General features: G+C 40.7%; 10 protein-coding genes and 2 non-coding genes across 20 annotated transcripts; 3 read left to right on the forward strand and 9 right to left on the reverse strand.

The window, feature by feature from the left end:
- Positions 1–659: 659 nt before the first annotated feature.
- On the reverse strand, positions 660–11652 carry LOC134528550 (RWD domain-containing protein 1). Its single transcript, XM_063362275.1, has 5 exons — positions 11504–11652; positions 7806–8011; positions 6738–6881; positions 2546–2732; positions 660–863 (listed from the first exon to the last, which is right to left on the reverse strand). The coding sequence occupies exons 1-5, from the start codon at positions 11571–11573 to the stop codon at positions 769–771; spliced, it is 702 nt and encodes a 233-aa protein (XP_063218345.1). The 5' UTR covers positions 11574–11652; the 3' UTR covers positions 660–768.
- A 19825-nt stretch (positions 11653–31477) lies between these two features.
- On the reverse strand, positions 31478–51644 carry LOC134528551 (small ribosomal subunit protein eS7). Of its 3 annotated transcripts, none has more exons than XM_063362278.1 (5): positions 51384–51644; positions 50837–51007; positions 41743–41924; positions 33715–33865; positions 31478–31617 (listed from the first exon to the last, which is right to left on the reverse strand). In XM_063362278.1, the coding sequence occupies exons 2-5, from the start codon at positions 51005–51007 to the stop codon at positions 31540–31542; spliced, it is 582 nt and encodes a 193-aa protein (XP_063218348.1). In that variant the 5' UTR covers positions 51384–51644; the 3' UTR covers positions 31478–31539. The 3 variants fall into 3 exon arrangements, with proteins under 3 accessions (XP_063218348.1, XP_063218346.1, XP_063218347.1); XM_063362276.1 differs by lacking the exon at positions 51384–51644 and adding an exon at positions 51093–51367; XM_063362277.1 differs by lacking the exon at positions 51384–51644 and adding an exon at positions 51129–51324.
- Positions 51645–59703: 8059 nt separating this feature from the next.
- LOC134528552 (cytochrome c oxidase subunit 5B, mitochondrial-like) lies at positions 59704–62462 on the forward strand. The gene is made up of 3 exons (XM_063362279.1): positions 59704–59858; positions 60002–60075; positions 62150–62462. Exons 1-3 carry the CDS (start codon positions 59780–59782, stop codon positions 62354–62356), a joined length of 360 nt encoding a protein of 119 aa, XP_063218349.1. The 5' UTR covers positions 59704–59779; the 3' UTR covers positions 62357–62462.
- A 20700-nt stretch (positions 62463–83162) lies between these two features.
- On the reverse strand, positions 83163–87721 carry LOC134528553 (uncharacterized). Of its 3 annotated transcripts, none has more exons than XM_063362280.1 (3): positions 87239–87721; positions 84999–85352; positions 83163–84353 (listed from the first exon to the last, which is right to left on the reverse strand). In XM_063362280.1, the coding sequence occupies exons 2-3, from the start codon at positions 85319–85321 to the stop codon at positions 83879–83881; spliced, it is 798 nt and encodes a 265-aa protein (XP_063218350.1). In that variant the 5' UTR covers positions 85322–85352; positions 87239–87721; the 3' UTR covers positions 83163–83878. The 3 variants fall into 3 exon arrangements, with proteins under 3 accessions (XP_063218350.1, XP_063218352.1, XP_063218351.1); XM_063362282.1 differs by having other exon boundaries at positions 83204–84353; positions 84999–85336; XM_063362281.1 differs by having other exon boundaries at positions 83204–84353; positions 84999–85865.
- A 1919-nt stretch (positions 87722–89640) lies between these two features.
- Positions 89641–111599, reverse strand: LOC134528555 (acyloxyacyl hydrolase-like). The gene is made up of 11 exons (XM_063362283.1): positions 111328–111599; positions 109694–109850; positions 109244–109382; positions 108130–108318; positions 106159–106422; positions 103496–103606; positions 102398–102591; positions 102119–102291; positions 99438–99556; positions 93350–93520; positions 89641–91386 (listed from the first exon to the last, which is right to left on the reverse strand). The coding sequence occupies exons 1-11, from the start codon at positions 111407–111409 to the stop codon at positions 91258–91260; spliced, it is 1728 nt and encodes a 575-aa protein (XP_063218353.1). The 5' UTR covers positions 111410–111599; the 3' UTR covers positions 89641–91257.
- A 15182-nt stretch (positions 111600–126781) lies between these two features.
- Positions 126782–133968, reverse strand: LOC134528893 (circumsporozoite protein-like). Its single transcript, XM_063362563.1, has 5 exons — positions 133763–133968; positions 132132–132217; positions 129129–129391; positions 128472–128619; positions 126782–126900 (listed from the first exon to the last, which is right to left on the reverse strand). Exons 1-5 carry the CDS (start codon positions 133966–133968, stop codon positions 126782–126784), a joined length of 822 nt encoding a protein of 273 aa, XP_063218633.1.
- Positions 133969–139492: 5524 nt separating this feature from the next.
- LOC134528556 (NADH dehydrogenase [ubiquinone] 1 beta subcomplex subunit 3) lies at positions 139493–149086 on the reverse strand. 3 transcript variants are annotated; one of them, XM_063362286.1, is made up of 3 exons: positions 148843–149086; positions 142557–142704; positions 139493–139748 (listed from the first exon to the last, which is right to left on the reverse strand). In XM_063362286.1, the coding sequence occupies exons 2-3, from the start codon at positions 142697–142699 to the stop codon at positions 139577–139579; spliced, it is 315 nt and encodes a 104-aa protein (XP_063218356.1). In that variant the 5' UTR covers positions 142700–142704; positions 148843–149086; the 3' UTR covers positions 139493–139576. The 3 variants fall into 3 exon arrangements, with proteins under 3 accessions (XP_063218356.1, XP_063218354.1, XP_063218355.1); XM_063362284.1 differs by having other exon boundaries at positions 142557–142721; positions 148843–148985; XM_063362285.1 differs by having other exon boundaries at positions 148351–148862.
- Positions 149087–149343: 257 nt separating this feature from the next.
- On the forward strand, positions 149344–497891 carry LOC134528557 (prolow-density lipoprotein receptor-related protein 1). The gene is made up of 75 exons (XM_063362288.1): positions 149344–149602; positions 335885–335995; positions 341661–341804; positions 343631–343759; positions 344337–344450; positions 345237–345359; positions 348663–348917; positions 351093–351255; positions 352459–352684; positions 354528–354699; positions 356347–356478; positions 360233–360413; positions 362060–362293; positions 363386–363599; positions 364157–364346; positions 365517–365792; positions 366194–366442; positions 367464–367606; positions 368936–369182; positions 370433–370594; positions 371622–371867; positions 373169–373369; positions 375543–375747; positions 376949–377119; positions 377332–377576; positions 379508–379636; positions 383093–383320; positions 384805–385107; positions 387442–387678; positions 388024–388212; positions 390356–390487; positions 394079–394210; positions 396821–397101; positions 397793–397941; positions 400072–400316; positions 401562–401795; positions 402444–402624; positions 403698–403902; positions 405438–405627; positions 411005–411259; positions 414569–414796; positions 421249–421392; positions 422104–422247; positions 422346–422462; positions 423622–423815; positions 425584–425764; positions 427844–427975; positions 428771–429019; positions 434331–434539; positions 437340–437527; positions 439564–439781; positions 440385–440579; positions 441810–442009; positions 445419–445580; positions 446929–447081; positions 452081–452205; positions 454499–454642; positions 458400–458648; positions 460273–460482; positions 463201–463289; positions 464781–465038; positions 467285–467559; positions 468478–468656; positions 469126–469349; positions 471036–471227; positions 472900–473042; positions 474471–474695; positions 475996–476134; positions 479675–479820; positions 480951–481056; positions 483442–483658; positions 487737–487973; positions 490138–490305; positions 492033–492162; positions 492778–497891. Exons 1-75 carry the CDS (start codon positions 149509–149511, stop codon positions 492928–492930), a joined length of 14040 nt encoding a protein of 4679 aa, XP_063218358.1. The 5' UTR covers positions 149344–149508; the 3' UTR covers positions 492931–497891.
- A 6234-nt stretch (positions 497892–504125) lies between these two features.
- On the reverse strand, positions 504126–891320 carry LOC134528558 (transcription factor AP-2-epsilon). 3 transcript variants are annotated; one of them, XM_063362291.1, is made up of 10 exons: positions 891295–891320; positions 683480–683734; positions 668230–668409; positions 638455–638613; positions 606711–606765; positions 564761–564965; positions 538698–538816; positions 515665–515806; positions 511684–511855; positions 504126–506587 (listed from the first exon to the last, which is right to left on the reverse strand). In XM_063362291.1, exons 1-10 carry the CDS (start codon positions 891298–891300, stop codon positions 506444–506446), a joined length of 1437 nt encoding a protein of 478 aa, XP_063218361.1. In that variant the 5' UTR covers positions 891301–891320; the 3' UTR covers positions 504126–506443. The 3 variants fall into 3 exon arrangements, with proteins under 3 accessions (XP_063218361.1, XP_063218359.1, XP_063218360.1); XM_063362289.1 differs by lacking the exon at positions 891295–891320 and adding an exon at positions 805047–805974; XM_063362290.1 differs by lacking the exon at positions 891295–891320 and adding an exon at positions 805047–805973 and having other exon boundaries at positions 564761–564917.
- Positions 844319–844408, forward strand: Trnay-gua (transfer RNA tyrosine (anticodon GUA)). The gene is given in 2 exon segments: positions 844319–844355; positions 844373–844408. It is a non-coding gene; the product is annotated as a tRNA-Tyr (tRNA).
- On the reverse strand, positions 890679–890750 carry Trnag-ucc (transfer RNA glycine (anticodon UCC)). Its single transcript has one exon. It is a non-coding gene; the product is annotated as a tRNA-Gly (tRNA).
- A 169913-nt stretch (positions 891321–1061233) lies between the features above and the next one.
- LOC134530703 (IQ and AAA domain-containing protein 1-like) lies at positions 1061234–1090693 on the reverse strand. Its single transcript, XM_063365795.1, has 8 exons — positions 1090649–1090693; positions 1090493–1090543; positions 1070898–1071184; positions 1069163–1069351; positions 1067992–1068719; positions 1066544–1066693; positions 1064230–1065664; positions 1061234–1061579 (listed from the first exon to the last, which is right to left on the reverse strand). Exons 3-8 carry the CDS (start codon positions 1071151–1071153, stop codon positions 1061284–1061286), a joined length of 3054 nt encoding a protein of 1017 aa, XP_063221865.1. The 5' UTR covers positions 1071154–1071184; positions 1090493–1090543; positions 1090649–1090693; the 3' UTR covers positions 1061234–1061283.
- Between the last annotated feature and the right edge of the window lie 62740 nt (positions 1090694–1153433).

A 1153433-nucleotide genomic window follows, 5' to 3' on the forward strand; every position in this document is an offset into this window, starting at 1 on the left:
AAAGAAAGTCATTCGATTTTCATGAGAGGAAAGGGGAGCTTTATTCAACTTTTCGCCATTTGACAAACTTAATGCTATAAGCAACTCAAAAATATAAACAATCGCCCAGAAAGCTTTTGTTAAGGCTGAGGAATATCACTAATGATGCCTAAAGAAACGTATATATCAATGCAGAGGGGAAAAAAATCGAAGAAAAATATAATCACAAATTTCCGTTTTTTCCCTGTCCCAGTTGAACATATCCATTTCCCTGAGTTTTCCAGGTTTTCCCTGTCTGCGGGAACCCTGAAATATTGCACAATCAACATTCTGTGTGCTCAAGATGTGTCGCAGCATTACTACATGATTTAGAGATTTACTTTAGAGATGCATACTCTAAACGAAGCTATAGTTTTCAAGTTGAAGTGTAAGCACTACTGAAGATTCTCACCCAATGACAGTAGTTTGATCAGGGTGGATTTCTTTTCTTGTGGCAGTTGTTTTTTGTGTATTGTGTGTTGGAACCCTCTGTATGCTAGCTAGTGATCTGAACTAGAATACATACCATTCTTGGCTGGTGTGATAATATGCAGTACAAATTGATTCTCTTTGTGTGCAGTTATGATAAAAAAAAACATATTGTTTGACACAATTGTGTTAAAACTGAAATGATAAACATATTTTAATAAAACAAACATAGTCTATTCTTTTATTAAATTATATATGTACACAATTGTCTTCCCCATTCATTCAGGTGTATGTTGTAAATACGGTTGATAAAAACAAACTTCAAGAGTCATCTTCATCGTCCAAATCATTTATTTCGGCAAGATCCAATTCTTCCAGGTCTTGAAATAATGATTCATCAACCTTTATAGAATCTCCTGTAAAAAAAAATTACAATTTGTTACTGATGACTAGTTGTTAATACAGTAAAGTCCTACTAATCGGAACTAATTGGGGTTGAGACCCGTTTTCAGATTACATTTTTGGATTAGCCAAATAATTGCCATAGTACAAGAGCATTAAATTATCACTAACCCAGCCTGTAACACTTTTATAAGCACAAAATTATTAAACATGTTGATGATTGGGAGAAGACATAAAAATAATTTTCAAAATACAAAACAATTCAAGTAATTTTGTTTATTTTACCCCAAAATCATTTTGATTAGCAGGACTCTACTTGTAGTTTGATTATAATCTGTATGTACATCATGATCATGAAAGGATATATTTGAGTTTTGAATGCAGCTGTCAACGAACACTTAAAGAACTGTGCTTAATTGACCTGTAGAATATATATTTATATTTTTTTTTTACAAAATAAAACCTTGTGGGAAAGAGTAAATTGATTGGGATGCACTATAAAGAGCCCGGTATGGCTCAAATTGAAATGCAAGCCCAAGTTTGTAACTTCATATGTAGTTCAGAGCCCTTTCCTGCCCAGTGTAATACTACGGTATTATCAGACTAACTGAAACTGTTTGTTATTGTTTTACGTTCGAGGTTAATTCCGCTTCCCGGACTTTCGGCAGTGTTTTGTTTTGTTTCTCGCATGGCGGCGCGCGCAGCTCGTGCTGCGTCGTCATGACAACTGCTGATGTAAATATATCGCGCGGCTTTGGAACAGCTTCAACGAGCCTATGCTTGTGTCAAAGTGACGTTCAATTGGCCTAGGTAAAAAGGACGCGTACGTGTCGCGGCCGTGATTGGCCTATTTCAAGTAACAATACATATAATCAAGAGAGAAGAAAAAAGGGTGGAAAATGACGCCATTTAGTGCGTGGTGAAGTTAATTCCCTCGGGGAATTTTTATACGTGGCGAGGTTATTTTCGGCGTTAGCACTGTGAAAATTACGTTTACATCCAGGGCAATCGTCAGAGACGCCCTGATATTGAATGCAGATGTCAGGCATTCAATTTCCTTGAGTTGCGACGGATTTTCTGGACGATCATAATCGTCCAGATATAAGTTATGTTCGGCATCGTCCTTTTGTAGGGACGCTAACATAATTTTACCGTTAACTTCAATAAACAAAATTAGGACAAACTTTAATCTATTATTAAATTACGTGAACATTGACTTTTCGGCAAAGATCGGTAATTTAATTACGAACTGCAAATTATTCACACACAGGACCAGAGGTCCTGCAGCTAGGAACCTCATGCTCGAGCAAACCGGCGCAAACCCCAAAACTTTTACGTTGTGAACACTTTTACGTTGTGAACACTTCAAGGAACTTAATACATTTATTTATTTTTGTTTAAGAGTCAGATTGTCTACGAGAAACCCATTGACGGGACTAATTTAGCTATTTAATATTTGTTTTTTGTGATACCATGACTTGAGGTTTTTCATGCTGATAGGTTTAATTTAATAAAAATAATTATTAAGAATATTATTTTTACTGTCACATGTTGTATACCTCTGGCGCCCTAAAATTAATTCCTGTATTAGAGTTCAAACGTAATTTTAAAAGAAAATATTAATTTATTCAAGTACACGTTTGTGTACACCAGTCTCTTTTTCATAAACTGCTGCCTACGAGAGAAATGAACTTACCATTTTCCAGGAACTTGAGATCGGATTCGATGAGCGTCTTGTCGGCGTAAAACAGTTCTTTCCCGGTCAGCTTCCTGCCCTCCTTGTCTTCTTTCTCCTGGTTCCTGTGGGCGTTGAACTGCGCGTCGAACTGCTCCTTCCACTGCATGAAGGACTCCACCGTCACTCGCGTGCCTTCGAACCGCTTCTGCGGACACACAAGAACAAGCAGTACGTTCAGGGGGAATAAATGACATCTTTTCTTAACTTTTAGATTGATGTTTTTCAAACCTAAGAAATGTATCCTGGATAAAAATGTAGGCTGAGAGGAATGAGATATAATTGGTAAAATGTTAAAATATATATATTTTTTTAACTGTTTGTAGTTAGAGAATTTTCTGTCTGGAAGATGAAGTGTGTTGCTTCTCTTCACCCTCCGTGTCATCAGATACGGTACACAACCTCACTAAGTTCCACAAACGTCTTCCATCGGCTGTTGTAGTCGCAATCCATTATTCTAGTCTCTGCAGGGCACGTCCTTACAATCATGTCAAATTTAATTTTTAAAAAAAATTTGTTCACTTTATGGAAACGACATAGTCTGAAGCCCAGATGCTTTTCTTTACAGTAATACAAACAATCTGCAGTTTGCCATCGTCTCTTGCTGCTCTTACCGGCACAGTTGTGGGCTCCTGGGGAAATAGACTGCGTGGAAGTTATAATGTTGCTCACTGTCACTTTTTCACTGAGAAAGCATAACTTAATGCCTGGTCGACACCAAGGTCATTTGGGACGAGGGATGATGGTGAGACTTGAACAAAACCAACAGGCCCACCGCGCAAACCGGAGACTGGCCCTGCCGGGAGTCGATCCCCGGGCAGCCGTGGTCGAAGGTAAGTGGGCCATTCGAGCAGGGAGAACTACACTTGCACCACACACACTGACTATAGCACTATAGCGCATCTCATCCTTAGCTTAACTCTCTCTCCCCAACACACGATATCTGCCAGTAATGCCTTCCTCGTTTCGTTGTGCACTGTTGTCAGATATATACCATAGAGCACAGACGCTTCAGACACAACTTTATGATTCTCCAGAAAGAAAAATACCTTTCCAACAATAAACATTTTTGAAAAAGAAAAAAAAAATTCTGAAATATTGTATACTGTAAAGGAAAATTTTAAATCAGAATTTGGGAAAATATACTTCTGGCATATTGTAATAAGCATAATATAATTGTTACTATTAAGGTGACAAATGAATTTGCCGTCCTAGTTTTGAATGCCTTTGTGAACAACTTTTTTTTTAGTGTAAATAAGCCCTATGATAGCTTAGTGAAACACTTGCCAAGTAGTATCACTCTGACAAAACCATTCACTCTGTACTGAACTACGAGCGAGATGCTCAATAGAACAGGACTGCCACAACGTAAAACATCCCTGTGTTTTCTATCAACTACATTGGTGGACATTTAAGAAGAATAAAAAGCAACACAAATATTACATTTCAGGTACCACGCTGGTCACCCGACTGCAAATTCCCGGAATTCTTGAAAAGCAGTGAATTTCTATGCTCCCAGGCTTCCCACCAGAAACCAGCGAAATTTTTTAAGCCATCTGAAATAATGTGTCTATCAAGTTGGAAACAATACAGTAGAAATACTACATGCAGTGCCTCCAAACTGCATCACTTACTTATACCAAGAGACAAGATGTTATGGATTTATTTTCAACTCATTTTACTTTTAAAACAGGATTTCTGTGTTGTTTTATATTCATAAGCTTTTTATATTCTTGAAGATGGTATATTATTCAACAAATGTGACACTAAAATACAGTCTTCTTAAAACTTCTTTCATTGAAATAATGACATTTTGATTGATGCATAATGAAATTTATAATAAATAATTTGTAATTGTGACTAAGCCGAAACTATTTTGAATAAAATAAATCACTAAGTGTTTGTGTGGCAGAAAAATGCACAAACATCAGGAATGTAAACTGTAGTTAATGATGTGAAATAGTAAACAGTAAAAAAATTTTCCATCCATTTAGATCATACATTTTGGTTTAAACTTCATGCTGAATAAATAATGTTTGTTTAATTTAATATATTAGGAGAATACAATTTTTTTTTATTTGAGTTTAGTTATAATTCTGATCAATTTCAAGATTTTAGTTTCATTTCGGTGATTCATGGTGTGTTAACTTGCATTTCAGTGTTACATGGTGTGTTGTGCTATTTCAGTTTTCTCACAATTCACCATATATAATTGTCTATGCTTAAATCACTTTAACTGATAATGTTTACTACCTCATAACATGCACCATACGTGACAGACAGCTTGTAACAATCCTTCCTCCAGTGTTCATGTGCGGTAACGTCTGCAGACGTGACACAGTTGTAAAATTACAGATATACTGTGATATGTGATTCGACACCTAAAAACCTGGATGAATTAATTGATGAAAAGTGCTGAAATAGCTGTACACGTTGACGTGAACCAGAGAATGGCAAGTGCCATGCAGCACGTGACTCGCTGATGTGTCTCGGAGAGAGATTGTGCTCCACTTCCCTCGTCCCGGTACCCACGTCTCCGCACACACACGTGCGCACGAGAGGCCGTCCCGGGCTGCTGCCGACTGTCTTTATGTCCATGTGAGGCACTACACTTGATGACTGATGCTAGATTATTGAAGTGAAAACTTCCTTAGCCGCGTTGAGCAATTTTTGGTAGGGGCAAAACTTATGGGTTCGCGTCACCGACATGCTAGTGACGTGTTGCGTTAGACTGGCGACATACACGTATATGCATGCATATATACACTAATACTTTGCATATACTCGACTGTATCATGTGCGTGTTGGACTCTTTTTTGGATGGGTAAAATCTTGTGACATGCTGTAGTAACAGTAAGTGAAGTTAAATTGACCGCGTTGAGCGATTTTCTTTTGTGTATTTTTTTACATGGTGAATGTTTATTATTAGTGGATTGAGTTCACAGTTTATTTGATTTTTCAAGGATAAAACTTCATTTCTTCTAATTTTGAAGTTATTATTGGTAGGGGGCAAAACTTGTGGGTTCGCGTCACCGACATGCTAGTGATATAATACCGAAATCATTTTCTTACATACATTTGACGTAGAATTGATGTCATATTAAACATTTTAAATTTAGCTTTAAGTTTTCACTTCTGTCGACAGTCCCATGACTGCCTTTTTGTTTGTTTTTTTATCCTCATACCTTTTAGTGCGACTAAAACAGCAACACAGTTGTCGAGTCTACACATCAGCTCCAGTTGTGCGGTCCAGAACCAAGAACTTTTCTTTTGAATGATGCCTACAAAAAATTGTTGACCAAAGCTGAAGCAATATTTCTCATTATAACTTTAATATCGGAGAATGTTCGTCGGAGGCTTCTACAGGTCGCTGCGACGCCTAGCTTACTTTTGCAGGCGACTGACTTCTGCTGAGACACCAAGATGCGACTACAGTGGTTTCGAATACATCAGCCAATCCTGTTGTTACATTCCCTTGTCGTGCAATAATGACTGGGTCCGAGAAGCAGGTATGGTTTTAGATTGCATTATCTAATTACTAATATTCTACCAAGTTGCCATATAGGTACTGTATACCACTTAAATGTTTAAATTTTAAACATTAAGTATAACTCCTTGCAAAAATTTTTTTTTAACTGACTCCTGTATTTTGTGCTTGGCTCCTAAGATTTCTGATATTTTTTTAGAGGCCAGGCTTGGGGGAGGGGGGGGGGGGGACATACATACAAACTAATTTTTTTTTAAAAAATTGTTAACGATGGTATTTGAACCAGGGACATGGCTAGAAGTCGGGCACACTGACCGTCACACCACCGATACTGGCTTTAGTGAGCAAGAATAACACCAGCATGAACTTACTTCAGTGAAAAGTTTAAATGAAGTGCTTTGCTATAATCCTCCCGCTATACTTGAGATTTTTTTTATTTTACTTTATTTGTCAATATAATTTGATTATTAAATAGGTATATAACATCATAATTTCTTTCAATGTAAAATTTAATGCACAATATTTAATTAGGTCTGAGCAGTCAATGAGTAGACTTTGAAAAAAAAAAAACTGGAATTTGATATTGCCAAAACCGTAGCCACCCTTGCATATGCCTCAGGATTATTACGCACCTACCGAACATTTCCAAGATTCAGTTTCACTTACTCTTTCAGCTTCCTCCACTTCTTTGGCTTTTTTCGTGGCTGCTTCTTCTTTCTGTTTCTTGATTTCATCCCACTTGGTGTTCAGCCACTCTTGCGCTGACGACACTAGTGTGAAGATCATGACGGTGCCCAGATTTTCATCTGCCTGGAAACAATCACACTGGACTTGATACACTACTGGGAGGTACTATGTAATAACTACAAACAGTAACTGAGAATTTCACTCATATTTAAAGTGCAAGTGACTGTGAAGGTAGCGTCAGCATTGGCCGATTAAAAAGCAGTGGTTTTAATAAAAAATCAATTCTTTTTAATAATAAATGTATATTTAAATAGATATTCCTTAGTTTATTAACGAAAGATCTAATAACTCTCTACTAACAATTAAAGTTTTGTCATTAATGTTTCTGGAGATTTACAGGAACAAGAAATTATATACTAATCAAGATATTACTACCTTTTACATTACTTAATTAAGTTGTATATCATACCCAGCTAAAAACTCCTCTAAAATTAAAAATATATATATTTAATTTCTATTCTGTGGGCAATCCGACTGTACTGAAAATCCCTTTTCTGTGGTTAAGTCCCAGTCAGATGTGCAGATTTGCTGCACTTTCAGTTCTTTGATGTTTATAACTTTTCTGGTTCAACATGAGCAGTGGCATAGATAGGATTTGTGTATGGGGGGTGTTAAGAACCATTGACCCCCCCCCCCCCCCCCCCCGTATTATAACGGGGGGTCAGGGGTCCTCCCCCGGGAAAATTTTGATTTTAAGGTGTAAAATAGTGCTATTTTAGCAGGTTTCGGTGCTTAGATCTAAATATTGTAATGGTAAAATTTTTATTAATTTTAATATGAAATTTGTTTGAGTGATGAATACGAAATTAATTAAAGATTTGATGCTAGGGGGGAGGGGGGGGGGTTGAACCCCCGGCTAAGCCCCTGAACATGAGTGGCAGAAATAGCTAAAAAAAAAAGGGGGAATAAAAGCCTTGTTTGAACAAATTGAAACCAGGTCAGTTTGGTTGTGGTGTTAGTCCGAGACCCCGGGCGTGCGACGGTCACCTCTCTCAGGATGTGTTCCCTCAGCAGCCGCTCGTCGTCCTCCCGGAGGTTCTCCCCGTCCAGCACGTCCACTCCCGGGGGCTCCTCCGGGTACCGGGGCGTGTACTCGAACCTCAGGCTGCACGACAGGCCGTCCGCGCCGTCCGGCTCGTACTCTTCCGACTTTATCGGGATCACGAACTTGTGGAGCGGCCTGGTGGAGATTACTGCAGCCAGGATACGTTCACCAGCATCACAACTCACACCGCGTGAGGAAAGAAAGCACACAACAATTTGCATTTGTGACAGAAACAGAACAATTGTGTATACAATGTGTACATTACGTTTGAGTTAATAAAAATTTCACACTTCACTATTGTAAAAGAAAAACACGACGCTATTGCAAACAATGCTTCAAACCAAAAGTTAAAAAATATATATATAAATTAAATAGTCTTACGGTACCTACCATAATCAAAGGTTCAATAATTACATAAATAAAAAATAAATTAAAAAATCCTTGAATAGTGAAGAGTCTCTTCATAGTTACCAGTGGTAGGTACACCACACATAAGCTAATCTCACATACGGTTCCACATTTACCACAAAAGCATTTCTTAGGAACACTTGATTTGCTCATTGATTCTACATAAACGGTTAGGCCCCTCTGATACAGCCAGGGTTGTTAACTTCTCGATTAATGCAGAACACCATAGCATGGCATATAAGCATTTTAGTTTCTTATCTGTTCAAGGAAAAAAATTGTTATTTTTTTTAATATGTGCTTCAGCAAACATCCAGTCTTTGACAGCTGAAAATTGTTAAGAAACAAACCAAACATACACAGATACATGTAGCACTAGACTAGCCGATCATTTATTAATAATTGTTTTGTTTCTATAATAAGACTATTCTACAGGAGTTTCATATCACATAACCATGTTAATCCCTTGATCCTGATGGCATGAACCAGAATATTATGATTCTGTGGTGTTTTATGCTTACTGTTTTAATTCAGTACATTGAAAGATCCTTGACGCAACAATAACTTGTGATTTGACAGTGAATTATGATTGTGAGTTAAATACAAATGAAAAAAATTTCCACAATACTTGACATTATTTGTTCGTATTGTGATATGCGAGTTTATATCATGTCCAGGACCTATCATCATAATAAATTAAAACAACAAGCATCATGTACCACAGAAGCAATGTACACACCATGCCATCAGGATCAAGAGATGAACTTGGGTACGTGATACAGAGCAAATACTGAATATACAGTGTCCAAGTTTAAATATTTAATAAAGCACATGTAAAAAAAAATATTCACCCTCTCTTCAATACAGTACTTAATTTACAGTCCTATTGACTCAACATTTTTCTCAATATCTGAAATACTTAACGAACAACTACTACAATTGTGTAAGCTACCTCCTTCCATTAAAAAATATTTTTCTGGAGAAGAATAACGTTCTCTATCTAAATAACTTTTTGTACATGCATTTAATTACTTGACATATTTTAAAATCATTGTGATACATACATAAGTTTAACATTGTTAACATTGTTGTTAGGTTAGATTCATTACATCCTACTAATAGTATAAATGGGAAAGTTTGCATGTTTGGAAGTTTGTTACTTAATTACGCAAAAACGACTGAACGGATCTGAATGAAATTTGCCTCACAGATAGTTTATGACATGGATTAACACATAGGCCAAATATTAATATGAAATTCCATATCTAATTGAGTAAAGAATTGATAATTCATTTTATAACAGAAATAATCATAGGTTTTAGACACACAAATAGTGAGTGTCAATTCTCTAGATCTGTCATACGATTATATAGTAAAGTCTGACAACTTCAAATTCTTCTCCTTGGTACGAAACCGTCCACTTAATGAAGTTTGCGACGTCTAGCAAAATAAAGGTGCTAATAACAGTTTAGTTCTTAACTTCAATAGATAGTGTTGCCGTGAATTTAAAACAGGCAATCGTTTGATGCGTATGTCACGTCTTGTGTATGTTTGTTACTTCTTCATGCAGTACTAACACATAGGCTACTTACTTACTATACTTATACTATACTAGAAACAGAAATATATGGTAAAATTGAATGTACCAATGATTTTTTACATCCAATAACAATTCAAATTAACGGTATTTTTTTAATAGGCAACCTAATCAAACCTAACCACTCTAAAATGTAAACTACATTGAGTATAACTCGCCCCTTAAAGAAAGTGACGCCGACCGCCAATGCTCCTCTGTCGCATAGACCGCTATGCCTCATCAACGTCTCGCAACAGCGTGTGCACCGAACGCGCCCGTGCGCGCAGCAAAGTGCAGTTCGTGCGACGAGGCGAACGCCATACAACGAGTGCTACACCGGCGCAAGGATCCGGCCGGGTGTGGCATATCCTTCCGCCGCACTACAACAAATTGTTATAATTATGTTTTTCCACAGGATTTTATTAAACATTATTTTTTATTAATTAATAATTAAGTCTTTGCAAAATCATGTTTCACGGTGCGATTTGTCCCGAACCTGGCCGGTTCAGTTTCCCGCGAAATTCACACGTTTCCGCGGGAGGGCTGGCGGGGGAGGGGGGTCGTGCGCGGCGACACCGCTAGTGTCCTTCGAGAGCTCAACCAGGCCGGCAGCCTGCGCGCAACGCGGAACCTTCAAACTTTGCATTCACCGACATGTAGTTTTCCATAGTGTAATTTCTTTTCAACCTTTTGTACAGTTCCGCGGTCGGCCTAAATTTACCATGAGGTACTTAACTTAATTCAATCAGTGCTCAAGATGAGTGTTCCACGTCATACGTAAGTACTGTGGGGAGATTATGTGGTTTCACGTCGGCGCTTCACGCCCAACCTAGCCTACCAGCTATTTAGTTTTGGCCCGCACGGGGCAGCCAGCAGGCGACCCGTGCTATCAGACTTAATAACGATTCAGTCCCTGGGACACACCTAGACACCACGTAGAGTCGCCGGAGACACGGGCCTACGTGCTGCTAGCCCAGTTTATCAAGTGTAATGTATTAGTGGAATAGTTGTTCGCCTAAGTGTAATTCGTCATGTCAGGGCTTATGTATCACCGTCGTACGGCAGTGCGCCACCAAACTTAATCCAGAGCTAGGTATTAGTGTAGTGTATTGTGCTTCAAAATATTGTGTGCCATGTCAGTGTCTTTTGTAACTTTCGCGTCACGTATACGAGTCTGCCCCTCACGCGCATAAGAATCGTGAGCCGCCACTGAGGAAGTGAGCTGCGCGTGTGACTAGTCGCGTCGGGCAAACCGTTACGGCCAGAACGGGCAGCACCATGTATTGGGCTGTGCTGTATTAAATTCACCAACTATCTGAAGAGGTTTTGTGTTATTATTCAGGCGTCCCGAGTGGCCTCAACAGCTCGGGGGGCCCTACTGCGTTGACCCCTACCTCTAGCCACAAGGCCGAACCTTCCCTGAGAACACGAACCTAACAAAATCGCGTCTAAATAATCAGAGGTAGCGGGGACGGCGTCAAAAGAATAGATAAATGTCAGAAAGTAACAAAATACATGTTTTATTATGTCTTACGGACATTTACGTAAATACGTAAATTACGTAAAAAATGTTACAATTAGGTTAATAAAAAAAATACTTACTAAAACATGACTACAGTGAATTAAAAGACTCTTTAAAATAAATAAAGAAAAGCTTACTTTCCATGTCTCCACAGTATATGGAATCAAGGGCCTCTATTTCGTTTGTTTGTTCTTCTTTATAATCCATCTTTTAAAGGTTCAAAACGCGTTTACATATGACATTCAACAACAACATCTACATGCGGCAGACATAACCAAAGATATAGATATGAGTAAGTAAACTTCATAAACAAATTAAATAAGATTTTTTTTTATACATTTTTAAAATTTCAATGAATTTTGTGTAAAATTAATTATTAAAAGAAAATTATACTTAAATAAAGTATAAAAATGATCTTAACATTTAATTACATTAAAATATTTTAGAAACATAATGATTATCATAGTTTTATTAGGAGCTACTTGTTTAAAATGTAACTTACTGAAAAAAGGGGAGGGGGATAGGGTCAGCATATCTGTGTCTGTTTTAACGATTTTGGAAAAAAAAATCGACACATTACAATATAAGAATTTGATGAGTGACACAAAGGGGTCATATGGGATAAGTGAGCGGTAGAGTGGATTAGCAACTTCCTTAAAAATAGAACACAGTGGGAGATGAGTTGTCTGGCGACTGTGTCACTTCAGGGATGCCCTGGACAGTGTTCTTGGCTTACTGCTCTTCACTCTCATAATGAATTGTATAGTGGAGGGCATTAAAAGCTTCCATAAGACTCTGTGCGAATTGATGTCGTATCTCCTGTACTAATAAAGCCCGGTCCCCAACCAGCCAACATCAATTCCCGATGGCAGAATTCACCTCTAGTAAATCTACATGAGTCAAGAGAGTGACTCAGTGAGTGGACCCATCAACTGTAAAAGATAACAGAGCACTTAACTTATTGAAAACAACGACCAAACATTGCTTGGTCTAATAAAGTTAAGTCGTGTCTAATATGACGTTGTACCGACAATAGCCTCTAAGCCCGTGCTCCGCACCGTTAGTACCCGTTCCCATTTTCGGAGCGCACCCTCAGGCCAGCAGGAATGAGTCAGGCGAGCGCCTCGGGCGTGACCCAATAGACATAATGAAAGTTAAGGGCACGGAACCCCGGGGGCTCAAACCGATAATTCAATTAAGGGAAAATCCATTAGTAAGAAATTAATAATTACCAGACATGTAACAAGTGCGTCGTAGCCATTCCAGGCGAGTACCGCATGCATGGAGCAGACAACAAACCTTATTAACATTCACCGCGGCCACTGGCCTTGCCGTCGTCCGGGGTCTCGGGCTCGAGTCCCGGTGTGGCTCCTAGTGGGAAAAGGCGGTTCTTGCTATGTATTGTCCGGGTGGGCGCCAGACTAGCTCGGTTCTAGTCGTGAGTTTGGGGGTCGTGGATGTATGTGCCCCTGCGTGGCCCACTAGGGCCGGCGGCGGTGTTGCGTGAGATGATTTTAAATAAGAGGCGTGGAGTTAAGGTGGTGGTGTCGTACCTTTTATTCATAGGAACGAGTCGTACACAATACAACACTCTACAGAGGTCCCCGGGGGGGGTTTACTCGTTATTCCGTGGCGCCGTATGGTTTGTGTTCCGCGTTACGTGGCCTCGGACGCTGCTACGTCTCATACGTCTCACTGGTTACACGGGTAACGTAATTTCGTAACACAAAGGCGGGACACAAAATACACTGAATTAAGGGGGTGCGCACAAGTTACGTGGCACTCGTTACTCGGGTAACGTAAGTTAGCAATACAAAGTACGGGACACAAAAATACACTGAATTAAGGGGGCGCGCACAAATTACGTGGCACTCGTTACTCGGGTAACGTAAGTTAGCAATACAAAGTACGAGACACAAAAATACACTGAATTAAGGGGGCGCGCACAAGTTACGTGGCACTCGTTACTCGGGTAACGTAAGTTAGCAATACAAAATACGGGATACAAAAATACACTGAATTAAGGGGGTGGACGATTGGAGACGGCCAATCCCGTATGCAAATGTCTCGGCGCGGGTGTTGTGCCCACTGTGGTGAAACACGCACCGCAATTAAGTTTGTCCAAGTTCCCTTGCGGGTTTGTGGTCAGCGCCGTGCGCATGACCTTAAATAAAGTTCTGTAAGTTGCGGGAGGCGGCCCGTGCCGTATACTGAAGAGCAGCCCCGCTGACCAAGTGTGGTGCGGGGTGTCTTTAAATTGATGCGGCCGGATTAGGTCCTGGACCGAAAAAAGGGACCGGGTACTCACGGAGAGGTTAAGTAATAAAAGGGGTTCTGTTAATTAGTGACTATATTTACCGGACGTTACTTTCGATGTAGACAAAGGATGTTGCCTCTCCGTGGGATGTAGGTCCGCCCCGGTCCGTGAGCTGCGCTGAACTGCCGAACTGGCATGGCGTCCGAGGGAGGCTCGGCCTCTCTCGCGCCAGGCGTGACCTCATTACGCTAGACTCCAAACGGGTGTGTCTGGAAGAGATTTTATTGTCGCTAAAATCCTAATTTAATGTTTTAGGAGGAATGGGTACGGTTCTTCTCTTGTCTACTCAGGTTTCCGCGGCTTTGTCTTTGATTGCTGTTCGGGTCGCCTGACTCGGGTGGGCCATGGCCAGGGGTGTGTTCCGTTAGCGGGAGCGTATACTGGCGGGTGCAGGTCGGGCTCTGGGGTGGTCGTCGGCCAGACGACGTCAAACGCCCCCCCCCCTGTGAAGCCCGACCTTGCGCCGCTTATGGTCCCGCTAACATGGGGCCACCCCTAGCTCCGGCCACTCCATCCCGGCGTGGTTCGCGGCTCAGCAGCTGGTTGGCTTCGCGTACTGGACCTGGTGATCAAGGCCGACTGGGCCAGCGTGCGCGCCGCCCCGGTTGCCGTCGTGGCAGGCGTGCCGGGGGCGGCGTCGTGGCGCCTGGGCGGGGTCAGCGGCTGATAGGGTCAGCGCACTGGACCTGGTGAACGTGGCCGACTGGGCCAGCGTGCGCGCCGCCCCGGTTGCCGTCGTGGCAGGCGTGCCGGGGGCGGCGTCGTGGCGCCTCCTAGCTCCGGCAACAGCTCCACCCGGGTGGCGCTCTCGGTGGCCGCAGTTGGTAGGGCCCGAGCACCTGTCCCGGGTCGTCCCACGCCGAACATCCGGGTGCTGGCCTGTTGACGTTGGCCCTCAGCGTCTGGTACGGCGTGGATGGGTACAGCCTCCTCTCCCGTTCCGGTGTACCGGGCGGGTTTGGAGTAGAGGCCTCCTCGTCCCCGTCGTCCAGTTCCATCATCATGAGGGTGGTGTCGGCGTGGTCGTTGTGCGGTTGTGCCCTAAGCACCTCCCCGGACTCGTTCTCGGGGGGTGACAGTGGTTCCGAGTGTGGCTGCGGTGTCTCGCAGCGTGCAGCGGTGCGGTGGTGGCCAGGGTGCCGGCCGGCAGGGGCGGCGGCGACCAAGGTCAGTCGGCTCTCGGTAGGCGGGCTGCAAGCGCGGGCGGCGCTCGGCACGGCCCGGCTCAGCCTTGCCGACATGCGGGCGTTTCGCGGCCCGTCGTGCCAGACGGATGACAGGTGTCATCGGCCGAGTGGCGGTCACGTGCGGTGGGGGGGCGGTCGGGCGTCCAGGTGCCGTGGCGTCGACCTGCATTGCGTCAGGCAGATGCAGGGAGCTCAGGCGACCCGGTAGCCGCGGTGACGTCACGGTGTGGCGTCGTGGCGCCTCTTGAGGGCGGAGCGCGCGTCGCCTCGGCAGCTGCTGTGGCAGGCCGGCCGAGGGGCGGCGTCGTGGCGCCTCTTGAGGGCAGAGTGCGCGTCGCCTCGGTGGCTGCTGTGGCAGACTGTCCGAGGGGCGGTGTCCTGGCGCCTCTTGAGGGCAGAGTGCGCGTCGCCTCGGTGGCTGCTGTGGCAGGCTGTCCGAGGGGCGGCGTCGTGGCGCCTCTTGAGGGCAGAGTGCGCGTCGCCTCGGTGGCTGCTGTGGCAGGCTGTCCGAGGGGCGGCGTCGTGGCGCCTCTTGAGGGCAGAGTGCGCGTCGCCTCGGTGGCTGCTGTGGCAGACTGTCCGAGGGGCGGTGTCCTGGCGCCTCTTGAGGGCAGAGTGCGCGTCGCCTCGGTGGCTGCTGTGGCAGGCTGTCCGAGTAGCGGCGTCGTGGCGCCTCTTGAGGGCAGAGTGCGCGTCGCCTCGGTGGCTGCTGTGGCAGGCTGTCCGAGGGGCGGCGTCGTGGCGCCTCTTGAGGGCAGAGTGCGCGTCGCCTCGGTGGCTGCTGTGGCAGGCTGTCCGAGGGGCGGCGTCGTGGCGCCTCTTGAGGGCAGAGTGCGCGTCGCCTCGGTGGCTGCTGTGGCAGGCTGTCCGAGGGGCGGCGTCGTGGCGCCTCTTGAGGGCAGTGTGCGCGTCGCCTCGGCAGCTGCTGTGGCAGGCGGTCCGAGGGGCGGCGTCGTGGCGCCTCCTGAGGGCAGAGTGCGCGTCGCCTCGGCAGCTGCTGTGGCAGGCCGGCCGAGGGGCGGCGTAGTGGCGCCTCTAGCGTTTTTGATGTTTCAGGCGGTGCCGAAGACGGCGTCGACGTCGATGTCGTGCGCGTCTGTCTCGTTTTGGTGGGCTCCATCCCCTGTGCCTCGAAGCCAGGCGGGCACCGCGGGGCGAGTCCCGGTGGCGGGGCCTCGCACAGGCGTCTCGGCGTCGTGGCCCTGGGCATTCCGTTTTCCAGCGTCCCTTTTGAGACCGCGCGCTCATGTGGCAGTGACGACGGCTGCATGTAATTGAAGCTAGGCGGTGGCGACGGTGTGGCGCGACGTGTCGGTGCCGAGTCTGGTGGCGTCCCGGATGAGGCGTGTGTCGTAGACGACGCGGGTTGCGTCGGAACGGTCCTTCGCGGCACTGTGACAGTGGTCAGGTGCGGTGGCGAGGCCATCCCGGCGTCGTGAGGTGTCTCCGACACGCTGCGGATTCGGGTCGTCGTGGCAGACTGCGGTGGGACGGTCGGCGTCGTGCGTCGTTCGGTCGGCTTTGGCGGGTCAAGCGTCGTCGCAGTCATGTTGAGTGGCGTCAGGTCTGCGTGGGGTGTTGAGGCTGGTGGCGTTGGGCCCGGAGGCGGAGGGAGCAGGATTGGCGGCGAGAGGGTGACGAGCGTCGGCGTCGGGACGGAAGGCGTCCTTGGTGAGGCGTAGTGCGTCGGCGTGAGTGGCGTCAGGTTGATGTAGCGTGGTCTCGCTGGTGACGGTGTTTCCGGACTTGGGTCGGGAGGCGTCAGGTCTACGAGGGATGCCGAGGTTGGTGGCTCCGGGACAGGAGGCGACGGGAGCGGGATTGTTGGCGGCATGATGAAGGTCGTCGGCGTCGGGACGGTTGTACGTGACGGTGCGGATGTCGTCGGGGCATGAGTTCGTGATACGTCTTGCGTCTGCGTGAGTGTCGGTGTCGGGACGGTTGTACGTGACGGTGCGGATGTCGTCGGGGCGTGAGTTCGTGATACGTCTTGCGTCTGCGTGAGTGGCGTCTCGATGTCGTGAATTGTCGCGGCGTATCGTAGGGGAGGAATTAGTAGCGCTGCTCCCGAATACTGCACTTGGGTGGCTCGTCCTGCGGTACATCGCGCGCACGTGAACGTGAAGGACTCGCGCCTCAAAGTACCTTCACGCTCGTTGGTGCAGTCACGATGCCATAGGTCGGTACACTCGTCGCAGTGGTAGCCCATGCTACTTCCTCCAGGACACGACCGGCTTCCACACATCGTCATCCCGTATGTGCGATACTCTTGACAATAGCCACACTCGTACCCCGCGGCGATCCTGCCGTTTAAGTACCATCTCGGGTAGAGGTGGTAACACCCACTGCATTCGTCTGCATCCATCTCTTGTTATCGTGCGTGTTCAGCTGTGTCGAGTCGTGTTTTTCACTCGTGGCTCTGTGCGCGCTGTGCAGGTCTGCGCGCGGGGTCGCGCTCGCCGGCTAGGCAGGTGCCCGGACAGCCGCACAAAACAGAGGCCGAGAATGGCCGCGGCATGGGCGGGGGTGCGGATGGGCGTGTGAGGCGATGGCCGAGAGCGCCCGGACAGCCGCACAAAGAGGAGGCGAAAACGGTCCGCGCGGGGTGGGGGTGGTGACGTCGCTCCGTTGCTCGCCTCGCCGTGATGACGTGTGGAGGTGGGGGTGGTTGGAGTGTCCTTTGTCCGCTCGCCTCGTCGCGCCGGTCTGTCTGGCCTTCGACCCTTCCTGTGTCCAAAATGGCCGTTTCGTGTCTCCGCTGTCGCCTGTTGGTGAATTTATCTCGAAAATGTCCAGGAGGTGGAGAAAAAAAAATTTTCACGTTATTTTCTGCCCCACGCAGCGGGCGCCAAATGCCGTCGTCCGGGGTCTCGGGCTCGAGTCCCGGTGTGGCTCCTAGTGGGAAAAGGCGGTTCTTGCTACGTATTGTCCGGGTGGGCGCCAGACTAGCTCGGTTCTAGTCGTGAGTTTGGGGGTCGTGGATGTATGTGCCCCTGCGTGGCCCACTAGGGCCGGCGGCGGTGTTGCGTGAGATGATTTTAAATAAGAGGCGTGGAGTTAAGGTGGTGGTGTCGTACCTTTTATTCATAGGAACGAGTCGTACACAATACAACACTCTACAGAGGTCCCCGGGGGGGGGGGGGGGGGGTTTACTCGTTATTCCGTGGCGCCGTATGGTTTGTGTTCCGCGTTACGTGGCCTCGGACGCTGCTACGTCTCATACGTCTCACTGGTTACACGGGTAACGTAATTTCGTAACACAAAGGCGGGACACAAAATACACTGAATTAAGGGGGTGCGCACAAGTTACGTGGCACTCGTTACTCGGGTAACGTAAGTTAGCAATACAAAGTACGGGACACAAAAATACACTGAATTAAGGGGGCGCGCACAAATTACGTGGCACTCGTTACTCGGGTAACGTAAGTTAGCAATACAAAGTACGAGACACAAAAATACACTGAATTAAGGGGGCGCGCACAAGTTACGTGGCACTCGTTACTCGGGTAACGTAAGTTAGCAATACAAAATACGGGATACAAAAATACACTGAATTAAGGGGGTGGACGATTGGAGACGGCCAATCCCGTATGCAAATGTCTCGGCGCGGGTGTTGTGCCCACTGTGGTGAAACACGCACCGCAATTAAGTTTGTCCAAGTTCCCTTGCGGGTTTGTGGTCAGCGCCGTGCGCGTGACCTTAAATAAAGTTCTGTAAGTTGCGGGAGGCGGCCCGTGCCGTATACTGAAGAGCAGCCCCGCTGACCAAGTGTGGTGCGGGGTGTCTTTAAATTGATGCGGCCGGATTAGGTCCTGGACCGAAAAAAGGGACCGGGTACTCACGGAGAGGTTAAGTAATAAAAGGGGTTCTGTTAATTAGTGACTATATTTACCGGACGTTACTTTCGATGTAGACAAAGGATGTTGCCTCTCCGTGGGACGTAGGTCCGCCCCGGTCCGTGAGCTGCGCTGAACTGCCGAACTGGCATGGCGTCCGAGGGAGGCTCGGCCTCTCTCGCGCCAGGCGTGACCTCATTACGCTAGACTCCAAACGGGTGTGTCTGGAAGAGATTTTATTGTCGCTAAAATCCTAATTTAATGTTTTAGGAGGAATGGGTACGGTTCTTCTCTTGTCTACTCAGGTTTCCGCGGCTTTGTCTTTGATTGCTGTTCGGGTCGCCTGACTCGGGTGGGCCATGGCCAGGGGTGTGTTCCGTTAGCGGGAGCGTATACTGGCGGGTGCAGGTCGGGCTCTGGGGTGGTCGTCGGCCAGACGACGTCAGCCTTAATTAAAATGCCCGTGACTATGATCAAGTCAGAATAGGAGAAATCCCTCTAAAACAATACGCAGTGGGACAATATGTTAGTAATTTACAGTCGCCAACTTGATGTCACAATTTGAATAGTTAAATACATTAAAACCATTGTTAAGCCTTAAAGCACACAATTACCAGGTGCTAAATTTTAATTGGGCACCTGGAACCCATTTTAACTGATAATGGAGTAAATTAAATTAATATAAGTTGACGTCGTACCGACCATGGCCTTTAAGCCCGTGCTCCGCACCGCCAGTACCGTATCCCGTTTTCGGAGCGCGCCCCTTGCCCAGCCGGATTGAGTCAGGCGAGCGCCTCGGGCGTGACCCCAATAGACATCAAACCAAATTAACAGTCACCGCGGCCACTGGCCTTAATTAAAATGCCCGTGAATGTCGGAATAGGAGAAGTCCCTCTAAAACAATTCACAGTGGGACAACATGGTAGTAAATTTACAGTCGCCAACTTGATGTCACATTTTAAATAATTAAATACATTAAAACTATTGTTAAGCCTTAAGCACCCAATTACCAGGTGCTACATTTTAATTGGGCACCTGGAACATGTTTTAACTGGTAATATAGTAAATTAAATTAATATAAGTTTTTGACGCCGACTCACAAAGAAGAGAAAGTTTCTCTTCCTTGCGAGGCGGCCATGTCCGGCAGTCTCCAACCACTCCGCGCCGGGAACAGACGTGTGTCCGTGGGCAGCATCCAAGTTTTCTTTCATTGATTATTTTTACTATTGACGTCGTCCGTCCGAAGGCCATAAAGCCCGGCCTCCACCCGCCAGTATTAAACCCCGCTAATGGAACGCAATCCTAGTCCAGGTCACGTGAGTCAAGCGAGCCGACGACGTCGGTGAGTGTTTAAATAGATTACGCCCGTATGCCAACTCCACCAAACAACTCTTATGCTTCATTAATAACGGGGAGTGATTAAGTGATTTTTAATTATCAAAACAACCCTTAAGAGTGAAAGTGCGTCGTAGGGGTGCAGCGGTTTTCCCCGTGGGAAACCACAATTAATAAACGTTCGGAACATCCCTTGCGGCCTTCCGCCAATAATTAACAACAGCATAAATCAACCTAATTAACCTCCCCGTTTTCACCTGCAAATAGCCACTGGAGTAGTCAACAAGTGACAGACAGTCTCCAGCTTGACTTTCTATTTTCAAATATTATTAATCTCAATTTTATTATGTATTATTATTATAGGCCTTCCGCCAATTAATTCAGACAGATGTCATTAAATTACGAGGGTTCTAGAAATAATAATGTCTAATTATAATTATAAATTTGGAATAACGGCACATTAGAAAGTTCGGCGCGTCATGACGCTTCCTCCCCCCCCAAGCCGGCGCAAAGCGGCAGTAGAGTTTTACTCACGGGCCGGGGCGGACACGTGATCCCGCGGGGAGACTTCAACTTTTGTGCTACTGATCTCTTCATGCTGGTAAATATTATAATTCATTAAAACCTCTTTTTTCCTCTCCCCGCGTGCCCCCGTGCCCTTTTCCGGTGCAGGGCTTAACCCGGCCGCGTTAATTTTTGCTCGTCGCGCAACAACGGTTCGCGACGCAGTCACCTTACGGTCCGGGCCGACTCCCGCGAACAGAACTTAATCTAATTCGTCGAGCAGACGCCTGCCGGCTACAAACGTAAAGACTTTTCTTTTAATATTACTTTCGTGGGCCCGCGACTCACACAGGTGAGCCCGGGCACGAAGCTAATTCCAGTTTATCACGGGAGTGGCCGTTAACCCACTCAAACTCTGCGACGACCCCCAAGCCCATGTAGGAATCTTATTTGCAAGTGCCGCAACGTAACACGTATTTAATTATTCAGTGCGAGTGTGTGTAGTGTCAGCGTATTTGTCCAGTGTAATTGTATAACTTGTGCCCATCCACACTTTGTGAGATGCGGGATTAAAAACTAGCACCTAATTAACGTGTTCTTTATTTCGTAGACGTCCCCTGAACAGTTAGGAAACAGTCCTCTACACTGTTTAGGGCCAGTGCGTATTAAAAGCAGGGACTCCCTCCCACCATCAACAGCCGCCGATCCTAGTGGAACACGCAGGGGCAAAAACCCACGACCACCTCGGTTAATACTCAAATTAACCTGGCGCCCACCGGAGATTTCATTAAGAGCCACTAAAACCACTAGGACCGCCCCGAGTCTCGATCACGAGACCGCGGGTGACGGCACTATGTACTAAATCTTTAAATTTAAAACCTCTAATTAATTCATCGCTGCCCACGTCGACTCGGCGCGTATTTTACGGAACCGGGCCTATCCCGACCGTCTTCATCGTGATACCGCGCTGCGGATCGTATTAATCATGTAAGTGTTTCGCCGAACTCAGGAGCCCGCTCATCGACCCCCCCCCCCCCCCCCCCAGCACCCGTTAACTTTCGGCGCTGTTAGTGTTGGTGAGAATTTTTGTAGCGGGAATGAACCGCGGAGCGGACTTGTAGAGTGTACCGTGTACCCACATGGACCCCCGGTGAAACTCACAAATTAAATGTATTCTCGCCAACTCGTGTACACTAATTTTCCGTAATTCCCCGTCCTCCACACGGCCGAGCGGCCTTCACAGTCAAGCGTAGAACCATTCAGGTTACATTCAAGCCGTGTACCTGGCGGAGCGGGCGGGGGCAGAGTACCCACGACCCAACACCAACGGCCTAGCAGCCCGCTAGCCTGGCGCCCCTCCGGACAACCAGAGCATCGCGACGCCCGTAGCGCCCGTCAGGTACCCCCCGGACCTTTCACAGAGGTCGGGTGACGGCAAAGTTTTTTAGCGCCGACTCACAAAGAAAAGAAAGTTTCTCTTCCTTGCGAGGCGGCCATGATCGGACGTCTCTAACCACTCAGCACCGGGTCAAGACGTTTGTCCGTGAGCAGCCCTTCACTTTGTTTCACCGACCGGTCATTCTTCAGTAATTTTTAAAACCTAAACCTTTTCTTTTATTTCATCGCTGCTCACGTCGACTCGGCGTGTATTTTGTGGGCCCGGGCTTATCCCGACCGCCTTCGTTAGTGGTTCCGCACCACGTCACGGACCACGCTACGTACAGCACTGACCGACTCCAGCCAAAACGTTTTTCATAATCAGCCGTGCATACGCCTGCCGGCTGCAACTTGACATTGACCCAGGTGTCGACCCAGCTCTCAAAGCCAATTATGCCGCGCCAACGCCTTCTCCTGCCCTGTGTTGCGTGTGCGACGACAGTGTTGTGCGGCTATGGCAGCGGGAGGGGGGGGGGAAGAGAGGTTCACGCGCCAGTGAAAATTAATGTAAATACTTAATAACCGGACGGGACGAATTGTTGTATATATTTTTTAACATTACTTATTGTAACTTAGGTATTTTATTATTTGATGGGTCGTGTTTTCTTCATTGTAAATAGTTTATTATATTGTATGAAATGTTATGTAGAATAAGTTCTCACGTGTTCACCGGGCGCCAAAGCCGTGGCTTCCGCCTGTGACCAATCAGCGTTACCGCGGGCTCGCGAGGAGGGGTGAGACGCGGGCGCTGGGTCGCGCGAGGCGGGGAGGGAGTCAGTCGGCAGCTGGGCGCTGGAGACAGCGGACGTGTCTGCGGCATCGCTCCAATATGGTGAGAACGGGCGCGGTTTCTCGCTGGAGTTCAGGCCTTGCCAGGAAGTAATTCCTACCTTTCAGTCGTGTTGTCATTTAAGCGAGTGTGTCACCGAGTCATTTAGTCGCGGCGTGCAGTCAGTCACTTCTCTCGCGTGCGTGTTTTCTCTGGTGGTTTACGAGTCGCGGAATTCTGTTTGCGGACTGGATTTTCGCCATCGTTTGCACGGTAATTTACGAGCCCTCTCGGGCACCGTGTTGTCTGGTCAGTCGTTCAGCTTAGGGGGCGAGTCATATAGAGTTCAAGTCTTAGCAACGCGGGTATTGCACGTCACGAATGGGACATCACGTATTTTTCCCATACAGTAACAGTGCGCGGAACCGGGCTTCGCCCTACAGAATCAGTCACAGGCGGGAACGCGGCAGCCCCTTGTAAAGGGTTTGATTTACCGTATATACAGAACCTGGAAACTGTCTTTGAGTGTGTCAATTGCTATCCTGGTGACTAAGTCCCTTGGCCACGCGGCCCGAACCCCTCTCTACCGAACACTGAGGAGCCGGCAAAATACTATCATTCAGGGGCTAGTCGGCTAGGCGACGACAAACTACAATTAAGTGCAATTTAAGGGCACGCTCACTGAGCCACCCTAAGACTTTCGGTACTGGCCGTCTCCAGAACACTCCTAACCGCGTCCCGCGAGAATACCGTGGCGAGTTCATTGTGTGAGATTAGTGTCATATGTTTTGTGTAAGTAATGTATGTTCATGTACTGTACAACAGCTCAGATGCCGCATAGCTTATTAGCATAACGTAAATCAACGTAACCGGTGTTGCATACAATTATTTCGTGCCACCCCGTCCTCCACACGGCCGAGCGGCCTCAGGGGATTTCAGGGGGTAGACTTCTAGCCGCGTACCTGGCAGGGCACACGGGGGCAGAGTACCCACGACCCACCATCAACGGCCTAGTGTCTCACTAGCCTGGCGAACCCCCCCCCCTTCCCGCCCCCCGCAATTGCAGCACCACGACGCCCGTAGCGCCCGTCAGGTACTTCCCGGGCCTTCCACAGAGGCCGGGTGACTGCAAATGTAGTTAGGCTTAACAAGGAAGTGTGTCATTGGATGCTGGCATAAGCCTCTTTAGGGCGCAAAGTTTAAGAAACGCCCTTCAAAGCTATCACGGCCACGGGCCATACTTGCAGCTGAGCAGGTTATGAAATTTACAACAGACAAATAAGTACAGTTCGAGTAGTTAGAGAATATTACAGACATTCTCCAACTTGGACTATGTTTTCAAACTATTATTTTACTGAAAACAACATTTACATTGACGTCCCTCGGCCTATGGTCCCTAATTTCCTGTCTGCGAAAATGTCCTGTTTTGCCCATGTAGCTCTCGTCGGTGAGGAAGTGAGTTCAGGCCAACATGGCCGGGACTGGAAAGTAAGTGACGGGCAGTAGTGGCACGCCCTCGTTGACGTGCGTGACAGGCGGTAGTGGCACGCCCTCGCTGACGTGCGTGAAAGGCTGTAGTGGCACGCCCTCGCTGACGTGCGTGACAGGCGGTTGTGGCACACCTTCGTCGACGTGCGTAACAGGCAATAGTGGCACGCCCTCGTTGACGTGCGTGACGAGCAGTTGTGGCAGTACAGCCGGTTCGCACCGCGTAGGCCCCTCGTGAGCCCTTACGGCAGTTAAAGGCGGCGTGTCTGAGTCGGCCTGCCGTATCCACCCGGACGCCGCGTGCCAGTCGTACCACAGGGGCTGGACGAGTGCTGCTTCCTCCGTCTGCAGCGATGTCCTTCCGCTCGGCGTTTCCACCCCATATGGCGGGGCGGTGTTGGAGGCGGTGTCGGTTGCAGTGACATCGGGAGTATCGCTGACTCACGCAGCGTGTCGGCGTCCGCCCAGTGTGACCACTCGATCCTCGTGGTCGAGACACTTGCGGCAACACCCACACACAGCTTCGCTCGGCACTGGTCACACGTAAAGCCGGACATCCATTCCTCTTCTCGCGCGACCAGTTGTGAACACTCCCTGTGCCATAGATTCCCGCACGTCTCGCAAATCCGCCCATCCAATGTCCCGCCGGGGCATGAATCCGCACCGCACATATTCCTACCATACGCCCGGTATTCAAAGCAAAATCCGCACTCATAATTTGCGAAGTGCTCGCAGCTCTCGCCAGGCTCTGGAAAGTCCGCTTCCGCCCAGGTCTCGTACGCTTCCTGGAAATCGTCCATGATTATCGGGAGTGTCTGGCTGATCGGTAATACAGTCTGCGTCTTCCCGCGGCGTTAACTTGCACCGAAGATCCTTGCTGCGTCGCGGTCTCCGGTTCACACCGCTCCCACGTCGCGTTATCTAGCGCCGAACGTCTCCAGTACGCGACGTTCCCGCGCCGTGATATCTCTCGCCGACGTCTTGGGTTCCCGTCGCTCCCACGTCGCGTTATCTGACGCTGGCGTCTTGGGTTCGCTCTGTTCCCGCGCCGCGATTATCTCTCGCCGACGTCTCGGGTTTGCGCCTTCCCGCGCCGACGTCTCGAGTTCGCGTCGCTCTCACACCGCGCTGTCACACCTGCTTCCGTCCTGTCTGCGTGCGCTTACGTGTGCTTCCGTGCGTTCGTGTGTGTTTACGGCCACACTAGTTGGGCGCCATATGATGTCCCTCGGCCTATAGTCCCTAATTTCCTGTTCTGCCCATGTAGCTCTCGTCGGTGAGGAAGTGAGTTCAGGCCAACGTGGCCGGGACCGGAAAGTAAGAGACTAGGAGGGAACTTGCGTATGTGGAAGGAATGGTAGATATTAGCAAGGATAATGCGATGATGTCCGTTTTCACAAGCTCCTTTTATTTCCGTACAGAAATCCTGTAGCAACCTGGCCGGCACGTCGCGAAACGAGCGTCCTCCTCTGCCGCGACCCGGACTCCCGGAAACAAACACTTGGAGACAAAATGACAACCAGCGTAACAGCAAATGCGGTCCTGTAGCGAATCGTACTGGTTACGAAAAGTTCACTGGTTCTTCGTAGCACGTACACGACTCGTGACGTATGCGTAGACGACTCTATTTCGATATATACAGGTTAAGAAAGTAGGAAGGTCCAGACGCGCGCTGCGTGCGTCTCGAGCGGAATGAGTTGCGGAGTTTCGAAGACGCGTTCTTGTTAACGAGGCTTATCGCGAGAAATCCTGTCACAGCCTGGACGACCACGTCGGAAGACGAACGTTTCATCCACGCTGCGACCCGGACCCCGTGCTACTTCTCGCGGAGCGGAGAGAAGTAGGTCCGCCCCGTGCGACTCCCAGTAGGCAACTGACTGACGCTCCGCCGCCCGCGCGGGCTGCGGAGGGGAGGAATGGGAAATGGGCCGGCAGGGAAGACGCGACTCGCGCGGCGGGCCAGGCTTGCCGATCTACATGATATGACACAGCACTTGGATGAGTTAAAGTGAAGCATATGCTTCTTGCGTCGCCGTACAGCTGAGCGATTCCTTCCCCTCCCTTCCTCGTTTCCCCCTCCCCGGTACCTCTCTCGATGGTTTGATTTCCCCTCCGCCTTCCCACTCATTCCCCAGTAGTGTATTATTCCGCCGCAGCTCCAGCGCCCTCTACCCTTGTGCTTATAAGGGCCTGCGAGCTCTCGTCTCGGGTCGTTCGGTTGCGGTCAGGGGAGCAGTTCGCACTGGTTAGTATCAGCGATGACAGTAACTTGTATTCGGTAACGTCTTTCTTCCTGCACGATGTGGCCGTGCCCCTTTTTTTTTGTCTCACCCGTGTAAAGTAACTTTATCCAGCCACGTTGTTTGTTGAGCCTTTTGGGCTATCATGGGCCTTTCCCTTTGTGTCTCGCTGTTCTGCCAGTCATGGTATGTGGTTTGCATTGCCATTGGTAAACGTAATGTCGATTTATTGTATTGATAATTTTGCTGTACTTTGTGTCCGCCGCCCTGATATTGGCCGCTTTATTTTGTTGCGCAGCTTTTATCAGTTCATTAATTTACTGCTGCTTAACGTCTTTCGCTTTATTTGTTGCACGAGCCAATATCGCTCCCGGGGTAGTGTAACCTCTCCCCTGGCCGCACCGAATCTCCGCATAAGGGCATACCAGTTTGACTTCGCCTAAATTGTATCACATTTTTGCATTCAGTTTTTATGGCCTGCGCAGCCCATGTGTTTGATAGTATTGTATTTTTTAATAGTTTTGTGTTTTTACTGCAACATTTGTTTACATTATTTGATATTTATAAATTTAATAATAAATTTAAAGACAATGTTGCGAAAGTGGTTAATCCTGTTTTAAAAGAACATACCTACCTCTCTGAATAATTTTTTTTCACCTTAATAGCTTGCAGTCTGGTCGAACCCGTGTGTCCACCGGGCTGCAAAAGAATTAATACAAAAGAAGTATTTACACAACATTTACACACTTGTGGAGGCTCGTGGTCACTTAAAGAAAAGGCATAAAACATAACTATTTATACACTGTGACGTCTGCTGACGTACCAGGGCGCACGCGGGTGCTCCCCTGCTCGTAGCACTGCACTTAGGTTGCACTGGTATTGCAAGAGAGGACGTTGACGAGGCATAACGGCCTGAAGGAGCCGAGGCGACACTTGGGTCGACGTCAACATGTTTCAAGCCATCAGCATGATGTGCAATGCCATTGCCCTCCTGACATTTGAGACCTCCGTGGAACTCGCCACTCAATTTATGAGTATGTAATAGGACAAGGGGACACAGTTTATAGTATTTAAGAGTGTAACTATATAATTGAAAAATGATAAAGGTATTCGTAGGGTTATAAATGTATTTGAATTGTGAATCACAGTGGTATTTTATGGAGAAAGTGTGCTGTCCGAGAAAGACTTCGGGAAAATTCGCACCCCATCGGCAGCAGCGGAATGGTAAGGAGCAGACCGCGAGTCAGTCGACAGCTGACCTTGGTGCCATGTGAATGGAGCTCGGCACTGAAGTGAAGAGACTGCGAGATTGAGCTGGCCATCAGCTTTACCATATAACAAACCTGTAGTCAGTTGCGGACATTTGAACAGAGGAAGTTGACGTCGTACCGACCATGGCCGTTAAGCTCGTGCTCCGCACCGCCAGTACCGTATCCCGTTTTCGGATCGCACCCCTAGCCCAGCCGGAATGAGTCAAGCGAGCGCCCCGGGCGTGACCTCAATTAACTGAATTAAACATCAGGACACGAAACCCCGGGGGCTCGACTACGGAAAACAATTCCCAAAAGAGGCATTAAGACAAAGTTAATTAATCACAAGCAGTGAGCAAGTGCGTCGTAGAGGCTCCGTGCGTGCGTGTCACAATTTAAAATGTCAAAAAGGACTGAGACGAAGTTACAACGCTAACTTTAAGATTATAGTGGGAAATCATGCAATTAATACAAACAACTGTCAAGCTGCTCTTGCAAATATGACATTACTGAAAGCAACATGTGTAATTGGTGGGCGGATTTGCTCCATCTCGAGAATGCAAATGGTTCGAGGAAAGCATTCAGAGGACCTAAAAAGGGACGGTTCTCCAATATTGAAACCCGTGTGGTAAATGTTATCGAAGAGAAGAGATAGAATTCCAATTTCATTAGACATAATAAAATTAAAAGCCCAAGATACTGCTTGTGAATTGAAGATTCAGCACACTAGCTTCAAGGCAAGTACTGGTTAGTGTGTAAGATGAGCTGTTTTGGTTTTTGTTTGCAGCGCAGAACACAACAGCACAAAAACTGCCAAAAGATTTCCAAGAGAAATTTATTAAATTTCAGTGTTACGTGATTGGTTTGCGTTAACAAAACAATTATTTGTACAGCCAAATTACAAACGCTGATGAAACAGCAGTGTATTTCGACATGCCCAGCAACGGTACAGTTGAAACAAAAGGCGTTACGACTGTCACCGTGAGCACGACTGGAAACGAGTAGCTGCGAGTCACGGTGATGTTATCTGTTTTGGCAGACGGCAGGAAACTGCTACCATTCATAATCTTAAAAAGGAAAACGCTTCCTCAAGAAGCGTTTCCACCGGATGAGTGATTTAATGTAAGAATGGTTACGACTGGTGTTGAATCGGCACACGGGTGCACTTCTGAAGAAAAGGGGCTGGTCCAAGTTGCATTTCGGGGTTATCCGACACCTGAGATTAAAACTACAATAAATAATTTTAACACAGACTTGGTTGTCATACCAGCTACAAGTTCTCAATGGTGTCGTAAACAGGCCATTTAAGGACCACCTTCGGCTACAGTATAGTACAATAAGTATTAATTTAATTACTATTGTTTAGTGTTGTGACAAACTCAAATTTATATTGGCCTACACAAACTTACCTATTTAAATTTTATTACATATTTAATTTTAAAAAAACAAACTAAGTGCTTTGTCTTTAAACTGTGATTTCCTAACCATAATTTTTCCTTTTTAACTGTGATCTCCCAAAACATTATTTTTTATAGACTCTCAGTCAAAAAGTTTGGGGGCGCCTTATATTCAGAGTCGCAGTATTCTTTGGTAAATACTAAGCCTGTGCGAATATCAGTTTTTTTAGTTCGAATCGAATTCAAATACGAATACCAAATTATTCTCGAATACGAATATTGAGTTCGAATAATTGGAATGAGAATTGAAATCCCATAAAACATGTTATATCACATTTCATTAAAATATGATTACAGGTACATATTTAATGATACAATGTATGTAGAATCAAAAAACTGACAGTACTTAAAATTTTAAGGTTCTCCAATTTTATAATTAGTTCGTATTAAAAAGAGTCTTGTCACATCACTACATATTAGCTAATTTAAATTTTTGTGGAGAAACACAAGCTGCTCTACATTTTCGGGGAGTAGACTCTCTCTTCTACACGTCACAATGTTGCCAGCTGTTGAGAAAAGTCTCTCACTGCACACTTGTGTGGCAGGTATAGGCAAGTACTTTCTTGCTACCACAGCTATGTTTCGGAAACAAGTGCGCCCCTTCTCTGACCAGAAACTGAAAGGATTTTCATTCTTTGGGAATAAAGGGTGCTGCCAGATATTCGTTTATTTCTCCTTGGATAGTTTCTTCGTAGCTTGCAAGAGTAGATTGAGCTGCTGTTGAAGGTTTCACGTAGGCCCACAGAGATGACTTCTTAATAGGCATTTCACTTGTAGCCTCACTTGTCTCAGTTATAGTTTCAGCTACCGTGTTCAGCTTACATATCTTCCTGCACAAATTTTCAACCCATATTTTTTTTTAATTTTCATCCTCAATTAGTGAATCTTTGAACCGTGGATCTACCATCATAGAAAACACATTCACTTCACAATCTTGGTACACCATGTAACGTGATCGCAAGCTTTTAAGTAAGTTCTTGGCAAGTTTTTTTTTTTGACACGCAGGACAGGATAATTGCCTGAGCTGTCACTACGCGAGGAATTTGGGAAGGGTATGAATGGGGTGGGGGGGGGGGGGGGGGGTTTGCCGCATGCATCCGGTCGTTTACTGAGTATTATCCTATTGAAAAACATTGAAGTAGCATGTTAGGCTTTTGGAGTCTTTCCTGTGAGTATGCGGCCAGATGTTTTCCACATGGTCTGTACAATTTTCTTTCTCTTCGCCGTCACGTTCGGAACGAAATTACAGTGCCGACAAACCATGTTTCACCCTCTAATCTGAAAACTGTCACCTATAACGTCCCGGTTGTATGGATTTTACAGACACGTATTTATCTTTATCAGTATGCTGACAGTTCAAATCTATTTTAAACGACCTGACAACATTCTTATACATAAAATACGTTAGTTATCGCTCCAAATTACTGTGTTCAAACGGGCTTTATGTGGCCAGATGTAGTGATCCCGCTCAGCCTTTTTCGTAAATGACTGAATATTCGGTTTTTCGAAGTGTTAGTATTCAAAATCGAATCGAATACGAATAATAAACTATTCGTTTTGATATTCGAAAATTTGAATATTCGCACAGGCCTAGTAAATACACTATCATCAAGACTCAAAAAACTCACCAAGTGAAACAAGTGTGTGGATTCTATTGCTTTTATTGCCTTACAAAGTGATTTGTGAAAGAAGTTCAGTAGCTTTGTTTTTGAAACATTTTATGTTAGTTCAATTAAGTTTTAAAACAATAAAAAATTATTTCATAAATGCTTATCCTAAAAGAAAAAATAATGAATAGACTGACTTGATGTAAGTTTTTGGACATACGCCATTGCTAAGAACTTTTTCTGTTGAAGAAAAACTAAAAAATAAAAATACTCAAAAAAAGATACAAAAAAAACACAAAATTAAGCAAACAATTGCTGTTGTCAACAATGAATAGACTGGTAAGTAAAAAATAATTCTTGAATATTTAAGGCACAGATCATACATAAAACAAGCAGCCAAGTTGGAAACAAGTTGAACCATTGCAATCTCTATTTTCACGGAGACGCAAAAAGTTACTTTAAGGGGAAAAAAAAACACTCCACCCTTTTTTTTTGAAAAGCTGTATCAGTGCGTTGGTTTTAACATTAAATATCACCAGTGCTTTAAACTATTTCCTTCATGGTTTTTTGTTTTGTGACATTTTTGAGCCATATTCACTTATAAAACTACAAATGGAAAAGTAAGAAATTAACACATTTCACACAAAGAAAAAATAAAAAAATTGTTCAAAAAACCCAAAGGCGTATATTTTTATTTAATTTATTATTTTTTATGTAACTTCTTACAAAGTCAGGCAGTATCAACTTTACAAATATGGTTCTGGAAACTCGAATGTAACATCTCGACCCGTCAGCTTCTTGTAAACAGACGCAAACGTTTCAACCTGAAATGAGAAGCAGTTTCACTGAGTCCACATTTGGTAATTTCACACAGTTTAGCATTGTATTTCCATTAGTTATGGGGTAACATCATCAATATTAAAGTTATCATGACTGATGAGGGAAGAAACTCTGACGGAGAAGCGACAGAATGCTTTTGGCATGGTGCATAAGAAATAGCATCCTGAGGAAGCCCTCCAGCTCATTTCCTTATTTCAAAATGTTTATCAGACTTTATGGCCCATCAAAAGTCAAGGAATGGAATAGCACAGCCATCTGTGGTAGATGGCACGAACCAAAGTTCAATAAGACAAAGGGAAACTTTATATTATTAACTGTTTATCGAATTTTACCAAGACTGGCAGTATTTTTAATAAAACTCCTTGTCAAAAATCAGGTTCGAAGCATGTTTTTGGTATTCTTCCAAGTCTTTTTATATTGGAGCAGTTTCATTATATAGTTTAACCTTTCGTTCTGCAAATCGAAAGATTCATTAGTCGACGCAGAGGCGGGTGAGGAACTATGTGTGATTCGCACCAAGATATGTAGTTGATAACATCGCACAAATAAATTGGGTTGAAAACACAAATTTGAGTATATTTATCACACACATTATTATAAAGAATTCTATGTAAAATTGTGTGTTCAAGTTTCATATTAAACGTACATTTGCAACATGAAAACACACAAATTTGCTCGTTACTAATTTAATATGTTGCACATCACTAGCTATGTAGTATTGAAATGTTAGCTCAATTTTTTTTTTTACCAAAGGCGGCAAGCTAATCTTCATTGTCACTTGCTTCTATTACATTAGCAAGCACGTTACTAAACTTGTACAGGGAGAGGTATAGAAGGAGACAGACAGGGAGAGAGTGAGAGGTGATTATTTACAGTTTTATCATGGAATGTTACAGTTGAATGAGTAAGAATTCTCACAAAAAAAAAATATTTGGGCAATGTTGTTTCATAAAAACCTGAGATAGACACGTGGAGACTGGTTAAGGTGCCAGTCAACGGACATTACAGTAATCAAGAGTGTGGGAGGGCAACATGGCCACACACAATCACGGATAATTACTCTCTCACAGAATGGACACTTGCCGGCGGCAGACGTACCATAACGGAACAGTTAGTGTACTTCTCAATGCTGAGATATTTTAACTTAACAATTTACAATTACTGGTGACATTACATTTCTTAAAAACCAACACAAGCTAGTTAGTTAGTTATTTATTTATGAGCACATATTCAACCACATACAGTAGAATCTCGTTATAGCGAGAACATGGCTATAACGAGGTATTTTTTAGGAATTTACGGCGTGATCGCTTGAAGCGCGCTTTTGTTATTTGTCTGCTTTATCTCCACCCCTCTCGCTCGCCACTAGACATCTTGCCGTTGACACCTGTCACATTCTTCAGCCTTGCAGTCGCCACCTAAGTGCGTGGGTTTAAAAATAGAATCCCGTCCTTTCTTTCTTTTATCAAACTTCCATTAGTTATCTGTGCCTGTGACTTCACAGTCACAGCATCACTGGCTGGCTTCAAGGCCAAGGTATGCTCGAGTCGAATAAACCATGCCATTGAATATAGGTACATATACTTGTACGCATTTCTTGTTATTTAGAAAATAGACAAAATCTATTTTTTCCCGCCATTAAACATAACAACGTGCACTTTTGTTAATATAAATGCTCTTAATTAATTTGTTGCAACATTATCATTAACGAATAATAACATTGTTATAACTATTTAGGCCAAAAAAGTCAGAGCCGGCTTTATACTTGTCGCTATTCAAAAATTCAAAAAGTTCATGGACCGCATTGTTTATATAATAGGGTTAGGGTGTAACTTTCCTTACAGACTAACATCATTTTGACTTACAAAATAATATTATTAATATATATACACACACACAGTAGAACCTTGACAAACCGGGGTAACGAACATACGGGATGGCGTAATATGAACGTTAGCAGAACACTCGAACCATCGTCAGAGATAAATACGCAATGAAGTAGGCACAGTCATAGAGTAAGTAAATATCCAAGCCGTGAAACTTGGTCCACAATAACTGTTTCGCCCACACAGCAGCCATACCTTGTGCTCAATGTTTGTTTGCTGGTTCTTGTCCAGGTGAACCTTGATGAGCTGCGAGCCGTCAAGTTTCACTCGGATCCTCTTGCCAACGATCTCGGCAGGGAAAACAAGGTCTTCGAGGATTGCATCGTACACTGCGGTGAGCGTGCGGCTGCAACAACCAAACTTATCGACTCACTCAATTTTTTAACACATATCAACTCTTTCATATGCTATGAAAATATATATAAAATTTTTTTTATCAAAAACTTATGTGTACCCACTGTACAGTCACAGCACACAGAATGTCCTGAGCAGTGTATCTTTAAATGGTAGAACTTGTATTGTACTACAGATACGTATTTTGTGAGAATAATATTATATCAAGTTCAGATGTTATACATCCCTAAGTTTTCTACAACATAAAGTTCAACTGTTGAACTGATAAAAATAAATTAATTAATAAATGGAAATGGATTGAGGCTTGTCTCATCAAAGTAGAGGTCATTACAGACGATAACACGTGATCTAGTGAGATGTCAGTGGAGCGTTATAAGAACGAATGGGAGATGATTACTGAAGAATTAAGCAGACTGAAAGAAACATATTCACAGCTCAGTGTATATGCATGCAGGATTACACAATGCACCATAACTCAACATCAAGGAGAGAAAGGTTCATACGTACATTAATCACGGTTCTGAGTTGAAAAACCAAAATTCAAAAAGTGACTTAGTAGTTTTTTCACCATACACATTTTTTTCAAAAGTTTTTATCTCCACTGTGCACCAAATTGTTATATACTGTGATTAAAAACTCTTTCTACGCAATTACAAATAAAACTACCATTGATAATCATTCAAAATAAAATCAAACATGCAAAATTTTTTGGGGGAAAAAATTCTTTGCAAGATTTTTGCAGCAACATGCAAAGTACTTTTTTTAAAGTACAGCAAGTCCTCGGTTTACGTCGGGGTTACGTTCCTGAAAACCGTGACGTAAATAGAAACGACGCAAAATGAGCCATGTTTCATGCCACCGGCCGGCCGGAAGCGCTGGCATACAGACGTGACAACGGGCAATTTTATCAGCAAATGACAACCGACAGCATTGGAAACAAGTCCAACTAGTACTTCTCAGCTTTATAGAATGGTTATTTAACCAGCTGCTTTATTACCTTTATTGATTGAAATATAAAAACATATATATAGTCATTTGGAAGACATCTTATGAAGAAAAAATCATAAATTGCAGTGAGCTGATACTGTAGGCATACTACAAACGGCACGTTTAAAACTCCGGCCAACTCAATGATATCATAGCGACTGAAGTGTAGAGCTGTAGCAAACCGTATGTATTCGTTACTGAGTAACGGGTGCGGCATCTAGTAACGAGTAATAAAACGTTACACACGAATGCAATTCGTTACTCGCATTTTTCGTATGTTTTACACATGCGCGCACTTATTCGTTACAAAGAACAATGTTTGTTTATTAAGAAAAGTATAATTTGGAAATTCGTCGTCCAAGTTTTTTACTGTTTATTAAAGGTATTGTGTGTGTAGACAAAGTTTGAGATTGGAACAGAAACAACGTAAGAAAGTATTTTTTACAAATTATAAATATGTATGTTTTTGTTTTTTGTTATCGCGTATTTTCACGTTTTTTGTTCTTTCTTAAAAGAGATATTATAATAAAGCTGCTCTAATGAGATTTTATTGTTTCTTGGTTAACAAAAGCTGTTAATTATCAAATACTTTTAATTGTTTATATTCGATTTATTATTATTTACGCGACGTCATACTGTACGCGTACGAAATACGACTCGATTCGTTGCTGTTACATAACATAGCATGTTATGCGGTATCAGAAGTAACGCGTAACGATACGAAAGTAACGAGTACTAATTGTTATAGTAACGAATACATACGGGTACACTTTTTTTAGTTACTTTTACACCTCTACTGAAGTGCCAAGGAGTTGGCCGAAAAGGGGTAGGAGAAAATGCTGTGTCGTTGCGGGAAGTAGATAACACTTCTACGTGCGAGATACGTGGGTGGCCGAGCGGGCGGGCTGGTAGTATTGCATCACCGCGCGGAGAGCAGCGGAGAGCAGGAAGCGTCCCTCATGATGTATGATAAGATAAGGCGGTGAACGTGTAGCTTACGCTACATAGCATAAATCAGGCCTGCCGTTTTTACGGATTTTATCCGTTTTCACGGATATTTGAAGCTTAAAACGGACTAACGGATAAACGGCGACATTCACGGATATTTACGACGCTTCGCCGATATTTTCATATTTGAATTTCGTTCGTGTAAATATTTACATTCAACTACCAATTTGAAGTTGTCAAACCATACATACAAGCATTCAACAGTAAAGCAAACACACACATTATGTGTAGCGCCATGGAACTTCCAATCGTTTAACCACAAACCAAAAACATTTACTCCCAAATAGCATTTCATGAAGTACAATATCTATGGTTTCGGGGGAAATGTTTTTTGTTTGTTGAGTTAAACGCTAAGAAGTTTCATGGCGTCAGTAAACATTGGTCTTTTTTGCCATTATATTGTTTTAGGTGCAGCATTTGTTTACAAACTTCTTACGTGATTTAAGTAGTAGTTTTGGTCTTAGCTGATTGTGATGGAGAAAAAACGAAAGGCTTCGCCGGACAGGTCACTTTATAAACAGCGTTATCGTAAAGAATGGGAGCAAGAATTGAAATGGTTGAGGCGTGGCAAAACGGAATTTTCCGCCGTTTGTTCGACTTGCAACTCAGAACTGAACGTGACAAAGGGCGGCTTGAAGACGCAAGTTCATGCGAAAAACCAACGAGCTGCTGATCAGAGTTGTTCTTTGACGAGTTTTGTAACCAAACCAAACAAAATAATTGATGCGGAACTGTTATGGGCGAACTTCGTTTGTGAAAACAATTTATCTGTGAAACTCAGTGATAATTTCATGAAACTTGTCCCGTAAATTTTTCCAGATAGTGAAATCGCAAGAAACTTTCCTTGTTGTCGCACTAAAACTAGCCAGATAATTATTCAATCTTTGGGTACATCAGCTGCAGATTATGTTATCTATGCAATGAAAACACAATTTTTCACACTGATGATCGATGAATCAACTGATGTTACAGTCACTAGGCAGGTTGTAGTGTTAGCAAGGTTCTTTCCTTCTGAGATTGTTGAAACTCATTTGTACAAAGTAATGGCTTTGAGTGGTGCTGCAACTGGAGAAAATCTGCTGTGGAAAGGATTTTTGCAGCAATCTCAAGATGGTTAAAACTGTTCACAGATCGTCAATGGAATCACCAATATTAAATGCGCTGTTGCATTGCAGAATGAGAACATCTGCAGGCCTGGGTTTCAAGCCCACTGACGAGAAGCGGAAAATAGCACAGAACATGAAAAAGTAGCTAGTTAATGATGTGAAATACATTTGTTTTTTTTTTAAACTTGTAAATAACTTCAGTTGTATGGATGTATTTATAGTTTGTAAATAAGAAAAGCACCAAAGCCTATACTGAAGAGAAATTTTTAAATTACTTTTAATTTATTGTGATACCAACTATTAGTTTTGTAATGTAAGTGGCAAATCTTAAATTTTTTTTACATTCATTTGATTTTTTTAAAATTATGTTTTGGAATGCAATGTATATTAAAAATTACCACAAAAAATAAATTGTATCAATTACGGCTATAAATTTTACAGGATTTTTAAATGCTGTAAAGAGGATTTAGGAACCTAATTTGGTGACAGGCCTGGCATAAAATGTCACAGTATGAAATTAATGGGAAAACATGTTTTCCACTGCTTTGTAAACTTGCAAAGGCAATGCTTATTCTTCCACACAGCAATGCAGGGGTGGAAAGGATATTTAGTAAGCTCAACCTTATCAAGTCAGCGCACGGGTCATGTCTTGAATCGCCAATGCTAAATGCTTTGTTGCATATCTCTTCTAGGAAGAATATGGCAGAATTCCAGCCAACAGAAGAAATGAGGAATAGGGCAAAACATCTGAAATGTGATATTTAAATACTGCCAGTGGTGAAGTGTAGGCTACGTGTGTGTAAATACTTGTATAAAGTGTTAAAAATTTAATTGTTTTGATTGAAGTATAGTTACGTACATTATTATCAAGTAATTTTCATAAAAATTGCATATTTTTTTGTATTTTTTAATGTACAGGATTTTTCAGGATATTTTATATTCAAAACAAGGATATTACAGGATATTTCACATTTCAATCAAGGATATTGTTTTCAAAGTGGTGGCAGCCCTGGCATAAATTAACTACCGAAGGAAACAAAGAATTATAAACAAATTATATACGGTTTTTTGGTTAAAATAAAGATTTACGGTCATTGTAAACGACGTTATTGTGAATCGGCGACAACTTAAATTGAAACATGAGTACTCAAACATTAGCGACGTTAATCCGAAACGACGTAAATCGGTACGACGTAAATAGAGGACTTACTGTATGAGTAGAGACAGGTGTTTTCTGTGAAAAAATTTGCACAATTTCGTTACTTTTTACGAAATGATTTCGGTATATTTTTCGTTATTTTATCAGTAGTTTCGTCAAAAATGTCGTTGATTTTAAAACCGCAATATGAGGTTTATAAATATAAGTTCTACATGAATGTGTTTAATATGTCATTTAAGAGTAGAACTACACAGTTTCATACATAACTTTACCAAATATTTGCACAGAACAAGCAACAATTCAACAACTATGCAGAGCATTTCCGTATTCTACTGGCAGACGGCAAGTTCCCAGCGCCTTAAAAATAAAAAATAAAAAATAATAGTGGTGGATAATTAAAATGTGTTGTAAAATTTTTACTGTAACATAATTAAATTTAACTCTCTCTTATACAAACCACAAAAATAAATACTTTTCTAGACCTTTGATTGCCTTTTAAACTCTGTAACCTGCAAGGCCTACCACAATTCCGAGTAGGATAATTCAAATGATATTATTGCACAATTTATTCAAACTTTTTTTGTCTGCATTGTTCAGGTTATACAAAATGCATATATTTACTAGGCCTAAACATGTTACAAAGCACAGAACTGGAAACTGTTTTAAAAAATTTTATGTGTTTCAAGCACGTGTCTTTACGTTGCCACTCTATTGTAACGTTGCAGTACATGCACATGAGAATTTTTTGCACTTTGTCAAAGACATAGAATCCTTCGCTCGCAAACTCCGCCACCCTGTCAAATACTGTCACAACCTTATAAAATCAAAGTTTTACAAAAAGCAAAAACGTTTGATTACATCCACGCCATTTTAACAAACTGTGGCGAGTGGCGACTCTGGCGAGGCGATAGCGCGACACGAATACGACTTCCTAGACTATCGAAAGTCGTTAACAATAGATTATAATCGACTACTGTTACAGAGTCATCAAAATACGGACATTTAGCTATTTTCAGTGTGTTTTTTCTTAATTTTTTTTTCGTGATTTCTCTAAGTAATTGATAATTTCGCATTTTTAAGTTTGTGTATATTAATTTCGCTAATATTTCGCGATTTCGCACATCGTGAAAAATACCTGTTTTTAAGTATGAGTAGTCCAATTAATCCAATTTACCCAATTAAAATTTTTTGCAGCATCTTCCAAATAATCTCTCTATCCCCCCCCCCCCCCCCCTAAAGAATAGCATGTTTGGTTTAATTTTGAACTGTTATCAATAGTAGATTGTGTAGCAAAAAATTTTAGTCACAATGTCTAATAATTTGAAAATTTGATACAGGTTGGGGATTTAAAAACACTTGAAAACAAAAAAACTTCCTATGCTCGAGTCTTAAAACACTTTTTTGAATTTTAGTTTTTGATTCAGAACCATAATTTGCTGACCTATCAAATATTCTCGGCTTGAAGTTAGATATGGAACATCATGTATGTGCATGAATGAATGCATGCAAATACATGAATGAATGAATTTAAGCTTGAAGTCTCATAACATATACATCATAGACTAAGGATGATGTGATGGAGTGTATTTGGTGAGCGTAAAGGGAGTTCCCCAGGAAAACCAACTGATTCACTGCAACGTCCCCACCTGTGAAAAATAAGGGTTTAACTCTTCCGAGAATCCAACCCGGATCAAATTCGTGTATCATCAAACAGCAGTTTGCTACTGTTACATTGCAGCCTTAGGGCCAAAAAGAGTGGAGACAAAGCAACTACAAATTTATCATGGCATTCATCAAGTAATGGTTCTATCTCACTTCAGAATCACCTAATTGGCTATTCCTAAATCATCACCTAACACTCCAGCATACAATTCTTTTGCAAATTTTAACGTACACTAATACTTTTAATAATGTCTGTAAATAATTTTTTTTTGCTTTTTTTTAATGCTATGTCTACTTGGATTTTTTAAGGTGTGCGATCCCAGGCCGACAATGATTTTGTGAACAGTTTCTGAGAGTTCGCACAGACACAGAATCAACTGTGTGCAAATTGTGTGATCCACTACTTTAGTTATATTTCATTGTCATTTTAATGAGAAAACCAGAATGCAAAAACTTTCTTTTAAAAATTCTGTGGCATACTAATCAGCTAATATTATATTTTAACTACTGTAAATTCTTAACAAAATGCTTTGAAATCCAATATAAAGATACATAAGTATAGTTATTGCGATTGTGCATAGTATAGCACAGCACTGCTCGTAAGCATGAACAGATTTTAAACTGAATACAGTAAAACCTCAGTATAAAAAACTTGAAGGGACTGATTTAGGGTGTGTTTGTTATAATGAGGTTTCTTTATAACGAAGTGAATTCAAAACTACAAGTGATATGTATACAACAAAAAAGAAATTAAAAAGAATTGAATGCATGACACTAAGGGCCGCTTGCAGAGTAAGGTAAGTAAATCCAAGCAAAAACTTTGACCATTAAATGAAATGGAGAAATACTTTATTTTGCATCAAAGTGACAACTATGCAAGCCTGTATAATTTTTTTTTACTAAGACAAACTTTTTTGCCTACCTAACCTACACCATAGGCTACAGAATTTTTAATTTTGTGGTAAAATATATTGCATTCTTTTTTTTAATCCATTATTGTAAACAAAAAATAATTATAGCACCGAAAGAAGATACAATTCGTCGTAATCATCACATATGGTTTAATTCGTATGTAAACAAAAGTAATTCATCAAAGCTAACCTCCAAACAATAAAATACTCTAAGTAGAATTTATTTTACCACAATTAGAAAACAACTCTTAGACTCCTGCGAATTTTAGATAAGTAAAACTTCCACAGAATCTAAAATAAATATCGGCATTCTTGACAACAAACGAACAAACGAATGAATGCGTATTTCCACAGAACCAGATGTAACTTTTGTAGGTGGGATTTGTGACAAATTTTCTTGGCGAAGTTCGGAACATCGATTAATCGAAGTGAATTTTATTTCCCGCTAGTGGTGGTGCAATGTGTTAGCTTCAAAGTGCATTTCAGTACGTCAATAGTTCTATGGTCAAAGTCAGCCAATATTATAAGATGCGGTAATATTTGTGTTTGTTTACTGAAACGTAATATAAACGAAGCAAATTGTATAAATATGAAAATTCTAAGGAAATTTTTTTGAAAATTTTCAATTGTGCTTTCGCTGTAGTGGAGGTTTTTGGTGGAAATATGAAAAAATTCTTCGTTATTTTGAGGTACAAATACATAGGGTTATATGGCGTTTTAGTGGGACCAAACAACTGATTCGTTATAATGAGGATTTCGTTATAAAGGAGTTCGTTGTAAGAGGTTTTACTGTACATACAAGCATCTCTGTATCAGGGGAAAAAAAAAACTTTTTAATTCTAACAAAAAAAAAAAAAAAAACAATTCAAATTTGAATATGACAAAATACACACATTTTTTTTGGGTTATCTACAAGTTACAAAAGTTTCAGTTACACGACACCAACAGAAAAGCATTCTTATAAGTTAAAACTAAAGTTTTTTTTTCTTAATTTTGTACAACTAATATAACCAGTGAGACTCAGATCGGACGTTACCTCCTGGGGCGTTTCTGCTTGTTCTTGGTCCTGGTCTTGCGCGTGGGCTTGGGCAGGATCTTGCGCTCGCCCACGAACACAACGTGCTTGCCGCTGAACTTCTTCTCCAGCTCCCGCACCAGCCGCGTCTGGATCTTCTGGAACTCCTTCAGCTTCGGCATGGGCACGTAGATGATGATGGACTGCAGGCAAACACCACAGCACACTCCCCATCAGCGAGTTCACCGACCTCTCTTTCAAACCCCTGGTGTCGTGCTGGTTTCAAAATTTATTTATTTTGTTTATATACATTAGTAATATTAGCACTTGTTTGTTCGTATTTTTTTGGTCGCAATTTTTTTATTTTTAGTACATAAATTTTTTTTGTAATTGGCGAACTCTTTGGAAACATGCCTAAAGGAAATGACCTAAAATGGTATAATCCATGAAAGTCCATTTAACAGGGTTTTATCATAATGCACGAGTCAGCAGTCATTTTTTTTTCAATCACTATCTCAGATACATATTATAGTCACAGGTAAATATATTGTAATCTCACATTGGCACCAGATAGTTTTTAAGCATAGGGATTTTTTTAAACATCTATGTGAGTTGATTAGTTTATAAGAGTAACCCTTTTTTTCCTTAGAACCCAAATAACTAGAGTAAAAAAAAACTGTTTAAAACTAAAAAACCAGGTTGTTTTGTTAAAAAAAATTTGGTTGTCTCTAAAGTCGGTTTACGGACGATAGTTTAACGTGACAACGTCATAACAAAACATTGATGAAATGATTGCATACTTTTATAAATAAAATTTACATAATTTTTATTGAACTATCACTATTTTGTATGGATACAAAGGAGGAGTGAAATGAAATGTACAATTTAATTAATAAATTTACTTTTATTTGCATTCATTAATTCAAATATATTTATTACTATTGAAATGTTGCGTGTGCCCTATTTATTTTTACAATTACAAAAAAATTTTTTGCACCTGCCAGGATTCGAACCGATATCCTTTGGATTGGAAGTTAGCGACGCTGACCGCGCGGCCACGAGGCCATACAATTAAAGTAACAGTTTCAAATGGTATATATATTTATAAACTTTTTTTCAGGGTAGGGGAATAATATTATTTTGTTTTTATAACACGATTTGATAACAAATACGCATCTCAAATAGACCAAACTTATTTATAATGTTTAATAGTTTTTAAAACATTGTGCAAAAGATCCCGGGTGTAATTTGAATTATTGTGTAACTGTAAAACACCATTGTTGGTTAAAAACGTATTTGAATATTCAACATTACTTTTAAATAACCGTACCGATTGTGCTGAAAATCGGTGGACAATCGTTAAATTACATAATATTACCTAATAATTCAAACGACGAAAACATGATTGAAAAGTCAAATCGATGGTTGTTCCAATCGAGTGGAAGAGAGATGCTACGCATGCGTACAATGAGCACGAAGAGAGATGCCACGCATGCGTACAATGAGCATGAAGAGAGATGCCACGCATGCGTACAATAAGCAAAAAGGACACATCCGTAGTGGGACACTTTTTCGTGTGTGCAGCCGGCGTTCATCGATTTATTAGACGTCACGTCAAAAAACTTGTTTTCTTCCAACGCTGATTATAGCACATCTGATGTAAGAAACCCTCTACGAGCTATGGACTTGCAGATAAGCGTACGCCCCTAGGAAAACAGCACCATTATCATGGACAGAATATTACCAACAAGACAGTGCCGAGACACTTGGTGTGTTCAAGCATGCAAATATTGGTCTTGGATTCCCGACACTGTTAATAGTAAAGTAAATGAATTTGTGGTTTAAAATCTTGTATCTTTTTTGTTAAGCTTATGTTACTTTGAAGTGTATATTTGGTTGAAGTAAGTGCAAATTTTGACCGTGGAAGGATATGGAACTTTGTCTTTGAAGGGAGAGAGAGGCATGTAACGGTGTTTTGAAAGGAACTGTGAAAAGGTGGTGAAAATAAATAAAGCTTTTCTTTTGTAGTTGGGTGATATTAAATTTATTACTGGAGAGTTACCCACTACAATAGGAATGTTTAAAATCCCCTGGAACTAACATTTCCATCGTTGATAACCTGATTTTTTAATATTTTTTTGGTTGGTATAAAAAACTTTACGCACACGCAAAGAGTTGTAGCCTACTGACTTTGATGAGACAACTAATAAACTAAACCCGGGCTTTTAATATTTAAATAGTTGTAAAAGGTAGTCGTAATTTTTATGAGGTCTATACACTTATTTCTTTTTTTATTTACGTTATTGTGTGCTAAGTTATTTATAAATGTTTAACAGGTTAAGCTCTGTTATAGTGTGTCTTTTGCAAAACAACTCAAGGCCATGCATACTTTGCCCTGTAAGAGATGTAATTTAGAGTCTTCGTGATTTTCATAGTAAATTGTAAAAAAAATTTTTTTCCCATGCTATTACCTATTCACACATCTCTATTTAGCTGCTTAAATTTTTTCAAATTTCATTACTGTTTGGTTAAAAATTTTACTGGCACCCTTTTCAATACGGGAGCTAGTTCTTAAATTACTGAGGCACTTAAATTCTTTTGTTTGTGTGTGTGCTGCTTTTGTTTAACGTAGCTCTCACGCGGGGTGCTGATCCACAGCAAGGGTAGTGGTAACATATTTAATACACTTCAAGGAGAAAAATAGATATTTTACGTATTTATGTTTTGAACAAGTTGGTAGTACCGCACAAACAAAATTGAACTATATACTGTATAACACTGCTACATCTTAATGGTACACTTACTACTTTTTATCGTTCACTTGATACGCAGAAAACTTCAATTCTGTAATAATTTACTATTGTTTTGTTTCTATTGCGTACAAAAATATTACTGTCAACCGCACAGCCGTCGTCACATGTCGCACTGCCATGTTATCGCCACAACGCTTCACTACCCATCATGCCACATGCCACGCATAACATGACACTTGCATGACGAAACGTATTTGATATTTACATTCTTTGATTACGGTATTTGTTTACATTCAAGTAGGTTAGTTTTCACCGAGAAGTTGAATAAAAAGAATGAAAATTTTAGTATAAAATGAAGCTGTAACATATGATAAAAAAATACCTATGTGTTGCTGACGAGCACCCACAGTTGTAGATTGAAAATTATTTCTCACACTGTACTGAAAATAAAGAAAGCGACCAATATGGGCACTTCCGTGACATCAGTGATCAAAAGTTCAACATCGTGACTTTTTCGTGACTGGTAGACACCCTGAGACTTTCAACAGCTCTAGCCTTCATAGTTGAACATATAACAATGGTGCAGAACAGCGTGATCAGACTTTTTCCAAACATTATTCTGCACTTATAGTTTAATCAGCATTTTGGTAAAACTTTGCTATTATTAACTTATTATTGTAGTTCAATGATCCAGCTTCACACAAATAAAGAAATTAAACACATCAGGCAACATCGAAGACCATCCTTTACGAGAAACTGCCGTCCAATCAAAATTATCTTTGAAAAAAAAAAAAAAATATATTGCACTGGCTAATCAAAGCAAAAACAAAAAGAACCGAGTGAAAAATAAAGTCTTGTCTGACCTCGTTTCTTTAGTTTCTTTGGAGACCCCAGAAATATCTGTTAGCACAAAACTTTAGATGACAATGGCTTATAGAAAGGTCTGTAAATTCCAACATATGCGGAGCCACAAACAAAATGCACGATGAAAGCACAAAGTATATCAGACCCTGAAAATTGTGCATTTGGTATTTCATCTTTTTATGCCTGGATTTGTTTTTCTGAATGCCTGGTGCATGTCTTATATGCTAACATTAAAAAAAAAAAGTGGCAGATCAGTGAACCAGAATATAGTTAAAATAACAGGATAGTAAAAAAAACCAAATAAACCAAAAAATATTGAACTAAAATGGTTGATTTTGAATAATATATATGGATATGACAAACATGTAGCCTTACAAAAAAAAATTACCAGAAAATATGAAAGCAGTTTTCCAAGTGAAATCCATACCTAATACATTATGCCTATGATGTTACATAAACAGGGTGTCTACCAGATCTAGTAAACGAAATTCCCTGATTTTTCCAGGTTTTCCAGGTCTAAAACTGAATTTTTCCAGGTTTTCTTTAACACAATTACGACATTCCACGAGACTGAAAAAACTGCATAACAATACATTTATGGGTTTCAAAGTATTTCAACTTACTTAAATTAGTAAAAATATTACCTTCTTCTAGACGTGGCAAAAGTGACTCAATTGATGGCAAATAAAACATGCTGCTACAAATATTTCACACACTTACTTTTGCAAAAAACATTAGTAAAAGGAAGCTCCCGTCAATTTCGCAGTGACTCAACTTTGCATCTATAGCAAGTGCTTCAGAACGAGCCAAATCCAACACTCGAGCATTTTTAAACTGCAATGCCTTGATCTCCTCTTCAACTCTTCTTTTTTCTGCCTTCTTGTCTGTAGCTTCCTTTTCTTTTTGTTTTGTTTGCAGGGCTTCCTTACGCCTACAACTAGCATTTCTTACATACTGTAACATGGACTTGGTGATATCAACATGCTCTACACCTCCAGAACGTTGAACAAAGTCATACACTTGTCTTTGTGCAATCAGTGTTTCTTCCTGCAAGTTTTCAGTCAGCAGATTAGAATTCACTGAAAATCCTCTTTCCAATGATGCATTTCCATCACCATCCTCACAAACTTTAGAAGGCCTGTTTTGGCAGCTACTGCATGTGCCTTAAGAATGAGCATCCACAAGTGATCAAGGCGCCAGTCTTCTTGAGAAAAAGACGAGAACAGTGCTTCAGAATCTTGCGAGGAACATACCAACTGATATGATCACTCAATGTTATCAGCTTCTTGTCCTGATAGCCACCTGTTTCGAAGACAACATTCTAAACTGTACTTCACACACTGTTTCCTCACACCCGAATTTAAAGCCATAGACGGACATAAGCAGGAAATTCCCTTGGTATGTTTGTACTTCAGGGGAATTTTGTCTTGAAGTTTTTTTTACCATAACCTTTGGACAAATCCTAACATCATTTTTCAGTAACAGGACAGACTTTTCTGGTAGTTTCCCTTTCTTGATGTCATGGCGTACTGCATAACTCAACTTGATATTGTTAGCAGTCAATAGATTTTCCTGGTTATCTACATCCAATCGAGATACATTGCGTTTTTCCCTAAAGCTCTTCAGTACCTCTGGTTTCACAAACTTTCCTGCCAAAGTTAATAAAATGTCTACCAGTGAATCATACAGAAAAGGTGCCATGGGTGCTTCACTTTGGAACATTGTAAGAAACAATTCCCGCTCTGATGCCAAAGAGTGGAAGAATGTAAATTTTACTTCTAGAAGATTATCTTCAAGAGCATTTTTAACTACATTGAAAGACAGATGAAATAGAAACTTTACTAACAAATTTCTTTGGAACATTGTAAGAAACAATTCCAGCTCTGATGCCAAAGAGTGGAAGAATGTAAATTTTACTTCTAGAAGATTATCTTCAAGAGCACTACATTGAAAGACAGATGAAATAGAAACTTCACTAACAAATTTCTTTAGGTGGGGTAACGTTTTCATGGCACGCTCAGCAACTGCAGTATTTTCTAACCATCTGATTGCACAAAATTTCTTGGGAAAAAGCTCTGATCTAGTTATTCTAATGTAATCTGCCCTGCTTGCAGGTACATGCTTAAACAAAAAGTAACTGTGCCTCAAAAAACCAACAACATCTCAATATGTAGCAGAAATTCCAGTTTTGAAAGCACCATGGACCATATGAAGCCCACAGCTACCAATTTCTAGCAACGATGGCGAATCTTCACCAAAAGTGTCTGTGATATGTATTTTCAAAGCTAACAAAAATGCCCAGTTTATGTTGGGGACATCCATAATTACTTAAAATGAAATGCACCTGTCGGTATAATCTAAACGTGGGAAGCACATGCCGTAGCACGTCACGTCAGCAGGATAACAGACCAGCTTGAACCAGTTTGTATCACGTGATATAACGCCACTTCCGAATCAGATGGTAAATAAAAGAAAATAGACGTGGGAACTGTTCGTTATTTGCCATTCAAAAATAAAAATGGGAGGGGATACACTTGATGCTACGTCAATGCAAGCTGATCAATAAACAAAAAAGTATTGCCAACTACAACCTACCAAACAAAAATTCCCTGATTTTTCCAGGTTTTCCAGGGTCAGTAGACACCCTGCATAAAGTTAAATGTACGCCCAAAAATAATCTAGTCAGGGTATTCAGGCATGTAAAAAATGAGTGATTTCTTTTAGAACTTAAAAAGTAAAATTCATAAGACAGCTACAAATATTATTTTTCATCCATTACTTATTTTATCAGTAAGGTTGATAAAAGCAAGCCATCACATTTTTCACCTGAAGAATTTTCTACATAAACAGATACTAATGCTTACAGTAGTTTTGAAAACGTAACCGCAATTCTGATAGAGAAAATTATCCAATGAATAATATTTAACGTATAATAAGTAAAAAAAAAATTGTGGTTGTTTATACTCTTAACAAACAATCAATACACCACCGACTGTAATCAAGTATAATGTCTATGTGCACTAAATGTCACACAAAATGTTATGCTTAAAAACCACATGAGAATAAGAATGTATGTACACTTTCATTGTTAAATACCAACCTCACATGATGTAGTTATTTCAATAAATGACATGCATGAAAATATTAAGTCTCATTAATATTGTGTATAAATTAAAGCCCAATTAATTTACAATAATGTTTGTAAGAATTTAATTTTTTCTAAGAACTAAGACTTTGAAAAAAAGTTCAAAAGGAGAATAATTTGTGCTTGCAAACAACCAACCATTAAAAGTTAATTAGTTCTAGACTTGCGCATAATAGTTCGCGACCGGGAGCGCTCCTTTTAGTTCGCAGCTCCTTGGCGAACTAGGTCGCTCTTTTAGTTCGTCCGCTCCCATCTCGAATTCAAAGAAGACAGGTCACAGACAGTTTGTTCGCTTTGCTACCGCTACTGCAGGCGATCTTCTTTGGATGTTATAATAATTATTTTTTATAATGATCAGTGTTGTTAACGCCTAGATTATTATCCTTTTTTGGGTTATTATACATCAAATGAGTAAATAAAACAATAATTTACATAATTGGGTAAAATGGCGTATATAACAGTTCTGTTTTTATTCTTTTTTATACTTAACATACACTATAATCGAAACATTTTAATTTATAAAAGGATTTATTTTAAAGCTAGTTTAAGAAATATTATTCATGAAATGTGTTTATTTTAGTGAATAAAATACTGTTTTATAAATATACAAATTATATTTTGTTTAAAGAATCAACAAAAAATGTGTTATTATGTACAGGCTACAAAATTACGTAAATTATTAAGAATAAAGACCCATTACTCTTCTAATTTGTTACCTTACAATTAGACATAGAAAAACTAATAAAAACTCTTAAGAAAGATTGTATGCTAATATTGCTTAAGAATGTGTATGTTCATTAGGACCTATATATAATTCACTAAATTTAGCAAGTTCAACAACACTTAGCATACACTATAAACAAAAACTTTTAATTTCTAAAAGAATTTATTTATTAGCTAGTTTAAGAAATATTATTTATGAAACGTGTTTATTTTAGTGAATAAAGTACCGTTTTATGCCTATAAAAATACAAATTTTAATTTTTTTTAAGTTTTAGAAATGATCAACAAAAAATTGTTTGTCTGTAAAGTCGGTTTACGGACGAAAGTTTAACGTGACGTCATAACAAAACATTGATGAAATGATAGCATACTTTTATGAATAAAATTTAATCATTGTTATTGAATTATCACTATTTTGTATTTATACAAGGAGTGAAATGAAATCTACAATTTAATTGATAAATTTACTTTTATTTGCACTCATTAATTCAAATATGTTTATTACTTTAACGAAGATATTATTTTAACTATAACTTTTATACATGTTTGCTATTTAACTTCTTCCAATCTGTGTTATTCTGTTAAGGATAGGACGATGATAGGAAAAGTATGAAACGAATGGGAGTGTTTCAAGTTTAATGTTCCTCGAAAAAGTCAAATTGATGGTTGTTCCAATCGAGTGGAAGAGAGATAGATGCGGCGCAAGCGTACAATGAGCGTAACAGGACGCAGCGTAACGTGACAATTTGCGTAACAGGACACTTTTTCGTGCGTGCAGCCGGCGTTCATCGATTTATTAGACGTCACGTAAAAAGTAAGTTTATTTAACAATGGTTTTATATAAGTCAAAATTTTAATATTAAAGTTGTCATCAGCTGTCAAAATTATTTTATGAATATTGAAATCATTTTTTAAACACTGATATAACTACCTAATGTAATTATGTCTGACTTGTTCTCAGTATACACCACGGTTTCCCCACTGCGAAGTTACCGTGCTCGGTCACGAGTATAAAGCTATCATCTGAAAATGTTTCATTGCAGTAAACATTTGCAGCGATCAAGAGTCAACATTTTTGTAAAGTCAGTATCCATTAGACGTCTGAAATTTCAGCTATCTGACCCGAGCAGATAACGATGGCCAGCCAAAAAGACCAGCGACAAAGCCGTAATTAATACCCGAAAGGAAGAACGAGTGACAACTTTTGATAAGAGGCAGATCATGTGCACAGAACTAAAAGGAGATCGGAAAAAGAACGAACTAATGAACTGAGGAGCGAGGGATCTGGGAACTAGTTCGCGTAGTTCGTCTGTGGGAGCGCTCTTCCAAACTAGTTCGTTCGCGAACTACACAAGTCTAATTAGTTCAAATGATGGGATTCCCTTGAATAAAATAAATCACTAAAAGGAGAGAAAAAAATGGATCCCTTTGTTGATTGTTACACATCTTTTGCCTATTTCCTAGGAGCCTCTGCCTTCAATATATATTATAATTAGACTATTATCATGCTTGTTTTCACTACCCAGAAAAGGTAAAATGAATTGAACAATTTAACAGTGGTGGTGGTAGAACTCTGTTAGCAACGACTATAATAAACCTAATTAACATTAATATTTAAGGCTGAAGGTACCTTTTTCCCGTTTAATTCTATTTCTTTTGCTTTCGTGATGTACAACTCCCTCAGTTGAGCTTTGAGGTCACTGTTCATTTCCAATTCCAGCAAAGCTTGAGAGATAGAGCTCTCAAACTGGTCGGGCTCCGCGCCCCCGCCTTTTATTATCTTCGCACTCGAAGTAAACATCTGAAAACAAAGTTACATAAGAAAACCTGCAATAAGTAATGGAAAACATAACCTCAAATTAGTTTAAGAAACTAAAACGTCGCACCTAACAAAATTAGGCGACACGATTGAACACTCTTACCGCTGTTAAGTTTAAACAAAACAGCAAGAAATAACAATTTGAGCACGCAGAAACCACTTGAATAGCTAATCATCAGGCGGCATCATCCTCACACATCCAATATTATCCAAACCATCCCAAACATAAATTAATCAGAATGATGGCCCACAAAGACCTATAGTATTGAAAAGCAAAACTGAATACATATAAACCCCTAGAAAACATTTGATTATTAGATATTACATGCAATAAAAACTTAAAACACGAGTACCTTACCTTGTTTAGGTGTCAACGTGAAAAGAACAGCTGCTAAACGTAATGCCGCGGATGCGTGGAAAAAATTTGAACTAAATACCAATAAACATAATATAACTCTGAAATTTAATGTACGCTATGAAAATATTAGAATTAAAACAAAGAATATATATAAAAGAAAAAGAATTTAAATTATTACAATACTTTATAATTCAACATATAAGTATTTTCGAATAGACCCTTAAATGAATGACATCACGAAAGAAAGCCAAATATTCCGATAGAGGATTGTTTTCCCGGCGATACCGATTGGTTGTGGGCGAAAGAGACGCCAATTAATTTTTAATAGTAATGACAGTTGCACTTTTAGGCCGCTCTTTCAAGACACAAAAATAAGGATTTAGATGATGAAAATTCTACATCTGTACCCTAGCAGTATTCATTGTGGACAATAGTACATGGGCAGTTCTCGCGAATTATAAGGTTCAATTCACATTAGTTGACGCCGTCCCCACTACCTCTATTGAATTTTACGTGATGTTAGTATGGTTCTGGATCTCAGGGTAGGTTCGGCCTTGTGGCTAGAGGTAGCGGTTCAACGCAGTAGGGCCCCCCGAGCTGTTATGGCCACTCGGGACGCCTGAAAGAGAACACGAAATTTCTGATTGATGTCTGCTGAATTTATTACGGTACAGCCCTATACATATGACATCGTACGGCCGAAGGCCACCCCAAAGCCCGACCTGCACCCGCCAGTACTCGGCTCCGCTAACGGAAAGCGCCCCTAGTCATGGCCCACCCGAGTCAAGTGAGCGGACCGCAGCCCCAAGGTAGAGAATAGCGAACCATTTCTAATTACGCATGCAATGCACTCACCGTGCCTACAAAATTCCCCACGCAATAATAACGTAATCAAAAACAAACAAAAGCCCCTAATTTGACGTCGTCCGACCGAAGGCCACCCTAAAGCCCGACCTGCAACCGCCAGTAGCAACCCCGCTAACGGAACGCGCCCCTAGCCATGGCCCACCCGAGTCAGGCGAGCCACCAACAACTAAGGTAGAACCCGGCCTCCCCCAAATAAACAGACCGTCACTTCAATCAACCACGTATAAAAACAAACACTAATTATTAAACTATATTACGTAGTAATTTAAAGTCGATTGACAGAAGTGCGACGTAGGAGTGCCCGGGCACTCACGTGTGCAACTACATAAATACGCGTGTGAGTGTTCCCCTGGCAGCCTTCTGCCTGAATAAATCAATCAGACCTTATGACATAATCATTCAAACCTTGTGTTGCGTCATTAACGACACCAGAACAATCTGACAAGAAACGAACAGTCGCTGGTGTGACGTAAAAAATTCAAACACAATAATTCTTAAATATAATAACTTTCAATTCATAGAAGAGACAAATGACCTTAATTCAGCTTTTATAATTTATATAAGAATTTAACATCATTAAATTCTCTTATTAACTTATCAGATCAGAAATTAACGTAATGAGGTCAACCCTGGCGCGAGGGCCACCGAGCCTCGGCCGGACGCCATGACATGACACCAGTACATCGCGACTCGTGGACCGGGGCGGACGCACGTCCCACGGAGAGACATCATCCTTTGTCCACACCGAGTTCACTTCTGGTAACTATAGTCATTCTTCAAAACCTTTTTAATAATCTCTTCGTGTGTACCCGGTCCAGCTTTTTCGGTCCAGGACCTAATCCGGCCGCATAAATATCACACCCCCCCCCCTGCACCACACTTGGTCCGCGGGGTAGGTGCACTATCCGGTACGGGCCGACCCCCGAGGACAGAACTTTTGTTAATCTCAGTCGCTCCGGCGCTGACACTCCCCGTAAGGGAACTCTTGAGCGAATTTAGCTGCGGTCCGCGCTCCACTGCCGTGGACGCGAGCACCGCCTCAGTACGCAGATTTACGGGACTGGCCGCCTCCAATCACCCTCACCCCTCGTTGAGCAGTCAGGCTCAGAAACGCCTAGGGACACGATAATACGGAACAACTACTGACGTTGTAACATTCTTTTATAAACTTGTGCAACGCAACCTCGTGTAACATTTCTTTTGTAAACTTGTGCAACGCACCCTCGTGTAACATTCTTTTGTAAACTTGTGCAACGCACCCTTGTGTAACATTTCTTTTGTAAACTGGTGCGACGCACCTCTCCACGTAACATTCGTGAACTTATATAACGCAACCTCGTGTAACATTCCTTTTGTAAACTTGTGCTACGGTAATTCAGTAACTCTCAGACTCAGTTGAGTGTAATTGTGTAATTTGTATCTTGTAACGTCACCTATTGTGCGACGTGGTGTGTAACCGACAACGTTACACCAGAGCCACTGTCGACTGAATAAATGACACACGTCATTTATTAACTCACTCCAGCGTACGCTTCTTTAAACCTGCTATCCCCAACCACCGCCGAGTAGGGAATCTCTCAGACCCACGTAACACCGCCGACGGTCCTAGTGGGCCACGCAGGGCAATCGACCCCACGACCCAACTACCGACTAGCACCAGAACTAGTCTGGCGCCCACCCGGACTCATTACATTTGCAACAGCCACTCCCGCTAGGAACCGCACCGGGACTCGAGCCCGAGACCCCGGACGACGGCAAATTAATAAAGTGCGACGTAGGAGTGCCCGGCTCATTCACGTGTGGTTTTCCGCTAAAACAGCTGTGAGTGTAACCCTTGCGGCCTTCAGCCTAATTTCAGTAGGGAAACGTGTGACGTAATTCAAACCACCCCAAATTAGCATTATCATTCGCCACTGGAGTAGTTTTCAAGAAACAGACAGTCTCCAGCTTGACTCTAATTTTCAAACTTATTTTAGACAAACTTATTAAATGTCATTTCTATAACATATATAGATATTAGATTAATCATTATGTTTTATTATGTGAATTTAGAGCCACTTAAAATAAGTTAACTATATAGATTTTTACGAATAACGGAACTTTAGAAACTCTGGCGCGACAAGGAGCTTACCCCTCCCCTCGCGCCAGGGCTGCACGTCAGTACAGCGCGACTCGCGGACCGGGACGGACGCACGTCCCACGGGGAGCCAGCATCTCTTTGTTTCACCGAACGTCCATCTGGTAATTATAGTCACAACCAAAACCTTTTTTTAATACTCCCCGTGTGCGCCCGGTCCTTTTTCCAGTGTAGGGCCTAACCCAGCCGCATCAATTTAACACGCCCCACACAAAGCATTACGTGGGGCCGTGCAGTATTCGGTACGGGCCATCTCCCGACACCCCAGAACTTTATTTAATCGCCTAGTGCACAGGCACAGGCTAACTTCAAGATTAAACGTGTTTAAATTTAGTTTCGAGCCGCGGTCCACACAGGTGGGCCCGCGCGTCGCCAATTACAGATTACGAAATTAGCCGATGCTAATTGAACGCTCTCCCTCGACTGCAACTGGCGTGAGGACTTAAGTAAACGCACGTAGAGGCACGCAGGTGCCCCTCTCAAATAACCTGTGCCGTGTAATCGTGTACTTAAAAGCACCACAGAGTGCCAGTTTATCAAGTGTAATTTTAATCATAGTGTAATCAAAACTTCTACGTGTTCCGACGCCCCATTGGCAGTCATGTACCACCGAGTAAACCTCGCGCCCAATGTAATGAACCAGTGTCAATCGTGAACAATAAAAAGTCCACCCCGCACCCCCCGTGCGCGACGTGCGACCCGTAGAAAAACCAAACAGTGTATGTCAATTAACTTAAACAACCCAATCACGAAACTAAATTCACCACCGCCGACGGTTCTAGCGGACCACGCTGGGGCAACGAACACACGACCATCACACGGTTAGACACCGAGCTAGCCTGGCGCCTTCCCGGAGCAGAAAACGCTAAAAAAGCCAGCCACCCCGCTAGGACCTGCGCCCGATCTCGAACACGAGACCGCGGCTGACGGCACATAGTGCTGCCCAACCTGGCCGTAACGGTTGTCCCGAATTGAATCGTCACACGCGCGGCCACTTTCACAGTGGCGGCTCACGATTTTATTACGCGTGAAGATCATACACTTTCATACGATGCTGCGGTTACAGAATAAACCCTTACATGACATACTATACCCTGACTAATAAAACACTTCACCATTACACATTACGTTGCCGTCGTCCCAGTAACTGAGGCTGCGTTAGCGGGTGAGCCTAGTAGGGAAGTCGGCTGGTGTACTGTTCGGTCCGGATGGGCGCCAGGCTAGCTTGCAGCTAGGCCACGGTGGGTGTGGGTCGTCAGCGGTGCGGAGTTCGCGTTCGTAAAACACTCACATGTATCACTACTCACGTCTCACGTCTCGCGGTCTCACGTCTCCCAGGGTCTAACAGGGTCACACACGTCCGTCCTGGGTCGCGCGCGGAGGAAGACTGACTAGCGATGGTGACTGCACAGAGGAGGGGTGTGAGTGTGCGTTCTGCCAGCGGGGGCTGGTGCTGGCGGGGTGGGGACCGGGCTTCACTGCCCACGGAGGTACAATATCAACGTATTACACTGGGCTTATGACACATAGGCCCGTAACTCTGGCGACTCTACCTGACTCTTAGACTTGTCCCAGATATTGACTCGTTAGTAAGTTTGGTTGCACGATACGGTGCGGCGGTTACAGAATAAACCCTAACATGACAGACTATACCCTGACTAATAAAACACTTCACAAATATATATTACGTATTACACAGGGCTAATAACACGTAGGCCCGTAACTCCGGCCACTCTACCTGACTCTTAGACTTGTCCCAGATATTGACTCATTAGTAAGTTTGGTTGCACGTGTCACCTACTGGCTGCCCTGTGCGGGCTGAAACTAGTTAGCCGGTTGGCTAGGTTATTGAGTGAAGCGCCGACGTAACTTCTCGTAGATCACCCACAGTACTAACGTATTACGATGAACACTCGTCTTGGAGCACTGAATTATTTAAGTGAAATACCACATGGGAAGTCGAGACCGACACAGGAACTATACGAAAATGATTGCGAAGATTATAACTATTAAAACTACATATCGGTGAAAAAACAAATTGCTGGTCCCATGTTGCGCGGAGGCTGCCGGCTTCTCTGAGCTCCGGAAGGATATTGCCGCTCTTACCGCGTGCGAACCCCCTCCCCCGCCATCCCTCCCGCGGAAACGTGTGATTTTCGCGGGAAACTGAACCAGCCACGTTCGGGACAAGGCACACAGTGAAACATAATTTTGAAAGAAATGAAATATTAAATGATGACAATAATGTCTAATAAAAACCTGTGGAAAAATACATACATTACATTTGTTGTAGTTCGGCAGAGGGATATGCCACACCCGACCGGATCCTTCCGCCGATGTAGCACTTGTTGCCTGGCGTTCTCCTCGTTGCACTCTCTACACTTTGGAGCGCGTTCGGTGCACACGCCTTTGTGAGACGTTGATGAGGCATAGCGGATAAAGCGACATAGAGGAGCATTAGCGGTCGGCGTCAATGTTACTTATCGTCACGAGGGCAGTGGCTTAGCCAGGGGGGGGGGGTAGGTGTTCTACCCCCCCCCCCTTAGCACTAATTATTTTTCTTATCTGAAAGCAGGTTAGCTAAAAGCCTGCGTGTCTTACTGTTATCACCGGCCACTTCACTGGAGGGGAAGAGTAAGCGAGCGCTACCGATTCTCCTGCCCTTCCCCAACCCCTGTCACAAGCAGAAGCTATAAGGTTGTGATGCCGTGATGGGTCCCAAGCTTTCAAATATCTTACACCTATTGTATTTAACCAGCACGGTAATTATAAGCAGGTGTTGACTGGGCTTCCGAAAGTGTAATGATAGCTGTGTGTGTATAGAATTGAGACGACATGGTGTCATGTAACGCTTCAAGCTAAAGCTAAAGCTAATTGTTTCCAGGAATAGATCAGTTCTGCCGAAACCCAATCCTTTTTATTCTTTTTTTTTATTTGTACTGTCGAGCTTTGAGCATGATTTATGATTTTGAGTGGACGTGGACAAGGCACTTAGATTGATTAAAATATCTTAGACAAAAGCAGGTGGGTGGGTTTTTACATTAAATCACAACGATAGTGGGAAGCTGGTGCAAAGAAAAATATCAAGCTTAGAAAAAATACAATTTTATTCATAATAAAATGCCTCTAGAGCGAAAATGGAACATGACATAAATAAATAAAATTTATAAAACAGTTTATAATTATCATTGGGGCAAATACTAATGCGCTCCCGTGGGACGCGAAATACATACAATTATTCACACAAATAAAACAAAGTAAGCAAGAGTAAAGCAGACATGGTGGCGAAACGCTGTAAAGTAGCAGATCAAGTAATATGGGCCGCTAGGCGAAAAAACTGAAGGCAGAATCAAAAGAGAACTTATAATGCGGCTTGACAAGAAGTGTCCAATGCCATCGTGGTATGCCCATATACAGCCGCTGAAATGTTACAACATGCTACGGGCAGTACTTGGCGTGAGAAAAAGAAACCCAAATCAAATGACCTGAAGGGTCCAAACATTGGTGGCAATTACATTACTTTACATTACATCATATGGCAGCAATAAAAAAATGTAGGCGCTGCCATAATGTGCAAGCAAGAACAATACTTAAATACAGACGTTAAGTTTCACAGCCCAGTACATACCGGAACGCATGCCACCGCCGCAGTGACAGCCTTCGTGTCCAGAGACCGAAAGACTGCAAGGAATACGCTAGGGGCCGGAGTATATATAGGCCGGAAATACACTCGACAAAGGATCGCTGGGAGGCGTGGGTGAAGACCGATATTTTTTGCCGGGGGGGGGGGGGGAGGGGAGGATGGTCTATTTGACGATGGTGGAGAAAGGCTGTCGGCCGGGTTAAGGGGGAGGGGAAGGAGGGGAAGGAATGCTGTACAGTACCGAAAAACGGAGCAACTGCTTCAGCATGATGGTTTATTTTATCATGTGTATTTGTCAAATGTCTGTGTTCATTTTCATTTACAGAATAACTCAACATTATGTTTTGACGTCGACCCAAGTGTCTCCTCGGCTCCTTCAGGCCGTTATGCCTCGTCAACGTCCTCTCTTGCAATACTAGTGCACCGACTGTGAAGTGCGACGGTCAGGGACGCACCCGCGTGCGCCCTAGTATGCCAGTGGGCTTATTTTTGTGTAAATAATTATGCTTTTTATGTAGTTTTAAATGGTAACGAGCCTCAACAATTGTGTATATTCTGTAATCGCTACTAATTAATTCATGTGTAAATTTGCTTTTTAATTAATTACTCGACAAAGTTGTGTTAATATTTCTGTGATTTTTCTCAAGTGCTTATGCCTTGCTAGTAATGTAATCGCAACCTGGCTCGTCGCGGGGCGGGCCTCTCCCACGACGGCCGATTTCCCCTTCCCACCCCTCCTTCGCGGCCCGCGGGCCTCGGTCCGCTGGCGGGCGGGGGAGTGCAGTGGTGTTCTGGGCGCGATCGAGAGCAGATGTACACACCGCTCAATGCTGCTCGTGAGGCGCATCTTCTCAGCTCGCAGTCCGACGACAGTGAAATGTCACAGGTTGCCTCTGCAGCTGAGCTGCTTTAGTTGTATCGCGCGCCGTATTGAGTTTTACGAGTTTTCCGGGACATCACCAGACGAACGTCATAGGCCGTGTACGCGCAGTTAGGGACCGCCGAACCTCTCAGTCAGTACGAGACTCCTACGTGACGGACCGCGCACGTGCTGCGCATCATTACGGAGCAATCTTAGCCGGAACCATTGTTACGGGATTAATTTCCCTGTTCGTGTTGGGACGTTCTCTAAAGACGAGATTTATTTCCGGAAATCCGGGTCGCGGCGGGGAGGGGGCTCTTTCCGTGACGTACCCGCCAGGCTGCGGCAGGTTCTCTGTGCGAAAATAAAAGGGGCTCGTGGAAACGAACATCATCGAGTTATCCTTGGAGCAGCCTATCGTTCTTCCTTTCCTCCTAAATTCCCTCCAGGTCCCGTATTTTCCTGTCCCGGCCACGTTGGCCTGAACTCATTCCTCACCGACGAGAGCTACAAGGGCAAAACAGGACAATTACACTAACAGGAGATCAGGGACCTAAAGCCGAGGGACATCAGTTTATAACCAATTTTTAAAAAATCATTATTTTCTATTGTAACATTTTACTTTATGAAATTATGCAATTTATTCATTCGTAACACGAATGTCAAACATGCTTTACTTTTCACTATAATTGATAACTCGATACGTTCACTTCAATTGCACTTCGGGATTGTGGCGTTTTATTTTGTTTAAGTTGTAATCAGGTGTTCTTAATGTGCACATATAGTCTTAGATGTATGATGTGCTACTTTTAGTTGGCTTCAGATGTTTGTAGAGGAAATTTCGTTCTCCTAACCATATTTTTTTCTACTCTTCTTTATCTTCAAAAATGGCGTTCCTATGCAGACGAGTTGTTCAGCTTTCTTGCAGAAATTTTTCTATTTCCTCAGTACAATGCGCCAAGAAACGTGAGTACAGAATTGTTTTAACTAAATATATTATACGCTTGATTGAAATTGTTAAACTTGATTTAGAATGTTCATAAATTCTTATTATATGTTAATATGAGTTGCCGTTATGGTGTATGGATTGGTTTTTTCCTTGGTTGCAGTAATGGGAGATCCAATGGAATTGGCCACGGGATTAGAGAAGCGTGAACTCTTAGCAGAACTCGCTGGAAATGATGTACGTGTTTTTAAACACTTGTTTCCTGGATGTATGATGTGATAGAAATTGGAAGGGGCGAGGGTTATATCCCATCCCTTTTTTTCCGGTAATCGGTAATATTTGACGCCGTGGCTTTTTAGACCGGATAGAAAAAATCGGAAAACATGGTCTTGACTCAGTACACTCACCCTAAATGTCCTGGGAAGGGATGCTTTTGTAATTCCTACTAGTTAGTGAAAAAAATTAAATTTTATAACTTACATTACAATACCTCTGCCTTTATGCTGCCGCGTATATTCATTGCTTACCCGTGATAAATAGTAATATACTAGAGATATTCCTTCAGGATATAGTGATACACTTTTGTACATGAACCAGAAGAATTAGCATATTTTTAATTCTCCATAGTTGGCTACAATTGTGCTAAACAGACACACATGATCATGCATAAACAATGACTGGCAGCGTCAGTGTGTAAACACAGTTATTGAAATAAAAGCTTTAAACTGTTATTTTTCATGAACCGGTAGAAATTAAAGAAACCATGTTTTCAGGGTAAATTTAGGAACGTCTCTAGTACGGTAAATATGTAGTTGGGCGGTATTTGCGAAAAAAAATGTTAAAAATCCGAAAATACCTTTATTATATGCTCTTCAACTTCATCTTTTCATTAAAAGTGGCGGAGGTAAGAAATTCCAAATACTTTAGGAGATATAGAATTTTTTAATTTTGCAATACAAGACCTGTGGAACCATTCGAGCGCCGCCATTTTTGTTATTTTACCGTGTGTTCGTGAATACGTGAATCGTGAATGCGTAATTAATCAAATGGTTGTATGGTCAGGTCAGTTACATTGTTAATACTTTCTAACTAAGCCGACATTAAAAATTATTTTGTGAATTAATTTTAATGGCTGTTTAGTTTTAAAATATTTATAATGTAACTGGCCTGACCAAACAAACCCGGACAGAGGGTGAACAGTAAACTAAAATGGTCAATTAGGTCAGGTCAGTTACATTATAAATACTTTCAAACTAAGATGGTATTAAAGATAATGTGAATTGATTTTAATTATTCTTTAGTTTTAAATTATTTATAATGTAACTGACCTTACCTAACAAACCCATAACAAAGGATGCACAGTAACAACTCACGTAATTTTTTTTGTTACTTATTACTTGCGCAACAATATCAAAATAACAAATAAGACTTTAAAATTAGAAACGTATAAAATTCACCTAAGTTGGAGGCAGTAATTAAACACAGTTTTAAACAATAATTGAACTAAATAATCACGTATTAGTTCATTTGAATTCTGGCCTATCACAAACAATCACGTGACATCATTATCCAATAAAAAAATATATACTTGTACGTAAACAAGAAACAATGGTGCACGCACGCCACAGGAATGCGCTGGTATTGTGCTGAAATTTAAAAATTCGAAATCTCCTAAAGTATTTGGAATTTCAAATCTCCGCCGCTTTTAATGAAAAGAGGAAGTTGAAGAGCATATAATAAAGGTATTTTCGGATTTTTAACATTTTTTTTCGCAAATACCGCTCAACTACATATGAAGAAATTTAAAAATTCGATATCTCCTAAAGTATTTGCAATTTCTTACCTCCGCCACTTTTAATGAAAAGAGGAAGTTGAAGAGCATATAATAAAGGTATTTTCGGATTTTTTACATTTTTTTTTCGCAAATACCGCCCAACTACATATTTACCTCTAGTACTTTTAAAACATATTTTCCTTCTTTTTTTTCTGTCAAAGTTGTGACATCCGATGATAGTATAGTAATGTAAGCTATAAACTGTTATTATTAAAAAAAAAAAATAGTAGGAATTAAAAACAATCCCTACAGGGACATGTGTAGTGTGTGAAAACCATGTTATCCAATTTTTTTCTCTATTCTAAAAAGTTGCGACTACCGATAATTACTGAAATTCTGAGCTGATGGGTGATCTGTGAATTTTATGTGCAGGCAGATGATGAGGTAGCAACGTCCGTGTCATAAGTTTTCTTACATATTTAAATATTAACTTAATCTAAATGGTTATTGAAATTGTGGTTTGTTTGTTTATTCCAGGATCCCTTTAACATGAAGCTAATGAAGCGCGGCCCCGGCACGAAGGAGAACCCCAACCTGATTCCCTCGGCATTCGATGCGCGCATCATCGGCTGCATCTGCGAGCCGGAGGCGCAGCACATCAAGTGGATGTGGCTGCACAAGGGCGAGCCGAAGCGCTGCTCCTGCGGCAGCTGGTACAAGCTGCAGGAGACCACGCCCATCTAACCACCCCGTCGCTTGCAACCACGTGTAGTACGCTTGTACCTAGTGCATTGGCCGTCTTTAAGAGGTTCCATTGTGTTGTTTAATTGTAAATAAAACTTATAAACTATTTTGATTTTTTTTTTTCGACCCCTCTGTTACTTTGCTTGTTGATTTTAGCTTCAAATGATTTATTCTAATTAGAATTGAGCTTGGATCTGTCACTAAAATCTTGCATAGTACTGCTAGTCGCTTAGAGCGAGTTGGCTCAAAGACAAAATTTTAGATCAATAATTCTACAAATTTGGTTTCAAGGTTTTTGAAAGTCACTACGGATGAAATGCCGGGATGGTTCCTTCTCCCAATTTATCCTATTTGTATTGATTAACACTGTCTCTAGTTAGCGAGTCTTAAAAAAATCTAGATGTTTTCCTAATGGTTGGCCATAGTCAGTAGTATCATTGTTGAATTACAATGCACCATCCAGTCCGGAACAATGGGAAATTAGTATTTACAGTTTAAACTCTATATAATGACACTTAACGGACTGAGCATTTTTCGGCATTATAGAGAGTGGTCGTTAAATGGAGAGAAATAAAAGATATAATTTTACTATGCTATATTAATAAGTATTTACTAATATAGTACATATTTTACTCACGAACATTAATTTTCATACAAATAACACTCATTGCATATAGTCTTATCTTCGTCTGATGGTTTTTGCTGCTACAGTATTTTAATTGTATTTTCTTATGTATTTTACTGATATCTTGAGATACTGCCAGATCACCTTGATTATATAAAAAGTATTTTTCTAATAGTTTCGCTGCAAGTGCTTAATAAAACTTTTTCGTCAATACATGGAAGATTTTCGTTACTCGTCATGTGTACAGTTCGAAAGTCTGTAAGCAACTGCGAAAATGATAACGTGTAATAACTTGACAAAAGTCTACTGACCGAGGTAAACATGTGCAAGTTCATCATACAAAAAAAAAGAAAATGTTTTAGAATCTCCGGTACGTCAGTCGAAGTAAACACATGCTAGATAATACAACAAAACAACAAACGGAAGAACATACACAGCTGCAGTTCTTATAAACTTAAGCAATTTAGAAAAGTACTGCTTAATCTATACTAATATTATAAAGCTGAAGAGTTTGTTTGTTTAAACGCGCTAATCTCAGGAACCACTGGTTCGATTTGAAAAATTTTTTCAGTGTTGGATAGTACATTTATCGAGGAAGGCTATAGGCTATATTATATTATCAATAACATTAGGGATCCTTACTAAAAGTCCAATTTAGAATCAAATGCAGTACACGTACAAAGTGTGTGTTGACAATGCCGCAGGCGCTAGAAGTTTATTTCCTATTGCCTATTAACATTGTTGCCACGCACTAGATGCCTTATCATTCTTAATTTTCCCATACAAGTAAAAAACACCCGTGTGATATTAACAACGAAGCAATCAGTACCCTCATAAGAGTTCAATTAGTATTTAAATACTTTTTATCACTTTAAATTGCAAACCTAAACTATTGTTTTGTTTTCTTTCACTAGAATTATTTTTAATTAATTTTCATTTTTCGGACCATCAATAATTTTCCTCTCCCGTTACAATTCTGACAAGGACTTGTGTGTATGTATGTGTATATATATATACATATATATACACACACATACGTGTGTATATATATACACGTATGTGTGTGTGTGTGTGTATGTATATATATATATATATATATATATATATATCTAATATATAAAATTCTCTTGTCACAGTTTTCGTTGCCATACTCCTCCGAAACGGCTTGACCGATTTTGATGAAATTTTTTGTGCTTATCCGGTATCTATGAGAATCGGCTAACATCTATTTTTCATCCCCCTAAATGTTAGGGGTAGTCCACCCCTAAATTTTTTTTTTTATTTCCAGTTTTTGGTAGGAAATCACCATGGCAACGGCTGTTGCTTTGTTGATGCTTCATTCATCTCTATGGCAACGGCTATTTCATTGTTAGTGCAGTCCTCATCACCGTTGAAATTTTGCAAGTACTTTAAATATCAAAAATTGCCCTTATTTTCAAGTATATATATTTTACAGACTTGAAACTTCACTGTAATGTTCCTTATGATACGCAGGATGACATTTTCCGAAAATTAGATCCCATGGGTTGTTAAAACCAGGCAACAGTGGGTACTTTGTCTGCATGAGAACAGGTTTTTGCATTGTTCATGCCTTCTGTGTCTCCATGGCAACGGGCATCGCGCGGCAGTGGCGTACCCACAAGGAGGGGCATGTATAATGAGCGGCGCAAGAGTGATCTGCCTGTAGACTGCCGTAGCGAAGTACGGGTACATCAGTTGTACGTTGCGTGCACGAGTCGGGAAAACATCGGTGCTATTCATTTTCTCTCCGGTACATTATACATCATTGTAATAAATTTTCACTTAATTTTTTTTTATTTACCATTACTGTAAATGGGAGATGTGGCTTAATTTTTTTCCATTAGTATAGCCGTGCGAAGCTAGGTCGGGCAGCTAGTGATTTATGATTCCGTATTGTTGTTAAATAGAGTGAGTGTGATGCTATATAGAGTGTATTATTGTATAGAAAACAAAGTAAACCAACCAAAGTCAAGCAATTTCGACGTTTTAAGGAGTTTGTCGTTAAATTGAGTGACGTTATAAAGAGTTTACACTGTAATTAAAATTCATGACAGCCTGGAATAGAGAAATTTAGAACATTTTCTGGAAAAATAAAACCATATACGTAGTTTCTTTTTTCAATTGCTAGTATATTTTGACATTTTTTAAAGACAGTTTGATATATGTTATTAAAATAATTCATTTTCTGCAGATATAAATATACTGTTTATACATTTGTTTCCATCAGTTGTTAAAGACTGTGTAGGTCCTATACAAATCTCAGATGTTAAGTGAGCCATTCAGTTGTAAATACCAAATGTATGGTTTACATATTCTGTTCTCTTTGTGTAGAAAACTTGATAGAACTTAGTTATTTGTTTCTGTGAGAGATAGCTCGGGAAAATTTTTTCAAAAATACTTGTGTGGAAATCTAACATCTCTACCCAAGAAACAAAACTTGTAGAATGTTGCCAGTGATGCAGCTTTAGGAATGGTATAAACAATTTGAACTGCCGGTCTTGCATGGTGGAAGAAGTTAAAAAAAAGTTTGGTATGGTTCTTCGTTTTGTGAGCATTTAGGAAGAACAAGCTGTGTGTTTCTTTGTGTTATTTTATAAAATGTGAAACATACCATTGAGCTGTGTGGCCTCTTAGTAGTTATAAAATTCACTATTTAACCGCTGCAGCTGAGGTATCAGGGGCTGCTTCCTGGTCCTACCTACTGACCATGTACTGAACCCCACACAATCCCTCCCCGCGTTCTTTTATGCCATTTGCAAATTTTAATGAAACTATATTTTGAAACTAAAAATATTGAAGCCAGTTTTGTGTGTTACTTAGTTGTGGAAAAATTAATGTAAGTTGGTTCAAGAGGCAATTAGGCAAAATCTGTAACTATGGAGAATATTTGCCTGGTTTTTTTGACGTGATAATGTCTGATAAATTGATGAATGCCAGCTGCAGGCATGAAAAATTATGTTCCGCCTGAGCAGAGCGTGCAAGTACCGGCCAACCACCGTGCGAGAAAATCTCCTGTAATATCAAGCAGGTTAAGGCGGGCTTTTTTAACTAATTGTTCGCGATTATATTCAAACAAATTAATTTAAATTAAAATTGCAAAAACTGTAATAAATAATATTTGAAAATAAAAAAGTATGCAATTTTTCATCAACGTTTTCTTATGACATCAGGTAAAATTATCGTTCGTAAACCGACTTTACAGACACCCCCCCCCCCCCCCCCCTTTTTTTTATATAAGGAACTTATATCTGGCATGTGACTCGGAGTGACACGACCGGCTGCAGATTGCAAGTGCGAGGTAGTGCACCGCCAGGTGTGGCGACAGTCTGCCGGAGCAGTGTTGGGCGCACCGCACACCACCAGCCCAGGAGATGTAGGTCGATAGCAGATTCATTATCCCCGTCATACCAACCAGACGTCCAACGGCCTTATGACGCCTTAACATTATGACATTCCATCATAACCAAAGGTGACCAAATTCGGCCGTAATAAGTTAACATGTTGTGTCGTAAGAAACAATTTGTTTTATGTTAGAGTTTTTACTTGTATTTGATCTTATTTCCTGCAAAAAATTTTAATAAATACATTTATAAGGCTTGTCACACAACAATTTGGAGAATTTTGTACTCAAGAATGAATGTTTCTTTACATGTTATTGAACCAATATTTAAATCTGGTGAATTAAAATATTAAAACTAGAAGCTTATCACAAAGTATTTAACAGGAATAAATAATACGTGTTTATCAATGAAGTATACATTGACAGTGTATAATTGGTCATTGATTTGTTTAATTGTGCATCGAATCCTTGTAATTTTGTCAATGGAATATCCACAATGTGGACTAGTACATCATACAAGAGTGAGTGAACTATTAAAAACTGCACGTATGTTTATTATCCTTGGCTTTTCCATTTCATATATCCAATTATGACTTTATATGGAGTCAAAATCATCCTTACAATAAATGGTGTGAAAACTAGGTTACATATAAATCCATCTTTAGAACTTTTTTTTCTATAATAAAACAGCAAGGCTGCTATTAGAACAGTTATTCACGGTGCTAGAATTAACAGTTAAAACTTACCCTACTTCTAAGACCTAATTTACTATTCATAACATATCTCAAGGAACTAATATAAATCTAGTCATACTGAGTAACCAAGTATTCTTAGGTGAACTTATAAGGACTAAGCATTTAATTAGGATTTGTATATGGTTCATAAACAGTATAAAGCTAAATTGGACTACATTATTGGGATATGTTCACAATATGGTAATTTTGTAAAGAAGTTAATTCTGGAAAATAAGGCCAATACTATAACAACTTAAGTAAAGGGTTTGTTGGGTAAAGTCAGATACATTAATAACACATAAGTAATACATAATATATAGCTGACCTAACCAACCTTTACTTTAGTGCTTATTTGCCTTACTTGCCAGAAGTTGCTTCTCTGTAAATGTACCCTAAAACATTGTAATGTGGCATACAAAATATTTGGAAAAAAATTTAATTTTAAATGTGTGCTGATGTGAACTAATTATTCATTATAGATGTTGACGTCGTCCAGGGCTGCGCCCACCTGAGCCCGATGTGCCACCACCTCCCTCCCCTCCTGTTAATCCTCCCGGCTGACGTGTTTTTAAATAGTGCGCCGACGCAAGAGGGCGCTGAAGAATCAGTGCTTCGCTCCCCAAGAAATAATAATACGTACTGTGCAAATCTTTTGTATCGTTCCCCAAGTGCCATGTGTTTTTATATCCAAATTGATTGTAATTTTTATGTATTTCGTTTACTAACCACGTCCGCGGCACAACGGGAAACAGGGTAACTGTTCAGGGCGCTTGGCGCCAAACACACACCCCCCTCCACCCGCTACCTCTGCGGCCATTGCTCGCGCAGTCGCTTCCCGTCGCCAGCTGAAGAAAGACGCTCCATTCCGGCTCTCCGAGGACTGCGCCTTTGTGCGCCTATCGAGGTGGTTTGACCACAGCTGTGCCTGTCGTGCCGCGAGGCGTTTTCATAGAGCGATTGTGTTTGCGTGCTTCGAGTGTTGTTTGTCGGCGTGTGGGGCGCCCTGAGATCCCACTGCGTGGTTTTTATAAACAGCGTGCTCGACGCTGAGAGCGGGCCAGGTCAGTGGTTAGGGTAATTGCTGAAGGGGGAAAGGAGTCACGCCGCCACACGGGCTACGTCACGCCTGAAACAGAGTCTTCTCGCCGGGTCCGTGCCCCCTAGACACGGTGGCGCCCACTAAACGTACAATTTAATTGCTACCAAATGCCCCGACCATGTCAATATGTACATATGAGAATTCACACATCCTGTACTTCAGTTCAAGAAATCAGTTTATATGGAGAGGCAATTATATGTATTTTGTTGACAATTTCATTGAAAACTGTTTTATTAAAATGAATTTTGTCTTTTTCAAGGGACAGAAATCTAATATTTATTATTTTCAGCTGCTAATAAAACTTCCACATTTAAAAATAAGATAAAATAATATTTGCAAATATGTTCAGATTACTAGTAAGTAGTAAGTGATTGGTGTTAGATTATTGCCATAATATGCAGGAATGAGAAAATATTGTATCAGTCCACATACTTCAGTCCTTTATTAAAACACATTTCACATAAAGCTTCCCACATACATTTATTTAGAAGAAACACTCACGATCTAAGTACCAACAGTACAACCCAAAATCATTGTTCCCAACACCTGTTTAAGAAACTTCTTACAAAATAAAATCAACATGGCAACACATTCCAACACTTCCCCTTGTTGCCCGTTTGTTTTATTTATTATGAACACCCAGCAAATTTGAAAATGTGCTGGTCTTTGGACCTGCTAAACCTTTGGTTAATAGGTCTGATATATTTTCACCAGATGGAACATACTTAAGAATAACAGTATCATCATTTATGTATTCTCTTATTTTGTGATACATTACTTTAAAGTGCTTTGTTCTTTCTGCTACCCTTTTAGTTTCAGCTATTTGTTTAGCAGACTGATTGTCCACATACAAAACATATGACCCATCAGTATACAGTCCCATGCCTAATTCAGACAGAAATTCTTTCATCCACACCAACTCTTTTGATGCCTCGAACATGGATATATACTCAGCATGTGTGGTGGAAGTTGCTATTTCCCCTTGTTTCTTACTTTTCCATGCAACAAGACATTTCCCTATAAATATAACATATCCACTTACAGACTTTGCATCACTGTCATTTGCCCAATCTGCATCACAATAGCTACTTACAAAACCCTTGTCACGTCTATACACTAATTTATAATCTTGGGTTGAAACAAGGTATCTCATAACATGTTTAACACCCCGCCAATCTGTAACACTTGGGTTGTGGCACTTTCTGCTCAATTTTCCTACACTAAAGGCAATATCCGGTCTAGTGCATGTAGCTAAGTACAACAAGCAGCCTATAGCTTCCCTATAAATAGATTGATCAAAAGGTTCATTGTCAGAGTTGGCTGACAAGCTTTCCAAGTATGGCGAAGAACATCCTTTTGCTTGACTCATGGAAAATTTTTCTAATACACTGGCTATGTAGTTTGACTGACTCACAGTTAGGCAATCCTTTCCATCTCTACAAATTTCCCATCCAAATAAGGTTGACATACTTCCAAAATCTTTTATTTCAACCAGATTACCAAATTTGATCTTAAACTCATTAATTGCATCCATTTCACCCAACAATATCAGATCATCTACATACACACCAACAATAAGATTTTTTGAAGAGAGAGAAAAAACACATGGATCTGAAACACACTGTTTCATCCCTAGACTGAGCATTATAGTAGAGACATGATCATTCCAATCTTTGCCAGCCTGATGTAACCCATATATACTCCTTTTTAATTCACAGACATATTCACCATCTGAGACATCATCTTTACACATTTCAGGCAATTTCATGAACACAGGAACTCTCAAAACACTATTTAGAAATGCTGCATTGACATCAACATGTTGCAGATCCCAGCCCATCTGTACACTCAGTGCAAACATTATTCTGATACTGTTTCTTCTAATAACAGGACTATATGTTTCCCAGTAATCTATACCAAACTTTTGAGTATGTCCTTGAGCCACAAGTCTAGCTTTGTATTTTTGTACCTTACCCTCCTTGTTAAATTTCCTTTTGAACACCCATCGACACCCAATCACATTTACTCCTACAGGTTTCTTTACAACTATCCAAGTTTGATTACGTTGTAAATTATCTATTTCCTCTAACATGGCACTTCTCCAAAAGTCTTTCTCCTTACAATTAAGAGCTTCGCTTACGGTTTGAGGTTCTTTGTTATTGCTGTACTCTGACAAATTACAACAACCCACACAGTTGGAAGACTGTCTTGGTACTTTAATTCTCTCTGACTTCCTGACTTCAACTCTTGGGTCAACATTGAGTTTCTCCATTTCAGTGGGATTTGTATCATTGTCGTGAACATCTACACTTTCAGCAGCTACACTAGTCTCAGTCTCAATGTTTTCAATGCCAGCATAATGTTCATCATTTGTGTTTACAACAGGGCAGGTATCTAAATTTTCTACAATGCTATCATGAAAATTTCCTTTATCACCTTCGACTTCACTTGAACCTACATCATCCAAATTTACAATGTCATCCTCAACCTCTAGAGTTTTACACAGCTGGATGGGTGTATTTGGTTCTTCACTGTGAAATTTGAAAGGAAACACATTTTCATTGAACACAACATCCCTAGACAAAATAACTTTGTTTCTCCTCAAACTCCACAGCCTGTAACCCTTCACACCATGTTCAAAACCTAAAAACACACACCTTTCCGCCCTCTTTTCCAGCTTCCCATGATGTATGGTTGCTGCCCACGCTTCACAACCAAAAATTTTTATGTCATCAACATCTTCCTTACTAAGTGCTTTACCATTCCATACTTCATATGGAGTTTTGAGGTTAAGTGGCTTTGACGGACATCTATTCCTGATAAAAGAGGCCATTACAACGGCTTCTCCCCAAAAAGCAGCAGGTAGACCTGATTCAAACAACAAACATCTAGATATAGATAAAAGTGTCTGATTTAACCTTTCTGCCCGTCCATTTTGCTGTGGACTATATCCTACTGTTTTTCTATGTACTATACCCTTTTCATTACAAAACTTCTCAACTTCCTTATTTAAGTATTCACCCCCCCTGTCTGATTGTAGACACTTAACTTTCTTGCTGAACTGATTCTCTACACTGTTCACATAGCATACTAATGCACCTTTAACCTCACTTTTGTTTTCCAATGTGGTAACCTGTGAAAACCTGGATTTGTCATCTAGAAAGGTCACAAAGTAATTTGAACCTCCATTCGTTTTTGGTTGTAGTTTACCCACTACATCTGTATGTATTAAGTCCAGAATCTCCTTAGATTCGCTGTCACTATTTTTAAATGATTTTCGTTTCATTTTTGCTTCTACGCATGTATCACAAAAATCTACATGATCCTCAACCTCCACGTCACAAACCTTTGGCAACATGCTCATGTGACCCATTCTTTTGTGCCACAATACAGCTTTGTGAGCTTTCATTACACATCCCCCTACACTATTTGCAATCTGTGCAGCACACCCTACAATATTTTCACTAACATTGTAACTTTCACACTCTACTACATACAGCTCATTTCCAACATTATGACCAGTAAACAAACAGTCATTTTTATCATAAACTTTCACACATCTATTTTTAACAATGACTTCAAGACCTTTCAGATCAAGTTGATTCACAGACAATAAATTTCCACTTAATTCAGGTACATAAATAACATTGCTCAGACTAATTGTCCAGCCACCACTTTTGTCTGACATTTTCATTATCACTGTACCCTTACCAGCTACTGCAATAAATTCTCCATCTGCTATTTCAACTTGTCCTTCTGCTGGAACAAACTCACTATAGACTGATCTGTTTGATGTCATATGATGAGATGCACCGCTATCAATCAGCCACATACCACTTCCTTGGCCATTTGCTTTCCCCCCTTTAACACTCAATGCTTTATACTTCACCACGGAATGATGACCTTCAACCTGCTTACTGTCATCGTTCCTCCTCCTGCAGTTATCTTGATCTTGCATCTCAGCCGTACGAGCTTTAGCCTTCAAGCTCTCTGGGTAATATGTAGTATGTCGCTGTTGATCCCTGGGTGTCATGCCAAGTTGATATTGCTGTCGACCTTGGTCACCATAGAGTTCTCTCTTCATATTTGGACAGTACCTGGCAATGTGGTTTGGTTCACTACAGGCAAAACACAGCATAGGCCCACTATTTTCTTGATAATTTCTTTTTGCCAATCTGTCACCGTCTCTTCTGGCTTCAAATGTCTTCCTTTCATCTGACCTTCTGTCATCATCCCTGCTACCATGCCAATTTTTCTTGCTGTCTTGTCTGTAATAACTTCTCTCTGCCCTCGCGGTGAACGCTTTGGCTTCATCTTCATCACGCTCCAGCCTCTCCTGTCGTTCTTCTAACAACAATTTATTTTTCACGTTTTGTAGGTTAAGACCATCTGCCAAATGAATGCTTCTTATTAGTGACCCATATTTGGATCTAGGTAACCCCAAAAGTAAGAATGCAGCTCGCGCAGCATCGGTAAACACTAGTTCATTCTCTTCCAACCTTCTGCAGTACACCAACACTTTATTTACATACTCTCTCATGGACATGTCACTAGTTTTTTTGAACGTTACCATCTCTTCTAGTGTTGTTACAACATGTAGAGGATCCAAATCAATACATACCGTTCGCAGAGTAAGCCATGCGTCTCTGGCTCGTTCGCATGTTTCCACATCAATTAATAGTGAGTCACTAATTCTTTGAATAATGTAGTTGAGTGCATCTTTATCTTTCGCCACTTGCTTAGGTGTTAAAATTTCATCATTATTGTGAGGATATCCCGGTTCAATAGCATCCCACCATCGTTTTTGCTCTAGTGCCGCTTGCATTCGTCGCGACCATGCAAACCAATTGTCTTCTCTCAACTTTTCAATATCTTCCATTTTCTTTGCCATCTTGATACCACAGCAATAATTACATTCACGCTGAACCACCTATTATTTCTTCACTCAAATTATTAGAGCACTGCCTGGGCCCATAACCTGTTAGATTATTGCCATAATATGCAGGAATGAGAAAATATTGTATCAGTCCACATACTTCAGTCCTTTATTAAAACACATTTCACATAAAGCTTCCCACATACATTTATTTAGAAGAAACACTCACGATCTAAGTACCAACAGTACAACCCAAAATCATTGTTCCCAACACCTGTTTAAGAAACTTCTTACAAAATAAAATCAACATGGCAACACATTCCAACAATTGGAGCATAATGCTATTAGACAGGAAAGAAAAAACAGACAATAAATCTTGCGTGGTCCTACACTTAACATATGTACAAAGTACTGACGCCGACCGCCAATGCTCCTCTGTCGCATAGACCGCTATGCCTCATCAACGTCTCGCAAAAGCGTGTGCACCGAACGCGCCCGTGCGCGCAGCAAAGTGCAGTTCGTGCGACGAGGCGAACGCCATACAACGAGTGCTACACCGGCGCAAGGATCCGGCCGGGTGTGGCATATCCTTCCGCCGCACTACAACAAATTGTTATAATTATGTTTTTCCACAGGATTTTATTAAACATTATTTTTTATTAATTAATAATTAAGTCTTTGCAAAATCATGTTTCAATGTGCGATTTGTCCCGAACCTGGCCGGTTCAGTTTCCCGCGAAATTCACACGTTTCCGCGGGAGGGCTGGCGGGGGAGGGGGGTCGCGCGCGGCGACACCGCTAGTGTCCTTCGAGAGCTCAACCAGGCCGGCAGCCTGCGCGCAACGCGGAACCTTCAAACTTTGCATTCACCGACATGTAGTTTTCCATAGTGTAATTTCTTTTCAACCTTTTTGTACAGTTCCGCGGTCGGCCTAAATTTACCATGAGGTACTTAACTTAATTCAATCAGTGCTCAAGATGAGTGTTCCACGTCATACGTAAGTACTGTGGGGAGATTATGTGGTTTCACGTCGGCGCTTCACGCCCAACCTAGCCTACAGGCTATTTAGTTTTGGCCCGCACGGGGCAGCCAGCAGGCGACACGTGCTATCAGACTTAATAACGATTCAGTCCTTGGGTCACACCTAGACACCACGTAGAGTCGCCGGAAACACGGGCCTACGTGCTGCTAGCCCAGTTTATCAAGTGTAATGTATTAGTGGAATAGTTGTTCGCCTAAGTGTAATTCGTCATGTCAGGGCTTATGTATCACCGTCGTACGGCAGTGCGCCACCAAACTTAATCCAGAGCTAGGTATTAGTGTAGTGTATTGTGCTTCAAAATATCGTGTGCCATGTCAGAGTGTCTTTTGTAACTTTCGCATCACGTAAACGAGTCTGCCCCTCACGCGCATAAGAATCGTGAGCCGCCACTGAGGAAGTGAGCTGCGCGTGTGACTAGTCGCGTCGGGCAAACCGTTACGGCCAGAACGGGCAGCACCATGTATTGGGCTGTGCTGTATTAAATTCACGAACTATCTGAAGAAGTTTTGTGTTATTATTCAGGCGTCCCGAGTGGCCTCAACAGCTCGGGGGGCCCTACTGCGTTGACCCCTACCTCTAGCCACAAGGCCGAACCTTCCCTGAGATCACGAACTGAACAAAATCACGTCTAAATACTCAGAGGTAGCGGGGACGGCGTCAAATTGGCGCCCGACTAGTGTGGCTTTAATTTTCTTAAAATTAATTTCCAAATTTTGTTTCAAATTTTTCAAATTTTTTCTCAAATTTTTCAAATTTTATACTTCAAATTAGTGTACCAGTAAGGGCTCGCGTAGGAAGTCGGGAATCGCGCGAAAACAGACGCGACGCGCAGACAGCCAAAGGAGCGGGCACCTGGCGATAGGCGCGCGTCAAGTTACACGCCAGACGCGCATCAAGTTACGCGTCAGGCGAGATAACGGCTGTGGGAGCGGAAGTCAGCGTGCCTCGCACACGGATCAGGTGGCGCAGCTGCGCAGCTGCTACGCGCCGAACAGGAGCACGAACATGAGCCGTGACGGAGCGGTAAAGATAGACATGGAAGGGGTATGCCACGCATGCCTTCTGCCAGGGTTGCCAATAAATCATGCCGCGGCAGGGGTTTTCGCCACCTGTACCTGCGACACAGATAGGAAGCACAAAACAGACTTTGACGACAGAAAATCAGGGCCGACGTCTACAATTCAGTGCGGCGCGAGGGGATGTCATCGGCGGCCCGATGAGGTGGCGTTCTGCCACCAGTGCGGCACCGTTCGTGCACCGAGGCCCGGGAGTTCCTTAACTTCCGGAATGGGCTATTCATGTGCCGCGCGTGCGAGCTCGCGCTGGACAGACCGTCAGCGACGCCGGCGGCCCCTGTCGCACCGCGCCCCGGCGGCACCCTCAAGCTGCCGGAGTTCGGAGGGCAGGAGCACGAGGACCCCGCAAAGTTCCTGCGGACATGCCGAGACAGGCTGGCACGATACGCGGTGCCTACAGATGAGTGGACGGAGAAGGCGTGCGATCAGCTGAGGGGGTGTGCCCTTGACTGGTGGACCACAGCCGGAGAATACGGCATGGAGTGGGGTGACTTCGCCAACGGACTGGAGGAGCGTTTCAACGACGCCCGTGCCCGGGCCCGGTGTCAACAGTCACTGTTCTGCCGGCCTCAGGAGGCGGGGGAGAGCGCGGAGGCCTTCATCAGGTCTAAGGCGCGGCTCCACCGACGGCTGGCGGAAGGGGAGGACGACAGCAGCATGCTAGGGGTAGTCGTCCAGCTGATGCTGCCCGAACTGCGGCCATTCCTTAGGGCCGCCACCGACAAGGGACTGGAGACGTTCGTGCGGTTGGCGAACGAGGTGGAGCGCGACGTGCAAGCTGTCCGTCGCAGCCGCGAGCCGCCCACCCGACGGCCAGGTGCGTCGCCACCGATGTTGGCGGCCCCCGAGGTCTCCAGGGCTCTGGTACAGTACGTGGAGCCAGTGCCGAGGCAACAGGGGGAGCAGCCGTCCCGACGTACCGCACCCAGGGAGAACACCGGGGCACCAAACCAGGGGGCTCCGCGCTGCAAGTACTGCCGTGAGGAGCGGTACCACTGGCACGACGTCTGTCCCACGCGGGCAGCTGTCTGGCAAGCCCGTGGGGCGGGCGGCCTTACGTCGGGAAACGCCCGCTAGGGGGTAGTGCCATGGCTGGCCACTGTCCCTGGAACCCTAGCCCGGCCTCCACTGTCACCCCGGCGCGCCCCGTCAGGACGGACGGGCGCGGCGCACTCGACTCGTCAGCGGCCTGCACCGGGTCGTCGGCGAGCCGCACCGGACACCAGGTGGCCCCGGCGACACCGGCAGCACCTGCGGTGTCCGCGGACACACCGGCACGCCCCGTCAGGACGGACGGGCGCGGCGCACCCGACTCGTCAGCGGCCTGCACCGGGTCGTCGGCGAGCCGCACCGGACACCAGGTGGCCCCGGCGACACCGGCAGCACCTGCGGTGTCCGCTGACACACCGGCACGCCCCGTCAGGACGGATGGGCGCGGCGCACCCGACTCGTCAGCGGCCTGCACCAGGTCGTCGGCGAGCCGCACCGGACACCAGGTGGCCCCGGCGACACCGGCAGCACCTGCGGTGTCCGCTGACACACCGGCACGCCCCGTCAGGACGGACGGGCGCGGCGCACCCGACTCGTCAGCGGCCTGCACCGGGTCGTCGGCGAGCCGCACCGGACACCAGGTGGCCCCGGCGACACCGGCAGCACCTGCGGTGTCCGCTGACACACCGGCACGCCCCGTCAGGACGGACGGGCGCGGCGCACCCGACTCGTCAGCGGCCTGCACCGGGTCGTCGGCGAGCCGCACCGGACACCAGGTGGCCCCGGCGACACCGGCAGCACCTGCGGTGTCCGCTGACACACCGGCACGCCCCGTCAGGACGGACGGGCGCGGCGCACCCGACTCGTCAGCGGCCTGCACCGGGTCGTCGGCGAGCCGCACCGGACACCAGGTGGCCCCGGCGACACCGGCAGCACCTGCGGTGTCCGCTGACACACCGGCACGCCCCGTCAGGACGGACGGGCGCGGCGCACCCGACTCGTCAGCGGCCTGCACCGGGTCGTCGGCGAGCCGCACCGGACACCAGGTGGCCCCGGCGACACCGGCAGCACCTGCGGTGTCCGCTGACACACCGGCACGCCCCGTCAGGACGGACGGGCGCGGCGCACCCGACTCGTCAGCGGCCTGCACCGGGTCGTCGGCGAGCCGCACCGGACACCAGGTGGCCCCGGCGACACCGGCAGCACCTGCGGTGTCCGCTGACACACCGGCACGCCCCGTCAGGACGGACGGGCGCGGCGCACCCGACTCGTCAGCGGCCTGCACCGGGTCGTCGGCGAGCCGCACCGGACACCAGGTGACCCCGGCGACACCGGCAGCACCTGCGGACCGCCTGACGGCAGCGGCAGCGCCCCGGGAGCAGTGTGGTGAGTCGTTCCAATTAGGGCAGTTGGGACCTGGGGCGGGGCATTTACTCCGGATTCCCGTCAGGATGGATGGACAGCCGGTGCATGCTCTTGTCGACACGGCCGCCAGCCACACGTATGTGTCGGCTCAATGCTCGAGCGTACGGGACATTGTCTCAGATGTGGGGGAGGTACAGTTAGCGACGCAGGGGGCGACAGCGCGTATTGTTGGCCGCTCGAACATCACCCTCTCCATCAGGGACCATGTTAGTCACACAACAGCACTAGTAGTAGAGGGACTACGGGAGATGCTGATCCTAGGTCTGCCTTGGCTGGCGCAGGAGGACGCCACTGTGGAAGTCAGGGAGGGGAGGTTGCACGTTGGCCACCACGAGCGGCGCACAGTTTACAGCCTGGGCTATCGGCCACCCGCCGAGCAGGGGACACCCATCACGCTCGCGGACTTGAGGAACGGTGTGCCCGCTGCCCATGTAGAGCTCATAAACAATGTCTTGTCTCAACAGCCACAGGTGTTTGCGGCCACAGATATGCTCCGCCGTACCACAACCACGGAACACACCATCCCCACCCGACCTCACCAACCCCAGTTCGTAAAACCATACGGGTTCGGACCCACTGAAAGGCACGTCATCCAGACCCAGATCACGGAAATGTTACGCGATGGAGTCATCGAACCCAGTGAGTCGCCATACAACTGCCAGATTGTCATGGCGAACAAGAAAGATGGCTCCATGCGTTTTTGTGTGAATTTCAAACCAGTCAATTCAGTAACCATACCCGCCCCACCACCGCTCATCAACATAACAGACGCTTTGGCGGGGCTGGGCGACGCCCGCATCTTCACGTCCCTGGACCTCAAGTCCGGGTACTGGCAGGTGCCGGTACGTCCAGAGGACCGCCCGAAGACCGCGTTCACTGCCCCTGACGGCCGGCGTTTCCAGTTCTGTGCCATGCCGTTCGGGCTGATGGACGCCCCCGCGACCTTCCAGGCCATGATGGTGCGTGTGTTAGACGGGTACGCGGGCGAGTTCGCCGCCGCGTACCTGGATGACGTCATCATCTGGTCACGGTCGTGGGAGGACCACGCCCGGCACCTCGGCCTGGTCCTTGAGCGGCTGGCCAGACACGGCCTCACGTGTGCCCCCCAGAAATGCCACGTGGGCGCGGCTGAACTGGAGTACCTAGGGCACATGGTGGACGCGGAGGGTTGCCGCCCTCTGCCAAAGCACCTGAACCTTATTGAGTCCAAACCCGCCCCTCGAACCCGCAAGCAGCTGCAGAAGTTGATGGGCCTTCTCAACTGGCTGCGCTCGTTCATTCCGCATTTTGCCAGCGTCACCGCCCCGATGACGGACTTGCTGTCACCCAAGCTCCGGTTTCAGTGGACCAGCGAAGCGGACGCCGCCCTGGATGCGGTGAAACGGCAGTTCCGCGAGTGCCACCAGCTCGCCCGTCTGCAGCCTGACCTTCCCCTGTTCCTTCAGACAGACGCCAGTCAGGAGGGGATGGGGGCCGTCCTATACCAGGTGGGGGACAAAGGCGTGCGCCGGGTGGTGGAGTACGCCAGCGCCAAGTTCGGCCAGCCCGAACGGCGGTACCATGTGAACGAGCAGGAGTGCATGGCCGTCGTTTGGGCTATGCGCCGCTACCCGCCACCACCTGGAGGGCCGCCGGTTCACGCTGCGGACGGACAGCCAGTGTCTCCGCTGGCTGGACTCCGCCCAGGGCCGCAAGTCGAAGTTCACGAGGTGGGCGTTGATGCTCCAGAACTTCGACTTCGCGGTCGAGCACGTCCCTGGACGGGACAACCAGTTCGCCGACGAGTTGTCGCGCCATCCCGACCCACACAACACGTTTCAGGATGACCAGGACTGGGAGGGGCTGTTGCCGCCAGGGGGAGTCGCGCCGCCGGTCACTCCAGGGGAGGCGCCCGCAACTTTATTCCACATCCCAAGGGCCCCCGATTATCCCGCCGTCTTGCCTGTGGAGACCCTGAGCGGATTAGTGGAATTAGTGAAACAGGCCCAGCGGACAGACGACCCCACACAGGCCGAGGTGCGGTCATGTGGGGAGCAGGTTCACCCCTACCACAGGTGCGTGGACGGGGTGTTGGAGACCCGGGTACCAGGGGACATGGACGCCTGGCGCCTTCATGTGCCGCTCGGTGCCCGCGAGCAGGTCATGGGCTTCCACCACACGCACGAGCTGGCGGGACACCCAGGTGCGCACCAAACCCAGTTAGACATCCGTAAGACCTTCCATTGGCCGGGGGTGACGCGGGACGTACGGGACCTGGTGCGGCGCTGCCAGCAGTGCCAGCAGAGGAAGACGAGGCGGTCTGACGGGGTGGAGCAGCAGCGTCCCCGACGGCCCCGCGACCCGTTTCACACCCTGGCCCTGGACATAATGGGGCCCTACCCGCGGACCACCCGGGGAAGGAGGTTCTTGGTCGTCATCACAGACATTTTCACCCGGTGGGTCGAGGCCTTCCCGGTGTCCAACGTGCGCGCCGGAACCATAGCCGCCCTGCTGGACCACGAGATATTCCCGCGGTATGGTTTCGCGCGCGTGCTGTTGACGGACAACGGCTGTCAGTTCAGCGGGAGGCGCTGGAGAGCTGACTGTCGCCGTTGGGGTCTCGACCACCACACCACCCCCATTTACCATCCCCAGGCCAACCCCACTGAGAGGCGGAACCAGGAGGTCAAGGCGCAGCTGCGGCTGAGGTTGGGGGACGACCACTCCAAATGGGACGTCCACCTGCCGAAGCTGTTGTATTGCCTCCGGCGCCGCACCAACGCTGTCACCGGTCATTCCCCTGCCGAGCTTCTGTACGGGAAGAACTTGGCTTTGCCCGGGGAAAGCAGGGTGGCCGATGTTGCCATGGGCACGGTGGCGCGCCCCAATCATGAGGAGGGGAGGGAGCACGCCAGACAACGGCAGGCCCAATTCCTGGCGGCCCACACGCCCATGACTAGTCACCCCCCACCCCCCATCCAGCCAGGTCAGCTGGTATATGTCAGGCAGCACCACTTGTCGTCCGGGGCGCGTAACTTTTGTGCGGGGTTGGCGCCTCGATGGTCGGAGCCGCGGGAGGTCCTGTGGAGGACGGGCCCCTCATCCTATGCGGTCCGGACGCCAAGGGGACGGCCCGCTAAAGTGCACCGGGACGACCTGCGCGTAGTCGCGCACGGGGTCAGAGTTGGCCCAACGACCCCCTCTTCACCATCCCCCACACTCCAGGAAGCCACAGATACGCCGCGGGAAGGAGCAGCACCTGAACCCACCACCCGGGGGGACATGCACACGGGCGACACAGACGTGGGTAGCCCTGATCAGGCACATGAGTGCAACCAACCCGACCTCCGGGACACCCCGAGCAGGTCCCCGGTGCCGCTGGCCACAGTTCCGCACGTCCCCAAGGAGGTGGGGAATCCGTTGGTCTGGTTTCCTGACGAGGAGGGGGAGGAGGTCTGTGAGGAGGAGGACGTCGAGCCACTGTGGCCGCTGGACCTCAGCCTGGCGGACGCCACGTTCCGGGTATCCGTGGACGAGCCCGAGGAGGGGGAGGAGGAGCCGGACAGTAGGGATAGGCGCCCCACCCGCAGACGTCGGGCCCCGGTCAGGACGTACTGCGCGGACGACAGCGAGCCGGTAGAGTTCGCTCCTGTCCCCGGCGTGGAGGCGAGCTGCCCGACCACCCAACCGGACACGAGGGGACCTACCACACTCTGCACAGTGGAGACCCCTACCAGCACAGTCCCCACCACACGACCACAGAGGGCCCGCCGACCCCCGGCCTACCTGGCGGATTACGAGTGGTCCAGGTCCCCGTCGAGCTACTCCACCCGGGCGCGGCCCGTAAGGGGCGATCCAGGTGTGCCAACACTCGTGGCCGGACCCCTATCATTCCCCCCGCCCACGTCATCCATTCCACCACCCTGCCACACCCCGACCACACTGACCCCCCCACCCACTTGTCACCATATTGAGCTAGAAGAGGCGCACGTCGCTGCCCAGTCCCAGGGGGGGAAAGGACACGGGTCAGAGCGTAACCCCTTATCATTCATTGAGTGGGAGAGGTATTCAGGGCAGAATGTTTACATCACAACACACCACCACTCCGCCGCGTAGTGTAGGGCTCGCAGTGCGGCGAACGTCAGTGAAGTGCTCAGCGTGTGAAGCGAGGCGTTGATGCACATAGCGGTCTCAGAGAAGGGGGGGCATTTGACGCCGACCGCCAATGCTCCTCTGTCGCATAGACCGCTATGCCTCATCAACGTCTCGCAAAAGCGTGTGCACCGAACGCGCCCGTGCGCGCAGCAAAGTGCAGTTCGTGCGACGAGGCGAACGCCATACAACGAGTGCTACACCGGCGCAAGGATCCGGCCGGGTGTGGCATATCCTTCCGCCGCACTACAACAAATTGTTATAATTATGTTTTTCCACAGGATTTTATTAAACATTATTTTTTATTAATTAATAATTAAGTCTTTGCAAAATCATGTTTCAATGTGCGATTTGTCCCGAACCTGGCCGGTTCAGTTTCCCGCGAAATTCACACGTTTCCGCGGGAGGGCTGGCGGGGGAGGGGGGTCGCGCGCGGCGACACCGCTAGTGTCCTTCGAGAGCTCAACCAGGCCGGCAGCCTGCGCGCAACGCGGAACCTTCAAACTTTGCATTCACCGACATGTAGTTTTCCATAGTGTAATTTCTTTTCAACCTTTTTGTACAGTTCCGCGGTCGGCCTAAATTTACCATGAGGTACTTAACTTAATTCAATCAGTGCTCAAGATGAGTGTTCCACGTCATACGTAAGTACTGTGGGGAGATTATGTGGTTTCACGTCGGCGCTTCACGCCCAACCTAGCCTACAGGCTATTTAGTTTTGGCCCGCACGGGGCAGCCAGCAGGCGACACGTGCTATCAGACTTAATAACGATTCAGTCCTTGGGTCACACCTAGACACCACGTAGAGTCGCCGGAAACACGGGCCTACGTGCTGCTAGCCCAGTTTATCAAGTGTAATGTATTAGTGGAATAGTTGTTCGCCTAAGTGTAATTCGTCATGTCAGGGCTTATGTATCACCGTCGTACGGCAGTGTGCCACCAAACTTAATCCAGAGCTAGGTATTAGTGTAGTGTATTGTGCTTCAAAATATCGTGTGCCATGTCAGAGTGTCTTTTGTAACTTTCGCATCACGTAAACGAGTCTGCCCCTCACGCGCATAAGAATCGTGAGCCGCCACTGAGGAAGTGAGCTGCGCGTGTGACTAGTCGCGTCGGGCAAACCGTTACGGCCAGAACGGGCAGCACCATGTATTGGGCTGTGCTGTATTAAATTCACGAACTATCTGAAGAAGTTTTGTGTTATTATTCAGGCGTCCCGAGTGGCCTCAACAGCTCGGGGGGCCCTACTGCGTTGACCCCTACCTCTAGCCACAAGGCCGAACCTTCCCTGAGATCACGAACTGAACAAAATCACGTCTAAATACTCAGAGGTAGCGGGGACGGCGTCAGTACTTTGAAATTATTATAATCGAAAATCCATCAATGTCAAAATTATGTAGATAAATTAAATAGGACAATCACAGGCAGTAAATGCAGAAACATAACTTTGAATATTTTAAGAGTAATGTATAAGCAGTGTTTGCATTTTACACATTTGCACTTTTTTAAAACTGGTAATGCTGATATTGTTTTACAAATCATTAAAGAGTCTTTTGTGGATGTTGATCAGCCGATTGGTGTGTTGCCATGGAAACTAGACCACAAGGCTTCCAAGAGTTAACAAAATCAGAGCATCAGTAATACCAACTGCTGCAAATTATACAAGGTTGTAGCATCATAGTTAAGAGACCCTAATGAAAGCACAACACTCGTGATGAAGAGAAACGTAATTGCTTTTTCCACTCCTAGTCATAGCACCAGCATGTTGACTGAGTGCGTCTGGGCACCAGCATGTTGACTGGCTGAGTGCATCTGGGCACCGGCTGAGTGCGACTGGGCACCAGCATGTTGACTGAGTGCGTCTGGGCACCAGCATGTTGGCTGAGTGCGTCTGGGCACCAGCATGTTGACTGAGTGCGTCTGGGCACCAGCATGTTGACTGGCTGAGTGCGTCTGGGCACCGGCTGAGTGCGACTGGGCACCAGCATGTTGACTGAGTGCGTCTGGGCACCAGCATGTTGACTGAGTGCATCTCAGCACCAGCATGTTGACTGAGTGCGTCTGGGCACCAGCATGTTGACTGAGTGCATCTCAGCACCAGCATGTTGACTGAGTGCGTCTGGGCACCAGCATGTTGACTGGCCGAGTGGGCTAGCAGGTGGTCAGTTGGTCCTGGCGAGCCGCTCCAGCGCGACGTTGAGCGCGGTGACCAGCGCCCACACGGCGGTGTTGGCCCAGGCACTGCAGGCGGCCAGCAGCAGGGCGGTGGCGGTGTGGATGAAGCCGCCGCGAGAGGGGCCCACCTCCTCGTGCGGACGAGAGTAGTCCACGTCGTGGCGCCGCCGGAAGGGCCGCGTCGTGGGCTCCAGGAAGTCCATGAAGTCGAGCACGGCGGAGCACGGCAGGCGCTCGTGCACGGCCCGTGCCGACAGCCCCACGGCAGGCAGCGTCCTGGCTAGCTGGTGGCGGTACTGGCTGCACGTGGTGTGGTAGCCGTGGCTGAGCGTCACCGCCACCGCGAACAGCAGCAGAGTGTTCAGGGCTGCCAACACGGCCAGCAGGACCCAGCAGCGGCAGGCAGGGGGCTTCACCTTCGGCTCTCTGCTGGCGGGCTGGGCCGTCGCCGGGCGTCCGTTCCTTGAGCAACATGTCCGTCCACAGGACATTCGTGATTAAAGATAAGCCGTGGTGTGTGTGCAATCCTTAATTGTTAGAAATTGTATTTCTTACAAAGGATTTAAATCAATCCATATATATATATATATATATATATATATATATATATATATATATTTAATGTATAAACAACTAGTTAAAATTCATATTGGATAACTAACCAAACAGATTTTATTTGTTTGCAAAGTTTTTAATGATGTATAACTTTCATTCTAGTAGGAGATCTGCAATAAATAATATGTTTTATGTACTAGGTAACCATTTTTGGTTGCTGTATAAAAATGTCTCTTATAGAAGCTTTCTTCTGCCCTCATTAAATTTTTAGCTTTTTGTTTGTTCTACCTAACTACAGAATTAATGTATTGGGATTTATTTAGAAAGCTTCGATTTTTTTCTCAAACATTCAAACATGTCAATACACAGTTAACAAAAAAATGAATATTTAATTCTTGAATAATTTGTGGCTTAACATAGCATTGATATTAGGGTAATTAGACATGGGAAGTGATACAGTCCAAACCTCGTGTTGAACGTAACTTTTTTTTAATGCACAAGTTGTTATTTAATTGTTTTGAACTCCCACCACTGCCGCTGAGCTCGGCCCACCTGTAGCCCGCGCTCCGGCCGCTGGTCTTGTGGGCCGAGATGCAGACCCTGTAGCCGTGGTACCCGGACATGACGAGCCCGACCACGGCCGCCGGCAGGGACGCCAACACCGCGAAGTGGCAGATGGCGTTCCGGCCGCCGTTGAAGTAGACGACCGTGTAGGCGCCGTGCAGCACACAGCCGCACCGCGCGTCGACGCAGTTGTCGAGGATCTCGCGCCAGTGCAGGGAGGGCACGGCGGCGCTCACGGTCGCCACCACGGCAAGCAGGGCCCCCGCGAGGTACAGCACTGCCAGCCGCAGCTCGCTGGCGTACTCGCTCATGGCCGGAGCTGTACCCTGGTGCCAGACCAGCCTGTAGGGTCGAGTCGGGGCGAATGTGCAATCAGAGCGTAACGAAGAAGAGTGGTGTAACAGAATTGCCCTTCTATGTCGTCACTGAGCAATTGGGCGTGGTGATGTGTCGTGGATGCGGATACGTCAATTGCACATTGCACACATTAACGCTCTTAACACTACAAGAAACTGTATTTCCAGGTTTATATAAGTTTTAAAGAAACTAATCTGTAATTGTACTGTACTAGCATTAACACTAAATTAGTGTATCACATATTAGTTATCGAGTTACTTGCCTTTGAACACACATGGCAACGGCAGTGCTTGTAGTGTGGTGACGTAGAACTACAACTAGTTGTGGTGACCATGCACCTAGAATATTTTCTTCCAAACATTTGAACATCACCACCTTACATTGGGCGGCTTGGAGGGTGATTGCTTGCAGACTAGTTCTAGAGACACCAATGTCTGAAGAGGCACTCGAACCCACGACCCCAGGGTTTGAAGTCAGAAATGCTGACCCGTACAGAATCTAGGTCAGCGTCAAAGAATGTTTGTACACTTAAATAACTCACCTAGTGCACACCAAGCATAGTGCTTTATTTACTGTATGTGATGTTTGAAGATTATAGCAGGCAGTGTTTGTTAACGTGCCACTATGTTGATAGTTGTTTCATTACTTTACTTTTCACTTACCTACCATCACAGTTAAATGGTACCATAATGTTTTTATATATTATTTTTTAATTTATTAGCTATTAAATGCTGACTAACAGCTACTTACAAAATAGTGGCAAAAAAAAATGCTCAAAGTTTAAAATGCAATACAATTTTATTTTAATCATGTTAATTTTATTGTAATGATTAACAGACTTTACAGAACTTCCTGTAACCATTAAAAATTACAAAAATATGTGTTCCCAATTGTTTGATTGCACTTGTTACAAACTTTGTATATCATGTTTTGGTTACATTTCTCTTCTTGTCTTCAGAAGTCAAGCTGTGTCCCAAGAAACAAAACAGTGAACAACAACAAAAACAATCAACGTGAGTATTCAACGTCTTGAGCCATTTACATATTGTCTGTGTGGTGATAGCCACCCAGTTATTGATTACTTCACACACACACCCGTAGCAACTGTTGTCTTGGCTACAGGGAGAATTTAAAAATCTTGTTTAATAGTGCACAAAATACTCAGTATGATCAGAAAATGTTTTTACAGTTTTGTAAATGTTGCTTGGTGTAAAATATATAATGAAATTTGTTAATAACTACTAATTGCACCATATGTTTATGCAATCTACATTTTTTTTTTTAAGTTGTATGCTAGTTTTACTGATTAAATATGATTGTGTATAGTTATAAATAAGTTTTAAAAAAATTTTAATTTTAGGGTACCGTTGGTAATTTTTTTTCCATGCAAAATCTTTACTCAGTTAAACAGATAGTTACTCTTGTGCTGAACATTTTTTTAAAAAGATATTTAAAAAAAATATAGATTCAAATATGTGTGAAACCTGACTTCACAAACAGAATACTTAACAGAAAAGTAATCACTAAAAACTTGGTTCATTATACGTTACTAAAATTAATGTACCACTGAATGTCTGAATGAAACTCATTGAATAATCTAATAGCCCACGTTGATGTGTGCTAATGGGTATCCCTACAAATTAACACGGGGTAAATTGTAATGTTTGCAGCTTTTCTGTATAAAAATTAATAGAATTCCAAATCTGTTTTCAGAACCTAACAGAATATATGTAAGTTTTATTTTAATTACATTATTACAATATCACTTTGCGAACAAGTGGCAAATGTGAAAAGACAAAACAGTACTGACGGGTTGTTTAAACTGAATTATGAAACATTTTTATGATAAAGAAAGACGACGTAAAGCTTACCTTCAACTAAAAACTCAAAACTGAGTTTGACCACTTTGCATGTCCTCGGATGAGCACTACTTTGAGTACGTTCTCTTTCGTGTTACTTTGTTTTGAAGGCTTCCTGATAATGCTAGCTGGAATTTCTGCATAAACAGTGCACATATTTTGTTTACAGTCAATACATTTCTTCATTCATTAAGACCAAACATTCAGCTGAAAACATTTGATCGGAGCACTCAAAAAATTACAAGAAGAGAAGTGAGTACATTACGAATGTTGTCAGACTTCTTTCCACGTTGAGTCACCTTACCAGCTAAACTTCAGTCACTTTTGTTCTCGGAACACCCTCCCCATCTTATCTCTTAAAACTACACGAGAGAGATTAGATAGCAGGAAGCCAGCAAACACAGTATATCAGTAATACGTAAAGTACACAACATATGGTGTACATGTTAAAATTGGATACCTGTTGTTTGTTTTATTCAGATGATGAAGAGATGCATAAAACTTAAAAACTGCATATTTTGCTGATGTACAACTTTGCCAATATATAAATTAACTGCAATTTTTAAAAAAATTAACTAAAAAAAAGATATCTCACAAATTATGTCAATACACACATATTTTGTAAATACATGTTACAAGTATGTAGTTTTTCAAGAGGATCTTCATTAAAAACCATTTTTTGTCAAATCATTTTTTGTCATATATATCAGAAATAATTTTCATTTGCACAATTTTAAAATAAATTGAAATTTTAATAAATATTTTGTGTATATTAAAAAACTGTATGTTGGATTCATAATTTTCTAATGGGCGCCTTACAAGTAACTAGTATATAAATATTTGGGACTAGTTTTCACAATTGTGTCACTTGATGGTTTTAACACACAGTTTCTCGACAAGAATGCTAAACTGCCAGCATTGGGCATGAAACCTCCAAACCAGTGCACAGAGCCTTCGCCTCGCACTCGGTGAGCTTCCACTGTGCCTAGGGCATAATACTGTCAGTCGGACACATGACGGGTCTTTCATCCGGCACTTTCAGGACCACTGCCACGTCGAGGGACCGATTTTGCTGTGTTATCGAACCTCAACATAGTTTTAATGGGTACACCAAATATGAAAATGTGAAATGTTGAACGTAAAGCTGGAGTCACGATGCTGCGACGAACACGACACGCTCTGCAGCCAATTAAAGACAAGGTCGCAGTGACGTCAACATGACAAAATACGCGTCCCGACGGCCCGCTAGAAATAGATTCTATTAGTAATTGTGTCATGTCGTGCCGCATGACGGATTGCAAAACGGACACCTCACAAAACTAAACTTCAAAAATTATTACTGGAAAATGAAATTTCATTTTACGTTTGGGTACACTTTCACAATTGCAGTGTGCCTTCAACTCTTTATTACGTTTATTTTTTGTTTTTAGCAGAGCTAACACTGGAATTATTTTCTGCGCCTTATCGAAATGGCCATAGTTTGCTTCGTTGTATCTTAAATAAACTTAACCTCACTTTGTGCTCGAGACGACTTAATGTTATATTGTCCTGCACTTGGCTATTAACAGGAAATAAAAGATTCACTTTTTTTTAAAAAAAAAAAGCACATTCTATACTGCATTTTATGAAGGCATTTGGTAGAGGAAAATTTGCCAAAAGCCAGTTTAGAGTTTGTCGTTTTATGTTGTCCAGGCATTGTGATTCTAAGCTATCAACTCTGTCGTGCTGGAACGATGAACGATTTGTCGAATTTGTCTTGTTGGGTCCGTTGTGGCCTTGTGACGCCTGCTCAACCCGCTAGAAAACAGGAAACACTGCACTGAAATGAAAATTGATTGTAACAATAACCTCTAAGCGAACTAAAATACAAATGCAACCAGTTGACCAAATTCAGCAGCCGGACTCCACTGTAAGGATGTACAACTGTGTGTATCACGAGTGTTTAAGCAAAACAGTTTCAAAAGTTGAGCAAACCAGCCATCTTGATTCACCGCTCAATAATTCATTGTTTTACTTCAAATAAAACCACAATAAAAGTTTTTTCTGCAACTTTTAATTTGAGTAAATTTATATTAAAAGTTTACATGTCCAAAACTGACAAGCATAATCGTAAAAAAAAAAGAAAAACTAAAAAACGAAGGTAGCTATAAAGTAAATTACAGAGGTTTTTATGTTTATATAAACATTGTTACAGATGAGGCGGTCATTTTACAGGTACATGGGAAGGTGGTTAATACTGAAAGCAACTTCTCTAACTAGCAGTTTGTTATTTTAATACAGTGGCAATCATTTGGCCACTCTAAATCAACTAATTTATAACACTTCTACAGAGCAGTTCACCATTACATTCACTCTTCAAGCACAAATCAGATGCACACAGATTTTGTGCTAGTTTTGAAGTAAGAATTCTGAAATTATTTATTTTGGACAAAGAGCCAAGTGGCACTTGGAGAAAGACTTTATTAAACAACAAATGTTGAAACACACGCGTCCTATGTTGGACTTAACTCATGTCTTACACTCAGCAATGTTCCTTCACCTTATATATCTGAATCTGTGGGTAAATATGATAAGAGGCCTACAGCATAGTATTTTTTTAAAACTTGAAATTATGGTTTTCAGCCCAAGAATCAAGATAAAGTATTCCATGCTGCAGCAAATACGAAAACTTCCCTAGAGTGTGTCTACACACAGAAAAACCTAATTATGGGAAATTTTAAAAATCTGGAAAATAATATTTAACACTGCATCATTGTTTCACTAAATACATTTCACTTTTTTAAGAATAAGTATTTGAGTTTTACCTATTTAATGTGACTAACATATTTTGCTAAAGGTATAACGCTATTATTTTTAAATGATTGATACACATTTTCTCTATTTCACTCACACTGGACAGATACCATTTCATATTTGTAACTTATCACAGAAATATTGAATGAAACCTATAAATTCTTTATATCTTAAAATAATTATTTCCAAATATGAGGTACCTACTTAAACAAGCTAACAATATATTTGATTTCAATATCTGCATTTGATAACAGCAGTGATCTTGCTAAATTGAAAATACAATTATGTACTCAGATTCATTTAATAATTATATTATTTTAAGGTTAAAAAAAATTTTGTCACAAAGAATATCTAATGAACCAATTTCAGAACGTTTCCAAAACCTTTTAATATGCCTGTGTAAACACTAGTTATTAGACGTGAAGCAAATATAAAGAATGTTCAAAAATTTGCAGTCTAATTGAATTGTGAACATTGTTGAAGCTGTATTACACTTATTTATAAAATAGAGGATTGAAGTAAAAAAAATAATCATTAAACATTTGTAATATTTGAACTAAATATGTGATTAAACAATTACACCTTCCCCCCCCCCCTCCATAATTTCTCTCTCTCTCTCCATATATATATAAAAATAAATCATTCACTAAAATTATAAATTAACCATGCATAATATTAATATTGAGCATTCATAAAAGTAATTGGAGCATCTGCTTTTGATTTTTTACGTAACCAACATTATTCATGCAAAACATATACAACACAAAAAAAAAAAACTAAATATTTTCATGGGCAATTCTTAAGCTTCCAATGTTTTACAGCTTTGCATAAATGCAAAGCTTCAAATAAAAAGAACAGCAAATTTCCTGTCAAATTCGAATAGAATAAAAATTAGCTTCAATTGATTCACCTACCTTATAACAAAGATTTTTTTACATGTTTTCTTAACAAAGGTTGACTTTTAAATCTTTATACATAATACAAATTTATCGTGAGCACACGCAATAAGAAATTTTCAACAGTTTTAGAGATCATTTTCACATGTGACTATAAACTGAGTTAAGGCGTCAGAACACAAAATGTAAGTAGCAAAATGGAAATATCACCACTTCTGCTAAGGAACTTTTTCCTGGACAGTAGACATCATGTGTGATTCTAGTTCTGTGGCAGCTAAACATGTAAAAATTAACAACAAATAACATTGAAATCTTTTAGTAACAGCAATCGTAGCATGATCATTAGTGTCCACCTTGATCCTTGAACAGTTGCTCAATCTTGTCGTTGTTCGGATTAACTTCGCCCAGAACATGTGGGAAGTACTGGAGCATTTTCTTCCACAAGATGTCTGTGATGATTGGCTGGGCAAGCTGTTAAACAAAACCAAGCAATCAAAAATTACTCACACACACACACACACGCGTCATCACGTACTTACAGTATTATTCACAAACTATCTGATACAAGATTACAAGGCGAAAAATTATTTTAGAGGATTCAAAGTCCCTTATCCTATTTTATGTACGTACTTGCTCTTAGCTATTAACCCTCTGACTGGGTATCCCGCGTTTTTCGCGTGCAGCAATTACTGGTATAATTTACGCATCCCGCGATTTCCGCAGGCACGAACATTTATGTGCTGTATTACATTGCTATCCCGCGATTTTCCCATCCATGCAATCTGTGCTGCTTCCGTGACTTAGTTGAATATTTTCCCACTAGATGTCACACAGATCTTCGCCTATAGTTGTTCATTTCCTCGCTAGATGGGATTTTGAAAAAAAAAAGTATATATATATTACGTGGTCAGAGGGTTAAATAATAGTATGTCGGATTGCAAGCCCTACTATTTCAACATATAAAACATTGGCATAAATAATTTTATTATGTTTTTTGATCATTTCCAGTAATTGGTTAGGTTTTCTGTTTCATTGTAAATCATGGCTGGTCAAATGTTTCAGAGGTAGTTTTATGTTAGCACTTCTTATTTCTCATTAGTTCAGGTTTTTTTAAGTATGTCTGTTAATTTACTTATTTTAAACTTTTAAAGGTGCTTAAAGTTATTATCACCCATTTGGCTGGTTGGTTAAGTTTTCAGGTGTAGTAATATATTTTTCTTTACTTGGTCTGCTATTAGATTTGTCTGAAAGCATGAAGAGCCAATGTGATGGTAAATCACATCAGTGCTAGAGTGAGAAAGAGAGGCAGATGCTGCCTTGAAGGGCAAGAAAGAGACAGCAACGGTAATTCCCCGCAGAGCGTGGGAAAGGACAAACGTATCAGCAAACTGGCAAGAGACGGAGAAGGGAAAGCCCCTAGTTATATGTATGCAGAGTATATTTTTCATTTCTTGTAACTTGTGCTTTGATTGGCTGATTTTTGAAAGTGTGTCTGAAGCTTGTATGTGATTGGTTGTGTGGGTCACGTGACCACTTCCCTCTATCGTGGATGGAGGTAGTCAGGTCGGCCGTTAGTCGTGATGTGGTCGTGGTATCGGAAGGACGCGGTCGGGCGATGGCTCCAAAAATATTGCTGTGCTACAAATTATCTAAATAAACTGGAACACAGCTGTTGAATTCATCTCTCACTCACGTAACTGTCAGAACCTACGATATACGTTGATTCATTATTTTTACAAATGTTTTACGTTTTTACAATTCAGACCATATCTAGCAGGAAGGTCTGCAATGCAAGGCTATTTAACTGTAAGGGTCTGTGTTGAATTCTTAGGCTTGGTTCAATCTTTATTTTCTCGCTGTGGGTGTTTTATTAGTGTGTGTTGTCCTGTATTTGTTAACTCATGTTCTGTAGGTAATTTTAAACGTCTGTTTAAATTGTGCAGCATCTAAACTGGACAGTGGCGGATTTACAAATTTTCAAGGTATCGGCTGTAAAGTTTTTGCCGCCCTTGCCTCTACAATTTTCATGTCCTACATTATTTTTACAATCCAACAATTTAGTTGAAATTGCACGTAAAATAATTATTGGGTATATTTTTGAGTTAATCAAAGCTCAATAATGTGGGCAGAGGGTGCAGAGGCCGATTACTGTTTTTTTTGGAGGGTAGGGGGGCGACTAGCTGTTTTACTCCAGAATATGGAAGTTTGCTACACGGATTCACGGGACGTACAGTGACAAGGGAGAGGGGAAAGTCACCGGCAAATTTTGTTGCGGACGTCTTATCTGCAAAACACCAGAAAACAGAAAACCGTCATGCAGAAATCTTTTTTAATTTCTACGAGGTAGCAAAAAAAAAAAAAAATTCTGTCCCCGAATCTGCCGCCTCAGCCACTGAAACTGGAACTACGGCGCCGGCAGTTGAGACGGGCGTACCTGGGTGGGGTGCAGACTGTCCACCGGCTCAACGAGCATCCACGCCGAGTGGTTCTTCTGCCACTCGTGAAACATCTCGTGGATCGGGTTGTCCAAGTAGTGCACGTCGAACGACCGGAACTTCTCGGTCGTGGCGACGTCCTTCAGCCTGGCGTTCAGCTGCAGCGCGACCTGCCGCGGCCAATCACACCGCACCGTCATCGAGCACCCACCAACACCACGGCATTGAAAATAATTGTGCGTGCACTTTTAATGCCAATGCTGGTTGGAAAACTTGCATCGGTGCTGGCTGTGAAATACAAGTCTGAAGGCAGCCTTTGAAAGCAGCTTTTACGTAATAATGACTGTAAGGCAATTCCAAAATATTTCCCCACATGTTTTCCTATCATTCTCCAAGAGGACAGTGTTTTACTTCAAGTAGTTTACTGTTTCAATGTACATTAAAAATTGTGTAAAAATGAGAACTATGGTTAGGTGGAGTTAGCTACATATTTAAAATTTGGTAATTACTAACCAACTCTTAAAACGATTTTTACAGTATCTGAAATGTAGTTTAACCTAATCTAACCAACCAACCATTCCCATGATATGACAGGTTAAGATGGTAAATCACTGGTAAACTACTTAAAGTTTTGCAACCTCTTAGAAAAATATTGAAAAACATGTCAGGGAGTAAAAAAAAAAAAAGCAAATAGAATGTTACTTTTAGAAAAGAAGAACCGATTAGAATAAAAAAAAAATTATGTGAAATTTGCGAGAACACTATATTCTAAACCAATTCTCGATATATAACATATTTCTGTTTCACATTTGTGTTGTTAAATATTAAAAATAATTATTTTCTGTACTGAATGTTAATAATATTGTAATTTATTTATTAAAAATATCTTTGTCAAAATTTATTTTATTTTGGTCGTGACTTAAGCTGCTAATCACTGGGTGCACGATCATATGATGAATAGCGATAAAACCTAAATGGGAGCCAATACACCACATAACACCGAAATCCAGGACAAAGCATGAAATGCAACAAAATTCACATTAATTAAACTAAAAAGTAGAATCCAATGATTCATAAATCATTAGTTGAGGCATATGTTTAGGTAATTAAATAATTTTGTACTATGTAAAAAATTTAAATTAGTTTTTAGCATATCATTTTACCAAATATCCTAAAAATAGAGAGAGTAAAATAATGTAAAAATTAAATGTAATTGTTGTATATAGTATGGATGAGGATATTTGGTGACTCAGGTTGGCAACATAGACCGATGAGTCAGTCGAGCATCAGCCGCCGCCATGTCCGCGTGGTCTATACATAACAGTTGGCGACGAGGTTAAAACGGATAACAATTTCGTGTACAATATGGCCTTAATCGGAGCCATCGGAGAGTTCGCGCCCGAGAAAGAATCGTGGAATTCTTATCGCGAACGGTTACAGTTTTATTTTATCGCGAACACTATCACGGAGGATGAGGCCAAGCGGGCAGTGTTTTATACCGTGTGCGGCGCCGATTTGTACGGGCTGGTGACGTCGCTAGTATCACCAAAGTCGACCGCGTCGGTTTCCTTGATGGACGTCTTCACCATATTAAATAATCACTTTCACCCGAAGCCTAGTGAAATTGTGGAAACTTTTAAGTTTTTGAAGCGCGATCAGAAAGATGGGGAGACGATCGCCGTGTACATAGCAGAGCTTCGAAGGCTGAGTACACACTGCAATTTCTCGGACCTCGACCGAATGCTTCGCGACCGGCTCGTTTGCGGCGTAAGGGATAAATCAGTGCAACAGGCTCTCCTCGTTAAAGAGAAACTAACCTTGAAAGAAGCAGTGGATATTGCGATGGCAACAGAGGCGACTGGACAGAACATGGCGGACTTGAGAGACAGTACAATAGTGGAAGAGAGTGTACACAAAGTGAACAATGGCGTGTCAAGATATTCAAAACCGGCGGGTTCGGTTAAGTCGAACACTATATCACTGGGAAGACAAAGGGAAGCGATAAGGAAGGGAAGAGACAACGAGAACCAGCTATGTTGGCGCTGTAATGGGCAGCACGCAGCAGACACGTGCCGACATTGGAACACTGTATGCCGGTTCTGTAAAAAGAGGGGACACATTGAGCGGGCTTGTATCACAAAAAAAAAGCATGAGGGAGTTTCGAAAACAAACGACCTAGCGCAACGAGAAGTGGCACAGGAAGTACAGCATTTTGAAGAGGATTGTTCGGAAGGTGCTGCCACGCAATATACGCTGTACAATATGCGGGAACAACAGCCCAGGAAACCGTGGTGTGTGGAAGTGTTGCTGGATGGGAAATCAGCGATGATGGAAGTTGACACGGGGGCAGGTCGATCGATTATCAGCGGGAGAACTTACAAGGCCCTGTGGCCTCAGGAACCTCCACTGACAAGGAAGGACATGTTATTACGCACCTGGTCCAGCGAATATCTACAGGTGATGGGGGTTATGGAAGTTGCTGTACAACTGAAGGGGCGTGAGTCAGCGGTACTCCTAGAGTTGGTAGTGGTGGAAGGACAAGGGCCGAATTTGCTGGGACGAGATTGGTTTGCACCTCTGGGAATTAAGTTAGTGGGGGTGAACAAGGTTAGGGAAGACTTGGCAGCAGGGATTGTTAGGGAGTTTCCGGATGTGTTTAAGGCAGATAAGCTGGGAAAATATGTAGGACCACAAGTGACAATAACAGTTCCACCAGAATGTGACCCTGTGTTTAAAAAGAGCCGGCCAATACCATTTGCTTTGAGAGACAAGGTGAGCCAGGAAATAGATAGGTTAGTGCAGCGTGGAGTGTATGAACCAGTGGACTTTTCGGGTTGGGCGACTCCAGTCATACCCATTTTGAAGAAAGACGGGTCCATTCGGCTTTGCGGGAACTATAAGGGCACTGTAAACAGCGTGTGTGACACTAGTGTGTACCCATTGCCCACTGTCAGTGAAGCACTAGCAGTACTAGAGGGAGGACAGCTGTTCTCAAAACTGGATCTGGAGGAAGCATATTTGCAGGTAACTGTAGATGAGGGCACAGCAAAATTGCTTACGGTAAATACCATGAAGGGGTTGTTCAAGGTTAAGAGATTACCATTTGGCATAAGTAGTGGTCCAGCGATATTCCAGCGGTTGATGGACACCTTGCTTGCTGGCATACCTGGTACAGTAGTATTACTTGATGATATATTAATATCCGGAGGAGGTGACAATGAGCATTGGAGTCGTGTCCGTGAAGTCCTGGGACGGTTGCAAAGTGCAGGGCTTAGGTTAAAGAGTGAAAAATGTGTTTGGGGGGTGGATTCAGTTGTTTTCCTGGGACACAGAATTGACAAGATGGGTATCCATCCACTTTCAAGTAAGGTTGAAGCAGTTCACGATGCGCCAGAACCTAGTAACAAAAAAGAGCTCCAGGCATTTTTGGGTCTCTTGAATTTTTATGAGAGATTTCTTTGTCACAAAGCAGATGTATTAGAGCCTCTTCACAGACTGCTGGATGCCAACACTCCATGGTGCTGGACAGATGCACACGCAAGGGCGTTTGAAGAGGCCAAGCAGCTTTTACGATCGGAGCAAGTCTTGATACACTATGACCTAAACAAACCCTTAGTTTTAACATGTGATGCATCTGAGTATGGGGTAGGGGCGGTGCTGGCCCATGATCTGGGTAATGGGACGGAAGCTCCAATCGCATTTGGGTCTAGGACACTACAAAAGAGCGAACGAAACTACGCGCAGGTGGACAAAGAGGCCTTGGCTGTCATTTTTGGGGTGTCCAAATTTAAACAATATTTGATCGGAAGACAGTTCAAGATTGTGACTGACCATAAGCCACTCTTGCGCCTTCTCCATCCCAAGCAGCCCGTTCCAGATACCATTTCACCACGATTGTTGAGATGGAGTTTGATGTTAGGAATGTATGATTTTGAACTAGAATTCAGACCAGGGACCCAAATACAGCATGCTGATGCCCTTAGCAGATTGCCTCTGCAGTCACCTGCATTCCCAGTTCCAGGTCCCAGTGAAATTCTCATGCTGGAAGAAGCGGGGGAAGTGTTTGTCGATCCACAGACAATAGCAAGAGAGACTGGGAAGGATCATTTACTGTGCAAGGTGTTGACATATACACAAAATGGATGGCCAGATCAAGTGACAGAGGAGATGCAGCCCTATGTTCGACGGAAGCTGGAACTGTCTGTTCACAAGGAGTGTTTGTTGTGGGGATCCAGGGTAGTAATCCCACCACAGTTACGGACAGAGGTGATGAGCATGCTTCATGCAAACCATGATGGGGTGGTGCATATGAAAGCGTTGGCAAGGAGTTACTTTTGGTGGCCAAAACTAGATGCTGCAATTGAACAGGTTGTGAAGGAATGCAAAAGTTGTCAGCAGTGTCAAAATAATCCACCTAAGGTTAAAGCAGTAGCCTGGCCCACAGCTGACAAACCATGGTCTCGATTGCACATAGATTTTGCGGGACCATTTCAAGGAGCTAATTTTCTCATTGTAGTCGATGCGTATTCCAAGTGGCCAGAGGTCAGGCAAGTGGGAAGTATGACTGCAACAGCCGTAATTCAAGAATTACGAGACATATTCAGTTATCATGGACTGCCAGACACTGTGGTGGCAGATAATGGGACAGCCTTCCGATCCCAAGAGATGGCACAGTTTTTAAAAAATAATGGCATTGACATGGTTTTCGCACCACCCTATCATCCTTCGAGTAATGGGTTGGCGGAGAGGACGGTGCAAACTTTCAAGGTGAAACTCCGTAAACTGGTATTGGGTGACTGGCGAACTCGAATAGCACGGACGCTGTTGGCATGGCGCACTACGCCAAGACAAGGGGAAAATAACACTTGGAAAACTCCCGCGGAGTTGTTGATGGGGCGATCATTACAGACAGCTTTGACAAAACTCCATCCAGCAACAGGTACAGTTCAGAGAAGTCAGGCGGACAATACGGTAGCGACGCGGGTTCGACACTTCAGAGAAGGTGAGGCAGTGTGGCTGCGGAATTATAGAAGAGTCCCAAAGTGGATACCAGGCTGGATCTCTGGGGTAGAAGGGTTGCTGATATATGGGGTCAAAGATGAGCAAGGAGGCTTACACAGGAGGCACGTCGATCAGTTACGTCGAAGAAGTAGCCAGCCAGACAGGGGACAGTGTCCTGGGGAGGCAGTGTCCTGTAGGGAGCAGACGTTTTTGCAGCGGACACACCAGTTTGCATCCGGAGTTCGCCCCAGCAGTGAAGGTACGCAGCAGCCAGCAGCGGCGGCCATAACAGCAGCAGAACCAACTGGCAAACGGGGTCGGACGACTGCAGATGAGTCCACAGCGGCAGCAGGGACACCCGTAAAATCAGCTTCCGAGATGCCTGGATATGGAAACAGCCCGGGGATCTCCCAAGGATCTCCTCCATTCAGGGGTTTTCCTTCCAGTTCTGTACTAGGCCGTACTCAGGACAGGTCCTCGAGGAGACATCGAGTGCCACCAAGAAAGTTAGATGATTACGTGACAAATTAAATGGGGGGAAGTGTTGTATATAGTATGGATGAGGATATTTGGTGACTCAGGTTGGCAACATAGACCGATGCGTCACTCAGTCAGTCGAGCATCAGCCGCCGCCATGTCCGCGTGGTCTATACATAACAGTAATACATGCCACAATTTGATCAATTTTATACATTTATGGAAGATACTGATGACATATGAACAACATTCCAAAAAAATACAAACAATACGAGCAAATCTTATTTTACAGTGAAATTGCTCAAAATATAAAATCATAACTTCTTGACACTACTAACATCTCCATAGAAATTTTGATGCAGTATTTGCTCAATGTTAATTTGGCACTAAAAAATCAAATGATTAGGAGATATTTTTAAGTTGTGTGTACACCAATGTGAGTTAAATTTATTTTATAAAATGATCAGAAAATTGAAGTAATTTCAAAAAAAAATTCTTACAATTTCATACATAAAACTTAAGACCTTTAAAAAATTATATTTATAAATATTTATAAACGCATCAGTAGAAGAAGTTTGTAAGAAAATAAGATTAAAAAACCAAATTCACCTTAGTTGTTAATTTTCTGAGGGTGGCATTTTCATTCAGCCAGCCGTAACACGGACCAATCTCCATGCAGTTGAACCATCTGTACAACTCTCGGTAGTGAACATCACCATTCAGTTGACCTTCAACAACGAAAACTAGAATCACGTTTCACAAAAAAAAACTCATATTTCAAATAAACATTTTCCTGAATAAAGACAACCCGTGTGATTCTAGTTTGTCACACAGCAAAATTTTAATTCCTCGTGAGACACCAAAACCAAGGTTTCTGCTGAACTTTGAACCAAAATAGAAATATTATTTTATGCAATTAAGGTTGCACTTCAACATTATAAGTGATTTATTTATTACATTTGTGACATGCACACCAACCCCCTGTAAAGAGGTTGCAAGGGTGTGCACAAGAATACAAAGACAAAAACAACACAGAAAAAATAATCACACACTGAAAAACAACCAAACAAGACAAAATTATACAATATGAGATTTATATATATATATATATATATATATATATATATATATATATATATATATATATATAGACACACACATATAGAGAGAGAGAGAGATAGAGAGAAAATAGGGTGATAATGTACCGCTGTGAGGGACACCAGAATTAGCTCCAAAGTTTGTAGAATTACAGTTGTTAATAGAGACATAAAAACTTCTATTATCACAGATACTAGAAAACCAATCAACAAATTTATCAGAAAAACGAAAATTGGAAAGTTGCTCTGGCTGGATAAAAGTGACAGGCAACCTGCCCCTGTTCGTGACTTCATTAGAGAGGGGATTAAAAAAGTAATTAAGTTGGCAGTTGTGGACATTCAAATCTGAATCCATTTGAACCTTTTAGATAATCTAATTTTTATTGGAGCATTAATTTTAAATATTTTTTTCAAAAATTTTTGAAAGACTATTTTGAATATATACCTATTGGTTGATACATACTTTTAATTTGGAACTACTGTTATGCGTGGGAATGACCTTGGCAATTTTCATTTTAGAGGAAAAGCTTGTGTTTTTAGACTAACACTAAATAAGTGTGCTAAAAGAGGTACTAGTAAGTGAGAACAACCTTTTAATATAAAATTGGGAATCCCATCAGGATGAGGGCGTTACGGTGTTAAGGTCCGAATTACTGGTGGAAATAGTGGGCGCCACCACGTGAGTGGGCACGTGGACCCGACTTGAAACTCTAACTCAGGGCGTGATGTGGCCCGTGTGCGGTGAGATATTAGCCCTCCTGACTTTAAAACCAACACCTGTTCCTAACCAAACCCGCTCTCAGCGTCGGGCACGCTTCTAATTAACCGCAGTGGGCTCTTAGGGCGTCCCACACGCCGCTGACTGGTTAAGGACCCACGTGGCCCCCCCCCCCCCCCCGAACCCAAATACACGTGACTCAAATAAGTTGGTTTTTATTTTACTCACGTTACACGCCCTTACACATTCCTTCCTTGATACAGTTATAAAACGCCCGAGGCACGAATCGAATTAGGTGAGGAGGCGAACCACGCACGTGGTCGCCTCAAGTCGTTACTTCTTACACGGATGACCATAAACTCCGGAGAGTAAAGAATTATTAATTAAACAGTCTCTCCGACCGAGAGAGGCCCCGAGGATAGAATGAAAACGATTTGAATAAATTAACTGAGCAGAACTACTTATCGGTGGAACAACGGTGATGTCCTCGGGGTGTTTGCAAAGACGTCCGCTCTCGGCCGGCTGAAGAAGGAGACTGGGCTGAGAAAAGGGCTTGCGGCAGGCAACATGGCGCCCTTCGCGCCGAACACAATTACCGTTAGCATCTTAGCTATTGCGTGCCCCGGGTTATTATTAAAAATAACATGAACTCTTTATAAAAATTAGCACATCATACACATGACATTTGATAGAAAATAGTTTAAATCAAGTTACACGCTAGTTCCTCCGTCACCCGCTAGGGAGCGTCCTTGTCTGTGCTTGCACGTATTTTATTACAAAAACATTATCAATTAATTAAATAAAAGACACTCATACATAATTGGCATGACACTATTTTGGGGGGAAAAGAAAAGGACTACAATAATTATTAATGCATATAGGGGTGCGGTGCACTGCAGCTAAGCGCCCTCTTGCTGTAGTTCGTGGCGCGCAGTTTGAATCTCACACGGCTACGTAAGTCACGATACAAATGCCGGGTAGGAAAGGTGGTGGGAAAGGGAACGGAGGATGATCAGGCTCGTGGGGCGAAGCCCCGGCTGACGTCAAGGACCTGCAGACTTGGAAGGTTTTAACGCCTTGATGCCCCAGTTTAGAATAGATATTTTTTCCTTGTTTTCAGAATGTGTATAGCTGTAAAAAAAATAGGGACTGTTTTATGGTCTTTGAAAAATTCGACAAATAGTAAAATTAAAAAAAAGTACATATTTATTAAAACATATAACAATGTTAAGAAGCCTGGCAACAGTGGATGCCATTTACTCTGAACTGCCAACTAGGCGTGAGACAGACCGAGTATTCCGACAAGTCTCACAGCAACAATCCTACCGGGTCCAGTACACACACCCTGGGCGAGGGAAGTAGATACGCCTCTTCAGCGCGGTCCGGAGATGTTAGCTGAGGGAACCCATCCCAGCTTCATCACTGCTACCAACAGAGCCTCACTGGCCCAGCCCTCTCGGCAGACTCTGGGTTACCTATGGGGTGCAGGCGGTCTGCCATGATGTCGTAGATCATGCCACCGTCGACCAGGCCTATGAGCACCACGTGGCTGTCCTCCGGAACCGTGCCGTCCAGCAGCCTCAGCGCGTTGACCACGTTCCTCCTGAACACGCTGGGCTTCGTCATGCGGCGCAGCGTGTCGGATAACCTGCGGAACCAGACGGTGACCGCATGTCACCTGCTTCCGTTCCGAACGTGCACGCAGGCACGGCTACATCCGGCCACCGACGACCACTCTGCGTCCAAACACGTACTCGTTGCACACGTCGATTCCCACGACGGCGTAGAAAATAAGCAGGGGCTTGTCGACCGTCTTGTTGCGAGCCAGCGAGAAGACGTGCCGCGGGATGTCGAAGCTGGAGTCCGCGTTCTGGGCCAGATTCTGGTAGTCCCTGTGGTTGCAGCGGTTCCGGGCTCGCAGCCGCAGGTATATCGAGTCCGTGATGCCCTGCAAGTGACACGAGCGAGCAAGTTTGGCCATTTCTACCGGCAAGTAACGTGAAGATACAAGCTGCTGCTGCAACACAAGAAACAATAGAGCTGCTGCTGGACCAGTAACAATAGCATTCATATGGATTCCCCAATTGCACTTCAGCTTGACTACACTGACTTTAAAGTTTTAAAAGAAACACTGATCTTACTAAACAGGCCCAACAAGGTATAGCCACAGCACATCCACTCACCAACAATGCTGCAAACACAAGAACTACAAAATCTTGCCCCGAATGGAGACTTTTTTGGCAAGATTCACCTCCTTTTTTCTTTACTCGAACTTCATGGGAAATTCTATACTCCTGCCGTACTTCCGTAGCATATTTGGTTATTGTTTTCATAGTTATTTTCAAATATGCCATGTCTAATAAAACGTAAGTTAATTTTGAATAAAAATAAACATAAGTTGAAATTGCAAGCAGTATCTGACAGAGACACACAAGTCCAAGCATCTGAACAGCTAATAATGTTTACACTACTCTTTCTGCTCTAATGAATAACAATCATTACATCTATATTACATATGTAGCATTATATATATGTATGTGGGTGTGTGTGTGTCTGTATATAATGATATTATTTGATCCCTCAGCAAACTTAAATCATTTAATGACTGAAAATGTTGTACTTCCTATAATTTACCAAATGCCTTACCACCAGACACGGCACACCTTTAATCAGTTATCTGCCCTTCTTTTATACTGTGATTCGAAACTAATTCACCTTTACTCTTTATCAAATGTTGAATGGTCAAATCAATAAATAAATAAATGACAAAGCAAGAAAAATCATCAACTGATCTATAAATAACGAAGATGTTAACAAACACAACTACAATAAAATCGAGGAGAACAGTTTACCTGAACAAGTGCCGGTTCAGTGGAGTTCATGAAGCCTGTAGCGTAGCCCAGCTGAGGCCAATTGAGTTCATCCATCACACCGTGCTTCAACAGCGCACGGATGTGCACGTCCTGCAAGGGAACCAATCAGGACCAAGCAAACTGCAAATGCTGTTCATTGAGGTCAGCCGGGGCTTCGCGTCGTAAGCCTGGTCCGACTCCACAGCCCAGCTGCCCTCCTTCCCGACGTACGTAGACGTGCGTGTGTTCAAACTACACGCCACGGACTACCGCAAGAGGGCACTTAGCGGCAGTGCGATGTCACCCAGAAACCAATAACAACAATTATTATTTAAGCATTAATTTATAAAGTAGCGGGTGTTTCATATTCTGAGTGTGTATAAATTATAAGTGTTTTGTCTCTTCTTTAAAACTAACCCTTGGCGCAGGGTCACAGAGGAGAATAACGGTTTTTGCTCCGGCGGGAAGCTGCCTGCTGCCCGCGCGCAGAGCGCTGGTCGACCCAGTTCTTCTTCATCATCGGCCGAGACCAGATGTGTGCGGAGTCACCAGAGACGTGTGGCTGCATGTCACCCACCCCGTGGTATCCGTGTGTCAAGTGGTGTGGCGTGCCCGACGCCTAGAGCGGGCCAGAGCTTAATAAACTAGCGCGATTAATTAGGGGACCAGTATCTCGTCTCACACTGGCCACGTAACGCCCTGACCGGGGGTCTCAGCCGGGTCCACGTGCCCACTCACGTGGTGGCGCCCACTAAAGACTGACTCAGGTAAGCAGCTAGGTCCTCAGTATATAAATAAGAACAAACGTACTACAAACAGCTTACATCTCAGTCACAAAAAATATCTTTACTACTTACAGATCACATACAGTATGCTACCTAAGTTCTGAATAATTTTTTGAGTGAATATGCATTAAAATGATAGTAGGTTGAAACAATATTCATACCAAAAATATGATTTACTAAACTTTTTTGATTGGTCAAACATACCTATATACATATAGATACTTAAATTGTGAAACAATTGAATGCACTGAATGAACATTCTGTATTTTCTAATCATCAATAGATTACCTTTCTCTCTAAAGGAGGTTAGTAGATATATTAAATTAAAACCATGATTATTATTATTATTTTTTAAATTTAAAAAAACATAAAAGAATCTGAAGAAAATCTAAAAAAAAATATAAGTCCTTACTCAAATACAGTTAAAATTTGTTTATCCGGACAATCCAGGTAATGCGGGTAATAAAGACAAAATTTATGATATTATTTTTTGGGCCTATTTTTGTTTAAAACATTAGATCTAAAGTTAATGTTTTTATTTTTATGAATTCTGATCATCCATAAAGATAGCATATTATTGAACACACATGAAACACAAATGTTTTACGATACTTATATCACCAAAACAGTGTCATTTTGACTGATAGATGATGCACTTAGAACAATAAAAATAAATCTGAAATTACGAGTTTGAAAAATGTACCAACGTAATGTAAAAATGAGTTACTAATAACATTATTGTAAGATCAAAAAAAAAGTAAAACACATTTTTCCAATCTACTTAGAACATTAATTATTCTAAAAACTTTATTCTAGATGCAATATACTCATTGAATTTAATACATTACATATTAGTTTTTTTGTGATTTTATTTAAGTTTTAATTAAAAATGTTGATAAATTTCATGATAGCAGTTGTATTTTGGTGCTTTATGGTGTATTATATTGTCATGGACCGGGGCTACGCCCTCCCTAAGCCCGATGTGCCTCATGCCGTCGCCACCCCTCACCTCCCGCCCCGTGTGCAGGTGTGTGTGCGCGTGAGCCGTGGCCCTGCAAGAGGCAGTAGCATCAGTGCCACGTTCCCGTAAAAAACTTAATTAAAATAATAAGTAATCGTAGTGTAAACCTTTTATTTTCCTAAGTGTTTTTGTTTTAAGGGAACCGGGCCTAGCCTTACACGGGTCACGTCACGCCCTGAAGGGAGTCTCCGCCGGGTCCACGTGCCCACATCACGTGGTGGCGCCCACTCCGACACTTCATTTGTTCCTTCCCTTAAATCCCTAGTACGTCAATATGGTGTGTTTACATGTTTTTTTGGAGTTATTTTTGTTTTATCGTAACTCACCATATAAAGTTCCCAGTAATAAGCAAATTAAAATTTTTATTTTAAATAAGCAGAAATACAGTTTACTACAATAAAAAACTGTGATTTTTAACAAAATTACATAGTATACAGTATCTATATTGTTCACAAGTCATTAAAAAATATAAATATAACTTATTACATCATTTCATAACGAAGAATTCGTCAACTTTCTTCCGTTACAGACATGTATGGTGTTTTAACGAAGCATGATCTGGTACATTATATTGTGTTGATTGTTTTTGTTTACACAGATGTATTAATATGTAATAAGTACATATACATTACAGACATCTGGAAAACTTTTATGGTTTTATCTAGGCACAAAACAAATTAATTAATAAAAAACTCTGAAGGTACAGGATAATTAAGACTACTTACGTTAGAATGCTGCAGCATTGTTAACAAATCCTAAATTAATGATGGACTGGTTCATACCAACTTATTACTAAGTAATAATTTTTCCCCCAGTAAACACTAGCCCCTAGAAGAAAAGAAATGTGAGCAACTCACCAGCGAAACCTTGAAGGGGTCCAGCCACGCGTCCGGGAAGTGGAAGTGGCCGCCGACGGAGTCTCCGAAGTAGGCTATGCCGCGGGCCCCCGAGTCCCCGCACAGCTCCGTCTCGTAGGGCCGCCCCGTGGCCTGGTTCGTGCCGAATATGCCGTTGCAGTTGTGGTCGAAGCTCTCGTCGCCGTCCAAGGGCCTCCGGCCGGGGTACGCGGTGCTCTCCCAGTCCGCGCAGTCCCGGCCCCTCCAGAAGGTACCTCGCAGATCCTGCGAGCGTTCACCCGTGCAAAGTGCACGTGCTTTCACATGGTTGCCACCCAGCACTAGTCTAGCAAGATTTAACATATGTAGGTGCTGAACTATGTGACTGCCATTTCACTACACGTCATGTACAAGAAAGATTAATACAGAAATATACAGAGAAAAGCAAACTAAAATCATCAGATCTCAAACATTAAATGAACAGACAACACCGAAAATTCCGTGGAAGAAAATTAGTTGAAAAAAATATCACGGCACAGATGAACACAGAGGGCTAACATTCACGAGATTTTTTCTGATGGGAAACTGTAAATACCAGACAAAAAATGTTGTGTCAGCGTTTGTTACATCTGTTTGTTTCTGTGGAGTTGGTCTGCTTTTCCTGTTCTTGTTAAACTGGCTCGTGGTTGAGAGCCCACTTTGTTCATCTCCGCCGTGATCTTTTTTTTCTTACTTATTACCTCCATGGATTCATCTGTCCTGTCTTTTTATTCATTTAATATTTGACATTGGTTGATATTGGCTTGTTTTCCTGTGTGTTTCTGCATTCGTCTTTCTTGTCTTTTTTGGCACAGTTCATAATAAATAAAACTGGCCAAGTGCAAGTTGAACTAGCTCCCGAGGATTCCACACCATCAGTGGCGAACCCATAAACTGTGCAGAAGGGAGCTTTCAGTCAGAAAACAACGTTTGCTCCCATACACATTATTCTGTTCAGTGTAAGTTGCGATCATAAAGGAGGGTCTGCCACATACCATATACTTTTTCACGTAACTGACAAATTATGTTAGATAAAAGGAATTACCTATATATTTTTTAAATATAATGTATGTCCTACATGTCGAAAATTTTGTGTTCCTAGCTAACGCCAGTTAGAGCAACAACAAAAAATGGTCCAAATTTGTAACTTGGCTGAAGTCTTGATTATTTTTTACTGAGCTTTACGTGTCCTGAACAAGGTCATTCAAGATTAGAGACGGTGACACATGACAACACAATTCAGGATCTTTGGGAAAGTATCGACCATAGCCTATGGTAAAGAACTAACCCAGAGTATTTTATGGTTTCACATGGAAACCATAAACCTAAATCCACGTCACAACATCGCAACTAGAGCCCAGGTCCCTGGAATGCAGTCTTACAACTGCGCCAATCGCACCCAGTGTAACGTCTCAAGTCTCCCAGGGCCGTCGAGAGAAACCTAGGGCCCGGGGGCAAAAATATTTTTCAGGCTCCCTCCCTATTATTTAAGGTTTAATTTCTCAGACCCCACAATTGAAAAAGAGCTCTGAAGACTATAAACGTCACAATGGTCATAACTGTAAACATGACCAGCACATATTACATAACTTGTAAGATTTAAAATGAATTCTGTTAGCAATATACTTGTAATTTCTTCCTACTACTTTCTAGTTACTGATGTATTTAAAGAAATATCTCAAAACTCAGTGGGGTTCCTCTGGTGCGTGGGCTGCTTCTTGACCACCCTGTATTCACCTAGAGAGAGAACTATCTTTCCACTTGGAAGACATCCTTTATACTTGTACAGTTATACCCACAAAAAATTACACATTCAATAATTATGTTTTTAGATTTCAGTCAAAGCAATGCTTAACTTTCAACATTAACAATCCATTTTTGCCTGTTTTACGAGCTAGAGGCCTGACAGAGTTGTGACAAGAAGATAGGTATTAAAACTTAACAGAATGTTACCTCAAACATGCTAAATCCATCGCCATCTGCATCAAACAATGGCTCCAATGATCTGTATGTCTCATTGACAGCTTTACAGATAGCAGAGAGGACTGGAAACTTGCAGACGTCCCTGGTGAGAGCTCTGACTTCGCTGATGCTCCGCACCGCAGATCTGTTCCTGGCCTTGTAGGCGTTGCTGGCAAACTCCTGTCGGTAACAACGAACACAGCTGAGCATCTCCTGTCGACTCTGGTCTGTCTGCAGTAACAGACTTATAAGAAGTCAACTAAAGATTCAGCTTTATCGGTATTTTCGGAAAGGTCAGCACTGATTTTCGTTCATAAGTGGTTATACAAAACAAAAACCACAGGACTGAGAACTTAGTTTCTCTGATTTAGGTTTGTCATTTATTCAAATCACATCAGAAAAATAAACATAATGAGTCTGAATTCGACCTGCAAACTTCAGCAGCAGGCCTATCATGTAAAAATGAGCTGAAAATGTGTAATGACGTATGGACTACTAAAGTGCTTCGTAAGATTGGTATACGCCTCAGTAGTTGCAGCTGAACAAGAAATTTTTTTTTAAATAAAAATAATTAAGAAATTATTTATGATGAAACGCCAAGTATTTGGATAATGTCTAATTGAAGAGAGTTAGACAAACACAAAAAATCTTGCCGTGAAGTAAATTTTTTTCATTTAAATTATTAAGTGTAACACCCTTATAATACATAAATTTGGAATAATGTGGTTTTTAAAGGCTGATTATTTATCTACATGTCAAAACTAACAAAACAGGTTGCCTTGTTGAACTACCTAAGCCCCACCATTTATACAAAAAACTAGTATAAAATTTAGAATGAAATACTATGATTCCTATTTGAATACTAGGTACTTTAAAGAATAATGACAAATACTTCAACTTTCCTAATTGTACTTTTATAACCTGATGGAAGCAACAGCTGTACAGGCTAGATTTAGAATGAAACATTGCAGGTGGTGACGTGAGGTAATGTCAGTGCTGTCTTTCCTCTGCAAATTTGGCACACCCGCGTGTAAACATTTTAGACAAACACTTCCAGCAAGTTACACTGTACAGTAACAGCAATGTTGATGAAAAATAACATTACCTCAAATTTCTTAACTGCCGAACGAAAACTGCTGGTAGGTTTCGGAAATAAGTGGCAATATCTATGAGTTTCTTCTTCCAAATAGCATAACCTTATGCCATAACAAAACACATCCGGTGTGAACTCCTTCAAGGTACTTCTGGAAAAGAAAAAAAAAATCTTGCATTCAATAAATACCACCAAGAGCGTAATCAGAATTTCATTTCAGAGAGATGGGAAGGGGGAGAAATTTTGCCCGCTGTTGCTTTCAAATTATATTCTTTTGTTGGTGTGAAATATACATTTAATTTTAATAGGCTTCTGGGCAGGGAGGAAGACACATCACCCCCTGCGTAAACCCCTGAAGACTCGACATAGTAACGCATGCAACCAAGTAACCCACAGGCCATTTGCAGGCCTGTATTTACTGAGAACAAAATCTTTATACAAGATTAAAGACGAAACACTTACCTGCTGACGATCAGCGGCTCCAGAAGGTGAACGAATGTGTCGCAGTAAGACCTGGCAGAGCCCGGTAGCTTGCTGCAAAGCTCCAAACCCTCGCCGTAAATAGTTTCATTGTGGATGACGGCCAACTGGCCTAAAATGCCGGACATCACTGTGCATGCTGGGAAAAAAATGAGCAACATTAACTGTGTTAACAGCTCACTTGCTTGTTTGTTGTGAAAATTGGAATTTATTGAAGGTCGGATACAATACAGATGTCTGGGGGGGAAGGGGGAGGCACCAAGTGTTTGAAATACCTCACCCTTCCCAATAAACCCGGGGTAACGGGACTTCATATCTAGATACCAATAACTGTGTAGATAAAAAGATCCAGACAAAGTTATTAATAGCCACCTATACACCTGTCTTTGATAAGTATTTAAAATAAAACCTTCTGGGGGAGGGGTGGTTACCCCTGAGCCCCCCTTCTGGATCTGCCTTCATTTGTCACTGCATTATAATTTAAAAAATAATACTTTATGTATTTTTTTGTTTATCTACTCTACTTACTCCATGACTATATATGATTTGCACATATATACCATAGGTACTTTATCACATAATTGTAACATTTCTGCTGACATTTTATTGAATAAATACAGTTTCAGCCCTGCTTTTATATTTTGTCTTTTTACTGTTTCTTTATTGTACTTTAAACACACACAAAAAAAAGATATAATGGACATAATTAACTAAACTCATTGCTTTTCTCCTGTCAATTCACATACATGGAATAACAGTAATGAATTTTATTATTAGTATTATTTTAACTTTTTTTTAGATTCAATTATTAAAATACACACCTGCAATCAAGCTTTCGTCTGATTGCAAAGCATCCTCACTACTACATTCGTTACTACACGTGCCCTCTCGTGATCAGGAGCCTAGGGCCTACACTGAATTTAATTTTTTGGGGAAAACGAGAGGAGGGATAGAACTACTTTTTCCAATGTTACCTTACCTTTTCTAGGTGAGAATGATAAATTTTAAAAAATGTTTTGTGATCTCGATGGGGGGGGGGGGGGGGGGTGATATTCCCTCACATGTGCAATACCAAAAAACAAGAAATTAATTTTTAAATGCCAGGCAAGTACTAACTAACAATTTATAGCATAATTCCTAGGGAAATTACCTATGAATATTATATGCTAGCAACAGCAAAGAGAAATAACTTTAGCAAAAATGCTCAACAAGATTCTAAGTTAGCATAAATTCCAAACTTGTAAACAGTCTTAGGTTTAGAGTACAGATTTGATAAAGATGTAAGTTTTATTAAATTTACAAAACTTATTTTTTTTTTAATTCTTAATGTTTCAATTATTATTATGCAACATGCTTAGATGTCTTAAAATAAGGTTTGGACTCAAACACCTTTCAAGGGAATTTAGCCCTGTACATTGCTTACATAACGACTTTAAACCCGCAATTTCTCAAATTTACACACATGGCCCAGAAATAGGTAGAAAAATAGTCACATATCAATTTTGAAAATTAAGATAATTAATATCAATCAATTACATATAAAAGAATACTGTACATAATGTATGCTGAAACATTTATGAATTACAATCATATTAATCGAGTGCTGATTTGTTTACCTGCGCATTCTATTCCTCCATTTATTCCTCTGCAATCAACATTTCCCAACGTCAAAACACTTATGATAACTAGTAGTTTCATTATTGTAATTGATAACGCTTTTGTTTACTGGATGCCAGCTCGATAATAATTACCGAACATGACTAGGCAGGTACATGAATTTCATTCATGCAGGTCACGTGTCCGGGATAATTATATAAGAAAAAAGAAAGCCACAGGCAATCGTTAACCTTCGACTACCTGTCAGCGCTGCAACAACAATGTTACGCAACAAAGCTACACGCGTGCGAGATGCAGGAATTGTTGAAGCGCGCCCATAGAGTAAGTACTAAGGACGTATCATAGAGTAAATATTACATACTACAAAAAAGCCCATAACAGTTAAAATAAAAACTTTCAAAGCAGTCATGAGGACTGCCGACAGAAGTGAAAACTTAAAAAATATAAACAAACAGTTGTTATCTTTGGATATCCTAATTAATTATCACACAAAAAATTTGTTTTATCACGTTAGTAAAATAACTCCTACATTACTATAAAATATGCATTGCATAGTATTAGTAGGTATTAAAAATATAAGTAAAAATAATGACTTTCTTAATTTTTAGGTTATATTACTACAAAGACTCTGTTTACTTCGTTCTTTAAACTATATATCTATATGAGAATATTAATATATTTTATAGTCATTTTTTATTGCACAGTAATCTTATACTTAATAAAATAAAACACAATAATAACACAATTTGAACACTGTATACATACATTTGATTCACAAATGCACAGCACTGATGTACAGACACGACCATATGTGAAAAATAACGTCGTACCGACCATGGCCTTTAAGCCCGTGCTCCGCACCGCCAGTACCGTATCCCGTTTTCGGAGCGCGCCCCTTGCCCAGCCGGATTGAGTCAGGCGAGCGCCTCGGGCGTGACCCCAATAGACAGCAAACCAAATTAACAGTCACCGCGGCCACTGGCCTTAATTAAAATGCCCGTGAATGTCGGAATAGGAGAAGTCCCTCTAAAACAAATCACAGTGGGACAACATGGTAGTAAATTTACAGTCGCCAACTTGATGTCACATTTTAAATAATTAAATACATTAAAACTATTGTTAAGCCTTAAGCACCCAATTACCAGGTGCTACATTTTAATTGGGCACCTGGAACATGTTTTAACTGGTAATATAGTAAATTAAATTAATATAAGTTTTTTGATGACGACTCACAAAGAAGAGAAAGTTTCTCTTCCTTGCGAGGCGGCCATGTCCGGCAGTCTCGAACCACTCCGCGCCGGGAACAGACGTGTGTCCGTGGGCAGCATCCAAGTTTCTTTCATTTTATTACTTTTTATTCTGTACTAAATCTTTAAATTTAAAACCATTTGTTAATTCACCGCTGCCCACGTCGACTCGGCGCGTATTTTGCAGAGCCGGGCCTACCCCGACCGTCTTCAGTGTGATACCGCGATACGTATCGTAGCACAAAACGTACGGTACTGGCCGACTCCAGCGAAAGTGTTTTTACTTAAGGACGCTGTGCATATGCCTGCCGGCTGCACACACGTAAGTGTTTCGCCGAATTTAGGAGCCCGCTCATAGAGCACCCCCTGCACCCGTTAATGTTCGGCGCTGGCCGTCTCCAGCGAGCATCGACCCGCGTCCCGCGAGACTGCCGCGGTAACCATTAATGTCGCGTAGCGTTATGTTTTTTCTGTGTTAATCATGTAACGGCTAGACGTCGCCAAGTGTTGGTGAGAGTGTTTTGTAGCGGGACTAGATTAAAGGTAATTCTCACCAACTCGTGTATACTAATTTTCCGGAGTCTCCCGTCCTCCACACGGCCGAGCGGCCTTCACAGTCAAGAGAGAACCATTCAGGGTAGATTCAAGCCGTGTACCTGGCGGGGCACGCGGGGGCAGAGTACCCACGACCCAACATCAAAGGCCTAGCAGTCCGCTAGCCTGGCGCCCCTCCGGACAACAAGAGCACCGCGACGCCCGTAGCGCCCGTCAGGTACCTCCCGGGCCTTTCACATAGGTCGGGTGACGGCAACAGGGACTGAAGACGCGTACCGGCTGCGCGCGCACCACTGAGTGTGTGTATGTGTTATATATATATACATACACACACACAACTGCTGTTCGGTGGCACCGAAGTTAGGATGGGTCTGCTCGACCTCTCAACGTAACCGTTTTGCTGTTAGAATCCCTGTCGCGATTGGAAATGGCGTATCTATTTCACAGTTATCGGAACCTGTGCCCAATATTTGTTTTCCAAATTTAGACATGTAAAAGATTGCCATCACCCGACCTCTGTGAAAGGCCCGGGGGGTACCTGCCGGGCGCTACGGGCGTCGCGATGCTCTTCTTGTCCGGAGGGGCGCAAGGTTAGCGGGTTGCTAGGCCGTTGGTGTTGGGTCGTGGGTACTCTGCCCCCGCGTGCCCCGCCAGGTACACAGCTTGAATGTAACCTGAATCGTTCTCCCTTGGTTGTGAAGGCCGCTCGGCCGTGTGGAGGACGGGAGATTACGGAAAATGATATACGAGTTGGCGAGAATACATTTAATTTGGGAGTTTCACCGGGGGTCCATGTGGGTACACGGTACACTCTACAAGTCCGCTCCGCGGTTCAGTACCGCTACAAAAATTCTCACCAACTCTAAACACAACACTACGTGACAATGGTTACCGCGGCAGTCTCACGGGACGTGGGTCGATGCTCGCTGGAGACGGCCAGCGCCGAAAGTTAACGGTTGCAGGGGGGGGGGGTTCGATGAGCGGGCTCCTGAGTTCGGCGAAACACTTAAGTGATTGATACGATCCGCAGCGCGGTATCACGATGAAGACGGTCGGGATAGGCCCGGTTCCGTAAAATACGCGCCGAGTCGACGTGGGCAGCGATGAATTAATAAGAGGTTTTAAATTTAAAGATTTAGTATAGAATTAAATAATCAAAGAAAGAAAACTTGGATGCTGCCATGGACACACGTCTGTTCCCGGCGCGGAGTGGTTGGAGACTGCCGAACATGGCCGCCTCGCAAGGAAGAGAAACTTTCTCTTCTTTGTGAGTCGGCGTCAAACAACTTATATTAATTTAATTTACTCTATTACCAGTTAAAACATGTTCCAGGTGCCCAATTAAAATGTAGCACCTGGTAATTGGGTGCTTAAGGCTTAACAATGGTTTTAATGTATTTAATTATTTAAATTGTGACATCAAGTTGGCGACTGTAAATTTACTAACATATTGTCCCACTGTGAATTGTTTTAGAGGGATTTCTCCTATTCTGACTTGATCATAGTCACGGCCATTTTAATTAAGTCCAGTGGCCACGGTGACTGTTAATGAGGTTTGTTGTCTGCTCCGTGCGTGGTGTACTCGCCCCGAGTGGCTACGACGCACTTATTACATGTCGGGTAATTAGTAATTTCGTACTAATGGCTTTTCCCTTAATTGAATTATGGGTTCGAGCCTCCGGGGTTCCGTACCTTTAAATATCATTATGTCTATTGGGGTCACGCCCGAGGCGCTCGCCTGACTCAATCCGCCTGGGCAAGGGGCGCGCTCCGAAAACGGGATACGGTACTGGCGGTGCAGAGCACGGGCTTAAAGGCCATGGTCGGTACGACGTCAAGATATAATTATTCTCAATTTCAGATAATGCCCTAACGGGATCAGGTGCCGAGGGAGTATATGTGTAGGCAAGGCCGTAGTCCTTTGTTGAGTTTCAAAGTTCTTGGGTGTCTTCCCGGACTCGACCCTCACGTGGCACCACCATGTAAATGATATGTCTGCCGATGCGTGTAAAGAATTGCGTGCCATCCGACCAGTGTTGCTTCCTTCGTGCCCGCAGCTGACAGAGGTTTGCACTAAGTTATGGCACTAATTAGTCTTGCTGTATGGTGCCGCCCTCTGAGCTGATTCTCCGGACTTCTGCTGCCATCCCATTCGCTCAGCGCACCACTGTAGCCTCAACACCATGCTGCGACTGCCACTCACCACGCCAGTGCATCTCCTGTACGACATGGCCAGTGTTTATACTAGACGCAACATAACTCCGAGCCTGGGTGACGGTTAGAAAATCGTTGTGTGTATGTGAGTCCCGACACTGGAGAAGGCAGACGTGGCGCGGCAGTGAGAGATAATGCGTAACTTGATAACAGGGGCTACACGCTACTGCACAGAGTGAAAACTTAGTCCTTCGGTGAAATCCGGCGAATACGTTGGTACTTACTAAACGTTTTCGTTTACAGTTTCGATCTGAGGTTTGTATGCATGTAGTGTAACACTTTGGTTCAGAGCCAGTGTTACATATGTAGTGCAGTACTTCAGTAAAGTACAACTTTATACATAAAATGCCTCCAGTGTTGTCAAAAGTTAAGAGTAAAAAACTGCACTCGCAGGCGCGGGAAATCGTCTGTATCAATCTGCAGTTTATGGAAAATGAAGCGCGATTGCAGGAACCCTCCATTCCACTAGAGAAAGCACAGCTGAGAACAGCAAATGCGATGGGTGTGTCTCGCACGACTGTACAAACAATATGAAAAATGGCTCACCGAACAATTAATACAAAATCTTTCACCAAACATTGTTGTTGTGATAGATAATGCTCCCTATCACAATGTAAAAATAAATAAAACACCCACCTCCAGCTCGACAAAATTGGAAATGCAGCAGTGTTTAAGTAAGGAGAATATTTCCTTTACTAGCGACATTTTCAAACCAAACTTGTATAACCTCATAAAGAAGCACAAACCTTCGCAAGTGCAGTACTCGGCAGACAGACTATTGGTAAATAGTGGCCACACATTACTTCGTCTTCCCCCTTATCATCCGGATTTGAATCCGATAGAAAGCATATGGGCTAAAGTTAAAGGAGAAGTCGCTTCAAGAAATGTTACTTGCAATTTGGCAAATGTAAAAAAAAAAAAAAACTTTGCGAGGAAATATTTAACCGAATGGGTCCAGAAGATTGGATACCCATTTGCAATCACGCCAAGACACTCGAGAACGAATACTGGGATAAGGATGTGCGTTTTGACATTGAAATTGATAAAGCGATTGTTCAGTTAGGCGATGCAAACAGTGAAAGCAGTGACGTTTACACATCAGACTCTTCGGATGGAACAGTCAGTGGCGTTGAAGAACTGAGGTAGTGCTTGGAACGTCAGTGGTAAGTGGTCAATGTTTTCTGCTTTTCTCTACCTGCTGTGCAAGGTCGCCGTATCTGCTTATACCCCCTCCTCATCCACCCGACCCCCCACACGTGTTGCAGTCAACACTCCTCATGTGTGACGTAGCTCAAGCTCGGAGTTATATTGCGCCTAGTGTAGAGCCCAGATAATCTCATACTACGCCTTGCTAAACATTTTACACCAGGTCCTGCCAACACCGTAATGCTGTCATTTCCAGTATTGGCGGCTATGGTGATTCGGATCCCCATGTTCACCACAGAGTGAAAGACTTCGCACTCCACCAGCCTCCCTGAAGATATGTGTGACATTCTAGTGACCCACCACCCCATCAACGTCTGGTCTGCCACCATGCGCCGGTATAGCTCCTGAACTGTATGCACCTTAATTTTTCGCTTGTTCTGTGAATTGTTTGTTAGTCACCCTGTATGAGCTACTCCCTGTCCTCACTTGCCTATGTATCTACTGCCACATCCCCCCCCCCCTTTCTTCCACATGCTTGTTTTTTTAACTTGTATATAATGTTCATTTTTGTACTGACGTCGTCTGGCCGACGACCACCCCAGAGCCCGACCTGCACCCGCCAGTATACGCTCCCGCTAACGGAACACACCCCTGGCCATGGCCCACCCGAGTCAGGCGAGCCGAACAGCAATTAAAGGCCAAGCCACGGAAACCTGAGTAGACAAGAGAAGAACCGTACCCATTCCTCCTGAAACATTAAATTAGGATTTTAGCGACAATAAATTCTCTTCCAGACACACCCGTTTGGAGTCTAGCGTAATGAGGTCACGCCTGGCGCGAGAGAGGCCGAGCCTCCCTCGGACGCCATGCCAGTTCGGCAGTTCAGCGCAGCTCACGGACCGGGGCGGACCTACGTCCCACGGAGAGGCAACATCCTTTGTCTACATCGAAAGTAACGTCCGGTAAATATAGTCACTAATTAACAGAACCCCTTTTATTACTTAACCTCTCCGTGAGTACCCGGTCCCCTTTTTTCGGTCCAGGACCTAATCCGGCCGCATCAATTAAAAGACACCCCGCACCACACTTGGTCAGCGGGGCTGCTCTTCAGTATACGGCACGGGCCGCCTCCCGCAACTTACAGAACTTTATTTAAGGTCACGTGCACGGCGCTGACCACAAACCCGCAAGGGAACTTGGACAAACTTAATTGCGGTGCGTGTTTCACCACAGTGGGCACAACACCCGCGCCGAGACATTTGCATACGTGATTGGCCGTCTCCAATCGTCCACCCCCTTAATTCAGTGTATTTTTGTATCCCGTACTTTGTATTGCTAACTTACGTTACCCGAGTAACGAGTGCCACGTAACTTGTGCGCGCCCCCTTAATTCAGTGTATTTTGTGTCCCGTACTTTGTATTGCTAACTTACGTTACCCGAGTAACGAGTGCCACGTAATTTGTGCGCGCCCCCTTAATTCAGTGTATTTTTGTGTCCCGTACTTTGTATTGCTAACTTACGTTTCCCGAGTAACGAGTGCCATGTAACTTGTGCGCACCCCCTTAATTCAGTGTATTTTGTGTCCCGCCTTTGTGTTACGAAATTACGTTACCCGTGTAACCAGTGAGACGTATGAGACGTAACAGCGTCCGAGGCCACGTAACGCGGAACACAAACCATACGGCGCCACGGAATAACGAGTAAACCCCCCCCCCCCCCGGGGACCTCTGTAGAGTGTTGTATTGTGTACGACTCGTTCCTATGAATAAAAGGTACGACACCACCACCTCAACTCCACGCCTCTTATTTAAAATCATCTCACGCAACACCGCCGCCGGCCCTAGTGGGCCACGCAGAGGCACATACATCCACGACCCCAAACTCACGACTAGAACCGAGCTAGTCTGGCGCCCACCCGGACAATACGTAGCAAGAACCGCCTTTTCCCACTAGGAGCCACACAGGGACTCGAACCCGAGACCCCGGACGACCGCAGTACTATATAGTTTTGATGTGATATTTGGTTATGATGTAAGCATTTATGTGCCTTTATGTTAACTAAATTCTGTATAAATTTTATTGCTGAGGACTGGGTTTTTTCCCCCCAAGAATTTCCTAGTGTACTATGTATTTACTGTTAACATATAAATTAAGTTTGCAGTCACCCTGACTCTGTGGAAGGACTGGGAAGTACCTGATGGGCTCTACGGCATCGCAGTGCTGCTGTTATCTAGGAGGGGGGGGGGGGCTGGCAGGCTAGTAAGACACTAGGCCGTTGATGGTGGGTCGTTGGTACTCTGCTCCCGCATGCCCCGCCAGGTATGCGGCTTTAAGTATACCCTGAAATCCCTTGAGGCCGCTCGGCCATGTGGAGGACGGGGTGATACAAAATAATTGTACGCAACACCGATTACGTTGATTTACGTTGACATTGTACGGCCGAAGGCCACCCCAAAACCCGACCTGCACCCGCCAGTACTCGGCTCCGCTAACAGAAAGCACCCCTTGCCATGGCCCACCTGAGTCAAGCGAGCGGACCACAGCCCAAGGTTGAGAATAGCGAACCATTTTAATTACGCATGCAACACACTCCCCGTGCCTACAAAATTCCCCACACAATAATAAAGTAATCAGAAACAAACAAAAGCCCCTAATTAATAGAGTGCGACGTAGGAGTGCCCGGGTCACTCACGTGTAGCATTCTACTAAAACAGCTGTGAGTGATACCTTGCGGCCTACAGCCTAAATTCAGTAGTGAAACGTATGACGAAACACAAACCGCCCCAAATTAGCATTATCATTCGCCACTGGAGTAGTTATTTAGAAACAGACAGTCTCCAGCTTGACTCTAATATTCAAACTTATTTTAGACAAACTTATTAAATGTCAATTCTAAAACATATATAGATATTAAGTTAATCAATAAGTTTTATTGTATTAATTTAGAGCCACTTGCTTTTTATTATTAATGTAATTTTTTATGAATAACGGAACTTTAGAAACTCTGGCGCGACAGGGAGCTCACCCCTCCCCACGCGCCTGGGCCGGACGCCAGTACAGCGCGACTCGCGGACCGGGACAGACGTACGTCCCACGGGGAGCCAGCATCTCTTTGTTTCACCGAACGTCCATCTGGTATAGTCACAACCAAAACCTTTTTTTATACTCCCCGTGTGCGCCCAGTCCTTTTCCGGTGTAGGGCCTAACCCAGCCGCGTCAATTTAACACGCCCCACACAAAGCATTAAGTGGGGCTGTGCAGTATATGGTACGGGCCGTCTCCCGCCACCTCAGAACTTTAGTTAATCGCCCAGTGCACAGGCACAGGCTACATCCAAGCGTAAACGTGTTTTTAATTTAGTAGCGAGTCGCGGTCCACACAGGTGGGCCCGCGCGTCGCAAGTTACCGATTACGAGATTAGCCAATGCTAATCGAACGCTCTCCCTCAACTGCGACTGGCGTGAGGACTTAATAAGTAAACACACGTAGAGGCACGCAGGTGTCCCTCTCAGATAACATGTGCAGTGTAATCGTGAACGTAAAAGCACCACAGAGTGCCGTTTTGTCAAGTGTAATTGTAATAATAGTGTAATCAAAACTTCTACGTGTTCCGACGCCTCATTGGCAGTCATGAACCGCCGAGTAGACCTCGCGCCCAATGTAATGAACCAGTGTAAATCGTGAATAATAAAACGTCCACCCCGCACCTCCCGTGCGCGACGTGCGACCTGTAGAACAACCAGAACAGTGTATGTAAATTAACCTAAACAACCCAACCTAATCAGGAAACAAATTCCATCACCGCCGACGGTTCTAGCGGACCACGCTGGGGAAACGAACCCACGACCATCACACGGTTAGACACCGAGCTAGCCTGGCGCCCTCCCAGAACAGAAATCTCTAAGAAAGCCAGTACCTGCGCCTAACCTCGAACACGAGACCGCAGCGGACGACAAATGGCGCCCTCTGCGTGTGGCTAAATTTTGAACAAAATACGTGAAAACCGAACAAACTGCAAGAAAATGGCCATTTTGGATGCGCGAGGGTTAGACAAAGGATCTCTCTCAACCCTCCCCCAGCGCACGACATTCCAGCAGAACGAGCGACGCAGGCGAGCGACGTCACAGCCCAGCGGCCACCCCCAACCCCTCTTCACTTACGTACCATCCCGCTTTCTCTTTCGCGTGACGGGCCGAACACCCTTCCCCCCATCTCCCCACCTCTCCTACCCTAGCAACTCTCCGTTTCGCGCGGCCATCCGAACAGCTTACCCCTCCTTCAATCCTCCACCCGTCCGCTTTGTGCGGCTGTCCAGGCGCTCTCGGCCATCGCCTCACACGCCCATCCGCACCCCCTCCTCCACCGCGGACAGTTTCGACCTCCGCTTTGTGCGGTTGTCCGGGCGCTCACGGCCATCGCCTCGCACGCCCAGCGACACCCCCACCCGCGCCACGGCCATTCTCTGCCTCCATTTTGTGCGGTGGTCCGGGCATTTAACCCTTCCCTCCCCCCTCACCAATTCACAACTACACCCTCGTGGCGCGCGCGCGACTACATGCGCCCGCCCCGTAAACAGAGCTCAGCTGTCAACAACACCGTGCCTAACTACGTGCTATGCTGCCATACGTAGCTCACGCGACATGTACACAATGCCAACGGCTTAGAGCAATGGATTTACTGACAGGCCCATTACCTTGGCGGAGCACCTGCCAATGCCCACCACTGGACAAAACACCACCGGGGAACGACATGAAACACGAACCATGGGAAGTAAATTGGGATCAGATATGGAAAGGAAAAATAGAGACGGGATTAGTCATGCCACTGCAAACTATGCCAACAACCACGGCAACCGATACGAAACCGCAAACGTGCCAGGAGTGTGGACACGCAATCCGCACCACCACCCGGCCGAGGGCGGGATAATCACCCGACCCGACACCACACGTGCATGCACAGCGCGGACAGCGAACTACATGTCAAAATTACCGGAGTTTAGCGGAGCACCACACAAAGACCCCCTAGCATACACACATCAATGCGAAGTGCGCCTGGCGCGCAGCGGGATAACCATCGACGAGTGACCTTAGAGGACCAGCGAACGGTTGCGGGGACCCGCCCACGAATGGTGGCAACGATGGGGATGGGCCGACATGGAATGGTCAGAGTTCACCGAGGCCCTCAACCACCGTTTCAACGCCAGGTATACACTGGTACAATGCACCTCACAATTTTACAGTAGCACGCAGCGAGAAGGGGAACCTGTTGAAGAATTCATAGCCCACAAGATACAGCTATTCCACCGGATATCGCCACTCATAGAACCGATCAGAGCATTACCCACGATCACACTACTACTCAGAGACGAACTCCAGCCTTTCCTACGCATAAGCCGCGCCACCTCTGTCGAAGACTACGTCCAGCTGGCAGTGGCCACAAAACAAAACTTCCAGAGGGCCTGGTGGAGGAACCCTCGCAGGGCAAACCGGGAGGACCACCCCCCGCCGAATGACAGGCGCCTACTAGCCATCCAAGGGGCACCACCGCCCCAACAACGCAGGGCCCCACCCCTCGATGGCCGACACCCTCCCTATGCTCCGGAGTCACCTCAAGCGGACGCTAACGCTGCCCCCCAACCACCACACTGCCAACTGGGATGCCCAAGGGGCACCTTCCACTGGCACAATGAGTGCCCACAGAGGGGGAACGCGCAGAGGAACACACGTCAACAACCGCCGCGTGAGACACAACCAGCGGGAAACGGACCAAGGGGGAACTGAAACAGAGTCCCCCAACCCATCAAATGACCACCGACCACCCCCCAACGACAACAACAGTCGAGGGGACCACCGCCCATGCGAACGCAATGTCAACAAACCAAAACAACGACCAACCAAACACGACGACCAACACGGCCCCCAGGGGGCACCCCCCCCACCCAGACTATGACTACTGACCCAACCACCGGACAACCTGCTTCGCATACCAGTGGAAATTAACAACCAGCCAGCCATTGCACTCGTGGACAAGGGAGCGAGCCATGTGTTCATCCACCCCTCACTGGTACCCCCCGGTGCCCTTCGCCCACACCGGGGCGAGCTGCGCCTGGACACCACCATGCACGCTGGCCAGATGGTGGGGTACACAGACGTCCAGATAAGCCTAAGGGAGCTGATTACTAACGCGACTGCCATCATTGTGAGCGACTTAAGTGAGGAGCTCGTGCTAGGGCAACCTTGGTTGACCGAGCACTACGCTGTACTGGAACTAGGCCCCGCCAAAGTAAACGTCGGACGGTCCGAAAGGTTCGTAGTCTACGCCATAGGGCGGGCCCCTACACCGGAAGACGGAGGCATTACCCTCACTGACTTACATCATAATGTCCCATCTGAGTTCGAAGACGCGGTGAACAAAATCTTGTGTGAACAACGGGACGTGTTCACAACCACTGAGCCCCTACGGCGCACAACAGAAGCCGAACATTCCATCCCCACCACCACCGTCCAACCCATCTACGAGTCACCCCGCAGATACGGGTTTCGCGAACAGCGAATAATACGCGAACAGGTGATGGAAATGCTGCACAGCGGGGTAATAGAGCCCTCCAACAGCCCATATAACGCATGCATAGTACTGGCAGCCAAGAAGGACGGCACCTTACGTTTTTGCGCAGACTTCCGCGCACCTAATGCTGTGACAGTCAGTTCGCCACCCCCACAGATCAGCGTCGAGACCGCCGTCGTCGGTCTCGGTAGGGCCCGGGTATTCAGCACACTAGACCTTAAATCGGGCTATTGGCAAGTGCCCATACGGCAGCAGGACCGAGAGAAAACGGCATTCACGATCCCCGACGGCCGACGTTTCCAATTCCGGGCCATGCCCTTTGGTCTAAAGTGCGTGCCGGCTACCTTCCAAGCCATGATGTCCCGTGTGCTGGAGGGGTACCTCGGCCAATTTGCTCTCGCGTACTTAACTGACATCATCGTCTTCTCGGAGACGTGGGAGGACCACTGTCGCCACCTTGCCCTAGTCCTCGAACGGCTCGCCACCCACCACCTAACGGCCAACCCGACGAAATGTCATTTGGGCACGCTAGAAGTAGAATTCCTGGGACAACTTGTCAATGCGGAAGGGAGCCACCCGCAACCATCCCACCTGCAAAAAATGGCAGTGGCAGAGGCTCCGCGTACGCGGAAACATCTGCAACGATTTATAGGCCTGGTCAACTGGTTAATAAACTACATACCAAATTTTTCTCACATAATCTCACCCCTCACGAATCTGCTGTCCCCCCAGACACGTTACCACTGGAACACCTGGGTCGAACAGGCGTTTGAACAGGTAAAGGTTCACCAGGTGTCATACGCTAGCACGCATTGACCCCGAACGCCCCTTAATACTCCAGACCGACACCAGCGCACTAGGGGTAGGGGCGGTACTTTTTCAGGAGGATGACCAGGGAAACAAACAGGTCATTGCGTACGCCAGTGCGAAATTTGGGTCTGCCGAGCGAAAATATCATAGCAACGAGCAGGAATGCCTAGCCGTGATATGGGCCGTCAAAAGGTACCGTCCCCACCTCGAAGGGCGGACATTCACCCTCCGCACGGACAATCGCTGCCTCACCTGGCTCCAGACCATGCAAGGGCGTAAGGGGAAACTGATACGTTGGGTTCTCCTACTCCAGTCGTTCGATTTCGTGGTCGAACACGTACCAGGAGAGGAAAACCAACTGCCAGACATGCTATCCAGGCACCCGAGCGACCAGCACGAAGTGACAGATGCCAAGAGGTGGTTGGAGATGCTACCTCCCTCCCCGAGGGACGGCTGGCACCACCTACCTGCCGCGTGCACACTCATAATCACTTATGAGGAAGGGGCCGACACACCACCTAACACCGCCGCTGACCTGGACCGCAGGGTACAGGCAGCCCAACAACAGTCTCCCGAGGCCAACCGACGTCGGTGTTGTTTAGGAGAGGAACCCCACGCCAATTGGAAAGTCGAAGCGAACCGAATCCTAAATCGCGGCCCTGGGTGGAAGACGTACGTGCCACCCGAAGCGCGCGAGGCGGTACTCCGCTTTTTTCACGACCATGACCTTGCAGGCCACCCAGGAACAGACCAAACACAGAGAGCGGCCTGACAGCACCATCACTGGCCCGGGATGGCAAGGGACGTCAGGGAATACGTTCGGGAATGCGAGGTGTGTCAAGTACGTAAAGCACGCCGGCGGGATGGCGAGCAACAACAACAACCCCGCCAACCGACACAAGCATTCCAGACCATCGCACTGGACCTTTTTGTGCCCTACCCCCGGTCACCCAGGGCCAAACGATTTTTGCTCTTGGTAACTGACATGTTTACGCGATGGACAGAAGCGTACACTTGTAGCAACGCGAGGGCCACCACCATCATCTACATCATGGCTCGCGAGTTCCTGCCTCGGTGGGGCTACCCGCAATCAGCGCTGACAGATAACGGCAGCCAATTTCTGGGCAAGCAGTGGCAAGATTGGTGCAACCGGATGAGCATCCAGCACCACACCACCCCAGCCTACCACCCCAGGGCCAACCCCACTGAGCGCAGGAACCAGGACTTGAAGGTACAACTCCACCTCAGGCTGGGCAACAACCACACCCAGTGGGACCAGCATGTTGCCGACGCATTGTTTTGCACCCGCTGCCGCGTTAACGCCGCGACCGGTCGAACTCCGGCGGAGATGGTGCAGGGCAACAACCTGCCACTTCCAGGCGAGTGGGCTACCAACGGCATCCCACACGCGGGAGAAGGAGAGAGGGAGCGTGCACGGCGCCTGACCGCAATGCACGAGACCGCCAGGCAGCGCCAGGTGAATTATACGCAACAAATCACCCCCAAGACCGCGCGGGAGCCCCCCTTGGTATGAGCAGGTGATCACGTATACGCCCGCGTCCACCCACTGTCCGCAACACCGCGCAATTACTGCGCTGGGATAGCACCCCGCTGGGGGAGGCCCTACACCGTGCAGAGGCCTCTAGGGAGGACGTCGTACCTGGTTCGACTCGGAGGCAGACGAGTGCGAAAAATCCACCGCGACGACTTACGCCTCGCCTCCAACCCGGGGGAACCTTCACCAGAAGACCAAGACCATGACGAAACCCAGAACCCGACAATTGCCCAATTAAAATGTAGCACCTGGTAATTGGGTGCTTAAGGCTTAACATTGGTTTTAATGTATTGATTCAAATTGTGACATCAGGTTGGCGACTGTAAATTTACTAATATGTGAATGTTAATAAGGTTTGTTGTCTGCTCTGTGCGTACAGTTCTCGCCCGGAATGGCTACGGCGCACTTATTACATGTAGGGTAATTAGTTATTTCGAACTAATGGCTTTTCCCTTAATTGAATTATGGATTTGAGCCCCTGGGGTTCCGAAGTTTCATTACGTCTATTGGGGTCACGCCCGAGGCGCTCACCTGACTCATTTCCGCTGGCCTGGGGGTACGCTCCGAAAATGGGATCGGGTACTAACGGTACGGAGCACGGGCTTAGAGGCCATGGTCAGTGCGATGTCAAGGTTGTCTGTTTATATATCAGTGATGAATTCACGAAGAGCCCGAGGGCTGAAGCATGTGATTGTACTGTTTTAACAAATGTACTGATATTATAATAATGAACTTAAAAAAAAACTTCCTGCGGGCTGTTGGTCGGAATGTGCTGACGTCTCTCGGCTATAGGTCCCTGATTCCCCGTTTGTGTAATTGTCCTATTTTGCCCGTGCTGCTCTCGTCGGTGAGGTGTGGGTCCAGGCCAACATGGCCGGGACCGGGAAATACGGGACCTGGAGGGAGTGTTAGGTGAGGAGTAAGAATGGTAGGCAGTTACAAGGATAACTCGGTGCTGACTGTTCCACGAGCCCATTTTATTGTCGCTTAGAAAGCCTGCCACAGCCAGGCGGATCCTTCGCGGAATAGCGCCCTCCCCGCTACGACCCGGACTCCCGGAAGAAAGTCTCGTCCGTTAACACGTTCCGACACAAACTGGGAAGTTGTTCCCGCAACAATGGCTACGATTAAGTAACAATGCGTAAGTAACAATGCGTAGCGCGTACACTATCTGTCACGTAAGAGTCTCGTACTGACAGCGAGGTTCGGTGGTCCGTAAATGTGCGTATACGGCCTATGACGTTCGTATGGTGACGTCCCGGAAAACTGGTAAAACTTAATACGGTGAGCGATACTACGGATGCAGCTCGGCTGCAGTGACAACCCGTGATGTTACACTGTCGTCGCGGGTGGGGCCTCTCCTACGCCGGCCGATTTCTCCTCCCCTTCTCCGCGGCCCTCGGGCCTCGTCCGCTGGCGGGCGGGGAAAGGCAGTAGTGTTCAGGGTGCGACAGCAGACAGACGTGCACGCCGCTCCGCGCTGCTCGCGAGGCGCGTCTCCTGAGCTCGTGGTCCAACGACAGTGTAACATCATGGATTGTCGCGGCAGCTCAGCTGCATCCGTTGAATTGCTCACCCTGTTGAGTTTTACGAGTCTTACGAGTTACATCACCAGTCAAACGTTCCATAACGCGTACGCGCAGTTACGAACCGCCGAACCTTCGACGTCAGTATGGGACTTTTACGTAACGGACCGTGCACGTGTTGCGCATCTTTGCGGAGCAACCTTAATCGGGGCCATTGTTATGTGGGAAGATTCTCAGTTTGTGTCGGGACGTGTTAACGGACGGGATGGTCTTCCGGGAGTCCGGGTCGTCGTGGGAAGGGCGCTCGTTCCGCGACGGACCCGCCAGGCTGCGGCAGGCTCGCAAAACGACAATAAAAGGGGCTCGTGGGACTGTCAACACCGAGTTATCCTTGGAACTGCCTACCATTCTTACTCCTCACCTAACTCTCCCTCCAGGTCCCATATTTCCCGGTCCCGGCCACGATGTCCTGGACCCACACCTCACCGACGAGAGCAGTACGGGCACAACAGGGCAATTATGTAAACGGGGAATCAGGGTCCTAAAGCCGAGGGACGTCATTTGGCGCCCAACTAGTGTGGCAGTAAACACACACGAACGCACGTAAGCGCACACGGATGCACGTAAGCGTACACAGACTGGACGGAGGCAGGTGCGGCCACGCAGCGTGAGAGCGACACGAACCTGAGATGTCGCGCCGGCGCACTGGCGAGAGATAACGCGGCGTGAGAGCGACACGAAATCGAGACGTCGGCGCGAGATTACACGACGTGGGAGCGACAGGAACCCAAGACGTCGGTGAGAGTTATCAAGGCGCGGGAACGTCGCGAACCAGAGACGTTCGGCGCAAGATAACGTGACGTGGGACCGGTGTGAACCGGAGACGGCGGGCGACACGACAAGGATCGTTGGCGCGACAGATAACGCGATGTGGGAGCGCCACGAACCTGAGACCGCGACGCAGCAAGGATCTTCGGTGCAAGATAACGCCGTGAGAAGACACAGACTGTATTACTGATCAGCGAGACACTCCCAATAAGCATGGACGAATTCCAGGAAGCGTACGAGACATGGGCGTAAGCGGACTTTCCAGAGCCCGGAGAGAGCTGCGAGCACCTCGCAGATTATGAGTGCGGATTTTGCTTTGAATACCGGGCGTATGGTAGGAATATGTGCGGTGCGGATTCATGCCCCGGCGGGACATCTGATGGGCGGATCTGCGAGACGTGCGGGAATCTATGGCACCGGGAGTGTTCACAAATGGTCGTGCGAGAAGAGGATTGGATGTCCGGCTTTACGTGTGACCAGTGCCGGGCGAAACTGTGTGTGGGTGTTGCCGCAAGTGTCTCGACCACGAGGATCGAGTGGTCACACTGGGCGGAAGCCGACATGCTGCAGGAGTCGGCGATACTCCCGAAGCCACTGCAACCGACGCCGCCTCCGACGCCGCCTCCAACACAGCCCCCACCCTATGGGGTGGAAACGCCGAGCAGAAGGACATCGCTACAGACGGAGGAAGCCGCACCCGTCCAGCCCCTGTGGTACGACTGGCACGCGACATCCAGGTGGATACGGCAGGCCGACTCAGACACGCCGTCCATGATACCGCCGCCCCCAACTGCGTAGGGGCTCACGAGGGGCCTACGCAGTGCGAACTGGCCGTGCTGCCACAACTGCTCGCCATGCACGTCAAGAGCGTGCAACAACTGCACGATACCAAGGGCGTGCCAATACCGCCGCCACGCGTGCCACCTGGAAGCGACGCCGGTTGCTGCCGCGCTCGCCGCTGAAGGTGCCACGCCACTTCCGTCTGTCACATGGGCCACCTTGGAAGCGACGCCGCCGCCTGCTGCCGCGCTAGCCGCTGAAGTTGCCACGCTCCTTCCGCCTGTCACGCGGGCCACCTTGGAAGCGATGCCGGTTGCTGCCGCGCTCGTCGCTGAAGATGCCACGCCCCTTCCATCTGTCACATGGGCCACCTTGGAAGCGATGCCACCGCCTGCTGCCGCGCACGCCGCTGAAGGTGCCACGCCCCTTCCGCCTGTCACGCAGACCACCTTGGAAGCGACGCCGCCCCTGCTGCCGCGCGCGCCGCTGAAGGTGCCACGCGGGCCACCTTGGACGCGTCGCCGCCGCCTGCTGCCGCGCGCGCCGCTGAAGGTGCCGCGCCCCTTCTGCCTACCACGCAGGCAACCTTGGACGCGACGCCGCCGCCTGCTGCCGCGCTCGTCGCTGAAGGGGCCACGCCCATTCCGTCTGTCACGCGGGCAACCTTGGACGCGCCGCCGCCGCCTGCTGCCGCGCGCGCCGCTGAAGGTGCCACACCCCCTCCGTCTGTCACGCGGGCCACCGTGGGAGCAGCACCGCCGCCTGACGCTGAAGCTGCCGCGACGCTGCCGCCGCCGCCCACCTCGACCGGCCCCATGGCGACAGGTACTATCCGCACTGACACCACGAGGGCGCCGGACTCAGCAGGTCACTGCTCCAGTGCAATGGCCCAGTGTATCATGTCCATACAAGTAAACGAGAGGCGTTGACAGACATAACGGCCTTGTAGGAGGGGGGGACATTTGACGTCGACCCAAGTGTCTCCTCGGCTCCTTCATGCCGTTATGCCTCGTCAACGTCCTCCCTTGCGATACGAGTGCACCATCGGTGAAGTGCAACGGCCAGGGATGCACCCGCGTGCGCCCTAGCATGCCAGTGAGCTTATTTTGTGTAATAAATAATTCTGTGTTTTATATATTTTTTTCCAAATGGTCACGAGCCTCGATAACTGTGGATATTTTGTAATCTTAACTAATTAACTGATGTGTAAATTCGCTGTTTGATTAATGTCTCGCTAAGTTGTGTAAATAATTTTGTAACCTTTCTCAAATGTTTCGCTGTGCTAGTAATGTAATCGCAGCCTGGCGCGTCGCGGGTGGGGCCTCTCCCACGCCGGCCGATTTCTCCTCCCCTTCTCCGCGGCCCTCGGGCCTCGTCCGCTGGCGGGCGGGGAAAGGCAGTAGTGTTCAGGGCGCGACAGCAGACAGACGTGCACGCCGCTCCGCGCTGCTCGCGAGGCGCGTCTCCTGAGCTCGTGGTCCAACGACAGTGTAACATCATGGATTGTCGCGGCAGCTCAGCTGCATCCGTTGAATTGCTCACCCTGTTGAGTTTTACGAGTCTTACGAGTTACATCACCAGTCAAACGTTCCATAACGCGTACGCGCAGTTACGAACCGCCGAACCTTCGACGTCAGTATGACGCCGACCGCCAATGCTCCTCTATGTCGCATAGACCGCTATGCCTCATCAACGTCTCCTAGAAGCGTGTGCACCGAACGCGCCCGTGCGCGCAGCTAAGTGTAGTGCGTGCGTCGAGGCGATCGCCGTGCAACGAGTGCTGCGCCGGCGGAAGGATCCGGCCGGGTGTGGCATATTCTTCCGCCGCACTACAACAAATTGTTATAATTATGTTTTTCCACAGGATTTTATTAAACATTATTTTTCATTAATTAATAATTCAGTCTTTGCAAAACCATGTTTCACCGTGCGATTTGTCCCGAACCTGGCCGGTTCAGTTTCCCGCGAAATTCACATGTTTCCGCGGGAGGGCTGGCGGGGGAGGGGGGTCGCGCGCGGCGACACAGGCAGTGTCCTTCGAGAGCTCAACCAGGCCGGCAGCCTGCGCGCAACGCGGAACCTTCAACCTTTGCATTCACCGACATGTAGTTTTCCATAGTGTAATTTCTTTTCAACCTTTTGTACAGTTCCGCGGTCGGCCTAAATTTACCATGAGGTACTTAACTTAATTCAATCAGTGCTCCGAGATGAGTGTTTACGTCATACGTAAGTACTGTGGGGAGAGTATGTGTTTTTACGTCGGCGCTTCACGCCCAACCTAGCCTACAGGCTACTTAGTTTTGGCCCGCACGGGGCAGCCAGCAGGCGACACGTGCCATCCAACTTAATAACGATTCAGTCCCTGGGACACACCTAGACACCACGTAGAGTCGCCGAAGACACGGGCCTACGTGTTGCTAGCCCAGTTTATCAAGTGTAATGTGTTAGCGGAATAGTTGTTCGCCTAAGTGTAATTCGTCATGTCAGGGCTTATGTATCACCGTCGTACTGCAGTGCGCCACCAAACTTAATAACGATTCAGTCCCTGGGACACACCTAGTCACCACGTAGAGTCGCCGGAGACACGGGCCTACGTGTTGCTAGCCCAGTTTATCCAGAGCAAGGTATTAGTGTAGTGTATTGTGCTTCAAAATATCGTGTGCCATGTCAGAGTGTCTTTTGTAACTTTCGCGTCACGTATACGAGTCTGCCCCTCACGCGCATAAGAATCGTGAGCCGCCACTGAGGAAGTGAGCTGCGCGTGTGACTAGTCGCGTCGGGCAAACCGTTACGGCCAGAACGGGCAGCACCATGTATTGGGCTGTGCTGTATTAAATTCACCAACTATCTGAAGAGGTTTTGTGTTATTATTCAGGCGTCCCGAGTGGCCTCAACAGCTCGGGGGGCCCTACTGCGTTGACCCCTACCTCTAGCCACAAGGCCGAACCTTCCCTGAGATCACGAACTGAACAAAATCACGTCTAAATACTCAGAGGTAGCGGGGACGGCGTCAAATTGGCGCCCGACTAGTGTGGCTTTCATTTTCTAAAAATTAATTTCCAAATTTTGTTTCAAATTTTTCAAATTTTTTCTCAAATTTTTCAAATTTTGTGCTTCAAATTAGTGTACCAGTAAGGGCTCGCGTAGGAATTTAGGCATCGCGCGGAAACGGACGCGACGCGCAGACAGCGAAAGGAGCGGGCACCTGGCGATAGGCGCGCGTCGAGTTACACGCCAGACGCGCATCAAGTTACGCGCCAGGCGCGATAACGGCTGTGGGAGCGGAAGAATGCGCGCCTCACACAGGGATCGGGTGGTGCAGCTGCGCAGCTGCTACGCGCCGAACATGAGCACGAACATGAGTCGTGACGAAGCGGCGAGCATGCATAGTGGAGCAACGTCATAAGTCACCACGAGTCACTAGAAATGAACGACTTCCAGGAGGCCTACGAGGCATGGGCAAGCGAGGGCTACCCATGCCCAGGGGACAACTGGGAGTACGAAGAACAGGACGAATGGAAGGAGGACGACACCGCAGCGGACACCGAGGGGCCGGACGTAATCCGGACACCGCTACGACAGCACATAACGCAGCCCGCATCGCCGCTGCCACACGCGGCCAACCACCACGCCGCGGTAACAGCCATGATGCCGCCCGCGTCACTGACAACCCAGACGTCCGTCCTCAACAGGACGCCGCCTCCGACGCCGCCCCCGCCATATGGGGTGGTGACGACCTCACCGCAGATGGAAGACGTCACACCCGTCCAACCACTGTGGTACGATTGGCACGCGGAGACCGGGTGGACACGTCAAGCCGACTCAACCACGCCACCTCCAGCACCTCCGATGCCGCCCCCGCCATATGGGGTGGTGACGACCTCACCGCAGATGGATGACGTCACACCCGTCCAACCACTGTGGTACGATTGGCACGCGGAGACCGGGTGGACACGTCAGGCCGACTCAAACACACCACCTCCAGCACCACCGACGCCGCCCTCAGCCGCTGAGAAAGCGACAGGCGCGGCCGTGCACACAGACACAGCCACAGGGAGATGCAGCCTGGCAGGCAGCCAGGTCGCCGATCACACGCAGCGTCACTGCGGATCCACCACGCCACCTCCAGCACCACCGACGCCGCCGCCTCCAGCCACTGGGAGAGTGACTGGCACGGCCGCACGTCTCAAAGCGGCCACATCGCGACCCAGTCCGGGAGACAACCAGGTTGCCGACGACATACCACAATGCACTGGGGGCATGTCACCTCCGCCCGCCGCGCACGTCAAAGTGGGCGTGTCACCTCCGCCCACCGCGCACGTCAAAGTGGGCGTGTCACCTCCGCCCACCACGCACGTCACAGAGGGCGTGTCACTTCCGCCCGCCGCGCATGTCAAAGTGGGCGTGTCACCTCCGCCCACCACGCACGTCACAGAGGGCGTGTCACTTCCGCCCGCCGCGCACGTCACAGAGGGCGGGTCACTTCCGCCCGCCGCGCACGTCAAGGTGGGCGTGTCACTTCCGCCCGCCGCGCACGTCACAGAGGGCGTGTTACCTCCGCCCACCACGCACGTCAAAGTGGTCGTGTCACCTCCGCCCACCACGCACGTCACAGAGGGCGTGTCACTTCCGCCCGCCGCGCACGTCACAGGGGGCGTGTCACATCCGCCCACCGCGCACGTCACAGGGGGCGTGTCACATCCGCCCGCCGCGCACGTCACAGGGGGCGTGTCACCGCCCGCCGCGCACGTCACAGGGGGCGTGTCACCGCCCGCCGCGCACGTCACAGGGGGCGTGTCACATCCGCCCGCCGCGCACGTCACAGGGGGCGTGTCACCGCCCGCCGCGCACGTCACAGGGGGCGTGTCACATCCGCCCACCACGCACGTCACAGAGGGCGTGTCACCGCCCGCCGCGCACGTCACAGGGGGCGTGTCACCGCCCGCCGCGCATGTCACAGGGGGCGTGTCACATCCGCCCGCCGCGCACATCACAGGGGGCGTGTCACCGCCCGCCGCGCACGTCACAGGGGGCGTGTCACATCCGCCCGCCGCGCACGTCACAGGGGGCGTGTCACCGCCCGCCGCGCACGTCACAGGGGGCGTGTCACATCCGCCCGCCGCGCACGTCACAGGGGGCATGTCACCGCCCGCCGCGCACGTAACAGGGGGCGCGCCACCGCTACGCGCGCCACTGTGGGTGCGTCACCTGCGCATGTCATGCGTGCCGCTGAAGCCAACCGCGCCGCCTCCGCACGTCAAGCGCGAAGCTGAAGGGGCAGCGCCGCCTCCACACGTCATGCGCGCCGCTGAAGGCGCCGCGTCGCCGTCGCCTGCCACGTGCGCCGCCATGGGAGCGCCGCCGCCTGCCGCTGAAGGCGCCGCGTCGCCGTCGCCTGCCACGTGCGCCGCCATGGGACCGCCGCCGCCTGCCGCTGAAGGCGCCGCGCCGCCGCCGCCTGCCACGTGCGCCGCCATGGGAGCGCCGCCGCCTGCCGCTGAAGGCGCTTTACGCCGCCGCCGCCCACCTCGGCCGCCGATGACGCTGACCCACAGGTACCCGACGCCGCCCAATGGACAGCCGCCCCGGGTGTACCAGGTCAGTGTGCCGGCGTATCTTTAAGTGTGTGTGTGTGTGTAGCGAGGCGTTGATGCACATAGCGGTCTCAGAGAAGGGGGGGCATTTGACGCCGACCGCCAATGCTCCTCTATGTCGCATAGACCGCTATGCCTCATCAACGTCTCCTAGAAGCGTGTGCACCGAACGCGCCCGTGCGCGCAGCTAAGTGTAGTGCGTGCGTCGAGGCGATCGCCGTGCAACGAGTGCTGCGCCGGCGGAAGGATCCGGCCGGGTGTGGCATATTCTTCCGCCGCACTACAACAAATTGTTATAATTATGTTTTTCCACAGGATTTTATTAAACATTATTTTTCATTAATTAATAATTCAGTCTTTGCAAAACCATGTTTCACCGTGCGATTTGTCCCGAACCTGGCCGGTTCAGTTTCCCGCGAAATTCACACGTTTCCGCGGGAGGGCTGGCGGGGGAGGGGGGTCGCGCGCGGCGACACAGGCAGTGTCCTTCGAGAGCTCAACCAGGCCGGCAGCCTGCGCGCAACGCGGAACCTTCAACCTTTGCATTCACCGACATGTAGTTTTCCATAGTGTAATTTCTTTTCAACCTTTTGTACAGTTCCGCGGTCGGCCTAAATTTACCATGAGGTACTTAACTTAATTCAATCAGTGCTCCGAGATGAGTGTTTACGTCATACGTAAGTACTGTGGGGAGAGTATGTGTTTTTACGTCGGCGCTTCACGCCCAACCTAGCCTACAGGCTACTTAGTTTTGGCCCGCACGGGGCAGCCAGCAGGCGACACGTGCCATCCAACTTAATAACGATTCAGTCCCTGGGACACACCTAGACACCACGTAGAGTCGCCGGAGACACGGGCCTACGTGTTGCTAGCCCAGTTTATCAAGTGTAATGTGTTAGCGGAATAGTTGTTCGCCTAAGTGTAATTCGTCATGTCAGGGCTTATGTATCACCGTCGTACTGCAGTGCGCCACCAAACTTAATAACGATTCAGTCCCTGGGACACACCTAGTCACCACGTAGAGTCGCCGGAGACACGGGCCTACGTGTTGCTAGCCCAGTTTATCCAGAGCTAGGTATTAGTGTAGTGTATTGTGCTTCAAAATATCGTGTGCCATGTCAGAGTGTCTTTTGTAACTTTCGCGTCACGTATACGAGTCTGCCCCTCACGCGCATAAGAATCGTGAGCCGCCACTGAGGAAGTGAGCTGCGCGTGTGACTAGTCGCGTCGGGCAAACCGTTACGGCCAGAACGGGCAGCACCATGTATTGGGCTGTGCTGTATTAAATTCACCAACTATCTGAAGAGGTTTTGTGTTATTATTCAGGCGTCCCGAGTGGCCTCAACAGCTCGGGGGGCCCTACTGCGTTGACCCCTACCTCTAGCCACAAGGCCGAACCTTCCCTGAGATCACGAACTGAACAAAATCACGTCTAAATACTCAGAGGTAGCGGGGACGGCGTCAAGTATGGGACTTTTACGTAACGGACCGTGCACGTGTTGCGCATCTTTGCGGAGCAACCTTAATCGGGGCCATTGTTATGTGGGAAGATTCTCAGTTTGTGTCGGGACGTGTTAACGGACGGGATGGTCTTCCGGGAGTCCGGGTCGTCGTGGGAAGGGCGCTCGTTCCGCGACGGACCCGCCAGGCTGCGGCAGGCTCGCAAAACGACAATAAAAGGGGCTCGTGGGACTGTCAACACCGAGTTATCCTTGGAACTGCCTACCATTCTTACTCCTCACCTAACTCTCCCTCCAGGTCCCGTATTTCCCGGTCCCGGCCACGTTGGCCTGGACCCACACCTCACCGACGAGAGCAGTACGGCCACAACAGGACAATTACGTAAACGGGGAATCAGGGACCTAAAGCCGAGGGACGTCAACACATTACACTGGAGTCCCTACGGGCTAGTCCCGGGTTCGTGGTGAAGTGCAAGTGTCCCACTCAGGTGGTCACACAAAGGCGGTTAGTCCGCGTGGTGGCGAGGGCCACGTGAAGCAGGGGACGGGCGCGGCGGAATCTGGCGGGATATCGCGTCCGCGACCGTTTCACGTCCCAGGTGGTGAATCGTCCGTAAACTCGGTTTCGCGTTTGGCACAGTGCCGCCCTGCGTGGGCGAAGACCTGTTCCCAAGACGGGTCACCTAAATAATCACAATTACGTAGCACATGAAAGACTCGGTGGCGAGTCACACATTATAACAAAAGACCGCTCGAGATATCATGCTGCCAGTTAGGGCCGACCGGGGAGCTGAATAAAGAGGATTCGAAGATAGTTACCTATTGATGCTAAACGTGGGTATTGTCGCGAAAGTTGGTTGCTCCCCGTGCGCGGGGCTGCCGGCCCTGTTGAGTGCTGGATCGCGACTGAATATTATCCCTGGCAACCGGACCAAGGAGGGGGAAAAATCCGCGGGAAACTGCGGAGCGCGTGATGATGATTCCGGCCAGTTTTGTGAAGGATATTAATTTACAATATGAGGAATTAATTAACAATAATTATCGGATGTTTGAAAAGTTTTAGTTTTTGTTTGTTTTATCGAATGCATGAACACAGATTACCTAGTTGCGCAATGCCACACCCGGCCGGGCGCCTTGCACACGTAGGAGGCCGTGACTGACGTCACACCGTTCAGGGAACTGCACTACGTTGCACGCGCGGGCGTGTTCGTGACACAGCACTGATCAGGTGTTGAGGACACATAATGGCCTGTTCTCTCAGAGGGAGCACCGACGGCGTCGTCAGATATATTTACAGCATCCAATTTCTTGTTTACAAATGGCTGCCTGAGCAGCTGGGCTGGGCTGACAAGTGAAGTCGTCTGCCCCTGGTAAATACAAACAGGTGTGCCCAACAATACTAATGTGGACCCTAAGGACCAAGCGCACAACTCTATGGTTATTTCTGGACCGCCAACTCTTCTTACCTAGACCTTTTTCCCTCTTGTCCAGTAGTTTTCTTGCTTGCATTAATACATGCATCAATTGATCCTCACATGACCCGGCCCAGGGTTTTCCGTGTGTGTATGCAGGTTTTACTTGAGTCACTTTAGTTAGCTTTTAGGCAAAATAATCTAAGGGGTGCCAGCCATGGCACCTATCGCAGCCACGACTGGCCAATAAACCCCAAAAAGCATATGATGCACGCACTCCTTTTCTGCATGGTGAAGACCCCACATGGTAGATTGTATAGGCTTCGACCTGAGACACACTTAGTTCCTCCCCTAACCTGGACCCCTCCCACACAAATTTAGATCAACTTAGGGCAGGAAATAAAATATCTGTTAAACAATATTTTGTGCATTTTACCCAACTGGGAAAACCCACGTTTTGTGAGCAATCAACCAGGCAAAAATTTTAGTAATGTTTGCATCCCCACCTACTTTTCTTACTCCCTCTACGCCCTCCCCAACTCTTTTCTTTGACAAACCCAGTGTGCTTCCGATCAATTCAATCAGGGCAGTGTGTCATGAGTGACGTACATTCATTGGCATGTAAACTAAATAAGTAAACTAATAATTGTAACTGATTTATCTTGATTCCCAAGGGTTTTGTTCTTTCCATTTAAATAAAAAAACTTCACTATTGTCTCCAAGTGGACTTTTATGTATTTAAACACACCCCTGAGCTGCAATGAGTTTTGATAATTTTTATATTCTTAAACGCTAAAAATTGGAAATGGTTTTCGTGATTTGAATATCATGTTTTAGTTATGTGAATCATTTTAAGTTATATGTTTTTTCCCGTTTGCGGCACGAGTAGCATATAACTGAAAAGTAATAAACATGAGTGGGTAGGTTTTCTGATATCCGGTCCATCTTCAGGCACCAACCCTCGAGGGAGACTGCTTCCGCACCCTGAGGATCTCATCGTAGATCACCGACTTTTTCATTCTGTTTATTAGATACGTCTCAAATACTTTCTTAGTATCTCCTTTACCTGTCTCAGGCAACAGACTGTTTTAATGATAGTTTATTTCAACCCTCTCACATATAATGATTTGTTCCATAGGATGTTTTAACAGTTTAACATCAATGCATAACGAGGGTGCGTGAATACGAACATGCAATCGAATGTACTATAAAGTGACTTCAAGTTGGTTACTGACCACATGACTGTGACCAAGTGTGAGGCATGTGGGACGCTTTAAGAGCGCTCAAGGTTACAACACCAGTAAGTGTCCGCAGCGCAGAGCAGGCCAAGGTAACTATTGGACTGGTGTTTCGTCAAGTCTCGTACCCACGTGGGCGAAATCACGACCTTGTAATGAGTGTCTCAGTTATACGGTGGTGCCTATGGTATGTTTCACCTCGTGAGCCTATCACCTACTGAACCTACTGAAAACATTAAACATTTGTCTTACCTACAATATATTTTTGTTTCCCAATAAATCATATTTTGGCAGAAACAATACAAAAATGATGTGACGTGACAGATAAATTAACAAGTAATTATCAAGAAGTGAATTTGTATGACTGTATAAACATGAATATATAATATATACTACTGATCACTAAGCACAAATCATTTCTTTCAACACAGACATACATACTGGCTCCTGGAATGAACTGCTATCACTTGAAAGTAATTTTACAAAATGCTTGTTGTACAGTTACTGTTTACTGAGTTGTTCCCGATTGGAGAAACAAACAACACGAACAGTTAATGTTCTTGGCCTAGTGAATAAGAAAAAAAATTTATTGTCCGTAAAGTCGGTTTAAGGACGACAGTTTAACATGACGACATAACAAAACATTGATGAAATGATTGCATACTTTCGTGAATAAAATTGAATCATTTTTATTGAATTATCACTTTTTTTTATGGATAAAAAGGAGTGAAATGAAATCTACAATTTAATTGATAAATTTACATTTATTTGCACTCATTAATTAAAATATGTTTATTATTTTAATGAACAGATTATTTAAACTATAACTTTTTTAATGAACGTGATTGTTTAATTTGAATGCTGAATTGGCTCCATAAAATAGTATATTCCCTTGCACATCGGTTAGGCGGTTCAACTTTATATTAAAAATTCTAAATATTATTTAAATTCTCTTTTATGTTTGTTTTTGTTTATTGCTCTTTATTTTATAAAATTGAAAAAAAAAAAATTAATTAATTAAAAAATAGTTTAGTTAAAGTACTTAATATAAAAGCCCGCCTTAACCTATTTAATATAATAGTAGATTCATATGCCAATCGAGTGGAAGAGAGATAGATGCGGCACAAGTGTACAATGAGCGTAATGGGACACAGCGTAACGGGACACTTTTATGCATGCAGCCGGCATTCATTGATTTATTAGACGTCACGTCAAAAAAAAAAATGAGGAAAGGTACTGAAATACATGATTTATTTTGAACAGTATGTACAGAGTGGACCGACGCCAACACTCCTGGTCTAGACTAGTCCTAGCGGCGCTAGTGGTGGCCGTGGCCATGCTCGCTGGGGTGGGCCTTCGCCCACAGGCTCTCCAGGGCGATGGTCAGCACGGTGAGCCCGAGTCCCGGCCAGAAGCCCCGCATGAACACTCTCCTCCAGTTCTGGGTCGGGTGGGCGAACTGCGAGCGGTCGTAGCGCCACACCTCGTTCCTGCGTCACCACAGGCACCATGCACGCACTGGTCACGCCAAAGTTACAAACTGTCACCGATATAAATATACAAATGTTGATTGCTCTCATTCTTTAATGAAAACACTTAAATCAGAAGCCATCCTTTTTTTAATGAAGGTAAGTCATCCCTGCAGTTACTAGCAGTGATTTTTATTATATGTTGATTTCAAAACTATTTAGATAAGGTTGAATGCACTGTTCATGTACTTGGAAGTAAAAAAAATAATTTACGTGGCATCACACCTGGACAGTTTTTTTTTGTTACCAGCTAAGCAACATAACGAGGTCTTCAGATTTTGATAGTTTTCAATCACCTTGCATTAAAAAAAAAAGACTAGTTATCAGCATTTCAAGTCGTTCCTAGCCAGTAAGCCCTACAACAGCTATGAAATAGAGTACCTACGCTGTGCCATATTGTTATCCGCAGAGAGAATAAAAAAACTAATTACACCCACCACACACACACAAATAAATGTCTCACATTAATGTAAAAGGAAAATAACTTGAAATTGTTCTTTTATTGAATAGTACTAGCTAATCCAGGCATATGTTGCAATGCCTCATTCAACATTTTTTTTGTAATTTGTTTGAAATAGGTACCTCTATTCTCTTTCAATATCTATCTGCATATATGTCTCTATTTGTATGTCTGTATATATATCTCTATATGTACACATATATCTCTCTATATCTTATTATATTTATCCTCTATGTACATAAATCCATAAATCTATATATCTCATTATCTATCTTGCTATTTTATTCTCTATGCATCTATCTATATTTATCTCTCTATATCTCTTATTATCTTTCTATTTCTCTATCACCCTAGCTCTCTTTTATATTTAATTAAATTCAATTATGTAATACGTGCACACACTCACACCGAAAACACATGATCCACCTGTAAATTATATGAAATGCAATTGTTGAAACAATTCGCGTGCCACCTATTTTAAAATGGATGAATGGTATAAGAACACATATGGAACAAACAAACACTCATTTTTATAGGTATGTATAGATATAAATACAAAAGTTTTAAAAGAGTATAATTTTTTACAATCAAATGGTACCGGATTTTTGAAGATACCTCGTACATGTCTATAATAAAAGAACACACATATATGTATGCATACATTAATACAACATAGAATTATTTACTGCCTACATTAAGGTGGGGTGTCACAAGCCATGTTAATTTATTTATTTTTTCATTTTCTCATAGTTACCAATGGTTAAAGACTATGTATTTTTTAAATTGAACACTAAACCTCTCTTGCATTTGTTGTTCCATCACAAATATTTGCAAAAGATATTTACACCAAGTGTTGTACAATAGTTGTAAAATTTTTCAAAAGTGTTAACAATTACAAAAAAAATGTACGAATTCTAACAGCAATTATATAACACTTAGTAATTATTTCTTGAAAATATTAGTGACAGAACAAAAAATGCAAGAGATTTACAGAAATAGCCTTTAACTAATAATGATAATGACGAGAAAATTAAAAAAAAAAAAATCAACATGGTGTGTGTTGTTACTGACTATGTAAGTACCTGGAAATGTTGTTTTGTTCCATCCTTGTAAAGGTTTATTTAAGTGCTATTCTGGTGTAAAAATGAGACGCAGCTGTTTTTTACTGTTTATTGTAGGTTACATTTTATTTTGTTTGAATTTATTTTCAACAATTTTTTATTTAATAGTTGTTTACAGGATAATAATTCGGGAATAAAAGATATCCTAGCATGAACTAAGAGCATGTAATTGTGTTGTATTCAGTTTTAAATGAATCGTAGCATATAGCCTTTGTATTACTGTTTATAGACCACAGTATTACTTAATATAATGTATATTCATAAATCAATGAAAAATTGGTTGTCTGTAAAGTCGGTTTACGGACGATAGTTTAATGTGACGTCATAACAAAACATTGATGAAATGATAGTTTAGTTAAAGTACTAAATTAAAAAGCTTCTTTTGAAATGCCAGCTTTAACCTATTTAATATAATAGTAGATTCATAGGCCAATCGAGTGGAAGAGAGATAGATGCGGCGCAAGCGTACAATGAGAGTAACGAGACACAGCGTAACTGGACAATGTGCATAACGGGACACTTTTTTGTGCGTGCAGCTGGAATTCATCGATTTATTAGACGTCATGTCAAAAAATTGGTTTTCCCATCAACCTATGAACCTGAGTTTTACAGGGTTTTGGAAAATATAAATTTTTATTGATTTAAGGATGATATACAAAAAAATTAAGCAATAGGTACATGTCAAAGGTTACACACAAACAATTACTTTAAAACTATATACAATATGATTACATGATCAGAGTTCATGTTAAGTTGACATGAAAATTGGCCATTAAGTTTCTAAAAACTATTAAATTTTTATTAAATTTATTTTTAAAAAAATGACAATAGTTACACTATTAATTAATTTACACTAATGAAAAACAACAATAAATTATGAAAGAAAAATTATTTATGATACTACACCCTTAAAAATATTTTTAATTTTCACAAACATGCAAAAGCCCAGAACTCGTTAGTCGGTTACATAGTGTGTTGTGTCTACATCCATTTACATAACCCTCCCCACCATCTAGTATCTTAGAATCCTGATAGTATTGAAACATACCCCTTTGTTGAATAAAACATTAATAGTAATCCAAAATACCAGTTTTGTTATTTTTCCTACAGAAGAGCTAATTAAGTAAAGAATTACAGTAGGTACTCATAACCTATACCTCAAGAGCGTAGCTATAGAGAGCCAAATACCTGAGCCACGGATCCTTTAGGCCCTTCTGCGCCAGAAGTCGTTTCACTTCCATGAGCTCTGGCGAGCTCTCTACCTTATAAATCCTCCAATCAGGGATCTTGCACATGGGGGCATGGTGACCGTGGCCATGATCACCTCCCATTTCGCCTGCAACAATCGGCAGCCTGGATGCGTAAATGCTGCTTGACATATTCCTGACAAACAGAATCTGTGTTAATAAAGGAGTGAGTTTGTCCATAGTTCACGTAGCGCGGAGACACCGAGGCCCAGAGCCATGAAATTAGGCCCGTGTATCCACGAGGAGAAGTGGGTAAAGGGAATAGGGAGATTTTTTTTCTTCAAAATCTGTCCAAGTTATTTTATAATTTAATTTCTTTATTGATTTTGGACTACATGTTCTCCCAATAATCTTTATAGCAAAGGCTGTCGCATTGTTGATGCTTCCTAGTCACCATGGCGACGGTTACTGCATTGTTGGTGCTTTCTGCATCACCATGGCAATGGCTACTGCACTGTCGATGCATCATTCACGTTAGGATCTTAGGCCAGTATTTCTGTAGTTATTATCTTTGCCATCACACAGGCCTACAGTGCATAAAATTTTTTTAATTTTTTTTGTTGAATCTGGTATTTTTAGAGAAGAAAAAAAATATTTAAATTTTTTTTATTAATTTCCTTTATATAAAAAAAAGTTGAAAAACATTAGTGTGACAATCGGCTACATCATGGATATTACAACTACAGGATGTCACTCTCAAAACACTTCCTCGGATAATATTTTCGAACTAATAATAATTCCGTATTTTAAAATGTTGATGAAGCTATATAAAAGTATAAATATATACCTAAAACAATTCCACAGCATAATGAAAAACCATTGGTAGTACATAATAAACAAAAAAATAAATCTATCTTAGTGCACCTACAAAAAAATAAAACGATTACTAGTAAATATTACAAAGAATATTTACAGACACTAGAATTCAGAAGTAATAATTATTACAAAAACTGCAAACATATTTATTTATCTTCACACTATTTACAAACTCTGAATATTCCATATAAAATAAATACAGTTTTGAAATCTGTTCAAATGCAAAAATGCCTGTAGCTCATGAAACAAAAATTAAAACACAATAGAATAAAATAAAATACAAAACCAATGCAGAAAATATTTGCACTATCCCTTGCATACAAAGTTACAACTACTCTGATAAAATTGAAACCCAAATTTAGAGTTAAAACTAGCAGCTGGAATAGCAAACTGTTTACATCACATGGTATGCCCTGAAACAATTATTTTTTTTTTTTGTTTAGGCACAATATCACTTTACATTTTTCGCATTCAATGACTGAAAACCCCTTGCAGTTGGGCATCTTGCATCGTTGCTTGCAGCTCCTTTCAGTGTGTACCTACAGGCCAATGTCCCACCTGGTCTCACATCTTCGGGTGGTACAGGAGCAGCAGCTGATTTCCTCTTTTTCTCTGGGACCCGAGGAGAGGATGAACTCGGCCTTCCACGCTCAGGAGTTGTTGGTGAAGCGCCGATTTTGCATAATGTTTCCCCAAATTCAGCTCTGAATCCAACTAACTTCATAGGGTTTGATTCTGCAGTCTGGTGTCCTTTCTGCTATCCTTGTGCGTCCTGAGAAACAAAATCCATGCGTTGATCACTGCCAAGTCAACCAGGTGGTAAAATAGATGGAAATACCATTTACGACTCCTCATTATAATCTTGCATCTCCCAAGTAGGCTATCGAGAAGGTCCACTCCGCCCATGTGTTTGTTGTATTCCCTGATGACAAAGGGACACTTGACAACTTCGTAAACTTTTTTAGACCTGTTGAATCTCTTGACTTCTGTGGTTGGATTTATTCCAGCATGTGATAACAACATCCTTACGCACTTGTTGTCAACCCACATCACAGAAGATATGTCCTGCCCATCAAGAGATACAACGTACTCAAATGATGAGCCTCGAGGCACTGACTTGATATCTTTTGCTGTTTTCAGCATTGGTAATTTGCAGTTGGGAATTCTGTCTGCACGAACAGTCTCGAAACACAAAATTCCCTGAGACTTCAAATACACTTGGAGACCTATTGAGTTGAAATAATTATCACAATAAATTTTGTGATTTACATGTTTGGGAATCAGCCTTGAAAAGCGCACAACAACGTTGCTGCTTGCACCCAAGTCAGGTTTGTTCAGCTGTCTCAGGTGGTCGACATTTTCCTGCCCAGTATAGATTTCAAAATTATAGGCATATCCATTCATGCCACTCAAAACAAAAAATTTGTAGCCATATCTTATGTTATTTGGCTTGTCTGGCATGTATTGCCGCAGATGATGCTTAGCCTTGGTGGCACACATTTGCTCATCTACAGCCAATCTTTCCTCCAGAGGAACAGAGGAAAACTGTTTCTTCAATGTGTCAAGAACTGGTCTGATCTTGTGTAGCTTGTCATGTCCTTCTTGATTATGAGGCACAATTGTATCATTGTTATTGAAGTGAAGGTATTGTCTTATATTCTCAAATCTGTTGATCGGCATTGTTTCCTGAATAATTGGCAGTCCTAACTTTGGGTTCCAGTAAGTCCTGATATTCTTCGCAGTCATTATGCTGGTCAAAATGCATATTCCAAGATATGCTTGTAAATCTGACTTTGTAAAATTGACTGGCTTGTCAGGGTTTACATGGCAGCTGTACCGTATCGATTCTTTCACAATTTTTTCCTGTAGCTCCTCTGTGAAAAGATATTGGAAATATTGAAATGGTGTGTCCAAATCTAAAATTTCTTGAGGCAGGTCTTCCTTCCCAGTAAACATCATCTGCTCTTCTGACAAGGCCAGTTCTTTTTTCTTCCATGTGATTCCCCTATAAAGTTGTGCCTGAGATACTTTCTTTTGACTTTTGTATTGTCTTGTCATAGTTCTTCTTTCATTTGTTGAAGTAGAGGGTCCTGGAATGTCCTCTACACATGGTTCATCAAAGATAGTTTCCTCTGCTACATCCAACCCGAAGATGTCGTCGTCGAAATGGTGAATAGTTGTATGGTCACTAGTGTTGTCATTGTTGCGATCTTGCTCAGGTTCTTCTGATTCTTCCAAAAGTCTACAGAAAACTGCATCAAAATTGGATCCTGCTGGACGTCCGTCACCATCAGCACCAAATTCGTAATTGTCATATAGAAAATTGTTCTCATCTTCACTAGATCCAGACATGATTCCAGTTTGTTGCCTGGGCTGACTCTGACTACACAAAAAGTAAATTGTTTGTTTCTTTGGCAAACTGTGTGTGATTCAAAATAACTTACATTTATATGAAGTTCAGTATACATTTTTATTACTCGAAAAAAACAGCCGAAAATGACATATCATTCTTGGAGTCTTTCAGTACATGGTGTAGCCGAAAGGGAACACGAATTAAAATACAAATTACATGTATATCCGTTACAGTAATACTTTTATACTATGAAAATAAAAAAATTGAATGTTCAAAAATGGTAATAATATTTTTTTTACCTTGCTAATACCAAAATTACAGACTGCAGAAATAAATTAGTATGCCAGAAATTCGCGCCCACGAGTCACAAAAAATCCAAAGATAAAAATGCACACAAAAAAGGTTTTCATGGTAACCAACTCATGAAAACATTTTTATAGATCTCTACAGATGTCATAGAACATGTATACTGTAGAATACAAGAGAAGATCTATTCTAAAATAATTATAAACTTAAAAATGTGTGTCTGTGACAAATGGCTACACCATGCATTGTAGGGTTAAAAAAAAATATGGTGTTTTAGGTTTATATTTCTTCCCATTCATCTTAGTTCTATTATTAATTTTTTTCCATAAGTTAGTTTTCAAAATTATATTTAGTTTATTTTTATTTTTTTTCATTCAAGGCAATGCAGTGGCGTACCCTCAAGAAGGGGCATGTATTGTGATCAGTGTGAGAGTGTTCTGCCTTTTAACTTCAGAAGTGAACATGAGTACATCAGCTAGTGTTAAATATTATGTAGGTAGATTCTGAAATGTGTTAAAAATTAACTTCCCTGTTTACAAAGGACAGCATCTTGCAAAGTAGATCAAAAGCAACAAGAAAGAAAAACTCAAAAACATTGAAAATAAATATTGTTGTTTTGTTTCAAAATATTTTACAACTGAGCATTTTGAGAAATCAACTTTCAGACAAGCAAAACAACCTGCAGTAATTGTGAAATAGAGCCACTTTTCGGTAAATATGTAGTTGGGCGGTATTTGCGAAAATAAATGTTAAAAATCCGAAAATACTTTTATTCTATGCTCTTTAACTTCCTCTTTACATTAAAAGTGGCGGAGGTAAGAAATTCCAAATACTTTAGGAGATATCGAATTTTTAAATTTCATCATATGTAGTTGAGCGGTACACAGGTCTTGTATGCAAAATAAGAGCGGTGATATCTCCTAAAGTATTTGGAATTTCTTATCTTTGCCGCTTTTAATGAAAAGAGGAAGTTGAAGAGCATCTAATAAAGGTATTTTCGGACTTTTAACTTTTTTTTCGCAAATACCGCTCAACTTCATATGATGAAATTTAAAAATTCGATATCTCCTAAAGTATTTGGAATTTCGGTAAATATGTAGTTGAGCGGTATTTGCGAAAAAAATGTTAAAAATCCGAAAATACCTTAATTAGACGCTCTTCAACTTCCTCTTTTCATTAAAAGCGGCGGAGGTAAGAAATTCCAAATACTTTAGGAGATATTGCCGTTCTTATTTTGTATACAAGACCTGTGTTTATCATTCGACCGCTGCCATTTTTTTTATTTTGCCGTGTGTTTGTGAATGCCTTATTAATGAAAATGGTCGATTAGGTCAGGTCAGTTACATTATAAATACTTTGAAACTAAGCGTACATTAAAAAGTAATATGAAATTATTTCAATGGTTCTTTAGTTTTAAAGTATTTATAATGTAACTGACCTGACCTAACAAACCGGGACAAAGGATGAACAGTAACAACTCACGTAAATTTTTTTTGTTACTTATTACTTGCGCAACAATAAAAAATAAGACTTTAAAATTAGAAACGTTAAAAACTCGCCTAAGTTGGAGGCGGTAATTAAACACCATTTTAAAACAATAAATGAACTAAATAATCACGTATTGGTTCATTTGAATTCTAGCCTATCACGATCAATCACGTGACATCATTATCCAATAAAAAATAGATACTCGTAAACAAGAAACAATGCGGAATGCCACATGAATGCACTGGTATAATTGTGATGAAATTTAAAAATTCGATATATCCTAAAGTATTTGGAATTTCTTATCTCTGCCGCTTTTAATGAAAAGAGGAAGTTGAAGAGCATCTACTAAAGGTATTTTCGGATTTTTAACATTTTTTTTCGCAAATACCGCTCAACTACATATGATGAAATTTAAAAATTCGATGTTTCCTAAAGTATTTGGAATTTCTTACCTCCGCCGCTTTTAATGAAAAGAGGAAGTTAAAGAGCATAGAATAAAAGTATTTTCAGATTTTTAACATTTTTTTCCGCAAATACCGCCCAACTACATATTTACCTACTTTTCCATAAAAATAATAAAAATTCCAAAACACTCTTTTTTACTTCTTGACATGTTTTACAATCATTATCTAAGAGGGTGTTTGGTACTTTAAGTAGTAAACCAGTAACTGATAGTTTTAAAGAGTGGTTATGTTAGATTATGTAAATTGAACTAGTCTGTAAATGTGTGGACAGTTAGTTAGGTTATGTAAGGAATATTTAAATTACGTACTTTAAAATTGTATGAAAAGTTGGTTATCTTCATTATGCATACTTTTAAATTATGTGAATGGTTGGATTTTAGAATTTTGAATTTTTCTTCTTCTTCTTCTTCTTCTTCTTCTTCTTCTTCAGAAAAGTGGTTCTCCTTCAGAATTACTGTTCTTGCAAGTGATTATTAATACTGCTTCCTTGCTACTGACGGGTATTTACGAAAATTGATCTCTCTGTTCGCAACAGAGATAAATGTCAGCAATACAGGCTCTTCATTTAAAAAACACTAAAGCACAAATATGACTGCTAAAACTATATATAACCATTACCATAAGAAATATTCAAAGGAAAAAAAAATCTGGTGCAAATAAACCCTAGGATAGACTCTAAAAAAAAAAAAAGTTAAAATATCCTTATATTAAACCGCAAAAAATTGATCACCAGAACACAAATAAACACCAAAATTTATCGTTTTTTCACACAAATAAGTAAATAATACAATGGAACTTACTTCTTTACAATTAGATAGCAGACAACACCAAACTACACTCAGCTGAGAGAAAAAGTACACGGCTACAGTTAGCCAACATAACGAAATCAGAGAAACTGAATAACGGTGAAGCAAATTACCACTTTATTGAAAAAAAAATAATAACAATAATTTTCCATTGTAACTAATTTGAAATCAAACAATATTTTAAGTATACATTAAAAATAACAATTGCAAACTGTTTACATATCTTTTTTATAGTTTTTGTTTCGGTAGTAGCATTAATGGCACAGCTACTCCACTCGTACATTTAGTTTACAATTAATAATATTAAGGTTATATGTTTCCCTAAAACTCAAAAAGCATATTTATTTGTTTTATCAAATATTATAAAAGTAAAACAGTAATTTTATAATAATTTAAAAACGAAAGTCTAAGGTGAAAATAAAAGAAATGGTACAATGTTGCTATTCTCTTTGCCGTCATGCGCAGAATCGCTTTGTGTGCAGAGAACAATTTTGATCCAGTCAAATTTCAATTGCGGGAGAGTGTTTGTTGATTTCATTGTAGTCGCAGTCTCGTCTGCAAACCACTTGTTCAAACCATACAATGACTTTTCATTTTCGCTAAGACACTTAATTTTGTCAAAAAAAAAATTCCGAGGAACGGAATTTTTGAGTGGTCACAATGCGACCAATTTTAATTTTTTCATGTTCCGTGTCGGCTTTGTGTTTCGCTTTTATATCGGGACAAGAAACTGAAGGTGGTAATTCAAAGCAAGGTGAGTTAAATAATTTTTAATGATAATGTGTTTAAAAAAATATATATTTTATTATCTTACTCATATGAGAGCCATGTGAGTTAGGCCTCACGTGTTTTTGGTTCAACGAACTTATTACTTAAACTTTTTTGAATGACAGGAAAGAGATATTTATTTTAACTAAAGAAAGGAAACAGTATTCGTTGTGATTTTATTTTAGTTAATAAAGTTAATATAACATAATTTATTTGCTGTATTATAACACTTGTTTTTGTGTCATTAAATTGTTTAATAAGAATAGTGGTTGGGATGATTGTAAACGAAGTCGTAAGACACTTTAGCACTTAGTCAAGCTAGAACTAATGAATTGTAAGCCAATAACTTGCAAATATATTGTGTAATACGAAAACATAAACTTAACTTTGTGCAGATAATGCTTTTAGGCGTAAGAGCAATGTAGTATTCGAAGAACATACCAAACTACAACCCCCACCCCAATTTTTTTTTACATCTTGGTACTTTTAGTATACACATTTTACTATGTACTTTATTTACAACTTAAGCAAATAGCAATAGAATTAAACGTTATTAGTACGATATGTTGAATGACTGAATAAAAGCCACAGTCTATGTTATGCGGCACGATCCAGACCAGTATGTAAATAATCGATTATAAAATAAGTTATTATTTTTTAGGAGATAGGTGCAGTTAGTATGTATTTTTGTATTTCTTCTTGAAGTGAAATACTGCCGGGGTTATCGTGGTTTAGTATTTCAGCAATACTTTACCCATAATATTTATTTTGACGTGCGGCGAATGATTCTTTGTCCCCACCAGAAAACGAAATCGAAAGCACAGAGGACTGATGTTAAAGTACTTCGTTTAAATAAACAAATTTATCAAAAGTTATTCTATTATTTGCAAGTATCGTTAGTAAATCATTTGCGGTTTTTTTTGTGTCAGCAGACTTATTTGGGGAACGACATATAAACTCTTTAATTCTAAAAACATCTATGCTATATGGGATTCGAACTAATAACCCCAGGGTTAGAAGTCAGCTATGCTAACTCTTGAGCCACTAGTTGGCTGGTACCGGTGTCTGTTTAGTGTAAAGGAATCATTATCAAAGAATTAAAATTATTTTACAGGAAGTTGTATGTTACACCATTTTTTTTTTTTGTAATGTTACAATGAAATCTATTCAAACTAGTTGTCAAAATATATTAATGTAATTCTACAAATAGAACAACATAAATTGTACGTAAATGCGTGTAGGATACATTTTACTATTTATCTGAAAAGCAAGTATTGTTTTCTCTCAAATTATAATGAACATTGAGTTTTACAGCAAACATCTCGTACGTACTATAGAAAAGTGTTTAAAAAATGTACATTGTTGTACTTGTAGCATTACAATAAAATACTTTGGCAACGTAAGTCTCCGAGGATTTCCTTGTAATACGCAAAAAAAAATACAGTTTGATTAATACAAGGACCAGTCAGCGGCCAATGAATGTTGTCTCCATTTAAGCTTAGGGCTGTGGATTCTATCCTAGAGATGGTGAACCCACGGAATGTTCCAGTCACTGACTGCAAGAGTTGACCACATAATTTTTGATACGTGTTTTTAGGCTTGGTACAGTAAAAATATTTTGTTTGGAATGAATGTTTTTTTTTTTTTTTTTTTTTTTAAGAATCACAAAAGAAGTTTCACAAATGGCCCATGCGGGCTGAGTGTTTGTAGGACAGTCATTCGGGCTGCGGCGTAAATTTTTAGGGACAGGAAAAATTCTGTTTCGATGACCTTCAGGACAGACTACATAGCCCTCTGTATACTCAGGTAAATAACGCCAGCTTATTGGCTGCGTATTTGTGATTTGTCTCAACTGTTTTGCCTGTGATTCGATACTTCTTTGATCGAGGGTTTCTCATGGGCCCAGAGTTCTGCAGATGATCAGTGGGCCAATAGCAAAAAGCATCTTAAGGATGCATGTATTTGGAATTCTAGCACACCACGAGATTAATCCGCGGATATTTCCCGGTCTCTGTAAATAGCGGAGACTTTGTTCTGGAGCGCGTGTGTGTCCGCCGGACGACGCAGTGGGGTGATCTGCGGGACCCGGGGCAGCCTCCAGGGTCCAGCGAAGGCCGCCTGGAAGCTTCGCGCGCCGCCGCGACGCCTGACGAAGCGTCGAGACGACCACGCTACGTCAGCAAAAAAAAAAAAAAAAAAAACGACTCGCGCGCGATGTCAGCGTACTTTTCAGCCTCGCCCTTCCCTAGTTTGCAAGTGGCGCGCTCTGTTGCCAGAGCGACAGATACTCCTCGTAAACATGGACTGGCTGCGTCCCACTAATTAATTACATGGCGTATTTACACTTATATATATATATATATATATATATATATATATATATATATATTTCGTGCCTTAAAATAATCTAAATAAAAATTGAAAATTTTTTTTTTCGTTCTTTGAAGACTGTAATGTATATCGAAAGTACTATTACTAGTTCAGTACTAAACACCGATTATTACACACGAGAAACAGCCAGTCTCCGAATTTCAGGTTTTTCATTAAATCATGTTCTATGCTCGAACAAATCCAAAATGTTAATATTAAATTTAAAAAAAAAAATGGGGGCTGATAAAGGCTTTTGAAACCAAAATGGCAAATTTCATTTGGCTCCATAGAAGGAAATAAATAAATGACAAATACAATTTTATATTTGTGTTTATATATAGATATAGATATTTATTAAAAATAGTTTTGACGAAATACAACATGAAGATGCATTATTTCCGAAATACTTAATTAAAAATTTTCTTTACAGCATACAATTTTTTTTTAGATACGTTGTTGGTCAAAATATTACAAGTTGTATTTAAACTTTTGTGCTCTATGGCATATATATGGCAACAGTGTACACCGAAATAAGGACAGCGCAATTGTCCCCTACACTGCGGGAGGAGTTGCCGGTATAGCGGCTGCAGCTGCTGCAACAGCTTCCACATCTGATCGCCAGGTTGTTGGTTCGAGTCCCGTGGACTGACGATGCCGCTGGAACATGACGGGACAGGCGGCCTGCAGTTGCACTCATTGACAGTTTGGAGCACGCAGCTAGCCCAGGGAGACGTTAAAAATATCCAACCTCGTTCCGACAGACTGCTGTTTGCTTCGCGCTGGGCCAAGCAGGTGGACGCGTTAGTAGAGCCAGAAGTAGGGACCGGAAAATTTCGCGGGTTCAATGACCTCCAGGATGAACTCCATAGTTCTACGTACACTCGGTCAAATGTCACCCACTCATTGGCTGCTGTCTTGTGAGACGTCCCAACGTAGCAGCCTGTGATTCGATAAAGCTTTGGTCGAGCGTTTATCATTGGCTCAGAGTCATCCAGGTGAGTTGTGAGCCAATAGCAGAGGCAGCACTGAGGTATAACTATTTGTATTTTAGCCTATCGCGAAATGAATTCGCGAATTTTTCCGGTCTCTACCAATGAGAAATTCTTATCCAGAGAAGTATAGAATCACAGGCTATCCAATCAGCTCAGAATTATTGCTTAGTGAAGCAACCCCATTCAGCCATGGCGGACCCCAGTGTCGGAAACCACAGCAAGGCATCTGTTAGCCCCGCGACCCGGCCGGTAGCGCCAGGAGCGGAATGCAGCCCGCAGCCTCCAATTACGAATCAAGACGTCTCACAAGTCAGCAGCCAATGAATAGAGACCGGAAAAATTCGCGGATTCATTTCGCGATAGGCTAGGATCAAAACACGCTTACCTTCATGCTGCTTCAGTGATTGGGCTACATATTTATCTGGTAGGACTCTCAGCCAATGAAGAACCCTTAACAAAACAAGTATCAAATCACTAACATTCTTTTTGACAGGTCTCAGGAGTTAGTAGCCAATGAGCAGGTGGTATTTGCCTGAGTGTGTAGGGGAGTCTATCCTAGAAGTCATCGAAATCGGGATTTTTTCCGGTCCCTACTCACAAGTCAACAGCCAATGAACTGTGTTATTTGCCCGACCCGTGTAGGTATACAGAGGAATTGTGCAGTCCATCCTAAAAATTATTTAACTAGTAATAATTTCAGTCCCTTTTCGCTTTATTAGTCGGTAAAAAAAACAGAGTTTAAGAAAGGTTTTGTCGAAGAAACGTCGGTATTGACGGCGTGGAGACGCGGTTCGCTGCTGCACTAGCCTCGTCGGCGGGGATGGTACTGGATCATCCACGCCCACACGCACGGAGCGATGCCTGGGGTGGGACGGGGGAGCGGGGAGACACGACCCTTCAACCCCCGATGTCCCTCTACGAAACTCTTCGCCGCAGCAGTCGCACACAAAGCCCGCGTCGCACCACGTTGGGGGGGGGGGGGAGGGCTTGTAATTTGTTCGGCAAGAAAGCTCGCGGCGAAGAAATTCACGGGATACGATCACAAATATAATTAATTCACGTCGACTAAAGTTTGAAAAGTACCTACGTAGCATCAACCTACTTTGTGACGGTCTGAGTTTGTTTTCTATTTTGTCACAATAAAAGTCGCACACGCGGGCTGACGAACAGACCTTCAGTTGTGGAAACTATACTATCATTAAATTACCATCACCAAAGACCCAAAACATTTTTAACTCTTACACAATTTTAAACAAGCCTTTTGTGCTTAATTAATGTTGACGTTTCAGAGTGATAGTTCAGGTAGGACGAGTGTTCTTAGCAACAATTTATTACATAACTATATTATTCTTAGTAGTACATATGGACACGATGATCTCGAGGCTTTATTTCGGTTACAAAGTAGACTTCAAACTCGCACGCATCAGCTGTACTTTATTGATTGGACCGATATTTCCTTGACGCGACCTAGATGGCTCTGGGCCAATAGCAAACAAGAACAACGGTTGGCCCGGTCATGTGCAACGCAGGCCAGAAGAAAGCCTAGTATTGGCCAATGAGCACGCTGAGTGGGTTTGATTATGAATGAAACAATCGAGGAGCGAAAAAAATTCCGAGCAATATTCGTGATTCTAATAAACAAAATAGCTACATATGAAGAATACTATGAGTAACAAACTACAGTAACTGCTATATTATTGATATCATCGCCAGGTACAAAGCAGAGCGAATCCAATCACGCTTACAATGATGAACCCTCAACCAAAGAAGTATTGAATCACAGTCAAACCAGTTTAAGACGACTCGCAAGTCAGCAGCCAATGAACTGGCGTTATTTGCCCGAGTGTACAGTGTGTAGTCTATCCTGAAGGTCATCGAAACAGCAAATTTGTTAAGTCCCTATACATCATTAACTATCAACTATAACGATAATGAATAGAAAGGTCACTCGCACAGCCATGTTTGGCAGAAATAGTTAAAAGCTCCCGTTGATGTAAACTACATTAGAGACCCGGAAATTTTGCGGATTCATATGGCCTCAGGATAGAGTTCAAAGTCATATATGTGCCCAACCCATGTTTGCTTTGCCATTGCTTGATTTCGTAGAGAGTATATTTTTATCGTTAATTGTTACTACCTGATTCACTCACTTCTCTTCTAGCTGGGCATCGTTGGCTCACCGTCTTAAGAGGGGCGTGTCCAAATAACTGCGGTCCAATCACGAACACAGTGCGAGAGTGTGAATGAAGGTTTGCATTCTAACTTGCGACTAAATGAATGCGCGAAATTTCCATATCTCCAGCAATCATCGACGTGAGGGAGATTGTGTGTGTGCTCCGACTCTACTTTGCTACCCAATGAATTCCGCGAAATAGTTTTGGCTGTAATACTGACAGTGTAATGGACTTGTGAGGGTTATTTGTAGAGACCGGAAAAATTCGTGAATTTATTTCGCGATATGCTAAAATACAAATTGTTATACCTCAGTGCTGCCTCTGCTATTGGCTCATAACTCACCTGGATGACTCTGGGCCAATGAGAAACACCCGACCAAAGCTTTATACGAATCACAGGCCGCTACGTTGGGACGTCTCACAAGACAGCAGCCAATGAGTGGGTGCCATTTGACCGAGTGTACGTAGAACTATGGAGTTCATCCTACAGGTCATTGAACCCGCGAATTTTTTTCGGTCCCTAGTCATTTGGGCCAACAGCGTCGGTGAATGGATCTGGAACGCAGGGCTTGTTGAAGTGTCACTAGCCGAGCGATGCCTGGACCGGGAGAAGGCACCTGGTCGGCTGTGACGGCGCGGCAGTCGCCAGCAGTGATTGTGAAGAGGTCTGGTAGGCCACGAGCACATCCGGGCGTGTAGTAGGATCCCGTGTCGCGCCAGCGGGTAGCCGGGTGTAGGCCTGAACCACCCCCCCCCCTTCCCCCCTCCACACCCCAGCGGCGTCCGTCGTCTCGGAGGACACGTGCAGGCCCAGCTGCGCTCCCATCGCGCAACCCTTCCAGGCTCTGCAAGGGGCCCGCCTCGTCAGGGGCGTGTGTGTGTGTGGGGGGGGGGGGGGGTGTTTAGGAATCTTATGTAGACAGTGACATTCCACTTGTGTTGAAGGTCGAGAGTGCAACATTTTATCAAGCTCGGAATAAAACTTTAAATTTGTTTAAAAAAAATTAAGTTCCTATGATTTATTGCGATGACAATTTAAGTTAAAATGTATTCCAGAATAGTATCACTGTGAAAAAGTTTTATTTGCTACACGGGTACTCACATGCACGTTTATGTACGTCTCCCCAATGTTCACGCATGTCCGCTATCTTGACGACTTCTACTCTAGTGTAAAGAAGAAAAATATAACACGTTCTAGTTCTATTATTTTAGGTAAGACTTAGGGTATGAAAACTGTTGAACCTATGGTAAGGGTGCCTAAGTGTTACCTACATGGTGGCAGGATGCTAGCAGAAAATAGACATTAAAACTACCAAAGAAATGCGCTTCGTGTAGGGCTGGGTTGCAGCAGAGTGCAGACGTATAGTGCTAATTTCAGATTTCATTATTAATTATTTATTCCCCCTCCTCACCACCCAAACTTCGCCTTGGAAACATTGAAACACATTGAAACCCTCTTCTGACGATTGTTTTGAAAAAAAAAAATAGTTTGAGCAATAATTTTAGTGGCATGCTCCTCTTTATCTAAGAGAGCAGGAGCGAGATATTTGAATAAATAAACATTATCTTTTGGGTGCAGCCAATAAATAGAGATTATTTCTTTTTCTCGCCATTTATGTTTCTGTAAATTTATTGCGACAGCAAATGTTTGCCCAGATGTGCCGTAAAAATAGCGGCAAAAAGTGACGCACTTGTCTGTGGATTACCAATCACGTGACATTTGACAGCTCGCTAATAAAGTCCAGTAAATACCTGTTAGTAAAATTTGCGAACGAAAAAAAATGCAAAAGAGTTACATAAACGTTTCTTACGCGTCATATTGATAGTTTACTTTTCATTATTCGAGGGTTTTTTCCCTGCAAAGTTATCACTATGGCGGTCTTGCATATTTTGTTTCGTCTCAGATTTCTTCAAATTATGCATTTAATAAATGTTAACTAAATGTAAAAAGTAGAGACCGGAAAAATTCGCGGATTCATTCGGCGATAGGCTAGAAGTCAAATACATATACATTTTAGATGATTTTGCTATTGGCTTATCATCTGTACGAATCTCAACCAATTATAAACCCTCAACCAAAGAAGGATCGAATCACAGACAAACCAGCTGAGACGACTCACAAGTCAGCAGCCAATGATCTGGCGTTATTTGCCCAAGTGTACAGGGGAATGTGCAGTCTATCCTGAGGCTATTGAAACCGCGAATTTTTCCGGTCCCTAATAAAAAGTCATGGAAGTGCTCTTAATTACTATTTTTTTTGCGTGGCATTTTAGAGCTTTGAAATGCAAAAAAAAAGGGGGGGGAGGGGTTGTCTGTAAAGTCAGTTTACGGACGATAATTTTACGTGATAACGTCATATCAAATTTTTTTAATTGCTGCTTTTAAAAAGCCCGCCTTAATATGTTTGATATTATAGAAGATTTTCTCGCTAGGTGGTTGTCCGGTTCTTGCACGCTTGGGCTCAGGCGGAACGTGACAATGAGTCTTGCTTTTTCGTGCGTGCAGCCGGCGTTCATAAATTTATAAGACGTTATCACGTCAAAAAAAAAGTAAATGTAATCGACAGTACAACCTCATTAGAAGAGACCGGAAAAATTCGCGAATTCATCTCGCGATAGGCTAAAATACAAATAGTTATACCTCAGTGCTGCCTCTGCTATTGGGTCACAACTCTCCTGGATGACTCTGGGACAATGAGAAACACGCAACCACAGCTATATCGAATCACAGGCTGCTACGTTGGGACGTCTCACAAGACAGCAGCCAATGAGTGGGTTGCATTTGACCGAGTGTACGTAGAACTATGGAGTTCATCCTGGAGGTCATTGAACCCGCGAAGTTTTCCTGGCACTACCCATTAGTAGGGGCAGTCACTTGTCGCGAAAAGATCTGGACACTTATTAGACTGCAACAAGGTATAACCGCGCCAACAGTTTCTTCCTTGTGATTGGCGGCCGTCTGCAAGAGAAGTCGATGCCTTATTTTACCGAGCCATTCAGGACGCGTTTACTTCCGCACTGTATTACTTTGATTGGTGCTGTAACAATCGACATGTAACTCATCCAATCACGGTATACGGACAATGCTACAGTGTTTTAACGTTCAGCTAGCCTTGGTTTCTTTTCGCGAAATATGCATGGCCCTACCCATTAGTTAACAGTAATGCCAAGAAAAAGAGATGACAGCGTAGCAGCTGAAGTGAGTATCTGACTCGGAGTCAGACTGGACACGATGTACAGCACAGTGTTGCCGTGAGAGGGCGCGCGGACGGCTCGTGGCCCGGGGAAGGAACCGGAAGTGGAGGTCGCGGGTCAGCGGAACTGCGGAGGAGTACCTGCGCGGAGATGAACAAACTCCTTCAGCCTCCCTCCCGCTCCACCCCCGCTGCCACCGGCTTCCTGCCGGGGTAATCATCATTAGCGCGGGCTGTCGGCCGTCGAGCCGGAGTGGACATGGAGGAGGGGTTGTTTCGTCGACCTCCCCCCTCCAGCGCGCGGCCGACGCCGGTCAAAACTCAAGACCGCGGGAAGCCTTCTTTTCACACACGAGAGAGCCAAACTCCCGATCGTGCATTTCGGTTTTTTTTTTTTTGTTCATTCTAAATAAATATGACGGTGTTGATAAAAGGGTAGACCATAAACAAGGCAACGGTATTTATTTGTACGCCGTCATATTTTTCGTTTGCCGTGTGTCCGTGAATGTTTATTTTGGACAACTCATGATAACTAATGGTCAATTAGGTTAGGTTAGCTACATTATAAATACTTTAAAACATTGTGGACGGTTGATTTGGTTAGGATAGCTACATTAAAGATACTGTGAAATCATGTAAACGGTTTCCTAGCGCTGGATAGCTACATATTAAAAAGTTATTTGCTAAGCAACCATAAAGTGATTTTACAGTATTTTTAACGTAGCTATGCTATACTTACCTAATGTAACTAACCATCCACAATGTTTTAAAGTATTTATAATGTAGCTAATCTATCCTAATCGACAGCAAAATTGAATGCCACACCGGTTTAAACGATGAGATAGAGCATGAACTTCGGGGAACTTCGGGTGTCGCTCTCTCGTCTGTGAAATGAAGGCTTGCCCAAGACCGCGCCCCGGGTCACGTGCGGGCGCACATTCCGCTAGCCATGTCCTACAGCTGTCCAATCAGAGCCATGTTGCGACCACTGCCCACTGCCCACTGGCTACCGGGTCTGGAGGCCAGGAGACGCCGAACCAAACACTTCCGAGTTGCTTACTGCATTTCCATGCCGTTACTATCTTTGTGATTTCTTTCACACCACCAGATAAGCTCCACTCTTCGTATCCTTTATATAAGAAGCCATTACTGGGTTCATGATAAAATTTTTGATAATACCAAAGTCTTGATCTCCAAACCGGATCATTTTTAGTGTTATCAACACTATCGTTCAGGACCTAAAAACAACAGCGTATTCAGGCTTATCAACGTATAAAAATAATCACTACCCGTCACTACGTTAAGTTAAACGCAAAAAAAAAGCAAAGTTTTAAAAAGGTTTGAAGTTGGTAGAAAATAACTTCCGTCCGCCGCGCACACAACACCGTACCAGATGTTCATGTCTCACCGATGCTCGGATCTCCTCGCACGAGGCCCGTCTCTCGTCGCCCACTATCGCCCGCCAAGGAGTCAACTCGCCCTCCTCACTTCACTGCAGCGCGCAGGTCCCGTCCCGCCGGCGGCAAGGTCTCGAAGCTGCGAGAACAACTGTGGGTCCCAGTCACGCCACTTCTTGTGACGGAGCTCTGGGCACCTGCCGAACCCTCGAGAGACACTGAGAAGAGGCAGCGTCAGTACTAGTTGGGAAGGTGCTTAAGGGGCCCACCTCGTCAGGGGTGTATGTGTGTCAGCGAGGCGGAATGATAAGTGCGACGCTCGCTGGTGCTTCTAGCGCGGTGTCTCCTCTGGACTGGCGCGCAGTCTTCTCGTCGTCACAGGATAACTGTGAAGTTTGAGCGGTGACCGCAACATTATATGGCCGATAAATGAAGATAAATGTGTAATGCAAGTCCCTTAAGTGCTTTTAATAATCTGTACCGGTTGTTTTACGCCTAAAAATTACTCCGAAAACATGCGTTTTAGCCATTTTAACTCTTATAGAAATACAGTTTAAAAAAATGATCCAAAATCAAAAGTACTTTTCGGCCCTCAGCGAACTCTTAAATGATTTTCGCAAACATACTCCACTCGGATATCTTGAGTAGTTTTGAAATCGCGTTGTTTTTCCTGAAGCTCTGCGCACCGTCTGTGTGACCAGGTAGGCGGAACCCTAAATGAGTGGAAAAGAGGGAGGGGGCCTGAGGGGGGATAGAACAACTTCCCCCGCTATTTATTTTCTAATTATCTAGATTTATTGTTGGGAATTATATTTGTTTTTGTTTTTTTATTTATTTCAGAGGGTGCGTGTTCGTCCCTGACGATGACTGATGTTTTTTTGGAATAGTTGACGTGTGGCCGGGAGTTGCCGAGTCGCTACTGTTGGGTTCCGCGGGGTTCCGCCTGCTGCTGTTTGCTCTTCGCCGCTGCTCCGCCGAACTGCGCAGCCCCGCTCGCAAGAGTCGCGTGTCCCGCGCCTCGTGAACGGGTTTTTACCACATCGCCGAAATACCACAACGCCGAATACCATAACGCCGAGTGCCAAATTGATAGAGACCGGAAAAATTCGCGGATTCATTCGGCGATAGGCTAGAAGTCAAATACATATATACCTTTTAGATGATTTTGCTATTGGCTTACTGTTCATCTGTACGGATCTCAACCAATTGTAAAACCCTCAACCAAAGAAGGATCGAATCGCAGACTAAACCAGCTGAGACGACTTACAAGTCAGCAGCCAATGAACAGGCGTTATTTGTCCGAGTGTACAGGGGAATGTGCAGTCTGTCCTGAAGGCCATTGCAACCGCGAATTTTTCCGGTCCCTACAAATTGACCGCAACGCCGACAGCTAGAAAACTGCTGTGTACTACAACGCCGAAAAATGTTGCTACGAGATTGGGGGGGGGGGGGTGGTTGAGGGGCACAGGAGCAAAATGAAAAAACAACTGAATGAATTTGTGTGCTAACCTTACCTAACCTAACATTTGTGGCAGTCCTGCAATGACTAGGGACAGGAAAAATTCGCGGGTTCAATGACCTCCAGGATGAACTCCATAGTTCTACGTACACTCGGTCAAATGCCACCCACTCATTGGCTGCTGTCTTGTGAGACGTCCCAACGTAGCAGCCTGTGATTCTTATAAAGCTTTGGTCGGGTGTTTCTCACTGGCCCAGAGTCATCCAGGTGAGTTGTGAGCCAATAGCAGAGGCAGCACTGAGGTGTAACTATTTGTAGCCTGTCGCGAGATGAATTCGCGAATTTTTCCGGTCTCTAACAATGACGTTTTTCGGTGTTACTGTATTTCGGCGTTGTGGTACACAGCAGTTTTTTCTAGCTGTCGGCGTTGTAGTCAATTTGGCATTCGGCGTTGTTGTACGTTCGGCGTTGTGCGTCCCCCTCGTCACCGAGCTTCCTCGACCACTCTCAGAAGTGACACGCGGCTTCCGGTGCCAGCCGCGCCCGCGACCTCCGTGGACAAGGAGGCCGTTCTAGCGCGCCTGCGATAACATTCCAGCTGCCGTCATCCCGCGTTCAACTTTATAGCATCCGAATCAGAAAAAATAAAGTCAATGAAAAATTAAAAAAATAAAAAAAATATTATCTTTGAAAGATTTGTGCAACGGGAGTGCATGTCTTGACGTAAGCTTTTGGACATACGCCATTGCTAAAGCACATGTATGTCTGTAGAAGAAAACTAAAAAAAATACCCAAAAGACAAAAAAACACAAATTAAGCAAAAAAAAATGCGGTTGTCAACAGGATATAAACACCACATAATATTCGATAACATGAATATGGTCAACAAACAAAGAAAAACAAAGAAAAATGGACTAAGAATGGAATATTATGTGGTGTTTATATCCTGTTGACAACAGCAATTTTTTGCTTAATTTGCGTTTTTGTATTTTGGGTATTTTTTAGTTTTCTTCTACAGAAAAAGTGCTTAGCAATGGCGTATGTCCAAAAGCTTACATCAAGTAAAAATTAAATTGTCGAATCGACGTTCCGGTCGACATTGCAGTCGCCATCATCAGGGAGCAGTTATTCGCCAAGGACACGGCTACAACCCAGAAGCCAAGCTACTTCAGACAATGGCCGCGAAAGCCTGCGAACATTATTAAATTGTCAAACTGTCAGTGACATGTCAATAAGTGCCAATCACCGAGACAAGCATTTTATTGATATATATGTGTACATGTATGTATACACGTGTGTATATATATTATGGACATTGCTGTAGCAAAGATTTGCAATTATGTAAACAATTACCAGATAATCACGAACAAAAAATGTTTTTTTTTTTTTTTTCGTAGAAAACTTTCTCGCGCAATGGTTTTCTTAACGGAAAAAAAGTTTTCTTTTTGAGGTGATATTTTATTTAAATGTTTTAATATAAAATTGAAGGTGGGTTGTGGGATTATATTGTCCTCTGGAGTCTCTCCCTTACCCTTCACTGTTGCCACGCCCTGTTCTCGCACACGGCCATACAGACAGGTCCGGCAACCGCCAGTACTTTGCCTCGGCGTGTCTCGCCCGCTCAGTGAAGCTAGCGGCGGCCTAAGAGCTAACGGCGCTAGCAGCAGGTGTCCCCTTCATTAACATCGTGTTAAATGGGTGTTACCTCTCGTGTCTAACGCGAGGGGCACAAGGGGTTAAATGGAAAACAGAGCTGTGCAGTGTGCTAGACATTTATTCATCCAGAAACACATACCTTTAATGACATCAGATTAAATACGGAATATTATAACGAAGTGCATTTGATTTCAGAGCCGTGGCTCCTAACAGAAGTCGAAAGTAACTGCGAACAAAACAAACAAAACAAATGATTAGCAGAGCCCTTATTTGAGTGAGAGCTCCTTAACAAAACACCGGGCTTGCGGCTCGTCAACCATTTTTTACTGCTCCAGCCAGAACATTTACACACACTAATGAAATATTCTACAAGGCAATCTGCTGTTTCTCCATGTAACAAAGAATATTAAACAAGTTTTCTGACATGGAAACTCGATCAAACATGGGAACTTCGTCTAAAATATGATATTAGCCTTAATTCCGTCTCAATTATATTTTTAATTTGTTTGGTAAATGCCTAATCTGTTCCATTGTTTCGACGAATTTGTCAGTTCAGTTGAAATGTTTCAGGAATAATGTCTAAAAAATTTTGACAAGTCAGGGGCGTTGCTCACTGTTCAAACGCATGGGCTGGCAATCTGCCGGCTCTGTTTAGATACCCGCTATTGCTTTTATTATTATTATTATTATTTTATTTTTCACAATATTAAACTATTAATTACAGAAATTAAATATATTTAAACAGTTATGTGTATGTATGTAAAATTAATTTGTTCAATATAGTAAAGTTTACTGTAAATTCATTTAGACAGGAATTGTTTTAAATTATACTGTTTTGAATTGTATTTACCGTAGAGCGTGGTTTGTGATTTTATTCAAAACCTCACATAATTATGTAATGTAACTGTTTAAACATATTTAAATCCTGTGATTAATGGTTCAATATTGTGAAGATAATAAAAAGCTCCCGTATCCAGCTTTCTTCGGCTTTGCGCGTTCTGTCATCCGGCACCAATCGAACCGCTCGCGTTCGGGTATCCTCGGGTGGATTCGGGACGTCCGAATGGAGAACGCAACGTGATTTCGGAAAACTCTCGTGTCTGTTGTTTGTTACTACAGGCCAACTTATTAAGGCCCCATCACAAGGTCAAATTTTCGTTTCCAACACCTTCCAGTATGTTTTGTCATATTTAGTTAGAGGGTTATGACGTCACCGAAAAAGTCACTAGCACAGCTATATTTGTTTGAAAAGTTGGACGAGTTTCCATCAAATATTTTACATATAGTACAGATTCTAAAATATTTTAGATGTGGAATGCGATCAGCCAATCAAAATCGTGTTAGGGAAAACGGAAAAAAAGTCCGTTTCCGTCAGAAAGAATCTTTAAAATGGCGAAGAACTTGTTGGCAATAAAAGAGGTTATAAAAGTGAAATAATTATAAAAGTGAAATCACTAAAATATTATTAATATGAATGTCGTGTGTGAAATATTTTTGTGTGTAAATAGAAAAAAATGTTTCCCTAACTTTAGAAGATTACTGAACATTTATTTTATTATGTAACAAGTATTGTTATGGGTTAAATTTATAGATGTTTTAAAAAATTTAAATAAAAATGCTCAAAAAGAATTACAAGTACAAAAATTCCATCCAGGACTATGATGCATTATTTTACTTCAAAATAAGATTAAAATTGAAATGCTTGAGGTAGCTCAGACCAAAAAAGAAACTTTGATAGTGTGAAATGATTTAAAACGTTTTGAGGTTATATGTAAAAAAAAAAATGTATTTGATAGAGAAAATTTGGAAGCCATTTCCGTGCAGTACGTACCGCCCCTCCAACTCTATTGTAAAATATGGTTGGAGATAAATATTTGACAGGGTGGCAGGGCCTTTACAAATATCTTTGAACTGTGTCGGAGTAGTTGTTATTCTTCGGTGTTGCTGTTCGAGCTGCATTGCCGCTGATGGTCCGGTGACCTCGCTAGCCCGGGATGGTCGTGGCTGAGAGTCCTGAGGCTCAGACTTGTTGCTCGATCAGGCAACACCGCCGCAGGGCTGTAACGCCCCTCGTGCCCAAAAATTATATTATTTTAAATTAATTAAAAACACCTTGGAAACAGCTGGGCAAAATATTAAGAAAATTAAAATTAATTACCAGAGGGGACACGAGGCAATGAACAAGACAAAATTTACACTCCCTGCACACTAGTAACTTGGGAGTTCGTGGATCGTTATGTAGAAGAAGGTATATGATAAATAAATACGCTATATAAATAACTTGGTCTATAGGTTTTCCTGGTTTATTTTTAAGAGGTTCTGTTTTAGCATTATTTCGACATGATAATAAAAATTTTAGTAATTAAAAAAGTTAAGGGGGCGCCCCTACATTATTTAAAACAATACATATTACACCTTAACAAACAAATGATTACATTATCAAAATTTCAAGTATAGCACCAAAATTTGATTCTCCCAACGATTACATATATATGAGTTTCCTTGATTTTACATGCTCTTGAAGATTAAGTTCTTAAAGCACTGCTCGCTGGTATCTTTTTAATGAATTTAGTTCCTTCTATGCAAGTGGAATATATATATATATAGCCCATATCACCCGGGTCTTCCCAGGATGACGTCGGACCGAGAGGAAAACTCTTCTAAAGGGGGAAATCAGCTGCAGGTCCCGAAGATCATGCGGGGAGCAATTTCTCTCCCTGGAAACTTTGACCCTGTCAAACAGGGTGTGGAAACAGGGCCTCCGAGGTGTCTCGTGCCGACATCAGGATGACGCGCACCGAGACAACGCGGATGCGTGTTAGGAAACCAAATTTTAAAGAATTAAAAAAAACATAGAAAAAAAATTTAACTACACACCACTTTTTCTAAAAACTACATCTGCCTGGCTACTGTACAAATGGGATCACATCCCTTAATCAACTGACTACATCTTTTATGCAACCGAAAATCGCCGTTCCCGCGAAAAGCCTCTTAGCGCAGAGGACGCCGAGAAGACGTGGTCAGCAGCCGAGGTCAGAGTACTGAGTGCCTGCTATGGCGGACAAGGCTTCTAATTAAAACGGGCGCTAAAGCCCTAGGGAGGAGGGGGAAGGTTCGGCTCAGGGCCGAAAACATGCGAAGGTGGCCGAGGCGGGCGTGACAACAACACGACCTGCGCGCTCTCCACCGGCGGTAACCGGAAGCTACAAAGAATCGACTTCTACAGGCCGCGAGAAGAAAGCATAGTGCCTTATGGCACAGCGGCGCTGCTCTCTAGCGGCGTAAATGGGAACTAACTGAGGCGGTGACATGACTTGCCACCAGGTGTCACGAGGGTGAGCTCTGCACGCTGGCGACCAGGCCCGCGGTTACTTTTTTTGCTAGATGTCGTGGACGTCTCTGTCGGACCAGGGAGAATGTCCTTGAATTAGGCCATCCTCTTGGCTAAGTTACCGTCAGGTCACTGCTCCTAGCTTGATTTCTTAGAACTAACAGGGAGGGGGGGGGGAGAGGAAGGGGTGTCAGAAAACGCCACTCCGCTGGGAACACAGCTCCACTGGAGCCCCATTCGTGACGAGACTTGCTATTCTCAGCAAGCCTCTCAGAAGTAGCAGCTTGCAGCCCACAAGCTGCTCTATGCAATTTTGGTCATGAAGAGAAATAATATTACAACCTCAGGACGTGACTGCAGGCGAGAGAAAAATCAACCGGGCTGCCCACATCCACATTAGACAGCAAAATATCAGATTGGCCCCCTGAGAAAGGGGCTTCGGTCCACTGGCACAAAGTTTAAACACATGGCGTACACCGGCCTAACAAAAAGTAAATCACCCCCTTAACAACCAGATAAATTAAAAAAATAAGATTTCCAAAAAAAAATTAAAATTATAGAAAAATTAAAATTATAAAAAAATTAAAAAAAGTGACGAAATGCCTAATTTCCGGCACAGGCCGAGCTGCAACTGTACTGTCATCACAGCCGTTGCGGGCCTCGAGGTCCGAGTGCAAGATCCGGGCATCGAACCGCGGGCCCGCGTAGTGTTCCAGGCCGCGGATTGCCGCCCGCTGCCTCTAGTTGTGAAGATAGATATTAGTAGGGACAGGAAAAATTCGCGGGTTCAATGACCTCCAGGATGAACTCCATAGTTGTACGTACGCTCGGTCAAATGCCACCCACTCATTGGCTGCTGTCTTGTGAGACGTCCCAACGTAGCAGCCTGTGATTCGATAAAGCTTTGGTTGTTTGTTTCTCATTGGCCCAGAGTCATCCAGGTGAGTTGTGAGCCAATAGCAGAGGCAGCACTGAGGTGTAACTATTTGTATTTTAGCCCATCGCGAGATGAATTTGCGATTTCTTCCGGCCTCTAAATATTAGGTTTCAATAATGGATGTTTGGTGACCCTGAGGTGTTGTGAGTCGGGCGGTTTGGCGGGGTTGCAGTCAGGACTCGAACCCGTGACTGTGCTGAGGGCGATTTCAGGAGCGCGGCGGGAGTTCTCAGGTGGCGAGGGCCCGGGACCGCGCGGAGTGAACGCGTGTTTTGTTCCCGAGAAGGGCTGATGGCAGGTAACAAGTCCTTCTCCCCCCCCCCCCCTTCTCCCAGTCCGAGACGGCTCGAGCACCCTGAGAGGCCGCCGGAACGCTTTGAAGAGAGGCGATCCCTTCTCTCGAGTGTATTGGTTCAGAGAGGGGCCGGCTGGGGGGATGTTGGGGCTTAGCCCCCGGGGGCCTGGCGACTACCCCCTCCTCTCTCTGGCGGATCGATCCCGGCAGAGCACAAACGTCATGCGAGATCCTGTCGTCAGACGAGGCAGCCGACTGCAGACGGGAAGCCTTCTTTTCACAGACGAGAGAGACAAACTCCCGGTCGTGTATCTTCGGTTTTTTTTTAATGTTCATTGTAACTAATGATAACTAATGGTCAATTATGTTAGGTTAGCTACATTATAAATACTTTGAAACATTGTGGACGGTTGATTTGGTTAGGATAGCTACATTAAAGATACTGTGAAATCATGCAAAAGGTTTCCTAGCGCTGGATAGCTACATATTAAAAAAGTTATTTGCTAAGCAACCATAAAATGATTTTACCGTATATTTAATGTAGCTATACTTACCTAATATAATCAACGTTCCACAATGTTTTAAAATATCTATAATGTAGCTAACCTATCCTAATCGACCGCAAAATTTAATGCCACATCGGTTTATACAATGAGATAGTACGGGAAAAAAAAGCGAGAATGAACTTCGGGGAACTTCGGGTGTGGCTCTCTCGTCTGTGAAATGAAGGCTTCCCAACTGCAGACCGGTCAAACACCTCCCCCCCCCCCCCCTTTTTGCCATCCTTCGGGTTCGATTCTCGGCGGGCTTCATAGTTCGGTTGTTCGTTCCTTCGGCTTTTGGTCGCCAGTGTTTCAGACACACACTGCTGATAAGTCATCACTGAAGATGGTCATTTATTGCCAAAACTATTGTGAGCCTAGGTCCCCGGTAACTTATTTACCCTTAGGTCTATGGTGTTGTGTGTATGTTTGTTTTACGTGGTGTAGTCACATCAGGGAAAAACACGGAATGTTCTGTATTGCAGTGTGTTGTTTCACCATTGGTTGGGAACTAGTCTTTCTTTCTCTCCCCCCCCCTCTTCTTTCTCGGGCCAATCAGAGACAATAAGAAAATAGTTCTTGCAAATATGGGAAACTTGTAACGAAAGCTGTCTTTTTTTTCCTCGTGATAAATCATCATCGCTCGCATTTTGGGTCGTGTGTTAGAAGTAATGGTTACTGTGGGTCATCCTTATTGAGGTTTATTATGACGTTTTGTGTAATCAGCATTGGCGCATGTTCCAAACAACATCTTGAATCAATCTCCCCCAAAGCAAGAACCATTCAAAGAACGAAACAAATTATGTTTGGTTGCAAATTTTGTCGTCAGACATATGCTGCGTATCTGATGTTTGTGAAAGGTCATACGTGTGTTATTAATAGGGACCGGAAGAATTTGCGGTTTCAATAGCCTTCAGGGTAGACTGCAAATTCCCCTGTACACTTGGGAAAATAACGCCAGTTCATTGGCTGCTGACTTGTGAGTCGTCTCAGCTGGTTTGTCTGTGATTCGATCCTTCTTTGGTTGAGGGTTTATAATTGGTTGAGATTCGTCCAGATGAACAGTAAGCCAATAGCAAAATCATCTAAAAGGTATATGTATTTGACTTCTAGCCTATCGCCGAATGAATCCGCGAATTTTTCCGGTCTCTAGTTATTAAGCTAGTTTAAAACTAGCTGATGTACCCTCGCTTCGCCATGGATGGCCACACATGGTTCTCGGCATAGTTTCATGCGACCTGCCTAAACAATTTTTCAACATTGATATAATATTATCAGGTTTGCGATAAAGTGAATTTTTTCCCTTCATATATGTGTATTAAAGTTTCCAGGTGACAGTGTTTATAAGTGACAGTATTCTAACAGATATAGGTACTCCAAAATATTTTTGAAATCCATATATTGATTCTTTTAAAGGTTTTGTAAATAACATCTTTTAAAAATTTACTTTTCGTTTTTTTAATCACTTGCTACATATTTGATTTGTCACTATACAGAGCATATAATACATAAACAAATGTTGAAAAAATTCAATATTTATGTAACTGGCCCTCTGATTAGCGAGTGGTATTGGCAGAGACAGGAAAAATTCGTGGGTTCAATGACCTCTCGGATAGCCTCCATTATCCTCTGCTTTTCTCAAGCAAACTCGCCTGTTCATTGGGTGCTAACTTGTGAGACGTCTCCACTGGGTGGCTTGTGATTCGATTATTCTTTGGTTGATAGTCTCTCATCGGCCCAGAGAACTCCAGTTAAACTGCCTGCTAATAGCAGAATCAGCAGAGTGATACACACATCACGAAATGAATCAGCGAATGTTCTCGGTCTGCAGGTATTGGTAGAGCGATTTTGATGGACTAGAGTGCTCTCGACACGCCCTTTACCTCCCTCAGAAGGGTTAGTAACCCAGTCACATGCAACCCGCTTAAAGGATGTGATCTTTTCAACTGAGAGGTATTCCATATCTAGAGACCGGAAAAATTCGCGAATTCATCTCGCGATGGGCTAAAATAGAAATATTTATACCTCAGTGCTGCCTCTGCTATTGGCTCACAACTCACCTGGATGACTCTGGGCCAATGAGAAACGCCCCACCAAAGCTTTATAACAATTACAGGCTGCTACGTTGGGACGTCTCACAAGACAGCAGCCAATGAGTGGGTGACATTTGACCGATTGTACATAGAACTATGGAGTTCATCCTGGAGGTCATTGAACCCGCGAATCTTTCCGGTCCCTATCCATATCTAGAAAAAGGAAAAATTCGCGTATTCATTTCACGATATGCTAGAATCCAAACAACTGTACCTTTATATTGCTTCTGCGATTGGCTTACAGTTTATCTGAAGGGTTTAGCCAATGGAAAACCTTCAACCAAAAAAGTATCGAATCGCAAGCGTCCCAGTTGACACGTGTCACGAGTCAGTAGCCAATGAGCAGGTGGCATTTGCCTGAGTGTGTTGGAGATTGTGGAGTCTATCCTAGAGGCCATCCAAAGCGCGAATTTTTCCAGTCTCTACCTATCCATATCACGAAAAACAGTTAAGGTCATCCGCCCCTCCCAGTATTGGAGGCCGGGTACGCCACTGTATGGATATTGGCTTATTACACATGCCCTGCGGGAATGTGAGGCAGTAAACAGGCGCTGTGATTGTAATGCTCACACTATCCACCAAACTGCGGTATGCCAGTATGCGGGGTGTACGCCCCGACTGTTTCCCCGTGTGCGAAGAGAAGCCATCGCGCTAATTGGCTCGGCCATTCAGGGCGGGCTCTTTCCCCCGCGCTGAGTGGTCCGTCAGAGGTAATGCCCGTTTCTGAAAGTAACTTAAAACCAGTCACGATAGTGGTTATAGTGGTTTTAACTTAAAGATGGTGGGACAGATCGCATCGGGCACAAATGACGAGAACATAAAAACAATAATAGAAACTGAACTACTTCACAGAATTCGATGGTTTTTTTTTTGTCGGCTAGATATTTTCATTTCTGATACCTGAATGTACGGAAATAGACCGTACAGTGAATATAGATTTTTTTTTTTAAGAATTGTAAACTGTTTTTCATAAAATAAGGGCTAGAAAACAAATTTTAAACATTTTGGCTGTACAATTAATAAAATTTACATAAGATAAACCTCTATACAACCAAATTTAAAAAAAAATATTTCTTTTACAAATACTTAAAATGTTTTAAGTTAAAACTAGCTTAAAATTGTAATTTTTTTTGTTCTAAGATTTGGTTACTATAGATGTTTTACCTATGTGATTTTTAATAATTTTACATACAAAATTTTTCCATATTTGTTTATTTTTTTTAGTTTTTATGTTCTCGTCATTCAGGTGCGACCTTTGCCATCCTCTGAAAGCTAGATGTACTGTCTTCGCGAGAGAGAGAAAAAACCACTGCTCCTATCTATAAAAAAACGCCGGATGAACATCTGACTGAATCGTTTGCGACTCGTGGGAAAGGCAGGGGGGGGGGGGAACGCGGAGAAGCCAGTGTGGGTTCTGGCGGGTTCCCAAACACATGACGCGAATATATTTCAGGCCCCTCATCACACCTCCGGCGCGCGACATCGTTAAGGGGATGAGATAGGAACCGCAATACGCAATATTGGTTTCAACAGATTTTATGCCGTAACAATTTTGTAACGTTTAGTATTAGTGATCGGCCTTCGTTAAGGCGAGATCACACATTAAGAGCTTGTCAAAAACCATAGCGTAGGTGCCTATTGACAATATTACTACAATTTTAGTCATGCCAGAGAATGGATTGAATACTAAACTCCAATGACTTGACAGGGGGTACTATTTGTAGCAGCCAGCCACTATTAACTTCAGGCATTCCAATTATAAACTATGCTTTAACGAAGCCTAATTTTGAAAAAAAAAAATGAAAAAAAAAATCATGGCCTAAAAACTGTAGCAATCACACAAATAAGTCGGGTGTCTTTTGTCCAACGGCTGCTGTCACACCTTACCTTCCAGACGGATGGCACGTGATTGGGTCGTTTGAAAACTGCAATGTCATTTGTAGAGACAGGAAAAATTCGCGGGTTCGATGACCTGTACGGCAGGGTTGGGAAAAAAACAGTTTTTTTTAAAATCAAAAAACAGTTTTTTTTAAATCAAAAAACATGTTTTTTAATGTTTGAAACGTTTTTTTTTGTTTTAAACAGTTTGTCATGTTTTAAAGAGTTTTTTAAGTTTAAACTTTTTTGTTTTTAATATTAATTTTAATCAAAACTACCACAATATGTTTGCACATATGGTTTCAGCAGAAGTCCCATCAGGTGTAAGGTCTACATATATTGCTACACATTTTTGAATATGGAATTCCCTGATATTGCCCGGTTTTCCCTGACTAGCCATTCCGGATATTATTAAGTACAAGGCAAAAAGTTCACCTTTCAAGGAGTACTTATTCATTATTCAGTCCTGTAACACTAAAAGAGATTAAACCTCTAGTATGGTGGATGGCTTTGGAGAAAAGTACTCATCATGCAACTCTGCACCTGGCACATCAGTTACACAGTGCAGTGGCTTCGTCAGCTGGTATTGAACGTCTTTTCTCCACATTCGGGTTTGTGCATAGTACTGTAAGGAACCGGCTAGGAACAGAGAAGGCTGCCAAACTTGTACCTGTTTTCCGTGCACTTAACTAACAAAAACAAATTTTAATTAGGTTAGATGAACTTAGTGGAACTGGCACCCTTAAGGTATGACTGGTTTGATCCCAAGCAGTGCTGGTATTTTATGTTTACGTGAGGAAAGTGTTTCACTTCAAAACTTCTCATCCTAGTCTGGATATTTATCACAATTGGTGACTTACAATGAGACAGTGATGCTTGCGATGAGAATGTCAATATGCAGTTTTCGTTTTCGTAAGAAATAAAACTTTTTTTTAAAAATACATATAAAAAACATGTTTTAAACATTGTGTTTTAAACTTGTTTTATTCAGAGTGTATTGTTTTAAACAATTTTGAACATATTGTTTTAAACATTTTGTTTTAAACGTGCCAACCCTGCTGTAGGGTGAACTCCACAGTTCTACGTACACTCGGTCAAATGTCACCCACTCATTGGCTGCTGTCTTGTGAGACGTCCCAACGTAGCAGCCTGTGATTCGATAAAGCTTTGGTCAAGCGTTTCTCATTGGCTCAGAGTCATCCAGGTGAGTTGTGAGCCAATAGCAGAGAAAGCACTGAGGTATAACTATTTGTATTTTAGCATATCGCGAAATGAATTCGCGAATTTTTCCGGTCGGCACCTATGGTCCAGTGAGAACATAGTTCAAGCATATAATAGTAAGCATTCCAACCTATCTCCAAACAATAAACGATTAGTAGGGATAGGAAAAATTCGCGGGTTCAATGACCTGCAGGATGAACTCCATAGTTCTACGTACACTCGGTCAAATGCCACCCACCCATTGGCTGCCGTCTTGTGAGACGTCCCAACGTAGCAGCCTGTGATTCGATAAAGCTTTGGTCGGGCGTTTCTAATTGGCCCAGAGTCATCCAGGTGAGTTGTGAGCCAATAGCAGAGGCAGCACTGAGGTGTAAATATTTGTATTTTAGCCTGTCGCGAAATGAACCCGCGAATTTTTCCTATCCCTAATCCGATTAGTTGGCATGTCTCTTTAGTAATCATCCTCCCAGTGAAGACTACGGGGGCCCCTGAGTTGTCTCATGTGCAGAGACAGGATATATCAGCTGTCTCATTGACCTCCATGGTGGACTCCACTATCATTTATGCACTCGAGCAATCACATCTGCTCATTGGCCACTGGCTCGTGACACCTGATGACTAGGTACCGGAAAAATTCGCGGGTTCAATGACCACTACGATGAACTTTATAGTTCTACGTACACTCGTTCACCCTTTCATTGGCTGCTGTCTTGTGGAGGTGTCCCAACGTAGCGGCCTGTGATTATATACAGCTTCGGTTGAGTGTTTCTCACTAGCCCAGAGTCATCCAGATGAGTTGTGAGCCAATAGCAGAGGCAGCACTGATAAAACTGTTTGAATTTCAGGCTGTCGTGAAATTAATCCGCGAATTTTTCCTGTCTCTACTGATGACTGGGATGCTTGCGATTCGACAATTCTTTTTGGCGAGGGTTATTAGTTTGTTCAGAGTACTTCAGGTAAACTCTGGTCCGATCACCGAAGCAACTTGGAGAACGAGTTGGAGTCTACCCTATCGCGAATTTTTCCGGTCTCTACCCGTGTGTCGACGTGGAATGATCTCGTGGTTAAAAAACACGACGTTAATTCGCGAAGGGGTGGTAATGTGTCCCCGAAGTCCTCAGTGTCCGGAGCTGAGTACGAATGATCCCGTGAATGCAAGAACGGCATGGCTGCATATGGCGGCAGCAACGCTTAGCCCGTCAAAAAATGGAGAAGGAGATTGGTTAAGAAGCGTACAAAGTTTAGATGCTGGACGTCCACTGCCAGTTTTCTTCCACAGTCACTAGGCGTTCATTGTTCCGCATCATTCTTATGGAACTTGTTTTGATACCTATGCAACGAATTCAGTTCACAGCCAGAAATATTGTTTTGATATCCTGAATCCTGGCATCAGTAAATTAAGGAAGACATTCACGTGTATATGTATGATTTATTGTAAGAAAATGTATTGGTATATATATTTAAATTGTTTGTGTCTTCGTTATTTTTTTTACATAAATGTTTAGGTTATTAAATATCTTTAAATCTTTATAACTTTATCATTAGATAGATAAAAAAATGTCCTTTTTAATAATATTTCTTTAATATATTATACTTTAGGTAGCTCATGTGTATCTTAATGCTAATTTTTTGTTATTTTCATATTAGTACTGATAGGTATGTTGATTATGTTTTTATTTAAATGTATTTGTGACAATTTTTCGTGTGTCTGGGCTATAATATTTATCAGGTTTATTTTGCATGTACCTAGTTAGTAAATATGTATGTGGTTAAGTGTAAGACAAGGCAGGACGGCCACATAAAATAAGGCAATAAGTTAATTAATTAAGAGCCACATTTACTCTTTTAGCCATAATGTTAGATTTACGAAAACGTTGCCCACCCAGTTAAACTCAAGTATGTTGGCAAAATAAATGATGGTATATAGGTATTTGGCTTTGCCTTGCGTTTCAATCTTGTTCAGCGGCCGTACGGCGTCGAAGACTGAGAATCTGACGTGACCTCGGTATTGGTCGGTCTCCGCCTTGAACCGTGTGTCTGGTGTCGTTCAGGTGAACGTCCAGTAAGGACGGGATGTACACTCCGGCTGCAAGTCGTCCTCGACCTAACAGGTTGTCGTGTGTTCCAAGGGAAGGAAGAGCGATGAACAAGTCTCGTGAGAAGGGTTCGCGCGCCTTTGCGCATCTCTGCCGGAGGGCTTTACTGCGCAGGCTTGTAGCTTGGCTTCACGTCGCAGCCCTGCGTGTGGCTCGCCAGTCGGCCTGTTTGGTGGTCCGGGGGTAGTTCCTCCCATCAACCCCCAAGCGGTTTGGACCGGTGTTCCTCCCCCAGACAAGTTTGTTTTCAAAAGATTATGCTTCAATACCCATTTTTGGCTATCTGATGACCTTCAAGTGTTTTTTCTTCAAAATTTGAAAATTTTAAATAAAACGCGCCACTTATGAACGGTCGATCCTTACGCTATGTACTACTGATTATGATTGTGTCCTAATATGTGTTCAAAGAGGTTACTCACTCAATAATTTTTCATGTCCATTGGCCATAAATTGAGCCATATGTTTGTTATTTCAAGCTGGTTAATGAGTTTCTTTAGAAAAAAGGAGGGGGGGGGGTATACAGCCCGTCCCTGCCTCTCCCTGACCTTTGAATATATATTCAAAGCCCTGACTATGCCCTGGGCTTTCAGACTATTCTTCGCCCGTGCGGCTTCTTTGAGCAAGCTCTGCGACTTTCGGCTCGTTATCAAGGGCATGTCCAGGTGGGTTCCTAACAACAACACATTAAAAGGCTGGTATTTTGACACTTTAAAAGAAACTAATTACGAAATAGAGGCACTACATCCTCTGTGACAAGTCATGATCATTGGGGCTTGGTTGCTTCACTGGTATGTCCACGATTTCAGGAGAGATCTTTTTTTAAAAAGTTGTAAGTAAATGTGCCAGTCTTTTGGGTGCACTTGCAGTTTCCCAGCGATGTGTTTCTGCGCGTGCGCTCTGAAAGCAGATCGCAAGGTGTGCCGATGATCGTGAACTCGCAGTCCTGACTGTAGCTGAGCGGGTAGAAGCAAGGACAGGCGTAACTTGTCTCGTGTATCTTAGTTTCCCCGACGTCTCATGGATTTATGCCTGTGTCTGTCGCCGTGAGTCACCGCGACCGACGGTAATGAGCTCGCTGTCGACTGGTCGATAAGCCAGAGTAGTCGATGTGGCGGTGGGTTCTGTCACGACAAGAGAGTGCCGCCCCGCTTTCAAGCAGCGCTTCCCAATTCCCTCCCCCCTCCCTTTACTCACTGCTCCTAGGGGACTAACTTAATAAGCTGGCATTAGCCGCAAGGTCGGATCAATAAAGGAGATTGTGTGACGACGCGTTTTATTACAGCGACGCTTCGCTGAGGGACGGTATCCTCTCTCGTCTGCCCCCGACCCGACATTACCTTGTCGTCGCCGAGCTGTGCTATTGGGGGGGGGGGGGGGTATTCCTATTCCACCTCCCTGGATTGGGCGGGCCAGAGATCTCGCGCCTGGGGTTTCAAACAAATACCAATCTCACCAGGTGGTCCGGTAGCGGTGTGACATTCAAAAAGGTTTTCCTCGAAACGTACTTTTGGCGTTATTGTCGCATTTATCATCCCCGTTACATAGTTACAATTGCCTCGTCAGTCAGAGATTTTTTAATTATACACGGGGAGTGGACCTACCAACCCTTTATGAAATTTACACCCATGTGTGTATATATTTAACTTACATGTCTAAAATATACTTTATATATGTTTCATATGACTGATTTTATGTGTAATATGTTATATAGTGTTTATATTTATGTTTTATTATTTTTAGGGACAAGTACATGCTAATAAGATTACGTAAATCAATGGGAAAATTAATGAAAATGTATTTGCTTTAAATTCTTGTGAATTTATACAAACAAATTGAATACGTTTGTTGCGTTTTGCAGGCAGTTCATTCTATTATTAGAATGCCCTACACAAAATAAAATGCGTTTTTTTCTAAGCCACCACAAAATATATTTTATTAGTTTTTAAACAAAAAAAAATGTTTTGTGACGGTGGCCTTTAACTGTTTATTTGTGATAGAATTTTTTTTTTTTAGTTCACATACATTAGTATTGTTGTTACAGCAAACATTTTTTTTGCAGGGTTAATACTTGAAAGCTGTTATGTATCAGTGCATCTGTCCAAAAGTTTGGAGCTTACTGTGTTCCAAACAGTAATATACGCAACCCTACATTCTGAATACTATTTTTAGTAACGTCCCTAAACATTTGGTGGAAGGTATTACCCTCTGGGTATGGGAAGTTTCCCATGAACACATGATACCTCGCGTAAAACATTTAAGGAAAAGTCATAACTATTTGTATTTTAGCATATCGCGAAATGAATTCGAGAATTTTTCCGGTCTCTATGTATGGTACATTCCCCACATGTTGTATAGTTTAATAATTTCCATTTCATGTTTATCAACACTTCAAGGAAATTTAAACGATCGTTTTGGACACCGCCACAGCTGGTTCCAGGGTTTGGCCAGGTCTGCACGACTGCACAGTAACCGGGTGAATGTTTCCTTTGAAAGCCCATGGACCGCGCCATGTTGGCTAGACGCCCGACACTTTGGCTGAATTGTGTGCATGGCGGAAACAGTTTTAAGCGACTGTATTTTAGGGCAGCGGCCGTGCTCAACGACGGAGATTTTCAATTCATACGTCCGAAGTGACTTCAACTACGTTACAGAATCCGTCTCCTGACAATCCATAACTCCGCGGCTGGTTTACGCCGTATGTCCACGCAGTCAACTAATTAAAGCGGCTGATTTTGGCCTGTCATCTGAATGTTTCTATACACATCTTTTTTGAAGTGAAAACTTCTTTAGGAAGGTTTGGATAGGGAGTAAATTCATGTAAGTCGTCATCGACATGGTCACGTGACGTCAGCTGTGAATATATATATATATATATATATATATATATATATATATATATATATATACTCAGTGGTGCGCGCGCAGCCAGTACACATAACACAGGTCGACAAGTAATGCACACGACATATACCAATACATATCTTATTAATACGCGTCTTCATATCAGTCCCTGTACATCAGTGCTGTGCATATGTGAATCGAATGTGTGTATGCAGTAAACTGTGAGAATAAAATTTATTAATATTCTCATATAGATACCCTATATAGTTTGAATAACGAAGAAAACGGAGTTTTTGTAGCAATATCACCTAAAAATTAAGAACATCATTATTTATTTTTTAATACCTACAATAAATTACTACGCAATGCGTATTTTATATTAATTTAGGAGTTATTTTACTAACGTGATAAAACAACTTTGTTGTGTGATAATAATTTTTTTTTCGTAAAAATTGCGAAAAAGTCTCTGATTTTTATCAAACAATTAATTTGGATATCCAAAAGCAACAACTGTTTGTTTATAGTTTTCAGTTTTCACTTCTGTCGGCAGTCCTCATGACTGCTTTGATTTTTTTTTTTTTTTTTTCGTTCTTCGGGTTTTTTCTCTTATGACATAGGTACATTGCGCGAATCGTTCAAATAACGTCTTCCAGTGTGGAGTCCCTGGGGAGAAGTACCAGAAAGGTATAGGTAAACCTAGCCACGGTAACCCCTCCACAACAACATCTGCCGGGCGCGCGCTTGTGAGTCGGTAACGGAACTCTCTCTGAGCGCGCGTGTGTACGTGCGTGGCGTGCGGGAGTTGTGCCCGGGGTTGTTTGGCGACGCTGCTTCAGTGGCCACTCAGCAGCTGCCTCTGGGGAAGTGCATTCCCCCGCCCCCCCTCCACACCCTCACAACTGGTTCGTTACCACAACGCCGAAATACCACAACGCCGAACGTACAATAACGTCGAATACCATAACGCCGAATGCCAAAATGACCGCAACGCCGACAGCTAGAAAACTGCTGTGTACCACTACGCCGAAATACAATAACGCCGAAAAATGTTGCTGTGGGGAGGGGGGGCCATATGAGCAAAATGAAAAACAACTGAATGAATATGTGTGTTTTTCTTAAATGTATCTTGACGCCGAAATACCACAACCTAACCTAACCTAGGCTAGCCTAACCTAGCCTAACCTAACCTAGCCTAACCTAACCTAGCCTAACCTAACCTAACCTAACCTAACCTAGCCTAAAATAACCTAACCTTACCGAACCTAACCTTTGTGGCAGTCCTGCAATTACATTTTTCGGCGTTAATGTATTTCGGCGTTGTGGTAATTCGACGTTGTGGTACACAGCAGTTTTCTAGCTGTCGGCGTTGTAGTCAATTTGGCATTCGGCGTTATGGTTTTCGGCGTTATTGTACGTTCGGCGTTGTGGTATTTCGGCGTTGTGGTGCGTCCCCCTTCCAACTGAAGCGCTTCACTTGCACGGGAGGTTGGCACGGGAGGATGCACTAAGAGTCGGCGGACCGCGCTTTCGGCGCCAATCCTGGCACCTGTGATCAACATACTTCACGCTCGATCACGGACGATGATGCCATTTCAAAAGTCGCGGGTCTGTTGCGCAGGTTTTCCACGGCCATTGTCCGAAGTAGCTTGGCTTCTGGGTTGTAGCCGCGTCCTTTGGCGAACGATATTCACCGACGTTTCGGTCGACAATGCACTCGCCATCATCGGGGAGCAGTTACCTAGTTAGGTACGTAGTAGGTAACTGCTCCCTGATGATGGCGACTGCAATGTGGACCGAAACGTCGGTGAATTATTCGTCAAGGACGCGGCAACAACCCAGAAGCCAAGCTACTTCACTTTATGCGTTAAGCACTGTGAATTTTTTTTAACCTTCAACGAAGTGCTTTTTGCAACAAAATTTCAAACAGTCGTGTGGACTAATCGTGTTATAAGTAGAGACCGGAAGAATTCGCGCTTTCGATGACCTCTAGGTTATAGGATAGACTCCACAATCTCCAACACACTCAGGCAAATACCACCTGCTCATTGGCTACTGACTCGTGACACGTGTCAACTGGGACGCTTGCGATTCGATACTTTTTTGGTTGAAGGTTTTCCATTGGCTCAAAATCCTTCAGATAAACTGTAAGCCAATCGCAGAAGCAATATAAAGGTACAGTTGTTTGGATTCTAGCATATCGTGAAATGAATACGCGAATTTTTTCCGGTCTCTAGTTATAAGTTGGTACATGAATTGCTTGCCACTGCTTATTGGCAGGGACTTGACTAAATAGCCGTTTAATATGACTTTCTGTGTATATTTGGGCAAATAACGCTAGTTCATTGGTCGTCTCAACTGGTTTGCGTGTGATTCGTTACTTCTTTGGTTGAGAGTTTCTCGTTGGCCCAGAGTCGTCCGGATGAACAGTGAGCCAACAGCTAAAGCAGTTTACACGGTTTACGTATTTGAAGTAATTCAACCCATCGCGAAAAAAAAATATCCGTAAATATTTCCGGTCTCTGCTTATAGGAATTGGAAAAAATTCGCGTGTGCAATTACCTCTAGGATAGAGTCCACAAACACTTGTATAGCTCGGATAAAAGTCACCTGTTCATTGGCTGCTGACTAATAACTGGGCAGCCCCGCTGACTCACAGTGAGCCAATAGCAGAGGCCACACTAATGTAGTACGTATTTGAATTTTAACCTAATCTACACGCATTATTCTGCAAAATGTTCCTATCTGAATGTATTAGAAAATGCTGTCACTATCTCGTGCGTGTGCTACGTGAATCTACAGTTGTAAGTTCCACCAGTCGCCACTGGGTGTTCGTCAAGGTGGTGAAAACTGTGGAGTCTTAACAGAATTACCATACTTCCCCCACCCCCTACAAATATTCTATTGGTCAGTGACCATCCATAAAAACCTGTTTGCTTCCAAAAGTACAACTTAACCTACACGAGAAGTATGTTTCAAGAAACAATAATTAAATTCAAAATACCAATGAAATAAATTAAACATTAGCTGCTAAAATCTACTAATGTAACATTGAATACAATTCCGTTAAACATGAGCTTAAAATTAGTGATAATATACACAAATAATATATAGTTTGAAGTGTAAAACGTCGTTGATCAGGACCTCCGGATAACTGGATCAGATGTATACATCTGGTTTCATTTAGTGTTCGCATTGAATAATGATTTCCAACTACGATAGCAAGAACGTAACAGTAAGTTCGCCAGATGTTCGCTTTTTTAGTTTGATTCGGTGTGCAGTCGCTGCACAGATGACACATTTACGGTTTTCAAATGCGGTTGGTTGAGTTTAAGAAAGCTTGGCCAGAGTGTCACAGGGCTTTGACGTGGACCGCCTCACCGGCTATAAATAGCGCTGGGAGAGAGCGTTGACCTTGATCCCCCCCCCCTTACCGTAGTCAACCAGTTTTCCCACATTTTTCAAGCGGCCTTTTTATTATTTTTCATTTTGTCTGTGTGGTTCATGGATTGTTTATGTTTAACTTTTTTTGCTACGCATATTGTTTTTTTTTTGTTTTTTATTAACTGTTTGGGAATGTAGCATTAAAAAAAAGCGTAATGAAAAGAGGGCATGGAAGCGAAAGGTCATAGTTTCAATAAAAAAAAAAAATTAGACGCTGTTAATTGCTGTTACAACTAGCACATAGCATGCATATAGCATGCTCCGCTATGTACCTACCCCCCTCCTTTTTCTCGTCTTCCCATTCGACCGCTGGAGCATGCGTTGGATTGGCGTCGCCGCTGACGCACTCTCCTCCTCTACCGGTTCCCCCGCCACGCACCTAATCGGAATTTTCGTAACACTCGAAAATTGTCATAGTTTCAATGGATAAAAAGTTAGATGCTGTTAATCGCTTTGATAAAGAAGAAGCATCGAAGAAAAGAGCTACTGAATTGGAGTGTCTGACTGGAAGAAGTAAGAAAAAAGTTGAAGGTTTTTGTTGTAAAATGATATTTAAATACAGTTTGAAAGGCAGAGGAACGGCCAAAAAAAAAAAGAAAGCAAAAATGAAACAGATGACGCACAATTCATGTGGTACAGTGCCATGCGAGAACGTGGTATGTCTATATCTGGAACGATCTTGGTTCAAAATGCTTTGAGCTTAAGGCCCCTGCCTACCCGGGCACACACACGGTGTGCAGAGCTTCAGGAAAAACAACGCGATTTCAAAACTACTCAAGATATCCGAGTGGGGCCTATTTACGAATAGCATTTAAGAGTTCGCTGAGGCCCGAAAAGTACTTTTAATTTCGGATTAAGTTTTTAAACTGTATTTTTAGAAGCGTTAAAATGCCTAAAACGCGTGTTTTCAGAGTAATGTTTAGGCATAAAACAATCAGTACAGATTCTTGAAAGCACTTAAGGGGCTTGCATAACACCTTTATCTTAATTTCTCCGCCATATAATGTTACGGTAACCGCTCAAATTTCACAGTTATCCTGTGACGACGAGACGAATGCGCGCCAGTTCAGAGACTTGCGCTTAGAGGCTATACCGCGCTGGAAGCACCAGCGAGCGTCGCGCTTATCACCCCGCCTCACTAACACACATACACCCCTGACGAGGCGGGCGCGTTCATCGATTTATTAGACGTTGTCACGTCAAAAAGCAATTTTACTGATCGATATCTTCTCTCATCCGGGAAGAACTCGTTAGTGGAGGCATTGAAGTGAAATTTCTTCAACTAAACGTAACTCCACTGCTACAGCCTAAGGGCCAGGGAGTCCTTGAAAACATGAAACGAGTTTACCGAAAAAGAACTGCTTTGTATAATAATCGAGGGGAAGGGGGGAAAAAAAGTGTGATTGATTTGTTGAAATCGATCAGTATGAAAGACGTTGTGTTTGCATGGTTGCTGAAGCTTTGGGAGCTCTTTGGTAAGCGATGCAACGTCAGGAAGATGAAGTGGCCGCTCGGATGTTGAGCGGGAGGCTGACGGTAGTTACGGCACTGTGACGGAAGAAGAACTTGCACAGTAGACAGCGAGGCAGACGTGGCACAGGAGGAAGCGATCACAAGGCAACAGCGGACTGCACGTGTAGACGCCGCGCGCCAGCTGACAAGCATCATGGCTACATCAGGGCGCGCAACTTGACACGCGGAATATGGCCACTAAAAACCTGTGCGGTTGAGAAATGCCAACATCAAAAATTAAGTTTTAAATATAAAGAAACCATAGAAATTTCTTAAACATAGTAACTTAAATAAAAAAAAGTAATTAGTTCAGAATTAATGGAATGCTGTAGAAATGTTGTTTTTTTGACAATGTTGAATTGTCTTGGTGGCAATGAGATAAGCATGGTTGCCACGTGCACATGTGCAGACGTGTGCACGTGTTTTTTTTTTGCAATTGGAACCGAGGTTATGATTTTCAACACGTTGCGACTGTGCAGTTTTTAATTTTTATGAAACAAAAGATAAAGCATTATAACATGGTGTTTTGGTTGTTCCGTATTGCAAAATAGATTATCTTGAACATAACATGGCGAATATTCCCAGCAACGAACGACCACAAAAGAAAATCAAGGTTGCCAACATTTACTTTCGAAAATATAACGACTTTCAGGTTGTTAGGTTGCTTATAAATATCGCACAGTTCGCTTATTTCCAAAGCATTGAGTTGCGACTCATCTTCCTTGCTTGTGACTCCAGCTGAACTGTTGTTGATAAAGCGTTTGCGTGACCGTGCTTCATTCAAACAGCACACGTGTTTGAAACAGAAGAAAGTGGACCAATTCTTTGCTACGAAATGACGTGAAAAGTTATTTTGATGTATATTTTTTAATGCCTTGTAAACGATATACGGTATTTACTAAGTAATTTTGTTTCAAAACATAGTTTTTCTAGCAATAAACAGTAAGGATTTAAGGATTTTGTTTTGCTTATTACCCATTTTATCCAGATTATTAGGATTTTTCAATTGTTTGTATTGCTAACGTCTGGACGAACGAGGTTTGACTGTATCACAGAGAAAAAGGTTTGTTTGAATCAAACAAATATTTGTTTGTATATGGCGAAACAAATATTTACTTGGTGGAACAAAATATTTTGTAAGCTTAACCAAACTCGGTAAGTAAAAAAAAATGATTCGTCACACCTAACCAAATATATATTTGGGTTGACAAAATCATTTTGTTGGGTCAACAGAATCTTTCCTACTACTCAAAAAATTTGTTTGAATTAACAAAATATATTTATTTCGCCATATACAAATAAATATTTTGTCGAGGCAAACAAACCTTTTTCTCAGTGTACTTCTTATTTCGAGAGAATATGGAAAATGTTGGAACGGCTCAGGGGAGTTTGAAATGTTTGGTGTGTGAACTCAGGGAAGTGTTCCGGCAGACGTGCGGACACCCTGGTACGGTCTGGTCGAGACACACCGTGGCTGTGACGACACACTCCGACGCGGCACAGCGCCGGCTGTAGAAGAGCCTACGATGTACATTCTGGATTGCACAGACCCGAACAAGCCCGAATATCTACCTTCGGCCAACTTCGTCAGTTTTTGTGTTTATTACTTTACAAAATTGTGGATGGTTGGTTATGTTAGGTTAGTACGGCTACATTGAAAATACTGTCAAATCATTTTAATGCCGACGTTTGGCCGAAGGTAGATATTCGGGCTTGGTCGGGTCTGTGCAATCCAGAGTGTAGATAAGGAGGCTCCCCCGGGTAGGGTTACCAGACGTCCGGCATGAGGAGGACATGTCCTCCTTTTATGTATTTGTTTGCGTCTGGCGGGATTTTCCTTAATGCTCCAAAATGTCCGGCTTTTTTATAAAGTGAGATAATTCCTGCAGTTATACTCTAAGTAAAGCGCGCGGTGCGCGGTAATGCGCTGTCCGCAGAGTCACCCCACTAGTAAGTAGTTCTATGACAGCTTGACAGGTAGCAGCACATGCAGAAGCACGTGTTTTTAATATGTTGTATATGCGTAGTTTGTTTGATTCTTTATACTGAAACTGTATTAAATGCCAAAACATTGTAAAATATCGTACTCCATTGTAATTAAATCACGGCTTTTTAAAAAAAAAATATATATATATACACATTGTCCTCCTTTTTAGTGAAATGTCCTCCTTTTGCGAGGTGAATGTCCTCCTTTTTTGTTATCAGTGTCTGGTAACCCTACCCCCGGGTGTAAGCGGGACGAACAGACAAGCACCCGACATGCGCAGCCGGGGACGTTCGCCCGGACCAGCGGACCAGGCGGCGGCGGTTACGCAACTTGTTGATGAGCACGGCCGCCATGTTCCTTTCTTTCCCATTTGGTAATCGCCGAGATGAGCTGACGTCATGGGCGCGTGTGTGGCCCCTTCAGCTGGCTCCACAGTCTCCCTGACGGGGTTATTGATGATCATGATGATGGGGTGAAGGTAGCCACCGCACTGGTGTATCGCCCAGCCTGACTTGTAGTTCTTGTTTAGCTCGAGTCTTCCAGCTTTCAACACCGTGGGATGGTTTCCACAATCCTCGACTCTTCTTTCATCAATGGCACGAAATTTAAGGTAATTCTTTTTTTATTGGACGTGATAACGTCTTATAAATCGATGAACACCGGCTGCACGCACGAAAAATTGTCACGTTCCGCCTGAGCCCGAGCGTGCAAGAACCGGCCAACCACCGTGCGAGGAAAATCTTCTATAATATCAAACAGGTTAAGGCGGGCTTTTTTAACTAATTGTTCGTGATTGTATTTAAACAAATTATTTAAAATTAAATTTGCAAAAAACTGTAAATAATATTTGAAAATTAAAAAGTATGCAATTTTTCATCAATGTTTTCTTTATGAAGTTATCACGTAAAATTATCGTCCGTAAACCGACTTTACAGACAACCCCCCCTTTTTTCTTTAACAGTATTCTTCACGACAGTTTTCGTGACAACCGAATATTTTTGTAAGGACTAATTTTTTTTTGTCCTATTTCAGTTGAATGACATGTGCCAATAGCAGATTTTCCAGCGCTTTCGATTACTTTTCTAGCGCCGGATTTTAATCTTACTATTTTTGAGCCGAGCAAACGTCGCAAAAGGTGGTGGAACTGACCGACATATTTCTTGGTATTTTGTGCAAATGATTTCGATAGGTTTTTACAATGTTTTTTGCACACTCAACTTTTATGCCTTCCCTCCCTTTTAAAGAACTCGCTGCTTAGTTCCGAAGAAATGCCTCGGATATCCGACACCAGTGTTAAACTTGTATTTTAACCCGCGCTGCTAAATACTCATGCAGAACCCTTCTACAATTGTAGTTTGTTCCATTCCTGTGCTAGGACCACTGTAGTTTTAAAACAAAGTTGTTACTTCACCTTTTTGCCGTTGCAAATTTGCACGCAGAGCAATACTTCCCTTTCACTCCCAGGTACAAGAGTTAATTTGTTTCGGCTCCGATGATGCAACTATTCAATAAATGATATGAAGCAAGCAAGTAAGTCCGAAATATCAGATTGAATGTAATTCTTGCCGAAGCCACGAAGCTGCTGGTGTGACGCCTGTGGATTGCGCGGAGACCAAACGCCTCGCGCGGTCGTTGCGTGGGCGGCATAACTCGCAGGGGAATGCAGTCGGCCTTCGGGAATGAGGTGTCACACGTGGGTGGAAGACAGGGCTGCCCACTAGTATGACGGGAATTGCGCCATAGAGAAATTTTTTTTTAGTTGGGGGACTTTTAACACTTGGGGGGTGGCAATGAAAAAAAAATTAAAATGGTTTATCACCTAATACATATTTCTCCTAAAGCTAATATTGCGCCTGATATCACCTGACATTAATTTTACCTAAAGTAAATTTGGCCTGATATTTTAATGTCATTTTTACACTAAAACACAATTTTAATAAACGAATTTTGAAAACTTTTTTTCTGGATTATGACCTCCATCCACCTGTTTGAAATATCAAATCCAAAATTCTAGGTAAGTAGGTATTTTTTTTTTTTTGGGGGGGGGGGGGCTATTTTTTTCTAGGGGAGCGGGGGGTGCCCCATCTCAGGGGGGCCACCACTTGTGTGAAAAACATGTTATTACAATTCTGAAGAAGGTTCTTTCTCACGAGCAGTATTTCAAATACGTCAAAGTTCGTCGCGGAACAGATGAAAAGCATGATAATATTTTTTTGTTACGTCTTGGGGTGAGAGTGCTTCACGGATAAATGAAAGCTTTAGAAGGCGGCTCTTGGTTTCTTTTCTCTATTCAGTGGCGAAGTCGGGGTGCTTTGTCCTGGAAGGGTCGGAGGCACATTCAGAGGATCAAAAAGATTAATGGAGAGTTTTAAATCTCGGCCTGCATCAAAGGTGTGAGTTTAACTCAGTGTATGTGCAATGTGTAAAACTGGCACACGGAAGCCCGCCAAATTATATGTAATTTTAACTTTAAATGGCTAAAGATTTAATTTCGCATGGCGAAATTTGAAGTTCATGCTGCAATTAAAATGACGGGTAGTGCATGCATTTTTCAGGTGGTGAATGGATTGTGTGCTACGTAAATATTACGTCAATCATCGTGAAAAATTCATAAAATAATTTTTAAAAAAACTTTCCAGGGGCTACTTGTGCACTGTAATAAATTATTATACTTTTTTTTTTTTCATGTTAAGCCATTTTGTTGTTTACAGGGCATTAGTTTATTGGTCCTGCTTTCTCAAATTCAAAGAAGAATGTCTTAGGCACACGATTGGATTGTTCTTTTTTCCACTAACATACTTGGACAATTTGCGAGCCGTGTTCTACGCATATTTGAGGCCCAGTCTTCATGCCCAATCTTGTGTTCTTGAACTTTTCGTTATTTACAGGTCTTTATGAAGAACTGTTTTGAAGACGGGACTATAGAAGTAAACGGCGTGTGCATTACTTATACGTGGAAACACAGGAAACGAACTTAGAGCGAGTGACAATGACTCATTTTATTGTAAGGCAAAATTTTCAATCACTAGTATTATATGATTGACATTTTTAATAAATAACGGGGAACTAGTGGAATAAATCTGGTGCAAAAAATTCCGAACTAAAAGTAACGTTAAATACCTACTTAATTTAGTGACTTATTTAGTGAATCGCCCGTAAGAATTGCATTTACAAAAAAAAAGTAATCACTTTAATGTTGGTTATACAATACTCTTGTCTGTACTGTTCTGTGAAGGCGTTAGTCATAACATAGCTCTACTGCATTTTCTCAGCACACACTAACAACATAATTACTAGTAGCGGTAGAAAGTCACGCGAGTGTTCATAATTTAGATATCTTGCGTGACCTTTTAAAGTTCAAAAATAATGTTTATTAAGAGAGTGTCTGTTGAGATTGGTTGTGACCTAACAGGGAATTGAGGATTCCCTTGTTAATAGAAATGACACGAAAACAAAATAACAAACGTGGCCTGTGAGATGGAGTCTTGAGGTGGGAGTTATAATCAAGTGTTACAAACATTACACTTAATGTGGGCTCTCACAAGCCATGTATGTTAATTTTATTTTCTCGTCATTTCTAGTTGTTAAGGGTTTTTATGTCAACTTCTCTCGCATTTGTTGTTCTGCCACAAATATTATCAACATATGTCGCTTAGTGTAATAACATGCGTGTAAAAAAAATCACGCAAGTGGTAATAATTATAAACACTTTCGCGACTGTTTACCCCCATTATACAGTGACGAAAATCTGTAGGATTCGTGAAGAATGTCCCGCCGAAATTTCCTGGGGGGGGGGGGGAATTGGTGAGAGTATTTTACGTGGGGTTAACCTACACGCCATCTCTGAATGCGGTGCTTGCATGTTGTATACTGCCCGTATTCTGGCCTGCTTGCATGCAATAAACGGAACAGATAGTTTTCCATAAAACGTAGTTATGACATCAAACCCTTTCACAGTCATGCTTTTGCAGGCGCAAGCGGGCTTCTTCATTCCGGGAGAGGGGGGGGGGGGGCTGTCTGTCCTACCGGATCTGCGCCCATGCCTTATATATAGGGACTGGAAAAATTCGCGGGTTCAATGACCTCCAGGCTAGACTCCACGATCCTGTGCACACTCGGGCAAACGTCGCCTGTTCATTGGTTGCTGACTTGTGAGGCGTCTCAATTGGGAGACTCGTGATTCGATACTGCTTGGACTCAGGGTCTATAGTTGGCCCACAGTCATCACAGGTTAACAGTGAACCAATAGCAGAAGTTGCATAAAGGTACAATTATTTGCAGTTTAGCATATCGCGAAATGAATTCGCGAATTTTCCCGGTCTCTACTTATATAACACTTGGAGGCATGGCCCCCACATTCGAATACGGGCCCTGGACCCAGGATCGAAGACGCCCCCCCCCCCCCTAAAATTTTAGTCACGTGCTACATTATAATTGCATGGTTATTTCTTACCTACACTTTTTTTGTAATGTTATTAAACCTTGTTACTATTTTGTAAGTTCAAACTAAACTTTATTTATAAAATATTCACTATGTTTTTTTCTAGTTTGTAAAAAAATTATGATAGTTAAACATTTAAAAATAAACAGGCCTGGGCCATGACTTAGTAACTGCACGTCAAAAATATCTGTGGAGAATGAATGCAAGAAAGGTATAATGTTACACTCGCAGAAATGAGTAGCGCTGAGAGTAAAACAAACGAAGGTGATTTGAGCGGTTTTTGCGCCGCGGCTCGAAGGACCGCCATCTGCCGGGATGCTCACTCCTCACCCCCCCCCCCCCCCCTTTTTACCGCGTCTCTGTCCCCTCTTCGTGACCCGTCCCCGGCAGTGTTGCCAACTCAACTGCTTCCCTGCTAGCTTCTGCTCTTTCAGTTGGCGGCGGAATGGATTTGGCGGGCGGTGTTAGGAAATTACACTGGCCACGTGTTTTTTTTTTACGTGATAACGTCTTATAAATCGATGAACGCCGGCTGCACGCACGGAAAAAGCATGACTCATTGTCACGTTCCGCCTGAGCCGAGCGTGCAAGAACCGGCCAACCACCGTGCGAGGAAAATATTCTATAATATCAAACATGTTAAAGGTGGGCTTTTTATAAGCAGCAATTTAAAAAAAAATTGATTTATTTGTCCAATTTCGTCATTTCAAATTAACAATTTATTGAAATTGATTTGATTTCACTTTATTTCTATAACTAATTGTTCGTGATTATATTTGAACAAATTTTTAAAATTAAATTTGCAAAACTGTAAATAATATTTGAAAAATAAAAAAGTATGCAACTTTTCATCAATGTTTTCTTAAGACGTTATCACGTAAAATTATCGTCCGTAAACCGACTTTACAGACAAACACCCCTTCCCTCTTTTTTTTTTTTTTAATCAACAGTCCAGCTCTTATTAGAGTCGATAGCTAATTGTTTGGTAGTCTATTCGAAATAACGCTGTCAGTAATTTTCATTTTGCTTTACTGGTATAGGAAATAATGTCGGTCGTTGTAATGCGTCCAAGCGGAATTCCTGCTGTTTCGTGATCTCATGCAGCGGATGTACCAATTCTGGACTCGGCAACGCTGTCCAGACGCTTCACAAAGGACGACCGTTACCACTCCAGTGCTCCCCCTCCCACCCCCCTATACTGTCTAGCGGCAGCTGAAGCGGCGGGCTGAGAGAACGTAAACAGTTTATTTTTCTCGCGCGGAACAGCCTGCGCGGAACTAACAGTCCCGCCATCTTGGATTTTCAAAATATTCTGTAGCTCAGCCTGCGATGCGACTTCTGTATTAGTTTTTTTATATTTTTATTTTACTCGACAGGGAATAGAACAGAGTTTTGGGCACATTTTTTTGAGTTGACGTACTTGGATTTGCGTAATTATTATTAGGGACCGGAAAAATTCGCGGGTTCAATGACCTCCAGGATGAACTCCACAGTTCTACGTACACTCGGTCAAATGTCACCCACTCATTGGCTGATGTCTTGTGAGACGTCCCAACGTAGCAGCCTGTGATTCGATAAAGCTTTGGTTGGGTGTTTCTCACTGGCCCAGAGTCATCCAGGTGAGTTGTGAGCCAATAGCAGAGGCAGCACTGAGGTGTAACTATTTGTATTTTACTCTATCGCGAAATGAATTCGCGAATTTTTCCGGTCTCTAATTATTATGAATTTCGCAATCGTCCGTGTCAAAAAACCAGTTTTCTTCTCCTAAAAACTTAAGTATTTTAATATAAATATCAGATGGTAACAAAGTATTAAAGTTCTAGATTTTATTCAAGCCGCGCCATTTAAAAAAAATGGGTGCGTGTACTTAAGTACGCGCGTGTTTTACATACTTGGCGTGATAAAAAAACTAACTTTAATTGTGCTTGAAAATAATTAATAGAAATAAAATAGTAAAAGGACAGAAGTGTTATGTATACTTTTGGTAAATTATAAATTCAATAAAATTTAAAAAAATAAACACTGAGTATTCAATTAATTATTTAATTTAGTAAAGTAATCTAGATTAATTATACTGCAAATAAATTATACTTACGGGAACTGAACCCCATTTACATAAATACCTTTCAAATTTGTATAAACACATTTTCTATCACTAATATTCATAATAAATGTTTTAATTATATGGAACAGTACTCAATACAGTCACTAAAGTGTATGTTTTAAATGTACATGTGTAATTTTGATGTGTATGTTGCTTTTTTTTTTTTCATAGTGTCAATTTTTGTTGCATACTGAATATTGGTAAAATTTTACATTTACATGAAAGCAACTGCGTCGCTAAAAAAATCGCATTACTGCTAAGTTCGGATTCTTACCCGGGTATTTATGTTTTGTGTTGTCCCAGTTCTTTCATTAAAGTTTTTTTGTCAACTGTTCCCTGAATAGTTTTACAGTACTAACTGCACATATTATAACTATTATATTTTCCGTGGTTTTAAAAAGATCATTCTTGTGTAAAACATGATCAAAATTTAAACTCGAGTGCCAATTATCGTTAACGCAACAAAATAATATTTAATATTGTTTCCAAAAACTTATTTCTTTTATGTAAAAATAACCATAGAAATGTGTTGTAAAAATTTACAGTAGTTATCTTGTAGTGTTACTAATTATTTCTTGGCTACTCGTTTCCAAAGTAATCTTTTGTAAAAGTACAAAAAAGTCTTCTGTTTTTACTGTGTGTAATTTTTTTTAAACTTAGGTAAAGTACTCTCAAATATCAGAATCAAAAATGCCTTAAAATAGCCGTTTGAAGTACTGTTATTATTATTTTAAATGTCGGATTGCCCATTTAAGAGGTCCGCTTCTTCAGGTGTGTGTGTGTCGGCGAGGCGGGATGATAAGCGCGACGCTCGCTGGTGCTTCTAGCGCGGTGTCTCCTCTGGACTGGCGCGCAGTCTTCTCCCAGTGCACATGAGCGGTGACCGTAACATTATATGGCCGAGAAATGAAGATAAAGGTGTAATGCCAGTCCCTTAAGTGCTTTCAAGAATCTGTACTGGTTGTTTCACGCCTAAAGATTACTCTGAAAACGTGCGTTTTAGCCATTTTAACTCATCTAACAATACAGTGTAGTAACTTAATTCGGCCCTCAGCGAACTCTTAAATGCTTTTCGTAAACAGACCCCTCTTGGATATCTCGAGTAGTTTCGAAATCGCGTTGTTTTTCCTGAAGCTCTGCGCACCGCGTGTGTGCCCGGGTAGGCGGCGGGAGGTCTTCCACACTCTTCCATGACAACTTGAAGCTGGGCCCCGCCAATGATTGCACTCGCAGCTCGAATTAAGCCAAGTAAACTGGCTGATGTTTAGCCAATAATTTTGTTAGCTGCAGCGAATCATTTCTATAGAAAAGAAATAGGTGAATGGAAGTTATTCGCCGGCGGGAAAACTAGTCACTAGTTTCGAAGCTTTCGGCGATACGGGAACATGGGGAACTTTGTCGAAGCGTGAGACACTTTACTGCTTTGCTTCCGAGCTGTTTTCCACTCCACGCCGCTAGATGTCACCACTGTTAACTAGTTTCACGCACTTAAAAAAACGTAGGTACACTCCACACCGCTAGGTTCTCTGGCGTCACTTGTCTCGCGTATTTCTTACCAGTTTCCCATACTGTCCGTATTTCAATATTTATTCTACCAGCGAGCGCTGGAGGTAATACGTAGGGGATTGATTGTGCGAAGTCTTGCTGGTAATAATTCTCAAAATGAGGGACCCTCGCCGCCTTTTCCGCCTGGAGAGCAAAATTAATGAGCAAATAAGACGCTAATTATTGCTGATTAGTTATTAACACTTATGTTTTAAAATAATAATCATTTCAAGATGGCATGTTTACGATTATCACTAGCTAGTTTGCTAAAAACAAAACAAAAACTCCTAAAATTAAAGTAGCTTGGCTTCTGGGCTGTAGCCGCGTCCTTGGCGAATAATTCACCGACGTTTCGGTCGACATTACCGTCGCCATCATCAAGCTACTTCAGAAAATGACCGTGAAAGCCTGCGAACATTATTAACTCCTAAAATTAGTTCTGTACAGTTGCGGGTTTGCTTCGATAACCAGTTGGTAAGCGCAGAGTAGGTGCAACTTTAGAACAGACGCGCACTCCATAGACTAATGTGTCCCTTTGTTGCCGAATCAGTTCAGATTTTTTTGCTTTGGTGTTGATAATACAAATAGTTTAGTCGAACACGAACCAACTGTGCGCACCAGTGTGTCCGTGAAGCATGCTGGACTGACGTCATGTAGCGTCACGCATTCCTCCGAGGTCGAAGGCCGATGCTCAACTGTCGACGGAACACGCCGGTTGTGATTATACCTCCAGCTCGCCAGCCGTGCCCGAGCGCAGACACGAACAACATGACAAATACGTCCTCGCAGTAATACATTCCCCCGTCGCGCCTGTTATTCCACTCCCCAATCACAACACATATCCCTCCCCCAACTACCTTCCCGCCCCCCTCCACGGTCACGTGACTGTCCTTTCTGCTGCGGGCGATCGCCCGAAACGCAATTTCGGTTCTCAGCCATTCTCTCCTCCCTCTCTCCCCCCCTACCTACCCTGCTACACCGCCTCCCCTGCACAGCATCCATCGATCTCGCATCCGTACCAAACACTCCCCGCTCCCTAATGTCGCTTCCGCTCTAGTTTGTTTGTCATACTCCCTTCGTTGCGAAGTTGGCAGTCCACCGCGGAGTGGCATAACACTGCGAAATATAAAAATAAAAAAAATAAAAAAATAGCCAGTCATGGGGACTGTCAACAAAAGTGAAAACTTAAAACTTTGTTTTTTTTTTTTTTTTTTTTTTTAAATGTGTAGTATGACATTATTTCTACGTCAAATGTACGTAAGAAAATGATTTTGGTATTATATCAGTACGATGGCAGCATGATATCATTTTATCATTACATCATTTTTTTTAGTCACAACAGATGTCAGTGGTATGTAAAAATTACGTGAAAATTCATTACCTCGCTATGACTTACCAGTGATGTCAGACCTAGGTCATGTATTCACGTAGTCAAATTAACTTCACTTACTGCTACTACAGCATGTCGGTGATGCGAACTCACACGTTTTTACCCATCCAAAAAAAAGTCCAACACGCACATGATACAGTCGAGTATATACAATGTATTAGTGTATATATGCGTATACATATACGTCGCCAGTCTGGCGCAACACGTCACTAGCAGGTCGGTGACGCGAACCCATAAGTTTTGCCCCTACCAAAAATCGCTCAACGCGGCTAAAGTAGTTTTCACTTCAAAAAAAGTGTTTGTGGTTGTTTATGATATTTGTAAGCAGTTCGCCGTACCACCAGATATATAGTATCGGGTACAAAATTATCATCTTGTGACGACGTTACTGTTTTGTTTATACTAGTGGATACAGACCTTGTGCCTTTTTTGTTTATTTTGTAATCACTACTACATAGTTTCATTGTCACTATAAAATAAGTAGCAGTAGGTAACTGCTCCCTGATGATGGCGACTGCAATGTTGACCGAAACGTCGGTGAATTATTCGCCAAGGACACGGCTACAACCCAGAATCCAAGCTACTTCAAACAATGGCCGTGAAAGCCATTATTAATAAGTATTTTAGTTAGAGAAGCGCGGCATACCTATAAGCCTAACATGATATGTGGGCCTATGTGCATTATACTCAGCATGATGCAATGGTAAATGTACCACTTCGCACTTGTTCTTGATGGGATCACGTACTTGTGCTTTTCGGCGCAAAAACCATGTCTCGTGTATTCATTCGCTGTGTGATATGTTACTGCTCATGTTGCTCAGGGCATTCGTCTCAGTTAAAATGACCAGAAAAAAATCCGTGGATTCTATTCACGATCTCAATGATGCAGGGATATTGATTTGTGGTAAATTTATACGTGCACGTATACTAAATGTATATCCCACGGAGTAGCAACACACGACAGCTATGACATATTTTACCAGATCATGGCAGTTATAATTTTACACTTTTGCTAGTATTTATTACTTGAGTACATATGTATAAATATACCAACACGTGTAGGGGTTAAAAATACACGTACATCAGTGGACATAAGCCGACACCTACATCGGTGTAAAATAACACATTTTTTTTTTCAGTGCACGAATCAAACACGTACATTTTTTTGTTGCTTCATCTGTGGGATCGTGGCTTGCTTTGAGGACGGTGAGTTATCCCCCAGTTCCAGGATGATCTCACACACTTATGTCGTTGTGTGTAGTCCAGTCAAATTCCATCTGCCGATCTCACTGTCATCCAGTCTCTTTTATTCATTCAAGTTGTACTTCTTTGGGCGCGTTATTCTACGATGTGCGCATAGCATGCAACGGAAATTGACAAAAAAGAAAAGGCTACATAGAAATAACAAATACTGTATGTGCTTTTAAATCATATACTTTAGTGGTTCATATTGTTTACTGATCCATATAATTAGGAAAACATTCATATATTGTGAATGTTAGTGATATAAATTGTGTTTATAAAGTGTTTTAAAGCGTATTTATATAAGTGAGGTTATGTTCCCGTATTTAAGTATATAACGATGTCAGGTCGCTTGTCTCTGGCAGGGAGTGTCTGTGGAGGTTTAGTAGTCTCCTGGCCTTTTGTGAGGTTATGTTCCCGTGTGTATAAATTATATATTACATTATTTTATATTAAAAAAAATATATCTCGATAATTTTACTAAATTAAATAATTAATTTTATACGCGTGTTTACATTTACATTGAATACTGAATATTTATTTTAATTTCTTAATTTATTTGAATTTATACTTTACCAGCCTTATTTATAAAATCATTATAGTAGTTTTATTACTTTATTTCTGTTAATTATTTGCATGCCAAATTAAAGTTTTTTTTTATCACGCCAAGTAAGTACGTAAGTACACGCACCATTTTTTTTTTTTTAATAATGCAAGTGTTTTGTTATTCTTGGAGGGTGAAGTATGGCCAAGCGGACGAAGTTCCTTTAGTCGTCAAGTACAGGGTGTCTCATCCTTGGTTTGCAGTGTGCATTGTAATGGGCTTTCACGCTCTCTTCCCAGTGCAGGATCTCTGCCGTTAGAGCTGTCCTTGTATGGGTGTGCTCTGTTGCCAGTCACAGGCCATAGAGCACAAATGTTTTATAAGCAGCTTTATAATGTAATGGACATTTTTAAATGATAATTTTGTAACATATTTTCTTCTTGTATTTCAACAAGAGCATCATCTGATAATATTAATTTTTTTACTTCTAAGAAAACCATACTGGAAAATGCATTCTTAGTTTCAACCATTTTTGCCAATTGTATAACTTGATATTTTCAACAACAAAAATTGGCTCTTTTTGAGCATAGCTCCTAATTTAGTTAAATGCATTGTAATTTATTTTGACTGATTGCTACAAATAGATTCTCCCGTAAAATAATTGGCGTTTGGTATTGATTTTCTTTTCGTTTCAGATAGACTTGTCATAATACTGTCAACAGTCGCTTTTTATGGTCTAGGAAAAATCAACAAGAATTAAAACTAAAAAAATTAAAACTGAGTATAATCGGGTGCGTGTACTCATGTAAGCGCGTTAGAAGTCATACTTACGTGACATGATAAAACACTAACTTTAATTTTATATGAAAATAATTAATAGAAATAAAATAATAAAAGGATTGAAGTGATATAAAATAGATTGTTAAAATATAATTTCAACTGAAATAAAAAATAAACAATACTCAGTATTACATATTTATATAAACACACGTATAAAATTATTTAGTAATTTAGTAAAATTATCGAGATAAATATTAATTAATAGGGAACATCAAGAAATATGCTGAATATTTATTCTAATTTAATAATTTCAATTATTTATTTAATAATAATGTTATAATTTATCATTTATAATGCCAATAAATTATACATATGGGAACATAAGCTCACAAAACGTCCAGGAGACTACTAAACCTTCCACAGACACTCCCTGTTAGTGACAATGGAAGCGTATAAGCAACCTGACACCGTTATACATACGGGAACATAACATACACTTAAAAAAATTTATAAACACAATTTTTTATCACAAATATTCACAATAAATAATAATGTTTCAATGATATGGACCAGTATTCAATATCGGTCACTAAAGTATAAGGTTTGAAGCAATTATATAATTTTATTTGCATGTGGTTATTTTTGACGTGATAACGTCTTATGAATCGATGAACGCCGGCTGCACGCTCGAAAAATTGTCACGTTCCGCCAGAGCCGAGCGTGCAAGAACCGGCCAACAACCGTGCGAGAAAATCTTCTATAATATGAAACAGGTTAAGGCGGGCTATTTTAACTAATTGTTCGTGATTATGTTCAAACAAATTATTTAAATTAAATTTGCAAAAATCTGTAAATAATATTTGAAAAATAAAAAGTATGCAAATTTTTATCAATGTTTTCTTATGACGTTGTCACGTAAAATTATTGTCCGTAAACCGACTTTACAGACAAACCCCCCCCCTTTTTTTTTTTAACCTGTGAATATTTCGTTGCGTGGTGCGCGCGCATCGTGAACATTATGACGCGAACGTCCCCACACTTGGTGTGACAATTCTTCTATGACGCGAACGTGTACCTGTCTATGACTATTACAACTGCGTTTGACACAGCTAACACGTCACAGTTACTTATATTTGAGTAATTACAGATGATATTACGGAGTAGTGTATGTTAAGGGTAATATATGTTAACTGGCTGTCAAAGTATGGTGGTTGGCTGCACTCGTGTATGGTTAGTACCAAAACTAACAACATTTAATAATTAAAGCAATCTCAAATTATTAATGTATATTTTTTTGATATTAAAATTTCAATTCATAGATATGTACAACACTTGAACTGAAAACTCATGATCTGAATAAATTTGACTAGAAAGATTAGGTTCAGATTATCCTAACGTTGTGCCAGCTTTTAAATAACCTACCAAATACAGATAGCCAGAAATGAAAGAATTCGGGTCCAGTTTTGATACTACACCGTCATTACTCTATTCTCAAGGTTTGAAACTACCGGTATTAGCTCTAATTGTGGTAGATCATGTTCTTCGGCCTCACAGGACTTCCGGGTAGATCGGTGGTTGGTCGTAGGAACTTGTAGAAAGGGACGCTGCAATAGAGTTCTAATCCACTACGACTGCCGTAGGCTACGACTCATTGACTGGATCGGCGACACCAAAATGGTCCTGAAAAACTTGGTACAAGGAAAGTTCTCACCACGAGATGGCAGGAATCAGATGTAGAAGTCGCGATGCTGGAAGCACTCGCGAAACGCCTCGTATGTCGTGTTAAGGCGTATACCCTGTATTCTGAGGTAGATGATCGCAGAATATCCTATCTGAATACTCTGTTAACACTGTAGTATCTAACTATCGTAGCGGACACGATCTTCTTGTTTCCTTTGCGGGCACCAGGTTTTTGGCGACACATCGCAAGGGAAACGTCTTCTCTCGAACATGGCGTCTTCGAATTCTCTCTATTCCTTCCTTTTCAACCTCAACTTCCCAGGATTGTTGTAGCAACTAGCAGGAAGAAATACTCAGCAGTTGTAGTAAAATCCAATGTACTGTAATTGAACCTGTGTTTAACTCATGTAATCTTGCAGAAAAAGGAATAGGCGTCCAAAGAATAATAAATGAAGACAATAAATTGTTAAACTGCTGCAATTTCCAAAGACTAAACATACTGGCTTGCCTTAGCTATCCCTATTAGTGTGATTGCTGGTACAACTTATAATACAAATGCATATTTAAATATAATAATTAATTTACAATAAGCATGAGATAATGAAATCAACCTGTAAACGGGTGACTGTTTACAACATCCACTCTCTTTTTTTTTTTGACACGACGCGCCCACACGCGTGGTGCGTGTGGTATGAACGTGTCAGCACTGCGAGCCGAGCGCGGGACACGCTATGCGCCGGGAAGCCTTCATTTCACAGACGAGAGAGCCAAAACCCGAAGTTACCCGTAGGTCATGCTTTTTTATTTTCCGTATCTTTAATGTAGCTATCCTAACCAAATCAACCGTCCGCAGTGTTCTAAAGTATTCATAATGTAGCTAACCTAACCTAATTGACCTAAGTATCCTCTTATCAACACCGCCATGTTTATTTACAATGAACAAAAAAGAAAACCCCCGAAGATGCACGATCGGGCGCTTGGCTCTCTGGTCTGTGAAAAGAAGGCTGCCCCTACGCGCCGAGTGCCGGGAGACCACGTGGCCTCGTGTCGCCGCGACGCCGACGCCGCTCGCTGCTGCGTCGAGAGACGCTCGCCGACTCGTCGTGATGCAGGCTATCTTAATGAAGATCAGATTACACCGGCCTCCCGGCGCCGCGCGAATATCCGAGAGGCGGGCTTCTGACGCGACGGGCGCGGGTACGGGAGTAATTAAGGTTTTTTTTTTCGGACGACGTTTTTTCCCGCCACGCCCGGCGGGCCTTGATGAACTACTGCCGGATCCGCTCGCTGATTGGAGCGGCCGGAGACAGCGCGGAGCGTTGGGGACGCACCACAACGCCGACAGATAAACTGCTGTGTACCACAACGCCGAATTACCACAACGCCCAAATACACTAACGACGAAAAATGGCATTGCAGGACTGCCACAAAGGTTAGGTTAGGTTAGGTTAGGTTAGGTTAGACTAGACTAGGTTAGGTCAGACTAGGTTAGGTTAGGTTAGACTAGGTTAGGTTAGGCTAGGCTAGGTTAAGTTAAGTTAGGTTATATTACGCTAGGTTAGGTTTGATTGTGGTATTTCGCCGTTAAGGTACATTTAAGAAACACACACAAATTCATTCAGTTGTTATTTCGGCGTTGTGTTGCACAGCAGTTTTCTAGCTGTCGGCGTTGTGGTCAATTTTGACATTCGGCGTTGTGGTATTTCGGCGTTGTGGTAACGACCCCTTTGAGTTGGCCCGTCGCAGATACGGGATCATCACTTACATAGCATATCACAGTCGCTTCCCGCTGTCTGTCTGTCTGTCTGTCCCTATGTATGCTTTGATCTTTAAAACTACGCAACGGATTTTTATGCGGTTTGTTTTTAATAGATAGAGTGATTCAAGAGGAAGGTTTATATGTAACTTATAATACATGCATAATATAGTAGAGAAACATTAATAATTTTACAGGTTTCTAATGTGATGTAAATAAACCCCTTTTTTTACGCTTACATTTGCAAACGCTGGCTGAACCCTACGAGATAGATCATGTTGTTGATAATTGTTGATTATGTTTTGTTTTTAATCAAACGAATAGTAAGTAAAATATTTTTTATTTAATTATCGAAAATCGTAGTTTAAGGTAAGGTATTTAAGTTCAAAAAAGAAATGATTAGAATGATTTTTGATATTTTTTGATTATCTTTTGTTTTTAGTCTATATTTATATTTATAATTAGTATATTTAGTATCAACATTGCACCCGTGCGAAGCCGGGGCGGGTCGCTAGTACATATGCGTGTGACCACTGTATTACCACCTATGGCTAGAGGCCTGCACAATTCACGTCATCTTCCTGACAACCTGCGCATGGTCAAATCCATTTCACGTGATCATTGGCTGCTACCAACATTTCACTTTAGGTCTTGTTTAGATAAGCCATCTTTTAAAAATCACTTACCAAGTTAGCATAGCATAGGAAGTAGGTACTTTTTTTTTTTTTTACAGTATGAATGGTCGAAGTTACCTGATTAAAAATTTTTGATGGATACATCGTGTGAATAATTCCCTCTCCCCCCTCAAGTGTAGATTGTTTGATTTTAGAGTTATTCAATATTGCGTCAACAAAAATGGCAATACCGAGTATTATAATTAGGAAATTTGGTAATGCATAGCCTGTATAATCTATTAACATTGTGCGCTATGGGGATTCTAAAACTTTTGAATATAAAAGCAACTTTTTTTAAATTTAGAACCGCCAATAATTGGCGTATCAATTGTTCTCAGCTTTGCGAGTCTATGACTCGGCGGTTAATGGCCTTTACGTCAACATGGCGATGAAACACAACGATATAAAATACCGTGTTTCTAATTGATTGTCAGCCCTTACATAGTCAGGTAATAATTTTTTATGAAATTTTTGTTCGAGCTATTTCAGATCATCAAATAAATTATAGTGAATATAGTTAGTATATTAAAGTGTTAAGGTATTTATGTTTGTGAAATGGCTGCAGTGATGTAAATGGTAAATGACTGGCATTTCTTTGTTTCAGGTAAGATCTCACTGGACAGCACTGCCCTGAAGGTACTAGTGCTTATGATTATACACAAAAGTAAATTTTTTGTCTTAGTAACTTAAGTTAAGAAAAAAAATACTCCCCATAGTATTGTGAACTGAAAATTTACGAGTTGACATACATTATAAAGCTTTAATTTATAGATATATTTTTATTTTGCTGTACTGATGTGGCGTGCATAAATCTTGTAACTTGGCACGCGGGGTGTGGCCAAAACAGATTTGTCGGGACGAATTTTCACGAAATAATTTTCGTCAATCACATATGTACTATGTTTTCTTCAGTTATTATAGAATGGCGGAGAAGTCGTAATTATAGAGTGAGAGCATGTAAAAACTGCTGGACTGATAGTTCCAGATTAGCTGAGTTCTTGGTATTTGTGTGCAAGATTTCAATTCCACCCCCCCCCCCCAACTCCCTTCTCCTAAATACACACACACATATATCCAAGAAAAATAAAAACCAATTTTAAAATTTGTCTTTCATCAATTTACCTGAGTGTTGACTCTGCCCGCTTTATCTACAATTACCGGTTTTCCTAGGAAATTATTATCAGCTCCCCTAGTTAGGATTGCGAGAGGTTTAAGGGGGGAGGGTGAGTGTGGAGGACCCTAACTTTATCACCCTTTCCAATTAACCAATCAGATGTAACATTTTCCCTCCACCCCCGCTTGGGGACAGGAAATACGAGATCCAGACCAATTTCAAAGACCAGAAAATAATGATGGGAAAACCTACTGCTATCTAGAAAATGGCTAATGATTTAATAACTTTAAATTTTTACTAACAGATAGCTTTTTACATGCCATCTCGCTCTCTAACGTTGTTTTCTCAAAGTTTATTAAGTTGTTCTTTGCTACCCAAAGCATAAAACTAAGAGAATATTGCGTTTTCTTTTTTTAACTTGACCAAACTGGAATAAACACAGGATTAAGCCTAAGTAATATAACTTGTCTCAAATTCGACAGTTCTAAAAAGTAGTAGTATCAATGGTCTACTTATCCATCTGTCTCCTATTGTTATGTCATCATTGTTGTTTGTAAACAACTTCACGTGGTTCGTAACAATCGCGAAGCGATGCTTCGTGTAAAGGATGGTCGGAGAATGGTTACCATGGATACCTCTGGTACTACTGTTGAGAAGTGCACAGTCTTAGAGACAAGTTACGTGAGTCGGCCATCGCGTGAGCAACTTGCACGGCGTCCGTTCTCCATGACTTGGCGAGTTGGCTCGCACGCGCCATACCTCGGGGGAACAATTGCGACTCGCAGTCACAAGATAACAGGCTGAGTCGGAATTCTGTCGTCGAACTTCGGCGACAGTTCTGTCACGACCAAGTAGGTTGAAAACATATGTACGACTCATGAGCGTAGATCCCTTTTTTCGGGGAGGGGGCAGGGGGCGGCCCCACTGGATTATAGCAGCCCCTCACTGAGGCGGCCCTCTTGCACTTGAAATTTCGTAACCGTCAAACGGGGTTTATAAACGTAAACTTCAAAACTACGTTTAACGGAAAATGTTTTGTATATTTTAAAGTTTTCTGCTATCATATGCATATAGGCCAAAATACAGGCAGTATACATCATACAAGAACCCAGTCTAGAAATGACATGTGTCGGTTAAAACCCTCGCCCAAAACTCTTGGTCTATGCATAATTTCCGTAGCCTCCCCCCCCCCCCCCCACCAATTGCGCAACCTACAGATTTGCGCCCCTGATACGACCTATTATCTTAAGTGCGTCCCGAGGCAGGTATACGTGATTGAAAACTGTGATGAACAACATTTTTATTGTAGATAACAGAGAAAGTATTTAAGTTGGAATACCGAGTGTCTGTACTATGTTTAATTGAATGAAGTTATGTAAACCCCGCGAATTTTTTGGCTGTAGAAACATCGTTTCTTGGAAACAATTGGCGGCATCACCTTTATTTTCCACATTTTTGTAACACGTTCCTTCCCCCAAATACCATCTTTTGGGAAGCACTTCAGATCATAAGTCGTATTTATGTTTTCAACCTACGTGGTCGTGATGGAACTGCAGCCCTGAGTTTGTCGGTGAAATTCAGAATCACCCTGTATGTACACTTGTATTCGCCGAGTAAAAAAAACTGGGCAGATCTCGTCCTTGGAAACAGCGGCAGGTGCGAAGCACTGTTGGGCTGATTGGATAGAACACTTACCTCCCACCAAGGCGATACGGGTTCCATTCCCGGCTGAGTCGAAACAGGATTATTCGCAAGAAGGAAAACGTGGCGGACGTTGTCGTGGCCTGTGGGTTTTTCTCGGGGTGCTGCCGATCTCCCCCCCCCCTCCTTTTTGATTCATTCCGTCGCTGCTCCGCACTCCGTCTCATGTCATCCTCGCGCATTCTTCAGGTTGGTCGGGTCCCTGGGGTAGATCGTCCCGGCCCTATGTGAATGTCAGCCTCGTTCCTCCCGGCAGACACTGCCCCAGGCGGGAAGCTGGATGCAGATTTCCATTTGCTCAGCTGAGTGGCGAGACTGACGCACTGGACCTGTGCCTCCTAGGACTACCGCGAGGACTGACTGCGGAGGAAAACTGACGGGCACTGCTCACAACCACCGGACAGTGACAACCTGTCCCTGTTGCCACGTCGCACGGCATGCCCGCTATCAACAATGTGTAGGGACATGCCAAATTCGCGGTTTCGATGGCCTTCAAGATAGACTTCACATACCCCTGTACACTCGGGCAAATAGCGCAAGTTCATTGGCTGCCGACTTGTGAGTCGTCTCAGCTGGTTTGTCTGTGATTCGAACCTTCTTTGGTTGAGGGTTTATAACTGGTTGAGATTCGTCCAGATTAACAGTAAGCCAATAGCAAAATTATCTAAGAGGTATACGTGTTTGAATTCTAGCCTAGCACCGAATGAATCCGCGAATTTTTCCGGTCTCTAAATGTGTTACTTTTAATACATATGGCACCTACATTATGACAACGAAAATAACTCTTGTTTTCTCAAAGAAAAACAATTTGTGAGGTATATGGGGAAAATTTTACCTTCAAGGCTTCGTATTTATTAAAAATATAATTTATTCATGTTTGACACCAGACAACGCTATACATAATTAAACGATTTATCTATAAAATGTGTTTTACGTCACACCTCATTCCGCTAGGTTATTTTTCGCACTCTCGCCTGTGTTAGTATAGTGCTGTCCGGTATTAGTGTCGCCTGTGTTAGTATAGAGCTGCCCGGTATTAGTATCGCCTGTGTTAGTATAGAGCTGTCGGTATTAGTGTCGCCTGTGTTAGTATAGAGCTGCCCGGTATTAGTATCGCCTGTGTTAGTATAGAGCTGTCGGTATTAGTGTCGCCTGTGTTAGTATAGAGCTGCCCGGTATTAGTATCGCCTATGTTAGTATAGAGCTGTCGGTATTAGTGTCGCCTGTGTTAGTATCGAGCTGCCCGGTATTAGTCTCGCCTGTGTTAGTATAGAGATTCTCGGTATTAGTCTCGCCTGTGTTAGTATCGAGCTGCCCGGTATTAGTATCGCCTGTGTTAGTATAGAGCTGTCGGTATTAGTCTCACCTGTTAGTATAGAGCAGTGGCGTAGCCAGGATTTGTGTATGGGGGATGTTAAAGCATGGCCCCCTGGTATTAAAGCGGGGGGTCCGGGGGTCCTCCCCCGGAAAAATTTGGATTTTAAGGTGTGAAATAGTGCTATTTTAGCAGTTTTCGGTACTTAAATTTAAATATTGTAATGGTAAAATTTTTATTAATTTTAATATGAAATTTGTTTGAGTGATGAATAAGAAATTAATTAAAGATTTGGTGCTAAGGGGGGGGGGGTCTGAACCCCTAAACCCCCCCCCCCCCTGGCTACGCCACTGGTATGCTCTATAATTTCGAGGTAAGAGCTCAAAATTTTTCCACCAAGACCTTGTCAATTTTGATTTTGTATACACTTTAGTTTCTGTACTCATATTTCTTCCAACTGGCTTGAAACGTGAATTGAGGCGGAATTAGCTTTCATTCAATTTGCGCTGTAATAATAATTTCGCCTCATGTTTTTAGCAACGGGAACTCTTTCAAAAAACACAGGGAAAGGCTTCCCGTCTTCTCTTTTTACGCACCGCAGGAGTGTTTATATATATATATATATATATATATATATATATATATATATATATATATATATATATATCGCTGAGGTTAAAATTGTTCACTTCCAGTTCGTTAAGAGTCACGGAAAAAGTTTGTATTCTGAAGAATTGAACAGGAAAAAAAAGCAGGCTAACTTCATTTTCTTCCATCCTCTGGTTCCTGTGTAATTTTCTAACCCAACTCAAAATTGCTGTTGAATTATTCAAGTTTTTTTATACGGCCTCTTGCGTTTTGCAAATAGTATTTACACAAGGAATGGTTAATTAATATTCCTAATGTTACGTTGAATTGAGTACCTATAATATAAATTATTATCAATTTAAAACACTGCAGGATCTTGCAAAGTTTTAAAGCGTGAATTTTACATTTTACTATAGCGTACTCTATTAAAAAATATTCCAATAAAGGCTCGATTTGAATATCTCCACCCTGAGCAACTACCACAATTTTCAAATAATTATATTTTGCTTTATAAAAGACTTCTTGTTAATTACTCGTTCTGTGTGACATAATTGCTCAAACTAGATTTTTTTATTCGAACTGCGTTATTTTACTACAGTGCATCCTGACTTGGTTTTGTAAACGAGATTGTTAAATATAACGACGCGTTCAGCAAAATACCAATAATTGTGCAGCAGTGTGTGAATTTTTATAGCTATCATCTTTCATCTGAGAATCTAAACGTTGAATTTCACTTTTTAATCTTAATGCAACCAACCTACATTTTTTAGAAATGTTCAGTTTTATACTCCGTCAAGCGCAGAAATTATTATTCTATAGAGCATCCCACTCTTAGATTGCAGTGTGGAAGTAAATGGGCGCATTCTCTCTCTCTCTCTAACACACGCCGATTGCCGTTAGCACTGTCCTTGTTTCTTCGTGCGTTGTTGCCAAATATCAAACGAAATTTAAAATTTTAATTTTTGGACCAAGCTTTTTTTCATATTGTATAGAATCAAAATACGCATCAGGCAATGCTTATTTTGAATACTTAACAATATTTTAAGTGTCCGAAAAAATTAAAAAACATAACTTATTCGCTGCGAACTGTTTTGAAGTATTCCGATATGTTTCACATCAAAAAAAGAAAACCTACATGTGTATTTCATTCAGATTTTTTTTATTAGTAAATTAATGCCTTAGGACGCCACCGAACAAATGTTAAGACAAAAACTGTACAGGTTTCACTTAAATAATTTTTTTAATATATTGAAATGCATTTTCTCACAAACTGAAACATCAAAAAGTTGACCCGCGGAAAAAAATTTTTCTATTAAAGATAGATGGGGGACGAAAGCGAGAAAAATGTTCACAATGAATTGAATTAGTTTTTAAAAGCAGCCCCATCTCAATTGCTTCTACAGTTTCCGTGGAAATAGCTGTTAAAGATGTGTCTTATCAGTACAAGAGCGCGCGCTGCCGTCGTAAGAGGAAACAGGGTCGTGTGTTTAGATAAGTGGGGTTCTGTCCTACAAGCAATTTCAAATACATGGCTTCCTTAGTCAGCAAAAAATATTATAATCGATTCTTGAACATAATATGTAAAATGTATGAAATAAATATGAAGGAATTCAATAGCGATCATGGTACAAAATTTTGAATTACTTTTCTATCCTTCTCAACACCAAGCATCTTATCAAACATTGTTTTAGACAAAGTTTTGGAAAATAACTATGATATTATTACAAACAATTTAAACAGATTTGATAAGGTGTCTACTAAGGCAGTTACGTTTTTTTGTCCGGTGAAAATTGTTTTCGAACCCATGCAGTTATGGCTGGTCGTATCAAAAATGTATTTAGAAAACATTTTTCGGCATTAGGTAATCCGAGTTATTATACGTTAAAACGGATTCGATATTATTCATATTATGGGAGTTGTTGCGATTTTCCTGTTTTTAAAAAAATCTTCCCCATTTCGAACCAATTGTTCGGATTTTTCCCATAACTTACTCGACCGAGAATTTCCATTACTGTATTTTATTTATCATTTTGGACATGACTTGTCCAAAAATACGGCATTTATCGGGCCCATGAAAATGTGATATATATATATATATATATATATATATGGGATTTTTATAACAGAAAAGCAAACTATAAGAAATTGTCGTCTACAATAGGTAGTTTTTATTTGAAATTTACATAAAAGTGGTATTATTACAATTTTATATGTGTAATAGTATAAAATATTATAAATTACGATATGATTTCTTAAAATGCTTCTTGTTCGATCCAAATTACAAATACACGCATCTCCTGAAATTCGTAATGTGTTAGAGATTTGGCAACAGCGCGCGCCATAAGCCGTGTACTGCAATCTAAGAGTGGGACGGGCTATAGCAAGAGAATGAAATACAGCTCTTCCTCGATTTGTTAAAACGAACCTTAGTGTAGAAAGAATTAGTGACGTGGGGTACAGCTAAAACTATTTTGTAAGGGTTTAATGACTGGAAATTCGAACTTATATTTCAACCCTAGCTTCAATTAAGGACATGGAATCTTGCGGAATACGATTTTGAATTAACCGTTTGTGTAAAGCATTTATCATAAAACTGTCAAGCTCAGACCTTTCGCTCAAACATGCTAGTAATTCGTGAACTTCATCTGTGACAGTGGAGTTTTTAGCACCCACCATTTTCATTCCTATCTACCAAGCGTTGTTTTGGATCGCGTAACTAGTGGTTTTTTCCCTATTACACCTATTTAAAAAAGTAAAAAAAAAATTGGTATTTATGTTTTAAATATTGATTTATACTATATCTGTACCTTGGAGGCTTAAGACACTATGTCACAAAAAACCCTATATTATATGAGGGCAGTTTAAAATTTTTAAACTTACTCAACAATCTTTTACCCAAATAATGTGAAAGTTTAACTAATATATCATTGTGTTGTATGTCACTAGGAAGAACGTCAAGCGGTGGTCCAGTTTATGGTTAAAAGTGCATTTTGCCCAAAAGTGGACATAGTGTATTATGGCTCCCAGGTGTATGTACATATAAAGCAAACCCATACGACCTTAACCACATCATATCATCATATTGTCTACAGGTGAAAGTCACAAAAAGTTAGGAAACTGAAGAACGGGGCAGTCAAGTCACGTAAAGACCCTAAACAAGCAGCAATAGTGCTGGAGTCATAAAACTTTAATTACGTTTTTAGGTTTTTGACGCCTCGCTTCCGTTTATGGTCGCATGTGGACATTATCTCTGAAAAGGTTTTACCTTAACTTAAATTCGGTAAGTTCCTGCGAATCGTAGAAAAATTCGTGTTACATTTGCTGATTTGGTGATATATTAAGATTCCAAACCCTCTTTAATAAAAAAAAAAACAAAACTGGGAAGATTTATATGTATATTTAAGGTTCTGAAAAAGTTCTGGAATTGGTTCACAAGTTATTTGTAAACCCCCTGCGGTACGCGTTTCGTCTTTTTTTTTTTCTGAACAATTAAATACTGTATTTATCAGTAAATTTTTTGTTTTAGTGTATCATGTCCCGGTCCAGCTATCGTGATTTTAGTTTTCCACGCGATTTCTCTAAATCACTCCAGGCTAGTGCTGCTGTCTCCTCGCTTATAGGCAGAGGCTGATTCCTTCCAGCGAAGACAGCACTTATCCACATAAGCTTACAGAGAGGTTATTTTTTATTTTGGAAGGAGTGTTGTAATTCTCAATGGGCTACAATAACATATTCCCCCCCCCCCCCCCCCCATCACAGCCCGACACGCGTAAAACACAGAAGCCGCAGGAATTGTGTTTCCAAGTAGCCTACATTTAATGCCGTTTTGCACACGCATATTAATTTCTGTAGGTAAGCCTTTACTTTCATACAGACTTGATACCTGTATTTAATTTATTCAAATAGCATTGATACATGTATGTATTTATCACTTGTTTTTAGCGCAATCATCAAACTTTGAAAAGTTGACTTAGGAACAAAGTATTAAAAACAGTTAAATAAAAACCAAAATATAAAAGATGTTCAGTTATATTTTCTAAAGTATACTCATCTAAAGTATACTCATTACTTAAATTTCTATGAGTAAACGTTGAAGTTCTAAAAGTCTGCTGTCCGCTGATATTTCATTGTGGCAGTCAGTTTTCTTAAACTAAGCAATTATAAAGGAAACTCACTCATGGAAAATAATGTGCGAAGTGGCGACTACGGCCCTGTGTCGCTTGTTCCCGCACAGAGAGAAAAGTTTGTTTGAATCAAACAGATATTTGTTTAAATATGGCGAAACAAATATTTACTTGGTGGAACAAAATATTTTGTTAGCTTAACCGAACTCGGTAAATAACAAAAAATATTTGTTACACCTAACCAAATATACAGTTCAGTTGAAAAATCATTTTGTTGGGTAAACAGAATCTTTCCTACTACAAAATATTTGTTTGAATTAAGAAATTATATTTGTTTCGCCATATATAAACAAATATTTTGTTGAGGCAAACATTCCTTTCTCTGTGGCGTCTCTTGCGTTTTGTTGAGGCAAACAATCCTTTCTCTGTGGCGTCTCTTGCGTTTTGTTGAGGCAAACAATCCTTTCTCTGTGGCGTCTCTTGCGTTTTGTTGAGGCAAACAATCCTTGGTAAATATGTATTGTACGGATTAGCGCCAAAAAAAATCGTACAAATATGAAATAACTTTCATTAGATGCTCTTTTACGTTCTCTTTTCAAAACCGCCTGCGGAGATTAAAAATTCCAATTACTTTTGGAGATATCGCCGTTCTTATTTTGCAATACAAGCCCTATGTAATCATTCAACAGATGCCATTTTATATTTTGCCGTGTGTGCGTGAATGCCTAAATAACATAAATTTTCCATTAAGTAAGGTTAGTTACATGATAAATACTTCAAAATAAACGGAAATTAAAAATAATATCAATTAATTTTACTTGTATAGTTTTAAGTATTTATAATGTAACTGACCTGACCTAACAAAACGGGATAAAGGTAGATTAGGTCAGGTCAGCTACAGAATAAATACTTTGAAACTGAACGGACATTAAAAATAATAAAAATTAATTTTAATGGTTGTTTAGTTTTAAAGTATTTATAATGTAGCTGACCTGACCTAACAAACCGGGAAAAAGGATGAACATTAGGAACTCACGTAATTTTCTTTTTACGTGATGTAGTCGTTCAACTATGTCGCGAAAAAAAAAAATCATACTTGTAAACAAGCAACAATGAAAACGCGGGAAGCCTACGATTCACTCATCCTTCTGGACATACCCGAATACTCACGTTGGCAAGCCTTCTTTCAACAGACGAGAGGCAAACGCCCGATCGTGCATCTCCGGTTTTTTTTTTTTGTTTATTGTAAATAAATATGCAACTCTTGAAAACTAATGGTCAATTAGGTTATGTTAGCTACATTATAAATACTTCAAAACATTGTGGATGGTTGATTTGGTTAGGATAGCTACATTAAAAATACTGTGAAATCATGTAAACGGTTTCCTAGCGCTGGATAGCTACATATTAAAAAGTTATTTGCTAAGCAACCATAAAATGATTTTACAGTTTTTTTAATGTAGCTATACTTACCTAATATAACCAACCATCCACAATGTTTTAAAGTATTTTTAAGTACTTCTTGTTAATTTTAGGAAAAGAAGGCTTGCCAACGTGAGTATTCGGGTATGTCCAGAAGGATGTGTGAATCGTAGGCTTCCCGCTTAGGCCGCATCAGTGCACAGCATGAAAATTAAAAAATTCCATATCTCCTAAAGTATTTGGAATTTCTGATCTCCGCCGGGTTTAATGAAAAGAGGAAGTTAAAGAGCACAGAATAAAGGTATTTCCGGATTTTTAAATTTTTTTTTAAAAAAATCGCCAAAAAATGAATATTAAAAAATTCGAAATCTTCAAAAGTAATTGGAATTTTTTATCTCCGCAGGCGGTTCTGAAAAGAGGACGTAAGATAGCATATAATGAAAGTTATTTCATATTTGTATGATTTTTTTTGGCGCTAATCCGTACAATACATATTTACCCAATCCTTTCTCTGTGGCGTCTCTTGCGTTTTGTTGAGGCAAACAATCCTTTCTCTGTGGCGTCTCTTGCGTTTTGTTGAGGCAAACAATCCTTTCTCTGTGGCGTCTCTTGCGTTTTGTTGAGGCAAACAATCCTTTCTGTGTGGCGTCTGTTGCGTTTTGTTGAGGCAAACAATCCTTTCTCTGTGGCGTCTCTTGCGTTTTGTTGAGGCAAACAATCCTTTCTGTGTGGCGTCTGTTGCGTTTTGTTGAGGCAAACAATCCTTTCTCTGTGGCGTCTCTTGCGTTTTGTTGAGGCAAACAATCCTTTCTCTGTGGCGTCTCTTGCGTTTTGTTGAGGCAAACAATCCTTTCTCTGTGGCGTCTCTTGCGTTTTGTCGAGGCAAACAATCCTTTCTCTGTGGCGTCTCTTGCGTTTTGTCGAGGCAAACAATCCTTTCTCTGTGGCGTCTCTTGCGTTTTGTTGAGGCAAACAATCCTTTCTGTGTGGCGTCTGTTGCGTTTTGTTGAGGCAAACAATCCTTTCTCTGTGGCGTCTCTTGCGTTTTGTTGAGGCAAACAATCCTTTCTCTGTGGCGTCTCTTGCGTTTTGTTGAGGCAAACAATCCTTTCTCTGTGGCGTCTCTTGCGTTTTGTCGAGGCAAACAATCCTTTCTCTGTGGCGTCTCTTGCGTTTTGTCGAGGCAAACAATCCTTTCTCTGTGGCGTCTCTTGCGTTTTGTCGAGGCAAACAATCCTTTCTCTGTGGCGTCTCTTGCGTTTTGTCGAGGCAAACAATCCTTTCTCTGTGGCGTCTCTTGCGAAGCGGACGGTGCGTGTGGAAGGCCCCGGGGGCTGGGACTTCCAAGCAGGTTCCGCAGAAGACAAGGAAGAGCGTGTTACACCAGCGCGGTTACTGATCCGTCGCCTCGCAGCCTTGTTAGCCTCGAGGCCTCGGGAACCAGTTCGCAACGAGCTGAGTCACCCGAGTTTCCCCATCTGCCGCACACGTGCGTTGCTTCGTCGGTGAAACAACTGCACTCTTGAATTGTTCCACTTTCAATATACATATATACGAATAACACTGGTTACTGATGTACATGAACTCACTGGAGTCATCTGGAAGTATCGGAACTGTCTGGGGCTTGTGGGATTTAGCGACGTCGAGGGTGGAGGTTTCAATCCACATTCCAGTCGCCATCATCAGGGTAGCATCAGTGAAAATAAAGCAACAAATTTTTCGGAAAATTCCAACACTTTATCAACGATTTTACCCTCAAAAATTGTTTTAGAGGTATTGCCGGCAGTTCTCCACTAAGACGATCTGGTTGCAATTCCCGACTAGATATTAATTGATAAATAAATATAGTTTAAAAAACTAAAGAAACATGCTTTTAAAGATTATCAAACTAAAAAGTTAAAAATAATTTTAAAATTTAATTTATGACAATAGTATATAAGCAATACTAGTATAAATGAGAAAAAAGCTTGAGGCGCTTTGTGCCATATTTTTTGTATATTAAGGGTCCTTTGGATCAAGTCCGCCATCGATTTTTCAGGCCTTCGGGAGAAAACATTTTATGACGAAACCTGAGGTTTGAAAAATATTCTAAAGATATATTTGAAGAACTTATACTATTACCTGTGTTCATTAGAATGTGATTTTGCATTTTAATTTTTTTCAACCGAGTTATTCAGTATTTAATTAAACAAAAAAAAGTTTTTGCTGTGAAATGTTTAGAAGAAATTAATGTCATACAAACATGCGCATTGCGATTACGAACATTTTGATGTATATAAAACTTATAGTCGTCACTGAAACTTTTGAGGAAAAGCGTTTCTTCTATATGAATTGAAGCCCTGGAAAGAGTCGCGCGCGACGGCAAGCCGTGGCAGCGAGAGTTAGCGGGAAGAAGGCATGGCCTTGGGGGCGCGTGGGGGTGAGCTAGCGGTCGAGGGGTGGGGAGCTGGGGCGGTAGGGGAGGCAGCGACCACGCTCAGACCACGGGGTCTAGCTGTCTCCTCGACTGCACAGCCTTCTTCCCGCGCTTCTTTGGATTGCGTTACTATTCAAGAATCTTCGTCAGGAGAATACGCATAACTGAAGAAATTTCGTTATGAATGCAGACTACAGAAAAGGGAATAAGAAAAGACTGCACCTTTTTGCACGTCGCAAGAAAAGGAAAGGAACTCAGTTTTTGGAGTCCCGAGCAAAATAAGTATTTTATATTTGTAATTGGTTAATTCTTATAAATTAGGAAAACTTAGCAATTGAGAATATATAATAATATTATTATTTTTAGATTTCAATGGCTGTCAGTAGTTTTATATTTTACGTAAAGATATTACTTGAATGCTGATTAACAACATGTGAAAACTAGGCTTGAATGATACTGAGCCATTTTTATATAATGTGAAAATTTTAACGTTGCCATTTTTTCACAGAAATATAAAATTACCATAGTTGAAACTGATGATGCCATTTTTTATTTGCTGAATCGCTAGAGAAATGTTTTTTATTGGCATTTAATTTCAATATTTTTATCACAACTTCCTTTATTTTATTCAGCAAACGGCAAAGTTTACTGGAAACAACGGAAAGCAACTTCGAGGTACCTCAAGTTCCTGATACTAGCTGCGAACTGGTTGACAGCGCCGATCCCACCGATCCCAACCATAGTGAACCGTCAGTACTCAAGCAAAAATGCTACTTCATTTCTTTGTAGGCCTACTCAATGACGTGGGAACATCCCTCTCCTGAAAACCGAGTGAGGAAGCGAAATGGTAACATGCTGGACGCGCATTGGGGAGGACACGGGTTCTATTCCCGGTCGAGTGATTACGGCCTCGGGCACGGATCTCCGTGTCATGACACGACCGCTGCCAGATGAATAGGTCAGCGACGACTCCAAAGAGAAATATATATAGAGGTTGGTACTAAATTTACAGGAAAGACGTCTTATTTCTTGAAGTGAAGATATATCTTTACATATCTATATATATAAAATGTGAATTTAATCGGGAAACTACATTGTAGCCAATGGTATTATATTAATCTGGCAATATGTAATTCGTATGTTTCACAGGCGTCAGGATGATATAAAGTTGAAGCATTTCATAAAAATAAAGCCGTATAAATTTCACAAAATTTGGTCTCACAGTAATCTTCATATTTAATGTTTGTAACTTGATGCCTTTCAAAGCTCAACCAAAAAGAAATCATATTTATATATTTTGTTTGAGAAGCTTTACATAGCATCCGCCATTTTTTGGGAACAAATGCGTATCATTTATGTTAGTAATATACTGTAAACATTACCTACCTATGCAATTTTAAGACTATTAATTATTAGACTTTATAAATTTGCGATTAATACTGGTCAGCTATAGTATACATTTATGTGGCAATACTAGTTTTAGGTCGACTGTGACCATATATCTCGTTCACTGAAATGAAGTGTACTACTTGAAATAACTCAGATATAAAGCGTGGCGTTAGTATTTTTCATGAATCTGACGGGGAAAAAAGAAAAAGAAAAGATAAAGAACTCTTTGAAACATTTCTTGAAATACAGATATCTCGAGCTGCATACGTTAACAGGTTTTGGACTTAGGCTGATGACAGAACATTCAAAGTTTGGTATTCACCTTGAAATGTGGATTTTCGCTCAAAATTTGCTTATTTCCTTTTAAATGACCATTGCCATCAAACCTTTTCTAATTTTTCCCCATTTTTCTTATTTTCCTTTAACACCCCTTCCCCCCAAAAATAGCGTTGGGCTTATAGAGGCTGCAGATTAAAATATCACCTTATTTTACTAGCTACTTCCTACTACATAAGTATTTAAAAAATAATTTACTTTTTTTATATTTAGGTCGTCACAGGTCGTAACATACACTGTTCTACAGCCTGTGCCACCACATGAACTACCTATTTTTTCCATTTCTTCTTTTGTGGAAGACGGTGGAAGTTCATCTGTGCTGAAGAAACGATTGTGTTGCCAAACAAAATAGATTTTCATGTGACACTGTTTGCAGAAACCTCAGAAAACACAAGGAAAGAGGTATGTCTAATTAACACTAAATGTACTGATGTTTGGTGTGAACACAATGCATATAACGTAAAAGAATATTAATACGTGGCGTAAATTAATTCTTCAGTTAACTTTTTTTTTGGTTGGCATAACAGCTATGCTATAGGTTAAGCATTATTTGGTTAAACATATTACAGATGTAAAATGCTCTATGCCCTGATGATGCTCTAATATAATAGGCCTACAACAGTTAAAGTGGACATAGCAAATTCTTCAATTAAATGATATTTTCGTTTTGTTGGTATACATATTTTGTTATATCTTGTATTACTTTGTTAAAGAGAATGTCTTTAATGTTCACACTCTTACTATTTTCGGTGGAAATTAAAACATCATTTGTTTTAATCGCCTTAAAATTCAATTACTTTAGCTTTCAATATATTTTTTTTCGGAATCTTACTTTTGTTTACATAAGTTTAATGTAAGTGTTTTTCATTTTTTACTACTATTTAATATTTTTCAAAAGCATACTGTTTTTTTCTTCTGTTTTCTCGAATGTTCCTTTTTGGCACTTAGCCCCTAACTAAAATGTTAAGTTTTCAATTATCTACGAAAATTGACAAATAATTCCTTCAATTGTACGGCCTAGTCATCTTGGAATGACCTACTGGAGAGTTTGAGACTGTTTTATACCATAATGTAATTTTACCTCCATGAACAGTTGAAATGGTTTGTGCAAACGTATGTATGTGCAAAAATGAAAACCTTTTATACCTATCATATTAAAAACCTAGGAATAAGGCCCATTCAGTGTTTGCGCTAATTTATTGTTTGCGTCAAACGTAACATTTAGTAACCTTGGACGTTGTTGTTTGTATTACAAATTGTGTTACCAACATGGTTACAAACTATAATTCAAAATACAACACTCAGCTCTTGTTATTTTCAGAATGGTTACTCGTCTACGGTCAATGAACCCATGATGTCCCATGTCTTTAAAGTTAAATAATTGCTCAAAATAAATTAGATACAAATTAGGCCTACTTGAAATTCAATTTTATAAAACATAAAACATTAAAGATTTATAGTTTCGGCGTTCAGTTCAGTTTTCTAGGTTCAGTGTAAGGCTGAATATGAATAGCAGAAGGTGTTAACCATTGGCTGTAGGGAGTTTCTTTCTAAGTTTTTCATAATGTATATGTTTATAAAGAGAATAATAGCAGATACAGATAATTCCAGCTCCACCTCCTCAAATAAATACAAGGCATCAGCAGGTGAATTTCAAATTTGTTTTGTGAAGTTCTTTGTGAAAATTGAACCACATATCGTGCCGTACAAATTTTTTTTTGAAAACCACCATTCAAAAGGTAAAAGTATCTGGCTCCTAAATTAACGATACATAGGCTATTTGTCCCTAATATTTCTGAAGATGCTAATTTAGGTCTTATCGGCAGTAAGAACACTCAGAATTGTAATATAAGTAAAATTATTCTCTTTCTATTATTTGAGGAAAAAAGAAGTCCCTAAACTAACTTTGGCTATAAACAATGTGGAAAACTGAGGTGCCTCATAATTTTGGGTCGGGTCGGTAATGGACAAGAACTTAACTTCATGCAATATTTTCGTAACAGTATTATTATATGTCATGGTATTTGCTTTCAAAGGTATGGTTAGAATTTTTTTCGCAAAGCGATTATATATCAGAGATAGATATCTGGATATTTTCTGAAGTAATTTTGTGTGAGACGAGACAAACACCTGTTGAGTTCTATATTCAGATCAGATGTATTTTACTGATTGAATTATACGATAATACAATAAAAACTATTTTTGTAGATACTTAAATAAATAGAAGCACAATGTGTCCTTCAAACAGCGAAATATGATGTGTATAATGCGACAACGAATAAAAGAGCGTTCACAGATTTTCCTCTGCGCATCCACAGACTTCCCCTACCACGGTGGGAAAAAAGGGGTGGCAAACCAACCCGTCACGCCTGAGCCCGTCTTACACGAACACCAACGGCGTACTTATGCATTTCATTTCATCATTTGACCACAGTGGCAACTAAATTGCGCCTCACAATTTTTAAATTAGTTTTCCAGATAAAAGTCTATTTCCCTCATGGTATAGCATTATTGTTATTGTTTTTCCCATTTTGATGTTTAATTTCATGATGGTGTTTTGATTGAAGATTCATGTATCGACTCGTCGTTTAAATCACAAACATTTAACACTTTTAATATATATATATATATGTAAAGGCTCATTCAAATGCATGGCTAAAAAAACTTAGATTCACCGAGTCTAATTTATTATGTAGGAAGTTAAAAATTATATTTGCGCAAAGATTATACCGAAGTGGTTTAGAATCCATTTTAAATGTAAGTACTGCTTCAAAACATTGAAACAGGCATAGAAAATAACCACTTCGTAAACAAGGAAAAAAATATAGCCCACAATTAACATACTCACCTTTTCCGAATCACAAAGACTGCTTTCCTCACTGTCTGTTTCGCTTGCAGTGTCCGTGTCTCTTGAACATCCGACATTTATTATTATTTTATCAATTTCAATGTCAATTCTCCTGTCACTGCTAACATAGTCCAATATTTTTCAAATGCTTGCAACACTCTTTCCATTTGTCCACAGAATAGATACTGAACAATTCCTCACACAATTTTCTTTTATCATCTAGCGATGAAGAGATTCCTTCCCGAATTTTGTTTTTGATGTCTGCCCATACCAGATCAGTCGGATTCAAATCAGCATGGTATGGAGGCAGGCGAATGACATCATAGCCACACTCCATGATTAACGCAACTATTTTAAATTGTTTCTTTACTGGCGCACTTTTTACTAAAAGCAGAAGACTCTCTTTGGTCATTGTTAAAGAGAATGGAATATTGTTTTTTGCTAGCCAGTTTTGTATGTCTTGTTTTAAGGATGATGCTGTAGGTTTTTTGTTTAGCTGTGCATTATGATAACTGGCGTTGTCCAGAACTACAACACATTTTTCAGGTAAATTTGGCAGTAATTTAATTTACACCCACATTGAAAAATTTTCAAAATTAATATCATCGTGGTAGTCTCCAGATTTTTGTTTTGACTTAAAAATAAGTAAATCATTCGGAACAAAGCCTTCTCCACCCGCATGAACAATAATTAATCTTGGACCTTTCCCAATGGATTCTGTGACGCCTATTTCCGTATCTGACTGCCAACAAGAACTTACGCTGTGTGTAGCATGAACATAAGTTTCGTCAACATAAACTACGGTTCTGCCAGCCTCACGTAACTCACGCATTTGTTCAAGATAGCGCCCTCTCCAAGCAGCTATTTCTGGCTTTTCAATCAAAATCTTTCTCTTCGATTGACACTTTTCCAGCGAAACACTAACCTATTCAACAACTTTCGCAAGTATTCCCTGCTACAGTTCAAAACATTGTCTTCTTGCAAAGCCTTAGTCAACTTATTTAATGTCCTTACTGTATAAAACTCTTGAATTTTTCTCCGCACGGCACCACATGTAAAATCGTCTACTTCGATTATTTTCCTATGCTCTGTTTTCTTACGCGTTGGTGTCGAAAAAGCTAAACTGGTTTTGCTCGTTAATTTCGCCTTACCTTCTGCTATAATTCGTCTATCTGTTGATACTGAGACACCTGTTGCAGCACTTGTTGTTTCAGAGACATTGAACGTCAATTTATACAACTGTTTTTGTCTACTGAGATGTGTTGCAACATTGTAAACAATCTCACGAGCTTTTCCCCGCACTGGCGTGCTAGATTTAATACGTGATTTAAATCCCGAAGTAGAAGCCATTACGTAGATCGGTTCGTGTAATACGGACTGCGAGACAGCCGAGCGCGAATGTGTTTTCAGCCAGACAGCGGCTCCATTACTAACCCCCTCCACTTCCTGACGCACTCATCATGTGACTGTCTGCTGGCAGTGTGATCTGCGCAGGTTCTTTTCCTTGTTGTCGCACTATAGCTTGCATGGTAAATATTTATTCTTTGTGAAGATCAATCTCCAAGTTTTGTCCTTCGTAATGGTGTACCTAATAAATTTCCTTCCATGCTGATGGTATATTCGGAATTTTGCAGTCTTCACAAATATTAGTATTCATTGATAAAGGTTTCTCCCATTCTTTATGTAATACTAAATGCAGAATAAACATAATGGTAATGATGTTATCTTATTCAGGACTTTATTTTACTTTAAGATGCTATAATCGTATTGCAATCTACAGAACGAGATACCTGAGGTCGAATTTCTCAAAATTAATAATGACTTCGGGAACATAATGAAAAACATATTCTTATTGAGATGCTTGAAATAGACAATGCAAAATACATTTTTTACAAATGTGATGAAGAACCTCTTGTAATAGAAAATGAATGCTCTTTTACATCAGGAACAGATACAGTAACAATTCCTCTTCATGGAGTTAGAATGGTAGAAATAGAAAACTTCCTGAAAAGAATCACTGAAATCTCAAATCACAATCCACACTGTGGATGTTCTTTGCGCAATATGAATGTTTATAAAGAAATCCCCAATGATTAGTCTCCTACTTTTGTAATGTATTGTAATATGTGTAATCAAAAATTCACTTACGTACAGAGGATCCAGTTAAAGACAAGACACATTTAGATGTAAATTCAACAGCCGTTGCTGGGATGATGAGTATAGGCGGAGGTCATTCGCATATCGAAGAGTTTTGCTCATCTATAGGTATTCCTGTCATGTCATCCAAAACTTATACCAAGGTTCACAACAAAATATGTAATGCATGGGAGAAAGCTGCTCTACAAGAAATGGAGAAGGCAATAAGAGAAGAAGCAGCTTTAGCAGTAGAGAGAGATGTGAGTGCAGATGGTACTCCTATTTTAACTGTTGTAGCAAATGGTTGCTGGTCAAAACGTTCATATATATGTCAATACAATGCTCTTTATGGTGTTACAGCAATAGTGGGGTATTCTACAAAAAAAAGTTCTGTTTATGGGAGTTAGAAACAAGTTTTGCTTTGTCTGTAGTCGAAGTCTTGATGGAGAGATTCCTGCCCACACCAGCTACAAAAACTGGACTGGCAGCTCAGCAAGTATGGAAGCAAGTATTATCGTAGAGGGATTTGAGCAAAGTGAAACTGTATATGGTGTTATATTTGGTAAGCTTATAGCCGATGGAGACAGCAGTTGCTACACAAAAATTCTGGAAGCTAGACCCTATGCAAAGATAACAGTAGAAAAAATTGATTGCCGTAATCACCTCCTGAGGAATTACTGCAATAAATTGAAAGTACTGTGCGAGCAGGCAAAAATTGCTAAACCAACACTCAGAAAAAATGTACGAAGTAAGATTTTGAAACTGCGAGGGGCCATCACCGAAGCTATTAAAAATTATGTGTAAGTAATGGGTAAATTTACACTTACTTTGTTGGATGCAATTTAATAACAAAAGAGAGTTCTTTACACATACAAATGTGGATTATAATACACTCGATCACGTGAGGGTAGAAATACGCATACATCGGTGAAGATACAGCTGCCACCTACATTGGTGTAAAATTATATATTTGTTATATTTTGTACAAATGACTGTTGAAAGTACTATTTTTTTTTTGGTAAAAAGGCTTTCTTTAAGCTGAATAGTGTTACGTGAAATCCGCCAAATTTCTATGACCCTATAATCGTTTCATAACGTAAAGGTTTTTAAAAAGCGCATGGGCTTAGCAAAACCAGTACAATTATTACTTAAAATTTTTTTTGTAAGGAATACTTTATAATGACAATTATCTCAGTGTTTATAAATTGACAGTAAAAACCTATGTAAATACAATATTTCATTAAAAAATCCTGTGTTTGTACTCACTCTAGAACTGCTGCTGTTGTAGCTATCAGCACACATTTTTTATAAATGTAACTTAATGGAATTAGTTTATTGGTTTAAAATTTGCCAATTCTAATAGGTCTTTAGAAAAGTAGAATTTTGGTTTGTTGTATCATGTAAAAATATATGTTGTCTGAAATATTAGTGTTGTATTTATTTTTGTTAACTCCTTAATACGAAATTTTAGGAAAAAATTAAAACATGGAAGGTAAAATTAAGGAGAGAAAAAGGGGTGGCATGTGTTTTCAAACAATCTTATATATCCCAATAATCTGGAGACTATCGCTTTTTTTTTGGTTGCATAATATTGCCTAAATAAACGCACGTTCCCTTACCTAACTTTTCGAATTTTCGAAATTTAACAATAATTAGAGATGTGAAAAGAAGAAAAAAATTACAGAACTCCCGAAAGTGAACGTGGTAATGGAGAAACGATTCAAAAGTTGTTAATTTTTTGCTAATCTATCAATAAATATACCTCATTGGGGAGCGTTCAAGTATTACGTAACGAATTTGGGGGGGAGGGGGGGTCTTGTAAAACGTTACGATGCGTTACAGGGGTGGGAAGGGGGGGGGGTTTTGACCTACGCGTTACGTCACATTGTTTTTTTTTTTTTTTTAAACCCTTCAGAACGGTCGCGTAGAGACAGATTCTTTCACGCATTTTTTAAACCTTTTTTTCCCCTCAAAATTTCAAATGGCATGATAACTTAATTTTTTTTACCTTCACAAAATTGCTTCTGCTTGCTTTACAGGATTAGAGAGTGTTTTTTTAACTCCAAACGTAAAGCAAAAATATATATATTTATCAACAGCTGTGATAGTTTTTCTCGTCACTCCAGTAAAGTAGTTAAAACAAAAAATACCGCTATTCGGATGGTTTCGTTATACTTCGGTTGTCAACGTAGACTCCAATCGCCATATTAGAAATTATGTAGGTATTGATATTCACAATACACGGTTTTCTATGTGTGAGATTTTCTCTCATCACAACAGTAATGTTGTGGTACGAAAGACGATTGGTCTGAAGGGTTAATAAAACTACTAGTGAATTAAAATCTCCCAAGTTTGCAACCCTTTTCGTTTATTTTTTACGGGGGATTCCCGATTGAATTGTTCGTATTTTGTTCTCAAAAGATGGCAACCCTTTTCGTTTATGTGCTCCAAGCACTTGGCCGACTGTATGAAAATTGACAACTACTATGTTTCGGCGGAATATAGAAACCCTGAAGATAGCTTGCAGGATCCAGCAGAACCTAATATGGCGTGGTATAGCGCTCACGTCCGTGAATATGAATATTTCTTGCAAGTTATTAAATGCGCGGATGAATCCTGCTGTTCCCGCTTGAGGAGTGCATTAAAATCTGTCTTTCCAGAAACTTTCCTGCCGCCACCCTGCCCATCCTTCAAACCACAAACAAAATCGTGGTACCTAGTCAGATAGACAAAATATCATGCAAGTTTTCGCCACTTCTTGTGAGGTTGTCTGTTGATCTGTCGCCTCCTCTAGAAGGGTTTAGCAGATGCCTTACGATTTATTTTGTCCATTGGTACAATCCGACCTAAAGAACCGAGTATGTTCAACCTGTGGGATTTATTTTATATCCCACAAGAGTGTGCAAATGCACAATCGTTTCATGCATGGCAAGACTGCCCAACACCTTCATGAAAGTCGAGTACGGCCACAGCGACTTGCTGCAAGAAGGGCAAATGAGCTTCTCTGCATTGTGCGTCGCTGTGAAACATCGTCTGAGGATGCCGATTGGCTTGACGAAGACGAAGTTGATGCAAGCGGGTTAACAATTCCGGAACCCTCTTCGTCTGCTCTCTGGATGCCAGTAATGAAAGAATCTGAGTGGCTGGCAAGCCCATGGACAGAGGAGCAGTAAAACTCCAATTGAATTGTTTTTTTTTTTGTTTTTTTACAATCTACTTATTTTAATTATGGCTAATTTTATTTTAAATGTTTTTCGTTTTGGTTCGATCGTATTCTTAAATACGATTATATTTTGACAAATATGTTTTATTTAAGTTAGTTTTATGTTTGTAATTGCATTGCCAAAGGTAAAAATAATTATTATAAATAAAATTTGTTATTTGATTTTAATAGCTTTATTAGTAAAACGCTAAAATAGGAGAATGCGTGAGAAGAAAAATGGTGGATAAAGCAAAAAGTGTGTAAGGACAGGGCTAAGTCAGGAAAACGATGTAATTAAATGTATGATTGCTAAATGTATGATTGAGTAGTAAAAATTTATTAGGACAAAAAAAAACATTAGAAAGCTCTTGCTTTTAAAAACAAGACATTTCAAATGTTAATAAATAACATTAAAGCGATTAAAACAATAACAAAGGTATTTTAGTGACTTATTCCGGTACGTTACGCCACATAATTGTAACTTTAGGTAAAAATGGTCACGTAACTTTTACTAGGGGGGAGGGGGGGGTCAAAAATATCAAAAAATTGCGTTACGAAATACTTGAACGCTCCCTTGGGACTGGACCAGTTTAGAGACAATAAATCTGACAACCACGTTGATCCATTGGTTTCCGCGAGCGTTTAAAAAAAAAAAATTACCATACGGTCGTTACTGGGATAGCGAGCGAGAGGCGCTGTACCTGCCGCCGCGACAGTCCGCCAGCCCCTCGCTCTCGGTGTGCCTAGCGGACAATGACGGAGGGGAAGGGACAAGCCGGGCGGCTCGCACCCCCACCACTGCAACAGTCTTTAGGTGCGTCACTAGGGTAGACCACGCCCCCGACCCTACACCACGCCTCCCGGACTGCTCGAACACGTGGCATGGAGAGCTCTTCTCGCGGAGACCATACGCCCAAAGGACCCTTAAGCGCCCCATGCTTTTTTCTCGTTTATACTAGTATTGCTTATATACTATTGTCATAAATTAAATATTAAAATTATTTTTAACTTTTTAGTTTGATAATCTTTAAAAGCATGTTTCTTTAGTTTTTTAAACTATATTTATTTTTAACTTTTTAGTTTGATATTCTTTAAAAGCATGTTTTTTTAGTTTTTTAAACTATATTTATGTATAATTATCATAGGTAAATGAGTTACCGACACTACCTATTACCATCTGAGATAACTATTTGGAGTTGCAACGTCACAAAGAAATGGTAAAGTCTCTCCGAATCATTTACAGTTAGATGTATGGATATAATCTTAGAATTTACCGGGGGAAAAAAAAAAACATTTCTTTTTTCGGCGTGGCCGGGAGTAGAACCCACGATCGCTGAATCCGAAAGCTGACGTCATAGAAGTCGCGCGCCTTAGACCGCTCGGCTAACGAACGTAATTAAATTGGTGGGACATTTTACACTGATGAGGCACTCACTCTTAGTCGAAAGAGTTACAGACGGACAGACAAACATACAGGTGAAGCTAATATAAAGCATGTAAAAAAGAGAGATCTATTCTGACGTTTCTGAAGGGAAAAAAAAGGAATTAAATATTTTTCTTCGGATTTTAGAGTGTGCATTGTTGACGGCTTATCACAACAAGATTGAGTCAAGCTTGAGTTAAGTTAATATATATATTTTTTTTAATTCAAAAATAGTTTATTGATGCCGTCAAAATTCTTGATTTCTTTTTCTTGGAGAGTAAGTTTTCGCTCATCTAGATATGGACTCAATGTTAATGCTAGCTGTAGGTGGTAGGCCAATCTGAAAGGTGTACTCCCAAAAAATTTTAACTTAGTTGTCTTCGTATTAAAAAAAAATAAAATATTTCGAAATTTCTAACTTATTGATACTACACTGATGATGGAAATTGTAATGGCGTACGAAACGCCGGTGAAACATTCCTCTCGACACGGTCAATCACACAAGCCACACACACTTCAGACAATGGCCACGAAAGTCTGCAGTGTTTAACTAAGATCTTCAAAAACTTGTCAAGCGTCCAGCATAAATAACACTCTCCCTTGTTCCCCGCGAGTATTTGTCATGTTTGCAGACCTGGGCAGTCCGACATTCATAGTGTTTCTACGAAGACACAGTTACCCGGAACTGCAAACACATCCCTTTGTTTGTGTGAGGCGCGTTCTGCGCTGAAAAGTCTGTAAGTGTACGCGGAAAATGTCCTTTTGCACTTTGACGAAAGATTCCTTTGAAAAACACTTGCCAATAAATAGCTTGAAATACTACAAGAAGGACATTGCAACGTTGTACAACACTTGGCTATAGTTATTTTTGCACGTATATGAAATACGTTTTTTCGAGATAAATACTGAGTATTTCTTACGATTTAATTGATGTTTCATTCAAACGTATTTTTATTAAAACCTTGGAAAAACTGGACTTTATTTTGGTTCATTGTGCTTATTAAATGGGCAAAGATAATAATGGGAAGCTATTCAGGGAACGGTTTACATATAACGTGAACTGTTGGAGGTACTGGGACAACAAACACAAAGCATAAATGCCGGGGCGAGGATCCGAACCCAGTATTATTGCGAACACTTATTTTGTAGTGACACAGTATTTTTTCAGTAAATGCACAAATTTACAAATATGTGTAATTTTAACATGAATGTTTCAGTTCGATTCACAAAAGAAAATCAGCGTGCTGTTATTCTTGTAAACAGCGCGAGTGTAGGATGCTGCTGCCCCAAGGAAGATGGCGGTGGCGATGTCTTGCAAGCGCGCATGCGTGGGCTGGGAGACCTCCGTGGACGTGACAGCCTCAGCGTCGCTCTGGAGTCCACACGGCCGCGACACGGGAAGCCTTCTTTTCACAGACGAGAGAGCCAAACGCCCGATCGTGCTTCTTCGGCTTTTTTTTTTGTTCACTGTAAAATGTTAGGTTAGCTACATTATAAATACTTTAAAACATTGTGGGCGGTTGATTTGGTTAGGATGGCTACTGTGAAATCATGTAAACGGTTTCCTAGCGCTGGATAGCTACATATTAAAAAGTTATCTGCTAAGCAACCATAAAATGTTTTTTTACGTTATTTTTAACGTAGCTATACTTACGTAATTTAACCAACCATCCACAATGTTTTAAAGTAGCCTATTTATAATGTAGCTAACCTATCTTAATCGACCGCAAAATTTAATGCCACGCCGGTTTATACAATGAGATAGAATGGTGGGGTGGGGGGGGGAAGCGAGCATGAACTTGGGGGAACTTGGGGTGTGGCTCTCTCGTCTGTGGAATGAAGGCCTCCCGACGGGACAGCGTGGGAGACTCGAGAGAAAGCCACGTCACGGGTCGAGCGGGCAGTCAGCGCCGCGTGCCTGGCGGACGTCTGCACTGTAGGAACGCGCCCTCAGCGGCCAAGCGGCCCCGGTCACGCGAGAGCGGGAGTCCCAGTCCACCGCCCCGGCCGCGCAGACTGTGGAGTAGCTGGTCAGGTCCTGTAGGATAAGCACGGCCCGAGACTTTCCACACGACTCACCTCTCGATGGGGTGCTTCTATGTTGCGTGCAATAAGCAGGAAACTTTAAAAATGCACAGAAAGTTGAAATCGTAAAACATAGGTAGGGACCGGAAAAAATTCGCGGGTTCAATGACCTCCAGGATGAACTCCATAGTTCTACGTACACTCGGTCAAATGTCACCCACTCGTTGGCTGCTGTCTTGTGAGGCGTCCCAACGTAGCAGCCTGTGATTCTTATAAAGCTTTGGTCGGGTGTTTCTCATTGGCCCAGAGTCATCCAGGTGAGTTGTGAGCCAATAGCAGAGGCGGCACTGAGGTATAAGTGTTTGTATTTTAGCCTATCGCGAAATGAATTCGCGAATTTTTCCGGTCTCTAACCATAGGTTTCGGCGTTTTACGTTTCACAGCCACGACCGTGCAAGTGGAGCCTCAAGGCAGGGACGGACGTGTCCTGACCGAAGGGTCGCCTGGTTCTTCGCGTCACTGCTGGAGGGCTGGCCTGGCCTGCCTGGCTGTCCAGCGAAGTACTGCCGCTGGCACTGTGCGTCTCGCGTGGCTCCAGTCTGCCTCCAGGCAGGCTCGCATTCACATTAGTACTTTGTATGCCATCAATATTTACCTACTGCAAATTTTACTATTTGAAGATAGTTTCTAGCCCATAAAATGTCTTTTGACAGTAGTATAATTCTGAAAGTAAAAATATAAATTCTAACCACCCGTTATTGAGTTATTTCGGGGTAGAAATTATTTGTAGCAGTCGGTCGCTATTAATAAAAATGCGTCCCATCGATTATGTGCTGTGGTCAAAGAAGATATATATATATATATCTATCAAGTATTTATATATATATATATATATATATATATATATATATACATATATATACACTTGATGTCAATGGAATTGTTGATACAAAGTTTACTTAGAACTAAGAATTGCATGTTATCATACGATGCTCTTGATGAAATACAACAAAAAAAATTTAGTTCGAGAATTCTCATTACATATTTTAATTTACAAATAATATTTTTTTAAAGTAATTCTTTTAAAAAATGTCACTACATTATACAGTTGGGTTTATAAGTTTGCGCTCTTAGGGTATATCTGGCAACAGAACACACGGCAGCAGGTACAGCGCTAATAGCAGAGAGAATAAATCACCATCAAAATGCACGCTGCCATCTGATGAGACGTGCTATAACGAGGCAGCCCTTCACGTTTTATTTTCCGCCAGACAGGCTTGGGTGCGATAGGGCGCATCCTGTTCAAAACGGAACGGTGGGCACTTTCACGACGGAGGGTCCACACAATAATAATATAAAAAATAACGAAAGGAAGAACATAATTAAATAAGTATTTTTTGACAAAAAAATTTCAAAATACAGCTCCTTGCTCCTACGTGTACAAAGTCACGCAAGACTTGCATTAAGTGAATATTTGTTGAATATACTCGTGGCATAACGAATGCAAAGGAAGGTATTAAGATAAAATAAAGCTAAAAAAAAAAAAAAAAAACCAGTCATGGGGACTGTCGACAGAAGTGAAAACTTAAAACTTTGTTTTTAAATGTGTAATATGACATCATTTCTACGTCAAATTTACTCAAGAAAATGATTTTGGTATTATATCAGTACGATGTCAGCATGATATCATTTATCCTTACATCATGTTTTAGTCACAACAGATGTCAGTGGTAGTATGTAAAAATTACGTAAAAAATTCATTACCTAGCTATGACTTATCAGTGATGTCAGACCTAGATCATGTATTCACGTGGTCAAATTAACTTCACTTACTACTACTACAGCATTTCGGTGACGCGAACTCACAAGATTTTACCCATACAAAAAAAAAAGAGTCCAACACGCACATGATGCAGTCGAGTACATACAATGCATTAGTGTATATATGCGTGTACATGTACGTCGCATGACTGGCGGAACACGTCACTAGCATGTCGGTGATGCGAACCCGTAAGTTTTGCCCCTACCAAAAATCGCTCAACGCGGCTAAATAAGTTTTCACTTTAAAATAGTCGATCGACATGGCATTTGAGACGGAGCGTTATAATACATACTTTAAACATAAGCGTCTGTGTGAGTAGCACTTGTTAACAAACTCAAGCGCCATGTTGACTGCTAGTTAAGGCCCCCGCCCACCCGGGCACACACACGGTGCGCAGAGCTTCAGAAAAAACAACGCGATTTAAAAACTACTCAAGATATCCGAGTGGGCTCTGCTTGCGAAAAGCATTTAAGAGTTCCCCGAGGTCACAAAAGTACTTTTGATCTCGGATTAAGTTTTTAAATTGTAGTTTTGGAAGAGTTAATATGGCTAAAACGCATGTTTTCAGAGTAATTTTTAGGCGTAAAACAACCGGTACAGATTCTTGAAAGCACTTAAGGGACTTGCATTACACGTTTACCTTTATTTCTACGTCATATAGTGTTATGGTACCACTAAAATGTCACAGTTGTCCTGTGCACTGGGAGAAGACTGCGCGCCAGTCCAGAGGAGACACCGCGTTAGAAGCACCAGCGAGCGTCGCGCTTATCATCCCGCATCACCGACACATACACACCCCTGACGAGGCGGACCCCTTAAGCCCACTTGGGACCGATGCGTAGTGGCCGGCCTCTGCCCCCGACCCGGCAAGGCGGCCTCCTTGTTTGCAGAGTCAGCTGGGGGACCGCGCAGATAAGCTATCTCGCGACGCCAGTGTCGGGGTCAGGCTCCTCAGCCTCTGCCCCGCCAGGTCTTCAACTGCCTGGTCCCCGTAGCGGCCAGGGACAACTCGCACGTAGACACCGGAAAAATTCGCGAGTTCATTTCGCGACAGGCTAAAATACAAAGTCTTATACCTCAGTTCTGCCTCTGCTATTGGCTCACAACTCACCTGGATGACTCTGGGCCAGTGAGAAACACCCGACCAAAGCTTTATAAGAATCACAGGCTGCTACGTTGGGACGTCTCCCAAGACGGCAGCCAATGAGTGGATGGCATTTGACCGAGTGTACGTAGAACTATGGAGTTCATCCTGGAGGTCATTGAACCCGCGAATTTTTCCGGTCCCTACTCACACGCAGTGTACTCACAGTAGCGGAGCTCCCTCTAATTTCCACAGGCCAGTAACGGAACCGCTGATTCGTTTGTATCTGTCTGTGGCTCAGAACTTGACCTGAAACTCAAAAAATGATCTTTTTGAATAAAATAAAAGGGGGGTTGTCTGCAAAGTCGGTTTACGGACGATAATTTTACGTGATAACGTCATAAGAAAACTTTGATGAAAAATTGCATACTTTATTTTTCAAATATTATTTACAGTTTTTTCCAAATTTAATTTAGATAATTTGTTTAAATTTAATCACGAACAATTAGTTTAAAAAAAGCCCGCCTTAACCTGTTTGATATTATAGAAGATTTTCTCGCACGGTGGTTGGCCGGTTCTTGCACGCTCGGCTCAGGCGGAACGTGACAATTTTTCGCGGGTGCAGCCGGCGTTCATCAATTTATAAGACGTTATCACGTCAAAATACAATAATTGATGTGTTGTATCTCGGAAAGTATGGGACCTACAGATCTGCGGTTAAGCTAAAATTTTAGTACATTACAATACAATTAAAAAAAAGTGATCTTTTCGCTACCATACGCGCTTTTGAAATTGTAAGCGAAAAACCAAAAAACGTGCGAAAATTACTTAGCTTTTTTTGTTGTTGCAAATATCTCAAAGCGCACCAGGAAATTTGGTTGGATATCTTCAGAAACGGATTCAGCACCTAAAAAAAATCATAGGGTACCTACATTAATAAAACCGACTACGGGATTTTTTTGCAACGTGAAACTACCATTTGCCAGTATTAGGAACGCAGTTAAAGTGTTTGTTATTTTGTGATTAGTTCATTAACACAACTTGACAGTACCATCAAGAGACATCAAGGGGAGGAAAAAATGTTATTTTCGGGGGCCCTCTTTTTTGTTTAATGTACAACCTTTCAAACACCACAATCTAAAAACAAAATCCAAAGATTGTAAACGTTACTGCGGTTGTAACTTCTGTAAACGTGTTCTGTGCATATCGCATTTTTTTTTGTAAGGTTTGCTATGATTTCTATTAGCAACATATTTGTAATTTTTGTCCACAAGTCTGGAAACTCGACCCCCTTTCCCCATTGACACACACACACACACACACTCTCTCTCTCTCACACTCTCACTCTCTCTCTCTCTCTCTCTCTCTCGACGGTCCTGCAACTTGGTAATGTTCACAAAATTTGCCTGTCGGCGTATCATTTGTAATGAAACGCATACGTGGAATTGTTTACATCAATATATTTTGACAATTATATGACAGGTATCTAATGATGCGGAAAAATTGTAGATACATGCGGGTCTAGGTGAGTGAAAACGATCAATATTATCATAGATACGGGGAAGTTTTCTGGAGGGAACTGCTGTGAACTTTTCCTCTCCCCCCCCCCCCCCTCCATTTTTTCTCTCTAAATCTGCCTGTCGCGTTTGTTTGGACGGCTCTCCGAGGTTGTAGCGCAGATAAAGTAAATATTGGTTTTCGAAAGAGTATCGGTTAGGGGGCGGGGGAAATAGTTGAACAAACAGCACCGCGTTAAAATCTTTACCGACGAGGAAAATAAACTCAAAACGCGGGGTGCTTATCTTGGGGGGTTCGCCACCCTTCGCCCTGGAGTCGACTTTGTCCCGACCTGATACCCCCGGTGAGCGGGTTGTTCTGTCCAGGGGTGATGGTGGAATAGAAGGGAAATATCCCCCTCCCCTTCTGGCCTACAGAGACAGTATGTATGCTATTCCGGGCGATGCAAGGTGAGCTGTTACAACACCTGCGATTCCAACCCTGGATGAAGCCACGTCCACTGTAGGCTCATGTGTCAGTGCGTTACTGTCATTAATAATGTAAGTTGTTGTTTTTAATACACGTGTTCAATTTTTTTTTCTTTCTTTCAAAATCCCCTCTGTTCCCCCTCTCTAGGAAACAGTTCCTGCAACGACCGCCTGTGGATGCGAGTGCGCGCAGCGCAGTGACTCGGAACACGAGGGAGGGAGCTTGCATGTGGTCGGCATGTCCGTCCACTCCGCGAGAATCAGGTCGCATTCACTCTGATCATTTCCTTATTTCGCCCCTGCTGGGTTTTTTTTGTTCGCACTTGTGTTTTCGTACCATGTGCGTCTCTGCCTGAGGACGGGAGCAGATAGCAGTTCCCGAAACGTCGCTTGTTTCTGTTTTCGAAAACTATTGTGTTTGTTTCGTCTTTTCGTTTTGTCGTGTTTTTGTCTCGTTTCAACTGTTGTGCTGAATTTTTTTGGGTTCAATATTTTTGTGCTGACATCATTTGTGGGTTTTTTTTTCGTTCTCTTAGTCCATTTTTCTTTGTTTTTCTTTCTTTGTTGACCATATTCCTGTTATGGAATATTATGTGGTGTTTATATCCTGTTGATAACAGCAATTTCTTTTGCTTGGTTTGTGTTTTTTTGTCTTTTGGGTATTTTTTAGTTTTCTTCTACAGAAAAAGTGCTTAGCAATGGCGTATGTCCAAAAGCTTACATCAAGTCCTACCTACGTTGTTGTACGAACTAGCATCAGATTAACTAGATGGAATTACATCAGGTGGGTTGGGGGGGGGGGGGGTCGAGTGGCGAGAACACTACCCTCCCACCGAGGCGAGTTCAGTTAGATTCCCGCGACCTGTGGGTTTTCTCGGGGTGCTCCCATTTCCCCCATCATCTCACCTCGTCTCAGGCACTCTCCAGGCTAGGGCAGCCGGCTCCTGTGTCAGCCCCGTTCCATCCATGCAGACCCTGCGTCGGGATTTTCATTCATTTTTTCAACCACTGAAACTTCAAAAGGTTGATTCGCATTGTGGAACAAAATCGACTAGGATTGCAGACTTTCGCGGCCTCCTCTGATGTATCTTGGCCTGTGAGTGTTTTTTTGTTTAGACATTGCAGTAGCCATCAACAGAGTATCTATCAGTCATTCTGAGGTTCTCGGCAGTCCTCTGATATGCTGCAGCCAATCAGGAAACACCTCTCAGGCGAAGAGGACAGCCGAGACTGAAACACTGGTGAATCATTCAATTTTGACGGGGCTAAAAAACCCACAAGTCGCGATACCCCAATAATAACCCCGTAAAATACAAAAGCAAAAATGATGCTTGGGTGCATACTAACGAGCCACATCACGTGTCGCCATTTTCTTTTTGACTGCCCGCATCCCCCACGAGGGGCCAATCTGTGACAGCGGCGCTTGCTTGTGTCGCCCTTAAGCGCGAGGCTCTGGACTGGCGCGGGAAGCCTTCATTTCACAGACGAGAGAGCCACACCCGAAGTTCATGCTCGCTTTTTTTTCCCGTACGACAACAGGTGTATTTATTTTGGATGTAGCTTACTCATACGTCATACGCCGTTCTATCTCATTGTATAAACCGGTGTGGCATGAAATTTTGCGGTCGATTAGGATAGGTTAGCTACATTATAAATACTTTAAAACATTGTGGATGATTGGTTATATCAGGTAAATATAGCTACATTAAAAATACTGTAAAATCATTTTATCTTTGCTTAGCAAATAACTTTTTAATATGTAGCTATCCAGCGCTAGGAAACCGTTTACATGATTTCACAGTATCTTTAATGTAGCTATCCTAACCAAATCAACCGCCCACAATGTTTTTAAGTATTTATAATGTAGCTAACCTAACCTAATTGACCATTAGTTATCATGATTTTTCCAAAATAAACATTAACGGACACACGGCAAGCGAAAAATATGGCGGCGTACAAATAAATACCGTTGCCTTGTTTATGGTCTTTCCTTTTATCAACACCGCCATATTTATTTACAATGAACAAAAAAAAAACCGAAGATGCACGATCGGGCGTTTGGCTCTCCCGTCTGTGAAAAGAAGGCTTCCCTCTAGGACAACTACGAGGTTTTAGCGGTAAGCATAACATAACATGGTGGAGAAATAATGATAAAGTTGTAATTCAAGTCCCTTTAGTGCTTGCAAGGATCTGTACTTTCATGCCTCAAAATTATTCTGAAAACAAGGAATTTTATCCATTTTCACTCGTCTAAACATAAAGTAAAAAGAAATACGGAAACGGAACCATGCCAATTCAGTGGGCCTTAGCGTATTCTGAAATGTTTGTCGTGAAGAGACACCACTGCGGTGGCGAGGGTGGTTTCTCCTGCAACTCTGCTAGCCCGGGCGGGCGGGGGCTATGTCCCGTTCAGGTCATTATTCTGTATGTACGTTACACGCGGTCAAACTTGTTGACTGTCTGAGTGGCTGAAATTCATTAAAATTAAAATATATATATTTTTTATCGCATACGTTTTGCATAATTAACTGACCAAAGTTGCATTTTTAAAGTTTCTGTGCAAATGATAAGGAGAATGAAATTTAGTAGATATAATACAGGAACGTTTTTGGTTTAAAGTCATTTTTATTGGCTATTATGTGGCATGGTCCAATTTCTTCCAGAAATAAAATTTAATTTTAACATTTTTATGATTTAAAAGGCTAAATAAAGTAAATACATTTATTTTCTGAAGGAATTTTAAACCGTACCACGCAGTAGCTACCAGCATTGCCTTTAGAAACACAAATTATCAGTTATTTATTCCATTTGGGTCTCCTTATCTGTAGTTCACAAAAATGTTAAAAACTTAACTTTGCCAGCTAATATATAAAAAATATGCACTATATATATATATATATATTCATTTTGTTGAAGTTGGGCACTCAAAAAGTCTACAAGTTTAACCGTGTTAAACGTAAAATAAAATAATATCATGGAACAGGACATACATCCTTACTTAAATACTTTGTTTGATTAAATCTGACACACAGAATTTAAGGAGACAGAGGCACCATTCATGTGAATAATTTGCAAAATTAAAAATCCTTGTTTAAAAGACTGTTTTTTTGTGTGTGCTTTTCGCGTATAAATTTCAACAGCATCGCTTGACTGTGGCGGAAGTTTTGCCTTTCTGCTTCGCAGAGTTTTCCTGGAAGACTTTGCGTAGGCCCATGTCTTTGATCTTGACGTGAAGGTGAACCTGTTCTCGCACACGTGACGCCTCGTCGTATTGTTTTTTTTTGTTTGCCACAGAAGTGGAGAATAATATTTAACTACAGAGAAAGGTCTTTAATCCATCTCTTTAAAGTCTACGACAATGCCGGATTAGCTATTTGGCCGGATTTTCAAATGTCAATATAGTTTAAAAGCAGGGACGTCGGAACGTTTTAATGAGTTGGGGGGGGGGGGGGCGAAAAGATGCATCACACTTACCTCAGTCCTAGAGCGGTTGGTCCGGGGCCCTCCCCCGGAAAATTTTGGAATTTCAGATGCAAAATTGTGTTATTTAATGAGTTTCCGAACCAAAATATTAAATATACCATTCCAAGAATTTGATGACGTAGTATGTATTAAATACTACTCTGACAGTAGATGTAGTACAATTTAAATAAAATACCATCTAGGAATTTGCAATCATTTTACAGTATATTGACAATCATAAATTTGATTTTCTAATCAAGTTGATCACCAATGCAACGTTTGTAACTACTGGTTGAGAAAAATACTACTAGGACCAAACATTTATTCTGGGAAAAGGAGGGGAGCGAAATGCTACTCTCGCCCCCCCCCCCCCCCATGCATAACAGCACAGGGGCGACTCGCCCCTGCTGCCCCCCCCCCCCCCTTCCCTGTTCCGATGTCCCTGTTTAAAAGGGAATACCAATTGTGAAAATGTGGAATGCAACCCGCTAGGAAACAGGGAATGACGACCGATAATAGCGATGAACTCTGAGCTACACGCAGGCAACACTGTAATACGGACCTGGAGGCCCAGTGAACAAAAATACAAGTTTTTAACTTACTAGCAGAATTCTACAACGTCGTTAAAATGTGCAGTTATAGGTGTTTCATAAAGCACTCTTGTAAACTTGTAATGACAAGAAATTTTCACATGTTCACGAGTTATTTACTTGTAAGCTACTTAAGAACTCTGGATTATTGACAATATTGTAACTAATGAACTTGTAGCTGACAATCATTGTCAACGGCTAATTTTCTACCTGCCACACATGTAGGTTACTATTATAAGTTTGATAATAATTATACTGGAAAGACGTTTAGTCTATATTTTTCTCCTGCTGTAATTAAAAAATAATAATTATAAACAAATTTTTGGTGCAATTAAAAAACTAATAACTGTTACCAGTACATTAATTAAATGAGGTTATGTTGCCAAATCTTTTTAGTTCAACAACGTTTACTTGTTAGTGACAATTTTTTAGACACACTATGTGAAATGCCTGTTAGTAACAACAACGTTTTTTTTTCTTTTTGCGATTTTTACTCACAAGACTTTCATCTCTGTGAAATTTGACACTGGCGGCCAAGCTCGATCTAAAAAAAAAGGTGCCGGATTACAGAATATACCGAACCATAATTTCATTTGAAAATGGTAGGGTACATATTCGCGGAATTTTTCGGCATTGTTTTACCCTCAGCATTCATCAACTGTCAACGTTGGCGTGGCGTTAATACGTCGTTAGCTGAAGACTTGTTGAGTAGAGATTTCATTGGTCTGAACGTGATCCCCACGTTATAGCGGCGTTTCGTGTGGATCGTCATCGAAATGATAAAATTACCTCATAGTTGTAGCTGACCAAAAACATTTAATATGGTTCGTAATGTTGGGAAGTTGAACTGGGTACAGACATGGCCAAGAAGAATAATAAGGGGAGGAAAATTTACAGTATTTAAGCAACAAATACTAAAAATACCACCCGGTTTATTTACTTTTCTTCAAAACAATGTTTACTATCGTGGACTGCGAACAGCCTGCTGGCAGGCTAGAGTCTCCAACTGCTGTAATCCCACGCGCTCTAGTGGGTTCTGGGCCAATGAGAGCCCAGCAACGAAAGAAAAGACCGAATCACGCGAGACCTCTTCAAGGCTAGGCCTTTACAATTCATTAATTTTTACGTAAGGACACAAAGCTTTAGTGATAAGATACTAAGCGGGTATTTAAAAGTATTAATTTATCCAGTAACAACGTAAGTACACACAAAAATACATACATGAATACTTACATACCTATATTCATACTTACATACAAATATACTAGCATTGATGCTTTGGTTCTGCTGCCTACACCGACAATTTAAATTAATTAATAACTGCCTGTTTTATGTAGATTTCGGGAGAGAAAAAAAAGACTGCATATTGTAGCCGTTACCATGGTGCGATACTGGGAACATTTTTACATAGTTTCACATTTCATAGTCCATAGACTCTGGCTTCAATTTTTTTTTTTTAATCCTTGAAGGAATGGGGCAGGATCCCACGGGGGGACGGGGAGGGGTTTAGCTACGTCACTGATGCTTGTGTTTGCTTCCTTGTATTCAAAGGTCAGTGATGTCCATTGAGGCTCCAGTGGCGGTTGTCTTATCTCCGCGCTTAGGCCAAGGGGATGAGAAGGTGCATGGGGGAAGGAGGAGGGGGGGGGAAGCTAGAGGAACTAGAAGCCTCGCGTCTGGTCCGGTGCCTCGCTCGTGACGTCACCCGCCTGTCCACTGGTCGACCCTGATGTCCGGCTGTGGCCTCAGATAGCCTCTCCCCGCGCGCTCGGGGCGACAAGGGCCCAAGGAACACGGACCGATGTGTCGTCCAGTCGCCCAGTCGGCGCGACTGAAATGTTGCCCCGTGGAAGGGCAGCCCTTCAGGAATTTTTCTGGCAATGGTTTGTTTGTACAGCGACTGGAAGGGCAGCCCATCCAATTTCTGAAAACATGTTTCTTTAAGTGTTTAAATAATCCTGAAACTTGCCCCTTTGGAAGGGCAGCCCATCAGGATTTTTCTGACAGTGGTGTTTTTGTAAGGTTGTCTGAATTGTTTGCCCCTTTGGAAGGGCAGCCCTTCAGGATTTTTCTGACAGTGGTGTTTTTGTAAGGTTGTCTGAATTGTTTGCCCCTTTGGAAGGGCAGCCCTTCAGGATTTTTCTGACAGTGGTGTTTTTGTAAAGTTGTCTGAATTGTTGCCCCTTGGAAGGGCAGCCCTTCAGGATTTTTCTGACAGTGGTGTTTTTGAAAGGTTGTCTGAATTGTTGCCCCTTGGAAGTGCAGCCCTTCAGGATTTTTCTGACAGTGGTGTTTTTGAAAGGTTGTCTGAATTGTTGCCCCTTGGATGGGCAGCCCTTCAGGATTTTTCTGACAGTGGTTAGGTTAGGTTAGGTTAGGTTACTTTACAAACTAACCACTGTCAGAAAAATCCTGAAGGGCTGCCCTTCCAAGAGGCAACAATTCAGACAGCATTACAAAAACACCACTGTCAGAAAAATCCTGAAGGGCTGCCCTTCCAAGTGGCAACAATTCAGCTCCGTCCAGTCGAGGGCGCCGGTCTGTAGTCCGCAGAGTGTGACCCGAGGCAGCCGACACAAGAGCAAGGGCCACAAGATAACTTTTATACGAATGAACTTGAAATGGTAGCTCACCTTATATTTGTTACACGTGGTTGTGAAGAAAAAAAAAGTGGTTTTATTGATATAAAGTGAATTGTTTTTGTATGAGTTGGTAAAAAAAAAAATGCACAGATAATGAATGGTTGCCTGTCAACAGATCTTTGATTGGTTGAAGCGGTTCCTGTAAATAAGGGAGATTACTTTGCCTGCAGCACAACACGTACCATTTGCTTCGTCGCTCCATTTTTGGCACAGCACGTAGGGCACATTATATTCATCTCTAGAATTTTAACAGTACTTGAGCATAATCTATATTTGGATCGTAAATGAAAGCTGATCTATTCCCATTAGCTTCAATTCAATTTCACACTCTAGTTGTAGATATTCGTTGTCTTTCTGCCGCTAGGCGCTGCGAGAGCTCAGCATTAGTCTCTCTAACCTTAAAACATCTTAGTGAGATCATTGATACGTTTCATCAACAGCAAGGGGCTTTTTAATTTTCCTGAAAAAAAGGGGGAGGGGGGGGATCTTCGCCAATGGGTCTAGTCCAGCGGTTCCCAAACGGTGGGTCGCGACCCACTAGTGGGTCTAGGAAGTATTTCAGGTGCGTCGCAACTCGATCCTAAAACTACCAGGAACCATCGAAAAATCCATCAGAAAAGATAAGAAAAATTGAAACAAATCGAATTGTGTGCAAACACATATCTATTGTTAAATAAATAACTGTTTTGCTACAAAGTGCTTGTATTTTGTCAATCATTTTCAAATCCGAACACAAATTGTTTGGTAAATTGTTATGTTTGTTGGCATCTCGGGTACCTGAAAAGCTCTTGCTAAACGGAACTGCTGAAGAAGAACCGTGCGGTGCAGACGGCGAGGAGGGACAGTCGCGCGCCTGGAGACAACACGGCTGCCTCGACAAGAGGACTTCGTTCTTCTGCGCGTCTGCGCTCCCCGAGACGGGAAGCCTTCATCCCACAGACGAGAGAGCCACACCCGAAGTTCCACCAAGTTCATGCTCTCTTCTCCCCCCCCCCCCCCCCGTATCTTTAATGTAATCAGTAGCGGATCCAGAGGGGGGCTTAAGTCCCTTAACCCCCCCTCTGGATCCGCTACTGAATGTAGCTATCCTAACCAAATAAACCGTCCACAATGTTTTAAAGTATTTATAATGTAGCTAACCTATCCTAATTGACCATTAGTATCCGTTTATCAACACCGCCATATTTATTTACAATGAACAAAAAAAAAAAAAACCCGAAGATGCACGATCGGGAGTTTGGCTCTCTCGTCTGTGAAAAGCAGGATTTCCCCCGAGACAGTCCTTCGTTGTCGACAGCGACTGGACAAGAGCTCTGACCGCCCCGGGCTAATTATGAGGACGCGCCCCGCCAGGTGACAAGTCAGTGTTTGTTTTACGCGCGCTTTTTGAAATTTCAAAATATTCAATTGTTAAAAATCAGGGAGTCCCAAGTTTTTTTTCAGTTCACAGCGCATTTAGTTTTAGTGTTTTGTCTCGGTCTGGTTAAATATGTAGGGTAGACACAATGATGCTAGATTAATAGTGCATACGAAGACACGATTTCGGCCCCCCCTCCCTCCCCGGGATGCCCGCGCCCTAGGCTACAGCCTAATTAGTAGGGACCGGAAAAATTCGCGGGTTCAATGACCTCCAGGATGAACTCCATAGTCCTACGTACACTCGGTCAAATGCCACTCACTCATTGGCTGTTGTCTTGTGAGACGCCCCAACGTAGCAGCCTGTGATTCTTATAAAGCTTTGGTCGGGTGTTTCTCATTGGCCCAGAGTCATCCAGGTGAGTTGTGAGCCAATAGCAGAGGCAGCACCGAGGTGTAACTATTTGTATTTTAGCCAATCGCCAAATGAATTGGCGAATTATTCCGGTCTCTACTAATTAGTGTAAGGGTTAATCAGGCCCTGGTTGTCGAGCAAGTAACGTTAAACGAGCTAGGGTCGGAAGCGAGAGGCGGCAACCGTGAAACTTTGAAAGAGTCTTGACATCGCGCCAGCCCCCGATGCCGGGGGAAGTAGTTGGACCATCAGTGTTCGCCCGACCCCGCGGCGCTCCTGGGGTCTGCCTGGCGGGGTCCCCCAACTAGGGCGAGTTCCAGCCCGCGAACAAGACTTCCTGCAGCTCCGCAACATAAAAAAAGTGGGTTGTTGTATGTAAAGTCGGTTTACGAACGATAATTTTACGTGATAAACGTCATAAGAAAACATTGATGAAAAATTTGCATACTTTTTAATTTTCAAATATTATTTACAGTTTTTTTGTCAAATTTAATTTAAATAATTTTGTTTAAAATATAATCACGATCAATTAGTTAAAGAAGCCCGCCTTAAACATGTTTGATATTATAGAAGATTTTCCTCGCACGGTTGTTTGGCTGTTCTTGCACCGCTCGGCTCAGGCGGAACGTGACAATGAGTCATGCTTTTTTCGTGCGTGTTCACGGAAAACCATTAATGAACACGCCTTCAGCGGATGCGTAGTTCTGTTTCCGTATTTCGTTTTTCAATCTGTATTTTTTAAAACAGTGAAAAATGCCTCATATTGCTTTCCCCCCCCCCCCCTCTCCCCCTTCTTTTCAGAATAATATTCAGGCATGAAAAACCTGGTAGAAATTCTTGAACGCACTCAAGGGTCTTGCGTGTCATTTCCCCCGCCATATAATGTTATCATAGTTGCCCCGTACACGACGAGAAGACTGCGCCAGTTCGGAGTCTTGTGCGTAGAGGCGACATCTCGCCAGAAGCAACAGCGAGCGTCACACTTATCTCCCTGCCTCACTAACACAGACACGCCTTTTAATGGGTGGGCGCACATACGGTGTGCAGAGCTTCAGGAAAAACAACGCGATTTCAAAACTACTCGAGATATACGAGTGGGGTCTGCTTACGAAAAGCATTTAAAAGTTCGCTGAGGCCCGAAAAGTACTTTTGATTTTGGCTTAGGTTTTTAAACTATATTTTTAGAAGAGTTAAAATGGCTAAAACGTATGTTTTCAGAGTAATTTTCAGGCGTAAAACAGCCAGTACAGATTCTTGAAAGCACTTAAGGGACTTGCATTACACCTTGTATCTTCATTTCTCGGCCATATAATGTTACGGTCGCCGCTCATTGCACTGGGAGAAGACTGCGCGCCAGTCCAGAGGAGACACCGCGCTATAAGCAGCAGCCAGTCCCGCCTCGCCGACACACGTACACCCCTGACGAGGCGGGGGGCTTAAGGACTCCTTTGGTGGTATATTTACGATATTTTCAACTATAATGACGCGTCTCCGTATTATCCAGGTAACAGGATCGTCGTAAAAATCGCATCGTCTTCCAACTTCCAGTTTCGTGTTCCGTTATAAACTTGCACGTAGTAGGAAGATGAATATTTATTTATTTTTTGCAAAGTACTTAACAAGTTTTTGAAGGATTTGTGATCCTCTAAGACGATTCTTTCGATTTCATGTCCAAAATAAACTCTTTAGTGCCTGTAAACTTAAGTTCTAGTATAATTTGTGTTCAGTAATGCGCCTATATATTTCTTTTAGGTATCTTTCGAAGAAGGCTCCCTATAGTAGTCGTTACCATGGCGCGACTTCTGGAAATATTTTATATAGTTTTTCGTTTAATGGTCCATATACCCTAAAACTATCGTCAACTAAAAAGTTTATAGCTATATGCATAATTTTTATTAACACGATAACTGCCATAATTTTGCACAAATCATTCCCAAACTGATACATAAAATATAGAAATATAAAATCTCGGTCAGTTCCTTTAAAGGGCAAAATCCGACCAAAAGGATAGAAGTGGGGAAGGTTTCTTGAAAAACCTCTATAACTCCCGTAATATGACGAACATCTCTCGTAGGAGTAATACCAACCTTTTTTCTGAATAAATTTTTAATATGGCCAACCATAACTGAAAGGGACGGAAAATACAAGGGTTGGAGGGGAAAAAAATTCATAACTTTCTTAGTAGGCACACCATTGAATCCGTCCAGATTGTTTGCAAATTATATCAATACGAGTATTATCTAAAATTGTGTGCCTGAAACAGTTTTTTGGAAGTTTCCAGAACATTTCCAGAAGAAATAGGTGCTTCGAAATCTCCCTACGTCTTCTGTACATCTGTAGGATCTGCCGAAAGGAATTTTTTTTACTTATGTAAATTAACCTTTTTAAAAAAATTGTATGTCTATTACTGCATTTTATCTTCTCCCTATATTGACCTCCTGGCTGTTTGTGTACCAACAGGTAGCCTACAATGCAAGGAGAATATGAAGAAGTTTTACGTTATACAATAATGCACAGTGCTGTTTTCACTGCACCAACAACTTAGAATGTAGTTTCTAAAAGTGCTTTATTTATGTTTGATTTGTAAACTAGTCAAATACTCCCTTTATTCAAATTATAACTGTAGTACCTTGTTCTTTCCTCGCCGACACTTATGACTATAGAATTGTCCGCCATTCATCATTTATCATGTCACCAGGGGCTAAAAGTTTTTAGCCGGTCGTTAATTTGAAGTCGTAAAACTTCATTCACGCTGTTTAAAGGTTAACTCTTAACCCCAGCTTTAACAAGTGTTAATTAAACCCGTTTCTTTTTTTTTTGTCAAGTTGGAATGCAACGTTTATAAGGCTTTGAGTAGGTTTTTTAAACATGCAATATCAACGTCTACTGTAATTCCTAATTGATATACTTTTTTTTTCTCATTTCGGGGACTAACATTTAGTATTGTATCTTTGGTTTCAAAATTGCTAAAATCCTTCTGATCACAATTCAGACAGGTCAGACTTATTTTAAGGCTTGTCAGATTACTCATCACCCAATGATAACGCGACACAAGTATCTGATGACAGATTTCAACCTGACTCCGAATGATATCTGTCACTGCAGAGCAATTTCATGTTGCAAACACCAAGAATGACTCATAGTGCATTCAGCGTGAGTCAGAACTCGACCGACACAATTCTGTTGCAGGTTCATTACGCGAAAATTTGTTTGAAACATCTACGGCTGTGGTTTCTGGGTGCTCCCCAGGTGGCGGTAAGTCTTGGAAGTTGGGCCTGGACAACCTTTTGATTAAAAATAATGAAGATTTTTAAGGTGGAGCACTAAGAGTAGGATATATCTATTATTTCCATTTTTTTTTTTAACATGTTGCAACCCCGAATTTTTTTCTTCAGAGATATCATTTTACGACGACGTCGTGGTCATAGAGATTTGTTGAGTTAAACATTATGTATCTTTAATATTTTCTCTATTAATTGCAATTAAAAAAAAACATTGATCAGCTTCAACTTAAAAGCCGCCGGAAGGACACTATACCATAAGTCGTAGATATGTTTCCAACTTATTTCTTTCGTAATAAATCTGTTGTCGAAGTATGCAGATCGAATTGGGACTCACTCTGTTTTGTACGAGTCGAAGCCATGACTATCGCGCCTGCGAAATCTCAGAACCGAGTAGAAATTCGCGGACAAACAACTGCTGCCCCTCCAGTTTGCAGGCGTCACCTCCCCCCCCCCCCTGTTACCCCTACAATACTGCATCCCCCCCATCTTAACCCTTCAATACTGCATCCCGTTTAGCTTTGGAGGTGCTTTTCTCATGTTCTGACATCGTGCAAATGAAAACTATCTTTACTTGCTTGTTATAAAAATAATAAAACTTCAAAGTGATGAAAAATAATATGGCTAATATATTTGAAAATAACTTCCATCCGAGATTTTTGTCATTGTTCGACAAATATTTAGTTTATTTTCTCGCATGGATTCGAATAATCTCAAAGCAAGAGCAAGGCCTAGCCTTCTTGTTTTATTAATGTAATTATTGTTTTTTTTTAAAGTAATATTTTGAATTATAGTTGATGAATCGTGATTACATTTACACGCATTTCCCTCGAGCGAAAAAAAATAATAATAAATCCTGCATTGGCACCGAGCCAGGGAGCGGGTGGAAGAACAAAAAAAAAAAAAAAACCCCTCACCAATCGGAAAGAAGCATCGAATGGAAAGCTTTTTGGCAAATCAGCGAGGGTGGGCGGCTGTAACTGCATTCCCCCCTCCCCTACTCATGAAGCACTTGCCAGACAATGTTCTTTTTATTCCCCCCCCCCCCCCCGGCTGGGTGGAGTATGGGTTGGTCTAGGGAGAGGGGGGGGGGGGAGAGATAGCGAGTAGGCGTACCTCCCCCTGTCCAATGCGAACTCTGAAGTGAGACATTCTGTGCGGGGCTAGGGAGTGGGGGATGGATTTGAAAGAGGAATTCGTTGGGAGTTCGATGAACGAGATGCCAAGTAGATTCTCAGTGAGCAGCCCAGGGCTCGTGGCAATTACTTAATGTGCAATTTTTTTTTCAAAACCCCACAATTAAAACAATAAAACACGTGGTTGAGTCTCTTTGTACCCGCCAGAGATGTGTAACATATAACCTCGGTAACGAGCGAATTCACATGTTCTCATGTTGCAAACACTCTTATAATACGAAACTCGGGACACGAAATTTACTGTAAAATTTTTAAAAGTTATTTATAAACGTTCCCTGGATAGCTTTTTCAATATCAACTGCGCACGTAAATCAGCACAATAAAACAAAATAAAGTCCAATCGTTGAATATTCGATTATCTTAAATAATTGGTTTAAATATTTATGTTTGTGTAAAACATTAAATACGCAATTTCTTTTTGTAAGTGCAACCATAAATATCCAGTATTGTTTCCAAAAAAAGATTTTCATACACGTTAAAAATAACCATAGCAATGTGTTGTACATTTTTACAATATTTTTCTTGTAGTGTTACAAATTTGGCAACTGGGTTTCAAAAGGAATCTTTTGTAAAAGTAAACTTTTTTTTTCTGTGTGGCTGATGGATTTTCCGCCTGATAGTCCGCAAGTTGGGCGATTATCCTGGCTCGTCATTAACGGGTGGTTTTAGCTTCAGTGTGGTTCCTTATTGTGCGTCCCGGCCCCTTGTGGCATTGTGTCCACTCGACCTCGCCGGGGGGGGGGGGGGAGGTTGTTCGACCCTCGATCCAAGTGGCACAGGCGGGGCTGAAGTGGCTGAGCCGGAGTGGCTGAGCCGGAGTGGCTGAGCCGGAGTGGCTCAGCCTGAGTGCCCCAGCGGCGAGCGACTGGCTTTCAGCACGCCTTTTATTCATACGTTCGCTCGAACGCCACTCTTGCAATTTTTTTTTGATAACCAGTTGCCAAGAAATTTTTATTTTGTTAAAAAAGTGCAGAGAAAAACCCCGCATTTATATACAGGTGTTTGCAAAGCTCTTCAGGGAATATTTAAAGAAAAAAAAATACAAGTATAAAGTTACACCAGTAATTAAAACCTTACTTAGGTATTGAAAAAAATCCATTCATCAGTTAAATGATACAGCCAAAGATTGATATTTTTTTTATTCTTGTGACGTGAATGGTCTTGAAGACAATTACAAAAATCTAACAACCATATTTCAGAATCTCATGCGACCAGGATAGACGGTGAAATGTGGCATCAGCCAATGAACACCTGAGATTAACTTGATTTTTCCAACGTTTATTAATTCTAACCCGGCACCAGAAAATAACGCGCAGGTATCTACTTATCTTGACATTGTACGTGCAATGTCTTGTAAAGCCGCAATACCCCCTTTTTTTCCCTGGGAGAGATTCTCTTAAGTGGAATGAACTAATTGTCACTATATTGTGTTGGTTTTTTAGTTGAAAATGAACTGGTAAATTTCTTTTTTAAGTTTGAGGAACCTCGTCTAAAAACTGAAATGTGTCTTCAAATTATACACTGGTGACATGACTGATATAACCATCATAGCTTTCATTACATATTTTTTGAATAATATGTGCGACTGTGTGAACTTCATTTCAAAATTTTATGTGTTACGTGAAATTGATATTCGTTAACTCAAGTAGAGCACCAAATTTTGTACCTATGATGTAGTGGTTGATAACATCAGAAAGGATCTTTTGTTGAGTGATGTTTTCATTTAATTTAAAGTGCAATATAATAAATGAGGTTGGTAATTTACTGTTTGGATACAATTTGCATTGAAAGGGAAAATGTTTAAGTTACGTCACAGCAAAGTATTTTAACAGTTAGAAATTTCGGGGAAATGTCAGGGAATGTCAGGGAATATTTTGGCAGAGTATCTGTAACCACCCTGCACTTTGAATTATTCATTTCATTCCCTAGTGTCCAGTTATGAGATCAGTGGAATACTGTGTTTCTAAGTCTGTAGGCCCGTATTTCAGCGTGCTTGCGTTGATAGTAATGTACACGTTTAAAATTCACGTGTACAAATTTTTAGATAAAGTAATTTTTTATGGGCAACATCTTGGCCCTCGGCGTACAGCATTTTGCAAGAGCGATTTCCAGAATGGAACGGAAATATGCGTTCCCGCAGTGCTGCCATCCGTGGCGGATGGCACGAACGCAAGTTCGGAAAGCCGAAAGGGAAACTTCGTGGCATTAACTCGTGGCGGTGTTTGAATGTTGCAAGTTCCGTTTCATTCCGGCCGGACAACTGTTCAACGCCCATCGCAGGTACGTCGTCGTTCGTGCTTGTTACATTTGACGACCTCCACTGTTTCACGGGTTCAAGCGAATTGCGGATGAATGAAGTTTCACTTGCTGGGTTGGTGGCCCCAGCCTCTGGTCGGTGCCGAAGCCCTAACACCCTCCCGATCAAACAACAGGGAGCGATCCCTCACAGTTCTGCATAATAAAAGCTCTGGGTTGTTTAAAAGAGACTCCCACCCTACCCTAAAGGGCGCATATGTGGGAGGGGAACGCGAGTACGCCGGCCGTATAAGGTCGGAATAATCTGTTACTCGCGCGGCGGCAACGCAACCGTGTCCCCCCCCCCCACCCCCTTGATTTCTCTTCATTTTGGAAGAACGTAGCTTTATAACAGCGATATATATATGTGTGTGTGTGTGTGTGTGTGTGTATAAATCGGTGGCGCAGTAGTTAGATTGACAGGGAAATGCTGCCGCACGAGAGACAGTCCCTCGGACGCAGACGAGACGGCATGGAGCCTCGCAGAGAGCTGGCTGGCAGCGCCGAGCACGCAGCGAGCGGCGCGAACAGGAACTAGCGAAGTGCACCGCCCGCCTCCTGCCGGGCATTGCGCTCGGCGGAGCTCCTTGTCCCCTCCCCCTCACCACCCCACCACCTCACCACTCTACACTACTGTGTACATTACCTTCTCAGATTTAAAAAAAAGGGGGGGTTGTCTGTAAAGTCGGTTTACGGACGATCATTTTACGTGATAGTCATAAGAAAACATTCATGAAAAATTGCAAATTTAATTAAAATAATTTGTTTAAATATAATCACGAACAATTAGTTAAAAAAGCCCCCCTTTAACATGTTTGATATTATAGGAGATTTTCTCGCACGGTGGGTTGGCAGGTTCTTGCACACTCGGCTCAGGCGGAACGTGACAATTTTTCGTGCGTGCAGCCGGCGTTCATCGATTTATAAGACGTTATCACTTAAAAAAAAGAGGTAATAATACAATGTACTCCAGGCTGCAGAAGACCTAGGAAGTCAGTTAAATTATAAATTTTTTAGGTACTTTGTGTCAATTTTGGTAAACACTACATCAGAATTAGGTACATGTAAGTGTAACTATGTCTTCCGAATGGAATGGAAAGTAACAGCAAAATTTCTGCGGAGATCTGCTCTAAATAACTGAAAAATTACTTGTTTTGAGAGTTTTTCTTAAGAAATCGCTCTTTTTTTTAACGGTATTATGAACTTTATGAAAAAATCTTTGTTATAGTATACGCTCTTTATCTATAAAAATGATACTGATAGCAATTTGTGGTAACTTATATTGTTATAAGGATGTAAGTTTCTTTGCATGATAGGGTTCTGTGAATCAACTTTGCAGACTGCCTTACCGTTATTATAAAGAAAAAAAAATAACTCACTTTTTCGTAAACATTTTTAATGTTAAATAGTGTATTGTAATGCTAAATGTTGTTACATATGTTTTTACTTGAGCCAACAGTTTCTCACTAGTGTCTTGGGGAGGTGTCAGATCGGAATAAATACTACATTAAGCTTTTATTACAGACTAAAACCACTTATACGTTACTTAACCTCTCATATTTTTTCCTCGTTTAAATTATGTATCTCGTTATACTGAAACTATCGAATCGGTAAATCATTGTTCTTTCAGTTATAACAACTTCCATTCCGGATGCAATATTAAGAACCAAATCCCGCTATTTTTATTTATGAGGACTGATCAGGAAAAGAAAATAGGAGAATTATTATTATTATTATTTTATATTTTAGGTTTGGCATGTATTTTTCGGAAAAGGTTTCGAGATTGAGAGTTAAAACACTGTAGCATCGTCTGTGTTCCGTGATTGATCGAATTTGTTTCAGTTGCATGTCTACTGCCAGCGCACGAATCACAATAATTCAGCGCGGAAGCAAACGCGTCCTGAATTGCCAGATAAGAAATTACACTCATGCAGACGGCAGCCAATCACAAGGAAGGAACCGCTGGCGTGGTCATACCATATTACAGTCTAATGGGTGCACACAATTTTTCGCGAAAAATCTCTGCCCTTAATTATAATGAATGCGCTTTAAGTAGCCTATTGGTGCACGAGGCAGCCTTAACTCACACATTAGAGAGGAGTGTGTAATGTGCTCTGACGTTTTGAATCTCCTGCCACATCCACGTAATTGCGTCTGATAGTGTTGTCCGATAATGCTGTCTGATACTTTTTACTTTAGCATCTTGCCACATTCGCTCTTGCGATGTAGTATCTGGTTCACACGATAATACATAGAGCGCAGCGAGATAGACTGCTATAGATATTTATCTTGAATTTCCTGAGAGCTTGATCAAAATAGAAATTAATGGGAATGTAAATCAGTGGAATTTCGATACAATTTTTTTAAAATATATAACTAAGGGTTAAATATATATTTAGGCCAAAACTGTTTCATGCCTTCACACGTTAATTATTTTATTTACGTTATAAGGTACTTCGTTTTCAGTTTCGAAGCAAACTAAAGAAAAAATTGGTGCTCAATACGAAATGATCAAAACGGGTGTTAGGAAACAGTTATTTTCGCGCGATTCTTCAGTTTGTTGCTTCTCATTGGTGAATGTCGTCGATGACGTGGTAAGCAGATGTCTGGTCTCGGAAGTTCAAGGTCGCCAGCTGAGGTCGGACGGGTCCGCTCCGCACGACTGTGCCATCGGCAGCTGACGCCAGATGTCACGTGAGCCTCTTATGCCCCATGTCGAGAAGCCTAAGATGTCCATCAAGTTCTGTCCCTGCCCGAACACGCCCGAATATTCACCTTCGGCCAACTTCGGGATTTGTTTTATTTTTGCGCAGGAAAAATGAATTCAAATATTAAAAGTGGTCGGTTAGGTTAGCTACATTAAAACACTTTAAAACACTATGGACGGTTAGTTAGGTTAGAATAGCTACATTAAAATAAACTGAGAACTATAAATATATATAAATAAACCCGAGGTTGGCTGAAGGTGAATATTCGGGCGTGTTCGGGCAGGGACAGAACTTGATGTACATCTTTGGCTTCCCCCCCCGCATGTCCCGCCAAGCACGCGGGGTTTCCTCCCATTTCAGGTCAAGATTTTATATTTACAGTAATTACAGATAAACTTGTAGATTTTTTCGATTGTTTAACAAGAAATGGTTTGAATTTCTTTCAGAAAATATTAATTAATTTTACCTGGCATTTCAAAATTCTAAATTTTTTTTTAATGATTTTGACAGCCAAGAAACATGAAATGAGTTTTTGTGATAGAAATGCAAACCATTATCATGAAGTAGCCAGTGGCATTGCACTTAAACCAAACAAGTTTCAATTCTGCAATAAATTAAATTCTCCTTATTTGTACAACCCAAAAACGTTAAAAATGTAACTTTGGCAGCTAATTATGCAAAAAGTATGTGGTGTATATATTTTTAATTTCGTGAAAGTTAAACAATTGAAAAAGTCTAAAAGTTGATCAGTGATTAATCTATAATATAAAAATGAATCGCAAAATGTGTTGGTAAGCGCATAACTCAACAACGCCTGGACCAATTTGGCCAATTTTTTTTTTTAAATGTTCGTTGAAGTTCAAAGATGGTTTTTACGGCGAGAAAAATTCGAATAATTGCCGGAAAAAACCCTAAAACCAGCCCTTTTCTTTTTCCCATACAAGCGTTTTCTAACTAAAACGAGCACTCATTGTTGTTTAAACAATGTAGGTATGTTCCTAACGTCAAAGAGTCAATTTGCACTTTATTACCTCTGTACAAAGTTCTATCATATCTATCAAAACAGTGTGCGTTGGAGCACAGATAAACAAAAAAAAAATTAACCGAAATCGAATAGTTCAATTTGGTCGGCTTCGCGATATTATTTCATTTGTTTTACTTTAAAATGCATCAGTTTTCAAGTCATTACATCAGTCAAACAAAACCAGCGTTAGAACCAAAAGTATTTCATAAGTTTAAGTTTTTATTATTTCATTTCCCTATTTTAAATACGGCTTGAAGGATTTGACTTCAAGTCATATCAAATTTAAAAAAAAGTTGAAACAACAACAAACTGTCAATGTCAGTGTTTTTTTTTTCTTTGATTTTAGGTTACCTACCCTAATGAGTTTGCTTTGTCAACTTATACACGAAACAAATTCTTACTTATATAGTGTTTTGTGCAGTGTTCATTTACCTATGATCGCTAATTATTGCATGTGACAAAATAATCTATAATATAGATATGCTTCCTATTAGACGAATCAATTTAGGTAGAAGAACCCGAAATGCTACAAACCAAGCTAATTACCGATCTAATCATGCACTACAATAAAAATAAAAATTATAATGTTTCACATGATTAACAATAAAGAGATTACTTATTTTTTTATTTATCTTTTTATTTATATGTTTTATTTAATTATATTTCTTATTCACAACACCCTATCACCAGGGTGACGGTTCTGTTCAGGAGAATTTTTTGCCCCGACTATAAAATATGTAGGAACAAAAAAATGTCACATTACAAATCATTTTGACAGGACTTTATTGCAATTTAATTAGGCAGTACGAAGTCTGCCGGGTCAGCTAGTATAAACATAAAATCATGACCTGAAATGGGAGGCACCCCCTTAAAAAGACATGATAGAACTTGTAACGCCAAGCCTGCGTACAAGCTAGAGGACAACGATGGATATACTAGTCTAAAGGAGAGTGATCTGCATTACGTCAATAATTTTGCTTGTCTTGGAAGAGATTATGTCCATGGCTCGTCCGATCTCGACAAAGAACATCAATTAAAGGACGTTGACGATTTATGGAAGAATGAAGTCAACGGAAGAATCCTTAACGTGAAAAGTGAGAATACATTCAAACCTAATTCAAGTAGATCTTTCCTACTTTGTAAAAATGGTGGACTCCTAAAAATGAAGCATGGAGACGATGAAGAAACTTTGACATCATCGATATCGAATTCTTACAGTAATCTGGGTGAAGACGATGTCTTCTACGGTGATGGCGACAGTGACTGACTCTGAGGCTGATAACAAAGGCAAAGACTGTGAAGAAGCACCTAAAGCTGACAAGATCGAAGACTGTGATGGTGTCCTGAGACCGAAACGATGGAAACGTCGTAATAAAAAAAGGGGGTTGTCTGTAAAGTCGGTTTACGGACGATAATTTTACGTGATAACGTCATAAGAAAACATTAATGAAAAATTGCATACTTTTTAATTTTCAAATATTATTTACAGTTTTTTGCAAATTTTATTTAAATAATTTGTTTAATTATAATCACGAACAATTAGTTAAAAAGCCCGCCTTAACCTGTTTGATATTATAGAAGATTTTTCTCGCACGGTGGTTGGCCGGTTCTTGCACGCTCGGCTCAGGCGGAACGTGACAATTTTTCGTGCGTGCAGCCGGCGTTCATCGATTTATAAGACGTTGTCACGTCAAAAAATGATCCTGACCAAGCTAGTGATGAACACTGGAAAGATAAGTGGCATTAAAAGTATTTATGATAAACATTCCAGGAAGATGGTGGCAGAAGAAGTTGATTACACATCATGGCAAGATCCTAGCATATTGGTTTGACCGGCTAGGACTCCGTGCAGGGAAGTATTCGCGCACCCCGAGCACCTTGTAACGCTCCGGCGACCAAAGGGCGTATCGCGGCCCGGGGCTGTCACTGGGTGTCCGGGACTAACAGCCTCGTCGTTACACCTCCCCGCGGCGTCTCGAGGTCACTGAACCTTCTAGAAGTAGGGGGGCGGGGGGAGGTGGCAGCGGACCGTCTCTCCCTCACCACTCATCATCCCAGCGTGACGTACACTCCGCTCGCCCGCCTCCACTACACAACACAAAGTAAAGGTCCGAACTAAACACTGTTTGTTCGGTTCGATTTGTATTGTTTCGATTTACTGCGGGTTCGTAAAGGATAGCCCAATTAAAGATTTTTATCACACACAGTTTTATTTATTACCACTATTTACATTACTAGCAATAATCTTCTAAAATGGCAAATAATCAATTGCACTTAAAAAATGTTGCTTCCCCAGTCACTCGTTTTCACACAATCCACACACCTCGCAGGGCCGCACCTTTGGCGCAACTCTCGCCGCAGCACCCCTCGTGGATCTCCGCCGCCGACGCACTTGCCTTCGCCGAGGACCCACTCGACGCCTCGCTCGGAACTTCGCTCGGGACTCTGCCGCACCCGCGGCACTATCGCCTCGGAAGCTCCGCTGCGGGAAGGCTCCCGCCTGAACTCTCTCCCTGAACTTCTGCTGAGGCATACGTCCTCTTTTTATATATCAGCCGCCATTTCTGGAACTCACTAGCGCGGCTGGGGCCAGTCGCGTCATTCCGAGCCGACACGACGGCAGAAATCTCTCGAAACACGTGTCGGCGGCTCGCGTAACTCCGCAGCTGTCAGGTTTCGGATGTCAAACTAACAGTGCCGCGCGGGGAGCTGAGGGCTGGAGGGAGGGGAAGCGGCGACCCAGGTGCGCACTGCACGTCTCATGTTACGGCGGCATGTGATGCAGCCCAGCTAGCTCTGCACCTGCGCGTGACGTGGCCTTGCTCACGTTCGTAACAGTATGATTCCGGGGAAAAATACACTTCTCTAAGGCCGACACAAAGATATGTTTGTCAATGCACCAAGTACTTGTTTCTATAACATAATAATTTCGTAGTCTTGACAGAACCGTTTAGCAATAAGCCTCTTTTTTGACACTACAATTTATTTTGTTGTTACCACAAAATAAGTATTTTGTTCGGTCTGAAATAAAAAAATTAATAATAATAAAATATTTTTTGGGGTGTATATTGGCAAAATACTTTTTTGTCTGTTACGAAACGATTTCTTCAGTGTAAAAGTAGTCTACAAGTTCTCACCCTAATTATTCCACGTGTGAGTTGCTACTCGAATTCATTGTTCACCGAAGTGTGTGTATAAGCGATCACGCCTGAAATGTTGCTTGTTTCGTTGCAAGTATGAGAGAGATGCAGTCATGTCAGAAGTGCGCGAGCTATCGGCTCGGTGATCAGAGCTCCCGGCTGGCGTGTCAGATGTCGTGGTTCGATTCCCCGGCCCGAACCTCCCCTCCTCCCCCTTGTTTGAACGGTGTCCCGATGAGGTTTCCTACAAGGCCCTGGATTCTTGTTGGGTAGGACTCGTACTTGGTATTGGTGGCTCTTATCGCTTGGAGCAGGCTCCAAGGGTTCCCTAGCCCGATGCGGAGTCGACGTGGTGAGCGACGACACAGCTCCGGTGCTAGCCCGGACAGCTAGGCCTCCACCGGACCACGGGTTCACTGGGTCCCAGCGTGATGTAGGCGCCAGCAGTGCTGAATTACGTCTATAGAGCTCAGGACGCAGCCAACTGGACATAGCCTGATCTCTAACACCTCTCCTGTCTAGCGTATCCACGCCCGCGGGGGCCCCAGGCCGGCAGGGCCTAGCGGCTAAGAGGGCCGGGGTAACAAATAAAAGGGGGAGCAATCCCTTCGACATTCGTGTCCTTGGTGACGGTCGGGGGTGGGGGGCAGCTGTTGCCTGGCCAGCAACACAGCGGAAACGCGCTCTTCCCCTTAATTACCTTGTAATTACCCGTGTCACCCCCTCCCCTCCCCGCTAGGCGGGTGCCTGCATTAATGATCACGCAATGGAGGTCGCCACCCTTTGGAGGGTTTAGTAACAATTACATCAGTGTTCATCTCCCAGATAGCTTTCCGTGCCTGCTCTGACGAGGTTAGTACGGGCTGTAATATTTTTAAAAGCAATTTTTTTTATTTATCTTTAGCCCTGGCATACTTCTCTGTAAAGTCTTCCACTAATTAAGCAGAAAATGCTGTTAATGATAATTAGGTACAGTGTACGCTGTGTACACTCCTGGTTATCGTTGCAACTGTGTCTACGTCTCTGAAAGGATAATCACACGTCTGATAGTTAGTTGGTGTTCTGTGTTATACCTTGTAAGAGCTGGGAAGACCTCAAGGTCGACTCCTCATTTCCAGTGAGCGTGACTTCACCTCTACGGCAGTCGAGCACAGAGCTTTACGCAACAACAGGCCTATTGCCTATTTTGAATTTTTACACGTTTAAAACAACTTTATGGAAATAAAAATCTTTTTTAGCGTATTTGAGTTTTAGAAAAAAACTTTAAACAATAGTTAAAAAATATAACACATACAACATAATTATAATTCTTATAGTTTATTTTTAAGGAACGTGACAGTAATGTACAGATGTGTGAAAATTATTAGATTTAATGATATTTTATAGTTTTCCTTACTCAGCACACACATATTCTAGAATCACTCAGCTATGAGATATATACAAATTAACACATTTTTTAAAGTACTGATGTACTGTTATATCAGTGAAAAGTGTTATTAGACGGTAAAAAGTTTTCGTTTTAAATGACAACTAATCGAGAGTGGTAGTAACTGTGACACCTGTGCAGTGGCCGGGCAGTAATGGTCCGATGCATACTGCTCGACATGCCGAGCATCCTTGGACCCAAATACAAATTAGCCTTGCTAAACAAGTGTTCCGTGATGCTCAGAATGCGTTCGCACGTGTGAATTGTTTAGACTCGGTCCCCGGGAGAAACTCGTGAGGCGGGCAGGTTTTCTCGGGGGTCTCCTGCTCCCGCCGGCAGACTCGTCGCACGAGGCGAGTGCTTGTTGTCTCGGGCAAGGGGAACCACGCATAACTTAGAAACACACAACTTAGAACAGTCATAATCTAGAAACCTCGAAAAAAATCCACGTATCTTAGAACTGTCATAAGTTAGAACGATCATAACTTAGAAACGTCATAACGTAGAAACACACAACTTAGAAACGTCATAACTTAGAAACACACAACTTAGAACAGTCATAACTTAGAAACACACAACTTAGAACAGTCATAACTTAGAAACACACAACTTAGAACAGTCATAACTTAGAAACACACAACTTAGAACAGTCATAACTTAAAAACACACAACTTAGAAACGTCATAACTTAGAAACATCGAAAAAATCCACGTAACTTAGAACTGTCATAAGTTAGAACGATCATAACTTAGAAACGTCATAACGTAGAAACACACAACTTAGAAACGTCATAACGTAGAAAGTAATAACTTAGAACCATCAGAACTTAGAAACACAACTTAGAACCGTCACAGCTTAGAAACACGTAACTTAGAAACACGCAACGCAGAACCACACAACTTAGAAACGTCATAACGTAGAAACACACAACTTAGAAACATACAACTTAGAAACACACAACTTAGAAACACACAACTTAGAACAGTCATAACTTAAAACACACAACTTAGAACAGTCATAACTTAGAAACACACAACTTAAAACAGTCATAACTTAGAAACACACAACTTAGAACAGTCATAACTTAAAAACACACAACTTAGAAACGTCATAACTTAGAAACATCAAAAAAATCCACATAACTTAGAACTGTCATAAGCTAGAACGATCATAACATAGAAACGTCATAACGTAGAAACACACAACTTAATAACGTCATAACGTAGAAAGTAATAACTTAGAACCATCACAACTTAGAAACACAACTTAGAACCGTCACAACTTAGAAACACGTAACTTAGAAACACGCAACGCAGAACCACACAACTTAGAAACGTCATAACGTAGAAACACTTAACTTAGAAACGTCATAACTTAGAAACACACAACGTAGAACAGTCATAACTTAGAAACACACAACTTAGAACAGTCATAACTTAGAAACATCGAAAAAATCCACGTAACTTAGAACTGTCATAAGTTAGAACGATCATAACTTAGAAACGTCATAACGTAGAAACACACAACTTAGAAACGTCATAACGTAGAAAGTAATAACTTAGAACCATCACAACTTAGAAACAAAAGTAGAACCGTCACAACTTAGAAACACGTAACTTAGAAACACGCAACGCAGAACCACACAACTTAGAAACGTCATAACGTAGAAACACACAACTTAGAAACACACAACTTAGAACAGTCATAACTTAAAACACACAACTTAGAACAGTCATAACTTAGAAACACTCAACTTAGAACAGTCATAACTTACAAACCTCGAAAAAATCCACGTAACTTAGAACTGTCATGAGTTAGAACGATCATAAGTTAGAAACGTCATAACTTAGAAACATGTAACTTAGAAACACGCAACGCAGAAACACACAACTTAGAAACGTCATAACTTAGAAACACACAACTTAGAACATGCATGACTTAGAAGATGCTATCTTGTATGTTTCTAAGTTGTGACGGCACCCCTCGGGCAAGGAGTCCCCCTGGAGGAGGCCGGCCCACAGCTCATTAGCACGCTGGCGAACGCAAGTGCGTGAAAGTGGAAGTTGGTATCGCTGGGAGCAGGGGCGCAACAACTAAATTTCCAAAAGGGGGGGGGGGGCAATATATCTTATTATAAAGAATCATCGATCCCCCCCTATTGAAGCGGGGGGTCCGGGGGTCCTCCCCCGGGAAAACAAAGTATTTCAAGGTGGAAAATGGTGCTATTTAAGCAGTTTTATTTTCTGAAAATTGATTACACAGCACTTTCTTTGCCCCCGTTTGCCCCCACTTCAAGATTTCAGAAGGGGGGGGGGGGGCAAAATACCCTTGCCCCACCTCCCCCCCGTTGTTGCGCCCCTGGCTGGGAGCGTCTGTGCCACGGCGAGGCGTCTCCGACCCCAGCGCGGCGCGGCGGTGTTTCCACGCGACAGTGACGGATGTTCGGACACAGCCTCGGTCGTGACCTCTCTCTCCCTCTCTCTCCCTCTCCCTCTCTCTCTCCCTCTCCCTCTCTCAGCCGCGCCGCACATCGCTCTCCTTCATGCCTTCCCCCTCGCCGGACACGAGCCACTCGCTCGCTGCCTTCGCCGCTCCGGAAGTCACGTCTGCCGCTTTGTTTTCGTCAACAGCTATACTGTTCAACAACCACAACAAATGTACTGACTTTTCAACTGTTGCAAACCACAGTATATATGCGCACTTTTCAACTGTTGAAAACAACAGTAAATATACGGACTTTTCAACTGTTGAAAACAACAGTAAATATAAGGACTTTTCAACTGTTGAAAACCACAGTAAATATACGGACTTTTTAACTGTTAAAAACCACAGAAAATATACGAACTTCAACTGTTGAAAACCACAGTAAATATAAGGACTTTTCAACTGTTAAAAACCACAGTAAATATACGGACTTTTCAACTGTTGAAAACCACAGTAAATATACGGACTTTTCAACTGTTGAAAACCACAGTAAATATACGGACTTTTCAACTGTTGAAAACAACAGTAAATATACGGACTTTTCAACTGTTAAAAACAACAGTAAATATACGGAATTTTCAACTGTTAAAAACCACAGAAAATATACGGACTTCAACTGTTAAAAACCACAGTAAATATACGAACTTTTCAACTGTTGCAACGCCTCAAACAATTTTTTTTGCTTGTAATTTGGTTGAAGTAAGCACTTAAACAAAGCATCTCTCTATCTCTCTAATTCTATATCTATATATCTAAATTTTTATCTATCGTTTTACCTGTTGCAGGTGTGACATATGTATATGAAAAAACGTGTGCGTGCACAAATGCAACGTTGTGTCAACATTTTCAAAGCAAGCTGCAAACGCCTTTTGATCGGTCCGACAGGGGAACGCACCACAACGCCGAAATACCACAACGCCGAAATACACTAACGCCGAAAAATGACATTGCAGGACTGCCACAAAGGTTAGGTGAGGTTAGACTAGGGCTGTATCCGAATACATAGGGATGCGTCCTTAGCACACACATCCCTACATCCCTTAGCAAATGCAGCCACAATGTAGAGGACGCATTTCTAATGGATGGATAGTATCCGAATACTTTTACTGCTAGCACCACCTGTTGACTGTCAGTTGTACTAATGTTCACGCAGCCATTTTGTGTAGGGATATCTACGAATATTCAGCAAAACATAAATAATAAATACCTACCAATTAAAAAATAATGTAACGTGTATGTTATACATGTTAGCTATCAAAATAAAATACATTTTATAAATTGTAAACTTTAAAAATACTTATGAGTTTTGAATTATCATTTAAGTTTAAATTCGTATTTTTATTATATTTATTAACGTCTTCATTTGTCTCTGTTTAAGTTATCACTTTCGCCTATAATGTTTTAAACAAATCTTATGCTGAAAATCTGAAGTAATATTATACACAAACAAAATAAAACCAGATTCCGAAGCTAATGGATGTAGGGACGCGTTAGTGGATGCGAGTGTCGCATCCCTAGAAATCTCGAATTAGTGGATGCGTGAAGGGATGCATCGGCATCCCTTGTGAGAATTCGGATTCAACACAAAGATGGCCGCGTCCACTACGATGCACTTTTAGTGGATCCCTTAGCTAAGGGTTCCATTAGGCCAGTATTCGGATACAGCCTAGGTTAGGTTAGACTAGGTTAGGATAGGCTAGGTTAGGTTATATTACGCTAGGTTAGGTTAGGTAAGGTTAGGTTTGATTGTGGTATTTCGGCGTTAAGGTACATTTAAGAAACACACACAAATTCATTCAGTTGTTATTTCGGCGTTGTGGTACACAGCAGTTTTCTAGCTGTCGGCGTTGTGGTCAATTTTGACACTCGGTGTTGTGGTATTTCGGCGTTGTGGTAACGACCCGTCCGACAGGGCGGGCGTCGGGAGAGGCTTGTTCACCCCTGCCTGGGGAGGGGAAAGTCGGTGAATAAACAGGTTCCTTCTGTTTTCTCGTCCTGCCTCCTTCTCCCTGTTATCTGGACGGTTGTTCCGAGGGCAGACGGCGTTGTCAGGAGCGGACACACGCACTGCATCATCCACCTCAGTCTCGCTGGGTCGTGTGTGCGTGCTCATTGTTTATTGTGAAATGACGACAAAAAATAAAAGACATGGAATGAACTCGGACATGAGGCCCTAATGTTCGGGAGGTTGTAGTTTATTATTATTACTGCTGTTTACCGCTTGGAAGGGTCGTCGTGTATCTTCTCTGTTACCTTGACGACCATCCAGCCTGCTGAGCAAGGGAAAACCCTAGCGGCCAATCAGGAGCCCGTGTGCTACGCGCAGACTTACATGTCTCAGTTCGTTCAAGTTCTAACTTCGTTAACTGGGTTCGAATTCCGTGTACATGTAAAATTGTATTGAGTTTAGTTTAAAGACTTAAGGGGGTGCCTCCCATTTCAGGTCATGATTTTATATTTGTATTAATCACTGATCAACTTTTAGACTTTTTCAATTGTTTAACTTTCACGAAATTAAAAATATATACAGCGCATACTTTTTGCATAATTAGCTGCCAAAGCTACATTTTTAACGTTTTTGGGCTGTACAAATAAGGAGAATTTAATTTATTGCAGAACTGAAACTTGTTAGGTTTAACTGCAATGCCACTGACGACTTCATGATATGGTTTGCATTTCTATCACAAAAACTCATTTCATGTTTCTTGGCTGACAAAATCGTAACAAATTTGAGAATTTTGAAATGCCAGGTTAAATGAATTAATATTATCTGAAAGAAATTAAAACCATTTCTTAAAATGGCCAGTGGCATTGCAGTTAAAGCTAAAAAGTTTCAGTTATGCAATAAATCTAATTATCCTTATTTGTACAACCCAAAAACGTTAAAAATGTAATTTTGGCAGCTAATTATGCAAAAAGTATGCCTTGTATATATATTTCACTTCGTGAAAGTTAAACAATGGACAAAGTCTACAAGTTTATCTGTAATTACTGTAAATATAAGATCTTGACCTAAAATGGGAGGCACCGCCTTAAACCACAGCAATAAAGCGGGGGCCGTTAATAATTCCAATACAGTACACATGTGACACGACATCTACATTTTTTTTCTGCGCATCTACTAGAACCGGTGACTGGCTTTACACTGGTACATAAAGATAAGTATATGTAGATATCCATCGTATGGTATTTTTCGTCAGTTATAAAACACGGATTAATTTATTGAGGTTTATAACAGTGAAATAATTTTGGGCAAAGGTCGGATGGTGTTGGAGGGTACTTATTTCAAACAAATGACAGACAAACAAACTGTAACTCTCTTTGTAATATTAGTATTGACAAGGCGTCTCCGGTCTGGGTGGTGCAGAGGTCAGCACGTGACTTAAACCAGGTACTTAGGGCTCATGTTTCACCATGAGCTTTTTTGACGTGACGTCTAATAAATCGATGAACGCCGGCTGCACGCACGAAAAAGGATTACTCATTGTCCCGTTACGCTCATTGTACGCTTGCGCCGAATCTATCTCTCTTCCACTCGATTGGAACAACCATCGATTTGACCTTTTCGAGGCACATTAAACTTGAAACACTCCCATTCGTCTCCTACTTTTCCTATCATCGTCCTATCCTCAACAGAATAACACAGATTGGAAGAAGTTAAATAGCAAACATGTATAAAAAGTTATAGTTAAAATAATCTCTTCGTTAAAGTAATAAACATATTTGAATTAATGAGTTCAAATAAAAGTAAATTTATCAATTAAACTGTAGATTTCATTTCACTCCTTCTTTGTATCCATACAAAATAGTGAAAATTCAATAAAAATGATTCAATTTTATTCATAAAAGTATGCAATCATTTCATCAATGTTTTGTTATGACGTTGTCACGTTAAACTATCGTCCGTAAACTGACTTTACAGACAAACCCCCCCCCCCCTTTTTTTTAGTATTAGTTAATAGTGTAAGCCCCCCCCTCCCCTCCTCACAAAGACTTTCTGATCCAAGGCAGAAAGAAAGTAAATAAACATTTCATAATGGTAATAACTTAAACATGACCACGTGGAAAACAAATTAACATATTGGCATTCGCGGTTATGTTTGAGGGCGTTGAAAAGTATTAAATGTGATTAGAGCTGAACCCGAGAACCATCGAATAAACTGCATGTTTAAAACCTAAAAAGTATGGAATATCATTTGATTTTGTTCGACAGTTTTGATATTTAATGGTTTTCACTTTCGATAGTTTTGAAGACATGGACGGGGGACCTAACTTTTATTGATTTAATTAATTATAAACTAAAAATAAAGAATGTTAAGACGATGATTCATACGAACTGTTCATTCAAAACTGTATTCAAGTATTCTGACATGATTTCATGCCTTCAGTACATACCAGGACTGACATAATATGTATTTAAATTCATAAAAAAATATTAAATAAGGACTTGTCTGTTAGTACTCGTCAAGAGATGTCTTAACATTTAACGGCGGTAATGAGCAAATTCTTGTGTTCTCATGTTGCAAATGCACTTAAAATACGAAACTCGGACATTAAATTTAAACGTAGAATTCTTTGAAATAATGTTGAGAGTTAGGTATAAATATACGGCAATTTTGCTTGAAACTGCATTTCTTAAAAGCGAATCACACGTACATAGTTTCCACGCCCGCCGCTATAGTTGTTTGCCGGAGCAACTACGTCGACTATGGAATCATTCCATTCGCAGACAGAAATTTTAATCTATATAATGAAAAGGCTCCGATAAAAAAATCGGTTGTCTGTAAAGTCGGTTTACGCACGATAGTTTAACGTGACGTCACAACAAAACATTGATGAAATGATTGCATACTTTATGAATAAAATTGAATAATTTTTATTTTAATAATAAAAGAAAAAATACTTGAAATTATACTAATATTCAGATTTTTAAAATGCAAGAATAATTAACCTTTTATTGCCGAAATTGTTGTTGTAATAAGCAATGAAGACCACATTAACTTTTTACTTCACTTTATAAACAGTCGAGTGGAAGAGAGATAGATGCGGCGCAGGCGTACAATGAGCGTAACGGGACAATGTGCGCAACGGGACACTTTTTCGTGCGTGCAGCCGGCGTTCATCGATTTATTAGACGTTGTCACGTCAAAAAGACCAATATACTATACCCTGTATTTGGATTATATTTTCGACAAGAATTTTATTAAAATACTGCCCATCTTGTTAAAATTTCATCAAACCGTTAACCATATAAAGTTTCCCTTTTGGCGCCATCCGCCACACATTTCCGTTCCATACGACCTCGTCGCATTCATAAAATCACTCCGACCGAACTCCGTATACCGAGAGCTAACACGTTACACATCAAGAAGCCGTGTATAAACAATTAATTAATTTATAAGGACCGGAAAAATACACGGGTTCAATGACCTCCAGGATGAACTCCACAGTTCTACGTACACTCGGTCAAATGCCACCCACTCATTGGCTGCCGTCTTGTGAGACGTCCTGGCGTAGCAGTCTGTGATTGTTATAAAGCTTTGGTGGGGTGTTTCTCACTGGCCCAGAGTCATCCAGGTGAGTTGTGAGCCAATAGCAGAGGCAGCACTGAGGTGTAACTATTTGTATTTTAGCCTGTCGCGAAATGAATTCGCGAATTGTTCCGGTGTCTAGTGATTCACAATGGTGTACAGAACACGGCATGTTCGGGCTGCTGACTGCTCGCTGCGGAGGAGGGGGACCGGCGGGCGACTCCCGAGGTCACGTGGCGGGCCTGGCCGTCCTTCAAGGACACGACCCCGCGGCGCGCCGCGCAGACAAAGACCCGCACAGCTGCGCCCGCGGTGCTGGCTGTGCTGGCTGTGTTGCTGTGCTGGTTGTGTTACCACGCTGGCAGTGTTGGCTGTGTTGCTGTGCTGGTTGTGTTGCTGTGCTGGCTGTGCTGGCTGTGTTGCTGTGCTGGTTGTGTTACCACGCTGGCAGTGTTGGCTGTGTTGCTGTGCTGGTTGTGTTGCTGTGCTGGCTGTGCTGGCTGTGTTGCTGTGCTGGTTGTGTTACCACGCTGGCAGTGTTGGCTGTGTTGCTGTGGTCAGGGGCGCAACAACTAAATTTCCAAAGGGGGGGGGGGGCAATATACCTTTTTATAAAGAATCATCGATCCCCCCCTATTGAAGCGGGGGGTCCAGGGGTCCTCCCCCGGGAAAACTAAGTATTTCAAGGTGGAAAATGGTGCTATTCAAGCAGTTTTATTATCTGAAAATTGATTACACAGCATTTTCTTTGCCCCCGTTTGCCCCCACTTCTAGGTTTCAAAAGGTTGGCAAAATACCCTTGCGCCCCCCTTCCCCCTGTTGTTGCGCCCTTGGCTGTGATGGCAGTGTTGACTGTCCTGGCTGTGTTGCTGTGCTGGTTGTGTTGCTGTGTTGGTTGTGTTGCTGTGGTTGCTGTGATGGCTGTGCTGGCTGCAGGATTGCGTCGATCCACGTTCGCGAGAGACTGATATTTTAAGACAGGAGCTTTTACCATAAAAGTAGATAAAAGCTAAAAATCTGAAAAAAAGTAAACTGTTTTTAACAAATCCATCGTTGAACTTGGAAATTTTAGATTTGCTGAGAAAAAGGTTGTTTGAAAGACTTTCCGTGTGAGGGCCTGGCGGATATTCCATTCTCCCCCCCCCCCCGCCCCCCAAACGGTTAGAAACCTTCAAAATATTATGCCCCCCTAAAATTAGATGACCCAGGGCTCTGCAAAGTCTATGACCTCCTCTAAGTGACAAACATTTATACTAGCTAATCCCAGGCATGATTTGCAATTCACCGTTCATTTTTTTTTTTTAAATTGTTTGAAGTAGGTTTACATACACAAAGCATTTGTCTAATTCTCTCTATCTCTCTACTGGATATACCTATATCTATACAGCTCTATAACAATGACAATATTATTCATCATATTTTTTTCCTATCTATATTTTTACCGGTGTGACGCAACTTTGTGTCAAAATTTCAAAGCAATCGATGAAGAAATTTCGGAGATAAAAAATTGAACAAACTAACATTTACATTTTTATTTAAATAGCGTTCTAGTGCGGCAGTGGTAGAAGTGGAGGCCTGTATTTATCACGGAATTAGCGCATAATTTTGTATTTTAATTTATGTTACATTCAAACAAATTTATTTAAACCACTGAAAAAAAAATCAAATATGAAATGATTAAACTTTATATTGTTTTATTTGCGCGGTTAATTCTGGAAAGCTGTTCAGGGAACAGTTTACAAATAACTATTGGAGGTACTGGGACAACACTGAGCATAAATGGACGGGTGAAAATCCGAACCCAGTGTTACTGCGAATATACCTTTTAGTAAGCTACTGGTTTTTTTGTGAATGTAGAGATTTACAAATATCTATAGCAATTTTACACGAATATTATTGTTCCATTTACAAAAAAAAATTCAATGTTGTAATTATCATACACGAAGCACATTTATGGACTGGCCTATGTTAATGAACAGGACAGGAGTGGGGATGGAAAGCACTGCCCAGTGCAGGCTACCGAGCTCGAACACACGACCCTCTTTGACGCGAGAAGATCACGCTACCGCACGACCTATCACGCACTCATAGTGAGCAACATGCACGGGAGATGTTGGCAGAACATTCCCAGTCGCTGCCACCGCGAACACTACCGTGGTTTCAGTAGTTACCTTCATTTAATGGGGAAGGATAGGAATCGAAAGACGCCATCTTGGTTTCAACAGTTTCATTAATTTAAGAGGGAAGAATTGGAATCGAAGGACGCCATCTTGGTTTCAACTGTTGCATTAATTTAAGAGGGAAGAATTGGAATCGAAGGACGCCATCTTGGTTTCAACTGTTGCTTTAATTTAAGAGGGAAGAATTGGAATCGAAGGACGCCATCTTGGTTTCAACTGTTGCATTAATTTAAGAGGGAAGAATTGGAATCGAAGGACGCCATCTTGGTTTCAACTGTTGCATTAATTTAAGAGGGAAGAATTGGAATCGAAGGACGCCATCTTGGTTTCAACTGTTGCTTTAATTTAAGAGGGAAGAATTGGAATCGAAGGACGCCATCTTGGTTTCAACTGTTGCATTAATTTAAGAGGGAAGAATTGGAATCGAAGGACGCCATCTTGGTTTCAACTGTTGCATTAATTTAAGAGGGAAGAATTGGAATCGAAGGACGCCATCTTGGTTTCAACTGTTGCTTTAATTTAAGAGGGAAGAATTGGAATCGAAGGACGCCATCTTGGTTTCAACTGTTGCATTAATTTAAGAGGGAAGAATTGGAATCGAAGGACGCCATCTTGGTTTCAACTGTTGCATTAATTTAAGAGGGAAGAATTGGAATCGAAGGACGCCATCTTGGTTTCAACTGTTGCTTTAATTTAAGAGGGAAGAATTGGAATCGAAGGACGCCATCTTGGTTTCAACTGTTGCATTAATTTAAGAGGGAAGAATTGGAATCGAAGGACGCCATCTTGGTTTCAACTGTTGCATTAATTTAAGAGGGAAGAATTGGAATCGAAGGACGCCATCTTGGTTTCAACTGTTGCATTAATTTAAGAGGGAAGAATTGGAATCGAAGGACGCCATCTTGGTTTCAACTGTTGCATTAATTTAAGAGGGAAGAATTGGAATCGAAGGACGCCATCTTGGTTTCAACTGTTGCATTAATTTAAGAGGGAAGAATTGGAATCGAAGGACGCCATCTTGGTTTCAACTGTTGCATTAATTTAAGAGGGAAGAATTGGAATCGAAGGACGCCATCTTGGTTTCAACTGTTGCATTAATTTAAGAGGGAAGAATTGGAATCGAAGGACGCCATCTTGGTTTCAACTGTTGCATTAATTTAAGAGGGAAGAATTGGAATCGAAGGACGCCATCTTGGTTTCAACTGTTGCTTTAATTTAAGAGGGAAGAATTGGAATCGAAGGACGCCATCTTGGTTTCAACTGTTGCATTAATTTAAGAGGGAAGAATTGGAATCGAAGGACGCCATCTTGGTTTCAACTGTTGCATTAATTTAAGAGGGAAGAATTGGAATCGAAGGACGCCATCTTGGTTTCAACTGTTGCTTTAATTTAAGAGGGAAGAATTGGAATCGAAGGACGCCATCTTGGTTTCAACTTTTGCATTTATTTAAGAGGGAAGGATAGGAATCTAAAGACGCCATCTTGGTTTCAACTGTTTCCTTAATCTAAGAGGGAAGAATTGGAATCGAAAGACGCCATCTTGGTTTCAACAGTTTTTTTAGCCCTAATAATTGTCTGTTCTTCAATTTTTTAAAATTTGATTTCGTTAAGGCATAGTTTATAAATTAATGTAATTACTGAAGTTGATAAATATTGGCTGCTTCAAATTTTTGACGGTGTGAAATTATTGGTGTTTAGAATAAGATTTATTTATGGCAATGACCAAAAATTTAATAAACTGTTGGTTGACACCATGTTTTGGTTTTAGTAAATCGTTAACTGTGTAATGTATGCTTCAACGAAGACAAATTTCCAATATTAATAAATAATAAAAAAAAATTGTATAGAAATTTTGAAACCAACATGGCGTATTTGGTTCGCATCTCTACCCCGTGAAAAGAAGAATTAATAAGAACAAGTCCTGAAACAGGGGGCGGCCACGGGTACTGCGTGAATCCACTTTTAATCCAACTGGTGGTCTGAGCGGTGTTCGCATTGTGGAAACAGTTTTAAGAGACTTTATTTGTCGGGCGTGACTGTATTTAACAATGGTAGTTCTTCACCATACTTAATGCCCATCACCAGCCGTGGCCAAGCACAATTCCTGCAATGTGCAATGTGCAATGTGCAATGTGGAGACGTACAGAGTGACTTCAACCAGTGGCAACCCCAAACAAGCCTGATGTACCCAAGTAGTGTTTAAAATCGACACGATAGATAGCGCTATTGTGTCTAGAGCTGTTTATTTTGTTCATTCATAGAGAGCTGTAATACTTATAATTAAATAATCATTCAAATGTTTATGACGGAAATAAATGTATGAACTAAATAATAAATAGTAGTGAAACATAAATTGTTATTTAATCTTACTGTTTATTAAATTTTTTTTACGGTAATGTGGTAAAGATCTTTAAACGCAAAACCATTTCAGCGTTCTGAAATTGTATCATGCATTCTGGCAATAAACAAGTCTCGAGGCGTTTATGATTATTAATACTCTACCATGCACCGCTGATAGTGATCTAGTCACACTGTCGAAATTTAAAAAAAAACCGTTGATAATCAATTTTTTAATACACGCACTTTCGATCACCTTACTTTATTTTTAGATTCATAGATGGCAGTGTAGTCGGTGATTGTTTGCGGGTACAGAAAAACAACTTGAGTTCTCAGTCTTTCAGATGTATTGTCGTTGACTTCAACCACGTCACAGCAGGGAAGCCTAAGATGTACATCAAGTTCGCCGACCTCCGTAGCGTAGTCGGATGCACACCGGCTTCCGGTGCGAGGGGTCCTGGGTTCGAGTCCCGGGTAATGAATGGGTATTAATTTACATACAGAGAATTGATTGCTGACGATATGATAGAGTTTCGGATAAGGATTAAGGTACCCGCTGGCTGTTGGTGTAATAGTGTAGGCCACCCTAATTCAAATTAAAAAAAAGTACATCAAGTTCTGTCCCTGCCCGAACACGCCCGAATATTCACCTTCGGCCAACCTTGGGATTTGTTTTATTTTTGTGCAGGAAAAATAAATTCAAATATTAAAAGTGGTCGGTTAGGTTAGCTACATTAAAACACTTAAAAACATTATGGACGGTTAGTTAGGTTAGTATAGCTACATTAAAGTAAACAGCTAAATATGAATATATATATATATATATATATATATATATATATATATATATAAACCCGAGGTTGGCCGAAGGTGAATATTCGGGCGTGTTCGGGCAGGGACAGAACTTGATGTACATCTTAGGCTTCCCCGTCACAGCATGCCGTTATTCACAGTTCCTGAATGCAACGGGAGCTTGGAACATCCTGTTACAAGTTTACGACCGAGCCAGTTTTAGCATAAACACGGGGTATTTGGCCAGGAACCGTCGTCAATGTGGTTGGTAGCTTATTTGCGTGACTGAGCTTGGATGTAAAAGCGGTGATTAAATATACGACGTCGTTCTTCCGCCAGCCGTTGTAAATTAGAATGGCGTGATGTCGCCGCGCGGCGAGGCGATTGGTTCAGTTCCAAACCAGTCTTCGCGAAAGTTGAAAAATGCCTGCCTGCGGCGCTGTTACGTTTTTCTCGGGATGACGCCAGTCTGGTCATGCACGTGTTTGTGCCATAGAGTGATGGGGGGATATATACCGTGCGCGTGTTCGTGCCATAGAGTGATGAGGGATATATACCGTGCGCGTGTTTGTGCCATAGAGTGACGAGGGATATAGACCGTTCGTGTGTTCATGCCATAGAGTGATGGGGGATATAGACCGTGAGCGTGTTCGTGCCATTGAGTGATGAGGGATATAGACCGTGTGCGTGTTCGTGCCATAGAGTGATGAGGGATATAGACCGTGTGCGTGTTTGTGCCATAGAGTGATGAGGGATATAGACCGTTTGTGGTTCGCCCCTTACCTGCGCCGGTCCACACACACACAGTCTCGCGCCACTCAGTCACATTCTCACGGTCCTGTCGCTCCGCTTCCGCCCCACTCGTATAAAAAAGGTTTGTGTGTGTGTGTGTGTGTGGTGGGGGGGGGGGATCGCCTTCGTCGCTGAACTCGCACTCCACTTGGCTCAACTCGCACTCTCGGAACTCCCGCAGAGGCCGGCGTCGTCGCTTTTATACCAGTTTGGCCGTATTTCTGGAATGGACTGGTGGTTGTGACGCGTCCAGTCATCCCGGGCCGACCCGACGCCCGAAGCATCCAGAACAGCGGCGCTTGTTCACGCCACTCCACGCGGCGGCATCTGAAAGCACGCACTAAGGGTCAGCAACAATAGACCGAGGAGGTCATTGGACGGCGCGTCACCGCCCGACCTGGCTGATCCGCCCCGAGCACAGCCTCCAGTACGCTCCCAACAATATTATAACACTAAGTGTATGTTTGTTTATTATATCTGTGTTTGCTTAAACGACTGTAATCAGCATGTAAAAACTTCCTACAAACAAAATTGAGCATTATTAAGTTGATTAATTTTTTTATTACATGATAATAAATGTTATTAAAAAAGGTAATTTTTTTTGTTAAACTAAACATACCCTATCATGCACAAAATTTTAAAGTAAAGGAATGACTTTCCCTCTGTTCCTACACGCTTTTAAGTTTGCACGTGCTAATTGCTATTAATTAAGGGATTTTCCCTGTAAATGTATTCCGATATTACTTTTGTATTTTGTAGTTGGGTTACTCAAATATTTACTGAACTTTGTTTTCGAGCTCTGAAAGGTCACGCAAATGACCACAGATATGAACTCTTGATATCCTTTTCACGGCTCTGAGGTGACGTGTAGTAAATATCCGTTGAGAAGACGTTAGACGAAACACAAGATGCCGGAGCGGCTATCTGATCCAATCCACAGGAAAAGCCCTGAGTCTTAGGTCACTCTTGTCTGTTAAACTGTAGCAATTGCCTCCCGAGTTCGCACCTAATAACTGCTCTCCGTGACGGCGTTTAGTTACCGGGGGGGGGGGGGGGGGTTAATGGAAATAAAGGGGGCGTAAAAATGTGTTGCTACGCCGGAAGAGTTGAAAGGAAGGAAGTAAAAATGCAAAACGTTTTTGTCGACCTGCATCGCCAGCCCGCTCACGTAGGCTTCGGCGAGGGACATGTGACCTGGGATCTGGGACCTTGGGCTTGGGACCTGGGACCTGGGACCAAGGATCTTGGACTTGGGACCTGGGATCAAGGATCTGGGACCTGACACCAAGAACCTGAGACCTGGGACATGAAACAATTGGTATTTCTTGTGTCCTATGTGACAAGTTTAACTTCGGTTATCTTAAGTAAGGATGTATGAGGTAAACGTTTCCGTTTTTACATTACCGACAATATATTCACATGGTTTAAGATAGGTTTATATACGTTACAAATATTATAGTTTATTCAAATTGGTAGATACTTTATAACATCAATTTTATGTTGTAATAATTTTAGAGAGTGTAGCATGGATTACCCAACTCTAAAATGCTAAGTGAGCCATTACGTTGTAGGAAAAGACCAAATGTATGTTTCACTTGGTTCTGTATGTATGAGAAGTTGATAAAATGGTTTTTTTTTTTTTTTTTTTTTTTTTTTTTTTTTTTAAAGTATTACTCGTTGGACAATTTTCCAGTTTTGCAGAAAATTGTTCTGTAAATTAACAAAAAGATTTTCCCAAAAATACTTTCCCGGAAAACTAACATCTATAATCTTAAATGTTAAATAATAAATTATTAAAATTTTGTTTTGAGCTATTGTTTTTCTCTTTGTTGCAGGTAAGAAAGATCCGTGGTGTTTCAGCAGTACAGTTAAGTCCAATGAAAGGTATGGTCTACTAACATTAGTATTTCTTTGAGGTTTTAATAATTTGACTTATAACAAGTTATTCTTTACAGCTCTAGTAGCACTATTTTAATGACAATGAAAATTTGCTGTGAATAGGTGAAGCTGCGATTATTTTGTAGATTTATTTAATTTAATGGTGGAATCAAATGCCCTAAATATAATCAAGTCTCTTAAGGATTTCATTGTTTGATAACAAGGTCGCATTCATTGGCGTGTTACGTGATTGTGTGTACACTTCTACTCGTTCATAACTGGCATATGGTAGTCAAGGGCCAATCATCAACGCGAGGAAGATGTATATGTGCTTCGAAATATACCTTGTTATCGAATAAATAGATACCGGAAAAATTCGCGCTTTCGATGACCTCTAGGATAGACTCCACAATCCTCTACACACTCAGGCAAATGCCACCTGCTCATTGGCTACTGACTCGTGACACCTGTCAACTGGGACGCTTGCGATTCGATACTTTTTTGTTTGGAGGTTTTCCATTGGCTCAAAATCCTTCAGATAAACTGTAAGCCAATCGCAGAAGCAATATAAAGTTACAGTTGTTTGGATTCTAGCATATCGTGGAATGAATACGCGAATTTTTCCGGTCTCTACCAATAAATCCACTACTTCATCTGGTTTTATAAATAGTTCAGGTATTGCAAACGAAAAAGTTTTTTTTGCACTCTGTAAATTTTTTTCTCTGTAAATGGAACAGAAATATTCAGTAAAATTAAAGATATTTGAATATTTTTACATTTACATGAAAACAATTGTACCACTACAAAATACAGTTCCTAGTGATTCTGCTTTCGGATTCTTACCCGGGAATTTATGTTTTGCGTTGTCCCAGTACCTCCTATAGTCATTGGCGTAGCTGTGTTCATAAAGTTGGGGGGGGGGGGGGGAGACCAATAATGATTTTGATGTCATGTAAACCCTTTCCCCTCCTAAGACGGGGGGTCCGGGGGTCCTCCACCGGAAAATTTTGATTTTAAAAGTGCAAAATATCGCTTTTTAAGCAGTTTTTGTATCTAACCATTGGATACATGGATGTTAAAATTATTATTGTTTCCTTAAGGTAAAATTTGATGAGTGAAGAATGCACAAATAAAGTTGGGCAGAAGGCAGAGAGGGCACAAGCGCTCTTTTTTTTAATCGAATGGAATTAAATAGTATTATTTTACGATCATAATGATATTTTTATAAATTATTTTCTACAACTAATTCATTTACGATATTTTCAATCTAAATTAAAAAAACCATGGACACTTGGAAACATTAAAAAAAATTGTTTATAATTCATAAACTTTGCCTTCTTGTCCACATAATAGGCTACATCTTATGTCACGACTACTTTGACTGATTAGCCCTACACATTTAAAATCTCCAGCACACGTCACTATTCGATACCTTAAATAACACTGCACATCTTTTGTATTAAAGTCTTTCTGCTGTACTAGTGCTCGACTGCCTGTAGCTCGTTATCGTTTACCAAACACATGTCCCCGTCTCTCATTCTTACTTATAAATTGAGACGCGATGACGTTTAAATCAAGTACGTCCAGCTCATGTTGATGAGCATATAGTACAGCTACATGGTTAAGTCTTGCCTGTGTCATAGTTGATCTGAAAAATTAAATTTAATGGTAATTACTTTCCGACAAATGAAAGTACAAAAACAATATTTATTAAAGCCAAATAATTTTTTTAAGGTTTCACTAAAAATCAAACATACCTACCTGAGATAAGTTTGAAGCCTTCGTAGAGAGCTGAAACTTCTTTCAGCTGAACAAGAAGAGCTGTGTACAACAAGCAGCAATCTCAAAACCACTTCTATATTTGAAAACAGCTGCCTAACTTCTAGCACAGAGTTCAATAGTATTTTTGATCCATCCTTAACAGATTTTGGCTTATGTTTCTTCAAAAATATTTCAACTTCAATCTTCAGTAACTGAGAATTCACTTCTGGATATCTTGCTAGCTCGTCACAAATTTCTCCCTTGAGCAAACAGTCTTCCAGCTTCTACATTTTCTTTATGCCTTCTTGGTTGAATCTGGAATGCAGCCTACTAACAGCAGAATCGACAATTATGAAGAACTCTCTGCAGAAATATTTATCAGCGGTTGTTGCTTCAAAAGCATCTGCTGGCCCAGTGAAATGTTTCAGTGGTTTCCTTTGTCTTGGTTACTGCAACTCTTTCAAGTTGTGCTCTGTAGTAAAACTGTTACCTCAGTAAGTATATTTTGAAATTCCACTTCAGATCTCATTTTGCTGATTGAGTCTTCTATCAGAGTAACTGCTTCAATAATTCCACTAACAGTCTGTTGTGAACCCTGTAATGCTTTGTTGAGTACTTCTAATTTCTCAATTACATGTTTGGCCATTACAAGTCCCAATACAGTTGAGCTTGATTCGAATTGTTCTAACAAACCATAAGCATGACAGTTTTTCTCCGCATCCAATTGCTCTAGTGTTTCTAGAAGCAAACCATGGTTTTGCAAAATTTTGTCGAGCTGACTTCCTCGGTGAACCCACCTCGTTGGACAGAGAAGTTTTATACTTGATATTCGTTACTGGAGAGCTAGATTTCAATTCCATTATTTTGCTAAGCTCGTGTGATTGACTAAAAAGAACACCAAGATCGTGAGCCAATTGCAAAGCATTTCTAATATCAACTGAAGCGTCACAAGCGTCCTGAAGCACAAGATTTACGGAATGTGCCCCACAATGAATAAATGGTACAAGTGGTTGTCGTTCTTTTACTATAGCCTGTACGCCTTTCTTGTGGCCACTCATGTTTGAAGCGCCGTCATATGCTTGCCCTCTCATATGTGATGTAGAAAGCTGTAGCCGTATAATTAAATCAAATATTATATTCGATATCGCCTCTCCAGTTGTGCTATCTGCATCATACAGGCCAACGAAAAGTTCTGTTGAGTTAAGGTTTTCATCCATGTACCTTAAACAGATACTGATTTGCTCCTTACCTGAAATATCACGAGTCCCATCACATTCAACAGAAAACATAACTGGATTTTTGAATGGATGGAAGTGACTAGCTTTTTTACTAGCTCATTTGACAGCATCAACAGTATTTCATTTTGAATATCTGTACTGCACCAATCCTTTTTTCTTTGCAGCCATGCAGGGCCGGTGCAAGGTAAATTGGCGCCCTAGGCGAAAAAATTTAATGCCACCCCCCCCCCCCCCAACCCACCTGTTGGACACCCCAAAAAAAATCTCTTTGCCTCAAAATACATCACGTAAGCCTAAGATTTTGTCAACAATCAAATAAAAGCAGGCTTGTGTTTTTTTTTTTTTTTTTACTTATTACAAATCATAAACAGGTCACCGTGGACTTTAAATAATTACTTATATCAATATAAACATTCCAAAGTGTTACAAAAATCCATTTTCATCTAGTTTCAGTAATCGTTAAATATATTAAATGAGCTGTTATGTGTCGTGCTGCGCCGCCCCCAGCTACTTGGCGCCCTAGGCGGTTGCCTAGTTCGCTTATATGGACGCGCCGGCCCTGCAACCATGTCCTGAGTTCTGGACAATCTTCAGCTCGCAATTCATTCACTGGTTGAAAATTGCCACCATCATGTTGATGTCCTCTAAATGCCAGTCCTTGCCGAGCAAGAAACTTCACAATGCTAAAAATTTAAACTAAACACTTATATGCGCATTCCTGTTCTGTTGCCAAACTTGTTTTCAACTGCGCATTTATAGGTGACAATGTCTCATTTGTCTCAATGTCTCATGGTAGATTGTTACTCACCTCAGTTCCACTTATTACTGGTTCACTTCCGTTCGATGAAGTTTCAGCATGAGCATCTTCACACTGTCTTTTGGCTATTGAAAAATATGCTAAAACAGTTTTTTTTTCTTTTCATTGTCGATAAAATGAAATTCTAATGCACACATAAGTAGTTTGACTCTACATCTACAACTCTCTGGTCTACTGCTCAACACATGTTTCTACACCACTACTCCTAACACCCAACACGACAATCAAATAGCGAAATACTTAAGGTTAAGGAATGTGCAAGTACACTCACAGACGATATGTATAGGTGTATGATACACGAGGAGGGATGGAGCTAAGCTGCCTAATGACAGCAGACATTAGGTCTGGTTGTAAAGTGGAAGTGGCGTAGTCCTGCAGGTATACTCTATTTCAAATAACATCGGTACGTTTTGACTGTTTAAAGTAAAGTCACTTTACTATTTGTTTTTGAATGTTATAATTTCGATGCTGGACATATTTCTTGCACATGAACCTTTGATACATGGTATCCAAATCGCTTAAAATTTCTTAGATTATTGATTGATTCAAATAGCATAACAGTAATGCGGAATAATATTATAAAATAAAAATATCACGGTCTAGAAAGTTGGGGGGGGGGGGGGGGCAGTCCCCTCCACCCAAAAAGTTCAGGGGACACGTCCCCCCTGTCCCCCCCCGGTTCCTACGCCCCTGCCTATAGTGAAAGTTATTAGTAAACCGATCCCTGAATATGTTTCTAGTACATATTAATTGCGCACATTAATAAGCACAATAAAACAATACAAAATCATATTATTGAAATTTCAATTATTTTTTCGATGGGTTATATAAAAAAATGAAACATTAATTAAAATAGAAAATTATGCGTCATAGCCATGTGTTGTACAAAGTTAAAAATATATTTCTTGTAGTATTACAAACTATTTCTTGGAAACTGATTAACCAAAGGAATCTTTTGTAAAAGTACAGAAAATGTTTTTTTTTTTTTTTCTGTGCAGCAACTCAAGCTTTAGATAAAGAAAAATTTTCTTTTGTCGGAAGAAAAAAAATTGTCGTTGCAAAGAAAAGGTTTTCGTGGCGTAGAGATGGAGCCTCGTGGGTGTGTCGCCCATCTGGACAGCTGGGCATCTGGGCAGCTGGGCTTCTGGGCAGCTGGGCTTCTGGGCAGCTGGGCATCTGGACAGCTGGGCTTCTGGACAGCTGGGCTTCTGGGCAGCTGGGCTTCTGGGCAGCTGGGCTTCTGGGCTTCTGGACAGCTGGGCTTCTAGGCAGCTGGGCTTCTAGAAAGCTGCGCATGTGGGCTTCTGGGCAGCTGGGCTTCTGGACAGCTGGGCAGTTGGGCAGCTGGGCTTCTAGAAAGCTGCGCATGTGGGCTTCTGGGCAGCTGGACAGCTGGGCATCTGGGCTTCTGGGTTGAAGCGTGTTTCAGCCGCGCTCTCTCCGGGCTTGGCCGGGCCGCGGCGTGGGTCCCAGGGCTGCGCCCCTCTGCTCCCCCGCACGCCGAGGTGATAAATACTGGTCTCGAGGGCAACTGTTAGACCCCCCGCCCCCGCCCCCGCCCCCGCCCCTAGCCGCACCCACACACTGCCCCCCACTACTTGGTGGTTCCGCTCGAGCTGCTTCCCGCCAGCAAACAGGCGGGTCGTTTGTTCCTGCAGAACCATGTTCCCTTCACTTGTATTGTCGATTGTTGGCTATGGTGTGCAATTGGTCAAAATCAATGCTGTGTTTGGTCAGCTATAGATAGGGACCGGAAAAATTCGCGGGTTCAATGACCTGCAGGATGAACTCCACAGTTCTACGTACACTCGGTCAAATGCCACCCACTGATTGGCTGCTGTCTTGTGAGACGTCCCAACGTAGCAGTCTGTGATTCGTATAAAGTTTTGGTTGGGTGTTTCTCATTGGCCCAGAGTCATCCAGGTGAGTTGTTAGCCAATGGCAGAGGCAGCACTGAGGTATAACTATTTGTATTTTAACCTGTCGCGAAATGAATTCGCAGAACACTCCTTGGTAACAATGTACAGGGCAAAATGCTCTGTAAAATGCCTTGTATTTACACAATTCTGTATTACAATTAGCAAGACTACGAAAGAGGGTTGGGGGTGGGGGAAGTGTGTGCGAGTCTTTCAGTTCTCGCCAGAGATGTGCAACAGTTAATCTCGGTGACGAGATGATTCACGTGATCTCATGGTTGCAAAATACACTTATAATACTTATACACTTAAAAAATGCTGAGCGTGTTAAATATACGCAGATTGTGTTTTCAACTACGTTTCTGGGTGCGGATCACACGTAGTTCCCGCGCCCGCCGCTAGAATTAGCAGCGACGTTGACTCTTGCATCATTTGATTAGCAGACCGATATTTTAAACTATATAAGTAATGAAACGTCTCCGATAAAATCGAAAAAAAAAGGCTTGATGAAATACTAAATTTCGGATTTCATTTTGATTTTTGACAAGGAATTTTAATTAAAATACGGCCTATTTTGTTATAATTAATTAAACATTTAAAACTGTAAAGTTTCCTTTTGGCTTTTGTGCGATCCGCCACAGATGGCAGCACCATTGTTACATGTATCCGTTTCATTGGAAATTCACAAAATTACTCCTACTAAATGCAGTATAGCGAGAGCTAAGATGTTACACCAAATATTAAAGATCTAATTTAAAAGACTCACTATGCTAAGCTTCGAAAAAAAATTTGATTTAATACATAATACCTACATGTATTCAAAATAAATATTTCTTTTGCTGTAAGTTTATGTTGTGGCTTCGAGAAATACTTCATGTCCCAAGAGTAGATAAACTAATTTTCATTAGGTACGTGCCTCGCCTTGTGTTTTCGTGGCAAGTTTTGCTTTAAAGTTGAAGCCTGCAGTCTGAATACATGGAATGCACGTTTCTCTTTTAGATGCGACGTATTTCACGTCGTTTGATTATTTGATTCGGGACATTCATCTGACAATTTACTTCACGTACAGAAAACTCCCGTGTGCCTGTTCGCCACGCGCGCTAGAAGTGAAACTTCACAAGAGACAGTTACAGGTTATGTGTAAGTTACGTGTTTTTAAATTTATATGTAAGTCCCTTTAAAGTTATAGACCGTAAGAAAATTTGATTTTACAATACATATTTGGTTGTAGAGTTGGTCGCAATTGCTTCGTGTCCGCAGTAGATCTTTTAAAATACTACTATTTAAATGGCTTGAGCAAAGTTCATGGAAAGTAAAAAAAAAGCGATATAGTTTGTTTATCTTTACTGTTATTTGTTTGATTCACTTTCTTTACTAATAATGAATGTTAAAACAACCGTATCCTTGTAAGAGGTAAATTTTTACTAGATACTGGTTTACCCAAATTTACTTAAATCCATATTAACTTCATTATTTCGAAAAAGGTGAAATAAAACATTACTTCTACTGTAGTAAAGAATTTGTATAATTCTATGTTTTGTTTGGAAAATACTGAAAAGAGTCATGATTAAGTAGTTATTTTATAAAGTATTATTTGTGAAGTAGCTTGTCTTCTGGGTTGTAGCGGTGTCCTTGGCGATAAATTCACCGACGTTTCGGTCGACATTGCAGTCGCCATCATCAGCGATTGCAATGTCGACCGAAAACGTCTGTGAATTTATCGCCAAGGACGCGGCTACAACCCAGAAGCCAAGCTACTTCAGACAATGGCCGTGAAAGGCTGCGAAAATTATTATTATTATTTGTGAACTTTGAAATGCATTTAAATTAATAAGTAATTTTTACCAGAAGGTATAAACCAAATGTTATCATCTTGAATCTACTGATAGCACATGCCTGGAAATGCAGTGTCCAGTGCGAAGAGGCTCCAGTGCAGTCGACGTGTCCGCAGCAACAACCCCTCGCCGGACCCGCTTGCTCGTGTTGCCATGGAAACGCAAGTGGGACAAACATGGCGCCAAACAGCAGTGATGTTACACTCCATTCTCTTCCTGTCCGCACACGTTTCCCTGTCGATGTCGCTTCTGGCAAATGGCGGGATGGTTTCGGTTCCATCGTACATCGCGACCGGTTTTTAATCGCAGCGCTGACGTCACGATAAATGACCATATGTAAGTAACAATTATTAGCCCAATTCAGATTAATTGAAACGCTTCAACGGTGAAAGTGGGGTGAAATTTCAAGGCATTCTCAAGTAGGGTTACGTGTCTCAATGCGAGAATTCTTCACCGAAGAGTCACGCAACCAACCGATCGAAATATCGAGCTATCGAACGAAGCCACTCCACATTAAGTCCAAGGTAGAGGGCGAATTTTACCTGGAGTTCGTTGCTTTACCCTTGGGCCACTTGAAAAAAAAAAGAAGAAATGTGGTTTTTATGTAACTTTAAATTAAGTATTATAAACAATGACCGTCAACTGTTTCAAACACCTATTGCAATCGTCGTACATATTAACTGTTTAATTTTCACTGTATATTATTTGTTGCTGATGTGTTCATGCAAATCGATGTCGACGCACAACTTCCTGCACATTAGAATTGTGTGTGTTTTAATATCCCGAAGATGTTATTTGCGTTTTTTTCATACTATATCTTAAAAGTTGTATTAGTTGGACAGCGGTCAGCCACCGCGTGGGAGTGAGCTGACATTTGTTATGTAAGCAGAATAAACAATTTCCTCAAACTCGATGTAATTTTTAATTTAAAAAATAATTAAAAGCTGCCATTCTTCATTACGGGTATCATCCTATTACAACGCGAACATTTTTGTTTGGTCGCGTATTAACATAGATAAAAAAAAATATTAAATTTAGCATTGTAACAATACGCAATAACTTAGAAAAAAGTCCAAAAACTTTTATATTAATGTGTCCTTGTTTCATTGATTTAATTTGTTGCATGTTTTGTTTTACTGACTTATTTACTTTTGAATTTTGAATTTTCTTTTCAAAAATTAACTTGCCTTGTTTTTTTTTATACATTTCCTCATTTTATTTGCGAGTCATAGTTTACAAAAACCCTACATACGTCTATGATTGTTGCTAGAAGTAAACATGTGTAAATGTTAAACCGAATCGCAGTAAACACGTAATATATTATCGTGTCAGTGTTCGTTTAATGTGTTTTTTTTATTGAATGTATAAGTAACTGTGATTACTGATCTTTTGTGCCTAAAAGTTGGTAGCGCTGACACTGTTAGAAATTACAGTAAAATGTACGGATTTTTCAACGAATAATGCACCTCGTGTAAACGAAAAGTTAATCGTAGTTTTACATAACTAGATCTTCATAGAATCTACGCCGTATTTCAACTTAACGAATTCTGTTTTTCTGTATACACAGGGTGTGTTTTTTCCCATCAGTCTTAGCAGTTTTTGGATGTTTCACTTGTATACCAAAATTATTCTTGTGGGTTCATTTCCAAATTAAACAAAAATGCACCCGTAAATTTACGAATATTTCCTGGGTAATTTGTAACCAGCATTCTTTGTAAATTTAAGATGAAAATGTTTAACTGCGTACCTTTAGTTGTAAAATATTCATTATCTGTGGTGGTTGACTGTGGCGAAGCAAATGAGGGTATTCGCTGTAAAGCTGAGTCCTGAGTGTTAATGAGCAGGTCGCTTGTACCCACCGAGTGTGCTGCCGGCTTGTACTGCCGAGTGCAGTTCTAGAATACTGCGGGCAGGAAACTAGAGGGCAGTGGAGGCAGTCAGTGCTGTCTGCCCTGTGCGCTTCATGCCAGTCTTGCACGAAGAGCCCATCAGACGTACTTCTCTGTGGACTAGTTGATATGTGAGTAGGGGAGTGATAAGTGTGATGAAACCATAGTGAAACCTGGCATCAGTTAGCTTTGGCAAAGAAACTTTAACACAAAATGGCTGAACTGAAGTAAATTAATTTTAAGCCGCACACATTTCTCTAGATAATCGACTTACAGTTCTTGTAATGTTGAATGAAGTCTTCATATGAAATGATTATCATACTCTGACTGCATATGCTGTTCCTGAAATAATGCCTGCACAACTTATATTTGCAGTAAAACTAAATATATTATTGTGCATATTGACACAAGCCACACAATTCGTTTAAGGAACCATCTTAAAAACTTTTCAATTGTTTTCTATGTGCAAGGCAACATTTATGCATTTACATAGCATAAGCTGCTTTTTCTTAGCAATCACACAATTTATAATTTGTAGTGGCCCAGTAAAGCAATGAAACAAACACAAAAGGAATATTGAACAACGAACACAAAATATTTAATTAGCATTCAATATAAAAAGTTTTCAGTAGTCTATACTGATGCATCAGTAAACTAGCGACAGGGAAAAGCCAAGGTATTCGTAGGTAGTCGGAGAATTTTTTTTAAAATTTCATTTTGAGGTCAATGTAGGAGAGATACATTTTTTCCGACTTATTATTGACGTGACAACGTCTAATAAATCGACGAACGCCGGTTGCACGCACGAAAAAGTGTCCCTTAACGTACATTGTCCTACTACGATGTGTCCCATTACGCTCATTGTACGCTTGCGCCGCATCTCTCTTCCACTCGATTGGAACAACCATCGATTTGACTTTTCAATCATGTTTTCGTCGTTTGAATTATTAATATTATATAATTTAACGATCGTTCACCGATTTTCAGCACAATCGGTACGGTTATTTTAAGGAATGTTGAATTTTCAAGTACGTTTTTGTACGAACAATGGTGTTTTACTGTTACACATAATAATTCAAATTACACCCGGGATATTTTGCACAATGTTTTAAAAAAATATTGTTACAAATTATAAATAAGTTTGGGGTATTTGGGATGCGTATTTGTTATAAAATCGTATTATAAAAACGAAATAATATTATTCCCCTACGGTGCTGCCATCTACGGTGACGGACGCGAATCGAACGAATCGCGCTATCCAGCCACTTCAGCGACAACCAGGCACTCGTTAATACATATTTTCCTTTGTTTATCGCGAGGGGCGTTATTATTAATGAATTATAAATAAAATTTCGTGCCCGGGGCCACAATACCATATTATTTTGAGCACTGGAAGACATAAAAACGTAAAATATTCTCGACGAATTTTAATCTCGGCCCCAGCGCACCACGAGCGTCTGGGTTGGAGATTAAAGCCGAAATTCTTTCTTAAACTTACTAATACTTTTTTATTAACTGCAAGGGCATTTTTATTAAATTCTACGTTTAATTTCACGACGAACAAACTTCGTCGTTAAATGTGTAATTGCGAAAAAGCGCAAAACATTCTCGACGATCTTGAAGTTAAATAACAAACATGTACAAAATTATTAGTTAAAATAATCCCTTCGTTAAAGTAATAACCATCTTTGAATTAATGAGTGCAAATAAAAGTAAATTTATCAATTAAATTGTAGATTTAATTTCACTCCTTCTTTGTATCCATACAAAATAGTGATAATTCAATAAAAATGATTCAATTTTATTCATAAAAGTATGCAATCATCTTTCATCAATGTTTTGTTATGACGTTGTCACGTTAAACTATCGTCCGTAAACCGACTTTACAGACAACCAAAAAAAAAATTGTTTCTATCATAGTTTTCGCTATGCTGTGTACTACGTACGACGGTGAAGGTCATGGACGACCTAAAGTAAAGAAGTTATTTTGTAGGTTATGTTCGTTGTTGGGTTTGGCAGAGAGAGGAACGCGCGCTGTGCTTGTGACGACCACGTGGCTCTCGGCGCGCCATGAATAGGCCCCCGCGCTAGGGTGGAGTGGTGGAGGGGGTAGAGGTCGCGGAACACACGTGTGTCGTGTGGCGAAACCAGTCGCTCAGGAGGATGGTTATTTGCGGAGTGCGGAGGAGCGCGGCGGGGTCGACGACCTCCTGGTCTCGTGCTGACGGCTCCGGCTGTCCGGGGCTGCTGGAGGCTCGTGCAGTGGCACTGCACCTGCTGCCGACCCGCGGGTCGACACTACACAGGCAGGGACCGGACAAATTCGCGCATACATCTCTCGACAGGCTAAAATACAAATAGTTATACCTCAGTGGTGCCTCTGCTATTGGCTCACAACTCACCTGGACGACTCTGGGCCAGTGAGAAACACCCGACCAAAGCTTTATACGAACCACAGGCTGCTACGTTGGGACGTCTCACAAGACAGCAGCCAATGAGTGGGTGGCATTTGACCGAGTGTGCGTAGAACTGTGGAGTTCATCCTACAGGTCATTGAACCCGCGACTTTTTTCCGGTCCCTAGTGATTTGACACTTCTTTGGTGTAACGATTCCTCATTGGCCCAGAGTCGTCCGTATGAACAGAAAGCCAATAGCAGAAGCAGCTTCGGTGTGTATATATTGGAATTTTAGCCTATCACGAAATGAAACCGTGAATATTTCCGGTCCCTACTGATGGGAAATGCACACCAGAGTTGCCAGTGAACAGGTGGTTAAGTGATTGTGCGTTCAAAATACTTCGAAGGCCATCCTAGAGGCAATTTAAACCGCGGATTTAACTCCTCCAATAAAAGGGGGGTTGTCTGTAAAGTCGTTTTACGGACGATAATTTTACGTGATAACGTCATAAGAAAAAATTCATGAATAATTGCTTACTTTTTAATTTTCAAATATTATTTACAATTTTTGCATATTTAATTTAAATAATTTGTTTAAATATAATCACGAACAATTAGTTCAAAAGCCGGCCTTTACCTGTTTGATATTATAGAAGATTTTCCTCGCACGGTGGTTGGCCGGTTCTCGCACGTTCGGCTCAGGCGGAACGTGACAATTTTTCGTGCGTGCAGCCGGCGTTCATCGATTTATAAAACGTTATCACGTCAAAAAAAAACTTTGTATTGTAAATGAGGGTCAGAGCCGCGAGCTTTTACAATAACCTGGTGTTCAGTCACTGTCCACTTCTTCATATCCTCAAATTTTGAAGGACAAAGAAAAATCTTTCAGGATAGCAGCGTAAATTAGTAACCTAATTAATATCAGCGAGTAAGTTCATTTGTTTTCTGTGTTTGCATCATGAGGATTAAATGAATCATGATGATAAGTAACGGTAAAAGCTGGCCTCCGTTCCGAGCACTGCGCCGAAATAGTCACGTGTTTCAGCGAGACGCAGTTCAATTAAAGGATATTCATTGCCGGCAGCAACAACCTTGTTAGCTGCGGTCTGCTGGTGACGTAGCGCGCTATTCTCTTTGCGTCGTGCGATTATTAACAAGCGAGGCAAATACATTTCGTCGCTTCATGTCAAAGCGAGCCGGGGATTTGTTAGACTCTCCCAAAACCCTTCCCTTCCTTTTCCCTCCCCACTGTTTCTTTCTCACTCTACAGTTAGCGCTCTCTCTCTCTCAAAGAGAGAGAGAGTGTGTGTGTGTGAGAGAGAGACTAACAGCACTGTCGATCGATGCTGCACCGCAACTCGGTTATCATTATTACTACGACAATTTTATACCTCCAATAACCAACGTTGTTTTTCTACAAGTGGTGGCTCTTTGTTTATTGCTTGTCTTTTCTTTATGTTTTATTTCGCTCGCTTGTTCCCCGCGGCAGTAGACCTAAGTAGTGACCATGTGTGTGGCGAGGATTTGTGGTAAAGGATTCAAAGAAGGATGGTGTGTAATACCTCCCCCCTGCCCGCCCTAAGGTAAGTGATAAGTCCGGGAATTCCCCTCCCCCCTTCAAGGCAATCTTTTTTTTTATGTGTAGACATCTTAACTCTCGGTGTACGACATTTGGTAGGAGTAATTCCGTTAACGGAACGGAAGTCGAATAAACAGAAATGCGCGCAAGTCTTGGAAATCTTCGAAAAGATGGCGGAGCCGCCGCGTGATTCAATTCGTATTCACATTTGGTTTTCTTTCCCAACTCAAAAGTGCGTGTTTGTTGTTTTCGTGTGTCGCGATTGATTTAGCATTGAATGTTAAAGTGTTTTAAAGCTGGTGTGTTGTCACCAACGATGCTGTTTTGAGTATATTACTAGTATTTACAATGTAACCATTTAAAATTATTTTTTACTTACTTGGCAAATGTTTGCGTGAAAATTTCTGTGCTTTATATTTATTCACTATTTTTAACGGTTTTTTTTCCCCACTGTGGTGGTTTGTTCGAATAGATTGCCGCACGGTATTGAATACTAGAATGAAGCTAATGTTGACTAACTCTTGCTTACACCGTGCGTTGAACTGTATCATAACTTTTCAGTTGTTATCCGTAAACAACGAGGAAGACTAAAAGATACCAAGTGCAAGACAAATTACAATACATTCGGACGTCGAAAATTGGGTAAAGATTGAACGTGGCACATCACTGGCCAGTACTGAAAGACTCGCTCTTATGTATTTTTTTTTTTAAATCATGTCCTAACACGCACTTTTAGGCTATTTGAGGTCACTTTAGAGTTTTTCCTTCAAAATCTGCAATTCTTAGTAAAACATTGTTACTTATGATTAGAGAATGGAAAAATTCGCGATTTCGATGACCTCTAGGATAGACTCCACAACCCCCTACATACTCAGGCAAATGCCACCTGCTCATTGGCTACTGACTCGTGACACCTGTCAACTGGGACGCATGCGATTCGATACTTTTTTGGTTGAAGGTTTTTCATTGGCTCGAAGTCCTTCAGATAAACTGTAAGCCAATCAGAGAAGCAATGTAAAGGTACAGTTGTTTGGATTCTATCATATCGTGAAATGAATCCGCAAATTTTTCCGGTCTCTACTTGTGATGTATGGACTCTACCACTGTTTATGATTATGTCCTAATGCGTTTTTAAAGACAAGGCTTCCCATTAATTTTACATATTCGAAGGCCATAAATTGAGCCATGCTGAAGCCAAACGCAAGGAAGAAACGCGGGCGCAGGTATACAGTTTTGCAGTCTAACGGGCGGTCAGAATTTTTTCTTCGCCGTAATTGCCTGCCCATAGTCATGCTCATGGCCTACTGTGAGGAACCACGGGGTCGGAACTACGGGGAGGGAGGGGTAATTCTTACTGCAGATGTTTACTTGAGTATTGTAGTGTTAGAATACCCAAAAAAAAAAAAAAAATGGAGGGCAGATGAACTGAATCATTGGTATTGAAACATACGTATATGCCAAATATTTAACAAGTGATATTTTTCGCGCACTATCCAACTTGAGATGTATTGAAAATTAAATTACTGCAAATAAATCATATTAGTTACCATCTAAGGTAAAATTTATATATATATATATATATATACATATATATATATATATATATATATATATGGAATAGAGAAATTAATATGTGGTGGTATGAGGTGTTGAAGGGAAAGGTTGTGGTTTTGGTTGGTTTGAAAAAAAAGAAAAGGGGGTGGGGAGACGTGGAAATATGAGCTCTTGCCCCAGGTGGTAACTAGTCTAGTTACGTCCTTGCGCAAACTTCACAGTAAGTAGGCGCGTAGTATCTGAAGCTTGAAACCTTGAAATCATGATCGAACAAGGACAAGAAGACGCCTTTTAATTTACAAATACTTGTTTTCAAAATGCTCCCAGTTTCGTATATTTTATGCAGAAAATACTAACCTATGTTTGGTTCTGGTTTACAAAACTAACAAAATAACATTAGATGCTAAATGTTTTGCGACCAAATTTTGGAGTACAGGTTCATAAACTGTACAAGGCGCAATGACGCAATGCTAGTATTATTTTACTTCAAACTTGCTTGTGTTTTCATCGGCCGTATTCGAAGAGCAGTATTCTGAAAACTATTAAAGATGTAGACGTTAAAGTGTCCCCACGATGTTCTTGTTATTATAAACGTCACGTTTACGCTTGTTAAACTTTCACACAGTGATGTAACACTTTTATTTAAAAAGAAACCTTTTAGAACTGCTTTTGTTTTCATACATAAGAATTATATATAAATAATATATAAATATATATAATATATAAATAAAGTTACCTGCTCCTTGATGATGGCGACTGCAATGTCGACAGAAACGTCGGTGAATTATTCTCCAAAGACACGGCTACAACCCAGAAGCCAAGCTACTTAAGGTGTGTGTGTATATATATATATATATATATAGTATATATATATATATATATATATATATATATATATATATATATATTTACGGTTATACAATTTTCAGTTACAGGGTTGGTTACGTTTCGCGACTCGGCGTGCGTTATGAACGACCGTTGCTTCGTTGTGTTCCTTGCGTAGTTCATGAACCCGGCCCTGGTATGCGCTGCTCCTAGCAGTCAGTTGCGCGCGCGTCATGTAGGCACCACCGCTGTTCGCTCGGCAGGCACGCGGAGGATGATGAAAAGTTTAAGGGAGACGCAGGATCGTCGGGATCATGTTTGTGTTTGGCCGCGCCAGGGGGGTGGGGGGAGGCGAGGTCTCTGACAGCACAGTTCGGCCCCGCAGAGCTGAGGGCGGTATGCGAGCCGGAAGAAGGGCAGCCAAGCCGCCGGAGAGAAACTCGCTTTGTTTCTCCCTCCGGAGCCCCCAGCGCACGCGTCTTTGAGGGAGGGTGTAGACCCGGGGGGGGGGAGGACCCCCCTTCGTCATCTTTTTCCGTAAATTCCCCGCCGGAGGAGTCGGGGGGAGGGGGAGATGAACGCTTATGTACGCGCCTCCAGCGATTCCGTCAGCGTAAAAAAAAAAATCAGAATTCCGCATCGCCGGATGTATGCATAGCTACGAGCTCATGCGTGTGTTTTTTTATTCTTTTCTTCGTTATTTGCTCAGGTTTAACGAGGGCGTATTTTTTTTTTTTTTTTGGTGAGCAAGAGGATGCTTCGTTTGTCTAGAGGACGGCGCTGCAGATACGCCCCATGGCATTGAATTCATTTTTAAGAATTGCTACTACAGCGGTAATATTTTTTTCCCAGTAAGTTTCATTAAAAAAAACTGTTTAACTGTATAAATGTACTGGGGTTTAAAAACTGTTAAATTTGATAATAAGTCTTTCTGTTCCTTCGTGCACCCCCCATTGGAAGCATGTTTGTTTGTAAGCCCACGGAATAACGTCCAAGTGCATGTGTGGGGCAGGCGTGGGCATACCAACCATTCAGTGCGGCATGACGTCACCATAGCTTGCTTTCTGTTACACGCAGCGCCGCCCTTGTTTAGCCTTTAGACTACGTGGTGCGTAATTTTAAATATAGACAGGGGGACTGTTCACAAAATGCGGAGGCAAACTTTAATTTACTTTTTAGTATAATAAAATAATATTTATAACAAATAAACATGTCCCATTAACAATGAAATAATATTGTTTGAATAATCAAACAATTTGATTGATTCCAATAGTTATTGTCTTAATTAATTTAATCTGAAGTGACTGTACTGCTTCGGCGACACACCAGGGGACTGTTTTTTGCTGTCAATAAAATGTTTTTGGTATAAACTTTATTTTGAAGGATATTGTATACTCAGCAGAGCAAAATTAGGTTATTATCTTTTAAAATTATTTACGAAACATTTGTGATTTGAACCTTTTTTATACAATATTGGTCTGAGACAATGAGTTGCCCAGTTTACAGAGAAATGCTCTTTTAATGATATGGACCAGTATTAAATATCAATTATTAAAGTATAAAAAAATAAAATCACATATATAATTATTATTTATGTATAGCTTTTTTTAATGTAAGTTTTTTTTTCATCCTGTCAAAATTTCTGTTCATGATGAGCGCACATCGTAAATATTCACTCTCATCATTTTCCCATAACGCGCCTGAATATAACTTCAAAAACCACGCGAATTGAAAACTGCCCTCGCTACCAGGGTGGCGTCTGTTTAGCAAAACCATTTAAAACCATGACTACATAATTTATTATTTTTATTTAAGAATGCGCTGATGGTAGATGAGTAATTTTGTTTCCGTATTTGCATTTCTAAAAGAGTGACGATGGCTGAAACACGTGTTTCCAGAATCATCTTTAGGCATGAATTCTTGAAAGCGCTCAAGGGACTTGGATTACACCTTTATCCTCGTTCATCCGCCACGTGATATCATGGTTACCGCTCGAATATCATGCCCTGGGAGAAGACTGCGCGCCAGTCCAGAGGAGACACCGCGCTAGAAGCACCAGCTAGTCCCGCCTCTGACTGGGAGGACGCTTCGAGTCATAAATGTAAGAATAAGAACTCTCTTCCCAGCGTGTAGTTATTATTGTCCCATTCATCACGTGACTTGGTGGTAACCACGGACCGGCGTGGGTCCGACCCCTGGGGCGCTAATGTGCCGCTCGGAGAGGGCCAATCAGGTGTCGAGGCGTCGACCGAACAGTGTTCCCCCGTCCGAGGGCGTATCCTCCAGCCCGCAAGTCCCTCCAGTGTTTCCGCAGTGTTTCTCTGCTGGTATATCTCCGTGGCTCAAACTTATCCTGAGATCACGGTTGTTTGAAGATCCTTTTTGAGTTTTTCCCTTCAAAACTTGCAATTCTTAGTAACAAAAAATTGTTACTTGCCGATGTATGGACTCTACCACTGTTTATGATTATGTTCCAATGACAATGTTCCAAAGACAAGGCTTCTCACTCATTCTGCATATTCGAAGGCCATATATTGAGCCATGCTGAAGGGCGCCTGCTTCGTCGGGGACGAATCTGTGTTAGAGAGTAAGGGTGATAAGGGAGATGCTGGTGGTATCGCCTCTAAGCGCAGGCCCGTGGACTGGCGCGCAGTCTTCTCGTCCTGCACAGGACAACTTAACTATGAGATTCTGAGCGATAACCGTAAAATAATATGGCGGAGAATTGACAATAACAGTGTACTTTGAAGAATATCTACCGGATGTTTCATGCCTACAAATCATTCTAAAAACACGCATTTTAGCAGTTTTCGCTCGTCTTAAAATACAGTTTCTAAACTAAATACGGAAACAAAACTTCTCATTCATCATAAATATTGTTAAACGTTTTCAAATCGCGTAGGGTTTTTTTATAGCTCTGCATACTGTATGTGTGCCCAGGTAGGCGGAGCCTAAAAACTCTATCTAGGTTAAAATAATCTTCAGTGCTCTAACAATTTGCCACCGTTAACATTTCAAAAATTTGCTTCGCTAAAGCTTATTTAATTGTGACCGGAAATGACATCTGCAAAAATACTGGCACTGTTCTGTGATCTTTGAAATGATCATAATGTTTGAGTCTGCCTCAAAAAAAGCTTCTTTTTTTTTTTTAAATGTTCATTTTCTTGTTGCTTGTTAAAACCAATATGGCGTCTTCGTGTTAAAATCTCTCCCCTTTAACTTTAAAACAGAAAAATATCCTCGCCCGTAAACTGCTGATAAATGAAGATTTTTTTACAAGCCGGTCAACACGCTGTAGATTGGCAGCATGTTAAAATAATTCCTTCGGCTTCATGTTGAGGTTATTACCTTTTTCATGTAATTAACGTTTTATTTAGGTCAATTTTTACGGATGTTCTACTACACAAGCACTGTATTTTTTAGGATTGCAAATTATTTTCCACAAATTTATGCTACGTGTCGTTTGAAAAAAAAAGTCAGGCACTTATTCGTAGTAACCTTAATCCAGATTAATTCGCGGATTAATTTCACGCTATGTTAAAATTCAAATAAAAATGTCTTTAAGCTGCTTTTTATATTGGCTCACAGTTAATCTGTACGACTCTCAAACAAGGTAGGATCGAATCACAGGCAAACCAGTTGAGACGACTCATATGTAGAGACCGGAAAAATTCGCGGATTCATTTCGCGATAGGCTAGGATCAAAATACGCTTAACTTCATGCTGCTTCAGTGATTGGGCCACATTTTATCTGGATGACCCTGAGCCAGTGAATAACCCTTATCAAAAGATGTATCAAATCACTAACATTCTTTTTGACAGGTCTCAGGAGTTAGTAGCCAATGAGCAGATGGTATTTGTCCAAGTATGTAGATATTTGTAGAGTCTATCCTAGGCGTCATCGAAATCGCGAATTTTTCCGGTCCCTACTCATAAGTCAGCTGCCAATTAACTGGCGTTATTTGCCCGAGTACACAGAGGACTGTGTATGTAGTCTATCCTGAAGTTAATCAAAATTGCGAATTTTTTCAGTTCCTGCTAAAAACATAATTTTTCTTCACTAATTGCGTCGTATTGACGTATTGAGCGCTCAGATTTTTTTTTCGCGAAAAATACATTCCCCTATTGATCGCGCCTTTTTTCGACACTCCCTAAAAAAACCTCAAGTATGTAACTCTTAACATTATGTCTGGTTGCCGCAGCCGACTAACAGTTTACTCCTCAAGCATCAGCAGGACTTTGGAGTCTAGCCTGAAAGAGAAACGTACCACTAAATGATGTGGATAATTTGAGACCGGAAAAATTCGCATTTTCATTGCCCTCCAGGATGGAATCCACAATTCACTGTACACTCGGGCATGTATCACTTTTTCATTGATTGCTGACTTTTGAGACGTCTCAACTGGTTTGCCTGTGATTAATACTACTTCGGTTGAGGGTTTCTCATTGGCCCAGAGTCGTCCAGATGAACAGTGGGCCAATAGCAAAAACAGATTAAATGTACGTGTATTTAAATTTGAGTATTTCGCGAAATGAATCCGCAAATTTTTCCGGCCTCTACTGATAACGACTAAAACAGTTTTTCTTAGCACACTTTATGTGATGTATGTTGGAGGAGTTCTGCCAAATACCAAAGTACACGTGTTTAAAACATCGGATATTTTTATCTTTGGTTTCTTAATTATCATCTATTAATCCGTGAAATTCGCAACATGGACAACATACTTTATCAGTAGGGGCATGCGTTTTTCGCGAAAAGATTCCGAGACTAGCTGAAAGTTAAAACACTGTAGCATGGTCTGTGTTTCGTGATTGGGTGAGTTTCTTTCAGGTACATGACGATTGTTAAAACACCAATCACAGTAATTCATTGCGGAAACAAATGCGTCCTCAGTGGCTCAGCCAAATAAGGCAACTACTTCTCTCGCAGACGACCGCCAATCACAAGGAAGAAACCGCTGGTGCGCGTATACCTTGTTGCATGTTAGTAGGCGTTCAGATTTATTCGCGAAAAATGCCTGCCCCTATTTATCAGAAATGTCAAAACAAAAAATGTTAAAATTTTTGATGTGACAACGTCTAATAAATCGATGAACGCCGGCTGCACGCACGAAAAAGTGTCCCGTTACGCACATTGTTCCGTTACGCTGTGTCCCGTTACACTCATTGTAGGCTTGCGCCGCATCTATCTCTCTTCCACTCGATTGGAACAACCATCGATTTGACTTTTTCGAGGCACATTAAACTTGAAACACTCCCATTCGTTTCCTACTTTTCCTATCATCGTCCTATCCTTAAGAGAATAACACATATTGGAAGAAGTTAAATAGCAAACATGTATAAAAGTTATAGTTAAAATAATCTCTTCGTTAAAGTAATAAACATATTTGAATTAATGAGTGCAGATAAAAGTAAATTTATCAATTAAATTGTAGATTTCATTTCACTCCTTCTTTGTATCCATACAACATAATGATAATTCAATAAAAATGATTCAATTTTATTCATAAAAGTATGGAATCATTTCATCATTGTTTTGTTATGACGTTGTCACGTTAAACTATCGTCCGTAAACCGATTTTACAGACAACCAATTTTTTAAATGCATTCTTCAAAACGTAAAAATCTAGTTAGTTCCGACTGTGTCAGCACTGTCAGTTTCTCGAGAGCGGTTTCAAACTCGATGTGGGTGTCGCTTCGGTTGTAAACGTTTCTTGTTCTCTCTCCGCGCTCGAAGACGAAGAGTGATTCGACCTCGTTTCGTGACTTGACATTTGACCACTGCTCTGATTGATGTTAACAGCTCTGTTTTTCGGATGGCTGGGGATAAGGCACAAAATAATTTAAAGTTTTATAGGACCGTGCAACACTCTTCTACCGCTATTTTTTACCCTATGAAATAAAAAGGGTCACCAATAGAGACCGGTTATATTCTCGGATTCATTTCGCGATAGGATGCCTACAAATACATATGCATTTAAGCTGCTTTTTCTACTGGCTCAGTATTTATCTGGACGATTCCGGGCCAATGAGTAACCTCCAACCAAAGACACATCGAATTAAAGAAAAAACCAGTTAAGACGACTTTTCCCGACAATATAGGACTGGGTTATTGCAACCTGAAGGTCATAGAAACCGCAAATTTTTCCAGTCCCTACTGACAGGGCCACACTTTTCGCAAACAGGTTTATAGACCAGCTGTGTGTTAAAAAAAACCTGTAGAATTGTCTGTGCTCGAAGGTTGGTTGTGCTTGTTTCACGTACATGTCCACTGTCAGCACACCAATCATAAGCAATCCAGTGCGGAAGCAAACGCGTCCGGAATGGCTCTGCCAAATGGGGCAACGGCTTCTCTTGCAGACGACCGCCAATTACAAGAAAGAAACCTTCAGCACATGCATACCTTGTTGCAGTCTAACGTTCGTTCATATTTCATCGCGAATAATGCCTGCCTTCACTAATTAGTACGGGCATGCATATTTCGCGAAAAGATTCCGAGGCTAACAGAAAGTTAAAACACTGTAGCATCGTCTGAGTTTTGTGATTAGGAGAGTTTCTTCCCAGGAACATGTAGAGTGTTACAACACCAATCACAGTAATTCATAGAGACCGGAAAATTTTCGCGAATTCATTTCGCGATATGCTAAAATACAAATAGTTATACCTCAGTGCTGTCTCTGCTATTGGCTCACAAATCATCTGGATGACTCTGTGCCAATGAGAATCACTCGACCAAAGCTTCATCGAATCACAGGCTGCTACGTTGGGATGTCTCACAAGACAGCATCCAATGAGTGGATGGCATTTGACCGAGTGTACGTAGAACTATGGAGTTCATCCTGCAGGTCATTGAACCCGCGAATTTTTCCGATCCCTAGAATTCAACACGGAAGCAAGCTCGTTCTGAGTGGCTCGGTCAAACAAGGCAACTACTGGTCTCGCAGACGGCCGCCAATCACAAGGAAGGAGGAACAGCTGGTGCGGGTATACCTTGTTGCAGTCTAATTGGCCAACCGATTTTTTTTTTTCGAGAAAAAAGGCTGCCTACATTAATTAGTAGAGACCGGAAAAATTCGCGTATGCATTTCTAGGGACTGGAAAAATTCGCTGATTCAATGATTTTCAAGATAGATTCCACGATCCTGTGCATACTCGGGCAAACGTCACCTCTTCATTGGCTACCGACTCGTGAGGCGTCTCAAATGGAAGACTCGTGATTCGACACTGCTTTCACTGAGGGTCTATAGTTGGCCCACAATCCTCCAGGTTAACATTGAGTCAATAGCAGAAGTTGCATAAAGGTACAATTATTTGCATTTTAGCACATCGCGAAATGAATCCGCGAATTTTTTTAGTTCTCTATGCATTTGGCGGTGTACAGTGAGCTGGTTTTTTGTCATTGCCCCAGTGCCAGTGTGGCCGATGGGAAGCCCTCAGCCGAAGAAGTGTCGGACCGCAGGCGAACCGGCCCAGAGGCTGGACCACGGCCGGACGGGCGGGAGGGGAAGTACCCGGGGTCGCTGCGGTGCGGGGCTTCCCCCGCGGGTCGCTCGAGTGTCGGCGGGCGACCTTGGGTCTCCGCCCCCCAGGGAGACCTGGTCCGCGTGGGAGGACCGCCAGCCACCTGCTCAGTTCCATCATTCAAGAATACTCTGGGGGCGGATAAGTGGGGATCGGTAAATATTCGCGGGTTCAATGACCTGCAGGATGAACTCCATAGTTCTACGTACACTCGGTCAAATGCCACCCACTCATTGGCTGCTGTCTTGTGAGACGTCCCAACGTATGCAGCCTGTGATTCGTATAAAGCTTTGGTCGGGCGTTTCTCATTGGCCCAGAGTCATCCAGGTGAGTTGTGAGCCAATAGCAGGGGCAGCACTGTGGTATAACTATTTGTATTTTAGCCTGTCGCGAGATGAATTCGCAAATTTTTCCGGTCTCTATTTATATATGTACGAATTTAATTTCTGTTTTACGAATACATGTTTACTAACCTTGAAGTTCTGGATCGTTCTCCCAACATTTCGTATATTTTTGCTGTTATTTTTTTTCCTGGCATTCTGGAAAATATTGTAATACGAATAATTTTTATTATTCTTGTTTTTTATTCCTTGGCACTACAGAAAAACATAAACGACCTACTTTGCAATCCAATAAAACTCGCAACAAACTAACGAACACAACCACAACCAGACAATTGACAACGTGAAAACGTTGAACGGTAAAAGTAAAAACGGAATTCTCTTGACCAGCAAGTTGTTGTTGGTCGTAGTGCGAAATTCAGCTACGAGCGCCACTTGTGTTACTGTTTTTTTTTTTTTCACTTTGTTTTCAAGATATACACTTTAATTTCACGCCCTCAAAAAAAGTATTAAATAATGTACCCGCTAAAAAAATATTCCCCTAAATAAATGTACCCCCTAAAAAAATCCCATTACATCTTGGTTCCCCATAAATGTGGGGGAAAAAACCCCCAAGTTGGCATCCCTGGGTGCACTGGGAACGCACACTGCAATCTACTGACGGGACGCGCCGTAGGACGGGCGCATGCGCGGTGGTGTTGGGGGGTAGAGGGGGGAGTCGGGGTCACGCCCACGGAAAGGAAGTCCCCCATTGGTCTTCTAGGAGAACGGCAGTCTTGCAGCGCGCTGTTTGCTCGCGGGCGCCTGTAGCGAGCCTCGCTTCTTGGAACTGTACCCGCGTTCGCTCCACTTCCTCAGAAGTGTTTCCAGCTCATGAACACAAGCTTCATCACGTGTATTTAGTCATCGTCATCGTAGTAATAATTAGTAGGGATACAGACTAGAGATTTTATTCGCGATAGTCTAGAATTCAAATGTACATGTAACTTAAAGTTGCTTTCGCCATTGACTCGATGATCATCTGGACAACTCTGGGCCAATGAGATACCTCTCATCCAAGGTAGTATGGAATCAGCGAATCACAGGCAAACCAGGTGAAAAGTATCGCAAGTGCCAATGAACTGGCGTTATTTGCCCGAGTATATACAGAGGACTGTACAGTCTTCGGAGGTCATCGAAACCGCCCATTTTTTCTAGTCCATAATAATTATATAGGTATAACCGACATGTTCTGTGTCGAATTAGTCTGCGATACTCAAAATTTTTATTCTTGTAATTGGAAGAAATATTTTTCACGTGACAGCTATTGTATTGCGAAATACGCCTGATGTGTTGCAGTGTTTCCTCATTGGCTGGTCCAAGCGCGGGGAAATAACTTCTGTCGCTAATCAGAAACGATAAGAAATGACATGTTTGAAATATGGTACAAGTGAGTCCAAGCCTAACAGACTAATCACATCTCTACCAATGATGTAAGTTTCTAATGTACAAAACCCCGATAAAAGGGTTTTATGTGAAATCTTGAGAAATATGTACTTTTTGGCTAAATAATAAATTTCTTTGAAGTTTTAAGCACCATCTGGTCTCTTAGGCTGGCACCTACCTCAGTGACGTCTGCAGAGACGGGATTGCAGTAGCAAGCAGGCAAGCATTATCGCCACGTGCGTGGTATAGCCGTATAAAAATCAAAATACATATCTATGGTATTCGCTGTCTAATTTAATCTACACTAAGGAAAATATTCTTGTAAAATTACGAAGGATGATGGTGGGATGATCGGCCACAGAATGATGACCATGGTGTGACTGAGGCGGACTAAGCGAGATGATTCTGCGAAGGTTCGCCATTGCCTTCCGCTGTATGTGGGTCAAGGAACAACATTAAACCATTGAATATATAGCTATATATATATAGCTATATATATATAGCTATATATATATATAATGATTAAACCCAGTCGAGAATCAGAAAAATAAATTTCATAAAACTGAAAAAAAAAAAAAACCCCTCCAACCCGACCGGGAATCAAACCCGGAACCTTTACTCGCCATCCAGTAGCTCTAGATGTTTACGAAGAGTGCAGACTGGGCTCAAATTGTCGAGAGATCTTAGTAAATTTACAGGAATATTCATACATTTACTTGTACACAGAAAAATAATTCTGTACTTTAACAAAAGATTGCTTTGGAAACCACAGAAGTAGTTTGTAGTACTATAAAAAAAAATATCGCATATATGGAATTCTTTTTTCGAGATGGTACCGAGTAGTATCTCTTACAGAAATTGGCGCATAATTTTGTATTTTAATTGATGTTCCATTCAAGCATTTTTTTTAAATTATGGCAAAGATAATCGAATATTTAATAATTTAACTTTAGTTTGTTTTTTTGTACTATTTAATGTGCGCAGTTGATATTGGAAAGTTATTCAGGGAACGGTTTACAAATCACCATCCATCGGAGGTATTGGGACAACACAAAGGGTAAGAATCCGAACCCAGTGTTACTGCGAACACTATTTTGTAGTGATACAGTTGTTTTCATGTAAATGTACGAATCTGTAATTTTACGTGAATATTTCTGATCCATTTACAAAAAAAAAATAATACAGTCTACTGACTTAATTAATTCGAACATTGAACTCAACAAGAATAATCTCGGTTAGTTGACCAAACTTTCAAATGCTTGTTATGTCCACATCTAACACACTCTTCGTACTCTCTCTGTTCATGTTTACTTTGCTTACAACCTAAAACATTCCGGTGTACTTTCTACATAGATCCAGTTCTTAGTTGAAAAGTCCATAGGTAATGTGTCTGTGATTCATAACCGCGTAGAAATACAACGGTGCGGCCATGATCTCACATTTCACTTCGCTGAGCCAGTTCCGGAACTCCACCATCGCTGAGCCAGTTCCGGAACTCCACCATCTGTTCGCCATGTTCGCCACCTGTTCGAGCAGAAACAGGAAATTGGAAAACTGGTCCAAGCTTAGGCTTTAAGTGGGGAAAGTCTTTGATCTTCTCCCGTATCGTTACGTAACATTTTTACATTTTTTTTAAGCATTTGAAATAGTTAAACAGTCGCGATACGAAATTTATCATATAATTTTTAATGATATTTGTGAGTAAATGTGGACGGTTTTTCAAGTAACTCAATAACATGAGCTTCGACTGTACAAGAAATTCAGCATAGTCGCTCCAGATGGTCTGTTTTTCTATATAAAATGTAATTGGAATACGATCAGAATGCTCGGGTAATGATGCACATCAAGTCTGCAGGCGCAAAAAAAAAAAAATAATTACTTCAACGGTTCAACTCTTTTGCCATTTCTTAAAAAAATTCTTTTGACGTGCAAAACAAATTGACAGCCAGTGGAAGAGGGAAAATGTTTCTTTACAATGTACTTCCATTACGCTTAAAATAATTAATATATTGCAATAAATTACTCTTCGTTACTCATTTAAAAAAAAATTATATTTATATATATATATATATATATATATATATATATATATATATATATATGTGTGTGTGTGTGTGTGTGTGTGTGTGTGTGTGTGTGTGTTCATTATTCTTTTTGAAACGCAGATGGGCTTGGAAATTATATAAAAATTAGAATAATTTCAATGGGTATTACGCTACTACATAATAGCAAAATTTTTGTAGAGGCCGGAAACAATCGCAGTTTAATTTCGCGATAGGCTTAAATTAAAATATTTGTGCCTTTTGGCTGGTTAACAGTTTATCTGGAGGACTGAGCCAATGGGAGACAACCAATCGCAGACGTATCAAATCACATCATACCCAGTCGAGACTTCTCAAATATCAGCAGATCATGTGTAGGTGACATTTATTAGAATATGCACATTTACTGTGGAGTCTATCCTAGATATGAATTAACCCGGGATTTTTTTCCAGACACTTTAAATGTTTCTTTTCCGTGTACCTAACATGTAAATTTAGTATCCCCCCCCCCCGCCTTTGGCATTAAGTTTAGCATGTTTGGTTGAATGTAATTATTAGCAGTTAATTTACGGAGTCCATCCTAGATGTGGATGAACCCGGGAATTTTTTCAGACACTTGAAATGTTTCTTTTCCATGTACCTAACTAAGGGCAGGAAAAATTCGCGGGTTCAATGACCTCTAGGATGAACTCCATAGTTCTACGTACACTCTGTCAAATGTCACCCACTCATTGGCTGCTGTCTTGTGAGACGTCCCAACGTAGCAGCCTGTGATTCGTATAAAGCTTTGGTCGGGTGTTTCTCATTGGCCCAGAGTCATCCAGGTGAGTTGTGAGCCAATACCAGAGGCAGAACTGAGGTATAACCATTTGTATTTTAGCCTTTCGCGAAATGAATTCGCGAATTTTTCCGGTCTCTATACCTAGAGACCTGTAAAATTCGCGGATTCATTTCGCGATAGGATAGAGTCCAAATACTTTTGACATTATTTTGCTTCATCGATTGGGCCACAGTTTATCTGAAGGACTCTGGGCCAATGAAAAATCTTTAACAGAAGAATTAGCGATTCACGGCCATTCCAGTCAACAGGTGTCGGTAACCAATCAGCAGATGTAATTTGCACGAGTGCGTAGAGGATCATGGAGTCTATCCTTTAGGGATTTTAAATCGCGAATTTTACAGGTCTCTAATCATTTGAATCGACGGCGGGGGTGCGGTTGTTGTGGGATAGGTTTGGCACACGGGCCTGTGTGTGCGCTGGTAGGTTGTGTAATGCTAGAAAAGTTACGTGTACCTAATTCGGCGGGGGAGAGAAGCTCCCCACCAGCTAGATCGGCTAACTGGCGTGATGTAGTGTCGTGTTGGTGTGCAATAGAGGCTTGTCGGTGTGATTCAGCGCGTCCTGGGTGGCTCGGTCAAATAAAGACTTCTCTCGCAGACGGCCGCCAATCACGAGGAAGAAACCGCTGGCGCGGGTATACCTTGTTGCGGGGAAAGAAGAAAAAAATAACAGGGAAAATGATAATATCTTAGTTACAAAACGGTAAGAGTTATATTTCTTTCTACGTTGTGTCTTTATGTTTTAAAACTGTTTTGTCTTCTAATTTAAAAAAAATCGGGGTAAATAATTGAAATACGTTATCTGATTTTACTTACAATAATTAAACACTAGGAAATGGAGCTGCTGTGCAATAATTAGAAAGAAAAATCTGATATATATTGATTTTTACTGATCACAATAAATATTGATTGTTTTAAAGTTAACCAACCTTGCGATTTCTTTTTTAAGATTGGCAGATTGATTGAAATCATGATTGCACAAACTTTAAATTGTGTAAGAAAAACATTTTACAGTCAGTTGTGTTTTAGTTAACAATGTGAATTACAATGCAGCTGCCATCTTGCCAGAGGTACCAATGAGACAGAGAAAGTGTCAGGAAAGGCAGGGGAAACCCTCGGGGGAAACGGACTGAAATAAGAGTTGTCGGAACCCTGGACGAGGTCTCAGTGTCCCTCATTTCCTGGCTGTCCGGCCGTCACGTCAGCGAGGTTCACCTCCGTGGCCCCGACGCTCATGTTTATGAGCACCACTTTCTTGTTGGACGCTCCGCACAGGGAAAAAGCTTTGTTTGAATCAAACAAATATTTACTTGGTGGAACAAAATATTTTGTTAGTTTAACCTTTGAATATATATACTGTATAGAAGTCGCCAGCCCAGGTTAAAATTTCTAATACGGTTTTGAGGTAGTTGGTTAATTCACCGCCGCAATCGCCACCATCTCTAGGGCATCGACTTGCGGTGGTCCCTAGCGGACAAGTGTCGAACTCTTCAAACACCCCTTCCCCCTCCTGTTGAACGAACTTGAGCTGCAGTGAATGATAGGTGGGGGGTGCGGGGAATGACAGCGGGCGACAGTGCTGCACTCTAACGTGTAAATAACAACTAAGACGATACAGGGCGTTATGGCAGCGCACTGCAGCGGTGAAGTTCCCAAGCTGCTCATCATACGGTTCTGAAAAACGTAGAGTAAATCCTATCCACTCGCGACTTCTATACAGTATATATATTCAACGATTTAACCAAAGTCGGTTAGTAGAGACCGGAAAAATTAGCGTATTCATTTCACGATATGATAGAATCCAAACAACTGTACCTTTATTTTGCTTCTGCGATTGGCTTACAGTTTATGTGAAGGATTTTGAGTCAATGCAAAAACCTTCACCCAAAAAAAAAAGTATCGAATCGCAAGCGTCCCAGTTGACAGGTGACACGAGTCAGTAGCCAATGAGCAGGTGGCATTTGCTGAGTGTGTTGGAGATTGTGGAGTCTATCCTAGAGGTCATCGAGAGCGCGAATTTTTCCGGTCTCTATCGGTAGGTAACAAAAATAATTTGTCACACCTAACCATATTTACATTTGAGTTGACAAAATCAATTTTGGTTGGGTCAACAGAATCTTCTCCTACTACGAAATATTTGTTTGAATTAAAAATAATATATATTTATTTCGCCATGTACAAACAAAACCTTTCTCTGAGTGCGGTCGGCGGTATACAGCCTGGCCATCCGCCTCATGGCCTGGAGCTGACGGCAGCGTCGAGTGTCGACGAGCGCAGAAGCGGCGCGGACAGCTGGCGCCCTCCCCCTCCTCCTCCACCTCTTCAACCCGTCATCGAGCTCTAAATTAATCCGTATCGCCCTCGACGAGCCGGGCGCCGAGTGCCCTCAATCACTCACCCCTCACCACGAAGGTAAAAAAAAAAACAACAACAGAAATTTTGACGCCGGCCATACGGAACATCAGCGGCAGAACAGGCGCGTTACGTCTAGAGACCGGAAAAATTCGCGAATTCAACTCGCGACAGGCTAAAATAAAAATAGTTATACCTCAGTGCTGCCTCTGCCATTGGCTCACAACTCACCTGGATGACTCTGGGCTAGTGAGAAACGCCCCACCAAAGCTTCATCGAATCACAGGCTGCTACGTTGGGACGTCTCAAAAGACAGCAGCCAATGAGTGGGTGACATTTGACCGAGTGTACGTAGAACTATGGAGTTCATCCTGCAGGTCATTGAACCCGCGAATTTTTCCGGTCCCTAACTGCTGTTGGTGTGAAGAGTCGCAGATGACCCGGGCCAATGGGAACGAAGCTACCGTGGAGCGCGCGGCGCTGCTGTCGCCCGGACTTCGTAACGAGTGTCGGCGACCAGCTAATTGGCCAGCTGTTGCGAGAGTGGCGGGAGGAGGGGGGCATCTGCAGCTGCGATGGGGGGACACACAAGAGATGGAGGGCGGTCGCCCGTGAACAGCCTCCCAAACGAACCGGAAAATTTCTGTTGGCAACAGCGTCCCCACGCGTCGCTTCTTCTCGATCATAGAGCGAAGATAAGGTAGAATGCCTTTTTTTTTCCTCCGTCGTCTGAGCGCGTTCCTTCCGACCCTCACATCTCCCCCCCCCCCCCCCTTCCCTTCTTGGAACTGTTGGAACCACGTGACAAGGTCATCATTAGAGACCGGAAAAATTCACGCTTTCGATGACCTCTAGGATAGACTCCACAATCTCCAACACACTCAGGAAAAACCCACCTGCTCATTGGCTACTGACTCGTGTCACCTGTCAACTGGGACGCTTGCGATTCGATACTTTTTTTGGGTGAAGGTTTTCCATTGGCTCAAAATCCTTCAGATTAACTGTAAGCCAATCGCAGAAGCAATATAAAGGTACAGTTGTTTGGATTCTATCATATCGTGTAATGAATACGCGAATTTTTCCGGTCTCTAGCAATTGTAACTCAGTGTGCTTTAAGATTTTTCCAAAACACGCCTGCGCGCCAGTATACACACGTGACGTCTGTGATCGTAGTTTTCTCTGGTCCGACGGAGCAGCCACAGGCTTCACCTTGGAGAGAATCGTAAAGTGTGTTCCTTTAAGCGTTTATCGACTTATTCTTCAATATAGGCTGCTACAACATCCGCCACCATCCCTCTTCACCCTATTAATGTTACTCTTAACGTTCTGGCAGCTGTCTGGTTATCGGCAGCTTTGACGGATTGCAACCCAGACCCTAAATAAAACCCGTCGTATCGAAAGCTATATTTGCATGAACGTGAGTGTGGTGTGTTATCCCTCGCGGCACAGACGTCTGGAGAAACTACACTGTTGGAAATTCCAGTAAATGTACGTATTTTTCAACGGATAATTAACCTGAAATAAACGAAGCGATCTTCGTGAGCTCAGACAACCGGCTCTTCGTGGAGACTACGCCTGATTCCGACTTCGAGTTGAATGTTTCGTTGTAAACACGGTAAACACAAGCGTGGAAAAAACAAACAGGTTTTTGCTATACTTACATTCAACAAGATTACTAGAGACCTGCAAAATTCGTGGATTCATTCGGTGATAGGCTAGAATTCAAACACATATACCTCTTAGATGATGTTGCTATTGGCTTATTGTTCATCTGGACGAATCTCAACCAGAGAAGGATCGAATCACAGACAAACCAGCTGAGACGACTTACAAGTCGGCAGCCAATGAACTTGCGTTATATGCCCGAGTGTACAGGGGTATGTGCAGTCTATCCTGAAGGCCATCGAAACCGCGAATTTTGCAGGTCTCTAAAGATTACTAATGTTTTGTTAATACAAGAAGATTATTAATGTTGATTAATTTTGCTTATTTTTGAAGATAAACGGTAAATATACAATGATTCCTGTATAATTTGTAACCAGCGTTCTTTGTATATTTAAGGTGAAAAATGTTATCAGTGTAAGGTGTCCCGTGGGCAAATATTTTTTACGTGGCTTCCTGCCTATCACTTTATGTACAATTTTTTAAACTTTATAAATGAAAAAAATAAATCTGAAGACTCTAACGCTAAGTCTAATTTTAATTAAACTTGGACAACCTTTACTAATAAAGATACCTCATCCATCAATAAATGACTTGAGGTAGTAGAAATGATCTAACTGTACTGTTATGCTTACTTTCTCTTCGGTTGCTAATTAAATTTTTCAATCCAGCGAGTGGGACGCATAAAAGTTGAGACGCACTCTTGAGAGAACCTTGGCCTGGGAGAATTGATTGCCGCGGAAATATTTCTAGACTACCTGTGTGTTTTAATAATAAAAAAAATTAGCATTGTTTGTGTTTTGGTGATTGAGTCGAGTCAGGCGTACCAATCACAGCCGTCCAGGGCGGAATCAAGCGCGTCCTGAATGGCCCGGCCATTAGGACAATGGCTTCTCTTGCGTACGGCTGCTAATTACAAGAAAGATAACCGCTTCCGTGGGCGCATATATATAAGTCTAATTAGCGTTCAGATAATTTTGTTTTCGCAAAAAAAAATACATGCCCGAAATGTTATATTTTTCATAAAGTAGGGCCTAGGTACGAAATAAAACACGCCCGCCCTCGCGTCACCACACACACCCACAGGTTTTGATTTAGTTATAAAAAAGATGTTAAGAACTAATTGGATGGTAAAGTTTAATAAAACGCACTAGTAATGACTAGAGACCTGCGAAATTCGCGGTTTCGATGGCCTTCAGGATAGACTGTACATACCCCAGTACACTCGGGCAAATAACGCCAGTTCATTGGCTGCTGACTTGTGAGTCGTCTCAGCTGGTTTGTCTGCGATTCGATCCTTCTTTGGTTGAGGGTTTATAATTGGTTGAGATTCGTCCAGATGAACAGTAAGCCAATAGCAAAATTATCTAAGAGGTATATGTGTTTGAATTCTAGCCTATCACCGAATGAATCCACGAATTTTTCGGGTCTCTAGTAATGACTAATGAATAGGGGCCGGAAAAATTCGCGGGTTCAATGACCTCTAGTATGAACTTTATAGTTCTACGTACACTCGGTCAAATGTCACCCACTCATTGGCTGCCGTCTTGTGAGACGTCCCAACGTAGCAGCCTGTGATTCGATAAAGCTTTGGTCGGGTGTTTCTCATTGGCCCAGAGTCATCCAGGTGAGTTGTGAGTCAATAGCAGAGGCAGCACTGAGGTATAACTATTTGTATTTTAGCCTATCGCGAGATGAATTCGCGAATTTTCCCGGTCTCTAATCATAATGGACAAACGCCGCACAATGAGAGTTGAAAAATACGAGCAACGCACACGGCTGCGTTCGCCATGACATGTTTTTGACTGTTCCATTGTAAATACTTAGAGACCGGAAAAATTCGCGGATTAATTCGGCGATAGGCTAAAATTCAAATACATATACATTTTAGATGATTTGCTATTGGCTTACTGTTCATCTGTACGAATCTCAACCAATTATAAACCCTCAACCAAAGAAGGATCGAATCACAGACAAACCAGCTGAGACGACTCACAAGTCAGCAGCCAGTGTGAACTGGTGTTATTTGCCCAAGTGTACAGTGGAATGTGCAGTCTATCCTGAAGACTATCGAAATCGCGAATTTTTCCGGTCCCTATAAATACGCTTTTCGATCTTGATGTCACAACTTGAACACAGTATTTTCTTAAGATTTGTTTTCCCGCCGACACAGAGAATACGAGAGACGGCGGTCACACAAGTCTGTGATTTGAGCATGTCGTATCGAAAGGTATACCATCCCAGTATCCCCGTGCGGGTTTATGAACGCAGCATTTTCCTTTTGACTTCGAACGCTTTATGACGTTCTGACGTCATGTACCGTAATCTTTGAGTATGAACACGCATTTCGGACGGTATTTATCGCACCGGTGCTACGTTATACACCACGTGTGTATCAGTTGGTGGAGTGAAACGAATAAGTATTAAATAATGTAAAATTTTGGGAAGCCTACTATGTACATTCTGTATTGCACAGACCCGAATACTCACGTTGGCAAGCCTTCTTTCAACAGACGAGACAGCCAAATGACCGATCATGCATCTTCGGTTTTTTTTTTGTTCATTGTAAATGAATAAATATACAATTCATGATAACTAATGGTCAATTAGGTTATGTTAGCTACATTATAAATACTTTAAAACATTGTGGACGGTTGATTTGGTTAGGATAGCTACATTAAAGATACTGTGAAATCATGTAAACGGTTTCCTAGCCCTGGATAGCTACATATTAAAAAGTTATTTGCTAAGCAACCATAAATGTTTTTTTACAGTATTTTTAATGTAGCTATACTTACCTAATATCCTAATATAACCAACCATCCAAAATGTTTTAAAGTAGCCTATTTATAATGTAGCTAACCTATCCTAATCGACCGCAAAATTTAATGCCACACCGTTTTATAGAATGGGATAGAACGAAAAAAAAAGCGAGCATGAACTTCGCATGTGGATCTCTCGTCTGTGAAAAGATGGCTTGCCAACGTGAGTATTCGGGTCTGTGCAATACAGAATGTACATCGTAGGCTTCCATAAAATTTTTGTGGCACGATTTTCTTTTTATCACAGATGGGTAGAGACTGGAAAAATTCGCGATTTCGATGACCCTTAGGATAGACTCCACAACCCCCTACATACTCAGGCAAATGTCACCTGCTCATTGGCTACTGACTCGTGACACCTGTCAACTGGAACGCTTGCGATTCAATACTTTTTTGGTTGAAGGTTTTTCATTGGCTCAAAGTCCTTCAGTTAATCTGTAAGCCAATCAGAGATGCAATATAAAGGTAGGTACAGTTGTTTGGATTCTATAATATCGTGAAATGAATCCGCGAATTTTTCCGGTCTCTATAGATGGGACTGTTAGAGGAGCCAAACCTCTTTACAAGGAAGTTTAACGTAAACAATATTTGAGGTTAGAAAATGTTACGCTAGTATTTTTGTCTGTGGTTTTGTTTGCTAAGGAAATACACGGGCATTGAAACATTGACAACACATATTTGTTTTACTCCATCTTTAAATTAAATAAATTTCAAACAAATCACCGATATTTTAAATTGCCAAAATAAAAATAAAGTATATTTAATTTATCAGTGGAAACAATGTTAATATTTCTCTGACACAATAGATTATTTAACGCTCACGTCAATTGTTCAGTGGTTGCTGACACTTTGACGTGTGTGATTTATACCGTGGCTCACATGTCTTGCGGGTCGTAACTCTTCATGCTATGTATCATCTGATGAGTATGGACATTTTAAAGATGCGCGCGCACCATGCAACGAAATTTTCACAGGTTGAAAAAAAAAAAGATTCATACAAATAATATATATATATATATATATGTGTGTGTGTGTGTGTGTGCTTTTGAACCATAACCTTTAGTAATTGATATTGGATACTGATATATATAATAAAAACTATTTATTGTGAAAATTAGTGATATAAATTTTGTTTAAAAACTTTTTTAAGTGTATTTATTTAAGTGACGTTATGTTTCCTTATGTATCATATATTAGCATTATAAATTATTAATTATTTTTATTAAATAATTTTTTTAATTAAAATAAACATTCAGCTGTACTTGATTTTCATTATTAAAATATATCTCGATTATTTTACTAAATTAAATAATTTACTTTATACACGTGTTTGTATTAATAATTAAAACTGAGAATTTTTTAAACTTTGATTGAATTCATACTTTACTAACTTTGTAACATCACTCCAGTCCTTTTATTATTTAATCGATATTTCTATTAATTATTTGCATGCAAAATTAAAGTTAGTTTTGTTACTACGCCACGTAAGTGTAACTTCTAACGCGCGGACATAAGTGCACGCACTTTTTTTGCTGTGTAGGATCTGAAAGGAAATAGTATCGACGTATCTCGGGGGAGAATATTATTTTTTTCATTCGAACGGGGAATACACATTTCGTTCGCGCGAAAAAAAATAATAATAATCGCGCTGGCCGGGGGGGGGGGGGGGGAATGGAAAAAATTCTCTCTCGTTTAATCATATCCGCAAAGGAAGTGCCGCAAAGGGCTGATCGCGGCGCGGGAAGAGGGGTGGAGGGTGGTGGAGGGGGGTGGAAGGGTTTGGAAGGTGTGGAGGGGGGGTGTTCTCTCGCCACTCACAGGCCGTGCAGAACACGGGCCGTGTTTACGCTGCGGCTAATGGCGCGGAAAAAGCTCGCAAAAAAGGGTTTTCTCGCTCCAGCAACTCTCCGGAGGTAAATGGTTTGCTTGGTTTGGGGGGGGGGGGGGGGCAGTTCGGAACCAATATCGACGCAGCGACGCAAAAATATCGCGGGCTTTAATTGAAATCTGTCCGTGGAAATAAAGGGGGTGGGTCACGTGAATCGGGAAGGTGTGTGGTTTGAAAAGAGGGAAGTTGTAAGCTTCGCCTCCGCACAAACAACAAGCAATTTTTTTATTTTGCGAGTCTAAAAGTGCTAGAATTTTATTTATTTTTTTTTTATCTCGCCGAATCGCGTTAAATTTTTTTAAGCTTATACCTAGGGACTAAATTTTTTTTTGTGGTTTAGTGGCCTTCAGAATATACTACATGGTCCTCTGTATACGCGGGCAAATAATTGCCAGTCCATTGGCTACTGACTTGTGGGTCGTCAACTAGTTTTCCCGTGATTCGATACTTGCCAATAGCTAAAGTGGTTTAAGTATATGTGTTTTAATTTTAGCCTATAGCGAAATGAATCTGTGAATTCTTCCGGTCTACTTACAACTTGAAAATAACAGCAGCCATGGATTAATTTATAATGGCTGGCGACCTTACATTAGAGAACTCGTATATCGATGTAGCCGGGTTCGAGTCTTCGTTGCTGTAAAGAAAAAAAAAAGTTCGTTGGACTAACAACTAGAGACCTTCGTGATTAGCAGAGACTGGACAAATTCACGAATTCATTTCGCGATAGCCTGCAATTCAAACTCGTTTACCTTCATGCTACTTCTGTGCGTGGTTCACAGTTTACCTGAATGACTGAGCCAATGGGAAATCTTCAACAAAGAAGTCCCGTATCACAATCATCCCAGTTAACTGGTGTCACGAGCCAATGTGCAGGTGTTATTTGCCCGTTTACAAACGGTTTCGTGGAGTCTATCCTGTAGGTCATAGTCACCGCGAATTTTTCCAGTCCTTATTGATCAGCATTGTCGGCGATAGCGAGAGGTTAGAATCCATAAACGTGTGCACAGTCAAGTCGATGTTCATTGGCGTAGTCTTCTTCAAGGCGTGTCGTATAACTGGCAACTAGGGGCAGGCCTTTTTTTGTGAAAAAAACCTGAGCGCTTATTAGACTGCAACAAGTTATACCTGTAACAGCGGCTTCTTCCTTATGTCTGGGAAGTCGTCGCCTTGTTTGACCGAGCCACTCAGGACGCGTTTGCTTCCTCGCTGGACGGCTGTGATTGGTGTGCCGACAGTAGGCATGCGCCAGAAGCAAACCCAGCCAACCACGACACACAGACAATGCCACAAAAATGTTAAAATGTTTACCACACAGCTGGTATGGGAATATTTTCGCGAAAAATGCATGGCCCTAATAGTGACCGATGAGAAAACCCTCAACAACGGTATCGTCGAATCACGAGCAAACCAGCTGAGACGACTCGCAGGTCAGCAGCCGATGAACTGGCGTCTCTGCCCGACTGTACAGGGAAGATGTCCGAAGTCCTACTGAATGATGCGTCCCTGCTAAAGCCCCGTGGAAATCTACCACAGTTTTCACCCCACGGCTGAGAATTAGCTTGAACGCACATCTAGCTGCCTATAGTTTCGAAACTGGTATGGAAATTGCTAGTGCGCATAACGTATGGTATAATTGAATAGAGGTGCTAACTGCCGGAGGTGTGTGCCAATTGCTCCCCCAATCAAAGCGAAGACAAGTTGCCGCTCGACGGGGCGTGAATTATCAATGAGCCGATGCCGGCGCCTCCCTGGTGGCTTGTCCGCGCTGGGAGCTGAGGTGATTAGTTCGCGGGCCGGCCGCAGCAGCGCGCTGATGGAGTTAACTCGCGCGGTAATGCAGTTTGCGAGTTCCCCCTCGCGCGCTGCTACACATGGTGGGGTGTGGGTGGGGGAAGGGTTACCGCCCCCAGCATCGCCCAGTGACGTCAGCACGGCGTGGGAACGTCTTCCTGGAGCGCGGGGCGAGATGTGTTTTCAACCCCCGCGCGGAGGGACGAGGAATAAAAGAAGAGCAGATGGTGTTTACTCATCTCCGTAACATCCTTGCGTCGGAACAGAAGATAAATATTGTTACGATCGCGCTTGGCTGCAGTGCTTGGCATCGCCGTGCTCGTTCGGCCTGTCTGCGCCCCCCTTCCACCCGCATCCTCTCACTGGTATCTCGTGTCATACTGTCTCGCAACATCCTGACCGTCGCAGCGCGCACCTGCCTCAGATCGAGTTACTTAAAAGAGGCCGCACTGCGGAATAAAAGGACTTAGACATGTTTATCGGCGCGTTTTGTGGGAACCCGATGCTTGTTGAGTTTATCGGTGTTCTTTGAGCAGCCGCCGCGTCCTTCGAGGACTCACGATGCGTTTCTGGGCATTTCGACGGCGAAGGTCGCGCGATATCTCGGAGACATGCCCGATTGTTCTGGACGGGAACCCAAGGGCTATATAAGGAGGTTGGGCCGACCTTCGGGGAGGAGTTCAGTGGGGAGTTCTCCCGCGGCGGAGTTTCCGGGCGATAGTGCCGCGGGTGCGGCAGAGTGGCGAAGTCCCTGGACGAAGGTTCCAAGGCAGGGAGTGAGGAGTTCAGTGGGGAGTTCTCCCACGGCGGAGTTTCCGGGCGATAGTGCCGCGGGTGCGGCAGAGTGGCGAAGTCCCTGGACGAAGGTTCCAAGGCAGGGAGTAAGGAGTTCAGTGGGGAGTTCTCCCGCGGCGGAGTTTCCGGGCGATAGTGCCGCAGGTGCGGCAGAGTGGCGAAGTCCTTGGACGAAGGTTCCAGGGCAGAGAGTCTGAGTGAGTGATTGGAGTCGGGAGTTTTCCCGCGGTGGAGTTTCCGGGCGATAGAGTCGCGGGCGCGGCGGAGTCCCGTGTGAAGTTGCGAGTGAGGCGTCGTGTGGGATCTCGGCGAAGGGTGTGACGGAGTCCCGCGGTGGAGTGCGGCGACGGAGTCCCGCGGCGGAGACCCACGAGGGGTGCTGCGGTCGGAGTTGCGCCGCAAGTGCGGCCCAGCGAGGTGTGTGAAACGAGTGACTGGGGAATTGACATTTCTTTACGTGTAGTTAATTATTTGCCATCTTAAAAGATTATTTGTAAATGACAAGTAGTGGTAATAAATAAAACTGTGTGTGTGAAATAAAATCTATTAATTGGGCTATCCTTTACGAACCCTGCAGGTAAATCGTAACATTTTGGTGTCAGAAGTGGGATAGCCCTAATTAATAGATTTAGGATTCAGTTACAGTATTAGATTAAAAGTTAAGGATAGAATTTAGTTTACGAGAATATAGTTAGTGGTTAGAACTTTAGTGAATTTGAAATTTTCTAGAGTTAGTTTGAGTATACTGTAGTCAGTGTTAGTTTTGAATGTAAGAGAGATATTTTTAGTTTAATAAGGTTCGGCTAAATCATTTAAAATTAAGAACAGTATTAGAAAAAAATTATTTAGGTTGATTAATTAGTAAACGCTTTAGAAAGAGATGGCTGCTGAAGAGTTAAATGTAGAAGATATCAGGAAGATAAGGGTTATCCTGGAAGAAATGGTGAATGACATGAGGGCATGGATAACCAGTATGAAGAACTCTGCGAAAGAAGTGAAGAGTGAAAATAATGTGGGTAAGGACCATCATGAAGAAACGATGAGCGGGTCAAACAATAGCCTAGAGGAAATGAAGAAGGATCAGAATGAAATGAAGAATGGCCAGGAAGAAATGAAGAATGAAAAGAAGACCGAAATGAAGATAAACCTGGAAGAGAACAGCCAAGAGGAGACCAGCCAAGAGAAGACCAGCCAAGAGAAGACCAGCGAAGAGAAGACCAGCCAAGAGAAGACCAGCGAAGAGGAGACCAGCCAAGAGAAGACCAGCGGAGAGGAGACCAGCCAAGAGGAGACCAGCCAAGAGAAGACCAGCGAAGAGAAGACCAGCGAAGAGAAGACCAGCGAAGAGAAGACCAGCCAAGAGAAGACCAGCCAAGAGAAGACCAGCCAAGAGAAGACCAGCCAAGAGGTGACCAGCCAAGAGAAGACCAGCGAAGAGAAGACCAGCGAAGAGGAGACCAGCCTAGAGGGGAACAGCGAAGAGGAGACCAGCCTAGAGGGGAACAGCGAAGAGGAAATTAGCCAGGACATGAAGATGAAAGAAAAGCTGAAGAAAAGAACAGAAGTAGTGAAGATGAGTTACAAAGTAAGGAACATTGAAAAAGAAGAAATGAAGATAAACGAAAGAGAGAGAGGAAAATGCCAAGAAAAGCTGAAGAAAAGCCGAGAAGAGAGTCAAGAAGAGATAGAGAAGTGCAAAGAAGAAATGAAGAAAGACCAAGAAGAGACTCAGGAAGACCAAGAAGAGGTGAAGAAAGATCAATAACAGGGGAAGAAAGACCGAGAAGAGAAAATGAGAACACAAGGAGTCATGAAGAGGGTACAAGGAGAAACTAAGTGCAGTCCAGTTGAGACACAGAAGAACCAAGAGGGCACGAGTAACCAAGAAGAGACGAAGAAGAGCCGGGAAGAAATGCTGTGCGAACAAGTAGCTGCGAGAGAAGAAATGGAGAGAAAAAGGGAAGAAACATGGAAACTGTTGGAAGGCAATAAGCAATGCACTCAAGAGTATCAGGTCCGTCCAAGGCATCGGTCAGCCCGTCTCGGGCAGCTGGCTGAACGACATGGGGCATCTGCGACACAGAAGTGTCGCCGGGTGACAAGAGAAGCTACATCTAATGAGAGAGAGGGTTATCTGGTGAGACTGTACAGCCCGCGATGGAGGAAAGGCAGGAGGCCTAAACTTCGAGTAGCATGGGGACCTCCAGAAGGAGATGCATTACCTGTTCGGGACGAACAGGTTTAAGGAGGGGGCAATGTTACGATCGCGCTTGGCTGCAGTGCTTGGCATCGCCGTGCTCGTTCGGCCTGTCTGCGCCCCCCTTCCACCCGCATCCTCTCACTGGTATCTCGTGTCATACTGTCTCGCAACATCCTGACCGTCGCAGCGCGCACCTGCCTCAGATCGAGTTACTTAAAAGAGGCCGCACTGCGGAATAAAAGGACTTAGACATGTTTATCGGCGCGTTTTGTGGGAACCCGATGCTTGTTGAGTTTATCGGTGTTCTTTGAGCAGCCGCCGCGTCCTTCGAGGACTCACGATGCGTTTCTGGGCATTTCGACGGCGAAGGTCGCGCGATATCTCGGAGACATGCCCGATTGTTCTGGACGGGAACCCAAGGGCTATATAAGGAGGTTGGGCTGACCTTCGGGGAGGAGTTCAGTGGGGAGTTCTCCCGCGGCGGAGTTTCCGGGCGATAGTGCCGCGGGTGCGGCAGAGTGGCGAAGTCCCTGGACGAAGGTTCCAAGGCAGGGAGTGAGGAGTTCAGTGGGGAGTTCTCCCACGGCGGAGTTTCCGGGCGATAGTGCCGCGGGTGCGGCAGAGTGGCGAAGTCCCTGGACGAAGGTTCCAAGGCAGGGAGTAAGGAGTTCAGTGGGGAGTTCTCCCGCGGCGGAGTTTCCGGGCGATAGTGCCGCAGGTGCGGCAGAGTGGCGAAGTCCTTGGACGAAGGTTCCAGGGCAGAGAGTCTGAGTGAGTGATTGGAGTCGGGAGTTTTCCCGCGGTGGAGTTTCCGGGCGATAGAGTCGCGGGCGCGGCGGAGTCCCGTGTGAAGTTGCGAGTGAGGCGTCGTGTGGGATCTCGGCGAAGGGTGTGACGGAGTCCCGCGGTGGAGTGCGGCGACGGAGTCCCGCGGCGGAGACCCACGAGGGGTGCTGCGGTCGGAGTTGCGCCGGAAGTGCGGCCCAGCGAGGTGTGTGAAACGAGTGACTGGGGAATTGACATTTCTTTACGTGTAGTTAATTATTTGCCATCTTAAAAGATTATTTGTAAATGACAAGTAGTGGTAATAAATAAAACTGTGTGTGTGAAATAAAATCTATTAATTGGGCTATCCTTTACGAACCCTGCAGGTAAATCGTAACAATATTGACCTCCATAGCTTTAAAAAAGTTGAGCTACGTGTGTGCTCGGAGTTGGGGATTTTGTTTATCCGCCTCGCTCGCGCTCCCAAAGTCTTGGCATTGAATGTATGTAATGTATATAATATAATGGTCTTGGCTATGTGCTGATGATGCGATCCCACGGCAGGCTTTTGAAACTGCCGAAGAGGCGAGTCGTTCAGTGGCGTACGCAAGGGGAATATAGGTAGAGACCGGAAAATTCGCGTATTCATTTCACGATATGCTAGAATCCAAACAAGTGTACCTTTATATTGCTTCTGCGATTGGCTTACTGTTTATCTGAAGGATTTTGAGCCAATGGAAAACCTTCAACCTTAAAAGTATCGAATCGCAAGCGTCCCAGTTGACACGTGTCACGAGTCAGTAGCCAATGAGCAGGTGGCATTTGCCTGAGTGTGTTGGAGATTGTGGAGTCTATCCTAGAGGTCATCGAAAGCGCGAATTTTTCCAGTCTCTAAATATAGGTGTGGGGGAAAATATCATTCCCCCTTCCCGATATACTAAAAAAATCTATAATTCCACCAACAAAAGGAGATAATTTGCAAGCATACAACAGGCAAATTGAATTACGAGTACGCTACAGTTACGAACAGTATGATAAAAAAAAATCTCCGAACAGTTATTTTGTTGCGTAATTTTATGACATCCTGATTTTTTTTTTAATACAAGTTTTGTAAAACAGCATCTAAAGGTTATTCGTATGTGGAGACAGGAAAAATACGCGGATTCATTTCGCGACAAGCTAAAATTCAAATACATATAAATTTAGGCTGATTTTGCTATTGGCTCACTGTTGATCTTGACGACTCTAGGCCAATGAGAAAAACCACAACCAAAGAAGTATCTAAATCACAGACAAACCATTTGAAACACGGCTCGCAAGTCTGCAACCAATGAACTGGCGTTATTTACCGATGTGTACATAGGACCGTGTAGTCTGTTAACACAAGGTTATCGAAACCGCGATTGGCTGAAAAAGTGTATGTACCCGTTAAAATTGTAAGAATTGTTTTGTGGGAATTTACCGGTCAGTTTTTAGGAGGGGCGGGGGGTGTTTGTGTGTAACCCCCCCCCCCCCCCCTCATTTTTCATTATCGAACTGTATTTAGTTTCGTTTGGTATTAGCGCGCGCACGCGCGTATAAACACACACTTTCATGTTGGCATTGACTAGCCGAACAACCTAAGTAATAAAAAGTTACAAAACGTGGCATGCTTTGTGCAATTTCTAACTGCGTGACGGTACAGGAAATGTTCATTGAAAAGCTCTTAGTACACAAAAGTCACTTTGTTATGAAAAAAAGTTACTCTCTGCATTATTGTTCAAATGAATAATTTGAATAACTGCTGTTGAAACCTATTATGTAACAACTAGCTGCCCGACCCGGCATCGCACGGCTATACTAATGGAAAAAAAATGAAGCCACATCTCCCATTTACAGCAATGATAAATAAAAAAAAATTCAGTGAAAATTTATTACAATGCTGTATAATGTACCGGAGAGAAAATGAATAGCACCGATGGTTTCCCGACTCGTGCACGCAACGTACAACTGTGTACCCGTACTTCGCTACGGCAGTCTACAGGCAGATCACTCTTGCGCCGCTCATTATACATGCCCCTCCTTGTGGGTACGCCACTGCCGCGCGATGCCCGTTGCCATGGAGACGCAGAAGGCATGAACAATGCAAAATCCTGTTCTCATGCAGACAAAGTACCCACTGTTGCCTGGTTTTTACCACCCATGGGATCTAATTTTCGGAAAATGCCATCCTGCGTAACATAAGGTACATTACTGTACAGTTTCAAGTCTGTAAAATATATATACTTGAAAAAAAGGGCAATTTTTGATATTTAAAGTACCCGCCAAAATTTCAACGGTGATGAGGACTGCACTAACAATGAAATAGTCGTTGTCATAGACGAATGAAGCATCAACAAAGCAACATGGTGATTTCCTACCAAAAACTGGAAATTTTGATATATTACGCCCCCGAAACTCCCCTTGGGATCGGATTTCTGCAGAATCCTTTCTTAGCGGATGCCTACGTCATAACATCTACCTGCATGCCAAATTTCATCCCGATACGTCCAGTGGTTTGGGCTGTGCGTTGATAGATCACTATGTCAGTCAGTCACCTTTGAAGTTATATATATTTAGATATGTTCGGTATTGGTAAGTTAATTCCTAGGGCCATGCAGATTTCGCGAAAAGATTTTGAGACCAGCTGAAAGTTAAAACACTGTAGCATCGTCTGTGTTTCGTGATTGGGTGAGTTTCTTCCAAGTACATGTCGATCAACACCAATCACAGTAATTCATTGCGGCAGCAAATGCGTCCTGAGTGGCTCGGTCAAATAAGACAACTACTTCTCTCGCAGGCGGCCGCCAATCACCAGGAAGAAACCTCTGGTGCGGGTGTACCTTGTTGCAGTCTAATAGGTGTGCAGATCTTTTCGCGAAAAATGCCTGCCCCTAAATTCCTTAATGTTTGACCTTCAGTGGTAAAGAGTAAATGTTTGGTTTGCATTCGGACAGCAGAATGTGTTGAAACGAGCGAAGGGAATAAGCTCTAAAGAACATGAAAGAAAGTTACGGACGCGATAATCAGTTTTATTTACCGCTCAATACATCGAGGAGATTTATGCAAACTCAACTAACTTTAACTATTTAAAGCATTACTGTGTACATATGCCATGGCTGGTTTACTTGACATCATAGAGAAGACATGAAGAATAGACAAAAAAAATGGATGCGTGTACTTATTTACGCGCATCAGAAGATATTCTTCCCTTGATAAAAAAACGGACTAATTTTGCTTGCAAATAATTAATAGAAATTAAATAATAATAAAAGGACAGCATTGATAATATAAAAAACTTTGTTAAAGTATAAATTAAGCCAAATAAAAAAAAATCATGTAAATACTTAGAATTCAATATTAATAAAAACACATGTATAAATTTAGTTTTTTCATTTAGTAAAATAATTGAGATTTATAATTAAAAAATGCATAAAAATTATACATAAGGTAACATAATTCACTTACCTATATAAACACGCTTGAAGAAGTTCATAAACACAATTTCTATTAATATTCACCATGAAGAAATTTTTTTAATGATATGGACAAATATTCAATAACAATAACACAAGTATAATATTTAAAAGCTCACATATAATTTTTATTTGTATGTAGCCTTTTATTCATCATGTGAAAATTTCGTTGCATGGTATGCGCGCATTGTAAAAATTCTCTCTCATAATGTTTCCATAACGCGCATAAAGTATAAATTAAAAATGAATACAGAAACACACAGAAAACAGGCCAAAAAAGACCGATTTCAAATGTTAAATGTAAGAACACCATATGCATAGAGACCGGAAAAATTCGCGAATTCATTTCGCGATATGCTAAAATACAAATAGTTATGCCTCAGTGCTGCCTCTGCTATTGGTTCACAACTCACCTGGATGACTCTGGGCCAATGAGAAACACCCAACCAAAGCTTTATCGAATCACAGGCTGCTATTTTGGGACGTCTCACAAGACAGCAGCCAATGAGTGGATAGCATTTGACCGAGTGTACGTAGAACTATGGAGTTCATCCTGCAGGTCATTGAACCCGCGAATTTTACCGGTCGCTATATATAATTAACTGTTCAGAGTTTATTGGAACAATTAAACGTCACAGACGAACACAGTGTTAATTGCATCAAGAAGAGCGAATTCGAACAAACAACAAGCTTGGACAACACAGCGACAGCGATGAGACTAAACAGATACTGTGGACTACACAACGAGTGACAGAGGCTTCATAACACAGTAGGCTTTATAACACAATAACACAAAACAGTTGCGACGTTTCGAGAACCAAGATCTGTTCCCGTCTTCAGACGCAGACAGACTAAAACTCACCTGAAGTCGGCACAAATGAAAACACGAGGCTAAAGCTGGAGTCACAATGCCACGCCAGGCCGACACGCCCAGTAGCCAATGAAACACCAGGTCGCCGTGACGCACAACACGGCATGCTAGGCCCGACGGCCCGCAGGAAGGAGATAATATTTACAATTTCGTCGTGTCGTGCCGCACGACGGGAAGCAAAACGGAAACCTTACAGAACTAATTTTCAAAAATATTTATCTACTCAGGTAAATCTTTGCGCTGAATAAAGAAATTTCGTTTTACGTTTGATTGCACTATCACTAGGGACACCTGTATTTCGCGAATACATTTCGTGTCTAGGTACATCGCAAAACACCGTAGTTTTTTTCTTGTAGTTATTGGCTGTGGCCGGCGAGAAGTGTTTTCCCGCACTTGACGGGGCCAATGGGAATGTGGATACCGTACTGCTGCACGCACACGATTCGCCATTACTCTAAGAAAAAGCTACAGTGTTTTTTGACATACCTTGACACGAAATGTATTCGCGAAATACAGGTGTCCCTAACTATCACATTTGTAGTGTTTCTTCAACTGTTTATTACGGCGTTTATTTTTATTTTTAGCAACGTTGACAACACAATTATTTCGTGTCCCTAACATATAAGCATATATTAGCGGGTTCAATGCTGTGATTGGTGTTGTAACAGTAGACATGACTCCTGAGAGAGACTCACCCAATCACGAAACACAGACGATGCTACAGTGTTTTAAATTTGAGCTGGCCTCTGTATCTTTTCGCGAAATATGCATGGCCCTACGCATTCTACGCTGCATTCTATGGACCGGAAAAATTAGCGGGTTCAATGACTTCTAGGATGAACTCCATAGTTCCACGTACACTCGGTCAAATGCCACCCACTCATTGGCTGCTGTCTTGTGAGACGTCCCAACGTAGCAGCCTGTGATTCGATAAAGCTTTGGTTGGGTGGTTCTCATTGGCCCAGAGTCATCCAGGTGAGTTGTGAGCCAATAGCAGAGGCAGCACTGAGGTGTAGCTATTTATATTTTAGCCTATCGCGAAATGAATTCGAGAATTTTCCGGTCTCTAGCAATGGCTTCTCTTGCAACGAAACAATCGCTAGCACGGGTATACCTACCTTATTGCAGTATAATGAGCGATCAAATTATTTCGCGAAAAATCCATGCCTCCACTAATCGGGTTAGTCGGGCACACGTCTGCGTGACTGCGTGGTTAGTATTCGAAGCTAACTGTTGCGCCATATTGATTAGACTCCCAAAACAATGGCAGGTTAATACTTTTGTAATGCGGGAACACGTTGTTAGTACCTTGCCGAAAATCAGGTTCAAAGCCGGGGTTGTGGATTTTTTTCCCAAGTTTTTTCCGCTTTTGTCAGAGCCGTTTCTAATAGTTTAAAATTTCCGTCTGTTTCGTGCTGCTATCTGCGGTTGATGGTGGCAAGCCACGTTTACAATTCAGGCAGCGCATTCTAGCGGCGGTCGCAGGAAGCAAGTATGTGATTCGCGTCTCGGAATTTCGGTATGTACTCGAGAAATAATATTTTATTGATCGTTATATCTATCACATTCAGCATTATTTTTTTGAGGATTGTACTTTAAACGTCGTGTGCGAGTTTCCTATTGTAAGTTTGTTTACAACATGAAACCGAGAACACACGAATTTGCTCGTTACTGAGGTGACACCTTCCCATATCACTAGAGACTGGAAAAATTCGCGATTTCGATATCTCTAGGATAGAATCCACAACCCCCTACATACTCAGGCAAATGCCATCTGCTCATTGGCTACTGACTCGTGACACCTGTCAACTGGGACGCATGCGGTTCGATACTTTTTTGGTTGGAGGTTTTCCATTGGCTCAAAGTCCTTCAGATAAACTGTAAGCCAATCAGAGAAGCAATATAAAGGTACAGTTGTTTGGATTATATCATATCGTGAAATGAATCCGCGAATTTTTCCGGTCTCTAGATATCACTGGCGAGTTTTCAAAGACTCCCTCACTTTTTGTATAGCGATTTTGTATACATTGTTTTTACGAAACACGTATCTAAATACTTACAATTAAAAATAGATGATTTAGATAAATTATGTTTATTGTCCCACCACCATGTGGTAAATATAAGCTCAACTCCCGCCAAACTGTCACTCTGTGAGCTGTTGTGGATCAGCGAGCGGGAAACTTGTGCCACGGCCTCGCCTATGCCCGAGGCTGCGAAGTGACATGACAACCCTGACCTCGCCTATCCTTCAGGCATAAGGCCATATTACCTGCCAGCAAGTCTGTTATATGGGCGGCTACAATGTTCTAGGCGCGACTGTACTGTCCGTAATGCCGTCCCTCTTCCCTCCACAATGCCACTCTCACCCATAGAGTAAGTAAAGGGAGAGGCGCCACTCCCATAGTAATGATCGTTTGCTTAAATTTGTAAACAAAACCCTTGCGATCATACCATTTCTTTGCAACTTGACAACGAAAAAATTACAGCCAGATACAACCTGAGAAAGGTTTAGCGTGTGATAGTTGGCACTGTTGGCACCTTTGTAGTCGTCATATTTTATATTTTTTCGATAAAGGCTACTGATATTGTAAAATTGCTTTATGTTAGTCCTTATAATGGGACGTTAAACTATTTCCGCAATAGAAATTTTTTTTTTTTTATTTAAGGTAGTTTCGAACTCTCAATCGTCACTTTCGAGCCATGACGCCTTTACCCGCAAGACCACCAATTTATCTTAAAATTGGTTCACCAAGTGTATGTACTTATATAATATTTTTCTGCACTAGTAAAGTCCAAATTAATTATACAGCCAGATTGAAACTGATGATCGTTTAGTAATGAATTTTATTTCTGTTTAATATATTTATTTTCCATTCCATTTTTAATTTTTTTTTTTTAATTTTCAACTTCAAAAACTACAGTAGCAGCCCTAGCAGGTAATTTGGAGAACGACAGGCCAACGTGCTCTAATGTTTGTTTTCGGCAATATGCCACGCAGCATCTAGTTTTCAATGACATTTAAAAAATATATACTTTTACTTTCAAATCCCATTATTACCACGAGACAATACAAAGATGGCCGTATGTAATTATAATAACTGGATATGTAATAAACTAAAGAGATCAAAACTTGTAATTTTTTTTCCGATGTTGGTGAAACATGGTATGATCTCATTTTTAAGGATTCAGTTTGTCCTATCTACTGACACCCCCCTGCGCACATCCAGGAGGACTACCTGCCAAATTCCCAGGAATTGAGGGCATTCCATAACTTGCTTGACAAGGCCTTAGCCTCGCATTCACGATTCCACTGCAAATTCCAGCTGAATCACAGCACCGCGCAGGCCTGTCACCTTATATGTAGGGACCGGAAAAATTCACGGTTCAATGGCCTTCAGGATAGACTGCACATTCCCCTGTACACTCGGGCAAATAACGCCAGTTCATTGGCTGCCGACTTGTAAGTCGTCTCAGCTGGTTTGTCTGTGATTCGATCCTTCTTTGGTTGAGGGTTTACAATTTGTTGAGATTCGTCCAGATGAACAATAAGCCAATATTAAAATAATCTAAAAGGTATATATGTATTTGACTTCTAGCCTATCACCGAATGAATCCGAGAATTTTTCCGGTCTCTATGTTATATGTCGGCCATCAAATCACTACTGAACGAAATTCAAATGAACAACACTAAAAATACATACATTTTCTAATCCTAAACTATAATTATTTATAAAGGTTAAATAGTACTCCTTCATACCGAAAAGGATCGTGGTCACAAGAAAAAGAGATACAACAAACATATGATACTTTGAGTTCGGCAGTCCCACAAGTAAGTGTAATTTATCACTTTTCACTCACGAACTCGCGGCAAATTTTCACTAAATCTCGTTCAGCATGCAATGATTGAGGATATGCCTAAGCAAAAATAAAAGCAAAGTAAATTAATACCATTCAATTATGTGACCCTTGATAATGTGTTACAGCAAATATGACCACATATAAAGAAATTTATACCTATTAAAAAAAATACTAAGGATGTTAGTGTGCAATCTAAACTGCATTAGATGTGCTACTTTTGAGAATTAAAATATTTATCTGAAAATTTTTGTACTACTTTTTTGGAAAAGCATTAGAAAAAAAACACTTCGTAATAAAAAGCTTGACCGCAAGAAAGAGCGATGAAGAAGAAAGAGATATAATTTTTAATGAAGTCCAAGAATATGTATTTCCGGCGCAAAAAACTGATTAACTGCAACGATGATTTAGACAACAGAATGATAGAGAAACATAAGCTGCTTGTAACAGTGTATATTAACAATTTTATTCAAGAAAATTGCCTCATAGATATATTTATAAAATAAATCATGTTGTCTCCAATATTTTTAAATAGTGTGAAATGTCTTTATATTAATGCAACCCAAAATATACAAAACATTGTTAAATTGCGTCCATATATATATATATATATATATATATATATATGGTACACAGTATAAAATGCATGTTATATATATATATATATATATATATATATATATATATGGTGCACAGTATAAAATACATTTTTCAGTACATGCAAGGATTCTTATGCTCTTGAAATATTTCAGGAGGTGCAAGATTTCAAATTAAGAGAACGCACAAACTCAAAGTAATGTATACAGCTATATACAGTATACTTTTTTTTTGGGAACCGAATGCCAAAAATATTAGTTTGTAGTAGACAAGCATAATTATGTTCATTTTAAACTTATTTATGAGATTTCCATATTTACAGATCGCAACATGAATTTTATATATTCTAACAAAGTATGTTGTATAATATTAAATGTTTAAGGATCTTTAAGAACTAGATATCAAACTATTTTTTTGTAAAAAAAAGTTGCCTGTAATTATTATTATTCTTCTTTGTTAAGTCCTAGGCCTAATATAGCATAAACGTTTTGTAGCAGTGCCTTACACTCACTTATTTACATACAAATTCTTTCTAATGTTATTTTACTTGCAATTCTTTTCTTTTTCTTCTAAAAAATATTTTTGGTCTCTACCTTACTTTTTTAATGCAGCTATATTATTTCAGGCATAACGCATTTTAAGTACAACGTGTCAGCTTTGGTAGCATCATGTTCAGCCAAAACTGTTTATCTTTAAAAATTCTTTCAAAAAAACTTCATTACTGCTGTACGCCAAGAAATCGCAATATTGCTTGTTTGAAATGTTAAGTTGTCCCTAAATTTGGTAATAGAAACTGTGCTGTTTCATACTTCAATGTAAAATAGATTTTAATGTTCATGTCAATAATTACAGTCTTTAATAATAATAATATAAGTATAAAAAATTGTAGTTTGGTAAACACAATATGAACTGACTTAATGTTGTTAAAGGCTGGCGTAGTGTTATTTTTTTAGAACAAAGACTTTAATATGTGTTACTTTTCAGAACATAATTTATTACGTTGTTAAAATGTGTATTGTAGTTTTTTGGAGAAGCGTTAAAAAAAAAGTACTTGGTAATATTTCTTGACCCGAAGAATGTATTCACAGCAGGAACATGATGCTATAGTATTTTTATACTTATAAATACAGTCTCAGTTTTGTAATTAATAATTATATGCATGCTATGATTGAGTGTAAAAATTAATTTAGCATTTACTCATTTATATTTACTGCTTAAAGGCTAGACTATTAATAAAATTACTTATAAATGTTTCTCTGCATCTCTCAGCAAGAAAAAGAATTTCGAGATAATCGGTAGAGACCGGAAAAATTCGCGAATTCATTTCGCGATAGGCTAAAATACAAATAGTTATACCTCAGTGCTGCCGCTGTTATTGGCTCACAACTCACCTGGATGACTCTGGGCCAGTGAGAAACACCCGACCAAAGCTTTATCGAACCACAGGCTGCTACGTTGGGACGTCTCAAAAGACAGCAGCCAATGAGTGGGTGACATTTGACCGAGTGTACGTAGAACCTTTGAATATATATACTGTATAGAAGTCGCCAGCCCAGGTTAAAATTTCTAATACGGTTTTGAGGTAGTTGGTTAATTCACCGCCGCAATCGCCACCATCTCTAGGGCATCGATTTGTGGTGGTCCCTAGCGGACAAGTGTCGAACTCTTCAAACACCCCTTCCCCCTCCCGTTGAACGACCTTGAGCTGCAGTGAATGATAGATGGGGGGTGCGGGGAATGACAGCGGGCGACAGTGCTGCGCTCTAACGCGTAAATAACAACTAAGACGATACAGGGCGTTACGGCAGCGCACTGCAGCGGTGAAGTTCCCAAGCTGCTCATCATACGCTTCTGAAAAACGTAGAGTAATTCCTATCCACTCGCGACTTCTATACAGTATATATATTCAAAGGTAGAACTATGGAGTTCATCCTGGAGTTCATTGAACCCGCGACTTTTTCCTGTCCTTAGCCATAGATAGAGACCGAAAAATTCGCGGTTTAAATGGCCTTCAGGATAGACTGCACATTCCCCTGTACACTCGGGCAAATAACGCCTGTTCATTGGCTGCTGACTTGTGAGTCGTCTCAGCTGGTTTGTCTGTGTTTCGATCCTTCTTTGGTTGAGGGTTTATAATTGGTTGAGATTCGTCTATGTGAACAGTAAGCCAATAGCAAAATCATCTTAAAGGTATATGTATTTGACTTCTACCCTATCGCCGAATGAATCCGATAATTTTTCCTGTCCCTAGCCATAAAGCGTGGTGCTTGTTCTCGTCCAGGCTGAAGGACACGCGATCTGCCCGGTCTGTCTCGCCGGGCGTCGCACGGCGTGTTAATTCCCGACGAGCGCCCAGCGTCGCACCCCGGGCGCCGGGAGGAAGACGCTAACGACCAATGAGGATAATGTCGAGCGTCGGGGTTTTTTTTTTTGTTGCCTCGTCTCTCGGAAGTGTTGCGCGAACGAGTGAAAGAGGCCGGGGAAACTGTCAGGTAATTACCGCGTGTCAGGGACCTTGACGAGCTTCTCAGAACGTGACGAGACGAGAGGAGACGTCACAGCTACGTGGAAGCAGTTAAACAATGGTTAGAGACCTGCAAAATTAGCGGATTTAGATGGCCTTCAGGATAGACTGCACATACACCTGTACACTCGGGAAAATAGCGCAAGTTCATTAGCTGCCAACTTGCGAGTCGTCTGAGCTTGTTTGTCTGTGATTCGATCCTTCTTTGGTTGAGGGTTTATAATTGGGTGAGATTCGTCCAGATGAACAGCAAGCCAATAGCAAAATTATCTAAGAGGTGTATGTGTTTGAATTTTAGCCTATTACCGAATGAATCCGTGAAATTTGCAGGTCTCTACCAATGGGTAGAGACCGGAAAAATTCGCGGATTCATTTCGCGATATGCTGAAATGCAAATAATTGTACCTTTAAGCAACTTCTGCTATTGGTTCAATGTTAACCTGGAGGACTGTGGGCCAATTATAGACCCTCAATCAGAGCAGTATCGAATCACGAATCTCCCAATTGAGACGCCTCACGCGTCAGTAGCCATTGAACACGTGACGTTTGCCCGAGTATGCACAGGATCGTGGAGTCTATCCTGGAGGTCATTGAACGCGCGGATTTTTCAGGTCCCTACCAATAAGTGACGTGACACTGTTCAACATGTTTACCTTACAGCATAATTTTGGTTTTTATTGTTACGTTTATCAGTTGCAATTGCCTACACAATGAGTCCGGGGGAAGATGTTTAGAAGCACCAGAGTGCTATAAGGGAGATTTTGGCACGCGCGCCAAGTGTCCCGTCACCTCTACGCGATGAACTGGCCTGCCGCGTTTACGTTTTCTTCGAACTTCATTGCCACTACGAGACATCACAAAAAAGCAAAAAAGGAGACCTGATTATTTCACAGCACGGCGCGAAAAACGACAAACATTTGTGTGTACTATGCAGGCACATACCTTTAACAAGAATGAAATTTATTTGAAAAAGGAACATTTAGAAACTACACGCTTTAACCATCTTGACGCCCTCGTAAATTCTTTTTAGCGGACAATAAGAGGACGGACCATCGTACAAGTTCGTGTGACGAAGTTAAACCCATTAGTAGGCGCCTTTATTTCGCGGGAAACAAAATGTACAGCTTATTAGAAATAAATATTTTACACAATTTATTTAATTGGTGGCTGGTCAGTGGGATATTCGTTCCTGCCCTTGACTGGTCAGTGACACACTGCAGTCATTGTACCGCTGAACTTCCACGATTCGACATACGATAAAAATAAAGCTACAGTGTTTTGAGAGGTAACTTGACACTGAATGTTTTCGCTACATACGGGTAGGGATTGATAACATTTCTCGATTTCGTTGACCTTCAGGATAAACTACACAGTCCTCTGTTTACTCGGACAAATAATGTAAGTTCATTTTGTGAGTCATGTCAACTGGTATGACTGTAATTCGATGCTTCGAGGGGTTTCTCATTGGCCCAGAGTCGTCCAGGTGAACAGTGAACCAATAGCAAAAGTAGCTAGCTTAAATGTATATGCATTTGAATTTTAGCCTATCGGGAAATGAATCCGCAAATATATATTTTTGTCTCTACATACAGGAAGGTTCACATATTAACAGAACGTATCAGTAGTTTTAAAATAAGCACAGACCTGATTTATTTCGCTAAATGTTATAATTGAAATACATCTACCTTAGTGTTGCTTCTCTGGTTGGTTTATAAAATGTCTCTAGACCAATTTAAGAAGAAAAAAAGGGGGTTGTCTGTAAAGTCGGTTTACGGACGATAATTTTACGTGATAACGCCATAAGAAAACATTGATGAAAAATGGCATACTTTTTAATTTTCAAATATTATGTAGCCGCGAGGCTACTGATTATTCGGGAGGGGCAGGTAGGCCATGCGAGAATAAACGATAGGTCTACTGTTGCACACTATTTATTTGCGCCGTAGAGAGCGCTAGCAAATTTACATCTATGTACAGTGCACAACAGCCTACTCTTGCTAAGAGGCAGACTCGAACTGTCTCTTCGTTCTTCCTCGCTAGCCTGCTAGCCCGCGCGGAGGAGGGGTGATAATCCCCTTGGCATCCGGGCTAACGGGACTCCTGGAGGGTGCGCACTGCCCTCTGGCCCAGGGGTGTACAAACACCGACGGGCAGCCGGTGCTGATAGCCACATGGTTGGCGTAGCGCGGTAGATGTCTTCGCGATGTACCGCCACAGTACCCCCTACCAGTGACTTGCGCACAAGTTACGAGAAACCACCTTGGAGGCGGTTAGGAAAGCGGACTTGGCGGCCGGATCGACGTGTTGCAGTTTGGGGAGGTATGTTGTTGACATCCAGAAGATTCGTTGGAGCGGCCATCCCAGCAGCAGGATGTGGTATGTCGTGGTCCTCTGGAACAATGTCACGGATGGTGTATGCAGGTTTGAGGCGATCGATGGAAACAGTAGCCTGCCTACCATGCATTTGGATAGTCGCAGTTTTTCCTGAGTGACTAACAACAGGGAAAGGCCCCTCATAAGGAGGTTGCAAGCACCCTTTTGGACCATCGTGATGAACAAAGACCTCAGTAGATGTGGCAAGATCCTTGAAAACAAATGTTCTCGGCTTAACGTGTCTTGTGCCACCAACTGGTCGGAGTTCACGAAAGTGCTGCCGAAGCTCTTGGATAAGGCCCGGGGCCTCCAGTTGTCCTGCATCAGGATGGGCGACAAGAAACTCGCAGGGTAGGCGTAGTGGTTGGTCATATACCAAATCTGCTGCAGAAGCACGGAGATCCTCGCGCCATGCTGCTCTGATGCCTAAGAGTATGGTGGGTAAGATGTCCACCCAGTGCTCTGTCATATAGCACCGTATGGCGGCCTTCAGCTGTCTGCATTCACTCCACCATACCATTGGAAGCAGGATGAAATGCAGTGGTCCGAAAGCTAGTCATTCCCGTCAGGTTACTGAGGTCCCTGAAAAGGCAGGACTCGAACTGACGCCCTTGGTCGGTAGTGATTTGTAGGGTAGTTCCAAAGTGTACAACCCAGTTGGCATAAAATGCTCGAGCTATGGTGTTAGCCTCAATGTTCTCCACTGGAACTACCTCTGGCCAGCGGGTGAAGCGGTCTATGATGGTCACACAATAACGGTAGCCTTGTGAAACAGGCAAGGGTCCCACAATGTCGATGTGGACATGGTCAAAGCGGGAGGATGGTGGAACGAAGGAGCCAACAGAGGAAGAAACGTGGCGAGAAATTTTGGAGCGCTGGCAGCGTAGACATTCACGGGCCCATCTTCGACAGTCCGATTTGACAGAGAGCCATACAAATCTTCGGGTGACCAACTGTACAGATGCATTAATGCCTGGGTGAGCCAGCTGGTGTACCAAGTTGAATGCATCCTGGCGAAATGGGGCTGTGACGAAGGGTCGTGGTGTTGGTGTGGAGACATCGCAGTAGATCTCTGTTGGGGAATCTGGCAAGCATATCTTCTGCAGCTGCAGGCCAGAATCTAGTTGTAGAAACCTTTGTAGTTCTTCATCCTCAGCCTGTGAGGCCGCAAGGTCTTGGTAATCGAGGGTTGCAGCGACAGCATCCACTCTAGACAGGACATCGGCAACGATGTTATGGGACCCCGTGATATGCCTAATGTCTGTGGTGAACTGGCTAATAAAATCAAGATGTCAGGATCTCCGAGGTGAACACTTGTCGGGGTTTTGCTGTAAGGCATAAAGGAGAGGCTTGTGGTCGGTAAAAACAGAGAAATGTCTGCCATCGATCATATGGCGAAATTGATGGATCCCTAAATAATGGCTAGTAGCTCCCGATCATAGGCACCATATTTTTGCTGAGCAGGGTTGAATTTCTTGGAGAAGAATGCTAATGGCTGCCAGGATCCTTGCACAAACTGTTGGAGAACTGCTCCCATTGCAAAATCTGAAGCATCTGCCATTATTGCTAAGGGTGCGGACGAACTTGGATGGGCGAGCAGGGTAGCCTCAGCAAGGCTAGTTTTGCACTTCTCAAAGGCACTGTCGCTGTCAGGTGTCCATGTTAACAGGGCTTTGCCTTTCACATTGCCCTTTAGAAGTTCATGGAGGGGAGCCTGCAACTGGGCAGCCTTGGGAATGAAGCGCCGGTAGAAGTTTAGCATTCCTCTAAACTGGCATAGCTGCTTCGCCATAACTGGTTTTTTGTATTGGAGTATAGCATCAACCTTCTCTGGAACGGGTGTGGTCCCGTCTGCTGAGATATTATGTCCTAAGAATGTCACTTGTGGTTTGCCAAATATGCACTTGGATGGGTTAATAAGTAGCCCATAATGAGCAAGGCATCGGAAGAGTTCTTCGAGGTGCTGTCTATGTTCTACCTCATTGATGGAAGCTATCAAGATATCATCAAGTTATGAGACACAAAATTCAAGTCCTCTGAGAACTTCGTCTATGAACCTCTGAAAAGTCTGAGCAGTATTACGAAGGCCGAAATACATGAATGGGAATTCATAAAGTCCAAAGGGAGTTGTATTGGCAGTTTTTGGAGTATCAGCTGGTGCAACTGGGATTTGGCTGTAGGCCCTCACAAGGTCAATAGTTGAGAAGATTGTTTTTCTGCATAGAGTGTGAGAGACGTCTTGTATGTGGGGAATTGGATATCTATCTGGAATTGTGCGTGCATTGAGCAACCGATAGTCCCCACATGGCCTCCATTCCTCCCCTTTTTTGGGTACCATGTGCAGAGGTGAAGACCAGGCGCTGTCAGACGGGCGAGCAGTGCCAAGTTTGAGTATTGATTCAAACTCCCTCTTTGCAATTGTGAGTTTGTCCGGTGCCAAACAACGTGGTTTGCTGAACACAGGCTGCCCAGCTGTAGTGCGGATATGGTGTACTGCAGAATGTTGGACAAGATGTGGTGTACCAGATGGGCACGTAAGACATACATACTTTTGGAGGAGTTCGAGGTAGTGAGATGATTGAGGCAGAGTCCTGACACTACTGATGTCACTTGTAGCCCTGTGGCAGACAGAGGCAAGAGATGTGGTACTGTACTAGGCGCTGATTCCGAATGCCTACCAACAGGCCATAATGGTGGAGGAAATCAGCACTGATGATTGGTTTGGTAACATCGGCCACCACAAAATGCCAAACAAAATCACGCCTGAGTCCTAAGTTTAAAGTTAGGGCGAGGAAGCCATAAGTCGAAATATTTGAGCCATTGGCTGCGAACAAAACATAATTAGACTTGGGCCGCCTTCCAGGCAGTCTAGCGCAAGGAAACACACAAATGTCAGCACCCGTGTCAACCAAAAACTGTACCTTTGTGCCCTTGTCCGAGATGAAGAGGCGGCTGCTTGAAGTCGGGGTTGGATCACTGGCCACCATCAGCGAGTCCCCTTCATGTTTCCCGAGCTGTATTCGCAGGGCTGAACACACTTACGCGCTCCATCGCCAAAGCAACGATGGTACCAGCAGATCCCCTGCAAACTCCTGCTGCGGGAGCGTTGCTGGCGTGATGTAGATGGGGAGCGGTCGCGGCGACTGTCATGCTGGCCAAGACGAGTCTGGGATGCTACAGCTGCGATCTCCTGTCGCAGTGTTGTGGCCATCTCTCCTATTTTGGCAGTCATGAGGATTGACATTTTCTCGAACATGGATTCTAATGAGGCTGCTTCTGCCATCTGTGGTCTCGAATTTGTATCCGCGATGGCGTCTGCAAGCTCGGATAATGAGTCTAATGAAGAATTTGTCTGTGTTGCCAAGATCGCTTGCGTTGGTGGTGGTAACCGACCCAGCCACAATGACTTCAGAAGGTCATCTGGAACGACTGTTCCTGCCAAACTGCGGAGGTGCCGTAGAAACTGCGAAGGCCTTCGGTCACCGACTTCCTCGTGTTCCAGTAGTTGTTTCGTCTTCCGTTCCTGTGAAGCACTTAACCTCTTTATAAGTTCTGATTTGAGTCGGCCATACTTGTCCTCAGTCGGGGGATGGACAAGTATATCGCGCACTTCGATCGCGTATTTACAGTCCAAATGACCTGCAACATAGTTGAACTTGGTTTCGTCGGATTTGACACCTGCTAGGGCAAACTGGTTTTCCACTTGAACGAACCACATTTCCGGGTCTGGAGCCCAGAAGGGTGGAATGCGTACTACAACACGCTCGATGGAGACGGTTGATGATGGAGGTTCAGCCATAACTGCGGAAGTGTTATAGAGTCATAATGAACACTAAAAAAAAACCAAGTGCGATTATGTGCTGGAGCACGATGCAATTGCCTGGACTGTGTCGCCGAACATCAACATGACTCCTACTTGCATGTCACGAGTCTCGGAAGTCCGAAGTATGTGCTGGAAGTGTCACAGAACTCGTTCATTTCCTCTACTTCCGCGGCAGTGCGAATGACGAGCGGCGCGGGTGATGTGCGACGCGGATAACGTGCGGCGCGGGTGATGTGCGACGCGGGTGACGTGCGGCGCGGGTGATATGCGGCGCGGGTGATGTGCGGCGCGGGTGACGTGCGACGCGGACGACTTGCGGGGCGAGTGAAGTACGACGCGGATGACGCGCAACGCGGATGACATGCAACGCGGATGACGTACGGCGCGAGCGATGTGCCTTGTGGGCGACGCGCGACGCGCGAAACGTGCGGTGCGACAGGTTGTTTATTTTACGCAAAACATGAATATCGCGTGACACTTATTTCGGAACGCATGCTAGCCTTGCCCCGATCACGTCGGGGTCACCACTGTAGCCGCGAGGCTACTGATTATTCGGGAGGGGCAGGTAGGCCATGCGAGAATAAACGATAGGTCTACTGTTGCACACTATTTATTTGCGCCGTAGAGAGCGCTAGCAAATTTACATCTATGTACAGTGCACAACAACCTACTCTTGCTAAGAGGCAGACTCGAACTGTCTCTTCGTTCTTCCTCGCTAGCCTGCTAGCCCGCGCGGAGGAGGGGTGATAATCCCCTTGGCATCCGGGCTAACGGGACTCCTGGAGGGTGCGCACTGCCCTCTGGCCCAGGGGTGTACAAACACCGACGGGACAGCCGGTGCTGATAGCCATAGCCACATGGTTGGCGTAGCGCGGTAGATGTCTTCGCGATGTACCGCCACAATTATTTAATTTTTTTTGCAAATTTAATTTAAATAATTTTGTTTAAATATAATCACTAACAATTAGTCAAAAAGCCCGCCTTAACCTGTTTGATATTATAGAACATTTTCTCGCACGGTGATTGGCCGGTTCTTACACGCTCGGCTCAGGCGGAACGTGACATTTTTTTCGTGCGTGCAGCCGGCGTTCATCGATTTATAAGACGTTATCACGTCAAAAAAAAAAAACCTCAGCGAAAGATGTATGCAATATAGAAATCCCGATTAACAAATGTCAGTAGCCATTGGGCAGAGTATGGAGTCTATCCTAGAGGTACCCAACTATGCTGCTAACAGCAGCTAACAACAGACTTATAAAGCTGTTAGGCAGCACCACGGAAAGATTCCTTCCTTGCGCCTGGACACACGTGGAACTTGTGCAACGAGACACGTATCTAGTTGATTGTTGTGTGCGCGGGAGGGGACCTTGTGACCACGTTTACCTTAGACCACCCCTCCCCCTGCCCCCCCTCTCCACCAGGCGGTGCGGCGGTCGAAGCGACGGCGCGCGCCACTGAATTATTCGGTGACTTCCGTGTTCGCCTCCGGGCGAGGGGGGCCCGAGTAGACAGTGACAGTGACAGTGACAGTGACAGATGTAGACCGACTCCGGACCTGCGCCTAGGGGCCGGCTTCAGCTGGCGATCCGACAAACCGGCCAACTTGGTTTCGTAACTGGAACAGAGATACTTGTCTCATTGCAAATAGTGTCCGTAGTAGTGTTCGGATTCCTGCCCGGGCATTCATGCTGTGTCTTGTCCCAGGGCCTGCATTAGTTGAAGTTATTTGTAAACCATTCCCCGATTAGATTTCCAGTATTTACTGCGCACATTATTAATAAGCATGATACAACAAAATAATGTTAAATTGTGAAATTTTCAATTAATTTTCCATGGTTAAAATAAAATATGCTTAAATGAAACCAAATAAAATATAAAATTTTGCGTCAATTTTCGTAAGAGATACACAGTATTATCTCGAAAAACGTTATTTCATATATGCAAAAAAATCATTGCAATGTGATGAACAAAGTTAAAATATCTTTCTCGTAGCATTACAAACTATATTCTTGGCAACAGGTTTCCAAAGGAATCTTAATAGTTTTTCTGTGTGCGTTTCTGTACAATCAGTTCTCCCACAGGGGCTCGTATTTCCCAGACGGTACAAGTCGGGACGATGACTCATTACAGCGTAACGAAATCTGCAACTCTCAGGAGTTGGGAGTTTGGGAGTAACAAAGGTGGTGAGGGGTACGTGGGAGGGGATATATCGAGCGCCCCACTCAGCGCTTTTTTTTGTACCCTACAAATTAATTTTTCCTTTAGCTGCGAGGTTTATCTTATAATACACGTGGCGACCACGCAACCAATTTTTTAAATTATCAAATGTCCAGTTGTCATCTATCACAAGCAGTTGTTAAGCGCTCCTGAGTGGCTTCCAACCACAGAACATTCCGGCCGAGGTGCGGGCAGTGGCTCACCGCACCAATAGCAAGTCACTACTCGACAACCTACTGTTTGGTTCAAGTCAAACATAATAACTACAGACCTGCCGAAAATACCTTGTCATTTTCTGGTGCTAGGTTATAATCCAAATACAATAGCAGGTGATCATTGGCTTTTGCCGCAGCTCACTTCCTCTCCTTGTCGCTCATGATCCGGTTATATATTAGGATGGTTGTCAATGGTTCCCGAATAGTGCCAAATAACCTGCGTGCCAATGAAAAGGGCCCTTCTGTGTCACTGGATAATCACTTACTAACCCTAACAGAGATCAGAGTTATCGTGCAAATTTCATTGAGTAGGTTTTCAGTAGTTTTGTCACAAGTGTCGTGCATGGCCTGTTATTATTGACTATGACCCCAGCCCCTGGCTGCGTGCGGCAGATGGCTGTCGCAGTGTCTCGTGACCCCTGCCGCGGCGGGTGTGGGCAACCTGCCCGACACATGGTGTCAGCTGCGCTGTCCGCCGCCCGGGGCTAGGCCGCTATGGTGTTCAGCACGAGCGTACACTCCCTCCCCCTCCTCCTCCTGTGGAGCGGGGATTGTAGACGTCACAATGATAACATCACGAATTATCAATAATGTTCGCAAGCTTCCACGGCCGCTGTCTGATGTTGCTTGGCTTCTGGGTTGTAGCCGCGTCCTTGGCGGATAATTCACCGGCGTTCATCGATTTATAAGACGTTATCACGTCAAAAATTAAAAATTTCACTAAACTATTGCGACTCAACGATCCTGTGCATACTCGGACAAACTTCGCCTATTCATTGGTAGGGACCGGAAAAATTCGCGAATTCATTTCGCGATAGGCTAAAATATAAATAGTTATACCTCAGTGCTGCCTCTGCTATTGGCTCACAACTCACCTGGATGACTCTGTGCCAATGAGAAACACCCGACCAAAGCTTTATCGAATCACAGGCTGCTACGTTGGGACGTCTCACAAGACAGCAGCCAATGAGTGGGTGGCATTTGACCGAGTGTACGTAGAACTGTGGAGTTCATCCTGGAGGTCATTGAACCCGGGAACTTTACCTGTCTCTCTACCAATCAGTGGCCCAGTCCAACTTCGGGCATCGTCGTGGATTCCAGGCGCATGGCGGTGTGACGTCCTTCTCTGGTTCTATTGCCGTCGGCCCTTTGTGAGGGGGGGGGGATGTATACCCAGCGGTTCGGCTCCAGGACGAACCAGAACGATCGCGCACCGATCAGAAGTATCACTCCACGCCCAGAGCTAGGCGGAGGCATCGCGAACAGTCTTCGCACCGGTAACTTCTTGCTGGTCACGTGACTGGCGCAGGACCTCCTTTCTCTGGTAGTTACGCAACTGGAAATGCTTCGCTGTGTGGCGGGCGGTATGCACTCAGGGGTTAACATGATACAAGGTCGGGAAGGTCATAAAGGGCGTTGCGGGCGCCTAATTTACACCTGCAACATTTGCTTTTAAGGAACATTTTGGAGTATTATAATGACGTTCTCCGCCTACCGCCTATCGCGTGCGTATTGTAGGCCCTAGACCCCTGGTGAAATGACTTGTGTCGGCTACCCTCACAAACCCCGCAGGCCGCTAAAAATAATACAGATTTACGCCATTGCAACACTTTCTCACTTGCAAACGTACTGAATTCGGACAGAAAAAGGAATACAATTTAACCTGTTGATTGTCAAATTTCTAACAACCCGAACTGAAATTATAGTTACAGTACGTCAAAGATGAAAACAAAATATATATATATATATTTTTTAAATATACCTGAGGAATCTAAACTTAGGGGCTTCTGGTAAATCTGATACTACAATGACTTGCTTTATTACTGGCACTGGCTTAAACTGTCAACATTCTTTTTTCTTGTATTCAAATGTTACTTTTAACAAAAGTAAACTGTATAAATATATTTTTTTTTTGGCTGTGTGGTTTATTATCCTTCATTTTAATGGTTTTTTTTATTGTGTTTTTGTATCCCATTTGAGTAAAATATCTGTTTATGATTTTTTTTCATGCCAGTTGCCTGCCTGAGTGATTTCCGCTGCGCGTCGGGCAGCTGCATCCCGCGGCAGTGGAAGTGCGACGGCAACCCCGACTGCGAGGACGGGTCGGACGAGCCGCCGGACTGCGGTCAGTCCAGCCGCGGCCCTGTGCCTTCCTTCATGCATTAGTAGAGACCGGATAAATTCGCGAATTCATCTCGCGACAGGCTAAAATACAAACAGTTATACCTCAGTGCTGCCTCTGCTATTGGCTCGCAACTCACCTGGATGACTCTGGGCCAGTGAGAAACACCCGACCAAAGCTTTATACGAATCACAGGCTGCTACGTTGGGACGTCTCACAAGACAGCAGCCAATGAGTGGGTGACATTTGACCGAGTGTACGTAGAACTGTGGAGTTCATCCTACAGGTCATTGAACCCGCGAATTTTTCCGGTGCCTATACATTTCATCTATCTAGCCTGTTAGCGTCATGAATATTAAACAGAATTTATTGAGTCAAGGGTGTAAAGTCTTCAGGAATATTTTGAAAAAAAAAAAAAAAAAAAAAAAAGCTGCAGGATTGTACCAAATACCAATAAGTAGGGACAGGAAAAAATTCGTGGGTTCAATGACCTCTAGGATGAACTCCACAGTTCTACGTTCACTCGGTCAAATGTCACCCACTCATTGGCTGCTGTCTTGTGAGGCGTCCCAACGTAGCAGCCTGTGATTCGTATAAAGTTTTGGTGGGGCGTTTCTCATTGGCTCAGAGTCATCCAGGTGAGTTGTGAGCCAATAGCAGAGGCAGCACTAAGGTATAACTGTTTGTATTTTAGCCTATCGCGAGATGAATTCGCGAATTTTTCCGGTCTCTACTAATAAGAAAGTGATGTATGTATTTAGTTTGTCCTGGTTTGGCTGCTTTCATATTCATATTTTCAGAAAAATAAAACAATTTTTTTTGTTGCCATTAAAAACATTTTTCTCATTGAAGTCGTAATAACTACATCAGAACTCTGTTTATTAAAAAAATATCGTTATTTTTTTTATTAATGTTGCCTAATATCCAGTGCTCATACTATCTTTGGATTATGATCACTAATTTGGTTTATTGACTTGCTGGGATGGGTTAGAAAATATCATGGGTATGATAAAAATAACTTAATTATTTTAATTAATAATTTTTAAGAATGGTAAATGTATATATAATAACTTGTTAAAAAATGTGAAATGTATAGTAGTACAGTACAACTGACATACTTTTTTTTTTTTTTTTAAGTTTGTGACATTTTTGAAACTTCATGTGAGATAGTCCTTTTAAATAAATATAAATTTTTGCCACATCACATTAATTATATAAACAGTTATTAATATAATAGTAACTTTAAAGTAACTGACAGTACAAGCAAAATTTTTTTGGGCCCTATTGAGTGACACAATTTATGAGATTTGGTAATTTCATGGGGGAAAACCAAACATTTTACAAAACTGGTGTAAATTATCACAACAGTGGTCGGCGACTACATACTGGAACATGTCTATGAATATCAAACTCATTATATCTCAAAATTTATTTTAACAAAAAAAAAGAAAGAAAATAAACTGAGGATGGCAAGGAATATTGTCCCTTGAGGTGTGTGCTATTGTGCCTTTCGAAAGGCTATGCCTTAAGGGGCCTGCCTAGTCGGGGTGTACTTATGTCAGGTGCTGGTGATTCTAGTGCGGTATCGCCTCTAGGTGCACAACTTAGAGATTTGTGCGGTAACCATGCTAATATATGAGTGATGTTAAGAGTATGTAGCAGATGTTTCATGCTTAAAAATCATTCTGAAAACGTGCATTTAGTCATATTCACTCTTTTATAAATACAGTTTGCAAGCAAAATACAGAAACAGAACTACTCGTCTGCCCTCAACATGTTTTTGAATGATTTTTGTAAACAGACCCCACTCGGATGTCGTGAGAGCAGTTTCTAAATTGCTTTTTTGTTAAAAAAAAAAAAAAGCTTTGCACACCGTATGTGTGTCTATTTTAGCATGACCCTTAAGCACAAATGTACATACGTACTAAAGTTGTTTTTGACGTGATAACGTCTTATAAATCGATGAACGCCGGCTGCACGCACGAAAAATTGTCACCTTCTGCCTGAGCCGAGCGTGTAAGAACCGGCCGACCACCGTGCGAGAAAATCTTCTATAATATCAAACAGGTTAAAGCACGAAACACACTGAATCGGATCGGCCCGGCTCGGCGCGGCACGGCGCGGCACCGACCGGAACATTAAAATAAGTATGCATTTGTACGCGAGGTAACCCACAGCATTGTCCCGGCTCGGCTCGACTCGGCTCGGCTCGGCTCGGCTCGGCTCGGTGCGGCACCATCCGGAATCGTCGGCAAAGAATAATTTCCGTTCCGCCGCCCGGCCCGGCCGGCTAGTCTGGTAAAAGTAGTGCTTAGAAATGGTAATGGAAACTAACGAAGAACTATTAATTGAAGCAGTGAGGGAGTACCGTGTGCTATACGATACGTCACATGTGTATTTTCATGATGCGTCTAGGCGATAGAATGCGTGGAAAGAAATAAGCGAGAAATTTGAGAAGTGTACACGTCAGTAGCTACTTCTTTTGGTTCTGTTATTATTATTATTACTATAATCATTAAATGTAGTAGTAGTAATATTATAATTGTTAGAGCATCCAATGTAGCTTAGATTTGTACAATGCCAAGTTAGTTCGTGTTATTGTACCGTGACAATACGTTAAATTATTATTGCAGAAACAAGTTTACTGCATTGATGTACTGAAATATTATGTCTAGGACTGTCGATAGTGCTCGCGAAAGAATTTTTGGTATTTTGTTATTTTTATACAAAGAAAAACAATTTTATCTGTTTTCTCAAAACTATATTGTTGCAGATGCTACACACAACTTAAAAATTGTTTGCCACGTATTTTCCAAAAAATACTTCAGGCTAACATCAGAAAAAAAAGGATTAAAAGTTATTAAACAATGCAATATGTGCGGAAAAGTTTTTAAAATCACACAAGTTTTGTGTATATAAATCTTTACCGGTTCGACTGTGCACTGTCTGTGGGCCTACGCGGCATTTAAAATCGACTCCAGCATATTTCCACACATTACTAAATAGAATATTATCTCCTGTTTGTAAACCGACAATGATATATGAATAACAATTACACAATATTCCAAAGTGCTTGCGATTCATCTTATATAGGCCTACTATGAAATTTATCGCGAAAGTTGCAAGTATGTTTATTTTTCATTAAGGCCTGGCATGCCTGCCACTGTAAACGCGATACATTTGCCACGGTACACTACCATGTTCAGAGACGAAATAGTTTCTGAATGAGTCTCTTATGTTGCTTGCAAGTGCTGCGATATTCCCGCCAACTCTAGGGAACTGTTGGAGAGCACAGATTTCGTTGTTTTCCTGTTCTGCAGGTTCCCATGCACACACACCATTCCGCAACAAATTATGAAGAACTGTTGTAGCTAACACAATTTTCTCATTCGTTGCCATTTTTCTGGAAGTAAACAAATGCATATTAATGTACAAATATGTGTAGTTTGTGAGCTTTTAAAGGATTTCACTATCTACATAACATTACTTTTCATGTACTTACTTTAGTGTCAGTGCCAATCGCTCCTCTGGGCCAACCGATTTACGGAAGTTCAGTTCTTGTTTCCGTAGTGGTAACACTGCAACCAACTCATAAAATTTAGACATGGGCATTCGAAAGTATTCCGTAAACTTCCGCTCGTCGTTTAATAACTGGGGAAATAAATTGTGGTATTAACCTAACGTTTCCCGTTTCAGGAAAATGTTGTGAACCCAAAAACCATGTTTTCGTTGTTCCACCAGCTCATTACAAGCAATTGCCACAACGATGTCTTCTTCTGAAGAGCTGTCCATGGTTACTGACGGTCGGTCCGGTCCGATTGTGTCGCTCCAGTGGGTTTCGAGAAGCTGGGGCCGATCCGAGACCACCCGCGCCGAGCCGTGCCGATCCGATTCAGTGGGTTTCGTGCTTAACCCTGGAGTGGGAGCGTGCTTTTTTGTTACATGTATGGGCGCGTGGTTGACATGTGTCACCCAAATGTTTTTTTTTGTTTTTATGGTGTAATATTTCAATAACTCGGGATGTTTCATGTGTGCCTAGTTTTATAGGTATTCTAAACAACAGTAGTACCAATTTAAGAGGGCGAAGTATATAATAACAGTATATATTGAAACAAATGAAACTGCATCACAAAAAAACCATTATCCAAAAATATTGTATACATTGCTATCACAATATAATATATATCATATATTTGCTGCTTTTAATCATGTATTTATGTATATGCCCTTAAATTAAAATGTTTTCTTGGAGTTTCTGGTTGAAAAATACCTACATATTTGCAAACAATTCAAACATACATTGTGAAGGTGATCACAACACTTCCGTTCATTTTTTGGCACCATCTTGTTTTATGTCACCTATATTTATTTTACTTATGTTTCATGGCGTCATATTAAGTCAGCATGTTTCATAAGTACATTATTTTTATAAGTTTGCTAAATCACAAAATAATACTACTTTCTGGTGAAAGTAAAAAATATAAAGCAATAAAACAATAAACTAACACAACAATAAAACCAAAAGCAGAAAATATGGTACTTATACATTACTGTTGAAACAAAACTACTTATGTGGTCCCTTTGCTGTATATTATCATGCATGTACCCTAAAATAACCATTTATTAGAGTTCCTGGTTAAAATACACTTACTTACAAACAATTGAAACATACATCGTGCAAATGTTCACCACACATCCATTCCTTGCATTTTTGGCACCATCTTCTTGTTGTGCGGTCTTTTTTTCGTCCACATTCACGACATCGTCCTCTGGAACCCTGTTTCGGATTTTCCTAAGGCTTTCTTGTTGAAGTCACACCCAGTCTAACACATGCACGTCGCCTCAATTCAATAGGCACTTGTGGCAATGCTGATCTGTACTGTGTTTGAGGTTTCATCATTTGTCTGCTGATTGCTCCGACTTAGTATCATGTTCACTCTCAGTTACATGGTCTTCTTCATTAGAATCACATTCTTCAAGGTCAACAATGTCTGAAGTATCATCTCCCACATCCTCTTCAAGCCACTTCATCCAAACATTAGGATCAGAAGAGGTTTCTACTCTTCGTTTCTTTGGTGCATCTATCATTTCAAAAAAATAAACAAAGCAAACATTGTGTCAGAAAAAAAAGATAAATAAATGGTTTAATATGGGTACACATTGGTATATTGAAGTTAAACACTACTTCTAAATGAAAAGAAAGAAAAACAATACAATAAAAAAAATTCACTTACCAAAACCACTGTTGCATGCATAGGCGCGTGGGGGACAGGTGTCAATCAGCACACATTCACGTCTTGTCTGCACGTGATTATAGGCCCAACTGCCAAGCAACCGCTAGAATCCACACTTCTAGGAAGGTACTGGGAAGGGGAAGGTCCAGAAAAAAAAAATAACAGGGTTAAGGCGGGCTTTTGAACGAATTGTTCGTGATTATATTTAAACAAATTATTTAAATTAAATTTGCAAAAACTGTGAATAATATTTGCAAATTAAAAAAGTACGCAATTTTTCGTCAATGTTTTATTATGACGTTATCACGTAAAATTATCGTCCGTAAACCGACTTTACAGACAACCCCCTCTTTTTGTTGGTGTTTAAGTGATGGAGAGAAACATGCTAGTAATAATTGTAACTCCAGCAGTTGTGTTGGCTGGTGTGTTGCCAGTGGTGGCACAGTGCAAGCCGGGCCAGTTCCAGTGCGAGCACTCCCGCAAGTGCATCCCGACCGGCTGGCTGTGCGACGGCGAGCCGGACTGCAAGTTCGACTCCAACAACCAGAGCGACACCTCGGACGAGGACCCGCACAGATGTGAGTTGTCCGCTCGCCACTCCCAACTGTACAACCACGTGTCGAGAGTATTTTTGACGTGACAACGTCTAATAAATCGATGAACGCCGGCTGCACCCACGAAAAAAGTGTCCTGTTACGCACATTTCCCCGTTACGCTGTGTCCCGTTACGCTCATTGTACGCTTGCGCCGCATCTATCTCTCTTCCACTCGATTGGAACAACCATCGATTTGACTTTTTCGAGGCACATTAAACTTGAAACACTCCCATTCGTTTCCTACTTTTCATATCATCGTCCTATCCTTAACAGAATAACACAGATTGGAAGAAGTTAAATAGCAAACATTTGCATAAAAGTTATAGTTAAAATAATCTCTTCGTTAAAGTAATAAACATATTTGAATTAATGAGTGCAAATAAAAGTAAATTTATCAATTAAATTTTAGATTTCATTTCACTCCTTTGTATCCATACAAAATAGTGATAATTAAAAAAAAGATTCAATTTTATTAATAAATTTATGCAATAATTTCATCAATGTTTTGTTATGACGTTGTCACGTTAAACTATCGTTCGTAAACCGACTTTACAGACAACCAATTATTTAATAAATTTAGAAATATGTAATACATAGTAATAAAACTTCTACTATGCGATAAAATATGTTCCAGTAGCAAGTCAGAGATAAAATCAATTAATTACAGAACTTTTTGTGATTTGAGATATGTGGTAAATAATATTTCCAGGCAATCAGTTAGGCGTGAGATTCTCAGATTTTGTTTAATATTATATTTAATGTGTGTGTAATAAAGTGGGATGTATTCAATACAGCGTTCTATGATTTTACATGCCTGCAATCCGACACCAGTCAAGACGCTCGCATTCAAAAACTTTTCCGGGTGGATTCTTGCTGCTAGCCTTGGTTCCTGGTCTCACTACTGTGCTGCCATCGTTGTTGGTTTTCATTTTAAGACAGTGATTCCAGTTTTCTAGCGGATACAGTTGCATACTGATTTTTTGAAGAAGCCCCATGCTAATCTAAATTTTTCTTTCTATGGACCAGCTGACTACAAATATTTTAAAATATCATTGTAAGTACTGTATATTAATTTTCTTTTGGCATTACCATTAAAACTACTGATATTTGATGATCCTGCAAATTTGCTTATCCGACATGACCGTGGACCCTTTGACTGTATTTATGATTTTGTAACATTAAAATTATCACAAGAGTTCCACGCCAAGCTGTTTTATCTCTTGAAAATTACAAATACGTATTAATTATTGTATTAAGCTAAGGGCATAAATTGTTTTAAAGGTTTAAACAAACACAGTTTTTGACGTGACAACGTCTGATAAATCGATGAACGCCGGCTGCACGAACGTAAAAGTGTCCCGTTACGCACATTGTTCCGTTACGCTGTGTCCCGTTACGCTCATTGTACGCTTGCGCCGCATCTATCTCTCTTCCACTCGATTGGCCTTTGCGTCCGAGGAGAAGAAAGACAGCGGCAGCACACAACTTTACATCTACACGTGAACTGTTTCGTCGACTGTTTATAAAGTGAAGTGAAAAGTTAATGTGGTTTTAATTGCTTATTACAACAACAATTTCGGCAATAAAGGTTAATTATTCTTGGATTTTAAAAATCTGAATACTAGTATAATTTCAAGTATTTTTTCTTTTATTATTAAAATAAAAATGATTAAATTTTATTCATAAAAGTATGCAATCATTTCATCAATGTTTTGTTATTGTTATGACGTTGTCACGTTAAACTATCGTCCGTAAACCGACTTTACAGACAACCAATTTTTTTATTCCCAATTGTTGTTTGTTTGCAGGCATGAAGAACAATCCGTGTCCGCCAAATTATTTCCGCTGCGAGGATTCAGCGAAGTGCGTGCACATCACCCAGGTGTGCAACACTGAACTGGACTGCCCCGACCACTCAGACGAGGGGGACTTCTGCGGTGAGTTGGAGGACAAACTAAAAAAATTAAATATTGTTCTGGAGCTATAACCTTCTAATGAAATTTGTCAAAACAGTGTTTTGGTAGGTTACCCCCTACCTAACGATTTTGCCCCTAAACGGCAGGACATCTGCGAAACGTTCAAGTCAAGAGGGTTGTATAACACTCAGGGATTGATAACTCCTATAGTTACAAAGTGTATTACACCAAACTGTTTAAGTTTGATCGCTAGTAAACGTAACCCATTGATCCTTTGGCATCTCTTGAAGAGCTACTACAGGAGAGATAAACATTAGGTTAATATTCCATGTACAGTACCAACTGTGCTGTCTCGATCCATACCATAAGAATGCATGTACAGAAAGTGGAAAAAAAAAAGGGGGGGGGGTAAAAGTAGAAGCTTGTAGGTGCCCTTATTTTTTTCTAAGCTCTCTGTTAATTTTTTTTCCTCCAGTGGGATTGCTAAGTTATTTATATACCTGTCCAAAAAAAATTTTTCTAACTTGTGCTACGTCCAAGAGAATTTGTGATGGTTGTTTCTCAGCGTAGGAATGTTGATGATTGCACGGTGTTGCAGCCAACGCGACAATATGCAACAACACGCAGTGCGGCTTCAAGTGCAAGGCGACCAAGTCGGGGCCGCAGTGCTACTGCAAGCCGGGGTGGCAGCCCAGCGGGGCCCAGTGCGTAGGTAAGCCCTTTCGTGCGCGTCCCGGTCTTCAGGTGAGTCGCTGGGACAACATGTTCGCTGAGGTACCACTTGTGGGATAACATGCCCAGAGGAGAACACAGGGATGGGCTGTAGACTTCAAAAAGTGTGAGGTATAAGGTGAACAGAAAAAATAACTTTACAATATTTACTAATATTTTGATTTTACTCATTATCAATGATATGTTTTTCAAAGGATATCTTTATTCTCAGTTTCTAGATTATTAAAAATTTATTTTTTAGTGTAATGTCTTTTTTTATTGAACCTTGAACACTATATTACTTCTATAAAAAAAATATAAAATAAAATGAATGCTTAAACACTTGAAATCTTACATATAGTGCACATGGATGTGGAACAAAATGCCTTTTTTTTTTTACGTTATTGCTGATGGTAGGGAACAGTTTCTGCACCAGGCGAAGGAAAAATTAGGTCTGTCCTTGTAGTGACCATGATCAACACATTTATTTTGATTTTACTTATTATCAATAATATTTTTTCAAAGGATATCCATATTCTCAGTTTCTAGAAGATTAAAACTTTATTTTTTAGTCTAGTGTTATTTTTTTTATTGAACCTTGAACACTATATTAATTCTATAAAAAAAAATTTATAAAATAAAATGTACTCTTAAACACATAAAATCTTACATGTAGTGTACGTGGATGTGGAATAATGCGTTCATTGCTGATGGAGGGGAACAGTTGTAGCGACGGTGACCAGCACACAGTGTCGCGGTGCAAGTCTGTGTCGGCCTGTGTGCGCAGACTCGGACGAGTGCCAGGTGGGCGGGGCCTGCGACCAGCTGTGCTCCAACTCCGTGGGCTCCTACTCCTGCTCCTGCGTGCCCGGCTACACGGCGTCCGGCCACTCCTGCTCCGCCATCAACGGTGAGCGCCTCGGACACAAACACCCGTCAAACTACGTACCTCATTCAGTTTAACTTCCTGCAGTCTTCGCTGACATTTGCCAAATAAATAAATAAAGGGTGAATAATCTATATCTAGGGACCGGAAAAATCGCAAGTTCAATGACCTCCAGGAAGAACTCCATAGTTCTACATACACTCGGTCAAATGCCACCCACTCATTGGCTGCTGTCTTGTGAGACGTCCCAACGTAGCAGCCTGTGATTCGTATAAAGCTTTGGTCGGGCGTTTCTCACTGGCCCAGAGTCATCCAGGTGAGTTGTGAGCCAATAGCAGAGGCAGCACTGAGGTGTAACTATTTGTATTTTAGCCTATCGCGAAATGAATTTGCGAATTTTTCCGGTCTCTATCTATATCTTAACATTTGGAACCTGACAATGTTCGTAGTTGAAGTTGCCAAAATGGAACACTTGGATTGTCCTGTTGCTTGCATCACGCATAGCTGCTCAGCGGACTACAGCACAAGTTCTTTATCAAAATTAAGTAATCAACTAAAAAAATTAACTTAAGTCCTAAATCAAAGTTCTTTAATTACAGAGCATTGCTTCATAATTATTGTGGATTAAGTAATAAAACGAATGAAATTGTTAAAAATTTATATTAATGAACATTAATATATATTTAACTTTCATTTAAGGAAAAGACTTTAATGACAACATATTATGATCAAGGCTTATTTCCCAGAGGGGTTAAATCCAGATTCCTTACGTATGAGGTATGAAACATGGTGGACATTTTGGGTGACTGGTATTTTTTTTTTCCCAGTAATTCCTCCATGTACACTTTCTGTCACAGCTGCGCCCGTACGCCATCTCTGCTGTCCTTTAAGTGATCAGCAGATGCCTACAGAGCTGCTATGTCAGACTGTCATTTCCCACAACATTACTTTCCTTCCACCATCTCCACTCTTACTACCAATACTTCGATTACCACACTATTACTACCATCACCACCACTTTCACCAGCACTCCTTTATATAATAAGAGTTTGCGGGAAGCTTGTCATTGACTTGAGTTGGGGTGCCTCCCATTTCAGGTCATGATTTTATACTTACATTAATCACAGATCAACTTTTAGACTATTTCAATTGTTTACCATCACGAAATGAAAAATATATACACTGCATACGTTTTGCATAATTAGCTGCCAAAGTTACATTTTTAACGTTTTTGAGTTGTACAAATAAGGAGAATTTAATTTATTGCAGAACTGAAACTTTTTAGATTTAACTGAAATGCCACTGGCTACTTCATGATATGGTTTGCACTTCTATCACAAAAACTCATTTCATGTTTTTGGCTGTCAAAATCATAACAAATTTGAGAATTTTGAAATGCCAGATATTATTAATTAATATTTTCTGAAAGATATTTAAACCATTTCTTGAAGTAGCCAGTGGCTTTGCAGTTAAACCTAAAAAGTTTCAGTTCTGCAATCAATTAAATTCTCCTTATTTGTACAACACAAAAACGTTAAAAATGTAACTTTGGCAGCTAATTATGCAAAAAATAAATGTGCTGTATATATTTTTCATTTCGTGAAAGATAAACAATTAAAAAAGTCTACAAGTTTATCTGTAATTACTGTAAATATAAAATCTTGGTCTAAAATGGGAGGCACCCCCTTATACTTGCAGTGTAAGTCTTACACATCAGGCTTGATTCAACTTTATGTTTGACTATCAAGTCATTAAGGCTGAAGCTAGGTTTATGTACAAGCTTGAAAGAGGCTTGATTTAGCTTGCTCTCGGCACCTAGTTTGATGCAAGGCAACATATTTGGCACAACAAGCCATGACAAGCCTGACACAACAAATCAAGCATGTTTTGCTATCTGGGCTACTACCACCTTGAACACCAGTACTATTGCTTCTGCCCATCTTTTACTACTACCACTACTACTTCTCGTACTGCTGCGGTTGTAATTACAATCATATTGGCTAATGATGCGGTGATGACTGCACACTGTCGCAGTGGCGGCCTTAGACTTTGCGGACCTAGAGCCCATTTTCTTTTGAGGGGCTGTAATATTTTGGAGAGGGGTCTTACCGGGTCCCGGGAAGGCAGAAGGAACAGCCCCCCCAAAGAAAAGGACGTTTGGGGGGTCTACCCTGGAAAATTTCAAAATTAAACACTTAGAAACAACATTTTTAAGGCAACCTGGAACTTGAATTTTGATTATGGTTTTGCTAATTTGGCTTAAGAATTTTTAATATTCTTTCCTGATAATTTTTACTCTGGCTAGTTTTTAAAAAAGCTAACATTAAATTCTGTTTTGAAATCACGTCATTATACAAGGCAATAAAACCTTTGAAAAGTTTTTGACGTGATAACGTCTTATAAATCGATGAACGCCGGCTGCACGCACAAAAAATTGTCACGTTCCGCCTGTCCGAGCGTGCAAGAACCAGCCAAACCACCGTGCGAGAAAAATCTTCTATAATATCAAACAGGTTAAGGAGGGCTTTTTAACTAATTGTTAGTGATTAAATTAAAACAAATTCTTTAAATTAAATTTGCCAAACCTGTAAATAATATTTGAAAATTTAAAGGTATGCAATTCTTCATCAATGTTTTCTTATGACGTTATCACGTAAAATTATCGTCCGTAAACCGACTTTACAGACAACCCTCTTTTTTTTTTTTTTTTTTCAAATATAAAATCATGAAGCCCCAATTAAAATTTCAAAGTATAGACCATCACCTAAAATGACATGCTAGTTACAATTCAATTTTTACTTTTCCCTTTGGATTTCATTATTTTTCACAGAAAACTATACAAACCATGATAATGAATGTAAAACTTGTCGTGCGGGGGGTTGCTAGGCGTGGGGGGTTGCTTGGCACGTAGGGTTGCTAGGCGCGGGGGGTTGCTAGGCACGGGGGGTTGTTAGGTGCGGGGGGGTTCTAGGCATGGGGGGTTGCTAGGCGTGGGGGGTTGCTAGGCATTGGGGTTGCTAGGGGTGGGGGGATGCTTGGCATGGGGGTTGCTAGGCACAGGGGGTTGCTAGGCATGGGGAGTTGCTAGGCATGGGGAGTTGCTAGGTGCGGGGGAGTTGCTAGGTGTGGGGGGTTGCTTGGCGTGGGGGGTTGCTAGGTGCGGGGGGTTGCTGGGCGTGGGGGGTTGCTAGGTGCGGGGGGTTGCTAGGCGCGGGGGGTTGCTAGGTGCGGGGGGTTGCTAGGTTTGGGGGGTTGCTTGGTGTGGGGGGTTGCTAGGCACGGGGGGTTGAAGCCGCTCCTGCACGGTGCACGGTGGTGTTTGTGCAGTCCCCGAGCACGAGCCGGCCACGCTGGTATTCAGCAGCACGCTGGACATCCGGCGAGTGTTCCTGAACGGCAGCGACTGCCGCGGCAACAGCTCCGTGAGCCAGCTGCACACGCAGGCGCTCGAGTTCAACCAGCGCAACCGCAGCGTGTGCTACATCCGCAGCAGCGCGGGGCGCGTGCTCATGAGCTGCGTGCACGCAGACAACTTCACCCACTCCTGGGACCTGCCGTCCCCCTCCCTCTTCCACCTCTACTGTGAGTGTGGCCAGGGGCCTTTCTCGGGGTGCTCCCGCCTCCCCGGCCCGCCAACACCCCTCGCCTCTCGCCCCTCACCCCTCAGCTCAGCCCTCAGTCCTCAGCCCCTCACCCCTCACCCCTCACCCCTCACCCCTCACCCCTCACTCTCTCACCCCTCTCACCCTTTTCACCCCCTCAGCCTCTCACCCCCTCACCCTTTTCACCCCCCACCCTCTCACCCCCTCACCCTTTTCACCCCCTCACCCCTCTCACCCCACACCCCTCAACCCTCACCCCTCAACCCTCAACCCTCAGCTCTCACCACTCACCCCTCACCCCTCACCACTCACCCCTCACCACTCACCCCCTCACCCTCTCACCCCCTCACCCTTCTCACCCTCTCACTCCCTCACTACCTCAACCCTCTCACCCCTCACCCCCTCACCCCTCTAACTCCTCTCACCCCTCTCACCCTCTCACCCCTCTCACCCCTCACCCTTCAACTCTTTGCGGCCGTAGCCAGGGTTTTGTGAGAGAGGGGATGTTCTCATAAGTGAGCTTTATCTACAATTCATTTTTAAAAGACAATTGTTTGTTACACTAAAATCTCTGATTGTCTATACAAAGAACTTCAAGTAATAATGTTTGCAGGCTTTCACGGCCATTTTCTGAAGTAGCTGGGCTTCTGGGTTGTAGCTGCGTCCTTGGCGAATAATTCACCGACGTTTCGGTCAACAATGTAGTCGCCATCATCAGGGAGCATTTACCTACTGCTACTTACCTACCTACTGCTTGTAGGTAAATGCTCCCTGATGATGGCGACTGCAATGTCGACCGATACGCCGGTGAATTATTGTTTGCCAAGGACACGGCTACAACCCAGAAGCCAAGCTACTTCAATTCAAGTAATGATTTTGCCTGAGAAAATTGTTTTTAATGTATTATAATATATTAATGTATTATTTTAATATAATGTTATTTAATACATGAGACACACATGTCAGGTCTGTATATGAAAGACATGCTTACATTAACATGTGTCCAAACCAGCATTAAACATAGACTCCTTGGAAACACATTTCCTGCCTTGTCTGTGTATTGTATTGTAGCCCAATAAGGTTTGCAATAATCCTCAAATAATCTTTCTGTAGTCTTGTGTAGTTAAGTTGCTATAATTTCCTTATTGTATCCACTTTTTCTTTTTCTTTTTAAACCTGGAAGGTAGGGTCCGGACCCTATATACCTTCCCCTTTGGTTAGGTCCCTTCACCTCAGTACCCCGCATTGTCTCGAGTTACTACCAGTGTCTACGAGGTAGTAAACTTCCATCTACTGAAATTACTTTATCTTCTATTTCAGTGGACTCATATTTTAAAACAGTTGGCTGTTTGGGATAAGGGAACCGAGCTTGCATATCAAACTTAAAGTAAGCTTAAGCTTATACTAATTTTAAACCTCTTTCCCAGCATTCAAACTTAGAGCCAATAGCACTGAAGTTCAAATGCATCAAGTAGGTAACCCAACATAGTTGCAAAAATTACTTAAAAAAGGTCCTAATGCAGAATATTGATGTGTTTATCATTTACTTCTCTTGATTTAAATTTTATCCTAGCCTTGAGTGCTAGTCTATTTGTCATGCCAGTGGCCAGCACTTTGAGAGGCGAGAACAAGAATGATCATATCAAAAGGATCATTACTTTCGACTAATTTTTGTTTTATTATGCGGACTCTCACAGTGTCTAATTTTAAATGCACAATATTTGGTGTTTGAAAAAATTGAGTTAAAATTTTATGAAAATTTCAATCATTCATAAAATTAAAAAGAAAATAAAGTTGTTGGGATTCTACATGATAATTTTTTTAATATTTCATAATTACAAAAGAACTGTCTAAATTTTTTTGTTATTATTGTTGTTTAATTTTTTGTGGAAATCATTATTACGAAAGCAACAGACTGATTGTTACTGTCATGTTGGTAGCCTTAAATGTGACTTTCCTAGAGGAAATATTTGTTGCTGGGATTCTATCCTTGTGCCAAATAGATTACCTTTTTTAAAGATCTGCACAAATGCTTGTTTTTAATGGTATCGGAAAATAAGAGGGGATCAAAAATCTGCTGAAACATTTAATTTTACTGAATGTATCATTGGAAACAGGACTTACTGTTTTGTTTGTACAATTATTATTATTGCAGCCCTCACACACATAGTCCTGGACTGGGTATCTGGGAACTGGTATTTTCTGGACGACACCCGAGAAATGATTTTCCTGTGCAACTCGACTCTCTCGTCTTGCATCGTGCTGGTGGACGTGAACCTCAGCAAGCCTAGAGGGATCGCACTTGATCCCACGAAAGGGTGAGTACCAGCGTCGTTCTGTTTCCATGTTCAAAAAAAAAATGGGTAATGAACTTACATTTGTAGTACTGGTAACACACACACACACACACACACACACACACACACATATATATATATATATATATATATATATATATAATTTTCATATTTTGTTGTTTAGGCTAGGTAAATATAAGTTGATTGTTGAAAAGATTTTACAGCTTGTACTGTCGGAGCCAAATGTTATGGCATCAAGCTGCCCGAGTGAGTAGTCTGATCATCGGTACTTGTAACGACATAATATACCGCAACTGACGTTACTGACTGCCTGGCTGCTTACTAGTGAAGGGTCAAATCCCAATTTTCTTGAATCTGAGTCTCAAATTCGAACCCCAAAGAGTACCTGGAATATACACTTCGAATCCGATTCTAGGTCTCAAGGGTCAAAAAAAAAATAATGTACAAGAAATGAAAAGTATTAACTGTGGTGCTGAAACATTGAACCCTTCAAATGTTTGTTTCACAAATTAAATTTAAATGTTTGTTCCCAGAATCAATACATATTGTAGTTTTATTTATACAATTAAATGTTAAACGTACACTATCTTGGGAAATGGTAACAGGATAGGTATGAATAAAATAATTTACCTAGTAAACATCAGAGGTTATCAGTGTTGAATTTTTTAGTTTACTGGATTTCCTTTGATATTTTTCTTCAAATCTATTTCCTCGAGTATTGATTCAAATAATAGGGATTTATGGTATTTAAGGATCTGAGGAGCTGATTGGCCATCCCTAGAAGCAGTTTTGAATAGTTACAAAACCTAAGGACTGAACTTTACTTGCATATGCACTGAGGTCCACTAATTTTTTTCCCCTGCAAAACATTTGGGTAAACCTACTTGTATACTTTCAAAGACACTGATATGTTGTTATCATAGGTTCATGTACTTGTCTACTTTCAGAGACACTGATGATATGTTGTTGTAGGTTTATGTACTTGTCTATTGTAAGAGGCACAGATGATGTTTTGTTGTAGGTTCATGTACTTGTCTACTTTCAGAGACACAGATGATGTGTTGTTGTTGCAGGTTCATGTACTTGTAGGAGACATAGATGATGTGTGGTTGTTGCAGGTTCATGTACTTGTAAGAGACTCATGATAGAGTAGTGTTGTAGGTACATGTACTTGTAAGAGACACAGATGATGTGTTGTTGCAGGTTCATGTTCTTCACCAAGTGGGGGGCCTCGATGGCCATGCTGGAGCGCTCGCTCATGGACGGGACCAACAGGACGGTGCTGGTGAACCAGAAGATAGTGTATCCGTACGGCGTGGCGGTGGACTTCCCCGCGCAGCACGTCTACTGGGTGGACACCTACCTGGACTGCATCGAGCGAGTCAACTACGACGGCTCCAACAGACGCACCATCATCAAAGGAAACCCAGTGAGTAATTCAGCATGTCTGAATAATGTTTGTTTCAGCACTTCATAAAAATTTATATATATATATATATATATGTATGTATATGTATGTATATATATATATATATATATATATATATATATTCCACTAAATTTGTGAAGGGGTTGGAAAGAATATGAAATCATCAGTTATAGTAGTTGGGGAAGGATTGTTTTATTTTTCAAAAAATGTTACGTGAGCGAATATACTTATTGTTTCTTACCAAAAATTTTTCTTCAGCAAGAAAGTGAAATTCAAAGATTTTTATTTATGGTGGCTTTGCATGAAGCAAGTAAGGCTCTGCTTCCACGTATGAAAAATAAATAAATTAAAAAAAAGTTTTGTGTTTGCACCACGGAAACACAAGTACGCGCAGCTGTTATAGGGATCTTTGGAGTAGGTTAATTATATGAGTAATGGTTTTAGTCAGTATATCTCTCCAGTGACTTAATTTTAACTTGGGTTCAATATATTTTATTGTCATTTATTGACCCTACTATGTAGTGTGCGCCGCGCATGATACAGGGTAGTCTGTTAGTCTGCTCCCTTGCCCCTCCGCACCTCGACACGAGTGAACGGCGAAGCTTGTGCTAACACAAGTCACTCATCAAGAAGTGTCACGAGGACACACCCTGGTCCTGTCGTAGCGGCTCCTTGACAGACGAACTTAGAAGTACCTTTCTCCAGACCAGTGCCGGGGGGTACTTAGCCCCCCGCTCCCTGTCTACCGGCCAATCATGTCCCCCCAGCTTTCTCTTCCCCCTGGTGACAACAGTGCATTTACATTGCAGAGATCGCTAGTTTCAGTTTATTTAATTTTGTATGTCGCTTAAATTTAACATTAAATCATTCACGTGGTAATTTAGAAATTAAACATTTGATCATTAAAATACAATAGATAATTTTACTTGATGTAAGTTCTTGGACATACGCCATTGCTAAAGCTCATGTATGTCTGTAGAAGAAAACTACAAAAAACACAAATTAAGCAAAAAATTTCTGTTGTCAACAGGATATGAACACCACATAATATTCCATAACAGAAATATGGTCAACAAACACACAAAAAAAATATATATATTTTTTTGTGCTGTCATCATTTGTGGGGGTTTTTTCCGTTCTCTTCTGTTTTCTGGAAAACTATTATGTTTGTTTCGTCTTTTCGTTTTGTTGTGTTTTGTCTCGTTTCAACTGTTGTACTGATTTTTTTTTGGGTTCAATATTTTTGTGCTGTCATCATTTGTGGAGGTTTTTTCATTCTGTTAGTCCATTTTTTTTTTGTTTGTTTGTTGACCATATTCCTGTTATGGAATATTATGTGGTGTTTATATCCGGTTGACAACAGAAATTTTTTGCTTAATTTGTGTTTTTGTCTTTTGTGTTTTTTGTAGTTTTCTTGTACAGACATACATTAGCTTTAGCAATGGCGTATGTCCAAAAACTGACATCAAGTTATGCACACCCATTGCACAAATCTTTCAAAGATAAGATAATATTAAATTATTAAATTTTATGGTGAATAAGTTTTTGGCACCTTACCATCAGGAAAAAAAATACGTAAATATTATTGGTAGAGAGCTGAATCTGTGTTTGACAATAATTATTTAACTATCAGTTCACTCATGTCAGTGCACCATTTATTTATCCATGTGTACCGGGTTGTACTTGAACCACTCATTTCTTCCCCTAAGATATGTCAGAGCACCACTCTGCACTATCAGGTTCTAACTTCCTTTTGGGATTGTGAAATTTTTCCATGTTTGTATTTGTCATAAGTTGGTGGGTGAAGAAAGGAATGTTGTGGATTTACTTTTCGCTTTTTCAGGTGCAAAACCTTTACGACATCACTGTGTTTGAGAATAACCTGTTCGTCACAAGCTGGCGTCATCAGAGCATCATACGTTTGAACAAGTTCGATTCCCAAGACCACGAGATGATCGGTAACTTCAGCCGCCCATTTGCGATCCACGTGTTTCACAGGCAGCGGCAACCAGACGGTGAGGGGAAACTTCAAGTCCGTCTTTTTTGTAGATTTTTTTAGGTGTGGGAGTGAATGCGAGGGCTGGGCGGGCATTGACCACGGAGTAATAGAAATAGTTACTGTATGAAGGAATCCATCGCCCTTCAAAGAGTGACAGGAATGAAGTTCTACGAAGTAGTAGAAATGAAATGTGAAGGCGTGAGAAGTAGAAGAACACAGCTAGCAATTCAGTCACCGCAAATGCTTTCTTATTTCTCATTGCAAGAATCTCAGGACAACGACTTAATTAAAAGGGTTTCACTGGATTTGTGCTATAAAAAATAAGCATTAACATTTTTGATTGTCTAATAACAGAAATATTAGTATCAAATAATACTTCTTGTATTATTTATTATTTGCTGGTTTAGTAAGCAAAAATAATGTGTGTCATTACAGTCCACTAAGATATCCATTTTATAAAACTTAGAGTTATAGAAAGATTGCTATAACCATCTGATTACTAAAATTAAATTATGATAAATTAATCATTGCTTTACCTGTTTTGAAAGAAAAATTGATAACATTCTTGAGAGAACTGTTGAATACAGATTTTTCTGAAATATGAGTGTGTTCCAGTGTGTTTCCAAGTCGTGAAAGCCTCATGAAATTAAGAACAGAGACTGGTCACGAAAGTCACAAAAATGTTCCAAATAATCAGTAATGGTGCTGAAACCACGTAAATTTATTTCCCAGTAACCTTTCGCTAACGTACATTTTTTTCGATGCCTCACTTCAGTTCGTAGTAGCACATTAAATACAGATAGTTGGTGACTGTCCACATAAATCTCTTGGGAATTATCTCTGAAAGGTTTTAATTTCCTAGCATAAGCAAATTAACATATTATTGCAAGTTGTATGGTATATCTATTTAGTATTATGTTTTAAGTTTGTTTATTATACATCATATACGTATTCTTACGCCACCGTCGTTTTGCCAACAGTGTTCGAATAAACGACCATCGTGTTGTTTCTTTGCTACTCATCAAAATTGTCAAAATTTAAGTTATCACATCTGATGTGAAAAAAAAAAAAATTAAATTACCTGGGTCTCCAGTTCTAGTCAAATGAAAAAAAAATGCATGTGAACTACAAGTAGATATTTTAACTAAACACCTGACGAAGAAAATCAATTAAAAATAAATATCAAAAGTTGTTTCATTTCATATTAAAAGTTAAAAAGCAGTTAAACTATTGCAATTAAAAAAATTTTTCCTCCCACATAACCCTCTGTAAGTGGCTAACACAGGTTTTAAATAATGTTACATGAGTGAATATACTTATTGTTTCTTACCAAACATTTTTGCTTCAGCAAGAAAGTAAAATTCAAAGATTTTTATTTATTTATGGTAGCTTTGATCGCTCGTACCGACACAGGAGGTCTGCAAGTACCAGGTCGACCGACTTCAGGACTTCTTGACACCATCATACTGCTTCTTTGATATCGCAACATTCGCAGGTCACATGAGAAATTACAATCGAAAAGTGTCACGAGGACACACCCTTGGATCCGTCGTAGCGGCTCCTTGACTGACGAACTTGGAAGTACCTTTCTCCAGACCAGTGCTCCCTGTCTGCCGGGGACAGTCGTGTCCCGCCGCTAACGTGCTGTGTTCTCCCCGCGCAGTGCCGCACCCGTGCGGCCGCGACAACGGCGGCTGCGAGCACGTCTGCATCCCGGCGTGGAAGAAGGAGACGGCGGTGGTCCAGTGCGTGTGCCAGGCGGGGTTCCGGCTGGCCCGGGGCGGCCAGTGCGTCGGTGAGCCAGGGACTCCCGCTTCCCAGAGGGGTGGCGCATTCTTGTGTGCATGTGGGCTTTCACTCCTTCACTCCTTCCTTCCCAGCACTCGCTCTGTGGTAATCTTGAAGGGCAAAGTATTTAAAATTACTTAACTTAAAATTGCCGGAAAGAGCAAATAAAATTAATAGTCTCCTCTAAAGTATTTCGTTAAAACCAAATCTCATCAGGTAAACAGATATGTTAAATAACAAAAACAAAGGAAGCACTTTTAGTTTGAATAATTAAAACCTTTTTAATAAATAAGACCTTAGTAAAATACAATGCAGTGGCAAATATCACAATTGATCCATAATATGGTGTGTGCCTGCATACTATTAGTTTTACATTATTAAGTTCATCCTCATATAGTTGTAAACTTCAAACACATTTTTTATGAATGCACCTAAAAACATTAATAAATAAATATAATAAAAAACGTACATTACCTAAACAAAATAACAGACCTATCAGTGACTCTAGATACTTATGTTTTCAGCTTAACAGACCTATAACCCATATGAGTCCACTAAAATTCTTTAGTGAAGGTCCAAGCATTTTAATTGTGCGGGGCGACCTTCAAAAACATAACAACATATACACTGTCTCATGAAAGTGGTGGAAATGTGATGACGTAAAATGTTACGTGAAACATAAATCACGCAAGTACACGGTAGCTACCACTGTGATGATGTAATATCTTGCTGTTCAAGTTTAAAGGGTCGTTACTCCTTATTGCGTTGTGTGTATACGGCACACAGACATGTCTGCAAGCTGCAAAAATGTAATAATTTAACTGACTAGTACTCCAAAGTTCTGTTCTGAGCCCCTCCTTACGTATGTGACGTAAATCCTATATTCTGTGGTGCCAACACAAAGTACTGAGTTAATAAGTAGTCGTGGAATGGTGGCAGTAAAATGCTCGAATTAAATCTGCCCAAAAGTCTTAACGAACTTAACAAATCCTTACGTAAATACGTTCCCTCGTTATTCACATATCAAGGCATATAACGAAGGCATCGCTCACTGTGGCCACTGCGGTTAATACGAACATAGTATTTTCCCACAGCAGTTGATTTCACAAACGGAATTCCAAAACTGCTCGCAAATGCGACAACGCCTTCACCGCCGGAAAGCCTGGCGTCAATTTCCGTGGGGACTCGTTACCTTTAAAGGCGTAGCAGAAGTTCACGGTGCCGGCTGGCACCGCCGTGTTGCGCTGTGCGACACGACGCCCGAGCTCATCCGTGTGAGTCCAGTGTGGCCAGCGCCGTGTTCTCGCAGCTCCACCAAGACAGGATTCATCGCCACCACGGGCGCGGATTCGCTCCTTCCTACCTGTCGCACTCTAGCGCTCTGGGCCTCTTGTGATGTCCCCACGAACCACTGTGCGCCCGTCGCTTGCAAAAGTAGTTCATTCAAAGATTATAACTAAAAATACCGAAAACTAAAACACATTAAAGGAATTTAAAATGATTTAACGCACTATTAAAAAAGAATTGCATACAAAAGCACGAACAAGTAATTTAAAATTTTTAACTCAACTCGTAGCCAAAATTAAAGAAAGATACCGTACCAGCTGTAACAAAACAATGTCAAAGTGAAAATCTGGTGACAAACCGAAAGTGGCCTGAAGGGTATGAAGTTCAACTACTAGAGCAACTAATATCTTGGAGTTAAATGTTAGGGAGTTGGTTTTTGCAATGAGAATACCTACCACCCTCCTTTTCCATCCCAATAATAAAACATTTTTTAAATTTACAATGAAGTTTAACATGTATTATTAGCCGTGTGGTTTTCATATTTCTTTAATTATAATCATGTCATGACGGATCTTTTTATGATTCTTCCTTGCAGGCTCCGTTCAAGCTATAAATCTAACTTCTAGCATATGCCTTTATACAACTATGGCTTGTTTTGCATATCAGTTGCCTAGTGCAATGACGTCAATTTTAGACCAGACACTCACTCCGTAGACTTATACCTCCATGACTAATTGTACCTGTAGATTGCATTTTTTCCTTAGAGTTATGTTCCGATATCGTTCGCCCCGGCTGCACCTCTGATCGTAAGTATGATTATTCTTTTATCTCTAGGCTAAACTCAGGCCATTTGTTTGCTTAACTGGCCAGTACCGAAGTCAGATGCTCACATTCGTTTGTTAAGATAACCGTATGATTGAGCCACAATGCTTCTCCATGTTCGGACTGGCTCGGGGTTTGTCAGGGCATATCAAGATAATTTTGTTCTTATCATTAGAGACGAGATTTTATGGTTTTATATTTAGTATGATTTTGTTTCTAAAACAGAAGATTCCAGTGTTGTTATATGTATTTTTATTAATGCTGTTTTGTAATAAATTGGTTTAAAACAAATACATTAAGAACAGTGAAAATACATGGGCAAGCATTTGTGGTTTAAAAGTGATACAATAAGATATGCTTGTTCAAACAAATTTAATCTTTTGTCTGGAAAAACAAAATTCCTTGGATTTCAAACATTAAAAGATTACTTTTTTATGATTTCAATTAAGTATTGGTTGAATTCTCCTTAATTCCCTGATATAACTAGCATTTCGGTGCTATATATGGTGTATAACTTGCATTGTGGTCTTATGCAGTGAATTGACATGATTATCGGTGTTATTTCGGTTTTATCGCAGTTCACCATGTAAGCTTGTCCCTACTTATCACCAAAGTAAAAGAGTTGTACATGTGCTTCAAGTCTACTTTGCTCTCGAATGTATTCATAGAGCCCCTATGCCTCAAGTTGTAATGCCTGGGCTGAAAGTACTTTTCAGGCATGACTTTTACAAATGTTGTGAAGCAAAACTGGTATCGTGGTAAGTCACCGGAATAACTTTCCAGAGGATTCATGTTTGAAACTCTGTCCGGACAGCCTCATTTCAGTGTTCCGTGGTTTCCCAGTAATCACTCCAGGCAAGTGCTGAGCTGTAGGCCTGTGCAAAGCTTCGACTAAGTGAATCGATCAAAGCTGTGTTCGACTTCGCCAAGAAATTCGCTAGTCTTTTTATTTGAAACTTCACTTGTGATGCAAAGCTAAACTTGTGTGAATAAAGTTGGTTACTTAAATATGACCAAAGGGTGGTGCTACGTTTGCTTTTATGAATGCTCAGTATTAATACGTAGGTACTATGCATGGTTATATTATAATTTTTGTTGACTGATATTATACATAAGGCCTAATTGGTTAATCACTTAGGTAATCAGTTCAAACATAACATACGTTAAAAGATTTTTTAACTTAAATCCTGTATTTTATTAAAAAAGTGTATGTATTACAGCTTCACCAAGAACATTTGCAGTTCTATTTGAAGTGAATATTTTTTTAAATTTTGATTTGACTTTGGCTTAAAAAAACCAGGCCCACTGTGACGACTCCTTGCTGTAGGCTACACCGATTCCTTGTCCGCATTTTAAAACTTTAATTAAAATTAGGTCTGTTTTCCTAAGAGTCTTGTTTTTTTTTCTTCTTCCTGCACACAAAATCATACTGGGTCATATAAACATTGATATTGAGTGGACCTTTATCTTTTTTTTACTTTCAATTCAAACAGGTGTGTTATATTTACAGATTGAATAATATAATTACTATTCAGAAAAATATAATTGAATATTTACAGATTGAATAATTACTATTTAGCAATATGTAATTGAATGTGTGGCAGATAAACATGGTAGGTCACCACTATTATTAACGGATTATTTTCTCGCAGCGATGAAGAAGACCCAGTTCCTGCTGTACAGCAAAGGCCGGCCGGCGATGATCAAGGGAGTCCCGCTGACGGGTCGCCAGGCGCACCAGGACGTCATTGTCCCCATAATGGACCTGGGGCGGCCCACCGCCATCGACTACGATGTCCGTGGTCAGTACATCTACTTCTCAGATGTGCAAAGGTGGGGGTCTTAAGTTTAGTTGAGTTTAGTTCCTCTGCGTACATGTGTTGCTCATGTTGTTCCTTAGTGTAGAGGCTGCTCTTATAGCGATGCCTCCCTCGACCAAACAATGCATACATATGATGATAACAATGTAATCAGTTTCTCTTTGGTTTTGGCATTTTCAGTATTATCTGTTCTTAACATACCCATCTTGTAGTCAGGGCATGGCTATGGGGAGGATATCACAATATATTACCTTCTTTTCCCCTCTGAAATTTTGTTAACTTTTTTTTTGCTGTTGAGTCATACTTTGAATGCCTAAGTTTTGTAATTCATGTTAGTTTTCTTACATTATGCTAAAAAAAAAAGTTAGGCTGTTAAATTTAAAACAATAATTAAAAAAAAGAAAACATTAAATAATGTTATAAATATTTGGCTGACAAAGCCAAAATAATATCGTCCTGCGAAATTAAATCCTGGTTACACCCCTTACTTGTAGTCCTATCATTAGCAGGGGCGTCAATCTGCAGGATTCTGAAAGGGGGCCCCGCAGAACTCTCCGGGGGAGGGCGGGGCACACAGCCCTAGAGGTTCACGTTCACAGATGTGCCATCTCTGGATACGGTGCTTGCATGTTACAGACTGCCCGTACTTTGGCCTACATACATACATGCAAAGAGCTGAAAACTAAAATGTACAGAATGTTTTCCATAAGACATAGTTTTGACATCAAACCAGTTTCACAGTCAACGCTTTTGCAAGTGCAGGCAGGCCGCCTCAATTAGGGGCTTCTTAATTCCAGGGACCCCCTCTTGCCCTCCACCCCTGATCTACGCCCATGCCTTTCAGTATCGTGCCTTGTCTCACGATCCATCCAAGTGCTGGTTCGTCTTTATTTGATCCTCTTTTGCTTCAGTTACCTCCACCACATTTTTTCTCGTGTTAATTCTGTTATTGTTTTTCTTGTCCTTAAGCCCTCCACGTGACTCTCTGGCAGACTGCCACCAGAGATCATTTCTGTCTCTTGTATTTATGCCTCTTGTGTATTGTGGATGTCTCTGCACCATACATCTTTGTGCTTTTCATGATACATGCCATTCCATAAAGAAAATAATAGTTATTTAAGATTAACTTCTTTAATGTAGTGTGTGTTGTTTGATAATACATGTAATAAATTTAAACATAGCTCATAAAGTTTGCTTCTTTTGTATGAAAAAATATCTCGTAACTTTTAATTTTTACATTCCATCTTGGGAGACATAAATTCTTTATTTGATGTGAGTTCTTTTTTTTATCCACTCTATGTGTTTTTGGCTTACGGGGGTCCTTATTCTTATAGAATTATTTGTATATCTAGAAGTAATGCCCGGGGCAGTTCTGTCAATAGTTGTTTCTGCTCATTTCAGTCTCGACATGACTGAAACAGTGGAGTTCAATAATTTACTTATGAGATACTATCTATAACCCGAAAAATATTTGTGTTGTGTCTCATACATGCCAGTATTGTAGCTCCACTTTGCGATGTAATTTATGTAGGGACATTAAAGTGTAACAAAAACAAACCTTTAAATTCTAAGTATGACATTAATTTAGGTTTTTATTATAATTTGCAATATTTTAACAGTTGGTATGTGGTGTGAGTCTAACCATGCTGTTCGGTCTAGGTATGTGATCGAGAGGCAGAGACTGAATGAGACTAAAAGAGAGAAGTTTATCGACCATGGTATCAACAACTGCGAAGGTCTGGCAGTTGATTGGATGAGTCGTAACATCTACTGGACCGACGGAGGGCTCAGTGCCATAAACGTAGCCTCACTGGAAGACGTTTCGAAGAGGAAAATGTTCACTTTCGAGAAGATGGTGCATCCTCGGTCCATAGTGCTCGACCCGAAGAAAGGGTGAGTATCCACTGAAAACTGAAACAATATTTCAAAAATTTTACTTTTTTTTTTCTATTGCTGTTGTATTTCACCTTCACTTCACAGTCACACATGTTACTCTACCCCGGTGCGTTGTTCCTGCCGTTCACACATGACTAAGGTTTATTTTTAAAAGTAAATTTTTTTTTTTTAAATTTTTAAACCATTTATAATTTTAAGGTCTATTAAAGTAAGATAAAAATTGTAAGATTTGTCATGAATTAAACTCTGTATTGATATGTTGGGAAAATAATTCCTTACTTTCTATTTTCAAGAATGAATGACTGAACTAAGCTTTAACATCTCCTCGATACGGGGTCATTAGAGATGATGACAGTGTATGTGATGAGAATGGAGTATTGTCGGAAGGCATTTGGAGGAATTGGGGGGGGGGGGGGGGGATATACTCTGAGAAAACTCGCAGATTGACTGGAATGCCAGGTTCACCACTTGTGAAAAAAAATCCTAGTAGGAGTTGAACTCAAGCCATGATTGAATGCAAGGTAGTGACCACTCTACCACTATAATCCCCCCCCCCTTTCCAGACCTCCCTCCTAATTTTCAAGAGACAAGCAAATAAACAGTAAAAAGAAAACAAAGGTTACACAAAATACCTAATGTTATTATTTACAGTATCTTGATTAATCAAGCTTAGATTATCTGAGGTTCCGTATCACCGTATCACCCAAGCTGACCAAAACCGCCATTACCAACAAAGACTGTTGAAACATTTGCTTGATGACGTAGCAAATGATCTAACTGTTGTCAAAAGCCTAAAGAAAATTATCCTCAAAGATTCTATTACTGGTTGGGCACTCGTGGAAGAATATACACTGAAGAAAAACTGGAAAAACATCATCCTGAAAAATGATACCACTGGCCAACTGAAAACCAACAGGATTTTCTTATTATATCTGTTTTATCTGATTTTTCTCATCCAAGGTTCCCACAGTTTTTATTAATTTGATTAATCAAGACTTGACTGTATGTTTCCTATGGTGAGAATGTTAGTGTACTGTGAATATAAGCAAGTAAAATGATGTATGATGGCTGCCTTATTTTCTGTGCAAGGTTGATGTACTGGACTGACTGGGCGAACGTCGGAACGCAGAACGGAAAGATCGAGAGTGCATGGATGGACGGCACGCACAAGAAGATGTTCGTCAAGACAGGCCTGCAGTGGCCCAACGGCCTCAGCATCGACTACGGGGCGAAGAAACTGTACTGGTGCGATGCCTTGTTTGATAAGATAGAGCGTATTTCGCTGGACGGCACCAATCGAGAGGTATGTTCTCATCTTAACCCCCGCCCTTCTGGAACCTTAAGTTTGTTTTGCTATTTTTGTATATTAAATACTCTTATAAATTTCTAGCATGACAAAGCTTAAAGAATATATTTAATATATTATTTATTTTGTTATAGAAGTCGAAAATAATAATAAAATTATGCAACTGTAAAGGCTTAATACAGTAGTGTCCCGCTAACCTCGGCTAGATGGAACCAGATCGTGTCCGGATTACCGAAAGACGAGATTAAACTGATTTTGCCTGAAAACCACATAATAAAAGTTTTAAATGGGTAAAAATATAGTTTTTTTTTGTTCAGTAAATTGAACTCTTTCTATAGCTCAATTTTACTATTCTACACGTAGACCTAAATATTTAACCTACAAACTGATGTAGGAATAACAAAACAAATTTTTGATTGTATTCACTAAACTATGTCCAGACGAGCGGCGTCCAGAGCTGGTGGGTCTCCACTGTAACCTTAAAGTGTATAGATTGGTTGGCCTCGTCTCTGCCGATGACTCGGCACTACAGTGTTTTGCCGCGATGTTGGCAGCTGGTGCTGGAAGGTGAGCATGTCGGCCACCCGTACAGCCTGGCCTTCCACGACGACCACCTGTACTACACGGAGTTCCAGAAAGGCACGATCCAGAAGCTGCACGTGCCCAACAAGACGCTGGAGCTTCTGAGCGAGGAGTTCTCGCCCATGTACGAGATCAAGGTGTTCGACAACTCTTCGCAGACAGGTGCGAGGTTCGAGGATATTCCGTGTGCCGATTTATTCCCTGTGTAGTAGTTGCTCCCGCAGGTTTTTTTTTCAGGCCACGAGAAGCGAAGTGGACGGTGCCGAGACACTGGACTTGCGTGCCAGAGGACTTGGTTTCGAATCCTAGCTTGGCCACGTTAAATTCTGTTTTTCATGATTTTCCAAAATCATACAAAGGAAAATGATGGGATGGTTCCTTACGCACACTTTTTATAATTTACATAACTTATAACCCCTTGCTTGAGGAAATTCCTGCCCCTTCAAACACTATGAATCAGATCAACCCATCTCCCCGTCTTCCACACTTCCCCAAATTCAGAGAATACCAAGTTTCTACAATTAAACCTACTTCTTCGGCACTCCTTTCTCCCTATAACGTAACAATTAGAAGTGGGAGTGGCAATGCTTTGATACCTTGATACTTGTTTGATACAGCATCGTTTCAACAGTATCTCCTAGCCCTGCTGTGCGTGGTCCTGACCTATGCCAGCTAAGGGAGTCTAACTATTGAGACTGCTGTCCAGTTTGGATGGTTTCCCCATGCAGCGGGACTGTTGACAAGGAAAAAGTACAGTTGATTCCAAAAGAGTTTGTTTGACTGTTTCTAAATGTAATTTTTTTTTACCCTTGCGGAACTTCTTTCTCTACCTTATTCTGTATGTTTTATGAAAAATTTTATTTAAATACTTTTTATTGATGTACAAAATGATTATTCACTGATGAATACTTAATGAACAACAATTGAAGTTTTTACCAAAATTATCTACTATTGATGATACATACTAAGCAAAAAAAAAACATCATCACGTATTGATTAAACATAATAGGTAATCATTCGAAAATTGCAATGAACCATTTGCATCTTTGTTAACTTTGCACTATGCTGTATTGCATACACACTGAGTATTACTACAAAAGTCCCGTCTTAATTTCCGCACTCACTCAGTCCGGATCCTGTTGTGCCGTCCATGTTTGCAATGTCCGCCTGCACTGTTGCCGACTGCATGTATTGCATACACACTGGGTATTACTACGCACTCACTCAGTGTGGATCCCGTTGTACCGTCCGTGTGTACACTGGCTGCCTGTGCTGTTGCCCACTGCACGTGTGTGCATGTGTGATGGTGACGCGCGTGTGGTCGGCCCCCAGGCTCGAACGCGTGCTCCAAGAACGGCCGTGGCTGCTCCGACCTGTGCCTGGCCACGCCCGACGACGCGGCCTGCCAGTGCCGAGACGGCTCCGTGCTGAACACGGACGGGCTGACCTGCTCCCAGCAGCCCAACTTCACGCAGCCGTCCCGCTGCGGGCCCAGCTTCTTCCAGTGCAAGAAGAACATGCGCTGCATCGACCGCAAGTACGTGTGCGACGGCGACGACGACTGCGGCGACGGCTCCGACGAGAACATCGGCCCGGGCGAGGCCTGCGGTGAGTCCTGCTGGTTGCGGTGTCGTGAAAAGATGCCTTGGCTAGCTGAGGGTTAAAAAAACACTGTAGCGTCGTCTGTTTTTCATGATCTGGTACAAGTCTACTGTTAGGACATCAGTCCACATTAACTCAGTGCGGAAGAATCCGCGTGCTTAGTGGCTCGGTCGAGTAAGACAATGGTTTCTCTTGTAGACAGCCGCCACTTGCAAGGAAGAAATTGCTGGTTCAGGCATTCCATATTTCAGATTTTTTTTTTTTTTGCAAAAAATTATTGCCCTTAGTTATCCGTAAAGTAGCACTTTTTGAACTACAAATTAAAATTTTGGAAAATGTTGCTACTTCAAATTTCGGGCATGTTTGGGAAAAGAAACATGGGTAGACCACGCAGTGTGTGTCGGCAGAGCACAAGGAGTGCCGGGCCGACATGTTCCGCTGCGACGCGAGCCGCTGCATCACGCGCTATTGGGTGTGCGACGGCGACCGCGACTGCCTGGACGGCAGCGACGAGGACCCCGCGCGCTGCCGCAACTCCACCTGCGGGCCGCAGCAGTTCGCCTGCCGCTCGGGGCGCTGCATCCCGGCGGCCTGGACCTGCGACCTGGACCCCGACTGTGGCGAGGGCGACGACTCCGACGAGCACAGCGGCTGCGGTGCGGCCCCTCGCCCCCTCGCTCCTTCCTTCGCTCGTCTGGATCGTGACCTCGCCTCACCTCTCGTTCACTCGTTGCTCGCTCACTCACTCAACCACTCACTCAACCACTCACCCACCCAACCACTCACTCACCCACTCACTCAACCACTCACTCATCCACTCACTCACTCATCCACTCACTCAACCACTCACTCACTCATCCACTCACTCATCCACTCACTCATCCACTCACTCACTCAACCACTCACTCACTCATCCACGCACTCACTCATCCACTCACTCATCCACTCACTCACTCATCCACTCACTCACTCATCCACTCACTCACTCAACCACTCACTCACTCATCCACTCACTCACTCATCCACTCACTCACTCAACCACTCACTCACTCTCTTCCCTCGTCGCACGCTTATTGCACTCGCTCGTTGAACACGTTGAATGATTTAGTGAATCACAACTGTGGTGCACCCTGGTCTCTTCCTTTCTTCGCTCGCCTGGATTGTGACATCGCCTTACCTCTCGTTCACTCATTGCTCACTCACTCAATCACTCACTCAACCACTCACTCAACCACTCATTGATTCATACTTCAGATATATTTTTGATACAGTGCCCAAATTAAGGGTGTGACTGATACGAAGGGCAACCCTTCCTTGGGTAAATGTGGTATTGGGTAAAAACATTTGATAACACCATAGAATCACTTACATTAACACCATTTGGTTTAAGTGAAAACTGTTCATAAAATATATTGTTCATTAATTTTATGTATTGCCAGAATTTTTTAGAATTTTTTTGATGTTATTTTTGATTGTTTGAGTCCATCAGAGTTTATCATGTTTAATGTAACTACATAATTAATTGGTTTAAATTAATTTTGTGTTGGGTGTTTTTTATTTTTAAAAGAATAATTTTTTTAATTTTAAGTAAAAATTTTTTTTTTAATTTTCTTTGTTGTCAGACTTAATATTTGATTCTTCTTACATGGTGTTAAGTATTCTAATGGTACTGTGCAGAATACCCGGAGTGCCTGCCGACAGAGTTTGCGTGTGACAACAAGCACTGCGTGCCGTTCGACTACTACTGCGACGGCGATGACGACTGTCGTGACGGCAGTGACGAGAAAGGGTGCCAGTCCTTCTGCGATATCAAGACCCAGGTAACCACGGCGGAACTCTCTTCAGCTCTCGTTCCCCATGTTGTTTATTTTAGTTTACGCTAGGTCTGGATCTGCATGAAGAAATATTTTTTAAATAAGACTCTAGAAGTAAATATTTGTGTAGTTGCCAGCAGTGGAAACTCATGGTGAGTTACCCTGATGCTATTGGTCGGAAAAAAAAAATTTTAATTGTGAATATTTGTCTGAATTTTACTAACAGCAGATAATCTGAAAAATATATCTAGTACGGAAATTAAGTACAAAAAGTATTTAGCAATGCTTATATAGTGCAAAATCAGTAAAATTAAAATTTGAAATAAAACAAAAATTGGGTCATCAAAATTAAATACAACATATTTAGGGTTAAATTGAGCCTTAAGACAAGGACTTTACGTTCAATTAATGATTCTCGTAGGTAGTTAGTTAATGACCTGTGGGAATATTCAAATTTTCGAATACAAATAGTCTCAAATTTGTATTCAATCTGACTTTGAATAAAGACACTTAGAAATAACGAATTTTCTTTTATTACCAATATTTTACTTGGAAACCTTTACTGTTTGTCGTATGCCAACATTCACTGTTGAGGTTAAGTCATTTTAGATGTTTTTTTCATGAATGCATAGTAAAAAAAAACATGAACCGTGTGCAAAGTCAAGCTATAAATTATAATGTGTAACCCCAAATTGAAATCATTGCAAAAAAAAAAGGGGGGGGGGGGGGATTGTCTGTAAAGTCGGTTTACGGATGATAATTATACGTGAAAACATTGATGAAAAATTGCATACTTTTTAATTTTCAAATATTATTTTACAGTTTTTGCAAATTTAATTTAAATAATTTGTTTGATAATAATCACGAACAATTAGTTATAGAAATAAACTGAAATCAAATCAATGTCAATAAATTGTTAATTTGAAAAGACGAAATTGGACAAATAATTCAAATATTTTTTAAAATTGCTGCTTTTAAAAAGCCCGCCTTAACCTGTTTGATATTACTATAGAAGATTTCCCCGCAAGGTGGTCGGCCGGTTCTTGGCACGCTCGGGCTCAGGCGGAACGTGACGACGAGTCGTGCTTTTTTCGTGTGTGCAGCCGGCGTTCATCGATTTGTAAGACGTTATCAAGTCAAAAAAATATTTCGTAATCCAAGATGGCATGATGGCCTAACCTCCCTTAAAGTGGAAGATGGTCTTCGCTGGGACAAGTGGCGTGTGTCGTAATAACGGTACCTCACGTATAGCGTACTAGACGGGGTTAAAGGTACCTTATAGTACGTAGCACACCGGACGGAGTTGACGGCGGCTGTCGCCCCGCTGCCCGGCAGATCTACTGCGCGGCCGACTCGACGTGCCTGCCGCTGAGCAAGAAGTGCGACGGCCGCCACGACTGCAGCGACGGCAGCGACGAGGCGGCGGCCAAGTGCCGCAAGGCCGCGCGCAACAACACCGTGCAGGGCTGGGCGTGCGAGCAGCACGAGTTCCAGTGCGGGGACGGCGCCTGCATCCGCGCGGTGTTCACCTGCGACGGGCACAAGGACTGCATCGACGCGTCGGACGAGCTCAACTGCACAGGTGCCCGTCCCGACTCCCTCGCCCTGCGAGTCTGTCCCGTCATGAAGTAGCTTGGCTTCTGGGCGAATCATTCACCGACGTTTCTGTCTACATTGCAGTCGCCATCATACCTACTGAGGTTCTTACCAGTTATCCTGCCTTTACATACTCTCGCCTGAGGGGAAGCTGCTTCCTGAGTGGCTGCAGCCGTGGGCCAATCAAAGCCTTCATTTCTTCTGGTTGGCTGGGGCGATCTGTCTGATGTTGGATGTGGATCTATGTTTTGAGGATTTATTTTTCCTTAATTTGTAGTCATCTTCTCTATTAATGTTTGCTGGGTGTTTTAGTATTTTTACTGATGCTTGAATGTATCTTTTCTTGTATTGTCGGATGTTGGAAATGGCGTGGAATTGGTCGAAATCAATGCTGTGTCTGGTATCCAAGGAGTGTTCTGCTATAGCTGATCGTGGGCTTGCATGTTTGTATTCACTGATGTGTTCTTTTACCCCTTGTGATTATTCGTCAGTCAGTTTGTCCTATATATACCTTGCCACAGGAACATGGAATCTTGTACACACCGGCTAGGTTTTCGGCAGGAGTTTTGTCTTTCACTGATGTCAGAGACCCCTCAATCTTGTTTATGGGTACTTTAAACAAGGGCCGTGAAAACCTGCGAATATTATTTCTTCATGGATGTACCACTCATTTTTGCTAACTAATCATTATTTGTTATTTGAACAATTCTATGGGTTTTGAGCTGTATCAGAAATGATATGTAATAGTTGACTCAATTATTATAACATATTTCTCAGTAATTTGTACATGGTGCACTAACAAAGAGTTTGAGAATCGCTGGGGACGTGACTTCATGGTCTTTGTTACTGGTCGCAAAAATACAATTCATTACTTTTGTATACAACTTTGAAGTTGATTCAAGTTTAATGCAAAAGTTCAAGACAATTGAACTCTGTAAAAAAAAATTGCTACTTTATGAGACATTAAATCAAATGAAATAAGTAACAACCTACTCAGTAGGTAACTGCTCCCTGATGATAGTGACTGCAAATTTCGACCGAAACGTCAGTGAATTATTCGCCAGTGACACGGCTACAACCCAGAAGCCAAGCTCCTTCAGACAATGGCCGTGAAAGCCTGCGAACATTGTCAGATGGAAAATGGTGTTGTGCGGGAGTGTCTTGAACGAGGTTTACTGTAGTATGGTAGGTGGCACCACAGGTGTGAGTGTGTGTGTGTGTGTGTGTCGGCTGCAGGGGTGTCCACCACGCCCGCCGCCACGGAGCTGACCACCCCTCCCCCCAAGTGCGAGGATCCTGCCCGCTGGTGCGACAACCACACCCAGTGCGTGCCGGTGACGGCCCTGTGCGACGGCCGCAAGGACTGCGAGGACGGCTCCGACGAAGGCCTTCGCTGTGGTGAGTCACCGTCCTTCCCTCCGGTGCCACACGTGGCGAAGGGTCTTTAATCTGGCACTCTTGTAGCGAGTTTCCCCGATTATTGTACGTCACGATAGTTGAAATGGGAATACAAAGAGTGATAAAATTTGGACTGAAATGTAACCCAGTAGAAAGCAAGAAACACTGTACTGAAATGAAAATTGACAGAGTAAAAATGCTGACACTGCAGTGTTGCGACCTGTCAGGTAAAGTCAGAGGCCAATTCTTAATCGTGAGCAGCTCGATTGTTGTTCGACCGCAGAATGTGTCAAACCATAGAATTCAGGATTAAAAACCTTCCCCCCGTAGTTCCAGTGCCAGCATGTGTGCTGTGGCAGAGTCGCTGCAGGTTTGGGAGGAAGCCGTGGTGACCGACTGGTCGGAAAACTTGTTGCTTCCCACCAACAACGATCCTAGTTGGATTCCTGGTGGAATTTTTAGCAAGTGGAAAGCTTGGCGGAGGTTGCTTGAGCCTGTGGGTTTTCTTCAGATAATAATGCCGAAACCAGCTGATGCAGTTCCTGCAGTTTGGTTTTCTTCAGGTTTAATTATAATTTTTTAACAGAGAAAATTGTGGTACCACTTTGTTGGTTATCTTTAATGTGACGACCACTGCGCTTTCACTTCCTGTTCATGTTAAGTACCGTTTTTTCTCGCATAATCGTCGCACATAAAGTTTTAAAATGTCTTTAAAAGTCAAAATTTACACATCAGACAACTTCGTATTTCCGTCAATTAAAATAAGTAAGAGGTAATGTGCGAATAAATATTAGATTTCTGTTTTAAAATACTTCGTTCTCTACGGAAAAAAATTGCCACACAAAGCGCTCGGATTCTAATAGCGGGACCAAAATACATCATGCGACGTTTACGCGAGTGGTTTTTTTTATCCAAATATGGGTGCGACGATTATGCGAGTGCGACGAATATGTGATAAAAGAGGGTATATTATTTATTTTTTTTGTCGAGTGAAAGATGCGATGCTTGTTGGTGGACGTGAATGCAGCGGAGCAGATGTGCGCCTACACGACGGAGTGCTCGCACGTGTGCCACGACACGCCCGAGGGCTACGTGTGCGCCTGCCCCTCGGACCTGCTCCTGCAGCCCAACCAGCGCACGTGCCTGGACGCTCACCCCTGCGAGGCCTGGGGCACCTGCTCCCAGCGCTGCGAGCCCGTCAAGGGCCGGTACAAGTGCGGCTGTGCGCCCGGCTTCCGGCTGGCCGCCGACCTCTTCACCTGCAAGAGCACCGGTGAGCGTCCCTTCCCCCGGGCCTGTTCCCGGCCACACATATACATATACGCAGTGCATGAAAACACTTATATTGCAGTAGTGCAATTGCCTAATTTAGGCCAAGTGATTATAACGTTTACTTTTGAATTACCGTAATCACTCACGTAATGTCCGCAGTAATTTGACCACATTTTTGGCCAAAAAAATGGGGTGCTGACATTATGCGAGGTAAAATACAAAAATACAAAATTTTGTGTCTTATTCATGGAACGCGCAATTTCCCGCGCCTTTACTTGAACCATTTCGTACGAAACAGCACAGGCATTACTTCTTAATTCACGTATATAGTTTAAAACTTTAACATCAAGTTCTGGGAACTTTCCAGCCTTGGGTCCGCGAAACGCACGCCATGTTGCATTTGTTGACTGCAACTGTTCTTTTATTTTCCGCCACTGACGAACACTTTTTTCGTGCACTTGAAACTCCCTGTTCCCATGCTCTTCAGCATAACGAACAACTCTTAAATTAAACTGCGCAATGAAGGATTTATATTTATCCATTCTGTACTCTACACTACAAAACTCGATGCGAAACTCATGCCTTGAACTTGCGTGCGTGTTGGTCAGCTGTGTTTACCGTTACCGTGCTTTGTTCAGTTCAACGAATTTCCCCACCCTTTCAGGACAGGAGAGAAAGGACAGCTCAAGGTCACAGCTTTGTTTACAGAGCCGTCAACTTTCCATTCGTACTTCATCCTTTAGGGGTGGCCAAAGTTGTGTTGCGTGCCGTAGACGACTGGTGCGGACATTATGCAAATTTTTAATTTTTTCTTTTAAGGATATATAAATAAAGGGTGCGGACATTATGCCAGGGCGGACATTACACAAGTGAATACGGTATTTTTTTTTATATTTGGTATCTCACCTTTACACAAAAAATGTGTGTTTTGCTGTCTTTGAACTTATCAAGTAAGTATAATTAGTGATCAAATTAAATGTTGGGGCTGCAACAAAAACAACAACAATAATATAATTCTGGACAGTAGGGGCTCATCTGTAAGAATTGATTAACGGAATTATTTTTTGTGAAGTACATAGCAATGTAACATTGTTATTTTCTTGAGGGATTTTCCGATCTTGATAATGGTGAAGGCAGTGAACGAAAGGGGATCCTAAAATACTTCTTAATTTTTTATTACGCAAGAGGGTATAAAACCATGTGCGAGGAAAAATTTTTGTGTAGATTTTTGTGGAACACCCTGTAATAATACTAGTGCTCGCCACCTTCTTCACCTCGGGTTGCATCTCTGTGGACCGGCAGATCCCGAGACGCCGTACGTGATCTTCAGCAACAGGCACGAGCTGCGCGGCGTGGACCTGCACACCTTCAACGTGAAGGCCCTGATCTCCAGCCTGAAGAACACCATCGCCCTGGACTTCTACCACACGCGGGAGACCAACACCATCTTCTGGACCGACGTCATCGACGACAAGATCTACAGGGGCACGCTCATCGCCCAGTGTGAGTGCTGCGTCGAGCGGAGAAGTACAGTGGAACCTCGTTACTACGGGAGCTGACAACGGCGGCAAAAATTCTCGTAACGAGTACTCATAATGACCGAATATAAAAATTTAAAGTCGAGTAGATTCTGGACCGTCCAAACAGTCAAGTAGATTCTGGACCGTCCAAACAGTCTTAATTTCACACCGGAACTTGCAAACGGTGCACTATAGTGAAAATTGTGTCGAATAAAAGTTGTATCAAATCAAATTACAAATAGAAAGTGTATCTATGGAAATTTTTTGTATCTACCACGGTTTTTGATTTAATCGCGAATGAAATGGCCTGATACAAAAGACCGGCGCCATTCATGGTCACACAGGGAAGGTATGTGAGGAAAAGAAAAAAAAGGGGGGGAGGGGAAGCTAAGGAAGAAAGGAAGGATGTTGGCAGAGAGTGCATGTTGTTTGTCACCAGTCCCTCTCCTGACCATTGCATATACCTGCCAAGGACTCAGACAACCATGAAGTTGTCTGTATTTACTGCGTGAACATTATTTTTTCAACTGACAGTGTTTTTTTTTCTTTTTTGAAGATGAAATTCAAATCACTCGTACTCGTAATAACCGGTTCAATTTAGTATGATTTACGTAGTCAAACTAACGGTGCATTGCAAAACTGTCGTAACAACGAAGGTCTCGTAGTATCCCGTACTCGTAATAATGAGGTTCCACTGTACATTTATTTTTAGGTATTTTTCAGACTTCCTTTACACGTTTTAAATTGATTACCGTACAAGCACTTCCAATCATGTTTATATTACAAATTTTGTCATGATATACATAAGTTACCTGCTGTCTGTAAAAAGTTAACTTTTTTTTTTTTCACTAATTAAGTCATTGTTTGCTGCCACTATGAGTTCATTGTCTGTATTTTCACTGCTGGATAATCCACATAATTGAAGACAAAGAGATAAAACCATTTTTAGCCAATAACAATTTTTTTAATAGTGCACATTTGGCTTTGCTAGAGTGTAGTATGTAATTTAATGGACTATTTGAAGTGAATATCTGCTTCAAATATTTTCCTTGGTTAAATCTTTAGCATTTAGTATTTAATTTAATTTTGATAGTGACTGCAACTGAATAATACTGCCAATAGACACCATATTTTAGTCTGAGATAGTTTCTTAATATGTAGTTCTGCCCTTACAAAGAAAAATATTCCATATCAAATTATAAAAAAAAAAATATGCAAATGGCTTAAGAACACAATATGGTGTCTTTCTGTTCCCATCTATTTCCAAAAACTTGTATAGTCCATATTCTGAACGTTTATTAGTAAAGGAAATGTCTAGTTTGCAAAAAAAAAAAAAAAAAAGGATGCAACACCTTGTGGGTAAAGTCGATCGCTATTGCGATAAAAAACCGGAGATTGGAATGATAGGTTCTGCACCATATTTTCCATTTTTTTTTTTAACCTTTGTTTTTTAGAAGAGTGAAAATGGCCAGTATGTACACGTGTGTTCAATATAAACATCCGGTAGGAATTCTTGCAGGCACTCGAGGACTGGCAATACACCTTTATCTTCATTCCTGTGCCATATATGTGGCGGTGTGTCTGTAAAAAACAAGGAAAACAATAAGCTGAAAGCTTCACGAAGTTTAAAAGAAGTTTGTTGGCTTGGTTTAAGGAATTTCGAGCATCGAGTGAACCCATTGGTGGTTTTTAACTTGATTTTTCATGCTTATAACTATTTTTTTTTTGTCATTTTACCTCCTTGTCTCGTTTAAACTGTTGTGCTGAATTTTTTTTGGGTTCAATATTTTTGTGTTGTCATCATTTGTGGTTTTTTTTTTCGTTCTCTTAGTACATTTTTCTTTGTTTTTCTTTGTTTTGTTGACCATATTCCTGTTACAGAATATTTTGTGGTGTTTATATCCTTGTTGACAACAGCAATTTTTTGCTTAATTTTGTGTTTTCTGTCTTTTTGGGGTTTTATTTATTTATTTATTTATTTTTTATTTTTTAGTTTTTCTTCAACAGAAAAAGTTCTTAGCAATGGCGTATGTCCAAAAACTTACATCAAGTCCTTGAAGACAGTTGTAACGGGGTGAGATGACGGGAAGCCTGCCTCGCGCGGGAAGCACCGAGGTGCGCCCCCGAGCGATCACGGCCGCCGCGTGTGCCCGCAGCCCTGAGCAACATTGAGGTGGTGGTGCAGACGGGGCTCGCCACGGCCGAGGGGCTGGCCGTCGACTGGATCGGCGAGAACCTCTACTGGGTCGAGAGCAACCTGGACCAGATCGAGGTGGCGCGGCTCAACGGCAGCTTCCGCAAGACGCTCGTCGCCGGCGACATGGAGTCCCCCAGGGCCATCGCGCTCGACCCCAGATTCGGGTGAGCCCCTGCTCTCTGCGCGTTTCCAATCCCCCCCCACCCCTCCTCGTTCTCTGATGAGAATTAAATGCCGGTGAATACTCATTCCAACGTGCAGAACGATGCAGTAGTGGTAAGATATTGGGTTCCATTCAAAAGAACAAGGGTTGGAATCCCGGTTCAGTCGTTCTACTTTGTTTTTCTCCAAAAGGCGAAGCTTCACATCAGCTTTGCAACACAACTAAAGCTTTGAGTAAAATAAAATAGCATATTTTCCGTTTGAAGTAAAATCAAATTTTAAAAAGAGCTTCGATTGATTCGCAAAGTTGAAGCTTCTGTCAGGCCTAGTAGTTATTTAGTATGTACATAACTGGAATGCCTAAAGTTAAAATGCCTGGTGGCTGCAAAATATTTACCCTATGAATTCATTGGGGTTTCGTATTTGATTTATTATACTAATATAGACACTATGGTTTGAACTTTGTAAAGTCTCAAATGCCATGTTACTCTATACCTCCCTTGGGGTTGTGGTTCTGCTACGAATAGTTTCAACAGATGTTCACTTTGTTTAATATCATGGGTGTAAAAAAGGCACACAATTCTGTAAAAAAGGCACACAATTATTTGTGATTAACATCAATTATCCAACTTTTTACACACATGATATTGCACTAAGTGAATATCTGTTTAAAATATTTGAAGGCAGAAAAACAAATCCAAGGGAGGTATCAAGTTACAATTTTAGAAATAGCTCTTAAAAAAAAGTAAAGATAAAAAAAAAATCAATATTGTGTCCGAAACCAAACCTTAATATGTGATATAGTATGCTTTAACAGAAAAAAATTTAAATATGTATAAAAAATAAAATATAATCTCTATTGCATAAAATCCTGTTGAAACCAATATGGTGTGTTTATGATTGTTCCATGACTATGGAAGTTAAAGAATTCACCCGATAATTGGTGAATTGTAGCAGCGCCCAGCACCAACTTGTGTCTAGGCGGCCATCATAATTTTTACCGTCCTTTGTTGGACACACAAGCAAGGAGAAAGTTTCGTCCGCATCCAACCAACAAACAAAAAGAAAGACACTGAGACATGTCCACGCTCCAAGCACAAACAAATAAGAAATAAATACAATTGGTCCTTTTTAAAAGTCACTGAACAATGATCCTGTCTGTCCCCCTCACCCACAAATAACATGATTTATCGTGTTCCGCAGGCTGCTGTTCTGGACGGACTGGGACGCGAACGCCCCGAGAGTGGAGCGATGCAGCATGAGCGGCTACTTCAGGAAGACGGTCGTGAGGGTGGATCAGATCACGGACGGTGCGTGGCCAAACGGGCTGACTCTGGACTACGATCTCAAGAGGATATACTGGATCGACGCCAGGTATTCCAACATTGTGGAACTCTTTTCCGTCTGTCAGTAACTGGGTTGGCTGAATTTTTGTGACTTTTTGCATTGGACCTTTGCTTCTATTTATGACTATATTTGTATTTTGTTATATGCCTACCAACAGTTTATAACTTTAAGGGTAGGCACAAAATAAAGACGAAAACACCTGCCCAAGTACTCCAAAACTGTCGCTCTCTCCTCGAAAGATCCGACTCCATCCACACGACGGACTACGACGGGCAGGACCACCACGAAGTGATGCGCGGGCACGAGACCTTGTCACACCCGTTCGCCATCGCGCTGTTCGAGAACTACGTGTACTGGACGGACTGGCGCACCAACGCAGTCATCCGGGCCAACAAGTGGAACGGCTCTGACGTCAGCGTCATCCAGCGCACTCTCACGCAGCCGTTCGACATCCAGATCCTCCACCCCAGCCGGCAGCCCCGTGGTGAGGGATTTTTCTTGGTTTAGGTTGAATTACGTGCAGACTAGTGTATCATTTTTAGATTTTTGTATTCTGTACTAACAGTATTTGTTTTTCCTCCAGAGAAGGTTAACCAATACCATTGGTTCATTAATCATTAGTGATTTTCTAAACTTGAGCATGTTTGGTCATCTTGATTTGGTGCTGTAAACAGAATACTTGAACATTAATGAAAATTATTCTGTGCTTACGTGTAGTGTATTACTAGAATATTAATTCATTATACTATTTTTTAGTGGTGCACCGATATGACTTTACTAATTACCGATTCGATTACCGATTATGAGAGCAATAATCGGCAGATACCGATTCAGTGACCGATTATAATGAACAAGTGTTTTTAAGTGTAAGAATGCACACAAAAATTTTTATTCCCATGTGAATTTAATAACAAGATTAGGTAAAATTGAGAATACATTTATAATAACAGTGTAAAAATATATAAAATACACTATTAAGTCATTGCAAAGTGTAAATTAAATAAGGTGTCGTCGGGATGCTGCTTCGCGCCAGGGGAGCTCACGGTTGCGATGGCTCGTGAGTGGCGGGCACTCAAGTCAGCCCGCTCCAGCAGGGCAGCTTGGAGAGGCCGGGCAACCAACGACAGCCTGGATGGAGACTGTGGTGGCCAGGGTACCGGCACGGGGACCCATGTGAACTCCCTCGAGACGGCAGGCAGGATCGTCTCTCTGGCTCCAGGTCACTGGGGGGTCTAACAGGGCCTCGAGGGCTGCGGGGCAGATGTCCTGTCAGCTGCAGCTGCGTGGTCTCCCCAACCAGGCTAGGGGGGCTTACCGCCTCCTTACTGCCCTCCGGTGGTGGTAGGGCACGAGGCCAGGGATGGGGTGACGTTAGAGGGAATTGCAGCTGCCGAGGTCCAGCGGACCAGGCTTGCGGTGCGGGGTGCTGTAGTTTAACGTTCCTTACCGACCACGTTGTCCTCAGGCGTGACTGGTTTCCTGGCAGAGCAATGTCGCTGAGTACTTCTAGTCCTGCCCAAGCGTTCAGTGGTAGTGGATCTGCAGAGGGCTGTTGCTCAAAGCGGACCAATGTCGCTGGATATCCGGCCCGGTTAAGGAGCCACGCCTTCACTGTGGTGCCGAGGTGCGAGGGTAGTTTAACCTGTCCCTTCCCTACCCTTCCCTACCCTTCCCTACAGAACTGAAAGTAATAAATACAGTGGCGGGTGTATATTTCAAATTTCAATACTATATACGTCTTACTCCCTCTGGTTAGCTTTCAAGGTTTGACCTATAGTGCCCTAAACTGGCGCTACTCACGACTGGCGATGTTGACGGGGGCAGAGTCTGGCAGCAGACATCGGTAGGGCGGCGGGCGTGAGTTGGCGCGGGCAGCGAGAGCACAAGTGTGTGCTGCGGGACTCGCTGTCCCGGGAACACTTGGCCTGTACCGCTCGAGCGTGCCGGAGGGGGCCTGCGGGGTGAGCCGTGGCAGGGGAGGGACCTCGCCTCGGGTAGGCTCGGCCCACGGCTCCCGAGGTTCCGGAGGCGCGGAGAGAAGCCAGCCGGGTCCCGTCTGCACGCGGGGCGTAACTGGCGTCGCTGCCCTTTGATAGTGACGGGAGCATGCGGCAGAGTGGTTTAGCTTTCATTTAAAATTGATGTGTGTTTTAATTATTTAATAACATTACTACATTCATGTGTGTATTTATGACTTGCTTTAAAGAAATCAAATACACCATTGACTTAAGAATAGAAGTATTAAAAAATGCAAATAAAAAAAAATTATCATTTTTCTTTTCTCAAGCAGGGGTTCTAAAAGTCAAAAGTTCCCTGGTATCTTAGTATGGCCATCAATTTTCTTTTTAAAAATCAATTATAAAGCATATTGGCCCCCTGCCTTCACGAGAAACCCTGGCCGCGGCCGTGCTCCAGACGTGGTGAACCCGTGCGGGGACAACAACGGCAACTGCTCGCACCTGTGCCTGCTCAGCACCAACGGCACCTTCAAGTGCGACTGCCCGCACGTGATGCGGCTCGACACGGACCAGAGGACGTGCGTTGGTAAGTTGCGGCCTGCCTTCGCTGCCTGGGGAGCTTCTCTAGCTGTGGGACACGAGAGCTGCAAGGGGGCGACGCAACACCTCGCACGGCAGGCGCCGTACGCCTCCGTCGCAGCCGCGCCTCGCTGCACACGGGACAGGTGGTCCCAGCATCACGCCCGAGCAGGGTCCGGCCTCCTTCTCAGCTGGCGATCATGCAGTGGCGTAGCCAGAATTTGTGTATGGGGGGTGTTAAAAAGCATGGCCCCCCTCCCCCGCATATTAAAGCGGGTGGTCCCCGGGAAAATTAGGATTTTAAGGTGTAAAATAGTGCTATTTTAGCAGTTTTCGGTACTTAAATTTAAATATTGTAATGGTAAAAATTTTATTAATTTTAATATCAAATTTGTTTGAGTGATGAATAAGAAATTAATTAAAGATTTGGTGCTAAAGGGGGGTGTTTGAACCCCTAAACTTCCCCCCTGGCTACGCCCCTGTGATCATGTTGCAAAGAGAACACTCCTGTGTGGGAATAAATACAGAAAATTTAATTAAAGTTTGGCGTTTCCAAGTTGCTACAAGCGTTAGAAGATTGAAAAATTGTTTCATTAACACAAACGAGAAACTGATAATTTTCGCAGGACGCGGCTACAACCCAGAAGCCAAGCTACTTCAACGAAAAACTATTTTTTTTTTACCCCTCATATCGCGAAACCATTCGTTTTGCAATGCACAGTGTTGTTTCTTGTTTGAATATGATGATGTGAAAGGAGGCTTAATCTCATCTTAAAGCATTTAATCTGTAAAACCCTATCTCGGTGCATCACTGGGTTTCTAAGATGGAAGAGATTTCAAAGCAGTTACTGGACTAAATTTAGCTCATTATCAAGATTATCATAACCTATTAAGCAAGAAGTCTCCTCAACACGAATATAATATTAAGATATTATGAATTCTTTCACTGAGAAGGATGAGTGTTAGCACACTTTATTGTAGGACCTCAGACTTTAAAAAAAAGTTATAATATTTCACATCACTTTAAATAAACTGTAGTTTTACAATCCCGGAATACTACTTTTTTTTTATCCATTATAAATAAATATACAGTTTTCTTTCAAAGTCAAACTATTGTAGTACATTTGACTCAGTAAGGTAGTTACTGTGCAGGGTACGGTACCTATAAAATGGAAGACAGGTTTTTATGCAGTTTTTTTTATACACCTCTGTACAATAATGACTCATTTGTGATGTTGGTACCACTTCTGTGTGCAGTGTTCAACCGGCTATCTCTCTCTTTCTCTATTGCATACTCTTCAACTGTTTCAGAAAATAATGCTTTTATAAATACCAAAAATGCCACCTCAAGTGGAAATCGGTTAACTGAATGTGTTATGCTTTTATTGGCAATTTTCTGTGCTTTCAAGTTTTTCATTGAGGCATAAGCGCTATTTAAATGGGTTGTGGATTTTGGGTAGCGTGCTTTGCATATATGGTAGTTTGGATGACATTCCAGAAATTGATCGTACTTAGGGCAGAGAAATTCTTCCTCTGTTGATGTTCATGATTGAAGCAGGACTGTTGTGTGTGTGATTTTACAATTTACAAGAGCAACATATTAAAGTAGTCATACCGTATTTACCCGCACATGGGTCCCATATTTTATGCCGACTTTTAGTTTAAAAAAGTGTAGTGCTATATGTCAAAAACATAACTCAGGGTAAAAAAATTTTTTATATTTGCCTTGTGTCTCGCACCAATACTTCACTTGTACTCTACTGTAGTCAGATACGACTAATACTTGAGGGCGAACGTTATGAGGAGAAAGTTGTATTTTTACGACCCAAATTATTGCTGCGACCCATATGACCCATACAGGGACGACTTTTCTGCGGGTAAATGCGGTACATATAGCAACATTTAAACATTGAATATTAGAAGATGTTGATTTAAACCTTGACAAAAAGTTTTTCAGTTTTGAATGTAAAATTTTTAATGTGTATATATTTTTTTCCTGTGCTTTCTGTTTTATTGCATAGGAAATGTGTGTAAATCTGTAGGACAGACTATCGAAAAGTAAAAATTGGGTGGAATTATTGTTCATCATATTTTTTTGTGTTGACTTTGAAGCTTGTTAGTCTAATGCTATGTACTGTGGTAAGTAATGGTCATAGGAGGAAAGAAAGAGGGTTTAAAGTCATTAGAATAATGGAAGTACAATGATGTTGAACCTATTTGTATTTGGTGTGATTAAAATTGTGGCATTAAAAAACTGAAATACAGCCAAATTCATTAATAATATGCTAATTATTATTGGTGTGTAAAAAGAGCATTAAAAATTTTTTTTTTGCATTGTTTCTGAAATTTTGCATTTTGGGGCCTTTTGAATTTCAGACAGCATTTTATTTCAAAATTTAGCCACGTCTTTTCCGGGAGTCTGAATTTATTTACAATCTCCTGAATTATCCTTATTGATTGATAAAAGCCATATTATTCCACTATGAACACTTTAATTAATGTAAAATATATTTAATGTTGTTATTTGTTTGAGTATTTGCTATAATAACTTTTAATTAATATGAAAATAAAACATTTAAATACAAGATAATGTGTGTGGATTTGTGTGGGTGCATGCACGTGTGTGTGCGTGTGGGTGTGAGTGGGTGTTTGCCCATGTGTGGGCATGAGTGCGTGTGTTTCTTTATGTGGGGGGGGGGGGGGACCTAACCTAACCTAACCTAACCTAGGGGCTATGGAATATTTTTCAGTCTAAAAATTGTTTTACCAAATATTGATAAGAATTTCAAGAAAGTATGTTCATGTGGTGGTGTAAACCCTACATCCTGATTTTTGTTGTCTTCCATTATTCTCATGCTAACATAAAAAAAAGAAATGTTGTATAGGCACGCAAGTAGCGTGCAGGTGTTCCGTGGTGTGTAACTGTTTTAGCCTCGCGCAGGGTACTGTTTATTCAAATGGCTGCCGATCTGTTTTCTCACTCACATTGATTTGGACACGTTTTGGAATACGGTCTTCGAGTTAGGTTGCGGTTGTGTCTCAGCAAGGAAGACAGTGATTATTTGCTACCTTACCCGAACGTCTTGGAATATCGCTCTATAAGATTTAAACCCCACACAATTTTCAGAATATTGTGTGTTAACTTTCACAAGAATTCGTTAAAATGTTAGGTTTAATATTTTTGTCTTGTTACTCACAGTATCAAATTGCCTCAGAAGAGTGGTTGTTAAATCAGTTCTGAGACTTTGATGAACAACTGGTTAAGTGCTGGACTATGCTGTGGGTCCTGGTCGAGTTGCCAGGTGGTGGTAGCGTCTCGCTTCAGACATGCACATCAACATGGGGAGCATTTCTCTCGTGGCTCTCTCAGGGACCCCCCATGTGCATCCTGCCCCGGCCGTGGAACTAATCCGAGCGGGATTATGTTTGTGTGTGTGCGCGTCCTTTCTCCTCCATGCTTCAGTGAACGAGCAGGTGTTGCTATTCTCGCGGTCGAGCGAGATCCGCGGCGTGGACCTGAGCCTGCCCTACTACCACACCATCCCCACCATCAGCCTGCCCCAGGCCCTGTCCCCCTCGCAGCTGGACTTCGTGGCGAGCAGCAAGAAGATATACTGGACCGACACGCAGGTCAACGAGGTCAAGCGGACGGGGCTGACCGGCGGGGTGACGGAGAGCATCATCGACACCGGTGAGTCCGCCCCCGAGCCCCGTCGGCGCCGGAGCCCCCTCGTTCCGGCGTCGAGTTGCGCACGTGCTTATCGCGTCAGGATCACCGGTAGGGCAGATGTGGGCTCTGTTGGAAGGCATGGTGTTTCTGATCAGATATACATGTAAATAAATGTATAACTATTTTATAGCACACATCACCTTTAATTACCGGCATTCAATAGCCAAGAAAGCCAACACACAACATGGTTCTGTAAGGATACAACAGACTTCACCTAAAGATAAAGAAACACGTCCTGTACCAACATGACAAATTTTAACACAAACTAATATAAATGTAAGAAACCATATATAATAACAATTATCATGTAAAGTAAGTCATACATAATAAATTGTATTGTTTTCAACAGGCTCTACCCCGGGCGTATTTTCTGTATTTCCAGAAACATTGTTTTTGTTGTCTGGGTACACATGCTTTAAACTACATGAAGAACTTACAGTCAAGAGAAATCCTGAAGAATGAGAGACATGTAACTCGAGATACTTATTGGGTAGCCATTTTGAACACCACTGATGTAGCAAGTTATCGAAAGGTCATGCCTATCCTCTGAAAGGGATATTGGCATATTTTCCACTTAGTTGCATCATTGAATAACAAACAACGAGGTTACTACTTCAGGCTTCATACTTAGTATGGTTGGTAATTAGGGACACCAGGAAACTAAGACGGATTCATCTTGTGACAGGTTTAAAACTCAAATACTTCTACCTGTGTTCTGCAATTTCAATGGGCCCTGCATCTGTGTGGTGACCTGACATCATCTTTGTCAAAAAGAACCTTTGGTAATGAGAGAAAAATACTGAGAAAAAAAAAAACAGAATTAAGTATGTTATTTTAACGTAAATTTTTTTTCTCTACAATTTATATGATAAAATTAACAATGAATGCATTTTATGTGACTATGCAGAAGACACATTCTTGCCGTTATCAAACTGGCTATGATTGTTGAAGTTGTCTAATAATGTTTTTGAATGTCTGGTCTATTTTTGATGTGATAACGTCTCATAAATCGACGAACGCCGGATGAACGCACGAAAAAAGCATGACTCATTGTCACGTTCCGCCCGAGCCGAGCGTGCAAGAACCGGCCAACCACCGTGCGGGAAAAATCTTCTATAATATCCAAACAGGTTAAGGAGGGCTTTTTAAACTAATTGTTTGTGATCATATTCAAACAGATTATTTAAATTAAATTTGCAAAAAAAAACTGTAAATAATATTTGAAAAAATTAAAAAATTATGCAGTTTTTCATTGATGTTTTCTTATGACGTTATCACGTAAAATTATTGTTCGTAAACCGACTTCACAGACAACCCCCCCTTTTTTTTTAAAAATGTTTTTTGGTTTTGGTCGGGAAGGTCAGGAGGGCTGGAAGTGCAGGTGAGGTTGCAGCGTGAGCCGATGCGAGAAAGCGCTGTGGAATGATGCCCGTCACGTGTCCCAGGGATCGAGCACCCGACGGGGTTCGCCATCGACTGGGTGTCGAGCGTCATGTTCGTGAGCTCGTCGGGGGCCGGCCGGAACCGCATCCTGGCCTGCAACCTGGAGGGGGAGTACCTGGCGGCCGTGGTGGAGGGGGAGGACCTGCTGCAGGTGCGCTCGCTCGTGGTGGACCCCCTGAGGGGCAGCCTGCTGTGGAGCCACTCGCGGGACGACCGGCACGCCATCGCGATCAGCACGATGGACGGGGCCGGCCGCAGGGAGCTGGTGTCCCGGGCCCAGGACCACCTGCTCGCGTCCCCGCAGAGTGAGTGGCCCGTTGCCCGCTCGCCGTCACCTTCCAAACCAATCCTCCTCACACAGATAAACATTACACGTCTTGCAACACGTTTCAGTGCGGCATTAGTCTGTAGGGTAACCAATGCATACATCGTATTGCCTGTGGAGAAGAAACAAAAAAAATTACTCTCAGAATCATAGTGTTTTCAAAAAAAAAAACTTTAGATCCAAAAAGACAATATACAGATTGTAAAAATGTAAACTATGTGAGGACATCATGTATTATAGCAGTGTCTTTCACAGCTTGTTCTACATGTATGCAATGAAAGATGGCCAATGTACAACATTTTACCTTACATGGCTTTGTACTGCTCGCTTAAAGAATCTCACATAAAAATATATTTTCACACAGAATGTCATTTATTACCATATTTATAGTTTGCATATGTAGATTAAGTTGTTAGCAGACACTCTTAAGCTATGATATTTTCACAGAATTATTGGAAGATATTTTACATATTTTTTAAAAATATTATGCACCCATCCCTCACTTAGCACGACTAATTCATTCCTAAAAATTCTTGTGTTATTCAAAATCACGAATTCTGAAGCATTAGTTTCCACAATTAGCAAGGCTAATTTATATAATGTGTTCCAAATTTGTGTAGGAAAATATACTTTACGTAATATAAATGCATTGAATAACACTCAACTTTAAATATGTCACACCATTTATCTTTAATTGCCTCCCATCGCACTTTGTATGACAAATACGACACCGCGTAACAGGAGATAAGTGGTTATGTACTTTATCGTTAGTCGACTGGCTGACTTGCCCGCCCGGATGTGACCTTCAACTCACGTCGCGTACCTTTCCAAACCATCCTTTTCTGACACTGAAACCGATATTACTGTCCGGATAATTACATTTTAATTTTTAAAATTAATTAAAGTGCTTATTCGCGTATCACCACCTGGTTCACATCAATCCTGTCAGGCCAATGATTATTATTTTCATTGCAAAATTCATTTAACAACCTTTTCCACGAGAATCATCTGTTCATTTCTGTTCCGGTATCTAATGTCAAATATATTCCCGCTAGTACAACCAACAGCATCAGACTTACATAAATTTTGGTAAGAGTCCTTAGTTCGTACGATTGTGCGCATAGTTGACTTGCTTAAAACTAAAGTGCGACCAACATAAGCATGGCCTTCATGATAATCTGCGCGCCGTAATACTTCTAGTTTTGTCTCAAATACTTGAACACGATGCATTATGATGAGTGATCAAGCACGTACAGTTACCGGCAGCTGAATGGGCAGACGTTGCTTTTGTTTGAGTGAATTCCCTGCCACTGGCTAGACTGAGTTCACGGCCCGGTTTGTAGCCAGCCGACAATGGTACGGTATGGTACGGCACGGCGGCATACGTGCGGACGTAAAAACATCTGGTCCTTTACACTCCATAGCCGCAACTGAATTTGCCATAGCTGATGTTTGTACAACAGCTGATAGCGTAGTCAGACATGCGCGCACATCTCTTACCCCCTTGTTTGGCTAACTGTATCCCACGGCACTTCTGTTTACAGAAGTTGAAACAGACTTCGTAGTGTCGTGCTCAACTTTTTTTTTTTGCCTGCCGAGATTTCGTGGTAACTGAAATTTACAGACGTGCTATTCAAGACTGGGGCAGTAAAATTCACATCGCGCTAAATGAATCTGCACAATCTTAAGACGTGCTAAGTGAGGGATAGGTGTATATTGTTTCATAGTTATTCGTCTTTCTTTTAATTTATTTTCCTTTTTTTATAAATACAGTTTTAAGAGAATTAGTTTTCATTTGTTCTCCACCTGCCACATATTGCACAAATTGGTTACTCAGCAGAATAATACAATATTAAAAAATTGTTGAAATACCTTTAATAATAATTCCTATGTGTCTGGCCCTCAGATTAGTTTAGAAAAGTTATATCTGGCCAATTGGTTAGTTTGTGGAACTGCTATCTTGTGTGATTTAATAACATTCAGTAGTCAAATAATCATTTCCAACTAAGTTAGCCGGTACTACATACCATGTATTCTGATACGTATTTTACCTTGTTGTTTGAAAAAAAAAAAAAAAAAAAAAACGGAACGGTAGCTGCTGCAGTGTTCAGTTATTATTACCAACCAACTGACTTGCCCATTGCTGTTTTAAAACATTGTTTGAAAGTATTTTCATTTAAGGTTTGTAAAACAGAAGTTAGTCTCTATGTCATTATAAGCTTTTGTGGCACGCCTAAAATGGTAGTAGGGTTCATGGAAGTGTTATCCGGGAGCAGAGCGGTGCAAGTGCCGGGTGCGGTGACGCTGCCTCCAGGTCTGTCGATGGACCTGGATTCGTGGCGCCTGTACTGGGTGAACGCGGACAGCAAGACGGTCCAGTACTACGACTTCGCCACGTCCAGCGTGAACACGGTGAGCCTGAGGTCGGGCTACCCCACGGCGGCGGTCGTCTACAACGGCTTCCTGTACTACGCCGACCAGGACGACATGGCGATCCACATGGCGAACAAGACCACCGGGGAGAACGACGTCACGCTGAGGCAGAACACGGGTGAGGCCGGGCTGGCTCGTCACGTGCTTATTGGCGCTTCGTGCGGGGCGATTACACACAACTGTTGTCAATACCACTTAGTGGAGACTGCTGAAGGAAGCACGGCTGTGATTGTTGAAATAAAAATGTTTGAAAAGTTTGTTCAAATATTATGGTAATATTCGTTTGTATCTTTTGTTAATTTTCTACTCTAGTTTTGTTTTCATTAACAAGGAGGATATGAATTTCTAAATTTTTTTGTAATTAGGAAATCCACATAATAAATGTATACTTTAAAATTAAATTTATTTTATAATCTGCATAAAAAATTGCTGAAATGCTAACGAAAGTGTGTGCTGTTTGCAGGCAACGTGCTCTCGCTGAAGATCTACGATCCCCAGATCCAGACGGGGGTGAACCCCTGCTCGCCGCGCTACGCCGGGGAGTCTCTGCCCAAGTGCGCCCACCTGTGCCTGCCCGTGTCCGAGCGGAAGAGGGTGTGCAAGTGTGCCATGGGCTACCACACACACCCGACCGACCCCACCAAGTGCGTCGGTGAGTACTCTCACTCGCTTGGCGCCTCGGGGGGGAAATAGGCATTGTGGCACCAGGGACCTACGGTACATATATTGTATTTCCCATAGCTCTCAGTACATCAGAAAAACCTCCATTTAATTTTGTAATCTTTACACTGTATGTTACAGTGAAATGTCTTTAATCCCACACGTTCGGGACTACAGCTGTGCTGGAATACCGTTTCTGCCGGGTTATCGAATGTCGGTATATTTTAACGGGAATATCAATTGAAAAAAAAAAAATGAAATGTTACACCATAGGAAACAGGAAAACCCAACAGTAGCAACATATTCTGGCCGAACTAAAACTGTGGCAGTGCAGTAACCTGACCTGGTGTCAGGTCAGTAGCCGGAATCCACCCGAACGCGAGCTGATCTATTTGGTGCAAGATAACTGAATGAGTGGAACCTCAGAATGCCAGAATTAAAACCCTTCACTGTACTAACAAATGTGTATATGTCTGTGCTTCATTAAAATTATTGTGTGCAAGAGCGAATCATTTATTTACACTCTGGGCTCATTTTAATATGTTGGTATTTTTTTTTTTTGGCAGCAGTATTCTGCACAAAGGATCTTAGATTTTCATGTAAACAAAGGTGTCATGTTCGAGGTAGGAGGGTATCCAGGGAGGATATCAGTGGAATCACGGGAACCGTCGGTTATCCTACTTTTAGGTGGAATGAAGTGCATATTTATTTAGATCTTAATATATTATTAAAATGTGTTGTTTTAAAACCATTGCAAATTTTCAAACAAACACGCTAAAATCTAGGTACAACATACTTTAATCTATTCTTTAATGCTGCGATCCAATGACTGTTTGTCTTCTTACGCTGAAGCTACGAGATTGGCTATCTTTGCGCTTTCCCCCAAAGCCAGCACGGCCGGGCGGGAGAACAAAACAAGTGCTTTGCTTTCCTTGTGGGGAGAACAAAAGTGTGTTTATTACAAATTAATCTGTTGTTAAATAATGATGTTTTGTTAAAACACAAGTGTCTTTAACAACTAATTTCAGTAAAACGTGTTTTAGATTCTCAATACGTGAAATGAATTGTTGAAGTATAAGCTTACCCTTCAGCAGGTTTATGCTACGAGAATTATACGTAGCAAGGGAACCGAGAGCTCGCTTCGTTTTGTGCAGCCATCTGAGCGAACGAGGGGAAGTAGGGGTGATGATATTAAAGGGGGGGTGGAGGAAAGCTGTGTGTGTGGACAGGAGGGGGTAAGAGACGGACACACTAGACCAGACAGTGTGGCTGTAGAACAACTCCAGACATGTGCCTGTGTTTCCTTACGCATATCGAAAGGTGGGGGATTCCATTAGACAAATAGTACGTTTTTACAACTCTGACAAATGGGTTGTGAATAAAATAAAAATTTATGTTGTTGACCATGTCTAATGTTCACTTAGAGATGGGGACATGGATTAAGTATGGGTTTAGTGTGTTATTACAAGATTTCTGTAAAATTTGAATTTTGGTTCACTCATGTTTTGTTATAATTTGAAAAGATTAAAATGTGAAAATGGTTTAGCAAACATTAAAGTAGTATTTGCTAAATTTAAAAAAAAAAACACTAACCTGTATCTAATTTTCGGGTATTTAAAATGTTGGTTCCCCTGCTCTGGAATCCACTCTTTGCCCCTGTTGTACTGTACCTCTAGTTGCGTGTGTTCACCTGGAGACATAACTTAACTCAAAATTGTGAGCACCAGGGCCTCTACCGATACAAGACTTCCCATCTGTCAGTCTGTGTGTTTACATCCAAGCAACATGAAGTCATGTAACCTTAACTCTAGAGAACTGCTTGCAGAAAGGACTTGTATCTTGTATGTTTGCTAAAAAAATATGCAGTCTTCAGTTGAATAACTTTGCATAAAAAAATAGTGTTATTACTTTTTTATTGGACTGTTGATTAGTTACCTCATAAGAGAGCTCTGATATGTAGGTAATTTGCCTTCTTTCCTTTTTTAAGTATTTCTAAGGTTTTAGGGTTGGGGGAGATATCCCCCTCCCTAGTTGTGTGCACGTACGTCTTAATTTTTAGTGTTATATGTAACACCACATTTAGGTATTGTTTCCACGGCATGTTAATGTTGGCACAATGCTTGTTTGTTTGCTAGGCATCGAAGAATTCCTCCTGTACTCCATCAACTGGGAGATCAAAGGGCTGCCTTTGAAGCAAGATAATGATACGCAGGTTCTAGGCCCGATATCTCGCGTGTCAATGGCCACCAGCATAGACTTCCATGCAGGTATGTTTTATTTCTGTGTGGATTCTATGCAGCCTTATGATTAACACAGGTTCAGTTTTCTCATTCAGTGTTTTTTTGGTTGCTTCTGTTTTGCGAACTCAATGCTTCAGATCAGCAGCAGCCAGTCACATTCATTATATTATGAAGGAAATAAGTCCAATACACGCGTCAGTGTGCTGTGATTGTGAGTCCAAGCTATTGGCATCATGCTGATATAAGCATTTTCTATGGACATACACCTTTGCTGGTTTTCACAAGAATGGACAAGAAAGATGAATAGACAAACATACATAAAAACAGGCCAAAGTCAACCAATGGCAAATGTTACTCGAATAGACAGCAGAGAATTCTGTAGAAGAAATTAGTTAGGAAAAATATCACGGTACATACGAACAAAGTGCGCTGACAATGCTGAAACAGTTGTAACAGGAACAAAAAAAAACAGACACAGAACCTCGGACAAGACAGTGACTAAATGACGAACCCAACGATTAGTATAGAAGCCAGATAATCTGGACAACGTAATGACAACACAGCGATGCATAGGCAAATCTAGCAAAGAAACTAATCAGGTATTCTGGACAACACAATGACAACAGCACAGGTAAAAACAGCAGACTTCCTAAAACACAACAGTTGAAACGTTTTGGGAACTGACATCTGTTCTCGTCATCAGGCACAAACAGACTGATTTTGGCTTTTTTTTTCAGTGTGTTTGTGTATTCATAAAAACAAGTAATGGCATATGCCCATTAAAATGTTTTTAATCAATCTTTCCCAATGTGAGAATCATTCAAAGAAGGTACCATAGATCCTGATTCAGGGTGCGGTGTTGTTTAAGTAGTCGGATCACTTGCCTCTCCCGCCAAAATGTACCCAGATTTGATTTGTCGCAAGTGTCAAGCGTGGCAGACTCTGCAAGGGCTGGCGGAGTTTTCTCAAGGGACTCCCGTTTCCCCCACCCATTCATTCCGTTATTTCTTCATTAGTATCTCATCACTTTTCAACTATTATGATCTCAGTTTTGAGATGTTTCGCTTAATACATCCATTCCAATCCTGATTTGAGATAGAGGTCCATGATGCGGCTTCACTTTCTTTATGTAAAACATAATAATTTAGATATGTAGTTTACATATGGGAATGAATGAATGCATTAAGGAAGTGATAAGTTTCTGCCCTGAACATTAATGGTTTGCCTAAATGTATCTCTCTTCAGGATAAGTCTCATACACTATATTGATTATTAATTTTCTTCTTCATTACTATTCAGAGATATTCCTTTTAATTTATCGTCTCCCTCATGCATTTTATTTTTCGTCATAAATTCTGTCACCCAATGTTTTTTAAGTGTTATCTTCTTAACTGTAAAATTTCTTGCAAGTACATATTTATAATTACGATCACTTGGGTGATATTCCTACTAATATTATAAATGCGAAAGTGTGTTTGTTTGTCCTTCTTTCATGCAGAAATAGAGAAATGGAATGACATGATTTTTTGTATATAGATAGTTTTTGGGCTAGAGAGTGACGTAGACTACATATAATTATGAAATGTTGTCCCTAAGGGAGTTAAAAATGGGTAAATTCAGTTTTATAATAGAAAATCATAGGAGCTAGGTCATAGACACACAAACAGTGAGTTTGTCTCATTTCTCTACTTCCGCAACGCGGTCATGTAGTAAGGTCTAGCAACTTCCTATCCTTCTCCTTGGCGAAACCCATCCTTTTAGTGAAGCTCGCGGCTGCTAGCGAACTAAAGGCACTAATAACAGTTTAGTTTAGAACCTGTCAATAGATGGCATTGCCTTGAATTTGTAACGCGCTATCGTTTGGTACGTCCGTGACATCTTGCCTAGGGGTTACCTGCCTTCCCGCGAAATGAAGATGAAGATTGGCGTCCCAGTTTTGCTGATATGTAGCCTTGATCCACTGAGTTTTTGCAATCAATGGGACTTTAAAATTAAATTTTCCCAACTTGAAACTCGGTAAGTCGGTAGTGATGTTCCTTATATTATGATGTGTTCAGCCCGGGCATCACTGTGTACTTCAGTAGTTTTATATATGATAATGATCACTTATGTGATATTTTTTGCAGCTAGCAAATATTTTTTAGTAAACATCTGGGGACATATATTGCGAATAAAACTCGAATGAAAAAGAGCTGTACTAGTAAGTTACCAAATAAAGGTCTTAGTAAATACTCCCGCAATAAAGTGAACTAACGAACATGGTGAATGGTGCTGAGCCTCCATAAAGCAGTGAGAAAGTGAATGATGGTGAGGGAAAATGGGAGAGCGAGAATGAGAGAGTGAGAATGAGAGAGTGTGCATACTTGCATATTTGTGTATAAGCTACAGAGTGACAGTTCATTAACTGAAACTTCCTTGCTAGGGGGCTACAATTTACGAGCATTACGAAAATTCCGATCACATGAGGGGAACAGTTAGGTACGTGGTGGGGGAACCGGTAGAGGAGAGTGCATCAGCGGCAACGCCACTCCAACGCATGCGCTAGCGGTCAACTGGGAATACTGCAAGGGGGAGGGGGTATGTACGTAGCGGAGCATGCTATATGCTGGTTGTAACAGCCGGAGTGGTTGACGAAGGGAAAGGTAGAAATGACGCAGCAGTGATGCTACGGAATTCTTGTAATGCTGCTTGTTTCTGTCTTCTCCTCAGTTTTTGTAACGGTTAATGATTGAAGCTACCATATTTATTTTATTTAAAGTATGTGCAATTTATTTATTTGTGTGAAGGGAGTTATTTATTTGTAAGATGTATAGACTTAAGAGGTTAACTGTATAAGTGTAATTTATTTTTGATATGTAAGCACTGTGATTTTAAATGTCAAAAGGACATAATATAATTGTGAGATAGACGTTATAAGTGTAATTTATGTTTGACTAGAGTTTTTTTGTTCATTCATATTATTCAGCTGGAGATAGTGATTTAATATCATGCCTAAAAATAATAAAAGAGGCAGAAGCAGATAAGAATTATTATCAAATGCAATGTAGGAATAAACCACCAAAAGAGGTGCCAAAAAGTGTTAGTGAACGGATGCGAGAGTACAGGTATAGCTGGAAAAGGCATTTTACTTACATCCTTGCTATTCGTAATTATTAAATTTTTTTCAATAAAAAAAGGGGGTTGTCTGTAAAGTCGGTTTACGGACAATAATTTTACGTAAAAACGTCATAAGAAAACATTGATGAAAAATTGCATACTCTTTAATTTTCAAAAATTATTTACAGTTTTTGCAAATTTATTTAAATAATTTGTTTTAATATAATCACGAACAATTAGTTAAAAAGCCCGCCTTAACCTGTTTGACATTATAGAAGATTTTCTCGCACCGTGGTTTGCCGTTTCTTGCACGCTCGGCTAAGGCGGAACGTGACAATGAGTCATGCTTTTTCGTGCGTACAGCCGGCGTTCATCGATTTATAAGACGTTATCACATCATAAAATACTACTAATAATTTATCTCTACCTGTACCTGATAAGCAAGAAGTATCCACTTCACGGACTCTTGTGTCGCGTGTAGACTCCACGCCACAGTGCTACTCCCAGTGACTGGTGTTGCAGAGTCTGACTTCCTGTACTGGGCGGACAGCGACCACGGAACGGTGACTCGCATCAGGCGCGACGGCACAGGGCGCAAAGTCGTCGTGGAGCACTTCGAAACCATGGAGAGCATTCCCTCGGACTGGTTGACAGGTATTTTGAAGGAATCTTGTGATGCCCGCAAGGAATCTTGTCACGCCTGCATTTTATTTGTGTTTTTGTTAAATTGGTAAAGTTACTCGTTAAGGGGCCCGCCTCGTCAGGGGTGTATGTGTGTTAGTGAGGCGGGATGATAAGCGCGACGCTCGTTGGTGCTTCTAGCGCTATGTCTCCTCTGGACTGGCGCGCAGTCTTCTCCCAGTGCACATGAGCGGTGACCGTAACATTATGTGGCTGAGAAATGATGATAAAGGGATAACGCAAGTCCCTTAAGTGCTTTCAAGGATCTATACCGGTTGTTTTACGCCTAAAAATTACTCTGAAAACATGTGTTTTAGCCATTTTAACTCTTCTAAAACTACAGTTTAAAAACTTAATCCGAAATCAAAAGTACTTTTCGGCCCTCAGCGAACTCTTAAATGCTTTTCGTAAGCAGACCCCCACTCGGATATGTTGAGTGGTTATCAAATCGCCTAGTTTTTCCTGAAGCTCTGCACGCCATTTGTGTGTGGGTAGGCGGATCCCTTAAAGGCTATGGTCTATTCTATTTGGGATGTACCATTTGATTGCTGATGTAATGTAAGAAAGTGTTATGTTATCTGCCAGTATTTTAAATTGCTTTTAATGATGCAGATCAGGAACTTTTTTATCATGTAAAATACAAATTTTAAAACTGGTAACACAGTAAAAACAGTAATAAAGTAGAAAGACTGTTACTAAAAATAATTTTTATTTTGCGAATCAGAATAAATATGCATTTTTTAACCTCTCAAGAGTAATTATTAATGCAGTGATACTAAATTAAAAAGAAAAAAAATTGTAGCAGAGTAGTTAATAGAACTCGTAGTCAGAAACAGGTGTGGTCACAGCATTGTGTTTTAGACAAAACTACCTGTAAGTTTCGCGCTGAAGATTGCCCTGCTGATATTTGCATGCTTCATGGTGTTTACCATTGCATGGCACAGTTCCTTCATTCGCACGGAAGCAATCTCTTTGAGACTGAAGGACCACGCACTCACTTGCTACGTAGTAAATCATATCCACGGGATGCTCCACCCAGCAGTCAGCTCACCAGCCTCAGGGTCCCACAGCCAGAATTGATTGCACGGCACACCTATCGCCCACAATTTTCTAGCCCTCTCAGATCGTGTTCTGCCCGTGACTAACTCTCATAAAAAAAAAGAATTGACTTATTACAATGACACTCTGTAATGGTATCTTTCAAAAGTCAGTGCCACCAACAACTCAAGAGTTTAATTAGTAAGTGCACACCATTTTTTGGCCTACCGTATTTTCCCCTGTATGGATCGCATATTACATGCAGATTTTTTGTTTAGTAAAATGTACTGCGACCCATAGCGAAAATGCCCATTTTGGGTAAAAAAAAAATAGCATTGCACTGTAGTGCATATGGTTGACCATATGATTAAATAACTACCCTGTGTTGGTTTTTAATAAATATGTCACAAATAAATATAAATTGTTTGATTAAATTATCTCAGCAATAAATATAAAGCATCATGAACTGTGCCATTAAGCTACATCTGCTACCTAGCCGGGTGGTATGTGGCTTGGCTAAATTGCTGGTACAGTAAACTCCCTATTATCCGCGCATGCTACGAAAAAATACAGCACATATGTAAATCTGTATTTTATTACAAATGAGCAAATTTCAACTCTACTGACGAGTGTATTGTGTGCAGTATACAGTAAAACGCCACAGGCCTTCTCGGAACTCACGCAGTGTCTAATGAAGTCTCTGGTTACGTACAGTACTGTATCCTTGTTAGGAAGCAAGTACCAAGCACTTTTATGTTTACATTACTGAAATGTATTGTATGTTAATTATTCAGTAAAACACTAAAATTTTAGCATCATTTAAAATTTTTTACAGTTAATTGTAAGTTTTACTGTACATACATTTTTAGATTTTTAAGTTGAAACTAATGCTTCCTTGTTAGTTTCCCATTTTCGGCTCTTTTGCGGATTATCCGCGATTTTCACTATCCGCGGTGGCCCTGCCACTTATTTTTGCGGATAATCGGGAGTGTACTGTATGTGACGTATAGCCACCGCGGGCGGGCACTCTGTGAGAGGGGGAATCTAAAAATAAACCCACCAGAGAGAGGGGGAGAGAGAGAGAAAGAAGGGAAGAGAGGAAGGGAGTTCGTGCATGTGTGTTGGAGTGCATGTGGCCATGCAGCAGTGTTTACGGGTCTCCCTCCCCCTTTTGTTGTTGTGAACTGGCACCGTACACGACTAACAGAAAACAAAATTATTGTAATAGGATTGAAGTTTTGTCAAATAGCATGATTAGTTTCATGTTTGAAGTTACATTTATATTTCTAAAATGGTGTAATAATTTGCATTTTGGTGTTATATTCTGTATTGACATGCTTTACGGTGTTAATTTTGGTTTTATTGCAATTCACCCCATAAAATCTTGTCTCTATTAATATTACAAAGTTATGCGATTCGTGCGGATAACATTTACAGTTATGGTCACTGTAATTTTTAACAGGTATTTAGATTTTTTTTTAATTCTGAAGTGTAAAAGGTTGTAGTGAGGGGTGGGAAACAACGTCCCTGGTTCGTGTGGTGCAGGTCTGGCGGTGGATTGGGTGGCGGGCAACCTCTACTGGTCGGACCCCAAGTTCAGCGTGATCGAGACGGCGCGCCTGGACGGCTCCCACCGCTACGTGGTGGTGACGGGCGGGCTGGAGCGCCCCACCTCCATCGCCGTGGACCCCGCCAGGGGGCTGCTGTTCTGGGCCGACGCGGGCAAGCAGCCCCGGCTGGAGCGCGCCAGGCTGGACGGCACGGGCCGGGCCGTCGTCGTCAACGAGTCCGTCGTCAGCATCAACGACATCTCGCTCGACTACCAGGTACCCTCCCTACCCTCCCTACCCTCCGTACCTTCCGTCCGAGCGTGCTCAACGTCTTCCTCTGCAAGATAGTTGTATTTATCAATACTATTTATTTGTCTCAGATGTTATTGATACTTTTATTGCTTATTGCTAGAGACCTGCAAAATTTGCGGATTCAATGACCTCCAGGATAGACTACTACACTCTGCACATTCGGGCAAATGCCACCTGTTCATTGGCTGCTGACTTGTGAGTTGTCTCGACCGAGTGTCTGTGATTCGACACTTCTTTGAACGAGGTTCTCTAATTGGCCCTCATTACTCCAGATTAACAGTGAACCAATTAGCAGAAGCAGCGCTAAGGTATAATTATTTGAATTGTAGCATATCACGAATCCGCGAATTTTGCAGGTCTCTACTTATTGCCTTTGCATGAACTAACCACAGCAGCAGTACATGTACTACTTTGTTTTTTAACTTACTAAGACTGCTTTATTATGTTTTTGAAAACATAAATAAAAATGCAAATTATTTTGAAGTATTACATTTGACTGTATGAAATTGTAATAAATAATTCAAGTAAACTGCAAATATACTGAGGATAGTTACCTGAAAACTCATTCAAGTTTTGGAATTCTGTACTGTCTTATGTACTATAGTTCAACTGAATAACCTCCTGTCATTGTTTTCTTCTTTTTTTTTCTTTTCAGAACGGCAAAATTTATTGGTGCGACAGTAGTACCAACATGATAGAGAGAGTGAACTACGATGGTACGGACAGGGAAGTCCTGCTGGAGTACACGTTGGACAATCCCGTCGCCCTGACTGTCTACGAGGACACAGTGTTTTGGATTGACATGTATGTAGAAGAACATACGTAATTATAACAACTAACGAATTATGCAAGCAATGTACGATTCATTTTGTATATTATCGTTAGAGACACTGACAACCCCAAAGAAAAATTTTTATTCTTGCAAAATATATATTTGTTTTTCATGAGTAAATCTTAGCCTTATTGTTTTAATTTTTTTGCCCCTTTTTTCTTAAAATGGAATAGGTAAAATATTATAAAATGTTACATGAGTAAATGTAACATATTTCATTTTAATTTTTGAAAATAGATTGTCAGCTGTATTGTACTTTGAGAAAAAAAAAAGTATTTTAAATTCTATGTTGAATAAATCTTATAGACTGCTTTACATAACATATTCTGAACTAGATTGATTTTCTGGTTGATTTGAATAATGTTATGAGTTTTACTGTTGTCAGAAGCTGTCAGTTTTAATTTGTAGAGTTTTGGATGGCCTCTTTGATAATGGAGCATACAGTCTTATTTTACACCAAATTACATTAGGCTAATATTTTCTTGTTGCCTTAAAAATTTTAAAATGTAGTTTCACAGAATTTTTTGGGTCTTATTATATGCTCATGATAATTGCTGGATTTTTAAAAAATCTGATCCAACATCACTATAGTAAATTACTTTAAATGCTTAAGGCATTAATATAACTTTTGGTTTTTAGATTTTTTTTTTTTTGCTATAAATGTTGGAATGTGTTTTTTACCATGTTTGGCATGACCGGCTGTAGATAATTTCTTGCCAAACTTAGATACCTGTTTACAGTCTGTTATTTAGCAACGGCTACAGTATGCAACCGCAAATAGAGAATAAATTTACCATTTAACACAGGCATAGTAATAGCACTAGTCCATAGGTTGGGTCCCGTGGCTTGTTGAACGGAAGATGTGCTGTAACGTGAGGCTCACAGTTTTTTTTAAATACCAACATAGCATCTGCTAGCTTCGCCTGCGACTTTGTTTGCATGGAGTTGGGGAATTCCTTTGAATAGTTTTAGAGCACTGATTCCAACAAAGATTTGTGTCCTGTGGAAACAATGTATCTCTTCGGGGATGAATAGTGCCCTCAGTGTCCTTGACATATTTCATTGTCATGCTAAATTTCATGTAAATCCATTATATATGTTTTCCCATGATTCTGTTACAAATGAACAGACTTGGCAAGTATAAATTTTACTGCCAAATGCGCCACATTTTGGAAAGTGTAACGACACGACTCCATCGCAGTATTATTATTCACGTAGTAGAGCCCTGCTGATCCAGACCCTGCTTTTCCGCACGTCAGGTTAATCCCAATTAAGATTCAAGGTTTTGATTAAATGTATCTTTATTAATTTTTTTAAATTCTTCAACGATGTTGTAGTGTGGTTTCCATTGTACTGCACAATCAATAAATTTTTAAATTTTAATCAAAAAGAAGTTTTGTTTTGTTAATCCTACATCAGTTAGTAGGTTCAAAACTTTGGTCTACTATACAGTAGTATTAAACCTAGAATTAAGCTAGAAAAAAAAAGTTTTTTTTTAAATTTTTTTTTTTTTAGTTTTACCCATTTATTTTATTTATTTTATTTATTTAATTTATTTATTTATAAATGTAACATGCCAACTATCAGGACAAAGCCTTTAATGGTAGGCACACAATTATACACAAATACACTCACAAAAATAAACATAAATGAAAAACACAAAACAATACTATATAAAAACAAAACATACATAACAAAGACAATAGAACAAAATTCAAATGTTACAATTTAGACAACACAGAACTAAAACACACATGATCATTAAGAACTAAGGAAAAAAAATTAAAGTCTTTATCAAATTTATTAAAGTTGGTTATTAGCCTAAAGATGAGATCATTGTTTCTGTAAACATTTATAAGTTGTGTTACTTGCATTGTAAGGAAACTCCGTTAATTCTGGAGCTCCGGTGATCCGCCAGGGTATATGGCGACTTGCGGTACTTTACTGTGTACCGTGCTAGGAAAAGTTAAAAAAATCAAAACGTTTTTAAAATTATGTTTTTAGTTTTACCCAAGTTGTGTTACCTGCCTTGTAAGGAAAGTGAGTTGATTGTGGAGCTGCTGGTCGGTGACTGGCGGTACGAGCGTGCGACTGTGTCCCAGCTCCCTGGACCGGGGCAGCATCCGCTCAGCGCCGGCGGGCAACCTGTCGGACGACAGCGTGCTGCTGCAGGGCCTGGGGGACTCCCTCAAGGACATCCAGGTGTTCTCCCGGGGCCGGCAGCGGGGCTCCAACCCGTGCGCGCAGGGCAACGGCGGCTGCGCGGAGCTGTGCCTCTTCAACGGCACGCACCCCGTGTGCGCCTGCGCCCACGGCAAGGTGGCCGGCGACGGCAAGTCCTGCGAAGGTGATTACCCCCCCCACCGCGGCATGCCTCGTGTTTCTTGGCTGCCAAAATCATTACAAATATGAGAATTTTGAAATGCCAGGTAAAATTAATTACCGTATATACTCATGTATAGCGCGCCCTTTTTTCCCCTCAAGTAAAGGAAAAAAATAAGGATGCGCGCTATACACGGAAAAAAAAAAGTGTGAGGGTGGGTGGCGGGGAGGAGTGGAAGTCGTTAACTGCCCGGTGACGGGTGACGTTTCTGGCCAGCCCCCACACATCCGCACAAGCAACAAGGCCTCTCTTTCACACACACACTCACAACCTGGTCTCTCGCGCGCGCACGCACACACACACACGCACGTGCGCGCGCAAGCTCGCACATCATGGTCTTTTGTTTATTTTTAGACCTCTCCCTTTTCAGATAGCCAGCTCAGAACCTAGTAAAAAAAGAGAGAGAGAGAATGTTGTCGCCAGTTTCCCCCCCCCCCCCCCCCCCAATCCACTTTCTTCGCTTTCTCCATTCCTCGTCTCAGCAGCGACCGGTGAGTCATCTAGTTCTCTCCGCGCCAGCTTAGCAATGTAGCACGGCACGCCTGCCTCCCTCCCTCCTTCCCTCCCTCCCTCCCTCCCTCCTCCCATGTACCAGTTGTGACGATACAGCACTTCATTATCTTCCGTCTACACAGTAGAGTTTAAGTATTTTCCTGACGCATCACCACACATCAATTAAATAATCAAGTACCACAAAATGTTAGTAAAATTTATTTATGGGAAAAAAAAATTTCAATTTTTTTTCCTTTGGAGTTTGTTGCAAAAATCGTGGTGCGCGCTATACACGAGGGCGCGCTATACACGAGTAAATACGGTAATATTTTCTGAAAGAAAATCAAACCATTTCTTGAAGTAGCCAGCGGCACAGCAGTTAAACCTAAAAAGTTTCAGTTCTGCAATAAATTAATTTCTCCTTATTTATACAACCCAAAAACATTAAAAATGAAACTTTGGCAGCTAATTATGCAAAAATTATGTGCTGTATCTATTTTTCATTCCATGAAAGTTAAACAATTGAATAAGTCTACAAGTTTATCTGTATTTTCTGTAAATATAAAATCTTGACCTGAAATGGGAGGCACCCCGTTAAGATACATGTTTTGAGATTTATGTCTTGAGTTGTTAGCATGAATGGGTAGTGTGTGCTGCTTTGCATGAACTGTAATTTTGTGCTGTTTGCGTGTGCAGTAACGCAGCACTTTGTTTCAGATTACGATAGCTTCCTCTTATACTCCCGTGTGGTTCGCATCGACAGCATTCACATGTTTGACGAGAACAATCTGAATGCTCCGTTCTCCAGCATCCAGTCTAAGGAGTACATGCGCAACGCCATCGGCCTCACTTTCGACTACAGCCGCTCTAAGATATTCTACTCCGACATACAGCGCGGAAGTATCAATCAGGTGTTTTTCAACGGCACGGGACATGGTGTTGTCGTGGAACGTAAGTATGTTTTGGCGTGGATGTTTGTTGTAGAGTTGTAAGGTTAACCAAGTAAAATTCTTAGTTTTCAGGTTGTGTTTTATAGTTGCTAGAGTCTCGTTTAACCAAGCTTGACTAACTGAGGTTCCGTATTATCCAAGTGGATCTAAAAAGCCATTACCGGCAATGACTGTTGAAAAATTTGCTTTAGGACGTAGAAAATATTATAACCGTTATAAAAAGCCTGGTTATGCGAATCTTGGAGTGACATGAAAGTATCTGAACTGGAAAAACATTACTCCGAAAAATGATAACCACTGGAACAACTGAAAACCAAGACGGTTTTCTTATTACATCCGTGTTATCTGAACATTTGCTTATCTGTAGTTGCCGTGGTTTGCATTAACAAGACGAATCGAGACTCTAATGTATTTGCTTGTTTTTAGCAACGTGTGTAATGTAAACTTTTTTAAAATTGAATTTTTATAGTTATATCTTTTGACATCTGCACAATATCCAAATTAAAACGTAGTCTGTCAGCTTACAACATATTAGCATAAGAAGTTATGTATTTCAATACATTCTTGTCTTATAAAAACCAATTAGTAAAAATTTTAAAGTGTTCAGGTTACCCGGGATACATTGTATGTATAACAATTATGGTTCTAGGCCAAGGATCTGTGGAAGGTCTTGCTTACGAATCCATCCAAAATGTTCTCTACTGGACCTGCAACAATGATGCACTTATTAACAGCATCAACCTGACATCCAACGCAAGCGAAGTGAAGACCATCGTGAAACTGGGTGTGAATGACAAGCCAAGGGGGATCGAAGTAGACAGCTGCGATTCGTATGTATTCCATTGTGATTTTTAAATCCCACTCAGGTTTTCGTGATTATATATTCTTTTTGCACCTAGTAAATCAGAATTTTTTTTTTTTGTTAAATATGTTTATACAGTTAATTTTTATTAAATTTATTTTTTGTGTGTCAAAGTTTTTGTTGCTTGAAAAAAACTGAAAAAATATTTACCCTGACGTTGACCGGGGCAATGACTTCCCCAAGCCCGATGTGTCTCGCCCCACTTCAGGCCCCTTCTCCTCCCACCACCACCCTCTAGTCAAACTACCCGCCAACGTGCGTGCGTGTGTGTGTGTGTTTATTCTTCTCCCAAATGGTGTGGGTGGAGCGTGTGCCTCTGCCATTTAAAGACGTAATCACGTAATTATTATTTGTTTCTTTTAGAATTATATTTTTTCTTGTCCTAAGAGTAATTGTTTTCAGTTAACGAGAAGGACGGAGCAAGGCTCATGCAGCCTATCCCGGAACTACCTTAACATAGGCTACTTATATATGAACCTAACTCTTTAAATAAATAAATAAGTAATTACTTGTAACACGTAATATTTACGTATAAATTAATATGTAATGTTTTAAGGTTTATGTTATGTTAACTTGTCCCAGCATGTATTCATGCGTACCAACGGTAAATCAGCCACTTCCTGCTGTCCAATAGCCAGTCTTCCAATCGTCTCCCGGGGTAGGACGCTGACCACGCACCTCATCGACTTTGTCTTTTCCTGAACTAATGTGTTAACATCTGCCGAATATTAAATCAACTTAAATCTGTTTTGTATTTTCTTGAGACCTAACCAGTGCGCCGGACTGCGTAACATAATAATTTAAGCTCTAGCTATAATTGAACCACATGATGAGGATTTGGAACTTTCGAGACCCGGCCACTCGGTGACCTGATCACCTTTAAACTGGATGAGTTACCGTTGGTACATTTAGCTGCTTTCATTGACCACGTTTGTCTTTGCATGTTGGGGTCGTGCCTACCGAAAAAGTCCTCGACAGTTGACGGACACGTTGCAGTTACAAACGTCTAAATAAATGACGACCTGTTTGACTGGTCGGCAGTCGGATATACTGGACCAACTGGAACTCGCACACGCCAGCGATCCAGCGCGCGTTCCTGAACGGCTTCAACAAGGAGTCCATCATCACTACGGACATCCGCATGCCCAACGCCCTGGCGCTGGACCAGAAGGCACAGAAGCTGTACTGGGGCGACGCGCGGCTGGACAAGATCGAGCGAGCCGAGTACGATGGCTCCAACAGGATGGTGAGCGCTTGGACCACTTTGGGACCTCCTTCGGTGCAGTTTCACAACGTTTCACTCACTCTCGTTTGGCATCGAAACTCGGGAAAAGTTTGTACAAGATACAGATTTGCGATTTTTTTATTATAATTTTTCTGTCTTGTAACATTTTAAAATATGTTTTACTTAAAATTGGAATTTTTTTCACTAAAATATTTATTTTTTTCAATGTTTTATTACCAAAAATTATTCTTAATACGCAGATAGCAATTTCATGTGCACTTAGAGAATGACAAATATGTGTGCTTTGTGTTTGTAGTCAAAAAATTTTCTGCATCTTTAGCTATTCGTTAAGTGTCAAACAACTATCTTCTCAGTGCAGTTTTAACCAGGGTAAATTTTTTTTCTTTTTACAATAATTGGCATTTGTGAGCAATAATACCTTTTTATCTCATTTACTGTTTGGTCTTAATTGCAGTCAGTATTTTACACCTATAAGTTATATTACTGACTGTAATTTTTTATTTTGAATTTGTTAGAATCTGTTACATTGAGTATTTTTGGGGGAAAGGGTTTGTGTGTCCCATGTGCTCCTTCCTTCCTTCCCTGAACACCCACTGCAAGCAAACGAACAGAGCTCGCAGAAAGAGAGACTCAACTGCATGTGCCTGGAGTCACGGCTGTCCGTCAGTTAAGTAACGGAACTCTCACTAAAGATAAAACTACAGGGGGGCGTAACGAAGGTGCCACATGCCACTTGGCGTCACCTCTAGGCATTAAGTAGTTACCGTATTTGCTCGCGTAAAGGCCCCGCCCGCGTATTCGCCCCCCCCCCCCCCCCACCGCCTTGTTTTGTAAACATTTTAGAGAAAAAATTTAAAAACGTGTTTTTCTGGGTTTATCTGAGGGCAGCTTGGCATGCATCAAACAGCAAGCCATGTATTGTGAGCGGCAGTGATACAGAGACTGGTATTATAGTTTGTCCGCTCTCAGTAGGACTGTCGTGAGGCGTGGCAGACGTACGCAGTTAGTCGTATCAACACTCCTTTGTCTGGTTGGCTGGCTAGCTGGCAGGAGGGAGGTTAAGCCACGCCTCTGCCTCTCTCCCCTCCTGCCGCGTCGCTGCCTCCCCCACCCTCCCTCATTAGAACAAAGACGCACGACTTGCCAGTCGTTCCGCCAGCTGTTTCATTTAATCAAAATTTAATTGGCGTTTAAATAAGTTCTGGCGGTATTTCATTTTGCTTTTATTAAATGTTAGTTTTTCATACCTGGAAAAACAGAAAAATCCATTTTTTCATCCAAATTCGCTTATAGGCCCCATTCCCTTTTTTGGAGTCGAAAATTTGGAGAAATAAAAGAGGGGGGGGGGGGGCTCTTTACGCGAGTAAATACGGTATGTGTTTTGCAGGTAAGTGAACTATAGGGTGTAATTAAAAGGTAGTTTCTTGATATATGTACGGACTTAGGTATGGTACTCCCTGCAAAGACACCTTCTATCCATGCTGCTTCCTCAAGTGTATTGACCTGAACGGCTGCCGGCTGTGCGCTGTGCCCAGATCCTGGGCAAGGTGACGCCCCAGCACCCCTTCGACCTGGCGGTGTACGGGGACTACATCTTCTGGACGGACTGGGTGCTGCACGCGGTCATCCGCGCCAACAAGTACACGGGCGACGACTTGGTGTGGCTGAGGAAGGAGGTCCCCCGGCCCATGGGCATCGTCGCCGTGGCCAACGACACGGGCAACTGTGAGTGGCGCGCCTCCGCTGCATCAGCGTGTGAACACTGCGCGATGCCTTCTTTTTAAATTTATAATAACTTTTTTTGGCATGTTAACGTCTTACAAATCGAGGAACGCCTGCTGCATGCACTAAAAAGCATGAAATTGTCACGTTCCGCCTGAGCCGAGCGTGCAAGAACCGGCCAACCAACGTCTTCTATAATATCAAACAGGTTAAGGCGGGCTTTTTAACTAATTGTTCGTGATTATATTCAAACAAATTATTTAAATGAAATTTTGCAGAAACTCTAAATAATATTTGAAAAATTAAAAAGTATGCAATTTTTCATCAATGTTTTCTTATGGCGTTATCACGTAAAATAATAGTCCGTAAACCGACTTTACAAGACAACCCCCCCCCCCCCCCTCTTTTTTTTTTTGCAAAATTCAATATATTTAAAAACAAATCCTTTTTGGCACAGTCTACAGGTGCAGATAGATTTTGAAGTACCTATTTATTTTGGAAATGTTCTGGAAACTTATATAAACTTCTGGAACTAATTAAAAACTTAATGTACTTGATGTCCCATATGTTGTCTAATATTCCAAAATGATTGATAAAACATTTTCTCATTTTACACGCAGCCAAAATGTTTTGAATGTTTTTAACTTGATGCATCCAGCATTGAATAGCTTAGAATTAAATACATATTTTGCCTACAAAGTGGTTATGGATTTTTATGACCTTTATATGCTATTTTTTATCCGTTCACTTCTAAGTAGTTGTACATATAAATATATGCTTTGGATCAAGGTTTAAATAATATTAAGATAGTTTAAAATAATTTCAAACGAATTTAATAGTAAGGAAGTATGCATATTTGTACATAATACACCAGATTCCCGTTATAGCGAGGTGTCACGGGTCCGGGTTTGATCCTCGCTATAACCGTGTCCTCGCTATAACCGAATTGGACAAATTTTGGCCCCCAAAAAATAAAAATTAACCGAAAATAGCATAAAAATTGTGTTTAAACCTATATAATTGGAAAATAACAGGTTATATTAACGAAATCTTAATTTCTGTGAGCAGATGTGTGAATTCTCTTTAAAACGATACCCCATAAGTACGGATGCGATCACCGATTGCGTCAAAATAACCAGAATACCCTACCACGCCACGTAAGTATAGCATCTCAGCCCGCGGCCAACGCAGCATTGTCCTGCTATCTATTGCCGACGCGGGCTGTCTGCTGGCGGCCATGTTGGTTTGGGATGTAGTTAACAGGTGGTGCTAGTGTAGCGCGACGATTTAATTCCTTACAAAATAGCAGGAGTGCGGCTGCGGCAACGCACGTACGCCTCAAACGAAATAGTCGCTGGGAAACTATACTTGTAAACTTTTTTAGAAAATAAATTTGGGATTAAACTCAAACCATCACCACCCCTTTCCCGGACAAATACCCCAACAACTGACCGAAACAAAAGTTACAAGAAAACTGTCCTAGCGATTCGGAAATAAATATGGTAGTGCCTACTAGAGGTGTAAAAGTAAAGAAAAAATGCGTACCCGTATGTATTCGTTACTATAACAATTAGTACTCGTTACTATCGTTACGTTACTCGTTACTTCTGATACCGCATAATTTGCTATGTTATGTTGCAGCAACGAATCCAGTCGTATTGCGTACGCGTACAGTATGACGTCGCGTAAATAATAATAAATAGAATATAAACAATTAATAGTTTTTGTTAACGAAGAAACAATTAAATCTCATTAGAGCGGCTTTTTAATATTATCTCTTTTAAGATAACAACAAAAAAAACGTGAAAATATACACGATTATAAAAACAAAAACATACATATTTCTAATTTGTAAAAAATACTTTCTTACGTTGTTTCTGTTCCAATATAAAACTTTGTCTACACACGGCACAGATAACTAACGGAAGTTTGATAAAATAAATAAAGGACGGGATTCTATTTTTAAAGCCACGCACTTAGGTGGCGACTGCACGGCTGAAGAATGTGACAGGCGTCAACGGCAAGATGTCTAGTGGCGAGCGAGAGGGGTGGAGATAAAGCAGACAAATAACAAAAGCGCGCTTCAAGCTCTCACGACGTAAATTCCTCAAAAATACCTCGTTATAGCCATGTTCTCGCTATTACCGTGCTCGCTATAACGAGATTCTACTGTAGTTACAAAAATACAATTAATTGTAATTATTTTCTTCACAATACTGGAATTAGAATACCTACTTTCAATAGTCGTTAGCAATCCTTAATTTGTACGTTAAGTAAAACAAATGATCTATTCAGAATCACTAAAAATTACAATAAATATGCAAGGATCTTTCCTGTAATAGATAGCAAAATAAAATTTAAAAAAATACAACAATTCCTAATTTAGTTTTTTTTTGTGTTATTCTTATTTCCTACATTATAAATTTGTAAAGAAATTATTTACTAATTGTTAAATGTTGCATGTTGTGTGCATTGTTTTTGTTTTGTTGTCTTGTATTTAGTATTGCTTGGTTCTGTCTGCATGTATCTGTGTTGTTTGTATCGTGCCTACCACCCAAGGCCGTAAGCTGTATGTAGGCATGCAATAAAGATTAAATAAATAAATAAATAAATAATTTTTTTTTTATTATTTTTACCCCTGCTGGTTTTTTATTAAGAATTAGTTTCATCAGAAATGGTTTCAGCCAAAAATTTTGGATAATGTTTAGAATTTTACAATAAATTGATAGTTTACCGACTAAACAATTTATGATTTTATTTTTGTTGTTAAACCCTTGATATTTCCACTCCTTTCTATAATTGTTGGTTATGTAAAAATATACTTCAGACAAAAATGTTTTAGACAGTAATTAGAAGGCTTAAAATAAATAAAAACGAATTATATAGTGTACATGGTACGGAATTTTCATTTATTTTCTTATTTGAACCCCTGTTTTATTTTTCAACATCTTATAGTAATGATTTGTCATATCAAAAATTGTGTTATACCAAAGTTTCAGTTAATTATTAGAAGGTTTACAATTAATTATTATATATTTTACCGGATACTTAATAAGGGAGTTAAGTGTGTTTTTGACCTTTAACCCCTGTTATTTCACCCTTAGCTTGTTGTATCAAAAATTGTTTCAGACAAAATTTTAGATAATATTTATAAGGTTTTCAAACATTTTGCACGGATTTGATAGTGAACTTACTAAGGGAGCATTAATATTTTTGTCCTCCAACCCTTGTTTTTTTTTACCCCTTGCAGTTATATTGTCTTACCAAAAATGTTTTTAGACAAAAAAATTATAAATTATAAATTATAAAATATAAACCTAAACAGTAACATTAATCTAAATGTAGATTTACACTCCCTTCTGATTCCTTATTATTAATAAGAGAAATATTTGATGCATTATTTGTACACAATTGTTACAAAAATACAATTAATTGTAATTATTTTCTTCACAATACTGGGATTAGAATACCTACTTTCAATAGTCGTAAGCAATCTTTAATTTGTACGTTAAGTAAAACAAATGATCTATTGTTCAGAATCACTAAAAATTACAATAAATATGCAAGGTTCTTTCCTGTATTAGATAGCAACATAAATTTAAAAAAAAATACTACTGCACCTAACTTAATTTTTTAGTTCCTACATTATAAATTATAAATTTAAAAAGAATTAATTGACTATTTGTTAAATGTTGCATGTTGTGTGTATTGTTTTTGTTTTGTTGTCTTGTATTTAGTATTGTTTGGTTCTGTCTGCATGTATCAGTGTTTTTTGTATCGTGCCTACCACCCAAGGCCATAAGCTGTAGGTAGGCATGCAACAAATATTAAATAAATAAAAATAAATAAAAGTTTTTGATATTACTCCTACGAGTTATAATACGTTTTAGCATATGTGATATTCATCATAGTGATTTTTCTGTTTTTCAAAAAAATTTCACCATTTCTACCCCTTTTTTCGGGTATTGCCCATTAACGAACTTGACCGAGATTTAACATTTTTATATTTTATGTATCAGTTTGGAAGTGACTTGTGGATAATTACGGCAGTTATTGTGTCCACAAAAGTGTGATATATATATGTGTGTGTGTGTGTGTAAACTTTTGTGTTAAAGATGGTTTTAGCATCTATGGGCCATGAAACTAAATAAAAATAATCCGGAAGTTGCAATGGCTACAATAGGTAGTATTTCTTCGAAATCTACCTAATATGGAATTTATTGTACATTTGAATACATGGGACTACAGAAAAGTTGATTTAGACGTAAAGAAAAGTAAATCGATAGGCTAGGTTTAGGTGCTGTTTGCTAAATGTAATGTCCAAAAAAAAATGAAAAGGGTTGATTTAGTGCTCTTAAAAATATCTGAGCCTACAGACAAAAATGTTATTGTCAATTTTTAGAAAAAATTTTTGTTAATGGTTTTTATTAGAGATTGACAGTGACTCGAAACTTGATATGAGTTGCGCAGGTGTTGATGATATCAATGTTTCTGTTTGGCATAAATGTAGCAACAAGAAAAGTGATATTTCTTGTTTATTCGTATCTTTGACTTTTAAGTGAAAATGAAAGATGGTTTTGTTTTTATTTATAAGTAACTTTTTTGTACATTACACCTAGTTTAGCCCCCTTTTTTTTTATACATGTATTGTTTTATGTTTACCAGTGCCATCATTTCTGAAGTAGGGAAAATGGTAGAAGAAAAAATATTACTGTGTTTACTTTTATCTCTGTAGTCGACACTTGTAGTTTTAGCACTTTTATAGTTAATGTGCAATTTCTTACACTTCCATTGAATGACATTAATAAATATTTCAATAGATTATTTAAATAGTAAAAACATTACAATCCTGAAACTACGAGGTCTGTAAACCTAAAATATTTGATAATATAAACCTAAATAATTTTGTATCATGTTTTATACTTAAGGTCTATATTAGTGAATTTCACTGAAGCATATAATACTTATAATTTTATTAGAACTCAAAGATAAATCTTCTACAACTTCTAGCATGCAACTGAAATTTTTTTTTTTTTTTTTAGGATTCTTATGTAAAATAATCCAATTTCGATTCGACCCTGATTCAAATGTATTTAGTATTTTGGCTGAATTTTTCTTTACCAGTCTAGACTTGAAAAATTTGCAGGCTCGTGCGTTTGTAATTTTTTTTAATAGAGATATTGCTATGAGCCTCCCACGATTACACGCAACACTGTGGTCACACCACCTGATGAATTGGGCCTGTGCCAGATACTCACTTGAAACGCACGTCCATGCAGCGACGGGACACCTCTCGGTTCGTGTGTGTGTGTGTGTGTGTGTTGATGTCAGACCCTGGTTTCTCTTTGAGCGCGTGGCAGCGGAGCGGGGTTGTTGGCAGGCTTCGCGAGCGCCTGCCGCGTCCTGAACGGCAGGTGCGAGGACGTGTGCAGCCTGGACACGGCGGGGCGGCCCGTGTGCAGCTGCTTCCCGGGACGCGGGCTGCTGCCGGACGGCCGGCGCTGCGCCAGCCTCTTCACCAACTGCACGGACCACTCCTTCGAGTGCTCCTCCGGGGGCTGCATCCCCTACCAGCTCACCTGCGACGGCTGGCCCCACTGCGCCGACCACTCCGACGAGGACCGCAAGTTCTGCGGTGAGCCCGCTCTCTGAGGGGGCGCCTCGCCTTTCAGGATTACAGATACACTTGTAGACTTTTACAATTGTTTAAACTTTCACGAAATGAAAAATATACACAGCGCGTACTTTCTGCATAATCAGCTGCCAAAGTTACATTTTTTAACGTTTTTGGGTTGCACAAAATAAGGAGAATTTAATTTATTGCAGAACTGAAACTTTTTATAGGTTCAACTGCTGTGCCGCTGGCTACTTTAAGAAATGGTTTGAATTTCATTCGGAAAATATTAATTTTTTTTTTCCACCTGGCATTTCGAAATTCTCAAATTTGTTACGATTTTGACAGCCAAGAAACATGGAATTAGTTTTTTGTGATAGAAATGCAAACCACGTCATGGAGTAGCCGGTGGCATTGCAGTTAAACCTAGAAAGTTTCAGTTCTGCAATAAATTAAATTCTCCTTATTTGTACAACCCAAAAACTTTAAAAATGTAACTTTGGCAGCTAATTATGCAGAAAGTACTCGCTGTATATATTTTTCATTTAGTTAAAGTTAAACAATTAAAAAAGTCTACAAGTTTATCTGTAATTACTGTAAATACAAAATCTTGACCTGAAATGTGAGGCACACCCTTAAAGCTCGGTCCAGCGTGCCGGGTCGGTTATTTCAGTTCATTGTCACTACTATTAACTAAGGATGTTTTTGTAAGTTCATTCCAGTAGTTATCTTGCATTTGTTGATGCTCACTAAAAGTTATTTTTGAGCTGTAAAAGATCATGCAAGTCAGGAGTGTATGCAGAATTTGCTTTTAAGAGGGATTTGGAGAATAGTTGTGAAGGTATAGGGTTAAGGTGATAGTACCACTTGGCCCCCATTTTGCTTTCAATTTTATTCCGTTTGTTGGTCACACTGATGGATTTTTTTAGGATTTCATGGAGTGGAAGGAGGGGGGAGGACATATCCCCTCATCTCCTTACATTATCACCTGATGCAAGTGATCATTACAGTGAATTCTTGTGTGACTTCTTAACAATGTTAGATAATACAGTATTTACCTGAATATAATGCTATTACTTTTACCAAAATAGTGGAAACTAAAAGTGGGGTCGCATTATAATCGTAAAGTTGTGGTAAGGTGCCTTAAAGAGGAATGCCATTATAGAAAGTTTCGTTGAATACTTTCAGTGTCTCTGGATTTAAATGTTTTGTGGAGTTTCTAGTAGCCCACTGACCATTTTAGTTTAGTCATGCTTGATTTTCTGTGGAAGGTTTTTCTACAAGTTGAAAATTTTAGCCAATCAGATGACTTGTTTGTTAGGTAATGTTTCTAGTGATAGTGTTTGGTGCATTATTTAATGTGTAGAAAAAAATTTAGTTTCACTTTTAATGTTTTGTATGGAAATATTTTAAAGTTGACATTCATGTTTTACATAAATAATAGTAGGTACGTGTGTGTGTGTATATATATATATATATATATATATATATATATATATATATAATATTAGGGATGGGACGATTCCAAAATTTTCGATTCCGATACCCGATTATCGATTCCTTAAAAAATCCTTCGATTCTCGATACTCGATACTCACCTAGTTAACTTAATATTAAATAATTCAAATTCTATTTGCAACATTTTTTTTTTTTTTTCAGCTTTCAATACATATATGATGTAGCATACATCATAAATTCATATTTATCAAATTTGAGTACACAACTAAGTTATTAACATTAACTCATATAAATGTTTACATTATTAGAAGTTAATGGCTCATATGTCAAAGGGGTCAAACTAATCTAAAATTTGTTTTGTAATACGTAATAAACTATAAAAAAAAAATTTAAGCTTTCCTTGAGCAGTATAAATTATTTTCGTTCATACAACTTGCCTAACTTAGAGAAGGGTACAAATTAACCAAAAAATTTGTAAAATGAAACAGTAACAAAATTAAGCAACAACTAGAGAACTAGCAAATAAAAGTGTTGTAATTGATAGTGGTATTTCGGCGTTAAGTTACATTTAAGAAACACAAATTCATTCGTTGTTATTTCGGCGTTGTGGTAACGACCCAACCAAATCTATAAAACACTGACCAACTAATCATCATCGTCACACCATTAGAAAATGAATGTTTGTTTACATTTTTCTGCGTTTTGGCGCGATTTAAAATGCTTGTGCTGCCCCATACGGCTGGGTGACGAAGTAGCCTGGTTCGCCCGATAATCGGCTTGATGTTGATACTACGACGCTGTTCCAACTATATGCCAGCGCCCCCGGCTGACGTGATATGGCTACTCACGTAAGGCTGTTCCAAACACCGTTCGCCCAATCATCTGCTTGCTTTTGTATTTATTTGGTGTCGCTGTTCCAAGCTGACGCCAGTGCCCCGAGCGGTGTGCGTGGACTTTAAAACTTCGCCTGTTTGTCTTATCTATCCAAACATTATGCCGGAAAGGAAAATAAACGCCGTAGTTTTGCGTATTTTTACAGTATATTTTTGGGTTTAACATTATAACGTGAGCATGTGTAAGCTTTTGTTTGCTTTAATACATTTATGATTAATGTTCAGTAGCGGCCATGTTGCGGTGTTTGTTTACCAGTGACGAGACAAATCTTTTACCCAGTATTTAAATTTCCCGTAAAAACATTGCGATTTCGCGTTTTAATACTTAATTTCGTGGAGAAACGCTGTGTTGTGGCGATTTCGGGTAAAAACTGTATTTTACGGTGATTTCGCGTTTATCATCCTTTAATCGCGATCGCGAAAATAACAGGCCCCTTCTAATACGCAGTGATAATTTTTTTATAAATAATTTTTGTACTTTGACTTGTGTATAACATCGACCCAAGTTTTAGATATTGTTTATTTGTGGAAATATGACTGTTATATATGCGTTTAGTCAGTCATAACCCCACTCAAAGAGTCGTTAAATAATTGTATCTGACAGATTTGCAATGTTGTGGAATGGTTTTTTTGCTACATGCGGGAATCGACTTTTATCATCGATTATCGATTATTTAAGTAGAATCGGTAGGTATCGATGAAATTGGGAATCGGTTTTCCCATCCCTAATATATATATATATATATATATACACACACACACACACACACACACACACAATGAAATAATATTTGAGGTAGCTGTGAATGACATATTGTATGTTAGGTTTATCCGTAGGAACATCCACAGTTGCTTCAATCCAGGCCAGGGCATCAGTTCCACCGGAAGCTTCTCATCATTCATAAATGCAATATTTATGATATTTGTCTTATGCAATCCTTTATTTTACTTAGCTCTGTGGTTGTTTTTTCTGTTTCAGCTGTGCGACACTGTCCTGCTGATTTCTTCCGCTGCGACAACAGTCACTGCGTCCCCAAGAACCTGAGATGCAACGGTGCCTCCGAGTGCGGCGACATGAGCGACGAGCGCAACTGCACCTGCGACGAGAAGACGGAGTTCCAGTGTGCTTCCGGGCACTGTTTGTCCAACACCTTCCGCTGCGATGGCGATCCGGACTGCGACGACGCCAGCGACGAGATGAACTGCCGTAAGTATTCCCTCACTAGCCACTCTAGCGGTCGACAGAACTTCCACCGTAAGAAGTAACCATGTCGAATCCCGTTTCACTCTTTACCTGATTCTGAAAACCACATTTTAATTTCAAGAGACAGAAATAAAATATTTGAGTGAAAACAGAGACACTTAATTTCAGAGAACATTCACTCCTGTAAATTCTTTCTCCCCCACCCCAAATAAAAAAAAGGGGGTTGTCTGTAAAGTTGGTTTACCGACGATAATTTTACGTGATAACGTCATAAGAAAACATTGATGAAAAAATTGCATACTTTTATGAATTGAATTATTATTACTGAATTATCATTATTTTGTTTAGTACAAAGAAGGAGTTAGTTGAAAATTACAATTTGTTTCATTGAATACTAAATAAAAGCAGTTAACTTTTTATACTATCGTTTATTTGAGATAATAATTTTTTAGTCAAAATTGTAACATAACATATTATTACTGCACTCGCCGACCTATGCTACTTCTTTTTAATAATCAAAGAACAAATATATGAGATTATATCGCTAATCAAATTCTTAAAATGCAAGAATTAATTACCTTTTTGCAGCAATTGTTGTAATAAACAATGGAAACCACATTAACTTTTCACTTCACTTTATAAACAGTTGACAAAACAGAGCTGTCTCTCTTCTACTCAGACGCATCGGCCGACGGAGTGGAAGAGAGATAGATGCGTTGCAAGCCGATCATGCCTCTCTATCTCTTGTTCCGCACCCTCGCTTGCACGCTCGGCTTAAGCAGAATGTGACAATGAGTCATGCTTTTTCGTGCGTGCAGCCAGCATTCATCGATTTATAAGACCTTATCACGTCAAAAACATACATATTTACATTTGTAGGTGCCAATTATTGTTTGCTCCAAATTATCCTGAAATATGGTTAAAATATTCCATGACCACTGTAGCTGTTGGTAAATAAAATAATGTCTTTGACAGTTTCTGCAGACAACAATAATATAGGTCTTGTAAACTAAAGAGTTATTGGTGTTTGAATTTATGGATTTTCCTGAATTATTTTAGTTTAATATTTCTACATGAATTTTATGGTATTTGAGGATTTTATGATTTAACAGGCCATTCCCTAATAAAAATCTGTCTTCATATAATGCAAGTGTGGTTAGCAATGTTTACCTCGCTGATAATTATGGTATAAACTAGACTAGGAGCGAATGGTTTCTTTAGCTCATTCACTGTTATTTATCAGTAATTTTGAATAAATTTCCTTACTAACCATTGCAAATATAATAATGTAAACATTTGTTTGTGGCAGTGAGCAAGATAGGTTGTTCCATGTCATTGGTTGATTTTCTGAGTCATACACATGGGGCTAAGGAAAGTGTTGCTCTATGTTGTTAGTTAGCAAAGTTTTTCTAATATAATTCCAACCTGACTGCAAGCCATGGGCATAAATTTTGGGGGGGGGGGGGTTCCCAATTGCCCTTGTGAAGTTCTAACTGTGGAACGGTAATGATAAACAGTGACGGCTGAGCGTTCATAGCCGACGGACGTGCGCGCGCGCTCCCCGGCTTTAATGTGCTATTATTTCTTCACTATCGTTAAGTTCGACTCATAATTGATTCATCGCTGCTTAATCTTTCCGACTTTCATGGGTTTTCATTACCCGATAATAATGATTCGATCATTGAATTAGTTCCAGACACGGTTACTAAAATGTTCAGATCGCCTACTAAAAAAGTGATTTCTAATTCGCCGGGAATATCTGAAAAAGCAAGTGAAAGTTCATCGAAGCAAAAATCTTCTAGTGAAGCTTGGACGGTAAAACTTCTGGATCCCACCATGGAAGACTTAATCTCGGCCGTGAAATCCCTCAGTATGAAATTTGACGAGTTAAAAAGCGAGAATATGGTGTTAAAAACCCTTCTTATCGACTCTCGTAGTGAAACTGCAGAGATAAAAAATGAACTGCAACAGATTAAACAGATCTTATCTTCTAAGACTGATTCTGTTAATTCATACAGTCAAGTAGTTAAAAAAGTCTCCTCAAACAAGAAACCTGCTTGTGTCGAGTCATCCGGTGTATCTGGCAACAGTGCGCGCACCAGTGACCCACTTACAACTCAGCGTGTCTCCAACGACGTCATCAGGAAAAACGGTAAACAGCTCGTCGACGAAGACGGCTTCACCGTAGTACAACATTCACGCAAGTCCACGAATAATGAAAACTCCGATAGAAAATTATCTAACACGGATCGTAAGAAAAATCCCTTGCAAATTGGCATCAGGAATGTTTCCACATTAAAAACAATTGCTAAACCTATTTACAAAAAAACAAAAGCTCTCTTTGTCACGCGTTTTGAGCCGTCTGTCACGGAACAAGAAGTCGTAGATTATATTTCCAACGAACTAAATCTCAAGCAAGTCAAAGTGGCCAAGCTCCGGACAAAGCATAATTCTTACGCCTCCTTCCATGTATCTGTTCTGGAAGAAGATTTTAGTAGAATTAATAATATTGTTTTTTGGCCCAGTGGCTGTTTAATCAGTCCTTTCTTCGGAAAACTGCATCAAGACCAAATTGTTAGTACTAATTCATCTCCTGAAGCTCTCGGTAATTCTACCCAATTACCTCCAAGTTCCTGCAGTACATCGTCACCTTTTATGCCAGCAACTTCTATGCCAGGGCCTGGAGGAGTGCTTCCTACTCACTTCCCAGTGAATGCCCAATCTTAATGAATGGGAAATTGCATATCAGAATGTTAGAGGACTTAGAACAAAATCAGTTGAATTCTTTGATAATCTTATTAATACTCAGTATGACATAATCTGTCTAACAGAAACTTGGTTCAACGAAAGATGTATCAATGCTCATTATTTCACCGATAATTATTCTATTTTTAGAACTGATAGGGATCCGCTACTCTCATCAATGGAACGTGGTGGCGGAGTGTTGATCGCAGTGAACAAACATAAATTCCCTTCTGTTCAGCTAATTCAATTATATGACTATCGTGGAGTAGAAGCCGTATGGATTAATATTAAAATTGCCTTTAATAAGTACTTAACATTGGGTAATATTTATCTTCCTCCAACTACATCACCTAATCTATTCACATTGTATTTTGAAGCTCTTGAACAAAAACTCATTAATTCTCATGATAATGTGATTATCTTAGGTGACTTCAATGTACCTGGGATAGATTGGAAAGGAAATCACTATTTCAATATTGCCCGTGCACATGTCAGATCCAAGGCTCAGTGCCTGCTTGATTTCATATCTAATTTGGATTTATTTCAGCACAACCTAATACAATCTTCCAATAATCTTCTAGATCTTTGTATTTCTAATCTATCCCATTGTGTGGTTGAAAAAGCTGTTGAATCTCTGGTCAAAGAGGATATCTATCATCCTACCCTACTTATTAAACTACTTATTGAGGCGACCTCACACAATTTTACTCCAGATTCTATTTTCAGAAACTACAAAGCTGGTGATTACTTAAGCCTTTATAACTCTCTAAAAACCCACAATTGGGATGAATATTATAACACCACTGATGTAGATGCTCTTGTAGATCAACTTACATCTTGTATCTGTGATAAAATCAATACTCACATTCCATTATCCACACGTAAGGCCTCTAAACATCCTTATTGGTTCTCTGGTGAATTAATTCATGCCTTAAAATCTAAAAAACACTTTCATAAACTCTATAAAAGAAACAATAATACTCAGTATTACCTTCTTTTCTCTAAATATAGAGCAATAGTTAAAAATCTTATTAAGCGTGATAAAACTAATTGGAATCGTAGTATCAATAATAAGGTTAAGAATAACCCTAAAAAATTCTGGAGATATGTCAATGTTATGAAAAATGGTTATAGTGAATCCCATTCTCTTAATGTCAATGGTGATATCTGTAATGATCCTGGTATTCTTTCTAATGTCTTTGCTAAGTACTTTGCTAGTGTATATGTACCATCCACCAACCACCCTCGTATCATTGATCCCGATATTATTCACGATTCAATTCCTGTATCATTCTTATCAGAAAGCCAGGTCTTATGGGGAATTAAATCATTAAAACCAACTATGTCTACTGGTCATGACGGTATACCAAATTTCATTATTAAAGGCTGCTCTTTTATTCTAATGCCTCTATTGTTGCATCTATTTAATACAAGTCTAAAATCACAAGTATTTCCCACTAAATGGAAAATAGCTAAGGTTATTCCCATACATAAAAAGGGTAGTAAACTCAGTGTATTTAATTATAGGCCTATATCATTATTAAATGGCTTTACTAAAATCTTTGAAAAAATAATATTTAAACATATTAACTTTCCAATAAACAACAGATTAGCTCCTAATCAGCATGGCTTTAGAAATAGTATGACAACTTCTACTAATCTTCTCTCATTTATTAATCCTATATACAATAAAGTTACAACAAGGGGGCAGGTTGATGCATGTTATTTTGATCTGGCTAAAGCCTTTGATACTGTCAATCACTCCATTTTACTAGCTAAACTTTCTAACTTCGGTCTCTGTAATAATTATATAACCTGGTTTACTAGTTACCTTAAAGATAGATGTTTCTTTGTTTCACTTAATAAAAAAACTTCTACTTTATATCATGCTACTTCTGGTGTGCCTCAAGGGGGTACTTTATCTCCCTTATTATTCAATATTTATATCAATGATATTTTTAAAGTTCTTCATCATACTACTGGTTTTCTGTTTGCTGATGATCTTAAAATATCCAGAGAAATTTCCTCCTTAAATGACTGTCTGCTTCTTCAATCTGATATTACTGAAATTGATAATTGGTGCAAAATGAATTTAGTTTCACTTAACAAAGATAAAACAAAAATTATTTCTTTCACAAGGAAAATTCATCCAGTTAAATATGATTATTTTCTTGACAACTCAAAAATTTCCAAATCTCTTAGTATAAAAGATCTTGGTGTTATTCTTGATTCCAAACTATTCTTTCATCAACATGTTAATTCTTTAGTATCCTTTTCCCGTAGAACCTTATATTTAATAAATTATATAACTTACTATGCATCTAATATTGAATCCATTCTTACTCTTTATTTGTCCTTAGTTAGAAGTAAACTCGAATATTGCTCAGTTATCTGGAACAGTATTAACACCACCGACAGTGACAAAATTGAATCCATACAAAATAAATTTTTCAAAATAATTAGTTCTAGACACCATCAATTACCCAAATTAGAATCTCTTTCAAATCGTCGCATCCATCTGGATGCCCTGTTTGTGTTTAAGTGCTATAGTTCAAAAATTAATTGCTTATACTTACTTGATAACTCTGGTATTCGAGTCCCGCAGTTCAAAAGCCGCCTTCGATCCCTATTATGTTCCTTACACAATAATAATGATTTAATTTACAGACTTATCTCAAATTTCAATAAATATGAAAATTTTATTAAAAACTTCAAATTTTAATTTTTATGATTACCCTAATATTCTGAGTAATTTTATAATCCTGTTTATTCTTCCAATTTTAGATCAATTAGTTAAAATTATCTCAGTTGCTGTTTTGTTTTGTTTGTTATTGTGTCGTCCTTTATTTTCCTGTGTAGGTTGTATTTATTCGCTTGTATGTGTCGTCTTTTATTATCCTGTTTATGTTGTATTTATTCGCTTGTATGTGTCGTGTTTGTATTACTTGTTCTGTGCACACCTCTAAAGCTTCGGCTGTTGGTGTGCATGTCACAAATTTTAATAAATAATAAATAAATAATAATAATCATTGCGTGCTTCCCTGGGAATCCTTCATATTTTCACCTCGGTGCAGGCTGTCCTAAATACCTTGTTATGCGTAATACTGTTTTAATTGATAAAGGCATACATTTGTTACATTATTATATTTCATTTTCTCTGTTTCACTTTCTCTGTTCTTGAATAAAAACATTGTTACTCCACTGATTATTTCGACGTGCAGCGGAAAGATGTACAATGAGCTGAAAATAGGTCTTTAGTAGGCCATAAGAAAAATTCTCATTTAAATGTGATTTATCTGTTTTGTTCATTAGGTAGTGAAATCAATGCAATACCTCTGTTTTTTTTATACAATTATTTGTGTACAAATCCGGTAAAAAAAATTTATAAGTTAAAGTTTAAGAAAAATATTTACAGTATTATTATTATGGTATTAATCTTTATGTATGTTATTCCACTGCAATCACAATTTCAGTATATGTATTTAAAAAAAAAATTTGTTCTCGCATGAAAGGTTTTTTAAAGCATAAATAAAATTTTTAATTAGGAAGTTTTTCTTTCAGTGGGAAAAAAAGGGCATAAGTTGCCTGTGACCCCTTACAGACACTTCCATTGAATAGAGGGCAGTCCTTGAAATTAAAATCTTGCCATCTGAAAGGATTCCGAGTCTGTTGCGGGCAGAGCTGCGTCGTGAATGCGACTGTGGTTCCAGCTCGGACCAACTGCACCGCCCTGAAGTCCGGCCTCAGCATGATCAACTGCAACTTCACCACGGCCTGCATCCACCACACGTGGATCTGCGACGGCACGGACGACTGCGGCGACAACAGCGACGAGCAGAACTGCGGCGACCGAAGTGCGTGGTTCACGTGGTCGTAGCACTGCATAGCGCCTTTACCTTTGTCAATAACAAAGCGACGAGCGGCTCTCCTGACCGCCACGTTGTGAGAAACAATATTCTGGCCGTTTTCTCACAACAGCGCTGTTCGTTTTTGGCCTCACTTTCTCTCGCAACCGTTCTGCCTGGTTCTCGAGCCCCCTTCATCGGTCATGTTGGATTTTTTTTTTTTTTGCTGATATTAGCCTGGCAATTTTTTTACAAGTAGCAGATAACTTGTTCAATGTATCTGGTGCAAAAATCAACAACAAAAAAGAATTACTGTGAACCAAAAATTAATGACGTGAAAATGAAGTAACTCACGGCATATGAAGCCGGCCCTTAACTCACTTGAACCTTGTGTGCTCTGTCACGTTTTGAGCACTGCGTTTCCATTATTCTTGTCACCTCGATTATTCATGCCTGATGTTCAAGAGCAATTCGTTCCAAAGTTGTTGCAGATAAACAGGCCAGAACTGTTGTTTGATATACTGATGATGATACGTGAATGGCTCTTTTTATAACGAGGTTAGATGCTTTTTTTGAGCCTTGTTATTCTGCGAAATATTGTGTGAATATCATATCAGGAATGGTGTTTTTTTAAACTTACGCATGGGGGTATTTGGATTATATTTGAAAGTGCTGCATCCAAGAAAAAAATAACCAATCGTGTGCTATGTTTTTTTCCAGTCAAAACGGATGTTTTGCCACACTGCTCTGTGCTCTCGCATCACTGCGACAATGGCCACTGCATCTCGCAGGAGTACCGCTGCGACGGGGAAGACGACTGCCATGATGGGAACGGTGGCACGAGCTCGGACGAGCGAGACTGCGGTTAGTTAAGAAAAACTAGGTATCTGCTATGAGCACAGACAGTTCTCTATGTACTCCGAAATCTGTGTCGTTCATTTAAAAATCTCCGTTTGTTCCAGAAATAAAGTGTGAGCGGAACCAGTTTCAGTGTAATAACTCCGATTGCATCACAATCACATGGCGTTGCGACGGGACAGCGGACTGTGACGATGCCTCGGATGAAAGTGCGGACTGCGGTGAGTTTTGATTTGTTTTCCTGTGCAGTTGCGAAGCTGGGTATTGGTGGTTTTAGGTTCAGATTGCACACTAACAGAAGCAAGTTAACATGGATAATGCAAGTGAAATAAAAATAATACACAGAAATGCAAATAATTTTACCACATCACACAAAAAATATGAAAGTACACGTACATTATTTTTTTTATAAGTTTTAAAAATATTTTCTACTGGAAAGTAAAAAATCTGTTAAAACCATATTTTTACTTTGTTAATTTATTATTTTATTAATATTATTAAGAAGTGAAAAATACATTATATAAGAAACATTTTTACACAGAAGTAAGTAGCAACATCCAGTAGCAGATGATTTTAACTCATTCTATTGAATCTCTCTAAGGAACTTTATACAAACAGTTTGACATCCAATATATTAAATTGATTCTAACACAAGTAAACAAAACTCTGAAAGACACTGTGGTTGAAGATAAAACTCAAACTGTCTCTAAAACTCAGTAGTTACCATAAACATATTCAAAAACCTACACATAATGAAAGGTAATGGATCATGTGTATGTTAACGTAGAAAAAATTAGTTAAAATAATCTGTTTTCTGCTTTTTGTGTAAAATATTTGAGTATGAAACTATTTATTGTTAATAATTTTATATGTGGCTATGTACATATTGTTATGTCCATTATTTAGTTATAATAGCAATAGTTTAATGAAATTTTTAATTTTTGACGTGATAACGTCTTATAAATCGATGAACGCCGGCTGCACGCACGTAAAAGCATGACTCATTGTAACGTTCCGCCTGAGCGTGCAAGAACCGGCCAACCACAGTGCGAGAAAATCTTCTATAATATCAAACAGGTTAAGGCGGGCTTTTCAACTAATTGTTCGTGATTATATTTAAACGAATTATATAAATTAAATTTGCAAAATCTGTAAATAATATTTGAAAATTAAAAAGTATGTAATTTTTTCATCAATGTTTTCTTATGGCGTCACGTAATATTATCGTCCGTAAACCGACTTTACAGACAACCCCCCTTTTATAAGCGCTGTTGACCTGAACGTGTTTTTTTATTTAGTTTTCATTTGGAAGTAAAAATTGTAATCATACCTCCGACATGCCGGTGTTTTTCCCTAGTGACCGGTGGTTTGTTCCCCCAGCCAATCGCACCTGCAGCGAGGTTGAGTTCCTGTGCAACTCGACGGGGCGCTGCATCCCGTGGTCGTGGGTGTGCGACGGGGAGCGCGACTGCAGCGACGGGTCGGACGAGGGCGTCGCCGAGGACTGCGTGAAGGTCTCCAAGTCGTGCCTCTCCCACAGCTTCCTGTGCAGCAACAACCACTGCATTCCGCGGGTCAGTTCGCACTACTGTTCCTTTCAGGAGTCGTGAACAAAACAAACTGCCTTCGAAATTAAACACAAACTTTCTCTGTTGCTTGTAAATGTTTGTGGTGTCATGAATTCAAGGGGCCCTCCTAGTCAGAAGTCTGTTTGTGTCAGGTGCCGGTGACATTGATAGTAATGACCACAAACTCCTTGAAATTTAATAAAATACTGTTATGAACGCAGTCAGAAGTGCGATGGATGCCAGGCACGGAGCTGGCCACTGACGTCACGTGCCGTCCACTGACGTTAAGGCATGCCACGCGTGCCTGGCCAGATTACAAGGGTCCTCGCTACCCCGATCTCGCTCTCCCCTTTCACTCCCCTCTCATCGTCCCGCCTCAGGCCATTGTCAATGACCCTTTTAGTGGAATTCTGCTGGTTTCCCGAGGGCGCCGCGAGGAGTGGTGTGAATAAGCGTCGCTGTTCTGGGTGTTTCGGGGGTCGGGTCGGCCCGGGATGACGCGACACTTCACAGCCGCTCTTGTTGTTCCTTCTAGAAGGACGCCACGGGTATATAAGCGATGACGCTGGCCTCTGCGGGAGCTCCGAGAGTTCGGAGAGTTCTGCGAGTGAAGGGAAGTGCGACAGCGGCGAAGAGGGTGAGAGACCCCCTCGAGAGCGGCATGACAAGGGGTGACGAGACCGTGAGAGTGCGGCTGAGTGGCGCGAGACTGTGTGTGGACAGGCGCGAGGTGGGGGGCGAACCACTGTCGAGCCCAGCTCCAGTGAGGAGTGCGAACTGCGGAACTTGACAGACATTGAGTGACTTGCGAATAAATGTTTTTAAGTGAATGTGATTGGTGATCAGACATTTTTAAGTACAATTAATTATTAGTAATGTAAATATTTGTAATTAATAACACTGTAATAATACTTAATTGGGCTATCTTGTATGAACCCAGTTCCCGCATATTATACTCATAACAGTACTAAGTATTTTTCTTGTAGAAAATTGTGGTGAAATGACCACAAAGTTGCTCTGATTAAACATTCATCAGAAAATGATGGATGCTGGCAAAATTACACTAGTTCACTTCTCTATGTTTTTGTTTACATTTGGATGTGTTGATGTCAAAAAATTATGGTTAGCAAGTTTTCAGATTGTGTTTTGAAGCAGAGGAAGTTACCTATCTATATTTCTTATAGCACAGAACAGTTGTTATCTGTCTGTGATATTTTTTTTTTACAATATGCAGCATGCAATTTTGTTAAAAACTTGAACCAACTGAACCAGTTAAAATAACAATGTGGCTGAAACCCGACTCAAGACAAAACGCATCAACTCATCTCTGACTGCGTTTCATATTATACAACTGCGGGGTGTTTTTTTTTTTTGTAGATCTGTGTACACAAGATGTAATCCAACTTTTTGTTTAGTGTTAACTGTTAAATGTGTATTGTGTTTGGCTTCCAAAAAAGGTGGCGGCAGATGGCGGCTTTGACTAAAGGATGGCTCCATAGAGGCGGGTAGGACGGGTAGTGATAGCTTCTCCTAAGCCCAATTTTACTATAATCTATTTTATTGTTGAGGGTATATGTATGTACATTTACTTAAACACTTATAAATTAATGTTTCAAAAAATTTTTTTTTTCCAATGTTTGAAATCATGAACTCCTGAATGCTCCCGAGGCCAATGTCTTTGCACGTGAGCCCCTGCCGATGTCTAGCCGGGGCCGCCCTGCTGTCCTGAAGGTGCGTTGCGGTCGGTGGTTGGTAACGAGCGCGTGTGTGTCAGGAGTACTACTGCGACGGGGACGACGACTGCGGGGACGGCAGCGACGAGCCCCCCACCTGCCCCAAGACCTGCCGAGCCGACGAGTTCCGCTGCGCCAACGGGAGGTGCGTGCTCTCCGCCTACACCTGCAACGGAGCCAACGACTGCGGCGACTTCTCCGACGAGAAGCTGAACAAGTGCGGTGAGTTCGTGGACTCGATTACAGCACATTCAACAGGACACGCATCAGATCCCCGTTCTTACACCTTTACCCTTCAGGTGTTGCACAATCGCTATAGCTTTATAATGGTCGTCACTTGGGGTCGTTTTAAGTTAATTTAGAAACTGTTGGTTAATATTTTACTCTTAATTACTAATAAATCCCTCTTAAATCATACACTCTCGCCCTTTGAAATAACTAATCCCCTAATTCGTTCCAGGAAAACAGATAGCTATTTAAAACAGTGCTAATCAAATACTTTTTTTTTCATTAGAGTGCGTTTTAATCAAAATAATTTTTTTTTTTCAATCAGGTAAGTGTTCTTGCTGACAATAATTTTAATGAACATACTACTCCCGTTAAAATTAATTTTCAGTACTAATATATGTATTTTGAGATTAAAAAAAAATGTAAAATTATTTTCTAAAAATTCACATAGGGCATGGGAATAACATTCTTAAGAGGTTTTTACAACATTTCTGAGTTACAAAGTAATAATTTCATTAATATAGAAGATATTATATTTCAATTTTAATTATATTTTTAAAAAATCATAATAAAATTTTTATATTATTATAAATATTACTTAACCTGTTAATGTAATTCCCGATTCTGTTGTTTACTAAATGTTGTCCGTCCTGATTTGCCACTAGCGCATCCAAGTAGGCATGAGGTAAACTAGCTCTGAAAGCTTCTGGCTTTTCTCTCCAGAGCTATTACTGGCATTCAGGATGGTGTAATATAAACGTTGGCTGAAGGTTTGGGTTGTCATCGGTGATAAATACGCAGTGATGGAAGCTATTTAGAAATGAGCAAAATATGGTTTGTTTATTTTTCACATTTTAAATTCATTCCATTTTATTTAATGCTACACAAATGCTATTTCCATTGTGCCTGCACGGAAATAAAAATTTGCGTAAAATAAACAGTGCTACTGTGTATCTATGACTTCAATTCATGCTGTAATTTATTGGCATCATTACTACCAAATAGTGCCAATCCAACAGCATTACTTCGAGAAGTTTCAACCCTTTTAAACTATTGTATACTTTAATATACAATTAATAACCGAACATCTGATTTTATGTTTTTCTAGATTTATTTAGAGTTCTAAAATTTTTGGCAGAGATTTTATTTAGTTTAGGTTTTCATTTGACGTAGTCTTAACTATGCAAATTACATATATACATATGTTTTTCCTCATGTGAGGTACAAATTAAAACTAATTAAAAAAATTTAATGAACACAATATTTAACTATTTGAATTTCATTGTAAAAATTTAAAGTGAAATTGCATTTATGTAATGATGAAATTTGTACAAACTATTTTCGTAATGCCGTTGGATCAATGAAGAAATATTTTCCTAATTATCATGTTTTTCCATTTTATTAAATTGTTTGGTTAGTAAAATTTCAATAATATATAGCGAATTTTGTCAAAAAAAATTTGATTATTGAATAATTGCACATAAAGAACTTACTACGTATAGAATTTTCATTGCAACTGAAGGAAATAATTTTATATTTTTTAAAATCTATCATTTGGTCCAGGGGTATACAAGTTCCCCTAGGAATTAAGAAGCCCCTCATTGCAGGGGCCCGCTGTACTTTAGATATCGTGACTGTGAAACGGAGTTGATAAACGTAAATGTCAAAACTATGTTTTATGGAAAACTTTGTTTATATTTTGAAGTTTTATGCTAGTTGCATGCATAAAGGCCAAAATATGGGCTTAAACAACATACAAGCGCTCTGTTCAGAGATGACTTATGTTGGTAAATACCAAATCAACAAATTTCCGTGGACTGCCTTGTGATTCCTACAGATTTGCACCCCTGATTTGGTCCACAACTATGAATATAGAAAATGCTGCAAAAGCATGCCAATTCCTTTTTTTTTTTTACAACAAAAAACGCATCAATGCAAATGTAACAAAATCCGGAAGAGTCCCTGCAGAAAAGTAAGTGTCGCTAGAACCCCCGGGCGGGCATGTAGCACACCACACAACGGCAGTTGGCAGCAGGCAGCGCTGGAGCAGGGGGTGTCTTGCTGATGTTCCAGATGTCATCAACAGAAGCCTGGGGATATGTGCGGAGGGGCAGTTCACGTGCAAGAACCACGTCTGTGTGAACGAGACGCTGCTCTGCGACGAAGAGAACGACTGCGGAGACTTCAGTGACGAGGAGACTTGCAGTGAGTGAGGCTGTTTGTGACTGTATGTGCAGAGTCACAGTACGAGTGTTAGGAAACATAGTTGTGACAATTAGATGTGAGGAGCAGAGATATTATTTTATGGCAATTCATCCACAAACACGTTTGGCACATTGCTCTCAGTAAAAAAAGTAACCTATTTAATAGAACTTTAAGAAGCAAGTTACTTTTCATAATAATGAATTCTTTAAAAGCTATTTAAATTTTTATAAATAGTTTTAATCTAGCAGTACTGAATTCATACAGGAAAAAATAAATCATGATTCCAAAAATAAAAGTTGGCAAGAGGACTGTCTTCAGTACTACAGTGCAAATATTAGTTCTTATACACTAAAAATAAACTATTATTTCTTAGAGTTAAAAAAAAAAAAGTCATTTCAAAAATTTTACAGCTATGGAATCTCATTACAATGTATACCTCTAAAAACCACAGTTTAGTTACTCAATAATGAAAGTACATTATTGTAATGTGTAAACATTATAAACTACTTTGAAAATGAATGATACTTTTTCGGTGTTTTTTTTGGTGGCGCTGGCCATTAAAAGATACCTTCGAGGGGGCGGGGGGTAGGGTTTGGCATTGTGACTAGTCATTTAATTTTTTCTACAAGTTAGTCGCGTGCGGAACACGGCGTGAGGTCTAGACTGCGTTGCGGTGACTTGCACAGGGACAGTCCCGTGAATAGTGGATGCCTGGCCCCCCGCTTGTGCAGGATCGAGGGATCCGTGCCTGCGATGGTGAGCGAGTCCCTCGGGGGTTGTGTCGTGTGTTGGCAGACACCAACGAGTGCGAGCTGGCGAGCCCGTGCGCCCAGCTGTGCGTGGACAGGAAGGTGGGGTACGAGTGCCGGTGCCGCGCCGGCTACAAGGTGAGCCCGGCCGACCCCCGTATGTGCTCGGACGTGGACGAGTGCCGGGACCGGCCCTGCTCCCAGGGGTGCCGCAACACCGCGGGCTCCTACGTCTGCTCCTGCGCCGAGGGCTACGAGCTGCGGCCGGACGGACGCTCCTGCAAGGCCACGTCAGGTGTGCCTTCCGTGCGTTTCGCTCTGAGGCCCAGGATTCTTGTTGGGAAGGACTCGTACTTGGGAGTGGTGCCCCGAGTGCTTTAGGGGCAGGTATCGGGTTCCCTAGCCCATTGATGTGCTGACGTGAGCGACGAGGACAGCTCCGGTTACCAGCCTGGACAGCCGGGTAGGCCTCCACCGGACCGCGGGTTCGCTGGGTGATTGAGGAGTCCCAGTGTGAGGCGGGAGACTGGGGTAGGCGCCAGAAGTGATGACTCCAGAGGGCTTTGGGAGCATCCAACTTGCTGGTGAGCTGAGTGGAGTAGGGGGCCGGAGGTGGTGCATAAGCTGGGATGGGTAGCCTCAGCCTCTGTTTATAGCTAACGGCTCTAACGCCCTCCTGGTTGCGTATGCGGCGTATCCGCATCCGTGCCCGTGGGGGCCCCAGGGCGGAAAGGCCTCACGGCTAAGAGCGCTGGGTTACGAAAGAAAAGGGGGGGAAACACCTAGTGTGACGTCATGTCTTCGGTTCGGACGTGTGGCTCACATTCTCAGGACTGTTCGCGACTGTTAACGGGGCGCCTCCCATATCAGGCCAAGATTTTACATTTGCAGTAACCACAGACAAACTTGTAGAAGTTTTCAGTCGTTTAACTTTTCACGAGATGAAAAATATGTACAGCGCGTACTTTCTGCTTTGATTAGCTGCCAAAGTTAAGTTTTTTTTTAAACATTTTTGGGTTGTACAAATTATGATATTTTAATTTATTGCAGAACTGAAACTTTTTATACGTTTATCTGAAATGTCTCTTGACTACTTCAAGAAATGGTTTGAAATTCATTTCAGAAAATTTTGATCAATTTTACCTGGCATTTCAAAATTTCTCAAATTTTGTTACGATCTTCACAGCCGAGAAACATGAAATTAATTTTTGTGGTAGAAATCCAAACCATTTCATGAAGTAGCCAGTGGCATTTCAGTTAAACCTAAAAAAGTTTCAGTTCTGCAATAAATTAAATTCTCCCTATTTGTACAACCCAAAAACGTTAAAAAGTAACTTTGGCAGCTAATTATGCACAAAGTATGCGCTGTATATATTTTTCATTTCGTGAAAGTTCAAAAATTAAAAAAGTCTAAAAGTTGATCAGTGATTAATGTAAATATAAAATCGTGATCTGAAATTGGAGGCACCCCCTTAAGAAATGAAACTAATACAGTAGAATCTCGTTATAGCGAGCACGGTAATAGCGAGAACACGGCTATAACGAGGTATTTTTGAGGAATTTACGGCGTGATCGCTTGTAGCGCGCTTTTGTTATTTGTCTTCTTTATCTCCACCCCTCTCGCTCGCCACTAGACATCTTGCCGTTGACGCCTGTCACATTCTTCAGCCGTGCAGTCGCCACCTAAGTGCGTGGCTTTAAAAATAGAATCCCGTCCTTTCTTTATTTTATCAAACTTCCGTTAGTTATCGGTGACGTGTGTAGACAAAGTTTGATATTAGAACAGAAACAACGTAAGAAAGTATTTTTTACAAATTAGAAATATGTATGTTTTGGTTTTTATAATCGCGTATATTTTCACGTTTTTTTTTTTTGTTATCTTAAAAGAGATAATATTAAAAAGCCGCTCTAATGAGATTTAATTGTTTATTGGTTAACAAAAACTATTAATTGTTTATATTCCATTTATTATTATTTACGCGACGTCATACTGCACGCGCACGCAATACGACTGGATTCGTTGCTGCAACATAGCAAATTATGCGGTATCAGATGTAACGAGTAATGTAAAGATAGTAACGAGTACTAATTGTTATAGTAACGAATACATACGGGTACGCATTTTTTCGTTACTTTTACACCTCTAGTAGGCACTACCGTATTTATTTCCGAATCGCTAGGACAGTTTTCTTGTAACTTTTGTTTCGTTCAGTTGTTGGGGTATTTGCCCGGGAAAGGGGTTTGAGTTTAATCCCAAATTTATTTTCTAAAAAAGTTGACAGGTTTCTTTAAATGAAAAAAGTATAGTTTTCCAGCGACTATTTCGTTTGAGGCGTACGTGCGTTGCCGCAGCCGCACTCCTGCTATTTTGTAAGGAATTAAATCGTCGCGCTACACTAGCACCACCTGTTTATAACATTCCGAACCAACATGGCCGCCAGCAGACTGCCCGCGTCGACAATAGATAGCAGGACAATGCTGCGTCGGCCGCGGGCTGAGATGCTATACTTACGTGGCGTGGTAGGGTATTCTGGTTATTTTGATGCAATCGGTGATCGCATCCGTACTTACGGGGTATCATTTTAAAGAGAATTCACACATCTGCTCACAGAAATTAAGATTTCGTTAATATAACCTGTTATTTTCCAATTATACAGGTTTAAACTAGGGATGGGTCGATTCGATTCTCCGATTCCTCGATACCACCGATTATTAAAAAATTTGGGTACTCAGTATCGGGTACTAAAAAAGGGCAAGGTAGGTTAGGAATCGGTGAAGTTAAGAAAATACAGTAGTAATATATTTTCGTCTGAACTTTACTTACTTATTTTAATATATCTTACCTGCCGTATGCGCATAAAATTCCTAATAATGCTCATTATTATTAAATATTAATTTTATACGAATAAAAATAAATAAAAACAATGTTACCGGGCATGTTTAACCTTTAATTAAAACTCCACGATCGAAGAACATTATTCCTCACTCATGTATTAGACGTAAATAAATTGTAAAAAGGGTTATTAATTTTATTTGCAGTTAAGAAAAGTCCATTGCTTTTTGTGAAGAAAGTGACGGTTATGAAAAGAGATCACATCACGTGTCGTCACCATTTTAGTTGTGAGCCATTCAAGGATGATGGCCTCCACAAAATCTCTGGTGGCCATAAAATATAAAGTCAAGTTGAAACGTATTGATTCGTTGCGTACGGGACAAATTGTATAATGAAAGCAACAATCGATAATAAAGAATTCTCTGGCCATACCGCCAACAGAGGCTCGTGTTTATTTCTTGCAAAAGAAAACCGTTATAATTACTAGAAAAACACTTGAAATTAGTTTTAGCAAAACAATATTTGTGCCAAATAAATAGCATAAATACGAAACGATTCACAGTAACCTCAATAGCACAACGGTGAATTACGGCGTAATTCACCGTCGTGCTATTGAGGTTACTGTGAATTGTTTCGCATTTATGCTATTTATTTGGCATAAATATTGTTTTGCTAAAACTATTTTCAAGTGTTTTGCTAGTTTGTTAGTAAAAAAATGTTCGCCGACTGTCGTTTCAAATTACAATGCGAATGGTCTGATATTGTATCAACATGTCTAAAGTTTGGGAACATTTTTGCATCAATAGTGAAAATGACAAATATGCAATTTGTAATCATGGTAGTGCGCAAATTTCACGGAGCGGTACTTATAAATCTACAACCAATTTAATGAAGCATTTGAAATCCCGGCACACATTACTACCAGAAAAAATAAGTCTTTGAAGAAAAACAAACTTTTGTTTACAGCACTGTCACCAACTAAGTCAAAAGGTACCACAGAAAAAAATAGTGCTACCTTTGAACCCATTTTGAACAAAGATGTTATGTTATCAGCGTTATCGCCTGTTAAATAACCCTGTCTAAATGTTGAACTTCTTTGTGCACAGCCTAGTACTTACTAACAAACAAACTTTATGTGAAGATGCTTCTTCACTGGTAATTAAAAAAAAAAAAAAAAAACAACCCTCAACATTTCATCCTAAGTTTATAATTATCCTTTATACATGTTATTATCATTATGTAATGCATTCAATTCTTAAGTAGTTTTAATTATGTGACCAGAATTACCAGGAATCGAAAACTGGAATGACTCGGAATCGAGAATCAAAATTTAGGAATCGGTACTGGTATCGGAATCGATAAAAATGTGTACTCAACCCATCCCTAGTTTAAACACAATTTTTATGCTATTTTCGGTTAATTTTTTTTTGGGGGGCCAAAATTTGTCCAATTCGGTTATAGCGAGGACACGGTTATAGCGAGGATCAAACCCGGAACCGTGACACCTCGCTATAACGGGACTCTAGTGTATTTGAAAAGATTTTTTTCATCTTCTGACATGATTCTTTCAAATGTGGGTAGGGTTGAAATTTATGAGATCTAACATGACATCCTTCGAAATAATGAAGCAAACTGGCTTATAACATTCACATGCTTGTAATTTTTTTGCCTGTCGTAGTAACGGATGAGATTCGGTCGGATGGGTATGGAGAAGTGATGGAGTGTGTAAATCGGAAGAGAGCTGGGAGCACCCTGAGAAGGCCACGTGCATCGTGGTCTTCCAAGTCTTTCAATTATTAGAACCTTGGTTGGATCACCATAATAATGATTTGAATCTAAATTTTCTTGCTGAGAGTGAAACATTTCTTGAGTTTAGGTTCTTAAAAATAGTGTCTCTGATTCGAATCTAGAACTAAACTCCGGCAAATCTCCACAGCTGACTGGGACTTAACCACAGAAAGGATTCTCCATAGAACGTGGGGTTTCCCACAGAATGGGGATTTACAGTACAGTCTGGGATTTTTCCACAGAATAGAAATTAACAATTTAATATTTTTTAATTTCAGAGGAGTATTTAGCTGGCTATAATTTACCCACTTATTCTGATAATTTAAATAATATATTGATTAGTATGTATTTTTATGTTCTTGTTAATCACAAGAAACATTAATTTGCAAACTTCTGTTATTAGAGTGGAATTAGACTTTTCTTAAAAAAAAAATTATTTTATTAAAAAAGAAGGTTGTCTGTAAAGTCGGTTTACGGACGATAATTTTACCTGACAACGTCCTTTACAAACAGTTGACAAAAACAGTTCACGTGTAGGTTGTGTGCTGCCGCTGTCTCTCTCTTCCACTCGGCCGACAGAGTGGGAAGAGAGAGAATAGATGCGTCACAAGCCGATCGTGCGCCTCTCTTATCGCTCGTTCCGCGCCTCTCGCTTGCGCGCTCGGGCTCAGGCGGAACACGGCAATGATTCGTGCTTCTTCATGCATGCAGCCGGCGTTCATCGATTTATAAGACGTTAAGTTATTTCAGGAGAGCAGCATAAATTAGTTACCTGATTAATATTATCAAGTAAGTTAATTTGTTTTCTGTGTTTACATCATAAGGATAAAATGAATCACGATGATAAACAACGGTAAAAACAAAAGCTGGCCTCTGTTCCGAGCACTGCGTCGAAATAGTCACTCTACAACCATTTGGTATTTTTTTTTATAAAAACCGCTTGGCTGGAACGTCTGAAGCAAGCCCACGTGCGGGAAATGCGCAGGGGTGGAGCCGAAGCTGATAGTAACCAACCGCTACTACATCCGCGAGCTGAGCCTGAACGGGCACTCCTCCCTGCTGGTGCACAACCTGACCAACGCGGTGGCCCTGGACTACGACTGGCTGCACCGGTGCATCTACTGGACGGACGTCACCACGCTCGGCAGCAGCATCAAGAGGATGTGCATGGGACGAGGGAACATCACTCACGAGGTACGTCCTGCACTCTCAGCTGTTCACCATCTCCGGTAGAAAATAGAGAACGTCAACCTGAATAATGATAGTGGATTATGTAATATTACATATCAAATAATGTTTACAGTTCTTTTGATTGGTCGGACGGCCGATCCCGTTGATAACTGGAAACTGGTCCGTGACGGGGCTCACCCGTGTGTGTACACTCAATTCAGCGGATGTTCTCGTTACGTTGAGGTCGGCAAGTGTCTGCTCGACAGAGCAGCTGGAGTTCTGTAGGCGGGAGTCGGCCCGGTCCGTAAAATGACTAGGCCTTTGACCTGTGTCGCGCGACAATCAAATAAATATAATATAATTATGTATATAATACCTTAAAATAGTTTCAATGTTAACCATGAAGTTTCTAATTTATTTTTATGGTATTCCATCAACTACTAATGGCTAAATAATTTAATTTTTAATATGTTCGTCCTCAAACAATTTTTTTGTACTCTTGAAGCTGTCATAGCTTCAATGTGTGTTTGCTATTATTTATTTAATTTGCAACATTAATTTCTTAATTTTTTCAGATAAATTTAATTCACATTATTTATGTTAGAGATCACAATTCTCTAAAACCTTTTTGGAATCAGTTTTGATCAAGTTAAATGAAATTATGGTACAGGGATCCATTTTCATGTTTATTGTGATTTTTAGGTCAATTCATTTGAACAATTGATGGTATGAGTATGGCATGTTATATATATTTACAAACGGTTTTGCCACATTATTATTGTACAATCTGTTTTTTTTTTTTTGTAAAACATCATGCATACATTAAAAATCAAAACTTAACACAACAAAAAACATAATCTAATTTTGGCCAATTTTTGCTTATACATTATGGTTAGAGGCACTGGAAAATCGTAAAAACGATATAGGCGCTAATAAAAGCGACAAAATGGTTTACCGACGAATAAACGCTACAATCCCGTTTTTAGAAGTAATTATTAAAATTTCTAGTAAATTTTAGGTTTACCTAATATTTTTAAATAAACCATTTCTTATTATTAACGGCCTAACCTCATACAATAAAGAACATTCTTTATTTTATGCATCTTCTTACCGTGTTTGAAGATTACCTAATAAACGGTGACGATGGCGAGCCATGTAAACAATCAACACGATCTATGAATCTTGTAAATAACACGAAACACAATTTAAATACGCATAGGCTCGCGCGGAAACTTGGTTAACGGCAAACGTAACGTACCCAAACAAATGTAAACGATTAAAGAGAGACGTTTATTTACGTGCATGAATATTTTCACGGGAAAGAAAGTGAAAACATTGAAGCGGCCATGTTTGCCAACGTGTGCGTGCGTGTGTGATATTAACACAAGCAATCAAATTATTTACTGTTAAATGACAACTAAAATATAAAAATGCATTAATTTAAGTTTACAACACACGCAGCTTATATTTGGCAACTACAAAAAAAATTACGAAAATATACTTCAGTCAAATTCGTAAGCACTTTAACGGGAAAAAAGATGGCAGCAATGTAGCTCTATGCTTTTGTCGCTCATGTGTTGAACGTACCTAGTGTTTTCCTAATTTACTAACCCCAAAAACAAACCGTAATCTTTGAAACTTAAATATTGCCTTGCTATTCACAATAAAATTAAGGTTATTAAAGTCGGTTTTCTGTATCGCGTTCGCGTGCAATGCTGTTAGAACTATAAAATATATATATATATTTTTACCATTATGGGACGGACAAAATCTGTTACCGTGCATTCACGTGCAGAGCAATACAAGTCGCACCATTTCTATGTTAGTGACACTAACATACTTATGTGCAAAGCTTGCAACATCCGCACAAACTGGGAGAAGAATTAAAATTAAAGCTATATAAATGCTGTATGGCAAAATATAAATGCTACGAACAGCCATTATAAATGCTATTTTCCAGTGCCTCTAATTATGGTATGTGAAGCCAAAACTCAATGTAAAGAGAACACCTATCAAGTGTTCCAAAATACTTGTGTGTCTGGTAAGGTTTTACTGATAAAATTTTCATTGGATGTTACTGATTATTCGTACGGATTAACAAACTGCAAGTAAAATAACGTAAAAACAAAACAAAAGAAATAAAGACATCATGAATTTCAGACTTTAAAAATTGTGTTTTAAGGAAATTTACTTCAGATATCATCCTATTGACTAAAAAAATTTCATAAAATTACGATGATGTATTATTAGTTGTAGTTTGTACAGTTACCGGCAGACTGTATTGTTAACCATTAAGGCCCCCGCCTCGTCAGGGGTGTGTCTGTGTGTCAGCGAGGCGGGATAATAAGCGCGACGCTCGCTGGTGCTTCTAGCGCGGTGTCTCCTCTGGACTGGCGCACAGTCTTCTCGTCGTCACAGGATAACTGTGAAATTTGAGCGGTGACCGAACATCATAAGACTTAGAAATGAAGAAAAAAGTGTAATGAAAGTCCCTAAGAGCTTTCAAGAATCTGCACTGGTTGTTTTACGCCTAAAAATTACTCTGAAAATGTGTGTTTTAGCCGTTTTAACTCTTCTAAAAATACAGTTTAAAAAGATTAATTTGAAATCAAAAGTACTTATCAGCCCTCGCCAAACTCTTAAATGCTTTTCGTAAGCAGACCCAACTCGGATATCTTGTGTAGTTTTGAAATCGCGTTGTTTCTCCTGAAGCTCTGCGCACCGTGTGTGTGCCCGGGTAGGCGGGGGCCTTAAGGCTACACTCTTGTGTTGAGTCAGTCAGGCTTGCCTCTAAGCCCCAGGTGTTGTGTGTGCGTGCCCCCAGGTGCTGCACTCCGCCACGCTGCAGAACCCAGACGGCCTGGCGGTGGACTGGGTGGGGCACAACCTGTACTGGTGCGACAAGGGGCTGGACACCATCGAGGTCTCCAAGCTGGACGGCCGCTTCCGCAAGGTGCTCGTCAGCCGGGGGCTGGAGGAGCCCCGGGGCGTGGTGCTGGACCCCAGGAACGGGTGAGTGCTGCCCCTGCTAGTGTTGGTGCTGGTAGGCTTCTACCAGTACTGGTTACGACATGCATTTCCGACAGTAATAAGAATATCTTTAATCTCTTGCTGTGTGTCACTTCGAGTGAGTATTCAACACTGTTTTAAAAGTCTTAATCTATGAAAGCTACGGAGTTGAAGTAAATATATCTTAGTAGAGTAGACTTTGTACGTGGTCGCTACGTATAACTCACCCGGTTAACATTTGCAGTGATGACGTTAGTGGTAGGCCTGTGCGAATATTCAAATTTTTGGATATGAATGCGATTAAAAACAATTTGTATTCTATTCGACCTCGAATACTAACACTTTGAAATAACTGATATTTGTTTACTTACGAATACTTGGCATATATTCCTCGTGAATTCGTAATATGCCGACATTCACTGGTGATATTGTCATTTGTGCTATATAAATACGCTTTTATGATGATAAATGGAACTTCATAATCAAAAACATGAACAATAAGCATCGTTTTAAAATGCAAGAAGTATTAAATTGCTAAACAGTTACAGTTAAAATCACGTAAACATTTCAAAATATGGCATATTTGTCATTTAAACAGTAGCGGCCGTGTGTCAGTAGCGGTCGTGAGTTCAGCCAAGACGGGCTTGTCTATATATGTTCCATGGTGTGTATGGCCTACTTGATCCGTTATTCAGTGATTCATCATTAATATGTACTTCAATATTAGACCAATTCGACTTCCAGGGGTTTCTATTGCCCTATTTAAATAATTCAATAACTTTAAATCTAGTACTAGAAAATCAGTTGATCATGTTCAAATCACCACCTCAGAAGAAAACCGGATCTAGTTACGTTTGAACTTTGGAAACATCAAATACTGGGGCAAGTAACCTGGATGTCAACACAATTGATAATCTAATAAAAAAGGTCAATTTGTTGTGTACCAAAGTAGATGAGTAAAAAAAGTGAAATTTGATTTTAAAAACTTTACTCGTTAATTTATGTGAAGAAACCGCTGTGATCTAGCAAGAACTCATTCAGTTAAGGGTAAGTTTTTAAAAAAAAAAAAAAAAACGATGGTGAGCAATTATATAGTCAAATTTTGAAGAAATCCACAGGAAAAACAGTATGTATGACCATCTCCAATTCCAGCAAGCATGTTGTGGACACCGACGGCTTTAAAAAAAACTATGGCCCTTTTTGTTACAAGATAACACCCTTCAGTTACATCACAAAATTGTTGATTACATCTCTAATGAACTAAATTTATTGCACGTCAAAGTAGCTAAACTGAAGACAAAGTACAATACTTATGCTTCCTTCCACATTTCTGTTTTAAAGGAAGATTTTGACAGAATGAACAATGATTTATCTTCGTCCCTCCTTAATGTCGTTGATGTTGATACGGCTCTGTCAAGCACCAAACAACAAACATCCAGCGGCCCAGCTTCGATCTTCACTGCTAACTTGCCCCAGGTTTCTGGAGGAGCACTTTGAATAAATTATGTGCATCCAAACAACAAACAGTGTGATATTTTTGTATCACGTGTGCGTTGTCTTAGAACTAATTCAGTTGAATTGTTGATTGTGCTTGCAGGTACACGTACTTGATCGTGCTTGCAGGTACACGTACTTGATCGTGCTTGCAGGTACACGTACTTGATCGTGCTTGCAGGTACACTTACTTGATCGTGCTTGCAGGTACACTTACTTGATCGTGCTTGCAGGTACACGTACTTGATCGTGCTTGCAGGTACACGTACTTGATCGTGCTTGCAGGTACACATACTCGATCGTGCTTGCAGGTACACTTACTTGATCGTGCTTGCAGGTACACGTACTTGATCGTGCTTGCAGGTACACGTACTTGATCGTGCTTGCAGGTACACTTACTTGATCGTGCTTGCAGGTACACGTACTCGATCGTGCTTGCAGGTACACGTACTCGATCGTGCTTGCAGGTACACGTACTTGATCGTGCTTGCAGGTACACGTACTTGATCGTGCTTGCAGGTACACGTACTCGATCGTGCTTGCAGGTACATGTACTGGACAGACTGGGGCGACAAGCCGTACATCGGTAAGGCGGGAATGGATGGCTCCGGTCAGAAGATAATTGTGAACGACTCCCTGGGATGGCCGAACGCTCTCACGATATCGTTCGAGACGGACGAGCTATTTTGGGGCGACGCCCGTGAAGATCACATCACCGTTTCAGACCTGGATGGCGGCCACAGGAAGGTCATTATTAGTAGAGGTGAGGAATGAACACTCATGTCAATAATTACTCATATAGTATTATCACATTGTTTTCCACATAATGATGTGATTGATATGATTGTTTTATTTTCATGTAGTTTCCAGTCCATGCTATAGCTCAATAGTAGGTCTATTTCCCATCTGTTATTGTCTTGATGGCATAGTGATAGGCAAGTGCATAATATTTGTAAGTTAATATTTTTTTATCATAGCTTTCATAGGTGAGCATGTTAGTTGTGGCTTCTTACAATAATTCTGTTTAGATAAATATGAAGGTTTATGAATAGTTTTTTTTGTTAATCTAAGTTAAAATCATTAAATATTCATTTTTTAGAGGTCTAGCTTATGTATTTTGGGTAGAGGGAGAATCAAGATTCATCATGTAGAGATTTTCTTTATAAGGATGCATAGCTGCTTATCGATATTCATAACTGCTTGTGTGTTGACTAATTCAGGTACAGTTTTAAAATCGATTTGTAGTATTGTACTAGTGCAACTTTGCGCTTTGTCATAAATATTTTTGTTAGAAGAATTTTTTTTAGCGATGTCTTTGGATTTTTTTGGCAGATCGTTGAATGATTTTTTTTTGTTTTGTTTGCAGCCAGGGACCCGAATGTGCAGCTGCACCACATCTTCGCGCTGGCCGTGTTCGAGGACTCCGTGTACTGGACCGACTGGGAGAAGAAGTCGGTGGAGAGCTGCCACAAGTACAACGGCACCCACTGCAGAACACTCGCGACCTTCGTGCACAGGCCGATGGATATTCACATCTTCCATCCCTACAGCCAACTGCCTGGTTCGTATTTGCGGAGCGTGGCGGAATGTTGAAACTGATAGTCATGTTATTTAACTAAATTTTAGAATTACACTTAACTTTAGCGAGGGTGGCAAAGACAACTATGTATTTTTAAAATGTTGCTGTATTAGCTTCCTCTCTCGGAGCCCTCCCAACACCGAAAATCCTGCTATTGGCCGGGTATCAAGGGCAAAATTTTTGTTACTGTGTTTCAACCATAGCAATTTCTGCAAAACACATTGAATCCCTGAGTTGCTGTGAAAATAAAAATCTTGTTTACATCAATAACATTAATTCTTATTTTTCTCAAAATTAATGTAAACACCACTTGGATTATATTCCACCAAAAGGCAGCAACACCATCAATTGTTCCACAAACAATATTAGCTTCAATGCCTGTCTTATTTAATGCCAATCTGAGCGCAAAACGAAATACTATCATGATTAAATAACAAAATGTAATACACACTTACATTAATTAACCTTAAATAGGTAATGTAAAAGCCTACATGCCCAAAACACTGATAACACCATAATTACTCTAGGTTTGAAAATAGTAAATGACCTAACCATTTCTTTCGACTCTTTTATATTTTCTAGTTCATTTTATGAAAATATCATACCGACCAAAAAAAGGGATATCACTGTCATTGCTCGTTACTGAGACCTGAAAATGATAGTTTGTATCACCCAGAACAACTTCGGTCGTGTCAATTCATCATTGCAAGCGGCTGCATCAACTAGCATACAACTCCCACGGGATCAGTTGTTACATTTCAGGTTGGTCTGGCAATACAACCCAGAAAAATAACTCAACACATCAATCACTTGAAAAGTTTATGTTTATATATGATGGTTTTGAAGTTTGGTTTTTTAAGTTCGTATTGTTGCCAACATCGAACATAAAGTATTCCCTTAGGTATTATGTAGTTGCATTTAAAAAAAACGAGTGTACAAGGCATCTTTTATTATTATTCCTCAAAAAATAATTAGTAAATAATAACTTACATAACAGTTCCAGACAATTTATCACATATTCAATGTAGTGCTTCTCTTGATTAACAAACAAAATGAAATTCAAGTCCCGTTGTTTTGTGTGTTGTGTGTGTCTGTGTTGTGTGTGTCTGTGTTGTGTGTGTCTGTGTTGTGTGTGTCTGTGTTGTGTGTGTGTTGTGTTGTGTGTGTGGTGCGGCGGGGAGCGTGCTTGCAGCGAGCAGACTGTCGTTGCAGTGGTGCGGAACCAGTGCGAGAGCGCGGGCTGCAGCACGCTGTGCCTGCTGACGCCCGAGGGGGGCCACACCTGCGCCTGCCCCGAGAACTACGTGCTGGGCGAGGACGGCCGCAGCTGCACGGCCAACTGCTCCGCCGTCAACTTCGTGTGCGCCTCCACCTACAAGTGCATCCCCTTCTGGTGGAAGTGCGACACCCAGGTACATCCCGTGTTCCGCTTAGCACTTCTGATCAGATATTCTTGAAGTGAATACTTCTAAGTATAGGAAGGTTTGGATCGGGAGTACATTCGTGTGAGTCGACATCTACGTGGTCACGTGACGTGTTAACGATGACACCATATCTGTTCCTATCAGTATAACTTATTGCGCTTTTAAATCTTAAGTTTACGATTACTGTGCAGTAAAAAGTGAGTATTAAATATATTAATATTCTCATATAGATATATAGTTTGAATAACGAATAAAATAGAAGTCTTTGTAGCAATATATCTTAAAAATTAAGAACTTCATTTTTTTTTAATACCTACAATTACTATGCAATGCGTATTTTATAGTAATTTAGGAGTAATTTTACTAACGTGATAAAACAAATTTGTTGTGTGATAATATTTTTTTCTTAAAAATTGCGGAAACGTTTTCTCTTCTGTCGGCAGTCTTCATAACTGCTTTGAATTTTTTTCATCACTCCATTTGCATTACCAATAGATACAGCAAGTGGATCTCATTCATAAAATTTTTTTTAATAAGTATGATGTTAAGCTTATAATAAGAAATTAGGATTAGTTTTCTGTAACGTTATACGTGAATCCTTTTTATAAAAGTAAGTAATCTGTGGTTACTTAAAACTTATTAAAATAAACTCCAGTTTTATTTTCTATCAGTTGGATCAGCAAAATGATATTCAATACTTAAAATTATATTCGTTAAAGGAAATGCATTGCCAATTTTTATTTTCGTGCATTTTACATCATTACACCTATTATGGTTCCATATATAGGAGTGGAAATGAAAATTACACCGTTTGTTTAAATTCATTTGTAAAATATTAAATATTTATGAATAATTTGAATCTCAATTTTAAAAAAAAGGGAATCCAGAACTCCTAATTCCAGATTTATCTGGGTCAGCATGGGAATCACTGCGCATGGAATTAAGCCTTAAGTAGTGGAGTCTGAGTCACGTCTTCATTAGTGTTTGAATTTCCCATGTTTCACTGTGTGTGGTGCCACTGTGGATGTTCCATTGAGAACATGACGTACGGTAAGTTGGTGCAATGGTGGCTTCCTTGAATTCATTACAAAAATATATCCCACTTTCGGTGCTCCGAACTTAGACAAGTGGTCACCAAACGTTTTCAATCCCGATCGTAAATAAAATATTTCACCCAGCTTGTTGATTTGAGGTGACCCCTACCGATGTTTTGGTTGTCTCCAGTGGTTGTGGTCTTGTCTCGTCGAGACTGGGTTGTGCCGCTCAGGACCGTCCCTGCTACCCTTGTTTGAGAGACTGTTGTGGGTCGTGAACCTCTCCTCTAGGGTCACCGAGGCGACCCTGTGGAGGCTACAAGGGTGGGAGCAGGCCTTTAAGGGCTGGTAGGCCTGTGCGAAGCTTCGGCTATGCGAATCAATCAAAGCTCTTTCCAATATTTGATGTGACTTCGCAAGGAAATTTGTTATTCGTTTTATTCGAAGCTTTGGTTGTGATGCAGATCTTCGCATCTATTGCAAAACTTTAAAACATTGGAAGCCTAACATTCGCTCTTGAAAATATTTATTTATTAATTTGTTTGTGTTATATACATTTTGCTTGAATAAAGTTGTTACTTAAAAATTCAAAAGAAGGCACTCCATTTACTTTTATGAATGCTCAATGTTAATATTATGCACGGTTATTTTATAGTTTTTATTGAATGGTGTTATACGTATAGGGCCCAATTGGTTAATCATGTAATCAGTTTAAACATTACAAAATGTTAAATGATTTTTATTTTACTTCAATCCTGTTTTTTTTTTTTTTTTTTTATATATAAAATAAGTGTAATACATCTTCGCCGTGAACAATATTTGCAATTCTATTTGACTTCGCAAATATTTAAAACATTCAATTTGATATTCGCTTCACATCAAGAAACTAGTGCTCGCACAGGCCTCGTCTGACTGGAGAACTGGGGGAAACTTTAATCCCTGGACACGAGACCTTCCTCCGTCCCCCTGTCCGTAGCTTCTGCATTCGCCCTCGCCGACACGAGCGCCCCTCTGCGGTCCGGAGACAAGAGTCTAGCGGCAGCACCGCTACTTCCTGCAACTGGCTGCAAATGCCGCACCGCTCAGGCTCGTTCCGGGGCCGGCGGCGCGATCCCGCAACGGGAAGCCTTCTTTTCACTGACGAGAGAGCAAAACGTCCGATCGTCATCTTTGTTTTTTTTTGTTCATTGTAAATAAATATGGAGGTTTTGTTAAAAGGAAAGACCATAAACAAGGCAACGGTATTTGTAATTGTTTTTAGGGGAAAATACCTAATTGAAGAAACGTACTTCGTGGATTTGTATATTTTTCATACCGTATAAAATCTAGGAACTCTTTGTCTTCCACAAATATTCTCGGTACGCCTCATATTCCCTTGCAATTTTACGCAACTTGTAATTTTCAGGTAAGGACATGATAACTAATGGTCAATTAGGTTAGGTTAGCTACATTATAAATACTTTAAAACATTGTGGACAGTTGATTTGGTTAGGATATCTACATTAAAGATACTATGAAATCATGTAAACTGTTTCCTGGTGCTGGTTAGCTACATATTAAAAAGTTATTTGCTAAGCAACCATAAAATGATTTTACAGTATTTTTAATGTAGCTATACTTACCTAATATAACCAACCATTCACTAAACAGTCTGTGTGGCTTTTTTATACTGGAGAGAAAAAACGCGCGCGTAAAAATAAAAAACATCCAGGGGGTAGGCGCTCCCGATCGGCCAACTTCGGAAAGGATCTGCATTTGCGGCCAGTTGCAGGAAGTAGCATTGCTGCCGCTAGACTCTTGTGTCCGGAGGGCGCTGACACCGGGAAGTTATTGTGCATCTGAAGCGGCCCGCCGCCTCGTATGTCGCTATTTCACAGCCTTCCCGCCCCTCTCTCCTCTCTCCTCTTTTCCTTGTGAGTTTGTTTCCCCCCTCCTCCTTTTTTCAGCTTCCCCGCCAATGCTTCGACTGCAGCGCGCTCTATGCGAGGCTTTATAAGCAGCCATCGGCTGTGCCTCGGCCTCTTTAGCTTAGCATACTTTGAGCTGTGATAAGCATGTGATCAGTCAGTTTGTTAGGCAGTGACGGCGCCGAGGGAGAGACTGCTGTGGTTTGATTTTGTTTGCTCGCACGAGATGGCCGTGTGGTAAAGTAGCTACATTTTGCTCCGAGGATCCCAGCGTTTAAAGTAAGGTAATTGTTTGCCATCATGCAGGTTTGTCTTTGTATGGCTGCTGGCACCTCGATGATTCGCCTACATTCCAGGTTCTTTTCTCTCTTTCATGCCGCGGTTGTTGTCTTGTAATCTTCTTTGTTCACACCACGTTGCACATCGACTCGACGCCGTCCCCTCTGACGGTTGCAGGACGACTGCGGGGACGGGTCGGACGAACCCAAGGGCTGTCGCAAGTTCAAGTGCACGCCGGGGCAGTTCCAGTGCGACAACAGCCACTGCATCCACCCCTCGCAGATCTGCAACGGACAGTCCGAGTGTGGCGACGGCTCGGACGAGAAGGACTGTGACAAGGTGCTGCGCGTTCCTGGCTGACACTGCCTCGCTGCTAGGGCTGTGCGCTCATTTGAATCGGCCACTGTAGCCAATTAGTTTAATTGATGGTATTTCAAAATATGGACCACCGATAACCTTTCATTTTCATGAGCTAAAATTTATTTTAATCACCTAAATATGTTGCGCTTTCAATTCAGTGCAGGTTTGAAGTACTGAATTAAGGGTAACTCTTTTTATAATTTTGGTAATTTTCAATTCTTGGTGCTTCAGTATTACAAAATAATTTTTCAGGTGCTTCATAATTTTTTTGGACTGTTTGATGATTAAAATTATTATTGACAGTTGCAGTATTGATAAAATGATACAGATTGTAGCTTCATTCAATAATATGTATTCTATTATTTTTTGTACACTACTATTCATTACCATGTATTTAATAGAAATGGGGCGATTAAAGGATCGGTTTTCAGCTCAGTGTGATGAAATTGAATTGTTTAAGTCATCCAAGTTTTTTAGGGTTTTACAGGTGGAGTCAAGCTCCAATATTTCATGCAAATGTTGAATTGACTGATTTTGCAGTGAACCAGTGGGGTTTCTAATGTTATTTATTTTTATCTCCCACCACTGAATTTACTTGCTGCTCCATTTTACAGTCTCACTTGTCACCCATCTTTGCTGACTTCAATGTTGGCAAGATGTTAAAATATAATTCATTTATTTTTTTGTAATTACGGAGGGTATTTGTATGTTTGTTGCTGCGTCTGTGCAGCAGCCAGCACGTGTGATAATTAGAGGTCTGGGAGTGTTCGGAAATAATTCGATATAGGTAATTATTTGATATTCAGTATTCATGGCTAATTTTCTATTCAATGTAACATTACAAATGAAATATCTTTTTTTTTTGTTAAATTATTCATTTCCAATAGACACATTAAGTGGGACTCATTCATGAAAAATTAAATTGTAATTTTAAAAAAATGTTACGTGTATGAAGATAAGATGATTGTTTGAGAAATATTTTTTTCATCTTCTGCAACATTATGAATAATTTATTTTTGCAACAAATAATATGAGATTATTATTTTGAATTTTTATTATTAATATCCTTTTTATGTATTCACCTAATCAGTTGGATCTACAAAAAAATAAATGTTAACCTTAAAATTTTACTGGCTTATGAAAAAGCACTGTCAATTTTTTTTTTTCCCTTCCCAATTTTTTTACACCTCTCTGTTATTGTTTCATATATTTTTTTACTTAATTACATTTGGAATAAAAAAAATTTCCCTGGACTCCTATAAAGTGTAGAAACTTGGTTTAAAAGCAAGAGACAAGGTTCGCACTGATGCCGTGTGTGTGGTCGCAGCACGTGTGCCTCAACACGCAGTTCAAGTGCCAGGGCACGGACAAGGCGCCCGCCCACTGCATCCCGGCCGGCAAGCGCTGCGACGGCTACATGGACTGCCCCAGCGCCGACGACGAGAAGGACTGCCCCCCGAAGACCTGCCCGCCCAACCAGGTCTGCTTCCTCCCCGGCGGGGTTCGCTCGCGACTAGTCTCCTGGCAGCAAGTCGGAAACCTTACATTCCTGCTACACAGTTATTTATTTATTTTTATTTTATTTATTTATTTATTGGGAATTTGTCACATGCCCGCCAACAGTCGTAGACTTTAGTGGTGGGCACTACATGTAATAACAGGAACACAGGAACACAGTTATCACACCAGTGTATGGACTCCCACCTCCGTCGGTACCGTAGGAGGAAAACATCTACAGATGGCCAGCAAACGAGAGCAAGAGTACCACACACTAGCAGTGTATAGCCTGTAATTTTTTTTTAGTATTATAGGGTTTGAAAATTAAATAGGTCTTTCCCCATTATTTAATGGGGAGGGACCCCGACAAAACTATTTGCCCCCAGGCCCCTAGTTTCTCTCGACATCTCCGCCAGTGGAGCAGCACATAAGCCTTATTGGTTGTATCGTGTCACCATACCTTGTCAGATACACCGAAGGGTCTTTATTCAGGCTTGTTATGGTTCGCCATTCTCTCCAACTGAGCCCCAATCGCGCTACTCCATTCGGATATTTTTGGGTGGATTCTGCGCCTGCCAAGTCACATTGCTGCCCTGATGCCGTTTTTAGTTTGCTCGTAGTTTTTTTTTTTTTTTTTTTTTTTTTTTTGCTGTCGAGAATTGTCGCTAACTAAATGCAGTAAATGTGCACTTGCGCAAAAAAATGTTCTCTCCAACTGTTTGTGTGTATGTGTGTCTTCAAGTACCTGTCATGTGAGCAGGACACCCACCCTTCGAAGTAACGCTGCAATTCGTTCCAGGGAAAGCAGAGTGCTAATCAATACAACTTTAACCGAATATTTTTTTTTTTCCACAAAGGTGTACATTAATCAAAATTATTTATTTTACAATGCTGACTACAAATTTAATCAAAAGACTACTCCCGTTAAATTCAATTTTTGATACTAATACCGTGTATTATTGCATAATGGTCGCACGCGCCTAATCGTCGCAACCATAATTATTTTAGGCTGTCAAAATTGGGATAAAAATAAACTTCTCGTGTAAACGTCGCATGATGTTTTTGGTCCCGCTAGTAGATGCCGAGCGCTTTGTGTAGGTGTCTTTTCCGTATAACACGATGTATTATAAAGTAGATATCTAATATTTATTTGCTCATTACCACTTACTTAGTAAATTAACGGAAAAATACGAAGTTGTTTGATGTGTAAATTTTCTTATAAAGACGTTTTTAAACATTATTTCCTTTATCTGATCGTCTGCGTCGCCGCGGTGTAGGTATAATCTAAAATTTAATTTCGGTCATTGCCACTTATTTATTTAATTAACAGAAATACAAAGTTGTCTGACGTGTAAATTTTCTTTTAAAGACGTTTTTAAACGGTATTTCCTTTACCTGATGGTCTGCGTTACCGCGGCGTACCGCTCATAATAATGTAGCCAGCGCATCATTCATGTTTGGTTATGTGGCTTCCCGTATAGAGCGCGCGCACGTAGTCGAATATCAATATCTCGCCGATTGGATGCAACGCGCACTCTCTGTCTGTCAGGTGCCGAGTTAACTACAGTAAAACACCGTTTTAACGAACTTCATTAGAGCGAACAATTCATTACTACGAACTATGCCTTTGGTCCCGTCAGACGTCCATATAACATAACGTAAAAAAATTTCACTAGTACGAATTTTCTCGTTCAATTTTTTTAAATATTCTATAAATATTCATTTGAACGAACACTTTTCTGCCCGGCACGGTAAACGACAAACGGATAAAATCGTCGCCATTCACCCACAAACTGCCATCTTAGGGCGCGGTTACACGGGAGTCTGAACTACTTCAGGTGAACATGTTCAGCTGTTGAGTGCGGTTACACACAGTCTGAACATGTTTCGTTCGAGGCCATTTCCCATTTAACTTAAACAGGTTGGCAAAGTAGTTCAGATCGACATATCTTCTACATTAGCCTCTGATTGGCTGTTTAGAATATAAATAGTCTTTTGCAGAAATTCAAGATGGAAAGTGTTTCTGGCACAAGTTCGAGTAATATTTTACCGAATGCAACAAAAAAAAAATATCAACAGATAATTATATATATATTTTTTAATTGATCCTGACCTTAATTTTCTTAAAACTGAGATAGGTACTCTCGCTCAAAAAATAATAAAAAATAAGTTTAAAAATTTTACTGTGCATGTTGTTTGAATTCCCGATATGTAAAAAAATATTGAGCAATATGTAAACACATTCCATTTCTGCTGATAATGCTGTACAAACAAGTGAGAAAATCCCACGTTTTCTGGATACAATTACAAAATAGAGATCAACAACACAGTCATTCGTTGACAGTAGACAATCGGTTTTAGAGCTAAACACACTTTTCAGCAACTACCGTGTAACCGTACACTTTCGCGTTTGTAAACGTGTTTACTTAAACATGTTCACCTGAAGTAGTTCAGGGTCCCGTGTAACCGCGCCCTTATTTATTTTGATACGCGCCATAGATGACTGCAATGGACTAGTGTTGAAATTAATGCACAAAACTAGTGTAGCGACTAAAGCGCTGCATTGTGGTGTTCGCTGACATTACTCTTTGTTCTATGCTCGCACGTGTTTAACCGATGCGAAGTGCTACATCATAAAGTATTGCTACACACACATCTCTCGTCGTTTTCTTGTTTATTGATTGAGAAACGTGCGGTAGCCCACAACTCACATAGTTTCGGTTCCCTAGCACGTTCGTGCAACTTCGGATTTCTCTCGAAAATTGAAATTATAAAAATCAAGGGTTGTGTTAGGTTAGTCACAACATGCTTGATCTTCTGATTTAGTGGCTGAAGTGGCGTTAATACCAAAACGCAAAACTTCGGAAATCTTCGCAAATTCTTGCAGGGAACCGAAACTACGTGAGTTGTAGGCTTCCCAGAAACGTGGCTATACTACATGTATAACTTATTTTTACATGTGTAGGGTGCATTTGTTTTTATAGTTTAAAAAACCGTACTACTGAACATGTCTTCTAGGAAACGACTTGAAATGTTAAAAGCAGTAGATAAAGAAAATAAAAAGACTGATGTGGCTAAAAAGTTAGGTATCTCCAAATCAACATTATCCACAATTCTCACCCAGCGATCCAGTTTGGAAGACAATAAAATGTAAAAAAAAAATTCCTAACTTTTAAATTTTATATTTTTGATTTATTACAGCATTTTTGCAAACAGCTTGTCTTGATTCCAAAGGTAGGCTTACTGCTTTGGCAAACAACTTACCTACGTATTTCTGTATTGTACATATACATACTAGTATGTATGTATGTATGTATGTAGTATGTATCTTGATCCCAAAGTATAGCTGTTAAAGTAATTGATGCTTGTACCACTCATATTGGTATTAGATTTTCTACTTTGTTTTTTAACAAGATCGAGTTATGTTCAAAACCCCAAAACAGGCAATCATTGTGATTTCGGTATAAAGAACTTCATTATAACAAACTGCCATAATTTTGGTCCCTTCGTGTTCTTTATACTGAAGCTCTACTGTACATTTGATAGCCCGCATTCTTTCGTGGCAAGTGTGTACTACGACACGTTAGTTCACGTCAGATTCAAGTGGCTTGCATTCGCTTTAGAGTTTTGGTTTTTCTATTTAAAGTTGAAGAAAGGTTTTTGTTTAAGGAATTATTAATATAGGTTGTTCGGCGTGCTCTTGCATACTCCACCTTTTTTTTAAATAAACGTACTTTCCATGAACGGATTTTGTTTTTATGAATAACTTTACCTAACAAAATTTTTTTTTTTTTCGCATAATCGTTGCACCCTACTTTTCAAACTAGATTTTAGAATAAAATGTGCGACGATTATTACGAGAAAACACGGTATATGTCTAAAAACATTTGAAAGACATTTTAGGATTAAACAACCTTAAATTAAATTACAGTGTAATAATAATTCACGGACCTCATTGTTTACATAACAGGGCTTGGGCATTCCTAACTAGTATCTGCTAACAAAATTTATGCGTTACAAAATAATAATGTTACTATTATAGGAGATATATTTCAGCTCTAATAAGATTTTTAAAAGCATAAACTTACATTTTCTTTTATTAAAAAGATTTTTTTAACTTGGTAACCTAATTATCGACTTTTGCCCATGATTTTCCATTAGCGCATTATGGTAGGCACAAGGTAAATTAGACCTGAAAGCTTCTGGTTTTTCTCATCAGAGCTGCTGACATGCGAGAAGGCGTTATATAATAATGGGCTGAACACTCTCGGGCTCATAGATATTTCTGCATAATATAAACCTGAACTATATTAAATGGACTAAAGGAAATATTCAGTGAAGAAAGTGAATATGTAGCTATTAAAGAAAGAGCAAAGTATTGTTTTGTTGATTCGACACATTCATAATTCATTGCATTGTAGTTAAAGCTACAGAAGTGCCGTTGCCATTGTGTGCGTGTGTGTGAATGAAAACAAAGTACTACTTTGAATCTTATGTTTGCGCTAATTCCAATCATGCTAATTCCATAATTTTTAGTATCGTTACCTCAAAACCATGAAAATTGAACAGTGTTACTTCGAGGGGCGGGTCTAGATTATTGCCATGCTTGATCTGTGGAAAAAATTTCACATAAAAATAAATAAACATGCAAATGTTTGTCTAGATGTTTCTTAGCCAAACAACTTTAATGAGTTTATGGTTAGACAATCTTTTTAACGCTCGTTTATATTTAAATATTTCTGGTTTTTGTGCTAGGATTATTTGCAAGCCAGGCGAAGTTCATTAACCTCATGGAGCGAGCCTAGGTTTAATCCTAACTCCATGCATTACTTGTCAGTTTATATTAATTTATAAACACTGAGATGTATTTTTTTCCTTGATTAAAACTTTTTTAAAGATCTTATTAATGTAAGTATGTACTGGTTTCTTTTTGCATGTGCACGATTGTGATGTTTGTTTTATTTTGTGGTATCTGATTGTAGTTCTCGTGTTCGAATGGAATGTGCATCCCGAACGTGTGGGTCTGCGACGGCGATGACGACTGCAATGACCAGAGCGACGAGAGTCAAGACTGTCGGAACAGAACCTGCCCGGACGATCATTTCAAGTTAGTATTTCTTAGCTGGTCGTTTCTGTAATTTTTGGGGAAAATGGTTGTGATTATGACTGAGCTCTTATTAAGGTTTTTACTTTGAGGATTTAGTGCATTAAATCTCAAACAATGAATGTATTAAAATTAATGCAATATTTTATATTTACTCCTGCATGCACAGCATTTAGTAAACATATCAGAAAATTAAAGTTATGTGAAGGAAAGTTAGTAGAGTACCTATTTGGTTTCACTCCACATGCATTTGTTAATTTTTTTTAACACATTTGCTTTACATGTATGGAATCCCCTTTTTACCACAATTTTAAGTTTTTGGTGAAAGAAGTACATAATCTCTGAAAATTAAAACTTGTAATCTTATTTAGTTGGTGAGCTAGAAGCATCAGACCGATGAATAGACGGACAGTGTTGGTACAACAGTTGGGTTCTGTACTGCATGTTCACAGAACCATAACAGTTATTATGAAACGTTTTATTTTTGAATGTGCGTTCATTTAAATCTGATTTACAATAGAATCCTTTTTTTTTACACTATTCAAGGGGTTGTCTGAAAAGTTGTAAAATGCAGGAAAGTGTAAAATAAGGGAAATGTATGAAAAACTATTTTTTGCTCGGAGAAGAGTGATATATGTCCTTAACACAGGGCTACCATGCTCTGGTATGCACATAATTGTGTGTCTGAAGCATATCTAAATAGAATAATTAACATTAAATTCCAATATTTACATCATATAGAGTATAGGAAGCATATTACAGTATATGAACATATGTAATTTCATATTTTATTTAGAAATTCTTAGTAACATTAGACATTTACAGGTTAAGAATATTAATAAAAATACAGTACTTTATCACCACACTGGGCTGCATTTCCTTCAATGTTTTCACAATTTTTTACAATTGTGTTCAGAGTTGAAATAGGCACGCCTAACCTCTCAGCGAGCGAAACATGAGTATATTTGTGCTCATCCACAGACTTTAAAATGTTTAGTATTTCATCTTTTAAAAGCTACCATCTCAATAAAATACATACAGACAAAAATTCAGGTAATTACTCACAGTAAAAGACAAACTTTTACGCTTATTGACATTTCATTTTTTCTACGATCACATTTTTAACAAACGTTAACAAAGATGAATACCAAAATATAAACTAGGTAATAATCGTGTGCTAACATTTTCTGAAAGACTGCCATCATTAGAGCAGATTATCATCCTGTAAATACCTTGTTTAGTGGAAGAACACATCGAAAAATTCAGGAGTTACATCGCTAGTGTTCCTAATGTTCCCATCAGCATTTACCATTTGATATTTCACATGAAAACGTTATCTTTATATGCATGATGTACGTGACAAACACGGGAATAACCAATTTATGAGGTATAGTATAAACAAACAGTGAAATTGTGGGAAGCAGATTGTAGGTGCCTTGTAATCAATGGGAATTTATGGCATTGCTTCAAATGAGGTTAAACTGGGGCAAATAACAGGAAAACGCAAAGAGCGTAATGTAAAATCAGGTTTCGCCTGTAGTTCTATTGATTAATATCCAGTATGGGTAAAATGTGTGAGACAGAAAGCGTTACAACTATGTGACCTACAGTTTAAATAATAAATTATCTAGACGTTTGCAACAAAATGAGAAATCAACTACTGTTCCGAGCTTACCACTTGTTGCTAATAATATTGTGAGATTCTTAAAACAAAATTGTTATAACTTAGATTTCTTGGCTTTTTAATGTCACCAAATATTTTATCAGGTACTCCATCATTTTAGTTACTGTCTGATATTTCACATACATAATTGATTGTGATTTTTTTTTCCTAGCCTAAGTTATTCTAAGTGTGTAAGGGGACGGTCCAGGTTAGGGGAGGACCTAAGTGTGTCTCAGGCCTGAAGCCTATACACTCTACCATGCGGTTTTTTTTTAACCATGCAGGACAAGGGCGCGTGCATCGTGTGCTAATTGGGGTTTTACTGGCCAGCCATGGTTGCGATTGGCGCCATGGCTGACGCCCCATTGAACGTCTAGCTTAAAAGCTAGCTAATGTGACCCAGTGTAAAACCTGCACGGACACAGGGAAAACCCTGGGCCGGGTCATGCAGGGATCAGTCTACTTGCATTAAGCGAGCAGATAACTACTGGACAAGAAGGAAGAGGGTCCAGGTAAGAAGAGTTGGGCGGGGTCTGAAACATCAACCGTGCATTGATTGCATCGGAGCGAAGTGTTCCGAGCTGTAGCGTTGTAGGGTGAAGGGCACACGTAAGGCGTGCGTGCGTGTTGCAGGTGCAACTCGGGCCGCTGCATCCCGCGCACGTGGCAGTGCGATGGCGACCAGGACTGCTCCCAGGGCGAGGACGAGCCCTACAGCTGCAACAGTCCCGACTTCCACACCTGCGACCCCACCTACTTCAAGTGCAAGAACAGCAAGCAAGTCCCTCCTTTCTTTCCTCCGCGTACTCGCTCGGTTGTAAGAGTGCTGTAGCAAAGGCAGTTCAAATTGTTGATATCACGTACTTGGCTTTATGCCTAGGGCGCCACCACATATGTTACGGGCATGTGGACCCGGCAACTCTATTCTCAGGGCCGCTACGTCGCCCGTGTGCAGCGAGACCCGTTTCCCCCAGTTACAATAGCAACACGTAATCACGTCCCCTCTCAGCGTCGGTCACGCTATTTGTTAAACACACGATACGGTAGGCTCTCGAAGGCGGCCCACACGCCTCAGGCCTCTCCCCGCGTGGCCATGCGCACAAAACACACTGATACATTAATTAAATAAAACGTAAATAAAACAATCTGCTGCTCGAGGTAAGTCCTGAAATTAAAGAAAAATGATTTATATAAATGAAATAGCCAGATGGACGCGGATCGGTAATAGTCGAGAGTTGCAGACGACGGGCGCATGAGTCTCCATCCTCAGCAGGCAGCAACAGTGAGGCAGGTCCAACACTCACGTCCGGCCAACGGCTGTTAACATGTATTTAAATAAAGCGTGCCACCGGAAAAGAAATGAACGTACCTAAACCCTTAATTATCTTAGTTTACTGGCTGAAAACAATAAAATTACATAATTAATTTAATATTAAATAAAGTCTGCCTCGGGAATGTTCGTCCTCGCTCGCCATCATTCGGGAGCGAAGCACTGACGTCACACCGGTGCGTGCGGGCCAATACACACACACTACGGCAGGTGGTTTGAAACACCGGGGTCATAGAGGGTGGTGGTGGGAGGAGGGGGCCTGCAGCCTGCAAGGGCGAGACGTGAGTCTCATCGGGCTTAGGGAGGGCAAAGCCCCGGTCGACGTCAAAAGTATTGTCGGAAGGTGTGTTACATTTCAGTTCATTTCTTTGAGATATAAAGTTACTAAAACATATACATTGCAACTCCTTTATCGACTAGTTCCGCTGGTGTTAACAAAAGTCTGCACAATGATGACTGAGTGAATGAATTAGAGCTATAAGTCTTGTCAGTATCGAGGTCATTAGAGTGATGAGGGGTGACGGGATGCCAATGGAGAATCGACACATTGAACAGTCGAGGGGATAGGAATACCCCCAGGAAACCATCCTGGCTCATGAGCCATCTGTCATGTTCCCTCACTTATGGGTAGTCTGGGTTTTGACCCTCGTTGGGAATCAAACACAATTGTCTTTGTGCGGAGCGGTTGATCCGACCACTCGTCCACATTATGATGGAGGGGGGGGGGTGGGGTGTCTCTGAAATAACGAGAATGAAAATGAACTATTGGAAGGTAGCATCCCCCATGGCACTTAACCTGTAAACATTTTTTACCTTTCATTTCTAAACACAATCTCTTTTTAGTTTTCATAAAGTGGGTAACTCATGAAATGTATGGCATAGCAATACTCATAAGAAGGTAAGAAAATCAACAACAAAAGAGGAAATCTTAAAAAACAAAAAAAAAAAAATTCTTGTGTCGGCTGCAGCAAAATTTTTAGTTTTTGCCTGCAGAAGTTTTAGCGCGAAGTATGAAATCACCCAGACTGCAAGATGGAGTAATAAATTTGTTGCTGTTGATGCCTTCTGTATTTTTTTCTAAAGTACTTGTCATTTGAATTTGATTCCAAATAATTTTCATTGATATGTAAACGTGTATTATTTTACCTTTTATAAAAATATCTTTGATATAGATCCTCGATAAACGTTTTAACTTAGGTTTACTTTACACGAGCACATGCATGATGTGGTTGTTGTTGGCGTACAACAAAGAAGGAAATCACCCAGACTGCAGGATGGAGTAATGAATTTGTTGCTGTTGATGCCTTTTGTATTTCAAAAATACTTGTCATTTGAATTCGGTTCAAAATAATTTTCCTTGATATGTAAATGTGTATTATTTTACCTTTTTTTAAAAAATATCTTTGATATAGATCCTCGAGAAACATTTTAACTAGTGATGGGCCGAGACTCGAAAATTCGAGTCGAGTCGAGCGAGTAGCATCAGCTCGGCTCGGCTCGGCATTCGAGTTTATTTTACTCGACGGGGCGAAACCCGAAAGGAAATTCGGGTAAAACTCTATGATAAAATAAAATAAAATTGAATTACAATAAATTCTTAATATCTCCTTACGTGACTTCGGCCGACACTAAAAATTACGTACGTAAGACCGAAACACGTACTTACAAACAATGACGACAATCGGCCATATTATTTATATTTTAGTTTTACATATTGCCAACTTAACAGGTGTGACCACATAGCAAAGAAGACGAACACATTTTTAATAAACAAAACACGAATTAAATATTATAATCACAATATCGGCAGAAATATTACTTTTTTTTTTTAGTAAATCCGTACTACAATCGGCGCAACGTTACAATAATAAATTAACGGTAGCGTTATATTTGTGCGCATGTTTGCGACTGATACGCCACCAATCACGAAATGGCATTTAAAAAAAACTTTGCTCCACTAATTTTAGGAAGTATAGGTTGGCGAACATGAATTTTTTTTTCCGTGTTTGTTTACACTATTACGTTCGGCGATATTGCGTTTTGTATAATTGTTTGCTATCCAAGTTAAGTGGCAAGTTAAAATTAATTATGAAGTATAAAGTATTTTATAAAGTGTAACTATTCAATACAAATACAAAAGCATGTATTTTTTGGAAGTGCCAGCTTGCGATTGGCCGGCAACGTAACGGCGTTACTGTTGTAGCAATAATCTTTAAATGTATTATATTTGTTATGGGAACGTTTATTGTAATGTTGCGCCAATTGTAGCACGGCCTTACACTTCCCATAAGTGAAAGTTTTCAAAAATGTTCTAATGATTGTGTGAATCTTACCCTAACCTTCGCGCCAACAAGCCTAAATTATATTCAATGTTTTTTATTGACTCGTGAATGCTACAGGCCGCAGCTAACTCGTTCGGTTCAAAATAAGGTAAATTTGTAGTTGAGCGGTATTTGCGAAACAAAAATGTTAAAAATCTGAAAATACTTTTATTACATGCTCTTTAAATTCCTCTTTTCATTAAAGCCGGCGAATATAAGAAATTTCAAATACTTTAGGAGATATCGAATTTTTTAATTTTCACAGTTGGGCGATATTTGTTAAATAAAATTTAAAAATTTCGAAAATACTTTTATTCTATGCTCTATACCTCAATTATTGAATTGTATTATATCAGTTAAGAATTTAACCTAAATGAATTATTTGTATTAATAAGTACTTGTATTTTAAATATATTTGATTAAGTGGGCCATGATATAACAAGACAACCATCTAAGGACTCTTAGCAATAAAGTGCAAATATTCAAGCTCGACTTAAGTGTCAAAGATTCAAATAAAAATTCAGACTCGAATCAACTCGACTTGAATTTATGATCTACAAACTCGACTCGAATCGACTCGAACTAATTATTGTAAAATTCGACTCGACTCGACTCGACTTAAAAATTTTCAGGTTCGTACATCTCTAATTTTAACATAGGTTTACTTTACACGATTAACGCATGATGTGGTTGTTGTTGGCGTCCGACAAAGAAGGAAATCACCCAGACTGCAGGATGGAGTAATGTATTTGTTGCTGTCGATGCCTTCTGTATTTCAAAAACACCTGTCATTTGGATTTGGTTCGAAATATTTTCCTTGGTAAGTAAACGTGTGTTACCAGGTCCCGGGACCGCCGGGTGCTGAGGTGGTCGTTGTTGGCAGGTGCATCCCCGGGCGCTGGCACTGCGACTCGGAGGACGACTGCGGGGATAACTCGGACGAGGAGGGGGACTGCAGGCCGCGCAACTGCAGCGAGTCGGAGTTCCGCTGCGCCAGCGGCCACTGCGTCCGCGGGCTGCACCGCTGCGACGGCGAGTACAACTGCGACGACCTCAGCGACGAGAAGGACTGCAACACGACGTGCGGCGGCAACGAGTTCCAGTGCGGCAACCCGCAGTTCTGCATCTTCATGTGAGCCGCGTCTTTGTGGTCTCGTAGATACCCGCCTACCGGGGCACACGCAAGATGTGCAGAGCTTCAGGGGAAAAAAAAACACGCTCTTTAGAAACTGCTTGAATATCAGAGAGGTGTCTGTTTGCGAAAAGCATCCAAACCCACACTGAAAGTGGGTGAGTGGTTCTGATTCCGTATTTCATTTTTGAACCATTTATTTGTAAAAGTGAAATTGCGAAACATTTGATTTCAGAATAATTTTTAGGCATGAAACATCTGACGCTGTTTCTTGAAAGCACTCAAGGGATTTGCATTCACCTCTATCTTTATGTCTCCGCTCAGATCTCATAGTTGCCTTATGCACGACGAGAAGACTGCGCCAGTGACACCACACTTGAAGCAATGGTGAGCGCTGCCCTTATCATCTTGCCTCGCTAGTACAAATGTACCCGTGACTAGGCAGGTCCTAAACATCTAGCCTGCCTGGGTTGATAAGATGTTTATGTAGTGACAGGTCAGATTTATCATTTCACTGGTTCCTATACCAATTTTTTTCTAAATAAGAATTCAATTATTTATTAAATTTACGTGTTAAGTACACCCAGTTCTTTATAGGCATTTGATTACTGAGTATAGTTTTTTTTTTCCAGTAGAGCATTGGTATTTGCACATTTAGGTATTTACTTTCCCACCCGTAGTTGTAAAGTTTTTGTACTCGTATTTTGACAAAGTAATGCCCCTGCATTATGCCAGAAGTCTTGATTAAGGAAGAGTATTGCATTTCACACGTATCTAAACTTGTGGTGGCACTCACACCCACAACCCCAACTTTTAAAATTGGTGTACTGGCCACTTCTTCGCCAAGAAGAATTACAGAATGAGGTACAGTAAGGCAGAAGTTTGTAATCTGTGTTTGCTGCCATAGACTTGATGCAGTGAATGGCTTATTAACTAACCAATCTGTGTACACCACGTGGTGAGGCGGAGACAGATGCACAATGAGGTTACAGAATACCATTGCTCTTTGTGTGGCCAAGGTTCGTTGCAGGGAGCATTAAAGGTTTAAGTATGTTCTGCCTAAAATAAGTACTTTACGTTTTATATTTTTTGACAAAATTGTGACTTGCAGAATACCATTTGTAAACAGTTTTTCATGGCCTTGTTTACATTATCTGAATTTAACATTTATGTTGGAAAATAATAAGCCAAAGTCAGCCTCACGGGTAGAAGACAATAATAGGTCTATATTTATCATTAGTCCTTTTTGACGTGATAACGTCTTATAAATAGATTAACGCCGGCTGCACGCAAAAAAAATTATCACGTTCCGCCCGAGCCGAGCATGCAACAACAAGCCAACCACCGTGCGAGGAAATCTTCTATAATATCAAACAGGTTATGGCTGGCTTTTAAACTAATTGTTGGTGATTATATTTAAACATTTTATTTAAGTTAAATTTGCAAAAACTGTAAATAATATTTTAAAATTAAAAAGTATGAAATTTTTTCATCAATGTTTTTTTATGACGTTATCATGTGAAATTATCGTTCGTAAACCGACTTCACAGACAACCCCCTTTTCATCATTGTCTGTGATCCACGTCAGTCGTCTGTGATCTCCACCACCGGTACTGGGTTGCAGCGAGTGGAAGTGCGACGGCGACGTGGACTGCAGCGACGGCTCGGACGAGGCCAACTGCAACGCCTCGTGCCCGGACGACCAGTTCACGTGCAGCAACAAGCAGTGCGTGAGCGCGGCGTGGCGCTGCGACAACGAGGACGACTGCGGCGACGGCTCAGACGAGGCCAAGTCCCTGTGCGCCTCCCTGCCCTGCCCGCCCGACAAGCAGAGGCGAGTTGCTCCGTCCCCCTCCTGCTTCAGGTCTGCTTCACGAGGCCAAGTCCCTGTGCGCCTCCCTGCCCTGCCCGCTCGACAAGCAGAGGCGAGTTGCTCCGTCCCCCTCCTGCTTCAGGTCTGCTTCACGAGGCTAAGTCCCTGTGCGCCTCCCTGCCCTGCCCGCTCGACAAGCAGAGGCGAGTTGCTCCGTCCCCCTCCTGCTTCAGGTCTGCTTCACGAGGCCAAGTCCCTGTGCGCCTCCCTGCCCTGCCCGCCCGACAAGCAGAGGCGAGTTGCTCCGTCCCCCTCCTGCTTCAGGTCTGCTTCACGAGGCCAAGTCCCTGTGCGCCTCCCTGCCCTGCCCGCCCGACAAGCAGAGGCGAGTTGCTCCGTCCCCCTCCTGCTTCAGGTCTGCTTCACGAGGCCAAGTCCCTGTGCGCCTCCCTGCCCTGCCCGCTCGACAAGCAGAGGCGAGTTGCTCCGTCCCCTCCTGCTTCACGACTCCTTTCAGGCTCATTATCAGGTGTCTTTGCGACACAGGCTGTCCAACTCTTGATCATTAAGGGCTTAACATTAGGGCCATTCAATTTGATGTGTTGTGATGATATGATAATGTAGCTGTCACAGAATGAATCGGGAGAAACGAGAGTTCCCTGAGAAAACCCAACAACTCGATTGCTTTTGTTGGTTAACGAGTGCTCTGACCTCTCATTCGCCTTGACCCTTTTACAGGGGCGTAGGAACCGGGGGGGACAGGGGGGACGTGTCCCCTGAACTTTTTGGGTGGAGGGGACTGTCCCCCCCAACTTTGTAGACGGTAATATTTTTATTTTATAATATTATTCTGCCCAACTTTATTTAATTTCTTCACTCATCAAATTTTATCTTAAGGAAACAATAATAATTTTAACATCGATGTATCCAATGGTTAGATACAAAAACTGCTTAAAAAGCGCTATTTTGTACTTTTAAAATCAAAATTTTCTGGTTGAGGACCCCCGGACCCCCCCCCCCCCCCCCCCCCCCCCGCCTTAGTATTATTTGTCCCCCCCCCAACTTTATGAACACAGCTACGGCAATGTCCTTTTACTCTTTGTAAGGAAATTAAAGGCCTTCAAATAAAACAAAATCTTTTACAAATTTTTTTATGAAACTAACCATTATGGTTACAATTTTACCCCCCCTTTTTTAACCTACAATTAAGGATAACTAAAAGGATTACATTAATTACAGAGCTTAAACTTTTCATGTATACATTCATAGAAATAAATTTTACTATTCTTTAGCATTAAATGTTATCAAACATAAATTATTGGCCTTTGGCATTTAATAATGCAAAAAAAAAAGTTACACGATGGAAGTTAAATAACTTGTAAAGTTGTAGTTGTATTTATTGTAATATTTTAATGAGAAATGATGTGAGGTTAGGTTACCTGTTATGATTTAAATAACAGCTGTTTATTTTTTTGAGAGGGATTTGTACTTTTGCAATATTTTTTTATGAACATGGTTTATGTTTATTTAATGTTCTTTAATATTTCTGATGGTTTGCTTACTTTATTGTGAAAAAGTAATTTAAAGTTGCTTTTAACTATTTTTTACTGGTTGTTAAAGTTTTGTGTGTTTAAACTTTGTGTGTGAGAAAGTAGATCACATGATGTGAAATGTGGGCGAAGTTGTGAAGAATCGTGGTCCTTTTTCACAGCCGAACAAAACGTTTTGTAATTTGTCGTAGTCCTAAGCTGCTCTGTGATTGATTGTTGATGGCATCACGAGTGCAGTTTTTTCCCATTGGGCAAGAAGTTGGATTTGTTAGTCTTGACTTCAGCATCTGCGAGAGTAATTGTGTTGAGTGGTGGCATACTAATTTAATATATTAATGTAGCCGAGATAATAATTTCACGTCTGTGGTCCATGCCGCGCTGCTTTCAAACTTATTTCGGAATGTCAACTAGAATTTTACAACCACAGGCGGCAGTGTAAGCCTGGAATGGAGCCTTTTTAGTAAATGGTCTCTCTGCCATTGGTACCGTGCGTCATTAGCAACCACCGGATATAATCAACGAGCTGTTTTTAATATCATGCCTAAGTAATGAACCAAGTTGTTATTTTTCTGCGAGTTTGTTTTTTCATGTACCTGTACTCGTTTTTGTGTTTGAAAGATGGTTTTTTGTGAAGAATAATAAACCACCGTATAAATCAGTATCGGTTGTTCAAGGGACTTTATTTAAGATCTCATACGTAGACCGTAAAATTTTCCTAAGATTTATATAATATTTCATCATTAAAACAAAATTTCTTCAAGTATTTATATGTTAGCTATCTGGACCAATTTTGAGCTAGCCGGAGATCTGGGTAGTCACATTCTACCACTTTATTATTACTTACATAAATATTTAATCAAGAGCTATAAATAAGCTATACATGCACGTAATTCAGAATCCTACAACAAGATATGATATAAATTTCTGCAATAACTCAAGTCTCAATAATATAAAGTCTGTACCAGTAAATCTCTTTTAATTATTTTTCCTGTCCGTGGGATTTCTGGCTTAAAAGGTTTAATACTTTTTTTTGACGTATTTTAAGATCAGTAGAAGAAGTTTTACTTAATAATACTTCGAGTATATAAAGTGCATTTAGGAACTTTTTCACAGCATTTCATTTTAGTTCTTAAATGTTTAAAGTAAAAACTGTGCCTAGTTGAGAGTTCACGATGTTTGTGGGTTTCAGGTGCCGTAACCACAAGTGTATTTCCCATCAGTTTGTGTGTGATGGTTTCGACCACTGCGGAGACAACTCAGACGAGGACCCGCTGGCCTGTGAGTCACGTATTTGCCTTGGCTGTCACTTAAACAACTACTCATGAATATATGTTTGCAAAATACCAGCATTTTTTGGTGTGAGCACTTTTTTCACATGTTAATTTTGACAGCTGTATTTTAATATTCTGATGGCTGGAGATGAGATTTTAGCATCTTATCTTTTCTTTCTTTTTTAAAAATTAAATTGCAGTTAAGTACTAAAGAGAGTATGTTATATTAAGTATTTGAAAGTAAAGTATTCTATAGTAGTACTTGTTTGGCCCACAAAATGTGTTACCTATTTTAAGTAATATAGTGTTTAATATTTTTTTTAAAAATTGACACGTGTCATGTATGCAACTACTGAAAGACATTAATTCCCTCGATCCCTCCTCTCTAATGCTTCACGAATGCGGTGCTGGTCACCCATCTCTGTTAGCCTTGGATGACGGCAGCTGCTCTGTCACCCAATACACACCCAGCTCAATTCTGCTCCCTGACCTTGAACCACCGAGACTCGCCTGGGACTTACCCCTCCCTTCCCCGCCCAATCAACATGCGCCGCTGGTCAGCACTGCTCTCGCTTCCCATTGGTTACCCTCCTCCCGGCCAGATATGCAGGGAAAGAGGGCGCGGAAGCTGTGACTACTAGTCACCGGCTAACCACTGACTCTTCTCATCGCCTCAGTACTTGACGCCTCGACTCGTTTATCCTCTACCCATCGGAACTGCCTGCACTTCAAGACCTGCGACCTTCAGCTGTCTATCAATGTTGACCAAGCAGAATTTAGAACCCCATTAGCAGACCATCCCTGCTCTTGACAATGACTGTGACTTTAGATGCCACAACATTGAAAATCATTACAGAACGGGTTTCGATTGAGATACTGAATGTGTTTTTCTAATTTAATTTGTGTAACGAAAATTATTTTTACTGGGATTCCATTTTTAGTTTATTTTAGAAGCTTCAAACCTTTCTATTATACCTGGATCATTTTTTAGTGTGTTTTAAATAAATTTTTTTTAACACATTTTGTTTTTAATTTTGGGATGGCCACAAATTTACAGAATAGATGTTTTATTTAATTTTATGCCTCAGCAAATCACACATTGTAGGTTTGAACCTTTTCGGCAAGTCAATATTCATGGCCATTACGTCAAATTCAGCTGCTTTGGCGATTTTCCTCTTGGCGAATTAATGCCGGAGCCTGTTCATCAACACAGGATAATAAAGCATGAGGAAGCTTAGAAAGTTATTATTTACGGCTTGTGCCAATAATCTCAATAGATATTCAAAAGTAGGATAAAATATAAAATAATAGTCCAGTGTGGCGGGGGTAGGTTTCCGGTTAAGATATACAACCAGGTTTAAAATTTAAAAATTGAAATACTTGAAATATTTTTTTTTTTTTTACTGGCATAAATGTGGGCGACTATTGTATTCGCGTTAGATTAGCAACGGAAGCTGCAGTTGCCGCAACGCAACAAGCTTCCTCCCGTTGTCGCCAGGCCAGCAGATGAACCACTGCATCAACGGGGAGTACCGCTGCGGGAACGGCTACTGCATCAACTCGACCCTGCGCTGCGACACGTTCAACGACTGCGGGGACAACACGGACGAGGAAGGGTGCGTGCCGCCGCCGTGCCTGTTCGGCGACTGCTCGCAGCTCTGCGTCCGGAAGAAGGCACACAACTTCACGTGCCACTGCGCCGCCGGCTACACCATGCTGGGCACTCGGGCCAAGACCAAGACCTGCATCGCGCTAGGTTCGTGGCGCGCGCTCCGTTGCACTCGACTCCTCTTCTCGTCCACAAGTTCTCTTCCTCAATCATCTTGAATACCATTCAAGAAGATGTCGTTACTGAATAATATTTTTTTTAAATATGTTGTATCTCTTTATTTCACACTACTGTTACAAAACACATGTACATCCCACGCTTACAGTATCCATTGTTCCACTGTTCCACACGATCTGCGTTGGTCCAATCCGTTCCTTCGTTACCACACTACACTAGTTAGTTCACCCGTTACTACAAAATATAAGTATTTTTGTGTATACCATAAGAAGTTCATATCGTTGGAAAAATTCGCTGTCCATTACTACACGTGCATGAGTTTATTAATTGTGTGTTCTATGCCAGTTAAATTTCTTGTTAAGTATAAAATAATAGTTATGCCCCTTGTTACCTTCTTGTAAGAAGGATAGAATTAAAATATATTTGACTTACAAAACTGGTTTTTATTCCCTTCTTTTTTTATATTTATGACTAGCTTTGACGTAATAGAATATACATTTTTGTTTCAGACAAGTTGCTTCTCTTGTTAATTTTATTATGTGTGTCTGGTGAATACACTGATACAGTAAAACCTTGTTTTTACATATTTCAAGGGACTAGGACAAAAATATGTAAAAAGAACAATTGTTTAGGAATAGTTGCAATGTTTGGAAATACAATGCTGCCAACTTTGTTTCAAAAATGTTTCTAATGTGGTAAAACAAGCATCACGAAACACGCACGACGATGCTTTTACAAGATATGGATATGTGGGTTTAAAACTTATTTTAATATGGGCCCAGTAATCTACTGTTTATTTATGTAAAAACCACATTAACAACTTATATCATCCATAATTCATTAAATTTTAAAGGGAGAGATATAAAATTGAACTTAAATTTTCACTTTCACATCACGAAAGTTCTGATTCATAGCCATATTGTGTATAGTGGCATGTGGCACAAAAAAATGTAGCTTGTTTACAACGGCAAACGAATCTGCAGTGCCGGTATGCAGTAACATGAAATAAATAAAGCTAACTCTATTCACTTTTAACTGGTATTGTTCCATCTAAATTTTTCTAGTGGTTTGCTATTAAATCTAGTGCTGTTGCAACGTAAATTGCGAGAAATGCTTTTGCATAAAGTGGGAAAGTAATTGCATTAATACTGTAAGGAAAAGGACGGTGCAATAAAAAAAAATACGTTAATCAAGAGAATTCGTCTACCCCAAGCATGCAAAAAAGAGTTTCTACTGTAGTTAGAAGGGATCTTGTGTAATTTCTAATTTTGTATCCTAGACTAGTGATACGGTACGGACAGATTCCTTGTATTATGCGCACAAGGCCATCCATCATTTCATTAGCTTTTGATTTACAATCGAAATTAGATGTATGTATGTAAAAATCGGCATGTGCGTTTGTTTACAAATGAACCTTAAACATTTGAGCTGAATATTATCGAATGTAAAAGTAGTGATATGACACAGAACATGTCAGAGATGCACTTGTGTATGAAACATGAAACTATAACTGCATTGAATCTCGGACAGACAATGTACGGACAGACAATGTGATATGAAATTCAGTAACCTCAACATCATTCCTGTCCTTGGTTCGATCCCTGGCCTATACAAAACAACTTTAATTTAAAAAATACCACAAAAGTGACAGGTTTGAGAAAATAAAAAACACCGCAAGTACTTTTAAAAATTTTTATTACATAAATTCTAACCTATGACAAGTACAAAAAAAAACACAAAGTACTAAAGGCTTGTGGATTTCTCGAATCAATCAGTCTTCTTATTGTATGGACTAAGCCCTTTACATGACTTTAAATGTCTATTCAGTCTATCAGGTCGACATATTGGTACACCACAATTTTCACACAAAGCAGAATTATCGACTTCATTAAAAGGACAGTGAAATATTTCATGCTGTTTTGCACTTTGAATAGTTGCTAATGTTTTGTTACAAAATATACAGCTGGATTCTGATGAATGTACAGCCAGTCTATCACAATTCCTGAGGTGACGTTTTAATCTTCCATAGTGTTTAAACTTGCTTAAACACCTGTTGCACTGATATTTAATGCGTTCAGAGTTATTACTACAATTGTGTATTACATAATCACGTAATTTCAAGTTTTTGATCTTCTCACAGTACGTACAGTTGGTAGGTTTTGACAGTGATATTGACGAACGAGTGCTTCAGTGTTGGTTGCTGGCGCCCCCCGCAGGCAGCCCCGCGCACCTCATGGTGGCCGGGGACACGGAGCTGCGAGTGCTCAACCCGTACGTGGCGGGCGACAACTCGCCCAACCAGCTGCTGGACAAGCAGCCCGCCGCCCCCGGCTACAAGGTCGAGTCCATCGACGTGCTGTGGGACCCCGTGGACCCCGTCGTGTTCTGGTCCGACCACCAGAACAAGCGCATCCTCCGGTCCGGCCTGTCCGACTTCGACGCCCCGTCGTCGCGGAGGAGGGTCCGCAGGGACAGCAGCTTGAGGATCCTGGTGAGCTCCCGTCGCAGACGTCACGGGCACACGTTTGTCGTGTCGCAATGTTTAGTTTATTTTCCTTTTTTTTTTTTTGAAGTGAAAACTTCTCTAGCCGCGTCGAGCGATTTTTTTGGTAGGGGCGAAACTCATTGGTTCGCGTCACCGACATGCTAGTGACGTGTTGCGCCGGACTGGCGACGTAGGTGTACACTCATATATTACACTGATACTTTGTGTATACTCGACTGTATCATGTGCGTGTTGGACTGTTTTTTTTTTGGATGGGTGAAATCTCGCGAGTTCGCGCCACCGACATGGCTGTAGCAGCAGTGAGTGAAGTTTAATTTGACCACGTGAATACATGAACTAGGTCTGACATTACTGTTAAGTCATAAATAGGTAATGAATTTTTACGTAATTTTTACATAACACTTACATCTGTTGTGATTAAAAAAATGATGTAAGGATAAATTATATCATGCTGACATAGTACTGTTATAATACCAAAATCATTTTCTTGCGTACATTTGACGTAGAAATGATGTCATATTACACATTTGAAAACAAAGTTTTAAGTTTTTACTTCTGTTGACAGTCCCCATGACTGGCTATTTTTTTTTTTACTTTATATGCACTATTTACAAATAATAGGTTTTATTTATATTATTTTTCCATAAATCTTATCAAGTATGTGTGAATTTTTAAATATATACTTTATTTCTAGGCATATAGGGGGTGAAATTTTAGTATGCAATGAAATGTGAGTGAAACATGAAGCAGAAATATTAAAGGGTAAAGTACGATATGGTGGGAGCAAATCTGTAGATTTGTAAAACAAAAAATAAATTCACAGACGCTTTTTTTTTAAAGATGTATAGATTCAGGATTCAGCTGGTACGACATGTTTCCTTCACGGCGACGTGTGTTCAACAGGCAACGAAGCTGGTGGATCCGCGGGGCATCGCGGTGGACTGGGTGGCCAAGCGGGTGTACTGGGTCGACGCAGGGGCGGACAAGGTGATGGCGTCGGCCATCGACGGGCGCAAGAAGTACACCTTGGTCGTGACGGAACTCGATCAGCCTCACGACATTGTGGTCGATCCGCAGTCAGGGTAGGCTAACTCCGACAACTTTTGGTTTTTATTATCCTGTTTTTTAGTTTGGCTCGTTTTGAACAAACCCGTAGACTGTTTTGCGAGTGTCGGTTTTGCTGAAATGCCAGCCGTATTTGTGTAAGTTCGGTATTTGTTTTGGTAATTCAGATCTGCAGTCTTTTACGGTTTTACGGAAGGCGCACACTGTTTTTCGTTCATTTATTCCATCAAAGTTTTTCCTTGCTAAGTCATGCTTTGTTCATATGATCCGTGCTATATTTTAGAGATTTGCGAAAGTCTACAACTCAGTATGAAATATAACAATAGATTTCTAATTTTTATTGATATTAGTAATAAATGCTCTTTTATACTGAAATGTTATTATGTATTGTATAATTCTTTCAGGGTTTTGAAAAGCATATTTGAAGTGGTACGATATAAAATGTTCTGCAGTGCAGTGGTTGATAGCTTGTGAACGTGGTGGCAGGCTGATGTTCTGGTCTGACTGGGGGCGGAACGCACGCATCGAAGTGGCCTTCATGGACGGCACGGGCCGGCGAGCGCTCGTCGACACCCTGGTGCAGTGGCCGATGGGCCTGGCCATCGACTACCCCGCGAGGCGACTCTACTGGACGGACCCCAAAGGCCATGCCATCGAGAGCATACACGTCACGGGCAGGGACCGCCACATCGTCAAGCGGTTCGTCGATGGTGTGTGCCCTCTCTGCCTGTTTCTTTTGTGAGCTTGTTTGTCGTTATTTTGTCATCACTGGGAAATTGTGCATCACTCAAGGTTTCAACTTTCTATATTAAAATTTGTGGGGGAATCATATAACATAAAATATTTTTCATTTGCGCCGTTGCACGCTTATTCAAACATCAATTCTTTAAATTTTATTCTACTTCTTTTCTTTTCCAGTTGTTAAGTTTTCTACTCATGATACATAATTAGAAACAAGATTATATGGTGAATTGTGATAAAACAGAACTCACACCGAAATGCCAGTTAATACACCATACAGCACAGAAATACAAGTTATATCATGGAATTAAGTAGCATTTAAACAAAAATTAATTGAAATCATAAAAAAAATGAATCTTTTAATGTTTGAAATCCAAGGAATGTCGTTTATTTCGAAACAAAAAAAAGTATCAAAGTGCATGGATTGGAAAAATTAATTTTAATTTTTTTTTTATTGTGAATCTCTTAATGAGTCAATTTTAAACCAATTTTTTTATTGTTCTGAATGTATCTGTTTTAGACCAATTTATATGCTGTATTTTTACCATAAAAATACAGCATATAAATTTTACCCCTATTTTGGTGAAGTAAGTATTACAAAAACACTTAAGTGAAAAAAAAACAATAACACCAAAATCCTCTGTTTTAAAAACAAAATTAGACTAAAAATAAAACCATAAAATCTAGTCTCAACCCATAAAGCCATGAACTCGCAATCCGCCACTGTCCATTCTTTGTTTTGTGAGAAAACTGGTCGAAGCAGCAAAATGTCGCAACCACATAGACGAGTAAAAGTTATTCTCCCCCTCTGTGTGCCTTTCTGAAGTACCAACCTGTGAGTACGTGTACAGTAGACTCCCGATCATCAAGGTTATTACTGCCAGGGGGTCCACAAACAACCGGAAAACACGGAGATAGCAATTTAAAAAAAAAATATCAGTTTGGTTAAAAAAAAAATTATTTGACTATCTAGACAAACACTGTATAAGGTTGTACGTAATAGGTAGAGCCAAGATTTTACTGCTTTATTTTTTGGGAGATTTCATCCTAAAGATTATGAGATTTATCATCATAAAAATTCAGATTTTTTCGGTATCACCTTTATTATTTATTTAGGACATTTAAGATCGATAATAGTAAATGTAATTGTAACCCCTTTTATTAATATTTACAATTTTTGCTCAAAGTAAATAAATATTAACGGCGTAGATTGTGTATAAGAGGAAAGTATAAAAACATTATGAACATAACTTAGGACCTCATAGTTTTGGCATTATTCTTCCCATATTTGGTGAAGGTGCATTTATATACAGGTGCCAGTATTTTATTTAGGTGAACATTATTCATGATTCATGAGAAAGCAACCATAGTTAGAAGTTCAGCATTCTCAGGCAAAAGAGATCTTCTCCGGTCACTGACAATGAGCAATGACAGAATACTTTGAAAATGACCTTTCAGTGTCAACATTTGACATTTTTCCTCGATTCTCGATTCTCGATTAATTTCACAGAATCAATTAGTATCGGGGTATCAAAGAATCGATTTTCCCATCCCTACTACAAACAAAACTGATCCAAACTTAAACCTTGACATTTTCGAAATGCAGCCACGATGCGGCCAGTGTTGCGAATGCCTCGGTGGTCTTGTGCTTCCAGGCGAGTCGTCGCTCAACGAGAAGCCGTTCAAGCTGGACGTGTTTGAGGACAACCTGTACGTGAGCACGTACCAAGTGAACAACGTCCTGAAGATCAACAAGTTTGGCCGTGGCAACTTCACGTACCTGGTGCAGAGCCTCAACAGGGCCTCGGACATCCTCATAGTGCAGGAGAACAAGCAGACTAAGAACTGTAAGAACCTCACAGACTATTTACCTTCTGTTACTCTCGGCAAAGTGACCAAAATATTTTGAACACGGAGAAATGTGTTAGAACAATAGAAGTTAAAAGGGGAGGGGGGGGGGGGGTTGTCTGTATGTAAAGTTGGTTTACGGATGATAATTTTACGTGATAACGTGAGTGGAAGAGAGATAGATGCGTCACAAGCCGAACGCTTAGGCCAATCGTGCGCCTCTCTTATTGCTTGTTCCGCGCTCTCGCTTGCACGCTCGGCTCAGGGGGAACGTGACAATGAGTCATGCTGCTTTTTCGTGCGTGCAGCCGGCGTTCATCGATTTATAAGACGTTATGACGTCAAAAGCACTTTATAATTTTACCGTGAAGGGTTGCACTGGTTGCAATGAGCATTCATTTGAACTGGTTGAAGTAACTGCGATATAGACGCTAACTGGTATTCTTACGACTATGTGTACTATTGTTGTTATTAAATCATTCAGATATTAAGGATAAAATATAAAGCCAAAAACACTGTTTTGAGCTTTCATTCAATACTATACTAATATTAAGAAATGAAATTCTCAAGTTAGAACTAAACTTTTCCCAAATTAATTTTTTTTTATTACATGACTTTGGGGCTTTAGTTTTGCAGAACATATTTATATGCTCCGTCATTTTACACTCTGTTTGATAATCTTTATGAATAAAAATTGCAGCTGATAAAACTAGACATTTCATAGCTACGTTCAGTAATATTTATTTTCATATTGGTACACCTTTAAAACTTACACTTCCTCATCGCCACCATCCTCACCTCTATACTCCTTACGACCATTCTTACAAACATCACCATCACCAACCTATTCACCAACCTCCTCATCACCATTTTCATCTTTCTTTGCACTCATTACCATGTTAATTTTTTTATCACTACCCTTATCACTAGGGACATTTATTTCTCGGAAAAAGATTTTGAGACTTTCTAAGTGTTGAAAACACTGTACCATCATCTGTGTTTCGTGATAGGTTGAGTTTTTTTTAGGTGCATGTCTACTGTTGGTGCATGCATCACAGCAGCCATTCTCCGTGGAAGCAATCATGTCCTGAATGGCTCGGTCAAATAAGACAATGTCTTCTTTTGCAGATGGTCGTCAGTCACAGGGAAGAAAATGCTGGCACTGGCATATCTTACCACAGCCTAATGGCCCTACATATCACTTTTCTCTTTCTCATCACCGTTTTTTATCTTTCAACACCTCCTACTACGTTACAATTTTACTTGCAAATGATTGTCGATAGATCCCAGCATAAACTTGGCATGTTTCTTGTGTCTGTCTGCAGGGGCAAAGCCAGGGGGGGGGTTTAGGGGTTCAAACCTCCCCCCCCCCCTTTTACACCAAATCTTTAATTTATTTCTTATTCATCACTCAAACAAATTTCATATTAAAATTAATAAAATTTTTACCATTACAAAACTTAAATTTAAGTACCGAAAACTGCTAAAGTAGCACTATTTTACACTTTAAAATCCAAATTTTCCCGGGGGAGGACCCCCGGACCCCCCCGCTTTAATACAGGGGGGGGGGGGGGGGGCAATGCTTCTTAACACCCCCGCATACACAAATCCTGGCTACGTCACTGTCTGTCTGCGACGGTGCATGATGCGGAGTGTGGTGCGTGCCGGCAGTGTCGAACCCGTGCGACTTGAACCCGTGCCACGAGAGCGCGCTGTGCCTCCTGGGGCCCGGGCCCACACCCTCGGAGGTCGGCCGCACCTGTGTGTGCCCGGACGGCCTCGTGAAGGTCGTCGCCAACAACAGCTCCGGCAAGGTAAGTGGGTGCCGCCCACCGCCTGTCCTCACTGCAGGGCACGAAGGTCTCAAAGTCAAGCGCGGCTCCAGAAGTGGGGGCGATAGCCCCTCCCGAGACCAATTTTATTGATTAGTGTATATTCATGTTTACTTAAATATTTAATTTCATATGTTAAACTTTTATCTCATCGAAAGTTGCATGGAGCTACTAAGGTTCTGTATGTGAAACCTGTAATATGTAAATAATATTCCAAGGCCAATATTTGACCAGTTTCCTTTTTTTCCAACTATGGCCTTTCTTTGTGCGATAGCCCCTCCCGAAAAGTCATATTGAAGCCGCCATTGCTCAAAATAAATTTCACAAAATTTAAAAAACAGTTTCCAATGTACTTTAAGAAAACAAATGGTTTGAAAGTTGTTGTGATGTTGCGGCATTAGAGAGGATTCACAGCTTATTTGTTAATAGAATTGTCAAAACTGTTGGTGATGGCAGATGCAGCTGGTGCATTTTTGAGGTTATGTGTAAAATATCTTAGCTCTTTGTGTTTCTGAATTCAAATGCAGTAACCATAACTTATCACTTAATAATTTTTAGTAAAACGAGCATGTCTTGGCGTGCAATGTGCAAACAAATACAGATGGCATTGCATATATCAGTTTTGTTGTCTCAGTGCAGATCAACTTTACATAGGTACCTTTTTGGTAAAAGTAATTAGAAAATCAACCCAAGTCATCGGCGACGACCCAGTGCGAAAGCAATCGCCCACCGAGACATATTGTGTAATGAAACATACTTAAGTTTAAAACTTAACTGATTTACATAATCAACGTATTTTTCTTGTTTTATTTTTTCTCATAATCGAGTGACACGTTTTGTGGGTATGGAGAATCATCTCATCTCGAATTGTACGAGATAAGTATTTTGTTGGCTGCCATGCCACAGTAAAGAATAAAACAAAAAGCAGTTTAAACCTTTAAAGCCCTATTTTTGTCAACTTAAATATTTAGTGATGGGAAAAACAGATTTCAAAAAATTAATAATTAAGATTTCCACTTACGGGTTTTTTGACGTGATAACGTCTTAAAAATCGATGAACGCCGGCTTCACGCACGAAAAATTGTTACGTTCCGCCTGAGCCGAGCGTGCAAGAACCGGCCAACCACCGTGCTAGAAAATCTTCTGTAATATCGAACAGGTTAAGACGGGCTTTTTAACTAATTGTTCGTGATTATATTATTTAAACAAAATTATTTAAAATTATATTTGCAAAAACTGTAAATAATATTTGAAAACTAAAGAGTATGCAATTTTTCATCAATGTTTTCTCATGACGTTATCACGTATAATTATCGTCCGTAAATGGACTGTACAGACCACCCTTATTGTTCTGGTTTGCCTGGAATGTAGTAGATTGTGTCCGTCACGAGCGTGCGTGTCGTGCCGCAGGTGGTGTGCAAGCAGGGCAGCGCGCGGCCCAAGACGTGCGACCTGGACTGCAACCGGGGGACCTGCCACATGTCGGCCGACGGGCCCATGTGCGCCTGCCCGTCCCTCTACGGCGGCGAGCGCTGCCAGCACTACCGCTGCTCCCGCCACTGCCTCAACCAGGGCATGTGCTACGCCGACCAGCTGTCCCCGCGCCCCTCGCCCTCCGACCAGCCGCCCCTCAAGGTGCGCCCCCCTGCCCCCTGCTCGGCTGGGTCTCGCACCGAGAGCCATCATTGCTCGTGTTGGGAGGTCTGGGTCCAGGTTCTCGCACCGAGAGCTAACATCGCTCGAGTTGGGAGGCCTGGGTCCAGGTTCTTGCAACCAAGAACGGTCATCGCTCGGGTTGGTCGAACTGATAGGTCTCGGTCCTGGGTCCTGGTTCTAACAATTGTCCCCCCCCCCCCCCCCGCCCGCCCTTACCTCCCTTCGAGTCTCTCGTGTTTGTTACCATATCCATCCTAAAATAATGTACCCTTGAGTATGCTGCGACCCCAAACTTTTATTTTAAGTCCAGCGAAAATAATTAACACACTGGAAATCACAAATCAAATACACAGCATTCGAGGATTCCTTTAATTAGTTATTATTATTATACAGGATGTCCCAGAATTCAACAACAAGCTGCGAACAGATGATAACCCAGTTAATTACGGTTAGTTTATGATTTACGTGCATATTTTCTCAATTTTTAATATCCCCATGTCCAAAAAAAGCTGCATTAAATCAGTGTTGGTATAGTTGTAGTTATGCGATGCTAAACACCATTTGCTTCAAAGGGAAAAAACTATTTGTAGTAGCCAATAACTGTTAACTTCAGGGAGTTCAATCAGTAGTACTGAAAACTTCCAAACACACATATCAGGAATTACATTCATGCATACAATAGAACATGTGTAAAATAACATGATAAAGTTTACACCAATACAACTCTATAAATAATCCTATAAGGTTATGATATAATCCATCCATAAAATAATTTGAAGATGACACACGTTGGTAAACCACTTAATATTATAAATAACTAATAAAGTAATAAGTGCTTTAAAAAAAATTTTATATTTGTTACATTACCTAGCTAAATGAGCAATATTTATCGTAGGGAAAGCTGATTCAAGCAATATCTAGAGACAATTATTTAGATTTTCTGTGTTCATAGTAAATAACGTTTCTGTAGTTCCGTAGCTGAAAGTCTCGATCGGTAATAATCACGGGAAATTCGTAATACTTGGCGGCACTGAATAAAGTTGTGTACTTTGCATTAATGTAGGAAAATACATTAATATGTTTAGTGAATTATTTCCCTTAAATCTGTATATGTGTAAAGGGTTTGAGGAATATGTTTGCATCAAACAGATCTATTTGAAAATACTTCAACCGTTACGTAGGTATGTATGTAAACATATATACACATGGTTGAAATACAAGTGACAGCTGTTGAAAGCGAGGTGGTCGGGGCTGACGGGCGCCCCCTGCCTTGTTGTAGTGCAACTGCCTGCCCCAGTGGACGGGGGAGCGCTGCGAGACCCCGGTGCACCTGTGCGAGGGCCTGTGCCTCAACGGCGGGACCTGCTACGTGAACGTCCACGCCATGCCCGACTGCTCCTGCCCGCCTCGCTTCTCAGGTGACCGTCCGCACCTCCGCTCCCCCCGATCTCTCAGCTCTCCCCCTTATTTCCTGTTTTTGCCCCTCAAACCTTATTTTAAAAACTTTTATACCCTGTTAGCATGTTTTCACTTCTTATATAAAGTCAAAATTAGGGTTGTGCGATTCCATGATTTTCAGTTTGATTCAATTCAGATTCGATTTTCACCACAAGAGTTTAAATTCGATTCCGATTTCGATTCTTTGGGTAACTTTTTCTACATGGTCATTAGCCTGGTAGGACTAACTAAAAAAAAAATTGTATTTATTTTGAACCATATGTATTTAACTTAAATGAATAAGAAATACAATTCTGGAAGATGACTGCGGCCCTTAAACTTGCCACAATTGTCATCCATTACTTATTTAATTACTTCACAACTGTTTAAAGATGTCACAATTGTCATCCATTACTTATTTAATTACTTCACCACTGTTTAAAGATGTCAAATGTTACCAACGGTAAAGTTAGCTGCCTCACTGGAGTCACCGAGATAGTGCGATGCGTGCTGCGCTAAGAAGTATAATTTATTAATTAACCTACATTTGCACATATGACGTATGCAGCATGGCCTAGCCAGTAGGTTTATTTAAATTAAAACCAATAAGTAACATATATTTCTTTGTTTTTTTCAACAAGATCTGTTCTCCTAAAAACGAAAAAAAAATACTTTAATATAATAAATTTATTAACTTCACGAAGTTAAACCACACAACAATGATCAGCTTTAATTAAGTTTTGTAAAAGGCAAAAGCATAAACAGTAAACAGTACTTCGATACTGACAGAATGTTACGATTCAGTGATTTGATTCCTTTGTGTCGGCACGCGCGATCTATGATAAATGGAGGCCTGTCACGGTAGCCTACAACTCACGTAGTTTCAGTTCCCTACCACGTTCGTGCAACTTCGGATTTCTCTCAAAAATTGAAATTAAAAAAATCGAAGGGTTAGGTTAGGTTAGGTCAGTCCAGTCACAACATGCTTGTTTTCATTGGAAACTTCTGATTTAGCGGCTGAAGTGGCATTAATACCAAAACGCAAAACTTCGGAAATCTTCGGAAATTCTTGCAGGGAACCGAAACTACGTGAGTTGTAGGCTTCCCGGCATGTAAACTGGTCTACACGTCCGGCACCGCTAAAATATTTTTATGTCGTGAATGTTTTAATGTTGGTTATTCTGTTAACAGAAGACTGTCACAGAATGGTGATCTTTGTAAATGTATGGTTGAACAAAGAACTATTTTAACTGTTAACAGAAAATTGTGCGTTGATGGTTGTAAAATTCATTTTTAATATGTGTTATTTATTTTTCAAAACAAATAAACCAACAATATTTTTTTTCCGTGTAACGTGAGAAATGGTCATGAGTAATATGCCGTAAGTAGGCAGAAATAAAAATGTTTTAGCTGATTGTTAAACTATTTCATAAACAAGCAGTTTTCGTAAGGTATTTATCTTTGCAAGCCTAAACACTTAGTGGTTCTGAACGTGTAAATTATATCATACACGATCTTTGAAAAAAAATTAATGTTCGGCCTAACCTATATTTCATAACGTTATGAAATTTGCTTGAGTAAAAGTGCGCGGCAATTTTACAAGTTACATTAATGATAATTGACGAATAAATTTATTTCTAGCAATCAGTTAAACGGTAACCGTCAATTTTTTTCTTAGATTTTTTTTATTTTTGAAAAATTTGCCAGAATTTTTCGATTCCAAATTTTATTAGTTTCGGTTCCGGGTTCAAATAGTTGAGGAATCGAATCGAAGTTGAAATTATCGAGTACCTGCAAATCCCTAGTCAAAATGTCTTTATCCTTTTTCAAAATGTTCTTCAAAGGCTCCATTGTAACAACTTATTATTTATTCCCGCTGATGTCACATTAAAATGTTTTCATCCACTTAAACCTTTGTAGTGACTTGTTTTTTTTTTTTTTTCCAGTTAAATTATTACTACTATATTTTATTTTCTAAACGTAGCAACATTACTTTGAAACGTTTTCAAATGATACTTAGCACATAGACGGAAGAAACCGTAATCAAAATTTTGTTATCAAAATATTAGAGATGATTCAACACGAAGGTTAGCATTGTAAGCCTTAAGTCTGCAGTGAGAGGACAAATTAAATACTGGCGGGGAGGGGGGGGGGTTGTAAAGGCAGACAAATAACATTTTGGAGGAGCTTTCGAAAGCATTCATATAAAGTGAGTTGTCGCAGTGGTTAGACCCTGGACCCATATTCCAGAGAGTCTTGGTTCGAACAGTTTGGCCATCCTGAATTTGGTCTTCCACAGTTTCCCCAATATCACTGTAAGCGTCCCTAGTAATGACCTCACTGTTGACTAAGTATTACAGACCCGCCTACCTGGGCATGCAAACCGTGTGCTGAGCTTTAGAATAAACCACGCGATTTGAAAACTACTCAAGATATCAGAGTGGAGTCTGTTTAGAAAAGCTCTTAAGAACATGCTGTGGGTAGATGAGTAGTTTTTGTGTATGTATTAATTTTTTTTAAACTGTAGTTTTAGAAGAGTGAAAATTGTTGAAACAGGTTTTCAGAACAATTTGTAGGCATGTAACACCTGGTACAGATTCTCGAAAGCACTTGAGGGACTTACAGTATGCCTTTATCAACATTTCTCCCCCATATAATGTTATGATTACTGCGCAACATGGACCAACGAGCGTCGCACTCATCATCTTGCCTCACTTTAGGGATGTGCAAGTACCCAATATTATCGGGTACGGTTCGAATCCACAATTACCTGAACCCGGAATCATTGTACGTACATGGATTCGAACAGTATTACGAATATTCACAAAAGTTATAAATTAATTTAATACTGCTCAAAAATACTAGCAGTGAAAAATAAAATTAGGCTACTATTACGGAAGTATTTATAATATGATGTATCAAAGAAAGATATGTATATTAAATAATTAACACAGTGACATTAAAAGAATTTCGAGATTTCGAGAGCTTAAACTATAATTACGAATTTCGTCTTATAGCAAACTATAAACTAAAAACAATTACATACCTACAAGAGAAAAATATCTTGGCTATTTATTACAGAAAAAATGGTTCGTTTGCTGAAACGTTTATAAAACTGAGATTTCCCTGTGGCGTGAAGTTTATTACGATTGAGTTGGAGAATCGAATATGTTTTGGTATTCATATTTTAAAGTGTTTATTATTAATTAAGTTTACATAACTATAAACATTTCAATCTCAGTGTAATAAATAATTGCCAGTAGTTACAGTTAGAAAAAAGAGAACACACATTATTTTTAAATTAATCAGTTATTTTTAATTATTCTGTGCTTAATATTCGGAATCGGATTCATATCTGAAATATTGCCAGGGATTCGAATTGGATTCGAACCGAACTGAAATTCAAGGATTCGCACATCCCTACCTCACTTAAACAAATACAACCCTGGGATTGAACTCAGAAGTGTTGATTGAACCGTGGGCAAGGTGTGCGTGAGTGATGCAGTGTGTTCCCGGGCCAGGCACTCGCTGCGAGAAGTGTGCTGAGCTGCAGTGTCTGAACGGAGGCACCTGTTCGCGAAGCAGCGGGGTCGCCCGCTGCAGCTGTCCCAAGGGCTACCACGGGACGCAGTGCGAGAAGTCTGACTGCGACAACTACTGCGCGACCGTGAGTGCCGGTCTCCGCCTCCTAGACATGAGGCATGGGTTCCACTCCCGCCTTGGGTGGGGATATGGTTTTGAAATTTTATTTGGTGGGCTAACTTCCACCAAGTCCTTCCACATAAAGTGTGGATGTTAGTAATCGTGTAAAATTAAAGCTTGATGAGAAGTTCATATTTAATTTAAGTATTGTAATTATGATTGTGTGGATCTTGGTTGGATCAATTTTGATTTGGTTTACCATCAAGTACCTTTTTTGTTCTCCAGTTTCGGCCCGAGTTCTTATACAGGAAAAAGAAAATGTTTTATGACTAAGTGCTAAACTGATAACATGGATGGATTGTGATTCAAAACAACTCAATAACCTATAAAGGAAGACGACTATACGCTGTTTGTTTTAGCCTAAAACTTTTTATTGAAATATTTTTAAGCCAACCTCAGACAATGAAATAGGTAAAGACAGGAAAAATTTGTGAATTCATTTAGTGAAAGGTTAAAATTCAAATGTAATGTTTTATCACATAATCGTCGCACATTTTATACCGAAATTAAGTTTGAAAAGTAGGGGTGCGAGTTTTATGCAAGAAAATCTTTTTTGTTGAGGTAAAGTTATTCATAAACACAAAACCTATTCATGGAAAGTACGTTTAATTAAAAGTAGAATATACAAAAGCATGCCATCAAATTTAAAGTAATAAGTCATGCAACAGAAACATATTTTGTTCAACTTTAAATAGAAAACGAAAACCGTGTCCCGAACAGGAGCCGGAACTATTGCATAACTATCGTCGTAGTACACAGTAACCATGAAAGAGTGTGGGCTATCAAATATAGTTTACTCTGCATTAAAGAGAGCATGTGTGTTGCATACAATTGGCGAGATATCGATATTCGACTGCATGCTCGGACCCTATACAGGCATCAACGTAATGAAACATGAACAGTGTTTTGTGATAACTGATAAGACCAGAAGTATAATTTTTTTTTAAACTAAATTTGAGATGAACTACTGCCAGTTACAGCAAAAATTGTATAAAGAAATTGCTAAAAACTTATATGAGTATTCAAATTCCACAAATGTAACATAGGCCCCTCTGCCTCCGTGCCACGGAAGCAACTGTCGTGTTGTTCTTGCAGGGCCCGTGCCGGCTGACGCCCCAGGGACCGGTGTGCGACTGTCCGCCCGGCTTCGCTGGCAAGAAGTGTGAACAGGACGTGTGTCATCTCTTCTGTCTGAATGGGGGTAAGTCACACTTTCACTCTTAAAATTGCTTCAAGTTGGAGATTTAAATTAGCTATTTAAAATATTACTGACCGAAATCATGAAATAATAGAAAAGAATATAATATGTATAAATTGGCCACACATAATATTTCTAATTTTGTTTGTTCAAGTATTTGGAATTGTAATATTTTCTTTAAATTAATATAATAGAAGCAGGTATGTTGCATTCCTCTTTTCTGGCAGTACAGCATTCTGTTCTAGACATTTACCATCATATTAAAATCAAAGAACCAAAATTCTGCTTCAAGGGGTGAGAAAATGGGTTTGAGGTGGTTCTTCCAAATCTCATACAGACACTGACTTTCCTCTATTTTTGTAGGTCAAATGTTCAAAATTCCATCAAGTTCGGAGTAACACTGTAGCTTTGTATGAAAAACAAACCCACAGACACTCTCCTTCATAGAGGTAAAGAACACAATGTCAATTTTTTATTATATATTTTTGGCACCATTTCCATTTCATAAATTTTTTGCTCAATATATTGGTATAGAGCACTCATGACATTATATCCGAAGTGAAAAGTAAACAAAAAAGGTATTTTTAATATAAAAACATTAACAACTATTATTTATAAAATACTAGCCAATGCCCGGCATACATTGCAATGCCTCTTTCAATTTTGATTTTTTAAATTTGTTTAAGTAGGTATACATATACAAAGCTTCTCTATCTCCCATGTCTCTCCATATCCCTCTATATATCTCTATAACTCTATATGTATACATATCTATCTTTCATTATATAACTATGTACCTATATCACTTTATCTATTTATATCTCTCTAGTTCTATATTTCTCTATATCTCCATATATCTCTATCCTCTTGTATGTGTGTATAAATCTTTCTATTACTATCATATATTTCTCTTATCACTTTATCTCTATATCTGTCCATATATTTTCCTATATCCCTTCATATATTTAGATCCCTCTATATATCTCTATCTCTGTACCTTTATATGTCTATCTCACTCTCTCTCTTTTTCCCTCTATATCTATATATCAAAACATCTCTGTGTATCTCTCTCTCTATCTCTATAGAACTCTCTCTCAACTCACCCAACACCATTATTATTCTGCCTTTAAAAAAGAGGAACCGTCATTAAATACTTACTGATAATTATCTAAATCTCACCTAGACAGTGATCTTCCTTGTCTTTTGAAGGTCAAGTTTGTGAAATTTCAATTAAATTGGATTAATTGTTTTCAGTTGTTATTTGGATTATAGATAAGAGGAACTATCATAAACTACTTACTGGGAAATAAGTATTTTGCTTACTATCCAAATTATTTATAATTAATATTTGGATCATAGAAAAGAAGAACAGTAATGAAATTATTAATGGTAAATATTCAATACAACTCGCACCACCTATTGTATGTTGATGGAATGATCTCGGTAACTATACTTACTGGTATTTATCTGATGCAACTCGTGCGTCACCTATAGCATGTTATCTCATCTTCCTCGTGTTTCAAAATCCAAGTGTGCAAAATTGCCTAGAGATAAGATGAACGAATTGATAAAAATGAAAGGCGAAATATCAAGAATAATTAAATCACTGTTTTAAGGGTTGGTTTTATCGAAATTTTACCTAGACAGTGACCATCCTCTTGTTTTAAAGTTCAAGTGAGCAAAATGTCATCGAGTTCGGATTAATGGTACGGCAGCACACAGAGTAAGAACGAACAAACAAACGTTGGATTTTTATAGAAGTAGCTTGGCTTCAGGGTTGTAGGCGTGTCCTTGGCGAATAATTAATTACCTGCAGTAAGTAACATCTCCCTGATGATGGCGACTGCGATGTCGACCGATACGTCGGTGAATTATTCGCCGAGGACGCGGGCTACAACCCGGAAGCCAAGCTACTTCAGACAATGGCCGTGAAAGCCTGCGAACATTGTTGATTTTGTTATATTGTCACGATTCAAAATTTTACCCCCCCCCCCCCATCCCCCTCCCCCCCCCCCCGACCCACCACCCCTCCCTCTAGGAAGTTAAAGAAACTTCGATATAGTTTTTGATGGACTTAATTTGACATTAGATTTGATTGGTTTAAAATTGGAATATTTACTATTTTTTTTATTTTATGGTTTAAGATTAGTAAACACGCCCGTGACATATTTGGTGTAGTCACCGAGTAGGTGCAACGCGACAATATATTAGATTTTTTTTTTTCTAATTCTAATAAAGTAAGCCCAAGAATAATATGTTTCAAGTTTCGTAGAGCGATGCCTGTTTCTATTGAAGAAGGAACCTGTAAGTGAATAAAGCTGGAGCGGACGGAGCAGGTGGTCTCCTGAGCGCGGATGACAGCGACGCGGGCGCTGGTTGTGTTCGCAGCCTCGTGCGGCCGGGGCAAGAAGAAGCCGTCGTGCGTGTGTGCCGAGGGCTTCGGGGGCCCGCGCTGCGAGACGAACCTGTGCAGCTGCAGCTGCGACGGGCGCCAGCCGGGCTGCGAGTGTCCCCCGCCGCCCCACTGCCCCCCCGCCGCCTGCTCCCCCTCCACCTGCGGGAACGGCGGCACCTGCACCGTGCGCGACGCCCAGGTCGTCTGCAGGTTGGTCTCCCGGCTCCCGCCGAGTCACTGTTGCCGCGGTTTTATCGCGTGATCGTCGGACCGTTTTTTTTTTTTTTTTGACGTGATGACGTCTTGTATAAATCGATGAACGCCGGCTGCACGCACGAAAAAGCGTGACTCGTCGTCACGTTCCGCCTGAGCCGAGCGTGCGAGAACCATCCCGACCACCGTGCGAGGAAAATCATCTGTAATATCAAACAGGTTAAGGCGGAATTTTTAAAAGCAGCAATTTAAAAAAATTTGATTTATTTGGTCCAATTTCATCATTTCAAATTAACAATTTTATTGACTTCGATTTTATTTCAGTTTATTTCTATAACTAATTGTTCGTTATTATATTTAAACAAATTATTTAAATTAAGTTTGCAAAAAACTGTAAATAATATTTGATAATTAAAAAAGTATGCAATTTTTCATCAATGATTTCTTATCACTGTATCAGGTAAAATTATCGTCCGTAAACCGACTTTACAGACAACCGCCTTTTTAGGGAATCAAAATTTAGGGGGAGGGGGGTGGAGTTCTCACATAAAAATTACATAAAATTTTTGGTCCAGCTGTGTACACAGTAAATATGAAAGGATAAAGCACCGTGCAAGGGCAATCGGTTTTGAAGTTGCTGTCAGGCAGTTTTGTATTTATAATGGGAGGATACAGTGATTTCAATTACAGTAAAACTCGTTTAAGATGTACACCAAAGTACACTGCTATGGTCAAATGTTTCGGTCCTGTCATTTTTCTTAATAAGATAGTGTTTAAAACTAGTGGTGCACCGATGCGGATACCGATGAATCGTAATCGGCGATTATGGGTACTTACCGATTAATCGTAATCAGCGATTATCTTGACGATTACTTTGCCGATTATCTACGTCCCGGCGTAATTAAGTAGGTTTTTACCGTGTAATATTTTGTTACACATTTTAGGACAAAATACGGTAATATTTGTATATATTACAAAATTCATCTTACTCCGTCATATCAAGATTACAGATATTTTGTTAAGTTTAATAAATCTCATTGCTTCGAACAATAAAAAATATTTTTTTCCTACACGTTTATTTACGTTCCGTCTTTTGTTCTGTCTTTTGTTTAGTGGCCTTGTACATTACCTATAGCCAGAGACGTAAAATAGATGGCACGTAATCAAAATACCACAAGCAGTTGCAGTGGATTCTATGAGAATCAATCTTTTCGAGTCGTAGTAGCGGTTCAAAATCGTGGTCCCGATACCTTTCAGAGTTTATCACTGCGTTTTACAAACTCGTTATGGGCGTCTTTGGTAACATTATCCGTTGTTGTGTTATTTGTATGTGACGTGAAAAGTAAAAAAGTATTTATAATTTTATACATTCAGTCAACATTAATAAAATCACATGTGCTACAGTTGGTTTTGAGTCATTTTTATATAATTATAGTGAGATGGCGACTAGGGAGAAAAAAAGTGAAGTGTGGAAACATTTTTCTATAAACTCAAGTGAACAAAATATAGCAACATGTTTACATTGTTAGACGGTAATTTCTCGATGCAACCTTATGTGATAGTCGATAATAATGCTAGTTTTCCGCAACAAAAACTTACCCACTGTAAATTACAATTATTAGACTGTAGTTCAAGTTGTTTACAATAACAAATATAAATAGAAGTTAATTTAATTTACACTTTGCAATGACTTCATAGTGTATTTTATATATTTTTATACTGTTATTATAACTGTATTCTCAATTTTACCTAATCTTGTTATTAAATTCACAAGGGAATAAAAATTTTTGTGTGCATTATTACACTTAAAAAAATTTGTTCATTATAATCGGTAACTGAATCGGTATCTGCTGTTTTTTGCTCTCATAATCGGTAAAGTCATATCGGTGCACCACTATTTAAAACTATGTATTTTAAAGTTGAAATCTATTGTTTGTTCAGATATTATAGCTTACTTAATTAATTAACAGAAATACGAAGTTGTCGAATGTGTAAATTTTCTTTTAAAGAGTTTTAAAAATGCCGTAACCTTTATCTGTTTGCCTTTGTCGCCGCTGTGTACCGCGCATAAAAATGTAGCCAGTGCTAGTTGGCATTATTCCTGTTTGGTTACACTGATGCCCGTATAATGTACGCCCACTCAGTCTAATATTGATATTGATATCTCTCCGATTGCATGCAACATTTGTGCTATTGTCGTGTAAACTACATTTGATAGCCTACACTCTTTCATAGTTAGTGTGTACTACAATGATAGTTATGCATTAGTTCCGCTCACATTAAGGTCACTGTTTTCGTTTTTTCTATTTAAAGTAGAACAAATATATATTTTGGTTGCAAGACTTATTAATTTAAAGTTTTTGCATGCTTTTGTGTACTCTACTTTTTAATAAAATTTACTTTCTCACATAAAAATGCACCCCTTCTTTTCAAATTTGATTTTATTGTAAACATGTGCGACAGTTATGGAATAAAACACTGTATTTGCGAGCTATTAATGTAAATTTACCATAATAGCTCTTTAGCACATGTTGTTGATTAGGTCTGTGCAAATCTTTGACTACATAAATCAATCAAAGATCTTTTTAATATTCAATTTGACTTTCCCAGGAAATTTGCTGTTTATTTTGTTTGGACCTTCGGTTGTGATGCGAAGCTTCGCGTCTTACTTGAAGTTTCACATTTGTTGCAAAGCTTTAAAACATTGGAAGCATAAGATTCGCTCATGAAAATATTTAGGTTTTTTTTTTGTGTTGTACAGTAGAATCCCGACTACCGGGGTGCAGGTTATCCGGTTTGCAGATTAACAAGACCATATTTCACTTTCATAAACCATTAAATAAAAATAATTTTTAATTTTTAATTTTTGTATGATCACAATGGCAACAGCACTTGTGTAGTGGTAAATACAGATCAATGAATTAATAATGCAATAAATTGGTAATGAAACAAATTAATAGAGTGACGAATCAACAAACAATATTTTACTTCATCTAATTGAAACGTCTTGATCACTTCGTGATATAATATATACACTCCACTTACCAAAGTAGACTTGGGTAGAAAAAAAATATTTTTTTCCCAAAATTGCAAACATTAGCTCAGATTATGCTATATTTTCAGCAGTTTATATGTGATTTAAATAGATTGAGGAAGATCAAGGAGATGTCACTGTTGTTCATTTCTGCGAGCTAGTAGGGAGCGGCTACATTGAGAAAACCCACCAGCCCATTGCAACGTCTGCGCCACATTTTCGTTTGCGGAAAATTAAGTGTGGCTTTACCTGGATTTAAACCAGAGTCACCATTCTGAAGGGCAGGTGGTCTGAACATGGAAATCTTTATGGCCCCACAATTTCTATCCATAACACAAGATTCAGTGGAGGGCCATAGAAAAATCTAGAGAAACATAAATGCTAGGGACATCACGAAAAAAATTTTTTCTTCATTCTAATTTTAAAAATTTTTCAAGGAATCATGTGTCAGTAGTTATTGTTGAATTCAAAACATGCAGAGCATCCTGGAAAGAATCCAGGCACTAGGCAAATAAAAATATAAATGTAAGTAAATGAAAGTGATACAAATTAATTACAGTAAACTCCCTAAAATACGACACATATGTAAATCTGTATTTTATTACAAATTAACAATTTTGAACTCTAATGATGAGTGTATTGTTTACAGTATACAGTAAAATGCCACAGACCTTCTCGGAACTCACTCAGTAGGCTGGCATGCATTGCTATTTTAGTCTCTGTCGCACTTTGTTTCTAGTCATATGTTGAGCACTTTAATGTTTACATCACTGAAATGTATTGTATGTTAATTATTCAGTAATATACTAAAATTTTATCATCATTAAAATTTTTAAACTGTTAATTGTACCTTTTGCTGTTACATAAATGTTTAGATTTTTACGTTGAAATTAATGTTTCCTTTTTTGTTTGCCATTTTCGGCTCTTTTGCGGATTATCCGCGAATTTTCACGATCCGCGGTGGCCCTGCCACCTTGTTTCGCGGATAATCGGGAGTGTATCCCACAGCGGAGTGTCCCTGACCTGGCGAGTGTTGTGCAGCTGCCCGCCGGGGTGGGCGGGTCGCGACTGCTCCGAGCGGGCCGGCGGGGAGGACCCCTGCGCCGGCTACTGCCTGAACGGCGGGGCGTGCCACCGGGACGGCGGGAACGCCACGTGCCGCTGCCCCGGGGGCTGGTCCGGCCCGCGGTGCGGGGAGCGGTCGACGTGCAGGGGCTACTGCTTCAACGGCGGCTCCTGCCGGGAGTCCTCCGACCCCGGCCTGCAGCCCGCGTGCCTGTGAGTCGCTGCCCCTCTTCCCCACCTTCCCATAGGTCATCACTCCGGAAACAATACCACCCATGTGACGTTTTTTTTTTTGAATAATCAGTTTTCTGTTTCTCTGTGGAAAAGTAATCATTTAAATTTTTCTTTGCACTACCTAAGAAGTAACTGGTAACTTTGATTAGACATACTGTAAACATAAATGTACTATGCTAACTTTGAAATATTATGTTTAAGATATTTGCACATTCATTCAAGATTTTAAAATGGTACAAAACTGATGACTTCTTCAAAAATAAATGTTTGGTAAATTTTTTTGCAGTTTGTGGGAGGGGTTGACAGTGTCGGCATTTGATGTGTTAGTGCGAGACAGATAGTAAAATTCTAGATGAAACCGAAGATTTATGGACATTATTTTATGAAATTAAATTAAATGGCCTGTTATACTCACTCTGTTACACAGACTAAATAAATTCAATCTTTGAGTTTTTAAATGTTTGGTATGTATTATAACAGTATGAAATTTAACTTGAAATGACTTTTATCTTGAAAAAAAAAAATTTTTTTTTTAAGAATTGGTCAGTTTACAATTTTTAAATCTTCCTTAAATGAGCCTATTTTATTATTTTTTAAAGAACTGCCAAGTTAGCCTAGTAATTTTTTTTTCATATGAGTAGTCAAAGTTTCCTGATTAAAAAGAATTTCCACTTAGGTCATATAAAAAAAAATTTTCTCCACTCAAGTATAGCATGTTTGATTTTATTTTGAATGAACAATGGTATGGCCATTCAGTAATTTATAAATTTGATGCCACAGTAACAGATAACTTAGTGCAGGCTGGGTATTTTAAAAATTGTTGAAAAAAATCCCTTAACTTGAAACTAGGACTGTTATTTTTTATTCAGAACCATCATTAATTGGCCTAACAATATTCAGGGATGTTGAGTTGTGGAACATCCTGTTTATCACGCAATGTAGGATCCAACATTAATGTGTTTTATTTTGTAATCATTTAACGAGTTTTTTTCCCTTCTAATGTTTGCATGTTGCTTGCTGTGTCCAGGCACTGATGATTTTTTTCCTGCCATAGGATGTGAGTGGACTTTTTTTTGTCAGTCATTGGAAATAAGCCTGAGCTGTCAGAAGATGGGTCGCTAGACAAACAGGGTGGGATTGGGCAAGCATTCCTGTTGCCGCTTTGTATTATCCACCTGTAAAAACATCTGGCATTTATAATCCACTTTAACATGTTGAGTGGCTCTGTTCCCTGTTTTGAACACGGATGTTGTTAATGGCCCCATTCAACTGCGTTAAATCAAGCTTTCAATGTATTCTGTAAAAAAAAAAAAAAAAAAAAAAAATATATATCTTCAGAATCTTAAAAAAAAAATTTTTTTTTCTTAAAGACGAGATTAGTCTTCAATTCAACTTCGACTTTCCAAAGCTTCACACATCCCTAGGTTTTACTGTTGCATAACGTAGGCGTTACATATTAAAATCACTTTCAGTTTCTTTGAAAACTCTTGATCAAGAATAGCACATTGGGTGACTCTGAAACAGTATTTATTTATTTATTTATATTTGTCACAGTTTCACCAAACGTCAAATGGACTTTTACCGTGGGCCCAACACGTACAGACGAGAGACAGTGTAATCACTGCAAATGTGTGGACGCTCCCCACGTAGGCACCAAGAAACAGGCACAACCTGAAGGAAAGAAGTCCATAGCAGGTGGGCACATCTGCCGTTGTCCAACACACAAAGGCTTGCAGTGATCACAACCCGTGGCGGATCCAGAGGTTCACCTCGGAGGGGGCACTCTAGGATTTCAGAGAAGCCAGAGGAAGAAATGTCTTAAAAGTAATACATTTGTATTTAATCTACTCACACTACACATAACATCCAACCACCAGATTTTATGATTCTACAAGAAATTCATTAATTATATGAAAATATTTTATTGGTTTCAGAAACAATCATTTTTGTCGGCAATATTAATGTAGCAGACAACTGGTTTTTTTTTTGGGGGGGGGGGGGCACTAGCCCCTGGTGTCCCCCCTTGGATCCGCCACTGATCACAACAAATACAGACAAACACTAAAATGGTTCCATCGCAGTTGATATCATGTAACGATCCAGCCCTTCAGTGAACGTGACCCCGACTGTTCGTCCCGAGCAGCTGTCCGCCGACCCACGTGGGGACGCGGTGCCAGACGCTGGTGCGGGACCTGCCCGTGTCCCAGGAGTCGAGCGGCTCGGCGACCGGGGTCATTGTCGCCGTCGTGTTGGCGGTGCTGGCGCTCGCGGGCGCCGGCCTCACCCTGCTGGTGCTGCGCATCCGCAGGAGGTTGGTAGCCCGTCCACCCTCGTCGAGCGTGACTACGTACCTTCAAACAATCTTGCTATCCGTTTACCTGTACGTAGAGACCCGTGAATTTCCCGGGTTCATTACGTGTTATGCTAAAATTCAAATAATTATACCTTAGTGCTGCTTCTGTCATTGGTTCTCTGTTAATCTGGAGGCCTGAGGGCCAATTAGAGACCCTCACTCATAGAAGTGCCGAATCACAGGCCACCCAGTCGAGACGACTCACAAGTCAGCAGCCAATGAACAGTTGGCATTTGCTCGAGTGGGTAGAGGATGTTGGAGTCTATCCTGGAGGTCATTGAATCCGCAAAATTCACGGTTCTCTACCTATACGTTCTTTAGGGAAACCATTCTGAGGTTGTTAAACATTTGCTTCCTATTTTTCAGCAGTTATTTAAGAACCGATAGAAAAAAAAACTTGCCGGTATTCAAATTATGAAATTTCGAGCAAACTGAACAATTTAAAGAAACAGAAGTAATGTCCATAAACTGATATATCTTCACAAGTTCAATTTTATTTTATTAGTGTGTTACTTATTTTATGATATTATTTTAATTGCTATTTGACTAATCACTTATTTAACAACCTTGTTATTGAAGTAATTGTGTAGATATTTAATGAGTTATTTTTTCATTTCCTAGTTGTGCTTTTAATGAAAGCTAAGTAAAATTGATTATTTTTAGAGTTAGCCGTGTTTGCACATTTTTTTGTGTTGATTTGAGTACAGTATTTATTCTGTCGAGCCAAGTTCAAACTTGATTATTTTTAATTAAAATCCTAAAGAATTTTGTCAAATTCGAGTGGTTACCTAAGTTTTTTGTAGTAAAATTTTATATGTCATATATGTTGAAGTAGCTTGGCTTCTGGGTTGAAGCAGCATCCTTGGCAAACAATTCACAGACGTTTCAGTCGACGTTGCAGTCACTATCATCAGGGAGCAGTTACCTACTTCAGTTACCTACCTACAGTTGGTAACTGCTCTCTGATGATGGCGACTGCAATGTCGACCGAAACGTCGGTGAATTATTAGCCAAGGACGCGGCTACAACCCAGAAGCCAAGCTACTTCAGACAATGGCCGTGAAAGCCTGCGAACATTGTCATATATGTTGTTTTAAGGACAATACTGATGAGCTCATTCGATCGAGGACAATGAACTTGACTTTCGAGTTGAGGCAAGCTGAAGCTACTATCTCGATTTGTGTGAATGTTGTTTGATGGTTGTAATCGGTGTTCGCGGGTAGTCGGGTGTGAGGGTTTGTGTGTACTTGGCTGCAGCGGCCAGTCGGGTGTGAGGGTTTGTGTGTGTTCCGCCGCAGCGGCCAGTCGGATGTGAGGGTTTGTGTGTGTTTGGCTGTGCAGCGGCCAGTCGGGTGTGAGGGTTTGTGTGTGTTTGGCTGTGCAGCGGCCAGTCGGATGTGAGGGTTTGTGTGTGTTTGGCTGTGCAGCGGCCAGTCGGGTGTGAGGGTTTGTGTGTGTTTGGCTGTGCAGCGGCCAGTCGGGTGTGAGGGTTTGTGTGTGTTTGGCTGTGCAGCGGCCAGTCGGATGTGAGGGTTTGTGTGTGTTTGGCTGTGCAGCGGCCAGTCGGGTGTGAGGGTTTGTGTGTGTTTGGCTGTGCAGCGGCCAGTCGGGTGTGAGGGTTTGTGTGTGTTTGGCTGTGCAGCGGCCAGTCGGGTGTGAGGGTTTGTGTGTGTTTGGCTGTGCAGCGGCAAGCCCTTCATGCACGTGCGTATGCAGGAGAATGTGGAGATCAGCAACCCAATGTACTTGCGGGAAGATGCGGAGGAAGAGGAGCCCGACGTCATGGACGCCAGCTTCACGCTGGATCCGGACAAGGTAATCTGCACTTCAGACTGCATCTTGCTATACCTCACTTTGCTGGCATGCTCTAAGGACATGGGGATCAGTTTATATTTGTTAAAAGATTCACATTGCCAAATGGTTAACTAACGTTATCACTCTCATCATAATTAATATGCATTCACTTAAATTAGTTAATGTTCAATTATGTGCAAATAATCAGAATATGTAAAAATATGGTTCACCAATAAGCAATAACCTTACCAATAGGCGTAAAAATAGTTTTATTAGTTTGCAGCCCTGTTACTATTGAATGGTATCTGTGTTAAAAGTAAAATCGTTATACATTTAGGCACACACAGTCATGGTGACACGCTGGTCAGACCATTCTACTTTCATCGTTTTAGTTTGGGTTCAATTCCTGGCAGGTTCAATCAGAATTTCAACACAGAGTGAAATGCGGCGTGGTGGACATGGCCATTAGACGGGGGGGCTTCTTGTGCTTCTATAGTTTCCCCGCCCTCTATGGCTGTGCAGTATTCCCTTTCCACCATCGTTGGCTTACTGGAAGCCAAAATGATATTAGTGTAATTTATTGCTTTTTAAAAATATAGAAAATTTTGGATATCATATTGGTATCACTGCTTGCAGAGCGGGAACTTCTCGAACCCCGTGTACGAGAGCGTGTTCAGCCCGGCGCCGGCGGGCGGCTCGGGCGTGGCGAGCGAGGAGAAGGCGGGACTGCTGCAGGATGACAACACGAGCCACCCGCTGGCCGGAGGCAGCCGCGAGAACCTCGCGTAGTGGGCGGCGGTCGCACTGGCCGCTGGAGGCCGGCCGCCCGGCCAGAACTGAGCGTCCGTCAGGACGGCATGTCCCGGTCTCTCCTCTCCCTGCTCTGGTGTTGCAACCTCTCTGGTCACAGACTTGAACACACAATCAGCTCAGAACATTGCATTGACAAGTTCTGCTTGGACCAATTTTATCCTGTCTTAACAAATTATGTAATTGTCATGTCTTCTGTGGTAATTTTAAACTTTTGCAGTACAGAAAAAAAAGCAGACGTCTCAAGTCGGAATTTCTGCTTCATTTCATGGGACTGCATGACTACTAACTTATATTATTTTGTATGAAGGAGTATTGTACTGACACGGTTCCATTCGTAAATGGATCCGTTCGTGTGTGGGTTCATGTTTATCGTTTTTAGGTCTGTTTGGTCGTCTGTAGTTTGGTGAGTCATTTGAGCCCCGCTATTGCCACCCGACATGGCGGGCCGCTTGGTCCGGTTCCAGTGGAATGACCCCGCTTGTTTTTAATTAAGTGCGTAGTGTCACTACAGCTGTTACCCTCACAGTTGCACACTTTCATGCATTTTGCATCACTTCAAACCCCCCAGAATATAACGTCGTTTTCGTAGCTCGTTGAAGAGTTATAAATGGGTTCATGTGTAGTTCATTTTACATTTATGGAATTGTTAATTAGTCTGTTGAAAAATATTTAAAATATAATACATTTTTTATCCTACATATTTTTTGAGCAAACATTATTTATGAACAAATAACATTGATTATTTAATTGGAGTCAGACTATTTTTAAAAAAAAAAATTTCATTTATTTATTTTTTATTTTTAGTATTGGGATCCAAAACCATAGTTTTGTGTCTCTTAGAAGTTTTATGTATAATTTCTGATGTTGGTTATAAAGGAAAGTGTCAATGTAGCTGTGCCAAGGTTATGCAGTAAAAAAAAATTTAATTTGTCAATGTGGTTTAATACTAAAACATGATTTTCATGGAATTTATTTGAAGTGTCAATGTTTTATGCACAAACTGTCAAAATGTGATTTAGGTATTTTAGTTAAGATATTGTAAGCTGTGAATGAGACAGAAACACCAAATATACCAAATAAAAAAATAATCCAACATATCATGAAACAACATGCAATATGTAGTATAGGCTGCATATATTTTAGAATACAGCAATTAAAACAGTACTTTCAAGTCAGCAAAATATGTCATAGTTAGTATGTTCTGCTTAAATATTCTAATTATATGTTTGTCCCATGATTTATACAGAAATGATGAAACCTTTTTTTTCCTCTTCAAATAGTGCCTAATAAACAAAAACAAAATTTAATTAAAATGCAAAGCTAAGTGAAATTATTTTGATTAAGGATTTCATACAGTTTTAATTTATACCTGTAATATTTTAGGGACTATACAAATGTATTGTTATTCTTGTATCTTAAGGTATTCCAGCCAACTGGATTAATTGTAGTAGTATTTAAGTGTTTTAAGATATTCAGTGCCACATTAAATTTTCAGTACTAGTTTAGTACTTTTTGTAGAGTCATTCTATAAAATTAGATTTAGGTACGTTATTTTACAAAAGTTTTTTCCACGAGAAATGCAGCTATAATTTTCAAATTGCATTTATTTTTAATTATGTGGCTTCTAAAGCAATATTCAAATATTGTCGTATTTGGTCACAAGTGATAAAAGGTAGAGTGTATAAATTGATGACGTCCTTCACAACTGTACATATCTTGTAAATATACAGTGAACACTATATCTTTTACACAAATTTCCTAAAATGAAAATGTTACAAAGTCCAGGGTAAAGCTAAAGTGAATTGTATTTTTGTCGTTATGTATATAACGAAAAGTAGAATATTGAGATTTTGATGTGTGTTTATTCTCCTGTTGTATCCTTAAAGTTTTCAATAAGTGTGTTTTCATTACTGTGATGTTTTGCTATAATTTTGTAGCTAGGTAATGACAAAGCTAGTACAGTGAATTGGTAGACCTGCTACATACAACAGATGCATCACATTCTGTGTTTATGTTGTTAATTTGATATTGTGCAGTAAGGAAACATTACAATGTCGCATGTGAAGTTTGGTTGTGTATTACAGGTTGTTGCTCAAGTTAGTGAAATTTGTGTTCTCTTTATTGTTTGTTTTCTTTTACATTTAAATTGTAACTTTGTTAATTTTTCCTAGTGAAGTTGAGTGCCGATTTGTCACTGCTGCGAATGTGTGGTTTGGTTGTGTTAATCATGTTGATATTTTAACCGTAGTGTTATTCTAGTGTGGTTGTACTGGGAATTTATCAGGAGATACTGCGTTGGTTAGACCAGCAGAGTAACAAAGTTATTTTTTGAATTTTGGTTTTTTTAAAAAACTTTTAGGGGTGTGCGATTCCTTATATTCCAGTTTGGTTTGAATTTAAGTCAAACCATTGACAACTATAGGAGATTTGATTCCAGTTCCAAATTATGTGTGTCTGTGTTTGTATTTTCTACAATCTATGAGTATATATTTTATATTGATAAATGAATGCAGTGTGATTTAAAAAAATTAATACTTTCTTTTAAGAAGAAAGCACACTTCCCTGACAACAGACCTGTGCAAAATGTTTTATTATTTTCAATTCAATTTGAATAAGAACATAATATTCTCGAATACGTACATAGACTTCAAATAGCCAGAGTGCGAAAGAAAAAATATTTTTTTTAAACATTTCATAGTCATATTTTCACATACATTTGTACGGTTTTGTGCAGTGGCAATTATATATTTCAACTTAATGGTTAAAAACATTTAAAAAAAAACTACAAGCAAAGCATTATTTAAAAATTTTAGAAATATTTTTGCAGTGGTAGCAAAAACTGCTTATTGTTTGCTTGTTTTCATCTTGCCAAAAAAATTCCAGAAGACATGTTGTTTTTTTTTCATTTGAACTTAAATGATCCTGTTGTTAATTATGCATAACATATCAAATATGTATAGCTATATCAAGCCCATTACATATTTTAACTATGTTCATACACATTTATGTTGTACTGCAATGATTCAACCTAAATGCAAATTGTTTACACCAGGTGATATGCAACAACGTCACTACACTTAGAATAAAATAAAATAATAATTATTTCAAAATGTAGGTTTTTAAAATTGATTTGAATAAAAATAACAATTTATTCATTTTTATATTTAAAATTTTAAATATTCGCATAGGCCTAACAAACAGACATGTTTACTGGTCTGTGCTGGTCTCAATGTGCTTACAAGTTTTGTATCGTAGATTTTTTGAAAAGAAGAACCGAAATGTGTACCGAACGTGAGGGTCTGCCCCACGTCCGAGCAAGCCGGGCAACCACCCAGGGCTCTGCCCCGACACTTTCCATTTTTACCAAATACCTAATGCCATGATCTCATGGGTATTTAATTGGTACCATTTTTAATGAAACCAACCCAGTGGTAATTTATTGGGCATAAATATCATTTCTGAACCTATATATGCAAACTATCAAAGTTGGTAGGCTTGAAAATGTTTTAATTTTTTTTTAAATTTAATTTTCTAAGGGAGGGCTTCCAAACCACGTTCCCCTCCTTCGTTTGTCTTCGAGACTGTCCCAGTAACACCCAGGCCCCTCGGTAGGGCTCCTCTCTAGAATATTAGTCCCCACTAAAGTAAATGGTCCATGTTAAAGTCCGTGTCCGCCGCTGGCAAAAGTACTGTGCGTGCCGTGCCGTGCTGCGAACTAGTTCCGTGCTCCACCCTAGCACAGCAGGCTTGCCCGAGAGACGGCGGGCTGACACCGCTGCTCCTGACAGGTTTCGCAGTTGGCAAGCATGTGCGTTGTTCGGTCGCAAGCCGAAGAGCAATTGCTATCGATATCTTTCATGTGAGACTCTTCAGCCATTGTACTGAACACTATGCTGTTAGTCAAAACTATTTCTTAAAGTTACATCATCTAAATGATTAGAAACATCTGTAAAGGTATAGTAACACACAGCCCAACATACTATTTTAATCAGTAATATATGTAAATTATTTTTCAAACAAAATATTAGGTTTCAGTTGGAAAATTTCTTCATTTAATACAAACAATCTCTAGTAGCAATTAAGTAGTGTTAAAAAAAGTTATTTTTCTCCCTCCAAATTTTGATGCAAATTTTGATTTAACATGTTACTTGTGTAGAACTAATTAAATGAGTTTCTGTTTTTCACTTGGTTTTTGTGTTCGACATCTTAGAGTTCAAAACCAGAACTAAATCATTTCAGGTATTGTGTCATCAAGAATTCAAGGTGAAACAATAATGTTGGATATTCGCACATCCTTAAAAGTTATTATTAATTTTGAGCTGTGTCAAATTACTTGTACTATGTTCTGCAGTGACACAAGCGTTTCAGTTTCTTTTATTGCTAGATGTATGCACTAAATATTTTTTGGCTTCTATATTTTACAAGTAAAACATTTTGTTGCCAATTTCCCCCAATAAATTTTAATTTTGCATAGGTTTTGCATGATTTAGAAACTTTTTTTAAATAAATTAGCTAAACTTACGTTCAAAAAATTTAAGTGACTAAATGCAACGTGAAAATGAGTGAACAAATTTTGTATGAATAGCAAGTGTTTTTTTTTTTGTTCACTTAGACTAATTTGTGTGTTTTTTTTTACTCTGTCTTATGTTCTGTGCATGTTTTTTAATTTTTTAAATGTCAGAAACAAACGAGTATATAAAAGGTACCCTGCCATGTTACTAAAACGAACAAACTTTGGATTGCTGCCAATTCAAAGTTGCATCTGCAAATCGAAACTATTTTTGTACATAATATGTCCTAGAGTGTAAGCGCCAGTGATCATTAAGACTGTAAAAAAAATGAGTGCTTTTTAAGCTGAGTCTGGATTTTGTACATGGAAACATGAAAATGAATCTTCAAACTGGTTTTCAGAATAAAAAAGGTTTAATGAAAATTAAGTATGGTGGTACGTATTTGCTTTCTTTTCCTGTCACCCAACTTAGGAGCAAACTTTTATGAGTAATGCTTGTCATATTAAGAGTGCACTAGTAAAATACTGCCTTAGAAACAAAAAGATAAGTCTCAAAGTAAAAAGTATAGATGATTATTTTTTTATTTATTTGTTTATGGTAGATGATTTTCACTTTTAATTAAAAATTATAGATGGATTGATTACAGTACAGATGTGATTGCAATTATGATGCTGAGTCAGTCAATGTAAACATTGATTTTCAAATTCATTCTTATTTTTTTTAGGTTTTCTCAGAGTATAAGAATATAATTTTACCTTAATTTATTTGCATGTGCCATACAATGAAGGGCATTATTTATTCATCCCAAAAGTTTAGGTCTTTATTCTTAGGCATATTTTAATTTAAAATGAATCCACTTTTGAGGTAATAAAAAGAAAAAATTTCTTCATACTTTTTTCTGATTTGGTCACAAAATTAATCCAATATAAAAAGGGGGTTGTCTGTAAAGTCGGTTTATGGACGATAATTTTACGTGATAACGTCATAAAAAAAACATTTATGAAAAATTGCATACTTTTTAATTTTTAAATATTATTTACAATTTTTTCAAATTTAATTTAAATAATTTGTTTAAATATAATCACAAACAATTAGTTGAAAAGCCCACCTTAACCTGTTTGATATTATAGAAGATTTTCTCGCACGGTGGTTGGCCGGTTCTTGCACGCTCGGCTCAGGCGGAACGTGACAATGAGTCATGCTTTTTCGTGCATGCAGCCGGCGTTCATTGATTTATAAGACGTTATCACGTCAAAAATTAATTGATACTTGACATTTTCAAGTTAAAACAAAGGATGTAAGCTTGCGGAAATGTAGCATTGGGATGTGAAACTAGAATTCCATGCAAGTGTTATGAGCATAAAGCTGTCACTGGTCTTTATGACAGGCTGTACGGCATGACAGTACTTACGTCACTGTTGCAAGGAGTTTGCACAACCGATGGTACTTATGCTGCTGTTGTACGGAGGTAGTACCAGATATCTTAAATCAGCTTAAATTGGAATTTTTAAAAATGGGACGTCGCAATGTAACTCTGCATGCCTGTTATTCATGCTTAATTTAGTACCTTCCCATTTAGCTAATTCAGTTGTATTCACAGGTCAAAGTTTAGTTGCAAAAATAGATTTTGTTTTTTCTTACCCATTTTTTTTTTTTTTTCCCTGCTTATGCAGCACCTACAATCATAAAATTTATAAATATTTGAGGCAGAAGTGTGTGTATAACAACTCCACCTGACTTATGAACATGGAAATAAATAATTTTTATTTATTTTAATAAATATGTAAAACACACGAACATGTATATTACCACTAAATATACATTTACAGATTCGGTGTGGAGTTATTTAAATAATGCAGGACTAAAACCTAAAAACAAAAAATTCTTTTTCATTTGATGTAAAAAAAAAAAGTAAAGCTATGAATGAATAAATAACTCACAACTATTCAATTTACATCAATCTTTCCAGCCATTTAATTTTTATTCTACCAGGGAGTCAGAAACTAGTAAGAGCTGTTACTATTTCAACAAATAGCAGTACTTACCAAAAAATTTGCTCTCTGTAAAGTCGGTTTACGGACGATAGTTTAACGTGACAACGTCATAACAAAACATTGATGAAATGATTGATCCAGAAGAAAAGGAAATATATTCGGCCTGAGACTGAGCCGTAATAGATTTTTGCAACCAAACCATTTAGGCATTACAAATATTATATTCTTTAAGGAAGAATTTTTTTTTAATTTTTCAATCTTTTGCATGATTAAATATACTTCTGCATACTTTTATGAATAAAATTGAATAATTTTTATTGAATTATCACTATTTTGTATGGATACAAAGGAGTGAAATGAAACGTGCAATTGAATTAATAAATTTACTTTTATTTGCATTCATTAATTAAAATACTATTACTTTTGAAATGTTGCGTGCGCCATATTTATTTTTACAAGTACAAAAAAAATTTCGCAGCTGCCGGGTTTCAAACCTACAACCTTTAGTTTAAAGGTAAGGTATGCTAACCACACGCCCACGAGGCCATACTAAGGTAATGTAGTTTCAAATGTTATATATATATTTATAAAAACTTTGTTCACGGTAGGGGTATAATATTAACATGATTTTATAACAAATAAGCATCCCAAATACACCAAACTTATTTATAATGTGTTACAATATTTTTTAAAACATTGTGCAATAGATCCCGGGTGTAATTTGAATTATTATGTGTAACTGTTTAACACCATTGTTGGTTCAAAACGTATTTGAATTTTCAACATTACTTTTAAATAACCGTACCGATTGTGCTGAAAATTGGTGGACGATCGTTAAATTACATAATATTAATAATTCAAACGATGAAAATATGATTGAAAAGTCAAATCGATGGTTGTTCCAATCGAGTGGAAGAGAGATGCCACGCATGCGTACAATGAGCAAACATGACACATCTGTAGTGGGACATCTGTAGTGGGACACTTTTTCTTGCGTGCAGCTGGCGTTCATCGATTTATTAGATGTTATCACGTCAAAAAACATAGCTTCTCCAGCTATTTCAATTTTATTCTACCAGGGAGTCAGAAACTAGTAAGAGGTGTTACTGACTGTATTTCAACAAATAGCAGCACTTACCAAAAAACATGGTATCTTTTCCAGCCATTTCAATTTTATTCTACCAGGGAGTCAGAAACTAGTAAGAGGTGTTACTATTTCAACAAATACAGTACTTACCAAAAAAACACAGTATATTTTCAAGCCATTTCAATTTTATTCTACCAGGGAGTCAGAAACTAGTAAGAGGTGTTACTATTTCAACAAATAGCAGCACTTTCCAAAAAAAAAAAAAAAAACAGCATATATTTCCAGCCAAACAAGCTTCTGACCAGGATGTTATTAATGTGAAAGAGGTAGTATATTAGCTTTAAATTACTCATTTTATGAATTCAAATACATACTCGCTTCAATAAATGTCTTTTATTGCTCGTCTTTCTATACAGTCTACCAGAGTCATAACTGGAGAAAAGATTTACCAATTAATTTACAATATAATAAACGCTAGTACTTGCCAAAGGATGCCAGCCAGTTATTCACTTTATATTAACCAGGCAGTAACTTGCCTGAATAGGTTCTCAGCCCTGCAATCTTCTACTGAGTGTTTAAACATGACAGAACGTGATTGACGTGTCTCCTGGTTATGACTACGAGGTCCCGGAGGCTGTGGACAAGGCCAAGGAGACAGCACGGACGTCTCAGGTGCGTCTCGTATGTGGAGCCTAGATTCTTCCCCAGGCGTCGAGAAGGTCCAGCTTCGACCATCAACGATGCCTCGCACGCGTGCAGACACGACGAGCTCCGACTGGAGCGTACGCGGAACAGCACTGGAAGGGTTTAGAGTAGAACCACTTTCACTTTTCCCACTGTTTGCTTTCGAATTCATCCCATTTTTGACGTGATAACGTCTTATAAATCGATGAAAGCCGGTTGCACGTACGAAAAAGCATGACTAATTGTCACGTTCCGCCTGAGCCGAGCGTGCAAGGACCGGCCGACCACCGTGCGAGAAAATCTTCTATAATATCAAACAGGTTAAGGCAGGCTGTTTAACTAATTGTTCGTGATTATATTTAAACAAATTATTTAAATTAAATTTGCAAAAGCTGTAATTAATATTTTAAAATTAAAAAGTATGCTATTTTTCATCAATGTTTTCTTATGATGTTATCACGTAAAAGTATCGTCCGTAAACAGACTTTACAGACAACCGCCTTTTTTTTAAAATATTTTAAAAGGGTATTTTGTGTTTCCCCCCCCCCCCCCCCAACTCTCCCCTGCGTACGCCCCTGGTCCTTGTCGCTGCACGCACTCGCTGCGTGGTCAGTGTTGCCACCACGCCGGGCGGACCATTTGATTGGCCCCGACTGATAACAGAGGTGCCATCCCCCGTCCCAGTGCAGGCAGCCGTGACTCAGTGGGTGAACTACTGGGTAGCGATGAACATGACGCACAATGAGTTAGTTATATCTTACTTGTGTAATTTGGCCTCCTGATAGTTCAGGCTCCTGTAAATAATTATAAAAGATAAATTTTTACATTTTATGACTACAAGTAAACAATGTAATTTCCTGTGAAGAATAAAAAGTTTTGTTGTTCATAGACAAGAAAATTCAGCAGCAAAAAAAAAAAATTGTTTCCACACATTTTATACAGGCATCATTATTTGTGTTTGTACAGCAATGACTTTTAAGTTGCAACCGTGTAGTATGAAAGAATTACAATTTGTTTTATTTGATTGTTTTTAAATAATAACACATTCATTAAGGAACAACAGATTAGCAAAATAGAACTCCCAGTATTAGACACACCTGCACGTAACCTATAGTATAGCAAGCAACCATACCAGCATTAACAGTGCAACTGATTGTACATAGAGCAGCAGGGGAAATAAACAAACATTCACTGTGGACTTTATAAACATGATAGATGCCAACATACACTAGACAAGGGAGATAATTACTGCGCTTGGCTTCAACATTATGTACCAGGTAAGTAGGCCTAGCTATGCATACAGTGTTTAACTGTGGTTCGACTTACAGATTCTTGAAATATTTGTCTTAGTCCAAACTGCAACATAAAATGTATTCCTTTATAATTACCACCCAGAATTGGCAAGGCCAGTTCTGACACGATGAAGAAAGCAATTAAAAACCGGGAAGTTGCGCTTCTATTTGATGAAGCTACTGTCAAGAAGGGGCAATGTGTTTTAATTAATTTCATATGTGTTCTCGCTAGTGTCAGCCATCAACAGTTGTTTGTGGTGGTATAGAAGAACTGGACAGTGCAAAAGGCACAGAATGTTTCCGTGCAACTTTATCAGTTGTTGTACAACTCAACACCAAGTTTGAGAACATAGTTGCTGTTGTGAGTGACTGCACAATACATGACCGAATGTGTAGAATCTTGTATTTTGTGAGAAAATGCTTCATGTTCAGTACTGGACACACACTGTCAGAGCTGAATACTTTTGTTGCTAATGTCAAATGTGTAATTTTTTAATACAAGAAAACAAAAGCTCAACTATGCCAAACATCTGAAAAACATGGTTCTTTTCTATTGAATAAATTGCCGAATTCATACATGATTGGATGGAACTTCTGAACGGATAAGATAGTGGAGTCTCAACAGACTGTTACGAACTTGAGTGACTGCAATAATTCTGTGCTCTGCCGAATTTCTCATGGACCACGGCTATAAACTCGCAGAAATCATCCTGGAACTTAATCGTTATATTATAAACCCTATTCAGAGTTGTATGACTTAAGAGAATAACTTCTTGTTGGTTAGCCGGAGGATTTTTGGAGACAATCTGCTGTCCTTTCAAAACTCCCTTCAGCTGTCAAGCAGTCACAAGAAAGATGAATTGAAACGCTTGAGAGTGAAGTGTCTCACCAAGTTACAATACCTCAGGGAAAAACATAATGCTAAAGAGTTCTTTAGCACTGTTGAGAAACTGTTTGCTGCTCGAAACATTGTATGCAATAATGTTGATGAGACACTGTTCGCAACTTCTAACCGTCTTTCTTTTATCAACACTACGAAGGAATTTCTGGAAGGTTATCTTGCGATTCAGATACAAAAGTTTCCAATGTTTTGAACGAAGGGCTCACTGCTGACACCTGACAGATTTTTCTAGGATTGCAAACCGAACACAGCAACTCAAGTGTCACAAATTTTTGCACTGCTGCGGATACCGGTTTCAAATGTGGAGTGTGAGCGAGCATTTTTGTCGTATGGTCAGATGTTTTCCCACCGTGTACTGATTTGAAAATCAGCAACACTGAAATGATGACGGCTCGGTATGTCAATGGACGTGCTTTATTTTATCAATATTTTGAATGTGTTTTGAGATAGAAATTAACATATGTAAAACAATTTGAATCCTGTAACTGCAGGCTAATGATACAAGCCAAACATCTCAAGCATACTAGGGAATATTGTACATACGTATCAAATAGATTATCAACAGTGACTTAAATATAAATACATTGTATATTAAGTTGTTTTGTTTTATTATGCTATTCTAAAGTTAATAAAGTGTATAAATTATAAATACATGTTCATAGAAAAACTTCAATGGAAAAATAATTTTAAAACTAATCCTTTTTGCCTGTAATTTTTATTATGATATTTAACGTATCCATACAGTTTTTTTTTAAAGAAATTTTATACCGCTTTTACTTATTTACAATGACGAAATTCCTCATTTTTATTTACCACTTTTGGGTGGCCATATCTGTAAGAGTTTTACAAAAAAACACATGCACACACATACACACGGAGGCTTGAAATTGATGAATAAACATGCTTGTTGCAACATTTGATATTTTTATATCATAACATGCTTGATTTATTTAAAATAACAAATAATTTTAATAATAAAATTGAGTTTAGTTTGAGTTTTCAAACATCACAAAATTTATTCTTTTATCAAGTTTACATAATATTTATAATTGTATACTTATTTACTTCTCCATACGAAACATGATAATTGTATATAAGGAAATTTGACACAATAGACATATTGAATTATTTTTAATATATTACAGCATAAGACAACAAATTAAAACTCAGAACAGGAAAACATTTTATCATCAGCTACCAAAATTTAAGTCTGAAAATGTGTAGTTTAAGCCCAGGAACTTAATGTACGTACACAAATAACTCAAATGTAAATTTTTGTTTTTAGATTGGCAGTGTTTTTTTTTTCTTTCAAGTAAAACATGCATAATGAATTATGCTTACCATTTGAACATTTAATAAAATAAAGCATGTTGAAACTGAGTATTATTTACTGTGTGTCGACAAAATCAAAATCCAACTTACAAAACTTTTGTTTTCACGTTGTATTTGCCTCCATGCGGCACACAGTAGGGAATTACAGTACTCTGTTCGCCTGATGTCACCGTCGCAATACCGATGTATAGCAAGAGCTCTGTCTTCTAGATCACACTTCCAAGGATTAGTAATATTTACAAATTACAAAACTGCTGATATTTTCCCCCAGATATGCTTTATGGGAACAGCAGAGCAATTACTGCATTCACATTTCAACAGAAAATGAAGAATAGTAAGAGCTAGATAAATACTTGACATTATTTTATACTAAGAGGAGAGACGTTCAGAGAATTATCACTTCCCATCGACAAATTACATTTGTCCAATACATCTCAGCTGGCTAGATCCCAAAATAAAATTGTTAATGTTGTTTATCTTTCACTATCATTTATTGAAGAATGCACAGAAATATTCACCCCATTTTTCTCCAATCAAAAAAAAAAATTGTATTTTTGAAAAGAAGTGACAATTATATCCAACTTACAATAAATTCAAATTAATAACATTGTATATTTTAAATAACTCGGACATTAAAATAAATGAATATTTACCATTTGTATTAATCCTCCATCGTGTAAAGGAAGATGATAATATTTTCAGTATGTTTGAATGAAAGAATATGTACTCAAACCTACCATGGAAACTGCTAACAAATAGCTGAATAAATTTTTTTCACTTTCCTTCAGTAATTGAACATTGTTGTTGTGAGCTGTTTTATTTTGAACTGTGTCACCCTAAGAGAGTAGTAATGGTTCACGAAATTTAGATCTTGATTGCACACATGAGTGAAAATTAAAATTTTTTCTTTTAAATTATACATTAATTAATAAACCTTCAAATAAAAAATTTTGTGCAAAATTTTATGTGACATCTTGCCAATGTGGACGTGAAAGTGAGTTCAGGTTTGATTGCCTTTTTTATGACTTAGAAAATACAGCAAAATTGCTTTGTATCTCAACTTGAAACAGGTACATTTTACTACCACCTCTTTATGCAATTTACTAACGAATGTCAACAGTATTATAGTATTAATAGCATAATTTAGTTCATACTCAGTTTTTTTTTGCAAGATAATTTCATTGCATAGTACGTATAAAAAAAAATGCTGTAAATTAAAAAGTAAATAATATCAGAATAACACATTTGGTTTCGGAAGTCGCCTTCCTGTTGCATCCCCGTGTTCCACTTCTTTGCGCCTTCTTAACTCTCGAGAACAGCTTCCGCCGATAAAAATAAAATAAAAAAAAACACCAAAGTTTGTGCAGTTGCAAATCACAATACTGATTTTTTTTTTAAAAAACGCCAGTTTCAATGTTCATTACGATGGATGTCTCTTGTCTGGCGACCATGCAGGTATGAGAAAGACACGCAGATGTTTAGAAATAAAAAAGAACGGACGACGACAGGTGAACTGACGCACACGGAGTCCAGTCGGCGGCGGGATCGCGCGCGAGGGTGGAGGGGGGGGGGGAGAGCCCAGCCCGGCCCGGCCGCTAGTCGCACGGCCAGGAGTGGCGGATGGAGGTCGCCAGCGGGCGGGCGGCTCCCGACTCGCCCCCGGGGCCCGCGACCCACCGCAGCCAGCCTCACTTCTTCAGGTCGCCCAGGTCCTTGGGCTTCGAGTCCATGGGCCCCGCCCCCTGCTGCGCCGTCGTCACCGCGACGTGTGCGCCGCCGTTGCCCGACGGGTACATCTTCTCCAAGTGCTTCAGCGACTCCGTCAGGAAGTTCTGCGCCAGACAAACAAAACAAACACTCTTTAACACGCTCGACAAATTGCCACAAAACGTCACACCCGTGTACAGAGGCTCTGAAAAATAAAATAGCCGGTCATGGGGACTGTCAACAGAAGTGAAATCTTAAAACTTTGTTTTTTAAATGTGTAAGATGGCACCATTTCTACGTCAAATGTACGTAAGAAAATGATTTCGGTATCATATCAGTACGATGTCAGCATGATATCATTTATCCTTACATAATTTTTTAGTCACGACATATGTCGGTGGTATTTAAAAATTATTGCAAAAATTCATTACCCAGCTATGACTTACCAGTGATGTCAGACCTAGGTCATGTGTTCACGTGGTCAAATTAACTTCACTTACTACTACTACAGCATGTCGGTGACGCGAACTCAGAAGATTTTACCCATCCAAAAAAAAAAAAAAAAGAGTCCTACACGCACATGATACAGTCGAGTATATACAATGTATTAGTGTATATATGCGTATACATGTACACAGGCCGCTGCGATTCGCCAGTCTGGCGCAACACGTCACTAGCATGTCGGTGACGCGAACCCATTAGTTTTGCCCCTACCAAAAAACGCTCAACGCAGCTAAAGAAGTTTTCACTTCAAAATTTAATTTACTGAGTTGTAGGTTGAGATAAAATAGAGAAGAAACCCTGATTACAGTGGTGGATCCTGGATTACTGATGTTTGGGGGGAAAATTTCAACACATGCATTAAAAAAAACTTACATATAAGCCTAAAGAAGAGCCTTCTCGCAATTCAAATTGCAGGTGCTGTAACAGCCCACTTTGCATCACCCAAGATAACATACAGCCTTCACTAATATTTGCAAATATAACTGGTGTACTACAGTCTACTCTCAATGTCTCCGCCCCACCCTTTTTCTTTCTTTCTTTTTTTTTTTTAATCCTGGTTTTTGCTCTACAATTTACACCTTCAAAGTTAACATTCAAGCCCGGTTATGTCAGTATCCAGAGCAGAAGCCGTGCCCAGACTATTTTTTTTTTTTTTTATTTATTTGTATTTGTGACATGCCCACCGACAGCTAAAACACTAGCCATTGCCATCACGCTATTGGTTCTTCACCGAGGGCTTTGGGACTCAACAGCCTGAAGATCTTTACCCCCTCGGGTGAAGTTTCCGAACCATCTGTCATTGCCTGCAGAGAGGGCTTTTCCACCTCGCCAGATACCTCTCACGGACATCTGAGGATGAGGAGACACTAGTGCCACGAGAAGACACATGGTTGCCTTAGCGTAGATCGCATCACACACACTCTCCGTGAACCTGGTGGATACTAGAGCCAGCCCAGTGTCAAACAACACACGCTGCAACCACCACACTTCACTTGCGATACGTGATCAGTAGACAGATTGGACGGACTCAAGGAATAAGGTAACAGGCAACATTTTGGCCATTTTCACTTAATCCTGCTATGGGATAGAATTTTATACAGTAGTATGCTGCTATTAATTATGGACTAATGCTGCAAGACTTGTTCCTAAAATAAGTCTGTCATTGTATTTATGCTTGAATTAATAGTGTGTGTTGTGCACATAACTTTGGTCATTTGTTTCACAGAATATGTTATTTTCTGTATATGTAAATACTGATTTATAAGGTAAGAAAAAAAGAGAGCAAGATGAAAAATAATATTAATTTAAAATCATATTAATTAACATGTTGCAAAATTATAAGCTTTTAAATAATTAATTATGACCACCACCTAAAACCTATAGATCAAAGTAAAGACAAAAAAAAATTAAATTCAAGTGTGTGCCTATGATTTTAAATTATTACCGTATTGGCCCGAATATAAGGCGACCCCGAATATAAGGCGACCTGCAGTTTCAGGAGGCCAAACAAATGTAAAAATAATTTTTGGTAGAAATTAATGTGAAAATTCATTAGACATACATTTTGTGTTGATAAATTGTTTTTGCATTTATGTATAACAATTAATTTATATTTATCACATTACTTATTTAAAATAAGTTTGAATGGCCTACCCTAAAAGTCAAAAGAAAACAATTAGAAAATATTTACATTTTTAAGTATTACACTAGAAATTTTTTCGTATGTTTACTCTAATGAAGCTGCATAATTGTCATCTTCAGAGCTGTTTATTTGTCTAGGGCTCGTTCCCCGCCGTTCCACCGATGTGTGATTGTTCATTTTTCACAATTTTTACAATGGCTATTAATCCCTCTTAAAATACAGCATTTAACTTTCCGTTTGACTTAAGCTACATATTACCACAGAACAAGGCGTATTACTATTTAGTAGTGTGTTAAACGTAAAAAAAGCAAACAAAGAATGTATCTTGCCGGAACAAAACAAGTGGCTAGCTGACATGATGAAGCATACGGCCAAGAATAACTTCGGTTACGTGACCGCGTATATTTGTCCTTATTACTCTCTGACAGAGAGAGTCTGTTCTATGAATTTGAAAGAATAATCTATTATAATTATGAAAGGTTTTTACATAAATAAAGAGTGGATTATTAAAATAGCTTTTGAAGCAACGTACCAAATTCCTGTTAATATGGCGTCTTCGTGCGTGTTCGGCAATGTTCGTTTTACAACAAAAAAATATTGTGGAAAGACAGTTGGCAGCCGTGAATTTCCAAACATTACATCCGAAATGTTTGTAAACGTAAACAATCGTTCTGAAAATAACTGTGATATTTTAGTACAAATATTTCCGTTAAAAATCTGAAGATAAATTACCGTAAATGTTAACACGCGATTGTACACAAAGTACAAATATGAATTGTGAAATAAAAGGTTGCCATTTTGAGATGCTTCAACATTCACGTTTTTACTCAAGAACAAATATTTTAATTTTCAACTTCAAACAATTGTCAATTACTGCAATATTAGGTGGATTTATCATTTTTCCCCGTGTGAGGTAACAAAGTTTTAGTTAATATAAAAAATTGTGAACGTTTTGTTAAACAATGTTTCTACTGTAGCTTTCAGCTTGGAACTAATGTTTGCGGTTCTGACGTCTTGGGTGCGAAAATAAGGCGACTTCCAATTTTTGCATCTCTCGTTTATGTAAAAATGGTCGCCTTATATTCGGACCAATACGGTATATAGTAATTATTTTTCCTGTTAGCAAATAAATACCCGAGCCAAATATAACAAAAAAAAAATGTTCTGTCTGTTAGTCTGAACAAAATTATTTAACTCAAAAGATCTGTTGATGCTATTGGATAGAAATTCTAACAAATTGTAGATAAAAACTTTAATTTTTCAAATGGTTCGTAAGATATTATAATAACATAATCTGATAGCAAATATCATTAGTTCCATTTTGACTGTAAAATTAAAATTAATTTACAATATATGTAATTCAGATAAATAAATAATATGCAATAACTAGATATTGTGTAGATTTTTAAAATTTATAAAGATTAGTTTTAAGTTGTGTTAGAATAAGTTCAGTGTTGTTATCAACTTGAGATTAATTAGGTACATGTTTAGGTATGCTCGCATGTTTTCAAGTTAGTGATTCAACTAAATTGTTTGCGCTTGCTCCTGACATAATACTGAAAATGTATTTTACAGGGAAAATTGATTTTAAATTTAACTTTAGGGTACATATTATTAAATAATAACCATCTTTTCTATCTAAATAACCTGTGTGAATTACATATATTGAACATGCAAACAAGTCGTGGGCACAACAAGTGAATAATACCATTGACAGCTGAAGTGAAATTTGAGTGATTTAACAATGTTATCGAGGGAGGGAGATTTCCTGAAGTAGATTACGCACGCAAGGAACAGCAATCACATCTAGCAGAGAGGTGGATTTGGTTAATTTGGTTTCATTTCTGTAGGATTGCTGTTCTTTCTTACAGCTTTATAGGAAAAGAGCCTTTACATATCTGTAGCCTACCCCTAGATAAAAGACGCTGTGGCCAATCTTCGTATGAAATAGAGTAGACATACTTAAAAATGTCATTATATTATCTTAAAAATAGTTATTTATAAACATCTAATTAACAAAAGCAATGTTTCACTAAACAATTCCTATAAATTTGAAGAAAACCTGACATTAAAGTTGAAACTGACCAAAAATTTGTTATCTGGAAAAAATAACTTACAGTAATTAGGTGACTTAGTGTCCTTTACTTTCGGGCTACAGATGTGTTCATTTTGCTCCCTCAGGGACCACGATGGTCGAGCGGATAGGTCACTCGCCTCCCACCGAGGGTCTAGGGTTCGATTCCCTGTGGGGTCAGTCCGAGTTACTGGCAGTGGGAAACCGGGCGGGCGTTATTGTGCACCGGTGGGTTTCCTCCGGACACTCCGTTCCCATCTGCCCATCTGCCCATCTCCCGGGTATACGTGGATGTACTTCATTTTCATTTGAATGTGTTTCAGATTATTTCGGTTATTTCACATTAATATGCACAGTTAGGTAACGTTTCCACACATTTCAGTCCTTTCCTTCGATTTATTTCGTTACAATTCGAGCATTTAATCGTTGAAGTTCGATTCAATCAAAACACAGCCCGTGCGGACGGCAGGGTCGCCTAGAGGGAGGCCCCAATAGTTGCCGGTATTTGTTCACCCCTGACTGGAACAAATATTACAAGTCTAGTGCTGATAAAAAAGTTCACCAGAAACCTTACAAGTTACAAGTTAAAGCAACAGGCACTCATTACCGTTTACAGTCATTACCGTGGTAAAATATAGTCTTTAATTTTTTTTTGGAACTGTGGAGTTTGGAAAGTTGTGCATTAGGTAATGATAGGGGGATGTATCCTTCCTTCAAATCACACACACACACACACACACACACACACACACATATATATGTGAGTGTATACACACACACAATATATATATATATATATATATATATATATATATATATACATACATACACATATATACATACACATATATACAGATATATATTTATATATGTATATTATATATATGTATATATACACACATATATGTACACATACATACATATATGTGTGTGTGTGTAATCGCCCCCGCCCACAAGAGGAGGCACGGCGGGAACACCGGGGAAGGCCGACGGGAACGGACCTGGATGGCGGTGAGGGCCGCCACGATGGCGGGACTGCCGAAGCCGTGCGAGATGAGCGAGAAGTGCGTGAGGTGCCGCTGGATGCTGGGGTCCAGGATGTGCTGCGGCCTGGTGTTGCACAGCGGGGACCGGTCCTGGTTCAGCAGGTCCATCAGCTCTTTGGTGACTTGCCTGCGACATAGGGGCGCCACACGCTCTCACCACCGTCACTGCACCTGCCCGCGTGCAGCGCTCCCCGCTCACCGGCAGGGACCGGCAACATCCGCGGGTTCATCACGCTCACCTTCACGCTGCTTCAGTGATTGGGCCACATTTTACCTGGAGGACCCTGAGCCAGTGAAGAACCCTTAACAAAAGATGTATCAAATCACAAACATTCTTCTTGACAGGTCTCGGGAGTTAGTAGCCAATGAGCAGGTGGTATTTGTACAAGTATGTAGATGTTTGTAGAGTCCATCCTAGAGGTCATAGATATCGCAAAAAAATTTTCCGGTCCCTACTCATTGGTAGGGACCGGAAAAATTCGCGGGTTCAATGACCTCCAGGATGAACTCCACAGTTCTAAGTACACTCGGTCAAATGTCACCCACTCATTGGCTGCTGTATTGTGAGACGTCCCAACCTTAGCAGCCTGTGATTCGATAAAGCTTTGGTCGGGCGTTTCTCATTGGCCACGAGTCATCCAGGTGAGTTGTGAGCCAATAGCAGAGGCAGCACTGAGTGTGTAACTATTATTTGTATTCTAGCCTATCGCAAAACCAATTCGCGAATTTTTCCGGTCTCTACTCATTGGTCAATAACAAGGTCACATATTTTGGCTGGTTATTCTTCTTCTTGTTCCTGACAGGGTATACAAGAGCACTGTAGTCCAATTACCAACGTGAGGGAGATGTACATGTGCTTCAAGTCTATTTCGTTACCAATGAATCCTTAAAATAACCATGGCTTTAGTAATGAAATGTGAAATTGTATGAGAACTTCACCATACAAAAATGGTACCTCTCCTACATTTGTTTAAGAAAAGTGAAATTCATAAGAAATTTACATGTTTGTCTGGTGTACATTCCACAATTGTTTAGTTCAATAACTTGCATTACCTGTTCAGGAATGTTACAAAAAATTTTTTACAGTGTTCCCATTAGAAGTTAAAAACAATATTAAGATTCTGCTTCATTAACCATACCTTGGATTTAATTACTTTTTTTTTTAACTTCTAGTTTCATGTTCTGAAACTAGAATATATAGGCCTATAGAAGAAATTATTTTTAAAAAGAAGTTCAACCTTATGCATTATCCAGTTGTACCTTGATGAAATTAGTCAAATAAAATGTGTTAATCATCAATATTTTCCTGGAATTTTACAAATAGCAGCTAGCATGTAGCCAAGGTTATAAATAATAAAATTAGCAACAAAAAGTTATATTCAATCCTTATATAGTTAAACATCTGTAGAAATTGTTCTTGAATTAAAGAAATAACATAAATATCAAATTAGTCAACCTTGGAGACTTAAGTAGTAATGGAGAAAAAAATGTATGGTTGAATAGACAGCTATTAAACAGATTCATGGGAGAGAAATGAATGAAGCATTTTAAAATGTCAAAACTCATATTTTTCCCTCTGCCCTTGCAAGCATAGCCATGTCACAGCTGTTACGATTCATCATCAACTCATTATTTTACTTCAGTGAATCTTGTTAATTAATTAATTATTTTTAATTCTCTACCATCGCCCATTCAAGGCCAGTCCTTATGTGTGAGCATTGATTCTTTTGTTAGTGAATACAATCTGCAAAAAATATTTCTCAGGAGACAGGTTCCGAGAGTTGGAATTCGGGCCCCGGCCCAGAACTGGTTTTCTTTGATTTTACTTTAAGGTTCAATCCATTGATTTCTTACATCAATTTTTTTCCTATCAGCATCCTGTAGGCCTTTGCTCTTCCCTTAAAACTAGGCTTCACATACATGTTGGATTAGTCCATTTTCAGGTAAATATTTACTTGGGCGGTATTTCCGGAAAAAAATGTTAAAAATCCGAAAATACCTTTATTTTATGCTCTTCAACTTCCTCTTTTCATTAAAAGTGGCGGAGGTAAGAAATTCCAAATACGTTAGGAGATATCGAATTTTTAAATTTCATCATATGTAGTTGAGCGGTATTTGCAAAAAAAAATTTTAAAAATCCGAAAATACCTTTATGATATGCTCTTCAACTTCCTATTTTCATTAAAAGCGGCGGAGATAACAAATTCCAAATACTTTAGGAGATATCGAATTTTTTAATTTTGCAATACAAGACCTGTGGAACCATTCGAGCGGCGCCATTTTTGTTATTTTGCCGTGTGGTTCGTGAGACGTGAATACGTGAATCGTGAATGCGTAATTAATAAAATGGTTGATTAGGTCAGGTCAGTTACATAATTAATACTTTCAAACTAAGCCGACATTAAAAATTATTTTGTGAATTAATTTTAATGGCTGTTTAGTTTTAAAATATTTATAATGTAACTGACCTGACCAAACAAACCCGGACAAAGGGTGAACAGTAAACTAAAATGGTTGATTAGGTCAGGTCAGTTACATTATAAATACTTTCAAACTAAGGTGATATTAAAAATAATGTGAATTAATTTTAATTATTCCTTAGTTTTAAATTATTTATAATGTAACTGACCTTACCTAACAAACCCGTAACAAAGGATGTACAGTAACAACTGACGTAAATTTTTTTGTTACTTATTACTTGCGCAACAATATCAAAATAACAAATAAGACTTTAAAATTAGAAACGTTAAAAACTCACCTAAGTTGGAGGCGGTAATTAAACACCGTTTTAAACAATAATTGAACTAAATAATCACGTATTAGTTAATTTGAATTCTGGCCTATCACGAACAATCACGTGACATCATTATCCAATAAAAAAAATACTTGTACGTAAACAAGAAACAATGGTGCACGCACGCCACAGGAATGCGCTGGTTTTGTGCTGAAATTTAAAAATTCGATATCTCCTAAAGTATTTGGAATTTCTAATCTCCGCCGCTTTTAATGAAAAGAGGAAGTTGAAGAGCATTATATAAAGGTATTTTCGGATTTTTAACATTTTTTTTCGGAAATACCGCCCAAGTAAATATTTACCCATTTTCACTTCATTATTTCTGTTTTACTGCATATCCTAAGGGTGTTTTACCATAAAAGAATTGTTAATTCATTAATTATTTATAAATTGTCATCACCAGATACATTCTAATTGTAATCTGCTATTTGTAAGAAGACTTGCCTGTGTAATTGTGTAATTTCTACTAGAAGATGATTTTCTGTTTAGCTACAACTAGGTAAATAAAGCATACAAATTATATTCTATGATTCCATTTTTTAAATATTTCTCAAAATATCTTTAAATTGTAAAAAAAAAAAAAAAAACATGGCAGTTGAAGCTGTGTGGGGTAGGTTAAAAAATTACCAATGGTACTGACTAGCTCAGAAATTATCTAGAGTGTGGATGAACACTGTGAGTTATGCCCCTAGCACCACAGTGAAGCCTCTGTAGGTGTGCTGCAAAATTGAGATAAAAATTACAAATAACCAATATTGAACACTAAATTTATTGATTTTTATCATAAAGTGACTAAAAAAAAGTAATCAAAACACTGATTAAAATTCCAAACATGTTTTGTAACATTAGGTGGGTAAAATGTAATATGTAAGTAGGCTAGAACGTTGCTGAATTCAGCAATTTTCAGCAAGGGTGCCATACGAGGGCATATCTGGCAGGGGAAGGGGGGGGGGGGGAAGCAGCCCTTCCTTTCAAAGTGAAAAAATAAAAAATGGAGAAAGGAGTTGTATATTTAGAGAAAAATTACAATTAATCCTCATAAACTAATGTCTATTTTTTTTTTTCACATTAAGGTAGTTATTGTTTACACGTGACAGGAAGAGGTCGTATACGTGGTGCTGGGAGGGTGCGAGGGTGCTCACTTGGTGGCGTGTATCAGCTCCTTGCGGCGGTACGACTCGGAGGGGTCCGTGTGCTGTCTGCTCAGGTACTCGGCCACCTGCCGCGCCGGGAACTCCGTCTCGCACACGTAGCCGAAGTCCCTGGCCAGGTGGATCGCCTCCCCTGCAACACGTCACACTTGCAAACACACTGCAACATGTCTTCAAACAACACTAGCAATTAGCTCTTGTCCTAACCTATACGGTTTATTAAACACTTGCAAACACACTGCAACATGTCTTCAAACAACACTAGCAATTAGCTCTTGTCCTAACCTATACGGTTTATTAAACACTTACAAACACACTGCAACATGTCTTCAAATAACTTTAACAATTATTTCTTGTCCTAACCTATACGGTTTATTAAACGTTACGTGTAAACAAACTATAAGAGAGGTTATAACGGTATTACATTTTTTTAATTTTTTATATTTGTTCGGATATTTACCGGGAAAAGAAATTTTTTGCACTTGAGAAACGAGACTTTGTGTCACGTCAAGTGATAAAAGAAAATTCACAAAAAACTAAGTATAAATATAATTGTATTGCTACCAAAAACAATCCTGCATTCTGCATTTTCACAACATAAACAAAGCGTAGACAATAAGATACAAGATGTGAAACTTTGTGTTATAGCGCAAAACACAAGGAGCAACATGTGGCGTAAAAAAATAAAATCGACAACCACTATAGTAGAATATAATTACTACGTTCGAAATATATCGAATTACATTCTTATTGATATTTTTTTCGTGCTTTTGACATATATAACCTTCACCGTGACGTTTTCAGAAATAATCTTTATTTACATTTTAAACTGTTTAAGTACCTATACCCAGGGGCGTAGCCAGGGGGGGGGGTTTTAGGGGTTGAAACCCCCCCCCCCCTTAGCACCAAATCTTTAATTAAATTTAAGTACAGAAAACTGCTAAAATAGCACTATTTTACACCTTAAAATCCCAATTTTCCCGGGGGAGGACCCCCGGACCCCCCGCTTTAATACGGGGGCCATGCTTCTTAACACCCCCCATACACAAATCCTGGCTACGCCACTGCCTATACCTATCCATTGGCGTAGCTGTGTTCATAAAGTTGGTTTGGGGGGGGGGGGGGACAATTAATGATTTTGATGTCATGTAAACCCATTCCCCTCTTACTAAGACGGGGGGTCCGGGGGTCCTCCACCGGAAAATTTTGATTTTAAAAGTGCAAAATAGCGCTTTTTAAGCAGTTTTTGTATCTAACCATTGGATACATCGATGCTAAAATTATTATTGTTTAGTTAAGATAAAATTTGATGAGTGAAGAAATTACAAATAAAGTTGGGCAGAATGATATTATAAAATAAAAATATCACGGTCTAGAAAGTTGGGGGGGACAGTCCCCTCCAACCAAAAAGTTCAGGGGGACACATCCCCCTGTCCCCCCCCCCCCGGTTCCTACCCCCCTGTACCTATCCAGTTTTCTATGATTTTGCATGTGTAGATTCTGATGAAATAAAATTAATTATTCGTAACGGGGAAATTTAATCTTACTGGTGGCAAGGTGTTACGTTTCTGAGCATCGTGAACGCCGCAGACGCAATAGTAAAATTTCCCTGGGTTACATGACCCGTCTCCCTTTCTGTGTCATTACAAAAAGTGGCTACGCATTTACGGGACAGTAGTTTGGCGGTTATGACTCTATTATAATCAACTGTCCCAGAGTGATTTCAAATAATCGTTATTACGTAGGGATTGCATGGACAGTTAAAACTCGCTATTACGTGTTCATTGATGGCTGCAGCAACAATTTACGTAGTTTCCAGCATGCACATAATTCGGACTTTTTTTTCTGGCAAAACAACCTGTTTTGCAGGGTTCGTACTAAAAATTTGAAGCCGCGCATTTTCCATTGGCTAATTCAGGTACTAATGGATTCAGATGCAATTTAGTTGAAAACGCAAACCCTTAAAAAAAAATAAAATGCAGGACCGTTGGAATAAGAAACTAAATACCACCCAGACATTGCTTTGTTCGTTACTCGGCGCGGGCTCTTGCATTACACCGAACGAAATAATCGGTTAATTACGCCGAGTAGATACGAACGGACGCCGATGTCTGGAACAGCTGAGCGCCGGGGTTCAAGTCCTGTCATTACAATACTGCTGTATCATTTTGGTGATGCGAAATCGCAATTAACAATGCTTGCTGTATTTCTTTATTTTTCCTTTCCCCCCCGTATGACGTTGCGATGACTTCTCCGCCATTACTGCCAGGCTGATTGTGAGCGCTCTCTGAGTCGGAGACTCCAATGGCGCCTCCCGCACGACCACCGCTAATCGAACGGCAATAGCTCGTTCTGGGACCCTGCTTCCATTAACAGTTCTTTTTTCATCTGTTTACATTCCGCTCGCAGCACGATCCGACCAAGCTATTTTCAAACCCCTCTGGAGCTATGCATTAGCGTGGCTTGTCGTTTTCTAAGGCTAGGGTCCGTAATTAGAGGCCCGGAAAAATACGCAGATTCATTTCGCGACGAGATAAAATTCAAATGCATGCAAATACACATCTAAGCTGCTTTTGCTATTGGTAGAGACCGGAAAAATTCGCGGATTCATTCGGCAATAGGCTAGAAGTCAAATACATAAATATTTTGGATGATTTTGCTATTGGCTTACTGTTCATATAGACGAATCTCAACCAATTATAAACCCTCAACCAAAGAAGGATCGAATCACAGACAAACCAGCTGAGACGACTTACAAGTCAGCAGCCAATGAACAGGCCTTATTTGCCCGAGTGTACAGGGGAATGTGCAGTCTATCCTGATGGCCATTGAAACCGCGAATTTTTTCGGTCTCTAGCTATTGGCTCTCTGTTCATCTGGACGAATGTGAGCCAATGAGAAACCCTCAACCAAAGAAGTATCGAATCACAGGCAAACCAGTTGAGACGACTCGCAAGTCAGCAGCCAATAAAATGGCGTTATCTGCCCGAGTACGCAGAGGAATATGTAGTTATATCCCGCATGTCATCGAAACCGCGAAAACTTGCCAGTACCTACTAACATCATCGTAGAGCCTAGCCTGAGACCTGAAAATAACTTGAATTTTTTTTACCATGCGCGCGCAAATATTATAAATGCGAAAGTAACTCTGTCTGTCTGTCTGTCTGTCACACTTTCACGCCAAAACTACTGAACCGATTTAAATGAAATTTGGTACACAGATAGTCTAGAGCCTGAGAAAGGACATAGGCTACTTTTAAATGCGAAAAAAGGGATGTGAGGGGTTGAAAGGGGGAGGCGGGGATGAAAAGTTGTATGGAAGTATCGTCATTTTTAGAGCTTTTTTAGGCTGTCGATTCGATATAAATAAATATGACATTCAAAGTTTATAAAAGTTTTACCCTCAAAAGTGTAAAATAACAATAGGGAATATGGGATTATAGTTGTAGGAGTTCATTTAGAAAAAAAAAGTTTTTCCCATGGGCAGCTCTATGTGGAATACTCACGTGTATCAAATCCGTAAAATCTTTATGTTTTGGCAAAATATGGGAAAACAAAAAAACGTAGTTAATAAAAATGTACTTAAATAAACTCATATTAATACTTTATACCTTATGTACTTATAAACTCAAATTATTTAATAAGTTATTTGCAGTGAAACACTGCAAATAGCTAGGGGCATGCAGATTTCGCGAAAATATCTGAACACTTATTAGACCGCAACAAGGTATACCCGCAAATGTGGTTTCTTAATTGTGATTGGCGGCCGTCTGTGAGAGAAGTCGTTGCCTTATTTGATTGAGCCACTCAGGACGCGTTTACTTCCGCACTGAATCACTGTGATTGGTGTTGTTACAATCAAAGTGAAACTGAAATAAACTCACCCAACCACAGAACGCAGACGATGCTACAGTGTTTTGACTTTCATGTAGTCCCGAAATCTTTTCGCAAAATTAGCATGCCACTACAAATAGCTCATTAAAGTATTTATAAGTATGTGTCTTATTTGTAAAATAATTAGCCTAAATAATTTTAAAAAAGCTACCAAAATACACTATTCCACGCTGACGAAGCCGCGGGCACAGCTAGTGCTACGATATTTTCACATATGCAAAGAAAGCTACATACAAATAAAATTTACGTATGTGCTGTTTAATCATGTACTTTAGTGATTGAATACTGGGCCATATAATTTTAAAAAAAATTTACTTGCTATGAATATTAGTGATAGAAGTTATGTTTATAGAATTTTTCAAGTGTACATATTTATATAAGTGAGGTTATGTTCCCGTATGTACTTATAATTTATTTGCATTATGAATTTGTATGGTTATAATTAGGGACCGAAAAAATTCGCGGGTTCAATGACCTCCAGGTTGAACTCCATAGTTCGACGTACACTCGGTCAAATGTCACCCACTCATTGGCTGCTGTCTTGTGAGACGTCCCAACGTAGCAGCCTGTGATTCGATAAATCTTTGGTCGGGCGTTTCTCATTGGCCCAGAGTCATCCAGGTGAGTTGTGAGCCAATGGCAGAGGCAGCACTGAGGTATAACTATTTGTATTTTAGCCTATCGCGAAATGAATTCGCGTATTTTTCCGGTCTCTAGTTATAATAAATAAGTAGAGACCTGTAAAATTCGCGATTTCAAATCCCTAAAGGATAGACTCCATGATCCTCTACGCACTCGTGCAAATTACATCTGCTGATTGGTTACCGACTCGTAACACCTGTTGACTGGAATGATCGTGATTCGCTAATTCTTCTGTTAAAGATTTTTCATTGGCCCAGAGTCCTTCAGATAAACTGTGGCCCAATCACTGGAGCAAAGTAATGACAAAAGTATTTGGACTCTATCCTATCGCGAAATGAATCCGCGAATTTTACACGTCTCTATAAATAAGAATGAACATTCAGCATACAGTGGTCTAAATAAAGTTTAAGAACACAGGGTTATTTATTATAAAATTACTCTTATTTTGCGTTTTGAAGTTATTGTTTGTAACTATCACGTGAATGTTGCAGACCGTGTGATGACGGGAATCCTTCTTTTCACAGACGAGAGAGCCAAACGTCCGATCGTGCATCTTAGGTTTTTTTTTGTTCATTGTAAATAAATATGGCGGTGTTGATAAAAGGATACTAATGGTCCATTAAGTTAGGTTGGCTACATTATAAATACTTTAAAACATTGTGGACAGTTGATGTGGTTAGGATAGCTACATCATAAATACTTTAAAACATTGTGGACAGTTGATTTGGTTAGGATAGCTACATTATAAATACTTTAAAACATTGTGGACGGTTGATTTGGTTAGGATAGCTACATTATAAATACTTTAAAACATTGTGGACGGTTGATTTGGTTAGGATAGCTACATTATAAATACTTTAAAACATTGTGGACGGTTGATTTGGTTAGGATAGCTATGTAAAAGATAGGGGAAAAAGGCATGAACTTCGGGGAACTTCGGGTTTCGGCTCTCTCGTCTGTGAAAAGAAGGCTTCCCGTGTGAGGACCCTGGAGGGGGGAGGGGGGAGGTCAGGACGGACTGCGACGGCGCGGGGGGTGTTGTCGAGGCCCGCCATGACCTCTGACCCCCGGGTCTGTGGTCTGGAAGCCCCCGGGTGACCGCTCCGCAAGCCGAGGGCAGTGTAATCTCCCCCGCGCGCGCGGAGTGATACGTGCAGGTCGGCGGCAACGCGCGCCGCACGGCAATCAGGCCGGAGGAGTGGGGGAGCAGATGATACACATCCAGCAGCGGCGGAGTGGCGAGGCAAACCGCAACCTCCACCGCGAGATGGACGCAGTCCCTGCTTTTGTTTCTGTGATTTCTTTTTTTTAGATACGTGTTCGACTACTTGTCGGCACGACAGGGGCGTCAATAATCTCTCCATAACCCCCCAGCCTCTTTGAAGCTTTCATAACCTTATTGCAGTACAGAGAGATGGTCAGTGTAGGGCTGAAACTGTCGCGTCACCATCAATAACTATTAACTATAACTGGAGACCGGAAAAATTCGCGAATTCATTTCGCGATAGGCTAAAATACAAATAGTTATACCTCAGTGCTGCCTCTGCCATTGGATCACAACTCACCTGGATGACTCTGGGCCAATGAGAAACACCCGACCAAAGCTTTATACGAATCACAGGCTGCTCACAAGACAGCAGCCAATGAGTGGGTGGCATTTGACCGAGTGTACGTAGAACTATAGAGTTCATCCTAGAGGTCATTTAACCCGCGAATTTTTCCTGTCCCTAACTATAACACCAGTTCGATTGGCGATCTCTACCACTTCACTTAGGTCCTAAATGGTCTATTCCATAGTTATTTGAGGAAAGAAACTTTTAATTATATAAAAAAAAATCCCTTTCCGCAAAGTCTACAGACGTAGATAGATTTCGAAGTACCTATTTATTATTGGAAATATTTTAGAATCTTCTATTAACTACTGGAACATTTGAAGAACTTGATGTAGCCGACATAACATCCTATTTTTCGTCAATATATAAAAACAATTATAGATTTAACATTTTCTCATATTCCATGGAGAAAAAATATTTTTAATGTTTTTTTAACTTGATGCATCCAGAATTTAATGACTTTAACGAATTTCATAATATGCCTAGTAAGGTAGTCATGCAATTATTTTTTATCTTTAAAATCTATTTTTCATCCCTTGCAGTAATACGTGTTCGTATAAAAATTTTTGGACAAAGGTTTAAGTTAATAATAAGATAGTTATAAGTAAATTCCAAAAAATTTGATACTAAAAAAGTTTTTTTTAAATTTCAACCCCCTGTTTTTACGGTAATAGTTTCGTTAAAAATTGTTTCAGCTAAAGATTTCAGATAAAGTTTAGGCGTTTTACAAAAAAATATATACTGAAATGAAAGTAAATGTATTAAAAAAGTAATTACATTTTATTTTTCTTCCTTTGTTATTTACACCCCTTGCAGTATCTAATTTCAGAAAAAAGTTTTAGATAAAAAATAGGCCTATATTAGTACATATTTTTTTTAAATTCGATGTTTTGTTTGCGAACGGATATATGTATGTGTATATATATATACACTTATATATGTATGTATATACGAGGGTTATTTTTTTTCAACCTCCGATCGGCTGTAATAAAAAAAAGGGAATGAATTGGGAAATTATTTTAATGTCAAAAGAAACTTACATCTTTACTCTATTTTTCCACATAATCACCGTGCAGATTGAGGCATTTGTCGTACCGATGCACCAGCTTTCCAATACCCTCTGCATAAAATGATGCCTCTTGCCTATTCAGCCACGTTTTAACAGTGCTCTGCAGTTCATCATTGGTGTTGAAGCGTCGTCCTCCAAGCCACTTTTTCAACGTGGGGAAAAGGTGATAGTCACTCGGTGCCAAATCCGGACTGTAAGGAGGGTGATCAAACACAACTGAGGTGTGAGTTGGCCGCTCCACATGGTTGGTGGAAGGGGGTAAACACAACGAGACGTGTCGATTCGTGTACGAGCGATTAGGGTATCGATTAATGGGCATGCCATGGAGAAATGAAACTGTAATCACACTGAAGGGCACTGTTAAAACGTGGCTGAATAGGCAGGAGGCATCATTTTATGCAGAGGGTATTGGAAAGCTGGTGCATCGGTACGACAAATGCCTCAATCTGCACGGTGATTATGTGGAAAAATAGAGTAAAGATGTACGTTTCTTTTGACATTAAAATAATTTCCCAATTCATTCCCGTTTTTTTATTACAGCCGATCGGAGGTTGAAAAAAAATAACCCTCGTGTGTGTGTATATATGTATATATGTGTATATATATATATAGGGGAACTGTGCCTAATACCGCACCGCTTCCTAATTCCGCACCCCATGGTATCTCGGCCGGTATGTGCTGCAACATAGCGGCAATAAGCACAGCTCGTAGCTGCGGGCAAAGTATCGTGTCGGTGGGAGAGTATAGCGTCCTCACAAAGATTTGCGTGTGCTAGGAGAGAATGAATTTTTTACTGTGAGCTAAATATTTGTAAGGGGTCACTTCTTCGATTTGTTTCAACAACAAAGGTATGTGTTTTTTACAATTTGACTGTATAAATAGCGTGTCATAATACCAAAGTGTTGCTTGTAGGAGTGGTTATTTTAATTGAAGTTACGTTTTTTGTAAAAATGGCCGCCTTTTGTTTTGCTTGCATTTGCCGAATACCGCACATTGAAGTAGTCCTAATATCGCATGGTGCGATATTAGGAATATCTTAAATTTTCTACGACTAGCAGCTTAATACAATACAATGCAACCTACATTACATTATTATACAGTCAGATATTATACATTATTGTATGTGGCATGTTACTTACATTGTATATAAAACAAAATATGTCATAAGTAGAAAAATACCTAACTATTGAAATTACTTTTGCGTAGTTTGAAAATAGCAGGCGATACATTGGTTAAAACAAACACAGTTTGAAATTGTCACATGCACACACATGCAAGCAGGCTGCCTGTAATGCTATCTGAGTGAATGATTTGTGATGTGTAGCTTACAGTTTTGTTTTGGGGAATGTTATGCGTATGCATTTAAGAGTTTATTTCAAAAGAATTTTGTATATTTGGCATTTTTCTTTACAGATGGCGCCAAAAAAGCGCAAACAGTGGTCACAAGAAAACATGAGAGATGCTGTATTAGCAGTTAGAGGAAAATAAATGGGATTGTCACGAGCATCGAAACTGTTTGATGTTCCTAAATCTTCATTGAAAGACAAAGTTAATAGTCGTGAGGAAGATGTAGATAAACTAGTTTCTACAAAACTTGGAAGGAAGCCAGCATTTGATGATGAAATAGAGGAGGCATTGGTAAGGTACGCATTGGAAATGGAGGCTAAGTTTTATGGCTTAACAGCTGAAGACATTAAACGAATGGCTTTTGAACTGGCAGAAAAGAATGGTAAATGCCATCCTTTTTCTAAGGGAGAAGAAGCAGCGGGATGGAAATGGCTACGTTTATTCATTCAGCCATTGATGGTTGTTATTAAACATTCCCCAAATAGTCTCTACAACTGTGATGAAACAGGTCTCACTGTCGTGCAGCACAAAGTTAGTAGGGTGGTTTCAGTAAAGGGGAAACGTCAGGTCGGAGCAGTATCTTCTGCCGAAAGAGGTTCCTTGGTGACTAGTTACGTGTATGAATGCCTCGGGTCACTATGTCCCACCACTTATAGTCTTTCCCAGAGTCAACATTAAACCAGAACTGCTTGATGGCACTCCAAATGGTTCTATAGCTGTGTGTCATAAATCTGGTTGGATACAAATAGACAGTTTCCTTCAGTGGTTCCAACAGCAGTTCTTGGCCATTGTGAAGCCTAACAAAGAAGATCCTGTCATATTGGTGCTTGATGGACATTATTTCCATACCGAAATCTTCAACTACTGGAGCTTGCTCGTGAAAATGGTGTGCACATTGTGTGTTGCCCCCCCCCCCCCCCCCCCCCGCCATCCACTGCACAAACAAAATGCAGCCCCTTGATGCTTCATTTATTTTGCCCCTGAAAACTTACTATGCTCAAGCAATGGAAACTTGGCTCAAGCAAAATGAAGGCAGAGTGGCAACTCACTATCAAGTTGGAAGACTTCTGGGAGAAGCTTACAACAAGGCAGTTACTGTTGAAACAGCTACAACTGGTTTCAAGAAAACTGGCTTGTTCCCTTGAATCCGCAACATTTTCGGTCAACATGAGTTTGTTAGCGAGCTCAACAGTAGCCCTCTATATAACGATAAAGTAAACAAACCTCATACGACACCGCTCTACAAAACAAAGGAATTCGGTCGTTAGGCATATCAACAGCAAGTAGGCCTATCCAACAAGAGCTTCATAAAAGTCCTAGTGACATCTGTTCATCATCTCAGCATGGTGTCAGGGAGGTCCTGCTGACATTTCACCTGTGCCTTCTCTGAAATCCAACCAAACAAAAACATCAAGAGGGAGAGGTCGACCAACCTGCCCTGCTGCCATACTGACAAGTTCGCCTTACAAAAACAAGCTATCCGATGATGTGAAAAACATATCTATGAAGGGTAGGACAAAACAGCTACAGATGGGCTACAAGAAGAATATTGAACGAGGGAAAAAAAGTTGTGAGACAGGTAAAACTCTAAGCAAGAAGGAATCTCTTGCGGACAACAAGAGCAACAAACAAAAGAAACGGAAGACGAAGATATCACTGTCTTCAGAATCAAGTGAAGAAGAGATGGCTGAACCTCTGACAGTTTCCACAGATGAAGAAAATAGTGATGATGAAGATTGTGTGTGTGTCCTTACTGCGACCAGTTGTATTCACAAGACAGGCAGGTGGAAAAATGGTTCTCTGTACAAAATGTCTCATTTGGTGCCATGAAGAGTGTTCAGGAACAGATTATTACACTTCATTCATATGTGATTTTTGTTTGGAAGGGTAATGCTACAAATATTTTCAAGATTTATGAGACTCGTATTTATTTCATTGTTCTAGTTTGAAAATGCATATTTAAAATTTAGTTTTAACTAGAAACTTTTTTTTTGCAACATACCAGCATAAGAACGATGTAAACTGAACCATTTGTTAGTTATTCTTTTTAATGGAAGATGTGCCAGATATATTAGTTTTAAAAAAATGGTGTCCCAAATATCGCACTAGTGTGCGATATAAGGAACACTGTTTTTCAAATGACGAAAGTGCATCAAATCCCTTTCTTTGTTATAAATTGCAAATAAATGAAAATAAAACCATGTCCAACATAACATGTTTTGCAGTAATAACCCTAATATGCTAAACAGCTGTTAATTATTTTTTTAGGAAATTTGTCTCCACATAAATCAGCATTTTCAAAATGGGTGCGATATTAGGCACAGTTCCCCTATATATATATATATATATATATATATATATATATATATATATATATAGTCCGCCAACCCTTGTTTTTTCAACCCCTTGCAGTTGTGGTTGGACATATGAAAAATTTATTCAGATAAAAGATTTTAGCATTACTACTACTACTACTACTACTACTACTACTACTACTACTACTACTACTACTAATACTAATACTACTACTACTACTACTACGAGTTATAAAACATTCAAACTGATGTAATATTTTCCACATTACGGGAGTTAGACCGATATTTCTGTTTTTATGTATCTGTGGACACGATAACTGTCGCAATTTTGTTTTCAAATCTCTTCCAAACTTATACATAAAATCTAGTAGGGTTTAAAAAAACACAAAATTGTGATATAAATATAAATAATTATTAATTTTGAGTAGATGATTTTGTGGTGTATGGACCATGAAACGTGTAAACTATATAACAATTTTCCGGAAGTTGCACCATGGTAACGGCTACAATAGGTAGTATTTATTTGAAATCTACATAAATGAGTACGTGTAACTTCGCACACGTGATAAAAGTGAAATTTCATTGGCGATTCAAACGTAGACCCGTAAGTATATCGTAAGGGGTAAAACGGCAGAGAGAGAAAGAAAGAAAATACATACTAAATAAAAATGAATTATCAAAATCATTACACACTTCAAAATAACTGCTCAGGATAAAAAAATTATTTATCAATCATTATGATTAATTAACAATAGTTATTACTAATGTTCTATTTACACCTCTTTGGCCAAGTACCTATGTTCTGTCATTTTCGCGTCAGGAACGTTTCACAAAAATGTTTCACGAAAACGTTGTATTAAAATTCGGTTTTGAAATTTTACTCTCATCGAGCGAAAAATAAGTTTCACTTCCAAAATACACACATAAGCCTGGGTATCTCACGCCATGTTGACTCTTTTTTCATTTCTTCGTCGTTACCTCAATGCCCAATACATCGTAGGGTTTTTTGGTTTGTGGGTTTGTTTTTTGGACTACTTTTCCCCATTTTACTATGTATCTTTTATCGTGTATTGTTTGTCATGTATGCTATATTATCCCTCTGTATTTTATTCGTGTCAAGGACTGCAGGAAGAGACAATGACCGCCTGGTATTGCAGCAAGTGTGTGTAAATAGTTTTTGTATGAATATACTTATTGTTGTATTTCTTGACTTAACCGCCATATGTAATCTCTTTCATTGATAAACGCATTTATAAAAACAAAACAAACATCGTCTCAAAAAAAAACTCTCTAATCAATTTCTTAGAAATTCTCCTGTCTGAGAGGGGAGTTTTTCCTGATTAGCTGCAGCTGTGGGCCAATCAGACATTCTTTTCTTCGCGTTTTTCAGTCATTTTCTCTCTACTAAAAAGACAGTTTATAAAAGAAGTAGGGAAACATAACTATCTCATCCACCGTCAGAGTATTCTTGAAGTGTTTTCTGCAGAGACTGGCGTGGTGCCTTCACAAGTGGGCGGGTCCACAACCAGGGGGGTGACAGTAGATAGGACGAACTGAATCCTTAAAAATTGGATCATACCATGTTTCGCCAAGATCGGTAAAAATAGATTACAAGTAGCTATAGGGACCGGAAAAATTCGCGGGTTCAATGACCTCCAGGATGAACTCCGCAGTTCTACATGCACTCGGTCAAATGTCACCCACTCATTGGCTGCTGTCTTGTAAGACGTCCCAACGTAGCAGCCTGTGATTAGTATAAAGCTTTTGTCGGGCATTTCTCATTGGCCCAGAGTCATCCAGGTGAGTTGTGAGCCAATAGCAGAGGCAGCACTGAGGTATAGCTATTTGTATTTCAGCCTATCGTGAGATGAATTCGCGAATTTTTCCGGTCTCTAATTACAAGTTTTGATCTCTTTAGTTTATTACATGTCCAGTTGTTATTAGTTTTTGTTAATCTAAGTTGCTGTTACAGTACTAGAAATTACTTATATTCTAATTATAAACAGTTTTAAATTACTTTAAATTAATTTAAGTGAAAGTAGGCCTATACTACATTTATTGCGTCATATATATTTGAACTGTTAGTAAAATTAATAAACGAGTCAATGTACTTAAGTGCAAATGTTGCGAAAAAAAATTGTTCACCACTTAAAGCTTAACACCTTAATTTAACGCAAGTTAAAAATATATGTCGTGAAAGAACATAAAACCGTATCACACATTCTCGTAACAATAACAGTGAGGCGTGACACGGAGGTTAATGTTTACACAATTATCGAGGACAGGTTGAGGTTGCTTTCGCCGTTTATATAAACAAAAACACGAGTAAAGTAAAATAAATAGAATTAATGTGCCGTACTTGCACCAAGCTTGTGAACAAAGATGCCAACTATCACGCGCTAAACCTTCCTTGGGTTGTATTTGGCTGTAATTTTTTCGTTGTCAAGTTGCAAAGAAATGGTATGATCGCAAGGGTTTTGTTTACAAATTTAAGGGAACGATCATTACTACGGGAGTGGCGCCTCTCCCTTTACTTACTCTATGGCCACAACTGCGCCGCCGGTAAATACGGCGGGTAAATAAAAGAAAATGGCGGGCGCGGAAGCGGCGACCCTCTGGGCCGAGGATAGAGAGGGGGGGGGGAGCTTCCTGCCGCCCACGTGACCGCCGCGACTCGGGGTCACGCGCTGCGCATGCGCGGAGCGGCCGCGCGCTTCTCACGCTCCTGGCGGCGACGGCAGGAAGCGATCACTCGCGGACCTGCCTCTGTGTGAGAGCCACACCCGGAGTTCCCCGCTTTTCCCCCCGTTCTATCTCATTGTATAAACCGGTGCGGCATTACATTTTGCGGCCGATTAGGATAGGTTAGCTACATTATAAATACTTTAAAACATTGCGGATGGTTGGTTATATTAGGTAAGTACAGCTACATTAAAAATACTGTAAAATCATTTTATGGTTGCTTAGCAAATAACTTTTTAACACGTAGCTATCCAGCGCTAGGAAACCGTTTACATGATTTCACAGTATCTTTAATGTAGCTATCCTAACCAAATCAACCGTCCACAATGTTTTAAAGTATTTTTAATGTAGCTAACCTAACCTAATTGACCATTAGTTATCATGAGTTGTCCAAAATAAACATTCACGGACACACGGCAAACGAAAAAAATATGGCGGCGTACAAATAAATACCGTTGCTTTATTAATGGTCTTTCCTTTTATCAACACCGCCAAATTTATTTACAATGAACAAAAAAAAAAACGTTGATGCACGATCGTGCGTTTGGCTCTCTCTTCTGTGAAAAGAAGGCTTCCCGTGTGATCAACATGGGTGTGCTCATCGGTGCGACAGCGAAGCAGGGATACAGCTTCCGTATTGGAAAAAAGAAGGGGGTTGTCTTGTAAAGTCGGTTTACGAACGATAATTTTACGTGATAACGTCATAAGAAAACATTGATGAAAAATATCATACTTTTATGAATTGAATTGAATTATTATCACTGAATTATCATTATTTTGTATAATACAAAGGAGTTAATTAAAAATTACAATTTTTTTTCATTGAATACTAAGTAAAAGCAGTTGACTTTTTATACGATCGTTTATATGAGATAATAATTTTTATTTTAAAATTGTAACATAACCTATTATAACTGCACTCGTTGACCGATGCTAATTTTTTTTAATAATCAAAGAATAAATACATGAGATCATATCGCTAATCAAATTCTTAAAATGCAAGAATTAATTACCTTTTTTTTGCCGCAATTGTTGTAATAAACAATGGAAACCACATTAACTTTTCACTTCAATTTATAAACAGTTGACAAAACAGTTCACGTGTAGGTTGTATGCTGCCGCTGTCTCTCTTCTACTCGGACGCATCGGCCGATGGAGTGGAAGAGAGATAGATGCGTCACAAGCCGATCGTGCCTCTCTATCGCTTGTTCCGCGCTCTCGCTTGCACGCTCGGCTCAGGCGGAACGTGACAATGAGTCATGCTTTATCGTGCGTGCAGCCGGCGTTCATCGATTTATAAGACGTTATCACGACAAAAAATAAATCAAACAAGGATCAAACCCTCGTAGTTGGAGAAAAATTGTAACTAATACCCACAAAACATATTTAAAAAAAAGAAAAATGGCAGTCATTAGAACTGTCGACAGAAGTGAAAATTCAAAACTTTTTTTTATAATGTGTAATATGACATCATTTCTACGTCAAATGTACGTAAGAAAATGATTAGGATATTATATCAGTATGATGTCATCATGATATCATTTATCTTTACATCATTTTTTAGTCACCACAGATGTCAGTGGTAAGTATGTTAAAATTACGTAAAAATTCATTACCAGTGATGTCAGACCTAGGTCATGTATTCACGTGGTCAAATTAACTTCACTTACTGCTACTACAGCATGTCGGTGACGCGAACTCACAAGATTTTACCCATCCAAAAAAAAAGAGTCCAACACGCACATGATACAGTCGAATGTCAGGTCAGCTGCAAACTTCTACGTTTCAATAATCGAAACATACTGATTTCGCAATTATTGGCACAGGTTTTGCGATGCATTTCAGAATATGGCCAATGATTCTCGGCGAATTCTAATCAATCAGCAGAATTTTTCGTGAAAGGTGTTTTTTTCCCTTGTACAGTTCAAGGCTGCTCAGTCAGACCACATTAATTTTTCCTCACTCTGCAACACTTAACATTTTCACGGAGCGTTCATTCAGTTCTACAAATAACCGCGGCTTTTTTTATTGAATTTTTTTCTTCTGGAAATTAGGTTTAGTGGTGTTTAAATGCAAATGCAGCCTGGCGTGAACATAAATCTGCTAATTCTGATTTACAGATTTTTATTTTACCTCCGCACCTGTTTGACTGGTATTTATGTATCACTCGCCTTGGTCAAGACCGTCGGGTTGCTGGTAAAAGAGGAGGGGGGGGGGGGGCGCACATGTTACCTGTTTCAGTTCGAGAAAGGCGAAAGCCGGTAGAGCGAGACGTTTTAACACCCAAAGATTCCGTCGGCTTCGCCACTTTCTAAGATTTTTTTTTTGCATCCTGAAATCTCGAGAGTCGCTAATTGGAGCGAATTAGCGCACGAGTCCCTTGATTATCGAATGTCGTATAGCGGCGCGGCGGGTGATTAATTGGTTGGGTCAGGAATACCAACACAAAGCGAAGAAGAGAAATGCGTGCCCCCGTGTTCGCATCACAAGCCTCAACAATGCAGACTTTGGAAAGTCAAAGCCAGGAGGAAAAGACAGGAAGAATTCGAGGTTTAGCGTCGTGAAAAGCTAAACATTAAACAATTGTACAAGCCATTTGCAGCCAATCAGTAGTCAAATTCAGTGGTGGGTGCAAGAGGGAGGGGGGATATGAGGGAACGTATTTCCCCTGAAGTTACTGAAAAGTAAAGTGAGATGTCGGTGAAGGGAGAATGTATTTTGGGTGATAACACGTGGATACATCGCCAAATCACTATCGCAAATTTTGCAGGCCCCTCTCAATACGTAGCGACGTGCAAAATTCACGTTGTCATTCACGAACAAAACTGTATTCCAGGCCGTAATGTATTTTAACGACTTCTGTCACCGGTTCGCGGGTCACGTGATACGCCCTGGAGGATCACAAGCTGACAGAAACCTCGCAAGAAACTTACGACCAGGTCAAGTGCGAATCAATACAGACGGTGCGATGAGGCAGCTGCCAATCAAACGACGACACGTCAGCAATCTTGCATATTAATGTGGCGTCCGCCCCGATGCCGCAAATTAAGGAGACTTTTACATGTCACTCTACTAATGTGAAGTTAGGACAAGTGTTCTCAGGATTCTTTTCCTTATTGCTCAATCAGTAGGGGCAGGCATTTTTCGCGAATAAATCTGAACGCCTATTAGATTGCAACAAGATATATCCGCACCAACAGATTCTTCCTTGTGATTGGCGGCCGTCTGCGAGAGAGGTTGTTGCATTATTTGATCGAGCCACTCAGGACGCGTTTGCTTCCGCACTGACTTACTGTGATTGGTGTTTTAACAATCGACATGTACCTGAAAGAAACAGAACCAATCACGGGATACAGACGATGCTACAGTGTTTTAACTTTCAGCTAGCCTTGGTTTCTTTTCGAGAAATATGCATGGCCCTATCAGCTATCAATCAGCCAAGTGTTTCCCAGTATCCTCTATCAAACTGTTTGTGCCTGAGGATGGAAACAGATCTCAGTTCCCGAAACGTCACCACTGATTGGTCTTAAAAAGCCCACATTGTTCCTCTGTGCTGTCGTCATTGTGTTTTCCAGAATATCTGTTTAGTATCATCGTTATGTTTGTCCGTTGGTCACTGTGTCACCCTGGGTCTTGTTTGGTTTGTGTTATTTACTGTCCTTGTTCCAGCTGTCTCGTGTCTTCAGTCCTCTGGGTCCATCTGTGCTGAAATATATTCTTTTTCTGATTAATTCCTTCCATGAAATTTCCTGTGCTGTCTATTTTTTTTATATTAACCTTTTTGACATCGGCTGATTTAGACTTGTTTTATGTATGTTTGTATTTTCATATTTTTTTTTTTTTTAGTCCGTTACGGTTTGTTGTGACTTGCCTACCGTTTAACCAGCAATGGCGGAAGTCCAAAACAAAACAAAAAGAGACCTAAAGCAATCTTCCCCGGTGAAAGGAAGCACTCACAGTACGTAGGAAGTGACAGCGACACACGAACCACTGTGCGACTAGGGACAGCTCGCAGGGCAGTGGTCGTGGAAGCAGCTCGTCTAAACCCCGGTGTAACACCCCGCGCGACCACCTGTTATCAGCGGTACTCGACCGCCCCCCGCCTTCCCTACCCATCCCTGCCGACCCTACCTAGCAATTTGCACGATGGGGAGCTACGTGTTCCGTCCAGTCCAGTGACGCACTGCCCGACTTGCTCTTGGATCACCCGCTGCTGTGGATGGCTTCGCTAACTATAGGGAGTCTGTCCGTTTTGAAAAGAGTTTTACGTCGCACGACAGTGCACAGAGGACTGAGAAGACGGTAACCCCCAAAATAAAAAATAGTATATTATTTTGGACATACGACATCGCAGATTCACACTGTGTGTCACAAGTAAAATTTCAAGAAAACGGACAATGAAAATTGAATACACAAACACACAGGAAGTCAGCTGTTGTCAAATTTTGAATGCATAGTCATCACATATTTTTTTTTACTAGTCAAATAATATCACAGAACAGACGAACCCATTGGACTGAGAATGACGAGACAGTTGCAACAAGAATAGTAAATACAGACAAACAACAACCTTGGATGACAGAGGAAAGCAAAAAAAAATCATCTGGACATACATCGACAAATAGAAGAATCCAGCAATGGAATTAAACATGTATTCTAACAACACATGACAGCACAAATGAACACAGTATTCTTCCTAAGACAAAATGACATACAGTGTAAAACTTACAATGGCGTATGTCCGAAATAACTGTTTCCAAAAAAAAAAAAAATTTTTTCCATTGCAAGAATCTTGCACATTAGAGCTCCGAAACCACTTGGATACCAAGTCTGTACTAGTAAATATGGTTGTACTCGGGTGATGGAATCGAACCCGTGACCTTCGTCACACGAGAGCGACGCGTCATCCACCGTGGAGATCTGAAGACCACTCCAGGAAGTGGAAGGAACACTTTCCCTTCTTATTTGCATGTTTAATCGCATATATAATGCTGGTAGCGGCCCAAAGGGAGTGCATGATGCCAGGTTTCGCGTCTATGCTCACATTCAAATCACTTGTCCTACAAATTATTGCGAAGAGGGTTTACTGTTATTTATATATTTTGCGAACAATTTATCCCTATTATTTTAACTGCTAACTGTTAGATATTGTCAAATTATTTTAACATTGTCTTAGTAAAATTGAAGCAAATATTGATGGGAGTGGTAGGTACATATTTCACTTATTGAGTGTTGCACCAAAGAAAGGCGAATAATATTATGCATCTCAAAACATGGACTCCTACAGTATAGATAGTGACGAATATGTGAGTTCATTAATTACCAACACCACAAATTTAGCATGTTAGTTTTGTTTTTATTGTTTGAATGAGGACGTTACCAGCATACCAAAGACAAGCCAATACTGATACATTAATGGACACAATATCACGTGATAAATGATAGCATTATCGTGATGTAGATGAAGCAAAGCTAGCACACTTTCATAAATTTATTTTAGCCATTCGGTACGGTAACATACTTTAAACTGATATTATCATTATTTTAGCAATGAGCTGCCGCAATATGTTCTGAGTGTCAATATTGTGAGTTCAACTGACCAACCGACAGATTTAACCTCTGACCCGACAGCTCGGACTAATAAAATTAAAGTGGTTTGCAAAGCATGCGTCAGTGTTAACTCGTCTCAAGTTTGACAGTTCTCAAAAACACTAATGTGGTACACATGTCATTATTGCCACTTGTTGACTTAGGAAAACTGATAATCGCATGAAGTTGTTTACAAAAACTGTTGACGGAACAACAGAGGCGTGACCGTCGGCGTTACTTTCGATAACTGTCAAATTTGAGACAAGTTACGTGACACAAACTTTTAACATCGCAAATCAATTCATACTTAGTAATATAGATTATATATATATATACTAGCTGCCCGACCCGGCTTCGCACGGCTATAGGTACTAATGGAAAAAAATTAAGCCACATCTCCCATTTATAGTAATGGTAAATAAAAAAAAAAATTCCGTGAAAATTTATTACAATGCTGTATAATGTACCGATGGTTTCCCGACTCGTGCACGCAACATAAAACTGATGTACCCGTACTTCGCTACGGCAGTCTACAGGCAGATCACTCTTGCGCCGCTCATTATACATGCCCCTCCTTGTGGGTACGCCACTGCCGCGCGATGCCCGTTGCCATGGAGACAAAGAAGGCATGAACAATGCAAAATACTGTTCTCATGCAGACAAAGTACCCACTGTTGCCTGGTTTTAACCACCCATTAGATCTAATTTTCGGAAAATGTCATCCTGCGTAACATAAGGAACATTAGGGGCAGGCATATTTCGCGAAAAAATCTGCTCGGCGTCGGCGGTCCCTCTCCCAACCTCCCCCTACCCCTGCCCACTACCGTCACACCTCCCCCTCCCACTACCGTCACACCTCCCCCTCCCACTCCCGCCACACCTCCCCCTCCACCCCCCACTACCACCACACCTCCCCCTCCCACTCCCGCCACACCTCCCCTTCCCACTACCGCCACACCTCCCCCTCCACCCCCCACTACCACCACACCTCCCCCTCCCACTACCACTTGCAAAATTTCAACGGTGATGAGGACTGCACTAACAATGAAATAGCCGTTGCCATAGAGACGAATGAAGCATCAACAAAGCAACAGCCGTTGCCATGGTGATTTCCTACCAAAAACTGGAAATAAAAAAAAATTTAGGGGTGGACTACCCCTAACATTTAGGGGGATGAAAAATAGATGTTGGCCGATTCTCATAGATACCGGATAAGCACAAAAAATTTCATCAAAATCGGTCAAGCCGTTTCGGAGGAGTATGGCAACGAAAACTGTGACACGAGAATTTTATATATAAGATATATATTTATTAAACTCGTGGGAACAATCACACTGAATGGGGAGCAGGGTAGCATAACTCAGAAACTCAACAGAATAAAGTAAGTATACTGACCATGCGCCCAAGATGCTCAGCAAAAAATAATCCTGAGCAACAATGCGGGAAACTGGTAAGAAATACGCGAGACAAGTGATGCCAGAGAACCTAGCGGTGTGGAGTGTACCTACGTTTTTTAAGTGCGTGAAACTAGTTAACAGTGGTGACATCTAGCGGCGTGGAGTGGAAAACAGCTATGAAGTAATGCAGTGCGAAGTGCCTCCCGCTTCGCCAATGTTTCCCATGTTGTCCTATTACTACATTCGTTCCGAGTCCATCATTGACTGGGTTATGTACCAACATAGCTGTCAAACAGTGTCTCATGAAGGTCACAGCTGGTAACTATTTTTTTAAGTTTAAAAAATATCGCTTCTTTTGTTCAATTTCCAATACAGTTTTTGTTTGAATGATTCGTTACTGGTGAATTTTAATAATTTCCATCAAACATTTCGCATATTAGACGGGTTCTAAAATATGCTGGATGCTGGATGCATACAGCCAATCAAAATCGTGCCTATCGAAAACTGAAATGTCATCGGTTTCCGCCACAATGAAACTTTAAAATGGCCAGCAACATATAGGCGATTAAAGAGGTTAGAAAAGATAAATAACTAAAATAATGATCATATGTATTTCGTAAGCGAAATAATTTTATGAGTAAACTGAAAAATTATGTTTGTGTATCTTTAATAAATCACCGAGCATTTATTTTTATTATTAAACGAATAAAATTTTGAGTTAAATTTATATATTTTAAAAAATAATATAAATACACAAAAGTTCAAAAAATAAATCCAGCGCTGAGGTGCGTTATTTAAATTGAAAATGACATTAAAATTAGAAAGTTTGAGATAGCTCAACCAAAAATAAACTTTTATAGTGTGACATTATTTTTTTACACATATTTGAAGTTCTCTGTAGAAATGTATTTGATGGAGATAATTGGAAGCCATTTTCCGTCCAATACTACCCCTCCAACTATATTTTTGAATATAGCTGGAGACAAAATATTTGACAGCGTGACAGGGCCTTAAGCCAATGTTAGCCTGGTTCGGTGTAGCGTGTCTTCAGCGTAAGCTCGTGTGATTTGGAGCCACCGGGTCACAGTTCACGGGCGATTTAAAAAAGCACTCGCTGTGGAGGCAGAAGTCAACGCAGAACGGGGATGATAAACGTGATAATAAAGCCAATAATATGTTTTCAAGAAAACTTTTCGAACATTATTCAGCTCTCCGCTGACTGCATGCATGTAAGTCTTCACCTGGTGAAATGTCTTCCTCGTGCCAAACCTTTGGGTCGTAGATCCCGCAGCTTTTCCCCTGCGAATCCTGCAGATTTGAGCCTTAGCGACAGCACGTCACAATTACAACGTGTGCACGACGAATAAACGCACTCTGAACATGCTCCTCGCATTACAACGATACCGGACAGCCAGTGGCGAGCGAGAAAACCCAACACACCAGTCCGACGGCTGAGATCACAGGCGGGGGACCGAGACGCCAGTGTCAGCCATCTTTGATGACCTTGACCTTGACAGATCACCCCCTACTCAGGAGAAAATTCCAACACTTCGATTACGTTTTTACAAGTGACATCTGTCGAAAATTTAAACATTTTAAATGTTGTCATGAACTAAGTTTCCATAATCTATAAATATTTTCATAATATTAAGATAGTTAAATGCTAAAAGTACAATATATTGGGGAGTAGTAACGGGATAGTAATGAAGAAAAATAATTTCTTAGTAAACTTCAGAGGTTACCAGTGTTGAATGTTAAATTCAATCTATTTCCTCAAGTATTTTTCTACGAATATGGGTTCCTTCGATTACTAAATGTTTGGTGGTGTTTGAGGATTTGATGTGCGCACACCCAGAGTTGACATGATAAAAAGGGAGCTGTGAAGTTGTTATGGTAGGTTACCCCTACATAACGATTTTGCCCCTACACGGCAGGACATCTGCGAAACGTTCAAGTCAAGAGGGTTGTATAAGACTCAGGTATTGACAACTCCTAATACCACCAGGGTGATAAAGCCAAATTTCAATTCATTTAAACCGGGTGTTTATGTTGTGTGTTTTGATATGGACAGGAGTTTATTAATTATAGGTCAGCCTTCAGAAAATAATCAGGAAGAGGGTTTGTGTGTTTATCGTTTGTTTAGTATTTATAAACACTCCTCCTGTTTACAGAGTCTTGCAAACCGTGTCCTGTTAAGCGATACTTCTCGACGGCTGATCACGGCTACCTTAAGTGCCAAGTTGACATTTGTGTCATCTGTGAATCTTGTTCTAATAAAAAAAAAGTGTATTACACCAAACTGTTTTAAGTTTGATCGCAAGTAAACCGAACATATTTCTCCTTCGGCATCACTTGAAGAGCTGCTGCGGGAGAGATAACAGAGTGAGGAAGGGAAGCAAGGGTCGCGGCCTCGTACCTTCAACCAGAGAGGTCAGCAGGGTCACGTTGGCTGCCTTCCGCCGCCCCGCCGGCAGGTTCAGGCCGATCTTCTCCAGCTTCTCTCTGAGCAGGCGGCCGCCATTCTTGGACTTGGCCCTGCAACACCACACACACACCTCACTCTCCCTCGCTCACGCACCTCACTCTCCCTCGCTCACGCACCGTCCACCAGTCGCCGGCAACCAGCCTCTGGTGCTAATAACTAGAGACCCGGACAATTTCGCGAATTCATCTCGCGACGGGCTAAAACACAAATTAGTTACACCTCAGTGCTGCCTCTGCCATTGGCTCGCAACTCAACTGGATGACTCTGGGCCAGTGAGAAACACCCGACCAAAGCTTTATACGAATCACGGGCTGCTACGTCGGGACGTCTCACAAGACGGCAGCCGATGAGTGGGTGGCATTTGACCGAGTGTACGCAGAAATATGGAGTTCATCCTGAAGGTCATTGAACCCGCGAATTTTTCCGGTCCCTGCTAATAATTAGAGAGCTGCGAAATTCGCGGTTTCGATGGCCTTCAGGATAGACTGCACATACCCCTGTACACTCGGGTCAATAACGCAAGTTCATTGGCTGCCAACTTAGTCTCAGCTGGTTTGTCTGTGATTCGATCCTTCTTTGGTTGAGGGTTTGTAACTGGTTGAGATTCGTCCAGATGAGCAGTAAGCCAATAGCATAATTATCTAAGAGGTATATATGTTTGAATTCTAGCCTATCACCGAATGAATCCGCGAATTGTTGCAGGTCTCTACTAATAATGTTCGCAAGCTTCCACGGCCATCGTCCGAAGTAGCTTGGCTTCTGGGTTGTAACCACTGTAGTTAACTGTTCCCTGATGATGGCGACTGCAATGTCGACCGAAACGTTGGTGAATTATTCACCTAAGGACACGGCTACAACCCAGAAGCCAAGCTAATTCAATCTGTAATACTACAAGTGCCTCTCTCTCTCTCTCTGTCAACCAGTTGCCAACAACCAGTCTGTGATACTACAAGACAGATGTTCTAACTTTGTACAACACATGTCTATGGTCATTTTGTTCATGTATGAAATTTTGGAGTATTTCATACGGAAATTAGTCATAATTATAGACCGGAAAAATTCGCGGTTTCAATGGCCTTCAGGATAGACTGCACATTCCCCTGTACACTCGGGCAAATAACGCCTGTCCATTGGCTGCTTACTTGTAAGTCGTCTCAGCTGGTTTGTCTGTGATTCGATCCTTCTTTGGTTGAGGTTTTATAATTGGTTGAGATTCGTCTATATGAACAGTAAGCCAATAGCAAAATCATCTAAATGATATATGTATTTGACTCTAGCCTATCGCCGGATGAATCCACGAATTTTTCCGGTCTCTAGTCATAATTTTGTATTATAATTGATGCTCCATTTAACCATATTTTATTTAAACAATCGAAAGGAAATCTAGTTTCAGACAAATTGATTGTTTTTTATATCGTGCTTATTAAGGTGCACAGTTAATACTGGAAAGCTATTCAGGGAATGGTTCATTACAAATAATAACTTAAACTAATGCAGGTGCTGGGACAACACAAAGCATAAATGCCCCGGTAATAAGCCGAACCCAGTATTAGTGATACAGTTTCATTTATGTAGTTGCACAAATTTACAAATACCTGTAATTTTACATGATTATTTCGGTTCCACTTACAAAAAAAAAATACGGTGTGTCAACACTGCCTGGACACTTGCACATTGCTTAATTTAGTTATAGAGTAAGGTTATTCATAAAACAGTGAATAACCAGCGTAAGAAACGACTGTATTTTGTTCACGTAATAGACATATAATTTAATCAAGTTTCCTTTTTACATTTTGTCGGTTTTGAAGTGTCAATAATAAACATTAGTAAGCTTTAATTGCGAATAATAATTTATTTACAGTTATATCCCAGCAGTTGTATACTTTAATAATTTATTTTCGTGCACTAGAAGTCATAGGCTTAAGCTGGGTTCACTGGTAGGTAAAGCACTTGCGGCTATAAATGCACTGTCAATAAATTCAAGACCGACGTAAATTACATGACGTAGCCTAATCCATCACGTGTAAACTCCACACGCTCAATTCAATTCAATAGGTTTTTATTGACACACTTTTTACACTTTACAGATCTTGTTATTGCAACATGGCATTCCAGCACTCAGTGCTCTTTTACCTAATTTAGTTGATATATATATACATCTCTGATATGATTATAGTAAAACAATATTTAAATTAAAGGAAATTTTAAAAAAACCTTTAGCAATGTTTTTTGAAGCCTCTTTTGGCTCAATATTTTTGTTTTGAGTCTATACCTAAAAAATATTTACACTAGATATTCGCGTTTAGATGGCTAGTTCGGGTATGAAGGTCACACTAACAGGGGTGTCTTGTAACTACTTTTAAATTTACGAACAACAATAGTTACAAAATATCCGACGGATCTTCTTGAATTTACGGATTTACAGATTCGCTTGAATCGGAGTATGTACGTAGATACAGCTAACTGGAACGAACTATGAAGAAAAATCCGCACATTTAACGTGTATTCTTCTTTGGAAGGTCAGTCAATTTTTGTAATGTCTAACTGTGTACTGGAGATGCACATAAAATAGTAGCTTCTTTAAATTATATAATTTTGTGTTTTTACTGGTGATACAAATTAAATCAAGTTTCCGTCACATTATTTGTTTTACCTATTCGTTTAGTGATTATTTAATTGTTCTGAAGCCTGGGCCAATTTATACTTCAATCCTGGCACGGACTGATGACTTGGAATCGTTTCGTGTCCAGTTTTGAATCAACAGTTCGCTCGTAGAATTTATGGTAAAACTTATTTTTTATTATTTAATTCATAAATAAATTAGTAGATACATATTAGTAGGGATCGGAAAAATTCGCGGGTTCAATGACCTCCAGGATGAACTCCATAGTTCTACGTACACTCGGTCAAATGCCATCCACTCATTGGCTGCTGTCTTGTGAGACGTTCCAGCGTAGCAGCCTGTGATTCGATAAAGCGTTGGTCGGGTGTTTCTCATTGGCCCAGAGTCATCCAAGTGAGTTGTGAGCCAATAGCAGAGGCAGCACTGAAGGTATAACTATTTGTATTTTAGCCTATCGCGAAATGAATTCGCGAATTTTTCCGGTCTCTACATATTAGATTTCCACAAAACCATGAAAAACTCAAGTTTCTAGGATTTCGAGAAATCCAATTTGTTTTAAAAGAATTACATCCTATAAACAAATTATTTTACGACAAATGTTACTTAAAAAGCATTAATTCAACACTGTAAACCACCTGATTACCTGCTTTCACTTCATTAAAGGGTTTAAATATTGACAGTTTATATCTTCTAGATGTGAAAAAACATCTGGAGGGATTACCAAAAATAATCTACCCCAGTCCACGTATGTAAACTGCCAATTCACTTCTTTTTTTGTGAAATATTTATAATGTTACATGTTTTTAGGTATTGTGTGAAAATTCTCGAAACTTTATTAATCTAAGAATCAGATAAAACCATAGTTATGATAATGCTTTTTTCTAGGCGTCAGAAATTCTTTAAAACAGCCTTTTAATACGCTATTGTTCGTTCAGATTTTTGCACTCCCATTTAACTGTGATCTATCTACATATCCCATACAACAAAAAAACTTTCGATCATCCACCCGACCCAAAATCAAAATTATTCCTCTTCTCTTCGATCCCAAAATGCAGGGCGTTTTTCCCCCCACTACAAGTGAAGTCTTCTGTTTCATTTGAATTCTTATCTGTAAAGTTGCAAACACACACGTGACTATACAAACTGCACTACTGATTGAACGAAATTCGTAGAGTATAGAAATTATGTTTTTAGAGAAAAAAACACCTGTGTTTTCAAAATTTTATCTATAATAAAATTTTTATAATTTGAAGAAATCACTCAAGCGATCAACTGTTAAGCCAAATAATTCTTACAGTATTTTATATTATTGATAAATGAGTTCCTGAAGTCTTTACGCCAATTGGTAAGCACAAATAATTAAAATATTATGAAAAGTAATGTTTGTATCGACATTAATTTTTAAGTTTTTTTCTAAACTTTTGTATTTTGTCCGCACATATTTTCGCATATTTCTTTATGTTCACATTTGCATCCGCTTAATTCATACGAATATTTTGCTAATTTGAATATCAGAAACAAAAATATTTTACTGTAAAAATAATTTTAAATACGAGAAAACATATGAACTTCTTAGCATTTTTATTAGAAACGATTTTTCTACTCCTTAAAAAAAAATAAGATTTTTCACTAAGGTAACCTTGCAATTATATCTTTTATCAGCCTTTACTTTAACATTAGATAATAGGTAGGAACTTGAAAAATTCGCGGTTTCAATGACCACTAGGATAGACTCCACGATCCTCTATGTACTCGGGCAACTATCACCTGGTCATTGGCTACCGACTCGGGACACCTGTTTACTGCGATTCTTATGATTCGATACTTCTTTTGTTGAGTGTTTGCCATTGGCTCAGAGTCCTTCAGGTAAATTGCGGTCCAATCACTGACGCAGCATTAAGCTAAACGAGTTTGGATTCCAGCCTGTCTCGAAAGGAATCCGCGAATTTTTCCGGTCTCTAATAATAGGTAATAAAGCTTTAGACTTAGTATTGTAGATGATCACTGCCCGGAATAAGATGCGAACGGAGGAACCTGTGTTGGAGGCTTCGTCGCTAGTACCAGCGGGTGACGCTAGGGAGAAACCAGGGTTTGAGAACCGAATGTTCGCGAATGCCTAGAAACTGACATTCGTCGCACGAGTAGTACAGTTGGTGTGTTGAACGTGTGAACACAGGATCTAAAGTGGCTGCCTCCCATTTCAGGTCATGATTATATATTTATATTAATCACTGATAAACCTTTAGACTATTTCAATTGTTTAACTTGCACGAAATGAAAAATTTATACAGCGCATACGTTTTGCATAATTAGCTGCCAAAGTTACATTTTTAACATTTTTGGGTTGTACAAATAAGGAGAATTTGACTTAATGCAGAACTGAAACTTTTTAGGTTTAACTGCAGTGCCACTAGCCACTTCAAGAAATGGTTTGAATTTCTTTCAGAAAATATTAATTAATTTTACCAGAAAATTCAAAAATTCTCAAATTTGTTACGATTTTGACAGCCAAAGAAACATGATTTTTTTTTCTGTGATAGAAATGCATAAGCTATATCATGAAGTAGCCAGTGGCATTGCAGTTAAACCTAAAAAAGTTTCAGTTCTGCAATAAATTAAATTCTCCTTATTTGTACAACCCAAAAAAGTTAAAAAATGTAACTTTGGCAGCTAATTATGCGAAAAGTATGCGCTGTGTATATATATATTTCATTTTCGTGAAAAGTTAAACAATTGGAAAAGTCTACACGTTTATCTGTAATTACTAGGGACCGGAAAAATTCGCGGGTTCAATGACCTCCAGGATGAACTCCGCAGTTCTACGTACACTCGGTCAAACGCCACCCACTCATTGGCTGCTGTCTTGTGAGACGTCCCAACGTAGCAGCCTGTGATTCGTATAAAGCTTTGGTCGGGTGTTTGTCATTGGCCCAGAATCATCCAGGTGAGTTGTGAGCCAATAGCAGAGGCAGCACTGAGGTATAACTATTTGTATTTTAGCATATCGCGAAATGAAATCGCGAATTTTTCCGGTCTCTAGTAATTGCTGTAAATATGAAATATTGACCTGGAATGGGAGGCGCCCCATTAAGGCGAGTGCGTGTGAACCCTCCCGTATTCCCTCGCTGCGTGGATGGAAGCCAAACTTGCCGGCGCGGCGGCCAAGACGCGTCGCTCTTAGCGGGACCACTTCGGCACGTACTCCGGGTCTGTCCGGACCTCAGATCCCCGCGCGCTCATCCAGACACCCCCCTCCCCCTCCTGCTCTTCTTCCCCCCCTCGCCCTTCAAGCTGTGCTAGCGCCGTTCACCGCCTAACGAATTATTCCTCGCGCGCTCGCCTCATTATCCGTAACGAGCGCCGCGACTCATTTGTCTGCGGCGCCATCTTGGGCGCCATCTTGGGCGCTCCTGTCCTCCAGCCGCAGGGCTGCCACTCGTCAGCGGAACAAAACCACAGATAATATACATATAAAAAAAAATTGGTCGTCAGTAAAGTAGGTTTACGGACGATAGTTTAACGTAACAACGTCATAACAAAACAATGATGAAATGATTGCATACTTTTATGAATAAAATTGAATCATTTTTATTGAATTATCAATATTTTGTATGGATACAAAGAAGGAGTGAAATTAAATCTACAATTTAATTGATAAATTTACTTTTATTTGCACTCATTTATTCAAATATGTTTATTACTTTAACGAACAGATTATTTTAACTATTACTTTTATACATGTTTGCTATTTAACTTCTTCCAATCTGTGTTATTCTGTTAAGGATAGGATGGGAGTGTTTCAAGTTTAATGTGCCTCGGAAAAGTCAAATCGATGGTTGTTCCAATCTAGCGGAAGAGAGATAGATGCGGCGCAAGCGTACAATGAGCGTAACGGGACACAGCGTAACGGGACAATGTGCGTAACGGGACACTATTTCGTGCGTGCAGCCGGCGTTCATTAATTTATTAGACGTTGTCACGTCAAAAAATCTGTACGTTTAAGAAAGATAACTTTGAAAAAAAAAAAAAAAAAACAGTTTCTAATACCAAAATAAACTCATTGTAACATTTAATATCACGTTTTAAACCCACGGAAAAGATAATCGAGAGTTAAATAATTTGACCTTTAATTTTGTTTTATTGTGCTTAATTAATGTGCGTAGTAAATACTAGAAATATATTCAGGTAACGGTTTTGCAAATAATTTTAATTATTGGAGGTACTTGGACAACACAAAAAAAATCTGAACACAGTATAACTGCGAACAATATTTTGTAATGAAACAGTTGTGTTCATGTAAATGTACAAATTTACAAAAAATTGTAATTTTACACGAGTATTTCTGTTCCATTCACAAAAAAAATTAAAGAATAGGAAGAATTGTAAAAATGCCTTGCAAGACGTTTAAAAAATTTAAACAAAGAAATATAGTTAAATCTATCATCACTAGAGGCATGCAGATTTCGCGAAAAGATTTCGAGACTAGCTGAAAGTTAAAACACTGTAGCATAGTCTGTGTTTCGTGATTGGGTGAGTTTCTCCCAGATACATATCGATTGTAACAACAACACCAATCACAGTAATTCAGTGCGAAAGTAAACGCGTCCTGAGTGGCTCGGTCAAATAAGGCAACAACTTCTCTCGCAGACGGCCGCCAATCACAAGGAAGAAACCACAGGTTCGGGTATACCTTGTTGCAGTCTATTAAGCGTTCAGATATTTTCGCGGAAAACGCCTGCCCCTAATCATCACCATCATCATTATCATCATCATCATCTGCTCACAGAAGTGACCGGTGGCAGTTCTGCTCAGCAGCTGGCGGTTCCGTTGAACGCTAATCAATCCCGATGCACTGGAGATGAAGCTGTATCCTCGAGTTAAGACGTCTTCTCTCTTCTGTTACAACCTCCGTGGACCATCCGAGACAAAACGCTGTGGAATGTCACATTCCCTTGTCGCTGTCATCCGCCCTCATAGTCGCATTTCGTTCCTCTTTTTTTTTTTTTGTTCGTGGTACGACTGTTCTCTCTGTGGCCCGCGGATTCTTGCAGCGCCGATTTTCCCACGACGTCGGCGTCACAATGGTGCCTCTGCAGATTCCTCGCTCGTGGTCCGTGCAACAGTGGCCCGAGTACAGGATCGCCTACCCGCTAGCCGCGAAGCTGTTTCCACGCGCATGATCACAGGACTGAAGCAGTACTCCGGGGACAGGGAGGGTCGTTTGCAAGAGGACTCAAGTGATAGTTGTCTAACCATAACGTTTTTAACTCTCTGCCCAAGGATGATAACCATGACGTTTCTAAACTCTCTGCCCAAGGATGATACCCATGACATTTCTAAACTCTCTGTCCAAGAATGATAACCATGACGTTTCTAAACTGTCTGTCCAAGGATGATAACCATGACGTTTCTAAACTCTCTGTCCAAGGATGATAACCATGACGTTCCTAAACTCTCTGTCCAAGAATGATAACCATGACGTTTATAAACTGTCTGTCCAAGGATGATAACCATGACGTTTCTAAAGTCTCTGTCCAAGGATGATAACCATGATGTTTCTAAACTGTCTGTCCAAGGATAATAACCATGACGTTTCTAAAGTCTCTGCCCAAGGATGATAACCATGACGTTTATAAACTCTGTGTCCAAAGATGATAACTTGACGTTTCTAAACTCTCTGTCCAAGGATGATAACCATGACGTTTCTAAACTCTCTGCCCAAGGATGATAACCATGACGTTTCTAAACTCTCTGTCCAAGGATGATAACCATGAAGTTTCTAAACTCTCTGCCCAAGGATGATAACCATGATGTTTCTTAACTCTCTGCCCAAGGATGATAACCATGATGTTTCTAAACTCTATGCCCAAGGATGATAACCATGACGTTTCTAAACTCTCTGCCCAAGGATGATAACCATGATGTTTCTAAACTCTCTGCCCAAGGATGATAACCATGACGTTTCTAAACTCTCTGTCCAAGGATGATAACCATGACATTTCTAAAGTCTCTGTCTAAGGATGATACCCATGACGTTTCTAAATTCTCTGCCCAAGGATGATAACCATGACGTTTCTAAACTGTCTGTCCAAGGATGATAACCATGACGTTTCTAAACTGTCTGTCCAAGGATGATAACCATGACGTTTCTAAACTCTCTGTCCAAGGATGATAACCATGACGTTTCTAAACTCTCTGTCCAAGGATGATAACCATGACGTTTCTAAACTCTCTGCCCAAGGATGATAACCATGACGTTTCTAAACTCTCTGTCCAAGGATGATAACCATGAAGTTTCTAAACTCTCTGCCCAAGGATGATAACCATGATGTTTCTTAACTCTCTGCCCAAGGATGATAACCATGATGTTTCTAAACTCTATGCCCAAGGATGATAACCATGACGTTTCTAAACTCTCTGCCCAAGGATGATAACCATGATGTTTCTTAACTCTCTGCCCAAGGATGATAACCATGATGTTTCTAAACTCTATGCCCAAGGATGATAACCATGAAGTTTCTAAACTCTCTGCCCAAGGATGATAACCATGATGTTTCTAAACTCTCTGCCCAAGGATGATAACCATGACGTTTCTAAACTCTCTGTCCAAGGATGATAACCATGACATTTCTAAAGTCTCTGTCTAAGGATGATACCCATGACGTTTCTAAACTCTCTGCCCAAGGATGATAACCATGACGTTTCTAAACTGTCTGTCCAAGGATGATAACCATGACGTTTCTAAACTGTCTGTCCAAGGATGATAACCATGACGTTTCTAAACTCTCTGTCCAAGGATGATAACCATGACGTTTCTAAACTCTCTGTCCAAGAATGATAACCATGACGTTTATAAACTGTCTGTCCAAGGATGATAAAATGACGTTTCTAAAGTCTCTGTCCAAGGATGATAACCATGATGTTTCTAAACTGTCTGTCCAAGGATAATAATCATGACGTTTCTAAAGTCTCTGCCCAAGGATGATAACCATGACGTTTCTAAACTCTCTGCCCAAGGATGATAACCATGACGTTTATAAACTCTTTGTCCAAGGATGATAACTTGACGTTTCTAAACTCTCTGTCCAAGGATGATAACCATGACGTTTCTAAACTCTCTGCCCAAGGATGATAACCATGACGTTTCTAAACTCTCTGTCCAAGGATGATAACCATGAAGTTTCTAAACTCTCTGCCCAAGGATGATAACCATGATGTTTCTTAACTCTCTGCCCAAGGATGATAACCATGATGTTTCTAAACTCTATGCCCAAGGATGATAACCATGACGTTTCTAAACTCTCTGCCCAAGGATGATAACCATGATGTTTCTAAACTCTCTGCCCAAGGATGATAACCATGATGTTTCTAAACTCTCTGCCCAAGGATGATAACCATGACGTTTCTAAACTCTCTGCCCAAGGATGATAACCATGATGTTTCTAAACTCTCTGCCCAAGGATGATAACCATGACGTTTCTAAACTCTCTGTCCAAGGATGATAACCATGACGTTTCTAAAGTCTCTGTCCAAGGATGATACCCATGACGTTTCTATAAACTCTCTGTCCAAGGATGATATTACTGCATGTACGTTCTTTAAATGATTCATGCAATGGGTAATTTTTCATCTAATACATTTTATTTTGGACATACGCCATTGCAGTTTTGCATGTTTGTCATAGCAAAAAATACAAGAATGCAAAAAAAAATTTTGAAAGTGTAAACCTACATAACAGATGGTCGCAACTTTGAAACTTCACAGGCATTATGGACAGCATAACGACGACAGCACAGTTGTGACGTTTCGGGAACTGGCATCTGTTCCCGTCAACAGAAAAACAGACTGATATCGGACACTGGAAAAACAGGGTCGTTTACATGTGTTGTTTCCTGCACGAATGTGTAAACATAAAAATAAAATTTACGCCCAGAACAGTTAATCTCGTATGATGGAATTAAAGTCCAGTATGTCTCAGCGTCTTCATAATCAAGCAGTTGTAATGACTTATGTGCACGAGTTTTTGCATAACACCAGCGGCCAGGACTACGCACAACCCAGCAGACCTCGTGTGACATGCAGACTGGTTTCACTCGTACGAATAGACAGCTGTTCGCACCAGACGTCTCTGTGCCTGTTATCAATTATTACTGTTCCTAACATATGCAAACTTACTGGGATCATCATTTCCTTTGTGCCCACACTGGTTTTTTTTTTTTAATTTCGGCGGGAAATAACTGTAGCGTTGCCCTACCAGTGCTGGTCGTACAAAACAATAACTTCTTGAAATCATCGCTATCAAATACATTTGCGCGCATTTTGAAGATACCCGTTCGGTAAAACCCAAAATCTTTACAGTTCTGTAGCGTTTTTAGATACATGCCTCTGGCAATGGAAGAATCTTCTGAGATCGGTAATAAATGTTGTTGGATTTAATTTGTCTTATTATTTTGACATGTTTTACTTTGTAATGAATTTAGACATCAACAGTGAAAGTTGTAGCAGTTGTTGCGTGAGACCTGAACCTAACCGACTATTTTAAAAAAGCAGAGATTATGCATCTTTTAACAGTTTTTTCGTATGAGGATTTCAAAACGAATCGTTATTAGTTTGGGTTATTTATTGTCATTTTTTTTATAAATTCTTCAGGATACTCATGAAGCACACTAGTGCTTTTTTTTCTGTTTATAATCATTTCTGCGCAAACACCTCATCTAAAGCTCTTCTGAGTGGTCACATTAATGCTGTCAGTTCAGAGCTAAGTAGTGGGATCAGCCAGGGAGATTCAAGATGTATTTTTGCAACCAGTCGGTAGTTTCTCGAGCGACCGGGCGTTTCGCAACCAGCTGTCGCAACTCCCTCGGAGCTGATCGAATGCTCTAAGAGCACGCGAGCTCTAAAGCACGCTCGTAAAGAGAGGTCTTCAATCATCGAGACATGCCACAAGGTAAAATTAAGAGAGTAAAAAATAAGGCCAAGGATTTAATTCTATATTACGTTTATGGCTTCCTTAATGACATGTCCTTCCTGGGTCTATAAGTACCTGCAGAGTTTTAAACGACTGCTACTGGTTGCGTGCCATTTAGAAACCCGCGTATTAACCCTCTTAGAGAGGTTTGCGACGCTAGGTTAATTACTCCAAATTATTAGGTCGAGCCGGTGGCATTTGACGCTTGCGATGTGAGGCGTGACTCGGACAGCCATGTCACCTTCACTTGGGACCCAAAAAGACGAATATTTAGGGACCGGAAAAATTCGCGGGTTCAATGACCTCTAGGATGAACTCCATAGTCCTACGTACACTCGGTCAAATGTCACCCTCTCTTTGGCTGCTGTCTTGTGAGACGTCCCAGCGTAGCAGCCTGTGATTCGATAAGGCTTTGGTGGGGCGTTTCTCATTGGCCCAGAGTCATCCAGGTGAGTTGTGAGCCAATAGCAGAGGCAGCACTGAGGTGTAACTATTTGAATTTCAGGCTGTCGTGAAATGAATCCGCGAATTTTTCTGGCCTCTACTGATTGCAAATCATCCAGCGACCTTCGTATATTTACCGTCATCTTCGTAAATTGGCGGGTACTAAAGTCAACTTACTTTCGGCCAGAATCCACGAGAATAATCTTGGTGCATCAACAGTGATTCAAAAACTTAAGACTCTTCCAAGAACGCTCTTATTTCTTCCACGAATATGTTTTTTGACGTGACAACGTCTAATAAATCGATGAACGCCGGCTGCACGCACGAAAAAGTGTCCCATTACGCTCATTGTCCCGTTACGCTGTGTCCCGTTACGCTCAATGTACGCTTGTGCCGCATCTATCTCTCTTCCACTTGATTGGAACAACCATCGATTTGACTTTTTCGAGGCACATTAAACTGGAAACATTCCCATTCGTTTCCTACTTTTCCTATCAATTTCCTATCCTTTACAGAATAATACAGATTTTAGAAGTTAAATAGAAAACATGTATAGAAGTTATAGTAAATAATCTCTTCGTTAAAGTAACAAACATATTTGAATTAATGAGTGCAAATAAAAGTAAATTCAACAATTAAATTGTAGATTTCATTTCACTCCTTCTTTGTATCCATACGAAATAGTGATAATTCAATAAAAAAGATTCAATTTTATTCATAAAAGTATGCAATTATTTCATCAATGTTTTGATATGACGTCACGTTAAACTATCGTCCGTAAACCGACTTTACAGACAACCAATTTTTGTTTTGTTTTGTTTTGTTTGTAACTAAAAACATAACTCGGAAGTTCAAACACGGAGTAGTTAATACGAAGATCTGGTTGTCTGAAACTGCGGAGTGCTGTTCGTTCACTCGAGGCAAAGTCATAGTTGAAAAGTCCGCAACTTCACCGTAGTTTATAACAGCGCGCGCAACCCACACGCCGAGGGTATGGGTGGGGGGGGGGGGTGATGGATCTCCTACATGAAACTAAGACGTGTTTCTAAACTCTGCACATGAACTGAAACAGCGTCCATGTGGCGAAATAAATAGTGTGGTGTCCTGACAGTCAGAAATGATTGGGACCAGACCCTTTTTCGGATTTATGAATTTCTCGAAATAATTCTTGAAATAAACTTAAAATGACGTAATAACGTGTGATTACATATATATATATTATTGCATTAGCTCGAGACCTGCAAAATTCGTGGATTCATTAGGTGATAGGCTAGAATTCAAACACATATACCTTTGAGATGATTTTGCTATTGGCTGTACGAATCTCAACCAGTTATAAACCCTCAACGAAAGAAGGATCGAATCACAGACAAACCAGCTGAGATGACTTACAAGTCGGCAGCCAATGAACTTGCGTTATTTACCCGAGTATACAGGGGTATGTGCAGTCTATCCTGAAGGCCATCGAAACCGCGAAATTTGCAGGTCTCTATGAGTTACGTAGAGCGACACTACACTACTCCATTTTTCTGAGGCGCTGAAGTAATTTGGCTTGAAGGGAGAGGCATTCTTCTCTTCGGCAAAAAAAGAAAATATTTTTCAAATTTATGTAGTTCAGTAATAATTATTTCTGTGTGATTGTATTTGCATTTTCTTGTAATTTTCAGAATTTTAGTATCACCGTGGTTTTATTGCATTCTTAGTTCTTTTTTTTTCTTCTTCGTTTTCGGATTAAGCTGACTTTCGGATTAACGAAGTTAGGATTATCGGAACTCCACTGTATGAATATGAGTAGGGACACCTGTATTTCGCGAATACATTTCGTGTCAAGGTATGTCACAAAACACTATAGCTTTTTCTTAGAGTAATAGCGAATCGTGTGCGTGCAGCAGCAGGTACGGTATCCACATTCCCATTGGCCCCGTCAAGTGCGGGAAAACACCTCTCGCCGACCACAGCCAATAACTACAAGAAAAAAACTACGGTGTTTTGGGATGTAGGGGAGAGTTGGACAAAACCGGGTGGTCTGGTAAAACGGGGTACCGCTGTTATTTCCACTATACCGTGCTGCCATCTACCTCTGATCGTGTCAGTTAATTACTCGTACGAGTACCGCTGGCCAGCAACAAATAGCGCGGCAGTCGGCAGCGTCAAGCGTTGTCTATCGAGAAAAGTGTGTTTTCTGACTGATGTGATGTAATTTTTGGCTTTTGTTTGTATGATAACTGCACATGAATGAAACCGTCAAACTATACAGGTGAGTGGGCATAGAAATGAGTGTAGTATGCACTACAAATACGTGTGTGTACTAACTTGTACGTTTCTCATCTTTCCTTAGAAATGAATTTATTTTGTAGCAAGGCGTAGTCTGACAAAACAGGGTACTGCGTGGTCGGTTAAAACAGGGTAGTACCCTGTTTTATCCGACTATACCCTGTTTTATCAAACCGTTTCTTAACTATAGCTTTAAGTACAATGATCATTTGATATTGTTACCCATAAGTTCTAAACCATTATGTATTTGGTTTCGGGCACAAATTAATGTACAGTATTTTATTTAGACAGTGAACTATCATGCCTTATGTTCGCCAAACCAACAAACAGTCTTGGTCTCAAGATGCTATGAAAAATGCAGTTGCTGAGGTTTTGGCTGCCAGAATGGGATACCTTAAGGCTTCTAAAATGTTTGGCGTCCCACAATCAACTTCTTAAAGCGAGAGTGAAAAAAGCCAGAACTGGTTTATCGCTTGAGAATGCTACTAAGAAAGGCAAGCACTTTAAAATTATTGCATTCTAAGAAGTGTAAAAAATAAATATGTATCATTTTTTAATATATTTATTGAAAAAAAAACTAAATAAAATCTCTATTATTTTGCTGAATGTTGACTTTTTAAAATAAGAAGCATCATAATGTGTGAATTATTATGTTTTAGGCTTGGGCTGGATGTTTCAACCTGCTGAAACCACTGAAAGGCCTTTAGAGGAAATGTCTCGTCAGCAAAGTTTGGCCATTTCAAGCATACACTAACCATTGTAACAACCTACCATGGCTGAATCTGAACCTATGGCCAGCACACCTGAACCTGCATCTAGCCAACGTGAATCTCATGGGCCATTTTCGCAGTGTCTTTTGGATTCCGAAGCATCCACATCAACAGCCACATCGGCATTTGCTGTGTCACCAAAAGACATTAAACCCATACCTACAGCTCAGAGGAAGGTTGAAACCAAAAATAACAGGAGACGTGGCAAAACTGTGATCCTCACAAGCTCCCCTTATAAAAATGAACTAGGCCTAATTGCTGCACAAAGAAAGACATCTGCGCATAGTTCTACTGCCAATCCCAAAACAGTAAAAATAAAACTGAATTCATCTAGAGACAGGTCACATGTTAATGAGTCTACAACTCGCAAAGCCCACAGTAATAAAAAATGCAGTAAAATATCCGTAATGACTCAGGACAACTCTGAAACATCTGATGAAGAGGAAACAAATGCAGCATGTCTCTTCTGCTATGACTTGTATTCAAACTCAAAATCAGAAGAAGGGTGGATTAAGTGTGTTATGTGCGATGAATGGGCACACGAACAGTGTGCAGGTATAGACAGTGATGATGTTGGTTCTTACACTTGTGATTAGTGCCAGCGAAGGAATATTGTTTTGGTATAAATGTGAGGTATAACTTGCACTGATACTCAGAGAGTCTGTGATTTCAAACATTTTGAAAAATGAGATCCTCAGAAACTGATAATGATGACATTTGACTTCCTTATTGTGCTATTTGTTAATCTATCATAGTAAACTGTAATATACATGCAAGTCATAAATCATATGTAATAACGTTGTCAACACTTTTTATTAAATATGTCTCAATTTGTATCGAAATACCTGCACTAATATGTTCGACATTGATGTACCCCGTTTTATCCGACCGGTATGATAAAACAGGGTACTTAGCAACATGAAAGAAAAATATTAATGTTTTATTTCACATTGCTTGGATCCGACTCTTCATATGCGCAATATCAGTAGGGATATACCTATATAGTGATTCCTTGCAAATAATGGATACTCAGGTATAATTACCAGCCACTTAATGAGCATATAAACACTAAGTACCCCTTGATGTAAGTTTTTGGACATACGCCATTGCTAAGAACTTTTTCTGTTTGAAGAAAAACTAATAAATAAAATAAATAAATAAAAATACTCAAAAAAAAATGGACAAAAACACACAAAATTAAGTAAACAATTGCTGTTGTCAACAAGGATATGAACACCATAAAATATTCCGAAACAGGAATATGGTCAGCAAACAAACAAAGAAAAACAAAGAAAAATGTACTAAGAGAACGAAAAAGTCCCCACAAATGATGACAACACAAAAATATTGAAACCCAAAATAATTCAGCACAACAGTTGAAGCGAGACAAAAAACATGACAAAACGAAAAGACAAACAAACACAATAGTTTTACCTAAACAGAAACAAGCGACGTTTCGGGAACTGCTATCTGCTCCCGTCCTCAGGCAGAGACGCACATGGTACGGAAACACAGTCGCACCTGTGTTTCCGTACCATGTGCGTCTCTGCCTGAGGACGGGAGCAGATAGCAGTTCCCGAAACGTCGCTTGTTTCTGTTTAGGTAAAACTATTGTGTTTGTTTGTCTTTTCGTTTTGTCATGTTTTTTGTCTCGCTTCAACTGTTGTGCTGAATTATTTTGGGTTTCAATATTTTTGTGTTGTCATCATTTGTGGGGACTTTTTCGTTCTCTTAGTACATTTTTCTTTGTTTTTCTTTGTTTGTTTGCTGACCATATTCCTGTTTCGGAATATTTTGTGGTGTTCATATCCTTGTTGACAACAGCAATTGTTTGCTTAATTTTGTGTGTTTTTGTCCATTTTTTTTAGTATTTTTATTTATTTATTTTATTTATTAGTTTTTCTTCAAACAGAAAAAGTTCTTAGCAATGGCGTATGTCCAAAAACTTACATCAAGTCATGCACTCCCATTGCACAAATCTTTTAAAGATAACACTAAGTACCCCGTTTTAGCCAACTCTCCCCTACCTAGACACGAAATGTATTCGCGAAATACAGGTGTCCCTAAATATGAGTTAAAATTTCATTCTGCGAAATGTATGACGTTGGGCGCAAATGGAACGTGGTTATGCAACTATGCTAGCTTACGTGCTAGAGGGGTTGCATAACATTAGGCAAAAACACAATAGAGTTTCTTGCAATGTTAGTGGCCGTGTTTCATTTTCATTCTTTTTTTAAATTTTATATGTATCATATTTACTAATTTCAACCGAATCTGATAGCAAGTGGCACTGTCACGCGGACACAATACCTGTATCCTGTGCGAGGCTATGTTCTCACTGCATTTCCTAAATGGCACGCAACGAAAATAGTAAGGCTATTCAATACATTTTTTTTTTCATTATTTATTTTTCATATACAAGTGCAGCACCACCTAAGCTACTAAACCAATCTTGAGATAATGAAAGAATCATTCCGTGAATTGTAGATTAATAGAAAATTTGACTAGGTTTTACGGAGATTAATGAAGGATTATTTTTTTTTTTTGCCAGCTTATTTTCCTAAGAATTCAATAATTTTTTCTCCACTAACAACTTTGTCTTGTCCCACGCAGTGGCAAAAGTATGTTTCTGTATGAACAAAAATTACTGTCAACATAGAGACAACAATAACCTATGTTGGAAGTGTGTATTGAAGAGCTCACCCCCTAAGAGGATTTCATTGAGGCTTCAGCTATAAAATTACCCATAGGGGAGCTTTACCCCCACTGGCGGCATTGCCCTGGACATATCCCCAGTGGCGATTTTCCTCGAATACACTTCGCCTTCGAACTTCCACAGGGAGGTGTTGTGTAGATACATGGAAGTGGGTTGTGTTGAATGAACCGCTGTCATCTTTTAATTTTGACAAAGAATGCCAACTGCAGAGATTCTGTCCGCCCTGTGAGTACGGAAAATGAATATCGAATATGTGAATATGTGCACTCAATATACGTTCACAATTCCATACCTCGGAGACAAGACGCCATGATGTCCATTTTTGAGAAAAGCGCACTTTTAACCACAAACTTGACCAGAGTTTGACGTCATTGCTAGTGGCCTACAACACTTTTATCTATACGATATGTCAAAAATGTTGCGTAGAAAAATAGTTGAGAATGAAAGTGAGGCACTATTTAAAGTAATTTAAAACTGACCTCTTGAAAAAATATGGTTTTTGTGACATAGTGCCGTATGCATCCGAGGTATAGAACTACCGTATATCTAAGGTATAACTGAGGAAGTTAAGACAAAGCATAAAATGACCGAAATTGTAGACCTTGCGTATACATTCCTGCGACACACGGAACGAATATGATATATCTGTATAATATAATATATGATGTATATTATATAATATATTTATAATGACCCGGACGCGGACCATTGTGCTGCTGGTACCGAATCCTGGTGCACTGGTTCACAGGGTGTCACGTTACTCATGTGCCACGTCTCAGCTCTCAGGAGTGCGGCATCTGGTACGAGTAATTTCGTTATCTTTGAAAGATTTGTGCAATGGGAGTGCATGACTTGAAGTAAGCTTTTGGACATACGCCATTGCTAAGCACATGTATGTCTGTAGAAGAAAACTAAAAAAATACCCAAAAGACAAAAACACAAATTAAGCAAAAAATTGCTGTTGTCAACAGGATATAAACACCACATAATATTCCATAACAGAAATATGGTTAACAAACAAAGAGCAGTCGCACCTGTGTTTTCGTACCATGTGCGTCTCTGCCTGATGACGGGAGCAGATAGCAGTTCCCGAAACGCCACTTGTTTCTGTTATGGAAAAACTATTGTGTTTGTTTCGTCTTTTCGTTTTGTCGTGTTTTTGTCTCGTTTCAACTGTTGTGCTGAATTTTTTTGAGTTCAATATTTTTGTGCTGTCATCATTTGTGTTTTTTTTTTCGTTCTATTTTTTTTTTTTTTTGGAATACTATTGTGTTTGTTTCGTCTTTTCGTTTTTGTCGTGTTTTTTTCTCGTTTCAATTTTTTTTTGGGTTCAATATTTTTGTGCTGTCATAATTTGTGTTTTTTTTTTTTTTCGTTCTCTTAGTCCATTTTTCTTTGTTTGTTGACCATATCCCTGTAATGGAATATTATGTGGTGTTTATATCCTGTTGACAACAGCAATTTTTTGCTTAGTTTGTGTTTTTGTTTTATGGTATTTTTTAGTTTTCTTATACAGAAAAATTGCTTAGCAATGGCGTATATCCAAATGCTTACTTCAAGACGAGTAATTTAGTTAATGGGACGGAAATGCGTAACAACGGTGCTTGTCATCTGTGGAAGATGGCGCCAACCAAAGTTCACAAAGGCAAATGAGTTTCAACAAGATATAAGCAGAATTTTAATGCACTTGCTTGTCGAAAATAAGGTCCAAAGTCAAGGTTTGGTATTTTTTCAAGTACTTTTTTTCCGCTTTTATCGGAGCCTCTACAGTGCTGCACGGGAAGTAATTACATTTTTTGGACATTAAAAAATATAACTCACGAAAAATAAGGTTTTAATAAAAGTATTTGTTTACTACATATCTACATTAAATTTTCACATAGTCGCCATTCAGTCTCAAGCATTTTACGCAATGCTATATACCAGTTTATTTAACCCCTCTGCATAGAGGCTCGCCGCCTGGAAATTAAACCAGTTGACAAACGTAATTTTGTACATGTTGCTGTAATTTTTGATTTAAGTTTCATTAAATCAAACCAAATGAAGCCCTTTTTGTCCCAAAAAAATTGGTTGTCTGTAAAGTCGGATTACGGACGATAGTTTAACGTGACAACGTCATAACAAAACATTGGTGAATTGATTGCATACTTTTATGAATAAAATTGAATAATTTTTATTGAATTTTCACTATTTTGTATGGATACAAAGAAGGAGTGAAATGAAATCTATAATTCAATTGATAAATTTACTTTTATTTGCACTCATTAATTCAAATATGTTTATTACTTTAACGAAGAGGTTATTTTAACTATAACTTTTATACATGTTTGCTATTTAACTTCAAGATCATCGATAATGTTTTACGCTTTTTCGCAATTACACATTTAACGACGAAGTTTGTTCGTCGTGGAATTAAACGTAGAATTTAATAAAAATGCCCTTGCAGACAATAAAATAAGTATTAGTAAGTTTAAGAAAGAATTTCGGCTTTAATCTCCAACCCAGACGCACGTGGTGCGCTGGGTCCGAAATTAAAATTCGTCGAGAATATTTTACGTTTTTATGTCTTCTAGTGCTCAAAATGATATGCAATTGTGGTCCCGGGCACGAAATGTTATTTATAATTCATTAATAATAACGCCCATCGCGATAAACAAAGGAAAATATGTATTAACGAGTGCCTGGTTGCCGCGGAAGCGGCTAGATAGCGCGATCCGTTCGATTCGCGTCCGTCACCGTAGATAGCAGCACCGTAGAGGAGTAATATAATTTCGTTTTTATAATACGATTTTATAACAAATACGCATCCCAAATACACCAAACATATTTATAATGTGTAACAATAGTTTTTTTAAAACATTGTGCAAACGATCCCGGGTATAATTTGTTTTATTATGTGTAACTGTAAAACACCATTGTTCGTACAAAAACGTATTTGAAAATTCAACATTACTTTTAAATAACCGCACCGATTGTGCTGAAAATCGATGGACGATCGTTAAATTACATAATATTAATAATTCAATCGACGAAAACATGATTGAAAAGTCAAATCGATGGTTGTTCCAATCGAGCGGAAGAGAGATAGATGCGGCGCAAGCGTACAATGAGCGTAACGGGACAATGTGCGCTACGGGACACTTTTTCGTGCGTGCAGCCGGCGTTCATCGATTTGTTAGACGTTGTCACGTCAAAAAATTCGGGATTAAATTTTTTGGTGTCCTAGTTTGGTGTCGTGTGAGTGCACTTGCAGACTCGTCAACGCCTGAAGTCGCTAGTCTCCGGGGTCGTATGTCACGTGTGTCTGACGAATAGGAGACTCTCTCTGTCTGTGCGCTTGGGTCGGTGTTGCGCGCGCACACACGTCTGGTCCTGGAGACTGCGTGCGTGCGTGTCGGGAGACCGTTCGTTGAACCCGGGTCCGCGACCAGCGACCAGGGTTTATGGGGGGGGGGGGGGGGGAGCTCGCACTTTACGACCCAGGGCTGTCCTTCTATCCGCGGGCCTCCTTCGCGCGGCGAACACACAACACCGCGCTTTCAATTAACGGCGAGGAAGCTTCCCCTTTTACCACGTGTGCCCGCCAAACTTCCTCTCTCTCTCTCTCTCTCTCTCTCTCTCTCTCTCTCTCTCTCTCCACGACCCTGGTGGCTCTTCAGAGGTCTGTCTCGCTCTCACACTGTCCACTGTCCGCCCGGCTTGCTGACATCGCATTCCTTCTTCCGAAACATCAACAAGATTTAAAAATGTTCCTGACGTGATAACGTCTTATAAATCTATGAACCGCCGGCTGCACGCACGAAAAAAATTTGTCACGTTCCACCTGAGCCGAGCGTGCAAGGACACGGCCGACCACCGTGCAAGAAAATCTCCTATAATATCAAACAGGTTAAGGCGGGGCTTTTTTTTAACTAGTTGTTCGTGATTATGTTCAAACAAATTATTTAAAATTAAATTTGCAAAAAAAAAACTGTTAATAATATTTGAAAATTAAAAAAGTATGCAATTTTTCAATCAATTTTTTCTTATGACGTTATCACGTAAAATTATCGTCCGTAAACCGACTTTACAGACAACCCCCTTTTTTTAATATTACTATTTGTTGATTTCTCCTGGACCATTAAATAGTGTCATTTGAAAGTTTTAAAAACTGTTCTAGACACCAATTATCATTTCACAGGAGAAACTATATGCAAAAGTTTGTAACTATTTAAAATAATACATTATATTAGTTGTGTCCTGTGTCCCAAAAGAGGTAAAATTAATTTATATTAAAAATATAATATTTAAACAGAAAAACGATTGAAAAAAATATGTTGTCTTTTAATTAAGTTTACTTAGAAGTAAGAATGGGATATAATAGGATGATGCTCTTTATGGCATAAAACAAGAAAATATATTTATAAAAATTCTCATTCCTAAATTTCCATTAAAATATAAATTTGTCAATTGCATGAAAAAATCATTACATTATGAAGCTGTGTCTAAGACTGTTGCAAGGACAGAGATATCTTGTATTGGAAAGAGAGAGTAGATGTCTATTAAAATGCACAAGGGAAACTACCAGACCACAATATTTCCCCGTGTATATCCTGCTTGCTTCGATGCATGCCATAACTTTTCACCCCCGATGGTGATTAGTTTATTTAAATCAAATTTTTCTTCTCTTCCTTTTGCGTCGAAATTATTGAAAAGGCCCCGGAGTACTTGTCTCCAACCTTCTAGCTCCTTGTGTTTGTCTTCACGTGTCTGTGAAGATGAACGCCACAGTTCGGGGCGAGCTTACACTTCTGTGAAGAAGCCCTCTGCCTGGAGATCCAATGCGCCTGGAAATGGCACGCGTGCTAGCGTGACCGCTTACATGCACTGTTAGAAATTGCAACAAATCTACGGACTTTTCAAAGAAGAATTTAACCGAAATAAACGAAGAGATCTTTGTAATTTCGTAGGAACTACGCCCTTTATTTCGACTTGTATGTTTCGTTTCAAACTAAGGTGAACACACAATCGTACAAAATTAGAGTGTTCTTACTGTAGGCTTAATCAGTTTTTAATGTTTTGCCAATGCACCTAAAATATTCTTTTGGATTCATGTTCGAAGCAAGTGAACAGAGAGAAGATACCAAGGTAGCTTGTAACTCAAGCGCGGCTCCAGAAGGGGGGCGGTGGGGGCGATAGCCCCTCCCGAGACCAATTTTATTGATTAGTGTGTATTCATGTTTACTTAAATATTTAATTTCATATGTTTAAACTTTTATCTCATCAAAAGTTGCATGGAGCTACTAAGGTTCTGTATTTGAAACCTGTAATTTGTAAATAATATTTAGAGACCCGTAAAATTCGCGGGTTCATTTCGTGTTATGCTACAATTCAAATAATTATACCTTAGTGCTGCTTCTGTCATTGGCCCACTGTTAATCTGGAGGACTGAGGGCAATTAGAGACCCTCACTCATAGAAGTGTCGAATCACAGACCACCCAGTCGAGACGACTCACAAGTCAGCAGCCAATGAGCAGGTGGCATTTGCCCGAGTGTGTGGAGGATATTGGAGTCCATCCTGGAGGTCATTGAACCCGCGAATTTTACGGGTCTCTAGTAATATTCCAAGGCCGATATCCGACCACTTTCATTTTTTTTTTTGCAACTACGACCTTTCTTTGTGCGATAGCCCCTACCCGAAAAAGTCGTCCCGAAGCCGCCGTTGTTGTAACCAGAGTTCTTGGTAAGCTGAAGGTGGGAATGTTGAACGGTGTGCTTGCGAGGCGAGTCTGACCCTCAGGAGCGGACACTGTCTCTGCCCGGGTCCGGTCAGGGGGTTCGTAATTGGATCCGGGAACATAATTAGGCGGGGGTCGAGTCCGTACCGGCGTCCACGCACGATCCCCCAGTAATGACCCGCCTGCGAGATTAATCTCAAAATTGAATCGTAGCGCGGGGCTGTTTCGGAGATCGACCGGAGAAGTGAACACAATAAGTCTTTGCTAATCTCCCGGTTCGGAAACCCGGGTGGGGAAGACCGGATTGAAGGACGCGAGACTCGTGAGTTGCTAGTGGTCCGAGGGGCGCTCTGAGGCCGGGTTTACGAACCACAAGACAACGGACGGTCGTTCATGAAGCAACAAAGTCGCCGAACAAAACTTGAAACGGTGAAACAGTAAAAAAGGGGGTTAACTGTAATGTCGGTTTACGGACGATAGTTTAACTTGACAACGTCATAACAAAACATTGATGATTTGATTGTATACTTTCATGAATAAAATTGAATAATTTTGATTGAATTATCCCACTATTTTGTATGGATACAAAGAAGGAGTGAAATGAAATATACAATTTATTTGATAAATTTACTTTTATTTGCACTCATTAATTCAAATATGTTTATTACTTTAACGAACAGATTATTTTAACTATAACTTTTAAACATGTTTGCTATTTAACTTCTTCCAATCTGTGTTGTTCTGTTAAGGATAGGACGATGATAGGAAAAGTAGGAAACGAATGGGAGTGTTTCAAGTTTAATGTGCCTCGAAAAAGTCAAGTCGATGGTTGTTCCAATCGAGTGGAAGAGAGATAGATGCAGCGCAAGCGTCCAATGAGCGCAACGGGACAATGTGCGTAACGGGACACTTTTTCGTGCGTGCAGCCGGTGTTCATCGATTTATTAGACGTTGTCACGTCAAAAAAAGTTAAAGTAAGGAAAATTATATACGTAACTTAAAAGTCTAAAACACGATGAACAATTAAATAATGAGATGAATTCTGAACTTGGAGAAAGTGAAGGCTACACAGCGGCGACGAGACTGCAGCAAGAGTACAACTGCACCCGAACCACTTGTATGAACCTACTTGGTGAGATGCGCGCCAGCCCACGCAGAGGAAGTCGTTCCGCCGGGGAGATAAGAGGGAGGCGAAGAGCGGTGTGAAGAAGGGTGGATGATAACACGGGCTTGCGGATGAGCGGGGTAAAGAAAGGGCGAATTGCGATGGCAGAGTTGTCAGCTTGGCTGAATCTTCGCTTTATGTAACGGTATTTCAGTGCGTAAATTTTTTTTTGTGTAAGCGATTAGCGAGATATTCAAGCGAATTATTTTTTGAACAAAAAAACCGTGTTTGTTCTTTTTTGCACTTGGCGTAGCGTCATTTTTTTCACCGATAACACTGAGATCATTCGGTATTTTTGCCATATACCATAGTCTGAAATAAAATAAAAAGGATACAAAAAAATCTAACTCGGTAACGAGCAAATTCATGTGTTCTCATGATGCAAATACACACGGCTCCGATAAAAGCGAAAAAGATTTGAAAAAAATATTATAGCCCGGCTTTGGACCTAATTTTCGACAAGTAATTTTATTAAAATACTTCCTATCTTTTTAAAAATTATCAAACAGTTAATAATATAAAGTTTTTCTTTTGGGTTTGTGGACTATGGTTCGCGCCATCCGCCACAGATGGCAGCACCGTGGTTACGCATTTCCGTTCCATGCGACTTCCGTTGCATTCACGAAATACTCCTACCAAATGCCGCATACCGAGAGGTAAGATGTTACACAGCAAAAAGACGAATAATACACGAGATTATGACTAATGATTAGAGACCTGTAAAATTCGCGATTTCAAATCCCTAAAGGATAGACTCCATGATCCTCTACGCACTCGTGCAAATTACATCTGCTGATTGGTTACCGACTCGTAACACCTGTTGACTGGAATGATCGTGATTCGCTAATTCTTCCGTTAAAGATTTTTCATTGGCCCAGAGTCCTTTAGATAAACTGTGGCCCAATCACTGAAGCAAAATAATGTCAAAAGTATTTGGACTCTATCCTATCGCGAAATGAATCCGCGAATTTTACAGGTCTCTACTAATGATACTTTATTGAAAAATTCTTCGAGCGAGGAGGGGCATACAAAAATGTCGCAAATATACGTGAGCTTAAATTATGCAAGTGTGCAAGTGTGCAATTATGCAAGTATACAAGTATGCAAGTATACAAGTATTGCAGTATGCAAGTATGCAAGTATGCAAGTGTGCAAGTAGGCATGTAAGTGTGCAAGTGTGCAAGTATACAAGTATGCAAGTATGCGAGTGTGCAAGCATGTAGCATCGACTCCTCCTCTCCCTGCCCCCACCACGCGGCACAGAAGCCCGTGACGCCGGGAGCACAGAAGCGCACGCGGCACAGAAGCGCACTGACCTCCTGAGCACGCCGCCCAGCAGCGACGCGTTGAGGCACTCGGGCGGCGACAGGCGCCGCTGCACCTCGCCCACCGTCACCTTGTACTTGGACGTGGAGGACAGCAGCGACAGGCGGCCGGGCACGCTGCAGAACACGTCCGACGGCGCCGACGCCCCTGACAACAGCAAGCCCTTAGCGTTACCGCCGCGTCGCCCCGCGCCACCTGCAACACACGCGCCCGTTATCTCCCTCTCTCTCTCTCTCTATCTCTCTCTCGACACCGGACACGTGTTCGTCAGGAGAGACCTCAGCACCAGCAACACACTACAAAACACTGTTTGTATCAACTCAATGAGTCGCGGTAACAGCCATATGTAGAGACCGGGAAAATTCGCGCTTTCGATGACCTCTAGGATAGACTCCACAACCCTCTATACACTCAGGCAAATGCCACCTGCTCATTGGCTAACTGACTCGTGACACCTGTCAACTGGGATGCTTGCGATTCGATACTTTTTTTGGTGGAAGGTTTCCCATTGGCTAAAAGTCCTTCAGATAAACTGTAAGCCAATCACAGAAGCAATATAAATGTACAGTTGTTTGGATTCTTGCATATCGTGAAATGAATCCGCGAATTTTTCCGGTCTATAGTCATATGTAGAGACCGGAAAAATTCACGGATTCAATCGGCGATAGGCTAGAATTCAAATACTTTATGCTATTGGCTTACTGTTCATCTGTACGAATCTCAACAAATTATAAACCCTCAACCAAAGAAGGATCGAATCACAGACAAACCAGCTGAGATGACTCACAAGTCAACAGCCAATGAACAGGCGTTATTTGCCCGAGTGTACAGGGGAATGTGCAGTCTATCCTGAAGGCTATTGAAACCGCGAATTTTTCCGGTCCCTAGTCATATGGTAGCTCAAACACAGATTATTTTTTTTTTTGCTAACAGTCTGGGCTCAGACTATCAAATCCTTCAACAATAAACTATTTAATTACAATTGCACATTTCGTGCCATAAAAGTTTCACGTCAACAGTACACAGCACACACACGTGAAGAACTGGGCCGATGTCACACCATGAGGTTGAACTGGAACGGCCGACAGTTTCTATGCGGTGGTTTTCCTTCCACTACAGTTGCTCACATGTTAGATTTGGATGCATTTATTCAGTGCATTCTGCAGAGACCTGTACTGCACACTCTCAGAAAAAAGCGGCCGAAAGAACATTCAGCCAAAAAAACTCTGCCGAAGTTTCAGCGCATGGTGTGTCACCAACCTCGGTCTGAAGTCGCAAATGGCTCGCCGTTTCCAATTAGTCTGATAACAAAATTTCAGGGGAGAAATATTTATATCTAAATATGAGACAACGGAAGCTACGTTGTATGCATTACCAAAGGCGCAAATCTAGTTGATTCTCAGGGTTGTGTGGTTGGGGGAAAGGTGGGGTCGAAGCTGCCGCCGAAGAGTTCCGCGTGTGGGGGATTGCGACACAAGTGATATCACCAGTCGGTATTTATTTATATATCGCCTTCCTTGGTTGCGAAGTTAATGCGGTATGCCTTTTCTTACACTTAACCACTTTTCTACAATTACATCAAATAGTGTAATATTAAAAATTAAGCATGATATAAGCAGATGTTGACTAAATATTAAAAGAACAAATTAAATTTGTAACTTAATGTTCAAATATTAACTATTACAAAAGATTCAACCATAACTAATTTAAAGTAATTAAAAATTAAGCATAGGCATAAAAAAGGAAAGTAATTGAACATACAGCAAATAGTATCAAAACCGGAAAAAATAGGTGCTACTACATTAAAACCAGTCATTCGCACATTTACACACAGATTCAAGCAGTGGGGTAGCGGCGAAGTGGTCATGGTAAGCAGTTGTTACAAAGATGTTTTTTCAGCCTGTACTTAAAGGAAGCTAGATTTTTTGTTTGCCTTGTCGCTTGGTCTAATTCATTCCAGAGCCTGCTACTCACGGTTGCAAAAGATCCCGACAGACATTTGGATGAGTGCACTGGGATTGATAGCATTGGGTTGCGTGTGGATCGCGTGTCATTGCTATGGTAACTATGTACGCCCGTATGCGTTTATATCGCGTTTATGAACCCCGTTTCCCAGTTACTACTGCCTTCACACAGTGAAGGACTTCTTTGATTCCAGGGGAGCCCAGAGAACTCCCCCCCCCCCCCCCCCCCCGGATACACACCCATATGCATTACTCAACAGTAGGAACACAAAAATAAAGTGCATGATCATGAAACAGTAAGTAAAACGGAATATTTAATTATGAATACATTCATAACTTAAAAAAAATAGTACATAGTTACTTTTAGCATCGATCTTGCAAATCTTCAACGTTCAACAAAACATCCAAAATTGATATTAGATATATACTTTCGAATTGTACGAGCGCGGAATGAAACTGAAAAAACAAGAAGGAAGCGAGATGGAAAAGAAAACAGTGGGGAGGTTCATTACATATTTGCCTAAATTCAACGCCGTAACCGTAAATAATAATAAAAATATGACACGCGATAACGAGATTAAATTCTTCTTCCGTCCAGGCATCTCTGCCCTCGTATATTTAAGCGGAGCAGGCAGCCGTTCTGTGGAGTAAGATTTTAATACGGCCAGAAAGCAGTCCGGCAGTGCATTATTAAGCGAGGGGCAACCCCCCCCCCTTCTCCCCCCCACCCAAGGAGGTGGATCATCCACTAGGGGTTTTTAATTAAAATATCTGTCCCTAGGAGAAGGGCGCAAACGCATAGCGGCGGGGGTTGGCAAACATGTGCACAGCACGCCAGCAGGGCTACCAAAGGAGCGGAAGTACTTGTATTAAGAGAGTCTTCTCCGGAAGAGGGGAGTGGGTAGAGAGAGGTCGAAGGGGTAACAATGGGCCGGAAAGAGGGGGGGGGGGGGGGGAGGCAGGCTTCGCAAACTATGCCAAACATCTCGGGCGCGAGCAGCAAACACAACACACAAACTTTTACAAAGAGAAACCCCCGGCGATTGAAGAATGTCTCATCCCCCCCCCCCCCTTGGACTCGGAGGCATGTGAATTCATCCGACCACATCATTACAGCGTCAAGAACAGACGCCTGCGAAAAAAAAAAAAAATTCCGTTGGCCATGAGCATTCGTTTAAAAATAAACCCCCAGAAAATTTTGCGAAATAATTTGTGATAATCAGGGCGTGCTTAAAGCAAAGGGCTATGGTCTGCCACTTCACGCCGTCACATAGTCAAGGAATTTTAAAGTGTGCAATCAAAGATTCAAATATTTAACTGTATGAATTTATTCAACTTAGTTTCTCAGGGGTTTGTTTGTTTCTTATTTAAATGAATTGTTGACTATTAAAACATAACCAAATATGGTTGCTATTTTTTTTATTTTATTAAAGATGATTTGATAAATTCGTGAACTCGTAATGCCTTCCGATTAGGAATACTTATATTTCCATTGCAACGCAGGCGTGAAGTAACTGAAATCGGCGTAAAATTTTGATGATTAATTATGGTGAAACTGGTGCTCTGGTAAAATCATTATTCGTGTATTTTTAAAAGATTTGTTTTTATAAATTTGCTGTGAAATATTTTAATAAGTTCACTTTCAATTATTTTTCAAAATCGATGATAAATTTTGACTAAGCGAAATTTTCTCAAACAGATCTATTAAAAAAAATTGTAAACATTGTTGCCTGTCTTCTGTGTAGTGTGAATGTAGTGGCAAGAAACGTTTTGTATCTTGTTTGTTTCTGATTTAATACAAGTTTTTGAGCATACTCTATTGAAAATTTGCACTGTTTGTTATGGAAAAAATTCAAGAATGCAAAATCTTAATATAAATAAATCCAGTGTCCTGATGTTTGTTTCCAGTGAACTCTTCACCAAGTCAACCGATTTCGATGAACATTGGCATTTATGTGTAATTTTTTCCAACTTGAGAGATAGGATAATTTTTATTTCGATTAATGGTCTTAATAATTTATAATTAATAATAAACTGATCATCAATGTTGATTGGTGTTTAAGCCCGGGAAACAGTGGGCACTTCGTCTCCATGACAACGTTGCGTGCTCGAGAGTCGGAAAACCATCGGTGCTATTCGTGTTTTCTTCGGCACATTACAAAGCATTGTATTAAGTTTTTGTCAAAATTAATTAATTTTCAGTTTATTTCATTTATTATAACTGTAAATAAGAGATTTGATCTTATTTTTTCCCTCATTAATACAACCGTGCGAAGCCGGGTCGGGCAGCTAGTAGAAAAATAAAAATGAAAACATATACCCACAAAGAACTAGCCTAACTCAGTTGACGTCAAACAGGTGGATTCAACGACGAAACTAAACAAGTTTTATGGTCAAGACAACGTCGACAGCACAGGAGAATACATTCAAAATTTAAATATGAGACAGCACAAATAATTCTGTGGAAGGAATTAAGTCATGAAAAATTAACAGCACAGATGAACACAATGGGTAGCAACGACCAGACAGTTTCAAAGAGAACAGTAAATGCAGACAGACAAAAACCTGGAAAACGAACACAAAGATGAAAATAAACAGGTATGGACAACATAATTACGACAGCACCGACCAACACAGCAGGTCTCCTGTGACAAAACACTTGCGACGTTTCGGAAACTGGCGTCAGTTCCCGTCATCAGGAACAGCAGACTGAAGTTGTGTTCGTTCGTCCAGGTTTGATTTCTGTCTGCACTTACAGTTCCTGTTGACACTGTCTAGTCGTTGTTAGCCCACTTTATTTGTCTGTGCTGTTAATTTTTTCATGACTAAATCCCTTCCACGGAATTTCTTGTGCTGTCTCATATTTAAAATTTCAATGTGTTCGTCTGTGTTTTGTTGTCCATAATACTTGTTTAGTTGCATCGTCGGGTCCATCTGTTCCACATCAGCTGATTGAGTCTTATTCTCTGTGGGTTTGTGTTTTAATTTATATTTCTTATTTTGCATTCTTATTTTTTTTCCATGGCAAACAGTGCAAAACTGAAATGGCTTAGACTATGCAAAAAAAAATTGTATTGAATCGAAAATTCCCCCGTGTGTATGAAGCATTTAAAGAACGTAATTTGTTTCTGCCTGTCGCGCGGCGAATAAGTCGCATGTTCACAATAACGCGATATTCTGCTGTCGCGACGCGTCCTTCACGTCGCGTCTGTCGCGCGATTGGGATTTCAGCATGAAGTTCAGCCGCGCGATACTAACACAAAGGAGATACATAATTACTCCGACATTTCCAAGGTACGGTAATGGCGTATTTTCTAGTTAGTCGTCTTTCCACAAGGACGTCCTTCAAATTACCATCCGGTAGCAGAAGCATAAAGTAAAACATGTAACACTAAAGTTACAATCATATGTAAATGTCTAATAATTAATATCGGCGTCACGATGAATTAGCCGGGACAGCTTTTAATCACCATAGAAAGGAAGAAAAATTTTTTTTACTGTACATTCCTTTCACAAAATGGCCGGTAAAAATGTTTTCCTTTGCAAAAAATTAACTTGTCTGCTCCAAAATTATCAAGGTAAAATTTTTCTTAAGAAATATTTGCTAATTGCGAAGTTATAATAATTTGCCATTTTTTTTTTTGCTGTCATTTCACCAACGTCACAATAGCATACAAACTTTCATTTAAGATCCGGTTTAACATAAATACTTGTCCTGCGTGTGAGGGCCTTGGGACAGGTCGTGATTGGGCTGGATCATAACCTGTTCATGCTGAACTGGAGTGTGGTCAGTTTGCTGTAGTGTCTTCAAGTGTGAGGCGTGAGTCACGTCTAGGAGTCACGAGAGATGGGTGAAGTGTGACACGTGCGTTACGAAAATAAATATAGTTTAAAAAACTAAAGAAACATGCTTTTAAAGATTATCAAACTAAAAAGTAAAAAATAATTTTAAAATTTAATTTATGACAATAGTAGGTATATAAGCAATACTAGTATAAATGAGAAAAAAGCTTGAGGCGCTTTGTGCCATATTTTTTGAATATTAAGCGCCCCATGCTTTTTTCTCATTTATACTAGTATTGCTTATATACTATTGTCATAAATTTAATTTTAAAATTATTTTTTACTATTTAGTTTGATAATCTTTAAAAGCATGTTTCTTTAGTTTTTTAAACTATATTTATTTTTAACTTTTTAGTTTGATATTCTTTAAAAGCATGTTTTTTAGTTTTTTAAACTATATTTATTTTTAACTTTTTAGTTTGATATTCTTTAAAAGCATGTTTTTTAGTTTTTTAAACTATATTTATGTATAATTATCATAGGGAAATGAGTTACCGACACTACCTATTACCATCTGAGATAACTATTTGGAGTTGCAACGTCACAAAGAAATGGTAAAGTCTCTACGAATCATTTGCAGTTAGATGTATGGATATAATATTAGAATTTACCGGGGAAAAAAAAAAACATTTTTCTTTTCGGCGTGGCCGGGAGTAGAACCCACGAATACTGAATCCGAAAGCTGACGTCACAGAAGTCGCGCGCCTTAGACCGCTCGGCTAACGAACGTAATGAAATGGATGGGACATTTTATAGTGATGAGTCATTCACTCTTAGTCGAAAGAGTTACAGACGGACAGACAAACATACAGGTGAAGCTAATATAAAGCATGTAAAAATTGGTTGTCTGTAAAGTCGGTTTATGGACGATAGCTTAACGTGACAACGTCATAACAAAACATTTATGAAATGAATGCATACTTTTATGAATAAAATTTAATCATTTTTATTGAATTATCACTATTTTGTATGGATACAAAGAAGGAGTGAAATTAAATCTACAATTTATTTGATAAATTTACTTTTATTTGCACTCATTAATTCAAATATGTTTATTACTTTAACGAAGAGATTATTTTAACTATAACTTTTATACATGTTTGCTATTTAACTTCTTCAAATCTGTGTTATTCTGTTAAGGATAGGACGATGATAGGAAAAATAGGAAACGAATGGGAGTGTTTCAAGTTTAATGTGCCTCGAAAAAGTCAAATCGATGGTTGTTCCAATCGAGTGGAAGAGAGATAGATGCGGCGCAAGCGTACAATGAGCGTAACGGGACACATCGGTACGGGACAATGTGCGTAACGGGACACTTTTTGGTGCGTGCAGCCGGCGTTCATCGATTTATGAGACGTTGTCACGTCAAAAAAAAGTTGCAGGAATCACGTCAATTAATACGACAGCAACCCGTCTTCCCCTCCTCCATCTGATCCGGCAACTTCACGTCGAGAGCAACATCAAACAAGATTATAACACGTACGTCAGGTAGGTGGTCGATGGAGGGGGTGTGGGGAGTGGGGGGGTGGACTAGTGGACTAGCAGGGTCCGAGGTAGCCCTAGTTACAGGCCGGTAATTACCGCGTGCCGGAGCTGCTGTCGGATGCACTCCGACACGCAGGGGAATGCACGTAAAAAACCAAACCACTAGCAGCCGGGTTTACACGGGAAGCCTTCTTTTCACAGACGAGAGAGCCAAACGCCCGATCGTTAGAGACCGGAAAAATTCTCGGTTTCAATGGCCTTCAGGGTAGACTGCAAATTCCCCTGTACACTTGGGAAAATAACGCCAGTTCATTGGCTGCTGACTTGTGAGTCGTCTCAGCTGGTTTGTCTGTGATTCGATCCTTCTTTGGTTGAGGGTTTATAATTGGTTGAGGTTCGTCCAGATGAACAGTAAGCCAATGGCAAAATCATCTAAAAGGTATATGTATTTGACTTCTAGTCTATCGCCGAATGAACCCGCGTATTTTTCTGGTCGTGCATCTTAGGTTTTTTTTGTTCATTGTAAATAAATATGGCGGTGTTGATAAAAGGAAATACCATAAACAAGACAACGGTATTTATTTGTACGCCGCCATATTTTTCGTTTGCCATGTGTCCGGAGAATGTTTATTTTGGACAACTCATGATAACTAATGGTCAATTAGGTTAGGTTAGCTCATTATAAATACTAAAAAACATTGTGGACGGTTGATTTGGTTAGGATAGCTACATTAAAGATACTGTGAAATCATGTAAACTGTTTCCTAGCGCTGGAAAGCTACATATTAAAAAGTTATTGGCTAAGCAACCATAAAATGATTTTACAGTATTTTTAATGTAGCTACACTTACCTAATATAACCAACCATCCACAATGTTTTAAAGTACCTATTTATAATGTAGCTAACCTATCCTAATCGACCGCAAAATTTAATGCCACACCGGTTTATACAATGAGATAGAACGGCGTATGACGTATGAATAAGCTACATCCCAAATAAATACACCTGTTTTGTTACGGGGGGGGGGGGGGGGGAAGCGAGCATTAACTTCGGGTGTGGCTCTCTCGTCTGTGAAATTGAGGCTTCCCGGTTTACACGAGCGAGTCAGGTAGCTCCAGCGAGGAGGATGATGGCCGCTAATAAAAAGGCAGACCGTGTTACACGCACCGAGCAAAACAAGATACTTGTTCTGTCGCAATTACCCCGTTTAAACAGATTCCGAGTGCTCCTACAACTCCGCGCGGCTTGATTGCAGGCTGTAACAACACTTGGACGACGGTAACCCACTTTCTCAAGTAGGCACTTCAGAGAAGACGGTCACGTCCTGTCGTAACTTCAAAACAACGCAAAAAAATTGGTTGTCTGTAAAGTCGGTTTACGGACGATAGTTTAACGTGACGTCATAACAAAACATTGATGAAATGATTGCATAATTTATGAATAAAATTGAATCATTTTTATTTTAGTAATAAAAGAATAAATACTTGAAATTATACTAGTAATCAGATTATTAAAATGCAAGAATAAGTAACCTTTATTGCCGAAATTGTTGTTGTAATAAGCAATGTAAACCACATTAACTTTTCACTTCACTTTATAAACAGTCCAGTGGAAGAAAGATAGATGCGGCGCAAGCGTACAATGAGCGGAAACGGGACACAGCGTAACGGAACAATGTGCGTAACGGGAAATTTTTGTGTGCGTGCAGCCGGCGTTCATCGATTTATTAGACGTTGTCACGTCAAAAAATAATGTTTTATTTACGTCAGCCTTTTTTTAAAATTCGTAAAACTTTAATGTAATTTTTAACAGTGTACTACGTGGTACATTTCAATACGTGACTGGAACAACGACACAGTTATGAACCCGGAGTGGTGTTAAGTTAAACTTCCTTAAGATAGAGGAAACAACTTTTAATTCGTATACACAAATGGCTCAATGTTATCAAAACTGACACATAACGTGTTTGCAGATTTACACTGTGTGTCATTGAGAAAACCTAAAAGAACGGATAAAGACATACGAATACACAAACACACATATATCAGCTCCCGAAACGTCGCAACTGTTTTGTCTTGGGCTGCTGTGTTCGTCTGTGCTGTGAGTTGGCGAGGAATTTGCTGTGATCGGTGTGCCTGAAGTGGGCACGAGTGTTGTGTACCTGGAGGAGACTCAACCAGTCACGAAACACAGGCGATGCTCCACAGTGTTTTACCGCACAGGTGGTCTCGGAATCTTTCCGCGAAAATTACATACCCTCGTGCATCAACTAGTTTACCCTACTTAAAAATAGTAACGCGCGCTAGCCAACCAATTCCGAGAAAAACGCCTTCAAAGTATTAAGTTTAGCTTATAGCCTATACTAGTCAGTCTCTGTCAGCGAATAGCGGCTAGTCCTGACTTTCTTACCAGCCACCTAGCCAGCCAGGACACGATCCTGGCATACTAGTATTATTTTTAATTTATAATTAATTAAAAAGAGTTTTAAAATAAAAAAAAAACTAAAAAAAATGTTTTTCCATTATATTGTATTTAAAATGAAATAAAAGGTACATAAATATTTTATTAAATTAACATACTTTTTTTATATTTAAAACCGAAATTGTGGGGCAAGTTTAATATTTTAAAGTATTTTTTAATAGAAGTCAGTTAAAATATTTATCCATTTGTACTGCACACTAATTTCGTTTGTAAATGGAACAGAAATATTAATGTGAGAATATTTGTAAATTTGTGCGTTATATGAAAATAAGTGTATCACTAAATAAATAGTTTTCCCAGTAATACTGGTCTCACCCGGGCGTTTATGTTTCGTGTTGTCCCAGTACCTCAACTATATACCCTTTCAGTATCAACTGCACACATTAATAAGCAAAATAAAACAAAATGAATGTTCGATTATCATTTCATTGTTTTTTTTAAGTATGTTTCATTCGAATATAAAAAAGTTCTAATTATCGTAATAAATACTCAGAATAATAAAAAAAAAACGTATTTCCATGTACGCAACAATAAAAGTAGTGTTTTGTAAACGGACAGAGGGAGGTACGACCCTCAGAGACAATTCCTTTTGCAGAATATAGGTATATTTTCATCCGTGGTAAATCGTCTCTTCTTGTTGTGTTATGTACATTTATACGTAGCTCCTTGTCAGTACAGCCATGAAGCGGGACGCACCACAACGTCGAAATACCACAACGCCGAACGTACAATAACGCCGAATACCATAACACCGAATGCCAAATTGACCGCAACGCCGACAGCTAGAAAACTGCTGTGTACCACAACGCCGAAATAGGCCTACAGTAACGCCGAAAAATGTTGCTGCGTGATTGGGTGGTGGGGGGGGGGGGGCACAGGACCAAAATGAAAAACAACTGAATGAATTCGTGTGCTAACCTTACCTAACCTAACCTTTGTGGCAGTCCTGCAATGAGATTTTTCGGCGTTAATGTATTTCGGCGTTGTGGTAACTCGGCGTTGTGGTACACAGCAGTTTTCTAGCTGTCGGCGTTGCGGTCAATTTGGCATTCGGCGTTATTGTACGTTCGGCGTTGTGGTGCGTCCCCCCCCCCCCCTTCCCTGAAGCCATCACGGCCCACAGGATCCACACAGGAATCATAGCGCGGTCGAACGAGCATAGGCGCCTTCTAGAAAATCATATCTTCCGGCGGCTTCGCTCGGGCGGAAGATATGGGCTTCCACCTCCAATACGGAGGCCGCTCCGCCCGGAATGTGAGACCCCAACCCCCACCCCAACTCACCCCGTTGGGAAATTCCGACCAACCTTACCTCGTTGAAAAAAAAAAAAAAAAAAAAAAGCAGTCATGAAAACTTAAAACTATAAACAAACAGTTGTTATTTATTAATATTAATAATAGAATTAAGAAAATACAAATATAATATGAAATAAGAAATACTAAAGTGGAAAATATAATTGTTTAACATAATAAAATATTTTTTGATAAAAATCAGAGACTTTTTCGGAATTTTTACGAAAAAATATTATCACACAACAAATTTGTTTTATCACGTTAGTAAAATAACTCCTAAATTACTATAAAATATGCATTGCATAGTAATTGTGGGTATTAAAGAACCAAATTATTTTTTTTAATTTTTAGGTTATATTGTTACAAAGACTCCGTTTTCTTCGTTATTCAAACTATATATCTATAGGCTACTAGATAATGCCCGGCATGAATTTCAATGCCTCAATCAATTTTTTAATTTTTTTAACGTATACTAAGCATCTCTCTTTATCTCTCTAATTCTCTATCTCTCTATGTATATCTCTATAACTCTCTCTATATTTCTATTTATATCTCTATCTCTCTATATATCTTTCTAGCGGACCCGACAGACATTGTCCTGCCCAAATGTACTTTTTGTGAGATATGGATATGGCGGTAAGTATTTCTACGCTGGACATTTTGTATCTTCTCATTATACATACCCCTCCTCTTGGGCACGCCACTGCCGTTACCAAAAACCTTTCCCATGGTTACGCAGAAGGCAACAACAATGCAAAAGCCCGTTGCCATGGAGGCTAATTATCAACAATGCTTAGTTTTGTTTGCTTTTAAAGCGTGTTTTTTTAGTTTTTTCTTAACTCAGAATCGAGATAAAATATCCAATTGTGAATCTAAACCATCCTCGAATCCCCGTGAACTCACACAAAAAATTTCATCAAAATCGGTCCAGCCGTCTAGGAGGAGTTCAGTGACATACACACGCACACAAGAAATATATATATATATATATATATATATATATATATATATATATATAAAGATGAGAATATTAATATATTTTATACCCACTTTGTACTGCATACACACATTCGATTCACATATGCACAGCACTGATGTACAAGGACTAAAGACACGTATTAATAAGATATGTATTGGTATATGTCGTGTGCATTACTTGTCGACCTGTGTTAAGTGTACTGGCTGCGCGCGCACCACTGAGTACACAGCTGACGTCACGTGGCCATGTCGATGACGACTTACATGAATTTACTCCCTATCCAATATCCAAACCTTTCTATAGAAGTTTTCACTTCAAAATATAAAGACATAAAAAAACAAAAGAATCAAAGCTAGAGCTACGGTCAATTTTTTAAAACTTTTTCCCATGCGTAACTGCTTAACTTGAAGAAACAAAAAACCTCACCTAATTACATGCAAGTTTATTTGTACCCACAAGCCCTTATTGACCTTTTTAGCTTCTACAAGTAGACTTGCTCTCTTGAGCATGTTTACTGTATAGATAGAGACCGGAAAAATTAGCTGATTCATTTTTCGCTAGGCTGAAATTCAAATATGTGAACCATTCTGCTGATTCTGCTAACTGTATCTCTCTGGACCAATGAGAGACTATCAACCAAAGAAGTATCGAATCTCCAGCTACCCAGTGAGTATGCTTGAGAAAAGCAGAGGAGAATTGAGGCTATCATAGGGGTCATTGAATCCACGAACTTTTCCGGTATTGATATATAGATATGAACAGGTCGGACTATTTTTCAGATTAAAAAAAAACTTACTCTGCAGATTAGACACATATCTGAATGCGGGAGTTGCAGAACGCAGAAAACTTAATCAACAGCTCGTTCATATTTAAGCTGGGTACAAGAATGTTAACTTCAACAAGGGAACTGTAAAATAGCAATCTTCCTTACTGTGTTGCGTTATAACTGTTAAATCAAGTTTAACAAGATGGGCAGTAAGTTAATTAAAATTCCATACCCATACATTTTAAGTCTTTTTATACCATTTATCGGAGCCGTTTCATTACATAGTAAAACATTTCGGTCTGCAAATGGAATGATTCGATGGTCGCTGTAGCTGCTCCGGCAGCGAATTCAAGCGGCGGGCGCGCGAACTAAGTGAGATTCGCGTCCAGAAATGTATTTAGTAACACAGAACTCGGCATTGTTCTAAAGCATTCTACGTTGAATTTAGAGTCCTGTTTCGTATTGTCAGTGTACGAGAAAAAAGGCGGAGCTGTCTGCTGTGACTCGGGCGGAGCAGGCTCCTGTGACTCGGGCGGAGCTGGCTCCTGTGACTCGGGCGGAGCTGGCTCCTGTGACTCGGGCGGAGCTGGCTCCTGTGACTCGGGCGGAACTGGCTCCTGTGACTCGGGCGGAACTGGCTCCTGTGACTCGGGGGGAGCTGGCTCCTGTGACTCGGGCGGAGCTGGCTCCTGTGACTCGGGGGGAGCTGGCTCCTGTGACTCGGGGGGAGCTGGCTCCTGTGACTCGGGCGGAGCTGGCTCCTGTGACTCGGGCGGAGCTGGCTCCTGTGACTCGGGCGGAGCTGGCTCCTGTGACTCGGGCGGAGCAGGCTCCTGTGACTCGGGGGGAGCTGGCTCCTGTGACTCGGGGGGAGCAGGCTCCTGTGACTCGGGCGGAGCTGGCTCCTGTGACTCGGGCGGAGCTGGCTCCTGTGACTCGGGCGGAGCTGGCTCCTGTGACTCGGGCGGAGCAGGCTCCTGTGACTCGGGGGGAGCTGGCTCCTGTGACTCGGGGGGAGCAGGCTCCTGTGACTCGGGCGGAGCAGGCTCCTGTGACTCGGGCGGAGCAGGCTCCTGTGACTCGGGCGGAGCAGGCTCCTGTGACTCGGGGGGAGCTGGCTCCTGTGACTCGGGGGGAGCTGGCTCCTGTGACTCGGGCGGAGCTGGCTCCTGTGACTCGGGGGGAGCAGGCTCCTGTGACTCGGGCGGAGCAGGCTCCTGTGACTCGGGCGGAGCTGGCTCCTGTGACTCGGGGGGAGCAGGCTCCTGTGACTCGGGCGGAGCTGGCTCCTGTGACTCGGGCGGAGCAGGCTCCTGTGACTCGGGCGGAGCTGGCTCCATGACTCGGGTGGAGCTGGCTCCTGTGACTCGGGTGGAGCTGGCTCCTGTGACTCGGGCGGAGCTGGCTCCTGTGACTCGGGCGGAGCTGGCTCCTGTGACTCGGGCGGAGCTGGCTCCTGTGACTCGGGCGGAACTGGCTCCTGTTACTCGGGCGGAGCTGGCTCATGTGACTCGGGCGGAGCTGGCTCATGTGACTCGGGCGGAGCTGGCTCCTGTGACTCGGGCGGAGCTGGCTCCTGTGACTCGGGCGGAGCTGGCTCCTGTGACTCGGGCGGAACTGGCTCCTGTGACTCAGGCGGAGCAGGCTCCTGTGACTCGGGCGGAGCTGGCTCCTGTGACTCGGGCGGAGCAGGCTCCTGTGACTCGGGCGGAGCTGGCTCCTGTGACTCGGGCGGAGCTGGCTCCTGTGACTCGGGCGGAGCTGGCTCCTGTCACTCGGGCGTAGCTGGCTCCTGTGACTCGGGCGGAGCTGGCTCCTGTGACTCGGGCGGAGCTGGCTCCTGTGACTCGGGTGGAGCTGGCTCCTGTGACTCGGGCGGAGCAGGCTCCTGTGACTCGGGCGGAGCAGGCTCCTGTGACTCGGGCGGAGCAGGCTCCTGTGACTCGGGCGGAGCTGGCTCCTGTGACTCGGGCGGAGCAGGCTCCTGTGACTCGGGCGGAGCAGGCTCCTGTGACTCGGGCGGAGCAGGCTCCTGTGACTCGGGCGGAGCTGGCTCCTGTGACTCGGGCGGAGCAGGCTCCTGTGACTCGGGCGGAGCAGGCTCCTGTGACTCGGGCGGAGCAGGCTCCTGTGACTCGGGCGGAGCTGGCTCCTGTGACTCGGGTGGAGCTGGCTCCTGTGACTCGGGTGGAGCTGGCTCCTGTGACTCGGGCGGAGCAGGCTCCTGTGACTCGGGTGGAGCTGGCTCCTGTGACTCGGGTGGAGCTGGCTCCTGTGACTCGGGCGGAGCAGGCTCCTGTGACTCGGGCGGAGCTGGCTCCTGTGACTCGGGCGGAGCTGGCTCCTGTGACTCGGGTGGAGCTGGCTCCTGTGACTCGGGCGGAGCAGGCTCCTGTGACTCGGGCGGAGCAGGCTCCTGTGACTCGGGCGGAGCAGGCTCCTGTGACTCGGGCGGAGCTGGCTCCTGTGACTCGGGCGGAGCTGGCTCCTGTGACTCGGGCGGAGCTGGCTCCTGTGACTCGGGCGGAGCAGGCTCCTGTGACTCGGGTGGAACTGGGTCCTGTGACTCGGGCGGAGCAGGCTCCTGTGACTCGGGCGGAGCTGGCTCCTGTGACTCGGGCGGAGCAGGCTCCTGTGACTCGGGTGGAACTGGGTCCTGTGACTCGGGCGGAGCAGGCTCCTGTGACTCGGGCGGAGCAGGCTCCTGTGACTCGGGCGGAGCAGGCTCCTGTGACTCGGGCGGAGCTGGCTCCTGTGACTCGGGCGGAGCTGGCTCCTGTGACTCGGGCGGAGCAGGCTCCTGTGACTCGGGCGGAGCTGGCTCCTGTGACTCGGGCGGAGCAGGCTCCTGTGACTCGGGCGGAGCTGGCTCCTGTGACTCGGGCGGAGCTGGCTCCTGTGACTCGGGCGGAACTGGGTCCTGTGACTCGGGCGGAGCTGGCTCCTGTGACTCGGGTGGAACTGGCTCCTGTGACTCGGGCGGAGCTGGCTCCTGTGACTCGGGTGGAACTGGCTCCTGTGACTCGGGCGGAGCTGGCTCCTGTGACTCGGGTGGAGCTGGCTCCTGTGACTCGGGTGGAACTGGCTCCTGTGACTCGGGTGGAACTGGCTCCTGTGACTCGGGCGTAGCTGGCTCCTGTGACTCGGGCGGAGCTGGCTCCTGTGACTCGGGCGGAGCTGGCTCCTGTGACTCGGGTGGAGCTGGCTCCTGTGACTCGGGCGGAGCAGGCTCCTGTGACTCGGGCGGAGCAGGCTCCTGTGACTCGGGCGGAGCAGGCTCCTGTGACTCGGGCGGAGCTGGCTCCTGTGACTCGGGCGGAGCTGGCTCCTGTGACTCGGGCGGAGCTGGCTCCTGTGACTCGGGCGGAGCAGGCTCCTGTGACTCGGGTGGAACTGGGTCCTGTGACTTGGGCGGAGCAGGCTCCTGTGACTCGGGCGGAGCTGGCTCCTGTGACTCGGGCGGAGCAGGCTCCTGTGACTCGGGTGGAACTGGGTCCTGTGACTCGGGCGGAGCAGGCTCCTGTGACTCGGGCGGAGCAGGCTCCTGTGACTCGGGCGGAGCAGGCTCCTGTGACTCGGGCGGAGCTGGCTCCTGTGACTCGGGCGGAGCTGGCTCCTGTGACTCGGGCGGAGCAGGCTCCTGTGACTCGGGCGGAGCTGGCTCCTGTGACTCGGGCGGAGCAGGCTCCTGTGACTCGGGCGGAGCTGGCTCCTGTGACTCGGGTGGAACTGGGTCCTGTGACTCGGGCGGAGCTGGCTCCTGTGACTCGGGTGGAACTGGCTCCTGTGACTCGGGCGGAGCTGGCTCCTGTGACTCGGGTGGAACTGGCTCCTGTGACTCGGGCGGAGCTGGCTCCTGTGACTCGGGTGGAGCTGGCTCCTGTGACTCGGGCGGAGCTGGCTCCTGTGACTCGGGTGGAACTGGGTCCGGTGACTCGGGCGGAGCTGGCTCCTGTGACTCGGGTGGAACTGGCTCCTGTGACTCGGGTGGAACTGGCTCCTGTGACTCGGGCGGAGCTGGCTCCTGTGACTCGGGCGGAACTGGCTCCTGTGACTCGGGCGGAGCTGGCTCCTGTGACTCGGGCGGAACTGGCTCCTGTGACTCGGGCGGAGCTGGCTCCTGTGACTCGGGTGGAGCTGGCTCCTGTGACTCGGGTGGAGCTGGCTCCTGTGACTCGGGCGGAGCTGGCTCCTGTGACTCGGGCGGAGCTGGCTCCTGTGACTCGGGTGGAACTGGCTCCTGTGACTCGGGCGGAGCTGGCTCCTGTGACTCGGGTGGAACTGGGTCCTGTGACTCGGGCGGAGCTGGCTCCTGTGACTCGGGTGGAACTGGCTCCTGTGACTCGGGCGGAGCTGGCTCCTGTGACTCGGGTGGAGCTGGCTCCTGTGACTCGGGTGGAACTGGGTCCTGTGACTCGGGCGGAGCAGGCTCCTGTGACTCGGGCGGAGCAGGCTCCTGTGACTCGGGCGGAGCTGGCTCCTGTGACTCGGGCGGAGCTGGCTCCTGTGACTCGGGCGGAGCTGGCTCCTGTGACTCGGGCGGAGCTGGCTCCTGTGACTCGGGTGGAACTGGGTCCTGTGACTCGGACGGAGCTGGCTCCTGTGACTCGGGCGGAGCAGGCTCCTGTGACTCGGGGGGAGCTGGCTCCTGTGACTCGGGCGGAGCAGGCTCCTGTGACTCGGGCGGAGCTGGCTCCTGTGACTCGGGTGGAACTGGGTCCTGTGACTCGGGCGGAGCTGGCTCCTGTGACTCGGGTGGAACTGGGTCCTGTGACTCGGGCGGAGCTGGCTCCTGTGACTCGGGTGGAACTGGGTCCTGTGACTCGGGCGGAGCTGGCTCCTGTGACTCGGGCGGAGCAGGCTCCTGTGACTCGGGCGGAGCTGGCTCCTGTGACTCGGGCGGAGCTGGCTCCTGTGACTCGGGCGGAGCAGGCTCCTGTGACTCGGGCGGAGCTGGCTCCTGTGACTCGGGTGGAACTGGGTCCTGTGACTCGGGCGGAGCTGGCTCCTGTGACTCGGGTGGAACTGGGTCCTGTGACTCGGGCGGAGCTGGCTCCTGTGACTCGGGTGGAACTGGGTCCTGTGACTCGGGCGGAGCTGGCTCCTGTGACTCGGGTGGAACTGGGTCCTGTGACTCGGGCGGAGCTGGCTCCTGTGACTCGGGTGGAACTAGGTCCTGTGACTCGGGCGGAGCTGGCTCCTGTGACTCGGGCGGAGCAGGCTCCTGTGACTCGGGCGGAGCAGGCTCCTGTGACTCGGGCGGAGCTGGCTCCTGTGACTCGGGCGGAGCTGGCTCCTGTGACTCGGGCGGAGCTGGCTCCTGTGACTCGGGCGGAGCTGGCTCCTGTGACTCGGGCGGAGCTGGCTCCTGTGACTCGGGTGGAGCTGGCTCCTGTGACTCGGGCGGAGCTGGCTCCTGTGACTCGGGCGGAGCTGGCTCCTGTGACTCGGGCGGAGCAGGCTCCTGTGACTCGGGGGGAGCTGGCTCCTGTGACTCGGGCGGAGCTGGCTCCTGTGACTCGGGCGGAGCAGGCTCCTGTGACTCGGGCGGAGCTGGCTCCTGTGACTCGGGCGGAGCTGGCTCCTGTGACTCGGGCGGAGCTGGCTCCTGTGACTCGGGCGGAGCTGGCTCCTGTGACTCGGGCGGAGCTGGCTCCTGTGACTCGGGTGGAGCTGGCTCCTGTGACTCGGGCGGAGCTGGCTCCTGTGACTCGGGCGGAGCTGGCTCCTGTGACTCGGGTGGAGCTGGCTCCTGTGACTCATGCGGAGCTGGCTCCTGTGACTCGGGCGGAGCTGGCTCCTGTGACTCGGGCGGAGCTGGCTCCTGTGACTCGGGCGGAGCTGGCTCCTGTGACTCGGGCGGAGCTGGCTCCTGTGACTCGGGTGGAGCTGGCTCCTGTGACTCGGGCGGAGCTGGCTCCTGTGACTCGGGCGGAGCAGGCTCCTGTGACTCGGGTGGAACTGGGTCCTGTGACTCGGGCGGAGCTGGCTCCTGTGACTCGGGCGGAGCAGGCTCCTGTGACTCGGGCGGAGCTGGCTCCTGTGACTCGGGTTGAGCTGGCTCCTGTGACTCGGGCGGAGCTGGCTCCTGTGACTCGGGCGGAGCTGGCTCCTGTGACTCGGGCGGAGCTGGCTCCTGTGACTCGGGCGGAGCTGGCTCCTGTGACTCGGGTGGAGCTGGCTCCTGTGACTCGGGCGGAGCTGGCTCCTGTGACTCGGGCGGAGCTGGCTCCTGTGACTCGGGCGGAGCAGGCTCCTGTGACTCGGGGGGAGCTGGCTCCTGTGACTCGGGCGGAGCTGGCTCCTGTGACTCGGGCGGAGCAGGCTCCTGTGACTCGGGTTGAGCTGGCTCCTGTGACTCGGGCGGAGCTGGCTCCTGTGACTCGGGCGGAGCAGGCTCCTGTGACTCGGGCGGAGCTGGCTCCTGTGACTCGGGTTGAGCTGGCTCCTGTGACTCGGGCGGAGCTGGCTCCTGTGACTCGGGCGGAGCTGGCTCCTGTGACTCGGGCGGAGCTGGCTCCTGTGACTCGGGCGGAGCTGGCTCCTGTGACTCGGGTGGAGCTGGCTCCTTTGACTCGGGCGGAGCTGGCTCCTGTGACTCGGGCGGAGCAGGCTCCTGTGACTCGGGCGGAGCAGGCTCCTGTGACTCGGGCGGAGCTGGCTCCTGTGACTCGGGCGGAGCTGGCTCCTGTGACTCGGGTGGAGCAGGCTCCTGTGACTCGGGCGGAGCTGGCTCCTGTGACTCGGGCGGAGCTGGCTCCTGTGACTCGGGCGGAGCTGGCTCCTGTGACTCGGGCGGAGCTGGCTCCTGTGACTCGGGTGGAGCTGGCTCCTGTGACTCGGGCGGAGCTGGCTCCTGTGACTCGGGCGGAGCAGGCTCCTGTGACTCGGGCGGAGCTGGCTCCTGTGACTCGGGCGGAGCAGGCTCCTGTGACTCGGGCGGAGCTGGCTCCTGTGACTCGGGCGGAGCAGGCTCCTGTGACTCGGGCGGAGCTGGCTCCTGTGACTCGGGCGGAGCTGGCTCCTGTGACTCGGGCGGAGCTGGCTCCTGTGACTCGGGCGGAGCAGGCTCCTGTGACTCGGGCGGAGCTGGCTCCTGTGCCTCGGGCGGAGCTGGCTCCTGTGACTCGGGCGGAGCTGGCTCCTGTGACTCGGGCGGAGCAGGCTCCTGTGAATCGGGGGGAGCTGGCTCCTGTGACTCGGGCGGAGCAGGCTCCTGTGACTCGGGGGGAGCTGGCTCCTGGGACTCGGGCGGAGCTGGCTCCTGTGACTCGGGGGGAGCTGGCTCCTGTGACTCGGGCGGAGCTGGCTCCTGTGACTCGGGCGGAGCAGGCTCCTGTGACTCGGGCGGAGCTGGCTCCTGTGACTCGGGCGGAACTGGCTCCTGTGACTCGGGCGGCGCAGGCTCCTGTGACTCGGGCGGAGCAGGCTCCTGTGACTCGGGCGGAGCAGGCTCCTGTGACTCGGGCGGAGCTGGCTCCTGTGACTCGGGCGGAGCTGGCTCCTGTGACTCGGGCGGCGCAGGCTCCTGTGACTCGGGTGGAGCAGGCTCCTGTGACTCGGGCGGAGCAGGCTCCTGTGACTCGGGGGGAGCTGGCTCCTGTGACTCGGGCGGAGCTGGCTCCTGTGACTCGGGCGGAGCAGGCTCCTGTGACTCGGGCGGAGCAGGCTCCTGTGACTTGGGCGGAGCTGGCTCCTGTGACTCGGGCGGAGCAGGCTCCTGTGACTCGGGCGGAGCAGGCTCCTGTGACTTGGGCGGAGCTGGCTCCTGTGACTCGGGCGGAGCAGGCTCCTGTGACTCGGGGGGAGCTGGCTCCTGTGACTCGGGCGGAGCTGGCTCCTGTGACTCGGGCGGAACTGGCTCCTGTGACTCGGGCGGAGCTGGCTCCTGTGACTCGGGCGGAGCAGGCTCCTGTGACTCGGGCGGAGCAGGTTCCTGTGACTCGGGCGGAGCAGGCTCCTGTGACTCGGGCGGAGCTGGCTCCTGTGACTCGGGCGGAGCAGGCTCCTGTGACTCGGGCGGAGCTGGCTCCTGTGACTCGGGTGGAGCTGGCTCCTGTGACTCGGGCGTAGCTGGCTCCTGTGACTCGGGCGGAGCAGGCTCCTGTGACTCGGGCGGAGCTGGCTCCTGTGACTCGGGCGGAACTGGCTCCTGTGACTCGGGCGGAGCTGGCTTCTGTGACTCGGGCGGAGCTGGCTCCTGTGACTCGGGCGGAGCAGGCTCCTGTGACTCGGGCGGAGCAGGCTCCTGTGACTCGGGCGGAGCTGGCTCCTGTGACTCGGGCGGAGCTGGCTCCTGTGACTCGGGCGGAACTGTCTCCTGTGACTCGGGCGGAGCTGGCTCCTGTGACTCGGGCGGAGCTGGCTCCTGTGACTCGGGCGGAGCTGGCTCCTGTGACTCGGGCGGAGCTGGCTCCTGTGACTCGGGCGGAGCTGGCTCCTGTGACTCGGGTGGAGCTGGCTCCTGTGACTCGGGCGTAGCTGGCTCCTGTGACTCGGGCGGAGCAGGCTCCTGTGACTCGGGCGGAGCTGGCTCCTGTGACTCGGGCGGAACTGGCTCCTGTGACTCGGGCGGAGCTGGCTCCTGTGACTCGGGCGGAGCTGGCTCCTGTGACTCGGGCGGAGCAGGCTCCTGTGACTCGGGCGGAGCTGGCTCCTGTGACTCGGGGGGAGCTGGCTCCTGTGACTCGGGGGGAGCAGGCTCCTGTGACTCGGGCGGAGCTGGCTCCTGTGACTCGGGCGGAACTGGCTCCTGTGACTCGGGCGGAGCTGGCTCCTGTGACTCGGGCGGAGCAGGCTCCTGTGACTCGGGCGGAGCTGGCTCCTGTGACTCGGGCGGAGCTGGCTCCTGTGACTCGGGCGGAGCAGGCTCCTGTGACTCGGGCGGAGCTGGCTCCTGTGACTCGGGCGGAGCTGGCTCCTGTGACTCGGGCGGAGCAGGCTCCTGTGACTCGGGCGGAGCTGGCTCCTGTGACTCGGGCGGAACTGGCTCCTGTGACTCGGGCGGAGCAGGCTCCTGTGACTCGGGCGGAGCAGGCTCCTGTGACTCGGGCGGAGCTGGCTCCTGTGACTCGGGCGTAGCTGGCTCCTGTGACTCGGGCGGAGCTGGCTCCTGTGACTCGGGCGGAACTGGCTCCTGTGACTCGGGCGGAGCAGGCTCCTGTGACTCGGGCGGAGCAGGCTCCTGTGACTCGGGCGGAGCTGGCTCCTGTGACTCGGGCGGAGCAGGCTCCTGTGACTCGGGCGGAGCAGGCTCCTGTGACTCGGGCGTAGCTGGCTCCTGTGACTCGGGCGGAGCAGGCTCCTGTGACTCGGGCGGAGCAGGCTCCTGTGACTCGGGCGGAGCAGGCTCCTGTGACTCGGGCGGAGCTGGCTCCTGTGACTCGGGCGGAGCAGGCTCCTGTGACTCGGGTGGAGCAGGCTCCTGTGACTCGGGCGGAGCAGGCTCCTGTGACTCGGGCGGAGCTGGCTCCTGTGACTCGGGCGGAGCAGGCTCCTGTGACTCGGGCGGAGCAGGCTCCTGTGACTCGGGCGGAGCAGGCTCCTGTGACTCGGGCGGAGCTGGCTCCTGTGACTCGGGCGGAGCTGGCTCCTGTGACTCGGGCGGAGCTGGCTCCTGTGACTCGGGCGGAGCAGGCTCCTGTGACTCGGGCGGAGCTGGCTCCTGTGACTCGGGCGGAGCAGGCTCCTGTGACTCGGGTGGAGCTGGCTCCTGTGACTCGGGCGGAGCTGGCTCCTGTGACTCGGGCGGAGCTGGCTCCTGTGACTCGGGTGGAGCTGGCTCCTGTGACTCGGGCGGAGCTGGCTCCTGTGACTCGGGCGGAGCTGGCTCCTGTGACTCGGGCGGAGCTGGCTCCTGTGACTCGGGCGGAGCTGGCTCCTGTGACTCGGGCGGAGCTGGCTCCTGTGACTCGGGCGGAGCTGGCTCCTGTGACTCGGGCGGAGCAGGCTCCTGTGACTCGGGTGGAGCTGGCTCCTGTGACTCGGGCGGAGCTGGCTCCTGTGACTCGGGCGGAGCTGGCTCCTGTGACTCGGGCGGAGCTGGCTCCTGTGACTCGGGCGGAGCTGGCTCCTGTGACTCGGGCAGAGCTGGCTCCTGTGACTCGGGCGGAGCTGGCTCCTGTGACTCGGGTGGAGCTGGCTCCTGTGACTCGGGCGGAGCTGGCTCCTGTGACTCGGGCGGAGCAGGCTCCTGTGACTCGGGCGGAGCTGGCTCCTGTGACTCGGGCGGAGCTGGCTCCTGTGACTCGGGTGGAGCTGGCTCCTGTGACTCGGGCGGAGCTGGCTCCTGTGACTCGGGCGGAGCTGGCTCCTGTGACTCGGGCGGAGCAGGCTCCTGTGACTCGGGCGGAGCTGGCTCCTGTGACTCGGGTGGAGCAGGCTCCTGTGACTCGGGCGGAGCTGGCTCCTGTGACTCGGGCGGAGCTGGCTCCTGTGACTCGGGCGGAGCTGGCTCCTGTGACTCGGGCGGAGCTGGCTCCTGTGACTCGGGTGGAGCTGGCTCCTGTGACTCGGGCGGAGCTGGCTCCTGTGACTCGGGTGGAGCAGGCTCCTGTGACTCGGGCGGAGCTGGCTCCTGTGACTCGGGCGGAGCTGGCTCCTGTGACTCGGGTGGAGCTGGCTCCTGTGACTCGGGCGTAGCTGGCTCCTGTGACTCGGGCGGAGCAGGCTCCTGTGACTCGGGTGGAGCAGGCTCCTGTGACTCGGGCGGAGCAGGCTCCTGTGACTCGGGCGGAGCAGGCTCCTGTGACTCGGGCGGAGCAGGCTCCTGTGACTCGGGCGGAGCTGGCTCCTGTGACTCGGGCGGAGCAGGCTCCTGTGACTCGGGCGGAGCTGGCTCCTGTGACTCGGGCGGAGCAGGCTCCTGTGACTCGGGCGGAGCAGGCTCCTGTGACTCGGGCGGAGCAGGCTCCTGTGACTCGGGCGGAGCAGGCTCCTGTGACTCGGGTGGAGCAGGCTCCTGTGACTCGGGTGGAGCTGGCTCCTGTGACTCGGGCGGAGCTGGCTCCTGTGACTCGGGTGGAGCAGGCTCCTGTGACTCGGGCGGAACTGGCTCCTGTGACTCGGGCGGAGCAGGCTCCTGTGACTCGGGCGGAGCTGGCTCCTGTGACTCGGGCGGAGCAGGCTCCTGTGACTCGGGCGGAACTGGCTCCTGTGACTCGGGCGGAGCAGGCTCCTGTGACTCGGGCGGAGCAGGCTCCTGTGACTCGGGCGGAGCTGGCTCCTGTGACTCGGGCGGAGCTGGCTCCTGTGACTCGGGCGGAGCAGGCTCCTGTGACTCGGGCGGAGCTGGCTCCTGTGACTCGGGCGGAGCAGGCTCCTGTGACTCGGGCGGAGCTGGCTCCTGTGACTCGGGTGGAACTGGGTCCTGTGACTCGGGCGGAGCAGGCTCCTGTGACTCGGGCGGAGCAGGCTCCTGTGACTCGGGCGGAGCAGGCTCCTGTGACTCGGGCGGAGCAGGCTCCTGTGACTCGGGCGGAGCTGGCTCCTGTGACTCGGGCGGAGCAGGCTCCTGTGACTCGGGCGGAGCTGGCTCCTGTGACTCGGGCGGAGCTGGCTCCTGTGACTCGGGCGGAGCAGGCTCCTGTGACTCGGGCGGAGCTGGCTCCTGTGACTCGGGCGGAGCAGGCTCCTGTGACTCGGGTGGAGCAGGCTCCTGTGACTCGGGCGGAGCTGGCTCCTGTGACTCGGGCGGAGCAGGCTCCTGTGACTCGGGCGGAGCAGGCTCCTGTGACTCGGGCGGAGCTGGCTCCTGTGACTCGGGCGGAGCTGGCTCCTGTGACTCGGGCGGAGCTGGCTCCTGTGACTCGGGCGGAGCAGGCTCCTGTGACTCGGGCGGAGCAGGCTCCTGTGACTCGGGCGGAGCTGGCTCCTGTGACTCGGGCGGAGCAGGCTCCTGTGACTCGGGCGGAGCTGGCTCCTGTGACTCGGGCGGAGCTGGCTCCTGTGACTCGGGTGGAACTGGGTCCTGTGACTCGGGCGGAGCAGGCTCCTGTGACTCGGGCGGAGCTGGCTCCTGTGACTCGGGCGGAGCAGGCTCCTGTGACTCGGGCGGAGCTGGCTCCTGTGACTCGGGCGGAGCAGGCTCCTGTGACTCGGGCGGAGCTGGCTCCTGTGACTCGGGCGGAGCTGGCTCCTGTGACTCGGGCGGAGCAGGCTCCTGTGACTCGGGGGGAGCTGGCTCCTGTGACTCGGGCGGAGCAGGCTCCTGTGACTCGGGGGGAGCTGGCTCCTGTGACTCGGGCGGAGCAGGCTCCTGTGACTCGGGGGGAGCTGGCTCCTGTGACTCGGGCGGAGCAGGCTCCTGTGACTCGGGGGGAGCTGGCTCCTGTGACTCGGGCGGAGCTGGCTCCTGTGACTCGGGCGGAGCTGGCTCCTGTGACTCGGGCGGAGCAGGCTCCTGTGACTCGGGGGGAGCTGGCTCCTGTGACTCGGGCGGAGCAGGCTCCTGTGACTCGGGCGGAGCTGGCTCCTGTGACTCGGGCGGAGCTGGCTCCTGTGACTCGGGCGGAGCAGGCTCCTGTGACTCGGGGGGAGCTGGCTCCTGTGACTCGGGCGGAGCTGGCTCCTGTGACTCGGGCGGAGCTGGCTCCTGTGACTCGGGCGGAGCTGGCTCCTGTGACTCGGGCGGAGCTGGCTCCTGTGACTCGGGCGGAGCAGGCTCCTGTGACTCGGGGGGAGCTGGCTCCTGTGACTCGGGCGGAGCAGGCTCCTGTGACTCGGGCGGAGCTGGCTCCTGTGACTCGGGCGGAGCAGGCTCCTGTGACTCGGGCGGAGCTGGCTCCTGTGACTCGGGCGGAGCAGGCTCCTGTGACTCGGGCGGAGCTGGCTCCTGTGACTCGGGCGGAGCTGGCTCCTGTGACTCGGGCGGAGCAGGCTCCTGTGACTCGGGCGGAGCTGGCTCCTGTGACTCGGGCGGAGCTGGCTCCTGTGACTCGGGCGGAGCAGGCTCCTGTGACTCGGGCGGAGCTGGCTCCTGTGACTCGGGCGGAGCTGGCTCCTGTGACTCGGGCGGAGCAGGCTCCTGTGACTCGGGCGGAGCTGGCTCCTGTGACTCGGGCGGAGCTGGCTCCTGTGACTCGGGCGGAGCTGGCTCCTGTGACTCGGGCGGAGCAGGCTCCTGTGACTCGGGCGGAGCTAGCTCCTGTGACTCGGGCGGAGCTGGCTCCTGTGACTCGGGCGGAGCAGGCTCCTGTGACTCGGGCGGAGCTGGCTCCTGTGACTCGGGCGGAGCTGGCTCCTGTGACTCGGGCGGAGCAGGCTCCTGTGACTCGGGCGGAGCTGGCTCCTGTGACTCGGGCGGAGCTGGCTCCTGTGACTCGGGCGGAGCAGGCTCCTGTGACTCGGGCGGAGCTGGCTCCTGTGACTCGGGCGGAGCTGGCTCCTGTGACTCGGGCGGAGCAGGCTCCTGTGACTCGGGGGGAGCTGGCTCCTGTGACTCGGGGGGAGCTGGCTCCTGTGACTCGGGCGGAGCAGGCTCCTGTGACTCGGGTGGAGCTGGCTCCTGTGACTCGGGTGGAGCTGGCTCCTGTGACTCGGGCGGAGCAGGCTCCTGTGACTCGGGTGGAGCAGGCTCCTGTGACTCGGGCGGAGCTGGCTCCTGTGACTCGGGCGGAGCTGGCTCCTGTGACTCGGGCGGAGCAGGATCCTGTGACTCGGGGGGAGCTGGCTCCTGTGACTCGGGCGGAGCAGGCTCCTGTGACTCGGGTGGAGCTGGCTCCTGTGACTCGGGTGGAGCTGGCTCCTGTGACTCGGGTGGAGCTGGCTCCTGTGACTCGGGTGGAGCTGGCTCCTGTGACTCGGGCGGAGCTGGCTCCTGTGACTCGGGCGGAGCTGGCTCCTGTGACTCGGGCGGAGCTGGCTCCTGTGACTCGGGCGGAGCTGGCTCCTGTGACTCGGGTGGAGCTGGCTCCTGTGACTCGGGCGGAGCTGGCTCCTGTGACTCGGGCGGAGCTGGCTCCTGTGACTCGGGTGGAGCTGGCTCCTGTGACTCGGGCGGAGCTGGCTCCTGTGACTCGGGTGGAGCTGGCTCCTGTGACTCGGGCGGAGCAGGCTCCTGTGACTCGGGCGGAGCTGGCTCCTGTGACTCGGGCGGAGCTGGCTCCTGTGACTCGGGCGGAGCAGGCTCCTGTGACTCGGGCGGAGCTGGCTCCTGTGACTCGGGTGGAGCTGGCTCCTGTGACTCGGGCGGAGCAGGCTCCTGTGACTCGGGCGGAGCTGGCTCCTGTGACTCGGGCGGAGCTGGCTCCTGTGACTCGGGCGGAGCAGGCTCCTGTGACTCGGGCGGAGCTGGCTCCTGTGACTCGGGGGGAGCTGGCTCCTGTGACTCGGGGGGAGCTGGCTCCTGTGACTCGGGCGGAGCTGGCTCCTGTGACTCGGGCGGAGCTGGCTCCTGTGACTCGGGCGGAGCAGGCTCCTGTGACTCGGGCGGAGCCGCTCCTGTGACTCGGGCGGAGCTGGCTCCTGTGACTCGGGCGGAGCAGGCTCCTGTGACTCGGGCGGAGCTGGCTCCTGTGACTCGGGGGGAGCTGGCTCCTGTGACTCGGGCGGAGCAGGCTCCTGTGACTCGGGCGGAGCTGGCTCCTGTGACTCGGGCGGAGCTGGCTCCTGTGACTCGGGCGGAGCAGGCTCCTGTGACTCGGGCGGAGCTGGCTCCTGTGACTCGGGCGGAGCAGGCTCCTGTGACTCGGGCGGAGCTGGCTCCTGTGACTCGGGCGGAGCAGGCTCCTGTGACTCGGGCGGAGCTGGCTCCTGTGACTCGGGCGGAGCTGGCTCCTGTGACTCGGGCGGAGCAGGCTCCTGTGACTCGGGCGGAGCTGGCTCCTGTGACTCGGGCGGAGCTGGCTCCTGTGACTCGGGCGGAGCTGGCTCCTGTGACTCGGGCGGAGCAGGCTCCTGTGACTCGGGCGGAGCTGGCTCCTGTGACTCGGGCGGAGCAGGCTCCTGTGACTCGGGCGGAGCTGGCTCCTGTGACTCGGGCGGAGCTGGCTCCTGTGACTCGGGCGGAGCAGGCTCCTGTGACTCGGGCGGAGCTGGCTCCTGTGACTCGGGCGGAGCAGAGAGGCGGTCCTCGGGAGTGCCGGGCAGCGGTTGAGGCGGCAATGAAGTGGTCGGGTGTAGAAGGTTTAGGGGGGGGGGGGGGGGGGTGGAGCTCCGGCAATAATTACCGGGTTCCGGAGGAATGTCCAGACACTCGGCCACGGACAGGACGGTAGCTGCTGTCGAAGAGGGCTACTGGCGAGCCCAGTGGTTACCTGGGGACTGAGCGCAACAGCGACCCATGCGCACCCCCAGGAGGGCATCGAGTTGTAGTTCTTCTTTCGGAAATAACCCTAATAAAAGTAACGACATAAATGAAATATCATCTTGACGTGCGAGACAAAGGCCTGAAGCGGTGATCCTAGTCGGGTTACTTGCAATACTGCGTACATACTTTTTAAGATCTTAAAAAAAAAGTCATATAAAACACACATTCGCACCTATTACATTATAAAAAAATACTTTAAAAATATTAAACTTTTATAGGCAAGTGTAATGTCTCTCAGAATGCTAATTTTAATCAGGAATCTTTCAGAAATAATGAGTGGTTTGCAAAAGACGCATTAACATATGCCACTTTGCTGGCATGAGGTTGCGCTGTCGAGAATGAAATACGCCGTATTTTTAAGTAAACTGTTTAACGTTCACGGAAACTTTTTCCACACAAAATCTGGGGGGGGGGGGGGGGGGGGAATTCAAGATTTTGTGGAATGCTTACTTCCATAACATTAAGATCTTGGTAAATATAGTTTTTCCAAGCCTTTCAACACGTCAATGCAACACAGTAGCCTTCATATACTTTCCCACTGCTGTACATAAAAACTTTCATTCGATCTGAACATATATGTAGGGACCGTAAAAATTCGCGGGTTCAATGACCTCCAGGATGAACTCCATAGTTCTACGTACACTCGGTCAAACGCCACCCACTCATTGGCTGCTGTCTTGTGAGACGTGCCAATGTAGCAGCCTGTGATTCGACAAAGTTTTGGTCGGGTGTTTCTCATTGGCCCAGAGTCATCCAGGTGAGTTGTGAGCCAATAGCAGAAGCAGCACTGGGGTATAAATAGAGACCTATAAAATTCGTGGATTCATTTCGCGATAGGATAGAGTCCAAATACTTTTGATATTATTTTGCTTCATTGATTGGGCCACAGTTTATCTGAAGGACTCTGGGCCATTGAAAAATCTTTAACAGAAGAATTAGCGAATCACGATCATTCCAATCAACAGGTTTTACGAGTCGGTAACCAATCAGCAGATGAAATTTGCACGATTGCATAGAGGATCATGGAGTCTATCCTTTAGGGATTTGAAATCGCGAATTTTACAGGTCTCTAGGTATAACTATTTGTAATTTTAGCCTGTCGCGAAATGAATTCGCGAATATTTTCTGTCTCTTCTAATGAGTGATCCGATTATTCTCACGAAGAATACATGATCCTAGTAACGGTTGTTTTTTTGATTCTCACACCAGAAAAAAAAATAAAAACCTGCTGGCATCGCGAAGTTGTGGTAATTAAGCGCGCATCGACTGTACAGTGCGAAGTCACGTCATTTTACTTTGTCCGCGCGTGCACTTGTGACGTTTCTGCCCGTGAGGGTGGCAGCCACTTCGCGCTGTTGCTCGAAGAGCCCTGTATCATTAATAAATAATGGGTAAAAAAAGTTATATAACCGTAATTATAAATGCCCCCCCCCCCCCCTCCTAGTCACTCTCAGAGAGAACCAGGTCTACGCCTGAGTGCCGGGATGGCTGGTGGAACACCCCCCCTCCTCTTGCTGTCTAGTCTCTCTGGTCCAGATGCAGACATGGGGAGGGATGCTGCCGTCCCCCGAACCGAAGATATGCGGCCCCGATCAGAGGAGAACACTTGAACAATTCATGTGTTATCGTGTTACAAACACACTTATAATTGGAGACCGGAAAAATTCGCGCTTTCGATGACCTCTAGGATAGACTCCACAATCTCCAACACGCTTGGGCAAATGCCACCTGCTCATTGGCTACTGACTCGTGACACGTGTCAACTGGGACGCTTGCGATTCGATACTTTTTTGGTTGAAGGTTTTTCATTGGCTCAAAGTCCTTCAGATAAACTGTAAGCCAATCAGAGAAGTAATAAAAAGGTACAGTTGTTTGTATTCTATCATATCGTGAAATGAATCCACGTATTTTTCCGGTATCTACTTATAATACGAAACTCAGGCACGGAATTCATCATAGAATTCTAAAAAATAAAATATTAACCTGAATTATTTTGAAACACATATTATAACACCAAAAATATGTTTGTAATAATTTTTGCTTAAACAAATGAAATCAGTGCGTAAATACTATACTGCAAACAAACTTATTGAACTGTAAAAATTTCATCACGAAATTATTTTATTTTTATGGCCGAAAACATTTTATAGATAAACTAGCTGCCCGACCCGGCTTCACACGGCTATACTAATGGAAAAAAATTAAGCCACATCTCCCATTTACAGTAATGGTAAATAAAAAAAATTCAGTTAAAATTTATTACAATGCTGTATAATGTACCGGAGAGAAAATGAATAGCACCGATGGTTTCCCAACTCATGCACGCAATGTACAACTGATGTACCCGTACTTCGCTACGGCAGTCTACAGGCAGATCACTCTTGCGCCGCTTATTATACATGCCCCTCCTTGTGGGTACGCCACTGCCGCGCGATGCCCGTTGCCATGGAGACGCAGAAGGCATGAACAATTGAAAATACTGTTCTCATGCAGACAAAGTACCCACTGTTTCCTGGTTTTAACCACCCATGGGATCTAATTTTCGGAAAATGTCATCCTGCTTAACATAAGGAACATTACTGTGAAGTTTCAAGTCTGTAAAATATATATACTTGAAAAAAAAGGGCAATTTTTGATATTTAAAGTACCCGCAAAATTTCAACGGTGATGAGGACTGCACTAACAATGAAATAGTCGTTGCCATGGAGACGAATGAAGCATCAACAATGCTACAGCCGTTGCCGTGGTGATTTTCTGCCAACTCATACATACATCACGTTAGAAAACTCTAAAATTATAAGATTAAGACCATTAATCGAAATAAAAACTATCCTATCTCTCAAGTTGGAAAATATTACACCTAAATGCCAATTTTCATCGAAATCGGTTAAGTGGTTTAGGAGTCCATTGAGGACAAACATTGTGACACGAGATTTATATATATTAAGATTAATCAAGGCAAATGAAGTTAATAGGCAAATCAGGATGGACTAAACAGTCCTGTGTATACTCGGGCAAATAACTACAGTTCATTGGCTTCTGACTTGTAAGTCGTCACAAGTGGCTTACCCGTGATTCGATAATTAATTGATTAACGGTATTTCATTATTATCGCTTCTACCCGCTGTGAATCAGGTGAACAGTGAGTCAGGGGCAGCTTGAAGGTATGAAATAATGTTACGCAGATTCCGTTAAGTTCCGGGAATAGTTTCAAAACCAGTTTTCTTCGTAAACTTAATGTGAAACATGTTGTTAAGGGCGTCTGCTACTCATCATACGGTGCGCACAGATGCAGAAGAAACCAAAGCCATTTAAAAACTGCCCTCGCTACCAGAGTAGTGTCTGTTTACGAAAAAGCGTTTAAGAATGCGCTGAAGGCAGGAGAGTATTTCTGTTTCCGTATTTCGTTATCAAAATTAATATATTTAAGAAGAGTGAAAATGGATAAAACGCGTGTTTTCAGAGTAATTGCTAGCACTCAATGAACTTGTATTACATCTTTATCTTAACTCCTCCGCCATGTAATGTAATGGATACATCTCAAATATCACAGTTGCCCCATACATAGGGGCCGGAAAAATTCGCGGGTTCAATGACCTGCAGGATGAACTCCATAGTTCTATAAGTACACACGGTCAAATGCCACCCACTCATTGGCTGCCGTCTTGTGAGACGTCCCAACGTAGCAGCCTGTGATTCGATAAAGCTTTGGTCGGGCGTTTCTCATTGGCCCAGGGTCATCCAGGTGAGTTGTGAGCCAATGGCAGAGGCAGCACTGAGGTATAACTATTTGTATTTTAGCATTTCGCGAGATAAATTCGCGAATTTTTCCGGTCTTTACCTATCGCAGTAGCCTCCGAAGTGAGGCCATAAAAATGACTGGAGACTAACGCTCCTCTGTAGCTCGTCACACTTACAACCACCTGACAAGTAACTTGCCACACCCCTCCTCCATCGAGCAGGGAGCCAATAACGTGGCTGAGACACCGCCTGCAATAAACGTGTACTGCTTCTATACGTCATCCGTCCATCCGTCCGCCGTTACGTACGACGACCACAAACTGGTGGATAACTAGAGCCACGATTATATCGCGGATTAATTTGACTCCAGGCTAGACTCGACTTGCCTATTCATAATAAAGACTTTCTAGAGTGCTCATTGGTAGAGACCTGTAAAATTCGCGATTTCAAATCCCTAAAGGATAGACTCCATGATCCTCTATGCACTCGTGCAAATTACATCTGCTGATTGGTTACCGACTCGTAACACCTGTTGACTGGAATGATCGTGATTCGCTAAATTCTTCTGTTAAAGATTTTTCATTGGCCCAGAGTCCTTCAGATAAACTGTTGCCCAATCACTGAAACAAAATAATGTCAAAAGTATTTGGACTCTATCCTATCGCGAAATGAATCCGCGAATTTTACAAGTCTCTACTCATTGGTCGATGACAAGGTCTCATTCTCTGGCGTGTTGCACGTGGTTGGGTAACCACTTCTTCTTGTTTATTACTGGAGACCGGAAAAATTCGTGGGTTGAATGCCCTCCAGGATAGACTCCAATATCCTCTACACACTCGGGCAAATGCCAACTGTTCATTGGCTGCTGACTTGTGAGTCGTCTCGACTGGGTGGCCTGTGATTCGACACTTCTATGAGTGAGGGTATCTAATTGGCCCTCCGTCCTCCAGATTAACAGTGAAACAATGACATAAGCAGCACTAAGGTATAATTATTTGAATTTTAGCATAACACGAAATGAACCCGCGAATTTTTCAGGTCTCTATTAATTACTGATCAACTTTTAGACTTTTTCAATTGTTTAACTTTCAGGAACTAAAAAATATATATACACAGCGCATACGTTTTGCATAATTAACTGCCATAGTTACATTTTTAACGTTTTGGGTTGTAAAAATAAGGATAATTTAATTTATTGCAGAACTGAAACTTTTTTAGGTTTAACTGCAATGCCACTGGCTACTTCATGATATGGTTTGCATTTCTATCACAAAAAAAATTTCATGTTTCTTGGCTGTCAATATCGTAACAAATTTGAGAATTTTTGAATTGCCAGGTAAAATAAATTAATATTTTCTGAAAGAAATTCAAACCATTTCTTGAAGTAACCAGTGGCATTGCAGTTAAACCTAAAAAGTTTCAGTTCTGCAATAAATTAAATTATTCTTATTTGTACAACCTAAAAACGTTAAAAATGTAACTTTGGCAGCTAATTATGCAATAAGTATGCGCTGTATATATTTTTCATTTCGTGAAAGTTAAACACCTGAAAAATTCTACAAGTTTATCTGTAATTAGGTACTGTGAATATAAAATCTTGACCTGAAATGGGAGGCACCCCCTTAAGCTGCTTTTGCTATTGGCTCAGTGTTCGTCTGGACGACTCTGGGCCAAACAAGCACCGAGTCACAGGCAAACCAACTGAGGCGACTCACAAGTCAGCAAGCAACGAGTTGTCATTGTCTGTCCGAGTGAACAGGATACTGTGTCATCGAAAATACTAATTTGTCCTGTTCCTTATTATACTGTTACGAGTATAATGTGGGTGAACTGGGTTCGTAAGGGAAAGCCCAAACAAGTGTATTTCAGTTTTATTAATTACCAATATTTACATTACTAATAAATATTTGTACTTAAAAATGTCTTATCATCACCAATCACCTGCACATAAAAATGTTTATTCGCAAGTCACTAAGTGTCTGTCCAGTCCACAGTTCGCACTCCTCACTGGAGCTAGGCTCGACAGTGGTTCGCCCCTCACCTCGCGCCTGTCCACACACACAGTCTCGCGCCACTCAGCTGCACTCTCACGGTCCCGTCACTCCGCGTCACGCCACTCTCGAGGGGGTCTCTCACCCTCTTCGCCTATGTCGCAATTCCCTTCACTCGCGGAACTCTCCGAACTCTCGGAGCTCCCGCAGAGGCCAGCGTCATCACTAATATACCCGTGGCGTCCTTCTAGAAGGAACAACAAGAGCGGCTGTGACGTGTCGTGTCATCCCGGGCCGACCCGACCACCGAAACACCCAGAACAGCGACGCTTATTCACGCCACTCCTCGCGGCGGCCTCTGTAAGCCCGGAATTCCCAGGCCGCCAAAGGTGACAATAGACCGAGGTGGGAAGGTGTGCGGTAGTGGAGGGGGAGGGAGGTTGCGACGACCCTTGTAATCCGGACAAATTCGCGGGTTCAATGACCTCCAGGATGAACTCCATAGTTCTATAAGTACACTCGGACAAATGCCACCCACTCATTGGCTGCTGTCTCGTGAGACGTCCCAACGTAGCAGCCTGTGATTCGTATAAAGCTTTGGTCGGGTGTTTCTCATTGGCCCAGAGTCATCCAGGTGAGTTGTGAGCCAATAGCAGAGGTAGCACTGAGGTATAAATATTTGTATTTTAGCTTGTCGCGAAATGAATTCGCGAATTTTTCCGGTCTCTACCCCATGGGAAACAAGCACACTGGCTGTGCCTCGTAGCGAACACACGTGTGGAGTGTCCAGGCAGCCGGGAGAGACCTGGTTAGCGGCGCTGTGTCGCGCGGCAGGAAATTACCGCATTACGGTCCTCGCACACAGGGAGACGCGTCTTCGAGGGGAGGGAGGGGCTTGCAAGGGTTGAAGGCCACTTCCCACCACAAGCTGCCTTCACCGAGCACTTGCTATGCTCGGCCAAGGGCTGCCGCTCTGAGCGTTTATTGACGTGATAACGCGACGAACGCCGGCTGCACGCACGAAAAAAATTGTCAGGTTCCGCCTGAGCCGAGCGTGCAAGAACCGGTCAACCACCGTGCGAGAAAATATTCTATAATATCAAACAGGTTAGGGCGGGCTTTTTTAAACTAAGTGTTCGGGATTACATTTAAACAAATTATTTAAATTAAATTTTTTAAAAAACTGTAAATAATATTTGAAAAATAAAAAAGTATGCAATTTTTTTTCAATGTTTTCTTATGACGTTATCACGTAAGATTATCGTCCGTAAACCGACTTTACAGACAACATCCCCTTTTTTTTGGCTTGTTGATATCAAAACGTAACAAGTGAAAAAAAAAATTTTTTTTCCATCATCAACCTTTTTGTATTTAACGTACAGTATGTCATATACGCAGGGAAAACATTTCACAAGTAATATCAAAAATAGTAATAGGTAGAGACTGGAAAAATTCGCAATTTCGATGACCTCTAGGATAGACTCCACAACCCTCTACACACTCAGGCAAATGCCACCTGCTCATTGGCTATTGACTAGTGACACCTGTCAACTGGGACGCTTGCGATTCGATACTCCCTTTGGTTGAAGGTTTTCCATTGGCTCAAAGTCCTTCAGATAAACTGTAAGCCATTCACAGAAGCAATATAAAGGTACAGTTGCTTGGATTCTAGCATATCGTGAAATGAATACGCGAATTTTTCCGGTCTCTAGTCTGGGGTAGAGATCAGGTACATTTCTTCAGGAGATGAATGAATGTAATAAACGGAATGTAAAGGGAAGGGCGACAGAGTGGCAACTGAAGGGGGGGGGATGTCACGAGGCCTGGGCGATGTCGCTGACCAACCCCCGGGGCCAATCAGCGCGCGACCCCGGCGGCGAAGTGGCAGTTTCCGGCAAGCGTGGGAGGGGGGGGGGAGGGAGGGGACGCCTCGCCCCGCCCCCTAAAGGGCCACGCCCACAGACGCCGCGAAGCCCCCAGGCGCTAATGCGCGTGCCCCCCTCTCCCCATCCCCCTGCGTCTACAAGCCGAGCCTCTCTCGGAGCGGTAGGCGTCTTCTTCAACACGTCTCTTCAAACGACCCTTACGTTTAGACATTAGGATTCTTACAAATATTAATACGTTCCATTTAATTTTCTTTCGGTTCACTCCATGATTTTTTTAAAAAAGGGGGGGAGGGGGGGGGGGTTGTCTGTGAAGTCGGTTTACGGACGATAATTTTACGTGATAAAGTCATATGAAAACATTGATGAAAAAATTGCATACTTTTTTTAATTTTCAAATATTATGTACGGTTTTTTGACAAATTTAATTTAAATAATTTGTTTATGTATAATCACGAACAATTAGTTTTAAAAATAGCCCGCCTTAACCTGTTTGATATTATAGAAGATTTTCTCGCACGGTTGGTTGGCCGGTTCTTGCACGCTCGGCTCAGGCGGAACGTGACAAATTTTTTCGTGCGTGCAGCCGGCGTTCATTGATTTATAAGACGTTATCACGTCAAAAAAATTATATGCCAGGAGTCTACTCACGACAGAAGTGAAACTGTTGCTTATTATATTACTAGGTATACGAAACATGATTATGTTTTGGTTGAGGTCGCAGATAAAAAAAATATATATATTTGCATGCAAGTATGCGAGCGCATAAGGGCGACATTGACTCGCGCATCGCACGTCTCTTCGCCCTTACCGGACTGGCGCGTGGTCTCCTCGGCGGAAAAGCGCCTCTACGGTGACCTTGTGATTTCAAGGTGTAATATTTAATATAAAGTTTCCCTTCAGTTCTCTATACCACTTACAATTCTGTGAGTAGAATAAATCATACTTAAAAAAAAGTGCGTGAAAACACCCGCTTAAGCCTTTACCACTGTCCAAAAAATACACTGTACAGGCGAAACCATGGAACGAAACTTGTACAGACAAATGCAGTTGCTCTTAAGGCCCCCGCCTCGTCAGGGGTTTATGTGTGTCAGCGAGGCGGGATGATAAGCGCGACGCTCGCTGGTGCTTCTAGCGCGGTGTCTCCTCTGGACTGGCGCGCAGTCTTCTCGTAGTGCATAGGATAACTGTGGAATTTGAGCGGTGACCGCCAGGCAGCGCGCAGAGCTCAGTTGTTAACGCGCCATTCACAAACCGCCCAACATTAATCGATAGTGCTTGTTTACGAATAGCATTTAAGGCCACCGCCCACCCGGGAAAACACACGGTGCGCAGAGATTCAGGAAAAACAACGCGTTTTCAAAACTACTCCAGATATCCGAGTGGGGTCTGCTTACGAAAAGCATTTAAGAGTTCGCTGAGGGCCGAAAGGTTATTTTGATTTCGGATTAAGTTTTTAACTGTATTTTTAGAAGAGTTAAAATGGCTATAAACGCATATTTTCAGAGTAATTTTTAGGCGTAAAACAACCAGTACAGATTCTTGAAAGCACTTAAGGAACTTGCATTATCCCTTTATCTTCATTTCTCGGCCACATAATGTTACGGTCACCGCTCATGTGCACTGGGAGAAGACTGCGCGCCAGTCCAGAGGAGACACCGCGCTAGAAGCACCAGCGAGCGTCGCGCTTATCATCCCGCCTCGCTGACACACACACACACACACACACACACCTGACGAGTGATTGCACAGTGGTGGATTGGCATGTTCAACTGTTTTGAAGCAGATTCTACTGTGTCAGAGTTCAGAGGGTTGAAGGCGTCCCGTGCGAAGGGGTGCGTCTTGGAGCGACATCCCCCCCAACTCACTCGAGCACCGGAAATTGTAGCCAATCCCCTGCGAGCTGCACCCCTCTTAACCCTCCCTCTTCACGCCTGATTACCGCTCCATCGTTGTGGATGGTCCCGGCGTAATTACGCCCTCAGGGGAGGCGCTTCAATGTAAAACATTTTTTTTTTCACGCTTATAGCGACTGAGTTCAGGGGGGGAAAAAAGGCCGTGAAAGAGGTCCTTCACAGTTAGATAAACGGCATTAAAATCAGAAATTGGTTTTGCGAGCGTACGGAGTCCTGCCGATATTTCCGAAGAAAAATTCCAGTCTATTTAGTTATTTTTTTCCGTTTAGAAACTGTGAGTTTATTAATATTTTTTTTATCTAATTAACGAATTTGTCGAATTAAGTGTTTCAGAAACGTCAGACGTTAGGCAGCACACACTGCATTTCAATGCAGGGTCTGCCTACCACACTGGCGCAGTGACAGGTTAGAAGTAGAGACCGGAAAAATTCGCGAATATATTTCGCGATAGGCTAAAATACAAATAGTTATACCTCAGTTCTGCCTCTGCCATTGGCTCACAACTCACCTGAATGACTCTGAGCCAATGAGAAACACCCGACCAAAGCTTTATCGAATCACAGGCTGCTACGTTGGGACGTCTCACAAGACAGCAGCCAATGAGTGGGTGACATTTGACCGAGTGTATGTAGAACTATGGAGTTTATCCTAGAGGTCATTGAACCCGCGAATTTTTCCTGTCCCTAGCTAGAAGCCACCAGGCTGGAAGCTACCAGGCTGGAAGCTACCGGGCATGATTGATTGGGTAGCCGGCACTAGACTGAAAGTCATTTGACCTAAATTTCGGAGAAACGAATTTCGGTCTACTGACTTTCTTCTAGTGCTTTTCGGCAAAATTACTTTTGGTTGAGTTATTTTCCGCACTTTTATTACGTTCCCGATCGATTTCCCGTCTGGCAAATTGAAATGGAAAATGTTCAATTCCCACCTCCCACACACACCACATGCTGTATAACGAAGTCGCCTAACCCCCTCTCCTCCGATATCATGCTACGAATCACAACTCGGCAAGCGCACTAAAATTCTGAGCGCGTTTGTGACCCACTGCAGTATGCCCGCACGGGGATAACTTCTCGACGTTTTCCGTGCTGAGTATTAAGGGGCCCGCCTCGTCAGGGGTGTAATTATGTCAGTGAGGCGGGATGATAAGCGCGACGCTCGCTGGTGCTTCTAGCGCGGTGTCTCCTCTGGACTGGCGCGCAGTCTTCTCGTCGTCACAGGACAACTGTGAGATCTCAGCGGTGACCGTAACATTTTACGGTCGAGAAATGAAGATAAAGGGTTAATGCAAGTCCCTTAAGTGCTTTCAGGAATCTGTACCGGTTGTTTTATGCCTTAAAATTACTCTCAAAACACGCTTTTTTTTTTATCCATTTTACTTCATCTAAAAAAAAAGCTTAAAAACTTAATCCGGAAACCAAACTACTTTTTGGCCCTCAGCGAATCTTTAAATGATTTTCGTAAACAGACTTCACTCAGATATCTTGAGAAGTTTTCAAATGGCGTTATTATTTTTTTTTTTCCTGAAGCTCTGCACACAGTGTGTGTGCCCGGGTAGGCGAGGCCCTTAATTAGTTGTTTTCGTTCATATTTATGCACTTATTCTAATACATTGAGGACGAATTACCTGTCCAGACCAATAATTCAACAGTAGTTAAAAAAAACTGTCAGAAAGTAGACATACATACTACTATCCTGCACTAGGCTTCTGTTGTAAGTAGAGACCGAAAATTTTCGCGCGTTCATTTTTGCGATAGGCTAGAATTCAAATACGATCACATTTTTGCTAATTCAGTGATTAAGCCACAGTTTATCTGAAGGTACCTTAGCCAGTGAGAAACCCTCAACAAAAGAAGTATTGAATCAATAGCATCCCAGTTAACAGGTATCACGATTCAGTCTCCAACGAGGATGTGTAGTACATGGACGATAGTGGAGTATTTCCTAGAGGTCACTGAAAATGTGAATTATTCCTGTCCCTAGTTATGAGTTCACCAGCTCGTGGATCGTGTACGCGTTAAAAAAACAAAACAATTCAAAGCAGTCATGAGGACTGCCGACAGAAGTGAAAACTTACAACTATAAACAAACAGTTGTTATTTTTGGATATCCAAATTAATTTTTAATAAAAAACAGAGAATATTTCGGGATTTTCACGAAAAAATATTATCACACAACAAATTTGTTTTATCACGTTAGTAAAATAACTCCTAAATTACTATAAAATACACATTGTAGGTATTAAATAAAAAAAATAATGATGCTCTTAATTTTTAGATTATATTGCTACAAAGACTCTGTTTTCTTCGTTATTCAAACTATATATCTATATGAGAATATTAATATGTAGGTATATTTTATACTCACTTTGTACTGCATACACACATTCGATTCACATATGCACAGCACTGATGTACAGTGACTGAAGACGTGTATTAATAAGATATGTATTGGTGTATATCGTGTGCATTACTTGTCGACCTGTGTTGTGTGTACTGGCTGCGCGCGCACCGCTGAGTGTATATATATATATATATATATATATATATATACATACATACATACATAAATACACACATTCACAGTTGACGTCACGTGACCATGTCGATGACGACTTACATGAATTAAATCCCTATCCGAACCCTCCTATAGAATCCTCAGATTTTTTGATCGACTTTGTGGCCGCCATCTTTAGGGTAGCATTTGCCTTCTGCCACAGATAGCCAACGATGCCCAGCTAGGAGATAAGTGAGAGAATCAGGTAGTGCCGACTAAAAAGAACAAAAGGGGTCCCACTAAGAGATGAGCGAAACGGAAAGAGTAAATATGTGTTGAGCACCCTTTGAATTTTTAACTCCAGACGAATCCGCGAAGTTTCCCGTTAGTTCATAGGCTGCTGCTGCAAAACATTTTTATTTTGGTTCATTCTTTTGAGCGTCATCCCCCTTATACAATTACGGAAATAACATTTCTAAATAACAACTTGTCAAACTTTTGGACTTCAATACGGGCGCCTCCTCCATCCTCAAAATTATGAACAGAAAAAAGGAAAAATTAATAACCGCTGATGATCGCGTCAGACACGCCCCGTTAGCGCTCCACGTGACAGGCTCATAAGGGCGGGTGAACAATAATACACAATAAGAATCCCGCCCTTGTCTCGCCCGAACTTCCTGGAAGCAAAAAGGGGTGACAGGATGGGAGGGGGGGGGGAAGTAGGTGTTCCAGGCTTTATCCGGGCACGGGGAGGGTTTTTTTTTGGGGGGGGGGCAGTCGTAATGGCCGCGGATTATTAATTTTTACAGTGCGAGTCTTTTTATTTCCTCTCCGCTAGGTGCGAGGGGTAAGAATAACGCCCCGCGCGCACAAAGCGCGACAACGCGACACGAAGCACAGTAATAATGACGAACCCCCCCTCCCCCCCTCTTCCCTAGCCATGTGTCGCAGTGAATACGAGCCCGCAACAAGGCGTGAAATGGGAAGGGGTGGGGGGAGAGACCGCCCCTACGTCAGCGGGCTATTTACACGGCTAATTTCCCCAGGCCGAGAGGGTAATCAGCGGGGTTGCCTCGCTAGAAGGTGGGGGGTTGAAGGGGGATGTTTGACGGGCACCCCGCAGTCACGTGAGCCACCTCGACAATAGAGATCTTCACTCCCTCGTCCCCGCCGTCAGGGGTTTTCGAGTACCGTAGCCTCCGCGTTGTTAGTTAGAAAAAAGGGGGAAAGAAGGGGATAGAAGTGGGTTGAACGAAGCTGTATCTAGCATTGGGGCGACGAATCAACGACGGTAATCACACGTGAATCAGCTTCCCGTGTTAGTTCCTTCAACGACGAGACGACATGGCAAACAAAACATTTGCAGCCACCTTCCGTTCGTGCTGTATGTTCTAGAGGCGGGGGAAAGGGGCGGGAGGGGTATACATTTAATTTTCGCGCCTCAAAAGTTAATTAGTGGCGACAGCGGAATCTTTCGCGGTGATTGCAAAACACATGTAGAGTTCAGCGTTATCGCGAACCGAGTGCCTACAGCTCGAGTGTGTCCAATCTTTCAGACATTTTTGTAACAGCGTGGAAACTTTGACGTGGTTTAGTTTGGCTCGTACTTATTATGAGAACATGTCTTAGATTAATATTAACTTCGTGTGCTTTATGGATTTAGGTAATATTCGAAACTTGCAATCTTGCTGGATTTTTACACACACACACACACACACACACACACAGCGAGAAATATGTAAATAGAGACACGGCGCAGCAATTGCTCAGTTGACGGAAGTGTTCAGGGACTCACTTTTTAACAGCGGCAGGTCGTTGATAAACGCGCCGCTGTCTTCGACGTTCGTATTCTGAAACAGACAAGAGACAAGCATGTTGTTATTTGAACCATTCAAAAAGTTCCAAATTAATCCAGGCCGCTGTTAACACAAACTGTTGCCTTTTCAATTGTAAAACTGCTATTAAAGGAACAATATCATTCGAAATGTCCTCCATAGGTATATTGCTTGCTTTTGAAGTAATCACATAAGAAGGAGTAATTTTGTTTTGTCTTTTTGTGAATATATTTTCTAACTTCAAATGCTCAAATCACAATACGTTTCAGTTACAAAAAACCAATTTTAACAGCCAGAGAAAAGTTGTCGTTTTAAAATCCATTTTTTGTTCGATGAGATTATCGGTAAACCACAGCAACGATTATTTATTTTTATTAGTAACATGCCTATCAACAGTTTAAGCCAGTTAACTTTAGAGATGGGCACAATACAAATGCAGATACACAATAGACAAAACATAAGGTAAGTTAGCCAAATAAGGCCCACCTAAGATTAATTGAATTTTCCCATTTTCCCATAAATCATAAAATTATGAAAAAATATCTATAAAATACCTCTGTTTATTGTGATCAGTAACACCTCTGCAAACTTTAACATTATACCCTGTTTAATGACATTATTTTGTAAAACACAAATGTTTGAATAGTGGACTGATAAAACCACGTGTTCCAAATAAGGCCCATCAGGAGTACCATATAAGGCCCACCTATAATGAATTAATTAACAGCAAGTAAATAGTCTGTATGCCACTTTAAGCAAGGTTATGATAATTACAAGATAAACCACAAACAAAATCACAATTTACACGTACAAGCATTGTAATAACACACTCAGGGTGGATAAAAATGTATCTGTACTCAAATGAAAGCCCTGCACATTCTTCATCAACTGTTGTTATGCTAGTTTAAGCTAGGTTATGAATTATAACTTAAGTAGAGACATACCAAAATACACAATCATATTTAAAAGGTAAGTTATCAAAATTCTAATTTTCACAATCAGGACAGAGGAAAAAATAGTTTTTGTCCTCACGTGAAAGCCCTACACATTGTTCATGGACATACTGAAGACACTGTTGGCATAGTCGCATGTCAACCTGGCGATCCTCATCGCAAATATGACAATACCAACTCTGCTTAGATTGTTCTGTTGCATTTATTTTAGACTTTTTGTTGTTCTTAGAGTTTCCAGGTCGTAGTTTCCCTGTCAGATTTTTATCCCCCTTTTCATGTGTTACTGTAGCCCTCTTTTTCAGAGTACCACTGTATTTAGATATTTTCTTCTTTTGACGACCAGAATTTCCTGGTTCTTCAAACAAAGATTTCGTCACTTCAATAGCCTTGTAATTTAATGATTTCTTTCTGCTAACAGCCGTTTTTACTTTAATCTCAGGGTTTTTCAAAATGTCCTGCAAAGTTGTTTTAAATTCATCTTCATCAGACTCAAGATCACTGCTCAAACTATCGTGAAGAGAAATGTCGTCACTCACTGAGGTTGATTCACTTGAAGATCTGGTACTATAGGAGGCAGATGCTATTGGATAAGAACAAGATGGTAAAACAAGATTTAGTGATGAAGAAGAAGCTTGCGATTTTGGCAGTCTCTTAGATGGTGCGGTGCTACTAGCTGCATTGCCTTCAAAATGTGATGTGGGTGCATCTGGAGCTGGAGCTGCATTGCCCTCAGGTGGTGCTATGGTTGTAGATGCAGCTGCGTCATCTTCAGATTGTGCTGTGGGTGCATTTGGAGCTGGAGCTGCATTGCCCTCAGGTGGTGCTATGGTTGTAGATGCAGCTGCGTCATCTTCAGATTGTGCTGTGGGTGCATTTGGAGCTGGAACTGCATTGCACTCGGGTGGTGCTATGGTCGTAGCTGTAGCTGCATTGTCTTCAGCTCTATATGTGATCTCTGAAGGAGCAAAAGCTTCTTCTGGGATTATATTTGGATTGTAGGGAAAAATTCCTGTGGCTTTAAAGCCTGCAACAACATTTGCAGCCGAGGCAGCTTTTGGCCATACTTTTGTGAATATATTCCCAAAATCATGCTTGGTAATTTTTCGATCGTGACTGTGTTGTTGTGTTGTCCAGTGGAGCATCACTTCATCGTCCCAAAATGCCTCGAAAGGATGAAAGACAGACTTGTCCAACGGTTGCAACTCATGAGTAGTATTACTCGGTAAGCAAAATAATGTAATGCCATAGTTATCAGCTGTTTCCACAATACCAGCATCTAAATGGGATTTTGCTCCATCAAAAATAAGAAGAACATTGCCTGGTGGCCTGTACTGCGAAAAGTTATGAACCCAATTTATGAATGTGGCAGTTGTCATGTAACCTTTCACTGTCATTTCAATTGCTGTTTCACTAGGTAAGTTATCTTTCCATGCAGGGTTGCATCTTACACCTTTAAATATTACCATTGGTGGGATTACTTGTCCAATGGCATTTCCACAGGACACAATTGATACACTTTCGCCAAGTTTTTGCATTATTAAATGAACACGCTTGGCTCCTTTTCTGGCAAATGTTTTCTGTTGCTTATGCAAGGTAAGTCTACAACCTTTCTCATCCAAATTGAATATAAGCTGAGGCTTGTCAAAAATATCCAACCTAGTCATTACTTCCTTCAATTTTTGAAAGTAATCATTCACGACAAAGTTATTTAGTTTTGTAGCTCTGCCTGGATTCATCGATTGGGCTTTTCGTTGGGCAACATCGGGATGTCTTAGCAAAAATAATTTCAACCACTTCCGCCCAGCACTTCCATGGGCGAAAGGAGCTTGAATTTTATTTGCTTCACAAAATGAAAATATAGATCGCCGAAGGATTTTTGCAGTTATAGGCATCCCTATATCAGCTAGGCGGAAAATTCTTTTACACAAATCATTTTCTTGATACACAGTAAGATATGATGGTCGACCTAGTTTCTTAGTCACTGTACCTGTGAGAAGATGATTTCCAAGTGTTTTCCTGGGAATTCCGAATTTCTGGGCAGCACTCCTTACAGAAGAACCATCACTTACGGCCTTCATTGCTCGAGAAAGTTGGTCCTCAGTCCACAATGCTCGTTTTTTCTTAACAGGCGCTATCTGAGGAAAACAATACAGAACACTGAAAAAAACTTAAGTGAGCTACTAGCATTACTTATAAGTAAAACCATTATACATTTGTTTAAAAGCTTTAATTTGAAACATGAATGTTGTGCACTGTAGTCTTTAAAGTGTACTTTCAAAAATTATTGTAAACTTAATAAGGGTGTTGCCTAAGTTACTTGAAGTTAATTTTGCTGTTAATTTTTCCGGCGCCTCTACATGTTCACATTATGTCAACCCTCATCAGCTCCCAAGACTACGGTTAAGAGCCGCCCAAATCTATTCCCTCTCTTTAAACTGCACACATCTTTGTAAAATTATGGCACGATTAACTGTGTTCTAAATAAGGCCCGGCTGGCCTTATTAGGCTCTGTTCAACTGGGCCTTATTTGGCTCCCGATAATTACCTACACAATCATATATTAATATTTAAATAACAAATGTTTGTTTACATTCTGCAATATTTATAATATGCAATTCTGAATGCCATTAAAAAGACTATTGAAAATATGGTAAAGGTTTGCCAAATACTATTATACATCTTCACGTGTAACCAAACATTTACATACCTGAAAATAAGAAGAAACGCTGTCCTTTGTGACAAACAATGAAAACCTGCTCATAAAATGGCGTGGTTGCTTTGCTGCGGCGTTATAGTTTCTGGTCTGGTCGTTGGATGGTAGGAGCATTCAGTAGCAAAGCACATATTTTACATCTTCTACACGTAGCGCCCGGAAATAATGGGTGGGCCTTATTTGGAACCGGGCCTTATTTGGCTTACGTACCTTACATATGACTAACTGATAAGGACTAACACAAAAAGACTATGGAGTGGGCACTGCAATGTAGATAGGGCATACATGCATGTGGGCACACGGAGAAAACGCTGCCAAGTAATTGTTGATATTTCACCGCCATTAATTTTCAACAACAATAACAAAAAATAGTTCAGCACTACTACACGATTAAAAATTTTCACATGAAATTTACGAAGAGCAATGGTTAAAAATTAACCACCAGATATCTTCGTAATTTTACGGACATCGTCGTATGAACTTACAAGAATCTTTTGGAAGTTTTAACAACCCTCTTAAATACCTAGTTATTACACTTCGTCATTCAGGGTTCAGTCATGTTTACTCTGTTCATAGAGAAGCAACGGAAGTCACACGTCGAAGTCTGGCGCTGTTGCCAGGAGGTGTATTCCATTAGTTTCCCGCAACTTGGGAGAGTGAATTTTTGACGTGACAACGTCTAATAAATCGATGAACGCCGGCTGCACGCACGAAAAAGTATCCCGTTACGCACATTGTTCCGTTACGCTGTGTACCGTTACGCTCATTGTACGCTTGCGCCGCATCTATCTCTCTTCCACTCGATTGGCCTATGCGTCCGAGGAGAAGAAAGACAGCGGCAGCACGTGAACTGTTTCGTCGACTGGTTATAAAGTGAAGTGAAAAGTTAATGTGGTTTTCATTGCTTATTACAACAACAATTTCGGCAATAAAGGTAAATTATTCTTGCATTTTAAAAATCTGATTACTTGTATAGTTTCAAGTATTTATTCTTTTATTATTAAAATAAAAATTATTCAATTTTATTTATAAAAGTATGCAATCATTTCATCAATGTTTTATTATGACGTTGTCACGTTAAACTATCGTCCGTAAACCAACTTTACAGACAACCAATTTTTTTCCTAACCTAACTAAAAGCTAAGTGTGTTAGGGAGGGTTCCGGGTTAGGGAGGGAGACTAAGTGCGTCACAGGCCGAAGCCTATACGCTATAATCATGCAGGTTGTGAACCATGCAGGAGGGGTAGCATGCATCATGTGCTAGGAGGGGGATTGGCCAGCCATGGCAGCGATTGGCGCCATGACTAACTCCCCTCACTGACTATCCTAGACTAAAACTAGATAAGTTGGGCCCAGGTAAAACCTGCATAGACACAGGGAAAACCCTGGGCTCTGACATGCGGGATGCAAAATTTCACGCATTAGTATCGAGCGGGAAAACAGAAGGATGGATCTGGAAGATGAGTTGGACAGAGTAGAAAAGAGTCTACCATGCGGGGGGTTGGGGGCTTGCACATTGCTGTCCGCATTGGTTTGGGTGGCTCTGGTAGTTTCGGGGGCGACTTTAGTCGTTTCCCGACGGGCTGCCAGCCAGCCCATGAAAGAGTGCGTGTAATTGGTGTAGGCCTAATCCGTCCTGATGCTGGTCTGTCAGGGAGAGAAGCGCTACTCGTCCAGATCGGTGACAGCTATAAGGTCTGGAACCGGGAAACCCCGGTCCTGAAAGTACAGGGAATTCCCGGCACTTTTAACATAGCAAAAGAACCAGGAATTTAAAATCGATTCTCGGTTGTTTCGGTACTTTCGGGACTCGACATCGACAGCATTATTGCTCGCTAATGCTACTCTCCTCGGACGAGACTACTCAGTCGCTAGGCGGTGCTGACTGTGCCTGTGGTAGTCAAGCCATGTGCTTCAAGTAAACATAGTTTTGCTTTTAAGTCTGCTATGGCAAGAATAAATGTTGTTTTAGTTTAATAATTATGTTAATTTACATGCGGTAAAACGATTTTTGTTTTCAAAGTTAAAGCTTGGGAGTAATAAGGCTGTGCAATAAAAAAGAAAATTGAAACACAAATGTTTATCTTTTTTTTTTTTTACTTTTGGTCACAAAAAACTGTTTAATCGTTCAAAACTAACTTTCGCTACTTCAATCACCGACTGCTGCGCCATTAATACAAAAATAAAAATATCTCGCTAGTATCGAAAGTAGCGGGAATGCTCGGTTCCGGTGAAGACTAGCACCGATATTCCTGGTCGTGGAGATCGGCTAGGGTTCTGAGCGCCTGGTCGGCCCAGTGAGGGAGTGAGTGTCTGGTCTCAGACTGCCGCTAAGAGTCGCGGGCAGCAGTCACCTGGGGCCCGCCTAGTCAGGGGCGTATCTGTGTCGGCGAGGCGGGACTGGCTGGTGCTTCTAGCGCGGTGTCTCCTCTGGACTGGCGCGCAGTCTTCTCCCAGTGCAATGAGCGGTGACCGTAACATTATACGGCATAGAAATGAAGATGAAAGTGTAATGCAAGTCCCTCAAGTGCTTTCAAGAATCTGTACCGGTTGTTTTACTCCAGAAAAAAAAATTACTCTGAAAAACAAGCTTTTTAGCCATTTTTAACTGTGCTGAAAATACAGTTTTAAAAACATTAATCCGAAATCAAAAGTACTTTTCGGCCCTCAGCGAACTCTTAAATGTTTTTCGTAAGCAGACCCCCACTCGGGTGTGTTGAGTAGTTTTGAAATCGCGTTGTTTTACCTGAAGCTCTGCACACCGTGTGTGTGCCCGGGTAGGCCCCCGCCTGCTCAGGCACACACTGTGCACACCGCGCCACCCCACTACTCTTACAAACCACAACAAAGCTACCGACTTTCCAACCAAGAATCCCCCTCAAACAAACAAAGAGATTCCTGTGAACTTACGTCATTATTTAAAGGAATTGTAAAATTTTGAAAGTTTTTTTTTGTAATGAGAAATCTTTAAAACTCATTTTAAAAAAAGAGCATTTTAAATAATACGCCGATAAGAAATTAATTCTTTCTTTAACCATTAGGCCTAATGCCGATAATTTAGACATAAGAACAAATATACAGAAGAAGGCAAATGGCAATGGAAAGGCCGGTGTAGGGAACAGCCTTAAGGCGGGGGAGGGCGTGCGACCACTGCGCGCGTGCGGGCCACGTGTCCGGGGGCGGGTGCGAACACGGCCTCTTCGCGCCGCTCTGCCGCCCCCGCGCTGGAGGCGGCAATTACCCGCCCCCCCCCTCTCCCCCTGCACCGCCCCTTGTCCAGCCAGCCGTGAGCCGTCGGCGCTCCGTCCGAGTTGCATCCTCTGTTGTTCTTAGAGACCGGGGAAATTCGCGTATTCATTTCACGATATGCTAGAATTAAACAACTGTACCTTTATATTGCTTCTGCGATTGGCTTACAGTTTATTTGAAAGACTTTGAGCCAATGGAAAACCTTCAACCAAAAAAGTATCGAATCGCAAGCGTCCCAGTTGACACGTGTCATGAGTCAGTAGCCAATGAACAACAGGTGTCATTTCCGCGAGTATTTAAAGGACTGTGAAGTCTATCCTAGAGGTCAATGAATCCGCGAATTTTGCAGGTCTCTACGCAATGAGCAGGTGGCATTTGCCTGAGTATGTAGGGGGTTGTGGAGTCTATCCTAGAGGTCATCGAAATCGCGAATTTTTCCGGTCTCTATGTATTGACCAGTGAGAACTATAGAAAAAAGGCTTGATTATGTACAGGCAAGTTGAGTCTAGATTGGAGTTAAACGAATCCACGGAATAACCGTGACTATATTTATTATTTAATTGTTAGAAAGAAAAGAATTCTCCTAAACAAGTCCTTGTTTAATTGTTTTTTTTATGAACGTAAAGGCAAACTTTTATGTCAGTCCTAGAATGTACTGCAAGCATGAAATCACGTGGTATACATTTTATATTACCTTTTCGTATTCAGGCTTCATCATAAATCTCTTTATTTTTAGTTTATTATTCATAAATCAATAAAATTATGTTTCCCCAAACCCACACTCTACCTCGCTTAACCGTACTACTGCTGATTCCGACACTTATGGATTCTTTGCTAGTATTTATTTTTCAGTTTATAATTATAGTTTTGAAAAGACATAGTTAAAGCTAACATGCCTAAACGATAAAAAAAACTGACGAAAATGTCGGATGTATACGTTTTAACAGTTTTATAATTAAGTACCTCTGATAAGATCTATTTACGAACACATTGATTTGATTTAGTCTTCTTATGACATTTATTGCTTTTGAAATTATTACTAGAAACTAAAACAATTCGTGGTTTCGATGTCATTCAGGCTAGACTACTCGGGCAAATAACACTAGTTCATTGGCTGCTGACTTAGAGTATTTTCAACTGGTTCGTGTGTGTTTCGATACTTCTTCAGTTAAGGGTTTCTCATTGGCCCAGAGTCTTTCATACGAACAGTGGATCAATAGCAAAAGCAACTTTAATATACTTCTATTTTATTTTAGTCAGCGAATTTTTTTCGGTTTCTACTTGTGCATGCGTTGAAAATATTTGGGGAATAACCACATGTACAAGGGAGTTATCGTGGTAAATTTTCAGTTTCAGGCTCTTAAATAACTGCGATGATGAGAGAATGAATTATAAAAAACCAACTTGTCGTATGAGACGAAGCTTTATGGATAGAGACCGGAAAAATTCGCGAATTCATTTCGTGAAATGCTACAATTCAAATAATTATACCTTAGTGCTGCTTCTGCCATTGGTTCACTGTTAATCTGGAGTAATGAGAGCCAATTAGAGACCCTCACTCATAGAAGTGTCGAATCACAGGCCACCCAGTCGAGACGACTCACAAGTCAACAGCCAATGAACAGTTGGCATTTGCCCGAGTATGCAGAGAAATGTGGAGTCTATCCTGGAGGTCTCTACTTATGGGACCGGAAAAATTCGCGGGTTCAATGACCTGCAGGATGAACTCCACATTTCTACGTACACTCGGTCAAATGCCACCCACTCATTGGCTGCTGTCTTGTGAGACGTCCCAACGTAGCAGCCTGCAATTCGTATAAAGCTTTTGTCGGGCGTTTCTAATTGGCCCAGGGTCATCCAGGTGAGTTGTGAACCAATAGCAGAGGCAGCACTGAGGTATAACTAATGGAATTTCAGCCTGATGTCGCGAAATGAATGCGCGAATTTTTCTGGTCCGTACTTATGGATCGCTACTCGTAGCAAGGCCGAGGCAGCGAGGTCTGTATATCGGAGGACAACGCGTCGTGAGGTGTCTCGCGAGTGGTGGGGGGCAGGGAAGGGGGCGTGTCTCGAAAGAGCGCCCCCCCCCCCGGCCCGGCAATCCTCGAGGAGTGGCCGCCGATCAATCACGGGTCTTGTCGCGCCGCGCTCCGCGATCCGCAGATAGCAGGGCGCGGCTGCATCGGGCCGGAGTCTGGTCACGATCTCGGTCTCAGGACACTGTCCCCTCGTCCCCTCCCCTACACCGCAGTAGCGGCGTCTCGGACACTCCTAGGGACGACGATTAGTCGCCGGCTGGACTCCACAGCCGACCCCGCGCACTTCTGAACACATTCAGCGGCTTCGATCACCTTCAGGCAACTAGCGCCTGCTCATCGGCTGCTCACTCGTGAGGCGTCTCCACTGGGTGGCTTGTGGTTCGACGCTTCTTTGGTAAATAGTCTGCCATTGGCCCAGAGAGCTCCAGTTAAACTGCGAGCCGATAGCAGAACCAGCAGAATGGTTCACAAGTTTGTATCTTAGTCTATCACGAAATGAATCCGCGAATTTTTCCGGTCTCTATTCATTGGTTTGCTGACTTCGTGTGACGTCACAGCTGTTGTGCCCGTGATGTCCGTGAATACCACCATGTAAACTGGTAAAGGGGAGGGGGGGGGGGAGGGGCAGTTGCCAAAGCAGCTTGTAAGCCTATCGCGTAGTGAATTCTTGAATATTTATTTTTCTCTGTTCATTTGTAGAGTTATACTCACTATTCTGGACATGATCAATCCATAGAGACCGGAAAAATTCGCGGATTCATTCGGCGATAGGCTAGAAGTCAAATACATATACCTTTTAGATGATTTTGCTATTGGCTTACTGTTCATCTGCACGAATATCAACCAATTATAAACCCTCAACGAAAGAAGGATCGAATCACAGACAAACCAGCTGAGACGTCTCACGTGTCAGTAGCCGACGAACAGGTGACATTTCCGCGAGTATTTAAAGGACTGTGGAGTCTAGTCTATCCTAAAGGTCAATAAATCCGCGAATTGAGTAGGTCTCTACTTATGACGTTATCACGTAAAATGATCGTCTGTAAACCGACTTTACAGACAAACCCCCTTTTTTAAAATTAAATTGATATTTCTTAATTTTGAGATGCAATATAATGGGTTGTGATTTGTTGAGTTTCCGCGCCTCGCGGGAGCAGCAGATGCGACGACGGGACGGGCCTAACTGCACGACGGCAACGCCAGAGCGGCCACTTGAGGCCAGAAATCCCTAATATCGAGAACTCATTAAAATTCCTCTCTCATTGTCCGAGGAGAGGGCACTGTGGAGGCAGGAGGTGGGGGGGGGGGTATTGCCCCTCCCCCCGCTGAAGCGACAATGCCCCCTCGCTACACTATTTGTCCGGATCTTGAGGGAAGGGAGGGAGGTGGGGAGGCCCCGAACAAAGCTGCGCCTCGTGTCTGGCTAATATAGGACACCTCGCCGGCCGCGTAGCCGTGGAGCGAGACGGAACTACGAGTCCTGATGCGACTGCGCGCCAGACGTCGTACAAGAAAGGGAACGCACCACAACGCCGAAATACCACAACGCCGAAATGCCAAATTGACCACAACGCCGACAGCTAGAAAACTGCTGTGTACCACAACGCCGAATTACCACAACGCCGAAATACACTAACGCCGAAAAATGTCATTTCAGGACTGCCACAAAGGTTAGGTTAGAATAGACTAGGCTAGGTTAGGCTAGGTTAGTTTAGGCTAGGCTAGGATAGGCTAGGTTAAGTTAGGTTAGGTTATATTACGCTAGGTTAGGTAAGGTTAGGTTTGATTGTGGTATTTCGGCGTTAAGGTACATTTAAGAAACACACACAAATTCATTCAGTTGTTATTTCGGCGTTGTGGTACACAGCAGTTTTCTAGCTGTCGGCGTTGTGGTCAATTTTGACATTCGGCGTTGTGGTATTTCGGCGTTGTGGTATTTCGGCGTTGTGGTGACGACCCGTACAGAAACTACAACAGTCTGGACTGGACGTGACACAGCTCTTCCTCGCTGGCCTCCACGGTCACCTGACACAACGCCATGCAAACGTTAACCTTTGGGGCTTTACAATATACCCGTGTCCACGCTCCGCCGCTACCCAATGATCTCCCAGAGTTGGTGACACAGAATATAAGAGGCTATTGCTTCCGTTACTCCGGACTTGTTAACAAAAGTGTGGGAAGAATTGGACTTTAGGTTGGATGTGTGCCGTATAAGCTAGAGACCCGTAAAATTCGCGGGTTCAATGACGTCCAGGATAGACTCAAATATCCTCTACACACTCGGGCAAATGCCAACTGTTAATTTGCTGCTGACTCGTGAGTCGTCCCGACTGGGTGGTCTGTGATTCGACACTTCTATGAGTGAGGGTCTCTAATTGGCCCTCAGTCCTCCAGATTAACAGAGAACCAATGACAGAAGCAGCACTAAGGTATAATTATTTGAATTTTAGCATAACACGAAATGAACCCGCGAATTTCACGGGTCTCTACGTATAACTACAATTACACATTTTTAACATTAGTAAAAAAAACAAAAAAAAAAACAAATAAACTATGTTAGTTAAACTTCAATTTGATGTATTGTATTTTTTGAAGGATTGTATTTATAAAGAAAAAAAACACTTGGATTTATATATTTTTACCAACATAGAATTTCGATTACGTGCATTTTAAGGCACATTCAGTTTCAACCGGGTGGAGTTCGCTCCCATGCAGTCCGGACGAGCGACTACATTGCAGCTCCACGTGGGTTACAGTGAGTCACTATCGAGCTGAGCAAACTGCTACGGCATTTAAGTCAAGTCTTAAAAAAAAATTACGTGGACCCAAGACGGACACCGTCTATTGATTTCTGTACCTTTTCAGGCATTTGAGCCGCTCTAGCACCGGGAAGAACTGTCGGCGATGTGTAGTTATGAAATACAAAAATCGCTTTTCGAGGATGTTTGCCGGGGCTGTTGGGCTTTATTCCGCGGTAACACCCCCCTCCCCTCCCCCCGTCTATTGAGCAGCAGCGCCGAGCTGACGTCCCCGCAGTCGTTCCAACCCCCTCGCGCGCAACCCCACCGCTGTCAGGTTTATCTCGCTCAACCCCCCCTATGCGTCGCAAACATCCTGCACGGACCCCCCTCCTAGCAGATCTCCCGTTACCCCGGGTCTGCGGTGCGCTCGCCTCTCTCTTTGTCCGCGCAATCTCCAGCGGCGGCCGGGAGGAAGAATAACCATAACTGCTGCGTGTCTGGAGGGAGGCTGTTCCCAACAATGAGCCTCCTTTCGTAACGTGACTCTGCGGAGGCCGCAATTCTGCGCTACTTAAATGGCACCTTGTGTCGCGAGGACTGTGCGCTCAACCCCTGCCGGCGAGTTAGGTAGGGTTGGGTTTTAGGCAGCGAATAAACTCCTCAGTATTAATAGAGACCTGCGAAATTCGCGTTAAATTACTAGGGTCGGGTTAATTTCGCGGATTCACTGGGTGATAAAATAGACTTGAAGCACGTATACATCTCCCTCACGTTGTTTGTTGACTGTGCTGCAGAGCTGGAGACCGGAAAAATTCGCTGATTCATTCCACGATATGATATAATCCAAACAACTATACCTTTATATTGCTTCTCTGATTGGTAGAGACCTGTAAAATTCGCGATTTCAAATCCCTAAAGGATAGACTCCATGATCCTCTATGCACTCGTGCAAATTACATCTGCTGATTGGTTACCGACTCGTAACACCTGTTGACTGGAATGACCGTGATTCGCTAATTCTTCTGCTAAAGATTTTTCAATGGCCCAGAGTCTTTCAGATAAACTGTGGCCCAATCACTGAAGCAAAATAATGTCAAAAGTATTTGGACTCCATCCTATCGCGAAATGAATCCGCGAATTTTACAGGTCTCCATTGATTGGCTTACAGTTAATCTGATGGACTTTGAGTCAATAAAAAACCTTCAACCAAAAGAGTATCGAATCGCATGCGTCCCAGTTGACAGGTGTCACGAGTCAGTAGCCAATGAGCAGGTGGCATTTGCCTGAGTATGTAGAGGGTTGTGGAGTCTATCCTAGAGGTAATCGAAATCGCGAATTTTTCCTGTCTCTCTAAGCATAGTTCTTTGCACGCTCTTGTCTACCTTGAACCAATTTTAAACAAGGAGAAGAAGTGGTTACCCAATCATGTTCTAGCAGCCAGAGGATGTGACCTTGTTATCGACCAATGAACACTCTAGAAAGTCTTGATTATGTATAGGCGAGTTGAGTTTAGCATGAAGTAAAATGATTGTTTGTTGCTAAAATCATACGTAATCAATTAATCTTCTAAGTTTTGGTCAATTTTTTTATGAAACATACAATTTTTAAATGTGTTCAGTCGTAAGTTAAAACTGTTGAAAAGCAAAGTAAAACAAAATAAAGTCAAATTATTAAATATTTGATTATCTTTTCCATAGTTCAACAATTTAATTCTTGAATCAAATATCAATTTAAAAAATAACATTATGCGTCAATTTAAATACTCAGCACTATCTCGTAAAACGCATTTCATAAATGCAAAATTAATACATTAATGTGTTGTACACATGCAAAATATCTTTCTTGTAGTATTACAAAGTATTTATTGGCAACTGTTTTCCAAGTGAATCTTTTTTTTTGTCAAAGTACATAATTTTTATTTCTGTGCAGTACATCATGCATACATCCTCTGTCCAAAACAGTCGTGATCAACGTTATATTCTAGCTGGCTTTCGTAAAAAAAATTGGTTGTCTGTAAAGTCGGTTTACGGACGATAATTTAACGTGATTACGTCATAACAAAACATTGATGAAATGATTGCATACTTTTATGAATAAAATTGAATCATATTTATTGAATTATCACTATTTTGTATGGGTACAAAGAAGGAGTGAAATGAAATCTACAATTTAATTGATAAATTTACTTTTATTTGAATTCATTAATTCAAATATGTTTATTACTTTAACGAAAAGATTATTTTAACTATAACTTTTTGAATGAAAGTGGTTGTTTAATTGGAATGTTCGATTGGCTACATAAAAAAGTATATTCCCTTGCACGTCGGTTAGGCGGTTCAACTTGATATTAAAATTTCAAAATATTTTTTTTAATTCTCTTTTATGTTTATTTTTGTTTATTGCTCTTTATTTTGGAAAAATGGAAAAATGGAAAAATCACCAAAAAAAATTAATTAATAAAAAATAGTTTACTTAAAGTACTAAATTTTAAAGCTACTTTTGGAAAGCCCGCCTTGACCTATTTAATATAATAGTAGATTCATATGCCAATCGAGTGGAAGATAGATGTGGCGCAAGCGTACAATGAGCGTAACGGGACAACGAGAGTAACGGGACAATGAGAGTAACGGGACAATGCGCGTAACGGGCCAATGAGGCATCCTTTTACGTGCGTGCAGCCGGCGTTCATCGATTTACTAGACGTTGTTACGTCAAAAACAAAAAAAATTAGGAACGTTATTGGCTTACAATGTTCACGTTGTTAAGCGGTGTGTACTGCGCCTGTTATTACTGTTACCCGCACAAACAGCTCTATTGACGCCCGTCCTACTTTTGTCTACAAACACAGCTCGCATGCGTCGTGACTTAGAATACCCTAATTTGAACATACGTATGATAGCTGCATATAGGCCTTACGTGTTTAGCTCGTTAGGACTACAGTTTGAACAGTTGGTGCTCATTTCGGCTCTGCGACATTCGGCCATCAAATAGTTAGGGACTGGAAAAATTCGCGGGTTCAATGACATCCAGGATAGACTCCACGATCCTGTGCATACTCGGGCAAACGTTGCCTGTTCATTGGCTACTGACTTGTGAGGCGTCTCAATTAGGAGACTCGTGATTCGACACTGTTTTGACTGAGGGTCTATAACTGGGCCACAGTCCTCCAGGTTAACATTGAAACAATAGCAGAAGTTGCATAAGGATACGATTATTTGCATTTTAGCATATCGCGAATTTAATCCGCAAATTTTTCCTGTCTCTACAAAAAGTTCATTCGTTTATCCAGGTTCGGATGGGAAAAAGAAACGAATATCGCCAGATTTCATACTAGCACTATTATACGAATTGTCACAATATAGAAAAGAGGGGGTTGTCTATAAAGTCGGTTTACGGACGATAATTTTACGTGATAACGTCATAAGAAAATATTGATGAAAAATTGCATACTTTTTAATTTTCAATTATTATTTACAGTTTTTGCAAATTTAATTTGAATAATTTGTTTAAATATAATCACGAACAATTAGTTATAGAAAAAAAACTGAACTCAAATCAATGTCAATAAATTCTTAATTTGAAATGACGAAATTCGACAAAAAAAAAAATCAAATTTTTTAAATTGCTACTTTTAAAAAGCAAGCCTTAACCTGTTTGATATTATAGAAGAATTTCTCGCACGGTGGTTGGCCGGTTCTTGCACGCTCGGCTCAGGCGGAACGTGACAATGAGTCATGCTTTTTCGTGTGTGCAGCCGGCGTTCATCTATTCATAAGACGTTATCACGTCAATAATTATGGTTTTAAATAAATGATGTTGAGGTTTATACGTAGGGACCGGAAAAATTCGCGGGACAACGAGAGTAACGGGACAATGCGCGTAACGGGTTCAATGACCTCTAGTATGAACTCCATAGTTCTACGTACACTCGGTCAAATGCCACCCACTCATTGGCTGCTGTCTTGTGAGACGTCCCAACGTAGCAGCCTGTGATTGTTATAAAGCTTTGATCGGGTGTTTCTCATTGGCCCCGACTCAATCCTCGACCAATCACAAGCGCCAGCTCGTCCCGATGACGTCACCCCGACGCGAGTCGCCCGCGGCTGCCCGGGGGTCAGGCATGCCAACCGCGGCGCCCGCAGTCCGCTGGGTGACAAGGGAAAAGGGAGAGAGAGAGAGAGAGAAAAAAAAAATTACCTTCCCTGCTGAAAAAATTCCCCCATGCCTCTCTCTCTTTGTGTGTAGACGCGTGGAGTGCAAGAACATGCCCGGCGAGAGAGGGTTGTCGGAAAAAAAAGGCTTATGAGATGAACATAATGAAAACAATCGGTTTTCAGGGGAAGTGGAGGAAAAGGCTGGTGTGTGGGGGAACTCGACAGAGAGATGAAACGGTGTGAAACTTCTCCGGAGGAAAAAAAAAATATCCCTCACACGCGTCACATGTAACATGTGAACGCGGAACAATGTGGAAACTGCCGGAGCGGCGGTCAGCCGCGGATTGCAGGGTGGACTGGGGGAGGGGGTGAAACCCGCGGACGTTATGCTAAAAGGGTAGGTAGTATGTGACTTCACCCCTCCTCCCCTTTATTTTTTCCTTCTCTCTCCTCAACCAGGAGGACGAAAAATACCTATGCCTTCCGAGAGCCACGTCGTACATCGTGAGACCGGGATACCCTTTTAATTAAAATCCGTGCTCGGGAAATGCACACCTCCGCTCCCTCCTCCCCAAGCATTTTTTTTGCCGTGATTTCCACCCCTCCTCCTCCTCTCCGGACAATTTCTGCGGCGTTTTAAGATGAAACGGAACAGAATCGTTTCCCGATGTGGACCCTTCACCCCCCCCCCCCCCCGGCCACACAAACCCTTGCTCGACGGGGTCATCGATGACTAGGGGCATGCAGATTTCGCGGAAAGAGTTCGAGACTAGCTGGAAGTTAAAACACTGTAGCATCCATCGTCTTTGTTTCGTGATTGGGCGAGTTTCTCCCACAGATACACATCGATTGTTACAACACCAATCACATCAATTCAGCGTAAGGCAACGACGTCTCTCGCAGACGGCCGCCAATCACAAGGAAGAAACCACAAGTGCGGTTATACCTTGTTTCAGTCTAATGGGCGTTTAGATCTTTTCGAGAAAAATACCTGCCCCTATCGATGACTGAAAGAAGAGAGGGCGTCTGTCGTGCCAGTAGTCATGTCCTCTCAGGAGACACGCCATTTTACGATTTTCAACTGTTTGTGGGGCATGGAGGGGGGAGGGGAACCCCGGATATAATTAATAATTCCATCGCCGCATAAAATAATCTTGATGGCCAACCATGTGGCGAAAAATAAAAATAACTCAAACGCTCATAAGTTGAGACCGGAAAAATTCGCGAATTCATTTCGCGACAGGCTAAAATACAATTAGTTACACCTCAGTGCTGCCTCTGCTATTGGCTCGCAACTCACCTATGGATGACTCTGGGCCAATGAGAAACACCCGGCCAAAGCTGCTACACTTGAACGTCTCACAAGACAGCAGCCAATGAGTGGGTGACATTTGACAGAGTGTATGTAGAACTGTGGAGTTCATCCTGGAGGTCATTGAACCCGCGAATTTTTCCGGTTCTAATGATAAGGGTGTATTGCAAGTCCCTTGAGTGCTTTCAAGAATCTCTACCGGGCGGTTCATGTACAGAAATTACTATTAAAAACACGCGTTTTTGCCATTTACACTCTATTTAAAAACACAGTTTAGAAACAAAGCCTCGGGGAAAGAACCACTCATGAGCCCTCGGTGTACCTATATACTTTAATGCTTTTAGCGAACATATACCACTCTGACGTCTCAAACGGCGTGGTTTCTCCTGAAGTCCGGCACACCCTGTGTGTGCCCGGGTAGGCCTTTCGTCTGGCATATCTGTCCTGTCCGCATTCCTCCGACCGTTCCCTCGGCGCATCGAGCGCCCCGATCACCAGGAGAGGCGGCGAGAGAGTCTGAGGGGTTTGGTTCATACATAGTCTGTACCACGTGAGGGAGAAGGAGGGTGGGTTGAGGAGGGGAGGGGGAATTTTTCTCTTCCAAAGTCGCCAACTTTCCAGCCGGAGCAGTTTTTTTTCCACGCGCGAGGCGGCCCGGCCTCCCTACTGGAGGTACTTCATCTCGGGAGGCGAGATGAAGGCGTCGTCACTTCCGCCAGAAGGGTGTGCATAAGGGCGGATGGGGGTCCGTGGAGGAAGGGTAATCGGCAGTTAAATACGCCCTCGGGGCGTCGCGCAGGGACGCCAGGAGAAGGGGTTAACGGCTGGCGCACGGAGGGGGAACAAGTCGACAAACATTCTTCATCGTGTCGCGAGCTCCGAAAACAGTTTATTGGCAGTTTTGAAGCAGCTTGGCTTCTGGGTTGTAGCCGTGTCCTTGGCGAACAATTCACCGACGTTTCGGTCGACATTGCAGTCGCCATCGTCAGGGAACAGTTACCTACTGAGGTTCTTACCAGTTGTCCTGCCTTTACATACTCTCGCACTGAGGGGCAGGTGCTTCCTGATTGGCTGCCGCTGTGGGCCAATCAGAGCCTTTTTTTCTTCATGGTTGGCTGGGCTGTTTTGCCAATCAGGGGCGATCTGTCTGGTGTTGGCTGTGGAACTATATGTTTTGAGGATTTCTAAAGAGTGTGTTCCATATTTTGCTTAATTTGTAGCCATCTTCTCTATTAATGTTTGCTGGTTGTTAGAGTGATATGCGGCCGCCCCTTCCACGCCAACAGGAAAAAAAAAACACGTAAAGTTGTCTGTCGGCACACGCAACTCAACAGAGATGTGTGACATCCAACTTCAGTAACGAGAAAACTCATGAGTTCTCATCTTGCAAATACACTTGTAATACGAAACTCTGACACGAAATTTATATTGGAAAAGTTTAAAATAATGTCGGGCGTGATAAATATACGTAAATTGTGTTTTCAACTGCATTTCTGGACGCGAATCACACGTAGTTCCCGCGCCCGCCGCTAGAATTCGCTGCCGGAGCAGCTGCCTCGACTACCGAATCATTCCATTTGCAGACCGAAATTTTGAACTGTTTAATGAAATGGTTCCGATAAAAACAAAAAAAAAATTGACTTGACAAAAATACTAAACCTCGGGTCTCAACCTGATTTTCGATAAGGAAGTTTATTAAAATAATGCCTAACTTGTACAAATTCGTTAAACAGTTAATACTATCACGTTTTCATTTGGCTTTGTGAAATTTTGTCCGCGTGATCCGCTACAGTTGGCAAGACTTCAGTCTCATTCACGAAGTCACACGAAATGCCTTAGACATCAACAAACTATATCGAGGTTTTAAAAACAATTTTATGAAACTAATAATACATTTACATTAATATTGCTACCTTGGATTTAACAATGCAAGGTTTTAAATAATATTTAGCGATTTTTAACTTCCAATTCGTTGCTTTTTTTAAATTTTAGAAAGAACGCATTAATAATTTACAAAACAATACCACAGAGAAAGTTTTAGAATAGAGGTGGATTGTTTAATTCCGAACCTAAATGGAAACTGCACAACTTTACACCTGCAGCAAACATGGCGACAATGAACCAGCAAAGAGTCTGGCAGCTGTTTCTCTACTCAAAGACTCGCACGGAATATTGAGCGAAGAAAATCAATAATACCTAATGAGCAAAAATCTCTGAAAAAAATTGAACGGAAAATAACTAAATAGAATTTTGAAAAACAAAATCGAGGTGCAAACGGATGTCCTCTAAAGAATCCATGTAGGTACAACTCTCTCCTTTATTATATAGAAGATATGTTGAAAATATCGGTGACATAAACGCAAATGCAATCTTGGTATCGCTTTAGAATTTCAAAAACAGCATTTAAATAGTAATGACTAGAGACCGGAAAAATTCGTGCTTTCGATGACCTCTAGGATAGACTCAACAACCCTCTACATGCTCAGGCAGATGCCACCTGCTCATTGGCTATTGACTCGTGACACCTGTCAACTGGGACGCTTGCGATTCGATACTCTTTTGGTTGAAGGTTTTCCATTGGCTCAAAGTCCTTCAGATAAACTGTAAGCCAATCACAGCAGCAATATAATGGTACAGTTTCTTGGATTCTAGCATATCGTGAAATGAATCCGCGAATTTTTCCGGTCTCTAGTAATAACGATAAAATGAAGGGGAAAAAAATATAAACATGGCATGTGGAACAGAGCCTTAAAGCTTCTGCTTCATACGCCTGCTGCTTGTTTATTTTCTTGTCATCACTGTAGATTAGGGACCTGAAAAATTCGCGGGTTCAATGACCTCTAGGGTGAACTCCACAGTTCTATGTACACTCGGTCAAATGTCACCCACTCATTGGCTGCTGTCTTGTGAGACGTCCCAACGTAGCAGCCTGTGATTCGTATAAAGCTTTGGTTGGGTGTTTCTCATTGGCCCAGAGTCATCCAGGTGAGTTGTGAGCTAATAGCAGAGGCAGCACTGAGGTATAACTATTTATATTTTAGCCTATCGCGAAATGAATTCACGATTTTTTCCAGGCTCTACTGTAGATGTGTCCCTAACAGCAAACTTAAAATAAATTATAGTTTTTAATTAACTTAAACAGTTCTGAAATAACAGTAACAAGAAAAGGAAATAATCGATAGGATATGAGCTCGGGCCTAAGTGGCTTGGCATTTTTTTTTTAAGAAATATATATATTTTTTCAATATTTTGTAGAAATAATTATAAAATTATTTTTTTTGACCTAACAAAACAGAATTTATTAAAATACCGAAATGAAACTTTCCAGGTAAAAGGTCAATTCAACTACTGGCTACTTTCCTCCCGTGTTTTTTTTCTTAATTATGTGCCACGATTTCCAGAATAATTAAAAAAAATAGGTATGATATATTTGACACCCCAATAAAGTTACATAAGCTCGTCTTATTATTGTCAATTATAGTAACAAATCTGGTAATGGTATTTGGCTTGAGAGACATGAACAGAATAATGTCATAAAATTATGTACATTATTCCACTAGATGTTTTGGTCACACTCTGGTGGATATAATTACTTTCATTTCAGTAGTTAAAATTGCATCAGGTCTTCAATACAAAAAAAATTGTTGCGTTAAAGTTCACTTGTCGTAATTAGTTCACAATTATCTCAATTTTTTTTTTAAAAAAAAGGAAATTACAACCTTTGACACTCATGCCATGTATTCAAGGACATCTGAATAAAGCCCGTACCCAGGAGACCACTGAATAAACTCTCAACAGGTGAAAATACTGTGTCAGATTGTATGCAATTACGAAGGAGATTATTTCCGGAAGGACGTTAATCGCCTATGATGTTCCGTAAGTGGACACAAAAACCAGAAATGGCCAGTATAAATAACTAGTAGCCTACGCATTTAAATAACGAGTATGCAAAAATTTACGGTTCAATTTTTTTTTTCAACTCGATCCTTCTCCTGAAATTCGGAACGCATCATCTTCTGGACCAAACCAAAGGCCGAAAGACATTCTCGCGAGTGTTATTTACGATTCTGACTTCTCATCCTCACTCGGAATTAAGTTGTGTTGAAACTTGTTCAAATCAGTGTAATTTTATAAATAAGTTTTCAAGAGTGTTCCGCTCGTGTCAGTGGATTCCCACAGACTGTTTTTGTATATATGTATTTCTTAAATCTACTAGGTTAATAAGTCATTTGACGTACCTTTAAAACTCGAATATTCTGGAAGTGGCATCAGGCAGTTATTAACAAACGAATATTTGTAAAAGTTCTACAAATAATTATGTCTGGGGGCAAGCATTATGAGTAGAGACCTGTAAAATTCGCGGATTCATTTCGCAATAGGATTGAGTCCAAATACTTTTGACATTATTTTTCTTCAGTGATTGGGTTACAGTTTAGCTGTAGAACTCTGGGCCAATGAAAAATCTTTAACAGAAGAATTGGCGAATCACGATCATTCCAGTCAACAGGTGTTACGAGTCGGTAACCAATCAGCAGATGTAATTTGCACGAGTGCGTAGAGGATCATGGAGTCTATCCTTTAGGGATTTGAAATCGCGAATTTTACAGGTCTCTAATTATGAGTGATTAAAAAACAATAATTGAAAATTCATATAGGTAGAGCAAGTATGTGAGCAAGTATGCAAGTGTGCTACCGAGCAAGCATGGCATCGCGCGCCCCACTCCAGACTGTCGCACATTTCTTTGCCCTTTGAGATGAGCGTTACACTCTCGTTACGTTATGACGACGTTAACGCTCCCGACTTACCCTGCCTGCTATGGAAAAGTTTCACTTCAAGAAGTGATAGCAAAGTGAAGACATGCGAGAGATGCGAGAGATCGACCAGAGAGTCGTCCCCTTAATCGAGTGAATTGTGTCGGGTGACGGGCAGGATTACAACAGTGATTAATTAAGAGTTCTCGGTGGCCTCGAATCACGAGACACCGAGTACACCGGAAAAAAAAAGTTTTTGTACTGTTACAGAAGATTCCTTTGGGGCAGTGGTTCCTAAAGTTTATCAGCTGGCGACCCACCTTTCCTTATAGCAATACCTCCAAGGTCTATCGGTCCATGGTGGAGTAAAAAAACCTTATTTATATAGTATCCCTTCCTTATGTATACATAATTTACCATCAAATATTGAAAATATATATATGCTTTTATAAGATACTGATTGATTATTGATAGGGACCGGAAAAATTCGCGGGTTCAATGACCTCCAGGATGAACTCCATAGTCCTACGTACACTCGGTCAAATGTCACCCACTCATTGGCTGCTGTCTTGTGAGACTTCCAACGTAGAAGCCTGTGATTCGTATAAAGCTTTGGTCGGGTGTTTCTCATTGGCCCAGAGTCATCCAGGTGAGTTGTGAGCCAATAGCAGAGGCAGCACTGAGGTATAACTATTTGTATTTTAGCCTATCACGAAATGAATATGCGAATTTATCCGGTCTCTAATCATTGATAAACAATTTGTGTTCTGATTTGAAGTACTTTGTAGCAATCAGCACTTTGTAGCAAAACTGTTATTTAATAATAGGTATGTGTTTGCACATAATTTTATTTGTTTCGAATTTTTCTTATCTTTTCTGATGGTTCATCCGATGGTATCTGATAGTTTTAGGATCGAGTCGCGACCCACCTGTAACCCTGCCACAACCCACTAGAGGGTCGCGACCCACCGTTTGGGAACCGCTGCTTTGGGGAACCAGTTGCCAAGAAATATCTTGGTTTAATTTTGCATGTATGAAATACTATTTGTATGATTAAATATCCATTCAGTAGTGATGGATTATAACTAATTAAAAAAAAAAGGATTCTTTGGTGGTTACTTCTGAATTTTACAACAGTTAACATAAGAGCTATTCATCAGCTTGTGTAATGATTAGTCAGTTCAATACATTGAAAAATATTAAATATCTTATATTTGTTTTTGATACACTGTTATTCCAGCACTTGGAATAATTGGACTTCATGTTTTTTTTTTATCAAGCAAGTTAATAAATGGAAAGCCATTCAGGGAACGGTTTGCAATTAACTTCAACTATTGGAGGTACTGGGACAACATAGAGCATAATAATGTTCGCAGGCTTTCACGGCCATTGTATGAAGTAGCTTGGCTTCTGGGTTGTAGCCGCGTCCTTGGCGAATAATTCACCGACGTTTCGGTTGACATTGCAGTCACCATCATCAGTAGGTTACTGCTCCCTGAGGACGCGGCTACAGCCCAGAAGCCAGGCTACTTCAACATAGAGCATAAGTGCCTGGGTTAAGAATCCGAACCCAATATTACTGCGAACACTATTTATTACTAGGGCCATGCATATTTCGCGAAAAGAAACCAAGGGTAGCTGAACGTTAAAACACTGTAGCATTGTCCGTATACCGTGATTGGATGAGTTACGTGCCCAATGTTACAGCACCAGTCACAGTAATCCAGTGCGGAAGCAAACGCGTCCTGAATGGCTCGGTAAAATAAGGCATCGACTTCTCTTGCAGACGGCCGCCAATCACCAAGGAAGAAACTGTTGGCGCGGTTATACCTTGTTGCAGTCTAAAAGGCGTCCAGATCTTTTCGCGAAAAATGCCTGCCCCTATTTATTACGAAATTTATAAATATTTCTGTTAGATTTGCAAAAAAAATTAATAACTTAACAGTGTAGGAGCTGTGTGCTCGTTTGTCCACGGCGGACATAGCTCCCAGGGCTGGTCGCCACGGGTAATTAATGACTCAGTCGAAATTAATAACCTGAGGTGGGCAGCGACGTAGTGACGTGTGCTGCCCCCCACCCCTCCTCCAGGAAAACGAGGCAAGGGTTGCCCGCGGAGTCCCGCCGAGAGAGCATTGTGCGCCAGGAATGAGGCAAGGAGCCAATCCCTGGGCTCGTTACAACGGCGAGCTGTGCCGGAGGGGAGGGGAGGGGAGCTGGTTGAATGGCCACTGCTCGTGGGTGGTCGCTAGCAGCGCTGCTGTGAGTCGCCGGCCGAGATGTATGACGCGGTTGTCCTGAGAGCTGTCGGCTGGCCGGACGCTTCTGTGCGCGCCGTCTGCTGCTTCGGGCAGAGGCGCCTTGTTTACCACGCGCCTGCGTGGAACTGCCCGACGGCCATCTTTATCGAGTTAGCTAATGATTCCGGGGGCCATGCTTTAAGAAGGCCCGCCTCGTCAGGGGTGTGTCTGTGTCGGTGAGGCGGGATGATAAGCGCGACGCTCGCTGGTGCTTCTAGCGCGGTGTCTCCTCTGGACTGGCGCGCAGTCTTCTCGTCGTGCACAGGACAACTGTGGAATTTGAGCGGTGACCGTAACATTATATGGCCGAGAAATGAAGATAAAGGTGTAATGCAAGTCCCTCAAGCGCTTTCAGAATCGGTACGGGTTGTTTTACGCCTGAAAATTACTCTGAAAACATGCGTTTCAGCAATTTTAACTCTTCTAAAACTACAGTATAAAAACTTAATCCGGAATCAAAATGTACTTTTCGGGCCTCAGCGAACTCTTAAATTCTTTCCGTAAGCAGACCCCACGCGGATGCCTTGAGTAGTTTAGAAATGGCGTTGTTTTCCCTGAAGCTCTGCGCACCGTGTGTGTGCCCGGGTGGGCGGGGGCCTAAAGAAGGCCCGAGTGAGGACTGGTCGGAAGCCACGAGCAAAGAGACGAGGCTCCACGCAGTTCGGCACCCACCGAGATCTCGAGGGGATTCCGCCGACTCTGTTTCTTCAACTCACCTTCGTCCTTTTTGACGTGACAACGTCTAATAAATCGTTGAACGCCGGCTGCACGCACGAAAAAGTGTCCCGTTACGCTCATTGTACGCTTGCACCGCATCTATCTCTCTTCCACTCGATTGGCCCATGCGTCCGAGGAGAAAAAAAGACAGCGGCAGCACACAACTTAGCCTACATCTACACGTGAACTGTTTCGTCGACTGTTTATAAAGTGAAGTGAAAAGTTAATGTGGTTTTCATTGCTTATTAGAACAACAATTTCGGCAATAAAGTTTAATGATTCTTGCTTTTTAAAAATCTGATTACTAGTATAATTTCAAGTATTTATTCTTTTATTATTAAAATAAAAATGATTAAATTGTATTCATAAACGTATGCAATCATTTCATCAATGTTTTTTTATGACGTCACGTTAAACAATCGTCCGTAAACCGACTTTACAGACAACCAATTTTTTTTTATGTGTAATCATCTTAGCTCTTGGTATAGGCCTACTGCATGCAGGAGTAAATCCGTTAAAAAAAATGGAACTGATGTCGATGAACGGAAATGTGACACAAAAAAATGGCGGACCCACGCGTGTAGAATCATAAAACCCGTACATAGTCACTTTCGTAAACATTGGGGTACATACCGAACGTATTGGTGAGCCAAATGAAACATTATGATAGTGTAACCACCCCGGAATATATTTGGTGAATTTAAAAGAGTCACAGTAAACATTTGTGAACTAGCCTACTGACAAAAAAAGTTACTGTTCTTACACTTTTAGATATTAGTAAAGCTTTTGACAATATCGACCACGATTTTTTTTTTACTTAACTTGAATGGATTTTTTATTTTATTAAGAATGCAGTAAATGGGTTCAAGTCGTACCTTTCTTCTGGAAGTCAAAGCGTCATTGCTGGCTACTCAACATCTGACTAGTCCAAGGTCACAACTGGAGTTAGAAAAGGCTCGGTGCTTGGACCTGTTTTAACTTTAGCTTAAACAAATTCAGTACCATTTACATGCCGACGATATTCAACTATATTCATCGTTCCCTCCCTCAGACGACATTGTTAAGCAATGTTGCCCGATTTAATATGGATCTTGAAACTGTCGTTAATTGGGCGACTGATAACGAACTTCAAATTCATCCTTACAAATTAAAAGCTGTTGTGTTTCGTGCTAGGAAGTCATTGCTTGATTTTATTCCTGTAGAATTTCCAATAATTACTGTAAAAGGTTTTGAAATAGAGTATTATCGCACCGTTAAAGATTTTGGCCTCACCCGAAACAGCGCATTGAACAGGGGAACTATTCTTGACGCTGTCGGAATAATTCCGATAGCGGAATTGCTTAATTCCCACAGAGATTCGCTAAACGCTATTCTTGAACACTCGCTAGCGGAATTATATATCGGAATTACGTCACAAACTATCGGAATTGTTCCGCCATATTTGCTGGCGGAATCACAATTCCGATAGAGATTTGAAAGTTTGTTGTTCTTTGGAACTTCGATTTGTTCAAAATGGAGGCTCTGTTGTCCTGAAATACTTTAAAAGAGCGGATTTTTGGTTAAGTTAGGTTAGCTACGTTTAAATTTGGTAAAATAGTGTAGACGGCTAGTTATATTAGGTTAGCTACATTAAAAAAGGTCAATCACTTATTCACCTAGTTATATTATGTGATGTATATTCGGATACAAATACGTGACGCAATACTGTAGGTAGGACTATCATCGAGTCGTAGGATATTTGAATGAAATTTAATTTATTCCTAAGGGAAACAAAAACATTTTTAATTTAAACTGAGATGCGCTGGGTTTAAGAAAATATCCAACTTTACTGCAGTTAAAATATGTAACACGAGTGCCATTACAACATTTAAAATCCGTATGCTCGTGAGAAATAGGTTGTAATTGAACTACAATTTAAAGTCTAAGAATATTAAAATACTGTGATTGGCATAATCAGTTTCATAAATATTAACGTAAGTTATATTTACAATTGTTCGTTACTTAAAATTTTATCTAACGTAAATGACAAATATGGAAATTTTAATACGTAGCCTATTTTTGTTGTTTTTTGTGATAAGTACTATTACATAGTTTCAGTAAAACGTAATTCCTTTTTTCGCACTAAATATTGCACAAATGTGTCATGTTCTGATTGTATCAGAACTAGAGTGGTAGCCTTAAATAGGCTACTAGCGACCCACCCCGACTTCGCACGGGTGCAATGCTGATACTAAATATACTAAAGAATGTCTTTATATAGGCAACGTTTACAGCTTTTTGTCATTAGACAAACCAAACATAATATAGATCAATTAAATGCACAATGTATTTACGGTACTTAATTGGATAATGATTAATGCTGTATTGCTTGAAATCGCTTCGTAAATAAGCCATTATTTCTTGTAAAAAGTAAAGGATAAAAAATTGTTATTGTGGGTTATCCCTAAGAGATAGACATATACCGTCGCGGAATTTTTTGTAGACCTTTTTAAGGTGTTGTAGTACATTATTTTGATCTATCTGGTAGGGTTCAGCCAGCGTTTGCAATGTAAGCGCAAGAAATGTGTTTATTTACATCACATTAGAAACCTCTAAAATGATTAGTGTTTCTCTACTATATTATGCATGTATTATGCATATAAACCTTCCTCTTGAATCAATATATCTATTTTAAAAAACGCATCAAAATCCGTTGCGTAGTTTTAAAGATCTAAGCATACATACGGACAGACAGACAGCGGGAAGCGACTTTGTTTTATACTATGTAGTGATGCTCATTTTATTTGTAAAAAAGTACATCTATTCCGGAATTGAAATGCACTCACAATGAGTCCATTTATACATGAATTTCGCTCAGTTACAATTGATTGTGAAAACAAAGATTATCCTTTTTACTCCTCCCTATCTTGCAAACCTAGCCAAAATTCCTACCAAGCAGGTACATGTGTAGAAAATATGGTTGAAAACCAATAAAAACCCACACAAGTGAAAGAAAATATAGTTGCTAAATTTTTTTTCTTTATAATTACATCGATTGTTTCCAAGACGTCCCTACTCCAAACAATTACAAATATTCTCCCCAAAATAAGTGCCCAGGAATTGTCCATAAAAGTGAAAATTTTGCAATGACTTTTTGTGATGATAAAAATCTTAATGTGCACATTCACAAATGAGTTGCTGAACCAATAAACACTACATAAAATTTATTTTCACCTCAAAGTATACACAAAAAATTGATACGAGTTGTAGCCAATTTAGCAGAAACTATAGACTAAAAAAAAGGTTGTTTGTTTTAAGTGACAAGAATATGTAAAAATGTTCGTAAATTTTTGTAGTAGGCCTACAGTTATAGTAGTAGATGTAATAAAACACATATATATTATGATAGTTTAAGATAAATTAAAAACAATAAAAGAGTTAAGTCTGGTTTGAGAATAAAATATCTGTTATTTTGATGTAAAGAAGCAACCAGCTGGTTGGAGAGAAAGCATATCAGTCTCACTCGCCTGTGGATATCTTGGCACCGACCTCTGGTAGCAAGGATGTGCGGCAACAGAATATAACACGAGACAGTCGCCTCTACGGGGTTCCCGCCTCTCGCACACCCTCTACATTCGTACATCCGTACTTTTACATGAAAACAACTGTATCACTACAAAATAATGGTCTGAGTAATTTTGTTTTCAGATTCTTACCCCGGCGTTTATGCGTGGTGTTGTCGCAGTACCTCCAATAGTTAAAGTTATTTGTAAACCATTCCCTGAGCAGCATTCTAATATTAACACCGCATAATTAGAGACCTGTAAAATTCGCGGATTCATTTTGCGATAGGATAGAGTCCAAATGTTTTTGACATTATTTTGCTTCAGTGATTGGGCTACAGTTTAGCTGAAGGACTCTGGGCCAATGAAAAATCTTTAACGGAAGAATTAGCGAATCACGATCATTCCAGTCAACAGGTGTTACGAGTCGGTAACCAATCAGCAGATGTAATTTGCACGAGTGCGTAGAGGATCATGGAGTCTATCCTTTAGGGATTTGAAATCGCGAATTTTACATTTTTTAAATTAATAAGCACAATAAAACAAAGTGAACTCAAATTATTGAATTTCGACTATCGCTTTCATGGTTTTAAAAAAAATAATTGAATGAAACATCAATTAAAATATAAAATTATGCGTCTATTTTCGTAATAAATACTCAGTTTTTTTTCATAACAAAAATATTTCATATTAGCAAAAATTACCATAGCCATGTGTTGCACACAATTACAATATTTTTTTTTGTAGTATTACAAACTATTTCTTGGCAACGTACAGTAAACGAACTGAATTTTTTTTTTCTGGCCACACCAATTCTTCACGTGCTTGAAAAATCTTTAGACTAACGTTTCCAAATTCCTAGATACCGGAAAAATTCGCGGATTATTTCGGCGATAGGCTAGAAGTCAAATACATATATTTTTTAGATGATTTTGCTATTGGCTTACTGTTCATCTGGACGAATCTCAACCAATTATAAACCCTCAACCAAAGAAGGATCGAATCACAGACAAACCAGCTGAGACGACTTACAAGTCAGCAGCCAATGAACTGGCGCTATTTGCCCGAGTATACAGGGGAATGTGCAGTCTATCCTGAAGGCCATTGAAACCGCGAATTATTCCGGTCTTTACAAATTCCACACATAACCTTAGAGAAAGAAAGCGATATTGACAACCGGCTGTCACGAAAGTTGGTTCCTACTTAGTCAGCCTAAATAATACTTGTATACAATATATACATATGACTATTATGTAGCAATTACCAAAAATCTCATTTAAAAATTAGTTTTATTTCATAGCTCCGAAAATATACAGATTCTGTTGGCGTTCAGTCTTCTTGAATGTTTGAATACAAGCGATTCAAGAGCAATCTTGTGAGCGTAATGTTCCTTTTTCTGGCCGCCTACATAACATACATCAGTTGAAAGGCGGCTGCAAGTTTTCGTGAATCCCGTTATTTTAAAACTTGCCAGTAAAAAAAAAAAATGAAAAATATAACTTGCTGTTCCTTCATGCGGGATGCGGCAACAAATTGAGAAAAGAGCAATTTCTTACGGGGGCATCCACCTTCCTCAAAACCAGTACTTAAAAGATCTTAACAGTCGTAGCAATTGAACCATGAAGACGATTTTTACCCATCAGCTGCTATTAAACTGCATCCAGAAAATTGCCTATCCCGTCGAACATCGTTTGAAATAAATTTCTTGCTACCAACCAAAAAAAAAGGCAATTATAAGTTCAATTTACGAACTCTAATTCAAAGCTTGGGCAGTTAATGGTCTACGGACTCACAACAGCACAGCAAACAGGAACAGGTAATGCAGTGCCTTGTTGGTTGTTCGAAGTGTTGGATTTACGACTTAAAAATTTAATAAACACAAATTTTAACAAAAAAAGACTTGAAAACAAAACTATTCCAAAACAAATTAATATGGACTAAAAAAATAATAATTGCGTATTCTTCTACATCTTAATAATAAACTTACTTTTTCTACTCATCAATATGTAGGTACGATCTATGTGTTAACCACGCAAGAAGGTAGGTAGGTACCTAGATACTTCAAATCTAACTCAACACATACCTATGAATAACAAACAATGATCAAATTATTTTTTAGAGTTCTCCTAAGTAAAATGACATGAAAAATATTAGACTACTTAAATAAAAAAAAAGGAATAATCGTAATCGGTTGGCGTGATATTGAGTTATTCGTCCATTTGTCAGGCACATACTTAATGCAAACTTAAGACATGGTTTTCTCATGGATGCCATTGTCAAAACTGGACCAAATTGAAATAGGACCACACGGGAAACACCAGCTTTCAAATAAAAAAAGAATCATCAAAATCGGTTCACCCAGTCGAAAGTTCTGAGGTAACAAACATAAATAAAAAAACCAGTCGAATTGAGAACCTCCTCCTTTTTGAAGTCGGTTGAAAATAGAGTTAGTATTTTTTTATTAATCTAATTATTCTTTTTGCCTACGCTTTCAGACCACTAGTTCAATTGAGAGGGAAATATCCTAAACCTAAACTTGTAAAACGCACATCCATGTTATAAACGGTGTTCGAACCCAGAAAGCCCTAGCACCTAATTCGTGGTTTTTACCGATTGCACAACGGAGATGTCGTCGGAAGATCAGTTTGTAATGAAATCAGTACTTACTTCTTGGGGCCTAACGTCAGAGTCGGCAGCTCACGACGCAGACCGGGAACATCAAGATGATAAGTGCGAAGCTCGCTGGTTCTTCTGGTGCGGTGCCGCCTCTAAGCGCAGTCTTCTACTATGAGATCTGAGCGGTAGTCATAACATTGAGCAAGAAAGCGGGAGAAACGAAGCAAAGGTTGTGATGCAAGTCCCTCGTGTGCCTGCAAGAATCTGTGCCTGGTGTTTCATGTGAAACAACCACTCTGTAAACTCGCGTTTTTTGAGACATTTTCACTCTTACAAAAAAAAATTGCCGTTTCGTGACGAAACTATCCATCCGCACTGTTACTTTTCCCATTCATTCTTGAGAAAAATCTAACGACGATGGTACGTCTTGATGCATACAAAAGCAAACTACAGATCTAACACGCGGTGAAAGTTACAGTCGCACAACCAATTCCCGCTCGACTCCGAGTGGAACCGGAAGCCTTCCACCATGAGAACGGACAACTGTTCGCCTGACTCTCAACATGTGTTACTTGGAGGGCACGAGGCTGCGGAGGGCAGGAGGGGGGGGGGACTCACCTGGTTGTCGTCGACGGCGGACAGCGCGCCGTGCAGAGTGAGCGGGTCCTGCGAGTCCAGCCCCGGGTGCGCCTGGATGAGGGCGTCGGGACGCCTCATGCCGCCGTAGTCGCGCGCCGCGCCCCGGCTCTCGTAGGGGAAGGACGCGTGCATGTTGGTCTGCGGGCACAGACACGCCTCCGTCAACACCTCGGCCAGGTCCGTCCGCCGACTCCCGTCTGCCGTCTCGGCCGAGTTACAACACTCGCTCAAACCTCATTATCACTAGGGACCGGGTTCATTGACCTCCAGGATGAACACTCCACAGTTCTGCGTACACTCGGTCAAATGCCACCCACTCATTGGCTGCTGTCTTGTGAGACGTCCCAACGTAGCAGCCTGTGATTCGTATAAAGCTTTGGTCGGGTGTTTCTCACTGGCCCAGAGTCATCCGGGTCAGTTGTGAGCCAATAGCAGAGGCAGCACTGAGGTATAACCATTTGTATTTTAGCCTATTGTGAAATTAATTCGCGAATTTTTCCGGTCTCTACAATTATTAATTTTTTTTTTACTCTGGTATTTATTTTTATATTTCCAGAGTTACCATTACTCTGACTCGAAACATACAAAAAACAGATTTTGAAATGTTTTCGAACGTATGTTAAATTATAATTTTAGGAAGCAGCTAAACGATTTAAAAAAAAAAGTATAATAAGATTTGACATGCCAAAATCTTAGCTGACAAATGGAGGTTATAATTTCACCCGTCTGTAGGCCAAAAGTATGAAGTTGCCAAACCTTTGACCAAGCCATACATGGGCCATATATGCGAGTGATCAGTCCTGCCCTGTCATTGCAGTATGTTTGAATCTGTTATTCGCAGAACCGTTCTCACCAACAGTCAACACTGCGGTAGTCGCCCAAAGCCTACAGCGTTTAAACGTACCACAACCACCCATCCACTGTGCTGTACCGCCAGACTGATGGTCCCAATGCATTTGTCTAAACTAAAAAGTCTGTCAGTGGAGTTGTCCTCTGAAGCCCGCCAAATTTGTGGTGGTTTGTTTCCTTAACAAAATTTGCGTGTTTTGGAGTTTTCTATCACCCAATATATGCATGCCCCGTAATCTGCGAACACTCTGTATAACTAGAGACCGGAAAAATTCGCGGATTCATTCGGCGATAGGCTAGAAGTCCAATAAATATATCTTTTAGATGATTTTGCTATTGGATTATTGTTCATATAGACGAATCTCAACCAATTATAAACCCTCAACCAAAGAAGGATCGAATCACAGATAAACCAGCTGAGACGACTCACAAGTCAGCAGCCAATGCGTTATTCATCCGAGTGTACAGGGGAATGTGCAGTCTATCCTGAAGGCCATTGAAACAGCGAATTTTTCCGGTCTCTATATATAACTACTTCTGGACTTCCCGGTTGAGACCAATTTCGTGGAAAAACAGGTGTGTCAGGTCTTCAAGCATGCCTCGTCGCAGCCATCTTTGGTTATTAATCGCACCTTGAAGATGGCTGCGACACGCCACGCCGAAACGGCGGGCACATACATCATCGTCATCATCATGATCACGGGCGTCGCTCCAGCCCAGAAGCAAAGGAGTTGTTGATAAGCCCCCCGCCTCGTCAGGGGTGTGTGTGTCAGCGAGGCGGGAAGATAAGCGCGACGCTCGCTGGTGCTTCTAGCGCGGTGTCTCCTCTGGACTGGCGCGCAGTCTTCTCCCAGTGCAATGAGCGGCGACCGTAACATTATATGGCCGAGAAATGAAGATAAAGGTGTAATGCAAGTCCCTTAAGTGTTTTCAAGTATCTGTACCGGTTGTTTTACGCCTAAACATTACTGCGAAAACATGCGTTTCAGCCATTTTAACTCTTCTAAAAATACAGTTTAAATCTTCATCCAAAAATCAAAAGTACTTTTAGGTCCTCGGCGAACTCTTAAATGCTTTTCGTAAATTGACCCCACTCGGATACCTTGAGCAGTTTTCAAATCGCGTTGTTTTTCCTGAAGCTCTGCGCACCGGGTGTGTGCCCGGGTAGGCGGGGGCCTTAACTCTGGCATACGATCTGCATCCCAACAGGCACCTCCTGAGGCAAATAAAAACTGTTTTGCGTTTGCATTTGCCTTGCTCGCCACGAGGTGGCGATGCGTGTATTCTAACACCGCGATAGTCTCACGTCGGCTGTGGATCCAACTTCGCTCATAAATGCACTTCGAACGAATCACGTATTTCTAGGGACCGGAAAAATTCGCTGGTTCAATGAACTCAAGGATGAACACCACACTTATACGTACACTCGGTCAAATATCACCCATTCATTGGCGGCTGTCTTGTGAGACGTCCCAACGTAGCTGCCTGTGATTCGATAAAGCTTTGGTCGGGCGTTTCTCATTGGCCCAGAGTCATCCAGGTGAGTTGTGAGCCAATAGCAGAGGCAACACTAGGGTATAACTATTTGTATTTTAGCCTATCGTGAGATGAATTCGCGAATTTTCCCGGTCTCTACGTATTTCATAAATCATCTGTCGTATTTCGTATGTAAACGAGACTTCACGGAATGATGAATTCATAATGTTAAAAAACAGTCTTAGGGTTTTATCAGATAAAATGATACTAAAGTTAAAAAATACATATATAGATATAAATATATATATTCTTCATTTCAATAACAGTTTATTATTTTTAACAATAGTATTGGAACAACATTAAAAAAAATATTTATATTTCAGTGATGAGAAATATTATAAATTATAAATCGTATGAAAGCGAAATAATCTAACTATTTACGGTACACTTTTTATTTTAATTTTTGTGTAACACATCGGGTAAAAAAAAACTAGTCATATGCCACTGGTGTGAAGAAGAAGAAAAAAATATCAAAAGAGAACTGAACCACTACGAATCAAAAAGGGCGTGTATTTCGGCAGAAACAAAAAAAAACTGAAAGCCCATTAGACTGTAGTGAGGTATGCCGGCACCAGCGAGTGCTCCCTTGTGATTGGCGGGCGTCTTGCTAGAGAATCACAGAAACACAGACGATGCTACAGTGTTTGTTCTTGACACTCAGCTAGTCTCGAAATCTTTTCGCGAAAAAAAAAAAAAAAAAAAAAAAACACTGCCCTACAAGAATAGGGACCAAAAAAATTCGCGGGTTCAATGACCTCCAGGTTGAACTCCACAGTTCTGCGTACACTCGGTCAAATGCCACCCACTCATTGGCTGCTGTCTTGTGAGACGTCCCAACGTAGCAGCCTGTGGTTCGTATAAAGCTTTGGTCGGGCGTTTCTCATTGGCCCAGAGTCATCCAGGTGAGTTGTGATCCAATGGCAGAGGCAGCACTGAGGTATAACTATTTGTATTTTAGCATATCGCGAAATGAATTCGGGAATTTTTCCGGTCTGTACCTACAAGTCACAAATCACGAAGAACAATTCTAACACAGGCCAGTTCGTCAGCAGCGTGGGCGACTGGACAGGGGGGAAAATGGTGGTTGGGGAGAGGAGAGGGGGTAAGAATGTTGGAGAGGTGGGCGAGAGATGAATAAGAACTTCCCCCTACCCCTTCCCAGGGGGGGGGGGCACCAATAAAAAAATAGGGTTGTTGTTGCGAGGTGAACGAACCGCACGCCTTTTGTTTGTCGGAGGAGGGCAGGCTGACGCGAGGTTGTCGGGACTGGCAGCTAATCAAACAGCTCCCCGGGGAGGCTGGCCGATAGGACATCACCCTGGTCCAGACCTCCCCCCCTCCACTAGAACCTTCCTCGCCCACGGGCTCGCTAATTAATATTTGTTTCCACCTGGGTCGCCCGTGGCTGCCGTCTCTGCTGGAGCTCAGTCCTGGGGCGTTGTTGCTTGTCATTGGTAGAGACCGGAAAAATCCGCGGTTTCGACGGCCTTCAGGATAGACTGCACATTTCCCTGTATAGCTACTCGGGCAAACAACGCCTAATCATTGGGGGTCGTTACCACAACGCCGAAATACCACAACGCCGAACGTACAATAACGCCGAATACCATAACGCCGAATGCCAAATTGACCGCAACGCCGACAGCTAGAAAACTGCTGTGTACCACAACGCCGAAATACAGTAACGCCTAAAAATGTTGCTGCTGGGAAAGGGGGGGGGGGCACAGGAGCAAAATGAAAAACAACTGAATGAATTTGTGTGTGTTTCTTAAATCTATCTTAACGCCAAAATACCACAACCTAACCTAACCTAGGCTGGCCTAACCTAGCCTAGCCTAGCCTAACCTTACCTAACCTAACCTTTGTGGCAGTCCTGCAATGACATTTTTCGGCGTTCATGTATTTAGGCGTTGTGGTATTTCGGCGTTGTGGTGCGTCCCCGTTCATTGGCTGCTGACTTGTAAGTCGTGTCAGCTGGTTTGTCTGTGATTCGATCCTTCTTTGGTTGAGGGTTTACAATTGGTTGAGATTCGTCCAGATGAACATTAAGCCAATAGCAAAATCATCTAAAAGTTAAATGTATTTGACTTCTAGCCCATCGCCGAATGAATCCGCGAATTTTTCCGGTCTCTAGTCGTTGGTCCTGTTTCACCCCTGTCCCTGTCCAGTCACAGCGCTGCGCTCTGTTGCCACTCATATGCAGGCCCCTCCGATCAGCAGACTTAACACGTTTTGGGCATAAACGTCTGGTAGCAATCTACTTAATAGAGCTCAAAACCCATGAACGACATACAGCACACAGATTAAACTGGTAGGTATAGAAGCGTGAAATTTTGCAAAACTTAGAACTTACATAACTTAGAAATATCTAAAAAAAAAAAAAAAGGGGGGGGGGAGTTTGACTGTAAAGTCGGTTTAAGGACGATAATTTTACGTGATCACGTCATAATAAAACATTGATAAAAAATTGCATACTTTGTAATTTTCAAATATTATTTACAGTTTTTGCAAATTTAATTTTTAATAATTAATTTAAATATAATCACGAACAATTAGTTAAAAAGCTCGCCTTAACCTGTTCGATATTACAGAAGATTTTCTCGCACGGTGGTTGGCCGGTTCTTGCACGCTCGGCTCAGGCGAAACGTGACAATTTTTCGTGCGTGCAGCCGGCGTTAATCGATTTATAAGATGTTAACACGTCAAAAAATCCACTTAACTAGAGATCGGAAAAATTCGCGGGTTCAATTACCTCCATGATAGACTCCACTATCATCTACACACTCGGGCAAATAATGCCAACTGTTCATTGGCTGTTGACTTGTGAGTCGTCTCGACTGGGCAGCCTGTGATTCGACACTTCCACGAGTGAGGGCCTCTAATTGGCTCCCATTACTCCAGATTAACCGGGAACCAATGGCAGAAGCAGCACTAAGGTATAATTATTTGAATTGTAGCATGTCACGAAATGAATCCGCGAATTTTTCAGGTCTCTACACATAACTTAGAACTGTCCCGAGCGCTAGCGAACATGACTCGGAAACACGCATAACGGCTACTCTGATGCTTACTAACGGGAACCTCAACCAGCGACAGGCAAGGGCATACGGCCAGTGACACCTGTCAGCCTCGCGTGACGAGTGACGTGACAAGGACGCGTGTGTCGACGCGGGAAATGCGAGAAACACAGAAGCTGTAGCAACGAGTTGCGCTATCCTCATCAATAACACCCTAGACCCCAGAGCATGGTTAGCTCCTGAGACAAGCATCGGGTTACTTATTGCATGCGTCAATCAAGTTCTGACAAAATATTTGAAGAGAAAGAGTTTGTTAAAGTCCCAAAAATTTCAAGTCAAATCACTAACTAAGCATTTAAGTAAATTAAATTTTTTAAAGTACATAATTCCTTTATTTTTACTAATTCAGTAAAGCTGTACCGAAAAAAATTATGGATAAAGAATAATTAGATTCAAAGCTAAAGTTTGTAAGTCACCTAACCATTATTCCCTTATCATCACATTAAAAAAAATACGAACAAATATTATTAGTCCTCGAAGTTTAATTTTAAATTTTTTTACCAACTAAATAGTAGTAAATTTACAAAAGAAGTTGAATATTTGTAATAAAATATTTATAATTCTGGCTACTTCATCATAAAGTAACTTTATGTGTATATATATGTGTGTGTACATTTTGTCCCCCACCTTTTTTTTTTTTAACTGAAGTGTTTTTGTTGCTTGTTCCGTTTTAAGGTCTCCTTATGGGCAGACTCCCAAAACGGTAAATAAAAAAACCTGACAGCTTATTATGAATATAATATGGTATACAAAACCTCATGAAAATCGTCACTCGGGAATTCCAGCAGGCGAGCAACAGTGTTTCACAATGAATCTACATAATGAGTAGAGACCTGCAAAATTCGCGGATTCATTTGGTGATAGGCTATAATTCAAACACATATACCTCTTGGATAATTTTGTTATTGGCTTACTGTTCATCTGGACGAATCACAACCATAAATAAACCCTCGACCAAAGAAGGACCGAATCACAGACAAACCAGCTGAGACGACTTACAAGTCGGCAGCCAATGAACTTGCGTTATTTGCCCGAGTGTACAGGGGTATTTGCAGTCTTTCCTGAAGGCCATCGAAACCGCGAATTTCGCAGGTCTCTAATAATGAGCGGGGACGGAAACCTGTAGCCTGTCCGGTCCCAGGAGTCAGGGGGAGGGGGGACCGTGTGAAGGAGGGCGTGGGAAGGCACCTGGTTGGTCAGCCATCAGCCAGCCTATCACGGCCTCCTGTCCGCGGAAACTCGGCCGGCGCGACCTCACAAGTGGACCGAACATCCTGCGCGGCTGCGGAACGGAAGATCTCCGACCTGGAATGCGGGCTTCTGTCGAAAGTCGCGCCAAGTGTTGTTTATGCGGTCTGCTCCACCCCCCCTCCTCCTTCTGTCTTCTCCTCCCTTCTCCTCCTCGCAAACCTTTTTTTATGCTTCCCGAAAATACTGTACACACGTTGATTAGCGACCGGAAAAATTCCCGGGTTAAATGACCTCCTGGATGAACTCCATAGTTCTACGTACACTCGGTCAATAGCCACCCACTCATTGGCTGCTGTCTTGTGAGACGTCCCATAGTAGCAGAGCCAATAGCAGAGGCAGCACCGAGGTACAACTATTTCGTATTTTAGCCTATCGCGAAATGAATTCGCGAATTTTTCCGGTCTCTAACGATTATCATGATTAATTTTTTTTTTACATGCGCCGTTGTTGGTTACACTGTGTGTCAAAAGAAACCTCAATAACGGACAAAAAAATTATGAATATGCAAGCACACAGAAAACAAGCCAAAAATCTGCAGAGAAAATTTCGTGAAAAGGAATTGATTAAAAAAAAAATTACATCACATCCACATTGGGCTAATAACGACGTTGTTAGTCCGCTGTAGAATTTTTTTTGTGAAAATTTTTTTTGGGTAATTCTTATCACGGAATTAAAAATTTCAGCTCACTAGTTCAAGCGGAAGTGGTTTGAATTTAACTTGCAAGATTTGTACTGAACAGACACACAAACAAACAAACACGTGAAGTTAAATAAAAGCTTGTAAAAAAAAACAACCAATGCAATGGCCGTTGCCATGGAGACGAAGACGGTATCAACAATACGAAAACCTGTTCACATGGTTACGATAAAATATTCAACAAAGCAATAGCGAAATTATATATATATATATATAATCCTATAGGCTACGACTTGCGGGTAACAACTGTAAACAGTTTCAATTCTATCGGTTAAAAGACGAACACAGAAACATTTATATTTATATATATATATATATATATATATATATATATATATATATAGGGACTAAAAAAATTCGCGGATGCAATGACCTTTAGGATAGATTCCACGATCCTGTGCATACTCCGGCAAACGTCACCTCTTCATTGTCTACTGACTTGTGAAGCGTCTCAATTGGCAGACTCGTGATTTGACACTGCTTTGACTGAGGGTCTATAATTGGCCCACAGTCCTCCAGGTTAACAGTGAACCAATAGCAGAACTTGCATAAAGGTACAATCATTTGCATTTTAGCATATCGCTAAATGAATCCGCGAATTTTTCCAGTCTATATATATGATTATAAAATGTTCTCAAGCATGTTTCCTAAGCATTAAAAAGTAGTTTTCCTGGATAAACTATGTAGTCAGTCATGAAAGCCCTCCGCCAGTTAATGGAACAACTACGTATACTACAAAAAATAAATAAACAAAACTAATATGAAGAAAATAATGCAAACCCCGTACTGCAGCCAGATATAGCTATCAACATCTAAATTTTTTTTGACGCCACCACAAGTCTAAAAGAATATTAAAACTGGAAAGCTATAAATAAGTTATAAGTAGGGACCAGAAAAATTCGCGGATTCAATGACCTCTAGGATAGCCTCCATTATCCTCTGCACATCTCAAGTAAACACGCTTATTCATTGGGTACTAAATTGTGAGGCATCTCCACTGGGTAGCTTGTGATTCGACGCTTCTTTGGTCGATAGTCTCTCATTGGCCCAGAGAGCTCCAGTTAAACTGCGAGCCAATAGCAGAACCAGCAGAATTGAACACATGTTTGAATTTCAGCCTATCACGAAATGAATCCGCGGATTTTTCCGGTCTCTAGTTATAAGCCACCGGAGATCATACAGGATTTTTTTTCCCGCCAGTCTCGAATGCACCAGTTAGTACAGCAACGCGATAAAAAAAAAAATGTGGTTTAAGTATCTAATGACAACGCTAAAGACATTATTGACCGGAATCTCAGATGCAAGACGATTACGTCGAACTCCAGATTGCTGCAATTTACCTATGCAGGAAATTACTTCGTGAGAATAATAAAAAAAAAAAATAGATTGAAGTTTTTTTTTTGCTCAGTGTAAGAGTGTGGTCAACATATACTGGCAACATATACTGGCGAATAAATGGCTACTTATACCTTATAATAAACAAGCATAAGAAATATTGTGTTTCAGGTAGTGATGTCGATTCTCCTATTTCCCTAGAGGAAATTACATTTCGAAATGCGACTTGCTTCTTAGACACTCGCACACCAATACTTCCGTAACGTATAATCTTAAAATAATTTTGTGATTCGCACTATATTTTGGATTTAGTGTGATTCTCTGAATGATAAATCAGTTCGATGTTAAAGTGACTTAGCGTTTTATTTGTCTAAATACTACAAAATGTTATCAGTATGAAATTTTAAATCCTTATTTGAAGGCAAGCTCTGTAGCCAAATGTACAAATTGCAACAATAATAAAATTCAGTTATAAAATATTTAATTCATCTGTTGCTACTGAAAACTTGTAAACAATGGGTGTTTCACTTAAAAATCGCTGTCTATCGCTATCATCCAGGTGAGTTGTGAGCCAACAGCGTAGGCAGCACTGAGGTATAACTATTTGAATTTCAGGCTGTCGTGAAATGAATCCGCGAATTTTTTCCAGTCTCTACTAATAGTAATAGGGTAGGGTGGGAGTAGCATTCCAGTTCGCTTTTTAAACATTCCAGAGACTTTTAAATTACAGAACTGTGAGGGATCGCTCCCTGTTGTTTGATCGGGAGGGTGTTAGGGCTTCGGCAATGAACCAGCGGCTGGGGCCACCAACCCAGCATGGTCGCCGCCTCAGCCGCTCCACCGCACTCAGCTGGCTGCGTCCTGAGCCCTGAGACCTCATCAGTCAGGGAGTTGGAACGGGGACGCACCACCACGCCGAAATACCACAACGCCAAAATGCCAAATTGACCACAACGCCGACAGCTAGAAAACTGCTGTGTACCACAACGCCGAATTACCACAACGCCGAAATACACCAACGCCGAAAAATGTCATTGCAGGAATGCCACAAAGGTTAGGTTAGACTAGGTTAGGTTAGACTAGGTTAGACTGGGTTAGGTTAGGCTAGGCTAGGATAGGCTAGGTTACGTTAGGTTAGGTTATATTACGCTAGGTTAGGTTAGGTAAGGTTAGGTTTGATTGTGGTATTTCGGCGTTAAGGTACATTTAAGAAACACACACAAATTCATTCAGTTGTTATTTCGGCGTTGTGGTACACAGCAGTTTTCTAGCTGTCGACGTTGTGGTCAATTTTGACATTCGGCGTTATGGTATTTCGGCGTTGTGGTATTTCGGCGTTGTGGTAACGACCCGGTTGGAACACTCGCGCACACGGCGTGCTGTCGCTGTCGCAGTTGTTGTCCCGGCGACAGCGACCCGCCACTGGAACACTGGCGACCACTCTCTTCGGCGGAGGCCCGGCGCACTCTCCCGTCGCGCGCGCCTGTGAAAGTCTCGGAATTTCCTCGCCCCGATGTCTGCTCATCAAAGTCTCCCGTCTTGAAGCCAAGAATGCGGCGCATTCTTGCCCCCAAACCCCCTTCCCCCCATATCCCTCTTTCAGCCGGGGAAACTCCCCGCCCGGCACACTACTACACCCCCCCCCCCCTACCCACCGGGGCGGTTTTGCCAATGCGCCATCGCGCAACCCCTTTTCGCGAACAACCCCCGCGGCATTGTTAGAATTTGTACGCCCATGTTTATTATGTGTTTTTTTGTTTCCCCCAAGCGAAGCGTAGGCAGAACTCTTTCGAGTGGTTTTAGAGCGAAGGGGTTGGCAGAAGTTGTTGCGCTTCGCCCAGGACTTAGCCAGTGGTTGCCAACCCCCCCCCCCCCCCCAATCCTCAAACCGAGATTTATAAAAAAAATTAAGAAAGAATAAGGCTTTAAATATATATAATAAGTAGAGACCCGAAAATTTTGCGGTTTCATTTCGTGTTATGCTAAAATTCAAATAATTATACCTTAGTGCTGCTTCTGTCATTGGTTCACTGTTAATCTGGAGGACTGAGGGCCAATTAGAGACCCTCACTCATAGAAGTGTCGAATCACAGACCACCCAGTCGGGACGACTCACGAGTCAGCAGTCAATGAGCAGGTGGCATTTGCCCGAGTGTGTAGAGGATATTGGAGTCTATCCTGGAGGTCATTGAACCCGCGAATTTCACGGGTCTCTAATAATAAGTTAAGGCTAAATGGTGCGTGGTCACCTCGCCCATAATAAGTGAAACTTCACACATAGAAGTTTAATAACGTGGGCAAGTGTGCAAGTAAGCAGCTATGTGAGTATGCTAGAGCGCAAGTACATACAAAAGTGTGCGAATAGGCAAGTGCGCTATGGTGCAAACATGCCATCGAGCGTCCCACTCCTTATCGTTGCATCTTGAGCGTTAAACTTCCTTTACCTCTGATTTCATAGCCTAGACTTAGACACGACCTGCTTTTAAGAAGTTTCACCTAACAAAAAAAAAATCACAGCTAAAACTAAGCTTATCCTTTACATTACTGTCCCTGATTAATTATCTGTGAGGACAAAAATGCGTGTCTTAAATTATAAGTATTTGCTGTTTCTTGAATATTTTAACGTACTTTTAACGCGTGTTTTGAATATGGTAGGAGGTTTTATAGGTCGATAACATGATTTTTTTTTGGGGGGGGGGGGGGGGGGACCTTTGTTGTAAACCTGCATACGCATTTATGCCCCACTAAAAGCTGCAAACATACAAAAATTCATAGACCAGGACGCTCACAGCTTTGTTTACACCTGTCAGCCTAAACTAACCGAACTACCAAGCGAATGTCAACATCGACCGCACAACAGAAGCAAGCTTCACTCAAGACAGATGAGAATAAATATAGCGGAAGGAACAAAAAAATAGTATTTACTTTTCTGGTTTTGAAGGGTACTTGAGTCAGGGAACACCCGAGAGATCGTGTACGAAATGAACCGCGCGCCATTTTGTTTACATCAACGCGAGCGTTGAAGTTGTTGACAGAGCTTCAACCGGGCTTCAACGGATTGAAGGTCGCCGAAAGAGACGGCGCTGATATTGCGAAACCTCTACGCGAGGCTTGCACCTCTATTAAAACACGAGAGAGAGAGAGAGAGAGAGAGAGAGAGAGAGATGTCGAAGAGAGAATCAACGCTAGGGGGAACCAGAGGACCAATATTCCAGTCTTTCGGCACAAAAGCCAATAATGAGGTAAGGACTCTCCAGCTGAAAAATGTCCCCCCCCCCCCCCTTGCCACTAACGCTCCCCCAACCCCCTTTGTTCCCAACCCCCGTCGATACATCACATGGGGAGGGAGGGGGGATTGTGGAGAGAAGCCGACATGCAGAGGGTTGAGATTCATGGCTCCCGCAAATGGCAGAAAGAGCGGAGAAATAAAGTTGAAGCTTTTGGCAAAGTGATCCCAGAAAAAAGATATCGATTTAATACATTCAATGAACGAGTTTTTTTTTTTTAAATTTTCGACGTGATAACGTCTTATAAATCGATGAACGCCGGCTGCACGCACGAAAAAATTGTCACGTTCCACCTGAGCCGGGCGTGCAAGAACCGGCCAACCACCGTGCGAGAAAATCTTCTATAATATCAAAACAGGTTAAGGCAGTTTTTTTTAAACTAATTGTTCGTGATTATATTTAAACAAATTATGTAAATTAAACTTGCAAAAACTGTAAATAATATTTGAAAATTAAAAAGTAGGTATGCAATTTATCATCATTGTTTTCCTTATGACGTTATCACGTAAAACTATCGTCCGTAAACCGACTTTACAGACAACCCCCGCCATTTTTTTTTTAACAAATACAAGTTGTGTTTTCATACAAATGATTCCATCAAATTAAATAGATTTTCTTGTGATTTCCAAATAACTGGGCCAGCCAAACCATTTACCAGTATTTTTCTCATAAACGATGAAATTTTATCCCTGCTGACGAACTTACGACGTCGTTGAAAATGTCGCCTGTCAGAAATTTGCACTCGTTCGTGCGACAGACTGCTACAACAAACAACGTGTATATCTGTATGATCGCAGAGACAAAAGACGATGGGAGATTATAAACATTCCGACGTTATCACAAACCATTTATCTCAGTTTCAAAATTAATATTCATGTAAAACTACGGGTATTCGTACATGTGTACATTTACGAGAAAACCACTGAATCATTACAAACTAGTGTTCGCAGTATTACTGGTTTCGGATTCTTACCCGGACATTTGTGCTTTGTGTTGTCCCAGTACCTCAAGTAGTTAAAGTTATCTGTAAAACTTACCCTGAACAGCTTCTCAGTATTAACTGCGCACAATAACAAGAACAATGAACCTAAATAAACTCCAATTTTTTTTAATATTCAACAATATTTTCAATGATTTATAAAAAAAATCACGCTTGGGTGAAACACCAATTAAAATATAAACATACGCGCCAATTTTTGTAAAAAAATAAAATAAATAAAAATGCTCCAGTTTTATTTCTAAAAAAAAAAAAATATTTACACATACAAAAATAATCATAGCCATGTGTTGTGCAAAGTTACAGTATCTTTCTTGTAGTGTTACAAACTAGTTCTTGGCAACTGGTTCCCAAAGGAAACTTTTTTTACGTGACAACGTCTAATAAATCGATGAACGACGGCTGCACGCACGAAAAAGGATTACTCATTGCCCCGTTACGCTCATTGTCCCGTTACGTTCATTGTACGCTTGCGCCGCATCTATCTCTCTTCCACTCGATTGGAACAACCATCGATTTGACTTTTTCGAGGCACATTTAACTTGAAACACTCCCATTCGTTTCCTACTTTTCCTATCATCGTCCTATCCTTAACAGAATAATACTGATTGGAAGAAGTTAAATAGCAAACATGTATAAAAGTTATAGTTAAAATAATCTCTTCGTTAAAGTAATAAACATATTTTAATAAATGCGTGCAAATAAAAGTAAATTCATCAATTAAATTTTAGATTTCATTTCACTCCTTCTTTGTATCAATACAAAATAGTGATAATAATTCAATAAAAAAGATTCAATTTTATTCATAAAAGTATGCAATCATTTCATCAATGTTTTGTTATGATGTCACGTTAAACTATCGTCCGTAAACCGACTTTACAGACAACCAATTTTTATAAGTACAGAAAATTATTTCCTCTGTCGATGCCATGGCTGGTCTCAAGGACCGAGACAGACAGTCAGTTGTAGCCGGGGCCAGACTCGGTGCTACTTCCGGGGGAGGAGGGGACACGGGATTGCATTTTTCATTTCCGTTTCACAGTTACGGTTTTGCAAGCGCAAGTTCCCCCCCCCCCCCCCCTTCTCCAACCAAAAGATTTACACCTTGGTTGTATAATGTTCTGTGCCCCGCATGTCATTTTTCTCCAAAGGACGTGCAAAAACAAACAAAATGCCTCGTGGCGCGAGCAGGAACCGGACATGAAGTACGTGAAGCTGGGAACGGAAGTGCGTGTAACAAGGACCTCCTGCCAGGTGACGAGAGAGAGAGAGAGAGAGAGAGAGGGGGGGGGGAGAGAAAGAGGGGGGGGAGGGAGGGAGACGGTGTTTACATGACAAATCAACCTTCAAGGGATGGGTGGAGCCCAGCCTTACAGACTACAGCCTCACAGACAGACACAAAAAAAAAATCAATTGTTGATGTAACGCAGTTCGCTTGGAACCTTTTTCGTACGACGTCGGTTAAAACGTGCAACAAATAATTCAAAACAGGAAAAAAAAGGTTTAAATAACTTAATACACACCGACTTAAGATGTGCTACTTTCATCTACAAAATATTCCATTTAAAATAATCTCATAAATTAAACATACTTAATTATTTTGTAGGCTAGGTCCGTGACAAAGTTGCAATCCCAGAAAAATTAGTCTCTCTTCTGTTGGAAAAAACTTTTTTATTAGAAAATTTTCATACGGTCGAGTAAAACATTATCTACTTTTAGTGGATATAACCATACAGTAATCAAAACTTTCCTGCAATAAAAACAGATTTCTGTGACCATTCTAAATATTTTTTTTGAGTATTATCCAGCTGTCACAGTTTTGTGACGTCTCATAAAAACAGTCTTATAGAGATATTTTCAAAAATAACTGAAAACCAGTCGTTAAGGTCTTAAGGGACGGCTTACAAACGTACAGTGAGCGACTCAACAGTAGAAAATGGTTATGATTAATCGCCACGATTGTAGTAGAACTACTTTTGGCTAATTATTCACTTAGTCTAATTGCACGTGGTTTCAGTCTTAAAACGCATATTAGAAGAATATAAAACTAGCTGCCCGACCCGGCTTCGCACGGTTGTATTAATGAGGGGAAAAATGAGACCAAATCTCTTATTTACAGTTATAATAAATGAAATAAACTGAAAATTAATTAATTTTGACAAAAACTTAATACAATGCTTTGTAATGTGCCGAAGAAAACACGAATAGCACCGATGGTTTTCCGACTCTCGAGCACGCAACGTTGTCATGGAGACGAAGTGCCCACTGTTTCCCGGGCTTAAACACCAATCAACATTGATGATCAGTTTATTATTAATTATAAATTATTAAGACCATTAATCGAAATAAAAATTATCCTATCTCTCAAGTTGGAAAAAATTACACATAAACGCCAATTTTCATCGATTTCGGTTGACTTGGTGAATAGTTCACTGGAAACAAACATCAGGACACTGGATTTATATATATTAATATATAATGGTAATGAGATATGATGTGGGCCCTTTGTTCTCCAAAATATAAGATTCTAGTGTTCGAAGAATTAAACAATTCCTGACATATTGCGTCCGTATGAATTCCAGCGGCCTCTTTATAGAACGTTATTGTGATCCTCAGTCTCTAAATGTTATCAAAATTTAGCCAAATTATGTCAATGTTTTTAGGCATGAATTTATTCTGTATCTCAACGCAAACTCTAAAGGGTATTAAAAATTCATTTTTAGAGTGATAATTTGATTATGACTAAACTAAACACTTTTACAGCATTTCTTGGTGAAAGCGCTAATTTCTCTTGGATTGTGTGCTACCTTGAGATGTCACGGAGTGAAAACGTTTCCTAACGATACACTTACGTGACCTTTGCGTATATTAATTACGTATCACCGTTTACGCCCCGTGTGTGCCTCACAAGTATACGAGCTGGAGATGCGAAGGTCAAGCAGGTTACGTCCACCTGCTCCGTGAGTTGTTCAAGAGGAAGTAATATCTTTTGTAACCCGCCGGTGAAGTGAGCATTAAGTTGTCTTCTTTTATTTTTGTTGTGACACGTGAAGGGCAGGACTCCATCTCGTTGTTTTATCTCCACATCCGCGCCCTTGACCGTTTCTCGTCCGAGTGGCGCAGTTGAGACCGAGTGCGATTAAAATTATATTCTGGTTTGTGATACTGAAGCAGGTCATTCTTTAGCTTAATAGGCGAATAAAGTACAGGCGTGCGAATTGCGTCCATTGATATGTCACCACAACATAAGTTAAATGATTAGTTACTTGAACGAATTTTTTTAATGGAAAACTTCTATGTACATTATATTTCCCCCCTTTTATTTCACAGTTTTGTTGTTCCTAACTCGCTATTTATACTGGTAACATAACCTTCGCTGATATATGTTATAGTTATTTTTCTGGACTTGATTTCATTGTGACATCCTATTGGTAGCGACGGAAAAAAAGGTAGCTGATTCATTTCACGATATTCTTAAATTCAAATACCTACGCACACCTTTGTAAGCCGTTTCCGCTTTCCAGGTCGCTATTTCATCTGGAGGGCTCTGGGCCAACGGGAAACCATCTCGACCAAATAAGCATAGATTCACGGGCGAACCAGTTGAAACAAATTACAATTCAGCAGCCAATGAACTGGCGGTATTCGCGCGAGTATACAGAGGACTGTGTAGTCTATCCTCGTGTAAGAGGTAGAGACCGGAAAAATTCGCGGAATCATTTCGTGATAGGCTAAAATTACAAATAGTTATACCTCAGTGCTGCCTCTGCTATTGGCTCAAAGCTCACCTGGATGACTCTGGGCCAGTGAGAAACACCCGACCAAAGCTTTATCGAATCACAGGCTGCTACGTTGGGACGTCTCACAAGACAGCAGCCAATGAGGGGGTGGCATTTGACCGAGTGTACGTAGAACTATGGAGTTCATCCTGCAGGTCATTGAACCAGCGAAATTTTCCGGTCCCTAGTAAGAGGAGATGAGGCCAGAGACTCTACTCAGCAACGTGTCTGCGCAGGCCCGTCGGGGAGTGCAACTGTCGACGCAGCACCCAGGTCACTGACCCCTCCGCTGACGAGTAGCGTGGACCCCAGAGGGGGTCGTTCCCGGCCGATGTGTGTCGTCGCCAGGAGGTCCTGTGTTCGAGTCCCGGCAGGAGCAACCCAGCACCCGGCGACCCGTCCAGGCATAGGCCAGCACAGTGTTCAGCGAATAAGCGGCCTTTCTTAAAGGGCCCCGCCTCGTCAGGGGTGTATGTGTGTCGGCGAGGCGGGATGATAAGCGCGACGCTCGCTGGTGCTTCTAGCGCGGTGTCTCCTCTGGACTGGCGCGCAGTCTTCTCGTCGTGCACATGAGCGGTGACCGTAACATTATATGGCCGAGAAATGAAGATAAAGGTGTAATGCAAGTCCCTTAAGTGCTTTCAAGAATCTGTACCAGGTGTTTTATGCCTAAAATTTACTCTGGAAACATGCGTTCTAGCCATTTTAACTCTTCTGAAAAATACAGTCTGAAAACTTAATCCGAAATCAAAAGTACTTTTCGGCCCTCAGCGAGATCTTAAATGCTTTTCGTAAGCAGACCCCACTCAGGTATCTTGAGTAGTTTTGAAATCGCGTTGTTTTTCTTGAAGCTCTGCGCACCGTGTGTGTGCCCGGGTAGACGGGGGCCTTAAACGTCAAGCGCTAGGATCACGAACTCACAGCCCAATCCAATCCCGACCCCTCTATCCCTCCCCCCATCACACACGCGGTGACGTCACACGAGGAAACACACGGCTCACATTATTCACATACACTGGGTGGGCATTGTCGCCGGACAGAAAAAAAACACGGGAGATAGAGCATCAGAAGACAGCACTTGCAAGATGCATTATGCACACTGTGTTGTACCCTTGTCATGTTTTCTTTCTCTCTAGCTCGCCGTTTTTTATTTTTTTCCCCCTCGCCCATTCGTCGCGACACGACAAGCGGTCGTCTTGAGAGAGTCTTGGGGCGAAGTCCGGGGAGACGGAAAGCACACATAACTTAGAAACACACAACTTAGAAACATCATAACTTAGAACCATCACAACTTAGAAACACACAACTTAGAACTGTCATAACTTAGAAACACGTAACTTAGAACTGTCATAACTTAGAAACACGTAACTTAAAAACACGCAACGCAGCACCACACAACTTAGAAACACACAACTTAGAACTGTCATAACTTAGAAACACGTAACTTAGAAACACGCAACGCAGCACCACACAACTTAGAAACACACAACTTAGAACTGTCATAACTTAGAAACTCGTAACTTAGAAACACGCAACGCAGAACCACACAACTTAGAAACGTCATAACTTAGAAACACACACTTAGAACATGCATAACTTAGAAGATTCTATCTTGTGTGTTTCTAAGTTATGTGTCTCTAAGTTGTGACAGCACCCCCGGGGAGACGTCGCACTGAACACCTGCAGCCCACGACGGCGGGCCCTTAGGCCTAGTTTATAAACAAAGCAAGAGCGCAAAACCGCCACATGCAGAATGCTCGGCAACCATATCTTAGAGTAACGATTTGTAAACCACGCAAGAGCGCAATATAGCGCAACTCAATCGTTGTTCAAATTCCAACTTTCTTGCGTTTTGGGTTGCGGTTTCGACGGCCACATTTGTAGAGAAATGTTCAGAAAAAATATTAAAGACGCGGACGTTATCTGCATAGAAAAACTCAGTGCTCTTTTTTATTATATGCTTCATGTTTATACTTGTTAAACCTTCACGCAGTCAAAGAAAATAAGGCTTTTAAAACAAATTATTAAAAATTAATTTTTGTTTTATGATAAATATGAACTGTCAAAAGAATCTCCGGATGGAATTTTGTTTTCTACTGTTTTACAATTTAAAGTTGTAGGATTAGTAACGCTTACGAACTGCGTGATTGTGAACAACTGTGGTTTTCTTGCGTTGGTTGCTAGCTGCGGTGTTGTGTCGTTGTGCTCCTAGCGTAGTTTACAAACCAAGCCTTAGGCCATGTCCGGATTCGCCTGACGTGTGTAACCTCACGTGTACTTGCCCCGGCAGTGACATCACTAGGGCTGCCCGAACCGGAAGTGAAGTATCGAGGCATTATGCGAGTAAACAAATCTGTGAACAACCCGCATCCTTCTGGGTGAAAAGAAAAGCCACCATTTTGAAAAGCGTTTTGTCAATTATGTTTGATAGAATATTTAAATAATAGAAAGACTCGCGAAAATATTTTCGCTGTACATTTTCATGGGTTCGAAAAAACCGACTAAAAAAAAATCATACAGATGTTTATAAGAAAGTTTCAACAGATATATGCACAATTGTACCGATCGTAACGTACAAAACGAAGGTAGAATATTGAAGTGGGTTGTCGTAAATTTGAGTATCAGTAATGAAGAGTACACATTAATATTTTGTTTGTTTGAATGAACTGTTTGGCTCTGGGGGCGACAGTAGGTAGGTGTGGTATGTATTGAGGCAGTGAGGAGTGATCCGCGGTGGCCATCTTGGATTACGTCGAGGATTACGTTATCCACGAGTTTTACAACAGTTAAATTGTCTTTTTTTCAGATAAAATTAAGTTTCGTTAGAATATATTTTTTTTAATTTTAATGTTTATAAACGACGTGATCCAAGATGGCCGCACACGGACGTCTTATTTCCTCAATACATACCAAACTGCCTACTGCCGACGACCTCTGTCAGTTGTCTTCTAGACTGGCCAGTGTTCCGGGCGGGTTGCCCATTAAGGCCCCTGCCCACCCGGGCACACACGGGGTGCGCAGAGCTTCAGGGAAAACTACGCGATTTAAAAACTACTCGAGATATCCGGGTGGGGGTCTGCTTACGAAAAGCATTTAAGAGTTAGCTGAGGGCCGAAAAGTACTTTTGATTTCAGATTAAGATTTTAAACTGTGTTTTTAGAAGAGTTAAAATGGCTAAAACGCGTGTTTTCAGAGTAAATTTTAGACGTGAAACAACCGGTACAGATTCTTGAAAGCACTTAAGGGACTTGCATCACACCTTATCTTCATTTCTCGGCCATATAATGTTACGGTCACCGCTCAATGCACTGGGAGAAGACTGCGCGCCAGTCCAGAGGAGACACCGCGCTAGAAGCACCAGCGAGCGTCGCGCTTATCATCCCGCCTCGCTGACACACGCACACCCCTGACGAGGCGGGGGCCTTACAGAGGCACTTCTTCGCTGGGAGATTGTTAACGACGCAGAGTTCTCCACACGGCCGGCGGGTCGACCTGACATGCAAGCAACAATGTGCAGAAGGTAACATTGTTAGAAATCCAGCCTGCCGTAAAAAAAAAAATTAATCCGCGCAGCTATTTATTTGAGGAGCACGCTTTTTAATTTCTGTGGGCGCGGAGGAGGATTTCCAGGCTTGGCGAACTGCAGAAACATTTGCGTGCGTGCGGTGACGCGTTAGAAATGTTTTCTTTCCCCCGACACGTGGCATTATCGCGGAGCGGGGTCTCACGCCGGGACAGACGCTGTGTCGGGCGCTCGGAGCTGACACCCATTGTTTACCCCGCGCACCCCCCTTCGGGAGCAGCCGAGGCGATCCGACGTGAGTAAACTTTCCCCCCCCAGTCGCTCTGATAAATCGCTCTCTCCCCCTCTCTTCCTGGCAGTACAAGCGCCTGAATCCTATCTGCGAGCCGGACATTCCCTCCCCCCTCCCCCCGTACTGACCCGACACATCCGGCGACAATGTCGGGTCCTTTATCCTGCACTGGGAAAAAACTGTCAGTGGCCAAGACACTACAAATGACACTACAAGAAACGCATTGGCTAGAGACCGGAAAAATTCGCGAATTCATCTCGCGATAGGCTATAATACAAATAGTTATACCTCAGTGTTGCGTCTGCTATTGGCTCACAACTCACCTGGATGACTCTGGGCCAATGAGAAACACCCGACCAAAGCTTTATAAGAATCACAGGCTGCTACGTTGGGACACCTCACAAGACAGCAGCCAATGAGTGGGTGGCATTTGACCGAGTGTGCGTAGAACTGTGGAGTTCATCCTGGAGGTCATTGAACCCGCGAATTTTATCGGCGTGTAGCAGAGGCAGCACTGAGGTGTAACTATTTGAATTTCAGGCTGTCGTGAAATGAATCCGCGAATTTTTCCGGTCTCTGCGTATGTGTGCTCGGGTAGTCAGCGGCCTTTATGTAACACGAGTATAGCCCCGCATTCTAAATGATATAAAAACACGAGCGAGTCTTTCAGCACTCGCCAGAGATGTGTAACATCTGACCACCGTTACGGGAAAACGCATGTGTTCTCATGTTGCAAATACACTTGTGTATAATATAAATCTCACACTCGGAATTTAACGCAGAATTCTTAAAAATAATGCCGATAATGTTTTAAATTACGTTTCTGAACGCGAATCACACGGAGTTTTCGCTGCCGGATCAGCTACGTCGACTATAGAATCATTCCGTTTGCAGACAGAAATTTTGAACTAGATAATAAAACGGCTACGACAAAAGCGGAAAAAAAAAAAGAAGACTTGAAAAATACCTAACCCTGGTTTCGAACATGATTTTCTAAAATTAATTTTATTAAAATACCGACCATCTTGTTGAATAATTCATTTAAACATTCGATACTATAAAGTTTACATTTGTCTTAGTGAACTTATTTCGTGCCATCCACCACGGATGGCAGCAGCGTGGTTACACATTTCCGCTCCATTCGACTTTCGTACTTCCACCAAATGCTGTATTCCGAGAAATAAGATGTTACATATTAATAAAAGTATCTAAACATTGTAAACGTAACCGTGATCGTTAGAGACCGGAAAAGTTTGCGTATTCATTTCACGATATGCTAGAATCCAAACAACTGTACCTTTATATTGCTTCTGCTATTAGCTTACAGTTTATCTGAAGGACGTTTAGCCAATGGAAAACCGTCAACCAAAAAAGTATCGAATCGCAAGCGTCCCAGTTGAAAGGTGTCACGAGTCAGTAGCCAATGAGCAGGTGGCATTTGCCTGAGTGTGTAGAGAGTTTTGGAGTCTTTAGTAATCATTAATATAACGTGATCTTCGCACATCGCATCACATGAAGTTTCCGATGACTTCTATTAGAATTTTCGTCCTGCTAGCATGTTAAACTCAACAGTAAAAAAAAGATAAAGATTCTCGGGATATTGCCCTACCTCCCCACTTCTTCTCCCCCCATGTCGTCACTGCTTCCCTAATCAAGCGGCAGCCAATGAACATATCGCTATCCCCCGGGTGTAGCAGATCTGTGGCGTCTAGCCCACTCACATGTAATGCTTGGTCGTAAATTTTACCACCGGTCATTAGTTTAACGTTATTAGCCAACTTGATCTTAATAAAACAGTTTTACCAAATATCTGTTAACAAAAATTAGTGATGAATAGAGACCGGAACAATTCGCGGGTTCAATGACCTCCAGGATAGACTCCAATATCCTCTACACACTCGGGCAAATGCCAACTGTTCATTGGCTGCTGACTTGTGAGTCGTCTCGACTGGGTGGCCTGTGATTCGACACTTCTATGAGTGAGGGTCTCTAATTGCCCCTCAGTCCTCCAGATTAACAGAGAACCAATGACAGAAGCAGCACTAAGGTATAATTATTTGAATTTTAGCATAGCACGTAATGAACCCGTGGATTTTTCAGGTCTCTAGTGATGAACAGGTATTGGAAGAATTCGTGGTTTCGATAACCTTCAGGATAGACTACACAGTCCTCTGTACACTATGGAAAATAACGCCAGTTCATTAGCTGCTGACTTGTGAGTCGTCTCAACTGGTTTGCCTGTGATTCGATACTTCTTTGGTCGAAGTTTATATATATATATATATATATATATATATCAATTTTAGCATACCACGAAAATAATACGTGAATTTCTCCGGTCTTTATTAATTAGTTTTCAGTCGGGTCACGCGTTTGCTTGGAAAATGTATGAAAAATGTCGTCCTGTTCTTCAGTGTTTATTTCGTGTCCCGATTTACTGATAAGAAAACGTTTTTCTGAAAAAGCCCCAAAGAGAATGGGAAGAGTTTTGACAAGCGAACGTGAGAAAAATAATTACTGTTCCTTGCTTGTTCGCTGCTATCTGGAGCCAGAGTACGCCATTTCGTTAACGGCTGGTCATGTATAATTTTTTTTTTGCGATTCGTTATTGACAGATGATGCCGAAATCTCAACAACGCGACGACAACGCCAAGATTTCTAACAATATCTTTCGCCACATCTATGACGCCAGCGCTTTAAAAAAAAAAAAAAAAAAAAAAAAAAAAAAAAAAAGCGAATGCGACAGAACTTCCGATTAGAAATATTTTCTATTTCTTTCTCGTCGCTGGTGCGGCGTTACTGAAAGTCGTGTCAGAATTTTGTTTTTCGAAATATTGTTGAACTGGTGTATTGGGTAATTCTTAGACACCAGCAAAATTCGCGGTTTCGATGGCCTTCAGGATAGACTGCACATACCCCTGTACACTCGGGCAAATAACGCAAGTTCATTGGCTGCCGACTTGTATATCGTCTCAGCTGGTTTGTCTGTGATTCAATCCTTCTTTGGTTGAGGGTTTATAACTGGTTGAGATTCGTCCAGATGAACAGTAAGCCAATATCAAAATTATCTAAGAGGTATATGTGTTTGAATTATAGCCTTTCACCGAATGAATCCGCGAATTTTGCAGGTCTCTATTCATTAAGCATTGGTTGGATGTTTTTCATTGGGCCAGAGTCATCCAGGTGAGTTGTGAGCCAATGGCAGAGGCAGCACTGAGGTATAACTATTTGTATTTTAGCCTATCGCGAAATGAATTCGCGAATTTTTCCGGTCTTATTACTCTAGTATTTTTAAGGTTTTGTTTGCTAGATTAATTTATCCCTGAAATATTTGAAATGTTTTTACGCACAATGATTTTTACATTGAAAGTTAAATTCTGAAGAAAAATAAAAAAGCCTGCAAGCATTAATGGCTGTCGTTATGTCCGGTGCGTACGTAACAGCAAGAAACATTTTACATACAATCGTGTTGTTTTTGGTTTTCGCACGTGTGTCCACAATAACTAAGGACAGGAACAATTCGCGGGTTCAATGACCTCCAGGATGAACTCCACAGTTCTACGTACACTCGGTCAAATGCCATCCACTCATTGGCTGCTGTCTTGTGAGACGTCCCAACGTAGCAGCCTGCGATTCGATAAAGCATTGGTTGGGTGTTTTTCATTGGCCCAGAGTCATCCAGGTGAGTTGTGAGCCAATGGCAGAGGCAGCACTGAGGTATAACTATTTGAATTTCAGGCTGTCGTGAAATGAATCCACGAATTTTTCCGGTCTCTAACAATAACGCGATATTTTAGCTTCGCTTCTCTCCGTTTCGCTACCGTGATTCCAGCGCCACAGGAGAGCACCTTTACACGGATGCCTTCGGAGCTGGCCGTCACAATATTTACCAACGCGAGAATCTCACAAGAACCACTATTCCAGACGTGGAGGTGGTTTATAGCACGTGTGTCTAAAATACACATATGGTTGGGTGGGGGTGGGGGTAGAGGCAGGATGTGCATTCACGGGATTCCTAGCCTTGTTGTTGTTGTTGTTGTTTTGTTGTTGTGTTCGTTGCCCCCGGCAACCTGGTGGATCGCTTTGCTTTCTCGGGCATCGTCGCCAGGCATTTGTTTCCTCGCCTTACTTTCGAGCAGGTACTTTCTCCCGCGTCGCTACGAGACAGTCTCCCTGACTGCGCCCCTCAGCGCGGCAACCTCGCACGGTTTGGTTTCAGTTTTATCAATTCTTTTTACTGAGCCAAGAGCAGTACAAAGGCAGATATGCCAGATACAAAACAATATAAACAGTTAAAAATGACGAAGAGGGACGGAATTTTCGCGCATTCATTTAGTCGCAAGCTAGAATACAAACCACCACACTCTCGCTCTGTGTTCATGATTGGACCGCAGTTATTAGGACACGCCCCTCTACTACCGTGAGCCAACGATGTCCAGCTAGGAGAGAAGTGAGCGAATCAGGTAGTGACAAATAACAAGGATAAAAATGTTCTCGCTAAGAAATCAACCAATGGGAAAGTTATTAACATGTTATTAACATGGGTCGAGCACACCTATAACTTTGAATTCTATCCTGAGGCCAGAGGAATCCGCGAAATTTCCGGGTCTCTAAAAATGAGTTATCATCGCAAGCAAGTTTGCGAAATTCAGGGCTATATTCAAAAAACAATTAATGAGTTTCCAAAGTTCTTAAGCAGTTAATAAAGCTAAAAAAAAAAGACATCAAGAAACCTGATAATTTTCAATAGCTATTTTCTCAAAACTATGATTACGCAACAAGCACAGATATATACAATTTACAATAGAACAATAAATACACGTTGCGATACCAGACTTTTTTTCAAGTATCTTCTCACAGTCCATGACAATAAACATAAAATGACACCATGGCACACACTACAGCAATACACTGACTTCCCAGGCAGCTTTGTGAGAGATGTGTTTACTTCCTGTCAACGTGAACTTACAAGAATTATCTCCAATCAGGGGCGTGCGCACAGGGGAATGGGATGATATATACTCCTAATACAATAATAAATGAGGAGAAGAAGCTTTGACCAAACGTGTGTAAACAGGTCCAAATGTTAGAACCTCTCTGAATGTGGCATCGGGTAATAATCATGCTTAGGAACCGGAATAATTCGCGGATTCAATGACCTCCAGGATGAACTCCATAGTTTTACGTACACTCGGTCAAATGTCACCCACTCTTTGGCTGCTGTCTTGTGAGACGTCCCAACGTAGCAGCTTGTGATTCGTGTAAACCTTTGGTCGGGTGTTTCTCATTGGCCCAGAGTCATCCAGGTGAGTTGTCAGCCAATAGCAGAGGCAGCACTGACCTATAAATATTTGTGTTTTAGCTATCGCGAAGTGAATTCGCGAATTTTTCCGGTCCCTAATCATGCTGAAGTGAGTTGATCAAGTATAGAACCATTGAGTCTACCCTGTAGCGGAAAGAGTCCGGATTATCTATAGTTAACGTCTTAATTGTTGTAGGTATAGTGAACCAACACAACTAAAAACTGCTGATGGCTGGTTACTGTTTTCTCAGGAAAAGAGGAAGCGCATGCCACTGGAGTTGTATAATTTTTTTTTATAGACTGATAAGTCATATACTTCAAAAAGTCACTTAATGTTGGTTTTAAAAAACACAATCTAACACGCAAAATTAACACTGTCGTACCTACTTGGGTTCGTGAAAAGGATGGTTGTGATCGTAAAATGTTGCCAAAATATTAAAGTAAGATAAGATTGATTTCCATCAAAGCTATTCTCAAAGGTCATCACTGATACTGACAAGCTAAAACTTCATGCCAATGTAGTTTCGGAGAACTTACAAATCTGTGCTTGTTGCGCGAAAGGGGTTAATTCCAAAATCATAGTTTTGAGAAAATTATGATTGAAAATTATCAGGTTTATTGAAGTCAGTTTTTTTAGCTTTATTAACTGCTTTAGAACTTTGGAAACTAATTTATTGTTTTTGACGTGATAACGTCTTATAAATCGATGAACGCCGGCTGCACGCACGAAAAATTGTCACGTTCCGCCTGAGCCGAGCGTGCAAGAACCGGCCAACCACTGTGCGAGAAAATCTTCTATAATATCAAACAGGTAGAGGCGGGCTTTTAAACTAATTGTTCGTGATTATATTTAAACAAATTTTGTAAATTAAATTTGCAAAAAAAAAACTGTAAATAATATTTGAAAAATTAAAAAGGTTGCAATTTTTCATATTTGTTTTCTTATGACGTTATCAGTAAAATTATCGTCCGTAAACCGACTTTACAGACAATCCCCATTTTTATATAATGTCTCTAATCACACTTATCAATTTTTAAAAGTGAATAATTCAATATCATCATGTATTGACCATTTGTGACTTAACCGCCTTCACGCAACAAGCACGGAAACATACGGGGAAGAAGGGCCAAATCACATCTAAACACGAAGAGAAGGCATCGGCCAGACCACTGAACCAGCGACTTGTCACAGTCGGCAGTCGCGAGTGATGATCCGCTACACTGCCCGAGAATGGGCCAAGCTACACAAGAGATGAATCTCAGGAACTAATCTTCGATAACTTCGCCTTCAAAAGGGGAAAAGTACCAAAACTACTACTGCAGCTTCAACATCCGAGAGCAAGTGATGTGGGAATCTAAAAAGGTTGTATTTTTTTTCGGGAATAGGCGCGCGCGACACCTGTTGGAGCTCCCATTCAGCTTCTGGAAGCATCGAGGAGAGAAGGCAGTTGTCCGTGTGATGGCGCACAGTCGGCGCCGCACAATCTCCAAGCCGAGGGTGCTGCCGAGTTTGTCTGAAGATCACCGGCAGTTGAAAGAAGAAAAACTAAATCGCCCAACTGGCGTTCAGTGTTTGGCCAACCGACCGTGAAGTCTCCCTCCGTTGGGGGTTCCGTGTGAGGACCAGGGGGGTTGAGACGGAAAAAAGAGGGGTGGAAACTCACCTAACAAAAGCGTGGGAGTTGTACGACAATCCACTGATCTCCGAAATCCTCCCAAAAGATTCCTGAAGCACTAACATCGAGGTCACTGACCCATAAAAAAAAAACGTTTCCCAGCTTACACTACCTTAGCCCAGAATGTTGAGTTTTCTGCGCGAGGAAAATATGATTACTCTACAGCTTTGACTGGAAAAAAAATATTAAAAACTTAGACGAAAAAAAAATTAATTTTTGACCTCAAAATTCACCTGTGGAAGTGTCCAATTAATTAGTTGCAGCTGAAATGCAGTAAGTTATTCTTAGAATTAATAAAAAAAGAGAGAAAAAAAAGTTTCATACCTTATTATAAGTATTATCATTTTTCCGAGAAGTGTGCGGAGGTTCTTAAAAACACAAAAGTTTTTTTTTTTTTTTCATTTTGCTGCTTGTACTTTCAGAGATCCTCATTTGTCTCCTGTCCCGCCAGACATGTAATGTAGATGCCGGGGAGGGGGGCGGGGAATCCCAGACAAGTTTTCCTGAGATCCGCACGTGTGTGTGTGTGTGTGTGTGTGTGTGTGTGTGTGTGTATTGTTGTTGCAGAAAGGTAAACAAAGTTGGCACCCGCAGGGCTGTCCAAAGTGCAAGCACGAAGCAGCTCCCCGTCGCTATGCAGATGAAGGCGTTGTTAAGGCCCCTGCCTACCCGGGCACACACGCGGTGCGCAGAGCTTCAGGGAAAACAACGCGATTTCAAAACTACTCAAGATATCCGAGTGGGGTCTGCTTACGTAAAGAATTTAAGAGTTCGCTGAGGGCCGAAATGTACTTTTGATTTCGGATTAGGTTTTTAAACTGTAATTTTAGAAGAGTTAAAATGGCTAAAACGCATGTTTTCAGAGTAATTCTTAGGCGTAAAACAACCGGTATAGATCCTTGAAAGCACTTAAGGGACTTGCATTACACCTTTATCTTTATTCCCCTCACCATATAATGTTACGGTCACCGCTCATGTGCACGACGAGAAGACTGCGCGCCAGTCCAGAGGAGACACCGCGCTAGAAGCACCAGTGAGCGTCGCGCTTATCATCCCGCCTCACTGACACACACACACACACACACACCTTAAGCATGAGAGCCTGATCGCTCACGATGCCCTCCCCAACGTTGCCTCTCATCTGCCGGCAACAGCTGACGGTTGCTATTGGCCATTTTACAGCCTTCATGTGCAGTGCTGTCCCCTTCCCCCTTACAACCCCTACCTCAAACATCCTTGTTCAAAAAGGATCGGTATAAACTGTTGAACTGTTTGCCTAAGTTCCTGGGTTGCTCTTTGCGCTTGCCAAAGGTGCTAATTCCCCGAACTACTAGAGGGCATGAATACTTGGTGAAGTGATTTCATTGGCTGAAACGCTAAATTCCCAACCCATAACACAGATCCCGACTAAAATGTGCTGACGTGGGGTTGACCGTGTCCTTACCGGCATACCATAAGGTTAAGTCTTAGAGAGGGGACAGCATATGCCTCTATTGGCTCAGTAGAATAGCAGGCGTGACGTCGATACACTGGCAAACAGTTCAATAGTCTAACAGATAACGAAACCCGTTTGGAAACTCTGGTATTGTGTATCACCTTGCACTAGTTTCACAATTGTCATTTTCGACATTTAACAGTACTTAATTTTATAAAACAGGGCGCAAAAAGCACACAATTTCAAATAATACCTTACCTTAACATCAACAATGTGGAAACAGCACACCAATAGAACCTTCAGGATCATTAAAAATTACAGTGCAAGTATAAGGTGATTCAATTAGATTAAATAAATGTGATTTTGGGGGTTGAAGGTTGTAATGTGAAGCTTGGAGTAGAATAGTTGAAGGACTAGGTGGTTGGGGGTAGGAGAGTTGAGGTACTAGGTGGTTGGGGGCAGAGTTGTTGGGGGCAGAGTTTTTGGGGGTTGGGGGTAGAAGAGTTGAGGAACTAGGTGGTTGGGGGCAGAGTTTTTGGTGGTTGGGGGTAGGAGAGTTGAGGAACTTGGTGGTTGGGGGTAGGAGAGTGGAGGAACTTGGTGGTTGGGGGTGGGAGTGTTGAGGAACTTGGTGGTTGGGGGTGGGAGAGTTGAGGAACTTGGTGGTTGTGGGTATGAGATCGAGGGACTGGTGGGGGTGGTGTATGGGGCGACTCACCACGTGCAGGTCGGCGTCGCCCCGCCTGAGCACGTCGTGCGCCGCCGACAGCTGGTTGTAGTGGTGCGCCGCCGTCTGGTGCAGCGAGCTGAGCGTCTGCGAGTAGGGGGCGGCGGCGGCGGTCACGGAGCTCAGGTAGTCCAGCTGGGGGTGGCCCTGCGCCGCCGCCGGGGACGTGGCCTGCGCACCACACACACCCCTGCTACCCCTGCTGCCCCTGGTGCCTCTGCTACCTAGCACCCGGGCACGGCTCCACCCGGCGCCGGTCCGCGTCATCACTCAGACACATGTGTATTCGGCGATCACCCGCGCACACCTGGGTACACCCAACGCTGACAGGGCAATGTCAGGTGTTGCGTCATTTTTGAGCACGTTTGGTACGGTCAGTCATTTTGTTTTTCTAAGTCTACGTACGAACATGATTCCATGCTTTCAGTAAATGCTAGGATTGACATAAAAATGTACCTTCGAGTTAATAAAAAAGTTTAATAAGACTTGTTTAATATAAAAAAAAACCTTTCATAAGTAGGGACCGGAAAAACTCGCGGGTTCAATGACCTACAGGATGAACTCCACAGTTCCACGTACACTCGGTCAAATGTCACCCACTCATTGGCTGCTGTCTTGTGAGACGTCCCAACGTAGCAGCCTGTGATTAGATAAAGCTTTGGTCGGGTGTTTCTCACTGGCCCAGAGTCATCCAGGTGAGATGTGAGCCAATAGCAGAGGCAGCACTGAGGTGTAACTATTTGTATTTTAGCCTGTCGCGAGATGAATTCGCGAATTTTTCCGGTCTCTAGTTATACTATCCTCTGTAACGTCTTCTTATTCTTATGATTGGAGGATGCAAGTTTCACACGACTCTCCGGCGAGTCAAGGACGTCTTGTTTGAAGCATGTTATTCCTCATTGGTCGAGTTGAACGCTGAAAGAGCTTTACTCACCTATGAGTAGAGACCGGAAAAATTCGCGTATTCGTTTCACGATACGCTAGAATCCAAACTATACCTTCATATTGATTCTGCGATTGGCCTACAGTTTATCTGAAGGACTTTGAGCTAATGGAAAACCTTCAACCAAAGAGTATCGAATCGCAGTTGACAGGTGTCAAGAGTCAGTAGCCAATGAGCAGGTGGCATTTGCCTGAATGTGTAGAGGGTTGTGGAGTCTATCCTATAGGCCAAGGAAGCTCGAATTTTTCCGGTCTCTACCAATGAGAGCCAGTAGGAAAATACTGGCAGCAAATTCGGACAATAGTGTGTTGACCATTACACAGTAGTACTATACTAATCGCCATTTTGCGTAGGCGGCGCTGCAAGCGAGAAAACAACAAAGCAGAATTCGCGCATGCGCTTATATAAAACTGTTTGAGTTAATTTTTAATTGTGACCTTGAACCAAAACTCTACAACGCTTACAGTTGATACTATTAAAATTTATAACTGGAAACATTCTCTTATGGTCATACTGTGTATATATCCTACCACATGTCCTGTGGTGACAACAAAATAATTTTGTAGTCTTAAAAACCAATTAACTAAAGACAGCAAAATTTTTCTGTTACTAATAAGCAGAAACGAGAAAAAATTTGCCTATTCAATTCGCAATGGGCTAGAATTCTAACACCCTTAACTTTTTTGCTATTTCGTAAGCAGGACCACAGTTTATAAGAAGGTCTCTCAGCCAATGACAAAATTTTCTACAAAATAATCATACAATCACAGGCCTTCCGGTTAACAAAAGTCACAAGTCAGTAACCAACGAGCAGTCGACATTCTCCCGCGTTTAGTCAATGCTAGAAGTCAACTAACTCGTGAATGTTCACTGATCCAGTTTTTGTACGTTCAGCCTAGTGGCCTCTGTATTATGTCCATGAACAAAGGACTCCTAATATTCCAAACAATAACATGAAGTTGCTGGTAAACTATATTTTTATTTAATGCAGAGTTATTGAGTGCAGAAATATTAACATTAAAACTTGTTATTCAAATAAATAGTTTTTATAAATATTTTACTGTCACAAGTTAGTTCTGTTTCCAGTTCATTTCTGGTGTCTTTTATAAGCACTGCAGATGCCAACTTACAAAACGTCAGAAAAAAATAGACACTGAAAATCACAAATGTATATTTTTAAGTTGCAGTTTTATTTGCATTTATCTTCGTTAATTATTTTCTTCTGAAAAGCCATTAAAGATGCATGTCAGACCAAACACACGCTGCGCAAAGTTGTTTCCAAACGAATAATAAAACTCTAACACGTGAGTTAGTTCGGACCGAGTCTCCCAAATGAAAAGTGCAAATAAACGTTGCTTGATGCCGAGGAACTTTTTTTTTAAATTTGTATATGTATATTGCCACGCTTAAGAGGTAACTCAACAGGTGTTTTTTTATAGCTCGGGCGGGTGGGGAAATTTATTGTATCTACGCATTAGAAAGCACCTTTCCCAGGCGGCAACTACTGAAGTGTCTCGCGAACAGCTTCTCAGAGTAACAAGCGCCGTAAATGTCACGTCATGACTGTGACGTGGGCGTTACGCAACCTCCCGACCCATTCCCGGTCAGTCCGTGTCCTGGAGTCCGCGCGGGCAGTCCACACGCCTCCGCGGCTTCTGCGCGACCCCAATTACAAATTACACTCACGAGTTTAAAAAAAAAAAGGGGGTGGGGGGGGGTTGTCTGTATAGTCGGTTTACGGGCGATAATTTTACGTGATAACGTCATAAGAAATCATCGATGAAAAAATTGCATACTTTTTAATTTTCAAATACTATATTTACAGTTTTTGCCAATTTAATCTAAACAATTGGTTTAAATATAATCACGAACAATTAGTTAAAAATAGCCCGCCTTAACCTGTTTTGATATTATATAAGATTTTCTAGCACGGTGGTTGGGCCGGTTCCTTGCACGCTCGGCTCAGGCGGAACGTGACAATTTTTTCGTCCGTGCAGCCGGCGTTCATCGATTTATAAGACGTTATCACGCCAAAAAAATTAGCTATTTTGCAATTTTCTTAGAGAACAAAAGACAATCCAGCCTCCACGATCCCTATAGCTGCACTATTTAAAAAAAAAAACCTTGAATATGCCATTTTACTGTGAGCACGACTGCACTGAACAACCACCTGAAAAAAAAAATTATGTTCAAAGTCTGGGTGATGAAATTATATACCGGAACATGACATTTTCCCCTTTAAATTGCCATCACTGAGGTATTTCCAATACTTTTCCCAGGTTTTAAAATAAATTCCCTGATGTTTTATGATCAATTTAAACTTCCCTGACTTTCCAGAATGCGGACAAGTTGTATACAGGAGTCGCTTATTTAAGGCCCCTCGCTTCCATCTCTTCCGCCAATTCGCAGACGTGATGATGTCGGAACCAAGCAGCGCTGAGCATAGCTTGTACGTGAACATTGGCGTAGCTGTGTTCATAAAGTTGGGGGGGACAAATAATGATTTTGATGTCATGTAAACCCATTCCCCTCTTACTAAGACGGGGGGTCCGGGGGTCCTCCACCGGAAAATGTTGATTTTAAAAGTGCAAAATAGCGCTTTTTAAGCAGTTTTTGTATCAAACCATTGGATACATCGACGTTAAAATTATTATTGTTTCCTTAAAATAAAATTTGATGAGTGAATAAATTACAAATAAAGTTGGGCAGAATAATATTATAAAATAAAAATATCACTGTCTAGAAAGTTGGGGGGGACAGTCCCCTCCACCCAAAAGGTTCAGGGGGACACGTTCCCCCTGTCCCCCCCCCCCGGTTCCTACGCCTCTGTACGTGAAACAATTGTAAACGTATTTAGGACATAAACAAACATGGCTACCGCCGCAGTCAAGTATACCCAGCTTCGGGTCGTTACCACAACGCCGAACGTACAATAACGCCGAATACCATAACGCCGAATGACAAATTGACCGGAACGGCGACAGCTAGAAAACTGATTTGTACCACAACGCCGAAATACACTAACGCCGAAAAATGTTGCTGCGGATGGGGGGGTGGGGGGGTGCACAGGAGCAAAATGAAAAACAACTGAATGAATTTGTGTGCTAACCTTACCTAACCTAACCTTTGTGGCAGTCCTGCAATGACATTTTTCGGCGTTAATGTATTTAGGCGTTGTGGTAATTTGGCGTTGTGGTACACAGCAGTTTTCTAGCTGTCGGCGTTGCGGTCAATTTGGCATTCGGCGTGGTGGTATTTCGGCGTTGTGGTGCGTCCCCCGGCGGGTCTGTCTCCGTCTGCGTGCTATTGTAGAACGGGCCTAAAACTTAAAAAATTCAGTAATGTCGACAAAGGCGCGAGCATTGGAAATCACGCTCCGACTTCTACGTCAGCTCGCATCCGACTCGTCAGCGCCACTGGCCTGTACGCATGCGCAAAGAAGACATCCGTCTGCGCAGTCCACAGTCTGCGGTGCCAGGCCTGTTCGTGAAGGTTGCTGGTCACATGTGAGAAATCACAGTTCAGTTTTCAACGGTGAATTAACTTCAACTCTTAGAAACTACGCTTTATTTTATTGACGTGATAACGTATTATAAATCGATGAACGCCGGCTGCACGCACGAAAAATTGTCACGTTCAGCCTGAGCCGAGCTTGCAAGAACCGGCCAACCACCGTGCGAGAAAATCTTCTATAATATCAAAACAGGTCAATGCGGGCTTTTAAACTAATTGTTCGTGATTATATTTAAACAAATTATTTAAATTAAATTTGCGAAAACTGTAAATAATTTTTGAAAATTAAAAAGTATGCAATTTTTCATCAATGTTGTTTTATGACTTTATCACGTAAAAATAATCGTCCGTAAACCGACTTTACAGACAAACCACAACACCCCCCCCCCTTCTTTTCTTATTTCCCAGTTGTACGTTTGGTTCTAAACAAAGACAAACTAACACGTCGACGCAATAAGCGTGTTCTTAACAAGTTTTTTTGAAATGTTTGTTAATATACAAAGACTCATCTTTTGGATTCACGTTCAAAGTAAGTGATCTCAGTGAACGTAAATTTACGAAGATCCCTGGATAATTTCAGGTCGTTACCACAACACCGACAGCTAGAAAACTGCTGTGTACCACAACGCCGAAATAACAACTGAATGAATTTGTGTGTGTTTCTTAAATGTACCTTAACGCCGAAATACCACAATCAGACCTAACCTTACATAACCTAACCTAACCTAGCGTAATATAGCCTAACCTAACTTAACTTAGTCTATCCTAGCCTAGCCTATCCTAGCCTAGCATAATCTAACCTAGCCTAACCTAGTCTAACCTAACCTAGTCTAACCTGTGTGCCGTTGTGCACTTGTTGTGTGGGCATGCGCCCATTATTGCTTATATGTTGTTAATTAAATGCAAACTGGGAGGCTACTTTTTTTATTTAAATCTTTTTGCAATACCTAATTGTTTTTTTTTTTACTTTTTGTTTATTTGAAGTATAATGAAGTTATTATTACCTTAAGTATCTATTTGTAAGAAATAATTGTTGTAGTATAAAAATCTTTTTTTTGTTAAAATATATTTATGTCTTTGTTAAGCTTTGTGGATTTAAAAGAAAAACATATGGACTTCAAAAGACTTTAAACATCATAAATTAATTTTTCCTTTTGTTTATATTAATATTGTGGTTAAGATTAATTATTGAGTTTTTGCACTTAAGTGCAGGAAAGTGTAACATTTTAAGTTTCTCATCTCTATGTATTGTCATATCTATGGTCATCTTCATATTGGAAAGGAAAAGGTAGTACTTTCTTTTCTGTTTTTGTCAGCCATAATGTAGACATCAAAATTTTTGTGCTCGTCACGTATCCATCGACATCCATGTCGAAAGTTGTGTATTTACTACCGCATTAGGTGAGTTTTACCGCCTTTTCCCCGGGAATCATTGTTTTATAATTATTTATGGGATAGTTTAATTTTTTTGTTGTTAAAAAACTTGTTTAGCGGTCCAGGAGTTGGCGACCTCTCGCTGCCCCATGCCTGAGGTGTGATCCATAAGCTTCGCCCATAACATCTGGGCACCCCAGGGCTTGTCCCGTGGTTCTACGGCGATGGGAGCCGCCAACAAATATCCCAGGAAAGTTTTCGACGACTAAATCCTAAGCATGCAGCATGGATAGTTAACCTGTTTCGGCCACGCGTATCTTGCAATTTCATCGACTATTTCATCAAACTACCCCTTTGGCATCGTAATCTACATTTAATTCCTGAGCTATATTTTAATTCTTTCTGTATCTTAAATTTACATTAATTATTTTGAAAATGTAACTAAGTAATAATATTTTTTGAAAATGTAACTAAGTAATACTATTTTTTTGAAAATGTAACTAAGTAATAATTATTGTGAAGATGTAACTAAGTAATAATATTTTTTTTTGGGGGGCCCCATTTTTGTTTGACTGTACGAATACTCAATTAATACTCTTTATCGTGTTTTAAATAAATATGTTTTGTTATGGCTGACCCGATATCTGTGTATTTTATGTTGCAATTACCTAACCTTTTTATTTAATTTCTTATCTATTTAAATTCTTAAAAGGTTATCAACTTTTGTTCGGTAGTTTTCCCAGTCGGCATATTTCCTCTCTACTCGTTATTTTAAAACAACAAAGCAATGCCATTCAACCTAAGATCCCGGAGCCTTCCGTCGTGATTTACCTTGGTGAGGTTGAGCAATCCGAACCAAGAGTAAATACCGGCAGACCTGACCTAACCTAACCTTTGTGGCAGTCCTGCAATGACATTTTTCGGCGTTGTGGTATTTCGGCGTTGTGGTGCGTCCCCGATAATTTTTAACATTTGTGCTTTGTGAATAGGAGAACATTTTTAACGGTGCATGAGGGGGGGGGGGAGGGGGGGTTTCCGTCGCCCAAGGCCACGACGCGACCGCAGATAAGTCCCGTCCGACGCCACAAGCGGAGCAGTAGACATTACCCCCCCCCCCACCCCAATCAAAAACTGCTGGCGGGTCGGGACAGCGAAACGTGGATCGTTTCCGAACAGAGGCGATTCCAACTCCCACGCGAAAATACGCGGCCGCAACATTTAACATACAACAAAGTTTACGAAAAAAGCAGAAAATTAAAATTAAAAAAAAACCACAGCAAGAGTTTTGGATGAAGAAATAGAGGAAAGAATCTGACCGAATGAAGTGCGACCCGGAGAGAATGCGAGACATGACAGAAGTCAACGACCACAGCACATCTTCGTGATCAGCGTCTGCACTTTCTGTCAGCGAAGAGTCAAGGAAGTTGGAATTGGTCAGGGAAAGTCAGATCATTTTACTCGGAATCTTGCAAAATGCATGTAAAATTCCTGGTGATGAAAATTTGAGGGGGGAAAACAGTTGCTCCACTCTGCCATCAACCAGACTATTAAAGCAATTTTTGTCAGATGGTGTTTTAGTGTATACACTGTAAAATGGCGCGTGCAATGTTTTGTTTGAATTTTCATTTATGTTACATAACTGTAGGCCATATATGGGTATTATCAGGGGCAGCTCCAACTTTGGGCAAGCCGGGAAACCTCTTAGAGCCCCAATACTAGCAGAGCCGTTATGCCCTTTGCATTCTCCCTTTTCTTTGTTCGTCTAGTTATCTAATAGTCATATGGACATTAATGAAAAAAATTAATAATCGAATTTTATTAGCATGTATTTTGAGATGCTGGTCAATAAATTTAGATTTTGTTTTAAGAAACATTCAAAGATCTTTACTGTCTCATGAAATGACGCGATTTCATCGGAATTCGATCGTTAGCATTCATAAAACTAGCGTGAGTATAATTTATCAGGGAAACATCGAAATTTCTTAAGATAAATCAGCAGAACGTTCGAGGAAATTTAAATTTCATTTCGGCTTAAATTTTTTTTTTCAAATTTTCCCCCATCCCTCCAAATTATTTTTTATTCTAATGCCTGTTACATAGCCCCAGGTCTTCCGATGAGGCCCTTCACAAAAATATAAGAGTGAATGGCCCAGGATCTTGCAAATTCAAGGCCAGATATGGGTGTTTTGAAGAAAGTATTTTCTTTATTTCATTCAAAAAATCGTAGAATAGATGAATTATAAAAAAAAATTACCCGGTGTTAGAAATTGTGATTTAGGTAAGGAAGAGTCGGGGAAGAGTCAGATATAGTCTATCACAAACTTGCGTGGACACCCTGATGACTACTCACTAGGGACCTGAAAAATTCGCGTGTTCATTAACCTCCAGAATAGATTCCACGATCCTGTGCACACTCGGGCAAACGTCACCTCTTCATTGGTTACTGACTTGTGAGGCGTCTTAACTGGGAGACTCGTGATTCGACACTGCTTTGACTGAGGGGTTTATAGTTGGCCCACAGTCCTCACAGGTTAACATTGAACCCAATAGCAGAAGTTGCATAAATATACGATTATTTGCATTTCAGCATATCGCGAAATGAATCCGCGAATTTTTTCGGTCTCTACTACTCACTTGTTTGTGGAGTCTCAGCATGTCGCCAGAAAACAAGGCGAATCTAAGCACGGCATGAGACCGAGGGCAATTACTCGCGCGGCGAGCTACTCACGACTCCTGCAACCTTTGCTACCCGAGAGGAGGCGAGGCGGTCACAACCGTCACGACAAACCCCCCCTCCTCCCCCTCCACGCCCTGGGCTCGCCGCTACAATGGCCGTGTGCTACAGGGTCTCCCGGGGAACAGATACGATCACGGCCACTCCAGAGACAAAGAACAGCCCCGTTAGCTCACGTAATGCGCGTTACGAGTTCTGTCGGTCGGACTTGGGGTCTCCGCGCGCTGACTCACGAGTTCAGTCCCAACTGACACAGGCTGTCTCGGTTTTCATTAGACAAACTAGGGGAATCAGTTCTCCCGCTAAAAAACAACAAAAATGCCTTTGGAATTTAACTTAAAAAAACAACTTAAATTCTATTAAAACTTGCTCTCTTTCCTTTAAGTTTTAAATTTGAATCATGTTTTCTAACATTCATTCAACACTTTCTAGCCTTACTTTATTTTCATATAGGAGTATACCAATGAATGGACTCACAGAGTCTGACTATTAAGAACTGAAGAACATCCTGTGTTACTAAGCAATTGTTACGCATGTGAATAATTGCAATGTGGACTAACCCCACCTTTGAGCCAGGACTTCTGGCTTGTGAGCCAAAGAACTTGGATTCGATTCCAAAACATTTTTCGTTCCTAGGAGGGTGTTGCAAAGATACTCCGATAGTACCCATGTTTTTTTTCTTCTCTCCACAGTGCTGTAGGAGGCAATAGTGCCGAATCGCAACAAAATCGCCGTGCCATGACAGTCTCAGGCATCAGGACACAATATAACCAACGTAGACCCACCAAATACAAGCCAGTCCCAGTAATACATAACCTGGCATCAAGAAACATTATCTTCCATGTAGATGCAACAAACACAAGAGAGCCAATCACAGTACTCTATAACCTGAACAATAGGACACATCGCCATCGATGTCGAAACCTCAGACCCAAGTCAATTCCAGTAGTCCATTTTCTAAGCATCAGGACACTTCATCATCAATGCAGAAGCACCAAACAAAATACAATCCCAAAAAGTCCATAAACTGAGCAACATGACTAATGATTATCATTGTAGATGCTCAAAATACAAGATTAGTCTAGAACCTGAGCAACAAGCCACGTCATCATCAATGTAGATGCACCAAACATGAACTAATCTAAGCAGTCCATAACCTGAGCATCAGGATACATTATCATCAATATCGAAGAACTAAATACAAGCGATTCCAAGTTGTCCATAATCTGAGTTTTAAGACACAACATAAACTATGTAGTCTCGCCAAACACAAGCTAATCTCAGAAGTCCATAAACTGAGCGATAAGACTCATCAATATATTCTTTGTCTCACCAAACACGAGCCAAACCCAGTAGTCCATAACCTGAGCATCTCTCTTTTTTTTTCTTTTGGTATTTCCGTTTCGTAAGTGTCAAATCCTCATTATCACAACTCTAGTTACTACTTCTCAGAACACCAGCTCCGCCTCGGTGTAAGTAGACAGATCTGAGAGCGAACGATGACCGAGTGAGGCACACCAGTGGACCGAAAATCGTCACATAGGCAGGTCTTCAATTTACCGACAATCATTTGTCAGAAAGTCGTTTTCAAACATTTCTGGCCGATGATGACAAGTACAGAGCATTGAGGCCAACTGGATAGCTTCGGGGCATATTCTTTTTGGGGTTTCACCTTTCGTAGCCGAATATACTCGAAGCCAATTATTTGGACACTATTAAAAAATTAACTAGGAATTCGAACTGGTACACGAAGAATATTCTTAGCATAAACGAAACGTTCTTCACAGTACCAGATAGCTAGAGACCTGTAAAATTCGCGGATTCATTTCGTGATAGGATAGAGTCCAAATACTTTTGACATTATTTTGCTTCAGTGATTGGGCCACAGTTTATCTGAAGGACTCTGGGCCAATGAAAAATCTTTAACAGGAGAATTAGCGAATCACGATAATTCCAGTCAACAGGTGTTACGAGTCGGTAACCAATCAGCAGATATAATTTGCACGAGTGCATAGAGGATCATGGAGTCTATCCTTTAGGGATTTGAAATCGCGAATTTTGCCGGTCTCTACAGATAGCTATATCTTCGTAGAAACTATACGGCAGATTCCGACGTCAAGTTATGTGTTAGTTTGTGAACAGGGTAGAAATGAACGTGGAAGAAGAAAAGCGTTTATGCTGCGGACCTTTTAAAGTATTTTTTTTTTTTTTTTTTTTAACACACGAGATGATACTTGAGAGTTCATGTACCCAACTGGTGATCCGTAACTGTAAGTACCGATTCCAAAGCCAATTTACGAGGATCAAATCATTATTTCTAACCAGTGTTACTTGGTAGTATAAGTTAACTGTTTTTAACAGTGGTGGTTTATTTTTGTGGCCAATACATTTTGCACAATCTTTATCATCGCTCATTCATATCGGACCCGATGAGAGGGACTTCGTAATTCACAAACTGTCCTATTTTCAGTTTGAAAATGTTGAATACAGCATTGCAATCATTGACATGATGCAGTAAATACATTATTTGGTAGAAAATAAACTAAACCTACAGTTAGAAGCATGATTATTTCGCTGATTCGTTCAGGTAGCAAAATAGACATAAAGCACATACACGCAAGGATTTTACTCTACGCGCCTTGGACGACTTTCAGTCAGCAAAACCAGGAAGAGAATCATTGTTCCCGTCAATGTGAAATCCAGTTCGAAATTTGGAAAAAACCACTGAACTCGTAATCGACCAACCAGCTTGATAATTTATAGGGACTGAGAAAAATTTCGCGGATTCGATGACCTTCATGTTGAGCTGCACAGTGCTCTGTATACTCGGCCAAATAACGCCAGTTCATTGGCTGCTGACTTGCGAGACGCCTCAGCTGGTTCGCCTGTGATTTGATGCTTCTTGGATTGAGGGTTTCTCATTGGCCCCTGGTCGTCCAGGTGAAAATTTAGCCGATAGCAAAAGCAGATTAGATGTGTGAGTATTTGAATTTTACCGGTTTATACTTAGAGTTACTTGACAGTTACATAATGAATAGACCGTATCAGAATTCAAAGCACACAGTAATGTACTTACGACATCGTACTAGGTCTAATTGTTAGAGACCCGTGAATTTCGCGGATTCATTTCGTGTTATGCTAAAATTCAAATAATTATACCTTAGTGCTGCTTCTGTCATTGGTTGTCTGTTAATCTGGAGGACTGAGGGCCAATTAGAGACCCTCACTCATAGAAGTGTCGAATCACAGGCCACCCAGTCGAGACGACTCACAAGTCAACAGCCAATGAACAGTTGGCATTTTCCCGAGTGTGTAGAGGATATTGGAGTCTATACTGGAGGTCATTGAATCCGCGAAATTCACGGGTCTCTACTAATTGTGTACTACAGCAGTTCAAAAGTATGCACTTTTTGGCCTCCACAAACAAATTATAACCGACAACATTTATGTTGTTTTACAATATTTTTTTTGCTCTCTGCGTCGTTGGTAATCATTCTTCTACGAAATAGTTTATTAAAATGCACTGACGAACTTCGCAAATACTTGTGTTTGAAACGTGGAATAATAACTTCTAAAATTAAATTTAAATTGGCGTAACAATCCACTCCCGCTGTACTCGCTAGGATTACGAATGAGTAGAGACCGGAAAAATTCGCGAATTCATCTCGCGATAGGCTAAAATACAAATAGTTATACATCAGTGCTGCCTCTGCTATTGGTTCACAACTCACCTGGATGACTCTGGGCCAATGAGAAACACCCGACCAAAGCTTTATCGAATCACAGGCTGCTACTTTGGGACGTCTCACGAGACAGCAGCAAATGAGTGGGTGGCATTTGACCGAGTGTACGTAGAACAATGGAGTTCATCCTGCAGGTCATTGAACCCGCGAATTTTTTCCGGTCCCTACGAATGAGGCCAACGAGCAGCCTAGAGAATTTCCAATTTTATTTTTATAACATAACTCATTGATGCTTGTCACCGGTTCGTTTGGATCGCGGAAGGCTGGTGGAGGTTCTTGGAAGGGGGGGGGGGGGGAGATGTTCTCATTCTGCGCACGCGTGTGACTACCAACACTTCGACGAACTGATAAGCATACACGCCACACGGCATCTCCGAAACCTCGGCGGTAGCGGCGTCGGGTCGGAGATAAATAATAATAAAAAAAGCTGCTCACCTCTCGACACGCACAATTAACGGGGCCCGGTGGCGTGATGGGGTGTTATTAAACGAGGGAAAAGGAGGTGGGCCGGGGGGGGGGGGGGGGCTGAGAGCCCGTAATTCAGCGAGCCGGGGTTAAACACAGGCATTAAATTACTTGCTGCACAGCTACCCCGCCTGCGTCGCCTGAGAAACTAGGCCCGTCGCTCGGAGCTCCGACTGAGGGCAAACCGCTCTGAGCTGGTGATACAAATAGGCGCGTATTTATTCATTTAATTGTGGTTTGACGTGTAACATCTCAGCACTCGGCACACAGCGTGTCATGTCTAAGTGCAAGCCAAAATAAGGTGAAACCGCGAATGGCTCATTAAATCAGTTATGGTTCCTTAGATCGTACCACATGACTGGGATAACTGTGGTAATTCTAGAGCTAATACATGCTGAACTGAGTCCCAACCAGAAATGGGACGGATGCTTTTATTAGATCAAAACCAATCGATTACTAGAGACCGGAAAAATTCGCGATTTGAATTACCTATAGGATAGACTCCATGAGCCTCTATGCACTCGGGAAAAATACACATGCTTATTGGCTGTTGACTTGTGACACCTGTTAACTGGAATGCTCGTGATTGTTTTTTTTTAAAGGTTATTGATTGGCCCAGAAAACTTTGGCCTAATCAGTCAAGCAGCAAAAAGGCAGACGTATTTGGATTCCAGTCTATCGCGAAATGAATCCGCGAATTTTTCCGGTCCTTATAAATAAGTCGTCTCTCAAGTGAATAACTATAAAGGGAAATTTACTTAGAAAAATTATGGAATATATAAGCCTGGTGATGATTTAACTCAGATATATTTTCAGAACCACGCCTATTTCCTGTCCCTACTAATATAACATTAGGGACTGGAAAATGCAGCGATTTGGATAACCTTCAGAATGGAATACACCTTGGTTGAGGGTTTCTCATTGGCCCAGAGACGGCACGATGGAAAGTGAGACGGTTGAAAAAAGGCAGCTTGAAGTAAGGCAGCTTGAAGTTATATGAGATAGAATCTTCGTGAAGTGAAGTGAATCTGCGAAGGTTATCCTCAGCAGTGTGCAAAAAATAAGATAATATATTTTTATTAATTAATTATTGATACAGGAAACCAGTTGAAAACCAACAAGTAAACAATATTTTTTTTTTTCGTATCTCGCATTGTAAAAATTTTACAGAGTGGTGGAAAAACACCTTTTATGATGTTTTTTATTCTTATCTCTCATTGTGCGGCATTCGGTAAAAGTAATTTCGTGAAAATAGAACAGAAGTAGGGAACGGAAATGTGAATACAAAAATAGCGGACCCACGTGCAGCAATATAAACCCGTAAATAGTCACTTTAATAAACATTAGGGTACATATACCAAATGTATTGGAGTGCCAAACTAACCTTTATGATAGTGAAATTACCCCGGAATATATTTGGTAAACTCGTCACTGCCTGTTAAAATAGTCATAGAAGCAGGCAACTGAAGTGAATCTGCGGTTTTCCCGACTACCTAAGAGATTCCCCGACAACCTAAGGGATTCCCTAACAACGTGAGGGATTCCCTAACAACGTGAGGGATTCCCCGACAACCTAAGGGATTTCCTTACAACCTAAGGGATTCCCTGACAACCTGAGGGATTCCCTAACAACGTGAGGGATTCCCCGACAACCTAAGGGATTTCCTTACAACCTAAGGGATTCCCTGACAACCTGAGGGATTCCCTAACAACCTGAGGGATTCCCCGACAACCTAAGGGATTTCCTTACAACCTAAGGGATTCCCTGACAACCTGAGGGATTCCCTAACAACCTGAGGGATTCCCCGACAACCTAAGGGATTTCCTTACAACCTAAGGGATTCCCTGACAACCTGAGGGATTCCCTAACAACCTGAGGGATTCCCCGACAACCTAAGGGATTTCCTTACAACCTAAGGGATTCCCTGACAACCTGAGGGATTCCCTAACAACCTGAGGGATTCCCCGACAACCTAAGGGATTTCCTTACAACCTAAGGGATTCCCTGACAACCTGAGGGATTCCCTAACAACCTGAGGGATTCCCCGACAACCTAAGGGATTTCCTTACAACCTAAGGGATTCCCTGACAACCTGAGGGATTCCCTAACAACCTGAGGGATTCCCCGACAACCTAAGGGATTTCCTTACAACCTAAGGGATTCCCTGACAACCTAAGGGATTCCCTGACAACCTGAGGGATTCCCTGACAACCTAAGGTATTCCCCGACTACATAAGGGATTGCCTGACAATCTGAGGGATTCCCTGAGAACCTGAGGGATTCCCTGAAAACCTAAAGTATTCCCCGATTACCTAAGGGATTCCCTGACAACCTGAGGGATTTCCTGACAACCTGACGGATTCCCTGACAACCTAAGGTATTCCCCGACTACCTAAGGGATTGCCTGAGCACCTGAGGGACTGCCCTGCGGTGGCTAGAGGAGCAGGGAGGCAGGAGGCAGGGCTCACCTGGTGGTGGTGGTGCGTGGCCGGCGGCGGGAAGGGCGGCGGGAAGTAGGGCGGCTGGAAGTCGGTGGCGGCCACCGAGTGGTGGTGCGAGGCGGGCGTCATGCCGCCCCCGCCGCCGCCGCCCTGGCCGGCGCCGTTGCTGCCGCGGTGGTGGTGGTGGTGGTGGTGAGGGGCCGCGCCGAAGGGGGAGGAGCCGCCCGTGCCGGCCGACACGGAGCCGATGGACGCTATGGCGCCGTGCCCCGTCAGCCGGTCCTGCGACACACAACACATGGTCCCTTCAGCGCCTGCAGCCCCTGTCGCCCCGTGGCCGACAACACGACACACAACATATAGTCCCTGCAGCCTGTCGCCCCGTCAGCCGGTCCTGCGACACACCACACATGGTCCCTTCAGCGCCTGCAGCCCCTGTCGCCCCGTGGCCGACAACACGACACATGACACATAGTCCCTGCAGCCCCTGTCGCACTGTGGCCGACATCACGACACATGACACATAGTCCCTGCAGCCCCTGTCGCCCTGTGGCCGACATCACGACACACGTCACATAGTCCCTTCAGCCTCTGTCGCCCTGTGGCCGACATCACGACACATGACACGTAGTTCCTTTCAGCACTTGTCGCTCTGTGGCTGACATCACGACACATGACACATAGTCCCTTCAGCCCTTGTCACCCTGTGGCCGACATCACGACTTACGACACACGACACATAGTGAGGGACATCTGTATTTCGCGAATACATTTCGTGTCTAGGTACATCGCAAAACACCGTAGTTTTTTCCTTGTAGTTATTGGCTGTGGTCGGCGAGAGGTGTTTTCCCGCACTTGACGGGGCCAATGGGAATGTGTATACCGTACTGCTGCACGCACACGATTCGCCATTACTCTAAGAAAAAGCTACAGTGTTTTGTGACATACCTAGACACGAAATGTATTCGCGAAATACAGGTGTCCCTATACATAGTCCCTGCAGCCCCTGAAGCCCTGTGGCCGACATTACCACACATTCTCCAAGTCCGGATCCATAGAAGATGGGAGAGAGAAGGAGGAATCCAGCCACCTTCCACCGCTCTTAAACCAAAACACCTCACTAACTAAGACATCGCGATGTTCCGTGTTAATGACCTTTTTATATAATTTTAACCCCATAACTAAACTAATATTTGCATTGCAATTGACACCCGAACAACTAAATATAATACAACATAGGTACATCTGATTGCGTGTTATTTTCCTCAGTTTACTTTGAGGCAACATGATCTCTATGGACACTGCCCTGTTTGGTTTCCAAGGCAGAAATTTATGTAATGCTTTTGGTTTTGAAAACTCCTTTTTGTATTTATTATTTGAATAAATACCTACATACCAAATTTTATGACAATACAATCAATGGTTCGAAAGTTATCGTCGGACAAAGTCACATACAAACATACATTGATCGCTCTATTTGTTACGGATATTTAGTTTAGTTCGGGTGATTAAATCTTATTTAAGTAAGAAAAAAGTTCGCAGTTTCGATGACCCTCAAGATAGACACTATACAGTCGTCTGTATACTCGGGAAAAATACCGCCTGTTCATTGGATCTTGGCTTGTGCATCATCTCAAATGGTTTGCCTGTGATTCGATACTTCTTTGGTTGTGTGTTTCTCATTTGCCCAGAGTCATCCAGATGATCAAAGAGCCAATAGCAAAAACAGCTTAAATATATATATGGGAATTTCGGCCCATCGTGAAATTAATCCGTGAATTTTTTCGGTTCTACTAACTGGTAGAGACCGGAAAAATTCGCGGATTCATTCGGCGATAGGCTAGAAGTCAAATACATATACCTTTTAGATGATTTTGCTATTGGCTTACTGTTCATCTGTACGAATCTCAACCAGTTATAAACCCGCAACCAAAGAAGGATCGAATCGCAGACAAACCAGCTGAGACGACTCACAAGTCAGCAGCCAATGAACTGGCGTTATTTTCCCAAGTGTACAAGGGAATGTGCAGTCTATCCTGAAGGCTATTGAAACCGCAAATTTTTCCGGTCCCTACTAATTGTTTACTTCATATAAACCCCAAATACTTACAGGTTCATTTCGCTATTTTAAGTTATAAGGTTTCTGCGACTGAGACATAGTTTATGCGAGAGTGGCTTAACCAATAAATATCCTTAAAAAAAAACAAGTATCGAATTGCATCCTTCGCGATTAATGGGGAGGAATTGGTATGAAGTACTTTTTACTTCCTCTGATTTCTGTTAATAATATTGTAGAAGATATCATAGGATATCAACAAAATATAATAAAAAAATAATTTATGTTAGAATTATGGCCATTTCTAAATCAAATTTAATTAATTTTGTTTGTATCGGGATTGATTTCACGGTACTACTATTGGTTGATTTTTATAAAACTTTCTAAAATTATAAATAAGCATTTCACTATGCTGTGTCGTAGCATATCGGTAGTAAAAATTAGTAAAAATTTGTAGTTTTTATGTATTTATATGGATGACCAAATGGCTATTTTCTGGTTTTCAAGACAGGGTTTTTTGGGTGATTATTTTGAAATGTTATCACTGTTTAGAACAAAATTTTACAAACACAAAAATGCATCCTACAAATGTTCCAGATTACAAAACTGTTGATAACGTCGTCATATGTGAAACCATTGGCTAGATGGAAGAACTGGTGATAGAAACTACGCGAAGTAGCTTGGCTTCTGGGTTGTAGCCGCGTCCTTGGCGAATAATTCACCGACTTTTCGGTCGACATTGCAGTCGACATCATCAGGGAGCAGTTACCTACTGACGCGGCTACAACCAAGAAGGCAAGCCATACTTCAGACAATGGCCGTGAAACCCTGCGAACATTATTAATAAAAACTACGTCTTGGTGTTTTTTGCCGTAAGAACGGCCATAGTGAGTGCTGCGATCTACGGAACTCGAATGAAACTACACAGAGCTGACCTCGTGCTCAGCAGACGACAGACGCATGCAGATAACGGAAACCGAAAAGCGGAAGTCAACAGGCAATGCCGAACATGTCGAGCCATTGGCGGATCCAGAAGGGGGTTGGGGGCATAGCTAAATGCCCCCCCCCCCTCAAATGAACACATAATAATTTTTGTTTTTACAAAATTGCTAAAGTATTATTTTACTGCAGTGCTAAAAATAATGGGACGTTTTTGAACCAGAAATCAAATGCACCAAAGTAAATACGTAAAAATAATATAATAATACCTATATTCCCCCCCCCTTTTTCACATTGTTAACAATATTCACTTAAATTAACCAGGAAATTTAGAACTCACGAAAGCAAGCTTCTATGTGAATGCATCTATTCACTTCAAATTACATGCGGTATTTGAACGATAAAATTATTATTCAGTATCCAATCCACTGTAAAATAGAGAAGCAAGATAATTAAGACCATTCTAAACTTTCTGTTCGGTATTACAATTATATGTACTAAAATTTATTTGAAAAAAAAAATTGGTTGTCTGTAAAGTCGGTTTACGGACGATAGTTTAACGTGACAACGTCATAACAAAACATTGATGAAATTATTGATCCAGAGGTAGGAAATATCATATTTGGCCTGAGACTGTTTTTGCAACCAAACAATTTAGGCATTAAAAATATTATATTCTTTAAGGAAGATTTTTTTTTTTAATTTTTCTATCTTTTGTATGATAAAATCTACCTCTGCATACTTTTAATAATAAAATAGAATCATTTTTGTTGAATTATCACTATTTTGTATGGATACAAAGGAGTGAAATGAAATCTACAATTTAATTAATAAATTTACTTTTATTTGCATTAATTAATTCAAATATATTTATTACTTTTGAAATGTTGCGTGTGCCGTATTTATTTTTACAAATACAAAAAAAAAATTCACAATTGCCGGGATTCGAATCGATTATCTTTGAATTGGAAGTCAGCCATTCTAACCTCACGGCCACGAGGCCATATTGATTTTAACTGTTTCAGACGATGTAAATTAATAATATTCCACGCACGATATTTGTTTGAATTTCTTTTAACTAGCATAAGTATTCTCTGTTGGACTCGAAATATTTACACGCTCGTGGGCTCATAACTATAATACGGTGTGTGATCACTACACATCTGACAGAATCTGGAGAAAATAATTTATAACACAAAGATACATTTGTTATCCTCGAATTAAATTAAAATAAATGGGAGAGTATTAATGTTTGCAAAGACCCACGTCGAAGTATTACACACACAAAAATAAAACGCTGGGAGCTAAATTATATTCAGTGAACCGTAGGAAAAACGTGATTGCCAAAGATCTGTCCGACCCATGAAGATTCCAAGCAATGCTAATGACATGGCATCTGCAGTTTTCACTGACGAAACATTTTTCAATTACCTCGGCTGCCGCTGCGCAGATAGTGTGGCGTGGACGGGTGTGAGCGCTGCTCCTTTGTTTGAATAATCACCGAGAGAAAGTTCCATCCGTGGTGTGGTTTGACTTTTGACTTTTTCATGTAAACTATTGCGAAGCAAACTGCGAAAGTGCCCTGAGCACACGAAAGTTAATGTCTTTTTTTTATATTTATTTACAGAACGCAGGAGATTGATTAAACATAATAAAAAAATTATCGGACATTAATTAATTACGCCAAGTCGAAATGTAATTTGAAATTATTTAGTCATGCGTACAGACCAGAAAAATTCACGCTTTCGATGACCTCTAGGATAGACTCCACAACCCTCTACACACTCTGAGTGGGTGGCGTTTGACCGAGTGTACGTAGAACTATGGAGTTCATCCTGGAGGACATTGAACCCGCGAATTATTCCTGTCCCTAGTTATTTTTCCCGAGTGTACACAGGATTAGGTAGTCTATCCTGAAGGTCATCGAAAAACGGAATTTTTTTCCAGTCCCTAAGTATGTCATAGAGAAACTTCAAGAATGGACAATAAAATAAATACACAAACACACAGACAACAGGCCCAAATCAGCTGATGTCAAAAGCTATATATACTTATATATACATACACATACATACATACACACACAAATACACACACATCACAGAGTATTCCTTGAAATGAATTGGTAGGGACCGGAAAAATTCGCGGATTCATTTCGTGATAGGCTGAAATTCAAACATGTGTGCAATTCTGCTGGTTCTGCTATTGGTTCGCAGTTGGTTAACTGGAGCTCTCTGGGCCAATGAGAGACTATCGACCAAAGAAGCGTCGAATCACAAGCTACCCAGTGGAGACGCCTCACAATGTAGTACCCAATGAACACGCGCGCTTACTTGAGATGTGCAGAGGATAATGGAGGCTATCCCAGAGGTCATTGAATCCGCGAATTGTTCTGGTCCCTAGGAATTGATCAGAAAAACATGACAGCACAGGCGAACATAGCGGGCTGGCAACAACAAGACAATTGCAACAAGGACAGGAAAAAGAAACACCACTTGGACAACCCAGCAAGGAACAGAGGAACACAACGATGAGACTGAACAGATAATTTGGGAACACGACAACGCAATGACGCGCAGGTAAAACCCAGCGATGTGAACGACTACAGCACAGACAAAGTCAGAAGGCTAGCCACAACGGCTGCGACGTTTCGGGAGCTGACCTCTGCTCCTCTCATCGTGAGGTTTCTCTATGACTTACGACGTAAACCAGAAATTGTGTATAGCAAAAAAAAAAAAAAAAAAATTTCAAAATTAATCTACTCCATTGCGAGAATCATTCAAAGAACTTTTTAGATCATGTTGTTAGGTTGTTAGGTAGTTAGTCTGGAATTTCGAGGTGACTGAAAGAGAATTTTGTAGTGTACAGAAATAGACATATTAGTTAATTTGCTGTCAATTATAAATGGGTTTTTTTAACATTAAAATATTTGGGTTCTGTCACCACAAAAAGCATAAATTTACCAAATATTTTTTGATATGTCAGTGGCCAGCAAATCAAGTAAGACCTAAGAACGTTTCTTAGTTGACTGTCAACTTAACTGGGCATTATATATATACACACTATATATATACATATATACATATATAACATACAATGAACTTGAACATTCTCATGAACTTTATGGGATGTTTATTCTTTTAATTTTAAGCTCGTTAAGATTTGCGTGAATATCCTGCAACTTTAGCCAAATATTATAAAAAACTTGGTTTCTTAGTATTTTTTGATATACATCATGCCCCAGAAATCAACGTCAAGCCGAGAGGAGTTGATAAAGATTCTAAAACAAAGATAAAATTTTAAAAAAATCTTAGTTTTTGAGTGATGGGCATTTTGTTAATAGTTTTAAAATTTTAACACTACAATATTATTTACGCAATGGTGTGTGTAACCATACTATTGGTAACAATTAAAAATTAAAATAAATATGCTGCACTTATGGGGAAAAAAAATCTTTGGACGACCTATGCGGAAAAAATCTTTAACTCTAACCATTCATACAGCAAAAAAAAATAGTTATTATTAATTTAATTAAGCTAGTGGTTTGTTGAAATAAGACATATTTTCTAATATACTGCTAAGTAAGCAAAGTAATATTTTTTTTCCAGTTTGAATAGTCGAATTTACCCGATTACATTGGCAGAGTGTAAGAAAAATCTATCGACTTCCCCACTAAAAAGGTAAAAATAAAATAAAAACTTATATCTTGAGAGGAGCATTACTAGAGACCGAAAAAAATCGCGGTATCATTCGGCGATAGGCTAGAAGTCAAATACATACACCTTTTAGATTATTTTGCTATTGGCTTACTGTTCTTCTGTACGAATCTCAACCAATTATAAACCCTCAACCAAAGAAGGATCGAATCACAGACAAACAAGCTGAGACGACTCACAAGTCAGCAGCCAATGAACTGGCGTTATTTGCCCGAGTGTACAGGGGAATGTGCAGTCTATCCTGAAGGCTATTGAAACCGCGAATTTTTCCGGTCCCTAAGCATTACGTGAGCCAGTGTTATTATCAGACCCTAGCATGTATGCTCACGGTCTGACTGTGACCTTGGAGACTCAGCCAATGAGAACGCGACACACAACCATCGCTAGAGACTGGAAAAATTCGCGCTTTCGATTACCTCTAGGATAGACTCCACAACCCTCTACACACTCGGGCAAATGCCACCTGCTCATTGGCTATTGACTGGTGACACCTGTCAACTGGGACTCTTGCGATTCGATACTTTTTTTGGTTGAAAGTTTTTTCATTGGCTCGAAGTCCTTCATATAAACTGTGAGCCAATCAGGGAAGCAATATAAAGGTACAGTTGTTTGGATTCTATCATATCGTGAAACGAATCCGCGAGTTTTTCCTGTGTCTAACCATCGCCCCGACTCGCTCGTTAGCGCGACTGCAATGGCTGTTTGTTTTACGTAACGCGCGAGGTGTAGAAGAAAAAGCCGCATGCGTGTGTGCAGGTTTTTTCCTCGGTTGTTTGACCTTGAGGGACGGACGTGGTCCGAGCGGTCACGCAGACGCCAGAGCCGCGGGTCGCCCGCCTTGGGGGGGGGGGGGGGGGGACCCGGGGGACCCGTCGAGGGGTCGTCGGCGAATTCGTCGACGGCGCCTGAGTGCAGCCCCCGTTGCATCCTCTCCCTGTCTCCCCGACTTCGAACAACTCGCTGTCAACGATAACTAGGGACACCTGTATTTCGCGATCTCATTTCATGTCAAGGTATTTCACAAAACACTGTAGCTTTTTCTAAGAGTCGTGGCTAGAGACCGGAAATATTCGCGGATTCATTTCGTGATAGGCTGAAATTCAAACTTGTGAACCATTCTGCTGGTTCTGCTATCGGCTCGCAGTTTAACTGGAGCTCTCTGGGCCAATGGCAGACTATTTACCAAAGAAGCGTCGAATCACAAGCCACCCAGTGAAGACGCCTCACAAGTCAGCACCCAATGAACACGCGTGTTTGCTTGAGAAATGCAGAGGATAATGGAAGCTATACTAGTGGTCATTGAATCCGCGAATTTTTTCAGGTCTCTAGTCATGGCAAATTGTAAGGGTGCAGCAGTACGGTGACCACATTCTCATTGGCCCCGTCAAGAGCGGGACGACACCTCTCACCGACCTCAGTCAATAACCACTGGAGAAAAGCTGCAGTATTTTGTGAAATACCTTGACACGCAATGTATTCGCGAAATACAGGCGTCCCTAACGATAACTCGCGTCGTTATCTGGAGAGAGACTGGTCTGCAACCACACACTTGAACTGCTTCCAGTCTGGACCATATGCCCCAAGAAAAAAAAAAGGGGGGGGGGTTTGTCTGTAAAGACGGTTTACGGACGATAATTTTACGTGATAACGTAATAAGAAAACATTGATGAAAAATTGCATACTTTTCAATTTTCAAATACGAGACGTCCAGATGAACATTGAGCCAATAGAAAAAGCAGCTTAAAGGTAAGTTATATGTATTTCAATGTCAGCCTATAGCAAAATGAATCCGCGAAATGATTCCGGTCTCTATAATTTGAGTGTTTTTAGATGCTAATAGTTTTTGAGATTTCATTTATACTCTATATGGGCCTTCGTTTGCGCCAATGATATCAAAAAAATAAAAAATTTGACGTTTATTTGCACTGTTTTGCAAAGAAAAACTTAAGACAGTTAAACTTTTTTTTTAAATATACAATGTTAAAAAGAAAAGATCGAGTTAACTAAGCTTTCATTCAAACAGTGTCAAACAGAAGTATAGAATCGAAAGGTTTCTACTTAGGGAGCGTTCAAGTATTACGTAACGCAATTTTTGAAGATTTTTGACCCTCCCTCCCCCCCATGTAACGCGCAGTAAAATTTTTCTGTACCCCCTCCTCCTCCTCCTCCTTAAACGTTACGTAACATCCAAGTGACCATTTTTACCTAAAAGTCATAATTACGTTGCGCAACGTACCGCAAAGTCGCTAAAATACCCTTGTTATTGTTTAATCACGTTTGCGGTGATAATAAATAAAACAAGCAATATTTAATCTAAATGCATGCATATATTGTTTATTTTATTTATTTATATTATTATTTAATAAAAAAATGACGTACAATATAATCGAGGGATTCCCCGTAAAACATAAACTAAAAGGGTTGCAAACTTGGGAAATTTTAATTGCCTAGTTTTTTATTTAAATAAAAAAACAATATTACGTAACGTGTTGTTCGAACCCCCACTCCCGCCCTTGTAACGCATCGTAACATTTTACAAGGACCCCCCCCCCAATTGCATTACTTAATACTTAAACGCCCCCTTAATACACCACGAACCTATTTTGGGCACTTTCGAAAAATTCTCAAAAAATTTTCCTTTTCTGGTTCCAACTTGGAAGGCCATTATACGCTGTTAGCATGTTTCGTACGTTTTAAAAACACACATTTGGAAACTGTGTTGCAAAAATATTTTATTGTGGTGCTACGTTGTTGTAAGATTCTATATTTAACATAATTTGTGAGACTTCCTTCGTACAATAAATTATTAGTTCGATAAATCCGACATGATTATATTGTGTAGCACTGTTGTATTTATGGTTACAAGACAAGGGTTTGGACTGGTTTCCAACGGGTCGTACCAAAAATATTTTACTGTGCGTGTTACCCTCTCACTGTGATTTATTGGTTTATATATTTACTCTGATGATTTTCCGTCGAATTTCCATTATAGTGAATAATGCATAAACAACATTTAACAAAAGACAAATTCCCGGGGTAGAAATGTTTGTTGGCTTCAAAAGTATGTTTGAATAGGTATGGCCAAAAAAAAATGTATGCAGATAATTACTTTTTTTTATTTCGTTGAAGTGCAGAGACTGAATTTGTCAGTTTAAATGAGTAGTTTTGCATGTGTGCATAAAGTATAATTTGTTTATAATGTATAACAGCACATAGTAAAAACAACCAAGGCAGTGGTGGTAGGCCTGTTTTGCTTGGTACACATAAATAAAAGGAGCTTGCTCTGTTTTTTATTATTTTATTTTTGTAATAACCGAACAAGTATATTGACGGTATTTAAAACAAGTTCCGGCAGAGAACCTGGTTTTCAAAAAAGTGATTACAAACCACTATCCGGGTTCATTTTCCCCATTTTACTTCCCAAGGCTCCTAATAAAACTTATTTTCATCCACAGTTTGATGTTCAAGCTAATTATTCATCGAAGAAATATGAGCATAAGCTTGGTGGTATTATCTATATAGGATATTGTTTATACCTGCAATGATCAAGCAATATATTTTTAGTCATCGGGTAGTCGAACACTGCAGTGTATAAAATTCTCATCGTTGTAAATTAATGCAAACTGTTGACTTACAGCCTCTTGTAAGGTAAAATTACTTGCTTTGTATTAAATTTATTAAAAGTTATAAAACTTAATCATTACAGAAAATTGCTACCTTACGTACAAATTATGGGTAGGATATGCATGAGTTAATGATATTATAACGAAAAAAAAGTCTCTTGTATAAAATTTTGTACACATTTATACACGTACCAATACCAATTTATTGTTAACCAACGCCAATTTTTCAGTATTCTCGAAGGAAACATTCAAATTCATGTTTTATAAGAAATGGTGTATGTGTGTTATAAACGTTACACGTTAATTAGATAGCAGTTATTTGGTAAGTAGAAAATATTTTATTTGTAGGTTAAGCGTGATGTTTTCTTAGAAATGAGTTTCCAAAAATAATTTTGTCAGCTACCAAAAAAGGAGGCATGTATTTTGTGAAAAAATACGTTGCTAATTGGTAAGTTTTGTGGCGGGAGCCAACTTATTTTGTAACGACTCGCATAACTGTTAAAATTCTTTAAAATAAACACCCATGCTGCTGCCAACTATATAAAGGATAGTAAATAAACATATGTGTCAACATTTTTCCCGCCATATACTCGGCTTTGCTGATAAGACATATCGTAGAGACCGGAAAAATTCGCGGATTCGTTTCACGATATGCTAGAATCCAAGCAACTGTACCTTTATATTGCTTCTGTGATTGGCTTACAGTTTATCTGAAGGACTTTGAGCCAATGAAAAACCTTCAACCAAAAAAGTATCGAATCGCAAGCGTCCCAGTTGACAGGTGTCACGAGTCAGTAGCCAATGAGCAGGTGACATTTGCCTGAGTATGTAGGGGGTTGTGGAGTCTATCCTAGAGGTCATCTAAATCGCGAATTTCTCCAGTCTCTAGCAATAGGCTATACTTACGTTTGTAAGTATACATTTCTTACAAAAACCTGTTAAAGTATTTTTATTTTTCATTATTTATGTTAATCCTAGTAAAAACTGTTATTTTAACGTGTTTTGTAGATTAATAAACGTAGAATTACTTTTCTTAATTGCAACGTTTCTTTACCTGGAACTTTGCGATAAGTACACACATAGGTAGGGATCGGAAAAATTCGCGGGGTCAACGACCTCCAGGATGAACTCCACAGTTATACGTACACTCGGTCAAATGCCACCCACTCATTGGCTGCTGTCTTGTGAGACGTCCCAACGTAGCAGCCTGTGATTCGTATAAAGCTTTGGTCGGGTGTTTCTCATTGGACCAGAGTCATCCAGGTGAGTTGCGAGCCAATAGCAGAGGCAGCACTGAGGTATAACTATTTGTATTTTAGCCTATCGAGAAATGAATTCGCGAATTTTTCCGGTCTCTACACATAGGCTACGTGTACTAGCATTCCTGCATGCTTCACTTGCAGTTCTGACAACACCCGTGACGTCACTTTAGGGACAAGTGCATACGAAGTACGAACTTCAGACTTATTCGGACGCCGCCTTCAGGCCCGTACAGATTAGCTCGGCGATGCCCAGCTCTTCAGTTTACGTCACTACGTGCGACCAATAGAAGCCGAGAACTTGGCTAAGGTGGTAGCCATGTTTGTTTATGTTCTAAATAAGTTAACAATTGTTTGTGGTTTATTTTCATTATGTATGTATATTCTGACCGTGATATTACCTCTAAGAATTATATATAGGGCCATGCAGATTTCGCGAAAAGATCTGATCACTTATTAGTAGGGACCGGAAAAATTCGCGGGTTCAATGACCTCCAGGATGAACTCCATAGTCCTACGTACACTCGGTCAAATGCCACCCACTCATTGGCTGCTGTCTTGTGAGACGTCCCAGCGTAGCAGACTGTGATTCGATACAGCTTTGGTCGGGTGTTTCTCACTGGCCCAGAGTCATCCAGGTGAGTTGTGAGCCAATAGCAGAGGCAGCACTGATGTATAACTATTTGTATTTTAGCCTATCGCGAGATGAATTCGCGAATTTTTCCGGTCTCTAAGTATCGATGGTTGGATTTTGTTTTTGTCTCCGCGCGACCGCAGAGCGGGCCTCAGATCAGATGGGGGACTCATCCTCGGAACGTGTACGATGATAGTGATGATTAACCCCACGCACCCCCCATCCCCCCAACACGCCGCTCATGAATTAATCAGCGACCGGCTGCCGCGTTTCGAAACACACCGGAGTTATCCTCCGCCTGCGAGAGCGGTGAGCGGTCGCCACGTGGACTGTCTTCAAACACTTGACCGCAGCTCGCCCCACGGACCACGTGTTGAACACACCAGGCTCCGACGTCAACATTCTTGAACTGGCGTTGTTCCAGGTACATTTCAGAGAAGTGCTACCTATTGAAGCCGTTACCATGGTGACACTTACAGAAAATTTTGACGTGATAACGTCTTATAATTCGACGAACGCTGGCTGCACGCACGAAAAAGCATGACTCATTGTCACGTTCGGCCTGAGCAGAGCGTGCAAGAACCAGCCAACCAACGTGCGAGATAATCTTCTATTATATCAAACAGGTTAAGGCGGGCTTTTTAACTAATTGTTTGTGATTATATTTAAACAAATTATTTAAATTAAATTTGCAAAAAAAACCTGTAAAAATTATATTTGAAAATTAAAAAGTATGCAATTTTTCATCAATGTTTTCTTATGACGTTATCACGTAAAATTATCGTCCGTAAACCGACTTTACAGACACACCCCCCCCCCTTTTTTTATAGTTGTCGTTTCATGGTCCATAGACGCCAAAAGTTTCGTCAACTCAAAATTATATATATATATATATATATATATATATATATATATATATATACATACATACATATATGTGTGTGTGTGTGTGTGTGTGAACACGATAGCTGTCGCAATTTTTCTCAAATGATTTCCTAACTGATACATATAATCTAGTAGCTAGTGTAAAATCTCGGTCGAGTTCGTTAATGGGCAATGTTCGACCAAAACGGGTATAAATGGGTAAAAATTCGCGGGAAAATTCGATAAGTTCAATGACCTCAAGGATGAACTCTATAGTTCTGCGTACACTCGGTCAAATTCCACCCACTCATTGGCTGCTGTCTTGTGAGACGTCCCAACGTAGCAGCCTGTGATTCATATAAAGCTTTGGTCGGGCGTTTCTCATTGGCCCAGAGTCATCCAGGTGAGTTGTGAGACAATAGCAGAGGCAACACTGAGGTATAACTATTTGTATTTTAGCCTATCGCGAGATGAATTCGCGAATTTTTCCGGTCTCTAAATATCGGCCTTCGTCCGGAAGACGATGCGAGCATCTGATAGCTCCAAATAACACGGAGGAGAGAAGAATGCAAGCAAAAAAAAAATATATATATATATATGAGGGCAGGGCATCGACTATCAGAAATTCAAAACACTCCCGACGCGGGAGCGGATCGTAACAGGACCAAACATCTCCGGTAAAATTAACAAGAAGGAAAAAAAAACCGTCGAAAATATTAATCAGCTTCCCGGTTCAAGGACGAGCTTTGCACGTGACGGAAATTCGATCGCAGCAGGAACCGCCTCGGTCCAGGAAGTAGCTATGGCGATGACCGATACCCCCTCCCCACCGCCCCACTGTTTCTCACGTCCCTTGGGCTACGCCCCCATTTGCCGCGCTATCATTAAATCATTCAAACACCCCCCCCCCCACTCCCGCCTTCCCCTCGTTCACTCGCCCTGGTTGGGCAACGAGTGATGATGACCGTTACTTGTGGAAAACCTGAACTCGCCGTCCAAAGTTTGAAGTGGACGGGCAGTTCCGTCGCTAGCGAGGGGCGTTAATCTCTACCAAATTGCCTTTTTTTTTAAATTTTTTTTTTGCTATCGTTTCTATTTTGAATCCCGTTCATCCCAAATTATTATTAGCGCGGCAAGGATTAATTAAAACTAGGAACCGGAAAAATTTGCGGGTTCAATGACCTGTAGGATGAACTCCACAGTTCTACGTACACTCGGTCAAATGTCACCCACGCATTGGCTGCTGTCTTGTGAGACGTCCCAGCGTAGCAGCCTGTGATTAGATAAATCTTTGGTTGGGCGTTTCTCATTGGCTCAGAGTCATCCAGGTGAGTTGTGAACCTATAGAAGAGGAAGCACTGAGGTATAACTATTTGTATTTCAGCATATCGCGAAATGAATTCGCGAATTTTCCGGTCTCTTATAACGTTCCAAACTCCTCTTACGTTCTTACAGTCCGGCACAGGGGGCCTGCCTTTAGATACGATTAACTTACTGTAATTTTACTTTCTTAATTTGATTAATTGGACTCGAACACAATTTAAATGTTGAGAAAACCATTTAAGAAAAGTTTTTTTTAAAAATAAAGGTGCGAATCATTAAATATGACACCGCCAGGTTGGAGTATATGTTTTTATTTTTTTTAATCGCGCTCGTAAAAAGATCTTCGTGTTTTGCACATGTCTGTCTCATGTATTTTTAATAATGAATAGGACGCTTAACTATTAACCACCATGAAACGCCTGAAATTAAAGGAATCGAAGGACCTCGGTAAACGCTTGTGTTTAAATACCAACATTTATTTTAAATTTTTGTTTGCCCAAGTGTTTTTGAATGTATCAGTTCATTCTTGAAGACACTAGTTACCGGTACATTCTTACTAACGTATTTGTGGTATTTATAGCTACCCCTTGCAGTTAAGCCGATTTGTGTGTATCACATTATATGGGCATTTATGTAAGTTAATATTGCGATTTTAGGAGCCAAAGATGGTTATGTATTGCGAAAAAAATATTTAAACCTAACATTTTTTTAGACCATCAACAAACACGCCTTCAGTTTGTAATAAAATCTTATGAAAAACCTTAATTTTTTAGTCATGAATACCAATAATAAATGTATTAAAAATTACCTAGATCCTGAACCCGAAATATTTTGAAATCAACTTAGATCCTGATACTGTTCCGAAAAAAAAAACTAAGTTTCTTTGGTTTCATGCTGTGTGATTGGTAGTGTCAGAAACATTCGCAGGTTCGATGACCTTCAGAATAGACTACACAGTTCTCTATAGCCCTATACTCGGTAAAATAGCACCAGTTCATTGGCTGCTGACTTGGGAGTAGTTTCAACTGGTTTCTCTGTGGTTCAAGACTTCTTTGGTTCAAGGATTTCTCATTGACCCAGAGTCATCCAGATGAACAGTGAGCCATTATTAAAAGCCACTTAAAGGTATATGTATTTGAATTTTAGCCTATTTCAAGAAGAATCCGAGCAATTTTTGGATAACTACATATGAGTGAATCATTCTTTTGGAACTGGTTTGTCATTGAATCAAAGCCCACAGGGGGCGTATCAGACAACCTGTGGTAAAATCGCGGACGTATTAAAAAATAACAGGTGTTTGTAGTAGTAACCTGAACTTTCAGCACATAACATTACCCTTATATTTTAACAATTACATTAAAATAAAGGCTACTGCGTTTTTTTATGCACACTGCTTGACTGAAATATAATTGATTTTTATATTTCTTGAATGGGCCAATTTTAATAAATTTTACTTCATGTAGCATGTTGTATCTCCTTGTTGGCATTTTTAACACAGGAAGCAACTCAAGAAACTTAATCACAAAAACAGGACAGGGGCTTAGGAAAATAATTTTGTTGCATCTAGTCACGAAAAACCTTACACCGAAAATAGGAGGGTTCCTATAGTCATTAACGAAGATTAATGCCAGCAGAAGTGTACAGGCCTAAAGCAATTTTCTCAACAATCCCATGTTTAAATTTATTTTTTAGTTGTCTACAACGTGTACGAAAATAGCCAACACGTATAAAAACATGTTTCCACTGCCTGTTAATTCCACGCAGTCTGATGAATTATGGATTAGCGGATATCGTAGCAGCACAGCTTCTGTGAAGTAGGCAGACCACAACATTCTGTCGTTCACTGAAATTCTTTTCAGAAGCGACGGAATATTTTGAAGCTCTGTCGCTTCGTGTTGGAGGAAAAAATTATGTTTCCGATAAAACACATAGGTAACAGTACTAACTCATCAGTAACATACTATATAATACTATACAATCAACGCAACACCATACATCATAACTAAAATTACAATTGAAATAAATTTAACGATTGCATCCATTTTCATTTCCTTCGACACGAGATTTCATTTTTTTCACCTCGTTTTACCATATTCGAAATGGGCTCACTGAATAATGATTAGGGACAGGAAAAATTCGCGGGTTCAATGACCTGTAGGATGAACTCCATAGCTCTATGTACACTCGGTCAAATGTGACCCACTCATTGGCTGCTATCTTGTAAGACGTCCCAACGTAGCAGCCTGTGATTTGATACAGCTTTGGTTGGGTGTTTCTCATTGGCCCAGAGTCATCCAGGTGAGTTGTGAGCCAATAGCAGAGGCAGCACTGAGGTATAAATATTTATATTTTAGCCTATCGCGAAATGAATTCGCGAATTTTTCCGGTCCCTAATAATGATATATATGTAGACGGCACTGAAGATAATTTGGAAATCGCAGATAACCAAAACCCAAGACTGACAAACAATTAGAGACTAGCTATGTCAAAAACATTGCTCCAGTTGCACAGTTGAGATGGTTGCTCAAAATTATAACTCAGTAAAAAAAACTAAACATGACGAAAAACAACATGACGAGTGATAAAATAAAGAAAAATACCGAAAATAACTATTACGTAATAGTAGGCAAACAACTCTTAGCGACGCAAAGAAAATACGTACAGACAAAATAGAAGCGAAAGATTGTCATACAATAATTCAGGATGACACAGAAAATATAACACAGCAAGACTTATGTGGAATACTATAACGCAAATGTTATTGCATGAAGACAGAAAAATTCGCTGCTTAGTTTGGAAATAGATTAAAATACAAACACATTTGCACAGTGCTACTTTACGATTGACACACAGTTTTGTTTTCTGGAGAACCTAGAGCCAATTATGAATCCTTACGCAAGCAGTAATATATTGATGTATTTTGCAATTCAGAAACTATAAACAGGTGACAATGTCAAAGTATGTAGATGATTAAGGAGTCAATCTTACAGAAAATTAAAATTGCAAAATTATCCAATTCCTAGTAATAGCTAAGGGACACTCATATTTAAAATACCATCAAACATTTAGCTTCCGAAAGGTTTGATATCAGAAAAGAAAAATAAAAGAAAAATATTTCAGAAAGGGAAATTTAGAATTTCAAACACTAGCACAAAGACTACACTAGTTTAGTCTGATGAAATCATCAAAGAGATGTTTGCATATTCCACCCCATAACAATGTTTGCTAAGCACATTCGGGAAAATTTTTGACATAAAAAGAAACTGTTTACATCCTAAACATGTAAATATAAATTTATACATTAAAATAAACATTTAATGGGTTGATGTAACTTCAAAACTGAAGTTTCTGTGTTTTCCGTACTTATTATTTTATTCCTGAATCTTGAGACATAGATTCAGATCCGAGGCACTCTATAAAAATAACATTTGAGATTCGGACTTAGTAAAATGTGGTTTAGATCTATTAGTAGAGACCGGAAAAATTCGCGCTTTCGATGACCTCTAGGATAGACTCTAAACCCTCTACACACTCAGGCAAATGCCACCTGCTCATTGGCTATTGACTCGTGACACCTGTCAACTGGGATGCTCGCGATTGGTTGAAGGTTTTCCATTGGCTAAAAGTCCTTCAGATAAACTGTAAGCCAATCGCAGAAGCAATATAAAGGTACAATTGTTTGGATTCTAGCATATCGTGAAATGAATTCGCGAATTTTTCCGGTCTCTATCTATTAGTACTAGTAATTCAAATTTTACCGCTAAATATGAGCTTGTGTTGTTTATCGTGTTTGTAAAAAATACATTATTAAATCTTAGTTTTTCTAAGACAAGTAGATGCTGTGCATCTACATACGTCCATCTTAAGACCGTTATTTACACTAACTTCAAAATTAAGAGGATAGTAAAGGTCACATCGTGCATGAATGACGAGAACATAAAAATAATATCAGAAGCTGAACGACTGGATATAATTCATTGGGGTTTGTTCTGACGGCTGGATATTTTCATTGCGGAGACCTGAATGTACAGAAATAGTCGGTACAGAATCAAGTTAAAAACATTGCTAAATGTTTTTCATAAAATAATTGATTGAAACCAAAAAGTATACAAAAATGGAAAATAAAAATTGCTGGAAAAATTATTCAAAACACATAAGAAAAGCCTCTATAATAGCCAAATCTTAGAACGAAAAATATATTTCAATTTTAAGCAAGCTTTAACTTATTAAAATATTATATTATGCAATAGTAAAAGAAAATCATTGAAATATTATCGTTCTAAGATTTGGTTACATTGGAGGTTTTTTATATGCGATTTTAATAATTTTTCAGCCAAATGTTTTAATTTTTTTCAATCCCTTATGTTATAATAAAAAAAAATGTTTACAATTTTTTTTAACTATACGCAATATTCTGTACTCAGGTTTCCGTAATGAAAATATTCAATCCTAAAAATAAACACCAATGAATTCTCTCAAGTCGTTCAGATTCTATTAATGTGTTTATATTCTCGTCATTAATGCACAAAGCGACCTTCCCTACCCACATAAAAAAAAACTGGTTGATAAAAGCACAAATTAAAAAAAAACATGTGGTTTTTCTTCCAAAAATATGCATATAATCAATTTAACTCTCGGAACAGTTATAGTCAGTGAAATTAAAATAACAGTAGGTACATTGTTTGGTTTTTCACTTAGAAAAAAAATTTTTTTAATGAATTTAAACGCTAGATCCTTGCTGATTTGTTAACACATTTGTTTAATGATACTCTCTTCATAATGGCATTTCTTTACGATTTTTCCTAGCGAGTTCAACCTCTAAAACAAACTTCCTTCAATTCGAAGGGGCAAGAAATTTTCGCGAAAAATTCTAAACGCCCATTAGACTGCAACAAAGCATACCTGCACCAGCGGTTCCTTTCGTGTGATTGGCGGCCGTGTGCGAGAGAAGCCCTTGCCTTATTTGACCGAGCCTCTCAGGACGCGTTTGATTCAGCACTGCATTAACTGCGATTGGTGGACCGACAGTTGACGCGAACCTGAAAGGAACTCGCCCAATCACGAAACACAGACGCCGTTGCAGTGTTTTAATTTTCAGCTTGTCTCGGATTTTTTTTTTTGTGAACAATGCATGCATTTATGTTTTAGACTTTGTGCAGCTGTGGTTTGCTTTGCCGAAGAGCGTGACTTGTTTAGATCAAGCACGCACTCCACGAACTAATAACTCCCTGGTCTTCCAAGTCCGATTGCTATGACAAAAAAAGGGGGGTTTACACACACACACGTAATTGTTGATGAACATAATTTATTTATAAGTTTCTAATAATAAAAACAGCCAGTAGGAGTAGCGCTACGTCACAGAAGAACCACTGAGTGGTTACGGCAGTGCGTCTCCTGCACTGTCAAAATTTTTCCACAGTATTTTACGAAAAACAACGAATACAAACTATCCACGGAACCAACGTAAATTTACGGGTACTGAAGTTTACACGAATTCACACAAATAATTTCGGTGTATCGGAAAAAAAAAAAATATTCACAAACTTGTGAAGCCTCCTGCAAAAAAAAAAGCGCGTGTTTTTATCCTAAAAAACAGAGGTAGGGAAATTTCGCGGATTCGCTTCGTCGCCAGTTAGAATGCAAACCTTCGCACAACAACTCTGCGATGACGAGCTAGGAGAGAAGTGGGCGTCGAAAGGAACAGAACACGGAAGCCGATACACGCCGAAGAGGTGAGTTGCCGGTCGACTGCTGTTTGCAAGGCGTGTACCTCCATGACGGACGCCAGCGCCCCATTGGAGGCGTAGCACAGCGCCAGCTTGTCCGGGGAGAGCACGGACGGACGGACGGACACTCAGCACTCCATTAAGGCCCGTGTGCACGCCGCCTCGTGCAGACACGTGGCCCCTGACCGCGGCCCGCGCACGCAACCCGCAGCGCAGCGGAGCCCAGAGCGGCCGGCCGTGCGCGCATCACTGACTGCCGCTCGGGAGCGACCGCCCCTCTGCCCTCCCTCCTTATCCCCTCCACTTCCACCCTCCCCCACCGTTCCAACACCTCCCCCCCCACCCACGTGACTCCCGGCAACCACTGTCCACACGCTCAGTTCTTTCTGAAAGTTTTTTTGACGTGAATACGTCTTTAAAATTGCTTCCATACTGGGACGCAATTAAAAAAATTGGTTTTCTGTAAAGTCGGTTTACGGACGATAGTTTAACGTGACAACGTCATAACAAAACATTGATGAAATGATTGCATACTTTTATGAATAAAATTGAATCATTTTTTAAATTTTAATAATGAAAGAATAAATACTTGAAATTATACTAGTAATCAGATTTTTAAAATGCAAGATTAATTAACCTTTATTGCCGAAATTGTCATTGTAATAAGCAATGAAAACCACATTAACTTTTCACTTCACTTTATAAACAGTCGACGAAACAGTTCACGTGTAGATGACGTGTAATTAATTTTAAAAACTAGCGTTTAGCTATAAAGTTTAAATATAATTATGAACACGTTTTCATATAAATAAACTGTAATCAAATATCTATCATCAATTATATGAATCACCATAATTTTTTAGTCAATAGTAACATAACCTATTATTAGAGACCGGAAAAATTCGCCGTTTCAATGGCCTTCAGGATAGACTGCACATTCCCCTGTACACTCGGGCAAATAACGCCTGTTCATTGGCTGCTGACTTGTGAGTCGTCCCAGCTGGTTTAGTGTGCGATTCGATCCTTCTTTGGTTGAGGGTTTATAATTGGTTGAGATTCGTCTATATGAATAGTAAGCCAATAGCAAAATCATCTAAAAGATATATGTATTTGACTTCTAGCCTATCGCCGAATGAATCCGCGAATTTTTCCGGTCTCTACCTATTATTACTGCACTCGCCGACAGCTTAACGGAACACAGCGTAACGGGACAATGTGCGTAACGGGACAATTTTTCGTGCGTGCAGCTGGCTTTCATCGATTTATTAGACGTTGTCACGTCAAGAAAAAACGAATGATAGCAAAATCGGCGGGATAAAGTTTGGTGTAGCAGCTACATACATATCTATCGTCTCCATCCAAAATTTAATTACACCACTGGTTAGCTAAAGGATCAAAGAATTCGTTACGCTAAGTGAGGACTAAGTGAGGACTAAGTAAGCGCGGTGGAGGGGGGAGCGCCACCATTTTGAGATCATTTTGTTGTGTTTCGAGATTTACATTTAGCATAAATTTGGACTCGGAGAATCTATGACGTTCGTTTGGGTTTCAATCGTCAGCTCTCGTCAAAATCTATCGATTACATAAATAAAACATTAGTGAAAAATAGTTACAGTGAATATATAGCGTTACGTACACGTATTTACGTACAACACACGACCGTGTCCATGACACAGCCACACACCATTGTTTTCACAACTAATCAGTTCCTTCAATTATTTTTATGGACTTAAAGGCAAAATTTTGATACACAGTTCCGGACTAACCATTGTTATATAGCCCTTGTCTTACAACTATTTTATTATAACATAAAAGTTAAGTTTCCCAAATCCCTGAAAAACTCAGGTTTATATGGTTTTTTTTGGAAAACCTATTTTCATTAATGATATAGGTACTAAAACTGATAGTTTCTTTGACACTGGTAGAGACTTCGCAAATGTTTAGAAATCACAAGAACAGGCATTTCATATTGGTCGTCTAAAAATGGTCACTAACAACTAACAAGTAAATGTTTTGGTTGTGTGTGACGTGGAATATTAGTTGGTACGTTAGTTAACTAATATTATTTGGTGACGTGTTCAGACTTGTAACCAACAAGATTTAGCATGATAAACTCGTTTAATTAATGCACTCTAACAGTTTTTTTTGTCTATGATATAGTTCTTCAACATTTTTCTTAACGCAGCAGGGAAAAAATTGAAATCTTTCTAGGAGAATTATTAGTAAACTTGTGAATTTACCTATCTTTTCAGGTAATAAGAAAATTAGTAAATTAAAATAGAATTAGTAAATTATAAAATTAATAGTAAACAAGTGTTAGCTAAATGATTATTAGCTACAACTACAATGGTCAGTAACCCAGAATGTTTTAGCTAGCTTACAACTAAATAACTTGAAAACTTGTGAAAAATTACTTGTCATTGCAAGTTTACGGAACGCTTATGTTCATTGTGTATCATTAGAGACCGGAAAAATTCGCGGATTAATTTCGTGATAGGCTGAAAATCAAACATGTGTACAATTCTTTTGGTTCTGCTATTGGCTCGCAGTTTAACTGGAGCTCTCTGGGCCAATGAGAGACTATCGACCAAAGAAGCGTCGAATCACAAGCTACCCAGTGGAGACGCCTCACAATTTAGTACCCAATGAACACGCGTGTTTTCTTGAGAAATGCAGAGGATAAATGGAGGCTATCCTAGAGGTCATTGAATCAGCGAATATTTCCAGTCCCTATGTATCATTAATTACCATAGTTTAAGGCCTTTTCCTGTACATTTACTGCAGTAGCTGTCTTATATTTTATGGTACATATCAAATTTTTATCAAGAGAGATTTGCGTGACCTTAGCACCACGATAGTTTAGTGAGTTCCACTCTGAGAACCATTTTTTGACTCAACAACAAACTATCGAAAAAAAAAATTTTTTTTTCTAAGAAATCCCTTCATGAATAAGTAATTAGTAATTACTACTGATGGCTGGAAAATGAATTGGCCAACTCGACATGTCAGACCGAGTTTAAACAGAGAAAAAGAAAAAGAGAGAGAGAGAGAGTGTGTGTGTGTTTGATACATTCTAATTTATAGATCGGCTTCAATTACTGTGGTGGATTTTTTTTTTGTTGCGAATCACCGATATTTTTAAGGTCATTATTTTATATTTACGTTTAACACGGTTAAACTTTTTAGACTTTTTTAGTGGTTGAACTTCAACAAAATTAAAAAAATATATATGTGTCGCATACTTTTTGCCTAATTAGATGGCTAAGTTGTATTTTTTAACATTTTTGTGCAGTATGGATACGAAGAATCAGATGGAATAAAAAACTGAAAAAAATTGTGTTTAAAGGCAATGTCGGTGGTTAATGAGTGACATTGTTTTATTCATTTCATGTAGAAATTATTTAATTTTATTTAGCCTTTTAAAATCATAAAACTTCTGAGGATTAAAAAATCTAGGTAAAATGGAATAATTTTTTTTTCTGAAAGAAATCAATAGTACATGTCACAGTAGTCAGTAAAATTGTCTTTACACGCCAGAAGTTCCAGTTTTATTTTTCATTTCAATCTCATTATTAGGGACTGGAAAAATTCGCGGATTTAATGACCTCTAGGATAGCCTCCATTATCCTATGCATTTCTCAAGAAAACACGCGTGTTCGTTGGGTAATAAATTGTGAGTCTTCGCCACTGGGTGGCTTGTGATTCGACGCTTCTTTGGTCGATAGTCTCTCATTGCTCCAGTTGAACTGCGAGCCAATAGCAAAACCAGCAGAATTGTACACATGTTTGAATTTCAGCATATCATGAAATGAATCCGAGAATTTTTCCGGTCTCTACTCATTATCATTACTGCACAAAAACGTTAAAAATTTGACTGCCTGTTAATTATGCAAAAAAATATGCGACATATATATTTTTTATTTTGTGATAGTTCATCCACTCAATAAGTCAGCCGTTGAACGGCGTGGAACGTAAATATAACTATTTACCCGGAACGAGACACAACCCTTCAAGATGAAACATCTAAAATTGGGTCCGAAGAAAAATGTAGGTACATGCACTATCTAGAAAATAACTTCCAGCAATTGACTACGACTTTAATAGACAAAATTTTGGATTATGTATATGACATTAATGAAATATAAATTAAAGAAAGCCAGATGCATAACAAAAAGAAATTTCCAAAACTAAGCTATACATGTGGTGAAACATCCGTAAAAATTGCAAAAATGGCGAAAACGCAATAACTTAAAATATTTCTGAAAAGAGAAAACCTACAAATAAATTTTAAGATCCATTTTAATTTTTGCACATCTATATCTTTAATCATTAATGAACCTTTTTACATTAGAATAAACACATATTCGGTATAAGGAAAGCTTATGTCTAGAGACCTGCAAAATTCGCGATTTCGATGGCCTTCAGGATAGACTGCACATACCACTGTACACTCGTGCAAATAACGCAAGTTCATTGGCTGCTGACTTGTGAGTCGTCTCAGCTGGTTTGTCTGTGATTCGATCCTTCTTTGGTTGAGGGTTTATAACTGGTTGAGATTCGTCCAGATGAACATTAAGCCAATAGCAAAATTATCTAAGAGGTATATGTGTTGGAATTCTAGCCTATCACCGAATGAATCCGCGAATTTTGCAGGTCTCTACTTATGACAAACAGTTGCCGGGAGTAAAATGACAGAGAAAAAAACCTCTTAACAGCTAAATGAACTCGTGTGATTTCCTGGTCAGTTTGGCACAAATAATTTGTTATGCTATACCACAATCATAGAAACATCAGTTTTGTGTCAACGTTCCTATAATCAATAAAGCAATGTATTTGAACTGTCATAGGTGGAACGTGAATAGTCTATGTTAAATACTGAAGCATTTCTGCCCAGCTGAACTTTGGAATTTTTATAAGCGAAGGTGGTGCTGGTATTACTGCAGCGCAGTGGCTTGTTTGTAGTCCTCAAACAGCAAAATGTTATTTGATGTGTCAATATTTCTTACATATTCATCTCCCTTAGTCTTAATTTAGATGCACTAAAGCATCCCCCCCCCCATCCTTTTCACGAGTCCCAGTTTACCTTAGAAACTTACATACGTACCTCGCCTGATAACACGTTTTTGGACAAAAAAAAAACCAGAGCCATTTACCTCGAAATACTTTATAAGTTATAAGTTTTATTCGTATGCACTTAAATATGTACAGGAGCGCGATCGTGTTTTTTTGTTGTGTGTATAATATTTAGGGACCTGAAAAATTCGCGGGTTCAATGACCTCCAGGATAGAATCCACGAACCTAGACCAACCTGGGCAAACACCACTTTTTCATTGGTTGCGGACGTGTGACGCGTTTCAACTGGGTAACTTGTGATTCGATAATTCTTTGATTAATGGTCTCCAATTGACCCAGGGTTAGGGACCGGAAAAACTCGCGGGTTCAATGACCCCTACGATGAACTACATAGTCCTACGTACACTCGGTCAAATGTCACCCACTCATTGACTGCTGTCTTGTGAGACGTCCCAACGTAGCAGCCTGTGATTCGATAAAGCTTTGGTCGGGTGTTTCTCATTGGCCCAGAGTCGTCCAGGTGATTTGTGAGCCAATAGCAGAGGCAACACTGAGGTATAACTATTTGTATTTTAGTCTATCGCGAAATGAATTCGCGAATTTTTCCGGTCTCTACCCAGGGTCATCCAGATTTAACAGACAACCAGTACCAGAAGAAGCACTAAGGTAAAATTATTTGAATTTAAACCATTTCATGAAATTAATCCGTGAATTGATTGGATCACTGTTACACAAAAGCGGTGCTATCTTTTTTTTAAATGTTCTTCCGGAGTGGATCTTAGTACGAATTGATATACCTATTTGATTTGGAATGGATGGGATGACGTGAAATTTTTTTTTTCCCCTCTTCTTTTAAGCACGGCCCTGCACGCTGCTCTTGGAGCGCACACGTAGTCCCGCCTCGGGGGGTGCAGTGGTAGGAGGGTTGGGGAGGGGGAAGTATGGTGGTAACGGCGAATGGCGTCGCGGGCGGGTCCTTATGGGGTGGGCGACCCCCTCTCCACGCCGACTGCGACAGTGAGTCGGTAAATCGATCACACGGGCCGGTTGCTTCGTTTCAGGATTGAAAAAAAAAGGGGGGGTTGCAACACGTTTGTAGCTGGGAGGATGGGCAGAATTAGAAGTTCATACAGGGGAAGGGCGAGAGTTTTAAAAAATCCTTTCCTCTCCCCCCCCCCTTATTCAACCCTTGGATAAAGCCCCGAGGGTGTGTTGGATTTGCGACCGCCCCCCCCCCATCACTCGTGAGGGTGGGGGAGGGGGTTGTTATTCAACGAATCAGATGCACTTCCTGCTGAGCGACTTAGTCATCCTGCCGCTCCAGAAATAAGTCATTTCTTCGAACACACAAGTTGCGAAGTCATGCGGAAGTTCTGATGTTTCCCATTAGTAGAGACCTGAAAAATTCGCCTTCAGGATAGACTGCACATTCCCCTGTACACTCGAGCAAATAACGCCAGTTCATTGGCTGCTGACTTGTGAGTCGTCTCAGCTGGTTTAGTCTGTGATTCGATCCTTCTTCGGTTGGAGGTTTATAATTGGTTGAGATTCGTACAGATAAACAGTAAGCCAATAGCAAAATCATCTAATGTTATATGTATTTGACTTATAGCCTATCGCCGAATGAATCCGCGAATTTTTCCGGTCTCTACCCATGAACTAAGTAATGCACTTGAACAGAGATCTGTATAATGCAGCAACGAATTTTAGTAAATATCTAATAGTCTTCCTTGTGCTGTTAAACTAGTTTATTTTTGTAACAATGGGGAACAAGAAAGCTCTCCTTCAAACAGTTTTGATCATATTCAAGCCACCTCTGCCCCACGAAGTTAAGTAGTAGAATTTTAATGCCATTAGTTTCGTTTAAGGACATGCGAAACGTACTGTGTGCTAAATAGAACTTCATAATAGTGGAACTATCTTGGAATGTATTTGGTGAACTTAAATAATCATTGAAAGAAGTAATCACAAGTTTTAAAATACGTAAGGAAGCTGGCTTTAGAAACTTAATGATTCAGACTCTCAGTAGCGCGGCGCAGAACGCGCGGTTGTGGGAGTAAAAGGGCAGTTTTGACGTGATTCAACCTCGTCAATGGAAAAACTTTTTTATTTATTAATAACTTATCAATGGAATATGCAAAGTGTGTTTTAGACGAATATGTATTAATACATTTTATTTGTTTATCTAATTGCTATAATAACATTAAATACATAGCTCAGCCCATTGGTTTGATTAGTTCATACTAGGTGTACCCATATCCTTTATTTTTACTTTAAATTAAATTAAAATACATGTTCACAACTAAATCTAAAAAAAAATTATTTCTCGAAATGAAAACACCTAAGTTTAAATTGAATGCCATAAATTATTACTGAATAAACTAAAGCTTCACAGAAATTCGACTCCAGTTATGTATCCATTCCTGTTATAATTAATTATTTATTTATTTTAATAACCTAAGAGAGAAGGGTATGTTGAAGTTATAAAATGTTATAAATGCTGTCTCAAATATAATAATTAAAAACAGCAGTTTACACCAAACGTAACACAGCCAAGGCGTGAATGGTGTAAGAAATATTAAACTTAGTGTCTATAATATACAAGAGCATTATTTAGTAATCAATCAATTTTCTCATTTTACTCTAATGAAGTCTGCTATCATTGTATGTTCACATTAGTGAATCAAATGAAAAAGACAATTTTTCATCGGTAGGTAAAAGATCTCTCTGCCGTATTAAAATTTTATTTAAAAAATACAATAAAATTTAAATCAAATAAACATCTGGAGAAGTAAATTTCTAAAAATATTGCAACAAAAGAGTGAAAATAAAGGTGGTGGAATGTATTGGAATATCTTCATCAAATAAATACTTTCACTCAAACAAACTCACAGATCAAGGAGCAAAACTGACTTAGTCAATCAACAAGAAATTATTCCACACGACATTTTCTCATAGTAACGAAGGTTCATATTGTTAATAATTGGTATATAAATGAGTCCTTACCGTCAACCACAAGTCTACTTTCATCCGGCCCTCCAACTGTAAGAATCAAAACCATGCATTAAGATTCAATTAAGCATTGAAAAAAATTACAAATTATTGTCCCTCATTACCACTGCGAAAATCTGTTTTCCCCAGCATCGTTAAATTACAATTAGAAACGAGACTGGTTTTCCAATTAATTTTAAACCTCTAGTTGTAGAACCAAAATTAATTCAACAAACGTATCTTTAAATAGTTATAGGTATACCTACTGTCAAAAAACGATTTAAAAAAAGATTGTGCTTGTTAACTAACACACAATTATATATTTTTATTTCAAAATAAATTTGCTAATATGAACTCAGTTATAATTGAGTTGGCTGTGATAAATTGAATATACGAATTGAACTTAATAAATATTAGTCAACGAATCAGTTTTAGGTCAAGAAAAATTTACTAATTTGTATAAACGCTTACTAAGTCTTTAACACCTACAAAATAATTTCGTGAGTCTTAACTGAGAGAAACATAAAATACAAATTCATAAATGTAACTGGACATGTATTCAGTTTTTGCTGTGAACATTTCATTTCGTAAAAGATTTTTATGTAATACAATACCTTGAGTGCGAACGACCAAAATTCAGATAAAAAAAACTTTAACGTAAACGTGAATATTTTTAGCAGGAACCAAACAATGACGATATTTAAGCTGTCAGCTCGTTATAACGGATCGAACTTATGCAGCAGCACTAAATGTTACCACCTGCATCAGACACTAGTAAAAAATACTACGGTATTTAAAATTAATCAGACTTATATCCGTGAAACATATGAGAGGATTTAAGAAATTGGTCATACCCGTAAATTACGTTCATTCTAAATAAACTAATCATCTCGGGCTTCAAAGTCATAAATAAACTACAATACAATACAAATTTAGCTTTAGAAAAATTCAAGCTATTCAACATTAGCTAAATAAATTTGTAACAAAGTCTCTACAAAAATAATATCTGACAAACATTTGATCCCGAAGTGCAAAAGTTTCGTCCGCGCGTGTATTTTTCCTCCTTTACGAAGCGGTACATGAGCACACAGCGGCCAACAGTAAAACGTCGCGATGTTCACGTGTCTATTTCAATACACGTTCAAGAACATTTTTTTTAAAACTTAAATTTAGCTTTCATCAAAGAAAGAACACTTTGTGCGGAGGAAACGTCTGAAAGATTTCACAGAATAGGTAAGTTTGGCAAACAAAAAAAAATATTTACAAATAATTGCACAAATAACGACAGATTCGCCAAAGGAACCGGTCCAACCGTCATTAGAAAACAACAAAACAACCGGAAAAATTCGCGAATTCATTTCGCGATAGGCTAAAATACAAATAGTTACACCTCAGTGCGGCCTCTGCTATTGGCTCAAAACTCACCTGGATGACTCTGGGCCAATGAGAAACGCCTGACCAAAGATTTATCGAATCACAGGCTGCTACGTTGGGACGTCTCACAAGACAGCAGCCAATGAGTGGGTGACATTTGACCGAGTGTACGTAGAACTGTGGAGTTCTACTACCTGGAGGTCATTGAACCCGCAAATTTTTCCGGTCCCTAACTATTAATGACGAAATATTAAGTGCACCGGCTTAAGAATAAACAACTTGACGTTTTAAACCAAACCTTACGCTAGCAGCACTGAAATTATTAGTGTAATGCACTGTTAAAAATGTTCACTCTCAATTTTCGAAGAACACTGGTTTACAAATTATCCTGCCATCTTCGTAAACTTACGGCCATCTTCGTAAATTTTCGGACACTGAGTTCACTTTCTTTGAACGTTAATCAAAAAATATACTCTTGGTATATAAACAAACCTTTCAAAAACTTGTTACGAACGCTCTTCCATTGTTCACGTTAGAACGAAACGTAAAACTCGGGAGTCGAAACACGGCGAAGTTCACACGAATATTAGGTTATTTGTAGGGACCGGAAAAATCCGCGGTTTCGATGGCCTTCAGGATAGACTGCACATTCCCCTGTACACTCGGGCAAATAACGTCAGTTCATTGACTGCTGACTTGTGAGTCGTCTCAGCTGGTTTGTCTGTGATTCGATCCTTCTTTGGTTGAGGGTTTATAACTGGTTGGGATTCGTACAAATGAACAGTAAGCCAATAGCAAAATCATCTAAAAGGTACATGTATTTGACTTCTAGCCTATCGTCGAATGAATCCGCGAATGTTTCCGGTCTGTAGTTTTTGAAATTACGAAGAACTCTTTGTTTATTTCCGGTTGGTTTTTCGAAGAAAAGTCTGTAAATTGCCTGTAATTTCTAACAGTGTGTTGTAGAACTTATTTGTAGTCAACACAATTTATTTGGCAGAATGAATACTTAACAAAATATTCAGCGGCAAACACAGAATCTGATCTGTAATTTTGATTCTTCTGAACCTAAATTTGCTGTGGATGAAGATGGGGAAAAAATGTTAAGGATGTGGAAAATACAAAGGGTGTAATTTTTACCACCCGAATTACATAGTAATTTCTACTTAGTATAGGCTAAATGATTTTTATTAGACTCAGTATAGTAAGTTATTAAATCATTTCTACATTTAATTTACGCGAATAATTTTAGTAAAACTTAAATATTTTGTTATTTATTTTCATTTATTTTTCCATTTGTTATAACTTATCCCTTATGTATCAAAATTTCGCATAATTACTCACAAGTTACATACATATGATATGTCAAAACGCGAAACACGGTACTCAGTTACCGTTTCGCCCGCTAGTAAAACGATGTTCCTTATACCTCGAACAGTAGGCCTACTCCTAGTAACCAGACCTCCCAGTAACTGTTTCGTCCCAGAAGCCGTAGAAGTTACAGCCTGACTTTAAATACGCACACAACTATTAAAAACCATTGTGAATCAGTTGAATTTCACTGGAAAACTATTTAAATCATTCAACTTTGAATATGTTCGCAACAGTTTAAAAAAGTTTTTGGCTTTGAGAATCCGCTGGTTTTCAGTAGTGTTTAACAGTTTCATACACGTTGAATAGAGTGATGACGATGTATGGTGATTTATCACTGAAAAATTTAACTGTCAGAGGACTTCAATAAACTTTGTTTCATGTTGCATTAAAGAACGTCTAGGATTCGTCTCACAATAAGCATGCAACTTCAGAAATCTTTCTTACAAATAAAATAATTACGAATAAATAAGATTTAAAAAAAAACTATATTGCACCCAAACATTTTCACAATAAATCGTCATTTAGAGACAGAAAAAAATCTACGGATCCATTTTACGTAAGGCTAAAAATCAAATACTTCCCCCCCCCCTTTTTTTTTTTTTACCTTTTTGCAGCTTGTGCTATTGGCTCACAGTTTACCTGGAGGAGTCTCGACCAATGAGAAGCCCCCGACTAAAGCAGTGTAGAATCACAGACTACCATTTCGGAAAGTACTCACAATATAGCAGCCAATCAGGGTATGTAGAGAAGTATTTTGAGTCAGTCCTAGAAGTTTTTGAAGGTGCAAAATTTTCAAGTCCGTGACAAATAAATCATCATGTCTAGTGCTAACTAGAGATCAGGGAATTTCGCGGTAATTTTTGGTGACAAGCTAGATACAAAAAAAAATCACGTAGTTGCCTTATTATTCATTCCACCTTCTGTCCGAGTCGCACACGATTGGGCCAGATACTTCCTTTGTGACTGTCAACTGTCCTATAGTCCTTCAGGGCGTGTCTAAAAACCCGTTACTTACAAAAATCGCGACATGATTTGGAGAGAGGTGGTATTATTGGGCCTAGGGTATTTTCGACACGTTCCGACACACAAGGCTACCAATAACATTACAGAATGGAAATAATCCACGAGCAATGCGAATCAGGCCGGGAGGTAAAATGTGGCACAGAAAAATTAACACCGGGCACAGACTTCTTTGTAGAAACTGGACAAATTCGCGAATTAATTTCTCGATGGGCTGAAATTCATAACTAGAGACAGGAAAAATTCGCGGATTCATTTCTCGATATATTAGAATCCAAACAACTGTACCTTATATTGCTTCTGTGATTGATTTACAGTTTATCTGAAAGACTTTGAGCCAATGGAAAACCTTCAACCAAAAACGTATCGAATCGCAAGCGTCCTAGTTGACATGCAGATGTCACGAGTCAGTAGCCAAAGAGCAGGTGGCAATTGCCCGAGTGTGTTAAGGATTGTGGGGTCTATCCTAGAGGCCATCCAAAGCGCGAATTTTACCTGTCTCTATTCATGACGCATTAAACTTTAATCTGTTTTTTTTTTCTCCATTGGCCCACTGTTCGTCTGGACGGCTTCGGGCCAATGAGAATCCCTCAACGAAAGAAGCAGCGAACCACAGTTGAGACGGCTAACAAGTCAGCAGCCAATGAAGAATCGTTGTTCGCCCTAGTTTACACAGGACTGTGTCGTCCGTTCTGAACGTCAGCGAACCGGCGAATTTTTCCCCTAGCATTCAAACAGCAACTCTCTACACTCTTTGGAAGTTACGAGGAGATTTTTGTCAATCCAAATAACCTGTATTTCGACTTACGATTTCTATTTTTCGGGGTAAACACACTTGCAGGAGAAATAAGACGGCTTTTTTTTTCTTTCAGGAGACGTAACACGTTTCTGAGTGTTTCGCTGGTAAACCATCATTATTTGTAAGTGACCGGAAAAGTTTCATTGGCTGCTGTCTTGCGAGACGTCCCAACGTAGCAGCCTATGATTCGATAAAGCTTTGGTCGGGTGTTTCTCATTGGCCCAGAGACATCCAGGTGAGTTGTGAGCCAACAGCAGAGGCAGCACTGAGGTATAACTATTTGTTTTTTTAGCCCATCGCGAGATGAATTCGCGTATCTTTTTCCGGTCTCTAATTGTTAAGGGGCAGGTATTATTTCGCGAAAAGATCCAAACGCCCATTAGACTGAATTTTAGGTATACCCGCACCTGTGGTTTCTTCCTTGTGATTGACGGCCGTCTGCGAGAGAAGTCGTTGCCTTGTCTGACCGAGCCACTCAGGAACGCGTTTGCTTCCGCACTGAACCACTGTGATTGGTGTTGTAACAATCGATGCGCACGTGGGATAAGCCCTCCCGATCACGAAACACAGACGATGCTACAGTGTTTTAACTTCCGCGAAATCTGCATGCCCCTAGTAATGGTTTGTAACTGGACGTCGGCGACTGTACCGAGACGGCGGTAAGTCGGCGGTCCTCGCGAGCCGAAGAGGGGGCAGCACTCACGCAGTGGGGCAGCACTCACGCAGTGGGGCAGCACTCACGCAGTGGGGCAGCACTCACGCAGTGGGGCAGCACTCACGCAGTGGGGCAGCACTCACGCAGTGGGGCAGCACTCACGCAGTGGGGCAGAGCCGCCGGCATGGGGTCCCCGGCGCGGGAGGACTGCACCCCGGGACGGCCGTCGACGAGCCAGACTCCGTCGTCGTCGTCGTCGTCGCACGGGGTCGCGCGGAGCACTGGCGCGAGGATACACGAGACCCGCCTCGGGCGACCGCGGCGACGGCAGTTTCTCCGGCCAATGGCGGGGCGTCTCTCTCCCGCACCTGTCCTGCCCGCGGTGGTGGTGGTGGTGGTGGTGGGGAGGCTGGGCACCACGCCGTCGGGACGGTACCCACGTCCCACCTCCCTCCCTCCCTCCCTCCTTGCCCCGTGCCACAGGTCGGGGCCCTCCCCCGGGTCGTTTTCACCAGCGACTCGCACCGTGCAACAGCTTGTTGTTGATCAAATATTCGACAGTAATTTATGATTTTTTGCCTTTCAGAGTAAACACTTCACATCCAAAGAACTCGTGCCTATGAAATTTAAAAGGTGAAGAACGGCTTGCGCAATCGGAAACTTGCTACTGAAACACTGCACCGGAATGCCACTCAGTATTCCGGTGACGAGTTTTCAATGGAATTCCCAACAATGGGTACCCAATGACTAGAGATCTGTAAAATTCGCAGATTCATTTCGCGATAGGATAGAGTCCAAAGACTTTTGACATTATTTTGCTTCAGTGATTGGTAGGGACACCTGTATTTCGCGAATACATTTCGTGTCTAGGTACATCGCAAAACACCGTAGATTTTTCCTTGTAGTTATTGGCTGTGGTCGGCGAGAGGTGTTTTCCCGCACTTGACGGGGCCAATGGGAATGTGTATACCGTACCTGCTGCTGCACGCACGCGATTCGCAATTACTCTAAGAAAAAGCTACAGTGTTTTGTGACATACCTTGACACAAAATGTATTCGCGAAATACAGGTGTCCCTAGTGATTAGCCCACAGTTTATCTGAAGGACCCTGGGGCCAATGAAAAATCATTAACAGAAGAATTAGCGAATCACGATCATTTCCAGTCAACAGGTGTTACGAGTCGGTAACCAATCAGCAGATGTAATTTGCACGAGTGTGTAGAGGATCATGGAGTCTATCCTTTAGGGATTTGAAATCGCGAATTTTACAGGTCTCTATTAATAAGTAGGGGTACGTATAGAGACCGGAAGAATTCGCGCTTTCGATGACCTCTAGGATGGACTCCACAATCTCCAACACACTCGGGAAAAATGCCACCTGCTCATTGGCCACTGACTCGTGACACCTGTCAACTGGGACGCTTGCGATTCGATACTTTCTTTGGTTGAAGGTTTTCCATTGGCTCAAAGTCCTTCAGATAAACTGTAAGCCAATCGCTGAAACAATATAAAGGTAAAGTTGTTTGGATTCTGGCATATCGTTAAATGAATACGCGAATTTTTCCGGTCTCTAGGCATGTAGTTTTCGCGAAATAATCTGATCGCTGATTAGACTGCAATAAGGTGTGTCCGTGCTAGCGAATGCTTCCTTGTAACTGGCGGCCGTCTGCAAGAGAAGACATTGCCTGGTTCAGGACGCGTTTGCTTCCTCGCTGGATGGCTGTGATTGGTTCGCTGACAGTCAGGCATGCACCAGAAGTGAACCCAGCCAACCACGACAGACAGACGATGCTACAAAGTTTTAACACGCAGCTTGTCCGGAAATCTTTTTTCGAAAAATGCTTGGCCCTAAAAATAAGTATTAGTATAGAGACCGGAAAAATTCGCGAATTCATTTCGCGACAGGCTAAAATTACAAATAGTTATACCTCAGTGCTGCCTCTGCTATTGGCTCACAACTCACATGGATGACTCTGGGCCAATGAGAAACACCAGACCAAAGCTTCATCGAATCACAGGCTGCTACGTTGGGACACCTCACAAGACAGCAGCCAATGAGAGGGTGGCATTTAACCGAGTGTACGTAGAACTATGGAGTTCATTCTAGAAGTCATTGAACCCGCGAATTTTTCCGGTCCCTAACAATAAGTATTAGGTTCACGTGGAACGAATCCGTGTCTACCTTGAGCCAATTGTAAACAAGGAGAAGAAGTGGTTACCCAATCATCTGCAAGCAGCCAGAGTATGTGACCTTGTTATCTTGTAACCCTTCTTCCTCCTTAATTGGAAGAGGGGTTGCGTCCCCGACTCACTCTGGGCGCGAAGGGAAAAAATAAATATTAAAACCAGGCATAAAAAGCTAAACAATATAAATTCCCCACACCACTGCCCAGGGGTCAGGCCAAAAACTTCAAAGGATATAATAGCAGAGTAACCATTAAACAAACAAGAGGCAAGACTTTGGACGTATGTTATTAAAAAATAGAAATTCGCAAAAATAGTATTTACTATACATAACCATTCAAGTTTAGTTACAAAAGCTGACGTTAATAATGGCAGCATCTTATCCCCATTTGCGATACTAACAATAACCTTTAAAAAATCGTAAAAATATAAATACTGATAACAACAAGTATAAAAATATATATAAGGGCGTGAGGCGTGGCCACTATAAAATATCAAAATTTACTGACTGCCCTAATACCAAAAATCAAAAAAGACAATCAATACATATATATAAAAATTCTACAATAATAAAACTGAAGTACAAAAAAATTTATTTAAATAAAGTTCTTAAACTCTCAATCAACGGTTTAGTCTTTCTTCAGATGTTCGTTGCTAAAGACTTGCCAAAAAACAAACAAAGTTAATATCCTAGGCGTGCGCTGGCTTCCTGACCTTCCTCACTAACTCCAGAGTCTAATGCCACGCCGGGCCATAGGTACGAATTCACAAAGGCGTGAACGATGATCAAAAAATAATTATCTTATTTTTAAGGGAAATGTAGCAAAAACTCTTCACGTAACATAACTATGTTACCACAGAAGTATTTATCATATACTTCAAACAAAGTCTTACTTCTTTATTAACTTGCCAATGATTTCATAAAAACGTAGAATGGCCGCACCAACCAACATCAGGCTGCGCATGTAGTCCAATACCGATCGCATACTTTTAATAATACTGCACAAGCTGATTATAATAGCTAAAGCCAACTTTAAGTATGCAAATTCCGAAGACAAAGTCTCGAAAACAAATTGCAAAATGTTCGTTTCTTCCAAACAGGCAAACGGGCGACCTTTTTAAAAAATCCCACACTGGAACAACGTGTGAAACAAATGGGCCTCTTCACCAAACAGGCTAATAAAAGTTCCGTCCAAATAAAATTTAGTATGGGAAAATACACAGTTCACTAGGTTTGCCAAAAACCAGTGCAGCACCACGAGGGTAAAAATCAAAATCGCGGCCTCTCTTTACCTTGATTACTTCTGTATCACAGGGCAATCCATTGCCCTGTCACCCAGCGTGGAGCCTCCATCCCAATACTCTTCGTCGCCCGTTGCCGTCCGGCACACCAGTCCGCACCGTGACATAGCTCTCTCTTCGACAGTCGCTGGCCACACACTCCTCGCGGCCCCAGCTGATTTTCCACTCCCGGCAAGCCGAAAGTCTGACGTCATCAGCCAACCGCCGGGCGCTCGCCAAGTGGTATTTACGTGAAACACAATCGATGTTCTTAAACTCATAATCGATAGCTACCAAACGGCGTATAACTAATTAACAGAAACAAATATAATTAAAAAAAATCACAGATAAATTAACATTAATTAAAAAAGGCGTAAAAATACGTGAAATAAAAAACCATATAAAGCTAGAGACCAGCAACAAAAATAAATTACAAGTAAAAATGTGGCCCTGCCGGCCACAATCTACCAATGAGCATTCTAAAAAGGCTTGTTGATTATCTGTAGATAGGTTTAGTCTAGCCTGGTAATTCAATGATCTACTTTGGAAATATGTGCTTATACTGTAAATGTGGAATTCATAGAAAAATTGCAAGCATTACTGATAAACTGCACTTGTCAATGTAACAAAAATTGTCAGTATTTAAATATTCAAGTTGAGCAGTTTCGACATTTTTTTTCAATTAAATTTAATGTCTGGAGTAATTTCCTTTATTTAAAACTAAGGATGTAAAAAATAATTTTTGCATTGAAAAAAAAAATGCGAATGTGTAAATGTCTAATTTTGTAATAATATATTTTTCAGAACGGCAGATGAAAAAAAAAAGTTCAGATTTTACCTGAGAGTTAAATTACTGCAGCATTGACTGTGTTTCTTGATTGGTTCAATTTCTTTCAGGTACATGTTTACTGTTGGTATACGCGAATCACAGCATTCGGTGCGGAAGCAAACGCGTCCTGAATGGCTAGGTCAGGTAAGGCAATGGCTTCTCATGCAGACGACGGCCAATCACAAGGAAGAAACCGCTGGAGCGGACATACCTCATCGCAGTCTAACGGGCGTTCAGTTTTTTTTCCCGCGAAAGATACATCACATGGCCCTAACTATAAGAAATAAACTGCCCGCTCCTATCTAAATTATACGAATAATCTATGCACTTCCCGGTTGGAATATACCATTTTTTTTCTTCCTCGCACGAACCAGAGAAAAGCAGTCCTGGAAACAAGCTAAGAAGTAGTCATCTGTTAATCACGAGTGAACACGTTTGCGCGCACAACAAAAAAGGAACCGGCTGTGCGTACAGGATATGAACAAATCGAGCGTAAAATACACACGAAAAAAATTGCAGTACTTTTACAAGAGATTACTTTGGAAGCCAGTTGCCAAGAAATTGTTTGCAGTACTACAAAAAAGCTATTGTAACTCATGGCTATGGTTATTTTTGCATATATTAAATACGCTTTTCTTACTAAAAATTGTGGCATAATTATATATTTTAATTTATATCTTATTAAGCTTAATTTTTCAAACCATGGGAAAGATAATCGAAAATTAAAATTTTGGATTTTCATGCTTATTATGTGTGCAGTTAATACTGGCAATCTATTCAGGGAACGGTTTACAAAAGAAAAATACTTAAACTATTGGAGGTACTAGACAACACAAAAAATAAAGACCCAGGCAAGAATCCGAACCCAGTATTACTGCGAACACTATTTTTTAGTGATAATTTTTTTTTCCATTTAAATGTACAAATTTACAAATATCTGTAATTTTACATGAATATTTCTGTTCCTTTCTTCTGCTATTAGCAGGCTGGAGCTCTTAGGGCCAATGAGAGACTATCAACCAAAGAAGCAACGAATCACAAGCTAGTACCCAGTGGAGACGTCTCAAAGGTTAGCACCCAATGAACAGGCGAGTTTTCTTGAGAAAAGCAGAGGATACGACGCAACACAGCAACCAACGCAAGAAAATCATAGTCATTTAAAAACACGCAGTTCTCAGGACGCCAGCAACCCCATAAATTAATACTGTGAAACAGAAGAAAACAAATTTCCACCTCGGACTTCATTTGCTAATTCGTGTTTATCATTTGCTTTTAAAGTGTCATTTTATTTTCACTGTGTGAACGTTTAACAAGTGCAAACATGATACATAGAGACCGGAAAAATTCCCGTATTCATTCGGCGATAGGCTATAAGTAGGGACACCTGTATTTCGCGAATACATTTCGTGACTAGGCACATCGCAAAACACCGTAGTTTTTTTCTTGTAGTTATTGGCTGTGGTCGGCGAGAGGTGTTTTCCCGCACTTGACGGGGCCAATGGGAATGTGGATACCGTACCTACTGCTGCACGCACACGATTCGCCATTACTCTAAGAAAAAGCTACAGTGTTTTTTGACATACCTTTACACGAAATGTATTCGCGAAATACAGGTGTCCCTAGCTATAAGTCAAATACATAGGACCTTTTAGATGATTTTGCTATTGATTACTGTTCATCTGTACGAACCTCTACCAATTATAAACCCTCAACCAAAGATGGATCGAATCACAGACAAACCAGCTGAGACGACTCACAAGTCAGCAGCCAACGAAGTGGCGTTATTTGCCCAAGTGTACAGGGGAATGTGCAGTCTATCCTGAAGGCTATTGAAACCGCGAATTTTTCCGGTCCCTAATTATTGCGCCTTGCGTTGTAAATAAGCCGGTAGCCTAAAGTGAGGTTGCTGAACATTTCTGCGTCTTGCGTTGCTGCATGGGTTATAAACCAGGGGTTGCAGAGAGGAAAGCGAAAAATACGCAACCGACAAAGCTTAAGAGAGTAGAGGCGGGAGCAATAATGTTATTTTTATCCGCAAGCTAAGATTTTTAATCAACGATCAACTGGACTGCCTCTTTTTTTTTACAACCAATTAAGTGCGCGAGAATTTTTCCTCGTGTTTTATAGGGTGTCCGTGTTCTGGAGGGGGGAGGCGGGGGGTTACTGATTCCTTCGCCGTTCCACCGAGTCCAATGTGGCGAGGTCGATGACGTCACACCGCCAGATCGCGCTGAAGAGACCATCCAGGTTGCTGAGCACTTACGGCTTTCAACTTTGCGATGTTAGTTTATTTTCAGGATATTTCCAGTCTTCATTTATGAATAATTGTTAGGGACAAGAAAAATTCGCGGGTTCAATGACCTCCAGGATGAACTCCATAGTTCTACGTACACTCGGTCAAATGCCACCCACTCATTGGCTGCTGTCTTGTGAGAAGTCCCAACGTAGCAGTCTGTGATTCGATAAAGATTTGGTCGGGTGTTTCTCATTGGCCCAGAGTCATCCAGGTGAGTTGTGAGCCAATAGCAGAGGCAGCACTGAGGTGTAGCTATTTGAATTTCAGGCTGTCGTGAAATGAATCCGCGAATTTTTCCAGTCTCTAGTCATTATTAGTAGAGACTGGGAAAACTCGCTGTTTCAATGACCTCTAGGATAGCCTCCAAAATCCCAAAGGTTACTCGGGCAAATGCCTCCTGTTGATTGGCTGCTGACTTGTGACTGGGTAGCCTGTTATTCGACACTCATATGATTGACGGTTGATACCGCACGGCAGCACTTACACATTTAGGTTTTTACTTGAGCGGTAAATGCCAGCGCGGCATATGCCTTCTGACGGGAGGTCACGGGGGGGGGGGTAGGGGCCGGTTTTCGCGCTCTCCGGCGAAACCGGGTCGTCGCGAGAGCAGGAACCGTCGCGAAACCGGCTGGACAAACCGCCGGACACTCGAGCCGTGAAGCTGTGACGAGTGAAAGTCGCTCTTCAAGAGACGATAATCATACGTTGTCTTCGCAGCCGGAAAATTTTTCTGATCCAGGCGTCAGAGCGGACCGACCGTAAAAAAAAAAGGCTGCTAAAATACATCGTCCGACTGACGCAACATGATGTGAAGTGTCGGATTATAGTTGTTTTTTTTCACATGAAGGAAGTCTTGTGAAACACGTCATTAAGAGCCCTGCCTTTTCCGTGAGCGCCACGTGGTGTGCAGAGACCCTGAAAAACTCGCGCGATTAAGAATTAAATCCCGATCAAGATGTCCGAGAGTGGTGCTGTCTGCATACGAAAAATCTCTGAAGGATACTTTGACATCGGAATCGTATTCCAGTTTCCGTATGTATCTCGTTTTTCAACTGTATTTGTCTGAGAGTGCATGTGGCTAAAGATTGGTGTTTTCGATGTACAGATCCTTGAAAACAAAATGTGAACATACATGTCTACGCCGTTGAACGTTAGGGACACAACTCAAAGTCTCACACTTGCCCTATGCACGACGAGAAGACCTTACGCCATTTCAGAACCTTGCTTTTAGAGGCGATACCTATAGAGACTGGAAAAATTCGCGGATTCATTCAGCGATAGGCTAGAAGTCAAATACATATACCTTTTAGATAATTTTGCTATTGGCTTACTGTTCATCGGGACGAATTTCAACCAAATATAAACCCTCAACCAAAGAAGGATCGAATCACAGACAAACCAGCTGAGACGACTCACAAGTCAGCTGCCAATGAACTGGCGTTATTTGCCCAAGTGTACAGGGGAATGTGCAGTCTATCCTGAAGGCTAATGAAACCGCGAGTTTTTCCGGTCCCTAGCGATACCGCACACGATACGTTATTAAATACGTAAAGCACCAACTACAACACTCGCAAAATATTACACTATTCAAATTTTTTAAGGTAATCGTGAAACTCAAGCATAAAGTGACTTAATAAAATCGATCGTATCTAGTTTCAAGAAATTAAATTCTGAAGTATCCTATTTCATTTTATATGGTATCAAGTATTCCAATATATACTAAGTGTAACCCTACAAAGAGTTCTCATGCTTTGCTGGCACGATTAACTGTAAATTACAAGTTACCTGGTTGTCAAGTGAAGTCTGGTCTGTAAATTTTAAAGTAAATGAAGCCTGGTAATCATTAATATATGGATGGTGATGACTGATTATGAAGCAGATGCAATGAAAATTTACCGACATTCATACTATAGATATCACGCACACACAAAATACCGCTACAACTCAAAACTTGTCAGAACATTGTTATTTGACATGTATTAGGTACATATTGCATTTTGTTGTTGTGTTAGAAACTTCTGCAGAAAAAAAAACAGTGGCATATTATGTATTATGGTTCTAGTGCATACGGTCTGTCGACAATATTACGATTGCCTGTCTTGATTACATCTACAGATGTGTTACTTTTAAAATGTATTTGATATTGAATTAAGCGCCACAATTATTATTATTATTATTTGTGTTTTATTGCATGCCACATTTTGTGCTATGGCATATTTCATTCGGTTTTCTATGTATTCAACTGCCACAAAAATATAATTACATATCTCAATAACAATCAATATACACGATTGCCTGCACTTATATGAATGATCGTGTATTTTTCGCGAAAGGATTTGCAGAACAGCTGTGTGTTAAAAAATTTGTAGCATTGTCTGTGTTTCGTGGTTGGCAGTGGTTCATCTCAGGTACACGTATTACTGTGAGGACACCAATCACAGCCATACGCTGCGGAAGCAAACGCGTCCTGAATGGCCCAGCCAAATAAGGCAATGGCTTCTCTTACACAAGCAGCCAATTACGAGGAATAAAACTCTGTCGAGGGTACACCTTATTGCAGTCTAATGAGCAGTCAGATTTATTTCGCAAAAAAATAATACACGTCTCTAGTTATATTTTCAAGTATGTAATGGCACACTGTTAAAAATATTCACCTTTAAGTTACGAAGGACGCAGGCTACAAATCATCCGGGGATCTTCATAAATTTACGGACACAGAGAAAGCTAGCCTATTTTGAACATGAATCCAAAAGAATATTCTTGGTATATTAACAGACCAATGTAAAACTGGTTAAGTGTACAGCAAGAACAATCTTATTTTCTATACGTCAGGTTTACCTTAGTTCAAAACGAGACACACACACAACTGGCAAACTCCACAAACGGAATTCTGCGACGATTCGATTATTTGAAAATTACGAAGAACTCTTCGCTTATATGAGTTGAATTATTCGTTGGAAAGTCCAAAAATTTACTGTAATTTCTAAGAGTGCAAGCGCGTAGCTCTGTTGGAGCTGCTGACACTTGACGTGAGTGATGGCTAGGGACAGGAAAAATTCGCGGGTTCAATGGCCTCCAGGATGAACTCCACAGTTCTATACGTACACTCGGTCAAATGCCACCCACTCATTGGCTGCTGTCTTGTGAGACGTCCCAACCTTAGCAGCCTGTGATTCGTATAAAGCTTTGGCCGGGTGTTTCTCATTGGCCTAGAGTCATCCAGGTGAGTTGTGAGCCAATAGCAGAGGCAGCACTGAGGTGTAACTATTTGTATTTTAGCCTGTCGCGAGATGAATTCGCGAATTTTTCCTGTCTCTAGCTGATGGCGTGGAAGTGAATGCGGCGGAAGTTCGTACTGCTCGGGCCAGCCGCGGCACGGACTGCCATTGGCTCGCTGGGAGGTGTCGAGTTGCGGCGCACCCTCTGTGTCACACTCGCCGCATGGGGGGCCCGTCAACTCCCGCGCGACACCGCATCCAGGGGTAAAACAGCGGGATGGACTTAGTTAATTAGGAATGGCCTTAAGGCCCCCGCCTCGTCAGGGGTGTGTGTGTTGGTGAGGCGGGATGATAAGCGCGACTCTCACTGGTGCTTCTAGCGCGGTGTCTCCTCTGGACTGGCGCGCAGTCTTCTCCCAGTGCACATGAGCGGTGACCGTAACATTATATGGCCGAGAAATTAAGGTAAAGCTGTAATGCAAGTCCCTTAAGTGCTTTCAAGAATCTGTACCGGTTGTTTTCCGCCTAAAATTTACTTTGAAAACACGCGCTTTAACCATTTTAAATCTTCTAGAAATACAGTTTAAAAAGTTAATCCGAAATCAAAAGTACTTTTTAGGCCCTCAGCGAACTCTTAAATGCTTTACGTGAGCAGACCCCACTCGGATATCTTGAGTAGTTTTGAAATCGCGTTGTTTTTCCTGAAGCTCTGCGCATTGTGTGTGTGCCCGGGTAGGCGGGGTGTTATGGTAACGTTAGTAGAGACCGAAAAAATTGTCCATAATATATGTTTGGGTTCATCTGTTAGCTGCGTTGTCCAGGGCTGTTGTCTGTCTGCGTTTACTGTTCTTGTTGAAACTTTCTTGTCACTGTTAACCCACTGTACTCCTCTGTGCTGATATTTTTTTATGACTGAATTCCTTCCACGAAATTTTCTGTGATGTTTTATATTTAAAGTTTGATTTTGGCTTATTCTCTGTAGGTCTATATTTTTATTTTATTTTTGCATTTTTGAAGTTTTTCCATGACTAACAGCGCATAACTAGAGACCGGAAAAATTCGCGCTTTCGATTACCTCTAGGATAGACTCCACAACCCTCTACACACTCGGGCAAATGCCACCTGCTAATTGGCTACTGACTCGTGACACATATCAACTGGGACGCTTGCGATTCGATACTTTTTTGGTTGAAGGTTTTCCACTGACTCAAACTCCTTCAGATAAACTGTAAGCCAATCGCAGAAGCAATATAAAGCTACAGTTGTTTGGATTCTATCATATCGTGAAATGAATCCGCGAATTTTTCCGGTCTCTACGCATAACTTCAATGACGTATGTCCAAAAAAAAGTATTACATATATTTCCCATTTCATGAATCATTTAAAGAACCATGTGTTATTTCTGTAACATAACTAAACTTAGTAACAAACGTTTTCTAAAATTATTTTATTATGTTCTCCGCGCCAGTACTTTTGAATAACAGGGCCGAGAACGCGGATGAAAGATAAATACTGCTGCTGACTTGCGTCCGTGTGTTTTTTATCAGTCGTTATTTTAACCGTGACGCGGCAAAATGTTTTCACCAGCGACTCGCACCGTGCAACAGCTTGTTGTTGATCAAATATTCGACAGTAATTTATGATTTTTTGCCTTTCAGAGTAAACACTTCACATCCAAAGAACTCGTGCCTATGAGATTTAAAAGGTGAAGAACGGCTTGCGCAATCGGAAACTCGCTGCTGAAATACTGCACCGGTATGTCACTCAGTATTCCGGTGACGTGATTTCATGGAATACCCATTAATGGGTACCCAATGACTAGAGACCTGCAAAATTCGCGGATTCATTTCGCGATAGGATAGAATCCAAATACTTTTGACATTATTTTGCTTCAGTGATTGGGCCACAGTTTAGCTGAAGGACTCTGGGCCAATGAAAAATCTTTAACAGAAGAATTAGCGAATCACGATCATTCCAGTCAACAGGTGTTACGAGTCGGTAACCAATCAGCAGATGTAATTTGCACGAGTGCATAGAGGATCATGGAGTCTATCCCTTAAGGATTTGAAATCGCGAATTTTACAGGTCTCTACCAGTGACTGAAGGCTAGGGACACCTGTATTTCGCGAATACATTTCGTGTCGAGGTATTTCAAGAAATACTGCAGCATTTCGCCTGTGGTTATTGGCTGAGGTCGGTGAGAGGTGTCGTCCCGCTCTTGACGGGGCCAATGAGAATGTGGTCACCGTACTGCTGCACCCTCACAATTTGCCATGACTCTTAGAAAAAGCTACAGTGTTATGTGAAATACCTTGACATGAAAAGAAATCGCGAAATACAGGTGTCTCTACTGAAGGCACATAGCATTCCCCAAGCGCACTGAATCCCAGAATATTTGTCAGTATAGCTACGTATACTACAACGTGTGCAGTCACATATTTCTCGTCTATGGCTACTTATAGCATGATATCTGTAAAATGGAAACTTAAATTTATCCATGCAGAAGTTAACCTATGAATTAAAAACGCGTTTATTTTAGTCTCTTACTTTCTAATTATAATTAAATAGAAGTGGTGATTGAATAAATAGTGTCAATTTGAGTTACAGTCGTAATATTTGCGGCAGAAGTATTATTATTTTTTTAAAATCCCGCTGCAAATTGTTTAGTGTTTCTGACATGGTAGTGGTTTGATGATACATAACCTGTGAGTGTGAAATACGTGAATGCTGAATTCATCCAACTTGAAGCGTACGTAAATCACCAGACTGAAAAATAAAGAACCGACCTGTTAAAGCCCAGCCAGAGCTTACTTGTCTCAGACCTGACAGTTCAACACAGTGTCTCCTTCTGCCACTGTTTTTTTTCCCCCGTCAAAGGTGTTTGTAAACAACTTCACGCAGTTGTCACGCTTTTAGAAATTTTCACATTAAGTTTACAAAGAACGCTGGTTACAAATAATCCAAGTATCTTCGTCAATGTACTGTTATCTTCGTAAGTTTGCGGGTTTTGAATCCACTTACTTCGATCATGATTGAACAGAAAAAATCTTATCGTAATAACAAAACATTCAAAAAAACATTTTTACGTACAACCTAAACCTTCTTTTTTTCTGTCACGCGTGCGTGTTTACCCTGTTTACAACGGAACACATAATTCGGAAGTTTTAAAGATACGGTTATTTGAGATTACGGAGAAATCTTCTTTATTTCGGGTTGATTCTTCATTTAAAATTCCGTAAATTCTACTGCAATTCCTAACGGTGCTGCGTCGCTTTTTAAGCATCAGTTCGGAAATGGATGGCACCGGTACTACATTCGAGAACTACGTCCAGTTAGGAAAAAAAAAAAACATAGAGTTATCTGCGTTATGCCTGTTTCTAAGCTGTGACGATTCTTAGTTGTGTGGTTCAGCGTTGTGTGTTTCTAAGTTATGATCGTTCTACCTGATGACAGTTCTGAGTTATGTGAATATTTTTTGGACGTGATGACGTCTTATAAATAGATGAACGCCAGCTGCACGCACGAAAAATTGTCACGTTCCGCCTGAGCCGAGCGTTCAAGAACCGGCCAACCACCGTGCGAGAAAATCTTCTATAATATCAAACAGGTCAAGGCGGGGCTTTTTAACTAGTCGTTCGTGATTATATTTAAACAAATTATTTAAATTAAATTTGCAAAAAACTGTAAATAATATTTGAAAATTATAAAGTAGGTATACAATTTTTTCATCGATGTTTTCTTATGACGTTATCACGTAAAATAATCGTCCGTAAACCGAATTTACAGACAAACCCCCTTTTTTCAAGAATTGTAGGCCTAAGTCATGACTGCACCATGTTGTGACTGCTCTAAGTCATGACTGCACCATGTTGTGACTGCTCTAAGTCATGACTGCACCATGTTGTGACTGCTCTAAGTCATGACTGCACCATGTTGTGACTGCTCTAAGTCATGACTGCACCATGTTGTGACTGCTCTAAGTCATGACTGCACCATGTTGTGACTGCTCTAAGTCATGACTGCACCATGTTGTGACTGCTCTAAGTCATGACTGCACCATGTTGTGACTGCTCTAAGTCATGACTGCACCATGTTGTGACTGCTCTAAGTCATGACTGCTCCATGGTGTGACTCTCTAAGTCATGACTGCACCATGTTGTGACTGCTCTAAGTCATGACTGCACCATGTTGTGACTGCTCTAAGTCATGACTGCACCATGTTGTGACTGCTCTAAGTCATGACTGCACCATGTTGTGACTGCTCTAAGTCATGACTGCACCATGTTGTGACTGCTCTAAGTCATGACTGCACCATGTTGTGACTGCTCTAAGTCATGACTGCTCCATGGTGTGACTCTCTAAGTCATGACTGCACCATGTTGTGACTGCTCTAAGTCATGACTGCACCATGTTGTGACTGCTCTAAGTCATGACTGCACCATGTTGTGACTGCTCTAAGTCATGACTGCACCATGTTGTGACTGCTCTAAGTCATGACTGCACCATGTTGTGACTGCTCTAAGTCATGACTGCACCATGTTGTGACTGCTCTAAGTCATGACTGCACCATGTTGTGACTGCTCTAAGTCATGACTGCACCATGTTGTGACTGCTCTAAGTCATGACTGCACCATGTTGTGACTGCTCTAAGTCATGACTGCACCATGTTGTGACTGCTCTAAGTCATGACTGCACCATGTTGTGACTGCTCTAAGTCATGACTGCTCCATGGTGTGACTCTCTAAGTCATGACTGCACCATGTTGTGACTGCTCTAAGTCATGACTGCACCATGTTGTGACTGCTCTAAGTCATGACTGCACCATGTTGTGACTGCTCTAAGTCATGACTGCACCATGTTGTGACTGCTCTAAGTCATGACTGCACCATGTTGTGACTGCTCTAAGTCATGACTGCTCCATGGTGTGACTCTCTAAGTCATGACTGCACCATGTTGTGACTGCTCTAAGTCATGACTGCACCATGTTGTGACTGCTCTAAGTCATGACTGCACCATGTTGTGACTGCTCTAAGTCATGACTGCACCATGTTGTGACTGCTCTAAGTCATGACTGCACCATGTTGTGACTGCTCTAAGTCATGACTGCTCCATGGTGTGACTCTGTCCCGCGGTGGATGGCCGAGTGGGTCTCGTGTGCCGAGGGCGGAGTTTCCCTTCGTCATCGAGCTCCCCCCTCTCTCTTCCTTCCCCCACCCACGCGACACCACAACACCTCCCACGCGACCGGGGAGTGTTTGAGCAGCCGCGATTTGCATCGTGGCTTCTTCTCACCTACAGTCACCCCCACCCCCTACCACCCGGCTGTTGACACTGGCACTGTCGCCACTTAGCACCCCCTCCCCCCTCAGCTGGCGCGCCTTGCCGCAGAGTACACTGTCAAAATTCCCGCCTCGTCAGGGGTGTGTGTGTCAGTGAGGCGGGATGATAAGCGCGACGCTCGCTGGTGCTTCTAGCGCGGTGTCTCCTCTGGACTGGCGCGCAGTCTTCTCGTCGTGCACATGAGCGGTGACCGTAACATTATATTGCGGGGAAAGGAAGATAAAGGTGTAATGCAAGTCCCTTAAGTGCTTTCAAGAATCTCTACCGGTTGTTTTACGCCTGAAAATTACCCTGAAAACATGCGTTTTAGCCATTTTTAACTCTTCTAAAAATACAGTTCAAAACTTTAATTCGAAATCAAAAGTACTTTTCGGCCCTCAGCGAACTCTTAAAACGATTTTCGTAGATCGACCCCACTCGGATTTTTTTGAGTAGTTTTCAAACCGCGTTGTTTTTTCCTGGAGTCTGCACACCGTGTGTGTGTCCGGGTAGGCGGGGGCCTTAAATAAGTATGTAAACGAACAACGCTGGTTACAAATATCCAAGGATTACCGCTACCACCGTGAGTTTCCTGAAACTGAGTTCACTTACTTTGAACCTGAATGCAAAATAATATTCCTTGGTATACTAACAAAACATTCAATAACTGTTTAAGCATGTAGCAATAACACTAATTTTTTTTCTACATGTTTCTCTACCTTTGTTTAGAACGACACCTACAACTCGTGAAAGTCGAAATACGGCTTAGTTTGTGTTTAAAATCACGATTAGAGTTAATTCTTGGTTGTAAAGTCCGTGAATTCGGCTGTGACGTCTGGCAGAGCAGACGCGGCGCGCGGGGGCCTACCACTTGTCTGAGTGACCACTTGTCCGCACTCGGGAGGAAATAGCGCGCTCTGCCGTCACCGAGTGTCACTCCGCGCTATGGATCTCCTTTGCCACTCCGCGCTATGGATCTCCTAGCATCCGCTTGGAAAAATGGGGGAGGGGTTGTTTAGCCACTTCAGCCGCTGTTTCGCTTTAAATTTATTTCCTTTCGTTGGTGGGAATGATAAATTTTTAGATATTTTTAGGATTTCGGGGGGAAGGGGGATATATATAAGTAGATACCAAAAAAAATTCGCGATATTCATTTCACGATAGGGTAAAATACAAATAGTTACACCTCAGTGCTGTCTCTGCTATTGGTTCACAACTCACCTGGATGACTCTGGGCCATTGAGAAACACCCGACCAAAGCTCTATAAGAATCACAGGCTGCTACGCTGGAACGTTTCACAAGACAGCAGCCAATGAGTGGATGGCATTTGACCGAGTGTACGTAGAACTATGGAGTTCATCCTGGAGGTCATTGAACCCGCGAATGTTTCCTGTCCCTATAGTATATTACCCATACACCCCTCTGAATACGCCCCTGATTGGGGGGATGAGTTTTCTAAAGTTTTGAGAATTTCGACCCCAAAAAAAGAAAATTGAGTGTTAATTCCTTTTGAATGCAGCACGAAAACGCCAGTAGCATTGAATATTAACCTGAAAAAATAAATATTTAGGAAATTTGTTTTTTTTTTTGCTTGGAGATTGTTCAAAAAATGTGAAAATTTTCACTTTGACCTAGGATATCATTTTGTAGAAAAAAGTAATTTGGTAGAAAGAAAATATTTTTTGAGCTTTCCTTTTCTAGAATAAATACGTAAAAGGGCGTTTTGATATGTCAGATACTTTTCTGGTAAACTAACGCCGTTCTACGTGATAATCAAAGAAAATTAGCTTCAAATTCCCAGTATTTTAAATGTAGCTAATCCAACGAACCAGTGAAACGATAAACCAACAGTAAACTGTTTTAAGCATCGCAATTTCTTTTTACAGAATTATTAGAATACGATTAGCTTCGGAGATATAAATAATTATTTGAAAACAATATTTACCCCATTTTCATCTCTTAGTGATTAATTGATATTCGCAAAATGGTAAAATTGTAGTTTGTAGTTTTCGTATTTTTTAATTGATACCCAATAGCTATTGTTATGCTTGATTAAATTCGGATATAAAACAATTATCTTAAAACCATATTAACCCCCTTTTTTACCCCCTCAGAGTTTAATTAAAAAAAGTTAAAATTGTAGTTGTTTGTTTTGATATGTTTATTATTAGTACCCAGTCTAATTTATTATGCTTTATTAGCTTCGGAAATATAATTAACTATCTTAAAACCATATTTACCCTTTTTCACCTCTTAATGGTTGAATTTTGCAAAATGCTAAAATTGTGAGTATTGCTTTGATAGTTTTATTGTCGGTACCAGTATAGTTTATTATGCTGGATAAGCTTCAGATATATATCTAATTAATTATCTTAAAATCAATATGACCCAATTTTTATCCTTTTTTTTGGATGGAATTCTTTAATTATATACAGTCTAGTGTTTAAGTTAGCCAATGACAATACTAATAAAAATTTAAACAAACTCCGTCAAGTATTTTAGAGTGATGCTGGATCAAACAAACAAACAAACAACCAGATCTAAAAAAATATTTAAAATCTATATTTATGAATAATAAATTAGTTTAGCAGCCATTTCCGATAGTTTTTTTAAATTTCATCCAATGTACAGATTCTTTACCTCGAACAGGTCTTTAATTATTGTAGATTGAAACAAAAATTCCAATGTATCAATATTATTTTTCCTTTTACAAAAGGTGTCGAAGCTAATACGATGGAAGAAATAAAGGTTAGTTTCTTCACAGGAATTGAAGTCTCCCGTCACACGAGTTTAAAGACGACATAAAGCGATTTTTTTTCTAGTGTGAAATATCAGGTGCAACGTGTTGAATATAGCTGAGGGCACATAGGATCAGAATAGCGGTTTAAAACCAAACGTATGTCGTTCGTCCAAACACAGAACTTCGCAACCATAAAACTAAGAGCAAGAAGCTGCGAGGCACTGTTAAGGCTACTTTTTTTTTTTTTTTTTTGTAATTTCGCAATCATAAAAGTAAAAGAGGTTTTACAGGTTCCCAAGAAGAACCATTAAAAGTTGTTGAATGGGGGATGCAAAAGTGGAGCGACGTGTGGAAAAAAGGAACAACGCCGCGCCAGGCCACCGGCAAACAGGACAGTCTTGTCAACCTGTCTGGCGGCGAGTGCACACCTCGCGAAACAAGCGCAGTCCGCGCGCGAGTGTCGCCGGCTCCAGGGCGGACTGTACAACACCCGCGAGGAAAAGCAGTATAAACACCACTTTATTTACGAGCACGGAAAAAAGTATACCCACTTTGTCGTTGTTCGGGTTTAAATCGAATATTCATTTTCATCAGCATGGCCTTAATTCCCCAGGGGTGGGGGGGGGGGGAGAGAGATAGATATACTGAGAGAGAGAGAGAGAGAGAGAGAGTAAAGCAGCTCCTCACTGATATCGTGATAAACGTAAACGTCAAGATCATTTAGTTTATGGTAAAAAAGGGGGGTTGTCTGTAAAGTCGGTTTAAGAGGCCACTCCAGTGTTTCAGGGGCACTACGCAACCCGCGTAAACCTCATAAGATTCAATGCTATTTTCATTTTGCTTATAACTAATTAACTAATATAGGTGTCGAAAGGATGCTTGCTTGATATGTAAGACAAAGATGCTCTTATCAAAGCCCCTTTCTTCAAAAACGTGCATAAATTATGGTTTTATTCTAATCTCTACTAATATACATAAGTGTATTGTCTAGGTTTGAACCATAATTTATGCACGTTTTTGAAGAAAGGGGCTTTGATAAGAGCATCGTTGTCTTACATATCAAGCAAGCATCATTTCGAAATCTATATTAGTTAATAAGTTATAAGCAAAATGAAAATAGCATTAAGAGGTTAACGCGGGTTGTGTAGTGCCCCTGAAACACTGGAGTGGCCTCTTAAGGACGATAATTTTACGTGATAACGTCATAAGGAAAACATTGATGATAAATTGCATACCTACTTTTTAATCATCAAATATTATTTACAGTTTTTGCAAATTTAATTTAAATAATTTGTTTAAATATAATCACGAACAATTAGTTTAAAAAAACCCGCCTTAACCTGTTTGATATTATAAAAGATTTTCTCGCACGATGGTTGGCAGGTTCTTGCACGCTCGGCTCAGGCGGAACGTGACAATTTTTTTTGTGCGTGCAGCCGGCGCTCATCGATTTATAAGACGTTATCACGTCAAAAAGATTCTGTATATTTAAACACTTCCTGCTTATTGCGTGAATGTAGGCCGAAATACGGACAGTATGCGACATGTGAGCTCCCTGTCCAGAGATGACTCGTGTCGGTTAAGACCCTCGTGCACAAATCTCGGGCCGTTGGGCCCTAGAGAATCCCTTGTTCATCGGTGCTCCACTTAGTGTCCTTGGAAACTTGAAAACTGCCTTTCTTTTACCAAGAAAAAGAACAGGTCTGCATTTTAAAATCTCGTTTTGTGGGCTCTCAGATGGCTAAAAATTCGTGTACAATTTTAAACACCTCCTAAATTAAATAAAAGAAACATCCAGCAATTTTCTTTCAGTTCTTATTTGGTTTAAATATTTTTTTATTTTTTTTTTCAAAAATCTGACACAGTATTTGGACTTTTTGTCAGTCAAAATTTAGTTTCAAAGCCAGGAACTTTCAAATGGTTTTAACGATGTTTAAAACATAGGTCGTAGACGCAAAGGAGCTGAATTTAATTAAGTACATTTAGTTGGAAACTGTCGAGTAAGTTTGCATAAGTAACGTTTGTTTCACACATGTGATAGCCTGGTAGGGGTCTCCACGTAATGTGTAGAAGTAAAAAAAAACTTAATTTTCCCATAGAAAAACAGGTTTCTTTAGATATTGTTTGGTCTATAAGTGTCTACCTTTATGTTTGTTTGAAGGGAAAAAAAAGACTACGAACATTTTGCAGCGATATTTATTTTCGTCAACTATCGACAATTTATTAAACATCATATATTTTATGTGTCCTACAATTATAAGGGTGGATATTAAATTCTGATCCAAATCATCTAAATTTTAATGAAAACTGCATTTTGGGAATCAAATTTTAATAATTATATTTAACTTTTCTAACAGAATTACAGTACTGTTTTAAATGTCCGTCAACAGGAGGGAATTATTTTTTTGTTTACAGAAATGTGCAGTCGATAAAAAAATGTTTAGCTCAACCTTCCCGGTGAAAATTTGTTGCAGGTGCTGCACTCACACATACACTTTACGCTAACGTAAGGTGAAAGCACGCCGCGAAGCGTTGTCGGGGAGTGCGCAGATAAAGTTTTGTTCTATTAGCGAGGATGTTGCGTCGAAGGACGGGAGAGGGGATCGAAACGGGGGTGGGTGAAAGGGGAGGGGCAAGGAAAGGGGGAGGGGGGGTCAACGGCCGGTCCTAGAGGAGGGGCGTGGAGGGGGCACTTGTGATTGCAGGTCCAGACGCATGGGTGCGTGCAACAACAGCTTTCTTCTTACGCGAATGTCCTGGAGGGAGGGGAAAAATGGGGGGGGGGGAGGATTACCGTACTTCATCAACGCTGTGCGAGTGCTTAAACGGGATTTAAAAATAAAATAAAAATCACGACAGGGACTAATTTCTCTTCAGTGAGCAAGCCGCTGTTGATTCTGGGAGGAGAAACTTTGTGCGCACATAGGTATACAGGGTGTTTAAGAACTCGTGGTACATATCGTATAAGGGGCTGATAGAGCGCTTTCATACAAACAGAAATCACCCTTAACACATGCTCGCAAATCAGTACGGCGAAGCGCGACGTGTAATAAAATGATGAAGGAATGACAGGACACCAATGCATGTCTGTTAGATGCGACCGTTCTGCTCTTAGCGTAAGTATTTACTTCAGAAAATCACGTTCATTAGTAGGGACCGGAAAAATTCGCGGATTCAATGACCTCTAGGATAGCCTCCATTATCCTCTGCAGTTCTCAAGAAAACTCGCGTGTTCATTGGGTACTAAATTCTGAGGCGTCTCCACAGGGTGGGTTGCGATTCGTCGCTTCTTTGGTCGATAGTCTCTCATTGGCCCAGAGAGCTCCAGTTAATCTGCGAGCCGACAGCGGAATCAGCAGAATGGTAACAAAAATATTTCAATTTCAGCCGATCACTAAATGAATCCATGACATTTCTTTCCCCCTTGTTTCCAACTATGGTCCGTCACGTCCGTACGTCCTTCTTTCGTCCGTACGTCCGTCAGCTCGCCGAGTGACCCACGGTACGCCCTCTGTACGTCCGTCACAGAGCTGCGAACTGACCAGAAGGCCAACTAACATGTCGGTAGCAATTCCTCTATTAGTTGGACGATGTCAGCTGAATACTCATAATCATTCAAGTATTTTTTTTTTGGCGTGATAACGTCTTATAAATCGATGAACGCCGGCTGCACGCACAAAAAATTGTCACGTTCCGCCTGAGCCGAGCGTGCAAGAACCGGCCCACCACCGTGCGAGAAAATCTTAAATAATATCGAACAGGTTAAGGCGGGGCTTTTTAACTAATTGTTCGTGATTATATTAAAAAAAAATATATTAAAATTAAATTTGCAAAAACCGTATATAATATTTGAAAATTAAAAAGTATATGCATTTTTTATCAATGTTTTCTTATAACGTTATCACGTAAAATTATCGTCCGTAAACCGATTTTTCACACAACCCCCCTTTTTTTATTTTACCTGTTATTTCATTATTAATTACACTTCTGTGTCTCGGCCAATTTTTGTTTCAGATATTAAACTTCAAATTACGTTTAAACCAAAGAGAGAAAGAGGAAAAATTCGCGGGTTCAATGACCTGTAGGATAGACTCCATAGTTCTACGTACACTCGGTCGAATGCCACCCACTCATTGGCTGCTGTCTTGTGAGACGTACAAAGGTAGCAGCCTGTGATTCGATAAAGCTTTGGTCGGGTGTTTCTCACTGGCCCAGAGTCATCCAGGTGAGTTGTGAGCCAATAGCAGAGGCAGCACTGAGGTATAACTGTTTGTATTTTAGCCTATCGCGAGATGAATTCGCGAATTTTTCCGGTCTCTACTTATCGGAATGGGTAAATAATAGAATTATAGATGAAACAATTCTCTCGAACAGGTCTGTTTGGACAAACTTGTTCGTAAATTTGTTACGTACTAAATGGCGAGAAACATTTGAACATCTGTTTGCTTGTGTCGTTTTGTCGCGCGGTTGAACAGTTCCATGTTCAGCTTAATGCGACTTCGGCGCTGTTGCGACCCCAGCAGAGCACGCCGAAAAGTGGGGGAGGGGGGGGTTGGAGTGGGCGGGTCAAGGTCATCATGACGGCCTTACAGACGGCCCGCGCCGCGAGCTACAGTGCTCTAGGCTGCACAGGGCTTACCACCGCGACTTCTTCGCCTGCAGAGTAATGCAAACCACAGGGTCGCAAATGTGTAGGATTCCCAAGGAAAGCCCACAGAACGACGAGACAGTTTCAACAACAACAGTAAATACAGACAACAAAACCTATACAACGCAGCAAAAATACGAACACAGCGATGAAGATAAACAGATATTATGGACAAAACAACGACGAAAACATCGTCAAACACAGTAGCTTGCCTGCTTCGTCGTTAGCACATGAAAATGTTAAATAGTTGATGCACAAAAAATAATTTTGTTGGTTAGTTCACTTCTTACATATAAGCCCATATTGTGCAGTATCATCTCTGTAACACACATATAACCCAAGCATAGTGTAAGACAGTAAAACACGCCGTTTTGGTTTAAGGGTGAGATTATAATCACGTAAAACAAATAAAAAAAAACATTTTTTTTAATTCATAAAATCTAGGGACACCTGTATTTCGCGAATACATTTCGTGTCTAGGTACATCGCAAAACACCGTAGTTTTTTTCTTGTAGTTATTGGCTGTGGCCGGCGAGAAGTGTTTTCCCGCACTTGACGGGGCCAATGGGAATGTGGATACCGTACTGCTGCACGCACACGATACGCCATTACTCTAAGAAAAAGCTACAGTGTTTTTTGACATACCTTGACACGAAATGTATTCGCGAAATACAGGTGTCCCTAATAAAATCCAATCACGTGGCCCGGAATCCGCAGATTGTACTGCGCATGCGTTGTTTGCTGGTTATTAGGAAACAAAATGAAATTAAAATACACACGTTTACCCATTATTTGCACAGTATCAGTCTTTGTTAAAGGGATTTTTAGGATCATACGTGAAATTAAGGATTTTAAAGGGCCCTTATTCAATTATAGATAAATTATAGAGTTTTTAAGTATATTAAGGAGGCGTGCGAACAAAGGTAAGAGCAGTGTCTTACGACTCGCTTATAGTGAGTTACCTCTTGTAAATTATTAATTTCTTTGAAATATTTCTTGGATAAACAGACCTGGCTCAGCTTTATCAACTAAACCGAAAGCACCGAACTCTTTGCTCTTGTATTAATAACGAAATAATCGATCCCGGGATCTACGATGGAAGAACGATAACGAGTTCTCGAAATTGCAGTCTGAAACCAGGTCGGGGAGGTAAGGACGTCTGCTACCGATCCAGAAGTGGTCCGGGAAATTGGAAGAGTTCAGTTTGAAAGGGGTTGTGATTGTACGTGCTCGAATGCGGGGAGGGGAAAACTCCTGACCGGCTGTCGACCAATCAGGTAAGTAGCGGCGACGGCGCTGCTACCGCCATTGAACTACTTGCTGTGAGATCGCGGACGGATATCAACTGGTTCCCGCGCCGCCCAGGTATGCCCTTCTACTCAGCTTGGCATTTCGTCCGTACACAGTTTCTATTGCAATCTTTATCTTTTCAAAGCATTTTCTCGACACATGACTGTAGATTATACTGTTTAGCAACAAGTCTAATATACTTTGTGAAAGTTACTATCACAAACCACTAGAGACCGGAAAATTTCGCGCTTTCGATGACCTCTAGGATAGACTCCACAATCTCCAACACACTCAGACAAATGCCACCTGCTCATTGGCTATTGACTAGTGACACCAGTCAACTGGGACGCTTGCGATTCGATACTTTTTTTGTTGAAGGTTTTCCATTGGCTCAAAGTCCTTCAGAAAAACTAAACTGTAAGCCAATCGCAGAAGCAATATAAAGGTACAGTTGTTTGGATTCTAGCATATCGTGAAATGAATACGCGAATTTTTCTGGTCTCTACAAACCACTAATCGTACAAACTTTGAGATAATCTCTCGTACCCTTGAAAGTTCTTTTGCGATGCCAAAACCGATTTATGTAGTTGATGATGCTCTAGTAAAAAGATTCTGCTTATATTTTTAATTTTCTCTATGTTATTTTTTTACTTATAATAAATAATTATATGTATTAATATTTTTAAAATAAAAACCATACAATTAAAAAATATCCTTTTTTTATAATGTGTCGAACATAGTTTACAAAACCACGTGTTCCTGAGAGAAATTTGATAATGACCTTCACCATCCGTAACCTCTTGGACAGGTGTTCGCTAGGATCTATAATTAAGGAGACCAATTTGAAGCAGTTGAGAAGAAGAAGAAGAAGAAGAAGAAGAAGCAAAAGGGTGGATTGATTTATACATCTGGCGGGGGAAAACAGTAGCAAGAATTCTTTCTCCAGCCTCCTTTCAAAACGGGCGCTGCTCCGAGATTATAATTTCTTTTTAATCTGGACGTGTGAGAGATGATCCAAAACTCGTATTTTAACGTAATGTTTGCAGAATAAAACACGTGTTCTCCGCACTACTTGTCTCTACGAAATTTGTTTTATTCACGTGAGGATGGTTTAATATTATAAAATCACTTTTATTAGTTGAATTGGAACTATTCTGACCGTTCAATAACCGTATAGTGTTTGAAATATAAACTGGTAGTGATAAGTTCATCCTGCCCGAATACTCTCTCTCGGAAAATAAAACTATCAAATAAAAATATCTATTTCTGTTTTAAAGCCTGAAGACAAATACCAAATCCCCGCAAAAATAGTATAAACATCAAAATATGGCTCAAGTAGGAAATTTATCACCTTTAACGTCATGCACAGTCTTAGATACTTACAAACGTCAGTCAGTAAATTTTTTCTGACTATTATATGTAGTTCAATACTTAATACGAACCTTTATCGGGCATATTAATAGAAGCTCCTTAAACAACAAGCTAAATACAATAGTAGGCCTTAGTGTCAATAAACAGAGTTTAATTTTCTATGAGTGAAAGAAATATAATTTAATACCGATATAAGATAACTTTTAAAGTTAAGTTTGGTTTTAATGAGCTTTTCAGGCAAATATCAAACCGCTTAAACGTATGAGTCAATAGTAAGTACACAGACATGCTTATAAGTGGGCTCCGAGGTAGGATTTAAACAAAACACAAGGACGCATGGATGCCCCACGCGTTACAAGTGAAACTTCACGGATATTAATATAAGAACGTAAGTCCATGCACAACAAGTAAGTCGCTATGTAATTGCATTTGAAAGTGGCAAAGGTAACTTTTTTTAACATGTTAAAATATGTTCCTACTGAAATGTTGCAAGCAAAAGCCACCCTGCTTTATACCATCTGTGTATGGCAGGCTGTAAATAAGTTTCACTTAAAAGTAATCAGTAAATCGCTTGAACGGTAAAAGAAAGCAATCAATTACACAAATAAAATCACATATACAATGAAGTATATCACATGCTGACCCGGAAAAGTTCTGCGGTATTAATTATGGTTTCCTTTTTCCTGGCACCTGAAAAACTGGAATGTCGAGTTAAAAAAAAATTAAGTAACCTTCGTGAAAACTGTTGTAACCCTTCTTCCTCCTTAATTGGAAGAGGGGTTGCGTCCCCGACTCACTCTGGGCGCGAAGGGAAAAAATAAATATTAAAACCAGGCATAAAAAGCTAAACAATATAAATTCCCCACACCACTGCCCAGGGGTCAGGCCAAAAAATTCAAAGGATATAATAGCAGAGTAACCATTAAACAAACAAGAGGCAAGACTTTGGACGTATGTTATTAAAAAATAGAAATTTGCAAAAATAATTTTTACTATACATAACCATACAAGCTTAGTTACAAAAGCTGACGTTAATAATGGCAGCATCTTATCCCCATTTGCGATACTAACAATAACCTTTAAAAAATCGTAAAAATATAAATACTGATAACAACAAGTATGAAAATATATAAGGGCGTGAGGCGTGGCCACTATAAAATATCAAAATTTACTGACTGCCCTAATACCAAAAATCAAACAAGACAATCAATACAAATATATAAAAAATCTACAAAAATAATACTGAAGTACAAACAAATTATTTAAATAAAGTTCTTAAACTCTCAATCAACGGTTTAGTCTTTCTTCAGATGTTCGTTGCTAAAGACTTGCCAAAAAAACAAAGTTAATATCCTAGGCGTGCGCTGGCTTCCTGACCTTCCTCACCAACTCCAGAGTCTAATGCCACGCCGGGCCATAGGTACGAATTCACAAAGGCGTGAACGATGACCAAAAAAAAATTATCTTATTTTTAAGGGAAATGTAGCAAAAACTCTTCACGTAACATAACCATATTACCACAGAAGTATTTATCATCAGCTTCAAACAAAGTCTTACTTCTTTATTAACTTGCCAATGATTTTATAAAAACGTAGAATGGCCGCACCAACCAACATCAGGCTGCGCATGTAGTCCAATACCGATCGCATACATTTAATAATACTGCACAAGCTGATATATTAGCTAAATGCAACTTTAAGTATGCAAATTCCGAAGACAAAGTCTCAAAAGCAAATTGCAAAATGTTCGTTTCTTCCAAACTTATACTTTTATTACAACTACAGGCAAACGGGCGACCTTTTTAAAAAATCCCACACTGGAACAACGTGTGAAACAAATGGGCCTCTTCACCAAACAGGCTAATAAAAGTTCCGTCCAAATAAAATTTAGTATGGGAAAATACACAGTTCACTAGGTTTGCCAAAAACCAGTGCAGCACCACGAGGGTAAAAATCAAAATCGCGGCCTCTCTTTACCTTGATTTCTTCTGTACCACAGGGCAATCCATTTGCCCTGTCACCCATCGTGGAGCCTCCATCCCAATACTCTTCGTCGCCCGTTGCCGTCCGGCATACCAGTCCGCGCCGTCACATGGCTCTGTCCTCGACGGTCGCTCGGCACAAACACCGCTCGCCCCAGCTGATTTTTTTCTTCCCGGCAAGCCGAATGTCTGACGTCATCAGCCAACCGCCGGGCGCTCACCAAGTGGTATTTACGTGAAACACAATCGATATTCTTAAACTCATAATCGATAGCTACCAAACGGCGTATAACTAATTAACAGAAACAAATATAATTAAAAAAATTTACAGATAAATTAACATTAATTAAAAAAGGCGTAAAAATACGTGAAATAAAAAACCATATAAAACTAGAGACCAGCAACAAAAATAAATTACAAGTAAAAATGTGGCCCTGCCGGCCACAACCTCCGCCTTGAACAAAAAAAAAATTTAAACAGCAACCTTAAAAAACTAAAACGTCAAAAAAAAAACCTTGGACTTGGAGACAAAGTATTCTCAAAAACTTCTAATCCAACAAACCAGCCCAAACTCAAACAAACAAACCTGCAACAAGGAAAACTTGCCTCCAAAGCCTCAGTCAAAATTTCAACGCTCAAAAAAAAAAAAAAAAACAAGAGAAGGATTTTCCAACAAGTAACGGAAAAGACAAACTAAACTCACAAACCGAACAAACGGGATCTAAGTATGCCAAAACAAACAAACAAGCTCCAAAGTCAAGTCCGAAACGTATTAAACAAAACCTTCTCTTTTAAAAACAAAAAAATTAAAAACTAAAGACCACTATAATTCCTGGTGCTGTTCTTGCTCCCGCTTCTTTTTAAAGCAAACTTTTTCTGAATGACCATTTTTGCCACAAAAACCACAAACAAATTTCTTAACCTTCGAAACCGAGCAATCCTTAGCAAAATGCCCTACCTTATTACACTTAAAACAAGTCTAATCAAATTTTTCATTACCCGGCGTTTTAAAACAAACCGGTTTAAAATTGATTTTGCCTTTACACTTATCGAATTCACATTTAGCGTAAAAAAAATTATCTACCTGGATAGCCCAAGTGTTGAGTTCCTCCACACTATTAGGTCTGCCAATAAATGCGCTACAAAACGGTGATCATCTAACTGCAGACCAAATACATTAACGTGATTTCTAATATCCTGTATAAATTCTAAGGTGCTTTCATTTTCCCGTTGAAAACGGAAAATCAATTCCTTAATTAGATCGTCCTTCACCCTCTTAGGGCACAAATATTCCCACAAATTCTCTTTCACTACCGACCATCCAACAGACTTATTTATACCTGGCGTAATCACGTCTCTAGCGATCCCGCTACATTTAGTCGAAATACACCTTAACAATTCTTGCTCATTTTGTAAACAACAATTAGTTTTCAAACTATCTACTCCCAAGCAAAACTTTATTAAATCTCTTGGCCCACCGGAACATAAAGATGGCAACCTATCCAGTTCTTTGAAAAGTAATTTACTTTGCATAGCAGTATTCAATGAATTTACTTGGCTGATCTCCGAATTCTCCACATTTTCCTCGACAGGTTTTTTCCTCCCTTCTTTAATGTGGGTACTTAATTTCCTGCGTAAGGTATCAATGTCATCCTCCAGACCACTCTCTACTCCCGCTGCTTGCAAATTAGCGTAAACCTGTTCTTTGGGAAGTTTATAAATCCAAGAAACTGCCATTATTAAAAAAATCAAAAAAGTCAGCAAAATCGCAAAAGTCCAAAGTCTCTGCCCAGCAGAGTGGCGCAGGTTGTAACCCTTCTTCCTCCTTAATTGGAAGAGGGGTTGCGTCCCCGACTCACTCTGGGCGCGAAGGGAAAAAATAAATATTAAAACCAGGCATAAAAAGCTAAACAATATAAATTCCCCACACCACTGCCCAGGGGTCAGGCCAAAAAATTCAAAGGATATAATAGCAGAGTAACCATTAAACAAACAAGAGGCAAGACTTTGGACGTATGTTATTAAAAAATAGAAATTTGCAAAAATAATTTTTACTATACATAACCATACAAGCTTAGTTACAAAAGCTGACGTTAATAATGGCAGCATCTTATCCCCATTTGCGATACTAACAATAACCTTTAAAAAATCGTAAAAATATAAATACTGATAACAACAAGTATGAAAATATATAAGGGCGTGAGGCGTGGCCACTATAAAATATCAAAATTTACTGACTGCCCTAATACCAAAAATCAAACAAGACAATCAATACAAATATATAAAAAATCTACAAAAATAATACTGAAGTACAAACAAATTATTTAAATAAAGTTCTTAAACTCTCAATCAACGGTTTAGTCTTTCTTCAGATGTTCGTTGCTAAAGACTTGCCAAAAAAACAAAGTTAATATCCTAGGCGTGCGCTGGCTTCCTGACCTTCCTCACCAACTCCAGAGTCTAATGCCACGCCGGGCCATAGGTACGAATTCACAAAGGCGTGAACGATGACCAAAAAAAAATTATCTTATTTTTAAGGGAAATGTAGCAAAAACTCTTCACGTAACATAACCATGTTACCACAGAAGTATTTATCATCAGCTTCAAACAAAGTCTTACTTCTTTATTAACTTGCCAATGATTTTATAAAAACGTAGAATGGCCGCACCAACCAACATCAGGCTGCGCATGTAGTCCAATACCGATCGCATACATTTAATAATACTGCACAAGCTGATATATTAGCTAAATGCAACTTTAAGTATGCAAATTCCGAAGACAAAGTCTCAAAAGCAAATTGCAAAATGTTCGTTTCTTCCAAACTTATACTTTTATTACAACTACAGGCAAACGGGCGACCTTTTTAAAAAATCCCACACTGGAACAACGTGTGAAACAAATGGGCCTCTTCACCAAACAGGCTAATAAAAGTTCCGTCCAAATAAAATTTAGTATGGGAAAATACACAGTTCACTAGGTTTGCCAAAAACCAGTGCAGCACCACGAGGGTAAAAATCAAAATCGCGGCCTCTCTTTACCTTGATTTCTTCTGTACCACAGGGCAATCCATTTGCCCTGTCACCCATCGTGGAGCCTCCATCCCAATACTCTTCGTCGCCCGTTGCCGTCCGGCATACCAGTCCGCGCCGTCACATGGCTCTGTCCTCGACGGTCGCTCGGCACAAACACCGCTCGCCCCAGCTGATTTTTTTCTTCCCGGCAAGCCGAATGTCTGACGTCATCAGCCAACCGCCGGGCGCTCACCAAGTGGTATTTACGTGAAACACAATCGATATTCTTAAACTCATAATCGATAGCTACCAAACGGCGTATAACTAATTAACAGAAACAAATATAATTAAAAAAATTTACAGATAAATTAACATTAATTAAAAAAGGCGTAAAAATACGTGAAATAAAAAACCATATAAAACTAGAGACCAGCAACAAAAATAAATTACAAGTAAAAATGTGGCCCTGCCGGCCACACTGTATTGGTGCGACTCCTAGATCTGACAACAATTTAGCCCCTCTCCAAAGTCAACAGATGTTTCTTGCCGTATTATTGAATATCTAAGCTACATATTCTATTATTTAATCTACTATCCCTGTCACTTACAGCCTACCCTGTAACTAATATTTCTTACATTGTTATCATATCTACTGTTACTATCAATCTTGAGAATGAAATTTACTTTAATAAGTAGAGACCGGAAAAATTCGCGGATTCATTTCACGATATGATAGAATCCAAACAACTGTACCTTTATATTGCTTCTCTGATTGGCTTACAGTTTATCTGAAGGACTTTGAGCCAATGAAAAACCTTCAACCAAAAAAGTATCGAATCGCATGCGTCCCAGTTGACATGTGTCACGAGTCAGTAGCCAAGAATGAGCAGGTGGCATTTGTCTGAGTATGTAGGGGGTTGTGGAGTCTATCCAAGAGGTCATCGAAATCGCGATTTTTTCCGTCTCTAATAATCAGGGGTTTAGAGAAATTTTGTAATGTTATGTTTTCGTAGAACAAACTTAGTTTTCTGGCATCACATAATATGTTGCACTTGTAAAAAAAATATATGTTTGGATTCAGTAACAAAGTAGAGTTTCACAATTGTTAAAAACAATAGAACTTAAAACCACTATGTTACCACATGTGAAGAAGTTTCATTTTAAAACAAACGATAATTCACTTGAACTATTAAATTAAACAGTAGAGTAGACAATTCATAATGTTCACAAGCTGAACAAAGATGGTGACGAAATCCTAAAAAGAGTTTAACATTTGTCTTACTCTCTACTCCATTCGTTATTCTCTTCCCAACTCCGCGCCATAGAGCAATATTTGTTACGTCAAATACGTTACACACGTTAACTCCCTTACCTAATCACTTCCGTTAACCTGTGATTCTGATATTACTCTACCGGCTCTACCAAATCTTATCCTAAAAAGCAAGCATTTATTGTGTTACTGACAATATGTCAATATCATAATAAATTAATTTTTTATTTGCTCTTTCGTGCAGTTGCTTCCTGAATTTCACGTGACAAACGAATAAGTTCCGTCTCAGGGCTTTCCAGCTTCGAAATTAGGGAAATTTTTATGTGTCATATTTATTTTAGATTTTTTGGAGGAATTTTATCTCTTTGAGGGAGAATCCATTACATAATTAAATTAACTATGGAACAGCAGTTGTAATATATATAAGCAATGAATGATTCATCTAGATACATCCAAGAAAACACCCATCAAACATGAATAGAGAGATGGTAAACGTTGCATTCAAAAAAGCAACCCCAATGTTTTGGACGTCTAACAAGCATGGACAATGGACATATGGTCTAGAAAAAAATATTTCTTTAGAAATAAGGGTTTTTGGTTTAGGTACCTCATATATATATATATATATATATATATATATATATATATATATATATGTACACACACACATTGTTTTATGGGGACTGACCAGTCATTGCAGCGATTGAAGCCGTGACTAACTCACCTATCCTAGATCTCGCTTAGAACTGTGTTAAGTTGACATATGTTAGGACGGAGAGAATATTGAGTTATGTTTGGTGAAAAATGGCCAGTTACGTTTAACGTGACTGAACCTCGCGAAGGGCTTTACGCCAGAACCAGAGCAGCTGCCGGTCACCGGCGCCTGTGATACAGTTTCATTCGACCGGACAGTACCTCGTCTGGCCGCCCCCCCCCCCCCCCCATCCACACGGCCGATGTGTCCGGGATTGACGTTATATGTATCTACTATCTACACCGGGTGTTGCGAGGAAGAACGGCCCAAGTCGCCAATCTCCCAGGGCCAGATATCAAACTTGAATTGTTTCCGCCGATAAATTAGCCACGGTTAAAGAGGTCTCTGAGACAAGGTTCTATTCATTGAGTGGCCGATAGCGTGTATGGCAAACAAGCTAAAAAAAATAATAATAATAATTAAAATGAAATGCGGCAATTACGGAAGCGGTAAATTTGCTCAAGGACGTTTTCTCTTTTTTTTTTTTTTTTTACTTGAGAAAATATGAGAAACACATTAATAAGACGGCGAGTCATCGAATTCATAACAAAAATAAATGTGTGCTCAGGTAAAAATTGCAATTTATTGTTTCTTATTATACTAACAATCTGCGCACACATTATGAGGAAAGTCTTTATTGTTATATGCCAACGAAATTTTTTTTTCTCTGTGTCTAGTTCCTGAATAACTACTTAACTTTAATAATTTATGTTTCTTCTCCTCCGTTTTAGCTGTGAAATAACCACCAATCGACACAGACCGCTCCAGACTGGCGTCTAGTAAGAATCCCTGAAATCCTTCCTCTGCGAATCTGCGTCGCTGAGGTATAGTCATACGTAGAGACCCGGAAATTTCGCAGATTCGTCTGGCTTCAGAGTAGAATGCAAGGTAATAGGTGTGCTCAACCCATGTTCGCTTTCCCATTGGTTGATTTCTTAGCGAGGGCATGTTTATCCTTGTTAATCGGCACTACCCGATTCGCCTACTTCTCTCCTAGCTGGACGCCGTTGGCTCACGGTCTCGGAGGGGCGTGTCCAATTAACTGCGGTCCAATCACGAACACAGTGCAACAGTGTGGAGGTTTTCATTCTAGCTTGCGACTAAATGAATGCGCGAAAATTCCGTGTATCTAATCATACGTCATTCACACAGTATTGTCTCCTCCATCTGGGAAAACTCACAAGAGACTGTTTCCACGAAAAATTACGCAGGTTTCGTCCTAAATGAGACAAGTTAAAAGCAACCCATAACATTATAATTAAATTAATTTAAATATTTCAAATTTACTTTTTTTATGTGTACAAGGGCATTTATTCGGACTGTGAGATTGCCTCTTATTTTCCAAAATCTGAGCCTATGTATATTTTTAAACCCAGTTCTGAGTATTTAATATCATACTTATGGAAATATAAGCCACCTTTACGACAAAAATGCTCATTTCATATGGGATTTTTTTAAATTTTTATTTTAGGCTCCAGAAAGTTGCTTATATGATTACGGAGTTCATATGACCAGCAGTAATATTTGGAGTGGTCTCTATGGACGAAAATATTTCGAAACTACCACAAAACGGTTATTCTTTTCAGTGTATACTTAGCGGAAATTTTGACTGCTTGACAGACAAAACAAACTGTTTATATGATTTCAAGCATTTTTACTTGATTGGCTAGGGATGGTGAGATCAGCACTGTCCGCTAGTGGTTATGCCAGTGATATTTTCCCTGTAAGTTCCACTCCTAGACGTGGTGCGTATAGGTAGGGACTGAGTTCAGTGACCTCCAGGATATACTGCACAGTCCTCGACATGCTTAGGAAATACCGCCAGTTCATTGGCTGCGACTTGTGAGGAGTCTCATCTGGTTTGGCTGTGATTCGCCACTTGTTTGGCTGAGGACCTCTCACCGACCCAGAGTCCCCCAGATGACCTGTGAGTAGAGACTAGAAAAATACGCGATTTCGATTACCTCTAGGAAAGACTTCACAATCCCCTACACACTCAGGCAAATGCCACCTGCTCATTGGCTACTGACTCGTGACACCTGTCAACTGGGGCGCGTGCGATTCAATACTTTTTTGGTTGAAGGTTTTTCATTGGCTCAAAGTCCTTCAGATAAACTGTAAGCCAATCAGAGAAGCAATATAAAGGTACAGTTGTTTGGATTCTATCATATCGCGAAACGAATCTGCGAATTTTTCCTGTCTCTACGCATAGGTGGGGACCGAAAGATTTCGCGGATTGATTTCGTAATATGCTAAAATTAAAACAATTATACCTTAGTGCTACTTATGCTCTGGCCCACAGCTAAACTGGAGGACTGTGGGATAATTAGAGACCCTCAATCAAAGAAGTAGCGAATCACGAGTGACCCAGTTGAGACGACTCACAGTTCAGCAGCCAATGAACAGACGAGTCTGCCCGAGTGTGCAGAGGACTGATGCTTCTCTAATTTCGCTGCAGAAACTAGTATATAGATAGAGCCACGATTACTTCACGGATTCTTCTCACTCCAGGCTAGATTCAACTTGCCTATACATAATCAAGCCTTTTAGCGTACTCATTGGGCGCTAACAAGGTCACATCTTTTGGCGGGTCGCACGTAATTGGGTAACCACTTCTCCTTAATTATAACTGGTTATGGTAATCATGGGTAAGAGCACTGTAGTCCAATCATCAACGTGAGGGAGATGTAAATGTGCTTAAAGTTTATTTTGTTACCCAATGAACCCATGGCCCTAAAAATACAGTCACTATAACAATAAAAAACATTGTCTCATAATAAAGGTAACCGAGAAAGGAATTAGACCATAGTTTATTTTTAAGAACCATCCCATTACTTGTCTGGGAGGATGTCGTAACGTCATGGATAGAGACCCGGAAAATTCGAGGGTTCATTTCGTGTTATGCTAAAATTCAAATAATTATACCTTAGTGCTGCTTCTGTCATTGGTTCTCTGTTAATCTGGAGGACTGAGGGGCAATTAGAGACCCTCACTCATAGAAGTGTCGAATCACAGGTCACATAGTCGAGACGACTCACAAGCCAGCAGCCAATGAACAATTGGCATTTGCCCGAGTGTGTAGAGGATATTGGAGTCTATCCTGAAGGTCATTGAACCCGCGAATTTTCCGGGTCTCTAGTCATGGAGGACAGAACTCATGATGCCATTACAGCGATTCAAACCCGGTTCCTCTGAATTGCAAGTTCTTTGTCTCACCAACGTGCCAATTTGGTAATGACGAATAATGTTCACTCGTAACATTTTCGCGTTGAATAACCACACATAGGGACAAGAAAAATCCGCGGGTTCAATAACCTCTAGGATGAACTCCATAGTTCTACGTACACTCGGTCAAATGTCACCCACTCATTGGCTGCTGTCTTGTGAGACGTCCCAACGTAGCAGCATGTATTTCGATAAAGCTTTGGTGGGGCGTTTCTCATTGGCCCAGAGTAGAGACTGGAAAAAATCGCTGGTTCATTGAGCTTCAGGTAGACTCCACAGTTCTCTGCATACTCGGGCAAATGCCACCTGTTCATTAGCAGTTGACTTGTGAGTCGTCTCGACTGGGTAGCCTGTGATTCGACACTTCTATGAGTGAGGGTCTCTAATTAGCTCTCATTACTCTAGATTAACAGTGAACCAATGGCAGAAGCAGCACTAAGGTATAATTATTTGAATTGTAGCATTTCACGAAATGAATTCGCGAATTTTTCCGGTCTCTAGCCTAGAGTCATCCAGGTGAGTTGTGAGCCAATAGCAGAGGCAGCACTGAGGTATAACTATTTGTATTTTAGCCTATCGCGAAATGAATTCGCGAATTTTTCCGGTCTCTAACCACACATGCCGTGTATTGATCGTCTTGAAACATTCCAGTCCATGGGATAGAATCAACCTCTTAAATAAACGTGGGATGTGTGAAGACTAATATATCGGCATATCAGTAGGAACAGGAAAAATTCGCGGTTTCAAGACCTCTAGGAAGTTAGCATCATTTAGTGCTGACGTGGGAGACCTCTCTACTGAGTAGCTTGTGAATCGATGCTTCTTTGGCTGAAAGTCTCTCATTGGTCCAGGGATACAGTTAAACTGCGAGCCAGTAGCAAAAACTGCTGGACGGTACATGTATTCGAATTTCATCCTAACGCGAGATGTATCCCATGAGCTTGTATTTTTCGCAGCAAGAAATATTTTGGAATTTAGTTGCAAGTTAAACAAAAAAAAACTGTAGCCTGTGCTTCGTGATTGGTTGAGTTTCTTTTCAGGCGCATGTCTAATTACGGCGCACGAATCACCAACATCCTGCACGGAAGCAAGCGCGTCCTGATTGGCCCAACCAAATAAGGCAATGGCTTCTCTTGCATCCGGCCGCCAATTACAAGGAATAAACTCCATGCGTAGCCGTATTTTTATGCTGTTAAACTACTAAATTATCGTTATTATTTACAGCAAAGCGGAAATGCATTCCATTATATACTGTAACCGCGTTTTCATTGGTTCATAAGGTGGCTTTTACACGCCTCAAAAGGACAAGAAACCCATAACAACTTTACAAAATTCAAACGACCGCACTTAGAAAATTTATTTGTAAATGGAACAGAAAAATTCACGTAAAAATTACAGATATTTGTAAATTTGTATATTTACATGAAAATAATTGTATTCCTACAAAATAGTGTTCTCAGTAATACTGGATTCGGAGAACTTATGCCCTGTGTTGCTCCAGTACCTCCAAGATTTCGCTATAGGCTAAAATTGAAAAACGTATACATTTAAGCTGCTTTTTCTATTGGCTCACTGTCCATGACGACGACTCTATCCAATGAGAAAAACCTCGACCAAAGAAGTATCGAATCACAGGCAGACCACTTGGAATGACTCACAAGTCAGCAGCCAATGAACTGGCGTTATTTACCCGAGTATACAGGGGACTGTGTGGTAGGCCTATAACCTGAAAGTTCATTGAGACTAAGAATTATTCCAGAATCTTTTTGTTTGCAAACCGTTCCCTGAATAGCTTTCCAGTATTAACTGGGCACTTAATAAGCACGATACAAAAAAAATTAACACAAATTTTGGAATATCCGATTACTAGAGACTGGAAAAATTCGCGCTTACGATGACCTCTAGGATAGACTAGACAATCCTCTACACACTCAGGCAAATGCCACCTGCTCATTGGCTATTTACTAGTGACACCTGTCAACTGGGACGCTTGCGATTCGATACTCTTTTGGTTGAAGGTTTTCCATTGGCTCAAAGTCCTTCAGATAAACTGTAAGCCAATCACAGAAGAAATATAAAGGTAAATTTGTTTGGATTCTAGCATATCGTGAAATGAATCCGTGAATTTTTCCGGTCTCTACCGATTACCTTTTCCATGGTTTATATATAAGGGCAGGCATTTTTCGTGAAAAGATCTGGGCACCTATTAGACTGCAACAAGATATACCCGCGCCAACATTTTTCTTCCTTGTGATTGGCGGCCGTCTGCAAGAGAAGTCGATGCCTTGTTTTACCGAGCCACTCAGGACGCGCTTGCTTCCGCACTGAATCACTGTGATTGGTGCTGTAACAATCGACGTGCACCCGGGATAAACTCTCCCAATCACGAAACACCAGACGATGCTACAGTGTTTTTTGACTTTCATCTAGTCTCGAAATCTTTTCGACGAAATCTGCGTGCTCCTACCAATAGCAGAAGTTGCACGAAGATACGATTATTTTGCATTTTAGCATATTTCGCGAAATCAATCCGCGAATTTTTTTTTCTTGTTTCTAACTATTTCTCGGCAAATGGCTTCCGAATTGATCCGGAAAAAAAAAATTGTTTTCTGTGTGGGGTCTGGAGGAACGTCGGGCGGGGACGTCCAGTCGAGGACCCGTCAGAGACCTGGTGCCGCTGTTGCATGCCTCCGGAGCAGTTGGAGGAGAGGAGTGGAGGAGTGGAGGAGTGGAGGAGTGGAGGAGAGGGAACCCGTCGGGCGAGGCCCCGCGGAGGAAGGGGCCTCTGGGGGCCGGGGCGGACCGGAGGAATGTCGTCCGAGAGAGAGAGAGAGAGAGAGAGAGAGAGAGAGAGAGAGAGAGAGAGAGAGGCTGCACGGTGGAGTCGCGTGCGTGGGTCGTCGTCGCACGGCCCTAGAGGCCGCCCCTGGGACACACACACGAGCCCTGCCCCATCCGGGACGACAGAATTGTATCCCCCTTGGAAAGGGTACCTTTCAGACTTATGGTGGCTGTGGTGTAGCTGGGTAGGAACTGGAAAGGTAACTACCTTTTCCGATTTATTAAAATGTTTCGGTTTTAATGCAAATATGCACTGGAAAGGTATCACATGATTTCATAGTAATTTTTATGTAGCTATATACTAACTCAACCAACCGTCCACAATATTTTTAAGTATATATTTTTTATATTGCTTATTATCTTAACCTATGAATCATAAGGTACTTACGACATTGTTAAAATCTACTTCAAATGAAATGTAAAAATAAATACTTTCTTAACTCTTAAGTTATGACTTTGATTGCAGTATGAAAGAGCAAAATTTTGAAAGTGTGCCTTTCCAGTTTATTTTCTCTGTGTCATTGTACAGAAAATCCTGAAAGGTACCCTTTCCGAGGGGATACAATTCAGCTCCCCCTCCCTCTCATCCACTAGCAGCGTACTGGCTCGTGGCCCGCCCAACCTCGTCTTTGAGATCACAGAGCATCTACGGACTAATCAACGTTCTTTCGCTATTTAAAATAGCTAGGGACCGGAAAAATTCGCGGGTTCAATGACCTGCAGGATGAACTCCACAGTTCTACGTACCCTCGGTCAAATGCCACCCACTCATTGGCTGCCGTCTTGTGAGAAGTCCCAGCGTAGCAGCCTGTGATTCGTATAAAGCTTAGGTCGGGTGTTTCTCATTGGCCCAGAACCATCCAGGTGAGTTGTGAGCCAACAGCAGGGGCAGCACTGAGGTATAACTATTTGTATTTTAGCCTGTCGCGAGATGAATTCGCGAATTTTTCCTGTCCCTAGTAATTTGTGATTCGAAACTTCTTTGATTGAGGGTACATCTAATTGACCCACAAACATCAAGATTAACAGAGAACCAATAGCAGAAGCAGCACAAAGGTATAATTATTTGTATTTTAGCATATCACGAAATTAATCTGCGAATTTTTTGCTGGTCTATGACTAGAGACCCGGAAAATTCGCGGGTTCATTTCGTGTTATGCTAAAATTCAAATAATTATACCTTAGTGCTGCTTCTGTCATTGGCCCACTGTTAATCTGGAGGACTGAGGGCAATTAGAGACCCTCACTCATAGAAGTGTCGAATCACAGACCACCCAGTCGAGACGACTCAAGTCAGCAGCCAATGAGCAGGTGGCATTTGCCCGAGTGTGTAGAGGATATTGGAGTCTATCCTGGAGGTCATTGAACCCGCGAATTTTCCGGGTCTCTATCTATTACTAGAGACCGGAAAAATTCGCGGATTCATTTCACGATATGATAGAATCCAAATAACTGTACCTTTATATTGCGTCTCTAATTGGCTTACAGTTTATCCGAAGGACTTTGAGCCAGTGAAAAACCTTCAACCAAAAAAGTATCGAATCGCATGCGTCCCAGTTGACAGGTGTCACGAGTCAGTAGCCAATGAGCAGATGGCATTTGCCTGAGTGTGTAGGGTGTTGTGGAGTCTATCCTAGAGGTAATCGAAATCGCGAATTTTTCCAGTCTCTACGTATAATGTTTTCAATTTCGTAAATAACCCACAGGAGAAGTTTATCGCTGGGATTGTATCGACCTATATTCTCTTGGGAGACCACGGAGTGTAGTTCTGTGGTCGCGACGATACGAACAGTTTGAACGATCTGTTCGCTCCACCAATCAGACGAGCGTGTAGTTCCAGCGGTGCGTGAGCGCACATCTGATTGGTCGAAGCTCCCGGGACGTCCAGCGAAGCGCTGTCTTGAGGGTCTGGTCCGGCGTAACAGCCGTCATCTGTGGTCTACGTCTACCGACGATCATCTCCCAACTGGCGGTCTATGATCACGTGTTCTCTACAGGATGTTCCAGCGGTTGGAAGACGGCGGAAACACACGTACGTGTAATCAACATTGATTTTATTTTTTTTTAACATCCGATAGATAGAGACCTGTAAAATTCGCGATTTCAAATCCCTAAAGGATAGACTCCATGATCCTCTACGCACTCGTGCAAATTACATCTGCTGATTGGTTACCGACTCGTAACACCTGTTGACTGGAATGATCGTGATTCGCTAATTCTTCTGTTAAAGATTTTTCATTGGCCCAGAGTCCTTCAGATAAACTGTGGCCCAATCACTGAAGCAAAATAATGTCAAAAGTATTTGGACTCTATCCTATCGCGAAATGAATCCTCGAATTTTACAGGTCTCTACCGATAGAAGTACAAAATGTTCTGCATTGAGCCAAGATTGCTTGGTGGACTCATTTCACTTTGGGCTAGACTAAATTACAGAGACAATCAGAATGAGTCAGAATTCGACCGATAAACCTCAGTTGCGGTTCATGATGACTAGAGACCGGAAAAATTCGCGGATTCATTTCACGATATGATAGAATCCAAACAACTTTACCTTTATATTGCTTCTCTGATTGGCTTACAGTTTATCTGAAGGACTTTGATCCAATGAAAAACCTTCAACCAAAAAAGTATCGAATCGCAAGCGTCCCAGTTCACAGGTGTCACGAGTCAGTAGCCAATGAGCAGGTGGCATTTGCCTGAGTGTGTAGAGGGTTGTGGAGTCTATCCTAGAGGTCATCGAAAGCGCGAATTTTTCCAGTCTCTAATGATGACAAGATAAGTCGAAAACATTAACGACTTATGTTTAGGGGCATGCATTTTTCGTGAAAAGATCTGAACGCCTATTAGACTGCAACAAGGTATACCCGCACCTGTGGTTTCTTCCTTGTGATTGGCGGCCGTCTGCAAGATAAGTCACTGACTTATTTGACCGGGCCAATCACTACTCGTTTGCTTCCTCATTGAATCATTGTGATTGGTGTTATTACAATCGATATGTACCTGGGAATCGCCCAATCTCGAAACACAGACGGTGCTATAGTGTTTTAACTTTCATCTAGTATCAAAATCTTTTCGCGAAATCTGCATGCCCCTGGCGTAAAGCGCTTTCCGAGGCTGTTATACAGCTTTGAACGTGTAGCTGAAATAATATTTCTTGTAAATAATAGATAAAGTATTTAGATAGACCCTGAGCGTCTACATTATGGTTAACTTTATTAAGTTTTATAACCACAGCAAATTTTGTCGCTATAGCTAAATTATTTCTTTGAAATAATATTAGTGGTAGAAACACTTGTTACCCCAATTTTTTTAATGATATAATTTTGCTACAGCAACAAATTTCATAGGGGTTGTAGAAATTCGTTCAATCAAACGTAATCAAGACACTCAGTGTTCGATCTTGAAAACTTTCTCTATTGTTTACAATAAAAAGTTTTTTTTTCCAGCTGCAACTTCAAAAACGTACACCAAGACTGGTCGTAAATGTTTTCAACTTATTTTGTATGAAACTGCACCTGAAGTTTTTCTAATCGAATTCAGACTCGGGCTGTATAATCAATACCTAGGGGCAGGTATTTTTCGCGAAAGGATCTAAACGCATATTAGACTGAAACAAGATATACCCGCACCTGTGATTTCTTCCTTGTGATTGGCGGCCGTCTGCGAGAGTATTCGTTGCCTTATTTGACAGAGCCATTCAGGACGCGTTTGCTTTCACGTTGAATTGTTGTGATTGGTGTTGTTACAATCGATGTGTATCTGGGAGAAACTCGCCCCATCACGAAACACAGACTATGCTATAGTGTTTTATGCTATAGTCTCGAACTCTTTTCGCGAAATCTACATGCCCCTATCAATACCTTTAGAATGCCCATTGATTAAGACCGGAAAAATTCGCGAATTCATTTCGCGATAGACTAAAATACAAATAGTTATACCTCAGTGCTGCCTCTGCTATTGGCTCACAACTCACCTGGATGACTCTGGGCCAATGAGAAACACCCGACCAAAGCTTTATACGAATCACAGGCTGCTACGATGGGACGTCTCACAAGACAGCAGCCAATGAGTGGGTGACATTTGACCGAGTGTACGTAGGTCATTGAACCGGCGAAATTTTTCTGTCCCTACCCATTGATTGTTAACAAAGTCTCATCCTTTGGCGGGTCACGCATGATTGGCTAGCGTGTTCTTCTCCCTGTTTACAATCGGCTAGCGGTCGACAGGGCGTTTCAAAAACACTGCAGTCCAATCATCAACGTGAAGTACATGTATGTGTTCTTCAAGTATAGTTAGCTAGAGTCATCTAGGTGAGTTGTGAACCAATAGCAGAGGCAGCACTGAGGTATAACTATTTGTAATTTAGACTATCGCGAAATGAATTCGCGAATTTTACCGGTCTGTACTTATAAGACTAACAGCTTGCCCCAGAGCAGTTGCGGGCCCGGCCAGCAGATAGCGCGGTGAGAGTCTCCCACCCGGGTGTGTGCCCCACATAGCCGGTGCGTCGCGGACGACTGGGAAAGAGCGGGCAGTTGCTTGAGGCAGAGGGGTGAGGTGGACGCAACGGTACCCGGCGCGGTGCAGCGCAGAAGCAGGGTCTGACCTGTCTGCACACCTGCGCATCCCTTCCCCCGCACAATCATCCCTCCCCATCCCTCCCCAACCACCGGGGCACCTGTGGGGAGACACGCACTGCGCCGCTTGCTACCGCTGGAGCAATCTCTGCGGCAGATCTCCTGCGCCGATGTGCTCTCTCCTCCCGTCCCCACTGTGGCTGCGCGGCGCAGCGCAGTCCAAGTGCCCCACCCTTGCATAGTAGAACTTCTACCACGCCCCACTCTTCTTCCAGGACCATCCTTCTATTCCTGTAATCCACCTGCTTGTAATAATGCATGACCTTTGCATCCCGCATGTATGTGCCCAGGGTTTTCCCTCTGTCTATGGAGGTTTTACCTGGGCCCAACTTATCTAGTTTTAGTCTAGAATTAAGAGTGAGGGGAGTTAGTCATGGCGAAAACGTCTGCCATGGCTGGCCAATCCCCTCCTAGCACATGATGCACGTGACCTTTTCTGCATGGTTAAAAACCCGCATGTTTAGAGCGTATAGGGCTTGCCCTGAGACGCACTTAGAGTCTTCCCTACCTAGACCCCTCCCTTACACACTTAGTTTTAACTTAGGTTAGGAAATAAACGCAGCACGCGGCAGCACATTCTTAGAGACAGGAAAAAATTCGCGAATTCATTTCGCGACAGGCTAAAATTACAAATAGTTATACCTAGAGACCTGTAAAATTCGCGATTTCAAATCCCTAAAGGATAGACTCCATGATCCTCTATGCACTCGTGCAAATTACATCTGCTGATTGGTTACCGACTCGTAACATCTGTTGACTGGAATGATCGTGATTCGCTAATTCTTCTGTTAAAGATTTTTCAATGGCCCAGAGTCCTTCAGATAAACTGTGGCCCAATCACTAAAGCAAAATAATGTCAAAAGTATTTGGACTTTATCCTATCGCGAAATAAATCCGCGAATTTTATAGGTCTCAAGTTATACCCCAGTGCTGCCTCTGCTATTGGCTCACAACTCACCTGGATGACTCTGGGCCAATGAGAAACACCTGACCAAAGCTTTATACGAATCACAGACTGCTAAGATGGGACGTCTCACAAGACAGCAGCCAATGAGTGGGTGACATTTGACTGAGTGTACGTAACACTATGGAGTTCATCCTGGAGGTCATTGAACCCGCGAATTTTTACGGTCCCTACACATTCTTTTTGTTAAGCGGGCACGGTTAAACTTGTAATCTTTTGTAGTGGCCGAACTTTAAAAAATGGTGCTTACTTTTTTATGATATTAGCTGGCAAAGTTGAATTTTTATCATTTTTGTGCAGTACAGGTAAGAAGAACCAGATTTGAATTTAAAAAAAATAAGTTTAATGTCAATGCTTATGGCTAGAGACTGAAAAATTCTCTCTTTCGACGACCTCTAGGATAGACTCCACAACCCTCTACACACTCAGGCAAATGCCACTTGCTCATTGGCTACTTATTGAATCATGACACCTGTCAACTGGGACGCTTGCGATTCGATACTCTTTTGGTTGAAGGTTTTCCATTGGCTCAAAGTCCTTTTAGATAAATTGTAAGCCAATCACAGAAGCTATATAAAGGTAAAGTTGTTTGTATTATAGCATATAGTGATATGAATTCGCGAATTTTTCCGGTCTCTACTTTCAGTTAAGAGGGCATGTCCTTAACACGGTGTAACTTGTAGACTTTTAGAGTGGTCAATCTTCAACGAAATGAAGGTAAAAAACACATGATGCATACTTTTCGCATAATTAGCTGGAAAAGTTTAATTTTTTAAAATCTTTTTGGGGCAGTACGTGTAAGAAGAACCAGACTGAATGAATAAATAAATAAGTTTAATGTAAATTCTTATGGCTACTGCGACGTATATTTATTTTCTTTTAGAAATTTTTTTTAACCTTTTAAAATCATAAATAATCTGAGGATTTGAAAAGGCTAGTAAAATTATTATTTTTTGAAATAAATAAAACCATATAACATATTAGCCAGTAAAATTGAATTAAAAGAAAAAAAAGGTTCCACTTTTATATTCCAATTCATTCTCCTAATCCGCAATGCACTAAAACATTAAAACTGCAACTTTGGCAGTTTTGCTAATAATGCAAAAAAAATTATGGGATATAATAATCTTTTTTTGTTTTGTGAAGGTTAAGACACTCAAAAATTCTGCAAGATTAACAATGTGCACCGTTAACATAGGTATCCTATAGCTAGTGCATAAATGAATAAACCGCAGTGTCCTAGCCGGCGCGGAGTCGCGCTGCGCCGCGCTGCCTCGGTGTGGCCGGCCCGCCTGGAGGAACCGGGGAACGACTCGGCGCAGAGCCTTGGCCTATCACATCGCAGCCCTCGTGTTACTTTCTGGCGGGCAGATCGCACGGCGCCGACTCTGCACTCTCTACTGGAGTGAGAGGCCGTCCGGGCCGGAAGAATGGAAGAATGCCGGCGGAAAACATGAGCGAAACGGTTCATTTGCGGCCGATCGCTTCCTTTTCCTCCTCCGTCTGAGGCCGGCTTCACAAACTACGCAACACTCCAAATTTTCAGAAATCACATTTTTTAGAGTAACCGGTTTAAAAAACAACGTAAGGCGCAACAGCGCAACGTAAGTAACTTATTGTTCAACTTCCAACTTTCTCGCACACGATCGGGTAATTTGATTCTGAAATCTGTTTTTTGTTTTGTTTACTGAGCCTGAATCGTGTCAATGTTTTCGTGATCCAGTGATGTCAACGAAATTAATGGCTGTAAACATTTTAGCCAGACTCTACAAGTCATTACACGTGTTTTATTCGCTGTCATCAGATACCATTTACTACCAAAATGTTTTCTGCAAATGCGGAAAAACTTAAAACTGTAAGTATGTCAAGAATACAGAAGGAGTGGGGGCAAGTGAATTTAAGTACTCTGCAATGTTAAAAACGTTCATAATCTAGATAAAAGCGTTTAAATAAATTAGCTGTGTTTTAAAAACACTGTAAAATAACCTTTATTTTTCGCCGGTATTGTTTTCCACTAATAAAAATAAGAAATAATTTCGTTTTTTTTTTACTGCAAAATAATTCACTGTACTTTAATTTTAAAAGTGTATTAAGATATCATAATTTGTTTCCAATTTACACTGAAAATTACGTTAATTGTATAACTAGCTAACACTAGCAGAATTCTTAAACGTTCCCTTGAAAGAGTATTTATTTATTGGTATAGGGACCGGAAAAATTCGCGGGTTCAATGACATTTAGGATGAACTCCATAGTTCTACGTACACTTGGTAAAATGTCACCCACTCATTGGCTACTGTCTTGTGAGACGTCCCAACGTAGCAGCCTGTGATTCTTATAAAGCTTTGGTCGGGTGTTTCTCATTGGCCCAGAGTCATCCAGGTGAGTTGTGAGCCAATAGCAGAGGCATCACCGAGGTATAACTATTTGTATTCTAGCCTATCGCGAAATGAATTCACGAATTTTTCATGTCTGTAATTATTGGTTATTTATTTCACGCAGTTTAAAAATTCTGTCCAGTCATAAACATCTGGAGACTTGAATTCAAGTGTAGCAAAGGTACTCCGAGAGACTTCAACGCACAATAGGAGGATAGAAAAGAAACCGGCGGACGAGTGGTTTTCGCCTGGGCGCTTCCCGTGTTCCTCGCTCGTCCCGGCCACTCGACGCACGTACAAAAGGACGTCACTTGAGGAGTCGAATGGCGAGACGCGAATCGTGACGTGTGTGCGCAGAGAAGACACTTGAGGAGCGCTCGCAGCATCGAGTGTCGACGTCTCCCGCTGGGCTGCGTGCTTGTGTCGACTCCGAGTTGACACAGGAGACGTCACAAGTCGTCGACCTCCGTTGCGTAACTTCACGTTTAAAAACATTGCCACCTTAAAGGAACGACCATCGCCGAACTAAAAATAAAAAATAATTGGTTGTCTGTAAAGTCGGTTTACGGACGATAGTTTAACGTGACAACGTCATAACAAAACATTGATGAAATGATTGCATACTTTTATGAATAAAATAAAATAATTATTATAATAATAAAAGAATAAATATTTGAAATTATACTAGTAATCATATTTTTAAAATGCAAGAATAATTAACCTTTATTGCCGAAATTGTTGTTGTAATAAGCAATGAAAACCACATTAACTTTTCACTTCACTTTATAAACAGTCGACGAAACAGTTCACGTGTAGATGACTTGTAATTAATAATAAAAACTGGCGTTTAGCTATAAAGTTTAAATATAATTATGAACAGGTTTTCATATAAATAAACTGTAGTCATATATCTATCATCAATTATATGAATCACCATAATGTTTTAGTCAATTGTAACATAACCTATTTTTACTGCATTCGCCGACAGATGCTACTTTTTTAATAATAAAAGAATAAATACAGCGTGACGGGACAATTAGCGTAACGGGACACAGCGTAACGTAACAATGTGCGTAACGGGACACTTTTTCGTGCGTGCAGCCGGCGTTCATCGATTTATTAGACGTTGTCACGTCAAAAAAAAGAGAGCGAGTCGTTCAATACTCGCCAGTAAGGTGTAAAACTTGTAACTCGGACATGGAATTTAACGTAGAATTCTTAAAAAAATAAATTCCGAGCGTGACGAGTGTATGAAAATTGTGTTTTTTTTTTAACTACATTTCTGGACGCGGATCACACTTAGTTTCCGCACCCACCGCTAGAATGCGCTGCCGGAGCATTCGATTTGCAGACAGAAATTTTTAAACGAAGTGTAGATATAATGAAAAGGCTCCCATAAAAGTGAAAAATTCTTGGGGAAAAAAATACAAAACCTTGGTCTAGGCCTGCTTTTCGACAAGTATTTTTTTAACACTGCCATCTTTTTAAAATTCATTAAACAGTTATTAGTACTATAAAGTTTTCCTTTGTCTTTGTGAACTTCGGTTCGCTTCATCCGCCACAGATGGCAGCACTGTGGTTGTTACACATTTCCGTTCCTTGACTTCCGTCGCATTCATAAAATTACTCTCACTAAATGCCGTATCCGAGAGTCAAGATGTGAGACAAAAAAAAATAATCGCAAAATCTTATTTGTATTAATAAATTAATTTTCACTAAACTATTGCATATGTATGCATAAATCACTTCTGTAAATTGGCGTATATTAGTAAATCTTGTTGACTTTCGAATTTTCATCAACAATAATAACAAATATACTGCTATCTTCATAACGTATCAATATTTTGTTCATAAACGAAGATAAATTAACCAAATCGCCCATTACTGTAGCTTTATGTATCCGGTGGCAAAAAAAATGTCTACTACGTTCATTATTATACATGCGTTGTCTTTTTTTTGACAGGTCATTCAGTGAACATTCAGATTTTGGCAGTTGAATGTTCTTACAAAAAAAATTGGTCAAATATGTGCAGATACACGATCAGCAAGCCTGGTGTTACAAGAATAATTTATGTTTGGCATCTTCCAAATAAACATACAGTTTTCTGGAATAGAGTTTAACTGTATGTTTTATACGCAACTGCCACAACAACATGACGGACGCGACGAGCGCGACACAACGAACGCGACGAGCGCGACGCGACAAGCGCGACATGACTGACGCGACGAGCGCGACACGAATAGCGCGACGTGCATGACACGACTGACGCGACGAGCGCGACACGACGAGCGCGACACGACGAGCGCGACGAGCGCGACGCGACGAGCGCGACACGAATAGCGCGACGTGCATGACACGACGGACGCGACGAGCGCGACACGACGAGCGCGACGCGACGAGCGTGACGCGAATGAAATATTTCCTAGTCGATCACGCTCGACACATCTGTGATGTCAGTGCGGCAAAATTTACAATCGCGAAAGACTTTGCAATTATAAAATATAAATAGTAAATTCCCATAGCTTTGAGGGCGCGGCGTTACTGGAATGCTTATCAGAATTGTTTTCAAATGTTGGTAAGATTTAGGTAGTGCTTTGGTAATGTTATAATTATTCGTATATTTTTAAAGGTTTATGTTTACCAAATACATCTGTGAAGAATTTTTAGTGAGTTCACGCAAAGTGATTTTTTTTTTCGATAGAAAGTTAAATTTGGATTGAAAATTTTTCTTAAAAAGCTCCAGATTTTAAAATATTTATACTGTAAACATTCTTGACTGTCGCATGTGTGGTGTGTATGAAGTGGTCAGAGAAATTTTATATGTACCTAATCGTTTTTATTTTATCCTTCTTCGCTCGGGTGAAAATCGCATGTTCACAATTACGCGATATTTTTTCTGTCGCATCGCGTCGCGTCCGTCGTTCTATTGTGATTACAACACAGCCCAGCATGTAGCGTGAGATATTCCTAATGGATAGAGACCGGAAAAATTCGCGGATTCAGTCGGCGATAGGCTAGAAGTCAAATACATATACCTTTTAGATGATTTTGCTATTGGCTTACTGTTCATCTGTACGAATCTCAACCAATTATAAACCCTCAACCAAAGAAAAATCGAATCACAGACAAACCAGCTGAGACGACTCACAAGTCAGCAGCCAATGAACAGGCGTTATTTGCCCGAGTGTACAGGTGAATGTGCAGTCTATCCTGAAGACTATTGAAACCGCGAATTTTTCCGGTCCCTACTAATGGACAGTGAAAAGAGACGCAGGAAACTAACACGTATTCATCAGCTACCGTCCAGGAATGCCGGATGATGACGTCACACTAGAATGAAACACCTTCCCCCCTCCCCCGCGAGATCCATGCAGTAAATTTTTTAATTGGTTAATTCAAAGGCTTGGCGTAATTTCAGTCATTGGCCGTCGTAACTGCGTAACGGCGTGTAATTGTCAGTTGGAAGTAATCAAAACTCGAGGCCGCAGAGCCGACCCAACGGCATACGTGACGGCGGTGACCAAGATGGCCGCAGATGTACGTGAAGCTGCATCCAGCCGCAGATGAAGTGTTTCGCAACTCGCTCTTCATACCTTCTGTGTTTTCATTCACGCGACTTGTCCAGCCGCCGCTTAGCGGCAGGACACGTCACTGCAACTTGTAACAGACACAGGAGAGAGAAAAAAGGGGGGTTGTCTGTAAAGTCGGTTTACGGACGATAATTTTACGTGATAACGTCACAAGTAAGGACCGGAAAAAATTTCACGGGTTCAATGACCTCCAGGATGAACTCCACAGTTCTACGTACACTCGGTCAAAATGCCACCCACTCATTGGCTGCTGACTTGTGAGACGTCCCAACGTAGCAGCCTGTGATTCGTATAAAGCTTTGTTCGGGTGTTTCTCACTGGCCCAGAGTCATCCAGGTGAGTAACAGCAGAGGCAGCACTGAGGTATAACTATTTTTATTTTAGCCTATCGCGAGATGAATTCACGAATTTTTCCGGTCTCTAGTCATAAGAAAATATTGATTAAAAATTCCATACTTTATAATTTTGAAATATATTTTTTACAGTTTTTTTTTTGCAAATTTAATTTAAATTATTTGTTTAAATATAATCACGAACAATTAGTTATAGAAATAAACTGAAATCAAATCAATGTCAATAAATTGTTAATTTGAAATGACGAAATTGAACAAATAAATCAATTTTTTTAAATGGCTGCTTTAAAACGCCCGCCTTAACCTTTTTGATATTATAGAAGATTTTCTCGCACGGTGGTTGGCTGGTTCAACTTGTCATTGCCTCGCTATCACTTGTCCCGCGCTCTCGCTTGCACGCTCGGCTCAGGCGGAACGTGACAATGAGTCATGCTTTTTCGTGCGTGCAGCCGGTGTTCATCGATTTATAAGACGTTATCGAGTAAAAAAAAAACTGCGTGCTACTTCATTAGTACATACTTGGCGTTTTAAATTCACCTCAAGAAATTTATTGAAATAATCCTTAACACTTCAATATTCAATTATGACGCTCAAATGATCAACGGAAAATAAAAAAATAATTTAAAAATTCACATCACACCTTGCAAATCCTACTTAGATATTGCAAGGAAGATAATGACCTTATTATGATAATTTCGAATGAATTTATACCCTAGTGTTAAAGTAAAACACGTTATGTCTAGTATTTTTATGTTCTGGTGCTATAATTTAAAATTTAATAAATTTTTGATAGAATTCTTTGTTTAATCACCACAAAAATCTGTTAAGATGAATCACGCTTTAAATATTCGGGAAAAGTAATTGATTCAGTTTCGCGTGTCGTAATGTTTTTTTTGTGTGTTTTTGGTTTGACCGTAAGCACTGTCTAGCGACGTACATATCTTACTTACTCTACTTTGGTAATGCGATGACATTTGAAGAATTTTTTTTTCTTTTCCGACAGGAATCGCATCGCAGAAACATTTGATATTTGAAGGACAACAACATTTACCCGGTTCCCTGCCGCTGGATTCTACCGCTATAATTATTGCCTTCACCTGTAAGTGTGGTTGTATAACCAGCACCTGAGACGAATGCTGCAACTTCTGCTCAGCGGCAAACACCATTCACACTTCACCCACTGCTTTTTGAGGGGGTGCCTCCCATCTCAGGTCATGATTTTATATTTGTATTAATCACTGATCAACTTTTAGACTTTTACAAATAATTAACTTTCACGAGATGGAAAATATATATAGCGCATGCTTTTTGCATAATTAGCTGGCAAAGTTACATTTTTAATGTTATTGGGTTGTAAAAAATAAGGAGAATTTAATTTATTGCAAAAAACTGAAACTTTTTTCGGTTTAACTGAAATGCCATTGGCGGCTTCAAGAAATGGTTTGAATTTCTTTCAGAAAATATTAATTAATTTTACCTGGCATTTAAAAATTCTCAAATTTGTTACGATTTTGACAGCCAAGAAACATGAAATGAGTTCTTGTGACAGAAATGCAAACCATATCATGAAGTAGCCAGTGAGTGGCATTGCAGTTAAACCTAAAAAGTTTCAGTTCTGCAATAAATTAAAATCTCCGTATTTGTACAACCCAAAAAAAAAAACATTAAAAATGTAACTTTGGCAGCTAATCATGAAAAAAGTATGCGCTGTATATATTTTATTCATTTCGTGAAAGTTAATTAATTGGAAAAGTCTAAAAGTTTATCAGTGATTAATACAAATATGAAATCATGACCTGAAATGGGAGGCACCCCCTTGAGTAGTAAGCCGCAGAAAGGACTGAATGAAGTAAGACAAGTTCATCCCAGGCTAACTACGTGCATGCGTTTCACGATGCGGCCAAGAGTAAGGACGTAAATCTGTCGAGGGGGGGGGGGGTGAAGGGGTTAGGTGGGCTAAGAAAGTCCCTCCTTGTGAACCGGGAATGATAAACATAATCCCGCGGGTCTCGCATATGTAAATTCTACAGATTTTCACCTCTGGACCAGAATCGTTGGCATTTAACCTGAGAAATTGCAGTTTTGTAGTATATACATTCAATTTTTCTTATGGGTTGGTATTCTAATGTATAAAATGAGGCTTAGATATTAAGGAAAAAAATTAGCAAAAAAATATTTTTAATTTAATGAGAAATCGCCGAGTTTCAAAAAATAAAAAAGTCGAACATGTTGGGAAGTCCATATTTTATATAGGTAGGAGCGTATATATTTTTCGCATTAGACTGTAGTGAGGTATGCCCTGCGACAGATATGTCTTCCTTGTGATTGCCAGCCATCTGAAAGAGAAACAATTGCGTCATTTGACTGAGCCACTTAGAACAAATTTGCTTCCGCACAGAGTTACTTTTATTGGTGTTCTAACATGAGACATATTACTTCATATAGAAACTCCCCCGATCACAGTGTTTTTAACTCAGAGCTAGTCTCAAAATGATTTCACGAAAAATGCCCGCCCTACTAAGAGAATAGTTTCCTGTATGTTGCATACTTCCCCGGGTGTAGGAGAGAATAGGGGAAAAGGAAAGGTTGCAGTCGAAACACCAATCAAAAGAGCCGCCAGGAAGAAACGATTAGCGTCTGCTGGCATTGTAGCAGAGCGCGCGCCGCCCGGTCGCTGGAAGATGGAAGAGAAAGCAGTTCCAGCAGTTCCAGGAATCAGCGGACCCCCCCCCCCCCCTAATAAATCATGACCACTCATGTGGCACCCGCACCAGCAAGACGTTGTGCTTTTGTAGGACAAGAGGGGCTATAGCCTGTGTAATGTAGCTTGTAAGGCAAGAGGGACTATTACATGTTTTGGGTAGCTTGTAGGTCAAGGGGGAGTATAGCCTGTGTCGAGTAGCTTGTAGGGCAAGAGGGACTATAGCCTGTGTCGTGTAGCTTGTTGGGCAAGAGGGACTATAGCCTGTGTCGAGTAGCTTGTAAGGCAAGAGGGACTATAGCCTGTGTCGAGTAGCTTGTAGGGCAAGAGGGACTATAGCCTGTGTCGTGTAGCTTGTAGGGCAAGAGGGACTATAGCCTGTGTCGTGTAGCTTGTAAGGCAAGAGGGACTATAGCCTGTGTCGTGTAGCTTGTAAGGCAAGAGGGACTATAGCCTGTGTCGAGTAGATTGTAGGGCAATAGGGAATATAGCCTGTGTCGTGTAGCTTGTAGGGCAAGAGGGACTATAGCCTGTGTCGTGTAGCTTGTAAGGCAAGAGGGACTATAGCCTGTGTCGAGTAGCTTGTAGGGCAAGAGGGACTATAGCCTGTGTCGTGTAGCTTATAGGGCAAGCGGGACTATAGCCTGTGTCGTGTAGCTTGTAGGGCAAGAGGGACTATAGCCTGTGTCGTGTAGCTTGTAAGGCAAGAGGGACTATAGCCTGTGTCGTGTAGCTTGTAAAGCAAGAGGGACTATAGCCTGTGTCGAGTAGATTGTAGGGCAAGAGGGAATATAGCCTGTGTCGTGTAGCTTGTAGGGCAAGAGGGACTATAGCCTGTGTCGTGTAGCTTGTAAGGCAAGAGGGACTATAGCCTGTGTCGAGTAGCTTGTAGGGCAAGAGGGAATATAGCCTGTGTCGTGTAGCTTGTAGGGCAAGAGGGACTATAGCCTGTGTCGTGTAGCTTGTAAGGCAAGAGAGATTATAGCCTGTGTCGAGTAGCTTGTAGGGCAAGAGGGACAATAGCCTGTGTCGTGTAGCTTGTAGGGCAAGAGGGACTATAGCCTGTGTCGAGTAGCTTGTAAGGCAAGAGGGACTATAGCCTGTGTCGAGTAGCTTGTAGGGCAAGAGGGACTATAGTCTGTGTCGTGTAGCTTGTAGGGCAAGAGGGACTATAGCCTGTGTCGTGTAGCTTGTAGGGCAAGAGGGACTATAGCCTGTGTCGTGTAGCTTGTAAGGCAAGAGGAACTATAGCCTGTGTCGAGTAGCTTGTAGGGCAATAGGGACTATAACCTGTGTCGTGTAGCTTGTAGGGCAAGAGGGACTACAGCTTGTGTCGAATAGCTTGTAGGGTAAGGGGGACTATTACATGTTTTGGGTAGCTTGTAGGGCAAGAGGGACTTTTACCTGTTTCATGTAGCTTGTAGGGCAAGAGGGACTACAGCTTGTGTCGAGTAGCTTGTAGGGCAAGAGGGACTATTACATGTTTTGGGTAGCTTGTAGGTCAAGGGGGAGTATAGACTGTGTCGAGTAGCTTGTAGGGCAAGAGGGACTATAGCCTGTGTCGTGTAGCTTGTTGGGCAAGAGGGACTATAGCCTGTGTCGTGTAGCTTGTAGGGCAAGAGGGACTATAGCCTGTGTCGTGTAGCTTGTAAGGCAAGAGGGACTATGGCCTGTGTCGTGTAGCTTGTAAGGCAAGAAGGACTATAGCCTGTGTCGAGTAGATTGTAGGGCAATAGGGAATATAGCCTGTGTCGTGTAGCTTGTAGGGCAAGAGGGACTATAGCCTGTGTCGTGTAGCTTGTAAGGCAAGAGGGACTATAGCCTGTGTCGAGTAGCTTGTAGGGCAAGAGGGAATATAGCCTGTGTCGTGTAGCTTGTAAGGCAAGAGGGACTATAGCCTGTGTCGTGTAGCTTATAGGGCAAGCGGGACTATAGCCTGTGTCGTGTAGCTTGTAGGGCAAGAGGGACTATAGCCTGTGTCGTGTAGCTTGTAAGGCAAGAGGGACTATAGCCTGTGTCGTGTAGCTTGTAAGGCAAGAGGGACTATAGCCTGTGTCGAGTAGATTGTAGGGCAAGAGGGAATATAGCCTGTGTCGTGTAGCTTGTAGGGCAAGAGGGACTATAGCCTGTGTCGTGTAGCTTGTAAGGCAAGAGGGACTATAGCCTGTGTCGAGTAGCTTGTAGGGCAAGAGGGAATATAGCCTGTGTCGTGTAGCTTGTTGGGCAAGAGGGACTATAGCCTGTGTCGTGTAGCTTGTAGGGCAAGAGGGACTATAGCCTGTGTCGTGTAGCTTGTAAGGCAAGAGGGACTATAGCCTGTGTCGTGTAGCTTGTAAGGCAAGAAGGACTATAGCCTGTGTCGAGTAGATTGTAGGGCAATAGGGAATATAGCCTGTGTCGTGTAGCTTGTAGGGCAAGAGGGACTATAGCCTGTGTCGTGTAGCTTGTAAGGCAAGAGGGACTATAGCCTGTGTCGAGTAGCTTGTAGGGCAAGAGGGAATATAGCCTGTGTCGTGTAGCTTGTAAGGCAAGAGGGACTATAGCCTGTGTCGTGTAGCTTATAGGGCAAGCGGGACTATAGCCTGTGTCGTGTAGCTTGTAGGGCAAGAGGGACTATAGCCTGTGTCGTGTAGCTTGTAAGGCAAGAGGGACTATAGCCTGTGTCGTGTAGCTTGTAAGGCAAGAGGGACTATAGCCTGTGTCGAGTAGATTGTAGGGCAAGAGGGAATATAGCCTGTGTCGTGTAGCTTGTAGGGCAAGAGGGACTATAGCCTGTGTCGTGTAGCTTGTAAGGCAAGAGGGACTATAGCCTGTGTCGAGTAGCTTGTAGGGCAAGAGGGAATATAGCCTGTGTCGTGTAGCTTGTAAGGCAAGAGGGACTATAGCCTGTGTCGTGTAGCTTATAGGGCAAGCGGGACTATAGCCTGTGTCGTGTAGCTTGTAGGGCAAGAGGGACTATAGCCTGTGTCGTGTAGCTTGTAAGGCAAGAGAGACTATAGCCTGTGTCGAGTAGCTTGTAGGGCAAGAGGGACAATAGCCTGTGTCGTGTAGCTTGTAGGGCAAGAGGGACTATAGCCTGTGTCGAGTAGCTTGTAAGGCAAGAGGGACTATAGCCTGTGTCGAGTAGCTTGTAGGGCAAGAGGGACTATAGTCTGTGTCGTGTAGCTTGTAGGGCAAGAGGGACTATAGCCTGTGTCGTGTAGCTTGTAGGGCAAGAGGGACTTTAGCCTGTGTCGTGTAGCTTGTAAGGCAAGAGGGACTATAGCCTGTGTCGTGTAGCTTGTAGGGTAAGAGGGACTATAGCCTGTGTCGTGTAGCTTGTAAGGCAAGAGGGACTATAGCCTTTGTCGAGTAGCTTGTAGGGCAAGAGGGACTATAGCCTGTGTCGTGTAGCTTGTAGGGCAAGAGGGACTATAGCCTGTGTCGTGTAGCTTGTAAGGCAAGAGGAACTATAGCCTGTGTCGAGTAGCTTGTAGGGCAATAGGGACTATAACCTGTGTCGTGTAGCTTGTAGGGCAAGAGGGACTACAGCTTGTGTCGAATAGCTTGTAGGGTAAGGGGGACTATTACATGTTTTGGGTAGCTTGTAGGGCAAGAGGGACTTTTACCTGTTTCATGTAGCTTGTAGGGCAAGAGGGACTACAGCTTGTGTCGAGTAGCTTGTAGGGCAAGAGGTACTATAACCTGTGTCGTGTAGCTTGTAGGGCAAGAGGGACTATAACCTGTGTCGTGTAGCTTGTAGGGCAAGAGGGACTACAGCTTGTGTCGAGTAGCTTGTAGGGCAAGAGGGACTATAACCTGTGTCGTTTAGCTTGTAGGGCAAGAGGGACTACAGCTTGTGTCGAATAGCTTGTAGGGTAAGGGGGACTATTACATGTTTTGGGTAGCTTGTAGGGCAAGAGGGACTTTAACCTGTTTCATTTAACATGATTTGAATTTGGCGGCTCTGGAAAGTAGTTACAGTGAATTACATATCTTCCCACCGTCGTTGTTCTGTGGCCTTTTTTATGTAAATGACTTCCTGTAATGTTTTGCAAGTATCATCTGATAAATGTGTACTACTCTTACTTAATTTGAGAACTGTCAATGTTGAGACATATTACATGACACAGACTATACCTTGTGCCTTTGTTTTAGACAAAACATCATTATGTTTGTGTATGGTGTATTTTATGACTATATCTGAGTGCCCTACCTACATCTTGGCCTTTTTTGGATATGAGGTATTTAACTTGCCTATGTAGATGTACTAGCAACTATTTTTAAGTGCTCATTGGTCGATAATACTGTCTCATTTTTTGGATGATTGCACGTGATTGGATAACTACATTTTTTCCTTGTCCATGACTGGTTCAGGGTAGTCAAAGACGTGTCAAGAGCAACTGTGGTCCAATCATCAATGTGAAGCAGATGTGTACTTGTTTCAAGTCAGCTTTTTTACCCAAAAGTAATCGTAAGAGGCATGTATTTTACGAGAAATAATCTGATTTAACTGCATTAAGGTATGTCTATAGTGAATTTTTCTTTGTGATTGGCGGCCGTCTGCAAGAGAACACGTTGCCATGTTTGGTCGGGCCAATCAGGACGCGTTTGATTCCGCAAGGGATGACTATGATTGATGTACTGACAGTAGACGTATACCAAGAAGTACACTGTTTAAATTTTTACCTTCAATTTACGAAGAACACAGGTTACGAATTATCAAGGGATCTTCATAAATTCACAGACTATCTTCACAAACCTTTCAAAAACTTGTTAAGAACACACTTTTTTTTTATTATCCACGTGTTAGTTTATCTTTGTTTGTAACGAAACATACAACTCGGAAATCAAAATACGACGTAATTTCTAGCTCTTCGTTTATTTAAAAGTCTGTAAATTTAAGGTATTTTTGAACAGTTTAAACCACGAAACACAAACAATGCTACTCAGTAGAGACCGGAAAAATACTACACAGTTTTAACGCGCAGCTGGTCTGGGAACGTCTTCGCGGAGATACACGCTCCTAGTAATCGCGGCTGTGGAGATGCCCCACGTACAAAGTTACCACCGCCGGCCGAACTGCAAACAGCGGCGCTCGGACAGACGACGGTTGGATGTCAAACACCTGGACGCACGCGCGCCTCAAAGCAAATGGCCGCCGGGCGAACAGCGCACTGCGCAAACAATCCTGTTTGGCAATTTGCATGTGTTGCGTCCTTCATCCAAACACCGAAGTTCGTGAGTGGTGAGAAGGAAAAGGGGGAAACTAACTCTCTCGTTAACACGGTTTACGAGGACTATGCACCTGGCAGCCAAACTTTTTTTTTAATGTGGTAATTGCTCAATAAATCTCAGTGGTGTATTGCTTCTTGAAGCATTATGTCCTGTATGTTTGATATTTTTCATATTTTATGTGTTTACTAGAGTTCAAACGGAGAAAATGGGCGTAGTAAACTACCCCCAGGCACATATACATCAACTGCTCCCAGCCTGCGACTGGGGCAACAAAGTCTCTGGTCACTCCATCATTCCTCCACATTCTTCTCCTATCTGACACTCCTTTAACTATCTGCTCTTCCCAACTCTTCCTTGGTCTTCCTTGGGGCCTCCTTCCTGTGTACTTCAACTCAAACACTTTCATAGGCAACCTCTCTCTTCCCATTCTCTGGACATGGCCATACCATTTCAAATTTTGGCCTTTTCCATGATCTCGTTAAAGTCCTGTACTCATGGATTTGCTTGCACCGTCTCATTCCTGATCCCGTCTCGACCTCATAACTACCATCATACTCCTCATAAACTTCATACCTACCGCTTTGATCTTCCCGGATCCGATCATATAGAAACCAGATAAACATGTACAGACTGAGTTTTAATTTGACCGACAAATTGCTGCTGCAGGTTCATCGAAAATAAAAAAAGTAAGAATATTGTAAAGTACTTTCCAAAGGCTGGTGGAGGCTTTTAAAGTATGAGCTGGATAACTGCTTTATTGCTCATAATAGAAGAAAGTATTAACGATGGGGCCATGAGCGTCCGGATGAAATTGAAAAACCTTATCCTCTTTTCCTCATTAAATATTGTGATATGTTACCTACCATTTTTTTAAATAAAATCTTTTTGTCTGTATTCTCACCTCGATATTTTGATATAATACTGTTGTTTTTGTTTCTGGGGAAGGGGGTGGGGGCGCTGAATAAGTGTGTCGTTTGCTGGTGTTGTTACTGCGGTATCGCCTCTAAGTGCAAGTCTGGACTGGCGCGCAGTCTTCTCGTCGGCCATAAACCTACGAGACTGTGAGATGACCCTAATAATTAATGGCGTAGGAACGAAGATAGAGAGGTACAGTTAAACCTCGTTCATCCGGACTAACGGAAATCCGGACAATGGAAACTCCGGACTATTTGGGTGATTTGGGAAATAAGTAGGGACCGGAAAAATTCGCGGGTTCAATGACATCCAGGATGAACTCCACAGTTCTACGTACACTCGGTCAAATGCCATCCACTCATTGGCTGCTGTCTTGTGAGATGTTCCAGCGTAGCAGCCTGTGATTCGATAAAGCTTTGGTCGGGTGTTTCTCATTGGCCCAGAGTCATCCAGGTGAGTTGTGAGCCAATAGCAAAGGCAGAACTGAGGTATAGCTATTTGTATTTTAGCCTATCGCGAAATGAATTCGCGAATTTTTCCGGTCTCTAGCAAAAAGAAAAACAAGATCCTTTAATAAGCAGACTTACCGTTTGCTACGATAAAAAAAACATTTTTCGTAACAAAATGGCATAGTTTACATCCCATATATTGTTTACAAGTCATTAAAAAAATGTAAAAGTAACTTTTCACATCGTTTCTTAACAGAGAAGAGGCGCGGTGGTCGCGTGGTTAGAACACTCGCCTCACAACAGGGCGACCTGGGTTCGGATCCCGGCGGGGTCGAACCGGGATTTTCGCAGTGGCCTGTGGGTTTCCTCGGGGTGCTCCCATTTCCCCCACCAACTCACTTCATCTCACCTCGCCTCAGCCACTCACTCAGGTAAAGCAATCGGCTCCTGAAAGTGTCAACCACAGTACATATGTGTAGACCACGGATGTAACATGTGGGATATGCAACTTATTCTGTTTCACGTATGTATGACGTGTCAGGTACATTATCGTGTGCTAACCATCTTTGTTTGCATAGAAGTAGAATGCCAATCGATAGAGACTGGAAAAATTCGCGCTTTCGATGACCTCTAGGATAGACTCCACAACCCCCTACACACTCAGGGAAATGCCACTTGCTCATTGCCTATTGACTCGTGACACCCATTAACTGGGACGCTTGCGATTCGATACTTTATTGGTTGAAGGTTTGCATTGGCTCAAAGTCCTTCAGATAAACTGTAAGCCAATCACAGAAGCAATATAAAGGTACAGTTGTTTGGATTCTAGCATATCGTGAAATGAATCCGCGAATTTTTCCGGTCTCTATCAATTGATCAACGAGGGCCAGATAAACGAGGTTTTACCGGTCTTAAGAATTAAGAACTCGAGTACCGGGAGATTTTAACATGAAAAATTATTCAACAAATACTCTTTTAAAAAAATTAAAAAACACAATCTATGAAACAGAACCACATACGATTCCGACTTCACCGTTTTCTCACGTGCTTTTTCCGTAGATACCACTCGGATATCTTGAGGAACTTTTAGATAGCTTGGGTTCTCTTGAAGCTCTTCACACCACGTGGTGATCCAGGCAGGCGGTGGCCTCATTTCCACTCCTCGTTACCGTCCAGTCATCGAGCATGGTCACTTCGCCCAAACCTGCTGGGTCATCTTCGACACGTGTTGCGCCCACACTCTCAACACCTGAGAGCAGATCACTTCATCCGGCGATTTCGGTGGTTTCAACACAAGCACGCACTCTTCCAAATCACAAATTAAAACTTTAAAGACGATAGATACCCTTGATAGAACCTTTAGTTGTGTTTTTTTTTAATTTTTATCCACGCTTCAAGTGGACGTCAGACACATCTTGTCCAAGTTTTCGGACGAAAGGTGTTACGTCGGTAAGATTTCGTGACTAACTTACTCGCTGCCTTGAATGTTTGACTTGCTTAACTTGCTTCTATCTCACACGCGAACAATGACGTGCAGCTATGTGGCAATCACTCGACCAAAAAAGGAATATTTACTTGCCACTGGCGCAGCTTCCGATGAGCGCAGACACAAACACCAAACAAAAGTTCCATAAATTCCAGAACTGGCCGGGTACACAATTGATTATTATATTTGATATATATTATATTCTAGTAATTTTTGTAAGCAAGTTCAAAGTTTATATTTCTAGCTGCTTAAGATACTTAAATATATTTTTAAAGCATATGTATGATTTAAAATAATTGTGTAGTTAAGAAATTTATCATCCCGGCAATTGCTATAAAATTGTTCGGAGTCCATTCTGACCGTGTGTTTAGTCACGAGATTTATGTTTTAATTTTCTACACTAAAAACGTTTAAGGGCACGGGAATTATTACATTATGTCACATGAAGTCATAGATAGACTACTGCCGTGGGCTGTTTAAGACAGTACACTTCATTCAAAATCATGAGGATTCCTTCCAAAACAGCTTCAAACTCAGAGATACCAACCGAGATCTTAGCAAGAATACAACCGGCAGATTCGCCCGTGTGTCGATTGTTTGGACTACTTTGAAGAACCTTCTAGAATTTTCTGTGACCATTCCAGACTTTCTATTTCCCCCCTGAGAATTTGAGAGACAATAGGAGGGAGGGGGAGAAAATTAGGGTATAAATACTCAGAGTTTTAGGCAGTTCAGGATTTAGCAGCAAGGACCATCAAGACGACGCCATCATGAAACAGTGACATCAGAGAGGGAGAGGTTATTGGAGAACTAAGTTTTGTGTTTGTTATCATTAATGACCAGTAATGTTTCTTTAGTCTGAATGTCTGCTTTACAAGGTTACTTGTGGAATTTCACTAATGTTTTCTGATAATTTTTCTCGGTCTTCTTGTGTATGATGCACCTGGTAAAGTTCAAGTAAAAGTTAGTTTTCGGTGCTCACAATACTGGTCTGTTTTCTGTCTGCACTTTCTGCACCTTCTGTGCTGTTTACTTGGTGGCCATATTCGTTTCAGAGAATTGAAAGGTTTTCAACTCTTCAAAGCCTTTAAAATATCTGTAATTGTATATTGTGCTATTTTTCAGTGATTTAAGACCTTGTTGCTCAAAGGCATTTGTTATAATACTACAATAAATTTAATCAAATGTACTTGTTTTGTCTTGTTAATGTTGTGCCATTTTCTAAAGTTTTCAGCATTTAGGTTATTTCCTTTGATTTTCATTTAATATGCAGGTTAGGCCCCACCTGGACAAGTAAGTGTTTACCTTGTGAGTTGGTGAAAGAATTGGTGCTTGAAGTGAGTGTTTGGGTCCAGATGGGACCGGCCTCGCCATAATAATCCTGTGATCTTGCTACATTTAATTTTTATGTGCTAGATCGTGCGAAATTTCGACGTAGAACACTTAACAACAATTTTTGTTTACGATATTACTTAAATTATGAGTTTGAAATCCTGCTGAAAACATTTTGTGTCTGGTTATTTAGAAGAATAAGATAAAAACGTTAATCCTTATGGTAGTTTAATGGAATAACTGTATCGTTTGAGTCAATATTACACACAAGATTATGTATAGCTCGACATTATCACCGTGACACTCAACTGGCTGGTGACTAAATACTGCCAAGTAACAAGATACAACTATACAGTTGTTTGGAAACATTGGCAAATTTTATTGTTAAAAAATCTTGCATAAAAATTCAAGAAAACGAGACGCTATTTAAAATAGCGTACGAATATACAGACGTATTTTTATCACTGGCGCCTATATTTTATGACTGGCTCCTAAACTTTCAAAGACCTTGTTGAGGCATGTGTGTAAAAATGCTTTTCTTCTTGGTTTCAAGTACTTTGCTTTCACACTCTTACTTCGTAAAAATTTCACGCTGTTTGCCAAGAAATTCATGGACGCCATTTGATGCAGTGCCCAGGTTTTGTTGAAGACACGTCCGTTGCATGTGTACCAACTTCAACCTGAGGAAACAAACGTGAAAGCGGTCTTCTAAATAGCCGTACGCGCATTAAGAAAAATGCGCGTACGACGCGTTAGAGTGATTTACGGCCGTACGAACAAGTCCCGCTCGTAACGGTACACCCATGATGAACTTGAAATATGTGACTTTTATGAAAGTCGCGTAGGCGGTACTGTAAGAAATACCTAACGCTTATACTGGACTTCCTGCAACAGGCATATTAGTTTCTTTTTTGTTTTGTTTTTGAACGTGTGTTAGTTTAGTGATTTAAAAATGCGTATATATTTGTTCAGTGTTGTTTTGTTATACACCACCTTGATTTCAGTGAAGTATGTGACACACAGTTAACTGAGGGTAGTAAATGCAAGCATACATTTTGGACACGAAAACATAAACTTGTCTGTAAAAACCTAACCAAAACGAAGCCATAAATAATGTGGAATCACATTTGAAAGATGACTTGAATGGTATAAAAATACTTTTTCGAGTAGTGTAATTATTTTTTAGGGAGAGAGAGCAAGATAGATTTATTTCTTAGGTAGTCGGTTAGCTTGCCTCTTTTTGTTAATGAATATTTTTATACGCAATAATGTTAAAATAATGGAATGATAAAATTGGTATGATCTTATCCTTTTTAATTTAAACTACAGTTTTTTTCTCTATAAGGTACCGACGAGGGTATTTATTAAGTCCAAACAGTTTCCTCAAAAGCATGCATCATGGTTGAAGCCGGGCGGGGAAACCACATATGTGCCGAGCTACAGTCGGATATGTTTTATTTGAAAACTGGACAGCGTCTGGTTACACGAGAGACCTTCCCAACCACACCTGCAAGTTACAGTTATCAGTTTCTATTTTCAAAGCGATGTTACTGTGACAGTTAAAACCGTTACTAGTTTGTGAGATCATAGGTTCGCCACTTACAAGTTGCTCAGAGCCGTGGCTCCGACTCAAACCAATGCATGCCAGTTGCAATGCCTCGAGCGTGGAGCCTTAGAGGTGAAAATGCAAGCGGTGCCAGTTTTAAAGCATGGAGCGTAGATCGTAGAGTCAAATAAACATGCGTTGCGCGAGCTAGTGTCGACCTTAGAGCTTCTCCCTCCCCCCTCCCTTCTTCTAAAACCTGATCATCCCACTCCCGAGTGAACACATATCATTCCGGGCGCACAATAGGGCTACTCATGGCGCATGGTTGCCACATCTATGAGCTCACCCCAGTAGCACAGGATGCATGACGACATTCCACGGCGCTCCCCAGCCAATATAAACGCGTTTAATCAATTCCTGCATGTCATCGATAGCTGTACACTAGAAACAGCGGATACAAATAGATTTTCTAATTGCGAATGGGGTAATTTCTGGGTAGAACTGAGGAGGGAGAAGCGCTCTTCCTTTTCAAGAGCTTTTGAACACGCCACAGTGACGACAACCGCACCCTATGTGACGACAACCGCGCCCTATGTGACGACAACCGCACCCTATGTGACTACAACAGCACCCTATGTGACGACAACCGCACCCTATGTGACGACAACCGCACCCTATGTGACGACAACCGCACCCTATGTGACGACAACCGCACCCTATGTGACGACAACCGCACCCTATGTGACGACAACCGCACCCTATGTGACGACAACCGCACCCTATGTGACGACAACCGCACCCTATGTGACTACAACAGCACCCTATGTGACGATAACCGCACCCTATGTGACTACAACAGCACCCTATGTGACGACAACCGCACCCTATGTGACGACAACCGCACCCTATGTGACTACAACAGCACCCTATGTGACGATAACCGCACCCTATGTGACTACAACAGCACCCTATGTGACGACAAACGCGCCCTATGTGACGACAACCGCACCCTATGTGACGATAACCGCGCCTTATGTATGTGACGACAATTGCACCCTATGTGACGACAATTGCACCATGTGACGACAACCGCACCATATGTGACGACAACCGCGCCCTAAGTATGTGACGACAATTGCACCCTATGTGACGACACCCGCACCCTGTGTGACGACAATAGCACCCTATGTGACGAAAATCGCACAGAATTGACTTAAACCTGGTCTCAGGTGACGTCATAGCAGGACGAGTACTTCTTTTCAACCTTTTTGTTGGCTGAATGAAGGAAATGGAATGAAACTGTTATACATCGTAGTGACCTATCGCAACAAGCAGAGGTGCTCTTGGCTACCGACTCGATGTCCATCAATTACACAACCAGTCACGACCGCCGAGGATCAATGAAGAACAAAAGGAAAAAGCAAAAAAAACCTAAATGCACAAACTGAACATCGTGCAGACTGCTGTGCCACTTTCAGAAAACCCGGCTGTACTCTCGGAGCCCAAATCTGAAGTCACACACGCGCAGGGTAAAAGGACCGCTGTGACCTCGTTATTGTGTTTTCGTGTGGTCGCAATAAAACCGACTATCTGCCTCGGAAATCTCCTGTTCTTTTACTTTCTCTCCCTTCCCCCGAGATCCGCTTCTCCGGGATCATTGTGTTCGCGGGCGTCCGACAGAAGAATACGTCATTCCCCGAGCACAGCAAGTTATGCGATCAGCCAGACACGGCGTGAGGCCATTTCGTAACAAGTGGAACGATCATGGTTTATTTGAGTAACTTCGGTGTTTGATTTCTGACGTGATAACGTCTTATAAATCGATGCACGCCGGCTGCACGCACGAAAAATTGTCACGTTCCGCCTGAGCCGAGCGTGCAAGAACCGGCCAACCCCCGTGCGAGAAAATATTCTATAATATCAAACAGGTTAAGGCGGGTTTTTTAATTAATTGTTCGTGATTATGTTATCTTTGAAAGATTTGTGCAATGGGAGTGCATGACTTGATGTAAGTTTTTGAACATACGCCATTGCTAAGAACTTTTTCTGTTGAAGAAAAACTAAAAACTAAAAATAAATAAATAAATAAATAAAAATACCCAAAAATAGACAAAACAACACAAAATTAAGCAAAAAATTGCTGTTGTCAACAAGGATATAAACACCACAAAATATTCCGTAACAGGAATATGGTCAACAAAAAAAGAAAAACAAAGACAAATGTAGTAAGAGGACGAAAAACAAAACCCACAAATGATGACAGCACAAAAATATTGAACCCAAAAAAATTCAGCACAACAGTTGAAACAAGACAAAAACACGACAAAACGAAAAGACGAAACGAACACAATAGATTTACCAATACAGACTGTAACAAGATGAAGTAAATTACTAAAATTATTAAACCAAATAATAACGTTTTATTAATTAAAACTACAACAAAGATTTTTTTTTTCCTTCACGATTTGTGGGCGATATATTAAAGACCGGTTGAGATTGACAGGTTTCGTACACGATCGCAGTTACGGGAAGCAAAAGGAAATAAAGAAAGGGAGAGAAGGAAAAAAAAGAGCAATCATCGAGTGAAAATAAAGAGCGTTTAGTTCCCTAGGATAACCTGCGAGCTGTTTTAAAATTTATGTATTTATTTTTTATTATTTATATGTATATATATGTATACAGGGTGTCCGTGAAAGACCACACTTTTTTTTTTTGGATCAGATTGAGAATAAATTTCTGAGACAGGAACTCTGCCGATTTTTGATTTGACCCAAATGTAATTAGTAATTAATTAAAATAACCAATGATGAGCACGCACATGCTCGCTTACTGCTGCTTGCCCCCTTATACTCTTGGCGCGCCGTGAGATACAGCAAGCAGTAGTACACCGCGCTTCTCTCTCTCTCTCTCTCTCTCTCTCTCTCTCTCTATCTCTCTCCCGTTAAGCACAGTTCCCCCACTCCTCTTCTTTCTCTTAGAGCGCGCTCATCAATGGTTAACTATTTTAATTAATTAATAATTAGTAATTACTAGAGACCTGCAAAATTAGCGGTTTCGATGGCCTTCAGGATAGACTGCACATACCCCTGTACACTCGGGCAAATAGCGCAAGTTCACTGGCTGCCGACTTGTAAGTCATCTCAGCTGGTTTTTCTGTGATTCGATCCTTCTTTGGTTGAGAGATTATAACTGTTTGAGATTCGTCCAGATGAACAGTAAGCCAATAGCAAAATTATCTAAGAGGTATATGTGTTTGAATTCTAGCCTATCACCGAATGAATCCGCGAATTTTGCAGGTCTCTAGTAATTACCTATGGGTCAGATCAAAAATCGGCAAAGAGTACCCGTCTCAGAAATTTATTCTCTATCTGATCCAAAAAAAAAAAAAGTGCGGTCATTCACGGACACTCTGTATAAGTTCGGCGCAAGTGTTTGAAGAAGACGTGACGACCCGGAAGGGCACGGCTGCTGGAGAGAGACAGAGAGATGCTGGACCGCTGGCAGCCAAGTAAACGAGACAGAGAGAGAGAGAGAGAGAGACCAAAAGCAAAGCCGCGCGCTGAATGACCGGGTGGAGTGAGAAGTTGCCTGTGTACAAAGAGGGGGAAAGGAGGGAGGAGGGTGTATGCCTCGACAACCCCCTCAGGGTAACTGGGGAATACCTCGCCCGTACACTCTCTTCAGCCGGCAAGTTGGCACCAGGTACACTCCGGTCCGCAGTCGGGACACGCCAACACTGCGTGCTTACTTTCGCACTGAGGTTTAGTAGGTGTCATGTCACTTGTCTGGAAATTTTGACAGTTGAAAAAACAAAAAGATACCAATTCTTTGTGTGTTCTTCTATCAGTGTTGTTCTGTAAACCAGAATTTGAAAACATCTGGTGTAGTTGTCAGTGTTCTATGTTCCTTCGGTACCACTGTTATACTACTCGTGAGAACTGTCAAAATTGGAGACACGTTACTTGATGTAAGCTTTTGGACATACGCCATTCCTAAAGCACATGTATGACTGTAGAAGAAAACTACAAAAACACGAAAGACAAAAACACAAATTAAGCAAAAAATATCTGTTGTCAACAGGATATAAACACCACATAATATTTCATAACAGGAATATGGTCACAAACAAAGAAAAACAAAGAAAATGGACTAACAGAACGAAAAAAACCCACAAATGATGACAGCACAAAAAAATTGAACCCAAAAAATTGAGCACAACAGTTGAAACGAGACAAAAACACGACAAAACGAAAAGACGAAACAAATACAATAGTTTTCTAAAACAGAAGACACGTTACATGGCATGTACCATAGCTTCCAGTTCGGGATGTCGGGTAGTTTGCGGTAGTAGGGATGTCGGGTAGTTTGCGGTAGTAGGGATGCGTGTTCCAAACATCCCGCGCTGGGACACGGGGAAAGTATCCACACGTTTTGGTATCGATACCGTTCCTTCGTACTCGATAGCCTACTTTATGGTCAATACTTTTACCCACCTGAGTCACATTTTGGCCAGAAAAACATCTAATAATAATGTTTGCAGGCTTAAATTTTTAAGTTGCGTGAATACATTAGCAGAGACCGGAAAAATTCGCGGATTCATTTCACGATATGTTAGAATCCAAACAACTGTACCTTTATATTGCTTCTCTGATTGGCTTACAGTTTATCTGAAGGACTTTGAGCCAATGAAAAACCTTCAACCAAAAAAGTATCGAATCGCAAGCGTCCCAGTTGACAGGTGTCACGAGTCAGTAGCCAATGAGCAGATGGCATTTGCCTGAGTGTGTAGGGTGTTGTGGAGTCTATCCTAGAGGTAATCTAAATCGCGAATTTTTCCAGTCTCTATACATTAGGTTAAAAAAAGTACCTAGGAATTGGAGAGAGTTGCGAATTTATTACATGGCAGGATAAACTCCGAATACCTGTATGTTTGTGCTGCGGCTGCATCGAAACACAGGCTATACGTAGAGACCGGAAAAATTCGCGAATTCATTTCGCGATAGGCTAAAATACAAATAGCAATACCTCAGTGCTGCCTCTGCTATTGGCTCACAACTCACCTGGATGACTCTGGGCCAATGAGAAACACCCGACCAAAGCTTTATCGAATCACAGGCTGCTACGCTGGAACGTCTCACAAGACAGCAGCCAATGAGTGGATTGGATTTGACCGAGTGTACGTAGAAGTGTGGAGTTCATCCTGGAGGTCATAGAACCCGCGAATTTTTCCGGTCCCTAGCTATACGTCACACTTTCAGTGAATCTGATCAATGACAGACCTCGAACTGAACAAGGGTCAGCCTGTCCCGAATAAGCTGAGGATTTTTATCAATGCTACTGATTATGTTATTAAATATTAAACTATATTCAAGTTACAAAACCTCTGAGAAAGTTTGAATGTTTTGACAGACAAAAGTTACAATGAAATAATTTTTTATACCAGCAATTGAAGTAATTAACCCAATAGCCTGATCCTTGGAGACAGTCAGTGTCAAGTGAGAACAAGTTGTGACTTGTCAGTCGGCCTCCAGAGCCGGAAGAGTGAGGTCGTGTTCACCGTGTCTGTCGCGCATCATGGATAGAGACCCGGTCATTCCTCTAGCCTCAGGGTAGAAGTCAAAGTCATATGAGTGCTCAACCCATGTTAGCTTTACCATTGGCTTAATTCATAGCGAGAACATATTTGCCCTTGTTAATTGGCACTACCTGATTCACTCACTTCTCTCCTAGCTGGGCATCGTTGGCTCACCGTCTTAAAGAGGGGCGTGTCCAAATAATTGCGGTCCAATCATGAGCACAGTGGGAGAGTGTGAAGATTTGCATTCTAGCATGCGACTAAATAAACGCGCGCAATTTCAGACTCTTTCATCATGGATTTCGAACAACGTCTCAACATGAAGTTGTTGTTTGCTAAACGGAGACCAGCAAGATGGGTCGAGCCAGCAGGAAGAAGTGCCGCCACAGTCCCGATACTGAGAGGGCCAGCTGAAGGCAGCAGCTGAAGGCAGCAGCTGAAGGCAGCAGCTGAAGGCCTCCAGGGATGCTTCCAGTCGTGGAGTCAGCAGTGGGATGAGTGCATCGCTAGCCACATGGAGTATTTTGAAGGAGATTAGTTAAGATTTTATGTAAGCTTATTACTTTGTTCTTAATAAAATTATTGGCCATATTTTTTATCACTCCTCGTATGTTCTGTTTATGAAGCTACAAGTGTCCTAAATTGCTCTGAAGAATCCATTGGTAATTATGTTTAACCTTTGTCAATAAGTTTATAAAAGCTAAAAACTTTGCCAAACTATGTATAGAACATTTGTTAGTGTAAGTATTATTTTGAACCTCACTACTCATCTAAGAGCGGAAAAAAATAATATTAAGAAATTGTAATTATTTTTAGCAACATTTCATTGCAACTAGTATCAATAGTTTACGAGAACATGAATAAAACTTGTGTTTCTTGTGGCATTAATCGTGACCACAGAAGTCATGCCATCCTTAAAGATTAGGAATACCGTAGGTCATAGTATAAATAAATTGAACATATTCCCAGCATGTGACTTGTAGCTTCTAGCTTGTAAATCCTGTGAAACCGGCTTTTTGAGTTGTTTTTTTTAACTTACCGTGTGTGAAATTAAGCGATGTAACATTCTCTCTGTTAATTTTTTTATTGGTCATAATTTTATTCGTGGATATGGTGCTTATCGTCACATCAATTTTTAAATAAGTTGATTCATGATTGTTCTTAGCAAAAGAATAAGTAATAATTATTGATACTCTTAATATGATTATATGACACTTGACAACGAATCTATTAAAATATTATAATTGATGGTAATTAAATGTCAATAATTTTAAATTGTTTCAACATTTTCTTATCTAGATTCCGCTGGTAGATAGCACCTGAATGGTCTTATAAACTCACAATTCCATAATTTTATTCTCAATAAATAATCACTATGAACTCTTAAACTAAATCTAATACAACGAATAGATTACCCTTAAATAACCAGGCTCAATTAAAAAAAAAAGGAAATGGTATGGGGCATTATTTCATTAGGTAACACTTAAGTGAGAGAGTAATACTATTTTTTTTGATGGATAAATAAGTATACTAACAGTTTTAAACTGTTGGGACAAATTAAAGATTTTTTTGGACATAGGCCTTCAGCTACACCATTGCTGTTTGCACTTTATGACATACTAAACATCAATAACGGACAAAAATTATGGATACATAAACACATGGAAAACAAGTCAAAATCAGCTTATGTCAAAAGTAATAAAAAAAATAGACAGCACAGAAAGTCCAGTGGAAGGAATTATTCAGAGACAGACACTGACAACGACTAAACAGTTGCAACAAGAACGAAAAATAAAGACAAAAAAGACCATGAACAAATAGACGAACCCCAATGATGACACGAAACAGATGTTCTGAACAACACAAATACGACAGCATATTCGAACACAGTAGCCTTCCTAAGACAAAAAAAAAAGTGACATTTCGGGAACTTATATCTAGAGACCGGAAAAATTCGCGAATTCATTTCGCGATAGGCTAAAATACAAATAGTTATACCTTAGTGTTGCCTCTGCTATTGGCTCACAACTCACCTGGATGACTCTGAGCCAATGAGGAACACCCGACCAAAGCTTTATCGAATCACAGGCTGCTACGTTGGGACGTCTCACAAGACAGCAGCCAATGAGCGGGTGGCATTTGACCGAGTGTACGTAGAACTGTGGAGTTCATCCTGGAGGTCATTGAACCCGCGAATTTTTCCGGTCCCTACTTAGAAGTCTTTCGGGAACAGATCTCAGTTGTTTACTGTGTGATTGCACATTCGTTTTTTGTCTGTTATTGAGGTTCCTTATGACATACAGTCTAACCATCAAATGCGTATGTTCAAACCTGTCGCATGAATCATTGAAAGAATAATCAGTTCCGTTGTTAAATTGAATATTAAACAACTTTTGTGCATAAAATACACGATTTACGAAGTATTTTCATGTTTAATGCACTCATAAATATCGAAACTATATAAGGCACTCACTTGTTTGTAAACACAGTATTAGTTTTTTACACACCAAAGGGATGAAATGCAGAATACTATACTTCTAGTTGATATACAGTTACAAACGTGTAGTTTATTTAGAAAATCGTTTTCAATGAATTCATATTTTATAATTTGAATTTTTTTAAATGTATGTACGGCTAACATTCAGTGATAAAAAAAATCAGTGAAGAGATATACTGGCGGTTAAATACTAGCACCTGTTAGTAGATATTTCATATTGTAAAGGGGCTCAAAATCTTGGGAATGTATCATTTACGTCTGATCGTACCTAAAACTAATGCCAGGACTAATCGGCCTCAACTTTTGAACTCAAAATGACATAAATAATCGATTACGGACTAACTAGGCTCGCAAAGGGGCGCACAGATTAGGTAAACAAAGGTTTTATTTAAAAAAAAAGTACTCAAACAATAAATTTTCAATTACGACATACATGTTTATCATGGAAATATTGTTTCTGCAATGATGTAGCTATTATTTATAAGTATATTTATAAAAAAGTATGTTTATATAAATGTCTGTAAAGTCGGTTTACGGACGATAATTTGACGTGATAACGTCATAAGAAAACATTGATAAAAAATTGCATACTTTTTAATTTTCAAATATTATTACAGTTTTTTCAAAAAAAATTTAAATAATTTGTTTAAATGTAATCACGAACAATTAGTTAAAAAGCCCGCCTTAACCTGTTTTATATTATAGAAGATTTTCTCGCACGGTGGTTTGGCCGGTTCTTGCACGCTCGGCTCAGACGGAACGTGACAATTTTTTCGTGCGTGCAGCCGGCGTTCATCGATTTATAAGACGTTATCACGTCAATAAAAAAATCTCTAGGCATATTTTCAAAGTTTACAGATTAGAAGCTACAATCCAGAAGCCACTCTGCTTCAGACAATGGCCGCCAAAGTCTGTGATCTTCACTAAAATTGAAGAAATGCAGAGCGGTTTGCAAATGGCGGTCGCAGTGACACCGGAGCTCTGCACATAGAGGCGACCAGCTGAAGTAAGCAGTCAGCTATCTGAACATTAAACGAAAATAAAAATAAAACCGCTAATTGTTCGAGCAAAAGCGTGAAAAATGATTGTTCTTCTCTCGAATTAACTCCTGCCACGATGGATGATTGTGGTATTTCTCCTACAACAAGTCATAATGCAACTTGCAATGTAACCCAAGTCTCTCGGCTCTTTACGTGGTCATATCTCACAAACGACACGAACAAAATAAAAATAAAAATTAAATAACTTCGAGATGCTGGTTCATTGTCACATACTGCCTACTTTCTGTCCAACATGTCCAAATGAATAGTTAAAAAAAAAAAAAAATTATCCAACCCGTAACGTATGGTAAAAATGGGATGAGTTAAATGACATAATAAATGGCGAGCACAGCTTTGACCTTGTAGAGTATACCAACCTCAGTTCTAAGAATCATCCTCCAGATAGAAATACGAAGTTCCTTTCTGTCCTTTGGTGAGAACTGGTTTCATCACGTCGCGTCGTGTAAAAACTTTAATTTTTCAAAACATCAGAGAAATATATCAAATACAAATCAAGTATACTAAATAAAATAACTAAAAATAAGTTGAAACAATGAATGTACAGTATATTAAAAACATACTTGAGTTATGCTAAAGAATCAGATAAACTTACATATAAAAAATTTAAAGATTAAAAAAATAAAAAAGTCGATATTTTATTAATAACATTAAATTTTATTAATAATATTAGGGATTATATTTTATCAATAATATTTCCCCTAAAATGTAATGATTAATTCATAAGTTATTATAAATCCAAAATATATTTACATGTACACACATTAAAATTATTTCAAATTATGGTACAACATGTTTCCCAGTCTTTTTAAGAAAAAAGGGTTTTCAAAAATAAAGTAACATTGCTCGCTTTGAAAAAAGGTTATCTGATGATTTTGATTCCTAGTTCACAAATGTGACGCGAGACAGCTATTTGCTACATACAAGAGCGTATGCAGAATCTGATATCTTTCGAGAATTGGGAAGGGGGAGGGGGCGATAGAAACTCTTTGGGTTCTTTTTGCTTTCAGTTATTTTTCCTTTTGTCAGTGTAAGTATATATATATATATATATATATATATATATATATATATAAGGATTTTGGACGTGATAACGTCTTATAAATCGATGAACGGCTGCTGCACGCACGCAAAAGCATGACTCATTGTCTCGTTCCGCCTGAGCCGAGCGTGCAAGAACCGACCAACCCCCGTGCGAGAAAATCTTCTGTAATATCAGACAGGTTAAGGCGGGCTTTTTAAAAGCAGCAATTTAATCTTATGACGTTATCACGTAAAATTATCGTCCGTAAACCGACTTTACAGACAACCCCCCATTTTTGGGGGGGAGGGGGGGCGGGGGTATACCCCTTCTGCGTCAGCCACTGGCTACTTGCACTAATGTTAACAGCGTAAGATAATTTATGAACTGGCAATCAGCCATTCTTCCTTGGTAAGTCATTGCGTTTCTCATTCGGGAGGGAAAAGGACGTAACCCGCAAGAGACGTAAGGAGAATGCCCGAGCCACTGCCGAAGATAAAAGAAGGATAATATATCTAGATTTATGATCTCAACCAGCACAAAAAAAAATGTTAAAACTGTGTTCTTAACATGTCACAATCTTGGCGATGTTTATTCTCTCTATGGCTATGAGTACGATCGCTATAATACAGTGTGTCCATAAAAGAATGGTCCAGTTATAAAATGTAATAGTATCAACTGTAAGCGTTGTAGAATGTTGGTTCAAGGTCACAATTAAAGATTAACTGAAACTGTTTTAGATAAGCCCATGCGCTAATATTTTTTCCTGTTTCCTCGCTTGCATCGCGAAAGAATGGCTCTTTTCCCAATAAGTAGAGTGTGAACCTATGAACTTTATTTGGCAACAGGATGGAGCCCCTTCCCATTGAAATCTATTTGTACAAGAATGTTTGAACGTCCAAGTCTCTGACCGTTGGATTGGTCGTAATGGTCGAGACGACAGAGCTCTTTATCGCTAGCCCCCACGGTCACCTGACATAACACCATGGGATTTTTTGAAGTGAAAACTTCTATAGAAAGGTTTGGATAGGGAGTAAATTCATGTAAGTCGTCATCGACATGGTCAGGTGATCTCAACTGGGAATGTGTATATATATACTCAGTGGTGCGCGCGCAGCCAGTACACATACATAACACAGGTCGACAAGTAATGCACACGACATATACCAATACATATCTTATTAATACGAGTCTTCAGTCCCTGTACATCAGTGTTGTGCATATGTGAATCGAATGTGTGTATGCAGTAAAAAGTGAGTATAAAATATATAAATATTCTCATATAGATATATAGTTTGAATAACGAAGAAAACGGAGTCTTTGTAGTAATATCACCTAAAAATTAAAAACATCATTATTTTTTAAATACCTACATTTACTATTCAATGGGTATTTTATATTAATTTAGGAGTTATTTTACTAACGTGATAAAACAAATTTGTTGTGTGATAATATGTTTTTCGTAAAAATTGTGAAAAAGTCTCTGATTTTTTATCAAAAATTAATTTGGATATCCCAAAATAACAACTGTTTGTTTATAGTTTTAAGTTTTCACTTCTGTAGGCAGTCCTCATGACTGCTTTGAAATTTTTTTTTTGGGCTTTTTAAAAGATAATGTCTACGTTTCGCAAACGGGATAATTAAATTTTCCTTATTGGTGATATTCTTTAGGAACCAGGGAAAATAATAAACAGAAAAAGTCAACTTTTTCGCATTAAAAACTATTGGGATACAAAATCCCGTACTGATATTATTCCGATTTATAGTATCGTTGTAGTTACGGTCCTTTAAACAATAGCTCCGCATTGGTTGGGGCCCCTCCATTAGTAAATTCTAAGCTACGCCACTGCAATGAGCATCTCTTTGCGGCACGAAGGTAACGTTTTGTGTCTTGCGAATGGCATAAAATCTGACCGTTTCAAAAGAAGTAGGTACTGGCGATACCCATTTTCAAACTCTCGCCTGCAAATATGTAGGGTTAGGAATACGCAAATCCCGGTCCCGAAAGTATACAGGGAATCCTCGGTACTTTTGATACAGTAAAACCGATTTTTTATTCCCGGGATTTTTTACTGCATCAAAAGTACCGGGAATATAAAATCTGCTCCCAGTTGTTTCGGTATTTTCGGGACTCGACATCGACAGCATTATTACTCGCTAATGCTACTCTCCTCCGGCGAGACTACTCAGTCGCCAGACGGTGCTGACTGAGCCTGTGGTAGTCAAGCCATGTGCTTCAAGTAAACATAGCTTTTATTTAAGTCTGCTATGGCAAGTTTAAATGTTATTTCAATTTAATAATTATGTTAATTTACATGCGCTAAAACGATTTTTGTTTTCAAAGTTAAAGATTGAGAGTAAGGCTGTGCAATTATTAGGGACCGGAAAAATTCGCCGGTTCAATGAGCTGTAGGATGAACTCCATAGTTCTACGTACACTCGGTCAAATGTCACCCACTCTTTGGCTGCCGTCTTGTGAGACGTCCCAACGTAGCAGCCTGTGATTCGTATAAAGCTTTGGTCGAGCGTTTCTCATTGGCTCAGAGTCATCCAGGTGAGTTGTGAGCCAATAGCAGAGGCAGCACTGAGGTAGGTATAACTATTTGTATTTTAGCCTATCGCGAAATGAATTCGCGAATTTTTCCGGTCTCTAGCAATAATAAAAAAATTTAAACACAAATGTTTATCTTTTTTTTACTTTTGGTCACAAAAACCTGTTTAATCATTCCAGACTAACTATTGCTACTTCAATCACCGACTGCTGCGCCATTAATACAAAACAAAAATCTTCCTAGTATCGAAAGTACCGGGAATGCTCGGTTCCGTTGAAGACTAGCACCGAAATTCCAGGTTTAGAAAACCAGTTACGGTTCCGAATACCATTCTTGCAAAGCATTACATAACGTTTGTTGAGGAACACAGAAAACTAAACGAATTTTGTTCACTCAGCAACAATGCACAGATAGGCCACTGGTACCGATATTGAGAACTGTCAAATCTGAGACAAACTGCGCGACACAGACTATACAAATCTAGCACGCGGTGGTCAAAAGAGTGTGACGAATGAAAGATAGGGGGAAAGGAAATATTGAGAGGGGAAGAGAGACAGGGAGAGAGAGAGAGAGAGTAAAGGTTACAGAAAAGAACGTCTAAAAAATAGCCTTGGACGAAATATCTTGTCCGCAACATTTCGGAGTTATCAAAGCCATATTACGTCATCTTGGCTTGCTCAGTCACGACGCGACCGTAAAAAGCTTAATTTTTAACACAGAAGATTAATTAATATATATATATTATTTTCTAGAGTTAATAACTTAATAGATTAACTTAGTATAGCTATAATACGCACTAACACTTTTTTTTTAGCCAGCCATACCATGAACAATTAATACACGCAGTTATATTCTAAGTGAACACTCGTATACAGCAACTCACACTTAGTGTGTTTAGAGAGGGCTAACACTGGGTATTAGTTCATATAAATGGCTAATTAATCTAAATGAGTTTATGCAAGAATAAAGTTTTCAGCAAATGTTAGATTTTTCATTTATTGCGCACGATATTCGTCTTGGATTAATAAAAAATAACTGTTATTTGGGTTTTTATGGACATATGAAGTCAACTCGAACATTGTTAATCACATTCGATTTTATTCAAAAACTAAAAAAAAAAAAAAAAAAAAATTCCAGTTCTGTGAGATTGATAAATATGATTTATTAGATTACGATAAAATATCATTATGGGTGTGAAACACAGTCGTATATATTTTTGTTTCTTTTTTCTCTTTTTTTATTTATAATTTTAGGAATAATTATGTACGTTTAGAAGGTAAAGTATTATGTAAACTAATAAAAAAACAAGTGAACAAAATAACGCAATAGGCATTACATAAAAAAACTAGAAGGTTAAGACTGGGTCTCACACATAATGTTAGTTATTTCAATGGTTTACGCTTGTTAATTGATCTCGATAGTGCTCTTGTCACTATAATTATGTTTACTATGCGTTGTTTGTGTACACAAACGTGTACTTGAAGAAATTAATATTTTCTTTTAAAATTACTTATGAACTCTATTGCAGGATTTAATAACAGGGCGCCAGAGGTATTCAACATGTGACAATAAAATAATACTCTCAATAATTATTTTTATTGAATTAAACATAGCATGAAAAACCTCGAGTCATGGAATCAACAAAACCAACAAATATTAAATAACTAAATGAGTCCAGTCTATGGGATTTCGTAGACAACCTGACTCTTAAACAAAATAAATAAAAAGTATTTAAGTTCCTGAAAGTGTTCACAACGTAAAAAGTTTTGGGGTTTGCTCCGGCTTGCTCGAGCATGAAATTCCTAGCTTCTGGACCTCTGAACCTGTGTGTGAATAAATTGTGGTTCTTTATTAAATTGCCGATATTTGCCGAAAATCAATGGTCACGAAATTTGATAATGCTTTAAAGTTTGTCCTAATACTGTTCAATTAAGTTGACGGTGAAAATTACGTTAGCGTCCCAATGCAAAGACGATGTAGGCCATACCTTATCTCTGGACGATTAAGATCTTCAGAAAATACGTCGTAACTCACGTAAATTGAATACAAGCCCTCTGTATTCAATGTCAGGGCGTATCTGACTATTGCCCTGTGTGCAGACGTAATTTTCACAATAATACCGCCGAAATTAGCCTCGCCACGTATAAATATTCCCCGAGGGAATACACTTCAACACGCACTAAATGGCATCATTTTCCACTCTTTTTTCTTCTCTCTTGCCTAAATTAAATTGTTACTTGAAATAGGCCAATCAGGGCCGCGACACGTTAGCGTCCTTTTTCCCTAGGCCAATAAAATGTCACTATTACACAAGCATAGGCTCGTCAAAGCTGTTCCAAAAGCCGCGCGGTTATTTATATCAGCAGTTGTCATGACGACGCAGCACGAGCTGCGCGCGCCGCCATGCGAGAAACAAAACAAAACACTGCCGAAAGTCCGGGAAGCGGTATTAACCTCGAAGTAAAACAATAACAAACAGTTTCAGTTAGTCTGATAATACCGTAGTATTACATTTGCGAGTTGTAAAATGTCATGTACCTAGCGTAGGGTGGGGCTATTTGAATCATTTCAACTTTTGACTGAAATTGCAAGACTTCTATTTAATTATTTTTAGTTAGGCACTGAAATTACAGTGCTTCTATGTGTTCTTAACAAGAAAATACAATATAAGATTTGAAAAATGCCATATAACTTTAAACACACCACAAAACAGATTGCCACGTAAATAATGCACTTTTCTGAAAAGGAGGGGTAAATCGGATCAGGAAGTGGGGCTAATTGGATCAGAATTTTCCCCCTAGAAACTTATATAATATTAAAATATAATTGGTTACAGATATTTAAAATGAAATTTAAATATTTACACAACTGTTAAAAATGGATTTAAACACTCGTGATCATAGAATTATAAATTTTTTATGTGTACTTTAATCACATTTTCCACATTTAAATTGGTTTTGTCCACTAGCTCCTACGCAGTGTTCATGATACCAAATGTTGCACTCTTGACATTGTACTCACTCTCCCTTCTTCTGAGATTTGGTGTCATAATACCGGACTTCACAGAAACCACATGGTGTGTTTTCTTCGTCTTCTGAAAATGGGACATCACTTGAGTCACTGGAATCATGACAGATTTTCCTGAAATATTTTTTTTAACTTTTTCTTGGCATGTCGCTGGTGCTTCTGATCGTGATTTTCTTTTATTTATTTTTTCTTCCAACAACAGTTTTCTTTTTGCTTCTTCCTTCCATTCCTTCATATTTTCGGGTGATGTTAGATGAAGTGAAGTATTCTTTTTGTTGTTAATTTTTCTCTTCTTTGGTGCCATTTTAACTGGAGATGGCAAAACTTCTGAAAATTTGATTTCAGAGCAAGTCAATTGGTGAGATTTTACGTTTGTACTGGAAGGAATGGGTGTTTCATTTGAAGGGCCTGCTGTCGTGTGGAACGGTCCTGGATTGGAGGATGAAGGAGTTTCATTTTGTTCAGGGCCAAAAGTTTCTGAAGGTAGGAACTTGTGGTCGGGTATTCGGTTAGGATTGTAAGGATACAGTCCAGTGCACTCAAATCCTTTAACTGCATAGCATACAGTGGCAACCTTCCTCCAGGCATTATTAAAAATACCACCAAAAACAAATTTGGTTATCGATGCTGTGGGATTGGTGTGAATGAAGGAAGTAGCTTCTTGGTGACAAAATGTCTTCAAAGGCTTGAAGAAAGTTCTGTCGAGTGGTTGTAGTATATGAGTGGTGTGATGTGGTAGGCAAAAAAGCTCAATTTGATGTTCTGTGCAAAAATTAAGACATCCGATCGAATGGTGGGAGATGTGGCCATCTAGAATAAGCAAAGAATTTCCTTTGACACGATTGTTTTCAAAATGTTCAAGCCAGGCGATGAACAGATCTTCAATTATGTACCCTGATTCAGACATAGTAACCTGGGTACCTGGTGGAAAGCCTTGTTTGTATTCTTCACGCATCCTTTGTCCTTTAAAGATTACAAACGGAGGAATGAAAGCCCCGCTGGCACTACAGCATGCAACCACAGTAACATTCTCGCCTCTTTCCAAACTTGTCAGTGAAGTTACTTCTCTTTTGCCCTTTTCACTGATTATTTTAGCTGGTTTGTTGTTCATAGGGAAACCAATTTCATCAATATTATAAATTAATTGAGGCTGGGACTGAAACCCATTACTGGTTTGAACTTCTTTCAACAATTCATAAAAATTGACAACTGCCTGCTTATTCATTCCCATTGCTCGTGCTTTTGATAGACCTTCAGGTTTTCTTAGGGCAATGCTATCTTTGTGGTGACTCATGAATCCCATAAACCCCATAAACCAGTCTTTACCGGCCATTTTCACTTCGTCACTCCAAGGAACAGTAATGTTATTAATTTTTGGAAATTTGGAAAACTGCTTTGCGCAAATAGATTGGAGTGAGGCCAAAACCACGATAACTCAAAGATTTCAATATCTCTACAAGATCCCTTTCTTGTACATCTGAAAGAATTGTTGGATGTCCAATAGCCTTGGGTCTTGGGTCTGATGTGGGTAATATCTTCACCCCTGGCAGCTTTGTCCTTACCATGTGAAACTCGTCGCTGAAGTGTGGTGAATGGAACATTGAAATGATCAGATGCTGCACTTAAACTCAGATATCCTTGTAGTGTGCTTGCTACGGCCTGATTCATATCTTCTTCTTTCCACTTCAAATACACATCCTTCGATTTATATTTTCTCACCATCTGAAAAAAATTGGATAACGAACAATTTTTTTCCAGCTTTTGGTAATATTATGTTACAGGTCAGCATACAGTCTTATAAAAGCAGGTCTGGACACTATTGGCACTTAGGGTTATTACCAGAAACTAAATCATTTAATAAGGAGGCAAATTCGACAGCGTTTGTAGATAGGGTCAATGCGAGTATCCATATCAGTTATAGTAAAGCCATGCTTGCAAGTTAAACCTGGAAGAACAAATTTTCATTTTTTAAAAGAGTTTTTATTTAATCACTTTAATCTTTGATAAATGTCTGAATATTGTTTTTCAAATGCTATTAACGAGTTCAAAAGTATCGCACATTAAATTATAGCATGGTAAAAGCAAAAAAAAAAGAAATATTTTAATGACTTGCACGTACATATACATAAACTAAACCCATTTAAAAATTAAATACCTTTTTCCCCCACCTTCATTTTTTACAAATAGCTCTGAATTTTGTTGGAATTATTTTAACCTAAACGTGTGTATTGGGATATTACAAACATACAAAAATTTATTCATGTAATCCTAGGTCAAAACAGCATCATTAAAAACACACAAAACAATGATAGACACACTTCACTCAGCGCAGTTCACGATGTAGGTAATGTTTTCGAAGAAATGTATAAAATTTGTAGAGCCACAGTGGCTATCTGTAAACTGCTTAAACTCATTATTCCACGAAAGATAACAAACTGCAGCGCAAACTCGATAAAGATGTCGTGCCACGTCCGAACAACGCTGATCCAAATAGCCCCTCTGAAAATGATTCAAATAGCCCCTTGTGATTACTCTTCGAAAAGGGCTAGTAGTTCCTCCAAAAATCAACCGATCGCGCTATTTGTATCATAAGCATGCGTAGAAAGAATGGCGCTGTAACCACTGAAGAGAGAAACTTTGAGGAAATACTTATTTTTACGTCAGACCTTATATTCTGCATAGAGAAAATTACATGAGTATAAAACAAGGGAAAGTACCACTTACCTGTACAGATTCAAATGCAGTTTAGAAGGCTTCTAAATAGCGCAATCAGAATAATTCCTCAGAACATATTTCAACATATTCCTTCTAAAACACAAGCTTGAATGTGACGTTGCTGGTGCATCAGGATCCAGGCCCAGCAGGCCATAAGCTTATTTTGATCCGAATAGCCCCTTGATCCAAATAACCCCACCCTACCCTAAGTGAATAATCATTAGAAACCGGAAAAATTCTCGGATTCATTTCACGATATGATAAAATCCAAACAACTGTACCTTTATATTGCTTCTCAGATTGGCTTACAGTTTATCTGAATGACTTTGAGCCAATGGAAACCCTTCATCCAAAAGAGTATCGAATCGCAAGCGTCCCAGTTGACAGGTGTCACTAGTCAATAGCCAATGAACAAGTGGCATTTGACTGAGTGTGTAGAGGGTTATGGAGTCTATTCTAGAGGTCATCGAAAGCGCGAATTTTTCCGGTCTATATAAATGGGCGATATTGCCATCTCCGTCTTTTCGTTTTGTCGTCTTTTTGTCTCGTTTCAACTGTTGTGCTGAATTTTTTTTTGGGGGGGGGGGGGGTTCAATTTGTAGGTTTTCTTTTTCGTTCTCTTAGTCCACTTTTCTTTGTTTTTCTTTGTTTGTTGACCATATTCCAGTTATGGAATATTATGTGGTGTATATATCCTGTTGACAACAGCAATTTTTGCTTAATTTGTAGAGACTGGAAAAATTCGCGCTTTCGATGACCTCTAGGATAGACTCCACAATCTTCTACACACTCAGGCAAATGTCACCTGCTCATTGGCTATTGACTCGTGACACCTGTGAACTGAGACGCTTGCGATTCGATATTTTTTGGTTGAAAGTTTTCCATTGGCTTAAAGTCCTTCAGATAAACTGTAAGCCAATCACAGAAGCAATATAAAGGTACAGTTTTTTATATTCTATCAATTCGTGAAATTAATCCTCGAATTTTTCCGGTCTCTATTAATTTGTGAATTTTGTCTTTTGGTTTTTTGTAGTTTTCCTTTACAGACATACATGTGCTTAGCAATGGCGTATGTCCAAAAGCTTACATCAAGTCATGCACTCCCATTGCACAAAACTTTCAAAGATAATATCCGTTACAGATTGTCATTAACGGGCGTAGTTCCATTGGAACAGTGAGGGGGGGGGGGGTTGAGAGGGGCGTTACGCCCACCCCTTCTGGAATCAAGAAGCCCCTCACTCTGAGGAGGAGTACCTCCTGCGCTGGCAAAAGCGTGACCGTGAAACGTGTTTGATGTCAAAAAACTATGTCTTGGGAAAAACTTTATGTATTGCATGCATGTAGGCCAAAATATGGGCAGTATTCAAGCACCGCATCCAGAAATGACGCAAAAAAACTCTTGGGCCAAGCGCCCAACACCCCCTTTCCCAAAAACCACGTGGACCCAACCCTTGTGAAGCCTACAGATTTGCGCCCCTATTGTCATTAATAAAGTGCGTTACTTATTGGTACCTCCTCGTATGTACCTTTCTGATAAGTAACTGGTGTCAAAGTTTGTAGCGATAGGTAGCGCCTACATATTTGCGCCCCTGTTGTCATCCATACTGTTCGTTACTTATTGGTACGTCCTCGTATGAACCTTTCTGTTAAGTAACTGGTGTCAAAGTTTGTAGCGATAGGTAGCGCCTACAGATTTGTGTCCCTGAAGTCATCCATACTGTTCGTTACTTATTGGTACGTCCTCGTATGAACCTTTCTGGTAAGTAACTAGTGTCAAAGTGAGCAGCGATAGGTAGCGCCTACAGATTTGGCGCCCCTGTTGTCATCCTAATGTTCGTTACTTATTGGTACGTCCTCGTATGTACCTTTCTGGTAAGTAACTAGTGTCAAAGTGAGCAGCGATAGGTAGCGCCTACAGATTTGGCGCCCCTGTTGTCATCCTAATGTTCGTTACTTATTGGTACGTCCTCGTATGTACCTTTCTGGTAAGTAACTAGTGTCAAAGTGAGCAGCGATAGGTAGCGCCTACAGATTTGGCGCCCCTGTTGTCATCCATAATGTTCGTTTCTTATTGGTACGTCCTCGTATGTACCTTTCTGGTGCGTAACTGGTGTCTAAGTTAGCAGCGGTATGTAGCGCTTGAAGACGACACAAGCGGACTACGCCACACCTCGCGAACCTCGCGAATACAGCGCCTGCAGACGGCGGTGCGAGGCAGGCGGGTGTTGGCGAGCGATCAACCATTGCTTGTAGAGGTTGTTGGGGGGGGGGGGGGGGGGCAAGGCACAACTGGTTCTGGACTCGCCGCGCGCCTGGTACAGTCCCGGCCAGCACGCTGTGCGCCGACGAACGAGAAGGAAAAAAAAAAGGTACACTTCATGCGAGTCGTCCCTTGCACACACGACAGCTGTTCGCGTGGTTTCTCTGCACTTCTACACTGGCGCTCGTTCGGGACAATAATTACACTGCGTTTGTTCTTCACAGCGTTTTAAACAACGCGAGTGCAATTAAAACCTCACAAATTAAAATTTTTCCCTAAAAATAATTTGGGAAAACCTGAATGACTGAATAGTCTTACTGATTGCTAAAACTTTTGAAAAAAAAATGGTCTTCTGTTAAAAGTCATTCTGTGGAGATAGAGAAATAACGTGGTTGGTTCAAGTGCCGAAAACTTATGGGGTAAAATGCAAGAGAGGTGTGCAAGTGGATAAAGCAGAAAGAAGGAGAAGGGAGACTCAATGTTGCCACAACAAACCGATGGTTGATTTATAAGATAAGAGAGAAACAAAAAAAAAAAAATCTTAAACATCACATGTTCAAATCTATAGTCAGCCAAGATTTCAGATCAGTAGGTGGTCGTCCCAAGACAAAACGACTTATTCGGCAGTTGAATTGTCCTGGGTTGTCATGGCGACTGGCGCATTGTCGGGAGTTGTTTCAATCACGTATCGCCTTCTGAGTGTGTAAGTTTGCGCATTGTTTTCCGTGTAGCAGACTACGTCTCTGTTAGCAGATCGTACGCCAGTTCACTGGGAAATATACATAATAAAATTGTCTGAACCAAATTTCTGTACCATACTTTACGAACCTCCCTTACTCTTAGTATAGGGACAGCAGTGACTTTATGTTGAAGTTGCCAGACGGCTTTTATAAGCACATAATTCTGTTTGTGGTTCTGCCAGCCACCTTCTAAACATAAGCCCACTGCATTACTGTTTTGTTGTTCTTTCTATGTTCATTTATTCCTTGTGGACTATTGGAGCCACACGTAAACGACAAGAAATCGGCCTGCATTCCATACCATTATTAGAGACAGTGATTCATCGCGAACATGTTTTGCGCAGCTTCTTTTGGCACTAACGCGGGGTTCTGCATTCGCAACATAAGTAATCAGATAGCAGCTACTGCATTTGGAAAATAGCACAGGCATACGCAAACAGCACGCAAATAGCACGCGCACAGTGCGTCTCTGTACTGCACCGATTTAAGTGTGTAACCAATCAGCAGACACTTCGTCAGCGGCGGAGTAGCTAACGACTGTTTTTATCAGGGCATTTCAATGATACACGGTGAAATTAATTAGAATTTTTTTATTTATTTGCGAGGCAATGCTTTGCTGTAAATAATTCCTAGTCATTATAAACTACACGGAGAAATTAAATGTCTGGTTTAGGTAAACAACTGCATCATATAGTAACAGCTGACAAAATTCAGGACGTTTAAACCTGAAATTTTTGACGAAGGTGAGTGATGTAAAAATCTGTTGGAATGATTGGAACTTCTGTGGTCTGTACGACTGTAGCTTCGACTTCTGTGCTATACGCGTGCAACTGTGCAAGTTAAACGCTGTTTGCGTGCTATCGAGAATGCAGCCTTTGTGGTCAAATGAAGGACATTCTTAACTGCAAGAGCTCGTTGAGACCTACTACAATTCGCGTTGTTCTCTGGCATCAGGCTAGACTGAACACATCTGAACAATAAAAAAAAGCAGTTGGTGTCATCTAATCATTGGCTGCTGAGCCGTTTTGTCTATCCAGATCGTACTTGGTTGAGTGATGTGAAGATTTAATTTTGTCACTGGTTTCTGGTCCTTGATGACGTGTCAAACCTGTCACGACCGAGCGCCAACGTCGTTCAAAATAAAAAATTGTACACATTATAGATTGTTTATAAATAATTCCGCGAATGTTGTTTTTTTGAAATCTAAGCGTGTATCTACTGAGACAAGCTTCTTGCAAATATGGACAAAGCTTACCGAAGCGAACCATCCCCAGTACAATATTCTGGCGATAAAGGTCCGTCTACAATTGAAATGTACTAAATTGTATCCGACGGACAGCGATCTCTGATTGGTCCACGTGACTCTCTGACGTCATTGACGACGTGGGCAGTGGTCCGAATCACCCTGGTCCGAATACATCGGTCAACTTGAACTTTTTTTGTCCAAGCATGTGTCCTTTGGTAGCACAGAAGAAGAAAGAACACTCGTGATATTTACGTTTACAGGTTCTCGTTCCAAAATTGTGCTCTTAAAACGGAAACATTTTTGTCACTCTTCGGCTTCCAAAATTTTCGCAAGTTAAGTGAATATTCAAAACGTAGCTGCCTACTCATTCACAATGCATAGAGACCTGCAAAATTCGCGGATTCATTCGGTGATAGGCTAGAATTCAAACACATATACCTCTTAGATAATTTTGCTATTGGCTTATTGTTCATCTGGACGAATCTCAACCAGTTATAAACCCTCAACCAAAGAAGGATCGAATCACAGACAAACCAGCTGAGACGACTTACAAGTCGGCAGCCAATGAACTTGCGTTATTTGCCCGAGTTTACAGGGGTATGTGCAGTCTATCGTGAAGGCCATCGAAACCGCGAATTTCGCAGGTCTCTAACAATGCATGATAACAATAAACAAACGCAATCTAAAAACACTTACTTTGACGTTCAATATTTACTGTGCTCTGGTGACTACTTTAGAAATCAGTAGATTCGGACGTCTCAGTTGTAGACAGGCCAGATTTCCGTGCGACAGTTTGACGTGGTTCACATTGGGATAAGAACACGAACCGCCCACAGTTCTGACTGTTGCAGACGGGCCCTGAAACCACCATCTGTGACGAACATCTGTCCCACGCCTGAGCCGGACCCCCAGGTGGGGATCGCACAAGGCTGGGCTACATTCGCAACAGCACACGCACAACACAGACGTACGAAAATTGAGTGTACGCAATCAGGCAACAGCTGCCACATCGGGAAATATCATACGAACAGCACAGAATGTCGGACAGACTTCTTTTTCTCTGAGCTGTGCGCCGATTTATGTTTGCGGCCAATCAGCGTCAGCGGCATAGAACAACTGGTTTATTTTTTTTATGTGCATTTTAAAACTAATAGTGAAACTAATTCAAATATTTAATTATTAAAAAAAAAAGGGTTGTCTGTATGGTCGGTTTACGGACGATATATTTTACGTGATAACGTCATAAGAAAACATTGATGAAAAATTGAAAATTTTTTAATTTTCGAATATTATTTACAATTTTTTTGCAAATTTAATTTAAATAATTTGTTTTTAATATAATCACGTGAACAATTAGTTAAAAAAAAAGCCCCGCCTTGACCTGTTTGATACTATAGAAGATTTTCTCGGAGGGGGGGTGGGTGGTTGGGACGGTTCTTGCACGCTCGGCTCAGGCAGAACGTGACAATGCGTCGTGCTTTTCCCGTGCGTGCAGGCGGCGTTCATCGATTTATGAGACGTTATCGCGTCAAAATAAAACTGTGATGATTGAAACACTTGAAAGGGAGAGGTGTTGTCGGGGATGGATGGAACTGCTGTGGTTGTGGACGTGCTGTGGACGTGCTACGGACGTGCCGGCAGGCCCTACCTCGGACAGGTCCTCCACCACGCCCTCCGAGTCGAGCTCGGAGCCTCCAGGGTCGTCGTCCAGCAGGGCGAAGGGCAGCTGCGAGGCGCGCTTGCGCGGCGACAGCGCGTCTCCATCCGTGTCCTCGTGCGACGACGGCGAGGCCTTGCGCTTGTGGTGGTGGTTGCGGTGTGGCAGGTGGTTGTTGTTGTTGTTGTTGTTGTGGTTGCTGGCCGGCGCCATGAGGTCGCCGGCCAGGATCGAGTCGCACGACCCGGAGGACGCCCCAGGGCTGTCGGCGAGCGGGCTGAGCCGGGGCGAGCACAGAAGAGACCCGCGGTCGCGGCGGTGCTTCATCGCGCCGGCAGACGTCACGAGCCGCCCGGACCCGGACAGGAGTCCATGTCCACCGCGTGTCCGCGCGACTGACCTGCCGTCCCAGCCCCCTGGTGACTGGACCGCCCCCACGCGAGCCCTAAAGACGCCTGCTCTCCCGTGCGTGCGTCTCCCTCCGCGGGCGATGTTCGACTGTCTCCCGGCGGGGCTGCGGCCGGCGCGCGCGGAGGTCGCCGCCTGGTCCCCGGGGGACAATAACTGCCTAACGAGCGCCGGGCGTTGAGCAGACCCCCTGGTCCTCTTGCACGGAGGGCGGCAACCCGACAGCTTCCAATCCGTCAGCCCGCGAGCATCAGTTCCGCGCGGTCGGCCCGCGGCGACGTCTACCAAAAAGGTTCTTTGCCCGCGCCTTTTTTTTTTTCCGGCCGCCTCCGGGGGGTGCTTTCCGTTTTGTTTATCTTCCGCTCCCGTCACCTCCCTCTTCGTTCGAAGATGGCGTGGACGCGCTCCCGGCTTTCGACGTCGACGCCTGAGGCGGTGTGGCGCTCCGGGAGAGAACCGCTCGCGCGACCGCTACCCCCTGTCCCCCGGGTGTCGCTCGTCGTCGTCCACCCCTGGCGTCGAGACGCCGTCAGCTGCGCCGGAGGCCTGGACCGTCTGTCGCCGCGGCCCGGCGCCCCGAACACTGCGAGGCTCGCCGCAGGAGTGCGGCGCGTCGCTTGGCCCGTTGTCGTCCCGGGCCTGTGGCCTGCTCGCCGCGTCCGCGGCAGACACAGGCACCGCAGGTAGACGCCGTACGCAACCTTGAAATGGCTATCCCGCTCTCTCTCTCTCTCTCTCTCTCTCTCTGTCTCTCTCGAGGGCGCCCCCCGCTTTTGCCTTTCCCCGAGCTTCCATCTCTCTCAATCGCCGTCTTCGTCTCGCAGCTGCGTTCTCGTGTCTCCTCTCCATCTCACCCTTTCTCTCTCTCTCTCTCTCTCTGTCGCTCTCTCGCGCAACGCGTCATTAGCGCCGTCTCCGTCGTATCCGCGGGATGGATTCCGTCGGCGCCCACGGCAAGGGTCAAGCTGACGAATGCAGAGACAAGGAATCCGAACGTACAGCCTCGTGACCGCTCCGTTAGCAAAACAGGCTGTAGGAAGTCCACGCAGCTGTTATAGTTTTACTTTTCATTAAAAGCAAGAGAAAATAAAATTGTTTTTTAGCTTCAAGGTTAACATGTTCATTTATACCAGGTGGCTAGAAAAATAATTAGTCACTCGCATCAAGAATTTTTTTTAAAATGAAATAGTCAGATAACTATATTTCATTCAATAAAATAACATAGCCACATGCCTTTGGCAGAACAGACTCTAATCATCCATTAAAGTTTCAGCTATATTAGCCTACTTTTGTTTTGTAAATAAATTCGATTTCTATCGCCACCTTCGACGCTCCATACCAATAGCATCATTATAGTCATGCTCTAGGTCGTGCACAAATTAAGTAATTAAAGTATATTTTCGAGTAAAAAAAATAGTGATACAACAAATTTAAATCTTACAGAACGAATGGACCAAACTCTGTTTGTATGTAATATTTGATCCAGAGAAACGATTACTTTAGTAGAAGGAAAAATTCTTATTTCAAGTGTTTTTTTTTTAAATAATTGAAAACTCTGCAGTTAGTTTCAGTCATAAAAAAGGAATCTTTACAGTATATTTGTATGTCTACGTACACATAAATCCATACTATTAAGAGGACTCTAGCGACGAGGCAGGTCGGTCAGCCCGCGCGCCGTTAGAGGAAGGGCCGTGATGCAAGTAGCACCCGCCCGTCCATCATCGCTACACACCTAATCACATTAGAAGCGGCGCCTCGCTACCCCCCTTCCCCTTCCCCAGTGCTTTCCCATTGTCGCCCGGGTGAATTTCTCAGTAGCTCTGGAGGGTTCTAAACGTCCACAGAACCCCTGTCTGCGTGAAGGTGGCGTAACTAGGACGTTCTTGTTCGTGAAGCATCGATTGTTCAGTCGGGTTATTCTGATGACGCGACACTTAGAGGGCTACGAGGACTTTCCAGGCAGGCATATATAAAAGGAGAGAGTGGAAAGCGGAGGCCAGTGAAGTTAAGAGTGTGAGTGACTCCTTGGCGAGCGATAGCGGGCGACGAGAGACGGGCCTCGTGTTCGGAGACTGGTGCATCGGGAACCGACGCATCTATGGTGTTGTGTGCGCGGCGGACGCGTGGGCAGTGCGAGGCAGTGCGTAGAGACAGAGGTGCGTGGTAAGAGACGAGAAATAGACTAAGCCACCATCAAGCCGAGTTTAAATGGGGAGAATAGAGTGTAGTTACGATATGTTAAATTATCACAATTTAATCAGTACTAGTGTGCATATTAGCTTATAAATAAAACTGTATTTAATGTATTTGGCTTTCCTTTCGGACCTGTGTTTTCCCACTCGTAACAACACACACATTACGTAGTACTCTTGTCGTCGTGTGTGGTATCGTTTTTTTCCTTGGAAAAAACAACTACAGTACACTTAAAGGAAAACGCGTCTCAAGGCCACTTTCCTACGAATTATATGCCACTCACGAATTAAAAAAAAAAGAAGACAAAATTGGTTTATGATCAACTCGTAATTGAATAGCCACATTCCTTAATTACAGCTAAACCTTACTGCGGTCAGCCTTTTATAACTTATAATTCTATTTTAAGGGTTCGGTATTTATACGCACAAACATTAAGAAAGAAGCACGACAATAAAACTTCATATAGTTTGTGTTTATTAGGTTTTTGAAGAATTTGGTCAAAAGACTCCTTAATTAAATTTTTGTTCAAATAAATTTATTAGTTTGAGTTGTTTTACAAATTTATATGTATTTGTAAATATTTTTATGTTATTGAAAAAATACAATGACTTTTAATAATAACATTGAACAAATAATTTTAAAAAAATTTTAAGTAAATTTTTTAAAATTCTTAACTACATTATGTAGGTTGCCTTGTGCATAGTAAATAGCAAGTTTTGTTGTAAACTAGGGTACGTAAATACTTCTGGATTTTGACTTGTATATTAGTAAAACATTAAAATGCTGATCAATATATGAGACACATGGTTGTCTATACTAATAAAATTAAAAACATCATGTCCATATATAGACATATAGATATGTGTATATATATATATATATATATATATATATATATATATATATATATATTTAGATATATATATATATTTAACCATTAACACGTACTTACTATAAAAAAATTAATTATACATAAAATAGGCTGTTAAATCAAACTGTGAACTTTGTAGGAGCGATTGTATTTTTATTGATATGACTAGAGGCCGGAAAAATTCGCGGATTCATTTCGCGATAGGCTAGGATCAAAATACGCTTACCTTCATGCTGCTTCAGTGATTGGACCACGTTTTATCTGGAGGACTCTGAGCCAATGAAGAACCCTTAACAAAACAAGTATCAAATCACTAACATGCTTTTTGACAGGTCTCAGGAGTTGGTAGCCAATGAGCATGTGGTATTTGTCCAAGTATGTAGATGTTTGTAGAGTCTATCCTAGAGGTCATCGAAATCGCGAATTTTTCCGGTCCCTAGTTGTTACTAGTTCTCATGAAAATTCACACGAAACAAATAAACTGGTTTCAGCACTAGTTGCTCGAATTAAGACGTTAAAACGGGGAACTACCCCCCGGGCGAAAAATTTTCTAAAAAAAAAAAAAAAAATTTCAGAAGAGCTAAATTGATCACTAACCCTCTGCAGGCTAGCTACGGAAATCAGTCTTGTTAAATGATGCGTAAATAAGTATCCCGTGATTTATTTTTTAAGACTTTGCGATGGACGAACACTTGCCAGGGATTTCCTTCCAGCAAGCCAGGTAATTGAAGGGCTGCCCCACGCAGGTCCAAATAGAAAAATTACTTTAATGAGGCTGTGGCTCATTAAAATTTATTCTGACGTGTTTGTATGATGGTGATAGGCTATAATTAAGTACCATAACAGCGCCTGCATTTGCGTGAAAAAAAATAAGTAATGAAAAATATGGCGATAAATTGCAGAAAATTAAACTGGTCAGTTAGATAGATGCCTGCATCTAGCTTGAGACCGGAAAAATTTTCGAGTTTGTCCGACGATAGGCTAGAGTGAAAATGCTTTTACCTTTCTGATTCTTTTGCGATTGCCCATTTCACCCCCTCCCCTTTTTCCCCCCTTTTTGTTTTCTGAAGAGCTTTGCATCAATTACAGTTTCTCAACCAAAGAATTACAGCGTTCCAGGAAAAAAAAACAGTTGTGACGTCATACAAAGTCCACAATCAATGCACAATTTTTTTCCGAAATAAACACAATACTTTTCAGTCCATCCTATAGAGGTCGTTGGACAGAAGGATTTTTCCGGTTCCTAAATGCCGCATGAGCTATAGTTATAGTTAATTACGTTTGTAAAGTTTGTTTCTTAATCAACCATTCAAATCACCTAGCTGATACGGTCTGATAATTATAAAATTTGGAATAATCTTCTTACGTTAACTTGATAGAACTTCATAAGTTCGATAAACTGTTGAAATAAGATTCAACTGTTGTGTCATGTGAATTAGACGTCCTAAAGTACGATAAAACATGTCTTTAGATTTTTTGCTGTTTATTATACGTAAAGAAAAAAATTAGGTACACTGAATTTGATCTTATAAATATTATTTAATATTCACACCTAACAGCAACATATTTTGTGCTTTTGAAACTATTCATGCATGTGCAGTGTTGCATTTTGCATGCGCGTTAGCGAGAGATAGCTAGTTATCAGCGCCGCATCTGCATTTTTACTACATCATATTGATAACGTTATGTCACACGTCCATTAAACATTAAAAAAATGCTTCGTCCTAATTTCATTAGTTAAAATTTAAAATTTTTCTTTAAAGCCATCTGTTTTAACCATTATCACCTTTTCCAAAGAGAGTGGATATGATTTGGAAATCTTGAGAAATTGTCCCTAATGTTAATTAGCATGATATTTTATTAGAAGTGGGATTTGAAGACATGTATGCATATGTTGTAATATTTTCAGCAGGGCGTCTATATAGAGGCATATGAGTTTTGTTGTGAAAATTGATCAAGCCCATTTATAAGTAGAAACGATGCTATAGAACTCATTCCGACATTTGTGGTCTGATGCTACAATTTTAACAAATTTTCAGTATTTTCAGTCGGATCACTTATCACTAGAGACCCGTGAATTTCGCGAAATCAATTACCTTCAGGATAGACTCCAATATCCTCTACACACTCGGGCAAATGCCGACTGTTCATTAGCTGTTGACTTGTGAGTCGTCTGGACTGGGTGGCCTGTGATTCGACACTTCTATGAGTGAGGGTCTCTAATTGCCCCTCAGTCCTCCAGATTAACAGAGAACCAATGACAGAAGCAGCACTAAGGTATAATTATTTGAATTTTAGCATAACACGAAATGAATCTGCGAAATCACGGGTCTCTACTTATCACTAGAGACCTGTAAAATTCACGATTTCAAACCCCTAAAGGATAGACCCCATGATCCTCTATGCACTCGTGCAAATTACATCTGCTGATTGGTTACCGACTCGTAACACCTGTTGACAGGAATGATCGTGATTAGCTAATTCTTCTGTTAAAGATTTTTCATTGGCCCAGAGTCCTTCAGATAAACTGTGGCCCAATCACTGAAGCAAAATAATGTCAAAAGTATTTGGACTCTATCCTATCGCGAAATGAATCCGCGAATTTTACAGGTCTCTACTATCACTCATCCAACAGACAGAAAAATTTGTTTCCCACAAAGATGAAAGCAACAGCTTATTTCTCGGTATTCCGCATTTGGTGGGAGAAATTTCATGAATGTGACGGAAGTCAAGAAACGGAAATGTGTAACAACCACAGATTTGCCATCTGTGGTGGATGGCGCGAACCAAAGTTCACAAAGACAAATGAAAACTTTATAGTATTAACGGTTTAATGAATTCTAACAAGATGTGCAGCATTTTCATAAAAGTACTTGTCCAAAATCAGGGCAAAAATAAGGGTTAAATATTTTTTTTGTAAGTATTTATCGCTTTTATCGGAGCCTTTTCATTACATTGTTTAAAATATTGGTCTGATAATAAATAGAGACCGGAAAAATTCGCGTATTCTTTTCACGATATGCTAGAATCCAAACAACTGTGCCTTTATATTGCTTCTGCGATTGGCTTACAGTTTATCTGAAGGACTTTGAGCCAATGGAAATCCTTCAACCAAAAAAAGTATCGAATCACAAGCGTCCCAGTTGACACGTGTCACAAGTCAGTAACCAATGAGCAGGTGGCATTTTCCTGAGTGTGTTTGAGATTGTGGAGTGTCCTAGAGGTCATCGAAAGCGCGAATTTTTCCGGTCTCTACATATCTGGCGAGTAATGAAAGACTCGCTGTTTACTTTTTTATTTTTTATTTTTAGTAATAGAACATTGTCTATACTTATGATGTATGTTATCTGGCCGAAAACCAAGATAATCACAGTTTTATTGAAATTTCGCTGGACTCTACGTGATTATTGCTCACTTGTTGATCTGGAGACTTCGTATGGATACTACTCATGAAATAGCCGCTAAATTGCTCAATGTGGAGCAGCTGTAGTTAAAGTTGTAAGAAAACTACGTGCCGATTCAAGGCCAGAAGTTACGCGAACCCAGGTTCCCGGAGATGTTTATTCGCCGGCGGAAAGAAACAAAGCGACATGTGCGTGGGTATATTATACGCTGTAGTAAATCGGTCACGAAAGGTGGGGATTAACATCCGCTGAGTGAGACTAATGATATATTACGTGCGGGTACGACACTTTGATGTTGCGTGTTGCACAAGCCACAACAACCTAATAATACAGGAGGAGGGTTTCAAGAAGAGTGCATACCACTAATTAAAGAATTTAGTGTCCCTCAAATCCACGTAGGTATGAATGCTACCGTAAAATAGTCCATAACTGGATACAGTAGTTGAGAATGACCAGTTGTATGCCAGATAAAGCTATTTTGTATGTAAATAGATTATCCAACAACCTTCCAAATCAGTAGCAGAATTCGGGAATGCGATGAGTAGGCGTACGTCCTTAAATATTTATTTTGCATCACCATGGCTCTACGCTATAATTAGGGACCCGAAAAATTCGCGGGTTCAATGACCTGTAGGATGAACTCCATAGTTATACGTACACTCGGTCAAATGCCACCCACTCATTGGTTGCTGTCATGTGAGGCGTCCCAACGTAGCAGACTGTGATTCGATAAAGCTTTGGTTGGGTGTTTCTCATTGGCCCAGAGTCATCCAGGTGAGTTGTGAGCCAATAGCAGAGGCAGCACTGAGGTATAACTATTTGTATTTTAGCCTATCGCGAGATGAATTCAGGAATTTTTCCGGTCTCTAGTAATACATAATAGGTAGGGGCAGGTATTTTTCGCGAAAGGATCTAAACGCATATTAGACTGAAACAAGGTATACCCGCACCTGTGGTTTCTTCCTTGTGATTGGCGGCCGTCTGCGAGAGACGTCGTTGCCTTATTTGACAGAGCCATTCAGGACGCGTTTGCTTTCACGTTGAATTGTTGTGATTGGTGTTGTTACAATCGATGTGTATCTGGGAGAAACTCGCCCAATCACGAAACACAGAATATGCTACGGTGTTTTAACTTTCAGCTAGTCTCGAACTCTTTTCGCGAAATCTACATGCCCCTACTAATAGGTAGAGGCCGGAAAAATTCGCGGATTCATTTCGCGATAGGCTAGGATCAAAATACGCTTACCTTCATGCTGCTTCAGTGTTTGGACCACGTTTTATCTGGAAGACTGAGCCAATGAAGAACCCTTGACAAAACAAGTATCAAATGACTAACATTCTTTTTGACAGGTCTCAGGAGTTAGTAGCCAATGAGAAGGTGGTATTTATCCAAGTATGTAGATGTTTGTAGAGTCTATCCTAGAGGTCATCGTAATCGCGAATTTTTCCGGTCCCTGCTAATAGGTAGGTATGTCTGATAGTGTAATAACCTTGGGTTTCAGTCCCAATGAGTTCAAAGTTTCACAGCATAAAAATTAATATTGCTTGTGGCTGCATTATGATGACTTTTCTTTAATAGCAATGATAACTTGCGTCGTTAAAAAAACTGTTGCATTATTTGAATGACAATGCAAGATTGATTTTGCTGTAAATAAATACACACAATTACATTATTGTCAAGCATAATTTTTTCTTGCAGCAACATAGACTTAGCAGAAGCTGCTGTCTTACCAGACCCTTCGCTGTCGCAAATGTAGTGGTTTCGTAGTGCATTACGTGATTTATATATAAAAAAGCCATTTTTTAATTTTGGTTTTTCGGTTTTTACTAATTGCAGAATTTAAATAAAGAAATTTTCCCGAAAAAAGATTAGAAAGCAATAATTTGTATTACCCAAACCCATCCGCGGAAACACAGAAAATGAACTTCTATTGAGTAAAAATGACAATAATTAGCGAAAACTTAAATTATGAACAGTAGTAGCATGACCTTTTACAAATATCTAGCGACAGAATTTGCTACGAAAAATACAATGCAATATAGTCTATCTATTTTATATTGTATTTATCTTAGGCAATTTAAACATCAGTGTTTATTAATATAATAGATATGTATCTTTTTATGTTTAGTTTGAAGTTATTCAGAAAAAAACTGATTGCAGTGTGAATTGTAGCTAGATATACTTACGGTAATTCATTTGGCCACAAGCTAAAATGCGAAATTGATTTCTTGCACTGTGTTCATGATTGGACAGCAGTTATTTGGACACGCCCCTCTACGACCGTGAGCCAACGATGCCCGGCTAGGAGTTGAGTGAGCGAATCAGGAATGCAGACTAACAAGAACAAAAAAATCGGCCAATGTAAATTGCCGGCAAGAGCAAACATTAGGCTTTGAAATTTAGCCTGGCACCAGACGAACTCACGAAATTGCTGCGGTCGCTAGCAATCAGTAGAGACTGGAAAAATTCGCGATTTCGATGACCTCTAGGATCGACTCCACAACCCCCTATATACTCAAGCAAATGCCACCTGCTCATTGGCTACTGACTCGTGACACCTGTCAACTGGGACGCTTGCGATTCGATACTTTTTTGGTTGAAGGTTTTCCATTGGCTGAAAGTCCTTCAGATAAACTGTAAGCCAATCAGAGAAGCAATATATAGGTACAGTTGTTTGGATTCTATCATATCGTGAAATGAATCCGCGAATTTTTCCGGTCTCTAGCAATGAGAGAACGGGAAAATACACGGAATTTTTTTCTTGATCGTCCAAATTCAATACATGTAGGCCTACCTTTATGCTGATTTTTCTATTGGCCCACTGTTCATCTAGATGACTCTGCGCTAGAGACCAGAAAAATTCACGAATTAATTTCGTGATAGGCTAATATACAAATAGTTATACCTCAGTGCTGCCTCTGACATTGGCTCACAACTCACCTGGATGAATCTGGGCCAATGAAAAACACCCAACCAAAGCTTTATCGAATCACAGGCTGCAACTTTGGGACGTCTCACAAGACAGCAGCCAATGAGTGGGTGGCATTTGACCGAGTGTACGTAGAACTATGGAGTTCATCCTGCAGGTCATTGAATCCGCGAATTTTTCCGGTCCCTATTTATAGGGAATGGAAAAATACGCGTATTCAATGACCTTCAGGATAGATTCCACGATCCTGTGCATACTCGGGCAAACGTCACCTCTTCATTGGCTACTGACTTGTGAGGCATCTCAACTGGGAGACTCGTGATTCGACACACTGCTTTGACGGAGGGTCTATAATTGGCCCACAGTCCTCCAGGTTAACAGTGAACCCAATAGCAGAAATTGCATAAAGGTACAATTATTTGCGTTTTAGCATATCGCGAAATTAATCCGCGAATTTCTCCTGTCCCTAGTTATTTACGTGGAATAACAAAGCGGAGACGCTGCCCGGGAAATGGAAGGCGTCAAAATGGCGGCCGGAGTCGCGCGCTCTTGGGTTGACGTGTGGCCAGCGTGCGGATGCGCCGCAAGACCTCCCCTCCCCCGGCCGCAGTGCGCGCGGCCAGCACGTGCACTGCGCGCGAGCCTCCCCATTGGCCGGCCGCCGCCCGCCCGGGCGCGCTATTGGCCGGCGGTCACGCGGGCCGGAGAGCACACCGCGCGCACAAAGGTTTGACCGGCGCGGCTCGCGCAGTCGGCGCAGGCCTGCCCGTGCAAGGGGCGCGGTTACACGGAACTCTGAACTACTCTTCAGGTGAACAGGTTCAAGTAAAGGGGTGTGCCTCCCATTTCAGGTCAACATTTTATATTTACAGATGAACGCGTAGACTTTTTCAATTGTTTAACTTTCACGAAATGAAAAATATATACAGCACAAACATTTTGCATAATTAGCTGCCAAATAAGGAGAAATTAATTTAATGCTGAACTGAAACTTTTTAGGTTTAACTGCAATGCCACTGGCTATTCAAGAAATGGTTTGAATTTCTTTCAGAAAATATTTATTTATTTTATTTGGCATTTAAAAATTCTCAAATTTTTTACGATTTTGACAGCCAAGAAACATAAATGGGTTTTTGTGATATAAATGCATACCATATCATGAAGTAGCCAGTGGCATTGCAGTTAAACCTAAAAAAAAATTCAGTTCTGCAATAAATGAAATTCTCCTTTTTTGTACAACCCAAAAACGTTAAAAATGTAACTTTGGCAGCTAATTATGCGAAAAGTATGCGCTGTATATATTTTTAATTTCGTGAACGTTAAACAATTGAAATAGTCTAAAAGGTGATCATTGATTAATATAAATATAAAATCATGACCTGAAATGGGAGGCACCCCCTTAACATGCTTTCAAATGCCAAAATGTACGGTTAAAATGCAGTTGGTATGAAGTGTGTCCAACTCCAAAACAGAAAGTCCAATGTCATCGAGTGAATATGGTGTTGAGCAAGTGTAGGCCTAGCTCTGTTAAAGAATTACAGTCAGCATCAACTTAAAAAAAAACACTAAAAAATTTACTTGTTAGTTCTTTTTTAATGCAGTCGGTAAAATACTACACGAAAATATGCAAGGAACATTCCCCATCTTGCATTGTTCTCAAAGGACTCTTTATACTCTCGATACTAAACAGCCATTCGAGGCTTATGTAGAAGGGATTTCGTTCTGAAATACTTTGCCATCCTGTTTAGGTTGAATGAGAAATGGCCTCGAACGAAACATGTTCAGACTTGTGTAACCTCACACGAAAGTAAAAAATGTTTACCACACCCTTACAGCGGAATCTGAAACCATGTTTGTTACGACATGTGTCGCTATCTTTTGGGTGGCCCCATAACCACTAGCAAAAAAAATTGGTTGGGAGGTTCAAATCCAAAGTGTTACGTTTATTATTTTAATTTATCTACTAGGTGACTAATTACCTAGCAATAGAGGTTTAAACTGTGCGAGAAACAGTTAAAGCTGTTTTTGCAAAAAAAAAAAAAAAAAAAAAAAAAAACATGTTGTATATAAATTAGCAAGAGATCCAAATATCTGGTTTGCCACACCCCAAAATATGTGGCTACTAAAATAAAATGAATTTAATTTTCACTGGTTTGTTTGCCTGATAATAACTGTTGCATTACTTCTCGCAATCAGTGTAATTTAGGGACCGGAAAAATTCGCGGTTTCAATAGCCTTCAGGATAGACTGCACATTCCCCTGTACACTTGGGCAAATAACGCCAGTTCATTGGCTGCTGACTTGTGAGTCGTCTCAGCTGGTTTGTCTGTGATTCGATCCTTCTTTGGTTGAGGGTTTATAATTTGTTGATATTCGTACAGACGAACAGTAAGCCAATAGCAAAATCATCTGAAAGATGTATGTATTTGACTTCTAGCCTATCGCCGAATGAATCCGCGAATTTTTCCGGTCTCTAGCTCTCGGCAAACACCAGCACGAAGTCCAACCGGTCGCCGACCAGGGCCGGTCCAGTGTAAGCAATCCCGCCGCAACAATCCATCCTCATTTGTCTTGGTCACGTGTAAAAAAAATACTAACATATCACTGTTAGCGTGATTGTATCTTGTCTGTTTGTTCACTTGCGCTCATGTGATGGCATAAATGGACAGTTAGCAAATGTATGTTGTTTTTTTTATAAATTACTTTTTTAACTGAACTCTAGCTTTCAGTGCATGGAAACAAATAATCACGGCTACTAACATTTATCTCATTTTATTTTAACATGCAGATTAAGTGAACAATAATAAACTCACATAGTTGAATTTCTTAGAAACACATACTTGAAATAATCAAAAACGTATTTGATAGGTAGAGGCTGGAAAAATTCGCGATTTCGATGACCTTCAGGATAGACTGCATAGTCCTCTGTATACTCGGGTAAATAACGTCAGTTCATTGGCTGCTGAGTTGTGAGTAGTCTCAATTGGTTTGCCTGTGATTCGGTTCTTCTTTGGTTGAGGGTTTCTCATTGGCCCAGAGTCGTCCAGATGAACAGCGAGCCAATGCTACATCAGCTTTACGGTACGTGTAGTAAAATTTTAGCCTATCGCGAAATGAATCCACAAATTTTTCTTGCTTCTATTGTTTGGTAAAACCACAAATAATGTGGTGAGAAATTTTTTTTTTTTAAATTTCAGACAAACAAGATACATTTTATTTCATTTAAAGTAACATAATACGTATCTATTTGTGGTACATTTAACTATGTTTAATATGTTATTCTAGTATTTTGATAATGGCACCCTTGTTACTGCAAGAAATTCAAAACGTTTATATTTAAGAACGAGCAGTCTAAATAATTATCACAAGTTAGTACACTTTCACCCACAATTATAAGTGGTGAAATCCAAAACACTATACAATCTTACCGCCAGATTAATATCAAAATATTCTTCGAAGTTTAAGACTCAATTATTAATTAATCTAGCAGACTAACCTCTGGAATTATCTTTGAAAGATTTGTGCAGTGAGAGTGCATGACTTGATGTAAGCTTTTGGACATACGCCATTGTTAAGTACATGTATGTCTGTAGAAGAAAACTACAAAAAAAAAAGAGTCGCAACTGTGTTTTCGTACCATGTGCGTCTCTGCATGAGGACGGGAGCAGATAGCAGTTCCCGAAACGTCGCTTGTTTCTGTTTTAGAAAACTGTTGTGTTTGTTTCGTCTTTTCGTTTTGTCGTGTTTTTGTCTCACTTTGACTGTTGTACTGAATTTTTTTGGGTTGAATATTTTTGTGCTGTCATCATTTGTGGGGGTTTTTTCGTTCTCATTTGTTTTTGGAAAACGTTTGTGTTTGTTTCGTATTTTCCTTTTGTCGTGTTTTTGTCTCGTTTCGACTGTTGTGCTGAATTTTTTGGGTTCATTATTTTTGTGCTGTCATCATTTGTGGTTTTTTTTCGTTCTCTTAGTCCATTTTTCTTTGTTTTTTCTTTGTTTGTTGACCATATTCCTGTTATGGAATATTATGTGCTGTTTATATCCTGTTGACAACATCAATTATTTTTTGCATAATTTGTGTTTTTGTCATTTGTGTTTTTTGTAGTTTTCTTCTACAGACATACATGTACTTAGCAATGGCGCATGTCCAAAAGCTTACATCAAGTAACCTCTGGAATGGCCTAATTACGGGGCATGCATAATACTGATGATATAGCGTTATACTATTTCGCGCGCGAAACATTAACTTTGGTTGGACTGAGGGTGTTCAGTAAGACACAGGTTAGAATTCCGAGTCCGGTCGTTCTGGTTTCTGTTTTCCATAAACCCCCCCCCCCCCCAATTCCTCTAAATAACTACAGGAAAATGTTGGGATGGTTACTTACTGTAAAAACATTCACCATCATTGGGTGTCATCGTCACCGAGACGTTATAAGTAAAGACTGGAAAAATTCGCGCTTTCGATGACCTCTAGGATAGACTCCACAATCCTCTACACACTCAGGCAAATGCCACCTGCTCATTGGCTACTGACTCGTGACACCTGTCAACTGGGACGCTTGCGATTCGATACTCTATTTGGTTGAAGGTTTTCCATTGGCTCAAAGTCCTTCAGATAAACTGTAAGCCAATCACAGAAGCAATATAAAGGTAAAGTTGTTTGGATTCTAGCATATCGTGAAATGAATCCTCGAATTTTTCCGGTCTCTATTTATAAGCGCGAACGAAAAAAAAAAAAAAATAATTCACTGAGTTCGTCGTCTGAAGGGAATTGAAATCACTGGACGCAAGCGGTGATCCAAAGACACTCCTCCGGTGAAATTTTGTTGTAGGCGGCGCCCCTGTCAGGGTGCGCGGGGGTCTTGCGACTGCCTCACGTAAGCCACAATCTGGCGGCTAAATGATGGTCGCAGAGCCGGCGAATAATACTACCACAAAACCCTCCCCCCCCCCTTTTCAACCTTCCCGATCACCGTCGCAACCGAACCCTCACATGCCTGCACACCACATACACGCCACAAATAATGGGTGATAGAGGGAGAGAAGTGTGGAAGTGGGGGGGGGAGGGAAAACACTTATATTACCCCCCCCCCCTCTTCTTAACCCTTCTAGCTAGTTTTCTGATATCATCGTGACGGCACATAGAGAACCAACTAAACTGCCCACCAGATTCTCTCTCTCTCTCTCTCTCTCTCTCCCCCTCCCCTCGTGGTACACACACCCCGGACCACCCTGCCCAGCGACAATCAGCATCAATCAGCCTCGTCGAACACTCCGCATGTCTCCTGCACGATCAGCACACGAGGCGGTCCTCCGCACTCGAACATGATCACCGGTTCCACTTCCGACACTTCCGATAATTTAAGTCCAGGATCAAGAACCTTTTCCTCCAGTATAACCAGAGCAGAAGGAAAAAAAAAAAAAAACACCTTCTTCTTTCGGCGAGCGAAGCTATAACAACAATCTGCCTCTAAATTTACAAGGGTAGCCTACTCATTTACAGGCAAATAAAATAACCTTTTTGAGATGTTTTTTTTTGACGTGATAACGTCTTATAAATCGATGAATGCCGGCTGCGCGCACGAAAAATTGTCACGTTCCGCCTGAGCCGAGTGTGCAAGAACCGGCCCAACCACCGTGCGAGAAAATATTCTATAATATCAAACAGGTTAAAGCTGGGCTTTCTAAATAATTGTTCGTGATTATATTCAAACATATATTTAAATTTAATTAGCAAAAAACTGTAAGTAATATTTGAAAATTAAAAAGTATGCAATTTTTTATCAATGTTTTCTTATGGCGTTATCACGTAAAATTATCGTCCGTAAACCGACTTTACAGACAACACCCTTTTTATCTTTCTCTCGACGGATATTTGTGTCATTGTCAATAAATAGAGACCGGAAAAATTCGCGGATTCATTCGGCGATAGGCTAGAAGTCAAATACATATATCTTTTAGATGATTTTGCTATTGGCTTACAGTTCATATAGACGAATCTCAACCAATTATAAACCCTCAAGCAAAGAAGGATCGAATCACAGAAAAACCAGCTGAGACGACTTACAAGTCAGCAGCCAATGAACAGGCGTTATTCGCCCGAGTGTACAGGGGAATGTGTAGTCTATCCTGAAGGCCATTGAAACCGCGAATTTTTCCGGTCTCTACAAATCATATAACAACTGCGAAAATTTCATCCAGCAAAGTGGTGCATAATTTAATTTGAACATGTGATTAAAATTTAAAGGTTTTAGATAGCTCAGACCTAAAATAAACTTTGATTACTTTACATAATATAAAACATATCTGAGGTTATCTGGCAAAATTTATTTGATGGAGAAAAAAAATTTGCCATTTATCGAACAATATTACCCATCCAACTCGTATTTTCAAATATATTTTGAGACAAAAAATTTTGACTTTGCGACTGGACCTTAAGGGATGCTTCCCTGTCCTTGATTGGTCCGATGAGAATGCGTTGCTGTATACCAGTGAACGTCCAGGATTCATTTACAAGTGTAAAGAAAATTACAGTAACTATTTTGAGAAACACATCGACCCGAAATACAGACGAGTTTCAATCGAAGCGAATGAACTCACGCTCGTACATTGGCCAATCACATCCCACCTGACGGCGGGGTTGCCCTGCGGTTGGGTCATTCAAAATTCTGTGACGTCGTCATTGGTTTCTTGTCCTCGTGGGGCGCGGCAAAAAAAAAAAAAAAAAAATACGCGCGTTCCAGACCTTCTCCCCAAAATAACGTAATTTACGAGAACAGGTGAATGGTCGGAGGTTACATCCACGACCGAAACCCGGTTCCCCTTTAACGCGTCTGTAATTGGCGGGCCGATAATTCCCGAGTCAAAAGTTCAGAGTCGCGTCAGAGGACGGAGCCCATCAGCTGCCTAACATACCGCCGCTCTGGACCATTCCCCCGGGTTTGTAACTCATGCGGATCGCCTTCACCCCCCTCCCTACCTACTACTCGTACTCGGACGTGAAAGCATGGCGGGCTAGGGAGAGGGGAGGGGGAAACACAAATAACGCCCGCCCGGGACAGTTAAGGCGCGCATGATCTGTCCGGCGGAGCGATAAGCCCGCCGCTGGCTCGCGTGAAGACGGCAAAGACGTCACCTCTTGCGAGGCAGGTCGTCCAGGTGTGGGCCCGATCCTCCACGCAGCCGGCCAAGGCATCGGCTGCAGTATTTCACAGTCGAGGGCGATAGAGGCGCCGCGCGCAACACCGGCGCTTGTCTGCCGAGCGAACTGCGTCTGTGCTGTTCGCCAGCGAGCAGTTAACTGACCTCGTGACAAGAAAAGAACCTAACTACAAAAAAAAAAAGAAAGGGAAATTTGTCTGTAAAGTCGGTTTACGGACGATAATTTTATGTGATAACGTCATAAAAAACATTGATGGAAAAATTGCATACTTTTTAATTTTCAAATATTATTTACAGTTTTTTTGCAAATTTAAATTTAAATAATTAGGTATGTTTAAATATAATCACGGACAATTAATTATAGAAATAAACTGAAATCAAATCAATGTCAATAAATTGTTAATTTTGAAATGACGAAATTGGACAAATAAATCAAATTTTTTAAATTGCTGCTTTTAAAAAGCCATCCTAAACCTCTTTGATATTATAGAAGATTTTCTCGCACGGTGGTTGGCCGGTTATTGCACGCTCGGTTCAGCCAGAACGTGACAATGAGTTATGCTTTTTCGTGCGTGCAGCCGGCGTTCATCGATTTATACGACGTTATCATATCACGTCAAAAAATACAAACAAAGATTTTTCGAAAGCGCATAAGTACAAAATTCAAAATATCATCAAAATATTCTCATCGACATAAAATTTGATTTTCAAATTTAAACTAAACTTTCTGAGATGTTAGCTTTTTTTTTAGTAATTAGAAGCATAGTTATTCGTAATGCACCTAAGGCTCCCATTGAAAAAACGATTGATATAACATACACTTTCGTTTAATAATTAAGGCGTGCATGTAGCTGTATTTCAAAAGTTACTCTATTGATACACTTCCAATTTCTATTTTATTCACATCTCTATGGAGTAGGATAATATTTGTGCATCATGATACACTTGTCTCCAAGGTATACATATATCTTTGGCGTTACAGAGTCAGTGAGTCAGTGATGACCGTGACTAAATATAGGATATTTATTTATTGGATTTATATACTTCTTTAGACGCGTTATAAAAAAAATGACGTGAGTGAATGTTTAGCTACAATACGCGCGCACCACGCAACGAAATTTTCACAGAATGATAAAACGGCTACATACATATAAAAATTATTTTTAAAACTTATACTTTAGTCTTTGTTATCGAATACTGGTCCATACAATTAAAAAAATATTTATCATTAATATTAATGAATGAAACAGTGTTAATAAACTTTTCCAAGTGTAATTGTGTAAGTGAGGATATGTTCCCGAATGTATAATTTATTTGCATTACAAATTATTACATTAATATTTTTATACAACCAAACAAATTAAAATAGATAATCTGCATGTTCATTGTTTTTAATTATTAATTAAAAATTAAACTGGATTATTTTTACTAAATAAAATAATTAATTTTGTGCATGTGTTTATATTAATATATAATTCTGCGCATTTTTTTTCAATTTTTTGATTTGATTTAATTTTTAATATCACTCCAGTCCTTGCATTAATTTATTTCTACTAATTATTTACATTTATCACGCCAAGAAGTGTAACTTCTAACGCACGTAGCTACATAAGTACATGCACATTTTTTTTTTTTTTTTCATTTTTTAAGTGTTGCATGCCTACCAAGACCCTAGGACTTCATCGGCGGGCACGACACATGCATGCAAGGACATGAATAGTTGCTGCAAGCATGGACCCCCCCCCCCCCTAATTCCTTTACCACGGATGCCGAAAGAGGACAAGCACTGTGCCCACGAGACTGGACAGCACATTTAGGGTGAGTGAGCAGCACACTCTCAGTGACCAAAACGGAACAAGACAGATACAAACATATAGGTACAACGAACACAAAGACACAAAAATAAACACAAAACTTCAAAATTAATATAACATCGTGCTAGAATAATTACTACAATAATAAACAGTAAGACAAAAAACAAACAAAAAAACAAAGAATGACCAAAGAATCATCGCTTTCGACGGAAAAGTCCGGAAACTCCCACCCATATTATGGGCAGGTATTTTTCGCGAAAAAAAATCCGAACGACCATTAGACTGCAACAAGGTATGCACATGTCAAATGTTTCTTCCTTGCAATTGGAGGCCGCCTGCAAGAGAAACAATTGCCTTATTTGGCCGAGCCTTTTAGGACGCGTTTGCTTCCGCACTGAATTACTCTGATCGGTGTCCTATAACATAAGACATATGGCTTAAAGAAACTAACCAAAAAAAAAAATCACAGACGATGCTACAGTGTTCTAACTCTCAGATCATCTCAAAATCTTTTCACGAAAAAATGCACGTTACTGGATACAACCAATTAGATACCAGATAATTTTCTTCTACAACAGATGACTATGGTTGGTGTGCTGACATTTGACATGTGTCTGGAATAAACTCAGCCAATCACGAAACACAGACAACGGTGCACAGTTTTAACACACAGCTGGCATGGAAATATTTTCCGGTTAAGACGACTCACAAAGCCAGATGACAGTGTGGTCTATACTGAAGGTCATAGAATTAGATATTTAAATGTTTGATTAAACATATGCAAGTTGTGTCTAGCCTGAACAGAGAAAAAGGTTTGTTTGAATCAAACAAAAATTGGTTTATATATGGCGAAACAAATATTTATTTGCTGTAACAAAATACTTTGTAAGCTTAACCAAACTCGGTAAGTAACAAAAATTACTTGTTACACCTAACCAAATATACAGTTGAGTTGAAAACAACATTTTTGTTGGGTCAAAATAATCTTTCCTACTACAAAATATATGCTTGAATTAACAAATTATATTTATTTCGCCATATACAAAAAAAAAATATTTTGTTGAGGCAAACAATTCATTCTCTCAGTGATGGGAAGTGATTATGGCTCTGCCAATACCTTGTTTCAACTTGGTGAAGAGAGGGGAAAGGGGTAAAGGTCAAAGAGGGGTTTATATAATTGAGATGTTCCACTCGGACGCGCGCCTTATACCGTCCTTGCTCGCGACGGTCTTACGGGGCGCCGTATCTCCGGGACGTTCTCGTTTACGAGAGCGATGCCCCTTTCCCCCCCTCCTCGTCCTCATGCTCCGCTGGACACGCCCAACCCACCTTCCTCCCAATCACAAACCCACTTTGTTTATTTTATTTTTTCCCAACGCTAACATATAGCCGGAGACTGCGGCAAGGAGGATTTGGGTTGGAGGAGGGGGGGGGGGTGTTTAACAACTTCGCCGGCCGGAATTTATTTGTCAGCGTCGCGACCCTATCCGGGGCAGCTGCGACCTGCGGGATTCACACCGCGACGTGTCTCTCTCGTGGGGGGGGGGGGGATGGGTACGCGAACCAGAGCCGTGGTCGCGATAGCGCGAGATGAATGGAGCCAGCTGCCCCCCCCCCCCCTCTAGAGCCGGGGTCGAGCTGATCCTGATCCTGCCGGGACAAGGACACCGAGGACATCCTGCACTCTTGGCGTTAAAGAACTCACAAGTTAAGTAGCTTGGCTTCTGGGTTGCAGGCGTGTCCTTTGGCGAATAATCCACCGACGTTTCGGGTCGACATTGCAGTCACCATCATCAGGGAGCAGTTAACTGCTCGGTCGCCATCATCAGGGAGCAGTTACCTACTAATGAGTAGGTAACTACTCCTTTGATGATGGTGACTGCAATGTCGACCGAAACGTCGGCAAGTTATTCGCACAAGGACGCGGCTACAACCCAGAAGCCAAGCTACTTCAGACAATGGCCGTAAAAGCCTGCGAACATTATTAACTTTCACATTAATTGCCAAGAACAAATTTGGGCCATGTACTTTCCGCAAAAAAAAAAAGTTCCACACCAATTGAACATTAAAACTTTGTAGCATTTCCTGTGTCACGTGCTTCGCTGGGTTTGTTTCGGGAGCAAGTCCACTGTAGCCACCCAGTGCTGAAAAAATCACGTCCTGAATGGCCCGGCAAAATAGGGCAATTGCTTCTCTTGCAGACGGCCGCCAATCACAAGGAAACAATCGCGACATACCTTGTTGCGGTCTCGGATTATTTCGCGAACAATGCATGCCAGTATTCATAAATCGTCCAAGATCTCTGTGAAGTTACGGCTGGGTTGTGGGTTTCAGCTGCTTGTCAACGTTTCCTGTCGTCATCGCTGTCGCCATCGTCAGGCTAAGTTGCCTACTGATACAGTATAACTAGGGACCGGAAAAATTCGCGGGTTCAATGACCACCAGGAACAGTTCTACGTACACTCGGTCAAATGTCACCCACTCATTGGCTGCTGTCTTGTGAGACGTCCCAACGTAGCAGCCTGTGATTAGATAAAGTTTTGGTCGGGTGTTTCTCATTGGCCCAGAGTCATCCAGGTGAGTTGTGAGCCAATATCAGAGGCAGCACTGAGGTATAACTATTTGTATTTAAGCCTATCGCGAAATGAATTCGCGAATTTTTCCGGTCTCTAGTTATAAAACGTTGTTTGTGTCATGTGGTTCAGTGTGAGACAGTACATTAGGTTCACACCACATATTCATCAATACTCCCCCAGGCATATTATCCCGTCAGGGCGTGATCCTGGTTAGGAGACAGATGGGTCTTTTACACGCCAGACACTGTTACCAGTGTCCAACATAGGTTCCGAGAACCGGGAAATAGATTCGCCATTTCCAATCGCGTCATGGGTTCAGTGTGAGACAATTCGTTCAAGCGTTAACTGCGCCAAACAACTGTGGCCCGCTTGAAGACGTCTGCAGAAACTTACAAGCGCCCCGGGTCCCACCTGCCGTCAGATAAATTCCGCGAGGTTTCTGGAGTCACTTGAGAGATAACTTTGCGAGAGGGAGACTTTTATCCAGGCCGAGTGTCTCGAGTTTCTCAGTTCGCTCCGGCAGGTGGGGACCTAAGAGATGTGCATCGGTCGGCTTCCAATGACGCAACTATTGCCAGGTGCGTTCGGTTTATGACCTTGCGCACTCAGCCGTCCACTGTAGAACTCGCTCCCCCCCTCTCCCCTCTTCCTTATAGTCCTGCCCGTGGTGATGTACCAGGAAATATGGTTGCTCTCAGCTCGCAAACCAGGCGCGGGAAAGCAGCCAACCAGAATGTTACGAGCGTTATCGTTCTACTCTTATCACCTCTAAACGAGCTTAGAACAAGGACGTATTTGTAAAAAAAAATGGTGAGCTTCAACGTGTGGTATAAGTTCCTGTTTTTTTTATTAAAGCTCTTTAGAGATACAGCAACAGACACATTTGTTATAGCTAAGAGACTGGAAAAATTCACGCTTTCGGTGACCTCTAGGATAAACTCCACAATCCTCTACACGCTCAGGCAAATGCCACCTGCTCATTGGCTATTGACTCGTGACACCTGTCAACTGGGACGCTTGCGATTCAATACTTTTTTGGTTGAAGGTTTTTCATTGGCTCAAAGTCCTTCAGATAAACTGTAAGCCAATCAGAGAAGCAATATAAAGGTACAATTGATTGGATTATATCGTATCGTGAAATGAATTCGCGAATTTTTCCGGTTCCTAACTATAGTAACTTTTCTTGCAATTGTACAAGAGAAACAGGTTAGCGAAAAATATTTCGGTACCAATTAAATATTTTAGCTGTGCTGTGGCTTTTTTGTGTAGGCACGATTCGGATGAGTCTAGCCTGTTAATAAGGAAATAACGCGAATTTCTCATGTCTTTAATCGTAATCATCATCATCATCATCATCATCAATGTGGCATCAAAGAACCGGAGCGCCTTCTGGTGTTGTCTTCGGCGATCTTCCAGCAGCCACCAGTGTTGGAGGAGCTGATGACGGCGGACAGGACGATGCGTGTAGGAAGTACGCGCAGGCTTCAGAGGTGGGGGACTGGTAGGCGCAGGCGCGGAAGACTTAATTATGATCGCGCAGTTGGTGGAGGAGGTAGGTGGGGGAGGGGGAAGGATACTGGGTGACCCAGGCGCTGGTCGGCTCTCGGCCATGCTCATGGGTGAAGTGGAGAAGGGGAGGGAAGGGGTCGTTGATCTCTTCCACTCTTGCGTGGCGGCTCCGTAATTACCGCGCGCGTCCAGTTATGGGAGCAGGGCCAAATAAAATATATATTAAGAAGAAAAAAAAAACCATGTGCTGACCAGTTTCCCCCTCCAAAAATCTCCCCTTCCCCTCAATCATCCCCCCCCCCCCAACCCAACACAGTTTGAGTTCGCACGCGCACGCGACAGGAGTACCTCGCCAAGTGTTTCCCCGGTTACCTGTCATCGAGTCGGGATGAGACAGGGGCGATAGTCAGCTACCAAACAGCCAACAGTGGTGGTTGGATTACCGGTTGATAGAGATCGGGAAAATTCGCGGATTCATTTCGCGATATGCTAAAATGCAAATAATTGTACCTTTATGCAATTTCTGCTATTGGGTTCACTGTTAACCTGGAGGACTGTGGGCCAACTACAGACCCCTCAGTCAGAGCAGTGTCGAATCACGAGTCTGCCAATTGAGACGCCTCACGAGTCAGTAGCCAATGAAGAGGTGACGTTTGCCCGAGTATGCACAGGATCGTGGAGTCTATTCTTAAGGTAATTGAATCCGCGAATTTTTCCAGTCCCTACCGGTTGATAATGCGCTTCGTTTATAAACATGCGTCAATCTCCCGATAACATGGACAATGTCAGCGTTGAAAGTTCTGCCGAAAATCCTCTTACCAACGTGTCTCAAGCTTACACTCCTTCAACAATAATTATCATGCTTTTGTTGATGAATTTGTTCTGAATACTTTCTTTCTGCGAATCTGTGGGGTGATGAATTTCATTCGGAGGTTTCTGGATTTGGTCTTTGGTCGTTTGGAGCTAATTGTCGAGAGGAACACAAATTGTTGAAGAAGAGTTAAGATTATTCTTATCTAAGTACATAGTGCAGTCTCTTCATCGTTCCGAGCTTAGGTCATTCTCATCTTCGCAAGAGAGTGTCGTGAACTTAATTGAGCACTGTCGCAAGCTCACATACATGGTCAATAACACATCAATATCTGCTGCAATTTCCAGTATTGACACCCGAAAAAAAAACTGAAAATCCTTTTTTTCTTCATTACTCCAATAATATCTACTGTCAACTCAGTTTTTAACCTTACACGGTCAATAGGTATATCGATAATATTTTTGAGCAAGTAAGGCCTGTCAAACACCAAAGAGCAGTGGCGTACTGGAATCCGTGGGAATTCTTGAAGCGATTGAACTTACGTTTGCTTCCCACGTTGGTGACGTATTAGTAGGGACCGGAAAAATTCGCGGGTTCAATGACCTCCAGGATGAACTCCATAGTTCTACGTACACTCGGTCAAATGTCACCCACTCATTGGTTGCTGTCTTGTGAGACGTCCCAACGTAGCAGCTTGTGATTCGATAAAGCTTTGGTTGGATGTTTCTCATTGGCCCAGAATCATCCAGGTGAGTTATGAGCCAATAGCAGAGGCAACACTGAGATATAACTATTTGTATTTTAGCCTGTCGCGAGATGAATTCGCGAATTTTTCCAGTCACTACGTACTAGTAGAGACCCGAAAATTTCGCGGATTCGTCTAGCTTCAGGATAGATTTCAAAGCCATAGATGTGCTCAACCCATTTTTGATTGATTTTTAGCGAGAACCTATTTTCCTTGCTAATCGTCACTACCTGATTCGGCTACGTTGGCTCACCGTCTTAAGAGGGGCGTGACCAAATAACTGCGGTCCAATCATGAACACAGTGCGAGAGTGTGGAGGTTTGCATTCTAACTTGCGACTAAATAAACGCGCGAAATTTGCGTATCTCTAGATATTAGAGGAAAAACAGGTAGAGAATGACATGGTTTTCATTTGACCCTGTACTAAAACTACTTAGACACAGAGAACTTTGTACCGCTTCTCTGACTGGCCTACAGCTTTTACTTGGGACTGTGGGCCAATGAGGAACCGTTAGTCAGGTTAATAGGCATCCTAGTTAGGTCGTCCACACTCGCTACCAGTCAATGAGCAGTTAACAGTTTTCCGAGTCTCAATACCAAAGAAATCGTCATATGGGACTATGATATTCTTACAGCGGATGTATTTCCCCCTCCCCCCCCCCCCCCCAAATGTCATTTCAGCTATTTGTGATTATGAAACTTAAGATGTTACGTGAAATGTTCTTAGTGTTTAGTTTTGACAGAACGCAACTATCTCCGGTTACTTAGAGCTGAAAGAGAAAGGAAGCGGACGTGACGCACAGTGGCGGAAGAGGGCGGAGTCCAGTCGTGTGGAGACACCTCGCAGCTTCCTGTCCCCGGGTCTCCGCCCCCCTCGCTGGACCCGGCCCCTCCCGTGACAGGTGGACTTCCCGGGACTCCGAGGGTCCCCCTGGTCCCCCTTACCCGCGGCACGGAGTGCTGGGGCGGTTGCAGGGGTGGTTGCAGGGGCTGTTTCAGGGACGGTTGCAAGGGTGGATGCAGGGATGGTTGCGGGGGCTGTTTCAGGGGCGGTTCCAAGGGTGGTTGCTGGGGCGGTTTCAGGGACGGTTGCAAGGGTGGTTTCAGGGGTGGTTGCAGGGTAGTTGCAGGGTGGTTACAGGGACGGTAGCATGGGCGGTTTCAGGGGCGGTAGCATATGGGCAGTTTCAAGGGCGATAGCATGGGCGGTTTCAGGGGCGGGCAACTGAACAGGGCGCCGCGACCAATGTATATTTTAAAATACGGACATTAGTGAGGAAAAAAAAGGAAAATAAACACCTATTTAGCATGTAGATTAAAGTGCTGCGTTCTTTGAATGATTCACGCGATGGGGAATTTTGATTTAATACAATTTCTTGGACATAATCCATTGCAGTTTTGTACTGTTTCTCATGGGAAATAAAATTTAGAAAAAATAAAAATGAATACATAAACTCACAAAAAAAAACCAATTCAGCTATGTCAAAAAAGATCATGTACCTAAAACGATGTACCTAAAAAGGTATCATCGATGAAGATAAACACATATGTCATCAATAATATCGTCGTGTTCGTATATTTGCTGCGTTGTCCCGTTGTTGTTGTCTGTCTGCATTTGCTATTGATGTTGAAACTGTCTCGTTGTTTAGCCCACTGTGTTCCTCTGTGTTAAATATTATTTTTTCATGACTAAATTCCTCCCTCGGAATTCATTTGCTGTCTGATATTTAAGTTTGAATATGTTCGCCTGTTCTGTCGTCATTGTGGTGTCCATAATACCTATTTAGGTACATCGTTGGGTCCATCTGCTTGACATCAGCTTTAGGCTTGTTCTCTGTGACTTTATTTAATCATTTTTATTTCTTAATTTGCGTTCTTGAATATTTTTTTTTCAATGAAAAATGGCGCAAAATTGCAATGGCGTATGTCCAAGAAATTATATTAAATCATTAAACTGCTGGTCAGTTCCAATTTAAATTCATAATTTAGTATTAGAAAAAAAAATCAAATATTTTATATGCCACGTATAATTACGCGATTCCACCCGAATCTGATCGTTAGCATTTATGAAACTGACACGAAGATAATTTACTAGGAACGATATATCAACATTTCTTGAGATAAATTGGGGGAAACGATTGTCGACATTTGAGTTCCAGGTTGGCTTGAAATTTTGGTTTGAAGGAGTTCGTTTTTTCAAAATTCCCGGGGGGGGGGGGGGGGAGGGGGCACTACATGAGAGAAAACAGCCCGGGGCCCCGCAGAATTCCAGGGCTGTCTAACGGTTCATGCGTTGCTCTGCAAACGACGGTTTGGTAAGTGGGTGCCCCTTTTTCGAGAGCTGTCGGCAGGCTCTGCGCCGCTCTGTAGTCGAAAATCCGTCGAGCGCTCATTATTTCACCACCGCGTGCCCCGTAAAGGCAGCGAAGCTCTGTCCGACGTCATGTAAACAGCTCTTGGTCCGCTGTGCTGCCCCCCCCCCCCACCCCCACACCCTTAGACTACTCCCACGAGCACACACGTACCGTATTGGCCACAGGCTGGATGCGATACGTAGCAATTGTCCGCAGGAATGTGATTCGTTGCTTGGCCGCTACGTGAGCCGGCGTATGCACGCGCAGCTGCGGTTAGGCGGAGCGCTTTGCCTTCCTCCCCCCCCCCCCCCAGCATCACCCCACCACCTCAACACCTACCTGTTTCAACCTGCATACGCGCAGATTTAGGCCACGCCCCTCGCCTGATTTTTTTTTTTTTTTTTTTTTTTTTTTTTAACATCGTGTGTTATGGTTAGAGAACCTACCATTCCGCGTCGTGTTGTAGCCAATAAGCACTCTTTTCTTTTCGCCCGAACAGCCAGACTTGATTCCGCCCACCTCAGCCCTATAGGAAATTTGCGAGTATTCACCGACACCTAGTTTGGACTCAAATGGATTCTTGCAATCTGCACGAATGATTTCAACATATCATCTTGGACGCACAGCATTGGTTGTCGTGGGAAAAAAAAAATAATAATCACGGGAATGGGCGAACACACGGATAATCAGCCAGTATCATTTTATGTCAAATGTTACATGCTTAGACAACACATAGAATTCCAATGGATGGTATTCAGTCAGAAAAATAGACAATATCTACGTCGCTATTTTGTCCAGAACTGTTGTTTGTTTACTTGTTAGTGTTTTTATTGTAAATGTCTCGTCGCTGACAGGCTATTTTATTCCTCTATTCTGTAATTTTTTTCTGACTAATTCGTTCCACAGAATTCTCTGTGTTGTATAATAAGCATGTAGCATTTGACAACAAGTGATATAGGCAAGTTATCCGTGTGTTTATGTATTAATTTTTTTGTCCATTCCTTTGTTTTTTTTCATGACAATTATCAGAAACTAGCAAAAGAGTATGTTCAATATGTTACGTTAAATATATATATATATATATATATATATATATATATACACATATATACACACACACTCAGATAAAGTTTCCTGTTCATTAGAGCATAATTTTGAGACGTATCTACACACGCGTGTTCAGATACTTCTTTGGTTGAGAACTTCCCTTTGGCTAAGAATCCCCCATATAAAATTACCTAACGCAATCGTTATTACTTCGCGAAATCTTCCAGTCACTACCTTTTATCAGCGTGTGTCAAAGATATAACCATACGTCATGTTATAAGCCTACATTCCACCCCAAGACTGCCCTTAAAAAAATGGGTGCGTGTACTTATTATGTACGCGCGTGAGAAGTTATACTTCTTTGGTATCATTAAAAAATAGTTTTAATTGCATGCAAATAATTAATTACAATAAAACAATAAAACGGCTGGAAAAAGATAGTCAACACAGTCAATAAAGTTCAGTTTAAATTTGAAAAATTAAATAAATAAAATTAGGAGAATAATAAATATATAGCTATGACATAATTTGTATTAAATATTATGAGATTCTTAATTTTAAATATTTTTTATTAATTATTTAATATTTTTAAAGAAAATAAATAAATTTAGTACCTAATAAATTCAAAAATTTAATTTAAGTTTATTCATTTTTTAAATATTTGTTATTTTCTTAATTTTAATATTCACTTTTCATTTTTATCAAAGAGTTTTCATTAAATTTGTTTATTTATTTTTGTAAATATTTATTATTTGTTCAATTTAATAATAAATATTAAAAATTTATATTTTCATTTGATGTTCAATAATAATTTTTGTCGCAATTTTTTATTAAATGTTTTATTAAATTTATTTCTTTATTTTGTAAATATTAAATAACCAATAATAAATATTTAACATTATTAATTTAATAATATTTAGTATTAATTATATTAAATAATAATATTTTAATTAATATCAATACATAATACATACGGATAGTTAACCTCAATTATATTGAAGCACTTGAAAAAGTATAAAGGCACAATTTTTTTACTAATATTTATGAATAGTAAATAATATTAATCAAAATATTCAATTTAAATCACTACTGAATATAATTTATTAGCACATATATAATTCGCACTTTTATGAAACTAAAACACGTGTTGTGATTGTAGAAACTAGAAACACGTGGATAAATATTATAAATATGAAAACAGTGATCAGAGGCGATGAGCGTGCCAACATGCGCGACTAATAGAGGTTCTATTTCTATTTTGTTGGTAGGTTTTTTTCGAGATTTAATGAGCGATTTAGCGGGCAGCTTCATACTGTTAATTTTGTGTTACAGTGATGCGCGCGCATCTTAAAATTTCACTCTCATCATTTTTTCATAACGTGCCTAAAGAAGTATAACTTCAATAAATGCGTTTCTTCTTCTTGTGTGGTTGAACATAATTGATACGATGCGCCCTAGAAAATTTCGCGTTACGGATGAACATTTAGTACTCGGGTGTTTGACTTCTGTGATGTTCGAGTTGAAAAGGAATCGGCAGTAAGTGAATGGTCAAGTGTAAGAGTTCCCAATTCAAAAATGACTTGGGGGTTTTCGATCCCAGAATTTTTTCAGCAAATGGGAAACGCTGCAAACGTTGCCATGAGTTCTTTTTGTACTCCCCCCCCCCCCCCACCCGAATCACCCAAACACATGATGTCGCTGTTTCAGCTCACCTTTACATTGAAGAAAATTTAAGCTCTGATTCGCAGTCAAACAACATCGGACTGAAAATGTAAAACTGTCAAGCCTATAGCCTATACTGATCACACAAGTGTAAGAATTTTTGAATGCAGTAATAGTTATTATTTACTTAATTGAATTCCTGGTAGTGCCCATTTCTTTGAAGTGCCTAGCATCCTGAACAGATGATGGAAGCTAGGATCTGGACCAGGTTATTGCGTTCAATGACCTCAAGGAGACTGTTAAAAATTTTCACCTAAATTTTTCGCAGAATGCTGGGTACTATTTCTCCTGGGATCTTCGTAAATTTGTCGTTATCTTTTGACATTTAAAGGTAAAAAGTTCAAAAACTTTTAGCATGAATTCACAAGAATAATCTTAGTATGCAAGTAAAACTTTCAAAAACTGGTTAGGGCTCATGCATAGAGACCGGAAAAATTCGCGCTTTCGATGACCTCTAGGATAGACTCCACAATCCTCTACACACTCAGGCAAATGCCACCTGCGCATTGGCTACTGACTCATGACACCTGCCAACAGGGACGCTTGCGATTCGATACTCTTTTGGTTGAAGGTTTTCCATTGGCTCAAAGTCCTTCAGATAAACTGTAAGCCAATCGCAGAAGCAATATAAAGGTACAGTTGTTTGGATTCTAGCATATTGTGAAACGAATACGCGAATTTTCCCGGTCTCTACTCATGCAAAAACACACTTATTTCTCCCACACGTGCTTTTGCCCTGTTTATACAGAAAAAAAAAAATCATTCGAAAGTAGAAATACGGTTTAGTTTCTACGAATAGCCATTTATCTGTAAATACGAAAAACTCTTCGTTTTTTCGAGGCAAATTCATCGTTTAAAAGTCCGTCAGTTTACTGTAATTTCTAACGGTGCAATTAAAAGCCGCCCGTTCATTGGAAGCGAACTTGTGAGACGTATGAACTGGTTGGCCCGTTATTGGATACTTTCTTCGGTTGAAGGTTTCTAATTGGCACAGCCGTCTCCTGATGAACTATGCGTCAGCTCTGGAAGCAACCAAAAGGTACAAGTAAAATTTAATTCGGGGATTTTCCTCGTCTCAAAAAAAAAAAAAACACCTCGGCAGGGAACCATAGAAAGCATATAAGTTTTTTCCGGCTAAAACTCTAGATCTGAGATGTATCGGGCTGGCCTGTAAGTAACTGTCAGTGAAAAAAATATTCGCTTTTTCAAAAGTAAACTGTCAATTTAAGTTGATGTTTAAAAAAAATACCACGTCAAAAGAAACTTTCTTGGAAAGCCTGCAGTTCACACGGGTGAGAGCCACACGCGAACAGTTCCGAAGATCTCCGAGGTTTGCCGATCGCTTGTGAAGTATTTATGCATTTTGCTGTCATATAGTATTTTAAATAACGCTAACCTAACCAACATTTCATTTCAGTTACGATATCCTGACCTAACATAACCTATCCTCCCGGAAAAAAATAAATAACTATTATTATTTATTAAACTGACTAAACATAACGTATTTACTTCTGCAAAATTCAGAACTGTTCGGGTTGTGTTTGTGGCTTTCATCCATGTGAACTGTAGGCTATCCAACTTTCTTACGCACGCAACGGATTATGTGTAAAAGTAATGTTATTAATACAGCACAAAACACCTCCATGGCACCACGCTCCATGCTTAAAAGCCAAAATAATAAAAATAGTACTTGATTTTTTTCCTTCGCTTCTTTTTCACTCTCTGTCACCGGAAATTACGTTTCGAAAGCGCTGTTTTTTTTTTTTTTTTTTTTTTTTAATTTTGTAATATTTCCTGACCAGAGGTTTTCCGAACGCAGAAACCTCAAATTGGCGCCGACGGAAGCGGCAATTGGAACGAGATCGCGCGCAAACGGCACCGATTGGTAGGCCGCGTGGTTACGGCAATTACGACGACTTCTACAAGTTCCTTTTCCGTGTTCCCCGCGCCCCTTCCCCCTTCCCCACCAATCCGCCGTAGACACGTCGTCCAATCACGCCGCACGGCTTCAGTTTTCTCAAACATTTAATTTGACGCAGCCACACCTACATGTCACTTTTTTTTCTTCTTGTTTACCTCGGCCATTTACGTGTTCCCCCATCCCCGGCTGTGGCCTAAAAACTGTCGCTCTCTCGACCAGCAAATTACAGCCGAGCAGCAAAAAGAATGTGAAATAAGAGAAGAGCGATAGGTTGCGTTTTCGAGGTCGAAGGCTCCACTCACGCCATCTCTCGTCGCATGAGGGACACGACTGTCGCACGTCCTCGGACGCTAGAAGCTAAACAACCGAGCGAGTCTGTCGGCCACAGCAAACTCGTGTTGCAGATACACTTTGTTTTGGAAAACTATTGTGTTTGTTTCGTCTTTTCGTTTTGTCGTGTTTTTGTCTCGTTTCAACTGTTGTGCTGAATTTTTTTGGGTTCAATATTTTTGTGCTGTCATCATTTGTGGGTGTTTTTTTCGTTCTCTTAGTCCAATTTTCTTTGTTTTTCTTCGTTTTTGACCATATTCCTGTTATGGAATATTATGTGGTGTTTATATCCTGTTGACAACAGCATTTTTTGCTTAATTTGTGTTTTTGTCTTTTGGGTATTTTTTTAGTTTTCTTCTACAGACATACATGTGCTTAGCAATGGCGTATGTCCAAAAGCTTACATCAAGTAATGCACTCCCATTACACAAAAATATTTCAATGATAAAGATACACTTACCATACGAAACTCGGAACACGAAGTTTAACGTGGAATTCTTTTGAAATAATGCCGAGAGTGATGAATGTACGCAACTTGTGTTTTTAACCACATTTCTGGACGCGAATCTCACGTAGTTTCCGCACCCGCCGCTAGAATTCGCTACCGGAGCAGCTGCCTCGACTAGAGAAAAATGTCATTAGCAAACCAAAATTTTTAAATTATATAATTAAACCATTCAGAAAAAAAGCGATTAATAGGGACCGGAAAAATTCGCGGGTTCAATGACCTGTAGGATTAACTCCATAGTTCTACGTACACTCGGTCAAATGCCACCCACTCATTGGCTGCTGTCTTGTGAGTTGTCCCAATGTAGCAGCCTGTGATTCGATAAAGCTTTGGTCGGGTGTTTCTAATTGGCCCAGAGTCGTCCAGGTGAGTTGTGAGCCAATAGCAGAGGCAGCACTGAGGTGTATAACTATTTGTATTTTAGCCTATCGTGAAATGAATTCGCGAATTTTTCCGGTCTCTAGCGATTAAAGACTTGAAAAATATACTAAACCCTGGCTTCGGACCTAGTTTTTCGACAAGTAATTTTATTAAAATAGTGCCCATCTTGTTAAAATCCATTAAAAAAAATGCGGGCCGCACATCAATGACCACTCAGTTTTCATACTGTTACGAGTAAAATGTGGGGAGGATATTGGGTTCGTAAGATGTAGCCGAATTAATTGATTCAGTTTTATTTATTACTAATGTTTACACCACATATTTAATTAATGCACTCGAGATCTCTGTCCACAACAATTAGTCTTACACTGGTCATTGAAACACTGGAGCTTGGCTCGACAGTGGCTCGCTCTTCTGTCCGCTTCCTCCGCACACTCACCCACCTCGCGCCGCAGTGCAGTCCCCAACTATCGCTCGCCAGGCCTTCTCGCAGGTATCGCCTCCCGATAGGTCCGGTCCGCTCAGCCAGGGCCACTTGCCCTCCTCACCTCTCGCTGATCGCTCGGGTATCGCCAGTATCACTCACCGAGGGGGAGAGTCACTCCGCTGCTCTTCACTAGGAACTCTCGCGGAGGCCGGCGTCGCTGCTTTTATACTCTGGCAGACTTTCTGGAACCGACTGGGGGAGGAGGGTAGCGAGGGCCCTTGTAATCCGGCCAGGCAGGCGCGGTATGCCTTACGTCAAAGGACAGCGCGTGACATCAGCGGCCGTGCGTGGCCACCAGCCAGCTCCGAACCTGGCGCGCGTCGCGGTCCTGTCCACGTTCGTAACAATAAAATAATGCAAATAGAACAGAGGTACCAGTGGGAAAATAATATGCATAGGTTAGTTGAACTGAAGAAAGGCATACTAATTTCAGTTACTTTAAAACAACGGCAAAAAGAAAATTTAATTGAAAGAAAAAAAATTTCGTCACTTTTCTTGGGATTTTATTTCTTTCTCTTATTTTTATATTTTTTTCGAAAAACCTTCAGGCCGCCGGTTTGAACCCCTGCACTGGAGACCAACACCAGACAGCTCTATACGAACAACTCTAGCGAGAGTGTGAAAAATAACCTAGTGGCAAAAGGCGTGACTACAAAAATATTTTATAGCTAAATGTTTAAATTATATTTCATAACTCCGGTACCAGACGTGATCAACTTCTTGTTAAAAATTTATTGTTCATACTGGTGGTTTATTTTAATTCGTACATATTTATAATGTTTAAATAAAATACATTTTTGAAGAGAAAAGAAAATTATTTTCATCGTGATAATGTTGGTACCTACCATACGAATTAAACGGATACATTGTTCGTAACGGGCATTCCATCTATAAGCCCTGCGCACAGATCATCTGGCATGTATACTTATAGATACAAATCAAACGATTTTCTTACGATTAGTGGTAGTCATCTTTACAATAAAATGTTCTTTGTAAGTTACTATTGATAGTCTTTATTATTAATGAGAATAACTGAATAAGCAGAGTTTATTTCTCCACACACATTCAAAACCTGGCCTTCGTTTCTGTGCATATTAATAAGAAATCATTATCTTAGACAAATTTGTACAATGGGAGTGCATGACTTGATGTAAGCTTTTGGACATACGCCATTGCTAGTCCATTTAGTCCATTTTCTTTGTTTTTCTTTGTTTGGTGACCATATTCCTGTTATGGAATATTATGTGGTGCTGTTTATATCCTGTTGCCAACAGCAATTTTTTGCTTAATTTTGTGTTTTTGTCTTTTGGGTTTTTTGTAGTTTTCTTCTACAGACATACATGTGCTTAACAATGGCGTATGTCCAAAAGCTTACATCAAATAAAAAATCATATTAGTTTCTTTACTTGTCCCTGCAATTAAAATTTAGCAAAAATTATAACGTAAAAGAGAAGTTTCAATTCAAATTATGGTTTGGGGAACGAAGTAAAACGTCAGTCTCAAAGATTCCGCGCTAAAGTTCGCCTCCTTTGAAGGTGACAATATCGTTCACTAGAATATTAATAACAAAACGTTACTTTATAAGGCATAAGCCTTTACCAGCTTGACCAGCGTGGCATTTTTAATACGATAGTTCTTTAGAGGTATGTATACAATGAGAGTATCTCATAAATCAGAAGAAAAAAATTGGTTGTCTGTAAAGTCGGTTTAAGGATGATAGTAAACGTGACAAAGTCATAACAAAACATTGATGAAATGATTGCATACTTTTATGAATAAAATTGAATCATTTTTTATTGAATTATCACTATTTTGTATGGATACAAAGAAGGAGTTAAATGAAATCTAAAATTTAATTGAAAAATTTATTTTTATTTGCACTCATTAATTCAAATATGTTTATTACTTTAACGAAGAGATTATTTTAACTATAACTTTTATACATGTTTGCTATTTAACTTCTTCCAATCTGTGTTATTCTGTTAAGGATAGGACGATGATAGGAAAAGTAGGAAACGAATGGGAGTGTTTCAAGTTTAATGTGCCTCGAAAAAGTCAAATCGATGGTTGTTCCAATCGAGTGGAAGAGAGATAGATGCGGCGCAAGCGTACAATGAGCGTAACGGGACAATGAGTCATCATTTTTCTTGCGTGCAGCCGGCGTTCATCGATTTGTTAGACGTTGTCACGTCAAAAAGATAACGAGTCTGTTAATAAACCTGTTTGAATAAAATAATATTATGTAATTTTAAGGCATGGTTATGACTTTCGACCCAAGCCCTAATATAAATTCATATAAAATCATATTGTATGTGTATGTCTTTAAGTTTCATATATCATAATTACGAGTAATTTTACTAAAATACATTTTGTAATAAAGTGTTAATATGACTATTAACTTAAGGCATAGGTATGTCTTTAGAGTACGCCCCTTTATTATTAATATATTTAGAACATAAGCTATTAGAATAGTTTTAAAATTATTTTAAAAATTAATTTAACTATAATATATAGTGAACAGTTCCTTTATTCGTAATATATGCTATTAAAATAGTTTTCAAATGTTTTTAAAATAAATTTCAAGTGATCTAAAGATGCGAAATGTGACCTGCTGGGTTAAAACCACTTTGGTAACCGGTTAATCGCTGCACTGCTTGTATAACTCGAAGGAAATCCCAATTTCCAAGGCGCCGTGTCATCCACATTATGTGTGTCCTTGTAATTTACAAACAGGTGTTGATATTGGGAAGCAGATAAAACAAGGCGGGGAGGTTATTGGTGGGGGTTTGCCGGACTCAATTCCTCGGAAAACTTGATCTTCGGAAGGTTGATATTAAAAATCCTTTTCATCTCAATTTTTTGTATGTTTCACATTAAATATCAGTTCCCTTGTTTTACGTGTTTGAATACCGTTATTCATTCATTGCCAGGCGAGCTCGTTTTCCTCATTTTGTGACAACTTTTACACATGCATGAGCCTGAAGACGAGAAACCAGTTTTAGTGAACGAAATGCCTGTTGTGTTTGTTTTGTATTCTTATGTTTCGTTTTCCAGTTTTATTCCGCTAGTTTTTTTTTTGTCCACCGAGTTTTTACATAGTTAAGGCTCTGTTGCACTGTCAATTTTTTCGCTTCCAACAACTTCCAATAAAGTTGGTCAAATAAAGTTGAAGGGTCGCGTTGCCACCGAAAACGTCAGTACCACAGCCGTGTTTATTTGAAAAGTTGGATGGATTTTGTTTCCATCATACACACACGTATATTTCTGCTTATAAATCACGTTGAATGTTTGATGGAATCTGTCAATCAGAATCCTTTTCTCGTCCGTCCATTTAGTAGGCCTACATAAACTCATTTTATACAAGCAAATTCTTTGGTAATCATAACAAAATGGAAATCTTGCATTTCCCCCAAATATATTTCCATTCTTTACAAGTTGGTGGAGAACAGCATTGGTAAACGCCCTAAAAATTTCACATTAGATTATTTTTTTCTTTCGTAGAGTTAATGAAAACACTGACTAGCGATCACAAGTTTTTTCGTGACGTTAAGTTAGAATTGAATCATGATTTTCAATCACATTTTAGCATTCAACATATTGTTTTCATTTGGAAGGAATCACAAGTAAGTTATACAAAATACAGTTTCTTTTTTGCTTGGCTATAACGTCCAATACCTAACACAATTATTTTTTAATTGGGAAGATTTAAAGAAAACAAATGTCTGGTCAGGTAGACTTTTTCACACTAGGCCATTTACAGAAAGTCATAATTGTGAGAAAAATTACTTTTATATTTTGTTTGATATCGGATTGTGTTTGTTACGTCAAACTTTGTTTTTCCGAATTCCAGGTAACGAGATATTAACCACACAATATGTTAAGCTATTATCGGTAGAATGGGAAGAATAACCCCCAAAAGTATATTTTAAGGTAATAAGCCAATTTAATTTTATATTTCGTTTGATTGATATATAGATAATTTTGGTTGTTTTATATAATGATGAAATTTGTAAAGGCCTTCAAAATTTGAAGTTTTTATTCCCCAGCTTATAGTCTAGATTTTTAAAACCATGATTGATTTAAAAAAAAAACAGCACACCTAAAATAACAAGACACAAGCAACATTAGTAGAGACCGGAAAAATTCGCGAATTCATTTCGCGATAGGCTAAAATACAAATAGTTATACCTCAGTGCTGCCTCTGCTATTGGCTCACAACTCACCTGGATGACTCTGGGCCAATGAGAAACACCCAACCAAAGCTTTATCGAATCACAGGCTGTTACGTTGGGACGTCTCACAAGACAGCAGCCAATGAGTGGGTGATATTTGACCGAGTGTACGCAGAACTATGGAGTTCATCCTGGAGGTCATTGAACCCGCGAATTTTTCCGGTCCCTAAACATTAGTAATTGATGTGTTCTCGTTGTAAGTATACAATAAATCGCAAAATGTGAATCATCAACGGTCAAGCCAACTGACATGATCTCAGACTCCCAAGGATAAAGCGGGAATCATGTGTCGTGGTCTGTTTCTCCAGGGCCGTTCATGAAACCAGCGAACTTTATTTCTAAGACCAAAAAAATATTTATTAGGAATAGTGAAAGAATTAATTATTCCCCTATCCACCGCACAACGGCACCACCAGCTTCATGAGACGATTACAATGCCATCTCGTTTCGGACACGCCTGTTAGCTTAAAAAGTGCTCAATATTTTTCTTATGGCTTGGCGACTTCTGTAAGTATTATTTATTGTCAATTGTCACACATTCGATACATTTTTGACATCAGCGGTACAAAAACAAAAGTCAGTCATGGGGACTGTCGACAAAAGTGAAAACTTAAAATTTGGTTTTTAAATGTGTAATATGAAAATCATTCTACCTCAAAGGTACGCAAGAAAATGATTTTGGTATCATATCACTATGCATGTCGGTGACGCGAACCCATGAAGTTTTGCCCCACCAATAATAACTTTAAAGATAGAAGGAATGAAGTTTCTTCATTGAAAGAATAAAAAATTATTAACTTAAATCTACAAATAATAAAATTATCTCTAATAAATCAATAACATGACATTTGAAGAAATTCTCATCGTAAATAAATAAACAAAAGAAAAAAACATAACTTCAACTTAACTACCTACTAAAAATATCCAATGCTCGCAATATGTAGGGCCTACCACGCAATAACGTTAAAATTTCCTTGGAAAATAAAGATAAAATTAGAAACTTGTATCTTTAAAAACAGAATAAATTAAGTTTTATCCTTGAAATATAAAAAAATTAACACGTCACGTGACCATGTCGATGACGACTTACATGAATTTACTCCCTATCCAAACCTTCCTATAAACGTTTTCACTTCAAAAATTACAAACTTGATAGATTTTTCGCAACTAGAAATATTTTTCTATTTCCATCGCGTCGCGGACGCGATGTCACTGGAAATAAGTGTAAGAATTTGGTTTCCGAATGTTGTTAAACTGGTGCGTTTATAATAAAACTACTATTCGTTTGGGATGACGTACATATTACATTTGGATCGAAGAAAGTTTTCTCAAATGTCAGTTTAAACACACATTTTAAACATTGGTGGCTGCCGTAGGCTATAAGAGTTGCGTACGTAATGGCAAGAAAAATTTTATGTCGAGTTGCTTCTTTATGTTGGTAGCAATGTTTAAAATGGCGTGTTCATAATACTGATATATGTGCTGTCGCGTCTGCCGCGCTATTGTAGCTCTGAATAGCGTTTATGAACATCAATTTTAAAAGGAATGTATGCGTAGAAAACTATTATTGGAAGAGTATTTAATTAAATACTCTTTAACCATTTGCTAATTGTAAATAAAAATAATTATTAGCCTAATTTATCATCTTCCCGGTGATACATCATATAGAATGCTTCTTTTGTAGCCATGTGCAACAATACATCTCAGCAAACTACCATTTTTAAAGAGACAAAACATACGCTTGTGTATTTATCGAAACAAATTATAATTAGTTGTTTCATGCTGGTGATTTAAATTCACTCGCTGCTAAATAAGAAACATTCAGTGTCACTCTTCAAGAGACAACTTAATTCAAGGTTCCTCTGGTAGCTCAGTTGGTAGAGCGGTGGACTGTAGTAGACTCGGATTCAGATATCCATAGGTCGCTGGTTCAAATCCGGCCCGGAGGAAACATTCATTTTACAATTTACAAAAGAATCAGCTGATATATGTTTCAACATAAGAATAAGTCGTAATGTTTTCAACCATTCGTTTTTTTATCAAAATGGTTCTTACTGTGGTTATTAAGTAAAAAAAATAGTGATTACGTTAAAGTTTTTAATTTTTGTGTGAAATATAGGCCCACATTTTAACACTACGATAGACAGTAGAAAATTGTGTTATTGAGCATACATAGTTATGTCAATTGTTTTTAGTGATGAATTCCGTTTGTTATTGATTTTTCAACTAAGCAAGTGATATATATATTTTTTTTATTTACAACTTGCAATTAAGTATTTTTTTGCTAATATTTTTTTTATCTTAAAAAAATGGTATTATTTAAATCGTTAACAAATTAAACAGTGATTGAGGAACATTAATGTGTTGACATGAACTCAATGATTTTTATGCGACAAGTAGGGATCTTGTGTTTATTATGTTTTACCACCCTCGCTAAATAAGTGGTTTTTTTTTTTTGACGTGATAACGTCTTATAAATCGATGAACGCCGGCTGCACGCACGAAAATGCATGACTCATTGTCACGTTCCGCCTGAGCCGAGCGTGCAAGAACCGCCCCAACCACCATGCGAGGAAAATCTTCTATAATATCAAACAGCTTAAGGCGGGCTTTTTAACTAATTGTTCGTGATTACATTAAAATTAAATTTGCAAAAACTGTAAATGATATTTGAAAATTTAAAAGTATGCAATTTTTCATCAAATGTTATTCTTATGACGTTATCACGTAACATTATCGTCCGTATACCGACTTTACAGACAACCCCCAAAAGAAGAGGACCAGTCCAGGGTTCTGGTATCAGATGATCTTGAAGAAATCAAATCCATGAAGCAGCGATATATGACAGCTGTCCACAATTTGCAAAGCAGAGGTCCAACAGCTCAGCTCTGGGTTCAATACTATACAATGGTGACTCTTGTGAAGGAATTCACACAAGCAGAGCGGATGGGCGACTTTCAAATCCACTTAGACACTATCAAGAAGGTGATGCCATTTTCCCATGCTGCTGGACATTGGCCTTACGCAAGAAGTGCGCATTTGTACCTTCAATAAATGCCCTGTTTGAAAGAAAGAATGAATCCGACCAAGTTCCGAAAATTCACAAAGGAAGGTTATTTCACAATCCGAAGGTCAAACAAATTTTGGTCAGGCCGGGGGTAGTAAAAACCCGAACGTGGGAATCTCAGTGTCGTATGCTAAACGGGATGTGCACGTGACATTTGACCCCGGGGTCTTTTCCCGCTGTGGGATTTGTGTGAGTGGCCGGTGACGAAATTCCTGCCGCGGGGATTACAAAAGCGGAGGAAGTGACTCGGCTCGGCGTCTTCCATAAAGTATTTGATGCTCGTCACGTCAGCGGCAATTAACGTCCGCCCCTAGGGGCCGTTCGCGCGGCGGAGTCAGGCCTGCCAACCGGTTACCGTGCGAACGACACGACGTAACCACGGATACGGCGGAACGGAAATGTCATAACGCGCCGAGCCATCAAAGTTCTAACGCCCGGCTCATTGCGTTTGATTGATGTCTTACCTAAGCACATCATAACCTTTTTTTAAAGGACATTAAAACTCCCGTCTATCTCGAAGTTTGAGGAAGGGAAATTTTTTTCTTTTTAATTTCGTAGTTATTTCCTAACAGAATCACATTCGTTACATATTTTTTTGATTTGCATACTCCTTTTTTTTATTTCTCGATGAAAAAAGGATTTTTCTTTTAATATTCTGATTTTGGTAAATGATTTTTCTGATGTGTTTCTGATTTAATGTTGCCATCACCCAAGTCTGTAAAAACGTATAGACAATTCATGAATATACTTTTATTGTTAAGCCATATTAAATTAAACTTATTACCTCGGAATATATAATTATTTGCATACCATATAAAATAATTTGTATCTATATTAAAGTTAAATAAATCTGATTCTAATTCTTGTACGAGTTCTTGGTTAGAAAATGCTATAATTTTAGATTTAATCGTAACTATATTGTTGGTATTTCAAGTACGTGACCAGTTTCAACATGTTAAATATGCTAAATTTGACGAATTATTAATCAGAAACGATTCCAGTCCAACTAAATTCTAAATACAAAAATTACGCTATTTTAAAATGGTTACGTGCCCTCCCATTCCATTGGCTGGAATAAACGACCAATACTACAATCATGAGCTGGAAATTCGCAGTATTTCTTAACCGTGTGCTCAAAGCCGTACAGGTTAAGTTTATAATTCTTAATTTTTTTTTTCCACCCTTAAACCCACCTTAAGCGACCCGCCTAGTCAGGGGCATGTCTGTGTCAGCGAGGCGGGGTGATAAGTGTCACTCTCGCTTTTTCTTCCAGCGCGGTGTCGCCTCTAAGCGCAAGGTTTGTGGTCTGTCGCGCAGTCTTCTCGTCGTGCGGAGGGCAATTATGAGGTTTGAGCGGTTGACCTTGACATTATGTGGCGGAGAAATGAAGATTGAGATGTAACGCAAATCACTTAAGTGCTTTCGAGAATCTCTGCCGGATTTTTCATGCCGGAAGATTATTCTGAAAACACGCATTTTATCCATTTCCACTCGTATAAAAATACAGTTTAAAAAAAAATTGGTTGTCTGTAAAGTCTGTTTACGGACGATAGTTTAACGTGACAACGTCATAACAAAACATTGATGAATTGATTACAAACTTTATGAATAAAATTGAATCATATTTATTTTAATAATAAAAGAATAAATACTTGAATTTATACTAGAAATCAGATTTTTAAAATTCAAGAATAATTAACCTTAATTGCCGAAATTGTTGTTGTAATAAGCAATGAAAACCACATTAACTTTTCACTTCACTTTATAAACAGTCGAGTGGAAGAGAGATAGATGCGGCGCAAGCGTACAATGAGCGTAACGGGACACAGTGTAACGGGAAAATGTGCGCGCAGTTGGCGTTCATCGATTTATTAGACGTTGTCACGTCAAAAAAATTAATTACGGAAACAGAAAACTACTCATTCACCTTCAGCGTATATTTTTTAATGCGTTTCGTATGCAGATACCACTCTGGTAGCGGCAGGAATGAACACTGTGCGCTTTTCCAGTGTACGATATCAGGTCAGTTTATGCCTGATGACGGGAACAGAAGCCAGTTCCCGAAACGTCACAACTGTTTAGTCATAGGATACCTAATGTGTTCGTGGGTGCTGTCATTGTTGTGATGTCCATAATACTTTAAAAAAAAAAAACTAATCGTCGGGTCTATCTGTTTGACATCAGCTGAATTAGGTTTGTCCTCTGTCCGTTTACATTTTTTTTATTTTTTGACGTGATAACGTCTTACAAATCGATGAACGCCGGCTGCACGCACGAAAAATTGTTACGTTCCGCCTGGGCCGAGCGTGCAAAGAACCGGCCAACCACCGTGCGAGAAAATCTTCTATAATATCAAACAGGTTAAGGCGGGCTTTTTAACTAATTGTTCGTGATTATATTGAAACAAATTTATTTAAATTTAATTTTGCAAAAAAAAAAACGTAAATAATATGCAATAGTATGAAATTTTTCATCAATGTTTTTCTTATGACGTTGACACGTAAAATTACCGTCCGTAAAGCGACTTTACTGACAACCCCCCCCCCTTTTTTTTTGCATTTATGATTTTTTCCAATGATAAACAGTGCAAAAACCGCGATGAAGCATGTCCAATGAATTGTGTTGAATCGTATTGAAGCAGCTAGCAAATGGCGTGGTTTGTTCTGAAGACCTGCGCGCCGCGTGAACAGGGCGCCTCGGAGCAGCGCCGGACCCAGAACCGACGAGAGCCCCTGAGACGCTGATGGAATGTCCAGGGCCACCGCCCCCCGCAGTGGCCACGCCACGCGCCGCGGCAGTACGGTGACTTTCCGACCACCAACATTCCGGAACATCTTCAGGCACGTTATGAAATGATGAGAGCGAATTTTTACGAAGATCGTGCACCTTTTGCAACGAATATTTCACCGGATTAAAAAAAAAATGATACGTACAAATATTAATTATATATGTGATTTTAAATCTTATATATTAGTAGAGACCGGAAAAATTCGCGGGTTCAATGACCTCCAAGATGAACTCCATAGTTCTACGTACACTCGGTCAAATGCCACCCACTCATTGGCTGCCGTCTTGTGAGACGTCCCAAAGTAGCAGCCTGTGATTCGATAAAGCTTTGGTTGGGTGTTTCTCATTGGCCCAGAGTCATCCAGGTGAGTTGTGAGCCAATAGCAGAGGCATCACTGAGGTATAACTATTTGTATTTTTCCTGTCTCTATATATTAGTGATTGATATTTATTACTGGTCCGTATCTTTTATTAAATACATTTATTTGAAATTTAGCGAAATAAATTGTGTTACAAATTTTTTCAAGTGTATTTACATTAATTGATATTATATTCCCGTATGTGTAATATATTATTTGTATTATAAATTATGTATTATTAATTAGAATAAACAGTCAGCGTATTTATTGATTTTTATATTAATAAAAATTGGTCTCGATTATTTTACTAAATTAAATTTCCAATTTTAGACACATTTATATTAACACATAATACTGAGTATTTATTTAATTTTTTTTAATTTTATCGAATTTATACTTTACTAATCGTATTTATATTATCACTACAGACATTTTATTATTTTATTAGAATTTATTATTTAAATGCAAAAATAAAGTTGGTTGTTTATTACACCGAAAAAGTATAGATTCTTACGCGCATAATAAGTCCACGCAGCCCCCTTTTTTTTTCAGTTGTTCTAAACTAAAGTTCTGTAAATATTCTTTTATTGATAATGATCACAGGTTTTCGCTGCCATTTGCTGACGTTTCTTGGCTTGTGGCTTTTTAGCTGTTCCAACTGTGAAGAGAACGCCAAATATTTCCAGTACTAGACTGATGATGGCGGCTGCAATGTCTACTCTTTACTTTTTGACGTGGCAAATGACCCACAATCCAATGGAACTCATTATTTGATTTCGCTGATAGTTAAATTCATAAAATTGGGTTTTTATTTTTCTTGAACGCTCTTCCCAAACACCTTTAAACACTAAGGTTTCTATGGTTTTGGGGAAATATAATGTTTATTGATTTTTGAATATATATACTTAAAATAAGGAGTTAAGATGAAGGCTACAGACGAACCATTAATCCAAAAATGCGCACCACATTATTTCATTCTTTAATACATGATAGGACTGACATAAAATTGTTCCTTATACAAGGACTTGTTTAGAAGAAAAAAAACTTCTTTGAACCATTATATCTATACTAATATTATAAAGCTGAAGAGTTTGTTTGTTTGTTTATTTGTTTGAACGCGCTAATCTCAGGAACCACTGGTCCGATTTGAAAAATTATTTCAGTGTTGGATAGTACATTTATCGAGGAAGGCTATAGGCTATATTATATTATCAATAACATTAGAGATCCTTACTAAAAGTCCAATTCAGAATCAAATGCGTTGGAGGGGGTTAGATACAACATGCAGTATACGTACGAAGTGTGTGTTGAGAATGTCGCAGGCGCTAGAAGTTTATTTCCTATTGCCTATTAACATTGTTGCCACGCACTAGATGCCTTATCATTCTTAATTTTCCCATACAAGTAAAAAAGACCCGTGTGATATTAAGAACGAAGCAATCAGTACCCTCATATAGAATACATAGACATAGTGTGAGGTATATATGTAGATATAAAGAGATAAATACAGATAGAGAGATACATAGATATATAGGACTATAGATGTAGATAGAGATAAATATATATTTAGAGACATGGATAGATTATTTGTATATGTGTAACTACTTCAAACATATTACAAAACAAAACTGAATGAGGCATTGCAATGCATGCCGAGCATTAGCTAGATAATGGAATCTTTTCAATATTAGTAATCCCTTATTTTTCAGTTTTTTTTTCTATATTGCTTTATAGAGTCTAGATTACATACAGACCAGGTAAATAACTATAAACTGGCAGAACGTCTGTCGGGATCTGAAAGTGATATAAATTATTTTGCACACTTGACATTCAAATTAAGAAGACAGTTACTAACTACATATGATCTCTAAACAGTTCCCCTTCACCCTGTGTTCAGCCCGGGCAACGCTGGGTACTGCAGCTAGTTTTGTTATATTATGGATTTATTAAAATCTAAATATGTACAAAAACATTAAATATGAGAAGGTAAATAATTTTGGCGTGTTTTTGCGACGTAATAACCATATCAAACAAGCAAAAAAACTCAACCGAAGACTGTGATAGTGTCACTTCGTCGCAACTTGCTGCCGCAGTAATTAATCACCGTTGCAATCAGAAGTGGCAGGTGGGGTTTATACAGCTATCCAGGCCGAGGCGCAATGTGGTTATAGAAGCCTGTCGTTTCTCTGGCGTTTACACCCGGAAGTATGCTGCTCGTTGTGATTTTATTTTGTTTTGTATTTTTATCACGTACGCAAACGTATATATTATCTGTCGTAAATAAATGTGCTATTAAATTGCAAAAGCTAAAGGAACAAGATGTAATAACATACATAAAGTTTTTTATCCACTTGTTTATGCCTGAGAGATATTAAAACGATTTATTTTCCCCGGTTTAATACGTCCAGTGAGAAGTACATTAAGTTTGCTGAAATGAATTTAAAAAATATATATATTAAATGCGTTTTGTGTAGAACATGACTGTGATTAATTTTGAGATGATGATTGACATCGTAAACTCTGTTTCTTTTAAAGCTTCGTAAAAAAATTACCATGATATACCATACGTATATCGAACGTTATTTGCAAGCTGTAAAATGAACAATTGCGTGTATCTTTATCGCCATTACAAAAATAAACTTAGTAAATAGATTGTGACATTATTAGTGCCGTAAGCTAAAGTGCAATAGAGCTATCGAGGTAAATGAATGCGAATAGTTCTTAGACAATAGTAATGGGAAGAAAGTAAAAAAAAGTAAACGCTGCGTGTAAGACCAAGTTAAGATTATTTTTATATTGTCACTGGGGTAATCCGTCTCGGGAAGCAGTCATAACCTAATAAATATAGTTTAAAAAACTAAGGAAACATGCTTTTAAAGATTATCAAACTAAAAAGTAAAAAATAATTTTAATATTTAATTTATGACAATAGTATATAAGCAATACTAGTATAAATGAGAAAAAAGCTTGAGGCGCTTTGTGCCATAATTTTTGTATATTAAGCGCCCCATGCTTTTTTCTCATTTATACTAGTATTGCTTATATACTATTGTCATAAATTAAATTTTAAAATTATTTTTAACTTTTTAGTTTGATAATCTTTAAAAGCATGTTTCTTTAGTTTTTTAAACTATATTTATTTTTAACTTTTTAGTTTGATATTCTTTAAAAGCATTTTTTTTTAGTTTTTTAAACTATATTTATGTATAATTATCATAGGGAAATGAGTTACCGACACTACCTATTACCATCTGAGATAACTACTTGGAGTTGCAACGTCACAAAGAAATGGTAAAGTCTCTCCGAATCATTTACAGTTAGATGTATGGATATAATCTTAGAATTTACCGGGAAAAAAAAACATTTTTTTTCCGGCGTGGCCGGGAGTAGAACCCACGATCGCTGAATCCGAAAGCTGACGTCACAGAAGTCAAATTCAAAAAGCTTTTTATTGACATGTTTGTTTACATTTTTCATTAACAATGGTTCGCATAGTGGAACGCCAGTACATTGTGCTCTTTTTCCATATATTACATACATTTTACAACATTTATATACATTTTACAACATTTATATACATTTGCAGGTGATAAATAACTGTTATTGGAGGAAAAGTTTAAAAAACCTCTGTCGCGCGCCTTAGACCGCTCGGCTAACGAACGTAATGAAATTGGTGGGACATTTTACAGTGATGAGCCACTCACTCTTAGTCGAAAGAGTTACAGACGGACAGACAAACAAACATACAGGTGAAGCTAATATAAAGCATGTAAAAACACACAACTTAGAAACGCACAAGACAGAATTTTCCAAGTTATGCCTGTTGTGATATATAAGTTATCACGATTCTTAGTTGTGTTTTTGACGTGATAACGTCTTATAAATCGATGAACGCCGGCTGCACGCACGAAAAAGCATGACTCATTGTCGCGTTCCGCCTGAGCCGAGCGTGCAAGGGCCAACCACCGTGCGAGAAAATCTTCTATAATATCAAACAGGTTAAGGCGGGCTTTTTAACTAATTGTTCGTGATAATATTTAAAAAAAAATCATTTAAATTAAATTTGCATAAAACTGTAAATAATATTTGAAAATGAAAAAAGTATGCAATTTTTCATCGTTGTTTTCTTATGACGTTATCACGTAAAATTATCGTCCGTAAACCGACTTTACAGACAACCCGCTTTTTTTTTAAGTTAAGTGTTTGTACGTTATGACAGTTATAATTAGTGTGTTTCTAAGTTGTGCGGCTCGGCGTTTTGTGTTTATCAGTTACGCGTCTGTTACTGATGAAAGTGCCAAGTTACGTGGGTTAGTTCCGCAGCGGATGCCCTCAGCGGCCTGGGAGAAGCAGAGCTCGCAGCATCCCGATCGCCTGGACCAGGAGGACCCGACCCCCCCCCCCCCTGACCGCAGGACCGCAGGGCCGTGGGCGTGTCTCGAGGGAAGGCTCGCCCGACCAAACAGACCACCAAGAGAAAGAACAAGAAGAGGAAAACGCGAAGGACCTAAAGCGACGGTAATGTTATAATGGACAGTCTCCGCGGGCTCACGGAACAATTACCTCCCTCCCTCCCCCCCCCCCCCCCAATCCCTCCCGCAAACTCCTTGCTGTACCAAACGGAGCGACGTACTAGCCGGCTAGAAAACATCAGGGCCAATCACCTTGGAGACGCACCACAACGCCGAAATACCACAACGCCGAAATACCAAATTGACCACAACGCCGACAGCTAGAAAACTGCTGTGTACCACAACGCCGACAGCTAGAAAACTGCTGTGTACCACAACGCCGAATTACCACAACGCCGAAATACACTAACGCCGAAAAATGTCATTGCAGGACTGCCACAAAGGTTAGGTTAGACTAGGTTATATTAGACTAGGTTAGGTTAGACTAGGTTAGGTTAGACTAGGTTAGGTTAGGCTAGGTTAAGTTAGGCTAGGCTAGGCTAGGATAGGCTAGGTTAAGTTGGGTTATGTTATATTTCGCTAGGTTAGGTTAGGTTAGGTAAGGTTAGGTTTGATTGTGGTATTTCGGCGTCAAGGTAGTACATTTAAGAAACACACACAAATTCATTCAGTTGTTATTTCGGCGTTGTGGTACACAGCAATTTTCTAGCTGTCGGCGTTGTGGTCAGTTTTGACATTCGGCGTTATGGTATTTCGGCGTTGTGGTAACGACCCATCACCTTCTGCAGGGGGCGCAAAGTCTGAACGATTCGCCGTGAAGAGATAGCGCGCTATTCAAGTGGTCTCTGGACAGGAGCGTGCATGATCTATACTTACATACACACCTCATGTACTGCACACGTTATGTTAACTATGGTGAAGATATCAGGGCACCATACGTTCCCGCAATTATTAACATTTCCAGCTTCCAGTTCCAGTTCCAACGAGCATAGCTAGAGACCGGACAAATTCGCGGATTCATTTCGCGATAGGCTAGGATCAAAACACGCTTACCTTCATGCTGCTTCAGTGATTGGGCCACATTTTATCTGGAGGAATCTGAGCCATTGAAGAACCCTTAACAAAAGAAGTATAAAATCAGTAACATTCTTTTTGACAGGTCTTAGGAGTTAGTAGCCAATGAGCAGGCGGTGTTTGTCCAAGTGTGTAGATGTGTGTAGAGTCTATCCTAGAGGTCATCTAAATCGCGAATTTTTCCGGTCCCGAAGCATAGCACTTCAAGTATACGAAGGGTTTTTCGTTGTTCCAGACAACTAGGCATTCGTGCATACCGAATATGGAATTCCGAGTTCCGTGTTCCCCTGTAGCATAAAATGCCTGTAGACAGTTCAAACATGCACGTACGTGGTTTTGTTAATACACACGCCAGCATTATTACTGTGAGCTTATGTTCAAAATATGTATACTCAGTATCGGTAAATATACGAAGATCCCTAAACTATTTTTTGTCAGAATTTTTAGTAAATTTAAGGTGAAAAATTTAAAAAAAATGTACTAGCATAACAGGGGTTACGCCAACGAATGAAAACAATTAATCTTTATGTACGTTACGTTTTTTTTTTTTTAATTTTAACATCTCACCAGTATAAATGAATATAAATGCACCCAACACGCTAGTGTGACGAATATTAATTACTGTTGCATGTAATATCCCCGAAACCTATCGGTAGGCGATGTAGCCCACGAGATACCCGGCTGATTAAAGTAAATACACCCAAATTTTTTAATATATATAATTTTCATGCCAAATAAAGATTGCAGTCCTATGCAAAGTTTCCCCAAGAAAAATTATAACAACTATTTTGAAATGCAACGTGCGTTGTAATAATAACAGGGGCTTACACGCTTTCTCGCAGGTGCGCAGACAGGTAACGTGGAGGTAAATAATAATTTGGGCTGAAAGAACATTTCAGACTGTCTTATCACACTGTCTTCCTCAACAGTTGCCACCGCCGTGTATGGTCGGAGATGAAATTCGATTTGCATGAGGGGATGGAAGCGCAGGACGGCAGGTTTCCTTACGTCGCGGGGCACAAAGACCCATTTTTGGGGGGTTTGGGGGGGATGGGGTTGGTACACCTGCCGTCGCAACGTGTTTGTTGTATGTAGTTCTCGGGCGTCTGTAAGCCAGCTGCAAGGTCACTGGCTTCACCGCCACACGTCTACCAACAGCTCAACATTCCTCACGCGTGTCTGCTTGCGAGTGGCCTTCATTGACGTGACGTCTTATAAATCGATGAACGCCGGCTTGCACGCACGAAAAATTTTTCACGTTCCGCCTGAGCCGAGCGTGCAAGAACCGTCCCAACCCACCGTGCGAGGAAAATCTTCTATAATATCAAACAGGTTAAGGCGAGGCTTTTTAACTAATTGTTCGTGATTATATTTAAATTAAATTTTTAAAAAAAACTGTAAATAATATTTGAAAATTAAAAAGTATGCAATTTTTCATCGTTGTTTTCGTATGACGTTATCAGGTAAAATTATCGTCCGTAAACCAACTTTACAGACAACCCCATTTTATTTTATTTTATTTTATTTTCGGTTCTTAACCCTTTTAACTCCCGTAATGAGGCATGTCATGTTCGCCATCCTTTATATCCTGCACCAGTCCTGTGTTGAATCAGCCTCTCCTGTCCCTTTTGAACCACGTTGCATGGAACAATGACACGTGGTTCGCTAACCTGGAGAGAGAATTGGAACAGGATTTTTAAATATGGCAAACCTGGTTCAAATAGTAGTTTAAAGTGTTAAGAGGTATTACGCCGCGCCACGTTGGATTTTTTTGTAGTTTTTTTTTTATGTAGATAGTTATTCATCCACACTTATGTTCTGAAAGGGTATAAACTGTAACTAACCTACAAAGTTTTTATACCTCATTAAGTCATTACAGACTGGTCTGGAACCACAAGGGGGGGGGGGGGGGGGAAGTTAGCTAGTCTCTCAGTGCTTGCCATAGGGATGTGTAGCATCTAACCTGGGTAACGAGCAAATGCATGTATTCTCATGTTGCAAATACGCATAGGTCGGGAACGAAATTTAAAGGCCGGTCCACACGCAACGTTTTCAGCAACGATCTACCTGCGCAGGTCACATCGTTGCAGACAAGACGTAGCGTGTAAAAAAGTCAAGCGTATGAAGCACTTGTGCAAAAATACAAAGAGGTTGACATCGCGGCTAACAGAGATAAAATTACAAAAAAAAAAACACACACACACATTTATTCTTTGAGGTCGGTATACCGGAAAGAATTGGCCAAAGTAAGGAATTCTCGCAACTGATAGGATAAAACTTGGCTGCAAATTGTGTTGTGTGGACACCGCTAAACTGCAACCTTTTGTTTGCACAGTTTTACCTGCGCAGTCAAAACTGTGTACAAACCGTTGCGTGTGGACCGGCTGAAACGTAGAAGTCTTAAAAATTATGCCGAGCGTGATAAATATGTACGAAAATTTAACTACATTTCTGGACGCGAATCTCACGTAGTTTCCGCACCCGCCGCTAGAATTCGCTGCCGGAGCAGTTACGTCGACCATCGAATCATTTTATTAGGACCACGAAATTTTAAACTATATAATGAAGCTTCTTCAGTAAAACGAAAAAGAATTTAAAAAAAAGTCAAACCCCGTCTGGTGGACCTAATTATAGACAAGGAATTTTACTAAAATACTGCCCATCTTGTTAAAACTTCACTAAAAAAATTAATACTATAAGTTTACCTTTGTCTTTGTGAACTTTGGTTCGCACCACGCGCTACAGATGGCAGCGCCGTGGTTACACATTTCCGTTCCATGTTACTTCCGTTTCCGTTTACAAAATTACTGCTACCAAATGCTGGATACTGAGAACTAAAAAGTTACACAAAAATATTATATATATATATATATATATATATATTAGACAATCGATTATTTCTTTGTTGTCGCTCGGGTAAAAACCGTGTGTTCACAATCAGGTGATATCTTTCCGTCGCAGCGCCATCTTACCATAGCGCCGTCGCATCGCGTCGTGATTGGTCGTGACTCGTCCGCCTCGCAGCGGGTCTATGTTTTCCGCACGTGCCGTACCCTCAGGTATTTGAGGACGAAGCAACTGAGCAGAGACCATGTCACACGGTCAAAATTTCGCTTCCAGCGCCTTCCGATATGTTTGTCAAATAAATCGGAGGGTGATGACGTCAACGAAAACGTCACTAGCGCACCCATGCTTGTTTTGACAAGTTGCATGACTTGAGTTTCCACCAAATATTTGGCTTATAGGGCGGTTACTAAAATATGTTGAAATTTTGATGCAATCAGCCAATCAAATCCGTGCCTAGCAAAAACGGAAATGACATCCGTTTCCATTACAAGCAATATTTAAGCGGAGATTAAAGAGGTTATAAAAGTGAAATAACAAAACTAATTTTAATATGAATGTCGTATGTGAAAAAATATTATGTGTAAACAGGAAATTGTTACCATAGCTTTTAAAAATCACCAAAAAAAAAATTTATTATTGTGTAAATAATATAATTGTGAGTTAAAACGTAATATTTACAAATAGCTTAACATTTAAAAAAATACTATCCAGCACTGTAATGCATTATTTAATTTAAACTTAAGATTAAACTTCATAAGTTTGATATAGCTCAGACAAAAAATTAACTTTTATAGTGGGACATGATTGAAAATATATTTGAGGTTATCTTATAAATTTATTTGAAGGAGAAAATTTTTTTTAGCTATTATCCGTACAATAACAAACTAACAAACAGGCGAAAAGCTAAACAAAAATTTCAAAATACGTTTTGGCCTCTGTATCACTTCCTACTTGAAATATAACTCTATTCTGAAAATTTAACTCTATTCTGAAAATATATTTCAAGTATTTTGAAGTAAAGACACGACTACAATAAATTTTGTATATATATAAATATAAAATTATGTTTATATATTATCATAAATTAATAATTTCTTAATTTAGTTAGTATTAAATTAATCATAACCACATATTTAATAAAAAGTTATTGATTACTTATTTAATTTAGATTTAATTATTATCTATATATACAAATAATGTAAATATTCGTTCGTTAAAAATCTTAAATCTTTGAAAGTTCCTAATCGATTGCTTTTAAATTTTGACACAACTTTGAATCCAAATACGCGCGTATTTTTAAATGCCTATGTCACAACCGTGACAGGTAAAAAAATAAACAAAATATAGATAGAGTAAAAACATAGAATTTTAATATTTTCATTGCTATACAGAGATGGAGGATATATATATATATATATATATATATATATATATATATATATATAGAGAGAGAGAGAGGTGTATTTATGTAGATAAAAATATACTATGTATGTATGTACTTCAAACAAATTACAAACTAAGATTGATTGAAGCATTGCAACGCACGCCGGGCATTCGCTAGTAGTTACATAGGAATGGTCTGTACCCTAAGCACTCATGTCGGCACAGATGCCTGACAGTGTGCCAGGCCCCCATGGAGGGGGGGTAGTGGGGGGTAACCCCCTCCCCTCACGGTGTCCCAGGGGGTGGTCATTCCCCTGCGCGCTGGGGCTGTGTTCGTGAGGCGCAGAGCCTAGGCGCTGCCTGGCCGCAGACATGTTCCATGTTTCCTACCCGCCCGGTAAGTGGACTTAAACGGCGGCTACCCCGCTCCCCCCCCCCCCTCCTTTACCCTTCTTTCTTACCGCCCGCGGAAGAGGCGCAACAACGACTGAAGTCGCATTCAACCAGCGAGCCGAGCCAGTGCACTGCTCGACAATTTATATATTTTTTCCCTGTAAATAAAACTGAAATACTCATTTTAAATTACAGATAAATGTAAAATTTCTACAGGAAAGCAACTTTGTCGTTACAAAAAAAAAGTTTGCAGTAATACCTACTGGGGTCTATGATTCTAGCCCGGGCAGCTAATTCCAGTACTAGCTTTCTAGTATTAAACTGCGCGCATTATTAAGCTTAACAAAATAAAATCAAACAGTTAAATATTCGATCTTCTTTTCCATGCTTCGTGAAAATTAGCCTGTGTAAAAATTCAAACAAAATTTTTAAACCATGCCACAAGTAGATATTTGTTTCCAAAAACGTATATCATACATGCAAAAATAACCATAGCAATGTGTTGTGCATAATTTCAGTAATTTTCTTGTAAAATTACAAACTATTTCTTATAAACTTATTTCCAAATGAACCTTTTATAAAAAGTACAAAACAATGATTATTTTTCCTGTGTTGTGACGTCGATAGGAACTAATTGCCCCAGGACTCCACTCCCCAGGTAATGATCGCTTTCACACGCCATGTTGCTTTTGAACTTTTAGTTTTATCTGAGTTACTAATAGTTCAGGGCTATTTCTAGAATTTCTACACAATACCTCCCTTGAAATTTTTTTTATGCTCTGTCACTAATATTTCCAACATTCACCAAGGGTGTGAAAAGATTCAAAATTCTTCTTCACTTGCGCGACTTTTCACACTCATTTGATTACATCACTTAGTGAACTACTGTTGATAATATTTGTGACAATAAACAAATGTGAGGGTGGTATCGTGTTAAAATGCCAGAAATAGCCATTAACCAATTGTAACGAGAGAAAAATAAAAACATACAATTTTTTTTTCAAAATTCTAAAAACTTTAAACTTTACATTTGCCATAACTGTGAATGTGTCCAGCGCGTAATTAGTAAAGTTCCCAGTCAATTCTTTTATCAATAAACTGTTAAGGTTAATTAATGAATTTAAAAAAATTCTCGAAATTCAATCGGCCCCCCTAATGATTTTGCCTCCCCGCCTCCTTGTCACTCTGTCGTCACTGTTACCGGAGTCTTTCATAATGAATTTTCTCGACATATATTTACTAAACATGACACCCTAATCAAGGAAGATAACGGGTGGTGTCAGGGAGTACTCACAAGAAATTTAAATATATGTAAATGTATATATATGATGCTTTAAAACGCATTTTTAAGCTATCTGAGGACTTTCATAAGCTATATCAAAATTGTAAATTCTTAAATTTAAAAAAAAATTCCACATATGAAAGTAAAGATCCTTAAAATACCAGTGCTTATTATTGTGTCATAATACAGGTTTCAAGAGAAGGCTCGTCTTTAATTTTTCATATTCAGTGGTCATATCGAGCCGTGTTAGACATTCGGAGCTGGTTAATGAGTTGCTCTGTAGGGGGACCATCTCTGACTGCTCCCTCGCTTGATAATAAACATTAAACAACAGCTCGGATAACTTGATGGTTGTCCACTGGAACACGTAGCCCAGAAACAGGTCTGTGCATGCGTCACTGGAATCAATATGGCGTTGATGCGAGACACGAAGGTAAGATGTCGCCTTAATGTGGCCATGCGGTTTTAACCCGAACAGCTATAACATAAATAAACAATTAAATAAAAATCTACATTTTTGTTATTACTTAAGCACCAAACATATGGCAGCCATCAATGATAGCAGATTTTTCTTAAATCGACCTGTTTGAGAGAAAATGTAGAAGTAAAACTCAAATAGGTATTCAGTTGCAAAAAAAAATCAGAGGTCGCGCAGATAATATATTGTAAACAAAACCTTAAAAATTAACGAGTGATAACAGTATTACCAATCAGCCAGAACAACAATCTTTCAACAAAAAAAAAGTTCTGATTCATAGTAACTTCGCGTTCACCATTTTTGTCACACCGACATCATAGATGTGCCGAACGTGTAAATGAAACAGAAATGCTCATGTAAATTTACAGGCGTTCTGTCAAATATACATTTACATGAAAACAACCGTATCACTTCAAAATAGTGTTCGCAGTAATACTGGGTTCGGATTCTTAACCGGGCATTTATGCTTTGTGTTGTCCCAGTATCTCCAATAGTTGAAGTTATTTGTCAATCGATTCTCTGGTATGAATATCTTTCCCAGTATCAACTGCGCACATTAATAAGCGTGATACACCAAAATAAAATCTAATTGTTAGTGACCGGAAAAATGCGCGGGTTCAATGACCTGCAGGATGAACTCCACTGTTCTACCTACACTCTGTCAAATGCCACGCACTCATTGGCTGCTGTCTTGTGAGACGTACCATCGTAGCATCCTGTGATTCTTATAAAGCTTTGGTCGTGTGCTTTCCTCATTGGCCCAGAGTCATCCAGTTTGAGTTGTGAGCCAATAGCAGAGGCAGCGCCGAGATATAACTATTTGTATTTTAGCCTGTCGCGAGATGAATTCGCGAATTTTTCCGGTCTCTACTAATTGTTGAATATTCAAATATAATTTCCATGTTTTAAAAAAAATACATTTATTACTAGAGACCGGAAAAATTCGCGAATTCATTTCGCGATAGGCTAAAATACAAATCATTTTACCTCAGTGCTGCCTCTGCTATTGGCTCACAACTCACCTGGACGACTCTGGGCCAATTAGAAACACCCGACCAAAGCTTTATCGAATCACAGGCTGCTACGTTGGGACGTCTCACAAGACAGCAGCCAATGAGTGGGTGACATTTGACTGAGTGTACGTAGAACTATGGAGTTCATCGTACAGGTCATTTAACCCGCGAATTTTTCCTATCCCTATTTATCAGAAACTGGTTTGCCTTGGTAAGAGTACAGGTGGCCGAGGGAGATGCGCCCTTGTTGCTCGCGGGCCGGGGGGCAGGATGACGTCGCGGTCCTGCGAGGCTGGGACTGTCCCCTGTAATCCCGCCAGGGGCACGCCGTGTAATTGCCGGGTCCAGGGGGGTCGCGGGTTCGAGTCCAGAGGAGAGAGTGCACGTGCCGCCGGCTCGCGTTCCGTTACTCCGCGCGCGCGGTCCTTGCTGCTGTGCGAGGGGTCCCACTGTGATGTGGGCGCCAGCAGGGCTCAGGACACAGCCAGCTGAGTGCGGTGGAGCGGCTGAGTCGGCGACCATGCTGGGTCGGTGGCCCCGGCCGCTGGTCATTGCCGAAGCCCCAACACCCCCCCGATCAACAACAGGGAGCGATCCCTTAACAGTTCTGTAATTTAAAAGTCTCTGGAATGTTTTAAAAGAGAACAGGTAGATACTCCCACACTACCCTTCAAGGGCGCATATGTGGGAGGGAAACGTTGAGAAAATGCCGGCCGCAAAGGTCGGAATATATCTGTCCGAGCTCCAAAGGGTTCTTCCTCTAGCCCGATGCGGAGTCGACGTGGTGAGCGACGACACAGCTCCGGTGCTAGCCCGGACAGCTAGGCCTCCACCGGACCACGGGTTCACTGGGTCCCAGCGTGATGTAGGCGCCAGCAGTGCTGAATTACGTCTATAGAGCTGAAGGTTTTTTAAACTTTTCCTTCAAGGTATTACCGAAAAACATGTAAATAATGTAAAGGTAAATGTATGTTTATGTGTGAATAGTTATGTTTACTAAATATGTCTTCCCTCTTGGTAAAAGAGCACTGAGTGCTGGAGTACCAAATATTACTGTACAATCCCATGTAAAAAATGCATAAATAAAGACTTTTGAACTGAAACTGGACTGTCCATAGGGCTCAGGACTCAGCCTCTAGTCTGGTCAGCTGAGTGAGGCAGGGGTATACTGAGATGGGTAGCCTCAGCCTCTGGACATAGCTGGATCTCCAACACCTCTACTGTCTCGCGTATCCACGCCCGTGGGGGCCCCAGGCCGGCAGGGCCTAACGGCTGAGAGGGTCGGGTCCACAAACCAAAAGGGGGAGCAATCCCTTCGACATTCGTGTCCGAGCTTGGAGCAGTTTCCCGGAGGAGTGCTCAGCTGGATTTGGACGTCTACCAGTCAGTTGTCCTCCTGAAGTCCCTCGCCCTGTGCTTGCGACAGCGTGGCTGATGAACGTAGACGTCAAAACTATGTATTTTGGGAAAACTGTATATTTCAGAGTTTTCTGCTTGTTGCGTGTGCATAGTCCGACGTATGGGCAGTGTTGTACGACACACAAGCTCCGCGTCCAGATATGACTAGTGTCGGTGAAAACTCCTCGCGGGGTCCTCTCTGCGGATTTTCGTCTCCCCCCTCAACACCCCACCTTGAGTAGGCCTATACTAACTGTAAACATAAGTGTGTTTGTTTAATCGAGAATCACTCAAAAACTACTGGACCGAATTCGATGAAACTTTTTTTTTTGTAAGTATGTTTAAAAGCTTATGGTTAGACTTAAAATCTGGTACATATTTTATCTCGCTGAGGAGACGGGAGACGGCGATATGTAACATTAAAACCACATTTCTTTTTTTCACAACCAAGTGCAACAAATGTAAGGGGAGCTCCCATTTCAAGATCGTTCATATTAAAGAGGTTCAGTTTTGAGCGACCCTTGCTCTAGAATGGTGATGTGATTCGCCATAAAGATTTTTAAAAAAATATTTTTCTAAAGAATTCATAATAAAAAAATTCTTAATTTTCCGTTTATTTCTCATACAAATGTAACAGCTGTGTTCCGTTCTCGATGAAACTTTACACACTTGACCTTCGAAACCTGAGGAAGGTCACTGGCTAGGTGAGATTCCGAGAAAACTACCCCTAAAGCCCAATTTGATTATATTTTTATGGAATTTCCCCATTTAATTGTCGATGCCTTGTGCGTGTCCACGGCAACGGGCTCTTACAGTGACAGTGGCGTTCTCTGGAGGAGGGAAGTGTGTATGAGCTGTGCTGGTTGTGTATGAGCTGTGCTGGTTGTGCATGAGCTGTGCTGGTTGTGTATGAGCTGTGCTGGTTGTGCATGAGCTGTGCTGGTTGTGCATGAGCTGTGCTGGTTGTGCATGAGCTGTGCTGGTTGTGCATGAGCTGTGCTGGTTGTGTATGAGCTGTGCTGGTTGTGTATGAGCTGTGCTGGTTGTGTATGAGCTGTGCTGGTTGTGTATGAGCTGTGCTGGTTGTGTATGAGCTGTGCTGGTTGTGTATGAGCTGTGCTGGTTGTGTATGAGCTGTGCTGGTTGTGCATGAGCTGTGCTGGTTGTGTATGAGCTGTGCTGGTTGTGTATGAGCTGTGCTGGTTGTGTATGAGCTGTGCTGGTTGTGTATGAGCTGTGCTGGTTGTGCATGAGCTGTGCTGGTTGTGCATGAGCTGTGCTGGTTGTGCATGAGCTGTGCTGGTTGTGTATGAGCTGTGCTGGTTGTGTATGAGCTGTGCTGGTTGTGTATGAGCTGTGCTGGTTGTGTATGAGCTGTGCTGGTTGTGTATGAGCTGTGCTGGTTGTGTATGAGCTGTGCTGGTTGTGTATGAGCTGTGCTGGTTGTGCATGAGCTGTGCTGGTTGTGCATGAGCTGTGCTGGTTGTGCATGAGCTGTGCTGGTTGTGCATGAGCTGTGCTGGTTGTGCATGAGCTGTGCTGGTTGTGCATGAGCTGTGCTGGTTGTGCATGAGCTGTGCTGGTTGTGTATGAGCTGTGCTGGTTGTGTATGAGCTGTGCTGGTTGTGTATGAGCTGTGCTGGTTGTGTATGAGCTGTGCTGGTTGTGTATGAGCTGTGCTGGTTGTGTATGAGCTGTGCTGGTTGTGTATGAGCTGTGCTGGTTGTGTATGAGATGTGCTGGTTGTGTATGAGCTGTGCTGGTTGTGTATGAGCTGTGCTGGTTGTGTATGAGCTGTGCTGGTTGTGTATGAGCTGTGCTGGTTGTGTATGAGCTGTGCTGGTTGTGTATGAGCTGTGCTGGTTGTGTATGAGCTGTGCTGGTTGTGCATGAGCTGTGCTGGTTGTGCATGAGCTGTGCTGGTTGTGTATGAGCTGTGCTGGTTGTGTATGAGCTGTGCTGGTTGTGTATGAGCTGTGCTGGTTGTGTATGAGCTGTGCTGGTTGTGTATGAGCTGTGCTGGTTGTGTATGAGCTGTGCTGGTTGTGTATGAGCTGTGCTGGTTGTGTATGAGCTGTGCTGGTTGTGTATGAGCTGTGCTGGTTGTGTATGAGCTGTGCTGGTTGTGCATGAGCTGTGCTGGTTGTGCATGAGATGTGCTGGTTGTGCATGAGCTGTGCTGGTTGTGTATGAGCTGTGCTGGTTGTGTATGAGCTGTGCTGGTTGTGTATGAGCTGTGCTGGTTGTGCATGAGCTGTGCTGGTTGTGCATGAGCTGTGCTGGTTGTGTATGAGCTGTGCTGGTTGTGTATGAGCTGTGCTGGTTGTGTATGAGCTGTGCTGGTTGTGTATGAGCTGTGCTGGTTGTGTATGAGCTGTGCTGGTTGTGCATGAGCTGTGCTGGTTGTGCATGAGCTGTGCTGGTTGTGCATGAGCTGTGCTGGTTGTGTATGAGCTGTGCTGGTTGTGTATGAGCTGTGCTGGTTGTGTATGAGCTGTGCTGGTTGTGTATGAGCTGTGCTGGTTGTGTATGAGCTGTGCTGGTTGTGTATGAGCTGTGCTGGTTGTGCATGAGCTGTGCTGGTTGTGCATGAGCTGTGCTGGTTGTGTATGAGCTGTGCTGGTTGTGTATGAGCTGTGCTGGTTGTGTATGAGCTGTGCTGGTTGTGTATGAGCTGTGCTGGTTGTGTATGAGCTGTGCTGGTGTTCGGCCTGTGCACTGTCGTGGCGGAGTGCGGGTACTCCGGCTAGTTTGTTTATGCATACAGACCGAAATAACTTGATGTAAGCTTTTGGACATACGCCATTGCTAAGCACATGTATGTCTGTAGAAGAAAAATACAAAAAACCCAAAAGACAAAAACACAAATTAAGCAAAAAATTTATGTTGTCAACAGGATATAAACACCACATAATATTCCATAACAGGAATATGGTCAAAAAACAAAGAAAAATGCATTAAGAGAACGAAAAAAAACCCACAAATGATGACAGCACAAAAATATTGGGGGAAAAACCGCACAACAGTTGAAACGAGACAAAAACACACGACAAAAAAAAAATTGTGTTTTTGTTATTTTGGGTTTTTTGTAGTTTTCTTCTACAGACATACATGTGCTTAGCAATGGTGTATGTCCAAAAGCTTACATTAAGTCATGCACTCCCATTGCACAAATCTTTCAAAGACAAGACCGAAATAAAACATGCACTTTGTCTTTCTTTACCACCCAAAGGCTCACTTAACATTTGAGAGCTGGATCCATGCTAATCTCTACCAACTAGTAGGAACAAAAAAAAATGTAAATTAAACAGTAAGTACATATCAGTCTTCAGAAAATAAATTATTGTATAACGTATATTTTGTACCTACTTTTCGTGCGATGGTCTACGTTACAGTTCTACGGGTTACACCTCGAATTCACTTTAAAACTGCGGGCACATAATCAGGAAATGAGGAGGTGGCAGGAAAGCCAGTGAAAAACATTTAAGTCCGGTTATTCTTATGTTTATAGCTGGAGCCGTGACATTCCACAACGAGATAGCAGTGTTGCCATTCATTCAGCTCACTTGCTGCTAGCCACGGATGAACCCACAGCCACGCATTCTCAACGAATGTCCTAAGGAATCCTCGCCTATAAGAAATGCGCGGGAATATTCACCAGGCCTTCGCGGGACAAGCAACGCGGCGATAAGGCACTGTCCTCCCGATTCGGTGCACCCGGGTTTCCAGGAGGTTCCAGGAAGGCTTTCCGGGATTGGCTATCGCACAAAGAAGGAGGCGGTTGCAAAAAACGTTCACTTGGAAATGTTCTCACACTCATCCCGTCCATTGTTACTCACAGTGAGAGTAGGGCATTTTCAAAACATGCTTTTGTATTGGTTTGTTATTCTTAAGTTACTATGTATATATTCCTTAAAATAAAATAAAATTAATTCGATGGAGGTGGAGTCCCACTATTCCTCCCTGAGCTTTGATTGGTCACGTGTTTGTTACATGGATATTTGTGCCTCTGATGACCTCGCTGTCAAGACTGTTTTATCTGTGCTAATACTATGAAGACAGGCTGTCAATTTTTTGTTTGAATTAAACTCAAATACCACTGGACCGATTTTAAAAAAATTCTCTGTTATTAATCTACGTTATTTTCTTTCTAATTACATGTTCCTTGAAAATATGTGAAATTTGTAACTAAATCCGAAAAAAAAAAAAAATTGACGGTTTGCTCTGTTTACGTCGAATAAACCCTTACAGATATAACGAACTGTGTTTTCATATCGTTATAAAGCACTGTGACACGGGCCAAAATAGCGATTGCAATATGGATCGGCCTACTGCCTAGTGTTAAAAGTATTTTCAAAAGCCAGTTTTTATTTTGTTTCAATTTTGTAACCAGTAAAAGAGAGTAAAAAAAAAAGTAAGTATAGTATATTTTAATTTTTCCTACCACTTTATGTTGATTATTCTGCAGGTGGCAGTTGTTTTCATGCTGTACGCATCGCTCTGAATCTTTCCCAAGCAAATGAAGCTATGCAGTTTACGACAGGATTCAGAGGGCCGCAAACAAATCCTAACTTTTTTGCGTAAGTACATACATCCTTCGAGTAGATAGAACCTCATACCTTCTTGAAAAAAAAAAATTGTCATGTTTGCAATACATACATAAATACATCCGTACATATATACACACACGTGCGAACACACGCTTATACAAACAGAGCTGAGTTCATACAAAATACTTTGTGCGAAACGTAAATCACAACCCCTCAACGACGGGCACCACAAGAAAATATTGTTGTTCGGTCACCCGGGTGTCCTACGCACGGTGTTTTTCAGACCTGGGAGATGTTAGCGGACTTGGAACATCTCGGGTTCCGACACGGCGCTCGTAAATTCTAGTTCTGGGGAAGAGGAGGGTGGTTTGAGGGGAGGGGGAGGTAGGGAAGAATGATGAGATCTAACACGCAACCCTCTAAAAAAATATATATGTATAATAATAAGTGGACTCTTCGACGTCGACCCCGGATGTCGTCGCCGAGACAAGAACGGGCCGGAGATGCCGACGGACGCATTTTCTCGCGAGTCGCTCCTGCCCCGGGGCGTAACCTGACCTGCAAACCCCGGGAGGGGAGGAGGGGCAGGTCTTCAGCACCCCCTCCCCCAGGTCTAATGTCGCCGGCTGCTTCCTCCGGGAGAGGAGAGATCGGCTGAGGGTGAGGGACTGCCTCCCGCCACATCGCGGAAGTCGAAGATGACCCCGCTCCAGGAAATGACTCCCCCCTCCCTCGCGACGGAAGTGCGGGGGAATCGCGTATCGGCTAACGACCTCTTCGCCGACAACATGCGAGGATCAGCCTCTCTCGACCGGCTTTATTTATTTATTTTTACCTGCCCGCACCACAGCAGCACAACACAGTGTTATCTTTGAAAGATTTGTGCAATGCGAGTGCATGACTTGATGTAAGCTTTTGGACATACGCCATTGCTAAGCACATGTATGTCTGTAGAAGAAAACTAAAAAAAATATTCAAAAGACAAAAACACAAATTAAGCAAAAAAATTGCTGTTGTCAACAGGATATAAACACCACATAATATTCCATAACAGGAATATGGTAAACAAAAAAAAAACAAAGAAAAAGGGACTAAGAGAACCAAAAAACCTCCACAAATGATGACAGCACAAAAATTTGAAACCTAAAAGGAGAAGAAAAGAATAATTTTTTTGGTTTCAATATTTTTGTTTTGTCATCATTTGTGGGTTTATTTTTTCGTTCTCTTCTGTTTTGGAAAACTATTGTGTTTGTTTCGTCTTTTCGTTTTGTCGTGTTTTTGTCTCGTTTCAACTGTTGCGCTGAATTTTTTTGGCTTCAATATTTTTGTGCTATCATCATTTGTGTTGTTTTTTTTTTCGTTCTCTTAGTACATTTTTCTTTGTTTTTCTTTGTTTGTTGACCATTTTCCTGTTATGAAATATTATGTGGTAGTAGTATAGGATAGCCGGTCCTGAAACTGGCTTCTGGCTGTGGTGCTTGGTGCCGAGCCACATCTCTGACGTCACGACTATCTGTGACGTCACGGCGGCCATCTTGGATGAGTGTAACGGGACACAGCGTAACGGGACATAACGTAACGGTACATAACGTAACGGGACATATTATAGATTATGTATGTTTACTTAAAGACTACTCTGGATATAATCCTTTTTATAAGGTTTGCAAGAGTAGTTTATTTATATTTATTGCACACATGATTATATTTTTAACACACATATATATATATATTATATAATATAATACAGTTTATATTATATAATAATTCATATCCTTTTAGCTTGCTTATACAGGTTTCCAGGGCGTTATTCTGTCATAATTCTTATTCTTATTTTCAAAGAGAGATCTGGTGTATATTTTTAATTCTCTTATTCTTAATTAATTCTTTTCAGTTCATTTATCTAATTTGATATAATATTCCGGCTGTTCGATTACACTATACACAAGAAGAACAGCCAAAGAAACTTGTGTAGGAGATTCAAAGAGTTATTTTATTTTTTCTGTAGTAAGTTATTCCGTATCGGAAAGCAGATCTTCCATCAGAGATTGTTCGTGCATCCAACTATCGAAACGCTCCAGTCTCTTGGATACTTCAAAGGTGTAATTTCTCCATATGTCATAAGTCTTCTTATCTCTCACAATTTGATTAATATCCTTAATATCAACATCCTCCATAGCCATCTTCCTTGTGTACTTGTTTCGTATGTCTTCTATTTTAACGCAATCATTTAGAACATGCTCTACTGTGTCTTCTTCCATGCACACAGGGCACATAGGGCTTTCCACTAAGTTAAAAGAGTTTAATTTGTGTTTAAAATTCCCGTGACCTGTTAGGAATTGTGAAGTGTAGTGGTCAGTACTTATCCATGAAAATTTCATCCGTTCTTCTATTGAAGGGAATATATTGTGTGTATGCCTTCCCTTGTCAGAGTTTCGCCACCTTTCTTGCCAGATTTCAATATTTTCTATGTGAATTCTGCGATATTTTGAAGCAGTGTATTCCTTGTTCATCTTTAATATCACAACTTTTGCTCTTTCTTGTATTAGTAGGTCTATAGGTAAGGCTCCAGCGATAACCTGCAGTGCTTCTAAAGACGTAGTTCTGTAGCTTTTTGTTACAGCAATTAGAGCTGTTCGTTGGGATGAGTTTAACCTTCTTCTTACATGTGAATTGCGTAGTAGTTCATACCAGACTGAGCAAGCATAGGTAAGTATGCCCAGGTATACTCCATTGTACAGTGTTGTCATAGTATTAGTGCTCAATCCTACATTTGTAGGTTTATGACTCCTTATTTTTTGCATTAACAGTAGGGCCTTTTGTGATGCTTCTTGTATGTGTTCTTGGTATCCTGTTCCCGTTGTGATTTGTACCCCTAGATACTTAACTTTTTGTTTTATCTTCACTATTCGTTCTTGAAATCTTATTAAAGGTGGTCTGTCTTTATGTAATTTTCCCTTTAGTAATACGCCTTCAGTTTTTTCAGATGATATAAGAAGTCGGACACTGCTTGCCCAGGTGTTGATAGAGCGTAGAATAATTTCTGCTGTCTGCTCTAATTCGTAGCGTGAAGTAGCGGGTATAATGAGCAAGCCATCATCTGCATAGCCATATATAATGTTATTTACTGGTAACTCAATTTTCAGAAGCTCATCAAATATTATATTCCATAGTAGCGGACCAAGGACTGAACCCTGAGGACAGCCCATGGAGAGCTTCTTTTCCACAACTATGTGGCCCAATCGACATTCACACTTTCTATCTTGCAGAAAGCCCCTTATGGCGGCATACAGGTTCTTAGGTGTGTTAAGATTCTTTAAGCGCCATAATACTTGAGGCCACCAAGCGTGGTCGAATGCTCCTGCTATATCTATCGTCACTCCAAGCACATATTTTTCATGTAGGTTTTTAATATATTGATTTACATCGTATAGCGCTATTTCTGTACTATACCCTCTTCTGAAGCCATACTGCTGTTTATCTATTCCCTGTATTACTTCCAAATAAGCTGTTAGTCTTGCATTAATGAGCCGCTCATAAATTTTTCCCATGTTAGGCAGCATAGTTAAAGGCCGGTATGACTTAGTTAATTTCGGGTCCTTAGCATTTCCCTTGTATATGATTTTGAGAACTCCTTCCTTCCATATTTTTGGAAATGTTCCTGAAGATAAGCATAAATTATACAGATGTAACAGTACTTCCTTGATTCGAGGGTAAGCTCGCCAAATTAACTCAGTTGTTATATTATCGTATATAACGTAACGGGACAAGTAGATCACGGCAGCCATCTTGGATCCGCCATCTTGGATGACGTCATTTTGTTTTCTAGAAAATTCCGGCATTGTGTTGTCCGCCATATTGGATGATGACGTCACCGTTGCAATTTACGTTACGGCCGCCATCTTTAACTTTGTTATATATTAACCGATTTTAATGAAATTTTTTTTTAAAAAATTATAAAAAAATTTAAATAATATAAATTTAATAAAATATTTATAAAAAACATACTTTTTAGACACGGTGTTAGGAGTCCTCGGTTCGAACCCGACGAGTGCAAAAAAAATTAAAAATGGCTACCGATCCTTCCCTCTCAGTGGACGCAGGCAGACTGACCCCCACCACTTATGTCAAAGTATACATATCTTCACCTAGTATGACGTCATGTCCGCCATCTTGAAATTTGGACGCCATCTTGAAAATCTTTATTTATTATCCGATTTTAATGAAAAAAATTCCAAAATTCATCAAAAAATTAACGTATTTGAATTCTGTTTGATTATATCGATGTACGTCCTTGGTTCGATTCCCGGCGAGAGTAAACGGTTGATCCTTCCTCCATGAAAGCTACCTAGACTGATCTACCACCTCCAGTACCAAGGTATATATCATCAACTGGTATGACATCATGTCCGCCATCTTGTATTCATCCGCTGGAGACCGTCATCTTGTTTTCATCTGCTAGAGTGTGCCGATACCATGTAGTATAATTTTATGTTCACCATACCTTTGTCCTCATCTGTTGACATTGAACTTTGACCTTGACCTTGAACTTTGACCTTGACCTTGAACTTTGACCTTGACCTTGAAATTTGACCTTGACCTTGAAATTTGACCTTGACCTTGAAATTTGACCTTGACCTTGAAATTTGACCGTGACATTGAAATTTGACTTTGTCCTTGAAATTTGACTTTGTCCTTGTCGACCATCATGGATCCGACATTTTATGTTCAGTACATGCTACCAGGAGCTACCACCTGCCAGAGTACTCCATCTTGTGTGTGTACTTGTATTATGGAGTACATTTCCATCTGGATAATTTTATTCTAACCCGCTACAGTGCAGTAATCATTTATTACCGAAGTGCCCCCGCCATCTTGAAATTCGACCGCCATCTTGAAATCATGTAATAATGTAGCTAGAAAAGGGGGAAAAAATCCAAAATTCATTAAATAAATCACTCATTAACTTACATATTGATTCGATTCGCTCCAGTCCTTGGTTCGATCCCTGAATGATGCAAAACATTTAATTTTACATAAAAAATAATAATTTCAATAAACCATGTTCAAAATTCTTAAAGAGACTTTAAATCCTCTACTACCATCATCCTATCAGACATCAAGACCACCATATTGGAAATTCATAATTGTAATGCTAGAGATTCGTGAAAAAGTTCAAAATTCATTAAATAAATTTGTAATCTATATACTGATTGATTAAATCGACTAAGGTCCTTGGTTCGATCCCTGGCCGATACAAATCAACTTTAATTTTAAAAAAGTACCAGAAAAGTGTAAGGTTTGAGAAATAAAACACCTCAAAGTCTTTTACAAACATAATATTTATTACACAATTTCTATCCTACTACAGAATCACTTGCGAAAGCCAGCAATCTTATAAACATTTAGCCCTGCATAGACGTGCATCGACTACTTCTTAGCTCCAAATGGCTCCAAATGCTCCAAACGGCCTTCAAATGGCTCCAACAGCTCCAACAACCTACAAATGCTTGACAGCTCCAAATGGCTCCAAATGCTTCAAAAGGCTCCAAATGCTCCAACAGCTCCAAAAAAAGGCTCCAAATGCTCCAATAACCACCAAATGCTTAACACAGCTCCAAATGGCTCCAAATGCTCCAAACGGCCTCCAAATGCTTGACAGCCTCCAAATGCTTGACAGCTCCAAATGGCTCCAAATGCTCCAAACGGCTCAAAATGCTCCTAATGTCTCCAAATTGCTCCAAATTCTCCAAACGGCTCCAAATGCTCCAAATGTCTCCAAATGCTCCAAACGGCTCCAAATGCTCTAAATGTCTCCAAAAGGCTCCAAATGCTTCAAAAGGCTCCAATTGCTTCAAACGGCCTCCAAATGCTTGACAGCTCCAAATGCTCCAAATGGCTCCAAATGCTCCAAATGGCTCCAACAGCTCCAAAAGGCTCCAAATGCTTCAAAAGGCTCCAATTGTTCCAAGAGCTCCATCTTCAATTGATTCCAACTGATTCCAATTACTTTTCTTATCGAACTTGGCATGGTTACTAACATGTCTTTATTAGTATACATTTTGACTGGCAGTGGTAACGTATTTTGCACCTTTAAGTTATAAGTTTTATTTAGAAATCAGATTTCGATAAATGGTAGATACCATTTGGAAAGAAAATATATTAATTTATCTTCAAGTTTATACACATACATTTAATTTAAGCCATTATTGTATGTAGCCAGCTTCCCTCAGTTCTTTGAGTATGAAGGATATTTCTTTAATGTTCTTAAATAGTTTCCTGCACAAAGCGATCCATGTAGTAGTCGTAGCCTGTCAACCAATATGTTAGGATCTTCCCATGAGGTATAATCAAACTCTTCTGCTGCGTTCATCATCCTTGCATGTTTATAATAAATATTATTATCTCTGGTGTCTAACGTTTTAACACCAACCTCAAGGTCACTTTCGTCATCGTGCCAGAGATTATCACAAGCTTGATCAGGATAATTTATTTTATTACGACGTTTCCATCGTTTTGGTCTCAAACCACCATCACAGTCTTCGCTCTTGCATGCTTTTGGTGCTTCAGCACAGTACTCAATCATGTCAGCCTTAGATGTGTCAGCACAGTCTTCGTTCACGCCAGCTTCTGATGTGTCACCACAGTCTTCAATCATGTCAGCACCACAAACTTGATCAGGATAATTTATTTTATTACTTCGTTTCCATCGTTTTGGTCTCAGACCGCCATCACAGTCTTCGATCTTGCCTGCTTTAGGTGCTTCAGTACAGTACTCAATCATGTCAGCCTTAGATGTGTCAGCACAGTCTTCGTTCACGCCAGCTTCTGATGTGTCACCACAGTCTTCAATCATGTCAGCACCACAAACTTGATCAGGTTAATTTATTTTATTACGTCGTTTCCATCGTTTTGGTCTCAGACCGCCATCACAGTCTTCGATCTTGCCTGCTTTAGGTGCTTCAGTACAGTACTCAATCATGTCAGCCTCAGATGTGTCACCACAATCTTCAATCATGCACGCTTCAGATGATTCATCAAAGTCTTCGACCTTGTAAGCTTCAGATGGTTCTCCATCTTTCTCATTTTCATGGAGACGACTAGATATTGGAGTAAATATATTTTCATTTCTAATGTGGTTACAACTTCCTTCGTTTGTTTTAAATTTTAAATTATTATCTTGATCTAGATCAGTAATTTTAGCATTAGCTTTTTCGCCTTCGTTCCTCTTCCGCGATGTTGTAGCCCAGTCTTCGTTATCTTTATTCATCTTAATTGTACATGTCTTGTAATGTCTATCCAAGTAATATCTTCTACCATAGGATTTCTGACACTGACTGCAATGAAATGGTTTTTGACAAGGACCCAAATTACACTCGCTTCTCTCATGTCGTTTAGCATTCTTTCTCAAGGTAAACACCTTGCTACAGTATCTACAGTGATGACGTTTCGATACAGCGTCAGATCCTAAATCGGAATTCATATTAGTTACCGAGACTAATGCCAGATGCAAACTAAGAGTTTTAAATTAGATATATTACTTAAATAGAATTTTTTAATTATTTCATCAGCGAGAATTAATTTATCTCATTCAAAGGTACTTTTTGCAAGTAGTTCTGCTTTTCAACAACAGATGTCGCCACATGTTACTTGCAGGTAAATAATATTTAGTTCTTTTATGCGGGATGCGGGATGCTCACTAACGATCGAAATAGAACGATGGCTTCGCTAGACTCCAAGGAGAAGGAAGTTCGTCCATCCTGTTAGTGCTTCTTAGATTTCTCAGAAATTATTTGACTGAGTAATGATAATTTTTTTTTTTTAATTTCCGCCTGATAAAAATATTACAAGTAATGATTGAGTAGCAGAAGTTCACTAATTATATGCAACCTTGAATAAAAAATTACATGCTTCATTAAGTAAAAAAATCCTTCATGCAGAGATAAATTCCTCATCAGTAACCAGAAGCACTCGGAGAAAACCATCAGATGTCTAGTCAGGAATAATCAGAAGCACCCAGTGAAAACCATCAAAATATTGTCAAGAATAATCAGGAGCACACGGAGAAATCCATCAAAATATTGTCAAGAATAATCAGGAGCACACGGAGAAATCCACCATAATACTGTCAAGAATAAACGGGAGCACACGGAGAAAACCGCCATAATATTGACAAGAATAATCGGAAGCACACGGAGAAAACCGCCACAAGTTTTCTTTGATATCATAAAATTTCAGGAAAAAATAATAATAAAAAATAAAAATAAATTAATAAAAAATTTAAAAAAATAAAATAAAAAATACATAAACAGATTCTGCTAGCTTGTGAACTTCTCATTGTTGAGCAAAGATATAGTTCTAGTACAAGCCATAATTTTATGTATTTTTTATTTTATTTTTTTAAATTTTTTATTAATTTATTTTTATTTTTTATTATTATTTTTTCCTGAAATTTTATGATATCAAAGAAAACTTGTGGCGGTTTTCTCCGTGTGCTTCCGATTATTCTTGTCAATATTATGGCGGTTTTCTCCGTGTGCTCCCGTTTATTCTTGACAGTATTATGGTGGATTTCTCCGTGTGCTCCTGATTATTCTTGACAATATTTTGATGGATTTCTCCGTGTGCTCCTGATTATTCTTGACAATATTTTGATGGTTTTCACTGGGTGCTTCTGATTATTCCTGACTAGACATCTGATGGTTTTCTCCGAGTGCTTCTGGTTACTGATGAGGAATTTATCTCTGCATGAAGGATTTTTTTACTTAATGAAGCATGTAATTTTTTATTCAAGGTTGCATATAATTAGTGAACTTCTGCTACTCAATCATTACTTGTAATATTTTTATCAGGCGGAAATTAAAAAAAAAAATTATCATTACTCAGTCAAATAATTTCTGAGAAATCTAAGAAGCACTAACAGGATGGACGAACTTCCTTCTCCTTGGAGTCTAGCGAAGCCATCGTTCTATTTCGATCGTTAGTGAGCATCCCGCATCCCGCATAAAAGAACTAAATATTATTTACCTGCAAGTAACATGTGGCGACATCTGTTGTTGAAAAGCAGAACTACTTGCAAAAAGTACCTTTGAATGAGATAAATTAATTCTCGCTGATGAAATAATTAAAAAATTCTATTTAAGTAATATATCTAATTTAAAATTCTAGTTTGCATCTGGCATTAGTCTCGGTAACTAATATGAATTCCGATTTAGGATCTGACGCTGTATCGAAACGTCATCACTGTAGATACTGTAGCAAGGTGTTTACCTTGAGAAAGAATGCTAAACGACATGAGAGAAGCGAGTGTAATTTGGGTCCTTGTCAAAAACCATTTCATTGCAGTCAGTGTCAGAAATCCTTTGGTAGAAGATATTACTTGGATAGACATTACAAGACATGTACAATTAAGATGAATAAAGATAACGAAGACTGGGCTACAACATCGCGGAAGAGGAACGAAGGCGAAAAAGCTAATGCTAAAATTACTGATCTAGATCAAGATAATAATTTAAAATTTAAAACAAACGAAGGAAGTTGTAACCACATTAGAAATGAAAATATATTTACTCCAATATCTAGTCGTCTCCATGAAAATGAGAAAGATGGAGAACCATCTGAAGCTTACAAGGTCGAAGACTTTGATGAATCATCTGAAGCGTGCATGATTGAAGATTGTGGTGACACATCTGAGGCTGACATGATTGAGTACTGTACTGAAGCACCTAAAGCAGGCAAGATCGAAGACTGTGATGGCGGTCTGAGACCAAAACGATGGAAACGACGTAATAAAATAAATTAACCTGATCAAGTTTGTGGTGCTGACATGATTGAAGACTGTGGTGACACATCAGAAGCTGGCGTGAACGAAGACTGTGCTGACACATCTAAGGCTGACATGATTGAGTACTGTACTGAAGCACCTAAAGCAGGCAAGATCGAAGACTGTGATGGCGGTCTGAGACCAAAACGATGGAAACGAAGTAATAAAATAAATTATCCTGATCAAGTTTGTGGTGCTGACATGATTGAAGACTGTGGTGACACATCAGAAGCTGGCGTGAACGAAGACTGTGCTGACACATCTAAGGCTGACATGATTGAGTACTGTGCTGAAGCACCAAAAGCATGCAAGAGCGAAGACTGTGATGGTGGTTTGAGACCAAAACGATGGAAACGTCGTAATAAAATAAATTATCCTGATCAAGCTTGTGATAATCTCTGGCACGATGACGAAAGTGACCTTGAGGTTGGTGTTAAAACGTTAGACACCAGAGATAATAATATTTATTATAAACATGCAAGGATGATGAACGCAGCAGAAGAGTTTGATTATACCTCATGGGAAGATCCTAACATATTGGTTGACAGGCTACGACTACTACATGGATCGCTTTGTGCAGGAAACTATTTAAGAACATTAAAGAAATATCCTTCATACTCAAAGAACTGAGGGAAGCTGGCTACATACAATAATGGCTTAAATTAAATGTATGTGTATAAACTTGAAGATAAATTAATATATTTTCTTTCCAAATGGTATCTACCATTTATCGAAATCTGATTTCTAAATAAAACTTATAACTTAAAGGTGCAAAATACGTTACCACTGCCAGTCAAAATGTATACTAATAAAGACATGTTAGTAACCATGCCAAGTTCGATAAGAAAAGTAATTGGAATCAGTTGGAATCAATTGAAGATGGAGCTCTTGGAACAATTGGAGCCTTTTGAAGCATTTGGAGCCTTTTGGAGCTGTTGGAGCCATTTGGAGCATTTGGAGCCATTTGGAGCATTTGGAGCTGTCAAGCATTTGGAGGCCGTTTGGAGCAATTGGAGCCTTTTGAAGCATTTGGAGCCTTTTGGAGACATTTAGAGCATTTGGAGCCGTTTGGAGCATTTTGAGCCGTTTGGAGCATTTGGAGCCATTTGGAGCTGTCAAGCATTTGGAGGCTGTCAAGCATTTGGAGGCCGTTTGGAGCATTTGGAGCCATTTGGAGCTGTGTTAAGCATTTGGTGGTTATTGGAGCATTTGGAGCCTTTTTTTGGAGCTGTTGGAGCATTTGGAGCCTTTTGAAGCATTTGGAGCCATTTGGAGCTGTCAAGCATTTGTAGGTTGTTGGAGCTGTTGGAGCCATTTGAAGGCCGTTTGGAGCATTTGGAGCCATTTGGAGCTAAGAAGTAGTCGATGCACGTCTATGCAGGGCTAAATGTTTATAAGATTGCTGGCTTTCGCAAGTGATTCTGTAGTAGGATAGAAATTGTGTAATAAATATTATGTTTGTAAAAGACTTTGAGGTGTTTTATTTCTCAAACCTTGCACTTTTCTGGTACTTTTTTAAAATTAAAGTTGATTTGTATCGGCCAGGGATCGAACCAAGGACCTTAGTCGATTTAATCAATCAGTATATAGATTACAAATTTATTTAATGAATTTTGAACTTTTTCACGAATCTCTAGCATTACAATTATGAATTTCCAATATGGTGGTCTTGATGTCTGATAGGATGATGGTAGTAGAGGATTTAAAGTCTCTTTAAGAATTTTGAACATGGTTTATTGAAATTATTATTTTTTATGTAAAATTAAATGTTTTGCATCATTCAGGGATCGAACCAAGGACTGGAGCGAATCGAATCAATATGTAAGTTAATGAGTGATTTATTTAATGAATTTTGGATTTTTTCCCCCTTTTCTAGCTACATTATTACATGATTTCAAGATGGCGGTCGAATTTCAAGATGGCGGGGGCACCTCGGTAATAAATGATTACTGCACTGTAGCGGGTTAGAATAAAATTATCCAGATGGAAATGTACTCCATAATACAAGTACACACACAAGATGGAGTACTCTGGCAGGTGGTAGCTCCTGGTAGCATGTACTGAACATAAAATGTCGAATCCATGATGGTCGACAAGGACAAAGTCAAATTTCAAGGACAAAGTCAAATTTCAATGTCACGGTCAAATTTCAAGGTCAAGGTCAAATTTCAAGGTCAAGGTCAAATTTCAAGGTCAAGGTCAAATTTCAAGGTCAAGGTCAAAGTTCAAGGTCAAGGTCAAAGTTCAAGGTCAAGGTCAAAGTTCAATGTCAACAGATGAGGACAAAGGTATGGTGAACATAAAATTATACTACATGGTATCGGCACACTCTAGCAGATGAAAACAAGATGACGGTCTCCAGCGGATGAATACAAGATGGCGGACATGATGTCATACCAGTTGATGATATATACCTTGGTACTGGAGGTGGTAGATCAGTCTAGGTAGCTTTCATGGAGGAAGGATCAACCGTTTACTCTCGCCGGGAATCTAACCAAGGACGTACATCGATATAATCAAACAGAATTCAAATACGTTAATTTTTTGATGAATTTTGGAATTTTTTTCATTAAAATCGGATAATAAATAAAGATTTTCAAGATGGCGTCCAAATTTCAAGATGGCGGACATGACGTCATACTAGGTGAAGATATGTATACTTTGACATAAGTGGTGGGGGTCAGTCTGCCTGCGTCCACTGAGAGGGAAGGATCGGTAGCCATTTTTAATTTTTTTTGCACTCGTCGGGTTCGAACCGAGGACTCCGAACACCGTGTCTAAAAAGTATGTTTTTTATAAATATTTTATTAAATTTATATTATTTAAATTTTTTTATAATTTTTTAAAAAAAAATTTCATTAAAATCGGTTAATATATAACAAAGTTAAAGATGGCGGCCGTAACGTAAATTGCAACGGTGACGTCATCATCCAATATGGCGGACAACACAATGCCGGAATTTTCTAGAAAACAAAATGACGTCATCCAAAATGGCGGATCCAAGATGGCGGATCCAAGATGGCTGCCGTGATCTACTTGTCCCGTTACGTTATGTCCCGTTACGTTATGTCCCGTTACGCTGTGTCCCGTTACACTCATCCAAGATGGCCGCCGTGACGTCACAGATAGTCGTGACGTCAGAGATGTGGCTCGGCACCAAGCACCACAGCCAGAAGCCAGTTTCAGGACCGGCTATCCTATACTACTTGTGGTGTTTATATCCTGTTGACAACAGCAATTTTTTTGCTTAATTTGTGTTTTTGTCTTTTGAATATTTTTTTTTAGTTTTCTTCTACAGAAAAAGTGCTTAGCAATGGCGTATGTCCAAAAGCTTACATGAAGTCAGCACAACACAGGTCCAGGCCATCCCACCCTTCCAGGAACAGAATAGAAGAACCTGATGTCCGTTGGAGGGAAAATAAATATCCAGTCACAAGTCTTGAACCAAATCTCTTGAGGTTAACAATTGCATGCAATGCCACTGCTCGTCAGAACCATTGAGAGACGTTAGGAAGAATTTCTACTGTCATTATTGTAATCCCTGTTTTCTTGCCTTTTTTTAAACTTGGGATTACTATTTACTATGACTTTTTTAGTTTGTCAAATATATTCCAGGGTATTTTCACTAACATAAATTTTCATTTGGTACACCAACACGTTTGGCATGTACCCTACGGCAACACACCTGTAGACACTCTATGGAGATGGCCACACAACTGTAGACGCTCTATGGGGATGGCCACACAACTGTAGACACTCTATGGGGATGGCCACACAACATTAGACGCTCTATGGGGATGGTCACACAACATTAGACGCTCTATGGGGATGGCCACACAACTGTAGACACTATGAGGACGGCAACACAACTGTAGACACTCTATGAGGATGACAACACACCTGTAGACACTATATGCGGACGGCAAGATCCTGTAGATTAAAACTCTAGCGGATTTATGATTCGCTTTGTTTACTCCACAACCTGAATTAAGATGTTGAGATAAGAAAAGAAATATATATATAGCAGGCAAACAATAACCCCGGTGAGAAAATTCGTTGTCGATAGAATCTTTATTGCCTCCACAGGCTGGCATGCGTAGTTCATTTGACTTTCAGCGCGGTTAGAAGGTTAAAAAAATAAAAATAAAAATGCGTATGTTAAGCAATGAACAGGTTTTTGTATTTAATACGAATGGCGGGATTGGTTTTGTTAACGGGAGACAACGCAGATCTCAAATGTTTCATCAACGCCCCATAAAATACCGCAGTGTGTCGCGAATGATCAGGGGCAGAGAGATTTCGCGGAGAGATCTCGTGCCGTCTTCATTTGTCTTTTTAATCTGCTAGATTAGTTTGAGGTAAGCCTGTGTGAGGCGTGTCTTGTGGTTGGTTAACTTTAAATACATTATTGGCCTCTACACTGTAACAAAAGTGTAATCTTACACGACTGTTCGTGGCAGCATTTTATGCTCAAATGTTTTTTTTTTACATCTACATGCGTCTGTGTATTTTAACACAGTCTGTGTGATGTTACACCGAATTAGTGTCAAATTACACCAACCCTGCTGTTCTGTATTTATATTTAGGTCTTGGATTTTTCAACTTATTCATGTAAAACTACACATACATTGCCTGTGTGTTTCGACACACTGTCTGTGTTAAATTGCCTTTCAATTGTTTTGAATTAACACACAGGTATGTACAATTATAACAACACTGTCAGTGTTAATTTGTTTTTAAACAAAGTTGCGTGTCAATTTACACCAACACTGTCGATATCAAATTAGCTGCCGTGGAAGAGCAAGTAAACAATTTGCTCATAGACTTATGGATTTTAATTTTAAACAAAAATGTCGTAATTATACTATGTGTCACTTTTTATATCTGGGTTGGATATCTACTGAATTATGAATACAGGCCTTAAAAAACGACTAATTCAAACGATACACACAGGCTCTGTATATAATATATTTTATTACAAATTTATATAGATAGGCTGATAACTACGTCTGCCATCTATCGACATGCTTGTAACCACCCTGCGGTAATACAAGTTACAAAGATATTGCATTTAAACTATTATTTTTTTAATATTGCTGTTACTTGTCTTGTAACTTTTACAGAAGAAAATACTTACAGTTTTACAGACATTTCTACTTTTAAAAACAATTATTAGAGTCACGGAAATTTCGCGGATTCCTCTGGCCTCAGGACAGAATTCAAAGTTATAAGTGTGCTCGACCCATGTTTACTTTCCCATTGGTTGATTTCTTAGAGAGAACATTTTTTATCCTTGTTATTTGGCACTACCTGATTCGCTTACTTCTCTCCTAGCTGGACATCGTTGGCTCACGGTCGTAGAGGGGCGTGTCCAGATAACTGTGGTCCAATCATGAACACAGTGCGACAGTGTGGAGGTTTGCATTCTAGCTTGCGACTAAATGAATGCGTGAAAATTCCGTGGCTCTAACAATTATCTAAGCTTCAATTACAATATTCTTTATTTTACTGTGAATCATTTTATGTCTCCCAGTTGCCCTATCACGATGAAAAGTCTGCGCGCCAGTTCAGAGACAGTCCAATGTCGAATTTTTACATTATTCACCAACATTTGGTAGAATTACAAGAAGCCGAGGTAAGTTTGTACAAGGTATGTTGCTGATAGGCTCACAGGGATACAAGTGAGAACGTTTACACGTCTAATATTATTGAAAAATGCATACACTGTTTGTCTAAAATGACACACGCTACGTTGGTGTAATATTATCACACACAACGTGTTATTTTACTTCATGTTTGTGTTTATTTACTTGGTGGGAAACTATCATAAGAATAGTTGATTTATACCAATGTTGAGGTTAAGAATATGCACCTACATTTGGTGTAAAATTACACAAGAATCGTTTACACCAAATGTTTTTTTTTTCTGAATCATACGACAAAGAAAGTAAAAATACACTAACACTAAATGTGTGAATTCAAAGCTATTTTCACAGTGTAGTGTGAAGTTGTGTTTGGACCACCTCCCCGTTAGTTATCCCGTCTCTCAGGGTCACCCACAGCTGAACTAACGTCGTCTTTCAGTTTCGAAACATTTCTTTGTACTGGCAGTAAATGAGCTAGAAGGAAAACGACAAACGAATGAATCATACCCTTAAACGTCTCGACGACACCCGAGTCATTGAAGGATGACGAGCGAATGAAGCGATGTGATTGCAGCAGCGGCAGAACGTATTCGTGGGGGAAACGAGGAACACCCCGAAAAAAAATAATTGGTGGTCTGTAAAGTCGGTTTAAGAACGATAATTTTATGTGATAGCGTCATAAGAAAATATTGATGAAAAATTGCATACTTTTTAATTTTCAAATATTATTTACAGTTTTTTCAAATTTAATTAAAAGAAATTGTGTAAATATAATCACGAACAATTAGCTATATATAGGGACCGGAAAAATTCGCGGTTTCAATAGCCTTCAGGATAGACTGCATATTCCCCTGTACACTTGGGCAAATAACGCCAGTTCATTGCCTGCTGACTTGTGAGTCGTCTCAGCTGGTTGGTCTGTGATTCGATCCATCTTTGGTTGAGGGTTTATAATTGGTTGAGAATTCGTACAGATGAACAGTAAGCCAATAGCAAAATCATCTAAAAGGTATATGTATTTGACTTCTAGCCTATCACCGAATGAATCCGCGAATTTTTCCGGTCTCTAGCTATAGAAATAAACTGAAATCAAATAAATGTCAATAAATTGTTCATTTGAAATGACGAAATTGTACAAATAAATCAAAATTTTTTTTAATTGCTGCATTTAAAAAGCCCGCACTTAACCTGTTCGATATTACAGAAGATTTTCTCGCACGGTGGTTGGCCCGTTCTTGCACGCTCGGCTCAGGCGGAACGTGACGATGAGTCATGCCTTTTTCGTGCGTGCAGCCGGCGTTCATTGAATTTATAAAGACGTCATGACGTCAAAAACGCAGTCCACTATTGCATTGTGCGGGCAAAGTCAGGGGTTTCGTGACAACCACGCGCACAAGAAACGTGCCAATTGGAACACGGACTATGTAGGTCCGTCCTCTCTGCTCCTTCGTCAGTTCTCCTTCCCCTTCCTTCTCCTTGCTTCTCGCTTCCTTCCGAGAAGCGGCTTCGTGTCCACTCCCCCCCTCACACCCCCTGTGTCGGCGGGACTCGGAGCAGAACAATGCTTCGTTTTGCCGCGGCCGGCGCCCAGCCTGTAATTACACAAGCCGTGAAGCATGATGGGAAGTGGCCAGGGAATACAGGAGAGGGGGGGGGGGGGGGGGGGCTGGCACGTGGGAGACTCGAGCCGGCCGAGGAAGAGCAGAAACAGCTTCTTTTTTTTTCCCCCGCGTTGCGTTGGCACGCCTGAGCGACGCTTGCCAATCCATCACCTCGACGTGATTTCATTATTGCAGGCGTCAGAAATTTTTCTTAGCGACACAGATGCTATGGCTATGCCATCATACATATATGCGCCTTACTAAATGTGTAGGGACCGGAAAAATTCGCGGGTTCAATGGCCTCCAGGATGAACTCCATAGTTCTACGTACACTCGGTCAAATGCCACCCACTCATTGGCTGCTGTATTGTGAGACGTCCCAACTTTAGCAGCCTGTGATTCGTATAAAGCTTTGGTCGGGTGTTTCTCATTGGCCCAAAGTCAACCAGGTGAGTTGTGAGCCAATGGCAGAGGCAGCACTGAGGTGTAACTATTTGTATTTTAGCCTATCACGAAATGAATTTGCGAATTTTTCCGGTCTCTACTAATGTGGCGTCATTTTGATTGCGAGTAATTTATAAATCTGTGATTATATTCTAACATATTCAATTGAATGATATGGTGTGATGGTCAATTCTGATGTAAATTAAATGCCTAACCTAGCTGAGATAGTTAACTGGATGAGGATTAATATTATGTCGATTAAAATAGCTTCACCAGTAACACATGACATGATGCGTGTGCCGGTGTCGCACTTACCACCCACTTCTCCCTGGCCATGTGATAACAGAGATAACTCCAGCTTAACGCACACCTAGAGATGACCAGGTCAGGACTTACCGAAACATCAGGCCACAGATAGCAACACAACTTCCTGGTACAACAAAACGTCTGGATAGAGCGTCGAAACTGACACCGGTCACGTGATGAAGTCAACATTCGTTCAAGTTGCTTTTCTCTTAATTCAGATACCCTCTCTCAATTATTGAAGTGAAACTTCTAATGCGACTTCCAACAAGGTTGCGTTAAACGTTTAACGCTACCATGGAGGGGGTATGAAAGCACTGTTGCGTTAAACGTTCAACGCTCCTGGGGAGGGGGAAAGAAAGAGACAGAGCGAGAGTGAATGCGTGGCACTCGAACGCATGCGCGAGCGTTAGCAACGAGTAGCGTCCAATATTCCAACGCAAGAGGGACAGAGAAAGAAAGATACACAAAGGTAGAAAGTAGGAGAGAGAAAGAGATTGAGTCGGTAGATCCCAAGCATATGCGCGTGGTATTCTTGCTATGCATTGTAAGCAATGTTAATAAAGTTTGTCTTAAAGAAACAATATGATTTCACTAAAAATCAATTTCTACCCCTTCCTATTTTCATTTCCACATTACGAAGTTTCACTTCTTCCGCGCGGAGGGACTCCACGCACTATTTTTTTTATATTTTCTCTCAGTGAAAAAAAAGGGGCGGTACTTGGTTCCCATACCTACGCATTAGAAGTGAAATCTTCACAGACAGTGAACAAGTGTGCAAGTATACAAGCGCACAGGCGAGTGTATAAGAAAATTACAAGTAACTTGAGTGCAGAAGTACGTGGATATGCAAGTGCGCAGTGCGCTGAGATGCAAAAATTACTACCGAGCGCTGCTGCTGACATATGTGTTTTCGGCGATTAACTCGACATCTGAAATATGATGCCTAAATACTCGTTGCATTTTACGTTGCACACTGAGAGATTAACTTCCGTTACGCTCTGAATAAGTCAGCGCCTCGACTTACCTTACTCCTACTGGCTGTATAAGGAAGTTCTCAAAGGTATAAGATCTTGGGAAGATATATGCAAGTCAAAACTTTTGATACGTAGCTTAAAAATGGAACAAAATGCAAAATCCCATATGGTGAACACCAATTCCCATAAATAGACTGCGTGGTCAGTGAACAGACACTTTCCCAAATATTTCCAGCAGTTTCTAAGTGGCGCGTTGACACATGAATTTCACGTTTGTCGGACGAGACGTAGGCACATATGAGGCCACCTTAGCGTAAGGTAAGTTTGCAGAACCTGCAGGGGCGGTGTTCCAAGACGTTCGGTTAAGTTAGCGAATAAGCACAGCTTAGTTGGGATACAACCGTAACCTAACTCGAGGGCCTATTTCCAGAACGTGTCCAAACTGAATCCCAGCAAGGAAATAAAAGGCAGCAGTTTTAATAAACGGTGCCTTGCGCGAGGCTAGAAATTGGTTACAGCGCATTCTCGCATGTAAGCAGGCTCAGTAGTTCATGTTATGTGTTAAGACGACTAGCGGATACGGTAGAATTAGAAACGCTGAAAACAGCTTACTGTACCCAATTTCCCTCTGTAATGTCGTATAACACTGAAATCTGGGGCAATGCAGTAGGAGTTGATAAAATCGTAAAAATACAAAAAAAGGGCTATTAGAATAATAACAAAAGTCAAAAAATCATCTCACTGTAGACCAAAATTCAAAAAACTTAAAATCCTGATTATCATAAATGAATACATTCTGAGAACCCTTTCATTCATTCATAAGGGGAAAAAAACAATTAAAAAAACATATATATTCACACATATAACACCAGAAATGCTAGTAAAGTGAGGATGGTCGAACATCAATAGGCGATTTGAAAATTGACTAAATTACATTGGAGTAAAACTTTACAACTTAATATCACAGAAAATAACTAACATAAACAGTTTACCAGTGTTCAAAAAAACAGTAAAACAAATAAGTACTTATAGAATATCCTACCTACTCTCTGAAGGAATTCTTTAATTTGATTGATAATAGAGAAATTGAACTGTTAATTTGTTGAATGGACTTGTGATAACAGCTGCTTCATGTTTTGCATAAAGTATCAAGTATCACTATACAATTAAAATGTGTAACATGTTCTGTATTTTTTTTTTACTTGTCTCATGTAAATATTAATGTCCGCACATACATATTTGTATGTAAAGGGAACTACGTGTATAACGTGACATGTTCTATATCCCGGAGCCTTGACTCCATGTGGGATCAACGGAGAAATAATACAAAATAAATAAATAAATAAATAGCGTTGGTTTGGCAACCATCGATACAATTTATTGTTACGGCAAAAATACTAGCGACAGCATCACCATCGCACAAAAATAGAACCGCCTGTCTAACATTCTCAAGTACTTTTTATGTTGCGATTATTTCTTGTTATGGTCTGTTTCAATGCATTCTAGGATATCTTTTGGCCAGGGACGCAACAACTGGGGGAGGGGGGGGGGGGGCAAGGGTGTTTTGCCTCCCCCCCCCCCTTCTGAAACCTTGAAGTGGGGGCAAACGGGGGCAAAGAAAGTGCAGTGTAATCAATTTTTAGATAATAAAACTGCTTAAATAGCACCATTTTCCACCTTGAAATACAAATTTTCCCGAGGGGGGATCGATGATTCTTTATAAAAAGGTTTATTGCCCCCCCCCCCCCTTTGGAAATTTAGTTGTTGCGCCCCTGCTCCCAGCGATACCAACACGCTTGGTATGTCTCCCGATGATCACGGAAATGATTGTTATCGGGACCAGACGCTGGTCCGCCATTTTGACGAGACCACGGGAAAAAAATGAGCTCTGTGCATGCGCGGAATTTGGGCAGCGGATCGGACACCAAAATCCGTTCCCGAAAAAATTAAGGCACTGGCCGTGTGCTATCGAGCACCCGGAATATGGTAGAATATTCAACACCTGAACCGTTATTTTTGTGTATAGGAGTGCCGACCTCGATCTTGAATCACGGCCAGAAATAAACAAGGCCAGATACAGCTGTGCTGAACAAAAATGAGGGGTTGTCTGTAAAGTCGGTTTGCGGACGATAATTCTACGTGATAACGTCATGAGAAAAACATTGATGAAAAATTGCATACTTTTTTTTAATTTTCAAATATTATTTACAGTTTTTGCAAAATTCAATTTAAATATAATCACGAACAATTAGTTTTAAAAAACCCGCCTTAACCTGTTTTGATATTATAGAAGATTTTCCTCGCACGGTGGTTTGGCCGGTTCTCGCAAGCTCGGCTCAGGCGGAACGTGAAATTTTTTTCGTGCGTGCAGCCGGCGTTCACAGATTTATTAGACGTTATCACGTCAAAAAATGTGTGCCGATGCGAGCATCGGGGAAGGAGGGGTCAGCACGCATAACTGGAGGTGTTCCTGGGTGGCAGGAAGTGGGAGTGTTCTCTGCTCGGCAGGAAATTACAGTCCGACTTCTGGCGCGGAGCATTAAGCCGCCGGTACTGTTACGACGCAGCCTCGGCTATCTCGTCTGATGGGCGGCCGGATTCGTTGCGTGCAGTTATTCAAGTGCGGCCCGCCGCCAGTCCCGTTACGCTCGCTCGCTTCGCTTTTATTGCAACTCGACTACAGTGTTGCCAAGTGTACCGACACTCCCGCACTTGCCCCGGGATTCCTTCCAGCGCGGCGCGGCGAACGGATAGAGCTTCACTTTTGTTTCCAACAACTACAATATACGTGACTTCCAAAGATACTCCTCTCTCGCATTTGCTGTTCTGATGCAAAAAAATTGGTTGTCTGTAAAGTCGGTTTACGGACGATAGTTTAACGTGACAACGTCATAACAAAACATTTATGAAATGATTGCATACTGTTATGAATACAATTGAATCATTTTTATTGAATTATCACTATTTTGTATGGATACAAAGAATGAGTGAAATGAAATCCACAATTTAATTGATAAATTTACTTTTATTTGCACTTATTAATTCAAATATGTTTATTACTTTAACGAAGAGATTATTTTAACTATAACTTTTATACATGTTTGTTATTTAACTTCTTCCAATCTGTGTTATTCTGTTAAGGATAGGACGATGATAGGAAAAGTAGGAAACGAATGGGAGTGTTTCAAGTTTAATGTGCCTCGAAAAAGTCAAATCGATGGTTGTTCCAATCGAGTGGAAGAGAGATAGATGCGGCGCAAGCGTACAATTAGCGTAACGGGATACAGCGTAACGGGACAATGTGCGTAAAGGGACACTTTTTCGTGCGTGCAGCAGGCGTTCATCGATTTATTAGACGTTGTCACGTCAAAAAAATCAATATGGAGAGAGAGAGGCAGGTCCTGCAAGACGTCATTTTGGTTTCAGCATTTCAGAAATTCAGCATTTCTCAATCCATGACTATATTTTTTAAAATCTAAATATAGAAAAAATTACTTAGTTAAGCAACGATCATTTATTTACATATTCTCAAAGGCAGAAATTGATGTGTATTGATATTATTATTACCGTTGTTAATTACAAAAAAATTAATCCTTGATAAAAATAAATGATTTCACAGGGTAAGCTATTGGTAGCCAGTCATTATTAACTAAAATATGTATTTACTATGCTTTAAAGAAATACGGAATTGTTATGGCCTAAAAACTGTTGAAACAAAGATAAAATATTTTAGTTTCCTATCCATCTACCTTATAATGTAATAATATGTAAAAATTTGTTGCACGAATGAAACACATACTATAAATAGCTACAGCTACTAATTTATGTAGTTCAGCTGTTTTCCAATGACACGAAAAAAATTTAAAGTAATGTGAAGTTGTGTTAGTAAGTAAATATATATATTGAAATGCGGAAGTTCCATGCTACTGGTATAGAAATTTGGAATCACTGCACTCGAGTTTACCCACTAATGCCTTGACCTTAACAACAAAGTCCGTTCTTCCTGTTTAGGCCGTAATCGGAGTAAAAAAATATGGACGTATATTTGTGGCACATAAAATAAGCAGTGTTAATTGCCATGGGAAATTGTTTTGAAAATCCTCAGAGCCATTTATTGTGGTTACCGGGGAAAATTTTTTGATGTTCAATTATCAATTTTTAATTTAAGAGCGAGCCAACATCCTTCCAATACTAAAAAAAAAAAACAATGTTATTATTTACAGTGCTTAATTATACTTAATAATAATGACATATTTATACGGTTGTGCACCCAGGTCGTATAAAAACTTAAAACAAATGTTAATAACTTATAAAATCAAAATCGGTAATAATGGCATTAATTTAAAAGTAATTTTGACACAATTAAAATATATAAAAAAAAAAGAGTGCGATGGCCGGGAATCGAACCCGGATCAACTGCTTGGAAGGCAACTATGCTGACCATTACACCACCATCGCAACTGTGTTAAAATGTATGAATTTCAAAGTAATTTAAATTAAATTTACTATTTAGACTTTTAGAATTTTCTAATCTATTTAGGATACATCAATTTTAAACGGAAAGTTATAGCTCTACACGTGATTAGTCGTTCTTCGCGCCCGTACAAAGGACACAGAATTGGCATATATTTACTTGTGGATTGTACTCCAACCAACACGTCCTTTTCACAAAATTATGTAATCTTGAGGGATAATTTTGACTCAAAGCACATATAAATGCACTATTTGTAACGAATACATCAAACACTCGGACATAAAAAGTGACACGAGATTTTATAACCTTAAATCATGCCAACTGCCATCCACCATTACACATTGTTTCGACATTTCTGTCAACAAACGATAAGAGTCAAAAAAAAATTTTTACGCGCAGCCTGCGCGTTTGGACTATATCCATATATGGTGTATGGTCCATTAGAAAAATTTCGATCCCAAACACTGAATTGTTTATTTGTCAACATAACTGTCAAACCCATGTGTCGTATGAAGAACCCGGACTTACCAACATCTTTTCCAGTAACCACACGATATGTTCTCCACCACCGAGACCCTGAAGACCGGAAGACAAGAAAAAAATAAGACTCCGTGGGGAAACACCAACATCGCCACGATAAACTGTCACCACCTTCAACAATAAACTAACTTTCACCATCACCAAGCTGCAACAGACTTCACAACAAATTCACGTTTTTATACATAACATTTTCCATTTTATAAGAGTTTTTTAACGTGTATATTTTACTACACAACCTTACACCCAAGTTTACTAACCATCCAAATAATCCAAATGAAAATGTTCAGTTCCATTTCAGCAGAAAATTATTTACTAAATCAAATTTATGTAACAGCAGCAAAAAAAAAAAAAAAAAAAAAAAAAAACGGAAGTACGTGTAATTTTCTGGAAGTAAATCTTATCTGACAGTTTATCTCCTGTTTGATCACTATCTAAAGTTTGGTAATTTTAACAATAACGCTTGTCTCAATTCAGCGATTACCATTCGTAAAGAAACGTGCATGGCATTGTTTACATGAGCTGGATTCGACGGTGTTGTCGATTGAGGCGCAAAAAGCCAAGAATCTGACTGCTAGCTGACAGCGGGCGTATGTTGTCCGATTTCAGGTCAAGATTTTATATTTACAGTAATTACAGATAAACTTGTAGACTTTTTCAATTGTTCAACTTTCACGAAATGAAAAATATATACAGCGCATACGTTTTGCATAATTATCTGCCAAAGTTACGTTTTTAACGTTTTTGGGTTGTACAAATAAGGAGAATTTAATTTATTGCAGAACTGAAACTTTTTAGGTTTAAGAAATGGTTTGAACTTCTTTCAGAAAATATTAATTAATTGTACGTGGCATTTCAAAATTCTCAAATTTGTTACGATTATGACAGCCAAGAAACATGAAATGAGTTTCTGTGATAGAATTGCAAACCATATCATGAAGTAGCCAGTGGCATTGCAATTAGACCTTAAAAGTTTCAGTTCTGCAATAAATTGAATTCTCCTTATTTGTACAACCCAAAAACGTTAAAAATGTAACTTTGGCAGCTAATTATGCAAAAAAAAGTATGCGCTGTATATATTTTTCATTTCTTGAAAGTTAAACAATTGAGTAAGTCCAAAAGTTGGTCAGTGATTAATATAAATATAAAATCATGACCTGAAATGGCAGTAACACCCTTAAGTCTTCGGCTGTGCGTGCGAAGCGACGGGGTCATCGCCCTGCCAGGTCAGTTGGCATCTTCAGGAGAACAACCCACTCCCCCCCCCCCCCCACCAACCTTTTTACCCTTCTTCAACATATCATGCTGCCTTCGCAACATCCACCAACACAACATTCAGCACCAGTCAACGGAGCGGCAACGCAATAACAGTGACTATATCACTACCACCATCTTGACCTCGGCCAGTGCTTTGACATACCAGGGAAGGACTTACGAACCTCTATGGACAAGTTGGTGCCCACAACCGCCCATAGATGGCAGTTACGAACATTAATAAATAACGTCATAAACACTCATCTGTTATATAATCGAGGTGATATGCAGGATAATAACTATAAACCACTGAGTGGGAATTATGTAACATGTCTCCTTGTCAGCTTCTTTCTGTTTTGGAAAACTATTGTGTTTGTTTCGTCTTTACGTTTTGTCGTGTTTTTGTCTCGTTTCAACTGTTGTGCTGAATTTTTTTGGGTACAATATTTTTGTGCTGTCATCATTTGTTTTTTTCGTTCTCTTAGTCCTTTTTTCTTTGTTTTTCTTGGTTCGTTGATCATATTCCTGTTATGGAATATTATGTGGTGTTTATATCCTATTGACAACAGCAACTTTTTGCTAAATTTGTGTTTTTGTCTTTTGGGTATTTTGTAGTTTTCTTCTACAGACATATATGTGCTTGGCAATGGCGTATGTCCAAAATCTTACATCAAAACATGTCTCCTGTCCAATAAGATGTAATCTGGGGATATCGCAGGATAAACATTACTCCTTTCTCTCCCCCTCCCTCCCCCTCAATGAGCTAGCGACTCTTCGGAGACCGCTGACACCCTCCCCCTCCCTCACCCATGACCTGCCCGCATGACAATGCGGTCACGTGACGCGCTGTCCAGGCAGAGGAGAAGCCATCAGCAACCCCCCCCCCCCCCTGACCGACCCCCGGGACACGTCAGCCACATGAAACCTCTCGATTCAGGCGTTGATCGAGCCGAGTGTTTGATGATTCTTAACAAAAAAAAATTTGGTTGTCTGTAAAGTCGGTTTACGGACGATAGTTTAACGTGACGTCATAAAAAAAACATTGATGAAATGATTGCATACTTTTATGAATAAAAGTCAAATCGATGGTTTGTTCCAATCGAGTGGAAGAGAGATAGATGCGGCGCAAGCGTACAATGAGCGTATGGGAACACAGCGTAACGGGACAATGTGCGTTACGGGACATTTGTTCGTGCGTGCAGCCGGCGTTCATCGATTTATTAGACGCTGTCACGTCAAAAAAGCGCAGTTCATTACAAGACAAAGAAGGATGTTCCGGAAGAAGAGTTTTCGGGGCAGAAAGTTGTTGAGTCGCGTCATTCTCAAGAACCTATTGTCTCCGTGATTAAAAGTTTAAGGTATACCTACACGTTCTTGGAAAGAATACCAAGAACAAAGCTTCATAAAAAAATAATCCCACTGATTTCATTAACATTAACTTCATTGTTACCACAATTCACAAGACTGATGGTTATCAGTATTTACACCCAATGTCTTCATTTAATAACATACAAAAAATCCCTTAAGTCAGTTACCTACCCACTCCAAATTACATTGCAATTTCTTATAGGTTTATTTCAAATTCGCCAATTTTTTCTTTACATGTTTGCCTGCTGGTAACCCTTTCAATAGAGACAATTTTTACAATGTAGTGTTTTTGCTTTTACTGTTTTTAGTGTGGAATTGACATGAATTATCAAAATTTCATTTGGGAATTGAGGGAAAGCCCCTTTACGTCCACCGATACGCCCCCCGTAACTGTGCATAAAATGCTACCTGCAACTCGCAACTAACGCAACAAAATCATGCTCTCAAATATCGCACTATAATGCCACAACTTAAAAATCGCTTCAACACTGAGAAATAAAAATTCTTCCAAGTGCTCAATTCAATTATTCATGTTATCACAAAAAAAAATTCTGAAATCGACAATGATTTGACTCAAAGCAAAAATATGATCTGCCTTTACTGCAATAAAAAGTAATAACATAATGAAGCAGAAAATCGTAGTCCAATGTTGGCTCTTAAATATGAAAACCTTAAGTATTAAAATTGAATGATTGTCAGTGCTCGCTTTTCGATTTTGTGACTGTAAACGGGTACTATAAATCGGGTAGTTTAAATTTTTTTGCGTTTTGTGTAGGGCTAGCGTTCCTGAAAATCGAAAACTTGGGGTTATTATTATCAATATTTTCCTTTCCCTCCCTGTTGATTTTTCTGTCCTTGCGAAGATTTCGCCTAGTTTATAAATGTAAACTAATCCCAACGCTCAGTTGACGGTGAAACTGTGGCGGAGACGCTTCGTGTAAGCGAATCACTAGCCGACGCCAACACCATCTGTGGTCGGATGTTGCAACTTGCGCAGCTGAGGTGTAACATGCCGCGTGTGTGAAAAGGACGTGTGGCGAGCGACGTCTAAAACCAACAGCTTTCCATTCTTAATATTATTATTAATAATAATAATAATAATTATAAAGAATTATTAGTAAGAGAATGGGCAGAGGTTGGCGGAACTCACTTCGCCGCGATAAATGCAGAACAACAATGGAATTGCAAGGCAGGCGAGAGAGCGAGGAAGAGTTAAAAAAAAAAAAAGATGGCGAAGGAAGGCGAGGCAAAAACGAGTAAAAACCTACACGGATAGAGAATTCCGACGAGACGTGGGTTAACTGATTCATTGATAGCCGGAGAACAGGCGGGCAAGAAGGGCTTAGGAGACACCCCCCACTTTCCCCCCTTCCTTGTTGTGCTCCTCTTTTCGATTATCTACTGCCAACATCCCGTAGTTACAATGAGTTCCGGGTTCGACCACACGCGTGGTACTGCCTTTCATTCGACTTCTTTTCTTTCCTCTTCGCGTTCGTCTATCTTCTCCTTACTCCCCCCTCACTACTCATTGTAGCTGTCCATTGGCGGTTTCGGGAGAACGTTCAAGGGGGGACAGGGCGTACGTCAATAACAAATTACAAACGCCACCGAATTTACTGCGTGGACTCACGTTTGAAATACGGCTTGCAAGAGGAAGATACAGAGAGAGAGAGAGAGAGAGAGAGAGAGAGAGAGAGAGAGAGAGAGACAGAGATAGAGAAAAAAAAATTGGTTGTCTGTAAAGTCGGTTTACGGACGATAGTTCAACGTGACGTCATAACAAAACATTGGTGAAAAGATTTCATACTTTTATGAATAAAATTGAATCATTTTTATTGAATTATCACTATTTTGTATGGATACAAAGGAGTGAAATGAAATCTACAATTTAATTGATAAATGTACTATTATTTGCACTCATTAATTCAAATATGTTTATAACTTTAACGAACAGATTATTCTAACTATAACTTTTATACATGTTTGCTATTTAACTTCTTCCAATCTGTGTTATTCTGTTAAGGATAGGACGATGATAGGAAAAGTAGGAAACGAATGGGAGTGTTTAAAGTTCAATGTGCCTCGAAAAATTCAAATCGATGGTTGTTCCAATCGAGTGGAAAAGAGATAGATGCGGCCCAAGCGTACAATGAGCGTAACGGGACAATGTGCGCAACGGGACAATGAGTCATCCTTTTTCGTGCGTGCAGCCGGCGTTCGTCGATTTATTAGACGTTGTCACATCAAAAAGGGAGTTGGCAAACGCTACGAGGCGCTTCGCGCTATAGCTTTTATCTGTACATCAGTGGAAACAATGTAACAGCGAGAAAAATAATTACCTCCTTCTTCCTCGCAGTCAGCAAAACTTACCTAAACATGTAAACGTAGCACAACATACTGCCATCTGCACATGCGTGCCCACAAATTGACGGAGCACATGCTAGCAAAGTAAAGCCAAATAAACTGGCAAATGCTTTCTTACGGATAAAACTGGACTTAATACCCGTTACCTGTTATTTTTATGTATGTTTAATGTATCCTCCCTTTCCCCCCTCATTAATTTTGTGAATAAAATAATGGCAGTTATTTTTTATGCAAACCTCCGCCAACCTTGACACCAGAAGCGCGGGGTTTTAACGGCATACATGCCTCGTATTCTATTCCATTTAAAATCATTATAAACAAACGAAACGCAGCAGCTTCGCGGTTGCCTTTTCGCTTTTGGAACGCTTGAATTTCTGGTAGCAGGCACGTAGTTAAATTTGAGGAATTGTTATTTATTGGAATTTGTGTCAAGCATTATAATTTTATTACAGACTATGAAACGTTGCTTAAATATAAGAATTTATTTTAGTAACTAATGTATATATATACTTTTTATATTATGAATAATAAATCCTCTTTATTATATATTGTAGGTACTTGTAAATAGCAAGAAGCTCATTGTCACATATTAAGAAACAATCTAAGCGCTCGAATGAACTAACATGAAGCATGTACCAAATCATTATGAAGATTATCTAATATCATGATAAAGTTTAATAATTATTATTGATATATTTTTTAAAATAAAATATTAAAGGCTTTGGCCACTTGGTAATCCACAAATTCACAGATAATTAGTTCTGCAGGTGATAGCCTAAAACGTTATTTAATGTTTCTCTTTTTAAACATTGAAAAAAAAAATAAATTTCAACTTTACAAACACAAGATATAGTGTTTAAATTTTGTCCAACAATTCAAAGCATTACAAAAAAAATGTATCATGCAACTGCGCTCTGGCGTGAAACATGTAAACGTTGTGCGTTGTAGTTCTCACAGTGGCCGCCGCAGTTCAGTTAGTTAAAGATTTCGCCGCTAGAGCTCTACCACGTCGACGCGCCAGCGCGTACGCGCGCACCATCTAGTAGCGGTCGGGTGGAACTACCAGGCGCGCCCGTTTGAGCGGGAGAAAAAAAAGACGGGCAGGAGCAAGGAGAAAAGAGGTTCGTGTAGGAGGGTGGGTGGTTTGAATAAACGGAGGAAAGCAAGCGTGAAGAAATAAATTATGAATCGTCGAGTACAGACAATCCCGAAAAGAAAAAAAAGAAAAAGGAAGGAAGGTTTTGAAACTTGTTTATTTTCGTCGACTCGCTCTTCGCCTGTTTCCTGCGAGGTATTTCTCGAGCGTGGTTTTTGTGCTGCGCGCGAGTGCGAGAGCGTGTGTGTCGGGAAAAGTTGTTTTTTATTATTATTTGTGGTGGGGTGGGTGGGGGGTGGAATGGGGAGGAAAGATTCTTCAGTCATTATTCAGGAATGTCGGCTCCGCAGATAGAGATGGCAGCAGCGGGGCTGGTTCGTGTAGTGGCCGCTTGGAGCGTGGCGGTCCGCGGCTGGAGGTCAACAGTTCGAACGTGAACAGAATGACTTCTCCCCACCTGTTCCTCCCAACTCTTTCATTTTGAATTGCCGTGTTGTTGTTTTTTTCCCTCTACTCTTTTTTTCTCCTCCTCATCCTCCTAGCCCACGTTATTTATTGCAGGCTTCTCGGGTTCGTTTTCGGCCGGCACCAGCCCTGCGCGTGTCATTCTTTATGTACACTCCGGTACCTGAATTACAGCCGTCATAACTCACCTGTGACAATAATTTATTTTTTAATTACTATCCAGTTGTGCCCTGACGTCGGGGCTGCACATTGTGGGGTTGTTAATCTTGGAGGCGGGCGGCAGACCACAACTAGCTTTGTTTCCGTCGAGTGGCAACCAAGAGTAGCAGGAGATGTTGGCGCGGCGCTCCGTGACACCTAGGGGGGGAGGGGGGACGCACCACAACGCCGAATTACCACAACGCCGAAATACATTAACGCAGAGAAATGTCATTGCATGACTGCCACAAAGTTTAGTATAGGTTGGACTAGGTTAGGTTAGACTAGGTTAGGTTAAACTAGGTTAAGCTAGTTTAGGCTAGGCTAGGTTAAGTTAGGTTAGGTTATATTACGCTAGGTTAGGTTAGGTAAGGTTAGGTTTGATTGTGGTATTTCGGCGTTAAGGTACTTTTAAGAAACACACACAAATTCATTCAGTTTTTTCGTTATTTCGGCGTTGTGGTACACAGCAGTTTTCTTGCTGTCGGCGTTGTGGTCAATTTTGACATTCGGCGTTATGGTAACGACCCGTTAAGGTGGGTTTACGATTGAAAATTAAGAATTAAGACTTAAGACTCAGTCGTGTACTTACCATATGACTATGTAAACTAGTGGAATGGTTTATAATTGTCGTGTGTGAATTTTGACGGGTCGTGTGCGAACCATATGATGACTTAAGACTTAACAGAAATGGTTATATTTTATATTTTTCGTTAAGACTTAAGGGAAGCGACCAATCACAACAAACCGGAACCTTTCAACCGGAAGTTTATGTCTTATTATTGGACCGAGCGAGGCAGTATTTTGGGTTAGAATTTGTATATTTGTCATTTGTAATCATCATCCATTTCGAAAAATAGATATCCCATTTGTCAATAAACTATTTCAAACCTGCTTCTCCGTTTCGAACAATGGTCGACCATGTGTTTTGTGCTGTGATTGGTTAGAATTAACGACTTCTATGTCAATCATAAACTGTAAAATGTAGTTTTGACTTAATCGTGTGCTCGATGTTAAGTTATAATTCTTAAGGAAATCAATCGTAAACCCAGCTTTAGGGGACTCTACTTCTGGCAGAAGCCAGCCTAGACAGTCGCGGGCCCGTGTTGTAGGCATGCCAACCTTCCATTGCCCAGAGCGCTGGTTTCTGCACGACCGGACAACTTCAGTTGCGGAAACTATACAAGGACGTGAAAAATCAGATTTTTGAAGTGAATACGTCCTTTAAAATTGCTTCCACAAATGATGTTTTTTGTTTACTTAGTACTTTTTTCTTTGTTTTTTCTTTGTTTGTTGACCATATTTCTGTTTCGGAATATTTTGTGGTGTTTAGATTCTTGTTGACAACAGCAATTGTTTGCTTAATTTTGTGTGTTTTTTGTCTTTCTTGTGTTTTTTTTTATTTATTAGTTTTTCTTCAACAGAAAAAGTTCTTAGCAATGGCATTGAATATATAGTTATATATATTCAATGGCAATGGCGTATGTCCAAAAACTAACATCAAGTCAGTATCTTTCTTATAGTATTACAAACTATTTCTTGGCATCTGTTTTCCAACGTAATTTTTTTGTAAAAGTATAGACATGTTTATTTTTCTGTGTAGAGTGCGGTGCAGAGTGTGGTGTAGAGTGCGGTGTAGAGTGCGGTGCAGAGTGTGGTGTAGAGTGTGATGTAGAGTGGTGTGTAGAGTATGGTGTAGTGTGTGGTGTAGAGTGTGGTGTAAAGTGTGGTGTAGAGTGTTGTGCAGAGTGTGATGCAGAGTGTGGTGTAGAGTGTGGTGTAGAGTGTGATGCAGAGTGTGGTGTAGAGTGTGGTGTAGAGTGTGGTGTAGAGTGTGGTGTAGAGTGTGATGTAGAGTGTTGTGCAGAGTGTGATGCAGAGTGTGGTGTAGAGTGTGATGCAGAGTGTGGTGTAGAGTGCGGTGCAGAGTGTGGTGTAGAGTGTGGTGTAAAGTGTGGTGTAGAGTGTTGTGCAGAGTGTGATGCAGAGTGTGGTGTAGAGTGTGATGCAGAGTGTGGTGTAGAGTGCGGTGCAAAGTGTGGTGTAGAGTTGGGTTAGAGTGTGGTGTAGAGTGTTGTGCAGAGTGTGATGCAGAGTGTGGTGTAGAGTGTGATGCAGAGTGTGGTGTAGAGTGCGGTGCAGAGTGTGGTGTAGAGTGTGATGTAGAGTGGCGTGTAGAGTATGGTGTAGAGTGTGGTGTAGAGTGTGGTGTAGAGTGTTGTGCAGAGTGTGATGCAGAGTGTGGCGTAGAGTGTGATGCAGAGTGTGGTGTAGAGTGTGGTGTAGAGTGCGGTGCAGAGTGCGGTGCAGAGTGTGGTGTAGAGTGTGGTGTAGAGTGTGGTGTAGAGTGTGGTGTATAGTGTGGTGTAGAGTGGTGTGTAGAGTATGGTATAGAGTGTGGTGTAAAGTGTGGTGTAGAGTGCTGTGCAGAGTGGTGTGTAGAGTATGGTGTAGAGTGTGGTGTAGAGTGCGGTGCAGAGTGTGGTGTAGACTGGTGTGTATAGTGTGAAGAGTGTGGTGTAGAGTGCGGTGTAGAGTGCGGTGCAGAGTGCGATGCAGAGTGTGATGTAGAGTGTGGTGTAGAGTGCGATGTAGAGTGTGGTGTAGAGAGCGGTGTAGAGTGCGGTGCAGTGTGTGGTGTAGACTGGTGTGTATAGTGTGAAGAGTGTGGTGTAGAGTGCGGTGTAGAGTGCGGTGCAGAGTGCGATGCAGAGTGTGATGTAGAGTGTGGTGTAGAGTGCGATGTAGAGTGTGGTGTAGAGTGCGGTGTAGAGTGCGGTGCAGAGTGCGGTGCAGAGTGTGGTGTAGAGTGTGGTGTAGAGTGTGGTGTATAGTGTGGTGTAGAGTGGTGTGTAGAGTATGGTATAGAGTGTGGTGTAAAGTGTGGTGTAGAGTGCTGTGCAGAGTGGTGTGTAGAGTATGGTGTAGAGTGTGGTGTAGAGTGCGGTGCAGTGTGTGGTGTAGACTGGTGTGTATAGTGTGAAGAGTGTGGTGTAGAGTGTGGTGTAGAGTGCGGTGCAGAGTGCGATGCAGAGTGTGATGTAGAGTGTGGTGTAGAGTGCGATGTAGAGTGTGGTGTAGAGTGCGGTGTAGAGTGCGGTGCAGTGTGTGGTGTAGACTGGTGTGTATAGTGTGAAGAGTGTGGTGTAGAGTGCGGTGCAGAGTGCGATGCAGAGTGTGATGTAGAGTGTGGTGTAGAGTGCGGTGCAGAGTGCGATGCAGAGTGTGATGTAGAGTGTGGTGTAGAGTGCGATGTAGAGTGTGGTGTAGAGTGCGGTGTAGAGTGCGGTGCAGTGTGTGGTGTAGACTGGTGTGTATAGTGTGAAGAGTGTGGTGTAGAGTGCGGTGCAGAGTGCGATGCAGAGTGTGATGTAGAGTGTGGTGTAGAGTGCGATGTAGAGTGTGGTGTAGAGTGCGGTGTAGAGTGCGGTGCAGTGTGTGGTGTAGACTGGTGTGTATAGTGTGAAGAGTGTGGTGTAGAGTGCGGTGTAGAGTGCGGTGCAGAGTGCGATGCAGAGTGTGATGTAGAGTGTGGTGTAGAGTGCGATGTAGAGTGCGGTGTAGAGTGCGGTGCAGTGTGTGGTGTAGAGTGGTGTGTAGAGTGTGGTGTAGAGTGCGGTGTAGAATGATTGCCCACACGCGGATGTCAGCCGAGAGCGAAGTTCACACGAAACCGTTCCGCCCACACCCAGATGACGAATGCACTGGCTCGCGAGAAGCCGGATGGAGGAATAATAACGCTCTGAACGTGGCCTCGTGTTCATATCTGCCGTGCCGCGCTCTCTTCGGCGAACGCAAACACTGATTTAATTACTCGCCGGGTTAATTAACCGCGAACCGCCGCGTAATGAGCGAGCATTTTCAATTGCAAATGAGCGGCGGTGGACCGCGCGTTACGGCGACCAGGGCGGCCATAGCGCCGGGGAGAAAGTTGGCGCGCCGCGGGGGAGAGGGAGAGAGAGAGAGAGAGAGAGAGAGAGAGAGAGAGAGAGAGAGAGAGAGAGAGAGAGAGAGAAACAATCACTTGCCACCCGGCGCCAACGTCACGCTGCTCGGGAAAGTTCGGCAAACATCGGTCCCGATCGCTGATCCGCTAGTCCTGTTTGGGAAGCCTTCTTTTTTTTTAGTTGGGTGTTTGCTTATTTCGTAACGAAATGCCTAGTTTGTAAGTCATTTTTCTGTTTTCTGTCTTAGTTTCTTAGTTTTTTAGGTGCTGACTGGCGGCGGAGTGAGTGGTCAGTGCAACCACTCACCACCAGGGGCGCTTGCGTCCCTGGTCACTAAATCCAGTACTGGACAATTAGCAAAGCGGACCACGAGTCCAAGTGCCCAACCCCCGCATGGTAGACTCTTTTCTACTCTGTCCAACACTTCATCCAGACCATCCTCTGTCTCCTGAAAATTCCTACACGTAATGCATGCCAATTTGCAACCCGCATGAATGTGCCCAGGGTTTTCCCTGTGTCTATGCAGGTTTTACCTGGGCCCAACCTATCTCTAGTTATAGTCTAGATTTAAGAGTGAGGGGAGATAGTCATGGCAACAATTGCTGCCATGGCTGGCCAATCCCCTCCTAGCACATGATGCATGCGACCCTCTCCCTGCATGGCTAATCCCAGCATGACTAGGCGTATAGGCTTCGGCCTGAGACGCACCTAGGTCCCTCCCTAACCCGGACCCCTCCAAAATACACTTAGTTTTAGTTAGGTTAGGAAAAAAAATTTGGGAATCCTAATTTTCACAGACGAGAGAGCCAAAACCCGAAGTTTCCCCGAAGTTCATGCTTTTTTTCCGTATCTTTAAATGTAGCTATCCTATCCAAATCAACCGTCCACAATGTTTTAAAGTATTTATAATGTAGCTAACCTAACCTAATTGACCATTAGTATCCTTTTATCAACACCGCCATATTTAGTTACAATGAACCAAAAAAAAAAACCCGAAGATGCACGATCGGCCGTTTGGCTCTCTCGTCTGTGAAAAGAAGCCTTCCCGTCCTGTTTCACAACTCCACACGCCGACAGTTCCTCTGTTACTACTACAATCACTATAGCAGCAATTCGAGTAGCGTATGTTAGTATCTAAGCTCTAGTTACAAATTAACAGCCTTAAGGGGGAAAAAATATAAAAAAAATGAGGAATACACAAACACAGGCAGAGTTACGAGAATTCCGTATGGGCCCGACAGATAGCGACACATGTCGCGTGGAACATGGCTTCAGTTTCCACTGTAAGAGTCGCACTTGTTTATTTCCCTCCTTGTTCTGTGGATGTGCCACCCTCCGACCCCCCCCCCCCCCCCCACCATCCAACGGGACTCCTGCGGGAAGCCTACAACTCACGTAGTTTCGGTTCCCTGCAAGAATTTCCGAAGATTTCCGAAGTTTTGCGTTTTGGTATCAACGCCACTTCAGCCGCTAGATCAGAAGTTTCCAATGAAAACAAGCATGTTGTGACCTAACCTAACCTAACCTAACCCTTTGATTTTTTTTTAAATTTCAATTTTTGAGAGAAATCCGAAGTTGCACGAACGTGGTAGGGAACGGAAACTACGTGAGTTGTAGGCTTCCCGGACTCCTGCACGGGCCGGGGACTGCGCCCCTGCGCGCGGGACTGCCCGCAGTCATGTGACTCCAGGCACCCTGCCTACAGCCCCTCCTGCGCTTCTCATCCTCCCACTCTACACGCCGGGAGCCTTCTTTCCGCACGCGAGAGAGCCGAACCACCGATCGTGCATCTTCGGGTTTTTTTTGTAGGTTAGCTTAGCTACATTATTAATACTTTAAAACATTGTGGACGGTTGATTTGGTTAGGATAGCTACATTAAAGATACTGTGAAATCATGTAAACGGTTTCCTAGCGCTGGAAAGCTACATATTAAAAAGTTATTTGCTAAGCAACCATAAGATGATTTTACAGTATTTTTAATGTAGCTATACGTGCCTAATATAACCAACCATCCACAATGTTTTAAAGCATTTATAATGTAGCTAACCTATCCCAATCGACCGCAAAATTTAATGCCACACCGGTTTATACAATGAGATAGAACGGGGGGGGGGGGGGGGTGGGGGGGGAAAGCGAGCATGAGCTTCGGGGAACTTCGGGTGTGGCTCTCTCGTCTGTGAAATGAAGGCTTCCCCCACACCCTACGCCCATCTTTGAGGCCCCGTCTTTTTTCCTTTTACTGCCCCCGCATTTGTATCGTTTGACATTATTTCGGTTATTTCACATTAATATAGTTCAATTAGGTAACATTTCCACACATTTCAGTTCTTTCCTTCAATTTATTTCGTTACAATACAAGCATTTAATCATTCAAATTCGATTCTTTTAAAGTACACTTATTTCGTTATAAATGGGTTCTTTTGATGCTTTTCATGTAATTTTACGGCATTTTATTTATTTAATAACATTTGGGTTCAAATCATTTCATTTATATTGTATCAAGTGATTTTGTTTGTTATAGTATTAGTTTAACGATTCTTTTCGGTATATGTAGATGTATTTTATTTCCATTTGTATCGTTTAAGATTATTACTCTAGCACCAGTGGTTAGGCCACAGACTTCCCCGCCACTTTATTTATCCACACGTGCGTGACTTTTTAACGTCATGGGATAAAACTCAGTTGGCATGTAGGCCTATCTCTTTCAGAAAATTTGAGACGAAACATAAAATGCTATCGTGATATTTTACTAACTGCAACAGCCTTTAATATCTAGTAATGTCAAGGAATTGTTAGGTAATACTTTTTTTATATTTGTAATAAGTGCGTTTTGACCATTTCACGCTATCAAATTCTGCTTCAAATCACGTCCAAAGTTTATTGGATTCTATCACTTGAATGGCATATGACGTCAGGAAAAGGCCATAACCGCGGCAATCTCTGTCGTTATATTTCTTCAAAGATTATCTTTTCGGACGTGTTTTGAATTTTCTTGAATACTCCTTTTTAATCTAATTTATTGGGTGGCCATCGTATGTATCCGGAAAAGGATATAATCAATTTGAAAGAATCATTTTGCTGAATAAAATTATATTTAAAACATTTAAATCATACTAATATTAATAGGTGTTTAATAGTTTCATTCTAGGGGGTAAAAAAAAAAACAGAAATTAACAAACGTCTGTAATAAAAATAATTTTTATTTAAGAAAACATATTACCTAAAACAGTTCAAGTACTCGAAGCGTGAAAAATGTGTATCAGTAATCAATTTCAAGCTTTATTGAATCCAAAAGTTGTAAAGCATTCACATAACAGGTCAGTATATTGAATTTAATGGATTATTCAATAAATGTTGTAAAGGTGAAAAGGCATTTCAGTATAGATATGACGGTAAAATTTGTATGGCCTAGCTAAGTCTTTTTTTAACAAGTCATCATGGGGTATTATTTTGGTTCAATATAATAAAAATAATAATTATGCAGTCACAGTAAAAGGCCAACGTATTAGTTTTTAGAAACGTTTTTCAACTGTAAACCTAACTGAATGGTTCCGCATAGCTTTTCATGTAGCAATAAAAAAATTATTTTTTAACAATGTTGTCCATAAATACCGAAATTACTTAAGGATAAATTATACATACAACTTATTCCTGTAGTGTACTTTTTACGTCGATAAATAAGGATGAAAAGTGATGTCTGCGTCAGACGAGTTCTTTGTTAGTACACATGATCGCTTAGTTGGTAACCTGTCACTGTGATACAACAAATATGTGGAACATCTGGAGATGTCAAAACATACGAATACAGTCGCGTAACAATTATAAATGTCTCACAGTAATGCAGGTAAAATATGCAAACCGTCTGTTTGTCTTTCCCATGCCAGCCTATTCGTTTTTCAGCCTTTATGTACAAAACAACTGTAACATCTCATGATTCAATACGTTAATAAACTGAGCTACACAGACCACTTCCCAAACAAATGTTCTTCAGAAACACAGGCCTATATTTTTATTTAACGACTGATACAGCGCAACTTGTTTTCCTACAATCAAATAGTTTTTTTAACGAGCATTTTATTTTATTATTATATATTATTGTAATTTTTTTTTTACTATATACATTTTGGTTAGAAGAGAGGTAGAGTAGAATATTCGCTTGTTGATCTTATAACAATAATATTGGAAGAGTTGAATGTTGTTTACGGTCGTTTTAACTTTAAGGTGTCCAAACTGTGTCAGTTTTTGTTTTGGCAAATGGAACAGATATATTCATTTAAATTACAGATAATTGTAAATTTGTACATTAACATGAAAACAGCCGTATCACTACAAAATAGTGTTGGCAGTAATACTTGGTTCGGATTCTTGCCCGGGAGATTATGCTTTGTGTTGTCCCAGTACCTCCAATAGTTAAAGTTACTGTATTTGTTAACCGTTACCGGAATAGGTTTCCAGTATCAACTGCGTTTATAACAAGCATGATATAACAAAATTAAGTCAAATTATTTAATATTCGATCATCATACATGTTTTGAAAAAAATATGGGTGAATGATCTATCAATTAAAATACAAAATTATGCGCCAATTCTCGTAAGAAATACTCAGTTATTATCTAGAAAAAAAAGCATTTCATATATGCAAAAATAACCATAGTAATATGTTGTACAAATTAAAAATATATTTCTTGTAGTATTACTAACTATTTCTGGTAATTATTTTCCGTGTATCAGCATTATTCAGGCCTGCTAATTATAAAGTTGGCCAGTTATTGAAATTTAAAAGATCTCATCTGATTAAAGCGTATACAATAGCGTTCAGATGTTACCAGATTACTCCACGTTTCAAACCGTTTTAGCAGCTAGGCGAAGCGCCATGAGCGCTCTGCGAGAGAGGCATTACTTCACCATAAACATTTCATTAGCTTTCACTGGTGAAGTCGGTCAACTGAAGGGGAATGAAAAAAAAAACAACATGCGTGGCAAACCCATTATTCTGCCTTTCAGTCATGCAATCGGCTCGTTAAAAATTTCTTTATGAAGCCATAAAGTATATACCAACCAGCAATGACATTATGGTCGCATGCCTTATGCAACGCTATCACGCACAACGAGAAGGTAAACACAATCTTTAATCTTAACACAGTTAATTGTTTGACTATACCTATGTAGAAATTATTTTGGAAAGCAGGATTCTTCGATCTCGTTTTTACGAGTAGAAAGGCGACATCTCAATGAAAATATGACGTGGCAATTACAGGTTCGTTTGTTTTATGAGAGTACTCTACCTTCAGTATAAAAAAAATAAAAAAATAAAAATTATTGGTTTTTAAATTCTAAATGTTCTTAAATGAAACATTCTGTGCGACATTTTAGTGAAAGGTTAGCAGAGTGCCTAGGTTAACCGCTAAATTAATTGTAAAGTATGTTTTTTATTTATTTGTAATGGTATAATATTTTGAGTTTCCTGAGTTGGCAAAGATATAAATAAATTACAAGTAAATTTGGAGTTACAATAAAATCAGACTAAACTTCAATAGCATCCATCTGAGAAGAGGATAGAAAAGTAAAATATATTCTATAGCTAGGTCAATTTGCCTTCTCTTTCAATTCTGTGATATATTCTTATAAAAAAAAGGCTATAAAACAATAGCACGGTATCTTTGAATTGAAGAACAAATAGCTATAAGAAATGGTCAAAACAATTCGTGGTAAATATTTTACGCCAAATTCCATGTGTTTCTTTCGCCTCTATTGGAACTTTATACCTAAATTGAAAATAGGTAATGCTTATGGTAAAGGCCTTTTTAATCCTTATAAGCGCTGGCATAAGACTATTTTGAATCAAATGCTTAGTGGCATATGTACGGACGAGGTAAGTGAGACGCTAAGACAACTCTTCTTGAAAATCCGTCAAATAATCATTATTAAAAGACGTGGCAATCAATGATCAAGTTACTCTACAAAGGCGCGACTCTATGAGCAGAGACTCTAAAAGCACACGACTCTGAGAGTGGAGGCCTCTAGAAGCACACGACTCTGAGAGGGAGGCCTCTACGAGCACACGACTCTGAGATGGAAAGCATCTATGTGCACACGACTCTGAGATGGAAAGCATCTATGTGCACACGACTCTGAGATGGAAAGCATCTATGTGCACACGACTCTGAGAGGGAGGCCTCTAGAAGCACACGACTCTGAGAGGGAGGCCTCTACGAGCACACGACTCTGAGATGGAAAGCATCTATGTGCACACGACTCTGAGATGGAAAGCATCTATGTGCACACGACTCTGAGATGGGAGGCCTCTAGAAGCACATGACTCTGAGATAGGAGGCCTCTACGAGCACACGACTCTGAGATGGAAAGCATCTATGTGCACACGACTCTGAGATGGAAAGCATCTATGTGCACACGACTCTGAGATGAGAGGCCTCTAGAAGCACATGACTCTGAGAGGGAGGCCTCTACGAGCACACGACTCTGAGATGGAAAGCATCTATGTACACACGACTCTGAGATGGAAAGCATCTATGTGCACACGACTCTGAGATGGGAGGCCTCTAGAAGCACATGACTCTGAGAGGGAGGCCTCTACGAGCACACGACTCTGAGATGGAAAGCATCTATGTACACACGACTCTGAGATGGAAAGCATCTATGTGCACACGACTCTGAGAGGGAGGCCTCTAGAAGCACACGACTCTGAGAGGGAGGCCTCTACGAGAACACGACTCTGAGATGGAAAGCATCTATGTGTACACGACTCTGAGAGTGGAGGCCTCTAGAAGCACACGACTCTGAGAGGGAGGCCTCTACGAGCACACGAATCTGAGATGGAAAGCATCTATGTACACACGACTCTGAGATGGAAAGCATCTATGTGCACACGACTCTGAGAGGGAGGCCTCTAGAAGCACACGACTCTGAGATGGGAGGTATCTACGAGAGCACACGACTCTGAGCGGCGCTGACGTCACTCACCCAGGGCGCGCTGCAGTCTGCCCCGCCGACGAGCGGCTGGAACGCGGGCACACAGCGGAACGTCATGGCGAGCAGGCGACAGTAGCGCGCTGCGGTTCACGACTTACCTAGAACAAAGCGAAACACTAACTTAGCGATGCGGCGTCTGCACGCACTTAGGATCCTCAGTACAACACTCTCCATTTGAGTCTTTGGAGACTAGTACTCTTGCTTGTGTAAGAAAACAGTTACGATAACCATCGAATCGAGTGTTAATATTTGAACAGGACGTCAGCACCGGAACTACATACATTGAAAGAAAATCATACAAACAGTGACACTTCTTAAATTGACATCGTAAATAGCATTAAGGAATATATGTCATGTTAAAATAATAACTGTTATTTACATAATCGTATCGAATGTATCTCTACTGCAATTTTTAAGTACGTTCATTAAGCTAAATAATAAAAAATAATTAAATAACACCTTTAAATTTGATATATTTATTGTCATTTAGATTGTGCTATGCACAATTGCACAGGGTACACATTCACTCTTTAAGATACAGAAGATATATTATTTCAGCTAAAAAGGTAACTGTCATAAATGTACTGAAAACTAATAAAAAAAAAACATATTTTTATGAGTTTCTAGAACTAACTGTATAATTGAAATATAATAGCCAGATTTTCAAAACATATTTCCTCTGCCGTGTTCCCATAACGAGCCAGTATAGCCTAGAGATATCTAAAAACAAGCCTAACGTCGTAGAACAGAATCATAGACTCCTGTGGTTTGGTAGACCTGAACAAGAACAGAAAATTAAGTAGGCCTATTTGTAGTATACATAACTCGGAGGTTTTAGTTTTGCTGTAGATAACAACATCCGCAAAACATAAATAAGAGAGATGAGTTAGTTTATTGATCGGGCCATTTCGAGCGGGAAGCATGCTTCATGGGTCCTCATTACATGATTCCCAACTTTAGCCGAGATGCACGGAGATAGTTGGTATGCTTGAGGAGGCAATAAATACAAAATATGATACAGTGGGCAATTAATAGGAATGAAGAATTTTCACTTGGTGTCCAAAACAGTAGCGTCTCGATAACACAGCTTCCATTAGTCGAGGTTCCTTATTATCCGAGCATACCTAAAGCCCCATTACCAGCTAAGACTGTCCAGACATTTTCTCGAGGACCTAGAAAATTATTATTAACATCATCACTATCATCATCGTCTATATTGGTGGTGAAATTAAATCGATACGCATTTTCTCTTACACTTAAACAAATTTTCGGCTAATACATGAAATATTGAAATTTTACAAAAGTAAGCATAATATAAACATAAATACATGATAAACTAGGTAATAAGATAGAAAGCATGATTTAGCTTTAAATAAATGTTCAAAGATTAGAGGTAGGTAACCAATACAAAATTTAACCAAAAAGGTTAATTTACAGGTAGGGGAGACCGGGGCGGGGCACATTGGCCATAGTTTCAATTTGCAATTTTTGTAAATTTTTTAAACACATTTATGTTTATGAAATTATTATTAAATTGTAGAACAGTTCTCCTAAATTTGAATGTCAATCATTAAACTTAAAAATATAATTCTAAAATTAATATATAAATATATTACTGGATATATGCCAAGTGGGCCAACCTGCCCCTACACCGGGGTATGTTGGCCCAGAGACTGTGGCACGTTGACCCATATGTTATATTTTGAAAAGTTGAACTAGTATAAATTTTGAAATTTTAAATAAAACAAATATTTATGAAGAAACACACACTTTATTGTACATTAAAGCATGTTTTAGGTTAATTACTGTCCAATTCCAAAGGATCAGCACAATTGTAGCATTCATAAAAGAGTCCATGGATTTCATTTTTTACACATGTCTGATGAGCCCAACGCTTACAGCTTGTGCACTGGATCCACTCTACCCCAGGTTGACTTTTTGAAAAAGGCTTCATACACCACAAGCATAGTGAGTCTTCATCTTCTTCATCATCATCGTCATCGACATCGTCATATTGCCTTGGTTTCTTCTTGTGTTTCAGGCCTGCTGCAGTTGATTTATTTGATTTCACTCTAGCTTTGCCTGTATCTTCGTCTCCAAAAAATGCTTTCTTAGCCTGAGACTTTATTTTTCCTTCCAATGCTTTCTCCTTCTTTTCTTTTGCACTTTTTTTGTTATTCCTTTAGAGCTTTTTTTTTACTGGGGTATCTGTCACTATGGCAGAAACTGTTTTCCTTTTCCCTGCTGCATTAGGCCTACGTTTCCTGGGCTCTGATTTTTCAGGAGTTGGAAATGGTCTTAAATTTTCTAGCACCTGGGACATTTCCTGTGATGGTACGCCTAATCCTTCTTTAGACATTGAAGGAATAGCCAGATTGCAGTGAGAGCTGGGGGGTGTAGCGTTTGTATCAGTTGGAATTGATTGACTGCTTTCGGTTTTTGGTTGTGGCCTATCCGAAGTGTAGGAAGGCATAAAGTTACTTTTGGTAAAAATATTTCTGTTAAAGGGATTGATCCCAGTGACTTTAAATTCACTAGTTATGTTATTTGGAGTTGCAGCATGTGGTAGTGCAATTCTTACTACAGATGGGATGTTATAAATAGTCATAGGCCGTTTGTTATTGGTAACCCATGCATCACATGCTGAGTTCACGAACTTCTTGAAAGGCCCATAAACACTCCTGTCCCAGGGCTGTAGCTTATGGTTACAATGCGTCGGGAAAGAGAGAAAGGTGATGCCATTTTCTTTACAATAATCAAGAACTTCAGAGTCCAGGTGTGAACTGTGGTTATCAACCAAAACTACGCAAGGGCGTTCTTTGGAGCACCGAACATGTAGGACAAAATGTTTCACATACCTGAAATCTCTTATCATAGCCGAACTAATCCCAACGCTTCTTGCCAGTATTACATATTTTTGGGACACCTCCAGATTGAGGGATTTCGTCCAATGCAATGGGTTGAGGACTTTGAGGTACAGTTTCAGTTTGCTGAGTAGGCTGACATGAGGTCTTGAACTTAGCACAGTACTTCCCCAACGTTTTTCTCGAAATCCCAAATTCCTCGCTAACAGCCCTTACGGATCTTTCCTTTTCTTTCACCTCCAAAACTGCTTTTAGCATCGTTTCTTCAGAAACCATCCCTCTTTCACTTTTTCTTTTATAGTTTCGGACCATTTTAATGTTCCTGCAAATAAAATAAAGGTTTAAACAAAGGCTGTAACACAGATGTTCAAAAAATAAGAAATGGACCACTCAGATCTCTATACAAGATTATAAACAATTAATTTTAGAAGCTCGTCTATTCTTTTGAATCGCTTTTTATCTCGTGATTATAATGAAACTACGTTTTTCTTCGAAAATTATTTTAATAGTTAAATAAAGTGTTAGAATTATACATACTTATTATTAGCATTACAATCAACAAACCTTTCATCGAATTTCAAAAAATAAATACGATGGGGCACGTTGGCCCGGGTGGTCAACTTACCCCGTCGTCGCTGGGCCAACCTGCCTCATCGCCATGTTTAAAATAAATTCTATCCGTTACCAAACCCAATGAAGCAATTTAGATTGCATGCCATATAGAAATAATTCTCAAACTACGGCCTTTAATTATATTACTCACCTGTTGCGCCTGAAGAAAGCAGAAGTTAGATAATACACTTTTAACCGACAAGTAGAATTTTACTTAAACACGAACAAAAATGATTAATCACTAAAACGTTTCCAAAACTCCTGCGGCTGCCATATTGGTTCTGTGAAAGAAGGAGGACAGTGTTAACAATCTGCTTATTGACTCATAGCACGATCTAGCGTCTATTGTATTAACTAACTCGACTCGGCCATCCTGCCCCTATGGCCAACGTGCCCCGGTCTCTCCTAACTAAAAATTAAGCATAGGCATACATGTGCTAGAAAGTAATTAACACTTATGAGTTATCTAATTGTTGTTGGAAAGTTTAGTGAAAATTAATTTCAAGGATGTTATTCACTGGTTTGGGAAAATCAGGGAGTGGCGTCAAAGAACTAACACCGACGAAGAGATGGAAAAACATCAATCAAAAAATGGTACCACTGAGCCAACTGAAAACCAAGTCATTTTATGACTGTATTAATGCTATCCGAGATTATGCTTATCCGAGGTTTTTGTGGTCCACATTAACGCTGTAATCGAGTCTCTACTGTATAACGATAACAATACTGCTGCTATAAATCGAGATTTAAGATAAACACTACTAATGCTGTTACTTAATGCATATCAGTATTGTTACGTGTGGGTATAACGGGTTAAAAATAGTCCAAATTAATTTTTATACTGTTTTATTTGCTAATAATATTTACATTAATAATTAAATCACCACACTTAATGTCTGTTCACAAGTCACTAAGTGTCTGTCCAGTCCATAGTTCGCACTCCTCACTGCAGCTAGGCTCGACGGTCGTTCGCCCCTTACCTCGCGCCTGTCCACACACACAGTCTCGCGCCACTCAGTCGCACACTCACTTCGTTCTCTCGCCTGTCGGAACTCTCGGAACTCCGGCGTCGCCGCTTTTATACCCCTGGCGATCCCGGGGCCGACCCCAACGCTCGAAGCATACAGAATAACGACGCTTGTTCGGGCCACTCCACGCGGAAGGCCCAGGCTGCTAAGGGATAGATAACAGCCCATACTCAGTCGCACCTGTGTTTTCGTACCATGTGCGTCTCTGCCTGAGGACAGGAGCAGATATCAGTTCCCGAAACCTCGTTTGTTTCTGTTTTGGAAAAATATTTTGTTTGTTTCGTCTTTTCGTTTTGTCGTGTTTTTGTCTCCTTTAAACTGTTGTGCTTATTTTTTTTTGTTTCAATATTTTTTTGTTTTGTCATCATTTGTGTTTTTTTTTTTTCGTTCTATTCTGTTTTGGAAAACTATTGTGTTAGTTTAGTCTTTTCGTTTTGTCTTTTCGTTTTGTCGTGTTTTTGTCTCGTTTCAAATGTTGTGCTGCATTTTTTTGGGGTTTTATATTTTTGTGCTGTCATCATTTGTGGGTTTTTTTTTCGTTCTCTTAGTCCATTTTTCTTTGTTTGTTGAACATATTCCTGTTATGGAATACTATGTGGAGTTTATATCCTGTTGACAACAGCAATTTTTTGCTTAATTTGTGTTTTGGTCTTTTGAGTATTTTTTTAGTTTTCTTCTACAGACATACATGTGCTTAGCAATGGCTAGGGACCGGAAAAGTTCGCGGGTTCAATGACCTCCAGGATGAACTCCATAGTTCTACGTACACTCGGTCAAATGCCACCCACTCATTGGCTGCTGTCTTGTGAGACGTCCCAACATAGCAGCCTGTGATTCGATAAAGCTTTGGTCGGGCGTTTCTCATTGGCCCAGAGTCATCCAGGTGAGTTGTGAGCCAATAGCAGAGGCAGCACTGAGGTATAACTATTTGTATTTTAGCCTATCGCGAAATGAATTCGCGAATTTTTCCGGTCTCTAGCAATGGCGTATGTCCAAAAGCTTACATCAAGTCATAGATAACAGCACCGAGGAAGAAGGGCCCGGGGAAGGGGGGGGGGGTGGATGACGAGGCCGGGCCGCTTTAATCCCTGAAGGTATGCGTGTGACGTCAGCGACCATATGGGGCTGGCAGGAAGCTGTGGTAACTGGCTCGCGTCTCCGCCTGTACTCCCGCGCTCGTAGCTATATGGAGACTAATATAGAGGCATGCATGTCTCGCGAAAAGGTATTCCGACCAGATGTGTGTTAAAACCCTGTAGCATTACCTGTGTGTCGCGGTTGGCTGGGTTTATTCCAGGCGCGTGTCTACTGTCGGCGCACCAATCACAGCCGTCCAGTGCGGAGGCAAACTCGTCCTGAATGGCCCGGCCAGACAGGGCGATGTCTTACTCTCGCAGACGGCCGCCAATCACAAGGGAACAATCGCTAGAGAGGGCATACCTTGTTGCAGTCTAACGACCGACCAGATTATTTCGCGAAAAATGCATGCCTAGAGCTATGCATATTTCGCGAAAAGATTCCGAGACTAGCTGAAAGTTAAAACACTGTAGCAACATCTGCGTTTCGTGATTGGGTGAGCTTCTTTCAGGTACATGACGATTGTTAAAACACCAATCACAGTAATTCATTGCGGAAGCAAATGCGTGGCTCAGCCAAACAAGGCAACTACTTCTCTCGCAGACGGCCGCCAATCACAAAGAAGAAGAAGGCTGGTGCGGGTATAACTTGTTGCAGTCTAATAGGCGTTCAGATTTATTCGCGAAAAATGCCTGCCCCTATGCATGCCCCTACATAATTACTAAAATCCATATTTTTTTTTTATTTTGCACGTACATTTTATTTTTTACTCTTAAAATAACGCCACAACTAAAGTGAAATATTGTGTATGGCTTCTACAAATAACAGAGCGTGAACAGTTAAGGTATTGAAAGAAAATTATGCAAATTGTGTCACTTCTTAAATTTGCATTGCAAATAGCATTAAGGACTACATGTAAGGTTGAAATAATAACTCTGTTATTTACATAATTGTGTAAGATGGATCTCTGCTGCAAGTTTTATGTTCATTATGATAAATAAAAATATTTTACATAATTAAAACCTTTAAACTTGAATTATTTTGATGTAATTTTAGGTTTGTTACACACAATTGCTCAAGGTACACATTTAGTCTTTAAGAGACTGGAAATATATTATTTCAGTAAAAAAGGTAACTGTCAATAATGTCAAAAATGTTCCTTCAAAATAATCTCTCCAAACTTTGGAAAAAACATACTTTGCAACAATGTTCCGACAGTAAAAAAAAAAAACATTGACTGCAAAAATGAGTTGTTATGGGACGTTTATACTGAAAAAATAGATTTATCGGTTATAATTACGTAAAAAAAAATATTTTTTTAAATCTTTTGCAAATTGAAATATCTGGCAAGAATTTCAATAGCCTACGTTACTAGTTTACCTGTCTACTGAATATGTAATTTTTATATTATTTTAAGGTTACTTTTAAGTCTGTTTTATTGGTTGCAACGTGGGTGAGATTACTGAACCGATGACTAGAGTCCCGGAAATTTCGCGGATTCCTCTGGCCTCAGGATAGAATTCAAAGTTATAGGTGTGCTCGACCCATGTTTACTTTCCCATTGGTAGAGACCGGAAAAATTCGCGAATTCATCTCGCGATAGGCTAAAATATAAATAGTTATACCTCAGTGCTGCCTCTGTTATTGGCTCACAACTCACCTGGATGACTCTAGGCCAATGAGAAACACCCGACCAAAGCTGTATCGAATCACAGGCTGCTACGTTGGGACGCCTCACAAGACAGCAGCCAATGAGTGGATGGCATTTGACAGATTGTACGTAGAACTATGGAGTTCATCCTACAGGTCATTGAACCCGCGAAATTTTCTGGTCCCTACCCATTGGTTGATTTCTTAGCGAGAACATTTTTATCCTTGTTATTTGGCACTACCTGATTCGCTTACTTCTCTCCTAGCTGGACATCGTTGGCTCACGGTCGTAGAGGGGCGTGTCCAGATAACTGCGGTCCAATCATGAACACAGTGCGACAGTGTGGATGTTTGCATTCTAGCTTGTGACTAAATGAATCCGCGAAAATACCGTGGCTCTACCGATGACCTCCCTCTATTCCACAGGCAAAAGAAAAAAAAAAAGGCCGAGAGTTCTGGTCTTGCAAAGGAAAATAAAAAATTGAAACAAATCGTGCGAAACCAGAGAGCTTCGCTAAAGGCGGGGAAGTTATGGCGGGACCACGCGACAAGCGAAGCTTGTTAATCCCCGGTGTCGTATCTTGTGATCTCTGACCACCAAAACGCTGGTAATATTTCCCGTCAGTTCGCTTGAATGAGCACACGGACTCTTTGCAAAGAAGGCGCTTCGAAATTAATTACGGGCGCGCATTTAATGCGCCACGTCGTAATTCTGTCTTGTTCGATATCGCCAAGTGACGCAAACGGAAAAAATTGGTTGTCTGTAAAGTCGGTTTACGGACGATAGTTTAACGTGACAACGTCATAACAAAACATTGATGTAATGATTGCATACTTTTATGAATAAAATTGAATCATTTTTATTGAATTATCACTATTTTGTATGGATACAACAAAGAACGAGTGAAATGAAATCTACAATTTAATTGATGAATTTACTTTTATTTGCACTCATTAATTCAAATATGTTTATTACTTTAACGAACAGATTATTTTAACTATTACTTTTATACATGTTTGCTATTTAACTTATTCCAATCTGTGTTATTCTGTTAAGGATAGGACGATGATAGGAAAAGTAGGAAACGTATGGGAGTGTTTCAAGTTTAATGTGCCTCGAAAAAGTCAAATCGATGGTTGTTCCAATCGACTGGAAGAGAGACAGATACGGCGCAAGCGTACAATGAGCGTAACGGGACACAGCGTAACGGGACAATGTGCGCAACGTGACAATGAGTCATCCTTTTTCGTGCATGCAGACGGCGTTCATCGATTTATTAGACGTTGTCACATAAAATTTTTTTTTAATACTTCTCTAAATAACTCTAGGTCTTGTCCTGTTTGCAATTCATTAAAAAAAACATTACCAAAAACGTCCATCTAAGAAAACTAAAAATTTTAAGGAGTCTAAAATACCATTGGAAATATGCTATCTAAACTGAGCATTTACTTTACTTTTTTATTTTTAAATCATTCCAAAATAATTTTTTTCTAACCTTTTTATACTTCTGAATACATCTTAGAATTTGCTAACGCATTCGTGCTGCTTTCAAATCATACTAACATAGGTTAAATTATGTTGTACTAGATAATATATTTAGTAAAAGGTTAAAAATCTAACTATTTGTCTGTGATCAGGTGCGTGAAAGACTAAATATTTTGCTCGGGTTCGAATCTTGGCTAGGTTGCGTTTGAAAAAATACTTATTTAGGTCTGGTTCGAAAACAACCCCATCACAAAAACAGGAAGCGTTTACAAGCTCAATGCATATAAACGTAAGGTTTCAGTATTTTACACTGTATAAACTTGTTGTAGAACAAAATTATCTGAAGGTACTTAATTAAATAATGCCAAAAGATTTAACGTATTAAAATTTATAGTAAAATGGTGATATATTTGAAAAATTAAAGGCAGGTATAGTAACGTTGTGTGGTTTCTTGAGAAAAAAAAGCGATAAATAACAACGAAAATAAAGGTATCTTGGATTATCGTAAAATTTACCCAAACTGTATACAAAGTAATGGAAAATCTAGGCTGAAAACCTCGAGGTTGACAAAAATTGAAGTATTTAAAATTATTTTATTTATTTTAATATATATTTTATTATAACATCCATTATACAAAAGAGACATTTATCGAATTTTATTGATTCTTCTTAATGCGTAAGTCGATGTACAACGAAATAGAAAATAAAATGTACATTTTATTAACCACGAACCTAATCACTAAACTAAATAAAAAGTGAGATTATTTACTTCAGAACATCTTAGTTTTCACTAGTTATATAATGGTAAACATACACAATTATAAAATGGTTCACTTATTACATATATTTTTACCATCTTGTTTCCCCAAAGAATTTCTCTTAAATAAGGTGGATTTTACAGTTCATTGTGAACGTACAAAATTAACACCACTGAACGATTTCTACAAACATTTAGATTAACTTGTTTTCATGTACTCCACGGATATGTGTTTTGACATTCAGAGTGTTAATCTTGGAATGTCATAACAGAATTCAGCGGCAAACGGATTTCGAAACCAATTATTTGTAAAAGTGTAAACTTTTTTGGTGTAGTGTTTATGTAACGTTTGACGTTAGGTTGGAGACGCGTATACATCGGTGATACAGAAAATGCGGAGGAAAAAAAAACTTAAATGTTTCGTTCTTTGGATTGCCAGTTTTGTATTGTAGGTCATAGAGAAAACCAGAAGAACAGACAAATAAAGATTAATACACAAATACACATAAAACAAACAAAAAAAATCGACCAATTTCATATTTAAAAAAGTAAAGACAGCGGAAAGGATTAAGTCAGACCAGTATCACAGCACATACGAACACGGTGGCCTATTTACGACGAGACAGTAGCAAAACAAAAACAGCAAATACGGACAAACAACCACTTAGAACAACACAGAGACCGTCAGAGGAATCCAACAGTGATACTGAACAAATAATGCAAACCACACAGAGAAAATACAACGACGCACATGCGAACCCAGGAGGCTTCTCAAAAGAAAATAAAAAGTTCCTGTTTTTGACTTGTCTTCAAAGTGTGTTTGTGTATTCGTCTTTCTTTGTCTGCACTTCGGGTTTTATCCATGACATACAGTGTAAACTAGCAATGGCGTGATGTCCAAAATAATTATTTCAATGAAAAAAAAAAAGGTATCGGTTTTGAACTTCGGGTAATGTTCGGCGAATATCGCCGCTCACGTGATATTGCAGCGATCGACGGCCGAAAACGCGCTGCCGTTCCGACGTTATGTTATTTGTTCTGCCCAGAAATTAATTATTGCGGGAAAGTAATTACGGCTCGCGACAAACAAAACGGAACCGCAGGAAGGGAAGCGGTTGGGGATAGGGGTTGAGAAGAGGGTGGGGGTGGGGATTGGGTTAGTGAGGGATTGGAATCCGAAAGCTAACAGCTGAACAGCAAACGGTTCCCTTAATATTAATACCCAGCCGTCAGTTTGAACGTTAAGTCAAGCCGCTGGAAAAGGGTTTGAGCGGCAGGGGGGAGGGGGGGTTGGAATCGGAATAACATTCATTCGGTGACGGTGAAAATCAGCACGGAGTGGGTAAGATTAGATGTGTTTAAATCCACCGCTATGGATCTGTCTCCACGCCATTATATCTAATTAATTTTCTTCAAATTCGCCATTACTTCATGGATTTTTCCGTCAATTTATTCTTACACCTGTCTCTGCATTTGTTGCTGGCTTACGAATTTTTTCACCACAAGTTTACTAAACGTTATTTCCGAATTAGTGAAATGTCACGAAAGTAATTTTAACAATGAACCCTTGCGCAAACATTTTTTTTTACCGTCATTAGATAATTTTTAGTAAATATCTGTTGTTAAATTTTCAGACAAAACATTGGATGCAATTGTTTTATTTACGAGGAAAGTCCTCAAATATTGGCATTAAAATGCGGAAGGAATTTAGTCACGAAGAGATAACATCACAGATGAACGCAGTACGCTGAAAACGGCGAGACAAGTTTCAACAAGAACAATAAATACAAACAGACAACAAACCTGGACAACAAACAAAAAGCTGAAAACAGAACAGGCATTATGGACACCACAACGACGACATCATCGGCGAATACAGTAGGGTTTTCTATGACAAAACAGTTGCGACGTTTCGGGAACCGAATCTGTTCCCATCATCAGGCGCAGAAAGAGTCTCACGACAAACAGCGAAGGCGCGTGTCCGAAAAAAAATTGGTTTTTTGTAAAGTCGGTTTACGGACGATAGTTTAACGTGACAACGTCATAACAAAACATTGATGAAATGATTGCATACTTTTATTAATAAAATTGAATCATTTTTATTTTAATAGTAAAAGAATAAATACTTGAAATTATACTAGTAATCTGTTTTTTTTTTAAATGCAAGAATAATTAACATTTATTGCCGAAATTGTTTTTGTAATAAGCAATGAAACCACATTAACTTTTCACTTCACTTTATAAACAGTCGACGAAACAGTTCACGTGTAGATGACTTGTAATTAATTTTAAAAACTGGCGTTCAGCTATAAAGTTTAAATATAATTATGAAAAAGTTTTCATATAAATAAACTGTAATCAAAAATCTATCATCTATTATATGAATCACCATAATTTTTTAGTCAATTGTGACATAACCTATTATTACTGCACTCGTCGACAGCGTAACGGAACAATGAGCGTAACGGGACACAGCGTAACGGAACAATGTGCGTAACGGGACACTATTTCGTGCGTGCAGTCGGCGTTCATCGATTTATGAGATGTTGTCATGTCAAAAAAATTGTATCGAATCGAAACTCCCCATTGCAGGAATCATTTAAAGAACTGGACGTATATCTGGGTCTCTCGCTGCACGTCGTAATATTCTCGAGGAGAGCTTACACTGGTCGGTCCGACCACGGCTCTGTTATCTAGTCCGGACACGAGTCTCGACTGGCAACAGGATGTGAGTGTACCAGTGACTCTGGCACAGACAGACTCCCGCCCGGGCGCCAGTTTCGACGGGAACGGACCGTACCAAGCTTGGTGGGGGGGGGGGGAGGGGTGTTAGTGGGGGAAACAAATTATTCTGTTATTCTTGCGCTGACTGAAAGTTCCCGTTCGAACCGGCGCATGTTTGTTATTCATTAGTCGGCGATTCCGCGCCGCGGCGCCGCTTCGAAAACGATCCCAATTCGCCCGGCTAATTATGAATTTATAACCATAATATTATTCCGCCATTGCCTGGCCGGGAAGGATAGAGGGGGGGGGGTGTTTTTCTGTGTGACCCTACACCCCACCCCCCTCCCGGGCACGTGGTTAGGCGCTGACAACTTGCCGTCGTGAAGACTTCTTCTGTGCAATAGTGCCTTTTGGGCAACACTTGCTCGCCGCTCTGAGACACGTCGCGTCGGCAGAGTTCCAGACAATCTGAAAACTCTTTTGTTTCGTCTCCTGATCTAATAATGCGTGCGATAACGTCGGGATATTAATTTATTTTAAAATTAAAATTGGTTTGCAGGAAATACTTGTAATTTTGTGTCTTAACAGTTTACAGAAAGGTTCGATGGTAATATATATGAATATAAAAAAAATGTAAATGTTCGTTCGTTCAAAATTTTAAATCTCCGAAAGTTCTTAACCGATTGCTTTGAAATTTTTAATTCAATACTCGTGTGTTTTTATATACTTGTGTCACACCTTTGACATGTTAAAGATATATAAAAATGCATACAGGTAAAAATATATATAAATGAATGTTTGTGTGTTCGTATTCTGTTTATATATATATACATAGGAAGCTATAGAAATATAGAGAGGGAGATATACAAATATATAATGAGATATAGAGAGATATAGCGAGGTATATAAATAGTTATGTAGAGAGATATAGCTAGGTACAGAGGTACATAGAGAGATATAGATGATAGAGTGATATGGAGAGACGTGGATATATTTAGCTATATTAGAGAGAGATATAGAGGTTTAGAGAGTTGATTTGTACATGTGTACCTACTTCAATCAAATTAAAAATAAAAATTGAAAGAGTCACAGCAACGCATGCCAAGAATTAGCTAGTTGTTAATAAAACCAATCACATTGGACATCCTTGTCTGACAGAGCCCGCAATCGGTATAGCTTGCGTCATAAATCCATTTACAATCATTCGAGAGGAGATTCCCATGCCCACCATCCCCCCCCCCCCTAAGTTAATATTTATTGTATAGGTATCCAAAGTGGATAATTATTTTAAATAAAAAATTATGGCCAACACAGTCGAAGGCATTTTCCATGTAAATGCTTAGTGAAACCTTCTTATAGGGTTTTTAAGAAGAAAGTATGTTCACATCACCCAATGCGAGTACTCCCTGTATATAATGGATCTTCCTGGAAGCGTACATATCTGCCCAAGTTGTACCACTCGTCGGCTGGAAGAAAGGGGGTGTACCAAGAGGAATACACACGCAGACTCGAAAATCCGGGCCGGTAAAGAAAAAGGTCAAAGGTCAAGGTCATCCAAGATGGCCGCTGAGACGTCATCGGAGATGTAGGTTCCAAGGCAGCAGACACTGCCCCCACCACCACAGCCTAGAACCTGTTTTCGGAGCCCGCAATATACACTACATACTGCTACCCTTTCAAGAGTTTCATGCAGATTATGAAGTTGGTTCAAAATTTGCTGCAATGCTGGCATGTCACGTATTTTTAAGTAGAGTTTTATTTTCCGGTCTGTGAGTCTGTATTCCATCTGTAGGTATTGGTGTCTTTTAGAGTGAGGTAAGAATCACCAATTTGTACACAGGTTCGAAGATTTACTTTGGAGTGTAACAGTTTTGTCACGTCACTGATAGAGATTTAGAGAAAGGCAAAGGGAGTAATAGATAGGTAGAGAGGGATATATACAAATATATAATCAGAGATAGAGAGATAGAGTGAGGTATATATAGATATGTAGAAAGATATAGCTAGGGTGATAGATTGAGATGTAGATAGAAACAATGATAAATAGAGAGATATAGAGAGATAAAGTGATATGGAGAGACGTGGATATATATAGCGATAGAGAGATGGAGAGGTTTACTAAGGTAGTGGAAGCGGAGGTGCGGAGAAAAAATTGACGCTGGGTGTTTTCTGTGGAAAACAACTTTTGATTATTGAAAAATTATAAAATATCTCATGAAATTCTGGCAGGAAATTCTGGTTTCGCTGGACACCATATTTCCAGTATAAGGTAACTCTTATTATTCATTAATAAATCACAATATCGTAAGTAAAACAGTACATTTTACTGAAATATTTTTTCAGCAATGGCGTATGTTCAAAACAACATCTTAAATCAGTATTTTTATACGTACACACTGTTTTTTTTCTTTTTTACATGGAACTGAAATAATTATTTAATATTACAGATATTTTTTTGTAAATTTGTACATTTACATTAAAGCAACTGTATCACTACAACAAATGTAGTAATACTTCATTCGGATTATTTACCGGGCATTTATGCTCTGTGTTATCATAGTAGCTAAATTAGTTAAAATTATATTGTTGCGGTTGAAATTTAGTCGCCAGCAACGCCCTAAGTCCTTCCCGACCTTGAATCATGTTACCCCCTGAGTGCTTACCACCCGCCATACAGCGAGGCATTTCCATTGCCTAACTACCAGAGGAAGAGGTCCTGCTCCAGTCATGTGACCAGCAAGGAGTTCGGGTGGGGTGGGGGTAATTTGTAAACAGTTCCCTGATTAAATATTAGTTACAATATTAACTGGTCACTTTCACAACCGCAATAAAACAAAATATAGCCCAATAGTTGATTATTCGATTGTCTTTTCATTCAACTAATAATTTACGTTGGTATAAAATATCTTAATCTAAAATTATGCCTTAATTTAAGTAAACGTAAAAATAAATATGAAGTATTTGTTTACAAAAATGTATTTTTTTTTGTATCCAAAAATAATCACCCCGATGTGTTGTACGATTTTACAATATTGTTATGATAGTATTGCAAACTATTTCTTCAGGCCGAATTAATTTCGGAGCCAGCGGTATTTTTTTTTAAGTGAAACTTCTTCACAGCAGGTAGGGTAGGTCGATGCGGTGAGCCGTCAGGGCGTAACGAAGAGTGCAACGTTCAGGAGTGGGGCGCTCGATGAACGAGAAGTGGGGAGGTGGAAGGAGAACATCGGCTGGAGACCAGAGTCAGACAACTGTTAGGTCTCTTTCCGCCGTCACGTTTGATACAATAGTGAACCTCCATTGAGTACCTTACCGTTTATGTTCATCGATCAAGAAGAGGATTTTTGAACATTTATCTTGTCGTCCAAGAGGATTGTCATAGAGCGGAGATTATCTTCTAAAAGCCGTAGCGGACACACTAACATTTTTTTTTGACGTGATAACGTCTTATAAATCGATGAACGCCGGCTGCACGCACGGAAAAAGCATGACTCATTGTCACGTTCCGCCTGAGCCGAGCGTGCAAGAACCGGCCAACCACTGTGCGAGAAAATCTTCTATAATATCAAACAGGTTGAGACGGGCTTTTTAACTAATTGTTCGTGATTATATTTAAACAAATTATTAAATTTGCAAAAACTTAAAAAAAATATTTGAAAATTAAAAAGTATGCAATTTTTCATCAATGTTTTCTTATGACGTTATCACGTGAAATTATCGCCCGTAAACCGACTTTACAGACACCCCACCCCCCCCCCCTTTTTACTTTTTCCTTCTTAACGGCCGGTGGTTTTATACCTGAATGGCGAGGCCGTCTGGCCGAGTGTTCGCGAACGAGCTGGAAGTATTGGCTCTTCTCCCCACTAATAATTTTCCCGGTAAAAGTTTTTTTTTTGTTTTTTAGTGAACCTTTCTGTCTGCAGGATGACTCTAGGACATCCCGGAGACGCAGGGAGGGGGAGGGGGCGCGCGCGGACCTTGGAGAGAGAGAGAAAGAGAGAGAGAAAGGCAGGAGGGCGGGTAATCGCTCTGGCACGGGCCGGCCAACAAAGAAGTCAGTCCGCGGAGTCCTCACTGCTCAGCAAGGACACAGAACAGCCAATCCCGGTCGCTAACGGCCAGTCCCACTACTACACGGCAGCGGGGAAGGATCACACAGGGAACCACGCATAACTCAGGAACACACAACTTAGAAGAGGTGTAACTTAGAAACACGTAACTTAGACGCAACGCAGAACCACTCAACTTAGAAACGCGGTAACTTTAAAGTCATAACTTAGAACTATCAAAACTTAGAACTGTCATAACTTAGAAACACGTAACTTAGAAACAGGCAACGCAGAACCGCACAACTTATAAACGTCGTAACGTAGAAAGTAATAACTTAGAACTATCACAACTTAGAACTGCCATAACTCAGAAATAAAGTAACGCAGGACCTCGCAACTTAGAAACGTCGTAACGTAGAAATTCATAACTTAGAACTATCACAACTTATAAACACACAACATAGAACTGTCATGACTTAGAAACACGTAACTTAGAAACACACAACGCAGAACCACATAACTTAGAACTATCATAACTTAGAAACACACAACTTAGAAGATTCTATCTTGTGTGTATCTAAGTTGTGTGTTTCTAAGTTGTGACAGCACCCCGATCACACAAACAGAGACGTAAGTCTCGTAACATAGGGCCTCTCCCCAATGAACACGGACTCGGTACGGATCAGCTCTTCCCATTGCGTGACTCCTTGCGAGTATTTGGCCGCCATGTTTGTTTACGTCTTAAACTACGCTAAAAATTGTTTCAAGAACAAGCATGTATAGTATAGTTACGTTTTTCTTGGAAATATTTTTTTTCACACGTGTAATTCCTGACCGTGTGTTCTTGTTTCTCAAATTTTTCGAAGCCGTGAAGTTCAGTCTCATTAGTTGCAATTTGTTACTTTTTTTTTCGTACATTGTGGAAGCGCAGAAGGATGGTGAAACGTAAATATCTTGCTGGTACATATCCGTTTCCTGTTTTACGTTTCCGCATCATTGTGTAACGGGCCGAAGAAGAACTATTTCCATTTTAGCTCACGAATTGATTTACGCCTCTCCTCTTCAAGGGAGGTCATTACCATATATAAATAGGTACAAGAGGCAGTTTCATTTGGCTGAGAAATGTCTGGGCACTTTATTTCTCGCTGGCACTTCGGGGTTACACTGTAATATTTTTTGTACCTATTATAAGAGTTGTCCTTGGAATTTCAGTTTACAACGATATCACTTGGTGAATTTTAACAAGACTAGCAGCATTTTAATAAAATTCTTTGTCGAAAATCAGGCCCAAAGCCGAGGTTTAGTATATATTTTTTTTCAAGTCTTATTCGCTTTTATCGGAGCCGGTTTATTATATGATAAAAAATTTTGGTCTGCTAATCGAATGATTCAACAGTCGTCGTAGCTGCTCCGGCAGCGAATTCTAGCGGGATGTGCCGAAAATACGTAGATTTCGCTTCCAGAAATGTAGCTGATAAAACAATTTTCGTATATTTATCACGCTGGGTATTATTTTAAATAAATCTGCGTTAAATTTCGTGTTTAGGTTTCGTATTACAAGTGTAGGTATTTGCAACATGTGAACACCCGAATCTACTCGTTGCCGAGGTTAGATGTTGCAATCTCTGGCGAGTAACGAGACACTCGCTCACATTGTTTTTTTTTTTTTTATAAATGGTTTTTCTTCTGTAAATTATCCTCTATAACTCTCTTGAATTTGTTCTGTCAAAAAATATTTTCAACATGTATTTACTAAGTGTTATATAATGGGTGTAAAATAACGTGCAAGTGATAACAATTACAAACACTTCCGCGACGCTTTACAGCACTAAACACATTAAAAACACTAACTAAACACACCTACAGCTATCTCGGGTGCTTAAGGTACTTGGAAGCAAGCGAACTGGAGGTTTCAAAGAACTGCGCTAGGATAACTGTAAATATCTCCAACACATCACGTGAGTGTTAAGTCCTGACCTCGATAAACTAGATTTTAAAACGTTACACACATAAAACAAGGAAACTGGGTTTCTTGTGGATTACTTTTAAATGATACCCACATATGATTAGACCGTCCTTTGCGTATGTTTTTGTCCTTGTACACTAAAGAAAAACACGACAAATTTGTCCGATCTGTTATTTCCTTCAAAGTAATTTTTCTTTATCGGTGTTAAACATTATTGTGTTCTAGAAGACTGAAGAGTAACTTGGTAACTAACGTCGCTTTATCCATTTACATAAATACTAAAGCTAACATCTTGAATGCAATTACGTGATGTTTCTCGACTATGGCAATCTGAACAAGTGTAAAATTTTACTGGAATGAAAAAAAAAGTTACATGAGTTAGGTACTGTCTTATGAACTTATGAGTGAAATTACTTATAGGATGCTTGTGAAATAAATAAGTCGCTGGTGCTTGATAAACGTCATTGCTTCTCTCATAAAATGGAAGCCACTTTTCTTGTACGTATTTCAAGTTCCAGTGCTTTGCCATTTAAACACTTGCTCTCCTTTTCAAGATATAAGCTCGAGGTTAAAAAAGAAATGAAAAAGGTCACGACTGGTTTTCAAATGATATTCATGGGCAGCAGCTACACAGACCTTTAGCGCTCGAAGGTTTTGAACCCAACACCTGCAGTGATCTCGTAAAGCCTTCCTTCTCTCCGGCAGCGAAGTGGTTCGCGGAGAGAAACAGATAATTGATTTCGCACGCCCACTGCGCAGCTGTTAAACTTGGAGACTCAGCGCGGCGACTGCGCCAACCCAAAAAAAAAATTGGTTGTCTGTAAAGTCGGTTTATGGACGATAGTTCAACGTGACAACGTCATAACAAAACATTGATGAAATGATTGCATACTTTTATGAATAAAATTGAATCATTTTTATTGAATTATCACTATTTTGTATGGATACAAAGAAGGAGTGAAATGAAATCTACAATTTAATTGATGAATTTACTTTTATTGGCACTCATTAATTCAAATATGTTTATTACTTTAACGAACAGATTATTTTAACTATAACTTTTATACGTGTTTGCTATTTAACTTCTTTCAATGTGTGTTATTCTGTTAAGGATAGGACGGTGATAGGAAAAGTAGGAAACGAATGGGAGTGTTTCAAGTTTGATGTGCCTCGTAAAAGTCAAATCGATGGTTTTTACCAATCGAGTGGAAGAGAGATAGATGCGGCGAAAGCGTACAATGAGCGTAACGGGACAATGTGCGTAACGGGACAATGAGTCAACCTTTTTCGTGCGTGCAGCCGGCGTTCATCGATTTATTAGACGTTGTCACGTCAAAAACACTTCGTTAGGAGGGTGGATAAGGGAGGGAATAACACACGTGTTCTATTTCTCATACCGAGGTTTTTGTTTTCCAAGCGCTCTGAGCAGTTGGTAAAGCATGGATGCAACACTAATCGTAGGAAAACGTATTCAGATACTAAAGCACCATAAAACCTTCTTTAAAATATCGTTTATTACCCGACAAGGTCACCTCTGGAATGACATACCAGACCTCCAACGCTATTTTCAAAACGCGTTATCGCGCACTGCTTCACAAAAAAACTGTCAGCTGGAACCATGCCACGCTATCAGAGGCATCGCAATGGAAGAGTGACCCCACCCAGTCAGTATTAATTACCAAAGATAATTCATAAAATGTTATAGGGGCCCATAATGTAAATATGTTATTTTTAATCGAGTTTTTCTTTGTATTTGAACTGGCGTATATTGTTACTCTTTTATAATATAGCATGGTTTGAAATGTCCAATGTGTAATAACACGAGGAAAAATATAAAATGTCTTAGTAACGAATTAAATGAATAAAATACAAGATTTTCTGCGATGAGTTCAAAACGTTCTTTTAAAAATTCTATTAAAATTATGTGCAGCGATAGTAAATATTTTTTAATTATTTTTTTGTGGAATTTATGAGGAATATGTAAGAGCATGAATAATGACTTGAAATGAGGTTTAGGTAGACGGAATAACGCGGGTGAAGGTGTGTGTACGGCCGGTATAGCCTGTGCAATTGGTAACACGGCCTTGAGACTGGCTGGGGTGACGTCACAGTGTGCCTGGGGCGCAATAAGCATAGCTTCCCGTCGCGAGCCGTCACAACGCAGCCCTGGTCCGCGAAGGAGATCCAGCCAGGCCTCGAACCAGGGACCTGCAAGTCGTCAGCCAGAATCCCTAACCGCTGAGAAACACCGAAGAGGGTAGTATCATAAATTTATTTTTCTTCATATATTTCATGATCTTGCGCATGATTTCAAATAAACTCATACTATAACCATATTCAATTGTTTATAAAAGGTTTTTTCTACTGACCAAGATTTTAATGTTTTTTTAATGAACGTAATAGAAAGTTATTATGTCAGTCTTAGCATGTACTGAAAGCATGTAATCATGTGGTAGAATACAATTTTGTATTAACTGTTCGTATATGAAGCAGTAGCTTTAATGCCTTTAGGTTCATAAAATTCATTAAATATGCACTTAATTCGTAAAAACAAAATTTATAAACGATTTGATTTCGTTATATTATACATTTTTTTAATCACGTGCAGGAAGAAGAAATAATAGAAGCAAATTAATTTCACAGATGACCCTTTGACGCGATAACGCCTTATAAATTGATGAACGCTGGCTGCACGCACGAAAAATTGTCACGTTCCGCCTGAGCCGATCGTGCAAGAACTGACCAACAACCGTGCGAGAAAATCTTCTATAATATCAAACCGGGTTAAGGATGGGCTATTAAATTAATTGTTCGTGATTATATTTAAACAAATTATTTAAATTAAATTGAAAAAAACTGTAAATAATATTTGAAAATTAAAAAGTATGCAATTTTTCATCAATGTTTTCTTATGACGTTATTACGTAAAATTATCGTCCGTAAACCGACTTTACAGACAACCCCCCTCTTTTTGTGTCATTTTTTTTTGCATGTAATCATTGCTATATTCTGCGGACTTTTAATAGCCACACACTCAGCTGTGTTTACTACTCCTAGAGTAGGACCAGGGAACTAGTCTCCGAGTGAGAGAGATGGAACGAAATCTATTTTGACAGCAGTTTGTGAATAGGTTGCTTCCTCGAATAGATGCTGGATCGAATACAAAAGAGTTAATCAATTTCCTCTTCGGATATGACTGCTTATTTCGTACGTAAACGTACTGAGAGATAGTGAAAACTGGAAAATATGGTGTGCTATTTGAAATAATAAACATTCCTAGCTTTACTATTAAGTACTTTCATAGATCGTTTAAATTACAAATTTAATCTAAGTAAATATAAATTTTTAAAGTCGCTTGGCTTCTGAATTGTAGCCGTGACCTTGCCGAATAATTCACCGACGTTTCGGTCGAAATTGCAGTCGCCATCATCAGGGAGCAGTTACCTACTGCTAGGTATTCGCCAAGGACGCGGCTACAACCCAGAAGCCGAGCGACTTCAGACAATGGCCGTGAAAGCCTGCGAACATTATATAAATTTTTAATTTCTAGCAAAAATTGTGTGGCCATAGTATTTATGAGATTCAAAACTCATCAAGACAATCCGTTTAATAAATTTCTTCATACCATCGACCGTAATTAATTATCTCGACAATAGAGACGCACGCGCTTGTTCTGCTGCGAGCGTAACCTTGAGCATGACTAATCACTTTGAAGACCACCGAGTGGACACCCAGGTCGGATACAACTTTGTCAGGGTACATTATTTTGGTATTTATGAGCAAGGACTTTCCTTTAATGAAATGCCAGCCTCGGTGAAGCAGTCTGCTACGTGTCTGACTGTTATATAGTAGTTGGATCAGTTGGTATTAGTTTTATTTGAAGTCAGTACCCCGCTAGTCTCTGCAGCTTTATACGTTCATTTTCTGTAAAAAAAAAAAAAATTGTTTGTCTGTAAAGTCGGTTTACGGACGATAGTTTAACGTGACACGTCATAAAAAAACATTGATGAAATGATTGATCCAGAAGAAAATTATATATCCAATTCGGCCTGAGACTGAGCCGTAATAGGTTTTTGCAACCAAACCATTTAGGCATTAAAAATATGTTATTCATTGAGGAAGTAATTTTTTTAATTTTTCTATCTTTTGTATGATAAAATCTACCTCTGCAAAACTTTAATGAATAAAATTGAATCATTTTTATTGAATTATCACTATTTTGTATGGATACAAAGAAGGAGTGAAATGAAATCTATAATTCAGTTGATAAATTTACTTTTATTTGCACTCATTAATTCAAATATGTTTATTACTTTAACGAAGAGATTATTTTAACTATAACTTAGTAGTATATGAATGGGGCTCCGGAAACAGGATGCAGGTAGTGGAGCCGAGAGCCGGCTCCGCCATCTTGGATTCTGACGTCACGGCGGCCATCTTGGATTGTGACGTCACGGCGGCCATCTTGGATTGTGACGTCACGGCGGCCACCTTGGATAAGCGTAACGGGACACAGCGTAACGGGACATATCGTAACGGGACATAACGTAACGGGACAAGTAAATCACGGCGGCCATTTTGGATCCGCCATCTTGGATCCGACATTTTGGATGACGTCATTGTGTTCTAGAAAATTCCGGTGATGTGTTTTCCGCCATTTTGAATTATGACGTCACCGTTGCAATTTTCGTTACGGCCGCCATCTTTAACTTTTTTATTATCCGATTTTAATGAAAATTTTTTTTAAAATTATAAAAAAAATTAACTAATTCGAACTCTGATTGATTATATCGATCACCGTCCTCGGTTCAAACCCGGTGAGTCCAAAAAAAACTAAAAATGGCGACAGGCTCCTTCCTCAACGGTGGATGCAGGCAGACTGACTCCTAGCACTTTTTTTCAAAACATATATATCGTCAGCTGGTATGACGACATGTCCGCCATCTTGTCTTCATCCGCTGGAGACCACCATCTTGTTTTCGTCTGCTAGAGTGTGCCGATAACATGTAGTATAATTATCTGGTCACCATACTTTGGTCCTCAACTGTTGACCTCGAAATTTGACCTTGAAATTTGACCTTGACCTTGAAATTTGACCTTGACCTTGAACTTTGACCTTGACCTTGAAATTTGACCTTGACCTTGAAATTTGACCTTGACCTTGAAATTTGACCTTGACCTTGAAATTTGACCTTGAACTTTGACCTTGACCTTGAACTTTGACCTTGACCTTGAACTTTGACCTTGACCTTGAACTTTGACCTTGACCTCGAAATTTGACCTTGAAATTTGACCTTGACCTTGAAATTTGACCTTGACCTTGAAATTTGACCTTGACCTTGAAATTTGACCTTGACCTTGAACTTTGACCTTGACCTTGAACTTTGACCTTGACCTTGAAATTTGACCTTGACTTTGAAATTTGACCTTGACCTTGAAATTTGACTTTGTCCTTGTCGACCATCATGGACCCGACATTTAATGTTCAGTACATGCTACCAGGAGCGACCAACTGCTGGAGTACGTCATCTTGTGTGTGTACTCATATTATAGAGTACATTTACATCTGGTTAATTTTATTTTAACCTGCTACAGTGCAGTAATCATTTATTACCGAGGTGCCCCCCGCCATCTTGAAATTCGGACGCCATCTTGAAATCATGTAATAATGTAGCTAGAAAAGCGGGAAAAAATCCAAAATTCATCAAAAAAATCACTCATTAACTTACAAATCGAATCGATGGATCCCTGTCCACGGTTCGATTCTTGACCAGTGACAGTTGTAACTAATTATTAAATAAATGTTAGGTTCTGTTTTCCATTACCTTTCGCGGAGTTTATTAATCATTCGCTCTACGAAAAACAACTCAAGTCAATATACCGGACCAACGAATTAAATCAGTGCCGATTAGCCTATTATGAAAGTCTAATTTTTCAATAATCTGAATAACATATAAGCCGTTCATATACAAAGCCACACATATAGATCAATTGTCTTCAGTCCATAAGACCGAGTCATGACATTATCAGACGTATAGGCTAGTCATTTCAGGACCACATGAACTTCGTCGTTATCTAATTATATTCTATTAATCCAACGTGACATTTTTTAAACATACTAAAGGACAAAGTAACCTTGAAAAATATTTTAGTAACACCAAGAGGTTTTAAATTAGTAAATATTCAATCACTACATTTTGTACTACGCGCAATCAACAAAAGGGAAGCACTGACAACGAAAAGACAGCACCACCAACGAAAAGGCAGCACATTTGGAAGCACCGACAATGTAAAGGCAGCACATTTGGAAGTACCGTCATCGAAAAGGCAGCACATTTGGAAGCACCGACAACGTAAAGGCAGCACATTTGGAAGCACCGACAACGAAAAGGCAGCACATTTGGAAGCACCGACAACGAAAAGGCAGCACATTTGGAAGCACCGACAACAAAAAGGCAGCACATTTGGAAGCACCGACAACGAAAAGGCAGCACATTTGGAAGCACCGACAACGAAAAGGCAGCACATTTGGAAGCACCGACAACGTAAATGCAGCACATTTGGAAGCACCGACAACGAAAAGGCAGCACATTTGGAAGCACCGACAACGAAAAGGCAGCACATTTGGAAGCACAGACAACGAAAATGCAGCATATTTGGAAGCACCGACAACGAAAAGGCAGCACATTTGGAAGCACCGACAACGAAAAGGCAGCACATTTGGAAGCACCGACAACGTAAAGGCAGCACATATGGAAGCACCGACAACGTAAAGGCAGCACATTTGGAAGCACCAACAACGTAAAGGCAGCACATTTGGAAGCACCGACAACGAAAAGGCAGCACATTTGGAAGCACCGACAACGAAAAGGCAGCACATTTGGAAGCACCGACAACGAAAAGGCAGCACATTTGGAAGCACCGACAATGTAAAGGCAGCACATTTGGAAGCACCGACAACGTAAAGGCAGCACATTTGGAAGCACCGACAACGTAAAGGCAGCACATTTGGAAGCACCGACAACGAAAAGGCAGCACATTTGGAAGCACCGACAACGAAAAGGCAGCACATTTGGAAGCACCGACAACGAAAAGGCAGCACATTTGGAAGCACCGACAACGTAAAGGCAGCACATTTGGAAGCACCGACAACGTAAAGGCAGCACATTTGGAAGCACCGGCAACGTAAAGGCAGCACATTTGGAAGCGCCGACAACGTAAAGGCAGCACATTTGGAAGCACCGACAACGTAAAGGCAGCACATTTGGAAGCACCGACAACGTAAAGACAGCACATTTGGAAGCACCGACAACGAAAAGACAGCACATTTGGAAGCACCGACAATAAAAAGGCAGCACATTTGGAAGCACCGACAACGAAAAGGCAGCACATTTGGAAGCACCGTCAACGTAAAGGCAACATATTTGGAAGCACCGACAACGAAAAGGCAGCACATTTGGAAGCACCGACAACGAAAAGGCAGCACATTTGGAAGCACCGTCAACGTAAAGGCAACACATTTGGAAGCACCGACAACGAAAAGGCAGCACATTTGGAAGCACCGACAACGAAAAGGCAGCACATTTGGAAGCACCGACAACGAAAAGGCAGCACATTTGGAAGCACCGCCAACGAAAAGGCAGCACAGTTTGTATGCATCATCGAATAAGGAAGCACATTTGGAAGCTCCATCAACTAAAAAAGGCAAAAAGGAAGCACAAGTTACGAGATCTAAGTCTTAGTAAGAAATCATAATACAAGAAATAAAAACATTACATTCTTATAATTTAAATTATTTATTTTATTGCTTTACATTAAACAAATGCAAGTAAAACAAGTCATTATTGTATGTAGCCAGCATTCCTCAGTTCCTTGAGTATGAAGGATATTTCTTTGATGCACGAATAGTTTCCTGCACAAAGCGAACCATGTAGAAGTCATAGCCGGTCAACCAATATGTTTGGATCTTTCCATGATGTGTAATCATTCTCTTCTACCACCATCTTCCTTGCACCTTTATAATAAATATTATGATCTCTGGTGTCTTCCGTTTTACCACCAACCTCAGGGTAACTTTCATGTTTGAGACGGTGATCATCACAAGCTTGATCAGATTTATTATATATATTACGTCGTTTCCATCGTTTCGGTCTTACACTGTAAAAAAAACCAGTAAAAATACACGTACAAAAGTCAGGTAATTTTACATTTCCTGTGAGTAACTTGTAAATACATGTACATTGTGCGTGTAATTTTACAGAAATGTACCTATTTATACATATTATAGTACATTAACAAGATAAAAAAACACAAATATACTGGAAAATTTACTTGAAAAATGTGTGAAAATACATATTTATATGTACATGTAAAATCCACCAGGAATTAGTATTATTACACGAATTTATGTGATTTTACAGTCACATTTGTCATTATATTATAACACGTACATCAGTGTAAAACTACCCATTATATTTTTCACTAAATTGTAGTACATTCTTTGTGTAAAATAACACAAGAAGTACTACTAAATAGCCATAAAATGTGTGTAAAAATACAATATAGAAAGTACGGGTAAAAAACTATAACAATAAGTATTATTACATGAATGTATGTAATTTTACAACTACAACAGTCACTGTATTAAAACACGTACATCAGTGTAAAACTACCCATTATTCTGTTACACTTAAAAAGTGGTATATTCGTAGTGTAAAATAACACCAGAAGTACTACTAAATAACCATAAAAAGGGTGTAAAAATACAAAATATTAGTACGGGTAAAAATACCCTAACAATAAGTAATATTACACAAATTTATGTAATTTTACAACCACAACAGTCATTGTGTTAAAACACGTACATCAGTGTAAAACTACCCATTATTCTGTTACACTTAAAAAGTTGTACATTCGTAGTGTAAAATAACACAAGAAGTACTGGTATTTAACCATATAGTGGATGTAAAAATACAAAATCGAAAGTACGGGTAAAAATACCCTAACAATAAGTAATATTACACAAATTTATGTAATTTTACAACTACAACAGTCATTGTGTTAAAACACGTACATCAGCGTAAAACTACCCATTATTCTGTTACACTTAAAAAGTGGTACATTCGTAGTGTAAAATAACACAAGAATTGTGGTATTTAGCCATAAAATGGTGTAAAAATACAAAATCGAAAGTACTAGTAAAAATAACCTAACAATAAGTAATATTACGCAAATTTATGTAATTTTACAACCACAACAGTATTTGTTAAAACACGTACATCAGTTTAAAACTACCCATAATTCTGTTACACTTAAAAAGTGGTACATTCGTAGTGTAAAATAACACAAGAAGTACTGGTATTTAACCATATAGTGGATGTAAAAATACAAAATCGAAAGTACGGGTAAAAATACCCTAACAATAAGTAATATTACACAAATTTATGTAATTTTACAACTACAACAGTCATTGTGTTAAAACACGTACATCAGCGTAAAACTACCTATTATTCTGTTACACTTAAAAATTAGTACATATAGTGTAAAATAACACAATAAGTACTGGTATTTAACCATAAAAAGGGTGGAAAAATGAAATATATAAAGTATGGGTAAAAATTTCCTAACAATAAGTATTTTTACACAAATGTATGTAATTATGTAACCATAACAGTCATTGTATTACAACGCGTACATCGGAAGAGTGTGATACGGTGTCAAGCTAATAGCTTTGTCGAAATAACCAAAATAGGAACAATGCAAGACGCGCTGCAAAGATAATGTCGTGGGGCTTTTTTTGTCACCACAGCTTGTCAAACTACTGCACACACACTGTTCCAAAACTAATTATTTTTGTGTAGTACTGCTATGCAGCTAGACCCGTGACTCTTACGAGCTATTAGGCTATATGGCAGAGTTTATTTCCGGCTCACCCCAGCGCATCGGGCATATGCTCGCGTGTGTTTCAGTTATATGGAAATGATGGTGCCGCGGCGGTCGAGGGGTCAGACCTCTCGCCACCGACCAAGGCGATTAAGGTTCGATTCCCGGCGGGGCATTACCCCTGATTTTCGCATGTGGGATTCGTGCCAGACGGTAGTCGCGGTCAAGGACACCCGCGGATGTTGTGTGTCGAGTAGTCGGTGATGGGTATTTCGATGACAGCGAAGAGGCCTTATCGCGGTGCTACTTGTACGTGCGAGGGTCTACCATCTGTGAGTTTAGAGATACACTTTATGAACCTCGTTCCTTAGAAGACAGACTTGTATGATTCTGACTGTAGAACTCATGTAAATAGTAGTTATTTATTTTATTTTCTGTGAATATCTAACTATAATAAAGATTTTTGTGGAGACATTATATTTAGTTATGACTGATAGTTGTATTCGGACTTTTTGGATGTACATAACGGTAGATAATTTTTCATTTATTTTAAATATTTTTTATTTATTTCATTACAGACCTCAATTCAATTCGTACATTGCCAAACTTGAAACAATCGTCTCTATTTGAACGGTGCTTGTAAATTTGAATCATAACTTGGGTGGCGTTCAAGTTATATTCGCTTCAGAAGAATAAATAAATAATTAATAGAATGAACATGTTATAGGATAGTAACTATTACTAACATCAGTTTCAATTGTTTTCTGAATTTGCTATGAAATCACGTGTTTATTTTTAATTTACTTCGTTTTTCATCTTGGCCAGCATGAGTTTTGTAAATATTACTAAAATAAACTACACACTTGCCAACACCATTAAAGTTTTCGGTTAAACAATTAACTGGCAAGAGAATACATTCTGGCGATACAATACAGCTTAGTGCGTAATAAGAGAATATGATAACATCATGGTAGCAAACATTATACACCAAGTTTGTACAACCGGCCCGAAATCGAGAAAGGTGGAGGAGAGCCAAGAGTGCTGGTTGTACGAATGGCAACCCTGTAAGGGCCGGGCCGTCTCGTCTCCGTCGCGCCTTTCTGTCTGCCTTACGGCTCGTGAGTCTCACCGGCCCGCTATGTTCTGTGGCCGCGCAGCTCGATAATTTTTACTTTTAATTACTGTGTACATAGTATGGAAGTTACATATACGCCCTCGCGGAATTGTGTAATGCATATTTCCTGCTAGAAATAAATGCTACGTACTTTTAATAACCTCTTAGTTATCAGGTTATTCTGACTTAAAAAAATTGAGAAAAATGTTAGACTTTGATCCATATACCTGGAATCGAGTTGTAAATCTGTTGAATTTGCCGTTTATTTCACATTTCTATTTTACTAAAGGCGTTCGTCTACCAAGCATTAGAACAGCGATGCAGTGTGTTTGAAATCCAAGCTTTTACAGAAAACTACGTAAAAGTTTCCAAATCTGTTTCCGTATGAAAACAACACGTACTTCAGGGAATGATGTTAAGAACTTTTTAAAATGAACCTCATTTCAAAAACAATATTTTAGAACCCCTCAACGTAGCCAAAAACGCGGTTTTCAGGCTGCGTTTTATTACAAACCATTCACGGGATACTTATGGCACTTCCCAAGGGTCATGCGCTGGACCTTGCTGGAAACTTTACACCGAAAAAAAATTATAGGGTCACCGCATTGAATTCCAAGAGGCACTTGTATTTCCACGGCATGTTTTGCACTTGCTGCGCTCTCAGCCGTCGACTCACCCTCGCCTTGTTCACGGAGGGCGAGGCGAAGAAGAGCCAGGTTGGCGCGCCTGGCCACCCCCCCACTTCCGACACAGAGCGTGCAGTGAGCAACCGCTGTTAGGTGTTGTTAAGAGTGAGGAGGGGGGGGGGGTGAATCGCTGCACGTGGACGGATTGTCTTTTTTTCTTTTCTAATCTTACGTCATTATGTTCAGCTATTTTCTTTGTGTATTTAGATGTATGTAGGTGGACATAGGGAATCATCCGAGGACTTGTGCATGATCTTTCAGCGTGGATCCTAGGACTTTTGGTAATCCGAGGACCTCGGATTCATGCTGTACTGCCAACCAAGTGTGTAAAAATATAATTTTTTTTAATTTTTTTTATATCCCCGGATGGACCGTAGACAATCAAATGTGTAGTTGGTGGCGTGTGTTACCACCACGTTGCGCTAGTGTCGTTGCAACTTACACACCCTTACACGCGGTGTGTAATGCATGTTTCTCTACGCTCCAAACGAAGACATTTCCTCCGAGTTTACACACTTCTAATAAACATCTCCATAGTGTCTTACGCCGGTTGCGAGGACGTCGTTGACTTCTCTCATTTCACACATTGCGAAGCCACAGGCGAATGATTCTAGCAACCAGTTTGCTATGTCGTACTTACTCCTGAGTAAACAACGCTTGCTTGTCGCCCAGGATCCTAGTAGTCGTCGCGACAGACATTCGCTCCTTTAATCGCAGGAATACATTGTCAATACCTGCAATGACGTGGCCACCACTCACCAAGTGCAAGGTTTCCCTACATAAAGCAAACACGCTTTAAAGAATTGATTGTGTGGAAACTAGCTTTCCATTCGTTAACAAAATAAACCTATGGTCGCGGTAGATAGCAAGTACGGCTGCGTTGCATAAACCCTCACCGGCTTGACAATACGCTGCTGCCGTTGACTTGAAGCATTGCTCTTATTATCATTCACACATCACGAAGCTGATGAGTATGCGCAGAAATGATACACCTATGGTGATCACTATAAATGCCCAGCAAATCGAGTAAGGACTAACACCGGACATAATATATATGATCGTGTGTCACTGAATAACTCACAGATGTAAGTTGTTAAATATATTTCAATATTTTCATTAATTTTGGAGTTGGTCGATCTACTGTTGAGATGTACGAAGAAGGAAAACAGCGCGAACGGAAGGTTAACCGACGTACCTACGTATTGACGGTACGTAGCGCGTGCTTACCAAAACAATATCTGCAGACTAGCACCATTTGCAGGTAACCACGCTGGTCTGGCTCAAAGAGTATTTCATATTATTAATAGTGGCCACAGAACATTATTGGAATAGTTCCTAGTCCTTGTTTCCTTGTACGACACAGTTGGCAGCAACGAACAACTTTTATCTAATTGTATTTATTTATTTACCTCCACAAAAATTTTAAAATGCCTTGTTAATAAAGACAGTTACAGAGCGAAATTGTAAATGGAACATGAAAACTTCCTGTAAGCGAGTTATGGTATTTACAATACTCTGCACTGGACGAGTGTACACCAGTGTAGCAAATGGATGACGCCATTAGTAAACTATGATAAACTTTGAGGCATTTCCATTGGTGTTTAAATGGGGGATTTTACAACGGAAATTTTTTATGCTATGACACCTTTTGTTTGATTGTATTATCCGAACATCGTGTTTAGCAAGACAAAATGTTTCATAATATCTGTTAGTAATTTAATTTATAGTAATTTAGAGTAGACCAATAACATGTCAGGATTTTGAATTTTTATGTATGCCCATATACTACCATAATTAAGACACGATCGTACCACAATTTACCTGAACATAAGGCGTCTGTACCTGAATATCGCTCAGTGGTTGGTTTCTCATAAAATTTAATTTAAACTTAATTGGTGATTGTCAGTTCAAAAATGTTTCAAATTTTATTATGTAAACAATAAAAATTTTGTTTGTCAGTGTGACATTTTACAGTTCTGAAGAAAGTAAAGCAGTTTGTTGTTGCAAAATTTATCCACTTAACATTAGAGGTAATGCTGACAAGCTATCAAAGGATTATTTGCCAACATGCAAAAATAGTTGGGATGGAATTATTTATGATCATTTTAGCTCCTCCTCTGGGCCAGACTGGACGAACATACCTTCAGTTTCTCAGAAACGAATCGCATTGCTTAGTTTAGTCAAATAGCTGTTAGTGTTTGAATGATCAGTTTCTACCATAGTCATATAGATAGGTCTGGCAACATCCTATCCCTTTGCCTTGGCGTACCTTGTCGGCTTAGTGAGGCTCGCGGCGGCCTGCGAATTAATGGCTCTAGTTGCACTTGCACTTCCACATTGCCTTAAATGGAAGTTTTTAATAAAAAAAATATATTTTTTAAAAAACGGTTCCTTTTTAAACGTCGGGTAAATTTTAGCGTTTCCTAATTTATTTGGAAACTTTCTAGAGTTTGAATACATAGCAATAATTTGTAATTTTACCGAAATTGCCAATTAAACTTTTAATCCAAAGGAATGTTCTTTAGTCGATATTTTTTAAGATGTACATATATGTTTGTCGCGTGGCGTAATGGTTAAGGTCGTGGGATGTTAGTCACGCGGTCCGCTGTTTGATTCCCAGTCGGCTGAGTAGGTCATTATTTTTTTTTTTGTTTCTCGCATAATGAACCTTTTAATACAGACATTAAATACGTTAAAACAATTATATTACATAATCAGGAGAGAGTTCGAATAAAAATAAACATTTACAAAAGTTCTAGCAAGTAATGTTTTGCTCTGCTTTTTATTTATTATCAAGAGAAATATAGTGTATCCTATTCCTATCAAATAATACGCGTTTTTACTGTGTAAGTTGTTAATTTCTGCTAACTGTTTGAATGTATTTAGTTTCTGTTAAAAACGTAAAATTTCATAAGAGCAATATTACCTTTTTTTTTCCATTTTCCAATAAAATAATACGTTTTTAACTGTTTGAGTATATTTGACTTCTATTAACAAACATTTTAATACATTTTTAATTGTTTGAATATAATTGAATTCTGTTAAAAAATATTTTTAATTCGTTTGATTTCTGTTAAAAATGTATTATTTTATTCGAGATATAAGTACATTTCCTTTTTTCCCTTTTTCCAATAAAATAATATGTTTTCAATAGAAATTCAATACATTCTCACAATTAACAGTAATTAAATATATTACTTCGGCCATAATAAAGCCAATGTTCATAGAAATTGTTTTATGTCATTAAAATTAAAACTTGTCTCGCAAAAGATCTAACACCCATTTTATAATTAGAGCTTGTGTAATATATTTATATTCGGATGTTGTTATATATTACTTGTATACCTACTTATGTATGAACAATAGGTACATATAGTCCATACACACAAATATACATTTATGCATACATACAGGTACTTAAATTATTTAACATCAATTTAGGTACCTTTGTATGTATATATTTAGCTCAATGTTGCCAACCTTTTGAAACATATTTATGCTACAACTCAGAAAAAAAAATGCTATTCTGAGAAAAATTATGCTACATTTAACCAATTTTTTTAAAGTTATTTACTAAGGTAGAAAAACATAGCTTTTACGACGCAAAATAATAAAGCTGTAAAAATTTGCTAAAACTTAATATTGCACATAAATTATTATAATATGTATTATTATAAATTAATATCCATTTTCTTTATAATCCAATCTGTTTTTCTTTACACACACACACACACACACACACACACACATATTAATAGCCAAATACAGCTAAGGAAGAGCTTCATCCTCTATACTGCTGTCATCAGCAGAATTTAGCACATTCGCAGAAGTCAAAGTACTGGTGCTGGGATACAAAGTTGTCTTTGTCATGCGGCCAACTATGCTTTTGGTTGGAGTGAAGCCTGTACAGCATCCAGACATCTTCACTGTTTGTCTTGCTTGAAGCTTGAAGTGTTCCATTGATCGTGGAAGTAATCATGCGATTGCGCTTTGCAGTTTTCATGTCATTAACTTGGGGAAAAAATTCTCTCTGCATCAGCATTGGCACGAGGTATGGACAAAACAGAGAGAGCGAAGTGAGGGAGCGCCTTGAACACATCATTCCCATGGTCATGCTTGAGCAAGACGTCGCTGAAAGATAGCCGTGTGTGTGGCTGTGTAATCAGAGATCCCAGTCCTTGCATGTAGCACCGAAACTGTGTTATCTACTGCTCTTATTACACCGAGCTCTCTGTGGTAGTTCCGAGTGGTACCGTTTGGAGCGCTACGCTAAACGCTGCCGCAATTGTCGCTGTGGAAGAGGAATATTCTTCATTCCATTGTTGAAGCCCAAGAGTAACCATGCGTCTCGTGTACGCCGGTCACGTGTACGTGTTGTGAATATTTTTTGTAGCACGAGTTATTGTGAAGTGGGGCAGCATAAGGTATGTATCAATTTCCTGTTTTTTTTTGTTTTTTTTTTTAAATAATTTGGGTACGTAGTATAGTGGTCACTATGTGCTGAAGGTCTGTAACTACATTGTTTGCTAGTTTATTTTGTTTTTTTGTAATTGATATTGCGACGAGAAGCATTTGGCTTCTTTATAAATAAGCCTTGTATAATAATTATGCCTATATGCCTATTCGTCATTTTATTTTGGTTCTGGCAATAAAGCTTTGCAAAGCAATTATATTGTTGGTAAATGTATTAAAGGGGCTTTAATTAAAATAATTTTAAGAATGCAAACCGAAAGCTAGGTACGAGGTTTTTAGTCTAATAATGTCCTGGTGTGCAAAACTTTGCCCGATAAATAAGTTACAGAGCATTTTGTGCAAAAAATTCTAATGCGGGGATAACTTTTCAAATCACACTTTTAATTTAGGTATATAGCTTTAAATGGGTGCACAACAAATACCTACTTAATATGAAAATTTAAGATAACGAATAAACCCTTCAATATTTAGGCAAAAACTTTTGACCTATTGCATTTGCTATTTACCAGTCTATAGGACTAATGATTTTAGAATATTAAAAATATTATTATTATACATAATGTTTTACAAAATATGTAGTACAATTATTTAATATAGCATTATTTTAACTAAACAAGTTTAACCTACTACTGAAACGTTAGGTTTTATATATGTATATGTATTTTTTTATTTATTATTATTTGAGTGCCTACCAACAGTCAAAGCATTTAACAGGTGGGCACTTAACAAATATTACATAAAGAAATAACAATAACATACACAAAACACAATGATAAACACAACAATAAAAATGGGACAACACAAACATAAACACATGACAAAAGACACATATAAGATTATAATAGCTAAATTTGTCAATTTTAAACTAATTCTTATCAATGAAATAACAATAAAACATTATTTACATCAGAAGTTATCTTAACTGCAAGAAAATTAAGAATTCAAAATGTCTTTCATTGAGATTTTTGCCCTTTGGAAAGAGTCTAAATCTTTCAAAATATCATTGCAATTATCAGTACACCGTTTTGATAGTTCATTTTTTATGTGATACGTTCGAAAGGGTCGCATTGTTCTATGATTTAATGAAAGAACTCGAAGACCAATTTTGTTTAATATTTCAGTGCTGCGGTAAACATTTATAAAACAATTGATTACAAAAACAGTATCAGTAACTTTCCTTCTAAACTGTAGTGTATGCGTGTTCAGGATTTCAAGGGTTAAGTCATAGTTAAAATTCTCTGAATTATCATCTATTAAATGTTTGTTAAAATGTATCTAAACATTTTATTTTGTATATTTTGAAGTCTATTTGAGTCAGTGGTAGTTATAGAGTTCCAGATGACAGAGCCATACTCTAATCTCGATCTTACTAAGGTAAAAAAAAGACTAATTACAGAATCAAAGAGAGCTAGCTAAATAAATTAAATATTTTATAAGCCCAATTATTTTGTTTGCACTTGCAATTAAATTATCCACGTGGTGATGAAAGTAAAATTTTGAATCTAGGAGAATACCTTGATCACGCATACAATAAGTTCTCTGTATCATGTTGTTGTTTATTACATAGTTAAAATTTTCTGTATATGTTTTCCTAGAATATGATATTATTTTAATCTTCTTAAGATTTAAATTCATTCCGTTAGTTTGACACCACTTAGTTACATTATTTATATCTTCTTGCAACAATATACAATCACTTGGTGTTCTAATAGTACTATATATTTTTAGATGTGTATATATATACACACATACATATACACACTCACACACACCTATATATATACACACACTTATACGTGTCTAGGGCCCCATTCGAGAACTTACTCCCTTAAGGTGAATCAGAGGACTCAGAAGCAACTGACCTGAGACAGTGTTTGCGAGGACAATCGTCTTAACAAGTGAACGAGAGGACCTTTCAGTGCGAGGACCTACTGCAGTGTGGCTTCGAATGGTACCACAGTTGGTTAAATCGTTTCACTTGTCAATAAAATACACTTTTTAAATTTTTTTATTTGCGATTTCAGCAAAAATGCAGTTTATCATTACCGAATAAATGCTATATTTTTGCTAAAATAAAGTTTTTATAATCCTTGTTTTTAGTACTATGTAATCACGTGTGAATTAAAAGTATTTTAATAAATTATGCAAATTCATGTTCTTTTGCCTATAAAGAAAGAAAATAAATTGCACACTTTTGGCTTGTTTCTTCAATTAATATAATATATATATTTCCAGAAGTTGTTTAGGCCTAATCCTAGATTGGTAAATTAAAACATCTATAATGTGATACTTTGTATTTTATAAATGATATCTAAAGTCGTATAATGGAAATCGGGAAACACTTGTGTATTATCGCTTGCACAAGATTGAAAATAAATTCTTTGCTAAGCGGGGAAACAGTCTCGCAGCTTTGTCTTACAGGTGGTTGTGGCAAACGTCCAAAGCACGTAAATATGTGTGACAAAGAAATATTTCCTGCGAAAATTGCCAGATATGTAAAAGTATGATGGATTTTTAAATTCATTAGCTATGACCAGGGGCGTAGGGAAGGGGGAGGTTATATGGATCCATTCATCCCCCTCCCCCCCACAAATGTGTGGAAATTTTTTTACTCGAGTTGCGTTTGTTATTTTAGCATTCAAAAATTAATAATATTTATAGCAGTACAATATTCAATGTTATATCATTAAAACTGCTAAAATAGACCCATTTTTAACCTAAAAATCAACATTTTTCCGGGGGAGGACCCCCGGACCAACAGCTTTATAAGGAGGACGGGTGAATAGCCAAATGTTTAATCCCCCCCCCCCCCAACTAAAATCCTGGCTACGCCTTTGGCTAAGACTATTTTAATGTACGTTGTTATAATAATCAAAACACGAAATACATACTGCATGAATGATTAGAGGCAGATTATTTCCAAACACATTTTAGTGTCGCGAACAATAAATTTGTTTGGTACCGTATTTATTTTTGCTGTATTTTGTGTTAGTAAGCCTTGTGCATTTGAAGAGTTCGTGAGGATCTAATATCACACACTGCGCGCATTACAGTGAATATAAGGACGTCTTCAATTGTAACAGTCTAAACGAGGACCCTTACACATGTGTGTTAGTAACCTTGTGTTTAAGGCGTTTGCTAGGATTTAATATCACACACTGCGAGCATTATAGTGAATATAAGGACGTCTTCAATTGTAACAGTCTAAACGAGGACCCTTACACATGTGTGTTAGTAACCTTGTGCGTTCAAGGCGTTTGCGAGGACACTGCGCGCATTACATTGAATATAAGGACGTCTTCAATTTTAACATTCTAAACGAGGACACATTTCTTCGCAGCTTGGTTGCAAAGGATATCACCGGGACATGTTTATATGACCCTCGCTCAAGTCGCTCCCCCTACCAGCCCTCCTTTTCGCTGAACTCAACCCCATTCCCGTTATCTTTTTGCTTGTATATGTCTCCGAGCAAGACGAAGTACAATCCTACAACCATTCTTTTAATTCTATAGCTGTGTGTGTGGAGGAGTATTTAGTTTGTCGGGTTCTCGTCTATCATGGCCTGATAAGCGAAATGCGACGCTTGCCTTCTTCGATTCCAGGGGAAGCGAGTGGCGTGGGTGGCGGTGCTGGGCTGCGTGGGCCGAGGTCACTGTGCCGGCAGTGAGGCTGGTTGGGTGCGGGGCTGCGGCCCAAATAGCGATATCAAATGTAAAAGTTTTGGCGAGTGACTAAATTTACCGGTCACAGGCAGCACCCGGGCCTTATAACGCTTTTTTAATTACAAGTAATTTTATTTTATTTCGGTTCACATCAATTATTTTTTTATTATTTTTTTTTCTGCCCGTGTCCGTAGGCCGTTTGGGTAAGGGAGGCCCAAGCCTCCCACCCCACTTCGTAAAGTTTTTCGCCGTGAGTCTGTGTACCGCGTGCAGTTTCATGTTTTAATTTCCTAGTTTCTCAGTTCGAAGCATCTACTAATTATCTGACGTCTTGTAAACCGAGATCAGTCGTGGCTTCAAAAATAATGTAAACTGACATTTTGTAAATTTTGTAAAATTAATTGAATAATCAATATCTTCACAAAATCCAAATCTTTAATTTCACCACCGAGATAAACATTCCACCTTCATCTTAAAAGAAAAGGTTTCGTCTGTGTTTTGTCAATCATGGCCGTCATGGCCGACAATTAAGAGGCCTATACAGACAGTCTTCAGGGCGTGATTGTAGGGCCTTTTGTTTAGAAGAATTTGCAGCTACTCATTACAGATAAAACTGTCATGTTTTTTTTTTGTGTATTGGGAAAGGATGAATGGGTCGATCTATAATTTTTTATAATGCTTTTTAAAATTCGTAACATAGGTAAAACTATTTCCGAATGTGTGGTTTTACGCAGCTGTTTTATGTATCGTGTGTAATGCATACAAAAAAGTAGACACACACAACGATAGAGTACCTATTAATCGTTGATTAAAATGGTGTAAAAAAATACATAGGTCACCGCTGAAAATCTCTCAGAATTCTTCTACGACGAAATATATTTCCGCACATTTATTCTGCCGCGAAGTGTCTCCCTTGCGCGGCGTATTCTTCAGCCGGCGACTGGAGCCGGGGAGTGGGGCGGCTGCTGTGAAGGCAGTCTGACGGCTGCTCGGTCGCCTTATCAGCGCGTCGGGGTATCGGATATCGCGATAACACATGTGTTCGCAGGAAAAGTGTCTACCGCTGAGGCCGCCTGGTCGGGAAGTAATAAACAAGCGCGGCTCGTGAGGAAGGGCGCAGGGGGCGATAGCCTCTTCCGAGCCCAAATTTTACTTCTTATTTCTTTGTAGGGAATATTAATGTTAACTTAAATACTTTCGTAAATGTGCTAAACTCTTCTTTCAATCAAAATTTGTACGAAAATACTAAATGTCAGTATTTGAGACCATATATTTGGTGAATATCCCAAGGGCAATGTCATGATTACTAACTGCATCCTCCTGTGTGTGAGCCCTGCCTGAGAGGTGTTCCTGGAGCCGCCATTGGTAAGAAAATCTAGGATTCAGGCAGTTATTACCAGAGAAAACCTCAACCACGCTTTATATTAGCTTCACCTGTATGATTGTATGTTTGTAACCGACTCCTTTGGGTGCGATTGTGACCCACTTTAAACTGTCAGATTTCATTCAAACTTTGTAGATTTATCGAGGACCGATGACAATACACTAATTTAATAAGATTATTCCATTATTTAATTTGTAAAATAAGATTTTTGTCAATATATAATTTTCATCTATAGTCGATAAGGTAGGAATTTATGTTAAAATTAATTTCCAACCATTATCTTTAGCCGATTTCTCTAATATTAACAAATTTCCGAATACCAAAGAGAATTTTCAATTCAACAAAATAAGCAGGAATTTAAATTTACAATTTTTTGAGGAAAGAGCCTTGTTTGCTGTTGTAATGAATGGTGATTGAGTTACCTATTAATTTTGTTCTAATAAAAATAATAGTTTAAAAAACTAAAAAATACGCTTTTATAAATAAACTAAACTAAATAGTAGAAAATAATTAATAGTTCAAAAAACTAAAAAACATGCTTTGTATAAAAAACCAAACTAATAAATATAAATTAACACAAAAATTTTTTTTAATAAGTTTTAATTAAGAATAGTGTAAATTTTTTTATTAAATATAAATTAATAATAGTATAAATAATAAAAAATTACACACAAACTTGACTGTTTCCGCAGTACATTAAAGATTTGAACATTTATAATAAACACTTGGGTAGGTGGTGCTTGAGGCACCGATAACGAATAATAGCTTTTAATCTATAATTAATTGAATAGCATAATTTTAACGAAGCAGCTTTTAGACGCACGAGTTTGTGAGATGAGAAAATATCTAAATTAAGTAATAGGGATAATTACATATGGAGCCTAATGAAAAGCTTCATTAATAAAGCAGAGAAAATACCACCGCATAAATGATTAAAATTTTTCATAAATACTATGTAACCTGCATCTAGCGAAGTCCTCGTATTCTGCTTTTGAGATATAGTGTGTAAAAAAAATATCACGTCCTCAGAGTCGGCTGCTAAGCACAAGTGTGTCGTGACTGCGTCCTCAGATTCCGCGCTAACTACTTGAGTGTGTGTTTTTGAAAGTGTGTGTATAGCTGTGTAAGGGTCCTTATATAAGATGAGCAACGCCAAACGATACACAGCGTGTGTAAAGACGGGCGACAGTAGCACAACGTGGTGGATACACACGCGAACTACATGGTTGACCCTTCACGTTTTATCCGAGGACCCGGCGAAAATCCTTCCAACACCAGGTTGATCGTAGAACGCGAATCCGAGGAATTTTAATCCGAGGACCTGTGTAAGGTCCTCGGATCGCCACAGGTCCTCACATCCACGCTGAAAATTCATGTGCAGGTCCTCGTATAGGGCGCCAAACACAGTCACACACACGCTTATTTAAAATTAAGTTACTTAATAATTTAACAAACCTTTCCGACAAATAACATCATACTACATAGGTAAAAGCACTGTAGGCATGCTTCATGGAACTAATTTTTTTCTTCAGTTTTTTTCCTACTTGCTAATAAAGGTAAAGTTACGTATTGCGTATCCAAGTTAACCCTTTAATCCTGATGGTATGACCCTGATGGCATGTTCATGTGGTACATGAAGTTTTTTTTTTTTTTTTGTGGGAAGGTTCGTAGCGCCAACGCGTTTCGCGCGTCAGCCCGAAACCTGACGTAATTTATATTTTACATCACGTTTCGCGCGACAGCGCCTTCCCACTGCTAAAAAAATAAGCATCATGTACCACAGGATCAGGTGTACAGGATCATGCCATCAGTATCAAAGGTATATTTGTATACACCTGGATACGGAATTCGGAACTTTTACCTTGCATAAAAATGTTTTAAGGCATAATAGGGAAAATTGTTCTGCTCTGGCTTCTTCGTTAGTCTTGGTATGTGAAGTGGTGGGAGGAAAGTTAAGAAAGCCAGTAAGGAGATAATCTATTTTAATGGATATATTTACAATGCGATTATATTATTTATGGCATATCATCTTAGTTGCAGCATAATAAAAAATGCAAATATATTTTTACAAGTATCAGAACTCTGCTTTAAAGTTTTATGGCAGATTTAGTATGCAAAAAACCACATTATTTTAAGATATCATGCATAAGAACCACTTGCATAAGCAAAGGGTAAACAATCTCTCATTTATCTCTTCACCATTCCCCTTTTAAAAATCCAAAAATAAACACACTAGAGCTGAACTTCATTTTTAACATTTATGGTGTTCTATCTTAAATGTTTCAATTTTGATTCTTCATAGTTTGAAATTACAACACACATGTACCTACTTATTTCAAAGTAAAAAAAAATCAGCATTATCTACATGGAAAATAAAACAAAAATTTAAATAAAACTTTCTTTGTTAAATTGAGATGTGAAGATGCACTAGGGTTAATCGCCAATGGTAATAAAATTTTAAAAATATGACAAATTGTACTTGTAGATGATAATTTGCTATTTTATTTGTAGAGTATTCAGTGGTAAGTGAAGGCTTGATAAAATGTTTTTATTTACAGTGCATTAAACTAATATTCATTTATTGATGTTTTACAGACTTGTGTTCCATATAAATGAAGAAGGATCTAAGGTTAAAAGAGTGAAACGACAACCTGCTGCTGTACACACAAGAGTGGTGTCATTAATAGAGACTCTGACTCATTTAAAAGAAATGTGGAGATTGTAAATAGTAAAATGATTTTCTTTTTTAATGTTGATATGTACCTCTATAAATGTAAGTTTTAATGTTGATAATGCACACCTATGAATGTAAACCTGTGTCATATTTCTTTATTGTTTATAAAAAAGATTTCGTGATTTGTTATTACAGCCATTTTGTATTATTTCAGCTTTGAGAATATAAATTTTAAGCTGTTTTTTTTAGTTGAGCTATTTTTAATATGTTTGATGGTAACGGAGCATACTATGTAAATTGTGGTGTATTCGGACTTGTTTATTGTATTATTGTTAGTGTGTTACCAATAAATTCTTATTTGCAATTATTATTTGGGGTTTAAAACTTTAAATTTGTAAAGCTACTGTGCTTCTATTGATAGGAGGATAATAATTTCTCCGTGGTGTTGTTAGTTATTTATAATAAGTATTTATTCTCTAGAGATTAACTTTTTTGAAACTTTTTACAGTCAAGGCCCATACCGACAAGCCATGTCCTCAAGAAACTTGCCTTTGTTGCATTGTTTTTCTTTAAGATTGTGTTTAACTGTAAATAGCGCAAAACAGTCACTTTTTAAACATGAAATATTGTTTCGTGGTATAGGAAAACTTTTCCTGAAGACAATGGTCTAGATACAAGTGTTTCCAATGACAATTTCAGATTTTTTTAAATTTTCATCTTTGATGGGTTTATTGTAATACAATGAAGTGTTTAACTCATTTACTCAATAATTAATTCATCAACGCACAGCCCAAATCGTTGGATCTAGACCAATGAGGTTTTTTAGAAAATTTTTCAATTTTGCAAAATTTGATAAGAGGGTGAAAGGCAGTAGAATGTTTTTTTTTTTACTTTTCTTTTCCTTAAATTACCTAATATATCGAGGTGTTATTTTCTTAAGAATGAGACTTATGTAAATAGCTAAAGTATTTTCAGAATTTTTCTAAATTCTAACTTTTAAGCCGTTAAAAAAACCAAATAGGTTTCCAATTAATTATCTGTATCTGTTAAATTTGTTAAGATGATGTCTTGATAAGAATTAAGGTTGTGAAAATTTCTAAAAATCAGTTTCTGGATTTTATGAAATTTGAAACTTAATGATGTGGAAAGCAGTAAAATGTTAAGACTCCTGTAAAATGAGCATGACCATGGAGAAATAAGCAGTTACTTTTTGCCATGTTCAGAGATAAACCTTTTTGGTGTGGGCCTGTACTCCAGAAAAAATTCTAACGATCTCCTTGAAGCATTGTCGAGTATTTAAGTCTGCTATTCTATGGGGGGGGGGGGGGGGTTCGTATTCCACGTAATACTTTGCACTTTGCGAAAGTTATTACTGTGATATGTGCACAACTATTATCGACAGCCAGAAGATAGCGATGTAACACTCGATTAATTCGAACTGCTCTGATTAACATAGGACTTGAGAGCCGATAAGGGCAACATGGGTTGGATATAGAGCAGTGTATGGAATGAAGGGTGGGGGAAACTGTGCTCTCCAAATGTCATTATTCAAGCACAATTCACACATGGGAAAATACTGATTAATATCAAAAGAATACCTCCAAAGAATTTCCTCAGAAAAGGGCTGTGGGGAGGGCATGCCCAACTGTTTACCTTACATTATTCCACGCGGGCAAAGTCGTAGCTGGGCAGCTATTTTTGGTATAAGATGACAATATGAGGTATAAAAGCCACATAATGTAGGTATTAATCCTTGTTTTAATATGTACTGTAGTAAGATTTAAGTGCCTATATGAAGAACTACACAATTTGTAGGGGCGCAAACACTACTTCTCCCTGCAAATCATTCTGTTGCTGAGCAAGCGCTCAACCTTGGATATTTTATTGCGAGTCCTCAACAATCAGTGATATATACACCAGCTGCTACTATCAATGAATTGAAATACAAACACATTGTTATCTATATGTCAAGTCTCAATTTTTGTACGATGCCTATAAACAGTAAATTATATCGTGCTTGTATATATTTGTACAGTTACTTCATGCATAATGTCTCTATTCATACCCTTTTTTTCATTTCTAAACTATATTAAATACAAAGTGAGCAACTAGTAGTATTGTGGAGTGAAATGACAGTCGTATTTATTAAACTATGGTATGAAAAAATAATTTTAATGTTATGACCCCATATTTAATAATGTAGGCATTTGAGAACTTGAAAATACATTCTGAGTTACATTTAACATTTTTGTCTAATGGCATAGATGTCACTTTTAGTAAACAAAATCCACAGCCCCTGCCTGTTGTGTAGCCTCTGCGGTAATGTTTTGATAGTTTGTGGTTATATGAACGCAATCACATAAAATCAATTTTTTTTATGAATGTATCCATATATAAGTGTGTGAGGACTTGACTTAGACATGAGTTGTGTTTATACTTTTATATAAATTCTGCTTCCTGGAGGTTTAATATTTAGTTGTAAGGTCATCTTTCTTTTGATGTTGATGTAAACATTCATTTTTTAATTAAGTTTTTTTTTACAAATATTTGATTACTGACATTTCTTCAAATTTAATTGTAAAAACTTAATAGTATCTATTCTCATTGCTATACAAATTGATAGTCTGTGGACAGTTAAGTCAGAATTCCAATGACCTGGTGCATCCGTCCAGTCGTTGCCAATCAATTACATTAGGATGTATATCTATTATAAATCATGCTTTTGTACTGCAGCCAACTTATGCATAGAAAAATACTTTTTAACATAGGTAATTCACAAGTTTAATTTCCTTTGTCAGACCACCAGTAGTAAAATACTCTTTCATGACAACAAACTTTGGGCCGAAGTTATATTCTGTTGGAAATTACTTGGTTTAATTAGTTAGTTTACAAATTAATTAGTTCACAAAACCCCTAAACGTTCTGGAAATTTTATTTATAGTATGCTGTGTTACTAACATAAACAAAAAATTAAAACCAAACAAACTTCGTGCTCTAATGAAATATTTTAAACCACTGCCATTTGTGATTTTATCCATTCCCCCTCTGAAAGTCTTAGTGTGGCAAGCTTTCAGTGACAACTTTATGTATTTTACATATTTTATACTTGTGATTGGTGGAACATCATGTGTTTAATAGATGGGCGTGACAGGTCATTGGCAATCGACCTGAAATTTTTTTATGCTACTTTGCTTATCGTGCTTTGGTGTTGTGCACACAGCCTTGCTGTGCATGCGAGACACTTGCAACATACACATTTTAGTAAAATTCAAAATGGTGTATATATTGGAGCAAGGACCAGTATTATGGCCTTAACACCAATATAACAAATGTTAAGTAAAACTACAATTTTGTTCATAGAGAGCATGGGACATAACACTATGCTTAATCAAAATTTCTTGCCGATATGGTAATGTTACTCCTACAAAGCACGTGTAATGTTACAATGGTGATCAATCAAAACTACTAGCTGGTATGGTAACATACTTGCTAAGTACATGTTATTTAACTTGATCAGTTAACATTACCAACTGGTACGATAGAATTACAATAAATAAAGTATGTGTTATTTCACATGGATATCAATGAAAAATGCTCATTGGTATGGTAACATTACCCTTGCAAAGTACGTGTTATTTAACTTGATGGTCAGTTAATATTACGAACTGGAATGGTAGAATTACACCAACGAAGTACGTGTTATTTAACATGGTTATCAATGAAAAATACTCACTGGTATGGTAACATTACACTTGCAAAGTACGTGTTATTTAACTTGATGATCAGTTAGTATTACCACCTGTTATGGTAGTATTACACCAACAAAGTACGTGTTATTTAACATGGTTATCAATGAAAAATACTCAATGGTATGGTAACATTACACTTGCAAAGTACGTGTTATTTAACTTGATGATCCGTTAATATTACCACCTGGTATGGTAGAATTACACCAACAAAGTACGTGTTATTTAACATGGTTATCAATGAAAAATACTCACTGGTATGGTAACATTACACTTGCAAAGTACGTGTTATTTAACTTGATGATCAGTTAATATTACCATCTGGTATGGTAGAATTACACAAACAAAGTACGTGTTATTTAACATGGTTATCAATGAAAAATACTCACTGGTATGGTAACATTACACTTGCAAAGTACGTGTTATTTAACTTGATGATCAGTTAATAATACCACCTGGTATGGTAGAATTACACCAACAAAGTACGTGTTATTTAACATGGTTATCAATGAAAAATACTCACTGGTATGGTAACATTACACTTGCAAAGTACGTGTTATTTAACTTGATGATCAGTTAATATTACCAACTGGTATGGTAGAATTACACCAACAAAGTACGTGTTATTTAACATGGTTATCAATGAAAAATACTCACTGGTATGGTAACATTACACTTGCAAAGTACGTGTTATTTAACTTGATGATCAGTTAATATTACCAACTGGTATGGTAGAAATACACCAACAAAGTACGTGTTATTTAACATGGTTATCAATGAAAAATACTCACTGGTATGGTAACATTACACTTGCAAAGTACGTGTTATTTAACTTGATGATCAGTTAATATTACCAACTGGTATGGTAGAATTACACCTACGAAGTACGTGTTATTTAACATGGTTATCAATCAAAACTACTAACTGGTATGGTAAAATTACACCCTTATTGTACATGTCTTTTTACATGATGTGTAAATAATTATTAACTACTTAGGTAAAACTACCCTAGCAATGTTTATGTTAATTTACTATAACGTTGTGGAAAAATGTCAGCAATTATAGTAACATTACATGAACTGAGTACATGTATTATGTTATCTTGGTTAGTAAAAGTACTAACAGGTTTGGTAAAATAACACTATCATTGCAGTTGTAAAAATACCTTATATGTACTGTAAAAATACACGTACACATGTACGTGTTAAAATACATGAACATGCGTGGAGATTGTGCTGCCACGTACTTTCGGGTAAAATTACACAATTTTTTTTTTACAGTGTAGGACACCGCCACATTCTTCGATCTTGGCAGCTTTAGGTGTTTCATCATAGTCTATGTCTTTGTCAACAGCCTCAGAGTCACTGTAACAATCACCGTAGAAGGAATCGTCTTCACCCAATTTACCGTAATAATTCGATGTTGATGATGTTGAAGTGTCTTCATCGTCTTCATTCTTCCTTTTTAGGAGTCCATCATTTTTACAAAGTAGGAAAGATCTACTTGAATTCGGCTGGAATATATTCTCACTTTTCACGTTAAGGATTCTTCCATTGTCTTCATTCTTCCGTAAATCATCAACCTTCTTCAATTTAAGTTCTTTGTCGAGATCAGAAGATCCAAGAAAATTATTGTTGTAATGCAGATCACTCTTCCTTAGGCTAGTAGATTCATCGTTGTCCTCTAGCTTGTACGCAGGCTTAGCGCTACAAGTTCTGCCATGTCTTTTTAGGCTCTCTCTCCGCGTAAACGACTTGCTACATCGAACACAACTTATCATATTGCGCAGTGGATTTTTAACACAGTCATTCTTCTCGTGTTGTCTTTTATTCTTTCTCAAGATAAACTCTTTACTGCAAAACTTACACCTATGTTCTTTCGATACAGCGTCAGATCCCAAATCGGAATTCATATTAGTTACTGAGACTAATGCCAGATACCAATTGAGTGTTTTAAATTAGATTCAATACTTAAATAGAAATTTTTTCATATTTCATCAGCGAGAATTAATATATCTCACGCAAAAGTACTTTAAGCATGTAGTTCTGCTTTTCAACTACAGATGTCGTCACATGTTGCTTGCAGGTAAATAATATTTAGTTCTTTTATGCGGGATGCGGGATGCTCACTAACGATCGCAAAAGAAGGATGGCTTCGATAGACTCCAAGGAAAAGGAAGTTCGTCTTGCATGTTGGTGCTCCACAGATGTCTCTTGGCGTAATATTAATTTGACTGAGTAATGATATTTGTTAATTCCACCTGATAAAAATATTGCAAGTTTTGATTTAGTAGCAGAAATTATCGAATTAAATGTAACTCCAAATAAAATGACATGTCTCATTAGACCAAAAAAAAATCCATGCAGAGAGCGGTTTCTCAGAATAGTCAGAAACACTTGAAGAAACCACAGGAATGATTGCAAGAACACGGGAAAAACCATCAAAATATTGTCAAGAATAATCAGGAGCACACTGAGAAAACCACCATAATATTAACAATTATAATCGGAAGCACACAGAGAAAACCACCACATGTTTTCTTTGATATCATAAAATTACAAGAAAAAATATTTAAATATAAAAATTAATTAATAAAAAATAAAAAAAATGCATAAATTTCTGGCTTGTACAAGAACTCTATCTTTGCTCAACAATGATAAGTTTACAAGCTAGCAGAAACTGTTTATGCATTTTTTTTTTTTTTATTAATTATTTTTTATATTTAAATATTTTTTCTTGTAATTTTATGATATCAAAGAAAACATGTGGTGGTTTTCTCTGTGTGCTTCCGATTATAATTGTTAATATTATGGTGGTTTTCTCAGTGTGCTCCTGATTATTCTTGACAATATTTTGATGGTTTTTCCCGTGTTCTTGCAATCATTCCTGTGGTTTCTTCAAGTGTTTCTGACTATTCTGAGAAACCGCTCTCTGCATGGATTTTTTTTTGGTCTAATGAGACATGTCATTTTATTTGGAGTTACATTTAATTCGATAATTTCTGCTACTAAATCAAAACTTGCAATATTTTTATCAGGTGGAATTAACAAATATCATTACTCAGTCAAATTAATATTACGCCATGAGACATCTGTGGAGCACCAACATGCAAGACGAACTTCCTTTTCCTTGGAGTCTATCGAAGCCATCCTTCTTTTGCGATCGTTAGTGAGCATCCCGCATCCCGCATAAAAGAACTAAATATTATTTACCTGCAAGCAACATGTGACGACATCTGTAGTTGAAAAGCAGAACTACATGCTTAAAGTACTTTTGCGTGAGATATATTAATTCTCGCTGATGAAATATGAAAAAATTTCTATTTAAGTATTGAATCTAATTTAAAACACTCAATTGGTATCTGGCATTAGTCTCAGTAACTAATATGAATTACGATTTGGGATCTGACGCTGTATCGAAAGAACATAGGTGTAAGTTTTGCAGTAAAGAGTTTATCTTGAGAAAGAATAAAAGACAACACGAGAAGAATGACTGTGTTAAAAATCCACTGCGCAATATGATAAGTTGTGTTCGATGTAGCAAGTCGTTTACGCGGAGAGAGAGCCTAAAAAGACATGGCAGAACTTGTAGCGCTAAGCCTGCGTACAAGCTAGAGGACAACGATGAATCTACTAGCCTAAGGAAGAGTGATCTGCATTACAACAATAATTTTCTTGGATCTTCTGATCTCGACAAAGAACTTAAATTGAAGAAGGTTGATGATTTACGGAAGAATGAAGACAATGGAAGAATCCTTAACGTGAAAAGTGAGAATATATTCCAGCCGAATTCAAGTAGATCTTTCCTACTTTGTAAAAATGATGGACTCCTAAAAAGGAAGAATGAAGACGATGAAGACACTTCAACATCATCAACATCGAATTATTACGGTAAATTGGGTGAAGACGATTCCTTCTACGGTGATTGTTACAGTGACTCTGAGGCTGTTGACAAAGACATAGACTATGATGAAACACCTAAAGCTGCCAAGATCGAAGAATGTGGTGGTGTCCTAAGACCGAAACGATGGAAACGACGTAATATATATAATAAATCTGATCAAGCTTGTGATGATCACCGTCTCAAACATGAAAGTTACCCTGAGGTTGGTGGTAAAACGGAAGACACCAGAGATCATAATATTTATTATAAAGGTGTAAGGAAGATGGTGGTAGAAGAGAATGATTACACATCATGGAAAGATCCAAACATATTGGTTGACCGGCTAAGACTTCTACATGGTTCGCTTTGTGCAGGAAACTATTCGTGCATCAAAGAAATATCCTTCATACTCAAGGAACTGAGGAATGCTGGCTACATACAATAATGACTTGTTTTACTTGCATTTGTTTAATGTAAAGCAATAAAATAAATAATTTAAATTATAAGAATGTAATGTTTTTATTTCTTGTATTATGATTTCTTACTAAGACTTAGATCTCGTAACTTGTGCTTCCTTTTTGCCTTTTTTAGTTGATGGAGCTTCCAAATGTGCTTCCTTATTCGATGATGCATACAAACTGTGCTGCCTTTTCGTTGGCGGTGCTTCCAAATGTGCTGCCTTTTCGTTGTCGGTGCTTCCAAATGTGCTGCCTTTTCGTTGTCGGTGCTTCCAAATGTGTTGCCTTTACGTTGACGGTGCTTCCAAATGTGCTGCCTTTTCGTTGTCGGTGCTTCTAAATGTGCTGCCTTTTCGTTGTCGGTGCTTCCAAATATGTTGCCTTTACGTTGACGGTGCTTCCAAATGTGCTGCCTTTTCGTTGTCGGTGCTTCCAAATGTGCTGCCTTTTTATTGTCGGTGCTTCCAAATGTGCTGTCTTTTCGTTGTCGGTGCTTCCAAATGTGCTGTCTTTACGTTGTCGGTGCTTCCAAATGTGCTGCCTTTACGTTGTCGGTGCTTCCAAATGTGCTGCCTTTACGTTGTCGGTGCTTCAAAATGTGCTGCCTTTACGTTGTCGGCGCTTCCAAATGTGCTGCCTTTATGTTGCCGGTGCTTCCAAATGTGCTGCCTTTACGTTGTCGGTGCTTCCAAATGTGCTGCCTTTACGTTGTCGGTGCTTCCAAATGTGCTGCCTTTTCGTTGTCGGTGCTTCCAAATGTGCTGCCTTTTCGTTGTAGGTGCTTCCAAATGTGCTGCCTTTTCGTTGTCGGTGCTTCCAAATGTGCTGCCTTTACGTTGTCGGTGCTTCCAAATGTGCTGCCTTTACGTTGTCGGTGCTTCCAAATGTGCTGCCTTTACATTGTCGGTGCTTCCAAATGTGCTGCCTTTTCGTTGTCGGTGCTTCCAAATGTGCTGCCTTTTCGTTGTCGGTGCTTCCAAATGTGCTGCCTTTTCGTTGTCGGTGCTTCCAAATGTGCTGCCTTTACGTTGTCGATGCTTCCAAATGTGCTGCCTTTACGTTGTCGGTGCTTCCATATGTGCTGCCTTTACGTTGTCGGTGCTTCCAAATGTGCTGCCTTTTCGTTGTCGGTGCTTCCAAATGTGCTGCCTTTTCGTTGTCGGTGCTTCCAAATATGCTGCCTTTTCTTTGTCGGTGCTTCCAAATGTGCTGCCTTTTCGTTGTCGGTGCTTCCAAATGTGCTGCCTTTTCGTTGTCGGTGCTTCCAAATGTGCTGCCTTTACGTTGTCGGTGCTTCCAAATGTGCTGCCTTTTCGTTGTCGGTGCTTCCAAATGTGCTGCCTTTTCGTTGTCGGTGCTTCCAAATGTGCTGCCTTTTCGTTGTCGGTGCTTCCAAATGTGCTGCCTTTACGTTGTCGGTGCTTCCAAATGTGCTGCCTTTTCGATGACGGTGCTTCCAAATGTGCTGCCTTTACATTGTCGGTGCTTCCAAATGTGCTGCCTTTTCGTTGGTGGTGCTGTCTTTTCGTTGTCAGTGCTTCCCTTTTGTTGATTGCGCGTAGTACAAAATGTAGTGATTGAATATTTACTAATTTAAAACCACTTGGTGTTACTAAAATATTTTTCAAGGTTACTTGGTCCTTTATTATGTTTAAAAAATGTCACGTTGGATTAATAGAATATAATTAGATAACGACGAAGTTCATGTGGTCCTGAAATGACTAGCCTATACGTCTGATAATGTCATGATTCGGTCTTATGGACTGAAGACAATTGATCTATATGTGTGGCTTTGTATATGAACGGCTTATATGTTATTCAGATTATTGAAAAATTAGACTTTCATAATAGGCTAATCGGCACTGATTTAATTCGTTGGTCAGGTATATTGACTTGAGTTGTTTTTCGTAGAGCGAATGATTAATAAACTCCGCGAAAGGTAATGGAAAACAGAACCTAACATTTATTTAATAATTAGTTACAACTGTCACTGGTCAAGAATCGAACCGTGGACAGGGATCCATCGATTCGATTTGTAAGTTAATGAGTGATTTTTTTGATGAATTTTGGATTTTTTCCCGCTTTTCTAGCTACATTATTACATGATTTCAAGATGGCGTCCGAATTTCAAGATGGCGGGGGGCACCTCGGTAATAAATGATTACTGCACTGTAGCAGGTTAAAATAAAATTAACCAGATGTAAATGTACTCTATAATATGAGTACACACACAAGATGACGTACTCCAGCAGTTGGTCGCTCCTGGTAGCATGTACTGAACATTAAATGTCGGGTCCATGATGGTCGACAAGGACAAAGTCAAATTTCAAGGTCAAGGTCAAATTTCAAAGTCAAGGTCAAATTTCAAGGTCAAGGTCAAATTTCAAAGTCAAGGTCAAATTTAAAGGTCAAGGTCAAAGTTCAAGGTCAAGGTCAAAGTTCAAGGTCAAATTTCAAGGTCAAGGTCAAATTTCAAGGTCAAGGTCAAATTTCAAGGTCAAGGTCAAATTGCAAGGTCAAATTTCAAGGTCAAATTTCGAGGTCAAGGTCAAAGTTCAAGGTCAAGGTCAAATTTCAAGGTCAAGGTCAAATTTCAAGGTCAAGGTCAAATTTCAAGGTCAAGGTCAAAGTTCAAGGTCAAGGTCAAAGTTCAAGGTCAAATTTCAAGGTCAAGGTCAAATTTCAAGGTCAAGGTCAAGGTCAAAGTTCAAGGTCAAGGTCAAAGTTCAAGGTCAAGGTCAAATTTCAAGGTCAAGGTCAAATTTCAAGGTCAAATTTCGAGGTCAACAGTTGAGGACAAAAGTATGGTGACCAGATAATTATACTACATGTTATCGGCACACTCTAGCAGACGAAAACAAGATGGTGGTCTCCAGCGGATGAAGACAAGATGGCGGACATGTCGTCATACCAGCTGACGATTTTTATGTTTTGAAAAAAAGTGCTAGGAGTCAGTCTGCCTGCATCCACCGTTGAGGAAGGAGCCTGTCTCCATTTTTAGTTTTTTTTTGGACTCACCGGGTTTGAACCGAGGACGGTGATCGATATAATCAATCAGAATTCGAATAAGTTAATTTTTTTATAATTTTAAAATTTTTTTCATTAAAATCGGATAATAAAAAAGTTAAAGATGGCGGCCGTAACGAAAATTGCAACGGTGACGTCATAATTCAAAATGGCGGAAAACACATCACCGGAATTTTCTAGAACACATTGACGTCATCCAAAATGTCGGATCCAATATGGCGGATCCAAAATGGCCGCCGTGATCTACTTGTCCCGTTACGTTATGTCCCGTTACGATATGTCCCGTTACGCTGTGTCCCGTTACGCTGTGTCCCGTTACGCTTATCCAAGGTGGCCGCCGTGACGTCACAATCCAAGATGGCCGCCGTGACGTCAGAATCCAAGATGGCGGAGCCGGCTCTCGGCTCCACTACCTGCATCCTGTTTCCGGAGCCCCATTCATATACTACTTAACTTTTATTCATGTTTGATATTTAACTTCAAGATCGTCGAGAATGTTGTACGCTTTTTCGAAATTACACATTTAACGACAAATTTTTTCATCTTGAAATTAAACGTAGAATTTAATAAAAATGCCCTTGCAGTTAATAAAAAAGTATTGGTAAGTTTAAGAAAGAATTTCGGCTTTAATCTCCAACCCAGACGCTCGTGGTGCGCTGGGGCCGAGATTAAAATTCGTCGAGAATATTTTACGTTTTTATGTCTTCCAGTGCTCAAAATAATATGCAATTGTGGCCCCGGGCACGAAATTTTATTTATAATTCATTAATAATAACGCTCCGCGCGATAAACAAAGGAAAATATGTATTAATGAGTTCCTGGTTTCCGCGGAAGACATTGAGCGTAACGGGACACATCGTAGTGGGACAATGTGCGTAACGGGACACTTTTTCGCGCGTGCAGCCGGCGTTCATCTATTTATTAGACGTTGTCACGTCAAAAACTTTTTTTTAAAACTACCAGGCCTAGTTTATAAACAACGCAAGACTCAATGTGTTCAGCAACCACATTTCAGAGTACCTACTAGTTAATAAACTACGCAAGACTCAATAACGCAACAGAAGTATTGCTCATCTTCCAACTCTGGGGTTTTCTACGTCCATATTGGAAGAGAAGGTAGTGTTCCGAAAATGGTTAAAGACGCTGAATTTTTATGCATAAAAGCCCACGATGTTATTTGTATTATACAAACTTTTCACTTGTTAAACACAGTGAAAGAAAATGATCACTTAAATCAGATTATTGACAATATAATTTGGTTTCGTGATAAATATGATCTGTCAAAAAAAAACCGGGGTAAAAATTTGTTTTCTAATATTTTACTATTTTGATTTAAGGGTTGGTAATGTCTTACGCCTTGCGTGCTTTATATAAGATCGTGGTTTTTCTCCATTGCTTGCGTGTTGCGTTATTACGCGTTCCGTTCCTTACGAAGTTTATAAGCGGGCTTACGAGGCCTGTACAGACTGTCTTCAGGATGTGATTGTAAAACAGGAAAATGTAGCTACAGCTTCACATGACGATAAAACCATCATGTTTTTTTTTTTAGTTGATAAGGAAAGGATGAATGAACCTGTCTTAAAATATTATAATGATTTTTAAAGTCCGTAATAAAGGTATCTTGAAAAAGGTATTTCATATATACAAAAATAACGATAGCCATGCGTTAAACAAAGTTACAATATATTTTTTGTAGAATTAAAAACTATTTCCTGGCAACTGGTTTCCATATGAGTTTTTTTTTGTAAAAGTGAAAAAAAAAAAATTCCGAGAACTAATTCATGGCATCACTCCTAAGTTTGTTTAAATGATAATGATGATGATTTTTATGATGGGTTGAGCGACCTGTAAGCTCGTTTGGATTTCGTTTAAACTGTTACTAGGTGATGACCATAGCATGACTGGGGAGTACTATTAGAGATAACACTGTGGCTGCTTTCCATCGTCTTCTGCAGTTTGGAGGCAAGGGACATCACAACACACGGTCCTGAACATTGGAAGGCAATAGTCCGCAAGTGAAAAAAAAAAAAAATTTCTCTGCCGAGATTTGGACCGGGAACCTTTGGCTCATTCAACAAAAGCTGCAATCATTTTTTTTAATTAATGTTATTTTTTACGATTGTTTGACCCTCTGTACATGGTGACAATTTTAAACAACCCGGTATTATGCCCATGTCTCACCTGGGACTCGAACCCGCAGCAAAAGCAGGCGTGCAACCTAGAGCACTATAAAGACTAGGTATGAAAGGCCGCCATCTTTGGTCTCGCGCGGAGAAGAGACACCGACTCTCGACCATCGCAGCCGTACGCGGTGATAAAGGTAGATGTGATGTGTGACCCTTACTGCACGTGTTACACGTTTGCATTACCTACCTACAGTAATTGGGAGAGAAAAAAAAAATATCTTTCGGTAAAGAAAGTTGAACAAAAATCACCTTACAAACCTCAAAAAAAAAAAAAAAAAAATCCTTCGCAATGTATTATTTTTCTGTTGGTGTATTACAGTGACTACCTTGTTAAAACTTAACCATTGGAGGCTATGCGCATTAAGGAACAGAACCTTAAGGCCTACTTCTGCGTCCCTTCTCGCGTGAGACCAAACATGGCGGCCGCTAATACCCAGTCTTTATAGTAGCCTTAGTGCATCCGACTGCAACTGAACAACGGGTGGGACTGATCGTTTAGAGGAAAAAAATAAGTTTAATTCATAGGAAATTCGCCGTATTATCAGGATCGTTAGAAATGATTTTTTTCCTGCGTGGGATAGACTAAGTCAGGGGTGTGTATGTGTCGGTGATGCGGGATGATAAGCGCGACGCTCGCTGGTGCTTCTAGCGCGGTGTCTCCTCTGAACTGGCGCGCAGTCTTCTCGTCGTGCACATGAGCGGTGACCGTTACATTATGTGGCCGAGAAATGAAGATAAAGGTGTAATGCAAGTCCCTTTTACCGGGAGTTTCATTTTTTTTGACGTGACAACGTCTAATAAATCGATGAACGCCGGCTGCACGCACGAAAAAGTGTACCGTTACGCACATTGTCCCGTTACGCTGTGTCCCGTTACGCTCATTGTACGCTTGCGCCGCATCTATCTCTCTTCCACTCGATTGGCCTATGAATCTACTATTATATTAAATAGGTTAAGGCGGGCTTTTCAAAAGTAGCTTTTAAATTTATTACTTTAACTAAACTATCATTTCATCAATGTTTTGTTATGAAGTAGTCACGTCGTTAAACTATTGTCCGTAAACCGACTTTACAGACAATAATTTTTTTTTTGAGTATTTTGAATACTCGTGTTTTAACCATTTCAAATACAGTTAGAAATCGGCCCTCGGTGCACTCGCGAGCAGACACCGCTGTGGTAGCGGCGGTGTGTTTGCCAGACAGGAGGGAGTGAGCCAGAGGGGGGGAAGAGGGGATGATGAAGCGGGGAAATGTGGAAGTGTCGGCCGACAAGCCGGCGCAGCGGGAGGGAAAACCACCAGCCATTCATCCGCGCAGCCTCCCTCTTCTCACCCGGAGGAACCCCCTCCCCTCCAGCCCGGACACAGCACACACGCCCACACCCCCTGAGGGTCGTCCAGCTCAGCCTACAAACTGCCACAACTAATAAGCTTATAACATACTACCCCTTACGGTCTAAACTGTTCTCCAAGACTGGTGTAGGCTACTCCTTTGAAGTTGAAGATGAACAATGTTAAAAATATGTATTGTATAGGCCTATATTCTATTTTTAAAAAAGGGGTTGTCTGTCAAGTCGGTTTACGGACGATAATTTTACGTGACAACGTCATCAGAAAACATTGATGAAAAATTGGATACTTTTTAATTTTCAAATATTATTTACAGTTTTTGCAAGTTTAATTTAAATAATTTGTTTAAATATAATAACGAACAATTAGTTAAAAAGCCCGCCTTAACCTGTTTGATATTATAGAAGACTTTCTCGCACGGTGGTTGGCCGGTTCTTGCACGCTCGGCTCGGGCGGAACGTGACAATTTTTTCGTGCGTGCAGCCAGCGTTCATCGATTTATAAGACGTTATCACGTCAAACAAAAAAAAAAAAAGGTGTGGGAGGTGGTGAATGCATAAACCCCACGGTAGTTCGCAGTTGCTGGGCAGACCTCCAGAGACCGAGCTTGTCGGAGGTTGTCGGGGTCTGGAGGGGGGTGGGGGGAAGCCCTCCCGTGTATACCACGTGACCAGACAGCCCAGACGGAAGACAAATACCGCAACACGGGCCACTTTGTCCCGCATTCATTTCCTCCCTCCACGTCGTGACGTTATGTTCCTCGGATACACCCCCCTGCCCCATTAGTCTCTATCGACAGATAAATATTTTATTTCTTCCAGAGAGTAGGTATGTGCTGTTAGAAAATAGAAATTTCTGCATGACACAAGACCCATAAGTTTCATTTGGTAGAAATTAATTAATTTTTTGACGTGACGTCTAATTAATCTATGAACGCCGGCTGCACTCACGAAAAAGTATGACTCATTGTCCCGTTACGCACATTGTCCCGTTGCGCTTTGTCCCGTTACGCTCATTGTACGCTTGCGCCGCATCTATCTCTCTTCTACTCGATTGAAACAAACATCGATTTGACTTTTTCGAGGCACATTAAACTTGAAACACTCCCATTCGTTTCCTACTTTTCCTATCATCGTCCTATCCTTAACAGAATAACACAGATTGGAAGAAATTAAATAGCAAACATGTATAAAAGTTATAGTTAAAATAATTTGTTCGTTAAAGTAATTAACATATTTGAATTAATGAGTGCAAAAAAATGTAAATTTCATTCCTTATTTGTATCAATACAAAATAGTGATAATTCAATAAAAGTGATTCAATTTTATTCATAAAAGTATGCAATCATTTCATCAATGTTTTGTTATGACGTCACGTTAAAATATCGTCCGTAAACCGACTTTGCAGACAACCAATCAGCATCTTTTTTTATGGTAATATAAATCTGAAAAAAAAAATGATTTAGTGAAAAACGAAATTTAAAATAACACTTAAGGGGCCACTTAGTCAGGAGTGTACTTCAACTTGCGATCCTCGCTGGTGCTTCTAACGCATTTCGTGGGCTGGCGCGCAGTCTTCTCGTAGGATAACTATAACATTTAAGTAGTAACCATAAAATTAAATGGTGAATAAACGAAGATAAAGTTTCAATATAAGTGCTTTTATGAATCTCTAACAGTCGCTTCCGTTCTAAAAAAATTATTCTGTAAACACACTTTTCAGCCCTTTTCACTCTTCTAAAAATTCAGTTTAAAAACAAAAATCGGAAACAGAACTACCCATACGCCCCCATCGAATTCTTGAATGCTTTTCTTAAACATACATCAATAGGAAACTTGTATCGCTGGTTCCTTCTGAAGCAGTACATAGAGTTAGTGTGCCTAGGTAAACTAAACTATAACTAGAGACAGGAAAAAATCGCGGATTAATTTCGCGATGTGCTAAAATGCAAATAATTGTACCTTTATGCAACTTCAGCTATTGGTTCACTGTTAACCTGGAGGACTCTGGTACAACTATAGACCCTCAGTCAGAGTAGTATCGAATCACGAGTCTCCCAGTTGAGACGCCTCACGAGTCAGTAGCCAATGAACAGGCGACGTTTGTCCGAGTATGCACAGGATCGTGGAGTCTAGCCTGGAGGTCATGGAACCCGCGAATTTTTTCCAGTCCCTAACTATAACTTTATAAATATGATTTAACTTATATAATAACATATTACAAATAAAAAATAAGTTCATTTGTGCTAACATGCGTAATGAAAACGAAACACCATAGTTAAGGATTACGTTTTAATTAGGCACCTCTATTTTATGGGTATCTAAATCAGTAAACATAGTACAGAAAAACTTCTAGACTATTTAATGAAATTTTATGAACATATGCCATTTTAGGACTTTTTCCTATATCTCAGAAAACCCAGAGTTCATCAAAACAAACGAACCACAGAAAGCGTTCCAAAACAAACATTTATCTCTGAGAATTATATTACATGCTGACAACACTAACAAAAGTCGGTAGAAAGAAGCACAAATAAATGCAACAGATGAACAGGACCTACATAGAAAAAAATAACAAGTACAATGCATGTATGATATAAATACATAAAATAAGTATAAAGCAAGCTCGAATAATACAACGAAGACTGCACAGACGAACAAAATACGTTTCTGTACGACGAAACGAAGAATAAAGAAGATTACTTTTATAATTTATGATATGTTACTAACATTTGTCAATGGCTTTTACTACTTGATTATATGGTGGCAGTTTTTTTTTAAGGCACACTTGGCTTCATACATCTGCATGCAGTGTAGCCAGACACATAACTTCTGACAAGATAATATCATCGCTAGCTACCTTCATTCTGTTAATGAATTATGCTAACAGAGTCCAATTAACGTGTCATGTTATCCGCAACCACCTCGACATTCTCAGCCCATACAAGGCACGTTCTGTCGGTCTCATTTCAGATTTATTATTCGCAATTGACTGTGCAAAAGTTCTTTCATTTTGATTCATGCGATTGGGAGCAATTGGGATATCAGTTCTTCGCTTATGACGTTCGTAAAACTTGAAGAGCGTGGTGTTGCACACGTATCAACCCCCCTCCCCTCCTTCTATATGACACTCCTGAAGGACGTAAGCCTCGGTCTTACTCAAGAAGTAGCTTGGCGTCTGGGTTTTAGCCGTGTCCTAGGCGAATAATTAACAGAATTCATTGAATTATTCGCCTAGGGCAACCCAGAAGCCAAGCTATAGGTACTTCAGACAGTGGCCGTGAAAGCCTACGAACATTATTAACTCAGTCTTACTCGCCATGTTGGATTACTAAAACATATACTTAACCTTTTCATGTGTAACATTTTTCCTCTCCGTATACGGCATTTGTAGGGACCGGAAAAATTCGTGGGTTCAATGACCTCCAGGATGAACTGCATAGTTCTACGTACACTCGAACAAATGGCATCCACTCATTGGCTGCTATCTTGTGAGACGTCCCAACGTAGCAGGCTGTGATTCGATAAAGCTTTGGTCGGGTGTTTCTCATTGGCCCAGAGTCATCCAGGTGAGTTGTGAGCCAATAGCAGAGGCAGCACTGAGGTGTAACTATTTGTATTTTAGCCTATCGCGAGATGAATTCGCGAATTTTTCCGGTCTCTACGGATCAGGTATGAAGCTGATGTGCTTGATTGAGTGTCCACAGCTATTGTCGAAACTCTGGAGGTCACACGGGTGTTGCTGTCGCGGTCTTATCGCGGTTCTGGGTACGACCGCATTGCGCATCTAGGGACCGGAAAAATTCGCGTTTTCAATAGCCTTCAGGATAGACTGCACATTCCCCTGTACACTTGGGCAAATAACGCCAGTTCATTGGCTGCTGACATGTGAGTGGTCTCAGCTGGTTTGTCTGTGATTCGATCCTTCTTTGGTTGAGGGTTTAAAATTGGTTGAGATTCGTCTATATGAACAGTAAGCCAATAGCAAAATCATCTATAAGGTATATGTATTTGACTTCTAGCCTATCGCCGAATGAATCCGCGAATTTTTCAGGTCTCTACGCATCACAGCCGGCAACGCGACGGTGGAGGGTGTGTGTGTGTGTGTGTGTCTAGGGGGGGGGGGGGGGTTAGAAGGAATAGAGTGATCGGAGCAGAGTAACGTACGTGTCTTATTCCCCTGCGGCCCCCCCCCCCGGTGCCCACCAGTTCACGAGCCACAACGAAACCTCAAACGCCCCGCGCGTCTATGCATTGTTCTGGCGCGACGTTCATTTGTCTGCGAGGAGTGGTTTTGTCGAAGAGGGGGGAGGGTAAGGGATTGTAACAATGCAGTGCAGCGGGTAGGTAATGCCGCAATCATTAGCAACGGGCGGCTCTCTTTATGAGATGATTGTTTATTATTTCTCCTCGGTGTGATTCTTCACTCCCTCCCTCCCCCTTGTCCTACAACCCTCGCCAACGGCCGGAGATAGCGGTAAGCCCAGAGATGTGATAAAACAAAACGATAGCGATAGAGGTCGGCGCGACGCCCGTGGTGAGACCCACGGGAGGCAAATAACCGCTTTTGTTTGAGGCTCCGGACCCGTTGCCGAGATACCGCCGGCCGCTTCCCCCCTCCACTCCCATCATCACCGCGCACTTTTATCACTGTTACAAAGGTTGCGCCATCAATTATTACCGCCACGTGCTTTATTTCGTTTTTTTTTTACGTGTCCACGTGGTTCGTGAACAATATTCACGTCCGGGGGTCGAAGGGGGACAGAGGTCAGGTCACGTGATTACCCCCCCCCCCCCCCACTCTCCATTAGCACACGCACAAGCAAGCCTGGCTGGGTGTCCTGTCGCTGGATTCACAGTTGCGCGACAGCAAAATATTGCGTCATTGTGAACATACGTTTTTATTTTTTTTTTCCATCCGCGCGACAGCCAAAAAATTAAATTTCTGTATTTAAAATGTTTCTTGCTCTTACATACGCACCAAAAAAAAAAAAGACAGCCATCAATGCTTGCAATTTTTTTTTTACCTATATGTAGGGACCGGAAAAATTCGCGGGTTCAATGACCTCCAGGATGAACTCCACAGTTCTACGTACACTCGGTAAAATGCCACCCACTCATTGGCTGCTTGCTGTCTTGTGAGACGTCCCAACGTAGCAGCCTGTGATTCGATAAAGCTTTGGTCGCGCGTTTCTCATTGGCTCAGAGTCATCCAGGTGAGTTGTGAGCCAATAGCAGATGCAGCACTGAGGTTTAACTATTAAGTATTTTAGCCTATCGCGAAATGAATCCGCGAATTTTTCTGGTCTCTACAATTTATCCCATTTACGGCTATCTTCGCAAATGTGCGGACACTGAGTTCACCTACTTTGGACATGATTCCAAAAGAATATTCTCGATACAATAACAAAACATTTAAAATCTGGTTAAATAACTAGACAGCAAGGGCACTCTCCTTTTGTCCACGTTTGTGTTCACCTTTGTTTAGAACGAAGCAGACAGCTAGGAGGCCGAAATACGGCATGGTCTCTACGATGAATCAGTTAGTTGAGATTACAAAGACCTCTTCGTTTTTTTGAGTTAAATTATTCTCTGAGAAGTCCGTGAATTAACTGTAATTTCCAACAGTGTGCGAAGCTGGAGGGACCAACAGACAGTCCAGGAACCGGGGAGGAAATTGTCCAAAATTGAAAAATCCTTGACCCAGCAGGTAATCAAACCAGGACCGCCGGCCACGAAGAGTTCTGATCACTGAGCCGACAACACCATTTTAAACAGAACTACGTCATTTGGATGATTCATTTTTATCGAATATACGTCGCTGATGGTTACCCAGTACGTCATAGATAGAGACCGGAAAAATTCGCGAATTTATTTCGCGACAGGCTAAAATACAAATAGTTATACCTCAGTGATGCCTCTTCTGTTGGCTCACAACTAAACTGGATGACTCTGGCCCAATGAGAAACACCCAACCAAAGCTTTATAAGAATTACAGGCTGCTACTTTGGGACGCCTCACAAGAGAGCAGCCAATGAGTGGGTGACATTGACCGAGTGTACGTAGAACTGTGGAGTTCATCCTGGAGGTCATTGAACCCGCGAATTTTTCCGGTCCCTAGTCATAGACACACCTCATTGTCCGAACCAGGATAGGGGGTGAAAGGTATGTAAAGCACCTTTTTTTTTCAGTGTCCTCCATACGTCTGTCTGCGCCTGATGATGGGAACAGATCTCAGCTCCCGAAACGTCACAACTGTTTTGTCTTCGGAGGCCTGCCGAGTTGGTCTGTGCGGTGTCCAGGTTATCCGCTCAGTATCGTTATTTGGGTTTGTCTGTTGGTCACTGTGTGTCCGACACCAGCTTTTGTCTTCATTTACTGTCCTTGTTCTTCTCGTCATTGTCAGACCACTGTGCTGCATTATTCCTTGTGGCTAATTCCTTCCCCGGAATTCTCTGTGGGGGCGATGCATTCAACTGTCGACATCGGCTGATTTGTACTTGTTATATGTGTTTTTTGCGTATTATTGTTTACACGTTATTAGTAGAGACCGGGAAAATTCGCGGACTCATTCGGCGATAAGCTAAACTTCAACTACATATACCTTTAAGCTGCTCTTACTATTGGCTCACTGGTCATCTGAATAACTCTGGGCCAATGAGAAACCATCAACCAAAGACGTATCGAATCACAAGCAAGCCAGTTGAGACGACTCACAAGTCAGCAGCCAATGAACTGGCGTTATTTTCCCGAGTATACAGAACACTGTGTAGTAAATCCTGAAGGTCATTGAAACCGCGAATTTTTCCAATCCGTAGTTATTAGAGTTTTATTATGACATTCAGTGCAACCAGCAATGGCGTATGTCCAAACAAAAATCTATTAAACATTTGTACGTCTGTCAGTTGTATAAAGAAAATTAGAACTGTACGAAAACAAAATTACGATGAATTAACCTGTAAAATATAAATTTTGGATTGTTTCACATCTGTTAGTGCAGAGAAAATGTTTTTTTTACATTAGTTACTTAGGTCACTTATGTTCGCAGCTTTTGATGTTCTTAACCTTCTTCCCGTTTGGAAACCTTCGCCCTCGTTAATAGGGTTCTCGACCTAATATTTTACTACCTAATTTGTTTTCTGAATGGACCTAAACGGTTTTGCGGCAAAAAAAAAATGTTTCTCTAAGGTATATGCATATAGCTTGTTTTGTAATCAAGCAGCACTAATTATATTTATTTAATGCTAACTGTTAATTTTTATTTTTTTTATTTTTAACAAAACAGAATTTAAAATCGGTTGCAAACAGTGGTACGGATATGATAAGTATTTTAAAACAGTATTACTAACACATTTTATTACATCGACTACAATCAATAAGCCTTCGCATGCTTCGCTCATCTGACCAGTCCACCTTCGTTGCCCCTTTAGGGCGAAGAAACTTTGTCATTTCTCTTCAGGGAGGGAGTGGGCAACCTCTCGATTAAGGGTTTTTAAGGGGGGGGGGGGGGTTCCTGCACTAACATACCAGCTGAGCCCTGCTGTGTCAGCTTTTAGAGCAGCGTAAGTTGATATATGTTATAACTAGAGACCGGAAAAATTCGCGGATTCAATTCACGATATGCTAGAATCCAAACAACTGTACCTTTATATTGCTTCTGCGATTGGCTTACAGTTTATCTGAAGGACTTTGAGCCAATGGAAAACCTTCAACCAAAAGAGTATCGAATCGCAAGCGTCCCAGTTGACAGGTGTGACTAGTCAGTAGCCAATGATCAGGTGGCATTTGCCTGAGTGTGTAGAGGGTTGTGGAGTCTATCCTAGAGGTCATCAAAAGCGCGAATATTTCCTGTCTCTAGTTATAACTATTAGCGTTTCGCTATAAACAATAAAAAGCAATAAAATCCACTGATGATTTTATAATCAGAAAAAAAAATAACAAAGAATGAAATTTAATCTTGTATTACTATGCATATTATATTAATTTTAGAAGCAGTTTTTTTAATATTTTTTAAATTAATATTTTAACTGTATGAATTTTGTAATATGTTCCGGCTGACAGCTTGGATATTCGCTTCTGCCCTTCGCATTTGTTTTCTTCCTCAATTTCCCTAAATGTTTGTGTTGTTTGTCTGTTTGTTTTTATGTTTGTATAGTGAGAGAATAGTTCGGGCTGTCTGTTGATTGGCACATGATAAATAAATACATTTTTGTTCATTTATCTTTCACTACTTTGCTATACCCACAAAGCTTAGAAAATTATACATTTTTATGTACAGTCACACTCATAATACTTACTTAAATAAAATAAAAACTTTTTCTTTATTCTTAAAAATTGGTGACAGTACCCACCGACTTTGTTTCCAGGTAGTTCGGAGTCCGTTATGATACATGTCGTCCATATGCCTTAAGCTCTTTGAATATGCCGTGTGACATACAGATATTTCATTCAATCTCAATCTATCTCTTGGAAGAAAATAAATAAGATACCTGCTTGTAAATTATGGATATATAGAGACCAAATTTATTGTTGATACTATAAGCTCAATTTATTTTTAAATTTATAATTTACAAATTTATTTTTTAAAATTTTTAATAAATTGTATATTCTGATGGAGACTGTACAAACATTCAACATTTAAGATATAAATAATAGTTGCTATGCATAATTATTAGAATTGGTTCATTTTAATCGTTAAACAACCTGTAATTGTTAAATAAAATAAAGGGTTATATAAGTATTTTTTCCAGAGGAGATTTACTTGAGAGCGAAGTCTACTAGAAACGTTAAAACAAATTATAATTTTGTTTAAGTATTTTTTTAATCCACCTTCTTGCGAACATTCGGGTATAGCAACATGCTAAAATAACGATATTCATCCTTTTTCCGGTGTTACAGTACACTCCCGATTATCCGCGAAATTAAGTGGCAGGGCCACCGCGGATAGTGAAATTCGCGGATAATCCGCAAAAGAGCCAAAAATCGAAAACAAAAAAGGAATCATTAAGTTCAACTTCATTCAAAATCTACAAATTTATGTACAGTAAAAGTTACAATTAACCGTAAAAATTATTAAATGATGCTAAAATTTTAGTATTTTACTAATAATTAACATACAATACATTTCAGTAATGTAAACATAAAAGTGTTCGGTACTTACTTCCTAACAAGGATACAGGACTGTACGTACTCTGAGGCTTCATTAGACATTAAAAAACCACAACTCTTTAAATTTATAACTTTTTGAAAAAATCAGTCACTTGCTTTTGTTTCTTACTTTAGAAACATCTTTTATTAATTCTTGATTGAATTTCCGCAATATAAGTTTTTCAGCCAACTGCGCATCGTCGTCTTGTTCCTCTAAGTAGTGAAGCAGTCCGACGATGTGTTGCAAAGCCGCTTCGTGAGTCATCTGCGCCTTCGCACTGGGCTCGTCTGTGGTATTTTACTGTATACTGCACACAATGCACTCGTCAGATAGAGTTAAAATTTGCTCACTTGTAATAAAATACAGATTTACATGTGTGCTGTATTTTTTTCGTAGCATGCGCGGATAATCCGCACCGCGGATCATCCGCCCGCAGATAATAGGGAGTTTACTGTATTACGGTTCCATTGCAAAGCACCACAAAATCTTGTCGAAATGCATAGAAATTTGCGAGATCTGCAAACACTTTACCGTTCCCGCAAGGGTTGAACGATACGACCAGCGTTGTTGTGGTATGCGCGACCCCATGAATAAAACATCGAATTTAGCATTTTTTTTTTTTTACTCTTTCCACCCCTTCCGTTTTTTTTATAAGTACCCGCCCATTACCTCGTCAAGATCTGGCATACCCACCCCGTTCCCCCCGAGCGACCTTGGCATTGCTGGCATTCCCAACCCCTCCCACAATCACCCCCCTCCCGCCCATAAATTACCACGCGTGCAGTCTTGATTGCAGGCTGTTATGAATCACGAGATCTTTCTCTTCTTTTAATTCCCCCCCCCCCCACCCCTCCTTTTTTTAAAATAAAAATATACATTCTCGGACCTTCTTCCCCGTATCGCCCCTCGGACATGGTTTAATTATTTCGTTTGTTCGTCTCGCTGCGAGCGCTGCACTCAGCACCGCTGGTCTGATTGCGCACCACCCTGTATCAGCCGTGACGCGGACCCCGGTAGCGGGGAACATAAATTCCCGGCAATCAACCCCCTCCCCCTTCCTCCCCCAACCACCCCTCACCCCACAGGACGTACGTGGCAATCACCGGAAAATAAAATTAGTGAACCGGGGCGTTTCGGTAGCACAACTGCTGCGCTGTCTCTTGCGAGCGATTAGTTCGGCGGTCGGGTATTTTCATGTCACGTCTGGCGTTTCGAAGAGCTCCCAGGTGCGCCGCTTCGATCTCCAGCTTGCATCTCCTCTGAAGGGGGGGGGGGGAAACTTTATTTCATCAATCAAGTGTTGGTTTCTTTTTACCGGGAACTTTTTCCTATCAATAAAAGTTAAACTACCCAAAATAATAATAACAACGCTAAAATACAAACATCTATTCTTATGATAAGTACTATAGTAATTTACTTGTATGTAGAGACCGGAAAAAATTCGCGGATTCCTTTCGCGATAGGCTGGGATCAAAACACGCTTACCTTCGTGCTGCTTCAGCGATTGGGCCACATTTTTACCTGGAGGACCCTGAGCCAGTGAAGGACCCTTAATAAAAGATGCATCAAATCACTAACATTCTTTTTAACAGGTCTTAGGAGTTAGTATACAATTAGCAGGTGGTATTTGTCCAAGTATGTAGATGTTTGTAGAGTCTATCCTAGAGGTCATCGAAATCGCGAATTTTTCCGGTTCCTACTTATATGCTGTAACGACGACACATCATTCTTGTCTAAATCCAAAAATAAAATTCCACCTAAGTTTCATTAACATGGCAGTGATTTCATATTTGTATCTAGTAATTTTTAAGATGAGAAGTCTGCAAACTGCCAAAAACATTTTAACAAAAAATTACGCATTTTTTCTCGAATGTGTGCAAAAACTGTGAAGCTCAGCCTTTTACTGCTAGGAAACTAAAACTGTTTTTTTTTTTTTTTTTTTTTTTTTTTAGTTCAGAGGGAATTAAACGGAATAAGCCTCCACCATAGTGAATTAGAAAAATCTTGAAGTGTTAATAAAACCTTTAAAACCTTATCAAATTTAAGGCAAAAATAAACAAATTTTCACTTGCTTTTTTTTTACCATGTTTCAACAGAAAAAAAATAGAACTGAGAATTTGAAATCCTGCGTAGATTCTATTAAGACCAAGGTATTTAGAACTACGAATTTATTTGGGATGCATTATATGTTTGAAGGTCCGTGAGTTAACCTAAATAGCTAGTAGTGTACCTGCTTGTCGGTAATCACTATGGACGATTGTTTGAAATGGTTAAATGTAAAGTGCATGCGCGTATACCCATATTCCCACCTCTTTAAAGCAGTATTTTGGTAACTTCTGATTTAAACTTTGCCCAGATTACTTATAAAAGTCAAATTAAAATTACTATCTACATCTGTTTCGAAACAGAGAAAATAATTCTGTCCACATGATAATTTCGAAAAACCACACCATAACCATTTTCCATTCCCTAAAACTGTATTTTGTTACGTCTTGGTGAAGGTTTGCACGCTTGACAAAAGATAGCTGCATTTAATTCTAAAAATTAAGGTAATTCTCCGAATACGTAAGATTTCGAAAGAAAAAAAAACATACCACCCTACATTTCCACCCCGTTATAAAATTATTCTGGAACATATTAATTAAATTTTTCCATTTGACAGTCAAAATAAGACGAAAATTACTGTCTAAATTCGATTTCTAAATAAAAAAAAAACTACTTCCATTCTCCATCCAGCATAAGATTAAATATTTGAAAGCCCGGGCAACACTGGGTACTTCCGCTTATAGGTAGAGACCGGAAAATTCGCGGTTTCAATGGCCTTCAGGATAGACTGAACATTCCCCTGTACACTCGGGCAAATAACGCCTGTTAATTGGCTGATGACTTGTAAGTTATCTCAGCTGGGTTGTCTGTGATTCAATCCTTCTTTGGTTGAGGGTTTATAATTGGTTGAGATTCGTCCAGATGAACAGTAAGCCAATAGCAAAATCATCTAAAAGATATATGTTTTTGACTTCTAGACTATCGCCGAATGAATCCACGAATTTTTCCGGTCTCTACTTATAGGTACTATGTATATATTATATAGGAATTTACTAGTATAATGAACTATATCCATTGCGCTATAAATTATCATTATTTCTGTATTGCATTAAAATACAAGCATAACTTTCAAACGCGCGCACATAAGCACACGTCTGCAGCGGAGCAGAACGCGCTCAAAGCCTGCTCGACGTCATGACGACATGACGACATGACGACATGACGACATGACGGCGAACAACCAATAAACAGACAGTTCGGGAGCTCATCTCGCTATAAATACTTGCGCCACCTTCTTTCTCTCCCTGCCCGACCCATTACGTATTTCAGTCGACGTAATGAACGGTCTCGCAGGAACGCAAATGATACGTCTGGCCCGCTACCTGGGCCAGCATTACGTAATGTCTTCTCCGCCGGGAGAAACAAAACAACGTTATTACAGTTTATGGGTTTAAAGTATAGTGGCATCTGCGACCGGCCAATCGGCGTGGGCAGGATGCTTAATGAAAAGCTGCGTGGATGGCGGTCGTCGCGGCGTGGGTAGGTGGTTGCGAGTCTTGGACATCCCTGAAGGACTAGGCGAGGTTACTCTGCGATTCGTAAAGTACTTCTGCTGGACTCATCGGTAGAGACCGGAAAAATTCGCGAATTCATTTCGCGATATGCTAAAATACGAATAGTTATACCTCAGTGCTGCTTCTGCTGTTGGCTCACAACTCACCTGGATGACTCTGGGCCGATGAGAAACGCCCGACCAAAGATTTATACGAATCACAGGCTGCTACGTTGGGACGTCTCACAAGACAACAGCCAATGAGTGGGTGGCATTTGACCGAGTGTACGTAGAACTGTGGGGTTCATCCTACAGGTCATTGAACCCACGAATTTTTCCGGTCCCTACTCATCGGGTCGTTGTCTTGTCCACAATTACTTGTTTGGTTTCATCGTTGGATCCGTTTGTCCGACATCAGCCGATTCGATCTTGTTTCCTTTGAAATTTTTTATCGTCATATTGACGTGATAACGTCTTATAAATCGATGAACGCCAGCTGTGCACGCACGAAAAAGCATGACTCATTTTCACGTTCCACCTGAGCCGAGCGTGCAAGAACCGGCCAAACACCGTGCGAGAAAATCTTCTATAATCAAACAGGTTAAGGCGGGCCTTTTAACTATTGTACGTGATTATATTTAAACAAATTATTTAAATTAGATTTGCAAAAACTGTAAATTATATTTGAAAATTAAAGAGTATGCATTTTTTTCATCAATGTTTTCTTATGACGTTATCACGTAAAATTATCGTCCGTAAACCGACTTTACAGACAACCCCCTTGTTTATTTATTTTAATTTTAAGAATTTTTCCATTACAAACAGTGCAAAACTGCAATGGTGTATGTAAAAAAAAACTGCATTAAATCAAAATTCCCCCATTCAATTAATCATTTAAATAACGTAAAAAGTATATGTCCATTGTAGCGTTACGAACGGCACAAGTTTAACTTTTGTGTTGGAAAAAAAAGAAGACAAGTTCGGTGAAGTTGTTTAATTTTTGGAGAAATTAAAACTAAAAAATACAAACAGTAAACGTAATTAAGCTTGGACGCTTCTCAGTTCGAGGTATCGAGACATTGAGAACAGAGGTGTCCGGTTGAATTTTCGGCGAGAACGCAGTTCAAGGGCACTAAAGTCAATTTTTTTTTTTTTTTGCTATTTACAAATGTAGTGCGATTAAAAAAAATATTGAAAATAATTTTTGTGTATACATTCATTTTACTGCAATCTTTCTGTGTTTCAAAATAATTAACTTCATTTATGAAATTCAGTTAGTGGCTTTACTGTTATTATTTTTTATCTGAAATAAATAAATAACTTAGCTTGATGTTTGACTTTAATCACATGCTAGTAAAGCGTCGTGTTCAGAAATAATCGAGTCTCTTTGCAAATAAATAATAATTTAAGAAATAAAAAAAAATTGAAATATTTTAATGAACACACACACACACACACACATATATATATATACACATATACATATATATACACTACATGTCAAAAAAAACCTACACTGACTTTAACGCACACGTTTAAACGATAAGATAATTCTATCACGACTGTGTAGTCCAATGAAAGATAGTAGTGGACGAAAAGAATAACATTTTAAGGTAGACCAGGGTTTAACAGATTTAAGTGAACAGTTATAACTGATTTGAAATAAAATTTCACTATAAGTATAATTTGGCGCAGTTTCCAATAATTCAAATTGAGAGTGTAACCAATTGGTACGAGCTCCACTGCAATATGTATGTATGTATGTATGTATGTATGTATGTATGTATGTATGTATGTATGAATGTATATATATGTATGTATATATATATATGCTCAGCTGCTATAGATCAACAGGCAGGCGTTGGAAAAATGTTCTGGGTTAGATTATAGCCTGAGTTGGTATCTCTTCAGTCGTGGGAAACGTTTTTTGAATGAATAATGAATGAATGAAAGCTTCTCGTTGACATAGACCTCATGAGAGAAGATAATGAATGGTACCGGTGTGATGAAAGCCCATAATAATTACTTTTGTGGGAAGCAAGTGATCTAGCTTTTGTATTTTCAGTACCAACAAACTAAACCTGGAATTGTCAAACAATTCTGAATTTCTGAAGAAGAAAAACAGGGAATAATCAGGAAGATATAAATGCCACGTCCCATTAACTGTGCAATTCATATTAAGTTTATGTGTAACCTTTGTTACAAAGTTTTTGTACCAAGAATTTTTGAGCAGAATCTTTTTTTTTTATGGCGTGTAAGGCTGAATTCTTTCTTTGATTTTGACTTTGAGTGTGACGTAAGGACCATCACTTTGTGCATAATGATCAGGATTTTTGTTACTGCATAAATGGTAGTTATTTTTGTTTTCGACAATGAAGAATTCGTATTTAAGTAGGCTACGTTATGACTACTGCGGTGTTAGGAACTAGTGGAAAAAATTCCATTGTTAGTTCTATAAGGAAATGGTGCACGATTTTTTGGTAAGTGAAAAGTTATGAATGATATAAAGAAGTAAGGGAATTTGGTGTATGGCTTTATCTGGACGCGAGTCCAGTTTCAATGACTTATTTTTAAAAATTTTGATTTGCTAATTTACTTATCTAAGTAGCAAATTTGTAGGGACCGGAAAAATTCGCGGGTTCAATGACCTGTAGGATGAACTCCACAGTTCTACGTACACTCGGTCAAATGCAAATGTCACCCTCTCATTGGCTGCTGTCTTGTGAGACGCCCCAACGTAGCAGCCTGTGATTCGATAAAGCTTTGGTCGGGCGTTTCTCAATGGCCCAGAGTCATCCAGGTGAGTTGTGAGCCAATAGCAGAGGCAGCACTGAGGTATAACTATTTGTATTTTAGCCTATCGCAAAACGAATTCACGAATTTTTCCGGTCTCTACAAATGTGTGACTTATTAAAACCAATGCAAATATTTCACCCGCGCCTCCCATGACTGGGAACCACAACTCCTCGCTTGAAGACCGGCGGGAGTCCAAGTGTGCTGTGTGGGTGAATTCCTCTCGACCACAAAGGCCTGGTAGGAATCTTTCTTCTCTTTATCAGATTAAAATTTCAGCTGAATCATTTAAGTGTTGTCGGTTCATTCATACTGGTTCGCCTCGCGATGAAACGACTGAAGTGTTAACAGCTACAAGTGATGCCCGATAGCTAGAGACCGGAAAAATTCGCGTATTCATTTCACGATATGCTAGACTCCAAACAACTGTACCTTTATATTGCTTCTGCGATTGGCTTGCAGTTTATCTGAAGGACTTTGAGCCAATGGAAAACCTTCAACCAAAAAAAGTATCGAATCGCAAGCGTCCCAGTTGACAGGTGTCACGAGTCAGTAGCCAATGAGCAGGAGGCATTTGCCTGAGTGTGTAGGGGATTGTGGAGTATATCCTATAGGCCATCGAAAGAGCGAATTTTTCCGGTCTATACCGATAGCCAACGTATAACAAAGAATCAGGGCTAATGCTAAGTCTGTCATGAACAAGACTGAGAAAGCCTACGAGACAATTCACGTCATCTATAGGTACCATTCGACTCTGGGAGACGCACCTGGAATTTCCTATAGGTTTTAAATTTAATTATCATTCCAGGCTGCAAATTGGTTGACGTATTTTAATATATGCAAATTATGCGTTATTTCGCGGACATGACACGGCACAAAATTAATTGAGCAAGTGTCCTGTAGTGTGGACGTATATGTTAGTTGACGCCCGAAAAAAAAATTATAATATCGTAAAAACCTCTACGATACGTTCACGCGCTCTTGTTTTTAGATCGCGTTGTTCGCAAATTGCGAGAAATTTTCGAATTAAAACTGAGTGTAAAAAAATAAAAGTTAAGACTTCCTGAAATGTATTCTTCCCCGGAAAGGGCGTGTTTGATACTCATTAAAATTTATAATACTTCTGATGTTGTAATCTTGTTTCCTTGCGTGATGCTGTAAGGCGAAAAGTAGACACGAATTACAGCTAATAAATTAGTGAAGCAAATTCGACATTTCTCGACGAGCGTTGTAAGCTACAAGGCATGTAAAATATTCCGTGTGCTTCTTTGGATTCAGTATCAGTGTTCTAAAGGTCACCGCGGAAAGGTTGTTGGTAGCCTAGCTGGTGATAAGCGTTATACAAGTTATACAAGAAGCCAGCCACGGTAATCATGGACGCATGTAAAACCTTTTTTGGAAGGCATTAAAAAAATATTATTCCTAGGTGGAACAATTACTGCGGCATCAAAATTACTTGCACCATTGGCACTTATTCTAACACTCATTTTTATAATTTATTATTTGTATAAATTTACGTTTAAAGAAACCAGAAATTTAAGAGACTGATTCGATTAATAATAATATTATAATCACTACATGGTTGTTATGTGGCATGAGTTCAACTTGTTTATTTTTTGTGTGTGGATTTTTATGAAAAATTTAATTCGCATTATTTTTTTTGTTAATTTTATCATATGGTTTAACGTAAGAAATATCTTCAAAAGTTGTAATAAAATGTAATTTTGTTTCATGTTATATTAATATTTATTTTGTAACGTCTGTGCAACATCAAAGTAATTCTCATCATTTATTTCAACTTTAAGTTTGTTTGATCACCGTATCTTCAAAAATTTTCGCGCCTTAAAAAACATAAAGATTTTTAGTTTAAGTTTTCATTTTTAAAAAACCGGTTGTGTCAAAATAAGTTCACTGCCCTAAGTGCAGAAAAGCGTAGTTGTTAAAATTTTACTATCTGTGTAAGTCACTATCTATAAACTTCATTCATTGTTAAGGCCATAACGACCTGTTCTTTTTTTGGGCCACCATTATGTGAACTCCATTGAAAATCTTGTTGCTGGAATTTTCGGCATAATGATGCCGCAATAATTTGTGAACTGTCGTAGTTGGTGAGTTAGGGATGCTTTTAGTTGGATTTCGAAGGAATACTACCTATTGTAGTCGTTACCATGGTGCGACATACAGAAAATCTTTATGTAGATTTTCGTTTCATAGTCCATAGACCCCAAAACCACTGACAACTCAATTTTTAAATATATATATATATATCACATTTTTTTGGACACTATAACTGGCGTAAATTTTAAAAAATCACTTACAAACTTATACATAAAATATAAACATAGAAAATCTCGGTCCAGTTCGTTTACAGGCAATATCTGACAAAAGGGGTAGAATTGGGGAAGGATTTTTGAAAAACAGAATATTCGCTATAAATCCCATAATATGATGAATATCACATCCCCTTGAATATATTATAACTCGTAGGAGTAATACCAATAACTTTTGTCTAAACATATTTTTGATACGACCAACCATAAGTGCAAGGGGTGGTATAAACGAGGATTGGAGGACAAAAAAATCATAACTCCTTTGGTAGGCACACCATCTTATTACGTTTTTAAGTTCGTGTGAATATTGTAATTTTTATCTAAAACATTTTTCCAAACATTTTTGATAAGATGAACATTGTTACAAGCTGTTGAAAAAAATGGGTCAAAAATAATTTAAAAAATATTAAAAAACCTGTATCTTGTAAACTATAAAAACTATTCTTTTTTATTGTAAAACCTAAAAATATTGTCTACAACTTTCTTACGAAATTATTTTTTATTTGACCAACCATTATTGCAACGGGTGGAAAATAACAGGGGTGTAAAGACCAAAGAAATAATAACTCCCTTAGTATGCACAATATTAATTCCATTCAGATTGTTTGTGAACCGTATAGATATTATCTAAAACTTTCGGGTGAAACAATTTTGGAGACAAGCAACCATTGCAGCTAAGGGTGAAATAAACAGGGATTAAATGACTAAAACAAAACCTAACTCCCTTATTAAGTAAGTGGTAAAATATAAAATATTTTTTAAATCTTATAATAATTATCTAGAAATTTGATATGAAACCATTTCTGATACGACAAACCATTACAACAAGTAGTTGAATAAACAGGAGTTCAAATAAGAAAATAAATAAAAGCCTTCTAATTACTGTTTAAAACATGTGTCTGAAGTAAATTTTTATGTAACCAACAATCACCGAAAAGAGTGGAAATAACAAGGGTTGAACAACAAAAATAAAATCATAAAATTTTAGTAGGTAAACTATCAAATCCATTATAATTTATTATCAGATTATAAACATTATCCAGGACCTGTAACAATTCTGGATGAAATGCGAACTATTACATTAAAAACAGGGGTTAAAATAATAAAAAAATGAACAATAATTTCTTACTATTAAATTCGTTTGAATATATTTTAAACCATCCTAATATTATTTATACCTTAATCCATATCATTTATTTATATTTCTGCATATTAGTGCAAGGATAAAATATAGTGTTTGAAGGTCAAAAAAATTATTGACTACTCTAGTAGGCATAATTATAAAGTCGTTCTAAGCTATTCAATGCTGGATGCATTAGGTTAAGAACATTCTAAACATTTTCGCTGCATGGAATATGAGAAAATGTTTTCTCTATCATTTTGGAATATTAGACAGCTTATGGGATGTCAAGTGCATTTAAGTTCTTAAGTTGTTCCAGAAGTTGATATAAGTTTACAGAACGTCCAGAAGAAACAGGTAGGCTACTTGGAAATCTACCTGCGCCTGCAGGTAATGTCTGGGAATGTCTGGGAATACCTGGGAATGCCTAGGAATGTCTGGGAATGTCTGGGAATGTCTGGGAATGTCTGGGAATGCCTTAGAATGTCTGGGAATGCCTGGGAATGCCTGGGAATGCCTTAGAATGTCTGGTAATGTCTGGGAATGTCTGGGAATGTCTGGGAATGTCTGGGAATGTCTGGGAATTCCTGGGAATGTCTGGGAATGCCTGGGAATGTCTGGTAATGTCTGGGAATGTCTGGGAATGTCTGGGAATGTCTGGGAATGTCTGGTAATGCCTTAGAATGTCTGGGAATGCCTGGGAATGCCTGGGAATGCCTTAGAATGTCTGGTAATGTCTGGGAATGTCTGGGAATGTCTGGGAATGTCTGGGAATGTCTGGGAATTCCTGGGAATGTCTGGGAATGCCTGGGAATACCTTAGAATGTCTGGGAATGTCTGGGAATGCCTGGGAATGTCTAGGAATGTCTGGGAATGCCTGGAAATGCCTGGGAATGTCCGGGAATGCCTGGGAATGCCTACATATTTTATTTATTCCTCTCAATCATGACCGATGAAACCGTTGTTTGACAAAACTATAGATATTACGTAGAGGAAGTCACTTAACGCAACACCAGGCAAAATGAAAATACAGTACTTCATATCTGGATGTTATAGCCCAATTATCGTATTTTGTGAAAAAGTGTCACGTTCCGCCTGAGCCGAGCGTGCAAGAACCGGCCAACCACCGTGCGAGAAAATCTTCTATAATATCAAACAGGTTAAGGCGGGCTTTTTAACTAATTGTTCGTGATTATATTTAAACAAATTATTTAAATTAAATTTTAAACAAACTTTAAATAATAATTGAAAATTAAAAAGTGGTTGTCTGTAAAGTCGGTTTACGGACGATAGTTTAACGTGACAACGTCATAACAAAACATTGATGAAATGATTGCATACTTTTATGAATAAAATCGAATTTTTTGGATACAAACAAGGAGTGAAATGAAATCTACAATTTAATTGATAAATTTACTTTTTTTTGCAGTCATTAATTCAAATATGTTTATTACTTTAACGAATAGATTATTTTAACTATAACTTTTATACATGTTTGCTATTTAACTTCTTCCAATCTGTGTTATTCTGTTAAGGATAGGACGATGATAGGAAAAGTAGGAACCGAATGGGAGTTTTTCAATTTTAATGCGCCTCGAAAAAGTCAAATCAATGGTTGTTCCAATCGAGTGGAAGAGAGATAGATGCGGCGCAAGCGTACAATGAGCATAACGGGACACAGAGTAACGGGACAATGTGCGTAACGGGACAATGTGCGTAACGTGACAATGAGTCATCCTTTTTTCGTGCGTGCAGCCAGCGTTCATCGATTTATTAGACGTTGTCACGTCAAAAGTATGCAATTTTTCATCAATGTTTTCTTATGACGTTATCACGTAAAATTATCGTACGTTAACCGACTTTACAGACAACCCCCCCATTTTTTATTAACGTTACGTGTAGCAGTATATCGTTCACAGAAATAGGCAGTTATATAACTACATTCCATGGAAATGGTTTGAACGGATCCACGCTCAGAGGAACGGTTGTCTGCGGTCGCAGGTCCTTCATCGGGGACTACCGAGTCCAGAGGAATCCTAACCACTCCTTCCCACCCACCTTTTTATTTTCATTGTCGTCAACCCTGGATCCCTTTTTACGACTAGCGTCTACCCTACCATTATTATTATTTTTTTTGTAACCATCAGCTATCGCTGAGGAAGGCAGACGAGAACTCTCCATTGTTGCCCAATTAAACCACCGCACCGCCGCGCATCTGACCCGTAATTCCCTGTCCTTGTGCCGACAACTCGGTGGCTGGGTAGCAAACAGTTACAGAAGTGGCCGCTAGGTGGTGTTGGTTGGGATGCCTCCCCCGTCGTGATTTGAAAATGACACCCTTGGCCGTTTGGTTAGGGGGGGGGGGGGAACCCTGCCATTAAAGACGGGGTATTTTTATGAGGGGGTGGTTGGGTTCGTGGAGGGGGAAGTTTTAACCAGAAATATGTACGTATTCATCGAGAGAAGGGTTCGGTGGCGTGTTTTGATTGTTGTAATCGGGGCGGGGTCCCGGGGATGTTATGGCAGTCTCGCAGCGCACGCGAGGAGCAGTTCTGGACCGTCCCGAGACACCGCCCCCGTGTGTCTTCGTCCCCCATCCACGTGTCAGCGCAACAAGGGCACAACTCCTCGTCAGACCCTAGCCTCAAGAGCGCGCGGTGAAACATTCTTTTCAAACGAAGCATAACACCTTGCAATTGCAAATATTTTTATATACCGCTGTGATATATATATTTTTTTGACGTGAACGCCGGCTGCACGCACGAAAATGTGTCCCGTTACGCACATTGTTCCGTTACGCTGTGTCCCGTTACGCTTATTGTACGCTTGCGCAGCATCTATCTCTCTTCCACTCGACTGTTTATAAAGTGAAGTGAAAAGTTTTTGTGGTTTTCATTGCTTATTACAACAACAATTTCGGCAATAAAGGTTGATTATTCTTGCATTTTAAAAATCTGATTACTAGTATAATTTCAAGTAGGCCTATTTATTGTATTATTATTAAAATAAAAAATGATTCAATTTTATTTATAAAGTATGCAATCATTTCATCAATGTTTTGTTATGACGTTGTCACTTTAAACTATCGTCCGTAAACCGACTTTACAGACAACCAATTTTTTTTTCTCGTTTGAAATGACATAGGACTGGGCTTTGGCTGCTTGTTGAAGTCAACACTTGTGAAGATGTGTGGTTATCTTGACAGTTGTAGTCACCCGCTTGAAATAATAAGTTATAACCTCGCGGTGCTTACAGACTAGATACTGTCAGTAAATAGCCTATGTGGTTGCAAACAGTTGTAGAAGGGCTGGGAGATATGATTTATGCATTGACATGCCAAAAACTGGGACTTGACAACAGAAATATAGCAAAACGATGGAAAAATCCAATATGGCAGGGACTAATCCTCAATAACACACTGTTGTGTGGGAGGTGCAGGGTCGTCAACCAAATCTTAGAACGATTTATATTTTAATGATTTTCTTTTACAATAATTGCATAATAGCATGTTTAAATAGGTTAAAATTAGCTTAAATTTGTAACATATTTTTGTTGTAAGATTGCTTGCCATATACGTTTATATTGTGTGACATTTAGTTTTAGATATTGCAAAACAAAGTATCATAGAAGATTTGCAAGAAACGTTTTCTTCAACAAGTTTTCAAAGAGTATCTTTGAAGATTTAAATTTTTTTACAATGCATCCTTTTTTTTTGTACATTAAAATTCCCATACAATTATTAAGGTTAAAAACTTCCATTAGCTACATATTTGGTAATATTACCAAAACTTTCTTACAGTGTCGTTTGAATAAATGAATGATTCAGTGCTCTATGATTCATGGACATAATAGAGTAAAATTTGGAATAAGAATTACGGATATAATATTTCCTGTTGTATAATACTAAGAACATCCCTTTTTTTTCCCTAAGGAGTCGTAATAGGAAGACGCCATCTTGTTTCAATTGTTTCTGTGAACAAATGTTTTTTTGAGATTTAATAATTTCTTTTTGCTTTCTAAGTATAGCACATAGTTTTAAGTAATGTCTTATTTTTAATAGTGACCGAATGATACAATAAGTTTCTCCTAAGAAATAATAGTTGGTGTTTAGCATTAAGTTATTTTTTTTGTTGGCATGGATACAACTTTGAGAATTCTGTCATTAGACTTGGGCACTAATTTATGTTCCTGAAAAAATTTAACAAATATAAAACTTTAAAAAACTTTAAAGATTTTATTCAAAATATTTTAACGTTAACAAACTAGGAAGTACACATCTGGCAACAATGTTCGCCAGTCACTGCAATCTAAGCGTGGGACAGGCTATATACAGTGATTGATCGCCTTGTCGCCTTATTGTCCTGACATGCGTTGCGCTTCTTTGTGTTTTTGTTTTCTGCTGGGCCGCAGCGCCAGTGGAAATGACGGTAGTAATTGGAACCACACAGAAGCAAGAACAGTGGCGATGGGCCACAAACATCGCACAACCCTGCTGTTGATAAATAAAAATAGATAACCGCGAAGGTGTTGGTAATCACTTTTTTATTTTCAATTTTATTAGGTAGAAATGAACAACAGATAATAAATATTTCACTGTTATTATTTTCTGTCTCACACACAATGTTGGGTAATTTAATTTATTTTCATTACGTTTATTTATGTTTTAGTGCAATTCCTTTCATGTATTATTATATAAAGGGCAATGTGTATTATATCTGTGGAAAATTTGGTCAATATATAGTATCGATATGCTTCATATCGTAGAAAGTTTGTAAAACTCTCAGGAATATGTTTTTTTTTTTACAATTGGGTAGTGCACGAAATTTTTTTCGTATTACTCTCACAATATTTCTTCATTAATGTCAGTAATTAGCGAGAAGTAAAAAAAAATCAATATGGTAGTTGAGTCGGACATCTGCGTACCAAAAGGTCTCGCGAAAGGCATTGCGCATAGCTATTTAAATAATAATTTTACGCGCCGATTTATCAGGAAGGTAGACATAAAGCATCTGCACATAAACATCTGTTCTTTATTTACCTGTGGTTTCATGTCCCGACAGTAGCAAAGGCACTAGTGGAGACACACGTTACCAACCAAAAAAAGACGAAGTACTCTACCAGGGAAGGGGGGGGGGAGGCCCCAGGCGCTCTTGGAAATAGAAATTACCTCCTGTGAAACTGGGATGATGAACGTAGAATTGCGCCTAAACTATGCATTAAGAAATATTTCTTTCAAATTATATAAATAGAGACCGCAAAAATTCGCGGATTCATTTCACGATATGCTAGAATCCAAACAACTGTACCTTTATATTGCTTCTCTTATTGGCTTACAGTTTATCTGAAGGACTTTGAGACAATGAAAAACCATCAACCAAAAAAGTATCGAATCGCAAGCGTCCCAGTTGACAGGTGTCACGAGTCAGTAGCCAATGAGCAGGTGGCATTTGCCTGAGTGTGTAGGGGGTTGTGGAGTCTATCCTAGAGGTCATCGAAATCGCGAATTTTTCCAGTCTCTAATTATAAAGTTCTTCGCTTATTGCATGTATATAGGCCCTGGACCGCATAGTGAGACTACTGTCACGGCTATAGGCCCACGTACAAAGCTCTATGGCCACAGATACGCCCCCTTCTACCTTCCACACCCTTCCTCGGCCAAATCCTAGGGACATGCGCCCTTGGAATCCACCAAGACATTTCATTACGAGCCAATCAGCTTCGCCTGGTGACAGGCCGTCCGCGGCGATCCTGAACTACACTGTAATATTTTTGACGTGATAACTAGAGGCCGGAAAAATTCGCGGATTAATTCGGCGATAGGCTAGAAGACAAATACATATACCTTTTAGATGATTTTGCTATTGGCTTACTGTTCATATAGACGAATCTCAACCAATTATAAACACTCAATCAAAGAAGGATCGAATCACAGACAAACCAGCTGAGACGACTCACAAGTCAGCAGCCAATGAACTGGCGTTATTTGCCCGAGTGTACAGGGGAATGTGCAGTCTATCCTGAAGGCTATTGAAACCGCGAATTTTTCCGGGCCCTAGTGATAACGTCTTATGAATCGAATGAACGCCGGCTGCACTCACGAATAATTTCTCATGTTTCGCCTGAGCCGAGAGTGCAAGAACCGGCCAACCACCGTGCGAGATAATCTTCTAAAAATATCAAACAGTTTAAGGCGGGCTTTTTAACTTATTGTTCGTGATTATATTTTTAAACAAATTATTTTAAAATTAAATTTGCAACAACTGTAAATAATATTTGAAAATTAAAAAGTATGCAATTTTTCATCAATGTTTTCTTATGACGTTATCACGTAAAATTATCGTCCATAAACCGACTTTATAGACAACCCCCCCCCCCTTTTTTTTTGTAAATGGAACATAAATATTCATGTAAAATCACAGGTTATTTGTAAACTAGTACATTTACATAAAAAAACATCTGCATCACTACAAAATAGTGTTCGCAGTAATAATGGGTTCGAACTCTTGCCTGGGAATTAATGCTTTGTGTTGTCTTAGTACTTCCAAAACTTTGAAAAACATTAAAATTAATAGTTTTCCAGTATTAAAGGGGCTCGTCTAGTCGGGATGATAAGAGCGACGCTCGCTGGTGATTCTAGCGCGGTGTCGTCTCTAAGCACTAGTCCGTGAACTGGCGCGGCGTCTTCTCGTCGTGCATGACACAACTGTGAAATTTAAGCGGTGACCATAATATTAGGTATAGGCCTATGGCATATAAATGAAGGTAAAGGCGTAATGCAAGTCCCTTTAAGCGCTTTTAAGACTCTGTACCAGTTCTTTTATGCCTAAAAATTACTCTGAAAACACGCCCTTAAACCATTTTAACTCTTCTAAAAATACAGTTTAAAAACCTATTCCGAAATCTGAAAGTAATTTTCGGCCCTCAGGGAATTCTTAAATGTTGTTCGTGATATTTTCAAAAATCGCGTTGTTTTTCCTGAAGCTCTGCACTGTACGTGTGCCCGGGCAGACGGCACCCTTAACTGCGCAAAAAAATAAGCTTTATTAAACAAAATCATCCTATTATTGATTATTCGATTATATTTTCCATGGTTTAAAAACATCGCACTTGAATGGTACATCAATTAAAATATAAAATTACTCGCCAATTTTCGTATGTAGCCAATACTCAGTATTATCACGAAAAAAGAAATATTTAATTCCAAAGGAATCATTTGTAAAAGTACAGAAAATAATTTCTTCTGTGTGCTGACGATCAGTGAAACCCTGACGCAGAGGCTGAGTTCATAGACCTCGCAAGACTCGCAAAAAACCCAAGACACAAAAAAAATAATAATTCAATAACTACATTTAAAACAACCGTTATTAAACTACGCATGTCGCAAAAACCGCAGCGCAAGCACAGGCCTACTTAACACTTCTTGCTTTTCGGCTTGCGTTTCCAGCCTTCCGAGCTCGAAGTAAAGTTTTCCGAAAAATTTTAAAGACGTAGACATGTGAATGGAAGGCCAAGATATTATTATATATATATATATATATTTCAATTGTTTAACTATCGCACTGTGAAAGAAAACAGCATTTTTACCATCAAATTATTAACAATTACATACGTTTTCAAGATAAATATTTATTATCAAGAGAAGGCCAGGGTAATAAATTTGTGTTCTACTGATTTAAGGTGTTTTTAGGACATACTTCATTATAAGAAACCTCAATAAAGGACAAAATATGAATGTGCCAACACACACACACACACATTTATATAGTAGTACAGAGAATTCTGCTAAAGGAAATAGTTACAGCATTTTGTGTAATGTCTATGTTATTAATTTTTTTGACAACGTCTGATTTTTGGCTTCTTTTCTGTGTGTTCGCATTCTCAACATTTTGATACGTTATTGAGGTTTCTTATGCAACGACGTACAAAAACAACAAAAAAAAAATCTCTTAAACCAATCTTCCCGACAGCAAGAACCATTCAAAGAGCGTATTGTTTTCTACTGTTCTACAGTTTCAAGTTGTAGGTTTTGTGACGACTCGCGTCTCTCCTGTGTTGTAAAAAAAAAGGAGGGTTGTCTGTAAAGTCGGTTTACGGAAAAAAAATTTACGTGATAACGTCATAAGAAAACTTTGATGAAAAATTGCATACTTTTTAATTTTCAAATATTATTTACAGTTTTTTGCAAAATTTAATTTGATTTAAATAATTTTTTAAAAAATATAACCACGAACAATTAGTTAAAAAAACCCGCCTTAACCTGTTTGATATTATAGAAGATTTTTCTCGCACGGTGGTTGACCGGTTCTTGCACGCTCGGCTCAGGCGGAACGTGGCAATTTTTTCGCGCGTTGCAGCCGGCGTTCATCGATTTATAAGACGTTTTCAAGTCAAAAAAAAAAAAAAGAACCCGAGATCGCGTGGCTTACAAACCCGTGACTTGATGTAAGTTTTTGGACATACGCCATTGCTAAGAACTTTTTCTGTTGAAGAAAATCTAAAAAATAAAAATAAAGAAATAAATAAATAAAACCCCAAAAAGACAAAAAACACAAAATCAAGCAAAAAATTGCTGTTGTCAACAAGGATATAAACACCACAAAATATTCCGTAACAGGAATATGGTCAACAAAACGAAGAAAAATAAAGAAAAATGTACTAAGAGAACGAAAAAAAAAAAAAAAAACCACAAATGATGACGACACAGAAATATTGAACCCAAAAAAATTCAGCACAGCGGTTGAAACGAGACAAAAACACGACAAAACGAAAAGACGAAACAAACACAACAGTTTTACCAAAACAGAAACAAGCGACGTTTCGGGAACTGCTATCTGCTCCCGTCCTCAGGCAGAGACGCACATGGTACGGAAACACAGGCGAGTCGCAACCCGTCCCGGCCGGACGGAGGGAGTTTCGACCAATGGGCGCTCGGCACGGCAGCTCGGAGCTCTAGGGCCTGCAGGGTCGCACCTCCTGTCGCCCAGACGCCACACACCACACACCACACACGTCACAAAGGAACCGCAAGAGCGAACAACATGGAGGTCCTGCTGGTTGTCGCTAACATGACGACTTCCAGAGACGTGAAAAGAACACCTATGGCTAATCTCTGGAGAGGCGTCCTGAGGATATAAAACACACACACACACACACAAAGGCGCGAGAGGGATTAGGGGCTACCATCATGTTCTCATTCGGCCTGTGGAGGGGGAGACTGGTGTTCCGGAATGTGTCCCCCCCCCCCTTTCTGCTTCACCCCAGTTGCTCTCGGACCTGTTACGTCCACCGCAATTCCCACGAGCAAACAGACCAGCCTCGAGTTGGTCCGGGACTGGGACTGAGCCCTCGACTCTGCTACAGGCCAGTTGCCTGCTGCGTCAGTCGTGCAGCATTAGTCTAGGGACCGGAAAAACTCGCGGGTTCAATGACCTCCAGGATGAACTCCCATAGTTCTACGTACACTCGGTCAAATGTCACCCACTCATTGGCTGCTCTCTTGTGAGACGTCCCAACGTAGCAGCCTGTGATTCGATAAAGCTTTTGTTGGGTATTTCTCATTGGCCCAGAGTCATCCAGGTGAGTTGTGAGCCAATAGCAGAGGCAGCACTGAGGCATCACTGAGGTATAACTATTTGTATTTTAGTCTATCGCGAAATGAATTCGCGAATTTTTCCGGTCTCTAAGCATTACCCACCTTGCACCGAGAGACAAGCCATAGGAATCTAAGAAGCTAAATACCCCCCCCCCCCCTTTTCGAGAACCTCTAATTCCCGCTTGAAGCCGTCATACTAAACATACTGTAAAATTAACGACAATAATTAGGGAATGTCTAAAATTTAAATATTACAGTATTCACGCAATACACTATAAAAAATAAAAGTTTTGTACTTTTAACAAGGGAATTCATATGGAAACACAGTTTGCCAAGACAAGCTGCAAGGTAGAGCTTTGTAAAATTGTAAATGTTAAAATCCTCTGCCTTGCAATTTTCCAAGTGATATCGTTGGAAATAGAGTTCCCAAGGAATATCCTTGTAAAATATATATAAATATTTTTTACAGTGCAGTCTATGGGTGAGTGTCAGATCTATTGAGGTAGGTAGGAGAACCATCTGTGCGGTGTACATACATCTTATAATGTTATGTAAGATTAAAACCTGTACAGTGTATGGAAAATTTATCGTAGAAATATTATGTATTCATCTATATTATATATTATGTTTATAATATGTATTTCGCTTTTTTTCTTAAACAAATATACGTTTAAAAACGCCCATTACATGTATGGAAACACAAACAAAACCCTTTTTAGAGTTAGGACACATAAGCATTTAGTCTAACAGTTTTGTCTCAAGGTACAGTATTTCGCAAGATACCGAAGATTTTTCCCACTGTTATTGTTGGTAGGGTGACCTTTGACGTGTAGAAGCCTTAGGCTTTTATGAAAATTAAATAGCGTGACAACCACGATCTCATTGGTCCAGCCGACAGCGATCACAGCCAATAACAAGATACATTATGAGAAACCTTCAACGTAGCGTGCAGAAGTCTAACAGGCGGGCCCACACACCCGCGTAACACAAGCGTGTCTAAAGATGGCAGCAGATCTCGTTTCCCGAAACGTCGGCCAGAGCAGTTGTCGGTAATTTTGTCTTTGTTTATTCGTCGAGTGGTAATAATAGTGGTTTCATTTTTTTTTAAAATCGGAACATTATATAACATTATAGAAATCTTTTTTAATGAAAATGGAATTTGAGGGGATTATTTCTGGTCAAAAGCCACATTCACATGGTGTTATTTTTTCTTCTTGTATAATTAATTTTTTTGATTAACTCTTATTAGTAATTATAATGATATATGTAATTAGTGGTGCTGTTATTACTACACATTTTTGGAAATTTTTACTCTAAATCAATAAATGTTTTTAACTGGAACTCATTTATGATGGTTTAATTAATTTTCTTGACAACGACGTTTGCGGAACTCCATACGTGTTCGCCTGTATTCCTTGAAAGTTTAATCTCGGCATTTTCTCCGGTGTTTTGCGCATATTTTTTAAATTTTCTTTGTTGGTATTTATTTTCTACGACAGACAAATGCTCTTCAGCAACGCGTGTCCATAATTTCTCACCGAGCAGAAATTAGGTAGTTCTCAAGTAGGCCACCAATGGTCTACGTTATACTTCTACCAATGTTGTTCTGTCTACAGCGTTTGTTAACAACTCCATGTTGTTGCTGGTAATAGTTTGCAAGTGACAGGATTTATACTTCTGAGAACTGTCAAAATTTGAGACAAGTTAAATGACCCAAATTTTACCTTCAATTTGTCTACGAAATCAAAACAAGTAAGAAAACAAAATGGCAAGCCACATAACGTTGGCAGCGAGAGAACATTGATTGTGTTGCGCTGCAAATAATCTTGCGGGAGGGCACAAACGGTTCTAATGTAAGCGAATAAAACGTTCGTTTGTTGCATCCTGCCGCTGACTTCTCACACGTTCGCTCTTTATAAAATAAATAAATAAAGGCATGGTTGGATCGTTTTGGCATTTGCAATTCACTGTCGCACGAAGTAATTTGACTTACGAAGCGCGCAAGCAGTGCGAATTTATCTCCGGGCTTTCCATTTTTCCAAGCGAGAGACCAATCAAATTCACGAGGAGGGAAAATGCTCGTTAGGTCCAGCTTTTTTTTTATCACTTTTATAATGGCCGCAGCGAGACAGTTCCAGCAACAAAAAATTTTAAAGAACCTGTTTAAAATCAAATTTGGTTTATTACATTTTTTCTCCCTTTTTTTAAATTGTTGTTTCCGTACGCGCACATTTGCTGCAAACAAGACACCAGCATGTGAATTGGCGATGCAAATTCTGTAGTTACGAATTTTTTCAAACGTGGTCGCTCACGACACAGCAGTTGAAATGACGCTTTAAAATTTCCTCTAAGGAAAAAACTTTTCTAAAGTTTGTACCTGACGGTTGACTATTAATTAAAACTGGTTCTCGACTAAACAACAAAATATATAAAAATATATATATTTTTGAATGCTTTCAAATATATTTATAAAATTATAGTCAAGTTTAAAATTCATCAGGAAATTAAAAAAAAAATAATACATAGGTGCTAATTGTGTTTTTTGAAATAAATAACAGAATATTAACTTCTTTATAAGCGTGCCTATTAACAAAAATATAATACGAAATGACTTGAATATTTTAAAATAGCATTCACGCAATTACCGGTGTACATAAATAAAATATTATAAATATAATATCATAATGCAACACCAACAGAACGGTCGTGGTTCACGTGCTTTTGCGTCTTGAACCGCAAGTTGCGAACAAATGTGGACATTGTTGCTTCTTGTTTTAAATAGTGTAAGCAATATCAATCGCACTCTTCATTGGCGGCAGTCCATAAATAAGAATTTAATTTTAGTTTTATCAAACAATTTTTGTAAATACTCTCCAAACTCCTCACAGCGCTAGCAAGATTTTTAATCAAAAACGTAAATACAAATAAAATATTTTATGCAAGTTTTAAGGTGGTCACATTTTATCCTCTCTCATATTATACTCCATAAAAAGCTTTGAGTGTTATAATTTCAAGACATACCATCTCAAAATACCGTACTTCAACTTAGTTTAAACGGTAATAAAATCTAACATATAAAGGCTATTAATTTTTAGAGCTTAAAATTACGAAGGAAATTGTTGTTACAAGGTTATTAATTTTGTACAGATTCATTCAAACCTTGTTATAATTTGTTTTTAAAAAATGCACCTGGTTTCAGAGACACCCATTCAAACGTCCATTTTTTATTACGCATATGGATAGCGAGTTGCCTCACTCAGTTAGCTGCCCACTTAAGTGCTTGCGTACACTTTCGTTCCACTGTAGAAACTCGTAGTTTATGTTTGTTCCAAAACTGTCCACTTAAGTGCTAATGCTCTTTATCTGCTGTTTGTACGGGAAGCTTTGTCCTTACGTCCTATATTAATTCAACCACTTAGGATTAAAAACAGTAAACCAGTCAGCATTGCAGATTCACGGGCAAACAATTAGGACACTTAAAAAAAAATCCGTTTGAACTTCTCGACGAAACGACATTGAAGGCAACGCCTTAATATTACTATAATCTTTCACACTTACATATGAAGGAAAATAAGATTTTTCATAATTCAGTGGAAAATTTTTATAATATTTTTTTTAGCTTTCAAGGTTTTTACAGAGTTTGAAATTAACGTTAATGTTTCATTGAAAATAATTATCTGCCTCCATTTACAGAGAACGTTCTTTGAATGTCACTACAAGATACATGCTCTATCACTCTTTGTTTAGAACAACGGTTGATATAATAATTTAAGCATTGCATTTTACAAACGTGAAAACTAATGGAATAATGGTTTTGCCTGCCTTTCGACGGAGCATGCATGTAGAACTCGGCGGAAATAAAAATGGAAAAACTTCCTCGGGCCTTATTAAATATTTATGCAGCTGTTTATTAATGTTTCCCAGGCAAGACTCCTTAAGCACGTAAACGCTCTTGCAACAAGCAGCCCATGAACAACAACCTGCCTGAAACCTAGTCCAAATGAATTACATTTCAAACTGACAACAATCTTGACCTGAGAAAAAAAAAACTGTAAGTTGTAACGGCTGATGCATGATACCAAGACAAGGCGAATTTGGGTCCTTCTACCAGACATTTTGCTTTCTCGCTGAATTGTCGCTCTTTCGCTGATACCTCCCCCTCCTCGCTCTCTTTCTCCCCCTCTCTCGACAGCAGCGAGTCTCGTCATTGGTCTGTCTGTCTCTCTCTCTCTACCTGCCCAATAGCTGCGCGACATCTGCCACTCGCTCTGTCCTGGTTTTCGTGTCCGCTGTCGCCAGATACAAGCTGAGGAGCACAAAAGTTCTGTGGACACAACATTTTGACGTGACAACGTCTAATATATCGATGAACGCCGGCTGCACGCACGAAAAAGGATGACTCATTGTCCCGTTACGCTCATTGTCCCGTTGCGATGTGTCTCGTTACGCTCATTGTACGCTTGCGCCGCATCTATCTCTCTTCCACTCGATTGGAACAACCATCGATTTGACTTTTTCGAGGCACATTAAACTTGAAACACTCCCATTCGTTTCCTACTTTTCCTATCATCGTCCTATCCTTAACAGAATAACACAGATTGGAAGAAGTTAAATAGCAAACATGTATAAAAGTTATAGTTAAAATAATCTGTTCGTTAAAGTAATGAACATATTTGAATTAATGAGTGCAAATAAAAGTAAATATATCAATTAAATTGTAGATCATTTCACTCCTTCTTTGTATCTATACAAAATAGTGATAATTCAATAAAATTGATTCAATTTTATTCATAAAAGTATGCAATCATTTCATCAATGTTTTGTTATGACGTTGTCACGTTAAACTATCGTCCATAAATCGATTTTACAGACATCCAATTTTTTTAATGATTCAGAAAAATTACGTTCCTGCAAAGGTCATAAACTATTTATGAAGGAAGAAAATCTGAATTTCCATACGCTGTACATAGAAGTTTTTAAATTAAACATTTGGGAAATAACGCATCTACATGTTGTACTGTGTCATTAAGGAGACTGAACCGTAAGTTTCAATCTTATATTTTAAAATTCCTTTTCAACAACCTATTTTTTTTACAATTTAATAATATTTTGTTTCTATTCAAACATTGGACATGATTAAATGGAATGTCTGAAATTTATAGTGTTGGCTAGTGCAAACAGTTTAACGTATGAAATAATCGGTGCTTAGTATTGAGTTAGTGTTTTCAGAATGGCCTACTTATTTATGGACTTAAAGAGATCAAAAAATATTAAAATTAAAACTAAATATAATTTAGGATCGCGTACAAATTAAACATTTGAGTGTTTATAAGCTATTTTATTGATTAGTAGAACGCAACTGGCCTATTTCGCTGAGTAGTATCGCTTTGGTAACAGCCGCGCCATTTATTCTGTGCTGCAAACTAAATGCGAGAAGCCCTATGGATAGCACTTCAAAGTGCCACATTTACGCAATATTCTCAAGAAGAAATACATATGTTGTTGTGTGTAGTTTGGAAGAGATGGAAGGTAATTCCAGTCTCTGCTGTATCGCAGCGGTGACTTCAACGTGAGGTAAAGACAAAAGGAAGGGCGTTCTTTCCGCAGCACAGAAACTACTTGCCTCAGAACTGCAGAAACATTGCAGTGTTACCTCAACTCTCGCAGCCTCGCAAAGTTAAACCCATTCTTTACCTGCCGACAGTGGCACGATTCTAAACCGCTTACTATGTGGAAAAATAAAATTACTAAACAAGTTTTGGAAACGAATTGAAATAAATAAAAACTTAGATTAAAAAAATCAAGGAATCTTAAGATTATAGATAGTAAAATTTTTCCTTGATACCTGTCAGGGGCGCAAATCTGTAGCATTCGTAAGGGATGACCGCAGAAATTTCCGGTGGAGGAGGGGTGCTAGAGTTTTGCATGAGAATTTTTAACCGACGCGTCATCCCTGGATATGGTTCTTGTATGTTGTTTACTTCCCTATGTTTATAGACCGGAAAAATTCGCGGATTCATTTCACGATATGATAGAATCCAAACAACTGTATCTTTATATTGCTTCTCTGATTGGCTTACAGTTTATCTGAATGACTTTGAGCCAATGAAAAACCTTCAACCAAAAAAGTATCTAATCGCATGCGTCCCAGTTGACAAGTGTCACGAGTCAGTAACCAATGAGCAGGTGGCATTTGTCTGAGTAAGTAGGGGGTTGTGGAGTCTATCCTAGAGGTCATCGAAATCGCGAAATTTTCCAGTCTCTACCTACGTTGGCCTGCATGCATGCAGTAAGCAGAAATCTTTAGAATATACGGAAAGTTTTGCCTAAAGCATAGTTTTGACATCAAACCCGTTTAAAGTCATGCTTTTGCAAGTGCAAACAGGCTTATATCAATGAGGGGCTTCTTGATTTGGGGGGGGGGGGGGCTGTCTTCCCACACGGGATCTACGCTCATGATATATATATTTTTTTGTTTATTTGGAGACACATATTTGTTCGAAGTTAGATTTATTTAGCTTGTAACTCTAAATTTTCTGTACATCAGCTTTGGTAGATTACTTCGCTGGTTATTAAGAGTGTTTTCCCCCCTTCTATTTCAAGGACAATGCAAGTTTGATTTTACTGTAAATATGTATGTCATAAAGTAATTTAAGTTTGCAGTAAACAACATATTTGTTTGTCGCAAAAAAAAACATGTTCTGTGTCAAAAAAAAAGTGATTTCAAGGTGCAGCAGCTAAGGAAACACTTGACAAACTTAAAAATATTAGAACCAAAAATATTGTATTCACATAATTTCACGGAATGAGTTTGCTACTCACTTAACGAGGCACTCAGGCATATACTTAAATTGTAAACGAAAACAAATTAATGTTCCATAATTTTTCTGAAACGCCACACGAGACTAAATAAAATGCTGAATATATTTCATTTCAATATTTTAGACACTAGATGAATATTTCTAAAACGTTCACCAGAATAACCAGAAGATATATTGGTCAGTTAATTTGCTATGATAAAATAAAAACATGTAACAATACATTGTTTTCACATTGTATAGAACGCCTGCCTTCAACGGAGAAATATACCTGCAAATACAAACTAATATTCCTTTACTTACGTTCAAATACCAAATTTTTATTTGCATTTTTAAAGTAATTAAAAGAAGAAAAATGCGAAATTTCAAATTTTATTCCTCGAATACAGTAATCCTATTAACATGGATCTGTGGCAATATTATTTTGAACCGTTGTTTGTTTTAAGGTAAAAAAGTAAGAAAAAAATTCTAAGTAGATACATGATAATAATCATTGAAATAGATTTACGAGGGAGTACTGTTTAAAATTGAACGGATAATTTTGTAATGTTCGAAATAGAGGTAAAATCAGCAGAACCTAAATTAAAAAAAAATTATTCATGTTTTCTTTATTAAAATTATGATAATTAAGAGAGTAAAAGGAATGAATATTCTTAATTACGTCAAACAATTGCACAAAGCTTAGTTGGAATTTGAGGAAAGAGAAAAAACGATAAAAATTTGTTTCTCTTTTTTTATATTAAAAATTGTGACACTAAACTATAGTAAAAGTGAATGAATATTCTTTTAAAATTATTCAAAAACTTGCACAAAGCTTAGTTGCAGCAAAATAATATTTAATGATCAATAAACAACATAGGTATATCTTGTGGCGGCTAAAAATGTATTTTACAGCAATGCGTTCGTGATATATTTTTTTCTCGTTAAGAAGAAACAGCTTTATATACTTACCTTATGTACCTATATATTTGAAAAAAAATATTTGGTATGATATATAACAACGAAAGTTTTTAGTATTGCTTATGTGTGTGAGGAATACTTTTTTATCAAAGTTTTATTCATACAAAACTAAATAAACCATACTGACTTTTATCATTGATTCTTAAGCGTACCGATACGCCACTTTAGAGAATAAAAATTATATAATATGAAAACTCCTAAACATTATTGTTTTAAGAACGAGGAAATAAATTGACATTAATAGCTTCTAAATGTAAAATTAATCTTATGTCAAATTCAGTTGTAAAACGTTTAAGCTGGCCAGGAAGCAATTCACCCCATTTTATTATTGGTATTGTTTTCTGAATTAATTAATTTCTTTTCAGATTAACTTTTGTGGTTCTCTACACTCCACAAATTTAACCTTGAAAGCTCTAAGAACACTAAAAATAAAACTTTTAAAACTTATAAGAATTAGTGGGGGTTCACTGTAAAACTGTTAAAATGCCCCATAAATAATAAAAATGAAGAAGTTTCAAAACAATTATTCAAAGAAATGCCAATAAGTCACAGTATTTTTTTTTCAGTTTCATATTTAAGAGTGTAAGGATTTTATCAACGATATTTGGTCGTAACTGTTACGGAAGTGAGTTAGCAGTAAGTATGGAGCAGGATTGTGATTTAACCATGAGCACGTGACCTAGCCAATCAAGAAAGATGCCTTTCACAGATCAATGGCTTGTGCCAAAATGATTGCTTCGAGCACGATAAGTTCCAAATTAGTAATAAAAAATATATGGGTCGTACTTAATGACTAGGGACATGCAGATTTCGCGAAAAGATTTTGAGACTAGATGAAAGTTAAAAAAACTATAGCAACGTCTGTGTTTCGAGATTGGGCGAGTTTCTCCCAGATACATATCGATTGTAATAACACCAATCACAGTGATTCAATGAGGAAGCAAACGCGTACTGATTGGCTCGGTCAAATAAGTCAGTGACTTCTCTTGCAGACGGCCGCCAATCACAAGGAAAAAACCACAGGTGCGGGTATACCTTGTTGTAGTCTAATAGACGTTCAGATCTTTTCGCGAAAAATGCCTGCCCCTAGAATGACTCTACGCTCGTGAAAGTACACAAAATCGAAAGGAAAAAGAAAACACGTAAGGATTCCAAGCGTGATTTAGGTTTGACATAAAAAGTTAAATGGGGTAGAAAAAATTATTCACAGGGATAAACAATTGTCATTATTTTGACCCTTAAAAAGAGGGTTGTGATGAGACAGCATCTTAGGCCCCTACATTGTCAGTAACGCTTGGAATTGCTACAAAAATCGCTAGTGCGGACAAAGACACTAAAATCTGAGGCATTTGGAAGTGCGGGCACAGGCTTACTACAGAAACTGGAACAATGATGAGACGGTGATAACTTGGAACCAGTTTGAGTCCTCGGGGCTACCAAGAGTGAACAAGTCAAACCGCTGAGGTTCACTGAGTCTGTTGCGTGGCTGCTAGTTCATTCACTTTTTCCTTCAATGAAATTACTGTACTCGGGGCAAGGATAAATTCATTCAGTGCCAATATTCCTCACGAAGATATTCATTCGCCTTCACGGTTTTAATGTAAAGTGGATTTTTTGTAACTCGTCTTTACTTCTTCAGTCATCGAGAAACTGAAAAAAAAATCTACTAATTTTAAAAGTTAACAATTTTAATAAAACTAAATTATTATTTTTTTTTTAAAAGAAAGATAACTTTACCAGCTGCATATTTAGTGAACAATAGCAAAACAACACTATATTTCGTGGTCAGTTTCACAAGGTTATTAATACAACGAATGTTTTTTTTTCAGTTAAATTTTAAACACAGGTGTAGTAGTTTGTTCTGACTGGCTACAGAAATACTTAACTGCGAAAATTCTTCTACATTTCTACTCAGTAACGAGCATACTTGCTGGGTCTCCCAAATAACAAGATTCTTAGAAACTGGCGAAATATATGTACATAATACATTTTAAGTTAAGTCTTGTTCTACAAGACTTTAAATATCATTGAAGCTCTCCAATATTATAGAGTAAATCTTCGAGGGATCTTTCTGAAGCAGTGCTAAGTTTCAACTAATAAAGTTGGCAATCACATGCATTGATGTCAATTGATATCCAAAAGAAGAACTTACGTAAACATACGACTCCGTGTATGACAGCTAATATATTTTTTATTCATATGGCTGTACTAAACCCGTCTTTGTGTGTTCGCATATTTTTACGCACGGCACACGGGCATATATTCGATTGAACCCCCTGTTAGTGAAATCTATAAGCATCAACTCTAAGATTAATTTTATTGCCAGGATATTTTATCTTATTGCTATGCTTAATCTGACTTGATGTAAGCTTCATACGCCATTGCTAAGCACTTTTTCTGTAGAAGAAAACTAAAAAATACCCAAAAGACAAAAAAACTAATTAAGCAAAAAATGCTGTTGTCAACAGGATATAAACACCACATAATATTCCATAACAGGAATATTGTCAACAAACAAAGAAAAACAAATAAAAATGGACTAACAGAACAAATAACAAAAAACCCCCACAAATGATGACAGCACAAAAATATTGAACCCAAAAAATTCAGCACATTATGCATAATTTGGGTTTTTTGTCTTTTGGGTATATTTTAGTTTTCTTCTACAGAAAAAGTTCTTAGCAATGGCGTATGTCCAAAAGCTTACATCAAGTCATGCACTCCCATTGCACAAATCTTTCAAAGATAATATGCTTATTCTCTTATAATGGTCTTAGTAAGGACTACATAAATAATTTCTTCTGAGGAAATTTGTAAAATGCACTTACTACTGTCCTGTCTTTAGTAAATACACATGAACCGAACTTGGGGGAGATCTAAGTAAGCAAAGTGGTTGTTGTCAAAAAAAAAACAATCTACTTTAAAATTAAATATTTTATTTTAGCATGAAAAAGACTAGTTGTGATTCTTGCTGTAATAATAAAAAAATATTTAGGCTCTCGGCTCTTGAAATTTTTATGCTGCAGCAGAATGACAAAATTGTCTACGCTGGGTTTAAGATTATTCACGCAAATTTTTAATCAACTTCATTTTTTCGGTCTCTTTTCCCTTCCCACAAAGTGTTTGCAAAATGGGTCGGGGGTGGGGGAGGTGAAAGGAACGAGATTTTTACCCTCTGTGTCTGTCTCCCCTCTACAAAAGCCCAGCAAAAATAACAACTCAGAGGTTTGAGAGAATTCGCAAGGAAGAAACAGAATTTAAACTACAACTGAAGCACATTAGACTTTCAGATTAAAATAAAATTCTCATTCTAGATATCATGTTTTATTAATTGGTGAAAACAAGACTACCGCTTCCACAAAACTCAAATCCGCATGAAAAACAGTTGAAAAGTCATTTATAAAAATGACAAAGACATGAATTATTTTTAAGAAGCACAGATAAAGAAAAAAACATGAAACCATAACAAAAATGTAATGACAGAAATATGTGTCTGTTCATAACGTTTCCAGAGTTTTTAAATTTAAGCTGCACCTACAGACCTTAAATTACTATCGTCCTTGCGTCAATTTCAATCTGAAACACATCACTCTCGGATGAATCAAAAGTCCTTGAAAAATATGTTTCCAAAAACGTTCGGAGCATTTAATGAAATAGTCAACGGGAACACACCAGCCTCAAATAACGTCAATTTGATAACGGAATGCTTTAGACTAAAAGACTAATGCTACATCTCATTGAAATGTTATTTTAGTTTGCAGGTTTGTGATAAAATTGGAGATAGGTTATCTAGTTTAACATTACACAAAAACGTGCTCTAAAATTTACAAACAATATTTAACTTAATGTGTTATGAAAAAATTTAAAAATTTTTTTTATTCAGAGGACCCACAGTAAAAAAAAATTGTGATAGGAAGTGAATTAATCATGTAAAATTACATATATTTGTAAATTTGTACCTTTAAATTAAAGGAACTGTATCGCTACAAAAAATGTTTGCATTAGGTTTTGTGTTGTCCAAATACTTCCAATAGTTAAAGTTATTTGTAACCGCTCCTGAATAGCTTACTAGTATTAACTGCTCACATTAATAAGCATAATACAACAAAATAAAGTCCAATTGTTAAATATTATATTATCTTTTCCATGGTTTAAAAACATTATGCTTGTATAAAACATCAATCAAAATTAAAATTTATGTGCTAATTTTCGCATTACAAGATATATTAAGTTTTTTTTTCCAAAATCTGATTTATTATATGTAAAACAAAAACATAGCAAAAATGTTGTACAAATTTACAATATATTTTTCGGTAGTATTACAAACTATTATTCTTGGCAACGGGTTTCCAAACGAACTTCTGTAAAAATTATTTAAAAAAATATATAATGTGTGTTACCAAAATGAAGAAAAAATGTTTTACCGTGTAAGGTACTTAGATGATAACTAGAGACCGGAAAAATTCGCACATTCATCTCGCGATAGGCTAAAATACAAATAGTTATACCTCAGTGCTGCCTCTGCTATTGGCTCACAACTCACCTGGATGAATCTGGGCCAATGAGAAACACCCGACCAAAGCTTATAGAATGACAGGCTGCTACGTTGGGACGTCTCAAAAGACAGCAGCCAATGAGTGGGTGACATTTGACCGAGTGTACGTAGAACTATGGAGTTCATCCTGGAGGTCATTGAACCCGCGAATTTTTCCGGTCCCTAATGATAACAATTAAAATTACGTCGTCTATTATGACAAATAAAAATATATTACCCGATGTTTTAGGGTGAAATTACTGATTTTTTTTTTGCGAGCTTCTCTGCAGCTAATTCGATCATCCGAGAAGGCAAGATTGCAACTACCTGTAGGAAACGAGGACTCACAAGGCTAACTGCTCTTTGCCTGCCGACAACGAAGCAAGGTAACATAACAATACTGCAGTAAACTGATATCAGGCGTGGACAGATGACACGACCAAAGTGTCACTGGCAATATCAAACGCACAAAAAATATTTTCTGTAATTTTACAAAAGAGATCTATGGATACCAGTTGCCAAATATAGATTGTAATACTACAAGAAATGTATAGTAAATCTGTACATCACATGGCTATTTTTTTAATATTTGAAATACGTATTTCGAAATATGTATTTATTACGGAAGTTGTTGCATAATTTTATATTTTAATTGATGTTTCATTTGATTATTATATTTTTATGAGATGGAAAAAATAATTAAATATTCAACAAATTATACATGGTTTTTTGTATCATGCTTATTACGTGTGCATTTAACACTGGAAAACTATTCAGAAAACGGTTTACAAACAATTTTAACTAAGTTATTGGCGGTACTGGGACAACAGGAAGCATCAATGTCCGGGTAAGAATCCGAACCCAGTATTACTGAAAACACCTTTTTTACTGTTTTGTACTGTTTTCATGTAAATTTACAAATTTACAAATATCTGTAATTTTACATAAATATTTCTGTTCCATTTACAAAAAAAAAATAACATGCCCTGCAGGCTCTGTCACGCTGTCAAATATTCGACACTAACTATGTTTGACAATAGAGATGGAGGGGTGATACTGGACGAAAAATGAGTTCCAATTTTCTCCATCAAATGTAGTTAGGCAGATAACCTCATATATATATATTTTAATCATGTACACTCTAATCATGGTAACTTTTGGTCTGAGCTATCTCAAATTTTTCAATGTTATACTCGATTTAAATATAAATGACGCATTTGAATTTTTAGTAACTTGATGTAAGCTTTTGGACATACGCCATTGCTAAGCACATGTATGTCTAGAAGAAAACTACAAAAAACCAAAAGACAAAAAACACAAATTAAGCAAAAACTTGCTGTGGTCAACAGGATATATACACCACATAATATTCCATAACAGGAATATGGTCAACAAACAAAGAAAAACAAAGAAAAATGGTCTAATAGATCGAAAAAAAACCACAAATGATGAATTGAACCCCCCAAAAATTCAGCACAACAGTTTTAGACTAGTTATAATTTTTGTGAATTTTTAAAACTTTTAAAACATCTCTAAACTTACCTCACATTGACACTAGTTACATTAAAAAAATAATGTTCAATGATTTTTAAAATTTATATACATAATTTTCTTTTTACACATAAAATTGTTTTGCTTGTGCAATTTACATCAACATTATTTTAGATTTTTCACAATTATAAATTCTCTAACCGCCCATTTGTTCTTCGCCATCTTGAACACTCGTTGAGGCTGAAACTGACATCATTTTCGATTTCCGCTACACACGATTCCACTCAAATTCCAAAATATTTTACTACCCGTCCTACATCCATAGTATTTTATGAAATCTAAAGTCATACAACTTGTCAAACAAACATGGCTGTGCTAATGACGTTTACTGTGACATCTTGGCACACCAACATTGTTTGACAACGCATACTGAAGATTGTTGACAGTATAACAGGGGCTTGAACCACGTGATTCCTGCACAGGAAATGAACAATTCCACTCAGACTGCAGCTGACGTGGCCAATTTTTGCTCCGAAAGTGAGAATGACGATAATGCACACTCTTACTTTTAAATCCGGCCTCAAACTTTGATATGTGTTCGGAAACCTGTTAAATTTAATTCCGTGAATTCCAACCTTTTATTTAAGTGGATACATTTGAACGATTTATCATAAATATTCACAAATTTTTTAATGACCCAGATTTCATTTAGCATAGAGTTAAACTGAAGTAGACTAATTTACCATTCATCAACATCTTGTTTACAGAAGTTGGATTGATTCAAATCTAGCGTACAGAAATTTCATGAGAAATTGTAATTTTATGTTTTTTTTTTGTTACCAGTCATTTCATCGTGTTATTTTGAACTGTCCAAATGTATAATTAAATATGTAGGTATAAATTTTTACAAATAAAAAAAAACTGACATCAACTGTTATCTCACGGCATGTTAATGTCATTTAATGTACGATTATTTGCATAAAATTAGTAAGAACTATATATAGCATAATTCAGAAACCATGTTTAGGTATTTAAGACCAATTAAATTTGTTAAAATTGTTTGTTGTAATTGTATAAAAAATAATGAGTGAAGTATCTTGAACTACACATTATATTGTGCTGTAATTTCACACTTGTTGAGCTACTCAAAATGCATTTACAGGCTAAATTATTCAAATTGGAAGCCACGGTCATAAAAGGCTGTTGTTATTAATCTTAATTTTCAATATGATTTCAAAATAAACAAATATACTTCACAATAGAATTTTATTCTATCCTGCCATAAAAAAACAATGGTTGTAGTAAGTCAGGAATCATCATTTTTTTTTGTACTGAAAGGTCCAATGAATTACTTAGTAGTTTGAAATGAATGTTTTTTTCCTGGCTACAGACACCTAGTAACAAGAATATTTTTCGGACCGCAAAGGCCAATCATCGCAAAATTTTTCAGTTAGCATTTTTGATTGAAAATATTCGGTTCACAAAACACAAAAATATAAATTTATTTTGTAAATTTTACTATGATTCGTTTTTAATATAAAATGTATGAATTATATTTTTGTGTTTTTAATACTGTGCTCAGAAATTTAAGGAAAGGAAAATTGCTTGATAAATATTTTGCCAAGGTATATGAGAGGAATTTCATTTTATTTTTTTTAACTGACAGTACTCTTTGATTATTTATTTCACATTTGAAAACATATTCGGAATTTTTTACTGTTAGAAAAAGCATACAATATATATTAAAGTTTAATTGCAATTAAGACTGTTCTACGCATTAATAAACTTGGGTGGCAAATACATAGGTTGTATATATAAATATTCAAATATATAATTCAGAGCGAAGAAAAGGTTGAAATATCCTCTGTAATAATATCTACATAAACAGGATATATATATATATATATATATAAAGTTTTGATGCAGAAAATTGTTTATACGTGATAACTTCATTATATATTTAAGTATACCCTAAATGATATTCGTAATATTAGTTAATTCGTGATTAGTGTTTGATTACTCTTGGTAGATCAATCAACGTCTACGCCTGAGACAATCTAACAAGAAATTTCAGATCAACCCTGCACTTGATAGTCATTTTTTTAACGCTAGCAAATGTCCTTTGTCAATAATAAAATGAAGATATCTATAGCACTTATTATTTCAAAATGACTGTATTGCTCAACAGGTTTTTACAGCTGTTTATGCAAGTATAAAGACCTAGTAGGTTATGTGATTCTCATAACATTAAAAGAAACACCCATAAGCACAGAGAAAAAAATGTTTAGAGCACGCAGCCATTAAAAATGGTGATTTTTATTCACTGACTTGAAGAAAAAAAAATTCAATGAAAACTACAACCTAAAATATTATTTACCTTTCAGTTAAAATCTCAAGAATTTCTACTTAAGTGCATGGCATACATATAAATGGACTCAAAAGGCTGAGTTTTCTTTCAAAACTAATTGGATATGTTTAATAAACAGAACGTAATCAAAATATGGGTTTAATACTGCATAAAGAATTTCGTAAGCATCAACATTTTTTATGAATGATTCACTGAACAATTTACCTATAGCTAAAAATCTGCTGATTAATTTGAGATATTTAACTTCAAATCAGAATGAGTAAGTTATGTTAAAGTAGTTCTGCAGTGACTCTGCACACCTGTTGGCTTCTAGCGTATTTCATTGATGCTAGTCACTACTGGCAGTAAAACTGACTTCCGATTTTGTATACATATCACTTTTTAAAACTACTATATAAGATCATTCATTCACAAATATAAAATTAATTTTTTTTTAATTTAAAACTTGACACTTTTTTGAGTACTTCTTAGACATTACATAATTGTTTTAATAAGCTCTGACACATTTTTTTTAACAATCATTCTAAAACACTCTCGGAATTTTTAAAATTCTTTCAATAGTTACGTACTTACACGAATGTTCTCACACATTAAAAAATATAATTTATTTACTTAAAGATAAACCATAGTATACTTAAAATAAATCAGGTTACTATGATGATACATTCATACAGCTACAAAAATACGAAACATTAATTATATTTATGCTCATTAGAATGAAGAATATTGAAAAGAATTTCAGTGCAAAAATTAACTATTTTAAATAAGGCCTAAGACAACTAAGTTTACTTTTCCACAGTTCGGTTATTTTGACCGAAGTAGATATAGGAATTTTTTTTATCACGAAGACACAGCTTTGCGAAAACTTATTTCGTGTCCTATGCAATTTCAAAAGAAAACTTTTCAGGTCGTTATAAAACATGTTGAACATGTATTCAACTAATCATTCATAATACAAACCACCTTGATTAGGTACGAATCATACAATGTATTCTGATCATGCATCAACGCGGTATTTCGATTCTCAAAATTTCAGAGCTTTGCATTCCAATAATTTTAAACTTAATTCTGTTTGTAAAATGTTTGGACAACGCGTCAAAATATATTAAGTACAATTACTAGAAAAGATACTCATTTTATACTTACATTCAAACACACTAATTTTGCAGAGAAAAATATTTTCAGAATGTTTGGAGTTTTGAACAAGAATAAGCTTATATTTCATAATTAGAGACAGGAAAAATTCGCGGTTTCAATGGCCTTCAGGATAGACTGCACATTCCCCTGTACACTCGGGCAAATAACGCCTGTTCATTGGCTGCTGACTTGTAAGTCGTCTCATCTGGTTTGTCTGTGATTCGAACCTTCTTTGGTTGAGGGTTTATAATTGGTTGAGATTCGTCTATATGAACAGTAAGCCAATAGCAAGATCATCTAAAATATATATGTATTTGACTTCTAGCCTATCGCCGAATGAATCCGCGAATTTGTCCGATCTCTATTCATAATACAGCTTTCAAAATCGGAATTTTAACGTAAAATGTTAACGTGAAATGAAAAAAAATTACGTTGACGCTTATTTTTTACGTCACAACTGCAGGTTTAATGTCATTATAATTTAATTTTAATTATTTCATTTTGGAAATCTCTTACACACAACTTTAAGCTTCTTTACGTGAGCGTTAAAACAGGTATGAAACAAACAAAAAACGAAAATTTTTACACACTTAAACTAGTTAAAAGCTAAACGAAATTTGAGTGTTTTTTAAATTTTATTTTTAAAAGATGATTATAGCTACGACAGTTTAATGCCAAACACAATGTTTTGATTATACATTTTTAATTGAGATGTTCACAAACGTTGCATTATGGAGAAATAAAATTATCAAGCCACCCTATCAAATCGGTTTATTACCGGTTGGTATTTCGGTTTGAGATTTCAAGCAACTAAAATGACTGAATAATGTGAAATAAAATTTGTATTCATTTTGTAAAATTGTGTATCGAAACGGGATAAGGCAAATAAACACTATAACTATACTGTTAGTAATTAACACGAATAATTCAACCCAAATTAACGAAGATTTCTGTGTGTTCTCAAATAACTGAATCTTTGTAGAAACTACGCCATAATTTGACTTCCGATTTGTAAGTTTCATTCTAAACAAAGGTAAAACACACACATTGACAAAATAAAAGTGTTCTTAATAAATACTTAACAAATTTATTTTTTAAAATTTTTGGTTAATGTACCACGAATAATCTTTTTGATTCATGTTCAAAGTAAGTGAACCCAGTGTCCATAAATTTGTGAAGAAAGCTGTAAAGCTACGAAGATTCCTGGATAGTTTCTAACCAACGTTCTCCGTTAAGGGGGTGCCTCTCATTTCAGGTCATGATTTTATATTTTTATTAATCACTGATAAACTTTTAGACTTTTCCAATTGTTTAACTTTCATGAAATGAAAAATATATACAGCGCATACATTTTGCATAATTAGCTGCCAATGTTAGATTTTTAACGTTTTTGTGTTGTACGAATAAGGAGAATTTAATTTATTGCAGAACTGAAACTTTTTAGGTTCAACTGCAATGCCACTGGCTACTTCATGATATGGTTTGCATTTCTATCACAAAAACTCATTTGATGTTTCTTGGCTGTCAAAATCGTAACAAATTTAAGAATTTTGAAATGCCAGGTAAAATTAAATAATATTTTCTGGAAGAAATTAAAACCATTTCTTGAAGTAGGCATTGGAATTGCAGTTAAACCTAAAAAATTTCATTTCTGCAATAAACTAAGTTCTCCTTATTTGTACAACCCAAAAACTTTAAAAATGTAACTTTGGCAACTAATTATGCATAAAGTAAGTGTGTTGTATATATTTTTCATTTCGTGAAAGTTAAACAATTGAAAAAAAGTCTACAAGTTTATTTGTAATTAATGTAAATATAAAATGGCTTAATGTAGGCTTTTGGACATACGCCATTGCTAAGCACTTTTTCTGTAGAAGAAAACTAAAAAAAAAAAAAAAAAAAAAAACACAAATTAAGCAAAAAATTGCTGTTGTTCAACAGGATATAAACACCACATAATATTCCATAACAGGAATATGGTATTATTTAGTTTTTTTAGTTTTCGTCTACAGAAAAAAGTGCTTAGCAATGGTGCATGTCCAAAAGCCTACATCAAGTCATGCACTCCCATTGCACAAATCTTTCAAAGATAAATATAAAATCTTGACCTGAAATGGGAGGCACCCCCTTGATTGAAAGTGACGGGGACAAGCTAACAAACACACGAACTCCTCTCTTCACAAGAGCGCGCAAATGATAAAAAAAAAAAAATGAACGGAAGAAGTGTACTTGTTTACCATGCGATAGCCCTGGGTCCTCGAGTCGACGCCCCAGGCGGTGGGCAGATAGCCGCTTCTCCTGAACAGCTCAATGGTGGTGGATGGCGTTGCAGACACGTGACGACAAAAAAAAAACTTGAGCCAGGAAACAAGTCGCAAACAGTCCTTTCTCAGCTGTCCAGCATCTTAACACAGGCCGGTCAACCGCTCCGGTTAAAAGAAAAAAAAAAGGTGTAATATTATCACTGATTTGAGGTATAAAACCAATAAACCGACACTTTCCCCCTTCCTCTTTAGATTAAAGAGCGGTAAATGCCACGTGTGGTGGGCGCTACCACATATCACTCGCGGCGACGAAACAACGAATGACGTAATTGTTGTTGTTTTTCTCCCCGTTATCCGCTGCGCTGTTCCTGTCCATTTGCATGTAGCCGCTCGAAGCACTCGCGAGGCGATAAGGTGGCACCGGTGGGGGGAGGGGTAAGGGAGGGGGGGGACCACGCGGCCGGCGAATCACGTGACGCGAGACGTGGTCTCTGAGGACACGTCACAGCCCGCGGCGGCGGCCTCCGGGGAAGATGTTATCACCGGAGCAGGACTGAAGAAGGGGAGGGGAGGACCTGATAATGACTCGTGTGTGTGTGTAGAAGGGGGGTGGGAGGGGAGGTTGTATAGTCACGCGCCTGACGGGAGAAACACACACCGCGGCGACGAGAGAGAGAGAGAGAGAGAGAGAGGCGTCGCAAAGAGGCGCCCCGGGGTGTCTTCGCAGGGCGCGAACCCACTACTACTCCTTCGGCAGGACCTGTCCGTCCTGTCTTGGGGCCCAGCAACTACTGATCCTCTCTGCGATCGTAGCTGGTGGGGGCCCGACGTCCCCCCCCCCCCCCCGCCCAGCCAGCCCCTGGTCCACTCTCGCCTTCCGGACAACAACAACAAAAAGCCTGCCTCTCCTCTCCATCCGCCACGCGAGACGGACCTTCTTTTTACTGTTCCTCTCCTCTCTCGGTCTCTCTCGCGGCCCGAGCCTTAATTGGCGCGTCGTGATTGGCTGCAGGCCGGCATAGGCCCTGCCCCCCTCGGGGCGCGCAGCGTGGCAGCGCGGGCCAAGTCGTCGCGGACGAGCGGTCGACGTTTCCGAAAAGAATGGTACCTTTCCTCGCAGGCGGCCGGGCGAGTCCCAGGAGCGTACTGGCCGTGGCGCAAACATCCGCCGGGGCCCGAACCAGGCGAGGGCCGGTGTCTCGGGGGAAGAAGCGGCTAACGCACAGTCTGGACACTGCCCTATCCTCGCCACACTATCCTAGTATATTAAATAGATTAGGAGGAAGGAGAAAAATTAGCTCAATTAGCTCTCAGGCAAATAAAACCTCTAGCCCTTTCATTCCCTCTGATACCATATGGCAATACAAATTTTAAACCTCTCTTATATATGCAAATATAAATATAAATATAAAGAAAATTCTGTTTTCCAATGGTTGCCATATGGCCACATCCTCAAAATGTATATAAATTTTATTAAATTTATTTTTTTAATATAATTGTAATACTAGATATATATTCATCCGTATTTTACCTAAGAATATTTTTTTGTGTTCAATAATTTGGGAATGAAAGGGCTAGCCTACTCTTGTTTACAAACTGCCCTTTCCAGTAAAAAATTAAATTATGTTAATCAAGTTTCTAAATCATCCTTTTGATTTCGCTGATCAATCAGATGAAATATCCCACCTAGCTCAACGTCGTGTGATTGGTGTACACAAGAATGTAATGATAAATGGATAGTTAATTTTCGTCTTACTGCTCACAAGACAAAGCGTTTGACACAAAATGCTGACCAATTAAGTATAGATAATTGTTTTTAAAAGTAAAAAACAAAAAAAAAAAAAATAATTTGTATCTGTCAGCTGCTTAGTAAAGTTAATTAAAATCCTAGGAAGCCCATTTATTTGTCATTAGTTATTTGGAAGAAAAAAAATATTTTTCCGATTGATTTTAATTATTCTCATAATTATTCCGTCATGCAATTCGAAACTTCGGAAAAAGTTGCTGCAAAACCAAATTGACCATATTGGTGATGTTATTTGAATTTTTTGGAGAAAATTTGTCTTCAATTTAATAGGTTGGTTTTATGGATCATGATTATCAGAGCCTGTGAAACAACAGCACAAGACGAAGTTATGTTTCCAGCAATAATTGTGTGTTTTTTCAATGAATATGATTACTTTTTTGTGCATCGTACACTGCACAATTTTCAGTAAGACGACATATTTATAATATATATTGACTTGGTTATAACAAATAAAAAGCAATAAAAATATTACATTTGTAAAATAAATGTTTTAGAAATAGTTTGCATATATTTAAGACAGTATAAAATATTTATTATAATAGGTAAGTAATTTTTAATGAGAAGCTCTTTATTGGAAAAAAAATTAAGTGTAGCCTACTTATTAACAAAAAAAATCTGTGAAACTCTCTCGTTTATACCATCATGCAATACCAATTGTATGACGACAAATTATAGAGAAGGCCTAAATATTTTTTATGTTTCGAAGAATATATTATATGGAACAAGTTGGCGATATATATATATATATATTTAGAGAGAGAGAGAGAGAGAGAGAGAGAGAGAGACTGGAAAAATTCGAGCTTTCGATGACCTCTAGGATAGACTCCACAACCCTCAACACACTCAGGCAAATGCCACCTGCTCATTGGCTATTGACTAGTGACACCTGTCAACTGGGACGCTTGTGATTCGATACTTTTTTGGTTGAGCAATAAAAAGGTACAGTTGTTTGGATTCTAGCATATCGTGAAATGAATCCGCGAATTTTTCCAATCTCTCTCTCTCTCTCTCTTTCTCGGTTTTAGGTAATGCCGTTCCGTATGTCCCTGAATCCCGTCCTTTAAATTATTATCCAATATACAGTTTATTAGAAACAGCGTTAGAGCTCGTTAGAAACACCGGCTACACCCAGAAAATCTTAGGGCTGTCCCGGTAAATACAGCTTCTACAAGTTACATAGTATGCACATTTTAAAACATTTATGTAGAATTGAAAAAAAAAACTTAATTTTTTATCGTGTTGATTAGGAATTTGAAAACAACATATAAATAATCATTAGTTTCATAAAACTTACAGAAATATATTTTTAGTAGCCCAAAACATTTTGGCAATGAACAATTTCCAAGTAGGGCCTATTTATTTTAATGATAAGTATAGGTAAAAATATTGAACTCTGTGAACCAGAAAAAAAACAACAGTAAATTGATAACGGCTCAGTTATAAGCAGCATTGAAACATTACTAGTGATACTTATTCGCTTATTCTTAAGGCAACGACAAGGATGTCTTACTTGACTTATTTAATTTTTAATTTGGGTTTTCAATGACAATTTTGTGATGTCAGTAACGGCTGTCAATGCACTTAAAACTTCAATCTTCATTCGCGAGACATCATACAATTACAGATATTTCATGGAAATTACTGATCAAAAAAATCTTTGTAGGTTATAAATTATAATAATTTAAGATGTCTATCATGTAGGTGTAAGTATTATACGAAAGCTGTTTACTAATGTTAATACATTCTAAATATTTTTAAACCTTCGCTGTTAGAACTCTTTATTATTTTTAGCTTCAGCATACTCTTTCGGCTGTTTTCTGATAAGTCAGTGGCGCTGCAGATATGTATTATTCCTTGATATTACATAAAAGTAGAGGCAAAATAATTGTTCCTGCATTAATTAGGCATTTCTGCGGACGGAATCAACCGTAAGACATTATTCGTATTAATCAAATCAATTTTTACTTTCTCGTAGACCGAAAGCTCGTTAGAAATGTACAACCATGAGACAAGACATTAAAAATCTACGAAAAAAAAATTAAAAAATTCTTATTTTCTATCGTGATTGAAACATGTTTGTTTTCAAAATAATTTTCAAGCCATCGAATCAACAGGGGTCAATCAGGCTTGCAGTATGTCACTGTGCCATGACTTTTCCTCTTTATGCGTAGGCTTAAAAGCTCAAATAAAACTGACAACTGACATACAACTAGTCATCATAGCCTCTCCGGAGATTATACTTAGAAACCAGCAAAATTCGCAGTTTTTCTGATACCAGGCTAAACTTCACATCACTATGATCGATCAAGCAGAAGTCGCCTGTTTAATGGCTGTTGCCATATTTAATCTTCTATCAGGATTGCACATGATTGGGTAGAATGAATTTAGAAGCTGTTTTTGGCTTCTTCTATTTCGTGTCCTTCAGGAGGAGGTATCAAATTACTTAGAGACCGGAAAAATTCGCGAATTCATTTCGCGATAGGCTAAAATACGAATCGTTATACCTTAGTGTTGCCTCTGCTATTGGCTCACAACTCACCTGGATGACTCTGGGCCAATGAGAAACACCCGACCAAAGCTTTATACGAATCACAGGCTGCTACGTTGGGACGTCTCACAAGACAGCGGCCAATGAGTGGGTGGCATTTGACAGAGTGTACATAGAACTATGGAGTTCATCCTAAAGGTCACTGAACCCGCGAATTTTTCCGGTCCCTACTTATACTCAAATATAACGCTATTTAAATAGCTTACGGTATAATGTACATTCTGGCGCGGAGGTAGCCTCTCACAATGTGTGTGTGTGTGTGTGTGTGTGTGTGTGTGTGAAGTCTTCCAGTACTTGCCAGTGATGTGTACAAATCTAATCTCGGCCGAGCAAATTCATGTGTTCTCACGTTGTTCAGCTTGCAAATAAATTTGTAATACGGAACTCTGACACAAGCCGAGAATGATAAGTGAACCGATAAAAAAAATAACCGCTTTTCAAATGCCAAAATTTCAGGATGCAAATCACACACCCGCAGCTATAATTCGCAGCCTGAATCGTAATCGTTGCTTGCCACAGTCAAACGCAAAGAGCAAATGGCATCACGAAACAACAGGAAATATTAAACTTTTAACGACTGTGACAAAACCCCAGTTTTTTTGGTATGATTTTTGACAAGGTATTTTATTAAAATACTGCCCATCTTGTTAAAATTAATTAAACAGTTAATTCTATAAAGTTTCCGCACACGTTAAAAGTTATACTTCTATAGAATTACTCAAATATATAACTTGAAACATTTTAAAATTATATTATAACCTTAAGCATACTTTTGTATGATTGTTAGAGATCCGTGAATTTCGCGGATTCAATGACCTCCAGGATAGACTCCAATATCCTCTACACACTCGGGCAAATGCCAACTGTTCATTGGCTGTTGACTTGTGAGTCGTCTCGACTGGGTGGCCTGTGATTCGACACTTCTATGAGTGAGGGTCTCTAATTGGCCGTCATGACTCCAGATTAACAGTGGGCCAATGACAGAAGCAGCACTAAGGTATAATTATTTGAATTTTAGCATAACACGAAATGAATCCGCGAAATTCACGGGTCTCGAATGATTGTTTTTGCTCAAACGACTGAATTCCGTCTGTTAATGCTTCCTACAAATAAACCTTTACCTTACTGAGCTGATCAAACATTCAAAATTTAAAAGTAAAAATTTAACCACAAAATTATTTTATTTAACATGGCATCTAATATATTTGGGCTAACATTTTCTTGTCTCTCTATAGTAAGATGAACGTTTCGCTATCTCTACAATTGGGTGTTAACTAAGAATTGTCAAAATTGTATTGCGTATGTTTAAGTGGCCAGGTGTTATTTTATGACTATAAATTATAACTAGAGGTCGGAATAATTCGCGGATTCATTCGGTGATAGGCTAGAAGTCAAATACATATACCTTTAAGATGCTTTTGCTATTGGCTTACTGTTCATCTGGACGAATCTCAACCAATTATAAACCTCCAACCAAAGAAGGATCGAATCACAGACAAACCGGCTGAGACGACTCACAAGTCAGCAGTCAATGAACAGGCGTTTTTTTCCTGAGTGTACAGGGGAATGTGCAGTCTATCCTGAAGGCCATCGAAACCGCGAATTTTTCCGGTCCCTAATTATAACATAAAATATTAAAGGGTAGTTGTACCACTCTACAGTTTAATTTGGCACACCAATATGTTTGGCATGTACCACAATATTTTAAAAAGTGACTATATATATTGATTTATGTGGTTACACGTGAATCCACCATTTTTGCGTCACTTTTCAGTTCATCGATTTCCGTTCCATTTGCACGAAATTACTCCTACAAAATACCGTATTCCGAGAGCTAAGACGTCTACACATAAATAAAACCTAAATATCCTAACAAAAGTCACAAAAAATTCCATACAGCTCGTTTACCCAATCATTTGAATGCTTTATATATAGAGACCGGAAAAATTCGCGGTTTCAATGGCCTTCAGGATAGACTGCACATTCCCCTGTACACTCGGGCAAATAACGCCAGTTCTTTGGCTGCTGACTTGTAAGTCGTCTCAGCTGGTTTATCTGTGATTCGATCCTTCTTTGGTTTAGGGTTTATAATTGGTTGAGATTCGTCTATATGAACAGTAAGCCAACAGCAAAATCATCCAAAAGATATAATATGTATTTGACTTCTAGCCTATCGCCGAATGAATCCGCGATTTTTTCCGGTCTCTATTTATATATGTACTTTGGGTTTTATATTATTTATTTATTTATTTTGAACAAATTAATTTATAAAAATAAACTGACAATTTTGAGTGATTTAATTGTTCCAGTTTCAATAGCGTTTGTTTGTATTTATTATCGCTCTTTTATTTTATCCCAAACTAAAGAATTTAATCAACTCATAAATACACTTTTATCACTGGTACCTATGTTCTATTTGCAAAATTTAATGAAAATTAGCCGTTTACGTAAGAGTGGCCTATATTTTTCAGTGAGTCTCCAGGACCATTACAAGCTGTTCAAGCGAGTCTCGAAATGGTTACACGAATTTCGCGGCTTCCTATACCTGCTATGCAAGAACTATAGCATGTATCTGCAAAGGCAACATAGTAACTTTAACATTTTTTTTGACGAAATAACGTCTTATAAATCGATGAACGCCGGCTGCACGCACGAAAAATTCTCACGTTCCACCTGAGCCGAGCGTGCAAGAACCGGCCAACCACCGTGCGAGAAAATCTCCTGTATAAAATCAAACAGGTTAAGGCGGGCTTTTTAACTAATTGTTTTTGATTTTATTCAAACAAATTATTTAAATTAAATTTGCAAATCTGTAAATAATATTAGAAAATTAAAAAGTATGCAATTTTTCATCAATGTTTTCTTATGACGTTATCACGTAAAATTATAGTCCGTAAACCGAATTTACAGACAACCCCCCCCTTTTTTTTTGTACTTTCGTTTCTTGACTGATTATTTGCGTGGGATGCCTTCGAAGCTCAAGGAAAAGTGAATATAAAGCTTCTGTTACGGAATTTTTTTTTTTGAAAAATTACTGTAAAAAAAACGTGCTAAGGTTTTATGTACGTGGCATGAAATAGCGTGATGTTTTTATGGCGTTATTTTGAATGATTGTCTTTCGCAAGTGAGTAAACTGTGTTTAAAGAACCTTTTTTTAAGACGTGAGAGAAAACGTCCGTAACTTTAGTACTTAACAGCGACAGAGTACCATACATTTGAAATACAGAAAGAGTTAAGTTCTTGGAAGCTTAATAGTTATTCAAACAACCACATGTAGGTACTTTGCATTTCTTCAAATCACCGTACTATAGCAATCAGGGGCTAGCCAGGGGGGGGGGGTTTAGGGGTTCAAACCCCTCCCCCCCTTAGCACCAAATATTTAATTAATTTCCTATTCATCACTCAACAAATTTCATATTAAAATTAATAAAATTTTTACCATTACAATTTTTAAATTTAAGAACCGAAAACTGCCAAAATAGCACTATTTTACACCTTAAAATCCAAATTTTTCCGGGTGAGGACCCCCGGACCGCCCGCTTTAATACGGGGGGGGGGGGGTCATGCTTCTCAACACCCCCCATACACAAATCCTGGCTACACCACTGATAGCAATGCCATTTCCTTTTTTTAAACGAAGAGTTCACGTGGTACGTCTCTACACTCATATACGCCTTGGAATTAAAAAAAAAAAATTTCACACCACCAACGTGAATCCAAAATGAACAGAAGACCCGTCAACTATAAGTAATTTAAAATTTAAAATAAATTCAGGGAAATCTCATAGCTAAGAATATTTTTACAGTTATTTTTCCAGAAAAAAAATCACCTTATACAATTTAGTTAAAAAATGTACTTATTATGTTACTTCAAAAACTCGCAGGTGCTCTACAGATTTTATTACTATTTTGAACACTAAATTGAATGACGATGCAAATCACTTTAAATTGTTTAATCACTTTTATGTTTTCGGACTTTTTTGAAGTAAAATGGGGATGCCATTAAAAATGTTTTGGCCATAGGTCTACTTACATAAGACCTACCTTCTCAAAGTTCACATTATAAGATAAATGTTTTCTTTTATTAGCTTAGAGCTGTGGCATAATAAATTATCTTAGTGGTGAGTAAACACCCATTTATATTGTAGCATTTCGACTCATTTAACTTATCATGTATCTAGGACTATTATAGTTAATTGAAACCGGAAGCTCAAAATTAAAAGAGATTTTACCCAAGAAAATCCACTTATAGGTAAATGTGTTTCTCTCCAGCATATCTGAATTAATGCAATTAAAAAACGCAGTCATACAATAAATTAACAAAATGCACTAGAACTACAATTTTTTAATACATATTAAGCATCACTTGGACGTAAGTACCTAATTATATTCTTAGAATTTTGTTTTTTTGCTTAATTTAAATATTTTACATTTTACTTTAGTTCAATCGCAGGGGAGGGAGGCCGTATGCACGGGCAGCGCTGGTTGAGAATTTGGTTAATATACTTAAGACTTTCGATTGCATAGCCTATTAGTAGATACGGATTTTTTTTTTGTGGAAATATTTCAAAACTTTTTCGTGTTTCGTGATTGGGTGAGTTTCTTTTAGACTCGTGTATAATTTCTACGCACCTATTTGCAGCTTACTGAGCATTGAGATTTGTTTTTCGTAGAAAAAAATTGTTTTATTAATTATTCTTATACTTGAATATAAGCCGTACAGGATTATCAAGCTAAGTCTCTATAAAGAGGCCAATTTGTAGGTACCTAATTAAGTTTTCAAAGCAAGAAAATGTTTGTTGGTCCGACCTGGCTCCAGAATAAAAAATACACACGAAAGACACAACAGCGTCGCTTGTGTAGGTTCGGTTAATAAATAGGCCACGAACCCAGTAATTAACACGACACAAGGGCCGCGAGGTTGTTCTGAGAAAGGACACTCGTGACGGGTGAGTAGGAGCACTTCTTTGTGTTCAGAAAGATTCTCAAGAGAGAACTGATTTCCTGTGAAATGACCACGTAAGGATTTCCCATCGGTCAGTTGGGCCGTTAATCTCACAGCCGAATTTTACGATGAAGCATTTATTGAAGCTTTCTACGAGACGAGACAGTCGTGGTACTTTTGTACCATGAGGTTTTTGGTTAAAAATTACGTTCCCATTGAATTTTCCGCAGACGGGGAGAAAAATACTTAGTTGTGTGCGGCTACGGAGTATTAATTTTCTACTGCAAAATATAATGTAGACTTTACCTAAAAATTATTTATATCTCTTCTAACGTACAAATATATGCACACAAAAACACCTAGGCCTATAAGAAAAATTTTCTGATTTCTTAATATCCACACAATGAGTTTTTACGGGCTTTTTATAATTCAGAAAAAGTATAAAGTTAACTGAATCTTCCGTTGACTCAATGGAATTCGTCGCATATTTATAAAAGTGCATATATGGCTTGATCAACACTACCTACTTCACAACAGGGCTTATGTTAACAAATATTTTGTTTGAGACACAAATTGTTTTCTTGCCCTCAAAGCGAGTCTTTAAACCACATTTTTCAACCATTTTGATTAAAAGTACCTACTGTCTGACGTAACAAAAATTTTGTTTAGACATTACCGCACCAATTTCAAGTGGTCATTTCTAGAGACCGGAAATATTCGCGGATTCATTCGGCGATAGGCTAGAAGTCAAATACATATACTGTTCGTATAGACGAATCTCAACCAATTATAAACCCTCAACCAAAGAAGGATCGAATCACAGACAAACCAGCTGAGACAACTTACAAGTCAGCAGCCAATGAACAGGCGTTATTTTCCTGAGTGTACAGGGGAATGTGCAGTCTATCCTGAAGGCCATTGAAACCGCGAATTTTTCCGGTCTCTAGTCATTTTTAATAAATGTTCCATTTGAACGAAGATCACGTCGTGTCGACAAAAAATAATTAACAGTTCAGTCTTGAATTTGGTTCCCGTAAGATTTTGTTTGGTAGAGCAGTTTGGTCATGCGGTAGCGTAACCGGCTCTTATTTGAAAGTTATTGGGTTCGATCCTCACTGTCGGCCCTGGGAGTGGCTTCATCCTGGAATGGTTTTCCTTCTTCGCGTGTATGACTCCAATTCTTGATGAGTAACTGGCATTAAAGAGCTGGCCAGCACCTAAGGCAAAATAGTCATTGCACTCTAAATACAAGATGAACATAGAAGAATGTTACAGTTTCAACGGCATATTACAACAGTTTAATTTAGACTATTAACAATAAATCATACATCAAATTGAAGGTAGAGTACGGTAGGTTTTTTTTTTTACTAATGTTCAATATGTACACCTTTAGTTATACAGTACACATTCAACCTAAAGTCCAATTCCTCCCACACTTTGGTTAAAACGTCCGGAGTAATGGAAGAAATAGCCTCTTCAATTCTGTGTCTCAGCTGTCGGAGATCATTGGGTAGCGGCGGAACGTAGACACGATCTTTTATAAAGCCCCAGAGGGAAAACAAATCGCACGGCGTTACGTCAGGTGACCGTGGAGGCCAGCGATAAAGTGCTCTGTCGTCTCGACCATTACGACCAATCCAACAGTCAGGGACTTTGAGGTTAAACCACTCTCGTACAAAGAGATCCCAATGGGGAAGGGCTCCATCCTGAAATTACATATTCACTCTAAGAAAATTGCAGAACACAAAATGCTTTACGCTCAGGAGCCGCCATTTTGCGTGGGTGGCGCTGCAAGCGAGAAAAAAAAAGTAGTACTCGCGCAATTACTTATTTAAAACTGTTTGGATTACTCTTTAATTGTGACCTTGAACCAAAACTCTACAACGCATATACAATCGATACAATTAACACTGGGAAATTATTTTATGGACATATTCTATACTTATACTATATATTCCCGAAACTTTCTCCGAATGAAATTCATGTTGTTGAACACTGTTCAAACTGCTCAATTATCTTTTGAAAATTATTTCTGTTAGATTTCGACGAAAAACTGACTACCTGTTGCAACTTTAGGAACATTTCAACCTAAAACTTATCGTTTCATGGTTCCTATAGAATCCCAAGACCACTTTTAATCCAAACATTATTCATGCTCATAATTTCTGTAATTTTACATAAACTACCTGTTTTCAAAGTGACACATAAAATATATATAGAGAAAATTGCGATTAATTTCTTTAACAGGCAGAATCAGACCATGCGGATAGAAATGGACAAGATTATAGGAAAAACTGAAAAAAATCACAATAACTTCCTTGATAGGAAAAATAATGCATCCTTATAAATAGAGACCGGAAAAATTCGCGGGTTCATCTCGCGATATGCTAAAATACAAATAGTTATACCTCAGTGATGTATCTGCTATTGGCTCACAACTCATCTGGATGACTCTGGGCCAATGAGAAACGCCCGACCAAAGCTTTATCGAATCACAGGCTGCTACGCTGGAACGTCTCACAAGACAGCAGCCAACGAGTGGATGGCATTTGACCGAATGTACGTAGAACTATGGAGTTCATCCTGGAGGTCATTGAACCCGCGAATTTTTCCGGTCCCTATTCATAAAAGAAGCATCTACACTGTTTTTTTTTGTAAATGGAACTGAAATATTCGCGTAAAATTACAGATAGTTGTAAAATTATACATTTCCATGAAAAAAAAAACCATATCACTACAAATTAGTGTTCGCAGTAACACTGGGTTCGGACTCTCACATGGGCATTTATGCTCAGTGTTGTCCCAGTACCTCCAGTAGTTGAAGTTGTTTGTAAACCGTTCCCTGAATAGATTTACAGTGTCAACTGAGCACATTAGAAGGCATGACACAACAAAATAAAGTCAAACTGTCGAATATTAGATCATCTTTTCAATGTCTTAAAAAAATTATGCTTGAATGTAACGTAAATTAAAATACACAATTAATTGCCAATTTTCGTAAGAAATGCTCAGCATTATCTCAAAAAGGGGGTTGTCTGTAAAGTCGTTTTACGGACGATAATTTTACGTGTTAACGTTATAAGAAAACATTGATGAAAAATCGCATACTTTTTAATTTTCAAATATTATTTACAGTTTTTGCAAATTTAATTTAAATAATTTTGTTTAAATGTAATCACGAACAATTAGTTAAAGAGCCCGCTTTAACCTGTTTGATATTATAGAAGATTTTCTCGCACGGTGGTCAGCCGGTTCTTGCCCGCACGGCTCAGGCGGAACGTGACAATTTTTTCGTGCGTGCAGCCAGCGTTCATCGATTTATAAGACGTTATCACGTCAAAAAATTGTATTTATAACCTTTGTAGTTTTGCAAACTGTTTCTTGGCAACAGGTTTAGAAATGTAGGCCTATCTCTAGTAAGAGAACAGAAGTTTTCCTTCTATGTACCAAACACTATAGTTTGTGAAGTTTTTTTTTGGTGACGGGGACGCACCACAACGCCGAAATACCACAACGCCGAACGTACAATAACGCCGAAAACCATAACGCCGAATGCCAAATTGACTACAACGCCGACAGCTAGAAAAATTTCTGTGTACCACAACGCCGAAATACATTAACGCCGAAAAATGTCATTGCATGACTGCCACAAAGGTTAGGTTAGGTAAGGTTAGCACACAAATTCATTCAGTTGTTTTTCATTTTGCTCCTGTGCCCCCCCCCCTTCCCCGCAGCAACATTTTTCGGGGTTACTGTATTTCGGCGTTGTGGTGCACGGCAGTTTTCTAGCTGTCGGCGTTGCGGTCAATTTGGCATTCGGCGTTATGGTATTCGGCGTTATTGTACGTTCGGCGTTGTGGTAACGACCCGTTGGTGACGTCATCGTGGGGGAGAGGGTTGGTGGTGGGGAGGGGGTCCCGGGTTCGACTTCCGACGCGGCCGGCAGCAGGCTCGACCCTCGCAGCGGGGGGAGGGATTCAATCACCGGGTCGTTAAAGACGTCTCGCCGGAGAGGCTGTCGTAAATCTACCCGCTGGAGGATGCCTCAACATCCCCCCCTCCACCAGCACAGGTCAGCCTCCCAGCTCCAGCTGTCGACGACGGGTAGAGGGGTCAGGGGTCGCGCGTCTCCCATTAAGGCGAGGCCCGCTGAGGGAGGAGGGGGAGGTACGAAAACCGTGCAACGCCTGACTGACGTGTCACGTGTCCAGGGGGTAGACCCTGTGACTGGTAGAGACCGGAAAAATTCGCGGATTCATTTCGTGATAGGCTGAAATTCAAACATGTGTATAATTCTGCTGGATCTGCTATTGACTCGCAGTTTAACTGGAGCTCTCTGGGCCAATGAGAAACTATCGACCAAAGAAGCGTCGCATCACAAGCTACCCAGTGGAGACGGCTCACAATGTAGTACCCAATGAACACGCGCGCTTACTTGAGATGTGCAGAGGATAATGGAGGCTATCCCAGAGGTCATTGAATCCGCGAATTTTTCCGGTCTCTAGTGATTGGTCGGGCGACAGAACCTCCCTGGGGAAGGCACCTACTCCACCGAACAACTGGTCCCGCTGGCATTCCAACACACATTCCTTCAAACTCTCCGCACGTTATTTTAAAGTTGAACTCGGAAACAGCAGGTTCGAGTGCCGATCCGTGGTTCCACCGGCTCATCAGCGTTAACAGCACAGTTAACATTTTTTTTTGACGTGATAAACGTTTTATAAATCGATGAACGCCGGCTGCACGCACGATTAATTGTTCACGTTCCGCCTGAACCCGAGCGTGCAAGAACCGGCCAACCACCGTGCGAGGAAAATCTTCTATAATATCAAGCAGGTTAAGGCGGGCTTTTTAAAAGCAGCAATTTTAAAAAAAATTGATTTTTTTGTCCAATTTGATCATTTCAAATTAACAATTTATTGACATTGATTTGATTTCAGTTTATTTCTATAACTAATCGTTCGTGATTATATTTAAACAATTTTTCGTGCGTGCAGCCGGCGTTCATCGATTTATAAGACGTCATCACGTGAAAAGGCTTCTAGAAGGTCGTGTTCTAAGAAGATGAGTAGAAAATCCGTGAGGTGTGGGAATATAAAAGAGCACAGTTGGGAGAAAATAACATTCTCCTGTGCTTGCCAGTTCTTTGTGCCTGTTTCTGCAGTCTACTTACTGTGCTAATGTTCCATACGAATTCATTTTCGCGGTGCAACTCTTCGAATGCAATAGTTTCTACTTGTGACGGCCTCGTCTTCTTGAGCGAACTGAGGTTGCACTTGTTCACGGCTTACCACTCCAGCTCTCCTCTACGTCACTGAACTGGTCCACACTGGTGGAGGAAGAGTGAACTATGTGTAGAGACCGGAAAAATTAGCGGATTCTTTTCGAGACAGGCTGGAATCCAAACTCGTTTAGCTTAATGCTTGGACCGCAATTTACCTGAAGGACTCTTGAGCCAATGGCAAACACTCAACGAAAGAAGTATCGAATCATAAGAATCGCAGTAAACAGGTGTCCCGAGTCGGTAGCCAATGACCAGGAGATAGTTGCCCGAGTACATAGAGAATCGTGGAGTCTATCCTAGTGGTCATTGAAACCGCGAATTTTTCCAGTCCCTACCTATGTGCTATCTTCTGTCTTCTGGCTCGACTGCTGTCCCGACTGTCCGACCGAGGACAGTAGCGCGCACTGAAGGAAATTATTTGTTAGTGGCTACAAAAACTATTTGGTTGATGCTTCTTGAAGTGAAATTTATTAGTCGCTAAAAAACATTTTGTGGTTCTCACTATCACATAGGTTTACAAGTACTAAAGTCAGTTGGTAGAGTTTAAATTATTTGTTTGTTGGATATATATTTACTAGCTATCCAAACATTTTGCTAACACCAATAGTACGCATTACTTTTCATGTCATCCCCAATAAAACATTTTGCGGTAACAACAAAACCAAGGAACGAAATCATCTGCGCATGCGCGTGACGAGCTGGACAGAAAGATTTAGAGGCCACAGGAAACCGTGACCAGTGACGACGCCATATTGTTTCGTTTGTGTGGTGTTGCCGTCACCATGGATGAGTTTACGAAAGAGGTTTTTCTAAAATGGGGAATGGGGAACATAATCCCATTATTCGAAGGTAAGTGAAATACTTAAGCTAAATTTATAAACTTCGCAAGAACTTATAGTTTGTAGACCTACATTTCATTAGGTGCTTAGGCCTAAACGAGATATTTGAGTTTCTCTAATCATAGGGCCTAATACATTGTTTAATAGGGAGACGTAGGTATGCCGGGATTACGATGTTTCATATTTACGTGTCGCATTATGGCCTTCACTTGTTATATACGTGAAACGTATTTTATTTTTGTGTGATATTATGATGCGTCACGTAATCTACTTAACGCATCTAACCATAAAAATATTTCTTCAGTTAAACAACAATGTTGTTTAGGTCGTGTTTCAATTCAATTCACAATTTATAATCAGTTCTCTAGTTGTGTAATACTTGTATTTTAGTTTGCTGGTTATTTCTTACAGCAAACGTGCCAAGGCCACAAACGATTAAGTGGTAGTAAGTCCTGTTATTGCCTTTTGATAATAATTTGAGCACTTTGAAAGCCCTGCTTTGGATGGTTTACTTAAATGCTTTTTGTGTAATATTTTACCGTATGTACTGTCAGACCTGTTTAATTGATTTGTACATCTGTCAAAAAAGATTGTAGAAATTTTTGTTGTAGCCGCAAAACTTCTTTTTAACTTTAGTGACAACTTCTGAAGCTGCTACAACTAACATTTGCAGCACCCGTTTATCCGCTTTCGTAACGGCTGCAAATCCATTGTATATGGCTACAAAACAACTTTTGTAGTAGCTGCAAGAGGACTAATAATGGCTAAAAAAATAACATTTGTAGTGCCTGCAAACCACTTTTGCAATGGCTGCAAAACCAATTTTGTAATGGCTGCAAACCACTTTCGTAGTAAATGCAAAATAACATTTCTATTGACTGCAACACATTTTTGTAGTCACTGCAAACCCACTTTGTAGTCACTACAAAATTAGTTAGGCTAACACTACTACATTGGTTATTTGTTCTGGCAAAATACATTTTCTACCTACCAATAACGTCACTTTGTCGTTACCACTAAACACTTAATGACACAAAAAATTTGTTGGCACCACTAAAACTTTTGTGATATCTATATTCACAAAAATATTTAGTGGTTGCCAACAAAATTTTTTTGATTACCACAAAACTGTTCTTTCAGTGCGATTTCCCTTTCATTGCCCGTTCGCTCTCCGTGGAATCGCTACTTACATAAGTTTCGTTTCAAAAATTACGATTCCTACTTCAATGACATCGCGAATCCAGCCTGTGCTTGTATCACAGATGCGAGTGGGGAAATATAACAACGTACTTATTTTTCATCGGGAAATTTTCCTTTTTTTTTTATTCATTAACAACATATATTTTTGATTATTTAAGGTAGTTTGAATTTACGCTGTACAATAAATTATTTTCCGCAAATTGGTAGCTACTGTCTAAACATTTTATTTTGTTCCTATCAGTCGGTAGAGGGTACCATGGGTCATACCCAACATTTGGGTGTAAAATAAGAAAATATTAATATTTAAATTGGTTATGTTTGTATAAAAAAAAATTATATTTATCGTGTTTCTGAAAAGTATAACTCATTTAATTTCCACAATCCCCCCCCCCCCCCTTTTCGCAGTGTTTTACAGAAAATCTTAATTTTCCCGAAAACACTTAATTCCGGATAAACAACAACTCTGGCTTGTACTATGCTCACTGCATTGCCTCGAGCGAATGTTTTCCAGCCGGCTAGTATAAGCCCGCGGCAGCAGAGCCGGCAGCCCCACCCACGCGCTCTGGTAGGTAGCCGGGGCGCGGAGCAGAGCCGCCTATCTCACACCGGGCCGCCTGGCGGGGTAGCAGGCATCACCGCCATCTCGGCCTAGTGCCTTTTCGGACTTCTGCCTTTTGGCCCAGTGCCTTTCGACTCAGTGCCTTTTTGGACTTCTGCCTTTCGGACTACTGACTTTCGGCTCAGTGCCTTTCGGACTACTGACTTTCGGCCCCGTTACTCTCGGCCCAGTTTTATTTTCAGCACAGTGCCTTTGGGGCCATGCTTTTTCGGACCAGTGCCTTTCGCTGAATCTTCGTATAGAAAAAAAACGACGCCTTATTCCCACTTCTTAGCTGTAAACAGGGTAAACAGTCAGGTGTAAAGGAAGAAGGGCGTTATACTGTTGACTTAATAATTTTTTCAAATGTTCTTTTATTGGTAGTAGGTAGCCTATGCCAAGATTATCGTTGCGGATTGGTGCTGAATGCAAGTGAAATCATCGCTCGTTAGTTCACGAAGATGCCCGAAAAGGAGGGGGGGGGGGGGCAGGCAGACCCCGCGGTGGTGTGAAGTGTATTCAATGTGCGACGCAGCGCGTGGGAGACGACCCCGCTCTGGAGGGGGAGTAGGGGGGGGACTACCACACGGGCGCCAGGCCACCGGGTCACGTGCACGGGTGGTCAGGGTGGGGGGGGGGGGGATCGCCAATCGAACGAGCGGACAGCCGAACAAAAGGTTTGACCTCCGACCTGCAGCGAGGCAGGCCCCCATGTAATTTCTCCGCCTGTGATATCTGGGCTCGGACTGATGCTATCGCCCCGAGGGGGGGGGGGGGGGCGACCTCTGGGCTGGGTTGGTGCCCCTGCGCAGCCGGCCAGGTTGCGAAACCTTCCCGCGACGGATGAAGTTACCAAACCCACGAGCGGCGCCCATTACTCTCGAAGAGTCAAGGGCAGCGAAGACGACGTGCAGATTTATCCCGCGAAATAACCGGAGCTGTTTTCTAGATTCTTTTTATTTGAGGTGACAACGTCTTATAAATCGATGAACGCTGGCTGCACGCACGAAACATTTTCACGTTCCGCCTGAGCCGAGCGTGCATGAACCGGCCAAAACCACCGTGCGAGAAAATCTTCTATAATTTCAAAAAGGTTAAGTTCGGGCTTTTTAACGAATTGTTCGTGATTATATTTAAACGAATTATTTAAATTAAATTTTGCGAAAACTGTAAATAAAATTTGAATATTAAAAAGTATGCAATTTTTCATCAATGTTTTCTTATGACGTTATCACGTAAAATTATCGTCCGTAAACCGACTTTTCAGACAACCCCTTTTTTTTTTGCTGCCTATTTACAACCTATATGACTAGAGCAAATAATTTCTAGAGACCCGAAAAATTCCCGGATTCATTTCGCGATAGGCAAAAATTCAAATACAAATTCATTTCAAGCATATTTTTTTTTATTCACTTTTCTTCAGGTCGACTCTGGACCAATGAGAATCCCTCAACCAAAGCAGTAGTGAATCACGGGCAAACCAGTTGAGGTGACTCAAAATATAGCAGCCAATGAACTGGCCTTATTTGCCCGAGTGTACAGAGGACTGTGCAGTCTATCCTGAAGGTAATCGAAACCGCAAAATTTTACAGTCTCTAACAAAAGATGATAAAAATAAACCCAAATGTCCATTCAAAAAGATTTTGTTCAGGTTCAAGGCAAAATGCTGAATACATTCCAGCTAATATGAACAGGCTCAAAGTCTGGCTAAGTGTTTTCTGTAGAGCTGTCTACACTGTATGTCTTAGATAAACCATAACAACGAACAAAAAAGATGATCACGCCGGTGTCAGTCGTTGTTTTGTTTGTTTATAGTAAGATTGTCGGGTTCGTCTGTCTGTCTTTGTTCGATGTTATTTTTGCTACTGTCTCGTCCTTGTTAGCCCGACTGTGTTGGTCTGTGCTGTGATATTTTGTCTAATTCCTTCTACGGACGACGATAAATCGGCTGATGTTGATTCTTTTCTGTTTGCTTTGGTATTCATCCTTTTCGTCCTTTATTGATAGAGACCGGAAAAATTCGCGAATTCATTTCGCGATAGGCTAAAATACAAATAGTTATACCTCAGTGCTGCCTCTGCTATTGGCTCACAACTTACCTGGATGACTCTTGGCCAATGAGAAACGCCCGACCAAAGCTTATCGAATCAGAGGCTGCTACGTTGGGACGTCTCACAAGACAGCAGCCAATGAGTGAGTGACATTTGACCGAGTGTACGTAGAACTGTGGAGTTCGTCCTACAGGTCATTGAACCCGCGAAATTTTCCGGTCCCTATTTATTGATGTTACTCTGTGACATACAGTGTAGCCAAACCATTTAGTATGTCCGAAAAACATATATAATCATCTGTGGTTTCGTGTAGTTGTATCTCACCGTATATAATGATCTTGCTGTTGGCGTTTCAAAATCCAATAAAAAGCAAATGAAATTAAGTGTTTTCTTTTAGTCAAGAAGTACTCGTCCCAATTTACCAACTGAAATACAGGAATACGGGTTCAGGAAACATCTGTGTAGTTGGTAGCTGAAACGACAGTCAGGAGGTGATTACGAAATGTCCAGACAAGCCGAGACTACACTTAAGTCTCATACGCAGAGACCGGAAAAATTCGCGTATTCATTTCACGAGATGCTAGAATCCAAAAAAGTGTACCTTTATATTGCTTCTGCGATTGGCTTACAGTTTATCTGAAGTACTTTGAGCCAATGGAAAACCTTCAACCAAAAAAGTATCGAATCGCAAGCTTCCCAGTTTACAGGTGTCACGAGTCAATAGCCAATGAGCAGGTGGCATTTGCCTGAGTGTGTAGAGGGTTGTGGAGTCTATCCTAGAGGTCATCGAAAGCGCAAATTTTTCCGGTCTCTAAATATAAGTCATGACTACAAAATGAAATAACAAAATGTTGTGATCAACACGCCATGTTGATTTTCTAAAGTAATTACTTTTTACTCAAGGGCTGTTTAGCAAATTTTCAACTTCAAACCTCCCTGCAATTGTTGTTCTTTCATGAATATTTTCAAAAAATTATTCACGTAGTTTTATATCACGGGAGTGAAAAGGCGCGCATGTAAACGTAATTTTCTTTACTCGAGCGACTTCTTTACACCGATAGATACGACACTAAGCGAATATGTGTTGATAATATTAGTGACAGGACAACTAATGCTAGGGAGTTATAGAGTTGGCATTTTCAGAAATAAGGTAATGGTTGTCATTGACACGGCCGTGTGTTGTACGTGAAAACGTGTACGTAATAGGTAATATTTTCTATACAAAATATAACATACGTTATTTTTTTATTTTAACACCATATACTTATATACACTGTAACTATTTTACACTAATGTTTTATATATGCACTCGATAGATTTTTACGAGAGCTGCCGACTGAAACTCAAACGAACGTCGTAGCTTCTCCCAGTCAAAAGTTATACTAAATGGAAATCTTGAATCGCAGCAAAATGACCACAAAATGGCGGCGCTTCCCCCCTTCACCGCGCGAGATGCGTCACAGTCCTCACTTAGCGTAACGAATTCTTTGATCCTTTAGCTATCCGGTGGTGTCATTAAATTTTGGATGGAGATGATAGATATGTAGCTACAGCACCAAAACTGTATCCCCAGATTTTGTTATCATTCGTTTTTTTTTAATTGCCACCCACTATGGAAGCAATTTTAAAGACGTATTCACGTCAAAACATAAAACCCAACATAGGCTGTGAGACGGAGTCTTAAGGGACCCGCCTCGTCAGGGGTGTATGTGTGTTAGTGAGGCGGGATGATAAGCGCGACGCTCGCCTTCATTTCCAGCGCGGTATAGCCTCTAAGCGCAAGACTCTGAACTGGCGCGCAGTCTTCTCGTCGTCACAGGATAACTGTAAAATTTGAGCGGTGACCGTAACATTATATTGCGTAAAAGTGAAGATAAAGGTGTAATGTCAGTCCCTTAAGTGCTTTCAAAAATCTGTACTGATTGTTTTACGCCTAAAAATTATTCTGAAAACATGGGTTTTAAACATTTTAACTCATGTAAAAATACAGTTTAAAAACTTAATACAAAATCAAAAGTACTTTTCGGCCCTCAGCGAACTCTTAAATGCTTTTCGTAAGCAGACCCCTACTCGGATATCTTGAGTAGTTTTAAAATCGCGTTGTTTTCCCTGAAGCTCTGCACACCGCGTGTGCCCGGGTAGGCAGGGGCCTTAACACGCGGGAAGCCTTCTTTTCACAGACGAGAGAGCCAAACGCCCGATCGTGCATTTACGGTTTTTTTGTTCATTGTAACTCATGATATCTAATGGTCAATTAGGTTAGGTTAGCTTCATTATAAATACTTTAAAACATTGTGGAAGTTTGATTTGGTTAGGATAGCTACATTAAAGATACTGTGAAATCATGTAAACTGTTTCCTAGCGCTGGATAGCTACATATTAAAAAAGTTATTTGCTAAGCAACCATAAAATGCTTTTACAGTATTTTTAATGTACCTATACTTACCTAATATAACAAACCATCCACAATGTTTTAAAGTATTTATAATGTAGCTAACCTATCCTAATCGGCCGCAAAATTAAATGCCACACCGGTTTATACAATGAGATAGAACGGGGGAAAAAAAGCGGGCATGAACTTCGGGTGTGGCTCTCTCGTCTGTGAAAGAAAGGCTTCCCCTTAACACGCCTTCCTTTCCCGTGCGTTTGTGAAGGAACGGGGAGATTGGAGTGTGAGGGAGGGGAGGGGGTAGACTGCTACCTTTGAATATATATACTGTATAGAAGTCGCCAGCCCAGGTTAAAATTTCTAATACGGTTTTGAGGTAGTTGGTTAATTCACCGCCGCAATCGCCACCATCTCTAGGGCATCGACTTGTGGTGGTCCCTAGCGGTCAAGTGTCGAACTCTTCAAACACCCCTTCCCCCTCCCGTTGAACGTCCTCGAGCTGCAGTGAATGATAGGTGGGGGGTGCGGGGAATGACAGCGGGCGACAGCGCTGCGCTCTAACGTGTAAATAACAACTAAGACGATACAGGGCGTTACGGCAGCGCACTGCAGCGGTGAAGTTCCCAAGCTGCTCCTCATACGCTTCTGAAAAACGTAGAGTAAATCCTATCCACTCGCGACCTCTATTCAGTATATATATTCAAAGCTGCTACGGATTTGGAGAGGCGAGAGTTCTCGAAGCTGTGTGAGCGCGGACTAGTGGCTGAACCGCGCACAGCCACCGGACCAGATACATCACGGCGCTCTTCTCTTTATGTTCCCATCGCCCCCCCCCCATACCCCCCCCCCCTCTAGGGGCAAGACTCCGACACACCACCTGCCCCCCCCCCCCCCTTGACACCACGGCGGTCATCGCGGCAGTCCGCTCGTGAAAACAAAAGAATAACAATCGTTCATTTACACCGTCAGATAAAAAAGAAAAAAAAAGATTTCAATCCTGCGGCCGTTATTCCAAGACGTTCGGGCAACGTAAAGAATAACTGTAGAGACCGGAAAAATACGCGGATTCATTCGGCGATAGGCTAGAAGTCAAATACATATACCTTTTGGATGATTTTGCTATTGGCTTACTGTTCATATAGACGAATCTCAACCAATTATAAACCCTCAACCAAAGAAGGATCGAATCACAGACAAAATCAGCTGAGACGACTTACAAGTCAGCAGCCAATGAACTGGCGTTATTTGCCCGAGTGTACAGGGGAATGTGCAGTCTTTCCTGAAGGTCATTGAAACCGCGAATTTTTCCGGTCTCTAAGAATAAGCACTGCCTTGTTAGTAGGGACAGGAAAAATTCACGGTTTCGACGACCTCTAGGATAGACTCTACAAACATCTACATACTTGGACAAATACCACCTGCTCATTGGCTACTAACTCCTGAGACCTGTCAAAAAGAATGTTAGTGATTTGATACATATTTTGTTAAGGGTTCTTCACTGGCTCAGGGTCCTCCAGATAAAATGTGGCCCAATCACTGAAGCAGCATGAAGGCAAGCGTATTTTGATCCTAGCCTATCGCGAAATGAATCCACGAATTTTTCCGGTCTCTACTTGTTAGGATACAACAAAAACCTAACTCTCACGGGACGTATTCCAAAACGCGTCCAAAACCGTATCCCAGTAAGGGATCAGATCGGCAGCAGTTTTAATAAACAGTTCCCTGCGCGAGGCTAGAAACTGCTTACAGCGCATTCTAGCGGGCGTTTCGCAACCTTCGGTACAGTTGCTACGCCAATAAGTACTAGAGATAGTAGCACCGTCGCAGGAATTAAATGGTGTTATACTAATTTTCTCAAGTACTTTTTAATTTGCTATTATATCATGTTATGAACATTAAAGTGTCCACAATGTTTTAGGATAATTTCGCTATCATGATGTTTCAGTTGGCACTGTATATTACTGGCATCTGTATTTTTTTGAGGAATGGAAGTGTCTAAAAAGCGTGTATTCTATATGATTGTTAGCCACAAAAACACCGGTACAGATTATTGAAAGCACTCAGGGGATTTTCATTGCACCTTCATCTACATTCATCAGCCATAAAAATTGTACGATATTCCACTCAGATCTCATATTTTTGGACTATGCACGACGAGAATACTGCGCGCCGGTTCAGAGCCTTGCTCTATAGAGGCGATACAGCGCTAGAAGCACCAGAAACTGTCGCTCTTATCATTCCCGCCTCTCTCTAACACAGCTGGGGGAAATTGGAGAATCTTGAGCTGCGGATGAAACGCTCAGTTGATTTAATAGTTTCAGTTTGTTCCTCCAATCAGGTTTCAGGTGAACTGGGCGTGCATTCGCTGAGAGAAAGGATTGTTTGCCTCAACAAAATATTTGTTTATAAGTTATATGGCAAAATAAATATATTTTGTTAATTCAAACAAATATTTTGTAGTAGGAAATATTCTGTTGACCAAAAAAAATGATTTTGTCAACTCAAATGTATATTTGGTTAGATGTAACAAATTATTTTTGTTACTTAACCGAGTTTGGTTAAACTAACCAAATATTTTGTTCCACCAAGTAAATATTTATTTTGCCGTATATAAACAAATATTTGTTTGATTCAAACAAACCTTGTTTCTCTGCGTGTGGGCCTGAAGACGTGCATTGAAACGTGATGTTGTTCACAGTAACGCGTGTTGCCCGCGTGGGAGCGCTGACGCCGAGGCAACTACTCAGGCCTACCCTCCCCGATGATGCCGTGTGATTGGGGCATCAACCACTGGAGCGGGCTGCGAGTGGCGTCGAGGCTGGTCTCCTGGCGACGTCTGCCGTCCGGCGGAGGCTGTCATGCCCCCCACCCCCCACACCCAGTGGCGTCTCGTCAGGGCAAGCAAGGCAAGCAGTGCTTGCCCAGGCAGTTTCCAGACATTGTATTTTTTAAATAAATATTTTATGCAGAATAGTATTTTACTTCTGCTCGTGCAGTTAGGTGTGTGTATTGTTTACACTATCTTCTTGGGACCCAATACTGTGCGCTGTGCGCTATAAGAAAATAACTCGTTGACACACAAAACATGCTGTTTTAGAAGCGTTGCTAGGTTTAGAAGCGCTGGTAGGACCGCTTTCAGCAGGAAGGCTGCCGCAGTAGTTTCCTTTCGGAAGGGGGGGTGGCATGGTACAAAGGTTCGAGGAGGGGATTGATATGGTCTCGTGGCCGTGTGGTAAGCATGGATGACTGTCAAACTAAAGAAGCTACGAAGGTAACGCTTTCTTGCCGAACTGAAGCGAACATGGCCGAAGCAGACGGTGAAATTCTTCCGCCGACTGCTTCGGCTATGTCCGCTACAGTTCGGCACGGCAGGTGGCGAGGTGGCGTTTCTGGAATGGAATGATTAACGTGCCAGTTTCTTGGTACACGTACCGGTTTACAGAGTTTTTGATCACGTATGAAGATAAATTCTTTTGTGTTGGTACGAAAAATACCAAGATTTAATTTTTACTATTCTAGTACATTTTTATGAGGTTCTTCTCTTTATTTTAAGTACTTACTTTGCCACGTGTTGTCTGTTTATATATTTTGTACCAGATATCGATGATACTACACTCCCACTTAGTATATAAATAATGTAGAGTAGGTATTTTATTATCAGAATAATGTAAGTCAAACATTATTATTTTTCAAAAATAATTTATAGTTAAAAAAGGAAAGTCATTTTTTCTACCTGTGGAATAGTCAATGTTCAGTTAAGAAAACTACTTAAATAGCACCCTTTTGTACCTTGAGATCCATTTTTCCCGGGGGAGGGCCCCAGAACCTCCCCCCCCCCCCCCCCGTGTTTTGGGGTGAACAGAGTTGTTGCTTCCCCTCACGCCTCGCCACTGCCCACTACCCCCCTCCATGCGTCGTACGTCCAACCCCGCCCGTGTCAGTCTATTCCACTGTCGTGCCACCGTCTTTCTTCTATGGCAGTCCGAGGGACTAACATAAGCTCAATATTACTTTTGTCTTCTCAAAAAATTTGTTACGTTTGAAGAAGTAACGAAAAAATCAGTATTTTAAAAATGACACTTAAAAAAACACATTGTTACGAGGATGCTAGAGACGAGGTAACGAGGCAGGCCGGTCAGCGGAGTGGTCCAGGGGAGGTCCCATCTCCCGGACAGGTAGCGCCCGTGCCTTAGCAGTGGCGCCTCACTACACCTCTTCCCCTTCCCCAGCGATTTCCCTTTTGAGCCCGGAGAAATTCTCTGCGGCTCTCGAGGTTCGGTACGTTCACAGAGCCACGCCTGCGTGAATTGGCGTAACTGGGACGCCGTAGTTCGCGGAACTTCGAGTGTTAAGTCGAGGATCCCGATGACGCGACACTGTGGAGGGCTACGTGGTATATAAACGGAGAGTCGGACCTGTATGGCAGTGAAGTGAAGAGGGTAAGTGACCTCTTGGCGAGCGATAGTGGACGACGAGCGACGGGCTTCGTGTTCAGAGACTGGTGCATCGGGGACCGACGCATCTATGGTGTTGTGTGCGCGGCGGACGAGTGAGTGGTGCGAGGCGGTGTGCTGGGGCATAAGTGCGAGGTAAGAGACGAGCAGTAGGGAGGACCACTGTCGTGCCGAGCTACAGTGGGGAGAGTGAGCAGCAGAAGAAATATACTGTACACGTCTGTAGGTCGTTCTGGATAATTCGTCATGAAAGAATCAATTAGTGGTTTTTGTTTATTTAGATAGATTAAGTAATTTTTTTAATTCAAAATTTTAACAGTTGTTAAAATTAATATCATTTGTACACAAAAAAAGTTTTTAAAACTTTTACTAAAGATTCCTTTGGAAACCAGTGGCCAAGAAATAGTTTGTAATGCACATGGATATTATGGTTATTTTTGCATGCATAAAATACAATTTTCCATATTATATTGAGTAACTATTTATTACAAAAATTGGCGCAAATTTTTAAATTTTATTTGATGTTTCATTTAAGTATTCTTTTTATAAACCTCGGAAAAGATAATCAAATATTCAAAAGTTGGACTTAATTATGTTTATTAATGCGCACGATTAATACTGGAAATATATCCAAGGAACGGTTTACAAATAACTCAACTACAGGAGGTACTGGGACAACACAATGCATTAATTCCCGGGTAAGAATCCGAACCCAGTATTACTGCGAACGTAATTTTTAATGATACATTTGTTTTCATGTATGAGTACAGTTTAGAAATATCTGTAATTTTACACGAATATTTCTTGTCCACTTACAAAGAAAATTTACAGTGTGCTATTACTAGAGACCGGAAAAATTCGCGAATTCATTTCGCGATAGGCTAAAATACAAATAGGTATACCTCAGTGATGCCTCTGCCATTGGCTCACAACTCACCTGGATGACTCTGGGCCAGTGAGAAACACCCGACCAAAGCTTTGTCGAATCACAGGCTACTTAGTTGGACGTCCCACAAGACAGCAGCCAATGAGTGGGTGACGTTTGCTCGAGTGTACATAGAACTGTGGAGTCTATCCTGGAATAGCACACCACCTTCACCGATATCTTGAAAATTCGTAAGTACTCGGGGTCAGAGAGGGGAGGGGGAGTAGTATCACCCCCTTCCTCCATCCCTCCTTTGCGCACATCTCCCGGGTCTATCGCGTTTTCTGCTTCTACAATGCACGAAAACGTTACGAAATTGTAACCAATTATATAGCATTTCAAGGTGACGAAATATTAATTTAACTAAATAAAAATTATATTATGTTTCGAGGTTATAACAAGTTAAATTCAAATTCAATAGGTTTTTTCAATCAAAAATTTTTATCTTTACAGATTTGGTATTTACGAGACACCCCAGCACTCAGTGCTCTTTTGCCTAATCTAATTGATAGAGACCGGAAAAATTCGCGGATTCATTCGGCGATAGGCTAGAAGTAAAATACATATATCTTTTAGATGATTTCGCTATTGGCTTACTGCTCATCTGTACGAATCTCAACCAATCATAAACCCTCAACCAAAAAAGGATCGAATCACAAGAAAACCAGCTGAGACGACTCACAAGTCAGCAGCCAATGAACTGGCGTTATTTGCCCAAGTGTACAGGGGAATGTGCAGTCTATCCTGAAGGCTATTGAACCCTTGAATTTTTCCTGTCTCTGCAGTAATTGGCGTGGTTGATGGTGTGATACTACTGATTGTACTAGATATCGTTGTACTTGGAACAATTTCAACGTTAACGGCTAGGACATAGAACAAAACATGGCTACCGCCGCAGCCAAAAAGCCTACTCGGGTGTTCTTGGACGCGGGGAGTCCTCCTGTGCTCCGCTGCGTGGACGACGGTGGATGGACCAGTGTGTGATCTGCGGCGAGATGAGATCTGCTTCGGTATTCCAGACAGGCGCGCGCCTCTGTGGAAAGAAGAGTCCTCCCTGGACCGCGAGGTAGCTGCAGGTAGCAATCACCGTCCTCGGCGCACATTTACATCCGCAATGACACGATGCAACCTCCTCCCTATACCCCTCCCCTCACCGGGTCGACATTCCGCGTCGCTACCCGAGCCTCGCTGGCTTCAACAGCGTGATGGTGACAGCCAATCACCTTCGACACGTCCCTGACGTCAGCGCGGACAAACAATTGCCGGACGTGACTGGCTTTTCCCGACTGGAAACAGTTTCTGATCCCACCGCGTCTTGTTTCAGAAAGATGGATAACTGTTGCAATGGTAATTATATCATTATTACTATCACTAGCTTCAGTACCCGGCGTTGCCCGGGTCTGAACACAGGGTGATACATTGTTAGAGACCGGAAAAATTCGCGAGTTCATTTCGCGATAGGCTAAAATACTATTCGTTATACCTCAGTGATGCCTCTGCTATTGGCTCACAACTCACCTGGATGACTCTGGGCCAATGAGAAACACCCGACCAAAGGTTTATCGAATCACAGGCTGCTACGTTGGGACGTCTCACAAGACAGCAGCCAATGAGTGGGTGACATTTGACCGAGTGTACGTGGAACTGTGGAGTTCATCCTGGAGGTCATTGAACCCACGAATTTTTCCGTTCCCTAGTAATTATATTGTTATTACTATCACTAATTGCAGTACCCGGTGTTGCCCGGGCTGAACACATTGTGATTCATTGTCTGCGAGTTGAAGCAAGCTGGATAGCGCTATATGACAGTGTGGTGGACATAGAGAGATGTTTGTATGTCTATGACCTGTGAAAACACTACGGCTGGGTTCATAAACAACGCAAGGAACGAAATGATACAGAATGGCAACAGCGCAATCATCGCAATCTACGCAAGGTCGCAGTCGTTTACAAAGCACGCAAGTCGTAAGACGTCACTAACACTACAAACTAAAATTGCGAAATATTAAAAAAAAAACATATTTCTACACCGAGATTCGTTTTATTCATGAAATTTATCAAGAAAACAAAAAAAAAAAGTCAATATTTTTTTAAAAGTTTTTTTTTTTTCATTGTGTCAATGTTTAACCTTGCAAACATGATATGCAGAGACCGGTAAAATTCGCGGATTCATTCGGCGATAGGCTAGAAGTAAAATACATATACTTTTTAGATGATTTTGTTATGGGCTTACTGTTCATCTGGACGAATCTCAACCAATTATAAACCCTCAAACAAAGAAGAATCGAATCACAGACAAACCAGCTGAGACGACTCACAAGTCAGCAGCCAATGAACAGGCGATATTTGCCCGGTGTACAGGGGAATGTACAGTCTATCCTGAAGGCCGTCGAAACCGCGAATTTTTTCGGTCCCTAAAAATAGGTATATAATAAAAGTCATCGTGAACACTTCACTTTAAATATGGCCGTCAAAAACGCAGATGAACAATACTTGTGTTTCGTTATTGCGTCTTGCGTAGTCTATGAACTGGTCCCATAAAATATTATTGCTTCTTTCGTTCTTGCGAGTCTTGCGTTCTTACGTAGTTCCTAAGCCCGGCCATAGGCCACAGTGGCGTGGGCCTACTTGCGGCCTTGCGTACTTCGCTTGCGTACTTGAAGGATCCGGGTGGCCCTCTACAAATGGCATCAAACTAGAAAAAGGAGTTTATTTTTCAACTTAAAATTATTTTTAAAAATTTGACTGAAATGAGTAATTTTAACACTTTATTAGTGTTACGCAAATTAAGGGCGATTTACTTTATTATTCTCCCTTTGTTTCTTACTAACGATCGGGACATATGTACACAGAAAAAAATTACCACATTTTCTGTAATTTTACAAAAGATTTCTTTGGAATCCTGTTACCAAGAAATAGTTTCTAATACTACATAGCTATGGTTATTTTTGCACTAACAAAAAACGTTTTGAACATTTAGTTTGAAAGAGAAGCCTAAGATGTACATCAAGCTCTGTCCCTGCCCGAACACGCCCGAATATTCACCTTCAGCCAACCTCGGGATTTGTTTTATTTTTGCGCAGGAAAAATTAATTCAAATATTAAGTGGTCGTTTAGGTTAGCTACATTAAAACACTAGAACACTATGGACGGTTAGTTAGGTTACTACAGCTACATTAAAATAAAACAGAGAAATATAAATATATATAAATAAACTCGAGGTTGACCGAAGGTGAATATTCGGGCGTGTTCGGGCAGGGACAGAAGTTTATGTATATCTTAGGCTTCCCAGTTTGAAACGCTTCTGACGCCAAAGAGATATAAAGAGAGCATTTCGAGCCGAGGTTTATATTGCCAAAAGAAGTTTCACTTCCATCACGGCTCTTTATTTTTTTTTGTCTGTTTGTTGTGTACTTGTTTCTGAGTTAATACTTATTGCGTGTTTATTTAAACGACAATGGTTTGTACCCGCGTGTGCTATTGGACGGCAGCCTCTCGTTGGAGAGGCATCTGCTGATTGGCCGGAGAGTGTGCTGCGAGGACAACTGGAGGGAGGGGGGTAGGACCCGGGGACGCTAATGGCAGTAGCGAAGCGCCCGGATCGGGAGATGCCCTAATGAGCGGGTCTGAAGTCGTCGGCGGACAGAGACGGCGCGGTTCTCGTCGGAGGTCTCCGGACCGCACGGTGGCATCAAGCCATTCGCCCCCTCAATTTCCCCGGAACACGAGAGGACTCATTATGTTCCCGGGCCTCGGGACGAACAGCGAAATTGGCGTCGGCGGGGCGGGGGTACATTATCTCCCACCCCCCCACCCCCCAAACAATCCCACCCCCGAAACCTTTTCATTTCGGGAAATAATTTCGAACTCGTGACCGCTCGGGGTGCGCTGAAGGGAGGGATGGACAGAGGATGACGGGGGTGCCGGGGTTGGTAGTCCTGCGTACGTCGGCAGGCCCGGTCCAGCGGTCCTCTGAGCGGGGAGTCGTGACCCTGTGAGGTAATAATTGGGGGGGGAGTCTGCCTCCCCCCTCCCCAAGAGGTCCACCAGGAGTCCTCCTCCCATTGGCGTGTTGCGTCGGAAGTCCACCCCGCAGCGGTCATGAGGCCTCGGTCCTCTCTCTCGTTTCCGTTTCGCCCGGCTGTTGTTACCACTTTGTTTTTAAACGGCCCTCACGAGTCGAAGATTATCTCCCCCCCCCCCCTTCACCCCTCCCCCCGCCACAGCGCCCACGCACGGACACGGCAGCACTTCGGGGACTTAACTGCCGCGCAATTATTCTCTCCCCAACCGCGTTTCGCCCAAAAAGTTGACGTCCAGCGTCAAATTACTCTTCCCTCGAACTTCTCTTCAACACTGTAATTGTTCGAATTTTTTTTTTTTTTAATGAACAGAAGTGATCACGTAAAAATTAAAAATATCTGCAAATTTGTACATTTTCATGAAATCAAATATATCTAGGGGCAGGTATTTTTCGCGAAAAGATCTAAGCGCCCATTAGACTGCAACAAGGTATACCCGAACCTGTGGTTTCTTGTGATTGGCGGCCGTCTGCGAGAGACGTCGTTGCCTTATTTGACCGAGCCATTCAGGACGCGTTTGCTTTCACTTTGAATTGTTGTGATTGGTGTTGTTACAATCGATATTATGTATCTGGGATAAACTCGCGCAATCACGAAACACAGACGATGCTACAGTGTTTTAACTTTCAGCTAGTCTCGAAATCTTTTCGCGAAATCTGCATGTCCCTAGATATATCCCTACAAAATAGTGTTCGCAGTAATGCTGGGTTCGGGCTCTTATGTTTCGCGTTGTCCCTTTTATACCTCCAGCAGTTCAAGTATTTTTGTAAACCCATTCCCTGAATAGCTTCCCAGTATTAACTGCGCACATTAATAAGCATGATACAACCAAATAAAAGTAAAATTATTGAACTTTCGATTATCTTTTCCATGTTTTAAAATAATTATATTTGAATGGAACGTCAAATAAAATATAAAATTATGCCCCAACTACTCACACAGTATTATCTCGTAAAACGTATTTCATATATGCGAAAAGAACTAGAGCCATGTGTTGTACTTTTTTTTTTAAAGTTCACAAAACTTCTTATGAGTTTTATTCGTTATTATCTAATTTTCTGATGTGTTGTTGAATAAACACTGTTCGTGTGAAATTTTGCGAAAATAATTAGCAGGGAGATAAGTTAAAAAAAAAAATAAAGTTGAAAAAGCAGAGAATTTTCCTTTTACCTTGCGTAGAAAACATAATGTTTGCATCTACACAGCAAAACAATTTTTCAACAAAGCTGAAACGGTTTGGCTATATAAAACACAACATAAACACTGGTAAACTGATGGTAATAATACAAAACAACTATTACTTAAAGCAAAATAGCTTAAAAATTAATTGGTATTGTATAAATGCATTATATTTAACATATCTGCAACTAAAACACTGGAGAAAGAATACGTGAATTTCACTTAGATTACTTGAGGTAAGTTTAGAAAATGTTATTAATCGGTTGTCATACACTGTTGTTAAATATTTTCGCCCTAAAATAACGAAGAAAACAGGTTGAAATTTATCCAGCAATCTTCGCAACTTCGCGGATAACTTCTCAGATTCACCCTTACTGACTTCAATTAATTCCAACAAGAGCCCTTAACAATCACAACGAACTTTAAAGACTTTGTTAAGTCTATAGCTAAAATTCTCTTCCCCCCCTTAATACCCGCACGTTTACACTGTATAAAACGGGACACAAAACTCATTAGTCAAAGTAGTTTGCATGCATTTACTTCACTGATAAAGAGTGGAGCTACTTTATGTCCAACATGAGGCACGAACAAGCATTATTATTACAAAGTTCCGGGCGTTCCAACATGGCGGCGCTGAGGTAGAACCTTCAACTTCGTCACGGCATACTGTCACCCGAAAATTCCTAACTCCATGGATTACATGAATACCCAGTGATATGAAAATACCGAACTAATGTTATATAACAGCGCAGCATAAATACTGCAGGGAAAAAGATGGGGGAAAGTATCACGTACAGGAAACACAAGCTGTGGTCCCAATACACAAACAGCTCGTGAGTCTGTTAACAGGTCTGTTGGCAACATGATGTGGTCACCAATATACAAACAGCTTGTGAGTCTGTCAACAGGTCTGTGGGCAACATGCTGTGGTCCCAATATACAAACAGCTTGTGAGTTTGTCAACAGGTCTGTCGGCAACATGCTGTGGTCACCAATATACGAACAGCCTGCGAGTTTGTAAACAGGTCTGTCGGCAACATACTGTGGTCCCAATACACAAACAACTTGTGAGTTTGTCAACAGGTCTGTCGGCAACATGATGTGGTCACCAATATACAAACAGCTTGTGAGTCTGTCAACAGGTCTGTGGGCAACATGCTGTGGTCCCAATACACAAACAACTTGTGAGTTTGTCAACAGGTCTGTGGGCAACATGATGTGGTCACCAATATACAAACAGCTTGTGAGTTTGTCAACAGGTCTGTGGGCAACATACTGTGGTCCCAATACACAAACAACTTGTGAGTTTGTCAACAGGTCTATCGGCAACATGATGTGGTCACCAATATACAAACAGCTTGTGAGTCTGTCAACAGGTCTGTCGGCAACATACTGTGGTCCCAATATACAAACAGCTTGTGAGTTTGTTAATAGGTCTGTCGACAAATGCTGTGGTCCCAATATACAAACAGCTTGTGAGTCTGTCAACAGGTCTGTCGGCAACATGCTGTGGTCCCAATATACAAACAGCTTGTGAGTTTGTCAACAGGTCTGTGGGCAACATACTGTGGTCCCAATATACAAACAGCTTGTGAGTTTGTTAATAGGTCTGTCGACAAATGCTGTGGTCCCAATATACAAACAGCTTGTGAGTTTGCCAACAGGTCTGTCGGCAACATGATGTGGTCACCAATATACAAACAGCTTGTGAGTCTGTCAACAGGTCTGTCGGCAACATACTGTGGTCCCAATATACAAACAGCTTGTGAGTTTGTTAATAGGTCTGTCGACAAATGCTGTGGTCCCAATATACAAACAGCTTGTGAGTTTGCCAACAGGTCTGTCGGCAACATGCTGTGGTCCCAATATACAAACAGCCTGTGAGTTTGTCAACAGGTCTGTCGGCAACATGCTGTGGTCACCAATATACAAACAGACTGTGAGTTTGTCAACAGGTCTGTCGGCAACATGCTGTGGTCACCAATATACAAACAGACTGTGAGTTTATCAACAGGTCTGTCGGCAATATGCTGTGGTCCCAATATACAAACAGCTCGTGGGTTTGTCAACAGGTCTGTCGGCAACATGATGCGATCACCAATATACAAACAGCTTGTGAATTTGTCAACAGGTCTGTCGGCAACATACTGTGGTCCCAATACACAAACAGCTTGTGAGTTTGTCAACAGGTCTGTCGGCAATATGCCGTGGTCCCATTTTATAAACAGCTCGTGAGTTTGTTAATAGGTCTGTGGGCAACATACTGTGGTCCCAATATACAAACAGCTTGTGAGTTTGTTAATAGGTCTGTCGACAAATGCTGTGGTCCCAATATACAAACAGCTTGTGAGTCTGTCAACAGGTCTGTCGGCAACATGCTGTGGTCCCAATATACAAACAGCTTGTGAGTTTGTCAACAGGTCTGTGGGCAACATACTGTGGTCCCAATATACAAACAGCTTGTGAGTTTGTTAATAGGTCTGTCGACAAATGCTGTGGTCCCAATATAAAAACAGCTCGTGAGTTTGTCAACAGGTCTGTCGGCAAAATGCTGTGGTCCCAAAATACAAACAGCTCGTGAAATTGTCAACAGGTCTGTCGGCAAGACGTGTCACAAGTCTGTTGAGAGGTTATATAACACCCTAGAGCCTCGTCTCCACGAATCTTAGTGCACGGAGTGATCGAGGGGGTTTTGTGAACAGTAAACCAAATCTACACTGTGAGAAATGAATAAGTTTGTATCCAACAACACCTCTCATATAGTATAAAGTTTGCGTCGCTCTATAAGTGTTTGCAGTTCCACAGACAGATGGTCGCGTCGCGACACGTCAATACGGCGCGGGTAGTTCGGACAAAGTGATACGAGGCGAAGTCTGGTACGTCATGCTCGAACCACAGGAGCGGTCGCGCTGTCGCTGAGATTGCTAACCAGTCTCCTCCATATTCATGCATAGAGACCGGAAAAATTCGCGGATTCATTTCGCGAAATGCTAAAATGCAAATAATTGTATCTTTATGCAACTTCTGCTATTGGTTCAATGTTAACCTGGAGGACTGTGGGCCAACTATAGACCCTCAGTCAAAGCAGTGTCGAATCACGAGTCTGCCAATTGAGACGCCTCACATGTCAGTAGCCAATGAGGTGACGTTTGCCCGAGTATACACAGGATAGTGGAATCTATCCTGAAGGTCATTGAATCCGCGAATTTTTCCAGTCCCTATCCATGACGTCAGCGTGACCAAAATGGCGGACGCAACAGGCTTCCCGATTAGAAATACTTTACATTTACTTCTCGTCGCTGACGCGGCGTCACTGAAATGCGTGTCAGAATTTTGTTTTCGGAAAGATGATTAAACTGGTGAATTTGTAATTCGGTTATTATTATTATCATCGCATTTTTGTAATTCTTTGATTTCTAAAAATATAGCGGTGACAATTCTGAAGTGTAATTAAGCGCAGTGATTTTTACAACTGAATGTTAACTTTCAACTCAATAAATTACCTTCTCAAAACATATCTACTAATAAAAATGCGTGCAATCATCGATTCGTACGTTCGGTGTGTTATTTAACATCAAGTAAAATTTCATATAGCCTACAATCTGTTTTATTTGGTTGTCGCGCGGTTGAAAACAGCATGTTCGACATATTCGCAACGCGCTGTCATGCTATTGTAATTCCAGTGTCATGTCGGGCTCGATTATTGGTCAGTTCGCCCCTCGCCATGTCAATAGTAGCCTACATTCTTTTGTGCCCCGTGGAGGAGTTGCTCCCACGTGGAAGCTCCTGCTTAGGTTAAGATACCATTTAAGTGGCTAAAATAATTTAAAGGTTAATTCCTAAGGAGTAGCTTCATGACACTCGTCTTTTAAATACAGAGATTATTTTTAATTCAATTTAACTAATACGTTTAATAGCAAATCTTGGTTAGTAAATTTATAAAAGTATTTGTTTGTTTTGTTTCATTAGTAATAAATGTTAACTTTTAAAAGTTTTAGTTTTAAGTATTTGTTTTATTTTCTTAGATTAATTTCCCACCTATCAGAAACGTCATGTATAGAGCAGTAGTACTGTGTTTAAATAAGTGTTATCCTCTCGCACGAAATATGTTTTTCGGAAGAGTAAATTTCCTAGTTACGTTGTTTTCCTCGACGTGAATAATTTATCTTTTAAATAAATGCCCATGTAAGTTTTAATGCCTGCTGTTATTTAATTATCACTCCTGGAATAATAACGGGCGAGGAAATGAATTGAGGTTTTGCCGGGAGACGCCTGAAAAAAAAAACCTTCTAAAACAGCACAAAAACAAAAAACAAAACAGAATTGGTCATCGTTATGAGTCTCCCGAAATTATTTCATTTTACAGAACACAGATATTCCTTTTTAAAAACACATGTTTTGTGACGATTAACAATTTTAGCACCCACAGCTACCAATTTTCGGCTGAAGCTAACAATATTTTTTTTGCAGCTTTCATTTAATTCACACACAAACCAAATAAAAAAGTTTAAATTCTTGGGTGGATATATTTATACACGTATTGAATTTCTATAGTCGCCAAGTGCCAATAGAAACATAGGTTTGAAGACAACCGGCACTTGAATCCAAAATATACGATCTATGGACATTATGACTGGCATCCGAGACGATTATAAAATAGCCATTCGTCGCTTATTATATATTTTATATATTTATTTCTCAGTTATTACATATTTATAAATGTTAACATTTGTCAAAATACCGCATGTAATTTAAAGTGACTAAGATGCATTCACGTAGAAGCTTGGTTTCGTGAGTGATAAATTTCCTGGTTAATTAAGTGAATATTGTTAACAACGTGTAAAAAAGGGAAATCCATTGTTAGTATCATTAATAATGTTCGCAGGCTTTCACGGCCATTGTCTGAAGTAGCTTGGCTTCTGAGTTGTAGCCGTGTCCTTGGGCAAATAATTCACCGACGTTTCGGTCTACATTGCAGTCGCCATCATCAGGGAGCAGTTACCTACTACGTACCTAACTAGGTAAATTATTCGCCAAGGACGCGGCTACAGCCCAGAAGCCAAGCTACTTTTATATAGGCGTTCGATAGTCCGGCAAAATCATTATTCCGGCAAGGCCACATTTTCTAACGACGGATTAAATACATTTTACTGAACTCATTTACTGAAGGCATTTATACAATACTTCCTAGAATGTTCCTTTTCCGCTAGTAAACGAACTTATAACATAAGGCCCCCCCCCCCCCTTCTTTTTTTGACAGTTACGGTTTGATTCTCTGACCAACTGTTATAACCAGAGCGACTTCTACTTTAGAACAGACTCACTCCATACAGGTAGCTCTGTACAGTACCGGCTCTTGCTTTTTACACTCGCTTCTGACATATCTCATTGGAAAACTTTGCTGTTTCATCTGAAAATTTGAATTTATCAAACGAAATTAATTCATGAAAATGCAAATTACGTTCATAAAGTCAGTCATTCCGAACCGACAGACAGTTTCCACCGATTTTTATCTTTTCTCTTTATGATTTTGGTAAGCTTCTATTTTACATTTAAGGAAAGAATGAAACAAATATTAAAATTAATAAACTAGATAATGAAAAATTAAAATGAATTTCAGTACCTAGGAGAGGTAGAATTAATTTATATTTACGATTTTTTTGTAATTGTTTTAACATTAAGTTTAGTAGCCCTAAACTAAAACAATACTTACATATTACATTATATGTACAGTACCCGTAAATAGTTTAGTACCATTATGAAATTTGTTCCAAATGTTCCTGTCCTAAAATATTTGGTGCAGTCTTCTGCAAAAATTTTTCCACAGGTTTTATCATCTAAACTTATTTTTATGAATTTAAATCTCTGAAATTATTTGTAGCAAGTTATTACATTTTACAAGTTATAGAAAAATAAGAGTTTTGGTACATTTTATTAGATATAACAAAAATACTTATGTAAAAAATATTAAAATTTCTGATATCTATGTAAGTGTTGTTTTTTAAAAATACCTCTTGAATTTTTTTAAAGAGATATATATAACATATATTTCTTTACATAATTATAAAAATTATTTCTTGAAGAAAAATGTGCCTTTCTGCTGAAATCAGAAAATAAATTATATTAACTTTTATACCAACTGAACCAATAACACAGGGTTTGATACACTCTCTTTAGCCGGAACGAGTCTAAAGAACATTTAAAACCCGTCTTAGTTTGTATGGAAATAAAATATTAATTTTTAACTAGCTGCCCGACCCGGCTTCGCACGGCTATACTAATGGGAAAAAAATTAAGCCACATCTCCCATTTACAGTAATGGTAAATTTAAAAAAATTCAGTGAAAATTTATTACAATGCTGTATAATGTACCGGAGAGAAAATTAATAGCAACGATGGTTTCCCGACTCGTGCACGCAACGTACAACTGTGTACCCGTACTTCGCTACGGCAGTCTACAGGCAGATCACTCTTGCGCCGCTCATTATACATGCCCCTCCTTGTGGGTACGCCACTGCCGCGCGATGCCCGTTGCCATGGAGACGCAGAAGGCATGAACAATGCAAAATCCTGTTCTCATGCAGACAAAGTACACACTGTTGCCTGGTTTTAACCACCCATGGGATCTAATTTTCGGAAAATGTCATCCTGCGTAACATAAGGAACATTACTGTGAAGTTTCAAGTCTGTGAAATATATATACTTGAAAAAAAGGGAAACTTTTGATGTTTAAAGTACCCGCAAAATTTCAACGGTGATGAGGACTGCACTAACAATGAAATAGTCGTTGCCATAGAGACGAATGAAGCATCAACAAATCAACAGCCGTTGCCATGGTGATTTCCTAACAAAAACTGGAAATTTTGATATATTACGCCCCCGTAACTCCCCTTGGGATCGGATTTCCGCAGAATCCGTTCTTAGTGAGTGTCTAGATCACAAAATGAGTAACAATGCTAAATTTCAAGTCAATCGGGTGTATAGTTATAGAGATCTCGTGATGAGTCAGTGAGTGGTATTTTATCCCCTTGGGGGTAGAATTAATCAAAATCCTTTCTTAGCGGATGCCTACGTCATAGCATCTACCTGCATGCCAAATTTCATCCCGATCCGTCCAGTGGTTTGGGCTGTGCGTTGATAGATCACTATGTCAGTCAGTCAGTCACCTTTGAGTTATAGGCCTATATATTTAGATTTTGGCAAAAAATTATTGAAGATATATCTCAAAACAATGATTTCAAAATTATTTTTATATGATGTTTATAAATATATATTTTTTCTTCGTTAACTTTTCTATAAATAGGTACATGTCAAAAACAATTGTTAAAAATAAAAATATTACACTTAGATACCAGAAGGTCAACATAACATTTTTTTCCACATAATTTCACGAAAATTCTGCATTATTTAAAATCTGAAAAATTTCAATACTTTAAAAATAATAAATCGCTTTTAATAATTAAAATTTATTTAAAAATCGTTCTGAATATGCAGGTTTGAGGACTATAAAATAGGAAGGAAAAAAATGTTTTTGTTGTTTAACTAGAAACATTTTATTACATTCATATTTCCTCCTTTTTAATTTAGAGCGATTCAACTAATAAACATAAGTATAGAACGGAAAACTTCGCGAATTCATTTCGCGATAGGCTAAAATACAAATAGTTATACCTCAGTGCTGCCTCTGCTATTGGCTCACAACTCACCTGGATGACTCTGGGCCAATGAGAAACACCCAACCAAAGCTTTATAAGAATCACAGGCTGCTACGTTGGGACGTCTCACAAGACAGCAGCCAATGAGTGGGTGACATTTGACCGAGTGTACGTAGAACTATGGAGTTCATCCTGCAGGTCATTGAACCCGCGAATTTTTCCGGTCCCTAAAGATAAGTTTTAAAACTAAATTTTCTCTTTATTTAGATTTTAGCTTGCTTGAAACCATAGGCTAGTTGGCGACTGTATACGTTGAGTCGAGTAGTTGGCTTATGTCTTCCACGCGACGAGGTTTTGCTTTTATTTTGGCTTTACTTTCTTATCTAATGCGAGATGATAACTATGGATGCATACATAGGTACAACGCACGAGCAAATACAAAGTAAAGTATCAATCATGGGCTGTTGTAAAGCTTCAATTTTAAACATTTTTAACATAAATTTACAAAAGAACACTTGTCAAAAATTATCCAGGGATCTTCATAAATATACAAATTTCTTCTTAAGTTTATGGATACCGAGTTCATTTGATTTGAAAATGTGCTCTCGAGTATAATTTTAGAGTATCAGCAGCACCTTCAAAAACTCAAGTCTACAGCAAAAAACACTATTTCTTTCCACACGCCTTTTCGCCTTGTTTACAACATAACTCAAAAGCCGGGATACTGAGTGATTTTTTTCGAATATTCATTCATTTGGGACCACGAGGAATATTTCCTGTATTTGAAGTGCATTCTTCGTTGAAACGTTAGTAAATTTACTGTAAATTCTAAACAGCGTAAGAAACCATTAAAAATGGCCGACAGCAGCGATCAGATATTTGTTGAAATTTAAATGTGGCAACTTCTGGCAAAATTTCTTTTTTTTTTTAACTTAAACATCGCGCTCCCAGCAATCGTCACCAGTAGCCTACTATAGTCTAGCGGCAAGAGCAGAATACAAAATACAAGATGGATTCCGAACACTTCTAGAATACCACCAACACATCAACCTAATCTCTACGGGTTATTTAAATACCCACATGACACATGTGGAGCAACAACTTGTGGAGAAACAACCTGTGGAGCAACAACATGTGGAGCAACAACCTGCCGCGGCTCCTCAGATCCTCAGTCTGCGCGCCTGTCCAGAAGGAACTAAGTAGCTTACTTATGTTTAGGGACCGGAAAAATTCGCGGGTTCAATGACCTCTAGGATGAACTCCATAGTTCTACGTACACTCGGTCAAATGCAAATGTCACCCTCTCATTGGCTGCTGTCTTGTGAGACGTCCCAACGTAGCCGCCTGTGATTCAATATAGGTTTGGTCGGGTGTTTCTCATTGGCCCAGAGTCATCCAGGTGAGTTGTTAGCCAATAGCAGAGGCAGCACTGAGGTATAACTATTTGTATTTTAGCCTATCGCGAGATGAATTTGCGAATTTTTCCGGTCTCTAGACATAGACTACACCCTTAAGACCCTGCCACACTGTCAAATCTTCTCTTCCAACACCTTCCAGCATGCTGTATCCAATAAAGTTGGAAGGTTATGACGTCACCTAAAACGTCACTAGAATAGCCATGTTTGTTCTAATAATTGCATTACTTGAGTGTCCACCACATATTTCGCATACACAACGGGTTCCAAAATATGGTGATTGCTGGATGCAATCGGCCAATCAAAATCGCGCTAATCGGAATCGGATTTTACAACAGTTTCCATCTCAACGAATCCTTCGACTAGCGAAGATTAACGAGGTTTTGAAAGTGGATTAACTAAAACAATGGTAATATGAATGTCCTATATGAAATAACTAGCTGCAGTACCCGGCTTTGCCCGGGCTGAACACCGGGTGATATATTGTCCGCGTGTTACAGCAAAATGGATAGCGATATGTCCAGTGTGGTGGACATTAAGAAATGGCACATAATTACTGTTTGTGTATCTGTGACCTATGGTTATCTGTTTACCCATGGCGATTGGTTGAAAGGTTTAGAAGTTGATGCGCTACAGCGCCATCTAGCGGCGAGTTACAAAAAAAAAAAGGTTAGCATAAAAACCTTCTCCATGTTAAAAGCACTTCTATGTGCCAACGTTCATGGCGAGCGGTCAAACGGTGTAAGAGTTTATCGACGTCATACATGCCAACATCCAATTATATATATATATATATATATATTCTTATATTTCGAAATTTTGGGGCTTTCACTTTTGCGGAAAGTGGATGTTCAGGACCTGGAATGGTTTGGAGCACTCCATCTCGAAAGAATAGATATTTTAAGTTCCTGAAATTGTCGAAATTTTGGGGTTCGAGTATTCTGAATGGCTCGAAAACACTTAAAATCGAAAGAGATAGATTTTTAAAATTTTTTAAACTTTCGAAATTTTGGTGCTTTAACCACCGGAAGGGGGGAAGGGGGGTGATGTTGAGGACCCTGAATGGCTCGGAAACACTCCAAATAGAAAGAGATATAAAGGAATATAAGAATGTTGGCATTTACTGTACTCCTATCTACCATAATACCTAACAATATTGACAAATAGAGAGCTTATTACCTACCTATGAATAATTTTTAAATAAATTAATAAATAACTGTATGTTTAAGAATTTACGTACATACATTATATTAAACTTCAAACTATACACACCAAAAAAAAACTAAGGATGTTTGTGAAACTATTTTTTATTTGTCATAATGTTTAAAACATTTGTAGGATTTGTTTATATGTAAAACATGGTGGCAATATTCCGCTTATCCAAAGGAGTATATAAATTAATAGAGATATCACTCCCTGTACACACCACAAATATTTGAATAAAGTAAAAATAAAAAAAAACATAGTCAAAAATGAAACAAAAAGTATAAACAACAACTAATTTGACAAAAAAAATGTATACAACTGGAATGACAATGTTAACATCCGCCTGAAATTTTATAGAAGTAGGTAGGTAAGAATATATATATATATATATATATATATAAGAAATTAAATGAAATTAAAACATGCATAAATAAAATTATCTCACACTCAACCAAACATAATGTTTAATATGAAATAAATGTAGATGACAATTACACGTAATTATTCTAATTAATAAAAAAATCAACTTTCCTGAGATAGAAAAATTCAAATTTTTCAACAATATATTACATAATTGATAAATATTTCTGGTCTTCGGTCTCAGCAGCCCTAAGACTCTTGACGCTCAGCAGATAAATTATAAACACTAAACCAAACTCCTTACAAATAAGTAGGTACTGTAAAAAATATAACAATATTGACAAATAGAAAATATTAGTAGGCCCTACCAACCTATGAATAAATTTCGAAGAAATTTATAAGTTTAAGAATTTATGTACCTACATAATATTAAACTTGAAACTATCAACACAATAAAAACCTAAGAATGTTAGTGAAACTAATTTTTTTTATTTGTCATAATACCTAAAATACGTGTTTCCAAAATGAAACAAAGTATAAATAATGACCAATTTGACAAAAAAAATTGTACAGCTCGAATGACATTGAAAACATACACGTGAAATTTAAAAGAATTATGAGTGCCCTAGGTAGGGAGAAAAAATTTATATAGAATAAATTAAATTTAAAAAATGGGTGCGTGTACTTAGGTACGCGCATGAGAAGTTAAACTTCTTTGGCATCATTAAAAAATAGTTCTTAATTGCATGCAAAAATATTGCGTTGAGTCCTTCCGCGCGGAAGAAGTGAAACTTCGTAATGTGGAAATGAAAATAGGAAGGGGTAGATATTGATTTTTAGTGAAATCATATTGTATCAAATCAAAATAAAAAAAATAAAGGAAATAAATTTGTAACGATTCATAGATTGATCTTCAGAGAGAGAGAGACACCTATTGAATGTCTATAAAACTAACTTTCTTATGAGAGTAGATTTTCATGAAATAAATCATGAAATCATTCAACGATAAAAGCTGTTTATTTAATGAAGCGGACGGGTTCGCCCCAAGGAGAAAATTGACGTGGCGAGACCTCGTGGACATAGAGAAATGACACACACTCACTATTTATGTGTCTATGAAACATGATTTTTTTCTGCAATTTAAAAAACGGTATTGAAAATTGAAACAAATATGGCGACAATACAAACTGTCAAGATCTTTATTTTTTTCTTACTCTCTACTTAGTTCCTTACAATAGCAAAACGTAACGTAATGGCTTGAAAGCTATTGCTCGGCAGACATAGAGGAATGACACTAACAGTTTGTATATCTATTACACACATTACATAAAATTAAGATATATTTTTTTACACGTTTAAAATTTATTTTTTTAGACAAATTATAGCCTATGTCCATCCCCAGGATATAATCTATCTCCTTGCCAAATTTCATTACGATCCGTTCAGCCGTTCAGCCGGGAAAAGGTAACAGACAAACAGACAGACAGACAGAGTTACTTTCGCATTTATAATATTAGTAAGGATTTTATTTTTTAAAAAGGTAATTAGGTTTCTATAACGTTTAAAAAATCACAGATGATTTATTTTTATAATTTAACAAATATTACAGTTAGAAAAATTTATACACGTTACAAAATGATAATAAATGTACAATTTTGATAACTGTGATGCGATATTTATTTTAAATATGATATTAAAATAGGAAAATTTGGAGATAGTTCAAATAAAAAAAATTATAACAAGTATGAGGTTATCTAAAGTAGCTTCGGTTCTGGGTTGTTGCCGTGTCCTTTGCAAATAATTCACCTTACGTTTCGGTCGACATTGCAGTCGCCATCATCAGGGAGCAGTTACCTACTCCCTGATGATGGCGACTGCAATGTCGACCGAAACGTAAGGTGAATTATTAGCCTAGAACGCGGCTACAACAACCCAGAAGCCAAGCTACTTCAGACAATGGCCGTGAAAGCCTGCGGACATTATTATTAGGTTATCTGTCGAAATTTATTTACTGTAGAAAATTGGAAGTCAGTTTCCGTTCAACTCTACTTCGAAGTAGAGACCGGAAAAATTCGCGGTTTCAATGGCCTTCAGGATAGACTGCAGGTTCCCCTGTAAAATCGGGAAAATAACGCCTGTTCATTGGCTGCTGACTTGTAAGTCGTCTCAGCTGGTTTAGTCTGCGATTCGATCCTTCTTTGGTTGAGGGTTTATGATTGGTTGAGATTCGTCCAGATGAACAGTAAGTCAATAGCAAAATATTCTAAAATATATATGTATTTGACTTCTAGCATATCGCCGAATGAATCCGCGAATTTTTCCGGTCTCTACTTCTGTGTACAGTTGGCGGTGTGAAAAGGGCCCTTAGCGCTGTCTTGCTCTCGGCGGGTCCCGGCCTGGCGCAGGAATGTACGCGTCCGGTCCCAATGGTAGCGGCGGCGGCCATTTGCATATCGCGTGCCAGCGCCGCGGCCGCACGTCGGGGAAACAAAACAACAACCACCACAATATCAACCTCATTACAGGAGGCTCGTGTCTTGGTACGCCCTACGCCGGCCACCCTTCTGTCCCCCCCTCTTCACCCACCATCCTTCATCCTTCATCCTTCACCTCTCGTGGCGTCGGAATGTTACTGCCCCGCTTTTACAACCCCGCGTCTCAAGGGCTTTCATTTTTTTTCACGTGAAAACGTCTTATAAATCGTGAACGCCGGCTGCACGCACGAAAAAGTGTCCCGTTACGCACATTGTCCCGTTACGCTGTGTACCGTTACGCTCATTGTACGCCTGCGCCGCATCCATCTGTCTTACACTTGATTGGAACACTAGTTTTGACTTTTTCGAGGCACATTAAACTTGAAACACTCCCATTCGTTTCCTACTTTTCCTATCATCGTCCTATCCTCAACAGAATAACACAGATTGGAAGAAGTTAAATAGCAAACATGTACAAAAGTTATAGTTAAAATAATCTGTTCGTTAAATTAATAAACATATTTGAATTAATGAGTGCAAATAAAAGTAAATTCGTCAATTAAATTGTAGATTTCATTTCACTCCTTCTTTGTAACCATACAAAATAGCGATAATTTAATAAAAATGATTCAATTTTATTCATAAAATTATGCAATCATTTCAACAATGTTTTGTTATGACGTTGTCACGTTAAACTATCGTCCGTAAACCGACTTTACAGACAACCAATTTTTTTTTACTAAGTTTCTGGACGCGAATCATAAGTAGTTTCGCACCCGCCGCTAGAGTTCACTGCCGGAGCAGCTTCGGCGTCTACCGAATCATTCGATTGGCAGAGCGCAAAGTTAAACTATAGCTGTATCCGAATACATAGGGATGCGGCCACAGCACACACATACCGACGTAACTTAGCAATTGCAGCCACAATGTACTGGAAGGACGCATTTCTAATGGATGGATAGTATCTATATACTTATACTGCTAACATCACCTGTTGATAGTTGGTCGTACTAATTGTGCATGTAGGCATTCAAACTGAAATAAAACTGCAATTATTTTTAGTGAGATTTTGTTTGCAACTTAGGTTAATATTACCAGAGAAGAGGTATAAGATATTAAGTGAATTCGTCAGCCCAATATCACAACAAGTGTCCATAAAATGCACACAATACTCATCTGATTGTATCTCTGTTTATTCCTGTATCACCCGAAAACTACAGGATGTATTTAAAGGAACAATTTTGACAGTCACCTTTTCGAAAATTTACAAAATTCCACCCTTACAGCAGTGAGAAGGGAGTGTATATGTTTTGATAATAAACAAAACATATCTCCTAAGTGAAAAAAGCGGAAGGTACGATACTGAATGTGAATAGTAAAAAAAAAAAAATCATCCAAATATTTTTTTTTACTAATTTTCTTGATTTCAGTGCTATTTTTGATTTTTATTTTCGAATATAACATGGCACAGAATAAAAAATGGAGCAATAATAACATACCTGAAGACTTATGTAATGTCATTATTCATTTTTTTTAGAAATTTGACCACTATGATGAAAAAAAAATGATTAGTGTTTGCTCTATATTAAATATTATGTATTTGAAAACAAATACGGAAAGAGGTTATCAACTCAGCCAAAAAAAAAAAGTTCTCAAAATTGATTATCTGGCTGTGAATACGTTAATAATATTCGCAAGCTTTCACGGCCATTGTTCCGAAGTAGCTTGGCTTCTGGGTTGTAGCCGTGTCGTTCGGGCAAATGATTCACCGACGTTTCGGTCGACATTGCAGGAGCCATCGTCAGGGAGCAGTTTACCTACTCCCTGATGACGGCGACTGCAATGTCGACCGAAAAGTTGGGTGAATCAATCATTCGCCCAAGGACGCGGGGCTACAACCCAGAAGCCGAGTTACTTGTGATATAGGTTATACTTAAATGAAACAAGGAGTGCGAGGAGAAGGATTGTTTATTGTCTTTCCTGTCAGGTTGTTCCAGTTGTCACTTGCCTCGCCCGGGGGCCCCTCTGGCCCCTCTGCCCCCTCTGGCCCCGCGCCCTCTCTTGGGCTGGTTCATCTCCTCCTGCAGGCGCGCGTACTCCTGCAAGGCCTTCACCGTCTTCTTGCCCAGCGGCGCGCTCTTGTGGTACCAGGCCAGGGTCTTCCTGGTCTCCTCGGCGGAGGTCCTGGGCAGTCCCTGCAGGGCCTCCAGCAGCTCGCACTCCTCCAAGGGCCTCGACGGGAGTCCCACCAGGCGCTCCGGGGTCAGCACCGCCTCCACGGCAAGCCGGATGACCCCTGCCCCCGGACACGCGGTGCTGATGAGTAGGGACACCTGCATTTCGCGAGTACATTTCGTGTCAAGGTATTTCACAAAATACTGCAGCTTTTCTCCCGTGGTTATTGGCTGAGGTCGGGGAGAGGTGTCGTCCCGCTCTTGACGGGGCCAATGAGAATGTGGTCACCGTACTGCTGCACCCTCACAATTTGCCACGACTCTTAGAAAAAGCTACAGTGTTTTGTGAAATACCTTGACATGAATTTGAAATCGCGAAATACAGGTGTCCCTACTGATGAGGTCTCAGGGCTCAGGACGCAGCCAGCTGAGTGTGGTAGAGGGGCTGAGGCGGCGACTATGCTGGGTTGGTGGCCCCAGCCGCTGGTTCATTGCCGAAGCCCCAACACCCTCCCGATCAAACAACAGGGAGCGATCCCTTGAAGTTCTGTTTTTCTTAAAAGCTCTGGAATTCATCTAAAACGAACTGGAACGCTACTACCATCCTACCCTGATAGGGCGCATTATGTGGGAGGGGAACTTGAGAATGCCGGCCGTAAGGTCGGAACAATCTGACCGTGTGGATCTGCCCTGTGGAAACCCACTCATCCGGGTCCGACCACTCGACCAACACTTCCATACAGCTTAAAACACTCTTGGAGAGCAGCGTGTCTTGGTGTAAATTGTAGTGAACACCATCTTTCTATGGCCATGCTATCAAATGTTGTCATTAAGATATTATTAGATTACATATTAAGGGGATTAGACCTATGATCTTGGATTTTTAAATCTTTTAGAACTATTTATCCCAATTTTTCGGCACAAAAATTACATCTCCCAGACCTTCTATACCTTGTTGCAAACGCATATTTACTAACAGGCTCTACGTAGTCTGTAAGCACCGAGGAGATATAACATACTATTTCACACGGGCGAATAAAGCTGTTATGATAACCACACCAGTTCACAAGTGTTGATTTCAAAAGGTAGTCAAAGCTAAGTCCAATGCCAGGGTGACCCAAATATTTGAAATCGCAAGATGGCGAGGTCTAAACCCCCCATTAATGCCACATCTATATGCAGTTGCTTTCCAAAGTTTCGGCGGACTCTTCTGCAGTGATTTTAAAATTAAATATACTCGTCATTAAGTTCGACTTGGACAGGGCCTAACCTTTGCTTGGGCCACCTTCCATGGCAGGTAATGTTTAGTTTTGTAATAATTATAGTTCGGACAAGTGCTATGCATATTGATTCGCTATAAACTGCAACTATTTTACATTCATAATGCTTGGTATTTGTGCTTTTTGGACACGAATATCATAGTTCTATCACCGCTTACACCAGTAAGAATCATAACCAATACAACACAAAATTGATGAATTTGAAAATGTATAAAGTGAAACAAATGTATCTATAGTAAATACGCAGTAATTTTCTACTCTAACATTCTTAATAACATGCACATGCACTAAATATAATTTTTAAAAGTTCTTATTTTCTAATTTGTTAAAGAGATGAAAGATCTGTGAATATTTTGACTTTCATATCTTATCTCGTCTACATGCCGGAGTCATTTGACAGATCAACAGACAGGGAACAATATGGTCCATTGTGAACATATCGAGGAATCCTAAACATTTATTGCTACAAAATATGTTGGACATATGCTACTGATGAAATCAAACAGACAATTTTGATGCCACAACGACGACAGCACAGAAGATGTAGTAAGCTTTGTATGACGAAGAGTTCGGATGTTTTGGGAACTAGCATCTTCTTCCATCATCAGTCACAAACCAAATGAGCATACGCTAGTTCTCCAAGAAATAAATTTTTTGTCTTTTCTTCCGTGCTGTCGTCATTGTGTCGTTAAAATTATCTCGATAGTTTCATCACTGGGTTCTTCTGTGGCTGTGTTTTCCAGAGTTGCATTCCTGGAATTAATGTTCTGGTTGCAAATGTATAGTTTTTGTCAGTCTATATGTACTGTGTTTGTGCTGTCATTTTTTCTGACTGAATCTCATTCTCTTCTTTCACTGTGTTGTCTCAGCATGTGACATTTGATAGACTTTAGCTATTATTGTTCTATTTTTCTGTTTAGTTTAAAATTCATATTTATCGTCTGTGAGGTTATTGTATGACATGCAACATAAACCAGTAATGGTGTATGTCCAAATGTATTATAGTAAATCGGATTTCCCCAAGGCAACATTAATTTAAAAACCCTTTACAATTAAGGTTTCATTTAATGTTTTCAGATAATGCCATGACATTAAAAAAGCTTCTAAATAGATGAACGCCGGCTGCACGCACAAAAAAGCATGACTCATTGTCACATTCCGCCTGAGGCGAGCATGCAAGCGAGAGCGCGCAACAAACGATAGAGAGGCACGATCGGCCTTAGCATTCGGCTTGTGACGCATCTATCTCTCTTCCACTCCATCGGCCGATGCGTCCGAGTAGAAGAAAGACAGCGGCAGCACACAAAAATGTTTTCTTATGATGTTATCACGTAAAATTATCGCCCGTACACCGACTTTACAGACAAACCCCCTTTTATTTAAGTGTTGATAATGATGTTTAGGTATGATTAATTGTGGGTTTCGTACAAAGAAAACCAAGATTCAGTCAACATTAATGCTTTTATCGTATAAATAGTGTTAAGTATCTCACCAATGGAATAGCCCTTGGCCACTCTCGCAAGTGCTGAGACGTCCAGATCCCTCGACACGCGGGCATAGCGCATGAGGATCTTCTGCCAGAACATGAAGGCCGTGGCGTAGTCCAGCGGAGGGATCATGATGAACCTCTGGTACAGCTTCACCAGCGGGCGAGCCTTGGCCGCCCAAGGCTGCCTGGTGGTGCCGATCAGCACCACACGGTCATCGCCGGTGATGGCCTTGACGAGTTTGGGCAGTACAGCCTTCAGCCTCCTGGGGTTCAAGGCCTTCTCGGCCGGCGGGACCTTCTTGTAGAACAGCCTCTCCGTGTTGTCGACGAGTATGATGGAAGGCTGCAGGAGGCGCGACATCTTCTGCACGAGGTGCATGAGCATGGTCAGAGCTGCCTTGCCCTCCTCGATCAGGTCCAGGTTCTCCGCGGTGAGGTCGAACAGGGTGGCGCCGACCTCGCTGCAGACTGCGTGCACCAGGAGGGTCTTGCCGCTGCCTTGGGGTCCCACGAGGCAGACGGACCTCGTCAGCGGCGCCAACTTGCGCGCCTTCTCCGAGCTCAAGGGCAGCACCGCGGCGTCCACGACCGCCTGCACGACGTCTCCCGGGGCATGCAGCGGGTTCTTCATCTGCTGCCGGAGGTCGAAAGCGGTGTAGGACACCTCGCCGAAGAACGCGGACAGGTCGGTGCTGGGGTAGTCTTTGATCACGCCCATCATCACCAGCCTCGTGTAGAGCTCCTCGGTGGGGACTCCTTCTGTGAGGTCTTTTCCCCCCTTCCGTTTCTTTCCCTTCTTCCCCTTCTTGCCCTTTCCCTTTTTCCCACCTTTCTTGCCCTTTCCCTTTTTCTTGCCCTTCTTTCCTTTCTTTCCCTTCTTTCCTTTCTTTCCCTTCTTGCCTTTCGCCCTGGCGATGTCCATCTGCAGCGCATCCTTCAGGACCACCAGCTCGAGCTTCATGAGCCGGTCCACCTCCGGGCGCAGGTGGAGGCTCTCCACTTCTCGGCGCTCGGCCTCCCTCAGCAGGTCCCACTGCAGCTCGGGGGACGCCTCGTCCCTGTCTGCCCACACGCCGTCGTACTCGTCGAGCGTAGCGTGCATGTCCCCCAGGAAGTTGGAGGGCTTCATCGTGGGCACCTCGGGAGCGGCGGCGGCTGTCTTCCCGGCACCTCCTGGCTTCTTGGCCGGTGGCGGTGGACCCCGGCCGCGACCCCGCTTCGGCTTGGCCGCCATCTTGGCCGCCTCTGCGGCCAGGAACTGCTCGGGGCTCTCGGCCTTCCCGCTGGCCACCGCGAGGGACCCGTCCGGCGGGTACTTGGGGAAGGTGCTGGCCGTGCGGTACCAGTGGACGAACCACGCACGCACCTCGTCCACCATGTCCTCCATAGCGCTGGAGCACTGGGCTTCGGCGTCCAAGAGCCGCTCTCTCTCTCTGCGCTGCAAGGTTGACAACAATGCATCTCATCCCATTCCCACAATTCTGAGTTTTCTTTACAGTTTTTTTGACGTGATAACGTCTTAGAAATCGCCAGCTGCACACACGAAAAAATCATGACTCATTGGCATGTTCCGCCTGAGCCGAGCATCCAAGAACCGGCCAACCACCGTGCGAGAAAATCTTCTATAATATCAAACTGGTCAAGGCGGGCTTGTTAACTAATTGTTTGTGACTATATTTAAACAAATAATTTAAATTAAATTTGCAAAATCTATAAATAATATTTGAAAATTAAAAAGTATGCAATTTTTTATCAATGTTTTCATATGATGTTATCACGTAAAATTATCGTTCGTAAACCGATTTTACAGACAACTCCTTTTTTACAAATAAATTACACCCACATTTCGACGGAAATAAGTAAGCACTATAAGGGCTAAACCAGCCCATACCGTTAAAGAAATTACATCATTCAATGGCCCAATTATGTGCAATCCAGATAAAGAGTGATAATGGGCAGCATCCAATTAACTAATTTACTTATTTCACGGCGTACAGTTATGTTGAGATTTTGCCAGTTTCAACTTAGGTTGTGATTAAAAAATACTGCAGCTTAGTTAAATACCAGTTAGACGAGCGAGCATCTCATTATTGCTATTAAAAGAATGGTCCTCTGTAGCCATTATCGCTAACAGATTATACTCATGAAGTTCGTGGGTGCTATTAATGAGCAATGAGTTGTTACCCAAGTAGTTCTGAGTTCATTATATCCTTAGAGGCATCGTAGCCTTAAGAATTTGTGCATGATGATATGTCGAGAAGTCCAACCTTTAAGTACCTTTACAAAAACCATCATAAGTTACTTGTACAGCAGGTACCTTAGCCTCCTCGTACTGCAGCTGAAGTAATTCTTGAAGGTCTCCTCGGTGACTATGAAGCTCTTTCTCTTTTTTCTGTGTCTGCTGCAATGCCAGCTGTGGCGGGTAAAATCCGACTGACAAACACAAATTCGTCTGTCGTGTTCCCAACTGTGTGAGGGAAGAAAGATATTTTTAGGGTTGCTGTCACACACTGGCGAAAATATTCATTGTCACTAATATTTCTTATGAGAGAACTAACGAAAAAAAAACACACATTTTACCTGTGCTACCTTTAATTTAAATTGTCCTAATGGTACACATCTTATACTGACTAGGTATTAAGTACTGGCTGGCTGAAGCTATTTAGCCTCTTGAAGGTCAAGAAATGTAAGAGTGCCACTCCACAAAAATACGATATGCAGTCAACCTGCAAGAGAATCACTAACTTTACGACATTAATAATTCGTTGAATGCCATTCGAAATCAGATATTACCCAGAAATGTTGGAACTTATCAGTTATTTCTCTCTACAGCTTAAATATTTTTATTGGTCTTAGTTATCATAGAGTTATATAAGGTTATTTATGAGTTACTTAGAGAAAACTAAACTCAACAACATTGTTCAAGGAAACTGGGCAAGGAATAGGCTATGGTCTATAGTAAGGAATAACACCAGTATTTTCCTGGAGTGATTTCAGGAAATCGTGGAAAACTGAAATCAGTCCAGTGCCTTACAACAGTGCCCATGGGCGTAGATCCAGGGGAGGGGGGCAGGGGGTGCCCGGGCCCCCCTTGAATTAAGAAGCCCCTCACTGAGGGTCTCGCTTACACTTGCAAAATCGTGACTGTGAAACAGGTTCGGTGCCGAAACTATGTTTTAAGGAAAAATTTATTTTATTTTAAAGTTTTCTGCATATTGCATGCATATAGGCCAATGTATGGGCAGTATACAACATACAAGCTCACGTCGGTTAAACCCCATACGCAAAACTCTTGACCCGCGTGTGAATCCTACAGATTTGCGCCCCTAACAGTGCCACTCGATCTTTAACGATATAGCAACTGTTTGCATTAAAAACTAAATTTGAAAGCATCATCTGCGTAGTCATTTTTAATTGTCTGAAGCTGATTGTTGAATGAAAATGGGTGCCTAACAAATACTGAAATAACCTGTTACATTATCAAAACTTCTGCTTAACAAAATTTTTAATACAATGAATCTAACAATAAAAACTGTACGTACCTACACATGCTTACCAGTCCCGATATTCTAGTTATTTTTAAAACTAGTGCAGGATAAATGCTCGAACTTTAAATTATACAATGAAGACTGAAACATACTGACGCATTCGGTCGAGGGAATGGAACAATATTGTGTGTGTATTGATTAATAAATGGATTATTGGCTTCAAAATCTAACTATGATGATCAAAGTGGAGTAAAATATTAACTAGGAAACAACTTACCTTCCTTCTGAAGACGAATCTCCTCCAGGCGGCCTGAATGTTGACTGCTGAATCGTGAGCGATCTTCGGATATTCGAGCTTGAACTTTTCTAGTTCTCTCAAAACGCCCTTCTTCATCTCGCCCAGGAAGGCACGACGTCCTTGCCGCGCTCTCTCGTGGGCCTGTATCAAGATTATCGCCTCTTGCACTGTCATCTCCGAGTCAAGAGGGAATGCAAAAGTTTGATCCACTGCCTCAGCATCCCGTCGTTCCAACATCACCAACTCTTCGACTGGTAACTTTGGTTCCTGCATTAACTCGTCCTCAGTTTCTTCTGATACAATTGTCTGCGGTTCCCCAGAAATTTCACTCTCTTCTGGAACAGCAGCCTCTGTCTCCTCAGATATCATTGAAACTTTCTCCTGATCTCCCTCTTCCTTCTTAGAGGTGTCCTTTTCGATATCAGTCAACCCATCCTCTTCAGCCCCTTCATCTCCTTTCTGCTCCGATGCTGAAATTTCCTCAGCAGTTTCTTTTTTCTCTTCTGGAGCTGAGTCCAATGGTTGTTCTGATGCCCTCGGGCCCTCTTCCAGTTGTGAGCCTTCAGCTGAGACTTCAGTTGCTACTTCTGTGAGCGTGGTTAGTTGAGAGTCCATGGTGGTGTCACCAGCCTCATCTTCAAAACCATCAGCATTCTCCATCTCATCCAATGAACTTTCTTCATTTGCGATATTTAACAGCTGTTCTCCTGAAATTTTACATTGGAATTGAAATAAAATCCCTTTTAATTTAGAAATTATGACTTTAATTAGTAGTGAGCGAAGCATGACTGTTGGCATAAACTTCCCAGTTATGTTTACCTTAGAATCTGAAAGTTTCTAGGTGTAAAATGTCGATTCCAAGATACAGGACTGGGTGTTATGTGTTCTTTTCCACACACATAATGGAATGCAATAGGAAAAACCATACAACATCTCCCAGTTTTGACAACCATTGCATTGTCTGGAGACTTGTCACTAACCTTGGCATTTAGTACGATGATATTATAAAATAGAGAAGTATGTCAAGGTATAACTTTCTGTAAAAATGTACAACCACTGTGAACATGGTTCTAGAATAATTCCGATGATTATTACTATATAAATGCGACATTTAATACTACTAAACATTCATATGGACATCTCGATCTACCTTTTGTATAAGCTTCGACCGATTCCAAGAACTTCTGCCTTTTTCCTTCATGGGTCTTTCGTAGAATTCTGGCAACTTTTATCTGGAGATCTAAGGGAGTCAACATCATTCTTTTCAGAAAATTATCGTCGTAGACAAACTCTGATGATTCCATATTTACCAACTCCTCCTTGAGCTCGAGTATCCTTCCTGAAAAAAAGTAGAATAACTAAGTTTGAACTAAGCCCTTATTAACACTTCACTTAAATGTGATAGTGACGAAGAACCTAAATGTCTTAGTAAAAAAACACATGCATTGTCTTAAACACCTATTTTTTTCAATGTGCCATAACTACAAACCATGGTGGTCTTGCTCTTGTCTTAGACCTTCCTCTCAATGAGATTGAAATGTATTCTGACCTGAAAAATCCTGTTGTTTGAAAGCATATCTCAGTCACAACAGGTAACTGGACATGTTCATTCCAGATACTCACGTGCTCACTTCTGAACCACTACTTTATAAAATGTGGCCACATTACATGCTAGTGAAATTTTTCTTAACCAATGACTATTCTCTCATGATTAAAAGTCTTTCCCAGGACCATCTGCAAACATGTACATGGGCTCCCGAAGTACTAATGACATAAACCACTAAAATTGGCATTTAGTTTGCTGTGAGTTCATTCCTGAATTTTCACCAAGTGGGAAACATTACAGTTGTTGTCAATGGCTTGTTGAATTTTTCTTAAAATACTTATTTCACTTTACACAGCACAACAGTATTATCAGCAGTGGTAACCCTCACCTATTAGGTAGTACGACTTTCATTTATACTTTGGAATGAATTATATCAAAGAAATGAAATGGTGTAGTGAATATATTGATCTAGGCATCCACAGTGGTATATTGGATATGCAAGTTCCTTTATTAGTTGAGTCAGCCACCTTGTCGATTCAACTCCTCGAAACTGACTGAGAAATTGCCATCTGCTACATCGCTGAGCATTTTGGACACTTGGGTGGACCGTGCAAATGAAAATTACGATATATATGACAATTTCACTTCTGTCGTGTAACCTTAAGATGATGATAAATTATTGTATCGAGGTCATTACAGGCTGATGAAGAGTGAAAATATAACTATGATCAGTGATGAAATGCAAGCACATAGACTCATGGCAACGACCACCACTTTTCTTACCCAAAAGTTGTCCTGGTTCGACTCCACCAGATCACCCTTTTGGTGGCACTCTCAACGTAATTTGATCCGACTGGGTAATATGAGAACTTTAAAATCAATCCATTATGTTTTCGTTAATTCCAAAACAAATTGTTTGTTATGCAATGAGTAGGAACAGGAAAAATTCGCGGGTTCAATCACTTCTAGGATGAACTCCATAGTTCTACGTACACTCGGTCAAATGCCACCCACTCATTGGCTGCTGTCTTGTGAGACGTCCCAACGTAGCAGCCTGTGATTCGACAAAGCTTTGGTCGGGCGTTTCTCATTGGCCCAGAGTCATCCAGGTGAGTTGTGAGCCAATAGCAGAGGCAGCACTGAGGTATAACTATTTGTATTTTAGCCTGTCGCGAAATGAATTCGCGAATTCTTCCGGTCTCTAGGCCAATGAGTTGTTATAATAAGTTGTCACTTGCGGTTCGGTTCAACTTTTGTGCTGTCGTAGACAGGCATGACTCCCATAAAGTGTGTCCAAAGTGTTCAAGTGAACAGTTGAAGGACCGTAGTGCGCACACACCCAGGCTCATCTCCAGAAGTCCCAGCACGAGAGGCCTCATCTGCACGTTGGCCATCTGGTCGTAGATCCTCGCCAGCCGGTTGGCCACCAGGATGTACTCGGCCCTCAGGCGGAACACGTCCGCCTGCGTCCTGACGCCGCCGGCGCTGTCCTCGTCCAGGGTCCTCCGGAGGTCGCCGGCGGCCAGGGGCATCCCGGCGCGCCGCACTGGCCCCCGGGTCCCCGAGGTCTCCGACGGCGACGGAGAGGCATCCATGACCCAACCCTCGTCGTCAGACCCGAGCTGCCTGCGGAACCAGCAGACATGGGCCGTCGACTGGGCGATGCTTGCTGATCTTGTACACCTGTGGGTAGGACGTCTACCACGGCGACGGAGAGACATCCATGGCCCAACCGTCGTCGTCAGACCCGAGCTGCCTGCAGAACCAGCAGACATGGGCCGTCAACTAAGCAATGCTCGCTGATCTTGTATACCTGTGGGAAGGATGTCTACCACGGCGACGGAGAGACGTCCATGGCCCAACCGTCGTCGTCAGACCCGAGCTGCCTTCAGAACCAGCAGACATGGGCCGTCAATTAAGCAATGCTCGCTGATCTTGTATACCTGTGGGAAGGATGTCTACCACGGCGACCGAGAGACGTCCATGGCCCAACCGTCGCAGACATGGGCCGTCGACTAGACGATGCTAGCTGATCTTGTACACCTGTGGGTAGGACGTCTACCACGGCGATGGTGACGTCCATGACCCAACCCTCGTCGTCAGACCCGAGCTGCCTGCGGAACCAGCAGACATGGGCCGTCGACTGGGCGATGCTTGCTGATCTTGTACACCTGTGGGTAGGACGTCTACCACGGCGATGGAGAGACGTCCATGGCCCAACCGTCGTCGTCAGACCCGAGCTGCCTGCAGAACCAGCAGACATGGGCCATCAACTAAGCAATGCTCGCTGATCTTGTATACCTGTGGGAAGAACGTCTACCACGGCGACGGAGAGACGTCCATGGCCCAACCGTCGTCGTCAGACCCGAGCTGCCTGCAGAACCAGCAGACATGGGCCGTCAACTAAGCAATGCTCGCTGATCTTGTATACCTGTGGGAAGGATGTCTACCACGGCGACGGAGAGACGTCCATGGCCCAACCGTCGTCGTCAGACCCGAGCTGCCTGCAGAACCAGCAGACATGGGCCGTCAATTAAGCAATGCTCGCTGATCTTGTATACCTGTGGGAAGGATGTCTACCACGGCGACCGAGAGACGTCCATGGCCCAACCGTCGCAGACATGGGCCGTCGACTAGACGATGCTAGCTGATCTTGTACACCTGTGGGTAGGACGTCTACCACGGCGATGGTGACGTCCATGACCCAACCCTCGTCGTCAGACCCGAGCTGCCTGCGGAACCAGCAGACATGGGCCGTCGACTGGGCGATGCTTGCTGATCTTGTACACCTGTGGGTAGGACGTCTACCACGGCGATGGAGAGACGTCCATGGCCCAACCGTCGTCGTCAGACCCGAGCTGCCTGCAGAACCAGCAGACATGGGCCATCAACTAAGCAATGCTCGCTGATCTTGTATACCTGTGGGAAGAACGTCTACCACGGCGACGGAGAGACGTCCATGGCCCAACCGTCGTCGTCAGACCCGAGCTGCCTGCAGAACCAGCAGACATGGGCCGTCAACTAAGCAATGCTCGCTGATCTTGTATACCTGTGGGAAGGATGTCTACCACGGCGACGGAGAGATGTCCATGGCCCTTCCGTCGCAGACATGGGCCGTCGACTAGACGATGCTAGCTGATCTTGTATACCTGTGGGAAGAACGTCTACCACGGCGACGGAGAGGCGTCCATGGCCCAACCGTCGTCGTCAGATCCGAGCTGCCTGCAGAACCAGCAGACATGGGACGTCAACTAAGCAATGCTCGCTGATCTTGTATACCTGTGGGAAGGACGTCTACCACGGCGACGGAGAGACGTCCATGGCCCAACCGTCGTCGTCAGACCCGAGCTGCCTGCAGAACCATCAGACATGGGACGTCAACTAAGCAATGCTCGCTTATCTTGTATACCTGTGGGAAGGACGTCTACCATGGCGACGGAGAGACGCCCATGGCCCAACCGTCGTCGTCAGACCCGAGCTGCCTGCAGAACCAGCAGACATGGGATGTCAACTAAGCAATGCTCGCTGATCTTGTATACCTGTGGGAAGGACGTCTACCACGGCGACGGAGAGACGTCCATGGCCCAACCGTCGTCGTCAGACCCGAGCTGCCTGCAGAACCAGCAGACATGGGACGTCAACTAAGCAATGCTCGCTGATCTTGTATACCTGTGGGAAGGACGTCTACCACGGCGACGGAGAGACGTCCATGGCCCAACCGTCGTCGTCAGACCCGAGCTGCCTGCAGAACCATCAGACATGGGACGTCAACTAAGCAATGCTCGCTGATCTTGTATACCTGTGGGAAGGACGTCTACCACGGCGACGGAGAGACGTCCATGGCCCAACCGTCGTCGTCAGACCCGAGCTGCCTGCAGAACCAGCAGACATGGGATGTCAACTAAGCAATGCTCGCTGATCTTGTATACCTGTGGGAAGGACGTCTACCACGGCGACGGAGAGACGTCCATGGCCCAACCGTCGTCGTCAGACCCGAGCTGCCTGCAGAACCAGCAGACATGGGACGTCAACTAAGCAATGCTCGCTGATCTTGTATACCTGTGGGTGTTTCTAGAAAGATTCTAACTATGGATGGTTTGGTCGAATCTTTTGAACCCTCGAATACCCATTGAATTCCATCACGTGTTAATGGAACATATGGTGTTCAAAAGATGTGTGGTTCGAGGAAAAATTTTTGAAGGAAAATAGCGGAGGAAATGTAATTCGTTCAAAATTCCACACTGACAACTCTGAAGTTTATTAGGTCTATTTTTGTGTTTTTTTTTACCAATGCTCTTACTGTTGGTCAAGCAATTTTATTTGTAAACCGAAACCAGGATGGCCGGACAGTTTCAGCATGTCACAGAGTTTTATTATGACTTAACATATCGTCGACAGCGAGGAAAATGCAGGAAATTTTAAGAATGATTCTGTCTTGGGTCTTGTTACAGGTCCATTCCAGAATTTTCCCAGATGTAACCTTTGGAATCCAAAGGGTACCGAAATGCATATTTTCAGTATCATTCAAAAAATTATGTTTTGCCGATTTTGGTATTGAACAATCTGACATAAATTTTTATTATATGGTACTATGCCTTTCTGTCCGAACATTTTTAATTAAATTTGACGTCTGGTCTCTTTTCAATAAGTTTTCAATGGAAACAAGTGGAATTAAATCCCGAGTGGTTTTGAGTGCTTTCTTGCCACTACAGCAGCTCACAGACTGTGCGTTTGTAGAACATGATGGACATTTCCGGTGGCCATGTAGGTTTTCTCCTGTTGCTGCTTTTTTTTCCCCACCATTAGATCATTTCATCGCTACTTCGTTATGTGTAATCATCGTTTCGTTTCATCCAGACGTTCACAAAGAAAGCGATTTGGCATTCGAGCCCAGGTGCCCCTACAATAATTGTCACAAATGGGAAGCATAATTAATAACACCAAAGAATAACTAAAAGTACTTCAGACCCACAAGCTGATATTTTAAATTAAATAATTCAAGTTAAATAAATATACTATACATAAAAAATAATTATATTCAAAAGTAATCAATGTAAAAACAATAATAAATACTCATGAATGTAACCATTATAAAAAGAAAATGAACCAGAGTAAATTATACCACGTTGACTATAAGAATATATATAATATAAGCTGCACTAAAAAAGATAATATAATAAAAACATAAGTATTAAAAGAATCTCAAGAAACAAACCTATTAAATAATATAATTTCCCAAGGCAGTTGGATTTACTCGGTGTAGGCCTATATGTCTCACTTTGTACATATTCAATCATCTAAAGAAATAACTGAAATAGTTTTATTTATTTTATTTTGAACAAAAATATTACCTACATTTTAACATCTTTATCTAGCGATTTTTCCATGCAATTTGGTATTCAAACATCTTTAAAAACATGTTTTTAATAAAAACTCATTTTAGGTTTTGGTTTGTAAAACTATAATTAGACCATATTACAAAATTAGAAATATCTCCAGAAATGTTTCTTGTATAAAAAATGTGCTTACTCCCAAAATTATTTGAATTTTCCGACTCACTAAACAAATCATACATTACTGATTGGCATTTAACAACCTGTAATAAATTTATATTTTATGGTGCTAAGGCTTTCTTCCAAAACATCAATAAGTTCTCAATGGAAACAAATATCAGTGGAAAAATTTCGACTTCTAGTAGCGCTTTAGTTTAGATGGTACGCAATAACTTCATCACTTAAAATAAGTCAATATAATAATAAAGATTAAATAAATAATATATTAATTAAATAATAAGCAATATATATAAACATACATGGCAACAAAAATATCCATAAACGATTCTCAAATTTTAATAGCTCATAAATAATTTATAAATTATTTTAAAAGTTACTCTACTTGAAAAAAAAAAGTAGAGTCGAAACAAACAAAACTGATCGACTTGAATTAAAACATTGACGTAATTTTTAAATAATAACTAGAATTAAATTAATATTTGTTCAATATAAATTGGCAATATTAAAATTAATTTAGTGCTTAAAGAGTTCGCGATTTTAAAGTATAATTAGATATTTATAATTTGTGGATATACGACAAAGTTTTCTTCTAGTATTATGAATTTATATGTAAGCAGGAAAACAGATTTTAACAAAAATAGTTTTATTTACTAATGCTTATAAAATTAGGGTTGCTAAGGAAAAAATGCAAAGTTAATTAAAAGATAAAAAAGGCTGAATAATAGTACCTATTAAAAAAACTGACTTTGCTGAAATATGGGCTTATTAATTATCCACAAGGAATATTTAGGGACCGGAAAAATTCGCGTTTTCAATAGCCTTCAGGATAGACTGCGCATTCCCCTGTACACTCGGGCAAATAACGCCAGTTCATTGGCTGCTGACTTGTGAGTTGTCTCAGCTGGTTTGTCTGTGATTCGATCCTTATTTGGTTGAGGGTTTGTAATTGGTTGAGATTCGTACAGATGAACAGTAAACCAACAGAAAAATCTTCTAATAGGTATATGTATTTGACTTCTAGCCTATCGCCGAATGAATCCGCGAATTTTTCCGGTCTCTAGGAATATCACATTCCGCTGTTCAACCAATGACTGTTTCAATACCATGATTTGAACAACTAATTTTGTTCAGATTTTCATTTATGTTAAAACTAAGCAATGCCCGATTTTCATAAATTGTCTCGATATAACAATTACGAAATTTTCTACAAACTTCGTAAAACTGTTAAGTTATTTTATAAATACTAGCTACTATGAATCCTTTTTTTTCCCCCTTCAAAATGTTCCAAGTTTAGAGTAACAACTGAACCGCTGTAGATCTCTCAACGTTCAAGAATAGCTTCATTGTCTGAAGAAAAGTTTCGTAAAATTTCGCGTGAGTGCGGTTTTTCCCAGCAATTACTTTCCTACCCTTCCGCTTTATTTAACTTTGCTATATTTTTTTGTTTTAACCCATTTGCTCTAGACGATTTGGGCGAAACTTTAGGTCGTTTTAGGTTAAGTGCCATACTAACGAGCCCCCCCCCCCCCCCCCTCTATCAATTTCTCTCTCTCCCGCGAAGGAAAAAATTACTACTTTAAGATATCATTTCGTTTGGATTTATGTTATGACAGTTCAACCCGCTCGTTCTGAGCAAGCTAGGCCTCTCTCTCCAGACAAGGGCCTACTTTCTTGTCTCGCCATCTACTTTTAGAGCAATAACTAGCAAAGCAAAAGCTCTAGATTTATCTAAAAGGCGCGCTAAAGGGAAAAAAAAAAGTAAACTGCGATTCAAGTTTTATTAAACTGCAGACAATTTTACAGTTGTTTTAAGATTGTATCCATGCATACAATACGAGTCGTGTTCGTACATGGAATATATTTACAAAATAGTATTAAATTTTACAAAAAGAAATGACACATAAAACAAAAAAAAAAAAACAAATCTTGAATAATTTTGTACGGCTGTTTATTTATTACAGCATCACAACAAAACCCTTCCACGGACTTTCATAAAAAGTAGAACAACAATAATAAATGTCATGAAGTGACATTTACGTCATTTCTATCCTGATAAGTTTCATAGTTCCGCAAGACACAAGACTTTGTTTTTGCACACTTCGTGTGGAAATATTTTAAGGAATTTCAATGAAATCGCGGTTACAGACAGTTATGCAATAAGGTTGGTTTCTTAAAAAAAAATCGCAATCTGTCTACAGGTAATAACACAGACTTAGTTCAGCGAGTAAGCAAAATAAAGTTAAAGAAAAATAAGTTGAAATACAGAAAATGCATTCATGAACCACGTAGATATAAAAGGAAACAGGCCATTGGAATAGACAAATATTTAATTAATACTCCCAATGACAAATTTTGTGAAAAATTATTTTCAATTTTATTGAAGAGGCCGCTCCAAAACAATATACAAAGCTATATGAATTTAAAATAGCGAACAATCTCGATTTTGTTTAATAAATGTTAGTTTGACATATAATTTTTAATGACAATGATGATATATTACAAACTCCTATGAGAATTACAATCAATGTTTTTTATTGACTTACTATAAGCAAACTAAAAATAATTAAAAAAGAACGGCCAACACAAATTAATAAATTAAACACAAATAGTTATTGACTACTATCGGGTCTCTGGTGAATTCTTAAGCCTGTCTCTGTTAAGTTTTGTTCTGTGGTTTATAATATATTTTTTAGGTGTACTAATTCCACAATTATACGACAAAATTTTCTAAAAGTGCTGCAAGTCAAACAAAAAAAAATTTGATCATAACAATTGCGTTAATTTTTTACAAACGGCAAGTTAATTTAACCTAGCTTACACCTGGCAGTGTAATTTTAATCAAAACACAGTATGCAGTTTTCAAAAGACGGGTTTTAATTCTACCAACAAACTTTGACTGCAGGTTCATCATGAAAAAATTCGTTGACTGTAAAGTCAGTTTACGGACGATAGTTTAACGTGACAACGTCAAAACAAAACTTTGATGAAATGATTGCATAGTTTTATGAATAAAATTGAATCATTTTTATTGAATTATCACTATTTTGTATGGATACAAAGAAGGGGTGAAATGAAATCTACAATTTAATTGATAAATTTACTTTTATTTGCACTCATTATTCAAATATGTTTATTAGTATTACTTTAACGAAGAGATTATTTTAACTATAATTTTTATACATGTTTGCTATTTAACTTCTTCCAATCTGTGTTATTCTGTTAAAGATAGGACGATGATAGGAAAAGTAGGAAATTAATGGGAGTGTTACAAGTTTAATGTGCCTCGAAAAAGTCAAATCGATGGTTGTTCCAGTCGAGTGGAAGAAAGATAGATGCGGCGCAAGCGTACAATGAGCGTAACGGGACAAAGAGTCATCCTTTTTCGTGCGTGCAGCCGGCTTTCATCGATTTATTAGACGTTGTCACTTCAAAAAAAAAATATACGTAACGCCCTTATTTCCCGTAGAATTTTGTGGCATGTTGTTGCCCCCAATTATTTAAATTAAATCATTTTACGGCAAAGGAGAATCAGGAGGTGGTTGTAGAACTTCACAGATATATGTATAAGCACAGGCGTAGATCCTTTGAGGGAGGGGGGGGGGGTTGTAATTAAGCATCCCCTCACTGATACACCCGCTTGTGCTTGCGAAATCGTGAATGTGAAACAGGTTTGATAAGCATACATGTCAATACTGTGTTTTATGGAAAAATTTCTGTATGTTTTTAATGTTTTTTTCTGCATATTGCATGTATATAGGCCAACATATATAGGTACAGCATACAAGCACCCGATCCAGAGATGACTTGTTACTGTTGAAACTCACTTGCAAAACTCTCAGACCGCGGCCCCCCGTTGAGAATCCTACAGATTCACGCCCTTGGGTGTGAGCAAATATTCGAGTAAGCAAGTATGCGAGTGAGCAAATATTCGAGTGAACAAGTATGCGAGTGAGCAAGTATGCGTGTGAGCAAGTATGCGAGTGAACAAGTATGTGAGTGAGCAAATTAGCGAGTGAGCAAGTAGGCGAATGAGCAAGTATGCGAGTAAGTATATGAGTGAACAAGTTTGCAAGAAAGAAAGTATGCGAGATAGAGAGTATGCGATTAAGCAAGTATGCGAATGAGATAGTATGCGAGTGAACAAGTATTCGAGTGAACAAGTTTGCAAGTAAGAGAGTATGCGAGTGAGAGAGTATGCGAGTGAGAGTGTATGCGAGTAAACAACTATGCGAATGAGATAGTATTCGAGTGAACAAGTTTACAAGTAAGATAGTATGCGAGGGAGAGAGTATGCGAGTAAGCAAGTATGCGAATAATATAGTATGCGAGTAAACAAGAATTCGAGTGAACATGTATTCGAGTGAACAAGTATGTGAGTGAACAAGTATGCGAGTAAGCAAGTTTGCGAATGAGATAGTATGCGAGTGAACACGTATTCGAGTGAACAAGTATTCGAGTGAAAAAGTATGCGAGTAAACAAGTATGCTAATGAGATAGTATGCGAGTGAACAAGTATTCGAGTGAACAAGTATTCGAGTGAACAAGTAGGCGAGTAAACAAGTATGCGAGTGAGAATGTATGCAAATGAGATAGTATGCGAGTAAGCAAGTGTGCGCATGAACAAATATGCGAATGTGCGAGAATGCACGTGTCAAGTACGTGTGCAAGTGTGCTATTGTGGCCATCTAAGCCCCCTCCGGCCTCCCCGCCATCGAGCGCCTCACTCCTTATCGTTGCACTTCTCGTTACGCCTCGACGACGCCGTCGCCGCCGGCCGCGAGGAAGTTTCACTTCGGAGGTCGTGACCGCACCGCGTCTCACAGACGAGACGCTTGTTTGTTTGTTTGTTTTCTTTGTAATCGCGGAGACGATCAGGAGCGTGGCTTGCCCGACAAGATGGTGGGCGTGGAAAAAAAAAATTGACAGTCGACGGGCGACCCGGCGCGCTGACCGCATCCGCGGCTCGTGACCAGAAAGTTCACTTCTTTTTTTTGTTTAACCTGTACAGGGTGACCACTCGTGTACATGTGGACCGCAGCCTCCCTGATCCCTCCAGATCTCCTCTTCGCGCTGCGCTGGTATAGTTCCCAGTCGCGTGACTGGAGTTATTAACCCACCCGACGATTTCACAAGAGTTTATTATGTTGAAATAACTGAGCACCCCTTCTAGCAATGTCGCAATTCCTTTTTTTTTTTTTTTTTTTGACGTGATGTCTTAAAAAATCGATGAACGCCGGCTACACGCACGAAAAATTGTCACGTTCCGCGCCTGTGCCGAGCGTGCAAGAACCGGCCAACCACCGTGCGATAAAATCATCTATAATGTCAAACAGGTTAAGGCGGGCTTTTTTAAAAGTATAAATGAAAAAAAAAATTGATTTATTTGTCCAATTTCGTCATTTCAAATTAACGATTTATTGACATTAATTTGATTTCAGTTTATTTCTATAACTAATTGTTCGTGAATATTATTTAAACAAATTATTTTAATCAATTTTGCAAAAACTGTACTTAAATAATATTTGAAAATTAAAAAGTATGCAGTTTATAATCAATGTTTTCTTATGGTGTTATCACGTAAAATTATCGTCCGTTAACCTACTTTACAGTTAACCCCCCTGAAACCAGCGATCTCAAAAATAAGCCCTCACGACGCTAGTTTCATACAAGGCACGCGACTGTGTAACCCTGCATGTTCTGAAAGAAAATCAAAATATTTCTAAACATGATCGTTTATTTTACACTTATGTGGTTTTTATCTCTTTAGCACATTAAATGACATTTTCACATTTACTACAGGAACTTGGTCGCATATTTTTGCAAAAAAAAAGTAATAACAAAGTTACATGTTAATACAAAAGTCACAGCTCGCGTGCTACTTAATATTGCTCTGTAAATTTAATTTCAATAAGACGTTACTAAATACGTTTGCCGTCTCTTTAGGTTCAAGGTTACGCTAACAGCGTGTATGTCGCAGACAACAACGTACACCACACAGAATTAGCTACGTTCTCGAACAACAAGTGCACCTGTTTAACCTTACAATTAATTTTACAAACGTGTCAGTCATGCAACGTGCATAACAACTTCAACAACTTCATGATGTGCTTAACCCGAACGGTATTCATTCGTTAACATGCTTGCGCAGTTTGCCAAATATGGTCCGTCCACAAATCTGCTAGCTCAAATTACGGCAGAAATAATGCCTTACAATATAATTGCAAATTCATTATATCATATTAACTCTAATAAACACATCATTAAGTCAATTTCAAAGGGCGAGCCGAAACAAAGTGACTAGATAGAAAAAGTATAAATATTCCTAACGATCGTTACTTACGCTGAGTGCTGCCCACGCACCCGCCTGCACTAGCGACCAGGGTTGGTCTACACATATCAATTCGAAAGTACGCCGAAGAAGAACGAGTTAACAAAATTGACGTCTTTATATAGCCTTGACATGTCGGCGCATGCGCAGCGTGGACAGGTCCAACTCAGGAGGGGTAAGGAAGGAAGACCGGACCTAGAGGAGGGGAAATCAGCAGTCCCGCGGCGGGCACTTCAAAATCCAAGTCATTACGTCGGGCTGCCGGCTCACCCCCTTTTTGTATAAATAAAATTTCTTTACGAAAATCATGTCCAAAACTGGGTTTTGTATTTTTTTTTCCAAATCCTTTTCGCTTTCATGGGAGCCATTCGCTCACTTCTCTCCTAGCTGGGCATCGTTGGCTCACGGTCATAGAGGGGGGTGTCCAAAAAACTGCGGTCCAATCATGAACACAGTGCGAGAGTGTGGGGGTTTGCATTACACTTGGCGACTGATCGAAATGCGCAAAATTTCCGTATCTCTAATCACTAAGGACCGGAAAAATTCGCGGGTTTAAATGACCTCCAGGGTGAACTTCACAGTTTTACGTACACGTTTCGGTCAAATGCCACCCACTCATTGGCTGCTGTCTTGTGAGACGTCCGAACGTAGCAGACTGTGATTCGTATAAAGCTTTGGTCGAGCGTTTCTCATTGGCCCAGAGTCATCCAGGTGAGTTGTGAGCCAATAGCAGAGGCAGCACTGAGGTGTAACTATTTGTATTTTAGCCCGTCGCGAGTTGAATTCGCGAATTTTTCCGGTCGCTAGCTATCTCTCTCTGGTCTGGGGCGACATCGCCGAGACGACGGGAGGGGCGGGAGGCGGGGTGGGAGGGGAGGAGGGGTTATCCACGACCGGGCCTGACCTCTTCACCTCTCCCGCCCCTCCTCCTCCCCTCCCCCCTGGTCTAAAGTCGAGCCCCGAACAACCGGACCTGCCGGCCAGCACGGTCCCCGTGACGTCACACGCGCGCCACGCGGCCGCCTCGCGAACCTCAGCGGACTCCGGCTCAAGGGAAGCCTTCCCTCCACAGACGAGACAGCCACGCCCGCAGTTCCCCCAAGTTCATGCTCGCTTTTTCTATCTCGTTGTATAAACCGGTGCGGCATTAAATTTTGCAGTCGATTAGGATAGGTTAGCTACATTATAAATACTTTAAAACATTGTGGATGGTTGGTTATATTAGGCAAGTAGTATAGCTACTTTAAAAATAATGTAAAATCATTTTATGGTTGCTTAGCAAATAACTTTTTAACACGTAGCTATCCAGCGCTAGGAAACCGTTTGCATGATTTCACAGTATCTTTAATGTAGCTATCCTAACCAAATCAACCGTCCACAATGTTTTAAAGTATTTATAATGTAGCTAACCTAACCTTTTACAATATACAAAAAAAATACCCCGAAGATGCACGATCGGGCGTTTGGCTCTCTCGTCTGTGAAAAGAAGGCTTCCCCTGGCTTAAAGAGTTGCCACCCATTTCAGGTCAAGATTCTATATTTACAGTAATTACAGATACACTTGTAGAATTTATTAATTGTTTAACATTCACGAAATTAAAAATATACGCAGCGCATAATTTTTGCATAATTAGCTGCCAAAGTTACATTTCTTTAAATGTTTTTTGGGTTGTACAAATAAGGAGAAAACAATTTATTGCAGAACTGAAACATTTTAGGTTTAACTGCAATGCCACTGGCTACTTCAAGAAATTGTTTGAATTTCTTTCAGAAAATATTAATTAATTTTAGCTGGCATTTCAAAATTCTCAAATTTGTTACGATTTGGACAGCCAAGAATCATCAAATGATTTTTTGTAATAGAAATGCAAACCATTTCATGAAGTAGCCAGTGGCATTGCAGTTAAACTAAAAAAGTTTCAGTTTTGCAATCAATTAAATTCTCCTTATTTGTACAACAAAAAAAAACGTTACAGATGTAACTTTGGCAGCTAATTAGGCAAAACGTATGCGCTGTATTTATTTTTCATTTCGTAAAAGTTAAACAATTGAAAAAGTTTAAAAGTTGATCAGTGATTAATATAAATATAAAATCATGACCTGAAATGGGAGGCACCCCCTTAAGGCCCCCGCCTACCCGGGCACACACACGGTGCGCAGAGCTTCAGGAAAAAACAACGCGATTTCAAAACTACTCAAGATATCCGAGTGGGGTCAGTTTACGGAAAGCATTTTAAGAGTTCGCTGAGGGCCGAAAAGTAGTTTTGATTTTGGATTACGTTTTTAAACTATTTTTAGAAGAGTTAAAATGGCTAAAACGCATGTTTTCAGAGTAATTTTTAGGCGTAAAACTACCAGTACAGATTCTTGATAGCACTTAAGGGACTTGCATTACGCCTTTATCTACCTTTCCCCGCAATATAATGTTACGGTCACCGCTCATGTGCACTGGGAGAAGACTGCGCGCCAGTCCAGAGGAGACACCGCGCTAGAAGCACCAGCCAGTCCCGCCTCGCCGACACAGATACGCCCCTGACGAGGCGGGCGCCTTAAGGCCCGCGCTCACCGCGTTCATCTCTGGAGTTACAATTCCTCAGGCGCGTTGTGAGAAAAAATGACTAGAGTGACATTTTACGATGCGAGCGCAACATGCAACGAAATTTTCACAGGATAAAAAAAAGTATATAAGTAGTCTACATATTAAAATTATATAAGTGTCTTTTAAATCCTATACTTCAGTGATTGATATTAGATTCTTGTCGATGTCACGAAAAAAATTTTTTTTATTGTGAATATTACTGATAGAAATTGTGTATAATTATTATCTTTTTCAGTTGTACTTAGGTCAGAATATTTTCCCTTATGTATAATTTATTTGCATTATAAATTATTTAATAAATAATTAAAATTAATATTTTAGATTAAAAATTCAGCATTTTTTAATTGCATTATTTATTTTTAAAAAAACTCTTTATTTTAATTAATTAAATGAATAGTTTTATACACATGTTTAATTAAATATTGAATACAAGGTATTAATTTAATTTTTTAATTTGGTTGAATTAATACTTTTTCAACGGTATTTATAATATCATACCAGTCTTTTTATAATTTTATTTCTAATAATTAATTGCATGCAAAATTAAAGTTATTTTTAAACACGCCAAGTAAATATAGTTTCTAACGAGAGTACATAAGTACACGTATCCTTTTTGTTGAATTTTCAAGTTATTGCTTATATTAAGGTAAGGGCTATTCCTAAAATTTAAACTCGGTGACTCCCTTGCATACATATTATTTTATTTTTAAACACATTTCCTTAGTGCAATGTCATGATGTAAAAGTCACGCAAGTGCTCGTTTTATATGCAAAAAAAATATATAACTGTGTATTTTACAATTTAACAATTATTTTCTTCTTGTATTACAGTTTCTTAACAATTTGTTTCTAAAGGCATATATATTGTTAAAAGTACAAGAATTTTTTTTCTGTACATGTTAAGGTTTGATTGTTGATGTTTTACCTTTAAAGTATGTTATGATAGTAACAAACAAATACCCATGATGGTGATCCCTCCACTACACAGAGAAATATGTTTGTTTGAATCAAACAAATATTTGATTATATATGGCCAAACAAATATTTACTTGGTGGAACAAAATAATTTGTTAGTTTAACCAAACTCGGTAAGTAGGTACCTAACAAAAATGATTTGTTACACCTAACCAAATATATAGAGACCGGAAAAATTCGAGAATTCATTTCTCGATAGGCTAAAATACAAATAGTTATACCTCAGTGTTGCCTCTGCTATTGGCTCACAACTCACCTGGATGACTCTGGGCCAATGAGAAACTCCCGACCAAAGCTTTATCGAATCACAGGCTGCTACGTTGGAACACCTCACAAGACAGCAGCCAATGAGTGGGTGGCATTTGACTGAGTGTACGTAGAACTGTGGAGTTCATCCTGGAGGTCGTTGACCCCGCGAATTTTTCCGATCCCTACAAATATACGTTTGAGTTGACAAAATCTTTTTGTTGGGTCAACAGAATCTTTACTAGTACAAAATATTTTTGTTTAAATTAACAAAAAAATATATTTATTTCGCCATCTTACAAACAAATATTTTGTTGGGACAAACAAACCTTTCTCTCAGTGTGATAGCGACTTGCGGCCTTGTTGCGGGTGTGTGTGTCCGCGCTGCAGACGGCTGGTGGGCCGAAGAGACCCGCTGGCCGGTGTGACCCACATAATATTTAAACGGTCCGAAAACCCGGGCGTTCGCGCTGATGTATTGGAGCGGGCTCGCCCGCATAAATTACCGTCCGAGACCTCCACCCACCCCTCTTTCCACCCCCTTCCCTTCTTCCCTTCTTCCCTTCTTCCCTTCTTCACAGCAGTCTTCACTCGCGGCGCGGGTCGAATCTTCGAAGGGGGAGGGAGAGATTACACCGGCCGAAACAAATTGTTACCCCCCCCCCCCCTGGATCGGGCTGGACCAGATATTTCACATTCCTGAGGCAAGTTTTCGCTCGCCTGCGTGCTAGAGACCGGTGCGTCGAACGAGACCTTTTCTTTTTTATAATCAAAAAAGATATATATATACACACACGTGTGCATACATTTCGGACCTAGTGTTGGAAGTTGGTAATTTGACTCTTGGATCACTGCAAATTCTCACAAATATTTATGTGGAATGTATTTAAATAATGCCATAAGAACAGCTGGTTTAATAATTATTGTGGCGTTAAGATAATTTTTATAATGACCGCTTCAAGATCCCAAAATTAAATTCACTTGCTCGGTATATTTATTCATAAAATACATAAGTTATGAGATGTAACATATTTGAAAACAGGCGTGAACCACGTGGTGGCGCAATATAGTTATTTTGTTAATTCTGTGATATTTTGACGTTACTACGTCTAATAAATCAATGAATGCCGGCTATAGGCACGAAAAAGTGTTCCGTTACGCACATTGTCCCGTTACGCTGTGTCCCGTTACGCTCATTGTACGCTTGCGCCGCATCTATCTCTCTTCCACTCGATTGGAACAACCATCGATTTGACTTTTTCGAGGCACATTAAACTTGAAACACTCCCATTCGTTTCCTACTTTTCCTATCATCGTCCTATCTTAACAGAATAACACAGATTGGAAGAATTTAATTAGCAAACATGTAGGCTATAAAAGTTATAGTTAAAACAATCTGTTCGTTAAGGTAATAAACATATTTGAATAAATGAGTGCAAATAAAAGTAAATTTATCAATTAAATTGTAATTTCATTTCACTCCTTCTTTGTATCCATACAAAATAGTGATAATTCAATAAAAATGATTCAACTTTATTCATAAAAATATGCAATCATTTCATCAATGTTTTGTTATGACGTTGTCACGTTAAACTATCGTCCGTAAACCGACTTTACAGACAACCAATTTTTTTTTTTTCTGTTGGAGTTACTTTCTGTAAACACAGTAACATCCACCACGGAATTTACATAAATCCCATACGGGGTACTAGTAAGATTTTTTATTTTTTGAGACATCACTGATCTCTCGAGCTAGGCTAAAATTACTGCTCCCATTTTTTCCCCTCCTTTTATGTATCGATAAAAACGGCCGATCTTAATCCGATAAGAGAGGAACTTCCCCGGATGATAATAAAAAAAGAGAGATCCCGTGTTTAGGACCACGGTGGAATGAGCGATTACGATGGAAAATACCTTGCCGTGTCACGTGGTTGGTAATTTTATATTCAAATTGATTATGCAAAGTGACTGCAGTGGCGACGGAGGTAGCGAGGCAACAGCCCGCGTCTGTGTAGAGCACAGGAACAGCACAGACGCTGTGCTTCGCCTCAGACATTAGCGCCTTCGCCACAGATCATCGGACCTACTCCACTCTGGGATAACTGAGTTCTTCAACAGTTTAAGGCACTTCAATACACAGACCGACTGCGATGATGAAAATGCCTTCCAATTACTTCGCTGGAAAATCAAACTATTTATTTTTGAGAAAATGCTTGGCAATGCACATTTTAATTGTTGTTAATTAACGACACAGAAAAAATTATCCCTTAAAGGACGAAAACAACTAAAAAATAAATAAATCCTCTCTTCTTTTCCGTGACTGGAGTATGTTCGTTATCAAGGGGGGCACTATCGAGGCAAGACTTTTGTTGAATCAAACTATCCTTAGTCAGTCAGAGGCGAACAAACTACCACAACTCGCACTCAATAAAATATAAGTTTTCAGGAAGCGTTGGAAATGGAAAAGTACTTTTTCTTCTGCATTCAAGCTTTCCCCCTCCCCTCTAAATTATTTTTAAAGAGCATCTGAGTCGTCCATTGCTTCTGGTGCGTATCTCCCATTCGATCACTCGAAAGGACAAGGTAAGTGAAGACTATGTGTTCGTTCCTGGCGTCAACTTGTGTTTCTTCTGGAGCATTTGACTGGTCCAACAATCTTTAAGAGTACAGGAAAGGGCACGTCGTTAATGAATGACGAGAACATAAAAACAATAATATAATCTGAACGACATGACAGAATTCGATGGGGTTGGTTTTGTCGGCTAAGTATATTAATCACGAAGATCTGAATGTACAGAAATAGTCCATACTGTGTATATTAAAAAATATTCATTTGTTTTCATTAAATAAGGGGCTTGAAAACTAAAAATAAATTAAATATATAAAAAAGTCCGTAAAATTAATAAAATCACACAAGAAACGCCTCTATGATAACCAAATCATAGAACGAAAATATATTAGAGTTTTAAGTTAATATTAACTTATTAAAACATTATGTTTTGCAACTATTAAATAAAATCATGAAAATATATTTATTTCTGAAATTAAGCTTTTCTTATGAATTTTTTTAAAAAATTTGCTGTCATAAATTTTTTCTTCATTTTTTTGTTTCAACCCCTTATTTTATGAAAAACTGTTGCAAGTTATTTTTAAATTATATAACATATTCACTATTTCTGCACATTGAGGTTTCTGCAATGAAAATATCCAGCCGACAAAACAAACTTAATCGAATTCTGTCAAGTTGATCAGATTTTATTATTGTTTTTTATATTCTCTTCATTCTCGCTCGATGTGACTTATATCTGCACAATATCTCAATGCACGGAGCTTAACCTACTTTGGCATAACTGCACTTTAGGATTTCTTTGCTGCTTTACGGCAGGCAGCGGTCATTATACGTCACCCTTCGGCATTGTCTGAGAGTCAAGCATGACAAAAACACTAACTACAGTTCCAAGAAACAAGCACACATTTATTTTTAAAAAAACATAATTTAAGCATGTCCGCAAAGTAACAGTAATTTTAAAATTAAAATAATTTATGTTTCCTGGGACGGTTATTTCTTCAATTTCAAGGTATGAACCCATTAGCTTGATTTTTAGCTTATTTTTTCTAATTCCGTAATGAAGTTTAGTCGCGAAAAGATAAGAAATGCATATTTTAATAGTTTGAGGAAGTTTGCAAGTCTCTTTTTTTTTTTCAAGCCTTTGCAAACCATCGCAAGTTCCACTGAGTCAAGCCACTAATCATCCACTATAGAATGCACATGAGTAACTTTTTAACTAGCGTACCTAGGTTTGATTTGAAATAATGTTAAATACACTTATTTTTCGAGCGGTACTAAATCGCTATTTTTTTGCAGTGAAAGATAATTGCTCTCTTTTAATAATTGCTCTCGTTTCGAAAGTCATTTTAGTATCAGTACAAGGAAAAACCTTGGTAAATATGTAGTGTAGCGGTATTTGCGAAAAAAAAGTTAAAAATCCGAAAATACTTTTATTATATGCTCTTTCACTTCCTCTTTTCATTGAACCTGGCGGAGATAAAAAATTCCAAATACTTTAGGAGATATCGAATTTTTTAATTTTCATCACAATACCTGTTCATTCATGCGGCGTTGACTATTGTATCTTGTTTACGAGTATGAATTTTTTTGTTTTCGCGACGTAGGTGAACGACTACATCATTTTCTACTAATGGCAAAGGAATTGTACCCACCTCTAATTTAGGTGAGTTTTTAACGTTGCAAATTTTAATGTTTTATTTGTTATTTGGATATTGTTGCGCAAGTAAAAAGTAAAAAAAAAATTACGTGAGTTCCTACTGTTCATCCTTTGTCCCGGTTTGTTTGGTCAGGTCAGTTACATTATAAATACTTTAAAACTAAACCACCATTAAAATTTATTCACATTATTTTTAATGTCTGCTTATTTTGAAAGTATTTTTAATGTAACTGACCTGACCTAAACGACCATTTTAATTAATTAGGCATTCACGAACACACGGCAAAAGAAAAAAAATGGTGACGGTCGAATGATAGCACAGGTCTTGTATTGCAAAATAAGAAATGGCAATATCTCCTAAAGTATTTGGAATTTCTTATCTCCGCCAGGTTTTATGAAAAGAGGAAGTGAAAGAGCATATAATAAAATTATTTTTGGATTTTTAACATTTTTTTCCCGCAAATACAGCTACACTACATATTTACCAAAACCTTTAATTTTATAAGATAAATTCCTGGCGAAGTGTCTAGGATACTTTTCTTTCTGATGAGATAGTCTGAGTAATGTATTGTCAAAAAGTTTACCTCCACAGTCATTGTCAATTATATTACGTGAGATAGATTATATATTCAAACAAAGTCGAATTGGATTTCACATTGTTCTGCTTTTCTAAAATAACATTTTGAAACATTTAATTACAATAAGTGGTGATTTGCTTATCACCAGAGCAATCCTCGGTTGAACTTTTAATTTGATGCATCTACTATCTTTCAGCAACACTACGGCATTGTTATAGTGCCACAGTTACTACTAATGGCTACAGCTTACAGGCCTGACTAGTTAGCTAATTGATGTTTGAAAATTTGCAAATATTTATATTGGTTATTATTATTACTTGTGTGCGAAATTGACTTGCCTCTCTTAACAGTTGTAAGTATAAACACACAATGTTGGAAAATGCACTCTCTATTAAAACCGTAAGTCTACACATTATTTATAATTGGTAGGTCTACTTGGATTATCTAAAAACCAAAGCGAATTTCCTTACCTTGTTTGGTATTGACGGTTATGTTTCCCAAATTCACAACTACTTTCTCACCTGAAACAAAAAAAAAATTAACTATAGACAACAAAAGCCCACTGGAAGCATTTTTTAAATAAATGACTTTACAAAGTTAACTTATAGAATAAATATTTTGCTAACATTTTTAGGTTACGAATCCAGGCAAACATGAGCTAACATTACAATAAACAGTAACTTTTGTTTGTTTAAAGTCGTTCATTTGTTTTTGTTTTTTTTTTTCATTTTCCATATTAGTTGCCAAAACTACAAATAAACTTTGAAACTAAAAAGTTTTTTTTTCTTCTTGTTGTCACATTTCTTTTATTGATCATGTCACAAAAGTGTTATTATTATCCCCATTAAAAATTATCTCGACGTTTCAAGATGATCGCAAAGTTATGATACCGTTTTTAGAAAATAGATAACATAAAAAAGAAACGTTTTTGGGTAGGTAAATAAACAAAACAATGCCCGTTGCTCGAAAATATTGGAAAGATCTTTCTGACAGCACCCGGCCACAACTAGCGAGTGCCCGCTATCACTGGTCACAGCACCAAATGAGACCCAGTGAGAAATGGAGCAAGTGGGAATACCCCGATATAACGCTTCAACAAGCGTTCAAACTAGGTTCAACGCTCAAAAACAAAACAGTTATCGTAGAAGCCACAAAAAAAATTAATAATATAACCCCTACCAAATGTTTTGTGATAACAAATTTATATTGTAGCACCCAAGAAGTAGCTAAAAATATACCTACTGTCGTCATCAAAAAATACTTAAACCATTTTGTAAGTTGTAATTAAGGGTGAAATAGCCTAATTATTTGGTTTCTTCAGTTTAGTGTTTTTGATCATCAATTTTAGTACATATATAATATAACCATATTTCATTGTTAATAAAAGTTTCTTTTTAACTTTAAAAGCCATTATGTGAAGGATTACAATATTTAATTCTTTAAATATATGCCAAAATACTAATAATAATTTTCCTTTAAGTTAATTAAAAAAACATTAAATTAGGAATTATTTAGTTGATAAAACTTTTTATAAACATTAAAAAATTGTTTAATTAGTAGTATATAATAGGGCATAGCCTACTGAAACTCGGTTCTGGGTGTGGTGTGTGTGTCGGTGTCCGCCATCTTGGATTGTGACTTCACGGCGGCCATATTGGATGGTTGTGACCTTGACCTTTGACCTTGTCCTTGAATTTGATCCTCAAAATTGTATGACGTCATGACCGCCATCTTGTCTTCGATGCTGGAAACCATCATCATCATTGTAACGTCGGCTAGAGTGCGCCGACGCCATGTTAGTTTAATTCGTATCCGCTAGAGTGCAGTAATCATTTATTATTGCTGTGACACCCGCCATCTTGTCATTTGGCCGCCATCTTGGAAATCCGTAATTATTTAGCTAGAAATTCGGGAAAACTTCCAAAATTCATTAAATAAATCACTCATTAATTTACATATTGATTCGATCCGCTCCTGTCCTCGGTTCGATACCCGATCGATGCAATAATGATTAATTTTATAAAAAAAAAATATCAATAAACCATGTTCAACATTCTTAAAGAGACTTTAAAACCTCTACTACCATCATCCTATAAGTCATCAAGACCACCATATTGGAAATTCGTAATTTTAATGCTAGAGATTCGGGAAATAGTTAAAAAATCATTAAATAAATTTGTAATCTATATACTGATTGATTAGATCGACTAAGGTCCTTACTTCGATCCCTGGCCGATACAAAACAATTTTAATTTTAAAAAAGTACCAGAAAAGTGTAAGGTTCGAGAAATAAAACACCACAAAGTCTTTTACAAACATAATATTTATTACACAATTTCTATCCTACTACAGAATCACTTGCGAAAGCCAGCAATCTCATAAACATTTAGCCCTGCATAGACGTGCAGCGACTACTTCTTAGCTGCAACAGCTCCAAATGCTCCAAATGGCTCCAACTGCTCCAAATGGCTCCAAATGCTCCAAACGGCCTCAAAATGGCTCCAACAGCTCCAACAGCTCCAAATGCTTCAAAAGGCTCAAATGGCTCCAACAGCTCCAACAGCCTCCAAATGCTTAACACAGCTCCAAATGGCTCCAAATGCTCCAAACGGCCTCCAAATGCTTGACAGCTCCAAATGTCTCCAGCAGCTCCAAATGCTCCTAATGCTTAAAAAGGCTCCAAATGCTCCAACAGCTCCAAAATGGCTCCAAAAAAGGCTCCAAATGCTCCAACAGCCTCCAAATGCTTAACACAACTCCAAATGACTCCAAAAGGCTCCAAATGCTTCAAAAGGCTCCAAATGCTCCAACAGCCTCCAAATGCTTCAAAAGGCTCCAAATGCTTCAAAAGGCTCCAAATGCTCCAACAGCTCCAAATGCTCCAACAGCCTCCATCAGCTCCAACACAGCTCCAAATGCTTCAAAAGGCTCCAAATGCTCCAAAAGGCTCCAAATGCTACAACAGCCTCCAAATGCTCCAAAGGCTCCAAATGCTCCAAATGGCTCCAACAGCTCCAAATGGCTTCAAATGCTACAAAAGGCTCCAATTGCTCCAGCTGCTCCATCTTCAATTGGTTCCAACTGATTCCAATTACTTTTCTTATCGAACTTGGCATGATTACTAACATGTCTTTATTAGTATACATTTTGACTGGCAGTGGTAACGTATTTTACACCTTTAAGTTATAAGTTTTATTTAGAAATCAGATTTCGATAAATGGAAGATACCATTTGGAAAGAAAATATATTAATTTATCTTCAAGTTTATACACATACATTTAATTTAAGCCATTATTGTATGTAGCCAGCTTCCCTCAGTTCTTTGAGTATGAAGGATATTTCTTTAATGTTCGAATAGTTTCCTGCACAAAGCGATCCATGTAGTAGTCGTAGCCTGTCAACCAATATGTTAGGATCTTCCCATGAGGTATAATCAACCTCTTCTGCTGCGTTCATCATCATCCTTGCATGTTTATAATAAATATTAATATCTCTGGTGTCTATCGTTTTAACACCAACCTCAAGGTCACTTTCGTCATCGTGCCAGTGATTATCACAAGCTTGATCAGGATAATTTATTTTATTACGACGTTTCCATCGTTTTGGTCTCAAACCACCATCACAGTCTTCGCTCTTGCATGCTTTTGGTGCTTTAGCACAGTACTCAATCATGTCAGCCTTAGATGTGTCAGCACAGTCTCTGTTCATGCCAGATTCTGATGTGTCACCACAGTCTTCAATCATGTCAGCATCACAAACTTGATCAGGATAATTTATTTGATTACGACGTTTCCATCGTTTTGGACTCAGACCGCCATCACAGTCTTCGATCTTGCCTGCTTTACGTGATTCAGTACAGTACTCAATCATGTCAGCCTCAGATGTGTCACCACAATCTTCAATCATGCCAGCTTCAGATGATTCATCAAAGTCTTCGACCTTGTAAGCTTCAGGTGGTTCTCCATCTTTCACATTTTCATGGAGACGACTAGATATTGGAGTAAATATATTTTCATTTCTAATGTGGTTACAACTTCCTTCGTTTGTTTTAAATTTTAAATTATTATCTTGATCTAGATCAGTAATTTTAGCATTAGCTTTTTCGCCTTCGTTCCTCTTCCGCGATGTTGTAGCCCAGTCTTCGTTATCTTTATTCATCTTAAGTGTACAGGTCTTGTAATGTCTATCCAAGTAATATCATCTACCAAAGGATTTCTGACACTGACTGCAATGAAATGGTTTTTGACAAGGACCCAAATTACACTCGCTTCTCTCATGTCGTTTAGCATTCTTTCTCAAGGTAAACACCTTGCTACAGTATCTACAGTGATGACGTTTTGATACAGCAACTAATCCCGAATCAGGATTCATATTAGTTTCTTAGACTAATGCCAGACGCAAACTAAGAGTTTTAAATTATATATATTACTTTAATAGAATTTTTTAATTATTTCATTAGCGAGAATTAATTTATCTCATTCAAAGGTACTTGTTGCAAGTAGTTATGCTTTTCAACAACAGATGTCGCCACATGTTACTTGCAGGTAAATAATATTTAGTTCTTTTATGCGGGATGCGGGATGCTCACTAACGATCGTAAAAGAAGGATGGCTTCGCTAGACTCCAAGGAGAAGGAAGTTCGTCCTTCCTGTTAGTGCTTCTTAGATTTCTCAGAGATTATTATTTGACTGAGTAATGATATATTTTTTTTAATTTCCACCTGATAAAAATATTACAAGTGTTAAGAAGCAGAAAATCACTAATTACATTTAACCTTGAAAAAAATGACATGCCTCATTAAGTAAAAAAATCCTTCATGCAGAGATCAATTTCTCATCTGTAACCAGAAGCACTCGGAGAAAACCATCAGATGTCTAGTCAGGAATAATCAGAAGCACTCGGAGAAAACCATCAAAATATTGTCAAGAATAATCGGAAGCACACGGAGAAAACCACAAAAATATTGACAATAATTTGATGGTTTTCTCCGAGTGCTTTTGATTATTCCTGACTAGACATCTGATGGTTTTCTCCGAGTGCTTCTGGTTACAGATGAGAAATTGATCTCTGCATGAAAGATTTTTTTACTTAATGAGGCATGTAATTTTTTTTCAAGTTTACATGTAATTAGTGAATTTCTGCTACTTAATCAACACTTGTAATATTTTTATCAGGTGGAAATTAAAAAAAATATATCATTACTCAGTCAAATAATAATCTCTGAGAAATCTAAGAAGCACTTACAGTAAGGACGAACTTCCTTCTCCTTGGAGTCTAGCGAAGCCATCCTTCTTTTACGATCGTTAGTGAGCATCCCGCATCCCGCATAAAAGAACTAAATATTATTTACCTGCAAGTAACATGTGGCGACATCTGTTGTTGAAAAGCAGAACTACTTGCAACAAGTACCTTTGAATGAGATAAATTAATTCTCGCTGATGAAATAATTAAAAAATTCTATTAAAGTAATATATATATAATTTAAAACTCTTAGTTTGCGTCTGGCATTAGTCTCAGTAACTAATAAGAATCCTGATTCGGGATTAGTTGCTGTATCAAAACGTCATCACTGTAGATACTGTAGCAAGGTGTATACCTTGAGAAAGAATGCTAAACGACATGAGAGAAGCGAGTGTAATTTGGGTCCTTGTCAAAAACCATTTCATTGCAGACAGTGTCAGAAATCCTTTGGTAGAAGATATTACTTGGATAGACATTACAAGACCTGTACACTTAAGATGAATAAAGATAACGAAGACTGGGCTACAACATCGCGGAAGAGGAACGAAGGCGAAAAAGCTAATGCTAAAATTACTGATCTAGATCAAGATAATAATTTAAAATTTAAAACAAACTAAGGAAGTTGTAACCACATTAGAAATGAAAATATATTTACTCCAATATCTAGTCGTCTCCATGAAAATGTGAAAGATGGAGAACCACCTGAAGCTTACAAGGTCGAAGACTTTGATGAATCATCTGAGGCTGGCATGATTGAAGATTGTGGTGACACATCTGAGGCTGACATGATTGAGTACTGTACTGAATCACCTAAAGCAGGCAAGATCGAAGACTGTGATGGCGGTCTGAGTCCAAAACGATGGAAACGTCGTAATCAAATAAATTATCCTGATCAAGTTTGTGATGCTGACATGATTGAAGACTGTGGTGACACATCAGAATCTGGCATGAACAGAGACTGTGCTGACACATCTAAGGCTGACATGATTGAGTACTGTGCTGAAGCACCAAAAGCATGCAAGAGCGAAGACTGTGATGGTGTTTTGAGACCAAAACGATGGAAACGTCGTAATAAAATAAATTATCCTGATCAAGCTTGTGATAATCACTGGCACGATGACGAAAGTGACCTTGTGGTTGGTGTTAAAACGATAGACACCAGAGATAATAATATTCATTATAAACATGCAAGGATGATGATGAACGCAGCAGAAGAGATTGATTATACCTCAAGGGAAGATCCTAACATATTGGTTGACAGGCTACGACTACTACATGGATCGCTTTGTGCAGGAAACTATTCGAACATTAAAGAAATATCCTTCATACTCAAAGAACTGAGGGAAGCTGGCTACATACAATAATGGCTTAAATTAAATGTATGTGTATAAACTTGAAGATAAATTAATATATTTTCTTTCCAAATGGTATCTACCATTTATAGAAATCTGATTTCTAAATAAAACTTATAACTTAAAGGTGTAAAATACGTTACCACTGCCAGTCAAAATGTATACTAATAAAGACATGTTAGTAATCATGCCAAGTTCGATAAGAAAAGTAATTGGAATCAGTTGGAACCAATTGAAGATGGAGCAGCTGGAGCAATTGGAGCCTTTTGTAGCATTTGGAGCCATTTGGAGCTGTTGGAGCCATTTGGAGCATTTGGAGCCTTTGGAGCATTTGGAGGCTGTTGTAGCATTTGGAGCCTTTTGGAGCATTTGGAGCCTTTTGAAGCATTTGGAGCTGTGTTGGAGCTGATGGAGGCTGTTGGAGCATTTGGAGCTGTTGGAGCATTTGGAGCCTTTTGAAGCATTTGGAGCCTTTTGAAGCATTTGGAGGCTGTTGGAGCATTTGGAGCCTTTTGAAGCATTTGGAGCCTTTTGGAGTCATTTGGAGCTGTGTTAAGCATTTGGAGGCTGTTGGAGCATTTGGAGCCTTTTTTGGAGCCATTTTGGAGCTGTTGGAGCATTTGGAGCTGCTGGAGACATTTGGAGCTGTCAAGCATTTGGAGGCAGTTTGGAGCATTTGGAGCCATTTGGAGCTGTGTTAAGCATTTGGAGGCTGTTGGAGCTGTTGGAGCCATTTGGAGGCCGTTTGGAGCATTTGTAGCCATTTGGAGCTGTCAAGCATTTGGAGTCATTTGGAGCTGTTGAAAGAAAAGGCAGTTGGAGCATTTGGAGCTGTTGGAGCTGTTGGAGCCATTTTGAGGCCGTTTGGAGCATTTGGAGCCATTTGGAGCTGTTGGAGCAATTTGGAGCATCTGGAGCTGTTGGAGCTAAGAAGTAGTCTCTGCACGTCTATGCAGGGCTAAATGTTTATGAGATTGCTGGCTTTCGCAAGTGATTCTGTAGTAGGATAGAAATTGTGTAATAAATATTATGTTTGTAAAAGACATTGTGGTGTTTTATTTCTCGAACCTTACACTTTTCTGGTACTTTTTTAAAATTAAAATTGTTTTGTATCGGCCAGGGATCGAAGCAAGGACCTTAGTCGATCTAATCAATCAGTATATAGATTACAATTTTATTTAATGAATTTTTAACTTTTTCCCGAATCTCTAGCATTAAAATTTTGAATTTCCAATATGGTGTTCTTGATGGCTTATAGGATGTTGGTAGTAGAGGTTTTAAAGTCTCTTTAAGAATGTTGAACATGGTTTATTGAAATTATTATTATTTTTTTATAAAATTAAACATTATTGCATCGATCGGGTATCGAACCGAGGAAAGGAGCGGATCTAATCAATATGTAAATTAATGAGTGATTTATTTAATGAATTTTGGAAGTTTTCCCGAATTTCTAGCTAAATAATTACGGATTTCCAAGATGGCGGTCAAATGACAAGATGGCGGGTGTCACAGCAATAATAAATGATTACTGCACTCTAGCGGATACGAATTAAACTAACATGGCGTCGGCGCACTCTAGCCGACGATACAATGATGATGATGGCTTCCAGCATCGAAGACAAGATGGTGGTCATGACGTCATACTAGATTATGTTATATATATGCTTTGAACAAAAGTGGTGGGAGTCAGTATGCCAGCAGCCACCGCGGGGTAAGGATCGGTCGTCATTTTTATTTTTTTTCATTCGTCGGGTTTGTTGTTTTTTAAATATTTTTTATTAAAATTTTATTAAGTGAATTTTTTTATAAATTTAATTTTTTTTCTTTTAAAATCGGATAGTAAATAAAAAAGTTATAGATGTAGATAGATGAAGATAGTAAATAAAAAAGTTAAAGATGGCGACCGTAACGAAACTTGCAACGGTGATTTCATCTTTCAAAATGGCGGTCATAATCCTAGATGACGTCAGAGGCTTATAAGCGGCTATCTCTTAGGAGTTTTAAGCCTCTTTTAGGACATTCTAGTCGCTGGGATTTTAAAGGACTTAAAACGGGAATTTTTCCCTCGAAACGCGGAAATTTTTCCCTCGAAAACGGGAATTTTCAATTTATCAAAATTTTTGAGATTTTTTGGCGGAATTTTTTTCCACAAAAATTGAAATTTTGGTGATTTTGAGGAATTTTTGGCAATTTTTGCCCATTTTTGAGGATCAAATTCAAGGTCAAGGTCAAAGGTCAAGGTCACAACCATCCAAGATGGCCGCCGTGACGTCACAATCCAAGATGGCGGACACCGACACACACACCACACCCAGAACCCAGTTTTAGTACCTATGTCCTATTATATACTACTTTAATTAATACCTCATTTAAAAACTTGAGCAAAGATACGATTACATAGAAGCAAATTAATTTGTTTGGGCCACAGGGTAATCTCTACCCCCTTCCCCTCTTTACCCTAATACTTTCGGGAAGTGTTTTGTTGAGTCACTAAACGAAATAAGTAAGAAATCTATACTATAATCTGAGACTGAAATTAAAAAATTATATATATATATATATATATATATATATATATATATATATATATATATATATATATATATGACGGCAATTGCATTGACCATCAAGTGTGAAAATTACACTCTAAAACTTTATGGTACTTTTACAAGGATAGTCTTTGGAAATCCAGTTGCCAACGATATCACTTGTAAAACTGCAAGGCAGTACTATAAGCAATTTTACAAAGCGATCCTTGTAGTTTTACAAGTGATATCGTTGGCAAGTGGATTTCCAAGGATTTTCCTTGTAAAAAGTAGAACAATTATTTGCAGTGTACACATTTCATCTTTTGAAATTATTCTCAAGTTTTCGTAGCACTTCGCCAGGCCGACAGTTGTGATTCAGCTGCGTGGCGTAGAAAGACACCTGCATGTACCGTTCATGCGCGTCAGGCTGCGAATGTTCTGACGCTGAAGTGGGTTCGAGAATGTTCTGGCCCTAAATTGGAGTTGAAAATGTTCTGGCGCCTAAATGAGCGCGAGATTGTTCGGGCCCTGAAGTGGGTTTGAGAATGTTCTGCCGCTGAAGTGGGCGTGAAAATGTTCTGGCACTGAAGTGGGCTTGAAATTGTTCTGGCCCTGAAGTGGGCTTGAGTATGTTCTGGCACAGAAGTGGGATTGAGAATGTTCTGGTGCTGATCTGGGCTTAAGAATGTCCTGGCTTTGAAGTGGGCGTGAGAATGTTCTGGCTCAGAAGTGGGCTTGAGTATGTTCTGGCGCATAAGTTGGCTTGAGTATGTTCCGGCGCAGAAGTGGGCTAGAAATTGTTCTGCCGCTGAAGTGGACGTGAGAATGTTCTGGCCTTGAAGTGGGCTTGAAATTGTTCTGGCGCTGAAGTGGGCTTGAAATTGTTCTGGCGCTGAAGTGGGCTTGAAATTGTTCTGGCGCTGAAGTGGGCTTGAAATTGTTCTGGCGCTGAAGTGGGCTTGAAAATGTTCCTATCTGTTCGGCACTGGAGTGATTCCCGAGAAGAAGAAAAAAAGCACGCGATCAAAGTTAAAGAGGCGGACGGGGGAGAAAAGGCTCGCGAAGACTGGCCGATGGAGAAAGATCAAGCCGGCGGAAATAACGAGAGAGAGAGGGCAGGATAGTAATTAAAGACGGTTTACCGTGACTCTGCTCCTCCGGGCTACACCTGGAACAGTGACGAGCTGAAATATTAGGCAGAGCCCTCGGGGTTCAGAGAAGGGGTAGTGGAGAGGGTAGCGGATAGAAGGGTTCCCGTGTTCGCTAAAGCTCGGCAGGGAGGTGGAGTGAGGCGACACAACACCTGTTACACTCGTCCCTGCTACTCAGGTATTAATTGACCCTGCGCGCGGAAAAAGGGCGCAACCCCCACTACGGCTAATTAATTCTTTTTGAGCCTTGGCAGAGGAGGGTGGGATAGTGGAACAGTCACAAACAGGGAAGGATGGAGGTAGGGTAATAGCATCCATCACGCCCGGATTAATTTCGGTAATGGAGGACTTTCCAAGAGGTTTTAGAGAGTGAGTGTGTGAGAGAGAGAGAGAGAGAGAGAGAGTGTTGAGAGAGAGCTGTTCGATACCCAAATCGGCCTTCTATAGTCAGATTCTCTTCAAATGATTTATTTATTTTTTTGCACACTGCCTAACATTTTCCACCTTAAATTCACGAAGAACGTTGATTACAAATCAAATATACCGATACTGGCTGACTTACTCTGAAAACGAACTGACAACAATAATCACATCGGAGTAACATATGATTGTGTTGAGGTAAGAGAGCGTACGTCTCTGAAAGTTCGCGCCCACGGCCACAGAAACAATAAGTAGAGACCTGAAAAATTCGCGGATTCAATGACCTCTAGTATAGCTTCCCTTATCCTCTGCATTTCTCAAGAAAACACGCGTGTTCATTGGGTGCTAACTTGTGAGGCGTCTCCACTGGGTGGCTTGTGATTCGACGCTTCTTGTGGTAAATAGTCTGCCATTGGCCCAGAGAGCTCCAGTTAAACTGCGAGCCAATAGCAGAACCAGCAGAATTGTTCATAAGTTTGAATTTTAGCCTATCACGAAATGAATCCGCGAATTTTTCCGGTCTCTAACAATAAGATGTTCACCTCACCGCGGTCACATAAAACTGCTTATACATTGTGTTGCTTGCATTTATAATTGTATTAAATAGTTTGATCCTTTTATAAATACTCATAAATTATGTCTTAATTTTTTTATATTTATTTTATGTACATTTGTTACATGCAAACCTAGACTAATTGAAGAGCCTGCAGTAGTGTGCACGACAGAAAACAAAACAAAATAAAATAAAAACTATTATTGGTAGTACAAATAACGAAGAATAAACACAAACAATGGACAATAACGTGAAATGAACACCAAATCCTTCAGGAAAATGTATAATAATAAGGAAAAGGTAGTTGAGAATTTCATAAAATTTATGATACATACATGGCTGCATACATATCTATTCATAATACATTAACTATTAGAAGTAATGAAAATAGAAGGTATGCTTAGCGAAACAATTACACGCTTAACCTAAAAAATTAATTAACTATTGTAGAGCTAAAAAAGATTACAAATTGTTCACTGGAAACAAAAATAAAATACTTTTTCACTTTGTTTAGAAGATGATAAATTCTATTATGGTTAGTTAATACTTCGTTTAAAAATAATAGTATTTTTGTAAAGTGTACTATGAAATTGGGGAACTTTTAAACCGGTATTATCTGGAACATATTAACAAATAATTTGAGGAATATAAGTGTTTTCAACAAAACAAAAGTGAGTAAATAGGCCCGCCGGTCAGAAAGAGAAATTAAATTGGGAAGAGGAAACAGTTTTAGGATAATAAGCTTGATTAATTTATTTTGAATATTTTAAATTGTGTCACTATCGGATGAATTAATTTTATTACATATTACTTAACAGTATTCTAGTTTGACTTGATGTAAGCATTTGGACATACGCCATTGCTAAGCACATGTATATCTGTAGAAGAAAACAACCAAAAACCCAAAAGTCAAAAACGCAAATTAAGCAAAAAATTGCTGTTGTCAACACAGGATATAAACACCACATAATATTCCATAACAGTCGCACCTGTGTTTTCGTACCATGTGCGTCTCTGCCTGAGGACGGGAGCAGATAGCAGTTCTCGATACGTCACTTGTTTCTGTTTCGGAAAACTATTGTGTTTGTTTCGTCTTTCCGTTTGGTCGTTGAGCACACCTTGGCCGGAATGTGGCAGGGAGTTGAATGCTTGGCCGCTAGATGAAACAGTAACATGGAATGTCGGTTAAATAATATTTGCTTGATACAATGTATGTATATATACATATATTTATATTTATATATATATATATAACCTATTTTGGGTAAATTAATCTTTTTTTGCATAACACCGTCCAATTGTTAGGCTTGAAAACACCGACAGAGATCGTTGAAAGCACTTAAAGGGAATTGCGTTATAAGCTTCATCTTCGTGTCTCCGCCATTTTGTGTTACGGTTACCGGCGAAGTGTAATAGATTCCCTGCAGAGGCGACGCGGCGCTAGAAGCACCAGCGCGCGGAAGACTAGCAGCGTGGAGAGGTTAAGGCTGCGTGTAATTGACTTATTAGCGGGCGAGAACCCTCCCTCCTCGCCCCCCGGGGGGGGGGGGGGGTGGGAGTGGTAGGAGGGGGTAGCTCGCCGCGGGGCCAATTTGCCGCACGAGAAGCGCGGGGCGTTATCTGGCCGCGCGCCCGAACATGCACGAGCCGCGGCGATTACCGCCGAGCGCGCGTGCTGGCCTCCGGCGGCGGCGCGGGGAACTGCCTCGAGGCGCGTGCCCGCGCAATGCAGGGAGGGTGGAGGGGGGGATACCCCCACCACGCGCGAGCCAAGCAGGCGTGCGGCGTTACATCCGGGAACTCCCGCCTTCCCGCCTTCTGCGTTTCACGTGTTCTTCTTCCTTATTGCACTTTACACACGTGATTTATTGCCCGCAAATTGCAAATTGCCTTTTTGACATGATAACGTCTTATAAATCGATGAACGCCGGCTGCACGCACGAAAAATTTGTCACGTTCCGCCTGAGCCGAGCGTGCAAGAACCGGCCAACCACCGTGCGAGAAAATCTTCTACATATCAAAGAGGTTAAGGCGGTTTTTTTTTAACTAATTGTTCGTGATTATATTTAAACAAATTATTTAAATTAAATTTGCAAAAACTGTAAATAATATTTGAAAATTAATAAGTATGGAATTTTTCATCAATGTTTTCTTATGACGTTATCACGTAAAATTATCGTCCGTAAACCGACTTTACAGACAACCCCCTTTTTTGTTAGCGTTTTATACTACAAATGAACTAGACATCAACTGCCAATAGAAAAAAAATAGTAATATTTATTATTAAAAATATTTCCGGGCTAATAGCGCCACAGTCACTCACTAGATACTTATTCATTTTCTGTCTTTCCACAGTTTAATGATACGGGCAATATGAATGTGTAAAATGCAAAAATATCCCTAAACTATGAGCATTAAGGTGACTCCAACTTGGATTATGATTAATTTTAAATTTAAACAATTGCTGGCCCCATCTGAACGAAAATTGCGACAGAAATGTTTAAGGCATCATGTTTAACTGCTTCAATTTTTGTCATCATTATAGCAACTATCAATAATAATAATAATTTTAATGCCACGTGTCCATTGGTTGCTGATTTATACAGACGCCTAAACTGGGTTGTTCATGATTCGATACTTATTTTCGTTGAGGATTTTCCATTGGCTCTGACTCAACCTTATAAACTGTTGGCCAAACGCAGAAGCATTCCAAAGCAGCTATTTGAACTTCAAGCCAAACGGTAATTGAATTTGCTAATTTCTTTCCTCGGTCTCGCTAATTCTTGCTTTCGTCAAAAGACACTACCAAATTATTTTGTTGTCGTTTGGAAATATTTCGTGGTTAAAAAAAAGAAGGTTTTTATTGCACCGGAATTTGTAGCCTGTTGTTCGGCGATGTAAGATGCTAGCTTATCCCACCTAACCTTACCTTACAGAAGTGATTATCGGGGACGAATAGAAGTTAAGGAGCACAACCACGCCGTCTCATTAACATTAAATTTCCCTACCAGGCCTGTGTGCATAACACTCCCTCCCCCTATCACCACGTCCATGTGTGATACAACTACCTGCGTGTCTGTAGACCACCAAACAGCATTCCTGACGGCCATTGACCGTTCATGTCGACATTCTCTCTGGCATACCGCCTGCGACAAGTCACGTGGTATTATCCTAGTTCTGGGGTTGGCAGTCCTCTGTCAGGAAAACAATCAAAAGGAATTATTCACCCGCCATCTTGGTATTTCTCAATAACCACACAACAGAGTTCCTGTTAAGGCCCATGTCCTCCCACCGTGTTTCACGGGCAGATAAATGAATATGTAGATACGGGTCTTATCATGAGGTTATGAAAACACGGTTTTTCAGGGTATAAGTAGGGATCGGAAAAATTCGCGGTGTCAACGACCTCCAGGATGAACTCCACAGTTCTACGTACACTCGGTCAAATGCCACCCACTCATTGGCTGCTGTCTTGTGAGGTGTCCCAACGTAGCAGCCTGTGATACGTATAAAGCTTTGGTCGGGTGTTTCTCATTGGCCCAGAGTCATCCAGGTGAGTTGTGAGCCAATAGCAGAGGCAGCACTGAGGTATAACTATTTGTATTTTAGCCTATCGAGAAATGAATTCGCGAATTTTTCCGGTCTCTAGATATAAGTGTTCAATTACAGTTATAAAAATAGCGTAAGTTGACACATGTCACAGTAGCGACAGGATTACAGAGGGTAATGCCAACTGCCTATGTTTATAGTTCAAATCAATATTTCACTTGCATTGTCTTTAAACTTTATAACCAGCCTGATCGGTCTTTTTTTGACGTGACAACGTCTAATAAATCGATGAACGCCGGCTGCACACACGAAAAAGTGTCCCATAACGCACATTGTCTCGTTACGCTGTGTCCCATTACGCTCATTGTACGCTTGCACCGCATCTATCTCTGTTCCACTCGATTGGAACAACCATCGATTTGACTTTTTCGAGGCACATTAAACTTGAAACACTCCCATTCGTTTCCTACTTTTCCTATCATCGTCCTATCCTTAACAGAATAACACAGATTGGAAGAAGTTCTCTTCGTTAAAGTAATAAACATATTTTAATTAATGAGTGCAAATAAAAGTAAATTTATCAATTAAATTGTAGATTTAATTTCACTCCTTCTTTGTATCCATACAAAATAGTGATAATTCAATAAAAATGATTAAATTTTATTCATAAAAGTATGCAATCATTTCATCAATGTTTTGTTATGACTTTGTCACGTTAAACTATCGTCCGTAAACCGACTTTACAGACAACCAATTTTTTTGTATATTTCCTTTGCGAGTTCTGTACAGAATGTTGTATCGTACCTTCGGCTCCATCGGAAGGCAACGACGATCCACAGTAGATTCATCTAGCCTAAAGTTCTCCAGTTACTCCGAGGACAATAATTCCTTGACTAACATTCTCCGGGTAACGTCTTCATCATTAATCAGTCAATCGATATGCAAATGTACATATACTTAGTGTTCAGTGCTTTGTTTACTTTATTTTATTTGTATCACATACACAAACGTATGCCTAAAATCACTAGACCGAAAGGATTTGACATAAGGGCAATAGACCGAAAAATCGAAAATTTATCACGCTGAGAATATGTATTAACTACGGCAACGTGTAGTTGACTAATGTTGTTACTTCGAAATGTCGCTCAATTGACTTCCGGTCTAGCGCCTGCTACCCTCGTGAACATGGCTGAACAGTTACACTCTCGACTTGGACCAATGACGACTTCAGAAAATATAAAATAACTATAGGGGAAAGGTGGCTAAGAGAACGCATCGTTTAAGAGTACGCAGTGCCGTTACAGTTAAGTTGGCAACATGTGGCGAAAAACTAGTGTCGGCCAGCCATTGTGTTCTTAACTGTTCCAGTCGTAGTTGGACGGAAAGTGTGGTGCGTGATTTGTGGAGTGTACAGGTAAGAACATATTTTCTGCTTGTTTACTGTAATATTTATCTTTTCAATTCGTTAAAATTGTAATTATTGTATTTTTGTAAAAAAAAAAAGTTATTTGTCCAACTTTCTTGTGCGAATTTGTACAGGAACGCACCCAGCTTTGTATTTTGAGAGGGATTTGGGGGGGCGGGGGGTGGAATGACTGGAAGGTTTTTTTGGGGTGGCAGGTATGAAATAATACCCAGTTAAATGTGGAGTCATAATTTTTGAAGATTAATAACCCCTGCATTTCTGACGTCTTAAAAAATGTTTGAAGTAGCTTGGCTTCTGGGTTGTAACCGTGTCCTAGGCGAATAATTCACCGACGTTTCGGTTGACATTGCTGTCGCCATCATCAGGGAGCAGTTAACTTCCTACCTACAGTAGGTAACTGCTCCCTGATGATGGCTACTGCAATGTCGACCGAAACGTCGGCGAATTATTCGCCTAGGACGAGACTAGAATCCAGAAGCCAAGCTACTCCAGACAACGGCCGTGAAAGCCTGCGAACATTTGGAATTTTTTTGTTTTAAAGTATCTCCAGTTATTTTTAGTTTTGGTTTTTTAAAAAAGGGAAGAGGGGTCGCATAGGACGGCCATAGACTTGTACCTACATAAATAATTATCTAATGTATGCAATAACTGGACTAAACTAAACTTAGTCGTGTGTGAGCAGATGGAGCGCACAGAACATGTTGAAAGTTGAACCGACTTTCCGATATGGTTTTGTAAAATCTCTTTGCGCGTACGCAACCGACCAGGCGTTGCGCCGTTCTGACGCAGGCAACGACAAGATAAAAAAATTTTTTAAAAAAAAAAAGTACTTGTTGAACGCTAAGCATCTTTGAATGCTATCGCAGCTTTTCGGGCTTTGCAATTTTCTTGGAGTGTTATTATTTTTCCCTCCCTCTCACCGCTGTAGCACCGAGCAGCCCGCAGTAATTCCACGCTGGATGCACTCGCGATAAGGTCCCGGTGGTGGGGGCTATACTTTCGACATTAGCAACGTGTGCAATCACGCCGGGGACGAAGAAAAAAAAATCGCGGCCGATTTACTAGTTTCCATTTTGCTCTCTCACCGTCTGCTTGGAGAAGTCCCGTGCAGAAACTGGATTCTTTTAAAAGTGGTCGTCGAACCGAGGTCACGGCATTAAATACCTATTATTTTTAAAATGTGTTTCACCATATTCAGGAGGTTGAAACTAATTCACGGTCATCTCTTTTTACTCAATTTCTAAAACCGCCAAAACAACTGAACGCTCATTGGACTGCGAAAAAAAAAGGGGTTGTCTGTAAAGTCGGTTTACGGACGATAATTTTACGTGATAACGTCATAAGAAAACAATTGATGAAAAATTGCATACTTTTTAATTTTCAAATATTATTTACAGTTTTTGCAAATTTAATTTAAATATAATGACGAAAAATGAGTTAAAAAGCCCGCCTTAACCTGTTTGATATTATAGAAGATTTTCTCGCATTACGGTTGGCCCGTTCTTGCACGCTCGGCTCAGGTGGAACGTGATAATTTTTCGTGCGTGCAGCCGGCGTTCATCGATATTTATAAGTAGAGACCGGAAAAATTCACGAATTCATTTCGCGATAGGCTAAAATACAAATAGTTATACCTCAGTGCTGCCTCTGCTATTGGCTCACAACTCACCTGGATGACTCTGGGCCAATGAGAAACACCCGACCAAAGCTTTATACGTATCACAGGCTGCTACGTTGGGACGTTTCACAAGACAGCAGCCAATGAGTGGATGGCATTTGACCGAGTGTACGTAGAACTGTGAAGTTCATCCTAGAGGTCATTGAACCCGCGAATTTTTCCGGTCCCAATTTATAAGACGTTATCACGTCAAAAAAGGCATGTCCACGCCTTATGATTGGCGGCCGTCTGCAAGAGAAGACGTCGCCCTGTTTGGCCGGGCCATTCGCAATGGAGGAGTGTGATTGGTGCGCCAACAGTACGTATGGACACGCAGCTGAAAGAAAACCCAAACAATCACGAGAACACGGACGATGCTAGGGTTCCAAACACTCAGGGCACGCTCGAAATCTTTTCGCTGAAAATACATGGCTAGGGACGTGAAAAATTCGCGGGTTCAATCACCTGCAGGATGAACCCTCATAATTCTACGTACACTCGGTCAAATGCCACCCACTCATTGTCTGCTGTCTTGTGAGACGTCCCAACGTAGCAGCCTGTGATTCGATAAAGCTTTGGTCGGGTGTTTCTCATTGACCCAGAGTCATCCAGGTTAGTTTTGAGCCAATAGCAGAGGCAGCACTGAGGTATAACTATTTGTATTTCAGCCTGTCGCGAGATGAATTCGCGAATTGTTCCGGTCCCTGCACATGGCACTGCCCACTGGCAGCTACCTGGATGAGCCGCTCACACACGTCGGTGTCTGTTACTGTTGTTCATAGGCCGCTGCCTTAGCTTATCTTCCCGTCGCGATTGCGTGTGATTGGATCATTTGAGTCCTGCAATGCTGTTATTGGTTCATTGTTCTACCGGGCGAGCCCTCTGCTCCAATGAGAACGCGGTTCATTTGTGATTCCAGCCCCTCACCAGATAAGGCCCCGAATCTTACTGCTCTCTAGCATTTATTTCTTTTCTAATTTTTTTTTAACAGCGAAGCACTGATTTTATTGTTAATGATGAATCCGTACAAGCTACACAGCAAATCAAAATTTTTTCGTACAGTAAAAATTTTTGTGAATTCTTAAAGACTCCATGAAAAAAAAATCCTGCCTTCTACTATGGTATTTGTAAACTCTGCGGACAGTGTTATGACCATGTTATGAGCACTTACAGAAGTTATTTATTAATACAAAAATTGTTTCAACAACACAGTTGAAAGAAACTAGGGGAAGAAATCAACCGTGGCACACACTCTGGAATGGTATATTCACTGACTACCTATTTAATATGACTTTATCGTGAAGTTAAAAATACAAGACAAGCTACTGGCCTTAAATATTTTTGGAGAAATTCACTGCACTTTATGGTCACCTTATTGCGCATCCTATTTCCTAATGGCTGGGTCGAAGATGTCTGTAACTCGCTACTGTCCTTAACTTTCCAGATAAAATGGCAGACTGATGAAATTAAAAGTATGAAAATGAGATTCAATAAAACATTAATCTCAAAATGATAAAAAAATTATAATAAATATTTTCTAAGTTTATCATATTTTTAAATTAAACTTAAATTCTATAAAAAGGCTAAAATTAGTGTTAATTATATTGTTATAACATTTAAATATATAGGTATTTTCTTTAGTGCAAACAGTTGAAAATACACGTGAGTTATATTTCATTTCGTGAGATAATTTCTCTAAAATATATATGATGTGTAACTTGTTGTATTTGAAGTGATATAGGAGAGTTAAAATAATAATTATTTTAAAATTTTAGTAACGATAGTTCTTATTACTTACTATGTGCAATATAATAACTTACGAGCTAATTTTAAAATATAATCCTCAATAACTTACAAAAGTGAAAGAAACCTGTCTTCACAAAAAATTTTTTTTAATTTTAAGTACTACCTATTTACATTTAATTCTAAATTTTAAATTCATAGAATTATGTGTTTCAAAACATTCATGGATATTATTATTGACCTAATAAAAATCAACAATAAATGTAAAAAACAATAAATTTCGCACAATAAAGAAAATAATGGGTTACCTACTTATTTGATAACAATACTTTTTAACGTATAGTTGTTTACATGCAAAATGTTGGTGTCATGGAAGCCATAATGCTATGTTGCCAAGTCCTTGGGAAGGATACATTCACAGGGATAAGAGCCACACCCGAACATTTCCGAAGTTCTCCGAAGTTAACCAATCGCTCGTGAAAAAACTTTAACCCATGGGGAGGCCATGTCTGAGAGATAACACGGCGTGACAACAAGTGTGTGAAGCAGTTTTTTTCTTCAGCTAATTTCGGCAGAATGTAGTATTTGCAATTGTGTAAATAGTTTTAAATAAATGTGTTTACTAAAGTGACTGTTTTTAACGACGACGAAACTGATTCATACCTACGAACCATAATCCGCGTTTATAAGCACCATTTACGCAACGTTTTGAGCGGGAAACTATGGCGATGGCGTGGTTAAAAAGTGACTTCAATTACGTCACAGCATGCTTGGCGTCTCCCGACAATTACTAACTCCATGCTTGAATGTTAACTTTTATTTCGTTAAAAAACAAAAACACATATTATAATAAATATTTTTTTTTTTTGTATTTCAAAAATATCTTTGAAGTCTTGACACAATTATTGAAATATGTTTAGTAATATAATGGTTGTAAATGTGTTACACCCAGTGTTACGTGATAGCTAAACGCTTACAAAGCTGTATTTAAATACACGCAGTTGCATGAAGGTAATTATTCGGCTAATCCGAAAATATGGTAAACAGAACAGGTGTGGTTACCGGGACATGAATTATTCCCAAGCCCATCTCTTGACTTGTTTAACGTCACGTTTCTGCGCGACTGGCCCTCCCGAGAAGTATTCCTGCGGCCGCCACTGCGTGGCCGGGACGTCTGACCAATGCGCGCGACGCAATGCGGCCCGGTGCTGCACCGCCGCGCATATTGGGTGCACCGACCGGCGAGGCGGGATGGTGCGGGGGTGGTGGGGGCGGGGGCGTGTGTTTGGCTGGAACTGGCAATCAACCGGCCGGTTACACACACCTCGCGCTGCCACGTGTGTGTGTGCATTGTACACCAATCAGCGCAGCGCGCGGGCGTGTGTGTGTGGACACAAACCTAGTAGAGGGAACAGGGTGGTTCGGGACCAGGCAGCCACCTGCGCCCTCTCCCACACCCTCTCCTCTCCACACACACCCCTCTCTTTGCTGCATTACCTCACGCTGTTTATTGACCGGCGAGGCCGCGGGGGCAGAAGCCCCTGGGGGCCTCCAAACACCCCTCCCCCCCCACTCTGCCACCCATGTTAGCTTCCCCCTCCCCACCCGCGCATGCGCACACTGGCCACTGACGCGAACCGCTGTTTAAGAGCGTGGGCACAGAGCAGGTCGGCACACAGAGGCGAAATGGCGCGGTGGTCGCTTTGATGTGTATACTAATACCACCAACAGTCCATCTCTAACGGCCAGTTTCGCCATGTTGGCCTCCCGATACCAGACCCGAAGATCTTAGCCCAAGAATTATCCGGTGGATCTTTCCCTAAAAGTCACGCCGACACGTGATGTGGTGGCTGAACGATTTTCGCTTCACTCCGCGGCAACCGACGGTGTCAAAGAAATGTCAGATGCGTTTCTATTGGTGGGATAGAAAGATGTGAAGTCACTACATTACGTTCGGACATGGGGAGCTAATGACTGATGCGGTTGCCGCAAGATAGCAGCTCCTGTGGTCGTTGTCTAATCTCCGTTGATTTTTAATAACGACTGAAATACACGAACAGGTATTTAAAAGCTTTTACAAGATAAAACAGTCTGAAATATGAATAGGTTAGGCTACCGTTTAAAACAACTGTTTTTTATGAAGAGTGATTTTGACGTAATAAAAGGCCTTATTCAAATTAAACTATAATAAGAAGATTTTCAAAACCTTAAAATAAGGATAGTTTTTGTGGAAAGTTGCTCTGACGTAAGAAAACACGCAGTATTAATCATAGGTACTTGTATTATCTGTGATCTGAAATTTGGTAAAGCTTTCTCTAATTTTAGTACGATTATGACAAGGTCAAAGGTCTATTTAAAATACCACCAGCATCTTACTGACGGCTGGCAGATGTGGTCTTGAAGCCGCTTTGGGAACACATCAAACCTTCGACAATTTGATTTGAACAACAAAACGCGAAATGTTTCTCTCAAAGCAGGAATTTTTCCTTTGAATAGGAAAGTTATAATTGTGAAAATTTTTGTGCGTATAAATTATAAATTTTTGGTCAAAGGGGTAGAGTTTGAGTAAATTTTGGCCATTTTTGGCAGTTACTGTATGTAAAAATCAAGGTAAAAGTTCAAGATCATCGTCATTCAAAATGGGAGCCGTGACGTCGTAATCCAAGATGGAGGATTCTACGCTCACAATCCACACTCTGCGTCCTTGCTCAGGAGTAACTATTATATACTACTCCATTAGTAACCTTTCGAAAAAAAATTAATGATGTCATATGTTCGAACACACAACTTGAACTAAGTTATAGCTACCAAAAAATGTGTAAAGTTAATGAAAAACAAAACCTAACTTTGAGTTCATGTCGCTATCAAACTATCAGTTTTATAAACAATTCTTTACTTACAAAAACTATTTTTGTAAATAGGCCTAATATTTAAATATTAAAATAAGGAATAAATAATTTTAGCACATTGTTCGTTGTAATTCTTTGTGCTGTTCACAAGGGCCTGAAATCAAGCTTTGGCATAGCCTAAATAAGCTGTCGAAATGCGGACGATGTATCTTCAGTAGCCCACCGTTGCACAGAGTTTTTTTTTTTTTTTTGCACTTTTGCAAAAGATTCATTTGTAAATCATTTTCCAAGAAATAGTTTGTAATGCTATAAGAAAAAATATTGTAAATTTTAACAAACACATTGCTATAGCTATTTTTGCATACTTTAAATACGTTTTTGTAAACCATAGGTACTGAATATATCTTGAATCACTTACGAAAATTTTGATTTATTTTATATACAGGCAAACATTTTTGAAACTATTGGACAGATAATAAAATGATTTAATATTCAACAATTTTATTTTATTTCGTTTAGTTATGATTATTAATGTGCGCAGTAAATACTGGAAAGCTACCTAGGAACGGTTTACAAACAATCTAAACGGTTTAGGTACTGGAACAACGCAAGGCAAAAAAGCCCGGGCAAGAATCCGAACGCAGTCATACTGCGTACATTAATTTTTAGTACTACGGTACAGATGTGTTAATGTCAATGTACAGATTTACAAATATCTGAAATTTTAAAATGTATATTTCATTTCCATTTGCCAAAATGTTTACAGTTCGTCTATCGCCGCCATGCGGACCTTAGTATCGGCTTCAACGTCTCTGCGTCGATCTGGACGTGTCAAGTCGGACTACAGCCGGAACAAGGTTCACGTAAAAATCGAACTACTTTTGAACAGCTACAGCATATTTTTTATTATTGTTTTAAATAGCGCTTAATAGCAAATAGCTAGGAGACCAGAAAAAATCGCGGGTTCAATGACTTCTAGGATGAACTCCATAGTCCTACGTACACTCGGTAAAATGTCACCCACTCATTGGCTGCTGTCTTGTGAGACGTCCCAACGTAGCAGCTTGTGATTCGATAAAGCTTTGGTCGAGCGTTTCTCATTGGCTCAGAGTCATCGAGGCATCCAGGTGAGTTGTGAGCCAATAGCAGAGGCAGCACTGAGGTATAAATATTTGTATTTTAGTCTATCGCGAAATTAATTCGCAAATTTTTCCGGTCTCTACAAATAGCCGTTATATCGGTTTGCTCAAAAGAATGTTCGTGTCTCCAAAATACATTTTCTTCATTAAATCGTAGTAAAAAAAATTTAATTTTTTTTTGTGAATAATAATTTCATTTCTAAAAGCGGTTTTATTAAAACCGAACAGCCTGTTTTAATAATATATATTTTAAGGTATATGAAAACTTCATTTTTGCGCTTTGGTAGCTAGAGTTGAATTTGTCACATCCGCGTGAACGTAATCAGGTGTATTTAATTAAATGTTTCAATAACTTGAAAACCTGTTAAAATGATTCAGCTCGCCATAAACATCTTTGATTTTTTTCTCTCGACATTTTGTGTGTTGAGTGAGTTACGAAAGGATGAAAAAAAAATTTCCAAAGGCGAGGGAAAAACGAGAGAATGTGAGAAAAAGCGAGGGTGGCTGATGGAGTGAGTTAGAGAGGGGGGGGGGGTGTTCCAGCCACGGGCCCTGACGGTCCGACGGTCCACAATCTTATTTACGCTCCCCTCTATTCTTCCGGTCCGTGCCCCTCCCCCTTCCGGCCGATGCCCGCGGGGGAAATGGAATTACCCGCGGCCCGACGCGGAAGTGGAGCTGGCGATACATAATGCATCGCGCGACATGTGCGAGTGCAGGATACAGGGTGATTCAACAGTCAACACACTTACCAGTATTTTAAAACTTGCCGTAAAGAGCATACAATATACATCAACAGTTAAGAATGTAGGCCTACTATCCTAAATTTTTTTAAAAAATAATTCCATTACTATTTAAAAATAATTTTACACAATTTTATAATAAAGGCTAACTGTTATTTTTTTACAATTGTTATATTTAGAGACCTGTAAAATTCGCGGATTCATTTCGCGATAGGATAGAGTACAAATACTTTTGACATTATTTTGCTTCAGTGATTGGGCCACAGTTTATCTGAAGGACTCTGGGCCAATGAAAAATCTTTAACAGAAGAATTAGCGAATCACGATCATTCCAGTCAACAGGTGTTACGAGTCGGTAACCAATCAGCAGATGTAATTTGCACGAGTGCTTAGAGGATCATGGAGTCTATCCTTTAGGGATTTGAAATCGCGAATTTTACAGGTCTCTAGTAATATTATTGCAATTAGTGTTTATTGAACGGTTTTAAGAACATTTAAGTTTATTTTAACACGCTTATATTAGCTCCACTTGTACCTAAAAAAAAAATATGTAAACAAATCTTGGAAGACGATTTTAAACTACTTCTAAATGTAAAATAGATTTGAAACTTTGCAAGTTAATGTAATCCGGATGACAATACAATAATTTGGCCCCATCTAACTGATCTGATGATGGAGCCAGTAGGTGGATAGTGGAACTCTTTAACTTTTTAGTGTGTAACTGATAAAAGCGTGTATTTTTTATTAAAGTTTTTTAAACTATGATAATTATTATTTATTTCTAAATCGCTTAGTTTACTGATTTTAATTAGGCCTAACTATTTTCCGTGTATGTAACCTTTGTTGTAAAAATCCTTATTCTTGGTAATATGTCCATTATAAATCAACACAAATTTTTATTTTATTCAGAATCATTAAAAAAAACAAATTTCGAGTCTTAGAAAAACCAAAAACGTTTATTGACCTCTGGATCATCTATAAAATATTAAGAGTTTTACGTCAGAGACTACATAAAAGCAGAAAATAAAATACCGACTACCTCACAATTACATGTTCTTGGTTCGCGCTAGGTTTTGTACACAAAAAGGCCTTTAAATTTTTAAACCTTTTATTAAACACTTGAAAAATTGATAAAACCTTATCACTACAGAAACGGAATTTTCGCGGATTCATTTAGTCGCAAGCTAGAATGAAAACCTTCACACACTCGCTCTGTGTTCATGATTGGACCGCAGTTATCTGGACACGCCTCTCTACGACCGTGAGCCAACGATGTCCAGCTAGGAGAGAAGTAAGCGAATCAGGTAGTGCCAAATAACAAGGATAAAAATGTTCTCGCTAAGAAATCAACCAATGGGAAAGTAAACATGGGTCAAGCACACCTATAACTTTGAATTCTATCCTGAGGCCAGAGGAATCCGCGAAATTTCCGGGACTCTACTTATCACAAACAAATAATGATTGATATCAGGCGAAAGGCCCGCCCAGCAAGGTGTGTGTTTGTGTTGGAGAGGCGGGATTCTAAGTGCAAGGCTGTGTAATAGTCGAACATGAGACAACTATGAGATCTGAGCGGTAACCTTAACATTACACGGCTAATAAATGAAGATACAAGTATAAGGCAAGTCCCTTTAAAGCTTTCAAGAACCTGTACCGAGTGTATTCATGCTTAAAAATCGTTATGAAAACACGCGTTTTGAACAATTTTTCACTGTTATGAAAATACAGTTTGAAAATGAAACCCGAGTACATGACTACCCATTGGCCCTCCCTGTATTCTTAAAAATGCGTTTCGTGAACAGACGCAGGTTTCAAATCGCGGTGTTTCTTCAGGAGCTCCACACACCTTGTTTGTGTTTGTGCACTGACGAAGGGGGGAAGGGGGGGAGCAAGCCAGCCCATGAATGTTGTCACGACGTGGTGCGACATCGTCTGTGTGGCTGACATCGCGGCCTTGCTAGGGAAGACACAGACACCTGTGTTGCTTCCGCTATTGGACAGCAATACACCCGGAGGACTTCCTCACAGAAGCACCATCGAACCACAGGCTACCACGGTAGAACTTATCACTAGGGGCATGCAGATTTCTCAAAAAGATTTCGAGACTAGCTGAAAAGTTAAAACACTGTGGCATCGTCTGTGTTTCGTGATTGGGCGAGTTTCTCCCAGATACATATCGATTGTAGCAACACCAACCACAGAAATCCAACGTGAAAGCAAACGCGTCCTGAGTGGCTCGGTCAAATAAGGCAACGACTTCTCTTGCAGACGGCCGCCAATCACAAGAAACCACAGGTGCGGGTAAACCTTGTTGCAGTCTAATAGGCGTTTAGATATTTTCGCGAAAAATGCCTGCCCCTACTTATCACAAGTCAACAGCCAATCAGAATAAGGGGGCAGGGATGGGGGTGGACACTTGCTTGAGTATACAGAGTGCTTTGGAGCTCATCCAATAGGTCACCGACCCCGCGAATTTTTCCAGTCCCTACACATAGGCAGGTGTCTTACGAGGGATTTGCACGCAATCGAAAAAATATTTTTTGTTGTTTGGGAATGAGTTGATATTAAATAAAACATTTCAAATCAAATACCTTTTTTTTTTGTTAAATTGCATATCGATACAGAAAAGGGGATCTCTTCAAAAAATACTAAACAAAATATGTGTAACATGTATGAAGCCAAAAATATTTATTAAAAAATATGTCCCCCCCCCCCTGATACACAGTAATACAAGATTCAATGTGTACTCAATAATCATTTTGATCACTAAAAATGCTTTTCATATTTAAATTTTTTTCTAGTGTAAGAAAATAATAGGCAGTTTTTTCAACAGTTTACATCGCACTACTATAGTTACATATATTTTGTCTTTTTTAAATTATCTGTAAATTGCAACAATTTTTCGTGTACTTCCGTGAAATTTGGAGAAAAAAAAAGTTTCAGTTTACACTTAAAATCGATCAGAAAAAATATATTAAATATTCATGAATAATTTTATATTCAATTCGAATATTAAAAGGGGGGGGGGGTTAGCTGTAAAGTCGGTTTACGGACGATAATTTTACGTGATAACGTCATAAGAAAACATTGATGAAAAATTGCATAATTTTTTAATTTTCAAATATTATTTAATTTTTTTTCAAATTAAATTTCAATAATTTGTTAAAAATATAATCACGAATAATTAGTTAAAAAGCCCGCCTTAACCTGTTTGATATTATAGCAGATTTTCTCGCACGGTGGTTGGCCGGTTCTTGCACGTTCGGCTCAGGCGGAACGCGACAATTTTTTTTTCGTGCGTGCAGTCGGCGTCCATCGATTTACAAGACGTTATCACTAGAGACCATAAAAATTTCGCGAATTCATCTCGCGACAGGCTAAAATACAAATGGTTATACCTCAGTGCTGTCTCTGCTATTGGCTCACATCTCACCTGGATGACTCTGGGCCAATGAGAAACGCCCCACCAAAGCTTTATACGAATCACAGGCTGCTACGTTGGGACATCTCACAAGACAGCAGCCAATGAGTAGAGACGGGAAAAATTCGCGGATTCATTTCGCGATATGCTAGAATCCAAATAACTTTACCTTTATATTGCTTCTGTGATTGGCTTACAGTTTATCTGAAGGACTTTGAGCCAATGGAAAACCTTCAACCAAAAGAGTATCGAATCGCAAGCGACCCAGTTGACAGGTGTCACGAATCAGTAGCCAATGAGCAGGTGGCATTTGCCTGATCGTGTAGAGGGTTGTGGAGTCTATCCTAGAGGTCATCGAAAGCGCGAATTTTTCCTGTCTCTACCAATGAGTGGATGGCATTTGACCGAGTGCGCGTAGGACTGTGGAGTTCATCCTGGAGGTCATTGAACCCGCGAATTTTTCCGGTCCCTAGTTATTAGACGCTGTCACGTCAGACAAGTGGTCCGCCAGCGAGTGGTAGCTCGGGAGCAGGCACGGGGGCTGCGGAGTGGTGCGCCGGAGGGAGGCCACCCCTTGCGGTGACGCAGGGCGCTCTCCCCTTTAAAATCAATACTCACCCTCGTGGGGCATAGCCCGGGGTGGCAGTCTCTTCTGCACGCGCCTGCGGGACCCCGCCGCGCCGACCTGCGACGTGCCATCGAACAAGCGCGGAGAAAAGGATTTTTATAGCAGCAACTCCTCACGCTACATCTGTTTGAAGAAATTAACCCGATAGTCTGATCCTTGGAGACAGTCAGTGTCAAGTTTGAACAAGTTGTGACTTGTCAGTCGGCCTCCAGAGCCGGAAGAGTGAGGTCGTGTTCACCGCGTCTGTCGCTCATCAATTCATTACTAGAGACCCGTGAATTTCGCGGGTTCAATGACCTCCTGGATGGACTCCAATATTCTCTACACACTCTTGCAAATGCCAACTGTTCATTGGCTGTTTGACTTGTGAGTCGTCCCGACTGGGTGGCCTGTGATTCGACATTTCTATGAGTGAGGGTCTCTAATTGGCCCTCAGTCCTCCAGATTAACAGAGAACCAATGACAGAAGCAGCACTAAGGTATAATTATTTGAATTTTAGCATAACACGAAATGAATCCGCGAAATTCACGGGTCTTTAATTATTAGGGACCAGAAAATTTCGCGGGTTCAATGACCTGTAGGATGAACTCCATAGTTCTACGTACACTCTGTCAAATGCCATCCACTCATTGGCTGCTGTCTTGTGAGGCGTCCCAACGTAGCAGCCTGTGATTCGATACAGCTTTGGTCGGGTGTTTCTCATTGGCCTAGAGTCATCCAGGTGAGTTGTGAGCCAATAACAGAGGCAGCACTGAGGTATAACTATTTATATTTTAGCCTATCGCGAGATGAATTCGCGAATTTTTCCGGTCTCTAGCTCTTGACTCGTGACACCTGTCAACTGGGACGCTTGCGATTCGATACTCTTTTGGTTGAAGGTTTTCCATTGGCTCAAAGTCTTTCAGATAAACTGTAAGCGAATCGCAGAAGCAAAATAAAGGTACAGATTTTTGGATTGTAGCATATCGTGAAATGAATACGCGAATTTTTCTGGTCTCTACCCATTGGTTTATTTCTTATCGAGGACATTTTTATCCTTGTTAATTGGCACTACTTGATTCGCTCACTTCTTTCCTAGCTGGACATCGTTGGCTCACCGTCTTAAGAGGGGCGTGTTCTAATAACTGCGGTCTAATCACGAACACAGTGCGAGAGTGTGAATGTTTGCATTCTAACTTGCGACTAAATGAATGCGCGAATTTTCAATACCTCCGTCTGACTATGGATTTTGAACACCGCATTAACATTAAGGTTTTTTCGCGCAAAGGAGACCAGTAAAATGGGACAATTTTCTTCCGTCTTATTTTCCGACACTCAACACGTTTCACGCGAATTTATTTAACATGAAATAGTAATTGCAAACATGCAATAATATTGTATGGGAAATTTCCTATAAATCCATGGCGTCACTTAAATTAGTTTTTAAAGTGTGTTAAATTTATGTTAAATTTGTCATATTTGTGAGGTAAATTACGGTTGCAGTCGTACAAGAATGTTACCATAATATTTTTCACGTTGCAAGGGCGTAATAACGTTATATTAGACTACAAGAATGGACTAAAACATCTGCTAGTCGTCTCTTGAGTATGTTTGAACCGTCAAGTCAATAAGTAGAGACACCTTAATTTTGCAAAAAACATCTAGTGTCAAGATATTTGTCAAAAAAACTCTATTTCTTCCTTACTGTTGAGACGAATCATGGGTAGAGACCGGAAAAATTCGCAAATTCATTTCACGATAGGCTAAAATACAAATAGTTATACCTCAGTGCTACCTCTGTTATTGGCTCACAACTCACCTGGATGACTATAAGTATGCCAATGAGAAACACCCGACCAAAGCTCTATCGAATCACAGGCTGCTACGTTGGGACGTCTCACAAGACAGCAGCCAATGAGTGGGTGGCATTTGACCGAGTGTACGTAGAACTATGGAGTTCATTCTGCAGGTCATTGAACCCGCAAATTTTTCCGGTCCCTAATCATGGGTGGTCAGAAGCATGGTAACTATCATTATCATTTGCCAGTTACGTGCGGAATAGCATCTCTCATCGTCATCGATAATTAGAGACCGGAAAAATTCGCGCTTTCGATGACCTCTAGGATAGACTCCACAACCCTCTACACACTCAGGCAAATGCCACCTGCTCATTGGCTACTGACTCGTGACACATGTCTACTGGGACGCTTGCGATTCGATACTTTTTTGGTTGAAGGTTTTCCATTGGCTCAAACTCCTTCAGATAAACTGTAAGCCAATCGCAGAATCAATATAAAGGTACAGTTGTTTGGATTCTATCATATCGTGAAATGAATCCGCGAATTTTTCCGGTCTCTATCGATAATAGATAGAGACAGGAAAAATTCGCGAGTGCATTTCGCGGTAGGCTAGACTCCAAACTCGTTCACCTTCATTCTGAGTCAGTGATTGGACCAACTTTTACCTGCAAACGCGTGCAGATTGGCACCGTAAAATAAGCCAATGACTTCTCTCGCAGACGGCCGCCAATCACAAGGAAGAAATCACAGGTGCGGGTATACCTAGTTGCAGTCTAATAAGTGTTCAAATTTTAACCGCGAAAAATGTCTGCCCCTAACAATCATAGACCCTCAATCAAACAAGTATCTAATCACAAAATCAGCTGCCAGTGAACAGGTGACGTTTGTCTGAGTGTGGAGTCCATCCTGGAGGTCATTCATTCAACCCTCGAATTTTTTCCATTCGCACTCTTCCACCGGTGTGGAACATTATGAGTAGAGACAGGATAAATTCGCGGATTCATTTCATGATAGGCTAAAATTCAAACTTGTGAACAATTCTGCTGGTTCTGCTATTGGCTCGCAGTTTAATTGGAGCTCTCTGGGCCAATGGCAGACTATTTCCCAAAGAAGCGTCGAATCACAAGCCACCCAGTGGAGACGCCTCACAAGTTAGCACCCAATGAACACGCGTGTTTGCTTGAGAAATGCAGAGGATAATGGAAGCTATACTAGAGGTCATTGAATCCGCGAATTTTTCAGGTCTCTAGTAATAACGTCTTATAAATAGAGACCGGAAAAATTCGCGGATTCATTTCACGATATGCTAGAATCCAAGAAACTGTACCTTTATATTGCTGCTGTGATTGACTTACAGTTTATCTGAAGGACTTTGAGCCAATGGAAAACCTTCAACCAAAAAAGTATCGAATCGCAAGCGTCCCAGTTGACAGGTGTCACGAGTCAATAGCCAATGAGCAGGTGGCATTTGCCTGAGCGTGTAGAGGATTGTCTAGTCTATCCTAGAGGTCATCGAAAGCGCGAATTTTTCCGGTCTCTACTTATAAATCGCTTAACGCCGGCTGCACGCACGAAAAATTGTCACGTCCCGTCTGAGCCGAGCGTGCAAGAACCGGCCAACCACCGTGCGAGAAAATGTTCTATAATATCAAACAGTGTTAAGGCGGTTGTTTTAAAAATAATTGTTCGTCATTATATTTAAATTAAATTTTGCAAAAAAAAACTGTAAATAATATTTTAAAATTAAAAAAGAATGCAATTTTGTCATTGATGTTTTCTAATTTATGACGTTATGACGTAAAATTATCGTCCGTGAACCGACTTTACAGACAACACCCCTTTTTTTAATTGCAATATTTATCAACTATGCGTTTATATTCCCAGCTCTTTGAGCGGTGCCGTGACGTTCAGACCTGCAGTTGCTAGTGGCTCGTCTCGGAGGAGACAGTGGTAGGTAGCTCCGCCAATGGGAGCGCAGCGCTGCTCGCGGCCATGTTGGGGCGCCTCGGCGGGATCGATGGAGACGCCGCGCGTCTGTGTCCCCCCCCAACCCCCCTCCTTCCCCCGGGGCCAGCCCCCGCACACTGCTCATGCCTGGGGCGAGCCGGCGCTCGTGGGGACAGTCGCTTCCGCGGACACGTGGAGCACCGCGCGGCGACCGGACTGTACCTCGCTCGATACCGCCGCGCCGGAGTGGCCCGTGTGTTCTCGCCCCTCCCCTCCTCTCCCTTCAATGGCTGCTCCTCCAGCGGCCTTCAGGGGACAAACATCGCGATTCTTTTTGAGGGTGAAATTCAGAACTGTCAAAATTTTGAGACAAGTTACATCACACGGTTGTTAAGTGCGAAGCTCGCTGGTGCTTCTAGCGCGGTTACCTCTCCTCTAAGCGGCAGACTTCTCGTGAACCATAACATTTATAAAGGTGAAAAAGCAAGTCCGGTTGGGTGTTTTCAAGAATCTGTACACTAGGCGTTTCATGTCTAGAAACACTAGACATCCCAAACTCTTCTGAAAATAGAGTAAAAAAAAAAAGGAATAAAGACCACTCATCGTGAACAGAACAAACGCTAACGTCTCGCGTGGTTTTCAGATGGTCTTGTTTCTCTTGGAGTTCTCCGGGCGTCACGACGAGGGTTCTCCGCTCTAACCATGGCAGAAATAAATAAATAAATATTCGGTAGGGACCGGAAAAATTCGTGGATTCATTTGGCGATAGGCTAGAAGTCAATACATATACCTTTTAGATTATTTTGATATTGGCTTACTGTTCATCTGTACGAATCTCTACCAATTATAAACCTCCAACCAAAGAAGGATCGAATCACAGAAAAACCAGCTGAGACGAATCACAAGTCTGCAGCCAATAACTGGCGTTATTTGCACGGGTGTACAGGGGAATTTGCAGTCTATCCTGAAGGCCGTCGAAACCACGAATTTTTCCGGTCCCTACTAATAATCAGTAATTAACACGTACGAAGCGATAGGAATTCTTATAACCGGGAACAAGCATCAAATTGTTCCCGCCGCGACCAGTGATCTTGAGCCTTTTGTTGATGTGTGGACATCTTAGCTCTCGGTATACGGCATTTGGTAGAAGTAATTGACTGAATGGAACGGAAGTCGCATGCAGCGGAAATATGTAACCTTGGTGCTCTTATCTGTGGCGGATGGTGTAAACCAAAGTTCATAGTATTAATTGCGCAATGATTTTTTTTAACAATATGGGTAGTGACCTGATAAATTCGCGGATTCAATGACGTCTAGTATAGCTTCCATTATCCTCTGCATTTCTCAAGCAAACACGCGTGTTCATTGGGTGCTGACTTGTGAGGCGTCTCCACTGGGTGGCTTGTGATTCGACGCTTCTTTGGTAAATAGTCTGCCATTGGCCCAGAGAGCTCCTTTTAAACTGCGAGCCAACAGCAGAACCAGCAGAATTGTTCATAAGTTTGAATTTTAGCCTATCACGAAATGAATCCGCGAATTTTTCCGGCTCTAAATATGGGAAGTATTTTAATAAAATCCAGTGTCGGAAATCAGATCCAAAGCCGGGGCTTCGTAATTTTTTTTCTATCGGAGCCGTTGCATTATTTAGTTAAACCTTTCGCTCTGCGTATCTAATGATTCGATAGTCGACGTAGCTGCTCCGGCAGCGAACTCCAGCGGCGAGTGCGGAAACTACGTGTGAATCGCGATCACAAATGTAGTTTGAAAACACAATTTTGCGTACTTATATATTTATCACGCTCGGCATTATTCTAATTAATTCTACGTTAAATTTCATGTCCATGTTTCTAATTATTTGCTCTTTACCGAGGTTAGATGTTTTGGCCTACACCTCATTGACGAGTACTGAAAAACTCACTTTTTTTTTGGGGAAGGGGGGGGGGGGGATGTCCTTTTCGACGATGAACACGGGAAAAAAAAAGGGGGGGGGGTTGTCTGTAAAGTCGGTTTACGGACGATAAATTTACGTGTTAACGTCATATGAAAACATTGATGAAAAAATTGCATACTTTTTTGATTTTCAAATATTATTTACGGTTTTTTTGCACATTTAAATTTAAATAATTTTTTGTTTAAATATAATCACGAACAATTAGTTAAAAAGCCCGCTTTAACCTGTTTGATATTATTGAAGATTTTCTCGCACGGTGGTCGGCCGGTTACTTGCGCGCTCGGCTCAGGCGGAACGGTGACAATTTTTTTTTTCGTGCGTGCAGCCGGCGTTCAGCGATTTATAACACGTTATCACGTCAAAAAAAACCGCTGTTTGCGCTCGCGGACCACATCCAACAACTCCAGCCGGTGTTGACGGACAGTCTGAGTCTGCAGACATCACCCCCTCCCCCCACCTTGTGGCCAGACAGGGATATCCACCCACCAGGCGCCCGTCGCTGGCGCTGCGGTTTCGACCGAACCCTTACATCGCCCTTAATTACCACCCGGCCGTCTCTACCCCCGTCCGCTCTTAGACCCTGGCACCGCCGACCCACCTTTTACTTTAGAGGTTTATATCATTTCCTTTCCTGGACTGTAATTTCGCCGCCCTCTTTCTTCTGGCTAACTCGAGGAGTGCGTGTCTGGGACCCAACGGCGGGGAGGGACCCACGTAGGACTTAGGAACACACAAACTTAGAACTGCCGTGACTTAGAATCCTCGAAAAAAAAAATATTCATCATAACTGAGAACTGTCGTGTGTTACAAAAAACCGAGACAGCAGGTGAGAAAAAGTCGTAACTTAGAAACACATGACTTATAGAAACGCACAGCTTAGAACTGTCACAATTTAGAAATACGTACTTAACTTATAAACGTACAACGCCGAACTACACAACTCAGAATTATTACAAGTTAGAATAATAAGTTAGATCAGGACATAGAATATTTTTAACTGTGTGTTTCTAAGTTAATGTGTAGAGACCGGAAAAATTCGCGGATTCATTTCACGATAATATAGAATCCAAACAACTTTACCTATATATTGATTCTGTGATTGGCTTACAGTTTATCTGAACGACTTTGAGCCAATGGAAAACCTTCAACCAAAAGAGTATCGAATCGCAAGTGTCCCAGTTGACACGTGTCACTATAGTCAGTAGCCAATGAGCAGGTGGAATTTGCCTGAGCGTGTAGAGGATTGTGGAGTCGATCCTAGAGGTCATCGAAAGCGCGAATTTTTCCAGTCTCTAGTTATGTGTTACTAAGTTTTGTGTTTCGAAGTTAGGACAGCCGTCCTGGCTGGGAGAACTGCTTTCTCTGGGTTACCTTACGTTCGCTAGTGTAAGGTTCACTGACTCCCGAAGCGGCGGCCGGCAAACTCTTGGGACGGTTTCTCTACGACAGGTACAGACCTGCAAAACGCGCGTGAGCATGATCCAGTCGGGGTCCGTGTGTTTATTGGCTACTGGCGCGTCACCTCATTCTCTCCTGGCAGCACGTCATCTGTTCACGTGATTTTCCAGGTCTTCGTGAGTGGTGGCTTAAAGTCCTAGTGACCCGTGCTGAGATGACAAGCGTCTGTCAACCTTACGAACATTTGCAATCCAGCCTGTGGCCGAATAGAAACTCGAATTTCGCGAATAGCCGACTCCTAATCAGTTTCCCTGGAGGGTTCTGTGTCGGTATAGTCCGTTTCCACACTTTACACAAAATCAACTGATGTGTTGTTGCAAATGGTAAACAACGCGGTGTTAATTAAAAACGTTAATAACGTGACCAAAATCGAAACACTTATTTCGCGTAGCAGCAAAGAAAAATATTCCTCTCTTAAAAAATAACATTTATCACTACAAAAAAAAAAACCAAAGAAAAATATCACAGTTCGAAAAGAAAAATAACATACCTATGGTATGCCCGTAATGTGGACTAATTACTTGAGAACAAATGCAAATATTTTGACGGAATATTTTCAACAGTTGAAAGCTGTCCACGCTACAAATTTTAAAAATTAAATTCCTAATTTACTAATACTTACCACATTCAAATTGTAAATATGTAAAATATGCAAATAATACATACCTATTTAAATATATATTTTTGGTCCAGGTCATACTATTAATAAAGCACTACTCAACAAAAATAATAAGAAAGTGTTCCAAAAAAATCTGAACCCGAATTTACAACAACGTGTAGGAAAGAAAATTAATTTTGATGACAGTTGGCAAGATGAACTTTCATGTAAATATTTCATATTTTTATTCGTACAGGACATCTTCATGTATGGTAAATTATCCATATGATGACCATTATTTGTTTTTGTTTAGAAAACTGTCAAATACAATACAAGTCAAATATATAGAGACCGGAAAAATTCGCGGATTCATTCGGCGATAGGCTAGAAGTCAAATACATATATCTTTTAGATGATTTTGCTATTGGCTTACTATTCATATAGACGAATCTCAACCAATTATAAACCCTCAAACAAAGAAGGATCGAATCGCACACTAAACCAGCTGGGACGACTCACAAGTCAGCAGCCAATGAACAGGCGTTATTTGCCCGAGTGTACAGGGGAATGTGCAGTTTATCCTGAAAGCCATTGAAACTGCGAATTTTTCCGGTCTCTACCAATAGCAAAAATTGCATAAAGGTACAATTAGGTACTTGCATTTTAGCATATCGCGAAATGAATACGCGAATTCTTTCGGTCTCTACCGAATGCTTATCTGATTTTGCGACATTAACTTATATTGATAGAGCCACGATTATATCACTAGGGACCGGAAAAAAAATCGCGAATTCATTTCGCGATAGGCTAAAATACAAATAGTCATACCTCAGTGCTGCCTCTGCTATTGGCTCACAACTCACCTGGATGACTCTGGGCCAGTGAGAAACACCCGACCAAAGCTTTATCGAATCACAGGCTGCAACGTTGGGACGTCTCACAAGACAGCAGCCAATGAGTGGGTGACATTTGACCGAGTGTACGTAGAACTATGGAGTTCATTCTAGAAGTCATTGAACCCGCGAATTTTTCCGGTCCCTAACGATGTGACTATAGCCTTATCTCAAAATATCATATAGGCCTATTTTCGTCATTTGTGTGTATGTCTCTAACTAACTTGCTGTTAGCGAAACTTAAAAGCCCAAATAAAATAATGTAGGGCCTAAATCACAAACTACGAAGTTCTAGTTTCAAACTCGTCTCGAATGAAGTTCGAACAGATTCGAGGCATATATATATATTTTTTTTAATTGATGGCTAGCAAGCGTGTGAACAACCCAGTATTATTAAAAAAGTATTCGTCATAGCCGAAGCGTGTTGTTATATCGCGATGTAGCATTAAATCGACGCCATCCCAAGTGCTCACTCATTAAAAAAAATAAAAGGTAGAACGCCTACAACCCTTCAAAAACTCTCTGAAACTCTCCCAAAACGGACAAATTACACGCTTTCGGGGCAACATTTTCGCGAACGGATGTGAAAATAACATGTCCCGTGTCTCAGGCCTGGAGGGACCAGTGTGGGAACCCAGGACCTGTGAGGAGGGGGGAGGAAGTTGAAAAAAAAAGGATAGGAATTATTATTTTTTTTTTATTTTTTTTTGTTGTTGTTGGTGTTGTTAGGCAGGGCGGACTGTGTGAAAGAATGTTTCCTCGTCGGTGGGGCTGCGGTATCATCTCGACCCTACCTGGCGACATGGTCTGCGGTGCGCCGGCCCACAGGGTGGCCCGCAAACTTAATTACATAATGCACGTCCTTTCCGCCTTTCGCGGTCACCCGGCGATCAGGGGTACAGGAAGGGCAAGGGGGGGGGGATAGTCGTCTGTGAAGCACTTAATAAAGAGAATCACGTTACCACGCCCGCGCTCTGGGCTTAAACCCACCGTGTTGGTTTATTCACTTTTCACGTCATTACACTAATCATAACCATTACGTATAACTAGGGACAGGAAAAAAAAAATTCGCGGTTTCGATGGCTTTTCAGGATGGACTACACCGGCCCCTGTACACTCGGGCAAATAACGCCGGTTCGTTGGCTGCTGACCTGTGAGTCGTCTCAACTGGTTTTGCCTGTGATTCGATACTTATTTTGTCGAATGTTTCCCATTGGCCCAGACCTGGTCAGACGAACTGAGAGCCAATAGCGATAGCAGCTTCAAGGTAATGAGTGTTTGAATTCTAGACTGTTGCGAAATGACTTTGCAAATTTTATTCCTGTCTCTTCTTATGTATTTTTCGCGAAAATATTTCGAGATTAGCCGAGGGTTGAAACACTGAAGTTTCGTGATCGGTTTGAGTTTATTTCACGTACACGAATACTGCCAGCACACCAATCACAGTTATTCAGTGTGGAAGCTAACGCATCCTGAAAATCTCGGTCAAATAAGGCAAAAGCTTATCTTTAGAGACAGAAAAAATTCGCGAATTCATTTCGCAACAGGCTAAAATACAAATAGTTATACCTCAGTGCTGCCTCTGCTATTGGCTCACAACTCACCTGGATGACTCTGTGCCAATGAGAAACGCCCCACCAAAGCTTTATCGAATCACAGGCTGTACGTTGGAACGTCTCACAAGACAGCAGCCAATGAGTGGATGGAATTTGACCGAGTGTACGTAGAACTATGGAGTTCATCCTGGAGGTCATTGAACCCGCGAAGTTTTCCGGTCCCTACTTATCTTGCGGACGGCCGTTAATTGCAAGGAAGAAACCTCTGATACAGGCATATCTTGTTGCAGTCCAATGGGCGTTCAGATGTTTCCGTGAATAAAAGCCTGCCTCTACATATGGGTATATTAAGCAGGTGTGAGCGTTATTTTGGTAACAGCGTGTAGCTTACAGTATGCTGAAACATAAGCCTTACTTGCCTGGGGGCCAAACCACCGGTACCTTGCGTGTCCATGACATCACATCATTCTCCGACACCGTCTCACCCCTTCACCCCCCCTCCCCACAAAGGAAAACTTCACCCCTCCCCTCCTTCGGACCATATTATAGCATCCGCCGAAACGGACCATACAAGACCACCGAAATCAAATTTCCCGGTCCTTGGAATATTTTAGGGCAACTATTTTTTTTCCTCTCTCCCCCGCCCGCCTACCTTCGTGGCACGCGATGGCTCAGAGAAACGCGAGGAATTTCATCGAGGGGTGTACAAAGTTTTCATGCGCATGTGATCTTCGTCAAGGCTACCAGATCTCACATTCCAAAGAAGAAAACCTACATGTTACAAGTTAACAGTTTTCTGCTTAAAAATATATATGATATATTTCCGCGTAATAAAATGGCAAATTATTTAACTGGCTTGTTAGGACACAAATAAAATATTTATTGCGCCAGGTAAAATAACATAAATGGTACCAAAGATGAAACAACCATGAATAATTATAATTAAGAATAATTAAAGTCATAACTCTTAAACACTGGTAGTTTACGTAACATGCAAGTTTCACTGTCCAAAAAAAAAAAATATTACGAGACATGTTAGTCATTAAACTTAAAAATGTACTGAATAGTCGATCATAATTTTGAAAAGCGTGATTAATTTTTTTGGTATCAGATTCTATAGAATGCCGAATAATAATTTATATGCTGACGAATGATATATTCTGAGTGGAAAAATCGAAGCAAAGAAGAATGTAGAACAGCATTCAAAACATATTTGGTGTTTATAAAAGCATTATAAAAAAAGTATTGGGAAATGAAAAGATAATTGGAATAAAAAAATTATGTGGAAAACAATTGTCGTTTCGTGATGGGGGAGTGGAACATATCTTTTGAAATAAACTCTTTTATTTTTTTATGAAACAAGGTTTTTGGAAATAAGCATCTCAGGGTTTGGGTGGGGGAGAGAGGCTGCAAATATTTCGTCAAACTTATTATAAGTGCTGAGATAAGTTACTTGTGATTGAGTTTTGCAGCGACTATAAGCACTGATTGGTAGAGACCAGAAAAATTCGCGTATTCATTTCACGATATCTTAGAATCCAAACAACTGTACCTTTATATTGCTTTTGTGATTGACTCACAGTTTATATGAAGGACTTTGAGCCAATGAAAAACCTTCAATTAAAAAAGTATCGAATCGCAAGCGTCCCAGTTGACGGGTGTCACGAGTCAGTAGCCAATGAGCAGGTGGCATTTGCCTGAGTGTGTTGGAGATTGTGGAGTCTATCCTAGAGGTCATCGAAAGCGCGAATTTTTCCGGTCCCTACTGATTGGAAAATCTTTGCGGACATTACTCACATTCGGATAAATGTCACCTGTACGTTGGATGCCAGCTTACGAGGCGTCGCAACTGAGTCCAGTGATTTAATACTCTTCGGTCAAGGTTTTCTCATTGGCTCACAGTTCTACCGAAGGATGAAAAAAAAAAATAAACCGTGAGTCCATTGCAGGGAAATGAGTAAAGGTACGGAAATTTCGCGAATTTTTTATGTCACGAATTAGAATGTAAACCTTCACACTCTCGCACTGTGTTTGTGATTGGACCGCAGTTATTTGGACACGCCCCTCTACGACCGTGAGCCAACGATGCCCAGAAGAAATCTTATCAGTAGGGACCGGAAAAATTCGCGGGTTCAATGACCTCTAGGATGAACTCCATAGTTATACGTACACTCGGTCAAATGCAAATGTCACACTCTCATTGGCTGCTGTCTTGTGAGACGTCCCAAAGTAGCAGCCTGTGATTCTATGAAGCTTTGGTCGGGCGTTTCTCATTGGCCCAGAGTCATCCAGGTGAGTTGTTAGCCAATAGCTGAGGCAGCACTGAGGTATAACTACTTGTATTTTAGCCTATCGCGAAATGAATTCGCAAAATTTTCCGGTCTCTACTTATCAGGTTTGCCAACTAACAAAAACAAAAAGATTCTCGCTTAGAAATTAGCCAATGGAATGGGTTGATCACGCATAGGACTTTGAATTCTACCCTGACGCCAGGATAATCCGCGAAGTTTCAGGGTGTCTAAACAAACTATACAATTCTAAAGAATGTCCGGAGTTAACAGCAACTGGCTGTTACAAAAAGTATCACCAAGTAAAGACATTAGCGTTTACTATATAAATAGCCAATTTCAGCTATTTCTATAATTATAGTAATACTGTCAACAAGTGTATCAACGTACATTAGCTGAGAGGTTAAAGAGTTCTCATAGACAGTTTAGGCGAAGACGTATGGATAGAGACCGGAAAAATTCGCGAATTCATTTCGCGATAGGCTAAAATATAAATAGTTATACCTCAGTGCTGCCTCTGCTATTGGCTAACAACTCACTTGGATGACTCTGGGCCAATGAGAAACACCCGACCAAAGCATTATCGAATCACAGGCTGCTACGCTGGGACGTCTCACAAGACAGCAGCCGATGGGTGGATAGCATTTGACCGAGTGTACGTAGAACTATGGAGTTCATCCTAGCGGTCATTGAACCCGCGAATTTTTCCGGTCCATACGGTATGGAAGATTCAAACCATCTTCGGCCAGCTTTCTCATCACAAAACTGATTTTAAATGTTATTTGAAGCACATTAATTATAAACTACCTCACAAACTCGCTTCCACTAAAAAAAGGGGGGGGGGGTGGTTTTTAAAGTCGGTTTACGGACGATAATTTTACGTGAGAACGTCATAAGAAACCATTGATGAAAAATTGCATACTTTTTAATTTTCAAATATTATTTACAGTTTTTGCAATTTTAATTTAAATAATTTGTTTAAATATAGGTAATCAAAAACAATTAGTTAAACAGCTAGCTTTAACCTGTTTGATATTAGGTAGGCCTATAGAAGATATTTTCGCACGGTGATTGGCCGGTTCTTGCACGCTCGGCTCAAGCGGCGGAATGTGACAATTTTTCGTGCGTGCAGTCGGCGTTCATCGATTTAAAAGACGTTATCAAGTAAAAAAAAAAAAACTTTTTGCATTTCATTTATCCTACAAACGAGATTATTTTCTTGTTCTAATGTCAAAGTTCTGTCCCGTCCAAGATTCTTAAAACAACTTTTACGTAACAAGTGTTCACGTAATGTTCTTCGAAGAACATTAGTTTCCTCAGCAGCTGTTGCTACTTTGGATCCCGCATCTGAACGAGTTGTAAATTAATGTAGTAATCAGGGCATTATGTATCTACAGAAATATACGTAATGATGGTTTTCAGTTACATGCTCAACTAACGAATAACCGGAGTAATAAACGACGAATGTGCCAAATAAATTAACGATATTTAATGAGAACTTCATAAAAAATAAAAGTGGCGTTATTGTATCCATGGGGTATGGCGTTATTGTAAGTATACAGTTATATTTACTTAAAATTTTCCCTATATAATTTACAAATGATTTTTTTTTCCTGATATTCTTTGCAGTGCTTGTTTTTACTGGAATGTCAAAGAGAATATATGCGTCCAGTGCGAGATTCGTAGTAGTTAAATTCTTAACATTCATCCAATAAGTTAAAAACAACATAAATTTTTACTCACTAAAATCACCTGCTAGTAGCAAGAATTCCGTGTCTGAAATGCTGAAGAAATTCCTGTGTAACCAACTTTCACAACTGTTGCGACTCAACTGAGGCCTCACCTAGTGGGGGTTACAACTAGCCAGAGCAGGTAGTCGGCGCAAGGTACCGGCGCTAAAAATACAACTGAACAAAAAAAGTGGCGTCGTTGTAGCCACGGCGTTGTTTAGGGACCGGAAAAATTCGCAGGTTCAATGACCTCCAGGATGAACTCCACAGTTCTACGTACACTCGGTCAAATGCCACCCACTCATTGGCTGCTGCCTTGTGAGACGTCCCAACGTAGCAGCCAGTGATTCGATAAAGCTTTGGTCGGGCGTTTCTCATTGGCCCAGAGTCATCCAGGTGAGTTGTGAGCCAATAGCAGAGGCAGCACTGAGGTATAACTATTTGTATTTTAGCCTGTAGGGAAATGAATTCGCGAATTTTTCCTGTCTCTAGCTCATGGCGTATTGCGCTCCTTTACGCCCGGGGTTTTTTGGCCACCCTGAACCTACCCCTTATTCCCCCATCCCCCTGGCTCCACCCCTCTCGGAAACCAAAATAAAGCACCCTCCCACCGCGCGCTCTGCCCTGCAATTTCGGTCGGTGCCGCCCCAACCCCCCCCCCCCCCTTTCTCACGAACAAGGCCCGGGCAACAGCACGCGCGCACTGCTATTATTTATTTATCGCAGGGTTTTTTGAGGCGCGAGGGGCATTGTGGGGGCGTTGGAGCAGCGGTTGGGGGGGGGGGGGGAGGGAGTGATACTTGCGAGCGGTCGGATTTCCACAAATTAAACGGCTCGTTTACGACTCGCGGTCTTTTCCACGAACCCCCCTCCCCCCTCCTTTACCCACCCTCCTCACGCAACGGTCCTAACCTCGAAATCATCAGGTTTCGGTTGTGTTGCCCTGCACTCTCGCTCCCATACACTCTGCGAACCACCCACCTCTCTTTCTCTCTCTTCCATCCCTTTGTTACTCGTGCGAGGAACTAGCCAGAGCTGTCCCAAGCGTATCCCCCCCCCCCTCCTTCTCCTCATTCACCGCCCCGACAGATCACTACCATCACCTCACGGAACTGAATTACCAAAATGTATACAACTGAAAATTTCTGTTTCAGAAAAACTTCAGAGGTATGTAAAATTATAGACCATTTAAACTTAAAAAAGAAAAAGAAAAGAAACACTGTGTTCAAGATTCGTGTAAAGCACAGACTGGCTGGTCAGAGATTTAACTAACAGGCATGTTTTCTATTCAATAACATGACAGTCGAGTTCTTTAAGGTTCCCGCCTCGTCAGGGGTGTATGTGTGTTAGCGAGGCGGGATGATAAGCGCGACGCTCGCTGGTGTTCCTTTGTGCGGTGTCTCCTCTGGACTGGCGCGCAGTCTTCTCCCAGTGCACATGAGCGGTGACCGTAACATTATATGGCCGAGAAATGAAGATAAAGGTGCAATGCAAGTCCCTTAAGTGCTTTCAAGAATCTGTACCGGTTGTTTTACGCCTGAAATTTACTCTGAATCACGCTTTTTAGCATTTTTATCTCTTCTACAATTACAGTTTAAAAACTTAATCTAAAATCAAAAGTATTTTCGGCCCTCAGCGAACGCTTAAATTCTTTTCGTAAGCAGCCCACTCGGATATCTTGAGAAGTTTTGAAATCGCGTTGTTTTCCCTGAAGCTCTGCACACCGTGTGTGTGTCCAGGTAGGCGGGGCCCTTAATCCGGCATTTTGAATAGCCACGCGTGTTTCGGATGTTTTCGGGTCAATTCTGACGTTTTATGTACTTGTCCGCAGCGCGACAAAGACTTTCGCGTGCTCTACACGTTCTTTGAATCATCCTTGCAATGGGAAAGATTGACTGTAAGCTTTATGTAGGACGCCATCGCTAGTTCGTACTGCATGTCACAGAAAAAAAAAAAAATCCGAAGAACGAACAGAGAAAGATGAATACACAAACACACTGATATTGGCTTGTGTATTTATTTTTCTTTGTGCGTTCTTCGTGTTTTCTCAATGACTAGAGACCGGAAAAATTCGCGGTTTCAATGGCCTTCAGGATGGACTGCACATTCCCCTATACACTCGGGAAAATAACGCCAGTTCATTGGCTGCTGACTTGTGAGTCGTATCAGCTGGTTTGTCTGTGATTCGATCCTTTTTTGGTTGAGGGTTTATAATTAATTGGTTGAGATTCGTCTATATTAACTGTAAGTCAATAGCAAAATCATCTAAAAGATACCTATATGTATTTGACTTCTAGCCTATCGCCGAAAAATCCGCGAATTTTTCCGGTCATTATCAATGACATACAGCGCAAACTAGCAATGGCGTATATCCAAACTAATGATTTGAATTGTATTCTATATTAATTCTCATTTTATTTTTTCCCTTCAAAGCTATATTAACATATGATAATCAGGCCAAATCGTTAGGGAACGGAAAAATTCGCGGGTTCTGGGATGAACTCCATAGTTCTACGTGCAGTCGGTCAAATGCCACCCACTCATTGGCTGCTGTCTTGTGAGACGTCCCAACGTAGCAGCCTGTGATTCTTATAAAGCTTTGGTCGGGCGTTTCTCATTGGCCCAGAGTCATCCAGGTGAGTTGTGAGCCAATCACAGAAGCAATATAAATGTACAGTTGTTTGGATTCTAGCATATCGTGAAATGAATTCGCAAATTTTTCCGGTCTCTACGTTATTATGTTAAAATTAAGACATTATTTTGGTCACTGTCCATATTATTAAAATCGTTCAGTCTTTATGACGAAATAATATATCATCTGGCATGTGTTAAATTACTTTTAGGTAGAAGTATAGTGAATTTCTTAATAGCTACGTTAGCTAAAAAAAAATACAACTTTGGCAGAAAGTAGTAAAAAAATGTAGGCCTACGTCTGCTAAAGTCAGATTTATCTCTAAACAAATTTCAAAAGTTAATGAAAGAAAACTGTATTTATATTTAATAGCAGTTTAAATATTTTCAAAAAATTATTTATTTATAGTCCTAAGAAATTTAAACAATTTTATGTAAAATAATATTAATTTTTGTAACATTTATCGCTGAAAATTATGAATAGCTAAGACAGTGGCGATTTCAACATGTACCTATCGTTTAGGGATAAATTAATATTATAAAATGACATACCAAAACTAACCTTCGTGTATAAAAATTTGATGTACTTCCTAGTAATTAACTAGTATAGTTTGGTAGCAAAGAGGAGAATTAAAAACTATTTCGCAATACATTTGTTTACCTTTTCGTCAAAGAGCTCCGTTATCTCACCACCTGTCTAGCTCATCTTACACCGAGTACAGTAAATTGCCTTCATGATACGCTTAAGCTTATATATAATTACATGGCGCATGATTAGGGACCGGAAAAAATTGCGGGTTCAATGACCTCTAGGATAAACTCCACAGTTCTACGTACACTCGGTCAAATGTCACCCACTCATTGGCTGCTGTATTGTGAGACGTCCAACGTAGCAGCCTGTGATTCGATAAAGCTTTGGTCGGGTGTTTCTCATTGGCCCAGAGTCATCCAGATGAGTTGTGAGCCAATAGCAGAGGTAGCACTGAGGTATAACTATTTGTATTTTAGCCTATCGCGAAATGAACCCGCGAATTTTTCCGGTCTCTACGCATGATTGATAATTAACCCCTCCTCTTCTTCCAGTAGTCAACATTTACGATTAATGAATAGAGACCGGATATATTTGCGTGTTCATGTCGCAACAGGCTAAAATTCAAATACATATACATTTAAAGTGTTTTTGCTATTGGCTCACTGTTCATCTGGACGATTCTGGGCCAATGAGGGAATCTCAATCAAAGAACTATTGCATCGCAGACAAACCAGTTGAGACGACTCACAAGTCAGCAGCCAATGAACTGGCGTTATTTGTTCGAGCATACAGAGGACTGTGTAGTCTATCCTGAAGGTCATCGTAACCGCGAAATTTTCTAGTCCCTATTAAAGGTGCACTGCATCAGCCATTAAAAAAACGCCCAAAACATTTCTGTAAATATGGATTAGACACGCTGACATTAATAAACCAGACTTATGGTGGAGTCAAACACGCCATGGTGTTCTTTTTTTAATTTTATCGTCATAACTATTATTTTGGGGCTATTTCTGTAAATTTAACACTATACAATTCTTGCAACTGGCGTTGTCACAAAACTTTTATAAGAAATTCATTAAGTGTGATGTAATAGCTGCAATTGTTGCACAAGTTTTTACAGCTAAAAACCTTTGCACAACTTATAAAAAATCTCTTGAAAATAATCGCAACAGAACAACAAATGCAAGAGTGTTATACTGTTAAATGCCCTTAAATCAAAGTAACAGCGAGAATATTCGACATAATGTTTCATCATTAATCGCCCCCACAAAAAAAGCAATTCACAGTTATATTCAGACTGGCAGAATTGTTGACGGTTTTAACTGACAGCTCTATCAAGTACTTGGAGAGAATATACATCTGCTGTGCCAGTCTCAAAAATTGTTATTGAATCATAACTCTATATAAATGCTTACATTCTTAATTTAAGTGGCACGCAATGGTATGTTCGACTAATTTGCATGAACAATTTCTGTTTGACTTGCAAACGCCAGAGATAATTAAATATTTACACTTCTGGTATACTTCCAAAGCACATATCACGTACCGGGAAATTAAATGACGTGGTTTTTAAGGGAACTCACTGCACTGCATTTAGTCGGACACATTGCAGTAACAGTGATCCTACCCCTCCACTCCTCTTAAAAACTAACCACAATCACTACTACAGCAAACCCATGTTTAGAGACCGAAAAAATTCGCGAATTCATTTCGCGATAGGCTAAAATACAAATAGTTATACCTCAGTGTTGCCTCTGCTAATGTCTCACAACTCACCTGGATGACTCTGGGCCAATGAGAAACGCCCGACCAAAGCGTTATCGAATCACAGGCTGCTACGTTCGGACGTCTCACAAGACAGAAGCCAATGAGTGAGTGGCATTTGACCAAGTGTACGTAGAACTATGGAGTTCATCCTGGAGGTCATTGAACCCGCGAATTTTTCCGGGCCCTACCCATGTTTATTATCGGCACTGAATGATTCTGGTTGCGTCACTGGTTTAAGCCAACAAGTATGATAATATTCCACAAAATTCAACTCTTAACATTTAAAGTTTTTTTTCCAAGCGAGTATTTTTGTTTTAATTTTTACATTACAACCCGGCTCACTTAAATGGCTAAAGACAGGAAAAAAAATTCAATTTATTCGGTTCACGATTGGTTAACATACAAACACATTTTTTTTAGTGCTTTTAGAATTGGACAAGAATTTATCTGCAGTACTCTGCGCCAATGAGAAACACCCAACTAAAGAAGTATCGAATGACCGGCGAACAAGTTGAGATGACTCACAAGTTAGCACAGAGGACTGTGTAGTCGATAATAAACAGGCCTATAAGCAAAACAGCGAAATAATCGTGGCCTTATCAAATCAATAACGGTTATTTTAGTATTTGCCAGAAATGTGTACCAACTAACCACGGTAACAAGCAAATTCACGTGTTGTCGAGCTGCAAATACAATTAGGCTATAATACGAAACTCAGACACGAAATTAAATGTATAGATCTTTTGAAAAAAATATCGAGCGTGATAAATATAGGTACGCCAATTGTGTTTTTGACAAAAATCTTGGACGTGAATCACAATAGTTCCCACGCCCGCCGATAGAATTCGTTGCCGAAGCAGCTACGTCGACTATTGAGTCCTCTTCTCAAAGTAGCGAAATTTTAAATTGTATAATCAAACGGCTCCGATTTTCAACAAGGAATTTAATTAAAATACCACCTATCATGTTAAAATTTATTTAACAGTTAATATTATAAAAAGTGACCGGAAAAATTCGCGGGTTCAATGACTTCCAGGATGAACTCCATAGTTCTACGTATGTACACTCGGTCAAATGCCACCCACTCATAGGCTGCTGTCTTGTGAGACGTCCCAACGTAGCAGCCTGTGATTCGTATAAAGCTTTGGTCGGGTGTTTCTCACTAGCCCAGAGTCATCCAGGTGAGTTGTGAGCCAATATCAGAGGCAACACTGAGGTGTAACTATTTGTATTTTAGCCTATCGCGAGATGAATTCGAGAATTTTTTCGGTCTCTACCAATAATCAACGAAAATCAGATGTAGAATATGTTCTTCAAGTCTACTTTGCAAGCCAATCAGTCCGTGAAATATTCGTGGCTCTATAAAAAGGCCTAAGTCGGTTTTCATGTGGTTGGGTCATTTTAATTTTGTCGGTTTATTGTATTTATGCGTGTGTCAAAACTAACCATGATACAACGAGAACGCAGTTCAATTGTGTAATAGTTAGAGACCCGGAAAATTCGCGGGTTCATTTCGTGTTATGCTAAACTTCAAATAATTATACCTTAGTGCTGCTTCTGTCATTGGTTCACTGTTAATCTGGAGGACTGAGGGCCAATTAGAGACCCTCACTCATAGAAGTGTCGAATCACAGGCCACCCAGTCGGGACGACTCACAAGTCAGCAGCCAATGAACAGTTGGCATTTGCCCGAGTGTGTGGAGGATATTGAACCCGCGAATTTTCCGGGTCTCTAGTAATAGTTGCCCATGTATTCCAGACTCTGTCCAAATGATAACTAGAGACCGGAAAAATTCGTGGATTCATTCTGCGATAGGCTAGAAGTCAAATTAATATATATTTTAGATTATTTTGCTATTGGCTTACTGTTCATATAGACGAATCTCAACCAATTATAAACCCTCAACCAAAGAAGGATCGAATCAAAGACAAACCAGCTGAGACGACTTACAAGTCAGCAGCCAATGAACAGGCGTTATTTGCCCGAGTGTACAGGGGAATGTGCAGTCTATCCTGAAGGCCATTGAAACCGCGAATTTTTCCGGTCTCTAATGATAACGCGAATGTTGTTACGCTCCTAGTCAGGTGACGATGTTTTCGGAACAGTGCGGATCTCAGCGGCGCCGAGGCCGCATGTTCTCGGGACGGCTGGTAGAAGGAATGTGGTAATGGCGGCGCGCACGGCTGCGATGCACGAGCGCCGAGCCGTATGGGCGCGTGCAGGGCGTGCGGCCGCCGGGTCGAGAGTGGTCTAAGTCACGCAGATAAGTGACCAACAAAATTCGCTGCTTGAATTACCCTTAGGATGGCCTCCAAAGTCTTTTGAACGCTCCGGAAATTGTCGCCTGTTCATTGGCTGTTCACTTTAAGAGTTACCTGGTGTGAGTTTCCCGTGATATGATAGTTCTTTGTTTAAGGGGTCCCCATTGACTCAGAGTCCTCCACATAAACTATGCGTTAATCGAAGACTCAGTGTAAAGTTGTAAGTAGGGGCAGGCATTTTTCGCGAATAAATGAACGCCTCTTAGACTGCAACAAGGTATACCCGCACCAGCTGTTTACTCATTGTGATTGGCGGCCGTCGGCGAGAGAAGTCGTTGCCTCATTTGGCCGAGCCACTAAGGACGCGTCTGCTGAAAAGCTTTGATTGGTGGTTTAATAATGTACAGATAACAAAAGGAAATCCACCCAATCAGGACACACAAACGATGATACATTGTTTTAACTTTCACCTAGTCTCAGAATCTTTTCGCGAAATATGTATGCCTAGGGGCAGGAACTTTTCGCGAAAAGATCTGAACACTTATTAGACAGCAACAAGGTATACCCGCACCTGTGGTTTCTTACTTGTGATTGGCGGCCGTCTGTGAGAGAAGTCGTTGCCTTGTTTGACCGAGCCACTCAGGACGCGTTTGCTTCCGCATTGAACCACTGTGATTGGTGTTGTTACAATCGATGTGTACCTGGGAGAAACTCACCCAATCACGAAACACAGACGTTGCTACAGTATTTTGACTTTCATCGAGTCTCGAAATCTTTTCGCAAAATCTGCATGCCCCTATGTATGCCCCTAGTTATAAGTATGTAGCTAATTTAATTTTAGTTTATTACGAAATGAAACAGAGCATTTTCCGCCCCCCTCCTTTTACTGATAGGATAAACATTTTAATACGTTTAGCTTTTGAGCTTCTTTCGCTATTGGCCCACTGTTTTTCTGGATGACTCTGGGCCAATGAGAAACCCTCAGTATCGAATCACAGGCAAGCTAGGTGAGACGACTCACGAGTCATCAGCCAGTGAAATGGTATTTGTCCAAGTATACAGAGGACTGTGAAGTCTATCCTGAAGTTATTCGAAATCGCGACTATTCCTAGAGACCGGAAAAATTCGCGCTTTCGATGGCCTCTAGGATAGACTCCACAATCTCCAACACACTCAGGAAAATGCCACCTGCTCATTGGCTACTGACTCGTGACACGTGTCAACTGGGACGCTTGCGATTGGATACTTTTTTTGGTTAAAGGTTTTCCCTTGGCTCAAAATCCTTCAGATAAACTGTAAGCCAATCGCAGAAGCAATATAACGGTACAGTTGTTTGGATTCTAGCATATCGTGAAAGGAATACGCGAATTTTTCGGTCTCTAACTATGCCCAATCCCCACGCATAGAATTATTTTTTAACATATCTCTTTGGCCGAAAACTAAAGAAAATTATCCGTTAAGAGGGACGTACTATGATCCGTCGCATTCGTATTTAATCCGTTCGTTCGTCAATCACGTGACCTGCAACTAATCAGATAGCCCGAAAAAATTCCACCCGTTCAAAATTCTCAACCAAAACAAGCTTTACCCTTCGACGGGAGGATGGAAGTTATAACCTCCAAAATGTTACCTAGGGATTGCCGGCAGCTTACTATACTAGAAGGTTTAGACTTTTGATTTTTTTTTGTCTAGCTGCATTCAATAAATGTGTTCAACTTAAATTTGAACACATTTTTTAAGTTTGTTGTTTGATTTAATAACTGCCCGAAACATAGAAGTGTAGGTAATTATTAACGTATGGTAAAACTGAAAACATATTAATCCATTAGAGCGGAAAAAATTTGAGTTTAATTATTTATAAGAGCTTAACTTTCATGATCAATCTATACAAGGAAACTTTTACCACTATTTAAGCCTTTTAGTCTGTTGGCAACATCCAATTGAAAAGTATTTCATGGACATACGGTTCATTGTGAATCGCTCGGCTTGTCGACGAACGGTCGGATGACGGATGGGCGGACGGGTGACGGACGGATGACGGACGGATGACGGACGGACGGATGGATGACGGACGGATGACGGACGGACGGATGACGGACGGATGACGGACGGATGATGGACGGGCGGGTGAAATACGGGCGGATGACGGACGAATGACGGACGGGTGGGTGACGGACGGATGACGGACGGACGGATGGATGACGGACGGACGGATGACGGACGGATGACGGACGGATGATGGACGGGCGGGTGAAATACGGGCGGATGACGGACGAATGACGGACGGATGGGTGACGGACGGACGCGACGGATAATTGTTAGAAACTGGAAAAATTCGCGTGTTCAATGACCTCTAGGATAGCTTTCATTATCCTCTCATTGGGCGCAAACTTGTGAGAGACGTTTCCACTGGGTAGTTTGTGATTCGATGATTATTTGGTTGATAGTCTCTCATTGGCCCAGAGAGCTCCAGTTAAACTGAGAGCTAATTTAATTAAGGAATCAGCAGAACGGTACACACGTTGAATTTCAGCCTATCATGAAATAAATCCACAAACATTTCAGGTGTCTAATCATTGAGTTCACCTTTAGTAAAAAATAATTATTTCGTGAGAATTAATCAGAAAGACCCTACCGTTTCTGTTACGTTACTTAATTTTTTTAATACTCAAATCCCTGCGGTAATGTATATTTAGCCTGTGTCAAATAGGTTATCTCTTGTCTGAAATTCGAAGGTTCTCAAGAGGATTAGGCTATATAGCCTACCAAAGGTCTACGTATCATTCTAACACTGTTGTTCTGTTAGCAGTGTTTGTAAACAACTTCATGTCGTGTCAGTGTTGGTAAACAAACATAATGTGATGATGCTGCGTAAGTGATAGTTGGGAGAAGGTTAGGCACATTACACAGGCCTTACTAAAAGACAATTCAGCTGTTCATTGACTGATTTTACTGGCATCGGAATAATTGTCTGTTTTCTGTTGATTCAAAAGTTGTGTGAGACGTTTAAATCGACGGTTCAACTATGCCCACTAAACACATTAACATTACATGTGTCTTATTACAACTTCATATTGAAATGTAACGCTAAATGGAAGAGTCTCAATCTAATTCACGAGTAGTTTGTAATTAACACAATAATATTTACATGTATTTTATGCTCGTAAGACAAACTAGAATTCGCAGGAATATATTTTTGAATCGTTTTATTTTACAGGTAAATAAATAAATTATAAATGATTCTCCCATTTAGCCAACCTAACTAACAAAAAATTCTCACTCCGGTATTCATTAATGTAAGGCTGGCGGTATAATGGCGTTCTATATACAAATTCCTGCTGCGGGGCGAAACAATTCATTTCACATCCCATGCGTTAATTGAAATATTTTGTTTTACGCTGATGTACTCCCTACAGTACGTAAAATTAAATTTATAAACACGTAACATTCGGCATACAGGTTTAACTTGATTGGAAAATTTATTTTTATGTGATCACTGATTAATGTCCTAGCAACAATAATGACCGTAAGCAATTATGTCCCGATCACTTTCGGGGGTCAACCTTAAAGCCCGTCCATTGTGTACTAGAGTAGACTTGAAGCACAAATAAATCTCCCTCATGTTGGTGATTGATGGATTTCAGTTCTGTTCTCTAGCATTTGACTGTCCTGAGCCATTAATGAACAAAAATAAGGATTGGTTAACAAATATTGTTTAACCTTTCAAAGGATGTGACCTTGTTATCGACCAATGAGCAGGCAAGTTGAGTCTAGCGGTTTCGACTTTCTTTAAGGTAGACTTCCCAGTCCTGTACCTACACATTCGCGATAACGTAGCCTGATATTTGGTTACTAACGGACTCGCATTAAAAAAGCATCCGGGTTCCAATACCGATTTCTAATTCACCACCGTTTCCGAAATCACTCAAAATTCTGAAACGGTTCTTTATTGACCGCGCTACCACCAACACACACGGTCTCTCAAAATAAAGTTATGTATAAAAGTCCTGGAGTAATTCACTATTCCTTCATTTATTCACACGCTGATGATAAATAAATTTTGATACCAAGAAAATTATCTCTGTAAGGGGTTTATCACATCTTGTTAATTCTCAGACTTAGGTTCTAAATGATATAAGTAATAATGGCAGTTTACGCCAGGACAGGCCAACTTTTACGTTTCTGAAGGTGTACCTAGGCTAACGTTTGTTCCATACTTGGTTAAGTGCACAAGGAACACCCCCCCCCCTTTTATATCCGCAATCTGAGAGTTCACCTTGTAAAAGTGGTGTGAACCACCGGGATTGAAAAGATTACGTATCAAAAGAGACCGGAAATATTCGGGGATTCATTTCACGATAGCCTTAAATTTAAATACAAACACCTTTAAGCGGTTTTGCTATTAGCTCGCAGTTCATCTGGACGACTCTTGGTCAAAGAGAGACCTTCAACCCAAGAAGTACCGAACCACAGGTAAAACAGTTGACACGACTCACAAGTCAGCAGCCAATGAACTGGCGTTATTTGTCCGAGTGTACAGGGGACTGTGTGGTCTATCCTGAAGATCATCATAACCGCGAATATTTCCAGTACCTACCAATGGATCCTCGTAACAGTCGTGGCTGCAGCTATAGGTAGACACAGGAAAAATTCGCGTATTCATTTAACAATATGCTAGAATCCAAACAACTGTACCTTTATATTGCTTCTGCGATTGGCTTACAGTTTATCTGAAGGCCTTTGAGCCAATGGAAAACCTTCAACCAAAAGAGTATCGAATCGCAAGCGTCCCAGTTGACACGTGTCACGAGTCAATAGCCAATGAGCAGGTGGCATTTGCCTGAGTGTGTAGAGGATTGTGGAGTTTATCCTAGAGGTCATCGAAAGCGCGAATTTTTCCGGTCTCTAGCTATAGGAAATAAAATTGTTAATAAGTATGTCCGAGCGGCGGAGTTGTGGTGGACTCCTACCACAAAACGGCGAGGTCTGTGTTCACTGGTGTTGATTGTTGCAGCTACACGAACCTCGGCCAATACCAGCTGCTCGCCTAGCGTTGGGGCGCTGTCGTAACTTAGAAACACACAATATAGAATTGTTCTATATGCTATCCCTGTTGTAAGTTGTATGTTTCTAAGTCATGATGTGTTTCTGAGTGAAGTGTTTTCTAAGCTATGACAGTTCTAAGCTGTGAGTTGCTAAGTTATGATTAGGGCCGGGATTATTTCGCGGATTCAATGGGTAATAAAGTAGACTTGAAGCACGTATACATCTCCCTCACATTGGTGATTGGACTGCACAGCTCTTGATAGGCCATGGACTACCCTGAACCAGTTGTGAACAAGGAGAAGAAGTGGTTATCCAACCGCCGATAAAACGTTATATTTAGCATGAGTCAGAATTCGATCAATAAACTTCGGTTGCAGGTTTATCACGACAAAATAAACTAAAAAAACCTACACTACTTATGGTCTAATCATTAGGGACCGGAAAAATTCGCAGGTTCAATGACCTCCAGAATGAACTCCACAGTTCTACGTACACTCGGTCAAATGTCACCCACTCATTGGCTGCTGTCTTGTGAGACGTCCCAACGTAGCGGCCTGTGATTCGATAAAGCTTTGGTCGAGTGTTCCTCATTGGCCCAGTCATCCAGGTGAGTTGCGAGCCAATAGCAGAGGCAGCACTGAGGTATAACTATTTGTATTTTAGCCTATCGCGAAATGAACACGCGTTTTTTTTTTTCGGTCTCTAATAATTACTGTCTAATTGTTTTTCTGTGGTAAAAGCGAGTAAGTGAAAGTAATGGTGACCGAGTTAAGTAAATTTTAGAAGAGGTTGGTAAAAAAAAGACTGATGGGAAGGGGATGAGTGAACCTCACAGCTTGAAGGATACCCGACCGATCGGGGAAGAGAAGATAAGTGTTGAAATATCGCTGGGCGGATGATCTAATATATATATATATATATATATATATACATTTTTGTGTAATCGGGCGGAGTGTTTCCTTCTTTTTCTCTCCCCTCCCCTGTGCGCTGGTTTTCAAAAGCCCAGGAACACAGGAATGCTTCGTGCGTTCGCGCGCGTGCTGCCTCGGCGGTCACGCCAGACTCGTGGTTGGCTGCCCCATCAGCCAATCACGTCGCTCCACTGCTGGACCCCGCCGTGTCACTGGGGCCGGCGCCTCCGAACACTCGTCACTAGAGACCCGGGTTCATTTCACCATCATCACTTACATAGTATAACACTGAGTATCTTCCCGCTGTCTATCTGTCCCTATGTATGCTTAGATCTTTAAAACTACGCAACAGATTTTGATGAGGTTTTTCTTTAATAGATAGAGTTACATATTCAAGAGGAAGGTTTATGTGTAGGGACTGGAAAAATTCGCGGATTCAATGACCTCCAGGATAGACTCAACGATCCTGTGCATACTCGGACAAACGTCGCCTGTTCATTGGCTACTGACTTGTGAGGCGTCTCAACTGGGAGACTCGTGATTCGATACTTCTTGGACTGAGGGTCTATAATTGGCCCACAGTCCTCCAGGTAAACATTGAACCAATAGCAGACGTTGCATAAAGATACCATTTTTTGCATTTTAGCATATCGCGAATTCATTTCACGAAAGGCTAAAATACAAATAGTTATACCTCAGTGCTGCCTCTGCTATTGGCTCGCAACTCACCTGGATGACTCTGGGCTAGGGACCGGAAAAATTCGCGGTTTCAATAGCCTTCAGGATAGACTGCACATTCACCTGTAAACTTGGTCAAATAACGCCAAGTTCATTGGCTGCTGACTTGTAAGTCGTCTCAGCTGGTTCGTCTGTAATTCGATCCTTCTATGGTTGAGGGTTTATAATTGGTTGAGATTCGTCCAGATGAACAGTAAGCCAATAGCAAAATCATCTAAAAGGTATATGTATTTGACTTATAGCCTATCGCCGAATGAATCCGCGAATTTTTCCGGTCTCTATTCATAACTGGCTCAGGGGAGTACAGGACGTGTCAAGAGCTCTGTAGTCCAATGATCATCGTGAGAGAGATGTATACGTGCTTCAAGTCTATAATGCTACCCAATGAATCCGCGAAATAATCTAGGCCTTACTGATTTGCAGAGATCAATAATATTCATGGGTTTCATTCCGCGATAAGCGAAAGTTTGAAGTAAGTTACAGGTACTGCGTCATCAACTGATGCACATTTCGAGGATTCATTTCGCAATCGGCTGAATTTCAACTTCTTACTACATACAGGGCTACCTATAAGCTGCTTTTTATATTGGTTCACTCTTCATCTTAAACGACTATAGTTCGATGAGTAACTCCTCGATCAAAGAATAATTCATTACAGACGAAACCAATTGAGACGATTCAATGCAATGGCTAGAGACATCTAAATTCGCGGAATCATTCGGTGATAAGCTAGAATTCAAACACATATACCTATTAGATAATTTTGCTATTGGCTTACTGTTCATCTGGACGAATCTCAACCAGTTATAAACCCTCAACCAAAGAAGGATCGAATCACAGACAAACCAGCTGAGACGACTTACAAGTCGGCAGCCATTGAACTTGCGTTATTTGCCCGAGTGTACAGGGGAATGTGCAGTCTATCCTGAAGGCCATCGAAACCGCGAATTTTGCAGGTCTCTAGTAATGGCGTTGCATGCCCCAGTATAATGGCACACTGTAGTCCAGGCGTGGTGAACTTTTATTGGTGAACGTGCCATTAATTATGAAAAAAATTATAATGTGGCTATAATGACTTATGCCGTTAAAGAATTTTGACTCAGTGATGATAATAATAATTAGGGACCGGAAAAATTCGCGGGTTCAATGACCTCCAGGATGAACTCCACAGTTCTACGTACACTCGGTCAAATGTCACCCACTCATAGGCTGCTGTCTTGTGAGACGTCCCAACTTAGCAGCCTGTGATTCGATAAAGCTTTGGTCGGGTGTTTCTCATTGGCCCAGAGTCATTCAGGTGAGTTGTGAGCCAATAGCAGAGGCAACACTGAGGTATAACTATTTGTATTTTAGCCTATCGCGAGATGAATTCGCGAAATTTTCCGGCCTAAATAATAATGGATAAAATGAAATGCTATTAACTTAAAACCTCTTTATTTGCAACGCAAAATCTGAACAGCAATCGGAATTTTTATTATTTTATGTTTATTAAATAAAAGAAAAAGGTAAGTGTGATTTCTGCTGTTTCAAATTATATGCTAAATATCTTATATTAGGCTCTTAATTTGTTACTTTTAGAAGAATGTAAGCTGAACTGGAGTTATTTGACAAACGGTTTCGATGGTTTCGATGCAAGTTTTTGATATTAATTATTTCTGAAAATAATGACTCACGCACATAGGTAAATTAAAACATTGTTAGGATAGCAAATGCCAGTTTCTTCAAACAAACAAATATGCCTGGAATTGAAATCCACGTTTCCATAATTTTGGTATTGGCATTTTTACTCATATTCCCCGAAATTTTTTGAATTAACTTAATTACACTTCTTTCCTTCATTCGATAGTTTTTTTGAATCCACATGGAACTGTACCATTTTAATTTCTTCAATGTCCAACCAATCAAATTTAGACAAGTTAATTCATCCACTGAAGTCACATCAGAATAGACTACATAAAAAATTTGAATATTTCAGATGATTGTTTGAAGTGACAAAATATTGCTTTCCTTCGACTGGCTTTTCGTGTAGATATAAATGTTTGGTGATTTTTTTTTTAAGTTTGGGAAATACTTGTAGTTTTTGGTAGCATTATTATTACTGTAAACTTGCAATTTAGCCTCAAAAGCACGAATGAGATCTATCATGACGATATTCGTTTTATTTAGACCTTGAAGCGTTTTGTTCAATTCATTTAAATGCTGGCACAAGTCTGTAAAAAACTTTAATTCTGAAAGCCAAATAACATCCATTAATTATGGGTATTGTTCAATGTTTCCCTCACTTTGTAAAAAACCGGCCTGAATTCTTCCAAGCAATCCACAAATCTTTGAAGTGCGTTACCGCTACTCAACCAGTGAACATTATTATACATCATTATTATACTTAATCCCACAAAGCATCACGTTTTCGTTTATTTTAAGCCTGTGACGATATGACATTCACTATTTTTATGACTACTGCCATTATTTTTCCAAGCCAGGCAAAACCACCTTTAGCACACAAGGCTTGATTAATGATGCAATAGAATTCAAGAATTGAATGTCCTATGTGTGTTTGAAATGTATTCATAAAAACATTTTTTTAATTGGCCCACCATACTTGGAGCAGCATGAGTCGTTATTGAAATAATTTTACTTAAATTCAATTTCTTTCTCAGCAAGAGCTTTTCTAACAGCAGTACAAATGTCTGTACCCGTAGTAGTTGTTGGCAACGATGTTAACGCAATTAATTCTTCTTTGACGTCGTTAGCCACGCAATAGCGAGCAAAACTCGCTAAACGAGCAGATTTAGTTACTTCAGAACTTTCGTCGAGATAGGATAGCGAAATAAAAAGAAGACTTGACGTCATTTTTTGTTTTTCGTTTACATTTTCTCAAAGTTTTACGATTCTTTCTTTTTCTGTGTTTCTAGATAAAGGAATATCTTTGAAACGCTGAATTACCTTATCTTTATTTTAAAAAAATCATAAAAAAAAATGAAGGGGCGCATGCTAACCAAGCTTCTTTCAAAAATTCACCCTCATTAAAAAATATTTGCAGCCGAGAAACTTGTGGCACTTGTATGATAATCCTAACGAACGTATTTAATCACAGACGACGACTGTCTATTCCTTTCTTTCAATGCACATGCAATAAATTCATTTTGCTCTGATTAATTTTTTGACAAAGAGATATGTGTCATTTGTTTCAAATTGCCGTTTTATAGACGATGTTCTATATAGGCCTACCACTATTCAAGAACATAAAACACACACTGATTTATTGCCTTGATTTATCACGCCATATTTCTCAGTCCATCAAAATTGAAAGTCTCTTTGACACTTATCTTCCAATTTTTTTTGGCCAACTAACCATGCTGAAGGATGCGATTTAAAAACGTTGAAAACTGTTGAAAACTTTGAAAAGCGTAATTGAAATCGACGACGTACAAACGAAAACAAATGAAGACGAAGAAGACAAATGAAGTGCGCTCTCACTGTTATCGTTTTGACACTGATACAAAAGTCACATGACGTCAGATATAAAAAAAAAAGTTTTTTTTTCTCGATAAAGTACGTATATTCTTTAATTATTGGCGTGCCCGAATTATTTTGTCGCGTGCCAACATGGCCCACGTGATCCTGGTTCGCCGTCCGCGACCTTTTCCATTTCGATTGTCATCGAAACAGCAATTTTTCCAGTCCCTTTTATGTAGGGACTTCTTTCAGAGATAAAAAAAGATAAGAAAATTAATCTCCAAAGTACTAATAAATCTCATATCAGAGCCTATTAAGCCGCCAAATATTGTCTATTAAATCACCATATAATCCTCTTTTTGCAAATAACAGAGAAAGTATTTATTATGGAACACTAACGGTCTGCTTTGATATCAAATTAACAAAAAAATTCTACAACATTTTCTAAATTTGTCACAGCGTTAAAAACTTTTTTTTTATTCATATCTACTATGCGTTTTTACCCCTAGTTATTTCAAAGAAATACTTTTACGACATTATCACTTTTTTAAAGCGCTTGAAGAGATTTGTTCATTTCAATCTATTACTAACCAGACGCTCTCTACCTAGCCTATATGTAGAGCAACGCAATTTTTTTTTGCAAAAATATTTCGAGATTGTCGTAGCTGTAGACTAAGCATCGTTTGTGTTTCGTGATTGGTTGAGTTACTTCCAAGTGTGCGTGTTTATTGTTGGTAAACAAACTACAGCCACTCATTCGCCACTCAAACGCTTTCTGAATGTCCTGGTCGTGTAAGGAAATGGCTTATCTTGCAGGCGGTCATCAACTGCAAGGATTAAATACCTAATGCATGCTTAGAATTTTTTCGCAAATTAATACGTGGCTTTAATCATCGATATAAACAATAACGTAAATGTTCGTTCCTTAAAATTTTATAGGCCCTATCTCCGAAAGTTCCCCACCGATTTCTTTGAAATCTCGACATAGCGTTGCATTCGATAAGAGCGTATTTTTAATAGCCTACCTATTGAACACCTGTGAAAAGTAAAAATATGGATAAAATATAGATTGGTAAAAATATATAGAAATTAATGGTTGTGTTAGTCTTCTGTTCTGTAAAGATACAGATATAGACATAGAGAGATAGATATTGGTATAGAGAGAGGTATAGAGTTAGTGAGAGGGAGATATAGTATAGATATAGAGCTATATAGAGAGATAGAGAGAAGGATATATATAGATATATAGAGAGAAGTAGAGAGATAGAGATAGAGAGAAATAATAAGATATAGGCCTAGATAGAAACACATACATAGAGTGAATATAGTGAAATATAAATGGACATATTGAATAGAGATAAATAAATAGAGATGCTTTGTATATGTGTACCTACTTCAAACAAATTTAAAATAAAATTGAAAGAGGTAAAGCAACGCAAGCCAGGCATTGGCTAGTAGACGATACAAATAAAGTGTAGCTCCGATTTCAATGTTATTGAAAGCCTTATAGTTAGAGACCTGCAAAATTAGCGGTTTCGATGGCCTTCAGGATAGACTGCAAATACCCCTGTACACTCGGGCAAATAACGCAAGTTCATTGGCTGCCGACTTAGTCTCAGCTGGTTTGTCTGTGATTCGATCCTTCTTTGGTTGAGGGTTTATAACTGGTTGACATTCGTCCAGATGAACAGTAAGCCAATATAAAAATTATCTAAGAGGTAGGTATATGTGTTTGAATTCTAGCCTATCACCGAATGAATTCCCGAATTTTGCAGGTCCATACTAATAGTTAGGCTAAAATATTTTTTGATTTCGTCGGTCAAATCCTGGCACTTCCTCTAGAACAGAATTTTTAGAGACCGGAAAAATTCGCGGATTCATTTCGCGATATGCTAAAATGCCAATAATCGTACCTTTAAGCTATTTTTGTCATTGGTTCACTGTTAACCTGGAGGACAGTGGGCAAACTATAGACCCTCAGTCAGAGCAGTATCGAATCACGAGTCTCCCAGTTGAGACACCTTACAAGTCAGTAGCAGATGAACAGGCGACGTTTGTCCGAGTATGCACAGGATCGTGGAGTCTATCCTGGAGGTCACTTATTCTGCGAATTTTTCCAGTCCCTAAGTATTTTAAAGTAGGCTACCTTATTCTTCGCATGAATGAGTAGTAATCAGTGGAGACCGGAAAAATTCGCGGATTCATTCGGCGATAGGCTAGAAGTCAAATACATATATCTTTTAGATGATTTTTCTATTGGCTTACTGTTCATCTGTACGAATCTCAACCAATTATAAACCCTCAACCAAATAAGGATCGACTCACAGACTAAACCAGCTGAGACGACTCACAAGTCAGCAGTCAATAATGAACAGGCGTTATTTGCCCGAGTGTACAAGTGAATTTGCAGTCTATCCTGAAGGCCATTGAAACAGCGAATTTTTTCCGGTCTCTACATAGTAATCAGCAAAAAGTACGGAACGTGCAAAAGTGTGAAACAGCGGGCGAGCAGAGACCACGAGTAGATGGTCTACTCCCAGTGTCACCGAGACGGGACACTATAGGAGCGTGTTACTCGCCGCGGCACCACGACGAGTCTTCTTCTTCTTCCTTCTTCTTCCTTTTATCCGCCGCGCCGCCGCTTCTCTTCTTTTATTTCTTCTTGTTCCGTCCCCCCCCTCCCCCTGCCAGCGGCGATGACGGGCCGCCGCTACGTGTGGGCCGGTCTTATCGCCGGGGACAATGCTGGGGCGCGTCCTGCCTCCTGATTGGCCGGCGCGGGCGGGCCAGCTCCCGGGGAGCTGCGGGCAGCAGCGGTTCAACTGCCTCTCTTACCCCGCGCGCGCCTCCTGCCCGAGTTGGGAGCCACACACGACTTGGAACTGTCATAAGTTAGAACGATCATAACTTAGAAACACACAACGCAGAATCACTAGGGACCGGAAATTTTCGCGGGTTCAACGACCTCCAGGATGAACTCCACAGTTCTACGTACACTCGGTCAAATGCCACCCACTCATTGGCTGCTGTCTTGTGAGACGTCCCAACGTAGCAGCCTGTGATTCGTATAAAGCTTTGGTCGGGTGTTTCTCACTGGCCCAGAGTCATCCAGGTGAGTTGTGAGCCAATAGCAGAGGCAGCACTGAGGTATAACTATTTGTATTTTAGCCTATCGTGAAATGAATTAACGAATTTTTCCGGTCTCTACCTATGGGTAGAGTAACGGAATTTTCGCGGATTCATTTAGTCGCAAGCTAGAATGCAAACCTTCATACTCCCGCACTGTGTTCATGATTGTCACGCAGTTGTTTGGACACGCCCCTCTACGACCGTGAGCCAATGATGCCCAGCTGAAAGAAAAGTGAGCGAATCAGGTAGTGTCAAATAACAAGGATAAAAATGTTCTCGCTAAGAAATCAACCAATGGGAAAGTAAACATGGGTCGAGCACACCTATAACTTTGAATTC

This window comes from Bacillus rossius, chromosome 1, assembly GCF_032445375.1.
Source record: "Bacillus rossius redtenbacheri isolate Brsri chromosome 1, Brsri_v3, whole genome shotgun sequence".
Classification (NCBI taxonomy): Eukaryota; Metazoa; Arthropoda; class Insecta; order Phasmatodea; family Bacillidae; genus Bacillus; species Bacillus rossius.

What these genes read in the sequence shown, in the direction of transcription:
- LOC134528550 (XM_063362275.1), bottom strand. Translation starts at nt 11,573, where the DNA reads ATGGATTATAAAGAAGAACAAACAAACGAAATAGAGGCCCTTGATTCC. An exon ending in GGGAACACATCCTGAGAGAG is followed by an intron (nt 6,882 to 7,805) that starts GTGACCGTCGCA and finishes GATTGTTTCCAG; the next exon opens with GCAGATGAAAATCTGGGCAC. An exon ending in AAGTGGAGGAAGCTGAAAGA is followed by an intron (nt 2,733 to 6,737) that starts GTAAGTGAAACT and finishes GTGTGTCCGCAG; the next exon opens with AAGCGGTTCGAAGGCACGCG.
- LOC134528551 (XM_063362278.1), bottom strand. Translation starts at nt 51,007, where the DNA reads ATGTTTACTTCGAGTGCGAAGATAATAAAAGGCGGGGGCGCGGAGCCC. An exon ending in TAGAATTAAACGGGAAAAAG is followed by an intron (nt 41,925 to 50,836) that starts GTACCTTCAGCC and finishes GTTTGCCTGCAG; the next exon opens with TCCATCATCATCTACGTGCC. An exon ending in AAGCAGAAACGCCCCAGGAG is followed by an intron (nt 33,866 to 41,742) that starts GTAACGTCCGAT and finishes TGGTTGTTGCAG; the next exon opens with CCGCACGCTCACCGCAGTGT.
- LOC134528552 (XM_063362279.1), top strand. Translation starts at nt 59,780, where the DNA reads ATGGCGTTCCTATGCAGACGAGTTGTTCAGCTTTCTTGCAGAAATTTT. An exon ending in AGTACAATGCGCCAAGAAAC is followed by an intron (nt 59,859 to 60,001) that starts GTGAGTACAGAA and finishes CCTTGGTTGCAG; the next exon opens with TAATGGGAGATCCAATGGAA. An exon ending in CAGAACTCGCTGGAAATGAT is followed by an intron (nt 60,076 to 62,149) that starts GTACGTGTTTTT and finishes TGTTTATTCCAG; the next exon opens with GATCCCTTTAACATGAAGCT.
- LOC134528553 (XM_063362280.1), bottom strand. Translation starts at nt 85,321, where the DNA reads ATGAGCGAGTACGCCAGCGAGCTGCGGCTGGCAGTGCTGTACCTCGCG. An exon ending in GGCCGGAGCGCGGGCTACAG is followed by an intron (nt 84,354 to 84,998) that starts GTGGGCCGAGCT and finishes ATGTTGCTCAAG; the next exon opens with GAACGGACGCCCGGCGACGG.
- LOC134528555 (XM_063362283.1), bottom strand. Translation starts at nt 111,409, where the DNA reads ATGAAACTACTAGTTATCATAAGTGTTTTGACGTTGGGAAATGTTGAT. An exon ending in TCAGAAAATTAACAACTAAG is followed by an intron (nt 93,521 to 99,437) that starts GTGAATTTGGTT and finishes TGGCCGCGGCAG; the next exon opens with GTCGCGCTGCAGCTGAACGC. An exon ending in ACAGTCTGCACCCCACCCAG is followed by an intron (nt 91,387 to 93,349) that starts GTACGCCCGTCT and finishes TTTGTTTAACAG; the next exon opens with CTTGCCCAGCCAATCATCAC.
- LOC134528893 (XM_063362563.1), bottom strand. Translation starts at nt 133,968, where the DNA reads ATGGCGGCGCACGTGGCAGGCGACGGCGACGCGGCGCCTTCAGCGGCA. An exon ending in GGCACGCATGACATGCGCAG is followed by an intron (nt 132,218 to 133,762) that starts GTGACGCACCCA and finishes CTGGGTTGTCAG; the next exon opens with TGACGCGGGCGGCATCATGG. An exon ending in GTACCACAGGGGCTGGACGG is followed by an intron (nt 126,901 to 128,471) that starts GTGCGGCTTCCT and finishes CCTCGCGAGCAG; the next exon opens with CGCGGAGCGGCGTGCACGTC.
- LOC134528556 (XM_063362286.1), bottom strand. Translation starts at nt 142,699, where the DNA reads ATGGGAGGTGATCATGGCCACGGTCACCATGCCCCCATGTGCAAGATC. An exon ending in CTAAAGGATCCGTGGCTCAG is followed by an intron (nt 139,749 to 142,556) that starts GTATTTGGCTCT and finishes GTGGTGACGCAG; the next exon opens with GAACGAGGTGTGGCGCTACG.
- LOC134528557 (XM_063362288.1), top strand. Translation starts at nt 149,509, where the DNA reads ATGCGACCAATTTTAATTTTTTCATGTTCCGTGTCGGCTTTGTGTTTC. An exon ending in TCCCTCGGACTGGTTGACAG is followed by an intron (nt 394,211 to 396,820) that starts GTATTTTGAAGG and finishes CGTGTGGTGCAG; the next exon opens with GTCTGGCGGTGGATTGGGTG. An exon ending in GGCCAACGACACGGGCAACT is followed by an intron (nt 405,628 to 411,004) that starts GTGAGTGGCGCG and finishes GGTTGTTGGCAG; the next exon opens with GCTTCGCGAGCGCCTGCCGC.
- LOC134528558 (XM_063362289.1), bottom strand. Translation starts at nt 805,382, where the DNA reads ATGAAGCACCGCCGCGACCGCGGGTCTCTTCTGTGCTCGCCCCGGCTC. An exon ending in GCGACGCCGACCTGCACGTG is followed by an intron (nt 638,614 to 668,229) that starts GTGAGTCGCCCC and finishes CTGTGCCCGCAG; the next exon opens with ACCAACATGCACGCGTCCTT. An exon ending in GAGCTGATACACGCCACCAA is followed by an intron (nt 511,856 to 515,664) that starts GTGAGCACCCTC and finishes CCTATGTCGCAG; the next exon opens with GCAAGTCACCAAAGAGCTGA.
- LOC134530703 (XM_063365795.1), bottom strand. Translation starts at nt 1,071,153, where the DNA reads ATGGATGCCTCTCCGTCGCCGTCGGAGACCTCGGGGACCCGGGGGCCA. An exon ending in ACTTCTGGAGATGAGCCTGG is followed by an intron (nt 1,069,352 to 1,070,897) that starts GTGTGTGCGCAC and finishes ACTTTTTTTCAG; the next exon opens with GAAGGATACTCGAGCTCAAG. An exon ending in TGCAGTACGAGGAGGCTAAG is followed by an intron (nt 1,065,665 to 1,066,543) that starts GTACCTGCTGTA and finishes TCAACCTTGCAG; the next exon opens with CGCAGAGAGAGAGAGCGGCT.